This window comes from Tiliqua scincoides, chromosome 4, assembly GCF_035046505.1.
Source record: "Tiliqua scincoides isolate rTilSci1 chromosome 4, rTilSci1.hap2, whole genome shotgun sequence".
Classification (NCBI taxonomy): domain Eukaryota; kingdom Metazoa; phylum Chordata; class Lepidosauria; order Squamata; family Scincidae; genus Tiliqua; species Tiliqua scincoides.
The window spans coordinates 132945530-134098962 of NC_089824.1; the positions used below are offsets into that span (position 1 = coordinate 132945530).

Here is a 1153433-nt window from a genome sequence, read left to right on the forward strand (position 1 = left end):
TTTTTGGCACTGCCACAGCTGCGCACCCCGGGCAACTCAGGATTGGGCTGTCTTATGGCTACCCCTCTGCAAGTAGTTAACAAGAGCAAATCATAGCACAATCATTTTGTTTAATGTAGTAGAATTAACTTATTCTTTCCCATTATGGTTACAGCTTCAACTCTTCTACAGAAATCCTGTCAAGTGTGAATCTTTCTTTCTTTCTTTCTTTCTTTCTTTCTTTCTTTCTTTCTTTCTTTCTTTCTTTCTTTCTTTCTTTCTTTCTTTCTTTCTTTCTTTCTTCTAACATAAAAATAGGAGGCCTACCTGTAAACTGTAGGCCTGAGAAAGGTACCTGGGTCATTCCGGCTAGTCAAGGGGGTGCTGATGTGTTGGTTTCCCTGGCAACTTCATACTCTCAGGCTCCATTTCTTTGATTACTGGCCTTTGCAGAGCTAATGTGAATAATGGAGAGTATCATCCGGCTTTGAATTTGTAGCATAAGATCATGTCATGGATCCCCTGAAATAATCTAAAATCAATTCATGGCAGACTACCCTGACCTGCAAATATGTGTAGAGCCTTAAACTTCATCTCATAGTAATAGAAACTCTTTGTAAAAAGTGTCCATGTTGATATGCTGATCAGTCACCACAACTTGACAAAGGTCTTCTCGGGTATTCAGAAGCTATCTGTCACCTTCACCTTTAAAGCAAAACAGATTCTCCACAGCTTTTTACCATTCATGTGTACCATGAGCACCATGTGTGACGTGTACATCATGAATGAGAATGGTAAAAAAATTAAAGTGACTGACATGCACACTTTCCTTGCAAATAAGGCCTATTACACACAGTAGGACTTCCAAGCGAACATGCATAGGATCAGGCTGTCGTGCTACAGTCATACACATCAGGGCTTTTCAAACTGGGGTGTTGCAACGCCCCAGCCTGTGGGCTCTGGCCACTTTCACTTTAAGGGGCGGGGCAACCTGGAGGCAGGGAGGAGCTCAGGGGGCTGAAGGAGCTTGGCTGCACGTACCTGAGCCTCCTGCAGCCTCCTGGGGGTGTGGGGAGCCCTGCGCGACCATCTGCAGAGCGAAAGCAGAGCGATCGCGCCCCACCTCCGCTTTGCTTTCACTTCTGAAGTTGCGGGGAGCCCTGCAGAAGGTCGTGCAGGGCTCCCCGCACTCCCAGGAGGCTGCAGGAGGCTCGGGTACATGCAGCGAAGCCCCTGCAGCTCCCCTGAGCACCTCCCCCCACCTCCGCAAGAACTTAGAGCGGCTCAAACTCTCCAAGAGAGCTTGAAAACCGCTGATATACATGCTTATTTGAAGGGCTCCATTTATCTCAGTGGGATTTACACAGAGACTGAACAACCGGGTTGACCCCTGAATCCTCAGCTTCGATATCAAAGGTATCACAGAGGATCAGGGAGTATGGGGTGGCAGTAAAGGGCTTTTCCCCTGGGCCCCCAGAAAGCTGGCACACAAGCAAAGCAGGCTGCTTCAGTCCAACAGGCAACCTTGAAGCCCAGCCACGCCATGGCTTAGTGTCCCCTGCAGGAATAGAGAACAAAGGTTTGTTAACCTCTCCACCTTTATCTGATCATGATCATGCTGATTGGTTTAGGTGTAGATAAAGGTTGCAGAGCAGTTTGGAAAAAATCTTTGAATTAACAAAAAGAATTGAACTTTGCTTTGCATATGTACTTCCATGAACCGCACTTTGATAGCTTTCTCCTAGGAGGGATCTCACTGTTTCTGAGTAGGTAAGGCCAAGCTAGAAGAGTGAGTTTTAGTAGTAGTCTTTAGAAGAGAACAGGTTATTAACTCCCTGGTGATGCCTGGAATTCAAAATGACATCTGAGAGACATGAGCTAGTTTGTAAATGACATATGAGCAGATCCCCTGTTCGCTCACAGACCCACGCTGCATAATGGTAATCTATGTAATGCTGAGAGATGTATTCCATGTTTTGTAAGTAGCTCTAATGCCAGGTTCTGAAGCAAATCCAACCCAGGTTTTATGGAAGACAGAAGTCTAGCAATAAGGTGACCGCATCCTAATTTTTTGGGGACAGTCCTGGATTTTTGGAAATGTCCCAAGAGTGCCTCTACATTTGCTCAAGCTTCAGTTTTGGGATCAGCAAGGCCATACCTACGGGCTGCTGAGTAGACTTCCAGTCACAACCACAGTAAGTATGACTTGTACAAAGGAGGGAGATGGTGGTGGCATTGCTTACTCAGCAGGAAGAATGTGGTGGGGCAGAGGGAGCTGAGAATGCAGCCCCAGTCAGAAGGCAAGCAGTGTGCAACACAGTGGAAAGAGTGAGTTGGCAAGACTTGCTTTGTTCTGTGTGCACCAAAACAACCGTTAAAATTACCAAATGGTCTCTGGTCTGGAAGGTTGGGAAAAGGGTGCTTGTGAGTTGGGCTCTGTGTGATCGGCTTGATCACCCACCCATCTGCATGGATGGTGGCCAGGTTAATGAGTCTGTAGCATTTGTGCCCCAGCCCTGACCGAAAGGAGAGCAGTACCCAACTTGTGTTACAAAGCACTCTGATAATCAAGAATGGAAGCAGTAGCATTTCAGCTAATGAAATAACTCTTCTGCCCCCAACTCAGCAAAATCCAATACCTCCACCTGTCACTGGTTGATGGCATCACTTCACCGCACTTGTGTCCCAGTTTTTGATTCTGAAAATGTAGTCATCCTGGCTAGTAACAGAGGTCTGGGTCCAATGTTAACTGGTAGTTTGTTGCCCACTTTAAAAAGTGGGCAACAATAAAAGTGATGTGTTTGCTGTGATTACTTCTCTGTTACTTATGGGATCTCTAAAGAATCTCACTGTTATACATTTACTCCAGCTATTGCTGGCATCCCCAGTCCCCAGTGAAAGCCCGAAATGGATTCTCTCCAATCTACAATTCAAGAACAAAAGCCACCAATAGACTGGTAGAAATCACTGCTTTCTCATGGTGAAGTGAGCCGCCTTCCTGCATGAAGGTCCATTTGCATGACCTCTTCAGAATGCACAAAATTCAAAAATGGTTACGTGAATCAATCATCTAAGACAGGGGTGTCCAAACATTTTGGCAGGAGGGCCACATCATCTCTCTGACACTGCTTCAGGGGCCGGGGGAAAAAAGAATTAATTTTCATTAAAAATTTGAATAAATTTACATAAATGAATTTATTAGAGATGGAACTTATATGAATGAATGAAGGTCTTGCAGTAGCTCAAGGCCAGCCTTTCCTTTGCTGCCACTGCTGCATCACAGACATGAAACAGCAGGTAGTGGAGGGAGCCCTTGCCCAGCAGCTCAGTTGGGAGGTCAAATAGTCACCCTCATACTGAGAGCAGTTGCATCAGGCCAGCATAGGCTCCAGCAAGTCTGTGGAGGGCCAGAGACTGGGGGCTCCCCGAGGGCCTGATTGGGAGTCCCTGAGGGCTGCAAGTGGCCCCCGGGCCGGGGTTTGGGCACCCCTGATCTAAGACACTGGCTAATTTTTCTGTTTCTAATGGGAGAGGAAGCAGCACTAATCCCTATATTCTACCGACTGAAGGAGTAGAGTTGGCAGATCTGTACTCATACTCAAAGGGCACAATGCAGTCGGGAAGCAGACCTTGTAAACCTCAGATGAAATATAGAATGAAGGGATCAGGCTTTGATGAGGAAAGATAAGTCAATAACTCCATCAGATCCACACAGCAGTCCTCACCTTTGACATTCTGACTTGCTCTGTGTGAGCGACGTGCCATTGATATCAACAGGAGTCCTTGGTACATATAGGGAGGGAGAAGAATATCAGAGCCAAATGCAACTGAGAAAATTTTTCTCAGGCTCGGGAAAGAAAAAGACTTCGGTATCAGACTACCATTGGGCGATTGTAAACAATAAAGCCCTTGTGAACTGGGATTTTTTTTTTTAATCATCTTCACTGTAACGCTCTTAAAAATTAATGACTCATCCACTGAAATATCCTATATTGTTTCCAAGCATGGCACACCTTGGAAAAAACATGCAGAGCCAGGTCACTGATGCCTCTCCATGACTCCATCCTATGCCACTTTGGCAACTTTAGCATGCAGAGGCTCCCATGTGGAACTTTCGGTGACCTCATTATTCAGCAACTTCTGATCTGTTGTGTTCTCATCTTATTATTGATGTTACACTTGTGGCAAGTTTGCCTCCAAGTTAGAACTGCGTGTAATTTTCCCCTGTTACTGGATTGCATGCAGCTCATCGCTGGAGATAGGCGATGATATGGTTAATTCATAGCCCACCACCACTGGCCCCTTAAGAGTCACGTGGGGAATTAAGTAACAACTGTCTGTGAGGATCCTTAGTTTGCTGGACTTGATTTGCTTCTATTTTAAAAGTGCCAAAAGTGGAATTTTTTTGGCAGACCTTGCTGTGTAAACACAAACGTTGTTTTTCCTTTGTCTAATTTGGCCTGCCCCTCACAATGAATGGCTTCACATGCCATTTTTTCCTGACTAGTTGTGCTCTTTTTCTTATCTAATCTACTTATTCCTTCTGGGATTCTCGATTAATTGTTAATACTAGCTTTTTGTTATCTGGCAGCAGTGGGGGGGGCAATTGGGGCAGACTACTCCAGGCGCCATGCCCCACATGTGGGGTGACAGGCATGCTGTCTGAGCCCCCACCGAGTGGCGCTCTGTGCCTTGTTTGGTGGCAGAACGGGCCTCCTGTCTACCCTTGTGTCCAATTGGCTGCAAATTGCAGCCCCCTGGAAGCAACTGGTGCAGGCACAATGACAGATCAGTGTCATTGCATCACCCCTTAACTACTCTTAGTGCCACACTTTGAACCTGCACACCATGCACCAGAGGGCCCAGGCCCACCACTGCCAGCAACACTTGCTGCTTGTCACATTAAGAGGGGGTGTTGCACAGTGGGAAGTGTCATGCAACGGGGGGGACACACCCACTCTGGAGGGAGAACACACTGGTAGTGCCATTACCTGGCAGATATGTGGTTATTCAGCTCCATGCACAAATGACATTTGTAATTTGCACCACTCTAACTGGTGTAGAAATCTGATCCAGTTACTTGAATAGAACACTTCAGATTTTAAAAACAGATGGAATCTGAGTTTCAGGGTTCTTTGACTGCTGAATTCTATGTGGTTGCTGCTACAGAGAGAGATGGCCTTGTTTGAAAGATTGGAGGTGGGGGCAAATACAATGGAGTTTGTGCCATTGGGATTCTTTGAAATGGCATGAACAAAAGAGTAATGAAAGTGGTAAATTTAAAAATGCAGGAGATCATCATGATGCTTCCCCCCACTAAGACTACAATGAAAAAAAAATGCAATTTTAATTTTTCGTTAGTGTTTTCTTCTCTTGACACTTTCTCCTCTACTTTTAAAATTATTATATTTCTGGTAAATATATAGCCAATTTCATCCTAAACTCTTCCTTGTGGACTGTAATAGTTTAAAGCAGATGTATAAAAATGAGATTTAAAAATATCCCAAATCAATAAAAGATATATTAAACTGTTAGTCTATGCATGTTGATTCAACAGAAAATCTCAAAGTGTTTAACAGAACTTACTTTTGGTTAAATTTACATAGGATTGTAGCCTTAATATAACGTTGGTTCACATTGTCTTTTAGGTACTCCTTGGGACAAACAATAGCCATTCGTGGACTAATGAGAAGAGAGGAAGGAAGCTAGGAGAGAGGCCCATGGTGCGCTTGGTACATGGAGGCTCAATGAAGCTGCTTTGCAAGGGGGGAGAGTACAAGGGTTACTCAGCTCCTCTCTGGGGGAGTCTAAGGCACTATGAGGAGAGGGACTTCTTCAGGGTCTGTAGGTGTGGGGTACAGAAATCCTTTGCCTTTCTGGCCCTGCAGTTAAAGGAGAGCGTCCCACCTTGACTGGATGGAGGACAATTGAAAGAGTAGTGGTATGAGGGCAGGAACTCCTGTTCCACATCGACCCACCCCAGGACTACCCCCTCTTCCTTTTCAAATCTAAGAAGTGGGAGATAAGCAATGAAAGTTAATGGCCTCCCCTCACCAGTTTGCTTCCTGTGGTCAGTCAGCCTCATGGACAGGCCTGTCAAAAGTATAGTAGGCCCTTAGCATCCACAGAGGTTCTATTCCTGGAAACCCACGGATAGCTGAATCCATGAGTTGGGGCCCTTTCCTGACCTCTGGGCATGATCAGAAGTGCCTGTGGGCCGTGTCCAGAGGTGTTCTCAAGCTGAGAGGGGCCACATGTAGTCTCCCAGGGCCTCAGAAGACCTCCCACATGCAACCAGAAGGCACTTCTGGTTACACCCTGGGGAGGTCATCCAGGAGGTCAGGTGGGGCCCTCCAGCATAAGTTCAAAACCTGTAGTGAGTCAATCACAGGTCAGATAAAAAGGGCTATCTGTATATCTGTTTGAATTTGGATAGTCTGTCAATTGATGTGCAGATTGTGACACAAATTAGGTTCCCGGATGGAGGAACAAATAGGAAACAGTCTTTCCAATATGGTTAAGAACAGGCCAATCATATGTTAAAGTTAGGTTCTCCACCTAATACTCTAGGACAGGGGTCGGCAACCTGTGGCTCTAGAGCCGCATGTGGCTCTTTCAGCTGTCTGCTGCGGCTCCTCCAGGTGAAAGTGGCAAAGAGTGTGACAGGAGGCACCTGTGTTGGGAGGGTGGGCTGCTTCCCTCAGCCCCCTGAGCTCACTGCCCTCCTCTCCCTTCACCCCCACCTGCCCCGCATTGGTTTCCCTTTTCAATTTTGCCCGCTCTGCAGGCTTAAGCTCCCTGTTTTCCCCTTCCCCAACTCTCCAGCAGGCTCCTGGCTTTTTCAGTTGGAATGGTTCAGGGCCCTTCACTGGCTGACCACCAGCCAATCCTGAGCCGCCCTCCTCCTCAGCCATTGTGAGCCCTTGCAGCCCGCCTTTCCCTGAGCAGGTCCCCACTAAGTGCAAGGAGAGGCTTTTCCTCCACAGGAGAGGAGACATCCTGTGTGTCTACTCAGTAGTAAGCCCCATTACAGTGGATGAAGCTTACTCCCAGGAAAGGGTGCCTGGGATGGCAGCCTTGGCACCTGCTCCTACGCATGTCTACTCAGTTGTAAGCCCCATTACAGAGGATGAAGCTTACTCCCAGGAAAGGGTGCCTGGGATGGCAGCCTTGAAGCCTGCTCAAGGCCAAGCACAAGGACGGGTAAGTGGGAGCCCACGCAGGTCTGTTTCAGAGTAAGCCCCGATGTAGTCCCTGGGCTACTCCCAGGAAGGTGTGGAGGGCTGCAGCCTCAGCCCCCTCCTGTGCAGGTCTACTCACAAGTAGTCAGTGAGGCTTCCTTCCAGGAAAGTGTGGAGAGGACTGCAGCCTGAGAGCTCCAACCAACTTGTCTGCTCAGAAGTCCCATTGTAGCCAATGGGGCTTACTCCCAGGATAGTGTGGAGAGGGTTGCAGCCTGAGTGAGGGAGGGAGGGCAGGCAAGGCAGAAACTGGCCTGTGGTTGCCCCCCCATCTCCCCCCCCAGCTCTGGCTTCTTCTCTTCCCCACCTCTGGAGTCTGTGTCCTTTTTTCCTTCCAGCAGGGTGCCTCTGGAAGGTGGGGGGAGTTCTTTAGTATCCATATAAGATAAGCAGATGTCATAACCACCATATGTATTGGAATCATGGAAGATCTGGTGAGGAGGTAGATGTGGTGTCAGCAGTGGCCCCTTTAAGGGTAAGGCCTGGGCATCCAGCAGAGTGTGCTGCACAGCTGCAGCCACTTGAAGGCAATAGGGCCCTCAGGGATATAAGGAACACCTGAGGAAGGGGTTGAGGTGTGGGTTGTAGAAGGAGTGCAGGTTGGAGATTGACTAGCTTGGCTTATTGACTTTGATACTCTGACTGACTTACTTTGGAATCTGATCTTGGACTGTGACTTGGCTTATTGACTTTGGACTCTGCCCTGGATGCTCTGACTGACTTTGTGACTAATGGACTGCTGGAGGCACTGGAGTTTGGTGTGTGGCTGCTGTGCCCAAGACCTGCTGAGGACCCAGGGTCTGCTGTAGTGGTGGGAGGCTGCTGGCAGGAGAGAGGACCTCTGCAGGTTGAACAGGCGAGCTACCCTGGAGGTGGGGTCCAGCAGGACTGCAGGGTAGAACCAGGGTCATTTGTTGGGGGAAAGAAGGGGAACTAATTTGCTTAAAGTGGGCATAATTCTCCAGGCAGAGAATGGCTTGGAATCAGGAAAAACACCATAGAGGACCAGGCGTCTGAAAACACAGGACAAGAATGTGTGACAAAACTAACTAAAAGCTACAAGAGGGGGCTACATTATAAAAATGGGACCTATAAGAGCATAAAGGTGAAAAAAAAAACTATATATGCAGTATTATCTTCATTTTAGATGTCAAAAGGATTTTGTGGCTCCTGAGGTTTTTTTTCCTCTGGAAAATGGGTCCAAATGGCTCTTTGAGTGTTTAAGGTTGCCGACCCCTGCTCTAGGACATACTGTCTTTAGTGATCTTGGGGAAGGGTTGTATCAATCAACAAATAGCCCAATCCTATCCACCTTTCCAGCACCAGTGCAACTGCAATGCAGCCCCAGGATAAGGGAACAAATGTTCCCATACCTTAAGGAGGCCTCTGTGACTGCATCCTCAACACAGGAAGCAGTGCATACCCCATAGGTACAGCAGCACCAGCACTGGAAAATTGGATAGGATTGGGCCCTAAGTTCCTAGATATTTTCTTCATCCTTTCCAATCGTGTGTATTCTCAGTACAATCAATTTTGACTCTCAAATAAAAGAGTGGCTGAGCTGGGAGGCAGACTGAAACATCAGCTTTGAGTAGCAGGCGAGGGAAGCTGGCAAACTGATGATGAGTGCCCCATGTTCACTCACCATGTCCCCCCACCCACCTGGTTGTTTAACTAGGCCATTGGACAACTTTGCTGTCATTGGAAGGTGAATGACAGGAGGACAGGGGTGGAGCTTGCCACTTCTTCCTTCAGAGTTGCTTCCAAAGGTCATAGTGGTGGAAGCAGAGGAAAAAGTAGCCACTGTTGGATCCCTCTTCAGGAAAACGACTGAGACAGCCATTGCTGCCTTTGCTCCTTCCTTGTCTCTGCCCCCTCTTCTCTTCTTCTAAACTGGGAGAGAACCTTGTAAACTGAACCTCTCTGTTCCCAGCATACTCGATGCCTGGTCAGTTTAGAAGAAGTAGCAACAGTGGAGAAGGTGGCAACAGGGGTGGTGGCAGTGGTGTGTGCCCCCACCAAAGGCAAGTGAGGGTCACAATATTTGGCACTGTTCTGGGTGCTGGCTTGGTTTGCGCTGGACTGGCTCAAATACCTTCCTGCCCTCTATTCTAAAAATGCATCAGAAAAAAGGGGGGGGGAATCAGCCCTGTGGCTGCAGTAAGTCAAACTGCCATAGCACCTACAAAACCTGTAGTAAACACTATACAAGTACATTTAGCGAAATTATATTTTCCTATGTGCTCTAATACAGTGACACCTTATAGTGTATAATATAAGCCCTTTGGGGGGAAAAATGCAAAATTAATGAACTGAACATTACCCATTTCCAGTCCGTGTGGAGGCTGTATGGCTTTGGGAGCCACATACAAAACTAAAATAAACCTTGACTCATTGGAACACTACTTTCCCTGCTGCTATCAAGCCAGCTCTGCTCCATTAAATACTGATATGATGATATGCTAGTAAATAACTAAAAAAAACAACCCAGCACTTTAGACTGGAATGGTCATTTCAGTAAACCCTTGGAATCTTTCATTAGATTTGCAGCTCCTGCTTTATAGAGATTCCTTGCAAGTGTTGGCTGGGAAAGATGGCTTTCATTTGTATTTAGTTATGTTTATTCGTTTTGGCACCAGCTTCTGTTCCACAGCACTTCCTTATTTACAGGTACAAATCAGTGTAAGCGGATGTAAATCTGAAATGCTGCTCTTTTCAAAGTGATACTCATTTATCATGGCCAGGGCACTTATAATGCAAAGCGTGTTTTTCCATCCATCCCCTTCTGCATTCTCATAGTGACCTTGTAAAGAAGGTAATTAAGGTGACTTTCCCCAAGCCTTTGGGGAGCAGCTGCTCCATGCTGCTGTCTTGCATGGCTGAGGGCTGCGTGTGAATGTCTCAATTCCTCCATGGGAGGAACGGATCACCTCTTGGGAGTTTATTTGGGATGTCTGTAGGGAAAAACTGTGATTGGCCCAAGGTTGGATCAATCACAAGCAGACCAAAGCCATGTGGCAATGTATCCTGTAATAGTGCTGTATTGGGTGCTATCACTGCTACTACTGAGGGTTCAGGAGTCAGCCTATTGATGGATAGGGGCCTTAGGCTAATGTCCATCCTGGCTAAAGTGCTGTGGAAAAGAAGCTCCTGATGCCTGATCTGCCCTTCTTCCAAGAACCCAGTTCTAGAAGATTATGACTGTTCCCTGTGGGTTGCAGCCACAGTTAGAGCTGCTGAACAGTATAAGTGGCGGGGGGGGGGTGTCTTCCCCCCTACCTCCTCACTACTGCACCACCCTGAAAAACCTGAGTTTTTTCTCAGGGGACCCTTGAGAATGTCACAGGATGTGGTACTGGCAATAACCCCAATGAAACTGTGGGCCCAATCCTATCTGACTTTCCAGGACCAGTGTAGCTGTGCCAATGGGGCATGCACTGCATCCTGTGGGAGGGGCAGCCGTGGAGTTTTCCTCAAGGTAAGGGAATATTTGTTTCCTTACCTTAGGAATGCATGCATTGCAGCTGCATTGGCACTGGAAAAACAGATAGGATTTGGCCCTGTATTTTGTTTCTATACAATAAACCACCCTGAAGTGAAGAGGGGGTAAAAATCAAATACATCAACCTAAATATAAATAAAATAAGCCTGTTAGGCTTTTGGGATCATCACAAATTAACCAGTTGTCTCTCTTGTTTCATTTCTAGTTATGTCTTATCCTTACAGGCCTTTCTATTTTAATTCACATGTAACTTCTAAGTGATTCTTGCATATTAACAAGCAGGTAAACTGGAGAAAAGAATGTGACCCGGGTCTAACAGGATGACGTTGTTTTTAGACAACATTTTAAACTGGGTTACCCCCCCCCCTTTCTTACGATGGGATTTTTGTTTTAAATAGATGTCATGTTGGTCCAGTTCAACAACCACAAACAGCCACTAGGAGCATTTGGAACAGCCTTCTGTTTGACGAGGGAATAAATCCAACTCAGTGATAGAAGACAAAGTGGATATATTTGAAGTATTGATTACATATAGCTTCAGAAAAATGGTAATAAGGAATTCCTGGATGTAGTATGCATGATTCTCCCCATCTGAAAAGTTTGATTAATGCACTCCTGATCTTTTTTTCTTTTTTGCTAATAGACTGTAAAGTGTTCCCTTAGAAAGAAATGAATTATCCAGTCATACAAGTGGTTTTAAAGAAGTCCATTTATAATGCTGCATCTTCAGCAAGTAATTCTTGACCTAGAAAACTGTTTCACTAAAAATGACTAATTTTGCCAATTTGATGTTTCTGCTTTGAATGTGTTTTTACACCGGCAGACTAATCTGTTCTAAAATGTGCCTACCAATTGCCGAACAGGCAGGACCCATGAACAGCATTAAAAACAACCTTGTGCAAAGCAATGCCGGAACTATATTTTCCTGCCTTTTGAAAATCAGGTCAAGCTATTTCAAATTAAGAACATCAAAACAAGAGTATCCAAAGAGAAGGGCTATGAGTAGGGTTGCCAATTCTGACATGAAGCTATTTCTGGAGATTTCTTTTTCCGTCATGTTGTCATAGCAGTAAGTTAAGGAGGCCCTTTCCACATCTTCAGGATTACTTTCAGCAGTCATGTAGAGCCTCCATATGCCTGAAGATAACATCCGAAGGTCGCCAGTTCGAGGCCACCGGCACCTTGAAGCAGCTGACAAGCTGAGCCGAGCTATTCCATCTGCTCTGAGCGTGGGAGGATGGAGGCCAGAATGTGCGGCCAGATCAAGAAAGAAACACCTGAATGTTGTGGTTTCTTGAAAGATAGAAACCTTCTTTCAAATTGCAAAAATCCCTACGGGGATTTAAAAATTGCCTGCCTTGAATAAAGTCTAAGGAGAAATCTGAGGACCAAGAAAGGCGGTATAGAAATACCTGTATTATTATTATTATTATTATTATTATTATTATTATTATTATTATTATTATTATTATTATTATTTAGAGGAGATTGATACTAAACTCCAGAGGCTTCAGAACAATTCTGGAGGCTTGGTAACCCGAGCTATGAGTCTCATTGTATCCACTGCATATTGTATTTAAATGTGGAACGCCTTTCCTATTTTTATAGCAGCTTTAGCATCATTTCTCCTTAGGTGGCCAACCCTCCAGGGCTGACCTGGAGTCTCTAGGAACTAGCATTGATTTGCAGAAGAGTGTTGAAGCACTCTGAAATCTGAACAGGATCTCCTTGCTTAATGACACTACAGTGGGGGGGGGGGGGGGAATATGTGCATATCTTCAGCCAGAGTTGGCAGCCTGACTGTTATAAAGGGTTAGTTGTATTTTTTCAGTTTTTCATCTTGACCCTATGCATGGTTATTTGGCAGCAAGCTCCATTATATTGAATGAAACTCACTTCCCAGTTAAACATTTTCTGCTTGGATCCCTGCCTGCATAAACAGGCCTCAGTCAACAGGACTGATTTCTTTACTCCCTGTGCTACTGCTTAATCCAGCAGTTCCCAAACTTACCACCATCATGGCACCCTTCTTTCATGGTGGCCTCTGCTTTCCAGCTCCTTTGGGTGCTACCATCTTGAATCATGTGAGATCTCATGAGACTTTTGCGATATTTCACACTACTCAAGACGGCAGCATCCAAAAGAGCCCAGAAGAAGGGACTGCCAGGGATATCCTGCAGTTGCCTTGTGAGTTCACCATGGTGTCCTTAGGTCCTGCAGTGCACAGTTTAATAACCACTGGTTTAGAGCCCAGTCCTGAGCTCTGTGCACCAGCTTACCGCCAGCACGTACTGTCATAAATGTGCCATGAGGCATGTTTGCGAGCCCTAATGCCAGGGAGCCCAGTGCTGGCTGCGCCCGGCCTCCGCTGCTCGGAGGTCTCACAGACCGCCAAGCAGCAGAGAGGTAAGCGGGAGCATGGAGGGAGGTGGGAAGGAGGCATTCTGGCTAATGGGTTCTGAACTGTCTGTGACAGATCAGGTGAGAGATCTTGGGGTGGTGATGGAAAGGTTGATCAAAGTGTCGACTCAATGTGCGGCAGCAGTAAAGAAGGCCAATTCTATGCTGGGGATCATTAGAAAAGGTATTGAGAACAAAACGGCTAATATTATAATGCCGTTGTACAAATCGATGGTAAGGCTACACCTGGAGTATTGTGTCCAGTTCTGGTTGCCGCATCTCAAAAAAGACATAGTGGAAATGGAAAAGGTGCAAAAGAGAGCGACTAAGATGATTACGGGGCTGGGGCACCTTCCTTATGAGGAAAGGCTACGGCGTTTGGGCCTCTTCAGCCTAGAAAAGAGGCTCCTGAGGGGGGACATGATTGAGACATACAAAATTATGCAGGGGATGGAAAGACTGGATAGAGAGATGCTCTTTACACTCTCACATAACACCAGAACCAGGGGATATCCACTAAAATTGAGTATTGGGAGGATTGGGACAGACAAAAGAAAATATTTCTTTACTCAGCATGTAGTTGGTCTGTGGAACTCCTTGCCACAGGATGTGGTGATGGCATCTGGCCAGGACAAGTTTCTGGAGGAAAATCCATTACGGGTTACAAGCCATGATGTGCATTTACAACCTCCTGATTTTAGAAATGGGCTATGTCAGAATGCCAGATGCAAGGGAATGCCTGTGGAGCTTTGCTCACCACCCAACACAGAGGCTTTTACCTCACCTTTTGGTCAGCAGTGAATTGAGTAGCCCTATTGCAGGGCTGCTGCACTTATCTGGGGAAGGGGATGAAAGTCCCCTTTCCCCAAGGTGCCACCGGTGGCTGCCTGGGCCGCGCAGGATGCCACCACAGTTGCGTGCCCCAGGCAGCTCAGGACTGGGCTCTTAATCCTTTCCCTACCCACCAGTTTCCCTCATGTTTAGATCATAGATAAACATGCATCTAGAATCCCATTGGGGAGGGAGAGAATCCTTGACCAATTTGGCACAGAGAAATGGTGAAAGGGTTAAGGATGAACAAGTAAGAAGCTCAAAAACAACTGCAAAAATCCAATAGAGAAAAGAAAATACAAACTTCACATTTTTCAATTTGAGGGCAACTGTAAGTGGTAATGACTCAGTACCAGCAAGGAAGTATTCTCTGGCAGAGAAATCCTGAGGATAAAGACGATAGCTCTAGCCTGTCAGTCATTTTTGATGCCCATGGTCTAATGTGTTCCATTCAGAAATTTCTTTCAGTGGAGTAGAGATGTTTTTTAAACATTGGTAAGCAAGCATGTCTGCATGCTGAAAGCCAAGAGCAGTGACTGACATTCTTTAAGGTAGGGAGGGAGACTCTTAGCGGACTCTGCTTCAGCTACAGATGCAGAGATAGTTCCAATAGTGATGAGTTGTTGTTGCACCATTGCAGGATCCCATCTCCCCGAGGATGGTCCGCGGTCAACTCAAGACACTTTCCACTTACTCCGCTTCAGAAGTAACCAGAGACCGATGTGCATCTTGATCAAGCCTGTTTATTTAGGTCAAGCGCTTCACATTCATTAGGTCTCTGTTCCCTCACAGGGACCCGTGTCTTGCTCACAGGCAAGGTACAAACCCCACAGGCAGGGAATACAAAAGTCATGAACTATAGGCAAGTCCAAAGAATCAAGGCTAGCCCCAGAGGCCTTACCTCTGGCATAAGTAGGGCCAGGCAAGATGTTGGGGCTTTAGTAAGACTGTCAGCATTGCCATCCAGAGGTTACAGGGCAATCCTGAGGCTACATGGGGTTCAGCCCCTCAGCTGGCTGCCTAACAGTAATGATGATGTCCTAGCCCAGCTTGCCTGTCTGCTGCTCTGGTTCCTCAGGCTGTTCCCACTGTCCTCCGAGCAGCTCCTTCCTTAGGGATCCTCCTCTGATGGTTGGTGAGGGTCTGGGCCAACCTTCTAGACAGAGGAGCAGAACCCAGCAGCCTGCCTGCCTGGGTCCACCCCTTCCGGCCATGTGATGTTGGAGCCTACTTCCGAGGAGGTCCCCTACCTGGGGGTTGTATCCCGGTAGTACTCCCACAGCTTCCCTCCTCCTGAGGAGTCCCTTACCCCCAAGGAGCCCTTTACCCTTGAGGAGCCCCTTGTTCTCAAGTAGGCCTGCGTTCCCTGGGCCCGGCCCTGGTGACAGATGTATGCGATGGCATTAAAAAAGGCAAGACTGCAGCAACAGGGAAATGAAATAATCAGACTGTGACTTCTGAGGCATACCAATAGCTCTGAAGTTTCTCAGTAACATCTGTAACAAAAGGCCATGCGCTATTATGCTGGCCAGTCAGTGTTCACTTTATTCATTAGAATTACATCCTGATTTGGCTGTGAGAGTGTAGCGGCCCTGCAGAATGAAAACTGATTTAATAGTCATTCCCTGTTCCCAGGAAAGGCCGAGAATAGTAGTAACGTGAGGGGAATTCTAGTATCTCCTCAAGATCAGTGTTCTTCAACTTGGTGTCAGGAAGGGCTGGCTCCCAGCTGGGCCCAGTGCCTAAGGGCCCCCGTGCTAGGGTAATCTAGTCTTCTCTGCAATTTTATATTAAAATGTGCTTCGATCCATTTGGTCCATTAACTCACATGCATTTTAAGTGCACATTTTGATTGCTTTCCATTCTAACAGAGACATAAAGTTTGTAATAAATTTTACTTCTATCTCTAAGTTTCTACAGACCTTGGCTGTCAATCTGCCCCCCTCCCCCCACAAAACATGTTTCCAATTGAGCCCGGCAGGCCGGCCCTGGTGTCAGTACTCCAATGGGGTAAAGAAGCCTCAGTTGTGGTGTAATAATAATAATAATAATAATAATAATACAGGTATTTATATACCGTCTTTCTTGGTCTTTATTCAAGACTTTATTCAAGGCGGTTTACATAGGCAGGCTGATTAAATCTGGGATTTTTACAATTGAAAGAAGGTTCTATCCTTCAAGAACCACAACAGTCCAGATGTTTCACTCTGATCTGGTTTCACATTCTGGCCTCCATCCTCCCACGCTCAGAGCAGATGGAATAGCTCGGTTTCAGCTTATCAGCTGCTCCAAGGTCGCACGGTGCCGGTGGCCTCGAACTGGCGACCTGCTGATGTTATCGTCAGGAAAATGAAGGCTCTACCCTCTAGACCAGACCTCCTGCCTCCTGCCTTGTAGCAACTTACAGGAATGAAAAAGCTTGAACTAGAGCACCACCAGGTAAAGAGAGAGGCACTTGGTGTACCCTTTCAGATACCAGGAGATTGTGTCCCAGTCCTGCTCAGGTTCTTAGCAGTGGTGCTAAAATAGCTTTTACTAGTGCCAGGCTTCATGGTAACTTTTTCTGCTGTCTCTAGTAAGAATATTTGGTTACAGTGAACAGTGCTGAGAGGGCATAATGGAGTGGAGAGTGGGAGCAACAGTGGCAGGGAGTGGGCGGGCAGGGTCCCAGGAGGGGGCAGGGCCAGCAGTGGGTCCCCAGTCTCATACTTTATTAATTTATTTATTAGGGTCTTGGCCTGAAACAGGCTGAAGACCCCTGCTCTAGACTATGACACCATGTAACAAAATTTGAACAATTTCATATTTATATGAATATTTTGAAGTTTCTTTATTAGTTTTGGATTTCAGAAGTGCTACCATGTTTGACACAGCACCAAAAATTTTGCTACTATAGTTATGGAGTCGTCTAATAGGACATGTGTTACAATGCATTAGGCAATAGGATTACAAACACAAAACTTAAGATAACTAAAAAAGTTTTGTTGATACTAAAAAACTAAGATTACTGTTGGAATCAGTGCCTCTGAATTATATAAGAAATATTAAAAATTCAGCATAAACAATTGATGTGTTACACAATGCATAATTTCCAGGATTCTTTGGGGGAAACCATGACCGTTAAACTTCTGCAAAACCAACATATGTTAGCAGTGTGGATATATTCCATCCCTATTCATAGGACCACTGGGTTTACATCAAACATACATAAAGGAGTGAAGAGGGACTGAGCATTCAGTAAAGTATCAGAACAGATCCTATGCACAGGGGTGGCTCAGAGGAGTGTTTCTCAAACTGTGGGTCAGAACCCACTAGGTGGGTCGTGAGCCAGTTTCAGGTGGGTCCCCATTCATTTCAATATTTTGTTTTTAATATATCAGACTTGATGCTACTATGGTATGTGACTGTGTTTGGGAAAATGTTACACATCTATACTTTGAACAGGCTACTATGTATATGCTTTTAACAATGATAGTAAATGGGATTTACTCCTGGGCAGGGTGGATAGGATTGCAGTATAGGATTGTGTCAGCAGGGCCAGGCCCTGGTGACACAGGCCTACTTGAGAGCAAGCGGCTCTTCAGTAGTAAAGGGCTCCTTGGGAGTAAGAGGCTCCTCAGGAGTAGGGAAGCTACTACGTGAATCCAGCCCCCAGGCAGGGGGTCTCCTCAGGAGTAGGACCTGAGATCACATGGCCAGAAGACTGGCTGGGTTGGCTGCTGGGTTTATAAGGAGCCCAGCAGGCATAAGGAGAGGCTGCTGTTTCTGGTGCTTGGGCTCCACAAGGGTGGCCGGGGAGTGCTCAGTCAAGCCTATTACCTTCCCTATGCTGAATGCTTGCCTTGGAGGGGTGGGAGTCACCCCTCCATTTTGAGGGTTGACCCAAATCCTCGCCAAGGCCTGTGGAAGGATCCTCAAGGAAGGTGCTACCCAGAGGATTAAGGGGGAGTGGAACAACCTGGGGGCCCTGAGAAATCTCACAGCCCCTGTGCAGTGGGGCAGCCAGGAGGACCAGTTCAGCAAACAGGCAACCTGGGCTGGGGCACCATCAATGCAACTTAGCAGCCATCTGGGGGGCTGGTCCCCAAGCAGCCTCAGAGTTGCCCTATAAACTCTGGGCGGCAACACTGAAGGTCTGGCTAGAACCCCTATTTCTTACCTGGCTCTGCTTGCACCGTGGTTCAGGCTTCTTGATCTAGCCTTGATCCTGAGACTTACCTATGGACTGTGGACTTACCTGTAGGTTGTGGACTTGCCTATAGCCAGTGGACTTTTGTATTCCCTACCTGTTGGGTTTGTACATTGCCTGGGAGCTACGCGCAGGTCCTTGTAAAGGAACTAAGCTATGTGCAGGTCCCTGTAAAGGAACCTAACGAATGTCAAGCGTTTGGCCAGAATAAACACACTTTGTCAAGACAGCCATCGGACCCTGTGATTACTGCCAAAGTAGGGTAAGTGGAGCATATTGTGAGTTGGGCCACCTGTAGACCCCGGGGGAGGAAGAATCCCCCCATGGACATACAGATTGTTAAAAATTTTCCTGCTTGATGATGTCACTTCTGGTTATGACATCACTTCCAGTGGGTCCTGATAGATTCTCATTCTAAAAAGTGGGTCCTGGTGCTAAAAGTTTGAGAACCACTGACTCAGCATTTAGTCAGGGTAAGCTGTGAATGAGGTCCAGTGTCCATCAGAGAACCCCTTTGGCTGAACTTTTGGTATTAGTGGAAGCAGTAGAATCTACTGCACCATTAGGGAACAGAAGGATGGTGACACCATGAAGGGAAACCAGTGCAGGGCCTTGCCCCAAGGCCCAACAACCTGGCACCAGCACTGTCTATGTACTTACAAATTGGAGGAGCCCTGCAAAAAGAGGAGCCCTTCATTGTACAGACAAGTTCTGTGTGTACCTTTGGGTGTTTGTAGGGCTTGCACTAAAGTTTGCACTAAGGGCTTGCACAAAAATTCCTGGAGATTTTTTCCCCAGCATGATGTAATTGGAAATTACCAGAGACCTCCTTAAAATTGTCAGAATTGCTGTCAGTCCTCACTTGGAGTCAGGATGCTGACTCATGAAGACTCCAGGCTAACTCCGAAGGCTTGGCAACCCTAGCTTGCACAAATATTGGGTATGGGGCTGACACTGTCGCCCCACCCCCCACATTTGATGTGCAAACACGTGTTCTTTTAAAAGACGAAGAAGGGAAATATTTATTCTTTCCAAATCATAACCTTACTATAGCCATCTTCTTCTTGGTATAAACACACCACCTATGGAGAGCAAACTATTTACATTAGGGCCAGAGAAAGGCATGTGGAATCTGGAGTACTCAAGCATCTCCTTTGTATGCTGAACTTTTCACAAACAATGTTTAGTACAGCATGTGTCCAGCTGCAAAGTCCTTGCCTGTGTGTGGTAGGAATGTGCATTTAGGTTTTATTCATATTCTTTGTGCTTCAAATTTTCTCCCTTCTTCCAAAATTTCCCTTATAACTGTTTATCATGGTTTCACAAACTTTGACTGGATACCAGTAGATCAATAGCATTTAGCAAAGTAGTGGCAGGACATAACATTGTCACTTGGAATGATTGCAAATGAATACTTTTTCACTGGCCGGTTTGCAGTGCAGATCTATATGTGGAACATGCGGCAATTCTAGACACATTAATCTGGAAGTAGTTTGTAGTTCATTTGGCTCCTTCATGAAAGGGGTGTGTTTTACCACCACCACCACAGTTTCCTCACCTACAGCAATTTAGCTTTTTCCCAGAGGACTGGATGAAGTCAATAGAACCTCATTTGGGACTAATTTAATTGCCTCTCCCCCCACCATGACTACTGATGCTACCTTTGGCCCTTCTGGTTGTCCCTGGCCCTGCCAGAGCACTGGCCAGAACATGGCTTGTCCAAATGATAGCGGTTTTGTAAATGCAAAAGAAACAGCAGTCCAGTAAGGTGGGAGCCAGCAGTCCTGTTTTCACCTCCTTTCATAAAGTAGTCATATTGTTTTTGCCTGTTTGGCCATCCCTGCTGAATCTCTTTTAATTATTGTTGCCAATGAGGCTGGAGGGACCGCTCAAGAACAACTGACTGTCGTGAACAAAGGGGGTTTGGGAGGGTTCTTGGTTTCTTGAGCCTCAAGGCCCCTTGCCCAGTAGTACTGCCACCACCCTGTATGTGCCAGTGCCTCAGTCCAGGGACACTGAGATCCTCGAGGCTTAAGGCTATCCCTTGCAGGCACTGGGCTTTTTCTCAATTAAAGCCTCAGTCCTCAAGTTACTAGACCTCAACGAGCACTTGGTAGCTTGCTGAACAGCTAGGCAGGGTTCTGAACCTTTGTCCCCAACAGACAATGAAACAATTTAGTAAAAGATATTTTAGTTTATTAAGTACACAAGGTTACACACTCTACAATAAATGCTAGAGGCATAAACATCTAGGAAACATATCAGCAATAAAACAATAAAGCTAGCTGCCTATCTCTATTAAGACCTATCTCTCACCTGGTTAGTAACTCTTTGCAGATCCCTTGGCTCCAGGGCTACCTATGGGGCCAAGTGCCCATACTGGACAAAGGAGCTTGCAGGCATGCAGATCGTTGCAGCCCCCCCCCCTCTGTCCAAGAGGGACCCACACACCCCCTGGGCACTCATTATACCCCTTATGCTAATAGTACTGAGGTGACTCCATAATTATTAGACTGTCCAATCAGAACCCTTGATGAACAGAACCTTCTCAAAGTTGGCCTGGTTGCTAACCCCTTATAGTTCTTACCCCTCCCAACTGAAGATCCACAGCTGCACTCAATCACTCTTGATACGGGACTCTGTCTGCTAAGGTGCCAAGCACTCCAATTGGTCGTAATTCTTGTTGTCTGTCCTTCCTGGCCATCAAAGGAGAGACAACACATTCCTTCCTCTTTGTTTATTTACCCACATTCCTGCAGCTGGGAACTGCTAGCAACTTCTCAGTTACACTTTCTTAGTTTGGTTCAGGCTTCTCATGCCAACTTAGACCTAACATGGGCTTATTCATGACACTGACCCAATTTGTTTTCCTTACCAATCTCTCTGTATCCAGAGTTAACTCTATAAGTACATTTGAAGTATGCCATTGTGCAGGTCAGAAATTGAATTTGCATTGAAACAGGGTTATCATTGAAGTCTTTGAAACAGGTAAGTTAGCAAATATAGAACTGAAATACAGCAGTAAATTTTATCATCATTATAATCATTTTATTTATTAACAGTGCTTAACATTTGCATATTATGTTCAGAGCATGCAAGATATTTCACACGTATTACATGTGAATCTTTACAACAGCCCTGCAAGGTAAGTATTATCCCCATATTGCCACTGGGAAGCTGAGAGCAACTTGCCTAAGAACGTGAGTACCAGCAGCACAGCCTGATGATAGGATTGGGCCATAAGCCTCATTTGCCATTTTGTGAACCATTCACCCGATCTGGAGAGCATAACAAATAGCTCTGGATTTTGCCATCCTGTGTAATTTAGTGCCATCCATAATGGTTGGCAACCTTCAGTCTCGAAAGACTATGGTATAAGCCTACAGCACCTGATATTCCCAGGTGGTCTCCCATTCAAGTACTAACCAGGCCTGACCCTGCTTAGCTTCCAAGATCAGGCATGTGCAGGGTAACAGTTGCTGCCATCCATAAACTTGGCCACTTCAGTGCTCACCTTGTTGATATCCTCTTGGACTTGTTTCCTTTCTATTCTTGATATACATTTTTGGCCCAGTCCTATCCCGTTACCACTGCCAGAACTAGCATTTTGGCAGCAGAATGTGCTGTACAGTCATCATAAATGGCCTTTTGGAAGCCTGCTGCTAGAGAGGCCATGGAGCTCCAGCAAATGGCAGCGGGAACAGGAGCACCCGCCAACTCAGGTAGGTCAGCAGGGTGTGTGCAGAACTGAATCAAGGAGGGCAGAACAGGGAGAGCTGGGGACTTAAAAGAGGTGGGAGGGGTGGCATCTGGGGTAGGCAACTTGAGCAGGATGTGAGCCCCTTTGATAGCAGTCAGCACACCCCATTAGTCTCCTTGGACTTGCAACAACTGAGGAGCTGGCACAGGTCTGAGGAGACCCATTGGTGATTGAGAGGCTTATGGAAGGGTAAAGGAAAATTTACCCTTCCATCTCCGATCCCAGGTATCTGATCTGCCCCCCCCCCCAACACCACTGCATACAGCAAAGCCCATTTTGGCACAGCTGCATGCTGTGGCGGGGGAGAGGATTGGATTGGGCTGTTCAAATGACATCACAATTATGTGTCTAAGTAACATTCAGGAATCCTGAGGTGATCTGAACTTTATGACTTTGTCCTTGCTATCAACCATCTTTGAGAGAAACTCTGTTCTAGAATCCAGTGCATCAGTGTTGAACTTTCTGGGGAAATGTTTCACTCACAACAAGTTTTTCCAAAAAGTTTCAAGGGAATGGCTGTAAACTGAATGAAATGGACTTTCCCAACGAATACAAACGCAGATGGACTTGGGAACAAGGAGATTAGTAGATAAGCAGACTGAAGAGAAGAATGTGTTCCTGTGTTTCATATATAGCAGCGGTTTCCAAACCCTGGCCCGGGGGCCAGATACAACCCGCAGCAAATCTCTATCCGCCCTGTGGCCAGCCTCTTGTCCCCTGAAAGTCTCTGGCCCACTTGACTGAACACGACCAGAGCTGTGCTCTGATTGCATCTGGAGGGTGTTCTGAGGGCTGGAGAGGCTGAGTGAATGAGCCCACTCATTCATTTATCATTCATCTAAGTTCCAGCTCTAATTTATTTATTTAAATTTTATATTTAAAAAATTTTCTGGCCCTCAGCACTGCATCAGATATTTCATGCGGCCCTCTGGTCAAAAAGTTTGGAGACTCCTGGTATATAGTATAGGTTGTTTGCGGCAGTTCTGTAGAAACCAAGCTTTTCACCTACAATTGCAGGATGCAGAATGAAATGGAGGCCCAGAAGCCTTTCCTGTCTGTCATTCTTTCACATTTATCTAAGCAAATCATTCCATTCCAGTGAACGGGTAGGGCTGAAAGAAGTCTGGGTTGGTGATGAGGTCAGAGAGGGAAAAGCAAGGGAGGACAATAGACTCATTATAGTACCGCACTTCCCCCTGACCTGTCCTGGCAAAGGAACAGCTATTGAACAAAGTAATGTGTTGAAGGCCACTGGATGTGAATGTAATTCCTTACCCTGGAATATCAAGTTGTGGTGCAGGTCAGTTTGACCCAAATTGCCTCTATAAATATAAAAGCACCCTGCATGTAACAAACACGGGGATATTTAAGGCTTGCTCTTCAGAGGACAGGGCAGTCTCCTCAGCGGCTTTTCCCGCTCTACAGAAAATCATCTCAGAGATCCATTGCAGCTTTTGCCCAGTCGCTTCACCGATGCTGACCTGCTTGTGATGGTTATTTTCAAGAGTGCCTTACTTGAAGGCTTTATTGTGCTGCAGTATTTCAGCCTGGAGAACAGAGCAAATGTTGATGTGAAATACTGTTTGCTGTTCCTGCCAGTACTTCAGAACACACCAGCCAGGAGCGTAAAGTCGTAAAATAAAGATGTATGCTTTAATTTCCAACTGGTATCTTGGTAGTCTATAAAACTGAAATACTGTACCATTCTTGAAGCTTTCTTTACATCATTATTACGTTGAGCAATCTCTGCATGCTAAATTTTCCAAAATGGGCAGGGGAGCAAATGCAGTTCGTCCTATTAAACATGTCACAGTAACAAAGATGCCTTTGTGTGCACACCTGTATGGAACTAGGCCCCTGCGCGGGCAACAGACCACTGCTCCTGCTGCGGTTCTGAACAGACACTGAATTCAGTTTCTCTTGCAATTCCTCAGGGCATCAGTTCTGAAAAAGAAGCATGGCTTTCCTTAGGATATTGAACTGGGCAACAGAGAAGTTGTTGAGACACCTAATCGGAGCCAAAAAATGGTCTTGCAAAAGAGTTTTCATGCACACACAAGGATAAATTTTGAGGCAACATTTATCTGGTGCTGTGCAGTAAAGATTAATAGAGGGGTTGGTGGGGCTTTTGATGTGTCTGACTTGCACTGTTTTATTAAGGGGTGTCATACAAAAGGCCCAAGGCCCTTTAGGAGTCTTCTGTGCAGAACTTCTCCTCCATTCTGCATGTGACCATGGGGCCACCCTCAGAAGACCTCCTGCAGGCTTCTTAATTTCGCTTTCTGTTTTTCAGCATCTGGGAGGCCTTCTGAGGAGTGAGGAGACCGCATGTGACCTCACTGCACCTCAGAATATCTACTGGACCTCCCTGGAAGACACTTCTAGTTGCCTCCAAGGAGGGCTCTAATTAAGGAGGGCTTCTGTTTTCTGGTCATATTTGGACATGTTTTTACTTTGTGTGGTTTCATTACCTTTGTTCTTTCTTTAAAAATGTACCCCCCAAAATTCCTTTGGGGGAAAACAACATTACAAAGTTCACTTTTTATTAGGCTAGGGCAGAGCTATTCAAACTGTGGCACTGTGATGCCCAGCCTGAGAGCCTTGGCCTCTGCCCCCCTAAGGTGTAGGGGGTAGGGGAAGGCAGCAACGCGACCCCCAGGTTTGCACTCACCAGTCCTCCCAGTAGCCTCCCTAGGGGTGTGGGGAACCCTGGGCCAGTGTCTGCAGGGCTCCCCAGGCTTCCAAAAGTGAAAATGGAGCGATCGCTCCCCACCTCTGCAAAACCGGAAGTGGAGCACTGTCGCTCCGCTTTCACTTTTAGAAGGCTGGGGAGCCCTGGGGATGCTCACGCAAGGCTCCCTGCAGCCCAGGAAGGCTGCCGCAGGAACTGGTGAGTGCATCCCAGTCCCTGCAGCCCCCCTGAGCAACGTGATCCTGGGGATTGGATTGCTGCCTCCCTCCCCTCCCCTACAAGCACTTGCTGTGGTCTTCAAACTCCCTGAGAGTTTGAAAACCACAGCGCTAGGGTCTTAATGGTTTGGTGCTGAATTTGGGTGGAATGGATATTTTTTCAGTGAACAGCTGTGTGTGTGACTTAGAGCATCTACTTGGTAGGGAATTTGACCCTTGAACCCATTTGAGGATGACACTGCTGATCTGAAACAAGAAGGAAATCAACAGAACAGATGCAATGGCAGAGTCAAAACAGATAGTGCCCATACACATGCGCACAACCCCACTTGAGTGTTGTTCAAATGGGTCATTTATCATCTAAATCAGTTGCATTCATTAGGGAAAAATTGCACAGCTATCACTAAAACAAATGGAGTCTGTTAAGATTACTTATTCTTGCAATTGGGCTGTTCCAGGCTATGGAAACTTTGATGCACCAAGGCATGCCAGATTCTTGATGCTTGTGCTTATTGTATATCTTAGGCAAAGCAGAGATTGTCACTCCTGAATTGGCCTTTTCAGCCACACTAGACGCTGTTCCAGAACCACCATTCAGAGCGCGCGATACCATAGTCTTTCGAGACTGAAGGTTGCCAACACTAGGCAAAGCAAGAGACTAAAGATGGAAAATCAGATAAAACGGAATCCACAAACAGTGGTATGTTTTTGTCTTGCACTGTTAGGCAAATTACAGGTGGACAAATTACTAAGGCAGGAGAAGGCTGTGTTTACCCTGGCAGCATCTCAGAAATTTGTGTTGATAACTGAAGACGATCAGTGCATTTGTCTAATTCTCCCTGATTGAGCCCTGCTTCACTCTCTGGCTGAGTGAATGGGAGCAAGGAGGCATAGTTTTTGGACCTCTGGTCTAAGGCACTCTTATTCTAGGAGGTTTGAAAAAAACCAGGAAATATAATGATTCTCACTTGAAAAAGTCACATGAAACTCCTTCATAGTAGCCACAGCATAAAGTTAACCTAGCTACACTTCTGACAAAATGCAGAGATGTGGGATTTACCTCTTCACACACATCAGCGATGGAAAGGAGGAAGATGTGCAGTGATACCTTAGAATGTAGAAGACAAAGAATAGAATAGAATAGAATAGAATAGAATAGACAGAGTGATGCAGTTTGGGAGTTCTCCTTCAGTTACTTTACAGTGCAAGGGAAGGATCTTCCTTAGTGCGGGCAGGCACCAGGCTTGCAAGGCAGAGATTCATCTCATTCATAAATATGTTATTCTCATTCAGTTCAATAACTGGTGCTAAATTTGAGGTCAGAACAAATTTTTTCCCCTGTCACAATTGTTTGTGGTCATGGTTGGAACTTTATGGTCCGAGTCCTAACCTGTACCTGCTTACATGAAGCAGTGGTGCCAATGAAGTGCACACTGCATCCTACGGAGGGGGTGTGTGTGTGTTTGTGTGTGTGTGTGTGTGTGACCTGACAGTCTAGGAGAGGTATGTAAAAATATTTTTTGCTTACCTCCTGGTAGGCCACTTTGCCTCCAATGGGTCTCCCCTTGGGTTGTTGTAGAATTTTGAGCCTCAGGCAGTGGCCTGCCTCCCTCCCTCCCCGCTCCCTCTCCTGGAACACATCCTCCCTGCCCTCTCCCTGCCCTCCCCCCACCCCGGAATGCCTCCTCCCCACTTCCCCCCTTGCCTCCACCTACCTCACTGCTGCTTGGCGGTCCGGTGGAGCCCTGACGCTAGGGTGTGCACCGAGCTCAGGATTTGGCTCTGAGTATCTGAAATTATTTGCATTGAAACACTGTTATGGGGTATACTGCTCAGTTACATTTCTTGGAAGCAGACCCCATTCATTCCAATAACTTCACTGATTTCAATTGAACCGACTTTCAACTGAAGGCAGGCAATCAGGATTTTAGCCTGAAGCTTCTCAAATCCAAAATCCACAGTCTGGTGATAATACCTTTATTGAGACCACCAAAAATGACACAAAATTGTCACAACTTTGCATCATTTTGATTGATCTTAATAAAGGTATTACCAGATTGCATCTTTGGGATTTTTTTCCAGCTACCTATGATTCTTATATTCAAGTACACCAGTATAGCTTGGTTATGGGAAGCAGACCCCATATGTAAGGGAATTAATAAAACCAACCTTCTTCTTTACTGAAAGCTTTTTGTAGTGGCTACTGTGAGCATCTCATATTCTGGCTTTGTACTGACTGCATTTTATCTTGTTATTGATTAAATGGATCAGGGAATGGATCATCCCCTTTAAAGTACACAGCTTTAAAGGGATCAAACATCTGCCCTTGGAAATATTTGAATTTTAGACTTTTTTGTTTGGGAGGTGGTTGCAAACACCAACAAATGCAAAGCAGGGCTTTCAAAATGACTTTTGTTAGAGGCATATTCTTGAACTATTCATCTGTGCTAAATGCATTTTGCTTGAATAGTATGTCATGTTGCCAGAAAAGCGTTGTTTCCATGCCAACTCATTTGCAGCATGAGAAAGAGATGGGGAAGGGGGGGCAGAATCAAAGCTTCTAACATCTGGAAGATGTCAGTACTGATAGAAGCCACTTGCCATGAAAGGCAGACAACCGCAGGAGGCTTTGCCAAATACATGCTGTGTATGGGGTGGTATACTGTAAACTCCCTGCTCAACTGCGCATTACCCTTCCATTTTTGGTGATGTGTTCGATCAAACCTTTTTTCTTTTTTTTTGCCAAGGAAAGGTTTGCAGTGAAAGAAATATAAATACCATCCATAATTCTTTTGCTGTGTCTCTCTAGATCCAAGTGGCATATTTTTATCCTAGCATTCTTTCCCTAGCAGCTCCATGTAAAGCAAAGTGAACTACTGAAAAGACTACACTTTACTTCCCATAGTATTTCTTTCCATTCTCAGTACTGCTGGGCCTCCTTTTATAAAGACCCAATTTATCACTGAGATTAATGAGAACTGGTGTCTGAAACGGTGGACTCAGTTTCTGAGTCCGCCACATTTTCCCCTTGCTCCCTATGCAGTAATTCTTGCTCTCGCTCTCGCTCTCTCTCTCCTCTTTTTCCCCCTTCTTATTTTTCCCTTTTGCCCCCAGAAAGAAATAAGATTGTTTGGTTATTACCTAAGCATTATGAAATGCCAACGGCTCGAGCTCTGGTACTTGAACAGTTCACATACCTAGATATATTTAATTTTGAGACTATCCAGGAGCTGTTGTACTGTTAGGCCAATACGAAGAGGCAGAAGCAGTAATTTTTGCTTCAAGGTGCTGAAACATTTCTAATTTTCTCAACTACAGGCTTACAACTTCATTTAATTTATATTTGTAGAGGCGCCGTTATTAGTAACCGAAATGTTCTCCAGTACAGACTGTGGATGCAATCCGCATCCCATCAACGGGGAAAAAAATTCCATTGATTTTAATGGATCCAGGCTGCGCCCTTTGGATATACCTTCTCTCTTATTATACAGTAGTAGCAAATATCCAATAAACTGGTTTAGTTCAGTTTCCAGACAGCTTGTATTATAGGCTCATGTTTTCATGTGCTTATACATTTCCAAACATCTACCCTATGGCCTAAAAAATAGTTTTCAAACTGTGTTCCAAAAAATCCTGAGCTTTCTTAAAAGCTTATTGAGGATTTCTCAGTAAGAAGGTCAGTAACAGCAGACACACTTCCCTGAAATGCAATTCATTGCTATGCAATGAGCCTCCACAGTGTTAGTTGAGTTCTGGAAATGGAGTGATGGTGAGGCCCAATAGGCTGACTGTGCATCATCAAACACATCTCAGAATTCTCTACAGCAATCAGGACTGATCCAGCAAGGAAGCCGATATATTCCTTGAAGGCCAAAAGTTTGAAAGCCAGTGGCCTAAAGCACTCTATGCTAGGGAAGTATAGGGAAGTGAGAACAATGGCTCTTCAGTTTTTCATATTTGAGTTTAAGTAGGTCACTTTTGCAGCTCATTTGTGCATGTACTACTGCCACTATTAACATTATAACTAGTTTTATATTAAATGCTAAGAAGCAGTCATTGAACACATGTGCTGTACATTAACCCATTTTTGCCTGGCCCACAGGCAAAATTTGGTCCCTGTTTGCGTACATGCAGCGTTGGGCAGAAATGGCTTAAAACCATCAATCTTAAGATTTTAAGATATTCAGAAAAATACATTTTAGGGTATCCCAGAATAGACTCCATAATTTAAAAAAAAAAACTCAGTTTGAAATCAAAAATATATCTTTGTTTTGATGTGGTTATGAAACCACAAACAAAAATGACTAATTATGGAATCTCAAAGAATACATGATACCTCTACATTCTCATTGTGTCTGATACACACAGTTAGGTATTAATATTAATGTCTCTTGCTTTGTTCTTTTAATTGTCCATAGAAACAAATTGCATTTGCTCTTCTGTGCAGGCGTATTTTATGTACAATTTTTATTACCACAGATTCCAACCTTTGGAAGAGGTTTTTTTTGTTTTCACAGTGGCCGCTTTTTCATCTTACCAGCCAGCCAAGACAAATATGTGCCAGGCTAAGTGTCAATATTCTATATATTAAGACCATTTAGGCCTAATTTAGATTAATGTTGACTGCCTGCTAACACTGAGGCACCAGAAGCTGCCTTGCTTTGGGCGTCCTTCCCAACATGTGCCACGTCGGAAAATAGCACATGATGAAAAGTCCTCTCCAGTTACAAGTCTCGCATGCCAACACATACAAACAGAGATTAAGGTGATATGAGAGAGCTGGGCTCTCTCTGGGCTTCAGCTTTAACAAATTAACTGATGGATTATGTCCTTAGAAAGTGATTGACCAAATGAAAGATGTCATTTCAAAGTGCAAAGTTGTCAAGAGGCCATGTCAGCCGTTCTCCATCAACCCAATATGGTGCTCATTACTTCCCTCCAGACATTTAATTACGGCAGGGTGCCAACCCCTTCATCCATATCTTTCAGTCCCTAATGATGAACAATATGACTGAGGCAAGGTAACATTTCAGCTATAAGCCCTCTCATTGATAATGAGAAGCACCCTGACCCTCTTGTACAATTAGGCGTATCAAGAAACAGATAGAGACACCAGATTATACTGAATAGGCTGAACGTACTGTTACCATTGATATTGAAGGGGCCGCCCCCAAATAGTTGATAAAACCATCAAGTCTTCAATGTGGAAACCAGTTAATGGCCCAATCCTACCTAACTCCCTGTGTTAACTCCTGATGGCATTGCTGTATTCCACATAACCCAGAGGAGAGCCCCCTGCAGCGTGCAAGCAGCTCTTCCCCCTCAGGAGCCATTCGCCTCCCGCAGCATGCCAGCAGCTCCTCCCCTTTGGAGCCATGTGGGCGGGGGATGGGGGAAATGGAGGCGAATGGCTCCCGACAGGAGGGGGAGAAGCCGCTTGCACGCTGCAGGGAGGCTCTCTGCAAAACTTAGCGCACCACCCCCCCTCTAGCAATGCCTCTGGGTGCCAGTCAAAATTGACCCATGAAGGTGGATCAGGCCTGGACACGCACTATTACTGAACCTACCCCCTTTCTGCCCTGATCTGCCCTGCCCCTGTCACCACCCTGTCCCTAATGCATTATACAAGATTTTGACTGTTGTTTCAAGCAGTTCATGCTGGAACTTATCTTTCAAAAGTGAAAACTTTATGAGACAATAAAAAAAATTTTTTTCACCGACCTCCTTTTTAAGATCTTCACATTGAGATTTGTTTTAAGTTTGTCTTCACTGTGCTAATATCCTGAGGCATCTCTAATCTATGTGTCATTCTTTCAGAAATTATTTTGAATCCGCTGAGAGCTGCCATTTTAAGGCATCTGCTGTAGATGAAGAACTGATTTGGCATGTATTGGCCTCTACTGCATAGATTTTTGTCATACTGTCAAGGGTTTGTGCCATGAGAAGTAATTGCCTCATGGAGGTTACTTAAGAAAAACACTTGCATGATGAAGGTTTCATGTGGTAAGGTGCTTGTGTTTCCAGGTTCCCCACAGAGGTTGACACCCAACGTATTAATGATCTTTACAGTGATGGTCATCTTGTAAGGTCGATAGTTAAACCATCATAAATGGGGAGGAACTGTTGCTCGGTGATAAAAGGTCCCAGATGCCATCCATGAGATCTCCAGTTGGACTAGGAAACGTCCATGTTGGAAACTGAGGAGAACTATGAGGAACTATGGGGAACTAGCCTTATGAGGAAAGGCTACAGCTTTTGGGCCTCTTCAGCCTAGAAAAGAGACGCCTGAGGGGGGACATATTGAGAAACACAAAATTATGCATGGGAAGGATAAAGTGGATAGAGAGATGCTCTTTACACTCTCACATAACACCAGAACCAGGGGACATCCACTAAAATTGAGCATTGGGAGAGTTAGGACAGACAAAAGAAAATATTTATTTACTCCGTGTGTGGTTGGTCTGTGGAACTCCTTGCCACAGGATGTGGTGATGGCGTCTGGCCTGGATGCCTTTACAAGGGGATTGGACAAGTTTCTGGAGGAAAAATCCATTACGGGTTACAAGCCATGATGTGTATGTGCAACCTCCTGATTTTAGAAATGGGCTATGTCAGAAGGCCAGATGCAAGGGAGGGCACCAGGATGAGGTCTCTTGTTATCTGGTGTGCTCCCTGGGGCATTTGGTGGGGCCGCTATGAGATACAGGAAGCTGGACTAGATGGGCCTATGGCCTGATCCAGTGGGGCTGTTCTTATGTTCTAACTACAGTCGATGTACTGAGCTAGATAGACCAATGGCCTGACTCAGTGTAAAGCAGTGTCATGTGTTCAAATGTATAGTGTTGAGCAGGATACTGGATGTTGTTCTTCTGAAGGTATTGCTCTGTACTAGCGACTCGTGGGAACCAACAACATTTGAACGTGTTAAAATATCTATGTGCTTAACTATGTGATCTATGTGAATCGTGGTTGCCACAAATCTGCATTAACAGTCTTGGAACCAGACATTGCAAAACATTGAGCACCTGATCCAACCAAGCATAGGCACAGCACTTCTGTGCAACGGAATCCCACCGTGTTCAATCTCGTCCTGGTAATTCTGTGTAATTCAAGTGCTATTATTCTATTATCATACAGTAGTTCCTCAATTATACTGCCTAGACACAACTTTTTATACAAGCTTATAAGCAGTATGACTGAGCAGTGTGCTTAATTAATTATTTTAGCTATCATGTTCCCAAAGCAAACCCATTTGGCCTTTGGGGGTACTGTGTAGAGCTACATCTGCATTATGGTAGCTGTTGAGAAAAATCAATATTTCTTTGTAGGTCTCCAGCTTCTTGAGATTGCCTAATAGTTTTAAGATTTAGCCAAAATACTAAATGCCTACAGCAATACTGCTAGATTACAACTGAATAGATTAGAACAACTCAGCAGAGTAGTCAATTACTTCTATGTTCAATATGTACATCAAAATACTTCCAAGCATTGATTCTGCTCAGGACAAAGCCCTGTGTTAGATCATCATATAGTGTAGGGATGAACTGATGAATGGGGTCATATATAGCTGCCAGTGCCTTGGTGCCTACTATTGATTGAAACTGGTACACAGGGACCTGTGTGTACTGTAGGGGAGCTAAAAATATTTTGTGAAGTTTTGTGATATGTTTCGAGTGGCAGGGAGCTCTGCGCCTCCCCAAGCCACCACTGCAATTTGCCTGGGTGGAATCCAAAGTAAATTTGGAGATGCCACTGAAAGGAAACCAAATGAAGAATCCTGAAGAAAGTAAAAACATTTTTATTTACTTAGATGGGTTCAATTCTGTTTCTCCTAGGCTAGAGGCAGCTCAGACCAGTGGTGTCACTGGATGTGCAGGCTGCACTGGGTGGCGTGCAGAGGGGGAGCTGACAACACTACTGGTCAAAAATGTTTTAATATTGGTATATTTTTGAATAATGCCATCATGTTATATATCATTCATGCAGAATGCAATTAAATGAACTGTGTTGATATCTCTAGACTGTCAAAAGTTATAGCCAAAAAACCCAACAGGGGTGAGATGATGTTGCATCACCACGCCCACTGCCTGGGGAATTACCCTGCCCACTGCATGTAAGGAGGTCCATGGGGGTGATGCACTGGCCTCATGGCTGGGTGCTGGGTGATGCAAACCCTAATTATGCCATTGCTCAGACTAACACTTGATTATTCTGATTATTTAGAGAAGTCGATATTTTTTAATGTGGGGGACTCTAGAGATGACCTATTCACAATGATCTGTTTACGTTATATTCAAATCCAAAACTTTTCTCAGTAATAGAAAACTGTGCTCTAAGGTATTTCTAAAGTGCATCAGTGAATATTGTGATGGTGGGAGAATAAAGAAACCCTACAAGTTATCTGTCCTTAAACAAATGGAGTATTTGTTGATGCCAAATCATGTTCCTATTGTTGGAGCTACTTGATCACAATACCAAATAGTATTGTTCAGCAGGGATGCAAAAAGCACCAGCTTTGCTTCTGTTATGTAAAATAGGCATTATATAATTATGATGCCTCGTCTTCTTACAAAGTCTCTAAATCAACAGTAAATGCGGTGCACTCTCTTGCTGTAAATAGGAACATATTGGCTTTGATTTCTCCAGAACGTTATGTAATTGCTTTGATCTTTATCGTGAATTACTCTTCAGCTGAGTTTCATGGCCTGTGTTGTCAGTTTAAAATTTAGGGGTTGGGTAGAGGTATTATAGACCAAAATGAGAAGAGACAAGGGTTTTGTTTTGTGCGGGAACAGCTGCTCTGAATACCAAGGCTTCCATAGAAGAGATTAGGGCTCTTCAGCTTAGACAAGTGATGGCTGAGTGGAAGATATGCTAGAGGTATATAAAATCATTAATGGTTTGGAAAATGTGCTTAGGAAACACCTGTTTACCCTTTCACATAGCACAAAAACACATGAGCACCTGATGAATTTCCCTAGCAACAGGTATATTAAAAAATAGAAGCGGCATGATTTTCCACACACAGAGCTCAAACTTGGAGTATAAAATGCTCTTTGCGACAGGATATGAAAATGGTCAATCATGGAATTAATGTTGCTTCAAGCTTTATGTGGCAATTGTGTTTGCCGTGGCTATGCTCCTGTCTCCTGCAGTAAAAGGAAAGACAAAACAAAAATACCAAGATACTTGTACATAGATAGCCCTAAGCACATGAAAGACAGGTGCTGGGGTACCATAGCCAATGAGGGCTTTAGTGCATATCTCTGAGTATGCTGGGGGGGGGGGGACGATGGGAAGAAGATGTATATGGGTATGCAAAAGGGGGATAACCTCTAGGTATGTGCACACTATGTGTGCAGGCAATTCAGGCACATGCACATACACACCATATAAACCTGACTTAGCCGGAGTCAGACCATTTGTTCATCTAGCTTAGTAGTGCTTACCACGAGCGGCAGAAGCTCTCACAATATAAGCAGAAATCATCCAGTGAGGTAGCTAGGGACATTTTTTGTGAAGCAAGGACTCATCAAGAAACGGAACCTGTTTAGCAGGAGCAGATGGATGGATCTTACAATCCATATGCAAGAGCAGAGGACTGCCACAATCCTACACCTGTTCAAATACGTGCTGGGAGGCAGGCCATGTTTACAATGGCAGGGTCTCAGAGTTGCCAAGGTAATGCTGTTGTAGCTGTAGTAGTGGGAGACAATGTCTACATTGCCAAGCTGTACATTGCCACTTACATGATTGGGCTGAGAAGAGATCACTAGGAGTAACATCAGGGGTCGGCCACGGAGATATGGGCCAAAAGCCCACACCCAGAGACTGCAGCAGGCTGAGTTGACCCCTGAACCCTCAGTATAAGTGGTAGTGGTCAAAGCCTATGAGAGGAATTTTAGCAGGGGGTACAAAGTTTCTTCTGGGCTCTTTCCCAAATGGGAAGGGGGGCAATGGGGGCAGGCAGATCAAGGGGCAAAATAGGGCAGGGGGAGGGTGTTGGCAGCCACAATAGTACGTATATGGAGCTCAGATTACAAGGCTTCTTCATGCAGAGCCCAGGTCTACCCGAACATGCAGCATTGGAAGCTAGATAAAGTAATATGGAAAACCAAACACACTCCTAAGTCTCTCTAAAATTTTTGGAATACAGAAAATCGATAGCAGAAAATTAGCATCATCGTATTTAGGCTCACGGTAGAATGGATCAAAATGAACTTCTGCAGCAGCTGTAGCCCCACTGCTGGGTCCCTGAGCTTCTATACATTCCCTCATGGTTATGGAATACACAAGACAAACTGTAGCAGGCCAGTTTCCTCCCAGATTTGACCCTGTATTAAGGAGGGTCATGGATGCTTTCCTGGGCCTGGCATCTATGGCTTGCAGCAGCAGTTAATGCCCCAGCATTATGTGCTGGCAGCAAGTTCAGGTGAGATAGGAAAATGTCAGGTCCTAGGAACTTTCTGGGCCCCCTCCTTTGGCTCTTGGACCCCCTTTCTGACCCTGGGCCCAGGTACAAATTACCCCCTTTACCCCCCCTCTCCTAGGCGCTGGTAGTGGTAACATCCAGTGTACCATCAAGGGATGAATAGGGGTTTCCTAGGACACCCAATGCAAGGGTTTGCTTCAGGGGCCCAGCTATCTGAAATGCTATACCCAGTGGCCACAGATCTCAAAGTAACTATTAGTGAGTGAATGTTCCATTATTTTCATGTCCCCTCCTGACCCCAGAGAAGTTCTGAAGTGCTATTGTGCTTTGCACCTGAAAGAGAGAGAGCATTTTGCATTCTTTCGATTTGTGCCTATTTTATCACAATTTGGCCAATGTAGCATTATATTGTCATTCAAAATATACAATCCTGTAGGTCCATTTACAGGTACTCAATGCTTTGACGAGAGGTTTTGAAGATGTGGATGTCATCCATCCAAGAAAATGCAAACACAGTTGGTACTAGACCAGTAATTTTCAGCTGTCTTCATCTCACGGCCCACCAACAAGGTACTAAAATTGTTAAGGCACACCGTCCATTTTTTGACACTTAACAAGGCACACCATGCTGTTTGAGGATGGCTCACATTCCCCAATGGCCCTAATAATAAATAACCTTTCCCCAAACTCCTGTGGCACACCAGTGTGCCACGACGCAGTTGTTGAAAATGGCTGCACTACACATTAGATTTTTTTTTCTTGAGTAAAAGCTGTTTACTCTGAAAAGGCCTTGCATGCGCAGTTCTTTGCAGAATTTAGCCCGGTCATCACAAACCATATATGAGGCCGTGAACACTAAGAAGAAATCTACTGTCAAGATACTGCAATAAAGGATTAAATTGAAAGTAGGAAAGCCTTATTGCTACACTGTGCCAATTATATTTCCACGTTGTTTCTTTGCTACAAGACTGATAAGAATCTACAAGTGCCTAGAGCCCAAGGGACTTGAACATGTCTGGTGAAAATTGGAAATCAATAGGAGTCTATAATCACAAGCAAACGGCATCATTTTCACTGGGGTGAAAGATGACAGGCGTCATCACATTGCCAGAGAACATCGTTACACAAAAGTATATTTGTGAAGGCCTTCTCTTGAGCCATGCATCAAGGTGGTGTAAAAGAAGCACCTGCTTTCCTTCTTAAAGTAGGTATTTGGTCAATTAAGCAAATGCTTATGATTATTGTTTTAGAGAACAAAGATGTGAAACAGGCTTGTCTTTTGAGAATTTTTTTTTTAAATAAATAGATGGTTTGTATCCTAAGAAAAAGATTAGTTCATGAAAGGGGGTCCTATATTTAGCTGCAGTCTTCCTGACTGCTCACAGTCTAGCTTACTATCACAAATTCCAGTGATCAATTCCCTTGAGACTCACTCTGTCTGTTATATGGAGGGATCATTTACTCACAAGTCTCATCTAGTAGATAGTCAACAAGTCTTTGTGTGAGTACAAGATTTACTTTCAGAAGTGCAGAGATTTTGAAACTGGGTTCTGGAGAACTTGGGCAACCCAATCCTATACCGGAGCAGCGCTGATAGTCTGCTGTCCTGGCAATGGCTTGTGCAAGACAAGTTTCATAAGGTGGGGAACACACAGTGCCGGTGGAGAGGATAGCGATACTAGCACTGGGCCTCTGCACCAGCACAATACCAGAGAAGAGCAGTAAGCGTCCCCACTGGGTGGTAGGAAGTCTTTTCAGTGCAGGGGGAGAATGGGAGGGGGTGAAACTGGGCAGAGGGAGGGAGGCAGAGAGTGGATTGGGCCTGGGAGGGGGTGGGGATGATGGAAGAAGCTGCTGTTGAATCCTATCTCCACTCTCAAGCTGCAGAGCCCGACATGGTTCTGCGCCAGCTTAATGGCTGGCACAGATCTGAGTAGATCCATTGGGGCACTGAAGATCTTCATGCCAGTTTATGATCCCATTCACCCTAATGGGGGGGGGAGATCTTCATGCCAGTTTATGATTCCATTCACCCTAAGAAGGGGGGAGATCTTCATGCCAGTTTATGATCTCATTCATACACACAAACAGGGGGGATCTTCCACACTTGCACACACATACACCCGCCTGCTCACCTGCCCCCTCGCCCTCCCTCCTTCTCTCCCTCATTTGCTTGGGCAGTATATGCTCCTGCCTGGCTGCCCACTCGCCCACTTGGCCGCCTGTCTGGCTGCCCAGCTGCATGCCTACCTGCCTGCTCACCTAACCACCCTTCCTCACTAGCTAGGGCGGCATGTGCTGCTGCAGCTGCTGCTGCTGCCTGCCTGCTTTCCTGGCTGGCCAGCCAACCAGCCCTCCCTCCCTCCGAGACATGTGCTGAGGGCTGGGTTGGGCTCCCCTCCCTCCTGCGGGATCTCTCTTTCCCTCCCTCCTTCCCTCCCTCTCTCTCCTGCACTCCCCTGACTCAGGTTGCAGGAGGGGAGGGGAAGGGAGCCAAGGGGAAGTAACGTGAGACCTGCAAGTCTCATGTTACCTTCCCACTATAAAAGGCCCTGCGCATGCGCTGGGCTTGTCTTTCCTTTGCTGCCACTGAGCTCAGCAGCAGCAAGGGAAAGCAAGGCCCAGAGCTCGCACAGCTGGCCAGGGCGGGCTGGGGTGAGGGCCGAGTGCCCATTGGAGAGGGGGGGAACCCTTGGGGGCCGGATGGGGACCCGCAGCGGGCTGCAAGTGGCCCACAGGCCAGAGTTTGGGCACCCCTGTTATAAACAATGAGAGGCTCATTAATGGCAGCCAAGCTTGCCTGAAAATCAGCCAACCCACTACTTCCCCTGTACTACAACACTGAAGGGAAGAGCCAGGTGTGTTTGGAGCCATCTCAGTTAATGTAGAAGAATGGAGACCCTACAGACTGCATCCTAGAACATGCCCAAGAATCCTTTGTAGTTCACAGGTTTTCCACAACAGACATGCTGGAACTTTTAGAGCAGACAAATCAATTTTGAAGTGTTCCTTGATGGTCAAGTGAAATGGACCAACTGAAGTGGACCTGAACTGAAAGTGCTTGCTTGTTGGAGACCAATATACACATGGAAACACTTGATGACACAGTTAATATTCTATTTACTTTCCCTGGTTGGAATTCAGTCTTTAATTTGCCTTATGCTCGAGCCCATTTCAATGTCAAGTGGCCTTTAAAAGTCTTAACTGCAGGTCAATCTGAAACAGTATTGAGATACAAATTATCATACAAAGTGGGGCAGTATTTATGACTGTGGAGCAGACAATTGTGAAAAATCTGAAATATAGAAGGCTGGTACATGGGGAAAAAGGTGTCTTGAAATGTGGTATTGAAGGAGAATGTGTGTGGGATAGAAAGGCAAACTAGTAAAGGAATATTGGAGAGGGATGATGAATAATGAAAAGTCAGAAGAAAGGGAACTATGGTATGGGAAGGCATATTTTCAGAAATAGGGAGAGAGTAATTTAAGGAATAATCGAAAGGAAAGAGCAAAAAAGAGGCCTAGATTCAATGACATAAAGCAAACTAAGAATAGAAAAGGGTCAGGATGTATGTTGACCGGCAAATGCTTGCAAAAAAAAACAGGAAAAGCAGAGAGTTGTTAGAGACCAATCTACAAATTGAAATGCAAGATGAACAGGGATAGATAGAGAGCGTTCTACCTGCTAACCCAAGGATGGTAATTCTAATGGTATTGCTTTCAAAGCCAACTGTGACATCAAAGGTTCTGAAGTCATTAGCAAATTTTCAGACTTGCAATCAGGGCTGGGTTGTGCTCAGTTCTAAAATATTCCATCAACATTTTGCATTAAGGTAGTGTGACTTTTGTATCAAGAACAGCTGAATTCTGGGACTTTTTCTGCAAATCTTGGGAGCCTGCATGCTTATTCCACTTTTCTTAGTTGAAACTTTAGCCACCTTCTGACTACTGAGATTTCATAAAGCATTTTAATACAGAGAAGCCCATTTATGACTGAATGAATATAATCAAAATAATGCAGTCCAGTCCAGGACAACTTGTGATTCTCCATTGACCTGACAGATATAGTAGCCTGCCAGGTTCTTACATACCTTTTTTATTTTAGAAATCTCATCAAGGCAGCAAAAGTACCTAGGAGGTTTTTTGAACATGATTGGTAGGCTGCCATTTCTCTTGCTAAGTCACATGCTGTGAAGGTCTGGTCCAGTCTTAATATTTTTAATTACAACAAAGTACCAGCAGTCATGCTAAATGGTCCATTCACCTGATGTGGCTTATTCATACTTAGAATTTTATAGGGCCTTCTGAATGTGGAAAGCACTACACATGTATTGCCTTGATGTAATCCTTACAACAACCTTGTGAAATAAGTGGTATTATCCCCATACTGCAGATGGGAAAGACTGAGGCAAAGAGCAAGTAGCTTGCCTAAAGCCAGGGATGTGTTCCAGTCACTGGCCATGAGGTATGAGTCGAGTCATGAATCAATGACCCTGAGACTTAACTCGCACATGCTCCTGTGACTTGACTTGCAGAACATTTCAAGTCATTTCAAGTCAAGTCATGAGTCATTTTGAGAAACAAGTAAAGTCCTTGAGCCAAAAAAAAAAAAAATGAACTTAAGCCTTCCCCCTCTCCACCCCAGCCACCACCTCCTGGAACCATGTGCCCTCCTCCCACCATGTCTACTGCTGCTGTCAGTATGAAGTCCGGCTTCCAGATAATCCACAAGGTCATAAAAGTGTGCAAGAACACACACACATACAAAACTAGGGGCTTGAGATAGGGACTTGAGTCTCTCTGAGTTGTTACTCTTTTCTGAGTCACTGGCCCTGAGTCATGAGTCAAGACGGAGTCAGTGAAGTCCATGACTCAAGTCATCAAAAACAGCATTTTTGCGTAACTCAATTCTTTTCAAGCCAAGTGCCCATACCTACCTAAAGCCACCTAATAAGTTCAAGCAAAGGTGAGACTCAAGATAGGGAAAGGACTGCTTCACAGCTCAGTGTTGCAGCCACTATGCCACACCAGCCTAGCCCATCTGATGAGGTTAGTTCAGCCAGATAGCCAAGATATCCTCAGCTGAGAATAGGAGTTCAGGCCTTTCTATCTATTGTAGCCTATTGCTTGCCCATAAAGTGTTGCATTGCAAATCCCTTTGTGCTGTGTAATATAGGTAGGTCTTATTCTGCTTTATCATGGGGTATTTTATCATTCATCCTACAAGAACCACTGCTGATATGGGAGAGTTTTCATCCCATGCATATTTAGAAATGTTGAGTTATTAAAGTCTTAGCACATTGACAAAGAGCCGGCTGCTTATCAAGAATATGTAGGTCATAAAGACAGAATGTTTAAGTCAGCATTCTGGGAAACTTCAGGCCCAACCCTCGCCCCCTGGATATTTTGAGGTATATAGGTGTGCCCCCATATCCATGGGGGTTCCATTCCAGAACACCCTGTGGATCACTGAATCCATGGATGCAAGGGGACACTTACCCCCACCTTCCCCTTGTCTCCAGAGGGTTCCCTGAGCCAAGCAGGTTCTCTGATAGCAGTCTTATAAGGCATTAAAACTGTCACTTCTGGTTTTACAAAAAAAGCTGAGCCCAGCAGAGGCCACAGCGGGGCACATGGGGGTGCGGACCTGATCCACAGATAAGTGAATCTGCGAATATGGGATCCATGGATACGGCCTCCTCCTGTACATACCTCACATATGCCCTGACACAATGGAGAGCATAATCTAGAATGTGACAGAATATATGTGTGTGCTGCTCAGTTGTGCTTTGTAATTCTGCCTCAGAGGATTATTTTAAGTGGTATTCCAGATGACATTGGTAGAATTAACAAAACCTCCAGTTCCAGCTTTGTTTATCAAAATTGTAGATGGGTACAAAGGAGCATTGGCAACCCTCTTTTTCATGAATCTTGCACTCTGTGTCAGGGATAATTATTCATTAATGCAAACTTTGCCTTGAGGATTGCCTATGTCAAGAAGAGAGCCAGAAAAATAATAACCTAATAAGAAGCTACCAAGGATGCCTCAAACATATCACAAATGGAGAAAAATCAGCGGCTCCATTTAGACCACATTTTATCAGCAAGTTCCTAGCTATCAAGGTCATTTTTTTTGTTTGTTTCTCTGCATCAAGAAACCACAAAAGCAGGCTTTAGCCCTTCCATTAGAACAGCCGCTCTTTCTTTTCATTGATTAGAGACTTGCTAATGTCAGCATGCTCTTTTTATAACCCTGTAGCAATTCTGCAGTATTTACACAATGATGAGGATTATGGTATGGGGAAACTGCTGGTAGCTGTCTAAACGAAATAAATAAATAAATAAATAAGAAGTTGCCTAAGCAAAATGAGCTTTGCGAAAGGTTTCCTCAATTCATATTGGGAAAATATAGTTGACTCTTGTTTGTGGCATGAAATGTCCAATGAGCGGGTAATGATTCTATAAGCATGATTCTTTACCATCAACTGAGTTTGAGGTGAGTAGCTATCACTATCGGTGCAATCCTAACTCCCCCCCCCAGCCAATGCAGTTGCACCAATAGCGCATATGCTGTATCCTGGGGAGGGGGGGAGGAACAGTCCCAGAGGCTGTCCCCCCAGGTAAGGGAATATTCCTTCCTGTACCTTGGGATAAGCTTCTGTTTCCCCAGTAGATCTACTCAGACCTGCACTAGCTCTTTGGCTGGCGCAATTCTGAGTAGACCCCGGAAAGTGAACCAAGACTGGGAAGGGGGATAGGATATCAGCAGAACTGCTGCCGTCAATGACCATCTCCTTCATGCCCTTGACACACTCCCTCTCTGTCCCGGTTCCCAGTTTCCCAGTTCTTGCCCATCCCTGTTCTGCTCTGCCCTCCTTTCATCACCTATACCCTGTGCTAGCTTGGATACCACTGGTGCACAGCCACTGCCACACATCATTCCCGGCAGCAGCCTAGTTGCACTTGCCAACCCGTCATTTTGTGACACCAGAAAGACTACTGTGCCCCCATAAGGTGAGTTCTGATGGTGCAGCAGCCTGTTACAATTGGCCTATATCTCTTCCACACTTTTCATTTTCAGTATTTACAAGTCTACAGAGGTGGTGGTGAACAGGGACTCTGAAAAAAATAATGAGCATACTAATTATCCTATCTTCTACCCTTGGAGTGGGTGAGTTGGTTCCCCTTCTTACCTACTTCCTCCCTCTGTTGAAACTTTTGAATATCACAGACTTTCTTCTTGTGTTAGATAATACTGATAAAGAATGGAAAAGCTAGATGCCATCTTATAAACAAACCTGTTAAGACAAATCTTACATGGGAAGTGTATATTGGAAGTGTACATGGGAACTGTAGCCATTTTTAACACTCTCTTTTTGCTAGCAACAGGGGAAGCATTCATGTAGCTGTCTCCTAATTCTGTCTTTATCAGAGTCTTAGTCCCCTTTTCTTTACCATGTCAACAGATTCACTCAATAAAGTATGATGATAGTGGTTGTTTTGGTGTGGTGGCATCCATCAACAGTTAAAAATGAGAATCCAACTCAGCTTGTGATGTCCACACAAAGGAATGAGTCATGAAGACATACTGTTGGAAGCTCCTATGAAATTGATGGGATTGCTCAAAATGGGAACCAACAGTTGCTTGCTAGCTCCTCCAGGGTAGATGTTTGCACGAAAGGGGGGGAGCATTTGGAAATAGCATTTGGGACCTTCTGCAGGGCTTTGACAGTACCTTGCTGATTGCCATTGATTGAATGTGGCCCAATTATAATCCATAACTCGGTCTCATAGATTTACTGGGAGGTACCAGAGTAATGAGTCATGCTGACATGGTCTTAGAAGCAACTCTGACATGTTTGTTTGAAATGGCAGGACTTCAAAGAGCCAGATTGTATGGGTGAAAAGGAAAGAGGTATTCACATTTTTAAGGTAATTGTGAAGATTAAAAAAAAGCTTTCCTCTCCCAACATCCAGCCCGGATACAACTGGCAGTCTGATCCTAATTTTGTCACATCTAATTTCTTGCTTTCTAAATCTGACCTAAGTACAAATCAAACAAGATTCTTAACTTCATTGGCCATTAGTGATAAATCAGGCTGGCAGCATGTGATTGCTAACTGAAGACAACTTTTGAGTGGGTGGGAAGAAAAGAGAGGCTTTCATAAGAGGAGATCCTACTTTTTCCAAAATCCAACCATCTGGGGGATTAACAAGCACATGGCTAGATGCATTAAAAGAAATTTAGGTAATCCGAGGCTCATTCCAGTGAAGGTGCTGAGCATTCTGTCCCTAGTGGGAAACTAATCAAGGCATCTGTTTGAGTGTAAATATGTGAGTTAATTTCATATCAGCTCATAAAATTATGCATTTGTCATAGGATAGAAACTCTGGGAGAAGCCAAGTGCAAAGTGTGTTTACCACCACCACCACCCCGTTTTTGAGCTCACGGACTATGGGCACAATCTTAACCCCTTATGTCAGTGCTTTCCAGCACTGACATAAGGGCATTGCAGCTTTGAGGGAAGGGAATTCCCTTACTTTGAGGAGGCCTCCATGAGTGACACCCAACTGCAGGATGCAGCACATAGCCCATTGGCACTGCTACTGCAGTGCTGGAAAGCACTGACATAAGGGGTTAGGATTGCGCCCTATGTTTAGCAAATTCTTAGTCAACAGCATTGTCATAGTGTACTTTAAGGAAAGCTTACTTGAATTTCATTAAGAGAATGCTTGGAAGCTCTTATCAGATTTTGTGCTTTAGACATGAGAAGACAGTCAGTGCTCCTTATATGCAAATTCTCTATCTGCTAATTTGGTTTTGTTCGAGAGGCAGAATTGCCACCTATCATTTGTTATCTGAGACTGTTCTCATTATCTTTGAATACTGTGCTAGTGCACTTGTGGGGGGGGGGCTTGATGCAGCTACAGGTAGGCAGATGGGGGTGAGAGAGGTTGCAGGAGAAAGAGGAGAAGAGACAGTGGCCTCTTTGTGAGCAGAAGGCAGCACCAGCGGCATGCAGGGTGGAGAGGAAGAGATACCTATACAATATACGTCCAACGGTATACGGCCAACAGGGTTGCAGTAATTGTGTCCAGCCAATTACTGTATACTCCTTGTTTTTCAGAAAGAGGATTAGGTCAATTTTCTGCATCAAACAGATGGTATTAGCTCATGGAGAATTGTTGGACACATTTCTGTCCACTTCCAGACTTGCCCAACCATCTTGTACACCCTCTCAGGGACTCCAGCTGAACCTTTCCAGCTGAACCTTTCTAACCCTACTGATGAGGCAGGGCAGAGGTGGCAGAAGTAGAGATGAGAGGTCTCTGGAAGGCTATTTTAGGCTGTTCTGGGGCTGCGGCAAGCCCAGGGAAGGAGCCAAGAGACAGGTGAAGCAACCCCCTCCCCACTGCTGAACTCTGAGGCCTCGTTGGTTGGGCCAGCAACCTTGGAGATGTTGATGTGTCCTCACTATCACCCACCCTATAGCCTTCAAAGTAAGAATCAGGTTCATAAAGTTCATAGAGTGTATGGTGAAGAGGGTCCCCTGGAACCTAATCCCAATTTCCCCATAGGCTCAGGGATTCAGTATCTGCTAATTCAGTATCCACTAGGTTTTCCAGGAACCTAACCCAGTGCAGTGATTTTCAAATTTTGTCATCTCACAGCACACTGGCAATGCACTAAAATGGTCAAGGCACACCCTTGGTTTTTTTTTTTTTTACCATTGACAAGGCACACTGTGCTGCCAATGGGAGGCTCACCTTCCCCAATGGCCTATTAATAAATGACCCTCTCCCAAATTCCCACAGCACACCTGGGGACCATTGGTTGAAAATGGCTTGCAGGCCTAGCGGATAACGATAACTGACTGTATTCTGTTTTCTAGCAGTTCATTTTTCAGTTTAATAACTTTTTCTTTTAACAGAATAGCAGTGCAATAACTAGCCAAGTGGCAATGTTCTGAGCTTGCCACATTTTCAAAATCTTCTTGCTCAGGGAGGACAGAATGCTGGACAGCTTCAGGTCTGTGCTTGTTAGAGCAGGATGAATCCAAAAATGAGAGAGTTCTGAGGCAGGGTCTAGTAATATCACAAGTCTGCCTTGAAAAATACGGTAAGAAATTTGGAAGTGGGTCAGAGCCCAGCAATGAAGGGATAGAGTCCCTCATGACCTGAGAATCTTTGCCACCCAACTAAATGAGAAAAAAGAGGAAATGTCTTTTTTGCTAGAAATGTAGCTTCCTTCCCTCCTGCTTGTGGACTTCGCAGAGGCAGCTGGTGGACTACTGTAAGAAACACAATTGGCCTGTACCATCAGGGCTTTTCTTATGTAGACCCTATTAAAAATCAAACCTGGATGTAGATTACTCACCAGATATCACCTTGGTTTTAACATAGCTGTTGTGGAGCAGAGACTTTTGAATGAAGGGTTCCCCAGCACATCAGGTACGCATGGCTACAATCGCAGCAACTGTTATCCTGCACATGCACGATCTCGTCTGATCTCAGAAGCTAAGCAGGGTCAGGCCTGGTTTGTACTTAGATGGGAGACCGCCTAGGAATACCAGGTGCTGTAGGCTTATACCATAGTCTTTCGAGACTGAAGGTTGCCAACCAATTGATGTTCGACCTATTAATCTGGTATTCATCTTGGCTATGATCAAACTAGACGCAATGTTAAACATTTCATTATCTAGTTTGGGATTTTACTTTTACTTTAAATAAAAACCAAGTGTGGGCCTGATCCAAGTTGGGCCCATGTTGTAGCAGTAGCAGTTTCAGGCATTTTCTCACCAAAAATCCTGTACTGTTAAGTGCTATTTATAGTAATGAAATGGCATGTGTGGCTTTGGTCAATTACATCCACCAAGTAATTGAAAGTGGAAATTGTACCCCTTTGATCCTTTCTGTGTGTGTTGTTACAATCTATATGTTGGTGATGTAAGTGTGAGACCTCATGTCATTCATTAGTATTAGGGAGATCCCAAAGGAAGATTATGGACTATTGCTTGTCAGTTCCCCTCAACCGTCTCTGCAAGGTTCTGTACAATACCATTTTCTCCCTGTGTATGAGGTTGCTAGTTGAGATCATACAGTGATAAAGAGTTCAGTACCCTCAATATCATCATACTGAAGACATCTAACTCTCTTCTCATCCAGCAGGAGACTTGTACTTATTGGGCTTACTCATTATGAGGGTGGAACTGGCAGGAACGCTGAATGAAACCACATCTAGACAAGAGTGAGGTAATAATGATCAACAGCAGGTCATGTTTACAAAATTATACACTCATACTTTGCCTGGGTCAGATAAAAGTGTACCAGGAATAACAGCCAATTGTCTTTCTCATTCATCCAGTCATCAAATCTGATCAGCGAGACCCTGGTCTGTCTTAAAAATGGCCCAAGAGGTAGCTTCAAAGAAAGGATTTGTTTTGGAAAAGGGAAAACTGCTTTTACTGATCAAAAGATTAATTACTTTGGAGTGGATGGTTAGTGCAGACTAAATGAGAAACCACTAAAGCAACTGAATGGAAACCCAAGAGATGACGCTGGCTTTGAACTGAAAGTGAAGAGTATATTATACAGATGGATGCATTTCTTCAGAGTCAGTTTGAAGGTGGCCTCTTTTAGAACTGGAAGGTAGAATGAATAGGCTTTTATCTGATAGCCATCTAAATAACCTCAAAGAAAAGTGTGTTCCAAAGTTTTGGAGTATTGACTCATGCCTTAATATCTGTAAGACAACAAAACTACATCAAAAACACTAAGGCTGAAATCCCAGACCCATTTACCTGAGCCTGTGAACACAGTGGGACTTACTTCTAAGTAAACACATATAGGTTTGTGCTGAAAGAATATACTTCCAGGCTGGACTAGATGGGCCTTTGGCCTGATCCAGCGGGGCTCTTCTTATGTTCTTAGGCCTCTAGGAAAACAGTGCAATGCTATGAATGTTTCTTCAAAAATAACTTCCATTGACTTCAATGGGACTTACTTATTTGAAACATTTATGATTTGTATTTGTCTCTCTCCTAAGGTTCTCCTAATTGTGCATAAAAAAGGCACACTGTATGGGGGAGGGGAATTGGGAGGCTTTGGAGGGAAAAGCCAAATTATTTCCCCTTACCCCTCTGTTAGCCTCCTGCTATGCAATGGGTCTCCTTGGATCTGCACCTGCTCTGTAGTTCTGTAGCTGGTGCAAGTCCAAGAAGAAGAAAGGAGCAAGGAAGCTTGAGTATACAAGATCTGGTGTGCACCACTGCTGCCAGATCCACCCCCACCTCCTAACCCATCCCTGCCCCTCCTCTGCCTTACCTGGTCAAACAGGCACAGCAGTTTCTAGCAGCTGTGTTGGAGCACTGCCACCTGTTGCAGCTGCGCTTGCAAAATGGCCACTGATGGAGCACTGTGCACTTCGTCTGCAACTATTTTATGATAGTGGAAGATTCTTCTGCTATCATAAAGCTCTGCTTCCAACAGCCCAATCCTGGGTAGGAAGATCTGTGAGAATGCAATACGGCTGAAGGCATTCGAATACTACATCTACTGACCAGCTCAGTTTACAGATCTTCAACTGTATAATAACATACTATGATTTTAAAAAAGAGTTTGTAGAATAGTCAGTAGAAGATGGAAAACAAAGTCAGTTGGTGTAGATATAGATTAGAGGAGTATGGACAAGGGAAAATTTAATTATTTACTTACTTGGAGAATCAGTTTTCCATTGCCTTCCACAGCTACCTTACCCTTTGAAAAATGAGAACATCTAGTCTATAACATGAGTACAGCACTAAACGTTAAACACTTTTCTTTTGTCTAAATATGAGCGATCAGTTTCCAAGTTAGTCTTTTCTTTATCTCCAGGAAACTGCAGTCTAACAAAATTGCATGAAGAATTCACTATTAATTGGACTAATCAAATCGATTTTCTGCTTCAAGGAAGGTGGCTCAGAGTCATTTTTACTTTGAACTTCACATGATACCATCAGTCATTTATATTTCATTTGAACAGATAGTTTAAGATATTTCTAAATCTGTACAATTTTCAAACTTAATATTCTTCCCTTCATGCTCTGTTGCTTTATTCACTGACAGGCCAATGCTTCACAGAACCCTGCAGCCTGATCCTATGCATGTTTACCCAGAAGTAAATCCCACTGAGTTTGATGCAGTCTTGTGCAGGTAAAATAGCCCAGAACTCTGACTGTACAAGAGAAGATACAGCTGGAAAACACTGTCGAAATAAACAGTTAGTTAGTTAGTTAGTTAGTTAGTTAGTTAGTTAGTTAGTTAGTTAGTTAGTTAGTTAGTTAGTTAGTTAGTTAGCTAGCCAAAGTAGCTCACCGGGGTAAACCACTGCAACCCCTATGGGTCTCCTTGGACCACCTCCTGACATAACAGCCAGGCCTCAGCCCCACCTCCTGCTCCCCACCCACCCACCCCCGGGACCACCCTCCGCCTGCCCTCCCCTCGCCCCGGAACACCTCCCTCCCATCTCCTTCCTGCCTCCTCCCTGCCCACCCCAGAGCCTTGTGTTGGTTGAACTTGGCTTGGTCCCTGAATTCAGCCTCCGCACGCCAGCCTAGCCGGCTCTCAAGGAGGCGCAAATATGCCTCATGGCATGTTTGCAACCCTTCTGGGCTGGCACAAGGGACTTGTGCCAACCCAAAGGCGACCTAGGATTGGGCCCTTAGTTAGAATATCGATACACCACTTTTCAATCATAAAAAGTTCATATAGCCATTTAAATAGCAAAATGAGTGGAAAATTGTGCCTTATTTTAGTGGGGCTTGCAATCTGAAGGATGACAAAGGAAAGACACTGCTGGTAGGGTGTCCGTTACATTGGGAGTGATGCTGTTGTGGGATGAAGAGAGAGAGAGTTACATCTCAATGCCAAGTTAGAGTGGTGCTCTAGCACAAAATTCTCCTCTTCTCCACAAATCTATGTAATTCTGTTTCCATCTTTTCAAATTCAGGAGTGAATGGCATAGGAGTGGTGGAGGCAGGCAGGCAGGCAAGTGGTGGTTTGTGCACCCCCTTCCAGTCGAGGCCCAAGATGGTGCATTGAGTTCTCCTTTGCACCATGGTTTACAGTGGCAATGTGAATACTCCCCCAGTGCAACAGCTGTTTCCCATCCCATCTGCAGTAGTGATTGCGACTTACTGTGTGATGGGTAGCCTCCTCAGCTGTCTGTCTTCTTTCCTGGGCCCACCATGCTAAAATTCTGTCAACACTGCATTAGGGTGGGGCATCCAGGAGTTTTGAAATTACTAGCACCTAGTAGGAGGAAGACCAGCAAGTGGCTGCTCACATCCTCATTGCCCAGCAAACTATAGAACACTTTCCCAAAGGAAGCCACTGTCTTGTAACCTCGCATGGGCAGAGGGATCAGCATCAGGGCCTCTTCAGTGTTATGCTAAACGATCCCTCCTTGCATGGGCAGCTTCCTAAAGGAAATGGGTCATGTACATTTTTCAGGGATGCTGTAGATCAGTGGTTCTCAAACTCTCTGGAAGAGTTTGAGAGCCACTAAGTCTTTGCTCAGAAGGCAGGGGGGTGGGTTAAGGCAGAGATGCGATGCCCAGCATCGCGCCTCTGATCTGGGCGCAGGGGTGCACTGCCACTCACCGTTGCCTGCAAGAGCCTCCCGGGGTTGGGGAAGCCTGGCGCCAGACTCAACAGGGCTCCCCATGCAGTGCAGAGCCCTCCAGAAGTCAATTGTGACCACTTCTGGTTTTGCGATCGAGAAACAAGAAGTGGTCGCCATCGCCTTCTGGAGGGTTCTGCGCTGCGTGGGGAGCCTTGCTGAGGCTGGCACTGGGCTCCTCTGACCCCTGGGAGGCTGCTGCAGGCGGCAGTGAGTAGCAGTGCGCCCCTGCACCCCGATCAGAGGCGCGACGCTGGGCATCGCATCTCTGCCTTCCACACGCCCCGTACTTTAAGGGAAAAGAGCCCAGAACTTTCAGACTGGGGCATCGCGACGCCCCAGTTTGAAAACCATTGCTGTAGATTAACATCAGTACCTGCTAGCCATTTTAAAAAATTACTTTAAGGAGGAAGACATCTACATATGCTGCAGAAAGTCAAAATAGTCAGTATCCTGCAGAGAAAAACTTCTCAGTTTTCTATGGACTGTGGCAAGTGATGTTTCTGTTTAAAAAGAGAGGTCCCCATTTTTCACTATCCATTCATTTCTATTTGCAAGAGAAAAAGCAACTGTGCTACTTAACCTAATGATACTCTGCTATTATCTTCCAATGTACTGGGTTTCAAAAATTGGTCCCTCCCTAACTTTATGCATCTGCTCCTCAGTCAAGAGTTATTACAGATTTATTTAAAGCTCGGTACATTTCCAGAAAAAGGACTGATGATATAAGAGCAAGAAGTGTTAATTTCCAGTTAAAATCTCAGTCTAAGGCTGCTTTGTGCAATCTTACAGGGGGCATGGTCTTTGTAGTACTAGACCACTGTAGACTCAATCTGCCAAACTCAAGCTTCCATTTTTCTCCCCAAGTTAAGGCTATCCTTAAAAAGAAAAAAAATCTGCATTCATTATTAGTGACTGGGCTTTGACCGTTTCTGATGCAAGCCTCCAGCTTTCCTTGGCAAGCATATTTGCATAATGTGTTATTATGTCTAAATGGAAAACTAAATGTCTCCATGTGGGCTTTAAATGACAAGTGCTTGTCATCTTCATGCAATATTCAGAAGGAATAGATCCAAATCACAACAGCTCGGGCAGGGATGCTAAAAAAACTTGTTGTGTATCCTTCCTTGACAAATTTACACTTTGGTGTGGAATTGTCAATTAGAGTTTTCATGTGTTAAACACTTCAGTTCAACTGTGAACGAATTTAGTGTAGCTTTTATTCTGCTGTGCTTTGAGAAATTACTATTCAACACAACAGGTTTTCCCTCCCTCCCTTTCAAACAATACAGCTCAGGGAATAATCTTTAGGTGACCTTGGCAAGATAGAATCAAGAACTTCTGCGTTAATTATTCTGGGAAACACAAATGCCTCATGACAATGGCTCCAACCACAATAAGAAAATCTGTTGCCTACTTTTCATTTTAAATAGGAGTTGCCTTGAAATTTCCAACATATTGTTTGGGGTTCTTCCCTGAAAAGCAATTGCACATGACAGCTTTCACATGTGCCCTGACTGGACATTCATGTTGAGAAAAATCAATGGGAGGCAAATCAAGGTACTTGCTGACCACACCCCAGCTACCACATGTAAAAGCTTCCTGTGTGCACTGAGCCTGCCCTACAGTATGCACTGATGCCTGATTGTATGTGTACTCTCCCCTATGCACAATCTGAACCCTTCATTGTTCTCTAAGTGGCACCCTTCATTGTTCTCTAAGTGCTCATGCTTAGTGAGGCAATATGACTAGCCCATCAATGATGCAACAGATGTGGCACAAATTAAGTGGTAGGTTGCAAGGAGCAGAAAACAGAGTGCCTTTCATGCCAAGACTAGTGTCACCTCCCTTCAGCTCCACAGATGGAGCCACTCTGATCCACTTTCTGCTTGATGGAAGCAGATTAGAAGGCAGTGATCCACCCCACTACTTTCTCACACTGCTTCTTCCACATTTAAAATGTGGCCCTTTTAAACAGAACAGGAAGTGCAGAGCATGGTGGGAGTGCTGCCAGCATGTTCCACACTTCTTGATTTGTTGAAAGGGACCACACAATGAGGGAGCAATTTGAGGTGGTAGACAGTTGGATTGCCACCTTCTGTGTGATGCAGTGGGGCGTTTATGTAGCAGTTGGTTGGGGGCATCATTGGCAGGGGCTTCAGGTCAGGCAGGAGAACACCTTGGGCTGTCCTGGAGAAAACTGAACATGTGTCAGGGTCAGTGAGTATAATCCTGGTCCATCCTTAACATGTTCATTTATTTTTACTTATTTGTATTTTATGTAGGCTTCTAAGAGGCACTTCTGATATTTCATCACAAAGCCTCAGAAGCTTCTGAGAAGCATTTCCAGTTAGATGAAAGTCTGGAAGTGCCTCTTAGAAGCTTCTGGGAGGCTTTCTGAGCATGGGGAGGCTGCACATGTCCTCCCTGTGCCTCAGAACACCTCCCAGACATGACCAGAAGACACTTCAAGTTGCATCCGAGAGCTTTGGTGAGGCCCTCCAGTTGCGGGTTGGGACCCACGTTAAATCTGAGGATCCCAAGCCCACGGATAAGGAAGACCAACCTTTACTTCATTCCTAATATATAAATTTCAAAGTAAGTTTCACTTATTTCAGTTGAATTTATTTCTGAATCAGTATAGAAATCTGGAGGCTCAGTTCCTCAACACACATTCTTGGTTTCAGAAGAACGTTTTTTTGTAAGATTAAAGAACCAACAAAGTAATTCATAGCATGTAAAGTGATATCACAACAGCTGGGCACACATCTTTGTTTGGCTGATGGTTTGATATTAATATTCAGAGATTTTCCTTTGTTTGGGTTTGTTAAGGATTTCCATAAAATTGAATTAATCATCTTCAACAGTTTCCTTACTGGGAATGAGATTTCCCTATATGGCAAATAAATTGATGATAAAGACACACTGAACATCACACACATTTCCCGCTTTTGGATGAGCAGACACTAAAGAGATTGTAGACTACTCAATTCTGCAGTGAATTCATGTGGAACACTACGTACCATTCAAAAAAATGGCAGTAGACCTTTGAAGGGCAGCCCGTAGATCCAAGCCTGTACACAACAAGCTCTTATTTATTTAATAAATGTTTTTCATTGGAAACTAGAAATATTTAACAGAAAAGTAATTAGTACTTTAGTTAATCAATTTAGGAAAAGATGGTGTTACTCATTCCTGTAAGTGACATTTTTACGGAGCCTGATAGCCCAATCCTATCTTAGATTGACAGCTCACTTTCACTTTCCATAGGGATCCATGCATTTTTTCCTTCTGTTTTTTTGGCCATAACTTTTGAACGAAAGGAGTGATTTCAATTCTGTTTTTTGCATTGTACTCCGCCGGCCATTCCACATCCAATGGTGTATGGTGCGATGCGATGGCTCCTAACGCCGCAAAGTTAGCGTGTCCTCCCCAGGGCGCATCACCCCCCAGCGCGTCACCTGGTGCGGCCCGCACCCCCCGCACCCTCTAGCGATACCAGTGGACTGAGTTATGTCCAGACCTGAGGAAAGAGGGATAGGGAGGCAAAATCCCTGGGCCCAGGCTTCCAGGGGGGTTGAGCAATGAGAAAACAAACAATACAGTACAGAACAAATTTAGGAAGGGGGGGCCAATCAAGCATCTTGCCCCAGCCTGCAAGCCAACTCCCTTGTTATGTCTCTGAGTGCCCCATGCTGGCAAAAAAGAATTAAGGAAGGATTGTCACCTTCATGACCTGCTTGTGGGCATCTGAGTTTCTTCTCATTGGCCAGTGTTGTGAGCAGAATGCTGGACTGGATGAAACTTTGGTCTGATCCAGTTGATTTGCCCACAGCCATCCAATGAGTTCCATAGCAGAGCCTAGGATTAGAACCTGGCACTCTCCCATCTCTAAAATCTGTTCATTGTGTAACATTAGTTCATCAAGGTGACTGATCATTCCTTGATCTCTCTTTCTATTTTGTATTTTAAGTGTCAAATTCCAAATCAATCTGAAATTGGATCAAACAGAAAAACCAGTTGAAGCAGCATTTCTCAAACGTTTTGGTCTCCAGAATCCTTTACATTCCTATTGGAGTCTCAGGGAGCCCTGTGTGGAGTCTCATTGAGCCTAGTGTACTGGGGCATGCACAGTACTGAGCAGATAGTTGTCACTTATGGTGTACTAATAGAGCCCCTGAAGGGGTCTCAGGGAGCCCCAAGGCTCAAGAAGCACACTTTGAGATACACTGAGTTAAAGCAATTGTCCCACTGAAACAGGTATCTGTTCCCATAAACCAGTGTTTATGGTTTATGGTTATGGTTCCCATAAACCAGTGTTATTCAAACTGTGCGGTGCGGCTCTTTAGGGAGGTGCCAGGAACTCAAAGGGGAGGCATGGGATGTCCTCTCGCAGCGATACAGTCACATCCCTGGGCAGAATACGAGCCCGTCTTCTGCCCGTCCTCTGCACTTTTTTTTAAAGCAGAAGAAATGGGAGTTGCTCAGCTGCCAGAGTGGCAGCTGCCGCCACCCTGCCCTCTTCTCCCTCCACTCCAAGGCTGCCACCTTCTGTTGCATGTTGTTTCCAAAGCTCTTCGACTCCAACCCCCATCTGGCAAGTACCGAGCATGCTCAGCTTGCAGTCCTTAACCTTCACTGATCCTTGTCTGGTTGGTTCCTAGTTCCCAGCCTGAGATCGCTTCTCATCAAAGTGAAATCTCTCTTTTCAACCCCCTCCCTCTTCCACCCCCCCTTCGATCTCCAAACCTTCCCACTTTCCTCCCCCTCCCCAAATATAACGCTTCCCATTTTACCAGTCACCAGGGGTCTTAAAGTTGCTTCCATGCAGTTGGCAAAGGGGGGGGGGGAGAGAGGGAAGCACACACTTTACTTGGCCAGGAGCAGAAAAAGGGTACTGTTCTTAAAGTGATTTATTAATCTTGTTGTTTGACTGAAGAGGAGAGGGTGTATTTTTAAAGTGATGAATCTTGCTATTTGAAGAGAATACTTATCAGCCATTGATGGTGATTGCCAGCCCAATCCTATCCACACTTTCCTGGGAGTAAGCCCCATTGACTCTAATGGGACTTACTTCTGAGTAGACATGCATAGGCTTGAGCTCTGCATCTCCTAGTATAGGAGACAAATCAGCTTCCTAACCAAACCCTTATCAGCTCTGATATATTTTCATGGTCTATGTTTGTTTTCCCCACCAGCTGCTGGAAAAATTTAATTTAATTTAATTAATAAAGGTCGATCCTATCCAAGGAGAATGGGAGAAATGACTAGTTGGACTGGGGCCCACAGGGGTGTGTGTGTGTAATGTTGGTCAGACTGATTGTTCACAAAGTTCATTTTATAAAACAATTATATTGGTATGCTTACAAAGTTAAAAAAATGAGTCTTCCTGAACCAGACAAAATCTACCTACTCCAGCATCCTGTCTCCAACAGTGATCAGCAGCTGATCATTTATAAAGCATGTATATTGCTGTGTATTAATAATATATTTTTAAGATCTGCATTTAATTAATGATATGATTAATATAATTAATATTAATATAGTTAATATATATTTAATATTTAATATTATATTATAATAAATATAATATTATAGTATTATATTTAATATAGTTAATATTTCTGGTCACTTCCTGTTTAATGATGTCACTTCCAGCCCTCAGGAACATGATGGGGAGTCATGGCCAATAGCCACGGGGGTCAAGGGAGCAACCAGCCGGAAAAGTTTGACTACCACTACCATAAACTATGGAACAAACACTTTCTAAATAAGAAGTGCATTAATACCAGACCAATAGGATGTCTTTGCAAATAATTAACAAATGAGATGTAAAGTCCTCTGTTTCTGCTGTGCGTGTGTGTGTGGGGTGGGTGCATTTGCAATGAATAATTCATCTAGCTGTGGTTGGCTATAAAATTATTTCTGGTGAAATGATATTAGAGGCTGAAGACTTTATATATCATAATGGCAAGTAAATTTTGTGCTCCAAGTGGCTGTTAAATAGCCTCATAGGCTGCACACTATGTTGAAATAATGTACAGCACTGCTGCCTGTGTTTTGTATATTTCTGAGTGTGTTTCTTGCTTTTTTAAAAGAAAACTTATAGTCTGATATATGTGCTGTGATTTATATGTGCAGCTCCCCATGCATCAAAATGAGAATAAACCCCCTGTTGGGTGAAACCTGCAGAAATGAAAAAGCTTCCCAGTGCAGTTTTCAGTAATCTACCCTTGCCGAAAGAATAGATTTAATTATCTAAAGAGATGGCAATCAGACTTGATCTTAACGTAAAAGAAAAGTGGTTGGCAATGTGAATTTTATAAAAAAGAAAGAAAAAAGCCCACACTGCTATTCATTTTATTTTTTTTTTTTTTAAACTCTTGTAGACAAAGAGATTTGAAGAAAAGAAAAAGAAAAAGCCCCTTGTGCTTCAGATGGCAACCTTATTTGAGAGACTAATCGTGCCTGTGGGGTTCTCAGTGAAGGATTTTGTATCCTGGGAATGCAGTGGAGTTTCAGCAGCTTATGAAGTCCAGCTATATTATAAGGAAGACGGACCCTCCAGCCAACTTTGTGGGGGGCAATTATGACACATTACCGAGTGAATTGCACACTGTGATTAAACTGATAGGAGGTACTCATCATCGGCCCTTGCATTGAAAGGGGTCCTGATTACCATTTGTGCTCTACATTTTAGTAATCAGAAATCATTATACAGAATACCGGCATAACAGGACGCAGCTCTTGTAGCTGTGCTAAATTGACAGGGCTTTAAAAAATTCAACTTGTAAATAAATATTACTTTTATCTGTATGGTGTTGATGCTTTGTCAAGTATTTAGCACACCAATGGCCTGGTCCTGTGCACTATAAGATCTGCCACAGTATTATTCCTCCAGTACTGGCATAATGTCCTAGTTTGTGCAGTTGTTCTGGCACCGCAAGGTTGTCATACAGACACCACTCAAAGCACTAATCTTCTGGTGCAGCAAAGCCTGCAAACGAAAGCAAGTATTATTTCATCTGTTATGGGGGCATTAACTTCCTTTTTGTGTACCATCTCCATGCAATGTGGTACAACCACTTCCTGCATGGAGGGTTGGCGCCATTGCTTTATGTATCTCTGTGCTTTCCAGGGGTGGCATCAAGGTTTGGCCAGGTCAGCTACTGGTCAAAGATCCTGGGTGGGGAGGGCAAATTGAGGTGGCAACAAGGGTGGGGAGGGGAGAATAGGGAGGCCACAGGGGTGTGGAATGGGCAGATAGGCTCTGGGAAGAGGCCGAGTTTGGCAGCCACAGCATCCTTTCCAGACCTGCCCAAGCAATTCTGCTAGCACAGGTCTGAGTAGACCCCTTTGTATTGCAGAGGCTTGCCCATGGGTAAGGGACCAAATGTTACTCTAACGCAGAGGAGTCCTCCATGACTGCCCCTGCCCCTGCAAGATGGCTGGTAGCCACTTTGGTGTCACTGCCTCAGCAGGGGAACCGTAGGATTGAGCTGTTAAACTACTTAGCAGGTATGATGATGTACGTTTGATTCTCAAATTATTTTAACGACATTGCAGTTGATTAGAATATAGCAAAACATCTTGTAAAGGAATCATATGGTTCTTTATCCCTGTAAAGTACTAAAGTGATGCTTTCTGACATATTTTGACACCTGGCTCTTCAAATGATTTGCCTCTAGCTCTTATATCGAGATATTAACCAATATTAGCAGAATGTTTGTCATTGAATTTTGAATGTCTTCTTTGCACAATACATACATACACACACTCATGTACATGTACATGGGTACAAAAAAAAGAAAGGGGCGGATCTGGCCTGGGGAGGGCAAGATCAGCAGAGGCCTCCTCCGCTGTATCTTAACCTCCTTTCCCGCCCTCCTGGCCTTATATCTGGCTTCTTGGATTTATGCCAGTTATATAACTGGCACCAATCTGAGAAGTACCCCCAAGAGACCTCCAGCCACCTCCTTATCTGTGCTGGATACAGTGCAGGCCATGTAGCCTGGATGTGCTGGTGTGGGTCCGGATTGGGCTGCCGGTCACACACCACACTCTCAAAATGAAAGAAAAGGTAGAGCACTGTGTGTCATCAATTTGACTACACACAAGACCCAAGAGGGATTTGTGGGCCAATAGACATGGCTGTGCAGTGCCAGGGTTACCAATCCATATCTGTTGAGGTGAGTGTGTAGCATGGCAGAGATCACTGACCTTTTTCTAAGCCCTGTAGGATCGGAGGCATCTATGCCATCAGCACAATCTAAAATGCCATGAGACTAACCTGGATCATGTCACCTGGCATGCACCTACGATCATGTGCCAGTGTCATCAGTAATGAGTGGGCAAGCAGTCTTTCAAAGAAGTTTTTCCTCCTTTCATTACTTTCTGGGAGAAGGACCCCTCTTAAGGTTCTTTAGAACATAGTTCGAAAAGCATTACACTAACATTTGTTCACATGCTTCTCTAGTGTGAAAAATATGTCATTTCAGAGTTCCTGGAGGTAGAAATTCCAGTGTATGCAATATCTATATTGTACAGGAAATTCAATACTAATGCCAATATTTGTGTGTGTGTGTGTGTGACATGTATGAGCCTGTGTGTATGCACATATGCTGCACGGAACAACTGCAATTTGAAATAAATGAATTGGGCTTTATTTGTTAACAAGGTAAAGCTTGTAATTATGTGATAACTAATTTCTGTGCATAATTAACATGATTGTACGTGCAGATCAAGTAATTATGCATGCAAATAATTGTAATTAACAGTTTTATGGGTAATTATTCAATTATTCAATTTCCACACACAATCAGAGTAACTGAGTGCGCAAATTAAGAATGCAATTGTGTGTACAAGTTCAGTGCACACTTGTGTGCTTAATAATCAAGCACGTTTAGCAGAGATATTCTGATTTCCCCAACTTGACATGGGAATTCATGGGTTATAACTGATATAGCCTGCTGCTATTTTCAGCTTACAATATTCACTCCAAAATTTCTTTTTGTTTTGCCAATATTTCACATATACAAATGACCCTTTGCTGATCCTGTTGGTGCAAATGATTCTTTCGGTGAAGGAGACCTGCTTTGCACACATGTAAGCTTCTTGGAAGGATCTAAGATCTACAGCATTCATGAGAACATGTGATTATGAGAAGTGGAACCTCCTTGGGGCACAGTGACCAGGCGTCCTCTTTTTCCAGGACATGTTCTCTTTTTTAGCCTCATGTCCTGGAAAAGAACTTAAATGTCCTCCTTTTCCTTGGGACCAGGCAGTGCAGAGCCTTCTTGGAATTGACAAATTATCTGTAATAAATTATATGTAATAAGTTTTAAATTTAATAATAAGTAATATAGCGTATAAATTACCCACACGAAATCAATATATGAGTGTTTTCAGATTTCATTTTATCATGTCCTACAGTTTTCTTGGATGTCCTACATTTTGGGGTGCCTGGTCCTCTTTTGCAGTTATGACATCTGGTCACCCTGCCTTCAGGGCACAATGCCAGTAACCCTTTTGGGGAGTTGCCATGATTTCACAAATTCCTTAGCCGAATGTAGCCATTTTTAACTACTGTGCCATGGCATATTGGTGTGCTGCAAATGGTCCCAAGATGTGGGAATTTGGGAGAGGGTCATTTATTAGTAAGGCCATTGGGGGATGTGAGCCCCCCATGGGCAGCACAGTGTGCCCTGTCAATTGTCCAAAAACGGATGATGTGCCTTGACCATTTTAGTGCCTACGCAGTGTGCTATGAGATGAAAAAGGTTGAAAATCAATGGCCTAATGGTTCCTGTGCATTCCCAAGATATACACATGAAAATGATGGTTGTAATGCATACCAGCAGCCATTAGGGGAAGTTTTTGTTTTGTATGAATTCCTAATTTGTTCCTCTTGGCTCTGAGTGGTCTGTGAGGACTTAGTGCAGAAGCTGCTGCTGCACTTACTGAGGGCCTTTCTGAATAAAGCTTTTATTATTATTTATTTTTAGGACCTGCTATCTGATGCCCATGCTGTTACGAAGGTGACAAGGAGCTGAACCCACAAGGCTATTTTTAAAAGGCACAGAGAAGAGATGAGCAATGCTTTTCTGAGCACTTGTTACACTGAGAGAAAATGGCTGCCACAGGGGGGAATGTTTCACAGTTTGATCAGCAGAGGCGCACCTGGGAGGAGTACTGTGAAAAATGGACTCTTTTGTTTTGTTTTGCTGCTAATGAGATAACAAATGAAGATAAAATGAAAGCTATTCTGCTCAGTTGGGCCGGGAGTTCAACCGACAGTTTAATGAGAACAATCGTAACCCCTGAAAAGCATGAAGATGGAACCTTTGAAGAGTGGGCTGAACTCTTGAAGAACCATTTTAACCCATTTTTGCCTAGCCTACAGGTGCATGCATTTGGTCCCTGTTGCGTATATGCAACGTTGGGCAGAAACGGCGTAATCTAACCCCCCAGTCAGAGAACATTTAAATTGAATACAAAAACACCTGGCTAGAGCAGCCATTTTCAACCACTGTGCCGTGGCACACTGGTGTGCCGCGAATGATCTGCAGGTGTGCCGCGAGAGTTTGAGGGAGGGTCGTTTGGTAGTAGGGCGAATGGGGATGTGAGTTCCCCACCAGTGGTGTGCCTTGACAATTTTAGTACCTTGTCAGTGTGCCATGAGATGAAAAAGGTTGAAAATCACTGGGCTAGAGAGTGGGAGAATATATGGCAGAGGTACAAACAATTTCTCAAAATTGTAACTATTTGAAATCTTCATCTTCTCCCTCCCCAAATCAGGACCCCCCCCTCCCACACACACACACGTAGAATATAAAGAGGTGAGGTACCCTTCTCCTCTCTTAGGGAAACACCAACTGTCTTGTGGGGAGGAGAACAAAGAGAAGTTGAAGCCAGAGAGGGTATGCTTCCTTTACTGTTTCTTTTGCAATGAAGCAAAAGGTAGAAGAGGAATTGAAAAGCATATAGGATGCAGGTATTTTTGAACCTGTGACATTTTCAGAATGGGCAGCTGCAGTCATACCTTTATTAAAACCAGATGGCTCTGTATGAATATATGAAGAATATAAATTGACTGTAAATAGGGTAGCACAGGTAGAGCAATATCCTATTCCAAAAACTGAGGATCTTTTCGCAGCATCAGCAGAGGGTGAGCTTTTGATGAAATTCAACTGGAATCATGCTTATCAGCAACTTGTGCTAGATGAGAATTCTAAGCAGTCATTGCGTACCTTAAGGAGCATCTTCTATCCCTGCTATTTTTCAAAGGATTGTGGGGGAATTGGTTCGAGATAGATCTCATTTGGTAGTTTACTTGGACGACATATTAATCACAGGAGCCACAACATAGAAATGCTTGCAAAATTTGACTGAGGTTTTAAGCAGACCAAAGGAGGCAGGATGGCGATTAAAGAAAAGCAAGGGCTCCATTTGGAGACCAGGAGAGATTCTTTTCGGGATATGAAGCGGATGTCTCTGGTCCCTATATAACTTGCTTGCTTAAGAAAAACATCAGGTGGCATTGGAGGACTTGCAAGACAAAATATCAGAGGATTTTAAAAAATTGTTGCATATCTCAAATATTCTGGTACAATACAGCTAATTATAGTGTTAGTTCTGATATGTGATGCGTCCCTTATGGGATTGAAGCAGACTGGGCTCATCAGATGGAGGATGGAACTGAGATGTCAATAGAATTGATATCACAAATCTTGTCACTTGCTCAACACAATTATTATTACTAGAAATACACTCCGAGAGCTGCTTCTTAGAGGCAGCATTTTCCAAACTGTGGGTCATGGCCTACTGGTTAATCATGACCCCATGTGCATTCTCCCCAATGCAATATTCCTGGTAGTCTTACAAAGCCTTAGTGGGAAGCCCCAGAGGCCTCTTCCAGGTCATACCAGGCCTGCAACCCACTCTGTTGGCCTTTGTGGGCCTCAGAATGATCCATAGAAGCAACCTGAAGCCACTTCCGATTTGTGGGTGCAACTTCTGGTTTGACTGGACGTTGCTTCTGCTGGCTTCATTCTGAGACCCACAGAAGCCAACAGAGAGGGTCTTGGACCCAGTGCAACTTGGAAGAGGCCTCTGAGGTCTTCCCATTAAGGCTTTGCTGGACTACCAGGAGCATCACGTTGCAACCCACCATGGAGAACAAAGTGGGTCTCAGCACTGAAAAGTTTGAATCGCTGTCTTAAGGCAACCACACAGAGGTGTCTCGAAGTTTGGGAAAGTTTAGCCAGTCACTCACCTGCAAATAGGGCACATGACAAAGAGAACTTGAAGGAACCTCTGCTTCTGGCATTCTTGACAAAATGAGTTGTAATCTACCTGGGACTGCAGCCAATATTAGTTCATTGAAGGAGTTGCTTTCTGCAGAAAAACTGCCTATGCCTGTTCTATGAGGCAGAGATAACCACCTGCTTCTTTGACAGATGATCTAGTATGAAACAAAAACTCATAAACTCACATGTATTATTATTGTTCTTGTGCTGTTTTCCTGATATTATTTTAGAGGTTTAGTAAAATTTAACCAAGGGAGGGAGGGAAATATTATAGTGTGTTCAAGCAGCTGCTAGGGGAAGATTTGGTTGTTGTCTTTCCTGCCTCCCAGTAGTCTGTGAGGAAGCTGCTCTTACTATCCTTTTACTTTTATTTATTTTTAATTGTCATATTTCTGATGACCATGGTACTGGATAAATGTGACTTGCCTCAGAACAGAAAACCAGTGCTAGTATAGCAGTTAAAGTGCTGGACTTGGACTAAGAAGGCAGTGCATTCAAAACTCTGCACAGCCATGAATCTGTTCCACTTGTCTCTGTGCCACCTATCTCTCAGCCTAACCTACCTCACAACATTGTTGCGCTGATAAAAGGATGGGAAGGAGCCAGGTACACTGCCCTGAGCTCCCTAGACCAGTGTTATTCAAACTGTAGGTCAGGACCTGCTAGGTGGGTCTTAAACCAATTTCAGGTGGGTCCCCATTCATTTCAATATTTTATTTTTAATATACTTGACTTGATGCTACCATGGTATATGAATGCATTTGGGGAAATGTAACAGACCTGTACTTTTAACAAGCTACTATGTGTAATCTTTTAACAATGATAGTAAATGGGACTTACTCCTGGGTAAGTGTGGGTGGATTGCAGCCTAGAATTGTTAAAACATTTTCCTGCTTGATGATGTCACTTCCAGTCATGACATCACATGACTGATGTCCTGACAGATTCTAAAAAGTGGGTCCCTGTGCTAAATGTGTGAGAACCACTGCCCTAGACAAAAGGGCAGAATATATAGGTAATAAGTAAACAAACTAGGCAGACCCAGAGTTAGCCCAAGGGGACTAGGAAGGATTGCAGTGCACCCTGCTGGTTCCAAAGCTTCTTTGGCCTTAGTGAGGACTGCACACCCTACACAAAATGGCCTGATTCAGAACTTAAAGCTGGTGCTCTGATTGTGGCTACCACCAAGAATCTTTTTAAATTGCTCCACCTGACAGGTAGCTTTAACTGGATCAAGAGCTGTTCACATGCAAAGGGCTACCATGTGGCCTGGAAAATTGTGTGGTAAACAGCAAAATCCCAAACCCAAGAAATGCTTGAGCAGTGTGTGCAAAACTACCTAATCAAGGTAGTGGGTGGCTCCACATAAATACGTTTCCATATGATGACTATTTCCATGGGCTTATAAGATTCGCTTTGGCATTATATATAGAAGTCCATTTTTAAAAGTAATCTTTTTTTCTATTAGTATGATGACAATGATAGAACAAAACAGAAGTAAATCATGAAAGCAGATCAATATAGTCTGAAAACGTAACATTTCTAGGCCAACTATTACAAATCCCTCACGTGTCCTTACTATTCCTTTTGTATTCATTCATTCATTCATTCATTCATTCTAGGCATGCATATCCTGCCTTTTCACTATATAAGAATGGTGCCAAAGATGGGTAATTTCAAAGAGGTCGGCTTGAGCTTAAAACAAAACAATAAAACAAAAAAACAACCAATCTAATCACAATAAAACAATTGCAAAAAATGGAGAGATAGGGAAAACAAAAACCACAATAGTAGGAACACCAAAATTGGCATTAAAACCCCATAAAAGCTTGATACAGTATAATACACTTTATTTAGTGTATATATCTATTCAGCTGATTAGCAGTTTCTCTCTTCCCCCCATTAAGTAAGTTGCACTTGCCATCATTTTGCAACTGTTAGTCCAAATCTCCCCTACACACATATGCCCAGTCTAGCAAGGGAACAGACTGCCAGATGTGGAGCACCTTACAGAATGAGTGGACAGCCCCTTCCCCATTCCACTGCTCGTCCAGAATGAAATAGCTAGTTTTATCTTTTGATGCAAAGCGGGATGTACACCCTTTTGGGGGCCACAGGTTGTTATACACAAATGGTTGCTCGTGGACTACAGCTGGATCAGTGGCAAAATACACATTAGCATCAAAGACAATAACAGCCCAATCCTGTAAAGGATTTGGGCAGCCAGGCAGAGCATGTTGCGATGCTGGAGGGCACTTCTGCTGTTTCGAAATGGTTGTCGATGGAACACACAGTGCTCCATCTGTGGCCATATTGCACATGCTGCAATGCTGCCGCCAGTTACCGCCAGACCACATAAGGCAGAAGTGTGGACAGGGAGTGGGAGGATTGGGGTGGAGAGACAGTGGGAGGGGGTGGATGTAGTGGCAATGGCACATGCCTCCCCATCCCTATCTTCTCTGCAGCTAAGGAGCTGATGCAGGTCTAAGGAGACCCATTGGCAAGTTGGAGGTTTATGGAGGAGTAAGCAGAAATAATTCCCCTTTCTCCTCTGGAACCTCATGGTTCCCCCCCCCCCCCGCTGAATACAGTGTGTGCCTTTTTGGTGTGGCTGCATTGATGGGAAGGGGGGAGATAGGATTGGGCTCCTAGGAACCAACCAGATTTGATATTTGGCCACCGCTTATATCTTATCCCTTATTGTTTTCCAGAAACAAACTCATCCTTGTATAGTGAACCCTTTGACTTTTATTCACAATTAACACCCACACCATCCAAATTCAAATTAAAACCTCCAGAAAAGGATAATTTTGAAATATCCATAAGTGACTATAATTGCACTAAATTTCTACCCAGAAATGTGGGCACTGAATCTGAACTGGAGAGACAAATCGCTAATTAGCAACAATAAAATTTTGGATGCTGTTGTTTTTCATTTTTGCTGACTTCACAAAGTTTGCAGCTGCCTTGTTGATGGATTTTCAAAACATTTTATTGTTCTGTGAGGTTTTATGTCTTTTTCTTTTTAGTCTGGTTTTCCCAATTTTTGCTTACCCTTATTTTGTCACTAAAAATGATTGTGATTTAGGGGTGCTTTTTGTTTGTTTTTTGGTGTGTGTGTGGTGGGGGAGGAAGCTTTTAAAAAAATTGTCCTTTTTTCTTAGGGGCATATTTGCTGAACTGCTTATCATGCGTACAGTGAAAAACGGAGTGCATTGACAAAACCCACATTTCCCTCAGGTTAAGGATGACTTCCACTATAATAAAAAAAAAGTACCAACCTGGTTATCATATCTGACCTAATACCCCACCTCTTCCTTATTGCGACAGATTCAGTCAGACACGTTGTTCCTCAAGACAGACAAGACACGACCTTCTGGAGACTCGGGAGAATTCAGGACAAGTTGGAATTCTAAGTAATTTATCTGGTGTTAACAATATGACTTCAAATGTCCCAGAAATCTGCATGGAAGACAGGACATTGCACAACTGTTAGTGATATTAATCTGAGACAGCTGACAAAAAAACCAAAGGAAAAAGTGAAAATGAAGAGATTTATAAGCAGAGACACATCAACAGTTGTGTAAAGGAGAGCACATGATCCCCATCCTCTTTGTCCATTTACAAATTTTTATGCGTGAATTGTACAAGGATAAGGTATTTACCCAGGAACGAAGTTTATGAGTATGCTAATACAATTTTCATTTGGTTTATTGCAGTTGTTGATATTAATGTAGCCCTTGACCTAGTGGAGGAGGCGGGAATTGTCAGGACTGTGGGGTCATCTCTTCCTGTCATGGTTTGACAAGGGTCCTGTGCCTCAGATGGAACGGTTCAAGCCTGTGGTGTTTGAAACTTGTAAGCAAAAGCTCAGTGGTGAAATTACGACTACTATGGAGAATAGTTGTACAGTATATCAACAAAAAGTTCTCAAAGCATTTACTTAGGTAAGAGAAAAGAGAATGCTTCCGTCTCCCAAAGGGACTCACAATCTAAAAGAAGACAAGGGAGACAACAGCAAACTGCCTCTGGAAAAGATGCTGAGCTAGGATGATGAAGGACTGCTGCTCTCTCTTTGCTCAGTATAAGAGAATTGCTACTGGAAAGGTGCCTCTTTGCCCCATCCCTTGTGTATGTGAATGCAGCGACAATTGAGGTTGAAGACTAAGGGGTTAAGTCAAAGACTTCCCCCCCCCCCCCAAAAAAAGTAAGCTTTGAGAAGGGATTGAAAAGAGGCTTCCTTTGGGTGTCCCAGGAGTGCATTCTGGATTTAAGAGGGGAGGGAGAGAGAATGGGCAGAAACTTTGTGGAGAGTTGGAGGCTTTTCAGTAGCTAAGGGTGTCAGACTTTGAGGACTGAAGGTCACAGGCATGACAGCAATTACGGAAAGAAGAGAAGGTAGAGCCATGGAGAACTTCAGCGATAAGAACGAGGAATTTGTGCTGGATGTGGAATGGGAACGAAAGCCAATGTGAGGATTTCAGAAGGGGCATCGCCTGATCTGAATAGCAAGAGAAGTGTTTTAACAGTTTTGGAAAGAAACAAAAGGAAGAGGATGTGGCAAGAGAAGTCTGCAGATACGAAAGCAGCCACAAATAGCATTGGCTAGAGCAGTGGTATTCAAACTGGGGCATTGCGAGGCCCCAGCCTGAGGGTCCTGGTCCCTTTTTCCTTAAGGGGCGGGGGCAGCCAGGAGGCAGGGAGGAGGAAAAGCCTGCTCAAAAGGGAAAGTGGAGCGATCGCGCACCGCTTCCGGTTTAGCGGGGCGGGGCGTGATCGCTCCACTGTCACCTTCCCTGACCCGGGGAGCCCTGCTGAAGGTCGTGGAGGGCTCCCCACACCCCTGGGGGGCTGCAGGGGGCTTGGGCAAGTGCACCAAGCCCCTGCAGTTTCCCTGAGCAGCGCGATCCCCAGGATCGCACCGCTGCCTCCCCCTGCCCCCACAAAGGCTTACTACGGGATTCAAACTCCCTGCGAGTTTGAAAACCGCAGGGCTAGAGAATAATGTCTTCCTACTACAGATTCCTATCAAACAGGTGAACAATGCTGTTTGTTCACAGTACACAGTACTGTGTTCTGTTCTGTCACTTTCAAAACGTGAAATATATATTTATAGAAATGTTAAGGCTGTCACATGATTCAAATCTTACAGCCAAATCCTATCCCCCGCAAACCCACACTATGCAGCACTGCCAATGGAGTGCATGCTCCATGCTATGGTGGTGGGGGAATGTCACCCGTGCCTGGACCCATCAGCAGCAGCTTCCTCAAGAGCAGGGGCCTCCTCGGGAGCAAGAAACAAGTCCTGCCTGGACCTGGCCCCCATGCTGAGGGTCTCCTTGGGAGTAGGGTTCAAGATCAAGTCAGTCATGTGGCTGGAAGGGGTGGGGCAGGCTGGGCTGGCTGCTGGGCTCATAATACTGTTAATAATAATAATAAGGAGCCAGCAGGTGGACGGAGAGGTTCTTCCTCTCCTTGTGTTTGCAGCACAGGGAGGGGGACCATATGAGGTGGATACCTTGCCCTTCTCTCACCTGTACCCGGCCTGGAAGGGGTCCTCGAGGCCCCAGCCCTGGGCATTGGGAACAGGACCTGAGAGCTCCTGGGGATGGAACTCTCCAGGGTTTAAAATAGGCAAGAACCAGCCTGAAAGAAGCCCCACCTACCCAAGACCAGTTCAAATGTCCAGCGGGTGCCAAGTGCCAGCACCCAGGTGCAGGGATCTCCTTGAGGGTACGCTGGAGCAGGCCACCGGTATACCACCTGGGGTCATGAGCTCCAGCCTGTGAACTACCGTGGACCCCTGTTGGGCTGACTGGCCCTGGCCTGGGCTGCAACACATTGGACTCCTGGAGGCGGGTGGAAGCAATTGGCTCTCCTGTGAGGAGGAACAGGAGGTGCTCATGCTAGGGGCACCCTGTGATGTAACATGGGCCCCATGAGTGTAAAGGCCTTTACTCAACTAAACCATTCTTGCAAAGTCATCCATCTTCAGTATCTTCTGTCCCCCCAGTGACTTCGACCGTCTGATACCAGGATAAGCACCCCCTGATCAGCATCCCCCCAGGGGAAGGGGCCCCCTGCTGCTGCAACCATTACAGGGCACCAGATGGTCTGGGAAGGGAAGTAGAAATTGTTTGGGCTGCCTGGTCTCTGGTAGATCTCTTCAGGCCTAGTTCAAGGAGCCTAAGGGTGTACGACAGGCTAGGAAAAGGGATACGAACATGACATGCGCCACTGCTGCTGACATCCTCCCCTGAACCACCAACAAACCATCCTTGATTTGGCCCAGTCCCTGTCCCAATCCTCCCCCAAACTGCCCCTGCCACCACTTCACCTTCCGTTGTGGGTGTCTGGGAATTGCTGGCATGCATGCAGAACCTGTGGCTGCTTGTGCCAGTGGCTCTGAAGCACACAGCAGCAGCACAGCTTTCATGTCACCAGAACGGGACTTATGCTGATGTATTGCAAGCCCAGCATTGGATTGGGCTTTTAGTTGATTAATTGTATGCTTTAACCAATTAATACAGTCAGACGCAATCCTAACCAACTTTCCTGCACTGACATAGCTGTGTCAGTGGGGTGTGCGCTGCATCCTGCAGCTGGGTGCAGTAATGGAGATCTCCTCCAGGTAAGGGAATGTTTGTTCCCTTACCTTGGAGCTTCATTGCCCTTTCCTGGGTTCTGGAATCCTATCTCCTGCCAGACCATAGCATGCAGTGCTGCCAATGGATAGTGTGCTATGGTTGGGGGGAGGGCAATCAGGCATCCTAGGAGAGGTAAGTAAAAATGATTTTTATTTACCTTTCCTTAGGCTGCCTGGCCATCAATGTGCATTCTCATACCTACGACAGCTATTTTGCTAGCATAAAACCATGGACATTGAAAAGAGCTGCAAAAGTCACAGTAAACACTAGAATTCTCTCAGGCTGCTGACGGCCCCTTCACAAGCTGATGCAAGTGCTTCGTGTTTGTGCCTTTCCTCTTCTCTCCTCAGGGCACATGATCTCAAAGTTGTAGTAGTAAAATTTTATCTAGTAACTGGTGTCCCATACGCATTATTCAGAGCATGTGGAAGCTGCTTTTCTGTGAGCAATTCCTATGTATCTGACAGTGACTCTGTCAGATTGCTGGAGGCAAAGTACTGAGTGGGGCCCCCCAGGGGCTCTCCACCTGCTCCCTTGCTAGCATATCAGTAGAGGTTTTTCTTAAAGGTTGTTATTTTTTTTGCATATTTTGTGTTTTCCCAAGGAGGAAAAGTGAAGAAAGCAGTGTTGTGTATTTTTTATTTCAAGGCCACATTTTTGTAAATTGTAATTATAAATTATAGTTGCTTTAAAAGTGTCCTAGGTTGGTGATATGACCTAGGTGGTATAGCGCTGGGCTGTCCAACTTTCCTGTGCTGATGCTGCCTGAAAAGCTGATCCAACTTTCCTATCCAGTTTTACAACTTTTGTATCCAACGTGCCAGTACTAATGCAGCTGCAATGCAGCCCCAAGGTAAGGGAACAAACACTACCTTTCCTTGAGGAGGCCTCCATGACTGTCCCCTCACTGCACGATGCAGCACATGCCCCATTGGCACAGTGCATCAGCACTGGAAAGTTGGATAGGATTAGACCCATAGTGCCAGCAGTTGCAGCTGTAGTCATTGCCCATGCACCCCTGCCACTCCAGCCCAACCAGCCCACAGAGACCAAAATGTAAATGTGTTACAATTTTTTTTTTTTTGGCAGATTTGGGTTGTTTTTGTATTTTTACAAAACTAAGAAGTGCAGAAAGCTGTGTTATGTGTTTTTATTTCGTTATCACACGCACACCCCTCTACATACTGGGCACTATCACAGTTCTGAGGATTCAGAACAGTTCTGAGGAGTCAGGTGGGCCTTCAGACAGGCATGGGGCCTTAGCCAGTGCCCCACCAGTAGATCCCTGTCACCACCCTGCGCATCCAGTATAACGTTAAAATGACCCAACCACTTGACTGACACCCAATGGGAATGGAAAAAGGGGGTACATGGAATCAGCACCCATCTCATATTAGGTTGTACAGTTCAAGGATTGGAATCCACATATGAGCTACCTCCTGGTTCATTGATCAATTCAATCTCCTTTCTTTTCAGCTGCAAGGTAGCTAGCTGCTCCCCGAAAAACAGCTCCCACACGGCTCAGGTAATGTGTAAAGGATTTCAACTATTAGTTGCATACAAGAAATGTTTGAAGCTAAACAATTGTCAGGTCATTGTCCCTAAAATCTATAACTTAGGTCAATATGAAAAAAGAGGGAATTGAAGTACATGTATCTGAAAGATAATGAAATGGGAGCTTTACTAGTTACCCATTTCAGGCCATCATATATATCAAGGGTGGTCAAAGTCATGAGCCACATGCAGCTCTTTGATATGTAATGTGCAGCTTGTGTAGAGATATTGGCTGAGTTTCTTTTTGCATCACAATTAATATAAATGGTAAATAAGTAATTTTCCAGTTTTATTTACCGGGTATAAACCAAGAGTCACTGGATTAAAGTGTAAGTTGAATGCTCGTGGTGAGTAAATATATTTAAGAAGTTAAATCCTCCTTAAACATTTCAGCTCTCAAACATCTTTCTTGCAGCTCTGAAACATCTGAAGTTTATCATATGTGACTCTTACGTTAAGCAAGTTTGGCCACCCCTAGGATCACTCAGCCTTCCCCACCCGCTGTACACCTGGGTGAAGGTTTTTCCTCTGTCTCCTCTTCGCAGTATTAAATGTTTTGTTTGGCCTAAGCTGCTTCTGAAGAATTGGGCATTAATCAGGGCAGGCACAAGACTTTATGGCGCCTGAGGCAACATGCAAAATGCCAGCTGCGTTACCCAGCAGCACACCAGCCATCCCCTCAGCTGCTCCTTCTCCTCCAGCCACTCCCTGAATTCAACATGGAAGAAGGCAATGGGGCAGAAGAATAAGTGTGGAGGAGAGGAGAATAGTGTGCTTGGATGTCTCCAACACTCTAGCCTTCCATTCTCCTCTCCTCTGTACTTTTTCTACTCCATTTCCTTCTTCCTTTTGGAATCCCATGATTAGGAGAAAAAGTGGCAGAGACAGAAGATGGGCACCCCCTGCCAGTCTGCCCCCCACCCAGAGGTGACTGGCTCTGCTGGCCTCATTGAGTGGCTGGCCTGCTGTTAATAAACTGACCGTAACAATTGTTATTTTAAAAACAACACAAAATAGATACTCTGACTCTTCATAAACTTGTATTTACATATATGTGCTCAGGAGTCCAAATGCTTTCTCCACCCCAGAATGTTATTTTTATACAACACCAACAACAAGAAGGGATGAAACCCTGGAAAATGACAACTGTAGCAAGCGAATTTTATTTTAATTTTTGAACAGCACCCCCAGTCCCTCCGCAGAGGCAAAACAAGAGCTAAAAAAGGGACAAAATTGGGACAGTTGTTTGCCAAGGAAGGTACCAGGAAACAGAAGCTGTTGCTTGGTGAATAGAAACAGCTGGCATGTGTGTTCCTGACCAACATACAGAGTAATGCTGCTGCTGAGTTTTTGTTGTTTGAGTTTTGAACCAATGGCGACTCCCCGGTCATTAGTAATGCTTCACTAATAAGGAGAAGAAAGGCTGTATTTCAGATAAAATAACAGAGTCATTGCCGCCCTTTCACAGATCGTGTTTCTCCATTGTACATATGAACCAAAGTACATTAGCCATGAATAACATCCTGCTAGGGACTTTTGGCAAGCAATATAATTAGCTTATTGGCATGTCACAGTTTGAATCCGGAGCATGTCAATCTATTTGATCGTAGCGCAGGTACTTTAGGAAAGTTCCTTATTGGGCTTTGAAAGCTTGTTATTTCCTTCAGATGATGCAGCTGCAGCAAGTGGGGGGGGGGTAAAAAGGTTGTTCAGTCTTCTTTTGGCTCATAGCACTTTATACAGGTGCAAACTACTTTCTCTCTCTTTAATGTACACCATGAGTGACTGTGTGCTACCTGCATTAATGTGTCTGGCAACAGAGCTAGAGACATGATCACGGATGGTTTTTTTTTCCTGCCCCCTAGCAGTACCTTGTAGTGTCCAGCTGACAAAGAGCATTTTGATTATGTTCAGTAGTACTATTGCAAGAGGTTTTTTTTGTCATTAAGAACATTAAAAGATTGCCTTTCTGTGTCAGGCCAAAGTCCCTGCATTCTTCAGCATTCAGCATTCTGTTCCTAACAGCAGCCCGGCAGCTGTTCCTGGAAGCTCACAATTCGGGTACTATTAAGGGGTTTGCCCAGGGCCCATGAGAGGCGGGAACACAGGAGGTAATTGGTATCTGGGCCCAGGGTCTGGTCAAAGAAGGGGGCTCAGAATTTCCTGGAATCTTACATTTTCTGATCTCACATGGATTCACTGCCTGTGATGGTAACTGCTGCAAGCCATACGCGCAGGGCTGAGGAATGCATTCCTGACACTCCTTAACTTGGTGTCAAATCTGGGAGGAAACTGGCCTGCTATGGTAGTTCTTTGGCATGTGGATTTGCTTGCCATGAAGGAGGGTATAGGAGCTCAGGAACACAGCTGCAGGAATACAGCTACTGTGGAAGTAAGTTTTGGTACACACAGGAAACTTTCCATTCTAATTTGAGCCTAAATATGATGATGCTAATTTTCTGCAATGACTTTCTATGTTTTAAAGGTTTTAGAGAGACTCTGGCATGTGTTTATTTTTCCAGATTATTGTATCTAGCTGCCACCTATTTGCAGGCGGGTAAATGTAGGCTCCACATAGGGAGCCCAGTAGACCTGGGCTCCAAAGATTTTTTTGGCTGTCACCGCCCTTCCCCTGCCCTATTTCACCCCCTCCTCACCCTTGTTCTTTCCACCCCATTGCCATACTCTCCCTGTTCTGTTTCACCCCTTCCCCTCCCCCTTTGAGATGGGGCCCAAAAGAAACCTTGTACCCCTTGATAAAATTGCTCTCGGAGGCCCTGGAACGGCCACCCTTTTTTGGTTGCCCCAGTAACTGGTATTCAGAAGGATGCTCCTTGTTTTGAACAAACCATGTCCAGAAGACTATAGGCCGTGCCTTGTTATCTACTGGGTTCCATGTCAGAACCCTCAGTGGATTAAAAAAACATCCACTCAGTGGATACCAAATCAGTGGAAAAATAGATTTAAAGACCCACCGCCAGGTTTCTTGATCCTCCATTGTTGCTCCAGAATGCATTGATATAGATGCTATACCATATTCAGTTACTAGATGGGGTGAATAATGGAATCTAACTGAATGAAATTATAATTATTTAACAGCACAAAGGTAGGAAATTGTGTGGTTTTTTTGTTGTTGTTGTTTGGTGTTTTGGTGTTTTTTTTCTCCTTGTGACAAGGTGTTTAAAGGTGGACCCCAATATCAGTGGTGAGTCAAATCACTGTATGCCAAATCAGTGGATAATGAAGTATGACCTATACTGAAAGCAATCCCAGAGATTTTAGCGGGGCCTCCCTGCTGATTGGGTAAGAGGCACTTTTTCAAGTGGGTGCTCCTTTTTTTAGCAGGGGGAGAGTAACTGGCCCACCTCACCCCAGCACTGTCTGTTCTAGTGGCTGTCTGCTGGTATTCATTTGCATCTTTTTAGATTGTGAGCCCTTTTGGGACAGGGAGCCATTTAGTTATTTGATTTTTCTCTGTAAACCGCTTTGTGAACTTTTAGTTGAAAAGCGGTATATAAATACTGTTAATAATAATAATAATAATTACATCACATCATGTTGAATGGGGGGTGGGGGATTTTCCAGGGATTCAGTCAGAGTTGCCAACCCTAAATCAGCACCAAAGAATGTTGTTAAGTGGGGGAATTGATGAAAATATAAGGACATAGTTTTGCAGGATGAGAGATGGCACTTACTGTATTCCTTCATGCAGAATCGCAGTCCCAGATGGTCTACCCTCCCCCATTGCAGGAAAGCAACCACAAGAGTTATTGGTAGGCCTGGTTCCCTGCCCCTCTTCATTTGTTCCAGGATCCCTTTAAGGACAGCATCCCCTATGAATTCAGCCTTCTCCATGGGGCCTACTGACTGGGCAATTTTTGTCTTTTACTGCAAGTTTATAATAAGTACCTTGAAGCAATATTGTGAATAAATTATACCTTGAGGCAATTTTATTTTTCTTACTTCCTTGCACAGTGAGAAGTTCCTGGGGCGGCACATGAGGTATAGCTTCCTGGGGATGAGAAAACATCGCGAGTGACAATCTCTTTGTAATGGTCACATTATTTACAAATATACAAGTAGTACATGAGTGGTGGCAACTGTTCAATAAAGCAGAATCCCAGAGATTTGGGCAGGGCCCCCCCCCCCCCAAGGAACTTGCAGCTCTCTTTCTGTCTCATCCCATCTTTCTCCCCAAGTCTTCCCCCCAAATGCTTCTCTCTCTCTCTCTCTCTCTCTCTCTCTCTCTCAGGGTGCAATCCTAACCCTTTATGTCAGTAGTTTCCAGCAGTGATGCCAATGGGACGTGTGCTGCATCCTGCAGTTGGATGTCACTCACGGAGACCTCCTCAAAGTCAGGGAATGTTTGTTCCCTTACCTCAGAGCTGCATTGTCCTTATGTCAGTGCTGGAAAGCGCTGACGTAAGGGGTTAGGATTGCGCCCTCACTCACACACTTTCCCTCCATATATTCTCTCTTCATCTGGAAAAGTATGTCACCTTTTGTATACCCAGTTTGGTATATCCTTCAAAACACTTTATTTTGCATGTTTTATGCAGGGTAGATTTCCATTGCTGGTTTCGAGAATGTTTTATTTCAAAGCTATTACATTCTGAAGCAGTGCCTGCACCATGGTTATCAGCAGGTCTTATATAAACAGACCTTGTTAACGTTATTAGGGGGAAAAACACAGCTTGGCCCCCCCCCCCCATTTCTTTGCACTGCTTTGACAGGGTTAACTGTGGCCTAGTTTACAACAAAAGCTAGACGGATTGCTATACTGTTTGGAAAAGCATGACGCCAATGTGTTACGACCTTCTCCATGCCCCCTCCCCCCACACACATATACACAGAGCCTCTCCAAAGCATCTAGGCCTTCCTTGTGCTTAGTATTCATAGGCAGCATTTTTTCACAGACCAATGGACACAATACCACATTTCAAATTTCAGAATAGTCACAGCACTGGGGAGCTGCTTTGCAGACAAGGCAGAAAAGAAATACAGGCCTGAAGTTGAAGATATTTCCGCACAGTCAGGATTCCAGCTACAGATCTGTTCAGATCTTGGTACCCATGACATGCAAGTATTTGACAAGAGCATGGCTCACATATTTTCCTGGTATACCAGTTTCAGAGCTACAGTATACATATTTCCTTCTAGGAATGCAGGCAGAGGTTGTGTTCTTAAATGTCACCTAACCACCAAAGGCCATTTGTCAATTTTCCCTCCTTGCCTGGTGTAACATCTACCTCTTTTGACTCAACCTTCTCAGTGTATAAAGAATTTTGAAATTGGAAAAAATTTAGTACTGGGGCAGTGAGGCATTTGATAGTAAAATGTGTGTATTTGTGACATTTAAATGTGAATATACATTAAGTCTCTCTCTCTCTCTCTCTCTCTCTCTCTCTCTCTCTCTCTCTCTCTCTCTCTCTGGAGGAGGGCATTGACCCAGAACAGCCAAATGGACACAGGGTTCACTGTCAGTTTAAATGACTTCAGATCAGTCAAAAGTCAATCTGAAGTCATAGGCGGAATAATGTGAACTCAATAGCCAATCTGGATCCCAAACTAGAGGCAAGGATCAAGCTTGGTAGAAGGAAAGGAAAATTGGCCATTAGAATCAAAGGACAGTACAAGAGCACAGACTTGGCAGGGCATTGAGGAGCAAAACACTGGCCCAAGAAGCAGCCAAGTACTGTCCTGGTTGAAAGCCTCTGCGAGTAAAGCAAAGAAATGAACAATGCCTTGTCTATCAGCTCATAAATACCTAACAATGTTCCATGAATAGAATGACTATGAAAGACCTTAGAAAGTTCACATGTCAGTTCATGTCAGTCTTGAATGGGGCTTGGCTGGAGCTCAATTGTCCTGCATCAGACACCAAGTATCCATCAATGGATCACAAATTCCAGGGAGCCAAACCTAGACAACAAGTAATGGTCGAGTTCTGCAGGACCCAGGAGAGTTCTTGGGCAAGTCAGTATAATTTGGGCAGCAGTCAGAGCTCAACCAAGCACCTAAACAGTGAAGCTGGTCCAGTGGTGTAGCTAGCGGGGGGCGATCTGCCCCGGTACCACCCTTAGGGGGGTGTAACACCACAAATGTCCCAACATCGCTAATATCGTGAAGGTTAGGAGTAACCCCCATCATGCTATATACTGTAGGATGCAGAATTTCCAGTAGAATGTAATGCAAAAAATCCGATTGAAATAACTCCTTTCTATCAAAAGTTATGGCCAAAAAACCAGAAACCAAAAAATGCATTGAACCCTGTGGAAAATGAAACTGAGCCATATCGCGCGTTTACTCGCAAGTAGGCAAACTTGCCATAGGTCGTTGGAAAGGGAAGGCTGAGAGGAATCCAATGACACCAGAATGGTTCCTATCCAATGAAAGCAGCCCCCAAAAAACACAAGAAGGAAGTTCCTCCCTCCAAGAAGACGAATGTATTGAGCCCTATGGAAAGCAAAAGTAAGCCACAGAGTCCCATTTATTCATGAGTAAGCGAATGTGCCTTGGCTCCTGGTCAAGTCAGGCAAAGAGGAATGCAAGGCTAGCTGCATGGTCCCCATCTAATGAAAGTGGAGCTCAACAAATGCTCCAGAAGGCATTCCTCCCCCCCCCCCCAAGAATAAAACAGAGACTTCAGCTGGTAAGGTGGGCACTGGGGAGGGCTGAAAATCTCACTGATTTATTTGTGTGTGTGTGGGGGGGGTGTTATTGCAGGCAGCAACCCCCCCAAAAGAATAAAACAGAGGCTTGAGCTGGTAAGGTGGGCACTGGGGATGGCTGAAAATCTCACTGCTTTATTCGTGTGTGGGGGGGGACGTGTTACTGCAGGCAGCAACCCCCCCAAAAGAATAAAACAGAGGCTTCAGCTGGTAAGGTGGGCACTGGGGATGGCTGAAAATCTCACTGCTTTATCTGTGTGTGTGGGGGGGGGTTGTTATTTCAGGCAGGCTACAGAGAAAATTCACTTGGTGAAACAGGACTGGCTTCCCCTTATTTATTTGTTTTTCTTTAATTTAATTATTTATAATTATTTTATTTTGCTTGATGATGTCACTTCCAGCCATGTCATCACTTCTGGTGGGTCCTGGACAGATTGTCATTCTAAAAAGTGGGTCCCAGTGTTAAAAGTTTGAGAACCACTGCCTTAACTCAAAACAGGCCAATGAGACATCCTGGGGGGGGGGGTTTTGACATCCTAGTGACCAAAATTCTGGAAATCGTGGCTTTTAGGAATAATGCCATCATGTTATATACCATTTGATGGAGAATTTCATCCATTGCTTGTGGGGAAATATTACTGCATTTATTTTCTGGCCATTATTATTCATTTCCTGTCATGACTATTACGATCTCTGTCTCACCTACCTCACAGGGTTGTTGTGAGGACAAAATAAGGGGAGGAACCATGTACACCACCCTGAGCCGCTTAGAGGAAGGGTGGTATAATAAAAAGTGAATTAATTAATGAAACAATATAATTAATAATTATTAATAACTAATTAATAATTATTATTCAATTAATTATTATCAATTAATTAAGATATGAGGTGACAAAAATTTATGGGCCCCAGGTGTCAAATGACCTAGCTACACCTCTGAGCAGGTCTGCTATGTGCCAAGTCCCATCTCTTTGCTGAGGACTAACAGGAATTTAAGGGAGCGGAGCCCTGATCTGGAGCCTTGAATGCCAGAGCTGACCGTCTGTGCTCAGTACTTCCGGGAGATTGATGGGCCTTGCCTAGTTGGGGAGGCTGTGGATTTTGGCTCCTTCCTTAAGGGACTCAATTCATGTCCTCCAGGGTCAGGCATCAATTGATCTTCCTCCCAGCTGCCTGTGGAATGCTCTCCTTTGGACTGAAAGCTGGGTTAGCTAGGAGTCTGCAGCATTCCTGAGGTACATTTGGATAACTTACAGAAGTCCCCTCTGCCTTGGCATTGCTCTCTGAGGTATCTGAGGACTGACACATGACAGCATTACATGGGAATGATTATACTGTCAATACCTGGCAAAGCCAATGCCCTACGTTGGTGTCCCACAAGTTGCAAGCTATCAGTTACACTGCCTGTGAGAATCCTTGCAACAGGCAAGGGAAACTGCTTGATGAATATTTTGTTTAGCTTGTGATAGTGAGGCATTTACTATTCTGGCAAGTGGCGTGAGACTTCATTTTGTGCATCGTAGTATCATTATTTGTATCCTGTGGGATAAATCAGAGGTGCTACCAGTCTTCATGAGACGGATGGCAATTTCTGATGTGTCTGCCACCACACTTCAGTGCAAAGCGCTGGAGGGCCTTTCACATGCTGAGAAAGGTCAACGCAAGACTACATCAGTCTTTGAACAAAAACATTCTGAACTCTTTGCTACCCATTAAGAACAACGACAAAGAGCTGGGGTTTGATGTGCACTATCCAAAAGTACTGCTCGAGGAAGAAAAAGTTATAGCTACATTGTGCAGAATACAGGATAGGGGTGCGAACGGCTTTCTAATGCAAAAATGACAACGGTGATAATCTTCTAGTTCAGTACCTTCCAAACTGCACACCATGAGAAATAATCTAATTTGTTAAGGCTCTTATAAGTTCAAAGCACTCATTTTCAAAGGATGTTCTGTGTCTCTGTATGATTTGCTGTTCTGGCCTTTTCTTCTTATAATCAGCTTGTAGTTCTGCTCTGTGTTGAGTGTGATTGGACTCCTATGCTCAGTTTTTTATTGTGTCCTGGCATCTGTGACTGCTTTGTGTGTGCTTCCTTCTGTTCCGACCCTGATCAGTGACTCACACAGAATCCTGGCAGAAAGGGATTCCTGTAAAATTAGCCAAGTCTTATAGCCAAATCCTATCCTGGCAGTGCATCGGCGCACTGCAATGCCCAGCATCACAGCAACTCTGCAGCTGCGAGTGCAAAGGCTGCCAGCCATGCAGTGTTGATTGTCTGTTGGCACAGTGCTGGGAACTGGGGCAGATTAGGAGCAGGGTGGAGGTGGATCTCAGCAGCATCCACCTTATCTAGAACCCTGTCCTGGGCCTGACACGCCTGCAGCAGGCTTTTAGAGTTATGCCAGCTACAGAGTAGGCATAGATTTGACGAGTTCCATCAGGTACCATGCAGCAGTCAGGAACATAAGCAAAGTTTTTCTTTTCTTACTTCTCCTGGTTGGCCTGGTACCTGATGGCAGCCTGCACCATTACTCATACATTCTAAAGGGAAAGCTTTTCGAATGACAGAGAAGCGTGCCTCCAAGTGTAGTCTGGGGACAGGGGAACGACCTAGTGTGCTTTAGGGCCATACAACAGACAAATGATACAAATGCAGGAAGTGAAATAGAAGCCATAGGAGACCAGTTATGGTGCATAGGAAGGCAGTATTTAACCCTTTCCTGCCACATCATGGTCCTGACAAAAAGTGCTCTCCTGAAGTTGTTATTAGAATCAGGATGGGAGAACATCCATTGACTCCAATGGAAACTCTATCCCAGGACTAGCAACAGCTTAGGAACAAGTTTTTCTCGGGAGTAGTGCCGCAGCAAAGAGTTACCTACACAGTGCATGGTATTATCCTGGCCATCCCCCCGCCCCCCCCCCCAAAAAATAATGGAAAAAAGATCAAGCTGTGTAAGTCACATAACATGTGGATAGGCCCATATCTATCAGTAGTTAGGGATTATTGGTCTGGAGGAAGGGCCTTGGGTCAGGGGAACAGCACCTGCTTTGCATGCAGAAGGCCCGGTAGTCGATCCCTGGCATCTCCAGGAAGGGCTGGGAAAGACCCTTATTTGAAATTCTGGAGAGCCACTGCCAGTCAGTGTCAACAGTGCTGATCAGGATGGATCAAAAGGTTTGACTCCTGAGAAGGCAGCTTCCCAAAGATTTGCAACCTCTGATTCCATAAACAATTTCCGTTGCTGGAAACATCTATTTGCTTCATTATAGATACCTTTGATGAGGCCCACCTTGATTGCTTCCACACACCGCTTGTGGCAGCCTGTGGTCTAGATAGTGTGCATCAATCTTCAGGGAACTGAACTGTGAAGGATCCTACCTTCCTTGCATGTGATCAGGGGATTGGAACTGATGACCTTCTCATTGCCCACAGCCCTATAATTCTAGATTAAGTAATTAAGCATAAGGCTCGACATGGATAATGAATACAAAACGCTCATCAGGCTAGTGGCTCTGAGAAGTAATAATTTACATCTGTAAATTAATCAGTTAATTAATTGGTTAAAAGCAGGAGGAGTAATTGATTAAAAATCTTTAATCAGCTGACACTTACAAGGTGAATTATAAAGCTTAACACCCCAATCCTAAATGCACATCCTCAGAACTAAGCTCCATTGATTTCAGCAGAGTTATGCTCCAAGTACATGTGCTTGGATCAGATTCTTAATTTATTATCTCTGGGTGAAATGAGTTCATGACTTATAGGAGCATTATATCGTTTCACAATTGTAGTTCATTTAATAAAACACACTAGACTCAGTCCGCACTTTGCTTATCTCTGTGACACAATCTCCAGCTAAATACTTGCATTAGTTTGAGATCCAAGTAAACTGTTTCCAATACATTAATGCCATTATCTTGTTAACTCTGGCAAATCCTAGCCTTGTTATAAACGTGTCATTAGATGAAGTATTATTACGGTATCCACAAACACAATAAAAGGAAAGCAAGAACTGCAGAACTGTTTGAAAATCACTCTTAAAATGGTAACTGTGCCTTGTTGTTTTGTGATTCATTAGTGCATTATTATGGTCCTAAGTGCGGCTTTGACAGATCTGCACATAGGGAGTCACATTTAAATCCATACATGAAATAGATCCATGCTGCAGAATATATGCAGCATTACAGGATAAATTCAAAAGTGAGTTGTCGTCCCCACAATCTATGTCCTTTCCTTCCTTCCTTGATAAGAGCAAAGAAGCCATTTGCTGGCTGGTCTGAGTACTCTGTGTTTTGTAAGTCGAATCTTCTGTGTCTCATTAGTCATTAATCGTTTGGTTAACATATGGCTGTTGTTTTCCTGATACTGAGCAAATTTCTTTGGCAACATTTTTGCCATCCGCATGTGTGTGATTCGGGCCCAGTCTACAGATGCAGTGGAAAGGGGTGGCAGAATGGAGCATACTAATTCAGATTGCAAGGTTGTATGTCATGTTTTGAATGGTTCCCCCAAGCAAAACTCTCGGGGAGTCAAAAACATACTTTATGCATCAGGGAGAATTGTTCTAGTCCAGCCCACTCCCCGCTGCAGTGGTGTTGCTAGTGGGGTGCAGGGGTGGGGGCCGTACTGGGTGATGCACACAGTGGGGTGACAGCACTACTGGCAAAAATGTTTTAAATCATGGTAATTTTGAATAATAACATCATGTTATATATCATTTGTTGTGTCATTTCATGAAGAATACAATGAAACAAGCTCCATTGAAATATCTCTATTCTATCAAAAGTTATAGTTGCCCTGTCCATTGCCTGGAAGGAGGTTCATCATGGGGTAACGCGCTGGACTCCAACAGGGGGTGATGCAAACCCTAGGACGTCAGTGCCCAGCTGTGCTTGGTTCTACTTGCAGTGCGTCTTTTTGTTTCATGCAGAAAGTGAGTTCCAATTGAGGAGAGCTCCACCAATATCCTAACCCCCATTTTATCCCTGACACTCCCAGGGCTGGATTAAGCTTGTGCGGGACCTGTAGCATATAAAGGGCCCCTAAATTTTAAAACTACACAAATACTCTCTTTGCTGAAGAATGGATAGTAGTCCTCTGTATATGTTCAAACAACTGTCTTCTGCTCCCTGGAATTTAATAAATGGCGAAGGTATAGACTACAAGTAAGGGATGTTGAAGAAAGCAAGGCTGGAGGGGCATGCAAACACCACAAAATGCTTGTTCTGGTTAGGCATGAATAAGATTTCAGTAGATTTGCCTCCCACCCTCCACCACCTTAAGGGTAAAGCACAGAAAAACAGACCAAAGAAGGTACATCTCATCATTTACTTGTGCAGAATTTGGACTTTTTGTGGGTGCAGATGGTCCCCCCCACCTTAATGGCAAAGCCCCCCTGCTAGTGATGTCACCAGGTGCGGGGCCCTCAAAAATGTTGGACCTGTAGCATTTGCTCCTTTCGCTACTATGGGCGGAATCCTATCTTGCACTGGAACAGGCAAGCCAAGAGGCTTGCGCTGTATCCAGCGCAGGATAGGTGCCCAAAGTGGCTCAGTGAGCGGTAAGGGGAAATGTTTCCCCTTACCTCCAGATAGGTTACCCTGGCCCCAATGGGTCTCCTCGGACTTGCACCACCTCCTGAGGTGGCACAAGTCCAAGGAGAACGGAGCGGCTTGAAGCTATTCTGCGTTCCTCGAGAATGGGGGTTGGGATCCAGCATAACTGCCGGATCCCAGCCCCACTTTTCACTCCCCATCCGCTTACTCCCGGGGCCGCCCACAGCCCGCCCGCCTCCTGCCCTGGAACACCTCCCTCCTGCCTCCTCCCCGCCTCCTCCACACCCACCTCAGAGCCTTGCATCGGCCCGGCTCAGTGCCTGCGTTGACGTGGAGGCTTATGTCAGCCTAGCCGACTCAGAAGGAGGCGCAATCTTGCCTTATGGCACGTTTGCAACCCTCCTGGGCCGCGCAAGGGACTTGCGCTGCCCCAAGGTGCAGTTTGGATTGCGCTGCACAGGCCCAGAGTCAATTCTGGTCCATAAAATCATCCCATTTGGCTTCCTAGTGTAGGCCTTGAAGCAAAGAACACCTCAGCCACTTTCTCTCAAGTTGAAACCCAAGCAAAGAGGACTTAATCCCCCCCCCCATGAACAGAAGTAGATAATTTGACAGTTTTCTCTTCAGGTGCCTCAGATTATGCAAACTACAATATGATAAATTGCAGTAAGCAGCCAAAAAGTCTATAGGAAGGGCTCTGTCAAAGGTTTAACATTGAGGGAGCTTTTTAGCCCAGTCCTACCTAATTCCCCCTGCACCAATGCAGCCATGCCAATGGACAGTGGCATCGCTATGGGGTGCGGGGGGTGCAGACTTCACCAGGTTACGCACAAGGGGGGGTGATGCACACTGGGAGGGTGACGCACTAAAATAGCGGTGGTTAGGAGTAATATGATCATGTTATATACCGTTGGATGCGGAATTTCCAGCTGAATGCAATGCAAAAAAACCAGAGTGAAATGTCTCCTTTCTATCAAAAGTTTTTGGCAAAAAACCAGAAAACAACAAATGCATGGAGCCTAATGGAAAGTGAAACTGAGCTGTATAGTGCGTTTACTCACGAGTAGGCGAACATGCCTTAGTCCTTCTGAAAGGGCAGGCTGAGAGGAATCCAACAACACCAGAATGGTCCTGATCCAATGAATGCAACCCCCCCAAAAAAACACTCGAGGAGGTCCCTCCCTCCAAGCTAGTGAATGTATTGAGCCCTATGGAAAGCAAAACTAAGCCACATGGTTGCGTTTACTCGTGAGTAAACAAATGTGCCTTGGCTCCTGGGCAGGTCAGGCAAAGGGAAATGTGAGATCACCAGAATGGTCCTGTTTTTTTGCAACTGGAGCTCAACAAATGCTCCAGAAGGCAGCCCCCCCCCCATAAAAAGTATGAAACAGAGGCTTGACAGGGTAAGGTGAATTTTTTTTCTGTTTTAGGCTGCAATCCTATCCACACTTTCCTGGGAGTAAGCCCCACTGACTATAATGGGACTTACTTCTGAGTAGACAGGCATAGGATTGGGCTCTCAGACTTGTATAGCCAGGTGGGTCCTGATAGTGATATGCTTGAAATATAAGAACTTAAATTGAACTGGGTCCTGGGTAGGGGTGAAAATCTTACTGATTCTTTTTTTGGGGGGAGGGGGTGTTATTGCAGGCAGGCTACAGAGAAAATTCACTTGGTGGAACAGGACTGGCTTTCCCTTATTTATTTATTTATTTCACTTGAATTTATTTATAATTATTTATTTTAATTTGGTTTATGATGGGTCCTGGACAGATTGTCATTCTAAAAAGTGGGTCCCAGTGCTAAAAGTTTGAGAACTGCTCCAATAAGGTGTTAGTAAGTTGACACCCTGGGGGGAGGTGACACCACTAGTGACCAAAATCACTAAAATCCCAGTTTGCAAAAATAATACCATCATGTTATATATCAATCAATGTGTAATTTCATGCAGAATGCGATGAAACAAACTACAACAACAACAACAGTATTTATATACCGCTTTTCAACAAAAAGTTCACAAAGCGGTTTACAGTAAAAATCAAATAACTAAAGGCTCCCTGTCCCAAAAGGGCTCACAATCTAAAAATATGCAAAAGAACAGCAGCAGACAGCCACTAGAAAAGACACTGCTGGGGTGAGATGGGCCAGTTACTCGCCCCCTGCTAAATAAAAGAGGAGCACCCGCTTGAAAAAGTGCCTCTTAACCAGTTAGCAGGGGTTGAAATATCTTTATTCTATCAAAAGGTACCTTTATTTCTAACTGCGTTAGAAATATCTTTATTGAAATATCTGCGTTGAAATATCTTTATTCTATCAAAAGGTACAGCCAAAAAACCAGTGGGGGGCGGGGCGATGGTAGATCACCACGCCCACCACCTGGAGTGTTGCCCTGCCCACTGCATGGGGGTGACGCGCTGGCCTCCCGCACTGGGTGATGTGAACCCTAGTGACGCCACTGCCAATGGAGCACATGCTATATTTCACAAAGGAGTTTCCAACCCCAGAGGTCTCCTTTGGGTAAGGGAGCATTTGTTCCCTTACCCAGGGTAAGCCTCTGCCACTTGAATAAATCTATTTAGAGCTGCTCAAGCTACTTTGCTGGCGCAAGTCTAAGTGGACATGGGAAGGTGGATCAAGGCTGGGAAAGGGGATAGGTTATCGATGGCACAATTGCCACTGATACTGTCCCCTTCCCAGCCTTGGTTCACGTCTCCCAGCCCTGTCTCCTCCCCCTTCCACACTCTCCCCTTTCCATTCTACCAATCCCTGTCCCCACTGCTGTCAGACTTACCTGTCTGGGTCTGGCGGCAGTCCTCCTGCGCTGTCATCATTTGCGATAGCGTTCTTAAAAAGGCTGCTGGGTGTGTGTTACGTGCACTACCAAAAACCATATTACAACAATGGAACAATGTTCCACTGTTGTGAAACCCTCCGCAGCCCCCGTTTGTGTAGTCCCAAAGCAACAGCCTTTATTTGTGAACTAAAACTCATGCGTGCTTGCTTGACTGATAACACAAGCAACAGCCTTACATTTTCTGCTTCCCCTCTCCCCCCCCCCATTTCACTTTGTTCTTACTTACACGCATCAAGACAGGACTATAAATTCACAGAGATCAAAATAGCTAACAAGAATAAAACTTATGAGAAACTTCTTTTCTTCCAGATAATTTTATACTGGGGATAATATAGTTGCTTTTCTGAATTGCAGGGGCCTGTAAAATTATTTATTATTTCTCTCATGTTATTGTTATGATTAGACAATGGAAAATTTAAAAGAACTGCCAGAGGAAAAAGAAAAACCATCTGAATGAGTGAAAGAGCCCTTTGTGTCTTAGTTCATGTGGGAGTGAGTCAGTAAATGGAGTCAAATTTGCTTGTCCTTCAGCCTTTGTTCAATTCAGACTGTGACTACTGTTAAAAAATAGATACTGATCAGGACTGTAACAAATGGAAACGGATCAAAAATACAGCAGGGCAGATTATATCAGAGCATACATGGTGCTAATTCTTTTGAGCCCAGTTTGGAAAATAAGGCCATAAATATTCATGACTGACCTTTCCACCAGTGGTGGACCTCCCATTATGTTTGACGGGGCAAATGCCCCAGGCACGAGCCTCTAGGACTCTGCAGAAACCTCCCTGAGAATCCCGACAGGGTTGGAAACTGTGTTTCCTTTTTTTCGGAAGCACAGTTTATAGCATCAGGGAAGTTTCAGGAAGCTTTCCCGGCACAGGCTTAAGTTGCACAAGTCTCAGTGAGCCTCAAGTGAGTGGGGGGGGGCAGATTTCCATGCCGGGGGCGACAACAGCCTGCAGGGAGGCGCCATCATTGACCTTTGCCCCGGGGTGTGGAGCTGGGGAGGTCTGGCACTGCTTTCCACAAAGTACTAGAGAGATTAAGGCAGTGGCGTTGCTAAGCGGGTGCAGGGGGTAGCAGTTGCACCGGGCGTCAAACTTTAGGGGGGGCAACAAGCTGAGCTTAACAGTTGTGACCAGTACTAAAAATTTTGGTATGTATGAATAATACCATCGTGTTATATATCATTGGAAAGGTAATTTAATGCTGAATGCAGTGCAACAAACCGCACTGGAATATCTGTATTTTGTCAAAAGTTATGGCCAATTAACCAGAAAATGAAAACACAACTGGCTTGTGAAAAAAAAGTGGATTTGCTTAACTCCAATCTGACCTATATGACTGATTGTTCTGAGTGCCAATGAAATGTTATTATGATACAGCATGGAACCAATATCTTTTTATTTATTTACTTAATTAAATTTGATTTTATCATGCAGGGGGGCTACAAAATCTTCTTTGACCCCGGATAGCAGATAGATGCCTTAGCTATGCCACTGACTGGGGGAGGCAGCAGAGCAAGTGGGTGGTGAGCTGCTGTGGGGAGGAGGTGGGTTCTTCCCAATTTTCACTTTTTAAAAAGCCCAGGCATGATGTCACTTCTGGTTGTGACATCACCTCCGGGGCAACATTTTGAACTTGGCACCGGGCTACATAATCATTAGCTACACCACTGGTTTAAGGCTTCCACCCTATGCACTCTTACGTGGGAGTAAGCCCTATAGGGCTGTGGGACTTATTTCCACATAAACATACATAATTGGATCATGCTTTGAATTAAGCAACGTAGCCTAAAGACACAGTCTTTAAAGTTCCGGATTATCTGCTGAAACAACATTTTGGCCATCTGATGAGTTACTGAGTTTATAAACGTACTTTGGACATTTTAGACAAGCATCTGCAATTTGGACAAAAATAGACAAATGAGATCCTCAAAAGCAAAGCGTTCAGATTCCAAAGAGCTAATTTATTGCTTGGAGTGAATATCTAATAGTTTCAACTGTCATATCCGTTTCAGCAAGGAAGTCATTTTGTGTTTTAGCCATTTAAGTTCAGTTCTTGACAATCCGCTTATGGCTGCCCAAAGAAAAGGCAAAGTGGCTCAGACAGCTAATTATTTGTCAAACATCAAGAATCATTTGTCAAGCTGTTGCTCCTGATGATGATTGGGATTTGTGATGGGCATCTGATGGTCCTTGTAGAATGCATCTTTCTAGTTTGGGCTGTCTATTGGAAAACAAAATATAATTCCTACCCCACCCTATTCCAACCCCAAATTTATATCTGTACAGTGAGGAGTGTAGAATGGAGTAGACTGCAAATTATTCTCAAAACTACTATAGTATTTCTTGTGCAGCAGCCACAGGTTTTAAAGATATTTATATCAATTCTGGAAACACAGTGGTTTTCATGTCATACTAATAATACACAGCTTAGCGGTTAGAAGTCTGTGGTTTCTCATCAGATCATTTGGTAGGTTGGGGAAGGAGAGGGGAGTTGTCATTCTCTTCTCAAAGGACAAAATGCAGAGGCCATTTCTTCCTTTGTTCTGAGCTAACGAATGAAGGTCAGTGAAGGGATGTAGTCAGGGATGGGGACTCGCAGACTTGACCCAAGTCATGAGAACACTTGTTTTTCACGACTCATGGGGACTCAAGTCATGCACTTCACTGACTCGGGCACTGACTTGTGGCTCGGGCTTTATACCTGAAAAAAATCATTACTCAAATTTGATTTAAGTCAAATTTATTTATTTATTGAATTTATATTCCGCCTTTCTCCCCAAAGGGCACCCAAGGCGGCGAACAATCAAGATTAAAATACAAAGCAAGACAAAATACAAATAAACATTAAATTTGACTCTCTTCAGCTTGTGTGAGCTTGCTTGCTTACTTTTTCCCCCTGTCACATCTGCGTCAGCTGAAATACCTCATAGGTGATACGGAAACTGTCTTTCAGACCGATGACGGCAGCAGTTGTGGTGGGATGAGGGTAGTTGGTTCCAAGAGGGGCTGGGGGGTGGTTGAGGGGTGGAGATAGGCTTTAGGTTTTTTTTTTTCTCCTCATGGATTTGATTCCCAAAATGACCCTGGACTCTAGTCAAAACGACTCAAATTTTTTTGCAAGTTGAGTCGCGACAGCACACACTATGACTCATGACTTGACTCGAGTTGCGGGGCCGCTGACTCGTGACTCGGTGCTATAACTCCGGCACATCCCTGGATACATATGTCTCAGTATATCACTCCTGCTAATTGTTAGTATGACATAGATAACGTGAAGATGGAGCAGTTTGGATGTCTGGCAGAATCATTGGAGGTTTACTTGGAAAGGACACTTGATACTAATTCCATGTGCATCTACAACCTGTCTTCAATGTGTTGAATGTTTAAGTGTGTTCTGGAGGTCCTACTCATGCAAACAGACAATGAACACTTGCTAGATCAGCCAAGAATGCAACATTTTATTTCCACCAGTGGCCAGGTGCTTCCAGAAAGACCCCAAGCAAGCAGCATACCTTCCCTATCTGTATCCCACATCTGGTGTTGAAATGCAGACTGATTCTGAACTTAAGGGGTTTTAATTTGCTATAGTGGCTGATCACCATTGACAGATCTTGCCTCCATGAATGTCTCCTCAGCTGCAATCCTCTACACACTTTTATAGATGTTAGGCCTATTGAATACAGTGGGATTTACTTCTGAGTCAGCATGCATTGGCTTGCGCTTTGTATAATCTTTAAAACCATTGCCACATTTTGCAGCGCACTTCCCGCACATTTCTCTGTGGGAAGAACAGAGGCTATGATGGAGCTCAGGGATCCAAGCAGTGTTCAGGGACACACACACCTTACAACAAACCCCTCCCCATCCCATCTTGAAAAACACTAACTAGAACTAACTGCCACTACCTGACTTGTCTTAAGGCTCATGAGAATCTTTTATACAAACACCAAAGAGAACCCCGATAATTATGGTATGGCATTGTGAAAGAACCCACTTATTTGGAAAGTGTCCCACCTTCTTGTAGAGCAAATGGTGGACTGAACAAAGCTGAGCATAGAATTTACCCTCCTCATCAAGCACAGTTGTATAGTGATAAAACATAAAAATAGATTCATTTAAGGCACAAGACTTTAAAAGTATTTGAAAGGTAGAAAGGTGGCAAAAGGGAAAAAAAGATATAGAAACTAATAATCTCTGTTTCTAGTTCTTAGTTCATGGCTTACTTATGGTGATCAGTCAAAGAGGTCTTTACACCTCAGTTGTAGGAAAAATATTCAGTTCCATTCCATTTTATAAAAGAGGAATTCAAAATCTGTCTTAGAAAAAAAAGTGACTTGAAGACATAGGCCATGAGTATGTATTGCACTCCACCACCTCAGCTTTCCAAGACAAAGGGCAGCCCCAAAACTATTCTCCAGTACAAAAGCCTTGGCTAATTTACAAGGGGAATGCTTGTTATTATTATTTCAAGTGTTCTGTGGATTGAAAAAGATTGTCTCTGTTGGTGGGAGAGAAAGGGTTTTTACACAGTCTGGGTGAGAATTGACAAACTGGCCTAATGGGGGAGAGGGGACTAAACTCCTAATCACAGAAGGGTATGTGAATACCAGTTGCTGCCCTCTAATTCATGTCTTCACCTGACTTGACTCTCAGCTCTACTTTACAGAAACTTGAACTGGAGTAGTGGTGTGCTAGATCATTTGCACCTGCTAATGGGATTTGGGAAGTGTCTGGCAAGGGGAAATGAGACAGTTACAACTTCTCCATTCCCAGCCTTTGCCCAGTCACTCCTGTTCCCTGGTCTGACCCTTGGGAAGTAATTCCTGCAGTGGCAAAATCACCTCCAGCTGCAATGAGGTGTTTGTGGTGGACAGGAAATCCCCAGTCTTATGTGTAGCTGGTCGCAGAAGCTACAAACAGCACTACACAAGGGTGAGCACAGGCTTCTGACATCTAAAGAGGCTCCTGTCCACTCAGCAAATGCACAAGTACTGTTTTTCTCGGCATCTTCAAAAATTGATCTGAGTTCAATTGGCCTACCATTTGGTGGTTTGGTATAAGCTGGTAATGGGAAGGGGGGATTTTAACACTGATTACATATTGGGCTACAACATAACAGTGCAATCCTAACTTGCACTGGAACAGGCAGGCCAGCAGGCCTGTGCTGTATCCAGTGCAAGGTTTGGGCGCTTAGTGGGGAGAACCCACTGAGAACCCAATGGGGTTAATTGGATCTCCACCACCGAAATCGGTGGCAAAAATCCAAGTAGCCCGGGGTTGACCCAGGCTGCCTTAGGATCTGGAATAACCGCTAGATCCTAGCCCCGTATTCCGCTCCCTGCCCACCCTCCCCTGGAAACACCCACTGTCTGCTCTCCCCCCATCCTGAAAAGCCTCCCTCATCCCTGTCTCATCCCCATCTCCTCCCTGCCCTCCCCAGACCCCTGCATCGGCCAAGTTCAGCTGATGCAAACTCACCTTCCTGGGGGTCCACAGCGGCCTCCAGAGTGGTGCAAAAGTGCTTTACAGCACTTTCGCCACACTCCTGGGCTGGCACAAGGGACTTGCACTGACCTAACTGCTGGTTTGGATTGCACCCTAAATGAATATATGAACAAATAAACGCCTTGTTTCATGGCATCCCATTAACCACTTAGATCCACAGAAGCAGTGGTAGCAGTAGTTATTGTAGAATGATGTCATCCATTTCTAATTGATAGAGAAATTTTAGGGTAGGCCTGTACAAGTTGTAACCCACCAAGTCAAGTACAGCCTGACAAGCCAGGTGCTTGTCATCTACGCAGGCAGTAAAACCTTGACATTTCTCAAGGCCGATGGGCCACTGTACATGGTTTATAGACTGTGTTTGGCTTGGTGGGTCACACATTGCCTGGGTTAGAGGATTCTACATAAGTGGAACAAAATAAATCAAATCAAAATAAAAAATTATTCATCTTACAGTGTTGTGAGTCTTTCTAAGATAACATATGTTCTTGCTTCATTTGGGAAATACATAGAACAATAAATTAAATTTTAAAAAAATTAATACGTTATTTAAAACGATAAAAGAGGACTGCTAAAATACTTTATTTTTTAAAAAAAACCAAAGTTAGAGCAATACATTCCTCCATCTGCGCAATTCCATTCCTATTCAGAAAATCATTCTACAAGCTAGAATATATTGTTCAATTTAGTGGAGCTCAGCTGGTACAAATGCATTTGGGATGGCAGCCAATGTTTTCTAGCCTAAACATGTTGCTTATGTACTAGGTAATGATTTGGCTCTGTTGATTAAAAACCCTTTAAATCTTCATCTTCTGTGCAAGGGGAAACAGAGAGAATTGCCACTGTTTCTGAGTTGACAATGCTGCCATTTCCCTTGCGAAAAATACAGGATGTTAAGAATAGCGTTTTCAAAGTTTTGAAAGACCCCCCCCCCCGTTTTGAAAGTTGGTACATCACTAAAGAGATTTTACCTTCAAAGATCCTCATTCCAGAGGGATTCCCCTTTGAGGATTTTCAGGCTGCACAGGAAAGGTCTCCTGTCCTTTGATTATTTTCTTCTTCAGCAACAGTCATATTGCTTGGGTATCCTCTTTGAAGATGAGTTTCTTGTTGTCGTCCCCCCCTTTTTTTAAAAACAACCTAAGGATTTCCCCTTTGAATATGTTCACTAAAGCTGAGAGGTGACTGTGCCTTCACTGACATTGATTCTCTTTGATGATCTACAGAACTTGTGAAAAAGTCTGCAAATTCAGATACATTTTTATTCATTAACTTTTTTTTTTAATTCTGGTCTTCACAACCTTTTTGTAAACACTATCAGCCACTGAGCCACCTCTGAATTTTTATGGCTTGGTTTGTACTTCTTTATAAGATATAAAATATTAGTATGTTCCTTGCACAATGATCTATTAACTCATAACTATAAAAATGAAATATTTTCTCTGTTATCCATGCTAACATTGTCCTTTATTTAGAAGACAATGTCATTTTTTTTAAAGGACCTAAAGAATGAATGGCAGCCTACTTAGGGTCCAAGTAGGTGCACCAGTAGCAGACCTGCAGTTTGGAACACAAGTTGCTGCCAAATAGATATTAAAGAGGGGAGGACATATGCCCCACTACATACAGAAAAGGGACAGGCATACAGGGATGTTGAATTCTTTCTCTGCTAGTTCCTGTGCCTGAAGTCCCCTCTCCTCAGCTTTTTTTCTGTTGGCTGTTGGCTGTTTTTCAGATACTACTGGTATCTACTTAATACCAGTAGAAACATTAAGTAAATCTTTAAGGTGCCTGATGTACTAAACCAGAGGCTCAGCATATAACATACAACTTAAAACGCATAATTGGGAGTGTGCAGCAATAATAATAATAATAATAATAATAATAATAATAATAATAATAATAATAATAATAAATTTATATACCACTTTTCAACAAAAAGTTCACATTGTGGTTTACAGAGAAAATCAAATAATTAATGGCTCCCTGTCCCCAAAGGGATCACAATCTTTGCAATCTATATACTCAGTAGTACACCTCAACTACTAGATAGGTCCATGGTGTTACATGGATGCAAGGTTTAAGAGTTTGCAAGCCAATGTGATTAAATTCCAAGGATTTTGATTCTGCTATGTTGCCCTTCCTCCTATGTTATTCCTCCCCTTACCCCGCCCTCCCCCTGGAATGCCTTCCCCTACCCACAAGGCCCTCACTGCCTTACCTAACTCTGAGCGGCATCCAGCCAGCGCTGGACTCAGCACCGATTGGCACTGGGCCATTGCCGGTGCTGACGCCACACAGGCTGTCATGGATGCGCCCAAAGGCACATTTGTGACAATCAGTGCCGGCGCTAGAGCTCAGAACCAGCACTGGCCCGGTTCAGGATTGGGCCCAAAGTTAAGAAATTTGAACATAAATATTTAAATACAAGTTCATAATGATAAGCTGTGGTGCATTCTCCTCTTCTGTTTGGTTTGCACAAAGCAGCATTTCCCTTTTCTTACTTGTGCCTCTGTTAACAGATTAATTTGCGCGATGTAAGTCTATTAGTGTTTTTAATGGTGCTGCAAATATTTTTCTTGAGCAATTTATTGCCACTACTTTTACTAATTGTTTTGAATGCTGTCAATGTAAATAAGCATTACCTTGAGATCTGGGAGTCTTCTTGCTGCTTTCATGAAGAGTTTCCAATTATAATGGTAAAACTGTGTAATACTTTTCACATAGTTTTTCCACTCCTTTATTATTAAAACCATAGTAAGTCATGTGAACAGATCCTTATTGCTCTGCAGTACATTGTTCAGTTTTAACACATTTGAATCAAATGTATTACATTTCAATCTCACTCTTTCTCCAAGGAACTTGGCATTGCGCATACAAGGATCCCCCATTTTGTCCTTATGACAATGCTGCCAAGTAGGTTAGGTTGAGGGATGGTGACTAGCCAGAAGATGGCCAGGAACCTCATGCTGATAAATGTCCAATTTCATGCTGCATACAAATCTGAACTCAGTTACTGCCAACTCTAGCCTGGCACGCTAACTGTGCCACCACATGTGGGGAACTATCTCATGTATGGCTCAGTCCTAACCAACTTTCCAGCACTGACATAGCTGTGCCAAAGTGGTGTGCATTGCATCCTGTAGTGGGGAGGGAGTCAAGGGGGCCTTTTCAAGGTAAGCGCATATTTATTAACAGGGAGGGAGGTAGGGATGGATGGATGGATTTTTAATTCACGTATGCACACTGTTACGTCCATGATGGGACCCCAACTTCCCCCTTGAGTGGCCTCTACTGCAGTGGACGTGGATTGGGCTACCATTGACTTACTGCACCTTGGAAGAGAGCACAGAGGCCGCTGGATGGCTTTGCAAAGATGATTTATTCAGGTGAGCACTTTTACGTTCATTGGGTCTTTGTAACACCACCTGGCTCCTGGCTGGAACTTCTAAGGTGCAAACAGATGTGAGCTGCCCTGTTGGTGGGGCCAGGTGCACCCTTGCCCCAGAGTCATAGGCCTGGGTTCTGCTCTGGGCTGGTGGGGAGGTTTTCCTTCCAAGAGGGGCCTCAAGACTCCAAGAAGAAAGGGGCAGGAGCTCCTGGGGGGCAGCTAGGATGGTTTCCCTTCCCCCAGGGCGTTGGGGGCAGCTGCCCTCTGGAGGGGCTCTTCCCACCCCTTTAAGGCTGGAGAGAGATGGATATGGGGTTGCTGAGGCTTCCCCAGGCCACCTCCCCAAGCTGGAGCCCGGCGGTGCAACCTCCTCCTGAGGCTGCCGGGCTCAGTTGATCTGGGTGGCTCTTCCCCTTCTGGTCTTGGGGCAAGCCCCAGATCTCATTGGATCTTGGGCCAGCCCAAGGTCCAGTGAAGAGGTGCCACGGCCAGGTGCAGATGTGCTCCAGCCGAGTGGCTGCCTCCCGGGCCGGTGCTTCATGCACTCTGCCAAGGCACTGAGCCTGTGGGGCCCACTGGTCAGCTGGTCTGCCATCCGCTGGGGCCACCAGAGCTCCAGCCACCCAACACGATCCCAGTCCCTTGCTGGTCCAGCTCCTTAGTGCATCCCTGCCTTGGGGTGGGCACCTGGGCGACAGACACATAGTGACATTTCGGCGAATGACTGATTGCATATATGACTGTTGTCCTATCAAACTCACCAGACTAGCTTCCTTCCCTTCTTCCTTGCTGGGTCAACTGGCTAATACGTATCTCACACACTTCCCATCTGCATTTTTGTCAGTAAGCAGCCTTCTTCCTGCTTTCCTGGTCCTGCAAGGCATGCTGGAGTGCAACCTGCCATTAGCAGTTGCTGGGCAACAACAAATGTGCCTACTGATGGGGTTTGCAGAATGTACTCCTAACATTATAGTGGCACAGACCTCAGGAAATATTACATATACAGTATTCTAATATCCTAGTCCAGTTATTCTTGCCATTGCAGGAAACATAGGGTGCAATCCTAACCCACTTTCCAGCACTGACATAGGGGTAATGCAATTTATGGGTAAGGGAACAATTTGCCATACCTTGAGGAGGGCTCCGTGACTGCCCCCACAACTGTAGGATGCAGCATATGCCCCACTGGCACAGCTATGCCAGTGCTGGAAAGTGGGTTAGGATTGTGTCCATAGATGACTACACCAAGCTTCCTTGCCCACAAGGTCCTCCTCATTCATTTGAATGGAAGGAGCAGCACTGCACATGCAAAAGGCTTCAGATGGGAGCTCTTTCTTGTATTGAAGTTAGTGACTAAGCTTACGTTAGTAAAGGAGCACCAATGGCACTCTATTTGGGGACTAAACTTCTATTAAGGTTGTTGATACTGCCATAGGAAGTAACCCATTAGATCCTGTCAGCTCACACAGTGAGGAACTTTTCACTTGGTAGTGATGTGGCATCATGGGTGACCACAGAGAACAATTACGCATACTGTACAAATGGGGTCTTCTTGATAACATTTTTGGCACTGTGCTGGCATGAATCAATCTGTTAAATATTTCCTCAAATTATATGCATCTCCAAAACCTCTAGTAAGTGGTACTATAGTTGATCTAGAATTTGTACATGGGCTTTAAGGCTCCAGATATAAAGGGCCCTTCTGTTGTTTCTGTTTAGTACCGTTGAGGAGCATCAGACTGCTGGTTGGATTGTGAGAAATATTTTTGTAATCAGCATTCTGTCCAATCATCTGATTTTCTGAGAACCTTTCTGATCATGTTGAGGGTGAATAAAAGGAACAGTGACATCTAGGTTGTCACCAAGCATTTGTTAATGTTACAAGACTGAGAAATAAAAGTTTGGATTTCAGAATTTGTATTGGAAGGAAAGTGGATAAAATGTGTTGGGTATCCTTTGGTACTGCAAATGATAAGGCAGTTGCACAGCTCTGAATTGCTGAATTTCAAACCAACAGGAAGGAAATGAATTTGATGTCAAGGCCTGAATTCTCTTCAACCATGAGGAGCCTGATAAAGTGAAGTATGAAGAGTTAAGTCTTGCATTTTGACCTCTAGATAGAAGGGGCCAGGAGAACACTCCTAGGAAACAACTTGCTTTTTGTTTCAGGGAAATAAAACATAATCTGCTTAGAAAGAAAATGCCAGAAGATCACCTATAGGACTTAGCTCTGACATTTTAGTTCACTTGCACTAGCAAGAAAACTTCTGATCTGAACATTTGAAGTTAAACCTTTTTACAGGCTTTCACTTGTAAAAGCTACTTCGATGAGCGGCACAATGGGGTTTAGTAAAGCAAGACCAAACTGAAGCAGATGACTGAAAATGAAGAGGCTTGCTTATAGGTAGAGGTGTTTCTGGTGAGTAAGATAGGGTTACAGCCTATGTCTTATTCAACACAATGGGCTTGCTTCTGAGTAAAATAAATAACAATTTTCAAGCATACAGGGCTACAAAAAGTATTTTTTTTCCTAGTTTTCCACTTGCGCAAATTGTCTAATGGAGCAAAACTGAACAAAATCCTAGTAAGTAGGCTGAAATGATTAATACTTAGCAACAAGGAAAAAAGATAAATCACCCAAGACAGATGCTGATGAATGAATGTTAGCATGCAGAAATTCTTATAGGTACCAATGTTGCTGTGAATTTTGGTGATCATTATAGCTAGGGGATTTGTTTTTGGTATTTGCAAAATTTAATAAAGCCCATTTTAGTCAATAAAGGGTGCAGAACTAACCCACTTTCCAGCACATAAGGGCGATGCAGTTCCTAGGTAAGGAAACAAACATTCCCTTACTTTGAGGAGGCCTCCATGAGTGCCCCCCAACTACAGGATGCAGCACACATCCCATTTGCACAGCTATGCCAGTACTGGAAAGTGGGTTAGGATTTGGGTCAAAATGAAATAAAGCAATTTTTTTTTGGTATATTGCTAAATATCACCAATTTCACTCCATGCTGCATTGGCTAGGGTGGTGCAAGTCCTATTGGGGTGAATTTCACAGGTGGGTGCAGGCCGCAGGGGCAGCTTCTGGCCTCAGCCTGAACTGGAAGACTTTTATCACCCTGCTGCCATGTCACTTCAGCAAGAATGGACCCGGAAGTTCACAAAAGACATGATTTCCGGTTCAGGCTGGAAACAAGCATAGGCTTGACTTTGCTGCTGCCACAGGAGCAACATCCAACCTTGGCCATACCTGGTAAGGTGACGGATGGGCCTTCCTCTCCCTGCTGCCATGCCATGCCAGCAAGAATAAGCCAGGGCCAGCAAGCTCTGGCGCAACTCTGCAAGTGACATCAGGTAGCACCTGACATCGCCCTGCTGCCATGCTAGAACATTTAGACACAAATTTACGTGCAACTCTGTAGATGCAACCAGCGTCCAGACCAAACCAGTTCCTTTTTTAAAATTTAAAGTAAATGTTAATTTAAATTAAAATGTAAGTTGCATTCAAATAAAAACACAAAACACCACGATTTCCATTTGTATTCAATAAATGTTTTAAAAAAACAACAATCTTCAAACAATCTTCAAAAAATCTGCTACTTGCTGGTGTTAAGCAGTATGTGACCTTAACATTTTTTCACACAAAGATATATAAATCTGCAAATGTATTTAACTTTAGAAAAGTAAAACAAAAAAAAAGTTGTTGAAAAGTCTGTAGCAATAAGTTTACAGCCCAATCCTGTCCTGCCTGGAACAGGCAGGCTGGCTAGCTGCGGTGCAACCCGGGTAAGGAGAATCACTTCCCCTTACCCCACATCACGTGGTAGTGGCCTGAATGGAGCTAATTGAATCAGTGCCACCTAAAGATGTGATACAGATCTGAGTAGCTTGGTACTAGGCTGGACTGCCTAGGAGGTGGGTTAGGATCTGGCCCAAGTGTCGGATCCTGGCACGCCTCTCCCAGGCCTGGCCTTGCCATGGGCCTACCCACCGCCCACTCTCCCCCCACCCCGGAACACCCCCATTCCGCCCTCTCCCGTCCTCCTCTAACCCCTGCCCCAGTCGAGGCAGACTGGCATATACTCACCTGTCTGCCAGCGCAGTGGCAATTTTGCAATACCTGGAGTCAAGCGCAAGGCACTAGGGCGCAGTTTGGATTGCACCCTTAATTAAATAAGCACCATGAAAAAGATGTATATGTGTGTTGGCTTGCATGAGCTTGTGTCAGTATTTTAAAATTTGAATTAATTTTGTTCTCACATTTCTACTTGAGATCGATTCCCTCTGGGGATGACTTAAATATATCCATGGGATATGCAGACTTGCCAAAGTCTATTTCCTCTTGCGTATGAAAAAAATAATACATGGGCTTTTAAAGATTTTGGCTGTTTTCACAAGTGATGCTTATATCAGTGTTTGCATTCCCTGCATTTATAATTTGAATTAAAAATCAACATTGTCAAGCAACTACATTCCATTTAAAATAATGACATGTCATATTAAAAACATTCATGAGCAACACTTTCCAGATTAGAAGGTGTTCCTAGACATGACTTCTGAATCCTTCTTCTGGGCTTAAAATAACCAAGCCCACTATTGTCAACAGACTGATGGTGTATTATACTAGAATATATATTTCCTCTATCAAAGATCAAGGATGTTTGCTAGTGATTTTTCCATATTAAGATGATGCAAAACATACATCTGCATTTATTTATTAACTTTTTAATAAAGTGCCCCACATCTCCTTGAACTATTCAAACTATTTTTAAACTAAGCAGGCATTTAAAAACAGCACAAAACCAGGAAGTTGCCTGAGAAAAGTGGCATTTTTCTATCATGTATGGTTGTATATACTGGGCTGAAGAGCCAATTCCTCTAAGACAGTGTTTCTCAAACTGTGTGTTGGGACTCACTAGTTGGGTTGTGAGCTAATTTCAAGAGGGTCCCCATTTCAATGTGTATTTTATTTTAAATATATTAATATATATAGTTTATTGGTAAATTATAGTATATTATGATACTATTACACTATGCCATATACTATAATAGTATTATTAGTATATATTTCATATATTACCATGATTCTACCATGGATGTGACTGCATTTGGGGAAATGTTACAGATATGTACTTTTAACAAGCTTATATATATGCTTTTAACAATGATGGTCAATAGGACTTACTTTTGGGTAACTGTGGCTAGGATTGCAGCCTCTGGGGGCCCAATCCTATGTAGTGTCGCATAGCCATGTATGTGGGGCTTAGCACTAGCCGAGCACTGGGGAATAGCCAGTGCTTTGCTGCTCTGTGGTTGCCTGAACCGCTGGGTGGCAGAGAAGTAGGTGGGGGCATGGGGGGAGGGGGGGAGGAGGCGTTCTGGGGTGGGGGAGGCGGGAGGAGGAGGTGTGGCGGGGGTAGGGAATGGGTCAGGAAGAGAGCGGGACCGGTGGAGCTGAGCTCCACTGGATCCTAAGCTCCATGTCGGAGCACATGGCCCAACACGGAGCTCTTTGATTCTGCGCCAGTCAAGGGTTGCCACAGAATTGAGCAGCCCCTTTGTGGGGCTACTTTCCTTACCTGGGGAAGGAGGCGAATGTCCCCTTCTCCCAAGGAGCTGCCAGTGGCTGCCCAGTTGCATGTTGGATACCACAGCAGCCATTTTTGGCGCTGCGGCAGCCCCGCACTCCAGGCAGCTCAGGATTGGGCTGTGGGATGTTTGGGAAATTCTTTTAAAACAGATTAGCATCTGTTTGGAAGGGTTAGGAGTGTTCTTTATTTTAAATAAGTTTTTTTTTTACTTATTGTAAACTTTTCATGTATTTAATTAATTGATTTGATTTTTTTCATATGTAGGTGCTAAAAATTTTCCTGCTTGACTATGTCACTTCTGGCCATGACATCATTTCCAGGTTAGTCACATTATTTCCAGTAGGTCCTGGCAGATTGTCATTCTAAAAACTGGGTCCCGGTGCTAAAAGGTTTGTGACCCACTGATCTAGGATGAAAAACAGAAGGTCTATCAGAAAATCAGTTAGTTCAGGCTGGTGACATCTATTTTGTAGGTGTTAACATGAAAGATCTCAGTAAACCTCAACTAATCTGAGGTTAGTTATACCAGCACATTTAACACAACTTTGATAATGACCCTTGAATGTGTTTCCTTGAACCTGAACAAATTGCATGGCACATCACAATGCAAATATAGCCACTTAGAGCCCAATCCTGAGCACTTTAGCACTGACAGGATGAGCATACAGCTGGCGCTGTGTGTTGCAAATGTGCCATAAGGCACATCTGTGGCACTCTGAGAGGAGGGGCTGCCAGCTGCCTGAGATCACTCCGAAGACCGGCCAGCAAGAAGTAGTATCGGGGCAGGGGAGGCGGGGAGTGGGTGGAACAGAGTAATGGGAGGTCGGTGGGGAAGGAACTGGGATGGGAGGGGGTGAGACTAGCAAAGCTCTGCTCCCCCAGATCCTGAACTCCATGTTGGGCCAGAAGCCCGACATGGATTCTCTCAAGCGTGAGCCGGCAAAATAGATGGCGCAGATTTGAGAAGCTTCATAGCGGGACTTGGGGCTTTACCTGGGGAAAAAAGTCCCCTTCCCCTCAGGAGACCTACAGCAGCTGCCATGGAGCTGCAGAATATAGCAGTAGCTGCTTTGGTGCCGCTGCACCTGGCGGCAGTACCACCTTTAGTTTTGGGCTGCCTAGCATTAGGCTATGATCCACAAGCCACTAACTTTTTAATAGTCTCATTTGTGGCTAGTGGACCGACTCTGAGGCAAGTAGCTTGAAATTCTTATTAAGTGCTCACTCAGAATTGGCACTTACTCAGGGGCTGGCCAGATCAGGCACTGACCAAGAGCACATAACCACCTGAAGACCCATCCAGTGCAATCTTTTGTCTCAGGGCCAGCAGCACCCTGTCACTGGTATTGTGCTTCTCTAGAGCTGAGTGCAAATAATGCACATCCTAAGTCTATTTCAAAACCTTGACAGACCTTGCAGTCAGGTTATACACCCTCAGTTTCTTTTAACCAAACTTTATCATATTTTTCTAAATGCTAATAACTATATTTCTCATGCCCCTTGATACTGATAGAACTGCAAGATTATAGTTGAGTATAATCTTTTATTTTTTCAGACAACTTTTGATGGCACAGCACAGGATTTCCACTTGGGACTTAGAACACTTTTTTCTGCACAAATGGATTGTGACCTACAAGCCACTTCACTAGAGTATTTGAATATGACAATTTATTTCCAAATCCCAGTTCCAAAGTACTAGAGTTGACTTCTTCTTTTTTTGAGGATCGGGCTACAGCCTGACAAGTTATAATTATATTGTGCATAATGGCATAACTGCTTTCACTGTGACTCAGCAGGGCATCATATGATCATGCACCTATGACAGGAAAATTGCTTTTCATCTATCACTGCACAACCAGATGCATTATGGGATGATTATGACATCTCCTGAAGCATTCTCCGCCAAGAGCCCCTTCTCAATTTTCATTTTGTACTCGGACATGGATACATGTGTTTCACATCAACTGAGAATGCTGCACATGCATTTAAATCACAGCTTTTCTTAGGCGGCAATCCTATATACACACTTCCCTGAATTCAATTTATGGGGCTTACTGCTAAACAGAGATGCACAAGATTGCACAGAAAAACAAGATTACACAGAAAAATACACAGAGAGGATTGGGACCCTGCATAATGTATTTTGCAAAACAAACATCAGGTACCTTTCTCAATCTGAAGCACATGTTTTTTATACATGAGCAATCCAATCCTACATAACTCTTTGCATGGTGATGCAGCCGTGCCAACACTACACACACTGTATCTTGTGGGATTTTCAGGCCTCACCCTGCGTAAGGGAACATTTGTTCACTTGCCTGGGTGTAAACTCTTGCTACCTGAATGGGTCTACTTCAGTGTTATTCAAACTGTGCGATGCGGCTCTTTAGGAAGGTGCCAAGAACTCAAAGGGGAGGCGCGGGATGTCTTCTCGCAGCGATACAGACACACCCTTGGGCAGAATATGAGCCCGCATTCTGCCCGTCGTCTGCACTTTTTTTAAAAGCAGAAGAAACGGGAGTGCTCAGCTGCCAGAGTGGCTGCTGCCACCCCGCCCTCTTCTTCCTCCACTCCAAGGCTGCCGCCTTCTGTGTTCACTGCATGTTGTTTCCAAAGCTCTTTGACTCCAACCCCCATCTGGCAAGTACTGCTCAGCCTGCAGTCCTTAAACTTCACTGATCCTTGTCTGGTTGGTTCCTAGTTCCCAGCCTGGGATCACTTCTCATCAAAGTGAAATCTCTCTTTTCAACCCTTCCCTCTTCCACTCCCCCCTTTCAATCTCCAAAACTTCCCGCTTTCCTCCTCCTCCCCAAATAAAACGCTTCCTATTTTACCAGTCACCAGGGGTCTTAAAGTTGCTTCCATGCAGTTGGCAAAGGGGGGGGGGGAGAGAGAGAAGCACACACTTTACTTGGCCACGAGCAGAAAAAGGGTACTGTTTTTAAAGTGATTTATTAATCTTGTTGTTTGACTGAAGAGGAGAGGCTGTATTTTTAAAGTGATGAATCTTGCTATTTGAAGGGAATACTTATCAGCCATTGATGAAGTGATTGCCAGCCCAATCCTATCCACACTTTCCTGGGAGTAAACCCCATTGACTCTAATGGGACTGACTTCTGAGTAGACATGCATAGGCTTGAGCTGTGCATCTCCTAGTATAGGAGACAAATCAGCTTCCTAACCAAACCCTTATCAGCTCTGAACTATTTTCATGGTCTATGTTTGTTTTCCCCACCAGCTGCTGGAAAAATTTAATTTCATTAAATTAATAAAGGGTTCGATCCTATCCAAGGAAAATGGGAGAAATGACTAGTTGGATTGGGGCCCACAGGGGTGTGTGTGTGTGTGTGTGTGTGTGTGTGTGTGTGTGTGTGTAATGTTGGTCAGACTGGTTGTTCACAAAGTTCATTTGATAAAACAATTCTATTGGTATGCTTACAAAGTTAAAAAAAAAAGAGTCCTCCTGGACCAGACAAAATCTACCTACTCCAGCATCCTGTCTCCAACAGTGATCAGCAGCTGATCATTTATAAAGCATGTATATTGCTGTGTATTAATAATATATTTTTAAGATCTGCATTTAATTAATGATATGATTAATATAATTAATATTAATATAGTTAATATATTTAATATTTAATATTATATTATAATAAATATAATATTATAGTATTATATTTAATATAGTTAATATTTCTGGTCACTTCCTGTTTAATGATATCAGTTCCAGCCCTCAGGAACATGATGGAGAGTCATGGCCAACAGCCACGGGGGGTCATGGGAGTCACTGGCCGGAAAAGTTTGACTACCACTGGTCTACTTGGACCTGCATAAGCTACGTAGCTGGCACAAATCCGAGTGCACATGGGAAGGTGGGTCGAGGCCAGGAAGCGGGATAGGATATCAGCAGTCCTGGTGCTGCCAGTACCGCCCCCTTTCCAACTTTGATGATCCCTCCTCCATGCCCAGTTCTTCCCCCTCCCTGCTTCCCTCCTCTCTCTGCACTAACTTACAAGTGTTGAGGGACATGGATGGCCCGCTGGCATGTAGTGGCCAGGCTGCATGGAATGTTATGCCATGCTTTGTGACAGCCCTTCAGGACCTTACAATGCCAGAACACTACTTCCAGCAGTCTAAGGCCCTGTAAGGATTGGGCATAAGTCCCCAAAGTATGTACAAGTTAGGTTCTGGAGATCTATTCATAAGCTGAAACATATATAGGTTGAAACAGCTGGTTCTTCTGGCCCAGCACTGAAGAATGCACTGCTACTGTGCTAAAGTGTTGATGCTGCCATCCGTAACTAGGACATCCATAACTCAGGGAGCCGATGCATTCAAGTATCTGTACCGGAATACAAAATGGACAATGAGGGTAGCCTGAGGTACAAGGTTCTACTATAACTACTGTACTATAATATGGCAGGTCTTAAAATAGTAATATATTAAAACAAAATAAAGATATTCAGGAGCTGCAGTGTCTAATCTCAGAAATAAAAAATTAACCATTATTCTAATGGGGATGTGGCGTTCCATAAGGGACACTGTCTTGAAACCAGGGAAATAAATAAATTGTACTGCAGTGGTTTCCTGAATGGAATGTAGAAAAAGTCTGGGAAACTATTACGGCAGAATAAATATTCATTTTGTGGATATGTGAACAAGATGTACAAGTTCTGTCACTAGTCCCAATAGGAGTTTATTTCTACTGACAAAGAGTAGTGGAGATGTGGAGATGGGAATCTTGGTAAGAGTAGGGTTAATTTCTAATTTCTGGGAGGCAAATTAAAAAAAAAACAACAACCCAGTACAGAAATGCCAAGCATGTGTTCCCTGTAATGTGTAGTTTGACTCATCAAAATCTAGGTGAATTGTGCACTCCTGTGTAATATTTCATTTTTCATTTCTTTATATACACCTTGTATAGCTGAAGTACGGTTTAGAAATAGCTTCACATGATTCAAGTGGAAGCTGCATTCCGAAGTACACTTACTGCTAGATGCTACACTATATATGTAACTGCCACTAAAAATGGTAGGTGCAGGTCTAGTGCCTCTCTTGCTGTGTAGAACTTACCTATGTCCTGATCCACAACATTCCTCATTTCCTCCCCCCCACTAGCAGCAACTACAGATGTGGAGCGGGCTGGGGAACAGAAACCATCTTGTCATGAGCAAGACACAGGTAAGTTCTCTTAGAAATTCTGGAAAGAGAGAGGAGCCATGCATGTGGCTGGACATGTGGTGTTGGGGATTTAATTATTTGCTACTTATTTTATTTTTAAAATGTGTAGGCTGCTTTTTGGGGAAAAAACTCCCAAAATAGCTAAACAACTAAAATAATATAATCAAACACAGTTAGAAACAAGTAACATGAATACCTTTTAAGAACAATTCTAAAACAGCAAGAAAACAGAACAACAGTGAGGTAAAGCAGCAGAATGATAAAATCATTGTTGGGTGGAAGGAAATCAATCCCAGTGGCGGACCTGCCATTAAGTAAAAGTGGCAAATGCCCCGGGTGTGGCGCCTCACATGCCTCTAGGACCTCACAGAAGCCTCAATGAGGCTCCTGACACGGTCGGAAACTGTGCTTCTGGTTTGCAGGATGCATAGTTTAAGAGCCCAGGGAAGCTTCAGTAGGCTTTCCCAGTGTGTCCTGGAGTCACGCGAGGCACCGTGTGCTCCATGTAAGTGGGAGGGGTGGATTTGCATGAGGGGGTGGTGGCATCCCATCACGAACCGTTGCTCTGTGGCGTGGGGCCTGGGAGATCAGTTACTGATCAATTCAAAGTTAAGATATGTCTGAACCTTCTAGAAGGAAAACTAGAAACTAGATGGGTTTCCTAAGGAAGGCGTTGCCAACATCTGAGCATCACAACTGAGAAAATCCTATCTCACTGTGAGGGTTTGATGGATGCCCCCCCCCCCGGAAGTTAGAAACAAGTAACATGAATACCTTTTAAGAACAATTCTAAAACAGGAAGAAAACAGCTGTTCATTTAGGGCAGCCCAGTTCAGCATCAGGCTGGCCCCCAAGTCCCACAAGCAAGAAACAGGGGCCAGGTTGTGTTAGTTCCCCAACCGAACTGGCACACTTGAGCCCCATTTTGCTGAAGTGGGAGAGGGAGGGTATGGGGGCAAGGGTAAGGAGGACAGGGGACAATGGAAGGAGGGGGGAAAGGAGAGGCCACTGGCGACAAGGCATACACCTAGCTCCGGGCAACCCTTTTCCACCCTTTTTCAAGCCTTATTTCTGGCCATCATCTACTTAACCCATTTTTGTCTGGCCCACAGGTGTACACATTTGGTCCCTGTTGCGTTCATGCAACGTTAGGCAGAAATGGCTTAATGATGTCACTTCCTGATTAATGATGTCACCTCTGGCCCTCAGCAGGTGCCATGAAGGCTAACTGGCCCTCTGTATGAAACAAGTTTGACATCCTTGCACTAAAGTCTTAGGGCCAAATCCTATCCACCTTTCTGGCCCTGGTGTAGCTGTGCCAATGGGGTTTGGGAGTGACTGCATCCTGTGGTGGGAGGGTAGTTATGGAGGCCTCCACAAGGTAAGGGAACATTTGATCCCTTGCCTCGGGGCTGTACTGCAGCTGCACAGGTGCAGGAAAGTTGGATAGGATTGGGCCCTTAGGGCACAATCCTAACCCCTTATGTCAGTGCTTTCCAGCACTGACCTAAGGGAACAAATGTTCCCTTAGGCTGCAATTCAATCCTAACCACACTTTCCTAAGAGTAAGCCCCATTGAACAAAATAGGACTAACTTCTGAGAAGTGGTTAGGATTGTGTCCTTATTTTGAGGAGGCCTCCATGAGTGACACCCACCTGCAGGTTGCAGCACACGTCCTATTGGCACCACTATGCCAGTGCTGGAAAGTACTGACATAAGGGGTTAGGATTGCACCCTCAGTCACATTCCCACTTAAGACAAAGAAAGGTTTCAGTGTTGCCTGTCAACCATACACATTCAAGTACCTAAGAACTCAGCTACAAACTTAATTTATAATATTCACCCACAAAGGCATAGTGGGGTGGGGACCCACTTACTGAAAAAAAAGGCCCAGTGTAATACTTTGAGCCACATACTAAGGCAACTGGTCTCTATAGAGCAGCCATTTTCAACTGCTGTGCTGTGGCACACTGGTGTGCCGTGGATGGTCTACAGGTGTGCCATGAGTTTGGGGGAGGGGTATTTGTTAGTAGGGCCGCTGGGGGATGTGAGCCCCTGCTGTCAGTGCGGTGTCAAGTCAAGTCAAGCTTTATTAGGCATAAATGTCAGTGCGGTGTGCTTTGTCAACTGTCCAAAAACCGACGGTGTGCCTTGACCATCTTAGTGCCTTGCCAGTGTGCCTCAAGATGAAAAAGGCTGAACATCGCTGGTCCAGAGTATCTCTGTGCACCAGTGATGCTCACCTGTTTTCGTCTCATGGCACACTGACAAGGTGCCAAGATGGTTTTTGAACAGTTGACAAGGCACACCATGCTGTTGCTGGCCCCCAGTGGCCCTACTGAGAAATGACCCTCCCCAAACTCCAGTGGCACACCTGCAGACCATCTGGGGCACACCAATGTGCCATGGCACAGTGGTTGATAATGGCTGCTCCGTACAAATGGATGGGGTTCTTTGGGGAGGGGAAAACCCCCTGTATAACGTCCTCCACACAGCTTGCTTAGGAGGGCAGGTAAAGGGGAGAACAAGACCACTGTGTGCCTGAAGGCATCACATGAGCAAAAGGGGCTTGTTTGTGCTGTCCCTGGTCTCTTCACCCCCCTTACTATCTCCCTATTGGCCTTCTGAGGGCAAAAAAACCTCAGCTGCGCTCATTGCGCATGCGCAGGCAGTGCGCGCAAGCGCACTGCGAACAAAGGCGTCTGATGGGGAGTAGGATCGGCAACCTTCGGCGGTTTCCGTTGGGGCCCGGCCGCCATTTTCTCGCTCCCTCTCTCGCTCTCCTCTGTACCTGCGCGGCTCCCTGCCCTGGTCGCCAGCGCTTTGTCCTGTTCGGCGATGGACGGGTGAGTGAGGGAGGGGGCAGCTGAGGGGCGGGCGGGCGCCGCCGCCGCCGGCGGGACGAGGAAGAGAGGGGCGGAGGGAGTTGTGGCTGCCGGTGGCGGCGGCGCTCCTCCCCCCGCGACGGCGGCAGGCAGCGCATCCCTCGCCCAGTGGGGCGCTCCCTCGTCCCTGCCCTCCTGCTTGGCGAGTCTAGGAGGCCGAGGAGTCGGCAGAGGGGCGTGTGGCGCTGTGCTGGGCTGGGGGGTGAGGCCTGGAAGGGGGCTGCTCCCTTCCCCTCCGCCAGGAACAAGGGGGCTGGGCCCTAAGGGGGCTGTGGAGCGAGGCTGGGCCATGCACAGAGCAGAGGGGCCAGGCTGTGAAGGGCCCCCTGCCCCATAGACGTGGCTAACCCTGCCCCATCCTTCCCAAGGCTGGTGTGCACTCCTGGCACTGGGGGAGGGAGAGAGGTTCCTGGCTTCTTCTTCCCCTTCCTTCCCTTCCCCTTCCCTTCCCCCCTTTTTTTGTAGGGCTGGAGGAAGAGCTGCCCCCTTCCTGGTCCCATGTGGAGCTACCCAGACCAGGGACCAGCAAACAGCAGGAGGCAGATGCTGTGGCTCTTTTGTTTCCATTAGCTGGCTGCTTAATGGCCTTCTCTCCTCCCAAGGTAGAAAGATGCCTTTGTATGCGTTGAAGACAGTGGAAGGAAGGAAGGGATTGCAGGCGTCAGCCATATGGAAACAACATCAGGGCCATCATTGGTGGTGTGGCGCTTGGGTGGATTGTCTGCGGCGTATCACAGACAAGGCGGCCTTTTCATTGGAAGCTGGGAAGTCCCGCTCTTGGCGGTAGTTCAGTGGCAGCTTTCAGGGCGCTGAATTGTGCTGTTGCCTCCCCACCCATGTCAGTTGAATCTGTGAGTGACATGGAGCTCTTGCGCATCATGAACAGTTGTGTTGACTTTTTGGGTTCTGTTGCATGATGCTTGCTGATCCTCACAGCAGCAGCGTGACAAAGCCGATTAATGTTTGAGAAAGTTAGCAACTCCGTGGCAGAGAGTTGTGTGCAACTTGAAAAGTATGTAACTTGAAACCAAACTGGCTGGGCTGGGGAAAATATTGCCATACACACCCGTTCTACCAGTCTCTGAGAATCAGCACAGGCAGCTATTTTATGCCCACAAAAAGGCATTGAAAGGGTATTCTCTAGTTGTGTACTTTGTTGATCTGCCTGGCTAAAATGCAGTGTTTATTGTATCATGCTCCATTTATCACAATCCTGATTATATTAGGCCGCTGGTACAGTACATTGTGTGACCAGATTTATTCGGATGAATGTTTCTCTATTAAATACATATGACAACACTGTGCCATCATGATGTGATATTAGGGATGATGATTTAGTGAATGGGCTTCCTTGTTGAAGTTGGTGTTTTGATATAATTCAGCTTAAAACTTATTTTATAACCACTAGATTTAAGTACTGTGTTCCAAGCATAATTTTTTTTTTTCATACTGGACTCTGGGCCCAATCCTATCCAACTTTCCAGCACCGGTACAGCCTCAGTGCAACCCTGATGTAACAGAACAAATGTTCACTTACCTTGAGGAGGCCTCTGTGACTGCCTCCCCACCACAGGATGCAACACACGCCCCATTGTTATGGCTGCACTGGCACTGGAAAATTGGATGGGATTGGGCCCTCTGTTGGACAACCTGGTTCTATGAGAGCCCTAATATGAAGTGCCTTTTAAAAATCATGGTATGAGGAGGTTGAACTGTCATATGAAACCAACCTGAGTGCATACTATTACTGAATCTAACCTTCATTGTAGTCATGGGGTGGACTACGTAATTATTTATCCTGTTGTGTCTGATTTGAAATAAAAAGAACTCAGAAATGACTCTGAATGTTAAACCTTTCTGTGATTTGTTCATTTTTGTGACTGATGGAGAAAAAAAACAACAAACTTCTACTTTCCTTATCACATGTAGTATTGTTGTACATATGGTATAGGGGTGTCCAAACTTTTTGGCAGGAAAGCTACATAATCTCTCTGACACTGTGTTGATGGCCAGGAAAAAAAGAATTAATTTACATTTTAAATTTGAATAAATTTACATAAATCAATATATAAGAGATGGAACTTATATGAATGAATGAAGGTCTTGCAATAGCTCAAGGCCTATAAAAGGCCTATAAAAGGCCATCCTTTCTTTTGCTGCCTTCACAGATATGAAACAGCAAGCAGTGGAAGGAGCCCTCATCCCACAGCTCATGTGAGAGGTTGGACAGTTGGCCGTCACGCTGAGAGCAGTTGCATCAGGCCAGCGTGGGCTCCAGCAAGTCTCCAGAGGGCCAGAGGCTCATTGGAGACTAAGGGCTCCCTGAGGGAGTCCTTGAGGGCTGCAAGTGGCCCCAGGGCTGGGGTTTGGGCACCCCTGATATGGTACCTAAGCACAGGGACATAGAATTTCTTAAGAGCATAAAATGGACCTTGCTGAGTCAGACCAGAAGACCATCTAATCAAGCTTCCTATTTTACACACTGGCCAATGTCATGTAGGCAAGTAGCCAAGTTAGTCTGAGGCATATAACCATCTTGACTAGTAGTCGTAGATGGATTTATCCTTCTTTCTGATTACGTATTCCATGGGAATCACTTTCAAATCGACATTTGAGTGCCATGGGAATAGAAGGGAGATATTTTGGACAGATTGAGGTCTGTAAGATGCTGGTCCCTAATAGTAATTGGCACAAGAATGAGAGGTTATAGACTGTCTCCTAAGCATTGTTCCAATTTAGCCATGTGCCTTATGTAACTAATATCTTCTTAAAGGTGGTTTTCGGGGAGGGGGGGTCAGAATGTTTTTTTTTTATTCCTACTTCCTACTTTTATTCCTACTTCTTAAACTTTCCACAGACACTTCAAATTTTATTGAAAACTTGGCTTTCAAGATATTTTTTGCTTTGGAACAGAAAAACAAAAGTGGAATTTCTTATCTTAAAACTTTATTTTTCTTTTTTTCAGCATTGTCACTGATGTTGCAGTTGGTGTGAAGGTAGGCTATATCAAATGATCAAACTATTGCTATGAAATTATTCATTTCCAAGTTGGTTGAGTATTTTCTGGTTACTTAGGCTTTTCTCACTGCACTTCAGTCAATGGAAAGTGGATAGTAGCCGTAAAAGCTATTATGAATATAGTAATAACAGGTAGCTGAATTCAACCAACTTGCATTTTTTTTTTTGACTACACAACCACAAGGTGAACTGAATCTTTTTGGTAGTTTTCTACTGTATCTTGTACAGTTGAGATTGTGGGAGTAGAATGTAGACAACTTTTTCCAGGGCCTGTGAGCAAAATCTTACTGATTGTTTTCTTGTCTCCACTCTTATATTACAATAATGCAACTTACCCTGCAAATTACTTTACACTTAGGAAGAACATAAAAGCTATGGTGTATTAGACCGAAGCTCCATGGAGTATTTCGAGAGATAGAGTATATCTCTAGATAAAGCATGGAGACTCCACATAGCTGTCATCACTAAAATCCATGGATAGAAAAATGGACAGGAATGAGTCTTAATTCCATTATAAAACTATTTAAGGTTAAACCACACCCTGTTAGCAAGTACAGGGAGCCCCTGCATTTAAGTCTTCAAGTCCCTTACAAGAACAAAATTCATTGCACTTAATGTTCTGCACACTCTTCTTTCTTTTCTGAACTTTTAAAAGAACAGCCCTAGATTTTGTCTATGGTATGCGTCTATGCTCTTTTGTCCTCCAAGCTCTTAAAGGGGCAAGGCTGGATATTACATATTGCCATTGCTGTGACTGTGTGCTGCTGTCTTCCTCCCTCCCTCCTTTCAGATCTTAAAAGGGTATCATTATTTACAATATTGCCGTTCTGTTTTGTCAGTGTGGGTATTTCATGTGATTTGGCATTGTGTTTCGTCATTAATTGGAGTAACAAGGATAGTGTCTTTCAATGCAATTGTATGCCCAGAGCTCAGAAGTAAGTCCCATTGATTTCAGTAGAATGTATTCCCAGGTAAGTGTGTTTGTGTCCTGCCCTCCCTGGATATTTGGATTTGCTGCACAAACACTATCTTGGCTGCAAATTCCTGGCAACATGTATTTATAGCCTTTTATTTCTTCTTGAAGAAAGTTCTCCTTTATGAGACCTAGTTTTCTGGTCCCTAACTCTGGCTTATAAAAGGGACTCCCTGTACCACAACTTCAAATTGTACTTCGTAAAAAAAAAAAAAAAAACCCTCTCCTCTGTCCTGAAAGTACTGATAGTTTTAATGATGACTGTGTTTTTGTGTTATGAGCAGAACAGCTTCTAGTTTCTTTATCATATCTGCGCACATAGTCTTCTTTTTTCTCCCAAAATTAAAAAGGCCCCAAACACTTCAAGCAATTTCTGCCCGACATTGCATATATGCAGTGGGGATCAAATGTGTACACTTGTGGGCTGGGCAGAAATGGGTTAACCTTTCTTCATTGTTATAGCTACCCTTTCCTGTATCTGTTCTACAATGGGTTGTCCATCTGAAATAGGTTAAAACTAGATCTTAAACTAGACTGAAATGAATCCAGAATAACAAATCCTGAAGAAGCATCAGCATGGATTTTGCAAAAGGAAGCACTAAACTCTTTGAGACAAATAGGAGGATACGGGGTGATCCAGGAGATAGAGATACTTGGACTTTAAGTCCAACACTAAAAGCTATTGAACAATCATGTGATAAGATAATGGATTCTCTTATGGATTTGTAACTGGCTAAAGGACAGGAAGTAGAGACTGGACAGTTCTCATAGAGGGAAGTAAGAAGTTCCTGAAGAATCTGTATTGGGACAGGTGTTTTTTATAATGCCCCCAAATCCTAATCCTAAAGTCTATACTATAAACAAGCAAGGTCACTCTCTCTGTTTTTCTGTCAACTTTGTTTTCCTGGACCACTGAGTAGTTCTTGATATGACTGACTATGGCATCTTTCTGTATAGGCTTCAAGATTAGGGCTTGGTGGTATTGTTCTCCTGTGGTTGTATTGTTACCTTCAGAACTGTTTCTAGAAGGTAATGTGCTTCTGCTCACATTCTGCTCACATTTATGCTATAGGTTCCATCTTGTCTTCTACATTTTTTTTTAATGAACTTGAAGCTGCTGGATAAGGTAATCTAGATAATGGGAGCATGATGTTGTCATTATGCTGAAGTTATCCAGCTATACTTCTGCTTTTCCATCACAGTCGCATGAGGTGGTGGAAATGCTAAATTAGTGTATGTAATTGGTAATGGACTAGATCAGCATTTCCCGAACTGCGGGTCGCAAGCCCATGTGCGGTAGTTTGTGACCCTATGTGCACTGGATCCAACGTGATGTTCCTAGTAGTGCCAACATGCCTTATTTGAGGCCTCTTCCAGTTTGTGCTGGGCCCATGACCCACTTTGTTGGCCTCTGTGTTGTTTTTCCCATAAAGGGTCAAGTTTGCAGTTTGAGTGTGTTCCTGATCCTGCACAGGTATTACCACTAATTGGCATCTGTGTCTAACTATCTTTCCTCCACTGGAGCTGGTGTGCCAGCTCGGCCAAGCATGATTGCTTTTGCAACAAAAATTGAAGTGCCTTTGCAAATCATATGTAAAAGAGTCTAGTGTTAATTGTGGTTAGCACTGTTGTAAACATGTTATATCATAGTTGAAAGTAAAGCACAGAAGGGAGAAGGAAGTTTTTCAAAATGTTCTAATCTAGCAGAAAACAAGTGTCGCTATGATTGGTGAACATATTCTAGGATTGTGTAACTTTGATATCTAACTTTTGGTAATCTGATGAAAAGCTTTTTCTATCAAACACTGAATCAGTAATGTTGTTAACTTAGCTTAATGTACATGATGAATAAAAATGAACATTATTTTATCTTATTTTATATACAAGATATTTGACAACTAAAGTTTAAAATTCCTCTTGATCATAAATAAGCTTTCTAATTTTTTTATTAGTAGCGAATTCCTGTGACTAAGAGCTAAAGCCTAGGGGCCTCAGTATGATTTCCAGTAGATGTGCCTTGCCTTAAAATTAAAGCTGGGGTTTCATCTTAGTATCTCCAGTTGTTGTCTTTTTGTGCAGTAGGCAGTGCATCATCTTGTAGTTTAAAGGTCCTGAGTTCAGGTCTTGGACTATAGGGTGCTGTTTCGTCAAAACTAGATAGGTTTGTAGTGGCTGGTATACATAACCTTGATCAGCAAGTGCCTTTCGTAATAGGTGAGACAAAGCACTGGGGATGGAGCAACAACCAGGGCTGTTCTACTGTAGAACAGTAGAACTTCTATTTGACTTTCCAACTTTTTATTCCCATCCTCTGAAAGTAGTGAGGCAGAGCCAACCTTTGACCTCATGTACAGTATGTTTGAAAAGTGGCAGGCAATATTTTTTCAAAGGAATATGCAGCATTCTCGGAGTTATCTAAAGGTTCAGTAGCATATTCATGTCCTCATTCACTTAGTAGTAAGTGTGCTTAATGTTTTCTCTTTCAGCTGTATACATTGATACGGACAATTAAGACTAGCTTTCCCTGGTAATCGTATCTTGAGAGATGAACAAGGCTCTGGGTCTGAACTTCAAATGCATTTGATGCATTTGAAAAAGTCCCATCAATTTTGATCGTTGGTTCTCAAACTACCTAGGAGCTTTACTCCTGAGATAATTCTTTGCAGGGGAAGAGATGAGGGCAGTGATGGGACCCCCAGGATTGTGTTGCTAATGGGGGTGGAAGGGGGGGTGCTTTTACTTACTGATGTGTGCAGGACCTTTTAGGAGGAGTGGGGTGCCCCACACAGCCCTCCGTAGGGCTCCCTGAGTCTTAGAACATTGAAAAAATGTGAGCTCAAAGCACTTTTGCGCTTGTGTTTTTCCAACACTCTAAGACTCAGGGAGCCCTGCGGAGTGCTGTGCAGGGACACCCCCTCCTCCTGCAACGTCCTGCACACATCAGTAAGTAAAAGCATCCCCCTTCTACCCCTGTTAGCGATGCAATCCTGGGTATCATGTTGCTGCTCTTGCCCACTCCCCCGCCCCTTAAAGGGACTGGGGGAGCTAGTTTGAGAACCACTGATTTAGATGAGACTTGTTCTGTTGTAGCAATGTTTGTAAAAATCCAGGTATCTTTCTTTTGGTAGCATGCCGGTATAGTCATGAATGACATTTCGCATTACCAAGCATGTGTAGAATTTTTGAGGGTACCCTACTTGCAGATTTCAGTGTGACTGTCTCTAAGAAGTTTATAAATAATCCATCATTCTTCCAATTGGCATTTTGCCTCCTTCAGAGTTAAATCGACTGTTCTGAGAAGATAGTTTAATTTGTCAAAAGCATCACTGGTGATGTCAGCACAATTGTGGCCAAAAGACTGGCTGGCTTGCTGCCTTGCTCCTTAATCAGCAAGATAAGCATATCATTAACTGTAACTCTTAACTGGAAATGACTGAAAATACCCTAATACAGGTTAACTAGTAGTGCAGTTGTGGGAAGCAAAATTTATTCTGGCAGCCTTCGTAGCTGTCCAGTTGACTTACATTTACTGAAGCGGTCTCAGTATAGTTTCAACATATTACGTAGTTTATCATAAAATGAAATCTGGTTAATAATCTGGAGGTATTCTTTGTGTAAATGCACATTGGTCTGGAATAGAATGGTTATTCTTCAGAGCAATTAATTTAGTTTGGATGAACCGTTGTAACTAGACTTCAGGAGGTTTGGAACCCTAAATTAGCTGAATATATGACTAGAATACTCTGAAGTTGCAGACGACACTGGGATGGAATCTTTACTCACCTAACAGGCAAAAATGTTTCAAGTTCCTGGAGCTGATAGAAGCCTGGTAGTAGAGTTAGGGAAGACAAGATGCTTGGGCTTCTGGAGAGGTGGGAATGGGCTACCTGCTGGCCTTTGCTAGAGTGAATTTGACCTAGGGATTATAATTACTCATCTGTGGTGGTGGTTGTCGTCGTCCCCGTTTCAGCGTTGTGAACCATTTTGGAAATGGCTGATTTGCAATTCTGTTTTGTCACCTTTCTAATTATTGATATAAGAATCTCCTCATGAGTGGTGGTTGATCATTCGTTTCACAGACTTGCTTGTGGTCCTTTGCAGAATGGAACAAGAACAATTGTACAAGTAATGCAAGGCTTCATAATACATTTTCAACACAAATATTTCTGTTTCTCAGAAACTTAGTTTCTTAATCAGTATTTGGCTTACAGACTGATTAAAAACTACCTATATTATTGGTTAAATATTTGGAACATATATAATCCACTTTTTATTCATCAGTTTTGTGGCAATGGGGATAATGGTAACACAGCAGCTTAAAACCCATACTGTAGAAGTGCACATTAATGAGTATTAGATGTTTTAGACCCAGGTTTTCAATCAACTTTGTCATGTATACTACAAGACCAGAATTTTTAAATTATTACTATAATTCTTGGAAAGCTATAATCGTAGTGGCTTTCATGTTAGAAGACAAACTGTTTTGTGTAGTGTACAGGAAATATTAGGAGGACTGTCCTAATTGATAAGAACAATCTTCCATAAACAACTATAAATGATTTAGAACTGATTTTCTTTCTGTTTCATTCTGGTTTAATTTTCTGTTATGTCATATTCCCATAAGAAGTCGTTAATATTCCATGGCTAGTTGCATTTTGTACAGTTCTGGTCACCTCATCTCAAACAGGATATTGTGGAACTGGAAAAGGTGCAGAAGAGAGAAACTAAAATGATTAGTGGGGCTGGGACACCTCTCTTAAGAAAGGCTACAGCATTTGAAGCACTTCAGTCTAGAAATAAGGTGCCTGAGAGGAGACATGATTGAGGAGACATGATAACATTATGTATGGGATGAACAGAGTAGATAGTAGAGGGATGCTTTTTCCCTCTCGCACAACACCAGAATGAGGGAACACCCACTAAAATTAAGTGGTGGGAGAGTTAAAATATTTATTTACCCAGTGTGTAACTGATCTGTGGAACTCCTACCCTAGATGTCTTTAAAAAAAAAAAAGATTCGACAGATTTATGGAGGAAATGTTCATTATAGGTTTCAAATCATGATGAGTATACACAACTGCCTGGTTTTAGAAGTTGACTATCTCTGAATGCGAGATGCAAGAGAGTGGCAACAGGGTACAAGTCTCCTATTGTCTTGTGTGTTCCGTGAGGCATCTGGTAGGTCACTGTGATATAGTCTGTGGTATAGGTCACTGGTAGGTTCCTGTATAAGTTGGACTAAATGGGCCTTTGACTTGATCCAGCAGGGATCTGTGGTAGGTCACTGGTAGGTTCCTGTATAAGTTGGACTAAATGGGCCTTTGACTTGATCCAACAGGGATCTTGTGTTTTTATCTATCATCCTATATATACAGCAGAATCCTAGGCATGCCCTCTTGGAAGCGTCCCATTGAATTCAGTAGGGCTTCCTCCTAAGTATGTGTGCATAGGATTGCAGCCTCAGTTGCCTTAACATAGTGGACAAATTCAATATGCAAAAATTTGCTTTAACCTTCAAAGCAATGTGACAAATGCCACTTATTACTCCTGAATTTCTCATTCTGCCTTAGGCTTCAGTCCTAGGCATACAAAGGGAGTAAGTCCCAGAGACTTATTTCTGAGTAAGTATGCATAGGATTGTGCTATTAATCTTATAGAGACGGCCTAATGTATTAGTGTTATTTCACTGGTAATGTTTTAATGGGATTGCATTTTTTAACTATGTGGAAATTCAGAACTTTTTGTATTTCTTCTTTTGGGAAACTTTGGAACCCTATTTTGTGCCTTCCTAGTAATTACAGAGATTAAATGCTGCGTGAGTCATCACTTGACCTATTATAGTAGACAGTGAGTGTTGTAGAGATAGTTTATGGCCTATTTCTGTTCTGTGACAGGACAGCAGAACATTTCAAGAGTTTTGGGGGCAAATGTGGAGATGATTTTTCTTCCTGCAAACTTGAGAACAGAATGCCATAGCTTACATTTTTATAGATGAAATGTTTAAAATAGCTTTTAGGTAATGGGAGCTTCGTGAATTTTTGTATGTTGGCATACATAAATTTTTAACAGTCTTTGTCTAGTAAGAATAAATGGATGCCTAAGAAAGTGAATAAAATTTTGACTATGAAAATTTCAGAAAAATTGAATTATTGTAATAAAGACAAAGAAAAAAAGCTTCCAAACTTAAAAAAAGTGTAGCTCCTCCAAACATGTCAAAAGGCAAAGTTGAGATAAGCATTTTGTAGTTCCCTTGCTTGTCATACTAAGAGTTAATGGAAAATTTAAGGCTATGCAGTTGGAGAGAAAAGAGAAGAGTCTCTAAAGAGGATCTCGGTGCATGGACATGTTGTGAGAGTAGATAACGCTTCTGGTCTATCCAAAGCTGCATATCTCTTGAAAGATCAGCACCAGTACTTTGAGTTGTGCTGTGAAATGAGGCTATTTCAGCATTGTTGATGTATTCTCAGTGGTCAGTTCCAATTAGCAGCCTAGTTAGTGGCTGTGTTATTGAGGTTCTGACCCATTTTTCAAGTCAAATCTGTGAATTGCGTGTTTCACTAGGGTAGCGTGGATAACTATGGCCTGGCTGTGTCCCAAAGAAGTCACAGCTGTTATACCCATCTGAGCGATGAAAATTGCTCTTTACCATGGATGCTATTGGGTCTCAGATGGCAAAGTTGGATCTGTGAGCATCCTCTGGACTGCAAACTTGATTCATTGGGAGAGTGCAACCCAGAACAGGTTGACTTCCACTTCCCTGGCTGGCTAGATAAACCACCATTACTGATCCTAGAGACTGGTATACCATCTCAGTTCACATTCATAGGTGAACCCCTGCAGATAAGGGGGCATGTCTGTAGTGATTAAAACTTCTGAGAGGTCCAGTCTTACATTCCCTGTGTCCATCTCTCAGTATAACCAACAAAGGGGTGACCAAGGCAGTTTCTGTGCTCAGCCCAAGCTGAAATGGTTTCGGATAATCAGTTTAATTCTGTTTGGTTCTCTTCATGTCATTCACCTCAGTTCTTTTTTTCCTACCTCCCTGCAATGATAGCACTACTACTTCTCAGAACATTTTGCTTTTTGTGGCCTGTTCCATTACTCTTTCCCATAGATAAGATGAAGGTTCTCATCCTTCATGATGTGGTGGTAAACTTTTCAGTTTTGTTTGAACACTCAGTTGTGGACTGAGTTGACTGAATCACTGAGGAATGATGTTGCTAACTTTTTATTCTTGGAGCTCTTGATTTGAAAGAATTTTGACAGAGTATCAGGTGCAGCCTTTTTTATTACTTCATCTTTATGCTAGGTACACTATACCTGTGACATTTCCTTCTGTCATGCGCTACAGAAAGGTGGAAGGATAGTAACCCTGCAAAGAAAAATAACTTTTTCTTGTGGTTGTTGCTACTGATGTTGTAGATGTGACCTATGAAGCACTGAGTGGGTATCACCCTTGCTTTGCATATTAGATGACTGTGGAGAGCCCAACTAAAAATGGTAGCATTAATGTACAGTGGATGACAGCTTCAGTGGATCTTGTTAGGGTATTGGTGAGTAACTGAGAGAAGTTCTGTCAGTTCTGAGCATGTGTGCTTCTGGTATACCCCAGATGCCTGTGCTTCAACTTTAATCTGCTGAGGGGTGATACTGTAATTAAAACAATACTCTGAATCCTGTATGGCAAACTGAACTGGAATCCTATTTGTAGGTTTATAGCTAGGGAGCATGGAGCAGAACAAAGAGAACAAAATTATTAAGGTATTTAGCCATCCTTGCCAATAGGTGATGTGTTAAGTGTTCAATGAATAAATTGACTGTGGTGCCCATTGCATTAAGTTGTGTGTAGTGGGAGGGTACTTTAGATTCTCTGTTGGCCACAGAGATTCTTTTTATACATTGTACATATTCACATGTGCCATGTTTGTGGAAGACAAAACAAACCCTACCTATAGAATTGTGGAGAATTGTGTTGGCCATTACCCAGTTTTCTCCACACTTCTCCACATTCCTTAGTCACTAGCCAGTGGCTGCTGGTCAGTTATCCAAGGGAGACCCTTGGTGAGTCCTGTCCCATTACTCTTGATCTGATCGTGCTTAGATTTTTCAGGCAAAACAACAGCTCAACCTCTAGACTACACCTCCTGGGGGGTGCCTTCAAAGATTTCTGAAAGCTATAGTTAGCTTGGAATTCAGCAGCTAGATTGAATTACAGGGGAATCCATATCAGTGGATTCAGTTATCCTTGGGGGTTTTTGCTCCGTTTGCCTCCGGAGTGTTCTCTGAGCCCAGCTACTGCTCCACATGTCCATCTGCAGCCTCTGCCGGGCTCAGACTGAACCTTAGAGGTGGAAAAGGTGACGTTTTTAATGCCTTACAAGGCATTCAGAGGCCTGGGGAAACCTTGCCTCTATAGGGTTGTGGTAGGCATCCCCTAGTATTCAGGTATCTGTAGGGGATTCTGGAATGGAACCTCTGAAGATATGTGTGCACACCTGTATATCCTGGACTGGAAGTTTCAGTAGTTTCCCTGTCTGTTTTTAGCCAAACTCGGAATGCTGTTTTAATATTTAAAACCCTATATGGCTTATCTAGAGGACTCTTTGCTCACATATGAACCTCTCCATTCATCAAGGCAGTGTTTCCCAAAATTTTTCAACTTGCAGCACCCTTGACCTACTGCGCCATTGATCACAGTTCCCCATTAGAACCACAGTCCTATACATTGTATAGGGTGACAGTTTTTTGCAAAGATTTTGTCTCCCCTCGCTGATTTTCATGGCTCCCTCGGGAGCCACTGCTCACAGTTCAGGAACCACTGCATTAAGGTAAATTGAAAATCCTTTTCTGGTTGCCAATCCTTTTCTGGTTGCCTCTGGTTGCCTCTGCCATCAGAAATTATATTAATGGCAACTGCAGAAATGTTAGTTAATGGCAGCAGTAGAAGTGATATCTTCTACAGGAGTTCTAGATAGTGAACTGGAGAAAACTGGAAGAATCTTTTTCTTATGTGATGTGAAAGTATTCTCTTCAGGATAGGTATTATGTATTGTCTTGTATATGTTACTACTGGCAGAATGGCAAACTGTGTTGCACAAAGAGTGGATGTCCAAAAAGAGCTATAAAATTATTGAATCTGTTTTTTTTACTTCCTGTTTACATCTATAGTTGGAAAAAATGGATTGAATGACCCTCTTATTCATTGTAGTACAGCTGCCCGGTTTGCAGGTTGCAGTGGTGCCAAAAATGGCTGCTGCTGCAGCATCCAGCATGCCTCAGGCAGCCACCACTTTCTCCTCGGGAGAAGGGGACTTTCATCCCTTTCCTCTGGTTAAGGCGAGTAGCCCCGCAAAGGGGCTACTCGATTCTAAGGCAACCCGAGGGTTGATGTAGAATTTAGAGCTTCTATGTCAGGCAGGCGTCCCCACATGGAGGTTCAGGATCTCAGTTTTGCTCCACTGGTCCCGCTTCCCTCCCGCCCTGCTCCCTCCCCCTGGCACACCTCCTCCTCACCCTCCGTCCGCCCCCTGCCCCAGAAAGCTCCCACCCCACGCCCTACCTACCTCTCCACTGCCTAGTGGTCCACTTGACCACCAAGTGGCAGAGCACCGGTGAGCCACTGGTGCTAGCCCAGTGAGTCAGTGCGCACTGCAAAGGATTGGGCTTTAGGTTGGGCATCCCTTATCCAGAATTCCAAAATATGGAATATTCTGAAATACGAAACTTTTTTAAGTGCCAGCATGACTTTCTTTTAACTTTCTTGTCTAAAGAAATCACAAACTGAGCTTCATGCACATACCTTGTTTAATGTATGAAATTATTAAAGATATTCTGTAAAATTACCTTCAGGCTGTGCATAAGAACATAAGAACAGCCCCACTGGATCAGGCCATAGGCCGATCTAGTCCAGCTTCCTGTATCTCACAGTGGCCCACCAAATGCCCCAGGGAGCACACCAGATAACAAGAGACCTCATCCTGGTGCCCTCCCTTGCATCTGGCATTCTGACATAACCCATTTCTAAAATCAGGAGGTTGCGCTTACACATCATGGCTTGTACCCCGTAATGGATTTTTCCTCCAGAAACTTGTGCAATCCCCTTTTAAAGGTGTCCAGGCTAGACGCCATCACCACATCCTGTGGCAAGGAGTTCCACAGACCGACCACACGCTGAGTAAAGAAATATTTTCTTTTGTCTATTCTAACTCTCCCAACACTCAATTTTAGTGGATGTCCCCTGGTTCTGGTGTTATGTGAGAGTGTAAAGAGCATCTCCCTATCCACTCTGTCCATCCTCTGCATAATTTTGTATGTCTCAATCATGTCCCCCCTCAGGCGTCTCTTTTCTAGGCTGAAGAGGCCCAAACGCCTTAGCCTTTCCTTATAAGGAAGGTGCCCCAGCCCCGTAATCATCTTAGTCGCTCTCTTTTGCACCTTTTCCATTTCCACTATGTCTTTTTTGAGATGCGGCAACCAGAACTGGACACAATACTCCAGGTGTGGCCTTACCATCGATTTGTACAACGGCATTATAATATTAGCCGTTTTGTTCTCAATACCCTTCCTAATGATCCCAAGCATAGAATTGGTCTTCTTCACTGCCGCCGCACATTGGGTCGACACTTTCAGCAACCTGTCCACCACCACCCCAAGATCTCTCTCCTGATCTGTCACAGACAGCTCAGAACCCATCAGCCTATATGTGAAGTTTTGATTTTTTGCCCCAATGTGCATGACTTTACACTTACTGACACTGAAGCACATCTTCCATTTTGCTGCCCATTCTGCCAGTCTGGAGAGATCCTTCTGGAGCTCCTCACAATCACTTCTGGTCTTCACCACTCAGAAAAGTTTGGTGTCGTCTGCAAACTTTGCAACCTCACTGCTGAACCCTGTCTCCAGGTCATTTATGAAGAGGTTGAAAAGCACTGGTCCCAGGACAGATCCTTGGGGCACACCGCTTTTCACCTCTCTCCATTGTGAAAATTGCCCATTGACAATTGCCCATTGACCTACATATAACGGGTATATGAAACATAAATGAATTTTTTGTTTCAACTTGGGTCCCATACCCAAGATCTCTCTATGTATGTGCAAGTATTCCAAAATATGGAACAATCCAAAACACTTCTGATCCCAAGCATTTTGGAAAAGGGGTGCCCAACTTGTATTTGCTCCTTGCCTATTGCATTTGTAGCCTATCCTCTGATTCCTCCCTCCTTGTTGCACTAACTCAGGGTTGCGCAAACCCTGGCCCTGGATCCACTTGTGGCCCTCAGGAGCTCCCAATCCGACCCGCAAGGAGCCCCCAGTCTCCAATGAGCCTCTGGCCCTCCAGAGACTTGCTGGAGCTTGCGTTGGCCCAACACAGCCGCTCTCCACATGATGGCGACTGTTTGACTGCTTGTGTGAGCTGTGGGGCAAGGGTTCCCTCCCCTGCTTGCAGTTTCATATTGGTGATGCAGCAGAGGCAGCGAAGGAAAGGCCAACCTTGTTTTGTGTAAGGCCTTTTATAGGCCTTGAGCTACTGCAAGACTTTCATTCATTCATATAAGTTCCAGCTCTAATAAATTCATTTATATAAATTTATTCAAATTTTAAATGTAAATTAATTCTTTTTTTTTTTTCCTGGCCCCCAACACAGTGTTAGAGAGATGATGTGGCCCTCCTGCCAAAATGTTTGGACACCTCTGCACTAACACAACAGATTGGAAATCTCATTGACATCTTTTTAAAAATAGAACTAGAGACAGTGGCATACAGAGTTGTAGTAAATTCTGCAACAGTTTAAACTGCTTATACTTTGATGAAGCCCAAGTTTAGAACTAATAGAAATCTTTTGTAACTTTTTATAAAATTAATGTTTAAATAGATTTTTTCCTCCAGTAACAATTATAACTTCTATTGATTATCTCCATAAATTTAATAAAAATCTGTCATCCAGATCTGTGAAAGCTTGTATGAATTTTACCCCTCCAAATTTTAAGCAGTCTAGTTATATTAATCATTTCAACTTTCTCCATTGCTTTCTTAAACCACAATAATTGTATATAAAAATTCTGCATTCTTCTTTAGTATCGGTTTCTTATCTACAGCTGATTGAGCAGCTTTTCTTCTTCACGCACTTATATTACCCAAAAGTAGACCTGCACCTTCCATTGAAGTAGTTGCAGTCTTTCTGTCAATAGTAGAAATAACTTTCTTCCAACTGGATATTTACAACTGTACATATGTCAGAAATTTCTTTTATGCCTTCAGAGTTTGTGACTGCTGTTCATCTTATCTCTCTGTTGTGACATCAGACTTGCGCTGGTTCCCTCCCCAAGCCTAGAAGTGAATGCAGGATCTGGAACTAGAAAATGAACCAGCTCCCTTAATGGGTCCAATCAGATCTGGACCCATTAATCTGGGTGTTTATTTCTTCGTGTGTGTGTGTGGGGGGGGGGATAGGAAACAAATCTTGCTCTCAATCTATGTGTGAGAGGAGTAGTTTTCAAATGGTTCCATGACAAGTCCTATGTTACTTTTATTCTGCAATGTCAAGTGCGGTTTCATTCATGTGTTGAAACCATTAACAATAAAGACTTAATTTTAAAAGTGAATTATTGCAATTACATATCTTGTAAAGTTGAGATGATGGCTACATATCTTCCTTGTAGAGCAGTGGTTCTCACACATTTGGCACAGGGACCCACTTTTTAGAACAATGGTTCCCAACCTTTAGGAGCTCAGGGACCACTAAGGCAAAATTTGGAGACAGCGGGGACCACATGCAACTCCCCCACCCCTGCAAACAAAAAATACAATTAAATTTGTAATACATAAGATTATTTCATAATTAATGCGATGGTTGTGCTTGCATTCGCTTCACTAGTTGTGAAATTCTTGGGTTTATACTGCTACTCAAAGCTACACGCACGTCATCACTAGGGTCCAAACGATTCCTCTGCTTATTTTTCATCATTAGCAGACTAGAAAATCCCTGTTCGCACAAAAAAGTTGTTGAAAACACAACAAGGTACCGCAAGGCGATTTTCTGAAGCTCAGAATAAGAAACTGCTTTTTGCACCAGAATTCCTCGAGGTTTGTGCCAGATTCAAAAGCTTCCTTGCAGTTGCTGTCATTTTGTAATTCGATGACCTCTTCCTGAATTTCATCAGGCAGTTCGCCAACTTTGATGGTGAAAGGGTTTCAAATCACTTTCCGGATCACTTCTACTTCAACTCTGTAGCATTCTGGGAAGTATCGAATGAATTCATCTTTAAGAGTTTGCAGGTGGCGAAGAATGCTTCCTTGGACTTCTGCTATGATAGAAGTATAACTCTTGTCGTCAACAAGGGTTTTCAATGTTTGAAAAACGAAATAGTTCTTTGCCTTGACTTTATCCATAATTCAGTTTTGCAAACAAATGAGTGAAGTTTGTCTTGAAACATGAAGATGTTTGCAGTGCCTTCCAATGTTTTATTTCCAGAACCTTGCAGCTAGAAATTTAGCTTGTTTAAATGTGAAAAAATGTCCACAAGATAGACCAGATGCATCTGGAATTTTGGATCACAAAACTGCTCCAACAAATTCATGTTTTTCTCAATTAAAAATACCTTCAACTCCTCCCTGAGCTCATATAATCATCCCAACATGTATCCTTTGGAAAGCCAACGAACATCTCTGTGAAAAAGTAGTATTTCATGCTCAGTGTCTAAATTGGCAGACAATTTTTTGAACACACATGTATTAAGTGAACTGCTTTTGACAATGTTCACCATTGTTATGGCCAGTTTCATTGTATTAGCCAAGTCTTCCAGCAATGTTTTGGAAGCTAACGCTTGGCAATGAATGATGCAGTGTGTTGTCAACGTCAAGCAGTTCTTCTCTTTCACCAATGTTGCTAGACCCAAGCGTGATCCTAGCATAGCAGGAGCTCCATCTGTACAAAAACCAGCAAGCTTTTCCCACATAATCCCATGCTTCTCAAAATAATCACTGATTATTTTCATAACATCTGATCCTTTTGATGTAGTTTCCAGTTCTCGCGACAGTAATAATTCTTCTTTGATTGTGTTATTCTCATCTAAAAATTGGACAGACTAGTAATTGGCAACATTGTTCAGTATCAGTAGTCTCATCACACTGCAGAGCAAAATAAGGTGAATTTTTAATTTTTACCAGAAGCTGCTCTTCAATATCATGCAACATTTTTTCAATTCGTACCTTCACTCTGTTGTTTGACAATGGAATTTCTTGCATTTTCTATTGCTTCCTCACCAAAAACATCTTTGACAGTGGTCAATAAGCAAGGCTTCACTACTGACTCACTGAGTGCGTGTGGTTTTTTGGTTTTTGCAATTTGTGCCATTTTGAATGATGCGGACAGTAGTTTTTCATATGCTGTGTATCTTGCACCACCTGTTCCAAGCCTTATTTTCTTCAAATTCTCCAATTTTCCTGCAAAGAATTCTGGTGGTCGATCACTCAAATTAGGATGGGCGGTCTTCAAATGACGTTCTTACTTTACAGGTTTTAGCACTTCATTGCTGAGAACAATGGCACAGATCACACACTGGGGACTTGTTTCTCAGTTTACTTCAATTGCAGTGAATCCAAACTTGATGTAACTGCTGTCAAATTTCCTCTTTGGTGCCATTTTCTAAAAGACAACACATAGAAAACCTCACCACTAGCTAGCTGTTGGAACATTTTTACATGAATCCAGAGGAATACATGGAACACAAAATAATTCCCCCTCCCAACTCAGAGGTTTTCACACCCACCTACCCAATTCAATCCAGTCTCTTTCTCTACACCAGATCACATTACGCACAGCCCTTGCCTCTTTTAAGTGTGGAAAAACATCTCAAAAAGGGAGAGGGTGAGCACAAGGGGATTATAGACAAGTCATGCAAGGTAGTTAAATGAGCCAACAAAAAGCACACACCCCTCTCCACAGGTCCTTTGTTGCACAGCCCTGGCCCTGCTCCCCCCCTCTCCACACCACCCAAACTTACTTGTGAGTCCAGAGTCTTTAGGAAAGTGTTCAACACACTTTAGGCAGGTCAGTCCTGAAGGAGAAGAGACGTGCGAGGGAAGCACCAGCTCAGAGAGACATCTCAGAATGGCTGCTGCATGTCCCAGGAAGAAAAGTCCTTTTGGTGTGCACTGCTAGGTCTTTAGAGGGAAAAAAGAGCCTCTCTTCACTTCCTATTCTAATTGCTGTCATTCTCTAGCTGTGGACTACTTTGGTTAGGACAAAGAGAGCATGAGCAATCCTATAGGTAGGCTGCAGCCACAAAACAACAACTGCCCACTCTGCCATTAGTCTGTGGAACTCCTTGCTCCAGGATGTGGTGAGGGTGTCTAGACTAGATACCTTTAAAAGGGGATTGGAGAAATTTCTGGAGAAGTCCATCACAGCCACAGTGTGACTAACAGCCCCATTCTAGGCATGTCTACTCAGAAGTAAGTCCCATTATAGTCAATTGGGCTTTCTCCAAGGTAAGCATGCATAGGATTGCAATTTGAGGAGATAGGAGAACTGGTAAAGTGTGGGGGGGGGAGGGCTTCCCATGGACAAAGTTGCTGCTGTTGCTTTTTGAGGAAGAAGAGTCAGGGGTTACACCTGCTGTACTTGGCTACAGTGGTGCCTGTTCTGCAACTTCTGGGATTGCTTCTGCCCAGGTGGGCAGCTTGTAGTAAGATAGCAGAGGTGCTGCCTGTTTCCCTCTCCAAAAAGGGTGCAAAAACCTGGTTGCCAGGATCCCTTGCTCCACCCCTGGGCGTTAGAAGAGCACATCCAGGGGGCCCAATCCTGCCAACTGGGGAGGGGGTACCAGGGTTGGGGGTTGAGCATACTGTTTCTCCCCTCTCCTACTGCCACGCTGCCTCTAACTCCCTTCCTCTGTGTTCCCTGGCCAGCTGGAGTCCAGACTCCCAGGGAAATAACATCCAGAGAAACCCACTCCCAGGGAAATCCCCCCAGCCAGCCAGCATTGCCTTTGGGAGCTTGCTCCTCCTCCTCCTCCTCCTCCTCACTCCCATTCCCCCCCCTTCCCAGGACCCTCCTCCTCCCCAGGTCCCCCCCCCAATCTGAGAAACCAGGCTGTGAGGGCTCACCTGAAGGCACAGGATCAAGGAAGGAGCGGGCGGCAGGGCACCTCTCCTCTGCATGCAGCTGAGCCACGAGGCTGCACAAACACGCGCGCACCTTAAAAGGCGCCTGCGCTTGTGCTTTTTTGCTTGTCTGGGCACTCACAAACAGGGAAGGGAGGTGGAGGGGGGATGCAGGAGACGGAGAAAGGCTATGCTCTGATTGGCTGCTGGTGCTGCAGAGGCTTTTTTTTTTTTTACCAGAGACGCTGCGGACCACCTGGGGGGATGCTGCGGACCATGGGTTTGGAACCCTAGTTTTAGAATGAAAATCTGTCAGGACTCACCAGAAGTGATGTCATGACTGGAAGTGACATCATCATGCAGGAAAATTTTTAACAATCAGGCTGCAATCCTTTCCACACTTACCCAGGAGTAAATCCCATTTACTATCATTGTTAAAAACATATGCATAGTAGCTTGTCAAAAGTAACCGTAACAAAAGTAACATTCTGAAACATTTCCCCAAATGCAGTCACGTATCAGGGTAGCATCAAGTCTAATATATTAAAAATAAAATATTGAAATGAATGGGGACCCACCTGACATGGGCTTGCGACCCACCTAGTGGGTCTATAAGACTGTAAGAGTCTTATAGTATGAACCACAAATATGAATAAGATCTGAACAGGTTTTGTTTTTTTAAAAGATCCTTGGAGCAAATGTATATTATAGCATACAGTTGAATATTTGCTTTTCCTTGTCTGTTCTTTTGGAATCTATCAGGGGTCTCCAAACTTTCGGCTTGAGGGTCTTGTCAAATATCTGGCACAGTGCTGAGGGTTGGGAAAAATAAAATTTAAATATGAATAAATTTATATTCAGATTTATATTAAATTTGAATAATTTTTTGTATCCATAAATTAGGAAAAAATCTCTCAAGGGCCAGAAGCACCACAGACTTGATTCCATGATTTCTCCCAACAGAAAAGTTTCTCCCCAAACAGAAGAAATTAAATTTATAAAAATCTCTGAAAGGCAGGAAGAACCACAGACCTGGTTTGCAGCAAAGTTATTCTTTACAATTAATAAATACAATTTAATTAATTAAATTAATTTAATTGTAATAATTTAATTAAATCATTACATGGCAATTAAAGAAATTCACAACAAACTGAGATCAGATTTCTCCTAACTTGAATAGATCTTTCTCATAAAGATCTTGAGGAACTCTGTAATTGGAGAGGGGTTTCTGGAAAGAAGGAAAACATGTTTGGAAATAGGGTGGTCAAATTTTAGTAGGGGCAATGAGAAGGCATGATTGAAACAAGATTTTCCGGGGTGGGGGGGAAGAGAGAGAGTGCAAGGCAAAGGATTACAACCTTTGGAAAGTGGGGATGAGTGAAGGGAGGAATGGAAAGGAAGGTGTTAAGGCAATTATGAGATTTTAGGATGGGGGGTAGGAATGAGTTCTGCATGTCAGAAGGAGGGGTGGAGGAGAACAATGTTCCAATTGCCTGCTTGTGTACGCAAGAGAGGGTGCAGATAACACAATAAGGGAGAAAAAGCATTGTGTTAGTGGAGACAGTGTAAGGAGGGTCACTTCAGGGCATTGCAGGCAAACTGTGGTGAGTTGCCAAGATTAAAAAGCTGCATTTGGTTGGGACAGTCCACAGTCTGCAATCAGTGGAAGTTCTCCCCCCCCCAACCAGAACAACTCTGAAAACTGAAACCTGTGGCATGTGCAGAATTTGGGGAGAGGGGCACAATCCACCAGTCCATTTGCCTATTCAAGCCTCACTGAAATTAACTGGAAATATGCCAGCTCTTCTGGTTTCTTTGGAAGAGAAAAACCAGCCAGTGGCCCTGGGCAGATTGCCCTTTCGCTCGCTTGATTTTTACTTGTTGCCCACCTTCTGGCACACTTGCTCTCTCACAGTGTGGCTCCCTCTTGGAGCTCTTTCAGGCTTTTCTGGCTATCCAGTCAGCACACAGGAGAGGAATAGGCACCTCATTCTTAAAGTGCTGGGTTCCACTTTCCAAAATGCAAACACAGCTAACACACACAGCCACTTCCAGATGATTACAAGACCCCAGGAGTCTCTGGAGGGCCATAGGCTGGCTGCTGGTTGGAGGCTCGCAGTGGGTCACATCTAGGTTACGGGCTGGGGTTCGGAGACCACTGTCCGAGATCTTCAGGTTAAGACTCTTTTTCTCAGGTACAATTTACACAAGCATCCATCCATTTGGCATAAAATTTGTATCTCCCAAGAATGATTAAGCATTATCCCCACCTTCAGGCATTTTACCTATTTTTCCAGACATTTTTGATTTGTTTAGTATTGCACCTAGAATAGCTAGAGCATTGCTGTGTGTATAATCAGCATGGGAAATGATCACAAGGCTTAAAAGTCACTAATTTGTCAGAATTTGTCCCTGAGCATGATGCATACTTCCCAGGATATTGGATCAAGCTGGTATTTGCATGCTTCTTGTCCTGCTTATGATGGATTCCTAGCAGTTTTCCTGCTATGTGTAAAGACTTGCAGGTAAGGAAAATCTTCCTTATCTTCACCTATTACAGGTGCTGGAAAGGTTGTCGGTGCCTAGTTAGTTAGCTTAAACTACTGGATGTTGATAATTAGCGATTTTAAAATATGTTCCTAGTCCTGAGTGCTATTGTGCTTCAAAGCTATTTGCTGCTTCTATATTTCACACTTTTTTTTTGGCTCCTAAAGGTTTTGTGACTTTGTCTCAGAAGTTCTTATTCTACTTAATTGCCCTATAACTTTTGACTGTTCAGAATACTAGCTTGCAAAGACTCTTTCTGCTTTGAACAAGAGAAGACTTAAATGACAAATGCTCTGCAGATTGCAAGAGTTTTCTTCTTTCCCTCCCTATTTTCTGCAGCAAAGAAGAAAAAATGGAATAATGGAAAATGTCTCTCTCCCTATCCTGTTCTAAAGTACTACACAAATTGTCAGTTCTTTTCTGCTCACTCTGCTCACTTGAGAATAAGACTGTATTACTTAAATGGGATTCTCTTTATTCTCATATACACACGATTTTGCACGTCCAGAAAATTGTGTCACAGATTATGTAACTGGACCTTTCTAGTTGCTAGAATAAGTACATATTGGATCTTTCTGCTTCTTAAATCCTCTATATTTTCTTCAAGCTAGAATTCCTTGATACAGGATTAATTCTTTTAATTGCTTATAAAATGTAATACAAATTTAATGCTCAAACTGATGTGCAAAATTACATGCAATGTTCAACAATGTTGAACAGTTTCTTCTAAAAGATATAGCATGGCTTTATGTATGGCGGGTTGTAGACAGGTGGGAAATTGATGCATAGAGTGCATTTCTTTTCTTGTTTCTCTGAATTGCTTGAAATGTTTTGGTATCCAAGTTGAAGGGTGGAAGGGTGCTGTAAAGCATTCTCTGGGACAACATTCAACACTATGATTATAATTGTTACAGGATGTACTGTCTTGATAGTAAGCTGAACAGCCTCCAAGAAAATGCTTCCCCTTGCCCTGGGGAATCTTTTCCGCAGCATCTCACCTGCTTTCAGATATTGCCAACAGCTTTGGTTTTCTATATTTTAAAACAACGTGGTGTTCCCATGGTTTACTTTTCCTTGATGTCTAATTGAATAATTGTGCCCCCTGTGGTGGTACAAATGTAAATAAAATAGCAGGATCATGAAGATTATTTTTACTATGCAACTTTCAGTAAGATTTGTATAATGCTATTTTAATCTGTCTGCATTCTTGAAAATAGAAGCTGAACAGGTTGTCAGTTTTTGATGGGAGGTGGAGAGCACCCTTCACCACCATCACCACAAGTTGATAAAAGTTCCCAATCCTTGAGTAGACCAACCTTCACTTTCATCAACAAGCTTGCTCACCCAAAGGCAGGAGAAGAAATTCAGTGCTATCTCTGACAGTGCTGCAATTTATTTCAGGCCTGTGGGTAACCCAAGTTTTGTTCTTTCCATAATGCATGCCCGAAGGAGCTTTTCAGCATATTCTATTGCTGGTAAAGCATTTAGATCTAGTGTCAAAGTGAAGGCCAGTGTTTTACCAGCCAAAAAAATACACTTTGAGAATAACTTGAGGGACTGTGTACAGAATTTGTACCCAGCAGTAACTGTACATAGGGTGTTGCAAGGCAGAAGTAACCCACATAATCCTAGGCTACAGTGTGTCAAAGACAAATACCACCCAAACTGGACTACCCTTTGACACTTTTTATTACTTCTCAGAGAAGACTTGGATGGCTTTCCTTGTGGAATCTGGCACCAGCAGGACACCCAAACTCTGCTTCTAGCAGCTAAACCTTTGAGGGGTACAAAGAAAAAGCATCAGTTGTAGCAAGTCTGGGCTGACTTGAACCAGAATGGGCTCTCAACAAGCAGTGCCAGTAGCTATTGCTGATTGGGAAAGGAGCCTTCAGAGGATGGAGCCAACTTTTGGACAATTTGTTTGCATTGGATGCTTCTACCATGCTTCTTCAGCCCTCGCCACTTATATATTTCCTAGATCTTCTCAACTCTATAGGCCAAGGAAATCCTAAGAAGAGGGCATTTTCTTTTTCTGTTGCCACACCCCGGTTTTAAAGGCCTTAACTTTGTAGTCTTGAGGTAAAACTATTTAGCATCAAAGTAGGTCATATCAGTGAAAGTTTCTGAAAATACCACAAAGAAGAAATTTGAGGAAAAAATCCTTCTAGTTATTAAGCCTGAGATTGCAATCCAATACATGCTTTCCTGGAAGTAAGACTAATTGAAAAGAGTGGGGCTCATTTCTGAGTATACTCGCTGTAACTGTATTCCAAACCACACTTACTTGAAGGATTTTCTCTTTAAATTAGGAGCATGTTTTTCTATGAAAATAATTCCTCTATTGTGTTTGCAATGGTTTGATCTAGCTTCAAAGCTACATCTTCTTAGACAAGGGGATAATTCTGGAATAAATGTTTTGTTTGGTGCTCTGAATATATGGGAAGATGTTAAGCAAGATTACTTCCTTGAAGGCAAGGGTCATAATCCAGGATACCTCAGACTTTCTATATGCAAGGCTAGTAATTACTGGTGGAAAGTATTTGCTTTGCATTTCACAGAGAAACATCAGTGCCATTGGCTTCTAGTAAAATACATATTTTGATGCAGTTATATTTTGATGCATCATACTTAATGTATGATGATGTTTGACTTTACAGTCAAATATATTTTTTGTGGTTTTCCTTGTGCATTGAATCCTGCTTTTCTATGTATTTGAAAGCATACATAGAGAGCATACATAGAGAGAAAGCATACATAGAGAGAAATGTAGAATTTATAATATACTTTTGTAGATAATATACTTTTGAAACACTTAAAACTTTAAGTTGGATTAACAAGGGTTTGATCACAAGGTGATCAAACTGGACATTTTTTAAAAAATTGGACTTAGTTTTTATTAAATTTGTCGTTTGAGTTAAGTTTGTCATTAGACATAGGCATTAGTTTGTTGCATTACTATGTTTCAAAGCTAGAGGTATGAAATGTAGTTGAGATATTCTTAGGTTGCAATCCAGTACACACTTTCCTAGGAGTAAGTGCCAGTGAACCTGAGACTTACTTTTGAGTAGGCATGCATAGGATTGTGCTGTTAATTGCTTAAAACAGTGGTTCTCACACATTTAGCACCAAGACCCACTTTTTAGAATGAGAATCTGTCAGGACCCACCGGAAGTGATGTCATGACCAGAAGTGACATTATCAAGCAGGAAATTTTTAACAATCCTAGGCTGTAATCCTACAAACACTTACCCAGGAGTAAGTCCCATTTACTATCATTGTTAATAACATATACTGTATATAGTAGCCTGTTAAAAGTACAGGTCTGTCACATTTCCCCAAATGCAGTCACATTCCATGGTAGCATCAAGTCCAATATATTAAAAATAAAATATTGAAATGAACGGGGACCCACCTGAAATTGGATTGTGAACCACCTAGTGGGTCCCGACCCACAGTTTGAGAAACACTGGCTTAAAACATTTGTGATTATTTTATGACCTGTTGAATAAATCTTGCTAGCTTCAAAATTTATGATAGAGCTTAGTAAAAATATTGGCTTGCTTGGATATAAATTACATGTTAAAAAACTTCTTTTAGGTAGATATTCAGTAAAAATGGAAAGGTGGGGATCTGTGAATTGATTTTTTTGCTCTAAATTTTCATCTGAAAATTTATGTTTATCTTTTTAAGCACTGGTCGTAAAAATAACTGATATTGTTTTTCTTTTTAGAGAGGATCTGACGAACTTCTTTCAGGCAGTGTACTCAATAGTCCAAACTCTAACATGAGCAGCATGGTAGTTACAGGTAAGTGATGCTTTTTAAAGGAGCCATTCATCTTGATACAAAAATTATATCTGTCTTAAAGGATAGATATAAATTGGTATAACGATTACGTTGGTATAACTATGCCTTTTCCGTATCTGTACTTTGGAGTGTAGTTTCTGTTTGTCTTAACAGATACCAAATAGAATAGACCAGTGGTCTTCAACCTTTTTCATGCCATGACCACCAAAAATAAAGTAGAAGACGAGAGACCCACTGTTGATCCTGCCCACTCCCTCTACCTGTACATTACTCACTCAATGACTTCCCCCTGCAGCCTTTGGGCCACCTTGTCTTTCAGAGGGCATCTCCAAAAGAACCTCAGACATGGCTGGGGGATGGGGCTCCTGCACCCTGGGTCCTCCCTCCAGGCCTCGGCTCTTCAATAGGGTCATTTTCTGCTGTCTGTTTGGGACCAGTGCCTCTCCCAAACCGAATCCTCCTCATTCATCATAACAGTTTAAATACAGACAGCCCTCTTAATGACCCCATCTGTCCCTCTCTCTAACCCAACTCCAATGATGCCTCCCACTTCTGGCCTCTTGATTCGTTACTTCTCCTCCCCTGTGACCCCCCCCCCCCAATCCTCCTGTTCCCTGGATTGTTTCTTCATGCTCTGCTGCTGCAGCTCATCTGCTGGCATGATACAAAAGTGAGGACAGCCTGCTCAGAGCTCACCTGAGTCCCTTCGTGGCTTGTAACTGTTGGTGCTGCTGGCAGTGCCTGGGGAAGCTTCCTGAACCCCTGATTTGTTTCTTCTTCGTCCCTCACTCCCTCGGGTTCCCTGGATTGCTTCTCTGTGCTCGCTTCCTGGTGTGATACCAGAGTGAAGGCAGCCCACTCAAAGCCCCCCTAAGTCTTAAGTGACTTGATCCACTTACCAGAGACTGCCTGCCTACTAACATGTGGCCAGTTTTGCAAGCCCCTTCCAGGTTGTCCTTATTGCAGACCATAAAGTTAACCCGTAGAAGTGTTGCTTCTCATCTAGTTATTGCTTACTGAGAACTGAGGGAGGAAGTGGATTGGTCAGGTGGCTATTTTGGGATAGCTCCCAGACTGCTTCCCCACAGCCAAGACTTTGCGACCCCAAAGTTGAAGATCACTGGTATAGATTGACACAGATATAAAGGATTTTGAAATTGGAAGCAATATAGTTGACTTTAAATTTGGGCTTTTCTTTTTAAAAGAGATCCCTCTTAAGTCTTTTTTTCCAGACAGGTACATGTGGATATATGCACTTTATCCCCCCCTCCCACTTTTGTTCTGAGTTGTGATGTAATTTATTTAGTACCTGGTTTTGCCTATTTTCCTCGTCCCTCTCCATCCTTTCCTTTTATGACACGTCTCTTAGCTTGTAAGCCCATATGTCAGGGGACTGTATGTTTTGAGCTTTGTACACTGCTTACAATTCAAGCCTAATCATGTGTACTAGAAGTAAGCCCCGCTGAGTTCAATCGGATTCATTCCCACTTAAGTGTATATAGGATTCCACCCCCAGACTGCAATCCTATACACACTTAACTGGAAATAGTCCCATTGAACTCAGTGGGGCTTACTTCTGAGTAGATATGCTTAGGATTGCACTTCTAGAATATTAAGTGTATAATGGGAGCAGGGAAATACTTGTGAAATTATGACATACATTTGAAAAGTTATATCAGCATTGCAGATAAAATGGTGAATGTTTAACTAAACTTGCTTGACCTTCACTTCTCCCCCAACTTTGCAGTATCATGGGGAGAAGAGAATCCCACTCTTAGCCTCTGTGGGGGTGATCTACAATAGCAATGTGCTATTGTAGAGGTAGTGAATTCTTCATCTTTTGTATTATCGTAACCTGCCAGTTACTTGCTAAATTTAGAAAGAGACAGATAGAGCCATGTAGCTGTATCCCTGAAGCAAGAGAGACTCACCCAATAACCTGGAGGCAATTCTTAATTACCAGGCAAGTTGCTAATTATAAGCTTCAGTTATGTAAATGTTAGTAACGATATACTGTAAACACATTCCTTGTTTACAAGTCTTCAAGCAAGGATGAAATTATTGATGTAGCAAGATATTTAAAATTACCTTAAGTATTGAAACTAATTCTGAGTCAAAATGATGGTTGAATGTTGCAAACAATTTCATGCCCTTGTCTAACAGTCCCTCTTCTTAATACCCCAAAAGTGTCCAAATGTTTGCAAGGGAAGGGAAGTGTCCCTGCAGCCTGATAAGGTGAGAAGCGTTCCTCTTGCTGAGAAGCATGGTTGCCTTGGCAACAGAGACATTTCCCCCCCTTTCATCTTAATTCAAACTGAGGGCAAAGGATTGGTTTCATTAGCCCTCAGTGATATAGCCAGTCATACGGTCTATGTGACACCATAATGTCATTGCATTCAGTGCATGATTCCTGCTTTGAAATCATGTAGTGCAATCTTTAAAACTGATGATCCAATATTATGCTGCTGATTCTACACAAACAATATGGTGGGGAGACATAAGGCACAAAAATTGAGGCTTCTTGTGAGATGGGATTGCCTTTGCATCCCTCAGAGTCCAGGTTATGTATAAGAGAAGGCCTGTCTTCACTCCCTAGCTGTGAGGAGATAGGCTACCTTGTGGTGTGCTAAACAAGAACCATCCTCTCTGGCAAGTTGGTCTGCTGAGGTCTATTTTTCATGTCATTACTGTAGTTAGTAGGAAGCCTGAATAAATCTTAGTGCCTCAACCTTTGTTTCTGGCACATAGAGAACAGAAATATTATTCCATCTCTAATTAGTAATTTGAGGCTTTAATACAAATTAACATCAGTTGAATTTCATACATGTTTATTTCAAGTTTTTGAATAGAACATAGGGAACCTATCATTCCTTGTGATTACAGATTCTGTGGAGATCAGGCATTGTAATTGGTTAACTTTCTGTTAACAATCTACTTCAGAGTTTAAAATTGCTGAACCAATTCCTGGGTATATTTGGGGTGCTGATTCCAAAAATGGCATCCATTTTGCCCTATCACATCTAGTTTTGGAGACACTGCGTAGCCCCTTTAGTGAATGGTTCAAGCAGCTTCCTCATGAGGCAGCCTACACCATGGTTTCCTCATGAGGAAACTGTTTGAACCATTCACTAATGAGGCTATACTATATCTCCAAAACTAGACGTGATAGGGCAAAACGGATGCCATTTTTGGAATTGGCACCCCAAATTCATATCAAACCACCATAATATTTGGGAAAAACTTTTCTGACCCTCAATTTTGTAGGCCTGTGTAATTATTTCTTCAATGTGTTTTCTCTTCAGCTGTTTATCCTGGGAACCATCTAAATAGTTAAGCAATAGGAAGGTCTAAAATACTTTTTTGAATGTTTTCCCCTATTATTGTCTCTTTCTCAGTAAATTATGATTTCAGTGTTGGATAATGTTTTGAAAACCAATTATATTAATTCCTCACATATGAACATAAGAGGTACATCCAACAAATGTAAAATTGCTTTCTATGCTTTATTAACAGTATTTATTATTAACAGTATTTATATACTGCTTTTCAACTAAAAGTTCATAAAGCGGTTTACAGAGAAAAATCAAATAACTAAATGGCTCCCTGTCCCAAAAGGGCTCACAATCTAAAAAGATGCAAATGAATACCAGCAGACAGCCACTAGAACAGACAGTGCTGAGGTGAGGTGGGCCAGTTACTCTTCCCCTGCTAAAAAAAGGAGCACCCACTTGAAAAAGTGCCTCTTACCCAATTAGCAGGGGTTATCTTTCATCTTCTAAGTGAGTAGATACCACAGGAAATGTTCTTTATTGCTTTGGAACATGTGTACCATAGCACCCCTGTGTCTGCGGGTTCCACAGCCATGGTTTCATTTACTGGGACCCGTGTTTCTCAGATCCCCTCCCCCCGTTGCACTCATGAAATGCCTCTCTTCATTTACAAACACATTGGAAAAGGAAGCAGACAGCAAGAACCTAGACTTGTAGCTGCGAGGAATGCTAGAGGAGGTGACAATGAAATTGTTAATAGGAAGAAGACAGCAAAGGAAGCAGAAAGACCGTGAGAACTCTGTACTCACTGTTTCATGCTGGTGTTCTTACTGTCACCTCCTATAGCATCTAAGAATCTAGGTTCTTTCTATCTGCATCCTTTTCCAAAAAAGCTTCTTTTTGTACTCCCCAGTTGTATTCCCCAATTGTGCACTTTGTTGTTCAGGGGAAGTGCAACCCCATCAAGGACAGATTATTGCACCATCACCACACCATCATGTCTCCTAACCAAGGGAACTTCTGTGTTGTCCAGACTTAACTCTGCTTATTAGTTCACATCTAGACCTTCATCAACTCCCAATACTGGTTCAGAACTCCACAACTTCTCCAGGTGGGGATGGAATGCAGAATTGGGTATCCCCTGCGTATTAATGACCTCTTATACGAAACCCATGGATGAACCTCCTCTAGCTGTTTCATATAGATGTTGGGACAGCATGGGGGACAAAAAAGAACCCCACAAGGATACCTTTAACCAATGACCATGACATTTAGCAGGAATTCCCTAGCATTATCTTCTGAAGCCCTGCAAAACATTTCCCACCCACCCATCCCAGCTAGACAGTCTAGATCACTGGTTCCCAACCCATGGTCCGGGGACCGCAGGTGGTCCGTGAAACCCTGAGAAGTGGTTCGCGAGGTCTCAGGAAAAAAATTACTTTTGATCACTTCTAGCATCTCGTTGAGCAAGCAGTTCCCCATGGACCATCATAGAGAGCAGAGTAGCTGTAGCTGCAGCTGGCAGCAAAAGCATCAAACCACAAATCTTTATAAATAATAAATCTCTAATAAATTTTTTTCTAATTACAAATCCTTTCTAATACCCAAACCCGTGGTGTGGGCAAACCTGGAGCTCTGCTTATCTTGCATCCGGAGCTCAACTCTGGTCAGGTTTGGGGGGGGGGGGGGCTGAAAACTGTGGGTTTTGAAAATCTTCGGTTTTCATTATCTGTGAGTGTTTCAGGAACGGAACCCCCATGGATAATGAGGGATGCCTGTATTACAAATTTAAATGTATTTTTTGTGTGCATGGGTGGGGGTTGCTTGTGGTCCCTGACAATTCCAACTTTTGCCTCAGTGGCCTGCAGTGGCTCCTAAAGGTTGGGAACCACTGGTCTAGATAGACTCTCAGTGATCTTTGATCCTTCTAACAGAAAGGGCAGAGAAAAGCTCCTTTAGTACCCAGCCATAGGTCATCCACTTGAGTGACCAAGGTTGTTTCAGTACTAGAAGCCAGACTGAAAAGGATCCAGATAAACATTAATGGACTTAAACCGCAGAAAATTTCTTGTACATCTGTTTAAGTGGTAATAGATTATCTCAAAAAAATATTCAAAGGCAGATATTCAACGTTTTATGAACATACAGTCTTTTTCAGTTCAACTCATCATGTATTCCCCGGTTAAAATAATGGTGACTGTTTCCAGCAGCAGCAATGATGTCAAAGGGTTTTTTTCCTTGCATTGTTTACCTACTGTGCTCTGAAAAGATCAGAGTGTCCTGTTTGGGAATTACCTTTCTCTTGTCCAGTATCAAACCTGTTTCAGCACTGTCATGGAGCTATACTGAAATGACCTGTCACTAGTTCTGCCTTAGGCAGTATGGTGTGAGTGCCTTTATATGGTACAGTGCACTGAGGCTAAGATTCCATTTCATTGCTTCAAATTACAGAGTTGTAGAAGGGGCCCTAGTGCTGTATTTTTCTGACCCAGTAATGCATGTGATTGGTTCCTTAGACCCAAGCATGTATGATAGAATAAGCATCTTAGCCACTTCAGGTGCCCATTTGGGAGAAAAGAGGGGTATAAATTGAAAGAATAAATATTGCCTTTTGCCTTTCCCAAAGAGCTGTTATATTATACAGTTCAGTACTTTTAAAGAATTAGCTTTTGGACCTTTTAAGCAGATTCCCAAAATAATGATGAACATTTAATACCTATTTCCATAAATTCTTATTTGCAGATAAAGGTTAGTTCTTCTGTGCTTTCTAGACATCATTTTGATCAATAGCTGAATCTTCTTGCACAAGCGGCCATGTGAAATATCTTTATCTACTAATAAATGTGGAAGGCACAAGGTCTGCATACATATATACATGCACATATCGCCTTGGGTGCCTTTTGGGGAGAAAGGCAGGATATAAATGGATAAATATAATATATAAAAATAAAAACATGTTGTGTTCGTAGTTCTATGATCAGGTACCTTTAGGCCCTTTCATAGATAACACTTTTTTCTATGAAGAGGTTCCTGTGTAGTGCAGGGTATCTTTCCTTGTATTCAAGCTCTGTCCCTACCTCATCAATATAATTGAACTGTGTGTAAAAGAGCTGTCACTACTGGTGCAGGTTCTCTTGTACAATACACCTTTGTTGGACATGTGTGAAGCACAATGTTACCACATCTACCTCCTAGGCGCTGCCATCTTAGATCACTTGTGATTCTCTCAAGATCCAAGATGGTAGCACTCAGGAGAGCTGGGAAGAAGGGGCGCCATGAGGAAGGACACTGACCACAGTAAGTTTTTTGGGAACCACCGACCTATCCTGTGACCAATTTGGTCAGAAAATTGTAATCTTGTTGAACTGTAGCATGGTTTTCTGACTGCTGCTTTAACTGTGGTAATAAGTGACCTCTGTCCAACCATTACATCACACTTCAAGATATTTTGAGCACAGCTTTTACCTGAGGAATCAGCCAAGGGGATTGCCCATCTCCAGCAAAATTCTTAGACTGAATAGTGTTGACACAATGCCCAAGATATATGGCTGCATGTATAAACTTCTGTCCCATGGACTAGGTTCACCAAGACTCTGATGGGTGATTCTATCCCATATTAGCAAGCTTCTGCAAATTCACCAACCCTATATGGTTTTGGCTGCAAGTGGTAGTATCTATAATATTTTTCTGCCCCAAAAAATCACAAATTGGTTTATGTGCAAAAATTTTCATTTTACATATTGTAGAGCACCTCAGAGGTGCTCTATGATATGTAAAGTGATTTGACTTTAACAGTGGAGAGGAAGCTTCTTTTAACAGATTGATAGCTTATAGTTATGGGCAGATCCTAACCATTCTGAAATTGAGGTTTCAGTCTGAACTGTCCTTTCCTTGGAGTGTTTGTAATGAAGATTTGGTTACTTCTCATTCAATGGGTTGTGCTTTCAGGGCTCTAGCCTTTGTTGAATGGCTGTTACACATATTGTATGAAGCAAGAAGTTTATTGAATCATAATACTGCTTAATATGGTTGACTCCAGATAGGATATAGTGGTCACATGATATAAATGTTAAATCAGTAATGTCTGATATGTGACTGCATTTCAAAGACCCATGCTGGCATATCACAAGTATCTTTTTTATTTTTTGGTTAATTGCACCAGGGCTAAAGCAGTTTTTTTGAAGCTGCCAAAAATATATGTTTCCACTTAGCTAGAATATAGGCACTTGAGTATAAATTTAAATATTTTAGTCTCACTGTTAATCAATATAGCCATCAAACAATCAGTTTGGTTTAAAATGACTGAAGGTTGTTTATGAGCTGGTTGAAGCAAACCAAGTAACCAAGGTTTCATATAGTACTATGGAATAAGGCCAGTCTCTGGAAAATCTGCTGCTTTTTCCCTTGCAATTTGTAGAAGCAACTCATAATTGAAAATTTTTCAGACACACTCTGCTGTGCTGACTCAACTGTTGTTCTGTTAAAGTGTAGTATGGCATTTATTGATGGAAAAAGGGTCGGACTGTATAAAAATTAAACTATGCCCTTATCTATTGGTATAGGAAGCATTTGCAACAGAATGCAGACTGGAGTATAGTTTCTCATAGTCCTGTCTATGATAATAAGCTCCTCACACATTGCACTTGTATCTGAGGACTCTGTGTGCCAGGGTATAAGTCATCCTGATATTATTCTTCCAGGCAGAAAAACTCCAGCTTTCTAGTATTTTCCTTTCAACTTTCAATGTTCTAATTTTACTTTGCTGGTTTTAAGTAGCAGGATTTACTTTCAGGATTGCTGTGTGCCCCACTCTAAGATTTGTAAAGAGTTGAGCCACTAGCAATACCTGAAGATTAAATGTTTACTCTTAGATCACAGTCTGATCCCTATCAATGCTTATAACCCTTTTTGCTAATTCAGAGTTAAAAGGTACTGGGTGCAAATACTTTTGTGTTTTCCTGTTGCAGCATTGGAGGTGGAGCTCCTCAGGTGGAGGACTTCCTGAGATGGGTATCTCCTCTCTTTCTCTTTTGAAGGCAAATATTCCAGAAACATCATACTGCGTACCTCCCAGTCTTCTTTGAGCTAGCAGGGCTGTTTACTGCTTTTCTAAACAGCAATCTTGGAGAGGTCTGGAGCAGACGTTTTTCATTTTTCTCTTCCCCCTGCCTCCGCTGTAGTTAGGCAGGATGTGTACCTGTAGTTGGGCAGGATGTGTGCCTGTAGTTGGGAACTGCAATATGACACCAGAAAATTCTACTTTTAATGAAACTATTCAGAACAGCTGCAAGTAAGGCTTTTGCACACTGGCTGCCACTAGCTACCCTAGCTCATACTGCAGTGTGGAAGGACACTGCAGAACTGACCAAAATCAGATTGTGACGCTATAAATGCAGTGGAATTGGTTGGCACCAAAATATCCACTGAAGTTGACAGAGCTTTCTACTGAAGTGGCAACCTGTTGCAGCTTTCTTTGAATTCCTTGCCATCAAATTGCTCTGTCTGTTAGCCTTTGGGAGTCAGGATTTATAGCCCCTGAAAAAGCAGTAAACACCACCGTGACTTTGCAGCAAGACTCAGTCATCAAGATATATGAAACCTCACAGAAAATACAAATGGCTTTTCCCCACACTTTGGTGTTTGTGGACAAGGATCTGTGATCAGCCACCCTGAAGTGACAGACCATGGCCATATCACCCGTAATAGGTTTTCCATAGTTACCTGATCTTTCTAGACAGCCTCTTCTTTATTTATTTAAATGTAACTTTATTTTAATGTGTCAGTCACCCTACAACTTACAGATTCCTCTTTTTGGATCCTACACCTGTTCTTTAAAGTCATATCTAAATTTCTATTTGTGCCATTTTTTGTTTCAAACTTCTCTTCTTGGTGACAGTCACCTTAGGAAGGAGCATGTCAGTCAATAAGGACTTAATGCCTTTTTAATCCAGACTTCATAGTGCTCTGTTCAAAGCCAAGGACTGAGCATGAGTTTTCTTCAAAGCTTGTACTCTATCATTGGGTTATGACCCCATCTCCATGTCCTTATTTATAATATTATGATCTATTTGTGTTCGATACTGAGGTGACTTATACAGTTGTCAAAGAGTATGGTTTATTAGCAATATGGGTGTGTTGGTGCTCATTCTTCCATTGTTATATTCCCCTCAATTGAAGAATATTTTGCAACCTATCCTTCATCTCTTCACCCCCCCCCAGCTACAGTATATCAGTAGCTGACATAAAAGATCAGCTACTGATATACTATGTTAGCAATTGTGTATCTCACTTGTAAGTTTTATGCTGTTCCTAATCAAAATGCCTATCTTATCAAAAATGTCAAATTTTTGGAAGCCACTGACTTCATCTTTTAGCAACCATTAACATCTGCTTTCCACTGCTCTTTGAACACATTTTTCTCACAATAAATAAATCAACCGCATGTCCTGTTGAGAAATACATTAAATTATCTGAATTTTGAACTTAGTATTCTGAATGTTTGTAGACTTTTAAAATAAATTCTTTGTATACTATTAATATGCTCTACTGTCTTTTCTGAAACAGAAATGAAGGCAATACATTATGACTGTTGAAAAGGAAATAGAATCTTTCAAAGTTTGGTGCCATGTTTTCTTACAGCGAATTAATTCAGTTTCATAGACCTCTGTAGTTGGCAGCCTATAGTTGAGGACCCTATGCTCTGTTGCTAATCTGGCCATGTGTGTTGCTTGAAATAAGCCTTGCATTTAGTAGCTGAGACTTAATAGATACTTTCATTTTGAAGGCAGGAGTTTCTGTTGAATATCTGTATTAGCATGACTTATCCTAATTGCACTGTATGCAAAGATAAAGCAGAACTGCCTATCCTATGGAATAGTGGAGAACTGATGTGAAGAAAGAGATCAGAGATGAACTGAGTAGCTTTCTCATCTGGTTGGTATTTCAGGGCTCGAGGCTGTCTTAGAGGCATGCTAGCAGATTTCTCATAGCACTATAGTGGCTCTGTGCCATTCCTGATGACACTGTATATCCGGCACAGTGCTGGAAGTGAAAAATTAATGTGCTGTGGTGGTAATTTGATGATCTATTATCACTTTGATAACACAAGCCTACATTTGTTGTCATAATAGTTTGATATATTTGGGGTACTCAATCAAAAATAGCATCAGTTTTGAGCTATTTGCTCTAGTTTTGGAGGTACGGCATAGCCACTTGATATGCCATTTCAAGTACCTTCCTCGTAAGGAAGCCATGGTGTTGGCTTTCTCACAAAGAAGCTGCTTGAATCTGCATATAAAGTGGCTATGCTGTACCCCCTCCCCCAGACAGTTGGGCAAAACCGATGCCATTTTTGGATTCAGCACCCCCAAAAATCCTAAATTCATTCAAATATTCTTGGCAACAACAAAAAAATCTGTAGGCCTGTCTAATCTCAACATTTATAATAGTTTTACTGTTTTTATGCTGCTTTTCAGCACTTCAGGCAATTCATACTGTAATGGGTGAAGGAAAGAAAATATTTGATAGGTCAGCTTAACATGTATTATTGAGAACTGTGACTGAGCAAAGTAGCAGCTACCATTTTCTTGAACTCTTTCCTTCCTTAAAATTTCCTGATAAAAGACAAATTACTCACTTCACATAGTGATTTGGAAATTGTACGCTTGCACTGAATGTATTTTTCATGATGAGTTTGTAATAAATAGAGTAGCTTTCAGATATGAAATAAATGATAAAAATGTCTTTCAGCCAATGGTAACGACAACAAGAAATTCAAAGGTGAAGATAAAATGGATGGGGCTCCTTCGCGTGTTCTGCATATCAGGAAATTACCAGGGGAAGTGACAGAAACAGAAGTTATTGCTTTAGGCTTACCTTTCGGTAAGGTAACCAACATTCTCATGCTGAAAGGAAAGAACCAGGTACTTTTTAATTTTTGTCTTACTCTTTTTGTATGGAAAACAACTTTCTACCCAGTAGTCTTGGTTATTTTCTTTTTCCCTGGGGTGGGGCCATATCCTAGTATTGAAGTTGGAAGGTGAGATGTTTATTGACACTGCATTTCAGAGTCTAGTGCCCTAACCGCATATTAAGTTCTTAGGTGCCAGCATTCATGGGCTTGGGCACAGTATTTATGCACCTGACTTCTGCAGGGATGAGGAAGAATCAAAACTTAAGCACCATAATAAAACGTTGAGGCATTTGTTTTTAATCCAGCACTAGCTTGAACTTGTATTTTGCTGTTCTGTGGCACAGAACATAGGTTGTTTTTTTTTTGGGGGGGGGGGGGTGTTATGTTAGGGTACTATTCAGTCCAATTAAGCATTTTTTTAAGGCCCAGCTGCTTGCAATGGGAAGGAGAGTTGGGGAAAAAAAATACAACTCTCCTCTTGAAATTAGTAATGCTGTTATATATGGAATAGTAGATTTCAGACAACTTTCTCACTGAGCACCAAACTCCTTCAGAGTTCAAGCCTGATCCTAAAGGGGCTTGATTTAGTGCAACAGCCTTTGCAGCCGGGTCCCCATGTCCCAGACGAACACCCCAGTGCTTCCTAGTAGCAGTAGCTGCTCCTATGTGCTTGTGCACACACGCAGAGGAGTCTTCAGGCTTTTGAGCATGTTGGGCTATGCTCCTGTTGCCTCTCCAGAGGATAATTTTGGGAAAGGAGGAAATGATGCCATTGGGAATTACTCGAGTAAAGAGGTGGATCTCGCCCCCAATTCCAAATTTGGCCTTCCCTTTAATGAATGAGTTTTGGCTCTGTTCAAACAAAGTTTTTGTATAACTTTCTTGATTTGAGCCCAGTAGAATTTGCCTATCGCTAAAGATCTGATAATATGCTATATGGTCCATATAAGGGAAACCTGGCTGTGCTTGCAGAGAATGATGGAGGCTTGTAAACAAACACTTGGGGAAGAAGGAGCCACTGACTGGTGTTTTAAACAATATATTGTCTGCATATATGTCACTGTAGCAGCTTATTTTTTCTTCTTGTGCTAAGCCCTAGGAAAAACTAACCAATGAGTAAAACAATAATCAGCAGCTGTCTCTGTGTGTAGTAAAAGGGGAACCTGCAGACTCAACCGTCAGATCTGTGCTGTTTTCCTATAAATCCTGACTTTCAATGAAATGAAACTTTAAAGCTTTGATGGGATGGTTTTGTGGTTAAGATAATTTGCCAACTGATTTCCATTCTTTTAAAAACATTGTTTCAATATTTGGTAAATAGTTTTCTAACGTTCTGCTTTGTGCAGATTATTTTTTGTATCTAAAATTATTTCCCAGGTATTTTCAAAATTCAAGACTATTTGACCAAATATAAGTCATGCTAGTTTTGCTATACTGATGAATACTTAAGGTTAAAAAAGCTTTTGAGGAGCTCCTCCTGACTCCTTAAGGCAGGGCTTTTCAGACTGGGGCGTCGCAGCACCCCAGCTTGTGGGTCCTTGCCTGCTTCCCCTTAAGGGGCGGAGACAGCTAGGAGACAGGGAGGAGGCAGCAGCACAGTCCCCAGGATTGTGCCACTTAGGGGGCTGCAAGAGCTTGGATACACTTACCAGAGCCTCCTGCAGCCTCCCCGGGGGTGTGGGGAGCCTTGCGCCACTGTCCGCAGGGCTCCCCGATGCTTCAAAAGTGAAAGCGGAGCAATTGCGTTCCACTTCTGGTTTATCAGAAGTGGAGCGCCATCACTCCACTTTCTCTTGTGAAGCTTTGGGGAGCCTTGTGGAAAGCCGCGCAGGGCTCCCCGCACCCCTGGGAGGCTGCAGGAGGCTCTGGTAGGTGTACCTAAGCCCTTGCAGCCCCCCCCCCCGCCCCTGCAATAACTTACTGTGACTTTGAAACTCCCTGGGAGTATGAAAACCGCAGCCTTAAAGTGAAATTGCACATAATCATGTTTACTCAGAAGTCTCCCTTAGTTCTGTGGGACCTGCTCAAAAGTAAAATATGTATAGGTTTTTAGACTTTCTTTAACCTAGACCAGGGGTCGGCAACCTTAAACATTCAAAGAGCCATTTGGACCCGTTTTCCGGAGAAAAGAAAACCTTGGGAGCCACAAAAGCCTCTTGACATCTAAAATGAAGATGCATCTAACACTGCATATATAGTTTTTTTTATCTTTATGCTATGTATAAAAAAAACTATAGTGTGTTAAAATCAATGGGATTTCATTTGACTCCAAAGTGGAGTCAGGGGAGGGAAAAAAAACCCGACAGATGCTGCTTTGCACTGAATCGAAGCAATGGGAAGACTTATGCATGCTTACTCAGAAGTAAGCGCCTCTCTGATTTCCATGGGGCTTCCTCCTTAGTCAGTGTGTGTAGTGTTAGGATCGCATCCTCCACCATCAGACTTCTTTTGGGAAGTCTGCCCTGTCGGTTTCAGAGGGACTGACTTCCATGCTCAGGTGCACTGACCAGGAGAGAAATCACACGAAGGCCAGACGGGCTGATTCCTCAATCCTAAGCATGCCTACTCAGAAGTAAGTCCCATTCAGTTCAATGGAGTTTACTCCCAGGAAAGTGTGCACTCCCTGCAGGCGCACTCCAGGGAGCTCCAGGGTCAGTCACCCCCTGCAGTGGGGTGGGGGCAACATTAAGGCAAAGGGCGTAATGAAGCCTGCCAGACTCAGAGGGATGGAGCCGAAGGATCCCCCTACCTGCTGTGTGCCGGGGGGGGGGAACGGTGGCAGGGTTAGAAGAGCCCAGCCTGAGCGCAGGGGAGGTGCACGCGCACCTCGGGATGAGCACTCCAAGTTGCGGGGAGGGGTCGGAGGAGGCTTCGAAGCGCAGCTTATCTGCCTCAGAAATGCCTTTGTATTTTTACATAGTAATTAGTTTAGCAAAGGGGGTGACAGAGAGGCACTCTGTCACCCCCTTTGCCACTTTCACCCGCCCTTCCCCGCTGAGCCCATGCGCCACCAGCTCTTCCTGCCTGGCCCCAGGGGTCCTTGCAAAGTGCCCCCCGCGCCTGCCACCAGTGACCCTGTCCTGCGGTTCAGCCCCCTGCAACTGCAGGGAGAAGGAAGGAAGGGCACAAGGAAGAGGTGCCCGGCTGCCCCCCCATGCCTGCTCGCAGTGGGGCGCCTGCAGGCGTCTGCTCGCAGTGGGGCGCAGAGAGCAGGTGCGGGAGAGCGCAGCTTCCCCTTCCTTTGATGCCCTTCCCCGCTAAGCCCATGTGCGGCCGCGCCAGCGCTGCCAGCTCTCCCTGCCAGGCCACAGGAGTCCCTGCAAAGTGCCCCCCACGCCCGCCACCAGCGGCCCTGTCCCGCAGCACCTGCTCACAGTGGGGCGCGGAGAGCAGGTGCGGGAGAGCGCCGTTGCCCCTGCCTGCCGAAGGAGCTGCTGTGGGCGGCACCCCAACCCCGCACTCACCAGCAGCCAGCGCCCGCAGCACATCGCACTGGAGAGAGGCGCCCTCAGGGCTGGGCTGGCTGGGCAGCGGCCGTGGGGAAGGCGCCCCGCTTCCAGCCCCCACTTGGGAGCCGCAGCAGACTGCTGAAAGAGCCGCATGCGACTCTAAAAACACAGGTTGCAGACCCCAGACCTAGACAAACTGAAACTATTCAAATCTAATTGTATACATTTTCAACATTTTTGTGTGAATGTACTGATTCAAGCTTACTTTAAGTAACATTATTTGTGAAGGATAGGAACATCATTTACTTACTTACTGCATTTGTATCCCGCCTTTCTCCCTGAAGGATCCAAGGCTGCTTACAACAATAAATAAAAAAATACAAAAACATAAACACAATTAAAAACACAGTTAAAACAAATTAAAAGCATCTCACAAAATGTAGCATCTTAAAAATAGCAATCAGACATTAGAGCAGTTTGTAAATCAAGGGGGAGGGAATTCCTTAAAGTTGGTGCCATTACTGAGAAGGCCCTATTTCTTGCCACCACCCCACTTACCTTCCTGGGTGGTGGCACTTGTAAGAGGGTCTTCTCCAATGACATAAGGGGTCAAGCCAGACTGTATGGCAGTAGGTGGTCTCTTAGGTATCCTGGCCCCGGGCCATATAAAAACCAGCACCTTAAATTGCTCCCGGAAACGAATGGGCAGCCAGTGCAGCCACTGGAGGAGTGGCCTAACAGAGTCGAACTGCCTACCTCCAGTAACTACACGGGCCACCATTTTTCTGTACTAATTGCAGTTTCCGAACTGTCTTCACGGGCAGCCCCACATGGAGCACGTTACAATAATTAATCTCAGTGTCACGGTGGCATGGATCACTATAGCCAGGTTTGCACAATCCAAGTATGGCTGCAACTGGTGCACCAGCTCAAACTGAGCAAAGGCCCCCTGGCCACAGCCACCACATGGAAATCCAGGAGCAGCTGTGAGTCCAGGCAGCCCCCCAAGCTGTGAACCTGCTCCTTCAGGGGGCGTGCAACCCCATTCAGTGTAGGACTATACTCCAGTGCCTGCATCGAGGAGTTCCGAACCAGGAGAACCTCTGTCTTATCCGGATTTAATTTCAGCTTGTTTGCCCTCATCCAGATTCCCACTGCCTCCAGACAGCACTCCAGGACCCCAACTGCCACCCTGGAATTTGGAGGAAAGGCAGGATAGACCGGGGTGTAATCAGCATATTTGATGGCATCCTATTCCAAATTCCCAGATGACCTCTCCCAGTGGTTTTATGTAGATGTTAAATAGCATGGGGGACAGGATTGAATCCTGTGGCACCCTGCACCTCAGGGGCCAGTGTGTCAAACAGGCATGCCCCAGCACCACCATCTGGAACTGATACAAAAATAAATGCTGTGTGTATGCGTTGAAATGGTGTTAGTTGCATTTGTCTGAACTGGACTACATAAGTGAAAAAGAGAGGCTTTGTTTGGGGGAGAGGAAATGTGAACCTGCATTTTACAGCACAATCCTATGCAGATTTCTTTGGAAGTAAGTTCAGTTGAATCAAGTAGGTTTACTCCCAGCTAAGTAGGCATAGAGCTGCAGTCTTGCAGTGCAATTCTGTGCATATCTGCTTAGAAGTCCCGTTGTGTTCAGTGGGGCATATGCCCAGGATTGCAGCCTACATGAGCTTTCTGTATATCCAGTTGTGTTGCTGGAGCTTGCAGAACTCCTTTTAGGAGCTGGGTGATCCATAGGCTTTAGTTAAGATTTGGCAGTCTTCAGATAGGCCTTGTTATCTGTTTATCAGCATTGAGGTGTTGGGGTTCAGATCTTTATTCTTTTCCTCTGGTCTGGCTGATACTTGCTTTTGCTACCCTGATAGGCGTGGTCCATGTAAGCACATTCTCTTTCTGATTCTTTATCTATGTTTTGGGAACAAGAAGCTATGCAAGAGTGCTCTTCTGCATAAAAATTGCTGTTGGGCTTTTTGTCCACTTCCCACTCCCTTCTTTGTCTTTCATTAGGCTTTTGTTATCCTAGGTTCTTAGGCAGGAGCAGCTGCCAACCTTAACTGTTGCTGTTCCTATTTGGTCTCTCAAACTCTCCAAGTTTACTTCAAGTGGGCATGCTGGGAATGAGTGCACAAACTGAAACTGTGGCAGTAGTTTGTTCTTAGGAGAACTTTTGGCATTTATGTGGACTGTTAGCATGTTTTGATCCAAGGCTATGTTAACGCTTTTCCACAATACAATCTGGCAGACTGAATGGAGTATTCTTGCTCAGCATTCCATCCAGCCTTGGAGTGCTGTTTGGGGTAGGAGAGTTTCAGAAAGGAGAAAGAGGGGTGTGTGTGTGTGTGTGTGTGTGTGTGCGTGCGTGCGTGCGTGCGTCCGTGTAAAATGTTTGTACTACCTAGGAATTTCCTCAAGTATGTAGAAACTGCTACATTATTTTGAGGGAAGGAACAATGTGTTTTCCTTCCACTCTGATAGCCACTCAAGCATGCAGGTTTGCGGCTGGTATATATAAAATGTTGTATGTTGTAAATACTACAAAGTTCTTTCTAATACTTTAATTATAGGCCTTTTTGGAATTAGCAACAGAAGAAGCTGCCATCACCATGGTCAGTTATTATTCTGCTGTGACACCTCACCTTCGTAACCAACCAATTTATATCCAGTACTCAAATCATAAAGAATTAAAGACTGATAATACATTGAATCAGGTAATGCATTTTATATATCATAGTTAATGGTACACTGATTACTTCTGTGTAAACACCAATGCAGCTGACTTTGTTTCCTTAACATTTTATGGGAGGAATGGACTAGTATAGTAGCATACTAGATAGATTTCTTACAGTGCTTGATGCAAGTCTGATTTTAAAAAAATTAAGACATTAATAACTTCTTTGTTTAAGAGCTCAAGTTTGCATATAAAAAGAACTTGCTGCCTGCTTATGTGTAATGCACACTTTTATTTCCAGTATGTTTTAAATAATCCATTTACATTTCATAGCACTAGTAACGTCAGCTTATTTGATTGACTCTTCCCATAATGCAGTCACTGAAAAGTATATTCATATTCACTCTGGGAAATAACAGAGAATTTAGTTATTTGATCTTGAAGACATATGGAACCTATTCTTTCAGATCAAGACAGTATTCTTAAACAGGGAAACTACTGCTCCTGCAGGTTCTAACTTTAAAGATCTTTTTAAGTATTTGATGTTCCTGTTTCCTATGAAGAATGTTAAAGCAGCACTGACCCATGCTATGTCAAATGGTAATATCTTCATGTTCGTTTCTTATGTTCCTTCCTTGATCATACTAACAGTACTATAACGAGCAACATTTTTTACAACTTTTTCTGTTCTGGTCTTGGTTAAACCTTGTCTAGAGACTAGCATGACATTTGAAATTTTAACTGGTCTAAAAAGGTGATCGAACAATTTACTACAGGTGTTAAAAACTTGATTGATATTGAATTTTTTAGCAACTGTACCAATTAAATGAGACTGAAATCTAGTCAATGTATGTGTTGTAGTATGGGGCTTCAGAATAATTTTGCTTTTGAAGGAGAAAACTGCAGTTATTTGGTGGATTGTGCTCCCTTAAAATCCTGTTAAATAACTTTTTTCTCTATTTGTGAAGACCAGGAACTGTTTGTTGCTGTTTCAAGGGGAAATTATAGAGACTACTTTGCCACTAAAACTTTTTTTAAAAGTGTTTTGGGGGCAACTACTGAATATATTAATCTCAAAACTTTTTAACTTTTCTTGGTTTAGTTTTGAGTGTTTGTTTTTTCTTCTTCTCTTTATGTAGCGAGCTCAAGCTGTTCTACAGGCAGTAACTGCAGTACAGACAACAAATACTCCAATAAGTGGAACCACAGTTAGTGAGAGTGCAGTAACTCCGGCGCAGAGTCCTGTTCTTAGAATAATTATTGACAACATGTACTATCCTGTAACCCTTGATGTTCTCCACCAAGTAAGTCTCTTTGTGGGACTATATCCCTGATATGATGGTGAGCATGGAGCTGCATTATGTCTGTCTATTCACCCTTTGGGTACAGTCTAATACAGGGGTGTCAGACTCATTTCACACAGTGGGCCAAATTGCATTCATGATGCCTCTTGAGGGCCGGATGTCATTAAGCAGGAAGTGATGTCATGGGCAAGTCATGATGAGAAACAAGCACTTCTTCTTGCTTAGGTGGTCATTAACTGCAAAGTGATAGAAGAGAAAATAAGCTAATCTTGATCATATGTTCAAGAAATGGAGAAGCCCAATTATTATGTGGGTTGCCCGTTTAGCAGTGACACCTCAGCACAGCTTAGCAGCTGAGAGCAGCTAATGGTGGTGCTCGGAGAGCATAAGGGCTGTATACAGAGCTTCTGTGGGCCACATCCAGTCTACAGGCCCTATGTTGCACACCCCTTGTCTAGAAGAATAACCTTGTGTCATTTCTCCACTTTCTGGCATCAGCCGCTAAGAATGTAGAGTGGGAGGGAATGCAAGACACTGCAATAAAGTTCTGCTAGATTTTACAGAAGGAAGGCGAACTAGACATGTGGTCACTGTTTTTATCAGCAGATCCATGTTAACTCTCACCTTTGCCCAGAATTGAAAGAAGGTTATGGGCAGTGTTTCTGCTAAGGTGTGCAACTGCATAGCTCTGCTACCTGGAAGTCGGTGATGAAGCCTCTGGACATTATTTCAGGGACAAATGAGGGACATATTTTCAGAGACAGTTCAAGGGACAAATGGTCTGTACCTTGCAAATATAGTTTGGTGTTTTCTTCTCCAGTTTGCCAATAGTATTGGGGATGCCTGAGTGATACAGGAACCTTACAATGCAATTCACCTGGAATTTGGTGATGACTAATGTCCAGAAGCCTCACCCCTGTTGCGCAGCCACGGAAATGCTCTGTGCAGCAGTGTGAATTATTATAGGAAACATTGGTTTTGGGGAGAGGAACATTGCCTAAAATATGATGAATTTAATATTTGAAATGATATACACCTCACAGTGGGAAAACAGCAATTAGCAGTGTGTTTTGATATTGATGATGGGTCCAAGATAGAGTCTAAAAAAGAGGTGGTCACACTGCATCCTGGATCTGGCCCTCCAGCTGTTCATTGTGTTGGCATTATGCATTCTGGTGCAACTAGACTAAATTCAGGCAGCAGGGGGAAAAGCACTGTGACATGTGGCCATGTGATATTGCCATGTAGCAAAATATGATTGGCTGTATGCTGTTCCTTGACATTCTTGTACTCATTTCATGATTGTTCTAGTAAAAAGTTTGATGATGCAATATTGCTGAATCTAAGCAGATGTGGTCCCGATAGATTGGAGGGGGGATTACAGGGAGCACCATATAAACAGCAGGATATAAACATAATGTTGATTACATAGTCCCCAATTGGTTGGGATCATTTGTGAAGGAAAGAGAAATTAAGGGGAGGGAAATTGCCAACGCAATATCAGATATGGAATATGACTGAATGGTGGGGGGAGGGAAGCAGGAGTATAAGGGTGTTTTCTGTAGACCCTTAGAAATGTTCATGGCCAAAAATGTTGTGCAGTTCTACTTGTAGTGCCTGTCATTAACCTGTTTGCTAGAATGAGCAAGCTGGGAAGATTTGGAAATGGTTGCTGCCTATTTCAGAGGCCTTGGGTGGCTGTTTATGAGAAACCTCTTTTGACTGTGTTCTTATTTTTGTGTTAAATGATAAAATTTGTAATTTTTATGTGGAGAAAATCATTTCCACTCAGTACAGTTTAGTGAAGTATAACAGTCTGTCAAGAATTGTCCCTGTGCCTGACCGTTGATACAAATCTCCTTAGTATAGTGGTTCTAAAACTGGTGGGTTGCAACCCACCAGCCAGGGAATCACTTGTCCCTGCCCCTTTAAAGGGGAGGAGGAATGCAGCAGCACAATCCCTAGGATTGTGCTGGTGCCATGGATGGGAAGGTTTTTTTTACTTACTTGCAGCTAGAGCTGCAGTTCTTGGTGGCCCTCCACAGGGCCATACCCCCTCCCCCCCAGAACTGCAAGGATGACTGCAAGGAAATTTAAAAAACAAAAACAAAAAAATACCTCTCTTGTCCCCAGTAGTAGCACAATCCTGGGGATCGCACTGCTGCCTTTCCCCATAACAACTTACAGTGCTTTAACTCCCCTGTAGGAGTTTAGGAAGCACTGCCTTAATATGACTAATATGAATCTCCTAAATACAACTGTTGGTTGTGAGTGTAAAGTTGTGTAATCATGAATGTTTGATTCTTTTAAACAGATATTCTCCAAGTTTGGTGCAGTTTTGAAAATAATCACGTTCACAAAGAATAACCAGTTTCAAGCACTACTACAGTATGGTGATCCTGTAAATGCCCAACAAGCAAAGCTAGTAAGTATATTTAGATTGTATTTACCAGTATGGGCCATTTGTTTCATATTTTACCAAATTGTGATAAGGCTCAAAATAAGGAATTCCAGAGATTGTATATAAATAGTGTTCTCTCTGTGAGTAAATACTTCTTCTTAAATCAACAGGTTGATCCCTGCTTATCCAAAGAACTAGCTAGGACAAAACTTAATAAACTATAATTTCTAAAGTCTCTTTGTTGAATAGGAATATTTGTTTCTGACCTTGGTGCAAATGACTAATTTTCTTCTAAAACTTTGAGAGTAATGGAACTTACTGAAATGGATTGTTTACTAAAATGGATTATTTTTAAGGAAATTGTCAGGAATAATTTATATTCTCATGTTTCTGGCTAGTTTAGAAATCTGTAGCATGAACATTGTTTTAAATTATACATTTGAGTATTTATATGCAAGATTTGGAAAATCTAAATAATGAAATGTAGAATTCACTTGACTTCAGGATAGGATTATGTGGCTAGAGACTATGGTTATACTGCTGCCTGGTGGTCTGAAGGTGGCAGTCGATGTTAAATAGACTTCACTTTATTTTAAATTTATTTCATAACAGTTAACCATTTCAGGAATACTGTACTTTAATGCCAAGAGACAAGATTGAAGGACTGGAAGACTGGTTGATCTGTTAACAGCATTGATGCTCTGGAGATCACAATACAATTTTGAATTAGGTGCAGTTGACTAGTGTCTTATGTGCGATAGACTTACACAAATTCAACTTCACAACGTCAGCAAACCAAAAATACTAAACCAGCAGTTTAAATAGTGCAGGTGTTTCTGCCCCATCATTCTTTGTACTAAATATATGCTCAGGAGGGAGCCTGAGATCAGAGAAAGAAGCTCTTGTTCTGTCTCAGTTTCTGCCTGTGTGTCATTTTTAAAGAGACAATACACATTTTTCAGATGTTGGGGACTTTCAAGGCAATTTTGAGTATATGCAATTTTAGCTTTAGCCACTGACTCTGGGACGTAACCCTCATGCAAGATACAGGATGCCTGTACTTTGAGTTGTCTAGATCAGGGGCTCATTCATTCAACCTCTCTGGCCCTTAGAACACCCTCCAGATGCAACCAGAGCATAGTTTCAGTCATGGTCGGTAAAGTGGGCCAGGGGCTTTCGGGGAACAAGAGGCTGGCCGCGGGCCGGATAGAGGCTCGCCGTGGGCTGCATCTGGCCCCTGGGCCGGGGTTTGGAGACCCCTGGTCTAGATGGAAGATTGAGAAGATTGTTGGCAACTAGTAGGATGGTCTAGGTCAGTGGTTCTTCTACATTTAGCACAGGGAGCCGCTTTTTAGAATGAGAATCTGTCCCGGAAATGACATCATTGAGCAGGAAAATTTTTAGCAATCCTAGGCTACAATCCTGCCCACACTTACCCAGGAGTAAGTCCCATTTACTATCATTGTTCAAAGAATATATACAGTAGCTTGTTAAAAGTACAGGTCTAATATTTCCCCAAATGCAGTCACATCTCATGGCAGCATGAAGTCTAATATATTAAAAATAAAATATTGAAATGAACAGGGACCCACCTGAAATGGGCTCGCAACCCACCTATTGGGTCCCAACCCACTGTTTGAGAAATACTGGTCTAGGTAATGTGCTCCTTGGTTAATTTGAAAGTTGAATGATAAGGTTGCTTTAAAATAACAGTGGGTTCTGCATGACTGGATTATCCAGTTGAAGGTGAACTGTGTGTGCCAGTGTGAAAATGAATATTTAAGAGACAGCTTTTCAACCAAGACATACAGGTACTTAAGTAGTATTGAAACCTTACAAAAATCCAGCATTACAGGGGGAAAAGATCATTTTCCAAATGGTGCTTGAATACACCAATTTCAGGAAGTGGGGTAAACAAAACCTCCAGTTTTGTTTTTTCTGTGCAAAGTGGAGAGATGAAACTTTTTTCTGCACTTTTTTTAGAGTGTTAGGGTCACCCTACTGTATGCACCCCATTTTGTGCACCAGGAGGGCAAAGATCATTGTTTTTAGGTACTAGAATTGTTTGCAGATTATCGCCTACATTTGTCTTACAAGACTTGTGTTTCCAGCAAATGACAGGGTGATGATGGTTGCTATTTCTGTTCTGAATCTGCAAAGCAGATGAGGTACCTGTTGCAGTTGGCAGCTCAATGTAAAATAGGAGGTTTTTTTCCCCCCCTCAAGCTGTTTACAGGGTATTCAGAGGTCAAAAAGCCACTCCCTCCTTGAAACTTGTTTTACTGAAGGAATCGGTGTCAAGATAACCACAGGGTCAGCAACAGACAGCACAATGTAAAATAGTAGGTTTTTTCTTAATCGGGGTTCCTTTCTGGACCACCCTGCAGATACTGTGAATCCGTGTAGATACTGGGGACACCCTTTTAAAAGGTAGTGAAGTGAGGGAAAAAGCTACAGATAGCCCAGCGAAACTACTGCATTTTCAGAATTGCAGGCAGACATCCAGGTTGCCTGCAGCCTCTTCTTGTTCACGCAAGGCTCCTCTCTTTCCCCAACGTCACCCCAGATTGCATCATGACCAATGCTTCATGATTCATTTTGGTGGAACTTTGAATGAAGAGAGGAGCCTCTGTGTGACTAGGAAGCTTAGACTGTAAGAAGCCCTGAAAACAGAGCAATTTCACTATGCTCTGATAGGGCCAGCTATTTTTGGCTTTTCCCTTCATTTTCTAAATCTTTTAAAAGTGGGTTCCCAGTATCCTCCAGATCCCCAGAAAACTGAAACCATGGATACTGGATCTGAAGATACCAGTGCCCACCTATACAGGGCATTCACAAATCAAGGAGACCTCCCCTGTGATCATGCTCTGTAAAATCTTGCAAGAGCTAGAGATACACAGTAAAAAAAAAAAATTAGGGGATTTTTGGGGGCAGGGGGTAATATTCTTGTGTGAAGTCAGCTTCTGAGTATGATTTACATAAGGATCTAAACGTCAGCACCTTGGACAGTACTGTTAAAAAAACACACACACTTAGTTCTTTTAGCCAGGGTTACTCATTCTCACCAATCACGTATCAGAAATATGGAAATTTTTGAATATTTTCTGAAGGCAGTTTCCTCTTTTTGGAGGTCCCCTGAAACTGTTGTGTTTCACACACAACACTCTCTCTCTCTCTCTCTCTCTCTCAATGGTGTGGTAACACCACCTCAGTAGAAAATGGGCTCAAACAGCACTCTAAATTACTTGTTTGAAACAGTCATTTTCAATCCCTCTGTTTGTCCATGCAACTTTGTATTGATTGCAAAGCTGTATAGCAGTGGTTCCCAACCTGGGAGTTGTGATCTCCCCCCCCCCCCATGTAACAAAATGTAGAAGTGGATCGTGAATAACATCAGGGACCCGTTCTCATGTGTGGGGAGGCCCGCAGACAGGGCTGCGGGGCTCCTGCACCCTCCAGAGGGCCAGTGCAACCTCCCTAGTAAGTGGGAAATCCCTCTTTTTTCTTGATGGTGGCACAATCCACCACTGGCGCAATCACTGCCTTGTCGCCACCTCCCGTCACAGCCCACAAGGACTTAGTGGTTTCCCAACCTTTGTGTAAAGGTTGGGAACCACTGCTATAAAGAGAAAATTGGAAGATATAACTTAAAAGATTTAAATATACTAAAGAACATTTAAAAATGAAACGTCTCATGATGTGACGTTAGGGCATAAAATATTCAGCAAAATGAAGGGGTCAGTTTAAAAACCTGATAATGCAGGAAAGAAGCTAAATGAATTTTGACACTGCTTTTTACTGTAAAGGTTAATGGTGAAATTACTTTTCAGTTGGTACTCTTTATAAGGAATCAGAATGTGGCCTTCAGAGAAATTGTGAAGGCTCAATAAGGAAGTTTAAAGAGCAATTTAAGAAAATCAAGCACCTAGAAGAGAGCATTTTCCTAAAGAGTCTGATGAAAATAGTGATGTTGATGACAAGGCTATAAAGTACCTACAATTTTGAGACTTCTATTCACATTGCAAAAGTGGATTCTGCCATCAAATGATTCCCTTTACTTTGTATTTGGCTCATGATTATTTCTGCCTTACCAAACTGTTGTAACTGATTGTATAGGCATGTGAACTTATCATCTTAAGCTCCTGCCTTTTCAAAAACAAGGAAGTCCTCTGAGATAATTTTTAAACAAACACTCCTATGCATTCTCTTAGGGTAAATAAAACTGATTTTAAAATCAATTTTTAATTCTTTTTTTCTTTAGTTTACTCAAATTACATTACCTCTAAAAATAACCTAGATTAAAAAATGAATTTCATACATCCAATCAAAAATCCATTGTCTGCTTATCAAGTTATAAGGTTTGTGAGTCAATGCATTTTCAGCAAGTGCAATTGATGCTCAATACCTAATTCTGGGCAGCCCTTCTTTCCTAAACAAGATGACACCAGACTGTAAGGAAGAGTGAAACTGCTAAAGAAAATTGGAGGGGGGGATATTCTGTGTGTGACTGTGAGTGAGAAGCTTGTGAGTTTGGTTAGAGCTTTTGTGTGTGCAAGTTTGAATAAGTGCTTCTGCCTTTGCTTGTATGTGGTGGTGTGCGAGTATGATGCTTTCAAGTTATGACAGGGAAAAAGTTTTGGATTTTCATTTCTGTGAAGATAGGTATTATAATCTAATAGCAGTATCTAAATGTTTACTCAGAAACGTTCCCCTCTAAATCCAGTGCTACTTTCTAGTCAAGGCCCAGGGGAGGTCTCTATCCAGCCCATTGGGCTCTTCATGTACTGCCCTTTTAGCAGCACTGCTTCTGCAGAGGTGTCACTTTGCAGAGCACCTCTGCAACTGAGCTGCAGTGTGATCCCTCAGTGTGATGCCACTAAAATGGAGTGTTGGGAGAGTTAGAACAGACAAAAGAAAATATTTCTTTACTCAGCGTGTAGTTGGTCTGTGGAACTCTTTGACACGGGATGTGGTAATGGCATCTGGCCTAGATGCCTTTAAAAGGGGATTGGACAAATTTCGAGAGGAAAAATCCATCACTGGTTACAAGCCATGATGTGATATTATGTGCAACCTCCTGATTTTAGAAGTGTGTTACCTCAGAATACCAGGTGCAAAGGAGGGCACCAGGATGCAAGTCTCTTGTTGTCTTGTGTGCTCCCTGAGGCATTTGGTGGGCCACTGTGAAATCCAGGAAGCTGGACTAGATGGGCCTATGGCCTGATCCAACAGGGCTGTTCTTATGTTCTTAGAAGGGTAGCTGCTGAAGGGACAGCTCATGTGATAATTGGGCCCTTCCATGTCTTGAAAATATGATCAGGATTTGCATATTTTCTCTTCTGTCATTTGCAGCTAAAAGTTGTCTTTAAAAATAAGAGGAATATATTCACTGAGCCAGGATCCTTTGCCAGATGCCATCTTTGGAAAATGCATCTGCCTGTCCTCATCTACCACCACTGTTGAAGGAGTAAGGACAGTGATTTTGTGGCCAGGGATTGGTGTAAACTTCAGTTGGGAGGGCACTGAGTTGATATGGGATCACATCAGGTCCCTGTGATGATGGGGGCAAAGTGAAGAGAATACTGGCATCATTGTGCAGACCTGCAAGCACTAAAAGAGCTTTTCTTCCTGGAAGCTCTGAGAAAGGAAATACTCTGAAATGTCCCTTACTGCCCACTTGTGTGTGTGTGTGTTTCAATAAAAATTGAAATCTTCCCCATTAATTTTGAGCACTGTCTTAATTAGAAAGTTTTTATTCAATTAAAAGTTGGCTTAATCAACTAAATTTTGTTTCCCTGCCAATTAAATCTGAAAGAGAAAAGATTGATGAATAGTCTTCACAGAGTTTTGTCAAGCTTGTACACATACCAGTATTGTTGCGAGTGTGACTGTTGCCGTTAAGTATAGACATCTTTCTCAAGTCAGACTCTGATCTCTATTTTAATTTGTTAAGAGGACAGTGGTTTCTCATCTTTTTTGGCACACCTGCTGTCCATAAAACATGTCAGCACTTCAGGTTCCTTAAATGTAGTGCTAACAGAATGAAATACTACTGAATATGGAGAGATGAGAAGGACATTTGAGAAAAGGTGTGAGACAGGGTCCTGGAAGCATTATCACTAGAACTATTCATAGTGTCAACAGAGACTGCATTCCATAGGGTGGATTGGTTTCCTTGAGGTCTCAAAACAGATGGCAAATGTTTACATCACTGAAGAGATGCTAATTATGTGCATGCATGCTGTGAGATGTCTTTGTGAATGCTCATTTAGAGCCACTTGAGCTCAAGTTTGTTTGTTTTTTTAAAACTAGGAAAGTAACTTTCATGTTCACTTCCTGTGTTTAGTAGAAAAAAAGAATGTTAATTCAACAGCTTTACACTTAGATCTGATTTTTTTTTGCCTTTATTTGAACCTATTTCTAAGGCTTGTTAACCTTTTCCAAGACTTGTTAACATTTTCAAATTTACATATACATGTTATTGAAAGTCTTCTCCAAGAGCATGAAAAGATACTTCAATTTCTTTCCTTAAAGCTGCAATCATCCATTTGTATTTGGTGTTGCAGTGATCTGGAATGACCCGCGTTTATATCCTATTCCATCTGATTTGGGAGCAGGAATGAGCCTATTTGTAGTTCGCCATGTTCAGTTCAGGTTCAGTGGAAAGTCTTATTGCTTTGGTTTAGATTTGAAGAAGGAATACCTATTTTGACTTCCATAACTTTGACATAGGATCCCAAACACATATGTCCTAATTCTTACATCCCTAATACGAGCAAGACTGGAACTACTGTTGATGCCATTTTTAGCATGTACTTTTTAGCTCTGTGTTCTTGAAAATAAAATTTTTTTTGCAGGAATCTATTGCTAGTTAATCTTGTGACTTGAGACACCTTTGAAAACGGATGAACTCGTTAATGTCTTCAGGATTCTGTATTATTTATTTCAGTGTTTATATACTGCCTTCTTGGAGACTGAAGCTTGGGTCTCGTCGACTCAAGGCAGTTCACATAGGCAGGCTAAACATAAAATGGGTTTTTTCTGTTAGGATGGAAAGAAATGGCCACTCATTGCTTGCTGGGCACCTGAGAACTGACTGTATTGGAGAGCTGGCTGTGTCTTAGCCTGTGACAAACCTGTCAGCTGACTCTGCCCCCTCCTTTTGTATGTGTAAGGGAAGGCTAGAAATCTTGATAGCCTCTATTGGTTAGGGCAGCGGTTGTCAAACTCTCAGGGAGAGTTTGAGCCGCTCTTAGTTCTTGCAGGGGCAAGTGGGGTTAAGGGGAAGGCAGTGGCGCGATTCCCAGGGTTCACTCCACTTTCCCTTTCAAAGCTGCAGGGAACCCTGCAGAAGGTTGTGCAGCGCTGCCTGCACCCCCGAGAGGCTGCAGGAGGCTCGGGTAAGTGGACTCAAGCCCCCGCAGCCCCCCCCCCGAGCGGTGCAATCCTGGGGATCACCTGAGTTTGTGAGGGTCCCTATCTAACTCTACTCATGCATCCTATACTTCTGGTCCATTCACTTCAAGCACCTAGGGCAAGAGTGCACCACATGCTGAAGATCTGATTGTGTTTCGCACCTGGATTTATAGCTAGTGGGCATAAACCATACTTTCTCTGGGAAATGAAGATCCTTGGGATAATTTTTTGTGTGTGTCCTGGTCAGAAGGAAGGTGTGTCCGCCCGGGGAGGGGGAGCAGAAAGAAGATACCCAAAAAAGTACAGGCAATTTACACTAGCCTGATTCAGCAGTTTATCTCAGGATGCAGAGTCATTCCAAATGTCTAAATTGGGGGGAGGACTGGAAAGGTCCAAAATAGAGGAACATCTGGGATTTACACTGTGGCACAATTGCAGGAGGGTCACAACAATTGTTCAACAAGGCTAAGGGTCACAGGAGTTTAATTCCCTTGTGATTAGAGCTTCCATGCAGTGAGCCTTAATGTTGATGCAGCAAGATTTTTTTTCTGATTATCTCATAAAAATAAGAGTATAAGAGCAGCATAAGGTTTGACAATTGACAAGACACACTATGCTGCCAGTGGGGCACTCACATTCTCAATAGCCCTACTAATAAACGACCTTTCCCCCAAGTTCCTGTGGCATACCTGTGGATCACTCAGGCACACCAGTGTACCATGGCACACTGGTTGAAAATGGCTGGTGTAACTTATCATATGGGGGCAATATCTGCAGAGGTGTAGTTTGTGAAATGCTTTATTTCAGACATTTTTAGTTTGATCTTGGTGAACATATGTACATGCGCTAAATTTTCAAATCTTTACCTTTAAGTTACCTTGTATAGTCTTAATCAATATTTTCAATATTTCTTCCAGGCTTTAGATGGACAGAATATTTATAATGCCTGTTGTACCTTACGGATTGATTTTTCCAAATTGGTCAACTTGAATGTAAAGTACAATAATGATAAAAGTAGGGATTACACTCGCCCTGACCTTCCCTCTGGTGATGGCCAACCAGCTCTGGACCCAGCTATTGCTGCCGCATTTGCAAAGGAGACTTCACTTCTAGGTATGATTTTTGACTATCTTTCCCCCTCATGGCTTTCTTTGTAGAATTCCTTCTGTTGTGGTAACTCTCTGCAGTTTGTATTAATAAACTCTTATTTTCATCCACAAGATTATGAATGATTATTGAATAGAATTGATCTCTAATATCTGAAGAAATGTATTGGCTACTTACCAGTGACTTTTAGCAAGACCCTTAAAAGCAGGGTTTAGGCATCTTGGGGGTGATGGTCTCGAGTCACTGACATTTCATCCCTGACAAAAAGCTTATTTGTATCAATTCGTATTGGAAATGTATTTGATTATTCTTTCTGTTAAGTTATCGGACACACTGTTACAGCAGTGGTTTCCAAACTGTGGGCTGGGACCCACTGGTGGGTCACAGCCCAATTTTTAGTGGATTGGAAAAGGCTGGGCAGAGCCTCGGTGTAAACACAAGTAATGGCAAGATCAGATAGCTAATTACCTCAAGCTCTGAGGCTATTCAAAAATCAGATAACTGCTTCTTACCCTGCAAGCAGCTCCGCTACTGGAGTTTGCAAGGAGCTGAGCCCCTGCAGTTTGCAAACATGTGTAAATACAGGGAGATAGTGTCTTAGTTGATGCCTGCTAAGAGAGAATTACAAAAAACCCAGATTTGAGAGAGAGAGAGAGAGAGAGAGAGAGAGAGAGAGTGTGTAATTTTTCTGAGGAGAAATGTGAAGAAAGGAAGGAGTGTATTCATTAAAGTTCATTAAGGCTACTTCATTATGAGAAATGGATTGAGTTTTTTGTAAACAAACAAAAATATTACTATTTGTAAGTAAATAAATAATTTTTCTTTCTAGAACTTTTTTTAAAAGTCTCATAAACCTAGGTGGGTCCTGATAAGAGTGTCATTTTAAAATGTGGGTCCTGATGCTAAAAAGTTTTGGAACCACTGTTAGGCAATGTTTCTCAACCAGTAGTATGGGTTCCATTAGTGGTATTTGAGGTAGTGTCTGGTGGTACTTGCAAAACTCCTGGATCCCTGCCAAATGGCAAGCAAGACCAGGAATGCAGCACTACAAACAGCAGTAGGAGGCTCCAAAGCATGCTTTTCCATGCTTGAAAAAGCCTTCCTGTCCACCCTGAGCCTCTTACTGGTGTTTGTCGCATCACATCTGGTCTCCTAACCCAGAAGTAACTGCAATTATGTCATCATTAGTTACTTCTGATGGTACTTTGACTAGATGGGCCATATGATGTGGTACAGTGGAGGACAAGCGTTGAGAAACACTATGTTAGAACTTTTGTTTGTGTGTCTTGGCTTGGCGGGCTGCCCCCTTATTTCTTGCTTTTAGAATAAAATAGGCTAGTGGTTTCAAAGTTCTACTCGTACTTTAGGAACCCTGTAAGTGTTGGCGGGGGGGAGGGTTTTTTTAACTACCTGGAGGGGTTGCTATGGCTCTCTGGAGGGTCTGGGGAGGCTGCAACTTCATCTGTAGCCCTCCCCAAGGCTTGAAAATGTTGTAAAGAGGGAGAAAACTGGTAGCGGGTTTTTCCCTTTTTACAACATTTCCAACATCAGGAAGGGCTGTTGAGGGGTACTTGGGCTTCTCAGACCCTTCAGAGAGCCATACTGACCCCCTGGTAAATTTAAAAAAAACCCTTCCATGCTGATGGCAATTGCATTGCTTCCAATTTCCAAGCCATTCCCCTTAAAGATGAATGGCCCTTTTCCATGACCCACCAGTTTGGGAAACAGTGAAATAGGTAGTTAAAATTGACTAAATATTGACTAAACACCCCATACTAACCTAACCATACCATTTGCCCGAAGATCGAAAAACACTGGAAAGAAGGGTCCTGCTATGGTATAAGCTACTCCTGGTTGAAAAGGAAGCAGCTATTCTTAAATGTTCCATAAGACAGTAGTGAGAGATGCCATAGTGGAGCTAGAATTTTGATTTAGCTGTGATTGGGCACTAGCATTGTATCTCTCTCCCCATCAAAAGGTATCAGCAAAGAGAGGAATTTTTTTGAAATTTTAGTGATATGAAAAAAGTTTTTGTGTGTGTGTTTAATTGCATCAGTGACACCCATAGACAATCGCGGTCAGTGGTGGCTTTCGGAAATTGAAACACAATTTCAAACTGTATGTTGCTCTAGTACAGTTCTGTGACCCATAAAAAGCCAAGATGAACAAATGGTCATACTTCTTTTAAAGAGATGTTCTGTTGAGAATTTTACTTATAGTGCCTTCATCTGGAAGCTTCTCTGTTATCTCCTCACAATGGTTGATCCACAGATTTTGCACTGAATGTTCTTGTCTTGGATTTGTGGAATATAACCATTTTGAATATGTGTAGAGGCTGAAATGCTTTCATTTTAGGGTGTTAAAACCGACATGGCTTTTTAGTTGGCAGTAATCTCTGCCCCTTAATATCAGGAACTCAGGAAGTGTTTTTCCCTCACTAAATTCAGTACCTGTTTCCATTTCCATGCACACAGGCACATCTTGTCTTTCACTTAGGCTAACCCAGTACATCTGGCACCTCGCCTTTGATCTTATTCTAATTTCAGCCTCTCTTTAGCTATTGGTGCAACATATCAATTGTACATGTAGATTCTACATCTACATGGTTTTCATTGGTGGGATAATGGGCATGTTCGCAAGTCAACATATGATTGTAGTATTTGCAAGTCCTAATTTGGGATTCGTCCCTCTGGAAGTACAATTCCATAACACTAACATGCCATATAGACCTTCAGGGCTTGAGAATAGTATCCTTGAACTCACAACCTTTACCCAGAAGAATGTGCTTTCCCACTGATCTAGTTCCACTGTCTGTATATAGTAGCAAGTTTGCTCTTAGTATATAGAAATGACAGAACAGAGTGCAATATGTGAAATTTCAAAGGCATTTAATTGGTTTTTTAAAATGTCTTTCTCTCGTGTTGTATTCTATCTATATGTTCCTGCAGAGCTGAGAATTATTTCAGTCATTTCCTTTGACTTACCTCTCAGTGAATTGGGGAGGGGGGCAGTTTGTTGCCTGAAATCATGTGAATTCTTCATTGGGGCAGCAAGTTGTGTGTCAAAAGACAAATAAATATACTTTTTATGCTGATGAATATTGCTTCAAGGGAAAATACAGTCAACTGTGAGTATGGCTATGAAATCTAATTCCATTTATTTGTCAAAACCCATGAACACAGGAACTAGAATAGGCTCTTAAAGAAAAAGATAGGTGTTCATGAGTCCAATTCAGTGATATTCTTGAAAATGTAAAGTTTAGATATGCATAATTCCAAAGTAAAAATGGACCTTAGGCTATCTGTGCCTACCCTCTCCTACTGTAAATTCAGCACTAGTGCACTTCTTCATGTATGTAGCCTTACATTTCAGGTCTTGAGTGCATCTGAGAAAGGTACAACCTGGTGCTATTTCTGGATGTTCAAAATTGGGATGTGTAGTTTTAACAGTTAATCTTTGTCCGGACACATGCCGCAATCAGTTGCTGAGGTTATAAAATGGGCATCCTTTTTAATGGGCACTTATCTGTTCATAGAAGAAAAACTCATCATCAAACAGAACAGTTTACTTTCAGATCTATTGTCAGGAGGAGTTCTCAATTCTTTCTAATGACGTACATTTTGTACTTTACGGAAGAAAATTACATGAGGAAAATCTCTGTGTGGAAGTTTCCTAGCTCTATTCCTTTATCTTAAGAGCAATAACATTATGATGGTGACATAATTTAGCCCTGGGGAAAAAAGCATTTAAAAGTTTGCAGATGCAAAACTTAAAGGTAAATCTAAGTCATTCCAGCATGGATTCGAACAGCTTGATCACAACCAGCCTGCTGTGGGAGTCTTTATAAAGCAAAGGAAAAAATCATTGGTAGCTATTGGTTTCATCCATTGGGGTCAGGGGAAAATAGGATAATTCATGATGGGAAATGGAACTTGTCAGTGGTAGTATTAGGGACACATGAAATAGGAACAGGTAAGAGATGTGCAGTTTACTGAATCTCTTTTACTGTAAGGCAGGGCTGTAGCCAACCATCCTAGTCAGACGGGGCTGTTGCGTTTCTAGCTGAGAAATGAATGAAAACAATGATTTCTGCATAACCAACAGAAACTACTAAAGCAGTAGTTCCCGTAGTGGTGGGTCGCAACTGACCATAGGGAACCAGAACTGGGCCATTCCCTCTTAAGGGGAGTAGCCCAGTCATGGGTGTCCTGATGGGGCTGCAGTGTTCCCAGTGCCGCAGGAACCCGGGGAGTTTTAGCGTCACCTGGGGGCTTGTACTGGCTTCAGGGAGGGTCCGCAGCCCCCTCTGCAGGCTTCCCCAATGCTAAAATTTTCAAAGATGCCAAACAGTGCAAGTCTATGCATGGCTACTCAGAAGTAAGTCCCATTCAGTTCAATGAGACTTACTTCCTGGTGTGTTTAGGATTGCCATCTCAAGCACAAAAATTCTGATAGAGATAATGCCTGTGAGAACTCCTTTCTCTTCACAAGTTTAGTTAAAATATTCAAATCTTTGTTGTATTAACTAAGAGACTCCTGTAGCATCTTGGAAGATCGCACATTTACTCCAGTATAAGCTTTCATGGATTCTAGCCCACTTCTCCAGATGCATGGTGATATATAGGGACAGAGATAAAGAAATAGCGCACAGTAGATAAACCCAATGGCAAATTATGGTAACAGTAGTTGGTGATGAGATTATCATCTCATCAGTCTAGTCTGTTATGTGGCAGAATGCCTTTGTCTCAATTCAAACTTGAAATTTATCAGAAGGCTTAACTGTGCTCTAAATCATCAATTGCATGCTGGGGTCTCCCTCCTGAAGTTCCTTTGCTGAGGAATGGTAACACTGACATCTGCAGCAGTATGTCCTAGTAAGAGGTTGTCATGTTTTATCTCTATTTTGAATGTAGCCATTTTTTATGTCAAATTTAAATTCATATACAGTAACCCCACCCCCATATCCACAGATTTAGCTGACCGTGGATCAAAAATAATTTTTTAAAAATCCAGAAAGTTCTGCCTCCTCCCCTGCCCATCAGCATTGCCCTTGAAGTGCACCGTGTATGGCCCATCTTGTTCACCATGCTCAGTGGCACCATGTCATCCAGCAGTACTTTATCACCTGGTGGCTTCTCCATGAAGGCCCTGCTAAGGTGGAGCAGGGGAAGCCCCCCACGCTTCCCTCTCTGCCTCTCGCAGCACTTCACCCAGTGGCTTCCTCCAGCCCAGAGACTCTTTGGCAGCATGGGAGCAGCCAACCAGCCTGTCACTCAGGCAGGCCACCTTTGGCGCTTAAAACCCAGAATCTGCAAATAAGTAGCAGTATATAGGGTTGGCTACTATCCGCGGTAGGCCTTGGAATGTATCACCTACGGATATGGGGCTACTGTACTCTGTTGCACAGAAACTAACCTGTTTGCCCTGTGTAGAGAGCAGAAGGATACTGTTATCAGGCAAGGACATACAATTGTATGACCCACAGATCTTTTTTCTTTTGGAAGTCAAGCATGTATATACTATCAATGGAAGAAAACGCGTCCTGCATTTGATAAAGTTAGACTATTGTCCATGTAAGCTTGTGCTATAATAAATTAGCCTTCAAAGTGTCACAAAACACTTTCTTATGTTTAATGCAACACACTGCAAAAGTGCCCTTTTGTTCTCTATGCAAGGCAAATAGATTAGTCCCTGTGCAAAAGAGTAAATGGATCCAAATCTGACATAAGAAATGGCTACATACAGCTGTCCCTCTGGAAGTTGTCACTTTTTAGTCCGTCACTTCCTGCAAATTTGGCAGAGCACTTAAAGGGAATCAAGGGTAATTTAAAGTGATGTGGTCTTTCAAAAAGCCCTGCATCCTTTAAATTATCCATGCCTTACTGTGAGCATTCTACCATTCTCACAGTAGCAAAAGGGTTTTTCAGGAATATTTAATTTTGATAAGGATGATGACAATCTACAAAACCCTAACGCAGGGAAAAACCTAGTGGGAGCATAATCGAATGAGCAAACTTTGGAACGCTAATACCTTGAAGGTTTGGCACCATTTTAAAAACGAAACAAAATACCAGTAACTTGATATTCTAAATTTAGTCTCCATACAGGATGTCCTATCACAGAAGTTTTTTTCTTTTAAACATTTTGTTTGAAAAATTCTTAGTGCCAGAAGATGCACTGGCTTACCTATCACAGCTGTATTGTTAGTTGAAGCTTGTAGTTCCATTGATTATCAAAGTGTTCAGCAAATGATGCATGCACAATTTCAAATTAACCCCTCAAAATTGAATCATAACTTTTCTAGTCTTTATATTGGGCAGCCAGGCATTACAAGATCTTGGTGCAAGTGGCTTCCATACTTGTTACAGGTAACTTGAGGATATAGAATTCAGGGGAAAGAGCACCATGGCATGACATCATTTCATCTAGACCCTTCTATTTCAGAAGGCCTTCAGTTTAGCCAGAGATTGTACTTCGGGTGTTAGAAGGGATGATTTTAGAACATGCATTGGTGAACGTAAGAGGAACCTTGCTTGTCAGGCCTAATCTAGTCTGCTTCCTGCAGTGGTCAGCCGAATGCTGAGGGAAGTCCATAAGCAGAAGATGAAATCACCTGGTTGTCCTGATGTTGCCCTGGCTGCAACTTGTGTTTAGAGATGTACTGTTGCAGCCCTGATGCTTGCTGGTTCTGGACTATTCCTATCTGTAAATATTTGCAGTACATCTAAGGCAGTTTGCAAATTAAGACAGAAACTGCCATTATTAAATCCAAATAAATTATGTGCAAAAATATATTAACGATCAGGATTGCAAATTGGAGGTACTTCCCTTTATATTAGTTTTCATTTCCACACAATTTTTAAGAACTCCCTAGAGACTTACCAAGTTGATCCTGTTGTTAGAATGACTGACTTTTCTGTTTAACAATGAAATGTTCAACTTTTAATTGCTAAATATCAAAAACTCATTCATTCTGTGGTCACAGAACTTTTCAGTTTACACAATTATCTGTTTCTTCAGCATTAAACAAGGGAAGAGATAAAAATCTAAAGGTGTAATCCAGTCTTGCGCTGGAACAGGCAGGCCAAGAGGCTTGTGCTGTATCCAGCGCAGGATTCTGACCAGAAGCAACTTAGCCAGAGACAAGGGGAAACTTGGTAAGGTAAGGTAATGGCTGCTGGCCCCTATGGGTCTCCTCGGACATGCGCCACCTTCTGAGATGGCGCAAGTCCGAGGAGAGCGGAGCGACCTGAAGCCGCACCATTCTCCCCATGGAGCTGCTCCCCAGGAACAGCCACTCTGTTCTCCACCACCCTGCCTCCCTCCACCCTCCCTCCCTACCTCCCCCCACCTACCTTTTCTTGCGGCCCATCCGGGCCAGTGCAAGCCTTGGCACAGAAACTGCCACAGAGGCTGGATTCAGCCTCCATGTGTTGGCGCACCTGGATGTGCCAATGCAGCTTCCTCCGAAGGAGGTGCAAACGTGCCTTACAGCACATTTGTGACCCTCCCAGGCCAGCGCAAGGGACTCGCGTTGACCCAAGCCGCAGTTTGGTTTGCGCCCTTAGGCTGTTAACATGTGAAATGTGAACAGCTTAAATGGACCGTTCAGTAGAGTGGTATTTGTTGACCCACACAATAAGCTGAAAGAAAATATAGAAGACAATAAACTGAAGGAAAATATAGAAGCGCAGCTTTCATTAATAAGGTACTAATAAGCCAGAGTTTTCTTATCTCATATATACTACTCGTATTTCCTTTACCATAGTATAAAGGGTGGCACATCTGATGTTATCCAAACTGTTTGAAAGCTTCTCAGCTTTCATACCAAGAAAGCGAACAAACTTTGGAATATATGAAGAGTGGAACAAAATCAGACTAGCACTTCTAAATTGGAAGATATTGGAACGACTTGTGTGTGTTTCGTAAAATATGCTTTATTTTAAAATTAGGGCTTCCTGTTGCAGCTGTTCCAGGCGCGCTGAGTCCATTGGGAATTCCAAATGCTGCTGCTGCGGCTGCAGCAGCTGCGGCTGGCCGTGTGGGTATGCCTGGAGTCTCAGCTGGTGGCAACACAGTCCTCCTGGTTAGCAATTTAAATGAAGAGGTCAGTGAACCCACTTGTTCATTCTCCTTTTTTCTTTCCCATACTTCATCCATGAACTTCTTAAAGATCTTTTTATGTTAAGCTTGCTTCCATGTCATTCTTTATTAAGATCAGTTTTTAATTTTTAGTTTGTTTATGCTGCTCCAGATTGTTTTACAACTAGAATCTAAACCTAATAATTTGATTTTATTATAGTTAAATACTTTTGTTTTCCTAGGTAGCCAGCATCTTTTAAAATACCCTTTGCTATTCGGCTACCTATTTTTCCTAAGAAAAATATGGTAAATATTGCATGTTTTGGATGTCCTTCAGTTTATTTTTAAAAGTACAGATGTGCTTCATTTTGTAAATTAGATTTAAGAAAACTACTGGGTTTTTTCTTTTTGTCTTTGCTAATTATTTTCCTTTTCATTTCATGCTTACATGTCACTGCATTTTTGTAGTATTAATTTATGTGAACAACTTTAACACCTTTTTCTTTGAAGGTTCTCCCAAAGATCTTGACGCGGCACTCTTCAGTCTCTCTTAGTAATTTTATTTTTCTTTTGCAGTTGCTATTCATTTGTCTCCTAAAAATTTCTTCACTTTAATACTTCCTTAACTCTGAAATCTAAGAGGTTTTGTTGAGTTTTGCATTGTATTGTCTTGTACCTTTACTTTGACTTGCTGTGAAAGCTGGTATGAAATGTGGGGTAGTTTGTTTCAGTTTGTCTACTTCAAATACATGTTCCATTTTTACCGGCCTCTGCTTTTAATATGAATCATTATACTCCTTTTATCATTTTGGAACTATTTTTGTCATTCATAGTCTTGCATGTTAAAATGCTTGGATCAGAGTGCCATTTGGAAAGATTTTTGCCTGCATTTCATAACCAGCCATGCCTTTGCAGTTAAAGTTCAGATTTTTTTTACAGTTTGTATTGCATGCTTTATTTTTTCTTTTCACTTTCAAGATGAAATGTAATTTACTGTTTGATATGGATGTACTTTACCCATATTTTGTCTTGGGTGACTACATTTTACTCAGTTTTTCTTGTACAATACATAAACCAACCATTTTCTGACCAAATTCCTGCATTTCCTATGTACTGACCTATATTTTATTTTTTTTGTTCCCCCCACTTCCTTATTTTTCTTCTGCATTGCTGTTTCCCTTCCCCATTTCATCCTTCTCCCTTTGTGCTCACCTGCCCTTTCCCTGTCTCTCCCCAAATTCCCTCACCCTTCCCTGTCCTATCCTTTGCATTCCTTGTCTACATCCCCTGTCGCCATTCCCGATGTTCATGCTTCTGTGCTTGAACAAAATGTTCCTCGGACCAACTTGCCCCAATTAACCGCCTTGAACCATGATCCATGACCACCTCACCATTCTGCGGGAACCACCCTTCGTTATGGATGATCTGTTCATCTCCGCTCTTCCTCGACTCTTCTCTCTTCTTGTCTTATGCTGCTTGCTCTTCTCTCCTTCTAAAGATGGTTACGCCCCAAAGTCTGTTTACCCTCTTCGGTATGTTATCGTTAGCACTATACTTTTATTATTGATTTAATTATGTTTCACCTTAATTCTTATTTGTAGCTAGCACTTTGGCTTAAAGTTGAATAGTAAAATCTTTTGCTGTTTTTCTTTTGCTGTTTTTAAAACTCTCCATAGACACAAGATTTTCTTTTAATGCATGCTTTTTTATTTTGCATGATCTTTAATTTAATATCATTCACATAGCTTTGAGGGTTGATCAAAAATGTCTTCCTTTTTTCAAATTCACCTATTCAAAATCTTGTTCCTCTTTATTCATTTGTGTGAGTGTTGGGAGAAGTGAGAGACGTGTCCGAATGTTTCATTGGTATGTTAAAATGTTCTGTTTAGCTATCCTTAAAATATTATTTCTTTTGGATTACTTCTCTGATTCTAAAAAGGTGTTTATGGGGATGTGCAGCGTGTGAAGATTTTATACAATAAGAAAGACAGTGCTCTTATACAGATGGCTGACGGAAACCAATCACAACTTGGTGAGACTAGCTTTTTTATTCCCCTTCCACACCTGGTGCTTACATGTTGGTTTTCTTTGCACTTGACAATCATACAGATGTTTACATTTACATTACACTTTCTATTAGCTTCTACTAAAATGTGAGATAAAAGGGATTAAGTTAACTAAGCTAATATTCTGAAAATAAAATGCCACTTCATGAACATGGGAACAGTTCTGCTGGAGATGACAACCAGGATTCAAATAGGTGTAGCACAACCACTTTTGTCATGTGCACTGAATTTTTTTCTCCTCTTCATGTATTGTGTTTCTTCAGACTGTACCACTTTGCCCATCTTCTGAAGTTCTAGTTTTGAATAGTTTGTGGGCAGCAAGGAGGAACTTCTTATGTGGAGGCTTCAAACATTTGCTATGTACATAAGGTTCCTTGCATGCCTTTTGAATTCCAGCCCATGGCTGGGATGCAAAAGAAGCATGTGTGCACATAGAAAGTGCTTCTTGCACTTGCACATGGTGGGTCCTTTGTGTCACATAAAATGTGATTTTATGTTCAAACGTGGCTTTGGAGAGGGGACAATATGAAGATCCTGAAAAACTCTAGTATATACAGGCATGCCCCGGTATCCACGGGGGGTTCCATTGTGGAAACCGCCACCCCCCATGGATACGTGAAACTATGGATATCGGGAATGTTGGGCCCTGGATCCTTCAGAGGCTCTTCTGAACCCTGCAGTGGCCACATGCACCCGCCCATGGCCTCTGAGGTTCAGAATGGTAGTTTAGGTCCCCCTCAAAAGTCACTTCTGGTTCTTCGGCTTCCCTGGTCCTCATAATGCCTTTTAAAGCCATAAAAAAGTCACTTCTGGTTTTGCTAAAAACGGGCGGATTTGTGGGGCCTCTGCGGGTCTCAGAAGAGCCTCTGGAGGATGCACAGGGGGTTGGGGGCCCACAGATACGGGATCTGCAAATACAAGAGCCTCCTTGTAAACGCAAAACATGTTACCAATTTTGATTCCTGGCTAAAATCATTTTTTTGATGAAGACAAAACACATTGAAACCATTTTTTAAAATAAATACTTTTATCTCATTGACCCAGTTGAGAAGAGTTTTAATTTATGATTGGCATCCCGGTTTATTCATTAAATAGTGAGTGATGGGGGAAAAACTCAGGGTAAAGTAGTGCTTCTGTTTGGTTTGCTGAATACATTGCAATATGAACAGAGCTTTTAAATTCTATTAGAATAGAAATATTTCCAACCTGCAGTATTAGTTTCATTTGTTAATTCAGCAAAATAATTTGCAATCTGTTTTTTAAAATACATATTTAGAAATTTCAACAGTAACTATAATAGAAATCCTGAAACTAATAATTTAATCTTTGTTTTGTTTTCCAGCCATGAGTCACCTTAATGGGCAGAAAATGTATGGAAAGATTATTCGCGTTACTCTTTCCAAACATCAGACAGTACAACTACCTCGAGAAGGACTTGATGACCAAGGTTTAACTAAAGATTTTGGCAATTCGCCTCTTCATCGCTTCAAGAAGCCTGGCTCAAAAAACTTTCAGAATATATTTCCTCCATCAGCAACTCTTCATTTATCTAATATTCCGTAAGTGTTGACTAATAGGTTACCTGAATGATTCATGTAAGACCCAAATACTAATTTTTAAATTCTTTCCTTGCTGTCTCTTCTCTCCCCCAATCCCCACCCCCCTTTCTTTATGTAGACCGTCGGTATCGGAAGACGAGCTGCGCGCACTGTTTGCTAATACTGGGGGCACTGTGAAAGCATTTAAATTTTTTCAGTAAGCACATTTTTTTCTTTTTTAAGCTTGGTTTAAGATGAGAGAACAGCCATCTCTGGTAAGAAGGGGGGTTTATGTTACAACTTTCTAGTACTGTTTCGGTGTCTAATTATATTGCTTTGTTCCAGAAGAGATCACAAGATGGCTCTTCTTCAGATGTCAACAGTAGAAGAAGCTATCCAAGCTTTGATTGATCTGCATAATTACAATCTTGGAGAAAATCATCATCTGAGAGTTTCTTTTTCCAAATCAACCATTTGAAGTGATAGATCAAAATAATAAGGTTGTATCACGTTGTTTAGTGTTGTCATCTATGACTGTTCGGGAAAGCGGGGACCAGAGATGGACATCTGTTTTTCATGCTGTTACCATTCCTTGATTGTTTTATGTATAAATGAAAACAAAAAAGGATTTACAAGGAAGAAGCAGTGAATATTATCTGCTGGTTTTGCATATGTTTATGAAACCGTTTTGTTTAAAAGGGATTCCAAGGTAATCCCATAGTTTTTCAACTTAGTTAACATACGTGCCTTAAAAAAGGAAAACCTAGAGTTGCATTTACTCGTTAAAAAAAATTTGGTTGTCTGGGGCACATTGTTACATGGGAATTAATGGGTGCAATCCATTAAATGCTAGGTGTGCCTACATCCCATTGAAATCAGTAGAATTACAACATGCAATTCAGTGCTCAAAGACGGTTGATTTCAGAGGGACTTGCTGCACCTAACGTTGCTGGATTAAGCCGAATGTATTTTAGGCAGGAGTGTGTAAAAAGGGTTAGGCTTTGTTTCTCCTGCTTGGAATTTTTTGGCTTTTTGTGAATCATGTTTTTTTTTAAAGAACAAAACAAAAAAATGTGCTGTGTTACTTCAAGAGAAATGCAGCATGTTTGACTTGTGCTACTTTTTTTCTTTTTAAAAGCTAAATAAAAATGGCCTTGTGTATTCCAGGTATAGTTCAGTTAAGAATATATGCATTAGTCAGAGTTAACATAATGCAGAGAATTAATTTCTTTAAAAAAAAATGTGATTTTTTGTTTTTTGTTTGTTTGTCCCTTTGGCTTTGAGCCCTCTGTGGGAAAAGCATTGTAAAGTCTTAACCTTTTTGTACACACACTCTGGGGCGTATCATATAAATGTTGGCACTAAGTAATGTCTTGTTTGTGGCTGAATATTTTTTGTAGATGTTTTTTGAAGTTTGACATGACTTATGTGCATTTAAATATATATTGCCATTTTTAGTTAGTAATTACAATTTGAAATATGGTTGTGGATTTCTGAGCATGTGCAGACTGGTCTAGCTAGTTCAGGAGTTGGTGCATGTATTTCAAGGATGAAGAAAGTGTATTGCAAACTTTTGCAGAAAGATTAATAATTTTGTGGCAGTTTTTCTTTATAAAAAAACACAAAACAAAACTGACAACCAGGTGGGACCAAAGTTTATGTGCCTTTAGTCTTAATTTACCTTGCATTGTAATATTCAGTTTTAATAAATCTCTTCAAAATATTTTATATCTAGAAATGGATCTGACTTTACTATAAACATGGCTCAGAATCTACAAAGAAAAAAAATTAATTTGGAAACAGTTCCTCTGTCAGTCTGGACTGTTGTCTTGATTCTGTTTGAATGACCAATACTTTTGCAGTTGATGTACTTAGTTTCAAGAGTCATAGATTCTGTTATCTATGTAGAAAAAGGTCATGTATATTTTCTATTAGTTGAGTTTTTACATCTTTAGAAATGTAATATTTCAGTATAGTTTGAAAGCGGCACAATTAAAAATTAATTTTCTAACAAAGTTGGGAGGTTTGATGGTTGTTTAATTTCTTCTTATGTGTACGCTGCTTGCCTCTGTAGCATGCTCAATAAACACTTCTGTAGCTCTGTATTCACCTCTTCTGTCTTTCTCTGCTGCCTTTTCTCTCTTCTCTTTTCTTCTTTGTTTTTCACTCCCACTGTGCTTCTGAATCCATGTTTATTCTCTGCCAGGGTGGGAAAGCATAATCTGATTTTATCATTATCTGGCTTTATAAATATGAAACTCAAATGCTGTGGAGAACATAGCAGATCTAAATGTGTACATCCTTTATATGTCAAGAGGATAGTAACTAGTAGTAACTGCTTTGTTGGAGCAGGGATATAAATTGATATTAAACGTTTCCCACCCTGTTATAACCTACAGCTTTTAAAGACATAACTCTTGTAGCTTGTAAGTTCTCTCTCTTTTTTGTTTGTTTTTAAATAGATTTATGCACTAATTGACCTTTTCAGGTTTGCCATGCTTTTGCTGCAGTTTCATCTTCCATTCTCTATGTCTGCTAAAAATTTTCCACTAATCATAAAATACCTTCATGGGGTGAAAAAAAGAAACACAAAGTAGCCAACTTGCTCAAACAGGGATTGAATATTGGGCTGTATTCTGAATACAGTTGAGGGTGGGAAAAAGAAAGTGTGATTGTCTCCTCTTAAATGTGCTAAAAAGTTCAGAAAATATTAGCCTGACAGTTTGTAGGTGTCCTGAATATTATTTTATACCACTTTTCCACCTAAATAAATTTTCGAGTCTGTTTTCCATGAATTTAAACGGTAATTATCACTACATGTATCCGGAGTTATTTTGTAAGTTTCAATGGAATATATTTGACTTTAGCTGAACATTATAGCAGTGCCAGATTTCTTTGTATCTTATTGTTTGTTCTTTAGGCTATGCTCACCAGGTTTCAGATTAACACACAATTATATATGATTGGAGTTTATTGATTCCAGTGGGGTTTAACTTGTAATACTATGCTGAATTGTAGCAATTATCTATATATTGATCAACTGTTTAAAAGTCTCCACCTAACTTTGACCATATGTCTTAAATCAAGTATCCTGTTAATGGGCTACATTTCATGAACTGTGTTTTTTTTTTGGGGGGGGGGGAGAAGGGGGTGCTTCAAAGATACTATCTGGATATCTAACCTTAAGTTACTTCCACCCCAATCCTACCTAAATCCCCATGTGGTGATACAGCAGAGTTCAACTGCTGGTCCAGTCCACCCACCCCACTCAATCTCCTTCTGTTCTGCCCACTCCCAATTCCACTCCCTCCCACCCCATTCCACTCCCTGCAATGGGCTTACTTGCTCTGTCAGACCTCTCAGAGTCCTTAAACATGAATGGGAGAGCTCTAGTCTTTTTGCTTATGCACCAGCTGCTTGAGTTGCCACAAAGGGTTTTACAGCTGCTTTGCAGCAGCCTGCACCTGCAGAACACATGTTCCACTGGTGCTAGTCTTCAGTAGGATTGGGCCATGAGTTGTATGTAAAAAGGCACTGACTTGTGTCAGAGAGTGATCCTATTTACTAGCTTGATTTGTCGATATACACATTCAAGGACACAAATTGGGGTACATAGCAGGGAAAGGTCTCTACCACTAACACCATATGTTGCAGGTAGAACTCACATGTACAGTACATTGTAAGTGTGTGTGCTTTTAAGAAATGTCATCCTTCCTGATATTTCAAAATCTCTAGGCCAGTGCTTCCCAAACCCCTGCAAGGGAGTTGTGTAAAGGGGAGGAGCTGTGGCAGCAGTGCAGTCCCCAATATTACTCTGCTGCACGGGTGTGTGTGTGTTTTCACTTACCTAAGGGAGTGTAGGCCTCCAGGGGGTGCGGGGAACCCTGCAGACGTCTCCCCAAACCTCCAAAACAATAAAAAAGAGATTAAAAAACTTCCTGTTTTCAATTGAAAACTGGATGCAAATTGCAATTTTTTAACTGTTCGGAGGCTTGGGGAGGCCTGCAGAAGTGTCTGCAGGGCTCCCCACACCCGCAGAGACCAGCACTCCCTTAGGTAAGTGAAAACATCCCCCCCCAGCAGCAGCACAATCCTGTAGATGGAATTTCTGCCATAATCCCCCCCTCTCTGCCCCTTAAAGAGAAAGTGACAAGTGCCTCCCTGGCTGGTCATGACCTACCAGTTTGAGAGCCACTGCTCTAGACAGTTATAACAAAAAGCAGGCACTATGCTAAAACCACACACTTGCACAATCATTTGGTGACTAGTACTAAAGATATTTCCGGCAACCAAACTTTACCCTCTGAGCAGCAGTTCTTCCACACTATTAGACTATCTGTTTTTACGTAAATGCATTTTGCCATTTCCTGAGTTGGAAAATCAGATGTTCTAGGGCTTGTGTGAGCCCGGGAGTCTGCCTGAAGAGACTTACAATGTTGTAATTTAACTTCCGTGTGGTGGACTCAATACACTTAGAGCCCAATCCTGGGCTTGGCGCACCGGCTCACTGCTGGCATGCAGAGTCACAAGTGTGTCGTAAGGCACGTTTGTGGGTCCTGCTGCCGGGTGAGCACTGGTGGTAGCCCAGCACTGGCTGGCGCTGGGCCACTGCCAGGCGGGCACGCGGACCGCTGAGCAGCAGAAAGGTAAGCGGTGGCATGGGGGGAGGCTGGGAGGAGGTGTTCCGAGGGCGGGGAGGGATATGCTGGGAGGAGGGAGCAGGGAGGAAGGTGGGACTGGTGGATCCACTGGACCCAAAGCCTCCATGTTGGGCCCACCGCCCAACACAGAGGCTTTTGATTCACCACTAATGTTTTGGTTGGCTGAAAATCGAGCAGCCCCATTGTGGGGCTACTGTGCTTACCCATGGGAAAGGGATGAAAGTCCCCTTCTTCCGAGGTGCCGCTCACAGCTGCCCAAGGCACACAGGATGCGGTGGCAGCCATTTTCGGCGCTGCTGCAGCCACACACCCCTGGTAGCTCAGAATTGGACTGTTATTCAGCAATATTCTCATCTCACAAGTTGCCCTGAGAAGTATGAAACCTGAGACAGACATTGCAGAATTTGGGGAGCTGGAAGTTTAAAAGCATAGCTCCTTTTTTAAGGTGTTTTTATTCCTGACATTGAGGAGGCCTCCATTACTACCCCCCCCCCCACTGCAGGATGCAGCTCATATCCTGTTGGCACAGTTGCATCAGCACTAGAAAGTTGGATAGGATTGGACCCTCATTTTAGTTCCCTTAAAATTTAAGAATAGAGTTGGCTTGAAATATAAATAAAGCAGCAAGGCCCAGAAAGGTACATTTTTATGTTTTGGAAAGTTGGGTTGGGAGGGGGGATTGTAGACCTGTACAAACATACCTCTGCAGTTGAAACTTTCTTATCCCTTTAACAAAGTAGTTAACAGCTGACAGCATGTTTTCTTTAACATTTTAGTTGTTGACATCAAGTGACTCATACCTTAATTTTGTTCATTATGGGTCTGTTTAAAAGTTCAAGAAATTAATAAGCAATTGGTACGTTGTCTTTGTCAGGTGACATATTATGCAAATGATGCGAATATTATTTGCAAAGCCAGGTGAGCCTTTTAAAATGTAAATAATTTCAGATACCATGGGTTTAGTTGATGAAGAGCCAATGTAATGTTGAATGATTTATTAGAATCATTTTTCCTGATTAGTAATTGCATCAAATTTTTCATTTTTGAGTTGCACATTATTCGGAGGGTGTTTTTCAGTGTAACAACATCATATTTCTGAACTTCTATTCAAACTTTTAATAAGCACTTGAATTATTAGTCATATGTTTCTGACATCTACTGGAATTCCTGTGGTTGGATTGAGTTTCTCTTTAGAAGTGCAAGCCCAGTTTTAAGTGCACGCATGCAGAGGTCCACATAACAAAGTGGTTCTCAGTAGGCAGTGCTCAGGCTTTAGGCCATTCCCTTGATTTTGTAATCAGTGGGGAAGCCCAGCTGTACTCCTGTTGGATCTCCCACCTGTACATTGAAGCTACTGGATCAAGGTGACCAACTCTTCAGATCTAAAATTTGGTTGATAGTATGTATTACATCTAAAATGTCTGCTTCACTCCAAGAAGTTGCCTCCTTCAAATGATTTTTTGAGGTATTTCAGTCTTGCAACTTAGCCATCTTCAAAATCTTAAGCTTTATAGGTATGGCTTGTAGGAAGTTATATGGAATTCACACCCCTACCTGTGCTAGCACGTCTGTGAGCAGAACTAAATATTAAGAAGATGGGACTGACTTTTGAAAAGACACGTGTTGTCTTCCACCGTCTAACATTTTGTCAGCACATGGGATATGTTGCCCATCATTGTGGTGGGCACTTACCTGTCTCCATTCCCCCTCATTGGTGGTTGGGTATAATAAAAGATATTGGGTGATGTAATAAGTTGAAGTAGACATTAAGAAGAGAGAAACTTGAGACAGGTCTGTCATTTAGGACAGCATCCTGGTTTCTTTGTTACGGTCTCTAATGCATTTTATATCGCAAGAGATGAAGGGAAAGAATGGAATGCTCAATGGACATGACTATCTAACCAAAACTAAACTTGCTGTGGTCTGATGCAGAATCCAATAATGGAATTGTTGAAGAATTTCCCTCTGGAAAGAAAATAGTTAACAGTAAACAAATGCTTGCTTGCAGAATATAGCTTCCTCAATGAAATATCAGATAATCATCTAGGTTTTATGGAATTTTACTACCAGTTGGAACCTCTGCCATTATTGTAAGCAATAGGCAAAGAGAGTAATCACCCAGAGCAAAGCATTTTAGAATTGGCCTAAATTTGATTGCATCTCTTCTGCCTTGGGTGCAGTGCTCTGGTGTCACCTTATTACTTTAATAAAATCCTACAGCTTTCATATACTGAGCAAATAAATAAGGTAAGCAACTTATTCCATCACTGGAAATTAGATAGAAGTTCAATTATCCAACTTTGTATCACATAATCAGCCCCAGGGAAATATCTCATTCAAGCCCATTGAAAGGTATGTATTTTTATCATTAAATGGAGAACAGAATAAAAACCCAAGATACTTCTATAATAAATAAAACAGTGCTTGCTTTTGACCTGGATATATTTGACCTGTGTTTGCTAGTATTTTGTGCCCAGAAAACCAGTTTCTGCCTGCATAAGTATGATGCATTATGTATTTGTGTTTTGTTTTTTAAAAAGCAAACACTAATATTGAGAACAAATGTGATAATACTTGGATCTGAAGAGAACTGCAGAGAGATTAAAGCCAATTCTGTATGATTTTTCTGCATTTGCTACTTAAGATTTGGTAGAACTGAGATGGGACAGTAAACTCTTTAGTGTTTGTTTTTATTTTCTGTGTTGTAAGAAGAGCATAGTAATGGATGAAGGTATGTCCTAGTCAGGGTAGAAATGTAATCAGGAAAAACTGAATTGAAATATTCAGGAAATGTTATGTTCACCAAGGTTCCAAAGTGGCTACTGTGTGTTGAGCCTTGCCTGATTAAATGTACCTTCATTTAAAACAAAAAAAAACACTGCAGATAGAAAACTAACATGTCTGGAAAATATCTAATCTAGTCTTTCCCCTGACATCTAGTTCTTTACGTGGCAAGAATGAGGGGGGATACTCAGTTATATGGGCCCCCACATGCAGTCTGAGGTGGTACTACGTAGGCATAGGTTTGCCACTTCAGTGAGAATTAGTTCATTGTCATGGAAGTTTTTTTCGCCTATGTGAATATCAAAGCTTTTTTGCAGAAATCACCTTCAAGCAATAGGCCAAAGATTTATATATATATATATATATATATATATATATATATATATATATATATATATATATATATATATATATATATAATGCTTTATTTATTTATTACAGATACAGGTAAGGAAAATTGGATAGACTTAGGGCTAGCACTACATAGGTTACACATGAGGGTGGTGGCCATCAATTACAACAAACATTAATCCAAACGAAATTAATAATCAATACAAAAATTATCATATTCTTTAACCCAACTGGTTAATACTTTAACATTCCATATTTTTCCTCTAACCTTATCTATCCCATCATAAAAAAAACACTTCAAACTTTTACTTATACACTCTTCTTACCACTAAACTAGTCTCTAAAATAAAATTTTTCTTATCTGATTCTTAATTTCTAATATGACATCTAAAAAAGAAGTCTCCGATTACCATGGTATTACCTCCTTCAATATCTCTTATAACATGTTATACATCATTTTCCATAACTATCCAAAAAAGGCTTCAAATTTTTACTTATAGACTCTTCTTACCACTAAACTAACCTCTAAAATACAATCTCTTATCTGATTCTTAATTTCTAATATCACATCTAAAAACAAATATCTCCAATTACAATAATATTATACTTCGCTTATCCACCACATATTTATTAACCCAAAATACAGGTTTAATATTTTCTCCAAAATAAATTGACATCTATAATTTATTTTATTTACCTTCTTTTTTATAAAATAACCCTTTTATTTGTCTTAATACCACTATATTTTACACAATACTTATATTCCAAAATTGCAGTTCCATCTAATTTATTTCATATATTTACCACTTTAATTTTCACGATACTTATATTCCAAATTCCCTTTTCATCCACTTTAGTTTAATCTAATTAATAAAATATTTATCTTAATACCACTTAATTTCCACAATATTTATATTTCAAATTTTCATTTGTATCTATTTTAATTTAATATGTTTAAAAAAAAATTCTATTTATTATTCAACCATTTCGCCCTTCTTCTTATTGTTTACTTTGTACTCTATCTTATTGGTGTTCCCTCTTAGTCCTCCTACTGGTTCTTCCACTTCTTCTTTTTCTTCTTAAGTCCCCCCCTCTGTTTTTCTTTCTTCTTTTTCATTCGGTTATTCTTGAATTCAATCCATAAATTCTTCCTCTTCTTGAGACAGCTTGCTCTCTGAACATTTCGTCTTTTTTCTTCCTTAAGATTCCCAGTTATTATAACAATTGCTTCTTCCATCTCATGTCCCATTTCAAAATACTCCACTTCTTTAACTTCACCTGACATCTGATCCATTCTTTTTTCTTCTCTATTGTTTATAATCTGTTCCCGGGAAATTACAAGGGAGGAGCTTATTTGCCCAATTTGTTCAGAGAGTTATCTGACTTGTTGCTCCATTTCTCTTCTAAAATCCATCAGAAAGTCCACCAACAAGGCCTGGCTTTCATGATCATCTTTTAGATTTTCAAAAGCCATTTTTATCAACACCAACTTGAGCCACTTCCTGCAGGGCTACTTTCTAATTTTTTATCCAGGGCTACTTTCCAAATTTTTATAGCCAAAAAAAGTCAATCAAATCCACAGTCAAATTAGGTTAGTATGCCTTTAAATGACCAAAAAAAGAAAAAAAAATTCAAGCCTCTTGCTGAGAAACCGAAACTGAAACCAGCAGTGTCCAGGCTTAAATAAAGGCTTTGTGCTGGGAAAATGAAGGTAGACTTTATTTCCTTCGTTAAAGATTACTTATTTATTTCTCTTCGGTACATACCATTAAAAAAAATATAATCTTGTACTTACTCCAGCAGGGGAAATACCAATTCACCTATTCCCCCCCTGGGTGGCTAATGGCCACCGTGAATAATCTTGAATTATCTCCTCTTCCTCCAGACTTCTTACTTACAGTTCTCAGTAAAACTTTTTAACGAGCCAAGTTCACTCACTCTTAATAGCTTTTTTCGCTGCGATGTTGTTGTATCTAGGCCGTGGGAGGACGGGTTTTCAGCTCTCCGAGCTTCTCAAAGATGGCGCCTGGGATAGATATGCTTCAGCACAGAGCAAAACAGAGAGAAATCCTTGAAATTGCCTGTTTCTAAGGACCCCCCCGTTCAAACTCTCAGCTCTTCGTACCGTCTTCCTGGCACCGAAGCGTGCCTTAGTTGTTTAGGCACATGAAAACATATCTATTTCACAGTCTCTTCGGGAACCCCCAAAGTTCACTGCAACTTCGCTGAAAGTTAGCTCCGCCCCCCCGCAATAGGCCAAAGATTTGAGTGGTGGGTTTTAAGGAAACGTAAATTCTCAGGAAAACATTTTGTTTTGTTCATATTTCACAAAGGCATTTAGGAATAATTACTACCCCTGTCCCTAGCTGATAAAATAGTTATGTATATAAATTCATTGAATACATTTGTAATTGTATAGTTGGATTGCAATAATTACTCCTACACAGTGGGTTTCCTGAACTCATATGTGCATGCATGTGTCTGACAAATGCATCTCTATCTCTGCCTGTCAACTGCTCCCTTGGGCATTTGCTCTGGCAGAGGAAAGGTGGGGTATAAATCTTTTAAATAGATAAACTTGACATTTAAATTAATAAATAGTTTGAGATTTGCTGGTCGCTCATGAGGGCCAGGAAGGAATTTTTTTCTGTCCTCCAAATTGGCCATGGATGGCAGATTTTTCACCTGCCTCAGACTGGTGAGGGAGGGAAGATATATTCAGTAGGTTTCATGTGTTAAAAATTGGTCACTATGTATAATAAAGTAGCACATGTTAAGCCCAAATGCAATCTGGTGTCTTTGCTGGGGGTGTGGCTGTAAATAGATGCAGGGAGGTGACAGCAAGATGCAAATATCTTGTTGTCTTGTGTGTACTCCCTGAGGCATCTGGTGGGCCACTGAGATACAGGAAGCTGGACTAAATGGACCCTGGGCCTGATCCAGCAGGACTTTTCTTATAATTCCCCCATTTATTTCAGTTTAAATGACCCTGATGAGTTGGAGCCCACTGACAAGTTGCGGAATCTGGTCAAAAAGTGACAAAGCAAGAGAATCCATAATAATCTTTTGCTTTCAATAGGGATCTTGTAAGGTAACGTAGACATTTTAAACCAGAATGTAACAAAACATATTGTTCCCAATTTTCACAAGGAAAAGAAGTTGTGTCTGTGTTTCTATATACCTTTTTATTGGATTACTACTTCATGGCCATTATGGAAAAGCAAACCACTACTTCCAATCTGAAGGGGTTATTATGGGAAATGCCTATGTTCTCCCCCCCCCCCCAATTCCTGGTTGACATCTTCAAAAAATACCAGCACACTTATGCCCAAACTCATGATACCTTTACAGTTAGATAGTGCCACTACAGGATCCACGGTAGATCCTGATTTACCCATGGGGGTCTACTTATTCAGTGACTAAAGAGAGCAGAAATTCATTGTATTTTTGTAGAATAAAACGCACAATCTTTTTCTATAGGAAAGTAGGGCCTCCATTGAAAAGACTAGCACACACTGTGCTAGTGTGTGAGAGTAAGAATTAAGGCAACACAACAAAATCCAGTGCTGCCTCAGTGCTTATTGTTAATAAGATATGTCATTAGAATTCCTTGACATTGTGATCTAAATTTATAGCTGAGGTGCCATAGATAGTGTCTTGAGTGAACAGATTTTAAAAATCTCTTGTGCAATAGATAGGTCTGTATAATGCAAAAGGTGCTGTGTGTAAAGCTTCCAGGGAAAGTATTTGGAGCTCTAGAACTAAAGATTTCTACAGGTAGTGTAATGCGTTTCTACAAGGCAAAGGCCAAGAAAAAGTGATTGAGGAGTAGAGTAAGATAACAAGAGGCTGGGATTAAAAGAAACAAAGAGGATTCGTATATTGTGCAGAGATGACTTCTTGCCTCTTTTCACTTTCATCTTTAAACTGATCAAATTTTTTTAAAAAATTAGGGTAACTGAAAGGGGGACAAAAACCAGTATATTGAAAAAAAGTCTATTGACATCCCAGTTTGCAGGTTGGAAAGTTTCTCCTGTCTTTTAGGACAAAATTCTTATTTCAGCTTCAAAAACTTGATATTTTCTTCGGGCACAATCCTAACAGGGCATTAGGCTGGCCCAAGTCTCTTGGGCTGGCCTGGGAGGGTTGCAAACGTGCCGTAAGGCATTTGCACCTCTTGGGAGGAAACCAGGCCGGCGCTCCCAGAAGCACCGACCTGCGGAGGCTGATGGAAGCCTCGTACCGGCTTCCTCCCAGTGCGTTGCGTCAGCTGGGATAAGCTGGCACAAGGATGAAAGGTAGGCGTGGGGGAGGCGGGGAGGAGGAGTGAGGGAGGCGTTCCTGGGCACACGGTGGGTGGCCCCGGAAGCGGGTGAGAATAAAATGCTGACAAATTTATTCTTGAACATGTAATCCTCTTTCAAGAACAGGCACCGCAGACACTCCTATCTCACAGATAAGTCAAGGGCAGGTTTTGAGCCCAAATATGGAATTTTCTATGACCCTCAGATAAGTCGGGTTAAATTTAGGGGAGGTGTCTGACTATAGATTTGTCCAATTTTACCCAAGGCCAGATCCTGAAAAATAACCTACCAGTAATTGTTATCCTAGAACAGTACAGTCTTTAATTTATTTAAAATATAGTAAAAGTTCATAAGATACATTTTTATTGACTTTTTAAATTCTGGTCTTCACAACTTCTGAGTATGTGCACTGTAAACAACATACCAGTAGAACCATTAATCAAATCCTTCTTTAAGTTGCCTGGTGTGTTAAGCAGAGGCTCAGCATTTAGCATACAATTTATAACGCAACTGGGAGCGTGCACAGTGGAGAGACAAACAAGGACTGAGCAAGTAACAGCTGCACATAGTTGCAACCCTATTTACTCAGAAGCAGACCTGCTGCTTTCCATGGGTGCTATTCTTAAGTCATGGTGCACTGAAGCCTGAGACTTGGTTTCAGAGGGAAATAAGGATTGCATCCTGGTGTTTAAAAAAAACAACAGACCCCTAAACTTAAGGGGGTGTGAAATTCTTTGAAAATGACTTGTTAGGAATTGTTCTGAGACAGCAACAAAAAGGGGGGGAAAGGAAGCATTTTACCTTCTCCAAATGGGATGGGAGATGAAGGTAGGAATTATGAGGAGGCTTTGTGAGGAGTAAGTGCTGCACTTCCATAGCAGCAACCCTCATACAGATTACAATTCCCATAAATGCCTTCACTTAACCCTGTTTGGAGAAGAAGCTAAAATGCCTGCCTCTGAATACAGCAATTACTAGTAAAAATTCTCCTTTTTTCCTCCACCCCGTGTCCTGCTTCTCAGCCCAGTTCAAACCCCCCCCCCCCCGCACTTCAGACAGTTGCTAATCTTCCCAGAGGTTTCTACTTCATTTTACCTTACTGACTCTGGTATAAGTCAACCCAGGGTTTCTGGCTCAATTTTTAGGCATTATTTTTTGACTTATAGGCGAGTATATATGGTGATTGTTGATGCTCAGGGAGCTTCTTTTGCCATGGAAAAAAGGATCCAATTTGATTTTTGATTAAAATGCACCCCCATTTAGGAGCACCTTCAAATAAGTGGTTCCCCTAGATTCTAGGGCCAACATATTCTAGGGCCTAGAATATGTTGAAAGTAGTTCATTTGGTTGTCTGAAGCAGGACTGGTCAAGTTTTGTACTTTGTGACAGCTTTCTTTCGAAATAGTGGTCTGTCGGTGGAATGGAGGTGTGTTTTGCAGCATGAAAGGTCTCACTCGAGAGTGGCTAGGATTCATAATGAACGCCCTCTCAACCTTGTGTCAGAAGTAACCCAATTGGGTTTGTAGCAATGCTTTTCTACCACTGGTACAAATGCCACTAGTATTCAACAGGCTAGTGGGTGCTGGTTGTCCATGTGGATTCTACATGAGTGAAGCAGGACTGCTGTCACAGGGACTATGAGCCACTGCTCTGCCTGGCTTGAAATGGGAATGGGCTGAGGTAACTGATGTTGCAGACTACAGCCTTTAAAAGAAGTGCAGGTTAGACAAGGGAGAAGAGCACATCATTGTAGAGAGACTAGGAGGCAGCAGCAACTGGAGAAGACTTATTGTGTCAGGAGCATAAGGCAGTTATATATGTGAAAAATGGAATGTACACAAGGACCAGCGTGACACTGCCTTGAGTCCCATGCTGTCCCCCACACTGTGGGAAAAAAAAATCCCTTACCATGTATATTGTGCAGTTTTTGCAAACTTGGAAGTGTAGGGCTTCTGGTTTTATTTTCAGGAACCACATGAATAAAGGAGCTATATCACTCACGCAGTCCCTGTAAATCATACCAGAAGGCCAACACTTGTGAGTTTGTATGAATTGCTTTCACACAGAGCAGAGTAAGAAAGCGGATAATGCACTTCCTGCTTAAGTGAGCTCCCTCAAGCTTCCTGGTAGTCTCTGCAGCGTGCAGGCTATTCACCTGCACATTTGGCTCTTCAGTTAAGCCCAATAATCTTCAACAGGTGGCCTTAAGTGGCAGTACTTCATAGGGAAGTTTGGTCCTGAAGAGGACTGTAGTGTAACACCAGCATTTCTTCAGAAGAAGACCTGAACGTACCACGTCAAGGGTGCCACATGAAGTACAGCTTTGATTTTTCAACTAAGAAATGAGGCTTAGTCCTGCCTGGAAATCTGACTCTATCTTGAAAGCCATGTCTCAACGAAAGACACAACTGCCTTTCAGCGTAAGTCACCGTATGTGTGTTAAGATCTCATTTCTATATCTGGAAGAAAGCATATGGTGCAGTATTGTTTTTTACACCATAGTGTTTTAGGATACAGGTGACAGAATTATATATGTGCTGTGAAAGGCCCGCATGTTAAAAGTTCTAGCCTAATTACAAAGGCCAACACACATTTTGCTTCCTTAAACATTACACCAATTCCTGGGTATATTTGGGGTGCTGATTCCAAAAATGGCATCCGTTTTGCCCTATCATGTCTAGTTTTGGAGGTATAGTATAGCCTCATTAGTGAATGGTTCAAGCAGCTTCCTCAAGAGGAAGCCATGGTGTAGGCTTCCTCATGTGGAAGCTGCTTGAACCATTCCCTAATGAGGCTATACTATATCTCCAAAACTAGACATGACAGGGCAAAACAGATGCCATTTTTGGAATCGGCACCTCAAATTCATATCAAACCACCATGAAGCTTGGGAAAAACTTTTCTGATTCTCAATTTTGTAGCCCTGTGTTGTTTTTCTCTGATGGGCTAATTTTCAATATACTGCGAGGGTATTCAAATGCAATTTCCAACCACCACCTGTATTCTGACCTGGTCACGTTGCAAAGAACTACCGTAAATGCTTTTTTAATTGGCTACATGTATTAATCAGACCAATGGCCTGTCCATCCCTACTGTTGGTCAGTCTGACTACAGTTTTCCATGATCTCAGGTTCCCAGGGTTGCTATATTTGATCCATCAGCTTGAGAAGTTGATGACTGAATACAAGGCCTTAAAAATGGAAAGTATAGGCTTTCCCACTGAGCTGTGGATACATTCTTGCTATTTCAAAACCTGAGACCCATAGTATTGACAGCTGATTGAGGTGTTAAGCTTCCTAAAGTCTTGGCATTGAGAAATGGTTCCAGTGTTAAACCTTGGAACAAACTTGCTGACTGGCTATTCATGTGTGTGTGCACCCCCTTCTCTTTCCCACAGAATGGAAACTGTTACTGAGTGATAGTTTTTACAATTATTTGTTTGAAATATTGGTTGTTGAAATTGTTGCATATGTTAAACTTAGGAGTGGCACATGAGTTAGCTTAATGCTTCTCTAATAAAAATATTTTTAAAGGAGAATGTGTGAATGGCAGGACTGGAATCCAAATAAAAAAGGGAAACTAGTTTGGAATATAGCTCTCAAAATCTAGATTTGTCCTTCTGAAAACAAAATTGGCCATGGTCACCAATAAGAAGTCACTCCTTTGTCATCCTTTTGGTTGGCTTCATTTGTTTTGGTATAACAGAGGAACAGCAAAAGCATATGTACACACTTCCTGTTTCCTCTGTAGCAGTGGTTCTGACATTTAGCACGGGGACCCACTTTTTAGAATGAGAATTTGTCAGGACCCACTGGAAGTGACATTATCAAGCAAGAAACTTTTTAACAATCCTAGGCTGTAATCTTACCCACACATACCCAGTAGTAAGTCTCATTTACTATCATGATTAAAAGAATATATTTAGTAGCTTGTTAAAAGTACAGGTCTGTAACATTTCCCCAAATGTAGTCACATACCATGGGTTGATCAAGTATAATATATTAAAAATAAAATATTGAAATGAATGGGAACCCACCTGAGATTGACTCGCGACCCATCTAGTAGGTCCAGACCCACAGTTTGAGAAACACAGTAGTTTTCATAGCTCCCCTGCACAAATTCTTCTTGCATCAGGAACTTTTGTTTCTCCCAGGTAGGGAACACATGAACATTCTATTTAAGGCATGATAGAGATATGGTGGAACAGGAAGCTGCTTGTGCTTCCTGTTTGATCCCTTTAACATGGTTATGTCCAAAATGGCATTTTTACTCACACAAATGCATCTTCAGTATGAATGCATTCCATGATTAAGGAATTCCTGGAGTGACACAGGCTTGCACCTCAGCCATGTCTCTGAGCAATGGTGTTGGTAGCAAACAGTGCGTGTATCGTTTGTTTGGAGGACAATGAACTGTATTCTTGTCATCCTATGGGATTTGTTGATATGAACATCATCTATGGTCTCAAGCTCACTGGCGTGGTAAATTGGCTGTGCCACTTTGAACTGCAACCAGGGACTCATATGATTAATGATCCTCTGTACAAAATCACACCCAGCACACCAGAAAACTACATGTCAGGCTGAACGGTTCTAGCAGAACTTCATTCCTTGCATCTGGTTTTCTTTGCACAGACAGTTTTTGTCCGTTTCCTTTTAACATGTAAACCTTACCATCAGGCCCCCCCAATCTGAACTGATGCAGCCTAAATTCAGCTGTGTTGCCTCTAAACTATTAACTATAATTTTACTTACTTCCAAGTGGATATGCATAGGATTGGGCTGTACGTCAGCCAGTTTCTCCATGTTTATGGTGGGTTAGAACATTATAGGACTCTGTTTCAGTAGTTTAGCAAACCACTATACAGCAAAAGATGGAGCAAATTATGATGTTGAATGTACTTGTGTGCTGACAGCAAAAAGTGGCAAATTCATCAGCCATCTTAGAGAATAGAAGAAACGTATGCAGACCACAGAAGAAATGTTAAGTCTGATCGCATATCGTTGGTTGCAACCATAAGCAGATTTGAAGCTATAGGTCAAAAGAACTTCAAATCAAGCAAAATGAAGTAGGATGTATCACATGAATGGTGGATTGGCATGGCAGCTAGTGAGAAGGAGAAAGGGAAGGGGGACAGACACTCGTAAAACACATTGCAGTGACATGCGTGAACTATAGAGCACCTACACGCATGTTTTCATGTTTACGTGAAGCCTTTTGCCACCCAGCATCAATTAGGGTGGGCCTGTCTCCTCAAAAACACCACAAACCACCCTGGGAATTGGAAATAAGATGAGATTTAAATTGGATTTTAAAAGCATAATATCAACAAATTCAGCAGGGAAAGATGAAGGTATTTATGGGCAGGCCTCCAGATAAACCTCCAGTGTGCAGGCGCCATTAGAAGCAATCTATTGGCTTTTCTTGGTTATGCACATATTGAAACTCAGATTGTATTTTGTATGTGATATGGAAAAGGCAGCAAAATCCAATGTAGCAGACCATACTAAATTTTTAATGGATGTTAATGACATGGTTGTAATGTAGAAGTCAGTTTGAAGTGTATTGAGTGTTTACACCTGTTTAAGTCAACTTTAGCTGGTGTATGTGGGGAGTATATCCCCTGGGAATGTATCTTGTAAATAGAGTAATCGACTTGTGTGCATGTCATTCCATTGATTAAGCAGGCTGCCACACGTTTTGCTGTCTTAAAATTGAGACCTATTCCTGGATATATTTGGGGTGGTTATTCCAAAAATGGCATCAGTTTTGCCCTATCACATCTGCTTTTGGAGATGTGGTGTAGCCTCGTTAGTGAATAGTTCAAATAGCTTCCTCGTGAGGAAGCCTATGCCAAGGCTTTGTCACAAGGAAGCTGCTTGAACTACGAGGAATTTACTAACAATCGTATTTACTAACAATGCTGTGCCGTATCTCCAAAAGTTAATGTGATAGGGAAAAATTGGTGCCATTTTTGGAATCTGCACCCCTAATTCATATAGAACCACCATAAATTTTGTAAAAATGTCTTTCTGACCGTCTGTTTTGTAAAAGTGTATTATCTGTCTGCTCTGTGTGAGTGCCGTACAAGAACCATGTCAAACCCACTGCAGTTAGCTCCTCTATATAGATAATGACAACTTGGGTATGTTTTTTTTCTTCCTGTGTGGGCTAAACCAACATGTTAAAAAAATATGCTTGTGGATTTAGAAGGAAGAGAGAATTGTTGTTAGCATATCAGTATTTCTACCTCCAGAGCGAATGTCTGCTGCTCATTCCCGCCGTTGCTGCCATCATAAGTGGTTTGGGCCATCCCTTATTCAAGCTCTTTAATCCATCTTCTGCAGTTCATTTTCCTTTCATTAATAAAACAATGACCTCTGCAAATAAAAATCAAATCAGTGTGAAAGTCTCATTTGATCAGGGTTACTGTTAATGGTTACTTTGAAAATGAGTTCTTATTTCAAGTGCCTGATTAATGGATCTAAGAATTAATCAATTACAAATTCCTGATTACTTTTGCTGGAGAGTTAATAGACCATTGATTACCTAGGGTCGAATGACTGTGTGCCAACACATAGGAACAGTACACAGACGCATCTATTTGCATGGTTCTCCCCAAAGATCTGCACTGCAGGTACAAAAGGGAGGCTCTAGACATACTGGGCCTCCTTAGTCTATTCTATTGCAGTGTTTTGCTGCCTCGCTGTGCCATTTCATTTCATACTTGTTTTGGTTAGCTGACCAAGTGCTGTTCCATTCTTGCACCTCAAAGACTTACCTTTAAAATATTAAGGGATGCAAGTTTTAATGACTAAAGTGTTCCTTGATTAATTGGCATGAACACGTTTTAATTGGTGAGATTAGATTTTAATTGGCAAGGATACAGGCTAGGTGCTCATTTGCTTATTTTGGAGGCTGTTTTTGTACCAGTGTGTTTGGTGTAATGGGGAATGAAAAGGGAAATGTTAAATACGACTTCTAATAGCAAATTTTATTAAGTTGTACATTATCTCACATTTCCTTTTCATAACTTCTACCAATGGCTATTAGCTGTGATAGCTAAATGGAATCTCTGTGCACAAGGTAGGGGACAATATGAGAAGACCGTTGCTCTCATGCTGTGCTGGTGATATCCCCAAGTCATTGCCGGTAGGAACAGTAGATGAATCTTCAGTGGACCCAGCAAGGCGGTTCCACTTTTCTGTCAATATCTTCAAATGTTACCTACACTGATGCTTTGGTCATATGCAAATGTATTTCAATATAAGAAATCCATTGGTGTGAAATTGATTGGCTAAGAATGTTTTTTGATTGACAGTCCAAAAAATTAAGAGAATATTTAATGCGCTGTCTTTAGAACTTCCTCTGCTGAAGGAGAATTTGCAATTACATGGCTACAGCTGTTGATAGTTTCGTTTTCAGTGTTGTACATGAATCTGCAGTCAATACCAGAGGTAATCGTTCCATTGGTCTGGTTCTGATGATGTGTTCATTCTGTGTCGCTTCCAGAGAAGAGCATGTGCACAAAAATCACCAGGCTGCAGCCATTTTCCATTGGCATTAGTAAGCAAAGTAACTGATAGACTCATTCTCACTCTCTTGACAAACAAACAGAAATAAACGAAAAAGCCCAGGTTGCTTAATGTGTTTGGCACCAGCAACTGTACTACTTTAGCTCCTTCAGCAAGATGGTAGTTTCCTAAAGTTGAAACTCACAAGATAGGGATATACACACATTGTCTGATGCCAGCAACCTCATAATCTTTTAATATGGTTGCCAAATAGCCTAACCGTAGCATTTACATGCTGCAGCTGTTTGAAATAATTGAGTTAATACAGGCTTGAATTTTTTCCCCCTTCAATCTCCTGCTGTGGTTCCCAAACATTTTTGACTTGACATGGCTTCCTTGATCTACTGGGTCGTTGGCAGCAGCTTCCCATTAGAGCTACAGTCCTATACCTTGCATAGGGTGGTGGGTTTTTCAAGAGGATTCTGCGGCTCCCCTAGCTGGGTTCCACAGCTCCCCGCAGAGTCAAGGCTCACAGTTTGGGAACCACATTCTACTGGCTTGTGAACAGTGGCTATGAACCAGGCATGTTATCTTATGTATGTCTATTCAAAAGTATTATAGATACTCACCTATAAGGCAAGAAATTTCTGCCAATAAATCAAGTGTAAATCATTTCCTCGCCTTATCTTTGAGGTCACTTGGGAATCAGGGCTCTTTCAGGCACATCTTTAATGACAGGGCAACAGTGTCCATGGTGACCAGGCTTCAAGGCAAGCTGCAGCCAAAGTTAACCTTTTATTCTCCTGAGTCAAAAGCCAATCAGAGCTCAAGGCTTCCATTTAAATCAAGCAAACCTCATTCTCTCAGACCCGTCTGCATCCTCTTCCATTTTGCAAATGTTTGGCAGAGGTCTGATTTTTTTACACCAGGGTGTAATACTCATTTCCATTTGAAACCAAGTCTAAGGCTACAATTCAGTGCACCATTACTTAAGAATAACACCCATGGAAAGGAATTGGTCCACTTCTGAGTAAATCGGATTGCAACTGTGTGTAGCCTTGCTTGCTCACGCTCCATCCTTGTTACTTGTCTCTCTGCTGTGAATTGAATTGCACACTCCCAGTTATGTGTCATATGTTGTATGTTATGTGTAGAGCCTCTGGCTTAACACACCAGGCACCTTAAAGAAGGATTTGATTAATGGTTCTACAGTATGTTCTTATGTTGTTTTCAGTGCACTTACTCTGATAGTGTTCACAAAAAGGTTGTGAAGACCACAATTTAAAAAGTTAATTTTTAATAAATTAGAGACTGTATCGTTCTTAGGTAAGAATTACTGGTAGTTTATTTATCAGGATCTGGCCTCTGGTAAAATCAGATAAAATGATAGTCAGACACCCTCCTAAGTTTAACCCCACCCTCCTGACTTATCCGAGGATTATAGAAAATTCCATGATCTTTGGCTCAAAACCTGCCCGGAACTTATCTGTGACATTGACTTATGCTTGAGTGTCTACGATAAGTCCCATCACTGTTCAATGGAAATTACTCTCAGGTAAATGTTTTTTTAGGGTTGCAATCTAAATGAGTGTAACTTAGTTATGAACATGACATTGACTCAGCCCTCAATGTCAGCTGGGCCATTGCTTCCATGCAGGAAATCACAGGTATGCCTGTCATCACGTCCGATGAACAGACATGTATTAATTTCGCTGAGAGCCCAATTCTAACTAACTGCCCAGCACTGCTGCAGCCATGTCAATGGGGTGTGCACTGCATCCTGTAGTTGGTAGGCAGTCACCGAGGCCTCTTCCAGGTAAGGGCACACTCCCCCCTCCCCTTACCTCAGGGTTGCATTATGGTTGCGTTGATGGTTGAAAGTTAGGATTGAGCTGTGATGCTGGGAAGCTCTAACTGGCAGGGAAGTCTTAGACTATGCAACAACACATATTTGCCTGTGTTCATCATACATGACAAACAAAACATCACATGCATGCAGAAAAAATTTCCATCTAAGAAGTTCATTTAACACTGAAGGGGTTCTAAGAACAATTTTTGTCTGAAATGTGTCACATGTGGATGCAAGCGCAGGATAGAAATTGGAAGAGTCATTTTGAAATCAAAAGAACAATTTATTGACAGTGGGTTTACAGAAATGGGAAATATAAAGACTGCAGAAGGAAGGATGGAGGGAAAGTCACTGTGACCATGAAAATGACCTGCAGATAGCATCTCAGTGAAGTGGAGCCAGCTATTAGGATGCTGAAGCATCAGCTGTTGTGTTATACCATTCTCCATGTATATGATATTCAAAGAGTGAAGCCTTGAGATAATGACGAATATCTTGTTTCTTCTCAAACCGCTTCCCTCCTTTCTCCTTCCCATTCCTAACATGGCAGCTACTGGATTGGTCCCGTGTAGCTCTTACGACCAAGAGCATTGTGCTGAAACTGCTGGTGTGCAAGCTAGCCCTGATCCCTTCCTTTTCTCGAATACCTAACTGGTAGTCAATTTCAGACAGGTTGGACACCACACCGGTTAATCTGGTTGGTGTGGGCCCCCAAATCTCAGATGTACCTGGTTCTGATTATTCAGTGAGAAGGGCAATAAGCAGCTTTCTCACTCCTTGAGATGAAGCACTCAGTAGGGTTGTGTGGTGCTAGATTGTGCCATTTCAGACTGCAGGTAGGAGGACTATTTGAATATGCATGCATACACACACACACCTAAAGCATCAGGGCCAGGTTCATGGGGCTATCAGCTAACTGTGCTTATGGACCTCCCATAATTGTGGCAGAGGGCAGTGGCATAGCTAAGGGGGGGAAGAGGTCAATTACCCCAGGTATCATGCCTTGAGAGAATGCCAAACCACACTGCCAATGGCAGACCTGAGGCAAAAGAAGAAAAAAAAAGGCCTTCTGGGGGTTGGAAGGGCTTTCCCGACTCTCAGAAGGCCTCCTGGAGGTCTTTGGAGAAAACAAGAAGTGCCTTTCCAAGGCCTTTGGGGCAGCGTTAAAAAATTTTTCCCCCCAGGTACCAGGTGGTGTAGCTATGCCACTGGCAGAGAGTGGGATGAACAGCTACTTTAACAGCTACCTCTTTTTGTAACACATAGTGCAATCCCCTGAAAATATTTGTTTCAATATACAAAAGAGGTGGCAAGGGCACTTCCTTAGTAAAAGGAGATCCTAGCTGCCATCAAATCTGCTAAGGAGTGCCCTGAACAAACTTTCCCCCCTCCTGCAGCTTGGGGAGGCTTCCCTCTGTGGTAGTGTCTGCAACTTGGAGACCTTTTTGGTAGCCATGCTCTTAGCTAGCATCATTTTTTTTCACCAGGACCTCCAGGATTGTCTGTGGACCCTTAACTGAGCCCTGCAAAATTGCTCTGCCTCTCTTCCTGCATGTAGAAAGCTAGCTTCTCAGCACAAAGATTCTAAGCTACCTCCCTCTCCACATGGTAGTTTTGTATATGCAGGATCGGCTCCCCTTAATTTAGCAAAGAGGGGCATTCGAACACTGAAATGTAGATGACAAAATCTATTCTAAAGAGATAAAACTGGGCAAGCTGGCTGATGGTGAGTCCTGGCTTTTATTTCCACCAAGGAAGTCTGAATAGAAAACCTAATGCCAGAAGCAACCTGGTATATTCTATTTTCTAAATCTTTCCTATTTGCCCTAGCATACTGCAGCCTGAGCTCATTTGTGTCTCTGTGCTAATATTTTCGTGAAACAAGATGTGCTGCTGCTTATCTTACCCTTGAAGATTGTTGATGACTTCTTGTCCTTTCCCAGTTGGGTTATTGGGGAATTGATAATAGAAACTCTTGTAGAGAGAGTGAGAGCAATTTCTGTTTAAGGCAAGTAGTGTGTGTGTGGGGGGGGGACCCAACATGGTTATTTGGTTACAATTCTAAACAAGTGCTTTATAATACCTCAGGTACACTTTTGTTCGGGTCCAACAGACTCTAGTGAATCGACCTCCTGCTCTATTCAATTAATGCTTTCCTCCACTCCCTGCCTCTGAGAGGACTACAAGGAGGGAGGATTGGGTGTAAAAACATAGAAAGTAAGATTAAAGAGTCTTTAGAGATTACTAGAGCCTATTTTAATAACCCGCTCTGATTGCTGCACGCAAGATGCTGGAAGTAGGGGGTTTAATCTCAATGTAGGTGCCTTTGCAATTATAATCGGAATGGAGCAGAAATATTGGTCAATACACTCTCTTCTCCGTAGGGTAGCAAAAGAACAGTAACCAGAATTAAGTTTCCAGGTTTTAGGGAAAGAAACTATATTTGAAAAAGAATAATCAACTTTTGTGGTTATGTAGTCTCTGATTCAGAGAGGATAATTAGCTAAAGTAGTACATAAAAATCAGGAATACATTTATAGGGACTAGATAGAACAATTATATATATATATATATCCCCTTAAAGAAATACTTTCTTTTTTCTGCTATATACTTAGGATGTTTGTTCTCTTTTCCCTGCAATTTAGGATTGACTTGTATAAATTGATGCAGCATGGAAGAAAAAGTTCCATTAATTTTAGACAGGCTATGGGTTGTGAAAACATATAGGGTGTTAATTGAAAATACCAGCCTGCAGGCTGCCTTATCCTTAATCTCCCAGGCTAAAAGCTTGCTGCTTTTCCACCCCCCAACCCAGTTCCCTCCCCCTATTTTGCTGCATAATGCATGTCTAGTGTATTTTTTTTTAATTGACTGTGGGCTGGAGAGTGGCTGAAGCATTATTGCAAAGAGGCTGATTTAAGCCAAATTATTAGGAGCTTTGATTGTAGCTGGGATGACTAGCCCCCCACTCGTCCTACACCACTGCTGCCTTCCTCCTCCTACATCTCTTCTGAATCTTATTGTCAAGATGAAATGTGGATTGCACTAATTCAGCAGTGCAAGTATACAAAAAAATTCTTCATCCTTATAAGCAAAATTCTAATAGAATCCTGAGAGACTTAGAAAGAAATCTCAGATAACATGTAATGTTCTAAAAGAGACACATGGTTCTTCATTTTACACATTCTATTAACTTCAGACCCACTGATTATTTATTTCCACCTGTCCCACCTACCAATTCAAAGTGTGATTTAGTGTTCTGTCACTGGAGAGAGAGGAGAGATTCAGTAGCTGAAGGAAAGTTTTGTGTTTTGTTTTTTTAAATAGAGCACCTTGAGCTGACAATATGTTGACATTCATAAAATACACATGTGAGAGCCCAATCCTACCCTCCCCCCCAAATCGATGTAGCTGTGCCAAAAACATGGGGAGAATCATTTCCTCTTACCCCCCCCTCCCAATCATCCTGCTCCACCAGCTCTGTAGATTAGAGCCCCTGCAGCTGACCTACCTGGTCCTAGAGGCATAGCAGGAATCAATGATGAATGTGGAACACTCCTGCTTCTTGTAGCAGGATTCCCAAAATGGCCACTGATGGAGTGCTACGTGCTCTACTGGCAGCAGAAGCCTCTTCCACTGTCATAAATCCCCCCCCCCCCAACAGCCCAACCCTGGATAGGATTGAGCTGTGAGAAGAATACTTGAATATTCTTCCTCCAGGCTCTTGGGAAGGAAAAATATAGATTATAATATTACATTTTCTGGCCTGGCACATACTTGGCATTTAATCAGAGTTACCGGTAACCCTGGTTTGTTACCTTAACCGTAGTTAGGAGCTCAAGAATACACTAAAATTATGGTTTATTTTGCTGTCTATGGTCTGGGTCATTGGTTCCTGAACTGTGTACCGTGGCACCTGGGGGCACCATAGCAAACTCATAAGGATGCCACAGGATGTCCCCAGTGGCCTCTTCCCAGGTGAGTTCTCATGAGATCTCGTGCAATCCAAGATGGTAGCACCTGCCAGAGCAGAAAGAAGAGGCTGCCATGAAATAAGGGTGTCATTACCAAGGTAATTTTGGGAATCACTGGTTTTGGTTACTACAGGTGGCATCTTGAAAGCAGGGAAGCTGATAAGGCTGGGAAGCAGCATGTATATGACCTCATCACTGCAGCTATAATGTTGTATGATAGTTAATCTCTTCAACTACCCCCAAACTTTCCTATTGGTGATTTTCCTTCTCTTCCCCTTTTTGAAGTACTTAATCTACATCTTACCCAGAGTGAGGTGGTGGAATGCTTAACTGTGCCACTTTGGAGCTGCAGGTGAGGAGCCATATTTTAAAATGCTTCCCCATCCAATCTTCCCCTACACTATATGTAAGCAAACAAGCTAGCTGGAGGAAAGGGTTAGTGCAGATATCTTCCTTATTTGCTGATTTATTGCAGGCAATCTCACGGGTGAAGGTTTAAAACTGCAGTCTTAAAGTAGAACGGGCAGGATTTTACTCCCTCAGGTTCCTACCCCAGTTTACCCCCAACCCAAGAGGCAACCCTCTTCACTAAGGATGACAGTGAAAATGCCAAACATAGCCACTCATCACTGCTTCTGCTTTCACTCATTCCACCAGTCCCTCTCCCCAACCAGATGCTCTCCTTTTGGGTTCTGTTTCCTAGCAGTCCATGACCTACTATTCATTCCAATCAAGGACATGCAGAGGGTGTGTTGGCAGAGCCCCCCCCACCGGAGTCCTTCAAAAAGCACCGCTGCCGTGTGAGGTGTGCAAGCACTCACAACCCATGCACAGAGCTGGACTTGCATCAGCTAAATCACTTACTCAGGTCCAAGCAGAGCCATTTAGGCAGCAGAGGCTTATCCCCCCCCACCACCACCACTTTCCCTTACCCAGCGAAGACCTCCGGTACTGCAACCTCCCTGCATGATGCAGTGTGGCTTTGAGGCTTTGAAAATGTCCTTAGTGTAAACAAGCCCTCTGCCTTTAACTGACAGTGCAATTGTATTCATTTCTACTCAGAAGTAAGTTCATTGTGTTCAATGGGACTTATTCCCAGGAAAGTGTCTAAACCGCAGCCTGTGGGCCAAATCCAGTGTTCAGAAAAAGGCATCCCCGCATGGTATGGCACTTTCTGTTCCTCATGGCAGCCTCTTGCCAGCTGATCTGCTGAGAAACTGCTGGGCAGCCACTTCTACCCAGATATTGGGCTGCAGAGCCTGCTGGGGCAACAGGCAGTGGAAGTGGCTGCCCAGCGCAAGCAGATTGGCTGGCAAGGTAAGAGGCTGATTAGTGTGGAACGGAAAGTGCCACAGTGCACAGGGGCACCCTTTTCTGAACACAGTGGTCCGCTGTTTGGAGACCACTGGTGTATAGCATAGCAGCCTGATTTGCATAAACATAATTTTCAAAATATGGTTAGAAGGGCACTGGGATGCCTTGGAAGCTTGACAGCTGTTTTTTTAGTCAGGGAGTGCATAGTTTCTGACAACGTCACTTACCCACTAATGCTGATCTTCTGGTCATTGAAGAGGAATTATGAGGAATTTCTGCAGATCCAAACCACGCCTCATGGGAACTGTGTGTGTACCCTAGAACCTCTCCAAGAATCTTTCACCAAACACAGGTGTTAGTGGGCCAGCTTGGAAGCTATTTGATGCAGGGACAAAGTGTAAAATGACCCAACAGCTTGTACCTTTTACAGTTGCACAAAATTGACACACTCATTCTTGTTAACCAGACCATTCCAAATTGGAGAGGTATGGCTGGCCTTTACATAAGAAGAGCCCTGCTGGATCAGGCCAAAGGCCCATTTCTGTCCAACTTCCTGTATCTCACAGTGACCTTTGTGCTTCTATGTGTAGTTTTGCAGGAGGACAGGCTCTGGAAACCTGAAAACAAAACAAAAGCTGCTTTTAGTATTTGTAATGTAAATTAATTTTCAGCTCTTCCAGAGACAATGTACATTTATGGCAGTACATTTGCATTAGTTCCCCAGCTTCTAGTTTTAAGCATTTCCAATTTGCAAAGCAACCTACCTGCACTGGGTAAAAGGCCTCTTCTGATGGAATGGCTGGTGCTCTTAAGGTGACTTTTAGCGACTGAGTAGATGAGTGCATCCTTATGGGTGAGATGCAATGGAATTGGTTAAACATGTACATTTTCTAGGGTCATTCTAGATGCCATGAGGCTTCTGCCTGGCAAAACTACATGAGAAAGCAAATCTTATAGAACATATATGTACTTAATTGATCACTTAAAAAAAAAAAATCTTGACTAGGGATAATAAAGTTGATTCCAAAATTACCTTAGAGTGACCCTCCCCTGCTTAGAGTCTCCTGCTGCTAAAAAACAATCTCAAAAACAAGAGGATTTTTTTTTTCCAAATTGCTTTCCAAGTCTGTCTTAATGTGTCTTTTAGATGGGTCATTTATCACAACTGTACTGTTTTTATATCCTTTACATTGCAGTGCTGTACAAATGCCCATTACATACCCAGGTGAGCATATAACACTGTGTGTAAAGTTTGAATAAACTCATTACATTTTTCCTCAGGTAGAGGAAGAGATCATTAAAAATCTTGATTCAGACAGCTGACAACTTAATATTTTTTTCAGCATTCAGAAAGTTATCTGTTCAGCACAGTGGGACCAATCCTGACCATGGGAATTGTGGGTACAAAACAGCTACAGAATATGGTCCAAAATGTATGCAAAAAAAAAGACGCTTAGCAGGCTATTAATATTCAGACATGAGAGTAGTGTAATTATCCAGCCTTATTCACATCTAGACTGTACCTCTTTAGCTTAAAATTAGCATCAATCGTTTGGAATTCTTAAACATGCTATTAAGGAATTACCATATTATTAGGGAAATAAAGTTATGTTGTTCCAAGTTTACTCTTGGCATAAAGATGCAGACACGTGATGCCCTTTAAGTAAAGAAATGTTTCTGGAAGTGTGTTTTTGAAATGCATGTATCAGGCAAGGGGGTGGCAGGGTGGGGAACAATTGCATAAGGCAGTGTTTCTCACACATTTAGCACCAGGACCCACTTTTTAGAATGAGAATCTGTCAGCGTCCACCGGAAGTGATGTCATGACCGGAAGTGACATCATCAAGCAGGAAATTTTTAACAACCCTAGGCTGCTATCCTACCCACACTTACCCAGGAGTAAGTCCCATTTATTATCATTGTTAAAAGCATGTACATAGTAGCCTATTCAAAGTACAGGTCTGTAACATTTCCCCAAATGCAGTCACATACCATGGTAGCATCAAGTCTAATAGATCAAAAATAAAATATTGAAATGAATGGGGACCCACCTGAAATTGGCTCGCGACCCACCTAGTGGGTTCCGACCCGCAGTTTGAGAAACACTGGCGTAGGGGAATTGCGCAGAGGATCAACGTACTGGTCAAAGGCAGGAGTGTATAAGTTGGTCTCGAAAGGAAAATGGAGACAAGTGTAAAGGTGCATAAAAGTTTACTAAAGTGTTCAGATCTAGAAAGGGGTTTCAAACTGGGTCCAACATGATTAGCTCTCTCACAAGTGCTCTAGACAGGGGAAACCTACAGCTAACATTCACACAACAGTGGAGCCCTAGGGAAAGCAGTTAGGAGGTGAAATGAGGGGAGGAAGAGGAAGAGTGAAGAGAGGGAAAATGTGGTAGAAGGGATTTAGGGATCCATTTAGAGTCAGGTGACCCAAGTCCAAGTCGCAAAAATACATGTTTGCTGACTTGTTACGCTCTAGTCAGATGTGTCAATGACTCTGGCACTGACTCGAGTCTGAGATCACTGACTGGGCACTGATTTCCCACACATGCAGACTCTTGTCTTATCTGTGTCTGGGTATGCTTGCTTATTTTTTCACAGTATGAAAGACCTCTTGGGGTCATCATTAAGACCAGGCGAGCAGCATGGAAGTTCCAGCCAGGAGGTAGGAAAGGGTTAATATTTTGGTTTTGCATTGAGCGGGAGGTGGGGGGGAGGGAGGCAGGAGTGAGCTGTCTTGGCCATCTCTGAAGGAACCAATGATCATTGGATGAAGGTTTTTCCCTGGATGAGTGAGCGGAGAAGACAGGGGGGGGGGGAGAGAGAGAGAGAGAGAGAGAGAGAGGTGGTTCCTAGCCATCCTGGAGAAATTGAATGGTTTCAAGCTCACTGAATGACTGGCTGCAATGGATTACTTCTGAGTAGAGCTGCAAAGAATTGGGTCTTGCTGGTAAGCCTCCCAGCTGCTGCATGTGACCCTTCTCCCTCATACCACTTCTGTCCCCACTCTCATGCAGTTTGTTCCACCTCCTCCTGCTTTTTTTCCAGATGAGATGGGGATATCAGGGGAGTATTAAAGGAGAACTCTGACACAGACACCCTGGCAGCAGCTCCATTTTTTTTTCCTGCGGCTGACTTCACAGAAAAGACTTGGAACTCGAGTCTTTTAGAGTCTCCCAAAAGCTATGGGCAACTTGGAAAGTCTGCACATTAGGACTCATTATAAGTTGAGTTTAGGGGGGAAGAGACTCATGACTCAAGTCAATCCACACTGGATTTGCCCATCTCTGCCATTTAGATGAGTTTTCCAGAAGAACCCAGGGGAAGGAAATGAAGACTGAGGTTCAGAAAAAGGGGGGACAGGATTAGTGGGGATGGCGAGAGAACAGGCTGTGACTGGAGCAACGCTCTGTATCCTCAATTAGGCTTCAGGCCAGATATGGGTGTTCTGGAGGTTCATGAGAAGGTCTTTTTGATCATTATTATCATCAACATGTACCACCTCTGTGTGCCACCAGACTGAGAGAAAAACCATATTTGGGGTTAGGGTCAAAAAAAGTTTGGGAGACACTGCTCTTGACCAATACTTTAGACCTCAAAAGGGACAGCACAACAGGTGAGTGAGATTCTCTTTGTGGTGAGCACATGCTGGATCAGTGAAGGCATTCTCTTCAGTTAAAGGAGACCTGAGGCTGATCTTGAACCTTCAACAAAAAGGTCCCAAAAAATGCAGACAGGGCCTCCTGTGTGAACATGCCCATTTGCAAAGTTCGACTGGGGGCATTATTCTCTCTGTCTCACAACATTTGATGCATGTGTCATTGGGATGCAGGAGAGGGCTGCACTTGTTCTGGGCATGTGTCAATGCTCTGGAATTCCCTCCATAAGGGAATTTGGCTGGCCCTTGCCCTGTTGACATTTTCCCATGTCACTGCAACACTTTTGGTTCAGTGGAACAAAATGGAAGTTTTTTATTAACAAAATTTTATTTTGTTTACCTGTTATTTTGTTTCATTTGGATTCTTAGCTACCTTGAGTGTTGTTTTATCACAGCAAGAGACCCATTTCTATAATAAATTGGCAGGGATGGGGAAATTCAGCAAGTCGAGAGTCGAGAGTCACTGCACCCTGAGGCTCGACTAAAAAGAGAATCATAACAGAGGCACATTCCGAGTTGTCCCTTCGTGACTCTAAAGGATTCGAGTCGAGTTGCCCCCCCTTTAAAAAAAACCCGCCACAGAAAAAATGGGGCTGGTGCTGGGCTGCCTGTGTGGAGTTTACTTTAAAGACTCCCCTGCTGCCCTGCCCCATCTGTAAAGAGGGCAGGGACAGAAGTGGTAGAGGGTCATGTGCAGCAACTGCAAAGTTTACCAGGACAACCAAATCCTTGGCAGCTCTACTCAGAAGTAGTCCCACCGCAGTCATTCAATGAACCTGCTGGAGCCATGCCATGAATTTCTCTGGGATGGTTAGATACCACCTCCCCCTGCCTTCTCCTCTCATTTGTCCAGGGAAAAACCTCCCTTCCCCTCCCTGGGCTTCTGCCGCCAATCATAAAGCAAGAACGCCCTTGGCTCCTCCTCCTGCGTCCAATGATCACCCGTTCCTTCCTTCCTATCACAGATGGGCAAAAAGCCCACTCCTGCCTCCTCTGCTCCTATTCATTGCAAGAAGAAAACATTAGCCCTTCCCTGCCTCATGGCTGGAACTCCCTGCTGTTCACCCATTCTGAATGATGGCCCTGCAAGGATTTTCATGCCGTGAAAACAGTAAGCAAGCACAGGCAGACACAGGCACACTTGAGTCAGCGTGCATGGGGATGAGTGCTGAGTCACCGCTGACTCGAGTGTTTTTCTGAGCCTTCCATGCACGCAACTCACAAGTCAACAAGTCACTGAAAAATGCGCATTTTTGCGACTCGAGTCCAGGTCACCTGACTCAAATGTTTGGTGCAGCTTTCCATGGTTTGCAATGGATCCTGACAACATATGATCCTCTGAACGTTTTGTTGGAGTCAGTGGTGTATTGTAAAATCAGATTTATTTGTTGAATCTCTTTATTGACCTGCTTAATAGTTTTCCAGCAGACTCCAACATACCTTATCCATTTTTACTCCCAAGCTTGCATCAGTTGCTTGCCTGTACAGTTTCTTAGAGGAAAACCCAATGCACAGATCAGGCCAGGGACAGCTCAGGCTAGCACTTGCTCCTCTCCCATGGCCTGGGCTACAAATCCATTGAGACTTTGGTGGTGGCCCTAGATACATCACTGTGGTGCTGTGGCATAGAAGACTGTAACCTGTTGTTCTCCATTCATTCAAATTCAGGAAGCTTCCCTCCCCCCCATCTAGATCAGACTCTCTGTTTCGCCCTCTCATAGCAGGCTGCCAAATAAATGTGGAATTGGTTTCATTACCTGGTCTGATTACTGGAGAGGGTGACTCAGGCAGAGATGATATTCTCTGCTTCCTGTAATTTTCCTTCCATGCAGATAGCCAGATTGTTAAATGGCTATTTTTAGTAGGCACTGGAGTACGGTGACCCTTTGTAGCTCCCTTTCAAATACATGCAGAAGAAGAGGGGCACGCTATGGATCTCTACATTGAGGATAGAGGGCGATAATCACATCGATGTCTTCCTGTGAGGGAAGTGTCTGGAAATTATTTGTCTCCTACAGAGAGATGTGATTTAATACAGGGAGAAGAGTTTGTCGATTTCAAACACACATGCATAACAACCGCTTTACGTGAAATGGATTTTTAACTGGTAAACAGAAATATTAAACTAGACTGGTAGACATCAAAACACTGTATTTGCCTTCTGGGGGTGGTAGTGGTGCTGGGGTAGGAGAAGTCAAGGTGACAAATCAATAGATGACAGATCGAGCCATGTTTGCAGATGCATTCTCCCCTTTCTTTTAATTGTAATGCTGGCTTTCTTTTCCAAAATAAGCCCTCCGTAAGAGCAGGTTACATTCTATATCACTGTTGCTTTTGGCAGGTGAACAGAAAGCTGAGTGGGTTGATCACGCACTTCCCATCTGTCAGCTCCAGCTCTGTTAGTAGGTGCTTTAAGGGGAAATGACACTTGTTTTCTTGGGTATTGCATGTAGGTAATTTGCAGAAGAAGCAAAAGCCTGTTTAAGAGGGAAGGTTATCAAGAATGTGTTTACCAGACTTAGGGCACAATCCTAACCAGGTCTATGCAGAAGTAAGTCCTATTTTGTTCAATGGAGCTTACTCTCAGGAAAGTGTGGTTAGGATTGCAGCCTTAATCTCCTGGGTTAATGGTAATGGTGGCATAGCTGTCCTTGACAGGCTGAAGTTCTAGGGGAGATGTACCTGGGAGTAAGAGGTTATGATGTTAGAGGGACTTTCTTCTAAGTAAAAATGCATAGGGTTGGACTGCAGCCCTTGCTTACTTGGAAGCCATGATGGTTAGGATTAGGTTGCAAGCATGCTGGGAGGGGGGACGGCATCAGGGATTGGCCAGGTCAGGTACTGGCTAAGAGTCCAAAGACATCAGGTGGTCCACCCAGCTAGACAAACTCCTGAACCCTGCTAGCACTGGTGGCAGTGGTGGTTTGAGGCAGTCAGGAGATTTGCACGCCTGCTGCACCCATTCATTTACAAATGGGAGCGTGCCCCAGAGGGTCCTGTATCATCACAGGGTTCCTTGGCGAGGCTCCCATTGGTGAGTGGGGAAGGTGAAAGGAGCTGGAGCTGCCCGCTGCCGGTATGCTTGTTGAAGTGCAGGGACCCAGTGCCGTAGGGGGGTTTAGTGCAGGACATGAACCCAGAGCCTTCATCAGCATTGCTTTCGTAGTGGACCACAAAGCATGGCTGATGGCTCAATTTGACTTGAGGATGGATAAGTGTCCCCTATCATTTTCTTTCTCTGCACATCACTTGCTTCCAACTCATAGTTATCCAAGAACTCCAAGTACAATTTGATGTAAAAATGGTACTCTTGATTAGGGTAGGGTTTGTTTTACAAATCATTTGGGATGTTCCAAAGACCATCTGAATAAAAAAAAATTTGATTTTCCCCCCTCACTATAAGCCAATGAAATGCAGTACCGAGCTTACTGCTGTCAAACTCCCTCCCCTTGAGCTTCCTAAGAGGGTTGCCTTTAGTGATTTTGTTGTTCACTGGTGTATTTGAAGCCACTTGGTGGCAGCCAGAAACTTGTAAAAGTGCTTAGTATTTAAGGCCTTTGCAGAAGCATTTCAGCAGCTTATGATGGCTTAAGGGCTTAATTCATCACTGTAGGCTGTTTCAGCATTTGGGGGGGGGGCACACACACCAATTTTCTTTTGCTGACCATTGTTTTTTTTTTAAGCTCATAGAATGAGCTATATGTACTTTTTGCAGTACGAGTCAGCTTTATACCATGAGAAGGAAAATACACAGCTCTCTCTCTCTCTGTGGGGGGGGGGGGAGAGCCCAATGCTTTGCATTTAGAAAGCTCAGGTTCAACCTCCAGCACTTTCAGGTCAGCATGGGAAAGGGTTCTATCTGAAACCCTGGAGAACTACTGTTGACAATACTGAGGAAGATGGACCAAGGCTGCAGTCCTTCTGCTGGTGCTGGTTGGGGAACCTGAAAGTAAGTGCCAATGACGCAATGACACATGAAGTGGTGACATCATCAGCACTTACTTCCAGGTTCTGTGACCTCAGACCATTCTAAAATCTGCAAACAAAAAAAAGGTAAGGGTGGGTAGGAAGCCCAAAACAAAACAAAACAGTGCAATGATGTGTAGCCTACGGAACAGAGACTCTGCTCTGTTGTGTCACATCACAATCATGCTGCCAAGTGGCCTGGACAGTATGCGTCCTGTGATGCCCCCGGAGACTTGTCATGACACCCATTTTGAGAACCTCAAACTAGTTTCCAATTAAAGCAGGAATTGCTTGGCTTCCTCTGATCCAATCTCTTTTGAACTTGTAGAGCTTGCCCAATATCATAGGATGCTCTCTCACTATTCATGCAGGAATGTTGGAAAACAAACTTGCAATGGGGCTGTAAGCTAGCGCCTTTTGGATTAGCTCAGTAATCTCCAGGTCTATGATAGATTCTTTTGCTTGAGAAATTGTTTTGAGGGATCAATATATCTAAATCAGAGGTATGGTTTCAGAATTTTGCCATTCAAAACATAGCTCAAGCATGCTGTAAGTCATACATCATCCCTGTCAAACATCTAATATATTGTAGGGCTCATTTAGAGTCTATAGGCCTGAGTCTACAGTCCTCTTACTGGTAGAAGGGAATAGATGGCTTATTTTTTTTGTTTTAAATTGAGTCCTTGCATAGCTGGCAGGCGACAGCAAAAAGGGGGAGGGAGACATGGACAATAGTCATTTCCAAATTTCTGGTAAATGCTCAGTCAACCACAAGATGTTTGCTCTCATTTGAATAACGATTGCATGCTAAAACCTGGTATTTGATTTAGCTGATATTTCAGAGCCATTTATCTCATTCATACTGGCAGGACTGCAAGCGAAAGCAAATTAAGAAGAATTTAGAAAAGTATAGTAATTGCTACCAGGGCTCCAAATCCACAGAACATTAGCCTCTTCCAAATCACCTTTGTTGATGCTTCATACCTGAGAATTCCAAGGAAATGTGAAGCACTGCCATTATTGCATCTCTCTTTTCAATTAACCAAAGAAGTGTGCAAACCTGGATTCCTGGAGGCTATAGAACTTGGGAGAGGGAAGTCAACAGCTTGGTTCCTGGAGTACTGGGATGCAGAAAATTGGACTTCCCCTTGCTATGCAGCTAATAAAGGAATGAGAACCTCTTTGAAGTCAGTGAGGCTGATTGCAACATGTCTGTTTAAAGGACCACATGTGAGCCAATTGTCAACCACATGAGTGTGTGTCATTTTTCACTCTAAGTGCTGCTAGATAAAGTCTAGGAATGCGAATCCAGACTCTGAAGGTAAGGTTCCTAAAATTAATAGGCTGTATTTGGGGCCTACAGCTTTTGGGCTGACCTTTGTGGCCATTCATCATTTGTGATGGTAACTGATCCCGACTCTCCCTGAGACCTCAGGCAAACAGACAACTCAGGGAGTAGGTACGAGACAGTCTCTCATTTCAGGCTGGGCTTTAGAAACACCTAGAAATACTAAGCATCTCTTGTGCTGCTTATGAGATTCTAAAACTGGCAAATGACCAATTCCCTCCATTTTCTCTCAAGTTTTCTGCACATGCTAGAGCTGAGGTGGTCAAACTTGCTTTATGTAAGAGACATTTACAATAAACTTCAGATATTTCAGAGCTGCAAGAGAGATGCTTGACAGCCGAAATATTTAGGAAGAATTTAATTCTTAGATATGTTTGCTCACCATGAACATTAAACTTACATTTTAATCCTGTGGACCCTCAGTTTATACCTAGTAAAGAATCGTAAATCTTGAAAATGTTTTATTTACCATTTGTATTAATTGACAGTGGTATATGGACCCAATGACTTGTTTCAAATCCTTCATGGAAAATGTGAGGAGGGTTTGGAAACCTTCTCTTGATTTTCCTAAAAATCTATCAGATATTTCACTTGAGGAGGCTAATTCTAGATTTGCTGGAATTTTGTTTTAGGCAAAACCTGCTGCTAGCCTATAAATATGTAGAAGCTCCCTGAGAAACTTTGCTTGTTGTTTTGATTTCCCTCCAAATTCTTCAGTTATTTGTCCCAGGACGAGCCCCCAGATTTGCTTCCAGTTTTGCTTTAGGCAAGATTTAGTTGCAACTCTGCCTTCAAAACTTTTGTTACGTTGTTAACATGAAAGCCAGTTGCATTGACTTGACTAGATCTTTCTTCCAAGTAACCCTAAGGTAGTTTGTATGTGAGGTGCATACATATTTTAAGTAAGGGAATAAATTACTTCTAGCAAGCAATGTTCCAGAAGACATTCTCCCAATACGAGTGCTTTCCGCTGAGCAGGAGGTGAAGGCATTAGAATTCTTTCCAATATTTCCAACATCCCATTTAAAAGCAAAGGCTGAAGGAAATGATGTCTGAGCTTCTTTAACACAAAATGAAATTTCTACTTAGGTCACATCTTAATAAACAGAAGCAATCTAAAGCACATTTCTTTAATCTGCATAAAATAAATGGCACTTTTTAGACAATAAAGCCCATGATCGTACGTATAGGGCTCTAAATGTCAAATATGGAATTGAACAGGCAGGAACATTTCACAAAATGTTGATTCTCCTGAGATGGGAAATGTTTTACAGGGGTAATTCTCCGTTTCTGCAGCTTTTAAAAGTGGAGGACAAGGTCAAGGATCCTGCAATCCTATTCAGAAGGCATACAAAGAATTGAATTTCAACAATATGTGATACGTGATGCATATGGAGATGTTCTTCAAGATGAACTTTGTTCAGTGAAGACCTGGAGAATAAGAAATGATTCATTCTGCTAGGGAGGGACCATAGCTTAGTGCAAGCAGAATGTCCTAGACTCAATGCCAGGCACTTCCAGGTGGGGCTAGGAAAGATCCTTGTCTGCAACTCTGAAGAGCAGCTACCAGTCTGCGTCAATAACACCAGATGGACCAACGCTCCGACTCAGCATATGGCAACTTCATATGTTCTATTATTTCTTTCCTCCAACGTTCAGGAGGACAGGGATTCTGTGCCTTTAATGAAGAGGGAATTTTGGCAGGTGCAACCTGTCATGCAGGGATGAGAAGAGCTTCACCTGCTTAAAATTCTGTTCAAGGCATCTGGACCTGAGGGTTGCCAGCATCTGAATGAGCCACTTGAACCATCCATTTGAGAGCAGCTTGATGTGCAGACGCTATCTGGCGATCACGTTAATTTCCATGCTGCAAAAACATTGCCTGCTCCTTTCTGTACATGCACTTGCTCCTACATGCCTAAGAGTAAGCCAGACTGTGTTTTCTGGTCACTTGGCAACCATACATACAATCAACAATGAAAAGCCAGCAAAAGCAAGTAGACACCCTTAATTCCACAGACTTCTAATCTATCTGATAGATGCTTGCTGTGTATAATGGAGAGGGAGTTCATATACTGCCATTTGACCTTCCATTTTTTTTTCTGTGATGTTTTTAAAAGTGCTGCAGTGACCTAAACAGCACACAACTGAAAAAGGGCCATTAAAATTAATTTAAAATCAATGTAGCCACTTGTCAGGCTTAAATATTTCTACCTCTCTGTTTTTCCCCTCTTAGGCACCGAGTAAATAATGCTCTATTGTGAAATAAGTAAGTAAAATGGACTACTTTGCTTCTCCCTCATGGGTATTTCCCCTAAGCTTTCCTTTGTGCTCTCTTGAACACTCTGCTTAAAAAGACTTTTTCTTAAATTCTTCCTTAACCCAGTGCAAATTATTTGAAAGGTTTTTGTTGTCCACAAAGCATTTGGAGCTTTCAGTATAAATACAATGGATGCTTGTCTTTTTTCATTTGCGGGCAGAATAGTGCAGACTAAATACAGGATATTTGCTGGATTCAATTGTACTTCTCTGAATTTCTCCACCAATGGTGTATTATTAACCCCTGCCTTCATGGTCCTGACCTCATGGTCGCATTATATTCTACATTCAGTCTAGATCCAGTAGGGCTGCCATCCTATACCCACTTATCAGGAATAGATTCTATTACATTCAATGACAATGGGGCTTACTTTTGAGTCAACACACATAGGCTGCAATCCTAACCACACTTTCCTGAGAGTAAGCCCCATTGAACAAAATAGGAATTACTTCTGAGTAGACCTGGTTAGGAATGTGCCCATAGGCTCATACAGTAGGTCTCTGACACTGAGTTTTAGGAGTTCAGTGATGGAGTCTTCTTTATAGTTGTGGAAATTGACACCATGTGGTGGGTTTTCTTTTGACCAATTGTAGCCAGCAAGCTGCACCTGCTGAAATTCCCTTCTCTGCACAATTGTTGAAGGTTTTATAGTAATAGAGTACAGTGGTCTGGATTGTGGTCTACAAATGTAGGTTATTATGAGGAATGCTTTTTTGTAGAGCTGTGGTTCTTGCTATGCTCTTGTCAACATGTATATATGGTTTTATGTAAAAGTAAAAACTGTTTTTGAAATAATTTAAAATACAGTACTTGATATAGATAGGCAGCCTTCCACACAGGAAGATGAAGAATGAAACTTCCTGAACACAGCCATTACTTTCCAGTGTATCTAAGTGACTGCAGTGCAGGTCGAAAAACTAATTATTGACAATTCACATGATAAAAATCTATATTTGAGATCCTACAAAAAGTTATTAGTTCCTTAACCTTTGTTGGAACACAGCTGCTCTTGCTTCCATCCTTATTGGAGTCACATAAGTAGCTGTTTGCCTGAGAACAGTCTTTTGAAACTTAGCATCATGTGCATATAGAAGCAATTGAGCTGCATGACCAGTTGGGGTTACGCCAAGGATTGGATACCTGCATTTTTCATTTATCAACTCAACTTACAATCCAATAAAACTGGTACTTGGGGTCTGATTGTCAGTTGGTTCAGAATTGCTTCTTGATTCAATCTAGCATTAATGACATTTGGTACCAAGAGATGTGCTGATGGGCTCTAGTTTAGATGGCCTCTAGTTTAGTTTAGAAAAAAAAATGCCAATTTGCAGAGGAGAGATCTGTCAACAGCTATGAGCTATGTAGGCTAATTGGGACTTAAACAGAAGGAGTAGCCTTCTGCATGCTAGATTCTAAGGTCAAAGCACAAAGAACAATTCCTGAGTTGATGTGCCCTCCATATGAACTTTCTGGAGGCATGTGGCTGAAATAGATATACAGTACCTCTGATCTGATTCTTCAGAAAAAAATTATGGTGTTCTTGTTCTGTGGACAGCTTGAACTGTGGACAGTTCTTGTCTGTGTCCCCTTGTTCTGTGGACAAGGAGAGAAGACCCCTCTCCAACTCAATGAGCATTTTTTTTAACGTCAGAACATTATTCATCCTTTTAGAGCCCATCCTGAAATTCAGAACCCGTGACATCACTGGAAGGCCCAAATGCCTCTATGAATCTCCTGCAAATCCCGAACCTCCATTTGATCATTCCTTCTCCACAAATTTACCTTGCAGTTGTCTCAGTCAGGCTTTGTTACTCCTGGATTTTTGGAATACTGAGTGGCAGAATCCCAGGAGCCAGGGATTCTGGGATCTAGTTTTCCTGGGAAACTTACATTCTAGATGTTCCAGCCTCCTTGCCCTGGAGATGCTGCTGTACATTTCCACAACTGTGTTCTAAGAATAAGGAACTTGGGCCAGGAATTTGTCATTTCTAGGATGCCCAATATCTCTCATGTTCCAGCTGCCCGGGAAAATGCCATGTCTTATGTCCCTACTGACCAGAACATTGCCATCAGAGTTCTAGACACCTGGCAGTAATGGAGACCTCCTACAAAGCTTCTCCATTGGCACAGCCATTGGATAAGTTCCGGTGAAAGTGAGGGGAAACTGTGGTGGAAGGGAATAAGAGGACAAGCATAGAAGCAGTATGCAAATTTCAGTGTTCATATTTCTTATGTTTATTATTTTGATCTCCTCAGATTTGGAACTGATTAGCACAACCACTGATTGTGGTTATATTACAATGGACAACTGTCGTCAGTCACTGCTTTTTATGATATGCCAATCCCAATATTGGGAGGCACGTTGAAAGGTGTTACAATTATCCAAATTTGAATATCACCTATCACTTGGTGGCTGGTGTGTAAACAGAATAGTAAGAATTTGCCATTAATTTCAAATTATGCCTGCTAATGAATGGCACAGTTCTAAGATATCTGCTGTTTTCTATTTGCTAGAATCATTGTTGATATTTTATAAGATGCTGGTATGCTTGAGGGTAAATGAGTTGCTCCTTAGATGTATTTTATTCAGTGATCTACTCTCTGTTGAGAAGTTAGCAGTGCAATGCAGTTGCCAAAGTAACAAATCCAAGGGGCCCATATAGAAAAATACAGTTAACCAGTTGAAGCATGGGTGATGTCAGGTGCTGGCCAGATTGGCAGAAGCTCGGTTTACATCCATCTGAGTGTCCACTTGACTGGGTCAACCCATGAACTATCAATATGAATGGCAGTGGTAGCATCCATGTACCATCAGGGACTGGATGGGGGGGGGAGAGCATGGAGAGGTGCAGTACAGGTCTTTACCCCCATGGTCTCCAGCAATCTGGCACCAGCACTTCATTGAAACAACACAGCTGTAAAAATTATACAGAAACAAAACAACAAATAACTGTACAGAAAAGACGGTTCAATCAGTAGATTAGAACAGATTAAGGGTGCAATCCTAACCAATTTTCCAGCCCCAAGGTAAGGGCAATACAGCTCCAAGGTAAGGGAACAAACATTCCCTTACCTTGAGGAGGCTTCCATGACAGGATGCAGCAGGATGCAGCACATGCCCCATTGGCACAGCTGTGTCAGTGCTGGAAAGTTGGTTAGGATTTGGGCTTTACTGTCTTAGCTGAAACATACCAGTTACCTAAATTAAAACAAATCGTAAAAATTATGGATTATGTCCGAAGTTCTTGCTCTATTTATAAAAGGAGATTTCATTTATGAAATGAGAGTTCCGTCCATAGAAGGGATCCTTCCATGATCCTTCCAGATGCAAGGGAGGGCACCAGGATGCAGGTCTTTTGTTGTCTTGTGTGCTCCCTGAGGCATTTGGTGGGGCCGCTGCGAGATACAGGGAGCTGGACTAGATGGGCCTATGGCCTGATCCAGTGGGGCAGTTTTTTCTGTTCATGAGCTCCTTCAAAATGAGAATTTTGGGTGTAATGCTCTGCCCATTGGCAAAACATGTTGGACTAGCACATTGGAGAACACTGTTTTTCAACAGAGCTGGTTTTTGCCAAGACTCCACCTCTCTCAAACGACTGCAGATAGTTAGTATAGAACGTGAAACTTGCATAGATCAAAGAAAAGTTCCTGATCATTTTTTCAATATGCAGAAGAAGATTTTCACAGCAGCACAAGGTATTTTTTTTTAAAGTGGTATTTTAATGAACAATTTATAATTTTTTTGTTTAAGTGACACTGCCAAAATGTAAACCAAAATGACAGATGCTGGTGTTTGTCGGGTGTTTCCATTATTTATGACGATGAGGATTTCTATTTTTAAAATAAAGTATTTTAAAAATAAGTGCAGAGAGTTTAGCAGTTGCCTAGGGAAAAAAAAAGAAAGAAGTCTCTCTGTCATTCATTTAGAATCGGCTTTTCCAAGCTTGTTCAGTTAGTGGATAAATGGAGCTGGCAAATCTATCTATTCAGGTCATGGAGATGAGGAAATAACCTGAGTGATGTGAGGAGACTGGAGCTATATCCTGATGGGTTTTAAACTGAAATAGCACAATTTGAAGTCAATTAAGCCACACAGCTTCCCAGCTGTATAATAGAAAAGAAGTCATTTTAATAAAATTAACACTGGAAAAAAAGAAGAAAGGATCCTAGGAGCCTGTACAATAGAGTTCACAAATAGGAGGAAACTACCCTGCTAAAGAAAAATCCCCAGCTTGTCTCATAGGATACATTTGTGCTACAAATTGCTTATTCAGAAACAAAACTTTCACCACCACCACCCCCCCAAGAATTCTTTACTTTATCTTAGAATCTGTACTCTCCTTTTTTGCTCTTTTCAGTCTGTCACTTGGTCAAGTTGTTTCTTGCTGTAGAACACTATAAAAATCCTTCTCCATTTCATTGGTTGAAACTGGTCATGCCATGGTAGTATCTTGTCTTGATTATGCAAACTTCTTCCCAACATTCTCTTGTCACACTCTGCTATCCAAAACTCTGCTGCCAAAATAGTGTCCCTTTTCAGGTTGTTTTTAAACCATTCTATTGGTAGATCATAATTCTATGATCCCCCAAGATCATGGATGGTGGCACTCTTTCTTGTTTATCTCAGCGGTTACCTCTTGCGTGAAGGCTTTGGCTTAATCTGTCTTAGGGTATACCCTAGCCAAAATGATGCCCAGTTACATCTACTTTACATATTCATGCCTTTAAAAAACTCTTCATTCAGTACAGTAGTTACTTTTATTATTTTTATTTATTTCATTTATTTGAAGAATTTATATCCCACTTTTTTCCCGTGTTCAAGGTGGCTTACGGAATAAAAACCGATACTAATTAAATTAAAAACATTAAATAGAAAAACACTTAAAACACTAAAACAGAACAGACTCCAGGATCATACAAAACTATTAAAATTACAACTCATTAAAAACACCAGCCTATGATGTCAGTCAAAAATCTTCCTAAATAAAAAGAAGCAAATTTTCTAAATTTTAATTACTAAATTTTAAAGAAGCAACTTTCTCTTTCTGCCTCTATTCCTCTTTTTCTCCACATTTATTATCAATATTTTCTTTCCTATTAGTCCTTCAGCTGTACTCTACTCAGTTTGCATTCTTTCTCTGTGTTTCCTCTTTTCTCTTTATCCTTCTTCCTTTGTTCTTCCCTGTTTTCCCAGTCTTCCCTGCTTACAGGACTCTATTCCAGCCAGGGCTTCCCAGGGCTCTTATATCTCTTAGACCCAAATCCTAACCAACTTTCCAGCACTGACATAGCTGTGCCAATGGGGCATGTTCTGCATCCTGCAAATCTTGTGAGATTTGGACACTGCCATCTTGGATCTTCCAAGATTTGGGTGCCATGGTCTTGCATCTGGCAAGATCTCATGAGATTTGGGTGCCGCCATCTAAGATATCTTGAGGTTTCATGAGATCCAACATGGTGGCACGCAGGTGAGCCAGGAAGAAGCTGTGGGGGTACCATGAGCCTGTTAATTTTGGGAACCAGCGAAGGCAACATGCTCTTCACTGATTCACTCAGACCAGGCAGGTTAAAAAGCCAATTAAGAAGAAAGGCTGTAGAAACAGTGGTAGCAAGCAAAAAGGGTACTCACACCTCAGAAGGCACAGTACAAAAGTAAAGTATTATTAATCTGTTTTGAGATTTCTTTGCTAAAAGATGCTCTATAAATATGCTCAATATTTATGATAATGTTAATGCTTCTGCTGCATTGATGATGATTTTAGGGAGGTGAGAAACAGCACAATATTAAGGAAGTGTTCCTCACCTAGATAGCTTTTATTTGCATATCCTAGTCTATATGCCTGTGAATTAGGACAATACAGTATAAAATGCTTGTGGAGTTTTCTGATCTGATCTACATGCTAAGAAGATTGGCTAGTTTGTAGCATTCAATCCATTATAAAATGGACCTATTTTTACTGAGCATGAGCTGGATGTTTGAAGGGGAGATGGATAATTAAGACCCCTTGTTACCAAATATTGCATATTGATTTGTAGACATTTAAGCAGCAGGCATAAAGCTCTCTTGAGAGGATGACAGCCATGGCTAAGAGATGATAAAATGGTGTTTTAAAAATTTCTCCATGTAGAATTTAGCATTTTTTTTAATTTAAAAATTATAAAATATGAGCGTGCCGCATCAGGAGGCAGCCCGGAGTCCTCCAGATGGGTGTCGTGCCTGCCCTCCGAGGCCACTTCAAGCAAAAGTGGCTGTGTTTTCTGTGAAGGCTTATATTGCCTTTTGGTTTATTGAAGTGTCAAAAGGTTTATAAGCTCTTCAACTCAAGTTTTGATTGTTTTACCCAACTACTGTCACTTCTTATCAGTATTAAAGGTGGGAATCAAAGTGAGGGACCCAGGAGAGAGATACCGCTCTCCTAACACGCTGAGCTGCTCTTTTCTGTCACAGCCATAAGCACGGCTCGCTTTAGGCCTAATAGTCTACTGGCATTTGGGAAATGAGGTAAAACCTCTTTTGGCTCACATAGCATGCATAATAAAGAATTTGTTTTCTTTTATCTGAACGCAGTGATTCTCAAATTTTCAGGAAGATTTACTCCGTAAGTAAGTCTTTGTGGGAGGAGAGGCAAGGGCAGCGATGTGATCCCCAGGATCGTGTTGCTAAGGGCAGCGAAGGGGGATATTTTTACTCACAGATGGCCAATGTCAGGTCCAGGAGGTGCGGGGAGCTCTGAAGGATTCCCCAATGCTTCGCGTGTTCAAAAGAGGCAATCAAAAAGCACTTCCAGTTTACAGGAGGTGCTTTTCCATTGCCCCATTTGAACATTCTAAGCATCGGGGAGACCTGCAGAGGGCTGAGCAGGGCTCTCTGCACCTCTTGGCCATCTGAGTAAAAGCACCTGCCCTTTGCCATCCTAAGGATTGTGTCGCTGCTTCTCCTGTTCTTCCGCCCCTTAAAGGGACGGGGGAAACTTGACACAAGCTGGTGGGTCACGACCCACCAGTTTGAGAACCACTGTAATGCATGCTTTTAAAAAAAAAAAAACTAAAATGGAAAGAATAAGAGTAACAAACAAGAGGGTTGGCATTAACCAGACAGGGCACTGGCTGAGAGTCCACACCATCAAAGAGTCCACTCATGTGGCCCAACCCCATGATTCCCCTGAACCAATTGACCACTCCAGATTCCTCCCATTAGCCAATGAGGAGGATGAGGAGAACCACCTGCTGCCGCCACCCAGAGTCTGCCACTGGAAAGACTGTCGGGCCGAGGGAGAGACATTGACTCAGGACTGTCAGCAATCTGGTGCTTGCGCTGGTAATGTGTTTGAGAGGATTCTTGGGATGGTTGAAGAACAGGATGTTCCCACTGTGGTCGGTGTGCGTTTTAACAGCATATTGGAGGAGTGGGTGGGTTTGAAGAAGGCATTAGAACATTGACCGATACAAGCTCTTCGTGGGAGAAAACAAAAGTGTGGGAACTTAGGAACATAAACTGGAGGGGGAGAACCAACCCATGGCCTGAGGACCTTATAATGTAAATTGTGACAGTGGAGTAGGCAACAGATGGACCCTTGAAATGTTGTCTAAATGGGATTTAAGCTGATGGAGGTTTCAGCTTGCAACTCTATGAGAGTGCTTGAGAAAATAAAGGCATTTTTTTTCTCCCCGACACGCAGCCTGGGCAGCCATTTTACTGTTCACTCATATAATTTAGTTTGCAGTGAGGTTTGCTTTTGTAGGCTGTGCTTGTTTACCTCAGGACTCTTTTTTTTATTCTTTATTTTTAATCTGTGTACCTGACAAATTCTCACAGCCCATTTCGCTTTGCTGATTTTCCAAGTATATACAATTTGCAGACCCGGTGACACTATTTTCCATGCTTCACAACTGACTGTTTAAGGTTGATCTGATCCATTCTGGAATGTTCTGCAGGATATGCAGAATCACTTTATAGAAGTGCAAGAAAAATGCATCCTTTTAACCATCAGTATCAGTTGATTAGGTTTTTTAAAATGCATTTGCTTTACTATCAACAACAGTAAGTAGGAGAGAGGGAGGGAAAATGACAGAAAATCCATTTGACCACGTAAATGGCCTCTCTCTACATGCATGTATATGAGCAAGTGTGTAGATGGGGAAAGTAATGTTAGGAGCGCAGATAGAAGAGATACCTTTTAGCATCAGAATGACAAATCATAAAAGATTACACACCTTTGAAAAGATGATGTGCATTGGAGACTTTATTATTTCATACCCGAAGCAAATAGAAAATTGACTTTAGAATCCAGTAACTTGGGATCTGAATGTGAAATTTAGTTGTAGCTGTGCTGTAAGTAAAAAGTAATTGAAAGGGCAAGATACCAATGTGGAGGGGAGAGCAACACTGTGAGGGAGAAGGCAGCTAGCCTGAAGAGACTGAAGTCAATATTTAAATCTTTCAGCCCAGGGAAATTGTTTCAATTTAGAAGTATTGCCAAGGCAAGGTGTTCCAAAACAGTACATTTAAGGAGATCACTTTGTACAAATGTATACAGCATTATACTTTTTTGTATTATAGGATTTACCTGTGAAGGCTGATTACTTCTAGGGCGATAGATTGTCACTCCTTAGGCTTTGTAATGACCAGAGATGGAGTGAGGAGGGATGGGTTTGTGCTTGCCCTATGGCCAACAAGTGTTTCTGCTTCCTTTTGCTTTCAAAGTGCCCAACCAGTAGAAGGGGAGGCAGAGGAGAGATGGGAGACTGAAGCATCGCTGCGTTGCTCCAAATCCTGAGATTGTGGAAGAAAGATGAATGGCAGTTTTGACATGTGCTTGTGTGTCTTTTCAGCTGCAGGGAATGACATAACCGCTTTGTAATGTGCTAAACTGGTTGAAGTCACTATGAACTGGTGTTAGGTGGCATGGTGACATCTATCTTTGGACTCTAGTCCAAAGTTAGTTGAGAAATGGGTCATGTACAGGGCCTCCAAGACAGGGATGCAGGAGGTTACCTCACACCTGTGCCTGGGGTCAGAGAGGGGGCCCGGGAGCCAAAAGAAGCCAAAAAGGCAGCCTGGGAACCAAATTCATATTTGAAGGGAGAAGGGAAGGGGTTCAAAAGAAACATAGTACCCTCTGATAAAATTTATCTCAGTGCCTCTGGTCGAGTTCAAGAGAGAAATATACAAGTACAAGTTGCCAGCAAAATATGTGTAAAGCATGCTTGTGGAAGGCCCAAGCCCCACAATGGGGCTACTCAAGTCTGCGGTTGCTGTTTAGCTGGCACAGAGTAAAGCTGCTCCATGTTGGGTGGGGAGGTCCAATGCGGCGGTCTGGATCCAGTGGAGCAGAGCTCTGCCGGTCCTGTCCCGCTCCTTCCCCCCACTCACTTCTCTGCCACCTGGAGCAAAAGACGAGCTCCAGGCAGCATGTGACAGGCCTCCCGCCGGTGCTGACTCAATGTGAACTGGTACGGAGCCAGCGCTGACCTGGCAATGAGTGTCGCAGCTGTGCTTTAGGGAGGGCCGGTGCTGGGCCAAAAGGATTGGGCCCTTAATCAAGAAAATAATTATAGTGAGCCTATGAGAGACAATTGAGTTGTTGAATTTAATAATGAAATAGAGCAAATATCATAGTACCAGTCTTTGGGACTATTTATTTGCCCATGTAAACAGAACGTACCCCAAAATATTGGTATGGAAGTATGTTCCTTTGCCTTTGACCTCTGCTAAGAATAAGTTAGTTTCTCCCTACTTCAACCTTACCAAATAATGAAGTGCCCAGGGATAAATCTATACCCCCTTCTGACATTTCCGGAATGCTAAGTTTTTGTATTTTGACAATAATGCATTCTGAAAAGAGGACAACACAGCCCATTTAATAATGCATACTTCATTTACAGTTTGGAGAGTTAGCCAGTTTCTGGTGCGAGACCTCTCCCAGCCAAATGTGAGCGATGTGGAGTTCGAGCTACATTTTTAGACAGAGAGGGGAAAACATACACACACACACACACACACACACACACACACACACACACACACACACACACAACTGAATGATATACTCAAAATGATTCATGAAGAGGAAATAGGATGTGTTGCAGCATGGGAGAAAATCTGTGCATTATTTAACAGCAATAAAGTTTGAATTCATACATTATGCAAATATCTTTATAATCAGGGAAAATGAAAGAACTTGGACTGCTCGAGCCTCTTTAGATCTGCCATTACCTACTTATTTGCGCATAACATTTAATCTGACACAAAGCTGCAGCCTGTCAATTGAGAAGGGAGGTTTTCATGAGAAATTAACATGGTTGGTACAAAGGAAAGGTGGTGAATCTCCGATGGTTACCTTGACGCTGTTTTCCTGCAAACAGATTGACAGGTTGTGTTAAGGAAACTTGTGGTTGGCACCTGAAGTCCAATCCAGTTTGGAATCGCAGGCGTTTCTTATTTGGGCTTGTGATCTTTCGACGTACACCTCTCAGAAAATGTGTCTGAAAACTGTAGCTTGCCGTGATAGACTCCTATTACAATATTGGCAAACCTGTACAGAAGCAGTCAAAGCAATCAGTCACTCTCCCCATAAAACTGGAGAACGTTCACCTCTTGTCTCTCTTCAGAAAATCTAGAAATTCATTTCCATCTGAACCCAGTGAGCTTTTTAACATACATTCCACTCTAAATTTTTCCAGGGTCTTTTTTCCCTTCTACTACCTGGATTTCCCCCCCTGTGTTTTCATAATCTCTGTGCCAGCCCTACCATGAAGCAGGATGAAATGTACTTTAAGTGGCATTTTCTGGACCAGTTCTCAGGGCCAAGCATGGCAGGCCACTCCTCACTGCGGAGAGCCACCACATTGTCTTCCCTCTTTCCTTCCTAATAAGGAAGGAAGGAAGGAAGGAAGGAAGGAAGGAAGGAAGGAAGGAAGGAAGGGAGATTTAAAAGAAGGAAGACATTTATCCATGTGTGATTTTTAAGGGGAGGGAGAAAGGGAAGGGAAGGGAGTTCCAATTGGCACTCTGCTTCAGGCAGCATAATGTCATGGGCTTATATTACATATTCCGTGTACTGGAAAGGAAAATTTATTCTCATTTTACTTCTTACCCTCTCATACTTATTTAAAATATTTATATCCTGCCCTTTGTGCCTGACAACAGGTGACTGACAATCAGACACAATTTAAATTGCAAAGATTTTCTTTTTTTAAATTTTAGCAACGGTGACATAAAATGTTCTGGAATGATGGGAAATGTCCTCTATTACTTTTGTTGCTGTGGTCCTTCAGGTGTGCTGTGATGACTACAAGGGAGAATCTACAGAATATATATATACCATGTTGGCAACCTTCAGTCTCAAAAGACTATGGTATCGCGCTCTGAAAGGTGGTTCTGGAACAGCGTCTAGTGTGGCTGAAAAGGCCAATTCGGGAGTGACAATCCCTTCCACACTGGGAGCAAGTGCAGTGGTGTTCTTCCTACCTGCCTCCCATGTAGCTTTTCTCCCATCTAGTCAGAAGTGACATGGATTTCTATCAAGCAGCAAAGACCAACTGAAGTCACTGGAGCACCTAACTAGTCAAATACCTGATGGTGCCATCCTAAAAACATAGTGGCTTTTATTTTTATATTAAAAAAAACTGTTCTGGGTGATAGTGTTTTGGAACAAACAATACAGTTAGCTTGAACATTGGCTATAATCCTGTCTACACTCTCCTGGGAGTAAACTCCATTGACTATAATGGGGCTTACGTCTGAGTATACAGGCATAGGATTGGGCTCTTAGACAGCATTTCCATCAGAGGTTGAAAGTATACCCTAACATATCAAAGAACAAAAATAGCAGCCCCTTGCTAGAAGCTTTAGAAAATCATATAGGTGCCAGAGACATGTCCAAACTTGTTCCAGCAGTAAAATAATGTTTGGTGTGAACAAGGTGATTGTTATTAGAAGCTTATTTACTTACAGACCAATCCTATCCAGGCCTTGTGTTCCTTCAGCGCATGTTCTGCTAGTGCAGGGGTGCCCAAACCCCGGCCCTGGGGCCACTTGCAGCCCTTGAGGCCTCTCAATGCGGCCCTCAGGGAACCCCCAGTGTCCAATGAGCCTCTGGCCCTCTGGAGATTTGTTGGAGCCCACACTGGTCCAACGCAACTGCTCTCAGCATGAGGGCGACCGCTTGACCTCTCGCGTGAGCTGTAGGATACCTCCACTGCTTGCTGTTCCACGTCTGTGATGCAGCAAAGGAAAGGCCAGCCTTGCTTTGTGCAAGGCCTTGTATAGGCTATTGCAAGACCTTCAATCATTCATATAAGTTCATCTTTAATATATTCATTTATGTAAACTTATGCAAATTTATTCAAATTTTAAATGTAAATTAATTCTTTTTCCACCTGGCCCTGACACAGTGTCAGAGAGACGATGTGGCCCTCCTGCCAAAAACTTTGGACACCCCTGTGCTAGTGCATGGCCTGGGCTGCTAGCATAGCAGCCACTGCAATGGTGCATAGGCCAGAGGTGCTAATGCAATGGATTGATGTCGACAGGTGCATGCCAATGAATTCTGGAGCTCCACCATAGCAGGTAAATTGGCAGAGGGGGTGTTGGTTGGGGATTGGGATTGGCTGAGGGTGGCAGTGGTAGTGCAGATATGCTGTAGCCCTGCTCCGCTCAACATGCCCCTTGGATCCACTCGGATTTACAATAGCCGAACAGTTGGCACTTTTCCGAGTCGTTCCATTGGGGACAAGGCAGTGATGGAGTAGGCAAGTAAAGTTTTTTATTTACCTCTCTGCCACTGCCTGGTCCCTGGCCAGCCCATAGCATGCAGTGGAGGCTGCACCAGCACTGCTGCATGCTCTGGGCTGGTCCAGGGTAGGATTGGACTGTAACTATGTCATAAGAAGAGCCCTGCTGGATCAGGCCAAAGGTCCATCTAGTCCCAGCTTCCTGTATCTTACAGTAGCCTACCAGATGACTCAGGGCTCAATCCTATCCAATTTTCCAGTGCTGGTGCAGCTGTGCCAATGGGGCATGCGCTGCATCTTGTAGTGGGGCAGCAGTCACACAGAGGCTTCCTTAAGGTGTGGGAAAATTCACCTTGGGGCTGCATTGCGGCTGCACCAGTGCTGGAAAATTGGATAGGATTGGGCCCTCAAGGAGCATACAAGGCAACAAGATACTTGCATACTGTTGCCACTCCTTTGCGTCTGGCATTCTGAGGTAACCTACTTCTAAAAATCAGGAGGTTGCGCATACCCATAATGGCTTGTATCCTGTGCAGGATTTTTCTTCCAGAAATCTGTACAATCCCCTTTTAAAGGCATCTAAGGCCCAGATGCTATAACTTCACCCTGTGGCAAGGAGTTCCACAGACTAATTACATACTGGGTAAAGAAATAGAAATAGGAAATAGAAATTCAGAACAGGATGAAGCAACATGACATTAAGGCCCTTGTCAATGGAGACAATAGTGTGTACACACAAACAACAGAAAGAATCCACTGGTCTAGGCTGTATATGCCATTGCATTCTATTAGCCCTGCATGATAACATGGAAGCGCAATTCTATTGATAAAGTCTAGTGTTGCAATTCTAATTATAAAAAATAAAAATAGAAAGCTCTTCATTGACTTCAGTGAGGCTGAACTTGCACACAGAGCGGGCCTGCATGACTTGCAACTCTACCAAAAGCAAATGCAGTCCACCAGTCATGTATCTGGCCTATCCATAGCCTTCAGAATAGCCTTCCATAGACTCCATAGCCTTCAGAAGTCAGGTGGTAGCACCCTATGCACCAGGAGGGAGTGAAGGGACTGTACTGGGAGTCCAATGCAGGAATTTGCTCCAGCGCCCTTGGCTACCTGACTCCAGCATATCAGCCTCTTTGGCATCTTTTACACCCCCAGTCTTAGCTTTAGGTCATGTGAGCTGAGCAGCTTGTTTTTTCTCTGATGCTTTGCATGCCATCGTAAGAACACATGACTTTTCCAAAGGAAAAGGATAGGCAGGCTCTATAGGACACTTTGGATGAAATGACATCTCTGTGGTGTCTTATAAACATCTGAGGATGTTTCTTCTGGGAGTCCATAACTAATTTGGAGTCTGATGAAACAGATATTTCAACCATTTTATTGTGCTTCAGCTTCGATTGAAGCGTGTTTGCAGTTATCTCATCAGGTTTTCGATTGTATAACTGGCTCCATTGTGTAGCGACTCGAAACTCGCTGCCAATTCCTTTGGGGTTCAATTAGCAACTCTTTTTAAGAGCCTTGTGTAATGTTGCAAGCGTCAATGTGCCCAACAATGCTGCAGAGATGGCAGCTGTTAATAGATTCTCTATCCCCTCCTTTTAAAAGCAGTCTCCCCCGCTCTCTGCTCTTCTTCCAGTTTGCTCTGAATACCATTGGCACTGACCCCCGTTCCCCACCTCTTCACAGTACTGAAAGACAGTTGCTGTAATAAATGCACATATTTGATGATATTTCTCTCCCTGTTTGATAGCTGTATGGTGTTAGGCAGAAGAAGGTCACAACAATGTTAAATCGGCTGCTGAATGAAAGATCAGAGTGTAAATGGAATTTTGAAAGTTGGTAAGTGGGAGTGTGATTGTGTAAATAATGTATTAATTATAGACGGCAAGGGGACAAAGACTGTCTCTGTAGTCACGACATGTCGACTGACAACACTTCTGCTTTGTATGTTCCAGGCAGATTCTCCTCTGTTCATACCCAATGGCCATAGCCCTGCAAAGAATTAAGTGCTTAATCCTGTCTGCTGCTACCATCTTAAACACCTCAAATGCTGGATTTTGGTCCGTAACTTTATGTACAAAGGAAGGATGTTTGCTTATTTCCTTGGCTGCTCTTGATTCATTTAGTAGAAAAATGCCTGCCATAGGGTGTAGGGTGTAGCGATAGGGAGTAGTTGCACAATGCAAGGACCCCTGTAGGGTGAAGTGTGTCTGACATATTGCAGTCCTCTGTAGGGTCTCTGCTAGTGAGGTTCAGGGTATCCAGTGTCAGAGATGAAGAGCAGATGTGGTTTTTATCACAGCTGTGTCCTCAAGTACATAGGAAGGAATGGCTTTCATTGGAGAAAGTAAAAGATCAGTACTGGAGATCCACTGTCAATCCGCAGGTAGGAATTTTGTTTTGTCTGTACAGCACCTTCGTTGCTGTTATTGTGGTAGTGATGATGATGATATGGGGATAACAATGCTTCTTGCCACTGGTAACCCCGATAACGAAGAAGCAAACTGCACTATCCCTTTAGCTGTATGGTCCCGCCCTGGGTTCTGTGTTTTGGTCACACTGGAATATGATAGAACGTTGGGAATTGGCTTTGCTACATGTAGGTCCTCTGCATGTAGGATCATTATATTAGCCTTCTATACCTTGGAAAAGGAATGCTTTATGCCTTCACCTTTTGATAAAGGAACATAAGAGAAGTGTGCACACAAGCTTCAGGCTTCCTGGTGTCTTCCCCCTCCCCCAGCCAAACCCATATGAAGGATCTTATTAACCTAGACACCAATTCTGTCATGTTTAGTGATGTATAATACCTTAACGCAAAACACACCATACTGTTTTTTGATAGGGCTAATGACAATGCATACAGTTACATCAGGAAGTAAAGGCTTATTAAACTTAACACTTAAAAAGAGGTATTTGTGAATGCACTTAGAGCTGGGGAGTTAATTGCCAGCATTTTTCTTTGATTAAGAAACATAACAAAACACCATTTGAAATGGTGAGAATGATTGACTGATGTAGGAAAGAATCTATAGATATGGATAGATTAAAGGTCTGGGATCTAAAATGTAGTTAGCTATTCTATAGTAATGTGAAAATTCAACCTCCTTCTTTTGCTTTCTGTCCTCTTCCCTTCATTCCTATGGACCACTCTGTCTCCCAACTTTCCTGTCTTACCCTCCTGCTGTCTTTTCAGCCACTTTGTTCCTTTCCTAGCCTCCTCCTCCTCCTCCTCCTTCTTCTTCCCCTTCCTTCCTATGTCTGTCCTGCTTCTTTCTAAAACCAGAGCAATTCCGCCAACAACAACCACATAATCTTCTATGTGCCCTTTTTCTTCTCTGTATCATTAGGGCGCTTTAACCAGTTAATGTCAGGGCTGGTGCAGGAAAACCTTAGTGCAGGGATTTTTAAACATTATTACCATGACCCTAGGAAAACAGCATATAAATTTACATGATCCTTCCTATATTATAGCTTGTCACAACCCACACTTTGAGAATTCCAGGAATAAGATCATTGGGCCATCTAGTTAAGTACTGGCTATACGAACTAGCAGTGGCTTTGTAGAATTTTAGACAGGGACCTTTGCCAGCCGTACCAGGGGATTCCAGGGATTAAACCTAGTTCTTCAGAGCCTCTTCCAAGCTGCTCACAACCTCCATGTAAGTCAGAACCCACACTTTGAAAACTTGTGTCTTAGTGCAATATAGCATGGATCATCTTCAGAGACAGGGAGGATACACTGGACCTGTGAAAAAGACAAATGCCAAAACGATGTGCATCTGTTGCAAAGAAGACCATTAGTTCTGCTTCCAGATTAGTCGAGAAAACCAACAATCCATCTTGTAGCACCTTAAAGTCTAACCAATTTATTTCAGTATAACTACAGATTCTTTTTGAATCCTAAAGACCATCCCATTTATTGCAGCAAAAGTATCTGGGAGTGATACTAGTCAAATGAATGGTATGCTAGCCAAACAGAGAGAGAACAGTTTCATTGTGATCAGTGAACCAGAAGGGAACTTTGCTGTACAGGTCTTTTAATCCGTGGATTTGTGACCCGCAGACTTAATTCACCAGTTTCTGAATTTGCATTGGGGGTCCAGATCTGAGCTCCAGGACCTGAGCTCCTGTGCTTCTCCAATCACATCCAGGGGGCCTTTCTGAGGCCCACAGAGGCTGCACATAGCCTCTGCAGGCCTCAGAATACATCCAGATGGCATCCAGAAAACATCTCTGGTTGTGTCCAGATGTCCTATGGACAGGGCCCATGGGAAGAGGGTAAAGGATGTAATTTGTACCTGGGGCCAGGGAAGAGGCGTAACTAGGTCATTTGACACCCGGGGCCCATAAATTTTTGTCACCCCATATGACATAATTATTTATTATTTATTATATTATATTATTAATTAATTCATATTTTTATACCACCCTTCCTCTAAGCAGCTCAGGGTGGTGTACATGGTTCCTCCCCTTATTTTGTCCTCACAACAACCCTGTGAGGTAGGTGAGACTGAGAGATCGTAATAGTCATGACATGAAATGAATAATAATAATGGCCAGAAAATAAATGCAGTGAATATTTCCCCACAAGCAATGGATGAAATTCTGTAGCAAGTGGTATAATACCATCATGTTATATTCCTAAAAGCCACAATTTCCAGGATTTTTGTCACTAGGGTGTCACCCCCGTCACCCCCGAAGGATGTCTCATTGGCTTGTTTTGAGTTAAGGCAGTGGTTCTGAAACTTTTAACACTGGGACCCACTTTTTAGAATGACAATCTGTCCAGGATCCACCAGAAGTGATGTCATGGCTGGAAGTGACATCATCAAGCAAAATATAATAATTATAACAGGGTTGCCACTCTAATTTTATTTTTCATTTCCCTGACTTTCCCTGACCAAAATTTGTCAATTTCCCTGACCACCATTCAAATATAACCACAAGCTAAAAAATGAATAGGTCGTGTTGCATTAATGCAAGGCTTAATGAAATGTTCCAGTCTACAACTACACAAGTCTCAACTGCAAAAATATTTGTCAAAGTAAGAGATTTAATATCAGATTTAATATCAGTAAGATTTATCAGAGATTTATCAGAAATAAATATCAGAGATTTAATATCAGTAAGAGATTTAAAATTCTTTCAACATTAACTGCAGCAACATGTTTTGCAATTGCACCAAAAATTACACCAAAATACAAATATATTGCGATGGACTGTTGACTTGATTGAATTTTCAGGTTCTTCTGATGCAATGGTCCTTGTGCATGAGACTCCACAGCTCTAATTCCCATATTACAGTGGTGCCTCGCAAGACGAAATTAATTCGTTCCGCGAGTCGTATCGTATTGCGAAAATTTCGTCTTTGCGAGGCATCACTGCAAACTGCAAACAAACCAAAAAAAAAAAAAGGAAAAAAATTCGTCTTGCGAAGCACGGCCATAGAAAAATTCGTCTTGCGAGTCACCAAAAAAATCGCAAAACGCTTTCGTCTTGCGAGTTTATCGTTACGCGAGGCATTCGTCTTGCGAGGCACCACTGTACTTAGTTCAAAGGTTTTGTAGCACACTTTACAATAACCTTTGCATTTGTCTCCAGCACCTGGTGATAGCCATGGAAAGAAGTCAGGATGAAGTCTGAAATCCAGCCACTGCATATTAAAAACTGTCCTCTTGGAAGCCATCTTCAAAATGAGGTTTCAGATACAGCTGTACACAGAACCACTTGCCTGACACCAAGATGTTAGCAGATTTGTTTTCTGGCAAGTAGGAACTTTCCAAAGCTAGGAAAGTTTCACTTTTACTTTCTGGTTCCAGAAAATGTAATGAGCAGATCAGCAGCAAGAAAGGAGGTGGAGTTTCTGCAATCTAGAGAAGCAGACAACCCTCATTTGCAACCTTTGTGCATGGGAGAAGTCAGGAAAGAGGGTGAGAGAGCTGGGACTCTGCAAACTCCAGCAGGAACAAGCAATCACATTTGCAAAATTTACTTTGCAGAGCAGAAAGTGCTAGTTGTCTGTGAAATCCAACAGTAGCAAAACTCATTTGCAACTCTGTGCTGGGTTTAATAGGAGACAAAAAGTCCATTCCATACAAAAGCATGACCCAAAAACATTCTTATCTTCATATGTAAGTTAAATGCAGTACTAGGAGGTAGGGATGAAAACAGTTAGATGTTTAAAGTTTGTGTATTGCTAAATGTTTGAAGGAGCCTTGCTTTGCAAATGCTATAGGCAGACCTTAGAAATCATGCAGGGGCAGAGCTCAACAAAGACATTAGGCTGGTTGCTGGGGATGGAGCTGAGAAAAAGGTGGAGCTGGGAAAGGGCATCATTAAGTTTTACTTGTGTTCTGTTACTTCTCTATTCTAGTTGCCACAAGAACAGATCATGCTGTTGCAGCAGCAGGTCAAAAACCCACTGCTTGAATATATTTTAATCACAATTTCCCTGACTTTGCCTGACTTCCAAACAATTTCCCCGACTTTCCCTGACCAACTTCCATTTCCCTGACTTTCCCGAAAGTGGCAACCCTGTATAAATAATTAAATTATAGAAAACAGATAATTAAATAAGGGGAAGCCAGGCCTGTTTCACCAAGTGAATTTTCTCTGCAGCCTGCCTGCAATGACACCCGCCCCCCCCACATACACACACAAAATATCAGTGAGATTTTCAGCCCTCCCACCTTACCAGCTCAGTCCTCTGTTTTATTCTTTTGGGAGGGCGCTGCCTTCTGGATCATTTATTGAGCTCCACTTTCATCAGTTTGGGACCATGCAGCTAGCCTTGCATTCCCCTTTGCTTGACTTGACCAGCAGCCAAGGCACGTTTGCTTACTCACGAGTAAACGTGACCATGTGGCTTACTTTCGCTTTCCATAGGGCTCAATACATTCTTCTGCTTGGAGGGAGGGACTTCCTTCTTGGGTGTTTTTTGGGGGCTGCTTTCATTGGATAGGAACCATTCTGGTGTCGTTGGATTCCTCTCAGCCTGACCTTTCTGACGGACTAAGGCACATTCGCTTACTCGCAAGTAATTGCACGATACGGCTTGGTTTCACTTTCCATAGGACTCTATGCATTTTTTTGTTCCGTTTTTTGGCTATAACATTTGATGGAAAGGAGATATGTCACTCAGGTTTTTTTGCATTGTGTTCTGCTGGAAAGTCTGCATCCAACAGTATATAGGATGATGGGTTTTTTTCCTAACCTCCATGATGTTAGCGATATTGGGTCATCTGTAGTGTGTGTCCCCTGGCTGGTACCTGGGGCAGACTGGCCCCCCGCCCCTCGCTCGCTGCGCCACTGGACCCGGGCCAAAAGGGGACCCAGGAGTCAAAGAAGGAGGCCCAGAAATTTCCTGGGATCTTATATTTTCCTAGCTCACCGAGACTCACTGCTCATGTAAGATGCTGGGTGCGCGGCAGCTGCTGCTGCTACCAAAACACATATGTGCTGGACCAAGGAATGCATACGTGACACTCCTTAACACAGTGTTAGATCTGGGAGGAAACTGGCCAGCTACAGTAGCTCTTTGTTGTGTAGATCCACTTACCATGAAGGAGTGTACAGGAGCTCAGGGACTCAGCTACAGCTGCTGCAGAAGTAGGTTTTGGTGCAAACAGGTCACTTTCCATTACAGTGTGAGCCTAATTACGATGCACATTTTTTCCAATGATTTCCTATATTTAAAAGATTTTAGAGAGACGTAGGAGTGTGTTTGGTTTCCCATATTGCTACATCTGGCTGCAGGTGCTGCATGGGCAGGTAGACCTGGGTTCTGCATTGTAAAGCCCAGTAAACCTGGGCTCCAGAAACTTTTCCAGCTGTCGCCATTCTCCCCTTGCCTTGTTTTGCCCCCTCTCCACCCCTGTTCTGCCTACCCTTGTCACCACCATCCCACTCTGTTTCATCCCCTCCCCCTTTGGGTGGGGACCCAAAAGAAACTTTGTACCCCCTGATAAAATCCCTCTGAGTCCCTGCCTATGGACTGGCCCTACAGATTTGATTATCCACAGGTGTCAGAATCCGTGGGGTGGCTGGGAACAGATCCCCCATGGATACTGAAGTTCAACTGTACATGTTGGGTAGCTTCCCCGTAGAAACAACATTATGTTTGAAACATGTTGGGAAAAGGTTAAGAAACCTGACTAGTGTCCACTGTGTTCCTTTTCTCTTTATTTTGCTATGTGGTGCAGCCAAATATCTGTATCTGTACCTGTATCTGCTTCATGAAAATGTGGAAGAAGTGAACCTGCAATCCTACGTAGCACGTAGGCTTCCTGTTAGGATTATAATTGTGGTCCCAGGACATTTCAAAAGAGGATGCTGTCGACCAGCCATTTCTTTTACCTGGTGAGACGGTTGATGATGGCTCATTTGTGTGTGCCATTTCCTTGGGATCTCAGTTCTGGACTTGGCAGTCTCCACCTGAAATTCAGTTCACAAGCTGTCATTCGCAAATGTCAGTGTTTTTAATGGAAAGTTTGACTTTTGGTCACTAGAACTTCACACTGTTGTCAGAAACTGTGTATCAAACAACATTAAAAATGCCACTGCAGCTGGATATATTAACTTCTCTGTCTTTATCCCCCTCATATAACTTTTGTCAGAATGATGCTTCCTGCACACTTAAACCAGTCACCATAGCAACTACATCGTTCACCTGCAATCGGCTGAGATAAGTGTTTAGAACCCGAGAACTCGCCCAAATGAGTCATGCTCCTCCCTCATTTAGGTTGAACAGGTGCATTTCCTCTTCATGTGCAAGGCTAGCTTGCAAAAGACAGTGGGTTATTTGATGTAAGGTATGATCAGACTGTGTCGAATGTAGCCAAGATACAAATGCAGGCTCTCAGTGTATAAAGGGCAACATCATCACTTGCTTGACTCCTGTTCATACTTTCTACCACCCCCCCAACCACCACCACCACCCCCAGTTTTCTTCAATTTCCCATACCAGTACGAGCTAGCAGAGACAAGCAGTGATAGGATATCTTGTTTTTAAAGTATTATTTATTTTTTTCCCCGTTTTTACACCACTCTTCCTCTAAGGAGCTCAGGGTGGTGTGCAAAATTCCTTCCCTATTTTTGTCCTCACAACAACCCTGTGAGGTAGGTTAGAGACTGGCCCAAGGTCACCTAGGAACCATCCTGGCTGAGCAGGGATTTGAACCTGGATCTTCTAGGTCTGTCTGACTCCAGAACCATTCCTTGATTGCTTTAACAACTTGTTCCTAGCTCTGCCCTGCCACCTGCCTGAGGTATTACTTGTTCCAGAAGGAAAAAATAAAAAATGCTTCCCTCTCCTGCATGGCATCCAGTACTGCAGGTGTAAATGGCACTTCAAGTTGTGAGTTAAAAACAATCACATCCTTGTCCCAAGGAGCATACAGCCTGAAGTTTGACAGGGAGAAGAAAACAGAGAGGTGTAAGAGGTGATGTTAATAAGGAAGAATGTGAAGAAATGCAGTTACATGAATTTAGATTTTGTTTCTAAGTCTACTACTGGATGAAGGCTGCAATCATAAAGAGACTTCATGAAAAAGGTAGGTTCTGAAGAGGCATTTGTACAAAAGGAAGTTCTACAATTCTTATTTGTCACTCTAAGGCAGGGGTGTCCAAAGTTTTTAGCAGGAGGGCCACATCATCTCTCTGATACCATGTCGGGGGCCGAATTAATTTACATTTCAAATTTGAATAAATGTACATAAATGAATATATTAAAGATGAACTTATATGAATGAATGAAGGTCTTGCAGTAGTTCAAGGCCTATAAAAGGCCTTGCACAAAGCAAGGCTGGCCTTTCCTTTCCTGCTGCTACTGCATCACAGACATGAAACAGCAAGCAGTGGAGGGAGCCCTCATCCCACAGCTCACTTGAGAGGCCAAACAGTTGCCCTCATGCTGAGAGCAGTTGCATCGGGCCAGTGTGGGCTCCAACAAATCTCCAGAGGGCCAGAGGCTCATTGAAGACTGGGGACTCCCTGAGGGCCACATAGAGAGGCCTTGAGGGCTGCAAGTGGCCCCCGGGCTGGGGTTTGGGCACCCCTGCTCTAAGGGATAGCAAAACATTGTCTGGAGACATGATTGAACAATTGGTGTTGTCCCTGGGAAAAAAACACTTTAATCTGTATTGTACACCAATACATTTGTCTGTAATAAACTCTTTCCTAGCACCTGTTGAGGTTCTTTCAATTCACGAGTGGCAGAGAAGGCTGGAAACAGCAGAGAGTCCATCTTTCACTTCTCAGAGTTCCTAGTGATAAAATGGAGGGTACTAGCTAGGCATGCTGAAAAGTCTTTATTGCCGCTGAAAATGCTGGGACCAACCATTTTTAATCCCTCCTGGCTGAATGGTTTGAGTCAAGAAGATCCACTGCCATTCTTGTCAGTGATGGATGGTTTTGGAGCATACCTGGAATCCTCCATTTTGCTGCTGAGAACTCTGGGATGTAAAGACAAATCCTTTAATGTCCCCAGCATGTCCTTCATGTCATAAATTTGGGAAGCAGAAAGAGGAGGAAAAACAATGGCAAGGAAATCCTATGAGCTGATCAGAACTTTACTGAGAAAATTTCTAACCCTTGCTTTTCAGGTAACAACCTCTCAGATTGGCTGACATGGATTAAAAATAAACAAAACATAATATGAGAGGGGTATTTGGAAGGATACTGAAATCAGCATATAACTGATACACCATTTCCAGTTTGGAGTAGTTAGTTTCTGAACCTCCCAATCCCTAAATTCAGGATCGTTTCTAATCTTAAAACTTCAGAACAGATATTTTGAAAGTACACTTATCTTGTTCCCCCCTTCCCACAATTATGAAAAATGGAATAGTACACAGAGTGGGGGGCAAAATCTGTGCCCTTTGGTCCTTAAGCACATGTGGGTGAGGCTGGTTCAGTTGTATCATTCAAACCAGCCCTCTGTTTCATAACAATGTTATGCTATGCAGTGTGGTAGGTCACTGATTTTTCCTGATGAGGTAGTGAGACTGAGAGGTAGTCACTGATGTGCTAAAAATGAGTTCTTCTGCCCCTGTAATGCAGCCCTACCAGTTCCAAAGGAAACAGAGTCCAGATCTCCATCCTGCAATTCTTTGAGGGTGCAGGAGTTCTGGTCATGAGGTGAACATACATATGGTCATGAGTTCACATCTAGAAACTGATGCAGTTTCTGAGTTGCCTCCACCATTGATGTAAATGAAGGAACTCCATGTATTATCACATTGGTCTGAATAAGGGGCACAAAATCCAGGAGTGAGAAAAGATTTGATCTTAAGTTTCTCAGGTCCAACGTTCAGACTCTGATTGCTGAATCATAGACCTGCATTGAACTAAAATCTTTGCTATGAAATCTTTGCTACCTTTACAAAATAAATCTTAATGTCAAACCAGCAGTGTGTCTTATTTGTATACATAAAATACCCCTCCCCTGCTACAACGTTTAATTATAATTTTATAGCAAACTGGAAGTAGCACGAAAGCCCTGGGCCACCCAAACGGAACTAAGATCGTTGTGTATCCTATAACTTTTAATGAAACAGAACTCGCCAATAAGAAACAAATGGCTACATTTTGCAGAAACGTGAAATTATTTCCTGGGGTCATTAATAAGAGAGATCATTACACAGGAACATGTCCTTATGCCGGGAGGGGAAAAGAAAAATAGTTACCTAAATGCCATGGATATATGCGGTGAGCCCTGTGCATTTATTATGGTGGTTAATAGAAAGCAGACTTCAAAGTAGAATGTGTTTGCAGAGATGAGGAAAAACAACAAAATAAACAAAACCCTCCTGTAATTAGTCCTAGCAAAGCATGAATGAACCCACATGCCCATTGTATGCTGGTAAGCTCGATTGCCGTGGGTTGCTGTCTTTGGTCATAAAACACATCCTTTCCCCTACCAGCATTCTGTCTTATTGGCTAAAGGTCATGCTAAAAGCAAAGGCAGAACCATCTACAATGGAAAGATGTTCAAAGCCAATTGCTACAGCTTGTCCTAATACTGCAGCTCATTGTCCTTCAGGTGAAATACTTCCATGTTTTTGTTTTCTTTTTGTTGGCTTTCATCATTCTCATTTTAGCTCCAGTGTTTATACTTTTGATGCCTCCATGTTCATTCAGCAAGCAAAGAGATAAAGAGTCTTTGCCTGTCTGTTGTATTATTTTAATAAAGGAGAAACTGGAGCTTGGTGACTCATCCAGGAAACTCAAAATAGTTCAGCAGCTGCAGGTAATTGGCTTCAGAGGAAAGCCAAAATATTATTGGTGGTTTAGAAAGAGAAAAAGAAGTCCCTGGACTGAATCTTTCCTTTTCTTTTAAAATCTCATTCATGTCAGTGTCAGGCTGTGTTCCTAAACATACTTCCTTGGCTCAACTGAAATCAGTGGTTTTAATTTCCATAAAAATGTATTTATGAGTGGGATGTGACTGTGTCAGTGTCTGCATTTTGATGCAGTAAACTCACCCACTCACAAGGTAATTGTTATGAACTGCTGTATAACCTTGAACCAGTATTCTTTGACCCTCTTATGCAGATAAAGTTGTAATCTAGCTACATTTTTTCACATCCTGTAGGATTCTTTCTTTTTCTGGTATCGTATTTCTAATTTTTCAAATTTCTATTTTTTCACAAGTGTGCCTTCAATCTCCTTGAGAAGCCCTGATGCGCACACATTGCTCTAGCTTATGTGGGCTGCACCAAACACTTTGTATGGTGTGAGCACCAGTGTAGTGACTAGAGTGTTGAACTAGAACTGGAAATACATCCCGCAGAGTCATTAAACTTACTGAGTTATCTTGGGCTAACCTTGATCTCAAAAGGTTGTTGTGAAATCAGGTGGGAACAACCATGTGGACTTTGTTATAGTGAAATCTTGTTTAAAATGTTAATATAAAAATTACACTTGAAATAAAAAGGGTGGGTTGTTGTTTGTTTTTTAACAACATATTTTAAGTGTATATTTGTAGAACAGGAAGACTTGATGGGGACTGTGTCTCCCCACCAAAGGCATTTAAAGCCCAAATCCTCCCCCACTTTCCAGCACTGGCATAGCTATGCCAATGGTACGTGTGCTGCATCCTGTAGTTGGGTGGCACTCACAGAGGCCTCTTCAAAGTAAGGGAATGTTTGTTCCCTTACTTCAAAGCTGCATTGTCCTGAAGTCGGTGCTGGAAATTGGGAGGACTGCACTCTAAGTCATTCATTCATTGAAGTGGCTACAATCTTAGGAAGAGAAAATGACAGTGGGCTTTCTGAGCCAGGGTTGTCTTTAATGTTTCTACTGCAGCCCCTTTTATGGCTGGTCAAGGAAGTTGATTTTGAACAGAAGAACTGGTTTGCCAATCCGTGTCTTCAAGAAGCTGTAAGAGAAACTTCAGGCAACTTCTCTTCGATGCATGCACATAGCTTTCTAGGATTGCAGTCAATGGGGCTTGTGCCAAGCTGGTTTCCAACAGTAAAGGAGATTATTCCAGCCCATTAAGCCCAATTTTGAAAAAAATTCTAGGAATGGGTTTATATTGGCCAAGTACATTCAATTAGTTAGCTATTTCATATGGGATTGTAGCTCTGATGCAGACCTTCACTGCTTTTCTCTTCACGCACACTGGCGCTTCAGTGCCGTGAAATGCCAGCCTGTTGATCCTGTCACACTTGCCACTGATATACAGCTGGAAAGATGAGCCTTGATAAGAGAAGGTGAACTTGGTCAGCCAAAAGTCAGCTTTAAAATTACACCGGATGACTGGCGGCAACATATTCTTTCCAGTCCCTTGCCATGCTGACTTCACTGGGAGTAGGCTACGCTGAGGCTGTAATAGCAGAGAGCTGTTTTCTCTGAATACCCTGAAATAATGTCCTGGTTAATTTCATGTCTCTTTCTTTGGCTGTAAAATTAGAATGTGTGTGTGTGTTTCCCCCCCCCCCCCTTAGTACTGTTAATAGGGTCAGTCTGGAAGCTGGGGCTGGTTACCATGCCTTCAGTCATGTGGAATCCTAACAACCATTATAATTTGTTTCTAAACAGATCAAGAGCTACTTACCAGCTCAATGTTTTGTGCACAGCTGGGTGTCTGGCAAATGTCCAATATCCATTAACATTTAAAAAATTAGTCCCATAATGCATCTTTTCCATGGCTTGAGGAGTATACACACTGACACATGTTGGGAACCAATTATACTTGCACCACCATTAGTCTGGCTGCATTCAACTTCTGTGTAAATGAGGGCTAATTTAGTTGCCAGAATGGGATATCTTGAAGGCACACAATGACCTTCGACTGAAAGGGGCTGGGAACACACAGACAGAAGAATGCTCGTTCCCCTTCTCCCTTAGAAAGCAGAATGTCACACACATACACACCCCTCCCCACATGTGTTTATTGCTGTAAATCATTACATTCTAGTCAGATGGCAGCCCAATGATGGAATTATCACTGTGGCTGACTGGGTGGATTAGCTATTTCCACTTCTCAGCTGACATTTTTCTCATCATCCTTTTCCTGACCCATGATTCTTTTTCTGTCTGTCCCCTGAGACTCTCACTTCTGCTCACTGCCTATTTTATAACTTTTCCTTAGTCCCGTGTCTCCTTTGTTCCCCTTTCGCCTTCTGTTCCACTCAACTGTATCCCGTTTTTGTGGCTATGTTGCCAAGATGGCAACCAAACGTTGGATATCAGGCCCCATTAAGAGAAGCTGCTTCTGGTTGGTTGAGGAAGCACAACCCACAAGTTTTGTTCTCATTTGGCTTTGCTGCACCATTCTCTCCATTTATTGTACCCAAGGTCAACCATTTTGGGCATTAGCTGAGGGGCCGCACCCACGAGGGGATACATCTGCAGTACCTCTCTCAGTACATCAGACCTTTCTCCCACCACCTTTCCCTCGAAACTGGTGCGGATGGGTCTGAAGGCAGCTCATAACTAGTAGCCATTGCTACACCTGTCTTCCATGAATTTGTCTACCCCCCTTTTAAAGTAAAGGTGGGCCCTCTTTATCCAATTTGTTCCCATTTCTGTCTTTTGCTTCTTGTTGTTCGGTGTTTTTTTTGTTTTTTGTTTTTTGCATAGTAATTATCTTGTTTGTGTAATGTAGACCCCAGAAGGGCAGTGTTGGCACTGTGGTCACAAATCTGAATTGATTCTAAGATGGCAAATCTTTGCAGGTTTCTTATGAAGTCAACAGTTTGTTTAGGCTAATATTCTGAAGAATATAAAGAGGTACTGTAAGGAGAGTGAAAGAGGAAATGTATCCCTTCTGTTTAATTATGGTTAGTGTCCTACTGAGAAATAGCTCCTCAGAGATCAATTATACTTCAGGGATCTCTTGAAATAAAGTAAAAATTACCTTGATTTTCTCTTGAATGTGGAACTTGTGACACCGCGTGTGCTTGATTTTTTTTTTAAATGATAATTGAAAATAATAATTCCCTTTAAACCACTCCTAATGCAAACTGGTCTCTTAACTGCAACCTGCTTTTCCCTAAGTCAACAAAATGTTCCGGTCCACCAATATGTGTCTCACAAGGAATCCCATATGTATTTGTGATGTGAAGGACTATATACAGTGGTTGTCAAACTTTTCTGACTGACGGTTCACTTGACCTACTGGGCCATCGTCCACGATTCCCCCTTAGGGCTACAATCCCATAATTGTTTTTTGTGAGGATTTGTGGCGTGACTTTTGTGATGCCAAACCTACCGTGGCAGATCAGGAGATCCTGGATTGGATTGGGTGGTCAAGGTTTAAGTTGTAAGTAAAGGCTCCTAGCATCAAACACAAGACAGAAATCATGGGAGCTTCAGCTATACACATTCACCCAAACAAAGATGCATTACTCAATAGAATTTCTTCTCTCTTGTATACATCCCATACATTTTAGCATGGATCCACCTGCTCTTGGTGGATACAGGGGGGGAAAAACTAGCATGTGACAGGGTTATTTTGGCACCAAGGAAAAGTGGTAGGAGAGTGGTGATGTAAAAAGGCTGATAGGATGCAGTTTTAGGAGACAGAAATGTTAATGGAAGGCAATGAAAAAAAAATAAGGCTATTGTTTTGCAGGGCACTGAAGCATTCCTTCTTTATTTAAATGTGCTTGTGTGTGTGCGTGTGTGCGTGTGTGTGTGTGTATTATGAAACACAGTTTTCAAGAGAGCCATGTTTGCTCCACTAATTCTGTATAAAGCACGATGCTTTGAGACAAACAAGCAAGTTTACAAGTTGGAAACAGAGACAAACCCTGGCTAGTCAAGGGATTCATGCTCCTCCTGGGCAACATTGGCTGCTGGAAGCAGGCATCTGGAAACCATGCATCTGAAATGTCATCACTGGTTTAAGAATATCACATTATGTCCACCAGCAGATTGCATATTCTTCAGCAGTATCATTTTTGGCGGTCAAACGATGCCTGGTTTTCAGACATCCAAAACATTGATTGCAGGGCTTACTTTCATACATGGCACGTGCAAAATAAGAATGATGTAATCAAGTAACACAAGAGAAAACTTGAAGTTCTCATCATGCAAACATTCATACTGGTAGGTAAGAAAAGACACTGGCGCTGGCCTCGCTCCAAAGATGTTCACATAACACCGTGGGTGGTGCGCCAATATTAGTGTACAACAAGCTTCCTCCGTCCTTTCAAAAAGAATCAGTGTTTTCCATTCTAACTGTGCTGATCATTTTGACGTGTTTTCCAGTGCATCAGGTGCTTGGATGTTAGGATGAGGTTCTCTTTCTTTTTATGGACTGTCCATGCATAGAAACCATTAAAAAAAAAACTTTTTAATAACAGATCCACATTAAGTAATATTGTACAAGGAATATACTTCACACCATAGAAATAAACAAGAATAGTGCTTGCAAGGATGCTCGCTGGACCAGCCACATCTGGTGCAGGGATGAGGGGAGGACAGGGAGGGGGTGCAGCATGGTGTGGGAGGGCAGCAACATAGGCAGATCAGTCCCAGAAATGGAATGGGATTGGTGGCACTGACATGCACCTTATCCTATCCCCCATCCTGGGCCCAATCCACCTGCATGGATCAACTCTGACTTTTGCCAGCAATATTATAGCTGCTGATGCAGCCATTGAGGCTGCTGGTCCTTACCCTGGGACAAGGGGACAAATGTCTCCTTACTCCAAAGAGATCTCCAGCAGTCAAAATTCACCTGCGGGATGCAATGCGACCTAGGCTGGCATTGCTGCATTGCCATGCGGGAATTTAATGAGGATGTGGCTGCAAGTGTCCTTTCAATGATCTATAATGTGACCAAGTATTCAGTAATCTACTACTACTGAGTGACCTGTCCTAACTCTGATATAAGCTGTCAGTGTCGTCAGGTTGGCATAATGTCGTATCCCCATCACATATGCTAGGATCCTGATCCAGCTAAAATTAGTTCTGACTCAATTCCACTGAAAGGAATGGGATTCAAATTAATCATGATTCACTTTGCCATTGGTTTCAGTGAGGCTCTATCATAACTAGCCATAGCGGGATTGGGAACTGAGTTCAGCTGCTTTTCCAAGCTGCCGTCTCATTCATCCTAGGAGTAAAAAACAAATCCACACAAATCAATTTTCCCACTTATAATCTTATAAGAGAATTGTTGTTAGATCTAGCAGAACATGTCAGATCCAATCCCCATTTCCTGGCCCAGATCTACCCCTAGGAATCTCCTCGGGGTAAAGAGCTAGCATAGGTCCAAGGAGACCCACTTATGGCCAGGTGTCCCATGGAGAGGTAAGTATAAATCATTTTTACTTACCTTTCATGGGTCATCTGGTCACTCCCCCCCCAACCATAGTGTGCATCATGTACTCTTTTGGTGGTACTACATTCTATGAACTTGTTCTATGGACATTCTAGGACCCAGTCCATTCTAAGGATTGGGCCCTAACTGTATCCAGCATAAATCAATGAGATCTAAAGATGCCACAGTTTGCCTGGTTTGCATCCTGTGTATGTAAATTGCAGCTCTCAGGGGACAGGAAAAAGTAAAAAACAAGTACGGTAGTTTCCACAAAATGTGATAGTGATGGAAACAAATTTTCACCCAAAGATGTATTTCTTAGTGAAATTTGACCCTTGAGGCATCAATTTGGTTTTATCTATTCAGGCTTGCATTTACATTTGTAGTTTGGGAATTCAGATTGAATCCTTTTTTTTTTTTTTTTTAAGTCTAGAAGAGCATCAGATGGTCCTTGCAGATCTGAGCCAAATGGAGACATAGTAAACTTATTGTGAAGCAACTTGTCTTTGCCTGTGTCCAGTTCAAAGTGCAGGTACAACAACAAAAATTCATTTGAAATGGTAAATTTCAATGCAATTCTGATTCTGTTCAGTGTTTCCTGGTTGTGACCCATTGCACCTCACCGCTGTGATTAAATTATTATTGGCAAGACTGTATATAAGCTCCCCACCGATCAGAGAGTTAGGAAAAGCCAGTCCCGAAATCTTTTGAGAAACCCAGGCAAGCTACTGGAAAAGTGAATTGAGATCACTTCTGTCATTTGCAGTGTAGGGGGATTCTTTGTAGTTTCTCAGGATCAAAGTTGTGAGGCAGTTGACGGACAGCATGTTAGCCACATAAAAGCTGACCCTTGCATAACGTACAGTAAAGAATCAAAGTTCAACATGCTCACTGTGCTATTTTTTTTCTTCAAGATTCCAAGTCCAGGCACCATACCTGCCATTCTCACACAGGGCAAACCTGCCCGAGAACTTTGCTCGTGGATTCTGTAGCTGACAAATCTCACTGAATGTCAGAGGTGATTAGCAACACACGCACACACACACAACCTCTTGGAGCAACGAACAACAGAGGCATGACCACACTTCCAAAAAAACCCAGCAAGACAGGTCAAAAGTCTTGTTGACAGCAGTGTGATTAAATCCATGTGCTTTTTTCATGAGTTACAGCAGGGAAGAAACATAACCGAGTTTTCTGTTCACTTTATGAAATATCACAACCACATTTTAAAAATGAAAATGATTAATCTTTTAAAATTTGGGAGTGCGTTTAGTTTCTTTGGGATTTTTTTTTCTTTAATTGAACTGAGATTGAAAGGCAACCTAAATGAAATTGATGCAAAAAGTTTCAACCTTCTTTTTCAAAAGATCATGGGCCTACACACATTTTACTGTCTTTAAATGTCAGAATGATTCTTGGATATATTTGGGGTGCTGAATCGAAAAATGGCATCGGTTTTGTCAGATCTAGTTTTGGGGATACAGCATAGCACCTTATATGTTGATACAAGCAGCTTCCTCATAAGGAAGCCATAGCATTGACTACCTCACAAGGAAGCTGCTTGAATCAGTAAATAAGATAGCTATGCCATACCCCCCAAAACTAGAGCCAGTCGGGCAAAACCCATGCCATTTTTGGATTCAGCACCTCAAAAATATCCTAAATTCATTCAAGCATCCTTTGCAACTAAAGGTATTTGTTTGTTTTTGTTCTGTAGACCTGTGTTATCATTGCAGGCTCTGAAATACTTGCCTGGCCTTGAGGGAGGAATTTCAGAAAAAAAGATAAAGGGTGTCTGCCTAAATTCATTCTAGTTCCAGGTGCTTGGTGAGACAAACCTCCGGGATTGCATATTTCCCTTGTCCTAAGGGCACTGGAGCTTTCCTGACCTGTTTCTTAAAATCTTACAAATTAGCATTAGAAGGCTTTCCCCTCTATCTGATCTTACCAGGACTGGACAAACAATGGGTGCAATTGTGAATAATAGGTAAAAATACCCTGGTTGCACATGTTCTATATTCAAGCGAAAGCAGAGCTTTCTGGACAAATGATGCTTGATTCATAATGCAACGGAACATTATGAGCAGGACAAGTTATTGAGAAGGCTTCTTTTATTCCCTATCTGTCCTAAGATGGCACAGGTTCTTTGGGGGTACTCCGAATCAGTTTTAAAGATCAGTCCAGAAAAAAAAAATTCTCCTTACTGAAAAGGAACCATGGTGGCTCAAAAAAACTTAAAAACAATGTCAATATAAAAACAAAAGGCAATAAAACAGCGATAAGCAAAAAAGAAAACCATAAATTTAAAAAAAAAGTGGTAGAAACAATAACATTCAAGGAGTAAAAACACAATACAAAATAAAAAAAGTCTTAGATGTAGAAGGAGATGCTCTCTTGCCTATATTCTTGGCAAGCTGGGATCTTTTAAAAAATAATTTATAAACCGGTGAAATGTAAGGCTATAATAATCGTCAGGCTCTGCATGGTGGTGGCGGGGGTACTTCTTCTGGGTGCCTTGCTTTGGGGTGTCTGGCCTGCAGCCAAGCCTTCTCTCACAGTATCCTGCGGCCTCAGAATGGCATAGGGGGAGGGGGTTACATCACCCGGGCCCTCCTCCCTGGCACTACAGTATGTTGGATTCACGGGTGGGCGGCTGTTAGCAGCAGAGTCCCACCTTGCCACAAACAGCCACCCGTCATCATGGGCCTTCCCTTTTGAGGGCTGCCCTGGCTCCCCTCCCCTCCATCCCTTCCCCTAGGAGAGCCTCAAAAAGGCTCTCCTGCCGTGCCTCAGCCTTTCTCCCTGGTGCCTGGTGGCCGGGGTTGCAGCAGGTGTCCAGTTGTGGCGCCTGCTGTAGGGTCTGCCTCAGGATTCCTTCTCGGACGCTCAGGCACCCGCCTGCACCCAGGACTGCCTCCCCAGGCCAAAGCCGGCCCTCACCTGGTGGGTCCAGGGTTGCACCATTTGCACAGCCACCTGGGGTCCCCTGCCGCCCCCCCCCCCGGGAATGCACATTACGGCTGGTCACAGTCCATACAGCCCCCAAAGCCTGCCAGCAAATGGTGAAGTGCTGGGCGCTGCATTCCCAGCAGCTACTGTGGGGTGTCGCCAGGGCTGGGCCCCAGCAAGGCAGGTCTACTTGGGAGCAAGAGGGTACTCAGGAGCAGGAGACTCTTCAGGAGTAGGAGAAGCAAACAAGTACTACCTGGATCCAGCCCCCAGGCAGGGGGTCTCCCGGGGAGTAGGGCCTGAGTTCTCACCAGGCCTGTCACATGGCCGGAAGGGATTGGGCTGGCTGCTGGGTTCATAAGGAGCCCAGCAGCCGGCAAGAGAGGTTGATCTTCTTTGGGCTCAGGCTCCTGGAGGAAGTGACGGCATCCCCAGTACCTTTACTTGGGCTGTCCTTTACTGTGGAGGGGCAGAATCCGCTCCTCTGTTTGGAACATTGCCCCTTAGAATCAGAGGAAGGCCGGAGGGGGCCAGACCTCTGGTGAGCTGTTGACTGCACTGGGGAGAGTGGCGCAACACCCCAGCAACCCCTGCCCCATTCAGGCAGGGGGTCCAAGAGGGAGAAGGCACTAACAGAAGGGGCAGTACCTGGGCAGTTGACCCAACCCTCAGAAGGGTGTCTAGCCACCAACAAGCAGCCTAACCAAACATGCCCAATCTCGTCTGATCTCAGAAGCTAAGCAGGGTCAGGCCTGGTTAGTACTTGGATGGGAGACCCCCTGGCAATACCAGGTGCTGAAGGCTTATACCATAGTATTTCGAGACTGAAGGTTGCCAACCATGTCACCCACCTTTTAACTCCTATTAAACTTTGGACTGTGAATGCTGACCCCTTGTGGCGTGCAACAAGGGAGTCCAAAGAATGTAAAATCGCTCACTAGAATAAATCACCTCTGTGAACCCAGCAAAAGGTCTCTGTGGCCCATTCCTTGGAGGGATAAGTCAGTCGCACCCCTTGCGCCATATCCCTTAGCTCCAGACCACCTGGGGGGAAGGTGGGATACCACCATGGGCATGACATGGGGCCACAAAACCCAGAGGCTTGTGGCTTGCCTGGCGCCAGCTTGAGTATAGTAGTGCCGCTGGAGGCCCTGGGCAGCTCACGCCCCCAACTGAGGTCCCAACGTTGCCCCTGCCAGGTGAGTTTGGGCGGGAGGCAGGTGGCTGGCCCTGACAATCATATAGCAGATGTTTTCCTTTCCTTGATTGTATAGTGTGGCCTCAGATGATACCCAGAAACTTGCACATGTACCTTATGGGCGCAGTCCTAACCCACTTTCCAGCACTGACATAACGACAATGCAGCTCCAAGGCAAGGGGACAAACATTCTTTTACTCTGAGGGAGCCTCCATGAGTGAACAATGCAGCATATGCCCCATTGGCACTGCTAGGCCAGTGCTGGAAAGTTGGTTAGGATTTGGGCCTCTGCCATTTGCATTCATGACCTGCACCTGGAGAAGTGCATGCACCATTGAACTGCATAGCAAACTCCTGAGTAGATACCCTGTGGCAATTGGGCTTAGGAGGATCAATGAGCCCTAGTAGTGAATGACCAAACAGTGCTCTTGTCTTTTTTCCAGGTTGACATTGTGATACTTTCCTCACAATCTTTTTGTACAAAAACTTTCAGGCCATAGAAAGCTCTTACACCCTACCAGCAGCAGTTTCGAGAGCCTGGAAATGTTCACTGTAATCTGAATTTAAGTTTCCTTCCCTCAATCTTCTGACCTCCACATCCATCACGGCTGCACATTGTAAGGCTACTGGAAACTGCTTCTAGTTGGTGCTGGGCCCATGATTCACTTCCTTGTCCTTGTCACACCCCAGAATGCCAGGGGATGTGACAGTGCTTTGCGGCACTATAGAAAAGGTATCAAAAAGCCTGCCATTTGAGAGAGTGTTATTGGGTAAAATTGGTTGCGTTATAAGTCATTTCAGTTAAAGCTGCAGTTTCCAAGAACCTATTGGCAACTTTAAAGGTGGACTTGCTGTAGATCCATTTTATTCCCTGGGGGATGATAGATATTTTAAGGGTTAACCTAACTTCTCTCAGATAAGAAAAACACCCAAAATTAGGAGCCAAAGTTTTGACTAGTTTTCTGTTAAAACCAGGATAGGAAAAGTCATTATGTCAAGATGACCTGCAGAGAGAAAAACATGTGCGTCATAGCTTTCCCAAAAGGAACATTCCAGGGTCTTATGTAATCAAAGTTGTAGGCCAGAAGTTTCTCCATACATGGCTGACAGACTTCCCAGTTAGGGCTGGAACCATGCACCAGTATGCCAAATAAGGAGAGGGAAATGACATGCAATATCACATGGGTCAATTGTTTGTGACAGAGTACAAGTAAAGGAGTTTTGGGTGTGGTTCTCTGAGAAAATCAATGATCCACCATGGGGTAACTTCGAACCTGTATCCATCCTAATCTATTCCTAATCTGTAAATAGCATGTAAATAAACTTTCTATACGCTTTTAAAGGAGTCTGTGTCTGCTTAGCATTTGACCCAGAGACCAAGTCCCAGGAATCTATCAGGGAAAACAGTTATACATGAACATAATGTTCGGGCAGCCCACTCCTACCTAAGTTCAATATACTTTAAATAAATACAAAAACATGAACTGAACTGCCCACTTATGCTACACCAGCCTCCTGCATTTCGCAGCATTTGAATGTGTGACTAAAACAATACTGAAGAAATGAATCATCAAAGAATATTTAGTGGGTATATTGATTTAAAAAAATTAAAAGAATTTGGATCTGCTGAGCTTTCATTTGTACCCAATATTGTCACTGCCTCAGTTTGATCCAATTACTTCACTGTTTAGCTTATCACATGGGCCATGGTTGTTCTTTATCTGTCCTCAGATATGAGCCTCATTAGAGTGAAATCTGACAAGTTCAGACTCTGCCAAATGAGAACTCTCTGGCTGTAGCTCTATTTTCATACAACATCGGGTCATGAACTTTAAGTCACATATGAGGAGATGCACTGGCATGAAAATAATCTCCTAAAGGTTCCCCTCTTCATAAACCTGGATCATTTAGAGTACCATTAAATCTTCCCAGTCCCAGGAAAATTTAGCAACACAATGAGAAAGGGAGGAGAAGTATTCCATGTCAATCCAGTGACCTGGCAGTAAATTGCTACAGCAATTTTGTGACAAGTGTGGAAATGGATGCGAGTCGCTCTGTATTCTTCACATTTCTGACATGCCAAAATGTCGTGAGCAGCACACAGCTAGTCACACCGTCTTGGATAGTCAAAAATGCCCCTTGTTTCACTGCTAGTATGCTTGACTCACCTGACTGGGTTTTTTGCTTGCCTGCCCGCACCTGCTGCATTTAACACAGTGTTGAAATCCTTGTGGAACCTGCCCTTTGAGTTGATCCTACACATTTGACTGCCCTGCTAATAGGTGTGCTGCAAGGCTGACCCATGGTTGAAAGGCAGCTTAATCTTTGCTCCAGGCCAAGTTCTTGGTGGATCCAAACCATATACTGATCCTAAGAAGTCATTGTGAAAAACAGTAGCTTGGCAACAGGGGGGTGGTCCACCCAGGGTGCAGAACATAAGGGGGTGCTAACATGGGCAGTCCCTCTCCCTTCTTGCTGGCTGTTATTCTATTCCTACAAAATATACAGCCCTCCCTCATCATCTATGCATTTGCAATCTGAGGATTTGACTCATTGCAGATTGTAAGCCTGCACTGGAGGGCCTCAGAGGACCTTCCGGACACAACTGGAAGTCAGGCCTGTGAGGTCTTCTGAGGTGCTGGGAGGTCACGCAGGAAGTCAAGCCCCGAGAGCAGTGGTTCTCAAACTGGTGGGTCGTGACCCACCAGTTTGTGGAAAGGTTCCCCTGTCCCTTTAAGGGGTAGGGGAAGGGGAGAGGCAGGGAAGTGATCCCCAGGATCACGTCCCTATGGGGGGGGTGAAGGAGGGTGCTTTCACTTACTTTATGTAGGAAGGGCTGCAGGAAGTGCAGGGAGCTGTGCTGTGGGGGGCTCCTCGCACCTCTTGCAGCCTGCTGCAGCCCTACCTACATAAAATAATTGAAGGCACCGCCCCCCTTAGCGACGCGATCCTGGGGATCACATCGCTGCCCTAGCCTCTCCCCCACAAAGACTTACTGAAGGAGTAAAGCTCCCTCAAAGTTTAAGAAACACTGCCGTAGAGGGTTTCCCCAGGCCTCAGTGTGCCTTACGAGGCACAAAAACATCACTTCCAATTTCCTGAGGGAAATCAGAAGTAGGTTTTATTTATTTATTTATTTATTTATTTATTTATTTATTTATTTTTGCCTTATTGGCCATTCTGAAACCCACAGTGGCCAGTATTTGGTTGCCTCTGAGCACACCCCACCCCCCAAATTACATGGAAGTGGCTACCGGCTTCCCTATCCACTCCCCTCATTCCTTCCTTTTTCGTCCCTTTAAACAAATCAGAGAATGCAGAACGTATTGGGAGCTGCCCTGCACTTTCTGCTTTGTTTAAAGAAACTGCACAAAGAAGAATGGATATAAGGGATAAGGAAGCTGATCACCACCTTCTGCATGGTGTTTTGATGCAGTGGTGATAATGGCGGCAGCAGAATTTGAAGTCACTGCAAGCAGCATTTGGGCTTAGGGCAGGCCTGGCTCAGGCACTGCCTATCTGGCTGGTCCCTGATACCACCTCTGGCCCTGTTTAACTTATCCAAGAGGGCTGTGCACAAGGAAGCTCCAACATGAGTAAAAAAAAAAGTATGTTTGGACACCAATGAGTATATCTAAAGGGACAGTTTAATTTCATCTCTATCATGTTATCCTCTAATACAGCAGGTAGAACTGAACCATATCGTTAAACATATTCTTCTTCCCTTTCCACATTAAGTTTGACCTTTTCAGCACCAATATCCCTACTCCTTCTACTTGGCCTACAGCAGGGCACTTGAAATGTGAAGATACAAACACCATGTCACAATGTTTCTCACCTGTGGGTCAGGATCCATTAGGTGGGTAGCGAGCCAATTTCAGGTGGGTCCCCATTCATTTCAATGTTTTATTTTTAATATATTAGACTTGATGTGACTGCATTTGGGGAAATGTTACAGACCTGTACTTTTAACAAGCTACTATGTATATTCTTTTGACAATGATCGTAAATGGGACTTAATACTAGGTAGGATTCCTGCTTGATGATGTCAGTTCTGGTCATGACATCGCTTCCGGTGGGTCCTCACAGATTCTTATTCTAAAGAGTGGGTCCCAGTGCTAAACGTGTAAGAACAACTGCCATGTCATATTTTGGAGCCATCAGCATCCCTTAGGTGTATGGTTGCTTTAGGACTGAACAACTCATTAAAGTCTGAGTAGAAGCCTGTTACTACTTCTACTTGTACTTACTGCTGCTGAACACATTTATCTCTCCTAAACCCATTCAGACATGACATGGAAAGTAAACGCTCTCTTTCATGTCACTGTGGATGGATGTCATCCGCAGAAATGTCTGCATTTTTCTAGCAATGAATTCTGCATTAGTGACACACAATAAAACTCTCACTCTGTTAAGTCTCAGTCAGGTTTCTTGTCAAATCGAGCAGAAAGCACCTACAATGGGACGGCTGACAAGTTTTCTGAACTTAGAGGAGAATTGCCAACACTTTCTCAGGTATATACTTAAGCGAATATGTGTGGGTGGGGACGACAAAGGGATCAAATGATACAGGCAACAAAATGATACAGGCAACAAAGCAGTGGCGTTTGGATGCAGTGAACTCACCTGGTTTGGACTTGATCAATAAAAACTGATGCAGTGGTTCAGCCACCAAGTGGGTGAATTGGGATGGTGTGGATGTACATTCAGATGTCACCAGCTTGATGGATATGCCTTTTGATATTCTCACCCCTTCTATCCAGAATCGCAGTGTGGATTCCGAGCCAACAGGTCCACCACTGATATGGTATTCTCCCTTAGACAACTGCAGGAGAAATGCAGGGAACAACGACAGCCACTCTTTATAGCCTTCATAGATCTCACAAAGGCTTTCGACCTGGTCAGCAGAGACGGCCTCTTCAAGATTCTCCCCAAGATTGGATGTCCACCCAGGCTCCTCAGCATCATCAGATCTTTCCACAAGGACATGAAGGGCACTGTTGTCTTCGATGGCTCCACATCAGACCCTTTTGACATCCGAAGCGGAGTGAAGCAGGGCTGTGTTCTTGCACCAACCTTGTTTGGGATTTTCTTCGCTGTCCTGCTGAAGCAGGCCTTTGGAACTGCAACAGAAGGCATCTATCTCCGGACCAGATCAGACGGAAAGCTCTTCAACCTCTCCAGACTGAGAGCAAAATCCAAAGTCCAGCTGAAATGTCTGCGTGACTTCCTCTTTGCCGACGATGCAGCTGTCACTACCCACTCTGCCAAAGATCTCCAGCAGCTCATGGATCGTTTTAGCAAGGCCTGCCAAGATTTTGGACTGACAATCAGCCTGAAGAAAACACAGGTCATGGTTCAGGATGTGGACTCACCTCCCTGCATTACAATCTCTGAGCATGAACTGGAGGTTGTCCATGACTTTGTGTACCTTGGCTCAACGATCTCCGACACTCATTCTCTCGATACCGAGCTAAACAAGCGCATCGGTAAAGCAGCTACCACGTTTTCCAGACTCACAAAGAGAGTCTGGTCCAACAAGAAGCTGACGGAACATACCAAGATCCAGGTCTACAGAGCTTGCGTCCTGAGTACACTTCTGTACTGCAGCGAGTCATGGACTCTTCACTCACAACAGGAGAGGAAACTGAGCGCTTTCCACATGCGCTGCCTCCGACGCATCCTCGGCATCACCTGGCAGGACAAAGTTCCAAACAACACAGTCCTGGAACGTGCTGGAATCCCTAGCATGTATTCACTGCTGAAACAGAGACGCCTGCGTTGGCTTGGTCATGTCGTGAGAATGGATGATGGCCGGATCCCAAAGGTTCTCCTCTATGGAGAACTCGTGCAAGGAAAGCGCCCTACAGGCAGACCACAGCTGCGATACAAGGACATCTGCAAGAGGGATCTGAAGGCCTTAGGGATGGACCTCAACAAGTGGGAAACCCTGGCCTCTGAGCGGCCCGCTTGGAGGCAGGCTGTGCAGCATGGCCTTTCCCAGTTTGAAGAGACACTTTGCCAACAGTCTGAGGCTAAGAGGCAAAGAAGGAAGGCCCATAGCCAGGGAGACAGACCAGGGACAGACTGCACTTGCTCCCGGTGTGGAAGGGATTGTCACTCCCGGATTGGCCTTTTCAGCCACACTAGACGCTGTGCCAGAACCACCTTTCAGAGCGCGATACCATAGTCTTTCGAGACTGAAGGTTGCCAATACAATTCTCACCCCTTACAGGACTTCTAGTTTATCATTACTATTTTGGTTAGTCACATCCCTCTGATGGTGGCTGGCATTTTCTGAATATCAAGTCTTTCCCAAGGATCAAAGATATTAGAGGTATCTGCCTAAATTGTGTGCTGTTCCAAGTAGAGCTGCTTTTTGCAGCTCATATTTGGTACTTTCATTTATAACTATGGGATTTTTGAGTGTGTGCTAGTTTGTACCCAAGGGTTTAAGAACCAGAGAGATTTTGCTTATATAATGTTCGATGTTCCTAGTAGTGTGGCTTGATGCAGTAGTTCAACTGTTATCTTGTCAATGCCTATATTGGCCAGATATTTCTTAAGGGCCTTGGGGACTGCACCTAGTGCCCCAATGACAATACAGGTGGTGGTTGTTTCCTTTCCTCAAAGGTGATGTATTTCAATTTCCAGGTCTTTGCATTTTGTGATCTTTTCCAATTGTTTCGCCTCAGTTTGATGATCTTCCGGAATGACCACATCAATATGCCTTGCTTGTTTCTTCTCAACCACAGTTGTTGTTAAGAATATTTATATACTGCTTTTCAACAAACACATTCACAGCACAGTTAGTTACAGGTTGAGCCTCATTATTCGCATGGGTTCAGTTCTGAGCACTCACATGGATGACAAAAAAAGCACTAAAGCAAATCAATTTAAAAAACAAAGTTTCTTTGCTCCAGTGATTGAAAAACAGCCTTGCTGACCTTTGTGATGTAAGGTAAGAGTCTCAGGGGGAAGGGCGGGGTCACCTGGAGAGAGGAGGATTGATGGATTGTCAGCCAGCTGCTCTTTCTCTCATTAATGAGGCTGTTGTTAAAGGACTGTTCAGTTTTTTAAAACTGATTTTAAAGGGGTGCATTTTCCCCTTCTCCAGGGATCAGCACATTCCTTCTTACATGCAGTGGCCATTCATGTTGAGTCAAATCGTGTTGAGTGTATAAAAAATCTGTGTATAAATAGGCTGACCTGTATAATTGGAATAGGGATGTAGTGCACCAAATTATTTACCTTTGAAAGCAAAACTGCTTGTTATAAACAAATGCAAATGTCCCCAAACTGGTTTTCCCCTTTGCCCATTTCAAGATGTATGCTTATCTAGGTAAACAAGTGTGCACCACTTATCAACAGGGATTCATTCTCCAATCCCTGTTGCTATGCGATTAGGTCATTAAGTGAACATCTAGTCCAATCTGTTGCCTTTGTTGTGTAAACAGACAGTCCCTGCCAGACACTAGCTGCCTGCACAGGCTACTGGCAATAGATTGCCTCTTTTCATTAAGAGCCTCTCTGTTGCGTAAACAGGCTGCAGGCTGTGGGAGACGCAATTGCCTCGTTATTGATTTAGCTTTATTGTGATTTATTGAGTATCTTTATTGTGCTTTGGCTACTGTCATATGTGCCGTCCCTTGTTAAGCAAACGGTTGTTAAGCACGCACGCCTGTATTTAAAACCCTGCAGGGAGTGGAATGTGACTAAATAATGAAAGCTGCCCAAACTGGTGTCTGTGGTTTCTGAACACAGTCTTATAAAGATCCACATTTTGCACAACTTGAGAGAGATTCACAAGACCTTCGTCTGCTGAAATTTCCATTGAACTCCTGTTCTTATGGAACCAGCACATTGCTGCCAGCCACACCCATCCATTGAAAAGCAAGTGCGCATGCACCAGTCCAATTTTGAACTGCTCATGTGAACCCAAATAGCGCATGTGACCTTACTAGAATAAAGTTGTGATCTTACTGCTCATGGAACCTTACTAAAAGCCGATGCATTTGTCTTCCAGTAAATGTTGTGTTTTTCAGTTATGAATGTCCGGCATTTTATGAACGGGTAACATTTGCAGAAAAAAAATAACTCCAGATTGTGGTTTTTGTTTTTCTCTTTGTGTGTGTGCATGTGTGAAATTTGCACGCGCATCTGTGAAACTTGGCAATTGCCCACATTATATCCTCTTTGAAGATATGAGGGTTGGCAGTATCCCCAACTCTGGTGTCAAATGTTCAAGAAATGTTCCAAACTCCTCAGATAGCATAGGAAAAAAAATCTACACCCTCTTTCACTCTCTATGTTTTCCCTTGTTAGTTTCCACCAGTTTCCTTTTTGACCAAGAGAGGAGATCCAGAAATGTGCTGCTAATTAAAATGTCATCGTTATGGTTCTTCACAATGCTAGCTCTCATATTTATGGAGAATCACCCACTTAGCTGCAACAGCTAATAAGCAAAGATAGAGTGCAGCTGTCAGTGTGCATACAGAAAGTCACAAGGAAACCTCACTGAGCCTGCCTCAAATTACCATGCATCCCAGTTTCATTTGTACAAGTGATCGCCAAGTCTGTGTTGAGTGTACCAACATGCAAATGTGCTTTCTTTCACATCCTTCCATGGATTATTGTGACACCTTCCTCAAGTCTGGAGAGATCCCTGAATTCCTAGTGGGTTAGAAACTGACAGAGGACCAACCCAAATTGTTTCAACTGAAAACAGGACTAATTTCTTAGAAACTGCCTACACAAAATCTGCTCTGGCACAAGCACCTCTGACCAAGCATGGAGAGTCCACTTGTTGGGTTTGGAACAGTGTGCAGAGGGGGACATTTTGCTTGGGTGCTGCCAGTGTCTGAGATGAGCTAGGTGGCAACAAGGTCTTCTCTTTGGTCCTACCCTTCTTGTGGAACTCTCAGCCAACAAAGTCTTGTCTGGCTAACTCACTGTCTTCAGACAGACAAAAGCAAACTTTTTTTTTTTTAAAGAAGACATTTATGGCCCAATCCAACTGAATGGCAGCATGGTGGAACATGGATTTCATTGGCACTGGCTGCCACAAAAGCATTGTAAAGAGCTTTGTGGCAGTGCAGGGAGCCAGCATGCAAGCAAGATGGCTAAAACCTTCCTGTGCACATTGGCAGAGCGACGGAGGACTGACCAAGCATGTAAGCCCAGTACAAGGGCAGAACAGGTGAGGGCTGGTAGGGGGTTGAATGGGGCAGGGGAGGGTGGAAAGGGGAGAAACCAGAGCAGGGGGTGGGTGGATCAGGCCTAGGAGGGGGGCGGGATTGGTGGTGGTGGCATATGCCAAATCCCGGGTCCCTTCCTGAGCCTGATATCGTTGGCCAGATCCACAGGCTATTCCTGCTGGGACATTCACATCACAGTCCAGTATCCTCCTGGCCTGGGAAGGCATGTGACACAGAAGCCATTCCACTGCCACCCATCTCCCAAATCTGTTGCTTTTCCTTTGTCTAGAGAACAAATGGGTGTTCTCCCTTTGCACTCCCTGGCTCTTGGTCTTTCGCTTGAGCACCTGCCTGCCTGACCATGGCAGTCACTTATGTGACTCACCTGCCCACCCAAGGCACTTGCCTGCCTTTAGGCAGGTTTTCCCTGGTGATTGCTTACAGGTAGACATGTAGCTACCCAAGGGTAAATCCAGCAGTAGGTACAAGATCCTAGGGATAAAACATAATTTGCGCACAGATTCTTGATATATGAATATCCATGCATGCATATTGCTTTGAAAAACGTAAATAAATCTGAATATTAATATTAACAATTACTGCTGCAGTGGTCCTGGAGAATGAGAGAGACAAAGTAAGGAAAGCAATGTCATGCTCCAGCACTTTTTCTCTTCGTGAAATAGAATACAGGCTTCACTCGACATTTCTTTTGCCATGTCAGCTACCTTGACTCCCGAGGAGAAAATCATCCGCCTTATCTAAAATAGCTGGTCGATGATACAAGCCATTTTTAAACACTGGGGTGTTTTTTTTTCTTTTTCCCTGAGTCTCAGGTAAAGTTTACAATCCAGTAAATAATGTGGGAGGGTTTCAGCCTCGGCTTTCTGACAAGGGCAGAGGTGTATGGATTTCTCCAGACCTTTAAAGCTGCCAATAAGAACATTTAAAGTTTATCACAGAAAACCTTGAGCTCATGAAAAGGGATTAGGTAAGGGCATAATGCTTGGAGCCAAAGAAGAGTTTTGGAATCTGACAGGGCCGCTCATGCAACCCAACCCCACGCAAAGATGCACCAGAGCAGTCATGATGATTGGGAGAGGAAGGGAGAGCTTGGCAAGCAGTCCCCCCAAAAGGTGCAACAGATCGGCAAGACTGGTTGAGGTACCAAAGCACTTGGCAGATTGACTTACGGTAAGGCACAGTTCCAGGAGAAGTGGGAAAAATATGAGCCACTAAGACCAGCACTGATTCTACATGAGAGTCCAGTGCTGAGGCATTGCTTTTCTGCAATTAGCTGGAGCTGAAATTGTAGCAAAAGGGCTGCACAGCACTTAAGAGAGCACTATAGTATCCAGCAATACACTTCCTTGTGGCCAGGAATCTTCTCAAGTTTCTTCTCACAAATAACTTCCATTACAGCAAGCGTTCTTCATAATGTGAATGAAAGCTTCCTGCTTGCTGCCGTTTCACTGGAAAGGATGGAAACATAATGGGGAAAGCCAGTAATTGTATAACCTACCTGCTCCTTGCAGGGGCCTAAACTTGATGAAATAAGGGGCAATTAATTAAGGTGAATATGACTTGGAAGGGAAGATGAGCAGTTCGGTTTTGGGCATATTGAATTTGGGGTGACAGAGAGACATTGAATAGAGACATTGGTGACCAAGTTGGAGATGCAGGTCTGGACCCAAGGGCAGAGGTATGATTGGATGCCATCATCTTATAGGTGGCAGTTGAAACTATGGGATTTGATGAGGTTATCTGAGAATAATGGGGAGAGGAGAATAGTAGGGTATTGATTCCTGAATGCACTCAGTTGTGCATTTTGTCATTCCAACAGCCCCATTTCCTAAGTAGCCCTACTGTAGGAATTCTGGTGCAATTCAAATAGCACAACTCAAGAGCGAGCTTGTTGATTTCAGCATGATTCTTATACAGAATGGAAGCCCTCCTTAATCCATTGCTACACTGCCTATGGCTTTCCAGCACATACGGATGGACTGTAGATACGCAGAAAAGTACAAGCAACTATGATCAACACATACATGATGAACTACCTGCAGAACAGATCGACAGATATCTACAAGCAGACTATGTACCATCCCTTTGCAGTTCCTAGTGGGAAACTGTGGTGTAAGTCAGTGGTTTTCAAGCCCTGTTCCTGGGGTTCTAAGAATTTTGTCAAGTGTTCTTTACTGAAAGATTATCAGAAAGGTAAACTTTCCTGGAAGACAGCTTCTCCTTTATTATTCTCCTCTGAAGAATGCAGATGTTTGGGGCATGTTCTAGCGTGCAATCTCAATTCATAGAGGCTAACATTGATAGTCCAGCTGGTGGTCCAAGTGAACTGAGGGTGCTGCTTGAATTATTTTTCAGTGTCCTTTGGAAGGAATGAGAATCAATGCATACAAACTGATGGGGAAAAGATGGGTTACACAATGTAAAGTCTGGAGGAAAGTCCATCACAGGTTACAAGCCATGATGGGTATGTGCAACTTCCTGATTTTAGAGGTGGTATACCTCAGAATGTCAGATGCAGGGGAGGGCACTAGGATGCAGCTTGTATCTTGCTGTCTTGTGTGCTCCCTGAGGCATTTGGTGGGCCACTGTGAGATACAGGAAGCTGGACTAGATGGGCTTATGGTCTGATCCAGTGGGGCTCGTCTTATGATCAATATCAGTCCTTAAATTTCCTAGTTACACACAGGAAGTTGTCCTGGAAACTGCATCTCATGCTAGCACAACCATTTTCAACCACTGTGCCGTGGCACATTGGTGTGCTGCAGATAGTTTGCAGGTGTGCTGTGGGGGTTTCGGGAGGATTATTTGTTAGTAGGGCCACTGGGGGGGTGCAAGCCCCTGCTGTCATTGCAGTGTGCCTTGTCAATTGTCAAAAAACTGATGGTGTGCCTTAACAATTTGGTACCTTGTCAGTATGCCATGAGATGAAAAAGATTGAAAACTGCTGCTCTAGCGCATGAATGGCAGCCCACCATCTTCTAGCCATGCTAAAGCAAGTTCTTGTTTTAAGGAAGCCTCATTGCACACTGCAGTCAGAGCCAAGCTACACATTATGTTAAGTTTGGTTTAATTAAAAGAAGCGCAAGGTACCTCTTTGCGGTAAAAATGCTCAAAGGAGCCCCTTTGCACAGGGAAGGGGGAACTTTCAGCAGAAAAAAAATTACGGGCAAAGAAATCATTCCCCATGCACTATGGTCCTGGGCAGAAATAGGCCCTACCTGACATAAGAAGTGACTTAAAAAAAATAATCAAAGGGTACATATAATTTCTAATGTTAATTAGTAACTTGCATTTGCCGGGTAACTTGCATTTTGGCCCTAGGAATGTCTACATTGCATCTGTAAAAGCCACTATTTCCTATTAAGTCAACTGCAAATTAAGAAACTAGATTGTTCACAATCCCCTCTGACTTATATCAGCAGGCAGAAATTCTAACACTTTGGTTCTGTCGATAAGCAGCATGAAACCTGACTATGAAGAGCTAGGTTGTCTGATATAGTTTTCTTTTCTTTTTTAAAAAATGGACTGGGTTAGAAATACCAAATCTATATTTTAGGTAAGACTCACTGGTAATTCGATGAGACTGAGAAATATTATATCTGTAACAGAAACTAACAGGAAATCTCTCTCTCTCTCTCTCTCTCTCTGTGTGTGTGTGTGTGTGTGTGTGTGTGTGTGTGTAGTTTTATAAACTTTTTACACTGGGAAAGTTATTTTTCATTGTGCTTGAAATAATTCAGTTAAAAAAGCACAGTCAGTGTGATTTGAGAGTCAGATGATTCATAAGAACATAAGAATAGCCCCACTGGATCAGGCCATAGGCCCATCTAGTCCATCTTCCTGTATCTCACAGTGGCCCACCAAATGCCCCAGGGAGCACACCAGATAACAAGAGACCTCATCCTGGTGCCCTCTCTTGCATCTGGCATTCTGACATAACCCATTTCTAAAACCAGGAGGTTGCGCATACACATCATGGCTTGTACCCCGTAATGGATTTTTCCTCCAGAAACTTGTCCAATCCCCTTTTAAAGGCATCCAGGCTAGATGCCATCACCACATCCTGTGGCAAGGAGTTCCACAGACCGACCACACGCTGAGTAAAGAAATATTTTCTTTTGTCTGTTCTAACTCTCCCAACACTCAATTTTAGTGGATGTCCCCTGGTTCTGGTGTTATGTGAGAGTGTAAAGAGCATCTCCCTATCCACTCTGTCCATCCCCTGCATAATTTTGTATGTCTCAATCATGTCCCCCCTCAGGTGTCTCTTTTCTAGGCTGAAGAGGCCCAAACGCCGTAGCCTTTCCTCATAAGGAAGGTGCCCCAGCCCCGTAATCATCTTAGTTGCTCTCTTTTGCACCTTTTCCATTTCCACTATGTCTTTTTTGAGATGCGGTTTTGAGAACTGGACACAATACTCCAGGTGTGGCCTTACCATCGATTTGTACAACGGCATTATAATATTAGGATAGTTATGCATTTTTTTCCCAGCTTAAAGTGGAGTTCCTTAAGAAAAATTGGGGTGAAGCACAGTCTTGTGAGTGTGCCCAATACATGGTTGACCAGTTGCTCTTGGAAACCCCAGTGGTAGCATTGGCTCAGAATGCTTTTTATTAGTTTATAAACGCCAATCGTAGCCACTGCTGGAAGACTTGGCTACTGTCGTTCATGCTTTGGTAACTTCCGAATCAGTTGACTATACCATGTGGAGTTATCCTTGAAGATAACCTGTAAATGTCAGCTAGTAAGAAGCTCCTGTTCCTTCACTGACAGATTCAGGACAGATTTTTCCTTTCGTAAAACATTTGCACTGGCTATCACTTGCTGCTATGCCCAAATCAAAGTGCCAGTTTTAACCTTTGAACAGACTGCCCTGATCAGCACGGCTGCCCCTAGCATTTGTGAGCATTTCTAACGGGGGCCCTGATAATGCACCCAGGTCGCACAGGCACAAGAATAAATCTTCTGAAACATGAGATTGCCCTAAATTGTCAGTCAAATGGTCCATCTTGCTCAGTATGGACTATGCCAGTGGTTCCCAAACTTTTTAGCAGCAGGACACAATTTTTTGAATAACACTGTATTGGGACCCACCTAGGTTTACTAGACTTAAAAAAGGAGATTTAGAAAGCAATATTTATTTATTTATTTACTTGTTATAATTACCAGAAGACCCTTAAACATTTATCTTCCTATTATTACACATGCATGCAAACTACAGGAGCTGAGCTCTTTACAGGTTAAACAGCTACAGTATCTGATTTTTGTGTAACCGCAGGGCTTGAAATAGTTATCTGATCTTTCCATCATCCACTGGCCATTCACTAAAAATCAGGTGGTGACCCACCAGTGGGTCCGGCCCACAACTTGGGAACCACAGGTCTACACTGATTAGCAACAGCTTTCCAGGGTTTCATCCCAGCCGTAATTGGATATGCCAGGATTGAACCTGAGCAAACATGACTTTGTTACAGCCCCTCTGCATTACAATGGATCAAACAGCACTTTTCTCCAGAGACCTTCCTGCTTCAGAATGCCACTCCTGTGGGGCCCACTCTGTGGGGCCCACCTCACCCCTAAGGAGGTGAGTTAAGGCTTTCTTCATGACGACCTTCCAAAATCAGTCTGTTTGTAAGATACTTGCACAGTGCTGTTCCACAATGATTTGCTTTTCTGAGCATTTTGTTACTGTTGATTGAAATTTGGGCATCCCTTTGAAAATGTTATTGAGATGCGGTATGGCATTTAAAATAAAATAAAAAGAAATTAGCTACCAGCCAAGAGTGCTCCAAGAAAAACTCAGCAATGAAACTTGCCATTTTCATGGTATTTCATTTTGAAAAATGAAACATGGGATGCAGCAATATCCATGTGCACACTCAAATACTCTCTAGATGTCCTAGGGCAGTGTTTCTCAACCAGTGGTATGGGTACTAACAGTGATAGTTGAGGTGGTGTCTGGTGGTACTTGCTGGACCCCCGGACTCCTGCTGCCCAGTAGCGAGACATGACAAACAGTGATAGGAGGCTTTGCTTGGTGGGTAGGGCTACAAAGTGTGCTTTTTGCATGCTCGAAAAAGCTCTCCCCACCCATCCTGAGCCTCTTACTGGTGATTGCCACATCGTATCTGGCCTTCCAATCCAGAAGTAACTGGTGATGACATCATCACCAGGTATGTCCGGTGGTACTTCCAATAGGTGGACTATGTGAAATTTTACGGTGGGGGACAAACCTTGAGAAATGCTGTTCTAGGTTGTTCTGGATCATTCCTTCTAGATATTAATAGCATGATATTGCAGCTTTGAACAAGGGTTTGGAGTGCTTGGGAGGGGGAGGCTGGAAACAAGGGGCTGCACTGGGAATTGAAAATCCCACATACAGCATTTATTTAGAAATCAGAATCATGTGCAAAAAGTCCATCCATGGCTCTAGGGAATCTCCCGAAAGCGTCACTGTGATAGAAACGATGGTTGTGCAAATCTATCCTGACTGTTAGTAGGGTACAAAGGAGTTGGTCTCCATTACATAAAAACCATTTATTCCCCAATCCTTTTTTTCTCTCATAAGTGAATGACTGCTATTTACTCACTCGTTTTGGGGGGGAGGAGTAAAGCAGTGGACACTGAGACACTGTTGTGGTAAAGAGAAAGCCTGCCCTCCACCATTGTGGGACTTGTCCTCACCCAGCTGATTTCTACAAGGGATTGCAAAGCCTCTCCCCTCATACACCCAAACTGTTGGAACGAGTTGAGTTTTGCGAGAGTGTTTTGCTCGTAAACAAATAAAACACTGATATGTTCTATGAACTTAATGAAGCACCTCCAGCATAAGCCATATGAGGCCTGTAGTCCTTCCAATTATTATCACAGCTGTAAGCAGTTTTTTCAATGAGACATCACTGAGAAAAAAATCATAGTTAGACATCGCGTGAAATGCTGTTTCATAGGACTTCTGACAACTATGCCTCTCTCCACAAGGAATTCATGACCATTTCGACTTCACTTAGAGATGTGAATCTTTAGTTCTCCTCAGTCTCTTGGACTGCTGGAATACGTTTAACTGGAATGGAGCTTGGGGCCCTGTCTTAGATGGATAGCAAATCTTCAAAGGATTACATTGGGAAGATGAGAGAGAGGGAGAATGAATCAACAATTAATCTATGGACGGCATGTCCAGTAAACAAGATTTTCTATAATGAGATTAGCCTCAAACAGGATAAACCACTTGATGAGTTCACTGGGGTCTGAGGTAATCCTGCAAAGATGGTCGAAAGACGTGGCAGACTGCAGTGATGAACACCAGATCTGTCAGAGATTGAAGGAGGATGGTGATTCAGTAAGAGTCCGTCTTTGACTATGAGGAGAAACACCTGCATTCTACTATTGTTTCAGACCAGAACACATGGACAATACTGTTGGCCCTGTTGATCTCAAGAGCCTGGACCACCAAAAAACAAAAAGCCACAAGCTCGCTTAAAAGAATTTTGTGGCCTGCCTGCTTTGGGATGAGCTCTTAATCATGGGCTCAGTCTTAGTAATTTGGTACAGGATACGTCTTCAGTTAATGGGAAACTTTATTCCTCACTCAATTCCTGAATAAACCAGAGAGTCCTGCAGCTTCAGTTCTGTTGAATTGTACCACAGCCATGAATTCCATTGATGACCTTAGAAAAACTCTTGTTCTCACACCCTCACCCTGTGCTGAGGATACAAGAAGACTGACCATTGCAGGGTGGCTGTAAGGATTTTGAGGGCAATATACTGAACTGCTTCGAACATTCAAATGTGTTCAGCTTTATTATTGCTATTGCTATTAGAAGTATCTTCCTCAGGGGTTTAGAGCCCAGGTCATGGCACTGGTCATGGGCCCACAATCTTCAAAGGGCCCATCCAGCTCAGCCTACCTCATAATCCTTAGTGCTAGTGGAGTGGTAGCGCTTTGTGCACCACTAGAAGGCAGGTGGGGGGGGAGCACAACGGAGGGCCCAGTGCAGGACTTTGTCCCAGGGCTTTCAGCAAGCTGTCACTGGCACTGAATTCTTGTTGCATAAATGCTCTTAGATTTGTTTGCCTTGAGGGAAGATCTGTTTACCCCCAGATCATGCCATGCAGCAATGGTCAAAAATGACCACAAAAGTAGATGTCCGTGCAGCCTCCCAGAACAATGTGAAAAGAAGGGCTCTGTCTTGAGAGTGAAACTGAACTGAAGTTTTGATGATGGCTGATCTGATGGCCGATGCCTCTAGCCATCCAAAATGACATGGCCAGAAGTCTCTGGGGCATGTCAAATAATGTCACAACCACTGGCACTGCTTGTGTAGTTAATTCCTTTTATCTGCTCACATACGGCGCCTGCATGAACGTTGCAGGGCCAACTTGTAATGTACGAACCAGACCTTAGATGCAGACGTCTTGATCTTTGTAGATAAAAAGTAGCATCTGAAGTTGAGGCTGGCTGCCTGGAAAGAGTGAACACTACTGTTCTTCTCAGAAACCCTGTTCAGATCTCTCTCTTCAACACTTGGCTTGGTGGTTAGTTCCCAGTCTCCAAATGCCATTCTGTCAAAAAGGGAACATTCACCCATAACTAATTAGCATGGCAATTTGGCACGTGCTCTTCACATTACATTGAGCATTTGTACACACCATTATCCACAGGAATCCAGCTGGCACATCTGAAGTTTTCTACTTGATGAAGGAATATATTTTGCCCAGGAATGTATCTCTAGGAAGTCCCTATACAAGTTTCCTTCTTCTTGGGTTAAGGAGGCACTTTGTAACATAGAGAAGCTTTGTTTGAGCCATGTCTGCTTTAAATGGAACTCACCACAACAATACATCCACCACATCCATTTTTTTTTTTTAAACAAAAAGAAGGCACTCAAATGGCCGTGTTTCATGCCTACTAAATAAAGGCCAGGCAGCAGAGTGAATCAATGCTCTGGAATGTCCAATGAATAAACAGTGCATGATTTAAATGTGTTAAGTGCTGTAAATGATACAGAACTGCACTACACAACTCATTAACCCATGTGTAAACAGAAGACTTTTTGGCTCGTGTGGCATCATCTTCAAAAACATCAGAAATTGCTCTCCGATAAGGTAACAAGGGAATTTGTAAATACAATCCCCTCTGGAGAGAAGCACATTCTTCTCCCATAACAAAAGGATTAATAAACTATGGCAAACTGCTCCATATCAATGCATCACTCCTATTCTTCTCCCCTGCTTTGGAAAAACAAGAAAAACAAGTTATTATGTCTGTAATGTATGCTCAAAGTTCCCCTACATATTTATATTATTACACCTGACAGTCTTCTGCTGTTGGTTCTCTCACTGATAGCATGCTATGGAAACTATCAGCACATTCCTATGAAAACCCCCCTTTCCCAGCATGCACCAATGTCGTGGGGCCAGTGCAGGCCATGCTGCATCATATTGGGGAAGTTGGAAGGCTGGAGGTCTCTCATTCATCCCCTTGCCCTGGGGTGAGCCCCAGCCTGCGCAACAGGTCTACTTGGACCTGTGCAAGTTAAATAGCTGGTGCAAATCCAAGTGGATCCATGTTGGAGATCGGGGCTGGGAAGGTGGATAGGATATGGCATGCATGGCTGCCACTGATCCCGCCCACCTCCTGGGCCCAATTCACCCACCCCTCCCCTGTTACATTCCCCCGCTCTCCCCCATCTGCAGGTGAGCCGTGGAGTTTGGGGGAGAGTCATTAATTAGCAGGGATGAGAGCCCCTCGTCGGCAGTGTGGTTTGCCTTGTCAAATGTAAAAAAAAAAAAAAAAAAAAAAGATGGTGTGCCTTGACAATTTTAATCCCTTGTCATTGTGTTGTGAGATGAAAGCGGTTGAAAATCACAGCTCTAAATATTGCCCATCACCTGTTCAGGAGGGGAAGTAAGGGGTTGCATACATGTAATCTCTTCCTAATCTCTCCTCTCTGCGACAACAGCTGATGGGCAGTATTCCGAGTATCTCAGTATTCAGAGCATCTAATGAGTAGCGCAATCGTAATCCTGCACCAGTACAGCCAGGCTCCATGGCTTGCGCTATATCCAATGCAGGGTAGGAGGTGACTGGAGATCACCTCAGGGTAAGGGATATTTTTCCTCTATGGGAAAGCCTGTGGGGCTTCTTGGATGCTCACTACCTATTTAGGTAGCACAAATCTGAGAAGCCTGGTGTAATGCTGGGCTGGGAAGAGGATTATGTTACAGCATGCACTGCCACCGCTGATCCCACCCCTTCCCGGGCCTGATCCTCTACCATTCCACCTTCCCCCCCAGCCAAAAATGCCCCATTCCCACCTCTGAACCGCTTTCCCGCCACCCTCTCCCATTCCCTGCCCTGCCTGGTGCAATCTTACCTGCTACAGCCAGTGTGGGGACTGGATTTGGTGCTGGCAGGCTGATGCACATCATTGTGCCAGCACTGCTGACTCTCAGGTCGGGGCAAACATGCCTTATGGCATGTCTGTGACACTCAGGGTCATCGCAGGGTTCGCTGCCTTGGTTCACAGCCCAGTTTGGACTGGGCTGCTCCATACCCAGCTGTGCATGCACTCTCTTTGGCGCACAGTTCTATATTATGGTGAAAGCTGATTTTAGATGTTGGATGTATCCAGTTATAAAATAACATTTGAAGGAAAAGAGCAGAGGATGTCTTTGTTCCTCTCGTTGTCAGCAGTACTTTGCTGGGACTTCCAGAAAAAACATGCCGCGCAAGTTCCATCTCTCTGCCCGGGCCAAACAAAATGTATCTGTTCCTTGATGTTGTTTGACTTTGCAGTGTAATTAAGAGACTACCTGATGCCAGTACATGAGGGAACCTCCTGGAGTTTTTAATAGCACTACTTTATGAGTTGTTGTTGCATGGTGGGGAGTCATAATTGTCATACTTTACTTTTGGCAGAGCATTAGTTCCCACCAGATTTCAAACTCCCCACATGTTTGTGATTGCCAAGTTAGCCCATCTGTAAACACTAGGACTTGGGGAACTCACCAAATACATACACTGTTTGACTCTTTTTTGAAAAGGAACTGAGATTATCTTCGGGCAAACAAAAGAGGGAGAGTGCAATCCAAGCACAGCTGAGTACCTTTAAGTCCTGTCGGTTTCAAAGAGAGCAATTTAAACATATGCTTAAATCTCCTATGGAACCCAGCGGTATTGTAAGGCTGCAGGCCTAAGCATAATTACTGAGAAGCAAGCTCTGTTGAAGCAGTGGGGTTTCCTTCTAAGTAAACATGGCTGCAATCCTGTACTCATTTACCTGGGAGGAAGTCCCATTGAATTCAGGGGGCTTACTTCTGAGCAGGCATGCCTAGGATTGCACTGCATGTGTAGGATTGGGTGAAAGTTGATGAACTTTGGGTGTAGTTCATTGCGCGATCAGTTACTGACCTCTTTTTTCTGGTCTGGCATGCTGTTTCAGCATATGATAGACTTGGACACCACCTCCCTTCTTAAAATTTCTTTACCGTTTTTGGGACATCCAAAACATTTCAATCTTCTAGGATTTAAACAGAATAAACTAATAGCCCAATCCTAACCTGTGCTGGAACAGGCAGGCCACATGACCACCACTGCATCCAGCACAGGTCATGCAACTCTGAGTAAGGGTATATTTATCCCCTTGCCTTGTGTCTCGCACCAGCCATCCCTATGGGGCTAATTGGATCAGTGCCAGAGAAATTGCTGGCACAAATCTGAGTAGCACAGTGTAATGTCGGGCTGGCTGGAAGGCAGGTTAGGATCCAGCCTAAGTTGCTGAGGCCTGTCCCACCCCCCTTCCTGGCCCGGTCCCCCTCCCCCCTCCTGCCTTCCCCCACTCAAAAACCCCCCTGTTCTGCCCTGCCACCCCCCCTCTACACCACTCACTCCCGCGTTGCCACCCTTGGCCTGCACAAACATACTGGGTCCAGGACTGAATTCGGTCTCTGGGAGCCAGTGGCTCAGCTGACTCTGGAGTAGTAACAACCATGCTTTGTGGCATATTTGGGGCACTCCTGGACTAGTGCAAGGGACTTGCGCTGGCCCAAGTGATTCTTTGAATTGTGCTTATTTCATAACAACCACATTTTTTTAACAAATCTATTGCATTTGTATGAAGATGTCATGCTACGCTACATTATGTATGCTCCTTTGTTACCATTTTGATGTCTTTCAAAAGTCTATGTTCACCATTTTCATGTGCTGGACAGACCACACAATCAAATGTATATTTATTGTGCAAAACCCAGATGTATGGAAGAGCCTCTGATTTTCTTGGTGAAAGAAGTGTTAGTAGCTCTACTGTCTTGTTTAGTGATCCAAGCAATGTATTCTGCCTGTTCGCAGTTTTGAAATTGAACTTTACTGCTCAATATATGTATGTTTATGTCCTTAGATATATGTGTCATTCTGAAATATCAAAGGGAGACTAAAATAACAGGCAACACTGCAATATATTGTAAGAAGGAAAAGTCTCTCTCTTTTTTTCCTTGTTTAATTTAGACACCTGGAACAAAATAATAGCTTCAAAAACGAAAACATGTACCCTTGGCACTCAACATCACTGATAACAATGTGCTATCACCAATTAAAATTGGAGCCAACGAAAGTTTGCCATTATACAGGCAGTCTGTAAAGGGAGAATATTTGGGAACGTTTCCTGCACAAGCCTTACTGAAATGAACTTGTCGGAATGTAAATATGAAAAGCAAACAATCAAACCATGTGACTGCCTGTGGGCAAAAAATTTTGACCCCCAAAGACATTCATGACCTGTCAATCACTGTTCACTGAAAATGGTTCTCTCTTTAAGGGCCACCTGACCAATTTGAGTTCCATATTGAACTGCATATCAACAGCTGTTTTATGATTTACACACACACACACACACACACACACACACACACACACACACACCACATTTGACTTGTAGATCTAGTTGCACAGTTCTTTGCATCCAGACCTATATAAAACATCTCTTTATAAAACTAGCCTGAAGTTTTAATGATATTACAAACTGAATGTTTGACTTGGTCATTTAATAAGAGACATATAATTTCTAGTGACTTTATGAAATTACTAGTAGCAGCATGTACATGAGAGCCGAAAGCCAGCCATATGCACACACCACTGCCAAGTCTATACATGCACAGTGGAAGCAAAAGGACTGGTTAACCCTTTCTCTGCACACTGTGTCACAGTTCCAAACTGCCCCCAGCCTCTTTTCCTGGCATGTTTTGTTTACACTGAATTTTTCTTAGAAAATACCATTCCATCCCATGTAACAGAACTCTGACACTGTTTTTAAAGGTGAGTAAGTAAGAAATGCAGCTTCAGAAGAGTAGATAATTCACTCCATTTGAATGGAAAAATAACAGGTGAGGAAAGGGTTAAGAATACATCCACCCTGGTTTTCTGCTCCAAATCACACTTCCCAAAGCTGCATTGGGGTCTGGCTGCTGTAGCCATTCCCACCTCCTCAGGCTTGATCTGCTGCCAGGTCCCCCCTCCCCAAGAAATGCCCCCTTCTAGCCTCCATTCCTCCCACCCTCCCACTGCCTTCTCCCACGCCCTGTGCCAGTTTGCCTGGGCTTGCACAAACCTATCACCTCTGGCACAAACCTACTCCAGAGTCATTGCAGACATGCTTTATGGCATGTTCGCAATGGCTGGGAGCTGGCACAAGGGACCTGTGCTGGCTTGGGGTGGGTTTGGATTGCGCCATTAAAGTCATGCCCAAGGATGCTGGTATGTGTTCTGGTTTATCTCCTTCAGAAAAAGCATCGCTGTGTTATCAAGTTCTCACCCACCTCTCTGGGGTTCAGAGAGGTATTATAGAATCCTCTATACTGGAGACAGTACACTGATAGGTAATAGAAAGTTTTAACTGAATTAGGGAATTATTATTGTTGTTGTTGTTGTTGTTAACCAGCCTCCAAGCCATTTTCCAAGCCTGCTTATTTTACTCTTTCCTTCTTGTATTATTTACACTCCTTTAGCATTTTTTAATAAACTTGCTCAATGTTTTAACCCTTTACCTGCCTGCAGTCCTTAATGTTGTCATCCATCCCCCCCCCCCCCCAAGTCAATCCTTGGCTACACACTCCTGGATAGATTTGGGGGAATTTGTCGTGTAATTGTGAAGCTCTCAAGGACAGTACCCCTGCCTGCTTTTGCCCTTATGGTGTAAGCCAAATCTAATTATTTTGGACCTGGCATCAGGGCAGATCAAGGGAAAGGAAGGAGACACAAGCACCACAACTCCCCCCTCCATGTCATCACTACCCCTAAGAAAGGCTGCATGAAAACAAAATGCCTAGTAATATTTATTTCTGAAATCATGTATGCTACTTGTATGAGCAATTTCTGGTCACCTGCATGGGCTCACATGCATCCCGTAACTTATGGGCCATAAGGTAGGAAAGTTAAATGGAAAGATTAAAAGTATAAAAACAACTCTTTACTTTTTGCACTCACTGGTTACTTTTTTCATGCCTTCCACCCTGGTTACCTGTTCATAATCTGGCTTGACTTTCTGAAATTTTTTAAAGCTATCCACAATGAAACAGCATTGCAGTCATTAGGCAGCCATAAAGATTCTGTGCTAAACATAAAGCATAACTGTACAAAAATGGTCAGTGTTTGAGACTTCCTGTGTGATCCAATTTCTTATTGAATGATCTTTTCACCCATCGAAATGTAATTAACCAGGGACTGATGATTTCTTTTTTTTGCAGGATCACACAGCATGAATCTCTATTTGGGATCTATTTCCTACTACAATTTTTATTCTGGAAACGGAACTCATTTTGGCAGTATCATTCACGGGTGCCCATGGAAATGGTTTTGTTCCCCTCTAGGGATGGTCATTAGGATGTGAATGTGACTGGCCTATAACACAGAATGGTATCTGTTTACAGCAATTATTCTTTCTTCCCCATACAAGTAAGAGGGGAAAATGCAGAGTATCAGCCCACAGAGGAAAGCAACAGATTTTTAATGCCACAGATATCGAGTTGTAAGGTTGTGAAACCACATCGCAGGTCGCCAGGATAAAGCTGGAGCTGCGAATGCAGAAAACCTTCTCTTGGAGTTTAGTGACTTAACAGCGTGTACCCTATCATAACCTGCAGTTTCCCCCTTTCCTTCATTATTGAAAGACAGCTCTGGAGCACAGAGGCATCAGGTATTCAAACATTTATGTAACACTGGAGATAAAATGTCAGGAGCAATCTAAACAGTTGACTTGCAGCCGACACCACAAATCCTTGAGCACACACAAGAAAGGAGTTCAAAAGCGTTGGGATGCCTAACATCTTTGGGTAAGGGCATTTTCTTCAGATTGCTTCTTCATAGCTGCAAACTGGACAGGAGTTTACCTCATGCATTAAATTACTTGCGATGGAGACAATTAGAAAATCCAAACAATTAGCAAGATATCACACACAGCTATGTTACTGTAAACTGACAAAAGCTCTTCCTGAGAGCCATGTTCCCTGGATTTAAGGAAACGCTGCCCTCTTGTGCAGGAAAATGAAGCAACTGCAAGATTTCTCTTTCTCTCTCTCTCACACACACACACACAAACACAAAATAAATGGACTGCTTCTCAGACGCAAACATCTTCCAGGGATCAAGCTCTGACAATGCAGTGGAGATCTGGGGAAACTTTTTCCGGCTTCTCTTCAAGTACCAGTTGTCTTTGAATGAGGTGTGAGGTTTCCATGACATTTTTTCCCCCTGTATGTTCCAACAGTAGGATGAACATTGCTAGAACTTTTGCTACTGAAGAACAACCCTTTTCCCGCTTTGCCACTGAAAACCATACAATGCTCCTGATCTAATCGGAGGCATAAATGTGAACCCACACAGGTGAAGAAAGAGACCTGATTTTCACAGGTGAGCAAAGCGGATTGGAGAGCAATGCACAGAATGAATAGTCCTCTCCTCTCTCTTTATATAGAATTATGGTCATTTGTGGTAACAAATGGGAAATATTTTAGCCTTGTTGTTTTCTTGTAATTATTGAGCTGCTGAAGGGCAGGCAGGATGCAGCTGGCATCTGTTATAGATCTGCAACTATTATGAAGCATGGAGCTTGTACTTCGTGCCGCCAAATAGTTCAGTGCCTGAGCTGAGCTGTTTTGCTCTGAGTAGCCACAGAGGTGAAGGCCATTGTCTCACTTGTGTGGTTGTGAAAACACAGAGGATAGAGGGTCATTACCTCCAGGTTCCATGTTACACCTAAAGTTGTGGGTTAGCACAAGGGGCTTGTTCAGCCAACAGATTCAGCTCTGTGAGAAAATATCTGACAGGTTAATTCCCAAATTTTATATCTATAAGAAATAAATCAATAATCCACTTCAAGTCAATATCAGTGTTCAAACATTCCCACAGTTAAAGAGTCATCCAATTCTTATTGTCTTGCATCCCTTCTCGTCAAAGATAATCTTTAAGTTTTTATATCCAAAAGGGGTGGGTCAGTAATCCAATTCAAGTTAATAACACTGTCAAATTAAGTTAGCATACCTTTAATTGTTCAGGCCTGAGTCAAACCTTTTGCGGAAAAAACGAAAGTGAAAGTTATTCCATCCTTTAAAAATTAATTGTTAATTTCCTTTCCATGCATACCATTCCAACAGGGTGATCCTTTATCTTCCCTTATTTACTTTTCTTCCAATCATCCTTGTTACAAAAAAGAAAAAAAAAACTGCTCCAGCAGGGGCTTCTTTAAATCCGCATTCGCTCTTTTTCCCCTCTGGGTGGCTGCAAGCCAACGTAAATAATCTTAAAGTTGTCTTTCCCTTCTTCCAACCTCTTGATTGCAGTTCTTTTTATAGCCTTTTAATGAACTGGTTACTCACAGTTAAAGGCTTTGTTCATTTTCATGTTTTATCTAGGCCGTGGTCGGGGGGCGGGGAGTCCTCAGCTGTCCGAATCGTCTCTGAAGATGGTATCCAGGATACGATGTGATTCAGTACAGAGCAATCAGGGAAAATATCTCTGAAACCGCCGTCTCAAGAGACTGCCCCGTTCAAGCTCTCAGCCTTCGTTCCTTCTTCTTGGCAACGAAGAGTACCTCATTGTTGAGGTCCTTGGAAAACACATCTATTTAGCAGTTCCCCCCGGAGCCCTCCAAGGTTCCCTGCTACTTCACTGAGTGTTAACTTTGCCCCTCTGGAGGTGAAGCAAGATAATGAGACTTGGTTGATGCTTTAATTGTTGGACCATTTTGTTTTTCTTTTTTATAGCCAGAGTTATATCAGCTTGATTTGATACTGATAAGAATGACATCAAAAAATTTAAAGGATGTTAGCGAAAGCCAGACCTCATTAATGGATATGTTGCGAAAATTCAGAAGTGAAATGAAGCAAGAAGTTGGAAAACTATCTGAACAAATGAGGCAAATAAACTCCTCCCTGACAAACAGACAGACAAAGAAAAGTATGAAGGGGATGGAAAAAAGAATGGACCGAATGTCAGATGAAACTAAAGAACTGGAGATTTTTGTAATGAGACAGGAGATGGAAAAAGCAGCAATTATTATTCAAACTCAGAATTTTCAGGAAGAAAAAAGAGGGAACTCTCAGAGAAAGAGAGCGCATCCTTTCAAGAAGAAGAAGAATCTTTGGATTAAATTCAAAAAGAATAAGATGGAAAAAATGGAAGAAGAAAAGAGAGGGATCAAGAAATGTAAGGGAGTTAAGAGGAAGGAGTGGAAGGAGCAATGGGAGGAGCAAGAAGGAAAATAACAAGACAGAGAACAAAGAAAATACTAAGACAGGAAGTGAAAATGGCTGAATAACAAGTGGAAATTTTTTTGTAGATATTAATGGATTGAATTCTCTTCAGAAGTGAGGAGTATTCCGTTAATTATGTCAAATCAAAGCAAATGTAAATGAAACAAAGTTGGAGCACAAATATTAAGATAATTAAAGTGGTATTAAGATAATTAAAGCAGTATCTTCTAAAGAGAATTTATATAAATTGTTTTATAGATGATATTTAATTCCAGAGGAAGTAGCAAAGATGTAACCTGGGTCATCAAATAACTGTTAGATATGCAAAGAGATTGAGGGAATTCTTTATTATATGTGGTGGATATGTGGAAAGTAAAGAAATATTGGAAAATGATATGTATTGTTACAAGAGATATTGAATTGTGTAGTAGCATTCAAACCGGAAATGTGCCTCTTAAATGTGATATCAGAAATTGAAGACCAATATAAGAAACATTTTATTGTACATATCAGTATAGCAGCAAGTATGTGCAAATTTTGAAGCCTTTTTATGACTGGATAAATAATTTTAGTTAAACAATATTGTTTAGTTAAATCATTAATAAGTATAATGACAAATATGATAATTTTTATATCAATGACTATTTTTCTTTTCAGTCGTTGATTTCTTTTTTGGATTAAGACATGTTGTAATCTATGGCCGATATCCTCATGTGTAACCTATGTAGTCCCAGCCCTAAGTTTAACCCATTTTCCTTACCTGTATCTATAATAAATAAATAAACTTTGCATACCCAAAAAGAAAATATCTGACAGACCATTCCAGGTACGAAGGGTGGCAGTCGGGGTCTCCAAATGCAAGCCCTTGAGCCAAACCAAGCATGCTGATGGTAAAAACAAAACACCTCTTTAGGTGGTGCAGACCCAAGATCTATTGGGGCCGCTGCAGCTCTCCTTGGGTAAGGGGAATTTTTTCTTCTTGCCTCGGGCCGAGCCTCAGCCGGCCCCAGACTTATGCTGGATATAAGCACAGGCCTCCTGGCCTGCCTGTTCCAGCACAAGTTAGGATTGTGCCGTTTGTCTCTTAGGAACAAATTTGTTCTCAACTGCCTCTCAGAGTAGAATGAGATCAGATTGCAAGAAAAGAGATTCTGGTTGGATGTCAGGAAGACATTTGTGATAGGAAAGGCAGTTTGTCCGTGGAACACATTGCTGAGGGAGGTGGTGGATTCCCCATCACTGGACATCTTCAAGCAGAGGCTCAACAGGGGGTCTGCCAAAGATGCTCTAGGACAGCAGGCTCCATATTCTGGCCTGTGGTCTGTTGTCACGAAAAAGCCTTCCCCACGTGGCACTTCCCATTCCGCGCCCCAGCCTCTTATCTTTCTAACCAATCACTGCAGAAACTCACACCAGTCGAGCAGCTGCTTCCTGCCCAGAAGAAATCATGGCACAGAGCCTGTTGGGGCGATAGGCAGCGGATGCAGCTGCCTGGCACAATTTTCTGCATCAGTAAGCAGGCAAGGGAAGAGGCTGTTGTGTGGAACAGTAAGGGTCACGTGGGAAAGGCTTTTATGTGACACAGTGGTCCTGCGGTCTAGAGACTTCTGCTCTAGGAGGCTTGCATGCTACAGGCAGGGGGTTGGATTAGATAACTTTGTGGGTCCCTTCCAACCCAGTGGTTCTTCAGTCTACTTGCATCCTACTGGGGACACTTAGCAGAAGGCAGACAATGGGGGCACAGTGAAATATAACAACAATATATACAGATTTGCTTCCAGTTTGAAAAGCTTCCCAGTTTGTGTGGTGGCGGTGGGGGGGGGCTGACCTCCTCAGAAAGCATGCTTGTCAAATATTTTGAAATCTGAGTAGGGTTTATCCATGGGGACGAAGAGAAAGTATGCAGTTTACTCTATTATGTTAATGAAGTGGTTAATTCTATTGCCATAGCAACAAAGAACAGTCATGATAAAAAGCTAAAGGTCTCCGTAATGCCTGATACAAGTCGTCTCTCTGTCTAAAGCTAATTTTAGTAGCTACAATAGAAGTGACCGGTGTTTTCAGCATCGTCTTAAGCTTTTGTATCCAAACTCTCCAGCTCAGTGGTTCTAAAACTGGTGGGTTGCGACCCACCAGTTTGTGTAATGCTCCTCCGTCCCTTTAAGGGGTGGGGGAAGGGGAGGGAGGCAGTGATGCGATCCCCAGGATCACATCGCTAAGGGGGGTGAGGGGGGTACTTTGCACTTACTTCAAGAGGGCAGGGCTGCAGCAGGCTACAGGAGGTGCGGGGAGCCCTGCACAGCGCTCCCCGAGGCTTGGAACTTTTGCTAAAAGTGGGCGCAAAGCACCTCCTGCAAAACAGAAGTGCTTTGCACCCGCTTTTAGCTAACATTCCAAGCCTTGCAGAGGGCTGCACAGGGCTCCCCGCACCGCCTGCAGCCCTGCCCTCTTGAAGTAAGTGCAAAGCATTCCCCCTTGCCCCCCTTAGCGTCACTGCCTATCCCCACCCCTGCAAGAACTTACTGAGGGAGTAAAGCTCCCTCAAAGTTTGAGAACCTCTGCTCTAGCTTAATCCAATAAATAGACAAGTGGCATATATGTTGGCACATTAAAAACCTGATGAAAGAGGGTTTCTTGGATGCTATCATAGCAAAGGATCTGGAGTGAAGATGGAGAGGGCAGGAGGGGAGTGCAGAAAAAATAAACCTGAAAGTAAAATACTGTAAGTAAGGATAGCTGCCAAACACATGATAGCACATTGGCAGCCCAATCCTGAGCTACCCGGGGCGCCCAGGCTCAGAGGCACTGAGAACCGCTGCCGCCGGATCCTGTGCGTCCCAGGCTACCGTGGGAGGCGCCTCAAGAGAAGGAGACTTCCGTCCCCTTCTCCTGGGTAAGGTAAGTAGCCCCGCAATGGGGCTACTCACTTTACCGTAAGCTAAAGGTGCTGCTGTAGGGCATGAAGCCCTCCACGAGCACCTTGGATCCTGCGGAGCAGAGCTCCGTGGACCCGCCTTCCTCCCCCGGCATGCCTCCAGTCCGCCCCCCCTCCCTGTGTCACACCTCCCCCCACCCTCTCTCTCCGTGCCCCGCTGGACTCTCCCCTCCCCGTGTCACGCCTCCTCCCCGCCCCCACTTATCGTGACAAGTTGTGAATTGTCACAGTATGTATATTCAGTAGTGTAGATGGGGGTGGCGGCACGGTAAATACAGCAGCAGCCACAATGCACTGTGTAAGTGGGCCCGCCCGTTCACTGTCAGAGCCATTTGGGGCAGCAACGGCAATTGCAGTCCCAAGGGCACGTGGGAAGGCCACTTACATGGCACTTTGCAGCGCCTGATGACCTTAATGTGTCGTCCTCTCCTCTGGCTCTGCTACTGCATACACCTGAACTTCTTCTAGACAACCACTTTCATTTCCTGCCCTCTGACACTGTGGTTTCAACTATGCTTGGTTTTTCCATTTATACCCATCTATGTGTATGTGTGCTAAATGTATATATCTTCTTGTCATGACAAATTCTTAAGGGCATTCAGAAAAAGTGGGGGGAGAAGCTTTTGCATAGGAGAAAGTTTGGGTCAGCACTACTTGAAATACATATGTGAAAAGCTAGGAGGAGGTTTGGCGGCAGAGAACACAACTCAGTGATTTGGCAAACCTGAATTGAAATCACACCCAGTTACTTCCTTGTTCTGGGCAGACTAGGCCAGTGCTGTCCCATGTCTTGAGCTCACTAGCACACACATTGCCAAAGCAGGAGACGTGCAATTTTCATACACATTCTGTGTTTCGGAATGTGAAGTTAGGATTTTTGTTAAGGACTTACCGATTACTAAGATCAATAAAAGATGTGTCCTACCTACTGTGGAGAAAGAAATACATTATTCTGACAGGTATATCAAAGATGGATATGATTCTAGGGATGATCCCAGTGGTGTGAGAGTTTTCATTTCCTGTGAAGCACACGCAGCTGGGTAGAGCGTTCCACCAGTACAGCTGAATCTTTCCCATCTCCATTCAGTTGAACTGAAATCTGTGATTATAAAAGTGGTCTCATGGTAAAGCCATTGGTGCTCAAGGCTTGCATTAGTTATATGCTTCCCCCCCCCCCCATATGCTTACCTATCAGTCAAGTGGGTCCCTCAAAGGGGGTATTTGATACGATGGCTGTTTATTTTCTAATGCAAAGGCCAACAACAAGTCTCTTGGGTCCAAAGATGATTTCTAAGGGCAGGCTTCAAAAATAATACACCATTATTGGCAAGTGAAAAAGTTGTAAATAAAAGGTGTTTCTGTGCAAATAAGGAAGCAATGCCAAGTTTAGCTGGGTTTATTATTTTTTTTCTAGTGCTGGAGGGGTGCAAAATCCCTGTGAAGCCAAGTACCAGCAAGAGTTTTGACAGATAATAAATTAAGAAAAGATTTAGATTGTCTGACTGCCGAGAGAGAGAGAGAGCTAATTCTGCCAATGGTTGAGTTTGGTTGAGTCCAATTAGTTTCTTTTGAAAAGTTAAGAATTAGAGAGTTCTGCAAGTTCATAAATCCTAGTAATTATTACCTAATTCCCCTTGTATTCATCATTTTTACTTCATGCTGCTTAGTTTTTAAAAAAATGTAATTCTCAAGGAACCTTCTGCTCCTGCCAGCTAAGAAACATGTGACTTTCGAGTAATGTAACCCATCCCTGTCAATGTGATAGCTATGAATAGTTCTATATGGAATAGACTGAGCTGGTGAAGCTACCGTGGGATCTTATCCTTGATACATCTGATTTGAGGTGTCATGCAATCTCATGATGTTACATGACGTCATGATGTCACCGCCCCAGGCAGTACTGTCTCTGGCTACGCCACTGACTACCAGTCAGTAGCTGATTGGACTAGATGGACCAATGATCTGAACCTGTATGAGTCAGACTGATGTGATGGGAGAAATGTGTTTTGAGATAAACTGCTGCCTGTCTTCCTAATAATATGGTAAGCCAGACTTGTCGCCTTCAACAAGGCAACCTATATAGGTGACCTATAAAGGATATGGAGAATCAGGAGTGGCTTCTAAGAATGAATACAGCAATGCATCTTGGAAGCCCAGGATAATCTCCACCCCCAGAGCTTGTTTACAGTGAAGCCTGGCTCTCTGAGTAACCAGGGGGTCATGGTTTTCACACTCTATGGATAACAGTCTAGTTCCTGCTATTTATCTGCACAGCATCAACAAGATGTATCATTGCTTAGCCCAATTAGAGCAAAAGGTCTGCATGGAAGCGCCTCCGGTCTCAGTTAGTTAGCGAGGTAAAATCTCCCGCCCCCTAAAAAAACTTGAATAACACTACACAGAGCAACTTAAAGCTAACATTGCTTTGGGGGCTGTACAGAATGCACAATTGACTTCTGCATTCGGGCGGACAGTCACAGGTCAGACTGAATCAAAACACCAGCATCATACAGACATTCCACCTGAAAGCAAACCATTTTATCTGATTGAGGAAACAAACACCACCACTGTGCAGATATACCCTTAGAAAGCATTTGCTGTAAAACCCATCTGTAGACATACATATTCAGTTTGTTTAGATGCCTACACAGATATAATTGAAAGGAAAAGGCCATGATCTTTCTTGTTGTCACCAGAAGTTGAATAACTGTTTTGCTTATGGCAAATTGCAAATAAATTTTCTTGCAGATTTATGCTTTTTAATTTCTTCAAAGTATACAAAACAATCCACCAGTTGCTTAGGCAATCACAGCACAGTTAAAGCAGCATGATGTAGCAAGCAGATGAATGCTGAATTCTGCCCGTTGTCACATCTTTAGGGTTGCATCACAATATACAGTCGCACTGGCAATCCTTGCAGTATATTTTTCTATATTTCAGAAAAGCCATAGCGATTGAGTGTAACAGCTTTCTTTCTTTTATTAAACATTAACAACAGCAGTTGTGAATTAAAAACTCTCAAGATTGTGGACAGGATGTTCATGCAATGCAGTGCACAATTTTAGCACCTCCGAAGAAGATAACATTACACTGCAGGTGGTCTGTTTAATGGTCCCTTTTGAAGTCCTCAAGGGAAGATGCAGGATAAAAAGTGAATTTTGATATGGCTTAGAAACATATCCACCATTTTTTTTGCCTCTATTTATTGATGACACAAAAATAGAAATGGCTTTGTTATAAAATAGCCTTCCTATGGAATACGTATTCAAGAGTATATTGTACATGTAGAAGATTCCTGAAGAAGATCAGGAGGTTGTACACAAACTCTAAAGGCACATGTTCCCCTAGAATGTTCCCAAAGGATGCAGTGGGTTCTCAAGCTGAAAAACTTTCATTCAAATGTGAGACATGAAGACCAGGGCAGAAGTTCCTCGTTCCTTTACAATTGGACCATATCTATTTTCATACTGTAAAAATTTACCAAAAAGGAATCAGGAATTCTGGTTGACTTAGAGACCAATCCTATCCAATTTTCCAGTGCCGCTGTGCCTATGGGTTGTGCACTGCTTCCAATACTGTTGGGGAGACAGTCTTGGGGGTGTCCTCAAGGTAAAGGGAACAACCTTGGGGCTGCATTGAGGCTGTCATGGTGCTGGAAAGTTGGATAGGATTGGGCCGTTCATTGAACAGTTAAAAAAAAAAAAGACTGACAAAGAGCCACATTGAACATGTAGTTTTGTTAGAAATATGAAGGATTTAACAGCCTGATTATACTGGATGGAAGCACTGGCAGAATGTGCGTTCTGCTAGCGCTGGCTGCCACTAAAGCACTTTGTGGAAATGCAGCGAGCCAGCGCACCAGTGGGAAGGCCGGAGCTTTCCATGCACACCAGTGGGAAGGCTGGAGCTTTCCATACCTGCAAAAATGTGCACCAGTGGCGTGATTGAGGCCTGCTGGAGCAGGTAAGTCTGGTGCAGAGGATGGAATGGAGTGGGGAGGGGGTTGAATGGGGCAGCAAGTGGGGTGGGCAGCCTGGGCCTGGGGGTGGGTGGGATCAGCCATGTCAGTGCATGCTGAATCTCAAGGCCCTTCCTGGACTTGATCAGCCTGCATGAATCAATGCAGTATTGCAGGTTCACGTCTGAGTTGATCAGGTTACAGTTACTGGAGCTCACCCTGGGGCAAGGGAACACATGACTAAATGTTGCAGTACAAGTCATTTTGCCATGGCTGCATCAGTTGGGGGGGGGAGCATAGGACTGGGTTGTTAATTTGTTTCAACTTCAACTTTCTTTAAAAAATTAAATATTATTCAGAGACTGACATGAATTAGACATAATAAAAAGACTAATTCTTCCCACTACTATACTTCCTTATTGATAGGAACTCTTAGGATTGCTGCCTTGTAATATAGTAAATTGTGCGTGATGTCAACCAGGAGGGGGAACATATAGGAGGCTTCTTGTGACCATCACTGCATAATCGTGTGGGTCTAATCAAACTGATTTAGCTGTTCAACATACAGGGAAATTTCTGTCTTTTACATCCAAGTGACACCGTGGGCTTGATACCGACATAGATCACACTGTAGCTACACTGCCGGGTTATTATTGATTAGTTCACTCTATCAAAAGAGCGAATGTGTATCAACACCTCTGATTTGTCATTCCCGTGGCATTTGCTGTTTTGTGTTGTGATTGCTGTGACATTTGTTTTGTGCTGGAAGTTTATTTTATACCAATATTTATATTTATTCAAATGAAAATACAATTAAAATAGCTTGGCAAAAGACTGGGAAAACGTTCTGCTTATTACGGTTGGAAGTTCTGCAACATGAATGACATGGTGAGGATGTCTGTGCTGCCATCAGCTGAATCAACAAGAGCTGTGCCAGGATATCGTCTTTGAAACAATCTTGATTATTCCTGCTTATGAAAACAAAATGAGCATATGGATGTAGGCTCACGGTGGTTTCTTCAGAGTACTGAAGGTGGAATACCACCACTGCTAATGCAATGGGCTTAGTTAATATATATATAATATATATATATATTAATGGGTTTAGTTAATATATATATAAACAGGTCGTATAAGCTTCTGCAGCAAACTGGAGCCTGTTTGACATGCCTCAGCCAAAGAAATAGATATGTACACCTTTAAGGGCCCAATCCTATCCAACTTTCCAGTGCTGATGCAGTCGTGCCAATGGGGCGTGCATGGCATTCCCCCATGGGGGGGCAGTCATGGAGGCCTCCTCAAGGTAAGGGAATGTTTGTTCCTTTATTTACCTTGGGGCTGCACTGAAGCTGCAATGGCACTGGAAAGTTGGATAGGATTGGAAAGTTGGATAGGATTGGGCCCTCTTAAAAATTTAGTGCCTTCCTTTAGCTTATGCCACAAATCCAAACACAGCAATAGCTGATTAATTGAGAACAGGTGATCTTAAGGCAATGCCTTAATTTTGGAGTCTACAGAAGGCTATTAAACAGCAAATGCAAATTGACTTATTTTTTTTAAAGAGTAGTTTAGAACAAACACACAAAACAAACTTGCGCAATATTCCTTAATTCTGATTTATTGATAACTATAAATGCACATAAATTGGAACACAAGCATTATTTAATATGAGTAATCAATAATTTGTATTTTCAAGTGATGAAAGAGTATAAAGAAATGAACAAATATGCTGCTTGCTATTTTAAATATTAACAATATATGGCTTTCTTGTGGCTTTCTTTGGAATAAAGCAGTGAGCAAAGTCTTAGTATATGAAAACTCCCAACTGGGAATGAGAAATTAGCTGATGCTAACCTGCTGTTTTAGAATGTTAGAACGTTGGGAAATCCATATTTTTCTTTTATTATAGTTGTACTATAAACACACACAACCAATTTGGGTTAGAAATCTGAGGTAAATAGTTGTAAGCACATTATTGCCATATGTTGCAAAGGCACATATTCCATTTTCAAGGAATAAATACTTCCTAATATAACCCTTTTTCATGTAATTAAAAAATTATTTAGTCTACACTGTATAATCTTACTTACTACGTGGTTTCAGAACATTTGCATATCTTCAGCATATTTTTTTCCACAGCAGTACTGTGAGTCAAATATATGCTGTAATAGCTAATAGAGGGTTGAGTCTTCCAGTGGCAAAACTCTGTGTACATTGAGGGGATGTGACACGCTTCTACTGAGGCCTAGCTTCCTTCCACGGATTTCTACCTGGGTTGGTGCATCCACAGCAACATGCCTGGCTCTTCCTAATAATGTGAGGGCCTTCTGCACCTCACTGACATTCATCCAAGCTTCATTCTCTGATAACTCCAGGTAGGACTATAAAAGATCCATCTGAAACACTGGAGGAGGGGAATACGGGGCAATTATAAATGAGATGTGGGAGGTGCTCATGTTATTGGAAATAGCTGGGTATCTTGCTGGACACCAGCATAAAGGCAGCAAACTTGTTTGGGAGAGGAAGGATAGAGAAGAAAGTCCAGTAAGAATCTATAGGATCCCCTACCATGCACATTGAGCTGTGGTATGGACAACATTCAGCACATACCAAATATAGCATCATCATCTAGAATGTTTATCGGCTGCTGTTCTCAAAGAAGTTCATGTAGGAAAAGGAATGAGAAGATGGTTTCCTAGTCCCAAAGATGTCATAATGTACCAAAAAATGACATGACACCAGCAAACAGCCATTGAGAGGCATGCTATAGGGACACGTGTTCTTGCTTGGCTGTATTTAAGAGAACTACCACTGTAAAGGGTGCCTCTTTGCCCACTTAGCAGGCAGCCAGAGTTCTGCAGAGATTACAGACACCACATCTGCAGAACTTTTTCATGCTCTTCACGGTGTCTGTGCTACGATTGCATAATGTCCTAAGCACTTGTGTCTGGTTCTCTGTGGAAGAGTTGCAAAGGACTACTGCAACTCCCTTGTGCGTAGAAAAGGTATTGCTTGCAATTGCCAACTACCTTAAAAGAATCATCTTCCAAAACAATATTCCAATTCAGTGGTAACTTACTATAAATCAGGCTCTTGTGCTAACGTGTACATTGGAAATAATACAGTCAAGAGACATGCTCTGAAGGTTCATTAACAGAAACAAAGAAATCCTGCTCTCTACTGAAAAGCATTAAGTAGCAAACAGTACACTGTGTTGGCAGTTTAAGGTTTTAGTGCCTAGTCAGAAGTAGAATTTAGGGAGGATTAAGGTAATACAGTTCCAGATGCTACAGCAGTTGAAAGTGATTAATTGCTCAAAAACACTATTTTAAACCGCGTTTTATATTTTTCCATAAAAATATCCACACCCCGCACCGCACCAACCGCGTCGCTTTGTTTGCCTGTTATGCAGTTAATTACATCTTCTAAAAACCAGTTTGAAAACGAAATGAAATGTGTAATTACTAAATGTTTCCCTGGTAACAAAGTTTGTCGGCAGGGTGGAGGTTTGTTGGTTGCCCCCCTAATTTTGTCGTGCTAAAAAAAAAAAAATTACCAACATTGTCAGAGCATAGAAGCATTTGCACAAGCTGGAAAAAAAAAGTTGTGTGTCTTAGGCTGCAATCTGAGGCACACTTTCCTGGGAGTAAGTCCCACTGAACACAATGGGGCTTACTTCTGAGGAGACATGTGCAGTGTTAGATAGCTAAGATACGACAGATTAACTGCTGATTGTTGGAAGGCTTGAAAAACATAGATTGGAGGATATGCTCAGCATTATAATATCTGCCGTCATTAGGCGATTTCCCTTTTTTAATGCAGCTGGACTTGCTGGCGCTAATTAGAAAACAAATCAATAGAATCAAGCAAATGTGAGGTTCACAGTAACTGTGGGTCTGATCACCTCAGCACACCGGGTTCACAGCTAAGGGCAGGCCTCTCTTTGGTTCATAAGGTGTTGTCCTGGAAACCATTCGGATGCAGTCAATAATAGGGCAGACACTGAGACACAGAGTGCAGCCTGTACAACCGTCGGTAACCGTGGGCAGGTGGATTTCGGGATGAAATTGTATAGCCTGCAAGCAGAAATAAACAGCACTGATGTCACTCACAGAAAAGGTCAAAAACAGCCCCATTTTTAGCATCTGCATTTCCTGTAGTCGAGGTGCTCAGAGACATCTTTGTTTGGCACCGCACTGCAGCTATAGCAACAGTTTTAACCGTTAAGGGAAAAAAATGCATTCTGAAAAATCAGAGATACGGAACCAAATTAACTGCCCTGGTGGAAATGTGTCCCCCTGCACGAGTTGGTCCCGGGGCAAGTTGTGCCCATGAAATTTAACTCCCCAAAAGGCATTTTTGTTCTATGTGAGGTCAATTTACTGCCATTATTATTGCTGAAAAGCTAAACAACTCGGGGCTGAATCCTATCCAACTTTCCAGCACCAGTGCAGCCACAACACTGCCCCAGGCTAAGGGAAAAAATGTTCCCAGACCTCAAGGAGGCGTCTGTGACCATCTCCCCTACCACAGGATGTAGCGCATGCCCCATTAGCACAGCTGCACCGGCACTGGAAAACTGGATAGGATTTGGCTCTCAGTCTTGTATATGATTTCCACAGATGTCATCCTTTACTTTTTTGCATGGTACACAAACCCCTCTAAACCAGTGGTTCTCAAACATTTTAGCACTGGGGTCCACTTTTTAGAATGGCAATCTGTCGGATGAAATTGTATAGCCTGCAATGTGATGTCATTAACCTGCAAGTGATGTGAAGACTGGAAGTGACATCATCAAGCAGAAAAAGTTTTAATACCCCCCCATACAACAAAATCAAATCAGTGAAGTAAATTAAACGTTCATAATAAGTATAAGTTTTAAAATTTATTTAAAATAAAGAATCCTCCTAACCCTCCCAAGCAATTCCTGATCTGTTTTTAAAAGTACCCACAAACATCCCAAAGGCTGCAATCTTATCCACACTCACCCAGGTGTAAGTCCCATTGACTATTGTTAAAAACAAATACATAATGGCCTGTTAAAGTTACAGATCTGTAACATTTCCCCAAATGCAGTCACATACCATGGGAACATCATCTAATATATTAAAAATAAAATGCACATTGAAATGAATGGGGACCCATGTGAAATTTGATCATGACCCACATGGGTCTCAATCCACAGTCTGAGAAACACAGCTCTAAACCAATTGAACAAGGGCCATTGCACAGCAGTATATTCAGGTTTGCTACCACATATACTCTCAAGAGTGAGCTGCAGCCCAATCTGCCTCTTGGATGAGTTTATTTGTAGCACATATCTTTTAAAACACCAGTTTGATGAATTCACACACTCGATTTTTAGCTGTATCTGTGAAATCTCAAGAACACCCCTAAAGCACATTTAAGTGCTCCACAACATTGAGTTGTATTAATCGGCCTTTGTAGACCTTGAGGGCTGATGTCCTTGTACTGCTTATTCTGAAGAAGGCGTATTCACTTCACGCTCTGTGGTGTGCATGCAGGGGTGGTGGAGGTGTACACCTTTTCAATGCTCGATACAGAATTTATCATGATCTGTGTGGGATGTTCCCTGAAGGGCTTGCATTCCCTGAGGGAATTGCATAGTTGGATGGGTCAGTCCTCTTGCATTGTTTGTCCAGACCTCAGGAGGCTGACCCACAAGAACAAATGTTTTTAGGCATACTCAAACCAGTAACCAAAGCAGCAGCAAGCACAATAGCAGTGGCAGCATGATAGCAGTGGCATAGCTAGGGGGGCATGGGGATAAATTGCCCCTAGTACCATGCCTTGAGGGAGTGCCAACCTGCACCCCAGATAGCAGATCTGAGGTGAAAAAGCAGCCTTCTGAGGCTCAGGGAGGCCCCATCGGGGTGTTAAAAATTTTTGTGCCCCCAGGTGCCGGATCACTTAGCTATGCCACTGTGTGATGGGAAAAGAAAAGGGGATTAGGGGTTTCAAGTTATAATCAGCAGAGGAGTACCACCCTGCAAATTATTATTGTTATTGTTATTGTTATTGTTATTGTTAACAGTATTTATATACCGCTTTTCAACTAAAAGTTCACAAAGCGGTTTACAGAGAAAAATCAAATAACTAAATGGCTCCCTGTCCCAAAAGGGCTCACAATCTAAAAAGATGCAAATGAATACTAGCAGACAGCCACCAGAACAGACACTGCTGGGGTGAGATGGGCCAGTTACTCAGGAGTCACCTCTAGGTCTTCCCAAGCAGCTCCAACATACCAGCTATTGAGGTTCAGAGATTTGGGTCCAAGCCTGTGACTTTCAGGCAGGCTGGCTCCACTGAACTACTCTGGTTAGAAACTGGCCACTGACTAACCACCACTATATGCTTTCATCAGATATGTACAAACAGGTGTTTAAAAAATAAAAACCTGGGACTGTGTTGGTGCTCCTTGCTATGCATATTGGATATCTGTTTTAACTGCATTCATCTCTTGTTTCATTTCACAATAACTGCCTTTCAGAGGTGTAAGATACAATTCCACACTCAACACAAAACATCACCAGACCATTATGGTTGTTGCAAGCAAACCAAATTATTGTGCACTGTCACCGTAAAGTACTATAGTACCTTTTTATTAGCCACGATGGTCCAAGATAATAATGTTCTATAAGACAAACTCAGCGCTGGTGGCTTCCTTATCTTCCATTTCCATTGCTTTCTGCTCTGGGAAGCTTGCATTTTAACTGGTGTTTACCTGCATTAACCCTTTTTCTCGGGAAACAGCTCTGCGGACTCAGACAGGCTATTGCGCTCCAGGCCTTGATTTTGCAGCAACCTCTGCTATCTCAAAAATGAACTTTACAAACGGTTTGTTTGCTGCTTGCAGGCACTGTGGGTAGCATGCACTTTGCTAGCTAACCTTCAGCAGGCACACAGATCAGATATGACCAGGGGAAAACTCAGGGGAAAGTAATGCACCAGCAAGACTGCAGGGTCACCAGCTGAAGTGTTGACTGAGAGAGGAAAACATTAGAAAAAAAATCATCAAGAAATTTAGAGATATCCCTGCTTTCATACGAGTTGTGGGCTAAGGCCTAGGTGTCAGCTGAAGTCAACTTATAGTCTAGCTAGAAGTAAAAGAATTAAAATCTATTTACTAGTGGCAATATGGTTTCCCATTATTGATATTCTCCATTGCTTTGCCTTGCCAGAGTTACAATGCAATTTTATGCATGTGTTCTCAGAAGTAGTCCCATTGTGTTCAATGGGGCTAACTCCCAGGAAAACATAGATAGGATTGCAGCCTCAGTTTTGCTTTATTCAAGAAGTCTCTCTGTTACATTTAAAGGTGATGTGATGGATGGAATTATAACTACTATAGCACAATCCTGTACATCAGCATTTCTCAAACTGTGGGTCAGGACCCACTTGGTAAGTCATGATCCAATTTCTGGTGGGTCCTGCAGGGCCTCCAATGAAAACAGGGGTGATGGAAAGATCAAATAACTACTTGCCTCAAGTCCTGAGACTATTCAAAAATCAGACGGCTGCTAATTGCCTTGCAAAGAGCTTAGTTCCTGCAGTTTATAAGCTTGTGTAAATGACTGTAAGCTTGTGTAAATGGGAGATAAACGTTTAAGTGTCTTTTTTCATGTGTGTTTTTAACCAAGTCTGTCCATGACATGAAGGCTGGGTCACATAAACACAGGACTTCCATACCTTCCATTCAAATAACCAAAACTGCTGTCACAAAATCAGTTAAATCAGCAGTTTTACCAAATGTAAGCAGATTTGGTAATGTGCATCATCAGAGGAAACCCTTATTTTATCTTCAGCATTAATGTGGTCTGGATCTAACCATTTTAAGAACATAAGAACGTAAGACGAGCCCTGCTGGATCAGGCCAAGGGCCCATCTAGTCCAGCTTCCTGTATCTCACAGCAGCCCACCAAATGCCCCAGGGAGCACACCAGATAACAAGAGACCTGCATCCTGGTGTCCTCCCTTGAATCTGAAATAGCCCATTTCTAAAACCAGGAGGTTGCACATACACATCATGGCTTGTAACCCATAATGGATTTTTCCTCCAGAAAGTTGTCCAATTCCCTTTTAAAGGTGTCCAGGCCAGATGCTATCACCACATCCTACGGCAAGGAGTTCCACAGACCAACCACACGCTGAGTAAAGAAATATTTTCTTTTGTCTGTTCTAACTCTCCCAACACTCAATTTTAGTGGATGTCCCCTGGTTCTGGTGTTATGTGAGAGTGTAAAGAGCATCTCTCTATCCACTCTGTCCATCCCCTGCATAATTTTGTATGTCTCAATCATGTCCCCCCTCAGGCGCCTCTTTTCTAGGCTGAAGAGGCCCAAACGCCATAGCCTTTCCTCATAACGATTGTGCCCCAGCCCAGTAATCATCTTAGTCGCTCTCTTTTGCACCTTTTCCATTTCCACTATGTCCTTTTTGAGATGTGGCGACCAGAACTGGGCACAATACTCCAGGTGTGGCCTTACCATCGATTTGTACAATGGCATTATAATATTAGCTGTTTTGTTCTCAGTGTTCTGTTTGTGTTTTGTGCAACACAAAATGTTGGAAGGAACATGGCAGCTCGGCAATAGATGCTGTGCAGTGGAAATGTGCGGCCTGCTTGGGTGGGCAGGCGAGCAGACTGCATCCCAAGTCTCCAGAAAACCGGTTTTATTGACAGGCCTTGTGAATGGATCAGACATGGTTCATGCAGTCTATACCTGGGAGTGTGCCAGTGTTAATTTCCAGTATCTTGTAAATCTCCTTTTCCCACACGCCCATCAACTGACAGTGGATTCCGTCTGCCTCCGCAGCAGAAAGATAACTCACAGTGCTTTTTTTTCCTAATTACAGCTGTGCTCTTACCTGGTAGCCAGAATCATTACAGGTCATGTAGCATTTGCCACAGTTGATACACATTTCCTCATCAATCAGAGCCACAACTTGCTCGGTATTACTGAGCTCTCCATATGTTCCAATATACCGCAGAGCTTTTCCAATTACATCCTGGGGGGGGGGGGAGAGAAAGGAGGGAGATAAAACACACACACACCAGCATTGTTGAAACACTTTGGAGATACCCAAGGTTGTTTTGCAGCTAAAGAAGAGCACTTGACAGCATGCTTCTGTGGGATGCTGTTTTGCAGGGGCTACGGCAATGCTGGAAGAGTGGGGCAGGCTGAAAGCACTTCCTGCCCAAAACTTGCATAACAGGTATTGATGTAAGTGCATAAGCAGTATTAAAAATATTCACCCAAGAGCTCTGTGTCCAAGGGCTGCGGGCATCCAAGGCAGTATTTAATTAAACGTTCCTCAGTGGTCATTGTTGGGCACAGCAGGATGCAAAAATGGGGACACAAAAAGAAAAGTGACAGCACATACATGCAGCCTGCGTGTCCTCAGCCACTTTTCATTAGCACAGTCCTCAGAACTCATTAGGAGAAGAAGAAAAGGGCCCATTAAGCAACAGGGAACAAAAGACAACACCATTGGAGAAGACATGCAAAGAGCTTGATAATTGCATGTTATTGCCATCCCAGTCCGCTCTCCATCGATTGACCCAATCCTGCAAATCACTTTTCAAGAGAGCATTTTCCCAAGCCTCCTCCTGAATATTGTCACGTGGCATGCAGCACCTTGTTTGGAGGACATATTGTGGAAGGGATGTCAAGCGACCACATGTTCATCCTGAACAATGGCTCTGCCTTTAGAAAAGGGGCACGATCCGTCATTCACAAGCATGCCCGTGGGAATTAGCAGCCGCCTTTGTGGGCACAGGCAAGTAGTAGACACAAAGAGTTTTTGCTGGGGCTCTTGGCAAGGCTTTTTTCTGGAATTGATGGAGCCTGTAGAAACTGCAGTAGATCTGGAGTGCTCATATCAGGGACTGCAGCTCCATGAGTGGCATCTTCTGGTCCGTTTCACATTGGTAGAGGCAGTGGATCTGGATGCAAGTCTGCTGGGGCATTCCTTCTAGCCAAGAGATAAAGCAACCTGCTCCTTAGGACTGGTTGCTGGATGACTGGCTGTAAGGAAAGTGCATTGCAGCTTAGTTGCAGTGAAAGCCCTCTGGCCTTAAAGGGGCAAGAAAGGGAAGCTGAGATCGCAGTACACAGAGCATTACAGTGGCTGGAAGGAGGAGCTGCATTTGGGGAGGGGAAAGAAGAGAGACATGTAAGGATTATGCTGACTCCACATGTTATGTGTATCCGAGTCACGGATGGTTATGTTGGCATTTTCATGCCAGCACAGTACATCCTTTAATGGTGCTTTAGCAGATGCACAGTATGCTGGATCAGCTACATATATTGGAAACCAAACCAGTATGTATGTAGGAGATGCAGTGTACATCAAAACCATGTGCATACAGCACTTCAAACACTTGCTAGAGAAATGCTAACTATTAAGTCCGGATTTATCCACAACTCAGTTGCGTCCCTGACTTGATTCCTTTTGCACTCCTTGTAAAAGTGAGAAAGTTCCTATCCACAGTATGGGGTCATTCACTTGTCACTGTTCCCCACCTGAATGTGCGGTGGGCACTGAGCAAACTGCCCTTATATACAGGGCTGGGCAAGCCATGAGACTGACTGAAGCACTTGCTTAGAAATAGGCATGTGGGGGGGGGGACAAACTGAGGAGGGGTGCCCACACCCTGTGTCTGTCTGCTGCTCTCCTCTAATCTGCTGCTCACTGAGCCACTTCCATTGGCTCTCTGACCCTCTCCTTGCTCACTGAGAGTGAGTGGGAAGAGAAGCAGGGCTGTAGCAGCCCACCCCTTCCTCCAGGGCTGCTGCTGCAAGAGTAGAAAGAAGCGACAGCACAGCAACCCTGTTCTGATCAACTGGCTCTACCTCCTTCTCTTCCTTTCCCTCCACTAAAGAGGCCAAATGAGCTACAGCAAAAAGGAGGTGGAGTCTCCTGCCTCCCATCTTTACCTCTAGATCCTGCTTCCTCCTGCTCAATCAGCCCAGGCCTGCTGAAAAAAACAGGATGAGCACATCCCACTAGGAGTGGAATACTTTCTATCTTTCATAGAGTTTCACTATTATGGGCAAAGAGGCAAAGAAGGAAGGCCCATAGCCAGGGAGACAGCCCAGGGACAGACTGCACTTGCTCCCAGTGTGGAAGGGATTGTCACTCCCGAATTGGCCTTTTCAGCCACACTAGACGCTGTTCCAGAACCACCATTCAGAGCGCGATACCATAGTCTTCCGAGACTGAAGGCTGCCAACTACAACTACTATTATGGGTCATTACTCAGTTGATCCATGAAATAATGGATACAGGTAAGAATTTGAGTGAACTGTTGAAGCTGCAAATCACTAGACGGTTTTTGTCTTGCACTGAAAGTGGGATAGAAATGATTAAAATGTTTATATTTTTAAATCTAATCTATTTATCTATGCACGCAAGGCATTTAATCTTGAACATGTCAGGGCTTGCACACCAAGAAATTTTAAAACACCGGCACTTTTGCATTACTTTCGAAGAACTCTAAATGAAGCTTTTGAGAGTGACATTTAACAAAAGACCAAAGGTTGAGGATTCCAGGGAAAGTCATACAGGAAAGATAAGGTTGCACTGACTTGAAAATTAAAGTTGGCAAAAAAATAAATGAAGCTTGCAAGACATTAAGTCACATTTTACCTATGCTTCAAAAGGCATGAACAGCTTGAAATATTAGTCAGCCTGGAGGGTTACAGGAGAAGCATAACTAGTATTTTCAACAGCAGACCAGAATTACTAATAGTAACAGGGGCACTAATAGTAACAGGGGCAACTCAATCCTAAACTTTGCTGGTGCAGTGGAGCTACAGGATCTACGTGCAACCTCCTGATTTTAGAAATGGGCTATGTCAGAATGCCAGGTGCAAGGGAGGGCACCAGGATGCAGGTCTCTTGTTATCTGGTGTGCTCCCTGGGGCATTAGGTGGGCCGCTGTGAGATAGAGGAAGCTGGACTAGATGGGCCTATGGCCTGATCCAGTGGGACTGTTCTTATGTTCTTAAGTGGCTAGAGGTCTCCTGGGATAAGGTGATATATTTTCTCTCACCTTGCATAAAGCCCTAGTAGTTCATTTGGAGCTTTTCAGATCTGGGAAGCCCAGTGTAATGCTGGGCGGGACTGGAAGGCATTAGTTTATGGCAGAGGCCTCCTCTGCCAATTCCACCTCTTCTTGGGCTGTATTCACTCCGGTTCTGCCCCAGCCCTGTTCAGAAATCTCAGAAACATGCTTTATGACACATTCACAACAGCACAGGTACTGTGCTGGCCAAGGAAGCAGTTAGGATTGCGCAATAAGTAGCTATCTTAAGTAACTATCCTAAGAAAGTTAGTAATGCTTGAGAATGTTAGCGTAACCTGACCCCTTTGATTTCAATGGTGCTTAATCATGACTAAGGGCCCAATTCATTCCTTGTGATGCAGTGGCACCAAAAAGGCTATTGCTGCATCCTGTGGAGGGTGGGGCAGTTGTGGTTGCCTCCTCTGGGTAAGGGAACATTCATTCCCTTACCTGGGGGGTAAGCCCCCATAGCTGGGTGTACTCAGACCTGCACCAGTGAAATAGCTGGCACAAGTCCATGTTGACCTGGGACAGTAGATCACACCTGGGAAGAGGGTTAGGATTCAGTGGCTGCCACTGTTGAAGAGCTACTTTAGATACAACTTTTAAGCTCCTGTGGAACTGCCACTTTTCTTTCCCTTGAATAGCAACTATATATATTGCATGCTCCCAATTTTCTTTTAAAACTTCTTAATGTTTCAGAGGTAATAATAATAATAATAATAATAATAATAATAATAATAATAATAATAATAATAATAATAATAATAACAGTATTTATTAATAACAGGTGTCTGACCATGGGACTGAAGTTTGTTTTTTTTTTTAAGCCCAAAGCTGATTATGAAAAATTTAGATCAGTTTCAGCTGTAGCAAAACTGAGGGAGGAAGAGGGCAAGTTTGATGCAATGAGTAAGCAGCCAAATTCAGTTCCTCCCTTTCTGCTGACTTTAAGCACCTCAGTCCTGCACCAGCAAAATAGCTGGGATCCCAGAAGGGCTATGGGAGTTTCCCCAGAGCAAGTGATCAAATGTTGGACACGTCTCCAACTACCCCCCCCCTCCACCATAGGATGCAATGCATGCCTCCTTGGTGCATTGGGGGTGGATTTATGTTAGATTTGGCTGTCAGTCTCAGTTGGAGAAGCAGCAGCAGGAAGACTTCACCTCTAGCTTCCCAAGTTCAGGATATCCCTCTGTCATATAGTCCCTAAATTTTGACTTACATGAGGAACAAACAACATTTGTTTCATACTGTAAATAACTTCTTTCAAAAAGCTATCTACTTTGTCCACATCTACCTGACCAGGGATTTGACTCTAATCAAATGACTCCGTTCTCTGTATTCCACAAGCAAAACTATTTATAGATCAACAAATACACTTTAGTAGATGGATGGCACTCACATTTTATTTTTATGTGCTTTCTAGTCTGTTCTAATGTCTCTGAAAAAAAAGTTAGGCATGCTTAAATCTCATGGAAATCAATGGCACTTAATGTGCGCTTAAATCCCTGTTGATTTCATTAGGGCTTAAAGTGCACTCAAGGTCCTTTCGTGGCTGTGGCCATGGTTTACCGTTGCAATTAGGTTGTGTTCAGAACTTTAAAACTGTGGAGAAAGAAAGTTGAAGGAACGAAGAGCCACAGAGCTGAGACTTGAAGAGCAAGTGGGTGCATGGCTTATTCTGGTTGTGCTTTGCCCCCCTACACCCATCTATAATCATTGTGCAGTAACTGGTTGAGAGTTCTGAAAGTGACCTAAGTTCATACCCAGTGACTCTGATCATGCCAGCGAGAACCTTTTAGCTTTATCAACATTTGGGTGAATGGCGTATACATGGCTACTATTGAACTCAATGGAACTTCCTTCTTAATAGACACACATGAGATTGGACTGTTTGTGTGCTTTAAAGAAAATGTCCTCTTGGATCATCATTTTATAGAATGTGCTTTATTGAGTTTTAGCCTGGTGCATTCTACCTACAGTTTCAGTTTTGTGAAATTAAGAATGGAGACTTCCTTTTTTGGGAAAGGTTGCATGGAAATGTGCTAGGCAGCTCTAATGAAAACAGAAGGTGCAGATGATGCTTTGCAGGTGCAATGTTTTACAACCTTTCAAGCCACCTTGGAGCTTTCTCCTTGCACAGTTCTTGGAATAAATGAGTCAATATATCAAGATTAATTTGATGGGCTCTCTCCCACCCTGCCCGCCCCAATCTAAAGTACAGGTTGGCTCCATAAGAGAAGTGCTACAAAATGGCATGGCGGGGATTCATATTTGCGTTATCTTGGTTTCCTCTAGATTGCATTTGTTCAATTTACAAGCATAATGATGTCTTTGCTAACTGCCAGCTCCATAGAAGCGCAAGCCAGCTGTTCTGATAGTCAAGCTGTGTTCTTTCCGACCGGTGCATTATCTCCAATAATGAGATTCCACCGGCCAACTCCTGCCTTTAATTAGACCTGTGCTATCCTGTTGCTTCCTAATTCTGCCCTCGGTGATGCCTGTGCAGCTCATCCTAGTCGGTGGGGCTACCCAGGTGTGTGAACAGCACTGGAGCCAGTTGATGATCCTGTTTCTAATGACCAAACTCCACAGTCAAAACAATTAGCTGCTGTGAAAACATAAGTGGGGAAAAAAACACATACACACACACAATAGAACGTAAGCAGATTTTTAATTTGTCATTGCTCCATAGGTTCAGTGGAGAAGGAACTGGTTTCAGATCAGAGACACCTGAACTCAAGACCTACCTCAGCCATAGGATCATGATGAAGTACTGTGCAATCTCTACCTCTGGGTAAAACTACTTGTTAAGATAAACACAGAGTTTCTGCTGAAAACAGCAGCCCCGTGTTCAGTTCTTCTCCCTTTGTAATTCATAGTAAAACTTATCTGTGTCCTAAAGTTGTGACATGATGCATCTCCTTGGCCTCTTTTCCTCAATCTTTAAATGCTGCAGACAGAGAATGTGCATATTGTCATGACATAAGGATTGCGTTTTGCTACTCATGATGAATGGTCAGGCTCAACCCAGGGATGATGTTTTCAGCTGCGACAGCCCCTTATATTTGTTATTATATAGGTTAGTCCACCATTTGCCAATTCAAAAATGGAAATGACAATGCCCATAGAGACACCTGAAGAGGAGAATGTGGGTTGGCATCCAGAAAGGAGAAAAGAAATGGCAAGGTTGGTGGGGCTCTTGGGGTAAAACCACCCAGGGCTACAGACAGCAGGAGCAAATGATGATGGCTCCTCTCACCTTCCCTTTAGGAAAATGGGGAACATTTTCGGTGGCAGTAGCAGCTTCCCCTACTGCACTGACCAACAGGAACAACCACAAAGGTCTCACAATGATGAAAGAGGGGTGTCTACCATTTGCAATTGGAGGTCATCGGGCACAGTAGTGGCACAGCTGACCTGTGACACCCCTGACACCAGCATTTGGGAAGTGCAGGGGTTGACCTAAACAGGGTCAAGCAGGGTCAACCAATCAGGGTCCTCTGATGAGTATGGGCCTTCTGTTAGTGCAGCACCTTGCCACTCCTTGGACACTGCTCCTGGAAAATGGGTGGTTAGGAAAGCCAGAAGCTGACCAAGGGGAGTCATGCCTCATGGTTAGCACTTAGTACACCCCTTCCTGCACTTCTATAGTAATAAAATATGCTTTAAAATATTTTACTATTATTATTAAAATTAAATTAATTAATAAATATAAATATTTACAAAACGTCTCAGTTTCAAATTGTTATGTGGTGGTGCTCCTCAGAGTCCTGGGGCGCCCAAGATTCCTTTTAGAAATATAAAAAGCACCAGAGACTAAAAAGTTTGAGACTTGCTGCCCTAGAATATCCAAATCTCACTGTTCCCTGTCTAGAACTTATTCTATGAAGAGACCATTACAGCTCCATGATCCCCAAGTGGTGCTTGAGGATTTGGTCACAGCAGATGCAATCCCCAAGGAAGCCAAGCTAGAAGCATCCTTGTGCATCCTTAAGAACCACAGGTTTGATTATGTCATAAGATCATTCACTTGAATGAAGGGAAACCACCTGCCCACTCCATCCCTTTCCTTTACCTAAACAGGTAGGCCTGGCTACCCAATTAGTGAGTACATGCTGATCTTAGCAGGAGAGTTAGCTAGGAGCTAAAGCCTTCAGCTCCTCTCAGACATGAAGACAGAGCAATATACATGCTGCACATGTGCCTTTTTGGGAACAGTGTTTCAAATTCATAATCTCAGAGGAGCATCCCAGGATAATGGCTCTTGCATTTGAGGTGTCAGACAGTCTCTTGGGTGTGTGTGTGTGGCAGTATCCAAAAACTAGGATGCTGGAGTGCTAGAAGTGTCCAAAAATAGGGAAAATTTGACAAAAATAAAATAAAATAAGGAAAAGAGCAGGGCATTTACCACATGGTTCCGCAAACAAAAATAATTCATCAGAATCTCACTCTTTTATGTAAGGCTTGTGGCAGGCCCTGCTAATCTAGGACAAACCTCTTCAGGCTCCAAAGAAAGGTACTGTGATGTAACTTGGCTGCCTAGGAAAATGCTTCACCCGTCTTACAAGGATGGATGGTTTACCAACAGTCTCAGAGTGACAGTATGAAGACACAATAGAAGATCATGAAGCTGTCTATGCAAATTAAAAGTCCTCCATAGGTGAAACATATCAGAAGCTAAGTGTAAACTAATTTCAATACATTCACATTTAAATTAATAGCTAGCATTCTAGTTTCCAATAAGAACTATTCTCTCCCCCCCTAATCCTGATGTGGTTTACCAGCAAAAGGTTATTGTCTCTTATTTTGTGATATTGTAAAATACAGTGAACCCAAGAGACCAGGGCATAAATTAAGAGGAATCCTTTTATCCAAGGCTATAGCACAATACTTGCATTATGTCTCCCCAAAGACATACTCAAAAGGAGCACACATGTGCCTGAAAAGTCGTATTGTTCATTTTAAAATGAAAAGAGCTATTTTGGTGTATAGCACAATATCTGGGAAAATGAAAGATTTGCAGATTAGATATGTCAAGCAGTTATTAATCAACAGCAATAGAGAAATGGGGGAAGGCAAATTAGAAAAGAAAAAAAAAGACAGGAGGGGATAAATGCCTGACTGTAAGAAAGATGGATGAGAACTAAGTTACCATAGGAAAGGGGGAATATTTCTTCGGAAGAATAACATACTCTGCAGAAAGGCTAAATAGTTTCAGATGCCTGCAATGACATGGAGAGACAGCAAAGCTCCAGTGATAAAGCTGTGACTAAGATACCCCAATAAACCGACTTTACATTAGATACTGCATTTTCTCCTGCCAGGTGGCCATCCTGTCAATCAAGTATTTCTTTGTGTGTATGTGTGGTCTTGTCCATAGTATCTGTCTACTGTTAAGTAAAGAAGGTGCTTGAGTCTAGTCTATAAAGAAAAGGAATCCAAGAAATTCAATCAGTTATTCCAGTGGTTTATAAACTGTGTTCTAGAGAAGCTGTTTGAAAAAGGCAGCTGTGGCGACAGTAATCCACATTTTAGTCATATCATGACTAGACTACTGTGACAGTCTCTACTTGGGCCTGCCCACGAAGATGGTTCAGAAACTAAAACTAGTGCTGTAGGCATGGGTGCACTTTGGGCTTGCTGGTTTAAGCACATTAGACCAATGCTTTTTGATATGTCATGACATCCATTTTGCTTCTGGGCCAAAGTTGCTGATTAACTGGATCCTTGAAGTACCGCTTCCTCTCATATGAACCTGACCATGTCCTGTGATTGTCATCAGAGGTCCAGTTCTGCACCACTTTGTCTGAAGGTGTGTGACTGGTGGAGACATGGACTAGGGCTTTTTCAGTGGTGGCATCCAGGTTGTGGAACACCCTCCCCCATGAGCCCAGTTGCCCATTTTGCTGGTAATTGTTAAAAAGCTTGTTAAAACCTACCATTTTTGTTTTGCTTTTTTGGTAGCTGGTCTTAATTATTGCTGTCCTCCCTCCATTTTTAAATTTGCTTTAAACTGTTTAGTGTTCAGAAATTGTTTTTATTAGTATACAGTAAGTCACACTGAGTGATCCCAAAAGGTAGCAAATGAATAAAAACCTAGGAGTTCCTCAGAAGTTTATTAAATAAAAGATCAGTAATGACAGAAATCTGTGATGGAAAGATGACTTGCCTGTATGTTATAAAATGTTTCCTGCAACGTGTGACTGTTGAGTCTTTTAGAGTCCTAAGGGATCACAGGCGAGGCTCATACAGCCTATAAGTGTCCTACATGAGATCAGTGTATGTTCTACAATCCAGAACATGACTTACAGCCCCACTGAACATGACTTTTCAGTGACGATGCAGCTGTGCTAATGGGGCATGCACTGCATTCTCTGGTGGTAGTGGGTAATCATGGAGGCCTCCTCAAGGCAAGGGAATGCTTGTTCCCTTCCTTTGGGGCTACATTGTGGTTACATCAGTGCTGAAAAGTTGGTTAGGATTGGGCTGTCATAGGGCCCAATTCTGCGTGCTGGCTTACCACCGGTGCACACTGTTGCAAATCTCACCCTGTCACAAATGTGCACGTTTGCATGGCTTCGCACAGGCCCAGCACGAGAGCTTAGCCCACTACCAGTCAGCGCTGGACTAGCACCAGTGGAAAGTTGGTGTTCCACTGCTCCGCGGTTGCCAGAACTGCTAGGTGGTGGAGAGGTAGGTGGGGAGAGGCCGGGGAGACGGGGGAGGAAGCATGCTGGGGGAGGGAGCAGGGTGGAACCAGTGGAGCTCAGCTCCACCGGATCCTGAGCTCTGTGTCAGCTGCACAGCCCGACACAGAACTCTTTGATTCTGTAGCAGTTCCAGAGCTCTGTAGAATTGAGTAGCCTCATTGCGGGACTACTTCCTTTACTCAGGGGAAGAGGACGAAAGCCTCTTTCTCCTGAAGAGGTGGTGGTTGCCTGGAGTGCGCTGGATGCTGCAGTAGCCATTTTCGTTGCTGCGGCAGCCCTGCGCTCCAGGCAGCTCAAGATTGGGCTCTACAATGTGCAGAGACTCCTGGAAGGACAAGTCAATGTGCAAGGGTTCCCGAAAGGTAGAACATTTGAGAACTGCAGAGCTATTCTGACACGACACAACAAACAATGGCTTAAGCAATGGCTACCTCAAGATTTATTTCTTTATTCAAGTGTTGTTCAGTGTAATAGTCACAACTTTAGAAAAATGAATAAACAGGGGATGGTGATTTTATTTGGTTGCTTCAGAAGAAAACTTAAAACTGCAGGGCTACTTGCTAAAAAACCAGGCAACTGTCTAGCAAAATAGCGAACTCATCTTTTGGTAGAGCAAAATAATGCATACAAAACAAGTCAGACAAACTAAGTGACCAATACTGTCTGAAATCACAGCAGCAGCAGAACATACAACACTGCAGACAGCTCAGGGAACTTAAAAAAAAATGAAAACAGGGCAAACTCCCCATCCACTAAAATTTGGCTTTTCAGACACTGAAAGAATAATGGCATCTAAAAAGGAATGTGATTATTTTGGCTTTACGTTGCTATTAACATTTAGACATTTTATTGATTTTACTTTGTCATTATTTTATTGTGAAATAAATACTTGATTGTAAGGTTTGATTTTTGAAAAGATTGTCCTGCAAGCGCAGGGTCCCTTCCAGACCTGTTCCATCCTTCCTTTTGGTGCCCAGGGCATGCTCAGACCAGATGCTGCCTTTATTACGTGAGGGGTTGATGTCATGTTCCATCATGAGGATCACACAGAGGGGAATGTTGAGGCATAGAGAACATTTTGAGAAATGCAGAACCATTATGGATGAAAATGCAAAAGTGTTCGCAGGAGGAAGTTTGGACAAAAGAGAAGATGTGAGAGGGAGAGATGCCACACAATGAGAAAGATACATGGCAAAATAAGCATAGTACACAGTTGTTGGCAACCTTCAGTCTCGAAAGACTATGGTATCGCGCTCTGAATGGTGGTTCTGGAACAGCATCTAGTGTGGCTGAAAAGGCCAATTTGGGAGTGACAATCCCTTCCACACCGGGAGCAAGTGCAGTCTGTCCCTGGTCTGTCTCCCTGGCTGTGGGCCTTCCTTCTTTGCCTCTTTGCCTCAGACTGTTGGCAAAGTGTCTCTTCAAACTGGGAAAGGCCATGCTGCACAGCCTGCCTCCAAGCAGGCCGCTCAGAGGCCAGGGTTTCCCACCTGTTGAGGTCCACTCCTAAGGCCTTCAGATCCCTCTTGCAGATGTCCTTGTATCGCAGCTGTGGTCTACCTGTAGGGCGCTTTCCTTGCACGAGTTCTCCATAGAGGAGATCCTTTGGGATCTGGCCATCATCCATTCTCACGACATGACCGAGCCAACGCAGGCGTCTCTGTTTCAGCAGTGCATACGTGCTAGGGAGTGCACAGTAGGGATTCTTAAATGTAGTGATCATAAGTGTACTTTAATCAAGTGGAAATAACATGGACTGTATGGACCACATCCCCCTTGCCCACACCCTGAACAAATTCATTAGTCTTGCTACAACTTTTTCTTGCTTCTTCTCTCTACATTCCTTGGACATTCTACCTGGCCTAGAGTCTTAAAATGTGCTTGACATTTTGCTTTAGGCAGAATGCACTGATAATATTAGGGATGTGAACATTCACACTCTGAAATTTTATCAGTCTGCTTCTTTCAGCATTCTTTGTATAATTCCCCTGGAAAGAACACATTTTACCTCTTTAAAATAACACAGCGTTCAGGGCAGTTCTTTCAAGGGCAATGGAAAGGGGGTTCATACCATCATCCCTGACCATTTGTGATGACCTTCCTGTTCCATACCCTTGATGAGCTACTGTTGGATGAAGAGAAGGAATTGAATATAGGAGGAAAAGCCATTCAGATGGAAGAAGGGGCAAAGAAGAGAGGGATCTAGATTTGTAAAGGGCACGGTATACAGTGCTAGCCAAGGTGAACAAAATTGGGTCAAATAATTTAACCACTGAACAGCGTAATCTTTACAGAAAGGCCAGTAGGGGAGAGAAGCAACAAGGTAAAATAATCACATTGGTGGATGGAATGGCAACATTATTAAACAGAGAAAGCAGATAACACTGACCCTCAAGGGAAAAAATGAAGTTATGAGAAAAGCTCCCAAAATACAGTAAGGAAACGAAAAATAAATAAGGAGGTAATATTGGGAAACATATTACAAAGAGTATTCAGAAAGTGGATACAAATAAAAGGAGCTTAAGAAAATAAGAAGCAACAGGTTGGGCTCTAGATGTCAAGAGGAAATATTATATGAAGGTGGTAATATGAAACTTGGTGACAAAAACAACCCAGTAGAGAGAGTTTATTCCTGGATAAAGCGTTTATTGTGAACAAAATGAGGAAAACTGAAAAGAAAATTGCACTTGCAGCCTACTGATACTCAGCAGAATGTCACCTGTGCAATATGTTTTAGTGCTGTTCACACAAGGAGTCACCTGGTAGTTATTGACTAACAAATTCAGTGTAAATTCCTAAGGCAATAGTGGGAATAAAAATTCCCACTGAACATAACCCAACGAGGTGTAGTGGCAAGAGTGTCAGACTAGGCCTGGACAGATTGGAGTTCATGAAGCTCACTGGGTGTCCTGAGCTTAGCTTAACCTACCTCACAGGGTTGTTGTCAGGATAAATGGAGACTCATGTATGCTGCCTGTGCTCTTTGGAGAAAGGATAGAAGTGTCATTTAAAAAATGCTATCAATTTTAAAGGACATGGGAGATGGGAAGTAACACTAGATGGATGGGAGAGGCAGAGAAGAGAGAGAAATGTGTTGGAATCCAGGTCCAAGTCAAAATGATTCTGATATTTAAGACAATTCATGGTTTGGAACTCTTTGGAAGAGAGCACCAAAACCCTACCTGAATGCACACACCTGTCAAGATAATCTTCAGAAGCTTTGTTTACAAGGGAAATAAGGTCAAGAGCAAGGCTTTTTCAACATTGGTCCCAGTGAAACGAGCTTCAATGGGAGATGAAATCATGTATCTTCCTCTTCTGGTGATGCAAGTCTCATTTATTCAGAAAGAACATTGAAAGAATGCTGCTATTTTCCAAATGTTTTACTGCTCTTTGGCTTTGTATGCATCTGTTCTTTGGTTTTGAATTGATCATTATTTTATAGAGATTTTAATATGCAACTGCAATCCAATGACAGTTTCAGAAGGGGGTAGTACAAATGTGTGTGTGTGTGTATTTTTAAATAAGTACATTTGGAACCTGGCCTATGGTGTAAAAACAGCCCCCCCCCCAAAAAAAAATACTTATTTTTCTCCATCTGTATTTTTTGTTCATTATTATGGAAGACATGGGTGACTATCAAATGTACTTTTAAAATCTGTGTTCCTTATTCATCCTTTGCCTTGCCCTAGCAAAGCAGCAACTAACACTGGGCCATTTTTCCTTCTCTCTCTCTCTCTCTCTCTCTCTCTCTCTCTCTCTCTGCCTCGCCTTTCACTCTTCCTCTATAGCTTTACTCAATTCTCAGTTTTATCTGCCATGGCAAAGCTGGGTCTTCACTGAAACTGCAGGTGTTTCTCTGCTTGATGATTACATCAATATTTTCCCTGCCAAGAAAAAGTAAAATTCCTAAGGTGAGAGAGTCTTTGACAGTTCCAAGCCTTTTCAAAACAAGAGGTTTTAAAAAGTGTGTGTATGTGTGTAAAATTTTAATTACCTCTCCCCACACATGCTTTATACAATATATAAAAATTTTCTTGTTGTGTGTTTCTGTACACATGGGCAAGATGTGTAAGTCACCACAATCTCAGAATAAAATCATGTGACCTATCAACAGGATGCAAACCACCAGCAGTTAAAGAAACAAGGGTCAAGAACCACATGAATCAACAGTGTCCATAACAGCACTTGTGCAACAGCATGTCATCTCTCTGCTATTTCACTTGAAGAGAACAAATAAAGAGATGACAAAGCTAGCCCAAGGTGATCTCTCTTATCCCAAGGTATCTTCTCCATTTTTATTATCCTGACCAACATGCTATTAAGAAGAATGCCTTAGGGCACAGTCCTAACCCCTTATGTCAGTGCTTTCCAGCACTGACATGAGGGCAATGCAGCTCTGAGGTAAAGGGACAAACATTCCCTTACTTTGAGGAGGCCTCCGTGAGTGGCACCCAACTGCAGGATGCAGCACATGTCCCATTGGCTGGAAAGCACTGACATAAGGGGTTAGGATTGCGCCCTGAGTCTTGGAGATGTTACTTATTATACACCCCAAACCTAAACAGGCATTATCCATTTTTGTCATCAGTTTGTTGACTTGTGTTCAGCCTCATCTTTCACTATTCTTGAAAGTGATGTTGCTTAACCAGTTATCTTAAATGTCTTCTTTCCTATATTTTTAATGCATTATATTTATTCTTGTCAAATTTCATTTTGGGTGCAGTCCTAACCCACTTTCCAGGACCGACATAAGGGCAACGCAGCTCCTAGGTAAGGAAACAAACATTCCCTCACCTTGAGGAGAGTTCCATCAGTGCCCCCCAACTGCAGGATGCAGCACGCATCCCATTGGCACAGCTATGCCAGTGCTGAAAAGTGGGTTAGGATTTGGGCCTTTGTAGCTATCTGTCACACACTCCAGTTCATACATATTAGCTCAGCCCATCTTCAAAAGGATCTCCACTTCCTCCCAATTTTCTACCATCTCTGTATCGAGTGAATGGCAAACAAACATCTTCATTCAATATATTGAAAGAATGAAAAAAAAATGGATCTGTACTGGAGTCCTGCAGAATTTTCCTATTTCAATCCAGTCTATTATCATTTGAATGCGGATTTTCAACTAGTTTCATACCCATTTCACAGCAGTTTCTACTTCTTCATGTTTCTAAAGCTTCCTTATGAAGACGACAGAGCAGGGGCCAAGAGGTTTGCCCAAAGCACTGACATAAGAGGTTAGGATTGCGCCCTTCGTTGCAGATGTGTGGTGAACATGCTTATCTGAAACTACCTCTAGATACCTGAACCAGACTGCTCAAACATAAACAGCCAATATTGTTGAATGTCTTTAAAAACAGGGGGTTCATTTTTTAGAAATGAAAAAGGCCTCTGCCAGGGTGATGCTCCACTTCCTTGGATGTGTTCACTAGACAAAACACAAAACTTTTTGAGAAGTTTGCTCAAGGCTTCATGAATGCAGAGTTTTGGTTTCTCCCAGTCAAGTTCCAATATGCACAGCAAACACAAAGCTCCTGAAAAGTCAACCCACAGCTCTGAACCACAATACTGTATAGAAGAGAGTGTTCACTGAAAGCTGCCCATCTTTTATGCATGACTTTTGCTTGTTTTTCTTACCTTCACTGTTAGGATGGACTTCTTTGGAACAAAAGGTTTTCTCTCAAGCTGGGAAAGCAGGCCATCCTGTTCCTTTAGTTTCAGCTTGTTTTCAGCTATTATCTTCTTACGCTGTTCAAGATAGGGACCAAAACTGGGAAGTTTCTAAAACAAATGAAAAAGGTGTGATAATTCTTGTGCAGAAGTGTGTCATGGAACCCAAAGTAGCAGAACACTTTGAATGTACTTCCTCTTAACCTGTGCAATTCAAATAGCAGATGATTCAAACACAGATTCAGTCTCTTGCCCCTCTCCCATGCTTCTAGAAGACTCTTTTACATTCTTTTTTTATTTTTAAAGGTGCATACAAAGCTGTCTTCTTTTAAAAAATGAGTAAGCATAAGTCATTCTGGAAAGAATTACGGCATAATTATTTCCCCCCAATATTTCCCAAATTTAAGTTTTCCCTGTTTTTTACACATTACCTAGCATGTCAGGACAATAGAGAGAGGAGACTAAAAGTGAGCAGGAAGCAGGAGGTGAACGTTTGCTTTTAGTCTGCTTTCTAGGCAGACTTTTTGCTTATACTGTTCAAGAAAGACACCTTATCACTTTAGGGGAATGTAATCCACATAAATAAAAGTAATGGGGCATGGGGGGGTGAGGACCTTACTCCCAGGTAACTGTGTATGGGAATGTGCTAGAAATCTATTATACTGTTACAATGAAGCATATTCACTAAATAATCAAAAAAGACATAGTGGAAATGGAAAAGGTGCAAAAGAGAGCGACTAAGATGATTTCTGGGCTGGGGCACCTTCCTTATGAGGAAAGGCTACGGCGTTTGGGCCTCTTCAGCCTAGAAAAGAGGCGCCTGAGGGGGGGCATGATTGAGACATACAAAATTATGCAGGGGATGGACAGAGTGGCTAGAGAGATGTTCTTTACACTCTCACATAACACCAGAACCAGGGGACATCCACTAAAATTGAGTGTTGGGAGAGTTAGAACAGACAAAAGAAAATATTTCTTTACTCGGCGTGTGGTTGGTCTGTGGAACTCCTTGCCACAGGATGTGGTGATGGCGTCTGGCCTGGACACCTTTAAAAGGAGATTGGACAAGTTTCTGGAGGAAAAATCCATTACGGGTTACAAGCCATGATGTTCATGTGCAACCTCCTGATTTTAGAAATGGGCTATGTCAGAATGCCAGATGCAAGGGAGGGCACCAGAATGAGGTCTCTTGTTATCTGGTGTGCTCCCTGGGGCATTTGGTGGGCCGCTGTGAGATACAGGTAGCTGGATTAGATGGGCCTATGGCCTGATCCAGTGGGGCTGTTCTTATGTTCTTAATCCTAGAACCTGAGTTTGCTTCATTTTATATCAGCTTCCAAACTTTTTAAAGCATGCACCAAGATTATTGTGAAATGGGGCTTAAAGGGATAGATCTGTTAATATAAAAGCAGCAAGTTCCAAGTGAACTCCAGAAGGTGCTAATTTTATTCATTTCACTGTTTGACCTCATTGAGCTTCTTAATCTTTACCCTCTGGGCTTGCTTTCACATAATACAGTAGTGGGGAAGAATACTAAGCTCCACAATGCTGCACTTTCAGCCGGGATCGGGATCGTAGAAATGCCGGTTACAATTTGTAAACATGCCACTATTCACAGATAATGACCCTACGTCTGTCCAATAAAGCAAGCTGCAACTGAAGGAAGGACCTCGTGATCTCTAACCTAGCAAGTGGCACTATGAATCAAAATTGGTTGATAGCGCTGGTCTCTGCTTGGAAGATGGAACCTGACCAGTGAAAACAGCCCCCCCTTGCATTATTGGAAAACATTTAATCAAACTAATTGAGCCAAGCTTCAGCAGAATCACACATATAGTATACTATATTATAATCAGTTACAGGGATAAACTAGATATGACACCAAAGGTAATTTAGTGCCCAACACAGCAACCCCATGATCTATTTTCCCCTCGTCTCCTTTAATGTTCAGTTTCTAAAATGTGATGTCATTTTAGCCCAAAACTTCCTGGCCCCTGAGGCAGCATGCCAAATGGTGCCCCCTACCTGGTGATGTGCCAGCCTCTGCTCCTCTAGCCCACCAGCCTTCTTTCTTCCACACTTCTGTTGTCGCTCTCTTCCTTTTTCAACCTAGGCGAGGGGGGGGCAGGGGGACCAGTGGAGGGCAGCAGTGGATGGAAGTTGGTATCCCCTGCCAGCCTGCTGCCTGAGGTGGCTGCTTCAGTTGGCCTCATGGATGGTCAGGTCCTGGGTTGTCATCACATCATGTTTCCTCATCCCCTTCTACTGTCAGTGAATAATGTAGTGTACAGTTGGGGTGACAGACAACGTAATCACCTTATGGGACATATGTTTCAACCAAAAACCCTATTGATAGAAGGTAAAGCTCCTTACAAAACTTGTACTGGATTCATTGCTGCCTCCAGACAGTTGATCAAGGCAAAGACAACTGCTTTTGGATATTTAAACACAGCTGAGTGACACCAGCATATTGACTGCGTCAGGAAAGGAAATGGGAGGAACACAAGTTAGAGCTACCCGTACTTTGATGCAGCAGATAGTTCAGCAATCAATTTATTTTCCCTTTCCAGGGGCTTGCGGCCCATCTACCCATTACACTGAGGGAGCACCATTTGGAGAGCAGAAACACCTTTCGTTCAAAGCTACTTGTTCCAGCGGTTTTTGTGACTATCTGAAAATAAATACTACCAGCAAAAACTAGGTAACTCTTTTCTCACATTATATCCAAGCTGAAAGCAAGTGTCTATGAGTCAGATGCTAAAGGTAGAGAGCCAAAAGTGGGGCACTTGAAACAAATATGAAACAAACATCCCACTGCTATTTCACACTATTACAAACCCTCAGTTTGGCTCACCATATATCTAAAAACATCAATCTCTGAAAGCAGAACACTTTGACATTTTTTTTTATTCCAGAGCAAGTGACAGCCATAGGAAGATTCAGTCCAGATCAGAACCATGACAGGGACAAATGCTTAAAGTCCTCTCCAACCTCATGGTCCTGATCTGGATCCATAGTTGGCCTAATAAAGAGGTATAGCGTAGGTTTTTGAATGTTCCAGACATGCAAAATCATGTGAGCATTATTATCCCCATATTGTAAATAAGGAGTTGCAACTGATGGGGACCAACCTGCATACAGCCACCTATTCAGGGCAGAGGTTATGTTCAAACAAGGACATACTGACTTACAGGCACTGGGCAGAATCCTAACCCTTATGTCAGTGCTTTCCAGCACTGGTATAGCAGTGCCAATGGGACGTGTGCTGCATCCTGCAGTTGGGTGTCACTCACTGAGGCCTCCTCAAAGGAAGGGAATGTTTGTTCTCTTACCTCAGAGCTGCATTGTCCTTGTGTCAGTGCTGGGAAGCACTGACATAAGGGGTTAGGATTGCACACTCAATCTCTTAGGATTCTACATGATATTTGCACAATGGCTTTGGAACCAGCATTTACATATATTTTTGCAGAATTAGGAATTAAGAACTGATCAGGCAAGTTTGTAACCGGTGGAATTACCACATGATGAAATACGGCAGAAGGCAGAACACCCTCCCTCCAGCACTCTCTAGTAGTCCCCCCCTACTCTCTGGCACTCTGCAAAGGCAAAACTCTTGCCCTAGACTTCCAAAAGCAGCCAAGTAACTGATGAACTGTACAAATCTCCTGCAACCATGTGATTTTGGCTTCAGTATTTCTCCAGGGATTCATCATTGATGAATTTGTTCTCACTGGATAAGCTAAATCCTACTCATTTAAAGATAACAGTATCTACCAGTAGAACTGTTTCTATCTAGATATAAAAAGCATTAGACTGCCAATAGAGAACTGACAACATAATGAATCAACAATGAAACCTTAAGCCAGCAAAGCTTTAAGGTGAATAAGCCTGTTTTGATTATAATTTATTCACAGATCAATCTAAAGCCAATTGAGCATATTATGAACTAGAAAGGAGGCTGGTTTCCTAATAGAAACAGGAGCCTGATAGCTTCATTTTCAAATGAGTATTTTTTTTAAATGGAAGGAACACTGGACATATTAAAAAAAGGAAGAGAATACAACCAGGACAGAGACAATCACAAATACACATTTGGTAAAAGGAGAAACTGAAATTTCTTGAACAGAGGATTATAAAGAGGAAGATTTTCATTTACCATATATTTTCATTCTTCGGGGTACTGTGCCGTTTAATTTTATCCCCACTGCGCAGAACAATTAATGACTTGAGCAGAACATAACCACTGTAATCTTAAAATGGACAGTGGCCATTCTGACCACCAGGTGTATTGCTAATGGCCCAATCCTCACAAAGTGCTGAACCAAGTGAATGCATATTCTGCCAGCACACCTGGCCTTTGCACTGTTGCATGGTTGGCAACCTTCAGTCTCGAAAGACTATGGTATAAGCCTACAGCTCCCGGTATTCCCAAGTGATCTCCCATCCAAGTACTAACCAGGCCTGACCCTGCTTAGCTTCCAAGGTCAGACGAGATCAGGCATGTGCAGGCTAAGCAAAAGCACCATAAAGTGCTTTGCAACAGTGCAAAGGCCAGTCATGCCGACTGAAAGGCCAGAGATCTTTCTGCTGGTGCTGGTGGCCACACAGATGCCCGCTGGAGCTAGTAAGTCTGGCTAAGGGGTGGGTGGGATTGAGCCAGGGAGGGCAGGGTCAACGCTGCTGATGTGCGCAATGTCCTATCCCCCTTCCCAAACCTGATCTGCCAACATGGATCAATGTGAACCTCTGCCAGCTATATCAATATAGCTAGTGCAAGTCCACACTGATCCATGTCAGCAGATCAGGCCCAGGAAGGGGGATAGGATAGTTCATGCGCCAGAACTACCAATCTCACCCTCTCCTGGGCCCAATCTAACCACTCCCTGCTTTTGTAGCCACCCTCCCGTTACACCCCTCCCCACACTAATCCGTCCACTGCATCTCACTCACCTGCTCTGGAGGGCTTTGCTTCACACACTGATGCCAGTGGGAAGGCTCTGGCCTTTCCTCCAATGCTGCAAGCAGTTGCACGTTTGCAAAGTGTTTTTTGGCAGTTTTGCATCAGCTTGCGCCAGCAGAGCTGATTGGATAGGGTTAGGTCATTATACGCTTACACTCAGGGAAGCTTCTAGTAGCTTAACCTCTAAAAATTAAAAAGTACAGGTTGTGTCTCATTATTCGCATGCGTTCAGTTCCAAGAACTCATGTGGACGGCAAAAAACGAACTAAAGCAAATCAATTTAAAAGACAAAGTCTCTTTCCTCCTGATTTAAAAACAGTCTTGCTGACCTTTTGAAATGCACACAGAGGTCATCAGTCTCTCTCCAGGAACTTAGGCTTCACTAGGAGACAGCAATCCCTCCCTTCACCAGGAGCCCGAGTGAGAAGGAGGTGATAATTGCTGCCATTTAGCCTTCCTTCATGTGCTCAGGGGGAAGGGAGGGGTTTGCCTTGTGCCTGGAGAGAGAATGATTGATGGATTGTCAGCTGGATGCCCTCCCTGGCATTATTAAAGACTGTTTTCCTTTAATTTAAAGAGCCCTTCTCATCAGATTTGAGATAGAAAATCTGTGGATACTTAGGTTATACCTGTAAACACTTGTATGACTGTCCCTCTGCAACAATATAAAGCAGTTTTTTAACTGCTTTAATCACAGATAAAACTGTGATTTTAAAGGGGTGCATTTTTTCCCTTCTCCAGGGATCAGCACATTCCTTCTCATTTGCAGGGGCCATTCGTGTTGAGTCAAATCTGTGCATAAAAAATCCGTGTATAACAAGGCTGGACCTGTATAATGTCATTTTCATGCAGATGGGTCTCTCCTGTCTGTTCCTTGCCTTATCTTAACTATTTGGTGAGAAATTGTGCTAGGCATAGCTCCAGGCTTGTAGAAAACAACAGCTCTGAGTCTGTAGCTCTACGGCCTTGCTAAACATGCTGGCAGACAAACTGTTAAGTTCACTAACTCCTCCAAATTACAATCATATCCCAACATTCAATCACTAAATGTATTTTGTTTTGTTGTTTGTGACTAGCTGGTCGGATGACCGTAAATAAAGTATCTATCTATCTATCACTAAATGAGGTGTCCCTATGAAGTGTGATTGGAAACAGACACTGTTAGTGATACCTGTACACAAGGCCAGTCCATCCATGAGGCCGACTGAAGTTGTCACCTCAGGCAGCAGATTGGTGAGGGATGTCCATTTCTGTCTACCTTTTTGCCTCTGTAGCTCCGCCTTCTCTTTCCACTACCTAGAGTGGAAGAGGGAGTCAGAGACGAAGAGGAAAAGTAGTGGGCTAGAGAGTGGGAGGAGAAGAGGCTGGCACATCATTGGGTAAGGGCGGCAGCACTTGGCATGCCACCACAGGTGTCTGGAGGTTTTCAGCCAGCCCTGCCTACCCATCCTCCTTAACTCACTCCACAGGTAAACATCACACCAACTGTCACTCTATAGGCATATTTGTTCTGCAGTCCCCAGCTGAAAGTCAGAAGGGATCCATGAAACAGATTGGAAATCAGACAGATACTCCTTGTCCCTTGACAAAAACTCCTTGTCCCTTATCAAAAAAAGCTTCACCTATTGAGCTGTGCCTAAGTCTTTTACAAAATTTTGGCCGCAATCCTAACCAATTTTCCAGCACTGACATAAGGGCAATGCAATTTCGAGGTTAGGGAACAAACATTGCCTTACCGTGAGGAGGTCTCTGTGACTGCCCCCCAACTGCAGGATGCAGCACCATGTTCCATTGGCACAGCTATGGCAGTGCTGGAAAGTGGGTGAGGATTGCACCCTTTGTCGCAAATCACATCTCTATTCTCTCATGGGAGGAAGAAGGAGCTCTCAGTAAGTTTGAACATGAGGGAATAATAATGGCGTGTGAGACAGGTTTGAACATCCCTAGCTCCTTTTCCGGATGAGCTCTTAGGAAGATATCATCCATGTTGCAAAAGATACCCCCTCTTCAAAGGCTATAAGGACGGCAAGCTATAAACATTGTCAGGGCTGAATTTAGACCAGTTGGACAATGTAAAGTAAAGGAAACATTTGTGAAGATATACTCTGAAGGATCCCTAAACACCACTGAAATCAGGATCTTCTCTGCTGTCACTTCAGGACAGAAATATTGCAATAACTAATTCCTGATGCAGAGATTGAGCCACTCACAGCCCAGTCCTATCCCCCACCATCTTCTGTCATGCAGCCAAACCAATGCTGCATGCAGTGGTGACGGCGATCAGACAACCTGTGAGATGTAATCACCTATAGTAGTGGATCTCAAACTTTTTAGCTCTGGGACCCACTTTTTAGAATGACAGTCTGTCTGGGGCCTACCAGAAGTTATGTCATTTCCAGAAGTGACTTCATCCAGCAATTAAAATAAATATAAATAATTAAATTAAAAGTAAAACAAATAATTAAATAAGGGGCAATGAGATGGGATGAGTCCTGTCACCAAGAGAATTCTTTCTGTAGCCTGCCTGCAATAACTTCAACCCCCCTCCACAAATCAGTAAGATTTTCAGTCCTACCCAATGCCCAGTTCAATTTAAGTTCTTATATTAACACCATTTCAGTGTGATGTGGGATGAAATCGGTTTTAAATCCAACACTTTTTTGTTTCGGCTAAATTGAGATTCAAAGCTTTCCTCTAAACAGCAATAAAACCCCAGAACAATGAGGAGAAGAAATGAAGCTCCATGGGGGGTGGGTGGGAGGGGTCTGGAAAAGATAACAACACTTTCCAATAAAGCAGTGGTTCCCAAACCCATTAGCACCAGAACCCATGTTTTAAAACGACACACTGTCAGGACCAACCTAGCTTTACAAGTCTAAAAAAGAAAAAAAAATTCATCTTACCAGCTCAAGCCTTTGTTTTTATCCTTTTTATGGTGATGGTGGTGGTGGTGGTGGTGGTGGTTTCTGGAGCATTTGTTGAGCTCCACTTTCATCAGATTGGGATCATTTTGGTGGCCCTGCATTCCCCTTTGCCTGACCTTCAACACCAACCAAGGCATGGCTGCTTATTCGCAAGTAAACGTGAACCTGTTACTTAGTTTTGCTTTCCATAGGGCTCAATGCATTTGTTCGCTTGGACTGGAGCAAGGGACTTCCTTGGGGGCTGTGTTCATTAGATTGGGGCCATTCTGGTGGCGTCGGATTTCTCTCGGCCTGCTCTTTGCAATGAACCAAGGCACAGCCGACTATTCATGGGTAAACACACGATATGGCTCAGTTTTATTTTCCATAGGGCTCCATGCATTTTCCTTCTCAGCTTTCAGCTTGTCAATTTCTGCTTCACAACCCACTAACAATCAGGTGGGTTGCAGCCCACAGTTGAGAAACCCTGACCTATAGCTTTCCTCAGACCCATGCCAGCTATGTTTTCTAGCATAAGCCAAAGAGAGGAAGGGGCAGAGTGGGATGGAAAATCTGGGATAGGATCCATTGTTCGTCTGTGTTCTTTAAGCTCAATTATCAAAAACAGATGCGCTTACTGACACGTATATGTGATGCACTGTAGGTTACCCTGTGCAACACCTGTAGACATTTCAAAGGAGTAAGGATTTGGTAAGATTAATGAGATTTTACAGGAGTGGTGGTCCTCACACGTCTGACACTGTCTAACACACAACAAGGGTTTTGTGGAACCACCTTGGAGAAATTCCAAGCATCTATTTATGATCTATTTTACCTGAAAAAAAATCACCCCCAAATTTGCCTCAGTGCTTCACTTTCAGTGAAAACCAGTTGCTTTCTTGATCGACATCACTTGCCATTCCCTCCTTTGCTTTCGGCTAATGGCTACGCTCTTCTCTCTTGCTTAGGCTTCCCACAGTGCTCGATTTTGTTTCTTTGTCATCTTTGAAACATGAAAAGATCTGGGGGGTGACTCGTTCCAGCAGTATAGCCACATTCTGTGTTCGAAAGACAGGCTGGTCTTCCTTTTATGAAATATTCATTATAAAAAGAGGGAGTTAATATTTGAAGCACATTTCTGTGTGTATAATCGAATGTGTGATTAACAAGTATGCCAAAATGAATGATACCTCTGTGGTGGGGAAGTGAGGAGGGGTTGGGAATGGAGAAAAGCCGATAAAAATTTCAATGCGTTACCATGCTACTTCATGAACATCTGGCAGTATGTCACTTAATAGACAATAACATCTTCTCTAAACAGTAGAGACTTGAATTCATCAGGGATTCCTTCGGTACAGTATGTGCTTAAATTGAGTACCTGCTTTCTGTGATTTCCATAGATTACCATATTCATGACAGAGTGGAGGGAAAGGCATTCTACGCATTCTCTAACCAGAACATGAAAAAGAAATTAGAAGACTAGCAAGAGCCTTGTCTCCAGTTTATTGGGCATATACAAGAAGGGACTCCTACCCATTTATGTAAACAAAATGGTGTTGGCTGAACAGACTAAGGACTCAATCCTATCCAATTTTCCAGTCCTGGTGCGGCTGTGCCAATGAGGCATGCACTGCATCTTGTGGTGGGGTAGCAGTCACAGAGGCCTCCTTAAGGTATGGGAATATTTGTTCCCTAATCTTGGGGCTTCGTTGTGGTTGCATCGGTGCTGGAAAATTGGATAGGATTGGGCCCTAAGGGCCGAACCCTATCCAACTTTCCAGTGCTGATTCAACTGCAATGCAGCTCTGAGGTAGGGGAACTTGAGAAGACCTCCGTGTCTGCCCGCCCCCCACTAAGGGATGCAGCACACACCCCACTGGCACAGTTGCATCTGCAATGGAAGGTTGGATAGGATTGGGCCTGAACCCTATGCATGTCTTCTAAAAAGTAAGTCTCATTGTGTTCAATGGTGCTTACTCCCAGGAAAGTGTGTATTGGATTGCAGCCTAAGTTGTAACAAAGATAATAGCAGGCTATCTATTAATGAATACCTAAACTGCTAATGAATGCAACTGTTTCCCCCAGTAGCATTCCCAGAGTGGTGGCATCTCACCGTGACATATAAGCTGACCCCCCCCCCTGCTGCTGGAACCTCTGTGGGGCTCAGAAGAGCCTCCAAAGGTGAGAGGAGCACAGCCTCTGGAGAGGAGCCTCGCCTCTGGAGGGTGCACGTGTGGGGGGGGGGAGCGTCTTACGTATCTGTGGTTTCCAGTATCCTCAGGGGGTTCCGGAATGGAATGTTGTACCCAGACGCATAGATGTTCCTGGGTATATTTTAACATTCAAACAGTCCTAAAATTCTATGCATTTTTCATTTTTGTAAATTGTATACAAAAGCAGTATACTTTAGAAAGTAAATTTAATGTTAATCAGAACGAGGTTATACCTCTTTCAGTGGAAACTAGGACTTAAGCCATTTCTGCACAATGTTGCTTATATGCAACAGGGACCAAATGTGTACACCTGTGAGCCGGGCAAAAATGGGTTAATGTTACAAGTTAAACGTTGATTGCTACAATGCTTATATTTTTATAGGTACAATAAACATATACGCTTGTTTATTATATGCAATAGTCATATGTACACGTATCATATGGTACATGTCATGCCTTTTGAGATAGCTGCATTTTTTTAAATTGTCCAACTGGCTCTTTGATGCCTGCTAAGATGTCAATATTTTCACATTCTCAACAAAATGAATTTCCTGTTAACTTCCTGCTTCCTGTTAGTATTCAATCTAGTCTTTGCAAGCATTCAGGCTGACTGTAGCCTGCCTGATTGTAAGCTTGCATGCTTATAATCATGTCTGCATGTGTGTTACTTTTAAATAAGCATGCTTCATTGAAAATTAATGGAAGGCTATTTAAAAATGCATGATTGGAATCAAAACAAAGGTAGGGCAAACTAAGTAACAGCGCAATCCTAACTGCACATTAGGCTGGCGCAAGTCTCTTTTCCCTTCTGCACTGGAATGTTTGCCCTTACCTCTGGTTGAGCCACTCTGGGCACCTAACCTGCGCTGGATACAGCACAAGCCTCCTGGCTTGCCTATTCCAGCGCAAGATAGGATTGTGCTCTAAGTCTTCCTATTCTATCACTGTTCTATGGTGCTCCTACTTGCTATTTATGACAAAACTTAACACCTTATTGGGTGAACTTTTGTTTTCCTGAATATATGGAATACAAAGTTGCATTGGCATGCAGAAGCCTCCTTAGGTCAGCGTTCTTTTGCCATGCTGAACCATCATAAGGATATGAGACATATTAGGGCATGATTACATATCCACAATTGCGAAAGATGAGGTGTTATAAGCCAGTGCTTATAATGAAGACAATAATAGAATTGGTGACTCAAGAGATTTATCCTTCTTTAGAAGGAGAACCAAATGAATGAAAGAGTGCCAGATTTAACCAAATAGGTTAAAATAGGAGGAAAAAAACCCTAGCAATAAATCTGACCACTGATGACCTGGGAAAAGCACAATCCTATACACATTTACTCAGAAGTAAGACCTACTATGTTCAATGGAGCTTGCTCCTAGTTAAGTATGCACAGGATTGCAGCTCAAGTTTTATTTCAGATATACAGAGGCCTTGACTATTGCTGTGTGTTCTGTCTTGGCTGGCCACCTGGTCAAGGAACGCTTGAAGCTCTTCAACCTAATATCCTTCACAGTAACTCTTCTTCTAGGTAATACAGAGAGATGAACAAAGCATGCCACTCACGCAATTCCTAAAACCTGTACTAGCTTCCCAAAGCCCTACCTTTGAGCTGCATCAGCTGCTTTCTCTGGCAAGGGCAAGCCAAGGCTGATATAGCCCAAGTTAATTTATTGAATGGTTCATCATTCCTTTTGGTTCTGATCCCATGCTACAGAGCAAATAATTTAGTTTTGTAAAACGTCTTTCATGCCCACTGCCTACCAAAACCCTACTTATTTCAGCAACCATCTCAATTCCTGAAGAGAGGGGTGGGGAAAAAAGACAAAACAGCATCGCTGGCCAACTTAGAGCTCCCTGAAAACAATGATCTTTATCCAGAAATGAAATCATAACTATTCCAAACCCCCACCCAAAAAACAACCCAACAAACCCAGCAACACCTGCACCATTTGCTGTACTATGATTTAACTCTTCCAATGGATTAATACTCATTTATATTGTACAATTCTGATGCTGAAAGTGTATTTCACTTACTTATGTATTACGTGCTCTTGATTGTTGTGAAGCTTTATAATAGGATTCACCTTCAAGGTAATTTTTGGAGCTCTTACTGTCTTGAGCTGGTTAGGACCATAAGCTGTGGCTCTTCTATTCTCAGACATGTGAAGGTCTCCTGGTTCCTTAAATGGGTCCACCCCTTTTCCTGTGTTGCCTCTCATGCCTGGAACTCCCTCCCAGATCACCCACAAGATGATTCCTCTCTTACTTCCTTCAAAATCCTTCTCAAAACCTATCTTTCCCATGAAGTCTTTGGAAGTAGTCTAGTCCCTTTATAGCAGAATCTCAGGCATGTCAACTCATAAGCCTCACTGAGTTTTACAGGACTCATTCCCAGGTTAGTGTGTACAGGATTGCAGGCCTTCTGAGGTACGCGGAGGCTGCCCATGACCTCTGTGCGCCTCAGAAAAGATGTGACCAAATGGCACATCAGGAGGTCCTCTGAGCCCCACCCACCATGCTGCTTCATTTATCCTGCCACCACTTCCCTCCTCTTCTTCTTTCTATTATTTTAAATTGTGATTCCCTCAACTTCCTTTATGAGTCCCCTAACAAGACAGGAACTTGTCTTCTATTGTAAACCACCATGCATATTGATGGCACTATATACAGGCAGGCAGGTTGGCAGATGGACAGATAGATTAAATAGGGGAGGAAAAAACCCCTTGAACATCTTTTATCACACAGCTATGTATTGCCAAGAATAAAAGAACACATGATTCATTTCAATTACCATTGCTGCTCACAGGAATGGGAAAACCCAGTGCAGTGCGACTCGACTCGAGTCTAGAGTTTCCATCCCCACATCTCAATCTGAAAACAAGTCATAACGGGGGCACTTTCCAAGTCGCTGAGTCAGTCTTTCACAACTTGATAGGTTTCTAGTCAAGTCACCCCCTTCTTTAAAAAGCCTGCTACAACTCCGCAGAGGGAAACGGGGCTGCTGCTGGGGTGTGTGTGTGTGTGTGTCGGAGTTCACTTAGAATACTCCCCTGATGTCCCCACCCATCTGTAAATAGGGCAGGAGGGTGTGGGAAGTGAGAGTGGAGACAGAAGTGGCATGGTGGCGGAGGGTCACATGCAGCAGCTGCCAGGTTTACCAGGATGACCCAATCCTTGGTAGCTCTACTCAGAAGTAGTCCCACTGCAGCCAGTCATTTCATGAGAATTCCTCTACCCAAGTAATAACAGAGCACCTCACACCAGTCATGTGGTGAAAAGCATGATCGCTGTGAACTGCCCCTGCCCCGGCTTTCCTACCTCTTCCACCTCCTTGGGCTTCTGCAGCCAATCGTAAGGCAAGAACCCTCTTGGCTTCACCTTCTGCCCTGCCTCAGCCAAAGGAAATACCAGATAGCCCATCCTTCATCCAATGATCATCAAAGACAAGAGAGCCTGGTCCTGCGTCCCACCTCCCACCCACCTCCCATGCAAAAGCAAACATTAACTCTTCCCTGCCTCATGGCTAGAACTTCCCTGCTGCTCGCCCAGTCTGAATGATGGCCCCACTAGGTTTTTGAAGCTGCAAAATCGGTAAGCAAGCCCACTCAGACACAGGAAAATTCAGACACAGTAAGCATGCATGGGTACTGAGTCCAGAGGCCCTTGACTTGAGTGTTTTTTCTTAGTCTTCCATGCGCGTGACTCACGAGTCTACAAGTCAGTGAAAAACACACTTTTTGCAACTTGAGTCGGAGTTATCAGAGTAGAGTTCCCAACCCTGGTTGCTCATATCTATCAATAGTAAGTATAATATTTGCATTTGTTCTTATTTAAATTCCAATGAAGTTGTGTTTTGGAGTGAGCTGCTAACAGAAGTCTTCAAGCTTTCTTTAGTCAAGGAAGGCCACCTGTTCCTTTGAGAAATGCCAACAAGTTTGAAAATGAAATCTTGATACTTAAAATTTGATTTTAAAGAATGTCAGGTTCTAAATTATTTAATTCTTGATTTCAGATATAGAAAAGATTCCACTGTTCCTTTGGCTTTTTTGATGACTACCACAGGTCTTTTTGTCTGATGTTGCTAGTGAAGCCATGCCAAGGTTTCTTTGGTACGCTAAAACGTCAGAAATTCATCGCAATGGTTTCTTGTCCTTCCTTGAGCTTAGCTTATTTGTACAATTGTGTGCAAATTCCCAGTGTTGTCACAGTCTAGTTAAAGAGGCAGCATGTGAGAGAACACTATCCTTCAGTGGTCTGAGACACATTCTTTAAACATATTTAACCCGTGTCTGTCTGGCCCACAGGTGTACACATTTGGTCCCTGTTGCATATATGTAACGTTGGGCAGAAATGGCTTAAATTAACTATGAAGGGAAAAAGATAAACTTTTAGTAGTTGCTGGTGATTTACCACTGTATGCAATTGAGGTATGTGCATACAATTGGGTGCATGCAAAGTGCTTATATGTGGACCTGTGGAAATGCCAAGGGAAGAAATCTGTATTATTTTGGTTTCTCTCCCATGTAAGATTCTTTTATTTTTTTCATGTGTCTGCTTTGCATATATTCAGTTCTGAGCAGCACTGTAAATAGCAAATCTCTCTGACAAATCTAGAGCTAAACCCCCCTTCTCCAGGATCACATAACTCTCTCTGTGTTATACTAATAGATTACATAAATGCAAACCATTGCTAATAATTCCTAAATAAACCTTCTTCCACTTCAGACTCACTGTAATCCATCTCTTATGTCAGATGAACTGTGGTACTTATCCTCCTTACTGCAAAGGCTATAATGCTTTCCTTATTCATCTCTCTCACACAGTAATCCTTCCACCTCAACTTTACAGATTTCTAATTTAAATGTAAAATATTCATGGCAGACAAAGGAGCCCTAGTCTAAACAACAGCTCTTATAGCTAATACAAAGGATTCTGACATTGTCTTTACCTAATCTTTTTAATAAAATAAAAAACACACACACAGGCTAGATTGCAATTTTATCCATCACAATGATTATCTGTGTTTTGTGGAGAAATACATGCTTTAATTTCAGCAATTAGAAAAAATCTTGAAACAACTCTGAAGGTAAAAAGAAATTATTCCAAAATTATTTTAAAGGAAGAATTATTTGGTTTGTCTATTTTGCAACAGCACACATTGCCTTGAATATGTTCTTCCTCTTAATTTCTTTTTAATTTTATCTTCTTCACATATGATTTTCACTAGCAAATTAGATGGTGATGGCCAATGGTTTTCATGACTTTCAATGCGGATTAGACAAACTCATGAAAGAAATGTCTGTCAATAGCTATTAGCTAAATGGAACCTCTTTGGCAAAAGGAATATGGCTCCATTTACCAGTTGCTGGGAGAGGGCAACCAGCTAGAATAGAATAGAAAATTTATTTGTCATTGTACCCATATACACAAGTACTACGAAATTAGGTGCTTTCACAAGGTAAAACAAGAAAAGACCCACACAAAACAACAATACAACAAAGTCAGGCAGACTACATATACAATCACCACATTGCTAAAACTCTGTTCAACATATTACTGTACCCCACATTTAATCTAGACACTGCACTGGGATAAAAACTGTTCTTTAATCTACTCCTTCTTGTTCTTATCACCCTATATCTTCTTCCTGATGGCAATAGTTCAAAAAACTGATAGCCAGGATGCAAGGGATCTCTCAGAATTTTTAAGGTTTTCGACATACACCTTGTCCTGTAAAGCTCCTCCAAAGAAGGGAGGGAATAGGAAGGGTTGTTGTCTTCATGCCTTACTTGTGGGTTTCTGAAAGTACCGAAAAAGGATACTGGATCTACCTTTTTAATAGTATTTTATGTATCTATTTATAACTACTCTGCCCATCCTGAGCTTTTGTACTGCACCACATAGGATCTGAGGGCATTTTTTTTTCACCATTCTGAAACAAAATACAGTATTTAAAAATTGTTTGTGTTACTGATCTGTAAGACTAGGTTACATGCATTGTTCCAGTTTTATGGGTACTGTATATCGAAGAGCTAATTGCAATTCAGAAAAATGCATCCCCATGTAGCAATTTACAAGGAACAAGAGAATCATAGCTCTATATTCAAAGAGCAAATGGATAGTGTTATGGTTGAACAGGGATCTGAGCTCATTCAGTGCTGACTTCAACCTTTTAAATGCAGAGGAACATGAATTAGCACTGCAGCCAATTAAAACGTATTTATTTATTTTGATGATGATGATATTCTTTAGTAGTAAATCACATCCTGACGGCTTGGGACAACTAGGATTATTATACAACAAACAACCAGTACTAAGAGTGGACTATAGGCCAGAAGAAGTCTGCCTTTCTTATTAGTAGATCCTAAGATATTTAGGGATTTGTAGGTCAAAATCATCATCTTGAACTGTTCTCAGAAGGCTAAGAAACCACTGCAGTGGACTATAGTGATCAACCCATGTTAGGAGGCAGATGGTATTGAATATTTTGAGCTGTTCTAATGTGGTATTGGATTGTAAGTTGCTATTTGCTCCTTTTGACCAGCTCATTTTAAAAGTTACGGTTGTCATGCAGCAACTGTTACCCTGCACATGCCTGATCTCGTCTGATCTCAGAAGCTAAGCAGGGTCAGGCCTGGTTAGTATTTGGATGGGAGACTGCCTGGGAATAGCAGGTGCTGTAGGCTTATACCATAGTCTTTCGAGACTGAAGGTTGCCAACCATTTGTCATGTAGTGTACTTTAGTCATTTTAAAGGCATAACCAGAGCCTGATTGTGCCACGGCAGCTAAAGTGATCAATAGAGCCTAGCTATAGTAATACCATTCCAACATTCTCAAGCTTACTTCACTACTCCAATGAATAAAGGCCTGAATTTTAAAAAAAGAAAAGCAAAAGTATGCTTGCTGCCTGTCTAGCACTGCACTCATCCAGAGGCTTTCCTGCAACTGAAACATCTCCAAGCTTGTCTACCGTGGAGCTACAAGAGGCTGCCAAGAGGGCTTGCGGCAGCACTAACAGCAGGACTAACAGGAGACTCCACTTCCTCCTGCAGAGCCATGCTGCACGTCATGGAGGCTGTGCCAGGGAAGTGCCAGGGAGAGGCGGGCCCAGCACACAGCCAAACAAGGCAGGGGGAGGGGAACCAACCAGTTGGGTTGTGCCTGCACTGCAGGACGGCTGCCAAGGAGGAGGTTGGCTGGGCAAGATGGAGGAGATTTGAAGGGGCAGAATTTGGGAACAGAATTTGGGAACCACTGCAATAAGTGCTAGTTCTGTTTCAAAATGGCTTCCGATTCTGCCTAAGCTTAGACTAGAGTTCTGCAGCATCCCAGTCATAAAATATAACAGATCTGCTGATACTGCAAACCTACTACTGTCTGTGTTTTAGATCAGTGCCCGAGGACTGTCACCCTAACACCATCTTGTGAGAAACCACAGCTGATTTGAACAAATAATTCATCTGGGATAACTGGCTGGCTTTTAGATGGCTTGTGCTCACAATTCACCTTATGCTTCTTAAGGGTACAATCCTATGCATGCTTACCTGGGAGCAAGTCCCATGAATTCAATGAGATTTACTTCTGAGTAGACATGCATAGGATTGGGCTGTGAGTCTCCAGAAGTTTCATTAAATTTCAATTATTTTAGAAACCTATCTAGAGTCAACTCCGAATCATTAACAGGATTATAAATCACCACAGCATTATAAATCATTATAAAGATTATACAAATCCATGTCATGAATAAAATAATAATGGTCCTGGCTTCTAAATGTTCTCTGCATTACCAAGTAGCAATTGTGAAATGTCAAGGCCTAGCCTTCAACATGATAAAATGATACTATATAATATGTAGGACAGATAGATAAAGAAAGACATATTATAATAAAGTTCCTTTATTCTTCAAATAACTTCAAATACCTATCTTACAATCACTTACTATAGCTCTCTTGGTTTCCCAGGGCAAGTTACTTTCCAGAAATGAATTTTCATCTATTTCCAAAACGTAAACTAAATGTTTCAAGTAAAGTACAGATCTAGATGTCAAATTACTTCTAGACAATGAAGTAATTTGACGCGGTGAAGCAAATGTACATCAGTGGTGAGGGATATGACCAGTCTACATGTTTCTAAGTTCCAGAACTGTTATATTATCAATGGGTTGTATCAGTCACGAGTAGCTGTGCTATTCTAAGGCCTACTGAACACAGCAGGATTTACTCCTGATTAGACATGCATAGGGTTGTGCTGTGAGTCCCACTGAAATTAATGGGGCTTAGGTTCCTTACAATTAATTTATCTCACGAATTGCACAGGTACTTAAGAGTCCAATTCTGTTCTACCGCCAATGCAGTGGTGCTGAAATGGCTACTGTTGCACATCCATTCCCAGTGAAATTGCACTGTGTGATCGGGCCTGGGAAGGGGATTAAGATTTGGCGGCCAATGCTGACGCCAGGACCTCTGAGAGGAATTTTATCTGGTGGTACAAAGTTTCTTTTGGGCCCCTTTGTAAAGAGGGAGGGGTGAAACAGAGTGGGGGAGAGTGGTGATGGGTGAGCTGAATGGGGGGCAGGGAGGGCAAAACAGGATGAGGGGAGGGTGGAGGCAGCTGGAAAAGTCTTTGGAGCCCAGATCTAGCCACCCGTGTGGCATCAGCAGCTAGATACAGTAATACAGAAAAGCAAACACACTCCTACGACTCTCCAAAATCTTTCAAATATAGAAAATCATTGCAGAAAATGAGCATCATCATATTTAGGCTCCCACTAGAATGGAAAGTGTCCTGTGTGGGCCAAAACTCGCTTCTGCAGCAGCTGTAGTCCTGCAGCTGTGTCCTTGAGTTCCTATACACTCCTTCATGGCAAGCAGATTCACAAGCCAAAGGGCCAGTTTCCTCCCAGATTGGACACTGTGTTGAGGAGTGTCATTTATGCATTCCTTGGCCCAGCACATATGGCTTGCCAGTAGCTGCAGTAGCTGCAGCTGTACGCTTGTGGTATTGTCCCCGGCATCGCGTGCAGGCAACGTCTGAGTAGATAGGAAAATGTCAGATCCCAGAAAATTTCTGAGCCCCCTCCTTTGGCTCCTGGGCCCCCTTTTTGACCCTGGGCCTGGGTACAAATTACCTCCTTTACCCACCCTCTCCTAGGCCCTGGCTGACACCAAACATGCCACCTTCCCAGACTCAGTCTGCCCATCCCCAACTTCATTGCCTCCCCATTCCACCCTCCTCTTGCCCTTTCCATCTGTTAACCCCTCCCCCACCCCGATTCACCCTCCCCCAACCTGTCCTGCCTCCCCTGCCAACTTATTTCTGTCAGCAGGTCCCAAGGAATCCACTGGTGCACATGGGATGGCTCCAGCCTTCTGACAGCACACACCTCCACACACTGCTAGAATGAGCTTTGTAACCAGTGTAAGGTCGAGTGCACTGGCAAAACACTACTTCTGCCAGTGGGGAAGCCCAATAGGATTGGGTTGCCCATCAGCTAAAACCCAATGGCTGAAATAGCTGTAAATTTAAATTACTATGGATTGATCTCAAAGATAGAGGGTTGTATCCAGAGTCTTTTCCACAAAAGGAAGATGCATTGAGGAGGTCAATTTTTGTGGATTTCCCCCTGCCACTTCTGTTTCTGATGGTTCAAAATCCCTCTAGTATGTGGATTGCAGAAGGTAAGGGAGAATGTGAAAAGTATCGCCCTTTTCTAGAATCAGAATTGCATTTTCTTTGTGAAAAGATGCAGTTAAAATACAACCCAACGCCAGGTTGTGAACCTTCAGCAGCCATTTTGCAACAGCGGAAATGTCTTTCATTGTCACAACACACACCCCTGGCAGGCCATTCCTTGATAGGATTGGGCTGTAAGTTTCTCTGTTAACATGATTTGTAAATTGGGAGCTTGTCTTCCTAAAGAAGAAAGAAACCGTAAACCCTACTTTTTAATACGCTCTTTTGAAATGCAGTGGCCAAATTGCCGCACAATACTATGCATCTCTACATAGAAGTAAGCCCCACTGAATTCAATGGGAATTCTTCAGAGGTAAATTGATTACCCCAAACGAGGCCTTAACAGTGCTTAGTGGAATAGTTGTACAAATGGGCCGCCATATCTGTGGATCTGGTAACCATAGTTTCAATATTCTGCAGATCTGGGGAGTCCTGTATGACCCCTCGCACACCCATTAACGTCTTACCAGTAAGTGTTTCTTGCTTTAAACAGGGCGCTATAAGCATTCAAGCTTATAGCACAAAGAGAGCAGGTTGCCGGTGGCCTGAATAACTGACGAAAATACACACAATGCTAAACATGAAGCAGTTAACTTCCACTTTCTGCTTAGTGTTAAGTATTATAGTCAGTTATTCAGGCCGCTGGGAGCCTGCTCTCTTTGTGCTATAAGCTTAATGCTTATAGCACCCGATGTAATGCCTGTAATCTTCTGAGGGTGCAATCCTAACCCCTTATGGCAGTGCTTCCAAGCTTTCAAGCACTGACATAAGGGCAATGCAGCTCTGAGGTAAGGGAACAAACATTTTCTTACTTTGAGGAAGCCTCCATGAGTGACACCCAACTGCAGGATGCAGCACATGTCCCATTGGCACCGCTATGCCAGTGCTGGAAAGCACTGACATAAGGGGTTAGGATTGCGCCCCGAGTCTTGGAGATGTTACTTATTATACACCCCAAACCTAAACAGGCATTATCCATTTTTGTCATCAGTTTGTTGACTTGTGTTCAGCCTCATCTTTCACTATTCCTGAAAGTGATGTTGCTTGACCAGTTATCTTAAATGTCTTCTTTCCTATATTTTTAATGCATTATATTTATTCTTGTCAAATTTCATTTTGGGTGCAGTCCTAACCTACTTTCCAGCACCGACATAAGGGCAATGTAGCTCCTAGGTAAGGAAACAAACATTCCCTTACCTTGAGGAGGCTTCCATCAGTGCCCCCCAACTGCAGGATGCAGCACGCATCCCATTGACACAGCTATGCCAGTGCTGAAAAGTGGGTTAGGATTTGGGCCTTTGTAGCTATCTGTCACACACTCCAGTTCATACATATTAGTTCATCCCATCTTCAAAAGGATCTCCACTTCCTCCCAATTTTCTATCATCTCTGTATCGAATGAATGGCAAACAAACATCTTCATTCAATATATTGAAAGAAGGAAAAAAAAAATGGATCTGCACTGGAGTCCTGCAGAATTTTCCTATTTCAATCCAGTCAATTATCATTTGAATGCGGATTTTCAACTAGTTTCATACCCATTTCACAGCAGTTTCTACTTCTTCATGTTTCTAATGCTCCCTTACGAAGACGACAGAGCAGGGGCCAAGAGGTTTGCCCAAATGTACACTTCTAGAGGCCAACAATTGACTGCTAATTGACTGGCGCAAGACTGAGAAGCCCCATGTAGAGCTTGCAGGCCCAGGACAGGAGTTTAGGAAACAACAGAGGCTTCCTTTACCGATCCTCCCCCCCCCCCCGGCCTGTTCCAATCCTGTTTCCGCTTGCCCATTAATGCCCACTCCCTGCCTCTGTTCCATCCATGCCAAGCCCCTGCACATCTCAGTGTTACACTTACCTCCACCAATGACCGGGGCTGTGGATGCAGCGCAGGTGGAATGGCATAGGACTTCCTGCCAGCACTGCCTACATGCAATTTGTGCAAATGTGCTGCACCGGCACCAGCAATAGTTAGGAGTGCTGTCAGTTTCTTAGCCACTACACTTTCCTAGCTCTTTGTGTTGTCTTGTCTTCTACAACCTGTCTTGTTCAAAACTCATCATTTCCCACTAACAGGTGCTGTGTTATCAAAGCTTCCATTTGGCCCAAAGTCATCAGGGATAAGTGATTTAAGAAATCTTGAGCGGAGGACCTCATTTTTAATACAATGCAGTAAAATATGTTGTAAGGAGTCTATTTCCCCCGACAAATAATTACATCCCCTATCTTTCTTTGGTAGACCTTTATATTTACCTGTTGTGCAGTGTGTTGCACAAGTGCAAAGCCCAACCAGGATTCTATTTGGATTTTTGTGCACAAGAATCTTGCGCTAACGCTTTCACAAGTACATGAACCCCATGCTGCACATCTGACCACTTTAGATATGGTCTCCCTGGCAGAAGCTTTAGTTCTGAGGTTGGTACGCTGTGATGGATTGCCAAATGTGTTCTATACCTTATGCTCCACTGTATGAAAGTGGTGGAGGTAGGTGTTGCAATTTTCTGTTGTTTGACCCATGCAGTGCTCCCTCTAATATTGCTACAGCCTCCTAGCTAGATGTGCTTGTTTGTGGTAATGCAAGGTGTTAAATACCAGATGAGGTGCTTTCTGTCTGACTCTTGCTGTGATTGGTTGGCTAGTTGTATGAACATTTAACCATCCACCCCCCCTTTAGTACTGCAGATATTTGTGCAAATCTGCTCCAGGGGCTGAGACATAAGAACAGCCCCACTGGCTCAGGCCATAGGCCCATCTAGTCCAGCTTCCTGTATCACACAGCGGCCCACCAAATGCCCCAGACAGCACACCTGATAACAAGAGACCTGCTACTGAAAAAACTTCACAGTCAGGGAGTTAGAGGACAGGTCCTCTCATGGATTGAGAACTGGTTGGAGGCCAGGAAACAGAGAGTGGGTGTCAATGGGGAATTTTCACAATGGAGAGAGGTGAAAAGCGGTGTGCCCCAAGGATCTGTCCTGGGACCGGTGCTTTTCAACCTCTTCATAAATGACCTGGAGACAGGGTTGAGCAGTGAAGTGGCTAAGTTTGCAGACGACACCAAACTTTTCCGAGCGGTGAAGACCAGAAGTGATTGTGAGGAGCTCCAGAAGGATCTCTCCAGACTGGCAGAATGGGCAGCAAAATGGCAGATGCGCTTCAATGTCAGTAAGTGTAAAGTCATGCACATTGGGGCAAAAAATCAAAACTTTAGATATAGGCTGATGGGTTCTGAGCTGTCTGTGACAGATCAGGAGAGAGATCTTGGGGTGGTGGTGGACAGGTCAATGAAAGTGTCGACCCAATGTGCGGCGGCAGTGAAGAAGGCCAATTCTATGCTTGGGATCATTAGGAAGGGTACTGAGAACAAAACGGCTAGTGTTATAATGCCGTTGTACAAATCGATGGTAAGGCCACACCTGGAGTATTGTGTCCAGTTCTGGTCGCCGCATCTCAAAAAAGACATAGTGGAAATGGAAAAGGTGCAAAAGAGAGCGACTAAGAGGATTACGGGGCTGGGGCACCTTCCTTAAGAGGAAAGGCTACGGCGTTTGGGCCTCTTCAGCCTAGAAAAGAGACGCCTGAGGGGGGACATGATTGAGACATACAAAATTATGCAGGGGATGGACAGAGTGGATAGGGAGATGCTCTTTACACTCTCACATAATACCAGAACCAGGGGACATCCACTAAAATTGAGTGTTGGGCGGGTTAGGACAGACAAAAGAAAATATTTCTTTACTCAGCGTGTGGTCGGTCTGTAGAACTCCTTGCCACAGGATGTGGTGCTAGCGTCTAGCCTAGACGCCTTTAAAAGGGGATTGGACAAGTTTCTGGAGGAAAAATCCATTATGGGGTACAAGCCATGATGTGTATGTGCAACCTCCTGATTTTAGAAATGGGTTATGTCAGAATGCCACATGCAAGGGAGGGCACCAGGATGAGGTCTCTTGTTATCTGGTGTGCTCCCTGGGGCATTTGGTGGGCCGCTGTGAGATACAGGAAGCTGGACTAGATGGGCCTATGGCCTGATCCAGTGGGGCTGTTCTTATGTTCATCCTGGTGCCCTCCCTTGCATCTGACATAGCCCATTTCTAAAATCAGGAGGTTGCGCATACACATCATGGCTTGTATGGGCCTCTACATCAATGGCGTAGCTAATGATTGTGTAGCCCCATGCCAAGCTCAAAATGATGCCCTGGAATTGTCGTCACTACTGGAAGTGACATCATGCCTAGGCTTTTCAAATAGTGAAAATTGGGAGGACCCCTGCCTCATCCCCCCAGCAGCTCGCCACCCACTTGCTCTCCACTTGCACTCCCACCAGCCAGTTGCATAGCTAAGGCATCTGTCTGCTAGTTGGGGTCAAAGAAAATTTGTAACCCCCCCCCAAGATAAAATCAAACTTAATTAAGTAAATAAAAAGTGTGCCCCTAATTGGTTTGAGACACTGTGCTGGGGTGAAGAGGGACAGCTATTCTCCCCCTGCTAAATATAAGAAGAGCACCACTTGAAAAAGTGCCTCTTTATCCAATTAGCAGGGGTAACTGTATTATGATACATGGAAATGAGAGCTGACACATGTTAACGCTGTATTGGTTCCATGCTGTATCATGATAACATGTCATTGCAACATTTAATAACATATCATTGGTTCTCAGTACAATCAGTCGCATAGGTCAGTTTCGAGTTAAAGAAATCCACTTTTTGTTCCATAAGGCAGTTGTGATTTCATTTTCTGGTTAATTGGCTATAACTTTTGATAGAATACAAATGGTCCAATGCAGTTTGTTTCATTGCATTCTGCATTAAATTACCTTTCCAATGATATATAACATGATGGTATTATTCATACATACCAAGATTTTCACAATTTTGGTCACTAGTGTCAAGCTCAGCCTGTTGCCCCCCTAAAGCTTGATGCCTAGTGCATCTACGACCCCTTGCACCCCCTTAGTTATGCCACTGCTCTACATGTAAATCTTTCACAAGTATTTACTATGAAAGATTTACACAAGCATTCTGCAAATATTTACTTTATAACTTTCACAAGTATTTACTTTATTAACTTTCAGAACTGTTTCTTTAAGAACTTGAATTTGAGCTGAGAAAGTTCATCTGTGCTTACAGAGCAGTGAAATTGCCTCTGCCACTTTCAAAATGGTACATTTGTACATACCCTTATTTAACCTCACAGCAAGCCGGTGAAATAAGTTAGTAATTTTGAGCTATCCTGTGAAGCCATCCAGTTGGTTTTATGGATGAGCTCAGAATCCGAATCTCCTATATCCAAATTCAATAAGCTAGTCACCATATTATACCAGTCCACTGGGCAATGCTAAATAAATAATGAATAAATAAATAATATAATATACAACCCAGCCATTAAATTAATGAATACCAAAATCAGAATACTTAATGTTAGGAATTAAACTCAAGCCTTAGTTAGAATGTTTATTGGTTACTGAAATTAAACTAAAGAAAGCTGGAGTAAAATATTACTTGTTATTCATGGACTGCAAAATAAAGCAACAACACAGGGGAAACGCCACTATCACAGTGATGCAGAGTTCATTAATTATTCCCAATAGTTAAAAGGGCGAGTTGTGAAAAATGATAAATGTAAGAATAAAGATACAAGGCATGGAATATATTGACCAAGTTAAACATGGATCGTATAGTGAATTACATGAAAAATGCTAACCAACATGACAATCAAAGTCAAAGATGCAGAACACAATGTAATACTGAGCTGACTTCATTAAGAATGGTTTACCACCAAATAAGGGGTAAACCAGTGGTGTAGCTAATGTTCGTGTAGCCCAGTGCTAAGTTCAAAATGTTGCCCTGGAAGTGATGTCACAATCGGAAGTGACATCATGCACAGCCTTTTTAAAAAGTGAAAATTGGGAGGGACCCACCTCCTCCCCCTAGCAGCTTACCACCCACTTGCTCTGCTGCCTCCCCCCAGTCAGTGGCATAGCTAAGGCATATATCTGCTACCTGAGGTCAAAGATTTTGTAGCCCCCCCGCATGACAAAATCAAATTTAATTAATTAAATAAATAAAAAGTTATTGGTTCCATGCTGTACCATAACAATATCTCATCGGCGCTCAGAATAATCAGTCTCACAGGTGAGTTTGGAGTTAAGCAAATCCACTTTTTGTTCCCCAAGGCAGTTGTTTTCATTTTCTGGTTAATTGGCCATAACTTTTGATAGAAAACAGATATTCCAGTGCAGTTTGTTTCATTGCATTTTGCATTAAATTGCCTTTCCAATGATATATAACATGATGGTATTGTTCATACATACCAAGATTTTTACAATTTTGGTCACTAGTGTCAAGTTCAGCTTGTTGCCCCCCTAAAGCTTGATGCCCGGTGCAACAGCTACCCCCTGCACCCCCTTAGCTATGCCACTGGGGTAAACAAAGTCCTTGTCTATTACCACAGACTGCAATAATAGATGGGAAGGCATATTTGAGAATCGGTTTGCAGAATGCAGAAGTTCAAAGAGACTGAAAAAGAATCCAGAAAATGAACAAAAGTTTTCAAGCTATCACACGATCACGATGGGCACAGTTCTTGAACATACAAATGGAAAATACAATGCATCAGGTGAGCTGCCTTCAGGACTGGGCAGTGTGTGCATCTAAACGGGCAGATAATGCATGCAAGATCTAAACAAGTTTTGCATAATATTTGCAAATTTACTATTCTTGAAGTAGCCATCATAGATACAAAAAATCCTTCCCTTTAAATTAACATTTTTATTGTGTGGTCTTACTTCTTAAAAACTATTTGACAACTTAGGGCCCGATTCTATCCAACTTTCCAGCGCCGATGCAGTTGTGACAACAGGGTGGTGGAGGGGCAGTCATGGAGACCTCCTCCAGGGAACAGAATAACCCTTTTGGTGACAAACAATGTAATTTAATTGAACTGTCAGCTGTTCGGCACAGTCTTTTTATACTGGGGGAAGAGAAGTTGGATAATGTCCAAAAACATAGTGAAGTCACTGCTAAGCAGAGGGATCATAAATACCTAAAAACTGCAATGTGGAGACACAAAGTATTCTTTTTTTACATTTGAACACAGTTAAGAAAATAACTACATTCTTTTAGCGACATTAACAAAAACTACATTCATTCAAAAATAACTGCAATCATTCTTGTGTTCATTTTTGACCCAGTAAGGGTCGAATCTTATTCAACTGCAATTCAGCCCTGAGGTAAGGGAAATCTTGTTAAACTATCAAGCAGTTTATTATGAATAGAGGTGTTTGTTTCCAGTGAATAAGGTAGGATTATAGCCTAAAACTTACTGGGCTTACTTCTGAGTAAAGTACAAAACACCATTTTCAGACACCTCTAATTATGATGAATCCCTTCCATGGCAAAATATAAGATGATCAGGTACCTTTTCTAGGTATCCCTTGGCAACACTCTCTTAGGCTACAGTCCTATCCACACCTATCTGGGAATAACCCCCTTTAACTATACTACAACTTACTTCTGAGTAGATTAGGCTCATTTATCCACTCTAATGGAAATGTGCAAGATCCCTGGAGGAAATATGTGGTGTTAACAGTGGCCCCTTGCTCTGGCACACAAGCATGGGTTCAGACCTAGGCTTTGAGCAGTGGCTGTGCTGCCCAGCCACAGCCACTAGAGGCAGCCAGGTCATTCTAGGGATAAAAGCAGCACCTAGAGCAGTGAGAGTGGTTGGGTGTAGAAGGAAGGAGCTTGGAGAGGCTGAGAGAACAAAAGCAAGAAGGTTGGAGGAAAGATCTGGTGTGCTCCCTGGGGCATTTGGTGGGCCGCTGCGAGATACAAGAAGCTGGACTAGATGGGTCTATGGCCTGATCCAGGGGGGCTGTTCTTATGTTCTTAGATGAACAAACTGATGAAATGACTTATGGATGGACTGAATGGAGACTAGTGTGTGGTTGCCATGCCCAAGATGGCATGGTGTTGAGATGCCCAAGATGGCATGGTGTTCTCATGGTGATGAGAACCAAGGTGTTGCTGTGGTGGCAGAGAAGCTGCTGGTGGGAGAGAGAAGGAAGGGGGACCTCTGCAGGTTGAATGGGTGAGCCACCCTGGGGCTGGGGCAGTACCCAGCAGTGCTTTCTGCAGGATTAGGGTTATTTTGAGTGAAGAGGGGAACTAATTAGGTTAAAGTGGGCATCTGTTCTCTAGGCCAAGTATGGAAAGGGAATTTGGCAAAACATCCACCAATAAAATGAAACTAAAAATGACCCAGCATACACAATAGTTGTATGGAAAGGCAAGATGAAATAATACAGAACACTTTGCATGTCATAACTGTCCCTGCTAAAGGGGCTGAGCACCTTTTACATGCTGGTTCTCTTATGTTTAACAAGGGAAAGCAACCGTTCCTATTCAGCCCAGCAAAACATCTTTTTCAGTAGCTGTTTGCTGGTATCTCTTTTGCATCTCTGGGACAGGGATATTGAAATGTAAAGTGCTTCATGTCGGTTTTAGTTGCTGTTGAAAAGTGATATATACATTTTTAATAATAGATTTCTACTAATACTAATAGTAAAAATACATAGTATTAGCGCTGACTTTAAGACAATTGGACCAATTGCTGCCAATTGGGCCCCACAGCTAAGGGCCCGCCCCCCCCCACGCTATGGTAATCTACTGCAGTTTTATCAATTACCCACAACAACACATTGCAATGTACACCTAACAGTGCAATTTTATATTGGATCATTAACTCACATGCACATTTTGATTGCTTTCCATTCTATCTTAGAGATAGTCTATTATAAATTTTATTTATATTTCTGAGATTCTACAGACCTTGGCTGTGAACCTGGGGCCCTGCCAAAAATGTTTTCCAGTTCTCCTAAGGGTGCCCTGGTATTAGTAACAGTAGTAATACATTAATAATACTAGAGTAATACATTGTGGCTTAAAACAATAGTAAAAGCAGCTATTGTGACAGTGGGGAATATAAAAAATGTGTTGCAAGACAGCCAGTACAATTTTGCACTGCTTTTTTTAAACAGTTGGCAACCTTCAGTCTTGAAAGACTATGGTATCGTGCTCTGAATGGTGGTTCTGGAACAGCGTCTAGTGTGGCTGAAAAGGCCGATTCGGGAGTGACAATCCCTTCCACACTGGGAGCAAGTGTACTCTGTCCCTGGTCTGTCTCCCTGGCTATGGGCCTTCCTTCTTTCCCTCAGTCTATTGGCCAAGTGTCTCTTCAAACTGGGAGAGGCCATGCTGCACAGCTTGCCTCCAAGCGGGATGCTCAGAGGCCAAGGTTTCCCATCTGTTGAGGTCCATTCCTAAGGCCTTCAGATCCCTCTTGCAGATGTCCTTGTATCGCAGCTGTGGTCTACCTGTAGGGCGCTTTCCTTGCACGAGTTCACCATAGAGGAGATCCTTTGGGATCCAGCCATCATCCATTCTCACGACATGACCGAGCCAATGCAGGCGTCTCTGTTTCAGCAGTGCATACATGCTAGGGATTCCAGCTCATTCTAGCACTGTGTTGTTTAGAACTTTGTCCTGCCAGGTGATGCCGAGGATGCGTCGGAGGCAGCGCATGTGGAAAGCGTTCAGTTTCCTCTCCTGTTGTGAGCGAAGAGTCCATGACTTGCTGCAGTACAGAAGTGTACTCAAGACGCAAGCTCTGTAAACCTGGATCTTGGTATGTTCCGTCAGGTTCTTGTTGGACCAGACTCTCTTTGTGAGTCTGGAAAACGTGGTAGCTGCTTTACTGATGTGTTTGTTTAGCTCAGTATCGAGAGAAAGAGTGTCGGAGATCGTTGAGCCAAGGTACACAAAGTCATGGACAACCTCCAGTTCATGCGCAGAGATTGTAATGCAGGGAAGTGAGTCCACATCCTGAACCATGACCTGTGTTTTCTTCAGGCTGATTGTCAGTCCAAAGTCTTGGCAGGCGTTGCTAAAACGATCCATGAGCTGCTGGAGATCTTTGGCAGAGTGGGCGGTAACAGCTGCATTGTCGGCAAAGAGGAAGTCACGCAGACATTTCAGCTAGACTTTGGACTTTGCTCTCAGTCTGGAGAGGTTGAAGAGCTTTCCGTCTGATCTGGTCTGGAGATAGATGCCTTAGGCATACTTCAGCAGGACAGCGAAGAAAATCCCAAACAAGGTTGGTGCAAGAACACAGCCCTGCTTCACTCCGCTTCGGATCTCAAAGGGGTCTGATGTGGAGCCATCAAAGACTACAGTGCCCTTCATGTCCTTGTGGAAAGATCTGATGATGCTGAGGAGCCTGGGTGGTCATCTGATCTTGGGGAGAATCTTGAAGAGGCTGTCCCTGCTGACCAGGTCGAAAGCCTTTGTGGGATCTATGAAGGCTATAAAGAGTGGCTGTCAACGTTCCCTGCATTTCTCCTGCAGTTATCTACGGGAGAATTACCATCTCAGTGGTGGACCTGTTGGCTCGGAATCTGCACTGCGATTCTGGATAGACTCTCTCTGCAAGTACCTGGAGCCTCTGGTGCAACTCGGGCAAACAGATTTCCCACAACACTAAGGAGAGAGCTGCCGTGGTAGTTATTGCAGTCACCTCTGTCGCCTTTGTTCTTGTACAGTGTGATGATGTTCGCATCCCTCATATCCTGCTTTAGAAATAACAAAAGTTGAGGGAGAGGGGAGGGGCTTGCTCTGAATTTTAAGAACTGCCCTTCTCTGCCATAGAAGAAAATTCTTCTACCAGCAAATTCTATCTGACTGCTATGATGAATGCTTTATCACTAAGATCCAGGCTCCCTTTAAAACAGTGATTATTATTCCTGTCATGACCCCTCCGGTCATCAAATCATAGGGTCCTTTGTCATGAAACAACTGTCCAATAAGGAGTAATCTAGGGGAAAAGCCTGTAGCATAATATCTTCTACCTCTTTATACTCACAGTAGGAGTTTGAAAAAGCTGCTCCTTCAAGTTATTGCTTCCTTAAACCTCTTCTTGGAGAAGAAGAAATGTTTAATTACGTGACATAGGGAACTGGGCTTTTTCAAGTTCCAAAGCAGGTGGAAACAGTGTTGATTTTGAAACAACCTGAAAGTATTTGCAGGGACCAGCCAGTGTGAAGCACTACACAATGACTCATTGCCCAGCTTATTTCCCAAGCAAGTAACTCATAACAGCAGGACAGGTGGGGAACTGTAAAAGCATTTTAATTTTGTGCCATTTGGATAGGAAAACCAGATCCTGAATGAGAACAGCAGCCACACGGCAGCAGCCTTAGCAAAACAATGCCAGCAACACAACTTATTCATGGCATATTTTGCAGATGACGCCATCCAAAGGGGGGGAAAAATGCTAATGCTATCATTAGCTGTTGGCTGCATCCTAAGAAAATCAATCATGACTAAGCACCACGGAAATCAATGAAACAAGTGAGTTGCATAATTAATTTCAAAGAGAGCCCAATCCTATGCCGGGACAGCACTGGTGGTACTTGCACTGCTCCAGCAAGAACTATCATAAAAGTGCTGTAAGGCATGTTGCCACCGCTGGGGAACATACAATGCTAGCGGAGAGGGCTTCTGCGCCCGCAGGACACTGAAGGAGCGCCAGCCAGTGACTATCCCTGCCAGGAAGCTGGAAGGCTTTTGAGGGTGGGGAAAGGTGGGAGGGGGCAAAACTGGGTGGAGGGAGGGCAGGCCAGAGGGTGGATTGGGTCTGGAAGGGGGATGCGAATGGCAACAGAGGCTGCCGTGGCATCATCCCCTTGCCTGGGGAGGGGGAGGAGGAGACCCAAGTCACAGAGCCTGACACAAGTCTCCTCAGCTCTGCACTAACTAAGTAGCTGGCACCGACCCTTGTTAACCCATCAGGGCTGCCAGACTCCTGCACAGGGTAACCAATCTTCCCTTACCCCAAGGAGTTCTCCAGTTGCTGCTCTGGCCCTGTAAGGATACTGTGGCGGCTATTTCAGTGCTGTTGTACCAACATGGTGCCAGGGCAGCATAGGACTGGGCTGCCCATCATGGATAAGGCTGCAATCCTATGAACACTTACCTTGGAGTCAGTCCCACTGAACTCAATTGGGTTTACTTCTAAGTAGGTGTGCATAGGATTCCTAACATAATCCCATGCATGTCCAGTCCCATTGTGTTCAACAGGGATTACTCTCAGGACAGTGTGTGTAGGACTGCAGTGTGTAGTGTTTGCAGGGGGTAGCAATTGCACCAGGCATCAAGCTTTAGGGGGGTAACAAGCTGAACTTGACACTAGTGACCAAAATTGTGAAGGTATGTATGAATAATACCATCATGTTGTATATCATTGGAACGGTAATTTAATGCAGAGTGCAATGAAACAAAATGCACTGGAATATCTGTATTCTATCAAAAGTTATGGCCAATTAACCAGAAAATGAAAACAGGACTGTCTTGTGGAACAAAAAATGGATTTGCAACTGATCCAAACTGACCTATGAGACTGATTGTTCTGAGTGCCAATGAGATGTTATCATGATATCTCATGGAACCAATAACGTTTTATTTATTTACTGAATTAAATTTGATTTTATCATGCGGGGGGAGGGGCTACAAAATCTTCTTTGACTGTGGGTAGCAGATAGATGCCTTAGCTATGCCACTGACTGGGGGAGGCAGCAGAACAAGTGGGTGGTGAGCTGCTTGGGAGAGGAGGTGGGTTCCTCCCAATTTTCATTTTTTAAAAAGCCCAAATGTGATGTCACTTCTGGTTGTGACCTCACATCCGGGGCAACATTTTGAGCTTGGCACCAGGCTACGTGATCGTTAGCTACGCCACTGACTGCAGCCTAAGTTTTTTTTTAGGATACAACCATGTGTAATTTGAAATACTAATACTACAATTGGCCAGTGCTCGCTATGAACATAGCTACACTCTGTCCCTTGCTGCCCTTATGCTTGGCACTGCTTTTGATGCCTGTGCGATGCCTCCTACATTCCTTCCTTACTGCCTTTGGCACCACTCTTTAGTTCTCCTTCCTTACTGTAATTAAGCTTAAGAATATATAACTGAAAAAATTTCATATGCTTTCCCTGTTCATCCCTATCTCTGTTGTCTTCCTTGTAACAATAAGTTTCATGGGTTAGGGACTTCTTTTCACAATGTGTAAATCACCACAAACGTTGATGGTGCAATAATAATAATTGCTCCCATTGTGTGCGCTGAAAATTTTCCATCTCATTATAAAACTGTACATCTGAGTTCATAGAGTTTTTGAGATATTATGGCAAGCCCACTGAATTCAGTGGAAACATCTTTCCAGTAACAGAATTAAATCAGAGTGGTGTGATTTTAATTTCTATACTAAGGATTTTAAGGCTGATCTACCCTACTGAGTTGTGCCACATGATCTTATACACAGAAACAGACAGCTAACATCTATCTCCATTAATTCAGCCACTGGGAAAAAAAATGGAGAAAAGACTTCAGACCCATGCCCACAGTTGTATAAAGAAATTCAAGAGTGTGAGCCTGCAAAAAATAAAAAAAAAATGCAAAGCATGAAAATTAGTATCTTAAGATTTGTCTACATAACTCATTTGCTTCCTCGCCAGTTCTTCCCAGCAACATGAACTAAAGGCTGTCTTTACTTGCCTTATTCCATTTTTTAATCTAACCTTAAGTCACGTATGGAAAAAAAAGCTACAGGAGAAAATGCACTGAATGAAGCTGTGATAGTGTGAGGGGTGATGGAACATACAGAGACGTTATGTATGGAAAGAGGTAGAGGGGGTAAGGGTTCATGGTTAATAGGAAAAGATGTCAAAAAAATTGAAACATAATAATAGTGCAATTTATCCTTGCTAAACGTACTGCAGTGCACTATAATTAAATATGAAAACCTAAATTTATCTCTGTGTTCGGCTGTCATTAATTTAACAGGGAATGCACATGTTGTAATCTAATGGCTGATTCTCCCCCCCCCCATGTGCAGCATATTAAAATGTATATTAGCCTCAAGGTGCATAAACACAAAATAATAGGCCAAAGGTTTTGGCATGTGGAAAAAAAATCCATGCTCAAAGGCCGTCAAGTAGCTGGTGATGCAGGGGAGCCACTCACTTAGCCTCATTAAGCCAAAGCTCTCTTTTGCTTGTCTTTTTGTTCTGCATGACAGCAGCCTCTTTGTTGTATAATAATTCATTCCAAGTTCATTCCAAGCTACCGAAACTGGTGAACTGTGGCCATTTTAATGAGAAGTATTGGTGCTATGCATAATCTGGGAGCCACGTGGACCAGGCAATCACAGAGCACGGCAGCCAGCAAAATGAGACACTGTCGAAATCACAAATTTGTCAAGTTGTTTTTGGACAGGGTATTATAATAAGCACTAAAATATGCATCCCATTACTTTGCATCTGCCAGTCAAAGATCACTGTAATGAATGCATGCTTCAGGGTATGACCAGGTCGTTTTTGTAAGTAAAACAAACTGGGGAGTACAAAAATGAATTGTGTATTTTTGGCAGTGTTTGACTTATTTTTAAATCCTTTTGCATCGGGAGCTGGATTTTTTTTCCTGGCACGCTGTCCAATGCCAGCGGTGCATGCTGTAAAACTGCCAGAGCTAAAGAGTTAACTGGAATACATTGTTGTCGGGCTTTCTTTCCCTCCCTATAATAGCTGTGTTTACTAGCTGAAAAAGAAAAAGACAAAACCTTAAAACTCTTGCTTTCAGCAAATTTGACATACAGTACATTAAAAAGCCACACAAAGATGAAATCATTTTAAAACCCACCTCACTGTCCTTTGTTTAAGCACTTCCAACTGAAACGTGCTTAGCCGTTGCCAAAAAGTACATTTTACACCCACCCACAGTTTCACTGAGGTAGTCACACATGCGCGCCCCCCCCCCCGGTATGCAGGCTCCACACACAGTGGGCGATGAGAACAAGGCTTCAGGATCATGAATTCTTCTCTGCTGCATGTAGAATTTCTATGGTAGAATATTCACATATGGGAGTAAAGTTCCCTGCAATGAACCCCCGGTGTGCAAAAGTCATTTGGCAAAAAAAAGGGGATGGATAACTTCAATAGGAAGTACAGGAAGTACCTATTGGTACACATGGTGTTCATTTGAGAGAATGCATGTGTAAGCCCAAGACTTTCTGTGCACCACATCAAGTAGAGCCCACACATCAAGAGTTTGTGTGTACTGGAATGCAGTAATTAAAAAAAACTAACCAATGTGAGACAGGTATTGCTTTACAAACCAGTAAGGTGCAACATTTCTGCTTGTTGGTCAAATGCTTCCAAAGCTTACCAAACATCCTGGTCTAAGAAGTAGGGTACCTCAGAATGGCAGGTGCAAGGGAGTGGCACCAGAATGCAGGTGTCTTGTTGTCTTATGTGCTCCTGGAGGCATCTGGAGTAGGGATACCCGATACAAAGTGGGACAGAGTACCTATACCGATAACCATTGCATAGAAGAGGGAATTTTGGCAGGTGCGGATTTTTAAACCCTTCCATGCTGAGTTGTCCACTTTGTATCTGGAAAACTTAATCTGGTGGGCCACTGTGAGGAAGGTGGACTAGATGGGCCTTTGGCCTGATGCAGCAGGGTTCTTCTTAAATTCTTGCTTAGCGGTCTCTCCTGCTTACCTCTTTCTACTTAACTGGGCACCTTTTTTGCAACCACTATAATCATTAGTGCCAGAATTTTACTTTTTTACAACATAAAGATGGGATTTTCCCAGTGTACTAGCCAATTGCTTGCAGGCTCCACAAATGAGGGATATGAATGGTTCCCCAGGGCAGGTTTGGATAATATGTCTCAAACTACAGCTCCTCTTGGCAATTAAGGGTGCAATCCTAACCCCTTATGTCAGTGCTTTCCAGCAGTATTTTCCAGCACTGACCTAAGGGCAATGCAGCTCTGAGGAAAGGGAATAAACATTCCCTTCCTTTAACGTGGCCTCCGTGAGTGACACCCAACTGCAGGATGCAGCACACGTCCCATTGGCACCGCTATGCCAGTGCTGGAAAGTACTGACATAAGGGGTTAGGATTGCGTCCTAAGAAAGATAACCCTGACTCACCTGGAAGAAAGGAAAGGGGCCAGGATGTGCACACACCATGAACGCATACAACATTTAATGCATGGGGCAGGTGGTGGCATAGTCCAAACCAGCCCCCAATATTAGATGCTTGTTACTTAGGACCAGACCATATTTTACACAAAACATGCACCAAGGAGTTCCAAGTGTGGTTTTTTTAAAAGGCAAGGTGTGGTTTGTGTGGTTGTGCCTTTGAGAAAGTGAGCTTCTGTGGGTGTGTATACACACACTCACACAAACATGAATGTGAACATTTCTTTCCCTGCCAGCTTTTTCTCCCTCTCAAAAACCTCATCCTCTACAATGCCTTCCTCCTTTCCCTCCATAAGAGTCCATAAAATGCATATGGATGTTCACAGCAACAAAAGAATTTTTCAGAGACTAATTCTGAGAGGATAAGTATTTGGTAGGGAAGGCATTAAGCGCATTTGAATGCTCCTCCTACTGGAAACTACTGCCTCCCAAGGCTGTTTTTTTTTCCAAAATAAGAGGAGGTTTTGTTGTGTGAATTTGGACATGCTGTGTATTTTCCCAGGCTCAGCCTGTATCAATCAAAATCTGTAAAGTGGCAAGGATATTTGTTTCAGCGGTAAAAATAAACAATAGAACCAAACTAACTCTTTAATATGACAAGAATATTTCTGTCAGTTGAAAATTATCAGCTTTCTAACAGCCCAATCCTGTGTCCAGAACTGCAGTGGCACCAAAATGGCTAACGCTACATCCCATGGGGCTGGGACGCAGCGCCATGTAACCCACAGATGGCCCCGATGGGTCTCCTCAGATCTGCGCCCACTATTGAATGGGCGCAGATTTGAGGAGACTCGTCTCAAGTTTCCCAGGCGAGGAGGGGGTTAGAATATGGCAGCATGGCCTACTGCCATCTCTGCCCCCCTCCTGCCCTCCCCCCGCCATGCTGTCCCACTGCCCAGAGTGCCACCCCTGACTTACCGTTCCTCTGCCCAGCTCTCGCCTGGAGCTCCAGGCAGGAATCCCCTGTCCTCCGCCAGGCACTGGCTCAGCATGGACTCAGGCTGAGCCAGCACTGTCACTGGACCTATGCAGCGTGTCACAGGCATGCCGTATGGCACGTTTGCGACACTGCACGCTGGCACTGGTCCAGTGCTGCCCGAATAGGATCGGGACCTAATTCCATTATCTCCTGTCTTGAGTTTGATGTCCAGAAGCATTAAAAAAACTGATAACAGAAAGGTTAGCCTAACATGGAACCTAGGCCGTCTTTCTAACAATTATTAATGAATTCCCTATTTTGATAACCATTTCCTGCACTCTCAGGACAGTTCGATACCATGTGCAATTGTCTGCAAAAGTTAGCATGTTTGGTCTCAACTGATGCTATATCCTTATTTATTTCTTCTCAGTCACCCAGTGAAAGCCTGCCAGTGGAACAAACAGGCTTTATCGACACATCTTTTGTATGCTGGCTACTGTGAGTGGTATGAAATTTGTCTTGTACATGGACAACTAGATGAAATTACTCTAAAGCCTTACAGGCAGCGACACCTTTGTAACCACCAACTGACACAAGTGCATTTCTCGGACATAACTGTAGAAAGTCTCCAGAGAAGACCAATGAAAGCTTCCAAGAAGAAACAGACAGCACCTGATAGTGACTACACATCAATCAAATTGTACCATAGGGAACATGATACTTTTTTGTGGACACACTATGAAAACACACACATTCTTTTATCAAGTGATGTCTTACACCTTCCTGAAAATCCTCTGAAACATTTGTTTGGGGATAGGGTAGGAAATCTTTGCTCCTGCTTAAATGACACCGTTTTGTCCCTAATTTCTGATTCTGCTGTATGGTACCCTTTGTGGCTTTGCAAGGGATGATTGCTTTCCTTGTTCATCGTGTGGAATGAGTCATGAGATGAGCGCAAACACTCAATGCGTTGCAGTTCCTGTGTGGGTTTCTTTCATTCTTACAAAACTGAGTGGGTTCTTCTGTGGCGCTGTTGAGGAATTCATTACGAAAGCCCATGATTTTGGGACTGAAAGCCTTTCTTCCCTACTATTATTTGAAAGATGAAATTACATCAGTGTCAGAGGCAAACAGAGGGATTGCGCTTAAACATCAGATAAATGCTTGTGGCAAGCCGATTCACCTGTAATGGCAGCTATTTATTTGGAAATTTCTACCCTACTCCTTCCAGTCAAAAGACTTGCAAGTTGGCATACAAATAAAGATAAAAATAGCCTGTTAGAATACAATAAAGATAAACTATTTGCACCAATTAAAATAAAAGAATCACCACTAACTAAAACAATATTTGACTAGAAGCACTTTGTACCAGCTTCTTCAGGGAGGACTATTACGTAGCAAATTCCTGCTTGGAAGTTTATTTCATTGATGGCCCACTCCTATTCTCCCTCCCCCATCAATGCATCAGCACCAAAATGGCTACTGCTGCATTCTATGGTGGGGGACATTTGTGGAAGTCACCTCTGGGTAAGGGAACAATTGGTCTCTTATTTGGGATGTCTCTTATTTGGGGTTTCCAAGGAACAAGGGACCCTACCTGGACCTGCAATAACTAAATAGGTAGCACAGTCCACATGGACATGTGCTGCAGGAGTGGGTCCAGGAAGAGAATTCAGTGGCTGCTGCAGCTACCAAACTTGCACACTTCATGGACTACAACTGCCCATCCCCCCTGTTTGCCCGTTCTGCCCACTCCAGACTCCCTCCCTTCTCTCCCACTTACTTACCTGCTCTAGCAACTGGCGGGAGAAGCAATGACACATGTGGGAAGGCAGAGGTTTTCCCACTCGTGCTCCCAGCAGTGTGTTGAGTAGCACACTGTTGAAGCGCCTTTTATGACTGGCATGGACTGCCTTATTGCAGCCAGTGCCAGCGAAAGAGTAGCAACAATGTCATAAGGAAACTGTAGGATTATGCAACAAGCAGCAACTGCTACATCACTCATTAACTCTTTCTAGGTCCAAACCACAACTCCTCCCCTCTTTGTCTTGCCTCCTGGGCTCACACACCACATCTCATAGTAAAGAAGGCTTTAACCCAGTTGTTTGCATGGGCCTATGAACACAACAACCGTCCTGCCAGTTTTTAAAACTATCTATCACCCAGCCCTTTAAAAAGTATACTCAAATTATGGACATCGCACCATTTTATAAGTAGTTCCCATATCTATCATTTTAGCCATTTGGAATCAGATTTTCTTGCAACTAATAAAGGAATGTTTCTAAGGGCCATGGCCATGGCCATGGCCAAGCTACAAGCACATGAATTACACAACCCCCAATTCCTTGCAGGTCAATGTATAACCTAATCACTGTGTCTCCTGATTATGCAAAACAAGCCTGCACCAGAGGAAAAGGTCTATTGTTCTGTTGTTGTACTCTTAAGCACCTTATGCAGATTGCATCCCTCCTCCCAGAAGGTCAGCCTGGCTGGTAGGCTGACTTCCTTCCGGTTCATCACATACTCCACTTGTACCATTGTGTGTGAACTGAGCATGTGCAAAGGCTCTGGGATACTTCCGGTCAGTTTAGGTCAACTTCCAGGTCAAAGACCACTCTTATAAGAGAGAACTCAGAGCACATACTCTCTCTCTCTGACTGCCCTCCTGCCGGAGTGGCCATACTCTCTCCCATCCAACTGCCCCCCCCGGACAGGTAAATATAACTTGCGTCTAAACTTCCTCCCTTCTTCCCTATCTGTTCCTCCCTTCTCCCCCATCTTTAGTCAGCAACTGGGTTTAGTAGATTAAGGAACCCCTAAAATACTTCCCTACACCCTATCAGTTTCTGATTCCTTTTTGGATGCACCCAAATACATAGCACATGCATCCACCACTAGCTAGGTACACTATACACTAGAAATCTATACTTATCAATTCTCCATGTGTATTATGTTTACCTTTGTGTGTTTTTGCAATAAAAATATAATCCTTTGATTGAAAGTTACCTTCCTCCCAGTCTCCTCATTAAGCTAGGCAAGGGATCTCTTTGCTTAACGCTGTCTTGGTATCCAGCCTATGGTCCCAAAAGTTTCCAAAAGGCTAATATACTAATTCCCCTAAACAAAGCAGCCTTTTTGTTAACAGCCCCTCCCCCTTGCCTTCAGAGCCATTCCAGGCAGCGAGAGCAAAGTGGAAGAGATGGAGGTACACAGGCAGTCAGAGAGCGAGCAGGCAGGGCTGACTAGCCTGTTCCTTCCAAGATGGATGAGACAGCCTGCTCCCACCGTTCTGGTCCCACCGTTCCACTGCTCCTGACTTCTGGTTCTCCCCCCCCCCAGTTTTGTGTAGACTTCGTCGTCCCTCCACCCCCCAGCCTCCACTTCCTGGAGCCAACCTACCCTCTTCCAACCAAATCTGCTACTCAAGCTGGTTTGGATGCTAGCTTCTAGATTGCCCACGAGGTCTTTTGGGGCAAAGTGGAAGTGGCAACAAAATTTGTAAGCATGGAAGCACACTCATGAAGCTGAGTTGCCGAGTTGTGGGCCCAAAATGTTGAGTTTTTGTGACTCATGCATCTATGAGTCATGGTTCTTTTCAGGTAAAAACCCCAAGTCCCGAGTCAGTGGGGTGCGTGACTCAAGTTCCAATGGGTTGTGAAAAATGTGTGTTTTCATGACTTGAGCTGAGTCTGTGAGTCACGAGTTCCCATCCCTGAAAACTAACAAGTAGGTGTGAAGAGGAGTTTGGAGGGCAAGCTTGGAGCAATGCTAAGCATAGGGTTCACTACTATCCGCGGTCTCGGGTATCCATGGTAGCAGCAGGAATGTATCCCCTGCAGATATGGGGTGTGTGTGTGACTGTTCCATTTAATTATTAATCTGACTTTTGCCCTATACTGAGCCTTCAACATAGCTTGCATGCACAAAAATTAACACCACCTAAAAATAAATAATTCAAAAGGTAACAGAGGGCCTGTGAACAGAGATTAAAATGTTATTTTTTAATTACTCAGGCTGGAACAAAACATACAGTTTTGTTTCAGTCACGTAAACAGTTGAATGTTTGCATCTAACGGCCTTAAAATAAAATTGGAGTATTGAATTATTGTTCTATTTCTTTTTATCTCTTCTTCTTTCCACATTTCTAATACAGCCCACTAAGCTACCACAGATATAACGGGATCCCCACCCTGCCCCCACCCTGCCGGCTTCATTCATTCTTCATTATTACTTCAGTTACAGGTTAAAGTTCCTTTAGATTATTAAATGATTCTTTTAAGCAGCATTTCACAGAATACCTTTATAAAGACACAATTATTGACATTGTGACAAACTGAGAGACCTATGAATTGCAATTTCCCCTCCCTCCTTATTCAAAACAACATGAAAAAATATCTTTTGACAATGGCTAGTTAGCATAATATAAAGGTACTACAAAAGATGAAAGCCCTGACGTTTCTTTAGAGCACTGTATTTGGAAAATCTAAATGAGGTGTATATTCTTATGAAAATAAGCATCTAGGGTGGGGGCAAGGGGAGAGAAGAAAGTTGGTACATCACCTCTTGAACTCGAGTTTAACCACACAGAGTTACTACAGTAGTTTAAACAGAGACTGTTTAAATTTAACAACTATTCCCCCCCACCCAGAAATACTGTATTCCCGGGAGCTTAGTGATAGGATTGTCTTTACAATAGAACAGAAATGTTATAATTTTCAGAGCTTCACAGAGAACAAAGAAACCCCTCTAACCTCTTACTGAAAAGAACTCCAGTCTTCAGCAATGATAAGCAGAGATTTGGAGGTATCTGACACTCCAAATCCCATTCTTTTGTAAATCTTTGCTTTATACAACATTTTCAACCATGTTATATTAGATTTTTCGAAGGATAATCAATAGGCATGATGTATAACTGAAAGCACTCTTCAAAGTGAATCTCTTCCAGAAGCCAGAAACAAAAGCCTGGATTTTTCTGCGGAAAATCTACTCTGAGCAGGGGAGGAGGGGAGGCAAAAAGCCGCCAGGGAGCAAATTAAAAGCCAGTTCTGACCATGGCTCTCCTCGTTGAAAGTAAAAGTCACCCTGAGCCTGCTGTAACTTATACCAGCTGGCAACAGTCCCTGAAGAATCCTCTTGCAAATTGGGGATGCTTAAGCATGGCAGCTACGTGGAGAGAATTCCGACATGGTGACGGAGAGGAGTGTTGCCTTCTGGGTTCTTGGCCCCACCAGATGAAGAGAAAGGGAGGTAGAGACCCCCTAGAGGTTACAACTCAACATTTAAAGCAGGGGTGCTCAAACTTTCAACTTTAGGGATTCTGGACCTTTAACAAGTGTATAGAAGAGAGAATTTCAGCAGGTGCAGCTTGTCATCTGTGGGGTGACAGGTTCAGCATGTTAAAGGTCCAGCATCCCTAAAGTTGAAAGTTTGAGCACCCCTGATTTAAAGCATGAGGACAAGACCCAAACTCTATGTCTGTTCAATTGGTGTGACATTTTCAAAAGAAAATATTAAACTTACAGTGTGGCTATAAGGATCAGTCTTAAACCGTGCCAAGGATATATTTGAACTGGGCCCTGCATTTTTTTCTGAGCTTGACTCAAATCGCTATTGGCGACATACAAAGCACTAAATGGCCAGGGGTCAAGAATAGGTAAGAAACTACCTCTTCTTCTATACTGATTCACAATCTATAAGTTTGACTAGCAACAGCATCTTAAGCTTGCTATCTATGTGGCTCATGGTCCACCTTCTGACCAAAGGACGCACCAGTGGAATGTGTGCAGAAGGTGGAATGGGACAAAGGGAGGGTGGGAAGGGGGTTGAAGAGTACGCAGAGTATGGAACGGGGAGGAGACTGAGCCTATGAGGGGGTGGGTTCGGCAGTGGCATGCGCTGAATCCAAATCCCAGGCCTGATCCACTTCCATGGATCAACTCAGACTTGCATAGTGATATTGCTGGTGCAGTTAACCTGTTGCAACTGCCTTATGCCAGGGCAAGGGGAAAATTGTCCCCTTACCTCAAGGAGATCTCTAGCAGCCAAAAAACCCCCATGGGATACAGTGCAGCATGCAGTGCAAGTAGAATAGGGAAATTAGTAGGGACTCAAAGAGATTCAAAGCCAAGCATAGAGTCACACTCAGCAGAATGAGGTGGGAATGAGGTGGAATAATCCTGAGGTGGCTAATCTCTACTACTCAGATTTCTGAATCTGGGCACAGAGGTTAAATTTGTGAATGTTTCTCCATGTAAATCAAATAAAAAAGATCCCTGCAAGGAGAGGACTAGCACAGCAGGGAAAGGCCTGGAACAAAACCTCTCTCCTTGGTGAGCTAGTTGTTGATGCTCTTGCTTCTTGTAGGAATTTTTTGTACATGGGGAGGATTCAAAAATGGTATCTTTCCCACTTCCAGCCTTTCAAGATACAGCCTGCTCTCATTCTGTTGAATGTGTTGACCAGACCTAGATATTTTTGAGAAACTGCGTATAACCCTCTAAACTGGCTTTTGAGTAGCCAGTGATTGGGTGCAATAGGGAAAGGTGGAATTCAGTTTAATCAGTGTAACTAGGGCTTTGTGATTAGTATAGTGTCACCTTCTATTAGCTTTTGAGATTTATATTGAATGGAAGAATTGTCTATTCCAGGACCTCCCATGGATACCAAATTCTGCAAATAATGAAATTCATGGGTGGGGGGATGCAGTGCCGCAATTTCATACCTGGGGGTCATGCCCAGCCCTCCAGAGGTCAAGCATGGCCTCCTCAGAAGCCTTCCAGATACAACTGGAAGGCACTTCTGGTTTGTGCTGGCAAACTGGAAGTGCTTTCCAGTTGTGTCCTGGAAGCTTTTTAAGTTTCAAGGAGGCTGTGCCTGACCTCCGCATGCCTCAGAAAACCTCCTGGACGCAACGGAAAGGCACTTCCAGTTTTCTGGCAAACCAAAGTGTCTTCCAATTGCATTCAGGAGGCTTTCTGAGCAATGGGGAGGCCGAATGTGACCAGAAGCCACTTCTAGGCACGTCTGGGAGTACCTTTAAGGCCCTCAAGCCACAGGTTTGGCATCCGTGGATGCTGGCATCTGAAAAAAGGGCCCAGTGAACACTGCTTTGCAAAATCATACTGAATGGAAGCATACAAATAAATAAAGAAATAAAAGAACTTGCATTGTCTGGCCAATACCAGACATGGCCCTACATTTGAGTTATAGTGGTCTATACTACATACCTTTCCCATCAGGTCAGCAATTTTTGGCACAGGTTTTCCTTTCTGATGCCTAATAGTTGAGGGACTCTGTCCATCCCAGTCTTGAAGTTCCTCTATGCTCTGCAGATAGAGCAAAGCCTTCAGCCCAGTACAGTAATCCTCAATCACAGTGAAATCTTGATTCTGTATTGCACTGCACACCTGCCAAAAATGATACAAACTTAATTACTATGGACATTTGTGTGCACTGATGTTAGAGGAAGAAAATGCTGATCAAAGATGTCAGCCACTTGGTACCTGTGATTTTCTGAGGCATCCATTCATTATGGATTGTTTTAACTGTGGAAGCTTTTCAATAAAACAATGGTCATTGTAGTTTGAAACTGGTCAGTAAAATGAGTCATTCTATACACTTTATTTTCTGGATTTGGCAACCCAGTGGTTGAAAGTCTATCATTTCAGTGCATGAACAGTCTGAATGTTCGTTGTGGGTACCACTGCTGTTCAGATTGTGTACTGAATGTGCTCACTTACAATTCACCAGTGACTTTATTAACATCTTTATTTCACTCTTCCTCCAAAGAACTTAGAGGAGCATACATGGTTCCACTTTGTTTTATTCATAACACAACTTTGTGAGGTTGGTTGGGTGAGCAATAGGCCCAAGCTCACCCAATAAGCTTTGTGGCTGAGTGGGGACCTGAATCCCATTCTCAGGTTCAGCACCGTAACTACTGCAATGGCTCTTACTGAAAATAAACAGGGATTGCTTAATTGTATATTACTATAAACAGAATACGACTTTTCCTGGAGAAAATAAACAGAAACCCTGACCTCATTGATCATTATGCCCACATAAAAGACACACATTTTTTTTTTTACCATTTCTTGCCACTTTCCTACACTGTTATTTAGAACTTGCATGGGAAAATAGCCATCAGACATAATCCTTCCTATGAAAAGCTAAGTCACAGCAGTGTAATATATCTAGTAATAACAGTGTAATACAGGTGGGACTTCGGTATCCACTGATTTAGTATCCACTGATTTGATTCACCACTGATACTGAGGACTACCTTTATATGCCTTGCAACAAGGAAAAAAGCACCAAAATCCAATTTCCTATCTTCGCACTGTTAAATAATTATATTGCATTCCATTAGGTTCCATTATTCACCCCATCTAGTGGCTGAATGCAGTATAGTATCTATACCAATGATTTTGGGGTGACAATAGAGGAGCAAGAAACCTGGAAGTGGGTCTTTAAAGCTATTTTTCCACTGATTTGGTATCCACTGATTTTTTTCGGAACTCCAGGAATGAGGCGCAATCTGTATATCTATAACAGGGGTGCCCAAACCCCGGCCCTGGGGCCACTTGTGGCCCTCGAGGACTCTCAATGCGGCCCTCAGGGAGCCCCCAGGCTCCAATGAGCCTCTGGCCCTCCAGAGATTTGTTGGAGCCCACACTGGCCCGACACAGCTGCTCTCAGTGTGAGGGCGACTGTTTGACCTCTCGCATGAGCTGTGGGATGAGGACTCCCTCCACTGCTTGCTGTTTCACGTCTGTGATGCAGTAGCGGCAGCAAAGGAAAGGCCAGCCTTGCTTTGTGCAAGGCCTTTTATAGGCCTTGAGCTATTGCAAGTCCTTCATTCATTCATATAAGTTCATCTTTAATATATTCATTTTAAATTATGTAAATTTATTCAAATTTTAAATGTAAATTAATTCTTTTTTTCCCCGGCCCCCGACACAATGTCAGAGAGACGATGTGGCCCTCTTGCCAAAAACTTTGGACACCCCTGATCTACGCGTATAATATATATTTAGTGGAGCAGTTCCCAAACTGCGGGTCTGTGGTTCACCAGTGGGGGTCATGAACCAATCTGTGGTGGGTTGTGAAGCTGAGAAGACAGATTAAACTATGTGCATCAAGAGTCAAACAACCTGCCATATGGTGAGAGCACTGCTGTCCAGTCACCATTATAGCCACAGACGCTTGATCAGATGGAAAGTGAAACTTTTTTAGTGCAATATATCTAGGTATTACTAAATATGTATATTATTACTAAATATTATTACTAAAATATATAATATAATATATCCTTGTCTTTCCTCTCTGCATTGGGAAGTGCCCAAGGCCACTCTGTATTTTTCTACACCTGAGTAGAATACAGAAGTAAAGCAACGGGTATGCCTCTCTAGCTCCTTCCTCCTTCTCTCAGGGCAGCTGGTGTTTTCAGGTGAGGGGAGGGGTACAATTCAGCTTCAAAAAGACCCCAGCAAGTTGAGGTGACTGTGATGATTTTTCACCTTACCAAATTTTCTTTCTTTTCTTACTTCTCCTCATTCCAGAGCAAAGATACCTGGCTTCCATCTGTATTATTGACAAAAAGCCTTATTCCCAAGCAAGGCTATTTTAAATGCTGGCTATTCTTTAAACAATGGGCTATATCTTATACTTGTGCTTCATGAACAGAAGCTCATAAGATCCAACGTTATGACTGTTAGTGCAATCCTACATTTGTCTACTCAGAAGTAAAATCCATTTATTTCAATGGGAAATGACCCCAGATAAATATGTACAGCTGTGGTTCTCAAACTCTCAGGGAGTCTAAGGACTGCAGTAAGTCTTTGCAGGGAGCGGGGAAGGCAGTGGGGCAAGGGGAAGGCAGCAACACAATCCCCAGAATCACGTCGCTAAGGAGGCTGCCGGGACTGGCATCTACTTACCAGTCCCTTCTGCAGCCTCCCGGGTGTGCGGGGAGCCCTCCGTGACCCTCCTCAGGGCTCCCTGAAGCTTAGAAAGTGAAAGGGGAGTAATCGTGCCTTTTCTCTGCAAAACCGGAAGTGGAGTGTGATCGCTTTACTTTCACTTTCTGAAGGCTGGGGAGCCCTGCGGAGGGTCGTGCAGGGCTCCCCGCACCCTTGGAAGGCTGCAGCAGGGAACAGTAAGTGCCCGCCAGTTCCTGTAGCCCCTTAGCGACACGATCCTGAGGATTATGTCACTGCCTCCCCTCTGACCCTGCCCCTTAAGGGGACAGAGGCCAGGGCCGTCAGGCTGGGGCATCGTGAAGCCCTAGTTTGAGAAGCCTTGATGTACAGGATTGCAACCTTGGACATTGTTATCAAAATGAAAAGATGGGATTTAAATCTATTTATCAGTAAAACAGGGACCCAAATATGCTGCACATGATAAGAAATATGAATGGTCAAACTATTCCAAGGGAATTTTTTTTTTTAATCAGTACTACACACACATTCTCCATCTGATCATCTAAAAATAGCTCACACAACTTGTGGGGAGGCCATAACTGACAACATTTCTAGGTAACATTATCAAAGTTGTATTCATGGTGTCACATGCTGTATTACAAGCTGCTGCAAAGGGAAATAAAGTACACTTTACCCTTTGAAATACTGTACACTACAGCTGTGCAGGAAGAAACAGGGAATAAGTCTAAAATATGCACAAGAACATTTTGTATGCAGCCCATTTACATTACACAAAATCTGTTTCACTGGAGAAACTGTGTGACCATTAATTAGGTCTGTTATGTCTTCCATAGATTTAGGCTTTCTCTCCCTCTCTTTTTCAGAACAATTAGAGAGAACATCATTATAATTTCCTCCACAGGTTATTTAACTGTAAAATTCAACTGATGCTTTATTTAAATTTCTTTGTTCGCTAAGGGTTTCTAATTTTTAAACATATGAGTAATACTTTCTCTACCTAGTCAGAAAAAGAAAAGGGGCAATCAACATTTAGGCTTATATAATTCAAATACACCAGATTCTGTACCTGAAGCCTTGCACTATTTTGACAGTATGTATGCTGTTGAGTTACATTGGAGCACTACTGTCTTATGGAGCTGCTACAGCCAAGCTGCATGGCCTGTACTGTATCCAGTGCTGGTGGAGAGGGTGCTGGAAGTCACCTTGGGGTAAGGGGGATATTTTCCCCTTACCTCATATTGAGCCCCAGCCTGCCCTATGGGGCTGCTCGGATCTGTGCCAGTGATTTAGCTGGTGCAAATCTGAACTACCCGTGTAAGGCTGTCCAAGATAGGGACGGGTCAGGATATGGCGTGTGCTGCCAGTGCTGATTCCACCCCCTTCTGGGGCCCAATCCTCCCCCCTTTCTGCTCTCTTCTGCCCAGAAATGCCCACCTGGAATGCCCTCCTGCCACCCTCTCCCACACCCTGCACCTCCCAGCGCAAACCTACCTTTTCTCAGATGGTGCAGGGATGGGATATATGGTGGTGGTAGGCCAGCACGTCTTTGTGCCAACGCGGCCTGCTCCCAAGTCAGCGCAAATGTACTTTACGGCCTGCACCAGCACAAGTCAAGGTTTGGACTGAGTTGCCCATCTTATAAATAATGTGACCTTTAGTTTTTATGCCTTATTTGATGGCAATACAGAAATAATACAGAATGCACTGGAGTTAATTACCAAATCACAAGACCATTCAGTCTCATTTTTAGCTGTGCATCAAAGCATATTCTCACTTGTCCTAGCCTGGGGGAAAGCCCATACTGTGGTGGTAAACATCTTGGAAAGAAGACCTGAAGGAGGGAGTGAGGGGCAGCTAGTAAGATGGTGCAGGAACATGCAGCAGGGTAGAAGGTGCAGAAGAAAGTCAGTACATTACCACAGAACCTGGGATAGCTGGCAGGGGTGGCAAGAGTTGATTGGACAAAGTGCAAAGCCAGGTTGCCCAACTCATCACTGAAGGCCCAATCCATCCAACTTTCCAGTGCCGATGCAGCCGCAATGTAGCCCCTAGGTAAGAGAACAAATGTTCTCTTACCTTAAGGAAGCCTTTGTGTCTGCCTCCCACCTCAGGATGCAGTGCATGCCCTCTTGGCATGGCTGCATCGGTGCTAGAAAGTTGGATAGGACTGGGTCCTGAATCCTGTGCAGGGTTCTCATTTCTTCAGTCCTTGCAGCCATGGGGCTTTGATCTTGGATTACTTGGATTACTCCCATGGCATGGGCAGGAGGAATTGACTTTTCTCTCCTGCCGTTTTTCCATTTTTCCAATGGGAATCCCAAGCATAGAATTCAACTATGTGTTTAATATCACATAAAATTTGACCTCCATTTCTGATATCCCAAACAGGGCTTGATTATTGCTAGAACTTCATTGTCAAGGTATGACACAAGAGATTAAAAGGGAATGCACTCTGACTGGATGCTGCCTGTACTGTAGCCCTAAAACATGGCCTACCCTTGAACCTTCTTGCCATTTACAGTTGCGTAACTTTGGTTGGTTGCTGGTTTAATTCAAACTCCTTACCATAAAAATCTTTATAGCCACTCCTGGAGACAGAAACCGATAACTTGTGCCTTTTCCTCTTCAGAAAGTTCTGTAGGAAGTCATCTCTCAGATTCGACACCTGAGAAATTCACTAGGTGTGAAATCAGTGGTCAGAAAAGTCTAGGATATGGTCATTGTCAGAGAGCTAATTTATTAGATGGATCTAGAAGGAAGTTCATGCCACCGCAACAAAATTGCTCTTTTAACCTACTGTCAATGATGCCATTGCTGAAAAACCAAAAGCATGTGAGTTAGACCTACACAATAACCGTGGGTGTGGGTGTGAGAACCTGTGTTCATTCCCACCAGTAGGGGGAAAAGTTACCTAATTCAATTCCTAGTTTAAAAACTTATGGGTTGCTCTCTCTGACTTTCATTAGACTTCTCATTAGCTTCTTTTCCTGTTCGGTTTTTTTAGATTTCCCTGTCCAAGCAGACATGACAGTTGCTTCTCTTGTTCTTATTTTTGTTGTATGTATATAAAGAGTTTTGTGTAACTCAGCTCCACTGTGAATGAGTTATTTTTTCCACCACTCTGCTAATAGCCATATCTTAACTAGGGCGTGGGGTTCTCTTTCTCTCTCTGGGCTCTTCAATCAGAGCAATGAGCAAAATCCCTGCCAAAAGCTGTCTACTTGACACAGCCTGCATGCCTGGCTGTGAATGCACACGCTTGCTGCTGTTGATGCACACTCAGGAGTCAACTCACATGCACCCAGCATGCAAATAAGTAAATGGCACAAATGACTATCTACCATATTCCTCCCCACTTGTTGTATCTTAACACCAAAACAGCGATCCTGCCATGTACTGCATTTAGCAATAATGTTAACAGACAATCAAAGGAGATCAAACTGTGTTTCAAAGTAGTTTCCTGGCAATTGAGACAGCAGCCTCTTTCATCTGTGCTGTTACAGGATAGCACATTCTTTGGAGATCACGACTGTCTCCTCTGCTATCATTTTCCCCCTCCTTTCTCTGCTGAAGTGATACAATTCTAGCATTTGCTGGAATGCCATCTTGCTTTCCCCCAAAAGGTGGAGAGATTTAGTTCAGCTTTGCTACTGAACTGCAGGAAGATTGCTAAATAAATGAGCTTTTCAAATGCCACCCTATTAGGAAGTCAGCCTTTGACCTCACAGTGTCTAAAATCCTGACCATATCAATATGATAAGCAACAAAAACTCTGTACTGGGATATCTTTGAAAGGTCCTGCGATGGATAAGCCGTTTTGCATTTTTACTTTTAATTTGCCAGACTTTCCTTTGAAATGTTCCGCCATGGTATTACATGGAATGTAAGTAAAATGTGACATTGCTTTCTTTTGATTTTCCACTGTGGGTGCTAACTACATTTGTAATGACTTTATTCCTTTCAGTTTTAAACTTCCAACCAGAAAAACAAGACAAATTAACCAATTTCTTTAGTGCTGCAAAAGCATTAATGAAGTCAATCAATGGATTTTTCGGAAGTATGACCAAGACCTTTTCCATTTTCGAGAGCTTTTGTAGTGGTGTACCTGGCTGGGGGATTGCATCATGCAGCCATCCACCCCCACCCCGTAGAGTCCCCCAGTCACCTTTTGCCCAGAGGCATTCTGAGGGCCAGGAAAGCAGTGTGCTGCCTCCACGACCCTCCAAAAGCCTTGGAGGGCTGAAAAAAAAATCTTCCCGTTTCGTGGGGGAAACTGGAAGTGACTTTTTAGAAGGCCTTCTGAGGGCCTGTAAGAGCATGAAGGGAAGGGAAGCCTTCTAAGGGCATTAAAATGTTCCCATACCTTGAGGAGGCCTCTGAGACTGCCTCCTCACCACAGGATGCAGTGCATGCCCCACTGGCACTGGAATATTGGATAGGATTGGGCCCTAAGTCAGCACCTAAGGAATGCCAATGTGTCATTAAGCCAGCATCCAGGGCTCATCTACTGATGGACAGGCTGCTGCACCACTGGATCATCATTGCACTGGTGCCTGCGAACATACACCATTGTATGTGCTGTGTGCTGCTCAGACTACCATGACTTTAGCATAGATTAGGTTGTTAGGTTCATCAGCAGATAGTGGAAATTCTGTTGAAAACAGAATTCCACAGTGGATCATGGGTGCCCAGGTAGAACTTGCCAGAAATTCCTAGAGCCATTTGCAAGAATCTACAAAGGTTCTTCACCATTCTGGAATCACTTGGGATGGCTTGAAGCCCTTACTATGCTTTTGGGCTCTGGAGTATCCTAACGGTATCAAGCTGCCTCTCCTAAGGCACGGAAAGAGACCCAGGCTCACTGTGGGGGTGAGAGATCACAGATCTGAATGGTTTCTGAAAATAAAGAGGAAATGCTGAATACTCAAAACAGCACAAACTTTCCATTGAAGGTCCAAAAGTTCTGACAGATTTGGAGCACAGCCTAGATTCCACTGAAATCGATGACAAAACTCACTGTTTTGAGTTTTAAACTGATTTTTAATGGCTCAGCAATTATTCCTTAAGACTACAGATCAATCTACAAAACTCATACTAAGTGCACAGAGTGCTGGGTAGTTATATGGAATGGAAGCTGTACCCCTGTACTTTCTGCTGCTAAATTGAAGTTAAATTCCCTTAAATCTGATTTCTCTCTCGCAAGCATTTTTTTTTCTGTAAAAGTTATTACCCGATTGTGAGAGCTGATTCATGCTTAACATGTTCACCAGCAGATGTCTCAGTATTTGTTGACTTAGCACTTGAGTCTTAGTTTTATTAATGTGTGAACTTGTCTTCATTCAAAAGTATTTGAGCTGACTTCATATGAGAGGGAAGTTCTATTGGGGATAAATGATTAATCTGTGACATTTCATAAAAGCAAGTCATATCATTTGGTGATATAGTCAATGAGTGATGACCATGTGTGTATAAATGGGCCCTGACACAGGAAGGTTCATTTGTAAAATAATGAACTTGGCATTCTTGATGACTTTACCACAGACAGAACCCATTCATGTCCATTAAACACATCATGTCTGAAATACTAATTAAAAATGGATCTGATCTGAATAAATCATAGCAAACATGGATTCGTACCAATTTCTTTAGAATCTGAGCTTTCTCATGACCTCTGTTCTGAAAGTCAGATCCTGACAAAGGAAGAGCAGTCAGGTTGGCAGGACGAGAACATAGTCCTAGACACAGGTCCTGGCATCAGGCTGATCTAGATTTACTAGACAGGAAACTCTAGAATTGGAGATTCCCACCCAGAAGCCTAGATACCCTGAAGCCAACACGCACTGAGGCTAAATCCACTGAAGAATGAGGCCTTTCCAAGAACCATGTGCTCCCCCAAATCTGTACACCAGCACTGGAAACGAACCAGAAAGGATGTGATGGAACCACAGAATACAAGACTGCAGGCCAGGAAATAGCCCCTCTGTTCTCCACATGGGAGTCAGAGCCTAAGATGTATAATCTTAGCAGGAGACATTTAAGACCTCAATCCACCTTTGGCCTTTGTTAGAGCTCATTTGAAGCTCTCCAAGGTTCTGTGGTCCTGACATGCCTTGCAGCCTGTTACACCTTCTGGGCTTCTGCTTCCAACAAAAGAGAGGGCAGGAGTGCCATGGTTAACCTCATTCCACACACTGCCACCTTGGCCATGACGTGTTTTTTCCCCCCTTTGTTTAAAGTAAGAGGGCAGAGGGAAAGGACACTGTGACTTGGAACAGAATGTTCCATGCTTTTTTTGAATTCAGCACTTCACGGTTTGGATACTGCTGACTTAGAAGAAAAGTATGCTGAGAGAAAGCCCATGCCAAACCTGTCTCTCTAAGGGTGCAATCCTGACACCTTAAACCCCTTTCCAGCACTGTCATAAGGGCAATGTAGCTCTGAGGTAAGGGAACAAACATTCCCTTACTTTGAGGAGGGCTCCGTGAGTGACACCCAACTGCAGGATGCAGCACATGTCCCATTGGCACCGCTATACCAGTGCTGGAAAACACTGACATAAGGGGTTAGGATTGCGCCCTAACATGCTAATTTTCTATATACAGCACATTTCCTAGATGGGGAGGGGAGCATTAAAAAATATGACTTGCAGCCCCAAATACTGTATAGGAAAGCTCAATCACCAAGTTCTGCTGAATGTATGAAATGGCACAGAGACATAGGGCAGGATGGGAATGGGCAGATTGGGCCTGGGGGAGGGGCAGGTTTGGTGGTGGCAGTGTATACCAGGTTGGCTTTAGGAGCTGCAGGGACTAATGCAAAACATTTTTGCAGGCAGATCTCCCTTTAGGCCCCCCTAAAAACCAGAATGAGTGACAGTGGCAAGGCACCTAGCAGCATCACTGCCAACTGCTACCGGGGGGGGGGGGGTTTCAAGACAATCAGACCCCAGGGCAGGTGGGAGGGCCATCCAGCTGCAGTGCTTTGCACACTCTGCTTGTGACACCTTGACATGGAAGATTCCAAGTCCGAGTGTCAGTTACGGAGCGAGGTGCTGGCCGCAAAAGCTCACCATCCCAGAGCTGCATGGCCCCTGCATGGCCCTCCAGGTACAGGTCCAATTTGACCAAATTGGTCAAATTGCCCTAAGGCTGGCCCTGAGTGTACGCCAAATCCAAACCCCTTTCCTGGGCCTGATCTGCCTACATGGAGCAAAGTGGATTTATGCCAGCGGTATCACTGGCGCAGGTCTGGGTTGACCCCATGGTGATTCTTGGAGTTTACTCCAAGACAAGGGGACAAATGTCCCCTTATCCTGAGAAGACATGCTTCAGCCTAAAATCCCGTGTGGGGTGCAACGGAAGCTGTGCTGGCACGGTTACATCACCACAAGGGGTTTTAGGTTGGAGTGGGCTGTTAATTTGCTGCCACAAAGTCAAGATCACCTGAATACCAACAGATCTATCTGCAAACTTGTATACCAACAAATTCTAGGGGGAAAGGTTAGAATTTAAGGAATTTCTCTCTCTCGGCATTAAGTAGGATGGACTTTCTTTGGTCTATAGAGACAGTAGTCTGGACAGAGATCCGTAATGAACAATATCATTAAGAGCAGGAGTCTGTTGTTCCCCTGAGGCACATACCCAAGAGGCCATATTTTTGTAAGCTGCAAGTCTATCAAAACCAGCAAGCAAAACAATTTTTCTGTCTTGGGACCTCAATTTAGTCCTGGAGTGATTAACCTCTCATCCTTTTGAGCCTCTTCCTTCAATACCCCTATATTTTCTTTCTGTTCAAATTGCTTTCGGGCTCCATCAGCTTGGCTGTAAGAATTTGTGAACTCAATTTTGTGTCCACGAAAGAAACTTATTTGTGATCTATGAGAGGAGAAAAGTTCTCTGACCCCTAGAGTCCTACAGGAATAAAGCAGAAAACCCACTTTCACACTACCCAAGAGACGGTTTCTCCTTGTCTTTCTGCCCAAATAATAACTTTTAACCAGGAACAGCAAAATGGAGGCTGCTGAGACATTTTACAAAAACCTCAGTTGTTGCTTTTTTTAATCCATATATTTATTTGCTTCTAGGAAATGACTTCTTGGCAAGATAGTCTATATGCTGCTTTAGAGAAGGTCAATTCTGGAAAATACATTAATCGGACACTCAGCAAGGTGCTATGTTAGTTCTTGGGAGAAGACACCTCAAACGCAATTGAAAAATGTGCAGAGTCAACCTTTGGTTAAATAGTCAACCTATACAGTTACAGAAATAAGTGAAATTGGGGGGGGGGGGAACAGCTGCACTCTCACCAAAAGAAATCTGTCTAATACGAGTGAGAAGTTTCAAGCATTCTTTGACACTGATTTTCCAAAGGAGTCATAGGAGTTAAGCCATAGAAGCCATAGCAGTTAATTCTATCACTGTGAACACATGAAGCCACCTCAGATTGAGTCAACCCAGTTGTTCCCAAACTGTGAGCCATGGCTCACGAGGTAGCCCCAGAAACCAGCCCAAAGAGCCACAGAATCCTTGCAAAAAACCCACCACCCTGTACAATGCATAGTATTGTAGCCATAATAGGGAGCTAAATCAAATCAAAGGTTATTAGATTAAACAGTCGATAAGAGCACAATCCTAACCCACTTTTCAGCACTGACATAAGAGCAATACAGCTCCGAGGTAAGGGAACAAACATTCCCTTACTTTGAGGAGGCCTCCATGACTGCAACTCAACTGTAGGATGCAGCACATGTCCCATTGGCATTGCTATGCCAGTGCTGGAAAGTGGGTTAGTAGGATTTGGGCTTAAGTCATCCACCTAAAAGTCTGACATTAAAAACACATTAAAACAAAGATTAGCCACGTCCACAATGCATCCTTTACAAAACTGCTTAAAAGTAGTTTCAGTCTTGGCCAGCCTGGGAGTGTAGAACATTTTTGCAACTAATTATTCAAGTACCTATTCCTAGTTGTTGTGTATTGCGGCTGTAGCCAACAGCCCAGTAGGTCAAAGGGGCTGCCAGCTGAAAAAGTTTGGGAACCGCTGAATTAATCCATGGTCTATCTCAACAGTGTCAAACACAAGGCCCACAGGCCAGATGCAGCCTACGGAATGTCTTTATCTGGCCTGCAGACTTTCCTACCACCACCATTAGCTGCTCTCAGTTGCTGAGCTGGGCTGAGATGTCATTGCTAAAAGGCAGCCCGCATGATAATTGGGCTCTCTCATATCTTGAAAATATGATTAAGAATTGAGTATTTTCTCTTCTGTAATTTGCAGCCGAGTTCCTAAGTGAGAAAAAGTGCTTATTTCTAATCATGACCTGCTTAATGACATCACTTCCTGCTTAAGCCATTTCTGCCCAATATTGCATATCTGCAACAGGGATCAAACGTGTACACCTGTGGGGTGGGCAGAAATGCGTTAATGACATCCCTTCTGGCCCTCAGCAGGCATCCTGAATGCTATTCGGCCCACTGTATGAAATGAGTTTGACACCCCTGGTCTATCTAGCCCAGAATTGTCTATTCAGGCAGAGCTTTCCCATCATTTGCTATGCAATCCTTTTAAACTGGAGATGCAGAGAACTTAACCTGGGATGATCTGCATGTGCTCTTCCAATTTATTATTATTAGGCTTAAGTCTGCTCAAAAGAAACCGCATCCATGGGACAATGTGTGACAAATTTTCACACTGCACATCTGACATGGAAAGACACACACACACACACATACACACACAAAACACATCACCAGGATTACACATTGCACCACACCTTCTGATAGCTTATTAGAAAGACAAACGCATTCTACCAATATAGCAACTCAGGGCGCAATCCTAACCCCTTATGTCAGTGCTTTCCATCACTGACATAAGGGCAATGGAGCTCTGAGGTAAGGGAACAAACATTCCCTTATTTTGAGGAGGCCTCCGTGAGTGACACCCAACTGCAGATGCAGCACATGTCCCATTGGCACCGCTATGCCAGTGCTGGAAAGCACTGACATAAGCGGTTAGGATTGCGCCCTTATATGTTCAAAGAATTCTATAGTTAATCTAGGCCAGGTTTCATATTCAAGAGTTGTTGTTTTTTTTTTTAAAAAAAGAAGTGCACACTGTAGAAAAGAGCCCCTTCATTCTATTTCCTTTCCAGTTACAGCTGCTAGAAATAATGACAGCAGAATCCTTTTCAACAAAAGGTCATTTATGTCAATGGACAGCACATAGAAGATCAGATCACCTGCAGTAATTGCAAATTAATGCTCTACTGCTAATGCATTAACTACACAGTATTGATCTACAATTGAATCATACGGGCTGCTGTGAAGTGATTTTTTACTTTAATATTTTGTGTGCTTTTATGGCATTTTCCATAATGCATTTTCCCTTTCAACTTGAGTTTTCTATAATTGTCCCCATTTTTAATTTCCTACAGTGAGATGACTTCTAAAAACGCATGTCTCTGTCTCAAAAGCCTTTTTTAAAAGGGGAAAAAAATCTACCAAAGGAAAGATGTGACTTGGTAGAGCTCATACGTGAGAGAAAAGAGACATGAGAAAAAGAGATGAAAGTCTTATTTGTGCAAATCAAAGATATAGGAAAAAAGAGCCCACTTAAAAAGAAAAAGAAAACATATGTTGCGCAGGAATGCAATACTTTGTTTAAAAAAAATCTACGGATTAATTTGCCTCTAGTCCTAGTGGTATCGTGCATTTGAAATGACGCAAATACAAAGAAATTGTGTGTTAACGTAGTTACTTTTGGGCTTCTTGTATTTTTCAGCAGCAAAGAAAGCAATGATTTTTAGCAATGATCTTTCTTTCGTAAAAAAAAACCTCTTTACGAAATAACTATCCCTACAAAAACCTATCACATCCCACTAATTAGAAAAAAAGGAATTAATGACATTTGGAAAGAGTCAGAGGTTTTGAGCTAGGTCTTGTCTCACTCTCCCCCTAAATCACCACAGCAAATTCTTGTTTAATTAAAATGTTCAAATTGGATTGAAATTAACCTTACTTCTGTTTGTGCAGACGCTCATTCTCTGGTTATGTAAGCTAAAAAAATTGCTAAGATATTTTGAGAAAGAAAACCCCAAAAGAAAGCTGCAGATCATTACTGGAGGTGAAATGGGGGCCGTAAAACCACCAAGAGGCACATCTGTTTTCCACAAGACAAGCTAAAATGTTTTATATTGTTCTATATTTTCTTTGGTTTTTGTTCACTATGAAGATTTCAGTTTTCATTCAATTAGTCCTTATTTAGGATGAAATGCAAAATTATTCCTCCTTTATAACTCAATTAAAAAAATTGAAGATATAACATGCATTTTTTTTACTTTACAAACAAAAAGGTTGACCTTTGGGGCAGTCATTGTGACCAACAGATAGCTTTAAAGCAAATCAAAATTCCCACTGGTAGGTAAAATAGTATTATATGCACTCCCCACTTCCCTAAATAGTGAGACGTTTCAGGGGCAGTTCCACCTAGGTATGGTTTCCTTTGGAGGAGAAGTCACTGAAGGCTTATGGTGTCTTTTCTGTGCTTAGTTTGTTTTCAGATGCGCATGTTGAGCATCAGATGTGAATGTAGGCAACCTTCAGTCTCGAAAGACTATGGTATCGCGCTCTGAATGGTGGTTCTGGAACATCGTCTAGCGTGGCTGAAAAGGCCAATTCGGGAGTGACAATCCCTTCCACACTGGAAGTCGCTCTGCACTGCTTGGGGAACAGGGTTGGGATCCACCGTAACAGCTGGGTTCTAGTCCCACCTCCCACTCCCCGCCCGCCCCAGGGACTGCCCTCTGCCTAACTTCACCCACCCTTCCTAAGTTGGCACAGAGGCTGGATGTAGCCTCCGCAGGCCAGCATGCGTCCCTGCGCTAGCCCGGCTAACTCCTGAGGAGGCACAAATGTGGTTTATGGCACGTTTGCGACCCTCCTGGGCTGGCGCCTAACCGGCCTAAGCCTAGGTTAGGATTGCGCCGTGAATGACCCTTGGTTCTAATACTGTGAGACAGGGAGAAGAATTGTATCTACGCTTTCCATTATTTTGTAAACCTCAATCGTATTTTCCCCTAGTCATCTTTTTTTTTTTCAAGCTAAAACCCCAAATACTGTATTGTTACCACCTAAGAAAGATGTTCCAGGTCTTTTGATTGTCCTCTTTTGAACTTCACAACTAGACACACGATTCCAAATGTGGCTGTACCTTTAATTTTCACAGGGGCAATACACTATTAGCAAACTTATTCTCAACCCTTTTCTTAATGAACCCTTTTGAAAAACAGCCACAGACTCAGTTAAATGCATTTATATTCCACTGATAGCAATGGGAGAATTAAGTATCCATTAACTCTTTGTCCTTGGAAATCGCTTGGCATAAAAGTGCACGATTCCATGTTTGGGCCCACAATCAGTAAACTGTGCAAAGAGCATTGAAAGAAAGAGATGCTGTAGAAAAGCACCTCCATTCATTTCAATGGCACATGCATAAACAAACACAATGTGCACTTTGTTTTCATTATTGTAGGTTCTGAAAGAAATCATTCTCCTTTATGACATTCATTTTTTAAACAAGAAATGTGCTGGAGTTAGGACTGTAGAGGTCCAATTTCATCCTACCCTTCAAATTGCCAGATGCGTGGAAGCCATATGTAGTAACACTGTGAGACAGCAGCTCCAGTACTTTGTGTTGCCCTCTTTCTCATTCTCCCTCTCTTCTGTCACATTTGAAAATTTATTATTACACTCAGAGACAAGCCTCCAGAAAGAAAAAAAAAAGGAGTAACAGACCTATTCACCTATCTAATCATTCCACCTAAATATACATTAATAAACTAATCAAGACATCAATTTTCGAAGTCAAATCAAAGTCCTTAAGCAAGTTGAGCACAAATGGAAGCAGCCCTGCAATATATTTCAGCTAATATAACATTTTAATGGAAATCTTCAGAGGCTCTGTGACAAATTGTGGGAAGTTATACACTCCTTTGGTCGAGGTTCAGTTCTAATTAGCAGTCATAAATGAAATCAATGGAACATTCCCTTGTTGGTCATACTTTTCTGCAGATATAAATACTGCTGTAGATCCAGGACAGCAACATGAGAAAAGAAAGGCTTTGATTACAACAGGGCTCCAAGCTCAAGTCTCAAACACTGTTAACCTTTTTTGGTTCGACAGGTGACATCTATCATTACGAGAAACTTGTACATTACTACATGCAAATAATCTTCTTTGTGGTTATAGAATTACACTACTGTCTGCCAAATTCAACCCTTTGGCTGTCACAGTGTGTAGAGTGGCAAACATGGAGAAGAGAGGCTTGTGATCAAGGTCTGCTCAGTCATGTAGCTTATCAATTGGTTTCCTTTTTCTCTTTTCTCCTGCCTAGAAGTCATTCATGTTTAGGGCCTAGTTGTGAGAGAGTGTATGCAAATATTACATTATCTTCTTGATACCCCTTCCCCATTACTGTACTTTTATCCTCACAATAAAAGTGATATCTTTGTTGCACCTTGCCTTTCTCCCTCTTTCACTCCAGTCTGCTAAGTTGTGGCATGAGTCACTGTATTTGTTCCCAGAACACATAGTCAATTATCCCCATGTGCCACATGTTACATGTGTCTTAGAGTGTGCCCAGTAACAAGTATCTCATAGACTCTGGTCAGACACATTCAGTAGGTGAGTTTGCAAACTGGGGAACTCATTCGCCTTCCATTGTGAATCTTTCAGCTCAGTGCTGTGGGCCATTTACAGCACTAGAATGCTGGTTTTGCTGCCATAATTGGCACAGTGGCATTGTAAATCAAATCAAGCTGCTGTCAAACGCTGTGGGACTGCCAGTCCAAAAGTCCTGTGCATGTGCCAGAACTGCTCAGATGCCGTGCTAGGACAGGTAGGAAGCACAGGTAGATTGGTGGCATGGAGTGCTCCATCGGCTGTTTGGGGGCAGTGAGGAGGAAGGAAAAGAGATGGTTTGGGACTGGAGGGGTGGATCCTGTTTGCAGCAGTATGTACTGGAATGCAATCACTTTCTCACTGCCCAGCACATCTCCTGCCTCTCCTCAAACAACAGAGCTGGACTCACAGGTGACTAGCTGGGAAGTAAGTAAAAAAATGTTTTGCATACCTCTTGCTGGCCATCTAGTCACCTCCCCCGCCACAGCATGCAGTGCATGCTAAATTGGCATGGTTGCACACTATGGACTGGCGGGAGGTTAGGATTGAGTCATAATAATCTTATCCTATTGCCTTCAGATTTTACATACGTATTCACGTCTTCTTCAAACTTTATAGACAACTATGGCTCGTGGCGATAGACAGTTTGCTTTATTCAGTCTTGGGGGACAGGAGATATGAAGAATCCCTGATGAGAGAGGGAGAGCTTCTTTTTTCGCGTGGTGGAACGTTAAAAAAAACGATCCTCTTGTTTTCAGTCTGGACTGGTATGATTCAAGATGAACTCGGCTACAGAAGTATGCTATGTAATGTTAGCGAGTTAGGTTATGGATGCTTGAAAGGACTGTGAGACTGGCCTTCATTGCACATCCCTGTATTGTGTCAAGCTACCCATGATTTTCCATTCCCACCATAAACCACCTCAAAGGCAAGTTCCTTAACAAATAGTATAAAAAGAATATGCTATGTTCCTCTCAACAGTGGTGCATTCATTCATTGACACAAGAAATTCTTGCAATTACTGGCATGTTTTGCATGATATTCTTCCCAAACGAATGCCTTGTGCAAATGGTGTGATCAAAGAAATCTAACCCTCAGATGGATCCAACTCATACTTAACCAGAGTTTCTCCTCTTTGGATTTCCAAGGCATAATTCCTGAACAGTTCACAGCTCATACAGTTAGTTCCATGACAATTCTTTCTCAGAACTGAAAGAGAAATAAGGAATACATGTGGCCATACATGACCATTTCCCTGTTCCCATCTTAAAACAAGGTGTTCAATTATCACAAAACACATACTTCTCATAACTTTTTTTTAAAGAACAAAATCAATACCTGTAAAACAGAAGCACCACTATGAAGAAACTGCAAGCCACTCTCAGCTGAGTCAATACCTCCTGTGGCTAGGATGGGAAATCCTGGAAGATCACGAGCGATGGCAGAAACTGCTCGAAGGGCAATGGGCCTAATTGCATTTCCTGTACAAAAGAATAAGAGACTTTTAGTGTGTGTGTGTGTGTGGGGGGGACCTTTTCATTGTCCAACAGATAATGTACTATGTATATCCAGATGTATATGCTCCACACTATATTTACACAGATATACTCTAGATCAAGGGTGTTAAACATAAGGTCCGTGGACTGGATGCAGCCCGCGGAAGCTCTTTATCCAGTCCATGGGCTCTCCCAGCACCACCATCAGCTGCTCTCAGCTGCTGAGCGGTGCTGAAGTATACCTGATAAAGAGCCTGACTGGGCTCTCCCATATCTTAAAAATATGATCAAGATTTGCATATTTTTCTTCAGTCATTTGTAGCTAATGAGTTCCTAGGTGAGAAAAAGTGCTTCTTTCTGGTCATCACCTGCTTAATGACATCACTTCCTGCTTAACGACATCACTTCTGGTCCTCAGCAGCCATCGTGAATGCTTCTTGGCTCACCGTATGAAACAAGTTTGATGCCCCTGCACTAGATTCCATCAGTGGAGATCTGAATTTTAGTGATAACAGATACATGCACAATACAACTGCACAGACCCTACTACCACTTTGGGAAGAGGATCCTTCAACAAATCACATGGCTGCCAAACGCCGCCCTTTCCAGACACAACAAAAGATTTGCTACCTCACTGCACCATAGTGAGTAAGCAATACAGAGGGTCTAACCTGTCTCATGTATTTGGAGGCTATTTAACTGAATTTTTGAAAGCAAGAATCTGTTTGCTGATATGGTTTTTCAATAGAACATTAAAAAATCTGTTGTGTTGTCATTTTTTTTAAAAAAAGATGTTTCTTCTGTGCTCATTGCCTCTGGCAAAATGTCACCTCCCTCTAATAACCCACCATTTTTACAGTCAACATTGGTCTTTACAAACAGGATGTCTGACAAGCCCATCCCATCAATGCGAGTTGCTACTGAATCAGCATCCAAACACTCAGACAAGCTGTCTGTATTGACATCTGCTCCTGATTCAGCATATGAATTATCCTCTAGGGTTATGCCACCTTTAGCTGCTTCAGCATAGATTCCTCCTCATTATTTATCTGTGCCAGCATTTCCTCCATTTTTAGCACTGAACTTGTGTCCCATCAACATCTGCTCCAGAACCAGAACTCAAGCTGTCTGATCGGTACAGCCCTTCAACACATCTTCGAGGGACAGAGAACCACCAGCGTTAAAGAATGAGAAGATTTACTTTAGACAGACTTGCTTGTACAATTAAATCACATCTTACACGGTCAGAAGAGTTACTGAAGCCAAAGAGAGAGCAAAAGGAAATTTAATTAAGCACTTAACCCCAATTGCAGGGGGGGGGAGTAAGTATTTCCACTATAGGTTTCTGTAGGAACTCTGGTCAGTGTCTGACCAGTATTGGAGATTCTTGAAAAACCTTAAAGAGCATAGGCAAAGAACACAGCGAAACACAAAGTCACAAAGGGACGAGAGAGTGGGCAAAGAACTCCCGTTGGGCATTAATGGATGGCTTGATATTTGCAGTTTGCTTAACAAAATCAATCTTAATGATACAGGGAGGAATACAAAGAGTTTTCCTAAAGTCATACTGGTAGGACTTGCTCTTTCACACTGCAAAAACATTGATTTTGAGACTATAGTCCAATTGCAGAAAAAAAAAATGAGCTAGAATCATGGTATCCTGGGGTAGAATTATTATTATTATTATTATTATTATTATTATTATTATTATTATTATTATTATTATTATTTTCCAAATATTGCACAATGACAAAAAAAATCTATTTGTTGGAAATGGCATATTAAATGATTGAGGGCCTAACTAGATGGCACAGGGGTTGAGCAGCTGCTACGAAGCTGTGTGTATCTCACCCACACATTTCTCCATTAATGCCTACGAAAAGAAACTCATGGCAGATGTCAGTGTCCTCACTATTTCCTGGTACTTGCCTCCAGTATACTGGTTGTTCCCAAAAAATGCTGAAGGTGCAGAGATCCATCTCACATTCCTTTTAGTAAATTTTACCCAGAAAATGCATGTAAGAGTCTTGGGTGAGTGTTAGCCACATGCCACACCCTGTCTAAAGTCTACTTGGGCTGTCAAAGTGAGGTGAAACCTGGGATGATGATAATTAGTGGATTAGTTCTTCACTAAGCCGGGATTTAGATTTGGTGAAGGGAAAGGATATAAAACCTGCAAAGAAAGAGGTTCCATCACATGAGAATTTCTTTGTAAGAATGTAGGATCATGTCATCTTTCAATAGTTCATGTAACTACAATTACAGCCTAATCCTATCCCTCACCATTGGTGATGATACAACTGCACCAACAGGATGCGTAATGCATCTAATGGTGGTGGTGGTGGGGAGACAATCAGGAAATAAAACCTCAGCGCATGTGCGCTGGAAAAAGCTCGTCCGTCCCACCCCCTTTGGCTAGCCAATCAGCTGGCAGCAAAGCCCTACTGCTGACTGACAGGCGGGGAAAGCCTGGCAATCATTGCTAGCGTGCCACAGAGGCACGCTAGCAGCCCTTGTAGGCCTCCTGGAAGCGCAAGGTTGTCTTTGGACCTATGCCTGATATATAGCTGCTATATATAGGATAGGATCCTGGCACATGCTGATGCTGCCAGGATTCAACCCTCCTTCTCCTGACATGCCTCCTGCCATTCTCAATCCAAATCCCCCTCCCATCCTTCACTGCCAATTTACCACGAGCAACAAAACCCCTGGGAGTCACTGCGACGCATACTGTGCCTCTCACCATTTGCCTCTCAGCTTTTACACCACTATAAAGGTATTCTGCTGTCAGAACACAAATTCCTGCAGTGCAAAGCCCAGACAGAACTGGGCCCTTAGAGAAGACTATGATAACACATAGGATAAAATGCCTACTACGCCTGTGTTCACAGAGGACATGGGTGTAATTTAAAATTAAATGCCTATTACGTGGAATCACACAACTGGTAGGTTTTTATGAATATCTATACCGCCTCCCATTTTTAAACTTCCATTTAATCCGGAAAAGGAACAAACAAGGTGGAATGGAGCCACCAACCAACCTCTGACTTGTGACTTATTGATTAGCTATATCCAATAATGGCCTTTGAAATAAAGTTATTAGTCAAAATGAGTAATAACCCTACTATCAATGGACCACCAATGAACCTTCAAGTCTGCAGCTTTTCTGCTACATAAATGACAATGCAGTGTACCAGGAATGGGAACTCGAGTCAGATGACTCAAGTCTGAGTTGCAAAAACACTTTTTTTGCTGACTTGTGTACACTCGAGTCATCTGTGTTGAGTCAGCTGACAACACTGACTTGAGTCTGAGGTATCTGACTAGGAAATGAGTCCTCATGTGTGCAGACTCGAGTGAGTCTGTATCTGGGTATGCTTGCTTTCTTTGGCCCTTGAAAAACTTTGTGGGGCCATAATTCAGAGTGGGCAAGCAGTAGCAGGCAAGCTCCAGCCAGGAGGCAGGGAAGGGATAATGTTTTGCATTGAGCAGCAGGAGGGGAGAAGAACGAGAGAGCAGGCTCTTTTGTCCATCTCTGAATCACTGGATGAAGGATGAGTGGTCTTTTTTCCCTCTGAACAAGGGGGGCAGGAGGAGCCCATGGGGATTCTTACCTTAGGATTGCTTGGAGGGGAAAAAAGGAGGCAGAGAAGCCAGGAAGCAGTTCCTCATGACTCTGCCCATTGCTACCTGGGAGGAAGAAGCTGCCTCACTGAATGACTGACAATGGGACTACTTCTGAGTAGAGTTGCAAAGGATTGGATTGTACCCTTAAACGTAAGCCTCCTAGCTGCTGCCGTGTGACCCTCCTCTTGCTTGTCGCTTCTGTCCCCTCCAGCAGTCCGTCCTGCCTCATCCTGGCTTGCTTAGCTTGGACACCTTCTAGTCCCTTTAGGTCTGTGCCTTGGTGTGCCTGATAATAATAATAATAATAATATACAGTATTTATATACCGCCTTTCTTGGTCTTTATTCAAGACTTTATTCAAGGCGGTTTACACAGGCAGGCTTATTAAATCCACGCAGGGATTTTTACAAATTGAAAGAAGGTTCTCTCTTTCAAGAACCACCACATTCAAGATGTTACACTCCGATCTGGTTTAACATTCTGGCCTCCATCCTCCCACGCTCCGAGCAGATGGAACAGCTCAGCTGCAGCTTGCCAGCTGCTTCAAGGTCGCACGGTGCCGGTGGCCTCGAACTGGCGACCTTGTGGATGTTAATCTTCCGGCAAATGGAGGCTCTACCCTCTAGACCAGACCTCCTGCCCCTGATCCAAAAGACACTGACTCAAAGTGACTCAGGAATTTTCGGGGGGGGGGGGGCGGCGAGTCAGCAAAGGGTGCCCATTAAGTCTCGTGTCTTAATGTACGTACTTAATGTAATGTACTCGTGTCTTAATGTACGAGTCGAGTTATGGGGACGGAGACTCGAGATTCACCATGGTGCCAAGTTCTCATTCATGCAATATATAGATTTAAATGGACTGTACCAGGGGCAAGTCAGAGACCTCAATGAAGATATAGTTCATCACAACAGATGTAATACACCTTATTGTGTGAAGGATATATGATCATCATGCCTTGTGCTTAATGTTCAGTGTGGCATACCTGGATAACAGCTTTCACTAGGCTGATAAATATGATTAGCATATGTATGTGTGTAGGTAACACACACACCTTCTCCATCACATTCTCTTCAGCACACAATTTAGAATTTAAAGTCTTTGTTTTATCTGCCCTATCAACAAAAAACAAAACATGCATAGGAAAAAAAAAAACACCTTCCTGCAATAACTATTGTATAGTGTTTCTGGCATAAGAATGAAATTGGATCATAATTCTCAATAGTGTACTGCATACAGCAAAGCAAACTTTAGCTTTAATTTATTTATGTTACAGTAATTACAGCATGGATCTTCCTTGCAAAATTAAATTTAAGATTCACTCAACACTATATTAAACATGAACTAAGAATAAACTAAGAAGCTAATATAATATTAAACATACAATTTATTTTTAGTGAACTGAGGGTAATTTTGGATACTCAGCTGTTATTAAAAAGAAAATGCAACAGAGCTCTATCCATCTGTAAGTGTGTGCATGGATGTGTGGGTTTGGGAGAGGTGGCCAAAGAGCACACTGCATAAGTATTTCAATATCTGCACTGGTTCTCTATTGTCATCTGGCCACCATTCAGGGTATCGGTCTGCCAGCGCACCCTATTACAAAAGCCTTCCTTTGGAGCTCCACCACAGCAGGTAAGTCCAGCGCAGGAGTGGGGGAAGGGCAGGAGAGGGCTGAATGGGGCCTTGATAGGGTTGGGAAAGATTGGGCCCAGAACAGGGGCAGGACTGGCAGTGCCAAGTGTGTGCCATATCCAAACCTCCTTCCTAGGCCTGATCAGCCTGCGTGAATCAATGTGGACTTTAATTAGTAATATTGTTGGTGCAGGTCCGAGTTGACCCACTTTAGCTATTTGGGCTTACCCTGGAGCAAGAAGAAAAATGTCCCGTTACTCCAAGGAGATTTCCCGCTGCCAAAAATCCCCAGCAGGCTGCAGCGTAGCCCGTGCCAGGGCCTCTGCGTCATCGCTTGGGGATTTACATTGGATTGGGCTGCCCAAATTATAAAGCTATAAATAATTTAATTCCTACAAGTCTGGAAGGGATAGCTGCTAGTTTTGTTGGAGTTCCACTTTGACATGGGAGTGAGAGGTGAGTAAGTAAAGGTCTAAATCTCATGATCCAAAATAGCCTCCTGTCAAGTTTCTTTTCCACACATGTGATTCATGCCTCTTTTGTATCTGGGATTGGCTCTGGGGCAGGGGCATTTGGTGAGCATGTGTGCGTGTAAGATGGGACCACTCAGGGTCTAGTTTTGAACCAGGGACCTTAAATTTTTGACTCCTCCCATTATAATCACCTATTATCACTGTAATCATTGATGTCATCCAAGCACACCCACTTTGTAATACCATGTAGGCACCAGGCTCAAATATCAAAGGCACATAGCTGTTCTTGATGCCTGCCTCTTTCCCACGGTTATAGAACTTTCTCACTTGGAAGATTCAAAATCTTTGCCCCTTTCTTGAGCCTACCTTTTGAGAGATAAACATCCATTGGACAGAGAGGTGAGACCCTTGAAGGTAGTAACAAACAGACAAATTATTTTAGTGGACTATTTAGATTTTTCAATACCAGTGCCAAAACTTCAAAATGGTGTGGGTTATATTTCAAAATAAATATGGTGCATATTTCCACATCATTCACTAGAGAAAGGACAAGAGTACCTAACTCACAACTAACATACTATGGGCGCAATCCTAACCAACTTTCCAGCACTGAGGTAAGGGCAATGCAGCATGGAGGTAAGGAAACAACATTGCCTTACTTTGAGGAAGCCTCCGTGAGTGACATCCAACTGCAGGATGCAGCACAAGCCCCATTGGCACAGCTGTGTCAGCACTGGAAAGTTGGTTAGGATTTCAGCCTATGTTGCATTGATTTTGGTGGAATCATTTTCCACCAAAAGCATGCTTAGGATCACATCCATTAGAATGCGCAATTATCTTCCTTTTGCTGAAGTTAATAAAATTGCTGAAGAAAATCACGCAATTTTTTTTTCTTTTAGAGAAATGAATGAAGAGCAAGTATCAGCACTCAAAATGGCAGAATGGGAATTAAATAGGAACATTTGCCATCCGCTTACGGTAAACACATCACTGTAAATACTAATTAAACTAGACATTTTAAGGATTAGGGTAAACAAGCAAAGAAAGGAAACTAAATCTAACCTTCTTTAACAAGAACATTCTTCATATACTTGCAGTCTGAAACATGACATTTGGGAAGTGCGAGCACAGATGAATGTAAATATTATAAACAAGACATCTGCATCCACCTCCTCATTTGGGATATTAATTCAATATTGCTTTTGCTCCCATCCACCTGTAGGTGGCCTTCAAAAGCTGCACTTATCACATAACTCATTAGCAGGGTTTTCAATACTGTCATATCCAGATAATTAGCAATTTATTTAAATAACCAATTTCTGTGGAAATAATTGCCATGGAATGCCCTGAACCTTCTTTTTATAAACTATAATAAAAGTGTTAAGATAATCCCTGACATTTGCAAATGCCATTAGTTCACCTTTCCTTTTGATAGTGCGATGGCTTTATGGTTAAACAATTACCTGATAACGCGGCAGCTTAATGAAACAGTGGAGCAAGCACATCTTTCAAAATGGCCAATGAATGCATTTATATGCAGAAGAAAACTAATGTACAGACATGTTTTAGGACACACACACACACACACACACACACACACACACACACAGAGAGGGAGAGAGTTACCTTCACAAATTACTATAATCAAACTGAAGATATTTTTATATTTAAAAATCTGGAAGACTGCAACCCATATGGAAGTTGAAAAGTGAACACGAGATGTTCACGAACCTTTTGGAAAAAGAAGCCACCTCCCAGTCCCCTATATCTGCACTACAGAACACATAGTTTTTGTCACCAAATTAACTTTGACGGCTTCCCACTTTCCAAATTGTATTTGGTAAGGACAATGAGAACTTGCTGTAAAAGATCACCGATCACCACCTCACAAAATGACAATTCACAAGGTTTTTGACGGAGAGAAAATGTCTCCTAACCTAATTTAAATGGCATCTGTGGTTTACCTATGCCCTTAGAATGAGTTGGGTCAACATTACTTCACTTCACTAGCAGGATCATAAATTTTCTTTAGTCTCATCACATTTTAGCAAGAACATTCTCCTTGCACTGCCCATCCTGCAAACAAAGAAGAAATTCTGCGTTTTGGTCAGATGACAAGCCTCTTTCCTAGGTATATCAGAATCAATCAGGCTTGTCTACAGACTGTGATGGATGCGCTCTAAATTACTGACTACAGGCTGAGCCTATATACAGGTTGAGCCTACTTAACCGCGGATTTTATATCTGCAGATCTGGCTCAATGCTGGTGTGAATTCTGAATTCAGACCAATTCTGAAGCCCACAGAGACAGTGGGCAGATGTACACAGCATCTGTGTGCTTCAGGAAGCCCTCCAGAGTTCCTGAAGCCCACAGATGCTGTGAATATCTGCCCACTGTCTCTGTGGGCTTCAGAATGACTCCTAAAGCAAAAAAACAAACAAACATGACTTCTGGTTTTTCGTTAAAACTGGAAGTGACTTTTTATGCATTCAAAAGGCATTCTGAGGCCAGGAATGCTTTCGTGGATAAGTAGGCTCAAACTGTAGTCAATAATTTAGAGAGCATCCATCACAGTCTGTAGACAAGCCTGATTCTGATATACCTAGGAAATCATGAGTATGGTGAGGCTGGCTCTGTACAAAACTTGTCTAGCTGACTTGTGCAAACCAGACAATTGTGCTGCTTAATGTTCCTCATAAGATTGTTGGAGAGTGAAATGAAATGAGTGTAACTCTGCACCATCCAGTGCAACAATTTTAATTGATCACCTAATTTGTAGATTCAATTGAGATAAACACACGTTTTACAAAAGCCACAATATAGGTTCCTTGTGGAGTTTTTAAAGCAGTATGAAATAAGTAATAATTTAAGAGGGTGGGCATGAGGCTACTACTCATTGTTAGAGTAAAAAACTATCTCTTTTTTTCCTTATTAATGAGTAAAATTTGCCATCACCAATTAAAATTGACCCTCATCACACAGTCCACTAAAGCACTAGCTGATTAATCTCTGAGGCGTACTCAGATTATTCATATAATCTGAATCCAGGGGATATAGTGGGAACATAGCTAAGTAAATAGAGACAAGACAGTCTGTAAAATGCAAAATCTTCCATTTTTTCAAAAGCAGATTGTTCTCTACAGGTACTAATGTTTTCTGTGTGGAAACCTCTGGTTTCTGACACTGATGTAAAGCCCAGGATAGAAACCTTCAACTGTCATAATGAACTTCTTTTTGTTGTATATAGGACCATTTTAAACTAGCCCTGAGTAACTGAGTAAGTTTCCATCGCCTTCCCATTCTGCCCATCCCATTCCACCCCCACCTACTAAGCAGTCTTACCTGTGGTGGCAGGTGCCCCAGGTCCATTGCTACATGGACCTGGCTGCTTGCTTCTTCCAGCCAGGCCACACTCCCCAGTGTTTTGTGTTTGACACAGCTGTGAAGAGCGTTACACCGCAAGAACACGTGTTCCAGCAGAATAACTGAGATGGCTTTGGGTCATAAATACAACTGAAATCAATGATGCAAGTTAATCATGACAGACGTAAGTTTCATTATAGTGGGCCCTCAGCATCCAAAGGGGTTCTGCTTCTGGACTTCTCAAGGATGTCAAAATCCATATATGTTCAAGTCTGCTTTAAAATGTTAAAAATGTTTTCTGAAAAATTGTGTCCCCTACCTAAGTGCCTCAAACTGTGCTGGCTGTAGGGATGCAGGGCAATCTCAGGCACTTCCTGAAACCACTACCAGGTTACACCTTCCTTGGCCCTACCACACCGCAGACCCCCTTCCTTGGCCCTACCACACCACAGAATGCATCAAGGAAGCATTTCCAGATGCTTCTGCTGAGCGCAGCAAGCCCAATGGAGAGGTTCGTGTGCCTGAGTGCTACCCAGAAGTCAATTCCAGGAGTGACAGAGACTGCCCCATGGTCTTTGTGGATGGTGGAATCTGTGGATAGCAAGACCGTAGATAAGGAGGAAGCATTGTACTTCCAATGGGTTTTTACTGTAACTTTCTCCGGATACAATCCAAAGTTATTTTATTAAAAAAATGTTTCCAATGCTATTACTGATAAACATCATAAGACAAAAGATTCTGGCAGCCCAATTAACTTCCCTGCCAGTCCATAACAAGTCAATGGATTGCAAACTGCAAGATATGGCGGTGGAGCAACCAGATGGCCATTAAAAGATAAGTAAAAATTTTTTTTTACTTACCTCCCAATAGGTTGCCTAAGAATCTCCTTGGACAGACACCAGCTCTCTTGCTGGCATAAGTCAAAGAAGAAGGAGGGACCGTTTGGAAAATTGGGCATAGCATCTGGCATGCACGACTGCTGCCAAGCTTGTCCCTCCTGCTGCCCTCAAATGGACCCCTGGTTTGGACTACTCCCCGCTCTGAACCTCCCATGAACTGTCTACAGCCCACTCCCGCTGCCCTCTTACCTGCTGTGGTGCAGTGTGGGTGGGCCACTGGCATGTGAGGGGAGATGCTGGCTGTTTCCACTAGCTGCTCCTTTGTGTTCGGCAGCAGTCCACCATTTATGGTGGTGCCGCACTGTTTACGACAGCAGAATGCGAGTTCTGCCATTATAAATGGCAGATAGAATTGGGCTACAAGTCTGTTAACTGAAACAGTTCATAATATGCTGCGAGTACAGTGCAGGATAAAATGGGTGTATTCTAAGAGAGGTTTATTTCCATATTCACGTATACACGAAACAGAGTGGTTGACACATGCTGTAATTTCAAGACTTAAAGAAAACAATGTTCAAAGAAATGGGCCTTCATCACATTACAGAGTGTTAAACTAAATTCTTTGCTTAAAAACCCTGTGAATCAGTTATGTTTTTCTTTCCACCTCTCAAAGAAGAGCCAGATTCAATGCAGGAGGCTGGACTAGAGGTGATGAACAATAGTTTCACTAATACAACAAAATGGGGAAAAAAATTGTTGCACAAAAAGGGACTAACTAGAGTTGGAGTTAAAAAGCTAGTTTAAAAGCAAAACAACCTAAAACACAGAACAATAATAAAATCTATGATTGCTCCTTTATTTTTATAGGGCTGATTCAGATTACAGGTATATGTCCAAGCCAGCTATGCAGTGGTGTTCTTGGGTTTCTTTGTGCCCAGGACACCACTTTTTTGCCACTCCCACCCCTGACCAGGAAGTAAATGCAGTGACATCATCATGTCACTGCAATTGCTTTCAGAATCGTGCCAGGAGTACAAGTCTACTCCTGGTGGAATTCCATGCTGCTTTGCGCTGCCCCCTTCCTCTCCTGCAAGTACAGGAAAGATACAGCCCGAAGCAGTGCTCTCAGAGTGCATCTTTTGTCTCCTTGAAAGAGGCGGTGTGGTATTGTGACCGGACACTGGGCACGATGCCAGTCTAGGCAGCAACTTTCATCTTCTACAAGGAGATAAAAGACATGGTCCAGAATCGCAGTTGGAGAGGCAGTGAGCTTCTGCCTCTTCAGCAACGATTTAAGGTTGGACTGGGTCACTCCCTCCTCTTCTCCTTATTGGAGGAGATGAGAGAGCAGTCTAGAGAGTCAGTGCAAATTAAAAGTTGTGAGTGACTCCCAGCCCACTGACTCTATTGGTCGCCCCTTTCCTCTCCTCCAAAGGAGATGAGAAGGCTGCCTAGAGTGTCAGCTCACTGGGAATTGTTAGTGTGCTGTGGGCGCCCCTTTCCTGAATCTCAGAATCACTGCCTCTCTGGGACATTTGTACACCTTGCCCTCCCTTAGGTCTGCCACTGCAGCTACCTACCCCACAATTATTGCATACTAATTAGTGCAATCAAAGGGGCATGCCTTCTTGATTCTTTTAATTGCTGGTGGTGGGGGTTTGGTTTTAACAGAAATGAGACCCTCCATCAGAGGAAGTATATCTCTGAATAACAATTGTTGGGCTGGAGTCAAACAACAGAGTGGAACTCTGCACCTCATTCCCAGTTTGTGGGCTTTCAGGAGTATGTGTTTGGCTGGACTGGATGGGGCTTTGATTGAACTGAGCAGGGATGTTTCTAAGTTCTTATATCTCAAGCAGAAGGAGTTTGGGGGGGGGGCAGAGCCTCTTCTGGGCCCTGGAGAGTCATCTCATCGATCTGACTTGATACAAAGTGCCCCTCATCTCCTGCAAACATTCACTTCCCATGTCAACTCCTCATGTAGAAAAAAACTCCTTATATAGTACAGTACAAACTAATTTCTCTGTCTGTATCTTTGGTGGAATAAAGACATTTTCCACCAATGTCACCTTTGGCAGATAAAAGACCATCATTATTTTGTAGCTGAATGGTGATACAATGCAGTGAAAGTTGTCTGGCAAGGTGGGGTGTGTGGGGGGGGGAGAGATATCATGTTTTCACCTTTTTAACTTTCTTCTACAATGATTAGTTCCAGAAAGATGAGGCATCATCATTTTTGTGAAGGCATTCTGGTTTGTAAGATTGGTCCTTAGAGCTGGCAACATGTAATAAATGTGCTTTATTCCTAAACATCAATCAGTTTCAAGAATGGTGCTTGCTTGCAGAATAGCAATAACAGGGATATTCAGCTAACAACTACCACAGCATGAAAACATGGGATCACAGATGTGGCATCTTCTTCTGCAATAAGAATATGTTCTTGTAATTATGGCTTTGTAATGATTGCTAAATATCCCTTTCCTAATGTTTTCATATATATATATATATATATATATATATATATAGAGAGAGAGAGAGAGAGAGAGAGAGAGAGAGAGAGAGAGAGAGAGAGTCAATGAAGCTTATACTTGCAACGCAGCCACTTTTTTATCACTGCCTTTTAATTTGCAATGTACTAATGAAACTCCGAGTTTGTGTTCTGTTTTTTAATAAGCAAAGGCAAGCCACTTCACTCCTTCAAAAAACAGAATGAACCAAACATAACTACCGTCTAGGTGAGACTGAATATCACAAGAGGCCCAGTATTATGGGACATTGGAAGCATTTGCAAATATCAGATTGAATCTTATGCTATACATTAACAATACAACAAGACCTTATCTTTGTCCCATTACTATTCTTCAAGCATGATTCTGGTTTCTCAAAAACACATTTGTTTATGTCTCATAAACAAAATAATATGTTCATCATAATACATTATTTATCGAGCATCAAGTCTGCTATGCTGAAAGTTCTCAGCTGAGAACATACTGTTCAATTTTTTGGGGGGTGTGTGAATTTGCCATTTGAACAGTAAGTTCTCAACAGAGAACTTTCAACACAGTTTTAATAGTTACTGCTTTATATATATATAAATTATTATATATATTAAGAGATATATATATTATATAAATTAAGAGAGATATATATATATCTTTAAAGGTGTTTAGATAAAGGTGATAACATCATGGTCTTGTGGTTTTGTATGTATGCATATGTATGTATGTGTGGGTGTGTGTATGTGTATATATATATGTATGTATGTAATACATATAAAATGAAAAAAATAATTTTCCGTAAGTCCTACAAGAACAATGCAATGTCAACATACAGCATAGTTCCCAGAAGACTTGTGGAAATTAAAAATGGAAGCTGTAAAGCTGCTGAGAGGTGTACCATTCCTGCCAGGAAGACCTCTCTTTTTCCCCAGTGGCCCCCCCCCCCCCAAGAACTGAATTTACTCTCTGGTTTCACTATCCTCAAATAGGGTAATGAAACTGGAAAGCCATTTTGGATTTTGCCCTACCTAGTAGATACTAGACACTATACAAAAACAGAAGAAGTCCCTGCTCAGATTCATGATCTAAAAAAATGAGACAAAAGGAGAGGAAGGTTAGAGGGAATTTGAAATGCTGAAATAAATGACTGGGAGTCAGGTTTTGGACATGTGTCCTCTAGTTTAATGTGATAAAATCTTATAAATAATATAAGGACCATTTCACAGGATTGCCTCTACCTGATATACTTCACAAGAAACAAATTTAGGGAGGACATTTGAAGCTCACATCCTTCCTACATCAAATAAGCGCTATTGGTTGCATATGAGATACCTGCATTTGCCTTTGTACCTATGCCTACTACACTACACCTGCACAATACATCTACCCTTCAGGACACAAATGGATAACATTTATTATCCTATACACTGCCAAACATGACTATTTTAAAGGCCACACAGCCAAGGAACTGTGTGAGATAGCCACTTACCATATTAGGATATCCACACCAGGCGTGTGGCCCCCAGAAGTTCTTTATCTGGCCCTCAGGCTCTCCAAGCACCACCCTCAGCTGCTCTCAGCTGTTGAGCTGTCCTGAGGTGTCACTGCTGAAAGGGCTGCCTACATGAACATTGAGCTCGCCCACATTTTGAAAATACGATCAAGATTTGCATATTTTCTCTTCTGTCATTTGCAGCTAATGAGTTCCCGAGGAAAAAAGTGGTCATAACCCACTTAATGATACCACTTCGTCACTTCCGGCTCTCAGCAGGTGTCATTAATGCTATTCAGCCCCCTGTATGAAATGAGTTTGACAACCCTGATCTAAACTATCTTAGAGGACCAATAGGTAGAAAATTTCAGGAATTCCATTCCTCAACCTGCCTAGGACTTTAATTCCAGTACTGAAGCCTTCCTTCAGATCCTCTGTGACAAGGTGAGTGGGAGAGAGCCTTTTCAGCTGGGCACCCAGATGGACCCTGTTCCAACTGCAACTCTGTTGCAACTGGTTTCAAAAAAGAGGGAGAAAAACAATGCTGATACAGTATATTGGGTAGCCAATGAGTTGAAAGAGATGCAACAGTGTCTTGCACTGCCTTAGTAAACAGGTTACTGTTTTGCACAGATTACTTTCTTTTTTTTAACTGATGCCAGTTGTTAATAGAAAATTATAGTCATTTTTTCAGAAGGAGGCAGGTTCCCAACAACCAGTTTAATTAGCCTAATACCCACCCTTCTTTATGCTGGCTTCAGGTTTTTGCAAGTTGTGTTTGGGTTCTGAGTTGTACACTGCTGAAAATTAAACAGGATTAGCCGAACTGTTTCATTTATTCAGAAGCCACACAAAAAGAGGCAAGAGAATTCCGGTGAGCTGCTCCATCTGATCGTTTTTAATTGTTACCTAACAAGGGCATCTCAGAGGGTGAGGAGGGTCCTTTATTTCTGCATGCAGTGTGTCCCCTGGTCCGCATGAAAGAAAAGCTGGTAATCGTATGAAAGTATGCCTGACTATGCTCAGCGGAATGCTTCTTTGGAGTTAACGTTGGTTGATCAAAACGGAGTTGAATTAAATCTGCTCCACGTGCCCACAAAGAACATGCCTATTTGATCTAAAAACAGTTCACACCAGACTCAGCCAATCTTTGCATGGAACCAGCACCTTTCATCAGGAGCTATCAAAGCATTTTAAGAGCAACGAGACTTCAGAATCATCCCTTACAAAGGACACAGTGGAAGAATCAGTGGCCAATGCAAGTGAAAAGACAAGGTCTCACTTTGGCTTCTCCACAGATATTCAACTATACAGGTGGTCACTTCCTCACATGAAAGCAACTAAGATGCATTAACCATATATCAGACCTAGAGTGTAATGAAAGAAAGCAGAATATTCAAAGGGGTAGGATCATTAGTGCTGAAGGAGTCGGCACATTCCCGCATTCTCTACTGCCATTGGTGTGACCCCTTGCTCCCAACTTTACAGGCCATTATCAAGCCCCTTCAAAGTGGTGACCTACTGCTAATATGGTACAGTCAGACATCCCTTCCAAACCATCCTGAATGTTCAAATGTATGTTTACACAATATTGCATTTATTTCATCTTTCCTTCAAGTTAAAATCAAACATATGATTCTACATCCTCAAAGTTGATCTCAAGAAGTAGGAGGAAACATAATAGAATATGTGCAATATCTCAAAGGCAGCCCAATCCTATGATCGGACTGCGCTGCACGAATTAGTGCTCCAGCAATGCAAACCAACCTATGGCATCACAAAATGCGACCCTGTGTAGCACACTACTGGGTTGTTGTTGGAAATGACAAGTGGTGCTGGCTGTGGCCTGCCGGGAGACCCTGGCGCCAGAAAGTCAGTAGTGGGGCCAGGCTGTGGAGAGGGAAGAATGGGAAGACTGGAGGAATAACTGTGTGGGAGGAGAGGGGGAGGCGGTGGATCCAGTGACAATGGCGTGCGCTGGATCTTATATCCTCCATTTTAAACATCCTTGACCCTTTTCTTTCCTCGGATATGCCACCAAAAGACATGGCATATGTCTGAGGAGACCCATAGGCAGCCCCAGGGCTTATGCAGAGTAAAAATAAATTTTACTTTCCTCCCATCTGCCCTTAGGTCACCTCCCCATCATTGAATGCATTGTGCCTTTTTGGTGTGGTTGCATAGGTGCTGGTGGCTGGGGATAGGATTGGAGCCCTAATTTTTTTTTCCCATAGAAAGAAATCTCTACTACTAACCAATCCTAGCACCAGGTTGCTGGACACTTTTGGGCAAAGTCCAATATAGCACCCCCACCACACAGTTTACCTGCAGCAGTTGATGGGCAGTGGCAGCACCCTTCCTTTTACCCATTTGATTGGTGAAAGGTACAGAAACTGGAGCAGTTGATCAGTTCTGTACGCTGGGGGGACCAGGTGGGTCCTCTGCCAGATCCTAACATGGCAGAGCCCTACTGACCATCAACACACAGTTAATTCAATATGCATTGTCAAAAACTAGTTAATTAAAAACTAACCTGTAATTTTTATTTTGTCAGGCATTTGGCAATAGTTAAGAGAAATGAACCTATATTTATATTCTCCTTTGAGTATAAGAGAAATTTTAAATTTTATAATTTCTGTGAACCACCCCGAGTGTTTCACCACCTTAAGTGCCTGTGTTTTTGTTTTATAACATAGGCATGCCATACATTTCAATACAAATGGATAAATGACTGACGACATTTACAGTTTTTTTCAGTATACTGGCAGAAGGATTTCTTTAAAAAAAAAAAAGGCTCAAATCAAATTAATCCGCCATTTATAACATTTAAGATACAGCAAAAAAAAAATATATATCCCTAATTCAAGTGGACAGCATAACCTATAATGCCAAAACAAACGGAGTAGAATAATAGTTTTCAGACTCAGGTTACTGTGTCAGCATAGAGACCTGAGCTGTGTTAATTCACCAAGCTTGATCCTGCTTGCTGGAGCATGCTTGTCAATATTTAGCACCCAGGGAGCATGTCATGAGTCTTTACAAAAACTCGCTTATAGACAACACACAAGAGTGGCTGCTGTGATCCTTTTTCTAACACTGAGATTAAACTGCTGAAATTTGATTTGAGCTTTTTAAACCAGGGATGTGTGTGTGTGTGTGTGTGTGGGGGGGGGGGTTGTGTTGGTGTTCCTCCTCCCCCTCCACCATATACCTTCTGCAATCAAAGAGGAAGAAAGTGCATTAATGGATTGCAAATGCTGTTATTAGGGGCTCGTTAAATACCAGATGCTTTATATAAACTTGGTTTTTTAAATTTTTTGCTGCATCAGATACTGAAATGCCACTTTTATTCTTCTTCCTGCTTCCTTTTCTTCTGCTGTGAGATTAGAAAAAGAGCCAAGTTAAAATAAAGTGCTTTGGTGCTTTCATGAAGTAACTGCACTGGGACAATTCACTTGCTTCTTGAGATGGTTCCAAAATATTAGGAAGCTTCAAAATAATCCCACTTTGCTAAAACAGGGTCTTTCTGATATATTGTCTGTGGTTCTTCCTGCTTATTTACATGTCTTATTTACTTATTTACAGTTCATTTCTCACTTTAAGCCTCACATCCTCTTCAAACACCAAGAAAATCCTATGTTCTCAAGAATTAGAATATCAGACTATAGATCTGTATATGTAGTGACACTAACAGCACAATCTGATGCATAACTATTCAGGTGTAAGTCCCATTGTGTTCAATGGAGCATACCCCTAGGCATGTGTATATAGGATTGTGGCCTATAAATACCTAGTGTCCTGCAAGAGTGCTCAACATGGAATAAGGATACTTGGCCATGAAGCCTATTGGATGATGTTTGGCAAACCACTCTTTCAGTCTAACCCACTTCCTGGAGTTGGTGGGTGGATAAAATGGGAAAGATAACCTGAGGTTTTTGGAAGAAGGACAGGATACAAATGTAATAAATCACATTTAAGCATCACTCTGCTGGCTTGTGTCAAAAAAGCACAGAACAAGCCAAAAATTCTCTCTCCAACTGTGGTCAGATTCCAGTCTCTCTAGCAGCTTAAAGTAGTATCAGATCCGAAAGAAAGAATAATACAACTCCCTTTGATATTTTCCCAGTCATAGTATCTCAAAGGATTCCATTAAGCATCCTCTTCAGTAATTTGAAGCCCTTCATAATTTTACACTTTTTCCTCCTACTCTTACCATACCAGTGTGTCAGTCAAATAGACTAGGGGTGTCAAACCCGTTTCATATAATGGGCTGAACAGTGTTCATGGTACCTACTGAGAGCAAGAAGTGACATCATTAAGCAGGAAGTGACCTCATTAAGCAAATGATGGCCAGAAATAAGCATGTTCTCACATAGAAACTCACTAGATGCAAATGACAGAAGAGAAAATGTGAAAATCATAATTTCAAGATAAGAGAGAGGTCAATTATCATGCTGGGAATGCCCAATTATAATGGGGCCACAGGCCTTATGCTTGTCATCCTTGGGCCGCTAGACCATCAACATCATGTAAGAAATCACTGGAAGTAACAGCGTGCAAGGATACTTAGGGAATCTGCGTCTGCTTGATCACGCCCCAGATTGTGAGGATCTCCCATATGTCCCAGATATATTTACTGGATGGGAATAAAGAAGGGTGAAAGGCTATCAGAAGATCCCAGTTTCAACCCAAAGCATCTCTAGATAGAATTGGAAAAGACCATTTCTGAAACCTTGGAAAGCCATTGCTAGTCAGGATAAACAATACTGGGATATAGTGGAATATGTAGCTCCAGATCTATATTTCTAGAATGTAGTCATACACTGCAATCCTATGATGTCTACTCAGAAGTAAGCTGTATTGAGTTTAATACTTACTCCCAGGTAAGTGTGTATAAAATTGCAGTCTAGTTTGAAAGATGGATTTTGTAAGTTAAAATAATTGTTTCCCTGGTGTGTGTAACTATAACATACTTGCAAGCAGGAAGAATCATTATTATTCATCATCATTCAAAACATTTCCAGGTTACCTATTAAAAATATACTCAGAGCTGCGTACAAGAAAATAAAGCAAGGATTTTTTTTCTTAAATTAAAAATATTTTGAGAAATACGTCAAAGTTTTGACCTTTCTGGTAAAAAAAAATTACAGCATAAGTGTGCTTGTGTACAATCTGTTACTGACATTCCAATACCTGGAATGTGAACTGGAAGGCAGGGGGAGTAAAGCCCAGGAGATATCAGAATGGTGGAAAAATAACACAGTGGTACCTGTGAATAGAGGAATTCACTCATCCCTAACAATATAAATTGTTGTCTGCATCTGGTACTGATTTCTAGTAGTGTTACCATTTTGATAAATGAACTTTAGCGGGGGGAAAATAACTTACCATGAGTTAAGCATTATCCACGGTTAACCATAATCCATGAGTTGTCAGCATATGCTAAATTTGAAGGAGTATAAATGTACAATGCTCAACAACCATAACATGCAGATGCATTTAGAGGTATGTCATTGTGTGTGAGGTCAAACTATATATTTGAAACCATGCAGAGAGGAAATCTGGTGAAATGACGGGCAGGGAAAAGGGTCAGAGTCCAGCCCCCTCCATTTTTGACGCTTTCAATCAGCACCTTTGAAAGCAGTCTCTCAATTTGTTTATTTTTTTTTTAAAAAGACTACCATACTACTAGGACACATATTTCTGTACACTCACTACACTGCACAATTTGGTCCCATTAACTGAAAGTTACACATCAGCTGTACTCTCTCTCTCTCTCTCTCTCTCTCTTTCTCCCTCTGTGTGTGTGTGTGTGTGTGTGTGTGTGTGTGTTGTTGGCAACCTTCAGTCTCAAAAGACTATGGTATTGCGCTCTGAATGGTGGTTCTGGAACGTGTGTGTGTTTATATTTGTGTGTGTGTGTGTGTGTGTGTGTGTGTGTGTGTGTGTGTGTGTGTGTTAAGCTCTTCCAGAAAGCCTAGTGATAGCAAGTGCTGATTTGTGCAAATTTCAAGGGCTTGGAACAAAATACTTTGGCTGTTAGTCTGAAAGCAATGCTGAACATTTCTCTCTGATACTTGGGAAGTACAAGCCAACTAGCAGATAAATTTGGTGAAGAATCTCATTCCAGTCATGCTTTCCCTTCCTAATTTCCCTTTTCACTGTTTTGTCTTCTTTGCCTTTTCCTTGGGGATCAGAGTGATTGATAGCCTAATCCAATGACTGTATTACAGCTGCCTCAAGTTGGACTCTTTTCCTTATCATTAGCAGTTAGCCTATGGTTAAATTCACAGCTCACTGCTTGGTACAGCCCCTGAGATTTAAGGTTCTGGCCTTTTAGAAAATATTTAACATAAAATTGAAATCTTGACATACTCAGAACTCAGTTCTCTGCAAGAATTCTTTAATTAATCCAATGCACTGTGCCATTGTTCTGTGTAATACGGTGCCACAGTCAACTACTATCAAGACTCCAAAGGAGGTACAGCACTAAATTAAATAGAACCTGGCAGTATGTACATCCTAGAGTGTGTGTTTTTTCTTCCTGAGTAGAGGAGTCGACTTTGACTATTTAAATTCACTCTTGAAAAAGGATACCAAAAAAGCCTAATTAATTTATCTAGTTAAATAAATTAAATACATTTAGTTAAACTCGAATTTATTACGTTAAAGCTTGCAGTGACTCTATGGAAAACAATGGAATGAGGAAGGGGAAGATGAAACATTGATGTAATGAAGCATTATAGCTTCTGAAAGATGTTGGGCAGTTTTATTATGGAGCTGGTCTACCATACAGTGCTTCCACATTGCACATTTCATGTGAAATTGTTCCTCTTTGTTGACTTTTTTAGGGGCATCTGCATGATAATCATTAGTAAAATAGCCTCTGTTCGTGTTTTTCTCCCTTTGTGTTCAGAATTAGAAAAACACATCTGCTTTTTTAAAAAGGACATAATTCACTGTTATAGGTAAGGAGGTTTGGTCTGATCAGTACCTGCATACAAGATTATGCAGGACTCCAGGTAAGCAAAATCCAAGTAAGCCTTGGAAACAGCCCAGTGCTGCATCCCATAGGAAGGTGGCTGGGCTGGGAGACTTCAGCAGGGAAAGAGGTTTTAAATCCCCTTACTCCTGCATAAGCCTCCTGACCCACAATGGGTCTCCTTGGACCTTGCGCTCACAATTTTGCTGGCACAGGTCCAAGGAGAGAAAGGAGGTGAGGAGGCTGCTGCCAGAGAGGATAGGATCCGACGCAGGTCTTCCATGACAGATTATCTCCCTCCTGCAGCCTCCCCCCCTTATGCCCTTCCCCATCTGGTTTTGTCTCCTTTCTACCTCTGTTCTGTCCCCCTCCCGCCTTTCTCAATGTTTTACCTGCCCCAGTGAGCAGGGACTCCAACAATGGCGGGACAGGAAGGTGCAGGCCTTCCCACTAGTGCTCCCAGCAGTGTGCTAACTCACTATGCTATTGGAGCGCTTTTTGCGACAAGTGCTGCCTGCTTTATGGCACTCGGTGCTGTTGCAGGAGCTTCGCCACCACTGGCCAGCGAGGGAAAGATTAGAATCTGAGCTTCCCAAAAACTGGGGTCTTAGTGAAATACATTTTTAAAATCCCATAAAATCCCCCCAAAATCCGTAACAAATGATGCAAGGGAGGGCACCAGGATGAGGTATCTTGTTATCTGGTGTGCTCCCTGGGGCATTTGGTGGGCCGCTGTGAGATACAGGAAGCTGGACTAGATGGGCCTATGGCTGATCCAGTGGGGCTGTTCTTATGTTCTTATATTGACTTAAGTTGCACACATTCTTGACTTAAGTTGCACACTAAATGAAACACAGTGGGATGGTGGGGAAGAATTACTTTTTACAGTACGTCTCTCACAATATTAAAAAAAAAAAAAGTGCTGAGAGTTCTTGGAAGAGGCAGAATATTTATTTATGACTTTAAAAAAGTGGCCACAAGAAGGATGCAGCCCTTGATCTACTCTGTGTAAACCTTTTGGCCTGGTTCTAAGCTAGTCGAAGAGCTGCAAGCCTCCATGAAAATGGCAGCTGAGTCCCTGATGAAAAATTATGCATCTCATAAACTGCTATTCTGCTGAAATGTCAAGCTATGGCAGGGCTGTACCTCAAATTCAGCACTTGGCATTTTCCTTCTGTCTGCTTTGTTGCCATGAAGCAAACATGAACAGTGAGGATTAGTGTAGGGCAGGTAACAGGCAAGCTCACTGTCAGAAATCTATTATTAGGGCTCTGATCTCTTTCTGCACAGACCAGTGACGGCGATACGGGGGTAGAAATGAGGCAGCAGGCAGCAATGCCATAATGGAATAAAAGAGAATTCTTTGTAAGTCTGTGTACATAATGCATGTAAATGAGCCACTTTAATGGGTGAGCCACACTTAACAGGAATAATAGCCCCAAATTAAAATCGTATCAGATTTCCATTGCAGCCTTGCTCTCTGAGTAGGTTTTTCTGTGGCCCTGATCTCTAAGTAGGCTTTAATGTAGTCTCGTCGGCTCTGTCTGATTCTCTCTCCAGGTGCAATTTACCTCCCACTAAAATAAAGGGGTAAAGTTCCATTGATTTGAACAGAGCTGAATTGCATCCTCTTGCTCACACGCATGCATATCACAGACACTTGCTCTCTTATGAAGGCTAGGCTTCAATTCACATCTAATGATCAGAACTGGTATCAAGGAATCAATGAACAACTTGTGAGTTAGGAAACAAAAAGCTCTTTCTCTCCTCCCCCACAGCCCCATCAAGTTTTCTTGAAGTGACATGTCAGAGAATCACAATAGACAGCTCTTATTTCTTCAGCCTTTTCCTTCTTCTACCGAATTTATCAATTTCTAGGGGATTAGCATATTCATCCCTATTAATAATATCAATTAGTTCCACAAATGTGTATGTGTGTATATGTGTGTGTAATGAAAGAACACGTCAGAGCAGTGATTTTCAACCTTTTTCATCTCACAGCACCCTGACAAGGCACTAAAATTGTCAAGGCACACCCAGGTGTTTGGAAATTGACAAGCCACACCATACTGCCAGTGGGGCCTCACATGCCCCAGTGGCTCTACTAATAAATGATCTTCTCCCAAATTCCTGTGGCACACCTGTAGGCCATTTGTGGCACACCACTCTGCCATGGCACGGTGGTTGAAAATGGCTGCCTTAGAGGTACCATCTTGCTAGGATTTTCTCAGAGACACAGACAGCTCAGCTACCTTATTTGAAAGAGAATTAAAACTAAACACAAGGACAGATCTTTTAAAACAACAATTCTTTCTCCTGACTTCTACTGAAGCTGCCATCTGTGACCTGTTGGGGTGAGTGGCAAGGTTCCATGTGCACTATGCACGTGCACAAAATCACGCTATCCAAGTGTGGAATTTGGCACTGAACGTCAAATTTAACACCCCCCAGACTATTTCAGCATTTGTTATTTATTTTTTGAAAGAGCACAATCCAGATAGAATGAAGCTCATTTGTGTCCCATTTGTTTCAATGGAAGACTATTAAGCAGGTGCTTAACCCCCATTAAAATCAAAGGGACTTGCATAAGCTTAGCTTTGGCTGGACAATGCAAAAACAATTCTGGAAGGGTGTAGACAGTGCCTTATAATGACTTCTCAGAGATCAAAGGAAAGCTAGTGTGAGAGGTCAAAGAAACCCAGTGTGGTGACATGATTGGAAAACTGGAGGGAGACTAGGAGATTCAGTTGAGCGCTGGCAACAGGTTGCTTGGGACTCTGGAGAAAAAAACCTGTCCTGGAAGTCTCCCATCAGATGCCCCCTCCCATCCCCTGGTGGTGCAGGCTTCTCAGGTGGAGGATAATCAGGTGGTGGGTGAGAGTAGCATGGGAGTGACTGCTCATCTCTGCAAGACATGAAAGTGCCTGCTGCCAATTGCCTGCTGCCACCACCTCACTCACATATGAAAAGGAGGAAAGGGTGGTGCAGAAAAGAAAATGGAAATCAAAAGAGTAGTAGAGTGCTATGCGGACCAGGGAAGGCAAGCAGCTTTAGGGCCCAAACCTAAGTCAGGGCAGCACTGCCCTAGTATGCTGCTCTGAAAACCGCTGTCGTGCAAGTACCATAAGGCACTACAAGCACATAAGACACTGTGCTAGCAGTGAGGCTGGTGACAATCAGTGCTGGGCCTCAGCACCAGGAAGACGCTTCCAAAGAGCACCATGCAGTGATGCTTTTTTGTGCCAGGGGAAGGGAGGGGATGGGGCAGAACTGAACAGAAGGAGCAAGGGCCGGAGGAAGATCAGCCCGGAAGGAGGGGTGGGGACTGTGGCAGTCTGCTGCCGAATCCAATGCCTCCTCCCGAGTCTCTCCGCCTGACATGGGCTTCCTTGGTTCTAAGCCTGCTAAATAATGGGTGCAGATCTGAGGAGACCCATTGCCGCCAGCGGAGCTCGAACACAACACAGAGTATGGGAATATTTGTTCCCTTACCCCAAGGAGGTTCCGGTGGCTGGTCCCACAGGATACAGCCTCACAGAATACAGTGGTGGCCTTTTTGGCATTGCTGTTCCTCGCAGCAGTGCTGCACCATAGGATTGGGCTGCCCATCTGCCTGCCTCAAAAGACCAAACATCTTTGGCTACCTGTGATTAGTCTTATCTTCCAATCTGCAATATGGAAATAACAAAACGAGTCTATTTTACAGGGCTGTTGGAAGGATTCTTGAAGTAATATGCAGGAAGCTCTTTGAACAATTAAAAACATTCAGTAAATGCTAAACATTGTTTTGTTTACACAAAATATAGCAGGTCTTCTGAAATTAAGCTAATAGCACAAGTAGAGGATAAGATTAATCCTTAACTATCTCTGTTGCTAGGCTCACTGCTATATTAACACACCTTATATCTGCTACTGAATTGTGGTTAAATAAAACAGTGAAAAAACATTTGTTTTTTAAATAGAGTAACTAGATAATAATGAACCATGAGTGATCTTCTAGGGAAGAAACAAGGTGGGATGCGTTCTGGGTGAATGATCTGTAGCTTTTTTTAGTTTCATGTGGGATGGTGTATTGATGCTGTAAGCATAAGAACATAAATTGATTTACCTTCATTTTTGTCATGCAAGTATTTTTTTTACATTTAATGTAATTGGCATTCTGAAAAGTTGATGTACAGCGCAATTTCTGCATCACTGCAGATACCCGCCCATAAGTTGACCCCACAGATAAGTCGAGGGCAGGCTTTGAGCCAACAATCATGGAATTTTCTATGACCCTCAGATAAGTCGGGGGTTAAACTTAGGGGGATGTCTGACTAGATTTTACTTGAGGCCAGATCCTGAAAAATAACCTACCACTAATTGTTACCTAAGAATTGTAGTCTCTAATTTATTAAAAACATAATAAAAGATCATAGGATACATTTTTATTCTTTTTTTAAATTCTGGTCTTCACCACCTTTTTGTAAACACTGTCAGAGTAAGTGCACTGTAAACAACATACCAGTAAAACAGTGGTTCCCAGCCTGGTATTCATGTACTCCCAGGGACACTCAACAGGATCTGTAGGGGTACTTGAAAAAGAATGGAATAATGGCAGAAAAAGGCAGGTCGTGCTCCAGAATGCTTTGCAGGGCCAGCAAGGCAGGAAGGAAGGTAGCTAGCTGACTATGAAAGCCCCACCAATAGCTAGTTTTTGGTCATCAATTCATGTATGCACCAGTGATTGAAAACCAGCACAGTATAAAAGCTGAAACATAATATGGAAAGTGATCAATCAGCCAGAATTTCTCAGCACACTTATGGTGCAAAACAGTGCAAAGGCAGAGTCTTCAGTTCTTCAAACAGATGAAAAGAGAAAACATTGTGATGAATACATGAAGTCTGGGTTTTCATATGGGGGAGATGAGGGCTTGTATTATTAATTACAAACATTTTACTAATAGGAAGGGTACAATTTATGGAAATTTATGCCAAGGGATATACCAGTGAAAAAGGTTGAACCATGAATCAAATCCACCTTTAAGGTGTCTGTTGTGTTAAGCCAGAAGTTCTACGTACAACATACAACCCATACCACATAACTGGGAGTGTGCAATTCAATTCACAGCAGAGAGATGCAACTGCATATATTTGCAGCCCTTTTTACTCAGAAGTAGACCCACTGCTTTCCATGGGTGTTATTCTGAAGTAATGGTGCACTGAACTGTAGCCTGGGAAGGAGGGTCCCATTCTGGTGTTTCCAAAAACAGACCTGCTTTGCAAGCATTTGCCAAGCAGAACCAGGCTGCAGCAGAAGGAAGGAGATTAAAAGGTTCACTTTGGCTGGAATTTCCCCGTTGCTGCAGAAATGATCTCTGTCCTGCCTGCCTGGTGCCTGCCTGGTGCCTGCCTGCTGCTTGAGAAACTTGGCGCCTGCCTACCTGCCGCTTGAGAAAGGAAACTGTTCAGAGTTGAAAGGCTCTGCCCTCTGATTGACCCGGAGATCAGGCGAAGTGAGAATTGGAGCTTGATGACTTGGCAGAAATTTCACGTACTATACGTGAGTATCTACGGTAATTTTATATTCCTTCTCAGCTAAAGAAAACTGTTTTCTTGATTTTCATAATCTAGCAGTAACATAGTTACCACACTCTGGCAGTCTGTTCTTCCCCATTTCCATTCAAGACAAAAGGATATCTTATTATAGATTTAGGGCACAATCCTAACCAGGTCTACTTAGAAGTAAGTCCTATTTTGTTCAATGGGGCGTACTCTCAGGAAAGTGTGGTTAGGATTGCAGCCTAAGAACCCAATCCTATGCTTTTTCCCAAAATGGCTACCACTGCATCGTGTGATGGGGGGAGTAGTCCAGGAGATCCCCTCTTGGTAAGGAAACAATCATTCCCTCACCCAGAGCTAAGCCTCTGTGGTGCAGAGGGAGGAGGTCTACTCTGACTTGCTAACTAAATAGCTGGCTCAGGTCTGCATGGACCTGTGTCACAGAATTGGGTCCAGTGAGGAGGTTAGGATTCGCCAGCCGCTGCCACCAAACCCCTTTCCATATGTAATCCATCCTCTTCCCTGCCCCGTCACCACCCCATTCTGCTCATCCGGACCCTGTTCCGCCCAACCTTGCCTGACTTATGCTGACCTACCATTGTTGAGAGACGTCCACGGACCACTGTTAGGCCGCTGCTATTGCTCCCAACTGTGGATCATATTTGCAACTGCTGTAGAACACCTAAAGTTACCAGAACCTGGCAGCATTAGGTGAGCATAGGATTGGGCCATAAGTTACACAGGTGTGATACTGATGTAAGTAGGCCTCTTGGAGGGCACATTGGATTGCCTGACAGAAAATGCTTCTTTCCAGCCTTCAAAATTTACTTGCTATTAGAGTGTAAAAACTTACTCATTAGAAATGAGTTTGCCAACCTCAACATTAGGACAAGTACACTATGACATTTTCAGAAAATGTCTTAGAGATAGAGGTGTTTGAAAATGGTGTTATTTATTTTACTCAGAAGTAACCCCATTGTGTTCAGTAAGATTTAGGCAAGTGCTTCCCAAACTGAGGCATTGCAATGCTCCAGCCATGGGAAAAAGATTTCATGATTCCGAAAGCATGCTCACCACACCTCACTTAGGGAGGTCCCTAATCTCTTGTAGAGTTTGGGAATCTCTGATTTAGGCTATAATCCTATTCACTGGAAACAAACACCACTACTGAGAGGATGTCTTGAAATTAAAGACACCAGTAACTACCAGTCTTTTCCTAAATATGAAAAGGACTCTTTCCTTGCTACTGTACAAAATTTCAAAACAACCACACATTGACAATGACACGACTCTAGAGATGTAACCTTATACAGACTTTCCTAGTATACGTTCCTTGAACACAGTGGGACTCACTTTTAAGTAGACATGCATAGGATTCAACTGTAAGTTATACTTTTATTTCAAATTCCTGGCAACCATTATCCATGTGCTAAATGCCATCTACTCAGCACAAAATTCAAAATCTCTAATCACCAGCATCAAAATTTTAAGACTTCAGTTCACTCCACTATGTTCTCCGTATTTTTCCAGTCCTGGTCAATGTACAAGCACTCAACTGTTACCCTGCACATTCCTGATCTCGTCTGATCTTGGAAGCTAAGCAGGGTCAGGCCTGGTTAGTACTTGGATGGGAGACCGCCTGGCAATACCGGGTGCTGTAGGCTTATACCATAGTCTTTCGAGACTGAAGGTTTCCAATCTTTTGAAGACACTGTTTTTTGTAAATGTCTTTTTCTCAAAATATTGGATGGGTCAGATCCTTCTCCTAAATGAGACCATTGCTCCATAAATCCTTGGATATTTGACTAACCCCGGCCTGAATAATTCCCTATGTGTTGCATACTATAGGTCCCTGTTTCTACTGAACTATAAAAATATGAAATGCCAAGTTCCAATCAATCAATCAATCAATCCATCCATCCATCCATCCATCCATCCATCCATCCATCCATCCATCGTCTTACTGTGCAATACGGCCATGAACTTTTAGTTTTGGGTAGGTAAAATCCAAATGAAGAATTTCATTTCTGTACAGATGTACATGGCCCATTCATTTGGAAATAGAGACTTTGCTATTTTTAAACACAGTAATGCAAACTATATTATACTTACAAATCTATAATTTGGAGCTAATCCTATTAGAATAATTTATTTCAGTAATACAAAAATAGCATAGCAGAATGCGAACAGCAGGCTGTCCACCTATAGAACAAATTGTAGCTACAATTGCATAGCATAGAAATATCCACAGCTAGACAGTTTGAACTATAAATCCTTTTAAATGGAAAGCTTCCAAATAAAAAGTGCCTCTGTTCTAATTTGTACTCTTAAGGCAATGTCAGGATGAATGCTGTTGGTTTATTAAAGGAAATGTCTCTCAAGCCCAATGGATGTTCCTTGCATGGGAGATGGGCTGAGCTAAAACTCCAAGGTTTTTCTGAAAAGAACTTCATACAAGAAGCTTAAGAAGACCTGAAAATCAGCCATCTCATTCCAGCTGCATGCCTGATTCGTGCCTGAGCAGGCTATTGTCTGATGGACACTGTAAACTCACGCATGCATAGAATGTGTGACTTTGCCAGTTCCTAGTGTCCTAAGTTTAGGGTGACCAAACGTCTACTTTTTTAGCCTTGTGTCCTGGAAAATAACTTAAATGTCCTCCTTTTCCCTGTGAGCAGGTAGCGCAGAGTCTTCTTGTAATTAATCAATTATATCTAATATAGTTCTAAATTTAGTAATATAGTGTTTAAATCAACTTATTTCTACCCAACCCACAGGTATACACATTTGATCCAGATGGAGGGGAGATCATCAGGATGCAGGTCTCTTGTTGTCTTGAGTGCTCCCCGAGGCATCTAGCGGGCCACCATGAGATACAGGAAGCTGAACTAGATGGGCTTTCGGCCTGATCCAGCGGAACTTTTCTTATATTCTTATGTTGATCCTGGTTGCGTATATGCGACAATGGGCAGAAATGGCTTAACCGCATGAAATCAATATACAAATGTTTTTAGTTTTTATTTTGTGTCCTACACAAAATGTCCTACATTTTCCTTGGATGTAAACATTTTGGGGTACCTTGTCCTTTTTTTTGCAGTTATGACCCTGCCTAAGTTAGTCAGTACTAAAGGATCCATCAAATCTTTTGAACATTTTTTTGGTCTGATCTATAAGAAATGCAACTTTTGAGCAGATGTTCCTTCCCTCACCCCCACCACGCCAGAAAAACACAGTCATGCTGGTTAAGAGAAGGGAATGTATATTCTTGTGATAAGTATTTTTTAAAAAGTAGACCTAATTCATATGTAAACAGGGAGGGCAGCAGCCTTACTGTACAGCAAAGGCGATTGGCTGTTAAAAGAACAGGAAATGACTTCCCAGTTAAGGAAATAGTAAGGCTGGAGGAAAAACATTTGGAAATAGGTATGTTCAGAAACCAATTTCCCCAGTTTGAAAATCCTGGATCATTATGAGCCAAGTTCCACTCCCACCTCCCATCCAAATGCTGTTTCAGTTTCTAATGTTTGTATACTAGCCCTCTCATCTGCCACTTCCCCTGCTTTCCACATTCCCACATTTTTTCAAACTTTAACAAGTTGCTGAGGGATAGGAGGGGAAATGGCAGCTGAGGCTAAAGCTGAGGGCTTTTCTAAGCAGTTCCTGCATTGCTGATCTGAACTCTGGGAAGTGTGTACATAATTGAGATACATTTCCAACTTTGTTATACATGGATCTTTTATACACGGATTTGACTCTACACGAATGGGCACTGCAAATGAGAAGGAATGTGCTGATCCCTGAAGAAGGGGAAAAAATCCATCCCTTTAAAATCGCAGTTTAAAAAATGCTTTTTACTGTTGAAGAGAGACAGTCATGCAAGTGATTACCGGTATAACCTAATTACCCACAGATTTTTCTATCTCTACATGATGCCAGATGCAAGGGAGGGCACCAAGATGAGGTCTCTTGTTATCTGGTGTGCTCCCTGTGGCATTTGGTGGGCCGCTATGAGATACAGGAAGCTGGACTAGATGGGCCTATGGCCTGATCCAGAGGGGCTGTTCTTATGTTCTTATGAGAAGTACCCTTTAAATTAAAGTAAAACAGTCCTTTTAACAATAGCCTCATTAATGCAAGAGTGGGCAGCCTGCTGACAATCCATCAATCAGTCTCTCTCCAGTTTCATTCCTCCCTTCCCCCTGACCATGTGAAACAAGGCTAAATGGCAGTGATTATCACCTTCTTCATTCTTTCCCCCTCACTGCAGCTCCTGGTGAAGGGAGGGACTGCTGCCTCCTAGTGAAGGCTAAGCACACGGAGAGAGACCAATTGACTCTGTGTGCATTTCAAAAGGTCAGCAAGGCTGTTTTTCAATCACTGAAGCAAAGGGACTTTGTTTTTTAAATTGATTTGCTTTACTTCATTTTTTGCCATCCATGTGAGTTCTGGGATCAGAACCCTCGCAAATAATGAGACTCAACCTGTATACAAAATTATGCAGGGGATGGAAAGAGTGGATAGAGGGATGTTCTTTTCCCTTTCACACAACACCAGAGACAGGGGACATCCACTAAAGTGTTGGGAGAATTAGAACAAACAAAAGAAAATATTTATCCAGCATGTAATTACTTTGTGGAACTACTTGTCACAGGATGTGGTGATGGCATCTGTGGCCTTTAACAGGAGATTGGACAGATTTCTGGAGGAAAGGTCCATCATATGGTTACAAGCCATGATGGGTATGTGAAACCTCCTGGTTTTAGAAGTAGGTTACTCCAGAATGCCAGATGGAAGGGAACGGCAACAGGATACAAGTATCTCATTGTCTTGTGGGCTCACTGAGCAGGGCCTCTGAGAGGAATTTTGTTGGGGAATACAAAAGTTTTGGGGGCTCTTTTTGGATGTTCAAAGATATCTCTGGCCCTTTTCCTTCTCCATTGGATCATAATTTCTATGAATCACAACATATAAAACTATGTGCGCTAACCAAAAATGTGAATGCTAGTCTTCACACAATACATATAAGCAAACATTTTTTGAAATTCAGAAGTGAATGTCTTGCACTGCACATGACGCAAGACAGTCACTTCTGGGTACTCCCCAGAGAAGGAGGGGCTGGCTGTTCCTTTTCCTGTGGAGGCTCCTCTTGAAGGAGAGGAACGGGAGTGAGAAGCATCAGCAAAGAGCACCCCTCCTCCAGGGAGGACCCAGAAGTGACTGGGCTCCCTTCTTTGGTGCCTGGACCTCTTTTTTGACCCTGGGCCCAGGTACAAATTATTCCCTTTACCCCCCCCCCCCTCCTCATGGACCCTATCACTGGGGCATCTGGTGGGCCACTGCAAGATACAGGAAGCAGGACTAGATGGGCCTTTGGCCTGATCCAACAGGGTTGCTCTTATGTGTACTTTTTTTTAATTCCTCACAATTCAAAGAACTCAAAACAAAACAAAAAGAGATGCTTTCCAGAGTTAAACTGAGTTCAGTTAAACAATTCTAAGCTATTCCTAGCTCTGCAGCAAAGTCTTCTGAATATATTCAGAATATGCTTTAATACCTCTGGGATGTATTACTTTTTTTATTCCTCATGATTCAGTTATTGGGAGGAATAAAATACGACAGTTCCTAGAGTTGGGGTGTATGAGCAAGTTCCGAATCCTTCATTGAAGATTGCTGGAAACATAGGAAATAGTTTAGCCAGGTGTCTCAGTAGCTGTTTTCCTTCTCCTACCCCATTGCAAATGGGTTTGGGGAATTGGGGGGGGGGGGAGAAACTGGCAGATAAAAAGGATGGCAATGGATGAGCTCTCCTGGGTTGGGTCTTCCTGGGTTTTCGACAATTCTCAGGGGAAGAAAAGTGCAAGAATTCTATCAGAAGGCTCAGAAAAAGCCTGCTCATTTTGAATCACAATAGCTGGGGGTTTCACACACCTACTAAAAGCACATCCTTTAAGGAAGAATACATGTATAAATGGAAAACGTTTGCCTTTGCCTTTTAAAGGGTTAAAGAATGCTTATTATTTATTTGGGAGACAGCACAGGCATTTAATCAGCACCTTCAAAATAAGATTTGAGTGTAAGACTCTCTGCAAAGGAAAGATGATGAGTATCCATCACAACAGAACCCTTTCAAGGGCATGGTGATCTCCCATAACACCCTTTAAATCCTAAGGTACATAGATGCTGCAGTTCAAAGTCCTTTCTGGCTCCAGTTTTGGAAAAAGGAAAATCAGTCCCTTAGCAACCTGAAGAAGATCTGGAAAGGCTGGCATGGATAGTCAGAGCATTCAGATCTCTTTCCTACTCCTTCTGCCAACAGTTGGAAACACAAGATCTGTTGAAGAATGGCTTGGCTCTCCTTAATAATAAACAATCCTTGGGATTGTTACCCCCTATTTTAAATCTATTTTAAATCTGCATGGTTTTTAATGGAGCTATTTAAGCTCTAGGGGAACCTATTCCTTAGTCATGGACTTTTCTGAAATCTGCCAGAGTTCTGCCCTTGTAAAAGCTGAACTGAAGACCTAGAGCCCAATCCTGTGCTCCTGTGGCACATGGCTGCGGTGGCACCAAAAAAGGCTGCTGCCACATCCAGCACACCCATGGCAGCCACAGGTGGCACCTTGGGAGGTCTTTTGTCCCCTTCTCCCAGGTAAGGGAAGTAGTCCCGCAATGGGGCTACTTGATTCACCACCAACCAAAAGGTGGGCAATTTAGGGAAGAGCGTTCGTGTAGGGTGTCAAGCCCCACACAAACGCTCTGGATCCGGTGGAGCAGAGCTCCACCAGACCCTCCCCTCCCCCGCTCTGTCTCCTGGCACTACTCCGCCCCACCCTCTCCCCGCCTCCTGTCTCTCTGGACGCCTCCTCCCTGCCCTCTCTCTGCCTCCCCGGAATGCCTCCTCTCCACCTCCCCCCGCCCCCGCTTACCTTACCATGGCTCAGCAGTCCACGTGACTGCCAAATGGCAGAGGCCAGGCACCCGCCCAGCGCTGGGCGAGCACGGGTGCTTGCCCATCGGTAAGCTGGTGCATCGAGCCCAAGATTGGGCTCCGAATCCCCACCTTAACTCTCTCCCATTGAAATCAATGGGACTTAAAAGATCTAAACTTTTGCTGAATTGTGTCCTGTTTAGTCTCGCTCTCCTCACATTCCTTTTATTGACCTATCCTGCGCATGCTGCAAATCTGACGCTACCTAGAATAATATATGCTAATGACAGGCAGCTTTTTATATTTGTATAACTTCAGAGAAAACATTTTCCACACTTCTTGCCGACTGAGCGGTTTCAATCTAAGAGTGATTTTTTCCCCCTCCTTTCCCAAAGAAGTGAATGATTAACCATGAAAACAGAGCTTTACCACAGAAATGGGGACAGGCCTAGAAAGGGCAAAAGAGTTCAGGTGGTGCTATAATCTGCACTGTGCACATGCTTTAAATATGTGTCGTGGAGGACACGCTTTTCATAATGCAGCAATTTTATAGTTTTATTGGACTGACATGCCATGAAGGAATATTCAGAAATGGCAGCTTAAAATGAAAAAAAAAACAACTCGCAATGGCGTTACTTATATAAAATACTACTGCAATAGTTCTTTTATTAATTTTTAATGCACAACACCCTCTGTGACCTCTTTTATTCTTGTGCTGTCAACATGGCAGCCTGGAAAAAATTGAAATGGGATAATAAAGCATAGGAAGTACTTAAACCCCAAGAGTGTGTAAGAGTGTTCCCTCATTCTCTCCTGTCTGTCTGTCTGCATTTCTCCCCCCCACAACAGCATGAACTGAATAAGTTTTAGTTTTACTGCCAACGTCTGTCTTTACATTTTTTATTTATTTAAATTTTATTTAAAAAAAGAAAAAAAATCTCCCAGAGGGTATTTATCTGTGTAAGGTGATGAACCAATTTTCTGCCATAAATGGTTTTTATACATGTATAAGTCAATTAAAAAAAAAAAATACCCAGCAAGCTAATCATCCCAGTACAGCCTTCCTGTTTTTGACACACAATAGAACTACATAAAAGAAAGCTGTTCCCTTTTGTTTGTCCAGCCTCCTCCAAATATATTTGGCCTGATTCAGCTGCGTTTTGCCTGAACAGTGGGACACCATTATGCTATGAATATTTACCACTGTTTATATCTCCAAGGAGACTAATCTCCATACCACTACAGCCCAGAAGCTCAGGGTATTGTCTCTGCAGGACCGGGTTCATGTTGTCACAGCAACTGAGGGCACAGGGTCAAACAGATTAATCCTTCAGTGAAAATAAAGCAGTGTACTAGTATTCCAAAACTTTTTTTTTTTTCCCCTGATGATGGCTTTAAAGTAACATTCTGGGTGGAATCTGTCATGTTCTAGGTGGAATCCGTCATGGAATCCGTACAGAGGTATATATCACAAAGGGGTAAACAGAGAAATACTGGATTAGTGAGTGTGGTTTAATATTCTATAGGGAACCACTTATGGCAATGTAGCAAGAAGGCAGGTTTCAGGAGGGAGATGGACGCCAAGTGTAGCATATAAAACCCACCGATGGCACACTGGGAATGTTTGTATTTTTCTCTTGCAATGCCCTTTGATTAGCCTCTGTCTAACATGTGGCCTGACAACTGTGACAGAATGAAAAATTCCAGGAAAACTATGGGTCACGAGAGAAAAGAGATTTCCCTCTTCCTTGGGAGTGACCCTATCACTGCATTCCACTGCGGTGTTTCACCATTAAGAAAAGGGCAACCCAGGAGTGTTCACACTCAATCTGCTCCATCTGTCATGACTATTAGAAACACTGACCAGCAACAAGCTTTAAGCACTCAGCATGCTGTCACCGACACAATATTCTAGCCATACGACAAGTACTTGCGGATATTTTGCTGGCCTCAAAGGAGACATTCTGCATAGGAAAGGGCAACACATACCTGATACTCCGCCATATGTGGACTTGTTCCCCAGTCCAACAGCAGGCCAAGGTGTGCCATCTGCTCGCAATCCCATCAGCCCTGACACAGTGTTGGTGGCTGTAACGCCATCTGCGCCCCCTGAGAACAAAGTCAGTGATAGCCTTAATAAGCTTGTTAACACAGCAACAGACATCAAAAATTATTCCACAGCAGTAGCCACAAGACTATTAAGGCAAGCTTAGCTTTCTTTCTAACTGCGATAAACCTTAAACAATTCATCATTGTCCTACTATTGCATTAGTAAATTACTAATATTTATAGTACATATTTCACATTTTCCATGCTATGGGATATCTAGGATAACCTCCAAAATCCATGTTTTGCTGGATCATAAACATGGCGGGAATGAGCTCAAAGCACTTAAGAGGCCCCCCTTTTCTCCTAACTTTCAGTGTGCAGCTGTGATAACAGAATCCTGCTTAATTAAATCACAGCTTCATGTGTTATTCTACCTGTGTTGGTTTACAAACCAAGATCTGAAACTGGGATTAACATCCCAATTCTAACCAAATTCCTGCACAGCGATGCAGTGGTGCAGGTGCAAGCTGCACTGCATCCCATGGTGGATTTTTGGCTGATGGAGCTCTCCTTGGGGTAAGGGGACATTTGCCCCTTTGCCCCAGAGTAAGCCCCAGCAGCCACTATGCGTCAATATGGACCTGCACCAGTGATATCAGGAAGGGGGTTGGGATTTGGAGTGTGCTGCAGCTGAGCCTGACCCCCCCCCCCTTTCTGGGCCTGATCTGCCCCCACAGATGTAATATATGAACTAAGTACTCTACAAGGATATGTGTCTCATGATCACTTCCTCCCACTTATATATACTTTTCAATGGAAAAGAAGTGCATACGCCAGGCATCCTTGTGATTGGACAGTGGGATGGAGCACCTGGCTTATATGTGATGGCATCTGCATGGCAGAGGAAAGCAATGGCCCACTTCTCAATAATATGAAAGCCAGGTACTATATGAAATCAGGGCATCGTTTTCAAAAATTACTCAAATTGGCTATACCTAAATATATGGTGCAAGAGATGAGCCTGAACTGCACCAAACAGCTTGAAAAATACAGTGGGCCCAATCCTATCCAACTTTCTAGCGCCAATGCAGGCGTGCCAATGGGGTGTGCGCTGTATCCTGCAGTAGGGGGAGCAATCACGGAGGCCTCCTCAAGGTAGGAGAACATTTGTTTTACTGTAGGGCTGCACTGTGGCTGCATTGGTGCTGGAAAGTTGGATAGGATTTGGCCCTCAATCCTCCAAGCATTATGCAGGTTTTGTTCCCATACTTGAATTCAATGCTATCCATATGCCACTGTTCACAATTCAGCTGCAAGTGTACATGACAGAGCAATGGGAATCCAGCTGAGTTTCTTACCTTCTTGTGCAGCCATTGCAATGTTCACAATATTGGTGACATTTGGGGTCAGCTTGGCAAAGAAAGGAATATGAACAGCTTGCCTCACCCAGCGACAGATGTTGCGCACCAGCTCTGGATCCTGTTCAAATAGGTCAGATAAATACAGTGCATAATTAAAAGTAATGTGATCAAAACTTGCAGACAATCTGCTCCACTGTGGTTTGCTGAAACTGAACTTCAGCACTCTGCTTTGTCTCATTACCCTAAATTATGTTTGCGGTTGTCCTTCCCACAGTAATGTAGTAGGGAAGCAGAAAGAATACTTGCAAATGCACTTGAAACCTTTAAAAAACACCTAAGGCAGTATGGCACAAAATTGCTCAAGCAAACAGTGTGGTCTCCATAGACATCCTCTAGCTCAGAATATCAAAGCAGTGTGGATTATGGCATGGGGGGGGATGCAGACAAGAGCTAAAGTGACAATGCTTGGGGAGGCTGATTTGGCTTTTTTGAGTGCAGAAAAGTATGCTTTGGAGCTTCCTACCACTGTTTGTTGTGTTCCTGGTCTCGCTGCCAGGTGGCATGTGTCCAGATGTCCTGCGAGTACCACCAGACACCACCCCAAGTACCACTGCAGGTACACATAGCACTGGTTGAGAAACACTCAACCTGTGGTATGGGTTGAGTGGCATATGCTATATGCCAGTTCAATTTTCAGAACTTTCACTCTCATTGTTTAAAGAAATACTTCTCTAACACTTTCTCCTTACAGTATACCCAAATGTATGCATCAGACAGATATTTATAGGATACATCTTAAGCAAATGATTGGGAAAGCATCGCCAGCTGAACTTCTCCTTCCCATCCTGACCCAATATCAAGCCGAAAGATTAAGGTAAAGCGTGGGTGAGGTCTGGAGTTTGGAAATGATTAACTACCAGCTACATCAGAGGCGTTCAAAAGGCCTTCAAAACACAGGCTGGAGGCTACATCTGACCCGCCACAAGATTTTATATAGCCCACAGCAACATAAAATATTTTTTTCCCCAACCACGCGGTCAGACAGTTAATATATCCCCACCTTTGGAAAGTGGGGATGAGTGAGGGGAGGGACGGGAAGGAAGGAGTTAACTGTGCTTATGAGATTTTAGGATGGGGAAGGAAGTTCTGCATGTGGGAGAGAGTGTGGCAAGGGAGAGGAGGAGAGAGTCCTGCCAATTGCCTGCTTGTGTATGAGAGAAAGAAAGAGCAAATAATGCCTTTACTGTTCAGGCCAAAAAGTGTCCTGTCAGCGCAGGCAACGCAGGGAGAGTTGCCTTGGGGCACTGCAGGCAGATAAACTGTGGCAGGGAAGTCTCAAGGAGCAGCCTGAAAAGGGACTTCCAGCCAGCCAGTGGCCCTGGGTGCACTCCTACTTGCACTCCTACAGTGCTAGCTTGCTTTTTACCTCTACCCGCCTTCTGGCTTGCTTGCTCACTTGCTTGCTCTCACCCACAGCCTCAGGCTTCTCTGGCTACCCAGTCAATGAGCACAGCCACCTCTTTCTTACAATACAGCATGAGCTTCAAAAAGGAAGGTTCCACTTTGCAAAAATGCAAGCGGAGTCACGTCTGGCCTCTGTTCTATCTGCTTCTTTTCCTCATGCTCAAGGTAGTATTTCTTCTCCCACACTGCCATTGCTGCTGCTATCTTTCTCCCCTGGCCACATGGCACACCTGAAGCCCATTTGCAGCACATGAGTGTGCTGCAGCACAGCGGTTCAAAACTGCTGGTGTAAAATACAGGATGTGGCTCTCGTACTGAAAGGTCTGGAGGCGCCTGAACTACACAGACAAAACAGACAGGAAATAATAGCATTTTGGGGAGGAGGAGCCAACAGTGGTCGAACAGACATGTCCTCAGGAGATCCTGGGAGAAAGTTTGTTTTCCCCCAAATACTGCAGGTCTGAAGAGGACCTGAAGATCTTTGTTAGGAGAGACAAGATCTTCATCGGTGCAGGTATCTGGGAAACTGAAAGCCCCACTGGAGGTGGGGCTTTCATCTCAGAGAAATCTAACCATTTGTGACAGTATTGGGGGAGGTGCAGTGATCTGCAATCAAGCTGCTGGCTCCGTGCTGAGATGCCATATGGAAGAATTAAAAAAAAAGTGTGAAGTGTAAAGTTTAAGCTGGAAATTTAAGATAAGTAAGTGTTAATATTACCCCCGGCTCTGATTGACTGATTTGGCTAAAAGCCCTGGATATATTGGAGGCGTTAATGAGAGACTTTTTAAGGAGGTTGAAAGTGCTCTTTTCTCTGTCAAGGAATAAATTGGTGGTGGATTATAATTACAACTATAACTTGGGTGTGAACTAAAATCCAGAATTATTCTTGGACATAATTGGATATAAATATAATTCTCATTAGATTTGAAAGAGCTTTGTTTTCTCTGCACCAGAGACGGTGAGACTTTTTTGTTTTGTCTCTCTCTCTCTCTATTAACCGCACTGGACTGTTATCTGCAAGAGGTATGTAAGGAATGTGGATGGCAGAGTAGTAATGACATGGTGGAAGTAAGGAGAATAATACACTGTGGACATCTAGTGGACTAGAGAGAAATTGCAAAATGGATTCTGTTCAAGAAATGTGGATACAGAAAATCTTGATTAATACGGAGAGATTGCTTGTTATGGAGCAACAACAGCTGTGTTGGTCCTTGTAGATTCAAGCCAGTCTGGAGACTCTTCCCCAACAGATAGATGTGTGTAAGGAACAACTGGAAGATGTGAAGAAATAAGCAGAAGATAAACAAGGGAGTGAAAAAGCGGACAAGGAGGAAAATCAACAGAATGATCAACAGGACAAAGAAGAGGTGCTGATGGAGATCAAGAAAGATCAGATGGACAGAGTGCACAAATCACAAAATTTGTTGGAACAAGAAGGAGAAAATATATCCCAGTTAACTGGAAGAATGAACACATCCTATATAAGAAAGTATGGATCTATCAGATTCTGTTATAGAGATAAATTATTAAAGATATTACAGGAGAAAAAAATGGAAAGTAAGAAAGAAAAAGAACCCTGAGGGGTAATCTGAGGGTTAAAGAAAATTGGAGGATTTGTTCAGCTAATAACAATGGCCCAAATTTATTTGAAGGGGCAAAAAAAGAATAAGTATGAAATTGATAAATATGAATTAGAATGTATTAAAAAAATATAGCTGGGAATGTAAACGTGTGGAAGAATTGTTTTATATGTGGTTATTATGTCAAAGAAAAAAGTGTAATTAGATTGGAGTTGATATAGCTGAGGTGATAATTTTGGTAATTAGATTATTTTGTTTTAATATTAATGAGCAATTGAAGTTAGTTTATGCTTGGTAGAAAGTGAATATTTAGAAAATATACTATAGGGCATTAGGGAAAATTTATTGTATATTATATAAATAAATGGATAAATCAATAAGAGGTAGAAATAGATGAGTAAGTAGATTAGGAGATATAGTATGATTAATTAGTAATGGTATATGGTATTTAGCACTCCTAAATGTATGTTATATGTTTGTATGTCTGTGTGTGTTAATTAAAAAAATAAATAAATAAAAAGGAAATAATAGCATTTTTTTAAAAAAAAAATCCTTTGAAGGTCTACTTTCAAAGTGTTGTATCTCAGTAATTTCTCAACTGATATACATTAAATTGGAGAGGAGGAGGAATTTGGCATCTTGTTCTTTTGTACTACATTTCAGGAAGATTGGTCAAATGGCTTTGATTTTATGAACAAAACACCTTTCTAAGTACAGTTATCTTCCAGCCATCAGGCAGGCACCATTTATATTGACTTTGTCTAGGAGCAGTGCTGCCACCCTCAGCCTTCACTCACTGATTCCGCCTGGAGAATTTGTCATTCCCGCCCCCCCCCCCAATGCATAGCAAATGTGTCCCCTACCAGGGTCACCTGGACAAACCCACAGCTAGCACTACAGCCACTGGATGAGCCACAGACAGTGACTCCTTCATAAGCAGTTAACACGACGAACGCTGGAGTTGCCCTACTGGTAACTCTTGGAATGGCACTTCAGTCAACGTTGCAGGACTAGCCCAAGGGAAGCCAATTGGGGAGGGACCCTGGGTCAAGGTAGATGAGGCCAGCGGAGAGGTGGTGTGGGGAGCCCAGACTGGGGCCATGGCTACTTCCCAGGGGTCAGTTGCGAGGGTTTTACCCCTCTCCACAGTGAGGATCCCCTAAAGGAAGTGCGAGATGGGCCTGTTCTCGGCTTCACCACCCCGGGTTGCAGGGTTCCTGGAGATGCATCTCCCGGTTGGGGTCTCCCTCATGGACCCCTTCAAGCAGGCTTCAGTGTGAGGTAAGGTGGGCAGGGAGCTCCCAAGCTCCCTGGGACGCCACCAAGGTGTTGCAGCTGCGCTCAGCCTAGCCACCTCTTGCCTCAGCCTCTTGGCCTCTTATGAAGCTCCAGGCCAGGCCAGGGAGCCCCGAACCTTCTGGCCACCCAGGAGGCCTCACTTTTTCCAGGTGCCTGAGGTCTCGCAAGACCTTGGTCAGCTCATTGTTTGGCCAGGTATGGCTGCGGGGAGCAACTGTGTCAAGCCACAGCCCCAGCCCAGCCGCTCCATGGCTTCTGCAGCACTGTGGAGGCCCAGTGCACCTGTGCATCCTGCTGCAGCACCGCTACAGGTCCTGCCGGTGGCCTCCTCGCAGGTAAAGAAGCAGTGCGGGCTCAGCGGGCCTGGCGGCATGTCTGCCAGGGCACACAGCACACCAAGTGACAAGGGGAAAAGCAAGCTGAAAACATTTTAAAGTAAACTCTCAGTACCAGTGAGAGTGACAGTGCCCAATGCACCTATCTGGGACCATAGGAGCAGGTGGGGGGTACCTCTGTGCTCAGAGTGGGAAAGGCAATTTGTTAGCTTCTAGAAACAGATTAGTACCAGTTAAAAATTGAATTTGATTTTCTGTTTCTCCATGAGGAGAGATTTTCTTCAAAGAATTGCAACAGGTAAAATTGCTACTTACAATGAAGTATCGTAGTATGATCATGAAAGCCCAAATGTCTGAATGTGTCTTTGTGACAAATTTCCCTATACATACAAAACTAAAGGAATGTTAAAAATTTTCTCTTTGTTTATTTTTTTATAGTCATTTTTTACTTAACATGAAGAACAGTCAATCATAACGATTCTTCACTATCTTGAAATAGTATTACTATTTCATCCACCTGAATGAATGAGATCGCAGACAGGAAGGCAGAGGGGCAACCTGGCATACTTAAACAACTTGTCCTATTGCTCAGCTTTACACCTGCCTTAAGCATCCTTTCCTGATTTTCTTCTTCTTTATTGATATAAGAATGTCTGATAAACAGAGGTTGGGGGTTCTGGCACCCAGGACAACCCCCCTTTTCTGCCCCCACGCCCCTGACCCGGAAGTAATTGCGGTGATGTCATTGTCACTGTAATTACTTCCTTGGGGCTGCCTCCTCCATTCCCCCTTTGAGAAAAAAGGGAATGGAGGAGACAGCCCAGGCTTCGAGGAGCCTTCTGAGTTCCTTCTGAGGGGCACAAAAGGCTGCCAGATCACAGTGCTTTGGGGTTGCTCAAAAGCAGCGCCCAGGAGGCAAGCGCCACCCACTTCTCCCACCTACTGGAAGTGGCGCTTGCCTATCTTGGGTGCCACTTCTGAGCGCCCCCAAAGCATTCCGATCAGGTAGCCTTGGTGCCTTTCAGAAGGGACGTGCAAGGCTCCTCAGAGCCTGATAAATGGTGCACGTCTCCTCCGAAATCAGAGGAGGCGTGTATTGCTTTTCACTGCCCAGAGGTCTGCTCCCTCCCTTTGTGTTAAAGGGGAGAAGAGCAGAGGTAGCGCTCAGTCATGGTCAAGTTCCACAGCTGAGTACCGTCCCCACTCTCCTCCCCTTTATCGCAAGGGAGGGGGAAGACTTCAGGGTGGCACGTGGTTCCCGCCTGCATTTGAGGGCCCCCTTTCTTCTGCTTTCACAAGAGGGGAGAAGCGACTCTCAGAGCAGTGCAGAACGACGCTGAGAGTAGCTGCGCTCTTGCAGCCATTCTTGGCACAGTTCTTGGCATATGAGGGGGACGTGAGGGTGCGCTTTGCAGCAGCGCTCCCTCAGCGCAGCACCTGGGGCATTTGCCCCGCTTGCCTCCCTCTAGGTATGCCTTTGCTGATAAAGGCTGTGATCCCATTCACACTCACCTGGGAGCAAGTCCCATTATATATAGTGGGGTCTACTTCTGAGTAGACATGCCTAGGATTGAGCTGAAAGTCTTCACTCCCTCTTATTGCTAGCATTTCCTGGTTCAACAGAGAAACATATCTTGTACTTTTAATTATTGTGAAGCACCAGATTGTGAGTGAGGGTGTTGGATTTGGATAAGAAGGGCTTTAAATCACTGAACAGCCCTAAAGCCCAATCTTATTGAGGGCTTACAGTAGCGGGTCTAACAGCCCAATCCTATGCATGTCTATTCAGAAGTGCCATTAGAGTCAATGGGGCTTACTTCCAGGAAAGTGTGGACAGGATTGGGCTGTAAATGGGGTATATATAAATGAATTGGAACCGGTTACATCAGTAGTGTTGCTAGGGGGTTTGGGCCACACCAGGTGAGGTGCACAGGGGTGACACCACTACTGACCAAAATTTTTAAAATCTTGGAATCATGTTAGATATCATTTGATGTGTAATTTCATGCAGGACCCAGTGAAACAAAGCGTGTTGAAACATCTCTATTCTACCAAAAGTTATAGCCAAAAAACCAGGGGGTGAGACAAAGGTGCATCACCACGCCCACCACCCGCTCACTGCATCAGAAGCGGTCCATCATGGGGATGATGTGCTAGCCTCCTGCATCTGGTGACAGAAACCCTAGAGATGCCAGTGAGCTGTACCTCTTTTTCAGCTGAATGTATCTCATTCTGTATGGTTGAGGGCTGGTGCTAAGCTACTGGGATCCCTGGGCCCCCATGGCATATGCCAAATAATGAGGATTCAGAGGTTGACCTGACTGGATGGGTCCTCTGATGGGCTTGGTTCCACGGCCAATGCTGGACTTGGTCAAGTCCATGGTTATTATGTTAGTTTCTTAGAGGAAGGGTGGGATACTAGTACGAATGCAGCCATCGCCACCTGAGAACCTCACAAACTGGAGCCCATGGGCTCTTGACCTGAATTACCCATTCACATAAAATGAACATATGGGTATGCATGAGCAAAAATAATTCACAGAACTTGTCAGTTTTCTGATAATGGAAATGTGTGATTCACACTTGGAAATAATTGTAGGTATGTGTACTGCCTAAGATAAGAATATGTCATACAATCCTCTCAATTTGAAGCAGCCATTCAGCAAAATGTCATTTTTTTCCTATTGTGTGTTTTAATGCTTTAATAATGAATCACGAACATTCAAAGACACATCTCATGTGCATCCACAGGGCCTAGTGTATTTACATGAATAATCAACCCCTGGCGACTGAGGACTGCACGTTCTCGTTAATAAAAATGGTGATCTGCTCCCCACCCCCCGAACATGCAGCTTTCAGGAAATATTTATAAGAGCTGCAGTGGTGTTCTGAAAGCAGCTGCCTCCTCCTTGTGATTTTTCATTGCTCACTTATGAATATCCTGATGGGACCCACTTCAGAAAGGAGAGAGCCTTGAGAAGGTACAAATCACACCACCTTTAGGGTAATTCATTCAACTTAGACATTTGAACAATCACATGAAGAATATTTGTATTATAAGCAAAGCAGCATGTGCCATGCCAACATAAAAATATAATGACATTCCCACATGAAGAAGCTCTTTGAAATGGATTTTTGAAGATGCATCACTGTTAATCAAGGTGTCTTTTTAATCCATCATGCAGAGGCTGTCTGTGTACCTGTTCAAAGTTTCAAAAAAGAGAGAGGAAGGGAGATTCTTTACCCTTTGGGAATTATCAATGTAGCTCTTTGGATCCAGGCATATGTGTCTGTGTGGTCATCAAGCTGCTGAAGAAAGATCAGGACAAGTGCCACTACAGCAGTATTAAGAAACTTGCTCTGCAGAAATAATTAGATTCTAATACACACAAGTGGAAGATTGAAAAGGGAAATGGCTGCCACTTTTGCTTTGGTTACTTGCAGTTGAGATATCAACAATGCACCAATTTCTTCTCATTAAAATTGTGTTTCTTTGCAAGCGTTGTGAATTAGCCCCGCACCTGAGACAGCCAAATTCCATTCCTCTGCTTAAATGTCAATGATGACAGAAAATGGATGAAAATTGATTAGCGTCACCAAATACTGATTTATCCTGTTTCTCTAATGTACTGCTACTGTTTAATGTAGCTAGGACTTCTGAAGATTTCAGTGCATTAATTTTTGTAAGGGTGGAGAGTGACAGCTGAAAAGTGCCAGTGTGATCAAGGGAATCACTGTAGAAGAACTGCTACTGGGTACCTGGAAAATCCGGTTCACACATCACTATTCTCCAATAGAATATGCATTCCTGCCAACTGTTAGGGTACATTGTATGAACTGGCCACAATTGGCAATGTTTAGATTACAGAACTTCTGACTGTGTTACCAATGGAATGTTAGATGTCAAATTCACATCCTGCTATTTTGGAGAGCATTTGATAGCAGCAGTAACCAGCTGTAATTTTTAGGTCCCTCTCCATTGCTTTATTGCAGCTGGTGCTGGCAATACATTGTTATTTTTATTTGGCTTTGATACATTCTGTTTCAGATGGAAATCAATCAATCAATCAATCAATCAATCAATCAATCAATCAATCAATCAATCTATCTATCTATCTATCTATCCATCCATCCATCCATCCATCCATCCATCCACCTACCTAACTACCTACCTACCTACCTACCTATCTATCTATCTGCCTAAGCCTATTGTCTGGACGTTGTACTACCAGGTATGCCAGCGCAAAGATGCCCCCTCCAACAGCTGCAGCGGGAAAGCCACATGCCACCAGCAGTGCAGTGCAGATAGGAAACCGGCGCAACCAGCCAGTGGAGAGGAGGGAAAGCAGGGCAGTATGATTCAGAAGTAGTGGCCTCTGAATCCAGGTTCATACATACCCCCGGTGGCTCCAGAGCTATGCTAGCAACAAAGCTGGTGTAGCTCTGAGGAGTCCCATAGGAGACTAAGTGGCAGCTGACACTTAGGTAAGTTTGACCCTTCCCACCCCTCTTGACCGACCTCTTGATAGGGATGCATGTTGAATGCAGCAGACATCAGGCCAGTGGCCCTTCATCCGACACACTGCCTCCACATAGGATTGGGCCATTAAATAATTTAAAAAAAACTAAGAACCAATGGAAAACAAAATTCTTCCAAGGACTTTGGGACCACATTCACCCAAGTTTAGCTCTTCCCAACGTTTCACCCTTAAAAAACCAATGCCTTTTCCCATGTGGCAGGGCATGTAGGTTTCTTCCCCATCAGTTATCAGCCTGCCCTTTGGATGAACATATAAAGCTGCTTTATTCTGAGGCAGCTGACCAGCTCATCTAAGCTCCACATTGTGTCTCTATACCGACTAGTGGCAGTTTTCCAGTGCCAACCCAAGTCCTCCTGGCATATGAGGCAATATAGCACTTTGTTGTTCCCCCTTTACTCAGTGGCACACCAGTCTCTGCCACTCTTCCTGCTCCTGCAGTTCAGAAAAAGGAAAGAAAACTCTTCCTCTTTTGCTTTGTTACTTTTCAAAGACAGGGAGCAGAAAGAGTGGCAAAGGTGGGCTGGCACACAGAAGCAGGTGATGGACAACCCTTCCAATCTGCCACCTGAGAAGACTACCTCAGTTGGCATCAAGGTTGTGTTGGCTCCGAAGGCAGCTGCCTTTCCCAGAATTCCCTGTAGATTCCAAGGATTGACCCTGAGACCTTCTGAATACAAAGCAGGTGCTTTACAGCTGCAGCCCCTAACCAGAGCCATAACTGAGGTGCAAATCACTTACCAAAGGCCACACCATCCCTTCTGACCACATGACTGAGCTGTGTCATTGACATGCACACTTATGCAGCACAGGCTCCTGGGAGCATATGTGGAGGTGGCCTAAGTTGAACTGAAAGAGGATACAGTTTTACTAAGGGTGCCCATCTGGAGTTTTACTGAGCTATCCAAACTGATTTATATTCCTTAGTGTAAATCTCTGTGAAGCCAAGGCTTTAACATACAAAGAGTGGAATTATGAAGCACTGAAGATGGGAATGTAGCCCATAAAAGAACATACCTTGGGGCACTCAAATTAAATTAAACAATGATCTTCTTTCTGTTCAGAATACCTGCGTGACTAGTAGTGTAATACAAATCTCTCCTTTATCCAAAACTCAACTTTATGAGAGAGCCTTAGGCCTGTGCTGCTGATAAAAACAGTTGATGAAGCTTATACAGGTCAGGTATTTTTTTTTAACTGCTTAATATGCAAAACTTATTAGCGGCAAAAAAACAGATGGGCATTTACATTTGCAAAATCAACAAATGCAAACCACTCCGAAATGGCTTTGCTTAATCAGGTTAAAGGATCTTAATGGTTGGGGTTAAACAACAAGAAACAAACAAACAATACTATAGTAATTACAGTATAATTTATGCCTTGCTACTCTGAAAATATATCCTACTTTGGTTATCTCCTTTTGCTAATGATTGTTTATTGCAATCATAATTCTGAATTTGCAACATAGTTTTAATCCAGGGAAATAAGTGGATGGTCCCGAAGGCTGGGAAAGATTTACTATAGCAGAGAAATCCTCTAATTTGGCTTTCGGTATTACCGGTACTTTAACTATCCTGAACCAAACTGTATCCAGCTTGTGGACGCTATATATTCAGTTAATCAGTTCAGAAGCAAGTAGTCAAAATCACTGTAGAATGTATTATGTGATTCCCAGGACAAAAAACTACTCTTGGTTCTGATTCCTACTCTTGGTCCTTTATTTATTGGTCCTACTCTACCCTCCAATATTATTGATGTTTATAAGACTGCCTGATGCTGCTTATTTACAATGCCCATTCATTATTACAGAATATAACCACCTCCACAAAATGTCATTCTTATCCATGTCTCAGATTTACACAGAACATAATAAACATATTATATATTTCAAAACCTTCAACCAGTTATTTTTAAAAAAGTTTGACGGCCTGCACTATGAGGAAACTAGCACGCAGAGTGTTCTTATTCAAAGACTACAATATGTCATCACCATTATGCCATCTCAATATGTATTTAAGGCGTTGCAACTTAAAGCAGGAGGTGTGGTTCTCCTTGGGCAGGAGGTGTGGTCTAGTAGTTGAGCTGTTGCACTGTCCAAGGAGCTAAGCAGGAGCATCTCAGGTTGTGCCCTTGGCGGGGAGATCCAAAGCCAAGCTGACAAAGTCCTATTACCCCTTAGGAGAGGACAGAGTTGCTGATAAGCCACCGGTGGTGAGGGTGTGAGTGGAGAGGTCAGCTGGCAGGAATGATTAAGAACATGCGAATCTGCCTGGGCTTGATTGACAGTTGCCTGTAGAAGCTCTAAAGAGATATCTGGTGGACTGAGGGTTCCAGGTTCCTCACAGAACAATATTGTAAAAAACCCAGTTGAAAAATGGTTTAAGATTCAACTGCCTATGTAAACTGCCTTGAATGCTGTGTAAAAAAACAGAGTAAGGTGGTATATAAAAACTTAAATCTAAGTAAATAAATATCCTGGTCAAGCCCATCCAGGGAGGGGCAGGAACACTGAAACAATGTATAACATTTAAATCCTGTCCCTCCTCTATAGCACAGTGGTCTTGTGATGGCCACATTTTATGAGATGGGCAGCCCAATCCTACAGGTTGTGTGGACTGCAAAGTATTCAATGCAGATTAAGAGGTTGGAGGACTATTCAGAGTAAAGGGACATTCAGACCCTTATACTGGGTAAAGCCCCAGCCTTCCCAATGGGGCTTCTTGGATCTACACAAGTGGTATCACTGCTGCAAAGTCGGAAAGTCCTGTGTAACGCCAGTAGGCCCAAGAAAGGGCGTAGCATATTGCAGAGGCGTCCTCCACTGATGCATTCCCCTCATGGGCTTGTCCCACCCCCAGTAACATCCTCCCACACCCCAAAACACACCCTCCCCGCCTCCAGAACATTCTCCCACCACCCCTCCCAGTCCCTGAGCTGCTTGGTGCCTTACTTACCTCTGCCGGTGCCTCGGGCTTGGATTCAGCACTGGCGGACCAGCACAGGCCTTCCAGCTGGTGCTGCTGGTTCATAAGTAATCTCAAATGTGTTTTACAGCACATTTGAAACACTCTAGGGTGGCTGTGCTGGCACCTAAGGATTGCGCTCTCTAACTGTGTACTGTGCCTTATCATCCAGGTATAACCTAGTTATCCATGGATATATTTTCATTCGCAGTTTTATCTCAACGCAATGAAAAGGGCCCTTTAAATTAAAGGAAAAACGTCCCTTTACTCAGCCTCGCTTACCATTGTAATGCAGCAGAACGGCAACAAGCAGGCAATCAAGCCTAGTTTCAGCTGCAATAGGCAATGCACAAAAGAATGCAAAGTGGAAGTGATGATCACCTCCACTTTGCATTCTTTCACTGCTCCTGGGGAAGGGTGGGGTTGCTTGTCACAGCTTGAAACTAAGCTGTTGATTGATTGATTGCCTGCCTGCTGCCACTTTCCCACATTACAATTGTAAGCGAGGCTATTTTCAAACCACTAAATAAAGGGTTTTTTTAAAAAATTGATTTCATTTAACACAATTTTTGGCATCTGTGGGGGTTCTGGGAACAGAACCCCTGCCGATGCTGAGGCAGAACCTGTAAAGCTTTTCAGCCCAGCTGGGGTATAGAGGTTACACCCTGCTTCTCCACATTCTTCAGTAAACCTGATGCTCACCCACCATCATCCCAGATGCAGATCTGGAACTATGGGTGCAATCCAGACCCGTGCTTGGGCTAGCACAAGTCCCTTGCGCAGTCCAAAGAGTGTTGCAAAAGTGCCATACAGCTGTTTTGTGCCACTCCGGTGGCAGTTAGGCCAGTGTCGACCTCCTTGCATCATCGCGGGCCCCAGGGAAGATGGCTTTGCGCTGACCAAGCTTGGCTGGTACTGGGGTCTGGGGAAGGCAGGGAGGAGGCGGGAGGGAGGCATTCTGGAGTGGGGGGGCAGATGTTCATGGGGTGGGCAGGCAGTTATGTCGGATCCTACCCCGTTCCAGGTTGCTTAGATTTACGCTACCTCTTTGAGGTGGCACAAATTCGAGTAGCCCCACTGGGGCTGCCATGGCTTTACCCAGGGTAAGGGGAAGCAATTCCTCTTGCCCCGGGCTGAACCACTTTCAGCCCCAATCCTGCCTCGGATGCAGCACAGGCCCACTCGCCTGCTTGATCTGGGGCAGGTTAGGATTGGGCTGTGTGGGATTTTGTTATCCATTTCAAATGAAGACCTAGTGATTGCCTGCTACTTCAAAGACTTTGTTACCAATCCAATAACCTTCCCTTCATCCACTATGTTTCTAAGCAGCAGAAACACATATTTGACGGTAACTTTTATGATCTAATGCTGTAGGAAAATTGTTAGACTTTGCAAAATGCTGGCTAAATGAACTAGCTAAGAAGCACCTAGTGTTACAACTAGGTCTACACCCTCAGGATACCTATTTCTACGGAGTTTTCCATTATGAGGGCTCCCATTAACTCATGTAGCATAACTTGAATCTGGGCAAACATTTTCTTAGTCTCTAACAAATGCTAGTTGACATCTGAAGCAAAACAATATGTAACTCTAGAAAATTTTTTGATATAACCTAAGATATCAACAGAATACTTTGTGTCTGCAGGTTTTGGAGGTTAATTATATAATGGGTGTTTTTAAAAACCGTAGCTCTCTTTTACAGTTTTTTTTTTTTTTAAATCTGCCTTTCATAGGCAGTTTAAGAGGTGACATCTCTTCTGGAACATTTATCTGTTAAGCACTATACAAATGACACTGGAAAGAGAAAATGCTACTAACACACTGCAAAATCAGGGAAGCAAGAGGAGAGACCACAGTGCATTTAAAGAGAGATAATCAGCAGAGTAATCTTTCTATAGAAATCAGCAGAACAGTTTGAAAATGGGAGTCTTCAAATTACACAGGCGCACAATAGCTAAAACTAAGAACTTGACAATGGAACTGCAAGGGATGTCATATGGAAGTCTGAAGCTACTCCTGAACTTCAGTACAAAAAGTTTCCCTATATTTCAAAAATCAGATGTCATGGAGAGGAGTTCTAACTTAGACTCTTCCTTGACATGTCATCTTTCTAAGTGCAGGGAGTATGGATGTGCACTTAGCAGTAGGGCAGCTACGAGAGGGCACAGCACTAAGTGTTGCAGGGTGCGTCAACATGCTGTGTCAGCTGTCCCTTCCCCTTGCCATCAGACCCATTCCAGGCAGCGACAGCAAAGTGGAGGCATCTCTGATTTGCAGAGGCAGCTCCCGTGGTGTGTTGAAGCACTCTGCAAAACCTAGCGCTGTGTCCCCCCCTTGTAGCGGTGCCACTGGCAATTAGTTATGTGAACCCCATAATTGCAGGGGAGAGACCATTGCTTATTGATAGAGTACATGTTTTGCATGCAGAAGAGCCATGTTCGATTCCTAGTATCCCAAGTACAGCAGAGAAAGGCACCCACCTGAAACCTAAAGAGCAGTGGCGGCCCTCCCAAGCCCCATGTCCTGGGGCAAAGGTCCGAGATGGCGCCTCCCCGCAGGATGCTGCCACTTTCTGAGGCTTCCCTGAGGCTTTAAATTGTTGTTCCAGAAAACTGGAAGCTCAGAGAGGCTTTTGCGGGGTGCTAAAGGCTCGCACCTGGAGCATTTGCCACATTGTTCTTAATGGGAGGTCCGCTGCTGCTGAAGAGCCACTGCTAGCCAGGGCAGACAACACTGAGCTACAAGGAACAATGATCTGACATAGCATGAGGCAGCTTCTTATATTCCAGCCTGGGGTGGTACAACCCAGAAACAGTTCTACTACATCTGCTCTTTGCAAAAATTAGAACTTACTGAGGTTATCTTTCTTTACTATGCAAGCAAGCACAGAACAAAGGCCTGGTCCTGCATCACCTCTCAGCACTCTGGTCAGGACGAACAGATTTAGCATAGAAATTGGCATTGTGGATCATCCAAACGTTCCTGCAACATCAAATAAGCTTGCTAGTTTGATGCCGCATTTACAACCCTGCTCCTTTAAAGCACACCTAAGATGTACAGTTTCAACAACCCCTTGGCTTTTAAAAATAACAGAGTACATCTAATATAAATACACATGTATCGGAGCACAAATATCCGGGACGCAAAAAGAATGGATGCAAACGTCTAATACTGAGACACATTTGACCCGGACACAGTTGTCCAGGATGCAATGGTCCTGTCACTCCATTTTACATTGCAGATACTTGTCAAACTAATTCCTTCAGATATACATTTCTAAGGATCCAACTGCTACATGATATGGTGATGACGAGTTGTTTAGATAACCTCGTGGATGGTAGACCTACTGGCAGTTATATATCACCTAATGGATATATGGAATTCCTCATGCTGAGAGGTACCATGCCTGTAAATACTAGGTGCTGTGGAGGTAACAGTGAGAGGCAGCTCTTGATCACCTGCCCTGTGGTGGGCTTTGCAAGAGCATTTGTTTGCAAAGTAGGATGTTGGTCTAGCTGGACCTTGCTTTCATCCAACAGGATACCTTCCTATGTTCTTTGAATTCTGGTTAAGAAACCACTGCTCTAAAAATGTTTATGGAATCTCTGTTGGTGGCTACACTAATATTCATAGAAAAGCTTCTTGGATGGTGCAGAATGAAACACATGAATGGTATTTGCTTTCAATGTCCTTCAAGCAATGCAAAAAAAGCCAGAACTCATTTTCAATTATTGCAGATCAATGCCTTCTAAGTGCCTTTCCACTATCCAAATTCCACCTCTCAGATTATTCTTTGTCTTGTTCATGATGGTACACCAAGAACATAATCACTTCCTGCTCCTCCTGTGGGATGTCCAAAATTACCTTCAGAAAATTGAATCTGCCTTAATCCTACCCGAAATTTCACAGTACCTAATTACAGAATTGCAATCAATCATTAAAGCAAAAGAGACACCATTTGTGAATTTCACAGCTAATCTTATTGGAGACTCATATCCTAGCAAGGGGCTTTTTAGTCTATGTGCTTGTCCCATTTCAGATTTAATTAAAGCTAACAATTTGCTTAAAGCCTGTCAAATTAAGGGGAAAAATTTCCCAGGGTAGGAAGAAAAATAACTCTTGGCTCAGGTTCTGCAGAATGTATTTCCTTGCTCCTCAGGAAACTTGACAGTAAGAACACAGCCAACAACCTCGACTATTGACAGCTGTCAGAAGCGACAGAAAAGGGGAGCTCCTAAAGCCAGACTAATAATTTCCATAGTTAAGCGTGCAGTCTCTTATACCTGCGTGCAACTGAAGACACTTAAAAACCTGCTCCTACTGCCTTCTTGGCTTATTTCTCATTTTTACACCTTATGCCTTTCTCTTTTGCAAATACATAATTGCTCCTGAAGAGGTCATTTCAGAAACATCTTTCCTGTGTAAGAACATAAGAAGGGCCTGCAGGATCAGGACCTTCTAGTCACACCATGGCTTCAAAGAGGCTCACAAACAATTGCTCCCCTAGTGTTTTATCCCAATGTTAAATGTGCAGATGTTTTGTACCATTGAACACATTGAATCACTGATAGGTCAATCCTCAAGAATTGTCTAGATCAGTGTTTATCAAACTGTGGGCTGGGACCCATTAGGTGAGTCGTGAGCCAATTTCAGGTGGGTCCCCATTCATTTCAATATTTTATTTTGAATATAGTAGACTTGCTGCTACCATGGTATGTGACTGCATTTGAGGAAATGTTACAGACCTGTACTTTTAATAAGCTACTATGCATATTCTTTTAACAATGATAGTAAATGGGACTTACTCCTGGGTAAATGTGGGTAGGATTGCAGCCTAGGTTTGTTAAAAAATTTCCTGCTTGATGATGCCACTTCTGGTCATGATATCACTTTTGGTGGGTCCTGACAGATTCTCATTCTAAAAAGTGGGTCCCAGTGCTAAATGTGTGAGAACCACTGGTCTAGACCTTGTAAAAAGACCTTTGCTAGTTGCTTTCACCATATGGTAGTTTATTTCATATGTTCCACAAGCTGAGAGAAAAAAAAAACTGTTCTCTAATATTTAATTTAACCAAATCTTTCCCAAAACTTCAATGCACTAAAGGGTTCTAATCTGGTTAAATAGGACGCTACCTCTGTGACCCACATTTTGGGAAATCCTGAACTATTTAACCAGATTGCATAACCCACCTAGCATAGCTCCCAGTAAGGTGGGTGGCATTTGGTATGCTGCCTCTTGTGCCAGGAGGTCTTGGGCCCACTTTGGAGACGGATCAGCAGTGGATTGAATTTTAGGTTCCATGTTATTTTGTTGAATATCTCCAGAATGTTCAAGAAAACACTCCAGGAAACACTCCCCTCCAAATTAATTCTAGTGCAGGCTAGAGGTCCATGTTCTCTTGACACATCTGAATTCTGCTAGTATAGTTAAGGCCAAAAGCAGACCTCATCCTATTGTGATGTGTTTTCATGCTTCAGTACATTAAAATTCCATCAGAACTTCTGTAAGACTTTCTCTCTCACACACACAAGGGAATACCTACAGGCACACAGTTCTTTTGCTTACAACAAAGCTGACACAGCACCACATAAATAGAATACTCCCCTTGAGGATGCCATCTCAGTTTCTAACAGATTTGAGGTGATAACATGTAATAGAGCAGTACTTTCTTCTAACTCTTGAATCTTTTAGCAATCCTAAGACTGCATCTTCTAACCGCAAGCCTACAATCACTGTCTGATGCCATTCTTTCAGGAAACTTAAAAGATGGAAACAGGAAGGAAGACAGATGCTTCTGCAGAGGGCTCTTCAACTCACATTAGCACAAATTCCATGATGCGTGTTTATAGTTATAAAATGCATTCGTATCTGACCATCAACTCTAGGTCTGAGTAAACTTAACCCAACGAACTGAACACAGGACACAATTCTGTCCAACTTTCCAGTGGCTGATGCAGCCCCAAAGTAAGGAAACAAATGTTCCCATACCTTGAGGAGGCCTCCATGACTGTACAACCAGCACAGGATGCAGCACATGTCCCACTGGCACAGCATTGACACTTGAAAATTGGATAGAATTGGGCCCATAGTCAACCATGTATGGCAATCAACTGGGATCCCAAGAAATCTTGTGCTTTTTCTACCTGATTGAGAGTGTAAGTCCCTGGCAAGTTACAAGACTTGGCTGTATTTTCATTGTGCAAATTCTATAGGTTTGGTCTACTCATTTTTGTTGTTGTACTAGTTATTTTTCACATTTTTATACCGCCCTTTTTTCAAGGAGCTCAGGGTGGTTTACATGGTTCCTTCCCTCCTTTTGTCCTCACAACAGCCCTGTGAGGTAAGTGAGGCTGAGAGATAGTGACTGATAGTGAATTAGAAATCAGCCCTATGTTGAACATCTGTGCCAAAAGGCTGGACCACGGCTTTATGGGCATGAATGACTCCTCAAGTGGTGCTGCCCATGAATGTGTGAGCTACACCCTCTTAGATAATCTTTACAAAACTTTGTATTAAAACTTAGAGCTCAGACAAATGTGGAACTACACATTTCCAGCACACTGAAGCAAGATTATAGACTCATCCAGCAAAGCTATGCACTTACTCAGAAATTAACCAACAAGACAAAGACAAAAACACTCACAAGCCATGGGGGGGGGGGGAGGTTCATATGAGAATGTACACTGATGTTTATAGTGATGTCACCAAAGTTGACAATTATATAATTCAGCATATGATTTTGCCCAGCTTGAACGTCTTATGAATTAAACTTCATTTATTATAAATTTTTCCCTACCTCGAAATATAAAATGGATTCCACAATTATTATTATTATTATTATTATTATTATTATTATTATTATTATTATTATTAACTGTATTTATATACCGCTTTTCAATGGAAAGTTCACAAAGTGGTTTACAGAGAAAATGAAAGAAACAACTAATGGCTCCCTGTCCCAAAGGGCTCACAATCTAAAACAATACAAAAGAACACCAGCAGATAGCCACTAGAAAATACACATGCACAATTTGTGTCCAGGTTGAGAAAGCAGCTTTATAGGAGCATGTGCAGAAAATTGCAGCCCTTTATTCTGTGTGAAACAGTTCTGAAATTCTCTTTGAAATTCTTGATTTCTGTGAAATGCATAAATTGCTAAACGAGCTGCTCTGTAGGCTCATGACCAGTCTTTTAATGTTGACCACTTACTCTTGATGAAACTCTTATCTATCACTGTGAAACACAGCCAAACAACCCAACAAAGCACTTTTTGTTTTGTGACTATCTTCTGCATTTAGGTCAATTCTCTGGACTGCGGCTAGGTGTCATGCATGCAAATTCAAAACCTCTTGTTCCTGCTACAATTATTGATTGCCACCTGCAACGAAAAACTGCAGAGGAATGTTGAACATGTTCTTGAATGTGCTCTCTGTCTACATGGGACAACTTGGTCAAACTGAGTGCACACTCTAGGTCTAGGGTTTCTCTGGTTGATGTGCAATTGGTCCTCAGTAACCACAGGAATCCATTCCCAGACCCCTCCCCCATGGATACCAAAACATGTGGTTAATGAAATACACGGTTTGACCTCATAAGACCTCTGGCCATGACTGGAAATTACTTCCAGTCACATCCAGAGGTCTTCTGAGGCACGAGGAAGCTGAATGCAGCCTCCCCACAAGATTTTTCTTAGCAAAAAACCAGAAGGGCTCCAGTAGACCTTTTGAGGCACAGGAAGGCCATACACAGCCTTAATGAGCCTCACAAGACCACCAGGATGCAATTTCTGGTCGTGTTGGGGGGGGGGGGTCCTCTGAAGTCTTCCAATGTAGGGTTGGGATCTGTGTTGAGTCAAACCTATGGATCACAAACTTGTGGATAATGTGAACTCACTGCCTTCAAACTTTGACCATTCACTCTCATTATACTCACACCTTTTCACGTTAGTGGTCTGAAACCACTCCATTAGGCTAAACAGTAGGAAATTTAAACAAGCTCCATGGGCAAAAATGGAAGCCCCGAAGCCCTTCTTGTCCCAAGGGAGACCACGAATAAAATCCTCACCATCTATACCAGGGGTGTCAAACTCATTTCATACAGTGAGCCGAATAGCATTTATGATGCCTGCTGGGGGCTGGAAGCGATGTCATTAGGTAGGAAGTGATGTCATTAAAAAAAGTCATAACCAGAAATAAGCACTTTTTTCTCATTTTGGAACACATGAGCTGCAAATGACAGAAGAGAAAATATGCAAATCTTGATCATACTTCAAGATATGGGAGAGTACAGTTATCATTCAGGCTGCCCTTTCAGCAGTAAAACCTCAGCACTGCTCAGCAGCTAAGACGTCAGGGACTGGATAGAAAGTTTCCGTGGGCTGCATCCGGTCCCCAGGCCCTATATTTGACACCCTGATCTATAATGCTAACTGCATGTCCTTGGGTGAATCACCATTTCTCAGCAACCTTACAAAGTTGTCGTAAGGATAAACATGGGATAATCGCCCCCCCCCCTCCGTTTGCTACCTTGAACATTTTGTAGATAGGGCAAGATACAAAAGTAAACAAATTCATGGTAAAACAACATTAAATAGGAGTTCACAAAAGAGGCTTCAGAGAGCTTCTCTTAGTAAGGAGAAGGAAACCAGTTTAAGAACTCTCGATGCAATTAGCATATAGAATTTCCCAGCTATTCTTTGACCTTGCCTTCAACTTTTTTTGTCATTCATTAAAGGGTACACTTTCAAAGCAGTGCATAGGACTTTGATGAGTACGTTCTGCTAAGGAGGAGAACTCCCTTGCCTTTCTTTGATCAGAACACACACATTCACCTCCTGACACCCACTTGTCTTCTGTACTGGTGGGTAGAAGGATTTTGAGAAATGGGAAATGAACGAGATAGACTCCCTTAAAAGTAAGTTATAAAGTGTGAGCCTATGCATATCCATATATGCATACCCTATGCATACCCATATATAAAACCAACTGGAGAGAAGGGGAGTGTCCAGTCTCAGTCACTGATATTACAGCAACTGGGAGTTGACAGCTCAGCTCCTAGTTCAAGCAAGACATTTGTACAGCCAGACTGTCCGGAATTAAGGTGCAGCATCTTTATTCATCTGCATGGACGATCAATTAAAAAAATGGGGGCCCTGTTATTATTGATTTCCTTTCTGACAACCTTGTGGGGTTTAAAAGTCCAAGCTCCATTACCAGTGTGACATGTAAAGGCTTCATTGCACTTGAGTAACATTGTACGAAGAGTGTCATGACTTCCATAGGTGAGCTGCAGCCCAATCGCTCACATTTAAGTTCCACTCTGCGGTGCCTTAATGGAGACAGATTTCCACCCTTCTTCCAATCATACTAACTGCTCCTGGACAGAACCAAGTTACTCTGAATTAGGTCTGTGCTTTTATGTCATGGTTGAACTGAGATGTCAGAGCACGAATCATTGCCTGTGCTGTGAGAAATAGTGGCTGTTACTGAGAAAATGTAAAGCACCAGGGCACGACCAAGTGGGTGTTTCCAAACCTCTGGACTGTTTAAGCCAGAAGTGGTGCTTTGTAAACTGGGTTTAGGCAGGGAACAGGGGCTTGAAATCCACAGAGCAGATGTAGTACAAGCATATATTTGAAAAGAGGAAGGTTATATATAATGTGTGTGCATGCACTCTAATAATTACTTATGTGCACCAGGGCATCTCTTTGGATTTACCCATGCTGCTGTACAGCATTGACTGTCAGGTTTATAAGGTGTTTCAAACAATCTCTGCACTGCCTTAGCATACCCCATGCATGTACAACAATAACATTCTTTGTCAAAACAGCTTCTATCATCACCCTACTAGATGTCAAAGATTTAGGGCCCAATCCTATCCACCTTTCCAGCACTAATGCAGCTGCAATGCAGCTTTGACATAAGGGAACAAACATTCCCTTACCTTGATGAGGCCTCCATGGCTGCCCCCCCCCAACTGCAGGATGCAGTGCACGCCCCCTTGGCATGGCTGCATCAGTGCAGGAAAATTGGATAGGACTGGGCCCTTAGGGCCCAGTCCTATCCAATTTTCTAGTGCTGGTGCAGCTGTGCCAATGGGGTGTGCGCTGCATCCTGTGGTGGGGAGGCAGTCACAATGGCCTCCTCAAGGTATGGAAACATTTGTTCCCTTACCTTGGGGTTGCATTGCGGTTGCACCAGTGCTGGAAAGTTGGATAGAATTGGGCCCTTAGTCCCCACACTTTGTACTATTTCTTTCTTTCTCTTTGGCCTCCTGGTGGAATTTTTGCTTATATGCTGCCCTCATAGATTATTTTTAACCATATTTTAATGTGACAATTCTGCAAAACTCATGCAACACCTGTCCTCATTACAACAGAGTCTACAAGGACTGGACATTCTACAAGGATTGGAAACCCCTCAGAGGTTTCCACACCACACAAGTTCTCCAAGAGTGTTCTTAAATGGCTGGGCCACACATGGCTCACCACCGAAACCTGCCCCAGAGATCAGTATCCATATCTAGCTCACAAAAGAAGAAATTTGGGTAGGACAGAATTTTACTGGGTTAATAAACCCTTCCTTATCAGTTCCTTGTTACTACTGTTGGCATCCTTCAGTCTCGGAAGACTATGGTATCGCACTCTGAATAGTGTTCTGGAACAGAGTGTCCTCTCCAGTCCGCGAAGTCTGGGTAAAGTAGATATGGAGGATAGACTGTTATCCATGCAGCAAATCCCCCCTCTCCACGTCACTGAAATGGTCCAATGGAAAGGCAGAAGCCAATATGGCTGGCTCCAGCAACATCGCAGGAGTTGCCAGAACGTGACTGTGTTCAGCCATGAACTGCCTCAGGGACTCCGGCTCTGGATTTTGCCTCGAGGTTGACTCCTGAAGCCTTTTCCATAACTGGATGTAGCCACAAGGCAGTGGAGGTTTGGGATCAGAATTTTCCTTCTCTCAGATGAGCTGTCTTCCCAGGCTAACGAGTCCCATCTACCCGGTGGCTGTTCAGTCGCCTCTTACGACAAGTACAGCCAAACTGAGGGCCTATTCTTATCCCCAGCCCTCAGGGGAATCCTTGTTACTAGTAATATTTCAAACCTATTGAAAAAGCTAACTATGTCAACTTTGAATTGGCACAAGGTACTGCTCATCACAGTGTTTGCTCACTTCTACTTTTAGTTTAAACTAGTTTGGTATTTAAAGCATTACAAATGCAAACATTATTTGACATTCATAATATATACAGTATGTCTGTCATGCAATAAATGCACATGTGGTCCTGACATCTTGTGTGGTGATGACTTTCTGCCTTAAACATGAAGGGAGGGGACCAAAGTCCTGTTGGTCATAACTGGCTCTGCATCATAACACTTTTGCAAATAACATGATTGAAAAAAATCACTCAGATCTCCTTATTAACAGGACTTGCCCATGATTTGTAAGCAAAGCTGAGAAGGAAAATCTCTTTGAAGACCAATTCTCTCCATGAAAACCTCTTTATATTGAATGAAGTTAAATACATTTAAGAAAGTGAAATGGAAATGTTCCATACTGACCACTACACACAGAGTTGAAAACAGTAATAAGAGGGTTGTAGGCAGCAAGCAAAATCCTGGTCTGAAAGGTTTTGAGATGTCTTATTCAGAAGCCTTTGCAATTATTACCTGTTCTCACTTAGACACAGGCTTTAAAAAAAAAAAATTCCCTCCCAGGAAAAATAATTCAATTTGTTTTGATGGCTGAAGTCTTTGTTTTTTTAAATTCAAATTTCATGTGTTTCATGAAATTGTAAATTCCCAAGTAACTCAACAATAGGTTAACATGACACAATGTAAGGGATGACATGCAAATGGTGCTCTTAAAAACTGTGACAGACCAGTAAAAATTGTAGCAACTGTCATTTATAGCTATTGATTTCACTGTTAACGTTAAAGGCCCAGATTCAATCATTATTCTCTTTGGTTGTCAAAGGTTAATAATAGTTGGATTTTGGATTGAAGGAAGGAGGCAAAACATTGCCAGGTGAAAACAGCAAATTGTTTCCTTTTGAAGCAAAGTCAATACACAGGTCTAATTTTTTTTTCTTTGTAGTGCCAGATTTTAGCACAAGGAAGGGCAAGCAAACCAATTATATGCGTCATTCAAGTTCACTGATTCTTCAGATGCCCCACTAATTTGACCTCTTCCATCTCAATCATTGAATATTAGTTCACTATCCCACTGAAAAAGTCAATTCTTGTGTATTATCCATGTGAAATACCTACTTTGGGGAAGGGCTCCAAATATTACTAGTTCCTTGGTTCAGTAGCCCAAAATCTCCACTTAAAGAACATCAAGTGACAAGATGTTCTCCATTTCTTCAGCTCACAGTATCTTTTAATACTGTTTTATGCTGGAACTACTAGACACAGGTTATGGTGATGCCACCTGGCCTGGATGCCTTTAAAAGGGGATTGGACAGATTTCTTGAAGAAAAGTCCATCACAGGTTACAGGCCATGAAAAGTAGGCTATCTCTGAATGCCAGATGCAAGAAAGTGGCAACAGAATACAGGTATCTTGCTTGTGTGCTCTCTGAGGCATCTGGTGGGCCACTATGAGATACAGGAAGTTAGACTAGATGGGTGTTTGGCCTGACCCAGCAGGGCTCTTGTTAAATTCTTATGTGCATGCCTGCCACAGTATCCACATCCGTCCATGCAGTGGTATTCCCACCATGTGGTCTTCCCTTCTATCTGACTATCCCTCTTTACCTTAGGTAAATTGCTCACGTTAGAGAGTGCGTGCTGTGAAGACTCCTTGGAATGCAGATAATTTTCAACCCACTTCAGACTGGGTCAAACCGTGGATACTCTAGGGTTCAATTCAAAATGGATCCAAAGGGGTTGGCACCTAAAGTCAATTGTCCTCTCACACAACTATTGGCATTCATTGCATTTCTACAAATCATATGGACCCAATTTATACATTCACTGTGACATCCAGTGACTCTGACCTTAGTTATGCCATAGATAAATGCAAAAGAACAAACAAATGAACTAGAAAACTATTTTTAAATGATGGCCAATGACAACCATAAGGGGGGAAAAAAAGCCTGTCTCCCAAATCTTACAGGGCAAAACATTTTATCATGGCCCTTTCTATAAGAGCAAAACACTATTTTTCCTATCACTGTACAAAAAGGTGGTATGTGGCATGATTAAACAATATTTCAACTCTTTAGTTCATGCAGAGGTTACCTGCCAGAGGGCACAAAGGTTTGATTAGGTTTATGTCGTACATGAGGAATTTCAAAAGAAACACATACACCTTCTCTAATATATGAGAGCTGCACCTACAAATGGCTTTGTTCTTGTAGCCAGGTATGGAAGATTTTAGTCCCTTTCCTGTTATAAATAGGTAGAAAAGAATAGGTGACGCATGAAAACATCAGTCTCTCAAATGATCCAGAGGTGAATGAAAGAGCCTAAGGATTATGCATTGGATAGACCTTCCATCTTTACAGGGTTTGGGAACCATATAAGTAGTTGGCCATGTCTTACCAGTCATAGCACAGAAAGAAAAAATAAAACACAAAATGATTTTAAGGCTTTGAAACCACTTTATAGGACCATTTTAAGAGTCCATCTAAGTAACTGTCCTGCACTGAATGAAGACATGTACTATGAGAAATTCATGAGGTATGAAGAGAGACACATTCAGACTAGGTAAAGAGGTATCAGTCTGCAGAGTCTGCACAAAATAAAGAGGCATTCTTTTCTATTGAGGTTACACTGATGTATGTGTGCATTTGTGTTCAGGAGCAAAACTCACTGGGTCGCTTTGAGCCAATCACTCTCTCCCGCAGGGTTGTTGAGTGAAGGCAAAAGGGTGGGATAAAAATGTTATTAAACTCAAAAGAATCTATTAAGAACAGGGAAGAGTAAAGACTCTTGCCTTGCCAGTAAGTATTTTTCCACCTGAAAACAACAATACCACAGCACTTACTGGATTCTACAAAGATATTGGACAAACAAATCCAGAATTGATTTATGGCCCAGTCCTATTTAGCTTCCTTCGTGACAATAAGTCACTGCCAGTACAGCTTCCACTGTATCCCACAGGAAAGGTTTGGCTACTGGAGGTTTCCTTGGGGTATGCCTCAGCAGCTGCTATGGGTCAACTCAGACATGTGCCAGCTTGATCATTGGTGCAAGTTCATATTGACCCAAGAAGACAGATCAGGACCTGGAAGGGATTGGGATCTGGCAACTGGCGCCACTGATCCTGCCCCCCCTCACAAACTTGAGATACCCTCCACCCAACCCCATCACTGCCCCATTCTGCCCACCTCTTCCCCATTTTATCACCTGTGTGGGCTTACATGCTCCAGCGGGTCTCCATAGATTCAACCGTGTGCTCAGGATGGCTCCAGCCCTCCACCAAACACTCTGGTAGCATGTACTGCCAGAGCACACTTTATGGCTGCTTTGCAGCAGACAGCACCAGTGAAACATGCATGCTTGGGCTGCCCACACCTGTTTTGCTTTTAAAGTCTGTCTTTGAGCCTATTCATTCTTTACGTGGCAGATGCACCTGCTGCATGTATGCTGCAGTAACCATGGTAAATGCAAGACTGGAGGTCAGAGCTATGGCCAGTTGTGTCACTTCAGGACACCTCTAACCCATCTCCACCTCAAATGCTTACACTGTAGGCCAACACTGGTATACACTGGTATGTGTAGGCTTACACTGGTATATGCACCACAGACACTAATATTACATAAATAGTGATCTGGTCTAAGAATAGCAACTTTTTTGTTCTCTGAATCTAGAATCTCCAAGATAACATTCTTATTTTTGGGAATTCAATATAAGAGAAGAAATTCAATGGGGGAACGAATAACAGTGTAGGAATAAAACAGATCTGGAAAGGAGCTGTTGCTGAAACAAAGACACAGAACTAAATGAGTTATTGGTATATTCTAGTTACAGTAGTAATTTTGTCCTTGCTAGAAAGCAACAGCAGGAGAGGAGATTACAGAAAGCAACAGGGAAAAATGGAAAACAGATGCCCAGGAGGCAATGGGAAAGAAAAGCAGTTAAAACAGCAGAAAATAAAAATGGACTAAAAAATTATATATGACCTAGAAAAAATAAGACAAACAAATAAAAAAATATTTTAACAAGAACATCAGAAATTGAAAGTTTCTGTATAGAAAATATTAGGGTTGAGGGTCTATTCACGTGAACCTTCTTTGTGTTTGTTTTGAGCTAGGTTAAGTTTTTTTGTCAGTCAATCCCAGTCAAACTAGCCTATGCTCCTGTCTGTATGAATAATTTCCATCAGTCAATCAATCACTTATTGCTTTGACCACAGGTCACAACAGAATCAAGTACAGAGAGCCACAATATAAGTTAACACACAAAAAGTGTAATAATTTCATTGTACAAATGGATTACCAGTGTCCTTGTTGATAGCTTTATGCATAGCTGCTGTTGAGCATGACTAATTTGCAAAAGAATGAACATGGCCAGCCATGCACATTAAGGCATGTTTAATCACTCACTTACACACACGGCATTCTGTGCACTGACGGACCGCAAAGGACCTGCCAAACCGGGTAAGGCCATGCAGGGGATGGAATGGAGTAGGGGGAGGATGGAGGAGGGTGCAACAGGGTGGTGATGGGGTGGGGAGGAGAGCGAATAAGGCAGCGAATTTCAATCTTTTTAATCTCGTGGCACACTGACAAGGCACTAAAATTGTCAAGGCACACCAGCAGGTTTTTGACAATTGACAAGGCACACCATGCTGACAGTGGGGTGCTCACATTTCCCATTGGCCCTACTAATAAATGACCTTCCCCCAAGTTATTGTGGCACACTCATGGCACACCGATGTGCCACGGCACAGTGGTTGAAAATGGCTGAGATAAGGCCTGGGAGGGGGTGGGTTCGGCAGCTGCGGTGCATGCCAAATCCTGTTCCCCCTCCTGGGCCTGATCCATCTTCCCAAGTCAACATACAGCTGATTCAGGATTGGGTTGATCCACCAGACTGGCCTGGGTACTCTGGGTAGCCTAGAGTACGGTAGCAAAGGTTCCCTTTTGCTGAGGAGGCCTTCCAAGGGATTCAATAGAACCTGGGCTGGGAGTTACGATTGGGCTGTAAATCTCTAGCCTTCTCTAGCCTCTAGCTTAGTCTAGCTTAAATCAGTGATTATTTCCCCTTTCCTTCTCCATTCAGTGGATAAGGTAGATACTTGTTATTCTTCTGGAGAGGTTCTTTAAATATTTGAGACAGTCGAGATATCGCCTTCTTCTCTAGACTGAACATGCCATTCCTGTGGCCTTTTATAGAATTTGGCTTCAAGACTCTACACTATCACTCTGTGTAAAAATTACTGTATCCAGAGTTATTAACTTGTAGTGGTGGTGGTGGTGGGAAATAAAACACTCAGTTAAAGCTTGTGCTTCGGGAGCATGAGCCCAGTTTACAGCGTCCAAATCTGTAGGTCTTCAGAGGGTTTTTTTTTGTGATAACTGACACCCACCTTCAGAAGCACATTTGGTCTCTCTTTTGTTTCATGCAGCAATACCATAAATGCAGGAGCAAATTCAGAAGAAAAGGCAAATGTACAGTCAATGCAGCTTTTATGTTACTGCTAGGAGATTTTAAAAGCAGGTGATCGAAGCCTCACAATGTGCAAGTCATCTAAAACTTTCAAAACTTGTCAATATCATTCGGAAACGCTTGTTTCCCTGCATCCTAGTTCAAAATGTAAGCTGTACAGTTTATTTTCTGGATGATCCTCCACACAATTGCACAAATGCTACTGTGATTGTTTCTGTGATATGAACAGATACACAGAATATACAGAATAAGCAGATGGTGTGTATGATCCATTAGGACTCAATTCCCACCAGATACTTTTAACAAGAAAAAAAAAAAGAAAAATGGGAGACAGCCTTTATTAGATGAAAAGATAATCATGTAGATGAGAAACCATGGATACATTGTTCCCTAAGCATGCCCAGTTACCCCAACTGCGTGCAGGCATGAATGCAAATCTGATAGGAAGTAGACAGCTAGATATAAAAGTGACGGTAATGTCACAAATGGTACCAAATAGTAATGATGGAATATACAATGCAAAGATATATTTATATCGCTTGAGCCTCAAGCCCTGTTTTCCAGGTGCTGAGGCATTTCTTTGACTGCTGCTTTTTTCAGGTTCAGAGGATCTCATGGATGTTGCTTACAATCCAGCAATGTGTCTCTTTGAAATGATCTCCCTACTCACATGGGCCCTGCAGTGGAATTTCCCAAGTGAGATACCAGAATGGGGAGTGTTACTAGCAAACCGGCTACAGACAAGGGTAACTAAAATATCACAGATACTTAGCCTTGTCTTGCGGCTGATAAGTTTAAAATCAGCTGGACAATTTTATTTTTAACCCTTGACCTCATCTAACCATAACACATCTCACTGAGCAACTATCAATCCTCAGTCCCTGCTAGGTTGCAATTACAGTTCCCATTCAACATGGGATAAATAAGAAAGTCTGGAATTCTCCTATACAGGGAATGTTATTTCATTGGAAAATATCAATAATCTCTGTAATAATTGCAACAGTAAAAACTAGAGCTGTGGAGAGCTCTTATGAAAGGGGAAAATCCCAGCAGGAAGCTCCATTAAAAAAAAATTAAGCTGGTGTGTTTAGATTCTTCTGAAAAGGTAAGAATGGTAGCTTGTTGTTGGAGAAAGGTAAGTATGAATGCTTTCTAAACAGGTTTAAAACAAACTGCTGATGTTGGGGGGTCCTGAAAAATTAATACAGTACAGGTGAATGCTTTCTGATAGAGGATCAAATAGCCCCCCCCCGTTTCTTTGTTTCTAGTCAACATAAATCGTAAAAGGTTTTGCATCCAGATAGAAATCCAAGCTTCCTATGTGTCCTTCCTCCCTACTGCCCCTTTCTTTAGCATAATCTGTTTTCAACTTGCGCCAGCAGAAATAATATATGCAAACCCTGGAAACCTCTAGGATGTGTAGTCAGTGGGGAGCTGCCTTGCTACATATCTTCCAGCTTCAGTAGAATCAAAAATCCAACTGCAGAATTTCAGAGCCCAAGGCTAGGTTGTGGATTTATAAGACCCCTTTGAGAAGCCTGGATCCAGAAGCCAATAATATGACAACATGGTTATTACAGAAACATATATGTAGATAAAGGTAGCCTATTTTGCTCTCCATAGATCACAAACCTTTTCTTTTAATATTTTATGTGCGTCCATTATCCTTTAAATAAATTCTTCATTTAAACTTATTTTGCAGGCTCAGGGAAGCACATTATGGAAATTGGGCCAAACTTAACTTTTAATTTTTCATTCTGAAGGACACTGTGCAAGTCAGTGCACTTTCTGATTGGATTCAAAGAAAAACAAAAAAAACCCAGCTTGTCCCATAGGCTTAGAGTAATGTATGTTACAACATATTCTCCCAAGGCAAAGCATTGTCCAATCATACTTCATTCTAATCTTAGTCCTGCACCCCATCCTAATGCACTCCTAAAGCCCCACCCCGTTCCCATCACTAAGAGCAGTTTTGTCTGCATAGACAAAACTATAAGTGGGGAGAGATTCTCTCCATGATCAGGGATAATAACAACATTATACCGTTAGCAGAAACCAGCTTCTTCACACAGCTATAAAAACATAACCAAATATTAGCTTGTGAACCAACGACTTAGGAACTGAGATAATAGAATGGTTTACAGAACCAAAGGTTTACAAGAGATCAGAGGTTCAAATTCTGTCCCAAAACAGGATCCTTCACAGCACAGCTAGTTTCTAATAACCATAAAATGCCACGGTTGTAGCTAACCTTCTGTAAAATGCCTATGAGCTCAAAAGTTGCTTGTACCGCATTTCCCCAGAGATGCTGGTCAACATTAAGAATGTATAAAGGACAATTCTGTCTGAACATTTTGGAAACATTTGTTATGATATTGCTTCCTGTCAGGCGCATAATGCAATTTTGTCTTGCCATAAAAATAAACGCTTTGTGTAATCTCAGACTCTGTCATTTCCCACATTTTGGGCACTAAATATTTAAACAAGGGGAGATGCGAGAATCCCTAGCTAGCAATCGGCTTCGTGTGCTTTAGCCCTCAAGGTTAGGACTGTTGACGAAAGCAGCACCGCAGAGCTGAAAAGACATGAAAGAGATAGCCATTAAAAGTCCTACCTGCCCACAGGCCAAGCCCATGCCTCTTTCTCCCATGCCGTGTGGACACGACAAATTTAACTCCAGGGCATCTGCTCCAGAAGCCTGTATGATACACAGAAAGAAAATATCAAACATTAACTGCCAAATGGCATACCACATCACTGAAGGTAATTTCCCCAGTGACAACCTGATGTGTAGATAACTCACGCCAGATTCAATGTTTTCCCTCATCAATAGTTATTTTGGTTCATGACTAATTCAAAGCAAAATGTGTTTTGAAGAAACACAACAAAAATGTTTTAAGGAATCCATCTGAGAGAATGCATAATTTTATATTAACAGCTTGCAACCCTTCCTTCCCGACTTACAGTAACTGTGGAATTCAATGAGACTCATTTGACACAAGTTATGCTGAATGAGGCTTTTGGACTGTGCCACTTCAGAATGCAGAGAGGGGAGGTCAGATTGTTGAATGCTTCCCCATAAGAGCATCCTTGGATGTCATAAATCAGCTTTTAAAAGAGTTTCTCAACTGGTGGTACGTGTAGCACTGGTTGTCTGTGAGATGGTGTCTCTTGGTATGCATGGATACCAGCTGCCTGGCAGTGAGACCGTGATGCGATGTGACAAAGTGGTAGGAGGCTTGGAGGGCAGACCTCCTACACAGTTTTCACTTGCTTGGAGAAGCCCACCAACTGGCTGTGAGCCTCTCACCGCTGTTGCATTGCAACCTAGCCCTTGGCCTCCAAACCTGGAAGTAACTGCTGGTGATATCATCCAGAAGTACATATGATAATTTGACCATGGGAAGTGGTTTGTCAGGGTTCGAGCGTTGAGAAACACTATTAACTATTAAACCCTTCTCCCTGATGTGCTAATTCTCTATATGGAGGGAGATGTGCTGCTCTTACATGCGTGAGAATCCAAAAACATTACTTCCCACATGTAGCTTAAACTGGTCAGTCCTGAATTCCATTACCTAACCCTGTGTCATTTAGTCCAGCCCTTCCCCATTCCTTTCCCTTTCCACTTGCAAAAAATTCATTCCAACAATGATGGGTATTTTATTAATTGTCTTGGGTAGCAGCTTGCTACGACCGGTTTCCAAACGCCATTACTTCTACTGCATTCATTTGGTGTTGGTTGTTTGTAGATCAGAAACAATTTTTAGAGTGTTATTACTTCTGTAAATACATTAGCATTCTGCAGGGAAATGAAATCTTTGAGGCAGCAAACTTGGACAGCAGTGCACATGTACCTGGAATTGAATGTTAAGTAAAATATATCTGGGGGCCTACAGCCAAATATTTTGCATTTAAATTTCAGTCAAAATGTGAAATCCAATCCCCTTTTATCAGCAACCCACATATTTGGCCTAGAGAGCCACAGGCTTTCTCCTACATTCACCCCACTTCTCTGGACTCAGAACTCCTCATACTTTTTGGACAGATTTTCAAAGTGCTCTGACAAAAGTTACTGTTGCCACAGCTACTGCACTCTTCCACATACTCCTTTTGTCTCTAGAATAAAAACTGATGGAGGGATTGTTGTAGGTGGGAAACCAAGCAGTCGTGGCCCTTGCTCTTGTGCCACCCCAGGGCACAGGACCACAACATGCTGCCACCTCCCCCCCCCCGGCTACTTACCTCCAGTACAGAGCCTCGCACAACAATCCTGAGTGCTCCAAAAGCCTTCTGAGGCTTCTGCAGCACCCTGAACAGTACTTCTGGTTTTCCAATGAAAACCAGAAGTACTGTTAAGGGTACTCTGGAGGCCTCAGAAGGTTTTCAGGGAACCCATGAACACAGCATGGGGCTTTGCCTGCCCCTGGAACAGCTCCAGAGAGCGGGCAGAGATGGTGGTGCAGCAGGTGAAGGCCGTGCTGCGGCAGGAACAGCAGTGCCACACACACATGTCCTACAGGGTAACTGCTAACTGGGTAAGAGGCACTTTTTCAAGTGGGTGCTCCTCTTTTATTTAGCAGGGGAAGAGTAACTGGCCCACCTCACCCCAGCAGTGTCTGTTCTAGTGGCTGTCTGCTGGTATTCCTTTGCTTCTTTTTAGATTGTGAGCCCTTTTGGGACAGAGAGCCATTAGATATCTGACTTTCTCTGCAAACCGCTTTGTGAACTTTTTGTTGAAAAGTGGTATATAAATACTGTTGTTGTTGTTGTTGCCTGGGGCTTTTGCAGCCCCCATCCCTCCCGGAATGTCCAGGTCCAGATTCAGGACTCCAAGGCTGAATCTGTGGGAGTATATGGGGTATCTGCACGATTCCTCTGCCAGGCAATCCAAAGAGCTGCTTGCCTAGCAGTCAGAATGAGAAAAAGAAAATCCAATTTCACTTCCCATTGTGTACACTAGTGGTGTCCAAACCCCAGCCTGCTGCATGCCAGGATGATCCTTCCAGGCACAGTGGTGATGAAGTCTTAGCGTTCCGCTTTGCAGTCACTGTTCATTGTGCCCGATCTTCACACAGCCTCGTGCCAGGCAGCCACTTCTGCTGCCTGTCACCCCTGAAGGCTCTGTGCCCTGATTTTCCTGGGGGAAGTGAGTGCCCATTGCAAGACTGTGTGAAGATCAGGTGCGATGGACAGTGGCTGTGGTGTAAAATGGTAAGGCTTTGCCACTGCCGCGCCTAGAAAGATAATCCTGGCATGCCAGATCCAGCCCACAGGCCAGCGTTTGGAGGCCCTGGTGTGTACCATGGGAAGTGAAATTTCAAACTACATGCAACTCAAAAAACAAGCAAGAAAACCTCACACAAATATGTTTTTCTCCTACTCTGCTTCTCTGCATGAAAAAGCAAAATGGTATCTTCTGGAGTGACTGCAAAGTTCAATTTCCTAATAAGTTCGACATCAAATGATCTATTTGTTCTCCATGAGTCTGCTATTACCTTCATTTGGTACACACTCAAGTAGACAAGTATATCGGGCAGGTCATGAATGAAAAATATATTGAGCGGACTCCTTTTTCAGTTTATACATATCTAGGGTTAGTGGACAAGGCTCCAAAAGAAGTCTTTTTCCAGCCACTTCATTTAGAAAATAAGCACTGTTCTCCACACATTTAAATACAAAACACATTTGCTGCAAAAATCGAAACAATTGAGCGCTCCAAAGTCTGACCATCTATTTAAAAACTAGTTGGGCTCATGAGTCGGCAGAACTGAGTTGCAAATCTGATTCTGAACCCTCGCACTATTGTTCACAACTGAAATTCAAGTACACCACACTGAGAATACAGGAGGGGAAGAGAGGAAGAAGTTAACCAAACTTCTTCAGAGGTTTATAAAGGTCAGGTTTAATTTCGAGATATGATTAAGTTCAGGAAAAAGGTTTTATTTTATCTGAATGGTTTTTCCCTATCTCTATGAATTATGAAGGAATAATGGATCTATCATGATTAAACGAGCCATGCCCTGAAGATCTTTATTCAGTACTCAGCAAGAGAAACTTCGTGATTTCTAGAGAATTAGGATGCAGGCTTCAGGAAACCTGTGCTTGCAATGAAATCCATTATCTTTGGATGCAGATGAACACTATTAAAATAGGTCCAGCCACGGTAACTGAGCATTCTGCTCCAATGCTGATAACTCCACAGGAAAGGAAAAAGCTTCAGCAAAACTTTACCCCCCCATCCCAGTTTAGAAGCTAAAGGCTATTAATAGGACAGCCTCATTTAATCAAGTACGTTTTTAAGAATGATTTTAATGTAGACAATCCACAATTATGACCTCAAATGAGAGCATTGTTTAAACCAAACTAGGCTCTTGTGGTGAGGCTTGACCCTGTAGAGTACCTTTGGAATGTCTTATCACTTACCCTATAGAAAAGAAATGTCCCTCAAGCAATGTTTGCTCCTCAGCTTACCAATCCCAATGCCTGCCTTGGGATCTGCCATTGGAGGTGCAGGTAGGCACCCCCTCAATGTGTGGTACTTGGGGCAATGTACCCCCCTGTCCCCCTTAGCTACCCCACTGCTTACTTGCCCCTGGTCTTTCTTCTTCCCCTTCCTCTCCTGTTACCACATTTCCCTGATTCTTCAGCCCCTATTCCCCCTGGGTCTCCCTAAGATGCTAACATCTTTCTTCTGCTTCTGTTTGCATCATTTTATGTCTTTTCCTCACAAAGATTTCCTCTTCCTATTTCTGGTGTTTAGGATCTAGTTAAGGGAGTGATTGTTGTGCACACTGCACTACCTTTTCTTTCGATTCCCCTTCCTGATTAGTGTGCTACAATAGAAGCAATCTACTGTTGTACCTATATTTTGCCTCTTTCATTTCATGCCAATTCACTGAGTTATGCCATGAAATGCTGTACATCGTCCCTGTACGTGGTCCCTGCACACACAATATATTTGTGCTGTTTGTGCATGGCACATGTTAACCCTACAGTGTTAATGTTCACCAGGGAAAACCACAACAAAAATCATACGGTTGAATGTTGCCAAGAAATTTCGGTAAGATCCTTCTCAATTAGTTCTAGAACTGGGATACACAGGTACAAAGAAGCACAGGGCACTTATACTTTTATTGGTTGTGTGGAATTTTGGCAGGTCCAGAATATCACTGTGATGCAAGCATGAATATTGCTATGCCCTTGAAATCTACCCTCTGCAGAGGAAGTGTTGACAATTCTATCCCCTCGACATCAGCACCACCAAATCATCAGTAGATGCTAAACATCGTTTTCAATACATAGGAAACAACGGATATTTATAAAGTGCAAACCCCTGAATCCATTGGGCAGTTCTGCAGCTGGTTTAGTCCTACATTAGTGGTATTGATACCCACAGAGTGGTTTAAAATTCAATGGGAAAATTATCTTCACTCAATATCACATACTGATTCTGACTTAGCAAGTCAGGAATAGACTATTCTCTTTTTTCCCCCTTTTATTAAACTTCTGTATTTCTTACACCAAATTAGAATGTGGCTCACATTTTGTTACTGCTGAGCGACGGGAGTGACTTTTGCCTGCTGTGTACCACGGCTCAGAAACGCCAAAGAGACTGATCGTGGAAAATGCTATCCATCATCTTCATCAACCCTTCCCCTTCCTGTTGAGCTTCACAACCTATGCATGTGGGGTTGTTGTTATTTTTGTTATTTACGTCCATGACAAGTTGACCTTTACTGTGCCTGGGCTGGCATCCTGCAGAGACTAGACTATACACCCTCTAGGGCTTATGCACCTTGGAAGGTCACAATATTTGGCAGTGAGATCGTTTTCATTTCTTTTTTTCATGTGGGCCCCCTTAACACAAGAGGTTTTATTTATAAAGTTTGTAAAATTAGCATGACTTCAGTGCTTCCAGAACAATAATAAACCAGATTAAAAGAAAAAAAATAGAAAGAAATTATATACTAAAATGCAACAAAGCCCTGTCATTCAAATGTATTTAAACCAAATTATATGATGACCAATTGAAAAGGTATTTAAACAGAATTCTACAAGATATACTATCCACTCATTTCAGAAGACAGCTGCAATTCTGTATGGCTGCACCACTCGAGAGATCTCATCAGCAAGGGCAACCATTTTAGATGTCATTAGTGGAAGAGTCGGGAAGGTAAGATTTAGTACATTTTAAGATATTTGTGGTAAATAATTTCTTTTTTTGTATCAATAACTGTAGCAATGCTTTCAGTAGAAGGCAAACTATCTTTTTAAAGTGAACCATTTCTGAAGCAAGAGATTTGATCCTTTTGTACACACAGCCAGGGCTGGCTTTAAGCCAACTGGACCAACTGCTCCCAACGGGGCCCTGAGAACTTAAGGGCCCCCCCACACTAGGGTAAAAATAAAATTAATATGTTTAATAAATCACAGTCACTAAAACAAGTGGTTTTGTAACTACTAACTTTTCAAAGGTAATTGACACATTTTGTTTTCTTGCTTGTAGGCTTACCCGTATGGAATTTTATATGAAAATGTGCTTCAATCCATTTGGTCCATTAAATTACATACACTTTTTAAGTGCACATTTTGATTGCTTTCCATTTTACCATAGAGATATAAAGCCTAGAATACATTTTATTTATATCTCTAAGATTCTACAGACGTTGGCTGTGAACCTGGGGTTCCACAAAAAAAGTTTCCAAATGGGCTCTGCAGCCCCTTAGGCTGGCCTTGCAAACAGCTACTCCAATGGCCAGTCTAATTGTTCATATCAATAACCACTCACTTGCCCTGATCCACCTACTTCTCTTCCATGTGCAGGGGGAATTACTCCTGCCCTGCTCATGGTTTACTACATGAGTAATTCTCAGCACAACTACCAATCTGTACTACACATTCACAGCTTTGCTTATTGAAACTGCTTATTAGTTGGAATAATATCAATAAGTTATTTCTATCTAGGATGGTGAACTGGTCTGGACATCGTTGGAAATCGCAGCTGGACACTGCTGCTTTTGGGGAGTAGCTAACGGGTTATAAAGGGACATGCAGAATTGAACTGGGGCCAGCATATAGAAGGTGACATGGCATGTAAGATCTGAAACATAGTGTTGTGTACGTGGGATGAGTGGGTAGGGAGTGTCACTATCCACACAGCATATCTTGGTCCAATAAGACAGAACTGGTGCTGAAGACAGCAACATTAGCTGAGCTGTTCCATCTGCTCGGAGTGTGGGAGGATGGAGGCCAGAATGTTAAACCAGATTGGAGTGTAACACCTTGAATGTAGTGGTTCTTGAAAGAAAGAACCTTCTTTCAATTTGTAAAAATCCCTGCGTGGATTTAATAAGCCTGCCTATGTAAACCGCCTTGAATAAAGTCTTGAATAAAGACCAAGAAAGGCGGTATATAAATACTGTATATTATTATATATTATATTATTATTAACCTATTGCAAGTATTTCAAATAGTTTTTTCTCAGAGATCTATTGTTAGATTCCTTTCTTTGCAAGATTTAAATTTTTTTAAACATCTTTCAGGTAGCTATACAAGAGAGAAATGGGTTTCATCTTTAGCAGTATGAGCAGAAGGAAGTTTATGCAAGCAAACCTCCCCACCCCTTCTCAACAATCTTCCATAACCTCTGAAAATTCACTCTTGATGGTCAGAGAACCTCTGGAACAGAACGGCCGTGGTACTAAAGCCTGTAGGAGGAACTCCAAGAACCTCTTAGGACACAACCCAATGTACTTTGCCTGAGTTGTAAAATAAAATAGTTATAAACCAGGCACCTGCAGCATTTGATGTCTCAATCATGGTCTCTGAAAGAATTTTATCAGGGGGTACAACAATTTTTCTGGGCCCCTTCCCTTCTCAACTGAATCATAATTTCATATGATCATAGGCTCATAATTTATAAGAATTGTGGTATATAAAACTATGTAGACCAGAGGTTCCCAAACTGGAGTGTTTCAATGCCCCAGCCAGGGAACCTCTGTCACTGGGGTACCTTAACCTGAAGGCGAATCAGGAAACCTTAAGGCGTGGGCTGCAACAGCAAAGACAGTGACAAAATTGTCACAATCACACTGCCGCCAGGGACAAAGGAACTTAATATGGCTCTCTGGAGGGTCCAGGGAGCCTGTGACCCCTTCTGCAGGCTTTCCATTGCCTCCAAAATACTGTAAACAGTGAAAAAGGCCACTTTCGGTTTTTGTGACTAAAACTGGAAGAGGCCTTTTTTCTGTTTATAGCAGTTTGGAGGTGTGGGGAGGTCTGCAGAGGGAATCATGGGTTCCCCAGACCCTCTGGAGAGCCATAGCAACCCTCCAGGTAAGTAAAAAAAAACAAACAAAAAAAACCTTTTGTTACCGGTGGCAGTATGTAGTGATCATGTCACTGCCCTTTCCCTCCCCTGCAAGCACTTACAGCACTGCTGTAGGCTTTCACAAAATGTGAATGCTAGTCTTCACACAAAATATGCAAACATTTTCTGAGATCCCTGGAAATTTCCAGCTCCCCTCCTTTGCTCCTGGGCCCCCTTTTTGTACCTGGGCATAATTTACCTCTTGCACCCCCTCTCATGGGTCCTGGTCTCAATCATATGATTACTCGGAAGTAAACTCCTTCCACTGAATGTATTATGTTTCAGGTGGTACAAAAAATGCTAGTTGCTGCATTTGATGGTTCTCTCCCACATGCAAATCATCACTTGATCTAGCAGTCAATAATGATTAGCATTTTGTGAGTCAGAGCTATTGGAATAATAAAAAAAATACTGATAACTGAAAACAATATAGTATTACTCATTGTCACTTAATCCAGTATTAAATTTTCCGGGGTAATAGGGTCAACCCACAGTACTATGATTAGGTCTTTCTTTCATATGTCACCTCCACACCTTTCATTCCACCACACTGTTATTCCAGCACTTCAAAAATCACAGAGATGAAGAAATCTACCTCAAAAGTGTCATATGTTATTATTATATAACTGTATAGACAAACATTTCTTTTGGATTCACATCTGATGTGGCTCTTTTTGGGTGAAAATCAGAATAAAAAAGATATATGTATTCATATATGCTGCATCCTGCAGGTACATTCAATTCCCACACCCCTCCACTCTCCTCCGGACATCGACTGCAGCCAAAGTCTTTTACAACTCATGGAAAAAAGGGTTATCTATTGTTTATCTATTTTTAAGATGCATATTCCACTTTTCACTCATTCAGGGACTCAAAGAGGCTTACAAGCTTCAAGGGAAAAGAATCAGTACAATTTACACAAGAAAACTCAAAGGCAAGGAGTAAAAGAATAGTATAGCAAATAAAAAGGCAAAGATGTTATGTTGGGAAGATCAACTGAAATAAAAACTAAGACAAAGGCAGCCAAAAGAGCCAGATAGCCTCAGGTAGAACACTGGTGGTAAAAAGGGTGAAAATGACAGATTACATGGGCAGAACTCCAAGTGGTGGAGGCCACTAGTGAGAAGGTCACCTTTGGTGGCACCATCTGATGAACTTCAGGGGGAGGTGGGAAATGCAAGAGGGCATTTCTCCCAAATGTCAGAGGACAAATAGATTCATACAGAGGAAGGTAGTTCTTTGGGTCTCCTGATCCTAAGCCACTTAGTTTAAGCTGTTTGGTATCATCTCCTCTTGAGCACATACATGTTTAGATGAACAGTGCAATGCATGCTTGCTTGGAAGTAAGTTCCAGTGCAGTCAATGGAATGAGGACCAGTTTGTACATTTTAGCATAATCAAGTGATTGGGCTGTTTGTGAACCAAATCATTTCAGTGAATCATTTCAGACGGCAGGCGAGTCTTCCTTGTTTAAATACTTCCCCTATGGAAAAATTAGCTACTTCCTGCTCACAGAAAAATAAGCTGTCAGGAAAAAGGCTTGTGTGCAGGGAAATTTGTCCCCATCTTATCTCACGTGGGAGCATTTGAAAACACAATGCTCACCTATAGTCTGAAGTGGTAATGCGGGGGGGGGGGGGAAATGTTACCATTTGATATTAAAGAATGTGCCAATGACTTCCTTATTCCTGAGAAAGTGCAGAGAATTTCCACCTCATGTTTTCAGGACATACACATATCTCACAAACAATATGTTATGGTATGAATAAAGCATTTCTTGCAACGTTCAACCTGGAAAAAAACTATGTTCTTAAAGGCTGCTTTAAAGAGAGAGAGGGGTACACATTTCAGGTGTTTGTGACTGAGATGATTTCAGATCCCCAAAAATCCCAACAAACTGCTATTATGTATAGTATGTGCTGTCCGGTTTTTTTTTTTAAATTCCTCTTCTTCTTCTGCAAATCAGTATTAGATCCGGAACAGTATTAAACGAGCCTTTTATGCTTTAAATATTCAAGAGTTTTATATTCAAAATTTCTTCTGGTGCTGTCAAACTAGAGCGCCTGAAGGCAAGGTAAGATCAAGTTAGGTTCTCAAAGGTAGAATTAAATTTAACAGGGCATCCGTCATAATATGCAGGTTGCTTAAAATGCAAATAAAAAGTGTAGAGATTCAAAGGCGAAAGTATTTTCAGGTGGAATGCAAAGTCCAGGGGACCGCTTCAATGGAACAGATTCATTTAACAGATTCATTTAACAGATTACATTTCTATCATTTTAATGAAAACACAGAACAAACAAGCAATAATGGATATGTCTTAAAGTCTCATTTTTCATTTTTCTTTCTTTTTTTACAGTTGTGTGCAATGAGAGAGAAAGAGAGAGAGAGAGAGAGAGAGAGAGAGAGAGAGAGAGCATATTAAGAGCCATTACCTCAGCCATTTTTGAAAGTTCAGTCCAATCGTCTTTATTATAGCTGCACATGATGCTGGCGATGACAATCTGAAAAGATAAGTATTAGTTTATACGATGCCGCATTCCCCGAATAATTCCTTCTGCACATATTGTTATGCGCCTGCTTTCAAACCCTTGTTCCCCACAAAGCTCTTATGATCTTATTTTGTTATTGGAACTGCAGTACAGAAATCATGGGAATTAAAAAAAAAAAAGTGAGTGAGGTGGGGGGAGAGTAGACAGAATGCTGAGCTTAAATCGAGAAGATGGAAGTTCAAATGTCTGCTTAGCTTTAACACACTGGGCAAGTCAGAATCTTGGTATAAGCTACATGAAATTGTAAGAAAATCTACCTCACCCCACCCAATTAGATATAGATTTATTTAATTGTATTGTTTTTCTTCCATCATGGAGCTCCAGGTAGCATACAATCATAATGCAATCGTTCCCAAACCTTTTAGCATTGGGATGCTCTCAAAGAAGTTTCACTTTACCAGCTACTCAAGCCTCTGTGGCTATACTAGTGATTGGGCAGCAGTGCTCCCTGCCCCCCCCCCCCCAGCAGCAGGTTGTTTAACCCTTGATGCACATAGTCTAATCTGTCTTGTCAAATTCACAACCTGACAAAATTGAGTCATGACCCACTGGTGGGCCACAGAGCCATGGTTTGGGAACCACTGCCTTGCAGGGTTATTGTAAGGGCTATACCCTCTAAACACCTGGCATACTCACAAAGTACTACAATACAGTTGTATATTATTGTTCATGCAATTCTCCTGAGACTGTTATCCTCCCTGCATTATTTTCAGTACAAAAATGCATTTCCTCCTTTCACGTCAGAAAAGTATAATCTGGGAAGTGTTTTTCAATATTCACAATAATTTTCAATATTCAGATAATATGGTCTGCAAAACTGAGCACTTGAGAGATACATGACAAATTGGCAGCGGCCCAGAAACAAAGGAAGCCATTATACCTTTAGTTGTTACATTAGCATATCAAGAAAAAAACAACACTGATGGAAGTCACAGCAGTTGTAAACAGATCACATCCTTCATATCTGGTATACAGTTGGACTCTGCATAGGAAGATGGCAGACCCATGGCCAGTCCTTGTATTTCATGGCCTTTGGGCCCTACTGTTTAACACTCCCCCACATACTCATGTGTGCGCCTATATATCATATGATATATATATTATACAGCCCACTCACACACCGTTTTACTGCCGAAGATAACAAGTCACACAACTGACAAAGTCAGCTCTATGCCACTATAAATGATTGGCCACTGTAGTCTCGCTTTCTCTGTCTCTCTGTCATTTTTGTGCAACAAAGAAGGCTTTCCACATTGCACAGGATATCGGTCTTAAGTGAGGCACAACAGCCCACAAATCTGTCGCCTACTGTAACCTATTTGTTGGCATAAGGCCCAAATCCTAACCATCTTTCCAGGTCTGACATAGCTGTGCCAATGAGGCATGTGCTGCACCCTGCAGTTGGGGCGGGGGCTGTCACAGAGGTCTCCTCAAGGTAAGGGAATGTTTGTTCCATTACCTTGGAGCTGCATTGCCCTTAGCTCGGTGCTGGAAAGTTGGTTAGGACTGCACCCTAAGAGAGAGATTTTGGGTGCAATCCTATCCTGCGTTGGAACAGGCAAGCCAAGCGGCTTGCGCTGTGTCCAGCGCAGGATAGTGGCCACAAGCGGCTCAGTCAGAGGCAAGGGGAAACATTTCCCCTTACCTCTGGGTAAGGGCTGCCGGCACCTATGGGTCTCCTCAGACTTGCGCCACCTCTCTAGGTGGCACAAGTCCGAGGAGAGCGGAGTGGCTTGGAGCTGCTCCATTCTCCCCGGGAATGGGGGTTGAGATCTGGCATAACTGCCAGATCCCAGCCCTGCCTCCCGCTCCCCGCCCGCCTGCCTGCCCCCAGGGCTGCCCACCACCCACCCTCCCCCAACCTCCCACCCACCTCCTCCCTGCCTACCTTTTTGTCCTTGCATCAGCACATCCAAGTCGATCCAAGGTACTGAGAGGAAGGTGGCACAGAGGCTTCCATCAGTTTCTGCAGGCCAGTGCTTCTCGGAGTGCTGGCCCAGCTTCCTCCTGAGGAGGTGCAAACATGCCTTACGGCATGTATGCAACCCTCCCAGGCCAGCGCAAGGGACTTGCGCCAGTCCACGCCAAGCGCTGGATTGCGCCCTTTCACTGAAACATGGATGGGTCTCATAAATGTGTGGTGCCTTACAAGCAGAAGGTCTTATGTTCAATCCCGAGCCCTGCCAAGTAGGACAGAGAAAAATTCCTTCCTAGGGAGCCACTACCATACAGTGCTAGCAAATCTGAGCTAGATGGACTATGAGCTAGGTTTGACTATGGCAGTTTCCTACCTGACAGCATCAAAAGCCACACCATCTTGTGTAGTTCATCACTGTGCATATGCCAGAGGAAAATGGTAGATTTGCTTCTATTACAGTTATTCTGAAGGTTTCCTGAAAGCCTTCCATCCAGGGGTAATAGCAATTGACAATTCTGTTGGAAGGCCTTTGTTTTAAATGAGGGAAGACAACAATAAAAATAGTGGGTGTTTAATTGGCTTGCTGACATATATACAGTTAAGAGGCTGGCTTCGTTTTCAGAAAACTTAATGAACTGTCTGCTGACTGACCTTGTTTGCATTTAATGGACATTCACAATTGTTCCAGCCACTTAATTAAAAAAAAAAAAGTAGAATTCCACTTAACTGTGGTTAGACCCAGTTTGGTCAACAATACAAGTCATAGGCAGAAGTAACTTGGTTTAAGTGGTTTGCATATAGCTGCTTTATCATCACTGCACTGAAACACACTCTCACATTGTTCTTCTCTGCAATTGTTGCTGGGCTCATTTTAGTCAAGGTCACAATAACATTTTTTCAAGCTCTGCTCCTACCTACTTCTCAAGGTCTTCCAACCATTTACTCTTTCCCTGTAGTGTTTTGGAAACTTTCCAATTATTGTTAATACACACATTTTTGATTTAATGTCTGGTTCTCTTTAACGATGCTTCACTCGCTTACCTTACACCTGGAGGATAAGTAGTTGTCTACTGTAGATAAACCCTAAAACTTTTCTATAGTTAGTTTTCAACTCATTAATTGGATAAGATGGGCAAGATCCCTCGTTAAAAATACAGAAACAGAAACTGCATGCTTAGGGTATATCCTTGAGGCTCCATCACACACCCTAATAATAAGTGTGGCATATGATGGTTGGATACCTTCTTTATAGTTATTGTGAATATGGTTGATTTGTACATTTGCAACGTCCCTTTAAAATGGAGTCAGAATCTTGGAAATTGGCAGCATTAATGTGGGCCAGAATTTCATCAAGTACTCCTTCTCACCCTCCATGTACCAGCAGCCGCATGGAAGGCCTAAGGATTAGGCAAGTCTATCATACTCTGTACACACAACCATCGTCTCCACATTTTGTATGGATAAACAGAGAAGTGAGCCAAACTTTGGGCTCACTATTGGGTCAATATTCTGAACAGCAAAGTTCATACTATGGATACATGAAGGAAAAAAACAGAACCCCAAGAGTTGGCTGCAGGCATGAATCCAGTAAAATCAGTAGAATTATACAATTACGGAATTTAGCAATCAAAGCTGCACTGATATTTCTCAAGCATATAATGATGAGCTCTCCCCCACAATTCCAGGGAGAGGGAAAGAAACAGTCATAGGTCCGTCAGGGCTGTTACAAAAATGTTGTTTCTTTTAAACCAGTAACAGGACCACTACTTTTAGATATTAGCAATCAAAGGAACAAACCCCAAAACAAAAAGAGGGAGATCACATACATTAAAAAAAAAAAAAATAGGCTGCCATTTTCTGTTTCAAGCTAGCTAGAATGGTAAGGGTACTGTGGAAGTAAGCACAGTTAGGCCACTCCTTTGCTTTTCGTTGCTTACTCTGCAAGCATCTTGAGTGAACTCTGACAGGAACATACTTTAGTGATTCACATGATTCTTCTATACAGACAAGTGCAGCATGGGCCCGGGTGAACAAAAACGGCCACCATATTGCACTGGCAAATATATGAATTGCCCCCCGAGACAGAAACATAAGATGGTGTATATCTCTACGCAGCCTGAACAAGTTAAGTTCAATAGCTGCATTGGGGGTTCCAGCCCAAATGGCCAAACACCTGTGCAACTGCAGGAGAGTAGCACATAAGCATGAGGCCTATCTTTGGCTCTGGGTTGGGGAGAATTGGGACAAAACTTTTTTCCCATATAGTGCATGTGCCCGGCAGTGATGATTTCAGCAAAAGCACCTTCCATGACAATTATTTGGTATGTTGGAAATTAGTGTGTGAAAAGGCGGTTGGGGGACATCTGAGGACAGAACAGGAACATCATTACAACTAAATAAGGAGACATTCTTGAAAGATAATTTTAGATATGCAAAACAAGTTATTAGCACCTGCTACCTTCTTTTACCATCTATTACAAGTTACCCATTCTTGGTTTTTGGTTGCACTAACTACTATAAACATTGCCTTGATTAACTACCACCAATCACTGCCATGCGTTGCATTTTATTCAACCTTGAAAAACACATGACGGGAATAAAATGTCAATGATGCAAACAATGTCCTTTCATAATGCAGCATTTTCTATGTTAAAGGCCTTATTACAGAGCAAGGGAACAGATGGAATGTTATTTCATAAGTACAGTATTCAACACTATCTGAATTCTTTCAGAAATAGATTTGTAGTACCTCTCTCTCTCTCTCTCTCTCTCACACACACACACACACACACACACACACACGTACTACATACACAAACGTATAATGCTTAATATTATGTAATTATTTTTGCATCCTATGGTTTATATCACACCAGAAGCAGGCTTTTAAAAGAGTAAAGAACCCAAGTATGGGAAACAAATCTCCTCTTTAATTGTTGTTATATGAACAAATGGGGTAGCGAAGAAACACCATGAGCATGTAGCTAATGAACATTTACAAAAAGATCTGAACCTCTATGTATGCATTTGTGTAGTATTACAGGGGTCTCAATCATGCTGAAAGCCCTACATGCATAAAGCTGTACACGCAAAGGCTGTTTTCAGATTTTCATTATGACCCAGGAATGTGTCGAAGCCACTTCATCAAATTCCGTCAAGTTCTGAATCTCTGGCCCCCCCAACTCAAGTTGCCCATAAGTCATAACAGTGGCTGTTGCAACTTGTCCAGATCTGTTGTTCAACTCATTTTGACTAAGTTCAAGTCTTGTCAAGAAGCAAGTCGAGTCACAGAAGTGACGGGATAAAAAAGCAAGCAAGCACACACACAAAACAGAGTTGCAAGCACACACAAAAGCCAGTCTTGACTTGAATCTATTTGAGTCTTGTCCCAAGTCAGTGCCCAAGTTTCTGACACGTGCGACTTGAGTCTGTATAAGTTGCGAAAAACACATGTTTTCGCAACTCTAGTTTGACTCATGGTCCATCCCTGTTATGAACCAGTGTATATCTGGTGTGTGGAAGGAAGCTCATGCTCCTGACGCATCCATAACATGTCTGCAAGATACTAAACATAATGTTCCATCCTATTGTACTTAAGAAGTAAACAGACTGTGGCAACATTTTTAAACAAGTACCTTATATAGACATGGCATATTTCTTCAAGTCTGGGCAAGTCAACTGCAAATCAAGCAACATTTTGCAACGAGGGAAGGGGGACAAAGGTGAGCAATGGCCAACTAGTTTCGTATCAAGAGTTATGTGAAAATGCTCTTGGGTTTGTAGAAAGGAGGTGGCAATGCTGGAGATGGAATGCTTCAAAAACTCTTAATTAAGAAAATAAGCTTTACAATATGGACTCATTTCAGAGTCCACTTTTTAAATTAACTTCATGCATGTGACAAAAATAGCATCTTAGAGTGAAAACCAAATAGATCAAAGCAGGTATTTCATTTTTACTTTACATGCTCATGCCACGTCAGCAATGATGGAAAAAAGGTTACGCTACTATTTTTTGCCACCTATTATCCACTTGTGATGCTCATAACATTTGAGACTATTCCTCTGTGAGCAATTTCCTTTCCATATTTGGTTCAACTAATTTATAACCAGCTTCTTACACAGAAGAAGCAATGGCCAGTGTAGCGCACTCGTTTGTTCTATTTTGATTATGTATTTTCAAGTAGTAATGATTTTAAGAGCCCAATCCTACACACGTCTGCTCAGAAGTTGGTCCCATTATTCCTGGATAAGTGTGGATAGGATTGCAGCCTAAAGCTTCCTTCTAGCCCAGTTCAGTCTATCCTCATTCATACATTCTCCTTATCACAACCAGCCTATACACAGGTTGCCTGAAGCATTTGCCGAGGGGGAAGGTTAGCAAGGAGACCTGACTTCACTGTGAGGTTCTACCCCACCAGTCTTCTCTCCTCTAGACTTCTTATTCTACTCCTTTTCAAATTTAGGAAGTGAGAGGAGGAGAGAAAGAGCGTGGCACCAGCAGGTATATCACTGGTAGGGGGTGTCAACATTTGACACATTGCCTCAGGCACTAGGAGTTCTTGGGCTTAGTAGCGTAGCTGGAGGGTGGTACATGGCACTGGGTGAAACAAGGATGCCCCCACATCATTACCCCCCCCATGCCTGTACAGTCACCCCCCTTCCTGGAGCCTGTGAGGCCCTGGAGGCAACTCCACTTGGAGCCCTACGAGGTCAAGGGCGGGCAGGAGGGCCCATTTTGTGGTGTTTGCTGTGCAACAATGGTGAACGCTGTCACCCCCTCCTCCTGGTGGAGATGGAGGAAAAGTATCACTCCGCTGCAGGAGGGGAATGCACCCACCCCAGCCTAGCTATGTTATACTTGGGCTGACCTTATTCCTTATGCTTGGTAAGGAAGTGAAAGTGTGCTTTCCTGCCCCACTCACCAAGCATTTTCCCATGTGCAGATGTCAACATGGTCTATATATGGTGCAGATCTTAAACACAATGTGAAATTGCTGGTGCAGGTTCAAGTAGACCAAGCAAGTCAGTGCAGACCTTCCCCAGGACAAGGGAACGAAATGTTCCCTTAACCCAAGTAGGTCTCCAGACCCTAGGATCCGCCACCCCCCCCAGGAGGACAGAGTGAGTCCTACTGATGTGACTGCACCGCTATACAGGGAGTTACATAGGACTGGGCTGCCCAGATGTGTTTTACTGAACCAGTACTCAGCTAGTAAATCAATTAAGCTGCATTTATATTTGAACATGTGGAAAAAGTTCATTTATCATAAGTTAAGCATTTGGCTTGTTACAAGCATAGAGTTTCCATAGGTGTTTAAATATAATTGTGAGATAGGAATATACTTAACTGAATGGAAAAAAAAATATACACAAAAATCCTACAGGTGTTTGCAACCCTCAATTATTGTGCCTTAGGAGCTTAAAAAAAATGTATGTTTTTGCCCATGAAATTTTGATTTGTCCCTGGACTGAAATAAGAATACGTTTCTTATTAAAACCCTCTTACAGCATCAACTTTCATGCAATAAGAGAGTTAACAGTTATAAACCCTGTCATGTCTGTGAGAAGCAGAGGAATTATCTTGTTATCAATTTAATAATGGAACATTGAAGTAAATGATGCCATCCACTGACACCAGTAACACTACACTCCCCTGGGAAATTCAAGTCTGTAGAAACTGTCAATCTAGATGGATATGGACATATTAAACAATGTAGGTTCAGTCCATAAATCTATTCTTTCAATGCTGGCTTACTAAAAAAAGATCCTGCATAGTGATAAAGACAAGGAATGCAGAATGTCTTGACGTTACTGACTTTAAATCCACTTTCAGAGGGAGTAAAAAAAAAAAATCAAGGGGGAGGGAGGAAGCAGTGAGCAATTTAACTGCCTTTTGTTTTGCTTCTTCAGCTGTATTTCGGACTTGCTTCTTAAAGGATACCCTATGCAAATAAAGTGTTAAGGACTGGATGATCTGAATGGACGAAGTACTTTGTAGCTATTATTCCTTTATTTATGTGTAGAATTTCTTTTTTCCATTTTTTGGGCTGCATGTTCACCTGTCACTTTGTTGTACTGTCCAGGGCCTGCCCAGATTGAGACGTAGCAGATCTTTGCTGCTGTTTGTTTTTAATAAAGCAAATATCCTTCCGGCAGGCAAATAATCTCAGAAAACAGCAGCTCCAAACAGAAGCACGCTGGTGTTTGTTCACAGTGGGGCAGAGAACACAGAATGGGATTGGCAAACAACAAAGCTAAACAGAGATGTTCTGTCAGAGAGCAGGCAATGAGGAGCCTGCAAGCCAGTCGCATCACAGTGCCTTTCCTTCTGTTATGTCTCAGGTATGCTCAATGTATATGCAAATCAAAGAGGATCAAGTGATGCAGACTGTGATCTAGTTACAAAGTAAGGTACTGAGCTGCTAACATTCGATTTTAAGGGTTTGGTGTTTTTTTTTTTTGGACTATTGGGACAAAAGTACTGGAAACAGCAGGTAACGATATTTCTTTATCTGTTAAGATAACAAACGTAAAATCTTATCTGTTTGATTGGATTGAAAAACCCCAGCCGAGGACATCTGATAAAATGTTACCTGCCCAAACTGAGTGATAGGCTGATTTGCACAGAAGCGAAACACTCACATTATTAACAACAACAACAACAACAACTCGGTATTAATATACCACCTTTCTGGTCATCGGGTTACTCCTCTGACTTTATTCAAGGCGGTTTACATAGGCAGGCATTTCTAAATCCCTCAAGGGGATTTTTACAATCATAGAGGTTCTCTCTTTCAAGAACCAACAACATTTCAGAATGGATCTTCCTGGTTTGGTTTCACTTCTGGCCTCCAATTCTCCCACGCAAGCTGACAAGCAGCTCCATCTGTCACATGGAGGACAGCCAAAACACTTCTTGCACACACCAAGAGCAGGTGGAATCACTCAGCTCGGCTTGTCAGCTGCTTCAAGGTCTCGCCATTCTCAGCCGTCCAGGGAGCTGCCGGTGTCCTCAAACTGGCGACCTTCTGATGTTATCTTCGGGCTAACGGAGGCTCTACCCTCTAGACCAGAACTCCTGCCCTCTCTTCTCACCTCATTAATCCCATCTCTCCTCTTTGTTTAAATGGAAGTGAAATTATGGGTGATTGGCATCTCTGATAAATGAATTTGGATACCAAGATGATTGAAACCTGATGCCAACGTTAGGACCTCACAGTGTCATGTTTAGTTTTTAGCTTTAGATTTCCCTTCAAGCCATGGGTTCTACAACAAATGCTTTTCATAAAACCATGCACTGATACTGATATAGCAGATGTAGCCATACTCTTTGCACATGAGAGAACAGGTGGAGTTGCAGTCCAAATCTGAGTCTGTAATTGTCCCAATCCAATACAGGGCCTACAGCAGCCTCTCTAGTGATTCAGAGCCTTAAATCCTGCTCCTGCACTGTAAAAGCTGTGCCACTGTCATGAGTACTGGGGTTGCTGGTGTAAACAGCTAGAGGCCCCAAGCACATGTCCCTGGCTCCACCAGCCAGTGCCAGAGTAGGTAAGATGGTGGCGAGGGCAGATTGGGGGAAAACTGGGTTGATACATTACTTAAACTGGAGGCAGTTTAGGAAGGGGGAGCATCTTGGTGACAGTGGTGCATATCAAGTTCATATTCTCATTTTCCCAGCCCAGCACATTCCATAAAGTTCCTCGGACTTACAATAGCTGGTGTAAGTCCAAGGAACTTTATGGAATGTGCTGGGTTGGGAGGTCCAAGGAGACTGGTGGAGGTCCAAGGTGACTCACTATCCCTTCATAAGCCCTGTGACCAGCAATGGGTCTCCACTGACTTATGTCAGCTCTTTAGTGGTGGAAGTTCAAGGAGACAAACAGAGCATGTAGGCTGGCTCCAGAAGGGGATAGCATCACCAGGTGCTGCTCCCTCCTGCCTCCAACATGACCCTGGTCTTCCCCCTGATCCTCCTATACCCCCCACTACGTTCCACCTGACTACCAATGGTGGCAGCCTGGAAGCGCACGGATTATGCATTTGCAGAACAGGGTTTACAATGCTGCAAAGTGCATTCCACAGCCAGAACACTAATTCCAGTGGCAGTAGCCCCATTTAGGATTGGGCCATTAGTCATTACACTACACTAGCTCAAAGGACTCATGAAAAAAGATATTGAAGAAGAAGACAAAGACAAAACCAGAAGATGCTCACTTGGAATTCTGAATGAAGCTTTACAGTTCAGCCCTTCCCACTCACCCACTAACGGGTATCCCAATCGCCTAATTAAAGAGGTGATCGGAGTTTGTTTGGCCTGGCCGGGACACTAGAGTCTCTCCCAAAGGGGGAGGGGAAGGGGCTGGGTCTGGCAGCTACGGCAGACCTTTTAAAAGGGCAAGAGACCCAGCTCTCTTCCTCCTTTTGCACATGGGCACCGTGGGAATAACCGCCTGCCCGCCCGCAAGGCAGTCTGAGTTTAACTGGTCGCCGTTTGGGGCCGGGTAGGAATTTTTTGCTGCCTGCCAAGATTGGCTGAGGGGCAGGCAGTTTTTTCGCCTACCCCAGACTGTTATGGGCCAGGGGGTTACAACCCCCCTGTTTGCAAGCTGCCATTGGTCACTTTAAGAGGGCAGGTGGTGCGGGTTAGGAGGCGTGAATGGGACTTTGGCATGCACCTTCAGGCGGCATAGGCAGGGCGGAACCCTATTTCAGTCCTCAGGGGCTCGGCGGCACGAGGACGTAGACGGGGCCCTGGCCGGGACCGCGGGGCACACCTCAGAGGCTCAGCGGCTCGAGGTGGTGCAGTCCGCGGTCCAGCTGCCTTCCCCTTAAGGGACAGACATGGATGAGACACGCCGCCCAGCAGTGGGGTGCGACTTGGAGTCGGGTGCATGCCCGCCTGGGGGCAGAGGTTTCTGGTACCGCCCAGAGGTCCCTCCCCGCACCACAGGGGCTTTCGCTGCCTCGGATGCTGCAGGTCTCAGCCTCTGCTTCTCTTGCTAATGTGAAATAAAGTGGCCCTTTCTCCCATATCTGTTGTCTCGAGTGTTCATTGGACAGTGTGGAAACAAAGCAGAATGAGTTCCTGCATATATCTGCTGCCAGTCAGCCAACCCACTCTGCCAACCCTGGCAGGAGTAGCTTACTTTTAAAACATTGTCTTAGTGCCAGGGGAGCCAGAGAAGCCAAGGCACAATCAAAAGAGCTAATGGAAAGTGGTTATATCTAGTTTTACAATATTTCAAACACATAAGCTGTAACCTGCAGCAAAAACTTAACAATGGGGTGCTGACATATTATTGATTCTTAAGACCACACATTGAAAAACAAGGTAGGCAGTAGACAAAAAATCCCGAGGGGTTTTTTCCTCCTTCAGTATAGATTTTTCCAACATTTTTATTTTAAAATGAAACACAAACTTCCTGGACAACAAATCTGTGCTCCCAAAGGCAAGAGCAGGAATAATACATGCTTTGTTTAAATGCAGAAGGCAGTTCCTGAAGGTGATTGCATGTTGATGCCACCACATGGGGTATTGTTACAGATTTGTGACCGCCCCCCCCCCATTCTAGGTGAAGTGGAAGAATTAATTTTTATAAAAGTCTCTTTGCTTTCTTTGAACTGCCTAAACTTGAAAAGGGGACTGGGGAGATTGAAAAATTTGAGCAGAGGAGAAGTTTACCTTGCCATATTCCTATTCCCCAAATAGGTCTTCCCCATGTGGCTGAATGCACGTTTGCTTGGTTACTGACTTAACAACAGGCAGGGATTAATGAATTAAGAACCCATCTCCCACCATCAAATGTGTCTCCCCCCCCCCCACTCCCTGAGATCTTATAAAACAACAAAGAAGAGATTGTTGCATTTTCATGTACGGTCATTTAGTCCAAACAGTTCCCCCCATCTTAAATGCTAGGTTTCTTCAGAACCCTCCGTTTGGCCTTACAGCACAATGCTATGCATCTCTACTCAGACGCGAGTCATGTATTCAGTAGGGATTACTCCTAGGCAAATGTGCATAGGACTGCAGTCTTCGTTTCCCATTTCCTTTGCTCATTTCCTCAATCCACTATCTTTTCCACCTGCATTTTCATCAGTTTCTTTTCTGCAGGTTGTGTGAGGATTAATTCATAGACTGGCAACTTTTAATCACAGAAGCTGGACTGCAAACAGTCAGACAGATTCCTCTCCCCCATCGCAATTAGAAAGTTTGTGAACATTCCATACTGTGGAACCAACTCAGCAAACTGGAGTCAGAGACTTCACAGTAGGTGCAATGCAATATTGATGTCTTTTTCTATGCTATCACAGCTTATGAGTTTTGCTTCTATTGTTTTAGGATGTCCCATATGCCATTACCAGTCCAACACTGCTTCTACACTCCATCTTTCATCAGTCAACAGATGGGCTGTCAAAGATGTCTTTTAAAATACGCTATAAGCTGTGGTGCATATCAGCATTGATTTTTGTCCTCAAGAAACTGGCATTGTGATTTTAAAGCAAAAATTGACAGTTACTGGATTAATGGATTCCTACAGCTCATTGTGAAAATGGCCAAATGAGAGTAGCAGATCTTCCAATATGATTTTTATGAGTGTGTAAGAGTTGCAGAGAATATAGCTCTACAGGGCAGGAAACTAGAATTGAGTGGATATGGATATGTATCCTCTGCATACCATGGTAAGCTAAAAACAAAATTAATCTTTTCCTTCTTTTCTGCAAGGAAAACCATGTATTGCTGCTGGGATATATGAAACTTGTAGTTGCTAATGCCTCCTGGCCCAATATATTGAACTACGAAGCAACTGAAACTACAATTTCTAAATATCTTGAAGGGTGAAGCCTACAAGGCCACTGCAGACACCAGCCACACGTTTACTTGTGAAATAGAAAGGCTGGAAGGAAAACTAGGGGCTAACTCTTCTTGACTCAGCCTTTCCAAGTTTCTCTCAGATAATTCTTTAGTGACTAGTGTTTCTCAAATTGTGGATCAGGACGCACTAGGCGGGTCACAAGCTAATTTCAGGTGGGTACCCATTCACTTCAATATTTTATTTTTAATATACTACTTAATGCTACCAAGGCATGTGACTGCATTTGGGGAAATGCCACAGAAGGCTATTACGAAGATGCTTTCAACAATGACAGTAAATGGGACTTACTCCTGGGTAAGAGTGGGTAGGATTACAGCGTAGGATTGTTAAAAAATTTCCTGCTTGATGATGTCACTTCTGGTGGGTCCTGACAGATTCTCATTCTAAAAAGTGGGTCCCAGTGCTAAAAGAGTGAAAACTACTGCTTTAGTGCCTTCAAATTTTTCAAGGTAGATCAGAAGATGGAAGCTAATTATGAGGTTAGACAAGAAAGACTCACCCATCATTAAAAAGCAGGTACCCCAATAGCAAAATAGGTAAGGGATAAGGGCTATCTGAAAATACCAAAAAAAATAAAAATAAAAATAAATTCCTGAACATGAGAAGATGCTGTCTTCAAATGAACCTCAACAGTGTTCTTATCCCTACCATAAAGAAAACAACCATATAAAGCCAGGATGGTGCAGTGCAGCGGTTCCCAAACTTTGCAGCATCATGACCCACCTCATCCTCTGCAGTGGGTCTTGACAATTCTGGTGGTGCTGGAGGCCTCTCCCAGTCTGGCAACCCACTCTACAAACCTCTGTTGTTTTCAGAATGGCCCTCAAAAGCCTCTATAAGCCACTTCCAGTTTTCAAAAGCAAACCAGAAGTGGCTTGTGTAGGCTTCTGAAGGTCCATTCTGAGGCCTGCAGAGTGAGTTGCTGGGTTGGGATGTATAGTTAAGGAATGGGCTTCTTCAGAGATTCATGTAAGCAATGGTTTGGCACAAGGGTGGGCAAGATGGCCCACATCATGCCCCACCAGTGGGTCACAACCCACACTTTGGGAAGTGCTAATGTGGTGATTCGGGAGTTTGTCTTAGACCTGGGAGACCCAACCTCAAATCCCCATTCAGCAATGAAGCTTCCTGGGTGACTTTGGACCAGTGACCTTCTCTCAGCCCCACCTGCCTCACAGGGTTGTTGTGATGACAAAAGGAGGGGAGGAAGCATGTACTCCCTGAGCTCCTTGGAGGAAGGGCAGTATAAAAATGTGAAAAGAAATAAATAGCTTATCATTTTCATGGCAACAAAGAACTGTTGCTAGGTTTTGGGGTAGCCTCTCAGAGACACTGCTTCCAAATATGAAGAGCTAAGAATGACAAGAAAACTGTGTTTTTACAAGACCAAGAAATCACAGGTTGATCAACTTATTTTTGCATGCATAGATTTGCCTACTGGTGCAAACTGCCTGTTGAGGTTGTAAAATGCAGCTGTTGCAGCACAGCCTGAGATGAAAAACATGTCTTGTATTTTCTTGTGGTCTTCAGTTTGAGCATTTCACCAATGGGTTGTTTTCCACGTATGTGTAAACAGTCTAACAGCACAGTCCTAACTGCACTGGTGCAGCCAGGTTGCAATGGCCTATGCTTTATCCAACGCAGGTTAGGAGCAGGCCGGAGGTCACCTGCTATAAGGGAATCTTTTTTTTCCCCCTTACCCCAAGTAATGTCCCAGCCTGCCCCATGGGGCTACTCAGATCTGCATAGGGTAGCCTGGCCTGAGTGTGGGGATTAGGATATGGCATGTGCTGCTGCCGCTGATCCCATCCCCCTTCTGGGCTGGATCCTCACCCATTCTGCCTTCCTCCACCAAGAAATACCCACTTTCCACCTCCACACCACCCTCCTGCCACCCTCTCCCCCCACATGCCACCCAGCACATCCTTGTGCCTGTCAGTGCAGGGAACTGGCACCAACAGGCTGGCACACATCTTTGTGCTGAAGCTGCTGGATCTCAAGTTGGTGCAAATGTGTCTTATGGCAGGTTTGCAACACTCAGAGCTGGCGCAGGGAGGCCTGCCCGGCTCAAGGCTGAGATTGGATTGGGCTGTAATACTTAAGTAGCTAAGTATTATTATGTTTAGTGACCCAAGAACATGCTGGCCATAGCCCAGCAGCAAATAAGATGCAACGTTTCAGAAAGGGAGCTGGCACCTCTCTATAGAGAAATCTTTCCCTTTGACTGCCATTTGTACCAAGTTCTGGTAAATGTCTGAAGGATGAAAACTTGTACATTCTCAGAAACTGATAAAAGTCTCAACACTTCTGCTATCATTTTAATCTTGTTTCTTAGAACTATGGGGCCAACCGAACTTCTATCAAACTGAAAGCTTGTGCATTTGTGTATTTGATACATTCTGGCTCAGCTTTCAACCCATGATGAGTTGAGATCTAGAAGGTGCCAAAAACCATAACAATGTACACAAAATAGCAATAGAAAAATACAAAGTCACAGTACAATAGAAACTGTTTCATTTTAAATTATTATTATTAAATAAAATGTTAATAAATAATTATTTAATTTGTGAGTGTTGAATTTGTTCCTGCCTGATCCTTTTTACCAGGAAGATTATGAAACTTGCCTTTTTACCTTCTTTCTTTGTACTTTGCACCTGAGATGCTTTTCTGGTGAAGGGACAGGCCTGCCATGTTTCTAGACCATGGTGATGCATGCCTCATCCATTCCCTGTAATTTCAATAAATGTCTCTTTGTGCTCCGAGGCATGGCATCTGGCAAATGGAGGCATGCTCATTTTGCTATTTAACTTCTGCTGGGCCCCTGGGCTGGAGAGGTGCAAAGATGGTTTTGCGCCAGCTCCCCCTCAGCTTAACCATGCGCTCCTGGTTACAGCTTCTCAACAACTGTGTCCAAATGTTCCCATAATCTGATGCACTGTCTGCATTTCAGGAGTCTGTGATCAATGCTTCAGGCACCTTGTGCTTTATCCATTCTTAAGTGTGGGTATACTGTATACTGATTTCTGAGAACTAGAAATATGAGGTCATTGGTTTACGCTTTGACTTCTGTTGATATGGAGAAAGCTGATTGACATCCCAGTCCTACGCATTTCCTACTCAGAAGTTAGTTCTGTTATAGCAAATAGGGTTTACTCCCAGATAAGTGTGCACAGGATTGCAGCTAGAGTCACATCAGTGTAAAACAACTTTTCCATGACAATTTAAGAATAAAGAAAACGTATGATGTGTAATAATCTGAGTGCTTTGGTCTGAAGCAATACCTGTTGCAGGACGTGCTGTGAGCAGAACCGGCCTGCCTAATAGCTTAGTATAGGCAACCAGGAAAATCGTATTGTAATCAACACTATAGATTCCTTGACTGAAAGAGCATTTTTTCTCCTATTCAACTTAACTTAGAAAAAGTGTGTCTGTGTGTGTTCATGCTCCAGTTGTGAACATTTAACAGACAACAAACAGTTTCAAATAAAATAGCAGCATGGCAAACTTTAGGACTCTGTACATTATTGTTGATTTATTTCTAATTTGATAAGAGGCACTTTTTCAAGTGGGTGCTTCTCTTTTATTTAGCAGGGGGAGAGTAACTGGCCCTCCTCACCCCAGCAGTGTTTTTTCTAGTGGCTGTCTGCTGGTGTTTTGCATCTTTTAGATTGTGAGCCCTTTTGGGACAGGGAGCCATTAGTTATTTGATTTTTCTCTAAAAACGCTTTGTGAACTTTTGTTGAAAAGCGGTCTATAATAATAATAATAATAATAATAATAATAATAATAATAATAATAATAATAAACTTTATTTGTATCCTGCCCTTCTCCCTAAAAGGGACCCAGGGCGGCTATAAATATTGTTAATAATAAATAAAGTGCCTAATAGGTACTAGGTGTAAAAAAAGTAAAAGAACAGAAATTTAAGGCTTTCTTAAATGAGCCCTCTCATTCTCACCAAAAATACCGATGCATTATGCCTTTCTAGGCTTAGACCAAACTCTGGTGTGCTGCCATGACACTTAATTAGCCCACATTTGGTTAACCCACAAATTTACCCCAGATTTAATTAACCCACATTGGAATCATGTCTCAACCTAGACTTATCAAGGAGTATATATGGGTGGGAAAGTCCAGAAATAACCTGAACCTTTCTCATTATTGTTAGATGTCCAGTAGTAAATACAGTTTGTAATTCAGGATGAGAAACAGAATTCTGATCAAACAAATCATGGTTTGTGGCATCACGTGAAGAAGGCCTTAGATGCAAAACTGATGAAAAATTCATTTGGAAGTGATAATGAGGCTTAACAGTGATTGAATCTGCTGTCTTACATCTTTTTTCATCTCTCTCTTTCATAATAAGTCAACAGTAAACTTAGCATCCAAAGCTATTATGAGGTATTGTTATACTAAAGTATTGTTATACTAATTGTTTACTCTCTAACACTGCAATGAAACCCTTTTTTCCTCACTAGAACACTCCATACACTAGCAATGACTGAGGAACAGAGCAAGAGTTGATATCCGAAGGCACTGCTACAAGCCTTTAACCCCAGTAGTTCATTGATCCCTAGGAAATGTGCCTTGGTTATTGTTGCTGTTTGAAAATGGAAAGAAATAGGCTGAGGAGGTGGTCACATGTGCTGAATATAATGTGCTGAAAAAATATATTTTTTAATTTTGGTGTCTAGTTGTCATTTGCAAAAATTGGCACTGAATATACTCAGAGAATCAAGCTCCACGTCCAAAGCAAAACAAGTGTTCACAATCCTCTCTGGGTGCAGCTCTTTGGATCTTAACTTGTATCTATACACAGTTGAAACAAAGCGACATTTGACGATAATGTGTAGGGTAAAAATATAAACATACGTTTGCACAACCCACTTGTACACAACTGCCAGTGCAATCATGCAACACATTTTGGAAGAAAAAGAAAACTGACATACAGAATGGTTCCTCTTGCTTGCAAGCAGCTCTCCCTGAATTCCTTCAAGTAGCAAGTTTCAGTACTGACATTAGCTGAACTGGGAAGATCGGGTGATGAGAGCGCTAAAGATATCTCTAGCCATTAAGGATTTGTTTTTCCCAATAATCAAGAGAAGCTCTCAGCTCATTTTCTAGAGGAGAAGTGGTGGAGTATTTCAGAAATGGCTTAATTTTTTTCTCTCTCTTACTTTCTACCTTGAGGCAACATTTTCAAGATGTGCTTATAGCCCTCGTAAAACGGTAAAATCCATTCATTTCTAATAAAACCAATGTCTTGAGCTTGAAGCAAAAAGATTGTTCTGACTGAAGTTACAAATATCCAGTATGCCTTACTGCCCTGTGCTGTTGCTTGTCATCTTTCGTAAAGGCTTATTTGATCAACACAAAGACATGAAAGGACTTGCACAATGCAAGAAAATCCACAGAAATCATATGAGGTGGGGTGCTGGAATGCACTCATCTCCCTCAAGGCCACTGCACACTTTGTGGGGTGGAGGGGAATGGGAAAATTTGTAACACCATCTGCATGCATTTTTGTCAGGCAGCACTTTTGTTGTGGGAATGCTGAATTTATCTGAGAAGTCAGGGTGTGGTATTTCATCTCTGCAAAATGGAATACATCTTCTAGAGCAGCAGACCCCAATCTGTAGGTCCAGGACCCACCAGTGGGTCATGACACAATTTTTGATGGTTCTTGAGGGAAAATTAGGCTATGTGCATCAAGCTGCTACTGGGGGGAGGGGAGCATTGCTGCCCAATCACCATTACCCTTGACATTTATAAAATAGGCAGCAGCTTCTAGGGCCTATTACATCACCACAAAAAGTGTGCTGCTTGTGGGTTACTAGTTCAAATGGTCAGAGGCCCCACATATGTGAGAACAGTCTATCAAGGACCCACGGGAACAGGTAAGGTGACAGCAGTGGCAGGTCGTGGGTGCTTCAGTGCAGGAGTGTGTCAGGGCATGGATCTCACAGGCAGCACTGCATGCTGGGATCCTACCCCCCTTTCCTCAATCCAGACCTCCTCTTGCTTCTCCAAGGTCCAGGTGGCCTACTAGGAGGTAAGTAAAAAATATTTTTACTTTTTACTTTAAGTAAAAAATACTTTTTTTACTTTAAGTAAAAAATATTTTTACGTACCTCTCCTGGGCTGTCTGGTTGCCCCTCTCCACTACAGGATGCAGTGTAGTGGCATTGGCATTGGATAAATATGTGGTAGAAAGCATTTGGGCATTTACGTGTTTTTTCATCTAAGCCAACACGAAAGGATTTAATTGGTGGTGAAGTGCTACAAATACAATTTACTGAAAGTTGTTTGGCCGAGGAACTCCCTATTTCTAGGAAAGTTTAATTCATCAAGGTTCCATTAACCCCCATGTTTCTGGAAGATGCCTTGCATCCTGCTGCTCCTGAGTGACATTTTAACAAGGAACTTTCTAAATTACTTCTGGAATTTTAAAAAGCATGGGTATGCTGTAGTTTCCAGTTCTCATTGCTCATTTGAGTCATTTTTCCTGTCTTGGTTGCCAATGAGCATTGATGAAATGCGGCAAAAAAGAAACACATGTAGAATTGCACCAAGATTATTTTTGTGTGGTGCTTTACTGAAGCACATGGGTACACCTGCACATGGAAAAGCACCACACCACAGAATCTGGATACTATATGTGTAAACAAAACAAGTTAACTGCCTTTGCAGTGTTTTATCAATTCATACAAGGCATATGCATGTCAGTGCAATACTCCGAAAAACAAAAGCCTGACACAATCATCCATGCAGTCACACCAAGATTGCCTTTTTTACTGTGCTTTGTCGATACACACTGATGCAGGGGGACACACTGTGACATTGATAGAGATGTTGATTTGAGATGCAAAAAGTTGCGGCACACTGCATGCATTTTGCTTTGTATAAAATGTGGGACTATGGAAAATTCCTAATGCACGAGTTATATTTCTAAAGCAAGACCAGTAATTCAGAATTCCACAATTTAAAGAAAACTTTCGATGAGGTCATTTTGGAGGCATCCTTCAATTCATTGTGATTCTTACTTAGCTCAATTCCTGTCAAGACCCTGTGAAATTAAGGTAACTGAAATCTGCAAAATTTTAATGCAATTCCTTTTGTACTGAGGATCAATTCAAAGCACTGTCAACTGCTTTGATGGTGACAAAGGCTTAATTCTTGGCATTTTTTTTAAACACTCTGTTTAAACTGTCTTCATCACACTGAAAAAGCAATTATATATCAATTTTCTCCTGTTTTTAATATTTACTGTAACACAATAATTTACTTTAAGGTAATCACTAGTTGATATGCTTTTCTGTCCTCCTCTCTGCTTTTCATTCATTCAAATGGAGAATGTCATTCTGTGCTCATTAAGTTCACTCAGACAAAATGCTCAAAAAGTGTCTTTTCTTTGTCACTTAAAAAAAACGCATAGCAGATTTAGTTTTACATGCCTTTCCTGGGGAGGGAACAGAGATCTGAGCAAAAACTATTTCCGCAAGCTCTAATTGGGCAGAGCATTTTATAATAAGCAATGAGAGATTTCTACTCAGAGAACAAAACTCTGTCCTCTTTTAGGGATACATTTACCATTATAATGATGATAGTTTAGAGATGACTTCACATACACACTGAAGTACATTACAAACATTGATACTGACTAGTCCAGTGGTTTACAAACTGAAGTGTCGCAACGACCCAGCCTGAGAGCCCCCTTAAGGAGCAGGGGAAGGCAGCGATGTGATCCTCAGGATTGCACTGCTGTGGGGGCAGGGGATTTAAAAAAAACACCTCTTACTTTGACCAGGGTGTAGGGAGCCCTGCAGAGTGCTCTGAAGGGTTCCCCTCAGCTTGTAAAACGTGAAAGTTGTAATCGCAATCCAGTTCCAGTTTCACAATTGCAACCCGGCGGTGAGTTGCAGGTGGCTTTTCAGAAGGGTAGTGGGGAAAAAAAATCACTTCTTTCATTATGATTCTTTCCATGATCTTGTTCAGTGGATCTTAAGATTCTGCTGATTCTCTGCTTATGTTTGCAGCTCTGAACTCCTCTGAATTTGATCTACGTTTGTTAGATTGATCCCTTGAAATGGGATGGAAATCAGTGCAATATAAATGTCAATAAATAATATACTCACTTTGTCAGGGAAGTCACTCTTCAGCTCTGTGATACTTCTACACCAATAGGCTGCTGTCTTCTCACTGATTAGCTCAATGTTGAGAAAAGAACCTTGGCCTGGACCATACAGGGGACCCGAGGTCGTTCCACGTACTATTCTTGGAGAAACATTTGTTACAATGTCCTGTAAAATAGGAAGAGATTCTACAGGTTAGTTACAAACAAAACAAAAACTGCATTTTTGAAGTATTGCTACGTATACAAATACATGATGCTACAATTCTGTGCACATTTGCCTGGGTGAAACCTAACAGCACACAGTAGAATTTACTTTTGAGTAAACATGAATGGGATTGCACTATAAATGCATCGAGAGAGGAATGTATAGGAACAAAACATGTATTTCTGAATAGGTACTATCTGATGTTAGGACGAAAAGGTAAGAATATAATAAAGATATATGGGCTTGACACAGTACTGCCACAAGAGGCAGGGCCAGTCCAATGGGGTTCACTGTTATATCATAAAAGATTCCTCTGACTTCAATGTACTTTGCGATATAGCGGGAAAGGGTGCTGTTCAAGAAGCACAAGTCCAAATCTTTCTAGGGCACATGGAACTAGTCATGCACTTCTTTGGATACAACTTTTAGTACAGACGTGCCCCCATATCCATGGGGGATCCATTCCAGGGTCCCCTCGCAGATATAGGGAACCCTGTCTTCACCCCTACCCCTAGTGTGCCTATTAGTGTTATCTGAATGCTTACTCCAGCAAAAATGTTCTTCCTTTACAGGGTCACTATAAGCATAAAAGCAGCAGCCTACACATCACATACAAGCTCACAGTGACATGCAGGCTGCCTCCTGGCAGCCTGAATGATTGAAATGATTAGAATGAGGTTAACAGGAAGTGGAAATTAACCACTTCCTCGTTTTTTCAAGTGTTCAGGAGGCAGCCTGTGCGTCACTACAAACTTGTATGCTGTAGTGACCCTGTAAAGGAGGAACATTTTTGCTAGGGTAAATATTTAAGTAATGGGCATGGGGGGATAGGGCCCTCAGATCTGTGGATTAGTGAATCTACAGATACTGGATCCGCTGATATGGGGACCCGCCTATAGCTGGAATATTCAAGATCAAATGCTCATTAAGTGGTCTTGGGCAAACTACTTCTTCTGAGTCTCACTAGTCTTCACAGGGTTGTTGTGTCGCTTCTGGGGCCACCTGCACACTCCCCGCATCACTGGTTGCATTGTACCACATTTTCCAAACTGTGTGGCACTGGTGCGTCGTGACACACAGTTTGGGAAACACAGTGCAATAAAGCCAGTGACAGAACAACTTCTGGGTGGTGTGTTATTGTGTTCTTCAGTTTTCTGGTCTTGGCAGGTCAATGACCCACCAAAAATCAGGGCACGACCCACCAATGGGGTTGCAACTCACAGTTTGGAAAACACTGGTATAAGGGAGAGTACTGCTTGTTTATTTGTTTGTATAAAGAAGTTTTATTCTACCTTTTTCCTGGTGAGGACCCTAAAAGGAAATCCTTAATATTCAAGTATTAGTCTCCAATTGCAGCTGGGGCTGAGAATGAGTGGCTTTCTTAGTACCATATAGTGAAAATCCATGGCAGAGAAGAGAACTAAACTCAGGGAGAGCACAGACTCTTCACCACTATGCCAGTTCTCTATGCCACTGAATTTACCTGATCAGAAAGCACAGTAACCGCAAGGCATTCTGATTAATTTCTGTCAGCGTTATACACTGCATGATTTTAAAGGAGATAATCAAACCACTTCATACAAAAACAGTGAAATAACAAGGAAAATGTGTATAGCAAAGCCAGATTAAGCTCCCACGATTTCAAACTTTGCCTGCACCTGCAATGAAAATGATTTGTAGTACAGAAAAAAAATTACCATTTATTTATTTGTTAAAAAAGAGCTACAAGGAAATATGTTCCTTTGGCAATTTCGAATAAAAATGATTTGGGGTGAAGGCCATTGAGTTAAGGATTTCATTGAATTATTTGGTTAAGTACCCCTAACTCACCATCTTGTCACTTCCAGAGTGATAACATGAACCCCCATTAGTATATAGCAATTAAGGTCAATTTACATATTTTAATTAAAATCCATCCCATATAAAACAATTAGGGTAATAGGCATACTAACTGATTTCATAACATTTGGATGTTTTTCCAACTAGATAGACAGGAAACCTTAATTAGCATTAATTAGTGTTGATCTGCATATGTTCGATAAGGCATACCCTCACCACAAATGATTATTTATTCCGAAATCTGCCACATGGTGCCGTTGAAGTGGATAAAGGAACGTCCTTCACATTGTATGCAAATGTCTGGTAATTTTTATTTGTTTTCTGTATTTGGATTATTTATTATGAAATAAATGGGTAGGAATGGTATGAAGGCACAGATATGTATAGCCACATATAGAGAAAACATACCAATTAACGTGTAGCAGTTAATCAACCCTGCTGACAGTTCTGTAATAACTGAGAAAATGATAGTGCTTAGAACTTCTCCTCTTGCATTTCCACTTGCATCCCAAGATCTTGCATGCCAAGAAACTGCTCAGATAATTTGCAGGCACACTTTGAAGATGTGGACATTCTGGTGCACACCTTACACAGAAAAATGTAGACTACTTCTCAATTTTCTTTTTCATTAATGGATCAGTTACTTTCAAAATATAACACCTACATTTTTCTTTAACAGTATATTATTCCTCAGCCTTTTCAAATGCAAAAGCTACTTTGTTTTTTCATTTCTTAAACAGCAGTCTTTTTCATTTCTTATACAGCAGTGTTTCTCAAACTGCGGGTTAGGACCCACCAGGTGGGTCACGAGCCAATTTCAGGTGGGTCCCCATTCATTTCAATATTTTATTTTTAATATATTAGACTTGATGCTACCATAGTATGTGACTGCATTTACAGCCCTGTACTTTTAACAAGCTACTATGTATATTCTTTTAACAATGAATGGGACTTACTGCTGGGTAAGTGTGGGTAGGATTGCAGCCTAGGATTGTGAAAAATTTTCCCTGCCTGATGATGTCACTTCCAGTCATGACATCACTTCCGGTGAGCACTGACAGATTCTCATTCTAAAAAGTGGGTCCCGATGCTAAATGTGTGAGAACTACTGCGATACAGTATATAAATAAGAAAGGCAGAATGATAGGACCAGCACCAGGTTACAATGGGAACCCGGGGGAGGGGGAACTCCACCAGGTCTCATGTCTGACCTTTGCAGGAGCACTGCCTGCTACCACTGATGCCAGCACTGAAGGGACAGCATTCCCAGGTGCCACCATTTTGGCCAAACTTTCCAGTGCCTAACCCTCAGTTATAGAGGTTATCCGCTTTAGCACTTTCTGTGTGTGCAAAGGGTTTTGTGTGAACTGTCTTGCTGAAGTCCTTAAAATAAATCAGTAAGGAAAGTTTTATCCATATATTGGAGATAGGCATCACCTGGTGCAAGAGGCCAGTGTGTCACCCCCACAATGGACCTCCTCCCATGCAGTGGGCAAGACAATGCCCTGGGCAGTGGGCGTGGTGATGCACCATCGCCCTGCCCTGCTGGTTTTTTGGCCATAACTTATGATAGAATTCTGCATGAAATTACGCATTGAATGATATATAACATGATGGCATTATTCGAAAATACCAATATTTTAAAAATTTTGGCCAGTAGTGGTGTCACACACACCCCTGTGCACATCTCCTGGTGTGGCCCGCACCCCCTGAGTGATGCTACAGGCTGGGCAGTTAAGGCTAAAGGAGAGTAGCTTGCCAAGGTTCACCGAGGAAGTTCACGGCAGACGTGAGATTTAAAACTGGTGACTTTGTAGCACATAGCCACTGTGAGGCATTAGCTCTGACAGAGGCCTGGGTATCCTTGCTGAAACCTCAAAGCAACCATGACAGGTGCCTGCCTAGAGCATCTTTTGAGTATTTCCAAGAAAGACAATCCCAACAGCCTTGGGAGGCAACTTTTTCCATTACTGAAATCCTCTTATATTTAGGAAGTTTGTCCTAATCTGGACACCTAAATCTACCTTTCTTGTATTTTCAAAATTGCTGTTTGTCTAGTCTTCAGGAAAGATCCAATCTTCTTTTCGATACACTATACGTTTAAATCTTTGAAGTCTGACAGCATCTCTCATATACGTTAAGTTTAATTTTGAAGAATTCTTGTAGGAGATAAGAAAGCCAAGTGCAGACTGCCTTCACAAATATATATGTGTTAGTATCAAGAGAGAATTCAGAGTACAATCCCTATGCTTCCTCTTCCTGTAGATCAGTGGTTCCCAAACTGTGAGCCATGGCTCCTCAGGGAGCCACTTAAAGACAGTTGGGGACCTGGTTCCTGTGGCAACCTGGGGCACAGGACCGCAACTGCTGTCGCCCTTCCACAGCACGCTGCCACTCCAGGGGGATACGTACCTTGGCTATGGAGCCTTGCACAATGATCCTAGGTGCTTGGAAAGCCTTCTGCAGCGCCCTTACTAGTACTTCCGGTTTTCCAGTGAAAACCAGAAGCAGTGTTAAAGGCACTCTGGTGGCCTCAGAAGGCTTTCCGAGCACTGCAGCGTAGGGCTTTGCCTGCTCCCAGAATGGTTCCAGAGGGTGGATGGAGGAGGCAGCACCGGTGCCGCAGGTGGAGGCAGCGCCACAGTGGGCGTGGCAGCGCCAACCCAATGGGGCCAACAGGTGCGAGCTTGTTGGATCTGGGGCTTTTGCCCTCCCCTGCTCCTCTCTAAGCTCCTCTCTATCCTTCTTGGCTCTCTGGTGCTGCTGGGTGGGGCTTATTTGTACTTTCACCTTTTTGGTGTGATGATTAGCAATAAAGGCATCCTCACAATGGTGAATTGCAGGAGGGCGATAAGAGACTGACCCTCTGAATGGCTTCTCCTGACCCCTCTTCCAGGAGGTGAGAACAAAATGCTTCTTCTTGCCCTGGCCACCGGCATAAAGCTTTTCTGATTTGAAAAGTAGAAGCGTGCAATCAAAACTTTGCTTCTGCTCCTGGCGTCATTGGTTGCCAAAAGTCTGTTGCCATTGCGAGGGAGATACAAATGTTTCCCTTTTTGAAGAAACTAACAGAGAAAGAAAAAAAGTAGGCAGGGAGCAGGGGGTACTGAAGGATCAGTGAAGGTCACTACCTGCATGCATTTGTTTGCCTCACAGTGTCACCAAGTTGAGACTATGAGTGCTGGAGAACTGGGTGCTCAGTCAGACATGCTGAGCACTGCAGCTGTTTTTTCAGCCTGCTCTACAACTCATTGGTGGGGAAAAGGGAGGTCCCAGCTGGCAGCAGACATGGAGCAGGTTAGCATTGCCTGCACTTTTTGTACGCACACCTCCCCTTCTCCCTTTGCAGCTAAACCCTGGCATGCATCTCTCTCTCTCTCTCTCTCTCTCTCTCTCTCTCTCTATTGCAGAAGCAGCAGCAGAAATCAGCTTGATGATTTCCAGGAAGGACATTCCATGGCTTGCTTGGTGCTTGGAGCCTGATTCTTGCTGCCTTTAGTCACACGCTTGTATGGTAAGCAAACACGTCTAGCTCACCTCATCCCAAATATTTTCAAGAAGAAAAATGAAAGTACTGCTGAGGCTGGGCTTACATTACCTCCTCCCCAAAAGAAAAGAAAAATAACGTAACAGGGAGCCACAGCCAATGGCTAGTAGGTCAATGGAGTCACAGGTAAACCTCTTTCACAAACCTCTTCCCTGGTTCTGGCTGATGTAGGGAGTTCCCAGATTTTCCCTCTGTATTTGGCCTGCCCTGAGACCAGGCCTTATGGTCTCATTTTATTTTTAAAAAATTATTTATGTCTGGCTGGCCTGTCAGCACGTCCTCTGATCCTTTCTCTATTCTAAAACAACCTCAGCTCCCCTCGCTTTTCCTCCCCCAAATATGCTGTTCAAATCCTTGGCTTCAGTAGCTCCATTCTGAATTCATTCCACTTTATCAGCATTCTTTATGATCTCTGACGCCCAGAATTAAGGACAACTGCCAATGAGGACTTGCTAGTTAGCATTTTGTGCATGGCCTCATTTTGTCTAATTTAGTAGATGGACAGTAGCTTCTGCCATCATCTATGGCAAACTGTTGCCACTTTCTGCCACTTTCTATAATGACTCTTGGACTAAATGCCATCAACATGAAAGGAATGCAATGTGCTTTGCTTCTGATACTGAACTCACAAGCTACACACCCTCCACTGGCCCCAACACAGAAACCAACTCTGTATAAACGGAAGGGACTGAAAGCAGCAATAAAGTTTGTGGGAAAAGGGGAAAAAAACAAACAACACCATATCTCACCTGGAAAAGGGCTCTGTATCGTCCATACTCTTATTAACAGAAGCGACCAGGACAAATGCCCTTGAAGCACTTTGCTTCTCAAAATTATGTATTAAACTAAAGGGTTTTTAATAAACCAACAAAAATAAATCAAGCATATGCTTGAGGTAGGCAATAATAAGCACTCTTGTAACAAAAGAAGGTAAGAATTCGCTGTACCCTTATACAAATAAATTAAATTATCTTAAACTTATTATGCATGCATTCAAGTACTGGGAAACAGCTGTTGTGCATTACAAATGACTGGAGACAAATGAAGGGCTTGGATGAGGATAATTTTACAAAGAACTGTAATTTCATTACAACTTTCCTCACATTATACATTTCCTCAATTGCAATCTACTCCTGAGGGCTCCTTGCATATTATTTTTTCTCCTACATGCCCACAGAAAAATGGAAGTGTATAAACTGAAGCACAAACATGTCTTTATTGGCCCAAGTTAGAGATGAGCTGAAACTTCACACTTCTCCAGTTTAACTTTTGCTTAAATTCCACCCTTGCCTTGGCAATATGGTGGATTTGGGAGCAGACTGGAGCATGACATGCGGTAGGGGAGCAAATGTCCCCTTACCTCAAGGAGAGTTCTGTCCTGCTCAATTCCAGTGCTGGATGTAGCGTGGGATGTGTGCCCCCCTCCTTCGCTAGCACTGAATTGGTTTGGGCTGTCTATCTGCAGACCCACACAACCTTATTTGGGGATGATGGAGACAGACATAGCAGTGGAAATCATATGTCAAACACTTATAATAATAATAATAATAATAATAATAATAATAATAATAATAATAATAATAATAATAATAATAATAATAAACATTTATATAGTGTTTTCTGAGTGTACATTCATATATATTATTTTGATGTGTCCTTACAACAACCTTGTAAGATTTTATTATCCCCACATTGCAGTTGGGGAGCTGAGGTTGAGAGGGAGTGACTTTCTTAAGGTCACCTAGTGAGTTCATGAAAAAGCTCAGATTCAAACCAAAGAAGTTCTGCTTCAAAGCTCACATCCATGTAAGTAATGATCTGACAAAAAATATTCAACCAAATAACCATTATTCACAATGTATCTAACTGAGGATTTGACAGGGAGCTCAATTTTTCTACCTAGAAAAATTCCAAGTCCATTTCCTAACAGTTCATATCTTCCTGTAAACTTTCTCCACAACTAACTTCAATGATAAGTTCAACAAACATGGCAAAACAAACGTAAGCCATGGTATGTCTCCAGAACTTAAGTATAAACACTCAAATATTAATATAAAGCAATCAAAATTAATAAATCAACATTTTACTGGTCAGAAAAACTGACTCCATTGTAGACAAGTACATTAAGAAGAAAATTCCAATACTGATTAGATGACAACATCTGTCTGGCCGCTTGAGCTGAGCACAAGTCTGAAACTCCTTGGAACCAGATCTACATTTGGGGGGATTCCGACCTCAGACTCAGCTACCAAGGAGACAACATGCCTTTTCAGGTTGTGGCACCAGTGTTCCAGTACACTTCCAAGCTCCACTGTTTCTTTCAGTCAGTTTCGTCTTTTTTTTGCTGAGCCCTCAGATCTCAAATTGTGGTTTAAACTGCAGCCATATTGAAGGGGGAATTTCCATTTCTGAACCACTATAACAAAAGTATAAAGCTCAGAATGGAATAAATGAGAAACACAAATGGCACATTTTAAAGTCAATGGAGGACTGCAGTTCAGGTCAAAGAAGCCATCACTGGCTGTCATTTGTACAAAAGAGACAAACAAGGAAAAACAAAATCAGACGGGCTCTGATAACAGAGACAGTCCATGAAGTCCACCAGTGACTTGTTAACTGTCATTGTTTTCACAAGGAAAGTGTGCATTTACACTGAGGGGACAATAATGAGACAAGATTAAGTACTGAAGCTAGAGTTTGTGTTAACTTTGGCATACAAAATACTTGTGTTTGGTGAACTGTGTAACCTTTGACTGTTTTCTGTTCATTATAAATGATGTAAAGGTTTGAACAAAATGATCACAGTACTTCTTTTCAGAAGTTAATTTATATGACCTTTCTTTCATCCAGAGTGCTTTGGTGCTATATTCATTAAGGGAAGTAACTTTCAGAATGTAACTGTGGTTACTACTTCCTAAATGTCAGTGCTGGAATAAAGACAGCCACAGTGGGCTCATCGTGAACAACCCAACAGAGATGTCTTAAGAAGCTATCCTAGGTAAATACTGTCACCGCCACCCCCCCCCCCAAAAAAAAAAACACACCTTGCAATACAACATAATTGTATGTAAAGTCTGAACGGTCACCCAGCTGTAATGTGCAAGAATAGACATCATGTTTCTAAAACAGACATGTTTATATGTTACTACGTTTGTAACCCAAGTCTGTAGTCCATAAATCAGTGAGTATAAAAGTAGATTCCCATTTCTGCCACAGGTTTCAGTGACGCTTCTGTCAGGGAACACTGGTTTAAACAGGTTGATGAGATGAGAGCCTAACAGCCCAATCGTATGCAAGATTAAGCTGTTGCAAGTAAGGGTTTACAACGGAATGATCTGAACCTCACTACTCCTGCAATGCAGTGTTGTCTATCTGCTCATAGCGTGCTTCACAATATTTTTTGGTACTGCACTTTTTCCAGACTTATGAAGTAAAAACAATGTATAGAGAATGGGCTAGCATTACAAAGTAAAACGGAACATCCAAAGATGCAGAGATTGCTGGCCAGTGAGCTCAAGTATCAGCAGGGATGCCCAACCTGCTGCGGGGAGGAGGGTAATCTTCGCAAATGGAAGACCCTGGAGTTTAGTGCTTACATGCCGAACGATGGAAGCTGGGAAAGAAGAAAAGGGAGTTGACAACAGATATGCAGTGTGGAAAGTACAAAGAGAATAAGAAACACGGAGAGAAGGCACCAGGCATGCTCATAAAACAAAGAACAGGAACCGATGGACATGTAAATTTCAAATCTTGTTTGCTTTTTTCCTAAAGTTGACCTTCTTTGTGCCCTGCCAGGGAAAAGTGCAGTTAAAGAAAGCACTTAATATTTCAGTGTCTTCCTAGGATTGCTCACATCTGCTTGTGAGAGAAAACGAAATCCATCACTCTGTAGGGAACAGTACAACTGTTCACGTAGCTTGGATAATTTGCTCATTCCTTCAGTTGCTTTCCCTAGAGCTTGTGTCATAATTAAAAAAGGAAGTCCCAGTATCCGAATAAAATAATGTTAGGCTTTTGTGTGCATTTTTGTTTTCATATTACAAAATCAACTTTAACGGAAATGTGCCTTCTGAAATCAGCACATAGAGTCTTGTTCTGCGTGCAACAACTTTTACAAAACAGAAGTAGCTGAAAATTTGTTTTCATTTTCCTGTGTGCGTTAGTAAACACATGGAACACACTGTCTGGTGGTAGAGGTGCCATTTTGATGACAAGCTGAGAAAGGAAATAATGATCAAAGGACACGGATGGGACATGGCAATAACAAAGGCAAAGGGTGTGGATGGAATTCCATACTTCTGCATCTCATTTGTAACTGAAGACATTCATTTATTTACATTTCTAGCATGTTTCCTACACTCGAAAGCATGGGGCAGGTAACAATCATTTGAAATAAGCCACAAAACTCAATTGTTTTACACTTTAAAATGTAAAGTGTGCATATCATGTTTTTGAATGAACAGCTGCCACCAGAATTGATATCGTGCAAGATGGATAGTCTCCAACAGTCTTTCCCAGCCTTGCTCCCCAAGATCTTTTTCATCTTCTTTATGCTCTCACCCTAGGTCACCATGTAGCCATTCCTCATGGTGTATGAAACAAAAACTAGGAAAATAGCAGCGCAATCCTATCTTGCGCTGGAACAGGCAGACCAGGAGGCCTGTATCCAGCACAAGATAGAGCCCCAAAGTGGCTCAGCTGGAGATAAGGGGAATCTCTTCCCCTTACCCCTGGGTAAGCCCCTGCAGCCTCAATGGGTCTCCTCGGACTTGCACCACCTCCAGAGGTGCGCCACCTTCAGAGGAGAGTGGAGTGGCTTGAAGTTGCTCCGCACTGCTTGGGAACGGGGGTTAGGATCTGGCATAAGAGCTGGGTTCTAGCCCTGCCTCCTGCTCCATGTCCACCCCCAGAACTGCCCTCCACCTACCCTCCCCCGCCCTGAAATAACTCCCTCCAGCCTCTTCCCCGCCCACCCCAGAGCGCTGTGTCAGCCAAGCTCAGCTGATGCAAGGCTCCATCCCCAAGTTGGTGCAGAGACTGGATTCAAATAAGAATAACTGCTTTGTTTGCATCTGTTGGTGCACATGACTGAGTGATGGGGGTATGCAGTCTATACACACTGTATTTGCCAGTAATTGTAGAAGGTGATTTCTACTCCAGATTAATGCAACCAAGATGCAACAAAGATTTATAATATCTAGACAGGAACCAGAGGAGTGACGTATGCACTAGAAGGCAGGTTGCATATGCAGGATGGGATGTGTTTGTTGTTTTGGTTGCAATAGTGTTTACTGCCAAAGAACCACTGTTCTGAAACAACTGAAACAAATCGTGGCTCTCTGGAAAGGGGATCCAGTGCATGGCAAACAAGAAATGAAACTCTGGTATGTACAGTCTTCTCTCATGTGTGCATGAGATTGACAGATCATAGAGCTTACCTTTTATAGCTTAGGAAGGATACTGGCTCAGTGTCAGTATACATGCTTTGCACAAAGCTTAAATGTCTGGCTAAAGAATCTTGGGTAACAGGGCTAAGAAGGACTTTGGACAGAGACCCTGGAGTGCCACTACCGATCAGAGAAGATAATACTAGGCAGGCTGGACCAATTATCTGCGTCAATATAAGAGCTTCATACAAAGTCCAAAAAAAGTTTCCTGGGTGACCTTGGGCCAGTCACTTTCTCTCAGCCTCACCTACCTCACAGGGCTGTTGTGAAGGCAAAAGGAGGGGAGCAGCTGGGTATACCACCCTGAGCTCTTTGGAAGAAGGGCGGTACAAAAATGTGAAAAATAAATAAATAAAAGCACTGTAGTGATGGCCTCTTGCCTGGATGCCCTTAAGAGGAAATTGAACAAATTTCTGGAAGAAAAGTTCATATGGGTTACAAGTCATAGTAGGTATGCGCAAGCTCTTGGTTTTAGAGGCAGGTAGCCTCTGATTGCCAGATGCAGGGGAGGGTACCGGGACGTAGATTGTGTCTGTTGTCTTGTGTGCTCCTTGGGGCATTTGGTGGGCTACTGTGAGATACAGGAGGCTGGACCAGATGGGCCTTTGGCCTGATCCAGCAGGACTCTTCTTATGTTCTTACTGCAAAGATGAAACACAAAACTAATTGCTTGCTCAATGACTTTTTAGAAAGTGGTTTAAGTTCTTGCTGAGTGATATTTTCAATAGAAAAGGTTACTTTGCTCTTTACATTCTTACCTAAACTCAGCATCCTGGTAGCATTAAGAAACATTTGTAAGCGTTTAATAGGACTAAAATTTGAGGAAAAAAATCAATAAAATTTAGAAAAGCTTCAGTATTCACAAGAATTTTTCAAGACCTTCAGAATGCTTCTTCTGCAATTACACAACATTATTTTAAGAAAGCATTATGTCCTATAGCACTTAGCCTTGACAAACAGTGACTGCATATCACATTCAACAGCTTACAAAAAGGAATCTTTATGACAAGGTTAAAATTAGACTTTGAACAATAGGTGTGTGTAGAGCAATTCCAAATTCCATGCCGCTTTATGCAATTTTCCATTGCGGGGGGAACATGGGAGAGAGGGAGAGAAAGGAAAGTGAAGGACACCTGAAAAACTTCTTGACATTGTTTTATACAACCACACATTTCATCGCATTTTTGTCAGAACTCTGAACTGCATGAATACGATTAAACTTTTGTCACAAAACTGACATTGAACACAAAGAGAGCGCAAATTCACATGTAATTTCAGAACCCAGGAACTCTTGCATTTGGGCTTGCCAAATATGACCATTGTTTCAAATGAGACAACAAACCAAACCAATTACAGCTGATGGGATGCAATAATGAAACCTAACGGCTCAACAAGGTTGCTCTTTGCTTTATCACACACAAACATTTATTGTCACATCTGTTATACGAAACCATCTATATCTGCCTTGGAAAAAGATCTTACTTGTATGAAAATACAAGATCCTGACGAATCAAAGTGGGATTCTGTCTCTGCTTCTAAGATGGGTGTGTTAATGTCATATTGAGCAGCAGATCAAGTGCAAAAGCCTGGAAATAGTTAGCTCCCCAAACTGGAGTCAGCGTCACATTATAAGTGTTCAGTTCAAGAAGGTAGAGTTAGCCCAGTTACCTAACGCTTATTTTGGCACAATGACCAGAGGAGAAGGAAGATAAGCGACAGATTCTCCCATTACCTCAGTGATGGAACTTTCACCTTCTAGGATAAAAGTTCTCTTTCATGTGTCACAGAGTCTGCTTCTTCCCTGACTCTGTGTCAACCCTCACTGGTCTCTTACATGTCCAGGACAACAACAAACAAATATTCCAGCACTGGGCTTGATTTAAGAAAGCTGTCAGTCAGATGGTCCATCAAAACAAAACAGGAATTATTTGCCCAGTTGTGGCCATTCATCACATGGGCTGCCCACATTCTTCCTCTCCTAGAGCCGACTGCTACTTCCCAAGAAGGTTACTGAGCAGCATTAATTCTTTTTACAAACATGCCCTCCATAGTTTTCCTGGCTGATAGCTGAGGGAAGAGGGCATATGTTTGACCACATAAGGCAGCACAGCTGCTGTCCAGGTCACCCATGTCTGGAAACCATTCAGATTCTGGAGCTTCCTTTTGGAGCTTCATGTTCATGAATTGCTTCAGAGAAATCCAAAAGAGCCAATTAACTCTTGGTTGGCAACCTTCAGTCTCAAAAGACTATGGTATAAGCCTACAGCACCCGGTATTCCCAGGCGGTCTCCCATCCAAGTACTAACCAGGAATGACCCTGCTTAGCTTCTGAGATCAGGCATCTGCAGGTTAACAGTTCAGACTCTTATTCTCTTTTCAGCAGGAATCTTCAGTTATCCAATTTGCAAAGGGGCAGGAGGGTTAAGTGGTACCTTTAGGAGGCTACTGCTCTCTGGATTAGTGCCAAGTCTAGAGCCGAGCCAAGAAGGAGACAAGAGGCAAGCAGGCAGCACACAGGTGTTGGCACACTTCCTCAAATGGAGGAGGCAGGACAGAGTTGACAGCTTTAAAAGATAAGGTGTAACCCGTTTAGGGTCTTGTGCCACCTGATTCTTACTAAAATGATAGCTGCAGTACCAATTCCTGGCCAGGTACGGCAGAGGCAGTGAAACGTAGCAGAGACTAAAGTTCTGTTCAGGTATTTAGACTAAACCCAAGGAGAGGGAAAATGGAGGCATGCCAGCTAGACATGGCACCAATGCTGGTGAGTTCCATGACCACACCCTTTGCTCCCCTTCCATTCTAGAACCCCAGCTGCCCAGGATCCCCCTATTCTCAGCAATTGCTTTTGCAGGTAAGTACTGAATGTGGGAAGAGCAGGAGATGTGGCCACAGAATATATCAGCATGGGAGGTAGGCATAGCTAGCTGGCTAGCACTGTGCGCTCTACCAGGTTGAGACTGATCGCTAGAGCAGGGCTTAGATAAGTAGCTTTCTGCTCTGGCAAGCTACCGTATTTTTTGCTCCATAAGATGCACTTTCCCCCCCCCCCAAAAGTGGGGGGAAAAGTGTGTGCGTCTTATGGAGGGAATACTGCAAAAAAACCCAAAAAACTCTGCCCCAGCCCTGGCCCCGCCCCCTGCCCGTTAGCTCTGCTCTGCTTCCCAGTCAGAGGCTACTCAGAAGTAAGTCTCAGAGTCACTGGGGCTCACTCCCAGGAATGGATACCCTGATGGATACCCTGATGAATTTGACTGACCTTGGACTGTAATTTGGCTTATTGGTTCTGGACTCTTTGGCAACTCTGATTGATGGAACTGATTTACTTGGCATCTGTGGACTGGAACTGGACTCACTTTTGCTTGCTGCACTGGTGAGTTGCACAAGGGGGACTGATCAGCCTTAAGCGGGCACAAGGCCCAGTGGATTGGGATTTGGCAGAACATCATTGTAGCAGAAAGATAATGTGATCCCCTATTTGCGTGCACCTGCTTTTGTGAGCTTCATAAATTCTGACTCTAGCGATGATGAGTTCTTGGGGTTTCCAGAAAACTAGAGTACTCAAACCTTTAAGTCTCTCCATTTGTTAATGACAGTGATAATGGTTCTTAATGCCACTGTTGACTGCTGTTCACTTTACATGGTTCAAATGTTATTCTGTGATAGTTTATTAAATATTTTATTACACTATTTGGTTCAGAATATTTTTTTTCCTGTTTTCCTCCTCTAAAAACTAGGTGCGTCTTATGGTCAGGTGCGTCTTATGGAGCAAAAAATACGGTATGTAAGTGGCCCAGCACAGTGAAATTTTAAAGTCACCAACACTGGATCTAGCTCCTCATCAGGATCAAATTCAAACTGGGCCATGCACTGAATACATGAGAACTGAAGTCAGAAATAGTGCCAGAATATGAATAGATATTTTTAAGAAAAGTTGCAGCAGTAACTGGGAAAACTATGCAGAATCCTGGCATGTACACCATGCTTATACTGTAGCTAAATACAAGAAATTGCTGTGATTTCCATGCAAGCATAAGTAAGCAAGATTTACAGCCCAGAAGAACAGCCCTGCCAGGATGTCCATTTGTATAAAACAAGGGAAAAATTAATTACAAAGAATTTGTTATGGCTCTGATTTATAACATCAAGCAAAACAAAATCCGTATTAGAAATACAGATTTGACTTACTTGACAAGAGTTAAATCAATCCTATAGAAAGTTTTACTTGGCCAGAAAAAAAAATAAAAATCCAAAACCAACAAAATTCAGACACGTACATTTTTAAAAGGCCTTTCCTTAAGCTCAGACAGGCAAATTGCAGCAAGCCCATTATTATTGATAATGAATGTCACACAGAGAACACAGAACTACCTGCAGTAAACTGACATAATTTTGTATTTGCATTAAAACTCAACGTTGCCTATGCGAAGCATTCCCAAACTACAATCTGCAGTCCACATCTGGCCCTCAGAGGATTTTTGCCAACCCTCAGAGCTCAATGAAACTATAATTACATGCACCCAGTCGTTCCCCTACTCCCTCACCCGCCACCTTGGCACCTCCCTGTCCGTCAAGACAGAAGCACTGTCTTATTCCAGCTGGATGAAGCTACTTCTAGGCTGGGTTGGTAACAGTGAGAGACAGATGGCAAGCATCCCTATAGCTGCAAATAGTTTGCAAATTATTTTTTTTCCTATTATGAAAATTTGTATAACTGAGCTGCTGAAGTCCACCATGACAAGAAAAGGTTGCAAACCTATACACACTTGCCTGAGAGTAAGCCCCATTGCACACCGTGAGACTTACTTCTGAGTAAACACATATAGAATTGCCCCATAAGTGATGTGGCCTTGACCGTTGAAAGTCTGAAGACCCCTGCACTATGGTAATGACTGTTTTAGCCTTCTAACAACTCCAGCCCAACAGCCACTCCTAGGCATGTCTACTCAGAAGTCTCACTGAATTCATGGGATTTCCTTAGGCTGCAATCCTATACAAACTTGCCTGGGAGCAAGCCTCATTGAATACAGTAGGACTAATTTCTGCGTAGACATGCATAGGACTATGTTCTTAAACAGTTACAAACTGTGGACTTTTCACCACTAAAGGTTTATTGCACCAAAACACTTTTGGCAATAGGGGAAGAATCCTGTGTAACAAGCACAATACATTCTCCTTAAAACTGCCTTCATAATAGACATAAGAGGATTGTAACAATACTTTGTACTTGTATTGAATTACAATACTTTGTAATCTGCTTAGGGACCAGAGCATGGACGAAAGTCAAAAATGGATGAATGACAAACCCATTCTGCCCCACATTTACAGGTAAAGTTTCAGATGCAGGTGGGGAATGATCTCTGCAGCAGCAACACACGCCAAAATTCAACCCCCCTTTCATGGTCCAACACGATCTTGGATTGGCATTGGTCTGAGGAGACCCACTAATGGCCAGGCAGCATATGGGAAATTAAGTAAACATGATTTTTACTTACCTCACCCACCTTGCCTGGTTGCCCAGCCCCACTGCTGCACACAGTGCATATTCTGTCAGTGTCACTGCATTGTGCAGGTTGGTGGGGTATAGGATCTGGTTGTCCATTGCAACTACTTTGTCTCATTGATTAAGGGTGCAATTCAAACCTGTAGGCATTTGTGCCTCCTCGAGGGGAAGCCAGACCGGTGCTCCGAGAAGCGCCGGCCTGTGGCGGCTAACAAATGCCTCTCCACCGGCTTCCCCTCCGGTGCTTGTGTCGGCCCCGCAGAACCAACGCAAGCAAAAAAGGTAGGCGTGGGGGGGGGGAGAAGGAGGAAGGAAGGTGTTCCTGGGTGGGGGGAGGTAGGGTGATGGGGAGCCCCAGGGGTGGGCCAGCAAGGAGTGGGAGGCAGGGCTGGGATCCAGCAGTTATGTTGGATCTTAAACCCCCGTTCCCGAGGAGAACGGAGCAGCTTCAAGCTGCTCCGCTCTCCTCAGACTTGTGCCACCTCAGGAGGTAGCACAAGTCCAAGGAGACCCATAGGCACCAGCAGCCCTTAACCAGGGGTAAGGGGAAAAGTTTCCCTTTGCCTCTGGCTAAGCCGCCGCTGGCCACAATCCCGCAATTTAGGCTTGCGCCCTAAGTGATTATTCAACCCAGCTAACCTTATTTGGATGCAAGCTATGATCTCTCTGTTGTATATGAAGGGCTGAATAGTTGCAGTTACCTAAAGCCACCTAGTGTGTTCATGGTTAGTTAGGTATTTAAACTGTGGTCATCACTGCCACTACACTACACTAGCTCTCACAGGATAAGTACAGGAAAAAGATACACAAATTGTAGCAATACATGAAGCAGATAGCACCTTAAAAAAACTCTACATATATTCAAATATCGGTGCTATAATGTTTGCTAATTAAACATCAAAATTCACACTTACACACAATCAAAGAGGTAACTATTTGCTGAAGGCAGAATTTACTCACACACCAGGAAAGCCCTTAACAACAATGGACACCTGTTCAAGACTCACTTATTGCCTAATTAAATATTAACATGTCTTGATCCAATCTGTGGCATAATTTTAATTACTGTTGTCTCTTAGGATAGCCACATAATCAATGTATTTAGAGCTGTTCCTAGAGGCTATTTTGTAATTCAAATTGTGATCCATCATTACAATATTTTCCTCTGGATTGCAGTTAGAAAATCAGTCCCATTAAACCCTCCTAAGAGAAACATTTAAAAAAGCCTGGTTTCCCTTTAAACAATGTGAAACTTGGATTTTTTTTCTGCAACCAACTTCCTAAATTAACCTGGAAACATGGTGTTAACATTGTGGTTTCCACAGGTTAATCATCTATGGATACACCAACCTACAAGCTGCCTATTTAACATGCTCAAATTGCTTAAATAACACTGTCCAATTATGTTGGTTTTTAAAAGACTGGTTGAAAAGCTAACTGCATGGAACAAAGAAACTTCTTTAAATTGTTCCAGCAAGATTCAGTTGCTAAAGCAACATGTCTTAAAATCCAGACAGGGACTATTCATTTCGGTAGCTTTCCAGGACTGTCCTGTCCACAAGGCTGATGGACACATTTGTCTCAGGCATTGAATTGGTACCTATCTACCTACCTACCTACCTATCCAGTGCTCCTCCTCCTGCTCTCTGGATTTTGAAAAGGAAATGAGCAGATGAGAGGACGGTGTTGAGATAGGACACTCTAGTTCAGGGGTATCAAACTCGTTTCATACAGAGGGTTGAAGTTCGCATTCAGGGCTCCAGCTGAGGGCCGGAAGTGATGTCATTAAACAGATAGTGACATAATTAAGCAGCTAATGGCCAGAAATCAGACCCTGTTCTCATATAGAAACTCATTAACTGCAAATGACAGAAGAAAAAGTAAGCAAATCTTGGTCATATTTCAAGATTTGGGAAAGTCCAATTTTCATGCGGGCTGCCATTTCAGCTGTAACACCTCAGTAGCTGAGAGCCTGAGGGTCGGATAAAAAGCTTCTGGGGGCCACATCCGGCCCCCGGGCCTTATGTTTGTCATCCCTGCTCTAGTTAGTCCACCATTCTACTCTCTTCCATAATTCCTTGTCCACTCCATTCCCCTCTTCCTTTTCAAATCCAAGAAATGAAAGGAGGAGCAAGAGAAGGGGACTGGTACACCATCAAGTGAAAGCCTGAGTTGCATTTGGTGTGTAAGGTGCTAGGAGATCATGGGCCCAGCCTTTTTTGGGGGGAGGGATGCGCTTTTTGGCGCTGCGTGCAGTCCTTTATGATCGGGGATAGGGATGCTCTGGGCAGTCACGTCTGCTGCCCGGCATCCCATATTTCTCTAGCTAGATGGGGAACCAGTGCACACAGATGGGTGCTTGCGTGCTTTCTGTGTATGTAACTTGTGTTCCTGTCTGTGTACATAACTTCAGCTGTGGAGCACATGCACAGTGAACTATTTTGTTCCAAATCCAGCATTTTCACTACAGACAGAGAATATTATAGTGCTATAAGTACCAAACGGCATCTTACAATTGATTAAGGTGAATCACTAAAGGAACAGACAAATTTGATCTATGAATGAATTCTGTGAAATGTTTGTCTTCTAAAGAATTTATTAACAGATCAAATCTGTTCCATTTAGGAAGAAGATACCATCTCTTAATGCACATATTCTTAAGATAGCATCTCAGGTATTTCACTGATCATTTTCCAAGAAGACGATACAGGATGGGTCAACTCTGATACGTATAAGAGTGAACAGTATACTGCAGCAGTGACCACATTCACCACCGCTGCGTAATGGAAGAGCGGTCCCCATTCAGACTGCATCTTTCTGTTCTACCCGGGCGCTGCGTGCAGTCCTTTATGATCGGGGGATAGGGATGCTCTGGGCAGTCACGTCTGCTGCCCGGCATCCCAGAAGGTCGTGTGAGAGATCGTCTGGCCAGATGCAACTGCCCAGAGTGTCCCTGTCCCCAATCTTGTAGAACTACAACGGAGCCTGGGCAGAATGGTAAGGTCTGCTCACCAGGCAGATGGATTTGTCAGGAACCCAGATCCAGCCCCTGCATCAGGTCTGAGCAGCTCTGGTATCCTGTTTAGATCTACTAGGAAGAATTCACCTCCAATTCTCTCAGACTTGGAAGGAAGGAGTTCTGGAAAGGGATTCTTCTCCCTGTTGATAGGCTATTTGGTTCACTGTTCCTTTCTTTCCAAGACCGTGGATGCTTTGGGCATGCAGTAATTTTGGGGGGCTAGTACTATCAACCTCACATTATTTTATCAGGTTCTCGCATGCCCCCAATCACTACTTGGTGAGAAACTGTGATGGTATTTGGAACAGCAGCCAGTCTTGCAATCAGGGTGGCTCAGACAGCGCTTGCCATTATCACAATAATTGTTTCAATTCCACATACAGAATACAGAATAATTGTTTCAATTCTACATACAGATATGCAAGTGAAGAAATGGGACTTCTTCCACATGAATGGAATATTATTATTATTCTCTATTATGATTAACAGTATTTATATACCACTTTTCAGCAAAAAGTTCACAAAGCGATTTACAGAAAAAATCAAATAACTAAAGGCTCCCTGACCCAAAAGGGCTCCCAATCTAAAAAGATGCAAAAGAACACCAGCAGATAGCCACTAGAAAAGACACTGCTGGGGTGAGGAGGGCCAGTTACTCTCCCCCTGCTAAATAAATGAGGAGCACCCACTTGGCAAAAGTGCCTCTTATCTAGTTAGCAGGGGTAAAATGCTCAGAGAAAATTCAGTGCTCACACTGCATGTGTGAACCAATTCATGTATTCTCCTTTTCTCAAAGTTCTACAGCCATTCATTTGGCTGCAAGCTCCATGGATAGGACACGCTTCTAAGAAATTTTGGTTAGGGCCAGGGTCCCAGAGAAACAGAAGTTGATTTTTTCTTCTTCTCCTGAATTGCCAAATGGTGTTACGAGTTGTAATATTTGGTAGAGTTTTATCATGTTTATGGCTCAATAATTGACAAAATTGTGTAGGAAATAAACCACTGAAATGCCAGTTTCACCTAATTCAATCATTGATGCTAATCCAGCACTTCTACTGAGTGTGAGAGATTCAAACCATTTTAAGTCAATATTTGCCTTTACTGGGATCTTTATTATAGATTTTGATCGTAGCTTGAGGCCTTATCTACTTGAAAATCTATGAAATAAACCAAATGTTTTCTCTTAAGCACGAGTAATAGCAATGGGCAGAGTGGAATTAAAACAGCGCTGTCCATAAATTACCTGATTTCCCCCCTTCCCTTTTAAACATGTGAAAATTGGAAATTTGGATTAGAGAAACACACACACACAAAACAGGTACCTAACATTAAAAACAACTACACATTGGAAAAAGAGATTGAACTCAGGAACAAGCTACGTGGGCTCTGAATTTAAAAGAAAAAAAAGCATGCCTGGAGAAGCCTTCAATTAGTACTGTGTACACTTCATGAATAGTATAACAATGGAGCACAGTTTCCTGCAAAACTGCAGTGCTTACTCTTCCTTTACAGGTTAGTTTAGCCGAGGAACAAAAGAATTATAACAGAAAGGTCAGCCCAATAACCTGATGACTGAAGTCCATTTATGGGTCAGTGCAGTTTGCTGCAAAATAAGCGTAGGATTTGAAGCAAGTAATTGTGCAAGGGAGGGACAGTCAGCTGGAGCACAACCCCCCTCCCCGAAGCACTATTTAACACATCAGAGCAGAGCAACATGTAGCAAGGAATACTGGGCTACACTGTGTGTGAAGCAAATGCACTAACAAGGCATGTCAGGCATGTGCATATGAGCACTTGCAATTATCCATAAACATGCATTTGGAAACCATGCTCCAATCAGTCTTCTCACTTGTGTACATGATCTTTTCTAGGTGCCTGATAGTGCAATATAAAGTAGATACTTATGTTTACTCAGCAGTCCCATTATGTTCAACGGGACTCGCCTATGTAAACCGCCTTGAATAAAGTCAGAGGAGTAATCCGATGACCAGAAAGGCGGTATATAAATACCTAGTTATTATTACTTATGCTCCGTTAAGTACTGATACTATCGGATTGTAGCCTTATTTTGTTTTCATCTGCTGTCATCTTTTAATTTGATTTAGCGCTAGAGGCCTCAAAAGCTGGAAGTGGCTTGCACCTCTCTGGATCTCTGAGATGGCTATTCCATGCCGTTCTCATCTCTAGGCAATGATCAGCCCCAGATCTGCAAGCCCCAGACTAGTTGCATTAGAAGTCTTCAGACCCATTTTGCCCAGACCTAGGTTTGCAGCTAGCTGCAGCCAGCTGTCTGGTGGCTACGACCTGGGCTGTAGCAGCACAAAACCAATTATACAAATGGGTCTGGGCTAGGAAGTGTGTGTCATGTGCAGGGTCCTGTTCTGGAGGACTGCTGAAGGTCCACTGAGAGCCATTAATACTGAAACAAAATGCTCATGCTGCAGAAAGTCCAGATAAAATGTACCACCGGCCTTTCAGGAGGGGAAGAGGCACAGATTGAAGAAAGAGGCAGGGTTAAGTCAGAGGGCCTGGAAGGGAGGACTTTGCCTCCATTACAGTGTTGGTCATGATGGTTCGTGCAGTGCGAAGAGACTTTTGGTTTACTCCTGCTGCACAGTGACATCTCCTTGCATCTTCATGTGCCCCACATTCCAAACCTCCAATTAACTTCCATGCACATTTCAGCCATGAAGTGATTGCAAGTATCTTTGCTCGCCAATGCAATTTCTCCTGAAGTAGCTTCTTTGCTCAAGTAGATGCATGCTGAGAATAGCAAACTACCTGCATGCTAGGTGTGCACCGACACAGAGCTCCGTGTCAGAACATTTCCTGTACAAATGGAAATGCTGGCTGTAGCAATATACTGTAAGAGAACTCCTCTCTTTCTTCTGTTGTTCTTGCTCCATATCAGTACAATATAGTTTGTTTGTTGAGCAGGCACCTGCCATTTAAAAAATAAAAACCTTCACAAACTAACCCATTCCTAGCATGCCTGGCTCCACTATCTTAAAGGTTTTTTACTTTGGTCATAAAGAGGCTCTCCAAAACATGTCCTCACATATTTAAATATTGCTCAGTCTTACAGTGCAGAGTTTCAGCCCAGTTGTAAGCCTGCAAAGGTATGAGGTACCCTTCCCCTGGTGGGAACCTGCCTCAATGAGCTCTCAGTTCAGCATGTTGCCACTACCCACCCTGTCTGGTGGAGGCTTTACTTATCAGCTCCAGCATGCACTGGGTCACCAGCACACGCAGCTGCCTTCAGTTACTTCCAGTCCAACTGCAATTTGCGTCTTGCCAGATCACGTGACACTGAATCAGTTGGACATTCCTGAGCGGTACAGCTCTCTGCATCAGCTTCATTGGGGACTAGAGGCTCATTAGGGGAAACCAACTTCATATGGACCTACCTTACTGAGGGACCAGGAAAGGGGGGTAGAATTTTGGCGTGTGTTGCTGCTGCAGAGATCATTCCCCTCCTGCATCTGAAACTTTACCTGTAAATGTGGGGCAGAATGGGTTTGCCTATCCAATTTTTCAGTGCTGGTGCAGTTGTGCCTGTGGGGTGTGCACTGCATCCTGCGGTGGAGAGGCAGTCACTGGGACTTCCTCAAGGTATGGGAACTTGTGTTCCCTTACCATGGGGCTGCATTGTGGCTACACCGGTGTTGGAAAGTTGGATAGGACTGGGCCCTGAGGCTTTTGCCAAAAATCAACCAATTTCTCTATTTTTTTCCTCTTTTCTCAGGCTAACTTCCAGCAATTTGTAAAACAAGAATAAAAATATTTAAATTCCATTAATGGGTGCACAGGAGCTGCAGAGACAGGGTTCCCTGTCTCCACTGAGGGTCTTTTTTTGTGTATTTTTCAAAGGTAGGTGGTCTTGCAGCATCACCAAGTCCTGCCTCAAAATCTTAGGAGGCTGGGGGTATCCAACCCACCAACTTTACTGAGGCTGCAATCCTAAACATGCATCTTTAGTGAGTAAACACCATTGAACACGATAGACTTTACTTTTCAGTCAACACACATAGAAGCATTACACTGTAATGTTGGCTGTAAGTATATTTTTACATTTACTAATAATTACTCAAACATTTTAAGCTACATTTTACAAAGTGATCTAACTATTCGCCTGAATTTCTCATACTCTACCATAAGTCGCTATGAACACTGTCCATACAAACTGCAGGCATTAAACACTTGCTCAAGATACATAAAGGAAGGGAATATTCTTACCATTCAGCTGAGAACCCGGAAGACTCAAATAAATTATGAGTCTTTGAAACATTCAACCTTTTCTATATTAGACTGCCTCTGAACTGCTTCCTCCCTCAGAAATCACCAAGAAAACCCACTTGAAATACAACTTCAATATTAAAAGAAAAAAATCAATAATTTAAACCACAGGTTGAAATTTTTACTGCTTCTACCAAAAACTGTCATGTTTTGATATGAAAATGCTAATGGCATAAATGGGGAAAGATGTAGCTAGAAGAGAAACATGAAAGAAAGTACAGATTCACTCGAACGTACTGATTTGATCACAACATTCCCTCCACCCCTCAAATCTTCACTTGTTTATGACAAAACAACTTATAAAATCCACATTTTTCATTCTGGCATTTCTGAAGCATACACCTGTTAGTTGTCCTTAATTATATTTTTTCTATAAGAAGTTAAATAGATCAAGACATCTATAGTAAACATGAATATGGAACATCAGTGATGCATTTTTAAGTTATATTTTTAAGTTTTATTCTTTCTTGCATGATCTTGAATGTCAACACCTAAAATAATGCCAGGGGTATTATATAGAGTACAAAATGAAATCTGTAGACATTACAAGCAAGAAGGCACCCAGTGCATGTGGCCTAGATGTATCGGGCCATGCAGAAATGGATGCTAGTTTTAGAGCCCTGGGTGGACTGTTGGTCAGAAATTCACATACACCAAGGTGTAGCTAAGTGGCAGAGCACCTGCTTTGCATTCAGAAGGTCCCGGTTTCAATCCAGTGGCAGTTACACGTGCCAGATCCTATCCCCCAGTTTTTTGCTCTCTATATAAATTCTGACACCCACTCCCCCCAATTCTACCACCTGCCTCCCCACTCCACTACCTACTCCACTGCAAACACGCACCATTGGAACCACCTTGTATTCTTGCTTCAGTTTCCTGCCACGGATTGTAAAGTAATGCGGGGAGACTCTTTGGATCAGAACCTCTCCACTCTCAGCATTCTCTCTGCTGGCAACTCAGCAAGACGGGGTGCGGGGGGGGGGCTTGAGGCAAGGCCTCCCCATTCTCCTCTCATACAGAAGAGGATGAACCACCACGCCAGAGTGGCCAGACAGTGCAACTTGCTGCTTCCCATTTGCTTGTTTGCAGCAAATGGCTTTGTTGGTCTCATTGTTTGCCCACCTCTGCCCCAGCTGTCTCCAGGCTCTTTTTCTATTTGCCTGAACAGATTTCTGGCACTGAATGTGGCGCCTCTCATCCCCCCCCCATTCTGATCTCCAGTAATGACCCCTCTCTTCCTCTCCGCACTAGGGTTTGCCAACTCTGACTGACACCCTATCCTGAGCTGCCCGGGGCATGTGGCTATGGTGGTGCTAAAAATGGCTGCCGCTGCATCCTACACACTTTGGGCAGCCACCGCCAGCTTCTCGGGAAAAAGGAACTTTCTTCCTCTTCCCCCAGGTAAAGAGAGTAACCCTGCAATGGGGCTACTCGATTCACCACCAACAAAATGGTCGGAGGTGAATCAAGAGCCTCCGTGTAGGGCAGCAAGCCCAACATGGAGGCGCATGATACGGTGAAGCGTCGCTCCACTGGTCCCGCCTCCCTCCCTCCCTGCTCCTTCCCCCGACATGCCCCTGCCCTCTTCCCACCTCCCGCCTCCCTGATACGCCTCCTCCATGCCTCCGCCCACACCCCCTCTTGCTCTTACCTCTCCGCCGTTTGGCAGTCTATTGACTGCCAAGTGGCGGAGGTCAGGCGCCTGCCCAACGGTAGCCTGGTACCAGCCCGCGCTGAGCTACCACCAGCACTCACCCAGCAGTAGGGCCCACAAACATGCCTTATGGCACATTTGCAACAGTGTGCGCCAGCGATAAGCCCAAGATTGGCCTCCCCCAAATGATATAATGTTGGAAATTCCTGGAGGTCCTGTTAACACCTCTGGGATAGCTTGCAGTCATCATCTAGATATTGATGCAATTTACAGTCAATCCCAGAGGGTGGGCAATTCTATGCCACACTTCCTCTCCTGCTCCATCCCCTTCCCTTTTCAAGACAGTGTGCAAAAGAGGAGAATGGAGTGGCTCTTAGCCCACTGTCTCCAAGTCAGGAAGCAAACAGGGAAGCTGAGGTGGAGGGCAGCTGTGGTGATGGTGATGGACAGGGGGATATTCAAGGAACTGAGACAACAGCTGCTACTTCTCCCAACTGAAGCAACTGCATCCATTTTTTCTCATTATGTGGTCAGCTCTGCCTAGCTCTTTCTTTTTCTCCTCTCTTCTGCTTTCCCCTGGCTTTCAACCAATTAACACCCATCTAGGTCTCTTTCTATCCCCACCCCTCTCCAAATACTGGACAGGTTCAGGCAGGCATTCACTTATGTAGAATAAGGTGAAGAGAGACTCCCAGAGCCACCACGGTGGTTAACCCAGTTCCCTGCTCCTGGCGATTCAAGCTATTAAGAAGTAAACTTGCTTCTGTCTACACGGTCCCATCCATGGCTCTCTTCCTTGGTCACACTAAAGTGTGACAGAATGCTGGGAATGGGCTTTTATACATAATGACACTTTTGAGACAAAACCCAAAACGATTCCATTCTATTTTTGTACCTCCTTTAAAGGAATTTTAAAGAGACGACAAAAGTGCTGGTACTTCAGGATTACTTTGTCCCGTGCTTTCAATAGCTCCATGTTTCAGACTGCCCACTAGCATAAAGCCGCAGGACCCTAACAAATCTACTAATATTCACATGACAGCCCTTATTTTCAATGCATCCTTATTCTGTCATTCACTGGCAGTGTGCTTTAGAGTCATGTTTTCTGCCAGTCTTTACCAGTTTGCCAATTACACAAGCTGCTTCCTAGACATCAGACAAAAATTCCACAAGACTGCTGTGCAAGCGCACCCTAATTAACCATCAGCTTAATTAGACAATTTACTGTGTAATTAGCAGGCAATTAGTCAACACCTCTCAGATCTTATTGACTGCTGTGACAGCCTTCTCTACCCTGCACATTCCAATACACAACTACCACTATGTTTCTAGCACTCTCAAATCCCTGTACTACACAAATCTGGGCAAAGAGCAATGAATGATATTACATAACAAATGGGGGGGGGGAAGAGAAAAATCAATGAATGATCTGTCCACATATTGAACTTTTTCCCAGCCTAAATTGTTTGCTGCTAGTCGAGCGGTTGCTGAAAAGAAATGCGAAATGTCTTCCTTATTTGCTATGCATGTCTTGCTCCCCCCCTCGCTCCTGCAAAACAAAACGAAAAATAACAACCAGCAAAAGTAATTCTGAAACCTGAATGAATCATGATAATTACAGACCTAGGCATATTTTTATGCATTTGTTTAAGGGATTCCCCTCACTCTGTCAAATATTCTGCTTGTGGGAATCACATTTTCAAAGGTGTTGGAGTGCTACTGTCGGTAGGGAGGGCAGGAAAAAAATGTTTCCAAATGTTTCTTCAGAACCTAGAAACTTGATTCTGGATTTTCTTTTTCTTTCTTTTTTTTAAAGCTGAACTCTTGATTCAGCTCTGTCTTCACTAGTACATTCTGTGTTGCAGAGTTTGTTCCAAACCAACATCAATAAATAACATCCTATCCAAACGAACCTATATTCTATTTATTAATACGGTCCCTGAAAATACTATTTATACGTAAGCAGACAGAGACTATTTACAGGCACAGTCTGAGTAATAATGAAGCAGTCATTTGTACCCACTCCTATAGCACAGTACTGATGAAAAAAGACTGTTGGAGTTGTTAAATCCCTTTCTCTGGAATATTAATCACACTTTGTCAGTAGCTATGAATTGGCATTTAGGTTGAACTTTACAAATAGGTGATATACACCACTCTCTCCTATCAACTCAAATGTGGCTGGGTTTGCACACACAGAAACCTTCCCACCCTGACAACTGCAGAGCAAGGAGGCTATAACCACATTCACACACAGTTTTGGCTAAATATAGGTTGCTATAAATACAGGATGAAGATTAATGGGAACCAGTGCTTAGAATAGCATCTATAAATTCACTACCAAAAGCTCTGTAGAGATGTTTTTAAAAGCCTAGAATGTCATTCTCCTTTTACCCTAATGTACACTTGCCAAATTTACCATTTTTAGCTACGCTAAGACATTTTGTTTATCTAAGCCGATATACTACTTTAGAAGCTTGCTCTATATTTAAACTTGCATTAGTTCTGGTCAATTTCATTCCTACTTAGCTGATTAAGGATAATTGGTAAGAGGGGAAAAAAAAATAACAACCCTAACTTCCAAGATCCAATGGTAATGACAGAAATATATCAGATAAATCAATACTCACTGATTTTATTGCAAGTCTTCTACTTAGTTGAAGATAGTTATTTTCTACCTCTACGGCCCAAATCCTTATTGAAAATATGTGATCAATAAGATTTTACAGTATGTACAAGTGCAATCCTATGCATGTTTACTAAGAGGTAAATTTCACTATGCCCAGTGGTGCTTACTCCCTAGAAAATGTGTTTAACTTTACAGCTAAAATCTATTCCAGAATTTTGGAATAGAAAGTTTTACAGGATCTTCTGCAAGCTATTTTTACAATGATGATTATAATATTGCATTGTGTATAAATTTAATTTATAGCAAAGATATTGATGGATACCACAGGACTGGATAATAAAGACTTCTGTTAAAGTCCAACCACTTATTATGACACTAGAAAGGTGTCATTATACCACAAACAACCCACTCACAAAACAACAAGAAATTACAAATACCTAACTGGAAGAGAAAATGAAAGGAAGAGGGATGGGGACATTAAAAGGTGTGACTCTGAATTCTTTCTCAATCCTTTGTTTAATTGTTCTAATATAGGGTCACCCTTTCCACCTTGGATGGAGAAAGCCTGACAAACAAACACTAAGTTCTCATCCCACTTAATATACAAATCTAAATTCTACATAAGCTTCCATTTAACCTCTTCCATGCAATGGGCTTGCCAGCTAACCAACATCAAGCAATTTTATCCGAATTCTAGTATATTTCTTACTAAGCAACTTTGGGTGCAATCCTAACCAACTTTCCAGCACTGGCATAGGTGTGCCAGTGGGGCATGTGCTACATCCTGCAGTTGGGGGGGGGGCAGTCATGGAGGCCTCCTCAATGTTTGTTCCCTTACCTTGGAGTTGCATTGTCCTTATGTCAGTGCTGAAAAATTGGTTTGGATTGTGGCCTTTACCTGTTCCTCCCAGACTCAAACTTTAAAATTAAGTGTCCAATTTCACTCCTACAAGGGGGGGGGGGGATGATTTCAAAAGTTAAAAGAGCTGGCTGTTTAGAGATGGCATTGTTCTCTGGATTTTGCATGAAAGGTGTTTATTACTTGGATAATTTCTTACCGAACCTGATAACTAGTGAATAAAATGACTTCAGATAACCAGACCACAATTTGTACAATACTGTGGTCTTTTAGAATACTAAAATACCACTAAAAGGTATTTTAAATGTATTTATTTTTATGCATATATATATGTTTAAATGCATACATACCGTAAGTGTTAAGAGCAGAATTTTACAAGATGACAGAAATTAAGTGTCATCATCATTAGTGATCATTTTCATCATAATTAATTTTTTGTGTGTAATATATTTCCTTGTACCAGCTGGGTCTCAACAGTTCAAGAACAGTTGTCTGTTTATGGGGGGGGGGGGAATTCTGTCTTTTGAATCCTGCTATCACGTACATTATTTGTAAGAAGTATGTTTCTTGGAAACATAACTATCCTTTATTTGAAGTGACATATTTCTTTCTTCCGGTTATTCCAACATCCTGAACATATTTCTTGGCAATTAGAAGAAGATCAGCTTTGAGAGACACAGTTGGGAGTCAAAGTGGAGCATATTGCAACAAGCCAGCTCCTCTGTAAGCATGATATGGAAGGCAAGGCTTGAAAACACTCAGCTGCAAATCAACTGGGCTCAGAATCTACAAAGAGCGGCAAACAAGATGAAGTCAAATCAGGCTTAAGCAGAAGAATATGCAGCATTTGCTTCTTTTTCGCTTCTTCCCATATTCCAAGTCATGCACGTTGTGTTCCCAGAGCTGAGCCTCCATCTAGGCAGGTAAGTCTGTTTTGTGGCCTCAACAAGTAAAAGGCACCTGACAGCCAAAAGAGTCTTTGGTGATGTGTTACATTGATTCCCATCATCTATCATCAAGACACGTAAGGTTCCCAGAGAATGCTGTTGAAGCTGCTGGTCTGCTGTTTTCTGCTCTGTGGCTTGTTGTATTTTAGACAGTACGTTATTTTAATTTTGTTGGATTTAAATACTTTTTAATGGTCAGCAGCTTTAAGAACCAACAGGTCAAAAAGACAAAAATAGAATAAACAAAAGCTTGGCAGAACAGGACAGCAGAACTGCAGTCTTGGAATTGTAATGTTCTAATGTTTAACAAAACTGTTCTCAGCTCTCATATCCTGTTGTACTTCTGCATGCACTCCACTCTACTCCCCTCAGCCATTTGGTTTTCTACTCCTTTTAAACAATTCTGTCCTTCCTCACTTGCTACCCCTGATGCTTCACTTTGCTTCCTATGATGCCTTCTTTTGAGCTTCCTTCAAATCCCTCCTTAAAACTCAATTTTTCTATGAGTCTTGTGGCCAGACATCTTCATCCCCATTCCCTATTGCAAACTGAACTGAAACAGTCACATATGCTTCCACTCTTTACCCCTGCCTCTGTTTGCCTCCTCAGGGCAGAGACCTGTTTTTTCCTATGTATGTAGATATTGTAACAAAATAAAACAAAATCATCACGCTCATGCTCACCCCCACCCTCACAAAAATGTACAGTTAAAATTGGAAACTGCTTTCCATTTCGCAAACTGATATTTTTAGTCTAACAAATCAATGGACTCCCTACTTATACGATGGGAGGGAAGCAAGTCTGTTTGCAAAACTGAGCAAGTACAAGACCAGCTTGTACTGTCTTCTAGATCTCTTGTGTTCGATTTCTTTTGTTTTACTTTTCGGTTCATGCCTACGGATAAAGCCATTCAGAGTAGGCCCAAGTACGTATGAGTGACTTTGGTTGCTGCATTAAAACATGTGGTGAAGCTTCGCACTGGAGTTGGCATACCCGGAAGAGACTGCTAGATCAAGGTACATCTGTTGATTAACAAAGTACAACATAACTGAGGATTAGAAAATCAGGCTACCCCACATCTGCTTTGAATTCTTAAAAATGCCAGAGGGAAAGAGTTAAAATCAGTCCTTTCATAGTACCAGAGCTCTGATGCAGTTTACAGCCCAATCCTGAGCTTGGTGTGCCACCGAGCCTAAGGCATGTTTGAGAACCAGTGGTAGCCCGGTGCTGGCCAGTGAACTGTCAAGCAGTGGATAATAATAATAAACATATATGCAGTAAAAAATGAAGACCTGAACTTAATGAGTACTGCTGCTGATCAGGGCGTAGGAGAGGGGCATAAAGGGGTTAATTTATACCCAAGCCCAGGGTCAGAAAGGGGGCCCAGGAACCAAAGGAAGGGGCCCAGATAGTTCTTGGGATATTATGTTTTCCAATCTCACCCAAACTCACTGCCTGCACATGATGCTGCCTGCACAGCAGTGCCTGCACAGCAGTGGAGAGGTAAGTGGGGGCGTGGAGAGAGGCGGAGAGAAGGCTTTCTAGGGAGGGCGGAGGTAAGCGGAGGGTGGGGAGAGGGCAGGGAGGAGATGTTACGGGGAAGCGGGAGGTGGGGAGAGGGCAGGGGGGAGGTGTGCCAGGGAAGGGAGCGTGGAGGGAGGAAGGCAGGATCGGTGGAGCGATGCTCCACCAGATCAAAAGTCCCCATGTCAGGCTCACCTCCCGACACAGAGGCTTTTGATTCACCGCCAACCTTCTCGTTGGCAGGGAATCAAGTAGCCCCATTGCGGGGCTACTCTCTTTACCTGGGGGAAGAGAACGAAAGTCCCCTTCTCCCGAGAAGCCGGCGGCAGCTGCCCAAACCATGTAGGATGAGGCAGCAGCCATTTTCAGCGCCGCTGCAGCCACTCGCCCCAGGCAGCTCAGGATTAGGTTGCCCAACGCTGTAGTTGCTCTGAAATCTAGAAAAACACAGGGATACATAATCTATAATTTGGTTCTAAGATTTGCATTAATGTGGTGCTGTTGATATACTCTTGGACTCAGGGAAATTTGGGCTTCAGCTCAAACAACCATGAAGTTCATTCTATGACTTTGGTCTATTTTTTTTTTCTCTCTCTCTCTTTGGAAAATAAGGGAGGACCCCTCCAATAGAGCATCCTGAGTTCCTTGGGCTAAGGCAGGATACAAATGCAAATAATTACAGTAGCAACAGAAGTGGCAGACATATATATAAAAGCCTTTGAAAATACCGAAATATCAGCAGCCCAGATTTGTGGGCCAAACTCTGCAGTAAATACAGTTTTTGGTTTACAAATGTGACTGTCTCTTTAAAAAGCCATCACCACCCAGTAGTATGAGCCTCAAACTCAAACTTAAATGGAGTGGACAGAACCACTTGAGACTAAAAAGAAGTGGTTGGAGACTGTGTCACAACAATGGGAAAAAAAATTCATACACAAGAGGATTCAGCAACATCTATTGAAGTACACCTCTCTCTCACAAGTGTGAAACTTTACAAATTCAAAACACAAAACACTGAACATCCTTCATACTTCTCCCTTATTGCCATTCTCTGTTATCAAATTCCCAGTTCTGGAGGAGGGGAATAACAAAGCACTTATTTGTAAAAATAATAACTAATTCAAGTCAGGGCAAACTCCCCAAATGCTGAAAAATCTCGTAAAATGCTTGGTGTGTTTTTCCCCAACCACTCTCCCCACCCCCAGGATTGGTGTTAATAAAAATTATCTTTGATGTTACTTAGTAGAAAGGCAAATGGTCCTTTTTTCCATTTGACATTAACAATCTGATCATTTGTCTCTCCAAAGAAAGCCGACACAGCTTTCATACGGTCTACACAATAAAGCATAGAATATTTCTGTTTACTGAGATATCAACTGGCATTTCACTGCGAGTCAATGGCCTGTCTTGGATATAGCATACCAGCCTTCAATCTGGCATCTACAAATGTCAAGAGTGTGTATGTTTGTGTGTGTGCAAATACATAGACACACAATTCTAGGATAAAAGTGAAGGAGCAGATTCTAAATTCCCTTCTTTGAAAAAAAAAAAAAGAAACACAAGTTCACTTAAATGTATTTGCTGCAAAATAATAATAATAAAAAAAATCAGTGCAATATTCAGATGTCAATCTGAAAAACAACTAGGGAAACACTGTTGGTAGGACAGGATAATAAAATTTCAAGCAGATGTTCAAGCAGGGCTCTAATTCTCGTGCAACTCCCTTGGTAAGCATATACTTACTTTATCATTTGCAAGCCAGGCAAATTGCACTTCCATCATCACAACTGTATTGTAAAATATTAATATTTCATATTCTAACAAAACTTTGCCGAAGAAAACTTTGCAATATTAAAAGCACCAAGGTTCTCTGCATTTTATTTTCGTTTAAGTCATGTGTTGTGTTTTTCTGGAAGGGGCGGAAGGGGCTTGGGACCAAGAATTGTAGTGAGTATATTCTAAATTACTGCGCTGTGATATCAGAGAAAGAAAATATGCTTTCTACACCGTGAGTTCAATTCAACAAAATACTGACATTACAGAGGACAATGCAAGTCATTGTGCTTCACTGCTGGCACTTATAATGATGAAGAGAAGCATGTGCCTCCCATATCCGTCCCTATGGAAACACCACTGCTTGTAGCATGAATCAGAGTGTCTGATGTTATGGAGAAATGCCATTTCTGAGCACAATTAGCTAATTCATACAGGCAATTGCTCTAATTGGCAAGCAACTTCTGCAGATACAGACATCATCCCTTTCACAAGTTTCTGTACAGACTGTGTAAGGGCATATACAGTATACTGCTGGCTCAATTTGTCGTGTGTCCCCCCCCCCCCCGTGTTGTGTGTTCCTTCAAGCTTAATTGGATTTTAATCACAACTCCCTTTCTGAAATCCTTGGCAAATATTGCAGCAGGCAGAATTTTTTTTCTTTTAAACACAAATGCTAGAGTTTTCAGATGAAGTTGCTCCACATGTTTATTTCTGCTGGGAAGCCTTAATAAAGGCAACAACTTCTAAGTTATTGAAAGCGACAGCATCACAAATCAATGTGTGTCACCAGCAGAGTAAAGACAGATGTCTCTGATTAATCAGAATTACATTTATAGCAACGCAGGAAACAGCTACAATCAAAGGTAAATATTTCTGCCATCCCCTGTTGTGTTTATTCTTGCTCCTCTACTCCAGCCATACATATTGAAGCAGCCAACAGTTCTTCATCTGAAATTAGATTAGGGGGTAAAAAATCTAAAAACTTTGAAACAAAATCTGTAAAGATGAATTGTAAAAACAGAATTGCAATGCAATGTAAGGCTGACAATCTCCAATGAATTTCATGAACATCTTAAAAATGGTTATATTATTTCTCCATTCAAACATATGAAGATGCTGCGGATTGAGTTGATTTCATAGGCCCACGCAGACTTGTGTTGCATAAAAGGAGAACAGCTCTCAACAGACTCAAATGGAGGTGTCTCTCTCAGTTATGCCGCTACAGATCCTTTTAGCGAAACACGCCAAGAACAGAGCCTGAGGCCTTCTGCATATAATGCACATGCTCAACCACTGTGCCATGGCCAGTGAATATAGGCAGTGCCATTTAATCGACTATCCGCATTTCCTGGTGCATGTCTTGAGTTCTTGGACATTCACAACATTTCTTGGATGGTCAATATTTGTATGGGAATATCAACGATCATCAAATTCTGCATACTTCACTAACACACATATAAAAAATAAAAAGCTCCCAGAAAGCTTTGGTACACCAATATTAATTTGAGAGAAATGCCGTTTCACCTAGCTATGCGCTCTGCACTGCAATATTAATAACAAACGACAATGTTCCAGTATTATAGTTCCACTGCCCTTAAATGAATGGATTCACGTTTTGTTCCCCCCCAGATGTGGAGTTAAATGAGGGGTTATGTAGGACAACTGCATTACACTGGTTTACTATGCAACAAGGTCTATCTTTTATCTTACCTCTTAATCTTTTCTCTCTCTAATGTACAACATGGTAACAACTGAAGAAGAGGTCTTCTCACTTGTGATACCCCAGTTATAGAACCCTGACCCAATGGAAGCTCTCCTGGCAGATGGTAGAAATGTTTGATTTTAGCACTTTTTTGCATTGGAATAAACATAATTTGGATGGTGGCCTTTTGGATACCATATGAAGATTTTAATTTTCTGGGGCTTTTCATTGAAATTTGAATGCTGCTAGGATGTATTCCCTGTTTCACTCTCGTATTGATTCCATTGTTATATATGATTTTACTGCTTTGCTTAGCATACTGGAAACAGGAAAATAACTTGTATCTTGTGTGTTATAAGGACTCGTATATTATAAGAGGCAGTGGGAGAAGTGCCCGATGGCGACTTGGTCAGCCACTGTTGGGGAAGTAAGGTATGAGTATGAGTGTATCGCTTGCAAATATGCCATAAGCTATGACCGTGACACCCTGTATCAAGTCAGCACTGGCACCAACCCAGCACCAGTCAGCACTGAGCCTAGTGCTTGCTGGATGCCGCCCAAAGCTAAGTGAGAGCTCCGGGTGAGGGCCATGGGGGCAGAGGGGAGGCGTTCCTGGGCAGGGGGCTCGGCAATGCCAGATTCTGAACTTCGGGGAGCTCTGCTCCACCAGATCCTGAATTCCATGTCGGGCCAGAAAGCCCGACAGGGAGTCTTTCAAGTTTGTGCCAGTAAAACAGCCAATGCAAACTTGAGAAGCCCCATTGCAGAGTTTGACGCTTTCTCCAGAGAAAGGGGACAAAAGTTTGGTGGCTGCTGCGGGGCCACAGGATGCAGCGGTAGCACAGGATTGGGCTATAAGTATGTTGATCACCTGGTGCAATGTTTCCCCAAACACAGCACTTTGGTACTTTCCAGAGGACTGATTATTAACCTTCTCCATACCCTTGGTAAAACTAGGGTCCAGCGCAGACATTTTCAACCACTGTGCTGTGACACACTGGTGTGCCACGAATGGTCTGCAGGTATGCCGTGGGAGTTTGGGGGAGGGTTATTTATTACTAGGGCCATGGGGGGATGTGAGCCCCCCACCAACAGCATGGTATGCCTTGTGAAATGTCAAAAAACTGATGGTTGTGTCTTGACAATTTATCAGCGTGCCATGAGACGAAAAAGGTTGTAAATAACTGGTTTAGGGTAAGGATGTAGGTTTTGTTCCCCATTGATAGGAGTAGGTCTCTTTCAATAGAAGGACTTCCAGCACCATTATTACAGAAAAGCATCTCGTCTCCACAACTTCAAAAGTGAAAAGGGCCAAGGGATGTTGGTGTCTGAACAGTGCAGTTCAGGAGGGACAGAATCAAAGAGTAGATCGCATTTGCCTTTTTTCTTCAAGCACAAAATGTCTATAGCTAGAAGTTAATCAAAAACTGACTATTACACAGACGCACACAAATGCCCTGTCCTGAATCTTGTTAAACTAAATTCTGAAGCTCAGAAACAACTGGAAATGGTTTCTTAGGAGAAAGAAGGAACTGCAAATAAACACAGATACTTCTGGGAGTTGAGGTGACACAAGGTGATGCTCTGCAGAAGCTGTGTCAGTGGAAGCCACAGAGATGGTGGCATGAGACTGATCATGTTGGAGCTGGGGTGTGATGGTTCAGAAATATGGTCAGAGGGTCAATGGCTTTGCAAATGTGCGATTTAACAGAAGGCACAGTCACAATGGCTGCTATTATGGCACCTTAATTAAAGAAATGACTGCTCCAGTGATCTAGAATTAATTCTGGTCAGGCAACAATTATACCACAACCTTCTGGAGACCTCCAAGCTTGGAAAGACACATATGCAGAGCTGCCCTGTAGAGACAAGAGACTGGTCCAATACCACACTTAAAAAAAAATAGAGTGGAGAGGAAAGAACACTTTTGCTTTGCTGGCAAAGGAAAATGCCTTTCAATTTCCAGAGTTCCTTAAACTTTCTTCCAGCCCAGGCTTGTACATAGAATTAATCATCGTTTTTAGCCTGTACAAGGTGAGGTCATGCAAGTGTCTTCTGAAAGAAAGAAAGAAAGAAAGAAAGAAAGAAAGAAAGAAAGAAAGAAAGAAAGAAAGAAAGAAAGAAAGAAAGAAAGAAAGAAAGAAAGAAAGAAAGAAAGAAAGAAAGAAAGAAGGCTTTCTAGAGTAATAATAATTGTGCAGGGGAGCAATTCAGGACACAATCCTACCCTGCGCTGGCACAGGGAGGCTTGCACTGTATCCAGCGCAGGATAAGGGCCAAAAGTGGCTCAGCCAGAGGCAAGGGGAAACTTTTCTCCTTAACTCTGGGAAAGGTGCACTTTCCCCTATGGGTCCCTATGGGCTTAAAGCCGCTCTATTCTCCCTGGGAAAGGGGTTGGGATCCAGCATAACTCAATATCAAACTCATAATATCAAACTCAGTCATTTGCCAGGAATCATGCTGCATTTGCTGTATAGGAGAAAAAGGAAGCCTAACTATTAGTTCATCAAATTATACCACAATTGAGGTATTACACTTAAAAAGTCCAAAATATTGCAAACATGAAATCCAGATTTTACCTGCCCTTCAAAATTTTGAACTTGCTCCTGTCAGTCAGACCCCAAGTAGATGACCATTTTAAAACAGATCCACAATGCTCAGTAAAATAATCTAGCTTCTACACAAGCCAGGAAGATGATTTTTAATATAATTCTGGGGGGATTTCATCTGTTCCCTAAACACACTACAGTTCAACTGCTCCCCTCCTCGCTTAACTTGGCCACCAGAGGCCAGTCCATTCAAAAATATATAAAACATTCTGTTTTATATCTATCTTTCATATAGCAATAGAATGTACAGAAAATTCCTAGTTATGAATGAAGAACAAGGAGAGCCGTACTATATCAGTGCCCTGCCATTTATACAGAGTGAGCCAGGATGATGTAGGGAGTTTGACTTAGACTTGGAAGGTCCAGGTTCAACTCCCTACTCAGCCTTGAAACTTCCTGGGTGACTTTGGGTCTTTCAGCCTTACCTATCTCACAGGGTTGTTGTGAGAACAAAAGAAAGGGAGGAACTGTACACACCACTCTGATCTCCTTGGAGGAACGGAGGTATAAAAATGTGAAAAATAAAATAAAAATAATGTCATTCTCATGGAAGACCTTAGGGACATTAGCACAACACAAAGGAAGAAATTATTTCTAGAATATCTGTATCCACCAGATGAAACATTTTAATTCAGTTGTGAAGTCCACTTTTCATGGCTCAATTCCATTCTAAAAACATCTCCGAGAACTTGGTTATACAGCAACAGAAGACAATCTACACTACATATCATAATTACAGGGGTGTTGTTTAGGGTTGGCAAGGTCAGGAACTGGTTGAAGGGTCATTTTTCTCAGACGGTTCCCCTAACCAAGTCAACCCTAAATGCTCAGTATGGTAAGACCTAATGCACCATTGGGGTAGATGGGGGCACAATGGGAGGCCCAGTGCAAGCCTTTGTTCTAGGATCCTCAGTAACCTGGAACTTCCACTGCTTCATAGTAAAAGGAACTAAATGCTTTCCGCCCACCCAAATACTTCACTACCCAAACTAGTTCCTGCCATTTTCCCAGCTCCATAGTTTGCATACTGAATTTTGTTGCTCATTAGTTGAATGTAATCTTTGGGGTGTGTGTGTGAAAATATTTCCCAGTGCCATAGCATCCTGGCTAAGAGACTGAGCTAATCTTTAGTGAGAGGTGGTTTGGACATTACACCACCCACATGATTATGTAGTGGTGGAATGGTGTGGCAGAGGACGTGAATGGACAGGACACATTGCACTTTTGGATGGGCCAATGGGGCAGTACTGTCTAAACTGGCTCATCATGTCCTTCCAGATGGAACCAGAAGACCAACCTCACTCTGTGATGAGAGATTACTGCCACCTCACTAGGAAATCCACAGTTCAAATCTTTCCTCTGACATTAACTCACTATAAAGCCACTATGATCTCAGTCTTACGGCACAATCCAGCCCTTGACTTGCCATAAGGAACATTTGTGCCTCCTCAGGAGTCGGCTAGGGTGGCACGCAGAGGTGTGCCTGCCTGCAGAGGCTGCAACAAGCCTCTCCGCCAACAGAGGCACCAAGGCTTGTTCCGGTCTGGCTGGACCGACGCAAGGCTCTGAGGTAGACGGGGAGGGGGCAGGGAGGAAGTGGGAAGGAGGTGTTCCTTGGTGGGGGGAGAGCGGGCAGTGGGCAGTCCCAGGGGCAGTGGGCGGGGAGCAGGAGGCGGGGCTGGTATCCGGCAGTTATGTTCCCAGGGAAAACAGAGCAGCTTCAAGCCGCTCTCCTCAGACTTGTGCCACCTCAAGAGGAGGCACAAGTCTGAGGAGAACCATAGGGGAAACGGCGCCATTACCAGAGGTAAGGGGAAAAGTTTCCCCTTGCCTCTGGCTGAGCCGCTTTTGGCCCCTATCTTGAGCTGGATACAGCGCAAGCCTCCTGGCTTGCCTGTTCCAGTGCAGGGTAGGATTGCACCCTTAGGCACCCCTCTGTAAAAGAGGAATGATAATATGAACCTATCTTGTAAGTTGGTTGTGAGGTTACAACAGGTTAAGATATGTAAGGTGCTATATAAAAGTTACTATCATCACCATCACCATATTGCACAGGATACCCACTTTCAAAACACTCTTATCACCTCCAATCCATAGCAGTCAGCAGCAGAAAGAGCTTTGACAATGCAGGTGGAATGGTAGCCACCTGCAGATGGGAAACAGTTCTTAATTCCTCAACAGAGAGTTGCCAGGACTCAAACCTGTTTGAATACCATGATTTCCTATTCTGGAGCTCATCTATCTAGTTCCAGATGAGCAGGCTGTAGATTCTCAGTGGTAAAGGAAATGCAATCTGCACATGTTCAGAAGCACTGTTTTACCTCTTATGTTTCCGGCATAAGCCCTACAAATGTGAAAATGGTGGATTCTAAAACTCCCAGGTGGATCTAGTACCTATGTGCTTATATCATTTAACTCACAAGGAAAGTTCTCAGTAAAGCCACAAGGTTATACTGTTCATGGGGGAAAAAAAAAAAGAAAACTCAGCTTGTATTACCTTGTCTAGCGAAAATGTCTTTGTCAATGCAAATCCCCATCCTGCTTCAAAGGCTCTGCGTATCATAGGCGAACTTGTAGTTGGCGTCGCACTGGCAAGGCCAAAGGGATTTGGAAACTTCAGTCCAGCCATTTCTACGCTGATGTCCACTAAATCAATGGGTGTGTAGAATAGAGGCAGTTGCGGTACAGCAGGAACTTCACCATACAGAGACTGTAGAAAAAGAATACATTAATTTTGTATTTATTTTGCTAACTTATATCCCACTATTCCTCTAAAAATTTCCAGGTAGCACAAGGCAGGATTGCCTTATTCTATTGTTACAACAATCCCAAGTCAGAGGTATGGGGGAAGGTGGTTTCTCAGGTATCTAAGCTGTAAGCCTTGAGGGCTTTAAAGACAATAACCACCAACTTGAATTGGGCCTGGAAACACCCTGGTAACCAGTGCAGATGGAGTAGCAGTATAATAACAATAATGTTATCTAAAATAGCCTAGGTCTTTGAGAAGGAAAACTAGGCACAGTGTACCCAGGAACAATGGAGTGGGGCACACTGGCTAACTCTACCCATGTAAATGGTGTGCTCTGTAGCCCCCTCTTTGGCTATCTGCAGGTATAGGCTGTCCAGCACCCTCCCCACACAGAGTGCAGCAGTCTGTGTGTGGGGGGAGGGAGGGGGTTCATCACCACATGCCCACTTGAGCTGTATCTGGATACTAATGCTTTCACCAGTCACCTACCTTTAAAAAGCAAGGTTCTGTTAACAATATTTTCCCTTCTTAGCAGCTTCCAGCATTTGAAAAAAGTCTCTCCATGTTTGCACCAGTTTGACCCGTTCCCCTTTTAAGTCTCTCCCCAAAAGATTTCTGTTCTTCCTCTCTTGTAGTACTATTGCTTTCCTTCTCATCTATTATTTATTCTTTAATTCCGTAATTGCATTATTTACAGTCCGTCAAGGATGCATTTTGCATGGAAGTCACTATTCAAATTAAAATTGTATTGCATTACAATACATTATGCCCTGGCTCTGAGTTCTAAAAGTAATTCAAGAACATGTTTTAAAAGAGATGCACTTCTTCACCTTATGGATGCACAATAAGCAAGGTGGTATATCTTAGGAACGTGAATTAACACCAATTTTTGCCACAATACGTTCAAATTTTCTGTGAAATATTTGATTAGGGCAACACCACACAAAAGAAAAACTCCAGACAAGCTAGATATAAAAACTTACACTTTATATGCTGAGGGGAGGGGGAAGGAGACTTTATGTAATATAAAACTATCAAAGTACCCGTAAAGTTCTACTAAGGTGAATTCTCAATGGAACATAAATACATTAGCTGTCTCTCTCACCCACTGTTATTTGTTAAGTATTAAAGTATCTTGTAGTCTTAAATGCAGACACAAAACAGACACAGAATCTCAGAAGAGGAGAAAAATGGTCTAAAACTTAAATTTCCTGGCGTAGGCTGAAATCCTATCCACACTTTCTTGGGAGTAAGTTCCATTGATCACAATAGAATTTACTTTTGAGCAGACACGCATAGAATTGTGCCCTTAGTGTTTCAAACACTGCAAGAGAGAGAATCCTTAGGTTGTGCTAAAATGCCCCAAAGATCATGCGATCTTAGATCACAGTCGAGCGGTTCATGGGCAACAAACGTAATAAGGATCAATAAGCAAGTCAGTTCACAGAACAGAAGACTTCAGTGAGGATACCAGAAACTAAGATGGAAACAGAGAAGGAAAGTCCAAGAACAGTAAGGTTCCAAAATGCCAAGTCAATCAGGAAAAAGCAGGGACATGAGGTGCAGGGGTGGCAGGAGAGGCAGAACTGCCCTGCTGTTGTTCACAGAAAAGCATCACAGTTGTTGTGGCTGCATACTCATGAGGAGGTTCTCCTTAGACCTGAGGAGGCTTTCCTTACACCTGCTTTGTATCGTGTAAGGAGAGCCTCCTCTGTTTTAAGTGGGTGGGGTGGCTGTGGTGCTTTTCCGTGGACTACGGTGGGGTGGTTCTGCCTCACCTGCTGCCCCCGCACTGCACATCTCTGGGCAAAAGAGAAGACCCCTCCCCTGCCATCAGGAACCCAGGAAAGCCACTTCCAGTCAGTGCACTCAAGACTGAGCAAGGGGAACCAATGTTCTGTTTCAATATAAGGCAAATTAAGGCTCTTGATCGATCGATCGATCGATCGATCGATCGATCGATCGATCTATCTATCTATCTATCTATCTATCTATCTATCTATCTATCTATCTATCTATCTATCTATCTATCTATCTATCTATCTGACACTTGCACTAGCAATTGATAGTTCAGGGCTGAAGGTGTAAGAACTTTCTGCAGACAATGGCTTATTGGCCTGATTTTAAAGTTTTGATGTTGGCACTCAGCAGGATATTATATCAGAGAAAGAAACACTGATGGCTTTTTGTAGCACAGAAATCGTTGGTAGCACTTTTCCAATGCTGTCCCTTAACTGTACACCATTAATGAAAAACCATAACATAGATGCCCTGATAAACTTGGCAGGCTGAAAGCTTTACCATCCTGCGTACTCAAGAGGCTGCCATTGAGAGCGCACCAATCTGCTTCATGAGTATGTATATTTTTTTCTCTCAAGCTGGAGAGACTTCAGCAGTCAGAGCATCACCGAGAACTGCACACATGTAAATGAGAAAGACAGAAAGGGTGATAATATTACCCTATGAAAAAGCTATGATGCTTTGACCTGCCTCTAAATTACAACTTTCTACAAATTATGCCCCCAATCCAACGCTTACAACTGCAAGCGGTCCAAAATACTGGCAAAGCAATTGCCAAATTACAGTAATCTCCACCACAGCAACCAGATTTTACAGGGACCGCACACCCAAATAAATGCCTTGTGGCTACCCATTCATCTAGCAGCTGGAAAGATGGTGCTTGACATTTGGAAACTTTCCTGTGAAGATTGCTGCAAGGCTTTTCCCATTAGCTTCATGGTGAGACAGTAAGGTCGAATAAGCTCCCTCAAAACCTGCAAAGGGTAACGAAAACACTCTCATATTAAACCTGCTTGATCTAAAATTCCAATCGACAAGCTATGAATTGTCAGATTTCCTCCAATGCTTTTGAATGCATTTTGAGTAAAAAAAAAAGTGGGGCTGCAGGTCCAACAAGGTTTTTTTGCAGAGGAAAAAGGAATAATGGGCTTGCAGCCCTAACTCAAATCAGATTGGAACAGATGAAGCCATTTCCTTAAAAAAAGGAAGGGAAAAATGGCTGAGAACTGAAAGGAGATTCCAAATCATTTCTGACCCTGCCACACCCCTGACTGAGGATGCAATGGTGTCCCCCATCTATCCCCTTCCTGTGGGTCTCCAATCCCCCTTCACCCTTTCATCTTCCCTCCCTCCCCCTTTTCTCTCCCACCTTCTCTGGTGGTTTCTTCTGTTCTAGAAGGTAATGTAGGAGGGTAGATGAGAGGAAAGGGAATGAATCCCTTTCCTGGATCCCCTGATCCAGCACTTAATACACCAGCTGCAAGCTGAGTAAATGACATTCCCCAATTTTACATGGGGAGAATTGGCATTCTCCAAACTGGAAGAATGGGCAGCAAAATGGCAGATGCGTTTCAACGTAAGTGAGTGTAAAGACATGCACATTGGGGCAAAAAAAATCAAATCTTCACATATAGACTAATGGGTTCTGAGCTATCTGTGACAGATCAGGAGAGGGATCTTGGGGTGGTGGTGGACAGCTCGATGAAAGTGTCAACCCAATGTGTGGCGGCAGTGAAGAAGGCCAATTCTATGCTTGGGATCATTAGAAAAGGCACTGAGAATAAAATGGCTGATATTATGATGCCGTTGTACAAATCGATGGCAGGGCCACACCTGGAGTATTGCGTCCAGTTCTGGTCACCACATCTCAAAAAGTATATAGTGGAAATGGAAAAGGTGCATAAAAGAGCACTAAAATTACTGGGCTGGGGCACCTCCCTTATGAAGAAAGGCTACAGGGTTTGGGGCTGTTCAATCTAGAAAAAAGGCGCCTGAGGGGGGAGATGATTGAGACATACAAAATTATGCAGGGGATGGATAGAGTGGATAGAGAGATGATCTTTTCCCTCTCACCAGAACCAGGAGACAGCAGCTAAAATTGAGTGTTGGAAGAGTTAAGACAGACAAAAGAAAATATTTCTTTACTCAGCGTGCAGTTAGACTGTGGAACTCCTTGCCATGGGATGTGGTGATAACATCTGGCCTGGATGCCTTTAAAAGGGGATTGGACATATTTCTGGAGGAAAAGTCCATCATGGATTACAAGTCATGTGCCACCTCCTGATTTTAGAAGTGGATTACGTCAGAATGCCAGATGCAAGGGATATCACCAGAATGCAGGTCTCTTGTTGTTTTGTGTGCTCCCTGGTGGGCCACTGTGAGATACAGGAAGCTGGACTAGATGGGCCTATGGTCTGATCCAGCAGGGCTATTGTTATGTTCTTATGTTTTTACATGTAGGCAAGTTTTGTAGCAGCGTATCATGCACCAGAATCACCTGGAGTAGCACACTTCCCTTCCTGCATTGTTTTCCCTCACTTTCTGCCCCTAGAGCAGCAGCAATTGCCAGGTCAGGCACCCAATCCTAGCTTTCTGGCAGCCCAAAGTCCTTTATGCATGTTGCAAACAGTGATAAACCATTTTGCTCAAGAGGCGAGTGGTTGCAGCTGAGCACCAGCAGCCCCTGAAATGATCCCCAGAGCTGGTATGTCAGCATGGGAGATGGGATGGAGGCTGCAGGTAGGAAGAATAGGGCATGGAGGGGGAGGAATAGGGAAGAGACTGGTAGATCAGTGCCACCAATATCCTATCCCCTTCATGGCTTCCTAGGTACACTTGGACTTCAACAGCAAAACTGTTGGCTCAGGTCTGAGTAGGCCCATTCAGGCAGCAGTGGCTTACTCTCAGGCAAGGGAACAGTTTCCTTATTTGGAAGAGACCATTAGATCCCCCCTTCCCTGCAGGAGGCAGCACATGCTCTGGCGGCAAAGCTGCATTGTTGTGGGGGAATTTAGTTAGGATTGGGCTGCACATGTGAGAAAGGACTAAAAGGATTTGATGCTCAGATTCAGGGGCCAGGCAATGGCAGCAGCTTTCAAGGATCCAGTGGGACCCAACTGCCCCCCCCCCCCCGTGTCACCTGTTGAATTATCAGTGGCAATACCACTCATTGGCCTGGGGGTGCTGACATGCAGCAGGCCAGCTACCATGCTTGCAAAGAGAATGACAGCAAAATTCTATGCATGTCTACTCAGGAGTATGCTACATTGTGTTCAGTGGGGCTTACTCCCAGGAAAGTATGTATACGATTGCAGCCTGAGGTGTTCCATTTCTAGAATCTCAGGAGCCTCACAGCTCTATCCAATGATGAGCCAAGGTGAGATACTGGAAGCTGGACTAGATGGACCTTTGGTCTGATTCAATGGGGCTCTACTTAGGTTCTTATGCTGGTGCACAGCTCAAACCATTACACACAACAAGCACTCCGTTTTGGATTATTTACTGAGTTCCTGCACTTACAGCTCTCTAAAAGAAGAAAAAATTGTTCAAGACAGCCAAAGATGACAAAAAACCTACTATATAAAACTATAACACGTTAGAAGAGTTGTTTTTTTTTAATACAGCATTACATACCTTCATTGAAATGATTTAAAAATCCTGATTAATCCAACTAATTAAACATATATTTGCATCTGATTAGCCTACACCATACTAGAAATGTTGCAGGTGTGGGTTGTTTTTTTTTCACATCTTGCAATAAAACATATAGAAGCTAACTGAAAACATTTCTCTATTTTAAATGCAATCTACACAGACAACTCTATAACAATGTCCCTATTTAACAAAACCTCGCCAGCATTTGTGGCACCTTTCCCCCACCTTTTAAAAACTACTTCCCTCTAAAGTCCCTGAACAACAGTACCACAGACAGAGACTCTTGTAAAAAGTTAAAAAACAAAACAAAAAAACTTATACACAGACTGATGGAATAAAGGCAATTGGGTCTAATTCAGCATAAAGATTTTGCCTCAATTACTTTGTGCAATCCTCACTGAAATGAGTAGCGCTCCTGGAGAAAGGTAAAGATCTCAATCTGGATGTTATAAATTATTCTGTGCACGATAACCAAGGCTGCATTCTAAACATTCTAGCCAAACAACATTGCTGGCTTCCTGCAACAACTTTGCGGTTCAGCTTTCTTTCATGCTTTTACGTTGTGGTTAAATACAAATAGGATTTTTTAAAAATCCCATAATGGTTATAGATTATGAGCCCATGTGGTAGTGGGGGAGCGGGGGCCCAAGTGTCTCCCTCATTTTCCTCATCTGCTCCATACTATGGTCAAAACTGATGGACTACCATTCGAACCAGGAGCCCCCACACACACAAATGAAACAGAAGCAAATGCTGCTAGGGTTTCTGTCCAAGAGTGACTCCCTTGGCTCTTCCTGACTTTGGAGCTGTCCCAGTTCACTGCAGTCAAAAAGTCTAGGAGCTGGTTGTCTACTGATCAAGGCAGGGCTTGCAAGGTAATCGGTGCTGGCTATGGAGAAGGAAGGTCTGCGAAGGCCAACAGAGTGGGTCGTGGACCAGGTGCGAACCGAACGTGGCCTCTGGAGGCTCCCAGCAAGGCTTTGCAGTATGGCAGGAAGCACTGGGCCACAACCCACCTGTGGAGGATGAGGAGGGTTGTGGCACTAGAAAGTTTGGGGGACACTGTACTAGAGATTTGCTTAGCGGATAGTACAATCTAATCCAGTGCAGAGAGAAGATAGTGAATTATAGCTAAAAAACACTTCTCTTATCAGCAGACACTCCTTAAACTATATTCTTGACATAGGATTAGACATGGTGACAAACTAATAGCTACAGAAGTGTGTCCCATTTTCTGTATTCAAACGTTTACAGATTGTTAGCTAGCCTATTAGGGTTTCAAAAATGGGGGAAAAAATCCTCTATCAGAATTCACTATCGTAATATGAATACTTTTCAACCTGAATAGCTAGCTGCAAATGGAATTTTCAGTGCTAGTCTTTGGTTGCAGACAGTTGAGAAGACAAGAGCACATTTTTGTTTTGCATTAATGGCCTCGTTTTTATGATCTGCTGTGTTTTACAGACTGCATCTGTCGTATGACTTGTTTACCACTGCAGGAAGGCCCATTCGCAGTAGCAGAGCAAGCAAAGAGCAGGACGTACGAGCCTCTCAGCGCCAGTTGGTGGAACTGCTCCTTCACTTGCTTGAGCTGGTTTGTTACACAGTTTTTAGTGGCAGAATTTTCTGTCCATATGCTGGGACTCTTGCCTTCTTCCTGTGGTCTCCTGAGTGATTATCAGATTTACCAGAGAGGTAGACAGCTCTCTTTGTACAGGTGTCCTTGTTATGCGTTTCTATGTGTGCTGCTAGGAACACCCCTATACATAATAATTTCTGCCCCAGGTGACAACACTTATAGTTATCTTTTATTTTTTTTAGTCTCACACTGTGCAATGCCGTACAGTTTTAATATTTATAAGATGTTTCTCCATTTACCAAAGCAGAAAATACTAAGCTAGGTGAACCAATGGCCTGATTCAGCACAAGGCAGCCTCTATGTTCATATGGCAGTTACACTTTCCTTTACTGATCATGCAATGCCCCTGCTTCCACTAGCTTTCTTTAGGTCTCACACCCATTTTCACTGCTAGGGCAACACTCCAAGGCACTGGTATCAATTGCATCTGAACTGTTTTATTGCTTATAGATAGTCCAATAATTTTTGAAGTAAGGAGGAAATATGTACCTAACATAAAAAGTCAAAAGAGAGACAGAGAAGACTCACCTGTATGTACTTATGCATATACCAGGAGGCTTGCTTTCCATCATTCACTGATTCCACTGTAGTGTTTGCTGTTCCACCAATGTCCCCACCTGCAAACACCCATGGCTCACTTGTTTGCATGGTTTCTGGATCAACTTCAGGGAGACCCCACTTGTTAAACTTGATAGGACTCAGAGCTTCTTTTACTGTATGGAAAAGAAAGGAGAAAAGAGAAGGGAGTAGATCACACAGAGATAACAGCTAAATGGAAACAAGAGTTCACACTGTGAGCATTTATCAGGGACTCAAGAGTTCGAAATGCAGGCTTTATGGTTTGAGTCTATGAGTAAAATGCCCATTTCAGATGCCACAGGAATACACGAGATGCAACAACTTTTGTTTCTATAATTGGCAGCAATATGGGTTGGACTGCTCTGGTATACCTAAGAGCCCAGTCTGCTGCCTTTTGGCCCAATCCTATACAGGCCTCACACTGGAAGATTGTGAGATCTGCCCACGTAAAGTTAGGATCAACTCCGTTTTGCTTGCTTGCTTCCAATGGTATGGGAGCCAGTAAGTACCACATTGGCAGCGGGGCAGTTCAGGGGAGGATTGGCGTGGGGTGCGGGCTGGGCCAGGGGGTAAGGATTTCAGTGGCTGAGATCCTTTTTTCAGCCTGGACCCACATCCAGTAGTCTCCTTGGATTTATGTCAGCTGACTTACACCAGCAAAAAAAATAGATCTAAGATTTCCATACCCTGAACACATTACGAATTGCAGTAATGAGAAATTGGTTGTTTTAGCTGTAGTAACTGCAGTACCGTAGTTAAAACCACAGTAATTGCAAGTTGGCTGGCAATGAATTTGTTGGTGCCCTCATCAGGTATCATCACCAGGATCAAGGCATTCCTTTTCTCCCTGAGACTGGAGAAGCTGGGTTCAACTCCTCATGCAGTCACAAAACTACCAGGGTGAACCTCAAGACTAGTTGATAACTCATAGGCATAAAAATGGATAAGAGTTCCTTGGAGAAAGAAAAGAATAAGCATGTAATTGGTTATTGCCTCATCTCTGATATTACCTATCAATTATGAAAATAGGGTTATACACAGGATCATCTCCTATATGTCAGAACTGGGTAACAGTGAGAGATAGTATAAAGAAGCTGGCAATAAAACAGAAGAGTCTTGTCTTGCTCATTAGGACAAAATTAGTCTTAATTTCAAAATGTTGCTCTTTGCAAATTTGGAATAATCTGTCATCAAAAAAAAAAAAGAAAATCTAAGTTATTTAGCTTCCAAGTAAGCTTCTTACTTATTTAGCTTCTATGTTGATGAAACCATTATTTCAACACATCTCAATCCCCACACCATAATTAATAACTTGTACAGTACCATGGCACCCATGGCACCTCTGCCTCTAAAAGACAGAGGAAAAACCTTGGGGACATAGCGCACGCAGATGCAGATTGCTAAGGTCAATTAAACTGATGTAGCTGTGCTGTCATATATGTAAAAGAGAAACCTGGTGGCATATGACAAGATTATTTCTCAGTTGTCGTAGAACAGTGTCAAAGATGTGTTCTGTTTTTACAAGAGATGAGCCCAGGCAGCTGTGTTTTGCCTTGGGAAACCCTCAGTAAAGTCAAAACTGTAATTAGAAGAAGGAGCTGCGTTTGCACATTTTCTCATTCTCAATTTCCACATCAATGGGTTAAATAATGGGATGGGGGGGGAAACAGAGACTGATGATGATGCAGTTGAGGTTGGTGGTAGCAGGGGCACAGACCAGCAGAGTTAGGCACTTTTGAGAAAGGACATCCTAAACTAATGGATATTCAGGAGGGATATGAAAGAAGAAAGAGAAAGAAGACTGATTCACAGCGCTGATTCATATGTTCAGCTTGGAGCAGCTACAGTGAAAATGTCAAAGAATCAACAAATAGTATGAGCAGCTTTTGACCGTGTGGAGATAGTTCCTTTGGATCACGGCCCGTGGTGTGACTAAAGGAATCTGGGAGGTCAGAGCAAAGGGAGGGAAAAAGAACTGATTGGATTTAGCCTCATATACAGGCAGTATTATCTCAAAATACATTGGAAGAAAGTCATAATTAGGCTCTATATCTCATTTTTGATACAGTCAACAAAATACTATTATGACAAATTAATATGAATACTGCATAGGGCTGCTAATAGTGATAATGCCAAGCACAAAACATTTTGAAATTCTGAATGCTGAGATAAGGCACTGATGGCTCTGACAAAAAAAAAAATACTCAGAAAAAGGAACTGTTTTGCATGTTTCAGCAGCTAATTTTAAAACTGGAAATACTGTGTCACTTTCAGGATCAGAAGTGATTAGTCTCCTTTAAAGTCCCATGGCTTGCAGAAAACCAAACCAAATTAAACAAAGCATGCATTTGGTTGAACTTTTTTTTTTCCTCCTGGTAACTAAATCCAAAACAGCTGAGTTAGTTTAATATCTTAAAGAATTTTTTTTCCTAAAAAGCCCAGTTGTACAGATGATTTTCAAAAACCTTGCATGTGCACTTCAGAGAGGTAGTTCACAGATGATAAAAGCAGTGAAAGTTTGATCGATCAGACTATTCAGCAACTACATTTTTAACTGGCTTGCCACCAGAGAGCTAATGGTAGCATATTCTGAGTAGCATATCTTCATTCTGTGAGATAGACTGGGATGTGAGATAGTGACTTGACCAAGATTATCCATTGCACGGCAACTTGGGTGATTGGATACTGGAATGGTTAGAGCAGCGATTTTCAACCACTGTGCTGTGGCACACTGGAAAGCCATAGATGGTCTGCAGATGGGCCACAGGACTTTGGGGGAGGGTCATATATTAGGAGGGCCACTGGGGAATGTGAGCCCCAGGCCAGCAACGTGGAGTCGAATGCCAAAAAACTGAGGACGTACCTTGACAATTTTAGTGCCTTCTCAGTGTGCCATGAGGTGAAAAAGGTAGAAAATAGCTAGGTTGGAGTATTGAATCAAAACCAGGGAGACCTGGATTCAGCTCCCTGCACAGTCACAGTAAAAGCTTACTGGGTGATCTTAGGTGAGTCACTACCTCTCTTATCTACTCAGTGCACTGACTTGAGCTTGAGGAAGGGATGGATAAAAATGTAATAAATGAATAAAATAAGCACCAGGTATTCAGGCCATTTTTATCCATGATCACCTGGCTTTCAGACATATTGTCTATCTTGTATCACCTTCAGAAAGAATGTTTCTTAAGACCAGTGGTGGTCCTGGTGGTTTTCCCACTGAGACCACCCCCTATCCACCGTCCCCTGACCTGGAAGTATTTACGATGATGTCACTTTTTTTGAAAAAAGAGGAGAGTAAGGAGGCAGCCCGGGCTCCGATGTAGCCTTCTGTGCCATGGAAGTGGCACAGGAAGTGGCATGCAAGGCTCCATCTGAGCTTTTCTGCACCGCTGGAAGGCACCCAGGAGGCAAGCACTGCCCACCTCCTGGAAATAGCACTCCCCTCCTGGATGTCATTTCCAGTGGCTCAAAAAAGCTCCAGTGGAGCCTTCTGTGCCCCTAGCAGCAGTGCAAAGGGCTCCTTCAGTGCTTGAAGCAGCGCGTGCCTCCTTGATTCACGCGCAACACTTCTTGTCGGGTCAGCTCCCTGGCCATTCTGAGGGCTACCCTCCTACCCTCCTCCCCTTTCTTAAAGCACCTAAATTCCTGGCGCCTGGCCATCTGCACCCCTTGTCCGTCCCCCCTCGGGTATGACACTGCTTAAGGTCATCTGGTCAAATACACATTGAATATTTGAGAGAATAAGGACATAATCCTAACCAACTTTCCAGCACCAGAGGACAGGTGACTCTGGATTTAATTTTGTGTGGTACGCAGGACCTGGTTAGAGATGTAAACGTTACTGAGCCAGTGGGGAACAGTGATCATGCTGCGATCCGTTTTGACGTGCATGTTGGGGGAAGAATACCAGGCAAATCTCTAACAAAAACCCTTGACTTCCGACGGGCGGACTTCCCTCAAATGAGGAGGCTGGTTAGAAGGAGGTTGAAAGGGAGGGTAAAAAGAGTCCAGTCTCTCCAGAGTGCATGGAGGCTGCTTAAAACAACAGTAATAGAGGCCCAGCAGAGGTGTATACCGCAAAGAAAGAAGGGTTCCACTAAATCCAGGAGGGTGCCCGCATGGCTAACCAGCCAAGTTAGAGAGGCTGTGAAGGGCAAGAAAGCTTCCTTCCGTAAATGGAAGTCTTGCCCTAATGAAGAGAATAAAAAGGAACATAAACTGTGGCAAAAGAAATGTAAGAAGGTGATAGGGGAGGCCAAGCGAGACTATGAGGAACGCATGGCCAGCAACATTAAGGGGAATAATAAAAGCTTCTTCAAATATGTTAGAAGCAGGAAACCCGCCAGAGAAGCGGTTGGCCCTCTGGATGGTGAGGGAGGGAAAGGGGAGATAAAAGGAGACTTAGAGATGGCAGAGAAATTAAATGAGTTCTTTGCATCTGTCTTCATGGCAGAAGACCTCGGGCAGATACCGCTGCCCGAACGGCCCCTCCTAACCGAGGAGTTAAGTCAGATAGAGGTTAAAAGAGAAGATGTTTCAGACCTCATTGATAAATTAAAGATCAATAAGTCACCGGGCCCTGATGGCATCCACCCAAGGGTTATTAAGGAATTGAAGAATGAAGTTGCAGATCTCTTGACTAAGGTATGCAACTTGTCCCTCAAAACGGCCACGGTACCAGAAGACTGGAGGATAGCAAATGTCACGCCTATTTTTAAAAAGGGAAAGAGGGGGGACCCGGGAAACTATAGGCCGGTCAGCCTAACATCCATACCGGGTAAGATGGTGGAATGCCTCATCAAAGATAGGATCTCAAAACACATAGACGAACAGGCCTTGCTGAGGGAGAGTCAGCATGGCTTCTGTAAGGGTAAGTCTTGCCTCACAAACCTTATAGAATTCTTTGAAAAGGTCAACAGGCATGTGGATGCGGGAGAACCCGTGGACATTATATATCTGGACTTTCAGAAGGCGTTTGACACGGTCCCTCACCAAAGGCTACTGAAAAAACTCCACAGTCAGGGAATTAGAGGACAGGTCCTCTCGTGGATTGAGAACTGGTTGGAGGCCAGGAAGCAGAGAGTGGGTGTCAATGGGCAATTTTCACAATGGAGAGAGGTGAAAAGCGGTGTGCCCCAAGGATCTGTCCTGGGACCGGTGCTTTTCAACCTCTTCATAAATGACCTGGAGACAGGGTTGAGCAGTGAAGTGGCTAAGTTTGCAGACGACACCAAACTTTTCCGAGTGGTAAAGACCAGAAGTGATTGTGAGGAGCTGCAGAAGGATCTCTCCAGACTGGCAGAATGGGCAGCAAAATGGCAGATGCGCTTCAATGTCAGTAAGTGTAAAGTCATGCACATTGGGGCAAAAAATCAAAACTTTAGATATAGGCTGATGGGTTCTGAGCTGTCTGTGACAGATCAGGAAAGAGATCTTGGGGTGGTGGTGGACAGGTCGATGAAAGTGTCGACCCAATGTGCGGCGGCAGTGAAGAAGGCCAATTCTATGCTTGGGATCATTAGGAAGGGTATTGAGAACAAAACGGTTAGTATTATAATGCCGTTGTACAAATCGATGGTAAGGCCACACCTGGAGTATTGTGTCCAGTTCTGGTCGCCGCATCTCAAAAAAGACATAGTGGAAATGGAAAAGGTGCAAAAGAGAGCGACCAAGATGATTACGGGGCTGGGGCACCTTCCTTATGAGGAAAGGCTACAGCGTTTGGGCCTCTTCAGCCTAGAAAAGAGACGCTTGAGGGGGGACATGATTGAGACATACAAAATTATGCAGGGGATGGACAGAGTGGATAGGGAGATGCTCTTTACACTCTCACATAATACCAGAACCAGGGGACATCCACTAAAATTGAGTGTTGGGCGGGTTAGGACAGACAAAAGAAAATGTTTCTTTACTCAGCGCGTGGTCGGTCTGTGGAACTCCTTGCCACAGGATGTGGTGCTGGCGTCTAGCCTAGACGCCTTTAAAAGGGGATTGGACAAGTTTCTGGAGGAAAAATCCATTATGGGGTACAAGCCATGATGTGTATGCGCAACCTCCTGATTTTAGGAATGGGTTAAGTCAGAATGCCAGATGTAGGGGAGGGCACCAGGATGAGGTCTCTTGTTATCTGGTGTGCTCCCTGGGGCATTTGGTGGGCCGCTGTGAGATACAGGAAGCTGGACTAGATGGGCCTATGGCCTGATCCAGTGGGGCTGTTCTTATGTTCTTATGTTCACCAAGGCAAGGGAAATGCAGCTCCAAGGTAAGGGAACAAACATTCCCTTACTTTAAAGAGCCTCCATGACTGCCACCCAGCTTCAGAATGCAGCAGACACCCTATTGGTATAGGTATGTCAGTGCTGGGAAGTTGGTTAGGATTATCACTAAAAGTGATCTGTTGTTGCCATTTGAATTAAATTGAATAGAACATGATTGGCTGTGACCACCATCTATATCAGATACAGAAGACTCTGTTGTACTGATTGTTGAATAGGGATAAGAAACAAATCTCAAATAGACAAAAGGAATCTCTCTATGTTATTTTCTGCAGATGTCCTTGTATCGCAGCTGTGGTCTACCCGTAGGACGCTTTCCTTGCACGAGTTCTCCATAGAGGAGATCCTTTGGGATCCGGCCATCATCCATTCTCACGACATGACCGAGCCAACGCAGGCGTCTCTGTTTCAGTAGTGCATACATGCTAGGGATTCCAGCACGTTCCAGGACTGTGTTGTTTGGAACTTTGTAGGAAACAGAACAGAACAATGTAGGAAAGAAGTAATGGGGGAGCTAACCCTGATGCCACAATGGCTAAATGTAAATTCCCAGTTCATTCCATTGCAGTGGCATCTTGCATTCCAATAGCACATTGTGAACCGTGGATCCCTGGGGAGCTGCGGAAACCAGCCAGGGGAACTGCGGATTCCTCACAACCCTCCCCCTGGCCTATACAATGTATAGGATTGTAGCCCTATTGGGGAGCCGCAGCCAATGGCCCAGTGGGCCAGCTGAAAAGGTTTGGGAACCACTGCAACAGATATGAAAGACAGCCAGTACTGTAGACAACAACCACATGAACTTACGGGATCATTCAGAATGGACACCACCAGCACGAACACAAATGCCAACATAATTTTGTACAGTACATTATAGTTCAAACGGCTATCTTCATTGTGCAAACAGATCCAAATGGGAAAGCATCCGCCAATTATAGACTACTTTGGAAAGGAGGGGGGAACACCCTGTAATATTAAGATATATTGGAAAGCTGGAAAATATTTTAATTAGCAAAACAAATCAAATGGAAAAGATTCCTCAAATAAAGCTTTAAAAGTGACACTGTGTGTGCTTGACTGCCATGACTAATTATGTATCCATGTAATGTGTGTTCAATTTGGGCTTATTTAAATAGCAGAAATGCTCATTAGCTGCAGTATATCTGTGAAGCCTCAGTAAACAGTTTAATGGTATTTTATGTTTAACCAATTTCATAAGTTCCTGTAATTTTGGCGTTCGCAGCTCATTAATGTTATTTTTGATATACATCTTACAGACTTCTTTCACTGAAAATTGGCAGAGTACCATTGGCTGCAGTCGGAAAATATAGTGACTCACTTAAACAATCATATGGGTTAAAAAACAACAACACACAAAGACCCACTCTGCACGATGAGCCAAGACAAGAATCTTTCCAAGCTACAAATCCGTCAGAAAGAAAGAAATTCACCAGAATAAGAGACCCTATTGATTACAGAGCTTGTTCACCAAGGACATCTCATCTAGAGGAATAAGTTTGGAGCCTCCGCTTTAAAATTAGGGACAATAATTTGTCCCAACATCATTTACGTATGTCAGAAATGGGGTGGGCGGGAAGAATTTATGGTAAAGCAATAAATTGAGTTGAAGCAATGGATGAGATTTCCATGCCTTAGTTTGGAGAGCAGCCTCCTAAAACAAGGATTCAATTTAAATCAGGACCCAATTCTGGTCAATTGTGATGAAAAGAGAAGGAGGAGCCAGGTACAGTGCCAGGAGGACCTTGGCGGAAGGGAAGCATTCAAATGTGAAAATAAATAGCATGCAAAGAAAAAAAAAATACAATAATCCAATAAAATCAATACAAGACACCTAAGAACACAATTAAAGAAAACCAAATAACCAACAACAGCTTAAAAATTTGAGAACACAGTTAACATTAATCAAAACTATTTATAGTCCAATCCTATCCTCCCCTACCCGCTGCTGCAGTTGCAGAAAAAACAGATGCACTGTATCCAGCAAGGGGAACAGTGGTGGTGGATCAGGAGATTTCAGCAGGGAAAGAAGATTAAACCTTCATAACCCTGCTGCTCTGCAATTTCACTAGTGCAAGTCTGAGGAGAGAAAGGAGGTGGGGAGAGTGCTGCTGGAGGAAACAGAATGTGATGCTCACAATTGCCAAAAGATCCACCCCACCCCCCCATAGCCTTCCTGCTTGTTTTGCTCTTTTCTACCCTTCCGGTCTCTCCTGCTGGCTTATCTTCTTTGAAGGGTGGCGGGAGTGCCAATGACATATGTGGGAAGGCTTTGGCCATCCCACCAGTGTCCCAGCAAAATGCTATTCAGTGCACCTCCAGAAAGCGCTTTACGGCACTTTTGCAGCAGTCACCACCAGTGGAACACGCATTCTGCAGGTGGTGAGGTCTTACAGGATGGGTCCGTTAGGGTCATAAACCCAATTAAACACCTGTCTAACTCTAAACAAATTTTTTAAAAAAGTTGTAATCAGACAATCACAAATCAACACTTAGGGGCCATTGGGTCTCAAGGGGAAAGGACTTCCACAACCTTGTGGCTGTGACCGAAAAGGTCCTATCATGTGGCCCACCCACAGATCTCAGAAGAAGGGGGGAATGGATTAAGTCCTCAGTTGAGTAAACTGAGCAAGCAGATTCATAGGGGAAGGGAGAGTGTAATGAATATTGTAAGGCTGCCACATGTTCCTACAGAACTTTTTTTAAAGAATGTTTTCCAGACTTCTCTACCTAAACAGCTGGTGTGCATTATTATGTTAAATCTGCAATAGTCTGAGTCCACTCATCTTCCAATACATTCTAATAGATTCATGTTTATTTATTTACGGATAGTGCAGGCACTAAAGCTATGTTTGTATTCTAAAAACAAACGTTGGAAATTTCTTTTTCTTTTTTTGAGGTAGGGGGATTTTGTTCTTTATTGTAAGTAATGCGGAAATAGAATATGGTATTCTGGGTCCAGCACTGGTACAAAACTTAAGTTTTATCAATGGTCTCCTAGTAAGAGCATATGTGATATCAACTCCTAGTGAAACCTGACAAATAATGATAAGCAGAAACTCTGAACATAGCTGTTCACCAGGGAGAAAACTCTATTCTTGTACAGCTATTGGAGAAAAGAAAAAATAATTACAGAACGATCACATTGTGCTTCACAGCCACTGTCTAAGACAACATTCAGCAATGTGATTCTGGGCTGAAAATAGCTCTTTTAAGTAACTCTTTGTTTTATCCCCTTTTTTAAAAAAAATTAATTCCAATGAAAACGATTTATCTTCTATTACATCAAATGGGAGTTCACCAGAAACAACATTAGATGCATAAAGGTTTCTGCATTATTATGTTTTCACTATTCGTTGGATGTGATGCTACGGCGGCATCTAAACTGTCAGTAACACATCTGGCCCAGGCCAAAGTTGCAGGGCTATAGCAGTGTGCTCCTCTACCAAGAAGCTATCATGATACTGAACAGGCAGAAAAGGGGCTGAGGATTTGATGGAAAATTATGTAGACTGACTAGGAATTTCTACAGCTGTGTCTCCAGTTTTGGCTTTTAATACCTTAAATCAAGGTTGGACAAGATTTCAGAGAGCCTTTGGCAAACTGTTCTCCATAGCTGCCCCCAATCTAGGTAGGTTTTGAGTCACTCATCACCACTATATGAAACGCTGAGGTGCTGGGCAGATATCCAGTAATGCCAACCCAATGTCAGTTCCACCCTAAATCCTAAATCTGGGTATCCAAAAGACTGCTTTTCTATGAATGTGCTTTCCTATGCACTCTGGTCCTATGCTGGATGCCTGGGCCATTTGAAAAGTGTCCGGCAACTACTACAAGCAGGGCCTTTTCAGTGGCTGCACCATCCTTGTGGAATGTGCTCCCTGTGGATATTAGACAGCTACATTCTCTGTCATAGCTAAGGGACATCAGAACATTCTGTGAACAATTGGGCTTAAAAACAAAACAAAACAAAAACCCTGGGATCTAAGGGATGGCAAGTCAGTGTCAGTTGGTTTCTATGCAAAGGGCACTCTAGGGTGGAAGTTCACATGGCAGCTGTGAATCAATAACCATGGTTCAAGGACAGCTGAGCATAAGCGGCCTCACTTCTGTTAAGAAGATGCACGCACTTATCTCTGCAACCCTCCAAACATCACCAATGTCCCATATCTTCTCATCTACATTTCTCTACTGATTACACAGACCAATATACATTTTGCTTCCTTAAATGTTTCACCAATTCCTGGGTATATTTGGGGTGCCGATTCCAAAAATGGTATCTGTTTTGCCCTATCATGTCTAGTTTTGGAGACACGGCATAGCCTCTTTAGTGAGGGTTTGAGCAGCTTCCTCATGAGGAAACTTACACCATGGCTTCCTCATGAGGAAGCTGCTTGAACCATTCACTAATGAGGCTATGCCGTGTCTCCAAAACTAGACGTGATAGGGCAAAACAGACGCCATTTTTGGAATCGGCACCCCAAATTCATATCAAACCACCATAAAGTTTGGGAAAAACTTTTCTGAGCCTCAGTTTTGTAGGCCTGTGTTATGGTTAGCCAAAACATCAATGATGCAACAATTTTTTTTATTATTTGTTTTTACAAAAGCTGAGATTCAATCATGCTTCTGAATTCAGCATTGGCTGCTATGCTCACCCAAGGCTACAGAAAACAGAATAAGACTAGTAAACCAATTGGTGTTGCATGACTACCAGATGAGGCTAAAGATACTGATAACAGTGTGATTCCGTGAATCTATATTCAGTTGGCTAGACAGTAGCAAGGCTTCTCAAATATGCTGTTATAAGCCCTAATTCAACTTCATTACATATCCAAATGTTGTTGCTTTTTTCCTTCATTTATAAGCATAATCTTCAGAGGCCTGTGGCCTCCAGAGATTGTCCTTTGCTACACCCTTGGTAAGGTACAAAACAACAGTGGCACCCACTTAGGATCAGGGATGAGCAATCAAGGGCCCTCTAGCAACAACAACAAGATCCCTTAATGATTTCTCTCCACAAAAGATCCTACAAACAAAAGCAAAGAAGCAAAGAACTTTTGCTTCCATTGGAGCAAAAGATACAAAAAAAGTGGGTCACTAGGCCCTGATGTCGTTTGTCCCTCACTTGTCAGTCTGCCTTCCTACTGAAGCATTTGTTCATTTGACTCACTGGTGTTTCAGGAAGCACCCCCATTCCAGTCACTATCCAAGAACCACTGTGCCAGAGTGGCAACCAAGACTGGTAACCACCGACTTCCTTCTCCTTGCTCAACTTTTCCCCTTCTGTCCCTCAGCCACAACTGAGAGCTGCAGTACTAGCATAGACTAGACAGCCATCCTTTGTGGGCCACCTTGCAATATATCCACTCCTCCCAGGAAAGTAGCTCTGACTCAATTGACCCACTTCTCTCCTTGAGTTCACTATAGCTACTGCCTAGGCCAGGGGTGTCAAACTCCTTTCATATGGCACTTTGAAAAGTAATCATGGTACCTGCTGAGAGCCGGAAGTGACATCACTAACCAGGAAGTGATACTATTAAGAAGATGGCCAATTATCAAGTGGACCACCCTTTCAGTATGCCGTTCCTGCCGCAGCATCACTTTACAATTCAGCAACTGAGAGGTGGGCTGCAATGTGACACTGCTGCAGAACTGATGCTGCTGAAAGGAAGGCCTGCATGATAATTGGGCTTTCTCAGCACTTCAGCAGCATCTCCCTCTTTCTCATCCCTCTTGGTCTACCCCTTCCCCCATAGCAATCCTTGACTTCTGAGAACTCCTTCTATCTCTCCCTCCCAGAGCCTCAGCAGAAGTGGTGCTGCTGAAAGGGTAGTGCTGGGACAGCAGCATTATCACGGGGAGTGGATAAAGAGCTTCTGGGGGGTGCAGCTGGCCCATGGGTCTTATGTGTGACACTCCTGACCTAGCCTCTGGGATTGTTTCAAAGCCTTTCCTGACCATGTCCCCCACTTTCAACTCAAGAGATTGTTTGGTCTTAGTATTCTAACCCCATCAACCATAGCAACAAGTCATTGTGAATCAGATGCTTCCCTAGCTCCCAGCAGCCTTTCCACAAAAGCAATTTTAAAAGCTACTCTGTGACCTTTCTGCTATTTTGCAACAGTCTTTTGATATTCCAGTTGATGCGCAATGTCATATCTGCACAGGCTGTTCGCCATCCCTAGCAAAACTAAGCTCATTCTCTGGACACAAATGCTTTATCCACACTTGGAGACCCTGTGGGTCTGCCTACTACTAGAACTCCTGAAAAGCTAGTAGATATTTTGGAGGTCCTGGATTTCAAAATCTTACATAGCAACCTAAGGGCCAAACTAGATACTATGACTGACAGCAGCTATAGGACCAGTAGCTATGGGAGGGGAGTACAGGTACAACCAATTTATCCACAGATTTTTTATCTTCAATTTTGTCTCAACTCGAATCCAGTGGGGAGAATGGAAAGTCGCACACACATTTGCCTCCTTTGCCTGCGCTTGCGTGTGGCTCCATTTCCAGACAGCCCAAAACACTGCAAAAAGGCTCCGACTCGCACAGGCAGGGAAATAGCCCTGGAGCCCTGGAAGAGGTTCCCCTTGCCAAGGAACAGTAACACTCCTGGAGCCCCTGAGCCAGCAAAGAGGCTGAAGGGGGGGGGGGGGCGGAAAACCCTGTGCAACCAGGACACGTGCAGCAAGGTGGAGCTCTCTCACTCACACACACACAGGGGCAGGTGCAGTAGTAACAGAGGGGATTGCTTTAAAAAACCTAGGAAGTATTTGCTGAATCCCCCCCCCCTTCAGACTGAGATGGTGCAGGCTCTCCATGCTCCAGCCTACACAAACAAAACAGCCCAGCAAGCAACTCTTCCCAGCAAGCCAAAGCATGATATTTAGGCTACAATCCGATCTACACTTTCCTGGGAGTAAGCCCCATTGACTAGAATGGGACTTCAGGCGTGTGCTGAATCCCACAGGGAGTTTCAAGAGAGATCTCCACTGGGTAAGGGAAGATTAGTTCTTTTGCCTGGGGGTAAGCTACCACTGCCTGCATGGGTCTACTCAGATCTGCACCAGCTACTCTGGGACATGTCCAAGTGGACCTGGGAAGCAGAGTGAGGCGGATATGATATCAGCCAGCCGAAGGTTGAAGAGGGGAAGGGGGGGCAGAAAACCTCTGCAGCCAGAGCACATGCAGTGAGGTGGAGCACTCTCTCTCTCTCTCACTCACACACACACACACACACACACAGGGGCAGGCGCGGTAGCAACAGAGGAGATTGCTTTAAAAAACCCAGGGAGTGTTTCCAAATTCCGACCCCTCCCCTTCAGACTGAGATGCTGCAGGCTCTCTGTGCTCCAGCCTACACAAACAAAACAGCCAGCAAGCAAGTCCTCCCTGCAAGCCAAAGACTATGAGATTTAGTCTACAATCCGATCCACACTTTCCTGGGAGTAAGCCCCATTGACTAGAATGGGACTTACTTCTGAGTAGGCAAGCATAGGACTAGACTCTTAAAAGCGGAGCATTCCACCTGTGAAAGAAGCAGGGACAGCTGGCAATGGGGAGAGCTGAGTACTGAGTGGAGGAGGGGGAGGTGAAGGAGTGGAGGGAAGGGGATTGATAACAGCTGCCTTAGTTTCCTTCCAGCCCCAAGTGTCAGGCTACAGCGTATTTTCGTAACTCTATGGAATTTAGCACAAGGCGTTTGTTCTTAATCCCGCTGAGTCACAGAATGGAACTCACATGTATAAATAGGCTCCACCTGTACTCTAGATCAGAACAGCTGCACAAGAAGAAGGGGATTTATTCTTTTTCCCTCATCTCCTTTTCCCAATAAAAACCACTAACTTCAAAAACTGCTATTTCCACATGTATGCTTTTTCTTAACAAGGCAAATAATACCTTTGTTAAGCAATTTTTATTAGGTATATGGTTGACTTTCCTATTGAAATCCATAAGATTTCAATAGGAAAGTGAATCACAGTATGCAGAGGTACCTTTAGGGTCACTGAGGACTGAACCGAAGGCACTGATCACAACATCTGCTTTCAGGCGGACAACCTGATCCTGGTCTTCATTCCAATTTCCATCTTCATCTTGCTCAGTCCGAACAAATTCCATAGCAACAATCTTCCCTCCTTTCACTACCACTTTCCGAGGAGAAAGGAAAGGCAGAAATTCACACTTCTCCTCTTTTGCAAGTTCCATCTGGAGAAGGAAAGAAAAAGAAGAAGAAGAAAATAAATATATTGGTGAATGTGAAAAGGTTTTCACTTCTAGGTCTTCTATGGAACACGATGTAATGCCTTGTGATACAGACTGCAACGCAAGCAAGATATGCCTTTATACAGGATAGTAGAAATATTCTTAATACGCATTTTCTTTTTTTAATCACAGGATCAAATTGTCATTTAACCATTCTTTCTGCCACCCACCTTTTCTAGAATCATATTACTTTTAATTAACAGCATCTGTTAGGAGAGCTCTTGATTTTAAGTCCCAAAGTAAAACAGTTTTGTCTTTGTGAAAGGCATACCATAGGCTGTAATACTATTCCAGTATTAGAGGAGATCACACAATCTGTGCTGGAAATCACAGTTAAGGCAACACAGATGCCATCACGGGTTCCTTGCTGAGGTGTTCAATTTCTTATTCTCAAATCCACAAAAATGTTTAAAATGCGTACAAATATGGAAGTGTGTTCTGTTATGGTGCAAAAAGAAAAACCCATCTTCCTGGATTCATTCATTCTCTTTTTACATTTGAATAAACTAATATCATACCCATTCATATATACACACACACACACACACACACACACACACACACACACACACAGTGGTGCCTCGCATAACGAAATTAATCCGTTCCGCGAATCCTTTCGTTATGCGGGTTTTTCGTTTTGCGAAGTGCGTTTTCCCATAGGAATGCATTGAAATTTAATTAATGTGTTCCTATGGGCAAGAAAAGGCAGAACAAAGTCAAATTTGGTTTACAAAGTGTTTATTAAGTGCTCTTTAAAGGCATACATACTGAACAGAGGATTTCAAAAACGGGGGGGGATGCTGAGTGGGGAGCTTGAAGGCTGTAATCCTGTGCACACTTTCCTGGGAGTAAGCACAATGGGACTTACTTCTGAGGAGACATGCACAGGATTGTGCTCTAAGCTGGGGAGGACACAGCAGCTGCACTCAATTGCTTGCTTTTGCCGTGATCATGGGGGGAAACGTGAAGGAAATGGGGCAGTGAGCGGGTGAATGAGCGATGGGGGGGATGCTGAGTTGGGAGTTTGAAGGCTGTAATCCTGTGCACACTTTCCTGGGAGTAAGCTGACATGAAGATCCTCCCCTTACTAGGGTGGACAGGATCATAAAGTGACATGAAGATCCGCCCCTTACTAGGGTGGACGGGATCATAAAGTGACATGAAGATCCACCCCTTACTAGGGTGAACGGGATCATAAAGTGACATGAAGATCCGCCCCTTACTAGGATGAACGGGATCATAAAGTGACATGAAGATCCTCCCCTTACTAGGGTGGACGGGATCATAAAGTGACATGAAGATCCGCCCCTTACTAGGGTGAACGGGATCATAAAGTGACATGAAGATCCGCCCCTTACTAGGGTGAACGGGATCATAAAGTGACATGAAGATCCGCCCCTTACTAGGGTGAACGGGATCATAAAGTGACATGAAGATCCGCCCCTTACTAGGGTGGACGGGATCATAAAGGGACATGAAGATCTGCCCCTTACTAGGGTGGACGGGATCATAAAGTGACATGAAGATCCGCCCCTTACTAGGGTGAACGGGATCATAAAGTGACATGAAGATCCGCCCCTTACTAGGGTGGACGGGATCATAAAGTGACATGAAGATCCGCCCCTTACTAGGGTGAACGGGATCATAAAGTGACATGAAGATCCGCCCCTTACTAGGGTGAACGGGATCATAAAGGGACATGAAGATCCGCCCCTTACTAGGGTGGACGGGATCATAAAGGGACATGAAGATCCGCCCCTTACTAGGGTGGACGGGATCATAAAGGGACATGAAGATCCGCCCCTTACTAGGGTGGACGGGATCATAAAGGGACATGAAGATCTGCCCCTTACTAGGGTGAACGGGATCATAAAGGGACATGAAGATCCCCCCTTAAGACAAACCAGGACAATAAAAAAAAATTCGTTATGCGAAGCATAAGTCATAAAAATTCGTTATGTGAGTTACCAAACTTCGCACACCGCTTTCGTTCTGCGGGTTTTTCGCTGCGCGGGGCATTCGTTATGCGAAGTACCACTGTGTGTGTGTGTGTGTGTGTGTGTGTGTGTGTGTGTGTGTGTGTGTGTGTGTGTATATATAATTATATAATTATAATTATATATATGGGCATATATGTGTGTGAATATCTATACAGGTTGAGACTAATTATTCACGTGGGTTCTGTTCCAAGCACTCAGGTGGATAGCAAAAAAAAAACGCACTATAGCAAATCAATTTAAAAAACAAAGTTCCCTTGCTCCAGTGATTTAAAATCAGCCTTGCTGACCTTTGTGATGTAAGATGAGAATCATTAAGACAATCCATCAATCAGTCCTCCTCCAACCGATTCACTCAGCCCCACCCTTCACCAATGCAAAGTGATCACTTTTCTTTCATGTGCAAGGGAGGGGTCGCCTGGAGAGAGAAGGATTGATGGATTGTCAGTCAGCTGCCCCCCCTCTCATTAAGGAAGCTGTTGTTAAATGACTGTTCAGTTTTTTAAACTGATTTTAAAGGGGTGCATTTTTCCCCTTCTCCAGGGATCAGCACATTCCTTCTCATTTGCAAGGGCCATTCGTGTTGAGTCAAATCTGTGTATAAAAAAATCTGTGTATAAATAGGCTGGACTTGTATCTACATCTACATCGGTATATATGTGTGTGAATATTATTATTAACAGTATTTATATACTGCTTTTCAACCAACTATCTATATATCTATATATGGGTATATATGTGTGTTAAAATCTATATCTATCTTTGTGTGTGTGTGTGTGTGTGTGTGTGAATATCTATATTGACAGACAGATATTCACACACATTTGAAATACCTTACATATATGAGACAGGATCCTTGATAACAAATAGGTGCAATTCTACCTGCTCCTACTAGAGGTCAGCTGGCTGTTCCTAATTTCATTTATTTCTACTGAAATGTGAGTTCCAGGCAGTTGAGCCCAATTTAGTGAGAGTAGCAAATCTGTACTCTCCATTTTCCCACTTTCCTTCCTTTTGACCTTCTACTGCTGTACTGTGAGCAGCTTCTCATGGAACAAAGGAGATGAAGGATGACAACAGGCAAGGGTTTGGTGAACGAGAGGCCGACGCCGCTATGGACAAACCTGCTCATGTACGTATCTGTAACGAATGGACCTGCAGCTGAAAGGAACAGGTTCCAAGGAGAGGCAGAAATACTTTCCCTGGAGACGCTTTTCAGTTAACAGCTCCTTGCCTCAATTTGGACATAGCTCTTGGTTCAATACAGCTTTTGTTCTTCACCTAACTTCTGGTGACCCTGTTTTCCTTAACTCTGAAGAATGGTGACTATAGGCAGACTGAGGTTTATCAAACTGTAAAAGCGATAGTGGTAAGCTAATGAAATGCAGTCTGTTTCTTTGGATTTCACAGACAACATCCTAGTTCACAATGCAGCTGGTGGAAGGAAGAGTTTAAGCTATAACTGGATAGGACCATGAAAGAAGGTGATAAAAAGAAAGGAAAGCAACACTTTTGTGTCATGTCCATGGGGAACGCAGCAGGGATGTGCACACCATTCTGAAGCTGAACACTGATTCTAGTCTTTCAACAGTTCTGAAAATCCTAGACACTTATTGCTCTCCCAAACAAAATGTAACTGTTGAGACATATTTTTCAGCAGAGAGCAATCTGGATGGAAAAGTATTGACTCTTAAGTCACTGCTGTGAGCAAACTAGTAGCAATATACAAGTTTGTGGATTTAACAGATAGCTGTATTAGAGCGCAATCCTAACCCCTTATGTCAGTGCTTTTCAGCACTGGCATAGCGGTGCCGATGGGGCGTGTGCTGCATCCTGCAGTTGGGTGTCACTCACGGAGGCCTCCTCAAAGTAAGGGAATGTTTGTTCTCTTACCTCAGAGCTGCATTGCCCTTATGTCAGGGCCGGGGTTTGAGCACCCCTGTACTAGACCGATGACTAAGGGATGTACAGTACCAGAAGTGCTGTTAATGGGTCCTGCATCCCTAGAAATACATGCAGTGAGAAGAAAACAGCTACCTAGTCTTCCATGCATACCGTGGCAAGTCTTTACTATGGGAGACTGCATCAGAGAGTAAAACAGGATTGCCCAACTCTAGGGCAGCACTGCAGAGCATGTGACAAACTGAATCACTTTGGCAGTACATGTGAAACCAAAAGAAACTCCCAGAGAGAAAGCATCTGTACAATAGCTCAAGAAATCGCCCCTCTCACAATCCATCCACCAAAATGGCAGGCTGGGGCTGTTGGGTTGCACAAAAAATAAAGTATTATACTGACTGCAGTCTATAAAGCAATAATGGTGAGGCAAATACCTCTGCAGTTCAGCCTAGGAAGTAGGACCTCTTGCAATTTGCAAAAGAGGGAAGTTGACATAATCTGTGGACCTGAAGTTAAGGAGAACAGATTCCCTGCGGAGACAACTAGCAGAGTATCTTGATCCACCACTTCTAGCCTCATTCTAGTCAGAACATTCAGTTCAATAAATGTTACATTGCTGGCCAAGCTTTTGGTGAATCTTTCTCTTTGCAACTGAAAGAGTATCCAGATCTCAGAATGAATCTATTATTGCCTCTGAATTAAAAAGGATTCCAAAAATATCAGTGCTAGCAGATGCTTGGTTTGTTAATTTGATCCAAGTTGTTTCAATGCTAATATAGAAGTTATTCAGGAAGAATGGGCATCTAACTAAAGGATTATGCAAAATGGGGATGAAATTTAAATGAGAACTTAACTCATTTTTCAGAACCGAATATTAGAGTTCATTGCTTCCTTTTGTGTTTGCTTAGATTGATTACATTCCCACCTATTATGATTAAAGGCTACTGACAGGCAAGTGACTTAATGGTTTTGACTAGGAGGTACATAAATGTTACACCCACATCATGCTTCACATGTTTTGGTTGGATATGATGTCATACCCAATCAGCTAGTAAGTCAGTATAACAGTTATTAAAAATAGTGCCAACTCTACTCAGAAGTAAATTCCACTGACTTCAGTGGAATTTATCCTCAGGTAAGTGTATCAAGGATTAAATCCTGAGATTTTTTAAAATTAAAATTAAAATGCAAGATAGCTAATATTTTAGGAAAACTTCTCTTTTTCTCTCTCTCTGACATAATCTAAAATCCCAGAACCTCCGTGGATACTGAAATCCGCAGATGTTTGAATCTAGACACTCAGAACATGACTGAACAAAGTGCTGGTTGCGTCTGGAGCCCTTCTGAAGCTCACAGAGGTTTGTGAGAGACACACACACAGTATTCACTCTAGCTAAAACTGTACATGCTCAGAATGACAGAAATATATGATTAGAGCTGTGCAGAATGAATTAGTGCACTATCGCATTTGTTCAAAATAATCTTCAGTTCCATCCTTAAATTTTAAATCATGACAAAGAAAACCCCCACACAGTATAAATTATGCATCTTGAAAAACTGTACTTCTTTCTGGTTACCTCCATTCCCCTTGTGTAATTGATAGGTCTCCAAAATCTGCATCTTTTGCTGAAGAGAGAAGGCCATTTCCACATATATTTTGTAACTGGGGTATATTCAATGTCTCATTAGTGTAAATTATGCAACAATCCATGGCACGTGGCCCATAAATTACAACAAAGTAAGCCTAACACATTGCAATAATTAAAGCTGAAATAAAATTCCTTCGTAATAAAATAAATGATTAAGATGCCAATCAGTAGAGCATTGTGAATACAGAGTATGCTAGCTGGCTCCTGGAGCTGCAAGTTTAATTCCAAATTAAGTTAAGCTTTGAAATATTTGTAACATTTTTTTAAATTCATCTTAAAGGTTTTCACTATTGTGATGTAATTTATAAAGGCCTATAAACATATACAGGTGCAGCCTATTTATCCACGGAATTTTTATCTGAGAATTTGTCTCAACATGACTGGGGTGGGGGAACACACCTTTGCCTCCTTTGCCCTGCGCTTGCATGTGGCTCCATTTTCAGGCAGCCCAAAACACTGCAAAAAGGCTCCGCCTCACCCAGGCAGGGAATAGCCCTGGAAGAGGTTCCCCTTTTGAAGGAACAGTAACATTCCTGGAGTGCCTGAGCCAGCAAAGAGGCTGAAGAGGGGGGGCGGAAAACCCTGTGTAACCGGAACACGTGCAGCAAGGTAGAGCTCTCTCTCTCTCACTCACTCACACACACACAGGGGCAGGTGTGGTAGCAACAGAGGGGATTGCTTTAAAAAACCCAGGGAGTGTTTGCCGAATCCCCCCCCCCCCGATGATGCAGGCTCTCCTGCTCCAGCAAGCCTTCCCAAGCAAGCCTTGGAGAGACAGATGAGGGTGACTAGAGAGCCGGACTACAAGTCCTAGAATGCTCTGGGGCAGAGGAGCTTCCATGATGGTGGCCAGGGAGGGATGCAGGGGCAGCAGCCGCAAAGAGGAGGAGGAGAACCTGCAGCACTGTTGGGAGGCCGCCTGGGACACAGAGGACGAGGCTTCCCAAGCAAGCTCACCATTTCAACTGTGAAAGAAGCAGGACAGCTGGCAACAGGAGGGCTGAGTACAGAGCGGAGGGGAGGGGATTGAGAACAGCTGCCTTAGTTTCCTTCCATCCGGAAGTGTCAGGCCGCAGTGTATTTGCGTAACTCTATGGAATTTAGCACAACACGTTTTTTGTTAATCACGCTGAGTCACGGAACGGAACTAACGCGGATAAATAGGCTCCATCTGTACATCATTTGGAATGGTTGCATATAGAAATTTTCTCTATTACGAGGTTTATCATTGTCATCACCTCAAAGCAGTGTACAGGCACGAAAATAACCCCGTATGAATTGGACTCATAGGTGAATGGAGGTTCAACAAACTTACCTTTTGAGGCTTCCAAAGGTTAATTCATGAAGGCCTACAAATGTTGGAACATACATACTTTACTTGCCTCAATTCCACTTGAATTTCCTCTAAACTATGGGAGAAAAAGCCTCTTCAGCCTGAGATAGATGAATGTAAACACAGTTGGCCCTTCTTATCCTCAGGTTTGGCGCCTATGGATTCGACGCAACATGGGTGCCAGATCTGCATGTGGAGGGCCTCAAGGACCTGCTAAGATACCACCAGAAGTGCATTGCAGTCATGTCCGGTTGGTGTTCTAAGGCACAGGGAAGCCGTGTGTAGCTTACTTTGACGAGGCCTCTGTGACTGCTCTCCCCTCCTCTAGTATAAGTGGCAGCACATGTTACGTTGGCGCAGCTGCATCAGCACTGGAACATTGGATAGGATTGGGCCCCTATTCTCATTTAGCCTTCCAGCTCCAGGAGAATGCCTTTGTTTCTCAGGTTTTTAAAAAAGCATTCTCAAACTGTGATATGATTTTAAGCTGCTTCCACCTGCTGTTTCATAGGACTGGATACAATACCTGTCTTTCACAAGTGCTATCTCTTGTTCATGCAAGAGGGAGAGTGATGTGATTTAAGACAATTCTTCCCTTGTCAGTACCCTGTATACCCCAAAAAATCTGCCCCTGAGGCTTGAGGGATCTCTTGAACAAAATGGAATGTGGCACAGGGGGTTGAGGGAGGGTTGCCTTGCAAAGAGGTGGACTGAATTGTTCCCATTGAGTGTTGAGATGGGAAGGGGGAGCAGAGTGTGAAGATCCAGAGTCCACACCCATCCTTTCAGCTCTGGCACTGCTTCCTTGCTCTTACTTCATGCAACCCTGTTTGAAAGAATGGTCCCAACATGCTCTGGTAAACATTTATTTCTTTTCAGCAGGGCCCTGTGAATAAGAGTGAGGAAGGAGAGCCAGAATGGAAGGTAAGGGAGGCTGAGTGTGGGTGTAATTCTTTCTTTGTTGTTGTTGGGAGAGGTAGCAGGGGCAGCATTTCCCCCTCTCCCACTGGGCAGCATCATTGCTCATCGTCATATCTCTGCTTGGCCAGTCTTGGGCTGAGAAACAGGGAAATCACCAAAAATCAAGCTTATCCACTCCTGCGCAAGCAGGCGACAAGGTTTGCACAGGACTGGGATTACATCCACCCTAAGGTGTGTATTTTTACTGAAATGCCAGGAACACAACGGTTTTGAATTATGTATATTTGGTTGTAAGCTGCTGTGGACATTGTTTGTTTTTTTTTTTTTAATTTTAAGGGTAGGGTAGAAATGTATCAACTAAAACAACAAGAGAAGGCAAACATTCCCTCCTCCGTGTTAAAGAGGCCCACTTAGGGTGACCAAAATCGTGCAAACAGTACAGATCCCTTCTCTTCATTTTGCTCCATGACAGTGTTTCTCAACCAATCATACTTGCACCACTGGTGGTACCTGAGGTGATGTCCAGAACCCCCATACCCTCACTGCCTGGAAGTGAGATAAGCAACACAACACAGTTAGCAGTGGTAGGAGGCTCGGCTCAGTGGCAGAGCTCCAGTGTGTGCTTTTTGCACACTCAAAAAAGCCCTCCCATTCACCCTGACCCTCTTACCAGCATTTGTCACATTGCATTTGGCCTCCCAATCAAGAAGTAACCGGTAATGACATCATTGCCATTTACTTCCAGTGGTACTTTCAGGCTGCAGCTGGGACCAGGTAAGGAAGAAGTTTTCTAACCATTTTATTGCCAGTCATTGTTCTTTGGTATATCAGCACCCACCACAAGCAGCTTGGCTCCTCTATTTTTTCCCCAGTGGGGAGGAAAAACAGTGTGAGTGACAACTTCTCCATCAAGACAGCAACCTGCCAAAGCTGCTGTTTGGTTTATCTTTGAAAAGTTGGGAGAACAAAGCACACAGCCCCATGTCATATGTAGCCTGGTCCTGAGCAATAACTACAAATCTGTGTTCCAGGCCAGAAGGTCTTTTCGATTAGTGCTTTCCTGTGGCTTACCTCCTCTGGGACAGCCCGAATATTGGTAAATCCTTTTCTGAAGACCACAAAGACGCGACGAGCTCCGCAGCGCAAAGCTGACGTTGCGCAGTCAAAAGCGGTGTCTCCTGCTCCAAGAACAATCACCGTCCCCTGTATTGATGGCAATGGAGAGCGACAGGCGCACATTCCTGAATGATGAAAGGAAAACCCCATTTTCAAGGAGAAAAACTATTTCTGCATGACAGCTCAAACGCTACTTGTACTCGAAGTAGTGTAAAATTGCATCTTGCCGTTTCCGAGCATGGAGAGTCACTATCAAATTATTCTGCTTCATTGAAAGACAGTTTCATTCCTACTTTTAAGATATGCTCATACATGTAATTTCATAGTCAGAACCTTTAGCTGCACTGCCTTCCTGTCTTAGCAGGATATAAAGTACAATGCACTCTTTTTTTTAAAAAAAGAAAAAATACATAGATATTTCAGATTGAGTGCAACTGATTTTAAATCTGGGTATTCAAAACACTGAACCTTTGACTCATTTTTGTCAGTATCCATACTCTTTGAGAAAGAAACAAAAGAACAATAGGCAAATTTATATTATAGTAATGCTTGCCTCCATTGTGTAAATATAAGTTGATTCCTACTCATGACTTTCCTTTAAAAAACATAAATCTATACAAGTGTTCATTCATGCTTGGGGGGGCTAAAAGCAGGATGGCCCCACCACCACTTTCACTTTCGGCATCATGCCCATAACTGCGAAGAGAAGTTATGCATTTGTCAACCATCTATGCATTCCAATAGCTAACACCCACTGTCTCTGGGTCTGCCTCTGTTCCAAATACACAGTTTCAGGCCATCTTGCTCAGTGGTTCTCAAACTTTTTAGCACTGGGACCCGTTTTTAAAAACAGCACTCTTTGGGAACCCACCTAGCTTTACCAGACTAAAAACAAAAATTTCACTTTATCCTTTTTACTATGTTGGGAAACTGTCCGGAGCATTTCTTGAGCTTCACGTTCATCAGATTGGGACTATTCTCGTGGCTTAGCCTTCGATAAGAGCCAAGGCATACTCACCTACTCGTGAGTAAGCACACATGCTTGTTTCAATTTTGGTTGTGCTCCATTTCACTTTCCCACAGGGCTAAATACACTTTCCTTGTCAGCTGTCAGTTTCAGGACCCACCCAAAATCAGGTCATGACCCACTGGTAGGTCCCAACCCACAGTTTGGGAACCGGTGATCTAGCTTATTATAATCTATAATAATTGGCAGCTGCTCTCCAGGGTTTCAGACAGGAGTCTGAAGAAGTTGACATTTGAAGCTAGCAGCTTCTGGATGAAACACACATGTTCAACCTTTCAGCGACTGCACCTCATGGTCTTCCTAGTGCCTAAAGGCACAGCCATTTTTATTTATGCACATGAAAGGGTGACAGAATAAAAAGAGATGGCAGTGGTGGCAAAGCAGCAGGTACAGGGGGCACAATGCCCTAATTAATCCAGATACAAATGCCATTAGTGCCATCTGTAAAATAATCTAATGTGTTACAGAATACTGTGAAACTGGAAAATATGGGCCCATGTGATACAGTGTCTACGGTTCTCTGAACATTGAAGATCCAAATTCAAACATCTTCTCTGCCATGAACTGTACTATTACAGTTCTAAACTACTTTTCCATTGATTTACATTATGTTAATAATACTGTTAATAATAATCTAATATTGGGCAAGTAGGTTTGCATAGCCAATTCCACTTCACTGGGTTTTTGTGGAGATAACTTGTAGTGCAAACTTGTAATGTGCTAATGGACCAATTCTAAGTAGTGCCACTGCCACTGGAACTAGCGTACTAGCACAGATGCGCACTTTACACAGTCATAAAAACCAATCAGGAAGCACATGGAGTCATGTGCTTCAGGTTGCTGTTGCAGATGGCAGGAAGGCCCAGCCAGATGGCAGAAAGGGCAAGGTGGTGGTGGAGCCCTGCCAATACTGGTAAGTTGGCGGGGTAGGCAGAACAGGGTGGAGACATGGAAGGATTGTGGCAGAATGGGGGAATGTCTTGGAGGCAGGACTGGGTGGCTTCTGGCAAGACTAACTTGTGCTGGATGCAATCACCTCCAGAGCCAGCCAATATGCCTCCTCTGTCTCCTTAAACCAACCCCCCTCCACATACCATGGTTCCAAACTGTATCAGTCGCCGCAGCATCCAATGGTTGCTTTTGAACAATTTGCCTCACAGTGTATTTCACTGGTAAAGCACATGCTATGTGCATCCTTAAGGTTTCAGATTCAGTCCTCAGCTTCTCCAGTCAAATGGTCTTGGGTATCTAGGTTGAAAAAGACCTCCGCTAGAGACCTTGGAGAGCCACTGTCAGCTATAACAGACAGGTGAAGGCCTGAGGGCCACCTCTCTGACTTCACAAGTCCCCCTCGGCAGTCCCACACAAAGTGACTGCTGTAGAGGTACCCATGCAACGCTTGTGGTTGTCAACAGTATCATCAGAGAGGTAATCCTGATTACTGACAGATGTTCCATTGGGGGATCTAGCAAACAGAGTTCCATGAATAGTCAAGACTGCACTTACATCTACAATGGGGAACCTCACTTACACATTTGCAGCTCCATCTTCAAAATAAAGCCATTATCCTGAAATCTATGGGATTTACTTTTGTATCAGTATAAAACTGTGAGATTAACATTCTCCTTGGAGTAATTTTGAGGTCACCTTGTTCTTGGGGGGGGGGAGGGGAATAAATGTTTCCACATTTGTTTCCCACTTGCCTTATTTTTTTCTGTCAAGAGTTACAAGGAAAAAATATAGAAGTTCACATAGTGTCAACAAGTCAATGTCTAGTACTGTACAGGATATGGAGAAAAAGTTTTTTAAAAACGTCAAACGCACATAATCCATACAATGCGTTGCACTCTAACAACAGACAAACTGCAACTACCTGCTGATTAAACAAATTACTGTAATTTTTGAAATGATACCATAAATAGCATAAACCTGTAATCTGAGGGGGACTGTGAAGGTTTCATTCAGAAGTGTCTGTTTCTTTACTATATCATCAGTGGTCTATAATTCTTAACTTTGTGCTATGTCAGTTGTGAATTTTCACAGCATGGGGGTAGAACCACAAGTATCAATTTCTTCCAAGAACACAGGCCTTTAAACACAGGCCTATAAATACTTAAAAGGGAGAAGAAAAGATGCATCATAGGCATGTTTACACCAAAACCTTCCTTCAGTACAATCGAGTGCATAGCCAACTCTTTCTCTATTTGCATGAGATTTCACTTAATGGCCAGGTGAATGTTCATCAATTCCATGTTAGGAAGTGAAAATAACCTCCCCATGTGCTGTCATTTTTTTCCTTGATACACTGATGATTCAGTGCCATTTTTACAGGGTTGTCTATTTTGAACAGAAATCCCAGCCAATCAAAGTTCACACTGCAATGATACACAGTCTACTTAGAACTGGCTATATGCTGACACCACTGAAGTGAAACCAAGTTACCCCATGGTCACTGTCCTCATTCACAATGGGCTTACTTTTACCTTTAACATAAGATGCAGTTTGTTCCTTTTGAGTTTCCAGACATGCTTCTTCGTAGTAACAGCTTCACACAAGAGTTCAAACACGTGCAAATTGCTTATCATGGGGAAGAGGGAATCTACTGATTAAGTAGAGAGACTATCCCACTGCTTTTTACTTAAAGTTGATTGGGACTGAATATGGGTTCTCAAACATGCAAGACAATGAACAGAATGTAGTACTCTCAGCTAAGGCTATTCCCATGCACACATGAATTAACATATGTGAAAAAATGGCCAGTTGGTTTTTTGTGGTCAGAGCTGCTGAAATACATTAGTGTAGTTGGACCTTGGGATCTGTTCTCAGACTCCCCGTGGATACCAAAACCAGTGGATAAGCGAATCTGTAGGTCCATTCCAATATGACCTCCAGATGCAACCAGAGATGTTCTCCAGTTGTGCGTGGGGTTATTCTGAGGCCCAGAGAGGCCTCTGCAGGTCTCAGAAAGGTCTCCAGAGGTGCTGGAAAAGCACTTCTGATTTTTGTAAAAAAAAAAGCCTCCTGGACGCGACTAGTGAAAACTTCAGGTTCAGCTCTCCACCAAGGGTTCAGAACCTGCAGTAAGTTAAATCCGTGGGTTCCGAACTCATGGATAAACAGGGAACCTGTACGCAGCAATGCTTTATTGTCACAACTGTACCAGTAGGGAGCAGTAAGGCTACTTAGATAGTTCTGAGAACACAAGGAGTTCTCTCTGCATCCTCTGCTAATGCATGATCTTTGGTGACCCAGAGTGTTATTCTTAGGCCTGACTCTCTCTCTCTCTCTCTCTCTCTCTCTCTCTCTATCACACAGACACACACAGACACACACACACACACACACACACACTTGAAGAGAAGACATGAAACTAACCAGTCTGGAGAATCCACTTCCATCCTGTCCTATGAAGATTTATTTCCTTAAATAGCTAAGGGCACAATCCTAACCCCTTATGTGAGTGCTTTCCAGCACTGGTATAGCGGTGACAATGGGACATGTGTTGCATCCTGCAGTTGGGTATCACTCAGGGAGGCCTCCTCAAAGTAAGGGAATGTTTGTTTCTTTCCCTCAGAGCTGCATTGCCCTTATGTCAGTGCTGGAAAGCGCTGGCATAAGGGATAGGATTGCGCCCTAAAACTTTAAAAACTAGTTTTGACTTTTGAATTCAAGCCTCATGCAAAACTGCCTGTCTGTGCTTTCCTCAGCAATGGACCTTTTGACATTTTACCTCTGCCAACTAGAGCTAGAGGAAGCCTCCCCTCCCACGATAGGATCATTGTGATTCTCCAAATGATAGGTCCTTTGTAAAAACCAGTTTCACACAAATAAATGGAGTTCTCTACTCTGTCAGGAATATGGTATTTAAAGTGTGTTCATAGATTCTTTGCATTTCATAATTAGAGATAATCAATTAACCATGCTTAGTTTATCAAAGCACACAACTTTCAACATTACCAGGGAATGTTAAGTGCTTGTAAACACGATGCACTCTTGTACAAATGGGCTGTACTGCAGCCGGCTTTTTAAAAATGGAACACTGGCCAATCTCCAAGGAGCTCTGTATGCCAAGGGTTTCTGCACATACACAAGGATTCCCTGAATTGCATTTCAGAGAAGGTTTTGAGGTGCATCAGAGATCATTCAGGAAAGTGTCTCAACTGGGGTTAGTACTGAAATTTTGAAAACAAACAAAACAAAAATAAAAGTGAGATTCAGTGAGTAAATTTCTGGGTTCCCCTTTAATGGGAAACTCAATCCTATCCAGAGCCAGCTTGCACAATGCAGTGGTGTAAAAATAGCTTTTGCTGAATCCTGTGGTCTGGCTGGGGCCCAGGCATGCCAGTTATTTTGCTGGTGTAAACCTGGTAGGTGCAAGGGGGTCTTTTGGTTCCGGGCCAGGGGCATAGGATCTCAGAAATGAAGCTGCCACCAAGAATCACCCCTGGTCAACCCCAGCCTGGACCCAGCATCCCTCATACCCCTCGCCTCAGCTGACCTATTTGCTCGGGCACAGGTTTGGCAGGGGGAATAGGACTTCCTGGCTCCTGTGCTGGTGGTAGCAAGTTGCAAGCAAGTGCAGCTTCTGCAACAATAGGCCAGCCCTATGCTGATGGATCCCATGGACAGTTCGCATAAAGCCCTGGCAGGCTAAAGTGAAATATCTGAGAACTTTCAAGCAAAATGAATTTTGTGGAACTGTGAAATTTTCCAGGGTTTTTTCTTGAACATCTTTATGAAATCTTCAAGTCAAAAGTGTCTTTTGAGGGTTGTGAGAGCGGAATAGAGTTCAGTGGCCCTAGAATACAAGCAGAGCTTTGCATTTAGCCCTTTGAATGTATTCTATAACTAAAATTCATACTTTCAGAGAATGCCTCTAATATCAATTAAGATCATCTGATTGGGCACTGCTCTGCATTTGTTCCTTGTGGAGCGTCAGAAGAGTGCCACAGCAAGGAATAGGATCTGTGTAGTTATTCTTTGAAAATCAATATTGTTTTGGTTTAATTTACTTACAGCATAATCCTAACTTGTGCTGGAACAGGCAGGCTAGTGGGACTGCACTGTATCCAGTGCAAGTTTAGGGCCGACTGTAGCTCAGCCGGGGAAAGGTGAAACTTTTCTCTTTACCCTGGGGAGAGCCAAAGTGGCCCCAATGGGTCTACTCGGATCTGCGCCACCTTGGGATATGGCGCAGATCCGAGCAGAGTGGAGTGGCATGGAGCTGCTCCGCACTGTCCGGGAACAGAGCTAGGATCCAGCATAACTACCAAGTCATGGCCCTGCCTCCCACTCCCCATTTGCCCCTGGGAATGCCTGTTGCCCACCCTCCCCAGAACACCTCCCTCCCGCCTCCTCCTCACCCTCTCCACACACACCCTCCCCAGACTGCTGCATCGGCCGAACTCGGCCAGTGCAATCTTACTGTGCCGGGCCTGGATCCAGCACAGGGAGGCTAGCAAAACTCCTTGCACCAGCCTCTCCAACTCTTTAAGTCGATGCAAACATGCCTTATGGCACGTTTGTGGCACCCCCAGGTCAGCACAAGTGATTTGCGCCAGCCTAACCTGGGGGTTAGGATTGTGCTCTTTGTTCAATTTATGTTTGATATGTTTGATATCAATTTATGATGATATGTTTCACATACCATCTCAATCACAACAAAAAAGATGGAATATAAAGCAAATAAATAGCAACAACAACAAGCAATTGAAAACAGCCACCTGGTTTACTTGCCACAGCCACAAGAGGTAGGAAGTCTTTAGAGGTGTAAAATCCTTGAGCCATTCCCAGACCTAGAAACACAGGTTCTTTCTTTGGTTCTGGAAGACCTAACACATGATGAAAAAGAAAAGATGTTTTCACTTCATCAGTAATTGAATCAGAGAAACCTGGAAAATTTCATAAAGTTGATATAGCTTTAACTATAGATGTAGAACCACAGAAGTTCAAAATCAACAATTTTCTTTATAAAAGGGGTTTTCTGAACTAAAGCACATTCATTCATTGTACATATAAACTGCTTCAAAATTTGTGTGAAGATCTGAGGGAAAAAAAATGTTTTTATTTTTTTATTCTTTTTATTTTAGAAATGTATATCCCACCTTTCTATCCAATAAAGGACACTCAAAGCGGCTCACCTTGAGTTTGTCACCTTGATGTTCCAGTAAGTGTCTACATTAAACTCTAAACTTTCAAAAACTGGACTCATATCTAGTTTTTTGTTTTTTTTAATTATGTGTACATTAAAAACAAACAAACAAACAAAACTCATTGAAAGACTAAGGAAGCAGGGACAGTGGACAGCAGGAAAGATAGGTCTGTTATTATTACAGTAAATAATAATTCAACAAATTCTATTGGGGCCGCAAAAGCTGTTTACAGCCGTCTCTCAGAGGTGATCAAAGCTGACCCACTTTTCAAATATACTCCCAAATTTCACCACCAAAACTTCAAATTCTGAAGTTGGATCTTACACAGGTTGAAATAGTCAACCTAGTGTGCAGTCATACCCTGCGCTGGAACAGGCAAGCCAAGACGCTTGTGCTGTATCCAGCGCAGGACAGGGGCCTAAGGTGGCTCAGCCAGAGGCAAGGAGAAACTTTTCCCCTTACCTTCGGGTAAGGTGTCTTTGCCCCTACGGGTCTCCTTGGGCTAGCACCACCTCCTGAGGTGGCACAAGTCTGAGGAGAGCAGAGCGGCTTCAAGCAGTTCCAAACTCCATTGGAACGAGGACTGGGATCCAGTATAAGTGCTGGATCTCAGCCCTGCCTCCCGCTCCCTGCCCGCCTGCCCCCAGGGTTGCCTACTGCCCTCCCTCCCACAGCCCAGGCCCGCCTTTTCCCCGCCCACCCCAGAGGCTTGCTTCGGCTCAGGCGGGTAGATGCAAGCCTCGCTGAGGAAGCTAGCTTGGAGGCTTGTGTCAGCCTCCGCAGGCCGGCGCACCTCTGAGCACTGGCCTGGCTTCCTCCTGAGGAGGTGCAAACATGCCTTATGGTACGTTTGCGACCCTCCTGGGCCGGCGCAAGGGACTTGCACTGGCCCATGGAAACCTCTGGATTGTGCCTCTACTGTGTCTGCACAACAGCAAAACAGACAGACTACACCTCCATGAAAGTGCTTACACCGCCATTATAACTCAGATGTCTGTAATTCGGATTTCTATAACTTGGGGACCCAATGTACATCAAAAGCTATTTTATTTCAGCTAGAGATATCACTAAGTGGAATCCATACAAGAAAGCTTTTGAAGAATTATAATTCTTCTGTCTTTAGCTTAGGCAACATATGATGAATCCAAGAAGAATACACCACAACAGGAACACATAGTGTGGAAAAGCTATAATAAGAAATTCTAGACCAGGGGTGCTCACACTTTTTTGGCTCGAGAGCTACTTTGAAACCCAGCAAGGCCCGGAGATCTACCAGAGATTTTTTACAATGTTCGCGCCATCATAACATATAACATTTATGTGTACAATGTATGTTGGTGTACCTTGCATAACCGCATGAGCCAATATTGCACAACACAACATAATTAACTATAAATATTTTTTGTAATTACTTGAGTTTACTTTGCACTTGAAGTGAATCACTTGCACTGAAGTGCACTGAAGTGAATCAGCCAAGGATGCATAGTCGGACAGTAGCTGCTGACAGCCAGCCTCAAGCACACTTCCAAATGTTCATCAGTCATGGTGGAACGGTACTTGGACTTAATGATCTTCATGTAGGAAAAGGCTGACTCACTTAAATAAGTGGAGCCCTTCCTGCCTCAGGTGCTCTTATATCCCTGAGGGCCCTATTGCCTTCAAGTGGCTGCAGCTGTGCAGCACACTCTGCTGGATGCCCAGGCCTTACCCTTAAAGGGGCCACTGCTGACACCACATCTACCTCCTCACCAGATCTTCCTCAATTCCAATACAAGTGGGGGGGGGGGAGCAGATCTCTATACAGACCAGTGCAAAAACAGGGGAAAGGTGTGGGGGAGGGAAGATCTCTATATAGACATCACAGCAAGACCAGTGCAAAACCCCTTGCACACAGAACCAACAGATGGAAGTTGGGGGGGGGGGCAGATCTCCATACATACCAGTGCAAAAGCAGGGGAAAGGTGTGGGGGAGGGAAGATCTCTGTATAGACATCACAGCAAGACCAGTGCAAAGCCCCTTGCACGCAGAACCAACAGCTGGAAGTTAGGGGGGGCAGATCTCCATGCATACCAGTGCAAAAACAGGGGAAAGGTGTGGGGGAGGGAAGATCTCTGTATAGACATCACAGCAAGACCAGTGCAAAACCCCTGGCACACAGAACCAACAGATGGAAGTTGGAGGGGGGGGGCAGATCTCCATACATACCAGTGCAAAAGCAGGGGAAAGGTGTGGGGGAGGGAAGATCTCTGTATAGACATCACAGCAAGACCAGTGCAAAAACCCTTGCACACAGAACCAACAGATGGAAGTTGGGGGGGGGGGCAGATCATATATACCAGTGCAAAAACAGGGGAAAGGTAAGTCAGCCCCAGTAGAGTCAATAGGGCTCACTCCCAGGGATGCGTGGATAGGAGAGAAGCCTGCCAGCGGCTGCTCTCCCAGGGAGGAGCCTGCCAGGTGCTCACTCCCTGGGCTCCCTCCCTAGGCTCCCTGGACTCACTCCCTGGGCTCACAAGCCTGCCAGGGGCTCACTCCTAGGGATGCGTGGACAGGAGAGAAGCCTGCGATCGACTCATTTCGCCTCGCGATCGACTGGTAGCTCGTGATTGACATATTGAGCACCCCTGTTCTAGACATACACCTGCAATGATGAATGAACCTGGAAGACAGGTGGGCTTCTCAAGCCATCTGGACACACATGGTTAAATGCTACAGTCAATGCCAAAAGTAATCCACCACTCCATTATACTAGCTATAGAGAAGATGTGAAAAATGCACCCATTTTTTAGGAATTCAAAAACTGTATGACGATGCCACAGTGTTATATCGATGAATTTATACTACTAATTTAGATGACTCAGGGCCAAATCCTATCCAATTTTCCAGTGCTGGTGTACCCGTGCCAATGGGGCGTGTACTGCTTCCTGTGGTGGGGAGGCAGTCACAGAGGCCACCTCAAGATATGGAAATATCTGTTCCCTTACCTCAGAGCTGCATTGAGGCTTCACCGGTGCTGGAAAGTTGGATAGGATTGGGCCCTCACAGTCCAATCCAACCTCAATCCCCACAAGGCGATTCAGTGTAGCCGGAGCAGCTCCTGCTGCATACCGCAAGGGATTTTCAGCTGTTGGAGGTCTGCTCAGAGCAAGGGAATATTTGTCCCCTTGTCCCTGACTAAGCCTCAGCAACCACCATGGGTCAGCTTGGTCCTGCACCAGCAATATCGCTTGTCCAAGTCCACGCTGCCCCACGCAGGAAGATCAGGCCCGGGAGGGAGGTTAGGATTCAGTGCGTGCAATTGCGGAAGCTGTCCCCCTCCTGGGCCTGATATGCCCACCCCACCCCATCCCCGTGTGTATGCACACACACCAAACATGAAAGATTTCTACAGCAAGAAAATGAGAGCTCTTGCAATAAATCCATCTGAAAAATACTGGTCTCAATGTCAGCCTCCTGACCACGTAACTTATGCCTGTGCACATGTATACACAACAGCAAAAAGTACATCTTAGGTAAAGGCTTGTTAACCCAGAGTCTTAGTGAGCCCTGGGGAAAAGCCATTCTCGATGGAAAGAAGGCTTATTAATAAATTAGCAAGAAAATAAAAATGATGGTTTTTAAATGGCAAAGCTATTAAGCAGCCCTTTTAAATCAGTTTTTAACAAGGAAAAGTAAGTAGAAGTAACTATGTACAATTAAGAAAGTAATGGCCCAGATCCTGAGTTGCAGTTAAGGGTTCTTCAGCACAGTTTGTGGGGAGGAGCTTTATAGGTGAGTTTTTACCTCAGTATTAGCTGTGCAGCAACTCCCTTTACACATTTGTAGGACTATCACACACTGATGTGCCACCTGTGGGCCCAATCCTATCCAACTTTCCAGCACCAGTGCAGCCTCAATGCAGTCCCGAGGTAAGGGAACAAATGTTCCCACACCTTGAGGAGGCCTCTGTGGCTGCCTCCCCACCACAGGATGCAGTGCATGCCCCATTGGCACAGCTGCACTGACACTAGAAAATTGAATAGGATTGGGCCCTGTGATAGCAGCACAACATTGCTTTGGACCGCTTTGTCTTTAAAAGACAGGGTGAAGGCAGACAGAACACTTAGAGACAGCTACAAAGCAGTCCTCTGCATGTCTACTCAAAAGTCCCACTGTGTTCAAGGGGGCTGACTCCCAGGAAAGCGTACATAGGATTGAGGCTTAAGATGGTTCCAAAGTGGCCTCAAGGTGTTCAATTTAAACATACCTTTTCTTCTCCCACATTGTGCTCTGTTCTGCAAATACAAATCATTCTGCAAATGATTAATTTAAGTATGACAAAACTGGCATTTCTTATTGCCTACTATCTCTCACTCACTCTCCCCAGAGTCATTTTGTGACTATTTTAAAATGGGGGGGGGGCTTTCCTTTTTTTTATAATATAGAATGAAAAGATAAGGAGACAGATGCAGATACTCTTCCATCTGATTTTCAAAAGGGAGGCAGCTTGTCTGATGCACTTGCAAGCAGGCAAGATAGACATATGAACCAGTATACAATATATTGGTATGCATGGCCTTTAGCTTGGCCAACGCAAGACTCAGTGCCTCCATCGGCATGGAGACTTGTGCCAGCTTCCTCAGGCCGGCGTGCCTCCACACACCAGCCTTGCCAACTCATGAGGAGGTGCAAATGTGCCTTATGGCGTGTTTGCAAGCCTCCTGGACCGGCGCAAGGGACTTGCACCAGTCCAAGGGCACCTCAGGATTGCACCCTTAGTCTTGTATGACCTGAGTTCAAATGTCTGCTCAGCCATGAAGCATATGGATGATCTTGGGCCAGACACAATCACAGACAAAGCATGAATGCTGCTCTGAGCAACTTGAAGAAAGGGCAAGGGTGGAGGAAGGGAAAAATAAATAGGGTTAAAGTGATATCACATCAGAAAAGTCAAGACCCACATCAACAGTGAGATTAAGCAGAAAAATTAAAGTAAATGCTTGAATAAAGCAAGTATATTATCAAGATTAAAGGATCTGAAGGTTATACTGCCCCAGGGAATTAAAAACACTAATCCATGAACAATGTGCATTTATTTGCCTGAGAGAATAATGTGTTTTCTTTCATGTACCATTAACATTATATAATATAGGTATGGTGGAAGAAAAAGGTCTCCCCAAATTGTACAAGTTTCTGAGGCTACCCTCTCCTTCAATCTGCATCTTGTTTTCCAAAAGGGATAGAAACAGAGATGTTGCCTGCGCCTTAATTCTTTCAAGACATGAAGGAAATAAGGGAGAATGTCTGCCATTGCTGAACTTAGACAATGAAACTCCACACTCCCACCCTGTGTATTACTGTTGTGTAAAACATATGGAAATCATCACACGTTTCACAGGGAGTAAATCAATATTTGCATCTGTCTTGAATCACAGACTGCAAAGCTGTTAATAAGAACATTAGTTCTTGCTCAGTCAAAATCTTAAGTGCATAATCTACAAAGCCTGACAGAGAAATAACTAAATTTGTGATTAATACAGTAATTTGAATTCATTACTGGGTCACTGCAAATATTGCAACTGCAAGATCACATTCATGATTGTTATCAAAACCATCTTTTTTCTAAATTATAATTCTTTGTAAATCTATAACAAAAATTCCCTTTCTATAGATAGTTTTTTTGTTGTTTTGTTATTAAGTTAAAGCAGACTTTGCCTGCTTTGACTGCTGTTTACTTGTCAGCGTTTTCATACCGTAAGCGATGGAGCAAAATCATCTTTGTAATCTTGAATTTTGAAAAGTATTAGGGGATGTTTCCTCTGTGATCATTATGGATTTTAATAAATTGTCTCTCTTATTGACATTTCTAGTATCTGCATGTTACAGAGTGTAGATGACTTTATTCAACAGAAATCTAGTCACAGCCAGCTATGAAAATGAGATCAAGATCTGATAGTCAGTCAGCAGTCGCACTGGAGAGACACCCTCTGGTAATGAGCAGCCACCCAGCAGAAACACACTTCAGAGAGTGATCAAATATTGATGTATCATCAGCAGCCACTCAGGAGAGGAACAATTTGGTTTAAAACACAACTACATAAAAAAAAAAGTAGCTGAAGGAAAACAGACATAAAGAGACTGATGAACTGTATTTAAAAAATCACGAATAAATACAGTTTATGGATACAACTATCTCAGGGGTTCCCAAAGTGTGAGTCTTAGGGTGCTGCAGCAAGCTCACCGGGGGGGGGGTGTGAGGATGTCCCCAGTCACCCTTCCTACCTGTCCCCCTTGGGTACTGACATCTCGAATCTTTTGAAACCTTGTGAGATTCAAGATGGCTGCACCCAAGTCTCATGAGGTTTGAGTGCTGCTATCTTGGATCTCACAAGATTTAATGAAACATGAGATCTAAGACAGCGGCAACCAAAATTTCATGAGATTCAAGACGGCATCACCAGGCTTAGCTGAGAAGAAGAGGCTGCAGGGTGTGATAATCCAGGTACGTTTGGGAACTATGCATTCTCCATTCAAGACAAAATACCCTTATAAAGAGGTTTTGTTGTTGTTATTACTATTTATATACCACTTTTCAACTAAAAAGGTCACTAAGAGGTTTATGTAAAAAATCAAATAACTAAATGATTAAGTGTTACCTAAATGGCTACATATCGCTTTCTCAGGGCTTAATCCTACCCTGCACTGGAACAGGCAAGCCAAGAGGCTTGCGCTGTATCCAGCGCAGGATAGAGCCTAAGGCAGCTCAGCCAGAGGCAAGGGGAAACTTTTCCCCTTTCCTCCAGGTAAGGCACCTTTGCCCCAATGGGTCTCCTCGAACTTGCACCACCTCCTGAGGTGGCACAAGTCCAAGGAGAGTGGAGCGGCGTCAAGCCGCTCCTTGTTCTCCTCCGGGAAGAAGGGTTGGGATCCAACATAATTGCTGGATCCCAGCCCTGGCTCCCGCTCCCTTCGCCCTCACACCCAGGGCTGCCCCCTGCCTGACCTCCCCCACCCAGGAACACCTCCCTCCCTCCCTCCCGTCCCCACCCACCCCAGACGCTTGCATCGGCCCAGCTGGGCTGACTCGAGCCTCGCCAAAGAAGCTGGTGCGGAGGCTTGTGTCAGCCTCTGCAGGCTGGCGCATCTCTGAGCGCCGGCCCCGGCTTCCTCTCAAGGAGGTGCAAATGTGCCTTACAGCATGTTTGCAATCTTCCTGGAACGCCACAAGGGACTTGCGTCAGCCCAAAGGCGAGTCAAGATTGCACCCTTCAGGCGCAATCCTAACCCCTTATTCCAGTGCTTTCCAGCACTGATTTAAGGGCAATGCAGCTCTGAGGTAAGGGAATAAATATTCCCTTACTTTGAGGAGGCCTCCATGAGTGCCACCCAAGTGCAGGATGCAGCACATGTCCCATTGGCTCCGCCATGCCAGTGCTGGAAAGCACTGACCTAAGGGGTTAGGATTGCGCCCTTAGTTACTTGAAACACTTCATATTTATTATCATTATTGTCATTGTTATTATTTGCTGGAAACACAAGATGGAAGTCAAGGAAATAATTTATTCTCTATTTCCCCCTGGCCTCAGGCATATTCTAGAGCAGGAATAGGCTTTTATCTGCAAAAAAGGATTCCCTTAAGTTATGCCATTATAAGCCATGTTCTTTCATTGGTTTGTTGCATTTCCACAACACAGATAACATGATGATTGCATTTGTTCATAGATTAGCCAGAGAGAAGACGGCATGTACCAAAAAGCAAATATCAACCTTGCACAAGTGCACACATTCAAAATCCAGTTTGCATATGCACCACATAATGTTCTCAAAAGCTCTGATCTCTTCAACAAGCAAATTTAGTGGTTTGAGAAAACTATGATAATTACATTCAAAAGCCTGTTCCATTCCTCACATAGGAACGTATCAGAAGTTTTAAAAGCATTCATTTCCTTAGAAGAAGATATTGGTCTAGGAAAATGGAACTGTTTCAAAAAAGACAAGTTAGACTCTCCCATATGTATATATATATTTATATTAAATGAGCCACGCTTAGAACTACAAGGTGATTTGTTACGAGATAGCATTTGCAATTTATAATATTAACAATTTTGCTTTCAGCAGCTTCAAAAGAAGCAATGATTTAGTTCCAAATGGCACTCAAACATGTCGCCTTGTGCTATTATAAGAGCAATCCTATATTAAAATACCATACATATGAAATGTACATTCCTCATTTTACTAATATGCTATTAACGGAGCTGCCTTCCCAACCCGGAAAAAAAAATGAATGTATGTTCCAGAGGTAATGTGTAGACCTCACAGTACATTGTAGACATTTTGCAATTTAAACATAAAATATTTATTCATGCTGGAAGACAGAACCCCATCCCACTCATTCATTAAATATATTTATTTGAGAACAAATCTTTGTGATTGAGGACTTTGTAAGGAAAAGCCCTAGGACTTGCAATGTCACCGTTTGGCAAGCTATGGAAGGCTGATGTCAGTGACAGATAGCACGGGCCACTGGATGTGACAGGTAATGCCTGCAGGATGTCCTCTGATGGGAAGTGCATGAAAAAGAATTACAGGTAAAGTTTGCTTTAAGTGCTGAAAAATGAATATTTATGCAGTTCTTCCACAAATGGGAATATTTCATCGGCAAGGTGCACACTGCCTGTTATTGGAAGAATTTCACACACACAAAAAGCTTGCGACAGTATAAAAAAAAAAAACCAGCCATCAGCCCTTAGCTATTGAAATTCATGTCAATTAGAACAAAATGTAAACAGAAAGCCAGTGACATCTCTAAGTAGATACTTGGTGTAGAGTTATTAAGGTTTGATCCTAGGAGATGAAGAGAGCCACAGACTTCATAGGGAATAGCAGGTGACCAGTATCTCTCAAGGTCAGGCCGACAGCAATTAGCATATGAGTGAGCCATTTTGGATGCCTGTCTTTTAAAATGCCTCCCCTTTCTAGAGGAAGATGTCTCTCTATGTTGGCAATTTGGCGACTTCCCATTGTGAAGTTCAATAGAGTAGGGGCTTTTCAGCCTCCTTTTTGGGTGTTTTGGGTTCTGTTTTGTTGTGTTGTGTTGGTTTGTTATGTATGTTGATGGAGATAAGTGTTTTAATTACTTCTTTAATGTCTAGGCTTTTGTATTTTTCTCCTCTCCCCTCTTTATTTCCTGCTGTTGAGATAAATGCCTCATCTCCACAGCAGGTGGCACTTTGAAATTTGTTTCTCTGGGAAGCCTGGGCAGATTTATTTTGTAATATAACTGCTCCTTTTTCTCTGCCTTTTTTATTATTATACTTTCCTTACTTTAGGAAGAGGTATTTTTACATAGTGCTTTTCTGCAGTACCCTAATAATGGCTGATGGTTCATAATAAGAGAAGGCTTGTATGAGACACAGTGCAGAGCAGGTTACCATTTCCTTCCAGTCAGAAAGCAAAAGGTCACTTCCAGCTGTACATTTCACTATTTGTATTTCTAAAACCATCTTCAAAATGGAGCCTAGTTAAAGAGGCAATGGATGAGCCCAGGGTATCTCTCATGGATATCCATGATAGTAGGACTGACCTAAGACCTTCTGGAGCTTGAGATGGTGGGCCAAATCCAGTCCCCTCCTCACCCAGTGGTGCTGCAGCTGTCTTTCCTCCTCATCCTCCTGCTTCCTCCCCACTAGTGCTGTTTACTTGGCAGGTGGCATGTTTGTGACACCCAGTGCTAGTGCTGAAACCAGATAGGATCGGGCCCTTAATCACACAAATCAGCAACACATGTTAATTGTCACATGGGCATGCTAAGATGGGGTGATCTATGCAGCAGGCCAGCAAGATGGAACGATGGGCTAGAAGAGGTTATAAGAGCCAGGGGCCAAAGCAGAATTCAGGAACAGAGTACTAGAAACAGGGAGGCAAAGGAGAAGGCAGGAAAACTGGTCCAAGAAGAACTTTCAGATTCGAACTTCTGCATTAATGTGTCTTCAGGTGAGACAAATGAGTTTATAAGGAGGTCTGGAAACCCCAATACTTCCAGGACCTAGCTGGGTCCTGATCCAGAGCCTGTGTCTGCTTCCCCTTATCTCCTAGACTCAAAGAGAGTGAGGCCTTGGGCAGCCAAGCGAGCACTTTGGGGAATCCATCCTGATCCAGTGATGTGAGGCAATGAAGGGATGTCTGGATCAGGTGCATATGGGGGACTCCAGACCCACCAGGATCTTTTGATAAGCCTCTATGGAGAGATGGTTCCAGTTGTTGCTAAAAGGTTGGATTATGACAGTGACCTCTACGGGGCCGCTTCCTGCTGGCTGTCAGATGACATCGCTTCCAAATCTGGGTCCAATGGAAAATTACACATATGGGCTATGAGACTTGCTATACCATTTGAGCACTGGGGTACATGTGCTCCTAATACTCAATCATGCAAGCTTAAAACACATAATATGTGCACAGGTGAGGATGGGAGGATTGCTCATTACCCACTGGAGTAGGAAAGCCAGAAGTGGAGGTGGGAGGGGATGGGAAGGGTGGGACAGGGCCTGGGGGGGTGAACCTGGGCTGTGGAGGCTGTGGGAGGGGATGGATCTGGCAGCAATGACACATGCTAGATCCTGTCTTCTACATGGGCCTGCCTCTCCATCCCTTTTCTCTCCTTGGACCATCAAAATCATGGGAACAGGTCCAAGGAGACCTATTGCAGAGTGGGAAGCTTATGGAGGTATAAGAGGATTTAAATCACCTTTCCCCTCTTAAGCCTCCCGATCTGCCCCCCCCCCAAGCATGTCTGTTTTGGGCAAGGCTGCACCTGTGGCCAAAACAAGGGGGGGGGGGAGGACAGAATTGGGCTGTAAGCTTTGTATGAATATAGAATGGTATAGAACTTGTCCCAACGAAAGGCTGTAATCAAAATACAGTTCTATTGATTTCTGAGTTCTAATGATTTAACATAACTTTGGAAAGTACCTGCAGCTTTGTTCTTAGATGGCACTTCTGACTTCACTTAGGCTGCAATCCTAACCACACTTTCCTGAGAGTAAGCCCCACTGAACAAAACAGGACTTACTTTTGAGTAGACCTGGTTAGGATTGTGCCCTGACTTTATTATTAGTTTTAGGCTTGAATTCAAGTCTATCTGAGCTAAGCTTTCAATATTTCTGCACACCTTGCTAAAGTAGGTAGGTCAGAAGTGTGAACAGATGTGCATTCATTTCAAAACTGGGGGCACAGCTGCACAGAATCTACTGGCAACAGTCATTACTTTCAATTTATATGCACCCCAGGATGATGTTGCATACCAAGCCACATGAGTAGAACCTGGCTGCTGCCAGAAGGTGGCTATGAGCTCCTGTCACCACCAATGCAGGAGGTAATGAAAACTGCTTGTGAAAGTAATGATCTCTTAAGCAAACAAAACCCAAGCAAACAAAGATGGGGAAACAAATTGCACTACTCTGAATGAATCCTGAAATTAATAAAGCCCTGAAATGAATGAGACTCGCACAATGAATTTTTTTTTAAGAGTGCATATCCCTTGCAGAATTGTTATGATGCAACAGCATCGAATGCATAATGTTTTACAATGAGGGCCCCAATTCTAAATTCCCTTATGAAAAAGTAAACTCCATTTTAACAAAATGGGACTTCTGGCAGCACAATCCTGAAGCAGGTAGCTCTGCCAGGAGCAGCAGCATGAAAATTACTACTGCTACATCCAGCAACACTGCCAAGGTCACAAGATGTCTCCTTGGGGGAAGGAGACTTTTGTCCCTTCCCCTGGGGAAAGCCCCAAGCCCAGCAATGGGGCTTCTCATAAGAACAATAAGAAGAACAGGCCCACTGGATCAGCCCATTGGCCCATCTAGTCCAGCTTCCTGTATCTCACAGTGGCCCCCAAATGCCCCAGGGAGCACACCTGATAACAAGAGACCTCATCCTGGTGTCCTCCCTTGCATCTGACATAGCCCATTTCTAAAATCATGAGGTTACACATACACATCATGGCTTGTAACCCGTAATGGATTTTTCTTGAGAGACTCCATGTTGGGTCTTCTGAAGTTCAGGATCTGCTCCACTGGACCCACCCCCTCCTGCCCTGGTTCCTGCTCTACCACTTCCCATTCTGCTCACTCCCCGCCTTCCCCCACTCCAAAACTACTTACTGCTGGCCACTGCTGTGGTAGCGCCGGCCAGTCCTCCATACAGTGTTGAGGCATAGTGCCGACGGGTGCTGGCCCAGCGCCAGCAGCAGCTCCTCTCAGGGGCCACAGACTTTACAACACACAGTGCTGGGGCTGGAGCTCAGTGCCGGTTCTGAGGGAGTTCAGGATTGGGTCTTCAGTTAATAAGCACAAAGCTGCACTGTAGATCATGGTTCAGTTAGCCACCTCTATATTTACGTCATACATAAAACTGTCCTCTATCAGGAGCCAGATCTCACAAGTTTCCCAAGGTTTTACATGAGTGAGCTATTCTAGTCTGATTCTTACATTCATCCCCAACCATAATCCCATATGCTCCCCACTTTTGCAAGTGTTCATAAGTGAAGGCAGAATTCCATTTCAGATTCCACAACTCCAATTCTCTGTTAACTTTTATTTTTTCTTCTCATAAATGTGGTCCTCTAACAATACTAAGGTCTCAATACATTACTCTTGTGTTTCATTCATCCCCCCCACACACACACACTGAGCATGTCGACAGGGAGCAGGCAGGGAGATTGTGACTTGTGCAAGAAACTTCATGTCTAAGCAAAGATTTGAAATCTGACCAATACTCTAACCCAGGGGTGCCCAAACCCCGGCCCTGGGGCTACTTGCGCCCCTCAAGGCCTCTCAATGCAGCCCGCAGGTAGCCCCCAGTCTCCAATGAGCCTCTGGCCCTCCAGAGATTTGTTGGAGCCCACACTGGCCTGATGCAACTGCTCTCAGCATGAGGGTGACTGTTTGACCTCTCGCGTGAGCTGTGGGATGAGAGCTCCCTTCACTGCTTGTTGTTTCACATCTGTGATGCAGTAGTGGCAGCAAAGGAAAGGCTGGCCTTGCTTTGTGCAAGGCCTTTTATAGGTCATGAGCTATTGCAAGACCTTCACTTATTCATATAAGTTCATCTTTACTATATTCATTTATGTAAACTTATGTAAATTTATTCAAATTTGAAATGTAAATTAATTATTTTTCCCCCGGCCCCCAACACAGTGTCTAAGAGACAGTGTGGCCCTCCTGCCAAAAACTTGGCAGCTCTAAACACCAAAAATACCTCTGCTCTAACCAAGTGGTTCCCAAACTTTTTAGAGGCCTTAGAGGCTGATGCCTGGTTTATAAATGCCATGGGGTGTGGCCATAATAGTGATTGGGCAGCAGTTCTCCTCCCCACCAGCAGCAGCTTGTTTAACCCTTGATGCACATAGATTAATCTGCCCTGTCAGTTTCATGACTGAACAAAAACTGGGTCATGACCCACTGATGGGTCCTGGACTGGAAACTGCTGCTCTAACCACTACTATACTATACAGGTCCAAACATGTTATACACTGATTTTATATACACGGATTTGACTCAACATAAATGGCCACTACAATTGAGAAGGAATGTGCTGATCCCTGGAGAAGGGGAAAAATGCATCTCTTTAAAATCACAGTTTAAAAAACTGTTTTTCTTACTGTTGCAGAGAGACAGTGATGCAAGCAATCATTCCATTCTTCAGCTGAGCCAGGCAAAGGCAGGGGGTCCTTTGCATTTCTAATTGCTGACTGCCTTTCTACAATAGTAAAAAAAGCTGTTTTTAAACCACAATGGTAAAGAGACACACTTTATTTTTTTTAAACTGCTTTTATTTAACACATTTTATGGTATCAGTAGGGAGTCCCAGAATCAAACCCCTGCAAATGTCGAGGCACAACCTTATTAGGAGCAATGGAGGAGAAAGAAACCTGGAAGTGGGTCTTTAAATCTATTTTTCCACTTTTTTTAATCCACTGATTTATTTTTTTTTATCCACTAGGGCAGCGGTTTTCAAACTCTCTGGGAATTTTCAAACTCTCTGGGAGTTTGAAAACCACTCTAAGTTCTTGTGGAGGTGGGGGGGGAGGTAGCAGGGGCAGGGGGAAGGCAGCGGCTCAGGGGGCTGCAGGGGCTTGGTTGCACTTACCAGAGCCTCCTGCAGCCTTCCGGGGGTGCAGGGAGCCCTGCATGACCTTCTGCAGGGCTCCCTTTAGCTTCTAAAGTGAAAGTGGAGCAATCTTCCGGTTTAGCAGAAGTGGAGCACAATCGCTCCACTTTCACTTCTGAAGCTGCGGGGAGCCCTGCAGAAGGTCACACAGGACTCCCCACACCCCCGGAGGCTGCAGGAGGCTTGCGTAAGTACACTCAAGCCCCTGCAACCCCCTGAGCGGTGAGATCCTGGGGATCGCACAGCTTTCTCCTCCCTGCCTCCTTGCTGCCCCCACCCCTTAAGGGGTCAGAGGCCAGTTCCCACAGGCTGGGGCGTCACAATGCCCCAGTCTAAAAATTCCTGCACTAGGGGTTCTGGAACAGAAACCTAGCAGATAATGAGACGCGTCTTGTACTGCCAACTTTTCCCTAGTGAATGCCCCTGTACTTTTAATAGCAGCATGAAAAAACATTGGCAACGCTAGGGGGTGTGGGCCACACCGGGTGACGCACCGGGGGTATGTGATGCGCCCTGGGGGGAGGATGGGCTAACTCTGTGGCTTGCGGAGCTACCCTGTCGTGCCATACACCTGTTGGGTGCGGAATGTCCAGCGGAGAGCAATGCAAAAAACAGAATTGAAATTGCTCCTTTCGCTCTAAAAGGAGTCGCTCTAAAGTTATGGCCAAAAAACCAGAAAGAAAAAATGTATAGAGCCCTATGGAAAATGAAAGTGAGCCGTATCACACGTTTACTTGCGAGTAGGCGTACTTGCCATAGTCCATCGGAAAGGGCAGGCCGAGAGGAATCCAATGACACCACAATGGTCCTGATCCAATGAATGCAGCCCCCAAAAACACAAGAAGGAGGTCCCTGCCTCCCTCCCAGCTGGGTCTATTGAGCCCGAAACGAAGCCACATGGCCATTTTTATTCACTAGGTGAACTTGCCTTAGTCCAGACAAGGACTGAGAGGACTCAGGGCAGGCTAAGAGGACTCCAAGGACGTCAGAATGGTCCTGATCCAATGAATGCAGCTCCCAAAAACACAAAAGGGAGAAGGAGGTCCCTCCCTCCCAGCCCTATGGAAAGCGAAGCAGCCTCACGTAGTGTTTACTCATGAGTAGGCAGACGAGCCTTGGCTGGTGGTCAGGTCAGGCAAAGGAGAATGTGAGGACACCAGAATGGTCCCATTCTGATGAAACTGAAGCTCAACGTATGTTCCATAAGGCAGCCTCTCTATCCAACTAAAAAGGACAAAAAAAGAGGCTTGAATGGTAAGGGGAAAGTTTTCTATTTTGCACTTGCAAAGCCTGGTGGGTCTTTATACGGATATGCCTGAAATAGAAGAACTTTAAACTGGGCACTGGGAGGGCTAGAAATCTCACTGATGCTTTTTGGGGGGTTGTTATTGCAGGCGGACTACAGAGTAAGCTCCATTGACCACTATGGGACTTACTTCAAAGTAAACATGCATAGGATTGGGCTCACAGGCTGCAATCCTACCCACACTTTCCTGAGAGTAAGCCCCATTGACCACAATAGGACTTACTTCAGAGTAGATTCACTTGGTGGAACAGGACTGGCTCCCCCTTATTTAATTATTTCTTTTATTCTAATTTAATTATTTATAATTATTTTATTTTGCTTGATGATGTCACTTCTGGCCATGACATCACTTCCAATGGGACTCTACTAGTTTTCAAAATCACTAAAATCAGAGTTTGGAGGAATAAGAGCATCATGTTATATATCAATCAATGTGTAATTTCATGCAGAATGCAATGAAACAAAACACATTGAAATATCTGTGTTCTAACAAAAGGTATAGCCAAAAAACCAGTGGGGGTGGGGCAATGGCACATCACCACGCCTACCACCAGGGACATTGCCCCGCCCACTGCATGGGGTGATGCGCAGGCCTCCCGCACAGGTGACGCCACTGTGAAAAGTTGACACTTTTCTCAACATATGGATGCAATGACTGCATGTCATGTAGATATTAAAGGCACAGTTGCTCTGCCAGGGGGTAAAACTTCTGGCAATAATGTATGATTTTTAACATTAACATACATATAACACAATGCCTCAAATAATGTAAGGGTCAAATGAAGGGGTTGGTACATTCACGGACAAGATGCTAAGGAAACCTGATTGAAATGGAGAGATATCACAGTTGAATGCCTTATAATGTGAGAATCTAGCTCAGCTTCTCTCTCTACTTCCTGTTTTACCAGGGCTAAAAATGCTGAATTTGTTAGCCATGAATCATGATCTGCTGGGCTTCAGTGTTCTGCACGTATTTGCACAGTAACTGTAGAAACAGCTGCTGTAAACGGGGAGGGGGGAATAAAGTGGAGGTTTGCTCCAAACCTTTCTTATGTCATCCTGGCTACAAATCTGAAAAGGTCACAAGGGAAAATGAGTTTAGCGATCCCAGCCTGGGGCCAAAGCCAGTCTTTATGGAGCATGTGAAATCTTTGTGCAGGCAATGAAGCAGGACCCTGTTCATACCAGGGCTGAATTTTCCACTCCTAGAAAACAGGTCACTTCACACAATTGGGCCCAAATGGCCAATGTTCAGGAGCAGCCCAGCGCTGGCATAGCAAGGGGCTGCAATGCAAACAGCATGCCAGTGTTCAGTTCTCAACTGTTGTGACCTGTTCTTACCTACAGAATCCCCAGTATAGAGAGACGAACCAATAGCTGGTGATTAGTGATCAGAAGACTGACCAGGTGAGAGAGTCTCTGAACTAATGCAGAGTCAAACCAATGTTCAGATGATGATGATGATGATGATAATAATACAGGTATTTATATACCGCCTTTCTTGGTCTTTATTCAAGACTTTATTCAAGGCGGTTTACATAGGCAGGCTGATTAAAACCCCGTAGGGATTTTTACAATTGAAAGAAGGTTCTATCTTTCAAGAACCACAACAGTCCAGATGTTTCACTCTGATCTGGTTTCACAATCTGGCCTCCATCCTCCCACGCTCAGAGCAGATGGAATAGCTCGGCTTCAGCTTGTCAGCTGCTTCAACGTCGCACAGTGCCGGTGGCCTCGAACTGGCGACCTTGTGGATGTTATCTTCAGGAAAATGGAGGCTCTACCCGCTAGACCAGACCTCCTGCCCTCCTGATCCTTCTGATCCTTACAGTAGTGAAATCTTAGTGTTAGGGAAGAGACATGTAAGAGTTCATGACAAGTACATGGACAGGTGGTTGAAGAAGGGGAGAGAGGCCAGAACTCACTTGCTGGCTCCTATGCCTGGATCAACCTGTGTGATCTTTCTGACTTCCTTCAAAACTCTTATCAAAATTCCCCTTTTCATGAACTTTGACACAACTCCCTGGTTCCTTCATCCTACTGCAATTCAGCCCAACAGCACAACCCAATACATATCTATTCAAAAGTAAGTGGCAGTGGGTTCAATAGAGCCTAATCTCAGAGCACTACACCAAATTACACAATCATGAAATAATTGCATGCTCTTTCTGTTTACCCTACTAGTCCTCCTCTCTCCTTTTCTATCACCTCTTGCACATTTTTTTCTAGATTGTGAGCCCTTTGGGACACTGACCTGTTTTTTTATCCTGATGTGATGCACCATGTACACTGAGGCTGCTATGTAGATAACAAGAGAACCCCCATGTTCAGAGGCTTCATGTCCTTCTTGCATTCTTACAGGAAATCAAATGATTATGGACAACAAAACTGCTTGAAAACAGGAGAGTCCATTCAACCGTCTTACAGCTCAAGTCTATGCATGGAAGTTCCACTGTATTCAATGGGACTTACTCGCAAGAACGTATTACAGGATTGCAGACCTGCTCAATTTACATTGAACAGAATGTATAGAAAGATTCACCCAATTGTATAGAAAGATTAATCAGGGAGTGTATTATGGCCAAGATGAGCATCATAATGGTTGTGCATCCTTCCCAAAACATTTTCATACTAAATCTGTTTGTGGAAGGCTGCTTCTGTGTATAAAGGGAGTTAGACCTGGAAGATCCAGGTCCACAATCTCCACTCAGTCATGAAGCTTCTTGGGTGACCTTAGGTTCCAAGGTGACCACTATCTCCCAGCCTCAACTACTATACAGAGTTATTGTGAGGACAAAAGAAGGGAAGGAACGTACACCATCCTGAACTCCTTGGAGGACGGGTGGTATAGAAATGTAATAATAAAATAAATATCAGCCATACCAGTATAAAGAAAAAAATGCAAGTGACTCACAGGAGATCTAACTGTTGAAGACTGCAATGCTGTCTTCACATTCTCTTCAGTAAACTCAGTTGAACAGAGTGGGGCTTACTTCTGAATGAACACACACAGGACCAGAGTGCAAGTCAACAGGTCATCATCAACTCATACTGCTATAGACCTAACTCAGGCCTAATCAGATAGTAGTTCAGGCTACAACACAATGGAATTTTTACAGGGGATTATATCTATCTTTATGTATAGCATGAAAAGGCCCTGCATGTGTTTTTCTAAACAAAGCCCTTAAAAACAAGATCAATTCCCTGTGTAGTTAAATGTGGTGGGAAGAGGAGATCAATGCAAAGTGGCATTGAAAGGCAAAGTGGATATTCATTCAATGCTAGCAATTCCTAATGAAATTATAAATGGCCAGGTCACCTGTATTATATGGTTCTGCTATCTCCTCCCTGGTGTAAGTCAACAAGATCAAATACAGCTTTACCAAATTACATCAGCAGATGGTCCAACTGTAGAAATACAATATTGTCTTACTCTATTAAGTAATTAACATTATAATGCACCAAATGTAAAACTAAATTGCATCCAATTTTACATTTAGTTTTTATACGGTATTCAACAAGGAGATGGAAAATCGCCAAGAAATTTAATTTAATTTAATTTAATAATCAGAGTATCTTGTTTGGGTTACAGTTTGTCTACCTGTATCATATAAAGGGAAATTCTTTGCTTGATATTAGAAGTTTTAGAAATTGGTAACATGTGGATTGATTACTAGTTAAAGGTGATCATGTGCAAGCGCATACTTTAATTCAGCAGCTGAGTAGCCATTTATTAAATTTAAACAAATTTGTATATCACAGCCACTCAGATGGACTCTTTGGGAATCGAGAGGCAGGACATAAATGTTTTAAATAAAAATTATGTTAATATTGGTGCTTTTCTATTGAAAGACTACTTGAAAGAACTGCACTGAAATAAACCAGAGCAGTCCCAGAGCATTGTGCTTTCCCCAGTTATTTCTATGGAAAATAAAGTTCATGGAATGGATCAATCATTTGAGGGGAAACCCTATCATTAATATGTTCTATCTCATTCTGCACTACACTGACAAAGGGCGCCATCCTAACCAACTTTCCAGCACTGGCATAGCTGTGCCAGTGGTGCATGTGCTGCACCCTGCAGTTGGGTGGCAATCACGGAGGCTTCCTCAAGGTAAGGCAATGTTTGTTCCCTTATGTCAGAGTTGCATTGCCCTTGCCCTGATGCTGGAAAGTTGGTTAGGATTGCACCCAAAATGGTTTTTAAAAATAAGCCTTTCCTTCAGTCTCAGATCCATGAATGAAAATTAGTCTCACCATAAGAAGAGTGTTGCTGGATCAGGCCAAGGGCTCATCTAGTCCAGCTTCCTGTATCTCACAGTGGTCCACCAGATGCATCATGGATTACACAGACAACATGATACCTCTATCTTTTTGTCACTCCCTTGCTTCTGGCATTCAGATACGCCACTTCGAAAACCCAGTGGTTACGTACAGTCATCATAACTAGTATCCTATTGCGGACTTTTTTTTCCTGTTGTGGACGCTTTTCCTATCTGTTGTGGCCTTTTCCTCCTATCTGTCCAATGCTCTTTTAAATGCATCTAGGCCAAGTGCCATCACAGTGTCTCATGGCAAGGAGTTCCACAGATTAATTACACACTGGATAAAGAAATATTTTCCCTTTGTCTGTTCTAACTCTCTCACCAGTCCATTTTAGTGGATGTCCCCTGATTCTGGCATTAGTTATCCCATGCATAATTCCCCCTCAGGGGCCTTTTTTCTATACTGAACAGCCTCAAATGTTGCTTTTCTCCAACCGGTTTCTAAACATGGCTTGCCCTCTTAATCACTGACTGTAGAGCTTTCTCAGGAGTCATAAACCTTCTGAAGATCCAGATATACAATGTCATCAGGTTCACCCGTACCGACGTACCCCAGTATCAGGTTCAACCATACCCTGTTGATCTTTTCAAAGTACTCTAAAAGATTCATGAGACAAGACTTATCCTTACAGAAGCCATGCAGATTCTCCCTCAGCAAAGCTTGTTCTATTGTATGTTTCAACATTTCATCTTTGATTAGGCTTTCCACTCTCTTACCTGGAAAATACATTAGGCTGACAAGCCTCTAATTTTCTGGGTCCCCTCTCCCTCATTTTTGTGTTTTTTTGTGTGTTGTGTGTTGTGTATTGAGTTTGTGTTTGTTATGTGCTTGTTGTTATGCGTTTGTTTATATTTGTTGTTTGCTTTTATCTTGGAAAATAATTAAAAATTAATTAAAAAAAAGAGAAATTCTTTGGAGTATTTACATTCACTTGAAAGAACAATAAAAAAGGTGCACAGACTAAAGGCTGTTCAGTCATTCTTTCACATATTGTTCCACCTACGCCGTACCGCTCAAATCACTTTGGGTAAACCATCTCTAACATATATTAAAAATGATGCCCTGTGAAAAGGATTTTAAGCAATGTTCATTTGTCTAGAAGCATGGATATGGGACTGAAAGCCCGTCATCTGTTCGTTTTGACAAAAAGATAATAATTAAAGTCTTTTAACTCCCCTCCTCCTTCTATAGCACATCATTTGACCTATGATAAAACAGCCTATCAAATTTCCATTCATTATTTCTACCTGAAGGGCTTTGCCAGCTCACACGTATATAAATCTCCATTTGTCAGCTTTAAACTATACCTGTCCCACCCGCTACAAGGGCTCATTGCTCTTGGCCCTTAAAAATTGCCAAATACCGTCAAGTGGCATAACCTGTCTTCAGCCTCCAATGACCCTTGCAATCAATAATATTTGTAACCTGTAAGTGCAGAGTTAAGTAGAACAGAAGCCATGCACTATCCTCGTTAACCACATTGAGCTGTGATACTGCAACCTGCTCCCTTGTGCCTCCTGTGATCAATTTTAATCTCTGGTCCAGGAATAAAAGAACATGGGCTCCTGTTTCTGAATTCATCTCAAAAGGATGCTATAGATTTGTATGTCTGCAGAGGGAATGAAAGATTTAATTCAACCAGGGGCTGAAGGAAAGAATGCATCTAAACTATAATTCCTTCTCATTACCCTTGGTAATATTTAAGCCTTTGGTTGACACTATTAAATGCAGAAAAATACACAGCTATAGGTTGAAAGCAGAGCCCTTGCTTTCTCTCTTACATGGCAAAAACTCACAGTTGCTCGTTATAGCAATTGTGATTAGTAGGACTGTCATCACAGCTGGATCAACATTTGTATCATAAACACTGAGCGTCTATCACTGGCAACTAACATGCTGCAGAAAACCTGGATTCCCAGTGCAGTGGACACACGCACACCCCTTTTTTCCTTATTTTTGGATAGCTCTACTGCCCCCCTCCCCGAGGCTCCTATGCAGGCTCAGCAGCCTAAAAAGCTGTTGGGGCATCCTTCTCCAGGGAGCCTCTTGTCCTTTGTTTGAAACGTAATTATTCTCCAGGCATGTGTGGTTGTGGACTCAGAGTCCTTTTCCCTGTCTGGAGCACTGAGTTTGGCATGAACTCACTGACTGGGCAGCCAAGACTGTTTGTCTAGGTCAGTGTTTCTCAACCAGTGGTACTTGAGGTGCTATCCAGTGGTAACGCACGGTACCCCCAGATCCATGCTGCCTGGAAGTGAGACCAGCAATGCAACGCAACAAGCAGCAGTAGGAGGCTTGGCTTAGTGGGCAGATACTGCTGGATACCGGAGTGCTACTTTTCAATTCTGCTGCACCAATGGTGGGAAAGGATTGGGCCCAGGCAGCGCAATCCTAACTTGTGCTGGAACAGGCAGGCTGGTGGACCTGTACTGCATCCAGCCCAAGTTTCGGACTGTGTGAGGTTTGGCCCAAGGCAAGAGAAAACTTTTTGCCTTGCCCTTGGGAGAGTCACAGCAGCCCCAAAGGGGCTACTCAGATCTGGGTCACCTAACTCAGTGGTACAAATCTGAGCAGCCTGGAGCCGTCCCAGGCTGCCCGGGAACAGGTGTAGGATCTGACATAAGTGCCAGATCTGGCCCCACTCCCACCCACACCCAGGAACGCCCACCTCCCACCCTCTTCCCACCCCAAACGCCTCCCTCCTGCCTCCTCCCCGCCTGCTGCTTGGCTGGCGCAACCCTACCAGTTTTCTATTGATTCAGCTGCTGATGCAGTAAAAATGGAAAGCAGGAAGGTGCACATACCTGCTAACCACTGCTACTTCCACTCAGCCAGTCTGCCTTTTTCCTGATACCCTTTTCTTTCTCAGGCACAGTGGTCCATCCCGCATACAAAGAAGCAAATTCAGGTTTGCCATCAAGTATATATTCAACAGAGCCTTGTGTGGTGCAGAGTGGTAGGCCACAGTATTGCAATTGAGAAATCTCTGCAGGACCTGAGTTCGATCCCAGAGGAAGTTGGGATCTCAGGTAGCTGGCTCTAAGTTGACTCAGCCTTCTAGCCTTCTGAGGTCAGTAAAACGAATACCCAGCTTGTTGGGGGAAAGGGAATATGATTGGGGAAGGCAATGGCAAACCACCCTGTTTACAGTCTGCCAAGAAAAGCATTGCAGGACCTTTCCTTTCCTTTATAGGGAACTGTAGCCAACTGCTTCGTGATTCATGTGAACATGGATCGGCCACACTTATCCTTTTGATGTTTCACTGCACAACGAAAACATCTTAAATGCAAACCCCCAAAACATAATGTACATTTTCTTCTAAGTCTTAATAATACTGTATGAGAGTAATCAGGAAATGCAAAAAAAAATAAAAAAAATGTTTGTGTCATGAATCTAACTTCTGACATCTACACATTCGGCAGGGAAAATGTCCCCCCACTGGTTACAGATAGAAATGATGATAACGTTTAGACAGTCACTTAAAGCACTCAGCTGACTGTGACATTTACTGCTAAAATGTTAAAATTTCTGCACGTTTACCTCTGGGCCCCTTAAAAACAGTGAACACTCACCAAATTTCTGACTTTTATAATGGCAATTGCAACCATCATCTAAGTCAATTGTTCTCAAACCATGTTCTGAGGATCCCTGGGGTTCCTCATGAACTAGGAAGATCAGAATTGGACAAATGTTCCTGAAAGTAGCTTGCCCACCATTGTTAATCTTCCCTTGCAGTGTGCAGTCACAGAGGAAGTGTTTGGCTTGCTTTAAAGTATCCTTCTGATGAATATGCGAAATTGAAAATGATTCCAGTGGCAATCCATACTACACTTGGTAACATTTAAATCTTGTACTGAGACTTATGAGCCATCACTCATAGTTGTGCTTTATATAGTTTGGGTTCAAAACTTGACAAGGAATTATGACACACATGCTTACGGATTGTACACCTGATATGGGCAGCCAAATCCTAATTAAATCCCCATGCGGCAATACAGCAGCACGGACACAGGTTACACTGCATTCTGCAGGGAATTTTTAGCTGCTGGAGATCACCATGGAGTAAGCAGACATTTGTTCCCTTGCCCAGGGGTTAGCCCCAGTAGCTGCAACAGGTCAACTTGAACCTACGCCAGCCATACCGCTGGCACAAATCTGTGTTGATCTGTGCAGATGGATCAGGCCTGAGGTCAGGATTCAGCGTGAGGCAGCACCACCAAACCCATCCCTCTCCCGTGTTCAATCCTCCCACCCGGCTCCCCATTCTGCCCTCCCTCCATCCCATTCTGCCCCCTATGCTGGGCTTACCAGCTCTGGCAGGTCTCCATCACACCACTGGTGCACAAGTGAAGGTTTTGGCCTTCCTGCTGGTGCTCTGCCTCCCTGCACTGCAGCAGATCACTTTACAGCACTTTTGCCGCACCTGTGCTGCAGAAACGTGTGTTCCACTGGCACAGGCCTGGAATAGGATTGGTTTACAGCAGGGGTGCTCACACTTTTTTGGCTCGCGAGCTATTTTGAAACCCAGCAAGGCCTGGAGATCTACCAGAGTTATTTTTACAATGTTCGCGCCATCATAACATATAACATTTATGTGTACAATGTATGTTGGTGTACCTTGAGCCCCACTGAGTATAACAGGACTTACTCCTGAGTAGACATGCCTAGGATTAGGCTGTGAGGCTGCAATCCTAGCCACACTTACCTGGGAGTAAGCCCCATTGAGTACAATGGGCCTTACTCCCAGCGTTTCCTGCCAGAGGCACCTGAAGGGGGGTTCGGCACTCTGTGATCTACTCATTTTGCCTCGCGATCTACCGGTAGATCGCGATCTACCTATTGAACACCCCTGATTTACAGAGTAATCAGAATTTTGCCAATTGTGACATTCCAAGGTGCATTTAGAGATTTCTGCTCAGGAGAAACAACAGAGGGCTTTCCAGGAAACCACAAATACTTCACTGACTTGTTCCTGTACATCTGTGCTTCAGAAGCACAGAAAAGTTGGATATATGTTGCTAGTTGAGCTGTGCTGTGCCATCCGTTGTGCTGCAGCTCTGGATGTCCTGAATGGAGTCTGGGGCTGATAAAAAAAAAAAAAATTCCATGCAGTGGATAAGACACCACGGTAGAAAGTGCTACCAAATTTCTGCTAATTAAAAAAAAAAAAAAAAATCTGGATGTTTCTGCTTAGGAAAATCTGCCAATGGATGTTAGTGGAAGCAAAAGGAGATTCAGAATTTCCCAAGGTCCTTCCTCCATGCACAGGCATGCCCCGGTATCCACAGTTATGTGTAACCGCAGGTACCAGGGAACACCCTCCCACCCTCTGAAGGCAAGGGAAGCTCTGTACTGCCACATGGAGGCGCGGGGGGGGGGAACAGAACCAATCTGTGGTTAACTGAAACTGTGGATACAGGATCTGTGGATACCTCATTTAATCTCTGGCCTAGTCCTATGACTATTCATTTATGAAGACCTAGATCTTTAAGGTTCCTCTCAACCTCACAATGAGCATGGGAACAAAGCAGATTTGCTGGAAGCTAAGCAATGCACAAACAAGATAAGACATTCCAGTACCAACACAATCAATGGAGGTACATTATTGAATTTAAATGGGAGTACTCTTCATTCAGTGCACACAGCATTTATGCTTCTCTTGATGAGCTTCTGATGTGCTTACATGTACCCATATAAAGAAGAAAATATACCACTTCCATGCTACATGAATGTAAGCGGTTTGCATTTCATATCAGATTATCTTTGCCTGTCCCAGGCTATAATCCTATCCCCAAGTGACTATAATTAGACTTACTTCTGGGTAGACATGCATAGGATTGGGCTCTTTGTGGAGATCCACAGAATAACAGGAAAACACACACACACACACACACACACACACACACACACACACACACACACACACACAAGCATCTAATCAATGAATAGAAAATTGAGTTACATGCTCTCAACAGGTCCCTCTCAACAAGGATTTCTCGGCGAAATGTCCATGCCCATCTATGGCTGCCGCAGTTGCTTTTAATCCTTTCACCCCAGCGGGTCCAACATGCCTGCCATTAGCGCTAATGTAAAATGAATGAGTATTTTACACCGAAATCAGTCGCACACTTCTCAGGAAAAGGGGTTAACACCACAATAAGCTTTAGCAATGTAAATTATTTCCCCCATGCGGCTGCAGAACCACACAAGTTATTCATTTAAAAATTATTAGCATATAAAAACATTATTATCTCTGCAGTTAATGTACACTTCGCTGACAACCTTTTGGACCATTACAATTAAGGAAGGCAGCATCCCCTTAATGAAGTTACAAAACATATTGTTTATTAAAGAGCAAATTATATCTTTAATTAACTTTAAATATTATAATCCAATGAAAAATTCTCTCATAAACCAGAAGGCCTTGCAATTGCTCAAGGGCAAGCCGATGGTACAGTTTTAGATGGTGGTTTCTAGTTGTGTGGGTTTCTGGGAGGTTTTTATGTATTTATTTTTTTAAATATTTTTTTTTACAAATCTAAAAATATTTTTCTTTTGTTTTTCTGCCAGCAGTTTCAGCTTTTCACAAGTGTTTGACACTTCTAGTAAACACAGAGTTTTTATTAATCCAGAGGATAAAGTAGAATTCCGATTTTTATTGGTGTCTGAGCAAATCAGTTTTATTGGTGTGAGGAAGAGATGTTTGGTCAGCTGTAATTTATTTTACACTTGTCTTCCTTTGAGCTAAGAGAAAATTGCACAGAATTATCGGGGGCTTTTATGACATCCTTTAATACGTACAGGTTGCGAGATACAGCATACTGAAATCAATGACAAAATTTCCATTAATTTCAATGGGTTTGGAGTGCACATATGAAATGTGCTGAATGAGAGGTTGAAGCCAGTCTGGGGTAATGCTCAAAGTATCAGATCTGGACTAAGGTGACCTGAGCTGAAATTCCCACTTGGTGATGAAGCTCGCCGTGTCAGGTGTGATAGGCTGTAAAAAACAGTGATCTCACCTCTGCACATTTTGCTGCTGCAGGGACCCACCAGCCTCTGAACTTCCCCCTGCACTTCCCCATTCCTGCCCCAAACCTCTCTTGAACTGCCATGTCCTGCTCCCGCCATCACCTTACCTGATCTGGCACAGGTCAAGTGAATTGGGGTTGGGCACAAGGAGCTATTGGCCATTTGTGCAGGCAGCTCCAATGCCCTCAGCAGAGGCACACCATTTATGAAGGTGCCACACCATTTACGATGGTGGAACTTGAATGCCATTGTTGCAGAGAGCCCATAGGATTGTGCTACAAATGTGTCATCCATGAGACTCCACAGGAGACAGGAAAATAGAAGATGGCTTTGCGGGTTGGTGCTTAGGCTTCGCCAATGACCAAGTTCACCTATCAGTACAACCTATCGCGTGTGTGAAGCATTGCACAAATTGTCAGGTTAGGTTGCAAAGACCAAAAAAGGTCCTGGGTTCAAAGTGGGGTATAAAAGGAGGAAAAGCTTTGAAAACCGAACTCGGAGACTAGGCTGTTGCTGGGATGGAAGCGGGGTAGGGGAGCCAAAGCTTCTCTCCCAGGAGGAGGAGTGTGTTGTGAAGTGGCCCACAAATGGATAGCTCACCAACATGTGTTGGCACAGTGGCGCTTCGCTCAGGAAGGGCACTTGCTCAGGCACTGCAGCAGTGTTTCTTGGTGGTACTCAGAGAAAAGAAGCAGAGGAAAGGGGAAAAAGCAAGAAGGAAAAGGGGGTGTTCTGTTATCAGTCCTGGGTAGTGACTTGGTACAACACACCTTGGTAACAGGGGTGCCTCATGCAGAACTGGGGGCTCCACAAACAACCATACCAATAGCAAGGCAGAGCACGGAATGTGTAATAAAGAACAAAGACACATGTGGGGTCCTGTGACCCATTTTGTTATACATTTTCTTCCCACAGAATCCTACAGGATTTTTTTTTGTGGGCTGAGCTCACCAAGGATCTTTCTTTTATGACTTGATGATGCTTTGTTTCTCATTCCTAGTCCTAAATGGGTATTTTTGTTGTTACAGGGTGCTGCAGCTAGCTTGGCAAATAATATGGCTTAAATAATATGTGTGTTAGCTGTGACAAAACTGGGAGAGGTACAAGGTGATCCTGGGTTTGAGCCAGAGTGGATTTGCCCCAAGGACTACTTTGGCAGGATAGCTGTCTCCTCCAAGTTCGATGCCCACTTGGGGTGTGGGGGTCTGCCCCAGAGAGAACCCAATGCATTTACTGATTCTTTGCATGGAATTTAATCAATAAACATGGTTCTACTTCCACCAAAACTCAGTGTCACGTGGAGAGGAATACCTGCACAACTGAAGGAAAGCTTGTGAGAATGTGAGAAAGGAACAGACTGGAGCCCCATCAAATTTTATATATTTGATGGACGGACAGCTGATATTCAACTCACTCAGTGAGAATATTTCTAAACATTTTTTTTTGCTTGCAAGGGCACACAAGATTTATGCAGATAACCTCATTCCTGTCTCTTTCCCTCCCCCCTTTATGATGACAGGTTTTGACACTGCTAGTTAATCTTCAGTTTTAAAAAAGCAAACTACTACAATAAAGGATTAGCTGTGCACGTTGTTATATAACTGCAGTCAATAGAAGCCATAAAATGGCAAAAACAAAACACATTTTCTGCAAAGTTGCAGTAACTGGGGAAAACACACACACTAAAAGAAAAATTAAAAATGCTTGTTCCACAGAAGAGGACCGTTGAGTAATTGATGAAATGCTATTTAGAGCAGGAAATCAGTGGTTTTCTCTTGACATTAAAGAGAAAATCATTTCATGTCAATAGAGATTCAAAAAGGCACAGTGGTGCTGGACTGGAACAAAATGTGTGTGTGAGTGTATGTGTGTTTACATGGAAAATATTTTGTGCTAAAAAGCAAATGATCAAAAGATCATCAAAAGCATGCATGGCACAGAGAAAATCTGTAGCGTGTGATCATTTTATTCTCTAAACTACAGTTGTCAGAAAAATTCCAAACAGAAGGGAAACTGCAAACCATGCTGTAGTTGCATCTTTAACCATCATAGGTTAGGAATGTGCCAGACAAGTTAAGTACCCAAGCTCATGTTCATTCCCAGTGGAATGAATAGGTCCATCAAGTGCTGAGGGCCCATAATCAAAGCTCTATGCATGTTACCCCACTGCCTGATGGCACACTGGGTGCAAACATTGCCACTGGTTCAAAGTGTTCAGGAATCAACTTGGCTATCTGATGAGTGCTGGATCCTGGTCAGTACCCAGCCTGGCCAATCCCTGACTCCACCTCTGATCCAGTTGCTGTCTAGTTACTGTTTAAGGGCCTTCCTAGATTCACCTACTACTATCTTGAAAGAGGACTATGCAGCTCAAAACAAAACTGGGTTTCTCAAGAATAAACTAACTGAAAGCATGTGACTGGCCCTTTATTGACCCTTAAATCACAGCCATGGGATGGGGGAGACTCAGAATGAGAGCCCAATCTAATACTATTTCCAGAACTGATGCAACCTTGCCAATGGGGTGCATACTGTATCCTGTGCTGGGGGGGGGGGCAGTAACTGAGGCCTCCTCAAAGCAAGGGGATGTTTGCTTACCTTAGGGCTGTATTGAGCTTTCAGTGGCACTGGAAGGTTGGACAGGACTGGGCCCTGTGACATGAGGAAGGTCAGCTTCAACCCTTTGACCTGCCATGTCTCTATCTAGATCAGATAGAGGATCAATTCCCAGGACAAATAGCCTTTGGGGGGGGGTGTTGTGTGTGTGTGTGTGTGTGTGTGTGTGTGTGTGTGTGTGGAGAGAGAGAGAGAGAGAGAGAGAGAGAGAGAAGCAGAACATAACTCAGTAAAAATGAGTGTCCAACAGCTATCAAAAATCATACATATGAACAGTGGAATTATCAGTAAGACTTAAAAAAGAAGAATGTCAATTTGAAAATAGGTTTATTACCAACTTCCACAATTCTGTGCTCCGAAACATTCAAAGCCTTTCTTCCCTGTAAAGGTGAGATGAAATTTTTAATGGAGCTGCATTTCACTAAATCAGGGGACATGGCAATGCCACAAGGATACCAAGAAATATTTGTGTAAACCAGTGTTTCTCAATGTTGCTTCCCCCAATGTACCACTCACTGCCATGCTGTCCTAGGAGGTGCCACCAGAAGTAAATGGTGATGATGTCATCACCAGTTACTTCTGGCTTTGGAGACCACAACGGAAGCTTCCAAGATCAATAAGAGGCTTAGGGTGGGTGGATTATCTTTTTCCTGTGTTTGAAAACCATGCACTTGAGCTCTGCCTGCCAGTTTGAGCTTCCTATCACTATTGGAAGCTCCCATTGTGATATCACTCTGGGTGGTGCATGCTGCATGTACCACCCAACACCTCTCAGCGTACCACCAGTGGTATGCATACAACCGGTTACAAACCCCAGGTATAAACCAATATTGATCCAAAGATGAGTACACTGGATCTGCAACGCACTCAATTCCAAGCACTTTTTAGGTATTAGTACTTTTTAGGTTTTAGGTTTTAGCACATTGTCATAAAAAAGGTGTACTGACTTTAATATTTTAACAATATTTAATATTTTATATTTTTTAATAATTTTTTATTATTTTAATATTTTATTTCTTTAATTCTATAATGTTAAGTCTTTAATATTTTTAACAATTGGAAAGTCATACACCGGCAACAGCCAACCTTTTTTTCCCTTTAATTTCTTTAACAAGAAGTGGGGGGAATCTTTAGTGACAGGTCTGCAGGCAAATGCTGGATTAAATCCTGACCTTTCAAATACATAAATGTACATATCAAATGCTTATTTATTTTAATGCCAATTGCTATTCCAGGATTTTTTTTAAATGTACAAGCCATTTGTGGAGGTTGACACCTAAGGAGCAAAATCATCAAATAAATCAAATTTTAGCATATTGGAATGAATAAATGCTCAAAGGCAAGAAAGCAATGTATTTCTAAATGCAATCTTTACAAGATAAAAAGAGATTACTGTTGGGGCTCCATAGGCAGAGGCTGGAGACTACAGCTATTTACTTATTTATTCATTCAATTATTTACACAAACAGCTTGGATCACTGTGTTGAAATCAAGATTCTGAAAAATGCAGATGTTACAAAACGGAGAGGCACATTAATTAATAATGAAACAAGCCGTTTACACATCCTACCGATTATTTAAATGCAAAGATTAACAAATTACAGAAGTAGATAAGCAGAGAATGAGATTTGGGGGAAAAAGAGAATATGCTGGAGAGGACAGACTCAAAGTGTGCCATAAATTAAATGTTGCTACAATATGGCAATAAAGAGAATATACCAAGAAGCTTTTTTTTAATGAGATGGGCAGTTGAAAATCCTAGGAACATTCAGACCTTCTGCTCATACAGATTTATATACAAGAGCAATGCCTGTGGATTCAGAAGATGTGCTGGGCTGCCACTGAATGCGAAAGGTACAATGAAGTCATTATTAGTAACCACACAATTTGACTGGATCTTTATTTGTGTGCCTTCCCATAGAAGTCAGCACTCTAGAGCAGTGATTTTCAACCTTTTCATCTCATGGCACACTGATAAGATGCTAAACTTGTCAAGGCACACCCTCAGTGTTTTGACAACTGACAAAGCACATTGTGCCACTGGCAGGGAGCTCACATCCCACATTGGCCCTACTAATAAATGATCTTTCCCAAACTCCCACGGCACACCTATGGACCACTCGTGGCACACCAGTGGGCCACGGCACAGTGGTTGAAAATTATTGCTCTAGACCAGGGGTGTCCAAACTTTTTGGCAGGAGGGCCACATCATCTCTCTGACATGGTGTTGGGGAAAAAAATTAATTTACATTTCAAATTTGAATAAATTTACACAAATGAATATATTAGAGATGACATGGTGTTGGGAAAAATTAATTTACATTTCAAATTTGTATAAATTTACATAAATGAATATATTAGAGATGGAACTTATATGAATGAATTAAGGTCTTCCAATAGCTCAAGGCCTATAAAAGGCCTTGCACAAAGCAAGGCTGGCCTTTCCTTTGCTGCTGCTGCATCACATAGATGAAACATCTGGCAGTGGAGGGAGCCCTCGTCCCACAGCTCACGCAAGAGGTCGAATAGTTGGCCGTCACACTGAGAGCAGTTGCATCAGGCCAGCATGGGCTCCAGCAAGTCTCTGGAGGGCCAGAGGCTCATTGGAGACTGGGGGCTCCCTGAGGGCCAGATTGGGAGCCCTCAAGGGTTGCAAGTGGCCCCAGGGCCAGGGTTTGGGCACCCCTGCTCTAGACCAAGGCCCTGTGACCATCTAGGGTAGCTCTCCTGGTCTGACTAGTAGCCTGGATTACACTGCAAATTCCATAATCTCACATTACTGGTAGAATATAGAATTCAGATTATCCAACCTAAATAATAAACAAATAAACTGTCAGATTATAATAAACTGGGACAAATAAACTGTCAGATTATCAAAAATGTTGGATAATGTGGAAACAGGGAGGGGAACAAATATCAAATTAAATGGAAGAAAGTCGGTTTCAATATATTGAGCTTGCTGTCACCATTCTGGACATTACAACCCAACATAAGACAGCTTTTTAGATCCATATGTTGGCCATGTACTCCTCTACCTTCTGCAAGCTTCTCAGAAACCAAGGTTCTGCCCTCTCCTTCAATCCACATCTTTCCACCCAGCTGCACCTTTAAAACTCACTGGTCCCAAATGCCAGCAGGCTCTAGCTTCTCCAAAAGGATATTCAAAAGCTCCATTTTGCAAAAAGTGGCAGAACAGGAAGCTGCCTTCACTAATGACATCCTATTCCCCCCTCCTACATTTCCTGCATCTCTAGGCCAGGGGTGCCCAAACCCTGGCCCTGGGGCCACACGCGGCCCTCGAGGCCTCTCAGTGTGGCCCTCATGGAGACCCCAGTTTCGAATGGGCCTCTGGCCCTCCAGAGATTTGTTGGAGCCCGCACTGGCCCGACACAACTGCTCTCAGTGTGCGGGCAACTGTTTGACCTCTTGCGTGAGCTGTGAGATGAGGGCTTCCTCCACTGCTTGCTGTTTCATATCTATGATTCAGTAGCAGCAGCAAAGGAAAGGCCAGCCTTGCTTTGTACAAGGCCTTTTATAGGCCTTGAGCTATTGCAAGACCTTCATTCATTCATATAAGTTCATCTGTCATAGATGGTCACCAGTTGTGGAGCAAGCCCTGTCCCAGTGGACTCAGGCACCTGAAACTAACTCCCAATTGCGTTTATTATTTGCCTCTCGGGCCACTACTGATGTGATTGAAGCTTTCCAAGTTATAATCTCCTCCTTGGTAGATCACTTGAGGATGGCTAGCCCAAGTAATCCTCCCCGTTTTACAAAAAACACATGGTTTGACGAGGAGTGTTGGAAATTAAAAAAGCAGGTGCGTACCCTTTTTCTTTTTTTTCGGAATAATCCATCTTTTTACAATTTACAATATTATTTTCAACTACGGACTGCCTGCCGAAAGTATTTCCAGGAAAAACAACATCTTTTTGCCCTTGGGAAGTGGTCCATTCTCCATCAAGCCATTATTTCCAAAAACCATAAAACTTTTTGGGATGCAGTTACTAGGGCAAATCATCCAACCCCTGTCATTTACTCTGATATTCCAGAAGCCACGTGGATAGATTATTTTTCCAAAATTTTCTATTCTTCTTCCCTCCCTATTTCTAATATTGATCTCCAAAAAGTCCCTGAATGGCCATCGGTTTCCCCACTGGAAATTTATAAACTCATAACTTCCTTAAAATCAGCCAAAGCCCCCGGCCCAGATTTTATCATCAATGAAATTCTTCTTACTAATCCTGGTTGGTGGGCTGCTCCCTTGGCTTCTCTTTTTACCACGATTAATTCTACAGGTCTATTCCCAGATATCTGGCGCTGTTCATTTCTTCTTCCAATTTTTAAGAAAGGTGACCCCGCTTCTCCGTCAAATTATCGTCCTATAAGTCTTATATCTTGTATAGAGAAGCTTTATGCCAAATTCCTTCTTCAAAAGCTGTCATCCTGGGCCCGTTTGAAAAACCTTCCAGGAGTTGAACAATCAGGTTTTCGCCAGGGTGTTTCTACTCTGGATCATGCCTTTGCACTTTCTTTTTTAGCCCAGAAATATTCCATACATCATAAATCAAATCTATATGTAGCCTTTATCGACCTACAAGGTGCTTTTGACTCGATAAATAGAGCCCTTTTATGGAAAAAGTTATCCAACTGGGGCATTGACCAGAGGCTTTTGTTTTTGTTACAGCAACTTCATTCCCATAATAAATGTCAAATCCGTCTTCCTTTTACCAATATTCTCTCTTCTAGTTTTCCTATCAATAAAGGAGTGAGGCAAGGTTGCATCCTTGCCCCTCTTCTTTTTAATTTATTCATAGCCGATCTTCCTGCCAGCTTAACCACTACCTCTCATTCCTTTCCTGTAATAAATAAAAAGCCAATTCCGATTCTTCTTTATGCCGATGATACAGTACTTCTCTCACTCACAAAATCCGGTCTTCGTGAGCTCATTTCCAAATTTCAAGTTTATTGTCATTCAAATGATCTTGTAATTAATGTCAACAAAACAAAAATTATGGTTTTTTTCCCGCTCCTGGGCTCCTTCTATATGGTCAATCAACTCCCAATCTTACATTCAAGTTAAATCTTTTAAATATCTAGGTTTACATTTTCACTATAATTTATCATGGATTCAACATAAAAAGTCAGTTATTTCTTCAACAACTACCCACCTTTTGGCTATAACAAATTTTTATTTTAATGCAGGAAATCAATACATCCCAGCAGCGATTCAAATTTTTAAAGCAAAAATTATTTCTCATTTATTATACGGTATCCCGATATGGATACAGGCAGTTTCTAAGGATTTGGATCATATTGCTTCTTCCTTTTTTAGAAAGATATTAGGTATTCCTAATCTTATACGGTTGTCCACTATTCTGTTAGAACTTGGTTTACACCTTCCCTCCACTTATGCCTGGCTTTTTACCTTTAAGTTTTGGTTAAGGATTTATTTATCTCCTTCCCCTGACTCTTTAATTACAGAATTAATGAGTGACACGTATATCTTTATCTGGTTTAAAATAGTGGAAACTAAACTCCACTCTATTAACCTATCAGTAGAATTACTTGCTGATCTAAACTTATCTCAAGGTTATAAAATTATCAAAGACCACCTTTTTCTAGCTGAATTCAATACTTTAAAAAAATTCTCTTAATTTGACCTGTTCCCCCCTTTCCCTAGGTCTTTTTCCTCAACATGTTGTTGCCACTTCAAACTATTTTTTTCACCTCACTAATCCTAGACTGAAGAGAGCCTTCATGCTCGCTAGACTCAACATATTTCCCTCAGCTGTTCATTATGGTCGTTTCATGCGAGTTCCTCGCGAGAAACGATTATGTTTATTCTGTGGGGAGACCCCGGATACTCTTTTACACATTTTGCTTTTTTGTCCCTCTCATGATTCTCATCGTAGGATTTATCTAGAATCCTGGATTTCTAATTTTCCCCCTCAGGTATCACCCCTTCCCCAGTTGTTGGAAGACTCTATTGCTCCCTTGACGTATTCAGTGGCTAGTTTCCTGGCCTATATATTACAAAAAACGCCGGACTTTAGTTCTATAAAATCTTCTTTAAAATTTTTGTAGTCACCTTTTTCCATCTAACACCTGTTTTACTGAAAGGATAAGGTTGTCCCTTCTGGCTCCTTTTCTTTCTAGATCCTATCTCTTTTTTCTCTATTTAGTTTTCCTGAACTAGTCTAGTGGATAACGGTTGTATTGTTCCACTTTGTTGTCAGTTGTTTGCTGTAATATTTATAATGCCAATAAAGGTTAACTAACTAACTAACTATAAGTTCATCTTTAATATATTAATTTATGTAAACTTATGTAAATGTATTCAAATTTTAAATGTAAATTAATTCCTTTTCCCCCTGGCCCCCGACGCAGTGTCAGAGAGATGATGTGGCCTCCTGCCAAAAACTTTGGACACCCCTGCTCTAGGCAAAAGAGCTCTGCCACTCTAGCCACTATGGGGCTAAAAGAAAGTGCTTCCGCAGTCTGTCCAGATGACTGACTGCAGTGATAGTATGCATCCACACACACCACAACATTGTAAACAGCATGTCAGATAAAATGCGATGTTGGGTAACTGAAGGTTGGATAATTAACGGTGAAAAATCAGTACCATACATGCCTGTGCATGTAGAACTAGAGGCAAGTGTTCAAGGTACTCCTCTATACCAGTGGTTCCCAAACTGTGCACCACAGCATCTTAACATGCTGCAGTGCATTCACATGGACACCATGGAATGTCCCCAGTTGCTCCTCCTACCAGCTCTCCTAGGCGCAACCACCTTGGATCTCATGAAATCTCATGAGATCCAAGATGGCAATGCCCAAATCTCACAAGATTTGGGTTCCTCCTGTGACGAACAAGACCACACTCCTCTATGGGCCGTGTAATCTATTTATTGCCCTTAGGGTGATCAAGTGGCCATAAACCCCTATGATCACTTGGCATCCCGCGGGTCTCTCTAAGTCCAGTTACCAATAGCTCTTTAACTGTAGATCTTCCAATCCTGGTAGCCAGGCCAAATTTGGGGAACCCTCCCCTGAGCCATACTCCAGCCCGAACTCCCCCTTGGGTTCGGCTTGAACCTTGGAGCAGGCCTCCAATACTGGGTCTCCAGGGTCCACCCCAGACACACTGGATTGACTCCCACAACCAGTGCCCTCAGCTTCACCAATGCCAATAATCCAGTCAGTTGTAACAGATAGGATTTATTGAATATAAGTTTAAAGAATAGTCATACAGACAGCATTGCATCAGTCCAGGTTTTAGAAATTTAGAATAGAGCACACCAATACAATACAACGCTCAGCACTAATAAAAACAATAAAGAGATAACTCCTAACTCTAACTATCACTCACCAAAGTCTTAGCTTTCCAAAGTCCAATCTAACCCACCTCGCTGCAGTCAAGTTGGGTCACTCTTGCCAGGATGGTAAAAGATCTCAGGCCCCTTTAGCCAGAGGCAAAGCTAGAACAAAGGAAACTCTTTTCCCTCACCTATATAGGTATCCTGACCCATCCACTAATCAGAACTGGGTTCCACCAAACATTCTAGGGGTAGACATGCCACAAGCCTTCTTACTCATGGTGGAATCCCCCCTCCCAACCTGAGAGGTTCTCAGCTGTACCCTGTTGTTAATCAAGTTGGCCTTGAAGCCCACTTGGTAGCTTCCTACAGTATCTGAGAGCCCTGTGAAGCAGCCTCCTCCACAGTTCTCTCAGACCTGGTATGCACTAATTAAAAGTTGGCTTCAGCTGGGGCCTTGTACTTGGGCCTAACGACATGGCTACAAGCAGAAACCTTCCTTGTTCAGATGTTACCTGGGTGTCAATATTCCCTTTTTTGTCACACCGCCATCTTGGATCTTGCGAGATCCAAGATGGTGGCACCTGGCTGAGCCAGGAAAAAGAGGCTGTAGGGGTACCATGGCCCTTGTAAATTTGGGAACCACTGCTCTACACTAATGCCAGTGGATTCTAGCAGTTACACTTACACCTGGCTAACAACGACAGATTACACAGGCCTACAAAACTGAGAGTCAGAAAAGTTTTTCCCAAACTTTATGGTGGTTTGATATTAATTTGGGGTGCTGATTCCAAAAATGGCATCTGTTTTGCCCTATCACATCTAATTTTGGAGATATAGAATAGCCTCATTAGTGAACGGTTCAAGCAGCTTCCTCATGAGGAAGCCATGGTGTAGGCTTCCTGATGAGAAAGCTGCTTGAACCATTCACTAAAGAGGCTATGCCGTGTCTCCAAAACTAGATGTGATAGGGCAAAACAGATGCCATTTTTTGAATCGGCACCCCAAATATACCCAGGAATTGGTGTAACGTTTAAGGAAGCAAAATGTGTGTTGACCTGTGTTATTTAACAGAGCAGGCAAAACATGCAGTCACCAGGAATAGCACTTAAAGGCAGGATTCAATATTTAGTAAATCAGTTCTTTAACTGAATTTCTCTGGTTGCCAGTTCCATAGCAGGCTTCATGGGTTCAGCAGTATATGAAGTCGTCCTTTCTGAATACTGAATTCAAGGCTTTTCCAGCAAAGCCTGTGCAATTACCATCCTAGAACTATGTTTTTGCTCTTAAGATCTTCTACTCCAACTCCTCAATGGGCCTTAACCAGCTCTCACAGCCAACTCCAAAGTCATAGTCCTATCGCTGTCACCAGGGATGGAAACTCAAGTCAGAGACTCAAATTTGAGTAACAAAAATGCACTTTTTTCACTCACACAGCTACTCATGAGTCACACACGTAGAATTAGTGCATACCAGGTCTGAGAGAACTGTGGAGGAGGCTGCTTCACAGGGCTCTCAGATACTGTAAGAAGCTACCAAGTGGGCTTCAAGGCCAACTTGATTAACAACAGGGTACAGCTGAGAACCTCTCAGGTTGGGAGGGGGGATTCCACCATGAGTAAGAAGGCTTGTGGCATGTCTACCCCTAGAATGTTTGGTGGAACCCAGTTCTGATTAGTGGATGGGTCAGGATACCTATATAGGTGAGGGAAAAGAGTTTCCTTTGTTCTAGCTTTGCCTCTGGCTAAAGGGGCCTGAGATCTTTTACCATCCTGGCAAGAGTGACCCAACTTGACTGCAGCGAGGTGGGTTAGATTGGACTTTGGAAAGCTAAGACTTTGGTGAGTGATAGAGTTAGGAGTTATCTCTTATTGTTTTTATTAGTGCTGAGCGTTGTATTGAGTCTTTTAGAGTGACTAAAGAGTGACTCGGACACTTGGAAATTGCTCCTGTTATGACTTGTGTTTGAGTCGAGTCACAGGGGACAGTGACTCAGCAGCTTGACTCAAGTCAAGTCCCACTGGATTTTCCCATCCCTGTCTGTCACCCTCCTTTTGCAGCCTCCCCTTCCTCCATCAAGGGTATCTCTCCTCTTTTCCAGGTAAGACAAAGAGGTCACAGCTGGGTCTGTTGGGAAATATAGTCCCCTGAACTCAGCAGTTCCATTTCAATATGATGTGAGGAGTGGGGAATTAAATGTGTGATTGGTCTTTAGCAATGTGTACACTTTTAATATGACATGTCATACCAACCCCCGAATTGCCTCTGAGTTGCAAAACAAATGTTGAGGCAAATCTGTAGCTTTCTACTTGAGTGCTTTAAAGTCACTCAGCATAGAGTCTATAGTTAGTTTGTTTAGGATTACAGCCTAAGGCCGCAATCCTAACCAACTTTCCAGCACTGACATAAGGCCAATGCAACTCTGAGGTAAGGTAAGGGAACAAACATTACCTTACCTTGAGGAGGCTTCCATGACTGCCCCCAACTGCAGGATGCAGCACATGCCCCACTGGCTCAGCTATGCCAATACTGGAAAGTTGGTTAGGATTGTGCCCCAAGTCTTGCTGAACACAATGGGCCTACTTCTGAGTAAAATGAACAACACTGTTTTCAAATACCTATATAAAATGATACAAGAATTTGCATCTATCAACAGCTGGGATGGATGCTATGGGGGAGTGGTGGGGCAGGATGGGGGGGAGATAAGGAATATATCAAGCATTATTCTCACATCAGTCCACATTTCATTTCTGCTTCTTTTCTCTCCTATGGAAATTCATACAACCTCTCTTTCCTTCAGCATGCTGAAACATTTGACACACCCTCCTTGGGATGGCTTTGACTTTCTCATAAATTCTTCTGTTCTCTAACCCTAATTTGCTTAGTCTCTCTCTGAAACCTTATTTGTCACACTTCCGTGTGGATGATCTTTTTCTTTCTGTACACATCCTCCAAGTCTGTATTGTTCCTTCCACACCTTGGAACTCGGAGACTTAGGGAGCTTAAAGTTCGCAATTCTGTCTGCTTCAAGCTTTAATGGAGAACAAGGAATTTTCTTGGTTTGGGACACATTCCTTTCCGTATCATTTGCTTTCCTGAAAATTTAAACTAAAAGAAGCGTCTCAAGCTCGGCTTTGAGTAAATAATTCTTTTTCTAAGCCATTCATGAAGAATTTCCTCAATGCATTTTTCAATTCCATGCCACATCTACAATGCAAACACTATGCTGTGCTAGTCTGATAATCACAACTGCTGGGGATGTATATACAAATGTGGCTAGCAGGCAGGCTGAACCTGACTGGTGGGGGCCAACCCCAGCTCCACTTCCACCATCTGGTTCCATCTTCTCTTCTGCTTTGTCCAGTCCTCTGTTGAGCTCCTTGCCCTTGACACCTCCACCACTGTCCAGTTTCATTTACTTCCCTTGACTCAGGCCCCTGCCTCTTAAATATACTTTCTTGTTCCTCACTTTCCCTATTCCCAAGTCAGCCATGGTCTAGCTTCCCTCCTCTCTCTTTCTTTTTCCCCTTTATGCCTTCTCTCCTATGTTATGCATCCTCTTTAATTTCTGTGCATAATATTTCAATATATTTTATCGTGATGCTTTCAAATCCTCTTCCTATTGTATGTATTGTTGTGCAAGTGAATTCACTACTGATGTCCAACTGGGTCAGATGTGCGTTGGCTACTGAAACTCAGACCATCCAGTTGCTTTCCAAACAGGGGAATTATCTGACTTATCAGTCCATGCTGGAAAGTGAAATCATTTAAATTGGTAACAGATCAGTGATACAATTGCTTTGTTTTCTAGCAATACCACAAAAAGTAATGAGTCCTGAATAAGTAGCCAACCTTTCAGTGCCTTTCTTCTTTGTATTTCTGGTGGGGTAGGAAGTTGATAGATCATGGAGGAACTAAAATTAACCTATTATCACCTCTTCCCTTTGAAGACTCATTACCACCTCTTCCTTGAAAATTTTGACCAATCCCAATTGGACTTGCTCACATATATTTGAAACCTTATACAGGTAAAAGGCCCAAGAACTGTGATGCACGGTGAAATCAATGGTCAATTTGTCTCATCCAGATTCCACAAGAAGATTCTTAAGTTTGAAGTTCAAAAAGACATCACAAACTATTTTTCTATGCAGGGAATAGGAGATGATGAGACAATAGTCTCGATATCACTGTTAAAAGTCATATTCCATCATGAGACAATCCCTATCAGACAACACAAACTCCAATAATCCTGTAATTGGGGGGGGGGGGGGGGAGAGAATCAAAAGAGTTTTCAAGTCTGGGCTGTCATTCAAAATTATATACATTCAAAAGGGATAAAATCAGCTGAAAGACCAAAGATAATCATAAAAGAAAATGGAAAATCTGAATAAAGCTGCAATGCTATGAACATTTACTTTAGGGAGTACTTCTCACTTCTGTATAAATGTACTCAGGAATACACTATAAATTATATGAAAAGTTTAAAACACAAGCCTAGAGGCCACAAAGAAATCCAAAACAGCAAAGAGAATTTCCCCCCTAGCTTTGATCATCATTTTTCAGTCCTGTAACATTCAGATCAAACTTCCCATTTCGCATGAGACACAAATGCAATTCTTGTTTAAGAGACACAGGAAAAGAATCAGAAATCCTGTAAAATGAGAGGACAGAAAGAGTATTATAGAGGTTTTTTAAGCTTTCATTGCAGACATAATTGCAGTTGCTTTTGCTAATAAACGTCTCGGAAATTAAGATTTGAATTACATATAAATAGAGCCATAGCTCGGTGCTGTTAGACATTTCAAATCCACCACTCAGCTGTAATCTAGGGATGAGTGCTTAACCAAAAGCCTCTGTACCTCTTCTACAGTAAGAATAACTAATATAAGAGGGAGTGAAATGAAAAGAGCTGGCAATGCGTTTCCCCCCCAGCATATCAAGCAGGTTTTCATAAGGAAGCAGTGGTCATCAATCACTACCTCATTACCAACCTGTCATCTGGGTTTAGGCTAAATGTATTCTGGCTTGCTGCCATACTAAATGTTCAATGAAACATCCTTAAGGCTCTCTACAAGTTCAGCTGAAGTCGCACATGCTATACATCAAAGAGGAACATTAGCGTTATCATAGTTTAATAAATAGTGCCATCCTGGCAAAGCAATCCTGTGTTCTAGAGCTATCTCCCATACCCCAATATTATGCAGCCTAAGTAAACAATCCTGCTGTCTTATGTGATGTTTATTTAATGATAAATGCATATAGTGATAATTAGTCACACCAGTACAGATGTATTCTCACTCCCTGCTGAAGTATATATACGGGCAAAGTATACTATAATAGAGGTGACTGGTTTCAAGTTCAGTTACTATTTATTGTACACTAACCAGGGTTCTGTGAAAGCCAGATGGAACTAGAGATGGAAAATAAGTTCCAGATTCCAAGCTGCACGGAATAAAATGTACTGTCCTTGAAGCAATATGCTACATGATTGGAGGATAGTGTTCACACAATCACCAAAATCTTTAGTTACAATAAAAATACGAGGTTACAAGACATTGGTAGAAGTCATATACTGTATGGTGGCAACAGAAATATATAATATGCAAGTAATGGAAAAGCTATCAAACTACACAATCATATTACAGTATACTATTAGGTTGGATCCTGACTGTGTAAGAACATTTCAGCAGGTTTTTGATGGCAAGAGACTACCTGGATGCACATGGAAGTGTGAGGTCCCTTTGAACCTAGCAGACTTTATGAGTATAGTGGTGTTACCCACCTTGGACTTTTGGGATGGGACAAGCTATAAATCAAATCCAGGAATGAATAATGACCACCAAAAGTGCTGTAATGCTATTTATATACTATCTGAGTGAAGTTCATCATGGCAATATAATTTATTTTATTTTTAGGTGTGAATGGTTATTGGGAGGGGGGGAAGAAATCTTTGTAATAAAATGTGAATAGAGAGCGTTGGAGCCAGGAAGAGTTTTATAAAACCTGCAGGGACTTACGACAAGAAGCAGCAGCCCAGTCCTGCTGCTGATGGCACACAGGGCTCACGTGGTGCCAAAATGGCAACCACTGGATCCAATGGGTGCTGGGCTAGTGTGGAAGTCTCCTCAGGGTAAGGGAGTAAATGCTCCCTTACCCTGGGTAATGCAGCCATGGTGCCAATGGGTCTCCTCAGATCTGCACCTGCTTCTGAACGGGTGCAGACACAAGGAGGCTCATGTTCAAATGCCCAGGCTGGGAGGAAGGTTAGGATACAGAGGCAGAGTCTGCTGCCATCTCTGCCCCCCCCCGGGCCCAATTCTCTCATCTCTCTCTGCCCTCCCTCCATCCCATTCCACCCACTCCCTGCCTCCCCCTTGCCCCGAAAATACTTCCAGCCAGTGCTGGAGGAGAGCCGGTCGGCCGTCCATACAACACTGAGGCCCAGAGCTGGTGGCCCCTCCTTTCTGGGTGCTGCTGACATACCTTATGGTGCGGGTGCTGTAGTTCACCTCCAGCACTAGGCCAACTTAGGAATGGGCCCTTAGCTGGGATATTTATAAAAAAATTCTGACCTGGAAAAGATAGCTAAAGATTTTACTTTTTGTACTCATAGCCAAAGCTACAATAGCTTTAAAATGTTGCATTTAGCAAGTGACAAGATTATAATATTGTATAATTAAAATGTTGTAGCACATGTTGAGACACACATGTTCACAATACTTTTAAAAATATAGCAGATGAAATGACAGGGCAGATAAGCATGTTGAGTTCTTCCCAGAAACTGCCAATCAAACTTGCGGCTCAATCCTATTGATGGGCTCTGCTGCCGGAATGAGCATTTCGATGGTGGAACATGCTTTCCGACTGTTGTGAAATGCAATCCGTTGTGAAAGGCAATCCTTATGGCACGTTTGCGACAGTGTGCACCCGTGGTGAGCCAGCACGCGAGGCTCAGGATTGGGCCCTAAATCCCCTGATGTCTCAGAAAGCTCTTGTTTAAGAAGTGCTCTTTGAAGTCGTCATCAAGAAAATGTAGGGATTTAGCCCCCTACTACAGCTGGAATCTTCCTGTGAACTCCTTACTGATGGATTGGGTCAGCCATTTTCAACCAGTGTGCCGTGGCACAGTAATGTGCCGCGGATGGTCTGCAGATGTGCCGTGGGAGTTTGGGGGAGGATCATTTGTTAGCAGGGCGACTGGGGGATGCGAGCCCCTGCTGTCAGTGCAGTGTGCCTTGTCAATTGTCAAAAAAACTGATGGTGTGCCTCGACAATTTTTGTGCTTTGTCAGCATCCCATGAGATGAAAAGGTTTGAAAATAGATTGGGTGGAATCTATTTTCCCAGGCTTCCACAGGTGGGTTGAAGAGAGGCTGCAAAACAAATCTTCTGAACTTTGATCCTAAGGCAAGTAAACTGCTGCTGAAGTATCAGAGGTCTCAAAGACCTTAAGCCAAGACACTGTCATGAAGACATCTGCCGATACCTGCTTGCCAAGGCACTGCGTTGCCTGCTAAGTGGTAACATTTAGTCCCCTCAGAATAGAGGCAACAGATGCAGAAGAATCTCCTCCAGCTAGTCCTTGCTTCCAGCACCTTAAACATGTTTCTTCAATTATACATTATAGAAGTGACTGCTCAGCGGTATACCCATAAACTCTAACTACCTAATTCTTCTCTTTCCAAAATTTACAAGGGTCAAGATATTGCTGAAGCCCATAGGACATTAGTGTGCAGCTGTTCTTCCATATGTTCTCTAGGTTTACATCTGTTGCTGGGATAATCCCAAGGCATGATGGTTGGCATGACACTGCACTACCATTCTAATCAACTTGGAGTTTGAAAAGTCACTTCTCTACCATACTTAGACTCAGGGACATTTTACATCACCGATTGCTAGAGCAAAACTATGCACATATAACTGTCATTTAAAAACCATACACTGGTGTGTTTTTAGAATGTTATAAATTGCATAGAGGGATAGATTTTTTTTAAATCACACATTTGCTTTCGTACAAAAAGAGCAACAGAAACAAAAAGTACAAAAACAGAAACAGAAATGAGGCTAAAATCACTGATAGAATAAAAAAAAAGATTTTAACACTGCAATCCTAAACATGTCTACTTAGAAGTAAGTCTGATTATGTTCAGTGGGGCATATCTCCAGGTAAGTGGGCAAAGGATTGTGCTGTTAGCAGCCTCTGTTCAACATACTAGTAATCCTCCATAAAGATCATGGTTTCCCCTTAACATTTCGTAAAAATTATTTGGAATGTTTATTTGTATTCCAATACGTGACATCATGAAAGCCATGGTCAGACGGCCAGGCAGTTCTGATACAAAAAGCGGAGAAGCATGATGTGCTCTGTAAATCTCTCACTTGCATGCATCATGAGAACTGGAGCTTTCTGGAATTCAGAGGTACACAAACTCTTACTGTGCTACAATGTGATGGTTGGAAGTCTGTTTAAAATAGTTTGGAAGGCAAATGTTATTTGAGGGCTGGAGGCCTGGTGTAGAGGGTAGAGCCACCGTAAGCCCAAAGGTAATAGCTGAAAGATGCCACTTGAAGATCACCAGAAGCTTCCATGAGCGGAGAGACCTTGAGAAGAAGCTGACAAGCCAAGCTGAGTTTTTCCACCTGCTCTTCAGTGTGAGCCAAGAAGCATCTCAGTAGCCCTTCAAGTGAGAGATGAAGTAGCTGCTTGTCAGTCAGCATGGGAGGCAACAAGGGGCCAGAAGTGATACCATTCATCTGGAATGTTGTTTGGTTCTTGAAAAATAGAACTTCTCTGCTATTGAAAAAACCCTCTTGGGGTTTTTGAGAAAGACTGCCTATGTGAACTGCCTTGAATTAAAGTCATAGGAGTAATGCAATGACCAGAGAGGCAGTATATAAATACTGGTTATTATCATCATCACCATCATCATCTCTGTACAGCTAAATTTTGACTGGATAGAGTTTCTTTCTTGGGTAGTTAATTTGTCCAGCACTGGTGCTTCTGTCTCCCATCCAAGACAAATGTGCATTTTTCTTACAGTCAGATCACGATCGTCTAGCTGTCACTGATTTTATATTACTTTTTAATTTTTTTTGATGTGATGCAATAATTGTATTGTATCTAATTTTTGTTTTGTATTTTTTTTACTATAGGCCATCTTGAGACTCTCCCAAGGGGAAGGGGAAAGTACAGGCTAATTTCTGTTAAATGAAGTTAATAAGTTAATGATTTTTAAAATTTCTGTTGTTGGAAAAAAAAAGAAGGAATTGTTATCACCTAATACTGCTGCTGTGAATCATAATGCTGCTGATATAATTACAGTTGCAAACTCTTGCCTATCATAGCTTTTAGACTTTAAAGGTTGCAATTGGCTAGTTGTGAGATCCCTTGAACCAAGAGTACCAAGCAAACTCTGGCCTCTGTCTCAAAAGCATGTTAATACAAGAAGGAGGAAGACCATTGACTGGAGGAGGGGAGAAGCCTAGGATCTATCAGATATATTGTTGAGGATTATTTTGTAAAGCTCTTGGCAACCAACACACACTTTTGACAGAATATCTACCCTCCCCCACCCAGAAACACAATCCCCAAGTCTGAGTGGGCGTTGTCTCACCTCCTTTTGAAAAAACACTGGGCTGAGAGCATTTGGAGAAATTCAAGGGACAATGGTGGAGAGGAAGTTGCCTTTTGGCAATTGGGTTGCTCTCCAGCCCAGGTTGTAGCAGTCCTCCCTGGGACAACTGTTGCCTATTTAGGAGGCAAGCAAGACATTTTTTTCCTTACCACTTTGACTGCCAGTCAGGGTTTTCTTTCTTTTTTAATTTTTAATTTTTTTTGTTTTTCAGGTACAGAACAAATACCAAATGCAGATAAATTATTAGAAAGATAAGGAAAAAAGGTCAAAACAAAACAAAAAGTGGAAAATAATTCAGAATCCAAACCCAATATTTTCTAATTTTTAGACTGCAAATTTTCCAAGCGGTATTTTGGATATCTTGACATATATGAATTGACAGTTACAAAATAAAAATAGACTTTAATTTCACATACAAAAATTTTACAGAATCTATATGACTCAGAAAAGGTATCCAGTGCTCTAATAAACAATCTTTGCATTTACAACCTGCCAGCACCAGCTCCAATTCTCATGCAGGCCTGCACAGGTGAGTGTTCCATTGGGCAACACAGGGGAAAGTGTGGCAGAAGGGTGTTCCGGGGTTGTTTCTGGGTGGGGGAGGGTAGAAGGGGGAGCTCAGGAAGGAGTAGGGTCAGCCGTCGCAGTGCACGCCATATCCTAACTCCTTCTCTCTGACCTGAAAGCCCTACATGGGCTACTCAGATATGTGCCAATAGTTGGCACAGATTCAAGTAGCACCATAGGGCTGGCTGGGGTGTTACAAGGGGTAAGGGGAAGAAATATTCCCTTATCCCAAGTTGACTTCCAGCAGCCTCCTAACCTGCACAGGATAATGCTCAGGCCGCTGTAGCCTGGTTGTACCAGCGCAGGTTACAACTGCACTCTAAATTTTCTTTCCAGAATCAAAAGCATGGAATCAATGTCAGCTATTTTGCTAAACAAGACTGACTCCCACTTAAAGGAGATCTGGGCTCCCATAATATCTTTAATTTATTAAGAAATTCTAATCCAACATTGAATTCTTGAACACGCTCAATACATGTGCAAAAAAACAAAAAAGCTAATTCCCCTACAATCCTTCAACAGAAATTAGAACGTGACTTTGTTGATATAAGATAAACCACTGGTGTGTGATACAAGTTGTTATGCAATTATTTGAAATATAAACTCTATGGTACTTCTATTTCTACAGAAAAGCAATCCTATGACCAGATTATTTATACCTGCTTCATAGCATTGGGGAAGGTGGTAAGTAGTTAGCATTTTGATCACAACTAGAAAGGCAGTGTGGGGAGAGGGAGGGTCTTGTATCAATCCCTTGGTGCTTGCTGGGGCAAAGAGAGACAATGAACCTTCCCTGACATGGGTAGAATCACATCTCCGGAGTTTGTACAGATGGGGGTGGTGGTGGTGATGTTATCAGGGAAGCTTTCCAGCTCTACCTCAGGTAGGCTAAAAAGAGCAGTGACCAGGGTTAGAGCTGGGTAAGAGTGTCCAAGGGGCTGGGTGAAGATTTCTTCTTTACTTAGCCCCCTTTGAGTCAGCAGCCTGCATTGCTGTGGGGTGAGGATGAAAAGTAAACCTGCTGCAGATTTACTGTCACGTTAAAAAAGGTTGTGACCCTGAGGTGATGGGCAGGCTAGACACACACACCCTGTGCATCAGGCTTCCCATACATGCTTGTGTTTGCACAGGGAAGATAGAGGCATGTCACAGCAACCTGCCTGGCTGTCTTTGTTCTGTCCCAGCCTGATCCCTAGGACAGATTCACAGCTCAGTCCTGAGCCATTTCTTTAGTATGGGATTAAGCCTTTAAGCTAGGCTTTTCCCAGCACTGAAGTCAGTGGAAGAAAGAGCAAAGGAAGTTTCCCTTGACCAGGCTCTCACCAATTTCTGTGTCTGCATACTGCAAGACCTTGTAGCATTTAAGGGCAGTCTGCGTGAAGAGGGGAGGGTAGGAGCTCAGAGTTCTTGCTGTAATAAGATGTGCCAATAGATTTAAAAAAAACAAAACAAAACAGGGAAGGGTTATTAAAAGGTATGGAATGAAATGGAAATGAAACAGAAAAGGGCATAGCACAAAACAGACAAAATCAAATACTTTCCTGGAGCTAAGCCAATACCGTTTTGAGGGCAACATCCAGGCTACATTTTTAAAACAGTTACTTTCAAGCCTGGCAGTTTGCTATGAGACTTTTGCCAACCCGTTGCAATACAGAACCTGTGGTTGTTATGATGCTTTGTTAAGAGATATAGATTTTATTATACTGCGATTAATGCATATTGGTCATTGATCGCTTTTCACTTGGCAGTGAAAAGATTGCTTTCCATTTCTCTACCCCTTTCCAGGGGAATGCTACTAGGTATTAGAGAAACAAATGGCCAATCCTATTGGGATCACCACCAGTGAAACATGAGTTTGGCTGGCAGTGACTGCCTAAAAACGCCATAAAGTGAGCTCCATCAATGTGCTGCTGGGAAGGCCAGAGCCTCCCCATAAGCATCGACAGAGTGCCAACTGCCCACTGAAGAAGGTTAGGCAGGGAGGGGGCAGGGGAGAGAGCAGAGCGGGCAGGGAGGAAAGACACTGGGTAGGAAGGAGGAGGAATGGGGGTGAGACTGAGGGAGGTTGGTGGATTCAAAGGCAATGGCACACGCCAAATTCTATCCCCTCCAGCAGCAGCCTCCCTACCCCTTTTCCTTGCCCTTGCCCTAGAGATTTCATTGGCACAGGTCCAATGAGACCCATTGCAGGGCAGTAGGCTTACAAAGGGACTATAAATCTTATTTCCCTTCTGAGCCTCCTGACCCTCCTTTGCTGGATACACCTTTTTAGTGCTGCTGCAACATTGGGAGGGGGAAGAGAATACAGTGGGGCTAAAAGGCATTAATAGGATAAAAAGGAATTAATGTGAGAGATGGCTGGACTAAAAGCTGACTAAGGGTGGTTGAAGGGAGATAGCACCAATCGAATTTCTATTATTAGGACCAAGGGGCCCTTGAAGAAGCTAGAGCAGCCGTTTCTTATCAGGAAACCTGGGATGACAGCAGTAGCGAGGCTTCTTGAAAACAGATGTACTTTGTCAAGGCTAAGGAGTCTCTGAGATGTAGCAGGAAGAGAATCTGATCAATGGAAGCTGTGGGAAAGGAAGTAGCAAAGACTAGAATGTGACTTGGGCTCCCATTAAAAGAAGCAGGCTGACGTAAGATTGTACGACTCAACAAAGAACAGAGGAGCCTTTCCCAGAAGACAAGGTCTTCAAGGAGGAACTGCCCCAAAGAGATAGAGATGTGAACCCAAGGGAAACGAGGCAGGAGAACCCCACCACCAATTTGGACAGGGCAACAACTATTTCTGGGTAGTTGCGAAAGAGAGAACTCTGCCATCATGTGTCCTCCCAACCAACGTTGTGTGATAATCTCAGCACTGCAGCTGTGATTGACAGGCCAGTGTGGTAAGAAAGAGTGTGTTTGCCTGTGAGAATGGGATGAATTAGGGAACTTAGCTTCCTTCTTGCTTCAAATCAATAAAATGGCTTTATATTTTCCATTACTAACTGGGTCTGACTGGCTCTGGTTTGTGAAAACTGGAAGCGCCTTTCCAACACCTCTGGGGGACTTTCTGTGGCCTCAGAACACCAACCCAAAGGTGTCAAGAAAGGCACTTCTGGTTTTCATGAACCACGCACAACCTGTCCAGACCTCAGAAAGTCTCCAGTATGCAACTGCAAGGCACTTCTAGTCATGTCCAGGAGGTCAGGTGCAACCACACTGAGTCAAATCTGTGGGTGTCAAACCTGCCCCACCTGTATTGTTTTTCAACAAAGTCATTCATAAAGTGGTTTATAAAATAATAATCTTGGATGACAGTGGGGGTGATGACGATGATGAAAAAGCCTGGACTGTAATTCTAAAACAGCACGAGAGACTGGTAGCAGCTCTGAATGTTCAAAGTGGCAGGAAGTAAAGCATGAACACTACATGCTTTGTCTCGCCCCTCCCCCCAATATTGACTGAAGAAGAAGATGTGTGTTATTCCATCCTTGTATCAAGAGAAGATGTATTTCTCAAAAGGATTCAGACAGGGTCTGGAACCTGAACCCTATACACAATTACCTCTTTGATCTACTTTCGAGAGTAGACAGCTGTCCTCAATTGCCTGTGCTGAACTGGAGGGAAAGGTCATCAGCCACTATATCAGATGGAGAAGAAAGATGTTCCTTACAACAGAAGATGGCCAAGGGCAGATAGGATGAGTTTAAGTCGGGTCAGAGATTACGTTATAAATTATAATCATTATAGAAGTTGTAACTCATATGTTGCAGAATGGTGAGATCTGCTGAAGGGATCCTAGTGGTGTATTCCCCCCCCCCCAAAAAAAAATGTTCATGTAGCTGATCAATGCAGTTGGTGCTTCCATTTAAAAATAAGATTCCTCTTCCCCCCTTCCCTTTTTTTGCCTGATATGTGTCATTTCAATAGCTCTACACAATAAAAACATGAACATTTAAGGAAAGTTACAGCACATTAAGTTTAACCCTCATTTCTGTCTTGGATGATAGATGCAAGAATTCCAACTGAGTTGATTTTATGAACCAGTTAAATGATTTGTATTCAGAACCACATTAAAAATCCCCATGACAAAGTGTACTTGAACGAAAATACCCTGCTTGTGACACATCCTTTGCAAGTAATGTGTTTTCATTTTTCACATGTTGCATCTCATTTATTTTATTCAGGCACACATAGTTAAATCTGCAAGATACGGCAAGCTTCCAATACCCTTGAAATAATAAATCATTTCTTACAGATGTTTTCACCCACTGCAAAGCTGCCTCTCATTAATCAAACATTATCAGTTTCTATCAGTGCCCAGTCCTAAATGGGGAAGGCACTCCATTCTGAGCTGTGACTTTTATTCATTGGCTAGCCTGGACTCTTCTTTATTACTGGATGAACGCATGAAACACAGAAGCCCCCATTTTGTAGCAGATTGTTTTAACCACGTGAGTATTTAAAAATTATATTTTTTTAATGTATTTTTTTTTTACATTACAATTAAATTCATACACAGAATCTTCTAAACCAGAGCAGAAATGCTTAATATTATGTGCAGGACTGCCTGCGTAGGCTATTCTTTAAATAAAATGCAAATCCCTAAGCAAACAATTCACAGATATATTAGGATGTTTTTAAAAAAACAACAGCAACCATGAAGCAGTTCTACAAGCAGCTCCCATGCAATATAAATCTATTTTTCATTGTGGATAAATTATTAAAACTTCATTTCAGAAAACAGTATGGTACATTAATATACAGTCTTATCAAGGTAACCCTTTTGAGGACATAGAAATGAATGTGAAGAAGGGGCTATCAGATAAAGCATTTATTCATAAGGTTAACAACCCTCAGAAATGATGAAATTATTGGAAACTGTTCTCTGAAAAAGGAACTAGTTGTCGTAGTAGCATGATGTTTTGATCTTCCCTCATAACTTTTTCTGCATTCTCTCTCTTACAAAATCAAGTTGGGGGGGAGTAAAAGCCGTCTAACACTGGGGTGGGCAAACTGCTTGGCCCGAACCCCCCACCCCACACTGCTGCACTGGAATTACACGAGGGGGCATAACACATACTTACTATAATTGCTATCATAACTTTTATTCCTGCTCTGTCAAATTAATAAATGAAAAAATGGACAGAAACACAAACTGTAAACAACCCTGGCGGACAAGAGAATATTTGCCCCAAATAAAGTAACCACTAAGTTATATTAGAGAGCACATATACATTTTTAACGCAACATGAACTCCATGATCAAAGTGGTCCCATTACATTTTACTACATTAGGAATAAAACCAAACTGTTGTTATATAATTTATACACGCAGGGAAAAAAATCCTACCTCTCACTTTGAAACAAAATTATAAACAGCAGCATTAAAGACTAATCGACCACATCTTTTTGACCATTAAATTGTAATCACTGAACTCTTTCTATTAAACTCTAATCAGCAAATGTCATTAATTAGAAAGATCTTTGAACAAGTACAGTATTGAGCTGCCGAAACTTATTTACAATTTTCCACAATGGTCCATGTTATAGTTCCTCCATCTCTGGCATAAACACATTGCCAAAAATCAATTTAAATTACAGAAAGGAGGAGGGATGTCATGCAATACCTAGGAAATTAGAATGCTGAGTGCTCAATTGTTATGTATCAATTCAATGCCACTGACTGTATGGCAATGGAGCACAGAAGCAAACAGACAATAGTAACTGAGTTTCTTTTAAAAGGAAGCATTGCCAAGGACAACAGACTGAAAATACTTCCTTTTGTAATATGGGCATACAGCTTTTTCCTATTTGAATATGTAATTTGACTATCTACCAAATGTTGTTTTTTTTTAATTTTCTATAGGGTTTCTTTTAACAGCTTTCCTGTGAAGTGTGCAGATACAGCACATGGACAACAAAATCACTAAGAGCACAAACATTGCAGTAAAACTCCCTAGAAATTGGGAGTCCCTGTGATGGCACACATCACAGAAGGGAGCTCAAGCATGGCTTACAAGATCCATCCTATTCAAGTACTGGGCCAGAAAGTCAACTGTTCTAAATTACAGGATGAATTTATGGTGTAGTAATGTGGATCAATGTCATGTGCACAAAGAACTATTTATGATGGATTTGTCAAACTTTGTACAAGACGAATAAAACGCATCACCTATCACCATCAGAAAAATAGATTTATGTGCATGTTTTTTTTCTTTCTCCTGCACCATTCACCAGATAATACATTGCCATCAAATGTGTTCAAAAAGGATTGTTTAATTAAGTGACTAACACCGTGATCCTAAACACATTACACAACACAACGGTAACTCTCCATTGATTTCAGTGGAACACACATTCATGTAATGTGTTTAGGGTCACTGCGTAAACTATCCATCCTTCATAGCTTTCCTTCTGCACACTGACCCAAGAAATAAATAGCCTTGACGAGAGAGAGAGAGAGAGAGAGAGAGAGAGAGAGAGAGAAGTTTTTTGTATTGAATTCTAAGCTATTAATGAAATCATGGTACACACCAGCTCCTGAAAGCCTCTTTCTTTAGTCATGTGAAAGTGAATCATATAACTGAAAGGAACCCACAAAGTAATCTAGCCCAACCCCCTCTTCCTGTAGCAGGAAATCCTCTCCAGCGGGTGCCTGTTGAGCTTTGGCTTGGAGATCTCCAATGAGGAAGAATCCACCACTTCACTTGGCAATCTCTTCCATTGCTAAACTGCCCTTACCATCAAAAATTTCTTCCTGATGTCCTTTCTTGCAGTTGGTACTCATTTGATCTAGTTCTCAGAGACAGTTGAGAACATTTTTTTCCCCCTTTCTTCCATACGACAGCCCTTTAGGAATTTGAAAAGCTCTATCATATCTCCTCTCAGCCTTCTTTTCTCCAGGCTGAACAAACCAAGTTCCCTCACCTTTCCTCAAAGGTCTTGTTCTCCAGTCCTCTGACCTTCCGTTTCACTCTTCTCTGCTCCAGTTTGGTTTCATCTTTCCTAAAGTGAGGTGTCCCTAACTGGAAATAGTACTCCAGGTGAGGTCTGACCAATGCGGGGTGAAGAGGAACCAGTATTTCACACAACTTGAAAGCAACGGTTCTACAGGTTAAAACTGCGTTCACCTGCATCACACCTACTTACGTTCATCTTGTGATCCACTGCGACTCCAAGATCCCTCTCACATGTTGTTGCTGCCAAGTCAGGTATTTCTCATTCGATACCTGTGTCTGATTATTTTTACCTAAGTGCAGAATCTTGCATTTGTCTCTGTTGAACTCCATCTTATTGATGTCAGCCCAATGTTCCACTCTATTAAGGTCTTCCTGAATGCTTCTACTGTCTAGCGTTTGCTAGATCCTAGGTCAGGGGTGTCAAACATAAGGCCCAGGGGCCGGATGTGGTCCGCAGAAGTTTTTTATTCAACCTGCAGGCTCCCAGCTGCTGAGCAATGCTAAAGTGTTACTGCTGAAAGGGCAGCCCACATGAAAATTAAGCTCTCTTATATCTTGAATATGATCAAGATTCGCGTATTTTCTGTCATTTGCAGCTTTCATCCCTAAGTGGAAAACATGCTTATTTTTAGTTATGACCTGTTTAATGACATCACTTCTGGCCCTCAGTAGGCATCATGAATGCAATGTGGCCTGCTGTATGAAACAAGTTTGACACCCCTGTCCTAGATTTATGACATCTGCAAATTTGGTGAGGTCTTCATCATTGATGAAAATGTTAAAGAGATTCAGGTGTAAGACAGAGGCCTGGGGCACTCCACTCAAACCCTCCTCCAGGTTTATGCAAAGTCATTGATAAGCTTCCTTTCTGTGTGGTCATCCAACCAGTTGTGAATCCACGTAATGACTGTCTGCCCAATCCTATCCAACATTCCAGCACCAGTGCAACTGCAAAGTAGCCCCAGGGGAAGGGAACAAATGTTCCGAAACCTTAAAGAGGCCTCTGTGACTGCACCCCCAAGACAGGAAGCAGTGCTGTCTCAAGACAGGAAGCAGTATCCCATAGGTACAGCAGCACTGGAAAATTGGATAGTATTCAGCTGTGAGTCATTTAGCAGTTACATTCTAGCCTATATTAACAACTTGGTGATTAAGATGTCATGGGGAACTTTGTCAAATGCCTTTCTGAAGTCAAGATAAATTACATCCACAGCATTCCCACTGTTCAGTAAGCTAGTAATCCAATAAAAAAGAAGATGAGATTTGTCTGTCAACATTTATTTTTGACAAATCCATGCTGGCTTCTTCCATTAATCACTGATTTGTTATCCAGATGAGTGCAGTTTTTTTTGAAATTTGGTTTAATATATTCTCCAATACTGAAGTCAGACAGGCAGGTCTATAATGTCCTGGATCATTCTTTTCCCCCTTTTAAAAGATTGGAACTACATTAGCTCGGTTCCATGATTTCTCAAAGATAACTGACAGAGGCTCTCTGAGTACATCGGCAAGTACCTTTAGTACTCTAAGGGCAAAATCCTAACCCACTTTCCAGCACTGACATAAGGGAAATGCAGCTCCAAGGTAAGGGAACAAACATTCCCCTACTCTGAGGAGGCCATGAGTGCCACCCAAATGCAGGATGCAGCACACGTCCCATGGGCACAGCTATGCCAGTGCTGAAAAGTGAGTTAGGATTTGGGCCTAAGATGCAGTTAATCCTAAACTAAAAGCCCAATTGTATTTGGACATTGCACCAATGTCACATGAACACCAGCACAACTTCTGTCATTCCATCTGTCATGGCATTGTGCCACTGATGCGCCAATGTCAGGACAATACTCCTGTGGGTGACAGGTTTTCCACGGATGCATTAGGCATTGCTGGTGAAAGGGTTGAACATCCCTCTCAGTATGGCTGGCACAGCCCTTCCCAGAAATGTCAAATGCATCCATGGAAAACCCGACACAACCCTCACCCACAGAGTAGCATCTTGATATCTGCACACCATCGGCACAATGCCATGTCTCCTCCAAACAGCCAATCACTGCATTCACTCAGCCCCAATGCTGGTGGCCAGAAATGTGCTGCCAAAGTGAAAAGAACAGGGGGTGGGCACAGGTGCTGGACCAGGGAGTGGCCAACACTGGGGGGACACCCCTTGCTATCCACTGGGAATTAGCAGCACAGCAACAGGCACCTCCACTAATCATGGGCAGGTGCCCCAAGAACACTGCACATAAGCACACATATGACACAAGAATGCCACCCTACCCCCACCTCCTACAGAAGCTGCAGTGGCATCAAAAAGCAAAAGCAAAGACCTGCTAGGAACCTCTGCACCCATGGTTCAAGTCCCCTATCTCACCCACACAAACATCCAAATACTCTTTTGACCACAGCAGAAGAAAAAAAGCAAGAAAGCAAGCTCTGTTGGAAGAGGGCAGCCATGAGAAACAAACACCCTGTCTCTCCATGGTGAGAGTTTGATTCTCTAGGGGGATATTCATCACCAGGCATGAACCTTTTCACCATGGGAGGGATTGGGACGGGTCACGAGGAGAACCGCAACAGCAGCTGCCCAAGTGATATTGCAGTGGTAAGATTATACATATAAAAATAATGTTGTTTCCCCCCCCCCGTACCCTTCTCTTACAAACGTATAAGACAATAAGACAGCATTGGTGTGTTATTAAAAATAGAAAAGCACATTAATAAAACATGCCATGAAACCTTGTAGTTATGAAACTGGCAAAGTTGGTATTGCAAAGACACAAGATGCTATCTGAGCAACTGTTAGGAGGAGAAAACACTTTTTTTCCCCTTTGTTGCCTTTAAATGTTCCTTAAGAAGTCTCAAGAAAAAAATAATAATATTGCTAAGGCTGTACTGAATATTCTCTCATTGCATGTTCTTGTTGCTTCAGAGCAGTAAAAATATTTACTAAAAACCTTTTCGATTGTGAGAATAACCACTGTTTTCACTCCAGTTCAGTGCCATTGTTTCCTATACGTGCTGCTGCTTCTGCAGCATCAATGATTCTTTTGGCCACACAGCTGATCTCAGCCAACTGGGAAACTTGTAGTGAAGAGAATCAGAGCTAAGTCAGCCAATAAGATATGGATGTAGGATGACATCCATGAAGGCAAAACTAAGTCAGCTGAGAGTGAGGGCAACGTTTCTTAAATCAGTCTCATGGGTGGTACCTCTCAATTAATAATCACATCGTGAATGAGATGACATCACTACCCTTCAGTGATTTGACAGCCTGATGTCTCTGAGCCAAACAAAACCAGAGAGAGGGCAATGCAAATGAACAATTTTGCAGACTTTGGCAAAAAATAATTGGAAGAGGGGATGCTGGCACAAATGTTCCTCAAAGATAGTGAGTAGCTTTGGTTCAGACCTAGTTAAGACATCCAAAAAAGGAAAAGAAAAAGAAAAAAAGGAATGGTTTGAGCACACTGGGGCACAAAGTCAAGTCTAGTTGTGCGAACTACTAAAATGACTAACCCCAATTGGTTTAAATCAAGTCTGACATGCACTTGGCCCATCTACAACAGGATTATTATTCTACAACTAGACAAGTGGGATAAGATAGAGGTAAATCAGCAAACCAATTTCCTAGCAAAGTTCCTTCAACACATACTAAAAATCCACTTCATACATTTGAGATTTGTCTAAAATGTCAAAGTGGTTGCACCCCTTGCTGAGTGGGCAGTGAGAGAAACTTCGAATTCTGAATGATTATATTTATAAGACACAAATTTATACAGGAAGACCTGCTTGGAACTTTATTCATTAACATGAAAAAGACCTGCCATTTTCCCCACCAGTAATTGGCACCACATGTCAAGTGAGATTTTGGTGCATCTCCCATTTTGTGTAGAGTTTCAAGACTCCAACAAGCCGAGCTCTCTAACTTGCCTGAGGGGGAGGTAAAATGAAGGGGAAGCGAACAGGCATTTCTGGGGCCATTGTTTAAATTTTGTATTGTGTCATGGCTCATATGGAATAAGGTAGCACAACATTTCAAAAAAGTGTCAGGAAGCATAAACCTAGGTAGGGTCAAAGAAAGACAGGAGCAAACCAAACTCAATGGCATTGCATTTATATTTATGCCTACAGTCAAGTTCAGGCTGGGGCCATTGGCAGCCATACCAATTTAGACTTGGAGGGTGCACTCTCCATGATCTTGAGGCTGCTGGCTTAAGCTGACTGCTGGAGTCTGAGGTAAAGTAACACGGAAGCACTGCGTGCTGTGACTGATCAGGAAAAAAACAGAAAGTTTTGCTTATACTATGGATAATATTGAAATTCTTCCCTTCTAAATGACAGGGTCCCAAATGACCTAAATTTGTTTCTGGAGTGGTTCTAATCTCTTAGAAATTCATCATACTTTGTTCAGCCTTCTTAGTGTTGGCTCCAGGTTACCAGGAAAAAGCCCCACACAGGCTTTTCATAGCTCTCTCCCTTGCGCACTGATTGCAAATTGGAGCTACTACTACCACCAGTACTGAGGGTCCAGGGATTAGGCTGGCCAAATGGACCCTGTGATGAGCATGGGCCCGCACTCAGGGCCCAACCTGGCCCAACCTCTGGCATCACGCCTGATGCTTTGAAACTGTTGATGGTCTGAAAATGCTGAGTTGTTGGCATTTTTTCCCCCCTTTTTGTTTCATGTTTCTGATGTATATGCATCAAGATCCCATATTGTGCTGCAATTTCGTCAATGCACAAAATGAACACACACTAATTCTGAAACTAGTTTTAAAAATCTTGCAAGCTAAAAGAGAAAAAACAAGCAGAACAGAGTGCCGGGCAAACAAAACTTATAGACAGAGGTGGGAGAAAAAAAATGATTATGAAATAAAAACACAGAACACTGCTTTCTTTCTGCACGTCTCATTTTTATAAAAAATAAAAAAACCCACCCCAAAATCTGCAAAAAGATTTATTATTTGATGGGGGGGGGGGTTATGAGCATGGGTAATGACTGTGGCTTAATCAGCAGACACTATACCACCTATATCACCTAACAAGGATGGGTGAGTTAGGCATGGTTTGACTCAAGTCAAGTCACAAGTCTCCATCCCCCACAATTTGAAAACAAGTCCTAATGGGAGCACTTTCCAAGTCACCCAGAGCAGTTTTCATAACTCAAAGACTCTAATCGTTTGCTTTAAAAACCCAGCCGTGGGGAAAAAAAAACAGGGCTGCTGCTGGGGTGCGTGTGTCAAGAGTTCTGTTTAACCACTCCCCGGCTGTCCTGTCCCATTGGTAAACAGGCAGGAAGGGGTGGGAGGGACTGCATGAGAGCAGAGACAGAAGTGGCAATAGGGAGAAGGGTGATGTGCAGCAGCTGCAAGACTTATCAGGATGACCCAATCCTTTGCAGCTCTACTCAGAAGTAGACCCATTTGTGCCAGTCGTCCAATGAGGCTTCATCCTCCCAAGTAACAATGAAGCCAAAAGGAGCTATGCAAAGCATGATCACTGTGAACTTCTTTCTTCCCCTCCCTGGGCTTCTCCAGTAAATTCAAAGGCAAGTACCCTCTTGGGCTCCTCCTTCTGCACTACCTCATCTAAAGAAAATAAAGGGACTGCCCCTCCTTCGTTCAATGATCATCTAAGGAAAAGACAGCCCGCTCCTCCCTCCCCCCACCTTCTCTATGCAAAAGCAAAACATTAACCCTTCCTTGCCTCCTGGCTGGAACTTCCCTCCTGCTCGCTTGGTCTGAATGATGGCCCCACAAGGTCTTTCACACTGCGAATAAAGTAAGCAAGCACATCTAGACACAGACAGACTCCAGTGCACATGTGAGGGGAATCAGTGCCGAGTCAAGTTGCCTCAGACTTGAGTCAGCGCCTGAGTAATCGGTACAGGTGACTCAAATCTCCACGAGTCAGCGAAAAATGCTGATTTTTCATGATTTGAACTTGAGTCACCTGTCTTGAGTTCCCATCCTTGTCACCTACCTAGTACACTTTGAAAGCAATTATTATAATTATAATGCAAATTCTGAATAAAAACATATACTTTAACATTGTTCTCTGCACTTCTACCTTTGGAAAACACTGACATCTGTGACAAAATAAAGCTGCTTTCTTTCACCTCTACATACAGAACACTTAATGGAACAAAATGGAAAAAAACAAAACCTTCATCCCTAATATATGACAGGCCCAGTCAATTATAGTAAGTGCAACTATTGATATGCAAGAATTTGGGGCACGGGTAGACAGTTCGCATTTCTTCCACAGCAGCCATTTATAACTGGCTTCCGTACCAATTGCAGTAATTGTCAGTATTGCGGATTTGCTGATTATTTTTAATATTTTTTTATCTGTAGGATTAGGTAGGTAGTTGAGCAGGATTGTTAGCCAGCCATACTAGAGGCTAATCACACAATCCTACACTCTTGATTGTTAGCCAGCCATACTAGAGGCTAATCACACAATCCTACACTCTTTTAAGCCCAGCTACAGAACTAGATTATAGAACTCTATCTTAAGCCCTCTCATATAAGCAAAAAAAGAATTACACACAGGCTATGCTTCCATTTATTGGTACAAGGAATACCTTCTATACCAGGAACAGGAAGTCAAGAGGAAAAAAATCAGTATGTACTCCCCACCTAGAGCATTTCACACTGAAACCTTTCTTTTGGTTTATATTTGACTAGAACCGCAGCTGGGGAGGTTTAAATATGCCAAAGGTCTAATCAATCTTTTGACTTAGCCAACGTGGACACAAAGCTGTCCCTGCAATTACAAACTCTATACATGCTACAGTATATGTATATATATAAAAAATTAATTTGTTCTAGTTGCTGTGATTTATTTTATTATAGTATGGTAACTGTATTGCTTTAATTTTGTGATTGTGAGTCACCACGAGTGCCTCCACTGGATGTGGAAAGGTGGGATATACATTTTAAAAAATCAAATTAATATTGCCCATGAAATCCTGGCACTTACCTTTTCAGACTTTGGTCATCAGTGTAGGTCTGATAAGGCAGAGAGACTTCACTGAGTTTTCCATGTGATAAACCACTCAGCAAAGGCAAACTAGTTGCCCTAGTTTTTCACACAAACAGATATTTCAATGCTATCTGCCTAAGGGCGCAACTCTAACCCCTTATGTCAGTGCTTTCCAGCACTAACATAAGGGCAATGCAGCTCTGAGGGAAGGGAACAAACATTCCCTTACTTTGAGGAGGCCTCCGTGAGTGACACCCAACTGCAGGATGCAGCACATGCCCCATTGGTACCGCTATGCCAGTGCTGGAAAGCACTGACATAAGGGGTTAGGACTGCGCCCTAAGTGTGCTTAGGAAACTGCCTTATGAAGAGACCTAACCATTTCCAAGCCCCCTTCCCCACAAAAGACCCTTCTCATTGTGTAGCATTGTGTAGTAACCCAGACAAATGTGTAGCATCCCAGACAATGAAAGGGAGGTCGTATTCTCCTAACCAGGTAGATCCCTAGACTGAAATACTCAAGGGCAAGAACTTACACTTGCACCATCATTGCCAAGTTTTGACAATGGCTTACGGCAACTTTTCACAGTCTTATCTAGTCACATTTAAGCTTCCAACTACTTTCATCATAAGTACATTTTGGTGACATCTCTGAGAAATATTCCAGAGACAGGCTCAGCCCAAGCCGAAGCAGCACCCAAAGTGATGTCCAAATTCTGCCATCTTTTAAAGAGGCATTCATGTTTCATTCCCCCCTACATACACACCCCACCCCATCATCATCATCATCATCATCATCATCATCACATACTCACCCCTCCCATCCACCTTCTTTCCCCATCTGTCACTTCAGCAAACTGGGTGAGTGAGGAGGATTCTTTCAAGAGTTAAAGCAGAACCTCTTTTACTTCCCAGATCACATCCAGCCTATTTTGCAAATGTATGAGGTGAAGGAGGGTACTAGTGACCACTCTCTTCCAAATGCTCTCCTGGAAGAGGGGAGCAAGAACACAATGGGACAGAGTCAAGGCGGAGCAGCTGGGCAGATGTTGGGCTGGGAATGGGAGCCGCTTGTCACATCCCCTAGCCCACTGCTTAAAAGAGTTGCCCCGTCCAGTCTCATGAGTGCACCAGCCTGATCCAGAGGGTAAATGCTGTCCAATCAGTTGGCTTTTTAAAGAAGCATTTCAGTGCAAGCAATTGAAGAATTGGTTTGGTAGAAAAATAAGATAAGAGCTAGAACTCAGGCCTGGTCTATACAGGCAGCAAAATATGGTGGTGGAATGGAGTGCATCATTTCATAATATTGGGGCGAGTCACAGCTTACAATTCTCCCTTATGCAAGAAAAGCCTCCCTGTAATCACAAAACTAGCACAGCAAGGAGCAGTGCAAGACACAATCTCTCTCTTTTAATGTGCATAATGCTTTTTAAAAGGGAAGTATTTTAAAAAGATATTCTGCACCTGCAGTCTAGAGCAGGGGTACTCAATAGGTGGATCGCGATCTAACGGTAGATCGCGAGGCAAAATGAGTAGATCGTGGAGCCCTGTCTCTCCAAACTGTTAATATGTCAGTTTCGTCTAGTGACTAGACGAAACTGACATATTTAGCTGACACTAAACTGAAACTGACACTTTAGTTGCTCTTCAGGCATGCAGCAACAAAACTGACGAAACTGACTAGACTCCAGCAGGGGCTCCATACATTAAAGGGAGTGTCTGTCAGACGCTTCCCCCTGGTAGATCTCCGGGCCTTGCTGGGTTTCAAAGTAGCTCTCGAGCCAAAAAAGTGTGAGCACCCCTGGTCTAGAGAATACAGTTTGCTCTGGCACCTTAGGATTCCAGTATCCCATTTAGCTGCATGTCTAGGCAAAGCTCAGTGTGTACACTCACACTTCAGCCAACTGGTTCTACCTGTTCATCATTAAGATTGCCAGGTTGGATGCATCCGGAAACCTGATATCTGTGGGGCAGGGTCTGACAATGTCAAATGGTTAGGGCTTGGTGATGTCACAAGACTGACAATCCTGGGGGGGGGGGGAGGGGGGAAGGATGCCTGATACTAGAGTGGAACCCAAATGTAAAGGGAGTGGAGCTAAATGGTGGTCCCAGAATGGTTTAAGAGCCATATGTACCACCCAGCCACCTGAGCAAAAAGCTGGAGAAGCAGCATTAATTTTTGCCAGATTGTTAACCCTGTTTCTCATCTACGGCTCTTTGTACTCTTGCTTTGTGAAAAAATTAGATTCTGAATTGTACCTCTTGTGAAATGCAACCATGCTTTAAAAAAAAACTTTGCTTGAGGAAAATGTAACCGTCTTGGGCAGAGATGGTGAAAAATGCTTCCAATGATGTTGCCCTCCCACTCTCCTTATGGGAGGTGAGAAACTCAGCAGGGAGGGGGGAAAGGAGAGGAAGACAACTGGGAAGGGAAGCAATCATGAAATGACAAAATTGGCATGGGAAAATGAATTTTACATATAAATATATTTTCCTTCCTAAAATATTTGTCCTGGCCTTTGGTCAAAAAATGTCCAACTGCAAAAGGTGTCCTCCAAATGTAGTTTATAATCAGGACCAAGAGGCACCACTTCTTTCCGTAACACAAGCAAAATGAACATCTGTTCACTTTTTTGTCACATAGGTTTTCAATGCATGTGGGTGGGTGTGAACAGAGCCCTTGAAATGTAATAGTCTTTCCATCTGCACACCAGGTGGCACTGCATAGTTAATCAGAAGATAATAATTGGCACGAGGTGATTACTTACTTTTTAGGGATAAGAGAACAAATCAATCTCCCAACTTAAAAAAGAAAAGAAAGCACATCAACGCTTTTAATATCTCTTTTGGTGTGCAATTTGGTCGCGATCAATGAGAGTATCTGATGACATGACTGTTTCCAATGGTATGTTAATTAGTGCTGAACAAGTGCAATTACTCCGAGGATGTTTACATGAACAATTTGATTTGCTCTATCTGATCGAGTCCTTTAACCTTCAAATACAGGAAGTTGCACTGCATTCCAGAAAGGGGGGGAGGGAGGGATAAAATCTGTTTTGCGCATTCATAAAAAATGCTCCCTAGGATAGGGGAAGATTCAAGGGCACGCAAAAGCACTGGGCAAGCAGTGCATGGAGTAGCAAGTGCTATAGCAACATCACAGCACAGAGGGAAGGAATAAAACTCTCCTACAACAAGATCTTTTCCAAGTAGATGAAAGCAGCAGGTTGTCCAAAACAGAAAAAAAGCCCCATGAAACCATCTCACAAATTAGAGTTGCAGAAAGCTGCTAGATAACTATATTCACCCTCTGCAAGCGTGGTTACTCCTCTGAAAATATACCAAAGACTCTCAAGTTGCAAGAGATTCCAGCGCTTCTCTAGGCAGAGAGAGCTATTGAAACTCTGCTGGAGTATTCACCGGCCCAGATTGATTTGATTGCCCTGGTCACATTCCAGCCCTGTGGCCTTCACAGTATTCCAAGTGCTGCAGAGATATGGCTCTGATACAGGCTGAAGCATTAATGTCGAATCGCTGGTTCCACAGAACAAGAGAAATGGAACAAGTTAACAGTCTCTTTGCAGGGTCACACTTCTGGCTGCGTCATCCCAGGAGGAACTGCTACCTCTGCTGTACACCTCAGACCTGCAGGTAAATGAATTTGAATTAACTGAGTTTTCTTTCAACTCAATCATTTCTTCTGAATGCGAAATGTTAATGTACAGAGTTGCCTTTATTCTGCAGTATTGCTACTGTACCTAGTGTAGAAGTAGACTAGACAATACTTGCCTCTTTAACATACTTGGGACAGATTAATCCCTTGCCCACTAATCTGAGTAATGGTATGTTGCGTTTTGTTTTAAATAGCTTGAAAACTAGCATTTAGTCTCTCCAAGGAAGTTTGGCTAAAGAAAGGATGCCATATCAACAAGAGCACAACAACGTTTAGGGGCTAAACTAGAACAGATGTTAAATTGGAAAAATAACAGCATGTGAGCTAAACAATAACAGTGAGAGTGGATACATTGGGTCCTCCTTATCTGTGATTTTGGTACCCGTGGATCTGACCCACTCTGAGTTCTGAATCCATGTCTGGAGGGCCCACAGAGGACCTCCAGATGTGACTGGAAATGTCTTCTGTTTGTGTCCAGAGGTGTTCTAAGGTGCGAGGAGGCTGTCTCCCCACACTTCAGAAGGCCTCTGAGGGGCTTTTTCCAGTTTGCCAAGAACCCAGAAGTGCCTCTCAGATGCCTCTGGCAGACAGAAGTCTCCTCAGAATAAATCAAAAGTACATCTCAGAGGCCTTCTGAGGGGTGGAGAGACAGCCTCCCCACACTTCAGAATACCTCTGAATGTGACCAGAAGTCACTCCTGGTTGCACCTGGAGGTCCTCTGTGAGCCCGCCCATGGATATCAGTATCCATGGGGGTCTGGGAGCAGGCAGTGGCATAGAAGTAACAGCTGGAAAAGTTTCTGGAGCCCAGACCTACTGGGCTTCCTAATAAGAAGTCCACCTGCCCCATAGAACTGGCCTCCTGGTTGGTCCAGCCAGGAATTTTCTCCCCTCCTTTGATGTCACCCCTATGTGTCACCCAGTGTGGTTTGCACCTTCATACCCTCTAGTGATGCCATTGCATGCAGGATATCAAGGAGGAGACCATACTTCCTTCCTGAAATATGCTCATTTACTACATGTCACTCAATTGGCATCCTTCAGTCTCGAAAGACTATGGTATCGTGCTCTGAAAAGTGGTTCTGGAACAGCATCTAGTGTGGCTGAAAAGGCCAATTCGGAGTGACAATCCCTTCCACACACTGAGCAAATGTAGTTTGTCCTTGGTGTGTTTCCCTGGTTACAGGCTTTCCTTCTTTGCCTCTTTGCCTCAGTCTGTTGGGCAAGTGTCTTTTCAAACTGGGAGAGGCCATGCTGCACAGCCTGCTTCCAAGCGGGATGCTCAGAGGCCAAGGTTTTCCATCTGTTGAGGACCATTCCTAAGGCCTTCAGATTCCTCTTGCAGATGTCCTTGTATCGCAGCTGTGGTCTACCTGTAGGGCACTTTCCCTGCATGAGTTCTCCATAGAGGAGATCCTTTGGGATCCAGCCATCATCCATTCTCAAGACATGACCAAGCCAATGCAGGCGTCTTTGTTTCAGCAGTGCAAACATGCTAGGGATTCCAGCTCCTTCCAGGACTGTGTTGTTTGGAACTTTGTCCTGCCAGGTGACGCCAAGGATGTGTTAGAGGCAGCGCATGTGGAAAACTCTCTTTTCCTCTCTTTTGCTCTCTTGTTGTGAGCAAAGAGTCCATGACTTCCTGTAGTACAGAAGTGTACTCAAGATGCAAGCTCTGTAGACCTGGATCTTGGTATGTTCTGTCAGCTTCTTGTTGGACCAGACTCTCTCTGTGAGTCTGGAAAACGTGGTAGCTGCTTTACCAATGCATTTGTTTAGCTTGGTATCGAGAGAAAGTGTGTCGGAGATCATTGAGTCAAGGTACACAAAGTCATGGACAACCTCCAGTTCATGCACAGAGACTGTAATGCAGGAAGGTGAGTCCACATCCTGAACCAGGACCTGTGTTTTCTTCAGGCTGATTGTCAGTCCAAAATCTTGGCAGGCCTTGCTAAAACAAACCATGAGCTGCTGAAGATCTTTGGCAGAGTGGGCGGTGACAGCTGCATCATTGGCAAAGAGGAAGTCAGGCAGACATTTCAGCTGGACTTTGGACTTTGCTCTCAGTCTGGAGAGGTTGAAGAGCTTTCCATCTGATCTGGTCTGGAGATAGATGCCTTCTGTTGCAGTTCCAAAGGCATGCTTCAGCAGGACAGCAAAGAAAATCCCAAACAAGGTTGGCGAAAGAACACAGCCCTGCTTCACTCCGCTTCGGCTCTCAAAGGGGTCTGATGTGGAGCCTCCAAAGACAGCAGTGCCCTTCATGTCCTTGTGGAAAGACCTGATGATGCTGAGGAGCCTGGGTGGACATCCGATCTTGGAGAGAATCTTGAAAAGGCCATCCCTGCTGACCAGGTCGAAAGCCTTCGTGAGATCTATGAAGACTATAAAGAGTGGCTGTCATTGTTCCCTGCATTTCTCCTGCAGTTGACTAAGGGAGAATACCATATCAGTGGTGGACCTGTTGGCTCGGAATCTGCACTGCGATTCTAGATAGACGCTCTCTGCAAGTACCTGGAGCCTCTTCAGTGCAACTTGGGCAAACAGATTTCCTACAACGCTAAGGAGAGAGCTGCCGTGGTAGTTATTGCAATCGCCCCTGTTGCCTTTGTTCTTGTACAGCGTCACAATGTTGGCATCCCTCATGTTCTGAGGTACTCCACCTTCTCTCCAGCAGAGACAGAGGATTTCATGCAGCTCAGTGGTGATGATCTCTTTGCAGCACTTTAGGACCTCAGCAAGGATGCTGTCTTTCCCAGGTGCCTTGCCAGAGGCAAGGGAGTCCAGGGCCACATGAAATTCTTCCAGGGTTGGTTCACTGACAAGCTCCTCCAGCGCAGGCAGGCACTCAATGTTGTTCAGCACTTCTTTGGTAACTACATTTTCTCTGGAATACAGCTCAGAGTAGTGCTGCACCCAGCGTTCCATCTGCTGCGCCCGGTCCTAGATGACCTCGCCTGTGGCAGACTTCAGAGGGGCAATTCTCTTCTGTGTTGGACCTAGGGCCTGCTTGATACCATCATACATCCCCTTTATGTTGCCTGTATCAGCTGCTATCTGTATCTCGAAACAGAGCTGTAGTCGTTAGCACATCTCCTGACAGTCTGTTGGACTTTGCTGCGAGCAGCTCGGAGGACCTGCAGGTTGCGCTCACTAGGACAGGCCTTGTATGCTGCTAGAGCTCTCCTCTTTTCCTTGATGACTGGTATCAACTCCTCAGAGTGGGATTCAAACTAGTCTGCTGTCTTGTTGGTCTTCTTGCCGAATATGGACAAGGCGGTGTTGTAAATAGCATTCTTGAAATGTTCCCATCTGTTGGATGCATTTGCATCGGCTGGGCCTGGGAGATGCAAATTTCTGCAAATTTCTCCACTTTTCCCTGATCCCAGGTCTTGCTGGTATCAATGCGAGGTCTGCCTTCCTTTTTCATGCGATACATTCGCTTTGCTCGCAGTTTCACTCTGCTGCACACCAGGGAGTGGTCAGTGTTGCGGGCAGCACCCTGATAACTGCATGTGATCTTGATGCTGGGAAGGCTGGAGCGTCTGGTGAGAATCAGGTCGAGCTTGTGCCAGTGCTTTGATCGTGGGTGTCTCCAAGAGACTCTATGTTGGAGCTTCATGTTGAAGAATATGTTGCTGACAGAGAGACCGTGATGACAGCAAAACTCTAGCAGGCGTTGGCCATTTTCATTCATCTTCCCAGTGCCGAACTGACCTAAGCAAGTGGGCCACGAACTATGATCAGCGCCAACTCTAGCATTGAAGTCGCCGAGGATGAACAATGGCTGTTTCTCAGGGACTTGCCGTTCCAGCGGCGTCGCAGGAGTTGCCACAGCGTGACTGTGTTCAGCCGCGAACTGCCTTAGGGACTCTGGCTACTGATTTTGCCTCGAGCTTGACTCCTGAAGCCTTTTCCACAACTGGATGTAGCCACAAGGCAGTGGAGGTTTGGGATCAGAGTTTCTGATCACTCTGATCACTGATTCTGATCACTGATCACTCCCGGGCAGACCACTGTCTGCTTTTCCAAAATTTCACTTAAATGCACTGATTACTTAATGCCAAGCACGGCTCATGTCCAACCCTGGACTCAGTTCTGGTTTACTGCCTAGGGAAGAAGCAGCCGGCTTAAACTGGGTGCTCTCAATGAATAGTAACCAAAAGGCTAAGGTCCAAATCCTATCCAACTTTCCAGCCCTGGTGTAGTCGTGCCAATGGGATGTTCACTGCATCCTGTGGTGGGAGGGTAGTTATGGAGGCCTCTATAAGAGAACATTTGTTCCCTTATCTCAGGGCTGCATAGCAGCTGCACCAGTGCTGGAAAGTTGGATAGCATTGGGCCCTAAGATTGGATTCAGATATAACCAGATCCCCTCTGTACCCAATGAAAACCCAACTATAATTATATAGAATTTATTTTAACATTTGAATAAGGTACATAAACACAAAGGCAGGCACTTCCAAGTCATCAAATTAAGGAGCATAAACAACACACAACTTAATCAATAAAAAGAGAACTCCTAGTTGCTAACAAGTTTTTTGACCAACTGGGAACTGTACTCTCCACACCTCAGGACTGAAAACCACTTTCAGCAATCTGCTTTCAGTAAGCCCCAGATGAGTTTTGATAGCACTGTAAAATGTACAGGAGTCCTCTCACCATTCCAATTTTTTCTTCCTAGCTTAACCATGACACTATAAATGGTTGCAGGTGTACAGTATGTGTATTTTTTTTACCTAGTATTATCAGTATGTTGAGTACCATGCCACATGTCACATCACTATATCCCATTAGCCTTCTGCCAAAGAGCTCGACAGTTTATGCGGGATTATCCTCTTTTTATCCCTGGGATCCCCTGGGGTCCTCTGGGGGCTGGGGATAAGAACAGACCCTCAGTTTAGCTGTACTTGTCGTAAGGGGCGACTAAATGGCCGCCAGGTAGATGGGACTCGTCAGCCTGGGAAGGCAGCTCATCTGAGAGAAGGAAAACGCTAATGACTACATGTGGGGTTTTGTTTTTAATGGGGGAAGATTCAAAAAGATGACTCCCCATCTACAAGCTGAAGCAGAACAGTACAGCGTTTCAGCACCTCAACTTGTGATCCCATTCTGCAAAATGTGGACCTTGGGCCTTACACAGCTATGGTGGTGGAGCTGAGAAAGCGCTAGCCCTCATCAGCATCTTCTCAGGCACAAACAGAAGTCAAAGCGATGTGATTCCTGAAAATTTTAATAAATAGCTTAGCTTAATTACCCAATTAGGGTTTTTTTAAGTCAGAAAAAATATTTCCTTTGAGTAAAGGAAATAATACAAATTTCTTTCCTGACTGATGCTTCCCACAATCAATTATGATGAAATATAGACACATAGGGCCTTAGGCAGCTGGATTTTACCTCCATGATCCTCCTGTTTCTGAAGATGCCAAAGAATAACTCAATGGAAACCCTACATTTTGTATAAAAGGAGCACCTGGGTGCAATGGATTGTTTCTGAGCTATATGAGGAGGGATGCTATTTTAGCTCAGTCCTGAAGGTTTTCGTAGCATTTATAATCACTCATTGTCTCACTTTGCTTCTAATTTTTTATTTTAAAAATCCCATACCTTAATGATCAATTTCTAAAAGTTGATGGCATTTTCCTTTAATAACTGAGTATTAACAAGTCGGCAATTATACATAAGACACATGTGGCCAGCAGCAAAGCCTACAAATGTCATTTAAAACTCAGCATCTGCCAGTCATACTTGCAGGTTCTAACATTCATTTTCCATTTTTAAAAAATCCAATCAAGAGGAATTAATCATCACACAAAGCTTTAGGCTAACGTACATTCAAGGGAAAATAAAAAAGGAGAGCTTTCCTCTGCAGGTAGTGCTGATGTCAACCAGCATGTATGACCACTATCCGAAACCTGTTAAAGACTCAACATTAAAGTACTACAAACCAAGAGAGATAATTTCCCAGTGCACACCATTGGATGGACACGGCTGGTGATGTGGAGACAATCTGCTGTTTGCCCACCTTACTTTTTCCTGAATAGGGTTCCCAACCCTCCAGTACTGGATTGGAATTCCTAGGAATCAGCATCCAGGAAACAACCAAAAGCAGTCCTTGAGATCTTTATGGGGCATCCAAGAATTTCCAATGTTACGTCATGCTGGCAACAGTAGCATTCCCAGAGAAGGGGCACAGCGCTAAGTTTTGCAGGAGCCTCAATGCGCATTGTAAGTGGCCTTCAGAGTCATTCCAGGAGGCAAGAGCAAAGCAGAGGCATCTCTTCCTCTTTGTTCCACTGCATTGCTCTCATCTTCTGGAATGGCTCGGCAGGTGAGGGGGCCACTTACATGGCGCATTGAGGTGCCTGCAATATGTAGCACTGTGCTACCCCGCTTTGGCAATGCTATTGTTCAAGAATGGCTTCACTAACAGTTTAGGCTGCTTAAGAACCACTAACTTCAATGAAATTTAAGGAGCTTGCTTATAGGATAGTTGCCTCAGGCTGGTACACAAGACATGAGAGGAAACGTCCTGGATAAGAAAAACATTCTATTTCCACAGTAGGTAGACAGGCACTACGCTGCCCAGTTTGTGACCAGCACCTGGCATTCAGAGATACTGCTTTTGACCAAGGAGGTTCTGCTCAGCCATCTCATTTATACATATTTCGCTGGCCAATGGATACCTTCTACATCAGCGGTGTCAAACATAAGGCCCGCAGGCCGAATGTGGTCCCCAGAAGCAATTTATCCAGCCCCTGTTGTAACTGGGCTCTCTCAGCATGATAATTGGGCTCTCTCATATCTTGAAAATATGAACAAGATTTGCACATTTTCTCTTCCGTCTTTTGTAGCTAATGAGATTCTGTGTGAGAACAAAGTGCTTATTTCTGACCATCATCTGCTTAATGACAACACTTCCTGCGCCCCTCAGCAGGCACCATGAATGCTAACTTTGGCCCTCTGTATGAAACAAGTTTGACATCCCCTGTTCTACGTATTTCCCTACAGAGCTGGAGGAGTGGTGCAGAAGTCTTCAGTCATGCTGTTTCCCAGCAGATCTAGAGGCAGCCTAAGAAACAAAATGTGCTGGAAACAATGGAAGAAATGAGAGTTTCTCAGCTCCTTGTACAAAATGTACAGACAAATTGATCCATAGCTCTTGCCAGACTATTTTCCTTCATGCAGTACAACTGCAACTTTTGAATGCAACATAATCATGACAGTGATGCATTCAAGTCCCCACCCTCAAGTCTCAAGTCAAGTTAATCTCTACCCTCAAGTCAAGTCTCAAATCCTTGCTCAAATTCTCAAGTCTCTTGAGTCCCAAGTCTCTGAGCCAAATTAAAAGAAAAAAGAGAGGTGGTGGTAGGGTGTGCGTGTGGGAGTTGTGAACACCCAATGGCAAGGCACTTCCAGGTACCTGTTCCTTGCTGTCCAGCTGATAGGCAGTGAACAAAGTGCCACAGGCAGTCTGGAGCGACTAGCTGCAGCACAATCTCCTGGATAAGGTAGCAAGACACTTCCTACCTTGTCAAGGTGATCGTGCTCACTTCTAGATTGCCCAGGAGTTCTTGCAGCATTATTCAGAAGTGCTACTCAAGTAAGTTAGCAAGAACACACACACAGTAACTTGGACTTCAAGCCCCAAGCTGAGTCTCAAGTCATGTCTGAGTCAGTGATTGATGGGACTTAAGTCCAACTTGGGATAGAGACATGAGAGTCACTCTTGCATCACAGACTGTGACTGCTCATGGCACTTCTGAGCACTAGCTGCAGTTGGGAAACAGATTCATCATAAGTATTACAGAAGAGCCACTGTTGAAAGGCAGAGCACACATTTCACATCAAGAAGGTTCCACATTCAATCTCCAATCTCCAGCACCCAGGGTGAAGTGGTGAATTTTGAAGTGCAGGAGCTCATCATGGCATCCTCCCCATTGCCACATTCCACTATAAGACTGTAACAAAAAATAAATCAACCTTAAACTGATTTTCATTAGAGCATTTTCATCTCCTGCCACTCATTTCTACTATGAAACTTATAAGAATCATAGAAACACGGAAGATACCTACAAGGTCATCTAGTCCAACCCCTGCCTATAGCAGGAAATCCTCCTTGACCAGCATTCCTCAATGTTTGTCTCCCACCACACAGTCCGTGTACTGGAAGTACCAGCAGAAGTAACTGGCCATGATAATGATGACGAGCTGAGCCTACTACCTCTGCTTGTCATGTTGCACTGCTGGTCTCACTGCCAGGCAGCAGCGATCTGGGAGTCCCACGCATACCACCAGATACCACCTCAAGTGCTGAGAAATAATGTCTTAGAGTATCTCCAGCAGGTGTCTGTCGAGCCTCTGCTTGAAGATCTCCAGTGAAAGAGAATCCACCACCTCCCTTAGCAATCTATTCCACTGCCGAACCACCCTGACTGTCAGGAATTCCGTTCTGATGTCCAGGCGGAATCTCCTCTCCTGCAGTTTGTATCCATTTGATCTAATTCTACTCTCAGAGGCAGATGAGAACAAAACTGCTCCTTCTTCCATTAGACAGCCCTTCAGGTATTAAATTTCATGTATTGCCCAGTCCTATCCCCCCACCACTGATGCTTGATGCTGCCACGCTGACATAGTGCACACTGGATTCATTGTGCAGGGAGCAACTGGACAGCCAGCAGGAGGTAAATAAAAATATTTTTTTACTTACACTGTGGTAGGCTGCCTGATTGCTTATGAGTCTCCTCGGACCTATGTCCCCATTTAGTAACATAAGTGTGAGGGACAGAGCAGGCTGGGAAATAGTGGATAGGATCCTGGTGCCACTAAGATCCACCCTCATCCTCCTCCTCCCCACCCCTGCCCTTCCCTCCCTGCCTCAAAACTCCCCCTGCCCTCTCCTCCTTGCCCACAACATGCCTCCATTGCCAACTTATCAGCACAGTGGAGGCTTTGGGAGCAGCCCAGCTTTCACACCACCACAAAGGGCCTTGTGCTGCCAGAACAGTAGTTCCAGCAGTGCAAAGCCTGATAGGACTGGGACCTTAGACTGCAAATCTATATACACCTACCTTAGAGCAAGTTTCACTAAACTCAGTGGGAGTTACTTCTGAGTAGACATTCCTCGGATTGCACTTCTAAAAATCTACCTCAGTGTTTTTCAAAGTTTGTCCCCCGCCATACCACTTCACATGGTCCATCTATTTAAAGTATCACCAGAAGTAACTGGCGATGACATCATTTGTATTTACTTATGGTTTTGGAGGCCAGATGCAATGCGACAAACTCAGGGTGGACAAGAAGGCTTTTCAAGCATGGAAAGTCATGTTTTGGAGCCTCCTACTGCTGTTTGTTGCGTTGCGTTCCTGAACTCCCTGCCGATGCCACCAGACACCACCCCAAGTAAAACTGATGGTACTGTACCAGTGGTTGAGAAACAATGATCTACTACATTTCATCCCAGAGCAGGTTGAAATAGTATTAAAATAAATGTAGAAAAAAAATTAATGTATCATATACGAGAGTTCTCGGTCAGGCATGTTTACTCAGAAGCAAATTCCACTGTATTCAATGGGACTTACTTCCAGGTAAATGTGCATGGATTTATAACCTTAAAGTAACATGTGTTGCTGTCTTTCCCAAGAGCTGACTAGGTGACGACAGACAGGCAGCCTAATCCTGAGCTGCCTAAAGCACTGGGCTGCAGCAGTGCTGAAAATGGCTGCAGAGGCATCCAACACGCAACTGGGCTGCAGCCACCGCCGGCTCCTCGGGAGAACAGGATGTTTGTCCCCTTCCCCTGGATAAGGAAAGTAGCCCCACAATGGGGCTACTCAGTTCTGCGGCAACCCTTGAAATAGCGCAGAATCAAAGAGCTCCATGTCAGGCCGCACAGCCTGGTGGAGCTGAGCTCCAATGGTTCCGTCCTCCGCCCATCCCGCTCCCTCCCCACCCTCCAATCGCTTCTCCCTGCCCCGGAACACCTCCTACACGCCTCCCCCCACGTCCCCATCTATCTCACTGCTGCCAAGCGTTTGGGGCAACTGCCAAGTGGTGGAGCACCGGCTATCCCCTGGCGCTAGCCCAGCACCAGCTGGTGCTAAGCCACGCAAACATGCCTTACAGCATGTTTGCGATAGGATTAGGCCTTAAGTTAACAAATGCCCGGAAAAAAATTTCTTAGCTTGCCTCCAGCTAAGCCTGCTTCTTTTCAGCTAACATAGTTAAAAATAATAATAATAAAACTTCAAAGGAGGCATCCATGAGCTCCTGCTGATCATGTCCCTGCTTGTGCTATAGAAGTAGTTCTGGAGCTCTGCTTCCCCTCCCTTTGGCTCCTCCCTCGCCTATAACCCTGCTGGCATTGCCAGCTAAGAAGAATGTCAGGTAGCAGGGCTTGAAAAAGAATCTCTGCATGAGTTCCAAGACAGCTGCTGGGCTGGACAGTAGTGGGCTATGAGGATCAATGGTCTGACTCAAACATAAGGCACGTTTTTATGTTCAAATGCACAGTCTGCTGTGTGAGATTAAGTTCAGCAAAGCAGGCCTTGATTTCCCTCTTTCTCATGAAGTCCATTTTTCTTGGCCTCTACACCTAAAATAACCCCAGTAGTACCGTACGGAACAATCTCAAAACATATTGAAGATAGCTGAGTTGAGTTAAGCCTAGCTCTCAGCTGTCGAGAAAACCAAAGCTATTTATGTATTCCCACCGAACTTCTGGGACTTTCCTCCCCCCCCCCCCCCCAGCCAAGGGTGAGAAGAAGAATGAAGGGTACATGGTTTGTCAGATGGATTAAATCAAGAGGGACAGTAACCTGGCACACTGCCTCATGTACAATTATCAAGAAATATGACCCCATGGAAATTCCTACGCGTGGAAGGCCTCAAACAATGAGAGGATTTAGGATTACATAAATCACAAAGGTCTGCAGTATAATCACACAAGAGAACAAACCTGCAAAGCTTATTATACTGAATACCCAGATGGAGAACAACAGTTGTTGCTGTACTAAGAATTACCACTCTTGTAATCAATAATAGGAAAAAAAGAACAGTTGGGCAACTTGTTTCTTATTATGTTCACTTAGGCAACGTCTAGATCAATAAAGAGCATTAAGTCTCATACCACTCTTGGTTGTGCATACTCAATTTGCCCAGCGTATGCTGGGAAGGGATTTGGTTGCACATTCACACTCTCCGGCAGATGCGTGCACATTTCATGTAGAAAGATACCATTTTAAACACAAGACACATTTCTACAACGTCGCAATGAAAAATCCTTTTTGTTTTTTCTTTACTGGAATCCAAACTCCATCCACACTGCAAAATCATTTGATAACAGGTATGTGAAAAGTAGGCAACGTTACCTTTTAGAAAAAGAAAAGGACAACCAGACTGGCGAATGTGCATTCTGGGTGAAAATGGCCACCCCTTTAGCCAAGCCAGATTGGCAATTCAGAACTAAGAATTGTCAAGATCTGGCTGGATGTTATTCCTCATCCCTCTTCATCTCTTCATGCGGTAAGAACAGGAGCAGCCCTCAAAGCTTGCACGCTTCCTTCCCACTTCAGTCCAGCTCCCTTTCAGCACATGCTGAAGGCAACAACCAAACTGGTAGATTCCACAGATATTAGAATGTGGGCACAATATCCAGAGTAAAAAAAAATGATGGGAGAGGAAGTGAAGTGGGAGAGGAAGTTACCCTTAGGACCACTCCTGATCTCATCGTTCATGAAAAAGTGTGACAGTAACATCTGAATAGTTCCCCCCCCCCCCCCCCCGTACAGTTGATGAAGGAGGCTTCATCAAGGTGCTTTGGCAAAGACTCATTCCATCTGTTCTCATGACCGGAGCACAGAATCATGGGTTTCACAAAGAGGTGGGCAACACAAAGTAAAAATGCAGGCTGCAATCCTATACACACTTTCCCTGGGAGTAAGCCCCATTGAGTATAATGGGATTTACATTTGAGTAGACATGCACAGAATTATTCTGAAAGTGAATTATAATCTGAGACAGGCAGTCTTGACAAACCACCACTGAAATCAATGAGGCAAGTTAGTTGGGACTAACTGAAGTCCCATTAGTTTCAAAGTGAAGTAGTGATGATTAACTTTCCTAGGATATAAAACCCATTACAATCATATGGTACACTGCACCTTTTGTGGAGAGGGAACTTTTCCAACATTTCTGGACTGAGCCTTGAAATAGGAGCTTTAAAAACATCTGTGCAGATGCCCCCTGAACAGAAGATCTCAAAATACCGATAGTCAATGATCTGGGAAAGCCATTTTCAACCACTGTGCTGTGGCACACTGGTATGCCACAAATGGTCTGCAGGTGTGCCATGAGAGCTTGGGGGAGGGTCATTTGTTAGTAGATTCACTGGGGGATTCAAGCCCCTGCTGTCAATCAGAGTGCCTTGTCAATTGTCAAAAAACTGATGGTGTGCCTTGATAATTTTAGTGCCTTGTCAGTGTGCTGTGAGATGAAAAAGGTCGAAAACTGCTGATCTGGAAGTTACATCTAATAAAGTATATAAATATTTAAAACACACTATAGTAAATATTTGGGGAGGGGCTAAAGTTAAATAACAAACAAACATTAAATTCCCATTTTTTAAAAAAAAGATAATGTTATGCTGATCCTGTAATCTGCCGACATTAATTTAGCATAAATAAGGCCCCTGAGGAATTTTGTAACTTAATGATCATATTGAGATCTTGACTAAATTAGTGACATCTATTAAATAAAGTGCTCCTTGCGAATGTGATAATTGTACTAGAACATATTGATTCAGGTTTTATTAACTCCGTTCTTAATGTAACACAGCAGCTATTTCCAGAGCCAACACCGTTCCATAGTTCCACAGCCCCAGAGAAATATTTCATGTTGGTAATAGGTATAATTATATATTGAGAAAAGTGGTCATTTTCAGATAAGGTCACATTAAAACTAGTTGGGAGGTGGTAAAAAAAAAAACCCATACATTCTAACTGTATCACTAGTGCACTGGAAATGTTTAAAGGTCTCTCGCCCAGACACAGAAACATGGCCCGTTTATTGCAGCATTAATCATACATACAATACTTTCTGTAAAACCAAGTAGAGAAAAGAATGATGAATTCCTACCAATTCCAATAAAGATTGCTTTGTAATCATCTTCCTTCAAGGCACTGAGTGTCAATCCTCCTACTGAAAGCCCTGTGCCGCAAATTATCTGAAAGAATAAGGAAGCTCATCATAACTTTATCATTCACTTTTAAGCTCATGATATCTGAGGGTTTTGTGCTGGTCATTCAATCAAGCATTTAGAAAAAAATAAAATTGTAGGAGATAGGGGAAAAAACCAATCGAACGAAATGATCTCAACTATAGATTCAATGTTAGGAAAGGCAGGGTAGGAATTTCTGGGCAGCACCCAAGGGTCCACTGCTGATCCCTGAAACCACCTCTATTCCCACCGCCTTCATGTAGTGGTGGTGGAGTGACATTATTGGCCAAGACAGCTGTTTCATCATCACCTCTTATTTTCCATTCCATCTCATCTTCCAAGGCAAGGACCACTGCAAACTTCAGAGAAGTTCTTCCATGTAAGATGCACCAAGTAAAAAAAGTAAGAGGAAGCCTAAGGGAAACTGCCAGTTCCTCTGAACTCTGGAGCAGGTCTTGGGAGGTCCTGGGAGGTCCAGATCATAAACCATATTGTTGGAAACTGCACCAGCTTTATCTTTCATTTTATTTTTCTAGATGGAAGAATGAAAATGCCATGAACCAGCAGGGATTTTACACCACCACTTCTAAGCTGGAATTTTAACATAACTCAGATCTTCTGTACAGGGCTGGTTCAAAACCTGCTGGTTCAAAAGCAGCATGCCAGATGCACCCCCTAACCTCATGATACATCAGGTTCTGTTCGCCTAGGAGCATCCAGCACTTTAGGCCACCATCCCTCCTCTCCTCCACACTTTAGCTCAGTTCCCCTCTTCCTTTTCCAAACCTGGAAGGAGGAAGAGGAAGATCGTGTGGGTTGGACAGAGATGGGTGCCCCAACAATCTGCTGACCTCTTCAGTGGGCCTCAATAGCCATAGGCAACTGTTTCAGTTGGCCTCATGGGCGGACTGGCTCTGATTCTATAATATGAACAAGAACTTGGAACTTCCTTCCAAAATAGAGATAACACCACAAGAATTCCCTTGCTTCATATCCACAAAACAGGAGAAAATTCTTGTTCATATAGAAGATAAAGGTACATATTGAAGTTCCTGGATCTTCTTCCTGGACTGAATATATGTATAAAAACAACACCTCTCTTTTTCACCTTTTTAGAAGTTGTATTACCATTCATTACTACCCAAAGCTATAATCAAGCACAGTTGCAATTTTCCTCAGATACTTTCTATTCATTGGGTACAAGGTATAGATCATTCTACTATATATAGACATACATTATGTTATCAACTATAGATTATATATACAATGTAAAAATATTGTTTGCATTATAAGCAATTTTATTAACAATTGTTAAAAAATGAAAAGTACGAAAAGTTCAACAATTAACATACTGAATCTTACACAATTTATAAATCATAAAAGAGAAATAATATGCTTTAGACCTAAGTTATCTAACTTTCTAAAGCTCAAGTTTACTCAGAAAAAAAGGAATTGGTTACATAAATAACTTCAGGTGCGCAAAGACAATACTGCGTCCTTCATCTGAAAGAACAGCATTATCGTTCACAGAGGAAAGAATTCGACAAGCGGGTTCAGACTAACATTAAAGCATGATTAAAATGTGGCTTACTATTCCTAGCACAAACCTTCTATGCACCTCTTACCCTTTGTGCTCAGCTGGGAGGTGCACAGGAATTAATCTCTTCCCTCTGTGGTTTTTGGTAGAATTCTATTTTGACACCTAGGCTTGTTATCAAACTGTGGTTAGAACATTCCACAATTTGCCAGTTTCAGCCACAACAAATAATTGTGGTTTATACTAGATTATAAATGGAAGTTGCTAATGTCCTTTATTTATGTATGCCACAGAGAATGTTTCAGCCTGAGGCTTGTGCTAATAATGCTAAACCATGGTTTAATCAAGGTTTAGCATTATTAGTGAGTCATTAGTGTAATCAGCCTTATATGTTGTGATGCTGAGCACAAAGACCTGAAATAGGTATCTCCTTCATGATAATGCCTTTATGTCTATGAAGGTCCAAGATAATAGGTATGTACTGAGAGCACAAGCGGCATCAGAAGTTGATCAGGATGGGCACTAGGTGAAGAGCCACAAGCTCCCCACAAGCCTGTCCAACAACCAACTTCCCCAGCACCCACTTTTAAGAGCATTACAGTGCAATCCAAATTGTGCCTTGGGCAGGCTGCCCAGGAGGATTGCAAACATGCTGTAAGGAGCATTTGCACCTCCTAGGGGCATAACATAAGCCTCCGCATCGACGGAGACCCCAAGCCTTCTGTTGGCTGAGCTGGGCTGGCCCGGGGGCAGGTGGGGAATGGGAGGCGGGGCTGAGACCTGGCAGTTATGCCGGATCCCAACCCCTGTTCCCGAGGAACGTGGAGCAGCCTGAAGCCACTTGAAGCCTCAGGAGGTGATGCAAGTCCGAGGAGACCCACTGGGGCCAAGGTGGCTTACCGGGAGGTAAGGGGGAAAGTTGAGCCACTTTGGGCACCTATCCTGCGCTGGATACAGCACAAGCCTCTTGGGTTTCCTGTTCCAGAGCAAGATAGGATTGCACCCTTAGTGGATCAACATGCTCAGCCAAGGATGTCCTGCCTCCTTTCTCCAGTCCCCAGCAAGCTCCCTGGATTGGCTTTCAGGAATGTGAGGAGAAAGAACTGCTCCCTGCCCCTACACGTCCAGGACAATCGGATCCCTGCTGGATTCCCTACCCACCGAGGCCCCTCAAAGCAATGTGTTCAAAGGCCCAGTACAATCTGGAATCAACACTGATTAGGAGGGAAAAATCTATCGTCAATCCATTTACAACCACTTCAGCATATACTTGCTTTAATAGTATTGGATTGCTGTTTAATAGTTTAATTGTCTTGGATTGCATTCATTGAAAATGATCATAGATGGACAATGGCACATCATTATGATGATTACAAAAGTAAAATGATAAAAAGCAACAGATCACAAAACACTCATAAAACTGTTATTTTTCAAGGAAGCTTAATGCTAGTGGCAGTTAACAAAGGACTGGTTCATTCTCCTCTAATGTAATGCACAAAATAGGTGAAAACTTTCCCCTATGTTCTATGCAATTATATGTTTATATGTTCTATGACCACATAAGTTCTAAGAAAATTAAAGGCCCAATCATATCCGGACGATGTGCACAGACATTGGCACAACACCCATAATTTCTAAGCCCAGCTAAATAAAGCAGAGAAGGAGGGGAGACAATGGAACCACAAGCCATATCCTGATGGCACTGCCAGGCCAACAACAACACTAGCATGTGCAGTGATGGCTATGGTGCCAGGATCAGGCCCTCTGGAGGCCACCCCACCCATCATTCCTTCCTTACTGAACTGGGACAGGCCACGCCTGCATGTGAACATTGGCCAGCTCCCTGTCCTATCCCCACCATGGGCTTCACCCAGGGCCTAGGAGAGGGGGGTAAAGGGGGTAATTTGTACCCGGGCCCAGGGTCAAAAGGGGGGCCCAGGAGCCCAAGGAGGGGGCCCATAAATTTCCTGGGATCTGACATTTTCCTGTCTACTCAGACTTGTTGCCCTTACGGGATGCTGGGGACACTACCATGACTGGGGATGCTGGGGATGATGCCACATGGGTGGGTAGATCTGGGCTCTAAAGACTTTTCCAGCTGTCTCTATCCTCCCCTCACCCTGCTTCACCCCTCCCTGCCTGCACACCCATCACCACCCTCCCCTGTTCTGTTTCACCCCCTCCTTTGCAAAGGGGCCCAAAAGAAACTTTGTACCCCCTAATAAAATTCCTCTCAGAGGCCCTGGTTTCACCACCCATCCTAGGTGTGGCCAGCGTATTTTTAGTCAGGGTGGCTGGCAAGCCAGGCCCCACTCCAAGCTACTGTCAGGGCAGCTACAGTCCTAGAGGCACACTACAGCATAACTGGCTCCTTGGGCAGCTTGAAGCTGCTGGTTCACAGTTCAGGCACCCCGGGGCTGGTGCTCTCCCTTCCATGCCCTCCTGTGACTGGTGCTGGCTTACACAGCCTGCCCTTGTTGCCTGCCCTGCCTGGGTCCAATGCAGTCTCATGAATAGGACTGGACCTTAAGGAAGTGGATAGTGCCCTAGATGAATGGCTAAGTAATATCTAACTTGCATAAAAAAATAAATCAGAGCAACAACACAACATGATTAAAGAAATCAAATCCTTCCAATAGCTACACAGAACCCCTAAAGCAATTTAGGTATTTGTTTCTTACAGACAATTAATCACATGCAGGCAAGCCAGATGAGAACTATTGATTGCCCTTTTCCAAACTAGTGGCATTCAGACAGCAGACAGACAAATGCCCTGAGCAAGAGGAAGCATCTTCCTGCCTCGGCCTGGTGTAGCTTTTAATTGTTCTTTACTAATGTGCATGACATTTTGCTGTTAATCTTGAGCAGAGCGCTGGCTCCTTTTTCTCTAAGCTATAGGCAGGCAGTTTATATTTTTCATTACCTTCACTCCGAGGTCTTTCATAAGCTCTGTTTCGAAATGTACTACATCATACGGCAGTCGGAATTGGGGGATTTCAGATGAGCTAGAGAGAACAAATAAAATAGAGCTTGTGAAACATTTCCCAGCTGATTTACGCAAGAGAGGAACACCCTGGAATAGGAAACGTTTTCTTTTCATTTTAATGCAGGACAAACTTAAGATTCCCAATCAAAAATACTAAGCACATCTTTAAAAACACGCAGGTCCTTGACTAATCTAGTGAGAGATCTACTTCACTCCTATACTGCAAACTCAGGGAAAATATTTAAATATCTCTAAACAGATAAATAGCATGCTAAAAAATTTTATTATAAAGTAAAAGTCCACAAAACCCCACAAACAAGCTTTATATTTACCCTTAACGTCAAACTGCCTGAGCAAAATGAACTAACTAATGTTTCAAGAAGAGCATGTATGATGGCATGTGTGAAGATAAAAGGATACTCCCAAATAATCTGTACCACAGAATAATGATGCTGCAATAGGAAGCCAGGATGGTGTAGTGGTTTGGGAGTTGGACTCTGACTCGGAAGATCAAGGTTTGAAACACTACTCAGCCATGAAGCTTCATGGGTCACCTTGGACCAGTCACTATTTCTCAGCCTCACCAACTTACAAGGTCGTTGTGATGACAAAAAGAGGGGAGAAACTATGTGTACCACACCATGAGCTCCTTGGAAGAAGGGTGGAATAAAAATGTAAAAAATTAATGAATGAATAAATAAATATGAAGGCACCAACGATGCAATAGTACAAGGGACAAGTAGCCAGAACTTTAATATGACCCCAGGCAATCTGAGATGAAGACTGCGAACACTTCTGTCTCTGCATCTTTCCCTTATTTCCTAAATAATAATAATAATAAAAACTTTATTTCTATCCCGCCCTTCTCCCCAAAGGGACCCAGGGCGGCTAACAACATATAAAACAGATTAAAACATAATTTCACAAACAGATAAAAACACTTTAAAAAAGACATTAGCAGAACCCATAAAAACAGTAGTCAGATAAAAGTCAGAATAAAAGAGCATAAAACAGCAGTACTTAGAGGAATCAAGCCTGTAAAAAGCAACTAAAAGATGTATAAAAGATGTTAAAAAGGCCATGAAGTCAGAAGGCATGATTAAACAACAAGGTCTTCAGGCATTGCCGAAAAGTCTCCAGAGAGGGAGCCATTCTCAAGTCAAGGGGAAGGGAATTCCACAACGTTGGTGCCACTACTGAGAAGGCCCTATTTCTTGCCGCCGCCCCAAGTACCTCCTTAGGCGGCGGCACTTGTAAAAAGGCCTTCTCTGATGACCTGAGAGGACGAGCTGGATTGTACGGGAGTAGGCGATCTCTAAGATAGCCTGGCCCAGAGCAGTATAGGGCTTTAAAGGTCAAAACCAGCACCTTGAATTGGGCCCGGAAACGAATGGGCAGCCAATGCAGCCCCCGGAGAAGCGGGCTGACAGAATCAAACCACCTAGCTCCAGTGACCACACGGGCCGCCGCATTCTGCACTAATTGCAGTTTCTGAACCGTCTTCAGGGGCAGCCCCACATAAAGCACGTTACAATAATCTAACCTCGATGTCACCGTAGCATGGATCACCGTGGCCAGGTCTGCACGATCCAAATACGGACGCAGCTGGCGCACCAGCCAAAGTTGAGCGAAGGTCCCCCTAGCCACAGCCGCCACCTGGGAATCCAGGAGCAGCTGCAAGTCCAGGTGGACCCCCAAGCTGCGGACCTGCTCCTTCAGAGGGAGTGCAACCCCATTCAGAGCAAGCCGATAATCCAGCACCTGCATCGAGGATTTCTGAACCAGGAGAGCCTCTGTCTTATCCGGATTTAATTTCAGCTTGTTAGCCCCCATCCAGATCCTCACTGCTTCCAGACAGCGCTCCAGGCCCTCAACCGCCACCCTGGAGTCTGGAGGAAAGGAGAGATAAAGCTGGGTGTCATCAGCGTATTGATGACACCCCACTCCAAACCCCCGGATGACCTCTCCCAGCGGTTTCATGTAGATATTAAATAGCATGGGGGACAGAATTGAACCCTGCGGCACCCTGCAATTCAAGGGCCAGGGTGTCGAACAGGCATCCCCCAGCACTACCTTCTGGGACCGACCTTCCAAGTAGGAGCGGAACCACCGCAAAACAGTGCCTCCAACTCCCAGCTCGGCCAATCGGCCCAGAAGGATACCATGGTCGATGGTATCGAAAGCCGCCGAGAGGTCCAGCAGGACCAACAGGGACGCACTCCCCCTGTCCAGTCCCCGGCGTAGGTCATCCACCAAGGCTACCAAGGCAGTTTCCGTCCCAAAGACTGGCCTGAAACCAGATTGAAAAGGATCCAGATAACCTGCTTCATCCAAGACCCTCTGGAGTTGGGCCGCCACCACCCACTCAATTACCTTACCCAGAAACAGGATGTTGGAGACTGGCCGATAGTTGTTCAACACAGTGGAATCCAGGGAGGGCTTCTTCAGGAGGGGGCGAACCACCGCCCGCTTCAAAGCAGGTGGCAACGTCCCCTTCCCCAAAGAAGAGTTGACCACCCTCCCCGTCTACTCAGCCAGTCCACCCCGGGCAGCTCTTATCAGCCAAGCTGGGCAAGGGTCAAACAGGCAGGCAGATGGCCTCACACTCCAAAGGAGTCTGTCCACATCCTCAGGCTGCACAAGTTGAAAAGAATCCCACAACACTGGACAAGCGGTTGCCAGGGGGACATCATCAGACATTGTCAATGTGGCATCCAAGTCGTAACGAATGCGATCGATTTTATCTGCAAAATGTTGCGCAAACACGTCACAGCGGCTGACCGTGTATTCCTCCTGGTCCACTGGCGGGGCCTGATGGAGGAGGCCCCGCACCACATGGAACAGCTCTGCCGTACGGCTATCAGCAGACGCAATGGTAGCAGAGAAGAATGATTTCTTCGCTGCTACCACCGCCACGGAGTAGGCTATATAATGAGCTATACGTGTCTGATCGGATTCATCACGAGTTTTCTGCCACCGTCGCTCTAGACGCCTGCCCTGCCGCTTCATCATTCGCAGCTCCTCAGTAAACCAAGGAGCCGCTCCGAGTCTGCGACGTGGCAGAGGTCGCTCCTGGAGCAATCTCATCCACTGCCCTGGTCATTTCCCCATTCCAGAGGTCAACCAGGGCCTCAGATGGGGCGCCAGTCTTGGCAGTGGGAAAATCCCCCAGAGCCCTCAGGAAACCTACAGGATCCATTAGCCTCCGGGGGCGGACCATAGAAAACGGTCCCCCGCCTCTGCGGAGGTAGGAAGTCGCAACCAGCCTAAACCTTACCAGGAAGTGATCTGACCATGACAACGGAGTGATCTTGATCTCCTCTACATCCAGATCACTGCCCCCGTGCCCAGCTGTAAACACCAGGTCCAACACGTGTCCTGCAGTATGTGTCGGGGCCAAGATCTTCTGGGACAGGCCCATGGTTGTCATGGCAGCCATGAAATACTGAGCTGCACCTACCGCAGGGGCCTCGGCATGAACATTGAAGTCCCCCAGCACTAACAGGCGGGGGGCCTTCAATGCCACCCCCAAGATCACCCCAGTCAGCTCAGGCAGAGGGACTGTTGGGCAGCAGGGCGGGCAGTACACCAACAGAATCCCAAACCTGTCCGGTCCTCTCAACACAACATGCAGGCACTCGAACCCGGGGGGGGGGAGTAGGGGGGGAAACCCTAAAATAATAAAATCCCCTTTTCCCCTTTGTTCATCTTCCCTTTCCTTTATTTGCAAACACACGTACTTGCATTACCAAACCATTTCCTCCTTCTACAACTCACCACAACTTCAAGTTCTTCAAGTAAGAACTTCAAGTACCACACCTTCAAGTAAGCAAACAGTAGAGAGAACATGTTTTAGAGCAGCCATTTTCAACCACTGTGCCATGGCACACTGGTGTGAAGCGAATGGTCTGCAGGTGTGCCGCGGGAGTTTGGGGGAGGGTCATTTATTAGTAGGGCCATGGGGGGATGTAGCCTCCCACCAACAGCATGGTGTGCCTTGTCAATTGTCAAAAAACTCATGGTGTGCCTTGACAATTTTAGTACCTTGTCAGTGTGCCATGAGATGAAAAAGATTGAAAATCACTGTTTTAGAGTCTGCTTATGGCTGCTATGTAAATTCTGGGAAGATCATTAAACATAAAGTTATGCTCACTGTGGTGCAAAATGCCCACATTGCATGCTTTTTCCTTATAATGTTGGAATAAATGACCTAATGCAGTCTTAAACACTGCTGAGTTAAACACTTAGCAATGAAAAACCAAACACCATGCAAATTATCTTCCAATATGCTCTTGACTTGAACACAATAAATTATCTTACAGTACACTCTTGACTTGAACACAATTCTGAACTTATACATATTTTTAGAACAGGTGAATCAGAAGTTCTTTTATTTGAACCTCCATGTTCAAATAAAAAAGTTCGAGGGACTGAGAATTTTTTTTTAATTTTTCCAAAATTATATATACCAGTTTAAACTTCTGATTGCTGTGTAATGATAGTTTTATTTCAAAAGTTTTATTTCAAATTTTCAGAACACAATATTTACCTTAAGCCACCAACATAGGGTTCCTTTTCAAAAATGGTGATGTCCAAGTAACCCAATCGAGCCAAGAAGGTAGCACAGCTGATACTTGCAGGCCCAGCTCCAATCAGAGCTATCTTGGCACGATAGGCTTCAGGCATCTCTTCGGGAGGTGGCAGGGACGGACTTCTAATCTGAGGAACATTCATTGCTCTGAATACCTGAAAAGCAAGACACTTAAGAGGTTAATGATAAAGAGGTGTGGTGAAGCAGGAGGACAACTGATAGGATCTACAAGGGTGAAGTTAGTCGCATTCCTGGCCAATGTGCTGCTCAGGGACACACTTCCAGGAATGCTGCCCCCACCTGGAGGAACCAACCCCATGCCTGTTGCCTTCTGCCACCCAGGCGTTCTGAGGGTCAGGGAGGTCAAATGCAGCCTCCCTGGCCCTCAGCAGGCATTCTAAGGCCTTCTGGAGACCAAAAACTGAAAGTGACAATTTTCAGTTCCCAGAAAGCCTTCCAAGGGCTGGGAAAGTCATTTGTGGTCTTCCCAGCCCTCAGAAGGCCCTGTAAAGCCTTTTGGCGGCCAAAAATCAGAAGTGGGGATTTTTGGCCTTCAGAAAGCCTTTTGAGGCCTGGCCATGCACAGCTTCCCCAACCTTCAGAATGCCTCTGAGGGGGAGGCCCTCAGGGCACACCCCTCAGATCAATACTATCAATGGCTGATTGAATACCACAGGAGGCGCTGCGGGGGGAGTGGATGGCAGCACAGTGGTGCCTCCCAAAGCCTTGAACCTGGAGCATTTGCCCCCCTTGCCCCCTCAGGTATGCCACTGGGTGACGCAGAGATGGGTGAGAGTGAAGGAGCACTGAATGACAGAGGAGTGAAGGAAGAAGGCAAAGGAATGGCAGCAGGACAAGGGGAGAGGCAGTGGCAAAGAAGGAAAGATTGGACCAAGACTCAAAGTGGAAGGAGTAAAACAACAAGGAGGAGAGATGGAGCCAAGGCTGAAGAGAAGGGGGAACAAGGTGAGAAAGGACACTAAACTAAAGGAAACACAGGAATGACAAAAGTTGTGGGTAATCGGAGAGTCAGCAGAGGCACCTGAATCAAGGGCCCATTGGATGCCATTGACCCACGACAATGGCTGGGTCAAGGCTGAGAGGTCAGCCCCAAAGAGGTTTGAGCTCTATGAGGAGGGAAGGCCCTAAGAGACTAGACCAGATCTACTAAAGAGATGGGCAGCCAACATCTTGAGCAGAAGAGGATCCATCTGAAGACTTCATGAAGGGGAGAGATCAGATCACCCATGCTTGTATAGCTAATACGTAATGAAGGACTGTTCATGAGGTTTCCCAGTGTCTGCTTCAAAGGGTTAGTACACCCAACCAGAAGGTTCAGATGTCCAAACCCAGCCCTTTCAGCATGAGCCTTTCGGCATGAGCTGGTTCGGAAATCAGCTGGGTTCTGTGTGTTTTGCTCTTGATCTTAGCTTCATCCATGAGTTACTGGTCATTTTATCAATTATCCTTGTGTCCACCCTTGTGTTCCCCCTGAGGGCTGGGGATAAGAATGGACACTCAGTGTGGCTGTACTTGTCGTAAGAGGCGACTGAACAACCACCGGGTAGATGGGAGTCGGCAGCCTGGGAAGGCAGCTCATCTGAGAGAAGGAAAACTCTGATCCCAAACCTCCACTGCCTTGTGGCTACATCCAGTTATGGAAAAGGCTTCAGGAGTCAACCTTGAGGCAAAATCCAGAGCAGGAGTCCATGAGGCAGTTCATGGCTGAACACAGTCACGATCTGGCAACTCCTGCGACGCTGCTGGAACCAACCGTATTGGCTTCTGCCTTTCCATTGGACCATTTCAGCAACGCGGAGAGGGGGGATTTGCTGCATGGGTAACAGTCTATCCTCCATACTTTACCCAGGCTTCGCGCACTGGAGAGGACACTCTGTTCCAGAACACTATTCAGAGTGCGATACCATAGTCTTCCGAGACTGAAGGATGCCAACAAGATGTGTCCACCCAACTGAGTTCAGGCATTTTCCATCAGCCTGCTTGTTCTTTTCCTAACCACCCCCCTTCGCATCTGACAATTGGCTGACTTCCCTTTATTTTGAATTTTTAAATAGACTACATAATGTGGTTACATTTTGAGTCTTCGCTTGCCTAGCCCATGTTCACAGGTACAGTACTTCAATGGATTGTCTCAACTCTTTGTGCTACAGATGCTACTGACGATCTGATTTTTAAGTCGCCTGGGGTTCAGTGCTCTCCAGATCATTCCCCTCCCCCCCAGATCATTCCCCTCTGCCTGGTCTCTACAGCCAGACATAATGGCAACAGATAGAAACAACCAGCCCACCTTTAGCTGTTGATCTAGTGAAAAGAGAAGTGAGGAGCTAGAAAGGGTGTGTGCACACTAATCAACAGGCAGCACTCCCCTTGGTCAGTCTACTGTTTCCCAGCAAGATGCCTAACACCTATAAATCTGAGGAGAGGCTGAAAATGCAGTGAGGATAGATGTACACATACAATTTAGAAAGGTTTTCTTGGAAACTAGTCCCACTGATTTAAAAAGAACTTCTAAGCAAGAATACTCATGATCCCAGCTCTGGTGTATTATTGGAATTCACAGATGTCACAGCAATGTCATATATATTTTTTTTAAATTTTCTTTCTTTGAAAAAACCCCTCAACTACATGCATTTATAAGGGGGAGAGAGGGAGGGAGAGAGCCAGGAAGCTATTCAACTGTAATACTAAACAGAGTCAATGCTAGCATGACTGCAATGGAGCAGTTGAGAAATCATGCAGTCATGCAAGAAATTCTAAAATTTAGGACTGAGTGCTTAGCTTTTCATTTTGCCTTCTCATGCATATGCTTTCAAGTATCAGTACAAAGCAAAGCTTTCTTAAAAGAGCTATATCTTTCTGACTGGGGGCTCTCCAAGAGGTTTACTTATCGATGCTAACCATCTATGGCACACAGTAAAAGTTCCTACTTGCTTCAGTGCTTGTTAAGAGATTTGGGGCTCTCTTTCAGAAACCTTCCTAAATCTACAACTCATTAGGTTATAAATGGATTTAGCTATGCATATCCTATTAGGCAGCAGAAATTATCAGGATCTTCTAAAAAAAAGTTGAACTACAGAAAGCAACACCACCCCTTCTGTTCATGGCAAGAATAAATTGCCTTAGCCTCCAACAGCTTGAAGCTATCCCTTACTCTTGGTCTTTGAAGACTCCACACATTATCGTAGTTGCCTGCAGACACTAAAGAGTCTTGGAAGTGCACACAACCAGTAAGCTCACAGAAAGGCAGCACTCATGCAGAGCCACCAGTCGTATGGACCTTCATTTCATAACTATGCAAGCAACAGCACAATTTCCTTGATATCAGTGGCCCTTTTACAAGCTACTATGTTTACACAAATCACACACCATCCATGTGTACAGTTCAATGCATGGAGTCCTCCTGCGAGTGCTGTTTGGACACAAACTTAGCAATAGTATAAGAGCATAAGAAGCTGTCTTATACGTGGCTCAGACCTGGCCATGGTGACCCATGACCTAGTGACATCCAGATTAGATTACTGCAACACACTCTACGTGGGGAACCTGCAACTAGTGCAGAACGTGGCGGCCCGTGTGGTTGCTGGAGCTCGTCGGTTCGACTCAGTCGGGCCACTGCTTCGGCGGCTACACTGGCTGCCAGTTCGTTTCCAGGCTGAATTCAAAGTGCTAGTTTTGACTTTTAAAGCCCTATATAGCTTGGGTCCAGGGTATTTGAGGGATCGCCTCCTTCCATACAATCCAACCCATCCTCTCAGGTCATCAGAGGGGGCCTTTTTGACTGTGGCCACCACTAGCGGAGGTGAGGGGAATGGCGGCAAGAAAGAGGGCCTTCTCAGTGGTGGCTCCCCCTCTGCGGAACTCCCTTCCCCTGGAATTGAGAACAGCTCCCTCTTTCGAGTCCTTTCGGTGGGGGCTTAAAACATTTTTATTTAGGGAGGCCTTTTATGCTGACACCAGGGGGTATGGCGCTCTTTGAATGTGTTTTAATTTGGGATCCAGGTTTTTATTGTGTTTTATTGTTTTTAATGTCATATATATAGATGTATATTTTATGATGAATGAATGAATGAGTGAATGAATGAATGAATGAATGAATAAACCTTTATTAGGCATAGATAGAGAAATTATAAAAGCAAACATAATTAGTTCTAGTCCCGTTTATCAAAAACGGAGTTAAGATACTAAATTACTAATAAAACATTTACAGTTCAACATAAAATATCAACATTTTTGACAAATTACATTAAGAAGGCTTGGAAATCACCAAAAGTAAAAATTTAGAAATTCCCTCTAGCACATCTGGTGAGCAGTCATTTAGGAGACACTTCAGTTTTGCCTCATCCGAAAGCCCATTCATTTTGCTGAGAAGTGGAGTCATGTAAGTGTGGCGGGATCTAGTGTGCCGAGGACAATAAAAAAGAATGTGTATGATTGATTCAACATTTCCCAAATTACAAGGGCAGAGGCGTTCTTTATATGGTAAAATATATTAAAAACATAAAAAAATATATATTTTATGTTTTTAATATATTTTTAATTGTGAGCCGCCTTGTGTGTCCTTCATTGGATAGAAAGGCGGATATAAATTTCTAAAATAAATAATAAATAAATAAATAATACTGGGTCAGACCATTGGTCTGAGGTCAGTATTCTTGGCCAGTATTCTTGATGCAGATAGCAATGGCTATACAGGGTTTCATGCAGGAATTTTTTTCTGCCCTACCTGGAGATTCTGTGACCTTCTTCATACAAAGCAGATACACTTCCACTGAGCTACAGCCTCTCCCATGAACTGCTTCCTGTAGTTCACCAATAAGTGTGAACTGAACCTTAATTGTGCTTCTGCCCAAAATCAACTGACATGAATGAAAAACAAAATATCATTGGTTCCCAGCATTACAGCAACTGGGACATTTACAAACCAGAATTATTCATTTTTCTTCTGACTATATCTATATCAAATATGTTCATAAATCCTTTGTCAGGGTTAGGAACACAACCCCAGGAAGTTGTCCTTGGATAAGGCAGAGCCTCTGCTCTGTGAGCGTGCAAGTAACAGGTGAACAGGCTTGCTAATTAGAAAGGTGCTGAGTCAGAAGCACGAGAGAGAGACACCACCCTGACTGAATTCACACTTAGCACTTTAAAAGGGCTGCAAGAGCCCTTATATCCAGTCGGGCAGGGGTCAGGCAGGATGAGGGGTAAGAATGTAACTGCAGGGAGGGCTGATTTATTATTGGTATAGGGCAAGTTATGCCAGATTTCTGTTTGATGTTACTCTGAACTTATTTTCTGTTATCTTGTATTGCTGGCTGCACTAAAGTTTCTTTCTACTATTGAATGCACTCTGTCTGTGGACTGTTTTTGCAAACACCCACATTCTGCTGCGAGCGAGCAGATAAGAAAACTGCTACTAACCTCGACATCCTTATGTTCATATGGCTTTCAAATATGTTCATAAATCCTATCTATTCCATAACTGACCACTCAGAGCAAAGGCTACCAAGGAACTGTGGCAACTACATTCCATAGACTTTGAAGGCTGCAAGGGGTGAATAGTTGTACTAGTTTCATTGCACGGCATTGTCAACTGGACAATAGGCAGGAGGTCTGGCTCAGCTGGTAGAGCTGCCGCTTTATATGCCTGAAGATCTGAGGCTGCCAGTTCGAAACAACCGAAGGACCCAAGAACTGACGACACGCTGATATACTGATGAGCTGACCCTCGGTGGCAGAGAGGAGTTGCCGTCAAGTGGAGCGTGGGAGGCGAAGGGCCAGAGAGAGGCCAGACCGGGAAGGAACCCAGCTGGAATGAGGAGTTCTATGAAAGACTAGAACTATTCAATTGTAAAAATCCCTACGGGGGTTTAGAACACCCTGCCTATGTAAACTGCCTTGGATTAAAGTCTGAGGAGAAATCTGATCACAAAAGAAAGGCGGTATATAAATACCTGTATAAATAAAATAAACTGTCCCTAGTACTATGCAAGTTCTCCACACATTTTGATCAATAAATGCTGACTAACAGCCTAATCCTAACTAGCACTGGCGCAGTGGGGCCACATGGCTTCAGCTGTATCCAGAGCTCAATAGAAGCAGGCTGGAAGTCTCCTTGAGATAAGGGGATATTTTTACCTTTACCCTGAGAAACTCCCCAGCCTACCCAAATTGGGCTACTCAGATCTGCACCATCTATTTAGTTGGCACAAATCTGGGCAGCCTGGTATAAGGCTGTCAGGCCCAGGAGAGAGGATAGGATATGGAGGAGGTCTCCTCCACCAATTCTGCCCCACCCCCATTCTGCCCCCCACCCTGAAAAACACACCCTCCCCACCTCCAGAAAGTCTTCCCACCACCTTCTCCCAACTCCAGTGCTGCTTATTGTGCCGGCAACTGCTGGGGCCTTGGAGCTTACTCTAGAGTTTTCACAAACATGCTTTACAGCACATCTGTGATGCTCTATGCCAGGACAGTGCCCAATGTGCCAGCGGAAGACTTTCTTAGGATTGGGTTACCTGGCTAATACCTCAGGCAACAGACTGGCAGGTGAGTGCCTGCCTTTCCACCCACTTGCCTCCACTCCTCCTCCTGCTCTTTGGATTAGAAATGGAAGATGGGATGCACTCTCCTCTCCTTTGTAAATTATTTTCTTCTCCACCCCATCTTTCTTTTCCAATCCAAGGTGTGGGAGGAGCATATTACCAGATTAAGGGGGTCAGCCACTTCAGGCACAGGCAGTTCTTGGTCCAATCCTGGTTGTGTGCATAACCAGAACAAGGAGATTATTTTCAGTGGCCACCACATGCATCAAGTGATATGCAGAATGGACACTCATGTAGTCACTCCACAAAATGAACATAGTTTTTCAGTGCCTAGGAAAGGGATACCCTCACTAAATTTCAACACACTTCTGCAAACTCTGCTTACACAGGCATAGAAACAAGTACTACCTGATTCAATTACACTTTACACTTACACCAAATACAACATAAAATTTTCACGCATGTTGCAGGCATCGTATTCACTCAACTGTTTTCCTAACTATTGCTGACTATGTTCCACAGTGTCACTAACTCTTAGAGTTTTAGATGTGAAGAATTGGGCATCAAGGATGGAAATGGATACACGTGCATTGATATAATTTTGACCTATGTTAAATGAGGTCTAGCATGTGTGTGTGTCTGTTAATAGTTTGATTCTATTCCATATATTATCTGGTTGCAGTTGTTACCTTGGAAACGGCAACACACAGTACACCATAAGTACACAATGCAGGTGGAATGAACCTTTCAAATTTTGATATTTGGCTTTTAAGTATCTAAGATTTATTTAAATTGTCCTCATTTTTGTGATTCTTACCAAAGCAAGCTGAATGTAGGCTAGTGAACTCTAAAGGATGGGTAGTGATATCAAGATGTTATGGATCTGGAGTTGTGTGTTCCAGGGAGTGGAAGAGATACATTTCAATAGTGGTTCCCCCCCCCTTTTACAGTATGCATACATGATCAGTCACTGAAGACAAACACAAAAGGGACATCTGTCATGTTCAGCAAGTGGATGTTAAATCTCACGTGAAGTCCTGCCGTACTAAGTTTTGCATTCATGTCAGTTTATGGAATACTTTGCCTCCAGCATTTTGCCTTCTAAGGCTAACCATTTTTTCTAACCATTATCTCTTTTTTTAGGGACTAATCATCCACTTAGGTCCAGACCCAGAGACTAGCCCTGACATATTCTTCCAGCATGAATACAACAGAGTACATGGGGATAGAGTCCACATGCAAAAAACCTACACCAGGAAACTAGAGACCAAAGGTCAGTCTACAAGTTACCTAATTACACAGCCATCCACTTCCCCATGGGATCCTTTACATGCCCTTGTAGTGTGCAGCATCAACTGCCACGTGAAGACTCCTATGACAAGGAGAACTTCTTCATCAGTGCCATGGTCCTTGTGGCCATAGCTGTGATAAGGACATAAAGGAGATCTGAAAAGCACATTATGCCACTGGGGCTGGGGTGGGGAGATAATTATACTCTACAAAGATACCATGCAAAATACATACATATACATCAGACAATTTGCTTTTAAGACCTTTGAGACAGATTAAACAATTCCAAGCAACAGCCAAAATTATGCAACAACTATCAGTCATAACCACTTCTGAATGTGTGATTTCTTGAAATTGGGACATTTGTACTTATCTCCCTGCAAAGCAGGCATGGATTTTACAGTATCTGTAAAATTTTGCGCTGTGGCACTGGCACGTCCAGTCAATATGTCTCTGGCCCTATGCTCTTAATTTGATGGCACAGTAGGCTTTCAATTGGGCTGTAAATCTCACAATGCACAAAAGGCAAGGAACACAAACCATTTGAAGCACCACAATGAAGACAAAAGGATTAACCCAGCTTAATTGGTTCGTAACAGCACAGTTAAGTACTGGGGTAGGAGTTCTACTAAAGGCTTAGGGAACACCGCACGAGCGTTTGGAGGTTACTGCAATACTATAACCACACTGAACTACTGGTAGGGCAATTGGTACTGTGAGCTGCTCACACATGAGATTACCCTCAGTGCCTGCATAGTGTTAGGAAGGGACACGGACGTGGACCTCAACAAAGAATTGCAAAACAGTTCACTGGAAAGAAATTCATATATTATAAGCCAGTGGTTTTCAAATGTTAAACCTTTAGAGAATCCTTTGTATTAGAGCTGAATTTGGAAGTGGGTAGGTGAAAGGGGGCAGAACTAGTCTCCTCAGCTTACCCACTGCCCTTTTTGAGGTGGCAACAACATTCTACTTGATGGCTGCCATTTTTTCCCCAGGTGCCTCAGAAAACAAAGCTGATGTACTGTTGCACCGACTGGGGGCTTCTGAGAAAAATACGACAGCATCAGCCTGCACCCACAGGGAACAGTGCTGTCATCAGTGACATTCCTCCCCTAAAACAGCTAAAATACTCTCCTTGGATTTCACTGTCTGCAACTGAGCAGTGAAAATGGGGGAGCCATTTTGAGTCAGCACTACTTTTCATATATACGAAACTACTACTACTACTACTACTACTACTACTACTACTACTACTACTACTACTGTCAAGATACCTCTGTACGTCGCAGAGAATCCCAATAAATACTCTAAGGTGCCTGCTTTGTTTACAAGGGCAACTCAGCAGGCCTTTTGGGATTCAACATCTTGAACATCTGTTCAACATACGTGAACAGAAAGTACATCCAAGAATACATGCTCCACTCCTCAGCAGCTGCACATTCTGTAGCAGAGAATGACCAGTAGCACCGGACCAAATGTCTGTCAGGGATGCTTCTCTGCCATCCCTGACCTTCTCATTGAGGAACCCCTTAAGCTTCAAAGAAACCCCAGTGTTGCTTGGAATGCTGTTTGAAAACTTCTGCTGTCACCCAAAACATTTTGAATTACTCTGCCTAGGGGACCTCTGACTGAATTAATAAACACTTTTTTTTTTAAGAATTGGTCTCGTTTTGCTTTTTAAATGCCTGTCAATATCACATTACCTATATGGCACTTTCTCTTTGCAAGCCGAATGTGTGAACATAGGAAGGAAGCTGCCTTGGCCAGAGCATTGATCTACCTAGCCTTACAGTCCAGTCCTAAAGCCAGGCAGTACAGGCAGCCCGCACATTGCTCTGGCAACAGCCATCACAAACATGCCGTAAGACACATTGTGGAGGCTGGGAGGGATAAGGCGCCAGCAGGAAGACCAGTGACAATTGGCACTGGGGCTCACTGCCAGACAGGGACCTGCCAGAGGTAAGTTCCCTACCAACTGGCAGACAGATGTTCCTTGGCAGGGGGAAAGTGGCACTAAGGTAGAGAGGCAAAACTGGATGGGGAAGGGTGGGTTGGGGAAGGTTCAGGCCTGGGAGGGGGAGAGGAACGACAGCCTTAGCTGCCTCCAAATCCTAACCTCCCTCCCGAACCTTGGAGCCCAACACGGGTCCCCTCAGTTCTGCACTAGCTAAATAGTTGGTACAGATCCAACAAGACCCATAGGGGCTGCCTGGTCCCAACATGGGATAAGGGAACCAAAATTCCCTTACCCCAAGGAGACCTCTGGCTGCTTTGCTGGACCTGCAGGATACAGTGGCAGCCATTTTGGTGCCACTGTACCACTGGGCAGTGGCCCTGATAGGATTGGGTGTTGTCAACGGTATTGTCAACAATGAACAGCAGCTCTCCAGGGTTTTAGGCAGGGTCTTTTCCTAATGCTATTTGAAGACGTCAAGAAATAAACATGGAACCTTCTGCAAGCAAAGCAGGTGCTCCATCCACTGAGCTGCAGCCCCTCTCTGTGTAGCAGGTAGAAACAGACAGCTGGTTCTCAACCCCAGATGTCCCTGCACAAGAGTAACAAAATACCAAACACACCGAGTTACGACACACAAGCTTCTTTTGGACAAGCTGCTCCACAGCACTTTTTTGAGGCTCGCCTCTTTGTTTCTTTCTGTCTTTTGGGGGCTGCTGCTTTCTCTCTCTTACTCTCTCCCTGACATGCATTTGTTATTGCAGTTTATAGCTCAAGTATCAGCTCAGCATTTTAAATTTGAAAGATTCCGTCTGCTGGAGATAACAAGAAATTCTTCAGTCTTGCATGCTTGGAATACAAGTGGAATATTAAGAAAAATAATTGCATTATGAAGATGACAGATTATTGCTCCTTATCATTTCAATAATATATGGGAAGTCATTAAAGAGCACCACACACTAAAAACAAATCCAAATTTTACAAGTGCAAGCAGAGTATAAATAGTGTATGTGTTCCAAGTATATATTTGCCTGTGTGTATATATTTCAATAAATTCTAAATTATGCAGAACTACCACATTGCTCAACTGTATTAGAGCCCTTGATACCAATAGATCACTTTAAATAAACTTAAAATGCTGTAATGAAAACCATTCCGAGCTATTCATCCTATGCCAGTTTTAATATCCATCATTGTGCCAGCACGCAGCACTTTTAATAGATTTCTAAAGATTTTTGAAGAAGAATGGTAGATATTTAGCAAAATCTATCAAGACATAATTCCTCCCTATTAATCATAGCATTAAGACTAAAAGGAGACACAAATCAAGGTTTAACAGATATTACATGCATTTGGCTTTAAAAACAGTAATAATTCAGTATTATATCACTCGTAGTGTTGACAAGAGTTTAATCTATTTCTTTTACCCAAGCTGCAAGCATGGGACCTTTTTTGTTTGTTTAAATTATTACGCAGAAGGCAAGCCATCTGAGAGACAGAAAGAGAGAGAGAAAGAGAAGACAATGTCAGTGGTAAGCCAGAAAAATCCGATATTCAAGTAGGATTAATAAAGCATCAGAACACCCACAGTGATCAATTGATCTGGCAAGTTCATTCTCTCAATAGTACTCCTGGCCTCTCCTTGGGAAGCCCAAAGTTCAGCTGTATCAAAGCAGGTTGCATGTCACAGGGAACGTGGCCAAAAAAAGTGACTGATTCGACCAGGAAATTAAAGCTCTGACTTGCTAGCTTTCCTAGCAAGAGCTCATGAAGGAAGAGTTGCAGACACTTCCCAAGAACAGGAGGAGTGTGGCAACAGGTAATTGGTTCAAAGGAGCTCCTGCCCACAGAAAACCACATGGGACAGAGGAAATTTATCATCTGAAGCCTGAAAACTGAGATATATTAAACTTCTGCTTTTTAGATTAGCACAATGGATTTCACCAGCTTGCTCTGTTAGCTGGGCAAAAGGAACCAGGGATTCCAGCCCATTTCTCTTAAATATTATTTGAAATAGTATACTACTGCATTCATTGGAAAAAAATATATTTCAGACCTGCCTGGCTACAGAGCAAAGTTTCAATGTTTGGTAGCCAAGTGTTAAAATTTAACGTTTTATAGCCAGCATTGCAAAGCATGACTTTTGAATTATTGAGGAGGCCAGCAGTGTTTCACACTTCAGTCAGGAAGGAGAACAGGAACTAGCCTTCACACGTTGTAGATAAGCTAAAGGACTTTCCTCCAGCCTTCCCTTACTCCATTCACACATCTGGATATTTCCAGATGTCAATTTCACCAGGTAGCTCAGAACAGACTCAGAGGAAGTGGCCTGATGAAGAGGTACATGGTACATATAACCATTTGGTAAGCCAGTCATTTGGATCATCCTGTTAAGACGTAAGTATTTCCCCACACTCCATAACCGGGAATCTCCCAGAGTCCCCACATGCTGCAGAATGATTGGAGTAATTACTCTAGCAGCAATTGAAAACCTAGACCTGAGGAAAAACAGCCTTTGGGGTTTCTTTTTTAAAATTTTTGTTACTGTCAAAAAGCAGGTCCATTTTCAGGTTTATGGCTGTTTACCACCATCACCATCCCACCAAATTGATCATTTTTTAAATCCACTGTTTGGACACTCCAAGCAAGTTTGCAAAAGCACCAAAATGATGGGTTTTTGGTTTAAAAAAAAAATACTTTAGGGCAGTGGTTCTCATACACTTAGCACTGGACCCACTTTTTAGAATGAGAATCTGTCAGGACCCGCCGGAAGTGATGTCATGACCGGAAGTGACATCCTCAAGCATTAATCCTAGGCTGCAATCCTACCCACACTGACCCAGAAGTAAGTCCCATTTACTATCATTGTTAAAAGAATATACCTGTATATAGTAGCTTGTTAAAATACAGGTCAGTAACATTTACCCAAATGCAATCACATACCATGTTGGCATTAAGTCTAATAGATTAAAAATAAAATATTGAAATGACTAAGGACCCACCTGAAATTGGCTTGTGACCCACCTAGTGGGTTCCAACCCATAGTTTGAGAAACACTGCTTTAGGGAATTGTGCAGTCCCTAAGTTAGCCACAGGGCACAACGCAAAAGAACCTCCCAAAACTGGGAGCAAAGGATAGGTACAAACCATGAGTTTTCTGCAAAGCTCAGGGAAGGTCTCTGACTTCACTGAGCTAAACTTTATGCAGAGTCCTTTTATATGCTCTCTGTAAGCTTTCCCTGTTTGACCGATAACAAGCCCACTAATCCTTAACCTTGCCTATAGTCACAGAGGCTGCAAGAAGAGCTTACACTTATTATATAAAGAGATTCGGATCACTGGGATCAGGAACTCGATCAGAGAAGCTCAAGCATTGCACAGTTCTTCTCCCCGTTAGGGCACAAGTGCCCTGAGCTGTGCCGTGGGCTAGCAAAGAGGCCGCACAGCTCCCTAGAGCCTTGACAATTAGCCTTTAGGCCTTTTGCACAGCTCCATCTAAGCTTGGATTAGTATCCAGGGCTTGGACGAAAAGCAGAGAAATATCTTGGATTTGGTAGTGGGGTGGGGGATTTGTTTAGCTGTTCAAGGAACAGTCCCTCATCGATGATGCAAATAAGAGCACGCACACTGAGCAGACAAACATTCAGCTGGGATCTAGTTTAAAAGAATGAGTATAGTGCAGATCTGTGCTTACTCCATTCCCACTACACCCAGACTGCACATAAGCCTGTTAGCAGAGCAGACAGGTATGGGACACAGTGCAGATCACACAGCTATTTGACATCTCTGTGAGTGCAGTGATGTGATGACATTAAAACTTACAAACAGTTACAACTTATCACCAAAAGTATCTCTTCCTGGCAATTAGCTCTCAGTTGTCTCTTACATTCAATATGGGACAAAAAAATATTATAAATCTATCATGTTTGACCGAATCATATTGTCAATATGAAATGGAATCATTTAAAAATATTGTGCACATCAAAAAAGTCACCTATTCATCTTCACCTACCTCTGTAGCAAATTGCTGCAGTCCACCTATATTAATTGGTCCCTCCTCGGTGGCATATAAATTGCATCCACCCACGCAGAGGTCTGAAGTTGGACACACCATCCCACACGTCAGCCCAAGCGGGTTGTCAGTAAAGATCACTTTGGCAGCCCCATAGTAGTTCTGCATAGATGGGGAAAGAAAGCAACAATATCACACAATACAAAAGATGGAACTCTACAGAAACACTTCTCTGATCCGTTGCCCAGTATTTCATTTGTGCAATGAATGGTTGCAAAGTGGTTTTTTACCACTCTGATTCTGTACAAAAAATAGTCACACATTACCCAGCCATGCAAATTTTAAATCCATTTTCAATCACGTCAGCCTTATTTTGAAGACTGAAATGTTTTGATTAGTTTAGAGGGATCTGAAGGTTTTTTCTCTCCACTCTCCCCCCCCCCCATAACAAAATGCTCTCACTGTAGAAATAGCATTGTAAAGCACAGCCTTCCTGTAATGGCACACTCCATTCCTAAATCAATTACATATAGTTGAACACAAGATAATGTAATTTTACTCCCAATTTTCTTCTCATTCTAGAGGATCCATCAAGATGATTTCTATCAATCACCATTATTTGAAAGGTATCCATAAACTCCAGGGTGGATCTTCAGCTAAAGAAATTTACTTATGCATAGAAGAGAAGCACTGCCCAAATACTCCTGCACTCTGGATATCTCCCAGGCATACCAGGAACAGCTGGTACAATCCAGACTTTGCACCAAGCAATGACATTAATTAGGGCTCAATTTTCTTTTACTGCTAGAAAGCAGTATTGTCTCCGCAGATCCTACACAATGCCTGGAAAGGCATCATGAAGAACATTGTTCAGTGATGCCTGAAACAACATCCAGAAGCAAGGATTCAGAAGGGGTTTTCCTTGTCTATGAAAGGTGGGGCAGAACCCTTTTCTCTTATGAGCATGAGCCTTGCTAGGTCAGACCAAGGCCCGATATAATCCAGTATCCTGTTTCCACATGTAGTCAGGGAAAGCAACAAGCAAGGAACTAAGGCAGGGCTGCCCAAACCCCGGCCCAGGGGCCACTTGTGGCCCTTGAGGCCTCTCAATGCGGCCCTCAGGGAGCCCCAGTCTCCAATGAGCCTCTGGCCCTCCGGAGATTTGTTGAAGCTTGCACTGGCCCAATGCAACTTCTCTCAGCGTGAGGGCGACTGTTTGACCTCTCGTGTGGGCTGTGGGATAAGAGCTCCCTCCATTGCTTGCTCTTTCACGTCTGTGATGCAGCAGCGGCAGCAAAGGATAGGCCAGCCTTGCTTTGTGCAAGGCCTTTTATAGGCATCGAGCTACTGCAAGACCTTCATTCATTCATATATGTTCATCTTTCATATATTCATTTATGTAAACTTATGTAAGTTTATTCAAATTTTCAATGTAAATTAATTCTTTTTTTCCCCCGGCCCCCAACACAGTGTCAGAGAGCTGATGCGGCCCTCCTGCCAAAAACTTTGGACACCCCTGCACTAAGGCAACCATTCTTAAACATTTGTCTCTGAGCAACAGGTATTCAGAGACATATTGCCACTGTACCCGGATCACTGAACAACAAATAAAAATACTCCATATGCACTTCACATGTTTTACCTTGTTGCAATCCCTGCAAGGTATGTGAGCATTATTCCCCCCCCCCCCAATATTGTAGCTGAGGCTGAAAGGGAGCAGCTTGCTGAGTTATCTACTGACTTCATGACAACTGAGTCCATCTCTGCATATTTCTTTCCTGTTCTGGTGCAGGCCCGGCCCAAACCCACCTGCTGTCCCCTGCAGCACACTTTGCATGCCAGCAAATTTCTCCCTCAATCTTCCTTGCACTCCCGCCACCACTCCACATTTCTTATGTATCCCATATCACCTCTGCATCCCCCACCCCACCCCCAGTCTCCCCCATGCCCCTTTCTCAGTCATCATCACTGTTTGCCTCCTCTGCATTCTTCTTTCCCATCAACTGCCATTTCAAAAGTCAGGAAAGGATGTTAGGAAATGGGGTGGGGGAGGAAGTAAGAGAAATGAGACCGCATGGCTAGAATAGTTGCCTTCCCACTTCCTCTTTCCACCCCCCACCCCCCCGCCTCTGGTTTTTTGAAAGGTAGATGATGAACTGGGAAACAAGCAGCTGCAGTGGACCATTAAATATCCAGTTTAGTGGAACAAACCCTGCAAATGTGCTGCCCTGAAACCTGTTGACCACTAGATCCAATTAGTTGGCCAGCCCTGTGTGTGTGTGAGAGAGAGATGAAAGGGGGGGGGGGGGATTGAGGGCCCAATCCTGAACAGTGCATGCCAGCTTACCACCGGCAAGCACTGTTGCAGATGTGTCATAAAGCACATTTGCGGGCGCTAGCAACCTAGCGCTGGCTGGCGCTGTGCTACCAACAGGCAGCCACCAAAGCTCTGCTGCTCGGTGGTCAAACAGACCACCAAGCAGCGGAGAGGTAAGGGGGGGTGGGGGCATGCGGCGTTCTGGGGAGGAGGCGGGCAGGCGGAGGGTGAGGAGAGGGCAGGGAGAAGTGGTTCTGGGGAAGAGGTGTTCTGGAGGGAGAGAGCAGGGCGGGAGGGAGGTGGAACTGGGGGAACGAAGCTCTACCAGATCCAGAGCCACCGTGTTGGGCTTACTGCCCTACACAGAGGTTCTTGATTCACCGTCGACCTTTTTGTTGGTGGTGAATCGAGTAGCCTCATTGTGGAAAGTCCCCTTCTCCCGAGGAGATGCCAGCAGCTGCCCGGAGTATGTAGGATGTGGCGGCAGTCATTTTCGGCGCCGCTACAGCCCCGCGCCCCAGGCAGCTCAGGATTGGGCTGTGAGTCCGTCTGTTTCCTGTGTCCATCTATTCCTGTGTGGTGGGGTAAAATGAAGTCCACTGTAGATATCTTGCCCAGGCCCTCCCCCAAAAAAACCCTGGGCTTGAACTTAGCTTTTTCTAATACAGGTTGTGCCTCATTATCCACTGATTTGACATCCACTGATTTGAATCACCACTGATAAATGGGTGTACCTTTAAAGGCTTCATAACAAGGAAAAAAGTGCCAAAATCCCATTTCTAACCTTCAAGCTGTTAAACCACATTGGTTGCAAGCTTCTCAGGGTTAAAGTTAGTTTTAAAGAGCCATTTCTGGGTTTCTTGCTCCTCCACTGTCACCCCAAAATGCATCACTATAGCTGCTATACTGTATTCAGCCATAATTTCATTAGATTCCATTATTCACCCCATCTAGTGGCTGAATGTGGTATAGCATCTATACCAAAGCATTCTGGGCAACAATGAAGGAGCAAGAAACCTGGATACGGGTCTTTAAAGTTATTTTTCCACTGCTTTTTAAATCCACTAGGGATTCCGGAATGGAACCCCAGTGGATAATGAGGCATGACCTGTAACTATAATTACATATCCCAGACTGCAGTCTCTGGGAGCAGGATAGAGCACTATTCCACAATCAAATGCTTTCTTCCTGCCTTGGAAGGGTTCACAACAATGCCCCAAGGAGACCACACAGGCCTCTGCTCTGTGCCTTTTCCCTCTAGAAAGAGCTGGTCACTACACTGTCACGTGTTTTTGTCATTCAGCGGTATGGATGTTTGCTTGTTAACAACACTGTGGCTTTTTTCGACACAGCTGTGTGTGCCAACTCTCTCCGTCTTCCCTACTTGCCTGGTGGGCAGATATAGCAGCATGGGAACAATGGCAATGAAGAACTAAAGAGACATAAAGGGGGACAACGGAAACAATGAAATGTGACAAGAAAGAAGCAAGCATTTCATACACATCTGTTTTAAGCTGCTGAATAAGCCTTCAGTGCTGAAGGCAGGAAGGTATCCATTTTCATGAGGATTAAACATCCACCTAAGAGCACACGTCCTCCTCTCAAACCTCAAGGCCTCCTTGGCTTGTTCAAAGTTTTAGAAAGCAACAAAATCCACTGAAATATTTAAGGAAATATTTAAGCTCTCTAACATTCCAAATCTGTGCTCACGTGTACAGGACCGCACTGTAAATGTCCCTCTTTCAAATACACAAGAAGCTGAAACAATAAGAGATGGTGTCACATTTTTTCTCATGGCATCCCTTCACTGTTCATGTTCCAATAAGAAAAGCTTCATGAATGACAAAAGAGCAAGTATGCTATTATTCCTATGATTACGTTGTCTAGTTATTTATACCTGGACTTTTGGACCGAACAAGGCCCCAGGGTGACCCACAGTGAGCGATAGACAAACATTAGCCAGTGACCAGTCAGAGACCAACACTTCACTTATGATGTCCTCCTTGTGGATAAAAAATTACTCTAACCAATCATCACATTACTGGACAGTATATTGTTCCATATATAGATAATTCTCATTATCTGTTAGGATTAGGTTCCTGGAAACCCCAGCTGATACCGAATCCATGGATAGGAAGTCATTAATCCTATGGGATCAGTGGGTTAGGAGGAGGTGTAGCTTAACTGCCAGCAGTGGAGATCCTCAGAAAACCAGCAGAGACCTTCAAAATGGTGTCAGCGAATAGCATGGAGAACTTTAAAATGGCCGTGGAAAGCTTCAGAATGCCAGCAGATAGCTAGCATTGTGAAGCTTCTTGCGGCAATTTTAAAGGTTTCCACACTATTTTCAGGAGCTATTTTGAAGGTCTCTGCTGCATTCTGAAGGTCTCTGTTTGCATTCTGAATGCAGCAGAGACCTTTCAAATGGCCTCTGTGAATAATGTGGAGACCTTTAACTTGGCACCTGTGAATACCTTCAAGGATGCTGCGGGCAGCTTTAGGATGGTTGCGAGTGGTGCAACAACCACAGATAGCTGAGAACAGACTGCAAATGGAGAAAGTTAATGGGCAATTCTGCTCCCGTGGATAAGTGAATCTGCTGGTATCGAGGACTGGCTGTAAACGGCAGAGACAAAAATAGTGAGGAATAAGTTTTACTCAAGGGAAACAATTCTGTTGTTCCTAGCTCCAAGCAATGCTTTTCCACAGAAAAATCCATTGCCAATTTGAACATTTGGCAAGTTGCATGCATGCATCCTACCTCATCTCAGCTGTTTGGTTTAGGCTAGGACACAAACAGATTCCACTAATTTGGCTCATGGGACAAAGTGTAGGTGCAAATATATCAAAATAATTAAGCAGGTCTTCTTGCAGCAAATTTTTTTTTAAAAAAATATTAAAGACTCAAGCAAGATTACAGAAGTGCTATGACATGATCACAAGTATCACAAGATGACAGATATTGGGAGATTGCAGACGGCTCACCGACAACCCTGAAACAATGAAAGTGTTTGGGATGAACATGTCACATCTTTGATCAAGGCGCTGTGAATTGTAGTCAGCCTGCCTAAAGTTTTAAACTAATATTGCAAACTGACGCTATTGTTGCATTTCAGAGGCAGCTGTACTCACAGCTGGCTAGCTACAGGAGGAGGGGAAGCTGCCAGAAATACACAGGCTGCATCTCCCATATGTTTGCCACATCTCTTATATATTTCAGAGTTGTCCAGGCTATCTGTCACAGGACAAACAGCACATCAGCACTAGGCCTTAGGTCACACTAGGCAAATACTTTTGGAAACATTCATTTTTAAATAAGTAAATAGTAAGTAAATAAGTGTCTACTCCCATTTTTAAATAGTAAGTAAATAAGTGTCTACTCATTTTTAAATAAGTAAATAAATGTCTACTCCCATTACCCTGCAAATGCCTGATCTTGTCTGATCTCAGAAGCTAAGCAGGGTCAGGCCTGGTTAGTACTTGGATGGGAGACCGCCTGGGAATACCGGGTGCTGTAGGCTTATACCATAGTCTTTCGAGGCTGAAGGTTGCCAACCAAGTAAATAGATGGGCCTGGGATCTTTGGGAGGATGTGGGGTCTATAAGTGCAATGATGATAGCACAGTGACTGGGGAAGAGTAGAAAAGAAGCTTGGCTCATCCTTCTTCTGGCCTGCCTTTCATAAGCAGTCCAGGCCAACTGAGCTGCTAACAAATGAGCCACATGCTGTCATTTTAAAGGAATGCAAGAAAATAAAGCTTACCAATTTGTCAAAATGCAAAAGCCTTTAAGTACATGATGAAAGTTGAAATATCAAACCAGATGTCTTTTACACCAAGGCTGAAATCTAAAAAGGTATTTACTTTTAAAGTGCCAAATCAGTACATGCAAATCACTACCAATTTTAATTTATAAACAAAATGTTCTCCTTTGAAATCAAAATTGCCACCAATTCAACAGGTGGTGATTTGTTGTTTTTTTCTGTGCTTTCCTCTAAATACACAATTAATTATATAATAGTTAAAAGACAAATTTCCACATACAAATATACTTGTGTGACATCTTCATTAGAATACTTCCATTATGTAAATTTAAATGTTGATTGTTTTCCTCTGTTACTGGATTATTATTGTGATTAAATTTATGCTGAGATGCATTATTCATTGAATTTAAAGCCATTATGTACATTTTATATGGACTGCGGCAACTATGGTGAGATATGCATCACAGACTGCCACCATACTATTAAAGATTAACACAGTAATGCAATGAATGAATTCAAGAGAGTAGCCACAATTCAACGTGCCTAATTCTGTGTTGCACTGTGGCTGACACAATTTGTAGTTCTCATATTTTAAATTATTTTAGAGCTTTAAAAAAAAACCAAATATCAAACTTTAATTAACTGACCAAACATGAATATCTACAGACTGACTAACAATCCAATCCTATCCACACTTTCCTGGGAGTAAGCCCCATTGACTCTGATGAGACTTACTTCTGAGTAGACATACATAGGATTGGGCTCTAAACAATTTATATAGTAGTTATTCTAACAGTATTAGCCATAAAAATTATCACATTCCTTTCCACTAATATGCTGGATATGATGGTCAAACCTTTTGCACAAGAAGTGAAAGATAAATGTCATATAGCCCTACTTTCCTAGTCCTACATAATAGGGCAGATGCATAAAATATGAAATTTGTTACTAGCATGTCGTCTATAACAGAGTCACATAAAGTGCAATGAAAAAATACTGGGGACATAAAGTACCCAGAAATAAGGAAGGATCTCAATTAGAGACTAATTGAGATTAATTGACTAATTAAAGACATCTAATAAAGAGCTCCAGATAAGCATGGCTTCCCCCTACCTCCAAAACAATTCAGTGGGAAGTGTTAGAAAAGTGATGTCTGCTTAATTTACGAACAATAAGGCTAGTTACCACTCACATTAATTGAAGTGGTGGCCACAGCAATGGTGGCACTGAGAAGGACCAGAGTGGACTTTCAAATTTCTTCCTAGAAAATATGGGATGACACGCCGATCTGTTGGTCAGTCGTTGGTTTGGCAGGTCACCAAACTGATCAACGGGAACAACAGTGATGAATGCCATGAAAGATGGAAAAGCATTTAGTCTATTGGAAATACTGCAGAAAATAAAGGAATGGTTTCTATTAAGAACTAGGAAATTATGAGCAAATGTCTTGTTCTGACATCTAAGGATAACTCACAATATGGAGAAGAAATCTTGCTAGATCTCTTGCGTTTGATTAATCAGACTCAATATTCCATTTGGATCAGAATTTTTTAAATCCTTGTGCTGTTAATTACTACTTGTTCAAGCCACAGATCATAACAATATAATTAAAAAGAAGTTCTACAAAATACTGATGACAAAACATCAAAGTGACAGAAGAGACTTTCACCAAAAATAATTGGTGAACCATGTATCCCTGGTGACTGTGAACATTTTCCCCCCTCTTGGCATCAGGAACAACCAAAACAAATACATGAGAACCCAGCTGGGCAACAACATTAAAAATTATGATTTAGTGCAGTGACTCCCTATCAGCTCTCCTAATTGCCATCTTGGATTACATAAAAACTTGCATGATCTACGATAGCAGCACCAAAATTTTGTGGGGACTGTTGCGCGTTACTTGGTTAGGTTTCGACCTGTTAATAAGGAAGTCTCTCTCGAGTTATATTTGGAGAAGTTCTGGACAAACCAAGGTCACATCTCCGGAGGCTGCATCATATACATTTTCCCCCTTATAAAGGTGTATAAAAGGGGGCTTAGAAGCACCATTAGTCATGCAGCTGGCATTGATGTAAGTAGCTGCAGACACACCACACAGCTTGCCCATGAAAGGAATGTGCCCATAATATGAGGCGCTACTTTCATTGTATTTCATTGTATGTGTAGGGTAGTGGTTGCCAAAGTTTTCCATACCATGACCCACCTCATCCTCGTGATCCTGGTGGAGCCCACAGAGGCCCTGGATGTATCTTTTGGGTTGCACCAGGCTGGCGACCCACTCTAATGGCCTACATGGGCCTCCGAATGGCCCACAAAAGTGTCTAGAAGCAACTTCCCAGTAAGGCTCTGCAGCCAGCAGCATCACTGGGCTGGTACCCTCCTTCCAGAATGGTTTAGATTGGGAGCCAAAAGGTCCCAAAGGCAGGCAGGAAGGCCCAGCTCGTGAGACACTGCACATGGGCTCACAACCCATCAGTGGGTCGCAACACATACTTTGGGAAACCCAGCCTATGGGATTATTGCTTGGGAAAACCATATAAATCCTCAATTCTTTCTTTTTTTTATTGGTTGGTCCCTTTGTTTCTGTATCCAAAAAAAGAAACTAGCCCTTCTGGCAATACACTTCCTATTGTTTCAGTGATAGGGTTGTCCAGTCATTAAGTGAGGTTATCCAAGGAGCTGGAGTTCAGTGTCCCCAATACTCAAATGACACCCAACTGAATGGTCAAAAGGAATGGCTGAGTGTGGGCAGCACTAGTCTGTTGGTAGGAAAGATGTTTTAGAGAAGGGGTTTGAAAAGGCTGGTCACTGGGCAATTAAGTTCAATGCTTGCAAATGAGATTATGCCAAAGTGGGGAGCTATCTTCATGGCTGTGCTGGGATTTGACTCAGATTCTTCAAGCTCATGCTTATAACAGTGGCACTATACCAGTTTTCTATATGGACTGCAGGTCAGAACCCATTACAATCTACTTCTGGCTCACTAGTCAATAGTACTTAGCTCAAGCTGGATTCTCTGCCTGGGCACACAACCACTCAGCTGGATATTGGTTTCCCCTACTTAGATCCCTTTGGCTTGGGTGGTGTTGGTGCCAGGTTGGTGGGGATCTGGGGAAAACTCCTGCATTGCCCCCATGGTACTTTTTCATACCACATGAGACACTGCAAAGGGTAACAGTGGGCCCCCAAAATCAACCTGGTCAGAAAAGCTCTGTTATGGCCACTGTCCTTCAGTCAGAGTCCAAGCTTGCTGGCTCTTGATGCCACTCCTGGGCTTAGGTTCCTTTTTCACGACTGGAAATAAATTGGAGATTTTCATCTTGTGAAAGATCAAGAGAGATGCAAGATAGAGCATTCATCAGGAATGCAGTAAAATCGCTTCCTGCACACACTGCAGCTCTTTCAAAGCATGCCATGATCCTCGCTTAATGATATTTAGCTGAACATGAAGTAGGTAGCAAGGTTCCATGGCTGCATCAGGAAGATAGGCCCTGAAATGAATTATGATTATTCGGGGAAGTCTGACGTTTACCATTATTCATCAATAAAAAATGGGTTTGGAACTGGAACGCTTTGTAAATGTTTTTAATTAAATAGATGCCTGCTCATGCTCTGTTTATAAAATGCCTTCTCCTGGGCAATTCCACAGGAAGGCATGCATCTAAGTGGATAGGATGTTTTGTGGTTTCCTTTATCAAAATGTCAATAAGTACTGCATTGGTAACCAAGAGAACAGAAGCCAGCCTTAAACAGACATCAATAATTGGGAGCAGACAGAAGTGGATCTTCACATGTATCACTCGGAACTCGGAAGCATTACATAATATGCATGTAAATGAGAATGTTTTTTTCCTTGAGAAAACCTATTAAAAGATGTCAGATCAATACTGTGAGAGCAGAAGAAATTACACTTTCTATCAGGAAATGCTCACACCATTTAGACTTTCTTCCCATTCCAGTGCCCATTATTTATATTCCATACAGGCACTTCCTGATAGTGTAACAGATGCATAACATGACTGTAGAACTGAGCTCTGCATAATGCAAATGAAAACCAGCGGTTCACAGATAGAACAGGACCCTAAACAACTTTATCTGGAAGCAAATACAGCTGATTTCAATGAAATTCACTTCCCGGAAAGCATGGCAAACTGTGATTGGACTACTTCACAGAGGCCCCCATTCATACTTCCTATCAGCAGTACAGGAGAAGCTTCCATGCAGGACCTTTCCACATCACTGCTGATACTGGTTTCATTCAGTAACCATGCAGATGGACCAGTTGCATAAATCCATTCCACCAAATCATATCCAAGCAGGGAAGGAAGATATCCATTGGACAGAAAGACAAATGCACACAGTGGCCCTCCTGAGGGTTTTTTCCACTCACGCCTGGAGCCACAAAGGAAGGCCACTAGCCCTAGTGCAATATGGGGAGGGGGGTGATCCTCAGGCTCTTCTAGATGGGCATCAGAGTCTGTAATGTAGAGTGTCATCCCTGGCCTCCTACACTGGCCTAGGAGCTCTGTCTCTGGGCGGCTCTCCCAGTAGAAAGTCCTGATCTTCATGAGCCGCCAAGAAACCAACCACATGACCTTCATCACTGGCCTGCTGGGCTCTTTGTCTCTCCTTCACTCTTCCCTTCCCCTCCCCTTCCAATCTTAGAAAAGGATCTGCTTAGAAAAGAATCCACTCCTCCAGCACCCATCCCCTCTGGCTCCCTGGGCCCTGGACCATAGACTACTGGAGCTCACCCAGCACTAACCCAGGTGGGGTGGCCCTTCTCCTCTCTTTGTCCAACTCCACAGGTGGCTGCTCTGCCTCTCCTGGGCAGGTGCCTCTCTGGGCACCAGAGATGCCCTCAAGAGAGTTTTTTTCAAGAACATGGCAGGAAGAGAGAGCCAAACAGAGGTAACCCTAGTGGTGCTGTCTGGAAGCTTGAGGTGGAGTGAAGATGCTCCCACTGCTGAGTGATGTCCTCTGGATCTTGTCCCAGTAGACCTGATCCAGGGTGACAGGTAAATCTGCCTGTGGAAGCATTAAAAGGAAGTCCTCTTCTGCCTGTTCTCTTCGTCAGAGGCAAAGTAGATGGCTAACTAAAAAAAATACAATTTCTGTTAATGCATCTTAGATGTGGAATTCTGCTGAGAAGCTCTTTTCACACAATACCTCCCCGTTCAGCAAACACAATGTGTTTGGGACTGCGGGACTGTGCCCACTAGCCATGTCACATGACACCTGCTGGTCAAATTCGCCAAGACCCCACATTCTACATTTGTCAGCAGAGGACAGAATTGAGCATAAGGATGTTTCCTCTGCACAATTTGGAACCTTGGTCACCCAGGTGTTCATATTGCTTGAATTACACCTCTTGCATTTAGCTCTGCACCTTGGAGGTAGTAGCTACTGGGGGGGGGGGCATGACCAGTGAGTGTGATCCTGCTTCCCCTCATGCATTTGCTAAATATGGGGGGGGGGGAGAGAAAGAATGTTGTGTGAAAAGATCTGCTATCTTTTAGGCAGCAGGCAAAGTCTTTCCAGTTTATGCTTTCAATCCCATCTGGTATTAATACTGCCGCAGTTGCCTTACTGCCCTCTAGGCTGCTGTCGTGTATATTTATATATATGGTTTATTTAATATACTGTAACTGCACAGTTTTTGATTTTTTGGAAAATGCCTTGAGTATTGCTTTAGTGAAAAGGCAGGTTATACAGTTACTAAATAAACAGAGAGAGAGAGAGAGAGAGAGAGAGAGAGAGAGAGAGAGAGAGAGAGAGAGCGCACTTTCTTTCTTTCTTGATCCTTGCAATGAACATCTTATCATCAATGGAGTGGGGGCAGTGCGTGAAGAATGCAGAAGACAAACCCACCGCTGGCAAAAGGATAGAGAAATAGATAGCTCTGAGATTCTATTGCATCGGATTGGTCGAACCTGGTCTTTTGAGATCATGCATTTTTCTTGAAAAATATACTGTCACTGTGTAATGCTGTGATACCTAACAAGCACAGCATGATGGTGCGTGAAGGTCCACTATGCTTTATAGGAGTTGTTTTTTTTTTGTTGTTGTTTTTTACATATTCAGACTTCAGTCAGGATCTAAACAACTGTGGAACTAGTTGTTCCATGATTTCCAAAGGAGAATATTTATCTCTCCACAAATAGCAATTCTCCATGCCCCCTAACTGATGAGAGTCTCAAAAGTACACTCATGGAAAAAGGTCTTCAGATCAGCTATTCAGCATCCAAAATTCCACCACTCTCCCCCTGTGTGTGTGTGTGATCCTAAGCAGCTCTTTGGATCTTGTATATTTCTAGGTTTTTAGAGTACATACTAACCCCATTTAGACATCACAACGAACAGTCCAAGGCAGTGATTCCCAAACTGGTGGGTCGCAACCCATCAGCCAAGGAAGCACTTGTCCCTGCCCCCTTTAAGGGGAGGGGGAAGGCAGCAACGTGATCCCCAGGATTGCGCTGCTGCCGGGGATGGGAGATGGGTTTTTTTTACTTACCTGCAGCCAGTGCTGCAGTCCTGTGGGGTCTCCCCCGCACACAAAGTGCTCCCAACTCCCTTGTCAGAGTTTGGGAAGCACTACTCTATGGCTGCAATCCTATGCAAGTTTTCCTGGGAGAAGGCCCCATTGAATACAGTGGGACATCCTTCTGAGTAAAAATGCATAAGATTGTCCTGCAAATTAGAGGAATTAAAATTAAGAGCTTGCAGCGGTTTGAAATTCAGTACCTTTTACTTCCAAATTCAAAGCACGCACCTTAAATCTCAGTGTGATTAATATAACACTTAGTGACATTTTCATAAAAGGAAAACAATAAACACAATGGCTTGGGTCAGATATAACAACAAAATATAGTTTGTCATTTCATGCACCAGCAGCCTTGGACTCCCTCCTCCTCTTTCTCCTTCTCAGTGTGTGAGGTGAAAGAATTTAAAGATTCCAATCTTGTTGGGATGCAGGACACTGTGATTTGTACAAACCACTGTCAGTTAAACCTAGTCTGATATCCCAACTTGTTTGCTTACTGGGGAACCACAAACCCCAGTTTCTCATATTCAGACATCACAGGGACCTGCAGATTGTAATAAACCAGCAGCCTCCAAACTACAGCTTGCGGTACAGAGAGAACATCCTCTTGGGCATGGCAGTGGCAAAGCCTTACTTGTCCGGTCCTGCTGCCTCCCATCTTTGCATCAATCTCTGCAGAACTTGTGCCGGGAAGCTGCTTCTGCTGCTCCAATTTTTGGGGGGAAGAAGCTCTGTGCCCCAGTTTCTTGGGGAAAGGGGCTGTCTGGTATGAGTTTCTGCAATGATCAGAAGTTAAGATGGGAGGTTGCGGAGCAGAATGGTAAAGGTTCATCACTGCCAGACTGCACCTGACATGACTTTTTCAGTGTGCTGGATCCATTCCATGGAGCATAATTTGGAGGCCCCTGTAATAAACCACTTAAAACAGGGGTGGGCAAACCCTGGCCCAGAAGCGATTTGCAGCCCTTGAGGACCCCCAATCTGGCCTGCAGGGAGCCCCTAGTCTCCAAAGAGCCTGGTCCATCAGAGACTGCTGGAGCCCGCACTGGCCCACAACTGCTGGTCGCAACCACTTTATAGTGGTTTTATAGGTTTATAGTGGTTTTATATATAACTATATAAGTTTATAGTGGTTTTAGAGCAAGGCCTTTATAGTCTCCACGTGTTTTCTGCTTTCTCTGGGCATTATTTTAACAATGGGCGCCTCATTGCCTCTGAACAACTTATGTCTCTGCGTGTTTCTGGCTTGGCCTATATGTTTACATTGTGTAAGATGTATGTGTCAAACAATTCATAGTTTTCATGTGGTTCTACATGCCTGTGTTATAGTTCTTATGTATCATATAAAAAAGCTCAGTAGAATTCATTCATTCATATAAGTTCCGTCTCTAATATATTCATTTATGTAAATTTATTCAAATTTGAAATGTAAATTAATTCTTTTTCTCCCCCCCCCCGACACTGTCTCAGAGAGATGATGTGGCCCTCCTGCCAAAATGTTTGCCGACCCTGACTTAAAGAAGCTTCCAATCTCTTCCTCACACACACAAAGGAGAAGGGATTGCACAGGCTCAATACTTGGTATATGTAATGACAAACTATGTGTTGATACTGCGTCTGAATTGGGACATGTGGGCACAATCCTAACCAGGTCTACTCAGAAGTAAGTCCTATTTTGTTCAATGGGGTTACTCTCAGGAAAGTGTGGTTAGGATTGCAGCCTGTGTCTGTTTACTTTGATTTATGAAAATGTTACAAAACATACTATTCACACTGAGACTTAAGGCATGTACTTTGAATTTGGAAGTGAAAAGTCCAAGAGCTTCAGTCTACAATCAGTCCCAGCTTCTAATTCTTCCAAATTAGGCTGCTGTGCAAGTTGCTAGAATTACTATTACATTCAAGTTGCCATCTAAGCTGGAAGAGGGAGAACAGAACAAATGAAGAGCAATGGCAGGGTATCAATATGTCTGTTATTTTGCCATTGATCTTCACATCACATCATTTGACTTACGTCATCAAAACAGTCCCAGAGTTTCACACAGCTAGCGAAAGAGAACAGCAAGTTAGCACTTGTACTGTCATTTTTGTCTCTGTCATCCAGAACGCGAGATATTCTTTCGTCAAAGCTGTGTCATCAAGACAGCGTATTCTACATAATTACATGATGGCAACCAAAACCAGCTGTCAGCCAGCCCAGTACATTAAGTACTGATAGGCATCTTAAGAAAAGTCTGTGTTTCAAATACATTAACAACATTCCTACTTTTCTTCTATGTGCTTTTGTACTTAGCAACCTGGAAAAAGATCAAAATGAACAGAAAATACTGGATAAGACTCAACTTTCAAAAACCCAGTGCCCCAGAAATCATCCTAGAAAGGTTAATTAAAATGCAGATTTCTATGTAATTATAACTTGCTGCATAGCAGTCTTTCTTTTTTTAAGAAAATAAATCAGTTTTTCATATAAATGATTTTCTAGATCACATTCCACCCTCCCACTCCCCAAACCGTGGCAGATGATTTTTGGCAACAATTTTCAATGGCACGTAGGTGACATCTATCCTGTATCTAAAATTAAAGGCACTTTTTGAAGCCCCACTTATTAAAATTAAATGTAGCAGTTTTAAACAGCATGCATGAGCGCTCATGGCTTGTGCAAATGAGTACAGACTTTCACACACAGTCTCCAATTTGCATGCACAATTTGAGCTGTCATTTTGAGAACAGGCCCTCTTGTGTCTAACGTCTGTGTTTCATTACATTTTAAATCTTAAATGAAAGAATTAAACACAAAGCACAGAAAAAGCGGAGAGAGAAGAAAAGGACGCAGAAGTAATAAATAATTGAGGGGGGCGTACAGTGAGAAAGAGAGGTGGGGAGGAAGAGGAGGAGTGAGGGTTTCATGAAACCAGGAAACATAGACCAGAGGAATGGGAGATAGGTAAATAAGACAAACAATACAAGAGGGAAGGGGAGGAAATGAATCAAAGAAAGAAGAAAAAAGTTTCAAAATAGTATTTCTACTGGAAAGTAACAGATAAAAAAAACTAAAGTGCAGCATTCTAGTACATTAATGTGTGTTGTTATTAAAATGAATACTACTCCTGTAAATGTGTTCAGCACATTTTTCAAGTCTTTCAAGCTCAGAACTCTCATCTCAGAAATCAACATGTCTGCATGATAAGACAAAGTCAGTATTATCCATACTGAGTATGGAAAGCTGAAGGACAGCAGTTCTCAAGCAGCCAACTCATGAACTTGTCGGCAAAAAAGAGATTCAAGCCCCCAAATCCCCAGCTTTTCTAAAGTTTGGTCTTAAGCATATTTACTTAAAAGTAAGTCTCACTGAACAGGGCCTGGCTTATTCCCACATAAGCACATACAGGACTGCAGCCTTCACGACTACACCAGCTCTCGCCTTAAGATAGACATGATGACTGTTAAAAGCATGAAATGCGATTGCACGTGGAGTAGTATCATCCACTGAGTTGATATAATTGTAGATTCCTGGCCCTATGAAAATTAAAGTGACAGAGATATCAAATGTGAAAATGCTGATGGTGGGAATGTGGGCCATTAAGTTTGACTGTCATGTTGCTACCATGAACCTCAGCTATACCTCACCTAAACCTCAGATCAGCTCTTATGATGGCCAATGAAGGGATATGTTCAAGTCCCTAAGCTTGAGTCATGGGTTGAGTCACGAATCACTGACTCTGTGACTCAACCCGTGAGTCATGGCACATGTCTTGACTTGAGAAAATTTTAAGTCTTTCAAGTCAAGGGTCTGAGTCATTTTGAGTCACCAGTCTCCTCCCCTCAACCGCCCATCCCATCTCCTGGAACTAACCTACCCACCTCCCACCATGTCTGCTGCCATCCTTCAGAGTGCCTGCTTCTGGATCCCCCATGAGGTCTTGTGGCACAACGCGGAAGCAGCGAAGAAAGTAAACAAGAACACACACTAAAAAGATAGGGACTCAACGTCATTTTAAGTCCATAGTCACTTTTCGAGTCACTGCCCATGAGTTGCAAGTCAGTAACGGCCAGGACTCGAGTGCCTGGAGGCAGTAACTTAAGTGCGACTTGAGCTGAGTCATCCCAAGTAAAGTGCCCATCCCTGGGTTAAAGTACATGGAACTACAGGCTGATTGAGCTTCCTGTATCCCTATAGGAAGGATCATAGCTTTACATGGAAGATTTGCTTTGCATGCAAAAAATTCCAGGTTCCATTCCTGCTTCTCCACATAGGTCATGGAAAGAGCCCCATCTGAAAACCTGGAGAGCCACTGTTAGTCTGAGTGTGCAGTAAGGAGCAAGATGAACCAATAAACTGGCTGAATGGAAGGCAGTGTGCCATGTTTATGTGAGTCAGAGGAACAGAACAAATGATCCATGTGGCAAACGGTGTCCACACAGAGGCAGCCACCAAGGCAAGAGATTTAAAGCAGCCTTATATATGGTACCTGGTGTGCTCAGAGCATATAAAGCTCACACTGGGAGAGTAGTACAAACCTCTTTGCAAAAGATAGGAGCAGGTCAGATGTTTAAGAAACCAGCTTAGGGTTTCAGACAGGGCTCTTTTCCCAGCCCTGCTTGGGGAAGCAGGAATAGAACCTGGAACCTTCTGCATGCAAAGGGGTTACTCCACCATTGAGCTCTGACCCACCCACCCCATAAGGCAGTGCTTCTCAAACTCTCCAAGAGTTTGAGCCCGGCTGTAAATTCTTGTGGGGGAGGGGGGAATGGAGAGAAGCGATCAACTGGATCACACTGCTATTGAGGGATGCAGGGGCTTACTGCACTCACAAGAGGCTGCAGCAGGCTCCTGGGAATGTGGGGTGCCCTGCGCAAGCCTCCGCAGGGCTCCCCGGAGAGCGTAAATGTCAAAATAACGATCGTTATTTTGAGTGTCTGCACACTTCAAGGGGCCCTGCAGAGGCTCGTGAAGAGCTCCCCACATCCCTGGTAGCCTGCTGCAGCTGCTGGTGAGTGCAGGAAAGCCAATGCACCCCTCAAAAGTAGTGTGATCCAGACAATTCCTTTGCTCCATTCCCCCCTCCCCACCTCTTAAGGGGGCAACAGGAGCAGTCCAGCAAGAGGAAAGGCGCATAAATTTGCAGAACAGTGCCTGTTTTTTGTGACTATTTTCTAGACTCCAAGCCTTTTCTTTCAGGCACCATTAAGCCATTTCTGCCCAAAGCTGTGAAAATGCAACAGGGAACAAATGTGTACTTTTGCCTGTGGGCCAGGCAAAAGTGGGTTAAATTAAGAGGGACTCGAGTTCAAGCTCACTGGGTACTCAAAGCCTCTATCCTGGGAGCCCCAACTCTAAGCACATGGCATCTGGGTTCAGTTAGGACAATGGAAATTTGGGGGATTTAAGTTCTATGCACAGAAGCACACATAGGACAGAAATCTGTTTCCAGCTATCTTCAGTCCCCAGGCCAGAACGTTTTTTTGTTTTTTGTTTTCAAAGGCATCACTGGCAACTGGAGGTGGTAGTACATGTTGCATTAAAGGTATAATTTGGCCATACTTAATTTGCTTTTTTGAAACTTAAATAGCAGTCATGGAAGGAGCAACAATCCAGATTGGGAGCATGGCATGAAGCAAGAAGGGACTGAATCCTTCCTACCCCAGTACAGTCTTGATCTAAATAGAACCACTTCCCAAACATATGTTCTAAAAAGCCAAGCATGCAAGATTCAACTTTGCATTTAACCGAACAGGCAGTTTGGCCTGGGGTGCATGGATGTTTGTATCCCTGTGTATGAGAATTCTGGCCTCCAGCCCATTAAGCACAAGAAATAGATGGGAGGCAAATAAGAGCCCATCATCTCACTTTGTTTCTCCCTCTCTTTTGCTGAACAAACATTTGCTTTTTAACAGGGTTTGTTTCCAGTGAAGGCATGAATAAATTATGATACCTTCAAGCTTCTCAGCAAAGTCGTTTCTTTACATGCAATGTCTGATCTTCAGTAGCAAATAGTCTGTGTAGTGACAAAATGCGTGCTTGTTGTCTGTCTGTCCGTCTGTCTGTCTCTCTCTTCCTCAAACACACATACGAACAAAAAACAAGCATCTGCAGTATGGGCAATCTAAAGTTGTGTCTCACACATTGAGATACACAATAGCAACAGCTGGTGTGAACATTCTTATGAACATTGGACTAGGATGACATAACAGAATACTTTGCACACTCTGTAAAGCAGGGCTGTACTCTCATCATCTACAAAGGAATAAAAGGAAGATTTGTCCATGACTCAACAGAATCACTGAAAACTGAGGGCTATAGAGCCCAAGCAAGTGACTTCCCAAAGAGACCCAATGCTCCTTGAGTCTAGCTATTCAATTACCCTCTCCACCCAGAAAGGCACCCCTCTATCCCCACCCCATTTCTTGCCAGCTGAGATCAACTGGCAAGGTAATGCAGAACAGAACGCACTGTGCAAGCCCAGTAAATATCTGAAATGCCTCAGGCTTTAGAGAACACAAATCCCTGACCTTTTGCGATTGCTACAGTAGTGGGTTCCCCCCCGCCACCAAAACATACACAACATACAATAAAGCCCTTAAATACCTGACAAAAGAATGCATTTGCTATATCCCACTGACAAAGGGGTCTCTGTTGTAATAAAAGCTGCTTAAATGAATACCTGAGCATTGTAGTGCCTCCCACTTAGTGAGAGAGCATTTGCCCAGACAGAGGGGAAGCAGCCTGGCATGGAGTTGGAACCTGAGAAGTGGCTTCACTCTCTCTTTCTCTCTCTCACTCACTCACTCACACACACAAACACACACTCTCTTTCTCTCTCTCTTAAAATACAGGTGGAGCTTCAGTATCAATGGGGTATCCATTCTCGTATCGCCCCCCCCCCGTCCCCAGCCTCCAGAGGACTTCCCCAGGCCTCAGAATGCCTTACATGGCATAAAAATGCCTTATTTGGCATATATGGAATTTTTCACTTCCCTGGGCCATTCTGAAGCCCACAGAGGCAGCAGACGGACGTGGAGGGCTTCTCCAGGCTTCAAAATGCCTTATATGGCATTCTCCTTCGGGAAACTGGAAATATCATTTTTTCTCCTCCACAGTCAATTCTTTAGTCCACATAGACAGTGGAAGGACACACACTGCCTCTGCGGACTTCAGAAAGCCCTCTGGGAATGATCAGAGCACAGCTCTGGTTGTCTTTGGAGGGTTCAATTGAGGCTGAGTCTGGCCCAACGCAGGTCCGGAGGACCTGAGTTGGGTCGGATCTTCGAATGTAAAATCCATAGATAAATAGCCTCCACCTGTAGATAGTCCTTTAAGACATCTTAGTACTACTGCTTTACCCACAGTCAACATGAGGCCTCTCAACAGAATTCACTGCCTGAAGCCTGTTCTGTGACAAGCTTCTACAACTGTGATATAAAGAGCTATCTTATACTGAGTTAAACCATCAGTCCATTTGCCTAGTGCTACCTACTGTGAATGGCAGTACTTCTCCAAGGCTGTCTTAGCCCTGCTACCTGATATCGTCTCAACAGAAACAGGACCAGCACAGGTCCACAGGGCCAGCAGCACATTTTGCACAGTCATGGGCTAAGATCATGACCCAGGTCCCTGTGCATGTGTGTGGCCCTGCCATGGAGTGGCCTTCTCCATACCAAGGCTACCTAGTGGGGCCAGTCCCTTCCCCTCCGACTTGCAGACAGTGAAAGGGGAAGAACTGATGCCATCCTGGCTTGCTCCTGGGAGCTACCCTGATTGGCTAAAGCTTGGGGTGGGAGGAGAAACTGACTGTGCAAGAGTCATAGGGCATTTCCTCTCCTCCTGTTCCTACCAGCCATTTATGCTTGGCTCCAGGGATCCATGCAGGGGATCCTGGAGGAAGCACATTGGCTATTGCACGAGTCACTGCAATATATACACTAGCATTAAATATAGAGTCATGTGGTGAAACTTTATGTGACTTAAATGTAGAATCATGTGGGGACCCTTTATGTGATTTCATGTCACATAGGAAATTAAGAGCCCAATTCTAACCTTCTGGTCTGGTCTAGAGGGTAGAGCCTCCATTTGCCTGAAGATAACATCCGAAGGTCGCCAGTTCGAGGCCACCGACACCATGAATGGCGAGACCTTGAAGCAGCTGACAAGCTGCGCCGAGTTATTCCATCTGCTCTGAGCGTGGGAGGATGGAGGCCAGAATGTGAAACCAGATCAAGAAAGTAACACCTGAATGTTGTGGTTCTTGTAAGATAGAACATTCTTTCAAATTGTAAAAATCCCTATGGGGATTTAATAAGCCTGCCTATGTAAACCGCCTTGAATAAAGTCTTGAATAAAGACCAAGAAAGGCAGTATATAAATACCTGTATTATTATTATTATTCTCCCCTCACTGGTGCAGCCGTGCCAAGGAGAGACAGGAGATGGAGGGTGCCAAAAGGGAGGATAAGATCTGGTGTGCACCGTTCCTCCCCCTCCCCACCCTGTTTCACTCCCTCCCATCCCTATTGCTGCCTTACCTGCTCCAGCAGGCATGGCAAGGTTCGGTTACATCTGGGTTTCAGTTGGTATCTCCTGCAGCAGCCATTTTATTACAGCAGAACTCAATTCTGCTGCCACAAAGCGCTGCAGCTGGCAACCCAGCATAGAACTGAGCCGTAAGAAAATATGGTCATCATGTAACTTTGTCTTTTTTGCTCCTCACATGAGCCCTGTAAGCAAAGACCAAAGTCTCAAACTATAGTTCTGAATGGTGAAGCAATTAGGGTCTCATACAAACAACTCCAAAGCCTCATCTTCACTATGCCTTTCTAACTTCTGGAGAGTTCCTCGCCCACATCACAGAACCATCAAGTGTGAATCCAGGCAGTAACTAGGGGAAAGGGAAAACAGACCCAAAGTTACTTGCTGAGTATTACACTTGTGGGGTACAGCGGTGTAGCTAATGATCGTGTAGCCCAGTGCCAAGCTTAAAATGTTGCCCAGGAAGTGATGTCACAACCAGAAGTGACATCACGCCCAGGCTTTTTAGAAAGTGAAAATCGGGAGGAACCCACCTCCTCCCCCCAGCAGCTCATCACCCACTTGCTCTGCTGCCTCCCCCAGTCAATGGCATAGCTAAGGGATCTATCTGCTACCTGGGGTCAAAGAAGATTTTGTAGCTCCCCCAACATGACAAAATCAAATTTAATTAAGTAAATGAATAAAAAGTTATTGGTTCCATGCTGTCTCATAGGTCTGTTTTGAGTTAAACAAATCCACTTTTTGTTCCATGCACACTCATGGAACAACTCACAGAGTTGTGTTTTCATTTTCTGGTTAATTGGCCATAACTTTTGAAAGAATACAGATATTCCAATGTGGTTTGTTTTATTGTGTCGGGGCCCCTCCCAGATGCCCTGACCCCTGACTTACCCTGGAGCAGGCACCCCATGCCCAGTGTGAGGGGGGCAAAGCAGGTTGGCTCACCCCAACCAGCCAGAGGGGGCTGGCAGGGCAAACATTGCAAGAAACAAGCCAGGAACAGGAAAGGCCTTTTCTGCGCCACCTGGAGGAAGGGAAGGGGCCAAAGGGGCGGGCTTGCTCCATAAAACAGGGAGGCCAGGGATGAGAGGCAGTCAGTGTGTAAAGCAGGGAGCTGTGAGGGGAATGGCTACTGCTCCTAGGCCAGGTCTGGCAGCTCTGCTAGGGTGGAGGACAAGGGTGCTGGAACCCCCTCCCCCTACAGCCAATCTGAAGCCTCCCTGGGGTGGAACAAGCCTGCTCCAGGCCCCTCCAGGACAGGGATCCTACATATTGCATTCTGCATTAAATTACCTTTCTAATGATATATAACATGATGATATTATGCATACATACCAAGATTTTCACAATTTTGGTCACTAGTGTCAAGCTCAGCTAGTTGCCCCCCTAAAGCTTGATGCCCGGTACAACTGCTACCCCCTGCACCCCCTTAGCTACGCCACTGGTGGGGTATATATTGCCAACCAGGGTTGTCAGCATGTTCTACTTAAAATCTCATATGCTTGTGACAGCAATTTTTTCTTATGACTGTCCAAACACACAGACGTTGCTCCCTAATTTAAAGCAGACCTTATGTCCCTGATAAAATAAGAGCTCTATTATACAACACAGCCTTTTATATTCAGCTGATATATCTATTGCTACCAAGTACTCACAGCAAAATTTATGTTTGTGAGATATGAAGCTTAGCAACCAAATATTCTATGTTTAGATTTGCAACATAACAATTCTGTTCACACTGTATGAAACACTGATTAAAAACCAGTTAGTTTTATGGTCACATTATATGGATGCCAGCATGGCTGGCCCATTTAGGAAGTGGATGATGCAGCTTCATCCATAAGTGGAAGGTTGTGGGGAGAGGCACACCAACTTAGTGCCCTTCACCAGAATCTGTCAATTTGATTAGTCACTATTACCCAGAGATAAATCAGGAACAGGATTATGGCTTACACACTCCCTCTTTACAATGCGCAGAAGGTAACAAGTGAGCCAAGAAATAATGTATTTATTTCAAAGTTGGATCTTTCTAACCCTAATAGAAAGCCAAGATTTAATGGAAACTCTCTTGCAGGCTCAAGAAAATGCCTATATGAAATACATGTGGAATCTCCCTGTTCATTTGCTATCTCTTACTCAGAGTTAAAGGAAGGGGAGTGGATACACAGAAAGGATACTCAATTACAGTTCCACTCAGGGTGGAATCCCAAGAGGAAAAGAGGTATCCAAAGCACAAGTTCACATTCATTGACATATCCTTTACTTTGAACCATAAGCTGGAGATAGCTAAAAGACTTCTTCAATTCTCCGAAAAAGCCCTTCAAATTTGATTCATTTGTATTCCCAAACAGTTACAGGTATGTAGACAGTTCCAAAACTGAGTATCCTTCAATGTCGTCTTTGTAAGTTCCATTTCATCAACTGCCTGAACTGCTTTCAGCTTAGAACTAGGTTGTGCCATTAGACCAGAAAAAAAACAAAAACAAATTTTAGTCAGTTAAAAGAATCTTTTGGATAGAAAAGCGAACTCCTTATATAAGGCCTTGTATAAGTCCTTTAGTTGAAGGTGTCTTTTTTTTTTTTTTAAGTAAACTAAAAAAGAAATTAGAAAAAGAAAATCTCAGCTCTCCTCTTCCAATGTGCGGTTCTGGCAGGAATTCCACAAACCATTTAGCTGCTTTTACATTAGTGGAGCTCTCTGAGGACAACGCATTATCATGCATTAAAAAAAGAAAAGAAAAAAAAAAAGTCCATGCACATGTAGTAGCCTAACAGTCCTACAGTGAATCTCCTCCACAAATACTTTATTTTCTTAATTAATAATATCAATTGAGGAAAAAAAAATCTGTCCAAAGCCAACAGTCATGCATCTAAAAAGATACATAATTATTTGAAAAGGCAGACTTAATGTACATACTGGCTAGGCACAATTATTGCACAATATCTCCATAGGAAAGTAGCAAGAATAATTATGCAATTAAGAGAAGTCTGCTAAATTTTCTAAAAGCCGCTCTAAACATTATTTCATTAAACTACACACAAAAGATAAGGGGGCAATTCAATCACACCAAAGGAAATGCAGAAATGGCAGCTTTTGCCTTTCATGGACTTGGTGAAGCAGCCCATCTCCATCCCCCTCCTTTACCTTGTTTGCAATGCTTGTGATAAATGACTTGATGTCTAGATTAGTTGGGCAGCTCTTCTGACAGGGGGCATCTGCACACTTTAAGCACCTGGGGAAGAAAGTAAATGAGTTAGAGCGACTTACAACACAGAGCGCTGCCAACGCCATACGATTTTGCCGTGTACCTGACAGAAGCTAATCAATCTGAAAATTAATAATGCTTTACTGTTTGGGCAACGGCTCAGAAGGCTCTGGAGAGAAGTGTCATTATTCCCATGTCACAGACAGGTAAAGCAAGGCAACTGCCATCGGGTCACTCAACCTTCTGCAGTCAAAACCGAGCCACCCATAAACGACAGCTCCCTTATGCATCGGCTGCAACTTGAATTATGGGGATGACACATTCGTCTCTAGAGTCTCTGCTTCAATTGGCAAAAGGAATCAGTTCCTCACCACAACAGGAGCTATCAAGGGGTTCTCTGGGAATGGAAAAACAAAAAAATCACTGTGTTATTCTAAGCAAATGTAATGCCAGCTCCTGACCGTGTACTGAATGGAGAATTATTAATTCTACCCTGTGCTTTCCTGTGGTGAGCGGTCCTGTGGTGAGTGCTCTCAAAATATTTAATTTATTAGCCAACAACCACAACCAGAAGCTCATAGGCCGATGACCAATAAAAAAAGCTGGTGGTGAGAGAACAAAAGTGGGACATTTACTACAGGTCACCCAGCAAGTGCTGTATAGACAAATTCACAAGAGCTCCTGAAGATCAAATGTATATGACTTTGGTGCAAATGGGAAAGCCTGAGGACCAAAATAAAGAATCTGTTGAAAGAGTGCTGGAATCTTCAGAGTTAAGATTCCCTCCCCACATCTTTTTTCTTTAGCAGCTGCAGCGACCTCAGTCTGGAGGAGGACAGAGCACGCGGAGAGGCATACACTAGGAAAGAGACACTAACCTTTTTTCTCATTCACTATCCCCATTGAAAATTCCCACCAATACTGTTTGTTCCTGAATCATCTCATTGCAGCAAATGGTAGCTTTGGAGAAAACTTCCCCCTCAGGGAGACCACTTTCAGAAGGAAAACATGGGGCGCGTTAAAAGCAAATCTCTCCTTCTGCAATTTGGATCAGAATCTCCATGCTGCTTTTTGTAAAGAAAAGGCACAGGGAATCCCAAGCATAGGATCCCAACATTCATTAGCCTATCCTTTAATTTGGATCATAAGTTGGAGGTAGATAGCCAATAGGTTTCTTCAATTCCTTGAAAAAAACACCCTATTGTCTATGTGTGTCTCTAGTCAAATTGGTTTTACAGGTTTTTGAAGGCATCGAAACCTCACCAGACCTGTGCATAGAGACAATTATGAGATGAACATGGGCAATGACACCACTTACACTAAACTTTATCCTCTGAAACACCTGTCTCTGGCCTAACATGAAAACTAAGGGCATATGATTAATAAGAGCTTGTTCCAAGTTTATATGCGCAAAATGACCCCCCCCCCAAAATAAGGAATATAGGCACCTCTCATTTTACACAGAGATTATGTTTTTGAAAAGCAACACATACGTCAAAGAAGTGTAACTTAAAACTACGTTTTTTCATAAGAATAAATGTAAATGAGAGAAGTTTGTAGCAAAATCACATACAGTAATTGTCTATATCACAAAATGTAGCAATGCGGCAAGGGTATTGAGTCAGCAGTTGAGGCAAGGGTAGACAAAGGTCTGAAAATGCCAGATAAGATAATTTGTTGTTGCCTGATTATGGATCTCATGATGTTTTTGAGAAATATGACTTTTGGGTGTCTTTTGGGTGGCTTTCCTTTCCTTTCCTTGCAGAATTTCTTTGAATGAATTCCCCACCCCAACCTGGATCTAATCCAGAATCAGCCTTCCCATCTCTTGCACATTGATCTGACATCACTGAGTTTCAACAAAACCAAACACACATGCTCCCAGACAGCCCTCTTTCACACATGTCCCTCCCCCTGCCCTGTTGTTAGTTTTGCCTCCAGGCTGTGCCTCCCAGCCAATCGCTGATGACCAAGTACTAATGATGACAGATTGGGAGGGCAAACACACAAAAAGTCAAAGGGAAGCTTCACCTACCACAACTCACCCTGTCCAGCCCCTCTCTGCCCTCCTGAGTCTCACCTCTTCCTCCTTCTCCCACCCCACTTCATTTCCTCAGACAGCGCTCTTACACTTGGTGGAAGATGCCTGAGCAAGGAGGCCAGATTTCCCAGGCTGACTCATTGGTGGACTAAAGGAAGAAGGAATGCTGGCAAAGCGACAGGTGAAGCAGAGTTACACAGGCAGTGATTGCCACTTGTTCCTCTATGAGCAGGTTCAACAATGCGCTTTTTGAAACCAGGTAGCACAACAAGATCCAAGATGCAGAATTGAACACACACCCTAACCCCATCCTCCATGCCCCCTTTCCCCATCTCAAGCGCTGCTTGTGGCAGCCCAGTGAGCTTCAATGCAGGAAAACTCTCAACAGCTGGTAAGGATTTCCGGTCATGTTGGATAAGGAAAACAGAGTTTCACACTAAAAAAAAAACATTAGTGAAATACACTAATTCAAAGGCTTATCACACGACTATGCTGCTAGCCAGATATGCGGAAAATGCGCAGGAAGATTGACCACACTATTTTAAAAAACTGCTCCTAAGTTAGGTTTCAGTATTAACTAAGCAAGTGTACTCTTCCAAAAATGTCTAAATCAAACATATGTAAAACAAGAGGCAACAGTAATCACTTCTAGGCTAAACACTCTTTTTGAAGGCACAACTCAGTGGCAGAGAGAATGAGCTGGGAAGTCAGTCACACTCTCACTAGGTAAGCCAAACTTCAGGCAAGCCATTATCCTTTCGTCATCCTCATCCCCCAGCCTGGAAAATGGGGATAATACTGCAGACAACTTCTGATGATTAGAGGTCACTGATGAGCTTCTCTTGAGCTGAATCATGAATCAAAAAACCTTTGTCAAGAAACTACTTAGCGTAAAACACTGGAAAACACCAACAAAAAAGAACACCAATCCTAGCAGCTGTCCTGTCTGTGTGTGTGAATAAATAACACTGCCTTGCTTTACCTGTTGGAAGGATTATAGAGATAACGTAGCTGAAGCACTTTGAAGATTTGACATGCATTATATAAAAAGCTAAGTATTATTTCTATAATCCCACTTTAATGCCTCATACTTCTGGTGAGTCTCTAGTCACCTTTAACAAGCAAAGTATTTGGATGCTTGTTAGTTTTTTTTTGGGGGGGGGGGGCGACACATACTGCACATGGAGTAGTAAGTTTGGCCTTCACATTGCAGGGAGAATACTTGCTCCATAAGTTATTCTACGTGGACCACTCTTAGAGGTCATTCAGACATGATGCCCAGCCATGGTTCAGTGCCACACGAATGAACGTTGGGATCGAATGCTGCCCACTTCCTTCCTCTTTGCAAGTAACCCTGTTTGCAGCAAATAAGAGTTTGCTGTTTCATGGTTTGTGAAATCCAGGATAAAACCCTAGCTTGCAGACAGGTACAAACCACATTTTCCCTACTTGAACAAAACAGCAAACTATCATTTGGTGAACAAAAAGATCAGAAATTCCTAACTCTGCAAGTGAAGGAAGGAATGTGGATGGTTCAGGCTTCTTAAGCCATTTCTGCCCATCGTTGCATATATGCAACAGGGACTGAATATGCAGACCTGTGGGCCAGGCAAAAATGGGCTACAGCTGGAATCATCTAATACAGGCATACTTTGACTTTCATTCACTTGACTTTCATCATTTTGCTCTTCCAACTGATTTCAATTATAAGGACATTTCAAATTTCATCCACATGCTTTCCTCTTTCATCCAATTTCATCCACATGTTGTAGTTATTTAGGGTTTTTTGCTGGCCAAAATAAATTTGCAAGCTAAATAAAGCTATGGTCAGACATTCATCCATTTTTGACTTTCATCCATGCTCTGGTCCCTAACCAAATGAAAGTGCAAGGTATTGCTGTACTAAGAGGGATACCTTGGTGGATCAATGCAAAGAGGACACCTTCAGAGGAGATCTCAGCAAGCTTGGAACAGTCAAGATGGTAAAAAAAAAAAAAGCAAGTTTCAATTCAGAATAAAGCCAAGAAATTCAAATTTTGGAGATACCTTATAACAACGTGCATCGAAATATGAACTGCACAGGTCCTTGTTTTATACCCTTCCCACAAAGTAGAATGAACCAAAACTATTTTCAGTATGATTGCTGGGGAACCAACACTGAACAAACATTCCATCAAATGTGTGCCTTATATTTAAACGAGGAAAGAAAAAAATGGATTAAATTAAGAATTGACCAGGAAGCCATTTTAACAGGCTAGCACATGTACAGATTATTAGGTGGTGTCATTATGCATCTTTTACCAAATAATCTCCCTCTCTCTTTTTTATTATTGAGCTGGCTCACAAATAACAGCTGTTGAAAATGTCAAATGTTAATGAGGCAGGGCAATGCAAACTTGAATTTGTGGCATTGGGTGGGGAGGGAGAGGAGAGTGCTGTGAATATGCCAGTATAGACAGACTCTTATAACAACACCATCTTCCAATTCTCAGAGCACTCTGCAGACTAAAGTGCATCAGGCTGCCATTAATCCCACTTATCACTCTGACAGCTCAGTAATTACACTACTGCTATAGCCCAGGTACTGCAGTTGTAATAAAATATCAACCGCTGTGCAGGATGCATGCTGGTGAGATGTTTTATTAAACTTGGAGGGGGGGTTGATCATCAAGTGACATTAGTGTTGACCTATTTTTTCTATTTGACAATAAATTATCCTTTGACCATGCCATAATAGATACTACAGAGTGCATATCTACCCAGCAAAAAAGGTACGGCATCCCAAAGAACCAGGCAAGTGGCATAAAAATAAGATGGTACAGAAAGCACGTGAGAATGTTATTACCTAAATGGCTTTAAATGATTGAGACTGTGAGAAATCACAGACATGGCTCCGTACTTAGGGAGAATATGCCAACAATTACTATAAAACACCATTCAACATAAATTGTCCCATACAAGCCACATTAACAAAAATTACACTTCATTTTGAATTTCTTCTTCTGGGGTCATCCTCTGCATGGCAAACTGACTTCATTGTTAAGCACTTGAACTAAATCATATCTTTAAACTCATCAAGGCACTATTAAGTTTCTGGGTTGTTGTTGTTTTTTTAAAGTCTCACAACAACTTTGAAAAGGAGCAACGTACTTTCATTTTTTGTAGTGTTGTTTAATGGGAAATTGTGCAGGTAGCTTGGTGAGAATCCATATTCGCATCGATACGTTCCATCTTCCTTTGGCCTACCTAAAAGATTTTCACTTTGAACAATAATTTACCTTGGACAGAGCCATGTAATGTTCTGGCATCCTTTCTATAAAGATAGCTGTGCACAGGACTGGGGGGAGGGCATCATTTTTCTCCAGAAATTAAGTTCCACCATCAATACCATTCTGCTTAATATTCTATCTATTCTAATATTCTACCTTGTTTTAGTCTTCTGTAGAAGGTGCACAACAAGCACGATGGTCCTGATTCAGAGAAGCACATCTTTGTGGGTTTCCAAAGTCATATCAGCTCTATCAACATCCCCACAAATCACACACACACACACACACACACACACACACACACACACACACACACACACACACCCCAAAACACACACCACAGCTCTGCAAAATGGCAGCTGAGTGAGGTTGGAAAGCAGTGAAGGAAGCTGCATCTCGTACATTTCGTGCTCTGGTTCCATGTACACCCTGTGAATACTCATGTTGCTGTTTCCAAACAAAGAAAGGTGTGCGGAAAGGCAGAATAATACTTTTAAAAAATAAATAAAAATATGATTAACTGCATCAACAAGTAACATTATCCCAGACCCCAGAAAAGCTATTTCTTTCTCCCTGTTCCCACGTAACTCTAAGAAGCACCATGCACATGGATGAAGCTGTAACACACTACTTTTCAGAATAGAATCCTCCTTCAAAAATCTTCCTTACTGCAGGGCCAATACAGTATGGAAGAACAGAAGCAGCATACACGATTACCTAAATTAGAGTCATGAGGACACAGCCTACATCAACCTGGAGGCACATGAAAAACCCCTTCATGTTAAAAACTCTGACAAATCCTTACTTGCTGCTCCTGTGTAAAACCAGTCAGGTCTCAAGCTGCTGGATGCTCACAGTCACAATTTACTTCCTCGGTCCCTAGTCATGTCAATCTCTCTTCTCCTCAACTTCTGGAAATCATTTATGTCTGCCATGAAAAAGGCAATGACGTCTGAGCTAGTGATGCCGTCTGACCACCTAAATTCACCACAGATTTTTGGAAGTTTCTTCTTAGATGAGGCACCTGGGGAATTTCAGGAGAAACTGAGTTACCATAAGACTAGCAACATTTCTCGAAGAGGCTTCACACATCCACTAACCAGCCCTTGAGTCCGGCATACTCGCTACCACATGGCTTTATGATGCCTTACAAAACAGCTTCGCATAATATTCACAGTATTGTCATATTTACTATTTTATTGTCTTTAGTGATCACTGTATTTTAATTATATTGTTACTTGTCATGATATGAATTCTGAGAAAGCGGGATATAAATCCCTAAAATAAATAAGCTGTTCCTTATGTACTAATATTAGCGAGACCAATAATTTGTGTTAACTGAGGAGGCACGTGGATCTGGCTAGGAATCGGCCACAATAAACGAATAATCCCTCCCTAAGCTTGCATTTCTCTACAGTCATCTGTGAATGGTCTTTGCTTGGTACAGTAATGAAAGAATTGTGGGACCTATATGACATTTGAAAGGGGTGGGGGAGAGGAAAGAAAAAAATGCACTTTGTACTTCAATGTCCAAGTTGGGGGGACGGACGGACATGCAAACAACCTAGGCTTTCCTACACTTGTCCAAGAATGTAAAAGAGTGGTGATGGAGGAGAGTAATTCTCATCCACACTGGGGTCTTATTTTTTGATGGTGGGGTTGTGACTGTAGCTTCTGAGCGTCTGCTTCCTTTTATCCCCAACCTTTAGTGTTTCTATAAGAGACAGCAGGGAACCAGAAAGAGACAGTATGTGACAGCACTTCTTGCCCTCAAAGGAGAGAGAGAGAGAGAGAGCACGAGAATTTCACTTTTCACATGCAATCTCTAATTCCCTTCAGGATAGTGTTGTGTACTGCTCACATTTGTCTCAGACAGCTAGGATAGGATGAGGGGAGGGGGATGCAGAAAGAGTATTCCCTTCTTATATTATTTCTTTTTTCCTGTGGAACATGAAGATTTCCACTACAGTCTTGCTGAGATAAACTATTGGAGCAGCTGCATGTAACGTATGGAGAAGTGAGGACATGCAGCACTGGTCCCACCTGTCAGAATATCACACTCAGTCCTGCATAATCACATGGGCTGGAATTTCTGAACTGGTCCCCATTGTACATACATTAGCTATTACTTTCAAGTAGTATTTAAACCATACAATCAACAACGGTTCAGATACTCTGTTCCCTCAGATGACTATGCAGAGGGTACAATGGTACACTAGATATGAGGGGAAACTATGCATGCACATGTTCCTCCACATATGCTGGGGCTTGGCATTATCTGAGCTAGTCCTAAATCTACTAGGATGCCCACCTAGTAAGCTCACTTGCACTGCAAGGATGATTATTTGCCCCCATGCTCAAGTTATGTTCAAGACATATAGTACCAAAACAGCAAAAGAACTGTGATCAACAATACAAACAAAAATTCAACTTATTACTATGTAATAAGCTCAGATAGTTTCAGACTGCCTCCAGCTCTTCATCAGGAGAAATGGGAATACACTACTAAGAAAAACAGCATCAACCAATCAGCAAACGCATCACTCCCAGCGCCCTGAGTACTTGCCGAACTCCATGGGCAACCCAAACCAATGCTGGGTTTATGATGATGGATCTCACAATCTATCAGCATAAGCCCTGTTCTTGCAGCATGAAAGCCGTGCTGCCGCCACTTGCACTTCAGAGTAGCTGATGCAAACAGCCGGAGGCCCCATGTATATTCCAGCAGCATCCAGAACAGGTAAGGTGGCAGTGGGGGCGTTTGGGGGGAAAACTGGGAAAACCAGGGAAGTTCAGGGGAAGGGTCTCTTCTGCAATGGTGCATCTTATCCCCCTTTTCCAAGGCTGACATGTCCCCTGACTTTCCTCAGACATTACACCAGGAAAATAGCTGCTGAAAAGATCCATTGGAGGCCAGGTAGGCTATGGAGTGGTAAGTAAAAGGTTTTTACTTACCTGTCCTGCCCCTGCTAAGTCCTGCCACCATAGCATGCAGCATGTGCTCCATCAGTAGCGTTGCATACCACACCCTGTTAGGAGATCGGACTGGGCTGTAAGTGACACTGGGGGGAAAAATGTACTGAAGCCTGAGAAAAAATACAAAAAAGGGGGCACCTCTACTGTGGTTGCCCAAAGACCATAAAATAATTTGCCAGAAGGCTTCAGGCTGTGTTGTTCTCTGCTGGTGCTTACAAAGATCAGGAAGGCACATTTATTCAGACTAGCATTTACATGTTAGGCAAATCAGTTGCTCCTACTGTGTTTTATGGAGTTGATGCATTTAATACTAGGATTTTTTAAACTCAGATTGAATTGTTTTCCTATGATGAGACACTTCAGAGACTTCGAGAATTAGCTAATATTTAATATCAATTCATTAATTCCACATTTATGGTCAATGTGAATATTTCAGCCACAGCCCAAAGACAAACAACATGTTTTGTTTTTTGTAGTAGCTGGAAATGGAGAACGTGTAAGGAATATGGATATAGGGAAGACTGGGCTGCGGTAGAAAAATGTTCTGGGTCTCCAACAACTTTAGAAGTCATTTTGATCAACAGTATGTTGTTTCTTTAAAAAAATAATCAAACAAAACAGAATACTGAAAAACATAAAATAACAACCAAACTTGCAATATTGATCTCAAGAACAGTCAGCTTGAAACACTCATCTGAAGTCTCAGATGTTTTTAAGATGCCTCCAGTTGTATCGGTGTTTTCTTTAACTCGGGCTTCAAAAATGTTTTCGTCAAAAGACAATTAAGCAAAGTGCTCGATTTAACAGATGCACCACAAAAAACACCATTCTTGTGGTTTCCATTGTCAAACAATGAATGAAGGGAGCACAGATGATGAAGGCTACAAGGGCTAGGGAATAAGTAGCAGAGTCAGGATGACATCCAGGGTTGGGAACTAGGTGACGGCACAGAACTGTATTAAAAGAGAACAAGTATTTCCTGTTATCTCTCAACATCCAGATTTCCTCTCAAGAATCTATTTTCTATTCTTGCCTCAAGAGCCCTCAAAAGCCATGCTTTCAACACACAGTTCCTATGCCGCCTTGAACTATGTATGCATTCACTTTCCCTCCAGTCACTCCTCTGCCCCTTTCATATAGTATGGCTTTGCCGAAAATCTGTTTTTCCCTTCAGCAACTTCCCAACCCAATATTCTTCCAAGTTTTTATTCTCAGTGGATTCTGGCTCTGAAGATCCCTCTTCCTTCAGGTATTGCCTCTCGCTCTCTCTCATCACTTTTGCGCCAGAGCTAAAGTCAATGGAAATGGAGAGAGCTTGCCACTAAGCAGGTAACCTAGAGCACTGTCATGAAAAAGAGAATGAACAAATGCAAGAATGTTCAACAAGAAAGCATTTTCAATGTCATCTAGTGACTCAAAGCCAGGGATACTTCTGAGGAGTTCCACCTTAGGCACAAACAATATCAGAAAGCCCGACAAAAACTGGGCCGATCCGGACCAATTCCACAAAGAGTATAGTTTTGCCTGTTAAATCTCTCCACCCCAATACCATCACTACCATACCATACACATCTCAATGGAATTAAAAATCCTTCCCCTTAGGGATCATAACAAGGTCAGAAATGCCACACTTCTCCCTTGGATTCACAGCTTCCAAAATAACAGTTTCCATTGCTTCTGCATGTTTTTTTAATAATATGCTCTTTTTGAAATATTTTATTTGCTATATTTGTATTTGCTATTGGTTTGTGAACTTTGGCAGTCTTTGCTGTGGAGCACCTTGGAAGTCTTTGAAAGAGAATGCCAACTCAAAATTAAATAGTATATAAAATATAGTATTTTTCAGAACAGTTTGGAAACGTTAACCTCCCAGCACAATGCCGTTTTCACCCAGCTGCATCTTGCATTTCAATGCTATAAGCTAAGTGAAGGCAGGACCTTTCCGTTCATTTGCACCATGAATCACTGGAAGTACCTCTAACGTGCCACCGAAGCTGTTTGCACTGTGTTTTGGTCCCGCACAAATCATGTTCGCAAACAGGTACATGACATTATTGGTGAGTGAAAATGGTTAATGCTAATGAAGAAACCAGCGGGTGGGGGGTGGGAGTGGGAGAGGAGAGCTTCTTTCAGTATGGAAAGCCATTTCTGTAAAATTTGATGCAGACACTTCAGTAGTTGTGTGAAAGAATCTGTGATTGGGCCAATTCTGTGCTTTGAGAGTGACATAAAGGCAAAGTGGGAGGATGGCAAAGAGGTGAGACATAATACTTCTGTCAAGAGGAAAAAAAGATAGATATTGTTCCAATCAAAAAGCTCCTTGGCAATTACTTCTATTGTCTGTGAACATGTCATGCCCCACCCTTATTTCCCTTTGCCCCATAAACTGGGGTAATCTGGCACTGCAACCTAGATCTTCCCATGCAATTTTCACATACCCATAACCACAACAATTTTTACATTCCCACAGCTTCTGGAGGTAATGGCACAGGACAGCAAAACTCCCATATCTTTGACTTGTGCTCTAACATAGAACTACTCAGCTCACCAGGCAAATAAAGCTACTCAGCAGCTTTCCATTAGGCCACTTTCAAGTTTCCAGGGTTCAGCCCAGAAGCATCTGTAGAGTAAGAGCCCAATTCTCTTAGGGAGACAGGGAGGAGGTGTTCCGGGGCGGAGGGAGGTGTAGGGAAGGCAGGGAGAGGGCAGGGAGAGGGCAGGGAGGAGGCGTTCCAGGGGGAGGGAGTGGGGTGGGAGGGAGACAGGACAATTCAGAGTCTCCATGTTGGGTTAGCCACTTGACATGGAGGCTCTTAATTCTAGGGCAACCTTTGCAACACCATAGAATAAAGCAGTCTCATTGCAGGGCTACTCGCTTTACCCGGGGGAAGGGAACAAAAGTCCCCTTCTCCCAAGGAGCCGTTGGTGGCTGCCTGAAGTGCGCAGGATGTGCCAGCAGCCACTTTCAGCACCGCTGCAGGCCCACATGCCAGGCAGCTCAGGATTGGGCTGTAACACACTGGGATACAGAAGAACTACGACTTTGGGAAGAAGCGCTAAAAGTTATCAAGGAAATGACTGGCTATTCGAGACTGAATGAGCAACAAAAAATTTTATTGCTGGACTTAGAAGAAGATATTGAACAAACAGATTTAGAATTAGTATTGAATCCTCTGTCTGCTACAAAGATTTGTGTGGCAAAAATATTGGAAATCTCTGGGACCACCCTTATTGACAGCCTGGATAAAAAAAATAAAAATAAAAACCTGGGACATTGCAGTATCTATGAAATTATCTTATTTTCTGCAGTTATTATTTGAAAAAAAAAAAAACAGATAGAATCTTTTTGTCCTTGTTGAAAACTAATTTACTACATATTGGAATACCAAATACCAGGATGGTATTAAGTTACAGGTCTATTTTCCACTGCAACTCTGTATTTATTATTATTATTATTATTATTATTATTATTATTATTATTATTGCTAAATAATAGAGATGTTACAGAATTACATTACAGAATAAGGACGGCAACTTTGCCAGTTGTTCCTCATGGTAAAATAAGGGGCTTAGATCAAGGCACAGAGAAAGGAAGCTCAATGGGCAAGCACTTGCCTTGTATGCAGAAAATTCAAGGTACAATACTGGTATCTTCAGATAAGGCTGGGAAAGACACAGTCCGTAAACCCTGGAAAGAGCTAGTACAGTCACTTAATACAGTCAGTGATGAGCCCTTTAGACCAATGGTCAGACTGGGCGTAACACAGCGTCCCAGGATAGCCAAATAGTTGGAAATTATGGTGACAATCGCAGAAATGGTCACTAGCGTACCTAGTGGGGTCAAGGGGGTCGGCCCATATGCAACGCCTGCAAAGGCAATGGCACCGTCTTCAACTCCCCCCCCCCCCGCCTTCCTCACCTCCAGCCCTCAAAAGGTCTTCAAAGGGCCTTAAAATGCCACTTCCGAATAGCAGAAGTGAGGTTTTAAGGCTCACCAGAAGCCTCAGAAGGCCCCCAGATGAGGTGGGGGAAAGCATTCTCCTCAGTGGGGGGCAGCATTCTGCAGTCCTGGTCCCAGGTGTCACGGTGGCAGGATCACCAGTGGAAATGGTAAATAGCTATAGGGATAGGGAACGCCTAAAGGGCACAGAGCTGAGCTTTCTAGCTCCATTCTCTATCAGGTTAGCCACTTTGAACCCAGAATTCATGACTGCTTGCTATTACAAGCATACAGGGCTACTTTTTAAAGCAGTTGCCTCTTAGTGTAATTTTGTGCAAAGGATATTTGACCTGAATAACAATGCATGAACAAAAATGCATTATCCGTGGGACATTACAATGCTCTGCAATTTGGATTTCACTAATAAAAACTCGCCTGCTGAAACCAAGTGAATCAAATTAAATGTGATTACCCAAACAGAAATGCTAAATGTGTAAATCATAATCCATGATCGTGAAAATGAACATGACCTCAAATAATCCAATTATTTTACAGGAGAAACAAATTTGGAGAACAGTCGGTCAGTTCATCCAGGCAGACAGCATCATTCATAAACCTGGAGAGTCACATTATGATGTCTTGGCCTAAGGCTTCAATCCTATACAGATATACTTGGGATAAAATACAGTGGGGCTTACTTTTGAGTAGACACGGCTAGAATTGCACTACTAATATGTAAAACCCAGTGTGAATCTACAGCAGTAATCTTGTATTAATACAAAAGCACACCTTTTTTTACAACAATATCACCATTATACTGTGACTTGCCTTACTCCAGGTCCTGGACTTGTTTACTTAGAAGAGTCGCATTGAAAGCAATGGAGTTGTCTTCCAAGTATTCACATTTAGGATTATATTTAGGTTTTTCTGATCATTAAGAAATTCTATCTGCCATTAACTGAAGCACTATTCCAGATAACCGCAATTTCTATATCACTTTTGAGTGTACCAAGTGCTTCACATGAATGCTCTTCATATCTTTGCAACAACTGAATGTCTGTATAAATATATGACTGTGGCTAAGAGAGGTGGCTTGCCAAAGGCTGCCTATGATTCATGGCAATCAAAAGAGGGACTAAGGGCACGATCCTGAAGACCACATGCCTACTCACTGCCAGTGTGCAGTATCATAAACATGCTGTAAGGCGCACCTGCAACACTTGCCACCTGGCCAGTGCGGGTGTTGGCTCAGTGCGAGGCCACACTGAGCCAGTGCTGGGCAGAGAATGGGTGACCGCTGCCCAGAGCTCCAGGCGAGTGCCAAGCAGTGGAGAGATGAGTGGGGGTGTGGAAGTAGGCGTTCTGGGGCGGTGGGAGGGTGCAGGGTGGGAGGGGGTGGGCCCAGCGAAGTGAAGCTCTGCCGGATCTGAAGCCCGTTGGCCTCCTGGTCCGACATAGGACCCCTTTACTCTGCGCTGGCTAAATAGCTGGTGCAGAGTCAAGAAACCCCATTGCAGGGTGCTTACATTACTTGGGGGGAAGGAGAACAAGTGTCCCTTTCCCCCAAGGAAGTATTGGGTGCCGCCTGCAGGTGCCCAGCATCCATAGGATGCTGCAGCAGCTATTTTAACGCCGCTACAGCCTTGGGTGCCAGGCAGCTCAGAATTGGGCTGTTATTCATTCGCAGTTCAGTCTGTCTTAGATAAAACTATGTAAAAAGTATTGTTCTGTCTTTGGTGAAAAGGTAGGCACTGTGACCATATTAGGATGGAAGGGGTACCCATGTTGAGAAAAACAGAGCGAGAGATTCAAATGTAAGGCCTAGCAGGAATTATTGGTGCAGCCGAGTATGCTCAGCTTAAACTAAAGACTATTAACGGAAGATATAATTAAAGCTGTCATGTATTGACAGATGTGATTGTATTGGTCTACTGAACCCTAATTTGGTTCGGTTTATGCATTCAGAAGAATCAAGAAGGAAAATGTGTCTTGGGTTATACCACTGCAAACTGCAGGGGAGGAACTGCATGCCTGAAAGAAACCTCCCTGGATATAGAAAGTAAGCATGTAAAAAGACATGTCGGCCTCCTCCATTATATGCCAACACTATGTGCAGTATGCAGAGAGGCTCCCCCCTATGTCCCCAGAGAATGATTCTCCATACAAGCTGTCACCTCCAGCCTTGAATTTTATTTTATTCTGGCTGGGATTTGGTGCTGGACAAGTCATGCCTCTCTGTGAGACTGATACAAGTACAGTAGACCCACCATATCCACTGATTTGGAACTCGTGGATTTGATAACCCATGAATTCTTCACTCACAGATGGACCCACTGAAGACCTCCCAGACGTAATCCGGACCTTGTTGCCTGGGAGACTTTCTGAAGCCAGCAGAAGCTGCACAAGGCCTCTGGCCGCAGAAGGGCTGCAGATGCAACCTGAACCTCATTTTGGTCACATTCAGAGAGTTCGGGTAGCCCAAGGCCAGGTGGATTCAAACATCTGCAGATTTTGGTATTTGTAGGGATTCTGGGAACAGAACCCTCACGGATAATGTACCATCCTTTAATCAAGACAGTGCCACATATATTTTGCAAGTATGCAGCAAGATATTGTGATAAACAATAACTCAATGGGTATAACATAAGAACATAAGAACATAAGAACAGCCCCACTGGATCAGGCCATAGGCCCATCTAGTCCAGCTTCCTGTATCTCACAGCGGCCCACCAAATGCCCCAGGGAGCACACCAGATAACAAGAGACCTCATACTGGTGCCCTCCCTTGCATCTGGCATTCTGACATAACCCATTTCTAAAATTAGGAGGTTGCGCATACACATCATGGCTTGTAACCCGTAATGGATTTTTCTTCCAGAAATTTGTCCAATCCCCTTTTAAAGGCGTCCAGGCAAGTCGCCATCACCACATCCTGTGGCAAAGAGTTCCACAGACCAACCAACACGCTGAGTAAAGAAATATTTTCTTTTGTCTGTTCTAACTCTCCCAACACTCAATTTTAGTGGATGTCCCCTGGTTCTGGTGTTATGTGAGAGTTTAAAGAGCATCTCCCTATCCACTCTGTCCATCCCCTGCATAATTTTGTATGTCTCAATCATGTCCCCCCTCAGGCGTCTCTTTTCTAGGCTGAAGAGGCCCAAACGCCATAGCCTTTCCTCGTAAGGAAGGTGCCCCAGCCCCTTAATCATCTTAGTCGCTCTCTTTTGCACCTTTTCTATTTCCACTATGTCTTTTTTGAGATGCGGCGAACAGAACTGGACACAATACTCCAGGTGTGGCCTTACCATCGATTTGTACAACGGCATTATAATATTAGCCATTTTATTCTCAGTACCTTTCCTAATGATCCCAAGCATAGAATTGGCCTTCTTCCAGTTTCTATTTCGTCATTCCGCACCCTGGAATTCCGTTTTCTCTTTTTCCATACGTGGGATCATGTGCACTTCCAAGACAGAAATTCTTAGCATCGACAATGTAGCTTACATACAGTTAGCTGAATTACATGTGCATCAAGGTCAGCGGATGGGAATGTTATATGTGAGGATATACTGCAGACATATGAGTGTACTCACATGTGCACACACCACACACTCACCTGGTAATGGCCATATGACATCCATTTTCGACAGACCTCATCACTACATTTTTGGATGCCTTTTGTCACGTACAGTATTTCACCGATCAAACTCAGTCATTGCAGTTCAAACCACGCTAAACCTAACAACCATTTTAAAAACATCACATTGATGCTCGCCATGAAAGTGGCCACCTCCACTCAGAAGACAGCTGTTACATGATGTTCAATATCCTTTTAATCCTCTATAGACCTTAGACAGAACGGGCTGACAGAACTGACAGTTTTTATTATAGCTTTCCTAGTACACAATAATCTTCTTTCACCTGGCCTATTCTCCCAGTAGTGTTATAAGACTTTTGACTTATATCGAGGCATCATTTCTAGCCTGCTTAGAAGAGGAGAAATTATTTTTACGTGCCACGACCCATATGCTGTGTAAATTATCTTTGGAAAATTTGGAACACCTGTTGTCTCAGTTATCTTAATGCCAGTGAAAACTCCTTAAGGACTCAATTGTGGGAGTAAAAAAAATCCCTCTCCCACAAAACATCCTCGCACTGGAGAGAGCCCACATCTTTTACAACCTATTTACAAAGATATACTGTTCTTTGCCATGCACTGCATAGCAATAGCCCATTTCCAGTCTTTCCTATTTGCAGAACGTGTTATTTAGTACTTGCATTTCGTCTATTTACCACCACAATGAGAGGCGATAAAGCCCTACAATAGCCGAAATGTAAAACAGCAACGGTACGGTATCATAGTTTAAAAATCCAGAACGGACTGATTTCATTATTGCACTACCATTACGTTTTCCTGTCCATTCTTCAAGCCCAGACATCTTGTTACAATCAGGGACATGCATAGCAATTAGAACTATTCAGCATTTTCTGTAAGTGGGAAAAAATGGGCATTTTGTAATTTCGTAAACCTCTTCTATAAAATAAGAAATTTAAATGGGGCATCAGGTGGAGCAGATGCATCACAGATGGACCACAGCTCAGTGGCAGAGCAAACAGATGGTCCTAGGTAGAACCCTGACATTTCCAGGTAGGTAGGCTGGGAAACGCCACTGTCTGAAATCTTAGAGAGCTACTATCAGACAGTATAGACAATATTTACCTCTAAGGACCAAGGTCTGATCCACAGCCCAATTCTATCCAACTTTCCAGTGCCAATGCAGCCTCAATGCAGACCCAGGTAGACCCAGGAACCTTAAGGAGGTCTCCATGACTTACCCCCCATTGCAGGAAGCAGCACAGTTGGCATAGCTGCATCAGTGCTAGAAGGTTGTATAGAACTGGCCTTCAGTATCAGGCAGATTCACTGGTCCAGCTCTTGCTACACATCATTGCCATTAGAATGGGATTCAAAAAGGGATTCAAAACTGGTAAGACATCAAAGTTAACATCCATTGACAAGATCTTATATACATATTTGGAATATGGAAATGTATTTTGCCTCCAGTGAATGCTGTGCAACTCCAAAGCCTGCATGGCTGTATGTGAACCAAAAGTTGTCTGTAAGAATCACCTTGCTACTAGTGTACATCATTTTCTTTGGGACCGAAAAGGGTTAAAATACCATGGCATTATGAGTCCATGTTTGCTACTTGCAAAATGTCACAACTCATCAGAACATTCATAACAGCTCAACAACACACTAACATCAGCTTAAATTTTATTGTGCTGGGTGGTTTTGTTCCAGCTCTAGTAGACAGAGATTGGAAGGGGAAGGACTGCAGAATAGGCTGAAACGCCAAGACAAATGAATGGTTGTCTGCTTTATATTCAGGTGTAAGGCACTCCAGAGGGAAATCACCAATCCTCGCTGGAATCAAAGAGGTTTCTTTCCGCAATTGATTTGGCCAGGGAACAAATTGCCACAGGAAATCATATTGCTCCTAAAATCGGATCATATTCAAGGTATATTGCAAGACAGAGATCCCCGATTTCCCATCATAATCAGCAAACTTTCAAAAATTCAAGGAGAGAAATAGGGATTCTAAAAAATAACATTAGCTTCACATGTATCCTGAAGTTTTGCTGCATCATCAGCCAGGGGCAGGATTGAGCCATGGCACTCACTTCAGGTAGAGATCTGTTGAACTTCCTCAATTCCTGCCTGTAGACAGTGAGGGAAAACTTTCATAATCCAGTCAGTTTTTAATGGTTGATCTCCTGTCTTAAATTAGAAATGCTGGCTCTCAGTTTCAGGACTGCTTGCTGTTTTAATAGTTCAATTAGGGTTGTTTTACTGTTTGTACTGATGGATTTTAACCTTGATTTGTTTCCTTGTATTTTAGTTTACACATATTCTTTTAGTATTTGGTACACTGCTTTGATGGCTTTTTGTCAAAAATCTGAGATACAAATACTAACTAAATACTAAATGGAACAGATGTCCATTACTTCAACACTACAGTGCTGGTAGCTGATTTCTAATTTAATTTTTGAAAGCTCTGCCTAGACGCAAACACTTAATCCACAAAACTAAAACAGAGCACCTAAAACTAGAAACTAGCCTTATTTACTGTCCAAACAAGGTGCATGCTTTAAAAAAGAGACATGAAGGAAACATTAGTAATTGTGATTTACAGACACATCTTTACAGGGTGCATGGGAGTTTGTAGATAATTCCTGGAGGCTGCTAGGGTGGGGGAGTTCTAATGGCATCTTCATCATAAGTTAGACACAACCACTATTCATTCGGCAATAAATGTTTACTTCTTAACCAGTAAAGCCTTCAGATATCTGAACCCCTAACTCAGTGGTTCCCAAACTTTTTCCAGTTTGGCAGCTCCCTTGACCTATTGTCCATGGCTCCACTTTAGGGCTAAAATCCTAGACATTATATAGGGCTGTGGGTTTTTCTCGAAGATTCTGTGGCTCCCCTGGCAGGTTTCCATGGCTCCCCAGGACGCATTGCCCTAACTTTCACAGATCCCATCACCAAAAGTTTGGTTTTGATACAAGGGTGGTGAAGACTATCTTCTATTCAGCTTTCCAGTGCTGATGAAGTCGTGTCAATATGGTATGCGCTGCATTCTGTGGTGGTGGGGGCAGTCACGGAGACCTTATCAAGTTAATGTTTGTTCCTTTACATCAGGTTTGCACTGTGGCTGCATCAGTGCTGGAAAGTTGGATAGGATTTGGGGCTCCCAAAACACACAAAACAGCTCAGCAAATGGAATGGACACTCCCGTTTTGCTTTATAATATTTAATCAAGCCATTACAAGTATTGGTGCTGTGACCACATTTCAAAAGTGTACACACACGGGGGGGGGGGGGAGAGAGACATAAATAAACTGAATAAACTAAAATATCAGCTTCCAGGCAAGTCCAGAACTCACCACTTCAATGAGTGAGGTGTTATTCTAGTCTCAAACTTCCTGGATGTTTTATTTCCAGGGTAAGTTGTGGCAGGGGAGGGAGTGAAGGAAACGGCGTGATCCCCAGGACTGCGTAGCTAACAAGGGTGGAACAGGGGTGCTTTTACTTACAGTTGGCAGCAGGACACTGCAGGAGGTATGGGGAGCCCTGCACAACCCTCCGCATTGAAACATTGAAAAAAGCAGACGCAAAGCACTTCCGCTTTGGGTAAATAACTAGGAAGTGCATTGCGCCCAATTTTTTTTCAAAGTTCTAAGCAATGGGGAGCCCTGCAGAGAGCTGCGAAGGGCTCCCCACACCTACTGCAACATCCTGCAGCCACCTGTAAGTAAAAACACCCCCCCTTCCAGCCCCATTAGCAACACAATCCTGGGGATCGCACTGCTGCCCTTGGCCCCTCCTGTGCCCATTAAAGGGATAGGGGATTTATATGAACTGGTGGTTTGTGACCCACCAGTCTGAGAACCTCTGGGTTAAATGATCCATATGACATAATTTAGAAATTGAAAGCAGGTCATGGCATTGTATGTATCCTCTCATTTCTTCTCTTTCAAATCTGTGGAATTTGCTACAAACAAGACGTAGAAATGGCCAGTAGTATAGATGACTTTTAAAGAAATGTAGGCAATTTTGTGGAGAACAAGTCTATCACTGGCTACTTGTGATGATGATGCCTTCTGGATTCAGAAGCTGTAGGCCTCTGAATACCAGCTGCAGAAGAAGCTATGCTTTCATTTCCTGCTTGTGGAGTTTCCAGAGGCAGCTGGTGAGCCACTGTGGGGAACAAGATGCTGGGCTAGATGGGCCTTTGACCTAATCTGGCAGGGCCTTTCTTTATGTTCTTGTATGTTCACATTCTTCCCATTTCCTTAGTTCAGCATTATGTGGGCTGTTGCAAACACGGGTCAGGTCCTAAACTCATATTGAGACCCCAATTGTGCTTCCACCAGCCTTTTTTTTTTTTAAAAAAGTCACTTTTGAAAAGTGAAAGAAGAAAAGCTCTTCAATACAATTTGGGGATGAGGTGGTGCTCTCTTTCGTGGTGGTAGTGGGGAGGAAGCATTTTGTCAGGAGAGAAAAAAATGAGGTACCTAATGCTTCAAACAGGAACTGTGAATAGTTGTATAAAGCTTCAATTGATTCCTGATGACTTTCATAATCACACAATACCTTGGTATTTCAGTATGATTTAGAAGGAAAAAACCCACTGATTTAACCCTTTCCCTCTTATGCAGCAGTCCTCAAGAAAATGACCTGGGAGGGAAGCTTCCATTGGCACCAGTGAAATAGATCTCCTTTGATCCAATTACCTTGCTACTGGGATCAATTTGAAGTGGAGGTCTTAACTTTTAAATCCCTAAATAGCCTGTGACAGGGTTGTCTTATGGTCTTCACCATATCAACCTGCCTAAAGATAAACTGAGGAGGCCTTGCTCTCTGGTCCATTTTTAGCAGATGTTAAATTGGAGGGTACCAGGAACAAGCTGTACTGCAAGGAGATCAGATCAGTCAATCCTACAGGAAATCAACCCTGACTGTTCATTGGAAGGACAGATGATGAAAGCTTAAATACTTTGGTCATCTCATGAGAAGGGAGTAGAAAAGACCGTGATGCTGGGAAAAATTGAAGGCAAAAGGAGAAGGCAATCGCAGAGAATGAGATGGTTAGATAGTGACATGAAGGCAATGAACATGAATTTGGGCACACTCCAGAAGTTAGTGGTAGACAGGGCGGCCTGGTGTGCTGTGGTCCATGGGGTCACGAAGAGTTGGACACAACGACTGAACAACCACCACCACCACCAGGAACAAGACCTTCTCATTGGTGGCAACACACATTGTGAGATTCCCTTCCCTGAGAAATCTAGTTGGCTTCCTCCCTTTCAATCTTTAGAAAACTGTTGAGAACATTCTAGTTTCATAAGGTACTTGAATGCAGCTCTTCTGAAAAATCTTAATCCATTGTCATGCCATAAGCCTGCAGTTTAACATTCAGTGCTTACTTTTTTAAAATTTAGTATCATTTTCGACTTTGCTCTATTCATGGAAAGCAGGCGATATAAATATGCTAAATAAAGACATTTTAAACTCAATTGATTCAGACGTTGACTAGGACTGTCTTCAAACAGGAGAAGATTCCAAAGGATCAGAAATCTGAATGTGTTAATTTAGAATTGTTCCATAAAATCTTTGTTCAGGAAATGAGAGAAATAGCTAGAGATGTCTTCATTTATTTTAATAGTGACGATACTGGGCACAGTGGAAGTCCTGGCATCATAAGAAACCCGTGAGAAACAAGAATTCATTCATTTATTGAACAAGAATTCAAAATTAATACAACTCTTGCTTCCAGAATTTCTGTCATCTCCTTTTTTTTTTTTTTTTAACGGTGAAGGAAGGGATATCTCTCTTTTTACAATATTATGAAAATCAGAACTATATGGCATTTCCTTGTGTGCTCTGACATTTGTGCTGGTGTTAAAGGGGATTATTCCAGCTTTGCTTTTCTTCCTGAAAAAGAAATTTATTCAAAAAGCCAAGATTGAAACTGCTTTTCCAACACAGCAACATAAATAATACAGACAAACTGCAGGGGTCAGCACAGAGCAGAAGAGGAGAGCTGTGAACTCCTTCGGAAAAATCAGCTTTATATAAATGTGTGACTGTGGCATTTTAACCCATAAATTTCACATGGCAAGACAACAACTAGTTTCACCAAAGCTTACCGGAAACTTTATGCCTCGGATTGCAAAGCTTTGTGCCACTGCCACCTGTGACCAATTAGAATGCAAATATTTCGCACAAGAAACCAGCACTGTGAGATTTTTTGACACACCGTGAAACGTGATGAACTGTACAGGCCCCCAGTACAGAACCCTGGGGCATTCTCATGTTTAATGCACTCATTAGTGTTCGAGAGAGAGAGAGAGAGAGAGAGAGAGAGAGAGAGAGAGAGAGGAAAAAAGAGATGGCAAGTGATGAGGAATGAGGGAGTCAATTTCCCTGATCTCTTGTGTCAAAATTAAAATTTACTGAAGTCTAGAAAGTCCTCACCAGGCTTGGATGCCTGGGCCACAAAATCCTATAGTCCCAAACTAGAGTGTCATCGGGGACTGGTTCACACATGTACTGTACATCCATTACCAGATTCAAAAGCTGAAACTGACTCTGTTGAAAGCATAGCATTGCGAGCGTTCTGTCTTGTGGTATATTTGCGTTGATCTATTCACGTATGCAAGTCACCCCCTGATTCTACAGGGATTAAAAAACAGGCATAGTTGAAAGGCACATGGAACAGTCAACTTGCTGAAGTTAAGCAAGTCAGTGCCTGAAAGAAAGGTAAGTCAGAAATGTACTGAAGTGTACTATAAGATCAAATAACCATATCTGAATCAGCCCATGATGAACTCCTCCACGTAAGAGGGAAAACAAACTCAGATTGCCTGAGAATTCAGTGTAATTCTCCCATGTAATTACACTGATCCCATGTAAAAGAGAAGTGATGTCAGATGTAAGGCACTGACATATGAGAGAGGGGGACAGAAGTCCCACTGTCCATACACTTATAGAGGCTGTCTTGAAGATGACCTACCATGATTTGCACTGAGACAATTCCACCACTCTCTGTACTAGTGCTCACAGACAAATTATTTTTCATATTTTACCATCAGTTTATTGACAAATGAGTTAGCCTTTCTGAGAATCCTGTTGCCAATTTGGAAAGAAATCTTGAAATTCTTGTGGACTGTAAACTATTAAACTAATGCAAAAAACCCACATTTTTTAAGAAAAAAAATTGCCATTTCCATTTTACTTCCACTGGTTCTCAATAATTAGAGCCACTTCACACACTGTGTTTTGCTGAAACTGTGTGTACACAACACCATGTGACACTGGCTGGATCCATTTTGAAGATGATACATTCAGGAGGTAAACAGATCAGGAAAATAAAATGCAGCCCACTGAAGGGCTGTGTGTGCAACCTGTTTATGATTCTAACACATTCCATTGATATACAAATGTTCTCGAGGTACCATGTCGTTCAATATCATTTCTACAACAAATGATGCTAAAAATGCTTTTGTCTTCCTTCTCAAATCTTTGCAGGCCTCCTTAAGGAAATCCTATCCGCAATGCTTTGGTGTCGTGGTACACCTATCACTCGCAGTCACACCTCTTGTTGAAAGGACTGAGATGGGAGAGTAAATGGGTGAGGTGTTCCATGCAATAAACATTATGATTTATTGCATGGGACAAATAAAAGCAAAGACTACACAACACCAGTCTTATTCTGTCACTCTCTTTACTTGTGCTCACATAAAAATTAATATGCATATTTTATCATCTGTGTATTGACATGTTAGTTAGCCTTTCTGAGAATCCTGTAGCCAATTTAAAAAATGAGTATGTTATGGTTATTTCCATCTCATTCCTTCCACTTCTTTCCTTCCTCCTGGTGGCATACATTTTTCTCTCCTTTCCTCTTACTGTATCATCACAACCAATCCTACAAACGTAGGTAGGTGAGAGATAGCCAAGATTGTTTATGTCCTAGCTTCAGCTGGTGCACCATCTGCTTGCATTCCCACAGTAGTCAAATCAGGCTCCATTTTCCCATGCAATGGTTACTTTGAGACACTAGTGTAATGCACTCTACACAGGGTTTTCCTTGAAAATCCCTCCAGCTAGTTCAGACTGCTATGGCTAGAGCAGGGTTTCTCAAACTTTGAGGGAGCTTTACTCCCTCAGTAAGTTCTTGCAGGGGAGAGGCTAGGGTAGCGATGCGATCCCCAGGAGCGCATCACTAAGGGGGGTGAGGGGGGTGCTTTGCACTTACTTTGTAAATGTAGGGCTGCAGCAGGCTGCAGGAGCTGTGGGGAGTCCTGTGCAGCCCTCTGCAGTGCTTCCCGAGGCTTGGAATCTACAACAGAAATGGGCGCAAAGCTCCTCCTGCAAAATGGAAGTGCTTTGCGCCCGCTTTGATTGCAGATTCCAAGCCCCGGGGAGTGCTGCAGAGGGCTGCGCAGGGCTCCCCGCACCTCCTGCAGCCTGCTGCAGCCCTACATTTAAAAAAGTGCAACGCACTCCCCCCTCGCCCACCTTAGCGATGCAATCCTGGGGATCGCGTCACTGCCTCCCTCCCCTTCCTCTGCCCCTTAAAGAGACAGGGGAAGCGTTACATGAACTGTTGGGTTGTGACCCACCAGTTTGAGAACCACCAGGCTAGAGGATTGGCCAGCGCCAAGGCTCATGATCACACCACAATGCTATTGTATCACACCACCGATACCTATATAGGAGAATTCCATGTATGTTGCCCTTCATTTCCACTGGAGAGGGGGGTAGGTTTGGCAGCACAGGCTATAAACTTAACACATTTATTTGTCTGTTTGTTTATTAACTTCTGCTTCCTGTTTAGCATTACAGTTAGTTTCACCAACAATTCATGCCGCCAGCAACTTTCTCAGTAGTGCTATAAGCTTAAATGCTTGTAGTGACCTGTTAAAACAAGGAAACTTTGCCCCAATAAACTTCGTAACAATGTTCATGGATGTGCAGGGGGTTGTGAGGGGTGGTGCGGAGCTTCTATTTTTATAGAGTCCCCTGTATCCACAGTTTCTGTATCTGCAGGGGAGGGTCCTGTAGAACAGATCCCCCATGGATACGGGGGCATGCCTCTACTGATTTCATTGACTGATGAACCTTCCTTTAAAAGGTTTGCTTTGAAATGTTTTTTTTTTAATCATCAAGAAGTTTAATAAACTTTTTGTTTTCTTCAACAAGTTCAAAAGGAAGCTATGAAAATTATATAACACAAACTTAGAATCCCACAGTAACTGAAAAAAAAATTCAGTTTGACAGATGATCACACTTTAACAACATCCTTTTTTTATGCTTTCAAAGTTCTGCACTCCAGTGAACAAATACCGATGAGAAAACCAACATAAATTCCACCAAGCTCAGTATCCACTTGGTTCAGAACATACTGTGTGTGTAAGGAAACAAAAATGCTGTTTGCTCATCAAAATGCATGCCCAGAAGTCACAAACTACAAACCACTTACGAAAGGAGGTCTGAAGTTATTCATACAAAACCAAATGCCAGGTCTGTGTTTCTGGGGTACAATCCCACACACCATCTTGTGATAGTGATCAGCTTTGTATCTGATAGCTGCAAGATCCAAATTCAACATTTTGACATCCTCCACCCCAGCTCATGTTGAAATAAGTATAGAGAGCTTCAGGTCTGAAGGACATGGGCAGGTTTTACCCAGACCCTGTCTTCCTGAAGCAAACCCTCACTACCCACCCCTTTCTCTTTACAAAACTTAGAAAGGATAGTGATAGAAGCATGGAGGGCACAAACCAGTCCCATTATGGGCTGAAACAAATTACTGGATGGTTCTAGCACATACGGTAGCATTCAGGGCCATCAGAACCCATGGGAATTACATTCCAATAGTTCCCGGCTACCCTGGATGCTGCTGCACACCTCACAGTAGCACCAGAGGATGTTAAATAGATTATGCGTTGCATTTATATTCCATCTTTCTTCTATGCAATTCAAGGCAGGATATATAGAGTTCCCAAGCAGTTTGTCACCTAGATGTAGATCAACTCAAATTCTACTTATTTTAGTTTCATCAATGCTGCTGTGCGATGTGATCAAGGAAAATATTTCTGACATTCAATCCCAGTTTGACATGGGGCTCATACACAAGGAGTATTTCAGGTCAGGAGACACTGTAAGCTTTTTCCACTGCTGTAGCCAGGTGGATTCTGGGAAGGGCAAGGAGGTGATTTACAGTCAGTGTCACCGGGGAGATCTCTAGCCCCATCATTCTCATGACAACATGATGAGGAAGGTGAGAAAGCTGGTTTCAAATTAATGAAATGATGTTAAAATAATTCTTTTTAAAGACTGTGTTTCAGTCCAGTCCATTCTGTATCAGGCTAACCTGACACTACTAATCCTATTGATTTCACTAGAATGTGAGCATCCTCGGAAGCTATTTTGAATCTGGGAACCTGAACATGTATCCACGATCCATCCCCCATTCCAAAACCATCTGTTTGATTTTCAGATCATTTATTCAATGGTGAGCAATAAATATGTCCAGGACAGAGATTCTTAATAAACTGACAGTGCAATCCTATGCACAGAAGTCCCATTGTGTTACGTGGAACTTATTCCCAGAAAAGTGTGTATAGGATTGCAGCCTGAGTTTTGTTATAGTGTAACCAAGTGCAAGAATATATTTGCTATGGTCGTCTTTCTTTCTTTTGAGATTTAAATACTGCCATAGGTAACAAAACCTAGTACAAAGGTGATTTACAGCGTACATAATAAGCCATGATGACTATATGTAACCTATGACTTTAAGAGGTAGCCACATGCAAGGGAGTACACATGCACATGCAAGGTATCTTGTTGCCTTGTGCAAAGAAGTACACAGGTATGTTGTTGCCTTTGGTGCTCCCAGAGGTATCTAGTAGGCCTCTGTGTGGAAAGTGAACTAGATGGGTCCTTGGTCTGTTTCAGTTCTTCTTATGTGCTATATAGTAACATACATACATAATAAAATGTACATTAAAAAAAATCACAGTAGCCATGATTAAAAAAACCTAAAAAGAGCAACTAAAAGCAAGAAAAAAGATTGTACAAAAAAGGTATGATGATCAATTTGCTAGTATTTACCCATACAATGAAACCACCTTGTTACTTTAATTCAGGGGTCTCCAAACCCCAGCCAGGAGGGTAGGAGTGGCCCACGGGGAGCCTCTATTTGGCCTGTGGCTAGCCTCTGATCCCCTGAGAGCCTCTGGCCCAGTTGACCAAACAGAACTAGAGTTGTGCTTGTGTGTGCTTTATTTCCTTGGCTATGTTGGTGCTTGGAGAAATCCTGGACTTTTGAGCCCACTCCATTCATTCATTCATTCATTCATTCATTCATTCAAGTTCCATCTCTAATGTATTTATTTAAATTTTATATTTAATTTATTTTTCCAGCCCTCGACACCGTGCCAGATATTTGATGTGGCCCTTTGGCTGAAAAGTTTAGAGACCCCTGCTTTAATTCATTAAGAGTGTGATGCTAAGATTTACTATACTGTATATTACGTACTTGCCCAAATAAGGGCAAGTAATATAGCATATCAACAACTTTGGCAGTACCACGGTAACATTTCATCAAGGGACATGACTCCAGCACTGTAAGTATATTACAGGGTTGAGGGTTAAGGGTTGAAGATCAGTATTACAGGTGCTGCCTCATCATCCATGGATTTTTCAGCTGCAGATCTGACTCAACACAGGTCCCCCAACCTGCGATGAGTCCCAAGATGAATTCTCCAAATGCGACTGGATTAGAGCTCTGGTTGCATACAGAGGGTGTCCTGAGAGCCAAAAATAATCACTTCTAGTTTTCAACCGGAACCTGGAAGTGAGTTTTCACCTCCCAGAATGCCTTCTGAGGACCAAAAATTGTTACTTCCAGTTTTTGGCCAAAAATCAGAAGTGCCAATTTTTGGTCCTCAAAAGTCAAGAAGCACGGAGTCAGTATCCCCCAACTGATCATCTGCTGTACAAGAAGACCTCCTCACTACCCCTCATGAGGAAGCCAGCCCTGGCCGTTACAACTGCGCTAAATATAGAGGGGTATGTGCATCCGTGTGTGTAGATACTGAATCCTGTAACACACTATATTCTGTAACACTCCTACAGAACATATGCTAGACATCCCCCTGAGATTCAGAGAGGTCAGCATCTTCTGTTTTAAGATCTTTTTGTTACTGTATGTTTTCAAAACTTACACTTCCTACATTCCTGTAGTTTAAATTGAGAACATCTTTTCCTTCAAAAATATGTAGTGTGATTCATATTACAGGACAAAATTAAAAAAAAAAAAAAAGCGTGGCTTTTATTTTGAATCCCCCCCATTTCTTCTTTAAAAAAATAATAATAATACCATTCACTTCATATGGCTTCTTCATCTTCCATAGCAACTAACTAGAACACCAATTATTTCAGTAAATATGACAGTTTCCTTTTAACTGACGGCTCTTTCAGTTGGGTTGAGTATCTCGCCCTTAATGATTTCTCTTATCAATTTGATAGGCAGTCCCATTAGATCTACATACCACCCACCCCCTTTCACAATCACTATTCTGTCTGTTCCCTCTAGGATTACCTATCCAGTTTATAAGGAGAATCATTAAACAGCTGGTTGGTGCAAATAGTTGATCACAGGATTTGTACAGGATCTTAAAAAAAGTCCCTTTGCAAATGTTTGTAAAACAGAAAAGAATTATGCATTATTAATCTGTTACAGTCAGAATATTGTGAATAAAAAGTGGCAACTAAGAACACAGTACAGCAGGCTTATTTGGCATCCAAGATTTAACCACCTTAGCAAGTCTTTTCTACGTCGTTAGTAACTCCTCACATGGTCTTTTCAATAAAAATAACATTTATCACCTGTTTTTTATGGGATAACAATGTTACAAGAGAATCACAAACATCCTGAAAGGCCTAAATAACAGCCTACATAAAAGGTGTTAAGTAAAATGCGTATACAGTCAATTTCAACAACAGCACAAGCTACTTTCTGAAGTGCACTTCTCCTATACCAGGCAACACAACTGGTCTCCTTCCGAGTTTCACAACCCTGATTATATAGCAACCTACTGGTTGAGTCTTTATAAAGCCTACTGGTTTGACTGCTAGTCTGGGGTTGCAGAAACAAAGAAGTGGACAACTACCAAATTGGTAGTGGCTGTTTGGCTTGGTGAATCACAAGCTGTTCATGCCTGCCTGAAACAAATAAAAAGTTGTTTAAATAAAAGACCCACAATGCATCTTGGCCTAGCCAAGCAGGGATTTCTAGGCAGTCAGTGTCATCTCTTACTACTAGATCCAAATTACACTGGCTCCCAGGCTTTCCATCATAAATAAGCGAGATTAAAGTCATATTAGTCAGCTGAGCAGGGCCTTGGAGAGGGAGGTAAAGGGGGTAATTTGCACCCGGGACCAGGGTCAGAAAGGGAGCCCAGGGGCCAAAGGAGGGGCCCAGAAAGTTCCTGGGATCTAACATTTTCCTGCTCGCCTGAACTCACTGCCTGCACAAGATGCTCGGACACAACCATGTGCATGCAGTGTTAACAGCAACTGCAAGCCATACACACTGGGCTCAGGAATGCATCCATGACCCTCCTGAACACAGTGTCAAATCTGGGAGGAAACTGCTTGCTATAGTAGCTCTTTGGCTTGTGGATACCATAACCATGAAGGAGTGCATAGAAGCTCAGGGACCCAGCTGTGGGGCTACAGCTGCTGCAGAAGTTCATTTCGGACCATTCTAGTGTGAGCCTAAACACAATGATGCTAATTTTCTGCAATCAATTTTCTACATTTCAAAGGTTTTAGAGAGACTTAGGATTGTGTTTTGTTTTCCATACTACTTTATCTAGCTGCCAATGCCACATGATCAGGTAGACCTGGGCTCTGCATCAAAAAGCCTAGTAGTCCAGGGCTCCAAAGATTATTATGGCTGTCAGCACCCTCCCTCTGCCTTATTTTTGCCCCCTGTTCTGCCTGCCCCCATTGCCCCCCTCCCCCTTTGGGAAGGGGCCCAGAAGAAACTTTGTACCCCCTGACAAAATTCCTTTCATAGGCCCTGCAGCTGAGTGCTTGACTTTGAGTTGATTAAGCCAGAGATTCTCCAACTTTGTTACTGTGACCAACAACAATATATAAATTTACAAGACCCTCCTTCCCATAATACAGCTGCTGATTTCATTAGGATCTGGGGGGTTGGCAGGAGGTAAATAAAGAACACTTATCTTTGCATATTAAACAAATGTGTCTAAATCCCTTCATTATTATGTTTGTCAAACTGAAAACTATTCTAGTGTTTCTATTTAAAACATAGTTCTTGTTTGATTTTGAGTCTGAATTAAATAATAAATTATTTCTGCACAATAACAATACAAAATAGTCTCCAGTAGTATAGATGTACTTGTTCATTTCATCTCTCTTCTGCTCTTCTTCAAAAACATGGATGCTAGAAGGAGAAAAGCCAAGGAAAGGGGAGAAAGAGGAGCTGCTTTATAGGCATAGGTCCAGGTAAGGGAAAAGGCTCTTGTTACTTTAAGGGCAGTACTCATAGACAAGCTTCGTGGCTGCAATATGAGGTAGCCTCCCTTGTGCATGCAGGGAGCCTATTACTGCCAGCACAAGTGGCATTTGCGTGTCAAGCCTCCAGGGTGCTCTTGATCTGGTTCAGAATGCCCTGACAGTGCTCCGGCTTCTCAGTGTTTATGACCCCTCCCTTCCAAGCTTACAACCCCCCTCCAGGCTTACAACCCACAGTTTGAGCACCCTTGGATTAATCAATTAATGGTCTAATTACATTTGCATAAAAATGCGTATGAGTAAAAAAGTTCTGAAGCAAAGAGCACACTGTTGCCAACATTTCTGTCTCTCTCTCTCTCTCTCTTTCTCTCTCTCTCTCTCACACACACACACTTTCACACGGGCAGTTATGCAGAACACAAATACAAAAACATTCCTAGAAAGATAATAGTATCTTGAATGCCTCCTGAGTGTGCAGCCAAGAGTTTTCTGGACTTTGTTAAGGTGTGTGCATCCAGAAGGGCCTATAAAAGGCTTAACGGCATCTATTTGGAGGAGGTACCAGACCAAAGGTATGAGAGGGTGCGTGTGGCACCCATACATAGGCTGTTGGTAGGAGAGGCATTCCAGCAAAAGGAATTTGAAAAAACTGCCCATTCGGCTGTTCAGCTTAATTTATTATTAGGAAGATATGCTTGCAAACACCTTAGATAAAGTGACAGTGCGGAGCCCAGATTTGAAGAACTTAGCGAAGAGGAATGCACAGATATCCTGCAGTAATGGAGCCTTCAATTCCAAATAGTGTTCCCTTAGTTAGCAGCAGACTTGGAGAAGCCATGTCTCACCCCCTTCTGACTGACCTTCTGGAATGGCTGCTAAGGAACCTAGAAGAAGTCAGGAGAGACTGTGCATGCTTTGGAGACAATACTTGGAGACAATACTTTATTGGAGACAATACTTTAACATGAGATACCTATGTGTTGTATTAGAAGAGGCATTCTCTCCTATGTGACAAAGAAGGGAACTAAATGGGCTGTTTTAATAAGCACTTGTATTAATCTTTTTTTTTTTCCCCTGCCACCCAATTGTGGAACCTTTTTCTTTAATCATATTTTTAATGGATTAATTGAATGGGTTCATCAGTTAAAAGTACTTTGCTTAGAAATAAGTACCAATGATTTCAATAGAAATAACTTCCAGCTTATGAACACAAAAACAGCCTCCAGTGAAGATGACTTTAAACTGTTCCCCTTGGCAACAGTCTCTATACAGCCAGTTTTTTGCATGAAGTGATTTTTGGAAGGAAAGTTATAGGGCACCAAACTTTTCCCTTTGAGTTCTAAGAGGAATAGCTGAGGGGAAGATGTTCACTTTTACTGAGATGGTAAAGAATATTTAAAGGGCGTATTACATTGCACCAGTTTGCTAATGCTAACTCAAAACTGGTGCATTACATCACCCATTCCTGAGTTCTGTGATAGTTGCAGGAATAAAGATACAACTCAGGATGCAAAAATGCTTAGGGATTCTTGATGATACCAAGGAATAGGGAGGGAGGCAGAATTTGTTGTATATTTGACTGTATTGTCATAGGGTGGTAGAGTCATGGCATGTCAGAGATGGGAGAAGAGAGGAAGGGAAGGGAAATTTTTCAGTCATGTTGAATGTAGGTAGAGAGGAGAAGGGGGTAAGAAACAGTGGGGTCTATTATTATTATTATTATTATTAACAGTATTTATATACCGCTTTTCAACGGAACGTTCACGAAGCGGTTTACAGAGAAAATCAAATATCTAATGGCTCCCTGTCCCAAAAGGGCTCACAAACTAATAAAATATTATAAGCACCAAGATGTGGCTGAAAGATTGGAGGTGGACATGAGAGGTATGACTTCTGCTCTGGTGATTCACTACGTAATTCCCAGTCAGCATAAGAAGAGCCCTGCTGGATCAGGCCAAAGGCCCATCTAGTCCAGCATCCTATGGCCCACCAGCTACCTCCATGAAGTCTGCAAACAGGAGAGAAAAGCACTAAGGGCGCAATCCTAACCAACATTCCAGCACTGACAAAGCTGTGCCAATGTGGTATGCACTGCATCCAGCAGTGGGGAGGCAGTCAAGGGGGCCTCCTCAAGGTAAGGGCATGTTTGTTACCTTACCTTGGGGCTGCACTGCAGCTATGTCAGTGCTGGAAAGTTGGTTAGGATTGCTCCCTTTCTCTCTGAGTGGCAATGCAGCAGTGCCAAAACAACGCCCATTGTATCACTCCCTTCTCTCTGCCCCCTTCACCACCCTGCTCTGCCCCCCCCCCACCCCCAGGCTTATTTACTTTGTCTGGAGGCTGCTAGCACACAGAGCCAGTGGCCTGCTGCTTGACACACAAGCCCCAGTGTGTTGTGTTTGGCAACTGCCAGAAAGTGTCAGATGCCACCAGAAAGCAGCGTACAGCCACAATAGGATTGGGCCATTAGACTGTAAGCTCCTTAAAGCAAAGTTCTCTTTTGGCTGTTTTTCTTCTGTAAAGTCCCATGTACACTGATGTACATGAATGTCAATGAGTGATTCTTAAATAAAGAACAACAATCTGAAAGGCTGATGCAAGAATTAGAAAATGTGGAAAAATACAGCTCCAAATCACACACTGTAACAAGATGCATGATTTTCTTTCCTGCTTAAAAAAAAAACTAGCACCAAAGTATTTGATTATTTGCAGTTACACAGTCACGGGATAAGATGAAAAGCACTAGGATTTGTCAAAAAAAAAAAAAAACAACTGGAGGAAAATATTGCCACACTGTAGGAAATATTAGCATTAAGTACTTTGGAATCCCAGAGTTTAGCAAAACTGAGAGACAGAGGAAAATCAGTCGCTAGCATTTCCTTTTATAACTCAAGAGGAAGAGTTTGATATAAGAAATATATAAATGACTAGAAGAGTTAGAAGTAGATGGAAGAATTGTTTTATATGTTGTTATACTTTGGTAATTAGATTATTTTGTTTTAATATTAATAATTGAAGTAAGTTTATGTTTGATAGAAAGTGAAAATTTAGAAAATATAGTACAGGGCATTAGGGAAAATTGAGTATATATTATATAAATAAATGGATAAACTAATAAGAGGCAGAAGTAGATGAGTAGTAGATTAGGAGATATCGTATGATTAATGAGTAATGGTATATGGTATTTAGCACTCCTAAATGTATGTTATATGTTTGTATGTCTGTGTGTGTTAATTCAAAATAAATAAAAAATAACTCTGTTTTCCAGGAAGAAAAAAAGAAAGAAAAAATAACTCAAGAGGAAGAGAAACCCCGCACAGATAAGCAAAGCATCATGCATGCAAGATAACAAGCAGTTTGGGTTAATTACTGTTTTGTTGCAAGACGACCCAAATTTTAATCAACAGAGCTCTACTCTTACACAGATTGCAAAGAGGGGACATCTGTAGAAGTTAGTGCCATTTTTAACTCCTCGGGCACTGCAGCACCTGGAAAAGCCACGGGGAAGAAATCATGGATCCTTTCTGAAATTACTGCAGCCATCTGTCAGCTCAGAAGGAGGTATATGATACTGACTTACATGGTAACAAGCATTATACCACAATAAGCATTGTACAACAAGCTCACACCCTTCTCTCCAGCACGATCTACCTAAAACACAAGGAAATTCATGAAAGCAAAAAGTTTACACAGGCTGTATCAAAATTGCCTTTTGAATCAGGCCAAACTTCCATCTGCCTAACACTCTAACTATGGCCCATCAGAAGCTTCTGGGAAGTTCACCATTCATACATGATGGACAATGGATAAAATGTGTGCCCCCACCATTGTCTTGCAACAAGAGGCAAACTGATGCCAAATGTGGAAAACGAATGAATATAATCCCATATAAAACCTATGACTTACCTAGTGATGAGCATAACTAGAACGATGAGTGTGTATGTATACATACAATGCATACTATCTACTTATCTTCTTTTGGTGCCACTCCTTTGGGAACCTCAAAGAGGATAAAGATTGCAACACACTCTGGGCAAGCACATAAGACTTGGGCAAATGAATGGGTGCACCCACTTCCCCCACAAAATTATGTGGGGCAAGCTTAAGTGTGGTAACCACATCTAGTAGTAGTTAGAAACACTGAAATCTGCCTTCTGCTGAGTCCAACCATTGATCCATCTCACTCAGCATATTCTACACTGATTGGCTGTGGTTGTCCAGGGTTTCTGACATGGGTGTTCTTTTCAGTCCTACCTGGATATGCTGTTTGGAATTGTACATGGGACCTTCTGCATGCAAAGCAGGTGTTCTGCCACTGAATTATGGCCCGTTCCTTAATGCTGCAATATAGCACACTGACACTACTATAACAGAGAAGAAGTTGTACACACATGGGCACTGTTCAATGCAAGCTAAAGAATCTCTCTGGGATTTTAACAGCCAAGGCATGACACCAGGCTAAAGCTAAAAAGAATTCAGAGGCCCCTTAAAGACCATCAAATCTATAGCAGCATGAACTATAGTAGGCAAGAGCCGACTTCATCAGATGCAAGAAGCAGCCAATGGAGCTGAAGGGTATGTTTGTTGTTTCAAACACAGATCCCCAAGTAGATGGTAGGAATCTAAAATAAACACACACTGAAAACAGATATCTTTCATGAACCAAACAATTCAAGTAAATAAGATTCATTCACTATGTCTATTGGATACAAATGCCAACAAAGCACATTTGACCTGGGTCCACAACTACAAGGCTATCAACTTACGGTATTTTCTAGCCAAGGTTCTTAAAATTCAGACAAGTACTTTCAAGCTCTGAAGACTGTTACTTCACCTGCCTACATACATCCTCTAAGCCAGGGGTGTCAAACATAAGGCCCACAGCGATATGCAGCCTGTGGGAGCTATTTATCCAGCCCACGTGATAGTTGGGTTCTCCCAGCACCACCACCAGCTGCTCTTAGCTGCTGAGGTGTGCTGCGGCATCACAACTGAAAGGGCAACCCACATGATAACTGGGCTTTCCCATATCTTGAAAATATAATCAAGATTTATATATTTTCTCTTCTGTCATTTGCAGCTGAGTTCCTAAGTGACAAAAAAGTGCTTATTGATCGTCATGATCTGTTTAAAGACCTTCTGGCCCTCAGCAGGTGCCACAAATGCTGTTCGGCCGGCTGTATGAAATGGATTTGATACCCCTGCTCTAGGCCATCATTTCTCTCTTGCCCTAGCTCACCATGTTCCCTCCAAGCTTCTTGGGGGTCATTTTTTTTTCCTATTACTGTTCTCTTCCCCTGGATTATCTCTGGACTTGCAGTCTCCACTTCAACAGTACCAAAGAGCCACCTCACTGCAAGTCAAGTTTTGACTATCTTCTTTATGGTCCCTGCTTAACTGTTTGCTGAGGGTGTTGCTGAGGTTGCAACAACCATCCTCTGGTGGTCAGAACTGAGAAACATTGAAAGCCAACAACCGGACAACACACTGGAAATGCCCATATGGAGAATGGAAATGAATGTCATGATTTAAAACAAACACAAAACCTCTGTATGGCTTCCTTTCAGAGACTTCCTTATTAACATTTCTGCACCCTCAAAAATGATACAAAATTTCAGAGCTTATAGAAAAAACAATCAAATTATGAGTGAATGAATGGTCTTTCAATCTATACTGCATAATGGGAAGGGGGAATTAAGATTCTAAGAGAGAAAGTTTAAAGAATGACATTGTTATATTAATGGGATTTTAACACTATGCTGACAGAGGCTTGCATAATACCAAATGCAAAATAGAGTCACACTCCCAGACAGCATGCGACTCACTAAACTGAAAGCTGCACATCAGCACCAGTTGCTGTACCCTCTTGTTCTTGCTGCCTATCAGCAAAAATGAGGAAAGGATGCCCAACAACTGGAAGTATAAGACTCATGGATTGTGTTTGGTTTATACTGGTTTGGCTGTGGACAACTTAGTGCAAAAAGAAAAAAAAAATCCTGCTCTTTCAATAAGAAACAAGACCTCTAGATAAGATCATAAGCAGGAGGTCTGGCTCAGTGGGTAGAGCTGCCGCCTTGTATGCCTGAAGATCTGAGGCTGCCAGTTCGAAACAACCGGAAGTACCCAAGAACTGAGGACACGCTGATATACTGATGAACTGACCCTCAGTGGCAGAGAGGAGTTGCTGTCAAGTGGAGCGTGGGAGGTGAAGGGCCAGAGAGAGGCCAGACCGGGAAGGAATCCAGCTGGAACGAGGAGTTCTATGAAAGACTAAAACTAGTCAATTGTAAAAATCCCTACGGGGGTTTAGAACAGCCTGCCTATGTAAACCGCCTTGGATTAAGGTCTGAGGAGAAATCTGACAACCAAAGAAAGGCGGTATATAAAAACCTGTATAACTAAATAAATAAATAAATCCACCTACAGTGGGGCTTCCTTATACGTGAACTTTGCATCCATGGATTTGAATATCCATTGATTCCATGCCCATGGAGGGCCTCAGAACATGACTGGAAGTGGCTCCCAGTTGTGTCTGGGAGATGTTCTGAGGTGTGAGGAGGACACACACCCTGTGCCTCAGAAGGCCTTCTGGACATGACTGGAAGGCAATTCCAGTTTGCCGGCACGATCCAGAAGTGCTTTCCGGTTGTGTCTGTGAGGTTTCTAATGAGGCTGAGAGGCCACGAATGACTACTGGAGGGCTAAGCACTGTCCCCAGAAGTAACTGCTGCACCACACAGCCCACCGCAAATACCATTATTTGAAGGATTTGGTATTTGGGGGGGGGGGATCCTGGAAAATATTCCCCACAAATAGCAAGGTTCCACGGCAGATTGCAAATTTGACATTGGATAGATGGGGTCAAGCTAGGCTTTAAAAGACAATACCATCTGAGCAAGCAGGCCTACCGTGGGGTTAGAGCTGGAATAACACACAATCTGCTCCCCCTCCTGATACACTTTCCTCCTGTTCCTCCTGGGTTGAGAGCAGTTCATGCAAACTGCCCACAGACATGATCTAGATACTGCTTCAAATGTAACATCTCGCATGATTAAGAAAATACAACTGGGTGTCTGGAAGGGTAGCAGAACATGTGTGATTGCATGCTGCTCAGGCCAGCCGGTTCACTGAGATTCCTTTTAAAGCCATTTCTGACCAAAGTTGTATATATGCAACAGGAACCAAATGTGTACATCTGTGGGCCGGGCAAAAATGGGTTAAGTACTGACAATGACTGAGGGTCCAATCCTCAGCACAGGTGCAGCCACAATGCAGCCCCATTGTGTGTGGGAACACAATGCAGTTCCCATATGTTGAGGAGGCCTCTGAGACTGCTTCCCCAACACAAGATGCAGTGCCCCATTGGCACAGCAGCACCGGCACTGGAAAACTGGATAGGACTGGGTCCTGAGGCACTTTCTGCAGATTATAGAGATTCCCAGAATCTATCTATGGTACTACACCAGAATAATACAAAAGTACTGTACCAGAGAAGTAACAAAAGACAGAATAAAATTACTTTTAATGTCATATTTAAATTATATCAAAGTAAAAGCATATCCTGCAAGCTTCACAATGCATCCAAAATACACCTCCTTGTTGCAGTTTGCATCTTATCGCAAACTAATGCATCTTATCGCAGGTAATGGAGCAGTCCTTCTGGAACAAGCAAATGGAGACAGCAAGCTCTGATTTTTATATCAAATGCAGTTGGTCTCCTCATATAGCATGTGCCAATGTCAGCATTCCCCACTCCACCCCATTCCCTGAGGTTACTGTAAAACAACCCAAACGTTAACAGATGGAAAGTTCAATATATATGTTAAATATTATTTGCTTACTAAATGTCTTTGGCCATTTTGATTTATAAGGGTACAGCAAACTTTTTTTTTAAACCACACTGCACAGTTTGAAAAAGAGAGAGAGAGAAAGAGAATGCTAAATCTCAGAGCAGTATTCAGATTTCCCATTGTGACAAGAAGCAAGAAAGCTTCAGAAGGTTTAAAAAAAATCATACCTATCCACTGAATAAAAAATGTTCTATTTACATAGGGTATGTCAACTGGGATGAATACCAACAACTGATAACCTTCAGATGGATCAGCATCTAACATTGCCTTTTCATGGAAATGAATATCAGCCAAAGCTTATTTTTATTGTTCTATTCATGTAAATTAATGCACATGCAAAATTATCCCTTGATTAGTACTGGAATGGAACTAAGGAGCCACAATGCAGCAACATGTCAATAGAGAGATGTCTCAAGACGGGGGAAAAGTCTCACAGAGACAAATTCTACCTCCCAATGCAAAGCTTTGGGAGGTTTTTAAGGGTGAAATTATTATCTTTGCACGCTAATGAGTTGGCATGATCTTCATTTTTTGAGTGTTCTCACACAGGCAACTCTTGTATAATTTCAGGTGGTCCCTGAGATTGCAGCAGATATAGAAGGAAGAGACAGGTCTGTAAAGGCATTAATCTGAACTTTTAACACTACATTGTGTAGACAACCCACTCAGTAGAATCATTTTAAAAAGTTCAATCCATAAAGCAATTTATTACAAAGGGTTCAACACCTCCTAGGCGCAAATGGCCCCATTTGTTTGGGCAAATTATACAAGTATGAAAGGGGTTTGATTTAAATCAGTCAGTTTACACAGTTTAAGACAGAAACGTAGCAGGCTACATAATGGATGCCTACAAGTGTAGCCTATAGTCTGGATTCTTACTCTGGTCTGCAAAGGTGCAATCCTAACTCACTTTCCAGCACCAACATAAGAACAATGCAGCTCCAAGGTAAGGGAACAAACATTCCGTTACTTTGAGGAGGCCTCTGTGAGTGCCACCCAACTGCAGGATGCAGAACACATCCCATTGGCACAGCTATGCCAGTGCTGGAAAGTGGGTTAGGATTTGGGCCTAATCCTAAGGCGCCCTTGGGCCGAGCGCCAACCAGTCCCTTGCACCAACCCAGGAGGGATGGGCTGCGTGTTTGCGCCTCCTTGGGAGTTGGTTGGGCCGGTGGAGGGATGGGTGCTGGCCCACAGAGGCTGAATCTAGCCTTCGCGCCGACTTCATGGAGGAGCCTTGCGTCAGCTGAGCTCGGCCGATGCAGGGGTATGGGGAGGGAAGGGCAGTCCCGGGGCATGGAGCAGGAGACAGGGCTGGAACCTGGCAGATATGCTGGATCCTAGCCCCTGTTCTCGAGTAGCACAGAGCGACTCCAAGCCACTCCATTCTCCTCAGACTTTATGCCACCGCCTGAAGTGAGAGGGGAAAGGATACCTTGTATTTTTGCTTCTTGCTATCATTGAGCAAATGTTTTTAACTAGAGTGCTACAATCAAACACTTGGAGATCCAGGGTACCAAGCCTATCCAGCTTTCTAGCGCAGCTACAGTGCAGTCCCAAAATAAGGGGGAAAGTGTTCCTTGACCTTGAAGAAGCCTCCATGACAGGTTCCCCCACCCCCACAGGATGCAGCACACACCACATGGGCACAGCTGCATCAGTGCTGGGAAGTTGGACAGGACTGTGTCCTCAGTCAAGGTTTTCTGAGGGATCGGATGGAATGCTCAAGATCACTCAGAATTTCAGGGGCAAACAAGAGCCTGGTTGCCTACCTCTAGCCTTGCTGATTAACAGCCAGTCCTAAAGCAGCTGCCGCCACCAGGTGCAGCAGTGCCCAAGCAGCTATTGCTGCATCCTGCGGCACCACAGCAGCTGCCAGAGGTCTGGGGTGGAGAGGACTTTCATCCCCTTAGGGAAAACCCCAAGGTCTGCAATGGGGCTACTCAAATCTGCGCCAGCTATTTTGCTGGTGCATATTTGAGAGATTCTGTGTCGGTCCTTCAGGCCCAACATACAGTTCAGGATCCCTCCACCCTGGAAACCCCCCCCCCCAGGCCCTCACTGACCTCTTACCTAGCTCCAGGCAGCACCCGGCTGGCACTGGGCTGGCAATGGCACTGACTTGGCGCAGGGTGTCATGGGTGTGTCTTATGGCATGTTTGTGATACCCAGTGCCAGCAGTACACTAGTAGTATGCTAGCAGTACCTAGTACTGCTGGCGCTAAAGAGCTCAGGACTGGGCTCTAAGAAGATAATGTAATCAGGCATATTCTCTGGAATCCCCAGTCAGGTTTCTATCGATATGTATATATTGTCCAGCTGCTGTGTAGCCTTAACAAGACGCTCACTTCTGTATTTTAAACTAATATTGTCTATTGTTCATTTCATGCACTGTCTTGAGGGCTTTATGCAGCATGCTGATTGGGATATGCATTTTAAATAAAAAACAGAGCTTGCAAAAGGCTATGAGACTGCTAGCTTTTATCCCCCTTCAAAACAAAAAGGAAACATTGCATTGGGTGAGCACAACCCCGAAGGGGCACCAAAAGTAGTCCTTTGGACCCCAGTCTCTAGCTTTGGCTCAAGATGAGCCATTTGTGTTCACTGTAAAGCCTTTGCAATCTGGCCAATTGTTTATTACACACATGGTTGCATCTTGTTTCATATTCTGCAGCGAGTCTGTGATATTGATTGGGTCCTTTGGGCTCACCACACTATAAATACATTATAAATGAATGAAACACAACAAAGGAAAGAACAAGAAGAATATCTGATAGCTAAATGTATTAGCAGGTCGTACATCTATTACATAAAATCCACTTTGCCTAAATTCATTAGATACACAAACATATTTTTCAGGTGAAATGAACTTGTATTTCATTTAAACAAAATGAAAGACAAAAGAGGTTTACACAGTTCTTGTTTTTTAAGCTTCAATCTTGCAAAGAAAACACCGTTTCAAGCGGTCTTTGAGAAGCCAGCATTGAAGCCAGCATTTTTCAAAAAGCTCGATTTCAATAATATATTTATATATTATCTGCTGCACAGAGTGATAGCATTAAAAAGCACTTTTAACAGAGGAAAAGGTCAAAATGGACATTTCCAAGGATACAAGTTAGATACTGTATGCGGCAGACATATCTGTTGCTATTTAGTATGATATGAAGCACTTTTAGACATTGTTTTGGTGTGATGTGTGGTACATTATTCATTCTGAAGGGATGCTTAGAGTGGTATTTTACAAATGGAAGAAAATAACCACTCTCACATACATTTTTGATTCAAAGCCTTCATTTAAGCAATGACACCCATCCATCAACACTATCCCAATGCTGCATGTGCCTTTTCTTAATAGAACTTCTTTATCACCATTCCTTATACCAAAGGAGAAAACTTACATATGCAATGCTGTTATGGCCCATCAGAAATTCACTCGCATTTTTAATACATCTCTAAAGGAGCAACAAGAAAGAGATAGATGACCTTTCCTTGGAGGCCAATGCAACCTGACTGCTATGATGGGTGCCCACTTTGCCCTTTAAATCTTGGGGCAACGTGTCTCAACACAATAAGAAAAAAAAAGTTTTCTAATGTATTGGCTTCCATACAAATTATTTGCTCAAAGAGAATATATAAATTCTGATGCATTTATCATTGTTTTCAGAAGCTACAAGATATTATTCCATAGTGCTCTCTTTTGCTAACAGATCTGTTCTACCCAGCTAAACATGATTTCGAGGATCACAGGATCTGGGGAAACAGCTGTACTAGCACTGAAATGAGGGGACAATGTATTTCTCCTCACAAGCACTAAGACTTTGTATAAATGTAGCTTGACACAGAGATTCCTCCCCCCCCCCCAAACTGTTTGTGACTCTAAAGGAAGTGACACACGCATAACTTCTTACTGTAATGCAAGAGTGGAGGGAGATGCTTAGGGCCTAAGAATGAGTGCAACCCCATGAACCCCCTTTCACCCTTTAAGCGGATGTCTAAACAGGGACACTAATTGTTGATACCGCCCACAGTCAGGGAGATGCAGGCAGAATAATTCCATCTTGGGAAAACATCCCTCCCAGGTTAGCAGAGAGTCTCAAATTTCAGGGGCCCCTGAAACATGAAAGTAGCTGAAGGTGGGCAGACTGGGATGATGGGGCAACCAGCTCTCTCTTGAGTGAGCTGAGATCAGGCAGGAGTAAAAAAAAATAGGAAGTTGAAAATACACTAAAACAAAGGAAGCGGAACAAAAAGAAAGAAGACACTCACAAGGATGAGGCAGCTGCACTGGACAGCAAGGGAGAAGGTGGCAAGAGGTGGGCATGGAAGTTAAAAAGACAAGCTGAAATAAAAGAAAACACTAATGTGACTTGTTGGGTATTTTCCCTAACGCTACCTAAGTACACAAGCTAGATCATGATCCTATTGAGCCACTGTGCTGCCGGAATGAGGGTTCTACTATGGCATACTTTACAGCAGTTGCACAATGTGACCCTCCATTCTGTGCAGCAAGGCTGCCACTACCACAAACAGTGATCTCCCTGAATCCCCTGGTACCAGTAAGGTAGCAGTGGGGGTGGACTATAGGTGGGGAAGGTGCTGGGAGCATTTCTAGGTGGGGAGGGGGAACGGGGAGCTGGGAGAAGGCAGGAAGGGGTGGATCAGGGAGCAATTGTGACACTGGAACTTATCTCCTCCTCCCCACCCGTCTTCTTTCCCCAGACATAAGCCATGAAAATAGGTGGCATGTCCCACTGGAGACCCATTGGCAATCAGGTAGCCTACCAGGATGTAAGTGCAAAATGTTTTCATTTACCTCCTGAAGGCTGTCCAAACACTGCTTCACCACCACCAGCACATGCCTTTTTTGGTGCGGCTGCATTGGCTCTGCTGGCTGGGGATAGGACTGGGTTGTTAGTCCTTACAACCAACAGCTACAGCCCAATCCTAACTGGTTTCCCAGCACTGATACAGCCATGTCGACAAAGTATGGACTGCATTTTGTGGTGGTGAAGGTTAGTCATGGAGGTGCTCCTGGGGGTAAGGGGTTCAGAGAAAGGCTGCATTTGTTGCAATTTCACAGGAAAAAGTGCAGTAATTTTTGCACAGCAGTTGCGAATAATATTTGGCACACAACTTGGAGTCCTGACTATCCCAAATCAATTTCTAATCCTTATGATTGTGAAGAATGCTTGAAAGTTGATGGGGTCAATGCCTGAAATCTCAGAAGTAGAGCTGAATAAGATTTCTGCAGGGCTTTAGTGATTTCTGCAGTCCTGTAAGATTTTTGCACTCCTTAAATTCAGCAGATCTAGAATTAATAGGGGGAAACAATTAGTCCGGGGCATGGTCTGAGGCCACATGGAGAAGCCAAGCAGTTCTACATGTGATCAGTTCCTAATGTGCAAGCTTCTGTGAATCCCATGCAGGCTTGAGGGGAGCAGGGAGGTCAAATCCTGAGATTCCAGGGGGTCTGGGCCATGACAAAACAAAATAAATTACTACAAAATAAATTTGGATACCTCAATCTCAGCCTATCCAGGGCTGAATTTTCACTACAGTTTTAATCCACTTTCAATGCACTTCTATTACTCCAATGCATTATGGAGACTGTAGGAAGGGGGGGGGCAATCTGGCATCTTGCCTGGGGCACAATGTCAGGTCTCAATGGCCCTGATCCTACACAGTTCATCTAGAGTGCCATAGTGGAAGTAAGACAGGATGTAAGAGCAAATAGGTAAGTGTGTGCAGGTGACAGAATTACGGTGGTTGTAATGCACATTTCTGATGCCTGGTGTAGAATTGTAGGGTGTTGGTTTGCAAAGTAATCCTGTGCACTGGGAAATAAATTTCATTTTGGTCAAAGGGACTTAGTCCCAGGAAAGCTCATATAAGATAATGGTTTTTAATACCAAAAACATACACAATCTTAATTGCAAGTTCAGGGTATGAGGCTCTCTGAATCTTGAGTGTACTAGTGAAATTTTAGTCCCATCAGTTAAAGAATGTGAGCTTTTAAAAAATATGAGTATCCATTTGGTGACCTAATTTAAATGTCAAACTCAATCTACACTGAAAGTTAAAGGGGGAGGGACTGTTTACAAACCTGGCATGATACTCGAAAATTCAGACTGTCAAAGAACCTGTGACCATAGCTAGGATAGAAAATCTCCATACGGAATTTACATCTCAACCATGTAAGTGTCTTTTTTAATTTTTTTTTTTGAGAGGCACAGAGATAAAACATGCTTAGTCTGATCTGAATTGCTGTAGTGTTCTTGTTAAAAACCACCATCTGTCAGAGATTATCCTATTTTACACGGAGGAACATGCATTAATTATTAATCCTATTCTTCGTAGAAATGTACTTGCACAAGATCAGGACCGTCCTCGGCGTGAAAGCAGAATTAGTGGTCTTAGCAGGTAGTCTCTGGATGGAACTTAGAATGAATCCCTAGAGTGCTGCCAGCAGATGAGCTTTTTCAGGGTCGGCCCACCAACCATGTGGCAGGAAATCTACACTGTAAGAGTGTAGCAACTGTAAAACAAGAGTAAAACAATTGAATGAATTCTTGCCACCGTAGACCATCCTCTTTGTGAACCAACGAAGCCTCAGGTGTACACAGAATGCACTGTAGGGGGTGACAATCCAATGAAGCATCTGGGCACACAAGGAAATGCTGCCAGTTTCAGACGCGTTTTAACTTCAGTGCACTATACAAACTTCAATTTTACCTCAATTCCTTGCAGGATCAGATGTTCCACCTGCAGCCAATGAGATACCAATACCAGCATGGTACTCTTGAAGTTCAAGGGTTAGTTGCATTGTAGCAGCCTTCACAAAGACTACAATCCTATCAGCCTTTGGTCTTGTTTGGGGGAAAAAGAAAAACCCTTGTGCAGCACATTTTAACTTGCTGCGCTGCCTCTACAAGAATACGGGGGTAGGCTCAACTAGTGCACTCGCATTCCACCTCTATTCAGGTACCCTGTGCCCAGTTGCATAGCTGAGGTGGGGGGCTCACAGGACCCAGGGCGTCACTATTCTGGGGGGGAGGGTAACAATGCTGCCACCATAATGGTCCTGCCCCCCCTCGCTTGCCCCTGCCCCCTCTCCAGTTGCATCCAGAGGGAGTTCTGAGGCCTCCAGAAGCCCTTAGAAGGTGACTTCTGGTTTTTCGGCAAAACCAAAAGTGAAGTTTGAAGGCCTCTTGAAGGCCTTAGAAGAACACCCTCTGGTGTGACCACAGATCAGCCCTGGTCACATTCAGAGGGGATACAGGGACAGCCCTGGAAGATGTGCTTGTTAGGTATGAACCAAGGTATGTCCTACTTCAGAGCAGGGTGCAGTCAAACATGCAGACACAGCAGAGTCTTCAGGTGCAATTGTATTTGAGTACAGAGCTATATACAGATTTGTTAGAGCTATCCAGGTCATACACACAAAATAGAGCAGTTCAGAGTTACGTAGTCACAGTCCAGTGTCCACAAAGCACCGTCAAAATTCAGTCCATAGTCATATTCAGTGTTCGGTCCAACAAGACCTCCTGCAATAGCTTCTCAATGCACCCACAGCAAAGGTGGAGCTGCATGGAGAAGCATAAATGGGATCCAGCACCCAACCTAGTTTTTGCTCGGTTAATTGGGGTGTGGCTACACAGGTGTTCTGGTAGTCATGCTATCGCAGCTGTTTACAACTTGCCCTGAACCAACTGTTTGCAACCAGGCCTGACTGTTCCAGAGCAAAGAGCTAACAGTGCCCATTTTGATAACACTAGAACAGGCTTTTGAAAGACCCTGTTCTAGTTCTCTGTAATGCCAGCATTCAAGCAGCACCTCAACCACAGACCCTTGAAAGCTACAACTATGGACTACATCCAGTAGGTGTGTGAAATGCTGTCACATGGTCCTTAAAGAAATAGCTGTTGGTGGGTGGGGGGCTCAGGAAGAAGAGTTGGTTTCCTTACCTCCTCTCCCACTCCCCACGGAGTAAGTCATATTTGTGAGTGCATGCTTCCCTTCTGAGCTCCTTGGAACAAGGGTGACAAAAAAAATTGCAACAAATGAATAAAATGCATGCTGTACTTTGAATCTTGTAACCAGCCATGGATAATCTTCCTTAACTGTTGCTCATAGTAATTTCTTATTCACATGGGCGAGCACAAGTCAGAAAGCCAGCCACCTCGAGACAGACAAGAGATTTTTCTTCTTGGCTTATGCATTTCAAATAATAAAAAGGCAACAGTGTTTTCCCCTGAGGAGACAAAAGACCACTTTGTCACATGGTGATTACATGGGCACTTCCCCTTTTGACATCTGTTCTGAAGAAATTGCCTGAAGAGATTCTATTCTGCAAGAAAATACATACAGATAATCATACGTTTTGGAACAGTAAGCCTGGCCAAGTCAATTTCCTGTCGCTGTCCAAGTTTGGGATGGTATTTCCAGGCTCTCAGCAGTTCCATTTCACTTTAAGAAGTGACCTCAAAAAGGTAAGCATTTTTACAATTTGTTCACTTTGGGTGGGAAACAAATAGACACCTAGGGCACCAAAAGAGAAGACAGGAATTGCCCTTGCAGAGCAGGTGTTTATAAAACACTTTGAAAGACGCTTCTGAACACATTTCCTTTGCAAAACCGGCTCAGAAGTTAAATGGTTTTTAACCAGCTTTGAAATGATCTTCTTAGAACCCCTTTCAGTGTTACCCATTTGAGAAGAGTAACTTTCCTAGTAAGGATTTAACTATATATAGCATTCCTCTTATTCAACCAGGCCCGTTTTGAGCTGGTGTCGCATAGTAGATTGCTGCCAGAACTTTTTTTACATTGGCTATTTTTCAATCCTCTGGCATTATATAAAGGCCAAGTCAGTGTTGTGTGTGTGTGTGTGTGTGTGTGTGTTAAAGACCACCAATTTCACAACTGAGTTCCTTTGGAACTGTTGGGTGGATACCATCCAGACGCAGTGATTGGTTATTTGTTCACTGTAAATAAATGCTAGTACTTTTCTTACACAAGTACTTAAACCGTGTTTGCTTACTGTTCAGTGCTTCAGTACTGGGACTTCCTCATGCTGGTAGAGCACTGTACATTTATTTGAGCATAGTGTGAAATGCATCAGGTCAGATAAAGTTTGCGGGATACTTTGATAAAGGATTTTTCTATATCTGAAGTGCTCTGTGGAGGAATGGACCTGGGAGGCAGATACCCTCCCAAGTGCTTCAGAAATTAAATGAATAGTAATGATGGATATGAATAATACACTCATCATCATTCTGCAGAGCCCCTGATTTTACATTCATGGTAAAACAATATTCGACAACCAACCGCTACTCTCCTGAAATGACATAAACCAGCATGAGAATGCCTTCTAATAATAACTGCCCAGAACCTCTTTTCTTCTGTTATTTGAATATTTCTGTGCAGGGAGACACCACGAGAATGCTTTTTGTTCTCGCCAGCATGCTACCTCTGGAAATAACCCAAGAACAGCAGTCCCCTGGATTTTCTGCTAATTTCAAGCTTCTAATTTGATGCTTTCCAATTCAAATATCATGAAGAACAGATTTTTGTTTCACATTTCTTTTATGGCCAAATTAAGAAGAAGAAAAAAAGACAAAGACAAAAACAACAGAAGATCTTTTTATTTACATTTAAAGAGAAGTTTAAAGTCGGCGAAAGATAAAAAAGAAAGAAAGAAACCAACACATCACCACACCTCCAAGAGTGACATGCTTTTATTTGCAAAGTTGCCTCAAAAGTCATAATTACACTCTAACTCCATGGGAACAATGGTAATTTCACAGCAGTTCATGTTGCTGTTATCACCCGACATCCTGATAACTATGAAATTAATTTGTGGCACTGCTGTACATGCCAGCCATAAGCTGTTCCCTAGGTAACATTATGCTACCACAGAAAAGGAATTTGGGGCAGCATAACGAGCTGTAGCAGACTATACATGAAGGAAGAGTCGCCACATGCACCGACGTTGATTAGGACCATGGTTTCACACCCTCCAACAGTTCACAGACAAAAACTGGAACACACTTCTAACAGCCCAATTCCCATCCTGAACGGTCACTGCTCAAACTCCTATCCCCCCTTGCATAGACCACCCACTGGCACATAATTGTAGACTACTCCATCTTTGGTATGCTGTATTTATTTACTCTGCTTGTCTTCCACTGATTTAAAGCCAAAGAGATTCCCCCCCCCCCCTGAAATTTATTTTTGGAACCGAAAGAGCAAACATAATTGTCCCATAACAGCAACTGTTACCCTGCACATGCCGATCTCATCTGATGTTGGAAGCTAAGCAGGGTCAGGCCTGGTTAGTACTTGGATGGGAGACTGCCTGAGAATACGGGGTGCTGGAGGCTTATACCATAGTCTTTCGAGACTGAAGGTTGCCAAACAACTGTCCCATAATAGTTTCTCAACAGGCCAATACGCCGCAGCTGCTGCAGTATGGGGAATGGCAGTCTGTACACTGCACAGCACCTTACAGCTCAATCCCACCCACCCCCACTACAAATCCATAGCATGCAGTGCTGTCCACAGAGCATGTGTTAGGCAGCCTGGCAGAGGTAAATAAAAATATTTTACACTTACCTCTCCACTTTCTTGGAGTCAGTCAAGGAGAGATAGGGAGTAGATACAGGATGGAAAAGCTCTTGTATGTGTTGCCGCCACGGAGATCCAACCAACCATCACCCCTGAACTGCCCCTAGTTCCTTTCCCAAACTCTCTGATCTTTTCCCAAAGGGCCCATGACATGCCTGCTCCGGTGCAGCCTCTGTGGGCTGCTGGCAGGCATGCAGAGCCTCTGGTTATTTGCAATGGTGGCTCCAGAGCACCCAATGACAGCGCACCTTTCACTTCGCCATAACTGGATTTAGAACAGTGGATCACAAGATCCACTGCTGTAGGCCCAGGATAATATAGGGTTGTTAGTGCACATGTGCAAGGGGTGATACGAGAGGCAAAGCATCTCCTCCCCACTCAAACAACACATTACAATACCAAGTGACACCACTCGAAGCTTCCCTTTACTTACAAGCTTCATGTGGCTGCTACTACAGTTTGGAGTGGGGTTGTGGCATATAGAAAGTATCTCCACTGTCTGTTGTGATCATTGGCGTTGGCTTATGCCACATCCTATTCCCCCTCCTGAGCCTTCCCCTCCCCCAACATGGACCTTTTAAGGGTTTCTTGGACTTGCGCCAAAGATTTCACTGGCGCAGATCTGAGTAGCCCCATTGGACAAGCCGAGTCTCTTACCAGGATAAGAGAACAAATGTTCCCTTGCCCTGAGGAGACCTCCAACCTGATCTTAAACAGCACTGGATGCAGCATGGGCCATGTGGCCACACTGGACAAGCGCTAAATAGGATTGCCATATCCCATTGACTGCAGATGGAATGTCTGATCCTGCAAGGCGTTGAGGCAAAACTGAAAATTGCATGGTGCATTGAACTTGGAACGTTTATACAACTGGCAGCATTTCCTTGTGTGCCCAGATGCTTCATCGGATTGTCACCACCTACAGTGACTACTTAATCTTTGAAGTGCCATTCGCTACAAGGGCATTTTAAGGCTTAAATAGTTACACAAGGGGAGGGATTTGTAGCAGGAACATTGTATGAAGGGAAAAAAGTTAAACCCTCTATCCCTACATGGTTGCTACATGCAGAGGCAAGACTTTAGCTACATGTTCAGTTCATAAACCTAACGTGGTGTTTGTGTTTTAATTTCTTGAGACCCTAGAAAGAAGGAAAGTTAAATCCTGAAGGACAACTTTAGTCTCTCTCTCTCTCTCTCTCTCTCTCTCACACACACACACACACACACACACACACACACACACACACTATTACTACCACAACCCCAGAAGGCAAAAACAGGGATGGTCGTTTACTGGATATAGGAACCAGAAAAAGGAAGTGCACTGATGAATACAGCTACTGGGAACATGTGTGATTTGCAAAGCTGTTTAAGTGGAACCTGCTGGCAATATCTGCACGGTAAACACATTACAACAATGTTCTTATGATTCAGACATGGATGCTCAAAAAAGATCTGTTTTCCTAGATTCTGGAAGGCTACTAACAAGCATGATGGGGTCCAGGGACAAGCATAAGGATGGTGGCTTATTTCTTATAGTTCACTCTTCTTTCATGAACCTCAAAGTGGCTTTCGCAAAAGCTTCTGGGCAATTTCCTGTCTAAGTACTGACCCGTCTGGGATCTGCTAGAATAAGTAAATACATGAAAATAAAACAAAAATAATAATTCACCATCTATATACAAGGTGTCATACAGTGAAGGGCCCAGCCCCAAAGAGCATATATTCGAGACAAAGAAAACAAAGGAAGGAGAAAAAATGGAGAAAAACCCCAATATATGATTGGACCGGTTACATACACAAGTTTTATTTACAGTGTGGAGAGAGGAATCAGGTCTATAAAAGCACAACAGGTCCTCAGACTACCCTCTGGGCCACTCATATCCAAGCACTTTTTCAGATACCATTGCTTAATAAAATAGCAACATGGCAATATTTTGGTTCTGTTTTGTATTGCTTTGGCCGATAGATATCTATGGTGAAAACCACTAGCGTTCATATTATGTTAACAGTGATATCTCATTTCTTTTTAATATAGACCCCTGCTTCCTTCTGATCTGTATTACCAGACTGCTAAAGCCACATTTGGGGAGCATTAGAAACTGGGATTACACTGCATTCTTTGGTCTGTGAACGTCTGCCAGGAAGCAGGGCAAGGAGCTGCTGCATTTGTTATACATACAGATTCCGAGGCTTTGCTGGGGATTTTGCTGATGAGTAAAAGCAACATCTCAATGTCAGTGGCAGCACTAGTCATCAAAGCAATCCAAGGTGTTGAACAGGCACTCTGATCCACTATATCCAGGGATGAACAAGTTTTGTCATTCTGCAGTTCTGATCTTTATCTCCGACTGATCTGCCTTTTGTGATTGTTACTGCAAGGCATTGCCCTAAGACCCCTGACAATGTTCAAATCATGCTTTTTCCCCCAAATCCAAAAACAAAGCATTTACACTGAGCTTTAAAAGCTGGTGCGTGATTTCTCTCTCTCCCACCCTAGACCCCCTCCAAGAGGAGAGTCTTCATTAAAAATAGAACCACACTGCATGCTAAACTATGTCTGTATTCAGAAGGAATCCAGGGCTAATCCTATTCAGTCATATTTATGTCATCTATTGGCACACTTAAGCCCCCTTCAAAACTGTGTCATTGCTCACCAGCATTCCTTCACCCATTTATGGCTTGGTTTATTTTTCCTAGTTGCAACCAGAACCCTGAAACCTACAGAGGCCTTTATTGTGAGATGCAGAGCCAATAGACACATTTGACCATTCTTCCTCTTGAAGCATTTTCCTCACATTTTGCACTAGGCCATGGCTTTCCATACTGTGTCCAGTGGGCCAAATTTGACACATGGCCAAATCTGTCCCCCAGGTGAGTGGAATTCTCCGTTCGACTGGGGAGCAATCCTACCATGTCGACAATCTCCCTCAAACAGCGTGCAGGCCAGTCGCTTCTGGGGTCAGTCGCCCCAGCAGGCTTGAGCCAACAGACGTAGCTGGCCCACATGCAGTTTGGGGGAGATTGGCGGCATGGTAAGAAGCCTCCCCGGTGGAACACAGCACTCCGTCTGTGCCAGGGAAGCCTTTTCTGGAACTAGGTTACTGTTTTAAACCAGTTTTTTCCAAACTGTGGGATTTGTGTGCCAACAGTCAAAACTTCACCCACAAAGCCTTTCTGGAAGGCCCCAGAGGCCTCCCAGAAAGGTTTCATGAGCGACTGGCGCAAAAGGCTGGAGAGGGTGGTGGGAGGGTGGGATGGGGGTGTTTGCGGGAGGTGGACTGGTGGGTGGGATAAGCCTGGGAGGGGGTGGGACCAGTCTCGGCAACCAGATCCTAACCCCCTCCCAGTCAGCTTGGTGTTACACTGGGCTGCTCAGATTTGTGTCAGTCATTTTGCTGGCACAGATCTGAGTAACTCCATAGGGGAGACTGGTGCATGGCAAAGGGCAAAGGGATAAATATCCCCTTACTCCAAATTGTGCCACAGTCATCTCCAAACTAGCACTGGATGTGGCACACTCCAGATGGTCTGCCTGACCCAGCATAGATTAGGATTGGGCTACCCGATCCTCTTACCAAATATCTTCATATGCAACTGTCATGAAGGTTTGCAGTTTATTTAATTGACTATTTTCCTTCCCTTCTCGTCATACTCTTTTTATTCTTGATATAAGACAATTCCAGCCAGTCTTAGGCTAAGAGCATGAAATTGCAAGATCATCACAGTAACTCAGTGTTACAAAGAAGTGTCACTCCTGTTGTGCTGTCCAATTACAAAATAGTAAAGCAGGGATAGTTCACAGCAATGCTGTTTTTTTCTATTTGTTTCGGTAAGTTTAGCACAGCAGGAAATGTGCCAGTCTCCCTAGATAATGTGTCAAAACCGCAGTTAGAATTTAAGTGCAAATGGAAGTTATCTTAAAGGCTTCATATGTAGGCTAATAACCTTGGTTGCTTAAATGAGATAATTATACCTTACATAATATATTTTACTTCAAGGATTTGGCATCTTCATTTTAATAAAATAATAATTTGCTCATCAGAAGAAAAAAAAGTACAAACAGGCCCCCTTACGTGAAAGCAACACTACAACAGCAAGATGCTTGTGCACATTCTGTATTATTTGTTTCTGGATTTTTTTTTAAAAAGGGTATTGTTTTATCTCTTTCCCCTCCCCCTTCTCACAAAAATATTTTGGTTCAACATACTGGGCTCCCAAGTTCCTTCCTACTCAAATGATTAGTGACTGAATAGATAGGTGTGGAAAATCCATCAGCATGACACCATTTACTGTCAATGTTTTAAAATACCATCATGAAGTCGAAAATGGAGGACATTAATGGCCTTTCTGTGCCTAGAAAGGTATTCTGCTCCAGCTGTCCACCGGCAATAAGGCTGCACCAGAAGAACAAAAAAATAAAAAATGAAATTTCATGCCAAGAACACTCACATTGTCCATTCGGAATAAATTACTGAAATATCACACATTTTGCATGTCTGTTCCATTACATTCTTATATGCTCAGATCACTCAGAATTTTGAATTCTCAGAGAAGTAAAAATCCTGTGACAGAAGAAAACATACGGGCAGATGTAAAATGCATCGGGACTTTTGGAAAGCATGGGCTGGGGAGTGCATTGGAAGTCATGAACAAGGCTGCACCAAGACCTCCTGGTACCTGAGGCATTGCAGCAAGTGCTGATCCCCTTCCAACCTTACGCTCCTTCTCCTCTCCTCCCCCACCCCAAACATGGGAGGAATCAATCACTTTCAAACTAACCCACCACCCTTCTCTCTCTCTCTCTCTCTCTCTTCTGCTCCATTCCCCTCTTTCTTCTCAAATCCACAGACTGGGAGGAGGAGCAGCAGCAGAGATGGGGGAAAATCAGCAACATTGCCCTCTGCAAACAAACCTGGAGAGGCAACCACCTCAGTTAGCCCTGGCTGGGCTGACCCTGGCGATGGATAAAGGGAAAGGAGTCAAGGAAGGAGCCACAGAACACTCTCGAACACTGGATGGGTTTTTTTGCTTTGTGTTTTTTTTTTTTTTTTTTTTTTACAGAAACTGCTGGCATGTGTCAAACATGGCTAAACACCTAAGATGGCAGAATTTGGTTTTAAACAACAGCAGTAAAATTATTAAGTTGAAATTTCAGAAGTTGGAATATGTTCTGACACTATCAGATTAAGTAACAAATACCTGATTATAGATAGATTCTGCACACATACTACTATAACAGGTATTATGTTATAATAAAAGAACTGACAACAGTAGTCCTCTGCAGCTTATTAGGAATGGCCAGAAGAGTATCAACTTTTTTTTCTGTATTACAAATCTGTCCACTTTTGTCCATGCCATGTCTGTGGGCTTCCCAAAGGCATCTGATTGGCCATTTGTGAGAAACAGGATGATGCTGGATTTGCTGCACCTATGTTCTCATCCAGCAGAGCCTTCCTATATATTAATTTATTTTGACAGAACCTATTCTTAAGTTATATTTCCCAAAAAACTTCCAACTGTAGTGGTGCATCTTTCTTAATAATGAGACAAATACTGAGACACTACATACATGAAAAGATGCCACATGGCATTAATTGGTGCATATGAAAGACATTTTAGGGAAATAAAATCATGAAATGTTCTTGAATAGCAAAACCGTTGCTGTGAAAAGGAAGGTAATTCTTGCATGTGAGTGCTTTTGTTAATAACAGATTAGCAAACTATCTTTCCCCACCATTGATAAATCCAGGAGTAAATGCTTTTCAAAGTCGCAAAACTATGCATGTTTGGAGAGATGTCCAAACGACATGGACACTATCCCATAGATACCTATACCAGCTGCATCACAACATAACAGCTAATTATATTTTTGATTACTTGAGGGCATACATCTGCTTTAAATAAAATTGCTGTTATGTACCCTGAACTCTTTGACTAAACTAAACAGTTTATATCTAATCTAAATAATTCAGATATCTATAGGTATATGCAGTTCAAACAAGGAATAAAAATCAGAAAATAAATACAAATATATAAACAAACATAAAACCTCCAAAGGTTTCATAGAAATAGAATCAATGGTTCCTATATTCATCAATGTATAATGCTGTTTCAATTTTCTGTGTTATTTTGGAATTTAATGTACCGTAATCCTCACTCTGTAGGACCTGTGGATGATAAATTATTTTCCAGAAAAAGAAAAAATGCCTCTTAACTAGAGGGCTAAAATGTGGAATTAAGAGATTAACTTTCAACAACTGACTTTTCAAAACCTTGCTCTTAGCTAATCCCAACCAAATTAAAATGTTGATTTCAATAAGGTTTATTTAACACAGAGCATTTCATATAAATAATCTGTTTTAGATTTCTTCAATAGCCTGGAGTCAAGTAAACAGAATTTTAATGGCAAGTCTTGGCTAAGAGTAACATGAGGTATCTGAGAACACAGTGGAAAGAGACTTTTAAGTTTTTAAACCCCACAATGCTATTATACAGGTAAATGCCTGTGATTTATAAAATATAGAAAAGTCTTCTGGAAAGCTACTGTGCTTTCAATAATACTTCAGGCAAACATTCTAAAACAGAATAAAATATGTTACAATTGTAGTTAGAGATGCTTGCCATAGATCAGACAGTTCCTTTAGGGCAGGGGTGGACAAGCTTTCAATATTAGGGATCCTGGACCTTTAACAATTGTATAGAAGGGGGAAGTTCAGCAGGTGCAGCTTGCAATCTCACAGATGACAAGCTACAGGTGAGGAAACTCTCTCCTACACAACTGTTAAAGTTTCAGGATCCTAAGGCCACAGGATCCTAAGTTTGCCCACAGTTTTAGGGCATGCTCAGTAAGACCTGATGTTTTTTCATCTTCAGTCCCCACTAAACCAGAACACCGCAAACCTCTCCAAACTCTTCTGAGCTTCAGAGTGGGCTTCCCACGAGACATGTACAGTTGTTGCTTGGCAAACATTAGTGTGGGCGTAACAGGTACTGCGATGGCTGTGAACCAAGGAGACCTGAATTCAAACCACCAATTCATAGACAGAGATCCTTGGATTACCTCTGGGCAAGACACAGTGCCTCTGCCTACAGAGACGTGTCAAGGCACGTGCAAGTACTGTGTCTGTCATGGTTTATTTTCATACCCCACACGCTCTTACGTTAAACAAAATAAACGCTTTAAAAACCATTACTTTTTAATCTTTTCAACAAAAAGAGAAACATTTTTATCTCTATATTAGAGGCCATTGACTGTTCCGGTAATTCTTCAGTCTAATGTTGTACTGTGTCCTGTGTATTTTAAGTTAATAACTTACCCCTGGTTCTAACCTGGTGAGTGAATGTTTCATAGTAACAGGCCTACGTCCAAAAGCAATAACAGTACCTTACTATACAAAATGAGGACACAGTTATCTGGAGCACAACTCAGCAGAAAAAGTAGACTGAAAGGAATTTTCTTGATTTTCAAGTCACCTAAAGTATGTCCCACTCATAACCTAAGTCCAGCAGTAACTTGGGATGTAAATAAGAGGGTAGGAAGCAAAAACAACTTGCTTAACCCCCCCCCCCTTTACTCCTCTACTCTTAGGAACTCATGGCCCAAATCCTAACCCACTTTCAGCACTGGCATAGCTATGCTAATGGGACGTGTGCTGCATCCTGCAGTTGGGGGGCGCTCACGGAGCTCTTCTCAAAGTAAGGGAATGTTTGTTCCCTTACCTCGGAGCTGCACTGCCCTTATGTTGGAGCTGGGAAGTGGGTTAGGATTGCGCCCTATGTTTCATATTTTTATACCGCCCTTCCTCCAAGGAGCTCAGGGCAGTGTACATAGTTCCTTCCCTCCTTTTGGCCTCACAACAACCCTGTGAGGTAGGCTTGGTTGAGAATAAATGTTTGCTAGGGATTTTGGAAAAGGGTTTTGGTAAACAAATATGCACAAAGAAGAACAGGCTGCAAAGGCGGTTCAAAAAATTCAAGCGCATATGTGCTAAGAAAACAGTGACAAACGTATCCAGCTCAGCCTAGCTTGTTTCCTATTATAGCCAGGCTCCAAATTAAAGGAACAGTTATGCATGATTTAGCTCTCCATCTCAGCTCACATGCAAAGCTCTCTTGTCCTGGCACTCCTTTTCCAAACAGCAGCAGCCTTTTGTGCTCTGACTTGGTCCAAAACAAGTTATAAACAAAAACAAAGAACACCGACCTTTCCTCCCAGATTTGACCCATTTGGATGGTCAGTTTTAAGTGTACATTTCTCCAAAATGGAATTTTTAGCTTTCCAATTCTACAGAGTTTATTTCCCACAGCTCTTCGGACCAATTCTTTTGGTCTATGTTTCCTAGCTGACCTCTTAGCCTCCCTGCCTAGTACTAAACTGACTCCCCCCCCACCTGAAAATAATTTTACTATACAATACAGACAATAACACAGATACAGAAAACAGGTTATTCCTTCACTGTTCCCAAAACCAGTTTCAATCCAGATGTATCGAGTGCTCCGAGCTATAAGGGCCTCTTGCTGGTTCCCATGACCATCACAGGCCAGCATGAGACAATTGAGAACTGTGAAGTCTGTATAAACCGGTTTCTGTGGCGAGAGCAAACTTAACCAAGGGGGATACCATTCCCCGGTACACCATCTCATAACCAGTTGAGCAACGCTCAAACAAAACGAGAATGAGGTGGCTTTCTGAACATTCCTTGGACTAAAATTATTCATTCTCTCTTCAACATCCTCACATCCCACAGACCTCACTGAAGTAATGTGAATTCCAAGTTCAGCCACCTCCCTACATGAAGAACTGTGCTTGATCAGCAGCCCAGAATCTGGCACTGTTTGCAGACTTCTGCCCCACTTATCTCTATCACATTTATTTTTATGAGGCAGCCAGACATTGTAGGACTTGCAGCAGTGGTGCATTTAATGATTGTGTAGCCTGGTGCCAAGATCAAAATGATGCCCCAACCGGAAGTGACGTCACATCTGGGCTTTTCAAAAAGTGAAAATCAGGGAAAACCCACCTACTCCTCCCAGCAGCTTGCCACCCACTTCTCTGCCACCTCCCCCAGCCAGCGGCATAGCTAAGAGTGCAATCCTACCCTGCGTGTGTGCTGTATCCAGCGCAGGATAGGGGCCCAAAGCAGCTCAGCCGAGGTAAGGGGAAACTTTTCCCCTTACCTCTGGGTAAGGAACGCTGGCCCCTATGGGTCTCCTTGGACTTGCGCCACCTCCTGAGGTGGCACAAGTCCAAGGAAAGCGGAGTGGCTTGAAGCCGCTCCAAACTCCCCAGGAACAGGGATTGAGATTCAGCATAAGTGCTGGACCCCAGCCCCACCTCCCACCCCCCACCTGCCCATCCCCGGGGCCGCCCACCATCCACCCTCCCCCCGCTTTTCCAGAGATTTTCCGAGACTTTTCCAGAGTTCCTGCTGATTAGTAGAGGGAACTAGAACTAGAATTTCCATATATTAATAACCCAATAAATTTAGAATTTGGAAGGCAAAAGCCCTTTTCTGCCCCCTGTAGACAGCAAGCATGCAAACTGAAGTGCAAGAGATGCATCAGATGGATCAGACATTTGTTTCACTTCTGATGAGGTTAAGTAAATAAAGAATTCACCACTGGAAGAGGACATTAACTGCTCCCAAACCACTTATGGATTAGCTCATATACGTATGCAAGGGTAGGATAGCAAAAGAAAACGAAAAACAGGAGGGAATAGGGATGGCATCACTCTTCAGCAGTGTCTTATAAGGAAAAAGATTTCTAGCTTGCAAAGCAGATGATTTCTGAAGCAATTTGCAAGCAACAGAGTGAGCATTTTCACAGGCTTTGCAAAGATCCAGTATGTTGCCCATCTCAAGATGTCCTGAATTCCATCACAATTACAACAGTATCAGTGGTGGTAATTTTAAAAAATATTAGACAACACACACAGGCTGGCTGTACTTGAAACACAAAGTAGCAGTCCTGCAAATGATATAAACCAATATTGAGATACATAACAACATGATTAGCAGGCGTAACGTGCAATTAAACTATGTCTGTCTGTCTGTCACACACACACATACATACACAATAACCTTGCATGCTGCAAATTCAAATGCCAGTTTTAATACTATGGGGGTTTAATTACCTTGGTGATTTTATTCTGTAACAACGGGTAGTAGACTATAGCCATGCAGGTTTTGGAAACAAAGCAATTCCATTTGAAGCATTGTCTGCAAGTTGAGACACTTCAATGGGCATTGCTAGAGAATTCAATAGAACGTTATATCTGCCAGGTCTGACCATGTATAATACGTAACCTTAGGTCAGTTAAAATTAAAGAATTTTGGGTTTATTTGAGACAAGTGATTGAGGGAATGTTCAAGGGAAATCACGATCTCTCTACACTCCCATGATCCCCCTTCGCTGTGGAATTCTCCAAGGAGGAAGGCTTGCTCTCCGATTTATCTCTGCAGCTCACAAAGTAAATTAAAATTCCCAATTGAAAAAAAAAATCAGAAATTACAGATGAAATCTCGGACAATATAAAAGTGCAGAACAACATAAGCCTACACAATCTTATAAGCCTGTATAAAGTTGGGAAAACAGCTCAACATAAACATTCTGTGTCAAAAGTCGCATAAAAGGAGACTATTTCATCAAATATCAATCTTGCAATCAAGCTCAAAACAAGACTTTTATGAGCTTCCTGATTTATACTTATATTTAAGGCAGTACAATCACTTTCTAAAGCCCTGGAGATAACCAGCACTGTGAAATGTAGTGATAAGATACTCCCTGTGAGTTATTCTGCAAGAAGAAACCATACGATTCGATTTGAAACCTAAACCATTTTTTAACTACATCTCGAAAACAAAAACCAGTCTACCACATGCATGTAATTGCTGGCAGCTAAATTAGCAGATATAGGGCGCAATCCTAACTTGCACTGGAATGGGTAAGACAGGAGGCTTGTGCTGTATCCAGCGCAGGATTGTGGCCAGCAGCAGCTTAGCCAGAGACAAGGGGAAACTTTTCCCCTTACCCCTGGGTAAGAGCTGCTGGCGCCTATGGGTCTCCTCAGACTTGCGCCACCTCCTGAGGTGGCACAATCTGAGGAGAGCGGAGCGACCTGAAGCTGCCCCGTTCTCCCCAGGAACGGGGTTTGGGATCCAGCATAACTGCCAGATCCCAGCCCCGTCTCCTGCTCCCAGCCCGCCTGCCCCCAAGGCTGCCCACTGCCCTTCCTTCCCCCACCCAGGAACACCTCCCTTCCTCCTCCTCCCCATCCCCCCACGCCTACCTTTCATCGAGCCGATGTAAGAAGCTGGGGGGAAGCTGGCACGGAGGCTTCCGTCAGCCTCCACAGGCCGGCGCTTCTCGGAGCACTGGCCTGACTTCCTCCCGAGGAGGTGTAAGCATGCTTTACGGCACGCTTGCAATCCTCCCAGGTCGGCCTATAGGACTTGGGCTGGTATAGGGCGCAGTTAGGATTGCGCCCATAGTCAGATCTAAGACCTAATGAACCTCCACTAATAATAAAAGTATTTTCACAGCTCTGGCTTACAGTTGTTACTACTACACTACAAACTCTAGCTTACATGGTTGGTTCTTGCATTTCCCATGCGGTTTACCTCCTACCCTCTGGTGGGGACATATACACAACTGCTTTCCTTTCCCCCCATAAAAATGAGTTAATGGAGATGATGAAGAGGTCCTGAACGCACTTACTTAATTTTCTTGCAAAGAAATGAATGGCATTCACTTTTAAAGCAAACAACTAGAACACTGCTTTAAGAAAGGGAAAAACTATTCAATGACTCCAATTACTTCTGTGACTCCAATGATGGGGAGGGGGGGCGCAGTCTTGCCTGCATTAGTTGATTTTCTTCTGTATCAATGGAACAATTTGATTCCTGTGTAGAAAAGCCAATCAGAAGGGCTATTGAGGTAAGGGTAAAAATTATCACTGTTCCCTAACATGGGGATCAGTCCCGTAGGATTCACTTGGAACCACCAAGTTTGATAGGACACAACAAATGGGTTGTTTTAAAAACAATTGTGGTGATGGAGACAAAATTTGGGGCTGCAGCACTTCACTTTCTGCTATAGAAAACAACAATTCTATACAATTGAACAATTCAACTGAACAATTCAATTCTACAATTCTTCAGTTACTTCTAAGGCAGGAAGTACAGGCTAGGCTGGGGAAGTTAGGCTTAGGACTGGCCCAAGACTTCCTGATGCCTGAAGCAAGATGCCAAACACTGCCACTCCTACCATGTGATGTGCCAGCCTTTGCTCCTCCCACTCTCCAATGTTACAGCTGAGCTCTCTCCATATTTCCTCTTCCTCTCTGTCCCCCTCTTCCTTTTCCAATCCAGGGAGTGGATGGAGAAGCACTAGAAACAAGCAGGTGGACATAGATGGGCACACCCATCAAACTGCTGCCTAAGGCAACCTCATTAGTTGGCCTCATGGATAGGTGAGCCCCAGTTAGGATACACACTGGAAAGAAACTAGTGCACACTACATACTCATGTACACACATTTTATATGTTTGCTGTCACTAGAGGTGTTTGCTTCCAAGTGAGTAAGATAAAATTACAGGCTATGACTGACTGCAATCCTAAGGCGCTCTTGGGTGTCACAAAAGTGCTGTAAGGTACTTCTACTCCACCAGGAGAGTCATCAGGCTGGTGCACAGCCTCCACAGTGCTGGCCCAAAGTTTGCACTGGCAGTGGGTCACTGTTGTGGGGGCCTGGGGTGGGTGGGAGAGGACGTTCTAGGGGTGTTCTGGGGTAGGGGGGTGGGAAGTGGCTGGCCCAGTGAGAGGACTGGGCCTGGGACCAGAATCTGGCATTTAGGCCAGATTCTAACCCCCCTCCCAAGCAGCCAGGCCTTACTCCAGGCTGCTCAGATCTGCACCATAGATTTAGGTTGTGCTGATCCAAGTAGCCCCATAGGGGCAGCTGCTGCATGCCACAGAGTAAGGGGAATTCATTCCCCTTACTCCCAGTTGCACTGCAACCTGGCTCGACCCTGCTCTGTATGCAGCACAGCTGACCTGCCTGCTCCAGGGCAGGTTAGGATTGGGTTGAAAACACTGTTTTCAAACACCTCTAGCTATTGCAACCAACATGAAAAAGCAACACCCTTGCCCCTGTTTATTTTCCTTGTGGTAATGGGAAACCTCCACATTTATTTATTTACAGGTGCAGCCTATTTATCCACTGATTTTTTATCTGTGGATTTGTCTCAACGAGAATGGGATGGGGGTACTGAAAGTCATACACACCTTTGCCTCCTTTGCCCTAAGCTGGCATCTCGATCCGTTTCCAGGCAGCCCAAAACACTGCAAAAAGGCTCCGCCTCACCCAGGCAGGGAAATAGTGCTGGAGACCTGGAAGAGGTTCCCCTTGCAAGGAACAGTAACATTCCTGGAGTCCCTGAGCCAGCCGAGGCTGAAGAGGGGAAGGGGGGACCAAAAACCTCTGTAGCCAGAACATGTACAGCAAGGTGGAGTGCTCTCTCTCTCTCTCTCTCTCTCTCTCTCTCTCACACACACACACACACACACACACACACACACACACACACACACACACGGGCAGGTGCAGTAGCAACAGAAGGGATTGCTTTAAAAAACCCTGGGAGTGTTTGTCAAGCCTTGGAGAGACAGGTGAGGGTTAGCAGAGAGCTAGACCACAAGTTCCAGAATGCTCCGGGGCAGAGGAGTTTCCATGATGGCTGCGGCCAGGGAGGGCTGTAGGAGCAGCAGCAGCGAAGAGGAGGAGGAGGAGAACCTGCAGTGCTGTCGGGAGGCTGCCTGGGACACAGAGGACTCCCAAGCAAGCTCAGGATCGCAATTTTTTTCCCCAAATGGGGTTTTTACAAGTTTTATTCAGGCGCAATAGGGTCCTCCATTTCTCCAGATGTTTTCCTTCGTGATGCAATCATTGTCCTGGCTGCATAGCTCTTGTACTTTCCAAGCTTTCAGAGGCAGCTGCAAAACATTCCTCAGACTTCGTCTTTAGCCAGCAGGTTCCGGACCCCTGTCCAAGGCAAAACCTGAGCTGATTCTTCTTAGCTTTTTCAGGCAAGGCAACAGCTTAACCTCCAGACCATACCTCCTACATATCTCTCTGCCTCAGTAGCATACATGATTCTGAAACAGAACTGTCTGATGGACAGAGGCTGGATTTCCATTTCCAAACACTGGAATGTTGGTGGACAGGACATGAACAACTGAATAGTTTATCATTTCCTTTGTGCACTCCAGCCTTTTTTCTCAAGTCATCTTCGGGCGGGGGGGACGGGGACGGACGGACGGAATATGGTTGCCACAAAGGAATAGAATGAAACTAGCTATCATGCAAGCAGTGAGTCTTCAGATACTTAATGCCCACAGAATCATTTCCTTACTCATCCCTTGGCCCACATGGGTTAGACAAGATTATCCAATGGGATAATGCAATCTGACAATTTTACAATTACTTTAAGCTTGAACAAATGAGAGCTGAGAAGCAATCTAAAAACCAGATCATTAAGATAATGATTTATCTTAGCCCACTAAGAGAAGTCCATTAGGAGCACATGAAACGAAGTCCTCAATTTGCACAAATTTTCCACTCTTCCTCAGTCAGATGCACATTTCATTGTACAGTCAACCTCTGCCTTTCCAGCTCTTTCTTGGATTATATAAATTCTTGCACAATCTGGCCACTCATCCCATCCCCAATCCCACCCTCAACAGACAGTGAGTTATATGCAAAGAAAGTGAATCCTGACAAACCAACAGTTAGGGAAATAAGCCAAGACAGTCAAGACTAACTTAAATCCTGTTGATTTCATTAATGCTTAGTCAGGACTTACTTTCTTTGGATACAATCCCGTTAACCAGACACAAGAAAGATTTGAGATAATTGAGTGCACAGCAGAATATCACCTATGTTGTAAATGAATCCTGGAAGATTATCATGTTATCCCTAATGTTTCAGTGACAGAAGTACTACCCTTGATTTGTTAATGAATGATTAAGGACACAGGTGGACCTCCATATCAGTGGTGGACCTGTTGGCTCGGAATCCACACTGCGATTCTGGATAGACGCTCTCTGCAAGTACCTGGAGCCTCTTTAGTACAACTCGGGCAAACAGCTTTCCTACAACGCTAAGGAGAGAGATGCCGCGGTAGTTGTTGCAGTCACCCCTGTCACCTTTGTTCTTGTACAGCGTGATGATGTTTGCATCCCTCATGTCTTGAGGTACTCCACCTTCTCTCCAGCAGAGACAGAGGATTTCATGCAGCTCAGTGACGATGATCTCTTTGCAGCATTTTAGGACTTCAGCAGGGATGCTGTCTTTTCCAGGTGCCTTGCCAAAGGCAAGGGAGTCCAGGGCCACGTGAAGTTCTTCTAGGGTTGGTTCACTGTCAAGCTCTTCCAGCACAGGCAGGCACTCAATGTTGTTCAGTGCTTCTTCGGTGACTACATTTTCTCTGGAATATAGCTCATATTGCTGATATGGTATTCTCCCTTAGCTGATATGGTATTCTCCCTTAGACAACTGCAGGAGAAATGCAGGGAACAACGACAGCCACTCTTTATAGCCTTCATAGATCTCACAAAGGCTTTCGACCTGGTCAGCAGAGACGGCCTCTTCAAGATTCTCCCCAAGATTGGATGTCCACTCAGGCTCCTCAGCATCATCAGATCCTTCCACAAGGACATGAAGGGCACTGTTGTCTTCGATGGCTCCACATCAGACCCTTTTGACATCCGAAGCGGAGTGAAGCAGGGCTGTGTTCTTGCACCAACCTTGTTTGGGATTTTCTTCGCTGTCCTGCTGAAGCAGGCCTTTGGAACTGCAACAGAAGGCATCTATCTCCGGACCAGATCAGACGGAAAGCTCTTCAACCTCTCCAGACTGAGAGCAAAATCCAAAGTCCAGCTGAAATGTCTGCGTGACTTCCTCTTTGCCGACGATGCAGCTGTCACTACCCACTCTGCCAAAGATCTCCAGCAGCTCATGGATCGTTTTAGCAAGGCCTGCCAAGATTTTGGACTGACAATCAGCCTGAAGAAAACACAGGTCATGGTTCAGGATGTGGACTCACCTCCCTGCATTACAATCTCTGAGCATGAACTGGAGGTTGTCCATGACTTTGTGTACCTTGGCTCAACGATCTCCGACACTCTTTCTCTCGATGCTGAGCTAAACAGGCGCATCGGTAAAGCAGCTACCACGTTTTCCAGACTCACAAAGAGAGTCTGGTCCAACAAGAAGCTGACGGAACATACCAAGATCCAGGTCTACAGAGCTTGCGTCCTGAGTACACTTCTGTACTGCAGCGAGTCATGGACTCTTCGCCCACAACAGGAGAGGAAACTGAGCGCTTTCCACATGCGCTGCCTCCGACGCATCCTCGGCATCACCTGGCAGGACAAAGTTCCAAACAACACAGTCCTGGAACGTGCTGGAATCCCTAGCATGTATTCACTGCTGAAACAGAGACGCCTGCGTTGGCTTGGTCATGTCGTGAGAATGGATGATGGCCGGATCCCAAAGGATCTCCTCTATGGAGAACTCGTGCAAGGAAAGCGCCCTACAGGTAGACCACAGCTGCGATACAAGGACATCTGCAAGAGGGATCTGAAGGCCTTAGGGATGGACCTCAACAAGTGGGAAACCCTGGCCTCTGAGCGGCCCGCTTGGAGGCAGGCTGTGCAGCATGGCCTTTCCCAGTTTGAAGAGACACTTTGCCAACAGTCTGAGGCTAAGAGGCAAAGAAGGAAGGCCCATAGCCAGGGAGACAGACCAGGGACAGACTGCACTTGCTCCCGGTGTGGAAGGGATTGTCACTCCCGGATTGGCCTTTTCAGCCACACTAGACGCTGTGCCAGAACCACCTTTCAGAGCGCGATACCATAGTCTTTCGAGACTGAAGGTTGCCAATACAAAAAAAAGGACACAGGAAAAGTCATTTTATTTGCTCAGTGCTTGCCAACAATCACTTTAACCAGCAAGATCTAAAAATGTATATTTATTTGTTGCTGTATTCATATACCACCTTTCCTTCTCCTCAGAGTACTCTTTGGATATTGCTCAAGGCGGTTTACATAGGCAGGCTTCCTAGACCCAATAAGGGTCTTTACAAATGTTGTTCTATATTTACAGAACCCTTTAAATTCCAGCTTTTATCCTTCAATGGCTTAGCCAGCTTCCTCTTAGCTTCAGGAACACTCCAAGCTTTTCACAGGCAAGGCACACAGATGCCAGTAGGAGATTTCCAGCTGTTGTCCTTCTCATCACGGACATTCTCAACTTTTCAACTGCTCTTCCACCACGGCACCAAGGGTCACGACAGTTGATTACTGACTTTTCTGGTGTTGACAGTCCCAGACTGTGCCTACTTAGCTTTTCAGTAGTCTTCAGGCACCTCTACTGCTGGACCACACCTTTTATCTTTATATTGAGAAGTAAAGACGGGTGCCAAAGTTTAAGGCATGTTATATTCCCCAGAGAGTGGTTTTTCCACAGTCAGGTTCCACAGTCAGGTTCTCTCTCAGTTCCTCCACACTATTCCATCATAAAAATTTGCCAGTTCATTTCATCGCAGATAGTTAAACCCCAGTTCACAAACTGGCAGATCAAAAGGGAAGGTATCAAGGGCTTCTACAATCCCCAACAGCGTTCTTCATCATTCAGTGAGTGTCCAGTAGTCTCAGCATTGATTTACACTCATAGCCCATCTTTTGTCCACAAGGTTGTATGCATGGGGTTCTCAGGTGGTTACCCATCCAGGTTCTGACCAAACCCACACCTGCTTAGCTTCTGCAAGTTGGTTGTATCATGTGTTTTCATATCTGTCTTAGGACTAGTAGAAACCCAGTTCTCTTACCCATGCAAAGAAGGATAGGACTAGATAGATAAGAATTGGTTCTCAAGCAAGGCAACAACCCCAAGTTTCCCTGAAGGGGCTTCCACTGATTATATTATTCTTAGTCCAGTTTATTTATTTATATTCCACCTTTCTTCAATTACAGAACTCAATACAGTTAGTATGCAGTTCCCAGGTAGTTACCCATGCAAGTACTGATCAGACATCGGCCTGCTTATATAATTAGGCAGCTGTAAACCTAAGACCACATTTTGGTAGCTTTACTAGTAACACTACTGGATTTAAACAATATACTTGCAAATACCAGGCGTGAATTATACTATTCTAGCCTTTCAATCGTAAATATTTTCACTGGTGTATCTACCAAACATTCCTGCCATGCCAACATTAAATCCCAGTATTGCTGTCGCCATACTTAGCCACCCCATCCCAAGCATATAATATAAACAGAACTGTATGAGGTTCTAAGAGCATAAAAATGGGAAATGAAGAAAAGTAGTTTCTTTTTGAAAGGAGAGAGGTCTTTCATTTTAACATACAGTAGTATAATCCCATTAAGGTCTAATAGAAAAAGAAATTACACAGCCTGCGATGTAGTGAAAATTAAATACAAATTAGGAGCAAACCCAGCCTCGCTTTAACAAAAAATCATTGTACAATTTCCTTAATACTTGTGCAATTTAGATGAACAATTTTCATTCATACATACAGTTTATTATAAATATAAAACAAGGCACCCCTTAAGCATTTTTAGTTACAAAAAACATTTACGTTTTTTAGTGTGCAGAGAGAGGTTTAGCATTCACGCAGCTTCAAAACCGAAGTACAGCCTCAAGGGAAGCCTCTCCGCTGACAAATTAATACCTTAGAGAATAGAGCTGAATGGTGGCAATGAACTCATTTGTTCCCCCAATAATGAAGAATGACTCTTTCTTTACCACATCTGTGACTGTTGCTATGGTGACCCAGACTTACCTCATTGCTTCTCGAAGTGCTCCTCGCTCACCAAGAGTCGTGTGCTTGATGTCATCAAAATTATTTTCCAGCTTGTCACAGATCTGCAGTAAAATGTATAATATATATATATATATGTAAAAAAAAAAATCAAAACAGGAGAATCCACAATAAAAAGCGGAATTTCCAAGTTGGGTAAAGCCCCCGTTCTAGTTGGATAAATTGCCTACATTCATTCTCAGTGCAAACATAGCTGATTATATTGATTACATATTCACACAAATTAGTCATTTTTACTTTTAATTGCATAGGAGTAATTAAAAATGACACTGTGAACTCAGCAACAAAATTCCTATGAAGCTTATGATATGGTTGCCATGGCAATCCTCTTATCAACATTCTATAAAGTAGGAGATAAAATTTCATCCTTTCTGCTTTGCTCTCCTCTCCAAAAAGAACAAATACATATTATCTTTTTTGTAGGATGTATGACTATGAAGGAGGCATCATCAGATAGACCTGCTAAAGTCATACATGTTCGCTGCCTGGAAACAAAATACCAAATTTATAACAATAATTAACAGCCCCTTAAAATTGCAGGAAAACAGATGAAAGGGTGGACCAAAAAGTCCAGACTCCCAACAGCTCCAAAGTTCTATAGCACACTCACAAAGTAGATTTGCTAAACATTGCATGAACTAACTTTTTTCAGACTGAAAACTAACTTCAGACTGAAAACTAACTTCAGTAAGTTCACTCAGAAACTCAGTCCTCCCCCCTCCCCAAAACTGGAAATAATTTTTGTTCCCAATCCAAGTTGATCAGAGCCTTGAAAAGAAGTTCCACTTTCATGGGTTATCCACTGGGCAAGTTGGGAAAAAAGAAAAGGTGGACGCCCCATATAAAAGACACTACAAGCAGCCAGTGGAGAAAATCTCAGCTAGCTGCTCCTGATACTATTTTTAAGTGGCTGCACTTCCCAAAACTGGAAAGTCAGAGGAAGGGCCACCACCTCCATGGGTACCTTCTAGCTCCCTTCTGGCTGCTCCCAATACTCTTTTTTAAAGGGTTAGATCACCCAAAATGGAGAGATCATCCCCATGTGGAATCCTCTGATCTGAAGATTCTCCATGGGGGTGAGGCTGTCCAGTGGCACAGCAATGGGGAGCAGGGGTGTGGTCCTCCCCAGGTACCAACCATAATGGGGCATTAAGGGGAAAGGGGCATTAAAGGAATGCCAAAACCGCTCCTGCCCTGGCCACACCAGCCTCAGACATGCCACCTTCCAGCCAGCAGGAAGTTCAGTCGTCTCTGAAGAGCAGTGAGCAGGAGAGCCAGTGGCACTCACCACAGCCAGAATGGACATGTACCCACACCTGGTGCACCACAGCCAGTCTCTCCGCACACCAGCAGTGAAAGCTTGGCAGCCCAAAAGTGACATAATGACATGATGAAAAATGTAAACTATTGAATGAACTTCTGACTACAGAAATGCCTTGTTTTCAAGACTATTTCTTGTGATGATAGAAATCTCTACGGCTTAGGGATTTCATTTTTATCCTTAATCTCCAAGGAGCTCATGATGGCATATAAGGTTATCAAACACCTCCCTCCGCCCCACACCACACACAAACACACTCCATTTTATTACCACTACACCACAGTGAGGTAGCTTGGAATGAAAGAGAGTGACAGGCTAAAGATCACTCAAGGAACTTCATGGCCAAACAGGGATTCAAAACTGGGTGTCCCTGCCCCAATCCAACACTCTCTAGTCTAAACTGTATACTACACTGGCTCTCTACAATCTGGTCTAACCTTTGGACTAAATGTGATGTCAGTGGGTGGGTTTGAAATTCTTGTACATCACAATCAAAATGATGTGCATGAATTCATATCATTCCTCCCTATGACACAATGACCCAATTTCAAGACAGTGGTTTGGCTGCCCTCAAAGACACTGTTTGCAAGAAACTACAAGTCTCCACATTGGAGCCGATTACCTTGTTGTTTTTTCAAAACTATTGCAGTCAGATTATCATAGCAGCTACATGAATAGACCCTACTCAAAGGTGCTGGTTCACATATCCCCAGAAAGAGCTGTGTAGGTGTAACCAAGTCTTTTGAAGATTCTCAGAAATAAAAACAGGTAAAATATAAGAGGATGTCATCTTGGTTTCCCTCCCTATTCTCTCTCTTTTTAAAGAAGTGTTGTTTATTCTCTCATCATTGTGACTTTTATTTATAATTTGGTTTTTCAATTGCCACTTATTCTTAGCCTTTATTGTTGCAAGTCTTAATTAGAAAACACTAGAAATCAGAAACATTTTTAAAAGATGATCACCCACTTCAGGATTCTTCTGGAGGAAACAGTTTGCATTTAACTCCAATTATTCTTCATTTTGGCAACGCTTGTTAATTCTACCAACAGGAGTAGCTCACTCCCCACCACTGGGATGCACAGAAAAGAATGAATCAATCCCTCATGAACATGATGAACCTGTGGGTACTGCACCCAAATCCAAGCTTGGAAAAAGGAATGACACTCATAGAGAAATTAATACCAACCAACAGTACTTCTGGACACCCACAGTATAGAAAAACAAGCTGCTTTTGAATTTCCATGGGGAAATGGAGCCAAACCCCCTATTTCAGCCACAGGTTTGTCAGCGATAAAGAAAAGTGACAAACATGGAACAGAAAATAAAGATGGCTTCTGGTCAATTCACTAGCCCTGTTTCAGAAGTCGGTGGATAGGCCTTCGCAGAATCAATACCTACAGCATAGAACAGTGTCTTCAGCAACATACACATGTCTGCGCATGTGTGATCCTGGGCTCAGTAACAAAGTCTATACTTTGCATGCAGAAGGTCCTAAGTAAATTCCTCCCTGTAGCTACTACAGAATTAGCGTGTGGTGCCTCCAATCTATCCTGCTGTTTGTCCTGAAGGTGATAATTTGAACACCACAGGCCAAAATAAATTCTAATAAGTAAGATGTGCAACATGCTACAGGGAAAATAATCATCATTTTTGACCAGTCAAATCAAGAGGATGATATGGCTCTGGTCTAGTTTGCACGATATGATGGATGGAAGCACCATATCCTGGTTTGGCTTTGTTTCTAGGAACTCTGCCAGAAGGCAGGCTCCAGCACAGTGAGGAGACTCATTGAAGAGAACAGGCCTGTTTTTATGCCTGTGGACCCCATGTGATCCTATCAAGTTATGCCATAAACACATTGGTGGTCTTTTATTGCATTCCTGCTACAGGATAACTATCTAGGCATAGACAAAACTCTGGCTACCATCCTATACACACTTTCCTGGGAGTAAGCCTCATTGAATATAATGGAATTTCTAAGTAGTCCTCCCTAGGATTGTGCTGCTTGTTTCTGTTCCATCCAAACTTCATGTGTTTTCCTTTGATTTCCAAACTTTAGTGTTCTTCCACTAAAATGCCCAGATTTTTTCTTTATCACTGGTGAGGGGTGGACAACCCAGATTTGAATACCTATTTCTTCCACATATTCCTTACCTAAGCAGTGAGTGAAAGTACACATTTTTATATGTGTTTTTCCACAAATGTGTGGAATCAGCATCTTCTAAATGTGATGCACTAGTGAGCGGAAGGATCTGGAGCATGCATCACTTTCACCAAGGTAAGAATTTGGTATCATCCTCATGACTCAAATTCAAACTGATTAGAAAAAAAAAAATTCTAGGATTACAATATTTAATTCTGCTAATCAGTAGACTGCTAACTAAAAGCTACAGCCATTCAAAATTACCCCTACAGATTAATTGATGATGGACTCCACTTAGTGGGACTATGAATTAGACTCACACTTGTTTATTTTTTAAGTTCTTCTGGTGCATTAGTATATTAGGGTATGAATACAAATCTTCAGAATGGTCTTTAATGGTAGCTTTGGGGTGCAACCCTAACCCCTTATGTCAGTGCTTTCCAGCACTGGCATAGCAGTGCCAATGGGACGTGTGCTACATCCTGCAGTTGGGTGTCACTCATGGAGCCCTCCTCAAGGTAAGGGAATGTTTGTTCCCTCACCTCAGAGCTGCATTGCCCTTATGTCAGTGCTGGAAAGCACTGACATAAGAGATTAGGATTGCACCCTTGGTCTATTAAACTGTAACTTGCATTTCCTTCAAAATCTCAAAATGGTGCTGCTATCTGGAAATACGCAAGTTTATTTAAATTTAATCAATCAGTATATTGATTGAAAGCCAGAAGATTCATCAACTAAACATTATTTAATTGGTTGACAGCACTAAAAGATTTCTTTACAACTGCTAAGCATGACATTCAAGAAACATCCATCAAGCGTCTTCCGTTTTATGCCTTTACTTTAATTGTATGATTCTTTCTAATATTTAGACGCATGGTCCAATAATTGTGTTAAAATGTGTTCTGCCTAAAAGAGGAGAGTGCACATGTATTAAATAATGTCACCCACTCTGCCAATCCGGCATCCATTTCCTAATGATGCCCTGTCTGTGGCTATTGTGAAATTATGACAGATAGCTCAGTTCTTTAAAAGACAAACATGAATGAAAAATAATTACCCAAGCTCCTTTATATCACTTTATTAAAAAGGCCTTATCAACTTGTCCAGCTAACGTCAAAATTAGCTTGTTATAACTTTTGAGATAATGCTACAGACATTTTAATATACACTATTAAACATCATGCTACTCTACTGACACTGCTAAGACATAATTACCAAATCAGCAAAGGATATTTGAAGCAAGCCTGTACAAGGAGCTCTTTTCTTTCATCTCTTTTTCAAGAAATCTGCAAGGCCTTTTTTAAAAATAAACCACACATTAGCTCTGTCCTCTGTTTAGTCACATGTGTTTTAATTCTTTTCCTCATCAGCAATATATTATTCCTCCTTTGTAAGAGAAGGAGGAAAAAATATTTTTCTCTCCATATTCACTGCAACCACAAAATGGATTACCCTCCATAGGACAAAGCACAATTCTTTATATTTATGCACAACTGTGAATGCATATGTGCACAAAGAAATCACATAAAATACAAAAGAACTTAAAAGCCTACTTCATTATTTAATTCTCAAAATTACCAAGATTACAATTTCCCTAGAGGGCACTGCTAGAGGTAATTTTCAAAACTAGGTAGCAAGACAACCCATTTTTTTTTCCTAAAATGGCAATAACCACCACCCCCTTTCTGCAAACTTCTAGTACCCTGGGTGTCCTTCGGGGAGGAAGGCAGAATATATATAAAATAAGAAAACCTCCCCCCTTCCTTGCAGGTGCCAATACTGTCAATATTACCTGAGAGTCCACCAAGAGGGTCCACCTGGCCAGGTCAATCTCTATACCATCAGTACCAGTGATAGTGGTAGCACCCAATTTGCCATTAGGGCAGGTGAGGAAGAAATGAAAGGGTTAAGTGCAGAACCACCAGCTACCTGGAACCAGCACTATCAGTCTGAACCTAATGGAAATCCATAGTTTTCTAGTGCATGCAGCGGCAGAATGAAAAGCAACAGCCATATGCATTTATCCATAAACTGCCATAGATGTGGCTTTCTAAAGACCCTTTTCCTAGCCACTACCCTCCGTGCTCAATTCATGACGCTGGTGCACAGTGAACAATAGATGCAATTGTGGAGGGGCAAGCAAACATGTCAGGTCAAACTGGCCAAACTCTGCTGAATCGATTTGAGTCCATGAAACAAAGAGAGCAACTTTGATGCTGTCCCAACTCTGAGCACACTTCAAAAAGCCCCCTTTTGCTTTTGTAGACTCAGATACACGCTCTTAGTTGTTCATATTGTGACCTGCTTGTTTGGAGACAGACCTTCATCTTTTTCCCAGAGAGTTAGAAGCACTTTGAAAGAGAGAGTGTTTGCTCCTTGTGGTGTGAACACATATTCCACTGTTGCTGCTGCAAAACAGGGTATCAGGAAGAAGCAATATAAAGATTTACATTTCTTGATCATCGAGACATTACAGCATGCAGAAAAAATATGTGTTCCTTTGTGGTTTTCTTTTTTGAAAGCAACTTTTATTGCTATTTAAAAACATTATTATAATGAGTTATACCCCTGGGGGCTGGGGATAAGAATAGACGCTCAGTTTGGCTGTACTTGTCATGTATTGTATTGGCAACCTTCAGTCTCGAAAGACTATGGTATCGCGCTCTGAAAGGTGGTTCTGGCACAGCGTCTAGTGTGGCTGAAAAGGCCAATCCGGGAGTGACAATCCCTTCCACACCGGGAGCAAGTGCAGTCTGTCCCTGGTCTGTCTCCCTGGCTATGGGCCTTCCTTCTTTGCCTCTTAGCCTCAGACTGTTGGCAAAGTGTCTCTTCAAACTGGGAAAGGCCATGCTGCACAGCCTGTCTCCAAGCGGGCCGCTCAGAGGCCAGGGTTTCCCACTTGTTGAGGTCCATCCCTAAGGCCTTCAGATCCCTCTTGCAGATGTCCTTGTATCGCAGCTGTGGTCTACCTGTAGGGCGCTTTCCTTGCACGAGTTCTCCATAGAGGAGATCCTTTGGGATCCGGCCATCATCCATTCTCACGACATGACCAAGCCAACGCAGGCGTCTCTGTTTCAGCAGTGAATACATGCTAGGGATTCCAGCACGTTCCAGGACTGTGTTGTTTGGAACTTTGTCCTGCCAGGTGATGCCGAGGATGCGTCGGAGGCAGCGCATGTGGAAAGCGCTCAGTTTCCTCTCCTGTTGTGAGCAAAGAGTCCATGACTCGCTGCAGTACAGAAGTGTACTCAGGACGCAAGCTCTGTAGACCTGGATCTTGGTATGTTCCGTCAGCTTCTTGTTGGACCAGACTCTCTTTGTGAGTCTGGAAAACGTGGTAGCTGCTTTACCGATGCGCTTGTTTAGCTCGGTATCGAGAGAGAGAGTGTCGGAGATCGTTGAGCCAAGGTACACAAAGTCATGGACAACCTCCAGTTCATGCTCAGAGATTGTAATGCAGGGAGGTGAGTCCACATCCTGAACCATGACCTGTGTTTTCTTCAGGCTGATTGTCAGTCCAAAATCTTGGCAGGCCTTGCTAAAACGATCCATGAGCTGCTGGAGATCTTTGGCAGAGTGGGTAGTGACAGCTGCATCGTCGGCAAAGAGGAAGTCACGCAGACATTTCAGCTGGACTTTGGATTTTGCTCTCAGTCTGGAGAGGTTGAAGAGCTTTCCGTCTGATCTGGTCCGGAGATAGATGCCTTCTGTTGCAGTTCCAAAGGCCTGCTTCAGCAGGACAGCGAAGAAAATCCCAAACAAGGTTGGTGCAAGAACACAGCCCTGCTTCACTCCGCTTCGGATGTCAAAAGGGTCTGATGTGGAGCCATCGAAAACAACAGTGCCCTTCATGTCCTTGTGGAAAGATCTGATGATGCTGAGGAGCCTGGGTGGACATCCAATCTTGGGGAGAATCTTGAAGAGGCCGTCTCTGCTGACCAGGTCGAAAGCCTTTGTGAGATCTATGAAGGCTATAAAGAGTGGCTGTCGTTGTTCCCTGCATTTCTCCTGCAGTTGTCTAAGGGAGAATACCATATCAGTGGTGGACCTGTTGGCTCGGAATCCACACTGCGATTCTGGATAGACGCTCTCTGCAAGTACCTGGAGCCTCTTTAGTACAACTCGGGCAAACAGCTTTCCTACAACGCTAAGGAGAGAGATGCCGCGGTAGTTGTTGCAGTCACCCCTGTCACCTTTGTTCTTGTACAGCGTGATGATGTTTGCATCCCTCATGTCTTGAGGTACTCCACCTTCTCTCCAGCAGAGACAGAGGATTTCATGCAGCTCAGTGACGATGATCTCTTTGCAGCATTTTAGGACTTCAGCAGGGATGCTGTCTTTTCCAGGTGCCTTGCCAAAGGTAAGGGAGTCCAGGGCCACGTGAAGTTCTTCTAGGGTTGGTTCACTGTCAAGCTCTTCCAGCACAGGCAGGCACTCAATGTTGTTCCGTGCTTCTTCGGTGACTACATTTTCTCTGGAATATAGGTCAGAGTAGTGCTGCACCCAGCGTTCCATCTGCTGCGCCCGATCCTGGATGACCTCGCCTGTGGCAGATTTCAGAGGGGCAATTTTCCTCTGTGTTGGACCTAGGGCCTGCTTGATACCATCATACATCCCCTTGATGTTGCCCGTGTCAGCTGCTATCTGTATCTCGGAACAGAGCTGGAGCCAGTAGTCGTTAGCACATCTCCTGGCAGTCTGTTGGACTTTGCTGCGAGCAGTTCGGAGGACCTGCAGGTTGCGCTCACTGGGACAGGCCTTGTATGCTGCTTGAGCTCTCCTCTTTTCCTCAATGACTGGTGTCAACTCCTCAGAGTGGGCTTCAAACCAGTCTGCCGCCTTGTTGGTCTTCTTGCCGAATATGGACAAGGCGGTGTTGTAAACGGTATTCTTGAAATGTTCCCATCTGTTGGATGCGTTTGCGTCGGCCGGGCCTGGAAGAGATTCCTCAAGCGCTTGTGCAAATTCCTCCACTTTTCTCTGATCCCGGGTCTTGCTGGTATCAATGCGAGGTCTTCCTTCCTTTTTCGTGTGATACAGTCGCTTTGTTTGCAGTTTCACTCTGCTGCACACCAGGGAGTGGTCAGTGTCGCAGGCAGCACCATGATAACTGCGTGTGATCTTGATGCTGGGAAGGCTGGAGCGTCTGGTGAGGATCAGGTCGAGCTGGTGCCAGTGCTTTGATCTTGGATGTCTCCAAGAGACTCTATGTTGGGGCTTTGTGTTGAAGAACGTGTTGCTGACACAGAGACCGTGATGACAGCAAAACTCTAGCAGGCGTTGGCCATTTTCGTTCATCCTCCCAGTGCCAAACTGACCTAAGCAAGTGGGCCATGAACTGTTATCAGCATCAACTCTAGCATTGAAATCGCCGAGGATGAACAATGGCTCTTTTACAGGGATTTTCTTAACAGTGGTGGCCAGGTCATCATAGAATTTGTCTTTGGCTTCTGCTGGAGACGACAGAGTCGGTGCATAAGCACTGATGAGAGTGACAGGTCCTACTGATGACTGGAGCTGCAGGGACAAAATTCTTTCACTTCCCACAGTAGGTGGGATGATGGATTTCAGCAGGGTATTTCTGACCGCAAAGCCAACGCCATGTTCCCTGGTTTCGTTTGGTGGTTTTCCCTGCCAGAAAAATGAGAAATTTCTCTCCTTGACAGATCCGGAATCTGGCAGCCTAGTCTCTTGAAGGGCGACGATGTCCATCTGCAGTCTGCTCAGCTCCATGTCGATGACAGCTGTTTTGCGTGCGTCGTCTATTTCTTGCAGGTCATCAGAGAAGCCAGGTGTCATTGTCCTAACGTTCCAGGTGCCCAGCTTTAGGGCAGTAGTTTTCTGTTTCTCTTACTTTTCATAAAGTAGTTTTCTGTTTCTCTTACTTGTCATAAGAGGCGACTAAACAGCGATCTATTCCACTGGGTAGATGGGACTCGTTAGCCTGGGAAGGCAGCTCATCTGAGAGAAGGAAAACTCTAATCCCAAACCTCCACTGCCTTGTGGCTACATCCAGTTATGGAAAAGGCTTCAGGAGTCAACCTCGAGGCAAAACCCGGAGCCGGAGTCCATGAGGCAGTTCATGGCTGAACACAGTCACGTTCTGGCAACTCCTGCCACGCCGCTGGAACCAACCGAATTGGCTTCTGCCTTTCCATTGGACCATTTCAGCAACATGGAGAGGGGGGATTTGCTGCATGGGAAACAGTCTATCCTCCATATCTACTTTACCCAGGCTTCGCACACTGGAGAGGACACTCTGTTCCAGAACCACCATTCAGAGCACGATACCATAGTCTTCCGAGACTGAAGGATGCCAACAATCTATAATGAGTCACAAGAAGTAAATCTTGCATCCAACTCAGCATTCACAATCAATTAACAGAAATGCGACAGATCTGGTGAACTTTGTGCTTTACTCTGTCAGTAAGTGAAAATAAAATCCAACTTTGCATAGAAGTATTAATTGGCTGCCTTCTTTCTCGAACTCTTATGTAGTTTGTTAACTTGCCCACTGCTGCATGTTCTTGAAGTTTATTCTCCTAGTCGACAACTGAGGGAGGAGCTCCTTATCTTGAAGTTCAGCAGGTTCTTGCAGTCGTGGTTATATATGCAAGAAGCTCAAAGATTCATCTGCATCTTCTCCATACATTTCAGAACAAATGTAAAGGATCAAAACCTAATTTTACGTTTACTACTTTTCCAACATCACCTTTTTTAATTTCTCTGCTTGGCCACAAGTCCACTGCATACTATTTTGTTGTTCTTTGAGCACTTCCAGCATTTCTTAAGCAGCGCCCCATTTATTTTACGAAGCTTATATGATGCTGTGTACCATCTAACTACCATCTCAGTGCAGTTCTCTCTTGAATTTACACACAATGAAAAATTACTACCTTTCCCCATCTGTACTCCCATACATCAAGTGTCATCTTTTCCCCAAGATCTTGACTCCAAGTTATCATGCAAGCCTCTATTTTTCACTGCAGAGAAGAACAAGATACTAAATGCTTATACACTTCTTGAGGAATGATATTTTTCACTCTGGTAAAAATGCACTTTTTCAAAAGGAGTACATTCTCTTGGGGAGAAAAATCACCCATCCACAGTTTCCTATGACATCTGCGTAGTTATAAATATTAACACGAAGGGTGGTTATCAAAATTCATCATTTAACTTTCTCATAAGTTCAGAAATACCTCTCCTTAAACAGATCAATATGCCTATATCAGCCTTTTTGTTTCCAAATAAGTACTTCTCTTACAGCCAAACTCGAATTTAGCTGCCTTCCCCGCTGTTGTCAACACTGCTGTGGGGGAGTCCATCTTAAAGATAGAAGCAGACTGTTCCACTGCTGAATGCTTCTTACCATCATGAACTTCTTCCTAACATTTAATTGAAAACTCTTTTGCTATCATTTAAGCCCATTTGCCCTGGTCCTAACCTCCAGCGCAACAAAGAACAAATCCTCTCCATCTTCCACATGACAGCCCCTCAGACATTTGTAGATCATTATCTTGTCACCTCTTAACAGCCTGTTTTCCAAACTAAACATGCCCAGCTCCTCCAGCCTTTCCTCACAGGACATGCTCTCAAGACCCCTCACCAAGACTCCCTCTTTGGACCTGCTCCAGTGTGTCAATATCCCTCTTAAATGGCTGTGCGCAACACTGGTACGCAGGACTGGACACAATATTCCAGGCGACAAAAGGAAAATAGAGTGGTACCGTTACTTCTCACCGTTACTTCTCACATTTGGGATACTATATTTCTGCCAATCCAGTGTACACGTGAGGCCCATGATGTGCAGCACAGGTATAGAAATGTAGAAGAGTGAGATTTTGGTACACGGGTAAGTGAGTACATGGGTAACTTCTAAAGGGGGAGAAGGGTTTTCAGCAGCAGCGACACATTCATCATCATGTCTAGCTTGGCCCTACGACACTGCCAAGACAAGAAGATAAAGAGTAATTAATTCCCAGTTTTTAACAGCAATTAAAGTAGAAAATGAAAACACAAGCACAGAGGGGAGGGGGCAGGAGGGAAGCATTTCTGGTGGCTTTCTGCCAAGTTATTTCCTGTGGGTCTTGATAAGGTCTAAAAGTTTCAACTATGATGGAATAATTATCCAGTATTTATATCTTATCTCTCTTAACAGTTGTGTAATGCGGTATGATACCAAACCAAACAACTGAAAGAGGCTTATGATAGCAAAAGCAAGCACAAAGAGACACAATTACAAAGTCAAAAGCAAAGGGGGAGGGAAGGTCACAAGAAGTTGGGAACTGTTCTCATGCAAGAAAGAAACACCATACTAAAATCTGGAAATGAGAGAAGAGTCTCTGTGAGATGATATTGATATTAAAAGTGTCAAATTTATGCAAATATTTCAGGCTACTGTGCAAAAATGCAGTCTCAACACCAGTACATGCCCAGTGATCAGAAATGGAGACAAGCAAAAATGAACAGCTCACTCCAGCTGAGACATTTCCACACTTGGCCATTGTGAAAGACAGAGTGCCAGACTAGATGGATCCATGGTTCTTATGTTGTGAATCACCTGTAATAAAAGCACTCACTACAAGAGAGACCACATCAGTCAGACACCACAAGCAACTTGCAGATTTGAAGAAGTTCCACTTAGGTCAAGGCAGTCCAACTTTTGGCAGCCCGCTGCAGGACCCTTGCATGGCGCCAGGCTGTACTAACCTGGAATTAACTGGTGGAGACATGATGACATCACCACCAATTACTTCTGCATTCTGAGCCCGGCAAAGTCAATCGGCAGGCTCAGAACGCAAGCAGAGGAGGCAGAGGTGGGTGCAGTGGAGTTTTCTATCTACGGTCACACTGTTCTGGCTTCTTCACCAAAGGACAAGCTGGAATAGCACAGCAGGGAGACCAAAAAGCTTCTGAGCCGGGAGGAGGTGGAGGGCTGCAGCTAGGCTGCCAAAAAGGGGCTCGTGGGCCACATGTGGCTCTCAGGCCTCACACTGGACCACCATGATTTAGGTTATTGGTACAATGGTATCAAAGATCATGGAGATAAAACCTCTCCCATCCAATTGGTGACATTCCAAGTAGGGTCCTTTGGTTGACTTCTTCAGTATTTTGTTAAAGTACCATGGACAAGCCGCTACACAAGCACTATTCATGCTCAGAAAGGTTCTCCTCATGGGCATTACATATACAAAGCACTCACCAGCAATGCCATGCATTTGCTCAGGGATGCAAACCACCTATTTAAATGCGCTTTCCCCTGCCTTTCAGTTAGCAAATAACCACTACCTTTGAGCTATAGGAGTGTTAGCATTTTGGATGGGGGTGGGGGGGGGAAGGTGGCTGGATGGGAAAGATCTGCAAACTTTTCTCCATGAAAAATTGCAGGTAATTTGGATCACTTATTGGGTCCCAACAGGGCCACAGCTCTGCTCTTTAGATTAAGTAGTTTCATGGTTAATCAAGCCTTGGTTACATCTGCTGTACCACTGTCCTCAGTGCATACGATACAGGTCAAATATATGTGTAAACAAAGAAAGTCATCAGTCAGTTACCAATGACTCAGATACTAAAATCACTAGCACAGAAGTGCTCTTAGCCTATCTTTGATTAGATCTGAGTACCAAGAGCATCTTTCAGGAGAATTCTGTGTCTAACAGGAATAAGTCCTTGGCTATTGAGATGTTCAACCTAAGTCTTATATCCCTGGTGGCAATTGTTTCCCACAATAACAATTTGCAGAAATAGCCATTTTGAGGGCAAATTGCCACTTCAGACAGGAAACTTTCCCTTCAAAAATAGTGGGGGGGGGGGGAAGGGAAGCAGTACACCTCCCTCATGGTGTGCTACACTTCGAAGCTGAATCAGGTGCTTCAAGGGACCACTTCTCATTCACTTCCAACTTTAAGTCTGTTTGATAAGATCTAGATTGTAACCAAGGCATGGCAATATAAATGACTACAACACTTTCTTTTACTTTTGCAAGAGCTTGTACAAGTCAGTCTCTCTCTCTCTCTCTCTCTCTCTCTCTCATCACAGAGAGAGAGAGAGCGAGAGCGAGAGAGACCCACCTAAGTACTAACTGTTATTTTCAAAGGGAGCTCCATCATTGCTTGTCTGTCTCAGCATGGTTCTCTGTAATTTTAGATCTTAACACACAAGGTACAGTTTTAATCTCATTAATTCTGCAGCAGAATTACCATTACCATCTTAACAGCAGACAAGAACACCATCTCAACACAACCCCTTCACTTTCTGGCAAGGCAGAAGCTGAAGGGAGTGTGGTCTCCATTTCTGAGTGGGGAAACGCTGTCCTGGAGGAGGACCCATAGCACAAGATCCTTCTACCCAGCCTACTGCTTCTTTCCGTATCCTTCAGTTTCACATTAATGCCAAGAAAACATGAGAAGGAGATTCACCCCTATTTTGAACATCCAACTTGAAAGGAAGTTTTCTGATCAACCAAAAGACTGACTACTGCATTGCAAATATTCGCTGGACCAAATGAATGTGTCATTTTACTAACACACAATATTTGTTTGGAACAAGTCAATATGGCTTCATGATTGGAAAACTATCCCTTCGTTTGGAAATATTGAGCCAACAAAATAAAAGTCATTTCCTTATTTATAATACTTCTGTGCCACCAGTTCCACCCCACTGAAGTGACTACCAAAGCAGTTCACAATATATCATTTTTAAAAAGTCTAAACAACAACTGAAACAGCAGCTAACCTGGCAGAAACAAAATTAAGATCAGGGAAAATAAAATGAAACACCATATAGGGGAGACACAATAATTCAAGGAAAAGCACAACAAAACAACATTTCTTCAGTGCCCATTTAAAAGTCGACATTGCGGGGCCACCTGAGTTTCATGGAGGAGGGAATTTAGAGTCCAGGTGATGCCAACAAAAAGGCTCTGTCCTGTATCCCCAGCAACTAAACCTTATAGCACAATCCTAACTTTGACTTGAGCCAGCGAAGCCAATCCCATGCTGACTCTGAGTGTTGAAAGTCGGCTGGGCTGGCACAAAGGCCCACACTGGTTTGGCAGAGCCACATCTGAACCCTATGCCGGCCAGCACTGTTAAGTTCACGCTGGGTGGTGCAGGAGCATAAGGAGGGTGATGGGAGGGCAATTTGGAGGTGGGGACGGGATGTTTTTGGGCAGGGGAAGGCAGAATGGGGGGACAATTGGGCCCAGGAGGTGGCTGGGATAGGCAGTGGTGATGCATGCCAAATCCAAACCCAGTTCCCCAGCTGGGCAGCCCTACACAGGGCTTCCCGGATTTGCACAAGCTGTATAGCTGACACCGATCTGAGAAGCCCTTAGTGGTGCCTGGAGCTTTACTCAGGATAAGGGGAAATATATCACCCACAGGAGACCTACAGCCTGCTCTTAAGCTGCATTGGATTGGTGCAGGATATATGCCTTGGCTGTGCCAGCACAGCTTAAGACTGGGCTGCTCGTAACATAAGGAGCCATCTTAAACAGGGTCAAAACATTGTTCAGGCTAGCTCAAAAAGGTCAATACTGACTGACAGTGGTACTCCAAGGTTTCAGGAAGGAATTCCTCTCTTCCCTACCTGGAGATGCTGGGGATTCAATCTGGGATCTTCACTATGCAAAGCACATGCTCTACCACTGCACCATAGCCGTTCTCTTAGGTAGTGGGAACACAACATCAGGTGAAGTCCACTATGCACACAGATTCATATAGGAAATGGCATGGAACCTGAAGGATCGCCAAGGAAACCAGGGGATCCCACAGCTTTGTTTCATAAGAACATAAGAACAGCCCCACTGGATCAGGCCATAGGCCCATCTAGTCCAGCTTCCTGTATCTCACAGCAGCCCACCAAATGCCCCAATTTCACATGCTATGTTTAATCAAAAGCATCTACATTACCACCCTATCTTTTTTGGCATATAAGCCCGTACCCACTACAGGCCCCTTGTCCCACAACAGCAAAACACTCACAAAATGTAGCTGCATAATATATTTTGTATCTTCCCAACAAGTTGCCAAAAGCAGTATCCAAACCATAAGAGCACAAAATCTGTTCTTCCTCAAGTAACCAAAAATCAATTGTATCAAAATTTAAAACAGCCACAACTTGAGAATAAACTGGTGTGCTCCATTGGCTTAGAACACATGCCTTTGTAACAACAGAAACAAAAATTTCGGAGAGAGGGAGAAAAAAAGCAAAAATCAGATGGAGGGCAAAATGGCACATCACCTAGCAGTAACTCCTTTGCTCTCCCTTCACTCTTCTTAATGGGTCAGAGTAGGATTTACTGGAAAACTGTCTCCGTCAAGGCTAGGAAGCCCCAACAGAAGAAAACACCAGATCAAGTTGGGGCATGGAACCCAGATGATTGGGGGAAGGGTATGGATCCATAAATGCAATGAAGCATTACCAAGTCCTTTATTTGGGTGCAACAGTCCTGAAAGTAAACTGCCATCCATCACACCCACTCTCTGTATATGAGCAAAACCATGAGCTCTTTTGCTCCCCTTTTTTCCAGAACAGCCATCAAGCTGGTCAACATGGAAAAAGCATGTGCCTATCATGTGGCCATAAGGAATGTCATATGACTATTTGAGAATTCACCTCCTTCCACATGAATCAGCTTAACCCAGTGGTATTCAAACTAGGGCATCGCGACGCCCCAGCCTGTGGGTCCTGGTCTTTGCCCCCAGGAAAAGTGCAAGCGGAGCAATCGCGCCCCGTTCCGCAAAACTGCTCCGCTTTCCCTTCTGACAGGGCTGCAGGGACTGGGGTGCACCCTCCAGTCCCTGCAGCAGCCATCCCTGTGTGCAGAGAGCCCTGCGCGAGCGCCTGCAGAGCTCCCCAGGTCAGGCAAAGGGAGAGGGGCGATCGCGCTCTGCTTCCGCTTTTGCTTCTGCTTCCACTTTTGCGGAGGCAGAGCAGATCGCTCCACTCTCCCTTTCCCTGACCTGGGATGTCCTGCAGGCACTCGCGCAGGGCTCCCCGCACACAGGGATGGCTGCTGCAGGGACTGGAGGGTGTATCCCAGTCCCTGCAGCCCCCTGAGCAACACAATCCTGGGGATCGTGTAGCTGCCTTCCCCCTGCCCCCGCTGCCTCCCCCCCCAGCCCTGCAAAGACTTACTGCAGGTTTCAAACTCCCGGAGAGTTTGAAAACCACAGGCTTAACCCCATAGATCGGGGTGGGCAAACATTTTGGCAGGAGGGCCACATCATCTCTCTGACACTATGTTGGGGGCCAGGAAAAAAAGAATTAATTTACATTTCAAATCTGAATAAATTTACATAAAAGAATGCATTAGAGACAGAACTTATACAAATGAATGAATTTTACTAAGCTTACTTATAATATACATGAACAGGCAAAGAACCACATAAGAACTATTAACTGTTTGCCACTAACCTCTTACACAGTGAAAACATGCAGACTAAGCCAGAAACACACAGAGACATAAGTTGTTTAGAGGCAATTGGGGGGGTGGGGTAAAATAATGCCCAGGGAAAAGCAGAACACACACGGTGACCATAAAAGGCCTTGCTCTAACTCAGCTTGCATCTGGTGGTCATGACCGGCAGTCGCGGACCACTGCGGGCTCCAACAGTCTCCAATGAACCAGAGGATCATTGGAGACTGGGGCTCCCCGCGGGGGGACCCCGAGAGGTTTGCCCACTCCTGCTATAGATCATCTAAGGAGGCTCCCTTAGGTGTGCTGTCCTTGGCTGAGGCCAAGTTGGTGGCAACAACACAGGGTAGGTCCATATTTGTGGCAGCTCCACTATTATGGAATTCCCTCCCTTTTTGAATTAAGACCTACGCTGCCCTTCCAGTAGGGGCTTAAAGCATTTTTTCTCATGTTGTTAGCCTTTTCTGTCATTGTTTTGTTAGTTTTTTTGTTTCTTTGTTAAGGTGTGCACTTCTTTCCCCCTCTTGTATGTTTGTCGCACTTTGTTTTGGCTGTGGTTTTTTCAAGGTTTTTAAATTATGTTGTTTTAAGCCAATTGTTTTTATCAATGTCATTCTGTATGAGCCATCTTTTACTGAACCTTTATATAAGAATACTGAAAGTTACCCTGGGAGCCCCACTATGGGGGAAAAGACAGGATATTTAATGATATTTAATGATAAATAATAAATAACTACATTTTCAGATGGCTGCATCAAGTCCCAGATTTTATTAGAGAAGCTGCTTGAAATGGTGCCATCTGTAATTAACATGCTATACCCGTGAATCTCTCAACCAAACACAGTGATCACATTTTTACAGCCCAAAAACGGCAAGACCTGGCGCTTACAATGGCCCAGATCGTGCCACCCAACGAAGGTTTCCTTCATTCCAACTTTTAAAAGTGCAGAGGATCCAGAAGTTTCATTTCGAACACCTCATTTGAATTTCAAGAAGGTGCCATCTGGCTCGGCGATGCACCACAGAAGCCACCCCAAGCCATTCAAATTTAGAAGCACTTGTGAAAATGGAAGGCTTACAAGTCATCCCTCTTAAAAATGTCTCTCACTCCAAAAGACAACTGTCGCCTTCTAAAGAGGATTTACAATTCAACAAGGAGACTGCTTCCCTCCCCTCCTCTTTATTGATCCGCTTATTGATATTTAGAATGTTAGACATGATAATTGCTTGTTATTCTAGGCGCTCTCTGGATTATTTAATCAGCAAAAAAAACTTCAGAAACTGCCGCCGTGTTTTATAAACCCCCTCGCAAAATTATAACAGAAATTTAAACTGTAATATATTGCTGCAAGGATAATTATTAAGGGAAAACACAGCTGACATTTTCTGATTTATGCACACAATCAGAGATGGAGTCCAAGGACTGTGACATAATTATCTTCATGCTAACCATTTTTGTAAATCTCTCGACAGAATTTTAGCTAATTTTAAAATGCCTTCTGAAGATTAGCTCTTAAAATTGTTGGAGAAAATAACACAACTTATTAGCAAGGGTATAATTGTAAACCTTCCAAATACTCATTGTGAATATCATTTAGACAGTAACTCCTGCTTCAGCAGCTGGTAGAAAAAGACTCCAGTTTATGGAATCTTGAAACAACAGAGTGGAATCTAATTAAACAGGATTACATGCCAGAGAAAAATTATTAAAAATAAAAAACACAACTAACTAATAGACCATTGTTATGGATTTTAAAAATCCCCTCCAGCTTTGAAACCTCCCCACCCCAGTAAAAACCTATGTCAACATAAAAAGAGAAGTGTTGCCCTCACAAAACTAGAACTTCCTTGACTTTCTACTTTCTGTGCTCTAGACAGAATTCCTTCCTACAACAAAATTATGAGACCAAAAGAAACAAAGCCAATAAGGCTCAGTTGAGAAATCACTATCACAGATTTGGACCCCTTTGCTACAGCACCACAGGAGGTGCTTCCCCCTATAAGGTCAGCATCATTGGGCAGCTGTCATAGTCATTGCTTCTCCAAGTTCTTCGTTTCATTTCTGCAGCATCCAGCAGAAAAGAGACTTGTCCATACCCCAAGCACACATGTAAGATCCATGAAAAGTGCAATCCTAACTATCAGTTAGGCCCAGGAGGGTTGCAAATATGCCATAAGAACATTTGCGCCTCCTTGTGAGCCAACTGGGCCAGCGCAGGGTTGCACGGTGCCGATGCAGGGAGGGGCTGAGCTCAACCGACGGGTCTGGGTAGGGCAGTGAGGAGGCAGAGGGAAGGTGGGGAGGGAAGTGTTCCAAGGCGGCGGGAGGGCAAGTGGTCAGTGTTCCGGGGGTGGGCAGGCGGGGAGCACGAGGCGGGGCTGGGACCTGGCAGTTATGCTGGATCCCAGTGCTGATCCCTGAGCGACACAGAGTGGTTGCAAGTCGCTCCGTTCTCCTCGGACTTGCCTGTTCCTGCAGAAGATAAGATTGCGCTGTAAGTAACTTATGTTTTCTTTCAACTATCTAGGATACAATTCTCTAGCCCAGTGTTTCTCAAAGTATGCTCCTAGGGGCTCCGAGACTCCCTCAGGGGCTCCATGAGCACACTATTAAATGGACACCATCTGCTCACTAGTGTGCCACCCTGAGCATGACTTGGCACTCTGGAGTTCCCTGAGACTCCATGCACGCACCAGTGGGGCTTCCGGGGGGGACGTTTAGGAAAGTAAAGGCTCCGGGGACCAAAACGTTAGAGAATCACTGCTGTAGCCCAGTGGTGTCCTAACATTTTAGCACCGAGATTCACGTTTTTAAATGACACTGTTGGGACCCATCTAGGTTTAAGAGACTTTTTAAAATAAACAAATATTTCTTTCTAAATCTCCTTTTTAAGAAAGAATTATTTATTTATTTACTTACATTTAATAAGATTTTTATTTCTTTATTTAGGGAGCTGAGCTCTTTGCAGGTCAATCAGAAGCAAAATGATTTTTTAATAGCCGCAGGCAGGGCTTTTCAAACTGAGGCATCATGATACCCCAGCCTGAAGGCCCTGGCCTCTGCCCCCAGAGCCTCCTGCAGCTTCTCAGGGATGTGGGGAGCCCTGCACAAGTGTCTGCAGGGCTGCCCAGGTCTTCAAAAGTGAAAGTGCAGCGATTGCACTCCACTTCTGATTTTGCAGAGGTGGAATGCGATCCCTCCGCTTTCACTTTTAAGGACCTGGGGAGCCCTGCAGACACTTGCGCAGGGCTCCCTGCATCTCCGGGAGGCTGCAGGAGGCTCTGGTAAGTCCAACCAAGCCCCTGCAGCCCCCGTAGCGACACGATCCTGGGGGTCGTGTCGTTGCCTCCCCTGCAAGGACTTGCTGTGGGGCTCGAACTCCCTTGGAGTTTGAGAACCACTGGCCTCAGGGATGGAGGCAATTAGTTATACCTTGCTACCAACTGTGTTCACATTGGAGGCTCTGTTCAGTGCTATGCAACCCACCAAAAATCAGGTCCTGACCCACAGTTTGGAAACCACTGCTCACAAGAACAGGCAACAGCATCTATAAAGCATTTTCTGAACACGCAAAGGGGCTCATGTTCTCCCCCTCCTTGCCCCCCCAGATTATTGTACTCCCACAGGTAGTCAGGAGCAGTAGCAAGCTGCCAACACCACCACTGTTTTCAGCAGAACCACTATCGAAACTCTTAGCTAAGATTGGGCTGTAAACCCCTTATTTTAGTGCCTGTTCAGCTGCAGAGGCAGGTAAGTAGTGAAGCAATGCCTGGGCAGATGGACTGCATTCAGCTGTTTATGGGTCGTGATTTTGCAGGTCTGTATTTAAATTTAGTTGACTTTCCGTCATTACTCAGCTGGACATGCTTTAAAGATTACAGAACAGCATTGTGGGACGAGGCCATTCCTGAGTATTCACACCTACTAAATTGCAATTTCACTACTTGTAACAGCTTACGTGACCACTGATCTCTACAGCAATGATTGATAGCAGTTAGTTAGGTTTTGATTTGATCCTACGGCTCCTTTCAGACTTCTCTACTTTATGAGGTTCTAGTTCATACAAAAGAAAAAGAAAAAAGAAAAAAGAAAAAAAATCAAACTAGTACATGTCCAGCATTGGTTTTTTTGAGGGGAAAAGAAGGAGGAGAACAGAATACAAGATTTTACTTCTCCTGAAAGTACATGAATTTCTCCTAGCTTGAGATAGGCTACATTAAGCTCCAGGCAATTTAAATAACATCATTATTCAAAAAACACAAGTTTGTTTTCACAACAATCTTTGCATTGCATTATATATTCCCATTTGATGAACAGGCTGCTGGAGATTTCGGAAAAATTGGCAGAACCTATCAATATAAAATGCTTTAAGAGTTCTCTAGTCCATGATGGGACTTATTCTTCCAGTAGGATATTCCCCAAGTTTTTAGCGAATAAATGAAAACCAAATTTCTTGCAAAGACAAAATGAGGGCTTTTGAGGGGGCCACCTGGCAAATAACACATGGTGGGGAGGGTGACATCTACATCGTGTCCTTTCACATACTTTTTAATGATCATTTACAGTCCCAGTATTTTCATTTCAAGGACACATTTTCTTCCCTCATGATCTTAAGCAATAAAGCATCACATGATGAATCTGAGGATGCCAGAGTACTATGTAGCTAATGAGAAATCGCTATCTGAAAGCATCACTAAACACAGAAAAAGCCCCCACATGGAACAGGGGAGGAAGAGGAGAAAATGTATTTGGTTCGTTGTACAAATAACCATAAAATGACAACCCTGCTGAATCTACGCCAGAGGTCCATCGTCCTGTTTCCCCATGACTAACCAGACATCTTTGAACCCTACAAGCAGGTTGTGAAGACATTAGCCCTGAATTATGGACAGTTCCTCAGCATCTGCTTGCAACCTATTTTGTCCCAATGCTCACTACTGCAGACTGACCTAAACTGACTCTTATTTAACTTTCTCTTGTCCAGGCAACTTCGTCACTGGTACCATTTGGGAGTTCTTTGCAGTTTTCTTCCCTAAATAATGTGGCGTTGGCAGTTAAACTTGACCAATTCATTGCACACCCCAACTTTAGATCATTTGTGAATAGAGACTGTAAGTCCCAGCGGCAGCCCCACCGCTTTCATCCCTCCATTGCAACAGATCCCTTTCAGTTCCTTCCCTCTGCTTTCAGTTTTGCCGGTTCCTAAACCATAAAATGATCCCATCTCCTTTTTCCACGATTGCTGAGCTACTCAAGAGCCACTGGCGAAGACTTTGTCTTCTCCACAACACCTATCCTTTTTGTGCAACCTTTAGCAAAGGGATGTGGACCAAAAAAAGTTAAAAAGAACACTAAGTACTTTGAGTGTGCAAACCACTTCCCATGTATTCTCTTGGTGTAGTTCTTACAGCAACACTTTAAAGACAAGTGAATAATATCCCCTATTTCAGCTGGGAAACTGAGGCTGAAAGGGTGTAGCTTGCCGAACAGCCTGATCCTGATCCTGGTCAGCGCCACTCACTCCTGTGCTGCCCGGGCAATAGCTGTTACGAAAGTGCTGTAAGGCACTTCGCCGCTAGCAGTGAGCCTGCAGTTGGTGCTGGGCCTTTGCGCCACTCGGCCACCCAGGAGGAACACCAAGCAGTATGTTTCCCCACTGGGGGAGAGTGAGGCTTTACAAGGTGGGGAAGAGGGAGAGGAATTAAAGTGAGGAATTCCCTCTCTTTCTCATACACACACCCTTAAATCACACAGAAGTTCATCTCATCAACTTCAACAGACTTTAATGCTAAGTGGTTTACATTCACAGCCTTACTCAAGCTATGTAAAACATATTGCTATAAACTGGCCTTGTAACATGAACTGTCAAAGTTCTCCAGATTCTAACATCACTTCTCATCACTGCCACAGCTCCTAGAAAGCTTCCAGAAGGATAAAAATAGCAGACACTGTTGAAAATCCACATGTATTATACAACCTTTAAGAATAAAATAATTTTTTTTTAACATGGTTTATGATTTGTGTAGGAGCATGGCCTGTAGAAATCATTGACTAGTAATTCATTGTCAAATAATTGGCTAGTAAGTTTGTTCAAACTGATACATGATCTTCCACATGTTGATTTTCAGCCTTTGCTTTCTCCTTAAGGTTGTCCAGTCACGGTGCTACAGTGACCATAGACGCCATAACTAGAAAGATCCTCAAGGACTAATCTAGCAGCATAAGCCACCCTAATATGCCTGTCTCCCCTCCTTCAAGGAGCATAATATTCAATCTCTTAAATACTGTGAAATTCCTTCAGAAACTCTCTTCCAGTTAGCCCCTTCTTGCCAAGTTCTTAAGTTCTCTGCTTGTTTCTGCAACTCACTGAACCTTCCTTCAGTTTGTTTTATCTTAGTCCATACTCCACAATCTTTTCAGCCTCTACCTCTAGGTCCATGTCCCTTAGCATCCCTAAATTTTGGAACCTCTTTTCAGTTATTTTAAAACTGAGTTTTTAATCAAAAGTGAGTTAATTTGACAAATTTCCCTTTCCTCACAGAAGTTGGACTGTACACTGTTGGGTTGCATGAGGAACTGACTATTCCCTGCCAACTCAGCTCACCAGTAGCAAAAGGTTTCAGTGTCAGAAACACAATACGACAAACTGCCATTTCAAATATTTATAATGCAATACTATGAGATGACAATTTCCATGATGCTTTAGTGTTAAGAAGCCTGCAATAGAAAGTGTGGAATGGCAAGGGATGTTGGATCTTCTATGATATTTACAACCAACCCTATTCTTGAGATAAGCCATGTACAGCACACCACTCTCACAAATACCAAGCATGCACCAAGCATGCACCTCAATTCAGAGAACAGGTGTGACTGATGCTGTTGTCAAGTTGTTTCTCTGTTTCTCCTTGATCACCACAGGCAACTGTCCCACAGGCTAAGGAATGAAACAGTCCCCTAAAGAAGCTTTTGCCTGCCTGAAGTGACCGGTATGAGCCCAACTGCTGCTTGGCTAGGCTGCTGACTACTTCCAGCCAGGCTCCTGCGGCTTTGCAAATTCCATGGCAGACAATGAACCACCTGCGACTTGGCTGCCGGTTGGATGACATGTGGTGGTGCAACAGCCCAGCTTGGCAGAGTTGTTTGAAAACCCCATTTGTTGGTTGGCAATCCTACTCTTTCCAATGCAGCTCTATCACAAATGCCATTCAATAAAAACCTGACTGGATCACACCTGTTGTCTCTTTCTTAGTAGATAGGGATCCCTTCTTACCACTTTTGGTGTTTTTTTACATTGTTTGAGTGCTGTTGAGATTCCCCTTATAACATGCCCCAATCCTTCCCCTGGCAAGCATGTTCCTTCCAGATGATGAATGCCTCCCTGCAAGGAAGTCAAACCCTTGCTCTGGAGTCTGGAGAGACTTGTATGCTTGTTCCATTTGCCTGCCCTCTTCCAAAGGAGCTTTTTCTACCGCTGCCCTACTGTGGTCAAAAAGTTATTCCTAGGATGTTTCTGTGGGTGGAATAAGGGGACTTGAACCCTGGGTGCAGGGTTTCCTAGCAAGTCTTTGTGATGGCCCCTTTACTGCAATTCCTGCAGGAAATGGGGGAGCTGTGGCATCCTTGTGCATCGGGTGTATGGGGTAGAGGGGAATGTGTGGGGGGGGCGGTGTCCTTGGGGCATCTCTCCATCATTACTGAAGGTGCCACTTGCTCATTCCTAGTGGATGGCAGGGGGGCATCCCTGCTGCACCGACCCTGGGCCTGCCCCCCCCCCAGTTCACCCTAGTGGTGCTTCTCTGCTTGCCAATCTTGGACCTGGGTGGATGAAATGACTGGTTCCTTGGACATCACATTGATGACACACGAACATCAGGAGGTTCAGATGTCCACAGGTGACTGGGTGTCTCAGGGCTTCCATGGATACTGCGGGCATGAGTGGGATGGCTCAGCTGACACAGTGTTGCCTGGGCAGGCTTAGGATATGACTGACATTGTGCCAGAATCCAAGTGCTGTCTGAATCGGACTGGGCCACTGGCAAATGAATTCAATAAAACGATGGCCCATTTTGTATTCACGCCTCTTGCCTTGCGTATAACTGGAGATATATGAGTAATACATGTTTGCCATTGAACTAGCGTTCTGGCTCAAAGGGAGAGTTTGGGAGTCCCCAATTTAAATCTTGCCTCAGTCGTAAGCTTATGAGGAAGCTCAGACAAACCACTGTTCTCTTCTCCTTTGTCACCCTCTTGGCTTACCTTACAATAGTCCTGCAAGGCTTAATTTTTGTGATGGCCTTTGAAATGCTTGAAACATAACACAATATGTATGCTATTACTGTAACATTAGTACAGTTATTATTGTGGATATTTGTAAATATTAGTATCAGTCATTTTTAGTAAAATACTGTAAAAAAAACACAAACAAAATAAATGTAGAACGGCAGGATGTAACAATTCATTTTATGATGGGTGGGTAGGATTCTGGATTCTCTATTCAGCGATGACATTTGCCACACTGATTCAGCCACAGAAGACAGAATCCCAAAGCAACCCCATGGAGGAAAAACATCCATGGCAGAACTGGCCCACAGCCCCACAGCTTTTTTGTTAAGCAATCCTGTCCTTTTGTCCAGAGGCACGCTTCAAATTATATATTCTTCAGTAGCGTTAATGCAAAACGCTAGGACTCTCGCTGGTGTTCAAGCTCTGTTGACAGCGGAGAGAAAAGGAGGCACCGAATGCGATCCAGCTGGGACCACCACAACAGATAATATTGATATAGTGAAGATGAGACAGACAAGGCTGAAAGGAGCAGTGGGACCCAGCTTAAAACATAACAAATAGAGTGCAAGAGAGCCAGGAGTTTGTATTGAGGGAGAGAAGAGCAAAACAGCACTGATGTGTTAAGACAGCAAGGCACAGTGGGAGAAACGGATTACAGATAGGTGTAGAGCTGGAAGGGTCTGCTACAGCCTCCATTTTTAGTATGTTTTGCTGTATCTTAAGAGGCTCACAAGCACAGGTGCTTCTCTTAATTCTGTGCTTCTAAGTAATGCCATCCACAAAACGGAAGGCACTTCATTTTCAGCACCCTCTGATTTTTATTGTGCACGTGTCTTTTTTTAACGCACTTTTTTTTTTGCTGGTTGTTCTCTTTGTTATCTTCCCCAGGACAACCATTTCGCAAGTCAAACCACAAGCCTGGCTCGGGCTTGTGTGGTAAAGACAGAAGAAGCAGTCATCATCCAGCAACTCAAGTCACATTTCACTGCAAGAGCCCAAAAGGTAAAAAAAAAATCACAAACCAGCATTGGTAAGATCAAAAGTCCCATCCCCCCCAGTCTTTAACTTAGACATCTGTTTGCTCAACAAAACCTATGGCCGGTAACACGTACATACTTGTCTTATACCCTTTTCCAGTTTGGAAATCTTTATGAGTCAAACTGCACCATTTCCATTTCCTTGAAATAGGTTTCATTTCCTATAGGTTTAAACCTGCTCATTCATCACACTGCTGTATCAAGACTTGTTTGAACCACTGTTGTCCTTCAGAGCTGGATTTTTGAATGCAACATTAACAAAACACTCAGGAGGAAAATTAAGCCATTTCTGCCCAATTTTGCATATACACAACAGGGATCAAATGTGTACCCCTGTGGACTGGGCAGAAATGGGTTAAATAATGGCTAGGAATCCAAGAAGCCTGGAAAGACATGCAAAGCATTTTCACAAATACACGGAGAGTTTGGATATTTTCCCTTGTGACAGCAGTTCTCTTTGCTCAACAAATATCTCTTGGGGCAGTTGCCCTGGCCATTGGGGAAGATTTTCAGGGGCCACACGGGTGCCATAGGAAGACTGAAAATCCACAACACACAAGCACCCCTTTGAATCACAGCCACTGTCTTTTATCCAGAAATGTTATTGTTTCCTAATTCCTCTGTTACAGTGGTTTTAGCACCGGGATCCACATTTTAGAATGAGAATTGATCAGAACCCACCAGAAGTGATGTCATGATTGGAAGTGACATCATCAAGCAGGAAAATTTTTAACAACCCTAGGCTGCAATCCTACCCACACTTACCCAGGAGTAAATCCCATTGACTATCATTGTTAAAAGCATACACATGCCCGTGAAAAAATACAGATGTGTAACATTTACCCAAATGCAGTCACATACCATGGTAGCATCAAGTCTAATATATTAAAAATAAATTATTGAAATGAATGGAGACCCACCTGAAATTGACTCACGACCCAACACCTAGTGGGTCCCGACCCACAGTTTGAAATGTGGTCTACTGTCATGTTTTCTAAGAACAGATAATACAATATCTGGAATGTAATGATCAACTTCCCTTATACAGATCATTTTATTGTACTGTGATTTTAAAAAGATTAGAATTTGCTCCAAATTTATGAACACCTGCTAAAACTGAAATAGCAGATGTAGAAAAATCTTGTAGGATTTAACAAGTAGACAAAATAGGCTTAGTCAGACATGCCTCTAAGCAAGCAACATGACCCGGATGATGAACTGAAATGGTTTTGCACCGATTGTAGCCCTCCCAAGAAGTGCATTTCTGTTGTTAAAACCAACCAACCAACCCCCCACCACGGATGTGCTCTGTTTCAAGCTCCCGAGTCACTATTTAAAAAAAAAACCACACACACAGCCCACCAACCATGTTGTGTGCTTAGAGGCACATCTGACTAGGATGTGAAATGAGCCAAATTTTATGTGCTTTTGAAATACTTATTTTGGACATTCCAGACGTTGTAGATCAGCTGTCAGACAAAGTCTGTTATTTGCAAAGTGCATTATATACAGGGTGCTCCAAAATGCATTATATAGAGCAGGACGCTCCAAAATACGGCCCACAGGCCAGATCTGGTACCCATGCCAACTCCTCCCCTGTGTGTAAGGAGCTTACTGTTCCATGGGGGAGCCTGTAATCTTCATTCCCAACCTCCCCCAATGTTCATGCTGGCCACCTGCTTCTGAATTCTGACACCCCAGCAGGCTCTGCGCCGGGATTTCTGTGCAGATGTGGCTGGGCAAACTTTGGGGAAGATCAGGAAGGAAGATAGCAGACTCCCCAGCGGTACAGTAAACGCACCAGGGAGGCTTTTTTTGGCACACAACAGTCTCTACTTTGGAGGCTGCTGATATAGAGGTTTAATAAATCAAGGGTCCACCATGTTCTTTACATGATCACCCCCTCATAATTGGGAAGTTAGATGACATGAGAAAATAAGCAAAAAAGAAAGGCAAGGAAGAATCAGAAGAATCAGAGCAGATTCTCAGAAGGAACTTCACAGCAGTTAAGAAGTTTAATGTTACGGTTACTGAGGAAGGGAGACAAATATACTAGTAAGAGATAGGATGGCTTCGGTTACAAGGATTAGTACAGATTGACAGGGGATCTTTCTGGTTATGGCTTCTACGGTCACTGCTGCACTGTGACTTGGCAACAAAGGTCAAAAAGCAGCGAGTGGGAGGTCAGGGACTGAATTTCATGTATTGATTTGACGGTAAATGTCTAGTCAAAAATTTTATAGGCTTTGCTCAATAAAAATCTTTTCCTCTTAAAAGCTGCATAATACAGGTGGATTTTCAACAGTATATGCTATGTTTATCCCTCTTATGGATAAAAGTAACATTGGCTCTGGTTCCAAGTGTGCTTCAGCGCCTTATTCGATCCTGCAAATCATTCAGCACTTAAGAGATGCACGGTAGTCTCAAGTGTTGCATTTCCTTGGATTGTTTACAGTTTAACTATTTTAACTGAAGAAGCTCTTGGTTTTCTTGGCTATTTCTTGGGGCTACTTCTCTCATGACCTAAGCATGTAGACTACACATTTAGTTAGATGTGGAAGCCAAGTCTTTCCTCCACTGTGTAAGAAATTTGAAACAAAAGTTGTACCATCCCTCCACCATGAAAAAGCTATCTGTTCGTATATGTGAGTTCTACTTGTGTCAAGACATGTTCACATTTAATGGCTATGCACACAGAATGTGTATGCCTTGTTTTTGTGTTCCACCACAAGTATAACCAGGTGGAAAAATTATGTGTAGTGGTGCACAAACAACATTAAACTAGAGCAGTGGTCTCCAAATTGTGGGACTGCTATACAACAAAAAAAACCCTTCCCCATCCTGCACAGCACTTACCATCCATGCCGCAGCCTCACAGTTTTCTCTCCGAACTCCTCAGAACCTCAAGCCGGGCAACTGCATCTACCTAGAAATCTGGGCGCATAGTCTGCCAGGGCAATGGGCAATGGAGGAAGCTGCACAGCGCAAGGTTCTGAGGAGTTTAGAGGGAAAGATACAAGGCTGCCATGTAGAACAGTAAGCACACATGGGTTGGGGAAAGGTTTTTCATTGCACCAGATCCGGCCCACAAGCCACAGTTTGGAGCCATCTGAACTAGAGTACAGGCAGTGGCTCCTGAACCAATAAACACTTTCAAGCCAAATCTTTAGGGTGGAAAAGTCAAATGAGAGTGGACAATTTTCAATGACACCAAAACCCTTCCCCAAAAAATACAATGGATACTTTTGGCCTAGATCTAGAGACAAGACCATGAAACACTTTCCCAAGACAATTTTTCACAAAAGCACTATGTGGACCTGAACTAATGCTTATTTTACAGAAGTGGAGACTTGTGGGTAGATTCCAGCTGTAGCAAAACAAAATTCCACCAGGTGAAGTGTGAATATATTTATCATAGTCCCACGCCAAATATAAAATGAGAAAGGCCTTTCCAAAGGGATTACACAATGCAATAAGCATTCTTGGCAATCTACTGCCAGAAACTGAGGCATGAGCTGGAACTATCAGAAAATATGTTTTCCCAGATGGATGATGCCGTCCAGCTCAAAAGCCGCTCCTCTGCCCTAAATATCAAAAGAGCCTGGCTTTGCCAAGTAACAGTGACCTTTTTTATTTTCCTTCCCTTCATTTGACTGACTCATTTCAATTGGAAACACAAAGCTCCCCTGTCTATTCCCCCCAAACTGCAACTTGATGTTGCATACTAAAAATTTACCACCAATTTGATTTCCTGTGGAAAGGGAAAAAAATATTAATTGCCTTCAAATCCAACATGTAAATCTTTTCCAGCTTCACATTTTATATTGTCACCATTCCTTGTTTCATTCAAGAGCCTTCTGCATGGTACTTAGAACTAAACATTTCCGCTAGTCTTCTGCTGGAATTGTTAGTGTGAAGAGCAACATAGTCTACTGGATCTAAATACAGTGGATCCCTTCACTTTACAATGGACTCTTCGTACGTAGTTAAGACAAGGTCCACTATACGATACATTATTCACTTTATGATGGGCTCATGATTGCCACCAACAGGACCTCCTGGATGATAGATAAGGCAATTGGTGATGCAAATGTAAGTGTTTTGTAGCACCTCAGCCAATAGCATTGCAGCTAAAATCCTTCCTTATGGAAGGAAGGATACAGTTTTGCAATTTGTGTTTTATAACTAGAACACTGTGTAAACTGGTTGTAAATCGATAACTATGACCCGTGAAGATCAGAGTAGGCACCTTTTAAAGAGAAAAATAGCTTAGTTCTAGGGCAAAAACTTCAGCTTCCTAATTCCTGGATCAAATTACCAAAAACAACACGTTATTGGGTTCGTATTACAATATTTTCACAATACAATGATGTTTCTAGAATGAATTACCATTGTAAAGCAGAGATCCATTGTAGTTAACTTTTGTGTCCCACCAATCCCTGCACTCAAGTTGCTTGCAAATTTTTAAAATAAAGCAGAAAATGAATATAAGTGACTCGTTTAAAAATTAGACCTAAGAATCTACTGCCCCAAAGCCCAAAATAAGTGGGCGCTGCCATTTTTATTCCCCTCTTGGAAAGCCAGAATAACGTACAGGTACAAATCTGGTACATCACAGCCTTTTGTTTCATGAAAGATAAATTCATTGATTGATCAATGATTATTGACGATCCTAGCTAAATTGTATCTCCACTACTGAAGGCCATCAGGGAATGCTAGTTACAGTCATGTGACTTGTGGGTTTCCTAGAGGTAAGCAAACGACCTCTACTGCTGGCAACAGAATGTTGGACTAGATCATCTTTTGATTTGATCCATAAGGGCTTTAATTATGTTCTGGCATGAACTGAACAGGCTGGGGGGGGGCAGGTTATAGCACCTGTTTCTTTGGAAAAATATTTAACAGATAGGTTTCCTATACAAGGACATTTGTATGCCATAACAGAAAGCTTTTAATTCAGAAGATAAGAGATGCATACTGCTTAACTATACTGACACTTTCATGGTAAAGCATTAGTTTCTTTACATCTCTACTGGGTTCTCCAGGCATATATTCTGCAAGGAATTGTAGCACTGATAAGCATCTTCCCAGTTTGCTTCATTAAGCCTGACTGGTTATCCTAGCTCGGGTGATAGGCAACTGTGAGGGTCAGGAGAGAGGAATCTTTCTCAGTATTTGCTCAAGGTGGGAGGAATCTTCCTCCAGTCAGTTGAGAAATCACAACTATAAAACCGAATCACAAAATTTGAAAACTATGAAAACCTCAGAGTGCAAAATTCAAGCTGTCACAAAAAGTAAACCTGGTAAAAAAAAGAAGAAAGAACAGGATGGGAGAAAACAGTGCTAGAAAGCTCCACTAACAGCTTGTTTGTTTGTTTGTTTGTTTTTTCATTTCAGGCCCAGAACTGGATAGTTGCAAAACGACGATGAAGAAAACCACTACAACAGGAGTGGGAACAATCAAGGAAGAACAACAGAAGCAGAAGTTATTCAGCAAGTCACTCTGGTCCCCTTGTTCAGTCTGCATAAAGTATGGTAACTGGGAGAGTTTATCATTCGGCTGACTACAGATAAAGACTCAACCTACACACAACACTTGAAGCAACACAGTTTCCTACATCTCCCCTCCCCCCCCCCATTGAAGGGGATGGGGGAGATCAGGATTGGGAGAATGGTCCATGGTAAAGGGGTATTTAACCCTGGCCCCTCCATGCCACAGGCCTGAGAAAGTTGTGGACATGCACACACCCTCCTGAAAGGGGCAATTTGCCTACAAGGGAATGTGCCATTGGCACCAAGCCTCCAAATATAAAGGCATTGGCTTCTGGAGCTGTAAGTTTAATTCCAAATTACATTAGGCTCTGAAATATTTAGAACCTTTTTCTTGTTTGTGTAATTGTGACATATTATATAAAGGCCTTTAAACATGTACACCACTGTGTACACCATCATTCTTTACAAGCTACCGACAGGGTATATGGATGAGAGCTCTTGAAAGTTTATTTCCTCGGCATTCGCTGGCAGTGCAGACCTTCCTAGCACAGGCATGTAGCATCTATGGGTCAAGTGATAAGGTTCAATAGAGCCTGTTTTCTTTGGTGTGCCATTAACCTGAATAGTGAGAAGTGATAAAGTTAGATGGATAGAATTCCCACCCTCCACAACACACAGGTTTACAAGCATCTGTATACTGGGAGAGGAGGGAAAAGGCAGTTTCAACCAAAATCTCTCTCCTGTGCTTAGAAGGATCAATAGTTCTGCAGGTAAAGTCAGCTCGCTGGCCAGAAACACAGGCCCTCTTGAGGAATACTCAACAGGGGGCCCAACACTGCGTGTGCAAGGCATTTCCACCCATCTTCACTCGGTCATTGCTTCTGCTAGCCCCTCTTTCCAGTGCCAGGTAACCACTCTCCTCCTCCTGCTATTGGAAGTCCCTGGGCAAGAAGTGGTGGCAAAAATGGTACAGTACTGCAAATGAAGGCCTCCCTATGCAGGAGAAGCCAAGCACAGAGACATTTCCCCCATTCTAGCATCCCATTTTTAGCTTTTTCATCTTCTGATATCCTACAAGTAGTTTTCTCTGGTTCTTAGTGTCTTTCTCCCCTTTTTCTGTTTCCCCTTCAGTGCTTATCAATCATTCTTCCTGACACATTATATTGATTACTTAAAGTCTTTGGCTTGTTTCTTTTCTGTGTGACTTTCCCCTTAGTTTTGTTTATTCTACTCCTGAAACTTTTGAGGATTTTCCCTCCTTTGGTGTGCGCGCATGCATGTACACTTGGCTAATTATACCCAAATGGCTCCTAGAAGGACAGTCTCAAAGTATGCTCCTGGTTAGTATAGTGTTGCCTAGCAACGGCATACATTTCCACTACACCTTGTCTGGAGCCCTCATGGTAAAGATGCTTTCAGACTCAGTTACAAAAATGCATGCAAGACCGTCTTCCATATGTTCGCTCCTCACTGGCAAGTGCACAGGAAATCAAAACATAAATTCTGCATAGCAAGCATCAGAAAGCAAGCTTCTGCATGCTGCTGTAACAGATCAAAACCACTTGGGAGCTAGGGAATAGACCATCTTTTCTCTCTCTCTCTTCTACCCCCCCCCCCCCCACAATTGCTACAACAAAGTTATGTGAATAAAATTATATTTTTATTTCACAATTCAACAGACCCCTCCCCCCAGCATTACCTTTCCGAACTGGGGTTCTCTCAATTTTTACAGTCAATTCTCAATTCTGATCAAGCGTACTGGTCGTCCAAGCCTTAAATCTAAGCAGAGTCAATAAATGCTTCCAACTATGCATACAACCAAAAAGAATACAAACAACTTGAAGGTACAACAGATCATCAAAAGAATTTAGTTTGTTCTTAAAGCTTTTGAACCAAATCCTCAGAGGACCTAAGAACCTGCAATTCCCATTGACTTCAAATGAAACATAAGTGGAAGCTGAACAGGCAGATAAAATTCCATCTAACACACAAGATATGCTAGCTTAGAAAAACATTGGCAGTCTTTGACAAAGGCTGCCAACTAAGCAACTTTAAGAGCAGATTTTAGCATACAACAATCCATTTCTGTTAATTGGCTTGATTTGGGGCCACTCAATGTGGAGATTTGGTGCCATTCAATTTCAGAAATCACCCTGAATCTAGGCAAAGTTTTCTTGATGTGACTTTGAACAAATCAGGAAAAACAGACAAGCGGCTCATGTATTTGCACTAACATACCTTAAAAAAAAAATGTAGCATCGAGAGAAACCAAATGAAAGATCCAAATTCCATCAACACTGCAGTAATTTTTTGTGTCCTTTCCATAAATGACAGTGCCCCTTTAAATTGACAAAGTTTTTGAAAAAAAATATGTCAAAAGCACAGCCCCAAACAGGCATCAGTTTAAAGTGTCAGATGACAAACTACTCCCTTCAATGCCCTTTAATAACTGCACCAATTATTGAATAGTTACAACTAAAAAGATGATTGTCAAAGCATCCCTTATTCATACAGTTAGCATTACACCTATGAATTTGCAATTACTATTGAAATAAGGCAATGAAGAGAGAGTTAGAGGTAGGAGTGTGTATATGTGCATGCACACAATTTTACAGCAGCACAACTTGGAATACCAAAGATCATCAACTAAGGGCCAATCCAGAGTCACCCTTGGGCCAGCACAAGTCCCTTGTGCTGACCCAGGAGGGTCACAAATGTGCCATAAAGCACGTCTCTGGGGTGGGCGGGGAGGTAGCGGGAGAGAGGAGTTCTGGGGTAGGGGGAGGACGGGCAGACGGCAGTCAGGCAGGGAGTGGGAGGCGAGGCTGAAACCCAGCTCTTATGCTGGATCCTAGCCCCGTTCCTGAGCAGCACGGAGTAGCTTCAAGCCGCTCTGCTCTCCACAGACTTATGCCACCTGTGGAGGTGTCGCAAGTCTGAGGAGACCCATTGGGGCTACAGTGGCTTGCCTGGAGATAAGGGGAAGAGTTTCCCCTTGCCTCCTGCTGAGCCAATCCTGACCCCATCTTACACTGGATACAGGGCAGGCCTCCTGGTCTGCCTGTTCCAGCGCAAGATAGGATTGTGCTGTAAATCCTTTACAGAAAGAAAGGCACAGTATTCACTGGGAAACTTCCTCCACTTAGAAAGAAAAGTAGCATATCAGGGGAAGATAGTGCTAGTCTTGGCCTGTTAGTGCCATAGGTGCAGGGCTTTGTGTATCTGGGACCTTGGATTTCCTGGATGCATTCTGAAATTGTACAATTCCCCATTCCCTCATCCTTTTGACCTAGAGGAGACAAAACAGTACAACCTACATCTTTATATGGGTGGCTCAATCCATCCCTACCTGCCTTGACAGGGTCTTGATCATTCTCAAACCATTTAAGATTGATTCAAGGAGTCTTCCTATAACAAGGTTTGAAAACCCCAGGTAAAGGATTAGGCACAATTTAATTAGAAGGATTCTGAGATGGATGAAGCTATAAAGCCTTTATGACTACACACACACACACACACACACACACACACACACACACACACACTCTTCTGTAGACCTCTTGATTTCACAAAAAAGGACTCAAAAATCAATTGAAAATAATAATGGGACCCAAGATCAACAAACTAACAAATGTCAATGCAGGAGGAAAAAAGACAAAGACAAAATGTACACACAGAGAAAAAAAGCATTATCAGAAAAGTTTATAATGACAGCCAAACCAGACAGAATTAGGTGGTCTTTAGCTATTCGGTGTCTCTCATCAACAGCATTTCTCACAATAAGGTTAGCCTAACTGTGTGATTTGACTGCTTTACCCTGCAAGAAACTCCATTATGAAAATTTCTGACTTGTGTACAATTAAGGATTTCAAACTTCACTAAAAAGGTGACCATTTTCCAGAAGGAGCAAGAACAGAGAGTGTGGAACTTACAGCACAGCTTTTGTCTGCATTCCTTTTCCAGTGTTTTTTCTCATGTTTCTTTGCAAGAGTCGAATTCAAAATTGCATGAGTTTGTTTACGAGGGTTTAGAGCAAGGATGTTCTGCAAAAACAAGAGAAAGAGAAAAATGTTTTCTTCAAAAAAGTTAGAGAGTAACGACTGAAATTCATGCTCAGTCAACTAACTCGTATCATTCTGCCTTTTGTAGACCAATTGTATCAACTAGACAGGAAAGCCCGTTATAGTAACATGTATTATTTTTATTTTTTAGGAAAAAAAATAAAAAATAAACATTTAAGTTGTGCTACTTTCAAGTTCACAAAGCCATGTGGCACTGTGCAAGTTCAAAGCTGCATCACTTTTTTATACACCAGAAACAGACTTTTAAGTAAATGAGGCCACTGAACTTGTTGGCAACTGCTCCAGTCTTATTAAGTAACCTTCCACAGAGACAAATTCTAGGAGCGGAGTCATGTACAGTTGCAACAGACATCAACAGGGAGCCCTGTTGCTCTTTATAACTTTTTCTTAGCCTTTCAAAGGTCTTCCCTTTAGAGCCAGCTCAGTGGAAATAAGTGCTGCCTATTTACACAGAGGCCAGTGGTGTACAGATCTGACTGGAGCCCGTGAGGCCCTGAGGCCACCTCCCTTCTATAATAATTCTCAAGCATTTCTCATTTCTGATGCAATGTGAAATTCATAACATTGTAACACATTATTGAACATAGATGGACATTCGGAACTGATACAACAGCTTGGAAGTTTAGGTTTAAATATTACATGGTGCAAAGCGGTTGCTTCCACAACCCACACTGCTCCCAGATCACTTCCATTAATTTCTGCATGTATTTAGGCTAAGCTGATCACACTGTATGTGATTGCACACCACATTGCATGTGCCACATCAAGCCAAGACCAGGGGATCTTGTGTGTGATCACACAGTCCATCAGACCACACCTCCTGCCCACATGTACAGACACTGCCACTGTGTTAAATAAACAGCCAGGAGGGTACATGGGGATATAAAGGGAGAGAAACAGTACCATGCCCAGCAATAAGCAAAAAAGTCAAGTTTCTGACGATGATGTGAAATCCAGACGTGAAACAAGCTTAAGTAATCAGCTGATGGTGCAAAATGAGGTATTTCAACAGCAGCCTCTGTGCCAGAGTCAGGTTGTTGCTGAATTCACTTAAAAGCATGGAGACAGAATTACAAAGGTTCACAAATAGGAAGGGGAGCTGAACCGTCCCACCCCCACCATGTTTTTACCAGCAAAACTGCGTCAGCCTTTGGTTTCTCTACCAATGAGGCTTCAAGACAAGAGAGGGTTCTTGCTGGGAGAAAAACAGCCAAAGTAAAGTAGTCTGGGAGACGAACACAGTGGGCGGGCTCAGCCCCAGGCTACACTTTAACTTGCCCTTCCCCTATCTTCATAAGAATTCAGCATGACCATAAACACTTCCTGCTTGGCCTAGAAACAGAAATGCCAATTGTCTGTTCTGCCCTAGACAAACCCCAGCATGACATGAAAATGCAACTCTAAGCAGAGCTGCCCAAGCCAAGGTAGAACTTCCAAAGAATCCCAGATGTCTGGCCAGCTGCTGAAAAACACAAGTGGAGCCTTGAGGTTGGCCTTATAGGCCATTTTGCAGAAGTTAAAACACATAGATGCTTCCTACTATAAATGTTTAATATAGTACCTTCAGCAATACCGCCTGTGAGAACTATCCCCATGGTTTCTGCACTGGTTTGTAATATCATTCTGTAACAGATGTATTCCATTGGGGAGGACACCATTGGTTTAAAAAGTCCAAAAAAAAAAAAAAAACACCTTGGAAGAAATCCCATGTTTACTCCTGCTGGAATTCTGCAAGATTTAACACTGTTGTTGAAATCCATCAGGAGTTTACAGTACAGCATGTTCTGGAAATCATGCTGCAATAAAGGTTGTCAAAGAATACCAGCTACTACTGGCTGGTATTTATACCAGCACACTCACTGGCTATTTTGAGCCTGAAGTAACTGGTGCCATTTTTTGAATCAGTGTCCCAAATATATCCAAGAATATATCTAAGACACTAATCATGAATCATGAAAATTCCTTTTCAGATAATCACCACATGCCCTCAACATTAATATAGTGCCTGAATATATTCATGGGTATTAAGTGTAATGAACACAATACCAGCTGCTATGATGGCGGGAGTGCATGTCGAGAGTGGCTTGTATAGTGCAAAGAACCTGGGTATTGCAGCATTACTGCTGCATCCTCATGTGAAATCGGTGACAGCAAGGGTCTGGCCACCCAGTGTTTGGATGAAGGTTAGATCTTGGCATGCTTGCTGCAACAGCACCCCCAGGGTAAGAGCTTTTTCCCAAAAAGAATGAATGGCAACCATTCATTATAAAGCAAAGAGACGCACTCCGTGACATCACTGATGAAGAATCAAACCTGCTCTCGGCCCCTGACGACCTAAGCCAGAGTGGCACCGTCACAAGGGCATCGCAGGATCCCTAGACCCTCTAATCTAACTAGCTCCACCCAACGTCCTGTGTTTAATCCTGATGAGACATGACAGCATGCTTAGAATGACTATTTTATACACAACCAATTCCACAATGCATTTTCAAATTAGGAGCATAACAAATTGCACTGCCCAAGAACCAAAAAAAATTTGTTCTGGTGCTTTGGAAGTTAGATCTATGCTTGGATATGTTTGGAGCACCGATTCAAAAAAAAAATGGCACTGGTTTTACCTTATTAGCTCTAGTTTACGAGAAATGGCATACCCACCTTATATGCTGATGTGCAGACAACTGGTTAAATAAGCATCTAAGGTGGCTATACTATATCTCCAAAACTAAAGCTGATAGGGCAAAACTGGTGGCATTTCTTTAATCAGCACTCTAAATATATTCAAGAATATATCTAACCTTTAAGGCACCAAAATGTGTATTGGACTTTGTATTTTCTTGCCATAATTGCACCCAGCTGATTCTCTCATTTTATCATTGAAAGAACAACATGAAAGTAGGGTAAGTTGAGAGGCAACTTCCACAAGGACCTTCACACTCCAACCAAGATTTACCAAACGTTGTCAACGTGGTATGCTTGAAATTTTCATGAGCTGTTTTTATCTGCTCATGGTCAGCTTGGTGCATGGCACCACCCAGTAGACATCAGTGCATGTAGGATCTGCCATGCTGGAAGTGATCACAACCTTGGCCCCAGGAAATAGTAATATTCAAACAAGTTTCATGCAACATTAAGCAATGTCTTCAGTAAAGTGCAGCATTCCTAACTATGACCACCACAGCTTTGGTGTCAGTTCTGCCATTTAAACTGTAATGTATTATCAGTGAAAATAAAATAGGTTATCCATTAAAGAAAACACCAACTTCAGTGAACATTTGGCTTGGGCTTAGCTGTAATATGTGAGTTTATGTTGTATTCTGTTCAAGGGCTACCGCAATATTATTTGGTTTATGTTATTAATACTATATTTTATAAGCTCCTTTTCAAAAACAAAAAAAACTCACAAAGTCGCTTACATATCAATATAAATGAAAAGATGGTTCCTTATCCCAGAAGGGCCCAAAGTGTAAAATGAGGCAAAAGACACTAGCAAGTAGCCAATGGAAAGAAACTATGCTGGATTGAACTAAACAGCTGTTTCCCCCCTACTAAATATGGGGTGAACCACCCAAACAGTTTGCAGCCTTATTTTTAAAGCACTGATAGTCAGCAGTGCTGACTATGGGACTGCTGGATTAAGTCTGTTGCATTGGGTCCCAACTTTCTCCTGTCACTGACAAAACCTCCCCTCAAATTCTGCCTCTTTTCTACATTATAGATATATATAGATAGATAAATAGATATAGATATATAGCTTTGGATTGATCCTCTAGACATTGCAAAATGTTTTGTATGCTTTTGCACGTGTCATCAGAAGCAATAGCCCTGTGGAATAGAATTCCATTAAGTCACACAAAATCTTACAAAAATACTATCCTGACATTGTGACACATTTTATGTAAAGTAGCTCCAATTAAAACTTGGGAGAAGTCAAACAGAACCCTTGAGAAGATTCCCTGGCAGAAGATGATAGCCTTCGCCAGTCATCCTAAACACATGACTATGGAATCAGCAGAGTTTCAGACATCATAATTTCTTATTCAGAGTCCTGACTTGTTCTAGGTGCCTTTCAAGAGAAAAATAAGGTGATTTTAAACAAAAGAAAGACACACTACTGCAGGCTGAACTCTTGTTACATCAGAAAAGTCTGTTTAAGACACATCATCTTGCCCTTGTGCTACAGAGGAGAAAGTGGGTCATAACAAAGGTTTGTGGGCATATATGCCACAATTCTGCAGGAGCACAGGGGAAAAAAAACAACACAGAACACAATAGCAACAGTAGCTGCAGAATTACATTTCCTAAAAATGTCAGTGTTTGTTTTAAAATATCTACAAGCTTCTAGTCCCTTAGTCCCTAAGGTAGGCAAACATACATCTGAAAGCACATGGGCAACCCTTGGTGAAATCTCAGAAACCAGAAGTGTGGTTGAATTAGAGCCCAATCCTGGGCTTGGCATGCCAGATCACTGCCGGCATGCAATGCAATGGTTGGCAACCTTCAGTCTCGAAAGACTATGGTATAACCCTACAGCACCCGGTATTCCCATGCGGTCTCCCATCCAAGTACTAACCAGGCCTGACCCTGCTTAGCTTCTAAGATCAGACAAGATCAGGCATCTGCCAGCATGCACTGTCGCAAACATGCTACTGTTTTCAGTGCTGCCACAGCTGCCCACCCTGGGAGTTCAGGATTGGGCTCTGTGACTTGCAGTGTTCAGAAGCCAGGGCTTGCTGCCCCTTGTAGCTTTTTTGGTGCTGATGAGTAGGGGGAAAAAATCTTGCTTTATTTATACAAGAACATTTATTTATTTATGAAAAAATCCAGCTTTTGATGCCATTATATGAAGGTTATTTTGTTGCAGAATTTAGTAAGCACAAATGCAGTTCCTCAGTAAGGTTAACCTTGTTATTCTGAGAGCTGGTCACATTGCTCAGTTTCCTATCCTATCTGCAGAATCATCTCAAAAAAGGTAAACATGAATTGGGTTGCATTTGTGTGTCAGTCACTGCCATTTCCATAACTGTGACCAAAAGCTCATTCATGTGATGCTTGGGGAGAACGGATCTGGGAACCTTTAAATTTATAACCCCTGCCCACAGTTTTAGCAAAAACATAATCACTAGTCTTCTAAACACAGTAGCTAAGGGATCTGTTACAAAAGCTATGGGGGCCAAGCCTCTGGGGCCTCCTGTAATTTCAGCACTAGGTACCCTCTTGTTCACGACCACGTGGTCATGCATGCTTGTAAACAACTCCGTGGAGGAATTCATAGTGTTAATTTAGCTATGAATTAATTAGTACTGGGTTTTGGAGCTGCAGGAATGTGAATGCAGATTCACAAAAGCAAATGATTTAACAAAGTAGTGCCAAAAAATGGATTAAGGCAGTAGTTCCCACACATTTTAGCGTTGGGACCCACCTAAAAAATAGTTTCACTTACCATTCACTCAAATCCCTGTAGCTAGAAGTGAATGGGCAGCAACCCCCCCCCCCCAGTAGCAGGTTGTTTAATCCTTGATGCACATAGTCTAGTCGACCCTGTCAGTTTCATGAACCACCAAAAACTGGGTTCTGACCCACTGGTGGATCCACAGTGGGAACTGGAGGATTACTACGTTACAGACTCATACACACAAAGCATGGGCTCTACTAATGAACCCTGAAGAGCACAGTATAGTATACTTCAGCATCCCACATAGGTTCTCAATATACTTAAACTGGTTTATTTTATGTGTACAGGGGGGCCCCATACCCATGGATTCACTTACCCATGGATCGGTTCCACAGTCCCCCACACATGCCCTCCAGAGGTGAGGGAAGCTCTTTTCACCTCCAGTGGGTCATCTGAACCTGGCAGTCAAAAAAAAAAAAAAAAAAAAAAAAAGCATCCAGTTTCTCTATGAAACCAGAAATTTTAAATGCCTTATAAGGCATTATAGGGCCCCTAAGGGGCATCCCTGAGCCTCCTAATGCCTTATTAGGAGGCATTAAGAGCATCACTTCCAGTTTCTCCATGAAAGCTGCACTTTTTTTTAACTGCTGGACTTAGAGGACCCTCTGGAGACGAGGAGAGCACAGCACCCTTCGACTCCATAGATTGGGAGGAGGCGTTTGCCCATATCCGTGGTTTCACGTAACCACGGGAGGTCCTGGAACAGAACTCCCAAGATACGGAGGCATGCCTGTACCAGTAAAGATGCATTACAGGTGCTCATAATGGAGTGTATCCTGGTGAGGGACACCAGTTAACCAAAAATAACAGATCAGCACAAGTGGAACAGTCCCAATAGAGAACACTGTTGAACTCCCCCAGCTGTTACTTCCAAGTTTCTTCTGGCACTCCCTCCCCCGTCCACCCCATAAACACACACACACTTGGATGTGCATGGATATACATACTTTTATATCCACAGTTGAAGCTACAGCACAAACTCACACAGAGCAAAATCAGGCATCCGATCAAGCCCTAATTGATTAGGTAAGCTTTGGAATGCGCTCTGCGGGGAGAGGCGAGGTCAAATTTAACCTACTTACCATTTTTTATAAACCAATTTCCACTTTATCTTTCACAGCAAGCAGCGTTCAGGGTATTGCAAAGCACTGTATATCTGTTTCCCAAGTGAGAATAATTGGAATATATGTTTTTTTTTCGTTTTTTATTCAAAAGTAATGAGCAGATTAGAACAATTAAGCTAAGTATCTTAAGGGTTTTGATCCACAGTGCGAAATAAGTGTCTGAGGATTTTCTCTAGACATCTGTTTCATCTGAGCTTGCAATTAATCTTCTGGTCAGGTAACCATCATCCGAACACCACCATTAAGATCTAAGCGTATGAACATTTTTCCTTTGCAAGATCAGATACCAAGTCACGCAAGTTCACGTCAGGCACGTCATGGAGACCAAAGTTCTGCAGTAAAGAACAGCTTCAGAACATATCTGCCTTGCAGGCATGCAGACATGGTTTGTTCCGTTTTACTAATTTGCTTTGCTCCATTAAAGCAGTGGGCTGCATGTCAAACATGAACTGGGGAAGCGGGGGGGAGGGGAGAGAGAAAAAGGACAATGAGACTGCCCATGTACAGTGTGAGGATATCCTGGGAGGGGAAGGATCCAGGCAACGTCCTCATCCATGTCATGGAATGTGAAAGGATTGGTATCCTCAACTTTCTGTCATTAGTTACATGTCAAAGAAGAAGGGGCTGCAATACCTTCACTTTGCAGAGGGACCTGGACTGCGCCATTTCCTCACTTCCTGTACCACTTCCTGAACATGCTGTGATGTCATGCAGTGCACATACGGAACAGAGAATCTGATCTGAAGCAAGGCTGTGCAGCTTTCCCCTCCCTTTGTAGGCATCTTGCACTGAACAAGAGGACTGCTTATGAAGGACACTTTGTTCACTCCCTCCTCAGTATACTGCTCCTTCTTCCTCTTCCTGGACTAGAAAAGGAAGAGGGGAACAGAGAGGAAGAGGAAACATGGAGGGGAATGCTCAGAGCATTGGCAAGTGGGAGGAGCAGAGGCTTCCACATCATTGGATAAGGAGGGGCAGCATTTGGCACCTACCTCAGGAGCTCTGGGCTGGCCCTGGCATCAAGAGATCACACACAACATTTGCATGTGTGTGCGTTAGCACAGGGGTCTCCAAACATTTTGGCCAGAGGGCCGCATCAAATATCTGGCACGGTGCTGAAGGCCGGAAAAAAATTTAAATATAAAATTTATGTAAATAAATTAGAGATGGAACTTAGATGAGTGAATAAATGGGCTCATTCATTCAAACTCTCTGGCCCTTAGAACACCCTCCAGATGCAACCAGAGCACAGTTCCAGTCATGTTCGGCCAAGTGGGCCAGAGGCTTTCAGGGGATAAGAGGCTGGCCGCAGGCCAGACTGAGGCTGGCCGTGGGCCACATCTGGCCCCCGGGCCGGGGTTTGGAAACCCATGCCTTAGCATATCCACCCTTCTGGCAACAGCACTGCCTTACTCTGACTAAGAACCATTTATCCTTCCAATCTCTCTCATCCCAAGAGCTTAAAGCAGGTAATGGTCCTTTCAAAACCACACATAAAAAGAAGCCTAAGACCACCCAGACCAATCCCACATAGAGCTATGGTAATCAAAAACCACCTGAGAGGAAAAGTGAAGTATCTAGAAATACTACGAGTGTGCCTAGAACAGTCAAAGGCATTAAACACATCTCCAGAGTGGCCACTGTTTTAGGGTCCATTCCAATATGCACTTACGTGAGAGTAAGTCCATTAAACATTGTGAGAAGTACCCCCAGTAAACCCATACAGCAGGGATTTTCAATGTGTACACTGCAACACCTTAGCAGTGCATTCACAGTAGTGCCACGGGATGTCCCCAGTGGTCTCTCCCAGCTGTTTTCCTAGCACCTGCCATCTTGGATCCCACAAAATCTCATGAGATTTGGGCATCGCCATCTTGGATATCGTGAGATGGCTGCACCAGGTTAAGCTGCCGTGACCAGGATAAGTTGGGGAACCACTGCTATATAGGATTGTGCTCTTAGTATGTTGCAGCGCACTCACACCAAAGAGCCTTATAGCAACTTGAAAACTAATCAATGAGTTCCTGCAGAAGCTTTCATGGATGATAATCTGTTTCATCAGACACAAAAATGCTGCATCACATCCTGTTCCAGTAGGTTTGGGGGATTGATGCTAAAGTCATATCTCCTAGAATTGCCAAATCAACCTATACATTTGCTTCCCCAAACATCTGTTTTGCAAATGTGCCTTCCAAAAAACCACCAACCCAACACGTTGAAATCAGTGTACTAGACCAAGGGTGTCCAAACCCCGTCTGGGGGCCACTTGTGGCCCTTGAGGACTCCCAATCTGGCCCACAGGGAGCCCCCAGTCTCCAATCAGACTCTGTCCCTCTAGAGACTTGCTACAGCGCGCGCTGCCCTGACGCAACTGCTCTCAGCATGAGGGCGACTGTTCAACTTCTTGCGTGAACTGTGGGACAAGGGCTCCCTCCACTGCTTGCTATTTCACATCTGTGATGCAGCAGCAGCGAAGGAAAGGCCGGCCTTGCTTTGTGCAAGGCCTTTTATAGGCCTTGAGCTATTGCAAGACCTTCATTCATTCATAGAAGTTCCATTTCTAATATATTCATTTAGGTAAATTTATTAAAATTTATGAAAATTTGAAATGTAAATTAATTCTTTTTTTGTTTCCTGGTCCCTGACACAATGACAGAGAAATGTGGCCCTCCTGCCAAAAACTTTGTACACCCCCGTAATAGACTAAGGGCCCAATCCTATCCAACTACATAGCACTGACGCAGCCTCAATGCAGCCATGAAGAAAAGGAACACTCTTTTACCTTGAGCAGCCTCTGTGACTCCCTTCCTCACCACAGGATGCATGGCGCACCCCATTGGCACAGCTGCACCAGTGCTGGAAAATTGGATAGGACTGGGCCCTTAGAAATGCACTGAAGACAAGATCCAAGCTCACCATGCTCGCACTAAAGGAACCAAGCACTCTGACTTGACACTGAACTGAGAACATTTGGTGAGGGCACGATAGCTCATTATAAATAATTGCTTTCATAAGGTGTATCTGATTTATGGAACCACACATTAAAAGTTAGGAAGGGGGAAAATCAAATCAGGTTAATAAAACCAATTTTTTTTAAGAAAAGTGTGAACAGGAGTTCTCAGTGTCCTGCTCCTTATATGAACACCACATCACATACCCAAAAATACAATTTAGCGTCTCCAGTAAAATAAGCATTTGCAGTACATTGTAATTTATTCCCAGTATACTGCTAAATGATAACTAACACCATTACTAATGCATTATCCACAAAATATTTATTTTCAGTTAATTTCATTAAACATTTCAATGCATCTTAATATTGCATTCATTTGATAGAGACAAGTTGCTCGCGCTTAAGAATTCTAATCCAATTCATATGAAACAATTCATCTTTAAGGCACCTTATTGCCCGGCTTAGTTTAGTCCGATTACGCAAAGGATTACAAATGAACAGAAATGCTATGTGCAGAGTGGAAACTCAGCCTCAAGTCCAAACTCCTCAAGACCTCAAAACCTGGTCCAGAACTAGAACGAGGTGTTAGACAGCATACACTGATTGGACAATTTGATGGTTGCCCTAGAAGCACAGAGCGTGTAAGGCACCAAGAGTCTTGAAGGGGGATTCCTGCACATTGCTCTGTGCACACCAAGGCAGCTCACAGGAAGGAAGACAGGTTGACTTAAATTTTGCTGCCCCACAGCACCCCAAAACATGACCAAAAGCAACACTGCAAGCACTCAGTTCAGGAAGACTCATATGACCCAGGGAGACAATAAGGTTCTTCCTGATCCTAATTAAGAACTCCTCTCTTCTTTTACTTCCCAGTCAGAGGATCTATGAAAGAGGATGCTAACGGATTCCTCTTTTCTCACTTCATTTTCCCACCAGTATGTAACCACCTGTTAACCACTGGAGTGTAACCACCAGTCCATCCTAAGTGTGTAACCACCTGTTAACCACTGGAGTGTAACCACCAGTCCATCCTACACCATGCTATCTGCCTCCAGCCCAAGGCTTTTCAGACTGTGGCGTCATAACGCCCCAGCCTGTGGGCCCTGGCCTGTTTCCCGTTAAGGGGCAGGGGCAGCCAGGAGGCAGGGAGGAGGCAGCAGTGCGATCCCCAGAATTGCACCGCTCAGGGGGCTGCAGGGGCTTGGCTACACTTACCAGATCCTCCTGCAACTTCCCAGGGGTGCGGAGAGCCCTGCGTGGCTGTCCGCAGGGCTCTCCAAAGCTTCACAAGTGCAATTGGAGTGACCGTGCTCCACTTCAGCTAAACCAGAAACAGAGCGCGATTGCTCCACTTTCACTTATGAAGCATCGGGGAGCCCTGCAGACAGTCTCGCAGGGCTCCCCACACCCCCGGGAGGCTGCAGGAGGCTCTGTAAGTGTACACAAGCCCATGTAGCCCCCCTGAGCGGCGCAAACCTGGGGATCGCGCTGCTGCCCCCCCGCCCCCGCCAGATCTTACTGTGGTTTTCAAACTCCCTGGGAGTTTGAAAACCACAGCTCTAGCCCCTGGATTCAGGATTGTCTATACAAGAAACAGACTGCTAGGAACCATCTTAGACCATGTCAGTCTGCCTCTGATTCTTTAGAACAGGGGTGTCCAAACTTTTTGGCAGGAGGGCCACATCATCTCTCTGATACTGTGTCAGGGGCCGGGGAAAAACAGAGTTAATTTACTTTTCAAATTTGAATAAATTTACATAAATGAATACATTAGAGATAGAACTTATATGAATGAATGAAGGTCTTGAAATAGCTCAAGGCCTATAAAAGGCCTTGCACAAAGCAAGGCCAGCCTTACCTTTGCTGCCACTGCTGCGTCACAGATGTGAAACAGCAAGCAGTGGAGAGAGCCCTTGTCCACAGCTCACACAAGAGGTCAAACAGGTGACCGTCACGCTAAGAGCAGTTGCGTAGGGCCAGCACAGGCTCCAGCAAGTCTTTGGAGGGCCAGAGCTCATTGGAGACTGGGGGCTCACAATGGGCCAGATTGGGAGTCCTCGAGGGCCACAAGTGGCCCCAAGGCCAGGGTTTGGGCACCCCTGCTTTAGAACATAATCTGTTTAGTCTAAAACATGACCACTGACCTGCTTGGTCACTAACATATCATTAGCATCAGACACCAAACCCAGACAGGAAACTTGCAAAGGAAACATGGTAGGGTGGGGTGTATGTTGGAAGCACACATGGGAAATGTGACAAACAGCACATGTGAAAGAAATACCAGGGCTCTCATGTAGGAAAGCTTTCAAAACATACACTCCCCCACCTACAGTCGGAAGCGGTGAAGTCTCTTTCAGGCAAGATTTTTATCTAATAGCTTACAAAATTTCACGTACTTTTGCCAAGCCTTTTTAGCTTGTGAGATGTTTTTCCACATGAAGTTAAGGGCAACCTTAATGCACAATACTAGACATGATTTTTGCTCCATGATTGCTGCAGCAGATGGCAACATATTCAGCAGCAGCTAGAATATTAGTTGATTTGAAGCAAGACAAAGACCAAGATGGTCCAAGATTATTACCTAAATCATGGTTTAGATCAGGGGTGCTCAAAGTTTTTGGCAGGAGGGCCACAACATCTCTCTGTGTTGGGGGCTGGAAAAAGAAGAATTAATTTACACCTCAAATTTGAATAAATTTACATAAATGAATATATTAGAGGCGGAAAATGAATGAATGAATTCAATCCAGTTTATGATAACATTCACCCTAAGAAGGGGGAGAGGAGCTTCATGGCACTTTATGATCACATTCACCCTAAGAAGGGGGGGATCATCATGCCAGTTTATGCTCACAACCACCCTAAGAAGGGGGGGATCTTCATGCCAGTTTATGCTCACAATCGCCCTAAGAAGGGGGGCATCTTCATGCCAGTTTATGCTCACAATCGCCATAAGAAGGGGATAATCTTGATGCCAGTTTATGCTCACAATCACCCTAAGAGGGAGGGCGATCTTCATGCCAGTTTATGCTAACAATCACCCTAAGAAGGGGGGGGGGGCGATCTTCATGCCAGTTTATGCTCACAATCACCCTAAGAAGGTGGGGGGATCAATGTTAGTTTATGCTCACAATCACCCTAAGAAGGGGGGGCGATCTTCATGCCCGTTTATGCTCACAATCACCCTAAGAAAGGGGGGGCGATCTTCATGCCCGTTTATGCTCACAATCACCCTAAGAAAGGGGGGCGATCTTAATGCCAGTTTATGCTCACAATCACCCTAAGAAGGTGGGGGGATCTTCATGCCAGTTTATGCTCACAATCACCCTAAGAAGATGGGGAGATCTTCATGCCGGTTTATGCTCACAATCACCCTAAGAAGATGGGGAGATCTTCATGCCGGTTTATGCTCACAATCACCCTAAGAAGATGGGGGGATCTTCATGCCGGTTTATGCTCACAATCACCCTAAGAAAGGGGGGCGATCTTCATGCCGGTTTATGCTCACAATCACCCTAAGAAAGGGGGGGCGATCTTCATGCCGGTTTATGCTCACAATCGCCCTAAGAAAGGGGGGCGATCTTCATGCCGGTTTATGCTCACAATCGCCCTAAGAAAGGGGGGCGATCTTCATGCCGGTTTATGCTCACAATCGCCCTAAGAAAGGGGGGGGCGATCTTCATGCCGGTTTATGCTCACAATCGCCCTAAGAAAGGGGGGGGCGATCTTCATGCCGGTTTATGCTCACAATCGCCCTAAGAAAGGGGGGGCGATCTTCATGCCGGTTTATGCTCACAATCGCCCTAAGAAAGGGGGGGGCGATCTTCATGCCGGTTTATGCTCACAATCGCCCTAAGAAAGGGGGGGCGATCTTCATGCCGGTTTATGCTCACAGTCGCCCTAAGAAAGGGGGGCGATCTTCATGCCGGTTTATGCTCACAATCGCCCTAAGAAAGGGGGGGGCATCTTCATGCCAGTTTAGGCTCACAATCACCCTAAGAAAGGGGGGGGCGATCTTCATGCCAGTTTAGGCTCACAATCACCCTAAGAAAGGGGGGGGGCGATCTTCATGCCAGTTTAGGCTCACAATCGCCCTAAGAAGGGGGGGCGATCTTCATGCCAGTTTAGGCTCACAATCGCCCTAAGAAGGGGGGGGCGATCTTCATGCCAGTTTAGGCTCACAATCGCCCTAAGAAGGGGGGGGCGATCTTCATGCCAGTTTAGGCTCACAATCGCCCTAAGAAGGGGGGGGGGATCCTCATGCCAGTTTAGGCTCACAATCGCCCTAAGAAGGGGGGGCGATCTTCATGCCAGTTTAGGCTCACAATCGCCCTAAGAAGGGGGGGCGATCTTCATGCCAGTTTAGGCTCACAATCGCCCTAAGAAGGGGGGCCGATCTTCATGCCAGTTTAGGCTCACAATCGCCCTAAGAAGGGGGGCCGATCTTCATGCCAGTTTAGGCTCACAATCGCCCTAAGAAGGTGGGGGGCGATCTTCATGCCAGTTTAGGCTCACAATCGCCCTAAGAAGGTGGGGGGCGATCTTCATGCCAGTTTAGGCTCACAATCGCCCTAAGAAGGTGGGGGGCGATCTTCATGCCAGTTTAGGCTCACAATCGCCCTAAGAAGGGGGGGGTGATCTTCATGCCGGCTTATGCTCACAATCACCCTAAGAAGGTGGGGGGGCGATCTTCATGCCGGTTTATGCTCACAATCAACCTAAGGGGGGATCTTCATGCTAGTTTATGCTCACAATCACCCTAAGAAGGTGGGGGGGGCCTCTTCATGCCCGTTTATGCTCACAATCACCCTAAGAAGGTGGGGGGGCCGATCTTCATGCCCGTTAATGCTCACAATCACCCTAAGAGGGGGGGCGATCTTCATGCCCGTTTATGCTCACAATCACCCTAAGAAGGTGGGGGGATCAATGTTAGTTTATGCTCACAATCACCCTAAGAAGGTGGGGGGATCAATGTTAGTTTATGCTCACAATCACCCTAAGAAGGTAGGTGGGGGCGATCTTCATACCGGTTTAAGCTCACAATCACCCTAAGAAGGTAGGTGGGGGCGATCTTCATGCCAGTTTAGGCTCACAATCACCCTAAGAAGGTAGGTGGGGGCGATCTTCATGCCAGTTTAGGCTCACAATCACCCTAAGAAGGTGGGGGGGGCGATCTTCATGCCAGTTTAGGCTCACAATCGCCCTAAGAAGGTGGGGGGCGATCTTCATGCCAATTTAGGCTCACAATCGCCCTAAGAAGGTGGGGGGCGATCTTCATGCCAATTTAGGCTCACAATCGCCCTAAGAAGGTGGGGGGGGGCAATCTTCATGCCAATTTAGGCTCACAATCGCCCTAAGAAGGTGGGGGGGGCAATCTTCATGCCAGTTTAGGCTCACAATCGCCCTAAGAAGGTGGGGGGATCTTCATGCCAGTTTAGGCTCACAATCGCCCTAAGAAGGTGGGGGGATCTTCATGCCAGTTTAGGCTCACAATCGCCCTAAGAAGGTGGGGGGATCTTCATGCCAGTTTAGGCTCACAATCACCCTAAGAAGGGGGGGCGATCTTCATGCCGGCTTATGCTCACAATCACCCTAAGAAGGTGGGGGGGGCGATCTTCATGCCGGCTTATGCTCACAATCACCCTAAGAAGGTGGGGGGGTGATCTTCATGCCGGCTTATGCTCACAATCACCCTAAGAAGGTGGGGGGGGCGATCTTCATGCCGGCTTATGCTCACAATCAACCTAAGGGGGGATCTTCATGCCAGTTTATGCTCACAATCACCCTAAGAAGGTGGGGGGGGCCTCTTCATGCCCGTTTATGCTCACAATCACCCTAAGAAGGTGGGGGGGCCGATCTTCATGCCCGTTTATGCTCACAATCACCCTAAAAGGGGGGGCCGATCTTCATGCCCGTTTATGCTCACAATCACCCTAAGAGGGGGGGGCGATCTTCATGCCTGTTTATGCTCACAATCACCCTAAGAGGGGGGGGCGATCTTCATGCCCGTTTATGCTCACAATCACCCTAAGAAGGTGGGGGGATCAATGTTAGTTTATGCTCACAATCACCCTAAGAAGGTAGGTGGGGGCGATCTTCATACCGGTTTAAGCTCACAATCACCCTAAGAAGGTAGGTGGGGGCGATCTTCATGCCAGTTTAGGCTCACAATCACCCTAAGAAGGTAGGTGGGGGCGATCTTCATGCCGGTTTAGGCTCACAATCACCCTAAGAAGGTGGGGGGGCGATCTTCATGCCAGTTTAGGCTCACAATCACCCTAAGAAGGTGGGGGGGGCAATCTTCATGCCAGTTTAGGCTCACAATCACCCTAAGAAGGTGGGGGGGCGATCTTCATGCCAGTTTAGGCTCACAATCACCCTAAGAAGGTGGGGGAGGCAATCTTCATGCCAGTTTAGGCTCACAATCAACCTAAGGGGGGATCTTCATGCCAGTTTATGATCCCATTCACACACACACAAATGGAGGGGGGATCTTTCACACTTTCACATACCCGCCTGCTCACCTGCCCCCTCGCCCTCCCTCGTTCCCCCGCTTGGGCTGCCTGCCTGCTTGCCCAGCTGCCTGCCTACCTGCCTGCCCATGTGCTGGTGCTGTTCCCTGCCTGCCTGGCTGGCCGACTGGCTGGCTGGCCAGCCAACCAGCCCTCCCTCCCTCCGGAGGGAGATGTGCTGCTAGCTACGCTCCCCTCCCTCATGATCTCTCTCTCTCTCTCTCTCTTCCCCCCCCTCCCGGCTCAGGCTGCAGGAGGGGTGGGGAGATGGGGAAGGGAGCAGAGCAGAGCCAAACGGAGCTGCTCCCAGCCCAGCCCAGCCCATGGGTAATGAAGAAGAGACCTGCAAGTCTCACGTTACCTTCCCACTATAAAAGGCCCTGCACCCGGCTGGGCTCGTCTTTCCTTCGCTGCCACTGAGCTCAGGTGCCACTGAGGGCCGGGTGCCCATTGGAGGTGGGTGGACCCCTGGGGGACAGATGGGGACCTGCAGCGGGCCGCAAGTGGCCCGCAGGCCAGAGTTTGGGCACCCCTGGTTTAGATAATAGTTTAACAGGCGGTGGCAAGCCTCGAGTCTGCATGCTCCCATTCCCCTCTTTAAGTCCTCCACACACAAGGGAAAAAGATGAAGAGCTTCTATTTTTTGAATAAGCGATGGTTTCCTGCATATCCAAACTCAAGAAAGTGTGCTTTACTGTAACACTGGTTAGTTCAAGCAAACCATGATCAAACTGTTGAGAAGGGAGCATGCCGGCCCAACAGAGGAAAAACATGCCAACCTGAGCCTCATTATCACTCCACGATGTAAACCATGATTTAAATAATCATCTGAACCAAATCCACATCTCTAGAAGGAAGGTGCAGCTTGACATCACTGTAACAAGGAAACAAACTGCTGCTATTCCACTGCAAATGCCACAGCACAAGCAAAAACACATTCTCTATGTACCGTAGATACTCGCCCACAAGGCGAGCAATTTCTACCAATAAATCAAGCACAGATTGACACCTTGTCTTATCTGCGGGTCACTCAGGTCAGGGCTGTTCAGGTATGTCTCGGCAGACAGAAGCTTAGAGGAGCTTTAAAAGTGCTTGCAGAAGGTCTGTGAAGCACCCGAGGAACACTTGAACGACTGAAGACAGCTTACAAACATTCAGCTTTGTTGCTCCTTAACTCTGAATGCAGAAGTGTCTCTTAAATTACAGTGAGCAGTATAAAAAGTTGTCCGGCAGCAATGGAAGCAGGGTATTGTGGTAAGCTGTTTATGTTGTTTTATGATGGTGCTGCATTTGTTTTGGATGGTTTTTAAAACTGCAAATGCTTTTCTGCAGTTTCAAACCTGGGTTTTTTTTTAAGCAATTCAACACAAAATTCAATTCTGTTGCTTGACTCGGGATGGATCACAGCACTACATAAGCACCTTGTTAGTGCCTTCAAGAACAGTGGTGTGGCTCAGATTCTTTCCCCTTTCCATCAGGCTCCAGGGCAAGCTACAGCTCCTTCTCAAAATCACCATTCTCCAAGTTTTACTCCCGACATATCCAAGGATCATGGAACATTCCATGATTTTTTGCTGGGAACTTGCCCTCGCCTTATCTGTGTGGTCACCTCATAGGCAGATATCTGCAGTGGTTTCGCTTTTATACTGCTAACAAACTTTTTCCAGCTTGCAAATGATTTATATTGCTCGTTGTTAACTTGCAGTTGCATAAGCTGCAAACTTTTCCAGATTGTTTCCCCTCCTCCCCCCCCCCAAAAAAAAACTCTTATAGAATGTTTCTTAAACTTCCCAGGACCAAATGAGGATTATTTTGCCCATACATTTCAGTTTCTTTTTTTAAAGTGTATAATATTTCAAGGGAACAAGAATCAATGAAGTCAATATCACTGCTTCCCTTTCCTCTGGGCTACATCCTTGGAGCCCTACCCGTCTAATATCCAAACTGCCATAAGATTTAAAAGTATTGTCCAGAAAAAGGTTATGAATGTTTATTCACTCCCAAAACAGACTTACTTGGCCATGCATCAGAAAGTTAATGGTCTATAATTGCAGGACAAATTAACACTGAAGTTGCTGTGGCTTTAAGCAGCAACTTATTTTGTGAAGTTCATCTTTTTCTGGCTAACTGAAGCCGCTTTCTAGCAGGGCCATTTGAAAACAAGTCGTCTAGTCCTATCAGTAGAGGTGGGAGCAAATGGTTGTATTTTTGCGCAGATTTCAGGGTTTTCCGAAAGTTAGATTTGCAGAAAGCAGGATTATGTGCTTTTATTCAAAATACAGTGATGCCTCGCAAGACGAATGCCTCGCGCAACGAAAAACTCGCAAGACGAAAGCGTTTTGCGATTTTTTTGGTGACTGGCAAGATGAATTTTTCTATGGCCGTGCTTCGCAAGACGAATTTTTTTGCATTTTTTGTTTGTTTGTTTTAAATCATGCTTCGCAAGACGAAATTTTTGCAATACGAAACGACTCGCGGAATGAATTAATTTCGTCTTGCGAGGCATCACTGTAATTATAAATTGTAATTGCTTTAAAATTGCACTAGGAAGGCAATATAGTTGTTAGATGCAGCCACAGTATTTAGCCATGCACCTCCATTAAATAATAAATAAAAACCAAAAAAATGGGTTTGTTCACAGATTTTTTAAGGGTGTGTGTGTGTGTGTTTACAAAAATGAGAAGTACAGAAAGCAGTGTTATGTGTTTTTATTTCATTATCACTGTTTTCTCCCATCAATACCTATCACCTGACACAGCCAATATTGCTGTGAAACCACAGAACTGCAACCTGATGGCATTCCACGCTATGCTGGAATGCAGGTCTCCACTGTGAGAGGCATCAGCTTAGGGTGCGGCACTGCACGAGGTTCACACAGAAACACCGTTCTATCGAGGGCCACCCAGAAAGTAATGCACCACATTTTTTTTCTCAGCCTACAGTAATGGTACGAATGTGAAACTTTAGATATACATTATTTGAATTTTCAGGAGTGCACACACAAATTTTTGGTTTCTTCAGACAGATAGCGTAGCTGCAGCAGTGTTTCGAAATGGCATCTGTAAGTGATGTACATTACAAGCAGCGTGTCATCATTGAATTTCTCACTGCGGAGAAAGAAACTGTTGGGAACATTCACAAACGTTTGTGTACAGTTTATGGAGAATCTGCAGTCAACAGAAGTACGGTTAGTCGCTGGGCACAGAGGGTGAGACCATTAGAAGGCAGTTCGGCAGAGCTCTAAGATTTGCAGCGTTTGGGGCGGCCATCCACAGCTGTCACACCTGACAAGACAAAGCTTGCTGATGTGCTCATTCGCGAGGACCGATGCATAACGACTAGGCAGTTGGCGCTGAAGCTGTCAATCAGCAAAGGAAGTGTGGATGCAATCATCCGTGCTCTTGATTACTCAAAAGTGTGTGCACGATGGGTTCCGCGCTGTCTTACGGTGGACCACAAATCTCTCAGAAAAAACATTTCTTCTGAGTTGCTGAAACGTTTTGAAGATGAGGAGAAGCGTTCTTGTCCAGGATTGTGACAGGTGATGAAACCTGGGTTCACCAATTGAGCCCGAAACAAAACGACAGTCGATGGAATGGTGTCATCCTCAATCTCCACAGAAGAAAAAATTCAAAGCAACTGCTTCCGCCAGTAAGGTCATGATCACTGTGTCTTGGGACTGTGAGGGCGTCATACTCATTGATGTGATGCCAAGAGGCAGCACCATTAATTCTGAAGCTTATGTGCAAGACATTAACCAAACTCAAGAAGTGCTTCCAGTGACTTCGGCGCCATAACAACCCAGGTGAATGTTTGATTCAACGTGATAACGCTCGGCCTCACACAAGTTTGAGGACTTCGGAACACATCACTAAACAGGGTTGGACTGTGTTACCCCATCCACCCCACAGCCCTGACCTAGCTCCCTCAGACTTCCACTTGTTTGGGCCATTAAGGGATGCCATTCGCGGAAGACATTTTGAGGATGACGAAGAGGTGATTCGCACAGTGCAGAAATGGCTTCGTGACCAGAACGAGGAGTGGTACCAACAGGGCATACATGCCCTTGTGTCTCGTTGGAGGAAGGCCATAGAACTGGACGGAGATTACGTGGAAAAATAGGGAGTGTAGAAGAAACATCATTCTTTCTTGTGTGTAAGTTTCATTGTGTTCAATAAATAATTGTTGAAGAAAAAAAATGTGGTGCATTACTTTCTGGGCGACCCTCGTATGGAGGAGTCAACCAGAATTGCCCACTGTCCAACTTGCAATTCCAAGAGGTCTATAAGGCTGCACCTTGTAATCCAGGCATAGCATCAGGATGAAAGTGCAAAGGACACACAGAACATCTGACTGCATCCTTTAGGAGGCAACATAGGGTTCCAGTTCAGAAACCCACAGGGGAAAAACATTCATTCAAGAAATGTTTATCCTTTCTGCCCTTACAGGAGCCACCAGGCAGACCCCACAACAGTAACAACTAATATTCTTGCAATATATACTTTTTCTATCCCATGGGATTAGAGTGGGTTATAGTATTTTTTTTTTTTTTACACATTTTCCTTTTCCTCCTCACAGGTAATTGGTGTTTCTGTGGGAGGGGAAGGATACACAGTTCAACTTAAAGAGCACAGCAGAAGGAGGGAGCCATGGCAGATTTGGCCTCGCTGGCTTTCCTTCATCTTCACACCTTTATCATTATTAACAACAGTATTTATATACCGCTTTTCAACTAAAAGTTCACAAAGCGGTTTACAGAGAAAAATCAAATAACTAAATGGCTCCCTGTCCCAAAAGGGCTCACAATCTAAAAAGATGCAAATGAATACCAGCAGACAGCCACTAGAACAGACAGTGCTGGGGTGAGATGGGCCAGTTACTCTCCCCTTGCTAAAAAAAAAAGGAGCACCCACTTGAAAAAGTGCCTCTTACCCAATTTAATCATTTTAGCAACTACTTTCATCACACCCTTTGGATTTGGCTCCACTATCACGCCGCTTGACTCGCTGATTGCTATGCCCAGTAAGTTGATCTTAAACAGAAATACCGGATTAATGTTTTGCTTATGTTAGAGATAGTCAACCTTTTTTGGCAGATGTCAAAACTCCAAAACTACAGTGCTACTGTATTGTGCTCCATGCACGTGCAGCGCTGCTTCCCTCCTTCCCCCTGCCTATACCTGGATAAAGTTTTGACTCTGCTCTGCTAGGCAGTGGTATAGACAGCAAAGAGGCACAGGAAAAGCAAGCAAATGGCAAGCCAGACTCTGTGCCATAACTCAGATCACCAGGAAGAACAAGAGTGCTGGACAAGGAGTGGGGAAACCCAAGTTCAAACCCCATTCAGTTATGAAACTTGTTAAGAGACCCTCCACCAGTCAATATCTTTCAGCCTATCCTATCCTCCCAATGGCTCTGCAAGGTAAAGTGCTTTTTTTTTGGGGGGGGGGGGAGCAGCGGGAAGGATCCTTGCATGCTGCCAGGAGACCCTTGGAGGAAGGGACAATGGGTTCTTCTGCTCCTGTCCAGGAGTCCTGCCAACACCTACTGCTTATGCCACTTGTGACATCCAAGCTGCAGATTGGCTGTCCATGCCTGCATGGGCATTACTGGGCATGCAGGGCCTTTTTTCTTAACTTTACTCTCGCCTAGCTTTTGCTTCACAGTCCAATCACTCTTGCACATCACACAAAAGATTCAGAAGTCAAAGGTTCCCAGGATTGGGAAGGGAGTAAAAATAAAGACAGTCATGGTTTCATTTCTTCCCAGCTTTGGAAAAAAAAAAATAGCCACAATTTTGGTGGGAAGAACATGGAAGGCAAACGTGCGTGTTTGTTGTCTGCCACTTCCCACACACATGCAAGTCATTTCTCACACCCTAGGCAGAGGCACATGGAACAAGTCTTAAAACGCTGTGCTCAACACATCAGAAAAGCCAGCAAGAGGCATGATTAACATAGCCAAGGGGAATAACATCCACGCCAGCACAAGGTTGATGGAGGCCCTGCCATAAAGCCCTGTACTGGACCTCTCCACCCAGCTTACCACTGGTGGATGATGGAAAGCAGCTCCTCCTAACTTCCCCATCAGCAATCTATGGCAGCTGAGTGGTACTGGAGGGATCAGATGATGAGTCTAGCTTGGTGAATTGTCTGACGGTCATAGACCCTCAGCTGGTACCCAAGCTGGTTAATATGCTGTGACCCCCAAATGGCTTATTGCCCAAAGCACTGTGTGTGTTCTCCAATGTCCAGTATAACTGGATAAACAGGAGAAACAATTACTGTACTGAATGGCTCCCAAGTGTCTGACCCACCCACCCACAGAGATAGTGACCCACTACGTCTCATCTTGCCTCCTTCCTATCCAGACATACACAGATCAGCAATTTATGCACAACCAAGAGATGAACTCCTGAGGGCAGAAAATCAAACTTTTTCCAAGTACAAAAAGACAAAGTGTATCTCCAATTTTAATTCAGAAATACAGTACAAATATAAATGTGCAGGTATAACACAAGGGAGACATGAAACCTGTCGCATACAAAAAGCTTGCTATTTTCCTGAAGATTTTATAAATACCATCAGCATTTAATAAGCAAAGAAAGAGAGAGGAAGAAAACAAATAGGTCTACTCAGAGATATCTGTTAATGATAGCATTATACAATTGCTGAACAAATCATAACCACAGAAACTGCTGAAGGAAGGAAAAAAGATATTAAAATGGACCAAATAAATGGGACAAAAGCAGAGGCTGCAGCCAATTTTTTCCTGTAGCCGTTCTTGATTTTCCTTTCTTTGTCAGGCCACAATGTTGTAATCTTTAAATTCTTTGGCGTCAAGTTGCATGACAGCTCAGAACACACTCTGCTCAAAATGTCATAAGCACCATAGATCAACGATGAAGCATAGAGTCTGCCTCTGGGGAACAAAAAGGTAATTCCCTTGTTTTTCCAATATTCAGCAATTACAGGATATAAACCTTATGAATACAAATGAGGACTGACTGTCTGCATGAGAGAGAGAAAAAATTAGCAACATGATGGTTGGGTTTGTATAACAGTTTTATTAGCATAAATTGAGGACTACTGTATTATAAATAGGACATCTTAAACAAATACAAGCATTATAAGATCTTTCTCACAAGATCTTTCAGGGAGGAAAGGAACAGAATGTTTCTCAGCAAAAGTGTCCACGTATTCACTTAAACTGGAGCCTAATGAAATTGGAAAGTTACCAAAAATTGGAAACTATTAGTTACCAAATACATTTGTGCACTCCAGCAGAATCCACCAGTGGATTGGGATCTGATTTTTGGTGAGAGGCCTCCCAGGCAAGCATTCCACACTGTCTGGACCCAGAGGAAGACCCAAGTCACTCATGTTGGCCACACCGATGTCACAAGGAATTCTGGGGCATAGCTCAACCAACAAAGCTTTGGAACCCATTTCTTTACTACACTCAGGTTTGCTGACTGACTTGGCATCATGTTATAATTTATGTATATATATCATTTATATAAAATGGGTCATAGTGCTAAAATATTTGGGAAGCACTGGCTTAGGATATCAGCCTCCAAGCGTTCAGCACTCTGACTTCAGTTAGCTCACAGCTTACCATAAGAAGTCCCCTTGCCAGATCATTAGTAGATACCATATATCTGGCAAAGTGCTCCTATTATCCACACTCAGCGAAAAGGTTTTGCCTCTTCTTCAGAGTTTTTCGCTCTGTTGGAGAACTACACCAAGCACAGAAAGGACGATCCAGACTTTCTCCCAAGTCTTCCAGTTTGTATGGAGGATTTGGGAAAGGTAAAGTTTAGCCTTTGAAGACCATGCTGTGGTTTAGAGAAACAAAAGCAGTGGAAAGGAACTCGTACCACTTCTAGCACCAGGCTTTGGAAAGACTCCTCCCCTGTAAGACTTTTGAGCACACAAAGGTAAGTGGTGGGCCAGGGGTGCAGGGACGTTCCAGGGACAGGCGAAGCCCTGCACGGCATTCAGGACCATCCCAAAAGACTTCTGAGGCTTCCAACATGATCTTAACTGAAAGTACTGTTTAAGACTGCATTGGAAGCCTCAGTAAGCTTTCTGAGCAGTCCCGAATGCCGCATGAGGCTCAGTACAGTTAAGTAAGTATCCCAGGGGAAGGGGATGATGTGATGCAGGGGGCTGCATTGTGGACCTGCACCCCAGGGTGCCACAGGGGAAAGGTCCGTAACTGATAAAGGTCTTGGGCTAGGAGCAGCATCTTTTCATGCTGGGCTTTAGGGAAAAAGAAAATAAAGCACAAGTCCCTTTCCTGCAATCTCTAGTTCTCCAAAGTCCATTGCAAAGTAAGAGACTGATCCTGACTATTCCCCAAGTTGTCCAAGCATGCCAGAGGGCTCTGAGACAGCAAGAGGTCATTGGTAACTGTAAACAAAGGCTAGCCAGAAAGCCACAGCAAAATTACCAGATCTCTAAATGTCATTCTGAATTCTCTTGTCCTTCAATAGTTTCCTTTGCTGGGAGCTGAACTGCTTACTCTCACTGGCTCCCTTTACAGACAATTTCCTGGACTGACCTTACTCCAGCAACTGAATATTAATGCAGCTAAACAACAGTTAATCTTTTGAGTGAGGACTTTGGTAACCATAATCGTTGTGCGTTTTCCCCCATTTACACTACCCCTATTTCCCTCCTCTTCTGCTGTTGTTTCCCTTCTGTCAATATTTAGACTGTCAGCCCCTCAGGGTAAAGACCTGTCCTCATTCATTCAGAAGTAACATGTGCAGGGATGGGGCAATACTTATAAATAAGACCACCTCATGTAGAGTAGGGCCCAGTTAAGACTGATCATTTGAATATACCTCCTGCTAGTCCAGAAATGAGTTGATGAACTCATCCCCAAACCAAAATTACAGGATATGTCTGCAAGGCAGCCTTCTATAAAGACTTTCAACAACATGGAAGATACACAATCCCACATTGGTAACAGGCACTGAAGTAAAATGCTTCACAAACACAGCACCATTCAAAAGCCTCTTACATATCAGCTGTCATTAAAAAAAAAAAATCAAACCCAAAACAGAATTTCCAAAAAGAGTTCAGAGCTGCATGTCAGGAAGTAATAATTTCATCAATTAGCTGCATTCAGCACCAACTGTAAATTCTCACACTATTATTCTATTCCTTTATGAAACAAAAACAGTTTAAAAAACATACCATACAAATCTTTTCACTAACATGGCACAGAAATCTGCTTGTTCCTTCTCAAGAGAACTATAAAAAGTTTTACATCTGAAAGGACTTTTTTGCATCTTGTCTCCTCCTCCCCATTGGATATTACAGGTAGAATCTATGATTCTTTTCAAAAGGTTTCCATTTACTACAGTACTGAGCACAGCATTAGCATACCAAGTAATCCTTAGTATTTATAAAGCATTCTCCCCAAGTACTCAAAGTACATCTGTATAACATTGGTGTGTACAGTAATTCTATGCATTAGGTTTGTATTTGCATTAGGTTTGTATTATTATAGATTGGTTGGTGGTAGGTGCAGTTTCGTGGACTGTGACTTGCCTAAGGTCACACAGTGAGTTCATGACTGAGCTCAGACTGAAACTCATAGCCTCTCTTCATTCTTTCATTCATTCATTCACCCTAACTCTACTTCCAGAGGCACAGCTGTGTTGGAACCAGCAGGTTATTTTGTTACACTGTGTTGATGTTTTTCACATGGTTTTTAAAGTTCTCCAATTGCAACTCCGCAATGACATTTTCATCTGTGGTTTGTTTTTCCATGCGGCTTTTGGTTTCTTCTCACCTACCCCTTTATGGCTAGATGAGCCTAGAATCCTTCATCCTTCTGTTTCATATCCAAGCAACCCAAGAGTTCATTCGTTCACACTGGCACAGTTACCAGATATGACAAGGTACTGCTTGGAAGATACAGGAATCCATTTACATAGTACCATCACATACAGGTATGTTTCACAAAGGATGAGAAAGCAGGTCCTTGCTCATTTGGGCTTGCAACTTACAGTGCAATCCAATCTTGCACTGGAACAGGCAGGCCACGAGGCCTGCGCTGTAACCAGTGCAAGATTGGGGCCTGAAGTGGCTCAGCCAGAGGCAAGGGGAAACTCTTCCCCTTACCCCCAGGTAAGCCAACACAGCCCCAATGGGTCTCCTCGGACTTGCACCACCTCTGGAGGTGGCATAAGTCTGATGAGAGTGGAGCGGCTTGCAGGCACACCACACTGCTCAGGGAACGAGGCTGGGATTCAGCATTATTTATTAGATTTGTAATCCACCTATCTCTCCGGAAGGCACCCGGAGGGCACCCAAAGCATAATAGCCAGGTTATTGCTACCCACCCACCCACCTCTGCCCACCCTCCCCTCAGCCTGGAACGCCTCCCTCCTGCCTCCTCCCTGCCTTCCCCAGACCCTTGTGTCAGCCAAGCTCAACCAAAGCAATGCTCGCCTGCCCGAGTCGGCGCAGAGGCTGGATTCAGCCTCCATGGGCCGGCGTACATCCCTTGCCAGCCCAGTCGACTCTTGAGGCGGTGTAAATGTGCTTTATGGTATGCTTGCATCCCTCCTGAGACGGTACAAGGCACAGTCAGGACTGGACCCTTAGACACAAAAACCAGTAGAGATAACAGAGATAGGAGAAGGAAATGGAAGCTGAGTAAACAAGCAGAGTATATGTAATTATTTCAGTTATTTTCTTTGGACTTACAGAGGTTCCTGTTTGTTAGTGCAAATAGTGAGCACGTACTCACATTGTCCAACACATACCAAAAGTCAAACAAACAACTTCTGCACCACCAGCAATCATGCCTGCAGCTACAAAAAAAAAAAAAAAAGGTAATAGACCTTCATAATCCACACTAGAATTCACTAGTCTCTGGATGCAGTAGCCCCTCCATGCCAACTTGACAGCCTTAAGTATATTCAGACTCTGACTCCAACCAACTGGTCAGTACAACACCTAAGGCAGTTCCATGTGCTTTGCTTTCCTCTGCCTCCCTTCTTACAAACTCAGAGCTACAGTGCCTCAGGCACCTTCTGTTACTCTTCTGAAGGCTGCCTCCTCCGGGCTCCAGCCCCAGCAGGTCCTAAGCCTGCCTCCATCAGCCCCTTTCCCTTAATGCTCAATGGCTGCGATAAGACAGAGGTGTGTGTTATTTTAAAATGAATAAACACGCTGTAGCTGCTGCAACTACGCTGTGAGAGACAGTGTCAGGCTAGGAGTTGGAACTGCAAAAAGTAGGCTCGGTGAGCCTCTCCGCGTAGAGAGGGTCCCATTTATGGCCAAGGTGGATCATAAGATGTCTGGGGCAGCCCCTGTTTGGTGCAGAATCTGTCTGCAAGCATAGGGAAAGGAGGTCTTTGCTAACAGTTTTCAACCACACTCAACGAAAGGGTAACAATGATACCTGCTCAGTCTGCGTGGATACCCTCTAAAGCCAAATTTTTTCTCCCCTCCCCCAGTCACACATTTTTCTACCCCTTCGCCAAAGCAAATGCTTGCTCAAGCCTCCACTGAGCTGAACAAGAATGTATGGTGTGGCTTAGTCTTGCAATAAAAAGGAATTAAACTGTATGCTAATAAGGGGGGAGGTTGCTAGGCAACTGTGAAGGGGGGGAAGAGGCAGCTTTTGTTTTGAACTCTTGCGGTTGAAGGGTTAAACAAACAAAACCTGTTCATTTTCTCCTGAAGGTTTTAAATAGAGATACTGAAATATTTCTACGTGCAGCGCAGGATGGCTGCATCCCAAGAACATGGTCCCATTTACATCAAACGCTGCTCCCAGGGTGATCAACAAACACGGGCTATTTGAACATCATGCCAGTGGTAAAGTACATTAGACTCTGAGCCTATTCAAACATTACAGCCTTCACAGAGAGGCTGCCAGACAGCAATGGTGTGCGCCAATGCTTCACAAGGAACATCCAGAACATTTGAGAACAGCTCGCCACATATCCCAGGCCAGCTTGCCGCATAGCCCGCATATCCCTAGGCCAGAGACAATGACCACTAGCCATGTAGTGCACAGCGCTGGTGTGGTGGCTCCTCATCCGATCAGAAGTATCCACAAGCAAACTAGTATCAACCTTTAGTGCTTCACCAGCAGGACTGCCATGAAGAAGCGTTTATGGCAGTCTCTGTGCGATAGAAACAGCATTTCAGCCTGTCCACAGTCTATCAATTACACTGCTATCCCCCAAACAAGAAAAAGTAGCTTCTTAAAAATCAGTTGAATCTCTCACTCTCGAAGTCACAATTCCATGCAAAACACTTTGAGTGCATGTGTTGAACTGGACACATCTTTGTATACGTACATTTTGATAACGACTAATAATGGTATAATAAATTCTACAATTTTTTTTTTTAATTTAGACTGCAGCTCCTTATGCTGCATCAAAGGCTGTTGTCAGCCTTTTGTACCAAGTCAGTGGGTTTTGAGTTATATCGAGGCCTTGAGATGGTCTTTCAAGTGATTTTGAAGACAGTCTGTCTTCCAAAACAACACTTTGGAGTCTTTTAGATGGATTTTAACCAGCACTGCAGCTTCTTAACAAGCACAAAGTAGGTTCTATTTTTAGACATCAAAAACTTTTCCCTACCAAAAATTTTTGCTATTAACTACATGGTAAGAACTCTCAGGAAATTGATTCATAACAGGGGTGTGTATTAATGCATTGAGATTTTTGCCTTGGAACACAGAACAATGCTAGATGATGCTCAGAATATTTTATGGCTAACACTTTAAATATAGCAGAGGGGAGATTCTTTTAAGTCTGAAATGATAGCCACAGAAGAAAATGTGACACGGCATGTAGCTCACTAATCAAGCAACAGTATAATTTTGTTCCATTCTATTAAAAGTTCCTATGGCCTAGCGTTTTTTGAGAGAGACCATCATGTGCAGGGTTACAAAAAATTTCATTTCTTTAGCAATCTGTCACATGAGCTTCATGATCCAATACTAACTGCACACATGAAATTGCCCACTGTCCATTTGCTGCACAAGTTGCAGTCTGTAATGATGCACATCTTTACTAGGGGGTCAGTTTTTTTTGTTTAAATTAAAAATGAAACCAACTACATTCATTGTGAAATTTGATATTCTACTTCAGTGTTATAAATGAAATAGCTAGGCCATCTGTCATTAGATGCTGCACTGACTCATGTGACATGAAATGCAAATTATAAGCTTATTGGGGCAGGAACTTGTCCTTTTCGTGTAAGCCCTCCAAAGGCCTTATAAGGCCTTTGAACATCTCTTCCAGCTTTGACGCAAAACCTAAATTGACCTCTTAGAAGACTTTCTGGAGATTTCCTCAGAAGAGCCTCTAGAGCAGGGGTGCTCAATAGGTGGATAGATCGCGAGGCAAAATGAGTAGATCGCGGAGCCCCGTCTCTCCAAACTGTTAATATGTCAGTTTCGTCTAGTGACTAGACGAAACTGACATATTTAGCTGACACTAAACTGAAACTGACTCTTTAGCTGCTCTTCAGGCATGCAGCAACAAAACTGACTGACTAGACTCCAGCAGGGGCTCCATAAATTAAAGAGGGTGTCTGTCAGACGCTTCCTTCCCCCCCTGGTAGATCTCCGGGCCTTGCTGGGTTTCAAAGTAGCTCTCGAGCCAAAAAAGTGTGAGCACCCCTGCTCTAGAGGTTGTCTCTGGCTCAATGCCAGCCCAAGGGACCCACGTTGAGCCTGATCTATGGATACAAAATCCACGGATAAGTAGGCTCAACCTGTATAAATACCAGCTATGAAAAAAGACACACAACAATTATGATTTTGGTGTCCAAGTTTTATTTTCTTTTAAATCCTACAATGACTGCACAGTCACCTAACTTTTTGGTAGCGATACCACTTGATTGTATTTTTACACTGCACAACTGAACTGATTGAAAAGGGGAAAAAAACAGCCAAGTCAGATAGCAATTAAACTTGAATGTGATGATGGCCGAGTCTGAATCTGAATGCAAGGAGAAGCAGGGAAACTGACTCTCTTTATAGAAAGTTCAACATCAACTAAAATTTGCATTCATCTAAACTGAGCTGGTTCAGATTGCATCAGCCTCGTAAGCTACTTTCTGGTATGCTTTGGCTCTATGACTGTTGCATTCAGGAGTCCAGCTTTTCAACACAGCATTAAACTTGGTCATTTAATCCCTTCCTGCCATGCAATTCAATAATATATGAAATTGCTTCAGTATCCCTGTTCCTCCACAACAAACTTTGAAAATACAGTCCAGAGGAATTACTCAAAACAATTCCATTTTTTTCTGTACCTTGCCAGACATTCAATACTGTTGCTTCCACTTCATCACATATGCTTAATCTTGCTCTGTTTGCTGTCCATGGTACTGCAAGACCATTCAGTACTCCCCAAATGGGATTTCCTCAATTTTCACTATGTAATAGGCAATATGCAAACAGTTTTAAGAGCAAAGTGCCTTCATTGATCCACTTTAATATAGCCCAGCGTATTCCCTTATCTTCGTAAATTCTTATAAGAATTTGATGAGATAAGGTACGTGTTATTTACATTTTGTAGACAAGACAATGAAATTGGGAATCCGCCACTTGACCAAGGACTTCTCAGGGGGTTAATGGCAGAAATGATATTTGAAACAAGTCTATATCCCAAACCTTAACTAACTAAGAGCTCAATCTTCCCCTCTCCGCCCGACAGTGGCAAGGCCATAAAGGCCGTAAAGCAGTCAGCACCTGTCGCAAAAAGCACTCCAACAGTGTGTGAGTTAGCGACTTTGACAGCATACCAGTTAGCAGGAGCACTGGCAGAAACATCTGTGCCTCCCCAACTCCGTCATCATTGGAGTTCCCACTCACTAGAGCAGGTAAGATGAGGGGAGAGGTGGTGGGAGAGTGGCACAGAGGTGGTGAAACCAGGCAAGGAGAGGGTATAACAGGGGTAGGGAGGCTGTGGGAGAGGGAGGGTCCATCACAGAAGTTCTGCGCTGGATCTTATCCCATTGTGCGGCAGACTCCCCTGCCCCCTTCCTCTCCTCAGACTTTAGCTGGCAAACTTGCTGGCACAGGTCTGAGGAGACCCACTGCAGGTTGGGAGGCTTATGCAGGTATAAGGGGATTTAAAATCCCCTTCCCTGCTGAAGCCTCCTGCCCCCCCCCCAAACCATGGAATGCAGTGTTTGCCAGTCTGGCATCACTGTGATGGGGAAAGGGGAGAATAAGATTGGACCGTTAGCCATGCTTACTATAGACATATACACAAGCTAAATGAATGAGACAGATTGTCAGTCAGCAATGGGTCAAAACTGTAACACACATTGCAGCCATCACAGAAACACCATCAAAAACAGTCATGCTTGTTGTAGCATATAGAATTACATATGGTACCATGTTTAATTCTACCTCCTCAATGTATACCTCCATGACACTTCCAGTAGTTACAAGAAACATAGAGTAGGGCAAGATCTCCATAAATATTGCCACAGGTATTCCAGCAGTTAAAACATGCCATGGTCCTGTCTCACACAGTGTTCTCATGAACAATACACTCATGAAGGGTTGTCTGAAAGTAGTTTCTCTGTTTAGAAACCATAACCTATTTTTAAAATCTGCATGGCCAAAGTTGAGACTAGGCTTGGAGGAAGTCTTGAAACAAGTGAATCACTCATGGAATCTGTACAAAAACATAGGGCCAGCACAAATGTGACTTTTATCAGGTGGCTTTGACGTTTTCACAGGGTTTTCTGGTTGCAATTTTATGTTCATGATTTTCGTTTCTTACAGCACACAGGATTTTCCTCTTACACACACACACACACGCACACACACACACACACACACACACACCCCACAATTACATGCTTTTTCACCTGGTTCAAGCAAAGTTTGATAAAAAGTCTATTGGGCAATATGTTATGTCTGAGCATTCAGAAGTCGACCTGAATACTGCCACAAGATGATTGACAGACAGGGACAAAACCAGAACAAGATTTCCCATGGGTGAACAACTCCATTCTATCAACCTTTGAATGTGGAACTCAACCACGGAACAAATCCCAAGAGAGTAAAATTCCCCACACAATAACTGAACATTGGACCTGACTCTTGGATCTTTATCAGCTCTTAATTTAAGTTACGCTGACATGATTTCTATTTGTTGTTTATGCTTTATCTTTCCATTTCCTTCAAGATAACATAAATGAAAGAGATATTGCAGTCCCACAAAATTAAGAATGGTAAGCAAGTTGACATGATTAGGAACTCTTCCAAAGTTTTTTAAAAAAAACAAAACATGAATATTGGGTCTTTGCCACCAAGCAAGGTCTCTCACTCTGCAGGGTCCAGAGCACAATGGGCTTCATCAGGAATCTGACGTGCACATCAAAGTGCACATTTTTAAAAAGCTTGCTACAAACAGGCCCTGTGTTGCTACCCAGGAAAGATTGCTTTACAATGAGAAAGAAGGTTCCCCCAGGGTCATCTTGGATCAAGGACTTAATGAAAATGTGTCACCACAGTGGACAGCAAACTATCTATGACAGCAGAAAAATTGCCAAAAAGTTGAAGCAATCTGGAGGATCTTTTCCAAACTACCTTGGGAATGACATGTTATCCATATATCTGGCCCAAACCAAGGCAGGGACGTAAATAAAAATACCAAAGAGGCAGTAACAGATACAACCTGGAAATGTAACAAACTCGCACATATTTCAACATCAAACAGATGAAGTCATAGATAAAAGGACATGCATACTAACGAGATAGAGATGCAACCTGCTCCTTCCAAAGGCTGAATAATAAAGATCTGTGATTTTTTAATGCATTTTTAAGAGAAATCTACCCAATGGAGCTATTATTTGAGGTTAGTATGTCAAAGCAGAGTGAAAGGCAGCTTTAATCATTTAAACCTTTCCATTCATTTCCACAGGTCAAAACCCACTGACTTGGTACAAAAGCAGGAGCTCTGAAGATTAGATATTCCCTACAACATCTAGATGAACAGTTGTCAATGAAACATTTCATATGGTAGTTGGATATCAAATCTCTTAAAGGAAGAATTCTACAGGAAAAAAATGGAATTTGATTATCTTGATTAGTAAGAATGTAAAACATTTTCAAGAAAGCGCCAAAAAATTAAATAAAAACTAAAATGACTGGGTTGTGTTCAAAAAAAGTGAAAGCCGACTAAACACCAACGCAATCCATGAGCCAGGTTGGTTGAGCTTAACTTGTCCCATTAATCTTGGTGGTGCTTAATCAGGATGCACCTGCTTTGGATTCAACTCATTATGGAATGGGTTTTATACTGACAGAGAAAAAAAGATGAACAAGAGCATGTAAGTGAGCACACACAAATCAGACTACTTTATTTAATAGACTTAATTTATTCCCTTCCTTTCAAAACAAGGTTGAGAACCTGGTCGAAACATTATAGCAGAGGTGCCCAAACCCCGGCCCTGGGGCCACCTGTGGCCCTTGAGGACTCCCAGTGCGGCCCTCAGGGAGCCCCCAGTCTCCAATGAGCCCCTGGCCCTCCGGAGATTTGTTGGAGCCTGCACTGGCCCGACACAACCGCTTTGCATGAGCTGTGGGATGAGGGCTCCCTCCACTGCTCTCTGTTTCACGTCTGTGATGCAGCAGTGGCAGTGAAGGAAAGGTTGACCTTGCTTTGTGCCAGGCCTTTTATAGACCTCGAGCTATTGCAAGACCTTCATTCATTCATATAAGTTCATCTTTAATATATTCATTTATGTATACTTATGTAAATTTATTCAAATTTTAAATGCAAATTAATTCTTTTTTTCCCTGGCCCCCAACACAATGTCAGAAAAATGATGTGGCCCTCCTGCCAAAAACTTTGGACATCCCTAATTTATAGAGTCATACTTCATACCACACAAAATGGACTAAAGGTAAACAAGTGAAGTCCAGATTAGGCACCTCAACTATGCATCACTTGAAGTGCTGCCATTTCAGGCACTATGTTGAAAATACAATTGTCTCCAATACAATGATGCATCACGCCAGGTATTTTTTCAATACATTCTACCAAAGAAACATGGGTTAGTGGTGCCCACGTATCCCATGGAAGTGATCTAGAGGAAAAATAGCTATAAAAAGGTGGAAAGGATTGGGTGAGAGGGAGAGTTCAGTTTTCCTTTCTCCCCATATTTAAAGTGCTTTAAAGTTACTCCCCAACCCCACTGATTTACAAAGAATTGGCAGGACACAAGCTGGGTCCTGCCACAGTCACATCTAGTTATATCTCACCTAGGATATCTTACTGAAACCAATTGGATTTCAGTCCCCAGACACGTCATTCACTGGACTTCATCAACTGTAACAAAACTCTTTAACAAAGCCAGGACAGCTGTTGCTGTATATATTTTATTTTTCCTACCTAAGAAAAGCAGCAATACACAACTCTCTCAGAAAAAATAGGAAACAAACCTATTAGCAAAATTTCACAAAGTCTAGAACTGAACTTTCAGACTTGGGACTTGGAGTAATTGTATTTCACTGACAACTTACAGTCTTTAAAAATGTGAGATCAGTGGTGAAAGATATCTGCAGTGGAACACCACCACCTAAGGGCAAAGGACACAGCTCACTATTATACTGTATTTTTCTAATGCAAGCCAAATGAAAACAAAAGGGAATGCTAGACCACAGTCTCAAACCTCAGTATTCTTAAGAACACTGAATTATAGATGTATCATATCTTTACTGATCCAATGAATAAAGTAGTGGGCTGCTGGTAAATGTAATCTCCAAGAGGAAACTCAAGTGTTTTAACCTCATTTGGGATGCAATTCTAAGCATACTTCCTTGGAAGAAGAGATCATCAAAATAAACACTGTGCTTCCAAATAATCATGTCTAAAATCACCATATTGATTCTTAAATTCTCTGCAAACAATGCATTTCTCCTACTCAGCCCCACCCTCCAAAAAATTACACACCCCAGAAAGGCACTGGCTTAGATCCAAATGCCTGCTTTGGCATGCTTAGAGGCAAGTATGAAAATAAGTTTCTAATATGGAATGTGGAGCTGTTCCTCAAGATAAAGAAATAACAGATCCTACTAGGCACACCCAAGCTGTTCTCTGGATCCAACCCACAGGCTGTAGATTGCTGAGCACATCCTTAAGAAACTTAACTTTAGAATTTATCTACATGAAGTCATTCATAGCTACTGTACTGCAACTTCCAAGCAATTGAATTATTATTTTTTTGAAATGACTAGAAAGGCAAATGGAAAGGCAAACGTTAAATTGTCCATAGCACTTCACATCCCTTGACAAGCCAACCAGACATCTGCCCTACAATCATGTATTTCAAAGTCGTGTTTAAAGTCCGAGTGGAGTTGGGTTTTTTTTTTTAAAAGAAGTGATACAGTGAAAGCTGTATGCCAAAAGTAGAAAAATGTTGCGAGATAGTTAAGATGAAAAGATCACAGCACTCTAATCATATCACCAGCTGTGAGTCTAATGAACTAAATTTAAGACAGCCATTATCCCCAGAGGGTGAAAAAAATGGCCATTGCTCATCTTCATGTGCTAATTAATTTAGATGTATGCTTATTTACGGTTGTCCATTGCCTACCACTGAAGCTGTCCTTGAAGACAGTGTAGCAGGCACTGAACATAGACAGCCCCCACCTCTCAAAACCTTCTGACAGAGCTGGCTCACTGGAAGCAGCTTTTTTCCCCAAGGTTTGCACTGACCCTTTATAGACTTCAAGATTTGATCTATCAAGCTCTACATGGCTTAATGCCAAAGAGAACAAAGCCCCATCAAAATATCCAGCAACAACTGAGAACAGTCACTTCAACATTCTAACTGTGTGCTACTTCAGTTGTCCAAATGAGAAGCCCACAGAAGTTACTAACTCATCTTCCCGCCTCCCCATGCACAAATACTATGTTATTAATCTGAAGCACATTAAGAGTTTGAAAGAAAAGAACCCAACCTCCTCACCTAGTGAGTTGGTGTATATGGGCTTGGGCCAAATCCAAGTCCTGGAATTCTTGCCTAGGATAATGGAATTTCAGTCTGTCTTAAGAGATTCAAAATCTGAACTTGAACACCCAAAAGCAACTTTTTCTGCTATTAGAGATCAACAGTAACCCAATTTGGATGATCCAACAAACCACAACTTGTTTCCTAAGAGAGAAAGTTCTCTTGGTGTTAATTAAATCTTCTCTTCCAGAACTAATGGCAGCTTTGGGGGCATCATTTTCATTGGGACCACAGCAAAGTGACAAAGGGTTAAAAGCCCCTCTCCCAAGTAACATAGTGTTGATTCTGAATGTGTCCCCCCCCCACAGCAGTTATTTTCGTTAAGACAACATAGGGCGCAATCCTAACCCCTTATGTCAGTGCTTTCCAGCACTGACATAAGGGCAATGAAGCTCCAAGGTAAGGAAACAAACTTTCCCTTACTTTGAGGAAGCCTCTGTGAGTGACACCCAACTGCAGGATGCAGCACATGTCCCATTGGCACCGTTATGCCAGTGCTGGAAAGTACTGACATAAAGGGTTAGGATTGCGCCCATAGAAGCAGAAGGTTATGTGTAGAGGTGTTTGAAAATGGTATTATTTTACTCATAAGTAAGCCCACTGTGTTCAGTAAGACTTAGGCTGTAATGCTATCTTACTTACCAGAAACAAATACCTCTCATTATGTGGTAAGCATCATGTCTATTTAGACACTCTGTTTTCCAAACCAGAAACTTGATTACATATTCTGGTCTGTAAGCCACAGCTGCTAAGTTCAGATGACATCAGAACTGTGGTTAAATGAGGCAAGATTCTTCCCTTGCAGCTAGGCACATTAAGAAAAGAGGAAAGTGGAGGGGACAGAATGTTTGGTGCTCTTTGGTTTACAACATGTGTAAAACCATACTCATAAATAAGGCCTAATGTTAATAGAATAATGATGGTGTAAATTCATATTATTGTGAATATTGGTTGGATGTGATTTATGGCTCACGGGAATGGTAGTAGAAGGGCAATTTCTAACTCAAATAATAGAAAAAGAGTTGCTACAAGGAAGAAACCAAGTGAGAAAGGGAGTTGGGCAGATACTAGTGGGCCAAATCCACATTCATATGGTGCGAGTTTTTCTGTGTCTGGGATAGTTTATGGTAATCAAACACTAATAATTGCCAAGATTATAGTGACTAAAGTGACGACAGTAAATTTTAAGGTTATGCTCATTGTTCTTCTTCAATATACATTTCCCTCTTGGGATTTAAAAGAGTATTATGGGGGGGGGAGTTCTTAGGATAGCAGTACAGGTAGAAAAGTTAAAGCTTTTCAGTCCAATCCTTGCTGAAACTTTCCTAATCACAGCTGTTATTAAAAAAAAAACAAAAAACACCGTGAAGCAGAAATGACATTTAGAGCCCAATCCAATGCTTATCTACTCAGAAGTAAGTCCCATTATAGTCAATGGACCTTACTCTCAGTAAAGTGTGGATAGGACTGCAGCCTTAGCTTCTCATCTGTTTGTATTCATTGCTGAACCACAGCTCCCAGGTTTGAACAACATGTAAGAGTGTTGCTTAGGTACACAAGTGTGCTCAGAACTTTCTGGCTCATGCCCTCAATCTAGCAGTTCAATCATTGTCAGACCATCTAGTCAGTGGATGAGACTTTTGACCTGGTCTAATAAGGTTCATCTTATGTAACCCAACCTTAATCTTTAACCATCATGCCCTTCACTGACCAATGAGTGAATAAGGGTTAGTTTCTAACTTCAAGGAACACAGAGTCAGTCCATTCTTGGTGTTGGCCATCAGACAGCTGTAGCTAGGAGTCAATATGTACAACCCTGTAAGAGGCACAGGGTAACCAGGGCAAACATGTAGAGAGCAAAGCTTTCTGAAGACCCATTCTAAAGTGACCCAGTCTAAAGAAGCCACATAGAGCAACGGTGACATTGCTGTTAAAAATGGCCCCATCAGTCCATTCAGTTTTTCTACTGAAGAGAAAAGCATACACAACGAATACACTTTATTTGAAACAAATGCTCTGAAACATTTTTTTTATGTTAAACAGACACCAGATTGGGACCCTCATAAACTGGGACCATGGCAAGAGAGCTTCAGTGCTATTCTCCCACTGTAGTCCAGATGGCAGGTGCAGGCCATCCTATTTGCTAAAAACAGAACAAACACAAAAACTTCCATTGGCACAGTACATAGTATTATGTACGAAGTACAACTCAGAGGACTTATTAGTACATAGTACAACACAAAAGTACAGAGTTGACTCTCTGGTACTTCAGTGAGAAAGTACAAAAGCAGCTATTCACTCACAAGATTCAACTATAGAGAACCTAAGAAGAAATGAAAGGAAACCCCATATGGTATTGCAGAGCTGCTTCACACAATATCTGTGTTTGCAGCACTAAACACGTGAAATGTGAAAGACAGAAGCATGTTCCTTAATATACAGCAGGAAACCACAGCCAATCAAGTGTCCTCCCAGCATTGAAGAACACGTGTCTGCCTTTCCCACATTTATGGTGGGAATCGCCAATGTAGCTGTGGCCCACGCAACCGATGCAACAAGCAAGTCTCCTGCCCTTGATTACGTAACAAAACAGAGTGGGAGAACCGCGTTGTCAAATAATTTCATTTTCATAATACAACATCACAGCAGGGCAACCCAAAACCATTCAGAACTTATAAGGGTTCTCAACTCCGCAGATGCAGATAGTTCAAAGAACAAAATTCCCTGCTCTAGGATATTCTGAAATGGAGGAACTTTCTTGACCAACATCTGAGGGCAAATGGCCCTGGATCTTCCCCTTCAATGATCTGCTTTCATTCTGTGACTTTACAAGACAATCCAGGACGAATGGCATGCATCTCACTCTTCCCAGGAAAGCATCAGATTTTAAAGTGAAATACTCCCAGTGAGTACTGCACATTCTACAGAGACTGGCTGCCTTCCTGGATTGCCTGTGCACACATGCATCACTGCTGTGTCTACTATCAGGTGGGTTCACCCAATATTCCCTCTGCAGGGGGAAATCTGGTACTCAACAATCATTCCTGGGCAAACTGATCTGAGAGAGGAGAAGTTACTTGGGAAAAAGAGCCCCTTATATCTAACTCCATAACCATTCAAATCCAGTTTATTACCAGCCAATGACAGTGATAGGGTTGTGAAAGCAAGCAAGTGCTGGGTGGAAGTTTCTGTTCTGCGGAATGGAGGTTACTTATCACATCCTAACCAACTTTCCAGCACTGGCCTAGCCACAATGCAGCCCCAAGGTAAGGTAACAAACATACCCTTACCTTGAGGAGCCTTGACTGCCCTCCCATTGCAGGATGCAGTGCACACATTGGCACAGCTATGTCAGTGCTGGAAAGTTGGTTAGGATTGTGCCCTAAGGGCTTTAATGAAGAAGGTGTTTCACAGTTTTGCTTGTACTGGGCCATCCTTACCAAAATTCGTTAGACCAGTGTTTCTCAAACTGTGGGTCAGGACCCACTATGAGTTGCAAGCCAATTTCAGGTGGGTTCCCATTCATTCCAATATTTTATTTTTAATATATTAGACTTGATGCTACCATGGTATGTGACTGCACTTGAAGAAATGTTACAGACCTGTACTTTTAACAAGCTACTATGTATATTCTTTCAACAATGATAGCAAATGGAACTGACTCCTGGGTAAGTGAGGGTAGGATTGCAGCCTAGGATTGTTAAAAAATTTTCCTGCTTGATGACATCACTTCCAGTGGGCCCTGACAAATTCTCATTCTAAACAGTGGGTCCTGGTGCTAACTGTGTGAGAACCACTGCGTTAAACAGAGTGAGGAGAACTGCTTCAGGAGAGGCAGATTTGGGAATGGTGCTGAAGGGCATCAGGTTGACAGCTTGGGACAGTGTGGGAGAAGTGCCACTTGGCTCTTCTGCCTCCGGAACCAGAGTATCCTGGGCAGGGTGACTAGACATCCTCTTTTTCAGGCTCATGTCTTGGTAAAGAACTTAAATGCCCTCCTTTTCCCTGTGAATGGGCCCCTGCAGGAAGCGCAAAGCCTTCATGTAATTAATAAATTATATGTAATAGTTTTAAATTTAATAATAAGTAATATGTTTAAATTAACTACATGAAATCAATATATGAATGCTTTTAGCTTTTGTTTTGTCATGTCCTACTTTTTGGGATGTCCTACATTTTGGGATGCCTTGTCAGGGTGACCAGTTATGATATCTGGTCACCCTGATCCTGGGCCATCCCTGGATTTGTCCACACAACAATGGTTCTGATTTGTTTATTACAGTTTTATCCCGCCTTCCTCCAAGGAAATCAAGACAGCAGATATGGGGTCATAACTCCCACCCTGTGAGAATTTTAATCTCACAGCACCCCTGTGAGGTAGGTTAGGCAAAGAGAAAATGACTGGCCCAGGGTCACCCAGTCAGCTGCATGAAAATTTGATCCTGGACATCCTCTGTTGTCATCCATCCCCTTCAAAATTACTCTAACCCAATGCACCACCATCAGTGTTTCTCAAGGTTTGTCCTCTGCCATACCACTTCACATGGTCAACTTATTTGAAGTACCACCAGAAGCTACTTTCGGGTTGGGAGGCCAGATACAATGCTACAAACCCCAGTAAGAGGCTCAGGGTGAATGGAAGGGCTTTTTGGAGCGCAGAAAAGCATGCTTTGGAGCTCTGCCCACCAAAGTGAGCCTCCTACCACTGTTTGTTGTGTTGCATCCATGGTCTCTCTGCTGGGGTCCTGAGAGTAGCACCAGACACTCCCTCAAGAACCACTGGTGGTACCCAAACCACTGGTCGAGAAACACTGCACCACACTGGCTCTGAAACAGAAACCAGAAAGCAGTATTTTGACAAAGACTACTGTTGAGGGCAGTAGGGAAGCAGAGACTGGAACACAAGCCAAATCACACAAGTTGTGTGCCCAGGCCCAAGTGTAGGAGCTGCATAACAGGTCTTCCTTTTACAGACAGTGGCTAAAATACAACCAGGTGGCATTAAACAATCAAGCAGTACTTAATTTAATTTCTTTTTAGACAGAGATGCAAAGACTCCAAGCCTGCCTAGAGGATTCCTCCTCACTGCTAGAAACCCTGGCTGGCTGGCTGCAACCTCTCCCCCAGTTGGCTGTGGCCAGCCTAAGAGGAAGGAAAACACTCTGCACGTCCCTAGAGGAGCTTTTCCCCCAGACTGTTAGTGCCCAAAAGCCCAATCCTCTGCATGTCTACTCAGAAGTAAGTCCCATTTTAGCCTGTGGCACTTACTCCCAGGTAAGTGTGGGTAGACTTGCAGCCTTAGAGCCCAATCCTCTGCATGCCTACTCAGAAGTAAGTCCCATCCTAGTCTGTGGGGCTTACTCCCAGGTAAGTGTGGCTAGGACAGGGTCCAGCCAGGTGACAGAGTGAAGGGCCACCCAGGAGGGGGGAGGGCTGCAACAGCACCTTAAGGAGGGAGGGGAGGGGTCAAAGTGGTGGTGGTGGTGGTTTCCTTTGCAGCTTGCCTCCGGGGCTCCTCCTCGGCCCTGCTTTGCCGCGGCGCTGCTGGGAAAAGCGGGTACCTCAATATCCACAGGCTCTCGGCTGAGCACCCGAGCCATAGCGCCAGCCAGCCAGCCGCGTCCTCTCTTCCTGCCTTCCCCCTCGGCGTCCAGGAGCCCCGTGCGCACGACGGCCAGGCGAGGAAAGAGCAACGCCCCCGTGGGCGGAGACTGCGGGGCAGTGTGCAGCGGGCACACACCGCTTGCTCCTTCTGGCCCTGCTACGCAGGGCGTGTGCGCGCGCTGCAGCCCGGGCCCTCCGCCTGCTTGGAATGTTGCTGTCCAAGCGGACGAGCGCGCAGCGGGGAGCCTTTCGCGCACCCACTGGAGGCTGCCAGTGTCATTGCCTCACCAGGCTCATCTGATTAGCTGCATCCTTTTCGGGGTGTCGGACCCTCTTTTCGATGCCCAGTGGCCAAGGCAGAGAACGAATTAAACTGCAGCCTCATTTTTAGAAGCCCTCTCAGTATAACTGAGAGTTTCAACAACAGCCGCAGAAAAGCAACCAGTGGTTCCTAAACTGTGGGTCCCAAACTGATTTTTGGTGGGCCCTGTATGGGCGATGGAAAGAGCCCAATCTTATGCATGTCTACTCAGAAGTAAGTCGCATTGGAGTCAATGGGGCTTACTTCCAGGAAAGTGTGGGTGGGATGGGGCTGTAAGTGCCTCAAGCCCTGAGGCTGGTCAGAAATCAGGTAGCTGCTAACTGCCCTGCAAGTAGCTAAGGGCCCCAATCCTAGCCACACTTACTCAGGACTAAGCCCCCATGGACTACAATATGACTTACTTCTGAGTAGACAAGCAGAGGATTGGGCTCTGAGCTCCAGCAGTTTGTAAGCAAGTGTAAATATAGAGAGCAGTGGTTCTCAAATTTTTAGCGCCAGGACCCGCTAAAATGAGGATCTGCCTTGTTTTTAGAATGAGGATCTGTCAGGACCCACCAGAATTGATGCCATGACTGGAAGTGACATCATCAAGCAGGAAAATTTTTAACAGTCCCAGCCTGCAATCCTATCCACAGGTACCCAGGAGTAAGTCCCATTTACTATCACTGTTAAAAGCATATATCTGTTAAAAAGTACAGATCTATAACATGTCTCCAAATGCAATCACATACCATGGTAGCATCAAGTCTAATACGTTAAAAATTAAATATTGAAATGTATGGGGACCCACCTACTGGGTCCCAACTCACAGTTTAAGAGATACTGATATAGAAAGATAGTTTGACAGATATTTTTCTGATTGCTATTATTACTTGTAAATAAATAATTAAAACATTTCTTTTTATATCTCCTTTTTATTTTTATTATTACTTGTCAATAAATAAATAAATAAATAAAGCATTTCTTTTTAGATTTTTTTTTAAAGTCTGCTGAACCTAGGTAGTACTCATACAGTGTCATTTAAAAAAGTGGGTCCTGGTGCTAAAAAGTTTGGGAACCAATAATTTACATGATAGAATAAGCTCCTATTCCACCAATGATGGCTTTCCAAGTATGCAGATGCTGTAGCTATGTTGAGGGAAGTAGGATATACTGCATGTGTCCTGCAGATGTTAAAAGGCACAAGAGCACAGCCCAGAATGAAAGGTGCCAACCATGCTGGGTGCTAAGTCAACTAAAGTAATGCTCTTGGCATGTGGGATTATTAGGGGAAGAAAATTACACAGGCCTACAAAATTGAGCGTCAGAAAGGTTTTTCCCAAACTTTATGGTGGTTTGGTAAGAATTTGGGGTGCCAGTTCCAAAAATGGCATCCATTTTGCCCTATCACGTCTAGTCTTGGAGATATAGTATAGCCTCATTAGTGAATGGTTCAAGCAGCTTCCTCATGAGGAAGCCATGGTGTAGGCTTCCTCATGAGGAAGCTGCTTGAACCATTCACTAAAGAGGCTATGCCGTGTCTCCAAAACTAGATATGATAGGGCAAAACGGATGCCATTTTTGGAATTGGCACCCCAAATATACCCAGAAATTGGTGTAACGTTTAAGGAAGCAAAATGTGTGTTGGCCTGTGTTATAAGTCAAAAGGGCCTGACACCTATGCAGTGAACAAGACTCAGAACTTTTTTTTACGGGGGTGTTAGTTTATTTATTACATTTTAATCTCACCCTCCAAGGAGGTCATGGTGGCATACAAGATTTCACCCTCCCCTCCCATATTCATTCTCTGAAAACTCCTGGGAGATAATTAAGCTGAAAGAAAGTGACTAGCCTAAGATCCTGCAGCAGATTCCAAAGTGAGCTGGGATTTGAACCTGATTCTTCCTGTTGTTTTTCTACCAGGGTGCCTGAACATGTAACTACTATGTGACAGGTTGTACTACCACTGGCAAAACTTTTCCAATTTGGAAAAAACAACAACTTCAGCTGAATTTCTGCCTGCTATGCAGCTATAAGAAGACACAGAGCCCTCTGAGAAACATGACTTAGGGCCAGTCTTATCCAACCAAGTGGTGATCCTGCAGCCATGCCCATGGGCATGTGCTGCATCTTGCAGTGGGGCGGGGGCAGTCACGGAAGCCTCCTTGGGGTAAGGGGATGTTTGTTCCCTCACTTCGGGGCTGCATTGCAGCTACATCAACACTGGAAGGTTAGGTAGGATTGGGCTCTTAGGGAGCATGGGCTCTACTATTGCTGCCGAAAGGAGGGAGATTACAGTACAGAGAGAGAAATGAAAGGGAGTATTTTATTGGTCTTAGGCAGAATATCAGTATATTTTATACTTGCATTCTGCCTCCTCCAAGGAGTTGAAGGCAGTATGCAGTTGTCAGGTCAGCAGGGGAGGATAGCCCTTGCTTTCCCGATAGCAAAGTGGCACGGGAGCATAGGAAGACAGCACAAGAAGCAGGAGACCCAAAACAGAGCCAAAGAAGCAGACACAGGCTTGTTTGTTGCAGAAGCATGTACTGGTAAAAGGAGCAGGCAGAAGAGTAGTCAGTCATATGGTCCAGAAGTCAGGGATACAGCAGGTCACAGTCACAAGAAGCACAGTCCAAATCAGTACACAAACCAGCAGCACAGCATGCAGAAACTCCACCACAACAACCAACACCTTGCTGTCTGTGCTTGCACCATATATACCGGGGCCAGCCAATCAGAGTAGGGCAACCTCATAGTCACAAGGCAGTCTTGTGACCCAGTCTGATTGGCTGTCCAGTGGTGCATTGCACCACTCCACCATAGCCTACAGGACTCTGCACACATCTCTCCCCAAGTCACGTGACTCCCACCTGTAACAGGTGCAAGCTGATTGCTAATCAGCATACAGTGCTGCTGTTCCTTTAAGTACATTTTATACCAGGCCTGGACATCAAGGCCCCTCCTGCCACATCCTGGCTTACAACAATTCAGGGCCTGGGATGCCAAAGGCCTGACAGCAGTCATCCCTTTTTATCCTCACAGCATCCCTATGAGGTAGGTTAGACTGAGAATGAATCACCAGCTTGAGGTCAATCCAGGGAACTTCACTGTTATGTAGATGTTTAAATCCAGGTCTCCCCAATGCAAATCCAAGGGCCCAATCCTATCCAACTTTCCAGCTGCAGTGCAGCCCTGAGGAATGGAAACAAATGTTCCCACAGGGCACTGCTGTGATTGTTTCTTCACCGCAGAATGCAGTGCAGGCCCCATTGGCATGGCTGCACCGGCCCTGGAAAATTGGATAGAATTGGGACCCAAGACTCTTATCTCCTGCACCACACAGCCTGCATCAGCCTTGAGAGTATGTCCTCATCCATGTTCCAGTTGCAGACCTACCATTGGTCTCTATGGGACAAAAGCCCTGGGCGCAAGTTGCTAGGACCCCATGGAAGCCACTCTGAGGCTCCCGACAGGGGCAGAAACTATACTTCCGGTTTTCTGGAAGCACAGTTTATAGCATCAGGGAACCTCCAAGAGGCTTCCCCGACGCAGTCCTGGGTTGCACGAGGCTCCATGAGCCTCAGGTGAGTGGGGGGGGGGGGTGTGGATTTTTGCATGGGGGCAGTGCTACCTCTCAGGGGGCCTCATCACTGACCATTGCCCCAGATGCAGGGCTGGGGAGGTCTACCACTGCCATATTCAATGCATCAACAATAACAATGCCCAATTGTTGCCTAACAGGATAGAGTTGTTCCTAAATCCCCTTGTGGTGGTGGAAACCAATGATAATCCAAGACTGAGAAGCTGTACTGCTGTTATGTCATCACTGTTCCAATTGTTCCAACCCCTGGCAGAATACCAGCAATCTAAGGAAGAAAGCCAAGCAGAGTTAAAGATCTAGCAAAAGACGAGCAGAAGTTAGCACCTGGAACAGTTTTCGCAGTACTGTGGAAACTAGTTGTGTGATAATGCAAATCTCATTCACCTGCTCAGGGTATAAATGTAATGTGACAATCTCTCTCAGACCCTTGAAAAATGGTGAGATAACCATTTTCTATCTGATCAGTTTTGCAACTCCACTCAGAAATCATGAATTGTCACTGTAATCTTCTCAACGAGCTCATCAGTGGGGACCAGACTGATGCCTGTAGAAAGTGTGAGAGAACCCTTTAGTGCAGCTAGAAGGTATGCATATTTTGTGAGTCTTCACAGTTGATAGCAATACTTAGAAACATTTTCAGAATGTGCTGTGAGCTTGACGTGCCTCCATGCCGCCCTTAGAACAAGCCAATAAGGTAAATATTATTCTCTTACTGCAGATGGGGAAGCTGGGACTGAGATGGAACAGCTTGCCTAAGACCGCCTAATGAGATTATGGCCAAGATGAGATCCATATTGGGAAAGTCCTGATTTTTCCTCACAGCCCATTTCTGAGCTTCCCAGTGCATATGGTTGCAGTGGCGCCAAAATGGCTACCACTGCATCCCAAGGGGCTGAGAAGCACCGCAGGTACTATTTGGAACAAGGGAGTATGCTCCCTTACCCCATGTATACCCCAGGCAGCCCCAATAGGTCTCCTCAGATCTTCACCCACTATTGAGACACGTTGGGTCTCTCAGGCCTGGAGGAGAGTTAGGATAAGGCGGCAGAGCCCTCTCCCTCCCCCCTGCCACGCCTTCCCCCATCCTCTCCCACCCCGAAATGCCTCCCTTCATGCCTCGCACAGAGCGCTGGGCAGTCATCCACCGGCCTCCAACTGGCGCTGGCCCAGCGTGAGCTTGTGCGAGCCTGCTCCGGCGCTCAGCCATAAGTGTTACCACTGGCACGCTACAGCACATTTGTCACAGTGCGTGTCGGTGGTAAGCTGGTGTGCATGTTTAGGATTGGACCCTCAGTCTTTTAGCCACTGCATGACACCAGTGGTGTGATCCATGCTTTGTACATTTTAATCAGGTTCCCCATTTGCAAGTGGATATATTTCATCCACTCTTTTTGCAATATCTTCCATATTATGGCTGCAATCCTATGCACACTTGCCTGGGAGACAGTCCCACTCAGCTTAGTGGGTAGAAATGCATAGGAGTGTGCTGTAAATCAGATTGCCTAATTTTAATCGCACGCTTTTTCCACAAGCTCAGAACATGATTTTCACAACAACCATAAGAAGCGGCTTAGGTTGAAAGATGGTGACTGCCTAAATGAAACACTGTAGTATTTTTAGTATTATTAATAATACGTACTGAATTGAATCTGGCTCTTCCTAGTCAAAGGCCAACACTGCAGCCCCATAGTTTTCAACCAGTAGTATGTGTATGGTGGTACTTTACAGTATGACTGGTAGTTCTTGCCCCCACTACTGCAGGGACTGCACGACATGTTCTGTTCCTCACTTAACTCTGCCAGAAGTGGGAGAGCAGTGCACCAGGAGCAATGTGTGGCTGAGCAGCAGCCTGGACCGTCCAAAAAAGAAAGCACAGGTCGGGCAAGAAGGGTGCAAAGCAGACATCAGGAGGCAGCGGCAACCAGCCTCTCCCTCACTGCTGGGACAACTATCTCTAGTGACACTTGTATGCACACACACTGGTGTTATGGTTTGGGAGTTAGACCTGGAAGATCAAATCCTTCAAATCCCTTCAAATTCAAATCCCTGCTCAACCATGAAGCTTCCTGGGTGACCTTGGGCCACTCTCTCTCTCTCTCTCTCTCAGCCTTCCCTACCCCACAGGGTTGTTGTGAGGACACAAGGCAGGAAGAAACCATGAACACAGCTCTGACCTTCTTGAAGGAAGGGTGGTATAAAATGTGAAAGAGTACATCTCACTGTACTCAATGGTTCCCCAGGAACTCACTTTCCCAGGAAAGTGTGCATAGGATTGCAACCCAATTCAGTAATATTTCCCTCCCTGCTCCCCTTGCATAACTGAACTGTTCTCACTCTGCACTTGCTGTAAATTCCAAACTAACTTCTTGTACATGGTATGTTCATTGCCAGCGCCATCATGTCACCAGGACTCAGTGAGTTCTGTCAGACCTTCTGATCTACATACGAAGTTTTAATAATGGATGGTGGTGTGGTGAAGCCCAACAGTCTCAGATGAAACGTGCTTCTTTTCTTATGTGTGGCTCTGACTCACTCTCCTGACAATGTGCTGAATTGTTAGTTGTCATCTGTTAACTTTCTCTCCTGCCCATTTTCTTTTTCTTGCTCTTTCCAGCTTATCGGCGTTGGGATTTGCAGCACACATTTTTGTACCACTTAGCTTTTCTTTGAAGAGTTTTTTTTCCCCTCTTCAATTCCACTGTGGCCTTTTGTAAAACTTCAGCAGATCAATGAATGTGGGTCCTGCATCAATATTTTTGAATTCTCTGAGAACGCGCTGGCCAAGGCAACATAACCTCCATTATGAGGTTTATTAGTTTATTTACAAGGCAGCACAAATCACTATCCTCTGAGTCTTGACATAGGTGCATAATTACCAGCCTATAGGTGTAGGCTTTCCCTTCATTCTCTTCTCTCATTCCTCTGTTCTTCTTGCTCTCCCTTATTGTTTCTCTCCTCTTGGAGAGACCCAGGGGCTGGGACCCTGCAGGAATGAGGAAATCAAGGAGGAACTGGTAGACAGAAGGCCAGGAGCAGCCCAGCATCATCCATTCAGCTGGGGATCATGGGCTGGTTGTTCCAGCCCCCTGGAGCCAACTCCCCAGGGGAAAGGCCATGTCCACTGGCAAAAGGACCCTGAGCACATCAAGGTAGTGGGGTAGAGCTTATATAGAGGCAGGTGGTCTCACCTATAACTACAACTTAAGTACAACATCCTCACAGTTATGGTTCAGAGTCAGCCCAGTTCCTGGGTGCAGTGCAAACATGCTTCTGTGAGCATTACATGAATCTTATTTCCCAATTGCTTTTGAGCTCAGCTGCCTCTATTCCAATACCTTTTTCTAGTGGCACATGTAATCTGTTCATTCTGATTGCGCTACACAAATTATGACTCTGGCAAGCACTGGAACCACAGTGCTATAAAACCTAAGCATGGATCTTATTGGTTCTGAGAGGATTTATGAATAGCCTTCTGCCCACATGCCCACCCCAATAACTAACACGGAAATATGCAGCGCATCCACATAATCTAACGCTACCGCAAAATCATGAATGTGGCAGCTCAGAGCTTGTCTTCAAGCAGCATAAAAATGTTGATCCAAGATATATTGATCCTATTAAATCATGCCTTTTTTTTGGGGGGGGGGGGTCTTGAGGATCTTGTCACAGGATACATTGCAGGGACAATTTCTGGACATTTAAAATGTATGAACAGAACCTCAGAACCTAATTTTTAACACCTTTACTTCCAGGTCTCATTGGTTACACTGACTGTAGTCTATGGAAAAGAGCTTACTGCAAAACATGCATGAGATGCTTTGGAAAGAGAGTGGATAAAGGGGGTCCCTATAGACATCTGTAGGAGTCTGAGCTGGTGGGAGGAGGCTGCATTTTCCAGGTGAGAAGACCAGAAGTGTATTGGAAAGGATGGAATTTTCTACAGCAAATTTCAATGTCTGTGTGTTTTTCCCCAGAAGATGAGAACAATAGGGTTTTCAGGAGAGCACTACCCCAGCCAATAGCATTGCTAGGCAAGTGTGGGCCGCACTGGGTGATGTACATGGGGGGGGGGGGTTTGACACCACTACTGGCCAAAAATTTTTTAATCTTGGTATTTTCGAATAATACCATCATGCTATATAACAATCGATGTGTAATTTCATGCAGAATGCAATGAACAAACTGCGCTGAAATATCTCTCAAAAGTTATAGGAAAAAAATGGGGTGGGGCAATGGTACATCACCACACCCACCCGCATGGGGTGTTGCCCTGCCCACTGTATAGGAGGAGGTCCATCATAGGAGTGATGCACTGGCCTCCTGCACCTCCCAGCTTCTGCCATTTGAAAAGAGCAGAAGAGCACAGCTGGGGAGAAGTAGAGTGGCAGCCACTATATAGAGCCACAATTCCTCTCTTTCCTCCATCTCAGTTACTCTTTTCAAACGGCAAAAGCGGGACTGGCCAGCTGGGGCACCCCAAATTCATATGAAACCACCATAAAGTTTGGGAAAAACTTTTCTGACCCTCAATTTTGTAGGCCTGTGTAATTAGAGGGGGAAGGGAATACCCACCATATGCTGTGCTGAACTCTTTGGAAGGAAGGCTAGCATAACACTGTGTAACAAAATGTGAACAACTTCATGTTTTTTTCAATATTTTGATGTTTATTAATTTTGGTGCAAGGTTTAAAAAAAAACAACTGCTGCTATTTTTGACATAATATCAATAGTTTAGCCAGAACTTATGCTATGCAGTTGTAATAGATGTGTATTTTGATGCATTAAACCAGTGTTTCTCAAACTGTGGGTCAGGACCCACTAGGTGGGTCAACAGCCAATTTCAGATGGGTCCCCATTCATTTCAATATTCAATTTTTAATGTATTAGATTTAATGCTATCATAGTATTTACTGCTTTTGGGGAAATGTTACAGACCTGTACTTGTAACAGGCACTTGTAGATATACTTTTAACAATGATAGTCAATGGGACTTACTCCTGGGTAAGTGTGAGTAGGATTGTAAAAAGTTTTCCTGCTTGATAATGTCACTTCTGGTTATGACATCATTTCCAGTGGGTCCCGACAGATTCTCATTCTAAAAAGTGGGTCCCGGTGCTAAATGTGTGAGAACCACTGCATTAAACAATAGGAGAGAGAAAAACAAAAGATTTAAGATAACTAAACAAATTTTGATGATAAAAAAAAAATTACTGTTGTAATCAGCACCTTCAAATTGTTTATGAAACAATAAAAATTTCAACAAAGACTCTTTTTGTGTTACCCAGTGTAATCATTCCATACATTTCCTTAGCATAGCATGTGTAACTATGTCATCTTAATTGCATGTTTTTGTACTTTTAAGGTTTTTGTCTGTACTTTTAAGGTTTTATTATGGATAAACAAAATTGGGGATCTTGCCATGATTAAAAGTCTGCCTGCCATGTGCCTGCTAAAGACACAGAATCTATGGCAGAATTTTTTTTTTTTGAAGAAAAGTGGTACCCTAAACCCATTATGTGCTTCTGTTCAAAATGCACAATACCGTGGGTGGCATTTAAACATAATCATGACTTTCCCCTTCACTGGAGTGGCCTGTAGAGGAGGGCAGAAAACTCATATTATTGCTACCTTGTATAGTTTTCTGTCATTACAATTCCTCACTTAAGTTAATCACACTAAGCAACCACTTTGAGAAACTGAGAAGTGTCCAAATGCATTTTAAAATTATAATGAGTAACTGTTTATTGAGTCCACTAATTTATTCCAGGCATCTTGGGCAGCAATGACAAAAGCTTCTCTGCTAAAATGCTTTGTAATATTTCAGTGTTCTACAGGCACTAATCTCAGTGTTTCTCAAACTGTGGGTCGGGATCCAGTAGGTGGGTCATGAGCCAATTTCAGGTGGGTTTCAGGAATATTCCTGGAATTTCAGGAATATTCCAATTTCAGGAATATTCATTCCAATATTTTATTTTTTATTTTAATATATTAGACTTGATGCTATGTGTATGGTATATGGTATATGATTGGGGACATGTTACAGACCTGTACTTTTAAAAAGCTACTATGTATATATATGTATATCGTTTTATGTACATGATGGTAGGTGATATACATGATAAGTGCTAGTAATAGGAATACCTTTTGTCTTTTTTTCTATCTTTTTGGTTGGTATTGACTTAATTTTCTTGTTCTCTGTTTGAAATTTTTAAATATATGCTTTGTTTCATATTTTAAAACATAAAGACTTTAGGAGCAGTGTTCTGTTTCTGTCCATAGTTAGACATAGTTAGTCCATAGTCCATAGTTAGACATAGTGCTATCCATTCATAGCACTAGCTTTGAATACTTGTCCATAACCTCTTCCTTGCAAGTAAACAGTGAATATCACAAGAGAGAGAAATACTAGCCCATCTCACTCTGATTATGCTACATGTTTTTCAGAGGGGTTTCATATTTCATATGAGGCAGCATGCAAAAATGTGATCTTTAACCTACAGTCTGAAATGGTACCATTCATTCTATCACGTCAGAATTACACCACTTCATTCGACTGCATGTTTAACCAGATCTTATGGAAATAGTTACCATATTGGAAGTTACTTCTGAGGAAACAGTCACAGAATCAAGATGGAAAAGTTATTTGAAAAAAACTTTTCCTGGAAATTAACAGCAAAACAGATATCCCTATAGTTAATATTTTTTCTTCAGTTTATGTTCATTGACTATATTTGGTGGGGGAGCTTTTGCTCCAGTTGGGTCACATCAAGGATTTGTCCATAGGTAATCACTTTTCATTACTTCCTTCAAAATGGGGAAAAGATTCTTGGACAAAAGTTGGAATGCAGCATCGTATTGAAACACCATTCTCAGTGTATATTGCTGGACTCACCTGTGTTGGATAGAAGCTGTAAGATCAGGTGTATTGGTGATCAGTCAATAAGATGTGCTATTTTCAGATCAAATAAAGAGATATCACCAGGACCATCTTGAATGCCTTACAATGTAAGGGGAAAGGTGGGATATACATATTTTAAAATAAAATTGCACTAGAAAAATACTGTTCAAACAGGGAAAAAATCAAGTATAAATAAGCTGGACTTTAAAAAAAAAAAACTGAATTCATTCCTGTTTAAGAGCCCAATCCTGGGCTTGGCACACTTGTGGGCCCTACTGCCAGACAAGCGCCTGTGGTAGCCCAGCCCTTGCCATGCTGGGCTACTGCCAGGCTGGCAACCAACCTCCACTGCTTAGTGGTCATGCAGACTGCCAAGCAGTGGAGAGGTAAGCGGGGGCGTGGGAGGAGGCAGGGAAGAGGCATTCCAGGAAAGGGGGAGGCGGGCAGAGGACGGAGAGAGGGTGGGGAGGAGGCGTTACAGGGAGCCAGGAGGTGGGGAGAGGGCATGGGGGAGGAGTGCCAGGGAGGGAGGGAGGGAGGCGGGACTGGCGGCACGACGCTCCACCGGATCCAGAGCCTCCATTTTGGGCTCAGCGCCCTACACGTAGGCTCTTGATTCACCGTCGACCTTTTCGTTGTGTTGAATCAAGTAGCCCCATTGAGGGGCTACTCTCTTTACCTGGGGGGAAGAGGACAAAAGTCCCCTTCTCCAGAGAAGCCAACAGCGGCTGCCCGAAGTGCGCAGGACGCGGCGGCAGTCATTTTCGGCACAGCCACGTACCCAGGCAGCACAGGATTGGGCTGTAATTGTCTAGTAGATTAGACATTTTACTTGATTTGGATATTTTATTTCTGTCTTATTACTAAAATACCCAAAGAGGCATACATATTCAAAGTTACTAAAAGCTGTCATCATGACATCATTTTTTAAAAACACTTTTTTTTTTAAAAAAAAAAGCAGTAATATTATTAAAAGAGAAAAAACACAACAAACATGGGAGATATATTCATTTTATGTATTTCTATCCATCTCCTTAAAAAAACTGTAATTACAAAAATGTCAAACTGAGCAACTAAACTAAAATTTTCTTTCATTAAGTGTGTGAGAATGCATTTTAAAACCCACTGGCAAACTTTTAATAAAGCTGTTTAGTATATGAGAATATGTACATCATAGCATTTGAAATAAATCAAGACAGTTTACTTATCGCAAGCAAATTACTTCTCTGTTTAACTTTTAATGCTGCTAACCAATGACTGCAGGTGCTTAGCAAAGTGGTTAGATTGCAGTTTCATTACAAGTTCCTTTTAAAACCAAGTTTCAAAAAAAAGTCCAAGATGATTTTGGAAGCAGGTTTAGTAGGCCCTTCCTGTCCTGGAACAACTCCAGTAAACCCAAGTGGTCCTTAGGCAATGACAGGGTAAAGACCAAGGACTGCTCTTAAACACTAATCTTTTAGCATAGCCTCACACCTGGGTAACAAAGTCAGTGCAATAGACCAATCACAGTGACATCAAGCACCTGAGTTGGAAAGTCATACCTCCTGCAGGTAATAAGGGCTATTAACATTTTAATTGAAAAACAATCAAGTAGGAAAAGAAGTCTGAGAATACACAAAATCCCTCCCCAGGAGTGTCTGACTCTAGGTAGCACACCAATTAAGGGGCTAGGAAATTGGATAAGATCGAGGAAGGAGAACAATCAGGTGGTGCAGACAGATTGATTACAGAGTGACTGACTTGGAGGGTGACAGGTCTTCCAAGCTCCTAATCTGGAGTTTTGTACTTTTGAGAACTTGGACCGATCACATCAAGATCAGGCTCATCACACCTCTGTGCTTTGGTAATGGTGAGAAAAGGAATCCTAGTGAGCCAAAGCGTGACAGTTTCGCCTGATTATCAAATCCAGTCCTGATTTGTTTGTGTGTGTGTTTCTGTAATGGCTTGACTTAGGTATTATTTAGAGCCCCATCCTGAGCTCTGCGCACTGGCTTACCGCCGGTGCACACAGTCACAAATGTGCCATAATGTACTTTTGCAGGGCTCCAGAGCTGCTGCAGAAGTTAGTCCCATTGTGGGGCTTCTTTCCTTACCTGGGGGTAGGGGACAAATGTCTCCTTTCCCTGAGGAATTGCTGGTGGTTGCACTTATAATGCCGAGGCAGCTCTTTTCAGCGCTGTGGCAGCTTTGTGCTCTGGGCAGCTCAGGATTGGGCTGTTAGCCACTGTCACATAGTGGGAATATAGATTTTTTTCTTCTTCCAGAAGCTCAGCAACAACATTTTTTACTGCCACAAGCTCATCATGAGATTGGGTCAATGCGGGTAATCATCAGCATTAAGTAATTGCTTCGGAAGTGGATTGCAAGAATGATTAGTTCTTTCAGAATCCTAGAACTCACAGGCCTCTGATGAAATTGGATGCTGTTTCAAGAACAGAGAAAGACTCCAGCCTGAGACCCAATCTGGAGAGCCTCTGCCAGTCAGAATCAACAGTACTGACCTAAATGGACTATTGTTTAAGGAAGTGCTTCACATAATGCATAATCAGGGGTGTCACTAGGAAAGTGTGGGAGTGTGCGGCACACTGGGTCACTAGCATAGCCGAATGGGCAGTACCTGGGGGCATGGTGATGCGATGACACTTCCTATGTCAATGTGGCGCCCCTGCGCAGTCACCCCTCCCCCACGCCTGTGTGGCCCTGGCTCTGGTAATGGCTGTATTTTGAGCTGTACAGAAGCCAGGGCAGGCAGGGGGAATTTCACAGCACTTCTGTGTACTGCAAGGTAGGCGCTGTCACCCCCCCAGTGGAGACGACAGAACACCACCACTCTACCGTGGGGGACAATTGCCCCCCTGGCCCCAGCATAGCTACGCCACTGCATCAGGTGACACCAATTGAGGGGGTGACATCATGGCAAAAGCCTGCCATATCTTCCACCCTTTCCCAGCTGCTCATGAGAACATGAAGAAGTAATGCGGCTTGCAGCAGCTGAAGTTAGCTGAGGAAGGGAGTCACCACTCTGCCACAGCCACTGTAGCCTTTTCCTCAGTGGTCTTTGGCTGCTCTGAGCTGCTTCTTCATGTTCTTGTGAGCATATTCTCTTCAGAGCACAAAGTGGCTTTTCTCTCATAAGAATACGAAGAAGTGGCTCGAGCCACTTCATGCTCCGCAGAGGATCAGCAAGCCAGAAGTAATTGGCAGTGATGTGAAGATGTCATCATATCATCACCAATTATTTCTGCATCTGCACACTGGGTGGGTGATGCCATGAGCAACCACAGCAGGTCAAATCAAAGGTAGTGATGCCTGCATAATCAGTATATGGAATCCACTACTACAAGATGTAGTGATGGTCATCAACTTAAGAGGGAATCAAGTTGCCAGCCCTTTTTAAGGTTCCAGTGCATATGGAAGACAATCTATTTTTATCCATCATAACTGGACCACCAAAGTGTGGTTTCCTGGTTGTGGGTTATGTTTTTTGGGGATGGGGCCAGTCGGCGCAGAGGCTTGTTCCGGCTTCCACAGGTCAGAATGTCTCTGCGCTGGCCTAGCCGACTCCTGAAGAGGCGCAAATGTGCCTTATGTTCAAGGGCTGGATCAGTCAAGGGCTGGATTGCACCCTATGTATAACAACCTTTCAAAAAAAAATATATATGTGTAGACAGAGTAGACACCAGCACAAAGCAAATGGGAAAGTTCTTAACAAAATGACACAGGGCCCAATCCTATCCAAATTTCTAGCACTGGTGCAGTGCAGCCCCAAGGCAAGGGAACAAGCATACCCTTAACTTGTGGAGGCCTCCATAACTACCCTCCCACCACAGGATGCAACACACACCCTATTGGCATGGCTACATCAGGGCTGGAAAGTTGGATTGGATTTGGCCCACAGCCTGTGATTGAGACACTCACCAAGTAATAAAAGAAAAGACACAGAAACATAACTTAAAATAACAGTGCCCCAAATGGAGGGAGTGAACTTGCCCAGGACATAAAATGGCTGCTGTTCCCCTGAGGCAGGGATGTCAAACCCATTTCATACAGAGGGCTGAAGTTAGTATTCATGGTGCCTGCTGAGGGCCAGAAGTGATATCATTAAGCAGCAAGTGACGTCATTAAGCAGCAAGTGACGTCATTAAGCAGACGATGGCCAGAAACAAGCACTTTTTTCTCATACAGAAACTCATTAGCTGCAAATGACAGAAGAGAAAATGTGCAAATCTTGTTCCTATTTTCAAGATATGAGAGAGCCCAATTATTATGCTGGGAGAGCTCACTTATAAGGAGGGCCAGATAAATCCTGGGGCCGCATTGTGCCCGCAGGCCTTATGTCTGACACCCCTGCCATAAGGGAAAGAAATCTGGCAAAATGGCTGCCATAAAGAACAAAGAGAGAGGACAAATCTGTTAAAGGCAGCAACTAAAGCAAAAGCAGTAAAAGACAACAAACAGGCAAAAACACTGCCAGCAATTAATAGAGAAGTGAAGGGGAGGCAGAATAGTGACTAGAAAAATGGCTAAAGGACACCAAGGCAGGAGAAGGGAGGTGAGAACACCTCAGAACAGGCAGCAGAAGAGCAAGAACCTTCTCCAAGAGCCAACCAGCCCACAGACGTCCCCCTCACAGCTCCTGAAGGAAAGGTAGCGACACACCTTACTATTGGAGGGTTATTAAATGAATTGTGAATTCTGGTGGAAATTGGGCCTGGGAACAGGAAGGTTAGAATAACTCTGTGAAAATCTAACTATGTCAAGTTTATAATCCTAGCAGAAAAACCGGTTCTCATGAGCTTTGCTTGTACGCAAAGTCTTTCAGATCACCATCACACAGAGTTCCTGCCGCTTGTTGAATAGGAAGAGGAGACTGGAAATTCATGGGGGTGGTGGGAAGTTTGGATGTGGTTGGTCATTGGCTTAGATGATGTTAAAAGTGGATTCTAAACATTCATGGTGGGCTACAGGCAGGGTCGGGAACTTGAATCAGGTGACTCGAGTCCGAGTTGCAAAAATCGCATTTTTCACTGACTTGTGTACAGTCGAGTCATGCACGTGGAAGACTCTACAAAACACTCGAGTCAAAGACCCCTGACTTGGCACTCGGTCCCCATGCATGCAGACTTGAGTCTGTCTGTCTCTGGGTGTGCTTGCTTACTGTTTTTGTGGTGTGAAAAACCTCATGGGACCATCATTCAGACAGGGCGAGCAGCAGGAAAGTTCCAGCCAGGAGGCAGGGAAGGGTTAATGTTTTCCTTTTGCATCAGGCAGAAGTGGGCTCTCTTGCCCATCTCTAAAGGAACCAATGGTCATTGAACAAAGGACAGGCGGTCTCATTTTTTTCTTTGGATGAGGTAGGGCAGGAGGAGGAGCCCAAAGGGGTTCTTGCCTTAAGATTGGCTGGAGAAGCCCAGGGGAAAAAAAGAGGTGTGGATGCAGGGGGAGAGATTCATAGAGATCATGCTTTCCAATCACGTGGCTGCTATGAGCTCCGTTGTTAGTTGGAAGGAGGAAGCCCCACTGAATGACTGACTGCAGTGGGACTATTTCTGCAGTGGGACTATTTCAGCTGCAAAGGATTGGGTTGTCTCACAGCTGCTGCACTTGACCCTCCTCCCTCTTGCTGTTCTGTCCCTGCTCTCTCGCAGTCTGTCCCACCCCATCCCACCTTCTATACAGGTGGGACGGGGCAGCAGGGGTGTGTTTAAAGAGAGCTCTGACACACACACACACACACACACACACACACACACACCCAGCAGCAGCCCCTTTTTTTCCCCGCACCTGACACATGTATCAAAAAGACACATTATTCAAGTCCTTTTGAGTTGTGAAAAAGTTTCAGGTGTCTCAAAAAGTGCCCGTTAGGACTCGTTTTTTACTTGAGTCACATGGGGCAAAGACCGACTCGAGTCAAGCCACACTGGATTTGCCCATTCCTGGCTATAGGTCCATCAGTGGTTACTCACTATGATGGTTACATTGAACTTCCAGATGCAGGGCAGTAAGTCACTGAGTACTACGTGCAGGGGAGGTCACTGGCTTTAATCCCCTGCTAGTGGAGAAATGTTCACTGCATTTATTTTCTGGTCATTATTATTGTTCATGTCATGAATAATAGTCAACAGTCAACAAAACCTTTATTTGGCATAAACATTTGATAGGTGAGAACTCTGTACATGAATAATAAAATTCATATCACGACCATTACTAAAAATAATTTTGTTGTACATGGGGGAGGTGTCAAAAATTTATGGGCTCTGTGTGTCAAATGATCTAGCTATGTCTCTGTCTCTTTGTACAAGTAATTCCTTATTAAGATAGAAGCACGTGTGCAAAAATTTGGTGATAGTGCTAAGTGGCAGAAAGCTTCAGATTGTATTCAAATTAGAATAAATACATTTATACATTTTAATTGTTGTTTTTAATTGTGTAAATGAGGGATCAATTTTTCTGATGAGGATTTCTCATTCTAAATTTTGCATGCATTTCAGAGGGAAGGAAAAGCACTTTTTTTCTGCATAACTACATTTAAACCTATAAAATGTTAATTAGGCATGAAAGATCAATTCCTATTTATATTTCAGTTTGTTAAACTCATCCAGTTAAAAAAAGAAATCACATTTTTTTTTACAGGTTGAAAAAACACAACCTGTAGGTTACTCCAGACTTTTAGGGTGCAATCCTACCCTGCGCTGGAACAGGCAAGCCAAGCAGCTTGCGCTGTATCCAGCACAGGATAGGGGCCCAAGGCGGCTCAGTCAGGCGCAAGGGGAAACTTTTCCCCTTACTCCTGGGTAAGGTGCCCTTGCCCCAATGGGTCTCCTCAGACTTTCGCCACCTCTTGAGGTGGCACAAGTCCGAGGAGAGCAGAGCAGCTTCAAGCCGTTCCAATCTCTCTGGTTGGGCTCTGGCATAACTGTTGGATTTCTGCCCTGCCTCTTGCTCCCCGCCTGCCCGCCCCCAGGGCCGCCCTCCCCCTGCCCAGGAATACCTTCCTCCCGCCTCCCTCCTGCCCACCCCAAAGCCTTGTGTCGGCCCAGCTGGACCAACGCAAGCCTCACAGAAGAAACCAGTGCAGAGGCTTGTGTCAGCCTCCACAGGCTGGTGGTCTTCTGAGCACCAGCCCCGCTTCTTCCCAAGGAGGCGCAAACATGCATTATGGCATGTTTGCAACCCTCCTGGGCAGGCGCAAGGGACTTGTATTGGCCCATGGGCGCTTCTGGATTGCACCCTTAGATGATTTTATTTTTGATGTGCATGCATTATTTTAGATTATATTGATACTGCCAGCATGAGATTTTTGAGTTTAAGCCATTTCTGCCCAACGTTGCATATATGCAACAAGGACCAAATATACCTGTGGAACTGGAAAAATGGGTTAAAAAAATCTAATGGAATTTTAAAGTTATGACTTCAATAAACATTTATTAGAAAAATCCACCTGCCATCAATGAGGTATTTCAAATTTCACTTCTGTACCTTATCACTTAGCTTGATTTGTATCTTTTGGTATCTTCTGATACTTGATTCCCTCCCCCATGCACCTTACAATAATGTTGAATCTTCATCAGTACCAATGTATCACCTTCCTCCCCCAATCCATCTCTGCAGTCAGGCCAGCCAGTGAGGGGTGTGGGGGGGGGATTTAAAAAATTCATAGGGTGAGTTCCTATACACACACAAGTTGCGAACCTACCATTAAGTTCGATGGGGCAAATGCCCCAGGCGTGAGCCCCTAGGACCCCGTCAAATTCTCTCTGAGGCTCCAGACGGGGTTGGAAACTGTGCTTCCGGTTCTCCAGAAGCACAGTTTATAGTGTCAGGGAACCTCAGAGAGGCTTCCCTGACATGGGCTCAGGTCACGCAAGGCTCAATGAGCCTCAGGTGAGTGTGTGTGTGTGGGGTGGATTTTCGCACAGGAGGGTGATCACAGCCCACGGGGGGGGGGTGCCATCCCAGTCCTTTGCCCCAGGCGCAGGACTGGGGAGGTCCTCCACTGATACACACTTTCCTGGGAGTATGCCCCACTAAACACAGTGGGACTTACCTCTGAGTAGACATGCATATGATCACACTGTTAAAGACAGGCAATCCAATCCTAAGCTGCACCAGCAGTATGCAGAACAGTGGCACTGAAATGGCTGCAGCTGTATCCTGCAGGGATTTTGCAGCCATCTGTGTCAAGCTCTGCTGGCACTTACTGCTGGCTTTTCCAGTGTTGCATGTTACCCTGCACATGCCCGATCTCATCTGATCTTGGAAGCTAAGCAGGGTCAGGCCTGGTTAGTGCTTGGATGGGAGACCGCCTGGGAATACTGGGTGCAGTAGGCTTTTCCATAGTCTTTCGAGACTGAAGGTTGCCAACCAACCATCTTCCTGATGCTGACGCCCAGTGCCAACTGGCACCGGCCTCTCTGCTGGCACAGCAGGCTCACTGCTGGCACCAGAGTGCCTTACAGCACTTTTACAATGCCCGGAGTTGGGGGTGGAGCTGATGCACCAGTGGTATGCCCCATAGGATTGGGCTCTTGAAGGCCTCAAGTGGAACCTACTGGGCTCTTCCACTGGCAGCATTCCACTTAGAGAGGCCGCCTTACAGCAGTTGCAAAAGGCCCTCCAGCAATGCGTGAAGCCACTCTCTGGTGGGGAGTGCTGGTGGTCACTTCACAAATTAATGAACAACAGCAACACAACAACAACGACAATGATAATGATGATTATATAATTTTTTTAAAAAAAAAGAAATTTAAAAAGAATAGAGATCCTGGGCACACATGAAATAATTTTTCCCTGTTCAATTACTAGTTACACTTCCAAACACTTTCCTCTCTAATCAGAAGGGAAAGATGTTTGCTTCCATTTCTGAACAAGGAAATAATTAATAAAAATATTCAGAGAAAATTCTCTGTTTCAAAATGTGACCCATGCCACTGCTAATATCAGCAAGAGTTGTTGATCTGGAAGAGGGGCAGGATATAATTGTAGATCTATATTACAAATAAAGCACACTTAAATACCTGTCCTTAAAGTGCCTGAAGGCCTTCGGTTCCTAAGCTGTCTTATAGCATCATCATAAATTTATCTTTTAAGCTGGAAATTGGTGTCAATGTTTTGCTATATTCATCACACTGCAAGCAGACAAAGGCATAGTCCAAAATAGAGATTTTCATGTTTCTTTCTAAACTATGTTAACGTGAAATGAAAGAAGGAAACATCCTGGTTTGGTTCAGAAGTAACCCTGAACCATCAGATCTGACTTTGTTATGCTGATTTGATAACTAAAAAGCAGGGTGTGCAAATCATGGTTTTATGCGTTTGGGAATGGGAAACTGTGGCTTGGGGCGCAATCCTAACCCCTTATGTCAGTGCTTTCCAGCACTGGCATAGCGGTGCCAATGGGACATGTGCTGCATCCTGCAATTGGGTGTCACTCGTGGAGGCCTCCTCAAAGTAAGGGAATGTTTGTTCCCTTACCTCAGAGCTGCATTGCCCTTATGTCAGTGCTGGAAAGCACTGACATAAGGAGTTAGGATTGTGCCCTTATACCTCACTGTATGAAAGCTGCAAACTACATGCAAAGGAGGAGAGAAGAGCACACAAGCTCACACAGTGAGAAACCATGATTTGCTATTTTGACTCAGCTGTGTTTGCATGTGGCTGGAGCGTTAACTTCATTAGTTATGTCAGGTTTCTTACACTAATATAGCTTTTGCTTCACATTTGGGATTTGGTTAGTGCTCAATAAAACAAAATAATAGCACGTTGGGTAAATTAAGTGGAAATCCAAGTAACATTTTGAAATATTTGGCCAAATGGCATTTTGATGTACATGAGAGAGAGCAAACCTTGGGTAGTCACCTCCATCTTCCTCCCCTCACTGAGCGACTATGGCACCAAGCAATAGGACAATTTTCGGACATAGGCTGCTGTGAGGGAAGGTGGTAAAGATGTTATCACATTCTCAATGCTCCAATTCTTTGGTCAGCCTTTGGTCAGCTTCCCTGCCTCTGATCTTCCTTTTGAGGCAGGAGCATTGCTGAGCCTTCCACCTGACCCAGGTACTCACTCACATGTACTCACTGGGTTGCTGTTTTCTTTGCCCCAATTTCAAATGGCTTCAGAGTGCCTTGCCATTTTGTTGCATGCCTGGCATAGTCAGAATTTCCATATGTCCATGAAATGGAAGCAGGTTTGTACACAACATCTTTACTCATAAGACAGATCTCAGTCTGACAATCCTTTTAAAGGAAAACTAGATGTAACATTAAATGCATTGTCACTGCCATTACCCTAAAATAGCAGCGATGTGGGACCCACATTAAAACTGGGAACATGCCGCAAAGGTAGGAGTTGTGGAATTCTTTATTGCCAGGGTATTTTGCCACCCATTTATTATACGTTAAATAATAGGTGCAAAAGAGAGCAACTAAGATGATTACGGGGCTGGGGCACCTTTCTTATGAGGAAAGGCTACGGCGTTTGGGCCTCTTCAGCCTAGAAAAGAGACGCTTGAGGGGGGACATGATTGAGACATACAAAATTATGCAGGGGATGGACAGAGTGGATAGGGAGATGCTCTTTACACTCTCACATAATACCAGAACCAGGGGACATCCACTAAAATTGAGTGTTGGGCGGGTTAGGACAGACAAAAGAAAATATTTCTTTACTCAGCGCGTGGTCGGTCTGTGGAATTCCTTGCCACAGGATGTGGTGCTGGCGTCTAGCCTAGACGCCTTTAAAAGGGGATTGGATGAGTTTCTGGAGGAAAAATCCATTATGGGGTACAAGCCATGATGTGTATGCGCAACCTCCTGATTTTAGGAATGGGTTAAGTCAGAATGCCAGATGTAGGGGAGAGCACCAGGATGAAGTCTCTTGTTATCTGGTGTGCTCCCTGGGGCATTTGGTGGGCCGCTGTGAGATACAGGAAGCTGGACTAGATGGGCCTATAGCCTGATCCAGTGGGGCTGTTCTTATGTTCTTATGTTCTTATGTTAGGGAATTATTTTTGTGTGAAAATGACATTGAAGTAATGGATAAATATAGTTACGTCCAAGCCATATTTCCAATCTGGATTTGGGCCCATGTGGATGCTAACATAGTGTAAAAGCAAGCATCTACCTCGGGAATGCCATATTTAATGTTTGGCTTCCAGATCATCCTTGTTTTGCATTTACTTCTATGTGATTTTCCAAGTAAGGCAACACCAAAGCCTTGAATTAATGCTTTCCATTTCTGTAAGAAATGCTGACTACACATGCTGAATTGTGTTTGCCATCTTTGCAGCAGGATCACATTGCTGGCTCATATAGTCTTCCATCTGACCCAAGAAGCTGGGCCTCTTTTCCACTCTGCCATTTCCAGCTGATAACAAAAAGTATTTACTGGTCCCAGATGCATGACCTTATTCTTTGCACTATTGAATTTCATTCCAATTTCATTCCATATGGTTTGACACAAGTAAAAGATTAATATCATTTATAAATTGCATCACCTAAAATTGAGAAACCATTCCCCTTTCTGGCAGAAGGTCATGGCCAGGAGATGTATAACACTTATGAGAGTGGGGCACATCAAGTCAATGCTTAGGACAGGAAAAAAAATAGCAGTAGCTTTATAAGATCACTTGGGATAGTAGTCCATCTCTCTAAATTTTGACTTTAGTTTTGAATCTAATGGAAAACCTGTCCACAAAGTTTCATAGGACTAGCTATAGTGTCTCAGCCTCTAAAGCCATTATTTCAGAAACAGTGACAAGCTTGTAATGGGAGTTGTGCTTGGAATTGCATAGGATTGTACCCAGCGAATTTTTCCCCCTCTTGTTATATTCCTACATCTTTCTTTAAGAAACATACTATGGTTCCTGTCACTTTCCAATCATTGGGAGATCTCCGATCATGACTTTGAAGCAGAAGTGTAAACAGATGCGGGACAGCAAGAGTTGGCTTCAAGGGAAGCCCCAAAGCTTTTGGAAAATCCAGTCAGAGGGAAAACAGTTTAAGAAAAGCCCAAGAACCATATTTTGATGCTGGACATTGAACTTTTGAAACAAGTCTCCTCAAGTGAGAAACTTGAATCTTTAACTTGAATGCATCAGCCACTGAAGGCTTCTCATTCTTCTGTACTCTATATAAGAATATAAGAAGAGCCCAACTGGATAAGGCCAAAGGCCCATCTAGTCCAGCTTCCTGTATCTCGCAGTGGCCACCTGATGCCTCGGGGAGTATGGAACATCTCTCCAAGTTGAAAAGATAAAGGGTGCATCTGTAGGTGCATCTTCTGGACAAATTTTTGTACAAGAGCCTTTTGTTCCATTAAGCTAAGGACAACCCCAAATCCAGGCTGACAAACACAGGGAGTTGTAGGTCTTAAAACTGAACTTCTTCTGCAGGATCGTTGAGGAAACAGAGTATGTCACTGCTGTATCCTGGCTTGGAGAGATAATGCCTCCCCATTGCAGCTGTCTCATTAAGATTTGAAAAGGATGAAGGTTGGGGGATGGAGAAAAAGCGAAGATTAGTAGGGAGATGCTGTAGCCCAATAATTCTCAATGGGAGCACCAGCACATTTGAAGCGGGACACAGACAGAAAACTGTGAGAAGGGTAATTTATGGTTATCTGTTTGTTTTGTATCCTTGTTTGACAGGGACCCCCCACACGATACAACAGTAACCATTTTGGGGCCCAGAGGTGTAATGGGGGCAGAACCCAAGGGGTATCTGAGCTGGGCACGGCACCAAGGGCTGCACAAGGCAGTCACTTCCAGAGTTTTCCCTGTAGGAAGTGCTAGTGGCTTCATACTCCAGTTCTTTCTCCCATGGAGTCTCCCCTTTGAATGGGTGCCTCCACAGAAGAAGAAACCTCTATGGGAGAAGGAACAAGGGGTGCAAAGCTGCCAACACCTTGTCCTCTGGGGAGAACCTGGAAGAGACATCACAATGTCACATGACATTGTGACATCACTGCTCCAGGTGCCAGAGTTTCTAGTTACAACTCTGCTGGGGCCACTGCATCAGTGGGGGAGGGGAGGGGAGAAACGGGTTGCACTTGAGTTCATTCATTTCAGTGGATGGGCAGCCCAATCCTAAGCTTCCCGGTGCCCACTGAAGCAGTGGTATGAAAGCAGCTACCACTGTATCCAGTGGGTGCTGGGAAGCCACCGGGAGTTGCCGTGAGGGAAAAAGACTTTCATCCCCTTCTTCTGGGGAAATTCTCAAGTGTGCACTGGCTATTTTGCCAGCACAGACTTGAGAGACTCCGTGTCAGGCTTTTCAACCTGACATGGAGTTTAGGATACAGTGGAGCAGAGCTCCACTGGGCCCCCCTCCCACCCAGGTTCCCCCTTGCCCTGACTTTGTTCCGCTCTCCCCCATCCCCCAGAGGCTGCACCAATGCCCAGTGGTTTCACTTACCCCCAGTGGTGGCGCATCCTCCTCCTGCCAGCTCTGGATCCAGCATCTCACTGGTTCAGACCCAGACCCAGCTCTCCCTGCTCTCCTGGTGCCATAAATGTTCTTTACGGCACATTTATGGCACCCAGTGTCAGCGCTAGGGCTCAGTGCTGGTACTAGGAGTGTTCAGGATTGGGCCCTTAAGCAAACCGAATTCAGGATGGTAGCCAGTACAAATCTTAGCGAGAAAACAAAGAGCCAGCTTGACAGCTTGAATGCTCTGGTACACACTTAAAATATTTTATAAATTTTATATAATTTAAAATATTTTACAATTAGAAATATACCCACGGATTATGATTTTTAATTTTGAAATCAATCATATATTAATTTAGCAGTTATTTTTACTATCAGCCAACTGTAAAATTTTATATTTTACTACTATGGTAACATAATGAACCATTAATTTTAGATTTGAAAACCTGTATACTAATAAATTTATAATTCCCTCATGCACATAGTTGAAGGGATTTTTTTTTCCAAAGCATGCCTAATACTGTAGAAGATCTGTCTTAGTGTTTGATGATAATTAGCTACAAAATTAGCCAGCTAGAAATGTTATTTATCAAAACACCACTGAGTCCTGGAAAGACTGAGAAACTCTTCAATGGAGTGTTTGCAAACATGGACACATCAGCTGTATGAGGGTTGCATGACAAAGTATTGATTAAAAGTCTGTCTCAATTATATTTTTCAATCTGAAAAAGGTAAAGCAGAAAATGCTTATGCTACTTGTGTGACATGAAACTATTCAAGCCCAGATCCTTCTTTCAATCAGATGTTGGCTGTGCTGAAGCTTGTGAATAAAAAGGTCTGTATAGCGGTCAATTATTATTATTATTATTATTATTATTATTATTATTATTATTATTATTATTATTATTCCTAATCGCAATTGGAAAACCAGAAGTGGTTTTCAATCACTTTTTTCTCAACAATCTAAAACTCAGGGAGTCCTGCAGAGGGCTGCATGGGGCTCCCCGCAGCTCCTAGATGGTGCAGCAGCCCACCATAAGTAAAAGCAGCCCTTTCGTCCCCTTCAGCAACATGATCCTGGGATCCCATTGTTTCCTTCCTCCTTCCCCTGCCTCATAAGGGGGCAGAGTCCAGGGTTCTCAGGCTGGAGCACTGTGATGCCCCAGTTTGAGAACCCACTGCCCTAAGCCCTCAGTATGGGTTTTATTTTGTTATCACCATTTTCTTCCACCTCTAATTATAGTTCCGTTGACACATTGGATATGGGAGAACAGCAGCACACTGTAGGCTTCTATTAACTATTTATGGCTTATGACTCAAGAAAAGGCCTTGGACAGGAAAATTTTAGAATGGTGACATGAAAAATACAACTCATCTCATGATAATCTCCGATTACTGGTCCTTCTGGACCTGAGAGCTTTCAGGAGATCTTTGAGGAGATCATAGAGGCCCACTCACTCACACAGGCAGGACGATCAGATGGAATGGAGGACAGTGTGCCTATGCTGTTAACCTTTGTATAGAACAGGGGTGTCCAAAGTTTTTGGCAGGTGGGCCACATCAGCTCTCTGACACTGTGTCGGGGGCCGGGGGAAAAAAGAATTAATTTACATTTAAAATTTGAATAAATTTACATAAGTTTACATAAATGAATATATTAAAGATGAACTTATATGAATGAATGAAGGTCTTGCAATAGCTCAATGCCTATAAAAGGCCTTGCACAAAGCAAGGCTGGCCTTTTCTTTGCTGCTGCTGCTACATCATAGAGGTGAAAGAGCAAGCAGTGGGGGGAGCTCTCATCCCACAGCTCACTCGAGAGGTCAAACAGTCGCCCTCACTCTGAGAGCAGTTGTGTTGGGCCAGTGCGGCCTTCAACAAATCTCTGGAGGGCCAGAGGCTCATTGGAGACTGGGGGCTCCCTGAGGGCTGCATTGAGAGGCGTCGAGGGCCGCAAGTGGCCCCCGGGCTGGGGTTTGGGCACCCCTGGTATAGCAGAAGCTTTTTTGGCAGGTACTACTCAACATGGAAGGGTTTAAAAAGCTGAACCTGCCAAAATTGGATCTGATCCCCCTGCACCCAGAGCTACACACATGCAAGAGTCTCATTCCAATAGGTCATGTGATTTCAGATCACACAGGCTCTACCTGTATGTTTACTAAAAAGGTAAACAGCCACGTCTGAGGGTGGGGTGGGATTTTCATCAGGAAGAAATGAAAGGGTGGTGTTAACTCACCCAGTCCTCACGTGCCATGGCCCCATTCTGGATATCCTGGGTTGTTATGTGTAAAACATTTAATAGACTGAGAGCCCAATCCTATCCAATTTTCCAGTGCAGCTGCAGCCACGCCCATGGGGCATGCATAGCATTCTCTGGTGGGGAGGCAGTCACAGAGGCCTCCTCCAAGTATGGGAACATTTGTTCCCTTACCTTGAGGCTGCATTGTGGCTACACCAGTGCTGGAAAGTTGGATAGGATTGGGCCCTGTGGCTATAATCCTTTCCACATCTGGGAGAGAGCCCCATTGACTATAATGGTTTTACTTTTGAGTTGACACACATAGGGTTGGGCTCTTAGGATGCAATTCTAACCATACTTTCCTGAGAGTAAGCCCAATTGAACAAAATAAGACTTACTTCTGAGTAGACCTGGTTAGGATTGTGCCCTTAGATCAGCTATTTTCAACCAGTGTGCCGTGGCACACTGGTGTGCTGTGAGTGGTTCACAGGTGTGCCGTGGGATTTTGGCAAATTAATTAATTATTTAATTAGCATTTATTAATAGGGCCATTGAGGGATGTGAACCCCCTACCAGCAGCATGGTATGTCTTGTCAATTGTGAAAACTGTGATGGCATGCCTTGACAATTTTAAAGCCTTGTCAGTGTGCCATGAGATGAAAAGGGTTGAAAATTGCTGCCTTAGATGCATACACCCATCTCCATCATAGTGGGTGGTTGTACTCATAGGTGTGGAGCATCAGGAACTAACTATGGTGTTCTAGAAAATTATTTCATCCAATTAGCCATATAGAACACTAACAAAATGTGTTGGTGGATCTGGCAAACTACACAATTCACTTTCCGTTCTGGCAGTGAGGAATTAGAACTGATGGGAAATCTCAATGTGTCAGGGTTTGACAGCTTTCCTCTCTGTCTAGGGTTCTCAGACTGCCTAACTCAGATTCACCCAGGATTTTCTTGCTCTTGAAGAGATGCACATAAGGAGGCTTACAGACACTTCAGCAAGTAGAAACTCATGCCCAGTGACAGTGCTGAGTCATTCTTCACAATTAATGCTGGCTAATTGGTAGAAAATGCTAGTGGTGCTGCTTAAAAGTCCTCCATCATAATTGGTAAATAATGGTGAGTCATGGCTGGAAAGTGATGTTGCTTCATTGCTAAGAACTGCTGAGACATGATGCGTGAAAATGCTTAGGCTGCAATCCTATGAAGACTTTCCTGGGTGTAAGCCCCTTTGAAAAACTCTGGAACTTACTCTCAAACATGCATAGGATTGTGCTGTGTTGCTTTATGAAAAATACAGAGCATGTGATTTCCTGCAAAGCATAAGTCAAAGGAGAAGGAAAGTCATAGAGCAGTGGTTCTCAGACTGGGGCGTCGCGACGCTCCAGCCTGAGGCCCCTGGCCTCTTTCCCCTTAAGGGGTGGGGCAGGGGGGAAGGCAGCGACGCGATCCCCAGGATCGCGCTGCTCAGGAGGGCTGCAGGGACTGGGATGCACTTACCAGTCCCTGCAGCACCCTGTCGGGGGTGTGGGGAGCCTTGCACAAGCGTCTGCAGGGCTCCCCAGGTCATCAGAAGTGAAAGTGGAGTGATCGCGCTCCACTTCCACAGAACCAGAAGTGGAGCGCGATCGCTCCACTTTCACTTCTAACTAGCTGGGGAGCCCTGCAGATGCTTGCGCAAGGCTCCCCACACACCCCCGACAGGCTGCTGCAGGGACTGGTGAGAGCAACCCAATCCCTGCTGCCCTCCTGAGCGGTGCAATCCTGGGAATTGCATCGCTGTCTGCCCCCTGCCCCCGCTGCCTCCCCCTGCACCATAAGGACTTACAGCAGTGCAAACTCTCCTAGAGAGTTTGAAAACCGCTGTCATAGAGTAAGAAAATGTTTGCTCTCTACTACCTAGGGCACAATCCTAACCAGGTCTACTCAGAAGTAATTCCAATTTTGTTCAATGGGGCCTACTCTTGGGAAAGTGTAGTTAGGATTGCAGCCTTAAGTCAACGTATATTTCAAATCCTGTATATAGTTATTTCTCAAAGTGGCATCAGACGACTAGTCCCAAGTGTTTTAAATAGTTCCAAGAATGCTAATCCTTTGACTGTCTTGCTTTTCAGAACTTCTCCTTTCTTTAGATGCCAAACATATGAAGATTTTTAAAGACAGCAACAGGATTTATACGTTCTGCCCACCTTTCTGTCAGAACTGTCTCTACTGATTGCAGCCAAGGCTGTTTCTTACCCCAGGGGAATGAAAAACACACTCCCCTTTGAATGGATCTTTAGAACAGGTTTTCCCAAGAAGAACAAAACCTTGAACGTCTCCGTAGCAAGTCATTTAAGTTGATAGAGCTTTACTAGCCATAGGAAAACATTTGTTTTTCACATTGTACCTATTTTTAACCTTTTCTTTCTTTGACAAGAAGAAGCAAAACAGCTGTTTTCCATTTCTTCCATTTTTAGATCTCCTAGAATGAGGAGAAAATGTAGTATTCCTGGAATACTATCCCTGGAATCATAACAAATACTCTGGTCCAGAACATCAAAGCTCACCTGGACATTCTCTTGCCCACAAAGTTTTTCCCAACCCTTGACTGTTCAACCAAATCATGGGATTCATGCATAAAGTCAGCTTCTTCCAAGAAATGTCTGAAGAAGGTGGACCAAACTCTGAAAGGACTCAAGAATGGTCCAAAATTAACTTTCTTGTAAGGCCTTTCTTTAAGCCATTTCTGCCCAATGTTGTATATACACAACAAGGACCAAATGTGTACACCTGTGGGTCAGGCAAAAATGGGTTAATCATTAATACTTGTCAGACCCTGGACCCACCTTCATCTCCAACCTATAATCTGTGGTTCAGCCTTTGTTCTATATTCTAGTCACCTTTCTTTTTCGTGGATAATGCATGTGGGAAGAGGGAGCAAGATATGCCAGTTTATGCCAAGTATGCAAAGTGCACATAAATTGCAATCCCACCCAGATGAATTCAGGCACCTATCAGCAGCAGACCACCCCAGCCCCACAACTGGGGCAAAGGTCCACAATGGTGCCCCCCCCGCAGGCTGTCACTGCCCCCTGAGCAAAAATCCGCCCCCCCCCACTCACCTGAGGCTCACGGTGTTATGTGAAAATCCCCTTTTGCCTTTTAGTTGTGATTTTCTCTATATCTGGTTATGCTACTATGGACTAAAATATCATGCAGGTTAAACTTCTCACACAGGCCAGATTTCCAAAACTCTGGTCAAGTCACAAGCTCATGGTTACACAACCACCACCTCCCTATGGTCACACATTATGGGAGGAAGTCTGGCATCTTAAATAATTGTTTAAGTGTCTCCTACATTACTGTATTCATTGTATTGTTTTAACCCATTCATTGTTTAAGTCCTGTATGCAAACTTGAACTGCCTTCTTGGGTTGCTGATTCATTGTATTGTTTAAGTTTCCCCACCTAGGAAGCCAGCCATAGACCCCATTGAATTTTGCTGATAAGGGACATCCTGTTCCTTTCAATGTTTTACACATTCCAAGCACCCTGCTGGGTGGTAGTGAGCAAGCTACCATCCAGCTCGGCTCTGTCTGAAAACCCCTTTTAAGTGAGGGCTTCCTCTCACATGCGCTCTGGCTCTCTCTCCAAGGACCAACACATCTGTGTTGTGACGGAGGGTCCTCTTCACAGGACTCCCCCCCCCAACTGCTCTACAGGACAGGTAACTATCTTGAGCCTGAAACTCTTTCCCTTCTCTCCCCCCTCTTTTCCTCCCCTTCTCTTCCCATCTTTAGTTAGCAGCTGGGTTTGGCAGATCAGGGACCCCTAAAATCCTTCCCTACAACCTTTCCCTTTTCTAATTTCCTCGGATGCACCAAATACTCTCCACACGCAACCACCATGAAAGCTAGATACACTGGATTCAAGTATGAGAACCAAGAAACATACACTTACCATTTCTCCATGTGCATTATGTTCACCTTTGTGCTTTTGTAATAAAACTATAATCTTTTATTAAAAGTTATCTTTCTCTCAGTCTCTTCTTTAAGCAAAAGGGAATTTCTCTGCATTACGCCGTCTTGTTATCCAGCCTGCGATTCTAAGGTTCCAATAAGGGCAGTGTAATAATTATCCTAAACAAAACAGCCCTTTTGATAACAACGGAGCCTCGTGCAACCTTAGCCCATGTCAGGGAAGCCTCTCTGAGGTTCCCTGATGCTATAAACCGTGCTTTCAGAAAACTGGAAATACAGTTTCTGACCCTGTTGGCTCGCACCAGGGGAATTTGCCCCATCAGACCTAATAGTAGGTCCACAACTAGCACGTATGAAAGAAATGTGACAGCTGGGGGGGGGGGAGTTGCTTGCTATACCTCCACCCAAAACATGTTGATTGTTGTAAACATTGCTTTGATTTCAGTGGGGCTTGCTAGAAAGTTAGTGCCTATATTTACGATTGCAGCTTGAAGGTGTTCTCTGGAACCTGCTCATTGCATCCCTGCTTGAGTTCACCCTCCCCCCCCCCAATAAACTCTGGCATCCTCTTTTTCTGAACTTTTCCTTCTCCCATTTGCTCTGTTCAAAACCATTATAGCAAAAGCAAATTTGGTCATGCCACTGCTGACCCACCCAACATACCCAATGTCTTAGATGACAGCTATGGTACAAATGTAGACCTACAGTGCAAGTCCATGCGTGCCTACTTAGAAGTAAACCCCATTGAGTGTAATGGAATTTACTTCCAGGTAAGTGTGTGTGAGACTGCAGCCTAAATGTTTTTTTTTTTAATGTTTTCGCTCAGTTGCGGACCTACCATCAGGTCTGATGGGGCAAATGTCCCAGGCTCGAGCCTCTAGGACCCCGTGGAAGCCTCTCTGAGACACATGGCAGAGTCGGAAACTGTGCTTCCGGTTTTCCAGAAGCACAGTTTATAGTGTTGGGGAATATCAGAGATGCTTCCCCAACATGGGCTAAGGTCGCTCCATGAGCCTCAGGTGAGTAGGACAGGACGGATTTTCGTAGGCGGGGGCAGCGACAACCTGCTGGGGGGCGCCATCATGAACCTTTGTCCGCTGCCACTGTTTTTGCTGATTTCAAAAATATTTTTATTGTTCATTGGCTTATTTGTTTTCTTATTTTTAATTATTGCTGTGAGCTGCCTTGAACCATCATTAAAGAAAAGGTGGAATATAAAATAAACTAGTTTGTTATATATCTTTCCTGCAACAAAACCTTAACATTTTCTGATGCTGTTTAGGCTAAATCAGACCAATGGCCTATCCAGCCTGCCCTTACTTGGCAGTAGCCTCAGGGCCTCTGGCAGAGGGGTTTCCTTATCAACTGCTACCTGATCCTTTTAAAAGTCAAGATTGAACCAGAGACCTTCTGAACATCAAGTTTATGCTCTGCTTCCAGATGCTGTGATTTCCCTGAGTGTGATCAAGAGCCCCTTCACAGTTCCCAAAGTTTCTTGACTGAGAATCATGACTGTGAAGTAGGTGTGAAATGTATTAAAACATGCAGCAATGTCCTCCAAATGCTTCGCAATGAGTAACCGAGCAATGGCTTACTTAGGGCGCAATCCTAACCCACTTTCCAGTACCAACATAAGGGCAATGCAACTCCAAGGTAAGGGAGCAAACATTCCTTTATTTGAGGAGGCCTCCATGAGTGCCACCCAAATGCAGAATGCAGCACATGTCCCATTGGCACTGCTATGCCAGCGTTGGAAAGTTGTTTAGGATTTGGGCTTTATTGGCATCTTTTCCTACCCCATTTCTATGATCCAGGAGAGTCATCTGCAAATACATGCCCTGCAGCATGTTAGAATAGAGAAACATATGATGGCAAAAGCCAACATATTCATTACTTTAGCACCAGGTTCTGGGCTTCTGTCATGGGAAAATGGAATAATAATAAACCACTTTTAAAAAAAGTGCATAAAGCAGTATACAGAATAATCAAAAAATCAAAAATTATTATCTAATTATCCAATCATCATCATCATCATCATCTAATATAATAATATTAATATTATTAATATTAAATATTATATTTAATATAGAAGGAAACTCTGACCTCAAACCTCCACTGCCTTGTGGCTACATCCAGTTCTGGAAAAGGCTTCAGGAGTCAACCTCGAGGCAAAATCAGGAGCCGGAGTCCCTTAGGCAGTTCATGGCTGAACACAGTCATGTTCTGGCAACTCCTGCGACGCCGCTGGAACCAACCGTATTGGCTTCTGCCTTTCCATTGGACCATTCCAGCGACGTGGAGAGGGGGGATTTGCTGCATGGGTAACAGCCTATCCTCCATACCTTCTTTATCCAGGCTTCGCGCACTGGAGAGGACACTCCAACTTCGCCATACGGCGTCGGCACAACACGGGAAGCAGCAGTTTACCGGTTATAAGTCTTTGCTCGATTGGCGTAGAGCATGACGCCAGCGGCTGCTTCCGACGGTGGGAGAGATCATTGCATCTCATTGGGCAGCTACCGCCCACCTTAAGCTGGGCAGTCCCCAGCCAGTAAGGTGTTGCCTCGCCACGGTCCGTTAACCTCATGGGGTACGTGGGGTTTAGGGTGAAAACCGACAAGCGGATCGACAACTCTGCACCATGCAACAGAAAACAGAAGAGGCAAAGAAGGAAGGCCCATAGCCAGGGAGACAGACCAGGGACAGACTGCACTTGCTCCCGGTGTGGAAGGGATTGTCACTCCCGGATTGGCCTTTTCAGCCACACTAGACGCTGTGCTAGAACCACCTTTCAGAGCGCGATACCATAGTCTTTCGAGACTGAAGGTTGCCAATACATGATATATATTATAATAATATAATAATTATAGAGAATAGAGAAACATATGATGGCAAAAGCCAACATATTCATTACTTTAGCACCAGGTTCTGGGCTTCTGTCATGGGAAAATGGAATAATAATAAAACCACTTTTTTAAAAAGTGCATAAAGCAGTATACAGAATAATCAAAAAATCAAAAATTATTATCTAATTATCCAATCATCATCATCATCATCATCATCATCATCATCATCATCATCATCATCATCTAATATAATAATATTAATATTATTAATATTAAATATTATATTTAATATATAATATATATAGATATATATAATATACATATATAATATATATTATATATTATATATATATTATAATAATATAATAATATATATAGATAATATTAAAATTATTATCTAATTATCCAATAATAATAATAATAATAATAATAATAATAATAATAATAATAATAATAATAATAGTACAGGTATTTATATACCGCCTTTCTTGTTCTTTATTCAAGACTTTATTCAAGGCGGTTTACATAGGCAGGCTTTATTTAAATCCCTTATTAAATAGGGATTTTTACAATTTGAAAGAAGGTTCTTTCTTTCAAGAACCACAACATTCAGGTGTTTCATTCCGATCTGGCTTCACATTCTGGCCTCCATCCTCCCACGCTCAGAGCAGATGGAATAGCTCAGCTTCAGCTTGTCAGCTGCTTCAAGGTCGCATGGTGCCGGTGGCCTCGAACTGGCGACCTTGTGAATGTTATCTTCAGGCAAATGGAGGCTCTACCCTCTAGACCAGACCTCCTGCCCTAATTATCAAACAATTATTAATCAAATAATCAAATGGCTCACTGTCCCAAAAGGTCTCACAATCTAAAAAAATACAGAACACCAACAACAGCCACTAGAAAAGACACTCTGCTGGTGTGAAGAGGGACAGTTACTTTTCCCTGCTAAATATGAGGAGCACCATTTGAAAAAGTGCCTCTTTGCCCAGTTAGTAGAGGATTGTCTTCTGATTCATTTCTCAGCTGCAAGGGATGGGTAGCTGAAGGAGAGATTGCTGTGGACAGAAAAAGTTCCTAGTAACCTTTCCTTTCCTTGGCTTTCCATTTTCTGCTGGGGGGGGGGCAAGGGAAGATGGTAGGAGAGTAAATGAGCATTTTAAGCTCTTCTAACCTCCTTTGCCTGTCAGCAGAGAGCTTCCACACTGTTCTAAATAGACCGAACCAAGCTCTTCTTGTCCTCAAGAGCAGAGCCCAGCTCTTGGGACCTTCTTGTGTGGTATTTCTCAGCCAAGGTTTGTTTTGACTTTTCTTTACAAAGCAGAGTAGAAAGTCATTTGCACAAATGCCGGAGATCATGGATATGTCAGAGCACAATACAGATCAGAAGAGAGTTTTAATCATTATGCCCCATTTTAATTACTACTTGACACATTGTCTCTATTGTCCTTCCACTAGTCCCTCTTTTGAATGAAATATTAAAGACGAGTCACAGCTGAAAATATGTGCAGTCAACAAAAGGAAATGGCTTTGAACTCTTTGCCGTGATTTATTGTCCACATTTCTTTATGAATATTTATTTGCCATAACGAAAGCAATTCATTGAAGAGAAAACATGACGACTTGTTAACGGAGTATTTGCATATACTAATGCCTAAAAGGAAGGAGGGTGGTGGGGAAATGAATGGAATGCATTATAATCATGCTAATTCGCCTTTTCCTATTTACTGTGGCTAATTCCAAATGTTGGACATGTAAAAGAAGGGAGCTTAAGCCTGATTCTCATAGGAACTCAGAGACTCAAAGGAAGTCCTGAAAGGACACAGCTCCATTTCTCTGTATGCTTATGCTGGGAGAGAGATCGTTTCAACATAACTCTAACTCAGCTATAGGGCAAATGTCAGCTGGAAGATGACCCTGATGCCTCATTGGCAGCAGTGTGAAGCACTTTGCTGCCACTGTGCTGGCCATTGTCAGCTTTTCCTTAACACAGTGCAATGCACATTCCCAATTGCTGGGACTCAGTCATGCAGCAATGGGACTAGCATGTTGCATTGTTCTTGAACAACAATGGTAGTGGCCAGCATAGCTACTTGAAAGCACCCTGGATGCTCTGGAGAACAGTGCATGCCCCATTGGCACAACTGCACTGGCACTGGAACACTGGATAGGATTGGTCCTCAGTCATTATTCTGTGTACCAATTAGGTTCCAAGGTTCTGTTTGTAAGTTGGAAAATACATGCTTGAAACATCTGGTCTTTACCATCCCAGTGCTATCATGACTCCACAAAAGCACCACAAAAGGATATACTGTGAATTCCGGCCCCTGGCTGAGGCCAGAGCTGGAGGTTCATTGGGATTAGAGGAAGAAGCAAGTCTAGTCCAAGGCTGTCATAAAAAAGTTTAATTTGTCTAAAATACAAAAGAATCAATTTACAGGAGCACCTCCAGGCGTCCAGAGGCATCTCCAGGCATAAACTTACAATATTGCCAAACATCAGAATTAAATGGGCCTCTCTAGGCATTTCAAGGCAGCCCCATGGGTGATGCAGCCTCTAGCATCCATCAGCAAGGCCTGGGAACAAAGCCATGGCCAAATACAGGATCTTATATAAGTTTAGGTGTTTACTGCACTGATTTATCAGGAAATCTGTGTTAATTGGCAAGGAGTAGACTAACTGACAACAAAATGATTCTCATCGCTAAAAGTCATCTTACCAAGCAGGTGTAGTGGATAATGGCTAGGATAATTGAAACAAGATGTTCCCATCATTTAGGAGAAGTGTTATCTGGCAGATTCATCTGAGTTGATACATGTGAAGAATAAACATAGTCTGGGGCTTGGGAGTAGACACACATCGCCCCATTCTCATAACATCAGGCAGCTGAAGCTGTTGAGGTCTTTGTTTTGAGTTCTCATGCTTCTCATGGGAACAGCTCAGTGGGAAAGAAGACAGTCCTCAGGGACTAGGAAACACACAGAAGATAGCTGACAGGCGCACAAGATGGAATATGGTTGCTGGGTCTTGCACCGGTCGTTAAACTGCACCTGTACAGAAAGCAGTCTGTAACTCAGGGCCCAATCCTATCCAACTTTCCAGTGCTAGTGCAACTGCAATGCAGCCCTGAGGCAAGGGAACAAATGTTTCCTTGCCTTGTGGAAGCCTCTATAAGTACCCTCCCAGTACAGGATGTAGTACACACCCCATTGGCACAGCTACACTAGGGCTTGAAAGTTGTTTAGAATTTGGCCCTCGGACATCCGTAACTCAGGGATACAGTGTATATTTTTTCATCTTTCAATGAGTGTGTGCAATAGCTGAGAGTGCTACAGTTCTAGATGCAAGCGGGACATCTTCCCTTTCTATTGAGCCATTCAGGAAAGTATTCCAGAGCACTCAGCACTTTGCAAGGATCGTGTCCTTGGTCATGTGAGCTAGGAGTCTGCTTTTCTCTTGCTGATCAACAGAAAGATGAAATGATTCATAGAATTTGATCCACTGCCCAAAATTGAAGATTTCACGATAATGGGATACATTATAAAAGCCATTATCAACAGAACTGAAAACCAGCTATAATGCCTTTGCAATGCCCTTACAATGCCACTAATGCAAGTTGACATATTTTTATTCATTATCCTATTTCATTCCTTTTTAATACATCTTAAATCCTTTATTTTCAGCTAAAAATAGTGTTAGATTGTCAGGGAAAAGCCTATTTCTTATGGGCAATTCAATTAAGGCTACCATTAGGCTTGCCTAAAAGGCTATAGGAAGCCAGTGCAGACTCCGAGGCACTTACACAGGTTTGATGGAAGTCATGCACTGTGTTTCACCTCTGCTGTAGAGATGGGCAAGCAGACCTACCTAGAAATGCATTGCAGCTTGAGACTTCTGAAATGATGATAGCCTGACTGGCACAACAAGGCTGCATTTTGCACAGAGAGCTAGTGCAGTGGCAAATAAAGTGAAGGACAAGTCAGGGAGTTTCAGGTTCAGATCTCCTCTCTTCCGTGAACTCAATAAGTGACTTTAGTCAATAGTCCCCATTAGCTGGGCATGGGCAGTCCCCATCAGAGGCGGGCAGCCCAATCCTAATGGCCGTGGCACCCAAGGAACAGTGGCGCCAAAATGGTGACCTCTGTATCCTGTGGGACTTGGGATGCCACCGGAGGTCTAAGTGGGGGAAGGGGTGTTCGTTCCCTTTCCCCGAGTAAGGATGCATGTCCTGCAATGGAGTTTCTCAAGTCTGTGCTGGCTATTTTGCTGACACAGACTAGAGAACTTTTCCGCCCAACAGAGAGGATAGGATCCAGCAGAGGAGGCCTCCACCAGTTCTCCCTACCCTGTGCTCTCCCACCTCAGAACTCCTCCTCCTGCCCCAAAAGGCTGTCTTGTGCTCTTGCCCTGCTCCAGCGGTTGTGCAGCATCCTCCACCTGGCGCTGGGTCCAGCATCAGCCGGCACTGGTACTCCTCCCATGGTGCTGTAAATGTGCTTTATGGTATGATTACAACACCTAGTGCCGGTGCTAATGGCCCATAGCATTGGGTGCTAATATCACATATCTTATAGAGTTGATGTTAAGGGTGTCAACATGAAAGTACCATGAAGTGCTACACAAATAATAAATGTTATTCTTTTTGAGCTATGGAGAGGATATCTTCAGTTGTGATGGCTGTGTGGTGCCTAGTATACTAAACATGGGAATGTATGGTGCTGTCCCATGCGAGGGAAATGATCCTGCACCCAGCCTACTCCACAGATTGGTAAGCAAAATCATCACAGTTTGTGCCTTACCCACTCCATTCTGGTCTTGAAAACTCTCCATTGCTGGAGGTCTTTATGCAGATGATGGATAACATCCTATTGGAGACCTTGTAGTTGTGGACAACCTGTACTGGCAGGGGTTTGGACTCAGTGATCTTGAAGGTCCCTTCCAACCCTGCTTTATGTGATTCTGTATTGTACAGATGTGCCTTGGCATCCATGGGGTTCCATTTCTGGAACCCTTGTGGATGCTGAAACCCTTGGATAAACAAATCCATGGGTTAGCGCATCCAACCCTCCCAACGCACTGGGGCTATGCTCAGGTTGTGTCTGGAGAATGTTTTGAGGACTGGGGGAGGCCACATTCTCAGAAAGCTCTCTAAGGCCTTTAGAAGGACTTTCTTTTCCCCAAAAAACCAGAAGTGACATTTTAAGGCCCTCAGACAGCCTCTGTATTCTTCAGGGCAGGAGGTCTGGTCTGGGCAGGAGGTCTGGTCTAGAGGGTAGAGCCTCCGTCTGCCTGAAGATAACATCCACAAGGTCGCCAGTTCGAGGCCACCGGCACCGTGCGACCTTGAAGCAGCTGGCAAGCTGAAGCTGAGCTATTCCATCTGCTCTGAGCGTGGGAGGATGGAGGCCAGAATGTGAAGCCAGATCGGAATGAAACACCTGAATGTTGTGGTTCTTGAAAGAAAGAACCTTCTTTCAAATTGTAAAAATCCCTATTTAATAAGGGATTTAAATAAAGCCTGCCTATGTAAACCGCCTTGAATAAAGTCTTGAATAAAGACCAAGAAAGGCGGTATATAAATACCTGTTGTTGTTGTTGTTGTTGTTGTTATTATTATTATTATTATTATTGGAGCAAAAAGGATTCTCCCATGTCTGCCACATAAACATACGCTAGTTATTTATTGCTCCATCTCCATAATAGATTAGTATAATTAGAAATATTCAGTTGAGTCCTAAGACAGACTTGGAATAGATGGAGCCAGACAATATCATAACCTAGATAAATAAGAATGACAGAATGACATCAGAGAAGGGCAAGAGTGAGGAAGAGGATGCAGTCAGATTGGATTGAGATTTATGAAGGCATGGGAGGCCAGAGTACACAAAGGCCAGCATGACCTACCAGGGCTGGCAAGTATAAAAATAAAGCAATGCTTTAATCAAAGTGCATTGGGATGCAATACCTTCCAAGAACATTAGCATGTGGAAACTGGGAAGGATCACACACGGAATGCATGTGTCACAGAAAATGATTGAGAGAACTTTATAGTCCGGGTCTCTCTGCTTTGCTTAGCTCATATGCAATCATTTATATGGTAATTCTGATTCATTCACAATGCACTTTTCTATCAGCTTTGAGGGTTATTAAGTACAAAGCTAATAGCAAGTTGCCCCGGTCATTTGCTGCCGAGTAGTTAAAAAACATGTCAGACGTCAAGAACCGGCAGTTATTATTTGACTGTTTCTGTACAGAAAGCAGAGTTAACCAGATACTGTGGGTCAGTTCCAGCCTGCTCCAAGTCAGGCTGGGTGGAAATGAACACACACACACAAAGCCCTGTAGCACAAGGTAGCAAACAAGAAGTGAAGACATTGAAGTTGGGGTGGGGGTGGGGGTTTGGGATGCTGGAAAAGGTGAGTGCAGTCTTAGATTTAACTATAAATCATTGTTCATTATTGTAAATAATGTAGATCTTTTCTTTCTTTTTTGTTAAATTAGATGTTTATTGTAGTGTTTCAAATGTCAATACAGGCGTCCCACCGTATTCACAGGGGATACATTCCTGTCCCATGGATACCAAAAGAAAAGCAAATCCTATACTTGTAGTATTGTGGCACTGTGCAAGCCTACCTGTTGGCGTTGCCTCTCATTGGTCTTGCTTTGCAGCCTGCTACAGAACACTAGAGGAGAACACAAGAGGCAGTAGAAGAGGCACTGCCACTAGAAGAGGCAGACTAAGACAATGTTAACAGGAAACAAGAAGCTTCCTGTTACCTGCTAGCATTCTCGCTGTCCTCCTCCTCTAATGTTCTGGCTGACCGATTCTCATGTTCCTCCTCTTGTGTTCTGTAACAGGAAGGGCTGGAAACAAAGCATGCTGCAAAGGAAGGCAGATAAGTACTGAGTGTGTGGGGGCAGAGAACCATGGATAAGTGTAACTGCAGGAATGGGACCCGTGGATACAGGGGAATGCCTGTATTTATCTGTGGGCACAATCCTAACCCCTTATGTCAGTGCTTTCCAGCACTGGCATAGCAGTGCCAATGGGACACGTGTTGCATCCTGGAGTTGGGTGTCACTCACGGAGGCCTCCTCAAAGTAAGGGAATGTTTGTTCCCTTACCTCAGAGCTGCATTGCCCTTATGACAGTGCTGGAAAGCACTGACATAAGGGGTTAGGATTGTGCCCTATATGTTTGAAAATACATGACAATTTAAAAACGTTTACATTCACACCAATTTTTCATTTATTTTGAAAGAAAAAAAGAAGGCTACCTCACAACGTATAAGTGCTCAGGGCACTGTTCACAGAGGACTATGTGTGAAGGTAAGGAATGGATGTGATTATTAAAAACAAACTCTGTGAAACTTGTGTAAAGTACTAGATCGTCAACCTTCAGAGAAATACTGGCAGTGAGGGAGTGAAGCATGCAGTATATGGCAGGGAATTCTACATTCGGGTGTTACCCCTGAAAAAACCTTCTTGCATATTACTGAACCAAATCTCAAAAGATGGTGGGGCATGCCAGAGAGGCTTCCTGATCTGTATTGTCTGGTTGACTCAGGTATCATGGGCCCCAAACAATGTAGGGCTTTAAAGATAAGAACCAGCACCTTGAATTGACCCCAGACACAAACTGGTAACCAATGCAACTAAAACAACAATGGCAATACATGATTGAACCATTGTTACATGGTCAATATTTTATTTTTATTTCTGAGCTGAAGATTTCCCCCTCTGAATCCTGCTGGAACAGCAGATTTAATGGTTTATTACCTTAGCCACGCCCATGGGAAATGCACCTTTTGAAAGGCAAAGGGCAGGTATCACACTTCCAACAGCTGTCGACAATCTCATGATAAGGCTTAATTTAGGAAGTGATCCAATGGCCACCCAACCAGTTACTGCACACTCAGGACAAAGGCAGAACCCATCAGGTGTCCCTGGCTAACAGTAGAAGACCTCTTGATTGAATCACCCCACCTAAGAATCCCACAGGATTCATTCTGTGGGGTGAACATATATCATGGGTCTCCAAACCCTGGCCCGGGGGCCAGATGTGGCCAGATGTGGCCCACGGCCAGCCTCAATCCGGCCGCGGCCAGCCTCTTTTCCCCTGAAAGCCTCTGGCCCACTTAGCCAAACATGACTGGAACTGTGCTCTGGCTGCAACTGGAGAGCGTTCTAAGGGCCAGAGAGTTTGAATGAATGAGCCCATTCATCTAAGTTCCATCTCTAATTTATTTACATACATTTTATATTTAAATTTTTTTTGGACCCTCAACCCGTGCCAGATATTTGATGTGGCCCTCTGGCCAAAATGTTTGGAGACCCCTGACATATATGAAACCCTCAGCTAGTCTTGTGTTCTTTGTTCTCCATCCTGTCAAATGCTGCCTACCTTGCTGTTGATCTGTGAGCAATAACATGCTGGTGCTATAATTAGTAGGGGTGGGCAGGTCCAGCGCGGCTTGATTCAAGTCGAGTCATGAGTCTTCGCCCCCGCAACTCAACTCGAAAATGGATCCTAATGGGGGGACTTTTTGAGTTACCCAGAGTGTTTTTGCAACTCAGAAAGAGTCAAATCATGAGTGTTTCCCTTCAAAAGCCAGAAAAAAAATGGGGGGGGGTGTGTGAAATGGAGCTGCTGCCAGTGTGTGTTTGCGATTTCTCTTTCCTGATGTCCCCATCCCATCTGTAAACAAGGCAGGAGGAAGTGGGATGGACTGCTTGAGAGCGGGGACAGAAGTGGCAAGAAGGAGGGTCACAAGCAGCAGCTGGGAGGCTTACCAGTACGACCCGATCCCTTGCAGCTGTTCTCAGAAGTAGTCCCATTTGCGCAGGCCATTCAATAAAGTTTCCTCCTCCCAAGTAACAACAGAGGAACCATGAGGTTGGAAAGCGTGATCACTATGAACTGCCTCCTCCCCCTCCCTGAGCTTCTCCAGCCAAATTTAAGGCAAGAACCCCCTTGGGTTTTTCCTTCTGCCCAACCTCATGCAAAGGAAAAAATCAGACTGCCCAACCTTCATCCAATGATCATTGGTTCCTTCAGAGATGGATATGAGAGTCTGCTCTCGCCTCCCCTCCCCCCCCGCACTCGATGCAAAAGCAAAACATTAACCCTTCTTTGCCTCCTGGCTGGATCTTCCCTGCTGCTTGCCCAGTCTGAGTGACGGCCCCATGAAATCTTTCATGCCAAGAATGAGTAAGCAAGCACACCCAGACACAGATAGACTTGAGCCTGCAATCATGGAGAATGAGTGCCAAGTCAGTGGCCTCAGACTGGAGTCAATGCCCGAGTCATCAACACAGGTGACTTGAGTGCCTTGAGCAAAAAATAGGTGTTTTTGCAACTTGAACTCGAGTCACCTGATTCGAGTTCCTATTCCCGGTGCTATGTCATCCCCATTCCAGCCTTGATTTAACAATCATGCTGCCAAACAGCACCCAGGATGGAAACACCCTACAGCACTCTTTCTTTTCCAGTTTCTTCCTCTCTTCTCCGTTATCTCATCTCTTGAATATCACCAACTTGCTGAATCTATTCATTTCTGGAATGACAAAACCATCCAATTTCCAAAATGTTTGCAGGCTGAACTACAAACTTCGGCTGTTCTCTGTTGTGCACTAAGCAAAATGTGTTTATTGTAGAGCTGGCAGCTTTTATATCGCTTTACATGACAGCAGCCCAGACCCCTTATCAGATATGTATATGAAATCAAATCCGTATTGACAGCTTATTTCCTGCCTTTATTAAAATATTAAAAGGATAAAGTAAAAATCAATGCCATCTTAATAGAAAAAAAGTTAAATTGGGATTATTATAAACTCTTCCTTCAGGTTCCTTAATAAAAAATTGATAGCTCAAATCTGGTGAGACTTTCTGTAAGCTTTTTTTGAAGGCTGTGCAGAAGGAGTAAAGCAGCAGCGTGAAGTACAGTAGGAAAATGTGAATATTTACTCAACAGACCGGAATAGTACATAATTCTCAGCTTCACTAGAAGCTTTTTAAATTGAGTATCAATTATCTGAATCTCCTGATTATCCAAAGTAATTGTTTCTCCCAAGCAAAACCCATATCCATGTAAACAACATTCCTACTTATCTGAAGGGTTATGCGTTTTTTTCATATTCCCTTAGGACTTTGAGGGATTGGATGGCATTGAACCTTTCTATGTGGGTTTTCAAAATACATTGCTGGCAATAAATAAGAAAACAGACTACCCATTCTCCTTCACATTTCTGAAGGCATTGCAATCAGCCAGCAATTTTCTTTCCTATCACAAAAGTCTTTCAATTTATACTTACACAAGAATCCCTTTTAATATTGGCTGACTTATGGTCCAATCCTATCCTCCCCCCCCCCCCGCCCCTGCAGGTATAGCAGCATCAAAACCAGCATACTGTATCCAGTGGGGGGCAATTGGGAGGCTTTGAAAGGGGATTTAGGGCCTGATCCTGACCTTTGTGCACTGGTTCAGTGCTGGCGCGCAGTGTTGCAAACATGCCATATGGCATGCCTATGACACATTCCACCCAGCCAACACTGTCACTGGCCCAGTGCAAACCCATGCTGAACCAGCACCAGGGGGAGGATGGGTGACCACCATTTGGTGCTCCATTGGAGTGCCAGGCAGCGGAGAGATAAGTGGGAGCATGGGGGGAAGTGGGGGGGTGTTCCAGGGTGGGGAGAGGGCAGGGGGAGGCATGGCAGGGGGAGGGAGTGGGGTGTGAAGGGACAGGACCAGCAGAGCTCGGCTTCACCAGATCTGAAGCCCAATATGGAACTCCATTAGTTTACGCTGGCTAAATAGCTGGTGCAGAGTTGAGTAGCCCCATTGTAGGGCTACTTTCCCTACCAAGGTGAAGGGGACAAATTTCCTCTTCCCTCAAAAAGCTGGCGGTGGCTGCCCGACATGCTCAGGATGCTGCAGCAGCCATTTTGTCACTGTGGCAGCTGGACAACTCATGATTGGGCTGTTAAATCACCTTACCCCTTTGCAAGCCTCCCATTCCACAATGGATCTTCATGGATATGCGCTGGTTCTTTAGCTGATGCATGTCTGAAGATAGAATGGGAGGGGGGACAAAACAGAAGGGATAGGATCTGGAGGGCACCATTGCAGCCGCCCCACCCCCGTTAGTCTCTCCATTTTATGACAACAGAATTATATTCCACTGTCATAAATGGCTGTGCACAATAGCCCATCTCAGATAGAATTGGGTTGTTATTCTGTTTGTGCCGTTTTAAAAGGTAGATATTTAGCAACTAGTCAAAATGAAATTAATTGATAGTCCTTGAATAAATTTATAGTTGTGTGCATGGTTCTCCCCCCCTCCCCCGATTAGTCTCTGCCTTTGCCACAGCGGGAGTGTGGATGCAGCTTTTGTAAACTCGATCAAACTTACCATACAAAATGGAACATACATCTCTGACGATCCTGTTATCTCACCTATTTCTTGCTGCCAAAATGCACCCAATGTGATGAAGGCAAGATATGATAGACCAAACTGTATGAGACATAATATGAGAAAAAGACACACTATATCTAAGTAGGATATGATGGGATGTGATCATCTACCAAACAATGAAAAAGCATGGGGGGGGGGAATGCCCTAAGCAAGTTGCTACTTCTCTTAATGCCATTGGAATAGGTGCTGTTCTTGCCTTCAGCTTAACTGGAAACAAAATTGGCATTCTGGAAGTCACTGGCGGGAAAATTGCTGTGCTAGGTTGAACTGCGACACTGACTATCCTGCCTGCTAAATGTAAGAGAATCATCATTCTGAGGATTGCTGGGGTCAATTTTATTTGTTCATTTATTTAATTTGAAGATGCATATCCTGTCTTTATCAAACATAGATCCCAGGCAGAGCGCAACAGTGTTATGGAGGCAACGATAATAAAACTCGGAAACCATGCATGGACTTCCTGCACGTGAAGGGGAGAATGGGTCAAATGAACTACGGACTCGATGAATAGACAGTGGTTATATAACTTTTTGTCTCTTTCTTTGCTGTTGAGAGTGTACTTTAGAATAATTGTCAGACTGTTTAAGATGTGATACCCAATATGTTATATGGTTTTGTAGAAGAACAAAGAAATGCAGATTGAGAACTCCGCACCAGCCACACAACTTTCAGTATCTCTCTTTTTTTTCCTTTTTTTCTAATCTTTATTCTCATCTACTTCTAACTGGTATTTCTAATTTACTGAGTTTGTATGTTTTAATCTTTGACCTTTTAAAACAAGACTATAACTTAAAAAAGTAATAAAACAACCATTTCAATAATAAATCACAGAGGCACCATCAAAATCAAATGAGGAAATGTTAAAAACCACTCAGAAGTGAACACAAACAATAAAGCAGGACTAGTGTAAGCAGATCTGCTGTCTAAAATGGTGCAGAGCCAGTGCTCCTGCCAGCAAGTCCCTATGCTAATTTCCCCTCCTTTTGGGTGAATATGCCCTGGCACCTCTGCCACCATCATTGCATCCTTGTCACCTCTTCGGCTGCCTGAAGTTCAATCAACGAGGAGACATTTCAAATGGTGATACTGAGACTTAAGGGTATGCTTATTTATTTTTGAGGCTGATCAGTTTTTGGTGTAATAGGGAATGAAAATGAAAACATTAAAGATGCATTTTCCTTCTCACAACGAGTGGTAGCGTTACTGATTTCTCAGTTATCTCACTGAGCTGCTTTCAGTGTCCTCAAAAGGCGCCTATCTTGAAGTTTCGGTAATCAGTTTAAAGAAACAAGTTTGATCAACTGCTGGATTCATTGCTGGGTAACCCTACTTGTTCCTTACAAACTTCGTACCACAGCGACATATTATGTCGAAACAAATTATGCTGGAGACTGCATATTTCACTTGTGCGTAATGAACATAATTTGCATTGTATTTGCATAAACACGACTAATGGAGGTACTGGCATATCAGACAATATGCTTAGTGGGGGGATTTAATTTCCTGAGCAGGACAAGGGAAAACAATTCTCAGGTTCCATTGGAGATAACGGTCAGTTAACTGAATCACGGTTCATTCATGCTTAGGGGTTGCAAATGCTTGTTCGCAAATCTATTGCCAAAATAAATAAATAAATAAATAAATAAATAAATAAATAAATAAATAAAATAAAGGGATGATGGCAAAAATGGTAAGCCTGCTTTTAATCGCTGATGCTTCAAAGTAGGTGTGGTGACATTAGGAAGACTCATCACTTAAGGGTCAAATGATAACCAAGTAGTATGGCCCTGTGTGTTTATGTTTTCCATTTCCATAAAACAGCTGCAAGGTCCAATCAGGAACAAAACCATGCAGGAAATGGTACACTTACTTTCCCCCCATGGGTTATGGCCCCAAAGCAAATCTCACCCATGAAGCTGCTATTTCCCTTAGAAGAGAAGCTTCAATTGGCATCTATGGCACTTTTTCTCCAGAGGGAACCACAACTTCCAGTGGATGAATTTAGTGAAGTGTGTCGTGTGAGAGGAAAGGGTCAACTCCTCCCCCACATGTGCTGTGGTTGATCTCAATTCTCTCCCCATAGTTGCTATTTCTCTAAAAGATTTATATGCCACCTCTCTTAAAAGCTAAGATGCCCGAGTCGACTCACAATCAATAAACACAATAAATAAAACATGAGAGATAAAACACAATAAGAACAGGAGCGCAATAAAAATCAAGAATGCAAAATACTGTACATAAAATGAAGTGCATATAAAAGAGGAGAATAAAAATGGGAAACAGCTTATGGTGGGGAAACCACGAAACAAAAAGGACTACCTATGTCAGAAGGTTATCAGAGAGGTGACAGTTCTTCCGTCTGTTGGGAGGGAGTTTCAAGTTTTCCAAATTTACAATGAAAAAATTGACACAAACAGGTGGCTGATGTACACTACAGTATGTGCCTAAGGGTGCAATCCTAACCAATTTTCCAGCACTGGCATGGCTGTGCCAGTGGGCATGTGCTGCATCCTGCAGTTGGGGGGCAGTCATGGAGGCCTCCTCAAGATAAGGCAATGTTTGTTCCCTTACCTTGGAGTTATGTTGCCCTTATGTCAGTGCTGGAAAGTTGGTTAGAATTGCAGCCTAAGAGTCCAGCTTGATGTGAACCAGGACACAAAGCCTGCATCTTTGTTTTGCTTTTGTTAAATAGTGCACTGGGGGTCAAAACTGGGTGGCAGGGTAACTTAGGAGAATTTATGATTTTGTCCTCATATGGTTCCAGTCCTGATTATGCTTCCCATAAACAATTTTAATTGGTAAAAAAACTTTCCATTAATTTTCAAAGGATGGTTGCTTTCCAATTAAAATAGCAAGGGGGCATAATCAGGTTCAGAACAACAGTTTGGACAATGTCTTAACTCTCCAATCCCACCCCTGCTGTGGTTTTGCCTGATTTTGGTTTCACGCTAGGTGCTCCAAGTCCCATCTAGATTGACCCTAAGATAGTCATCTCCAATCTCAACCTGATCATGCAAGAATCTCTCTCTCTCTCTCTCTCTCTCTCTCTCTCTCTCTCTCTCTCTCTCTCTCTCACACACACACACACACACACACACACACACACACACACACAGCCACCATATAGATTTATGTCATGCAATTTTCCATGATCCTCCTTAAGGTGTATCTAACACCAATAATCAACCCTTATAGGCTAATAAGATACCATAGAGACAACATTAGCACAGTTTGTTGTGTCCCATCCTACAAATTCATTGGCAGTTATGTTTATTGCTCAGGGATTGTAAAAGCCTATGGCTACAGTCCTGAAAGCAAGCACCAAAGCTAGGGTTGAAAGCACAATAGGAGTTATTTCTCCATAAATGCACAAAGAATTAACCTATATATTTATTTGGACATAGCCAAAATCTTGACCCAAGAAGTACATGACTAGATTTTAAAAGGTTGGGATCCATTTTCTTTGCCTGCAGGGTACAGTGTGGACATTGTTTTCCAAACATAAAATGAACCCACTGTGCTTGCCTGCCTTTACTTTTTCTGTTACCATGAGGTCTAGAATCTTTAAAAATGAGATTCTAGCCAAGGTGTATGGTCCTCATAGAAATGACTTATGGGCTTCATGTGGCTCACCAGCTCCCAGTTATCTATACCCACAACAGACAATTAGAATTAGAATTATTGAGATTTGAACTAAATTTCAGTGAGATTCCTGCCATTTCCAAGACGAAACCACAGGGAGCATAGAGAAAGTGAGTGACATTACCTTGCACAGAATATCCAGTATTAGACTATTAGGGAAATGCTCTAGACTATGACATTCTCTTACAAAATGTAACATCAAAACATGTGAGAATCACATGCTTTGGGCATCAGGCAACTGGGTGTGTGGTTTCCAGGCAGAAAAGAGTACAACTCTCTGGGTTTCTGAGTTAGAACTTGACATGTGTGTCACATCAAAACTCTTCTCGCTTTGTGTCTAGCCTGGTCTGAATTTCAGAAAGAAGACATTTTGCCTTGCTCCCACCTCACAGTGAGAAGAAATCCTTGTTAAAGTTTAGATTATAGAGTCTGTTGGCAGCTTTCCTATAACGTGTCTTTGATGGAAAGAGAAATTTCGTAATAAGCCCATGATGAAAAGCCCATCAATTGAGTTGGTATCACATTGCCATGGCAACAATGTAGTGCTAATGAAATTGTAACTGGCAGTCATTGTATAAGGAGCATCTCAAAATGGGCTGCATAGAAAGATGATTTTTACTGGGCACCAAACCTTTCAAACCTTGGCAATGGCTTCATAAATATATAGACAGCAACTTGCCACATCAGCATCGTCCCTTTAAAAAAGCATGCAGGCACGCACGCACGCACGCACACACATATATACATTTCCATTCCTGACAATTACAGCCCAATCCTATGCTTCCCTAACATCCAGGGCTGCAGCAGTGTTGAAATGGTGACTGCTGCATCCAATGGGGCTGGGAAGGAGTGTTCCCTTACCCTGTGTAGCAGTAGGCTCTGCTGCCATATCCTAACCCCTCTCCTGGACCAGGAAACCCATCACAAATCTCCTTGATTCTGCGCCTGCTCAATAGCGGGTGCAAATCCAAGCTCCAATGGGTCTGCTGTTGTTTCTGTCCCCCACACGGGCCCACTTCTTCCCTCCCCCACCCAGTTCTAACCCTTCTCTGCCCTCCCCAGGCTTGACGGTGGTAGTACTTACCACCGGGAGCCTTCGCTGTTGTTTGTCCGGCATTGCGAACCTGCACCAACTGCCACTGGGCCCAGTGCTGGTGGTGCGCCAGTATCGCTGTCGTGAATGTGCCTTGCAGCACTTTTTGTGACAGTCAGGCCACAGGTGCCAGCACAGTGCCAGAGCTACAGCTTTTCACTGTTTGCAGAGACTCCCAGAGCCAGGGATGCACATGCTGTACCTACACAGTTTGTGGTAGTGGCCTGGCAACATACGACAGTGGCCTGGCTTTCACACTGCCGTAAAGGATCTTGCACTGCCAGAGAGCTAGTTCCAGCACCACAGGGCCCAATGGGATTGGGGCCTAAATCTTCTTGACTGTGTTCTATTGCTTGCTCATAGGATTGGACCCATTGGATTGGGCTCATAGGATTGGGCCCATAGGATTGGGCCCATAGGATTGCTCATAGGATTGGGCCCATAGGATTGGGCCCTTAGTCTTACTCTTCAAAGTGAAATTATACAACATACCTGCATGGTCAAGTGTCCAGTGGCACTTGAAAAATAGCAGCATCCAATCTTCATGCACCAGTTCATAGGGTGTAATAATAAACCCTGAGATCCAATGTGTGGTGTAGGATGTTCTGTGCGCATAGGAGCTTTTCAGCTTCCCTGCCCAAGGTAGCCTCCTGTGCTGCTGAGCAATCCCCCTCCCCCTACACTCAGAGCAGCACCCATGGGGTGAGGGTCTGTCACTGGAAAGAATAATCAGCCACAACCCTATACCATTTCAGAAGTGCAGCATACAAGTATGGTCTTCTCTGGATCCAAATCCATAATAGTATGTACAGCACAATTCAGTAGTTGCTCATTCAGAAGTAAGTTCCACAGCATTCACAGTACCTAGTAAATGTGTTTCAGTGTTCATCTTAGTATTTTTATCGAGCTTTCCCCAAGGGCTGAAAGCGCTTAATGTGCTTTATTTCAGTAATCAGTATTTTTATCCCTATATTATAAATATAATATAATGGGGATACGTGTCCAAGAGAAGCTTTTCTAAGGCCGCTCCTTTGGACTCACTGCTAACATGAGGTTTCAGCCAGAAGCTTTCCAGCTAATTCTTTCAACCTCTATGCTAGTATGCTCCGACATGCTACACTGTCACTTGCTGTCCAATCCTATCCCCCACCATTGGTGGCAATACAGCTGTGCTGGATCCAGTGGTGAACGGGACAATCAGGAAACCTGCCAAAGGTATTTTTACTTATCTCTTTTAGTAACCCCCTGATAGCTTATGGGTCTCCTTGGACCTACACCAACTATATCACTAATATAAGACCAAGGAAAGGGGTGGGGGAGCAAAAGGTGGCATATAGGATATGGCGTGCACATTTGACACAGAGATCCTACTTCTCCAGCCCACTACACCCTGCCCTTCCCATTCCTGCCTTGGAACACCCTTGAATGTCCTCCTGTCCCTGCCACCAGCTTTTCATTTTTGCAGAGACTCCCAGAGCCAGGGATGCACATGCTGTACCTACGCAGTTTGTGGCAGTGGTTGGCAACCTTCAGTCTCAAAAGACTATGGTATAAGCCTACAGGACCCAGTATTCCCAAGCGGTCTTCCATCCAAGTACTAACCAGGCCTGACCCTGCTTAGCTTCTGAGATCAAACGAGATCAGGCATGTGCAGGATAACAGTTGCCTGACAACATACGACAGTGGCCTGGCTTTCACACTGCCGTAAAGGACCTTGCACTGCCAGAGAGCTAGTTCCAGCACCACAGGACCCAATGGGATTGGGGCCTAAATCTTCTTGACTGTGTTCTATTGCTTGCTCTATCAGCTGGACATCTATTCAAAATATATTCATTTTCTGTGTTGTGTGTAATATGAACTGTTTGGCAACTAGTATATTTCCCATTAAAAAATGAAAACCAGATTCATATACCTGCTTGACGATGGAGTGGTCAAATGGAGACCTTATATATGGTGCTGCCTTCTGCTGAGTCAGACTATGGTCCATCTAGTTCTGTGTTGTCTACAGTGGTTGGAAGCAGCTCTCCAGCAGCTCTCAGACAGACTTACCTAGCCTTACCTGGAGATGCTAGGGCTGCGGTTTTCAAACTCTCCCGGAGTTTGAAACCCACAATAAGTCCTTGCTGGGGCAGGGAGGAGGCAGTGGGGCAGGGGAAGGCTGCGACGTGATCCCCAGGATCGGGCCGCTCAGGGGGGCTGCAGGGACTGGGGTGCACTCACCAGTCCCTGCAGCAGCATCCTGGGGGTGCGGGGATTCCTGCGCGAGCCTCTGCAGGGCTCCCTCTGTGAGTGCACCCCAGTCCCTGCAGCCCCATCAGAAGCTTCCAGTTTAGTTGAGGCGGGGCACAATTGCCCCACTTTCACTTTGGAAGCTTCGGGGAGCCTTGCGGACAGCCGCGCAGGGCTCCTTGCACCCCCTGGGAGGCTGCAGGAGCCTGTGGTGAGTGCAGCCAAGCCCCTGCAGCCCCCTGAGCGACGCAATGCTGGGGATGATGCTGCTGCCTCCTCCCTGCCTCCTGGCTGCCCCCACCCCTTAAGGGCAAAAAGGCCAGGGCCCTCAGGCTGGGGCATCGTGATGTCCCAGACTGAAAACCTCTGTGTTAAGGATTGCACCTTGAACCTTCTGCAGGCACAGCCATTGTTCAACCGCTGTGCCTCAACTCCTCCCCAGAACGGAGATGTTAAAAGGACAACCTCTCTCATCTCTCCAGCAGTAAATCTGGCAGGAACTGAACTGCCAATCTCTGCCCAAGAAATGTGGCGACAATGACCTTGGAGCCACCAAAGATCCTTGCCTTTTGTATGTTGGATTTCATCCATAGAAATGAACCTTACCTCGTCTATCTCATATCTTTATGGTCTGAAACCCAACATTACCCTGATGCCTAATTTGTCTGCAAGAAAAAAAAAAAGCCCCTTCCTCTCTCTGCACCTTACACCGGCTTAATGGTTACACTTGTCATTTTAAATGCTGTATTGATTTCTGTCAGAATTCTGGGACCGTTTAAACAAAGGTTACTGAAGCACAGAAGGTTTTTCTTCAGCTTGTAGGTGTTCCTTGGTCTCATTACAGTGATCTTGATTTTGTCACTAAATGCTTGAAATCAAGCATATTTGTTTTGCTCTGGAATGAAGCAATTGCTTCTCCTTATTTCCTTTTAAAAATAGGCATTTTCAGTGAAAGACGGCAGTCCCCAAAAGGAGGATGTCATTTCTGAGTTCCCGTCAGTCAGCACTGTGCCCCAGCAGGACTGTGACTGCAGGATCCATCCATAGGCAGAGCTAACTGCAAGCCCAGCTCTGAATCACAAAGCCTGCCCAAAGAAGGAGCTGCAGTGGTGATGGATGCAGGCAGGAGGAATATGGGCAGGAAAATACGTACATATGGAAGCAGGGAGGCAGGGACATGGAAGAGCAGGCAGGCGGACAGCAAATAATGCAGAGCCAAGAATCCGGCCGTGAGCAGACAGAGATCCATGACTCATCCACAAGCATTTGTAGCCTCCCATTGATGTTAACACTACTGTCACTTCAGATTAGCCTATGGAAACTATCCAGCTATTGTAGACCTTTGTGTAGTGATCAGATAGTGGGGCCTAGGGAAGAAAATCTCTTGCAGTGACGACACTCCGGAACACACCACCTTGTTATTTGAATGAATGCATAGAAGATGGGGCCGCCTCGGATCGACTGCACGTGCCAGGACGGTCTCTGCTCTTCCAGTGACAATGACAGATTTCTGTTCTCTGACCATCAAGCTGCTCTTCATTTGCATGCCTGCTAAGCAGCAATAAACCTGTCCATAGTAATTAAAAATAATATAAGGTGAGACGCGATATATTAATGAGAAATAATATTTCAAGGTTTTGTAGTACCATTCACCAAAAGGCTTTCGCCTCTCAGCAGCTCTGTTCTGGATATAAAATATGATGGCTCTCAGTATTAATGTGGGAACACTGTCCCTTCCACTGTTACCGAGGAAGCTGCCTTATACCACATTCCACTATTGGTCTATCTTGGTTAGTACTGTCAATGGCTCTCCAGGGTTTCAGGCAAGATTTTCTTAGCCCTAGCAGGAGATGCCAGGGATTGAACCATTGGAAAGTAGGTACAACACAATCTGCATGACATTAGGGGGCAATGTATTGTCCAGGAGGTGGATGATTCAGACCTTCACTTGTCTCAGACCTTCACTGTTGTCCTTTATGACCTGTGGAGGTATGCCCCTGACTTGCTTTCTCCCTCCCTCCCTCCCTCTATTTCTCTCTTCTGGTCTTCCAACAAATAAGAGCTCCCTCCATGAGCTCCGAATGGAGTCTGCCATGCCATGAGCTCACCCACACCCACACAAAGGGAAGGGCTATAGCATTCCCTGTTTCAAAGTCTAGTACCTGTACCACTGCTAACAGAGATGTACATGCTTTTAAACTGTAAGTAAAGTGTTTTATTCCTGGAAACTTTTTGACGGTCTCTGCTCTTGTTATAATGTTAGTAGAAAGCTAGTGTGGGCAGGAGGGGAGTAATCAGAAAAAAAAAATCTTCTGCCATATGACTGCTTAATTTACACCCATAGCCCTTTTATCCTACATGAACCTGGGGTCTTCTGTTTAAACAAAATAGACTCTACAGCCCATCTCCAGAACAATGACATGTGTGAAAATAGTACTCATGAACTAGAGATTTGGCAGCCGGGTCACTGTTGATGACAGATGGCTGGAGCCCTAGGTAAAGCCCTGAACTTGCACTGTACCCTCTGTGGCACCCTTCACCACCCTCTGATGGTATATTGGGACCTATTGCTACCACTGAAGGTTCAGGAGTCATCCTGCTTACATGGGCCCTCTGATGCAAGTGGGCCGTCAGCCGCTGGCCAACCTGACTTACTCCTGATGCCACTTCTCAAGGTGACCCAGCCGCTTTTGTACCATTGTGGAAGAGCAGGGGTCTCCAAATCCCGGCCAGGGGCCAGATGCGGCCTGCGGCGAACTTGGCCCGCGGCCAGCCTCTGACCCCCTGAGAGCCTCTGGCCCAGTTGACCAAACACAACCAGAGTCGTGCCTGTGGGGTGGGGGAATAGGGGTCCGTTTAAGTGTGTGCTTTATTTCTTGGGCTGTGTTCATGCTTGGCGAAGTCATGGACATTTGAGCCCATTCAGTCATCTAAGTTCCATCATCTAAGTTCCATCTCTAATGTATTTATTTAAATGTTATATTAAATTTTTTCTCCCAGCCCTCGACACTGTGCTGCATATTTGATGCGGCCCTTTGGCTAAAAAGTTTAGAGACCCCTGTGGTGGAGGAGGGAGAATCTGGTCTGCCCTCTGCTGCCGAGAGAGCATATTGCAGCAACTAGGCCAGCAAGGATCAGGTAGTATGTTTAGAAGATAGGGTTCTACTCCTATGAAGCTGCTCACTCTGACCCACCTCCTCAATGCCTGCCAGCCACAAGGCATCATTATCAACATTCTTAGGTTTCAAGCTTGGGGAAAAGCATCCCATGAACTATTTCTAGCCGTCTTCTAATGAACACTTTTTGAGGTAATCTTCCCCTCAGGTGCAATTTACACTTGGTGAAACACATGAAATACTAACTTTAGCTTCTTTGGCACCTGTGCCTCCAAGATGTGCAGGGACACATTGACAGGGCAACCAGATGCATGGAACAGGGGCTTCTGTTCCTTTAATAGCGCTGCAGAATAGGGGATTTTTGGCAGGTATCGCTTGGCACACAGAGAGGTGAGAAAAATATCAGCACCTGCTGAAATTCTTTCTTCAAACGACTAAGGAGACCTCAGATCCACAGGCCCTGAACCACCTGCAACACTCTACCAATGACTGGTATACTCTGCTGTGACAAGAATAGCTCTTGTTTGTCTATGAAATGCATTTCTTCCCTGCCTTCCTCAGCTGTGTTCCCACAAAGCCGCTTACAAAAATAAAACGCACTAAAAACGTTCACTAATATGATCACATGAAAATCGCAACACACCAAACAGAAGCAGCGCATAGGAGTTTAGCGCACTCCATTGATTAAATGCTCTTTAAGGAGGAGAAACGTCTTCACTTAAAAACCTGGGCTTGCGGGAGCATGACCGTTTGCAATGGGAGGGGAATTTGCGGCTGTGGTGCTACCATTGAACAGGCCTTAACCCTGGTAGCAAGCTAGAGAGCAAGACTTTTGATGCCAGGATTCAGGTATGTTCATATGGGTAGGTGTGGGTGGGTTGGCAGTCCTGAAGTTGAAAAGGGCCCTATTTGTGATCTGCATAGGGCTTTAAATGTTGAAAACAGCATCTTAAATTGAGCATGGAAGCAAAGTGGCAACCAATACAACTGGTAAGCAAGTGGCATAATATGTACAAACAGTTTAGCTCCATTAACGTAGTGCTTGAATTATGAGGAAATATGTTGGGGGCACTTAATGAAATTCACAAGCCCTGCTCTCTGATTTTCCCTAATTTTAACCAAATCATTTGCTTTCTCAAAATAATAGTGATTGGGGGGCATTACAAAAGCTAAAGGGTCCAGGCCCTTTTTGGGAACCAAGGAATTTGAGCACTACTCTAACATGCTACCTACTGAATTTTGAACCAATTGAAGTTTCAGGACCGTTATCTAAGGCAGCCCTATGCAGATCATTTTATGAGTCCAGGTTGGACATGACCAGTGAATGGATCAGGAATCCCCCATACACCACTAGAACAAGCAAGACCCAAGGGCCACAGATGAGTTATAGGCTAAAGGTTGCAGAATTCTGTTTCCAACACTTTTCTACCAAGTAATAATCACAGTGGTTTGAACCAACAAAGCAGGTGAGTGTTATGTTTAGAAAAGCACCAAGTGGTCTCCTCTAGTTCCCAGGCTTCAGCCAAAACTACTTAATTCATTTCATGTTTGCTTTGGGGAGAGCTGAAAAGTGCTTCCCATCTGAGATGTTTTTTCTGCACCTGATAGAAAGACATGCAAGTGGTTTCAGTGCTGTTCTTCCTGATATTCAGAGATCTACTCCATGTTTTCCCAGTAGCTTTATTATGCCAGAATCTGGAGCTGTCCCAACAGAGGTCTGGTTGAAGGAGCTTGGTATGTTTAGGCTGGAGAAGAGAGGACTAAGGGGCAATACGATAGCCATCATCGAGAAACTGAAGGACTGTTACACAAAAGAATGGGAGATGTTATTCTCTGTGGCTCCTGAGGGCTGAATTCAAATCAATGAGTTGAAATTACAGGGAAGTAGATTCAGGCTAGGCATAAAAAAGAATTCCCTAACTGTATGAGCTGTAAGGCACTAGAATTGTCTGCCTTGTGCAGTTCTGGGTTCTCCCTCATTGGCAGTTTTCAAGATAGCCACCTGTCAAGAATGCTGAAGCAGTTGGATGAGATGACCACTAAGGGGTTGGATTAGATGACCCCCCAAGTCTCTTCCAACTTCACTATTCTGTGAAAGCTTTGCTATACCTCACTCTGAACACTTGTTGATACCCAAGTTTTGCAATAAAATCATATCTTTACTGTGTATTCTTCTCTGACTTTTCCTGGGTTCCTGAAGAACCTTACATTCTTTTCAACATTTCCTTCTCCATCCTTTCCTGACAGCACTTGGTGTCATTTGCCCACACTCTGGTTTAATACTATCAGCTGTTTTTTATTCATGACAGTATTTATAGTCTTAGCTTGTCTCTCACAATGACGTCACAAATGCACATAAATTACCCATAGGCAAGAAAGAAAGTAAATGGCACTGGGTGACAGCCAGGAAAATGAACAAATGCCAAACAGCATCAGAATAACATGAGGTCAGGTGCATGTCCCCCCCCCCCCCAGCAATTTGTATGGCTGTGTCAAATATGCTATTTCTAAGTAAATATCAAATTCAGAGTGTTGTTGGCATAGCCCTAATCAGTTCTACCACTTTCTCATGTCAGCTCTGCCCATTTCTGCGCCCAACCTTGACCTGGAGCTCTTGTGATGATAATCTTCTTTGTTATAAGCACAATGGGACTGCTCTCATCCCCTGGCTGCACCAACATGATGCTCTTGGCTGTGTTCATGATGTTGGTGCAATGCCACATGTCCTGAGATGACAACCGATGCGGCAAGAATTGTGGTCCAGGCTGACACTTGTTTGCAACTGCATGACTCCCAGGCTCAGCCCTGAACTCCCTTGCTAACAATATTTTATTCTGTTAGTAGTGCCTGGCTGAAAAGACATAGGAGTTGTATGATTGCAATAGAGCAGAATCTCCGGCTTATCTCTATAGGAGGTCCTAACACAATAGGGAATGTTAATATAGTTCTGCAGTGAATAGTAAATCTATCATTCTCCTATGAATGGTAAATCTGCGGTTAAGCGAAGCAGGTAGATTAGCAGAATATTGCTTTGTGGAGATCACTGGGTGTACACCATATAAAGCCACTTTTTCTTTCAAATGGAACATTTGTGTCTGTCAAAACATTTAACGCAAAAGTTCTGAGTAAATACAGTCAACCCATGTGGCTCTGTTTAGCAATCCAGTAAATTTCCAAGATTTTGGTCAGTTGGAGAACTGATCGCCTCTTGTTCTGCACAGTGCCAGCATTTCTGTTCACAAAAGCACCTGTGGGAGGCCCCAATCCTATCATTGTTTGTGCCATTGTTTGGTCTTTAAAAAAATAAAATAAAACACCTGCAAACAATTTGGAGACATTCCTTGGTGAACAATTCGACCGATTAAAAGATTTGAGTTCGTTATTGTTGGGTTTTGAATTAATGTGTTCCATAACCAACAAATTAAATCCTGGCGAGGGAATGTTTTGAGGAGTACGATGGACAAGGAGTAAAATTCTTCAGCACAATCAAGGGGAAATGGAAGTCATAGCCGTGTCTATGAAATGGTGGCTGTGAAGACCAGCCAAGCAGTTAGGAAGGCCTGAAAGAAGGATGCGGATAAGATGCCTCAGAGAGGAGTAGCACTGTAATCTTGTCACCCTATTTCTTATGTTCCTGGGATGCAGGAACATCACTTCAGGAAGCACAGGAACAGCTTCTTCCTTGACCAACAAGAGGCCAACAAGACCATTACCTCCCACTAACCTAGTCTTCTTCTTTGTTTCTGTTTCTATGTGTGAGCCTCTTACTACTGAAAATTATTTGAGCTGAGCTCATATCACATCTGTGATTGCTGTTTCCACACATGAAAGTCATCAAGTAATATGGCCAGGGGTGTACTTGAAGGGAGCGGGGAGATGTACAGCAATATCATCTCTCTCCCTCTCCCTCTGTGTGTGTGTGAGAGAGGGACGGAGCGAGGGAGGGAGGGGGTGGAAAGAAGGAGAATGAGGTGGGACTTTTTCTTGTTGTCCAGGCTGTGTATGAATGACAACCAGTGAGATGTACAGTTTGTGTTTCTTTTTAACATGCTTAATGGTGCAATCCTAACCACACTAGTGCCATTGGAGCATTGTGACAGCGCAGTCTATTGTGGCACCACCTGGAAGTCCTGTGTTGGCCTGCCGACTCTAGCTAAAAGCCAGTGTGTGCCAGAGCAGGTTAGCTCTGCAAGGGCATGTAGAGGGGCCGGGGAAGGGGAGAAAGGGGGTGGTGAGGGGTGTAACAGGGCAGGGGGAGGGCGATGAGGAGCTGGATCAGAGCCGGGAGGAGGGGTGGGATCAGTGGCAGTGGCTACCACAGTATTCTATTCCCCTTCCCCGGTCTGATTCTGAGGGTGGGGAGGGTATTGGGTGGGGGGGTATTTTTTCTGTCCATGCTTTTATTATTGCCTTTAATGCTGCTAATCTGCTGTTTCATTCTGGGTGTTTTTAGTAGCTGAAACATTACTACAGTTTTAATTTATAATCTGCAATGGGCTTGTATGCTGATTTTAAAAACAACAACACTGTATTGTTTTTATCATTTATTTGTTTTGTGTAGGATTATTTGTATTTTGAATTGGTAGCCACCTTGAGCTTTGGAAAGGTGAGATGTAAAACTTTTGAATAAATACAAAAATAAATAAAATGAAAATTAAGGAGGGAATGCCTTTGAGTATGTGCAGAGTACATTTCTCTCATCATGGATTAACTAATAGGTTTCCACACATCTGGAAGTAGTGGGGAGGGTTTCAAGTCCAAAGGTGTGATTTGCAGTCAGGCTTCAGCCCTGTCACCTCCCCATTGTAGAATCTAAGCATGGCCAATGGACTGTTGAATTCAAGATAGGTACATAGACTATTTAGTGTCTGCTCCCACATTGCCAAGTGCTGTATGTTGTTTCACAGGGATCCTCCAGTTACATTGTGGCTAAGGGTCCTATTCTAAATACGGGATTCATGAATAATGGATAACTCACACTTATTGTCCATTAACAGTTTTAATGAAGCCGTCTTTTTAAAAGCTGCACAGTACGACAGCAAAAAGGACTTCTAAAACATGGCCACATAGTTTGATTTTTTTTTTTGTTCCACTGTTAATAAAACATGAAGCTCACGAAGTGCAGAGGAAATGTTTAATTATCTGTGGAAGGTTTCAAATAATCCTAAACAAAAAAAATATAGATTTTGATGGGTCATGTGTAGGAAGCCTCTGAGAAATTTAGTGTGTTACACAAATGCATTTAGCTTTTCTTGACTACACTCAGATGTTTGTCTGGGGAGGAACCCTTAAATTCAAATTTTGGTGTGTGTGAAATTTCTGTGCCAATGTGCAGAACATCCTCTGAGCAATTTCACCTGTCTTACAGAAACTCATTCAGCTTCCCTGGGAAGTTCTTGGGTGTTCTAATTTTATTTTCAGGTTTTCATGTTTGCAGAATGTAGGTGCCAACATTTCACTCCATTTCCCGTCAAGCTAGCACCCTAGAAGCTGTTAACATTCAGGGCCGGCCTTAGGAACTGCAGGGCCAAATGAGAGACATTTTTTTCAAGGCCCCCATTCCCATGGGGCCCTCTGACTCACCACGATGAGTGGCAGCAGTGGACCCGGGGCCAATGGCACCTGGCAAGACATGCAGCATCTGGAATTAGATGGTAATGATGTGATGACATCACCTCCAACTGCTTCTCGAGAGGATAGCTTTTGGGCCAATCAGAGCCAGGTGTAGGTGGGAGGGCCTTACAGTGGTGAAACTCCATATGCCATGCCAGCATTGCAGTGCCACAGCACAGAGGATTCCACAACACAGAGGATTCCAGGATGCTGGAGCATCAGCTAAAAAGCAAACTGCTGGCTGTGGCTGTAGGCAATCTGTTCACCACCTCAGCCCAGGGTCTCCTCAAGTATAGTGCCCGATTGGGCCCAATTGGCCTAAGTCTGGTCCTGGTAATGTATAGCTCCTTCTTTTGCTGTTTGGGTAACATGAGATGTGCTGGACCAAATGGGAGGAGCCAATGTTGTGGCCCCTCCCTGTGCCAGCATCACCTCCCTGAAAAAGCAATGCTGGTGTGGAAAAGGTATGTCTTTTGGATCAAGTGGCCTGATCTTCTGATGCTATCTTTATTTGAGATGAGGTGCTTAAGCATCTGTAGATCTGCAGTCTTCGTTTCATATAATTTAGGTTTAGATCAGGGATGTCAAACTTGTTTCATACAGAAGACCCAAGCTGGCATTCATGGTGCCTGCTGAGGGCTGGAAATGACATCATTAAGCAGAAAGTGACATCATTAAGCAGATGATGGCCAGAGACAAGCACTTTGTTCTCACATAGAAACCCATTAGCTGCATAGAAAATGTGTAAATCTTGTTCATATTTTCAAGATATTATAGAGCCCAATTATCAAGCTGGGAGACCCCAATTATAAAGGGGGGACAGATAAATTGCTTCCAGGGGCTGCATTTGGCCTGAGGATTTTACATTTTACACCGCTGGTTTAGATAGTTAGCGTTGGAACTTTTTTGTACGTATCTTAGGAAAAAAAATCAGCTCTTATGAATAATTAATTGTTAATAATAAGCATTAATACATATAATCCATTCCAAGCCGATTTTCTGTGCTGTAAGCTGATGTTTCACATGAGTTATCCATTTTTTTCTTTTCACTAATTTTCTAGCATGTTCATTCACCTAACCCCACAAGCATTGGAATAGATCTACTTGCTAATCATTCTCCTGGGTTTCGTCCAACATTTTATCCTCTTCTTCTCCCCATCTCTTCCAAGTTCTTAAAGGTTCCATTCTATCGCTCTGCAAGACATTATTGGTGAGCCATCACTTGCGAGTCCCCTAATGCGCTAATCAAAAAGGTTAAAGTATCATTAAAATTCTGACTTGAACTTTGAAGAGCCATGACATTCAGAGCTAAGACTACCCTTTGCATGGTTAATTTGGGCAATTGTGCTTGAACACAGAGGACAATTCCATGCAAAATGAAATAGATTTTGGAAATGAAATAGATTTGGAAATATAGCACAATGACACTGTAAGGAGACAATGTAGGGTCATATCCAAATGGACTCTTTGTACCTTCAGCCATATGTTGCTTTCCCACTTGCAGTCAGATGAAGAATTACAAGGTTCCTTCCACGCCACAATAGATACAATGTGTTTTTTGGGACACAGTAGTCTGTCAATCCCCATTTGTGGTTTGTTAAATCTGGGCATGCGCTTCTGGGGAAAAAAAATGGAAGAGTAGCACAGCAAGTCCTGCAAATGGTTATCATACTGCTTTTCTGTTGATCCCATGAAAATGATCTGACATCATGTAAGCCTCCCATCAAGCATGAATGAATGAAGCGTGACAGTCCCAGACAAAGTGAAAGTGCCCTGTGAATTGCAAGCTTTTTTAAGCCATGCAGATATAGGCACCATTGACAATAACCAAGTGGTATTGTGAAAATGTGGAGTTGGGAGAATCTGTGACAGTTTCAGAGGTCAGCAATCAGTCAGGTTGAGCACCAGCGGAGGGTCCATGCACCTAAGAAGGTCCACTCAGGTGCCCTGAATCTGTCATACTCCAAATTTGCCCCTCTCCCATTCTCCAATGGGAAGGGTGGGAGGAAGCATTGCCATTGCCCATTGCTGGTAAGCTGAGAGGAGGCAAGAGTTTGACCCTGCAGCTTTGCCCCAGGGCCTCTAGCAACCTGGCACTGATGAGCGCCAGCCTCCTCTATCAAATGGAAAAAAAACAACAACTGTGATGTACTATGTCCATCTGTTGTGACAGTGAACAAACCAAAAGTTTGCAAGCACTCCTCACATTCAAAGTACTTTGTAACGGATTAATAATGCATGGTGTTAACCATCTTTCTGGTGATGGTGGCTCAACCACTTCCATCAGAGCTGCTATTATATTTTTAATTGATTTCTAGCAACTCACTCTGAATCCTTCACTCAAACGTGTCCATGTTTTGTTTTTTTTAAGCGATTGTCTTCCTACATCTCTGGGTAGATGTTAACAATGCAATGACATTTTTGTGTTGATTGATGTGTATCGATGGCTTGTAAGTTCCGTGGTGTTAGAAGACGGGGTGCACCGCTTAGCATTTTACACGGGGCTTCATGATGACAGGAGGCATGTAATATTCTCTCTGGGACATGTAAGTACCCATCTCCTGGATAAATAATTTAAGAAATTGTTGGGAAATCATACCCATTATTAGGATCTGTGCTCAACAAGTGCCATTTTCTCTGAATTGTATTTGTATTTTGATAGGTATTGATTTTATGAGTAGAAGCGATGAATAATACATTTCATCTTCCTTCACTGTTCATAACAATAAGCTGAGCGAAATAATGGAAGAATTTTTTTTTTAATGGAAACACTTCCTTTGAAGACCACAGACTTTCTTTTCCTAAGTGGAGGGTGGAATGGTGCTCACTTCCAAGAAGACTAAAAGAAAATAGAAGTCCCCTGCAAACAATGAATGCCTGGAACTCAAGATATTGAAATCTAGACTTTGCTGTATTGTGGAGAAGGGAGATGACCCTGAGTATCCTACTTGCCTTTGGTATACACCCTTGACAAATCTGAACATCAACTGAAAATTCAATATGGCAAGCTTGTGCTGGAGCTCATTTTTGCACGTGTGCACAGAGTTTCAGATTGGTTATGGTCCCCCTGTAGAATCTGCCAGGACCAATTTAATAACGGAGAGCAAATTTTAATTAGCGCATTTACAAGTTAAGGCCACATTTGTTTGTGGCAGATTCTCAAAGGATTCTCAACAGTTTGCTGTTGGTACAACCGACCCAAACATTAAGCTGCATTGAAATAAATGGGAGTTGTTCAAAAGCATGAATGTGTGTATCGGAATCGCAGAAGATATAATGGTTGGCAACCTTCAGTCTCGAAAGACTATGGTATAAGCCTACAGCACCCGCTATTCCCAAGCGGTCTTCCATCCAAGTACTAACCAGGCCTGACCCTGCTTAGCTTCCGAGATCAGACGAGATCGGGCATGTGCAGGGTAATACAGCTATATTGTGAGGAGATAGGATGTGGTGTCTGCAGAGGCCCTTTGCTCTAGTGAATCTGGGAAACATGGGGTTAAAGCCTGGGCTTTCAGCAGTGGGTGTGCTGCACAGCTGTAGCCACTAGAGGCAACAAAGTCTTCAGGGATAAAAGCAGCAGGGATGAAAGGAGCAGGGCGAATTGGTGCGTTGTAGTTGGAGAGACAGTGGAGGAGGGAGAGGAGACTTTCTGGCTTATTGGACTGACTTTCTGGCACAATGACTGATGGATTGGTGGACAAACAATGAACTGGCACACTGACTGATGGACTGGTGGATGAACAACGAACTGGCGCACTGACTGATGGACTGGAGGAACGAACTGTCCCACTGACTGACAGACCAGCTAACGGACTAACCAAAGAGAGACTGCTGAGTGGTGGAGAGCTGAAGTGGCGCTGCTGTACCTGAAAGAACTGCTGCTTGGACCCTGCAGCCTTACAGGCAAGCTTTCTAGTCACCTTCCTGTTGATGTTGGGGTTCAGCAGTAGGTGTATACGCTGCTAGAGCTAGCTGTGCTTGGGCTGGGAGAGGGGCTAATTAGCTTAAAGAGGGCATAAGTTCTCTAGGCCAAGTTTAGAATAGGATTTTGGCAACACAATGCGCCATGTGCAGAAGAACCTCTAAGTGGATGATACTCCTTATTTGCTAGTCAAGCTATGATCCGCATGTCTAACACCATGTAGCATGTTCTCCTTTTAAAAAAAAATCTATTCATTGAGTGAACAGATAAACATTTTTAAAAAGCAGTCATATGTATATTTTCCTGGAATTGGATGATCATGGCACGTTCTCACTTTTTCACATGAGAACACAGGTAGCCTTTCATACAGCAGAAACTCAGCAAATATTTAGTGTGAACCTCAACGCATTTGTGTGAAATTTTTGTGAGTCAGAAATGAAATGAGGCTGCAGCATGCTGAGCTGGGGAGCAATTTGGAATTCAGACAAATGTTTGCAAACACCATGTTGCAGCGTCCAGCCAGCTGTAGCTATTATGAAGCACATGAGACAGTGATTTTTGAAGAAAGGTGCATAAAGCTTTATCCCCCCCCCCCAATATGCTATCTCCGATTAGAAGAGGAAATGAGAATCACTATTGTGTGGTACTGTAAATCATGGCATCAAAGTAAGCACCAAAGAGAGAAGGACCTCGGCAGCTAACTCTACCCTTCAGACAAAAGAGGCAGTGGAAGAAGAAAAAAAATAATAAATGGAACCAGTCATTTTTCAACCACATAAATACTGTAGGCGTTTTTTAAAATTCAAGATGCACAGGCTGAGCCACAGTGAGAGATTTAAAATTGGCTGTACATCAGTGGTAGACATGTATATTGTAGTCTTACACCCAACCAGAAAATCAAATGAACGATTCTATTTTTTTTTTAAAGGGAATAATGTCTTAGGGAGTCTTCAGGCTTAATTTTTGGTTTTTAAAAATAATCTCTCCATTCTGATAGTGAAATATATTGAAAAATCACCTATTAGATCATTTTGCTGATCCACTATGGGGGGGGGTGGAGAGAGAGAGATTTCCTACCCTTTTAAAACTACAGGCGATACTTAGGCACTTTTATCATTATTTGACGATGCTCTCTTTCTTCCCGTCTTCATTTGAGAAGACTTGGCCAGGAGTCAGAACCCTGAATTTTGTATTGGAAAGAGCACCTGCATGCCAAAGGACAAATCATTCAATATGCATTCTACTAGTTCTCTGGGTTTTCCTTTTATTATTAAAATCCCACATGGTAGCTCCTTTTATGATGTGCCTTTCCCTTTGGTGTGTATTTCACTTTTTACAAAATTCTCATAAAGCTTTCTTATGCGTCACAGCATCAGTCCATCCACTTAGCTCAATATTGGCAACTTTGATCGGAACCAGCTCTTCAACATCTCAGGTGGAGTTTCTCCCAGCCCTGCTGCTTGAGTAGTGTTGGCACCAGGTTCCTGGCAACTCTGGGGTAAAGCTCTACACTGCCTCCCAAGGCATCTCTTACCTGTTTCGTGATAGCACAATGTGTACTACCACTCCTTCCATTACTGAAAGAAGCCCTCTAATGGGCACAGGCCCATGGTTAGTGTCTGACCCGGCCAACCTCTGATGCCACTGCCAACACATGAAATCTTTTAATTTGAGGGACTAGAGAGTGAACTTTATGATTGGAAAACAGGTTCTTTCATCATAGGCGATGTCCTTCCTCCTAAAGGTAGAGTTCCATGGTTTTTCTCTTGCAGCAGCAAAAGTCCTTTGGACCTGAAAACAATGCTGTTAAGCAACCAACAATTCAGGCCCATGTTCACTTTCAAAATAAGAATGGCCCCTGTCACCAGTGACTTCTATCTTAAAGGTAATTTGTGTGTACAGTTTATAATGCTAAGGAGATTTTATCATGAGCTGCTGCAAACCAAAGAGGACTAGTGTCACACCAATTTGAGAACCATCAAAACAGATAAGCTTGTTTCAAGAACTTTGAGTGCCTTACCATTAAGCTGAAGAAGGGCCCAATCCTATCCACCCTTCCAGTGTCGAATTTCCTCAGCCCTGCACCCTGGGCAAAGATGCCACCCCCCACTCACCACAACGTTCCAGAGCCTTGCACGATACCAGGATGCACTCTTAAACTATGCTTCTGGAAAATCGGAAGCACAGTTTCTCACCTTGTTGGGAGCCTCAGTGAGGCTTCCATGCAGTCCTAGAGGTGCATGACACTCCGCACCTGGATCATTTGCCCCTTTCACTTAATGGCAGGTTTGCCACTGCCAGCTTCTTGTGTTGATGCAATCGGGCCAATGGGGCGCACACTGCATCCTGTGGTGGGAGGCCTTCACAGAGGCCTCCTCAAGGCAAGGGAGCATTTGTTTCCTTACCTCAGATCTGCATTGTGGCTGCATTGGTGCTAGAAAATCGGATAGGATTGGGCCCAAAGGCTTGTGGGTACCTTCTTCAGTACAGCTGCACTATCTCTTTTGTCTCCATACCATGAAAACAGCAAAATGCAGACGCTTCAAAATAAGGGAGATCCCATAGCTTCGGATGAGTTCATATTGCTCACACAGAAAGTCCCGGATTCAATTCTGATCATTCGCAGCTAGAGAGATCTCTGGGCTGAAAAAGACCTCTGCCTGGGAGGCTGAAGAGATGCCACCAGCTGGAGCAAAGAGCAGTGGGATAGCTAAAGCAACTGTCTGACTGGGTATGAGGCAGTTTCTTGCTAAAATGTAATCAGACCACTCTTTGCCTTGAAACCTACAACAGATAATAGAAAAATAGGTTGGTTTGCATAAATACTCAATACACATCTTCTAAACAAAATTTTTAAAAATGGATTGTGGTGAGTTTAGTTTAAAGTGTTCTTCTAGACAATAAGGTTTTGCTCCCATAACATTCAGGGGAAGAACACCAGGGGAATGGTAAGTAGCTGTATTTTTATACTGGGATGTATCATGAATTCCAAATATTTTAAATGTTGACCAGTCTTGCCACCTCCACCTTCTGCTGTATAAATGTTTGATGTGTTTTTGTTCAATAAGTGCATGCACTTTCCCCCTGGAAGTACTGAATCAGTCTCTTTTTCTGTCCAGTTCTCTTTTTCCCGCTGCACATCATCGTAGAAAAAAGTCTCATTGTGCAGCTGAAAAAAAGAAGAAAAAGCAACCACAGAACAAATAAGGAAAGGATATATTTCACTATGAAATATATGCTTTATAGTCTAATAGAGGTTCCTATAACATCTAAATCCTGCATATTTTCTCCAGAGCATGCCTGAGCTATTGACATACTGTTGGTTTTATATGTCCCAAGATGCATGAATTATTACTGTCATTCACCATTTTATATTTCTAGTTCCATAGCCTATAGCAACACTTTACTGTTAGCTGTTGGAGACTATGAGGGACCTCTGGCAATGGTAGTTATTGATCAAACCATGTTCAGTGTTTGCCTGCTCAGTAATGCAAAGATGTGCTAATTCTCGAAAACAACATAAAACCCTCAAGTTATTATGGTTGTGATTTCTTGTCTTTTTAGCAATGCCAGGTGGGAAGCCAGAGCTGGCAAAATGTCCTACACTATGTGAAATAAAAGTGGCCACCGAGTTCTGAGATTGATGTCGTATTATAGATGCAAAGTACACTATGCAAAAATGAAAACAGGCCACGCATTATTAACAAACATGTTGCCCAAAGGAAAGTTATTAATAAGTGATACATTGAGAAGGGGAACAAAAGACTGAATGCGTAATCTGCTAAGTATTGCCGCTGGGCAGTGTTCATTTGTTTTCCGATCGTCATGCTGAAATGAATGGAGGGTGCTTGGTGGATTGGTCCCAAAGCAGTCACCCCATTGATTAATTCTTGTGATAATCCTATACTTATCTTTGGGAAAAAAAGATAGAAAACGGAATGAGCCTAATAGCAGGAAAAAGCATGAGAACGGGATGCATCGTTTTATGAGTTTAGGAAATGAAAATTTGTTTAATTCTTATTTGGATCACTTTGCCAAGAGACAATAAGAGCACAGGGATTGTGCATTTAATGTATGAAGCTGGAAGCATTAAAATGATGCCGGTAATTAGTGCTTAAGAGCTCTGGCCTGAATGCATTTTCTACTCACAAAATGCTAGAAGGCCTCATCCAAAGGCAACTAGTAAATCAATGAAGGAAGTCCCATTGAGACTTTGGATTTCGCTATTCCAAGGACTGTGCCCAGGAAAATGTTTGCACATGTAGCCCTTGTTCTGTAGGAATTATCCTTTGCTTCAACTAATTTTTCTTTTCCCCTTTGGCTTTCACTGTGCATTTTATCCCAGTTTTCACCTCCATTCTGTCTCCTAGATTAAGATCATTGGGTGTGTGCAGTGGGTTCCCACACTCCAAACATGGGCTCCCAAACTCCTATTAGCAGAAGTGGGTGTTGCTCCATTCATGAATTCATTTGCTTCTGTGGAAGCAGCTCTGCCTTTGAAGTTAATGAGGCAGCCCATGTATACACATTGGATCTGGGTTCCTTCCAGGATCGGAACAGTTCACAGAATGTGAGCTGATCTACAACCATGCAGACCATATAAAAGTATCTGGTCCCAACCATTTTTACATGTGCAGAAACGCATGTGGAAATGGGCATTTCCCACAGAATAAGCACACATTGGATATAAAACTTATACAGGTTATCTTATTTGGGAGATTTTTGCCACCAAGTAGTCAAGTACCTCTTTCTGACATTGTCACACATTATTGGAGTCCAATCATTGTACTGTATTTTTTTAAAGAAATGAATATGTAAATAACATAAATAATTGTTTGGGAGGGGGAGGGTGACATGCCAGCTGTCTCAAAGGCATTTTTCAAATTTTTGACACAAAGAGCCCAAAAGGTTTGCCATCACTGATCAACACTGACTGGCAGAGATTCTACAAGGTTCAGACAGTGGCATCACTAGAGTTCGCGTCATCTGGTGCGGGATGCCACAGCGCCACCCCTATGCAGTGGGTGGGGCAACACCCCATGTGATGGGCGTGGTGATGTACCATCACTCCGCCCCTACTAGTTTTTTCGGCTGTACCTTTTGATAGAACAAAGATAGAACACATTCTGGATGAAATTACCATTGATTGCTATACGTATAACATGATGGCATTATTCCTCCAAACTGTGATTTTGGTCACTAGTGGTGTCACACACATCCCCTCAGGTGTCAACAGCAGTTCTCAAACTTTTAGCACTGGGACCCACTTTTTAGAATGACCATCTGTCCAACATCCACCAGAAGTGATGTCATGGTGGAAGTGACATCATCAAGCAAATTAAAATAAGTATAAATAATTAAACAAATAATTAAATAAACAGAAGCCAGCCCTGTTCCACCAAGTGAATTTCCTCTGTAGCCTGCCTGCAATAACACCCCCTCCAAAACCAGTAAGGTTTTCAGCCCTACCCAGTGCCCAGTTCAATTTAAGAACTTCTGTTTAAACCAGATCACTGTCAGGATCCACCTGGCTTTGCAAGTCTCAAAGAAGTTCACATTATCAGCTGAAGCCTCTGTTTTGATCCTTTTTAGTGGAGGGGGGCTGCCTTCTGGAGCACTTGTTTAGCTGCAGGTGCATAGGATCAGGACCATTCTGGTAGCCTTACACTCCTTCACCTGATCTTCCACACCAGCCAAGGCACGTTTGCTTACTCGTGAGTAAACGCAACCGTGAGGCTTAGTTTCGCTTTCCATAGGGCTCAATACATTCATCTGCTTGGAGGGAGGAACTTCCTTCTCAGGTGTTTTTGGGGACTGCATTCATTGGATCAGGACTATTCCAGTGTCATGGGATTCCTCTCAGCCTGCCCTTTCTGATGGACTAAGGCACAGTCGCTTACTTGCGAGTAAACACGCGATATGTCTCACTTTCACTTTCCATAGGAATCCATGCATTTTTTTGTTCTCCAGTTTTTTGGCCATAACTTTTGATAGAAAGGGGATATTTCACTCTGGTTTTTTGCATTGCATTCCACTCGAAATTCCACCTCCAACTGTATATAATATGATGGGGTTGCTCCTAACCACTGCAATTTTAGTGTTTCACCCCCCAGTGCGCGTCACACACCCCTGTGCACGTCACCCAGTGTGGCCCGCAGCCCCCTAACGACGCCACTGGGTTCAGACAGGGGTCTCCCCAGACCTACCCAGAGGATTGAACCTGCAACCTTCTGCATGCAAACATTATTCTCTGCCACTAAGCTATGGACCCATCCCCAATTTTTGGCATGCTTTTTCGTTTCCACAGAACTTAATGGTTACACTGGATAAGCACTGAGATGCGTGTCTCTATCTGAGACCACGTGAAATGTTACTAGAGCAAGATCAGAGAAGTGATCATAATTAATGCATCTTTTACAACTATATTTAGCTTTAAAACTAAATATAGTTAGTTATATTGAAGTTGTAAAATCAAAAGTTTTAGTTTTAAAATTAAACATACTTTTTATGACACACTTGGGTCCAAAGCTGCCTCTTTTATCTTTTTGTCTGCGGTTGTCATTGATGACACTTATTTTTCAGTTAACTGATATGCAGCAGTAGCATGGCTGGGGGGCAAAACGGTAAGTACTGCAGGTGCTGCAGTGCGCCATGCAAGCGACCCCCCCCCCACTCACCTTTGGAGCCATTCTGGGCAGTGACGGCAACTTGTAGGAGAAGCTGTTTGGTTCAGCGAGTGTCTGCGTGTTGCTGTCACTGCCTGGAATGGCTCCAAAGGTGAGTGGGGGGGCACTTACATGGTGCATTGTGGTATCTGCAGTTCTTACTGTTCTCTCTCCCCCAGCTATGCCACTGCTGATATGATTGGCATATCTTCTTCCCCCTTCTTCCCCCACCTCTGTCTGCTCTCATGTACCTTTATCATCCTGCTAGATGATGCAACTGCTGGACTGAGTCACTCCCCCTGAGAGTATTTTTGCAAATATTTTTCCCCTGTTGTGAAAATCTTTAGAGTTTTAAACAAAATATACATATGGTTTTCTATTACTTTACCCGCTCCAACTGACTATAAGAGCAAGACAGATGTGGTCCTGGCAGCTGAAATTTTGGAGACCCCTACTCATGTCCCATGGGGCCACACTCAATTCCCGATCGTTGGGTGCCGTTCAAATGGTCCCATTCGGCTGTAATGCCAACAAATCTGCCTCACAACGTTTACCATTTGGTAGAAGGCGGAGAGAAAGACTCTCAAAGTGAAGTGCATAGGAGAAAAAGTGAGAAGTAAACACCGCTTTGGTTGTCAAAGGACATGTTTTTGTTTGTCTTCTCTAAAAATAACCTGCTATTACCTCAGGTATCATCAACTATGATGGGTCTCAGGTCATATTTACTTCTGTGTATTGCAGTTCATTTTTTTAAAATTTGATATACTGTTTCATTCTCGAACACTCATAAAGACAGATGAATATTTCATACATTTCTAAGGCCAGGTCCTCAGCTGGAGTAACTGGCCTGGGACCACTGACTTCAGCAGAGCCATCATGGCTGATTTGTACCAGCTGAGGGCCTGGAATGCTGGGGAGGAGGGGAGGCAAGAGAGCTCCTGGTTTATTTATCTATCGCCTTAGAGAAGCTATTTGTGGTTGACTGTCAGGAGACAAATATCTCAGCCATGAGCAATGGAGACAGTATGGAACTGTGTTGCCTCTGGTGTATGCCTGGAAAGCAATTGTAACTGCCACGAGTTGCAAATTGTTGTCTACTTAGAGTGCCAGGAGCGATCCATCTGGACCCATTCCTGTGACGTGTGAGCCAAGGCTGAGCCCACACCTTCTCTTCATCCACCAATGGCTGTATTATAACACGGCAGGGAAAAGAGTAGCCCTATTCTGACTGCGCTCCTATTCCCACCTGATAGAATGAAATGTCACATGCAAAAACACACAGCTGCTGGAGGGGCATCTGCTGCTGGGCTGCACTGCGGCTGGAGGTTGCTTTGGTTCAAGGGATTCTCACATGAAAATGTCCTAGCAAGTGAGGTAGTTTTTTTCCTCTCATCTGAAGGGGCTATTCAAATACTAGGTCTCTTCCATTAGCAGTCTGAAGTGGCTCAGTTCAGCACGGATACCTGATCACAGTGGGCTGCTAATGACATCGCTCCGCTCCCTGAAGAACCAAACCTGGCCCCTCCATACAGTGTTCTTGCACCTTTTGCAGTGCTCATACTTGGTTCCTACAAATCCTTACACTGGAACAAAGTCCCAAAGGCTGCAATCCTATCTACACTTCCCTGGGAGTAAGCCACTGACTATAATGAGACTTACTTTTGAGTTGACATGGATAGGCTTGGGCTCTAAATGTTTTAAAAACAAACAAACAAACCCTAAAGTCCCTACAAATGGGTATATGACATTTCTTTTGAATAATTTATATAAATTTTTATGATCTTCAGTATAACTTTTTGGGCAATTTGCAGCAATTCAGACCTGATGTTGCATTTCTTCTGGAGGTAGTTTCCAGACACAAGGAAGTATTTCTGAATTTTTGACTTGAAGCTGAAATCTTCCACTTCTTTAACTTCCTTTTTTTTTATACCAGGTGCCCAACTCCAAATCCTCCAAATCTCCCAGTGGTTTCATGTAGATATTAAATAACACGGGGGACAGTGTAGAACCCTGTGGCACCCTACACTCCACAGACCAAGGTGCCAAACAGGAGTTCTCCAGTACTACCACTGGGATTTGTTGGCCAAGAAAGAGTGGAACTAACGCAAAATGGTGACCACAATCCCCAACTTGGCCAACTGTTCCAGGACACCATGCTCAATGGTATTGAAAGTTGCTGAAAGGTCCAAGAGGATCAGCAAGGATGCACTCCCTCCAGCCAGCCTTCAGCTTAGGTCATCCACCAAGGTGACCAAGGCTGTCTCTGTCCTGAAGCCTGGTTTGAAGCCAGATTGAAAGGGATTCAGATAATCCACTTCATCCAGATCCCTCTGGAGCTGAGATGCTACCACCTGCTTGATCAATTTGCCTAGTAATGGGAGGTTAGAGACTGGCTGATAATTATCTAACACCGAGGTCTCCAAACTTTTTGGCTAGAAGGCCACATCCAATGTCTGGCACGGTTTTGAGGGCTGGAAAAAAATTATATAAATAAATTAGAGATGGAACTTAGATGCATGAATAAATGAATGAGTGGGCTCATTCATTCAACCTCTCTGGCCCTTAGAACACCCTTCAGATGCAACCAGAGCACAGTTCCAGTCATGTTCAGCAAAGTGGGCCAGAGGCTTTGAGGGGACAAGAGGTTGGCCGCAGGTGGGATGGAGGCTCACTGCGGGTCGCATCTGGCCTCCAGGCCGGGGTTTGGAGACCCCTGATCTAACACAATGGGATCCAGAGAGGACTTTTTTTAGGAGGGAGCAAACCACTGCCCACTTTAATGCCATTGCCAGCTCTCTCTCCCTCAATTAGGACTAAAATAATGGATGAACTTTTGAGTTAAAATTAAAAGATAAAAATTGAACTTAAAGAGTTAATATGCATTGAAAAGAGTTTTTAAAAAGTTTTTTGGATTGGATGTTAACTGGCTTAGAGCCCAATCCTATCCAACTAGAGGAGGCCTCTGTGACAGCCCTGTACTGTAAGCTGCAGAACATGCCCTGTTGGCACAGCTGCAACAGTGCTGGAAAATTGGGTAGGATTTGACCCTTAGTGGTATTACAGCTGAATCCTGAGCTGCCCGGGGCACACAGCTGTGATGGCACCAAAAATGACTTTCATTCCCTTCCCCCGGGTAAAGGGAGTAGCCCCACAATGGGGCTGCTCGACTTGGTGGTGAGATAAAAGCCTTCGTGTCGGGCAGCTCACCCAACACAGAGGCTTTGGATCCAGTGGAGCATTGTTCCACTGATCCCGCCTCCCTCCTTCTTCGCTCCCTCCCCCCGGCACACCTCCTCCCTGCCCTCTCCCTGCGCTCTGCCTACCTTCCCTCTCCCCGGAACGCCTTCTCTCCGCCTCCCCCGACGCCCCCACTTTCCTCTCTGCTGCTTGGTGGTCCGTGCAACCGCTGAGCGGTGAAGGCGTGGCGCCTGCCTGGCACTAGTGCAGTGCTGGCCAGCGCTGGGCTAGCATGGGTGCTTGCTCGGTGTTAGGGCTCACAAACATGCCTTACGGCCTTATGTGCCTTACGCTTATCTTATGGTAAGCCAGCATGCAGAGCTCAGGATTGGGTTCTTAATCATTCTTTTGAGTGACATTTTTTGTTGTTCAAATAGTTTTTATGAGGTCCTTATCTTGATCCCTCTTTTGTCCTAAAAATACCCAAGTCCCTAAAATGGACATGAATATGAATTATGAGCCCTGCTTTTGGGGAAAACTCAGTCGCTATCTGACTCCTTCTCAGTACTGGAATACAGGCAGCGGATTATCCAGAGAGCTGAGAATGCAGTCCTAGAAAGACTGGGATCAAAGTTAGGATTGCGTATTGCAGCGGAGCCACATGAGAGTCAATATAGGAGAAGAATCTATGGCAAGTTGGGGCCTGAGCCAAGATGTCTGATCAAAGCGGGGGCTGGAACAAGGATGCAGGCTGGAAAGTAGCCATAGTGGTTGGATAGGAAAGCGGGCAAACCACCAAGAAGGCTGAAGAAGGAAGAGTCAGGCAGGCAGCAGAGATGCTGAGAACCTAACTAGAAAGACACAAAGTCAGGGCCAGAATCCTGGGAAACCCAGGTGAAGATGAGAAACAGGCAACCCAGGTAACCCAGTAACTTCACAGGTAACCCAGGTGAAGACGAGGGATAGGCAAACTCTTATGAGCTTGCCTCAAAATCCATTTGTTGTTTATTTTTGCTAGAAAAAAAGCCTTGGATTTTATGAAAGCGTTTTTTTTTTTTAAATAATGCTTAATTAAATTAGCTTTAAAAAAAAACAACTAATGGGTGAAATGGAATTTGTCTCCTTCCTCTGCCAGTTCCCAACTTTTTCCCCAAACAAAAACATATCTTTGAGAAAGGATGATGGTAGTAGTTAACAACAGGGCCTCTGAGAGGAATTTTATCAGGGGGTACACAGTTTCTTTTGGGCCCCTTTGCAAAGCAAGGGTGTGAAACAGTGGGGGAGGGTGGTGACGGGCAAGCAGAATAAGGGCAGGGAGGGGCAAAACAGGGTAGGGGGAGGGTAGAGACACCTGGAAAAGTCTTTGGAGCCCAGGTCTACCAACCCATGCGGCATCAGTAGTGTCCCTAGCATCCCATGCAGGCAACAAGACTGAGTAGATAAGAAAACATAAGATTCCAGGAAATTTCTGGGCCCCCTCCTTTGGCTCCAGGGCCCCCCTTTGGACCCTGGATCTGGGTACAAATTACCCCCTTTACCCCCTCTCCTAGGCCCTGGTTAACAGCACATATGGCTTAGTAGAGACTAGGAGGGCTAGTATGGGAAAGGACCCAGGTTAGTGGTAGGAGCAAATCCAGTTTTGAGCCAGAACTGAATTCAAAGCAGTTGGACTGGACTTGAAACGTGCGGAGGCTTTAGGACTAGAATTCATATTATGAATGTCCCCAACCTTGAAATTGACCTGAGTCACTAGCAAAAATCCATGTTTGATCAAGCCCTATAGAACAACTGCCAGATAAGGTCAGGAGGAAGCCATGAGGGGTCATGCTGCAACTCAGGGGAATGTCATCGCTGCTCATTTCTTCAACCAGCTTGTGGACCAAGAGGTCTGAGGTCTACTTAGCCCTGGCAGATGCTGCTTTCACTATGGCAACTAGCCTTTGCCCCAGATAGTCTGATCCTCTAGGCACCTGTGAAAAATAACTGCAGTTGTTCCAGCAAGCTATTTTAGCCACTCCTTTGTACTATTCTCTTCACTGGTCTCCCATCTCGTCTCGTCTTCACTTCAAGTTCCTTGCACTTTCCAGACTCTTGCTCCTCTAAATCTATCTGGTTTTCTTCCATTGTTTGCTTCTCTGTGGACCCTGCAGTAGGCATTCATCTCCTTGGACCACCTCTATCCCCTGTGGCTGCAACCCCTTTCCCTTGCAGCTTCCTTTCACTAGAAGGGCCGTCACCTGAGATCTGACTCTTTTCCTCTGTTTTCATGTTCAAGCCATCCTTCAAAATACGTTTGTTCAACCTGGCTTCTGCTGACTGATCCTCCTTCCGTTTTACTTTCCTTTCCCCGGCACACTATGTCATGTCTTCATCTTCAGAATTTAAGCCTGAGGGCAGGGCTCGTATCATTGTAAATATTTGTCTAACGCCTAGCTGAGGAACTTTAAAAGTGATAATAACCTGGCTGAAAACCTTTGCAGTTTTTGGGCTTGATACGTGGTACAAGGAGTCCTTGCTATTTGTGTTTCCATTAATCCAGTGTTCTTCAATCTGTGGGTTGTGACCCCAGTGGGGTTGCAAAGATGCATTTGGGGTGTTGAGGCAACCTTTCCAAGCCTGTGCAAGACAGGGCTTGGATCCAATCCAATAATGGTACTGCCTTATTAAAACTGATTTCTTGATATAGTCCTGCACAGCAAATTCTTGCTGTCTTTCCTTACAGCTCCTAAGGTTGGCCCTGCTCAGGATGCTTCCTCACAGGATTGTTGTGAAAACACAAGAGGTGGGGGAAGTGGGCATCAATGATGAGGGGATGGGTGATTCAGGTCCTGGGAGGGGGGCAGGATCAGCAATGAGTTCTTTCTTTCTTTCTTTCTTTCTTTCTTTCTTTCTTTCTTTCTTTCTTTCTTTCTTTCTTTCTTTCTTTTGGGGGTGGGCATAACATAAGAAAGGTTGAAGATTACCACCTTAATCTATTCCCCACAGTTATGAGTACAAGTTATTGAGGAACAATGCACAAAAATTCCCCACATGTTCGATGATCCTCAAACGACAGCTTGGAGCGTCCACAGATTTTCAAAGTGGCAATGTTGTTAAGTCTCGCTATCCACAATCCACACCATGCAGATGTGCCTCTAGCAGCATCCAGGTCTGTTGGCACCCTCTGAGAACTGTTGCTCTCTCCCTCCCTCCTCTGCACCTTAAAGAGCCAGGCCAGAGGTGGTGTTCATGTTTCAATTTTGCCACAGAGACCCTAGTGTGTGGTTGGGCCTGCTCTCCTCAGGGTCTGAGGAGTGAAATTAATGCCGGAAGGGACTGGAATTTAGAACATACCTCAGTTAAGTGAGGGTTGAAGCTGCTTGTTTTATTTGCCCAAATAAATAGTAATTATTGGAGATGTTTGAAGTCCAGCATTTCTTTTCCTTAACAAACTTCTGTATAAACCACACCCAACCTCCACCAGCATCCATCCAATCAAAGCCCATCCTACATGGCCTACCAAAACATTTCTTTGTGTAAGATTTTAGAATAAAAATAATTGGTCTGGTACTGTTTTCTAGAGTATAAATGCTTTAATATTGCAAAATAAACTTTTGGGGAATTGTTGCAAATCTTCTGGTCCCAATTGTAGCCTATCTCATTATTTCTTAAGAGGGAAAAATAAAACCCACTAACTGCGGATCATTAAGCACATCAATTTTTTGGTCCTCATTATCCTTGGATTACAAAGACCTCTGTACTCTTGGTTTTGAGTCAACAGTCACTTTCGGTGTTTCAGTACTGCACAGTTTCGGCATGGTCTCTCTGACAGGGATGGCATGACTTGGCACACCATCCGCCAGCATTGTCGCTACCATGGCGCTCGGGGAGGGGAGAGAGAGACCCCTTATCATGCTCTGTTGCGGTTTTCTCCAATGTAGAAGTTTGGGACTTCAGGTTTTCTTTAAAGGGTCTGTGTGAAGGAAGGTGCTCATTCTTTCACATGTAAATAAAAACAGAAGCCGTGGATTGGAGCAGTTTCTCAAACTGTGGGTCGGGACCCAGTAGGGGGGTTGCAAGCCAATTTCAGTTGGGTCCCCATTCATTTCAATATTTAATTTTTAATATTTTAGACTTGATGCTACCATACCATGTGACTGCATTTGGGGAAATTTCACAGATCTGTGCTTTTAACAGGCTACTATGTAGATGCTTCTAACAATGATAGTAAATGACACTTACTCCTGGGTAAGTGTGGATAGAATTGCAGTCTAGGGTTGTTAAAAACTGCTCTGCTTGATGATGTTACTTGCAGTCATGTTATCGCTTCCAGTGGGTCCCGACAGATTCTCATTCTAAAAAGTGGGTCCCAGTGCTAAAAATTTGAGAACTACTGGGTTGGAGGAAACTGCAGAATGCTCTTGGCAAAGAGATGGGCAATCCACTTCTCACTTGAGTGAGTGGGAAGTGGGATTGGTACAGCTTGTGTCTGCAGCAGGCTGGAGGGAGATAGCAGAGTTGGAATAAGGGCACCCCAATCTGCTGCTGCTTCCGCCACCCACCCTGATCTGAGCCCCATGTGGCACCTTCATTGTTCAACTTGCAATAGTCCCTTGCTCTGGTGTTAGGTCCGCTTGTATGCAAGTTAACAAGATTCAGCCTGCAAAGGTTAGAGGGACAGTAAGCACCTCTAGGAAATTAGGCTGCAGGCAGATAACTTGTAAGCAGGAGGTCTGGTCTAGAGGGTAGTGCCTCCTTTAGCCTGAAGATAGCATCAGAAGGTCGCCAGTTCGAGGACACCGGCAGCTCCCTGAATGGCTGAGAATGGCGAGACTTGAAGCAGCTGACAAGCCCAGCTGAGTGATTCCACCTGCTCTTGGTGTGAGCAAGAAGCGTCTTGACTGCCCTCCATGTGACAGATGGAGCTGCTTGTCAGCCTGCCTGGGAGAACTGGAGGCCAGAAGTGAGACCAGGAAGATCCATTCTGAAATATTGTTGGTTCTTGAAAGAGAGAACCTCTATGATTGTAAAAATCCCCTTAAGGGATTTAGAAACACCTGCCTATGTAAACCGCCTTGAATAAAGTCAGAGGAGTAATCCGATGACCAGAAAGGCGGTATATAAATACCTAGTTATTATTATTTATTATTAAGCAAAGGGGCATAGCTGAGTGGCTTCCCACAGCAATGCATGGTTCAGAATGAGCACACAGCACCTCTTTATCAGGCATGGGTAAGGAATTGACTTTCCAGGGTCACCTGATTCCCAGGAGCAGGAGGGGGTCTCATATGTGGTACTGTTATCCTGACTGGTACTGATTCTAGTTCCCTGTTCTTACCAAAGGCTCTAGTGGTGCAGGGAGAAAGGAATTAGACCCTGAGCCCCAGAACTTCTGGTCTTGGAAGGAAGGCCATGCATTCTGAGTAAAGCGATTTGGGACATGAATGTGACATCCTGGCCAGGAACCATTTGCTTGATATTTCAAAAACAAAAGAGAATATTTCAATCTATTTTAAATGGAAATAAGGGCCCTGATCCAGCTGAAGTTAGCTGTGTTTAATCCCACTGAAATCAGCAGGATGTGCAAATCCTGATTTCAAAGGGACTGAAGTGTGACTAGCGTGAATTGGATAAGACCCCATATTTCAATGCCTTTCATTACTCTGGCCTTATTAAACTATTCATGTATCCATGACAGCCACAGGAGTATAAACAGCAGGATCTCCTGACATCTCGTGCAGATGTCATTCTGTTCAAACTCATGTCAATACTCCTGAGAATATTCTATTTTATAAAATTATGAACTGAAAGTGCTGGGTTCCTACATTTCTTCTTTGTAACAAAGCAATGCTGATGATCCTACCATGATCACTTATACCAGTGTGTATATATGAAGGTTATCTTGTGATCTTGGTGTCTCAGGCATTTGCTATTTGGTCACTGAATTTGGACCATGGTTGTTTTTTAGAGATTATCAATGGTTTCCTATATTCTGACTCCACTTGCTACATCTTCCATATCCCTCCCTCAGCATCTTCTAATGCATTACCTGCATTTTATCCATGCAGGTGATTGTGACTTTCAATTTGCCAGTCATCTATATAGTGCAGCCCTGACATTTGATATTGTTCCATTGATGCCAGTGGATGGAATAATGAGGCATGAGGAGCAAATTAAAAGGGCAGAAAATAAACATGCAGCCGTGGAGATCCAATATCCAACATTTTATGTATTTGACATCACCCTAAACATAGGGTCATGCAACCATTACCAGCCAACTTAGATGACCAGGCATGAAAAGAGATGAATAAGCCTTTGACCTTCTAAAGGCTGTGACAGCAGTAAACACACACACACCCTCAATCATGTTGGCATATGGCCTACAATTATGAATCTTGTCATCGTGTTTAGGTAAGATGATACTTGAAGCCATGAGGTAGCTCGGATTTGTGATTCATTCATTTCTAATCGAGGAAAGCCCTGAGAGGAGAGAGATGGATGTGCAAAGGGGAAAGGTCTTGCAGGTTGTTACATCTGCTATTGGTCAGGGGGAATGTTCTTCTGTCAGAGAAAACTAGTCAGTTTATAAGCTTTCGTTACTAACTTCCTGTTAAATATGCTGCCATTTTCCTGTGTTGCTACTTTTCAATGCAGCATGAAGATCACCCAAAAGTAAGAAGTAAAAGTTATCTTGTCTTCAAGTAGTAAGGGACCATCCAGTTGGATAAGAGATAGCTTATGCTTATTGCACATAGAATTGTTTCTCTTATTCCCTGCTGTGCATGAGTGTTCTCGAGTCAACCATCTGCACACCAAGTGCTAAAACGCAGGGCTTGCTCCACAAAGTGGTGAAATTAAGCATTTGTCAGGGACTCAGAATCAGCAAAAAGCCTGTGGCCCAATAGTGCCATTATTAGTCCCCCTTAATGTGATGCGCCCAAGATGGTCAAAGGAAGCATGAAATATGAATCAGTTTATACACCCTTCTTCCAAACTGAGGGAGTCTACTTGCTGGAGACCCCCCACAAACTCTGGAGCTGGTGCTGCTATGGGCATGTAACAAGGTATTCACTGTGGCTAACTTATAACTGTGGAACTCTTGGCCACTAGAAATTGACCAAAGCCCATGCTTGATCATATTTTGGAAGCAGTGATGAATCTTTAGGGCAGGGTTGGCTTTGATCACTGAAATTCAGTTAGGGGGAGGGGGAGATTGGAGCGCCATTTTCTTTTAGATGGTGTAGCTGGATTTTAAGGGGCTGCTTTATGCTTTTCACTTACTGTTCCTTGCGTCAGAGGTTTTCCACAGGGCAGGTAGGATATGAATGAATGAATGAATGAATGAATGAATGAATACATACATACATACATACATACATACATACATACATACATAAGATACACATGTATAAACATGTTTTAGGATGGCAGGGAGAAAGGAAATTCCAATGTTGGGCTTTTGGAAAGGCAGGCAATAGACAGATGTTTAATGCAAACTGAAAGAATAGCAAATTTAAAAGTTAAGAAAAGTTATTTTCTTGAAAAATAATAGAGAAACTGCTAGTCCTTTTCTTAGTTTTTGTGTTTCTAATGTGATCTGCAAAAGAAGGAGATAGACCTTGAGGGTCTCGAGTCGAATGTCGACTGTCAGAACGCAATATGACTTGGGTGGTAAAAGTGAAGTTGTGACTAAGGCCAGGTCTGTTGCTGTGTCTGGTGAACTGTCAAGCTTTTTGGTCTCATCCTCCCTTGAGAAAATGCAGTACACCAGACCTGACATCTTCAGTCGGTGTCATGCCGCTATGGACACGATTATCGGTACCTTGATCCTTGCTTTCCACTTCAGAGACAGAAAGCTATCATTCCCTCCTCAAGAGCTTTGAAGTGCTCCACTGCTCCCTGTTAAGGGGGTCTCTCCTGAACTGCTATTTCGGTGACCTGTTGCTCAGCGGTATAACACTCTGGACCAAGATTAAGGTAAACGAATTCTCTCCTTGGGCAGTGTTGCCTGACGTGAGGCCCTAATGGTGTCTGAGACCTAACTCTCTATTTCCTTGCCATCTCCCTTGGAAGGAATGGGTCATCGGTTCGTGCTCTCTGTTGGCTGTTTCCTTTTGCAAGCTAACCAGGCCATAAACCTGTGCCAATGACATGTTAACAGTTTAGTTATTTTTCACTTTGACATGACTTCTTTTTATATCCAAAATGCAAACCTGCGTGTCTTCCTGTTTCACGCGAGGTCACTACTAAAACTTTTAAAGTAAATGTGGACATGTCATGAGAACATCCGTAAGGGTTTCGTATCATTCCAGTCCTGCAAGGTAATGGAAACATCCCATTTTCAACGTAGTGGCTGAAAGGGCCCAATCCTATCCAACTTTCTAGCACTGGTGCAGTCGCAATACAGCCCTGAGGTAAGGGAACAAATGCTTCAATACCTTGAGGAGGTCTCTGTGAGTGCCTCCCTACCACAGGATGCAGTGCATGACCCATTGGCACAGTTGCACCGGTACTGCAAAATTGGATAGGATTGGACCCAAAACCTGCAGGTGGTTGTGGTGGAATAAGGAATATATGATTCAATCACTTGGTCCAATGCTCCCAAGGAACTTATGTCAGAATGGGCAAAGCTGCGGAATTGGGTGGTGAGCATAGGAAAATAGCACATTGAGAATCTTAGGTTTTTGGTTTGTTTTATTTTCTTAAAACACATGTCTTACATGTAAGACTGTGGAGACCACCATGGAAAGAATGGTGAAAACCATTCTTTAGTTTTTCTGGTGAAATCTCTGGTAAGGCAGAACAGTGGTCAGAAGGACGTTGTAGCAATTCAGTGCCTTGCTCAGTTCCTTGCAGTTGCAACCCTTGGGAACAGTTGTGGTGCATAAGCAAGTGATGATAGAAGGTTGTGAAGGCCAAGTTTCTGCATTACAGCCTGTGCAGATTAATGTTATATCCCTGCACAACATTACAGCATGTGCACCTACAACCCATACCTACCCTTCCTTTATCATTGTTCAAGAAAGGCTGAATAATGAAGACTGCACCCCTATATTGACTACCCCGATCTCGGTCCTTGGCCATCCCCAAGTGTACCAAAAGGAAATAAATTATATAAAACACGAAAATATATGCAGTTTCATTACAGACTCATGATTTAATTCAAACTGGAGAATTTGGTCAGGTTTAGCACAAACGTACACATGACTTGCTGCCCTTTTTGTTGTTGATAATGATAAGCCTTTGTCTCAACAAATTGAGTATGAGGTGTGTAATTTTAATATTTAACATAATTAAAAATATTTATTAACAGTGGAGTGGCATCATATGCACATTTAACTTATGTGAATTCCAGTAGAAGTATGACGGCACTGTAGACAGCAGAGTGAGCAGATGTGTTTGAAAATACAATGAAAAAATAAAAATCCATTTTGAAAGATTAACAGCCCAATCCAACATAAATCCCTATGTGCAGTGATGCAGCGGCATGGTTGCAGGGTAAGCCTAGCAGCTGTAACACGTCAGCTCGGACCTGTGCCACCAATATTGCTCGTGCAAGTTCACGTTGAGCCATACAGGTGAATGAGGCACAGGAAGAGCGTTTGGATACTATGCAATCTGGTGCCGCTGATCCCACTCCCCTCCCAGTCACTACCTCATTCCACCTTCCCCTGCCCCATTTAATCCCCTCCCTCTGTACCTGCCCTAGACTTACCTGCTTCGTTAGGCCTCCCACCTGGGCCTTGTGCTGTTGCAAAATACTTCATGGCACAGCTATGATAGCATGCACCAGCAGAACACATCTTCTGCCCACACAGACCCTAATTTGGATTGGACTGTAAAACATTCCATCTCAATATATAACTATAATATATTAGTGGTTATACATTATGGTTATAGATTTCTACATTAGTAATTTCAAGAGCTGTTAATTGTTATGGCTGCATAGCACAAGCATCTCAAACTATTAAACAGCCTGTTTAATTTGAAAAAGGAACAGTCCCCCCTCCCCCAATAGATATGAATTAGACTTTCTGTGTAATGCTGCATATAGACTGTGTTTTAACCTGATGTACATTTTTGGGATCACATAATTTTTTTTAAATTTTTATCCATGCCAATATAGATTCAGACGTAATTGGTTAAAAAACATGAATAATGAAAGAAAAAGAAAAGCAAGACTTCAATTAATATATCTTTATACAGTAGAAATATTTACATAGCGAGATGCTGCCCATAAGCGAAGCATGAGCTGGCTGGTTTAGCAATTGATGTAGGTCATAAAACACAAAATCAAATGGTTCGCAATAATCACATCTTTCTTTCTTTCTTTCTTTCTTTCTTTCTTTCTTTCTTTCTTTCTTTCTTTCTTTCTTTCTTTCTTTCTAACATTTAAAAATATTTAGGCCATTTTTTTTTATAGAGGTTCAGGGAAGCTTGCATTTTAATTTTTCAAACTACCCTAGTAGGTACATTAGACCAAGAGACAGCAGCTGGCCCAAGGACCTCATCTTGTGATCTTGATAGATGAGCAAGAATTTGAATCCAGGGCTCCTTAATGCCATGACAACACATTGCTACTTTTAATGATCTTCTATGATCATGCAGATTACATTACACAAAATATTAAAAGAAAGGGTTTTTGTTTGTTTGCTTGTTGCTGATGTTGAATCCAGCTCGTTTTCCCCCTTTCCCCTTCCCTGTTTGCTTCTCTGCTTCTGCCTCTAGCTCCTTCATTCATCATCATAGTTCCTTTGCTTCCTGTTTTTTCTGCCTTAAATCAGTTTGTGTTAAACAATCACTATTGTCCATGACACTCCACTTTATTTTGTCCCTCTTGTGCTTATTTGGAAACAGGAGTGCCGTCCTAACAAATTAAGATGATTTAATGAGTGGCCCAAATCCTTTCAAAAACAAATGACTTGATCCTGCAGCCCAATAATCAAAGTGTTCTCCCCAGGATCAGTCACAGTAATATATGACTAGTACGATAATGCTGCTGGCAGGCTTACTTTCTGGGTGATGAACTTGTCCTTAGGTCTGGTCTTAAAGGGCCACTCTAGTTGTGGTGACCCAAAAATGAGACTCACCACTACAATGCAAACATTATGAGATATATGGCAAAAAGGTTGCAGTTACACTGGTCCTATCATGTGGTCGGAAGCACCGTGGGGAGTAACAGAGTTGGAGATGGGCTGACGTGCATGGCACAGTCTGTCAAAACATTTTTCTGCTCCAGCTCCATTGAATCAAATGGGAACTGGGGAAGAGAAGATGATGTGTAAGGTTTCTGATAGAGTGTTCCATGTTAAATGGTCGTAAAGTTGATACCTGGATTAGATTTTCTGCCTAAGGCACCAACATATCTTGGGCTGAGTACAGTCATGCTGCAACTCCTTCTTTATCATTTCAAGTGCCAAGAGGATCTTCTGCCCCACACATTGAGGCACTGCTTCCTGAGGCTGCTCTGACAGCCCTCAGGCTCCTGTTTTAAGGTATGAGCTTAGCTCTGAAAACATTCATTTTGCTTGCCCAGTTGGAACAGATTAGGAATCAAGCATCATACTCTTGTGCTGTGCGGGCTTTTTACATCTAGTGAACAATTTTGCACAAGTGCAGAATGTTGAATCTGTCACAAAATACACCCCCTGCAAGCCTCATTCCTTTTACAAAGTTGGTTTCTGACCCCTGTGGATTCAAATTGAAAACCTGTGGGCAGGGCCTGTTGATATCTCACAAGCCATAGAGAGATTGAGGCATCCCTTGATCAAGAGCATTGGGCTTCAATGCTATGTGTCGCTTCTTGGACTTAACCTAACATTAACAAAAGCAGAAAAAAAAATCCGCATGAATACATAATTTGTACATTTTTTTCATATTGAAGAATTTTGCTCATCTTTGCACAGAATTTAGACATACATATGTGTATATGCACATGTGCAATTATATATATGACATATATAATCATATATGATATATAATCATATATACGTACGTATATATAAGACACTGGACATTTTGTGTGTTAGAAATGCAGTTTATTTCTTAGGTAGACACTGGACAAATGCAGGTTCTTTTGTTCATGAGAGAAAAACCACCTTTTGCCTTTTTTCTTTCCCCAATCTCATATTACAGCTCATGTTCTCAATTTTTCCCCTACAGCCCCTATCTGAGGTTATTGCACTATAATGTTTTATGGGCTCCCCAGAATACCCTTTATAAGTTCCAACGTGTGCTTTGAGAATTGCACTCTACACAAAAGCAGTCTCAGCATGGAACTGCAGCCCAGACTGAACTGACACCATCTCTCCAATGCACACACAGGATTGATTTGAAAATTGCTTGGATGCCTTAGCAGAGGGAAGGGCAAATTGGGATCGGTGTGTTTGTCAGGGTGTTCTTCCATTGTACAAGTTGCACTGATGGTTCCGCTGTTCGGCAGGCATCCTATTGGCTGCAAGAAAAGACAGGTGAAAGACTGATTCAACACATGCGTTCACTTTTTGTTCGCCCCCAGATCTGGCATTCAAGGTTGAAAATGCAAAGTCAATAAGTTCTTTCAAATCTGATCTTAAATCTTGTCTTTTTAACTCAGGCCCACTCATATCGATCTAGCCTTTCTTGTATTCCTCTCTCAACCTCTCTTGGTAGTGTGGAAGGAATGAAGCTCTCCTTTACGGTTTCTTTTTTCCTTCTCCATTTGGAGATTTTATTAGCTTATTATAAATCAAATGTTGCATAGTCTTAGGCGAGATAGTATGATGAACAGCACAATATTCTTTGTCTCCACATTTATCCCTGCACTTATAAGGAGGCTGAACAAGGAGGGGGACCCCAAACTAAAAATGCTTGAGGAATAAAATCCAGAAGCTGCTGGCTTTTGCAAAGATATATTGATTTTATCTTACTGTATTTGGTATTCAGGCACTAGAAACTGAATGTGATTGTTTTTTAAAAAAATGCCAAACAACCTTATAAATAAAAATGACAAGCACAGTACACATTATTATATATACCTCAGATGGTTTAATTTATCCAGCTGGTGTTGGATTGATGGACATCTATAAAACACATCACCTCATGTGAAGGCAAGAAACCCACAATCCTTAGCCCTCTGCACTGATTTTATAAAGAGAGGGAATGGATAAACAAGATAGATTGTACTCTGGCATGTAGGGGACTTCATGAATGTACACAGATTTGACATATGCTCAGGAAAGAAACCCAATATCTTTTGGCTGACCATGCTGACGAGAAAGGAAGAGATTCTGTGAATGTCCTCTCCAACTTGAATTACAAGAAAACAACCAGATTGACACACTCCACTTCAAATAATCAAACTAATAAATTCTATTTCGAAACTTGTCCTGTATACACACCAAAGAAATATACAGACAAAAGGGAAATATAAATATGTATTTATTTATACTGTGTGTAAATACTGCATATGCATGAAGTTTTTAGGGTTTATTATTTTTATTCTTATTCTTATTTTTACAATAAATTAAACCACTGTTCCCGTAATCTTTGACCCTGACTAGGAATTTTTTTTAATTGCAATTTACACAGTGATGAACAAATATTGATATACAAGTTACTAAATAGATTCTAAAGCGGTTGTACCAAATTGAGAATTTTTTTGCCAAAGCTACAAATGTAGCATTAGCTGCCCTCCATTTTGTAATGAACCACTAGTCTCCATCAAAGCTGTGTATGTGCAGATGTGCTATCCAGAATGTTCAAGAAATGTGGTGGGTGTTGATTTTTGTGTCTGAATATTGACAATCCCAGATGAATTTTGTGAGTATCAAAAACAAAAAACAAAAACAGAGACCTATTTTCCACGCTTTCCAGATATAGTGACAACTGAATGGTGACCATCAATTTAGATGACTTTCAGCATTCAGTGGCATCTCTCTCTCTTTTTGAACTTCCATAAAATGTGCTTAAGTAATGCTTGTTACATTGCTTTGAAAGGCTGCTTTAAACTGGTTTTCCTTCCGTCCCTGCAAATATGCAGCCTGGTGGGGGAAGAGGGCAATTCAGAGCACAGCACTGTAGCAAGTGTTGGGTCAAGAGGGACCACTTGAGACAAGGGAATTGAGTTCAGGTGCTGCAGGTTTAGGGTTTGGTGTTCAGGTCTTCAGTTTGTGGCGTTGGCTTCATCGAGTTCAAAGTTCCATTTCCAACAGTGATCGGTTGATGCTGTGGGTAAGTACACGGGCATGACAAAATAATGTTCCACTTTGTTGGCCTCAGCGCCTGGCATTCCCCTTCACACAGAAGGTCAGTTTTGTTGTCTAGGCTGTGAGGAAGGCTTCAATGGGAGATGCTGGAATGCAGCAGATTCCAGCAGGTTTAGGTGAGTGCAACCGAGAGAAAGTGTAGTAGGCGTGGCTTGGCCTGGTGGGAGGCACTTGTAGTTGGGCGGCCCCTTGCCACCTTTCATGCATGGTGGCCCACCAAGAATTCAATGAACCTTCCATTTTTGCTCTCTGTCTGCAAATGCGAACAAACATACAAAGAAACAAACAGAAAATAGGGGGAGGTGCTTTATTATTAAACACTTAAGAAACCGCTGTTGGAGGCTGGTAGGCTGCCTTTGACTTGTTGGAACCCAAGTCATATAAAAACCTGGTGGAAACCCAACTGCACACATCAGAAGGCTGCATTAAACAACCTTCAAATATTTTACATGCTCAGATTGTTTTACATGCCCCCTAAAAAAATGGTAGCCCAGCAAAACAAATGTTACAATGTTCTACTGTTCAAAAACAAGATTCTCTATGCAAGGTTGCTGCAGCCTTCCATGTTCAACCACCTCCTGTACATCATATTTTATCTCTAGATTTCATGCGCGTTCAGTGATCTTGAAAGACTAACATTGAGAAGCATGATATTAAAAACACCCAAAGGCTTTTGGAACAGTGCTTGGAGCACAGGATGCAACATTGCTTTTCTGTCCAATTCCTTTGTCTGAGAAGTGGCGTGGATGGTACTAATAAATCAAAAATTTGTTTTCAGATTCATATCAAGGGCTGTGAAATAGGGATGAAATTTGCAATACCCTTCTCTTTTATAATTGTTTTTGTACATAATTGGAATACTGAATCACACAAAATCATCCCTGGTGAGAGGTTATCTAAGTTTTGAGTAGCTTTGTTCTGATTCTTCAATGCTTGCTGATATTACTGGCGATTGCTGTTCAGGTTGGAACCAATCTGAATGAATGTGAGACCTGCAGGCTGTCTGGCAGTGTTGGCAACAGATTGCGGGGGGCCCTGGGCAAAGAACTTCACATGGCTCCACTGCCCACTGTTACCCTGCACATGCCCGATCTCGTCTGATCTCGGAAGCTAAGCAGGGTCAGGTCTGGTTAGTACTTGGATGGGAGACCGCTTGGGAATACCGGGTGCTGTATAGGCTTATACCATAGTCTTTCAAGACTGAAGGTTGCCAACCAACCACCTCTGGATGGTGAATTGGATGCTACTCCTGCCACCAGTACTGAGAGGTCTGTCTGTCAAGTGAGTCCTTTGATAAGTGTGGGCCCTTGGCTAGTGCTACACCTGGTCAACCTCTGACACCACCCTTACTTGTAGGACCTCATCCCACTGTACTTGCTACTCCTGAGGGGAATTCTATATTCCCATTGATTGCAGCCCTTGTCCGATTCTTTGGGGGAACACCATAGGTAAGTTCCTCAGAAGTGGGAATGGTAGAAAGTTTGAATCACTGCAAGTATCTGATTGCTCCTCCCCCACCCTGTGCCAGTGACAGGCTGCTTATGACACCCTGCCTGTGGTGCATTGGATGCCATCACCACCATGGTATCAGACCAACTGAGTGGGTCTTTGGTCAACCTGGGATGTCACCTCTAGATTAAGATGGGCACAGTGGCTCACCTTGTGCACTTTTGTCATGTGTTCCATGGCAAAAATAACACAAGGAGGGGAACCAAAGGGGCGAAAACAGACTGAAGGAAGAAAATGGGGGGTGGGGGACAGATTGAGAGAAGGTGATACAGAGAGATCTGTGGAATGGGAAATAGAGAGAAATAGAAGGCAAAGAGAGATGGGGTGAACGAAGTATTGTAGCTGTTTAGTGACAGGATAGTGTTTTGTCATGCTGAGAGAAAAAGAATGGGATACCTGTAGGGCAGTGTTTCTCATACTGCAGGTCAGGACCAACTAGGTGGGTCATGAGCCCATTTCAGGTGGGTCCCCATGCATTTCAATGTTTTATTTTTAATATATTAGACTTGATGCAACCATGGTGTGTGATTGCATTTGGGGAAACGTTACAGACCTGTACTTTTAACAAGCTACGATGTATATTCTTTTAACAATGACCATGGGACTTACACCTGGGTAAGTGTGGGTAGGATAGCAGCCTAGGATTGCTAAAAAAAAATTTCTGCTCAATGAAGTCACTTCCAGTCATGACATCAATTCTGGTGGGTCCTGGCAGATTCTCATTCGAAAAAGTGGGTCCCGTTGCTAAAAGTGTAAGAACTACTGCTGTAGGGAACTGAGAGAGAGAGAGAGAGAGAGAGAGAGAGAGAGAGAGAGAGAGAGAGAGAGGGAGGGAGGGAGGGAGGCAGGGAGGCAGGGAGGACTGCCAGAGTGAGGTTTCAGAGAGGCCTGTAGTGGAATGGGAAGAGAACATGTGGTCTGGAGCACAGAATGTAAAGGGGTTAAAAAGATGAACAGTTAAAACGGAATAATCAAATTAAAGTTGTAACAGAAACTATCTTAACTGAAGCCGTCCTCAGATGCCCAAATGTGTGGAGAAGAATGAGTACCCCCAGGCTTCTGCTGCAGGACCCCACCCCTTTGCCACTTAGCTTAGCCCTACCCCCTGCGCATTCAACATTTGTCAACAGTGACAAATGCTGCAAGCAAGGAGAACTTTTTATGTGATTCCTACTTTGGAATGTTTTTAAGTGCAAAGCACTAAGCCCTTGTGTCATGCACAGGGGAGGAGGCCCACATAACACACAGCTGGGTAGTTCATACATTCCAGCTAGTGAGATTCAAGTCAAACCTTTGAGAACATATTCTAGGGCAATTTTTACTTCCAGTATATCTTTAACCAAAAAAACATACATCTAAACGAGTGAAGGACAAACTTTCAGAATAAATGAATACAACATGAGGCAGGCAAAAAACAACCTCTGGCAAAATGAAATAGTAGGGTAGGTGGAGGCTCACATGATAAGAGAATAGGAATGGTAAAATATTCAAGAAATATCCTTATTTTCATCTGTGAGTTGAGGCCCAATCCTATCAAATGATTACTCTGGTGGAATGCATGTTCTTCATAATCTCTTTTACGGCTGTTGCAAGATGCGACTAGGCCAGTGCACATGGACTGGCTGCTGTTGCAATCAGCAAAGGGTGAGCAGCCAGGTCCACATGCCAATGGATGCCGGACTCCTGCCTGTGGAGGTAAGCCAGCTTGGGGGACTGGCAGGAGGCAGGGAAGAGTTTGAGTTGGGCAGTTGAGGGTGGAATGGGGAGGGGGTGGATGGAATGGAGTGGTGATGGAGGAGTGGAGGAGAATGGATCAGACCTGGGAGGAGGGTGGGATTGATGGTGGCAGTGCATGCTGAATCCCAACTCTGTTCCCGAACGTGATCCGCCTTTATGGATCAACATGGACTTGTGCCAGTGATTGAGCTGGCACAGGTCCAAGGTGAACCATAGCGGCTGCTGGGGCTTACCCCAGGGCAAAAGGGACAAATGTTCCCTTACCCCGAGAAGACCACCTTACCCCAAGGAGACGTCCAGCAGCCAAAATTTCCCTTCAGGGCGCAGCAGAAGCCACGCTGGCACTGCTGCTTCACTGTGCGGGGAGCTAGGTAGGACTGGGTTGCAAGTCAGAGAAAACACCAAGAATGTTACAGAAAAGTTTTCTTGTGCTGAACACACCTTGGCAAAAATGTTAGTTTTCTCTAGCAGAGTGACCTGAAGTCCGTACTCAGAAAGTATCTGTTAACCCACTCACATAAAATCATAGGCAACTTCAAATAACACAGGTCTGCAAAAAAAAATTTTTTGGACAGCTGTTTTGGTTTTGTTGACTGATTCTTACATTTTTTGGTGCGCTGAATCCAAAAACGATAGCAGTTTTGTCCTGGGACGTCAGGTTTTCGAACAAATGGGTGATCATTGTTTTAAAAAATCTCTTAACGCAAATATTTTATTTACATGAAAAATATTAACTCATTTGCACAGGTGACAACAAAATTAACACCACACTCAAGTAGATTGCTTGTGAAATCGTCTTTTTTTAAACTCTAAACTTCTTTTTGAGCTTTTCCTCTTGTAGGTGGCTTCCGGAAGAACCCTATACAACATCCAGCAGTAGTCAGCCATCATTGTTACACTCCATTTCCCTTGATACCTTCTTTCCATTTCTTTTATATCTTGATGGAAACGTTCTCCCTGCTCTTCACTCACCGCTCCCAAATTTTCAGGAAAATAGTCAAGGTGCGAGTTGAGAAAATGGACTTTTAAGCTCATGGAGCAACCAAGCTTGTGGAATGCTTTCAACATTGTTTCCACCATTTCCTTGTAATTTGGGTCCTTTTGGTTTCCCAAAAAGTTATTTATAACCACAGTAAAGGCAACCCACGCTTCTTTTTGAGTTGGAGTCATTGAACTGATGAAGTCTTTGTCGGATATGAGTTTTCTAAAATCCGGGCCAACAAAAAACCCCTCTTTCAGTTTTGCCTCCATTAAAACTGGAAACTTGGATCCCAAGTACTTAAAGCATTCGCTATCTTTGGGAAGTGCCTTAACAAATTGCTTCATTAATCCTAATTTTATATGGAGTGGTGGTAATAAAACCTTCTCAGGGGGTACCAATGTATCTCTAAGAACATTCTTTTCACCAACAACTAGACTTCTTGGTGGCCAATTTTTTTGCTTCCAGTTATTTTGTCGGTCTCTACTGTCCCATAAACATAGAAAACAAGGGTATTTGGTGTACCCAGCCTGTTGTCCCAGCAGCATACACAATACTTTTAAATCCCCACATACCAACCAGTTTTGGTTTTGATAACCCACTTTCTTGAGTACCAACTCCAAGTTCTCATAAGTCTCCTTCAAGTACACCGAATGAGCAACAGGAATGGACGCATAACGGCCACCATTGTGAAGTAAAACTGCTTTTAAGCTTCTTTTGGAAGAGTCAATGAAAAGCCTCCATTCAGAAGAATCATACTGAATGTGGAACCGAGCCATCAACCCCTCTAAATCAGAGCAAAACACCAAATTGCCCTCATGAAAAAAGTAAGACAGAAAGTCTTTTTCCCAATGTCTGTACCATGCAAAAGATGTACCTTCCATCAACAAATTTTTGCTTTTAAGTCTAGAACATGTATTTTCATGTTTTTGGGAGCACTGGCAGTGAAAATAAATTTGTTTTTCCATGTTCAGTTTTTTTCCCCCAAGTATGATGAATTTGAAATTTAGCGATTTCCAGCTACCTGTTTGACCAAGGCACATTTCGATTGTGAAAAATCCTGACGTCCCAGGAAAAAAACGGTGGTCATTTTCGAATTCAGCGCACCAAAAAACATAAGAATCAGATAAAATTATGAAAACAGCTTTTTGGTTGCAGACCTGTGTAATCAATTTAATTGTTAGTTTGTGGCCTGAAAGCAAAATGGTTTAAGATTTTGGTTCCCAAACTGGTGGGCTGTGACTCACCAACCCGAGAAGCAAATAACTCTGGCCCCTTAAGGGGCGGGGAGATAGAGAAAGCAGCAATGCGACCCCCAGGATCGTGCTGCCGCTAGGGAGGGGGGGTTCCAACTTAACAGATGGAGTGCTGGCCTCCAGGGGGTTGTGCGGGGAGCCCTGCAGATGCCTCTGCAGGACCCCCCCCCAAGCAGGATGATCCTGGGGATTGTGTTGGTGCCTTGCCCCTCCCCTGCACATGCTTACAGTGCTCCCAACTCCCTTGTAAGAGTTTGGGAAGCACTGGTTTAAAATCCTGTTGCTGAGCTTTCCCCCCCCCCCCAGTGCATCATTTAATGTGACCACTGCGATGAGTTTGTAATCCATCTGTATATCAATGTGTTTGCAGTCGCAGCTGCCTGGAAGTTAAATCTTCCAAATTATTTTGGGGAGAAAACATTATGTTTGAGCTGTCAGTCACACAGTGATATTAGAGATATTGAAAGGCATTCATTTTCAAGGTGCAGCAAACATCCCTTTTTCCTTCCTACACCTCCTTTTTCATGCACTGTGTAGAATTTTCCACTTCTCCTCTGATGTGCTTGGAACGTATAATTTGAATTTGGTTTCTTCTGGTTCTGAAATCCTCCATGTTCACTCAGTACAATTTGGAAGAGGCCATGTGAGCTGTCCAAGAGAAACACACACACACACACACACACACACACACACACACACACACACAGAGAGAGAGAGAGAGAGAGAGAGAGAGAGAGAACAAATATGTTTTCTTTTGGCTCACTGAGCAAGTTGCACCTCTCCTCACCCACCCCCACATCAATCTGTGTTCACAAAGGCTTGCCTAAGGGAACTGGGCTGAATGAGCAAGAAGGGTGAAGCAGGGAGTTATCTTTTGAAAATTGATTTGTGAGAACTGAGTAAATGCAATTTTGACAGCTATCTCTCCCCCACCCTGCTCCTTTTAAAGTCATACCAAGATGCCCAGAGTGCTGGACTGGCTCTTCAAAGTTAACTGGGAGGTATCAATAAAAATCAAACAGGTCTTTGTATCCAGTCATACGTACAGCTGCATAAAAATGAAAGGTGCTGAATCAAAGATGCTTAGATCAGATATTCCTTTTAGCTTGTTTTGTCTCCTTCGCCACTTGATGATTCTCACCTCTTTATCATTAAGACTACTTTCACTCGAGATGCTAAGAACGCATTCTTGCCTTCAGCCTGCTATTTTTGGAATTTGTGGCTATATTTACTGTGGCAGGTAACATGGATAACACAAAGTCATTTTAAATTTAAACAAAAATATGACAATCGGAATGAGCATGCATGTTCTGGCTTCTGTGAATGGATGTAGGCTTAATGATGGAACCACCATGCATCTTGTTTTGCCATAGAGAGACATCCCATCTGTGTTCTGCACCATCTCTCTCTCTCTCTCTCTCTCTCTCTCTCTCTCTCTGTGTGTGTGTGTGTGTGTTTGTGTGTGTGTGTGTCTGTCTGTCTGTCTGTCTGTTTACTTTTGATAATGGGAGTATGGTATTACTAAGAGCATGAGAACATTAGCTGAACAGACATAATGGAGACCAGTTAGGCTTATCATCATGCAGACACAGGAAATACCAGTAAATGATTTAATTCTTCTGTCAAGGCAGTTTAAACTGGAGCCAGGCTCTTAGAGTACCTATTAATATTTTTAACCATTCAAAACAATTCAGCCCTGATTTACTCAAGAACCAGGAAATGACTCTGTGAACCACAGAGATTACGGCTCAGTTAAGACCCTCCCTTGCTCATGTAGTCAGGCCCCCTTCTCCTACCTCTTCCCCTCCTTGGAGTGGTCCATCTGTCCACCTGCTTGTCCATGTGTGCAAGCGGGTGAAAAAGAGGAAGGGGCTGTGCTTGTACTATAGTGGCAGCAGCTGCAGCAGGAGAAGGAGATTGATGGGAAAAGCCCCAGTATTGAGGTGAGCCCAACCTCTTGCAAAGGCAGACATGTTCTCAGTGACCACTGATTCCCACATGAGCAGCCCTCCGCTTGGCCTGTTTTTATTTGGTCATGCAAGCGTAATGCTTGGCTCTGCATCATTTGAAAGTGTTCACGAGTCACAAATAGTTGCTTAGATTTTTCTCCCATTCTGTGTACCAGCCTAAATGTGGGCACTGATATTCTGGGCAACTGGTGGTTATTCATATTCAAATGAATTTACCACCAAGGTTTTTTTTATCTCAAACTGGATAGGGATAAAATGTAAGATTCAATGCTCCATCACTAATCAGATGGAAGAGCCCTTCCATCTATTCTCATGGCCTCCCAAAAGTACCATACTTGCATCAGATATTCCTGCTAAGCAGATCTCCCCTCTGAAGAGATCTCCCCTCTGTGCTGCCTCTGGTGGATGAAGACAATACGCCTATCTCATTGGCTTTATTCTGTTTTATGAACCTACGTCAAAAGGGGACATTATTTCATAGCACCCACTACTACATGGGAGCTGCTGGGGCAGGCCACAAGCTATGATGTGCCAAGTAAAGACCACCTGAAGTCCACTTGACTTGCACAGCAGCCTGTCAGATGCTTCATAAACATTTTCTTTTTCTTTTTCTTCCTGTCAGCACCTACAAAGAGGCTGTCAACACACAAGGCAGTCTATAATATATGGTTAGCAGCTTCCCTCTCTATTGGATCAATGGGTCACAAGTTGTGCAGGCCTATGACAGAGCAAACAATTTCTCATGTCAGCCCAGTATTTCCCATTTCACAGCCATGCACCAAAATCTCCCTGCGACTAACTCAGCAGTTTACTACAGTCTCCATTGTTCCTCAGCAGCGACTTCCCTTCCCCACTGCCTCCCCTATTGGCTTTCCCTAAGGCTCCATCGGTCATGCTGGCATCTGTCCAGTGCCTTCATTTCTATGTGCCTGTGATGTGTTTGGGAGATAACAGTTGATGGACAAAGCTCTATCAAACCACTGAGCACATGTTTGTGCACTTGAAAAGGTCTGAAGAATTGCAAGCCAGGAAGAAGGCAGAGATACCAAAGTGATGATGCCAAAGTGATGAACATTTTCATGTCCTTTGCAAACAGTTTGTAATTAATTTTACTTTTTAATAAAAGATGTTAGAAAGAAGAGGTTCTTCCTCTGAAGGAGAACCTCTGAAGAAGAGGTTCTTTGCTCAAAACACTTCATTTGTTTGATTTCATTGCTGCATCTGATAATACAAGCATGTTTTCCACACTTGAGCTGCAATCCTATCCACATTTACCTGGGAGTAAGTCTCATTGACTCTCATGGAACTTACTTCTGAGAAGACATGCATAGGATTGGGCTGTAGGACATCTCCTCCTCCTTTTTCTTTTCATTTTGCATGCTATTCCCTCCCCCTTTTCTGGCATTCTTTTCATTGCTTGTTGAACTTGTGCTCTACCAAGCTGAAGAAAGCCTGTCAGTCAAGTTCAGTCCCATCAAATATGAAGTTTCCCATGACTTACAGGAGTGTAAAAACACCAGCTTTTTTCTGTCAGAGGTACAGAAGCCCCACAATCTGGACCCTCTCAGTAGCTAGGTTGGACACAAATCCCATTCATTCATTCATTCATTCATTCATTCATTCATTCATTCATTTATTTATTTATTTATTTATCACATTTTTATACCACCCTTCCTCCAAAGAGCTCAGGGCAATGTACACAGCTGCTCCCCTCCCAACCCTGTGAGGTAGGTGAGGCTGAAAAAGTGACTGGCTGAAGAAGTGACCCAGGAAGCTTCATGGCTGAGGGGGAATTTGAACCTTAATCTTCCAGGTCTAAGTCACCTTCCAAACCACTACACCACCCTGGCTCTCAAATTTTGCTCACTTTCCAGTCTGTCGTCTCCCCCCCCCCCCCAAACAAATGTCCCATGCCCCTTCTTCCTGAAAAAGAAAAAGTTCCTACATAAAGAAAACATTTCCTGGTTTGTCCAGAAGATATTTTGATCCTATGAATATCATGATGTTCTCATATGGAGCTATCTAAATTGAAACAGAATACGCCGTTCTTGTCCACTGCCTGATAATATTCCTGTTTCCAACTGGAAATACTCCCAGTGATTTTTAAGAGCTGGATCTGTCATGGAAAAGAAAGCACCCTGGCTTACAGACTCACTATTCAAATTCAGGGGGAAAAATGAAAATGAATTAGCTGTTTTAGCATGTCATCGCGTTCTTTTGTTTCTGTCATGCGGGCTTTCTGTTCTATGCCAAAGTACTGTAGTTTGTGCTTTGGGTTTAATGAAATAATTAGCCCCATCAGACTGATGACCTGCTACAATTAAAAAGAGATGGGTGTCCCCCCCATTCTAATTCCCCCCTTTCTTGAAACAGAAGCACTTCATCTTCAAATGTTAATGTGTCATATTAATAACAAATCTTTTCTGCTTGAGAAAAAAAAATAAAACACTTCACTTATTTCACATCAGTGGCCATCTGTATTATTTGAAACTTGGAGCCCAGTCTTAAGCATTCCCTCCCCCAACCAATGTGGTGACGCCAAACTGGCAAACGCTGCATCCAATGGGGAGGGGGCAGGAGGCTTCATCAGGGAAAGAGATTGTAAAATCCCCTTACCCCTACATAAGCCTCTTCAGTGGCATACAAATGGAGGGCCGGGGGGGCTGTGGGCCTTGGGTCCCAAGCTGCAGGAGAGTGACAGAGGCTGCCTCCTAGTTTTAAAAATTTTGGTATTTTCAAATATTGCCTTCATGTTATATATATCATTCAATGGATAATTTCATGTAGAATGCAATGAAACAAACAGCACTGAAATATCTCTATTCTATCAAACATTATAGACAAAAAACCAGAAAGGGAAAACACAACTGCCTTATGTAACAAAAAGTGGATTACACTTGGATTACCACTGGGTATATATAGCTTGTTGCAAGCATTTCAGAAAACAAAATGTATCCTTCATAAAAAATGTATGGGCCCCAGGTCCCAAATGATCTTCATACACCACTGAGCCTCAATGGTATGCTACAATGGGTCTCCTCCATTGTGGGCCGCCCGTGATGGATCCTCCCCCTCCCGCGGCTGTCTCACCCTGTTACACCTCCTTCCCTGCCCGGTTTTGCCCCCTCCCACCTCCCCCTCCCACCTCCCCCGTCATCCTACCTACTCCAGCAAGCGGCAGTTCCTTGCTGGCAGGGGTGGAAAGGTGCAGGCCCTTCTGCTGTGTTTCCAGCTTTGTGCTGACTTGCATGCTGTTGGAGCACCTTGTGTGACAGGCACTGGCTGCTTTATGGCAGTCAGCACTGTTAGGGAAGCCTTGAAACCATCGGAGGGAAGGATTGGGCCATTAGACAGCATGAATTATTTTTGCAACATGATTTTGAATGCCACTTCACACGTTTATCCTGAAGTTGGGAAGAAGTCTGCTTTGGAGCTAACTGCTTCTCATGCACAAATGTTTATAACGGAGCCCCATTCTTTTTTCTTTGCTTTTAAGAAAAGCACCTTGGGAAGAGAAAATATTGACTGGAGAAATGGCAGGGGAGAGGTATTTACCTATTTCCCCCAGCAGCGAACCTCCTCAGCCCCGCGCCTAGGGTAAAGGTCCGCAAGGTGTCCCCCCTACGGGCTACCGCCGCCCCCCCATAGAAATCCGCCCCCCTACTCACCTGATGCTCATGGAGCCTCGCACGACCCAGGAACACCATGGAAAAACCTCTGTGAGGTTTCCCAATGTTTCCCAAGGAAACCAGAAGCACAGTTTCTGCCCCCATCAGAAGCCTCAGAGAGACTTCCGCAGGGTCCTGCTGCCTTGCGCCTGGGGCTTTTGCCCCATCAGACCTAATGGTAGGTCCACATTACTCCACTTTCCCCATTACCACTTCTTCAAATTACCTGCTCTTCCTTTGCCCTTGTAGGGTTCAAAATGCATCTTTACTTGCATTTTGATCCTGCCTGGAAAGGAAAGACCTTTGCCATGAGCAATTTGGAATGGGGACACTGTGGACATGGAACCAGTTAAGAGGACTGTGTCTTCTTCTCCCTATAAGAACAGATTCAGTGACTCCTGAGCAGGTTTTGTAATGAATGTAGTGGTGCTGCCATTCGTAGATTTATGATACCAGAAATCAAGTCTAATTAAACTGACAGTGCAATCCATTTCAAGTCTACTCAGAAATAAGTTCCACTAGGTTCAATACAGCTAAATGTAATTCTATACACACTGACTAGGAAGTAAGTCCCACTTAGTGAAGCTTTCTTCTAAGTAGACATACATAGGATTGGTTGGCAACCTTCAGTCTCGAAAGACTATGGTATAAGCCTACAGCACCCGGTATTCCTAGGCGGTCTCCCATCCAAGTACTAACCAGGCCTGACCCTGCTTAGCTTCCAAGATCACACAAGATTGGGAATGGTACAGCATATTGTGTTATCAAAAATGAGCTTTGAACCTGCTTGTCTGCCTTGTCCTCAGAACCCATTTTGCCAGGGCTGGAAGAGGATTATCTGCAATCAGAGAGACTAAAGGGTAATAGAAGGTACTTATTTACCTCCTTTCGAGATGTAGGAAATATATATATATATATATATATATATATATATATATGTCTACAAATATACATGTTTATTTACATATTTAAATATACATATAACTATAGGTATATATATATATATATATATATATATATATATATATAGGGTTCCCTAAGGGTGCATCATGACATGTTAGGATGATGTCCGGTCATTCTTCTTAGGATGACCCCAGTTGACCCTCCTACCTGTTCCCCCTGGGCCCTGCCATCTTGAATCTCGTGAGATTTTGTGAAATCCAAGATGGCAGTGCCCAAATCTTACAAGTTCTCTCTGGCTGAGCTGAGAAGAAGAGGCTGTGGGGGCATCATGAACCAGGTACGTTTGGGAACCACTGCACTAATCCATATCCTCATCATAGACCTATCTTCATTCCCAGCATCCAACACACATCAGATTAAGGAAATGCTTAACAGACCCGCAAGGCAAAAAGATGAAGAAGGTCAGTATGCAGAGATGAGCAACCACCATGAGATTGTGACTGGAGACACAACTAAGTGGACTTATCTGCCACGGTTTTGGGCCAAACAAAAAACAAGAACATTCTTTCTCATTACTCTTGGACTCTCCCATCTCTGGACTGTATTTCCATATCCACTCCCACCACTCTATGAACAACTCATTATAAAAGCCAGAGGGATGATGTATAGCTGAGGAGAAGAAAGGAGAGAAGTCGTAAGGGAGAGAAGAAGGGGCCTGTGGTAAGTGTGCAGATGAGAGAGCAAACAGAAGGGATGGAGAAATGGAGGAAGCTAGACCCAGGTAAAGAATTGTGGGAAAGCTGGTGCTGGCACTTACCCACACAGTATGCTAATGTCTGCACTCACATTTTCATATGAGTACCCATCATCGATGGATGTTCATCAATCCTCCTTATGTTCAGGGGTGGCACACCCAAAAGGTTGCTTCACCCTGTACTCCAGTTCTAAGGAGAAAATCAGAGCAATGATGACCCACCACACAGAGTAATGGTGACCCAGCTCTTCCTCCAGTCCCAGTGCTGCCAGTCCCAAGGAACCATGGCAGCAGGGCTGGAGGAAGCTATGCCTGCAATTCTGTTCTAATTGATCTGCTGTGTTGCCTTCTCCCAGCTCACCTGACCACATCTTCCAAACAGGCTGGGCAAGCATGCTGGAATCAGAAGAAGACTTTCCCTTCTGCGCCTAGTAGGCTCTATCCAGTCGGCTATGAAAAAAGTGACTGGATAGGCAAGTGGAGGTGATGACAATGGCAAAGACAGTGATGAAGAGGTCAGGGCATGCCTGAACTGAAAATGTGGGTGCAAGATCTGAACACTGTTTCAGGTGGGTCAGTCCTGCTTGTAGCCATTTTGGCTAGTGCCCTGCCCACAAGCTCATACACTTTTAAGTGCCTCCCAAAGTCTTGAGGCTTTCCATTCCACATTTGAGTCAATGCTTTAGTATAGCAATGGTTCCATTTTTTGAACAGGCTTCACTTTTTTTAATAGAACAATATTCATGAGCATGGGGGGGGGGGGGGGTCATTGATCCAGCAATCAATTTTTGGCAGAATATGCACTGAAATGAACAAGAGTTAAGGCTAATAAGGCCTAGATTAGACCTGAAAGTTATGTCACCAAAGCTCCAGCTCCTGTGATGAATTATGAAGAGAGGGACTAAAGAGGTTTAGCTAGGAAGCAGATGGCTCCTGAGTTTTGTTAGTTCTTATGCATCGGTAGTAATTGCCATTTTTTTTCTTACTCTTCTTTCTTGCTTTTTTAAAACAACAACAACAACAACAACAACAACAACAACAACAACAACAACAGGTATTTATATACCGCCTTTCTTGGTCTTTATTCAAGACTTTATTCAAGGCGGTTTACATAGGCAGGCTTTATCTAAATCCCTATTTAGGGATTTTCACAATTTCAAAGAAGGTTCTTTCTTTCAAGAACCACAACAGTCCAGATGTTTCACTCTGATCTGGCTTCACATTCTGGCCTCCATCCTCCCAGGCTCCGAGCAGATGGAATAGCTCGGCTTCAGCTTGTCAGCTGCTCCAAGGTCGCACGGTGCCGGTGGCCTTGAACTGGCGACCTTGTGGATGTTATCTTCAGGCAGACGGAGGCTCTACCCTCTAGACCAGACCTCCTGCCCAAAAAGAAACTGTATGTCTTTAATAGCTGCATGACAGGCAGAAGTTCAACTAGTGCTGCTTTCAATGCTACTTCTCTATGCCTTTTAACTTTCTGTCACCGGCCTGATAGAAAAAGCACAGAATTTCAGGAAGGCAACTCTAGCTAGAAAACCACTATACCACTAGCCTAAGACCTTCTTAACTTTTTTCTTTTCCATTTTGCAAATAGTTCCATGTTTCTAATTTTCAAAAATTATTTTAAAAGACTGAGAGCCCAATGCTGGAGTTCTCACCACCGGTGCTCCACCAGTGGTGAGTATTGCAAATGTGCTGTAAAGTACGTTCACATCCCTCAGAGGGCACTGGGCTAGGGTTGACCACCATTGCTCTGCTGCTCTGTGGTCACCCATACATCTGGGCAGTGTGGAGGCGTGGGGAGGAGGCAGGGAGGAAGTGCTCTGGGGCAGGGGGAGGTGGGGAGAAGGCAGGGAAAGGCAGGGAGGGGCTTGTCAGGGGAGGGAGTGGGATGGGAGAGAGGCAGGACTGGAAGAGCTCTGCCCAAGAAGCCCAAGGATTGCCGCAGAATCAAGTAGCCCCATTGCAGGGCTACTTGCCTAACCTGGGGGAAGGGGACAAAAGTCCCTTTCTCCTGAGGTGCCACCAGTGCTACCTGGTTAGCACTCAGGATGTCACGGCAGCCATTTTGGGTGCAGCAGCAGCCCCCTGCTCCAAGTAGCATAGGATTGGGCTGCTGGATCCCATCTTTCAAGATACAATGTGGCTAGCAAAAAAAAAAAAAATCTGTAAGGTGTATAAAGTCACAGAAAATGCAGTTGAAAACACCATCAAACTAATGACAAAACAGTGGCTGGAGCAGAAGCACAAGTTAAATCTGGTTTGTTAAAAAGCTTGCAGAACCGAATGCTTTTCACAGTGTGTTTAAAAACAGAAAGGGGTAGGGGATCTGATGAACTTCCCCAGGAAAGAAATCCAAAGTTACGGCAACCCCATCACTACCAAACAAATCGCATTCCAGTCAATTACAATTGTGTTAAAGGTGGGCCAGTAGCAGGACTTGAGAGACTAATTATAAGGGGTGAATATTTTATTTAAATGAAGGCAGTCCTTTAGGCAATGTGGTCCCATTCCAAAGCAGGGGTTGTCAAACATAAGGCCCGGGGGCCGGATGCGGCCCCCAGAAGCTTTTTATCCAGCCCTCAGGCTCTCAGCTACTGAGGTGTTACAGCTGAAATGGCAGACCACATGAAAATTGGGCTTTCCCAAATCTTGAAATATGATCAAAATTTGCAAACTTTCTCTTCTTTCATTTGCAGTTAATGAGTTTCTATATGAGAACAGGGTCTGATTTCTGGCCATTAGCTGTTTAATGATGTCACTTCCGGTCCTCAGCTGGAGCCCTGAATGCTAACTTCGGCCCTCTGTTTGAAATGAGTTTAACACCCCTGCTCTAAAGGATACTAGAGATGATGTCAGGGGTTGGTCAGGTGGGACACTGGTCAAAGGCCCACACTTATCAGAGGGTTCATCTGGTCAGACTGACTCCTGAACTCTCAGTACAGGTGACACTGGTAATATTCAATCTAACAACAGTATGCAGGCCTGAGGGTGCCATAGGATGGCCAATGCATGGCTTTGCCCAGGGCCCCCAGCAACCTGGCACTAGTCATGTTAATACTAGCATTTTAAGTTGAGTCTGTAAACAAACCAACAACATCTGACTTATATTTGTCTATCTTCATGATTAGCCAAACTGGGGGTCACAGGAAAATTATGTGTAAGTCATAAAGAGTTTAATATACCAGTCTAAAAAGTGAGCAGGTAGAAGTAGCAAATGAGAAAAAACCAACAAACAAAAACAGCACCCCAGGAGAGTGCTCCAAAATAAAACACTGGAGTCCATACAGAGGTTATAACAGCATTCCTAAAGTAAAGCAATAAGAAGACATGAGAGGTTCTTCTTGGGGGAAGCCAGTCCATAGGCACCACCGCCAAAGTTTTGCCCCAGGCATCATTGGTTCTTATGCCGCAAAGAGAAGCATCAACATTTTGGTTACATGAGAAGCAATATGAAAAGCAGTACTTGCAGCCTGATACCAAGGGTTTCATGGGGCTGAAGTTATTATGCAGCCTTTCTTGTGAACAGAATTCACAAGCTGAATTCACGATCTGCTCAGAACTAGAAATGACAGAAGACATGCAGCAGCTGCCAATAAAAGCAGTGAGCCATGCACTTTGCCCTTCTGTATTTTCCCTGGTACTGTCTACTCCTGTAAAAACATCTGAAAGTGTATTGGCGTGCTCTAAGAGTCCCTGCCCTGGCTCAACTTCTTTGGCTGCTCTTTGAATGGGGCAGAAAACTTGAATCAACAGAGAGAGAGAGAGAGAGAGAGAGAGAGAGAGAGAGAGAGAGAGAGAGAGAGAGAGAGAGACACGCTGTGGTGGTATTTCATGTTGAAAGGTCTAAGTTCGATCCCTGGCGCTTCAGAGAAGGGCTGGGCAAGGCCACTGTTGGAAACCCCAGGGAGCTGCTGCCAGGAAGTGCAAGCAAAACAAATCTAGATGTGCTGTTGCAGGAATCAGTATAAGGCGACTTCGTGTCTTCACCACGTCATACATTCCAGTCCTATCTGGGCCTTTTGCTGCCAGAATTTGTGTTCTGGCAACACAAGGCCCTTTGTGGAATGTGAAAGCTGGGAGGCTGTTGCACATTTCCAGGCTGTCGCAAATGAGCAGTGGCATGGAGTGTGCAGCGGCAGCTCCTGGGGACTCCACCAGTCCTGATAAGTTGGTGGTGGGGGTGTGTCATGGGTGGGGAGGGGGAGATTAATGCGTGGGGAGGGAGAGGGAGTGGGTGGTTCCCAGTAGCACCAGTGTGCACCAGGTTCCTAGCCCCTCCTTTTCAATCAGTCCCTCACCCTTTCGCTCTGTGGACTTAAGCCAGCTATATAGCTGGTGTAAGTCTGAGGCGACCCCCAGGCCATCAGGAGAGCTATGGAGAGGTAAGGGGGAAATTTTTTTCCGTACCTCTCCCAGACCTCCTGATTGTCCCACCGTCACCAGCATTGGATTCGGTACACACCTTCTTGGTGTGGCTGCATTGTCACCAATGACAGGGGTAGGACTGGGCTCTTTGTTGGGTGAGACATTACAGAGGGAGAGAGGTAGAGGGAGAAGCGATACAGGAACTCACCATCTCTCTGAGTTCTGGTTCTACCCTCCATTCATTTTAGAAAATAAAAACTGGAGCTCATTTGAGAAATTTGATTTACACTGATGGGGGTTTGAAATTTAGTCCTAATTTGCACTAATTTGCCTTGAATTCCCCACCTCACCACTTTGGTAACATGTTCCTTTCTCAACTGATGAGACTGAGGAGTCATTTTCAGTCCAAGTCTTGGCTCTGTGTGGTCCTGATGGAGAAATGACTGTTGCACAAGATGGCGTTCTAGACAGTGCCACTATAAAGACGGAAAACTAACAGTATACTAATCATTTCTCTTTTTTCCAGCAGTAATTTTAATTTAAGGCACTAGAGGAGATGCAATTTAATACAACTTAGAGCTGCATTTGTATCATTATTTTCACTCTCTTGAACCATTACTGTTTCAGGAACAGCTTGGATCAAAGCTATAATCTGAAAGACTAAGTAGAATTCTCCCTTCTGCAATTGTACGGCCGCAAGTGCACCCAGCTCCTTCATCAGTAAGAACATTATATGTGGAACTAAGTGAGTCTGTAAATAAATAAACAGAATAAATCTTGAGGTCTGCATTGAAATCAGCAGAAGGACTTCAGAAATAACTGAATAGCACTGAATCTTCATTCTTCAATTCACAGGTTAAGACACAAGTCCCAATGAACTCGGTGGAACGTCTTTCCAGATATTAGATGAGGTTTGAAGGTTGCCATTCTATCTACACTTACCTGAGAGTGTCGTTGGCAAGGCCAACCAAAGGTTTCTTGGCAGCAGAGGTGGTGTGCCAAATTTTGCATCCCCTTTCCTTACCTCTTAGGAGTGGCCCAACCATGAGACCACCTGAAATGAACTCAAGAAGTAGCATCCTTGGAGGGGTGGCAGATAGACAAGCCTCCCCCATCCCCCTGCTGCCATCTTCAGACTGCTGCTCTACTGGGTGCTCCAATTCTGTTCTGACTTGCCTCCTTAAGTGCCCCTAAAAGGAGAAGGGGAAGAAAAAGCTGCCATGGCTCCAGATCACCTCTTCCTGCCACTTGGTACTTACGAAGCACTAAGTAGGGACAGGAAATTTGGAGCCTGCCCACGCACCCCTTCCTTTTACTTACAAAGATCACTGCTTGCAGCCTCAGCACTCCACCCCTCTTCAGTCGTCAGTGAGAATGAGCAGGGGATGCTGAGTTCCCAGCATCCCTTGCACCTGTTCATTTCAAAGAGAAGATGTTTGGACCAAGGAAGCTGCATGGCATGCCCTTTGTAAGTGGAAGGGAGGGGAGGACAGAAACATGCTCACTTGTTGCTAGCCCGCCATTTCCTCTTCTGCTCTGTTCCTAGCTTCCTTTTCCAATTCAAGGAACGGGCGTGGGGAGAAGGAGGGGCAGTGGAGGCAGGAGGGTGAGTGGAGTGGGTGCCCTCCTGCCAATCTGTTGCCTGATTCAGCACCACCTCAGTCGCTCTTATGGATGGGCTAACCTTGCCCATTCAGTATCACTGGTTCCAGCTAGACTTGCTTCTGAATGCACATGCATTGGCTCAGGTGGCAAGTATGCAATCTAGATTTGTAAAACAAAAGGTACGGAAACATCTGAGGATAGCGCTGTCAATACTGAACAACCCTGCCGCTCTTCTTGCTTGGGATGCCACGTATGGCAGGCCTGAACAATTCCTGAGACATCAAGCCAGACCCCAGCCACCAGCCATCCAGGGCTCTTATTGCTACTGCAAACCTGGGGTAGCAAAAGGAAAAAGCTGGCCAAGCCTCTGGCAGTCAGCCATACAAAGGTGGAGGGCTTCACTCAGTTTGGTGGGTCACGAGTCATACAGGCCTGCAGTCTGGCTTTATGTCCCCAGTTCTGTGCTATATCAGAGTATGTCCAACTAAAACATAGCAGGAGCTTCTCTTCTGGGGTTCTTTTGAGTGCCCCGTCCTATGGCAAAGTATATGAAGTTCACAGAGGGGAAGGGCTGTACTTCAGACAGGATCCATGCTGTGACTGAACTGCACTGACATGATCCCATTGTCAGTAGGAAACATCACCAGACAGCTGCTGAGAGCCCAGCACCCCAGTTAGGCCTACTGCTGATGCCTACAGTGCCTCCTCCCATACGCGGAGCACTGCAGTGCCAAGTAGCTTTTGATGGCAATGTCTGTAATTGGTCAGGATAATTACTGCAGTTCTGACAATGAGATGGCTACAAGAACAGAGTGCCCCGCAGGGACATGTGGTGCAGGTTAGGCAGAACCACCCCATCGTAGTCCATTGAAAAGCACCACAGCTACCCCACCTACGTACACTTGAGGAGGTTCTCTTTACACCTGAGAAAGCAGGTGTAAGGAGAGCTTCTGCAGGTGTAAGGAGACAGGACAGCTGTGGTGCTTTTCCATGGACAATGACAGGGCAGTTCTGCCTCATCTGCTACCCCCACACTGCGTGTCCCTGGTGTCCTCTTTCTCTAGAACCTGCTACTCAGGCATATGGCATCTGCATGAGCTGCTGGGACTCTTCTGTCCTGACAGAGTGGGCTCCTGATATAGAAGACAGATGCAGGAGGTGTGGTCTGGAGGTTAAAGAAGAGGTTGAGGCCTTGCCTGAAGACACTAAGCAGAGCCAGTCCCAGCTTTGCTGTGGATGGGTGACTGGAACGCTGCTGATGGAGCTCCACCATGGAATGTAGAGGAGTGTGGACTGGGGAGGTATCAGCTGTCAAAAAGTGGATAATCTCTTGAGAACCTGTCTGACTTGCAGCTGCCGGTGGAAGCATGAAGAGCAAGAGCTGTGCAGTCAGAATGACAACTGCCCTGTGAAGGGAAACATCTGGAGAAATGGAGAGTTCTATGAGTTTCTCTCATAATAACAATTGTAAAAACTCCATTTGGAGAAAATGGAGCTTATGGTCCAGCATGCCTATGTAAACCACCTCGAGACTGTGAGAATGACGGTGTATAAATACTGTAATAAATAAATACAACTACTATTACTAATACACCTTGACTTGGGCCATACAGTGCCACGAAACCTCAGAGGCATTTCCACTTGGAATGAAGTGAAGAAGCAATAAAACCACCTTTCTACTCTCATCCTCCACCAGGGCAGGAGGTCTGGTCTAGAGGGTAGAGCCTCCATTTGCCTGAAGATAACATCCACAAGGTCGCCAGTTTGAGGCCACCGGCACCATGCGACCTTGAAGCAGCTGACAAGCTGAAGCCGAGCTATTCCATCTGCTCTGAGCGTGGGAGGATGGAGGCCAGGATGGAGGCCAGATCAGAACGAAACATCTGAATTGTTGTGGCTCTTGAAAGATAGAGCCTTCTTTCAATTGTAAAAATCCCTACGGGGATTTAAATTAGCCTGCCTATGTAAACCGCCTTGAATAAAGTCTTGAATAAAGACCACGGAAGGCGGTATATAAATACCTGTATCATCATCATCATCATCATCATCATGGCAAACTCTGTTCCCAAAGCAAGGTGACATTTCGCAGATACATTGTGTGACCTAAGCCATCTTCACCTTCTACACAAATGCAGCCCCAAATGGGTGGATGAGATCCCCATCGCTGGGAAATGCATTGAACTGCAGGAGGGTAGCCCACCTGATGCAAGCTGCCCCGATGGCAAGATGAAGCAATCGGGGAAGGGAAGCAGTGGTGTGGGGGTAAGAAATTACAGGCGCTCAAAAGATGAGAGAGTAAAGCAGCAGCTGGGTGTGAGACGTCTGGCTCACGATGAGAGCATTAGGGAGTCTTTGGAAAGCTTTAGAGAAAGCAGTAAGTGCTCAAAGTGCTACAGCCCTGAGTCAGGCCCAACACAGGACTCCTTGATTTTGCTTCGGCTCAGGAGCCGCCGCAGAATCGAGTATTTCCATTGCAGGGCTACTTCCCTTCCCCCGAGGAGCTGCCACCGACTGCCCAGCTTGTTTAGGATGCTGTGGCAGCCATTTTCGGTGCCATGGCAGCCCTGCGCGCCAGGCAGCTCAGCATTGGGCTGCCTGTCAGTAACAATAGGTTCGATGGGATTTACTCCTGTGTAAGCGTGTACAAGTGTGCAACCTATGACAACTTCTTATCACAACAGGTTTTTTTGGTCATTATACCAAGCACTAAGAGATACAGACAAATATTTGGAGTCATGACGACACTGCCTCAAAGCTTAAAATACAGAAAGCAAGATCCAGATATCCTAGCACCCCTATCGTGAGGCAATACCCCCTGTCTCCCAGAGTGAAGGGATTTCAGGGTGTTTCAGCCATGTCCTGTTGCTGACTGTCTTCTCGAATCGCAGTGTTTCTCTGCAGAACTGTGTCGCAATCCCTCTCCCCAACAACAAAAAAATTACGAGGATACTGTTTTGATGATGACTCAGTCTAGGATGCATAAGCAATGCGTCAGGAGCCCCTGTTCTTGCAGTTCCCCCGATTCACCCCTTGAGTGTGTAAATAAATGACACTGGTGTGAATTCAGGGTTGATAGCCAAGGCTAAATTGAGAGTGAAAATAGGCTCCTAGAAGGCTTGATGAGTCCAAAATGGATATTTGCACTTATTGATGAGATTTGGAGAAATGCCCAAGTCACTGTGGATGAATGAGAGGGGAGTCAGCTTTAGCCAGCACAGGAGGTTCATGTTTGCAAGCAACATGTTCCAAAGGGCGTTCATGTTTCAGCCCAATCCTATCCACACTTTCCTGGGAGTAAGCCCCACTGACTCTAATGGGACTTACTTCTGAGTAGACATGCATAGGATTGGGCTGTGTGTCTACAGCAGCAAAAATGCAAAAAGTCCTCTGGTACCTTAAAGACAAACCCAATTTATTTTGGCAAGTGTTTTCATGGACCACTGTCCACTTCCTCAGATGCATGAAGTGAAATCTTCATGCATCTGATACATGGCTAGACAATAATTAAAAACAAAACAGCAGAGTGAATTAGCAAGAGGAAATGAAACAAGACTGATCTGTAACTCGTTTAAAATGTTGAAAGGTAAGCAAGAGTCCATTCACATTAGTGATAATGACCTCATAACACTGCTAAGTCAATTAGCTCTGTCTGTGATAAGAGGCCTGAGTCATGATTCAGACCCATTTCTGTGCTGGTGGTGCCAGTTTTTTTTTATTATAATTTTTTATTTGAATTTATATATCAACACTGAGCACCATCTATGAATCTGATGAAGTGGACTGTAATCCATGAAAACTTGTCTTGTAGTAAATGCGTTAGTCTTTAAGATGCTACAGAACTCTTTATTTTTGCTGCTAACATGACTGTCCCTTGGAAACCTGTTACTTGCAGGCACTGTTACTACTAACAGACAAGCCCAAAAGGATTCATAATGAAAAGGCCACATGAGTGAGCTGGAGGAAACCTACTGTATTTTCTGTTTTTGCAGCAGAAGCCTATGTGAGTGGTTAGACCAACTATTGGGCAGCCCAATCCTAAACTGCTGTTGTGTCGGGACTGCTGCATTGCAGAAATGGCTGCCACGGCATCCTGTACACAACAGGGCAGCTGCCAGTGGCTCCTTGGGGGAAGGGGACTTGAATCAAGAGCCTCCGTGCTGGGCTCTGTGTTGGGCAGCCCGATACAAGCTCAGGATCCGGTGGAGCTGAGCTGATCCTCTGATCCTTCCCTCCTCCTGCCTGCATATCCTCCTCGCCCTCTCCCTACCCTCTCCCTGCCTCACCCCACCTCGGAACACCTCCTCCCCACCTCCCCCCATGTCCCCACCTACCTCTCCACCACCTGGCGTTTGGACGACCATGGAAGAGCAGAGCTAGCTCCGGTGCACAGCCAGTGCTAAGGGATCGCAAGCGTGCTTTAATGGCATGTTTGCGACAGTGCACGCCAGAGGTAAGCCAGCACGTACTGTTTAGGATTGGACCCTGAGTTCTTAGAAGAGGTCTACTGGGTGCTGCAGTCTCACATATTCAGGACTTGCAAGGTAGTTTAATCTTGAGTACAGATGCCTCTGCTGTTTAAAGTGTTTCGGAGTATGCCTAAACTGTAACTCAGACCTTAACTTGATATACAGCCCAGTTCAATGCTGGAACAGCACCAGTGGCCTATGCGTTGCCCTAGCAACAGCGGTCGCAAGCATGCCATAAGGCACATTGCGGTGGTCAGGTGATGAGCGGTGCCAATGGAGAGGCCAGTGCCAGTTGATGCTGGGCCTCCGTGCTGGCAGGATGACAACAAGGAGTGCTGGGTGGTAAGTCTCCTGACAAGGACAGGAAGGTGGAAAGAGGGTGAAACTGGGCAGGGGCAGGCCAGAGGGTGGTTTAGGCCTGGGAGGGGGGCAGAGACAGTGGCAGAGTCTGCTGCCAATGCATTCTATCCTCCTCCCAAACCTCAGAGGCTTACATACATCTCCTCAATTATGTGCCAGCTAAATAGCAGGATAGGGCTATCCTGCTATTAGGATTGGGCCCTTATTCTAAAAAACATAATCCCATCCCAAAGTGTGCACAATTGTATTAATTGGAATTAATCTTCATTTGAATGTTCAAAAATACAATAAGTCAACAAGAAACCACAGCCTGAAAACACCATGGAGGGCATGAGTGGAAGAGCATCAGATCCCTGCTTCATTGTGGGTAATAAGAGAGTGAGCCAAAAGCAAGAAAGCCCCCTGTTCAGATGTTATCTCTGTCTCAAACGTAGCCTTATGTAACCTTCAGCACCCTCAAGCACAGCCATGGAGACCTGCCTGACACGTTCACCCTGTAATTTTTGTTGCCAAGCTAAAACTGCTTTCTTTATGTCTGCATTTTAATAACAGCTTATTTTTGGTGTTCAGCTTTTGAGTTTTCAACCCTGCAACTTTTAAATCAAGCTCTGGGTTTCTTAACAGCCAGTGGGGCTTTTTGGTGGGGAGGGGGAAGTTGGTGTTTTATTTAATCACCTCTGGCTCCTAACTATATGTTATTGTCAACTGCTTTTTTGTGTTGTAATTTTAAGTTTTTTAAAAAATCTGTTTAATATCAAATGATAATGATTCTGAACTACAGTGAGCAACATGATTAGGGAGGTGGTTTATGACTAATTTTAACCATTAACTAATTTTAACCATTAAAATAAATGAAAATGACTTGGGAATAACAATTAACCCTCCTTACAGGGGTAATGTAAGCTAAGGATGAATGAGAAAAGGGATATGAGCCATTTTCTTCATTTGGAATGAATCATATTAACACAATTATTATGATTTTAAAAGGAAAAAAATTGTGATTTATGCACATATACCTCTCTGCATAACTGATGCAATAAAGATGTATTTTGCACTATGCAATAATACTATGCAATAAAGATGTATTTTGTATTATGTATTTTGGCTATCGGAACTTGAGTACAAACCACCCCATAAAATGTTGTCCTTAGTGACATGCAGCCGCCAGCTGTCCAAATCCTATCATTTATGTAATTGAGGGATCTGTACACCCTGATTCCGGACTGTATTCTGCTCTGCACTGAACAATGTTCTTGAGATTATAAAAAAGGTAAAAATAAAAATACACCATTTGGTGAATAGGTTTTTGCCATCTTTGGGGACCAGATTCCTGCCTGGATAGGTGATAAGTAGAGGACCGCTCTGTGTATCTAAAGGGAGGGCAGCTGATGTGTTCCTGGTTCTCTCCCCACTTAATCGTCTGCAGAAGGGTACAGCTGGAGTTGAACTGAGCTGTGCCACAAAACAGTTTGCTCTTCTGAGCCAGAATGAAAGAGATGAGAAGATGGTTTTAAAGCTCTCTTGGCCCTCGACCCAATTTGCTATTACAGTACAGGACGATCTGTAAGGGAGAAACTCGCTCTTGAGGTTCTTTATTGCCTCCGCTTGGCATGTTTTGTAATGTCGGCTACACCGTTGCGGCTGCAATTTACTATTTAACTGGGAAAGAATCCAGCCAAGGGGATACCAGCTGGAGAGTTGCATTTATATCAATATTGGAAGCCAATGATATCCCTGAAGGACCCTGGGGGCCCACCATCAATTTCTGAGCAGGCAGAGCCATGCCAAGGACGAAAGAATTTCACTGCAATTGTTAGATTTTGGTCGTAATTGCAGCAGCCATTCTGGTGGCTGTCCAGGCACAGAAAGCTAAATTGACACCGCTCCAGAGTTGGGATAATGTACGCAAATAGAAAATTGGGCCTGCTCCATGTACAGTCCAAACTCTGAAATGAATGCTCATCATGTGGCCCAGGCTAGGGACCGAAGAGAAGGAGAAATATAATCCTAAGGAACTGCTTTAACTTTCCTGGTGCAAGCAGAGGTGCAGCTAAAGCAACATGCTTTGCCCTGCACTGGACTGGCTCTGCTCCAGCTGCCTTGGAAAATCAGAATGGCTTCAGATTCCCATAACTACTCTAAGAGATGGGGTATGAGGCTGCAATTCAAGAGTAGTTCTGACAGCCCCGAGGATCATGGATAGAGGTGCCAGGGCAGGTTCAGCAACACAGGAAGAGAAAATGCTTGTCTACCTTGGATGGTATGCAGGGGCACACTATATAGAATTTTAAATCCCAAGCTACTTTAATGAGAATAATATATAACCACCAAAGTTCTTTGCTGAAGACAGAGAGATTGGGTTCAAAGTAGCAGAAGTCTATTCCAAATAGCCACATATTAAATACATTCATTAAAATGTACAGGTTTTTGTTATCAGTGTGTATGGCAAATTAAAAAAGTAAAATAAACAGATCACAACATGGACATGTTGCATTGGCTTCAATTTCAGTTTGCTGAGCTTTTTCAATGCCTGTCCTGTGATCTCTGAAGCGGGAAAGGACCAGAAGGTCAAAATGTGTCCAGCGTACTTCCAGAATAAATGGGAACCTGTACATTTGATGAAATTTCTTAACACTCAGATATGATGATCAACACAATGATGACTTACAATGGGCCTAGCTTGCAACATGTATATACTGTATGTGTATGCGCAGGTTGCAAAGCGTGGCCCATTCCCATTGTAAGTGTATCCAGCTTCATATATGTGTGCACGCGTGTACCCGCGCCGATCCTGCGTATGTGTAAGGAAAAGTGTCCGACTGATTTCAGTGGAGCATTCTCCCAAAGAAATATGAATATGATTGCTGCCTGAGTATCATGTGTGAAACATGAGTCATATCTCAGAGGTGCAGCATGGTTTTGACATGTGATACTTTCAGTTACTGGCTGATGGAAGGAAGGAAGAGGAAAAAAGATTGCCTGTGCTTGCTCTATGTGATTTTTTCCCCCTTTTTGCTTTTCTCCAGTGGCGTAAAAGCACTATTCATCCTTTTATTTTTGCTCAGTTTGGTTAAAAAACTGCATTCCAGAGAAAGCACTGGCAATAACAAATGAATACACGCAATGATGACAGTAAATTGACCCAGGGCCAGCCTGGCCATTTAGGTGAGCAGATGATCCCTCCGTGGGCTGTGTGATTAATGGTCAGTGTCCAGAGCCTAATTGGCCTGCTTGCTAGTATTCATGAAAATTAAACCCCGTGGCAGTAATGCTGAGCTCTGGCAAAAACAAACAAGCAAATTCAAGATTTGGATGCAGGGAGGTTTGGGAGTGGGAGATGGGCGCCTTTCTACCACCATCCTTTTATTCTGATTTGCCAGCTGGGTGGGTTTATGCACCCAGGCAATCAGTCAAAGGACAAATGGGCTGCTACCAAAGTGGGTGATGGACGCAGGATCAATTTTCCTTCCTGCCTAGGCATTCGTATGCCAGTCATCTGCTCAATTGACCCTTATCACATCTGGTTCTCATTTACAATAGGGGTTTAATGTGGTAGGCAGAGTCCAACCAGAGTTCCCGCTCAGCCATGAAGCCTTGGATGTGTCACCCTCCCTTTGCCTAATCTACATCTGAGAGGAATTGTAAGGATAAGCCCTACGGGGTTTTTTGGGGGGCGAGGGGGGAATAAATGCTGATAATTGATGGAAGCCACATAAGAGTTCACCAGGTGAGTGTGAGCTTGGCTTGGCCATACCAGTAAACGTCAATGGGGAGGAAGTGGGAGATCAATAGATGAGTGGGTTACGAAAGGTGGTTAGGTGGCTCACAAGAAGAGGAATTTTTCTGCCACTGTGGTTAAAATCTAAGTAGAGAAGAGACAGGATGTGCATATGAATCATTCTTTCATGTTGGCCACTGACCTTCCTGGAATCTCCATGCAAAGTGGGAATGCTGATTCCATTTGTGAGTCTTGGCATTCCAGTGTATGCAAAGCTCACCACCCTCTGACGCTGACTGCTGACAGGGCTAATCATAAGCGAAGTCATATGATCTTAAGCACTATCATAAGTTTTCAAAGAACAAAATGACAACACTTTGCAATCTGACCACAGAAGATTGCAATAGGTATTATGGGTGATAGGCTTGCTGCCTCCTGAAATCAATAATTCCAGTACTTGGGTGGGGCCTGGTCTGGGAGTGAAGCAGAGAACAGAGTCTAGGACATATATATGGAAGCAGAGCCCAGTAACCTGTGATAGATCCAGAGGTTTGGGGCAGATCTGAGCACAAAATGTATCTATTCACCTAAGTATATAGCTTAAGAGGAAAAGCAGGTAGTGGAAAGGACATTGCTTCTTGCTTTTTTGGCAAATGACGCTAAAGAAAAATCCCCATCAAGGTGGGCTTTTCACCAGTCAACTGGCAATCAAAATGATGGCGCAACATTTCAGAGAACAGTTGAACTTGAACCATTCTTTCTGAGATTCTCTCTCTCTCTCTCTCTCTCTCTCTCTCTCTCTCTCTCTCTCTCTCTCTCTCTCTCTCTCTCTCTCACACACACACACACACACACACACACACACACACACAAAACATTGTGCCATTCACCTGCCAGATCTGAACAGCCACTCCTATTCCTGAACCTTCAGTAACATCATCTAGCAGCCTGATTATTCAATTGCATGATATAATTCCCACTGTGATCAGTCAGCTATACAGTATCAAATTTTTATGTCTAATTTTTCTGTGCATTTATGAATATGGATGCAATGCAAACATTTCCCTGACATGAACTGGGGAGAGTGATAGCTGTGTAGTGCATACTATAAGTATGTGTTTTTTTTCCCTTTTTAAAAAAGGGCTATTATCTCCATTTGCAACTTTTAGTTTATTCCAAGACACAAAGAGACAAGGTTTTTAGAATTCAACATGGCCTGATTAATTCAGGCAGCCTTCTGGGCTTCCAAAACATTTAGGCAATCAATGGTTCAGTTAAATAGAACTGTTATTTATATTGTGTCATGTTGACCTGGGGCTGTAACAGAGGGGACACACATTGTGAAGGGAGATAACTCAGGGTCTGTGCTCAGGCATTAGACCAGGGAAGACAGAATGTGAAAAGCATCTGTTGTCCCCCACCCCTACAAACATCTAGCATAACTTCTGTTAAGAATCTATATGCGCTCAAATTGTGCATGTATGTGAGATTTTTTTTTTTTTTGCATCCTTCAGTCTCGGAAGACTATGGTGTCACGCTCTGAATGGTGGTTCTGGAACAGAGTGTCCTCTCCAGTGCGCGAAGCCTGGGTAAAGTAGATACAGAGGATAGACTGTTTCCCATGCAGCAAATTCCCCCTCTCCACGTTGCTGAAATTGTCCAACAGAAAGGCAGAGGCCAATATGATTGTTTCCAGCGGCGTCGCAGGAGTTGCCAGAACATGACTGTGTTCAGCCATGAACTCCCTCAGAGACTCCGGCTCCGGATTTTGCCTCGAGGTTGACTCCTGAAGCCTTTTCCATAACTGGATGTAGCCACAAGGCAGTGGAGGTTTGAGATCAGAGTTTTCCTTCTCTCAGATGAGCTGCCTTCCCAGGCTAATGAGTCCCATCTACCCAGTGGCTGTTTAGTCGCCTCTTATGACAAGCACAGCCAAACTGAGGGCCTATTCTTATCCCCAGCCCCCAGGGGATATGTGAGATCAAGTACTTGTTTTTTGCAGGTTTCCAATCTCACAGACAGTGCTAAACATGTACCGCTTGCATCTCCGTTGGGCAGTTGCGGACCTACCATAAGCTCCGATGGGGCAAAAGCCCCAGGAGCAAGGAGCTAAGACCCTGCGGAAGCCTCTCTGAGGCTCCCGCCGGGGGTGGAAACTGTGCTTCTGGTTTTCCGGAAGCATAGTTTAAAGCATCGGGGAACCTCACAGAGGTTTCTCCAACAAAGGTGGAGGTCGCACAAGGCTCTGTGAGCCTCTGGTGGGTGGGGGAGGGGGTGGATTTCTGCATGGGGTGGCCGCGGTAGCCTGCGACGGGGCACCATCATGGACCTTTGCCCCAGGAGCGGGGCTGGGGAGATCCACTGCTGCTGTAGGGCAGGCGCTTTCAGAATTTATACATAATGTCTTGTTTTCAAAGAATTGTGAACAGAAAGAAGCTTGTGGAAAGCAACAGCTCTGCTTCTCTTGCCCACAAGAGCCTCTTGTGACTTTTGAAAAGCCTCTCTGGAAGGGGTGGGCCGGGGCATGGAGGGTTGCAGTGGAAGGTGGAATGTCTGAAAACTGCCAGGAAGCACATTCCATGAGTACAGCCATGAAAATCTGTCTGGCCAAGAATACTCAAATACATGTTCTTGTGAACATGGTATCAACCAAAGCAGGTAGCCCATCAGAGCAAAATTCACAGGGACAGTAAAAGCATACTTGTTCTTGGATTAACTGATGGGCATTCTGTGCTTTGAGAGCTTTCAAGTTACACAGAACTATTCACCAGAGGGGGGTGTAAAAAAAAAATCTATGGAGAATATATTGATGTGAGCATATACGGTTAAACTCTGTCTTCAGTTTGTTTCAACATCCTTATCATGCTTACTAGGGCATAAAGCCCCACTGAATTCAGTAGGGCTAACTTTTGAGCAAGTATTTCTAGGTTTGCACTATTTGCACCTAGGATTGCAGGTTTTTTTTCCTCAATAACTTTGTCCATAAATTCTTGCAGAATAATGCTGTAATCCTATACACATGTTCCTGGGAGTAAGCCCCTTTAAATGCAATGGGAATTACTTCTGAGTAGACATGCATAGAATTGCCCTGCAAGACTGCCATCCTAGGTGTACTTACTCGAGAATGGTCACCATTGCTCAGTAAGACAGATAACACAAATCTATAAAAATCTGCTAGGAAGTACGAACCATTGAGTTCAATAGAGTTCAGTCTTAGGAAACTATGGGATTGCAGCCTTAATTCTGAGTAAATATGCCTAGCAGAGGACTGTGATTGGCTAAGAATGGTTTCATGCACAAAGTCTCGTCTGCCCAGAGGCATGCTGGAACCCAAAAAAATCTCCCACTGGAAACACAAAATGAGAAAACGAGACCTTACAAACTCCCCCCCTCCCCCGCTGGTAGTGAGATTTTAGTTTTCACACACCTTGACCCAGCATGAGAAAACCCATGTGCAAAAGCAGGATTCGGTGCATGTAACTATTGCGGACAGGAATATACACGTGGGTGCATATTTGCATGAAGAGCGCAATTTTGGTGCCACTGACCTGGCTAGACTAAAAACACGGGCTCTTCCCTTGGTACTACCACTAATACATATTAGAGCTGTATACTTCTGCAGTCACTAGCAGAATAATGGCCTGGGGCACTTTAGCAACAATTAACAAGTCTGCTTCTGCTCATCACAACCTGATGAGCAACTTTCACCCGTATAGGTCTGATACAATTGCAGCACCAGCAATACAGTAATGGGGTTATTATATCATATTATAGTAGATGCTGGGCAAGCAAACTCCTAGCCTTTGATGTTCACATATCAGAGCATGCCATTTCCTGTTATTGACATATCCTCATCTTCACCAACTGATTGAACAATACTTGCACAGAACCGAAGTTGTAGTACCAATTCCTGTCTATCACAGAGCCATATTGTTCCAGCCAACGTCTTTGGTGTTGCTCATATTTATGTTTTGAATTTTTCCCCGTTTTATCACAAGCCATTTCAGAGATTTCTAATCCCGTCCATTACATTGTAATGCTTAATAAAAATACTCTCTCTCTCTCTCTCTCTCTCTCTCTCTCTCTCTCTCTCTCTCCTTTTCATCTCAAACTTGATTTATACAGATCACCCAGAAAAGAAGAGCCTCACTGGCTTGCATGGAAATATTTGTTTAGCCCACTACAGGCACATGCCATTTAACAACCTTCCACTTAACACAGAACCAAGATGCTCTTAATGCGGCAGTCAGAAATCCCATAGCCTGCAGCAGAGTGTCTGTTTACACAACAAAGAAGCTCTTAATGCAAAGAAGAGGCAATCTATCTCCTGTAGCCTGTGCAGCCAGCCAGTGTCTGGCAGGGAGTGTCTGTTTACGCAACAAAGGCACTAGACTGGGCCGAATGTTCAGTTAATGACCTAATCGCATAACAACAGAATTGGAGAATGTATCCCTGCCCTTAAGTGGCGTGCAGCTGTATCTTATATCTGATTGTAACCAGCCAAATGCCTCTGAGACATGTGCAAGCAGGACTTAAGGCAACAGCCCTTCCCTACTCTTTATCCCCAGCATCTGGGGGATAGATACATCAGCCTATTTTGAAGTGGAAAGCAAGTTGCACTGAATTCAATAGGATTTGCCTAGAATTGCATGTATGGCTTCTGCTGAGTTTCCAGATTAGCAAGATTTGGTATCTTGCTAAAGTGTGTTTGGGCAGACTAAGCATGACTCTCGCTATCATTTTGAGGAGCAAAAGTTTGATTTAGTGGTGAGAATAAGGCTGATATTTCTTTCCGGGTTATATTCCACCAAGGCATAATAATGTGGTATAATAGCTTGATTATTAACTAATTATTACCCCTTGGTGGTATGTAACCTGGAAAGAAATGTCAGTCTTCAGCTTTAACAGCCCAACAATAGAGCACCTCAGGATTACTACAAAGCTGGAGTCCCAACTCTTTCAATTCCATTCTGGTTGATAGGCCTATTAAAGTCATGTATATAATTGAACAGAAATATATGTTACCAGATACAAACTGGTTACCAGATTATAAACCTGGGCAGAGTGCCTATACCTTTAACCATTTTATAGAAGGGGGAATTTTGGCAGGCACAGCTTTTTAAACCCTTCCAGGTTGAGCTGCACCTGCCAAAATTCCCTCTTCTATACAATGCTTAAAGATATAGGCACTCTATCTATCTATCTATCTATCTATCTATCTATCTATCTATCTATCTATCTATCTATCTATCTATCTATCTATCTATCTATCTATCTATCTATCTATCTATCACAGAACAGAGCAACTGGCTTCCTGTGTGTGTGTGTGTGAGAGAGAGAGAGAGAGAGAGAGACTACAACTGCAGTAGACTTGTAGCAAGACTGTAATTTATCAGAAATCTTTGCCAGGTAAAACAGTGGCCCAGTGGCATATGCTGGCAAAGCAAAGCAAAGTTGCACTAATTCCCTCCCTTTGTTTTTCCTCTTCTCTCAGGGGTTCCACTGTTCCAACAATTCAGACCACTAGCCTGGCAAGTGGAGATTTAGAAACTTACTAATTACAGTGTTTACAATTCACAACCTGCTTGCTGGCACCACCAAGCAAACCGTGTCCTCTTGAGTACACCAAAAGACACTTGCTGGCAGGAGTTTGCTCAGGTTCCAGGCTGGTTACATTAATTACTGTTAACTTAATTTTTATGTGCCAAGCCGAAGCTTTTAACTGGCTGTTGGAGAGGATTAAAATCACCCCTTTGTAAATTTTAAAGACATGTGATCTCCAGTTAGACAATCTGTATGATGGGGTTGTCAAGGACATTTGGTCAAAAGTCTTCACAAGCCGCCAAACAAAAATTGGGGAAGGAACTTATAAAATCATCATCAACACTGTAAAAATTTTTGTCTTCCTTCAGAAACAAAATGACTGATTGTAATGAGAGGAGTGGTTTGATTGTATTTGCAGCCAGCTAAGGTCCCAATCCTATTCACCTTTCTAGTGCCGATACAGTTGTGTCAACGGGACATGTGCCACATCCTGTGGTGGTAATGGGCAGTCATGGGTTGTTCACTTACTTTGGGCAGCACTTTGGCTGCACCAGTGCTGGTAAGTTGCATAGGATTGGGCCCCAGGATTTTCTATAGTGGTGTGCAGCATGCATTAATCCTGGATACCTTACCTAGCATTTATTTGCTTTACAGCGAAATGAAATACGAATCCACCATATTTTGCATTAAACATTGTGATATTCCAGGATACACTGCTTCTGTATCCTTGGGGGACAGGTTATTTTCGAGACACTACTAATCCAAAGCCCAAAAGCTTATTTTTACACACAGTCTGACCCCATCATGAAGGGTCAAGACTAGGGCCTGCCCACAGCCTGCCAGTACTGGAGGCAGCATGCCAAATGTTGCCTCTGCCTCTTGATGTACCAGGAAGAGAGAGATGGAGCAAACATATATGTGAGAGGACAATGGTCACCCACCATTTTCCTCTTGTCCATAATTCCTCTTCCCCAGCTTCCTTTTTCAATCAAAGGAATGGGGAAGGAGCAGTAGAGGAGATTGGAGGTGGGTGCCCAACTGCCAATCTGCTGTCGAGGTGACTGTGGGTCCAATCCTATCCAACTTTCCAGGGCCAATGCAGCCACAGTGCAGCCTCAAATGTTCCCTTACCTTAAGGAAATCTCTATAACTGCCTCTCCAACACAGGATGCCATTGGTACAGCTGCATTAGTGCTGGAAAGCTGGATACGATTGGGCCCAGCATTAGTCGGTCTCATGGATGGGTTGACCTGGATCATACTTTATAATAAAGTCGGCCGAATGTAGTGGAAGGACTTCATAAGAATGGAGCACATGCACTTGGTTGAGTCATCAGTGGGGGAGCATCAGGAAGTAATAGATAACCTCAGAAGATAAAAAAAATGTACATGCGATCGCAATACAATAACATCCACGTGAAATGAAGAAGCGAGTTTTTTTTTTTTTAACATTCCTAAATGTAGCAGCTCAACCAACAACCACATAAACATGCTTCAGGGCTGACCTTTCTCGTTCCCATTCAAGCTACACAACACCCAATGCGTGCAATCCAGAATACATATTCTTTGGAAAACAATGGGAGCTCAGGTGCTTTCGTAAGATGCACAGAACTCCTTTGTAGACACGTTGCACATCTCGACCGAGGTGCCACAGCCGTCCGCAGCAGGCACAGTCAGAAACAATATTTTACACAATATCACAGGATGGAAGAAACTTGCTTCGTTTCAGATGCATCTCTTTCAGGAGCTGTGCTCGCACACATTTTCAAGAGCGCCTCCTGGCAGGCCAGGGCTGGCCCATCATGAGGGAGTGTGCCCACTGCCATGTGCCCGATTACCTGCATTGCTCCTACTCCTCATTCCACTCTCTGGATTTTAAAAGAAAGAGAGAGAATGGTGTGGAAGCACAGAGGAGAGAAAAGTGGTAGACTAGAGCATCTCTCCTCTCTTTCCTCTCGTACTCTGTCCCCATCTTCCTTTTACAATCCAGGGAATGGGAAGAGCAGAGGCTGGCACATCACTAGGTAAAGGGGGGCAGCATCTGGCATGCTGTCTCAGGAGGTCTTGGATTGGTGCTGCCACTGGCACATATTCTGTCCATAAGATCATTAAAATTAACAGCCAGATGAATATGAAATCTGTGAATGCTGCAGACACACTTTGCATAGCCTAAGGCAATACTTGCCAATGAAGAACCAGCACATTGATAAGAACATAAGAACAGCCCCACTGAATCAGGCCATAGGCCCATCTAGTCCAGCTTCCTGTATCTCACAGCGGCCCACCAAATGCCCCGGGGAGCACACCAGATAACAAGAGACCTCATCCTGGTGCCCTCCATTGCATCTGGCATTCTGATATAGCCCATTTCAAAAATCAGGAGGTTAATTCTATTCTATTTACATACAGTTGGTCCACCTTATCCACAGGTTTGGCACCCGCAGATTTGACTCAAAGCACACCATGACTCCACTGGAAGTGGAGGTTGCGTGCTTGAGGAGGCACTTCTGGTTGCTGGTTTGCTGCCCCTGCACATTTACGGTCCAATCCTATCCAACTTTCCAGCACCAGTGCAACTGCAGTGCAGCCCCCAGGTAAGGAAACAAATGTTTCCATACCTTGAGGAGGCCTATGTGACTGCCTCCCCGTCACAGGATGCAGTGCACGCCCCATTGGCACCACTGCACTGGCACTGCAAAATTGGATAGGATTTGACCCTTAATTATCCATGAAATTTGGTATCCATGGGGGGGGGGGGTTCTGGGAACTGATCCCCCAGAGATATCAATTTGCTAGAATACAGTAGTCCGAAACTTACATTTCCAAACACAGAACCGTGATTTTTCATCATGGCTGCCTATCATCACGGCCACCAAGAGAAGGTTTGGGCACTGTTAAAAAGAAAATTTTCAGCCCCCCTACCATGGGTGGACTGGATAAAAATATGCAACATAGTCAAGGCCCCTATCCCCCTTCCAGACTGCCAGGCCCCAGCAACTTCCCCCCTCTCATTGGCCCTGCCTATCATCTCTTTTAAGTAAATTCTATGTTTTGGCTTGATCTAGTTTTTCCCAATAGAATTCTCTCATAGAATCCCACCTGTTGTCCTCTTTGGTAAAAATCTCCAAGACACGCATAGAGTTAGCACGGAAAAAGGATTTGCCACCCACCAGAGGAGTTGAATGTCATGTTCCTTAAAGAAATTGAATATCCAGTTCCCCTTTTTGTCACCCAATCTAAAGGGTTCCCAGTGGGTACTTGAAACCACCAGAGCAGTGAATCTAGATCCTAAGGAAGGACACAATCCATAAGGAATTAAGCTGCACGCTGCACAAGCCCGCTGAAATGGATGGGGTTCTCATAAGTACACATATTTTTCAGGTTTTGTCCCTGCAGCTGGTGCCCAATGGTGACAAATTACAATTGACAAGAAATTCGTGTTGATAGCTGAAACTGAATTTAAGTTCTGTTTACGGTAAATGGAAAAAAGGCTGTCTGGGGCACAGCCAAAACTCAAACATGATGGTTGATTATTGGCTGATATAGAGAAGGAACTGGCACAAATATATATCTGTGACGACCTGCACTTGCTGATTGCTCCAGGTCGCCTGTTCCAAAGGAAGTTGATGAATCAAAAACATTTTAATTAAGAGGGAACAAAACCACAGGCATCTGGTTTCTTTCACTCATCCTAAGTATTGGATTCACAGTTTCAACCCTGCCCCGGAATGGTGACTCACCTGGGGCCATGTGATCTCCCCCAGCTCTAGCGTCCCAGCAATCCCTATAAAGGAAGCAGGATGTGGCTGCTGGCAGGTGGATAGAGCTCCCTGGCTGTGCCCTAGGTTTGCTCTATTACACAGGCCAACACACATTTTGCTTCCTTAAACATTACACCAATTCATGGGTCTATTTGGGGTGCCGATTCCAAAAATGGCATCCGTTTTGCCCTATCACATCTAGTTTTGGAGACACAGCATAGCCTCATTAGTGAATGGTTCAAGCATCTTCCTCATGAGGAAGCCTACACCATGGCTTCCTCATGAGGAAGCTGCCTCAACCATTCACTAATGAGGCTATACTATATCTCCAAAACTAGACGTGATAGGGCAAAACGGATGCCATTTTTGGAATCGGCACCCCAAATTCATATCAAACCACCATAAAGTTTGGGAAAAACCTTTCTGACCCTCAATTTTGTAGGCCTGTGTTATTTGCTGCCCCGTGTTGCACTCTACTTTGACCCTTCCTAAACCTTTTGTAGTTATCCTTTTACATTCCCCCCATCCAGTTATGACCCTTTATCCCAACATCTTTCTTTAGCAACAAACATTCTCAGAGAAGAAATGCATTTTTTTATTCATGATAAATGAATTCATAACCCCTCCTTACAGGGTCAAGAGGCACTTTCTAAAGGGATGGTATCTGTTTAGCCAGGGAGTGAGGAACAATGGTCCTCATCTATCCAAGAGTATTGTGTTTTTACTAATGCCTCTTGTGTATGTGCCATTGTACATGCACATGTATGTGGATTTGTGTTAAGACTGTGAGTCTCTTTGGGGCAGAGAACCATTTTTCATTTCTTTTGCTACATATGGTGCTTTGTGAACTGCTGTTGTGGTTGAAAAGTGACCTATGGATATTATTCATAATCATAAAAGCCACTCAGTGAGCTTCATGGCTGAAAAGGATTTGAACTCAGGGCTCCCTGATCTAATCAGACATGGATGCAACAACCCTTCTGAAATATTACTCTGTAACCTGAAGTGACATCATTTGGTTTGGGGTAACGCAGGATGAAATCAGAGGATGACCCAGGGATGTGTGATGAAAAATTTTGGTGCTGCAGTCAGAAAATACTTTGTTTTAATAAGACAACTCTCCTGATTTGGTGCGTGTAAAATGGCAGGATATTCTGGTTTAAATGTGGAGCTCCATTATTGACATCTGGCTATCATTCATATGCACTTATATAACCCCTAAAATGGGTTTGCCAAAGCTTAGATTCAGCTTTGTAATCCCTTTGTGTCTGAGATTCCAATCGGCTCTGATTTGCTCCCCTGCTAATGTGGCCATAAATTAAATTAAGTAACCAATAAATTAAAGATAACATGTAGGGAAAGGAGGGAGCATATATCTGAAACCAGAGCTCTTGCAAAAGCTGCCTTTGTGGTGCCTTGCTATTTTTTTGCCACGTGGGTGCTAATGGTAAATACTCAGCAGCTCGTGGCTATGCTGTAATAGACAAAATATAGATGCAGGAGCTCTAGCTACAGCTCCATCTACCTAGTTCCTCAAAACTAAGTGCTTAATGCCTGGTTAGATCAGGGCTTGTCTGCAATAGCTCTTTGGCATCAGTGCTGTTGAGTCATCCATTTTGCAGATGACCAACCTTGTCTCCACTGACAACTGGAAATAGTAGGTGGGATGCAATATGGTTTCACCACACTGAAAAACAGACTGGATTTCACACTGCAACCTCCCCCTTCAAAAAAAAAAAAAAAAAAAAAAGAGTTCATAAGACAGAAATTAGGGCACTGATCTAGCAATTTCTAATGAGCAAAGGAGGTCTGATGTGTGCTGTTGCTTCAGCAGTGGTACCCTTTTCACACCAAGAGAGAGAAAGGAACAGATTTGTACCTACATTCCTTTGATTCCTCTCCTTTCTATCTGTTATACCGAGTCTGTGTATACTCCATGTATGGAAGGATGGATGGTCAGAGTTTTGGACAGAGACCAGTAGCTGCTTATAGAGCCTATCGTGCCCATAGGGCCTTCACGATCCATTTGTCCTGGATTTGAAAAGTGATATTTGAAGTCTTTGCCATTGTTATCACGGTAGCAGTTCGGCAATTGCCGTTGCTTCTCCCCCTGAGCTTTTTTTCAGGAGAAACAAATGACTTTAAAAAATGCCTCTATACAAAGAGGTGTGATAATTGTAGGCAAATCCTTCTTCGCACAGTTCTTGCCATCAAATATATTTTATCTTGAAGGAGGGGGAAAGAATTCACTTTTGTAGAAGATCCAGAAATCAGTGAATTGCCCTTCTCCCCCCCCCCCAAAGCTGAAATTTAGACCATGAATACCTGATGATGCAGAACAAAGGCCCAGCTGTGAGGGCAAATCATGCCTGCACAGAACTGGTACCTGCAAATCATTACATCCTTAAATTTCTTGGCACATTTATTATTATTATTATTATTATTATTATTATTATTATTATTATTATTATTATTATTATTATTATTATTAATAATAATAATAATAATAATAATAATAATAATAATAATAATAATAATAATAATAATTGGAAGACATGGGAATGTTTGATATATGGGAATGTTTGAAACTGTGCCACACCCCTGTTTATCTATGGAAATGCTGTTGTTCCAGAATACCTTAATATAGCTCCAGGATGCTTTTCTACTAGTGGAAGACCAAGAGAAGCACATGAAATAACTAGATGCAAATGCACATTGGGAAGACATGTCAATATGGCACGCCACCTTCCACATGCGCTAAAGTGCATAGCATCCCTCTTGGTAAAACTTCCCACCCCTTTCCCTGAACCATTGGCAATCAGGCAGCCTACCAGGAGGTAAGTACGAATTCGTTTGACTTACCTTCTGCAGGCTGTCCAATCACCCCCTCTCCACAATAGGATGCAGTGTGCACATTGTTGGTGTGGCTACAATGGCATGGGTGGAGGAGAATAGGATTGGGGCCATAAGCCAATAACTTCAATGCCTCATCTGTCCCACCAGTCTATTTTAAGTTCACGTCATGATAACAACTCATCCTCTACCTGAATGGTGCTACACTGGAGTCCTACTCCCTTGTCATCAAAATAGACATTTCCCAACAACTGTGTATGCTTTAGACTGGTTAGCCTGATTGTGTTCTGTATGCATAGGATCTTGCCCATCTGGGGGATGCATTCATGCTAAGAATGTACCATGTAACCCAGACCGCCTGTGAGTGCAGCTGCATTGATCCATCCTGGCTTCACTGATTTTCAAAGTGCAGCTACAGCCTGTCTGCTAGGTTTCTGCAGCTGTATTCATGGACAGGCTGAATCACACATTACATCTTCTGCTGCAGGCATGCATGTCACCAAGGACTGCTTGGGATGCACATACATAAGAAATGCTGCCTCTGTGAACCAGCCTGAAAGCATACGGAAACCATAACCTGAGAAGCAACTCAGAGCCCATGTGCTTTTTGCAAAAGCAAATGGCTTTCTTTCTCATCCCACTTCTCACATTCTAGTTTAGTGCAAAACCTGCCAACTGAGAGTGTGGGAAGCTGCCATGCAGTCATGCACACCAAACACAAACATGTTTTCACAAAGACAAAGAACTGAATACTGCCGAATGACACCAAAACAAAAGATGCTCTTCCTTGTGATGTCAAGCAAAACACCAGTCCTTCTGATGGTGTGCAGGGTGGGGGAGAGGCCCTCTGGGAGGCATGTGCAGGGCAGAGGGGATCTCTGGAAGGCATGGTGGATTTATGCATATTCTACATAGAAACATAATGCACACACATGGTTCCTGTAAGTTGTGGCCAGACCATCCAGAATCAAGAGTGAAGAATAGGTTTTGCCCCCCAAAAACACTGTCCCTAAATATCACGCTTAACTTTTCCCCATAGAAATAAATGACAACTCTGCTTATAGGAGAGAAAGCAAACTTGAAGGGAAAAAAAGGGGATGTGGGCTAAACTCTTATCAACAGGCATAGCCCTATTTCAACTGCTTCCCAGATTGCAACATATATTTTTTTTGCTCCATAGAATTTAACAAAAACACCTTAGGATTGTGTATCCACCCACTTCCATAGCCCCATCCTAAGTTCTGCTTTCTGCTCAAACTAGTTTCCCTTCCAAAACCAGCTAGCTCATTTTGTATGAACCATTTGCAGGCTAAAGATTTGCACAGTTGCTAAATGATAGTGCTCGCTTGCACTTTGGAGCCGTTCATTCCCACAAATGTGAATGGAGGTGTGAGATCAAGAAGCAAGGAAAGCCACAAGAGATTTCAATATCCATTGCAATGGATTTGCATAAGAGACACACTTGAGAAGAATGAAGTGGGGAATGATGCTGAGTTATAGCTCCATAACTTAAGCAGCAGTTAAACTTAGGTAGGTGGGAGGACTCATGGAAGCCATATGGGCAAATTATTCCCGCAACTCTCCTTCCTCCCTCACATGTCCATATTGAAAGATGCCAAGCTTGATTTCCCACATTTGGTATCACACATAGCTTTATTTGGAAGGGATTTGGCAAATTTTCATCCAATTTAGAACCTGAAAAGTCGGAGAAACGAAAGCCTTCTGATTTTGACACAGAGTGTGTTTCAAAGTGAACAGACGGGAGACAAGTGCAAGAGCTCTGGAGCAGATGGGCATGGTGAATGAGTCCTCTTGAAGAAAGTCATACTGGGCTTATCTTCTAAAAAGATCCAGGGAAACATGAGTCCAGGTGACTCGAATTCTGAGAACAGTAGCATTTTGTTTACTGTATAAATGACATGTAAAACGTGCACATTCGCAAAATGTATCTTGTTTTTCATAATTCATCCTGCAATTTTTACCACTGTGTGTCCTTCTGGTTTTGCTAACCAACGAATTCTGGGGGGGGGGGGGTGACGATTCTCAGGAAGTCACATAACATGATAACGTGATTCAAATTCTGCACCCCACAACCACAGGCTGCCCTTTTGACTGCACTTTTGCAGCATCACAGCACATATGTGACACTGGCTATGCATGACCCAGCCCATGTTTGTTATCAGAGCATTACCAACGAAGCCACATGCAGAAATATCACAAACTAACAATGTGTTTGGTTATAGTGCTGCAGTAGTTACAGCAGCAAGCTTGAAAGGAGACAAAACTGTTACTGCTATCTAAGCTACATACAGATTAAGTATTAAGCCAAGCCAATTGTTTTTATTTTGGTGTGAATATCTGTTTAATCCCCCACTCTCTTCCTTTCCTGCAGAGGTTTTTTTTTTTTTTTTTTACTGTTTTGCTTAGAACAATTTAAAGTTTCAAAGCAACCAAAACTCAACATCATTTGGAGTCAATGGTGTCGCTAGGCAGGTGCAGGGAGTGGTGGCCACACTGGGTGATGCACACGGGGGGGGGGGTTGACACCACTACTGGCCAAAAAATTTTTTAAATCTTGGTATTTTCGAATAATACCATCATGTTATATATCAATCGATGTGTAATTTCATGCAGAATGCAATGAAAGAAACCACGTTGAAATATCTCTATTCTATCAAAAGTTATAGCAAATATAAAAACAGTGGCAGTGGGGCTATGTTACATCACCATGCCCACTGCCCAGGAAGTTGCCCCTCCCACTGCATGGGAGGGGGTCCATCATAGAGGTGACCTGCTGGTCTCCCAAACTGGGTGACGCCACTGCTTGGAGTTCCATTGTTGCTGTCTGTAATTGCCTTTTCTGTAGGCAGAGATATGCTACAGAACATTCCTTTTTCCTCTTCCTCTCTCATTCATACATTCATTGGTTTTCCCATCCTAGATCATACGGCTTGCTATGAAACTGGGAAAAGGTTTTTAATATTCTTCACCAGCAGAGATCTCTTTGAACACTGCAATTGATTTTCTTCCTCTTGGTGTGTTAAAGTTAGTCTGTTCCCTCTCCCTTTATGGTCTGTGTTCTCATCGTAAAACTGCAAACAGCTTACACACTTGCAAACATCAGAAACAACAATACGTTTAAGCAATCTCATTATATCAATTATTGTTTCAAAATGAGAGTGGGGTAAGAAAAATAAGTTCTTTTTAGAATGGGGAAATGGCACAGTAAAGGGAAAGAGGCACCTTGGAGAATGTCTGGCAATTTCCGATTTTAAATTCTGGATATTTTTTTTTTATTTGTATGCTTGAATCATTACATGTTGAACACAAGAGAGAGAGAGAGAGCTCTCTCATCTATAAAGGTGGCACATTTATATAGAAAAAAAATCTGTAAAAGAAATACTAATCGTTCCTGGAACCACTTTGCCACAACAAAAGACTTCCTACATATGTAATGGAACTGCCATAAAGCAAATGCATTTGGGAAAATTGTAGGGACTGGAGAGGCAATAACTGGATCCAATCAGCATTCGATACCCTCATTCTGCTCAGTAACACTGAAGGGTTGGTCGCTCTGAAGGCTACTGAGTTTCTATTAAATATGAACAAATCAACAAAAATTGCTTTCATAAGGCCCTGAAAATCCACAAAATGTCCATCTAACATGGTTAATGAAACTACAGGGAATATGGGCATGAGCGACTGCATATTAGCCTTAAGGATGTTCAGGAGCTTTATTGTTTCAAGTACGAGTATATTAGGAAGGATAACATTCCTAGGCAGAAAGACTTCTTTTGATTTTTAAACTTTGGTGAGAGTGGGTTTTTTTGGGGGGGGGGGCATAGTAACTTATCTTGTATTATTTTTTATCTGAAGCATTAAAAAAAAAAAAACCAGAATGCTCTCTAACACTGTATGACATCAACCACCACCATTTAGTATTTTGTGGGTTTTTTTGGTGAGGAGAGCTGTGACCTGATTTTTGATGGGTCGCCAAAGGATGATGGAAAGATCAGATAAATAATTGCCTCAAGCCCTGAAGCTATTAAAAAATCAGATACTGTAGCTGCTAATTCCACTGCAAGGAGCTGAGCTTCTGCAGTTTGCAAGCATGTGAAAATATAGGGAGATAAAAGTTTGTGAGTCTTTCTTTCTGGTTATTACTACTTATAAATAAATAAAATATTCCTTTCTAGATCTCCTTTTTTTAAAAGTCTGGTAAACCTAGGTGGATCCCAATACAGCAGTGGTTCTCACACATTTAGCATCAGGACCCACTTTTTAGAATGAGAATCTGTCAGGGCCCACCGAAATGATGTCATGACCGGAAGTGACATCATCAAGCAGGAACATTTTTAACAATCCTAGGCTGCAATCCTACCCATACTTACCCAGGAGTAAGCCCCATTTACTATCGTTAAAAGAATATATGTAGTGGCTTGTTAAAAGTACAGGTCTGTAACACTTCCCCAAATGCAATCACATACCTTGTTAACATCAAGTCTAATATATTAAAAATAAAATATTGAAATGAAGGGGGACCCACCTGAAATTGACCCGCGACCCACCTAGTGGGTCCCGTCCCACAGTTTGAGAAACACTGCGATAGAGTGTCATTTTAAAAAGTGGGTCCTGGTGCTAAAACGTTTAGGAATCACTGAAATAAGAGATTTGGCAGCTTTTAATAGTGCTTTTTTTATTATGCCTTTTCCTTTGTTCTTTTATTCCTACTTTTTTCTCTTTAAAGTCCTGTTTGACTGACAGCACAATCCTAGGCAGGTCTACTCAGAAGTAAGTCCTGTTGGGTTCAATGAGACTTACTCCCAGGAATGTGTGCATAGGATTGTAGCCTTAAACAGTGAGTCGTTTGATGACAAAGAACTGATTCAGTTTCTCAGTCGCAAAGAGTTACTCTGCTTCTGAATGCTGTTATCCTTACCACCAGTAGCTATATGGGGAGAAGTGGGTAAATTTTGCAGGCACCACATGCCAAGTAAGCACCCCCTACACTCGCCGTCAAAGCTCCGACAGTGAGTCAAAGGGGCCTGTCGCAGCACCTACTTGCCACACCACTGCTGCGTAGCTATGCTACAGATTCTTACAAATATAGTTGAAACAATGAAGCTGTTTTTACTACCTTTGACAACCACAAGATAAATGAATAGGGAGCATTTTCTAAAGCAGGGGTCTCCAAAACCTGGCCCGGGGGCCTGATGCAGCCCGCAGTGAGCCTCTAGCCAGCCCATGGCCAGCCTCTGATCCCCTGAGATTCTCTGGCCCAGCTGACCAAACACAACCAGAAGTGTATTTGGGGAGGGGAAATGGGGTTCCATTTAAGTATGTGCTTTATTTCTTGGGCTATGTTCGTACTTGGAGAAGTCCTGGACATTTGAATCCATTAATTTATTCATTCATCTAAGTTCCATCTCTAATGTATTTATTGAAATTTTATATTTAATTTTTTTTTTCCAGCCCTTGACACTGTGCCAGATATTTGATGCGGCCCTTTGGCCAAAAAGTTTAGAGACCCCTGTTCTAAAGGATAAGTGAGAGGTGAAGTACATAGCCATCAGGATTGTGTGATTGGTCTGGTGATGAGCTGTACCATCCCTGGTAAAGTGCACAAGTCCCATTTTCTCCCCAACTGGTGATTTTGCATGATGGAAAGTTTTTGTTTTAATATGGAAGAGCACTCAAACATTCAATTGCCCACCTGTGCTCTGAAATGCTCCAGTCCAGCAATGGATTGAGCTGACTGAACAAGGACAGCCCAAATGGGGCCACCACCTGAGATACCTTTGACCTGGACTTCCTGTTTTATAGTAAGGGACCATGCAAGGAAGGAGTGAGGTGAGTGGCTAGGGAAGTGGCCATCCACATCCATTCACTTCACTCTTTCCTTGTTCAATCCCTTCAAGTAAAGCAGGAAGCCCTGCACTTCCTGGTTTTGGAAAAGAACTTCATGGGAAAGGAGCAAGAAAAGGAAGACAGTAAAGTGAGCGGAAGATGATAAATCAGGTTCACCTGCAGTGGGCTGGAGAAAGGCAGCAACAGACCGGCTGAAGGGCACTCCCAGTCTGCTGCTCCCCTACCACCCATCACTTAATGCAAGCCTCATCATCTGCTTCATGGATGGACTGGTCTGGTCCTGCTGCTGAATGACTGATCCACTTCCACATCCCCTCTGTGAAGCAGTCTGAACTAGCTCCAGATTGGGATAAGAAGACATTTCTTTGTTTTGTTCTTTGTGATAGAAAACAAGGCTCCTGCAGCCTCCAAGCATTTCCATTAAGGCACAAGCTATATTGCCATTGTCACGGATTTGAGCAAAGTGCTCAGTGCGGGACAGTGCGTAGCTTAAAGGAGAAGGATGCCCGTTTCATAATAGCTGTCACAAATCTAGGGCCCTAGTTCTATTCCCCCTCTCCACCAGTGCTAATGCAGCTGTGCCAAAAAACCGTGCACTGCATCTAGTGGTGGGTGGGCAATTCGAAAGCAAGCAGAAGGTAGGTAAAAATGTTATTTCCTTACAGCCATGTAAGCCCTGGGGCTGCCTATGGGTCTCCTTGGACATATACAACCTCTTTTGGTTGTGTATGTCCAAAGAGATGAAAGGGGCAGGGAGGTTAAAAGGGAGGGGATAAGTCCTGGTGTGTGGTATTGCCCCTCTTGCCTCCTCCCTCTCCCTGGTTCCTCCCCCACCCAGTTACTCCCCCAGTTCTCCCATTCCCTCCCCTTCCCTCCCCACAGCCTGCCCCCCTGCTGCTAACTTACTGGTGCTGGTGGACCCTGGTGGGCAGCTGCTTGCCATTTCTGGAAGTGTTCCATTTCTGGTGTCATGTTTCACGACACTGCAGGTTGGGCTGTGCTGCCAGAATGCGAGTTCTGGCAGCACAGCCCCTTCATAGGATTGGGCTGTAGATCCGTGTAACAATATCATCTCTGGATCAGTCAAATTTCAAAAGGGAGGGGGGGCTGATAATCCCTACTGTGTCCTTTGCCACTTCCACTCATTGAAGGGCAGAATCCAAAAAATTCAGGAGAAATCCCTTCTAGAGTGTGCTTGTCATTGCTAAGCTTCCTGCTACTCCCTGCATCTTTTTCCGGGACAGCCTGTGACTGACTCCTCAATAAAATGACTTGAAAAAAAGAGAACTCTGCAAATGTTTTGGGAACTCTGTTGGGCAAAACACCTTGCCCCAGAGGGCTTCCCTGGGCCTCAGAATGTCTTAAGGGCACAATCCTAACCCCTTGTCAGTACTTTCCAGCACTGGCATAGCGGTGCCAATGGGACATGTGCTGCATCCTGCAGTTGGGTGCCACTCACAGAGGCCTCCTCAAAGTAAGGGAATGTGCTGGAAAGCACTGACATAAGGGGTTAGGATTGCACCCTAAAAGGCATAAAAGGTAACTTCTGGTTTCTGGAGGAAAACCAGAAGTAGTTTCTTTCTTTCTTTCTTTCTTTCTTTCTTTCTTTCTTTCTTTCTTTCTTTCTTTCTTTCTTTCTTTCTTTCTTTCTTTCGCCTTAAGGGTCATTGGCTATGGGGCTCACAAGTGGCCTCTGAATGCTTCAGAAAACCCTCTGGAAACAACTGGAGTGCAGCTTTGGTCACATTCGGAGGGTTCAGGCGGGGACAAATCTGGCTCAATGTGAGTCCGGGGGACCTTTGTTGAGTCAAATCCATGGATGTAAAATCTGTAGATAAACAGGCTTCACCTGTTGATAGTTTGTACTGATGTACATGCATTGAACCTGGAGTTCTGGTTCAGTTCTGGTCACCACATCTCAAAAAGGACATAGCAGAAATGGAAAAGGTGCAAAAGAGAGCAACTAAGATGATTACTGGGCTGGGGCACCTTCCTTATGAGGAAAGGCTACAGCAATGTGGTAATGGCATCTGGCCTAGATGCCTTTAAAAGGGGATTGGACAAATTTCTGGAGGAAAAATCCACCATGGGTTACAAGCCATGACGTGTATGTTCAACCTCCTGATTTTAGAAATGGCTATGTCAGATGCAGGGGAGGGCACCAGGATGCAGGTCTCTTGTTATCTGGTATGCTCCCTGGGGCGTTTGGTGGGCTGCTGTGAGATACAGGAAGCTGGACTAGATGGGCCTATGGCCTGATCCACCGGACCTCTTCTTATGTTCTTATGAACAACACACATGCAACTATATGTATGTACAGATCAATACACTGTGTACAACACAACAGATCCACAACACAACACTGTGTACAACAGTGGCACAGATCAACCCTGACTGTATGCACATATAGCGTAATGTGTGAATAGCTCTTAAGTGGTGAGTTATTTAAGGATGAAAAGAAAGGGATGATTAGTCCATAGCCAATTCTGAAAAGGTGTACCATATTTACATCACACTATATTGCCTACATAGATTAAACTACTGGGGGTATTCTGAAGGCCAACTGGATGGCCTTCAGCACAGTCGCACAGGTCCATTCAAATCTTCCTCTTCCTTCACAATCTCAACATTGCCACACTTCCGCAACATTATACATCAAGCTTTGCAAGGTGATCTGTCCAGTCCAAAGTCCAGTAGACATTATTTTTAGCAAGCAAAATTTCCTCATGATTTAGGGCAACAACAAGCTAGAAACTACTGTACTTCTCTTCACAAACCACTAAATCTCCAAAATGCAGAACTTTCTGGTGAAAGCGCCTACTAGATTTAATCAGAGAAGTTATATATTGGCAGCAAAGCATAGCCCATTTTACTGGGTCAGGTTGAAGGACTAACATTTATCTCCTCCAGCAAAGTAAGACACAGAGTTTCTAAATAAAAATTAAGAAATATAAAAAATAATCAATGTCACTTGATTTGCCTTTCTCTTCCTTTTACATATGAAATGGTTTTTAAAACAAATAAACTGCCTTCTCCGTTTGCTAGTTGTTCTGGTTGAGAAGGAAACACAAGACAACTAATGGCCATGCACGGGATTGGATCCCCAAATCAATTTTATCCTGGATCTCAAGCAGCTCCAATGGCATCGCTAGGGATGTGTGTGGGGGAGGGATGCGGGCCACACCGGGTGACTCGCATGGGGGGGTGACACCACCACAGTCCAAAATTTTTTAAACCTTGGTATTTTCGAATAATATCATCATGTTATATATCATTAGATGTGTAATTTCATGTGGAATTCAATGAAACAAACCACATTGAAATATCTCTATGCTATCAAAAGTTATAGCAAAAAAAATGCGGAGGCAAGGCAATGTACATCACCATGTCCACTGCCTGGGGTATTGCCCTGCCTACTGCATGGGAAGGTGGTTCATCATGAGATGATGCACTGGCCTCCGGTCCCAGGCAAAGCAAACCCTAGTGATGCCAATGAGCAGCTCTACTAGAAGCTAAGCAGGGTCAGGCCTGGTTAGTACTTGGATGGGAGACCGCCTGGGAATACTGGGTGCTGTAGGCTTATACCATAGTCTTTCGAGACTGAAGGTTGCCAACCAACTAAATTTTACTCAAGGTGTAGTAAAACATTTTGGCTCACAGATCTATTTGTGATCAGAGAAGCAGTCAATTTCTTCATATATTTCATATACGTATTGCTGCAGTGCTGCCTCATTTCCCCAAAATACAAAGTAACACTGCCAATTTGCCTCTGGAGAAGGTCTCCCAGGAAGCACATTTGTTCCTTAGCCTCGCTTAAGGGAAAAAAATAAATCAGTGACCTCGTGCCATCTGGGTACATAATCTGTGTATCCGTGAAGCCCAGACTACTGGGTGATGCCAACTTTAATTTTGAGCCTGGCCATCCACAAAACAGTTGGAGTGTGGACCAGCAAACCGCACACTTCACCCAATGTTTAAAGCAGTGTTTCTCAAACTGTGGGTCGGGACCCACTAGGTGGACCGCGGGTCAATTTCAGATGGGTCCCCCGGCATTTCAATATTTTATTATTATTATTATTATTATTATTATTATTATTATTATTATTATTAACAGTATTTATATACTGCTTTTCAACTATATTAGTTGAAAATATATTTCAATTTTTAATATATTAGACTTGATGCTAACATGGTATGTGAGTGCATTTGGGGAAGTGTTACAGACCTGTACTTTTAACACGCTACTAAATATATTCTTTTAAAGATAGTAAATGGGGCTTACTCCTGGGAAAGTATGGGTAGGATCGCAGCCTAGGATTGTTAAAAATCCTGCTTGATGATGTCACTTCCGGTCATGACATCATTCCCGGTGGGCCCTGACAGATTCTCATTCTAAAAAGTGGGTCCCGATGTTAAATGTGTGAGAGCCACTGGTTTAGAGAATAGAGCAGCATTGAGAATGTAGAACTTGTTCACACTGCAGTGGCAACATGACAGCTTCAAGGTTTACGAATACACACCTAATTCCAATCACTGACCACCATTTCATCATAATAGTTAGGCTCATTTCAGTAATAAATGCATATTAAACTAGTATTGAATTCAGTATGTATTTAAACCTGAGGTCTCCAAATTTTTCGGCCAGAAGGCTGCCTTGAGGGACAGAAAAAATAATAAATACATTTGAGCAGTGGTTCTAACACATTTAGCACCGGGACCCACTTTCTAGAATGAGAATCTGTCAGAACCCATTGGAAGTGATGTAATGACCGGAAGTGACATCATCAAGTAGCAAAATTTTTAACAATCCTAGACTGCAATCGTACCCACACTTACCCAGGAGTAAGTCCCGTTGACTATCATTGTTCAAAGAATATACATAGTAGCTTGATAAAAGTACAGGTCTGTAACTTTCCCCAAATGTAGTCACATACCACAGTAGCATCAAATCTAATATATTCAGATAAAATATTGAAATGAATGGGGACTCACCTGAAATTGACTCGTGACCCACCTGGTGGGTCCTGACCCACAGTTTGAGAAACATGGCATTAGAGAGAGAACTTAGATGAACGAATAAATGAATGGGCTCAAATTTCCAGGTTTTCTCCAAACACCAGTGCACACCACAGAAATAAAGCAAACACATAAATGGACCCCCATTCCCCCATCTCCAAAGTAGCTTGCTTAAATATACAGAAGTAAATACCTCAGAATTAGTACATCACACGAAACACCAGGAGCATATTCTGAGGGCCGTGGAGGCCTCCCCGACCCTCAGAAAGCCTAAGGCCTTCAGAGGGTACAAAAGTTACTTCTTTTTTTTGGGGGGGGGGGGAACCAGAAAGTGATGTTTTTAGGCTCTCAGAACACCCTCTGGATGCGTCTGGAGCACAGCTCCAGTCATGTTCAGTTGAGTGAGCCAGCGGCTCTCAGGGGACCAGAGGCAGGCCATGGGCTACATAGAGGCTTGCCGCAGACTGCGTCTGGTCCCCTGGTCAGGGTTTGGAGACCCCTGATTTAAACAACTGCTAACCATATTTTGTTTAACAAAGATCTCTGGAAAAATAATTTCCTTACTTTTTCCTAATTTTTTTAAACTTACAAACAAAACCCAGTGGTTTCTTTAACAGGAAACCTGCCTAAATCAAGGGAATTAAAACCTACCAAACTCCCACCAAAGGGTTACAAGTACATGCGTCCAACTTTAATAATGCTGAGTAGAAATGAGTGAACCAAAATAAATGGTGGTTTGCTCACAGACCCATGTGAACTTCAGGGGTTTGAAGAAGCCAAAAAGAGAAAAAAAAGTTTCCTCTGAAATCAATCGAGATGGGCATGAAACCTTGGAGTGCTCACAGATTGACTTGCATCAATCTGTACGCTTGTTAACTGGAGAAAGAGCCACCTTTTAAAGTAGCAGCCCTCTTATACAGGTGGACCCTCGTTATTCACAAGGGTTCCATTCGTGCAACCCTCGCGAATACCAAATTTCATATGAAACAAAGTCACACGAAATTCGAGTCCACCAAGCTCCTAATGTGACTGGAGCTTTCCTATGGTCGTTCCTGGAGCTGTTCTGAGGCTCCCACAAGACACTTCTCCGGCCAGTCACCTCTGTGAGCAGAGGCCAGTCACCTCTGGAGGCCACAGTCACCACAGAGGCCAGTCACCTCTGGAGGCTCTTCTGAGGCCTGTAGAGGCCGCATGCAGCCTCCACAGGTCTCAGAAAGGATTCCGAAGGTCCTAGAGAGGCACTTCCAGTTTTTGCCCAAAAACCAGAAGCATCTTTCTAGGACCTATGGACGCCATTCTGATGCTTGTGGAGGCTGCACATGGCCTCCATGGGCCTCAGAAGGGCCTCCAGAGGCAACTGGAGCACAGTTTCATAGATAGAAATTCTGTGGATAAAGAGGTTCCACCTGTACTTAACAGAGTGAGAACCAGTGGCGTAGCTAGCAAGAGGCGGTCCGCCCTAGATACCAGCTTTGAAGTGACACCACAAGTAACCAAAATGGCTAAAATCGTGGTGGTTAGGAATAGTACCATCATGCTATATACTGTTGGATGTGGAAATTACAGTATAATGCAATGAAAAAACTGGAGTGAAATATCTCAATTCTTTCAAAAGATATGGCTGAAAAACCAGAAAACTAAAAATGCATGGAGCCCTATGGATAGTGAAACTGAGCCATATCACACATATACTCGTGAGTAGGCAAACTTGCCTTAGTCCAATGGAAAGGGCAGGCTGAGAGGAATCCAACGATACCAGAATGGTCCCAATCTGATGAAAGTAGCCTACCCAAAACACCCGAGAAGTAAGTCTCTCCCTCCAAGTTGATGAATGTGGAAAGCCTCATGGAAAGCAAAACTAAGCGTTTACTCACGAGTAAGCAAATGTGCCTTGGCTTCTGGGCAGGTCAGGCAAAGGGAAATGAGAGGCCACCAGAATGGTCCTGATCTGACGGAAGTGGGGCTCAACAAATGCTCCAGAAGGCAGCCCCCCCCCCATAAAAAGAATAAAACAGAGGCTTGAGCTGGTAAGGTGAATTTTTTCTATTTTAGACTTGTAAAGCGAGGTGGGTCCTGATAGTGATATGCTTGAAATATAAGAACTTAAATTGAACTGGGCACTGGGTAGGGCTAAAAAACTCACTGATTATGTTGTGTGTGTGCATGTGCAGGGTGTTATTGCAGGTAGGCTACAGAGAAAATGCACTTGGGTGATTAGGGCTGGCTTCCTCTTATTTAATTTTTTTTCTTTAATTATTTATAATTGTTTATTTTAATTTGCTTGATGATGTCACTTTCAGCCATGATATCACTTAAAAAATTATGACATATGGGGTGACAAAAATTAATTGGCCCTGGTGGCAAATGACCTAACTACACCACTGGGAGAGCAACTATCTCTATAATAATAATAATAATAATAATAATAATAATAATAATAATAATAATAATACAGGTATTTATATACCGCCTTTCATGGTCTTCAGATTTCTCCTCAGACTTTATTTCAAGGCGATTTACACAGGCAGGCTATACTAAATCTCTATAGGGATTTTTACAATTGAAGAAAGGTTCTGTCTTTCAAGAACTACAACATTTCAGATGGATCTTTTTATGATAGTATAATAAAGGCATAGTATCCCTTCCAGTGGCTGTTGGCTGTTATCTCCCTTGTGTTAATCCTTGATTAGATGCAGGTGACCATTTTTTCCCTATTTCCTTTGGAAACTGTTTTTTTTTTTTGCTGAAAGGTGCACTTTTTTATATAACTACTACTACTACTACTACTACTACTACTACTACTAATACCAGAGTTCTTTGACCTCAGTTGAAGCCTCAGTTGTGGGGCTGCAACAACTTACAGGAATGCAAAAGGTTGAAGGTCGCTGGACTAGAGCACCAACAGGTAAAGGAGGAGGCATCTGGAGAACCCCTTCAGACACCAGGAGATTGCGTCCCAATCCTGCTCAGGTGCTAAGTGATTGTGCTAGAATAACTTTCACTGGTGCCAGACTTCATGGTAACTTGTTCTGCTATCTCTGATAAGAATATGTGGTTACAGAGAACAGTGCTGGGAGGACATAAGGTGGGCGGGGAGTGGGGAAATTGCGTCCCAGGAGGGGGGGTGGGATTAACAGTGGGTCCCCAGTCTTGTATTTTATTTGTTTGTTTGTCTGTCTGTCTGTTTGGGTTGTAGCATGGAAAAGGTTGAAGACTGCAGCTAATACTAATACTAACCATTAGACACCCCCCCTCTAGTGTGGGGACCAAAGGCCTATAATGGGGGTCAATAATGGAGGTGACAAGTCTTGCTTAGTCTTTGATTCTACATTGAAACTATCAGACATGATTTTCTCTTCACAGATTGCTTCACAGAGGGCATTTAACCCCAATGCTCCCTTCTTTCTTCTCTTATTTTTCCTACCTCCCTTATCATATTAGTGCCACCTCCAACTGCACATGACCTCTGCACTGTCTTATTTGCATAAACCCGGTTGTTTCACTGATGAGTGAAGTTCTAAACGTTCTAGGGATAAGCACCTGAAAAACGGAGCGGAAGGTTAGTCAGGTCAGAGAAACCATGTTTGCTTCTTTTTTTCCTTTGCCAATACATATTTAATTCAAACATCTGGAAAGGATGTAAGTGAAAGATTTTAAAGGCCACTAAAACTGCCCTTTAACTGTGAACCAGAAAACCAGTTTTACAAAGCCCAGCGGAAATAAGGAAGTGCTATATTCTGGTAGTTTCTCAGGTTAGGATCTAAGATAATAACACCCTTGTCAGTCTCACTTTGTATATTACAAGGAACCAATCAGCCTAAAATAAACATTAAATAGGAAAAAGATATAGATGATCATTTTTACCCCCTTGCTGGACTCTCATTTGCACCCATTGGACAAAACAGTAAACAGCAGGTGCTAAACTGTATGATTTTAGATTTAAATGATAGATTCTATAATTTTAGAATCTAATTTTAGAATCTTGTTCCACACAGCAACTTGGGAGGTCACACTGTTACTAAATGTGCTTAGGTCCTATGATCACTTCCTTTTCAATGTCCAATTAGACATTGACTGCATTACAGTTTTGGATTCCAAAATGCTGGATTAGTGGAACATCAGCTAGTTACAATGTGTTTATCTGCTTCTGTTTAACTAAAATAACCTTCTTTTAATGTAATGTCATTTGCGCATTTTTGAAATGTGAGTTTTCTATCCATTTGACTTTCCCCCCCCCTCTCAAAACGATGGCCATTGTTATAAAGAGATTACTTATTGGAAATATGAAATGAGCCATAAAAATCCTAAATTTTCTGCACAAATGTTCATACATGATGCAATGCTAGGCTCTCCATCTGTAGTTTTTATGATCAAGCTGTACACTTCCCTTCTATATATTACTTTCAACCAGAAATGTTCATTCCCCCATTTCTTAATAGATGGTTTTTTACTGACTTCCTCAGGGCTGGTTTGGCCTCCAGGGTATAAGAATTTTGTGGGTTGTTTTTTTTTCTTTTTTCTTGTCTTGGTAAGAGGACAGCTAAAATTACCAACAGAGATCATGAATCAGCATCTTTTTTTTTAATATTGGAGGAAGTTCAGCTACACTATTTCAATGGCACATCGACTCTGCTGTAGCATACATTGCAGCCTCTATTTTGATATTGAGAAACAGAGAGAACGAGAAATTCATACAGAAAGAAAACATTTGCTGACAATTAGTTTAGGAGCAAAGATGGAAAGCGAAGATGGAAATGGTTTTGTACAGTATGCCTGAAACATATTTACTCTGAAAAAGCATTTTCTTTTGAAAGTGCAATCTCTCTCTCTCTCTCTCTCTCTCTCTCTCTCTCTCTCTCTCTCTCTCTCTCTAGCAATGGGCAAGGTTTCCAGTATTAGATCTTTTCCCCTGTATAGGATTGCTCTCTACCATACATTTCCAGCCATTTTTTCCCCTTTAAAGTATTGTTTTAAATGTTTCAATTAGGAATGAAAGGGATTCTGAAGGAGACTGTTTGCTTGTTGTATTATTAGTAGCAAGCAGCACTGTTTCTTTTTGAAATCTGATAGATGAAGCTATCCCTCAGTCATATGTACCCTAACTCACCCAAACCCCCAGTAGAGTAATCTGTTCCCCCCATCAGCCTCTTCTCTAGGAAGGGGAAACTCCAGCTCAATAAACAGAAAAAATTATGATTAACTCATAGGTTAAGTTTTCATGTCATGCTTATTCAGCAAAAGGACATTTAAAGTCTTATAGATGGGCAGCCCAATCCTGAGCTACCTGGCACGCGGGGCTGTTGTGCCGAAAACGACTGCCTCTGCATCCTGCGCACTTCAGGCAGCCACCGCTTCCTCCTCAGCAGAAGGGGACTTTCATCGCCTTCCCCCATGTAAAGCGAATAGCCCTGCAATGGGGTTACATGATTCTATGTCAACCTGAAGGTTGGCGTAGAATTCAGAGCCTCCGTGTCAGGCGTCCAGCCTGTCACGGAGGCTCTGGATCCGGTGGAGCAAAGTTCCACTGGTCCTGCCACTCTACTGCCCTGCTCCCTCCCCCTAGCATGGCTCCTCTCTGCCCTCCCTCTGTCTCCGCTCCGGAACGCCTTCTCCCTACCTCCCCCCATGCCCCCACCTACCTCTCTGCTGCCTGGCGGCCCACATGACCGCCAAGTGGCAGCGTTCCGGTGCTCCACCAGTGCTAGCCCAGCACTGGCCAACCCTGGGCTAGCACCAGTGGAGCACCAGCACTAGGGCCCGCAAACATGCCTTATGGCATGTTTACAACAGTGCATGCCGACAGTGAGCTGGTGTGCAAAGACTAGGATTGGGCCCTGAATTCCTAGCCATCCTCCCATTGTAGATAATGTGTGCCAGCAGCATACAGGAGCCTCCTAGGGTTGGGAGATGCAGCGATGCGGAAGTGTCATCCCTCCCCACATCATCACATCACCCTGCACCTTCACCAGACACCCCCCCCCATGTTTCCGGAATGGCTCCGTTTCAAAGCTGCTTGGAGCCAAGAGAGGGTAGGTGGATCCGGTTTGCAGCACTCCGCATTTCCAGCATTTCCGTGATGACCCTGGGAAACACTTGGCATACCGTGGAGGGGGGTGGCATCATCCCAGTCATTCCCCAGTCGTCCCCCTTGCACACTAACAGCTCCTCCTACACCCCTCTGCAGCTTGGCCTCTGGGGACCAGGACCCCACCACCTGCTTCATTTGCTACTGGTGTGCTCATGTGTAGGTCAGTTTGTGGGGACACATGTGGGTATGTATCTAATTGGTACCTGAATTTCAGCTGTAAATTTCCCCACTCATAGACCTGCCTTTTAATTACCTGGCTTGCAGACCAGTCCTAAACATTTAGTACTATTCATTACTAATTTGTCACCAATTGATTACTATTATTATTAATTTTGCTGTTTAAGAAAAAACCATTTCTGTCCTGCAAGATGTCTACAGCCTTTAACAAACACACACACATATGTATTTCTGGCTATCTTGAAGATGAATAAAAGACTGACAGCTCTGTTCTAACATGTACTGGCAAGGCTGCATGGTCTGCACTGTACCCAGCACAGGTTAGGAGGTGGTTAGAAGTCTCCTCCAGGTAAGGGAGTAATGCCCCAACCTGCCCTATGGGGTTACTTAAATCTACTCCAACTATACAGCTGGAGGAAGTCTAAAGAAGCACGGTGTAATGCCAGCTGGCCCAGCAGGGAGTTAGGAAAGAGTGGAGGAAGCCACCTCCGATCCTGTCCCCTCCCAAGCATGATCTTCTCCCTGTTCCCCCACCTAGAAATGTCCCCTCCCTGCCTCCACAAGGCCCTCCTGCCACCCACACTCAGCCCCTGTACTACTGGGCACTAAACTCACCTCGGCCTGCAGCCCTGGGTCTGAATGCAGCGCTAGTGGGTTGGTGCAGGCCATTCTGCCAGCACCGCTTGCTCCCAAGTCATTATTTAACACTTTATGGCTTTTATGACTGCTCGCACCACCGTAGCAACCACTGCACAGGAGGAGCTCCACCACAGCATCGTGCAATCAACTTCCTTGGGACACTGTACAGCAGACCCTCGCATTACAATGGTAATACATTCCTGAAACACTATTTGATTGTGAAGATATTGTACTGTGAACCCAATAAGGCATTGTTTTTTGCTAATTTGTTCCAAGACTTCAGAAGTTGTATTATCTGCCATGGAACTAAGCTATTTTCTTCTCTAAGAGGTGATTTAAAATGTGCTGACTGCACTCTTTAGGGGCTATCTGTTTACACAATGTTGTGATTGGAAAAAGGCTGTATCCTTCCCTCAATACACGCAGCCATGATATAAAAAATGCTGCTTCTGGGTGAGATGCTATCAAGAAAGCTTGAGTTTGTATCAAATTTTGCATCAGTTATATCCTTCCCTCTGCACACACAGCCATGATGTTAAAAATACTGCTATTGGCTGAGATGCTACCAAAAGCTAGTATTCACAACACTGATTGGCTTGTCTATCACCCACGTGGTTCTTTTGGCCGCAATCATGAACCCTATTATAAAGTGAAAAAGTTATTGTATGTATAATGTATAATGAATGTTATTTTACTATGGAAAGTCCATTGTAAAGTGATTTGATTGTAAAGTGAACCCACTGTAGAATGAGGGTTCACTGTATGTGTTCAACACGATCTATGTACGATCATCTTGGCAGTTCACATGTTCAACCTCTGAATATTCTGAATAACACTCAGAAGAAGCGCATCAGTGACTGCCTTGCAATTGACAAGTGAAATGATGTGGAAAGGAGCTTATTGAAACTAATGGCACTTGCTTCATCTCATAGGGCTAGGATCAGCATATAAACATCATTTTAACAATCTCACTTGCTTAGAAGTTGGGATGGGCAAGAAAAAAATATGTTTCATTTTTAGTTTTGAGAGCTAAGTACTTGCTTCACTGAGAGCCAAATCTTACTCCCCCCGTCCATCACGGCCACACTAACCTGGCAAATGTTGCATCAAAGCATTTGGGGGGACAAGGCAGGAGGCTTCAGTGGGGAAGGGAGATTTTAAATCCCCTTATCCTCACATAAGCCCTTCGACCTAAAATAAGGAATTTTGGTTGGCAACCTTCAGTCTCGAAAGACGATGGTATAAGCCTACAGCACCCAGTATTCCCAGGCAGTCTCCCATCCAAGTGCTAACCAGGCCTGACCCTGCTTAGCTTCTGAGATCAGACAAGATCAGGCATGTGCAGGGTAACAGGTCTTCTCAGAACTGTGCTGGCAAGTTTGCCAGTACAAATCTGAGGAGAGAGAGGGGGCAGGGAAGCTGCTGCTGTTGGGAATAAGATCTGTTGTGGACCATCTATGACAGAACCTCCTCCCCCTACTTCCTCCCAGCCCCCATTATATGCCCCTCCCTACCTCCATTCCACCCTTCTACCATCCACTCCTGCCAGTCCTGTCATCCTACCTGCTCTGGCGAGCAGGGGCTCTGTGGATGGCGTGGGCGGCAAGAGGCAGGCCTTCCTGCCGGTGCTCCCGGTTAGTGCGCTGAGTTGCACACTGCCAGAGCACCTTTTGCAACAGGGGCTGACGGCTTCATGGCAGTCAGCCTTGTTGTGGGAGCCTTGCCGCCATCAGGCAGCAAGCTGAAGATTGGGCTGTGAGTTATTGGTTTATTTGCAATGTACTTAATTTAATTACGCCCCCCCGCCCCAATTTTGTTGGCCATTTGTTTTCCATGTTTGAGGAACTGAGGCCTTGCAGCACAGTATAGTGATAGGCTTCCCCCTCTGTTTAAAACTGAAAAAAGAACTGTGCTTGAGCCAGCATGGCCATCCTTGTGCCTACTCAGAATGTTGCAAACATGCTGTAAGGCATGTTTGCATCTACTCAGGAGCTGGCTGGGCTGACATGAAGGTATGTCAGCCTGACAGCACCGCATCCAAACCCTGTGCCAGTCGGCACAGGTAAGTTTGCACTGGGCAGCACAGGGACTGGGAGAAGGTGGTGGGAGGGTGTTTTGGAGGTGGGGAGGGGGTGTTTCTGGGCAAGGGAGGGCAGAACATGGGGATGACAGGACTCAGAAGAGGGGTGGGGTTGGTGGCAGCGGAGCACATCATATCCTAACCCCATTCGTCACCTGCCTGGTGTCACACTAGGCTTCCTGGATCTGCACCAGCAGTATAGCTGGCACAGATCTGAGAAGCTCCATGGGGAAATATATCACCCCAAGGAGAGCTCTAGCCTGCTCCTAAGCTGCATTCAATGTAGTGCAGACCATGTGGCATGGTTAGGCCAGCTCAGTTTAGGACTAGACTGCCCAACATCTCTTTTTTGTAGCCATCACCAGCCATTATTTTCCCACAGTGCCTTAGACATTGCATTGGGGCATTATGGGGAAAAATGGTGTCCAGCAAAGTTGGTCAAAAAAGCTGCTCCCCTGCTCTTTAACTTTAAAAAATTAAAAGAAGAAAAGAAGGTCATTGGTATGCAACTTGGTAAGTCACCCCAGTTCTCTGTTCCAAAAGTTAATAGAGACACCATGAAACAAATGGCATGTGTGCCATGTGGGACTTCTCTACATTCATGCGGCGTCAAATGGAAACTGACCTGAATGGGCCCAGTTCAGTTTGAATGTTCCAAAATGAATGCACATCCCCAAAAGTGGAGCTGGGTGGGGGAAGGAAGCGAAGTGTTAAGAATGGTAAGTACAACATGCTCTGCAAAGTGCCGTGTTAGCACCCCTCCCCCTTGGGGCCAGAGCCATTTGGGGCTCTCTTGGGCAGAGAGAAAGAGAGAGCTGAAATAATGCAGGAAATTCCACTTACTAAGGATATGCCCCAGAGTGAGCACAAGATGGAAAAATTAATCTGCAGTTCCCTCAGAACTCTCAGTTTCCTCATGTCTCTTATAGTCCAATTTTAGTTCTTAAAGAGTCAGTGCATATTTTTTTAGATTTAAGGTTTCCCCCTTACACTCTGACTTCAGAATATGACCCCTGAGTAAGATGCGAGCTCACTGTAGCAGCTTTTAGGGTTGGATTTCAACTGGTAAAATGGCAGGGGGAGGGGGAGGTTGATCTAATTGTGAGGGGCAGTTAACATATGTGTGTGTGTGTGTGTGTGTGTGTGTATATATATATATAAATTTTGTTGGCCATTTGTTTTGCCATTTGTATAACATTTGTTGGCCATTTGTTGTATAACATTTGTTGGCCATTTGTATAACAACAAAATTTTGTTGTTATAAATTTTATAAAATATATATATATATAAATTTTTTATATATAACTGCAGCTTTTTATAGATAACTACATAATTTTTTATATATAACCTCTCAATCATTTGTTCTACCGCTTTTAAAAATGTATCTACCCTCTATGGCCTCCTCTTGCATAACATTTCTCCCTTCATTGCATCCTTCTACAGCAGTGGTTTCCAGCCTGTGGTCCACAGACCACAGGTGGTCTGTGAGACCCTGAGATGTGGTCTGCAAGTTTTCAAGAAAAAAAAAAAAAAAGATGGTCGCCTTCAATAACTTCCAGCATCTCACCAAATACGCGCTCCCCTACAAACAGCCAGAGAGGTCAGACCACCCATTGCCACAGCCAGCACTTTCAGAGTCTTGCCAAGCACCCCTCTCCCATGGACTACCAAATTTAATTGTATTTTTTGTGTGCAGGACAGTGGGGGGGGGGGATTGCATGTGGAATCCACAATGATTCCAATTTTTACCTCAGTGGTCTGTGGTCTCCTAAAGGTTGGGAACCAGTGTTCTACAGCATCTCAATAACGTGGCCTGATTTGAACACTCAGCAATCTCAGGGCCATTTTATACTTTGCCTAGCAATAAATCTGAGTTAGACCACTGAGCAACCCCTCAAAAAATAAATAGTTTGCAAGGATTCTTTGAACAAATCTGTGTTCAACATTGGCAACATCTGAAAGATGGCGCGTGCAATAGACTTTCACATACATGCCTATCTTCACAATATGATGTTTCTTATGATTATCTTGGCTTTTAAGCATCTGAAGCCTACGGAATATCATTTATTTCTATTTTTTGTTGCAAGGCAAATAGAGACAAGTGTCAAGATCTGACAACAAAGCAGTGGAAAGGAGCACATCAGTCAGTTTCCCTTGGTTTACCATCCTATGCAGTGGTGTCAATAGGGTTTTCATCACGGAGGGCAGGAGGCCAGTGCATCACCCCCGCCCCCGCCCGATGGACCTCCGATGGATTGATATGTAACATGATGGTATTATTCAAAAATACCAAAATTTTAGAAATTTTGGCCAGAAGTGGTGTCATCCCCCCCATACGCATCACCCGGGGAGGACCACACCCCACTAGTGATGTCACTGATCCCTATGCATGATACTCTGCAATAAGTCCCACATGGGATTTGCTTTCCAATCTGTATGCACAGAATGGCAGTAAACATGTTATAACTAGATGCAGAATGTAGCCTTCCAGAACTGTGAGTGTGTGGGTGTAAGGGTATAGATTTTATGGGCAGATGATCTTAAATAAAGGAAAGTAACTTTGTTTTTTCTTTAGCACAATAGACATTGCAGAAATGCGAGGAATGAGTTGCCATTTCTTTTTCTAAATAAAACTGAGTTCTTATCAATATCAGGAAAGTGGAACAAAAGCTGGACAATGAACATTTGGTGCATAAACCAATAATCTCCTTTGAAATGAATGGGATAGAACTTGTGGGTGCGCAGGAAAGCTACCCCCTCCAAAGGAAAACTTGGGCTCCATTCTAAGCTGTAATGCTGAGTCACATATGCAAGCTGCTGTTTATGAGAAATTTGCACTTGGAGCCTGTAGGTGATTGAATACTGATTATGGTCTGATCTTGCAGCCTTTGCTGAGGTCAGTGAGCATGGTGCTGAAATCAAGACTACAAAAACAGAGCTGAAACATAAAAAACTGTGCACAAGAGCTGTGCCCTTTTAACATATTTTTTTTTTTTTGTATGTGCTTCTAAAGTTTGCACTTGCCTACCTCTGTTAACACTGTGAAGGGTCTGCAGAGGCTTCCGAAGAGCAAGGATGCACCAATAGCCACAAGTCAGAATTTGATTTAGGCTGCAATCCTATAATACTTTTATTGCATAGAAAGGAGCTTACTTCTTAGACATGCATAGGATTGCACTGTTTGACAGATAACCTCACTGAAGTTAATGGAATTAAAGCTGCTGTCCTATGCACACGTACCTGGAAGTAAGTCCCAGTAAATTCAGTGGGTCTTACTTCTGAGTAAACAAGCATTGGATTGTGTGGTTAGTCACCGAAATATGTCGGGTTTCCCTGAGATGCAAATGTGATCATAAAACCACTCCCAAAAGTAGAGAAAAACTTATCAGGACAGATCCTGCAAATATTCAGTAGTAAATTCAGCCTTTCCAGTTTTCAAAAATCCATAAATTTTTCTTGCTCTATGCTAGGAAATTGGGTCTGCTTTCTCCACTCAGGTGAAGTTTCTTTTGGAAATTCTTCCTACATTATGGTTCATTTATGGTCACACAATTTCAACAGAATTGCAAAAACTTCAGTGCCAAAGATACTACTGTTTAGTCCTCTTGAAGACAGAAACAGGCTGAATGGATGGCGGGGAGTACACTTGCAGGAGTTTATGTTTAAGGGAAAAAGGAGCATCCCTACTTTTAAAGATATTTGTTAGATCTGATCATAATTCTGAGTATTATATGAAACTGAATGGAACTACTCTTGGGTGTAAAGTTAATTGTGCATCTATCTATCTATCTATCTATCTATCTATCTATCTATCTATCTATCTATCTATCTATCTATCTATCTATCTATCTATCTATCTAATTAGGACTTTAGGAAATTTGATTATGTAACATTTCGCACTCCTCTCTCAAGGAGCAATTTACACCTATCTTTTTCATAGATGTATCTTTTAAAAAATTATTTTCCTTTGAATTAATTACAGGTATGCTTATCAAGCCATCAAAATACAGCAATAAATAAAGAAGCACAATGCATGAACCATTATTTTTTTAAGCTGCTTCTCAATTTTAGTTGTATGTCTGTATCAATCTGGAATTTCTGTTCTGTTAAATTTAAAACCATGACTACAAACCTCTTAGAAGGAAAGATATATGTTCCACTGACTGTGCAGTACAAGACACTGAATGTGACTGAATTTAATTTTTCTGGAAGACCAATAGATATATAAGCTGTCTCATTTATATTAAAAAATTGCCCTTGGACCCATTCCTTTCTCCTCTCATCAACATGAACTGTGGTAAAACCAGGTCCTCATTTGTTAATCCTGTCTTTCAAAGAAGGATACACAGTCTGCTTACATTGGTGTAACCCAGTGGACTTTATGGGATTATGTCAACCAAAATATTCCCAAATATCCTTTGGGCAAAGATTGGACAGCCTGTGAGCAGAAAATCAGTACTATGCAGCAGGGCCTCTGAGAGGAATTTTATCAGGGGGTACAAAATTTCTTTTCGGTCCCTTTGCAAAGAGGGATGGGTGAAACAGAGCTGGGGAGGGTGGTGATAGGCAAGCAGAACAGGGGCAGGGAGGGGCGAAACAGGGTAGGTGGAGGGTAAAGACAGCTGGAGAAGTCTTTGGAGCCCAGGTCTACCAACCCATGTGGCATCAGTACTGTTCCCAGCATCCCGTGCAGGCAACAAGTCTGAGTAGATAGGAAAACATAAGATCTCAGGAAATTTCTGGGCCCCCTCCTTGGGCTCCTGGGCCCCCCTTTGTACCCTTTGGGCCCGGGTACAAATTACCCCCTTTACCCCCCTCTCCTAGGCCCTGCTATGCAGTGAGTGAATAGAGTGAGCTGGGAAAGTCTGGGTCCAAGTCAGCTATGAAGCTTTCTTGAGTTGGTCATGATCTCACAGCCTAGCCAACACCACAGGGTTGTCATAAAAAAGAACTCCATTGGAAAACTCCATCCATACCATCATAAAGAAGGAGGTCTATCAATACTACCCTGAGCTCCTTGGAGAAAGCATATGATAGATGAAAGACATACTGAGGGAACAAAGATAAATTGTGCTTTCAGGTTCATGGAAACACCAGATAGTACAAAAGGGAGTAGGAAGGAATTTTCACCATCTCAGTATGTCTTCAGAGCCTAGTAGATGCCACTCCAGTGTAGCATGTAACACCATATTAATTTAACCTATTATATGTCAGTCTTGCTTTATAAATTGCTCTGGAATGGCACAACTTGACTTTCCTTCCATTCTGTGGGGCACAGCATTGCTTGGGTGACACAGGCTAAGCCTTAGAAGTGGAGAGCTAGGTGCACATACCTGTCTGGGAGTGTGTATTTTTGTTTAGCTATGGAGGATCCGGCTTCAATGCTGAGCAATAGAACTGTAGCCTGCATCCTGCAGTAGGTGCAGAGCCACGGTTGAAGTGGCCTATGGGAACGCTACTCCCTTCTTTGCAGGGCTGGCTTTAAACCAATTGGGCCAACTGTTCCCACTTGGGTCCAGTTGGGGCCTAAGGACCCCTCGCACTACTCTAGTCTAATACACACAACAACACATTGCAACGGACAACTAACACCACATGGTAGGTTTAACAGAGAACAGCAACAATTTTAATTTTCTTCTGAATTCTTAAGAAGTCAGTAGTGTTTGTTTATACAGTTTATATTGTGAAATTCTTTACTGTTCTGGAATTACACAATATATTAATGATAGAACAGTGTAAAAAAATTATTTCTCTGACAATGTTAAAAGGACAAATATTTAAATATATGTGTAATGTGATTTATTTTATTTATTTATTTTTTTTAGGATTGGCTGTGAACCTGAAGCCCCACAAAAAATATTTCCAGTTGGGCCCCACAGCTCTTATGGCTGGCCCGGCTTCTTTGCATATTCCACATTCTTTTTTTAAATGATGAAGTCTCTCACTGGCCTTTTTATTTACCGGGGTCGCCGAGAAAACATGGTGCCCGTACTCTGCTAAATCCACTTGCTCCCATCTTCCAGTGCTCTGACCAATAAGTGCAAAGATATTGGGATGATTAACAGGCACCTATTTTTTTTTAGTTCTATTAGTTTTTTAATTTTACTCTTCATTTTAGCTGTGGATTTGTTTTTTTATCAATCGTATTGTGTAAATTTTATTTAGAAAAGTAGTCTAGAAATCTATTAAAGGAAGAAATATTAAAATTATATAAGACAGTGTTTCTCAAACAGTGGGTCAGGACCCACTAGGTGGGTCATGAGCCAATTTCAGGGGGTCCCCATTCATTTCAATATTTTATTTTTAAACTATGAGACTTGATGCTACCATGTTATGTGACTGCATTTGGGGAAATGTTACAGACCTGTACTTTTAACAAGCTACTATGTATATTCTTTTAACAATGATAGTGAATGCGACTTACTCCTGGGTAAGTGTGGATAGGTTTGCAGCCTAGGATTGTGGAAAATTTTCCTGCTTGATGATGTCACTTCCGGTCATGACATCACTTCTGGTGGATCCTGACAGATTCTCATTCTAAAAAGTGGGCCCTGGTGCTAAATATGTGAGAACCACTGGTGTAAGACATTAGCTTTGGCTATTAGACATGTGGCTATTAGCAGAGAAGTTCTTGCAACCTGACATTGCCCTCTGCTCTCTATTTTACTGCCCTGATATCCCTCTTTTCTTCCCTGATCGTGCTCAGGGAGGGGTACATGGGGTTCCCTGCTGGTCACCCATTCAGGCATTGACTCAGCATGTATCTGCTTAAGTTGTACAAGGCAACTGTAGCCTGTACCTTCAGATCATGTCTCTTCCTCTGGGATATTCTTTGACCCCCTCCCCAGAAAAAAAATAAATAATAATTTCTGATTCAGGGCATGAGCAAATGCAATGTCAAGTGCAGACAAGGGAAATTGTGATGATTCATATAACTCCTCGGCTAGCAGCCAGCCGGCTGAGGGTCCTTAAGCAAGTCATTATCTTTCTCCCTAAACCGCCTCACAGGGCCGTTGTGAGGAGAAATGAGACTGAAACTGTAAATAATTCCTGCACTTTGAAAAGCTTCCCAAAAGTCATTGTTACAAGGATCTACCATCCAGATCCTTGCTGTTCTAGGATTCTAGAAGGCTTTCTGGTTCTCTAAAATTGGACCTGGATGGCAGATCCCCCAGAGCGGCCAGGCAATTTGCAGGGGTATATGTTATACAAGGCCACTGGGAATGCAATTCCAGCTGCCTTTGCACCATCTAGCATTACTCCACATTATGTATTACTAATCAGGCCATATACATCTGCTATTATTAGCCCCACAACGCAGCAATCTCCAAATGCTAGAAGAAGGGAAAAAAGAAACTGATGGTCATCAAAATGTTAATTTAGACCATGACAAAGAGTACAGGCATTAAAAATGCATCAGCCCCTATCATTAAGGCACTGCTCAGCCAAAATAAAATAAAACAAAGATCCCACCAGCTAATCATATCAAACAAGAAAACCACAGAAAAGCATAGAAGTTTAAAGAGATGTTTGCCTAAGCTGTAACCAAAACAGCCTTCCACCCTGCAAAGTTCAGGACCACATCATGGAGCCAAGAATTCACGTCCATTCTCCTTTCCCTTTTGCTGATGAGTCAGAAGCTTGTGATAATGCTCCTGACACAAGGGGAGATGTCTGCTAAAGAGCTGATCAGAGGGAGGGTTGTCATACAAATTGGGATGTTTCAAATCTGCCTCATTTTCGGTCCTCAGCTCTGCATGCCTTAAGTACTGCGACTGCACAATTGTCTGCACAGTTGAAATACTCATCTGGGCTTCCATTGCCAACAATCATCTTGAAACATTTTTATAAAAGTTTGTGCTATTTTTTAAGGAAAAAAATTAAAGTTGTTTTCAATAATTACAAGAAGTAGAATATTGAAATATGTAAAGGGGGGAAATTACAAAACCCAGTACAGTCATAATTGTGTGTGTGTAGATGCATCCATAAATAGAGATTCACATCTTCAAAAATATATAAGTGATGCTTGCTTTCCTACCATGCTGACAGAGGAAGGAGGAAAGGAGGAGGGAAAAAAAAGACACCTTATTTCAAAAGCACCAGTAAGCTGCTAAAAATGCATTTTAGAAAACAAGAGAGCAAGATCTGCCTACGTAAATTGAGGGAACAATGAAAGTACAAACAATGATTTCTGCTGCGGGGCGCTGGAGTAAAAGATTTCTTTGAAATCATTACAATATAGGCAATTTGGGGCACCCTGGAACAGGTATGCATGGGGAGAGCAAGCAAAGGAGCTACATTATTTAATGCAGTCTTCTACACAGGCTGCCATCTCTGCAGTCACTGTAGCAAAAAACTCGAGGGTAGATGGAGGAATGAAATAGATCGCTCCTGCGTCCCTTCTGCCATCGCAGACATCTCTCTTCCTGTATTGTTTTAAAATGGTTCCTTCCACTTGTGCAAACGCCTGGTGCCTCACTGATATGTGGTGTTGCACACTGATCAGAAGAATCTGCTGGTAAAGTTGAGGTGAGGATGCCTCCATTTTATGCTATAGACGCTGTGTGTGCTAGAGACTGAAGCAGAGTGGTATCAGCTTAATTGGGATATCAACTGGCTCAACCCAAATCCCCTGGCCTACAATCAAGGGTGTGGTCTACACTCACGCTCCCATTCCACCCATACAATCTAGGCCCCTGGTGCTAGAATTCTGGCTGGGCAAATGAATCAGGGAGGACACTGACCATTTGATTTTGAGTGTTAAGCACATCTGGCTTTTAGGCTAAGTGCTTATAGACACAGCTTTATTTTTAAAAAGAAGCAAAAACGCCCAACTATTTTTGTGTATATGTTGCTTGTATGGAAGTTGAGCACTCCACCACCACCAAATGACTTCAAAGCACTCTGATTGCAACCAAGCCCAAGTCAGTGGAACTGTATTTGCTCACATTCACCCCTATCTATCTTGGTCCCTGCTATTTCCTCTCCCTCTCCACAATCACATTTAGATTGGAAGCTTCTTGTGAACAGAAACTTATCTTTTTTTTTTTTTTTTTGCTTGTAAAACTCTGCCATGTGCCATGGATGGCAGGGTATTATTAATATTAACAAGGAGGGCAGTCATCTGATTAAAAGAAATCTTGGTCATTAATCACATGAGTTTTGAGTCAATTAATCCATTGGTTAAATATGTATGTGCAGTAGATGTATGTATTCGAACATCTGCTACATGTTTAATCAGACGCTACCTTTGTAGTGCATTAAAAGTTTTCAAATTGATGGCGCTAACTGAGGAATTGTTCAAACACACTGCAATTCGAATAATATTGGTGACTGCCGACATCAACACTGTGGCCAACAGGAGCATACCAGATGCCACAAACAGGGAATGAAGGCTGTTTTGGGGTTGTTTGCCCCACCCCATCTGCCAGTCAGAGGTATCCTGTCTCTGACTCAGGAGGTTCCGCACCTCCACACATGGAACAGTTTTTTTTTCTTTTCCAATTGTCCCCAAGTGACGTTCTTATGGTTAAATAAATACATTCGGGCCCTGCACTTCTTGTGCCAGAGAATACATGGGTCTGTTGGTCTGTATGCAGAGATTATCTCTATTCAGGAAAAGAACATCATGGTAAAGTGGCCCTTAGCTATTATGACTAATAGCCATGATTTTGTCTAATCCTCTTAAAAGGCCATCTAGACTAATGGTCATGACTTAATTAAGGCAGAGCATCTTAAAGCAGAGAAGAAGTCTGAAGGCACATCCTCTGGTCCGAAAGGCGGGGCATGTTCTGAGGTGTGTTTGCCAAGGATGTCTTCCACATCCCTCTCCTTAAGAACAAGAGCTCGATCAGGTTTTGATGTGAAAGGCTTTGGACTGCAGCCCTCTGACTGTAGTGCTATCAATCATTCTCCCCTCAAACATCCCCCCCCCATGCTCATAAAGTATAACTCTGGGCTTCTGGACTGACAAAAGGAAAGAAATGAATTGCTGCTTCAAGGCTATTTAATTTACTGTCGCCTAAAGCATGGCCATATTTTATGGAACATTTTGGGGGTCCAGACATCCACACTGTAGGCCCTTGTCACTTAATTGTCCATTTTATGTGTCATCTCTGGCTTGTCCTGTCTGTGGTCGACTTCCACTCCCCCTCCCCAAAATGATGTGGTTTGGAAGACGCTCTGGGACGCTTGGTGGACTGAACGGTTCAGAAGCTGGCTATTGGTCCATCCAGAAATGAAATCAGTGGGTGGGGGGCAGAGAGGAAAAGCTGGAGAACTCCCAAGACAGCCAAGGGCTGTATCAGCTCAGTAGTCCAGCTCTGCATGCAGAAGGTCCCATGGCAAAGTAGGGTTGAGCAAGATTCCTGTCTGAAAGCCTGTCCAGTGCTATTGAACTAGAAACATGCAGTCATTTAGGAAGTAGTCAATAATAATAATAATCCCTTAGCAAGTGGTGCTCAAGCTGGGTGAGCACCACTGAGAACGAATAGCTCCCTGGTCCAGCCAGCGCCACTCAACCACTCCCTTGCGCTTCCTCTAGGATTGCCTTCGGAACTCTCTGCCTCTAGCATTTGGCTCGGACAAGCTCTCTGAATTGCGCCTCTTTCTGGTTTCCTTCACGCTGTCTGAACCCCGACCCCTTGCCCTTGTGAAGGCAAGGCTTTTCTTTTGGAGGGGCTTTATTCCAAGGACTTGGGAAGGGGCCTGTTTATCCCACACCCCCGCCGCCCTTCCAAATGCCACAGGGGAAGTTGGGTTCAACTTCGCTGCTGCATGCTCGTACCCAGGCCCCCCTCCCTCCGTGTACTAGCCAAGTATAAGGGGAAACTGGGATGCCTCTGTGGCAAAACCAGCCAACAAGATGCTACTGAAGACATCCTTCTCCGTCGCTCACTATTAGAGAGACCCCCCCCCTCCCTCAGCCGATGAAAACGGTACGGAAAAGTGTGCCTTCGCTCCCCCTCCACGCCTCCTCTTACCACTCAAGTTCATCGGGGCAGAGATCTATCTTGTTCTCTTTGTGAGCCCCATAAAGGGCGGTGTACATCTTGGACGAAAGAGAGGTGATGGTGATGGTGATGGTGATGGTGATGATGGTGAAGAAGAAGAAGCAGTTCGCCCCATCCCACCCATCATGATCTCTGACCATGGTTTGGTCTCACGCCAGAACTTTGCCTATTGTCGACGACGTCAAGATCAGCCAGCCCCAAAGCACCGCCAAAGCCTTTCTCCATCGCCCCCTCTCTTTCCTCATGCTTTCTTTCAAAAACAAGGCGGAGGGGAGATCGTGTCGAAGGGACGGGGGTCTGACCAGAGAGCCTCCAGGCCTGGGAGGGCTTCAGAAAGGCGAGAGTGGCGAATGGAGTGGTCAGGCCACCGCCCTCGAAAAGAAGACCTGCAGAGGGCAACGGGAAGCTTCCTGGAACCTGAAGGCTGCCATGGCTCCCAAGAAAGGCCATCCAGGGAACCCCGAAGTGGGCTCCACTCCTTCCCTAGGATCGCTTGCATGGCTAGACCTGGAGAGGTCTCCTTCAAACCCACTGCCCAGCCAGTGCCCTTCCCTCTTTTTTGCTCTGTGCCCACAGCCTTGACGGCCTCACCAGACTCTGGGGGGCTGCGTTGGTTGGCTTCACACGCACACCACGGGGCGGGGGTGGTGGTGGTGATCTTTCTGGCTGCTTTGGGATGACCTCTCCCGCAATGGGATCTGCTGGGGACAGGCCGGCTCCGGCCTACAAAGGCCAGTTGCCCACCAAGCTGGGCACAGCAGGCGCGCCCAGCGAAGCTAGAGGACCTAAGAGGTGGGAAGAGGGGACGAAGCCAGGGGGGCCCCTTCGAAAGGGTGGCTCTGCCGCCGACCCTTGGGGGACTCCTGGTCCGAGGGCAAGAGAAAGGATAGGAACTGGGGCGGGGGGGGGCAACTGCAGCCAAGCGGTGGAAGAGACGTGGGGCCACTGCCACCGCCTTCTGCAAGCCTCTGTGTGTCTACTCGGGAGTAAATCCCACGGAAGTCCCTGGAGTAGACTCCCAAGTCCGTGTGCCTGCCCAGGAGGGCAGCCTTATCGCGCCATCCGATGTGGGTTTGCTGGAAAGAAGTCCCTCTGCGCTGGATGAGGCTCACTCCCTAGAAAGTGCGTTTCAGCGGCAGCCTGAAACCCCGTTCCCTTTCATATAAACCCTCTTAGGCTGCAATCCTAGCCACGCTTACCCGGGAGTAAGCCCCACTGATTATAATGGGACTCACTGCTTAGTAGACACGCACAGGCTTGGGCTTTTATTCCATTGCAGGGCGATAGGAAAGAATCCCAAGGCGTGGGGGGTCGGGAGAGGGCCCTGCACGCAATGAGAGTGAATGGGCGCGGCACTCCTTTGCCTTGCTTTTCGTCCACACTTCACTTCTACCCCGGACTCATGACTCCTGCACCTTTTGATTTCTGCCCACCCCTGATGGGGAACCAAACTCTCCCTCTGCCCAACATAGGGCCAAACGGGGCAACTCCCTTTGGCCAGGCTTCAGGGCTCAGCGCAGATCTTCCCAGGGGGAAAGTTAAGGGTGGAAAGGTCTGGGAGGAATAGTTTCGACAGAGGACTTGGGGGGGGGGGGGTCTCACGTTTCTTTGAGAAGGCAAGGACGCCTCTGCAAATGTCCCTGCATTGTTCCTTCCCCCTTCGCCACCCCCACCCCCCAGGAACCTTCTTAGATGATCCTCTCTCAGTGTAATAGAGGCCAGATTTAAAATGACCAGCTTGGGGGGGGGGGCTGCCCACTCCCCTTTTCACCAGGCAAGGAGAATGACTGGCAGTTCCTTCGGTTTGACAGTAGGACAGACCAGCTGTCCTTCTGGGGAAAAGTTTCTCCTCCGCGCCTTCCTCTGTCCTGGACCCCAGAGGTCCTGAATCACTGAAGAACAACCAGAGGAGTCCCTGCCCCAACCTGCCTACACAAGCCCGCGTGGGTCGCGCCTCTCGCTCTCTTCCTGCGCCAGGAGACGCCCCCAAAGAGGCGTGGAGAGCCAGGGGTGCGCGTCCCACTCTCCACACGCCTTCCTCGTCCAGGTGGGTCTCCCGTGGGTCGCTGTTGACTGCAAGCCCGGCCCAGCAATGGACAGAGTCAACTCACGAATGGACGCTGCCCCGATTTCATGGACTGGGCAGGATGCCCGCCCCGCCCCGAATTCGGCGAGAACTGTGCACGCAAACCCGCTCCGGTGCCTGTTGATCCGGAGTCGGAACGGTTGAAGCTGGGGGGGACGGAGGGGCTTCTGTCCAGGATGGGGTGGCAGATGCCAAGAAACTCAACCGAGGCTCCTGTCAAAGGGAACGTGCTTCGGAGCAAGCCAGGATGGGCAAGGGGACCGCAGACTCCCACTGAATGTTTGAAAGGGGTGGCAAAGCGCCAGGGCGAAACCGAATTGAGATGGAGAGACGATGTGTTGCGCAAATGTCACCCTGACGCCAGTCTCCGCTTTTGTGACCGTCACACAGGCAACCTTGGTTGCAATCCTGTCCTCACTTTCCTGGGCGTAAGCACCTCTGACTATTATGGGACTTACTTCTGAGTAGACATACATAGGATTGTGCTCCTTCTCATTAAAAAAAAAAAAAGTGTCACATCAGACACTACCCCACGCAAGCGGGGTAGTGGCCAAAATACCAGAGTACGGATTACGCTTGAACACCCCAGTCCGCTAGTCCTCATTGAGGTTCCTCCTGTCTCCATTTTCGGATCCCAGAGCACCACATCACACTTTTCTACTCCGCCTGTGCGTGGAATCCGCATCAAATGCCGCCACCCCTCCCTGCCCCCTCCCCTTGCCGTCTTCCCAATCCCTTGACACGGATTGAAAGCCCCACTCACATGCCATAAAACTCCACGGGTTGTGAGTATATCAGAGAGTGTTTAAAGGACGGGGGTGGGGTGGGGGGTGTTCAATGAGAGAGAAGGAGCGATACATCCGGAGTCAAAGGCAGAAGGCAGGACCTCCCAGACCTGCTCCCCTCCCTCTTCTCCGCAGTACTCCGGAGTGGGGAGCTGCAATGAGGAGGCAACAACCAACCCCGCCCCGGATGGTGGGGTGTGGTGGGGGGGGGAAGAGGTCTTGTGCACTCAGAGATTGTGAGGTACAACAAAAGAGGATTAAAGAGCAAAAGAATTTTTAAAAGGATGCGCTACCTTGGCAACTAGAGGCGCTTCAGGAGCCCCCCCCGCGGGGGGGGGAGCGGTGCCTGCCAGCCCGCCGGCCGCGAGTACTCTCCTCGACTACGCGTATTCTTAAGCAATAACAACGTAATCCGTATTATCCACCCAAGAATACCCGTCACCGAAGAGAGTCAGGGAAGCTGCTGCTGCTGGTGGCGGTGGTGGTGGTGGTGGCGGCGCTGCTGCTGCTGCCGGTGGTGGTGGAGAGCGAGGAGGAGGAGGAGGAGGCGAGGAGGAGGTCGGAGCTGCCCGCACCGCGACAATAAATCCACAACTGTACGTTCCGTGGAAAGGGAGGAGGAGGAGGAGAATCCAAGAGAGAGGCGCCCGGTGAGCAGCGTTCCCAAATCCAAGCCGGCTGCTGGGCTCCAGGGGCCTGCCAAAGCAAAGGAGACGAGGCGGCCGTCAAGGACTGGAGCAGGGCAGCTCCTGGGAGCAAAGGGGGGGGGGGCGAGACAGGCATCCCACCAGACACGCCACACTCACACACACACACACACACACACACACACACCCGCAGGCATACTGCCTCCACACGGGAGGCGCGCACGCCGGGCACAACACGCGCACCTGTGCCTGGCTCCCGGGCACGCAGATTCACACGAGACGGTGGCTGCACCGTGGGAGACGCGAGTCTGCTGCCTCCCGTGCCGTCCAGGAATCACTGCCACGGAGTCCGCGAACACACGCTCGCTCGCGCGTCCACACACACACACACACGCTCCTAAACCCCCCACAGCTCCTCTAGCCGCATCACACACGCAGGGGATCATCTGCCCGTACCCGCTGTCCACGCAGCCAGCTGCCTGCATCCCACCCGCCCGCTTCTCCCCGGTCCGTCTCCCGCGAAGGCGTTGAGCGTACCTACCTGGCCAGCTCCCGCTGACTCCTTCTGGGCTGGAGGAGCCACCCGCTCTCTCTCCGGCTCCTCCCTGGGGATGCTCTGTTGGGACCCGCAGCCGGCCAGATCTCTGTCGAAGAGATGCACAGTTAATCACACAAATCTGACCAAGCTGTTGCCTTAGGTGAGCGGGGGGGGGGGGGGATCTGATCAAGAAGCCAGGCACGCCCGGGAAGACTTCAGCGTGGCCGCAGCCCAAAACACACAGTTTCCGCAGCTGCCACCCAGTGAAGGCGCCTCCGGATCTGTGGCAAGCCCTCATCCCTCCAGGCCTCTGAGAGGTTCCATCCCCCAAGGCGCACAGTCCTTCCCAGAGCAGAAGGCATCCCTTTCCCTTCCCCACGTGCCCGGAAAGAGCTGGGGACTCAGAGCCCAAGCCTAGGCGTGTCTACTCAGAAGTAAGTCACATTGTAGTCAATGGGGCTTACTCGCAGGAAAGTATCGCCTCAGTGGCCAGCTCTTAACGTTTCCGGAAGGCACGATTTTTGGAAACCGCCTGCCCCACGCCTGCTCACACATCCGTGGCACGCTCCCCAAGCTCTCAGTCCTACCAGCCTGCCTCCAAAGTGGAACCTGAATCAAGTCTCCTCACCCTTTCCTTCTCCCTCTCTTTCTTACCCCCCTCCCGGCCATACACCTTTCCCAAGGACCGATCTGCGTCCAGAAAGTTTTCTTTTCCAAGCCCTCCTGCGAAGCTGTCATTGTCAGGCACAACATGTGAATGCTCCACTACAATCAAGACTCGGAGTGGTGGTCGTAGTGGTGGAGAAGGAGGTGGTCTTTGTTTGTCCAACCCGCTGCAGTTGCCCCCGAGGAGAAGCCTTTATTGTTGGGTTCCCCCGTAAAAATCATAATAAAAAAAATGAGCAGGAACAAAATCTCCCGGAGCAGCAAGTTTGGACTACAAGTCCCTGATTCTGTTCCTCCTTGGCTGTCAAAATACAAAGAGGCGCAGCTCCTAAGACTGGGTGTGGGTACTGCACCCTTTCCTCCTACAAGCCTCATTGTAAGGCATCTGCCTCGCCAGCCAGCTCTGTAACTGACCAGCTTGTAGATCAGATTGCAAGTGACATTCACACAAGATGTTCGCATTCATTCTTGCCAGACATTCCCCCTCTAGTACCTGCTCCTGCCTTCAGACCTGAATCGCCCCCAAAGAACAAAAAACAAAACAAAACAAAACCCAATCATCGTAAAACAGACATAGACACATTTTCCTCCGCGGAACAATTCAAAATAAAATACAAACTACCACCACACCAAGAACAATAATTTAAGAATCCACCATCATCACATGTGATCACAGCTTTACATTTGGGTCAGTTTCCAGTCACATTTCTAAGCCACCCGTGGGCAGGCAGCTGTGGCTAAGTTCAACAAAAAAAAAAACTATAAAATATATATAATTTATATATAAATAACAGCGATGAAAAAAAATCACAGAAGCCACATGGATTCCTTTTCGTTCACTGTGCACCCACGAAGACTGCCACCGTCTAGAGAGAGAGAGAGAGAGAGAGAGAGAGAGAGAGAGAGAGAGAGGGAAAGGGGATGGGAAACCACCTATGCAGCCTATCTTCTCCAACTCCCAGCCACAAAAGCCGCTTGAGGAGAAGTCAACATGCAGACCAGTTTGGGGGAGATACAGCACACCTGATTTCTCCGCATTCATGCTGAAAAACAACGTGCCCGAGAAACACCTGCCTTAAAAAAAAACAATGCTGTGGACACGGGGAGCACAGACACTCAAACTTTCCTGAACAGGATGGGTGGCAAGCCTCAGGATGGTCCCTAAGAAATCACAGAAGCCCCGCATGCAAGACTAAGGATCTACTTTGGCCATGTCCTCCCCGGGCCCCCCAACTTCCCTCCTTGCTGTTCGCAAACTTACTGGTCTACAGTGGCTTCCCCCCCCCCCCGATTTACAGCTTCAATGCAGTGATGACCGTGCACGGCCCTCCTGCTTGGAGAAAGCACCTACCAAAATGGTCGGAGGCAGTTCAGCACCGGGCGAGTGGACAGCTCCAAGCTTGGAGACTCCCTCCCCTGCCGCGCCAGGCGAGAAGAGCTCCGAGGAAGCAGCCCCGAAGCCTTGCCTAGCCTAGCCAAGCCATGCCAACCCACGGCGGAGGCTCCTTCAAGCAGGGCAGGGCGAGTTACGAGAGCCACCGCGGCTTCCTCCCACACCGCTTGCCTCTGGGCGCATATTCAATTTCAACCTCCTTAAACTGTCGGCTCCATCTCCACCCCACCCCACCCCTCCACGCTCACACACACACACACAGCACCACAGGAACAAACCCCCACTAGCGCTTTGTTGCTCCTTCTACACCTTTCGCGGCTCGTGCTACCCGGAGCGACGCTCCGGCTTCAGCATTAACTACCTTTGTTCATCGAAAGCCATGTTGATTAGGATCTTCTTCCCTACCTACCGTAATCACTGGAGGGAACGAGCCCTCGCAAACCTTCTGATTCGAATCATAGGCAAGGAAGGCTCCACTTAAAATGTCATACGTTTCCTTGGATGGATGGGGGTGGTGGTGATGGTGGTGGGAGGGGGGTGACGGGAAGAGAAGAGCCAACCATCCCCAGGACGAAAAACTAATGCCTTAAAAGCAGTGTATGGCTTGGCACTACGGATAGACGATACGAAACCTATGCCTCGCATGAACTCTGGATCGGGCAGGATGGGGGGGGGGGAGAAGTGCATGGAGGGGGTTAATCAAAGCAATATTTATCTTGCTTAAAGTGCTGCTGGCTTTTTCAAGAGCCGAGAGTCACTCCTCGCCACTTCCTCCCCATGCAGCTCCCAGAAATCCACCTCTATTGAAGCGCTTACCCTTTAAATCCCGGTTTCAAGCCAACTCCAACTGTGTGTAAAAACCCAGGGAGTCATCTGATGAGCTCGGGAAAGAGGCTCTGGGCAGCGGAAAGCTGATTCTTTTTTTTTTTTTTTTTTTTTGCTCCCCCTCCTCTTCCCTCCTGGTGCCGGATTATAGTGTTAACAAGCCCTGGGAAAAGGACCCCGGCGCCTCTGGCTGGCTTTGTGTGCTCCGCTGCCTTCCCACCTCGGCGGATGCTGGTGCTCTCCAAGTCCCCGGCGATCGCCTTTCAGATGCTGCGGTTTTCCAGAAAAGAAGTGATGGTGGGGGTGGGAGGGAGGGAGGGAGAGAAGAGGAGGGAGAGAGAGAGAGAGAGAGAGAGAGGGAGAGAGAGGAGAGGGGAAAAAAAAATCGCCTAATGCAATCAAATCGATCTGATCTACACCATCTGTCGCCTGCCACTACACACCAACGTTAAAATAAGGAAAAACGGGAGTCACTGACAGCTCAGGAAAGGCTGGCCTCGCCGAGTTCATTTTGCGCAGCGCTTAATTGGGGATGGCCAGCGCCACGCAGTTGCCCGAGCTGCTGCCGTTAAGTCATCAAGCCCCCAGATCCCGAACATGCTAATGGTGGATTAATTGAGGGAGATCTGACGTGCGGTCTTCAGAAGGCTCTTTATTCATGACTTCCCATTGGGAAAGGACCAATGCCGGGCGGGATGCTGCTAAACGTGCCGTCCAAAAGGGGGGGGGGGGAAGGAAAAAAAAAGCCGCTCAGAAAAATGGCTCTGTGTTCTCAGCCCTTCTCTCTGATAACAAACATGTGTCGAGGAGCGCGGTGCATATGTGTCCATGTGTGCGCGGCGACTGAAATGCTCTTGGCCAGAGCTGGCAATTTCCAGCGCTTGCATTTGAAGTATCTCTCTCTCTCTCTCTTTCTCTCTCTCTCTCTCTCTCTCTCTCTCTCTCTCTCTCTGTGTGTGTGTGTGTGTGTATTCCATATGGATTGTACATCTTGAACATGTATATGTTGGCTTCAGGAGCTGACTGTTGAAGGAGCAGTTTCCCGTCTTCCTGTTCATATGGAGGGCTAAAAAAAAAAAAAAAATCTATACCATCACACTGTGATCCCAGAACCTCCAGATGATGTATCTCGAAATCACAGCGCTGCTAATTTCATCAGGGGCTGTCGCACAGTCGGGTCAGTGCCAGCAAACCCTGGGACTGTCCTTCCCCACACACCCCACCCCCACAAACATTAGGAATGGTTTTGGAGAAAGACATTTCCGATCACTGAAATTTGGACATAGCCTGATTAAAGAGGAGTCGCCCCCCACTCGCCTAGAGGCGCAGACAAGGGAGGAGAGACACACACTCTGTGTGTGTGTGTGTGTGTGTGTGTTTAGAGCTGCGTTCACGCGTCTGCCAACAACGCGCGCTCCCCCCCCCCCCAATTTGCTTGCAGTTTTATCCCGTCCTGGCTAGTTGTTTCAATAGCTAGAAGATGGGGACCAAGAGTGAAGGACTCAACGCCCAGCTATTGTTTTCTTTCCTCCTCTCGAGTAGACACATTACTGTTGGGCGATCGGATCACACTTCCTCAGCCCTTCAAACCAACTCACCCAGAGAATCTCCTTTTTAAAACGCAGAGCGCAGAGACACGTTCGTGTGAACGCAGTTCTTGGAAGGGGAGGACAGTGGGGAGTTGAGAACGGCCATGCAAATGAACAGGTCGCTGTCCACCGTCGTGGTGCTGAAAGGGAAAGCTGAACTGGCCAAAGAGCGGAGACAATAGCCGATAAGAAGCGAACTGCACATTTATTACCGAGAATTGGAATGTGGTTTATTGTTTCCCCCCTTTCTTTCTTTGGTCCCCCCTCCTCGTATAAAGTCTACACGTTTCTCTTGTCAATGGCTAAAGCAATTAAGATTCTTGTCAGTTTCCACTCATCCCTATTTGATTAGCAGAGAACTGAGGAAAAAAAAAAAAAAAAAAAAGAGGAAGCCTCCAAATGACCGACTTTAAATGTTCCAGTAAACAATTAAGTGTTTAGGAAAATGCTGGAGTTAACTGGACGTGTCTCCTGAAAGTTTGGGTTAATCTCTTTAGAACAAACCTAACGGTTAGGAATTAAATTAGCCTTGGAAAATGTAGCCTAAAGACAAACAATTCTCTATTCTCTCCCCCCCCCAGCATCTTTTGTTTCAATATCCATTAATTAAGCGCTGCTGCCTACCTACGCAGCAGTCCTGGGTCACAGCCACGTGTCTAAGCCTAATCTTCCCCGGCTGCCTTCGTTATCATTCGTGTCCAAAGATTGCCCTCTGCAGGTCGGCCTCCGAGTCCTCCCAAGCAAGGCTCTCTTGCAGAAAGATATGGCAGGCAGGCTGGTCGCAGGGCTGTTGAAGGCAGGCAGGCACAGACAAACTTGGCAAGTGGTGGTGGTCCGGGTGTGTGTGTGTGTGTGTGTGTGTGTGTGTGTGTGTGTGTGTTAAGGTTCAAAATGTTTATTGAGCAGGGTGTGTATGAGCGGGGTGTTTATTGAGCGGGGAGTGTGTGTGTGTAGGAATTGGTTTCCTAATATTCAGCCCTGCCACGCGTTAGACATCCTCTTCTGTTCTCAGCCTCTTGCCTCCCTCCCTGCTTCTTTCCTTGAGATCGAGCAATATTTAAACCCGAGCAATATTTAAACCAGATCCTCTTATGATCTGTGGGGGTTATTGCATTGAAGAACTGGAAGCACACCGACTGCACGAAGAACATCCTGCTGGTCACATCATCATTTCATGATGTAGGACCAAGTCCAACGGATGCTTCTGAGAAGAAAGACCACTTTCAGTTCTAGAGAAAGAAAATGCCGTTGGGGTCAACCAGTAGAGATTAGCCCTCTCTCCTTTGGGGCTATTCTGGAAGAATTGCCAAACCCCAGTTGAGGCACCATCTCTTAATTCACGAGAATACACGTTTTGTTTTGCACCCACGATCTAAGAGGGGAAAATTCTTCCTGCTTTTATAGACCAGTGATTTTCAACCTTTTTCGTCTCATGGCACGCTGGCAAGGCTCTAAAATGCTCAAGGCACACCATTGGTTTTTTTTTTTTTTTTTTTTTTTTTTTTTTTTTTTTTTTTTTTTTACCATTGACAAGGCTCGCATCCCCCAGTGGTCCTATTGATCAATGACCCTCTCCCAAATTCTTGCGGCCCACCTGGGGACCATTTGCGGTGCACCAGTGTGCCTGGGCACAGTGGTTGAAAATGGCTGTTATAGACACGCCTAGGAAGAGCAATGGTGATTTCGGTCCTTGTTAGTGACTCTGAGCTAAAAAAAAAAGGAAGGGATCATCATTTTGGATTAATGATGGGGGGAGGGGGAAGAACGTGTGTATGTCCTCCTCGATACTCGGAACTGCAAGGGATGAGCTGTAAGTGACTCACAAGTCCAATTGGGGGGAAAAAAATCCCTACGTTAATTGCCTCTTCATAAGGATCGTTTTATATTTCTGTAGGGAGGATTGTAACTTTTGATTCTCTGTCAGGTATGATTCCCGCAGTGATAGCTGGCTCCTCTTCATACAGCCCCAGCGAAGAGTCAATCAATAATATGCAAAACGCCCTATTAGGAGATACTTGGGCAGACTAATTATTAATCGCTCGCTTAAAGGTAATTGAAGAGCGTTTGATTTGTCCTGTTTAAAAAACATTAAAGAACGAATCAGAGGAGTGTTCATAACAAGTCCCCCCCCCCCCTTTTGCCTTAGTGCCATCTATTTGTATGTGTAGATTGGGAATCAAATATTTCTTAGAAGGTAAAGGGAAGCTCTTTGGACCAAGGGGCGTATCCACTCCTCGTTGAAATCAATGGGAGTTTTGCCATTGAGTTGGGGAGGGTGTGTGAGAACTGCTCGCTACGGACCTATCGCCACGTGACGACACTTTTAGCCAACGACCCACATCGGTGATGTCATCTGCTTTTGTAGAGGGTGCTTCCACTGAAAGACACCAACTGCAGCCTCCTGTTGTGTGTATGTGTGTGTGTGTGTGGGGGGGGGGCCTGGAGGCTTTCCCTTTATAGGGCTGCAACCCAGGGTGAGGAGGAGGTGATGCTGTGACAACCTCACGTGCCTCCCCTCCCCCAAGAGAAAGCAGCAGGAATCGAGAGATTGGTTATAGACGTGCCTCTTTGCCCTTCGGAGGAGTGAGTAGGAGGCTTCGAGATATAAATGTACCAGCTGGCTGGCTGCTCTGGCTACTTGGGAAGGCAGCTCGACAAGCCTGGGTGGAAAGCCAAGCCATGCCAGTCTAAGTCCCTTCTTCTCATTGAGGGAAGGAACCACTTTAGCTTTCTCGGACGACGCTTTTTGCACTGGGGAGCCACCAGGATAAGGTGTCTGGTGTTGAGTCAATACTTCAGAAGGATCCCCTTCAGTAGGCCCTGGCAAGTCTGTTCCGGAGCTGGGCGAGGGGTCCTCCTTATGTAGTGGCTTCTCCCCTCTTTGGGGAGATCTATGTGACGAGGAAACATTCGATGATGCTGTCCTGATAATTCAGGCGTCGGATAAATAAGTAGAATAAGCGAGGGAAAGGATTGAATGCTTAGACCAGCCATTTTCAACCAGTGTGCCGTGGCACATTGATGTGCCCTTGATGGTCCACAGGTGTGCCTGAGGAGTTTAGGGGAGGGTCATTTATTGGTAGGACCATTGGGAGATGTGAGCACCCCACCAGCAACATGGTTTGCCTTGTCAAAAAACCCGATAGGGTGCCGTGACACTTTTAGAGCCTTTTCAGTGTGCCCTGAGATGGAAAAAAAGGTTGACAGTTGCTGGTTTAGACCAAGGTACACCCAATCTGAAGCCTGTCTTGTCTGTCGGGGCTAGTTACTCAGCATGTAAGGAGAAAAAAAAAAATACTCTGCCCATGCTCAGGGGCGCTCTCGCCAATGTTGCGGTTGGCATGTGGTCAGTGAGCCCTCGTTCTAAGGAAGTCTGGAGCGAGAGAAGACAGAGACACAGGGGGTGGAGGAGAGACTTCTGATCGGAGTAGAGGAAAAGCCCAACAGCCAGCTGAGAGGCCGAGACCGCAGTGATGGGTGGTGTTGAGAGCTCCGCATTGAGAGGCAACTCAGAGCACAATCCTAGGCATGTCTACTCAGAAGTAGGTTCCATTATAGTCAATGGTGCTTACTCCCAGGTAAGTGTGTATAGGACTGTGGCCTCGGAGTAGCGAGCAAAGGCCACCGGCTGAGCTTCCTTCCAGTTTAAGCTATTTCTGACCAACGTTGCGTATAAGCAACAGGGATCCAATGTGTACACCTGTGGGCTGGGCAGAAATGGGTTTTAAGGGAGGGATGCAGTGTCTCTCCCCTGGACAAGTCGCAGTGCTGGACTCTTCTTTCAGTTGCCACAAAGCCTACAATGAAAACGAAGCCAAAACTCAGCCCCACTCTAGAACCTACTGAGCAAAAAAACCTCCCAGAACATGATCATGGAATGCATGACGTCACGGAAACACCCCTTGACGTCACCTTAATGTCCGTTGAGCCTAGCTAGCTGACATAAATAATATTTAGGATCTCTGGGAAAGCAGGAGATACGGAGGGTGGAAGTACAGCCACCGAAAGGCCTTCTCCTCCCCCCATAGTTTGTTACTGATTCAGTCCAGAGGATGTGGTTTCACCCTCTACAGTTCCTGCTTTCAGAATGGAGCGTTGGGCTGAAGTGCCCCGTATATTTCAAATCTATGGTTCCCAACCTGTGGTCCAGGGACCACAGGTGGTCCCTGAGACCCTGAGAAGTGATCCGCGAAGTCTCAGGAAAAAAGGCAAAAAATTATGGAAATTATCAGGAAAAAAAATATGATGCTCTAATTTTCTGCAATGATTTTCTATGTTTAAAATTTTTTTTAGAGACTTAGGAGTGTGTTTGGTTTTCTGTAGCTGCTGACACTGTCTGGGCAGTGGACCTGGGCTCCACGTTGGGAAGCCCAGTAGATCAGGGCTCCAAAGACTCTTTCTGCTGTTGCAACCCTTTCCCTGCCCTATTCACCCCCGCCTCACCCCTGTTCGGCCCACTCCTGTCGCCACCCTCCAAGATTCTGTTTCACCTCCTCAGGCTCCCCTTTGGAAAGAGGCCCAAAAGAAACATTGTACCCCCTGATAAAATTCCACTTGGAGGATCTGGTGGTGTGTCGTCCACGCCAATTTCAATTTTTTGTCTCAGTGGGCCACAAGCTCCTAAAGGTTGGGAACCACTGTTTTAAATGATGTAGAGCCCAGTCCTATGCAAGTCTACTCAGAACTAATTTCCATTATAGTCAAGGGTGCTTACTCCCAGGAAAGCTGTGGACAGGATTGCTGCCACACCGTTCATGGGCTCCTAAAGGTTGGGAACTACCGTTTTAAATGATGTCGAGCCCAGTCCTATGCAGGTCTACTCAGAACGAAGTCCCGTAATAGTCAAGGAAGCTTACTCCCAGGAAAGTTGTGGACAGGATTGCTGCCGTAATAGCTCTCTAGCAGTGCAAAATGGCTGTGTAGTGTAGTCAATTGTGTACAACACACAGAGCTGATCCTTGCCCTACGACACCCACCCACCCACACAAAAACACACACAAGTTTCCCACAGTGACACGCTCTTATAGTAGAGGCAAGCACTGAGTTTCCCACGTGCACTCGTGAGCACACACACGCCAATGGGCAACGGAATCAGGAGACCATGCCTGGCAGGCGTGCCCCCTTGTAAGAAGCGGGGAGATCTCCTCTGGGGAGCCTCAGTCCTGCAGGCAGCTCGCCCTCCTTCCAGAGCAGGGGGAAGGGGCTTCGCTTCTTGCCAAGGAGAGCCGGAGTGGGGCGAGAGGCCGCGACACCCCTTCGAAAGCGGCACCGGCACTTGCCCTCCCGCGGCACGCTCGCAAGCCAGCCCCGTTCAGTGCCAGGCGGGCCTGCATTCGGCAGAGCGCAGGAGCCCCCTGCTGGTCAGACGGCGCCAAGCGCCGCGGCGAAGCCACAAAGCCAGGGCGGGTCCGTAGAGCGAAGGGAGGCTGTTTGCTGGGGAAAGATGCCTGGCTGGCTGGCTGCAGGCACCCGTAGGGCTCTTGCCGGTCTGGCTGCTGCTGCTGCTGCTTCTTTGGGAACGCCGTTCACTGAAGGGGACGCGCAAGACGGTTCTGAGAACAAATCCCGGATTTCTGTGGCTTGTGGCCAGAGCCTGGTTTCCGATTCCAGTTCCTACTGCCTTTGATGTGGGGATCCGTCGCTCTTGGGGTGGGGAAGTTGAGAAGGTCCGTTGTGTTGGAATTGGTGCAACTCCGTATGCTCTCAAGGGGTGGCAGGAGACTGTCCTAAAAAGGGTTAAGCCATAGCCCAGTGTCCTTTGCAGTTTACCTGTCCACCTTGGATGACCTATGTGGGAGGGGCGTGATCCAGACCCTATATAACTCCTGAGCACGCCCTCCTCCCTCCCTCTTACCTCTTCCTCACCACAACTGAGGAGACAAGATGGCATGCAGCAGGGATCTGCTGGCGCTGCCATCTTGACCACATGGCACATGCAGGACGAGGTAGCTATAGGGCCTTGTTATCTTTACGTCAGAGTACCTCTGATTCCTAAATCAGATGCTGTAACCGTACTACCATGGAACTGTGAGTAAATGAATCTGTTCTTGCAACTTCAGCCAGCCAATGTTGTTTGTGTGTTTCTTGACTAGCAGTCAGCCGGGTGTGGGAGGCTCCCTGGGGTTGATTCCCAGCAAAGGGGGGTTCTGCTGCTGAAGCGACTCTGCTCCCCCCCTAACGGAGGAAATCTGGTTTAAGAGATTCCTCCAACACGTTGTGTGTCCGAGCCCTTAAATTTCTTTGTTCTCTGCTGTAGCAATCAGATATGTTGCAATTCCAAACACCCCCCCCCCACACACACACACGCTCTTTTCTTGTTTTGCATTTGCTTTGGGCTATAATCCTGTCCACACTTACCTGAGAGTAAGCCCCATTGTTTGGACAAACTCCAGAAGTTAGTGGTGGTGGGGGGGGGGGCTGGTGTGCTGTGGTTCACAGGGTCATGAAGAGCCGGACACGACTTAACGACTGAAGAACAACAAGCCCCATTGACTATAATGGAACTTACTTCTGAATAGATATGCATAGGGTCGGGCTCTTAAGAGAAGCAGAAGATGCTTCATATTTTCCAAATGCTTAGATTGAACTACGATAATAAATGGATTTTGCTAATTCTATCTATCTAATTCTATCTATCCATCCATCTATCCATCTATTTATTGCTTAGAGCAGGGGTGTCAAACTCGTTTCATACAGAGGGTCGAATTGCATTTATCATGACGTCAGTAGTGATGTCATTAGGCAGGAGATGATGTCATTAAGTAGGCCACAACAAAAAAATAAGCACTTTTTCCCAATTAAGAACTCATTAGCTGCTAATGACGGAAGAAAATAATGCAAATCTTGATCATATTTCAAGATATGGGAGTGCCCAATTATCATGCTGGCCACCCTTTCAGCAGTAACACCTCAGCAGTGCTCAGCAGCTGAGAGCTTGAAGGTCAGATAAAAAGCTTCTGTGGGCTGCATCTGACCCCAGGGCCTTATGTTTGACAACCTGGCTTAGAGGGAACACTGGTTATAACTAAGAGTGAGAGTGCCTTTTATTTTAAAAATAATCAAGCGCATGATCATTGGAAAGAGATATTGATTCTTTCTCTCACCCCCAGTCCAATGAACTGACCAAGGCTCAAGATTTTTGGTGTGGTCGTTACATTGCCTGAGAATACCAGATCTGTCAATCTCCTGAACAGGCAAGAGACCAGACCAGGTCTCCTTAGCATCAGTCAGCTTGTTGTGTCATATCCTGGGAGTGGCATTCCATTCTGGAATGTGTGTTTATTGGAAGTGCCTGAACCCAAGCCATTATAAAAACAAATGTTTACACTGGCACTGCTGGGGCTACATTTGGCCTTCAGAGGCTGGCACAAGTCCCCTGCACCAGCTTCTTGACTCACCCAATGGCGCAGAAGTGCCTTCCAGCACTTTTGCAATACTGGGAGACCGGCGCAGAGGACTTGCGCTGGCCTATGGCGCACTTTGGATTGCATGTGGATTGGATTAAGGTGCACTTTGGTTTGGATTACACACTAGGGTGCACTTGGATTACAGTCATGAATGGAAAAATGATATGGTGCACCCACTTCATAATGAAGACCTCTGCATGATGGGTAGGCAGGAGGTACACACTCCTCCATCAAAAAATGAGGAGCAACAGTTCAGGTAAAGCATGGACTAGGACTTCATGTCAGTGATTTCTAAGTGACAGAGTGATGCACAAGTATATGTGGAATGTCCCTGTTTTTCGGCAACTTTGCTTTTCATCTGCATGAGAATGGGCAGTAAAAAAAAGTTCATAACAGATGGTAGACTAGAAACTGAATGAACTAACAGAAACTGCCTCATGTTGGTGTGTATTCTGGTCCACCACAAAATTCAGTACTTGGGGCACATGATGATCATAAAGGACCCAATCCTATCCAATTTTCCAGTGTCGATGCAGCCATGCCAACAGGGTGGGTGCTGCATCCTGCATTGGGGGTGCAGTCATGGCAGAATCCTGAAGGTAAGAGAATGTTTGTTCCCTTACCTTGGGGCTGCATTGCAGCTGCATCAGTGCTGGAAAGTTGGATAGGTTTGGGCCTTTAGGAATATAGGGCACTTCCTTATTCTGAGTCAGACCATTGCTTCTCTGAGGTCAGTGCTGCCCCCACTGACAGACAGTGGGTCTCCAGGTTTCAGACACAAGTCTTCCCCAGCTCTACATGGAGATGCCAGAGATTCAATGTGGGACAAAGCTTCTGCATTCAAGTATGTGTTCTGTCACACATACTGCTATAGCCCTTCTCCTGGTACCTTGTTGTATTGGACGAAGATGCTTAATCCATTTCTGCCCAACATTGCGTAAATGCAGCAGGGAACAAATGCCTTAAATTGGCAAAATGGCCAGGCAAAAATTGGCAAAAAATTGGCAAAATGGCCAGGCAAAAATGGGTTAAATGTGAGGGTTCCCCCCCCCCAATTATTTAAGAGTATTTGTTGCCCATTGTTTATTCCAACAAATTACGTGGAATTTCTAACCTGCATGATTGATGGTCAGTATGGTTCCAAAAGGCAGCAGGTATTTTTTTTTAAATTATGTTTTTATCTCATTCTTCCTCACGAGCATATGGGCAGGGCATTTAGTCCCTCTTCTCATTTGATCCTCACCCTCACCTTTTGAACTAGGATGGGTTGAGAAGGTGTGACCAGCACAGTCACCTAGAATGCTTCATGGAAGAGGCAAGATAATGGACCAAGTCTCCCCAGGCCCAGTCCAACTCTTTATCCATGGCTGCACTGCTCAGGCTCTCACCCTGGATTAATGAATGAAAAGTAGAAAGTTATGATCTTGCAAGTGACATCACTGAGCTGCCATCTGGGATTAGAGGCTGTGTGATAGAAGCTTTGTAGCTCCCTTGTTTGTCAGTGGACCACACAATAATCAAAAGCTTAATATTTTCAAAGTAGCGAAAGGGGATTTACTTCGGCACAACAAGAAAAAGGAGAGTGCAGTACATGGATTACATCAAAGGTCTTCAGACATGAGCCCGCAAGCTATTGGAAAGACAAACATAACTATAGTTCAGTTTCCCTGATTCAATAAACACTTGAGACCTGTGGTCAAAGATTTGGCTGATTTTTTTTTTCCTTTTCTAATGAATACCTGAGATTAGGCCTTTTCCTCATTCTGCCTGCTTGGTTTTTGCATTTTCTCATCTCCCAGGCCTTCCTCGCTTCTCTTATCAATATGCATTCCCTTCTATTCCAAATGGGGTATTTCCCTTACCCTGGTTACAGCTATACTGCATCTTTTCCCCAGGTCTCTGCTGCCTCCACCTACCCTTCCCCCTTGCTTCTTCTTACTCTGTTCTGCATCCTGTCTTGTTTTCTTTGTTGGCACTGTCTCTCTGGCCCTGAGCCACCCTTCTTAGCTTTTTCTCAGGCCTAGCTTATGCAGCTGATTGAAACTATTGAATTCTGTAGTGATGGAGTGGACTTTAAGTCTGCAATTTTTGAGTGCTCCCACAAGTTAATACCTTGACTGCAAATTTTAAAAAATCAGCCCCTAACACACCAGATAGAAAGTTTCTACTCCAGCCTGCTATTTGTTGCATTCATTTTCTATTTGTAGAAGGTGTTTTTATTTATTTATTTATTTATTTATTTCTAAAGGGCGTCCAAGGCAGCCGAAACACACTGTACAGGTCACACTTCCCCAGTAGCACTACTTTTGCATCTAAAATTATTTTAAGATGCTGCCTCATTAATCAAGGTTCACAGTGTTAATTGGGAGCTTTCTTAAGGCTTAATTAGAGGCCGGGCTCATCCCTGCTCCGAGTCTCAATGCCCTAGCAGTCAATGCCATTCAAGAGCATTTCTGAGCATGTGCAAAGTGTCTTCTTCACCTACGACTAGACATAAACACAAGGTATAGTGATATTCTAAGCTCTTACCTAAGTTTTTGGCACTGTTTTTAAAGCCCTTTTTTTTTTTCTTTCTAGCATCAGGATTAATCCCAAATCATGGTCCCACACCTGGAATCTGAAGTAGCTCAGCCTGTTTTACCATCCCATTCTGTTGCACGTGCCCCACAGCCCAATCCTAAAATTGTGCTGGAACAGGTAGGCCAACTGGCTTGTGCTGTATTCAGCACAGGTTTGAGGGTGGATTGAGTGCAACTCAGAGTAAGGGGACTTCAGGCACTTCCGGTTTTTCTGAAAACTACATTTCACATGGGCTCTGGACTCATGAGACATCCAAGGCAGACTCCTTTACCTAGAGGTCACTGTATGAGGGTACATCATGGTAGAGATGGATTGATCTGGAAAGAAATAATTCAGCAGTGGGAGAGGAAGCTTTACCTCCAGGCATGTATGGATAATAGATGACACATTTAATTGCTGCTTAAATACAGAAACGAAGTAGATTAAAAACATGATTTGGGAAAATGTTTGGCAAAAGTTTCTGACTTTAAGTGGACTCGAGGGACATGCAGGTCTGAAATGTCTTTTATGATAAATGGGTGGATTGTCAGGAATCCAGCTGGGAGCCTAAGCCTGCCTTGGGAAGCAGTGCTGACCACGTTGTCATACGAGTTGAGCCACACTACCGAAACTCCTGTCCAATATTGCAGCTTTTGCCATCTGGCTGGGTAGAAATTGGCTAACATTACCAGTGGGTTGGGGGCTTTGGAAAAAGTACCATGGGAAGTGTCTGTGATAATAGATGTAAGAAATTATTAACAGCACAAACCTGTGCATTGTCTGCTCAGAAGTAAGTTTCAGTGGGATTTGCTCCTAAGTAAGTGCTTATAGCAGTGATTCCCAAACTTTTTTGACTGGTGGCTCCCTTGACCTGCTAGGAGTTATTCAATTCAACGACACCCCAAAGGTCAGCATAGAATAAAGAGCTTCCGTGACGGGTGGCCAGCCTGCCATGGAGGCTCTGGAGCTTTGCTCCACTGGTCCTGCCTACCTCCCTCCCTCCAGCATACCTCTTTCCCATCCTTTCCCCAGCTTCTCTCTGCAAACCCCACCCCAGAATGTCTCCACCTTGCCTCCTCCACCTCTCTGCTGCTTGGCGGTCTGCACTGGTGCTAGGGCCTGCAAACGTGCCTTATGGTACATTTGCGGCAGTGCGCGCTGGTGAGCCGGTGCATACTGAGTAGGATTGGGCCCTAAATCATTAGAGTCATGGCCCATCACTGCCTATAATGTTCATATGTATGTTTCCAAACAGCAGTAGTTTATTCATAGGTATGGATCTACCAAAGTGTCCAGTTTGGCTGGCATTCTACCACTGAAGTTACTGCAGGGATTAAATGCTGGGTGTGAAGGCATCCATAGTTACTAATTTCTTTTCTTCCTGCATTCTCTTTGATAAAAGCCTAATGAGTAGCCCATCAGAGGCAACATCCACCAGTTACATTCCAGCAGGCAAGTACCAATGCTGCCACCATCCCTTTCAAATCTGGAAATATATCGGTGTGTCCTGAAAAGCCAAAAACAAAAACACAGTTTTGGACACTTGGTTGACATATGTCTCATAATTGTACACGAGAAATGTGACAATGAATGACAGGAGTCCTCGGAGAGATTTAAAATCCTGATAAAGGCAGCAAGGTTTCCCACAAATGCCGAGCCTAGTTCTTAATAGCTACATGCTTTTTTACATGCATCCTAATAATTTGACATTTATAATTCACTGTGCTGTTGAATTTCTTATCATTTTCTTACAGACAGCTTCTTCACATTTGGAAATAAATGTCCTTCCTAATTATTACATGTAGTTGAACTCTGAACATTCCTTTTAAAAAAAAATCTACCTGTGAGTTATATATAGTTCCCTTAGTAACTATCTCTGAACAAAAATGGTGAAGAAACATTGATGCTCAGGGATTTTATTGTGAAAAATTTACAATTTTGAATTTCTCACAGGCCTTAAATGACATTTGTTTTAACTAGTACCACTATGTTTCTTAATAAGCAAAGTCCATGCCCCTAGTCCTAATTTTGCTTCTCTTTATTCCTGATTGAAGCAAGAGTCTATGGATCTACTTTGAGCCACATTCCATTGGTTTAATTAGACCATACTCCTTTGCAAAGACTGGGCATGCACTGCTTTCCCTTCTCCAACAATCAAACATATCAGCTTCCCTTTTAGTCTCAAATCCAGGATGGCTACAGAATGGTTGGCAACCTTCAGTCTCGAAAGACGATGGTATAAGCCTACAGCACCCAGTATTGCCAGGCAGTCTCCCATCCAAGTACTAACCAGGCCTGACCCTGCTTAGCTGCCAAGATCAGACGAGATTGGGCATGTGCAGGGTAACAGTTGCTGATGGCTACATTGTTGGTACAATCCACAGATGCAGCAGCTCTCTAGCTGCCAATGATCTGAAAGGGCCACCCCAGCAACCAGTTCTGTGTTCATCTCACAATCCAGTTTTGCACATGCTCATTGCCCATTGCCAGCTTCTGCCACCAGTGGGTCCTTCCCCCTCTATGGGCACATGTCTTCCTTGCTGCCATTGCTGCTGGCTGTTGCTGTTCCTCATCACTAGTGCCTAGTCACTTGCCAGGGAAAGAGTTGGTGAATGAACAAGAAGGCTGTGGCGGCTTATCCTCCACCTCTCCAGAATGGCTCACTTCCTTTTCACCAGCGAAAAAGGGTGGGTGAGCAGACAGGTGGCAAAGGCATGGAGGAACAAAAGCAGTAATGGTGGCCCTCAGCCAAACAACCTAACAACCCTTCCTATCTCTGTTGCTGACCTAACCATTATACTCCCTTCTCCTTGTGGGAAGTATGTTCAATGTCATCTGCAGGGCACTAGGACTCAGAGGCTACCTGTCTCAGATCTTTTCTCCTCTCTGACCTGTAGAAGTGTGACCCTACCTGGCTTCCTTCTTCTCTCTGTCACTCTCATCCTCACCTTGCAAGGTGCAGGATGTCCTTTCATGAGTTCTGCCAGCTGCATAAGTCTGCCATGCCATGAGCTTGTTCTCCCTCTCTCCCCCCCCCCCACACGCACACACACACAAGCTCTAGGATTCTGCAGTGTAGGACCTGAACTACTAAACAGATATATATTCTTTAAAATAAATCATAAATGTCTTTGCCTTGAAACTTTTTACTGCCTCTGCTTCTGTTTGATTATTAGCAGCTTCTGTCTGATTATAGTGGTGTTTTTTTACTAATCACAAAAAACAATCTCCTACTATATGACTCTGCTTAATTTACACCCCTAGACCCCTTTTTCCAACACTTCAGGCATTGCTGTGCTTCCCTTGCATTGTCACACAGTGCTTCTGTTGTCACAGTCTCATCTATATCTAGCCAAGTCTAGATCAGGCAGGGGTGAGAAACAGAAATTGGCTTCTATGCAGTCAGTTTCTCTCCCTTCCACACTACCCCCAGCATGGCATGGAGAGAAAGGGGATAGTGCATGCTTTGGAGCATAATGTCTTTCCATCACCCAACTACCTACAGGAAAACTGGCACCAATCAAGAAGAAAAAAATAAGGTGCAATTGCAGAATTTTTGTACAGTATTTTCTAGCAAGTTCTTCTAGCACAGTTTTGGGGATCTCAATTATGATTTTTCTTTATGTGACATGATCATTGTACATGGTGCTTTAGAGAACTCATACCCTCCAACATTTCTCCAATGAAAATAGCGACACCCTTCTATATTTATACACTCATCTATACACCAAAGATCATGCCTGCCACTATTACACATTGTTGAAGTTCTTGTGCTGTACATTGTATTCCTTCTCTTTTTTAATAGTCTGTCCTACACGGTCTACAAACACTGTAAATCTGCCTGCAATGGCTTCCTTTGAAAAACTTAAACAGAATGTCACAATGAACTGGATTGCATGTAATACAGAATTGTCACAAGAATTCAGCAATATTTACAGCATAGAGGTGATATTAGAGGGGATGATGAAAAACCTAGCAAATTCTACTGCACTGCGCATGTGCATATATCAGCAGACACACCCCTAGAATCTCCCCAGGAGGCAAACAGTAACAAAATAGGATCAGTTATTTACCAGGGTAGGGACCAGAAAATAGAGAGTGACTCGGATAAATAGAGTCAGCTGGAGCATATGTGGAGTGACATCTCAAAAGAAATCAGATTCTCACCCTGATTAGTTTACATTCACAATTTTGACAGCATGAGAGACCAAACAGGAAGGCGAGGGAAGCCAAGGGAAGGAAGGGGTATGGGCTAGCACACTTACAGAGTCATCCCATTTATGAGGCCAGCTGACATGGTCACCTCAAGTAGCAGCTTGGTGGAGGACACCTCCCCCTGCCCACCTATCTGCCTTTACCGCTCCTACTTCTTCCGGGATTTGGAAAGAGGGGAAATGGAGTGGGAATGAAAGAGATGAGAGGAGAATGTCAGTGACAATCTAGGATCCACCAAGAACAAGAGTGGTGGAGGTGCTGGTTGACACATCATCAGGTATGGGGAACAGTCTTTGGTGTACCATTTCAGGTACAAGGTATTGTGGTACATTTTGAAGTGTAGGAGGTCATCATGACACCCACCCAGCTATGTCTCATTAAGATTATACAACAAAAAGAACGCCCCCCACCCCCACTTAAAATTTCTACATGTGTGTTCTCTTACCTCTTACTCCTACTTTGAAACTTATCATGCTTCATTGAAAGAGGTTGCTCAATTCAACCAAATTCTTGGCATCCGGTTGCAATAGTTTAAAATGAATGTATATAAATGGGATAAAAGATATCCCAAATAAATATAGGGTGTCTCAAAAGAAATGTACACATACGGTAATGAGCTCTAATTCATACACACTTCCTTGTGGAAAACCTGCAACATCCGAACAGCTAAGGGAAACAATGGAAGAGTGGAACCATCCCAGCACACATGTCAGTGGATGACTGCAGATTCCATAGACAACAATGTCAGTGGTGTAGAGATGCCAATGGGGAACATTTCAAACACTAGGTTTAATCCACTAACTGGGTCAAGCAACTGCTTCTGGATAAATTTGACACTATCAAGTGTGGTGCGCATCTTCTTGAGATGCCCTGCATAAAAGGTATATTAGAATGCTAGCTTATGAATGCTTATTGCATATCCTCAGAGGTTAGTCTCACTGTGTTCAGTTGGACTCACTCCCTGGCAGACTTGCATAGGGTTGTAGCCTTAATGCAGGGGCCTCCAAACTTTTAGGCCAGAGAGCCACATCAAATATCTGGTACAGTGTTGAGGGCCAGAAAAAAAAATACATTTTAAATGTAAAATTTAAATAAATACTTACTTAGGGCCCAATCCTATCCAAACTTCCAGCACCGGTGCAATGGCAATACATCCCTGAGGTGAGGGAACAAATGTTCACATATCTTGAGGAGGCCTCTGTGACTGCCTCCCTGCCACAGGATGCAATGCATGCCCCATTGGTACAGCTACACTGGCACTGGAAAATTGGATAGGATTGGGCTCTTAGTTGGTAGCGGTGGTGGTCCAAACCTGGACACGCTGTGGCCACTGTTGACTTGCCTCTCCCCTTACTGTTCTCCTCATACACTTAGTGGTTCCCTTATCTTTGAGGAAAGGTTGGAAACCACTGGTCTAGACATTAACATATGCTCACAGGAACATTTTGCATTTTGCCTCCTGCTGAGCTTCTCAGCTGAAATCCTTTGGAAGAAAGTTTCAAAGGCAACACTAGAGCACTCTTGATGATGGTGTCACTGCTCCTGTTGTAGGATAGGTCCTCCATTCCCCCTCAGCTATATCCCCACTGGGAAGTCTTGATTCAGGCCAATGTACTTAAGCTACCTTGTATGAGGCTTAGCATGTGGTTCACATGCAAATAAGGCAGAGAGAACATTAATATCCCAAATTTTCAAATGTGGCTGCTAACATATAAATAAGAATGACTGAGAGCCCAATCCCATGTCTGTCTATTCAGAAGTAAGTCCCATTATAGTCAGTGGAGCTTACTTCCAGGAAAGTGTGGATACAATTGCAGTCTAAGGGCACGATCCTATCCAATTTTCCAGTGCTGGTGCAACTGTGGCAGTGGGGCATGTGCTGCATCCTGTGGTGGGGGAAGGCAGTCACAGAGGCCTCCTTAAGGTATGAGAACATTTGTTCCTTGGGGCTGCATTGCGGCTGCACCGGTGCCGGAAAATTGGATAGGATTGGGCATGTCTCTTTGGCATGCTAATATTTACCCAGAGCAAAATGCAAAGTTCCAACTAAGAATGATCCTTGGTCTGCTACATTTCTCTCCAGCCATGATTTATATGTTCTATTTTCTCTAAATCAGTGATGGGAATGCATTCTTGAGGAATAAAAATAAATATGAGACAACTACAGCCCATTAAACATTTTATCTGCTTGTAGAATGGGGAAGCAGGGGATTTCTTAGTGTCACACTTCTCTGAAGCTTTGCGAAAAATAAAATAAAAATAAAAACTTGGAATCGTTTCAATGTATTCTGAAGCACTGCCAGCTAAATTGCATGCATATGAAACGTAGCCTGAGACCTGCATGGCAACAGCTTCTTCCTCTTGTGTTAGGTTCTGGTAGCTAAAGAGAAAGGTTTGCGCTAATGCATAGCTGAGTGGCAGGCAAGTTTCACCTGGAGTTTTTCAGGTGTGAAGAAGACTCTCAAGTTGGACATTCACCTTCTTCCTTACTAAACCAAATACCTATCAAAGGTGGGACTGCAAAACTCCAGGAGCCTCCAGAAATCTGATTCCTAGAAAATCTTGCTAACTTCCAAGTGCTGCAAGCATTTTTTGCGTAATCACCAATGGGATATTTTTAAAGGATCATTTCCTGTTGGGGGGGGGGGAAGGGTCCAAAAATGTCCCTTGCACACCAGCTGACAGGAGGACTGCCAGAATGCCATGGGAAGCTGCTTCTGTGGGCAAATGGCCCCAGTAAAGACCCAGTCGTTTTGGCAGTAGAGACAAAGCCAAGCTGAGCCAAGAGCAAGAAGGCAAAATGCCTTGGTTCCATTGCCAGCATAGCAGAAGTACTTCCTCTCCTGACAGGAAGCCTGGATGTTTCAGGAGGTGTGGTGGGGCCAGAGCTCTCCAGGAGCCTGGAGAGAGCAGGACGGAGCAGGGAGCTTAGTCTGAACATCACAGCATTAAGTTCTAAAGTTCCACTGTGGCACAACCACCACAGTGATATAATTAATTATTTTTGCTTAGCTTCATTTGCAAGCTGAGAAGTGACAGGAGGTGCCTGGTTGCATCCTGTTTGCACATTAATAAAATAATATATTGTCTATCCACACTGCCATCTTGCAACTGAGTGATCATTACGCCTTTGAAGCTGCAATCCCATGCATAATTAGTTGTTGAGAAATCCTACTGAGTTCAGGGGGACCTTTGTGTAGATATGCCTATAACTGAGCCGCAAACTGATAGTCTCCTACCACTTCAGTAATGATCAGAACATGGGAAACTGCCTTCTACTTTCATATCTCCCATTTAGCTCAGTATTTGTCTACAACACTGACTTGCAGCTGTTCTTGAGAATTTCAGGGGGGGGGAGCGGTGCCTTTCTCTAATTCAGCCATTTGCAACTACTGTGCCATGGCATAGTGGTGTGCCACAAGTGGTCCACAGGTGTGCCACAGAAATTTGGGGGAAAGTCATTTATTAATAGGGCCAATGGGAGATGTGAGCCCCCACTGGTAGCATGGTGTGCCTTGTCAATTGTCAAAAACCTGGTGGTGTGCCTTGACCATTTTAGTGCCTTGTCAGTGTGCCGTGAGATGGAAAAGGTTGAAAATCACTGCTCTAACTTATCTAAATATGCCAGGAATTGAACTTGGGATCATCTGCTGTATGCACAGCATATGCTCTACCACCAAACTACAACCGCTCCCGGGGAGCGGGTGTGGGTGGAATGGCCCTTGGCTTTTAAGCAGACTTTGCAGTCTGGAATAAAACCTGCAGTTAAGTTTTAATCTTGGCAGTTAAAACAGGTGAAACAAATGCATCTACTGCTGGCATTAGCAGTAGCCAGGGATCACCAATGTTGAGATATATTCAGTATTCCATATAATGGGTAGAAACAACCTTCATTATTGCAGCAATCTGCCTTTTCCATCAGGGTTCCAACTTCTGTTCTGTTAAATGAGCCAGTAATGCTCACCTCTACGACTTCCCCACCATCTCTAGAGTGGAAATGTTTGGTTAGCAATAACCCTTTCTTACACCGAAATTACAAAAAGGCTGTCCATTAAGAGATCTAACCATGGTGGAGACAATGAGTGAACGTAAATATAATAGCAAGAGTTTGCAAGCAAACATGTATCATCTGATTATAAACTAGACCTTTAAAGTAGATGGAAAAGAGGTTTTAGTATAACAATTAGAGAATATTATGGGAGATGGCTATAAATACACGTATTCAACAACTTGATCATTTACTTTGTCCTTGACTCTGAGAGAAAGAACAGCAATTTCTGCAAATAGTAATTTCTGCAAAAATTTTGCAGATTTTATACAATCCTTAACACACCCCCCCCCCCCGAAATCATAACGTATAAAGTGAAGTAATTGACTGAAGGCTGGTATAGAGCAGTGGCTAAATGACTGACAGCCCAATCCTATGCATGTCTACACAGAAGTGAGTCCCATTATAGTAGATGGACCTTACTTCTAGGTAAGTGTGCCTGAATTGTGAATTAGGAAGTTCCAGGTTCAGATCTCATCTCCCTTCAACTATGAACTTGTTCAGTGGCCTTAAGCAAGCTTCTCTGTTTCAGGCTTAGTCGCTACATCTGCAATAAGGGAATATAGTCTGCAATCCTATCCAGACTTACTTGGGAGTAAGTTCAATAGAACTCAGTAAGACTTCCTTCTGAGTAGACATGCATAGGCTTGTACTCTTACCGTACACAGCTGTATAGGCATCTCCCTGTATCTGTGGGGGATCCGTTCCAGGGCCCACCCATAGACAGGGAAACCACAGACATGAGGGATCCTATATACAAAAGTGCTCCACACTCTCCTGAACCCATTAATTTTCAATTTCTTCATTAGTAAGCAGTCATGTTTCTTGCTTTTACAGAGGCTAGAATAGGAATGTGACAAGCAGGCAGGCAGGCCGGCAGCCTGCATGCTAGGGGGACACAGTCAGAATGTAAACAGGAAGCAATAAGACACACAAAACACTATACTTTGACAGTACCATACAAATGTAAAGTATTAGAAGCGGAGCAGATGAAAGTCAAGCCACATCACCATCACCAAGGCAATGGAGTCACATCAGTCCTTCCTACTAGTTTTGCTGACCCTGCCAGAGTGACAAGCAGGGCCAGTGCTATCAACTGCCCAGGGCACAGACCTCAGAAGGGTGCAGTAAATACCTCTGAGGGGCAGAGTTTTATAGAGATTAGTTTTTTAACCCATGTAAAAAATGCAACTGACAATTTATATTTAAGAGAAATACCACAACAGTCCTAAGGAATGTAATTAATTATCAAGTCTTATGACAAAGATTTTAGTTAGCCTTGCCTAAGGCACAAAAATATCCTGGCACCAGTCTTGGTGACAAGACAGCGTTCTCACCAGCAGCCATTGCATCAGGCATTATGAATGGGGTTTTGGTTTCCTAGAAGAGACTGAGTTTAGTCCCTAGATATATATTTCACAGGCACAATGTAGTTCTTTGCAGGACTGGATCCAGGGATGAGTGGATGAAAGAATTGTTTCTGACTAATGGGCTAAGTAGGATCAGGTGTTCAGGAAAACAATGCAGGGACAGATTCAAGAGAGAAGTCAAGGAAAAGTTATGTCCAATTACGAAGGCAGTATGTGTTCAAGAATGGGTTGGCACAAAAGGGAATCAAAGGACCATCTGGAAAGAAACGGGACTCCATTCTTCCATAGCCAAATAGTAAACAAAGGCATAATAATTCACGAATTAGTGGATGTTCTGTTGCTGCTTGTTCTCATTTTAAAAAGTGAATTATAAGTGTGAGACTTGCTCACCTCAAAAGATCAAGGGGGATGTGATTCAGTGGTGTCTCACAATGACAGAATGCAATGACCCTGTTGAATTCAGGGCTGGCCCATCCATAAGGCCAACTGAAACAGTTGTCTCATGCAGACAATTGGTGAGAGTGCCCATCTATGTCCACCTACTTATTGTCAGTGCTTCCGCTTCCACTCCTAGACTGGAAAAGGAAGATGGGAATGGAGAGGAAGAGGAAATGTAGAGGGAAGGAGAGTACTGAGTTGGACCATCGGAAAGTGGAGGAGCAGAGGCTGGCACATCAGTGGGTAAGGAAGGACAGCATTTGGTTTGCTACTTTAGGCCTCAGAAGTTCCTGGGGCAGCTCTGTCTGGGTTGCACAGAGAGACACCCTTGACCAGGGCAGTGGAGGCCACAGTAGATAACAATTGCATACTGGGCTGGACAGATGTTAGCAGCTGTAAGTGGTATTGGCCTGAAATGGCTACATGCTTTCAATTGCCCGTCCACCCATTTGGCCTTTCTCCAGTCTGTGCGACATGGAGTCGTCATCGTCCCCGAGAGAGGACGAAGCTGTCACAATTACAGCGCAATCCTATCTTGCAATGGAACAGGCAGACCAGGAGGCCTGCACTCTACCCAGTGCAAGATAGGCTCCCAAAGTGACTAGGCCGGAGGTAAGGGGAAACTCTTCCCCTTACTCCTGGATAAGCCACTGCAGCTCCATTTGGTCTGCTGGGACTTGTACCACCTCTGGAGGTGGCATACATCTGAGGAGAGTGGAGAGGCTTGAAGCCACTCCACGCTGCTCAGGAATGCAGGTTGGGATTTGGCAGAAGAGCCAGGTCCCACCACTGCCTCCCACTCCCCACCCACCCCCAGGATTGCCCTCTGCCCACCTCCCCCGCCCCAGAATGCCTCCCTCCTGCCTCTTCCTTGCCTCCTCCCCACCTGCCCCAGAGCCTTGCATTGGCTGAGCTCGGCCGGCACAAGGCTCCATCCCCAAGTTGGCGGGGAGGCTGAATTCAGCCTCTGTGGGCTGGTGCACATCTGTGCGCTGGCCCAGCCAACTAGAGGAGGGGCAAATGTGCTTTATGGCACATTTGTGACCCTCCTGGGCTGGTGCAAGGGACGTGCGCTTGCCCAAGAGTGACTCTGGATTGTGCCCCTAGTTATTCGCATAATTATTCACATAACAAATCCTAGTCGAGACTCAGAAGTTGCTAAGAAGTTGAGCACCTGAAAGGAGCTCTCTCAGGGTCCTTAAAATATATTTTCATAATTCACTGGTGCACTCTAAAACCTGAGAAAGGAGATTCTGTGGTTCTATACCTGTTTGGGTGATCTCTTTCTACAGCTGCGAATGCCAACAGTTGACTTTGAGCCCCATCCTATTGAACCCTCCCTCCTGCCACTAATACAGTCACCAATGCATTTGATGGCATGTTGCCCTTCATAAAGCATGCTGCACTGCCAAAACACGATTTCCAGTGGTGCAGCTGGTTCATAGGATCGGGCCCTTTGATGGTTGTGTAGCTGTGAAGATTTTGGCAGGTCTAGCTTCATTCCTGCAGTATCATTTGATTACATAGCTTGACCTGCCAAAAAACCCCTCCTGATACAAGACTGGTCAAAGGGCTGGAACGCTGGAAGGTTGGACTACCCAGTTCTGCACCTAATCGGGATTTCAGTCCTGCTCTGTTTTACAGTTGAATGTTCACTCACAGAAGCTTTTCCATCTGTCATGTTCATGAGCATGATACGCAAATTATGTAAATAACATGTAGGCAAACATGTACATTAACCCAGCCTCTCAGCTAATTGTACACTTCCCAAGTAGCTTTGGGTTTCCTGCCCCTGCTGGCATCCATACCTAGCCATTGGGTTACATGGCATTGTTCCACAGCATGATTTTTTACAGAAAAAAAATAAAACTCTTACTTTTTTCTTTCTCAAAAGTACTTTCCACTCCCTCTCTCTCCAATTGAAAAAGAAATCAACAATAAAGAGGAGTCAATGGACAAGGAAGAAAAAGAACCCTACAAAAAACACACACAAAACTAGAATGCATTCTACATTAAATTAGTGCGATGGAAAATGAATAAAAAATGATCACACCAGATATTCTCCCTTGAAAATTATTAAAATTCATAGCTCAGAGGTGTGAATGCTTCTTTAAGAAAGGTACTTATGTTATCCCCAAAATAGCACCAGTACCATGTGATGGTTTCAGTTGCTATGGTTACTACACATTTGTTATTTAATAGCAAAGAAAATAGATGCACAAAACATGCTAATTATAACTGGTACAAATTTTTCCAAATGTTTCAGATGAATATGCATACATGTTTTATGCATAAGGGATACGAATGTCCTTCTCCAAGAATTCTGTACATTTTTTTTGGGGGGGGGGGGGGAATTATTTTAGTACCTGCCTGGGAAATACTTGTGTGGTTATTTTAACACAGAGTATAAAGAGACTGAAAAATTGTAGACAAGGGTATTTTATATAAAGTACAGCCGATTTTTCTTCAGATAACATAGGAATGCTGGCATGGGAATACAAAGGTTTTCATAATCTACTCTGTTCTTTTTATTGTAGGTTGTCTTTTGTGTTTTTTAAAAGCTGAACATATGCATTGATGTTCAAAGACTTCTGCAGTAAGAAAACAAAAGGAGTGCGGATTTCACATGGGTTAAGCAATTCTGGCCCAATGAGTCTAATCACACCGGCCCGAGAGGGCATCTGCCAAGTGCCCTCACTCAACTCAGTTGCTGGACCTGCTCACAGAGGAACCCACTCAAATTATTTATGACACTGCCGATCAATTGTTCAGGGGGCATGGGGACTGGCTTAACTGCGTTCCAGCAGCAACATAATGAATCCAACCCCCCTACTTCCCCTTCCTGCCTGCTCACAGATGACTTGTGCTATCACCAAGAATGTGATTCATGTCACCCAAAGGCCTGGTCAAAAGCCCCAGGATACATCAGACTTGCTGAAACAGAGCAGATCTATGACTGGATGAGGGACACCCCCAGGAACCTGATGTTCACTGCCTTGTGTTCCATCATGGCAGGCTATAAATTGATTAAAGCAACAAGACAGTGCTTTACAGCTTTCCTGCAGTGCTTCCCTAAAAACAAACAAAAATTAAAAAGGATGGCTATATTTCCAATGATTTGGTACTCCCAAATTCTCTTTTGAGAATTCTGAGGTGGATGAGTGTATCCTTTCTAGCAATTTTTTAAAAAATTGTATTCAAATATTTGTGGAGTAGTCTCAAAATACTTTAAATCTGCTTTCGACATCCTCTGATGCTTGATTTCAAACTTTGATTTTTGGTGGTTGGTATTTGATGGTATTTGACGGTTGGCATGTAATGTTATTTAGTGTCTGTCAGTCTTTGATAGATGATACTGTCATGAACCTGTACACCTGAGAGGAATCAACCACTCCTTTTACTTCAGATCCTGCAAGTCTGGATTCAACTCTCCCCCTCTAGGATATATTACAAAGATAATGAGCTTCCACCAGACCTCGAAACAGTTTGGATTAAATTCTCCCCAAGGTAGAGGTCTCTCTTGACGGGATAGTGGTATTTAGTGTTTGACAATGTTTGACAGCTGACAGTTTAGGAGATTCGTATTTTAGACCTGCTACAACAATGGTGCCATGCCAATAATATTAAAACACTCATTGCTGAAAGCTGAGGCAAAGTCTCAATACAAATGCGCATTAGAAAGTTCACACTCAAGGTCTGAGTGGTGAAATGGGAGCAACTAGCACATTTTGAATGTTGGTGAATATTCCACTCAGAATAAGAGGATTAGGTTAACTTTTGAACATAAAATGTAGAATTATGTCCTGAATGTATATACTAAGGGCCCAATCCTATCCAACTTTCCCTTGCCAATGGGGTGTGCATTGCATCCTGCGGTGGGGAGGCAATCACAGAGGCTTCCTCAAGGTCAGGGAACATTCCCTAGCCATTCCATTCCATACAGCAATGCAGCTGTATTGGGATTGGATAGGATTGGGCCCTAAGTTTCCTTCCTTGAGCTCAGTATTCCAAGAGTGATATCAAATTGCCAACTAACATAAAAGGCTGAAGCCAGGACCTCACTTCGCTGGGCCAACTATGCAGACGATGCCAATTAAACATTATTCCATAATGCAAATTAGGTGCATTGCTCGGGTTCGAAGCAATTTCTAACAAAAAATGCTTCTCTGAATTGAAGAAATATATAGGAAAACAGGGTTATTTAGGTGGTTACATTATTGCAAAGTTGGGAGGAATGTTGCACACTACCACTCCACTTATTTCTAGCTCTTACATCACAATCCTGTACATGTTTACTTTGAAATAAGTCCCACTGTGTTCAGTGGGGCCTACTCTCAGGTATGAGCGCACAGGATGGCCACCTTATTTGCCTTTTACTCAGATCTAGTCATCTGAGTGCGCCCAGATATTTACACCAATTTTTTGTGTGTGCATACAAGCAGGGCTCCTGCACAAGGATACTCTCTCTCCATTGAAATGAATAGGACAGTAGTAGAGGAGCATCAAGCCTGCCCAGTGGTTCTATCCTGGAATGCATCTATGTATCAAGGTGAGCATGACATATCCACACTCTGATAGCAGCATCCTATGCTTGGACAGGAAGAGAAGCCTGCCTTATTATGCGGCCTATCACTCTTGGTTCCATTAACATCCACATATGAGGCATCTAGGGTTTTGTTGATGCATCAAACTCTATGGTGACTAGAAGGCCTTCAAGGCAGTATATACTAAGTGTAAGTTAGTCACCCCTATTTCTGACCTATTATGTTCCCTTTGGGGCTCATTAGAGTGTAGTAAATTTCACTGTGCAATTTTACATGCTATCTGGCAATGGTGGTGCTTGTTGCTGTCCTCATGCCAGTTTGATGTGGAACTACCCCAGCAGGGTTTTACACCTGATGCCACTGCCCAAGAAAAGTGAGTAAGTCAAAAGAGTAAGGAGGAAATAAAATGCTACAAGTCTACGTGGGCTTGTACTTATTGTCCCTGTCGCAGCCCTGCCTAAGACTATTCCTGGGTTGAAGGTCCACAGCGGGAGATGTCACATCGATGACCTTCTTAGCAGCTGGTAGGACTAGGGTTCTTCTCATTGTCCTCACCAAGCCCCTGCACATGCCCGATCTTGTCTGATCTTGGAAGCTAAGCAGGGTCAGGCCTGGTTAGTAATTGGATGGGAGACCGCATGGGGATGGTGCTGTAGGCTTATACCTATGTAGGCTATGGTGCTGTATGCTTATACCATAGTCTTTCGAGACTGAAGGTTGCCAACCACCTCACCAAGCAATCATCTTTCAGTTAGTGGAGGCTCAGAGTCCATCCTATCCAGTACAATCCTATCCAAACAGTTACTGCTGCATCCTGTGCTGGATTTGTCCCCTTACCCCAAGTAAAGCCCTAGCCTGCTCAATGGGGTTTCTTAGAGCTGGGTCAACTAAGGGCCCAATCCTTTCCAGTTTTCCAGTGCCGGTGCAGCTGTGCCAATGGGGCATTCAACTGCATCTTGTGGTGGGGCAGCAGTCACAGAGGCCTCCTTAAGGTCTGGGAACATTTGTTCCCTTACCCTGAGGCTGCATTGTGGCTGCACTGAGGCTGGAAAATTGGATAGGATTGGGTCCTAAATCACTGGCGCAGACTCGAGAAGCCCCATGTCAGGCTTTCGAGCCTGGGAGGGAGGATAGGATTAAGTAGAGGAGTCCTCTGCTGGTCCCACCCTCCTGTGCTGGTACATCCCCATTCTACTCTCCCCCCCCACCCAGGAACACCTCCCCCACCCTCCCCATGTCTCAGCACTGCTGTGTACTTACCTGAGCTTCACCAGCAGCCAGGGCTTCGACTGCAGTGTAGACAGGGTGGCAGAGGTCTCCTGCCAGCGCCATTTACTCCCAGGGTGGTGCAAGTGTGCCTTAAGCCATTTCTGTCCAACACTGCATATACACAATAGGGATCAAATGTGTACATCTGTGGGCTAGGCAGAAATGGGTTAAGGCACATTTGTGACACCCAGCCCCGGTGCTGCAGACACAGTGCTGGCGCTAGGGCAGCACTGGATCGGGCCACCCACCTAGTCCCAGGAGGGTTGCACATTTCCGAATATGCATGTGGGCTCCTATTTACTAAGCTGAACAATGGTAAGGTGCGGCAGAGCTTCACTTCTTTATATCTGATCGCTGCAGCGAGGAGAGATTCTTGCATAAAGACAGCCTGAGTCCATTATTGTTGAAAACACACTCAGGGAGATCTTCACACACTCATTGCATCTGTGTGCTTTCAAATATGCACAACCTTGAATATAATTGGAATGGCCAGATTACATTTTAAAAACGACTATCTGGCCAAAAACATTTAAAAAATGACACAATGCCAAGTTTGCAGGAATGTTATTACACCAGAGTTACAGCTCTGGACATCAGTGGAATTTTTTTAGGGCTGAAATGCCAGACTGTAGCCTCTGAACATCTGGATTCTTGGTCTTGGGTAGTCATTTTCAGCTCTGCAAATGAGCTGCGTAGCACGCATCTGGTAAGAAAATGGTCAATTATTTAAGGCTTAGATAAGCTGATGTGAGGAACAGCAAATCTGTCAGGCAGTTTTCAAACCTGTTATGCTTTGGAGGACTCAGCGCAACACTTTCACTGCGGGTGTGTGAATAGGGGAGGTGCATGCCTTATTATTCCTTCGCAGGACTGGCCCCTGGCGTTTTGCTGCCTGAAGTGCAGCACCAAACATTCCTTTCCCTTCCTCTCATCCCTCACCTATTAAAATCACATACCCAGTTCCTTCCTTCTTTCAATCATACCCACTTCATTCCTTCTTTCAATTTCATCCCCATTCGTTCCTTTTCAAAGAGGACAAAAACCAGTATGGTACTATTTCACCTTCCTTCCTCTGCAGACCATCCATGGCAGGATGCTGTGTGGGCCACCATACTGTCCTAAAGAACTGGCCCTGAAGTGGCCTTGCTTGGTGGCTTTGCTGCATCATACTCTTTGCACAGTTGCTTCTAGAAGGGAATATTTGGAGCACCTCCTTTGCAAGAGATGGGGCTGTGAGCCTTGGCAAGTTCACAGTAGTCTACATGATGGCAACAGCCTGAGAACCATGAGTGTCCTGAAGATTGGTAGGGTCCACTGCCAGAAGGAGGGAAGGTGGAAAGTGATTTTCCACAGAAAAAGCCATGGTTCTTGATGCCTGTGTATGCCATGTAAGAGAGAAGGAAGCACATCACAAAGGACCTCTTGACACCTGCATTGCTCTAGTCAGTAAGAGAGATCAATGATAGACTCAAAAGTTGCAGGGCCAGCTAGAATGGCTGCTGAACCCAGGAGAAAGACTATGATAGCATGAAGAAGTGAAATCAGCTGGGGCAAAATGCTTCAGGGTATACATGGGAACCAGGGTAATTCAGGACTGTCCATCAGTTGCATAGCACTGGATTGCTTATGAGAGGCAGCAAAGGCATTCATCTGGGAAAGCATGAAACACCTTGTGAGTGCAACCATTGCATCTGCTTAACCCATGTCTGCCTAACCCACAGATGTACACATTTGATCCCTGTTGCATAAATGCAACATTGGGCAGAAATGTCTTATGACTCACCTAGCAGGCACGACAAAGATATTATGAATCCGCCTAGATCCATTCATCAGCCAATCTGATGAACATCTCTCCTTGTGTAAAGCTCACTGGCAAACTCATCTCCTATAACAACAACAACAACAACAACAACAACAACAACAACAACAACAACAACAACAACAACAGTATTTATATACCGCTTTTCAACTAAATGTTCACAAAGCGGTTTACAGAGAAAAATCAAATAACTAAATGGCTCCCTGTCCCAAAAGGGCTCACAATCTAAAAAGATAGCAGACAGTCACTAAAACAGACAGTGCTGGGGTGAGGTGGGCCAGTTACTCTCCCCCTGCTAAAAAAAGGAGCACCCACTTGAAAAAGTGCCTCTTACCCAATTAGCAGGGGTTGGGTCTATGAAGATGATGCTGGTGGAAGGAGGCTTCCTTAGCAGGTGTGCCTTGCCTTCCCACTGTTTCCTCCTTTGATTGAGTTGGGTGATCTCCTAAGATGAGGTTCATCAGGCCATTGATTTAAGACCCAGTTTAGCTCACATCCTGGTACCTACAATAATTTCAATGATTCTCAGACAGAAAAGATTACATCCATTCAGCTGCTATCCAGAAGCCATTGGCTTTAGAGCACTCAATCAGATTTTAGTGAGACTTCTTCAGAAGAGGTGGCTTTGTCGATTTCTGCATTGAAGCTCTGAGCCTTGTGGATGAAAAGCCAATGGTAGTTGTATCTTGAGGGCAGCATCACCTATCATCATTGGCACATGTTGTTTATTTCGCCATTATTCATGGTACCATTTGCAATCAGACCCAAATTCTTGTGAAGATCTTATGAGATTTCCCAAGAGAATTCAAGAATACATTTGTATGTTAGACTTGCAGATGACTGTGGGCAGGAATATGAACTCTGAAGCTTGCCTCTTGTTTCTTTCTGTCACACCAATTTCCATCTAAAGTACGTGACTGTTGGTTGCTGTATTTCAGATGTTCTAGCATGTCAAGGATATTGACTGAAAAGATTCTGCACAGCCGGCTGTCGGACTGATTGATACCAGCTATAACAATATCAAATGTTATGGCATCATAATTTCATTTGATGCAAGAGGCAATCTTTGATCTTTTACTATCAAGAGATTACAATATATCCTTTGAAAAACAATGCCCTTCCACTGAAGTAGTGGAAAGTGCAATTGTTAACCATTGAGCAGCTACGGTCTTGACTGCAACCCAAAACATTCAGAGGATACAACACTTCGAGAACAAGGCATGTAACTCACATGGACAATCATGTACACAAGCTACAATACACACCACACAGATTGGAAATGTAGATGAATAGGTTGGATTCCTTCTCAGACAGGCCATTTTTGATGAGAAATAATGACCCAGTAGTAAGCTCAGTTGTAAAGGCATATAATTGCCATTTCAGCTATGATGGGCTCCCAGAAAGCAAATATATTTTTCTGAAAATTTGTGGACTCTGAGCTTTCAGATAAAGCAGGCAGTGTGTGTGTGTGTGTTTCCTGGAGCGTTTGCTTTTAGTGCCTATATATGAGGAAACGAATCACAGTAGTGTGGATTTCTGTTCAGCCTACCTATGTAAACCGCCTTGAATCTATTGAGAAAGGCAGTATATATATATAGGGTAATAAATACCACAATATATATACCACAAATAACCACAAATAAATACCATAGGGAGAGGAAAAGAAAAATTTCCTAGCTTTGCTTACCAGCTTTGCAGATTTTCGTGTTTCACTAAACAAATTTTGAAATACTTCATTTACACCCAGAAGTCTGTTCCTGAGTAAAGAGTGAGATGGTTTTGTAACTGACACAAGACCCATCCAAGATGTATTGTGGACAGCTCTGCCCCAAGAGGTGTATGTGTGTGCTTGCAGGGGGCGGGGGGAGAGCAGCTTCATGATGGATACAAATGTCAGTCAATCAGTACAATGCAAATCCCGCGACAAAAGTGGAACATTTCAGGTTTCCCCTGATTTGGATCCAGGAGCAATTGTGATACGTGTCCAAAATGAGGTATGTGCATTTCCACCGCTGGTTCATGGCTAAAACAGCATACATCTCTGTACTGCTCCCTAAACATTTTTATTAGCATGATAACGTATTTTAATGAGATGATGACATGGAAGCGTCATTAGAAAAAACATGAGATGTTCCTACAATCCTGATGACATAATGGGAGAATCATTCCCTATTTAGTCAACAAACTTTTCTTTATCGATGAATTGGACAAAATGGGATTGGCTAGGCTCATTATAATCTTCGGTTCCTTCACACTGGCATTAAATGCCTGAGCAGATTGCCTCTAACTAATTACTAATATCTTTTCCAGCTCAGGAGTCAGTGTTGTCTGGCTCCACTGCCCAGGGCATGTTTACAGTATGGTTAACCTTCCTTAAAAAGAAAGAAAAATTCACATGGCAATTCAAAACAACATCATAATTTAAACTAACTGAAGCATCCTCCTATGCTGTGGGCTTCTTCTCCATCATAAAGGTAGTTGCCATCTGTGAAAAGTGTAGCAGCGGGAATGCTTTTGAAGGTGAAATCAGTCACTGAAAACAAGGAAATCCTCTACTATCATACAAGATGGTAGAGCTTCATGTCCCGGATCTCTGTGTTGTTTGCTGATCCACTATAGACTCCTGGAATTTGCCTTTTATGCTAATTTTATTAAGTGGGTCAGTTTCCTGTTTTGATTTTTTTTGCATTATGCATTGGAAGTTTACCTTGACCATCTCACAATGATTGCTGTCTTGAGAGATCAGTTGCTAGGATCAGTATATTAAACAGGTTAGGGTGCAATCCTAACCCCTTATGTCAGCGCTTTCCAGCACTGACATAAGGGCAATGCAGGTCTGAGGTAAGAGAACAAACATTCCCTTACTTTGAGGAGGCCTCCGGGAGTGGCACCCAACTGCAGAATGCAGCACACATCCCATTGGTGCCGCTATGCCAGTGCTGGAACGCACTAACATAAGGGGTTAGGACTGCACCCTTAATCTGTCCGTTTAGCACAAAGACTCTGCAGGACTAAAGAAGCTGACTTCTGTGAATGGAATATGTATGCTGTCCTTTCTTTACTTAGTGCCAAATCCACCATCTGATGCCATGCAACCAGCCACACTACCAGTATGCACACTGCATGCTACAGTGGGAGGGTAAACTTGTTTACTTACCTCCCAGAATTCCACCTGATCACTTATCCTCAGGCCCATGTCAGCTATTTTTCTGGTGTAGGTTTGAGGAGCGGAAGGGGCAGGGTTGGTTGGAAAATGAGGGGTAGTATCTTGTGTGCAAGAGAGATCCACCCCCTCCAGCCTGTTCTGAAACCTCTGCCTTCCCCCCTTTCCTGCTCTAAACCAACCACAAACCACTCTGCCACCTTACCTGATCTGAAGGAGCATCCAGGCAAATCCGGCACACTTGTGTAGCTGCTGGCCATTTCTGCCAGTTGCTCTGTTGCATGCTAAGGCAGCACAACATCTGCACCATTTTTTTTTTACTTTCACTCTAATAGTAGCCCACCTGGTTGCCAGTGGGCACTTTGGACCCACATCACCTATTCAGCTGATGTACTTCTAAGGAGCCTGAAGGGGTGGGTTTGGAATGGGAAAGTGGACAGATCTCAGTGTGCACTGCTGTTGCCAAGATCCAGTTCAACCCATTTCCCACCCTGATCATCCGCTGAATTGGACCCAAACCACTCCTTCCACCACCTTACCTGGTCCGGTGAGGCATCTGGGAGCCAATGTTTAGGGCCTCTGGTCATTTGCGCAGGCAGCCCTGAAGTGTATGATGGTGTCATGGCTTTTTTGATGTCGAAGTGGTACTTATGGCAACACATCAGGGGATCCACTACTGGAAACACCTAATAGGACTGGACTCCCTGTTTATCTGTAAATTTGTTTGGGAAAAAGGATGTTTGGGAAAAAAGAACAAACAAATGTTTGCACAGGCATTCCTAAGACAAAATAATCAGAAGACAGGTTGCTTTTTGATGGTGCCAAACATATTCCTGGACTGCAGTGGATATTTTGGGGTCATCCCTAGTTGGAAGTCTAGTAGCTTGTGGCTTTTTCTCATCACAACCAGGTAAACATATCACTTCTGGAACTTCTCACCCTTTTCTTCTTAGGGGCACAAGTAACAGCTTCTGATCTTGTTTTAAAATGGTCTTAAAATGCTACATAAACTCCTAAAGTTTCAACCTCGGCATATATAGAGGCCCAATTAGTGAAAAATCTCACAAAGCAACATTAGTTTTTATACCTTATTTTGTATTTGTAAATAGTTCTTGCCTGGTTACTCTTAATAAACTTTTACTAGCGTGTCTTAATTTGGGTTTCAATTGAATTTATTTTCCTTGGTGGTTCTGCTTTTAATGGCCAGCTGTTATACTTAATTTTTTTTTTTTTTAAATACTGGCCTCTACATAAAACATAGGTGAAATGTGGAAGAACTGTAGTGGTTCTTTAACAGTGCTATTTCCATATGTGGGTATTTACGTTTTGTGGCAACAAATCCCCTAAATGAGAGATGGAATGATTCCTGTCTGGATAGGCCTGGGAGGGGAAGCAACAAAAATTCATGTGCTTGGCAATGACGTCATCACTACCACCAGTATCTAGGGAGTGCGGGGGGTGCGGGTCGCACTGGGTGACACGCTCGGGGGGGTGACGCGCAATGGGGGTGACAAGCTAAAATTGCGGTGGTAAGGAGTAACCCAATCATATTATATACCGTTGGATGTGGAATTTCGAGCGGAATGCAATGCAAAAAACCAGAGTGAAATATCTCCTTTCTATCAAAAGTTATGGCCTAAAATCTGGAGAACAAAAAATGCATGGATCTCTGTAGAAAGTGAAAGTGAGCTGTATCGCGTGTTTACTCGTGAGTAAGCGAACTTGCCTTAGTCCATTGGAAAGGGCAGGCTGAGAGGAATCCAACAACACCAGAATGGTCCTGATCCAATGAATGCAGCTCCCAATAACACCTGAGAAGTAAGTCCCTCCTTTCAAGCAGATGAATGTATTGAGCCCTATGGAAAGCGAAACTAAGCCTCATGGTGGCATTTACTTGCAAGTAAGCAAACATGCCTTGGCTGGTGTGGACGAACAGATGAAGGAGAGTGCAAGGCTACCAGAATGGTCCTGATCCTATGCACCTGCACCTAAACAAGTGCTCCAGGAAGCAGCCTCCCCCCCCCCTCCTCACTAAAAAGGATCAAAACAGAGGCTTCAGCTGATAAGGTGAACTTATTGAGACTTGCAAAGCCAGGTGGATCCTGACAGTGATCTGGTTTAAACAGAAGTTCTTAAATTGAACTGGGCATTGGGTGGGACTGAAAACCTTACTGATTTTGGAAAAGAGGGTGTTATTGCAGGCAGGTTACAGAGGAAATTCACTTGGTGGACCAGGGCTGGCTTCTGCTTATTTAATTATTTGTTTTACTTTAAGTTGTACTAAAGAGGCTCCAGGTACTTGCAGAGAGCGTCTATCCAGAATCGCAGTGTGGATTCCGAGCCAACAGGTCCACCACTGATATGGTATTCTCCCTTAGACAACTGCAGGAGAAATGCAGGGAACAACGACAGCCACTCTTTATAGCCTTCATAGATCTCACAAAGGCTTTCGACCTGGTCAGCAGAGACGGCCTCTTCAAGATTCTCCCCAAGATTGGATGTCCACCCAGGCTCCTCAGCATCATCAGATCTTTCCACAAGGACATGAAGGGCACTGTTGTCTTCGATGGCTCCACATCAGACCCTTTTGACATCCGAAGCGGAGTGAAGCAGGGCTGTGTTCTTGCACCAACCTTGTTTGGGATTTTCTTCGCTGTCCTGCTGAAGCAGGCCTTTGGAACTGCAACAGAAGGCATCTATCTCCGGACCAGATCAGACGGAAAGCTCTTCAACCTCTCCAGACTGAGAGCAAAATCCAAAGTCCAGCTGAAATGTCTGCGTGACTTCCTCTTTGCCGACGATGCAGCTGTCACTACCCACTCTGCCAAAGATCTCCAGCAGCTCATGGATCGTTTTAGCAAGGCCTGCCAAGATTTTGGACTGACAATCAGCCTGAAGAAAACACAGGTCATGGTTCAGGATGTGGACTCACCTCCCTGCATTACAATCTCTGAGCATGAACTGGAGGTTGTCCATGACTTTGTGTACCTTGGCTCAACGATCTCCGACACTCATTCTCTCGATACCGAGCTAAACAAGCGCATCAGTAAAGCAGCTACCACGTTTTCCAGACTCACAAAGAGAGTCTGGTCCAACAAGAAGCTGATGGAACATACCAAGATCCAGGTCTACAGAGCTTGCGTCCTGAGTACACTTCTGTGCTGCAGCGAGTCATGGACTCTTCGCTCACAACAGGAGAGGAATCTGATCACTTTCCACATGCGCTGCCTCCGACGCATCCTCGGCATCACCTGGCAGGACAAAGTTCCAAACAACACAGTCCTGGAACGTGCTGGAATCCCTAGCATGTATGCACTACTGAAACAGAGACGCCTGCGTTGGCTTGGTCATGTCGTGAGAATGGATGATGGCCGGATCCCAAAGGATCTCCTCTATGGAGAACTCGTGCAAGGAAAGCGCCCTACAGGTAGACCACAGCTGCGATACAAGGACATCTGCAAGAGGGATCTGAAGGCCTTAGGAGTGGACCTCAACAAGTGGGAGACCCTGGCCTCTGAGCGGTCCGCTTGGAGGCAGGCTGTGCAACATGGCCTTTCCCAGTTTGAAGAGACACTTGGCCAACAGTCTGAGGCTAAGAGGCAAAGAAGGAAGGCCCATAGCCAGGGAGACAGACCAGGGACAGACTGCACTTGCTCCCGGTGTGGAAGGGATTGTCACTCCCGGATTGGCCTTTTCAGCCACACTAGACGCTGTGCCAGAACCACCTTTCAGAGCGCGATACCATAGTCTTCCGAGACTGAAGGTTGCCAATACAATACACTTATTTATTTTAATTTGCCTGATGATGTCATTTCCACCATGACATCACTTCTGGTGGGTCTTGGACAGATTGTTATTCTAAAAAGTGGGTCCCAGTGCTAAAAGTTTGAGAACTGCTGCAATAATGTGTTGACACCCGGGGGGGGGGGGCACACAATTAGTGACCAAAATCACTAAAATCACAGTTTGGAGGAATATTACCATAATGTTATATATCAATCAATGCGTAATTGCGTGCAGAATGTGTTCTATCTTTGTTCTATCAAAAGGTACAGCCAAAAAACCAGTGGGGGTGGACTGATGGTACATCACCACACCCACCACCTGGAAGGTTGCCCCACCCACTGCATGGGGGGTGACGTGCTAGCATCCTGCACCGGGTGACGCGAACCCTAGTGACGCCACTGACTACCACCAGCCAACTGGGTGACAGCCAGTTTCTGGCTGTGTCTACTGGGTGACACACAGTTACCTAGCCAGGCTAGGTAAGCGGATTCTCTGGGGGGAAGGGCTAAGCTATGGATGCCAGGCTTAAAGGTGGCTGGTCTAGGAATGGAAGAGAAGTAAAGAAGAAGAAATAGAGGAGGAAGTGGCAAGAGGAAGGGCAGATGCTAGAGAAGGCCACAAAGCCAGCAGAGAGGAGATAAGAGAGGGATAGAGGCAAAGAGGAAAGGAGTTTAAAAGGGAGATGGGAGAGACAAGAAGCTGAGAAGGATGGAAGGAATGAAGGAAGTAAGGGCTGGTGGGTAGTTCAGAGGACACTGACCTGTAGTAATCACCCCCCCCCCCCAGGGAAGCAGCCAGCCCCTGTAGGAGCTAGGACAGAGCACTCCTCCCAGAGCCCTTCAAATTGATTGAAGGTACCCTACACAATTGGCAACCGAAAGGAAAAGGGGAAAGCATGCTGGAAGGAGGATCTTGCACCTCATTGCATGAAGAGGGGTTGATTGGGAAGTATAATCTGAACAAGTGAACAGACTTTCTGTATTAAGTCTGTGACAAGTGGCATAAGATGACATTATGTCTCCCCCTATTCATTTCCACATGTCCCAAGTGGGTGTTTGATATCACATCTGCACAACACATTCACATGGAATTTTGGGTCAATTAGGGCAGAGAAGAACACTGGGAGAACAAATTAGAGATGATCATTACTGGGATCATATTTTGTAATTGGCTATACAAGTTGAGCGTGGAGAAGTTCATGCAGTTCTAATTCTGACTGAATTAAACTGCTTTGGATGAAAGATCACGCAAAAACAAAACTGCTGGTAAAGAAATGGTGTCTGCAATGTAACTGAGCTTTTGGTGGCCTGCTTTATGATGTCATTTCTCCAATATGGAGACTGTGCACATCCACCAATTACTTGGGTTTCGTGCCACCATAATTCTGGAATTGGAAGTTGAATGAATGAATTGCACTGCATTTGTAGTATAGCAAGTTGCAATATATTGCTTTTCTATGCACCCAAACCGCACTGGGTGACGCACTCAGACACCACTACTGACCAAAATTGTAAAAATCTTGGTATTTTCAAATAATGCCATCAACTCAAATCTAAACCCACAGGGTATACAGTGGGCCCTTGGTATCCACAGGGGTTCCATGTTCTAATCCCAATGTTCCAACCCAATGTTGCTGAGGTGAGTGGATCAACTTGGGGAGCTTCAGCTGGAAAGACTGTTGAAGAGGAATGCTGCAATTAACCAGTGCACTAGTGCTCTGTTGACCAAAGACCAAGCTCCTATGCCTAGGCAATCACGAGGCTACATACTGACTGATCACAGAAGCCAGTATTATATACCCTTATTCCTTTGTTGCACTTGAAGGGGACTCTCAGCATTGGGGTCCCAGGTAGCTCATTAGTTTGGGTCCCCAGCTTAGGGGGCATGGCTCCAGAGTCCATGACAATTAGTTGCGTATATAATATTATATATTGTATGGGTGACCCAAAGCATCTGGCAAGAGACAAAGAAATGTGGAGGAGCGTGGAGTGTGAAGGAGTCAGCTGGCAAGAAATGGATAACATCCTGACAACCAGCCGGAGGTGTGTTTTGAAGCTGCCTGTGGAAGTTTGGAAAGTGCAAGAACTGGGCAATCAGGATGACAATTACACTATGAAGGGAAACATCAGCAGAAAAGAATTCTATGAGTTTCTCTCATAGAGTAACACTTGTAAAAATCCCATTTGATAAAATGGGGCTTATGGTCAGCCTGCCTATGTAAACCACCTTGAGACTATAAGACTCAAGTCTACAAGTCTATGAGAAAGATGATAGATAAATACAGGGGCCCCTGTACCTGTGGATTCACTTATCCACAGATTGGATCTGCGGCCCCTCCACGAGTGCCCCGGTGTTCCTCCCCTCTCCGCTGGAGGATTCCTCTGAGCCCAGCAGAGGCCATGCACATCCATCCATGGCCTCTGCAGGGCTCAGACTGAGTCTTACAACAAAAAAATGCAACTTCCTGGAAGTCCCTTTTTTCATTGTAATGCTCAGTCTGAACCTGGCAGAGGCCACGGATGGACACGTGTGGCCTCTACTGGGTTCAGATGACCCTCCAGAAGCAAGAGGAGTAGAGCTCCCTTCGCCTCTGGAGGGTGAGGGGGTGTTCCCTTTTATCCGCGGTTTCAGTTAACTGCGGGGGGGGGGGGGCCTCCAGAATGGAACCCCTGCAGATACTGGGGCAGATACTGGGACAGGCCTGTACTGTAATAAATAATAAATACATCCATTAATTCTTATCACCACAAAGCTGATTGGGGCTCTTTAGAAGCCATTGCCCTCCGCCTCCTATCCCATCACATTCACGAACCCATTCAGTGCAAGTTACGCTGAAACTGAGAGGAGAAGCACAAAAATAAGAAGGAATCGTTAACGAAGCAAGCTGCCTCTGACTCACAAGTCTCATTATTTCAATTACTGGGAAGCTGATGGAGACTGCAGATGCTAAAACCTCTGTGAGCAGAAACAAGGTATACAAGCTTTTGATGCAAGGTTAGACAAATCCCCATCATAGCCAGGGATGTGGATAGGACGTGTGCACACATGTTGCATGCATGTTGCAATTTAACCTGGTGACGGTATCCCAGACTGGACCAGGTTGCTTAAACTGTCACCACTGTTGAAATCTGAAATGGTCGTTTTGGCAATAACTGGAAATTGATCTAATTTTTCGAGGGCTTGCTTAAGAATCCACATGCATGAAAAACACAGGACACATATGAAGCCCAGTAACCCATGTGCCCCAAACCTCCAGCAGCATAAAAATACCTTCCCACATTCTTCCTTTCGCTGCTGATCGTGCATGCATTAAGCATTGTTAAAATGCAATAGGATCGTGAGTTTTTCTCCATTCTTCAAAACTGCCTTCACTGACAGGTTGATTATTTCTAATCTGTGTTGTTGATCTTCAATATTTGGGTCCAGAACGCAAAGCAAAGATAAGTTCAGGACTGTGATTTCCCATAAATATGCTTCAGGAGAGTGGGAACATCTTCCTTGTCAGTGGGGCTGTGAATGCCATCCAAAGGAACTTTTGCTTACCTCTCTGTTGTGCCGTGGTCCCAAGCAGGCTTGCAGGATGCAGCGTCACTGCTGTTTTGCCCAGCAGGCCAGTCAAGGAGAGGATTGGGGCAAAGTGTGATAACTCCCCATTGGTGAGGTAGTTGGGATCCAGGCTGAGAGTAAACAGGGAGGGGTTGTATTTGAATTGCCCTCCGATCCAGAGATTTCGTTTCCTTTGACTAGAAACCTCAGTGTAGCTCAAATGAAGGGCAGAAGGCAGATTTGTCCTGTTCACCCTTGTCCACTCTCTCTGTCTCTCTCTCTGTACTAGCCATCAACACAGCAGGCTACAAAAGCCCTTGGTTGACTGCCTTCTCCCTTCAATGGCACCAGTGTCAGGACTTTTAAAACCATTGTAGCAATCAGTGCCTGTGTCTTTGCTCCCCACCCCTGGAAAACAACTGTACTGGGGTGTATAGCATTTCTCAATGTTTGTCCCCTTCCATACCACTTAGACTTTTGGAAGTACCACCGGAAGTAACTGGTGATGATGTTATTGCCATTTACTTCTGGATTGGGAGGCCAGTTACAATGCAACAAACACCAGTGAGAGGCTCAGGGTGGATGGGAGGTCTTTTCTGAGTGCGTGATAAGCACATGCTGGAGCTCCACCCACCAAGCCTCTTACTGCTGCTTGTTGCATTGTGTTGTTGGTCTCACAGCCAGGTGGCAGGGGTCTGGGGGTCCTGCGAGTACCACCGGACACCACCTCAGGTACCACTGGTGGTACAAGGACCACTGGTTGAAAAACACTGTGCTACAGCAAATGGGGGAGAGGATGAGCAATGCGTGAGGGGTTGGCCAGGTGGAGTCCTGGCCAAGGGAACATGCCCATCAGAGAAGTCACCTGTCCAGACTGATGCTAGAACCCTCAGTACTGGTGGCTGTGGTGGTGCATCACTGGCTCTGAGGTATACTTTGCCTCATGATAGGTTGCAGGGATGAGAACTCGAGTCGCGAAAATGTGCATTTTCGGCGACTTGTTTGACTCTTGAGTCACGCTCATGGAAGACTCTGAAAAACACTCGAGTCAGGGGCCCCCTGACTTGGCACTCATCCCCACACATGCAGACTCGAGTCTGCCTGTGTCTGGGTGTGCTTGCTTACTGTTTTGGCGGCACGAAAAACAGGGCCAGCATTCAGATCAGGCAAGCAGCAGGGAGTTCCAGCCACAAGGTAGGGAAGGGTTAACATTTTCCTCTTGCAATGAATAGGAGGGGGGAGGCAGGAGTGGGTGTCTGATAGGAAGAAAGGAACAGATGATCATTGCATGCAGGAGGAGGAACCCAAGGGGCAATGGCGTAGCTAATGATCTTGTAGCCCAGTGCCAAGCTCAAAATGTTGCCCTGGAAGTGATGTCACAACCGGAAGTGACGTCATGCCTGGGCTTTTTAAAAAGTGAAAATTGGGAGGAATCCACCTCCTCCCCCCAGCAGCTCACCACCCACTTGCTCTGCTGCCTCTATCTGCTACCTGGGGTCAAAGAAAATTTTGTAGCTCCCCCTCCATAACAAAATCAAATTTAATTAATTAAGTAAATAAAAAGTTATTGGTTCCATGCTGTATCATAATAACATCTCATTGGCACTCAGAACAATAAGTCTCATAGGTCAGTTTTGAGTTAAGAAAATCCACTTTTTGTTCCATAAAGGCAGTTGTGTTTTCATTTTCTGGTTAATTGGCCATAACTTTTGATAGAATAGAGATATTCTAATGTGGCATTCTGCATGAAATTACCTTTCCAATGATGTATAACAGGATGGTATTATTCATACATACCAAGATTTTCACAATTTTTGTCACTAGTGTCATGCTCAGCCTGTTGCCCCCCTAAAGCTTGGTGCCCGGTGCAAATGCTACCCCCTGCACCCCCTTAGCTACACCACTGCCAAGGGGGTTCTTGCCTTACAATTGTCTGCAGAAAACCAGGGAGGGAGATAAAGGAGGCAGGGAAGTTGAGGAGGAAGAGAGGCGGTTTGCAGCAATCACACTTTTCTCCGCATGGCTGTTACTTGGGAGGAGGTAGCCTCATCGAATGACCAGCGTCAGTGGGACTACTTCTGAGTAGAGCTGCCAAGGATCAGAGCATCCTGGTAAACCTTGTAGCTGCTGCTCATGACCCTCCTCTCTCTTGCCGCTTCTGTCTCACTCTTTCGCAGTCCCTCCCACCCCCTACTGCCCTCTTTACAGATGGGTCTACACTAGTCTTTTAGAGTTGCAAAGGGGTCACTCAGTGACTCAGAGAGTGCCCCAGTTATGATTCTTTTTCAAGTCAAGTTGTGGGGGGCGGTGACTCAAGACTCGACTCGAGTCAAACCCTGCTGGATTTTCCCATCCCTGGTAGGTTGCAACAAACAGCAATAGTAACTTCTTTCATCAGTGTTTTCATCCAAGGTGGGTTTTCCAGGTGGCAGCCTGGCAACCGTTCGGGAATTTTGACTTAAAAATGCTTCCCAAAATGTAGCATTATGAGAGTCTCAGATGGTTCATGTTATCCGGAAACTGGGGTTTATTGTAGAGTCTCCAGGCTGGGAACAAAGCCCACCAATCAGAGAATGCAGCACCAATTTTTGGTAGGTTCTTCTTTTCTCTTGAGACGAGAAGGTGACTCTTTTCTCTGACTGCTGGAGGTCTGGCAGCTGCATTCTTCCTAATCTTAGCTGCTGGGCATGAGGGAACCTTGCGATAATGTGTGATAATAGTTCTCTTTTCCTTGAGCCAGCTGCTTTGCTTTGTACGAGAAGCCTTTCTTCTTCTTTTTCCTCTCCCTCTTTAAAACCACCTCCCAGAAACCTGTCAGATCGGTTTCATCTGTTGAATTTCAACCTTAAAGCAGAACTAAATTCTAAATGCATCACTACAAGCCACATCATCTGTAGGATCAATATACACCAGAGATAGTAAAGGCAGATCTCTCTCTCTCTCTCTCTCTCTCTCTCTCTCTCTCTCTCTCTCAGGACATAAAAAATGACTTTCTGCCAAGGACCATTCTCTTTTTATGTGGGCAGTCTAGTACCAGGACGGAAAGCATCTTTTACAATCATCTTTTGCAATCAGCCTGGCTAACAGACGATGCTAATAAGCCACGAGGCAGTTTACCCAAATGAAAATGGGTAAGAATCTACAACCCTGGCAGAGGTTCTAATGGTGCAATTGTAGAAAGCTGAGTATTAAGAGAGATTTAAATATCTCAGTGTTGCTATCCTATTATCCTTGTGTGAGTCTAAAGGCTGGAAATGCAGCTCTCATTCAGACAAATCACCGTTTTGACTCAACATTGTAGCTTGGGTGTATTGTAGTAACTGAGTTCTGTTGAAAAAATGTGATTCGTTTAAATGGAAAGGACAATAAGTTGCACCATAGAAAGAAAAAGGGGGGGGCACTGTTAATGCCCTTATGAAACAATAATATTCTTCAGTTTGTTGAACAATCAATTATAAATTTCAAGAAAGGATATTTTTAATTCCCCATTTATAATTTTTTAGTAGTATATCTTCCTTGTCTAAGCCCTGGGGTTTTATTATCTATCTCAGTGGTTCTCAAACTTTTTAGAGGCCCAAAAAGTGGCTGCCTGATTTATGAATACCAAGGGGTGTGGCTGTAATTGTGATTGGTCAGCAGTGCTCCCCCCCCCAAGTAACAGCCAGTTTAACCCTTGATGCACATAGCCTACTCTGCCCTGACAGTTTTGCAAACCTCCAAAAATTGGGTCACAATCCACTGGTGGGTCCCAGAACCACAATTTAAGAACCGCTGATCTATCTTATAAGTAACGTATGATGGACTTGAAATGTTCCCCCAGCTGTGTAGGTCCATTTATCTGTGAGAAGATCCCCATACTTGGAAAATTGTCTGAGGCTGCAATCCTAAACATACTTTACTGGCAGTAAGACTGTGACTTTTGAGTAGTCATGCATAAGATTGCACTGTAAATGAGCCAATTACAGGACTGGGGTTGACTGTGTGAGTCTTTCCTATGACATCAGCAACCCACCAGAATGGAGCACATCAGTACCATGGGGAAAAACAATGGTTGCATCCTAAGTTTGGACAGTGCAGATCCATTGCTGGAGACTCTCTCTTCCTCATCTTTCCTGTTTAGATGTTCTTGGCCTTTCTAAAAAGTAAGAAACAGAAAATGGATGGATCCTTGCCTCTGACCACCAATGATGATAAGAAGCTGAAGCCACCTTATCATAGAGTGGATTTGGGTGTTCAAAATAAGCAGGGGAGAGCAAGTAGTGATGATTCCTCTTCCGTTGCTATAGAGCTATTTCTTTTGCAGAAGTTTGCTGTGGTTCATGCAGTTTGTCCTTCTGACACATTGTGATCTTGACAGCGCCGATCAGGCCTGTACAACTTGTGACCTGTCTGGCCAATTCAGCTCACCAGCCATAAGCACCAAGAGATTGTTTGCTTGATATAGCGAGGATATTGCTGCCTGACTGTGATGGCGAAAACCAGGGTGTTGTCAAGCACCTGGCAGGTCTCAGGACACGGCAGGTGGGCTGTGTTCCGTTTGGTGGGTTACAAGTTGCACAGGCCTCAATGACGTCCTTTGTAGTGGCTCTAACCTTTATTTTTGTGAAAGTGCTACTCTTCTTTTGAACCAGTCTTGGGCTAAATTAACAGAACACTAATATTTAATATTTGGTGCTGTATGTCTGCAAGTAAACATGAATCTATCTCATGCAGCAAATCCTCTAAGGTCCAATGGAAGCTACAATTTGTTAGAAAGATACTTCACTGAATAAATATTTCCAAACATAAAGTTTTATGGCTTGCGTACGTCTTGCAGCTTTGGAGGACACGGTAGTCATGCCTGAATAATGAGATGAACAAAGCATTTTAATTTTTTCTCCTTGTTTTTCTCCTTGCAGATATCTCGAGGTTCAGTTCGAGGAAGATGGTTATCTTTTCCCCTTCAAGGTCCTTGTTTCCCAGTATTCAAAATGTTCGCCTTATCTCAGAGTTCCATTAAAGTCCCCGGACCACGGTATTGTTCGAGATGGCTCCCTTGGGTCAGCTGTGGGCGCGTCAGTATCTATGCCGTCATCCCTTTCTCAGCAAAAGAATAATTTACCCTTGTAATCAACAACCTGTTTACTGAGAGTTTTCTCTTCAGCTTGAAATTTAAATATTTATCTGGGTTTTTATACCACTAGGCTGTGATCCTCAAACCTTTTGCCCTTGAATCCAATGGGACTACTTAGTGGGAAGTGGCAGAAGGATTGCTGCTATAAACATACTGAACCTAAATGATGGATTGAGAGAACAATCCTACACATTTGTTGGGCCAGTGCAAATCCTTTAAGCTGGCCCGGGAAGGTCCTGAATGTGCCATAAAGCACATTTGTGCCTCTGTGGCACAGAGGTGTGCCAGCCCGCAGGGGCCAAATCCAGCCTCTGCAGCAGCAAGGAAAAGTAAGTCCGCAACGGCTGAGCTTGCACAGTGCAGGGGCCTGGGGGTGGGGTGGGCGGAGGGCAGGTTGGAGTCAGGAGGGAAGCATTTTGGGGAAGAGGGAAGATGGGTGGTGGGTGGGCCTGTGGGCAGGCGGGCGAGCAGGAGCAGGAGGCAGGGCTAGGACCTGGCAGTTATGCCGGATCCCAGCCCCTTTTCCTGGGCAGCATGGAGCAGCTCCTGGCTGCTCCGTTCTGCTCAAATCTGCACCACCTCATCAGGTGGCACAGATCCAAGTAGACCCACTGGGGCTTTTGTGGCTCTCTCTGGGGTAAGGGGAAAAGTTTCCCCTTGTTCCTGGCTGAGCCACGGTCAGTCCCAAACTTGCCCTGGATGCAGCACAGGCCCACTGGCCTGCCTGTTGCATCACAAGTTCAGATTGTGCTGGCAGATAACTAGGATCCTTCCACCTCTTACTTGAAAAACCACTTAAAAAGGAAATCATATACAACAAGGAATGCCGAAGCAATTCAATGAGCAGCTTGCTCCAAGGCCATGTACGTGCTCACCAACTTTGTTCATGTGTCCATATTTATAGAAAGAAGTTACCATGAGGTGACTGTCAGGGTTGTGCTCAAGACACTGGGTCCAAGTAGCGAGTTGAGCTGTGAGTCATTGACCTCGCAACTCGACTAGCGAGTTGTAATGCGCGACTCAACTTGTGAAAAATTTTGAGACTTTCGAGTCACTAGTCTTGTGCAGCAAAAAGCCATTAAGCCTTTCTCCTCCCCTCAATCCCTGCAGCCCCTGCCTCCTGGAACCTACCTATCCTCCCACCATATCTGCTGCTGCCATTGGTCTGAAGGTCAGTTTCTGGATTGCTGACGAGGTCTTCAGCACGATGCATAAGTGGTGAAAAAAGCAAGCAAGACAACACACACTAGAGAGAGTCAGGACTTGAATCATTTCAAGTCTTGATTCTTTTTTAGAGTCACTGGCCTCAAGTCGTGAGTCGAGTCGGGGTCAGTGACATCCACGACTTAAGTCAACTTGAGTAATCAAAAACAGCATTTGTGCATAACTTGAGTCAAGTCAACCCAAGTTGATTGCCCATTCCTGCTGATTGTTGTCCTCTACCACATGAGCTTACCATGAAGACCTTCCTTATCTGCTGCATAAACCCATCTGAACCTCCAAATCTCACTATCATCTGAAGTTAGGTGGATAGTGACCAGAGAATGGTCCATCTTGTGGGGTCTTTCATTAGAAACACTCACCCAGAGATGGTCACCCTGCCTGGCATCCACTCTGATGTTATTTTGGCACCATGAAAATACTTTTGATTTGTCCAGGCATTCCAGTATGTCAGAGAGCTATTGTAATTATTGTTTTAGAGTTTGGCTGGGTTACTGAATAGTGATTCTGCTATTCCTGGTTTTCACTGATTGTCTTCAACTGTATTGTTTTTTCTGCAACTGTATGTTGCCCTGGAAGCTTATGATGAAGGGCAGCTCATAAATTTCATAAATATAAATAAGGGCAGGAGGTCTGGTCTAGAAGGTAGAGCCTCCATTAGCCTGCAGATAACATCTGAAGGTCGGCAGTTTGAGGCCACCAGCAGCTCCATGAATGGCGAGACCTTGAAGCAACTGACAAGCTGAGCTGAGTCATTCCACCTGCTCTTTGGTGTGAGTGAAGAAGCATCTTGTCTGCCCTTCAAGTGAGAGATGAAGGAGCTGTTTGTTAGCCAGTGTGGGAGGCAACTGGTGGCCAGAAGTGATACCAGATCTGAAATGTTGCGCAGTTCTTGAAAGATAGAACCTTTCTGTTATTGTAAAAATCCCCTCAGGGGTTTAGAGATAGCCTGCCTATGTGAACCGCCTTGAATAAAGTCAGAGGAGTAATCCGATGACCAGAAAGTCGGTATATAAAAATAATAATAATAAATTTGCTAAATAGATGAATAAAATATTAGTGAAATAAAATGAGCTTGCAATTGAATATTCTCCTCAAAATGCATGAGCTACTTCCTGCCTTGTTAGTTTTGCATGTGTAGAAAATACCTTTTGAGTTATGGGCAAACCTATGCAATCTAAGAAGCCAAATACTGCAAGTTTGGATTTCTTCTGGCCAGAGCCTCCAGAAGGGCCCAGTCCAATCCCCAAGAACACCTCTGTGCCACTGCCTTCTTACCATGGTGGCAGAGTGACATCCTTTGTCAAGAGCTGCCTTTTGGTCATTGCCTCCTCTCAACCTGTCCAAAGAAATCCTTATCACGAACTTTAAGAGAGACTCACCCAAGTTGTCAGGGAATCTAAGGAGGGAAATTGCAGAGGGCACCATTCCTGATTATGGGTCAAATCAAAAGCTCTCTTGGTTAAGGCTGGGGAAGCACCAGCAATAGTTCCACAGCAGCAGTTCCTTGTTCCCAGGTTCCAATGGGATTTGCTTAGAATCTTGTTGCCTGTATCAGTGTGCTGGAATGGAGGGGAAGGTCATGCCAGCACAGTGTTTGACTTTTTGCGGATTGGGCCCTTACGACGCAGAAGAAAGACAGTGTTCAGCCATACTCTAAAAAGAACTTTTCAAGCTTTTTAGACCTGGGATCCATTTCTTATCGTGCCCCCAACCTGTCATGTAGTACCCACTATTATATTATTTTAACCTGTTCTGACTGCCTGCCTCCTTCTCTCTGTGCCTTCTCCCACTTTTCCTTAAAAGTTTTTGTTTTTTGGAGGGGATAAAGTACCCAACTGAAAATGGGGGTGATGGTACTACTGCTTGCACAATCGCCTTGGAGTCAGTATGCGATTCAACTGTGTGTTGCAACCTACCAGTTGCAGACCAGTGTTCAGAAGAGGCCCTTTCCCTGCACACATGCCTTCCAAGTAATGTATCAGTGACATTTTAGCCTTGTAGAAGAAGGGAAACAATTTCATCCAACGCTGTGATAGAACAGAGAGGAGCATCTTATAACGTAATAAAGTGACAAAAAATATAACTGGCATTAAAATCATGGGCTGCTCGTTCCTGGGCCATTAGCACTTGTCTTAGGCCATTAGAATTGGAGATGTTCCAGCTCACAACTCTCTCTGCCCATTATTAATGCCCCAGTAAAACATACCCATTGTGTCTTAATTCCAGGAGACTACACACTTGGCTCAAGTGGGGAGTGTAAATAACTCTCCATGGTAGTAAAAGTACTTTGCAGTGTTTTCAGCTGCTGGTAAAATCTACAAAGTCAACTGATCCACACATATTTTAATACAACACCACTTAGTCCCAAATAATTATTAAAAATGTTCTGAGAGCCATTCACCAAATGGTGCGAATGTGGATAAAAGAGCTGTGCTGGAGCTCATTTTCTGATGCCCTCATTCATTATTGACCCACTACCTCCAGTCCATTAAGCACAATAGTGTTTGATCTTTTCCTTAGCATAAACCAGCCAAATACATTTGGTTGCTTATAACAGCTGGGTGAAGAGCAACTTGCCCTTCCACCTGGGATCTGCAGCATCTCTCAACAGTGTACGGCTTGAAACTGACCACACCACCAAGCTAAGACCACCCCTTTCTGCCAATTTCTCAGCCAAGGGGAAGCAAAGGACCTACATCAATGGTTCTCAAACTGTGCATTTTACCACCTTCTCTCCTAACAGGCTTTTCTTTCAAGATGGATTCCAAGGCCCCACAAAATGGAAGCTCAATTTCTTGCTATATATGGAAATAGGGTATGGGTTGTCAGTAGTGGCTGCTAAAGTCACGCTGATGTCTTCCTGTGAAGGATCTTAAATTGAGAACTCTGGCAGCTGTACTCAGGTGCCTGAGATTGCAATCTTATACACACCTACCTGGGAGTAAGTGTCCATTGTACTCAGTGGGACTTACTTCTGAGTAGATATGCAAAGGATTACTTTCTGTATCACAGACAGATTGGAGACAGAGGTCTGGCTGATGTGAATTTTGCTGCTATATAGTACCCCCCAGTGGCTAGAAGGGAAACAGCAGCCAAACAACCTAGACAGCATCAGGTGACCATGGGAGCCAATAGGGTTCCTGTAGGCCCCATATAAGAACCCTCCTGGGGGTGGCACCTCCGTCTGTGCTTTTCCTCTGTGGACTTGTGTGATTGCTTTTCCAATCTAGAACCTGACCATTGCAACCAATGTAACCCTCCCCTTTTTTTGTGCTGCTGTGGTACAGTGTCTCTGGATACTTGTTGGTGTTGTCAAATGTCACAGCTGACTCCTGGGTTGCTGAGCTGTAGGCCATGTGGCTTAGGGATAGCACTGCTCACAATCTGTCTTAGATCTTGTCATCTGCCCTGGATTCTCGTTCTGCTGTTTGTCCATGCCAGAAAGTTAATCCCAGCTCATTTTAAATCATGTCGTCTGGCTGTTTAGAACATCCTCTGTCCGCTCTGGAGCCTGACTCCCAGTCTGTTTGTCCACACCAGTTGACTCAGATCATACTGCGCCCCAACTCTCCCAAAAAGCAGTGCTAGCATCCTGTGCAGTTTTGGAGAGGAAATGGCACTGGATAGAGAATCTCATGTTTAAGCTGCAGTCTTCCCTCAGCTTTCCAATGGGACCGTTCCTGCCCATGCTGGCAAAGTGGGGGAAAGCACTGCCTGCTGATCTCCCTGCTTCTACAACTAGTAAAGGGGCAGCAATAGCTTTGCTTGCAATTCGGTAAGTACATCTTCCATTTGACAAGCAAAGCAGAATAGCCTCCTGCTGCCGTTCACCCAGAACATGATTGAATTTAGGATCTGCTGGAAGGAGAACTCTCAGACAAACATAAAATTGAATCAGTCTAGTCTGTGCCTGTGTAAGCAACCCCTGGCCCCCCCCCCACTTCCTGGGTGAAAATGTGGGTACATAAATGGCCAAGTGAAACATTAGGTGACTCTCTCTCTCTCTCTCTCTCTCTCTCTCTCTCTCTCTCTCTCTCTCTCTCTCTGGTGCATGTGTTGGAACTGTGCCTCAGTTAGTTTGGCCTCTGATCCTGCCTGTCCCCGCCTGCATGCCGGGTGAACTCCTCTCCTGTGGCTGCCTGCCAGAAGACCTCAGGCTGACAAACCTTGTAATCATTGTGATGGATAAGGAAGCAAATATTTGCAGGAGGAGTGCTTTGAATGGGATTGCTGGTGACAAGATTGAAGTAGTCAAAAGCAGAGAAGCAGAGATTACAGTGGTGGAGAGATGCGAGATAAGAGCCTGGCTAAGAGCTGTGGCAGTCTGGACAGAAAGAAGATCTTGGGCAGGATGGGGAGGGGGCGGTATTATGAAGGAAAAAAGCAATAGCCATTTGAACTTCATAATGAATGAAATGTAAACAGCTCTACTCCAAACCAGAAAGAATTTGGGAACTGCAGAAGCAATAACCGCAGAAAACCTTTTTTCTTGCACATTAAGCAGTTTTCCAGATATGTATGGTACAGTCATATAAGACAAATAAATAAAACATATGACAAATGTTTATAATATCTTATAATATATAAACAATATATGACAAATAAATAAATTTGATAGGCTGCTGTGGGAATGCCCACCACGGTCTTATACCTGCTCTGGAAATCAAAGGCATGTCTGCTTCTTTTTCTTCCTGCATGGAAGGTTGTAAGATTTAATTGGTTCAATCAGGGAGGGCACGTTTTATTCAGCAAGGATCGGAGCGAAGGGCACGCTTGTTTGCTTTTCAGGCTATATCATGTATTACATTAAATTACACGACACGACAAATTTTTATCCCACAAGTTCAGAATGGCTTACAGCCTGGAAACAAAATCCCAGGAGGAAAAACAAAAGGGAACCTTGCCAATGTTATACATATTTACAAAGAGCCAGGAAACAAGACTCACATTCCCCACAGAGATGATCCGATATTAACCTTTCTTCCCTATCCCGTTGATTCCACCTTAATGCAGACTCTATTCAAAGGCCAGCCTTCCTTTAACACAACCAATCTCATATACTTTGGTTCGGGTTAGTGATTGCACAGAATTCCATGATTATGTGGTCTGGAGTAAGAATTCTACAGGGTGCAATTGATTTACAAACTGGGTGCCTTCTCCTCCCCCCTTCCCATTGGCGTCCAGCAGACCAGCCTCTCAAGCCCGCTGCTTTGAAAAGGTGCAAGTGTGCATCACATTCATGGCTCTCAGAGAAACTCAGGCAAACCCACTGAAAGGAACTTCTAATTTACAAAGCAAATGTCATTTCATGTGAAGGCAAGTTGACTGCATACTTACCACCCAATCCTACATATGTCTACTCAGAAGTAAGTCCCATTGTGTTCAATGGGCTTACTCCCAAGAAAGTGTGTACAGGATTGCAGCCTTAGTGCTGGTTACCTTTCTACTCTGTTTGTGTGAGTGTGCGAGGACTCTCTCTGATTTTTGCTGGAGACCCAAGATCGGCCTCAGGCCTCCTTCTCCATGTTTCCTTGACACCAAGGATTCAGAGAACAAGGAGAACCTTCCTTGCTGGTTGTGACTCCCTTCAGAGGCTGAGTGCATCGGTTGTGTTTATGCAGTGGGAGAAACTTGCTTCCCCACCCTGGGGATGAAATGAATTCACCACCTGTTTCTAGGCTAACCCCTTGCCTGAAACCCTCAGTTTGAGCTACAGTCATTTGCAGAGGCCTGACTCACCAAAGCCATTTTCCTTTCTGTTCCATTAACTTTCCCAATTTTCCTTCGCCTTCTTTCTCCCTTGCACCCCCAAACTTTCCCTTCTCTCTCCTGGATTCCTCTGGGTGGCCTATCTCATTTCCTTGCACCCCTTTTCCCCATGGGTCTTCCCTCTCTTCACTCTTCCCCTTCACCTTCTAAGGCAGGGGTGTCAAACTCATTTCATATGGGGGACTGAACAGCATTCATGATGTCTGCTGAGGGCTGGAAGTGATGTCATAAAGCAGGAAATGATGTCATTAAGCAGCTGATGGCCAGAAATAAGCACTTTTCTCTCACTTAGGAACTCATTAGCTGCAAATGACAGAAGAGAAAGTATGCAAACCTTGATCATATTTTCAAGATATGGGATCATTGTCCAATTACACAGGCTTACAAAATATGGTGTTTTGATATGAATTTGGGGTGCTGATTCCAAAAATGGCATCCGTTTTGCCCTATCAGGAAGCCATGGTGTAGGCTTCCTCATGAGGAAGCTGCTTGAACCATTCACTAATGAGGCTATACTATATCTCCAAAACTAGACCTGATAGGGCAAAATGGATGCCATTTTTTGAAGGCACCCCAAATATATCCAGGAATTGGTGTAACGTTTAAGGAAGCAAAATGTGTTTTGGCCTGTGATCATGCAGGCAGCCCTTTCAGCAGTAACAACTCAGCACAGTTCAGCAGCTGATAGTGGTGCTGGGAGAGCTGGGAGATAAGGGGCCGCACCTGGCCCCAAGGCCTTATGTTTGATGCCCCCGTTCTAAGGAGTTTGACACCCCTGTTCTAAGTCGTTCCTCTCTCCTCCCCTCTCTTTGTTTCTCCTCCTTCTAATTGCTTTCCCCAGAGCTCCATCATGTATGACTCTTACCTATAGATTTCCCCCATCTAGATTAAGTGTGTGAGAGCTAATTTTGTTAGGCCTAATATGAATTCCCTTTTCGAGCTCTATAGTAAATGTTTGTGCACCTTCACCATTATCTCTGTTTTCTTTTCACTGCTGAATTACAGTGTTGCACCACTGGCTATTACACCAAACCCTGCATATGATTAGCTTGTCCAAGAGTCACCCCCTAGTGACACCAGTGCCTTGACTGCACATGTTACATGTTTTGAAAATCATTACTACAGAGCACCCGCTTTGGATGCAGAAGGTTGCAGGTTCAATCTCTGGCAACTCCAGGTAAGGCTGGGAAAGTCCCAGCTTTGAAACCCTGGAGAGCCTTTGCCAGTTTGTGTTGACAACATGGGCCAATGAATTAACTCAGTCTAAGGCCCATATTCCTAGGACAGGTGAATGGCAATGGCATCAAGGAGCAACAAAGATAGCTTTTGTTGGCATGACTGCCTCAGTATCTTTCCAAGCAGCTGCGGACCTCCGTAGCTCTGCGCCCAGGGCAAAGCTCCACAATGGCGTCCCCAGGAGGCTATCACCACCACCCCTGTGCAGAAATCTGCCCCCTCCCACTCACCAGAGGCTCACAGAGCCTTGCATGACCTTCTCCCATGCTGGGGAAACCTCTGTGAGGTTCCCTGGTGCTATAAACTGTGCTTCCAGTGAAGCACAGTTTCCGCCCCCATCAGGAGCCTCAGAGAGGCTTCCGCGGGGTCCCAGTGGCCTGGAGCATTTGCCGCAGGGCGGTCTATGGCAGGCACGCAACTGTTTCCAAGGATGGTGATTTCCTAATGATAGCCCTGCAGCCAGCGCACATAGAATTACAGGCTCAGTAGCTTCCCACATGATGTATTCCTGTAATGCGTGTGGCTGTCTCCCTCAAAACTCTCTCACAGTATTGGCAAAATAAGAAATGAACCTTGATGCTTAAGCAGAGGTTGCTCAGAAGGTACCTCACCAAGCAAGAGCATTCCTTCTCCATTGTTGCTAAGAGCTAAATTAGCATTTAACTAAGCAATACAACATTTCTCATATGGTGCTGTTAACTAAAAATTAATCAAGTACACCAGGCAGTTCATACTGCGGTTCACATAGCTAGCAAACAAAGGGGAAAAACACTCCCCTAAATTAGCTTCTAACTAAAGAATGCAAAATTTCTCATATGGCGTTCCTTGACTACAAATTAATCAAACACACCAGACAGTTCATAATGTGGTTCGTAGAGCTAGCAAACAATGGAGGGGGAAAAAAACACCAAAACAACACAAAACACCAAGTTACCCCCGAGATATTTTTGAAACGCTTGCAGAAGTTATTGACCGAATATATTTTGTTTCACGGCAAGGTATCAGGAGAAAGGGGATTTCCATGTGAAGCCATAACAAAGGTTGCCAGATTCTGCTCCAGTGCCACACTGCCCACAACAGAGGATCATGGCCAGGACTTTGAGTTGGATGGTGATAATGAAGGGTGCAATCCTAACCCCTTATGTCAGTGCTTTCCAGCCAATGGGACATGTGCTGCCTCCTGCAGTTGGGTGTCACTCACGGAGGCCTCCTTAAGTAAGGGAATGTTTGATCCTTTGCCTCGAAGCTGTACTGCCCTTATGTCGGTGCTGGAAAGCATTGACATAAGGGGTTAGGATTGCGCCCGAAATTGACCAATGCAGGCCACTGTAGCCATGCAAGAAACCTCATAGGTGCTGGTAGATTTGGTGGAACTGGAAAAGGTGCAGAAGTGAGCAACCAAAATGATTAGTGGGCTTATGACTATAGCATTTGAGGTTCTTCAGTCTAGAAAGAAGGTGCCAGGGGGGTGGAGGCATGACTGAGACATACAAATTTATGCACGGGATGGATACAGTGGATAGAGGGAAGTGCTTTTCCTTCTCACACAACACCAGAGCCAGGGGACACCCACTACAACTGAGTGGTGGGAGAGTTAAACAGACAAAAGAAAATATTTCTTTGCCCAGCATGAAATTAATCTGTGGAACCCCTTGCCACAGGAGGTGGTGATGGCCTCTTGCCTAGATGCCCTTAAAAGGGGATTGGGCAGGTTTATGGAGAAAAAGTCCATCACAGGTTACAAGCCATAATGATTAAATGCAACCTCCAGGTTTTAGAGGTAGGTTATCTTGAGGTAGGCCAGATGCAAGGGAGTTGCAACTGGATATAGGTATCTTGCTGTCATGTGCTATCTGAAGCATTGGTGAGCCACTGTGAGATACAAGGAGCTGGAATAGCTGGCCTGATCCAGCAGGGCTCTTCTTAGATGACCCTGAGAAGCATCCAATAACTTGCACCGTGGATTAACTTACAGACTACACTCCTTCTCCCTCAAAGCACAGAGGAAAGCTCTCCTGTTCCCAAGGTACCACCCACTACTGTACCTGAAAGCACAATGAAAGTGGTTAAGGATGCTGTGAGGTACGAGGTGGGAAGCTGATGGAGCTGTGAGAGCTGATGGAGAAAGAGTCAGAGTAAAGGGGAGGCAGAACCCTTGGACCTCACACAGCCAGAGTGGTGATGTCATCAGCAGGAGTGCCTGCGTGATGCCTTTGAAACTTTTTTTCCAGAAGGACTTAATCAGAGAAACATCAGGGTCCATGGGAAGTAGACTGAAAAATTTGCCTAGGTGCAAGCATATATTAATGTCTAGGTTACTCTAATGATGAAATTATAGTTGGCTTTGTTGTTGTTGTAGTCTTAGGTTTGTGTCTGTGTGTCTGTGTGTGTAATGCTGAGCTCTTGCACTTCAAATATGATAATACACTAGAGCAGTGTTTCTCAAACTGTGGGTCGGGACCCACTAGGTTGCAAGCCCATGTAAAGTGGGTCCCCATTCATTTCAGTGTTTTCTTTTTAATATATTAGACTTGATGCAACCACGGTAAGTGATTGCATTTGGGGAAATGTTACAGACCTGTACTTTTAACAAGCTACTATGTACACTACCTTGTCCTGTTTATTCACGTACACATTTATGCCAGTGAGACAGACCTGAAGTTGGACAACCTCTCTTCCTCCCCCAACCCATGTGCCTTTTTCTACAATTCAATTGCCTTTTTCTACAGTGCAAGCAATGTTAGATAAAAGACCACCCAGAGAGACTGCTCCAGTGAAGGCTGACAAGTCTGTGGGTAATCACATGTGCAAATGTGCTCCCATGTAAGCAAAGTCCTGTTCAAAATACATGTACTCTTCTTGGTTACTCTTTCCCTAGTTTCGCCCAATGACTCCTGGCTTCCAGGAGCCCAGGCAAAGTTTCCAAGTTCAGGAGGTTCATACGATGATGAGCAATGGACATGTCAAACAATTAGTCAAAGATATGGAGCCAAATCATGCATAATACCCGTGAAAAATGTTATATTTAGGCAGAATGTAGATTGATGCCACCAAGAGCTCTTCAGGGTGTGGAATAATGAAGGAAAACACTTGATAGATGCATTTTCAACTGTATTTACATAACGTGGATCCAATACACTTACAATATATTTGCATCAGAAACATATCTATATATTCAGCCAATGGGAAAGAATAACAGGGTTTTACCAACATGCATATACATTAATAATATTACTTGGCAATCTGATGTTTCAAGACCCAGGGTGAATTACTTATTAAAAACCCATATACAGCTATCTGTCTTTATCTTTCTTTTCTGTGTGGGTCATAATAGCTCTGATTGTTTTCAAAATTACATTTGGACAGGATATGACTGTTACATGAGAACTCTCAAACCAATATCATTTCCCTCACTCATAAAATACATTACACTGCTGGGTGCACTGAGCCAAGTCATTAATGAAGGCAGCTTTAACCTAACCTTTGTGCTTCTGACCAGCCATTATAGCAAACGCACATTTTAGGAAATGCTTGAAAAAGTGAAACTGACATGATTATGAATATTGATATTAAGTCCACTTAATTTTTCAGCTGTCTCCTGGCATTTTGATTCCTAATGTTTGTCTTTTATAGACAGCTCGGTTTCTGTACAGCACTGAAAAAATAGATTCCCAACTTAAAATTGTTCATAAAACCATGGCAAAAACAAATTAAGGTAATAAGGTCAAATTTTACAAAGTATTTTTAAAAAAAACATTCATAAATAACCTGACTTACAATCAGAAAGTAAAATATATGCAATTATTTTACCTTGAAAAGTGGTGGAAACCACAGTCCTTCTTAAAAATGTGGGGAAAATATGGGACAGTCACATTGGTGATATCACATGGGAGACCATAAAAATATAAAGGTTCAATCCTATTTGGATGTCTTGATGATGTTGCATGGATACTGGTACAGCATTCATCATTATGCCACACCAGTTCAGCCTTCCTAGTAAAGCCAGTGCAGCCCTCCCAATAATGCAGGCACGGCCCCTCCCAGCAATGGTGACAGTGTCCATGGAAACCCCAACACAACCCTTTCACCTTTCAGGAGCAGCGCCCTGACATTGGCACGTCATTGGCCCAATGTCGGTGTGACATCTGTGCGTCATCAGTGTGACATCCATATATTTGGTATGATATCCAGGAGCCAAACACTGCCATAAGAACATAAGAACAGCCCCACTGGATCAGGCCATAGGCCCATCTAGTCCAGCCTCCTGTATCTCACAGCGGCCCACCAAATGCCCCAGGGAGCACACCAGATAACAAGAGACCTCATCCTGGTGCCCTCCCTTGCATCTGGCATTCTGACATAACCCATTTCTAAAATCAGGAGGTTGCGCATACACATCATGGCTTGTACCCCGTAATGGATTTTTCCTCCACTCAGGAAATTTTGGAAGTGGATTTTGCCATCCACTCAGCCTCAATGCTGGTGACTGGAGAAGTGTCACCAGGGTGAATGGAGCAGGGGATGGAGGCAGGTGCAGGGGCAATGAGTAGACAACACTAGGGAATGCCCCTGTGCCAGCCACTGGGAATGAGTAGCACTGCATCAGGCACTTCCGCTCACCATGCAGAGGTGCCCCAAGGATAACACACACAAACTTACACATACGTGACATGTCATAAGGATGCCACACTACTCCCATCTCCTGCAGGAGCTACAGTGGTGTCATCATCAAGAAAACAAAATAGTAGTGTCAGCTGCAAAGGGACAAAAGCAAAGATTTGCTAAGGATCCATGAACCCAGGTCTCACAAACGCAGTCGGACACATCCATATACCTTCTTTCGAGGACAGCAGAGGAAGGGCAGAAAGAAAGCTCCCTCAGAAGAGGACTGCTGTGTGCAACAAACGCACAAGTCTCCTCGTGGTGAGTGTTTGAGTCCCTGTGGGGGCATTCACAACCTGGAATGGACTTTTTTTTGCCACAGGGGAGAATGGAACAGGTAACAAGGGGAGCCTCAACAGGCAAAGCAAAGTGCTCCATTTGTGCGCCATACCCTTTCACTGTGGTTCCCATCACTAAATTCCCCATTGAGAGATGACAGAGGTATGGCCCCATGTTGCACATCTGATCCCCTGAGTTTTAGTCTTCCAGGCAGGGGCTTATGTATTAGGGTTATTGTGCTGTGATAAGCTACCAGAAGTAGTCTGTTGTAGGAAGGTGGAGAGGGCCAGGCAGAAGGGTGGCGGGAGGTGAAATTTTCTGCCATTTTCCCCTTCCCCATTGTTCCATATGGAGTTCTTCATACTATACCAGATTTGCCATTGTTGTAGCATTTTTCTGGCATTGGAAGCATGTCTGTTTTCTGAAGGGGAATTAGGATCTGGCATGCTTCAACTTATCCCTCCCACGTCACTCACCACAGGGATCGCTGCCACTGCAGCTTGCTACTTCACTCCCCCTCTGCTTCCCCTTTTTACCTGTTTTCTCCTCCTGGCACAAGTATGCTGTTTTTAATAGCATGGCAGAGTCTGGAGGATGAACAAGGGGGCCGTGAGGACTAGAAGTGGTTCCTTCCCTCCTTACTCTCTATTACACTATTTAAAACAGTGGCAAATAAGGAGGATGCAGGCATGTGGGCTGCTGGTGAGGTAGCCCTGACTGATGGATTCAGGAGATTGTCTGTGCCCATCTGCCACCTGAGGAGCCCCACCTCATGTTGCCTTGTAGTTGAGCTGGCTCTGCACCTGTATTGTAGCTTTTACAGAGCTATGCCACTTCAAATGCGATACGCAAATCGCATATTTCAGTGCTCTCTCATGCTCAGTGCCTGTTCCTAAAACAACTGAGTTCACTGGGGAGAAAGATTTCTTTTGCCTTTTTATTCCTGAAGTGGTACAGTCCAGCAAAAGTGGTACAGTACAGCAAAAATCAAAGAAACCTTTGATTGCCTTCTTCTCCGCCTCAAGAATTATGAGATTTCAGATGAGGATTGATTTCCACCAGCCATGAAATTACAGATGAAGACAGCCACCAACCAGTTTCATTCACCATACCACTTCATTTGATCTCCTATCAGTGCTGATCTTTGGTTCCATGAGGGGGAAAAACAAAACAAAACATGATTTACCAGAGAATCCAAGTAAAAACTAGACAAGAGAAATTCATAAGGGACAAGGTGATCAATGGCTACAAGTCACGATGGCTATATACTACCTCCAGCTTCAGAAACGATTTGCCAGATGGTGGTTAATAATTGTGGGAGAGGACGACTGGCCTAAGGTTGCACTTATCGGCTTCTCAAGGGCATCTGGCTGGTCACTGTGGGAAACAGGATTCTGGACTAGGTACTGATTCAGCAAGGCTGATCTTGGGCTGGTTTGAATAGTAAGGTCCAAGTGGTTGGTTCATCATGTGAGGACAAGCAGAAGCATGCCGCATGATTCCGTGAGGTCAGAATATCCCTGATTCTGCAGGAATGACACCACGTGCTGATTGGGCAGGGCCAAGGATAGTACAGTCCTGCTCCTTCGCATGCAATGGCCTGCTGCTCAAATGGTATAGTCCAAGCTGGCCCCTTATGTTCTTAGATGCCTGCTTCCTATGCCTGCATTCCAAACTTCCTCACATATTCTTGCATTTTCCTTACAATAATCCTGTGAGGTAGATTTGGTTGGGGAAGGGTGAATACTCAAAGTCACCCAGTGAGAGTTTCATGACTGAGAGCCCAATCCTGAGCTTGGCGCGCCGGCTCACCGCCAGCGCGCACTGCCGCAAATGTGCCATAAGGCACATTTGCAAGCACTAGTGCAGGGCGAGCGCCGGTGGTAGCCCAGTGCTGGCTGGCGCAGGGCTATCACTGGGCGGGCCCCTGACCTCCACTGCTCAGCAGTTGTGCAGACCACTGAGAAGCGGAGAGGTAAGTGGGGGCGTGGGGGGAGGAGGCGTTCCGGGGAGGGGGGAGGCAGGCGGAGAGCAGGGAGAGGGCAGGGGAGAGAGGGAGGCAGGACTGGTGGAGCAACGCTGCACCGGATCCAAAGCCTCCGTGTTGGGCTCACCACCCAACACGGAGACTTTTGATTCACTGCTGACCTTTTCGTTGGTGGTGAATCGAGTAGCCCCATTGCGGGGTGACTCTCTTTACCCAGGGGAAGGGGACGAAAGTTCCCTTCTCCTGAGGATCCTCTGGCAGCTGCCCAAAGTGTGCAGGATGTGGCGGCAGCCATTTTGGGCACCACTGCAGCCCCATGCCCTGGGGCTAAGCTAAGGATTGGGCTGCCTGTTAAGATTAAAATCCATCTCTCCCTGGTCTACATCTAACACTGTAGTCATGACAGTAGTTTAAAGTTTCCAACTTAGAATGGGGGTACATAAGCTGGAGCAAAAAATGGTAGTTTCCAAAAGGTGCTAATTGTCATGCACAGTGTAAGAGACTTGAACTAATCACAAACTAAATGGTGCTGACCCATAGCATTTGGGAGAGAGAAATTCAGAGGATCTACATTCCCTTCTTTCCTATTCATGCTACACATTTGCTGTCCTTTATGCCTGCCAGTCACTACGGCTGGAAATATCAAAACTAGATTTTTCGAGCCGAGTCAAATATTTGCAATGAACTTTGAATTCAAGAAATGTCATACACTCACCAAGTGCAAACTGGACTCGAAAATTGCTTTTCAATTATCATACAGTGCCATAAGATGCTTACAGGAGCCTTTGTCACTTCATTAGTAGTGAATCCACTTGTGATTTCACCACTTTTTGTTTGGCAGAGCAGGTAGGTAAAACTTAGCAGGTTTGGGTAGAGGCTGTAGAAATCTAGTGGGCAGAACTTAGTAAGTAGATCATGGATGGAGCAAGGGCACAATCGAGTGAGCCAGAATGGGGAGGTACATTGTGTATCAGCTGATTTTGGAATACTGCATTCATTTGCAGAAGAAACCTTTTATTGGAAATCCATCATTTTATATATTGTAAGTCATGTTGAGCCCATGGGAGAAAGATAGGTAAAAAGTATTCTAAACAACCATGAACAAAGCTGAACAGAATCTGGAACATACCAGTTTTTTATTTTTAAAAAATTGTGAGACGATTTTATGGTCTGACTAGTAGAATAGTTATCCTTTGGATACTCTGATTGTCTCTTTAGTACAGTGGTCTCCAAACATTTTGGCCAGAGGGCCGCATCAAATATCTGGCTTGGTGTTGAGGGCTGGAAAAATAATTTAAACATAAAATTTAAATAAATAAATTTGAGACGGAACTTAGATGAGTGAATAAATGGATGAATGGGCTCATTCATTCAACCTCTCTGGCCCTCAGAACACCCTCCAGGCACAATCAGAGCACAGTTCTGGTCATGTTCAGTTGAGTGGGCCAGAGGCTTTCAGGGGACATTGGCCGCGGGCCGGGTAGAGGCTTGCCATGGGCCGCATCTGGCCCTCAGGCCGGGGTTTGGAGACCCCTGCTTCAGTACAAGGAAAGAAAACTAGCGGCTATGGGACTTGTGAAACAAGAACTTCCCTCTCAGAAGCAGTCCTTTTATTTATGTCTTACTTATTGTCACTTTCAAGCTTTTCAGATGACCTGGAAGAACCTGACCTCTGTGCTCATTCTATAGTCCCATCACTTCTCCCCCTCTAGAGACCATGGCAGTTCTAAGATTCCAACAGTCATGAACAAGTGTTATATAACCCGTTTATATAATGCCTAACTGCTTTCCTGCATGCCGCAGAAGTGTTAACAAAGTGCCTACTTCTGTTTCAGGCTTTGGTACAAATATATTTCTTGATTTGAGTAGACATGAAACGAGCTGAACTCGTCTGATCACACATAGTAGTAGGTATATTAAAGTAATGTTGACAGCTTGTTTTCTTGCTAACCTGTAGCAATTTTGGAGTGTTAGAACTGCAAAACTATCCATGCTGGTGACAAGATTTATAGCAGAGGAGCCATGAGAACAGCATTTCCCAAATTTCTTCCTGAGGATGCTTCCGCAGTAGCCTTTTCCTCTGATATTAATACCATGCAGTCACTCAATTATAACTGAGAATCCAGACCTTTTCCCCCAAATCATGGCACTCCTATCTTATCCTTTGTTATAAATCCAATTTTTTTTCCCAAGTGATGGTTTTTGTGGTGATTTCCCCCCCAAGAATCCAATCGCTCGTATATATTATTTCTAGTGTGCTGTAATCCCTGCACCACCAGCCCTCATCAAATGATATTCAATGAGAAACTACCAAGAGTAAGGCCTTTTCAGTAGTGGCACCATCTCTATGGGGTATTCTAGAGAAGTGCAACATGACCCATGCTTGCTCTCTTTCAAGCATTAGGTTTGTAAAACTCAGCTGGGTTCAGCTGACTTGATTTAATGGACTGGAACCCATGATATATTTCTATGGGCACAATCCTACCCTGCGCTGGAACAGGCAAGCCAAGAGGTTTGTGCTGTGTCCACTGCAGGATAGGGGCCAAAAGCGGCTTGGCCAGAGGCAAGGGGAAAATCTTCCCCTTACTTCTGGGAAAGGCATCCTTTCCCCATGGGTCTCCTTGGACTTGCGCCACCTCTTGAGGTGGCACAAGTCCAAGGAGAGCGTAGCGGCTTGGAGCCACTCTGTTCTCCCTGGGAATGGGTGTTGGGATCCAGCATACGCGCTGGATTCCACTCCAGCCTCCCGCTTCCCACCCACCCAGGGCCGCCCACTGCCCACCCTCCCTCCCACCCAGGAACGCCTCCCTCCCACCTCCTCCCTGCCCACCCCAGAGGTTTGCGTCAACCCAACCAGGCTGACACAAACCTCAGCGAGGAAGCTGGCACGAGGCTTATGTCAGCCTCCGCAGACCAGTGCTCCTCTGAGCACTGGCCCGGCTTCCTCCCGAGGAGGTGCAAACGTGCCTTATGGCACATTTGCAACCCTCTTGGGCTGGCGCAAGGGACTTGCGCCGGCCCATGGGCACCTCTGGATTGCGCCCTATATTTCTTAAAACAGATGAGTGTTTTGGACCTTCTAATGCATTGTTATTATTTAATTACTTGTGTGGTGTATTTTGCAGTTCTGGTATGTACTGTTTTAATCATTGTTAGTCCCTTTGACTTATTTTTGAATACCAATGAAGTTGCATGCATGTTTTAAATAAATAAATAGCAAACCACAGAAGAGAAAGCCCTGCTTGGTCAATTTCACTTCTGTCTTCTCAGATTATATTTAAATGAAAATATTGCTATGTGTGCCTAAATGCCCTCTAAAGACCTCCCCAATACTCTCCCTTCTCTCTTTCAGCAAGAATAATCTGTTCTCCCTATTCTCTCTGGGAACTCCACTAACAGTAAACCAGTTCGTGATCAAAGTCACTAATGTGAATTAGACAGAATCCTAACTTTCCCCATAAACATAGCATAGTAAGAGTGGTGATGTTAGGAAGATATTTCTTTTACCAAAATTTGGTGAGGGTTTGTTAATAAGATGAGCCAGGACTGGGCAGGCCTTTCTCCATTCAGGGCTCCTGATACTTCTGCACTGAAGGATGAAGGAGAGGGAGAGACTGCTCATGCCTGAAATGTTTTGAAGTAAAGGACAGAAGGAAGAGGTTGGAGAGCTGGAATTTTGAGTTGCAGGAAGGGAGGAAGAGCTATCTACATCTCAGGTTAGGGTTGGGACCCATGCTTCATTCCTAGATCCCATTAGAAAGAAGCTTGGTACCAGAGAATCCAAGCAGCTTTCCGGTATAGCGCTTGGCAAGAGCTTGAACTAGTGGCTGACTGGCTAGCCTGTCTCCTCATACTCCTTGTCCTGGTACTCTTGCTAGGAAATTGTGGGGAGTCTGGGGATTGCTCTTCAGGGAGCGATACAGAGGGATGATGGCTGCCTCACAAATGGAGGAATGAAGAAGATACTTAAATACCAGACACAGAAAAAGAAGAGAAATTGCTAAAAGCCAAATCCTATCCTTGAGATATGCTGATATATTTTTGTGCATGCTAGTGCAATTACAGGCCCACCAGAGTAGAAGTCCACCCATCCACCAATGGACATTCCATGGATGCAGGTGCAACTCCACTGGAGGAGAGGCCAAAACAGGGAGTATATTGGGGTATGACATGGGACAAGAGTAAGGAGGGGCGTGGGAGGGGCAAGGAAGATGGGACATCCTAATCGCTCTTTTGACAATAGACATGATCCTGATGCCAGAAAAATGTGAGGCCAATGACAGAGTTGGCATCGGTTAGAGCAGGGGTGTCCAAAGATTTAGGCAGGAGGGCCACATCAGCTCTCTGACACTGTGTCGGGGGCCGGGGGAAAAAAGAATTAATTTACATTTAAAATTTGAATAAATTTACATAAGTTTACATAAATGAATATATTAAAGATGAACTTATATGAATGAATGAAGGTCTTGCAATAGCTCAATGCCTATAAAAGGCCTTGCACCAAGCAAGGCTGGCCTTTCCTTTGCTGCCGCTGCTGCATCACAGACATGAAAGAGCAAGCAATGGAGGGAGCTCTCATCCCACAGCCCACACGGAAGGTCAAACAGTCGCCCTCATGCTGAGAGCAGTTGCATTGGGCCAGTGCAGGCTTCAACAAATCTCCGGAGGGCCAGAGGCTCATTGGAGACTGGGGGCTCCCTGAGGGCCGCATTGAGAGGCCTCGAGGGCCGCAAGTGGCCCCTGGGCCAGGGTTTGGGCACCCTTGGGTTAGAGTTACCCCATAAGGAACAATGCAGAAGGGATAAACAGCAGAAAATGGCACCTCCTGCCATCCCATGCACTGCCCACTTTCCTGCAATGGAGTGTGGGATACAGACTACATTTGTCACACACTGCACACCGGACTAGACACTTGGTGTAGTAGAGCACTTTTTAGAAGACAATACAACTGACCATTTTTTATTGATACATTTGTTGACTAGACAACACAAAGCCACTATAGAAGAAAGGCAGCAACTATTACCTTGCAGATGCTTGATCTCAGAAGCTAAGCAGGGGCAGGTCTGGTTAGTATTTGGATGGGAGACCACCTAGGAATACTGGGTGCTATAGGCTTATACCATAGTCTTTCAAGATTGAAGGTTGCCAACCATAGAAAAAAGTTATCTCTAGTAGAGTTCTTTTTTAAAAAAAAATACCCTTTTTGTCTTCTGTAGGTACTCTGAATTAAAATTTGAAGTATGATTCACTTTTACATTCACTTGAACACTTTATTTCTTTATTCTTTTTGCAGGTGAAAGAGCAAGAAATAGAGAGCAGAGCTTAGAGAAGCCCCACCTACCTCCTGCATTTCTGTGTATAATTATTGTTCTGAACAATAATTATACTTCTGCTTCTGCTATGAGCTTCCAAGGAACCAGTGGATGAGATGACACTGAGAAGATGTGGTCCAAGAGCTCTGATCCTGAAAATCCCTGATTCTGAACATCCCTTCTGCTTGGAGCCTCCAAGGAACCAGTGGATGAGACAACACTGAGAAGGTCAGCAGTGTGGTCCAAGAGCTCTGATGCTAGCACAGGAGTAGGTCAAGCTAGTGGGCCAGCTTTTAATGCTAGCTAAAACATCCTGCTTTTCAGCAGAAGCCGTCCATGCTTTCAGTTGTCCCAAGAAAGTAGAAAGTAGGGAAGTGTATAGGCAAGTGTGCAAAGCAGTCTTTTCTTTCTCATTTCCTTTGAAGCTTCTCTTGCTGTGCTCTGATTGGGGGGATCCTTCTCTAATATGGATTCCACCGTTCCTTCGCTTATGATTTGCATTCACAATCATGTAGGTATTATCTGTCCTTTCAAGAGATGTTTTCTGGATAACTGTGGCTGTGGGAGACTCCGCTGCTCCGAGGCAAAACGGCAGGGTAAGTAATGCAGCACACATTTGCTCCGTTGCATAGGAATCAGCTTGGAATTCATAACAAAACACCATAGTTAGCGCAGCGAAGCCCTTCAAAATGGAAGCTGGCAGTTGTCTTTCCAAATGCTCGTCTGCGCAGAGCCCAGAAAGAAGTGAAGCTAAGAAACCTTTTTCTCTTTTCTTCATTTGAACGCTTTCCAATTGCATTCAGCAGGATACTGGGAGACCACTTTCATGTGTTAATTATTTCTGCCCTGATTGCCTGGCAACACATAGCATTGGAGAGACAGTATCACACTTTGCCGCTTGTTAATGCTTCCAGCTGAACCCGCCGAAAGAAGCTGGAACACAAGACACCTCACCTGGAGGAAAAAGGAACATATAACAGGCAAGGACAGAGAAAGCGATTCCGTGTTTAGAGTGACAATGAAAGCCAAAGCAAAAATAAAAATACATGTCCTCGTGCACCATTTTCAAACACCAGTTGGAACTAATTTTGCAAATACTGTGCATCACATAACCCTACTGTGTTCAGTCAGACTCTTCGTTGACAGAAGGCCAATTTGCACATCCATTTGTGTGGCGGCAAGGGGTGCAGGTGGGACCGGGGGCTCAATTGCCTCCTTTCCATGCGAGAGGGTCTGCTTGGGTCGCTGCTTTCTTCTCCGCTGGAGTCTCTGTGCCCTGAACTGGCAGACATTCCACAGGCACATCTCTTCCTTTCCGCACACCAGTAAATGCTGCCGAAGTTCCATCTGCTCTGCTGGTTTTGAATGCTGGCACCAGGGCCTCTGAGAGGAATTTTATCAGGGGGTACAAAGTTTCTTTTGGACCCCTTTGCAAAGAGGGAGGAGTGAAACAGAGCCGGAGAGGGTGGTGATGGGGGAACAGAACAGGGGCAAAGCAGGGTGACAGGAGAGTAGAGACAGCTGGAAAAGTCTTTGGAACCCAGGTCTACCCACCCATGTGGCATCAGTAGTGTCCCAAACATCCCATACAAGCAACAAGTCTGAGTAGATAGGAAAATGTCAGATCTCAGGAAATTTCTGGGCCCCTTACTTTGTCTCCTGGGCCCCCCTTTTGACCCTGGGCCCAGGTACAAATTACCCCCTTTACCCCCCTCTCCTAGGCTCTGCCTGGCACAGAATCCTTGTCAGGAAGAAAGAAAAAGTGGCCACCTCCAGGTATTTGTCTGAAGCCTGGTCTAAATGCCAGGAGAGGAAGTCTGAAAGGTTTGCTTGAATGGATTTTGATCAGTGGGCCCTACACATTCTGAGTGGATCTTCTTCTTCAGGGACTCTGATAAAGTAAAGCATTCCTTGATATTACCTCTAAGTTTACTTAAAGCCCAATTTTACTTAAAGCCCAATTAAGTAAACTCTAAGTTTACTTAAAGCCCAATTTTTTTAAAAAAAAATAATCAACAACCTTTCTCAGACATCTTGACATCTCAGGTTTCTTGTCTTGTTTCTGTTCTTTCCTTTCCTTTCAGCATAGTCTACACACGCAATAAAATGAAGTGGTAGAACAGCAATTTTCAACCAGGGTGCCGCAGCCACAAATGGTCTGCAGGTGTGCCGTGAGAGTTTGAGGGAGGGCAATTTATTAGTATGGCCTTTGGGGATGTGAGCCCCCTGCCAGCAATATGGTATGCCTTGTTAACTGCCAAAAAAAAAAAGGAAGAAAAAACCTGTTGGTGTGCCCTGAACATTTTAGCGCCTTGTCAGTATATCATGAGGTGAAAAAGGTTGCAAATCGCTGTGGTGGAATATGGACTACACTGTTTCAAGCCTACAAGGAGGGGATACTATTTTTGAACGCTCCTTCCAGAAAAAAAATAATAATCTGCAAGTGAAAAATACCATTCCCTAGCATATCAGGGAGAAAGGTTCCAGGGTTCAACCTGAGATGGAGTTGAGTTTTTTGCACATATTCCATCAACGGCTTACAAAGGACGGAATGAAAAAGAACCTTCTCAAGTGGTCTGTTTGCTCACAAAGGCTCAAGATTTCGAAGAAACATTTGCGCTTGTCTTTATTCTGCTCACAAACTCTTGAGCACCAGAGTTCAATTGCAGAAGGCTGACAGCTGACATCTCTTGATGCAGCCAGAACGTAGCTGGGGGGGGGGGGGAAGAGAAATGGTAAGTACTCCAGGCTCCACAATAGTCCGGGTAAGCGGCCATTCCCAATTGCTCTCAGACCCATTCCGGGCAGCGACGGTCATGTATAGGCACTTGCTCAACTGAACTGTGTATCCTGTGTCGCTGCCTGGAATGACTCTAAGGGTGAGTGGGAGGAGCCATTTACACAGCGCATTGCAAGATTTGTATGTACTGTTTCCTCCCCCCCTGCCCACTGCACTACATTCCCTGTTGCGCTAGTTTTCTGTTTGCAAGTTTGTTTTTTTTAATGTAGTGGAACCTTTGTAAATGTCACCCACAAACACACACATACAGTAGTACATACAGTCTATTATACCTCTTCAGGTTACTTCCTCTTCATTCTGCTGTGTATGGGCCCCATCCTATCCAACTTTCCGGCACCGGTGCAGCTGCAATGTAGCCCCAAGGTAAGAGGGCAAATGTTCTCATACCTTGAGGAGGCCTCTTTGACTACCTCCCCACCAAAAGATGCAGTGCACACCCCAATGGCACGACTGCACTGGCGCTGGAAAATTGGATAGGATTTGGCCCTATGCTGATAAGGCTTGAAATGACCTGCATCTGACAGGCCTCCAAAGTTACCCATAGGAGCAAAAAGCTTTGCATTATTTTTCACATATAAATTTCACAAGTATTCCTTCAAGGAGCTCAGGGGTAGCATATATAGCTTCCCTTTTTCTTTTACCCTCACAAAAGCTCCAGGAGGGAGAGAGAGGCTGACTGACCCAAGGCTATCCAGTACGCTTCATGGCTCTGTATGGATTTGAACCTAGATCTTCCTGGTCCAACACATTCACTACTACACTACACTGGTTCTCATCTGTGTTCTGTTTTGGAAGTTCTTCCTTAATCTGATAACTTGGGAGACTCCCTTGGGGACCATCTGAAACAAAAGCTTCCTAAGGTGCAAGGAAAAATCTTATCCATTTCTATTCTGTCTTATAGTATTCAAGAGGTTTTCTAATTTTATCCTCACAACAACCCTGTGAGGGAAACTAAAGCTGTAAGATTGTGTTGACTGGTCCAGGGTCATCGCTGTTGAAGAGAGATGCTTATAAAGCCTAGAGGCACACCCAGCAGTGACCTCCCTGATATAGTGGAAATTGAAAAGGTGCAAAAGAGAGCGACTAAGATGATTACTGGGCTGGGGCACCTTCCTTATGAGGAAAGGCTATGGCATTTGGGCCTCTTCAGCCTAGAAAAGAGACGCCTGAGGGGGGACATGATTGAGACATACAAAATTATGCATGGGAAGGATAAAGTGGATAGAGAGATGCTCTTTACACTCTCACATAACACCAGAACCAGGGGACATCCACTAAAATTGAGTGTTGGGTGGGTTAGGACAGACAAAAGAAAATATTTCTTTACTCAGCGTGTGGTTGGTGTGTGGAACTCCTTGCCACAGGATGTGGTGATGGCGTCTGGCCTGGACGCCTTTAAAAGGGGATTGGACAAGTTTCTGGATGAAAAATCCATTACAGGTTACAAGCCATGATGTGTAGGTATAACCTCCTGATTTTAGAAATGGGCTATGTCAGAATGCCAGAAGCAAGGGAGGGCACCAGAATGAAGTCTGTTGTTATCTGGTGTGCTCCCTGGGGCATTTGGTGGGCCGCTGTGAGATACAGGAAGCTGGACTAGATGGGCCTATGGCCTGATCCAGTGGGGCTGTTCTTATGTTCTTATGTAAAGCTGCCTTTACAATTAAACATAGAGCACCACAAGCCAGTCCTCCACCCCTGACCTCTTCTTTCCTATAAACAGTAAATTGCTCACATAAAACAGCCTGGAACAGCTTAAAACAGGTAAACTTTGAGAATTGGAAAAGATTGCAGCACTAAAATAACATCACTGTACTGCATGAGGGTGACCTACCAGAGCTGCCAGGTTCACAACCCAAGAACTTTTAAAGCAGCCATGGTGCTTCTAACCCATTCCCTCCCCAATCTTGTGGTTCACCTTCCTCTCTGACCTACTGTAATTAATTTCAGGGATGACTACCTAGGAAAAACTGCTGCCAACTGCCATAGGGCAATCTAGGTGAGCAGGGAAGTTCTGCCCTTACAGGTAGGTGGTAGGAGGTAACAAAGGAGGTGTAGGTCCAGAAATGTGCAAGTGTATGGGTGCTGAGTGGACAGTCACCCCACTGATGTCAGCAGTCTCTGCTTGTCCGGGGATAACTGTCTACATCAGCAATTTTCAATCTTTTACATCTCACGGCACATTGACAAGGTACTAAAATTGTCAAGACACGCACCATCAGTTTTTTGACAATTGACAAGGCACACCATGCTGCTGGTGGGGCGCTCACATCCCCCAATGGCCCGACTAATAAATGACCCTCCCCCAAACTCCTGTGGCACACACCTGCAGACCATCCGCGGCACACTAATATGCCACAGCACAGTGGTTGAAAATTGCTGGTCTACATCAAGAAGCACATCAAGCTACAACTGAAGAGTTCGTAAGCCATCAACTCACAAGGTGGCCTTAGGCAGTCCACTGGCTCTCTCATCTTCATCTTCCCTTGTTTCTTTATGAAAAGAATGACCCTGAATCAACTTACAGGGTTGTTGTAAGGATTACTCTGGAAATGAGTGTGATAGTCTTTGAAAACTTGAACTGTGCTATGCTAACACTGAGAATTAGATTTCAAACCCTTAATTGGAGAAGGCAATGGTGGGGAAGATCTAGCTACCGTGACCAGTTTGTTCAACCAACATACCTTCCACTTCTTCTTCCCCAGTTCTTCTCACCGATGCCTGGATTAGTACAAATTGCATTTGGAATTAAACACGGAATTGTAATTGCACAGACTTCTAAGGAAGCATCAAGCGATCACATTTTGTACAACTTGTCATTTGATGTTAGGAAGTAAAGGAGTCAGCTGAATGGGTCTTTTCTTCTTCTTTTTTGTCTCCACTACCACCAAGCAGAAAAACTCACGCAAAATAAGTAAACAAAAAGCTTTTACAAAAGTGAAGACACCCACACACTGCAGATTCACTATTGTTAAGACACTTGGTAGCTGGGCAGGTACAATTAGGGATTCTTTCCCCCTCCCTGTCTTCTCCCATTCCTTGTCTTAGGTTGTACATGGAGGACATAGTGAAACAATAATAATAATAATAATAATAATAATAATAATAATAATAATAATAATGGCGTGGTTCTGAGCATTCATTAAATAACTGTAGGAGTTAGTACAAAAGGAATAATCTTACAATAAAGGAAAAAGTTAGGAAATTTTCCTACTGATCTTGACATCACTCTAAGTAACACACATCAGTGAACACATTTTAATGCTGCTCGTCTTTATTGTTTAGAAAGCCAACACTGACAACAACAATCCTCACCCACTGTCACATATCATCTGTAATGACAGGGTAGCTTCTGTTCTAAATTCACTTTCATAAAGGCCCTTCATTTTAATATTCCGATTCTCTGCGCTTCACCTTAAAATAGTACACACTACATGCGTTCTCTACTGATAGCAATGCACCTTTACAATAGAATTCTGACTCGATTCCTTCTCCCTCTATAATGACACACATCTCCTCTCTCCCTGCGCAGATCATTCAATCATTCCCCCTCCCTTAGTATGTATGGCGCGCTTGACTCTGTAGAGCAGAACCAAACTACCTCTTTTTTACAAAGTCGGTGTTGGAAACATTTGGTTTGCTCAAGATCCATGGACCGGGGAGGGGAGAGTATCCAGGGTCGACTTTCTGGTGGGATGACTTGAAAGGGGGGGTGACAACATCTGCTGCCAGGACTGCAGTGCAGCAGCACTGGGTCACTTCCACCTTCCCGAACTCAGTCAGCAGCTTCTCTGTCTCAGGGGCAACATGCTTTGATACTGCCCTACCCTCACTGCCCAGAGAACTCGTGCTTCCACTGTGTTGTACGTATGTGTGCAGAGCCAGCTGAGCTGCAGTGGTGCTGGAGAACCTGAATTTTTGCTGCTGAAGAATTGGGTGGTATTGCTGATGCTGACTTGGCCGGGCAGGCCTGGTGCTCTGCGGCTCCTTTCCTTCTGTGGCCCCCAAGTGTCTCCCAGAGAGTTCCCTTCATCCCCCATGCTGCAGCACAACACAGCAGAGTGTGGAGGGCGTGCCTATGAAGCCTCAGCTACAGGCCAAATTGTGTGGCTCCCTGAGCCTGTTTCCCCACCTCCCTCATCCGCTCTTCTCTCACATTTTGCTCATCATTTCTCTCTCTCTCTCTTTCTCTCCTTAACTTCCATTCACTCTGCCCTCTCCCCCAGTCTCTCTCCCCCTTCTCTGACAAAGAGGCTGGACTGTGGTCAATTTAATGTGTTGAGTGGTTAGGACAGGCAGCAATCATTTTCCCAGTTGGTGCTTTTTTCTCAACCCAGGGAGAAGGAGAAGGAGCATGAGTACATGCTTGCACAGTCTTGCTTTCTGGAAATCTGCTTGCTTGCCTCCTCCACTCTTCTCTCGTCTCTGTTTTTCCTTTTGCTCTTCAAAATCCTTTTGTTTTATTATATTCTACCATTTCTCCCCTTTCCTCCTTCACTCTGCAACAGGGGTGCTCACACCTTTTTGGCTCAAGAGCTACTTTGAAACCCAGCAAGGCCCGGAGATCTACCAAGAGTTTTTTTTACAATGTTCGCGCCATCATAACATATAACATTTATGTGTACAATGTATGTTGGTGTACCTTGAGCCCCACTGAGTATAACAGGACTTACTCCTGAGTAGACATGCCTAGGATTAGGCTGTGAGGCTGCAATCCTAGCCACACTTACCTGGGAGTAAGACCCATTGAGTACAATGGGCCTTACTTCTGGCGTTTCCTCCCAGAGGCACCTGAAGGGGGGGGTCGGCACTCCATGATCTACTCATTTTGCCTCGCAATCTACCGGTAGATCGTGATCTACCTATTGAGCACCCCTGCTCTACAAGATCACTGCTATTGTCCAGCCCTGCCGTCTCCTTTCTCCATGCTCTCATCCTCTTTCATATGTTGCAATTCCCACCTTGATCCTTAAACTCTCTCTCTCTCTCTCTCTCTCTCTCTCTCTCTCTCTCTCTCTCTCAGAGAGGCAGCAATGCTACTGTTGCAAATGGCTACTACCTTTCAGTTTTGGATCTAGGAGTGTTAGCTCAGTGTAAAATGCTGCTAAAGAAGTGTTTCACTTTTTTTTAGGACGGGAAGGACAGGATGCTAGGGGGAGCTCACTGGAGGACTCCTAGCAACCTCGTGCTGGTTGAGGTAGGTACCATCTTGTTCTTGCCTCAGGTAGCAAAATGTCTGGGCTAATAAAGTCTAGGGATGAATCCATTACTCACACACATTGAAATGTTAGCAGCCCTGTTAGTGCCATAGCATTAGAAACACACGTAGTGTAAGGTGAGGCCACTTATTGGGACAGCTGGTCTATAAAATGGCAGAAGGAACCTTTGCAGAAAGTTGAGGGAGGGGGAGACATATTCCTGCCATGTGGACCTGGCTGAGCTGTATCACATTTGAGCCCCCTGAAAGCAGAAAAGTTTGAGGAGAGACTTTGTTATTTGCTAATTGCAAAGCAAACAGTACTGTTTTGCTTGAAGGGATCTTTACAACAACCTTGTATGATTATCCCCATCTTACAGGTGGGATTCCAAAGAGGCGAGATAGTGATTTGCCTAAGGCTATCCAAGGAGTTCTTGGCTAAGCTGAGATCTGAAGGAGGGGGTTGCAGCTGGCTGCCAATGCTCAAAACTTAACCATTATACTACCCCCAGGACAGAGCTTTCTATGGGAATCCAGATATTGGGCTTAGGCATAAAGAGAAACGACTCACAAAATGGAGCTGTGTGAAGTCAACCTTCCCTTCTGTCCAACAAACAATCATGGCTTGCCTGGATCCAAGTCTAATGTGGGAAATCAGCGACTCTTTCTGAACCACCATTTTCTTTAGTTCTCTTTCCTACTACAAATCAGAAAGATCTGGTTAAGACTTTGAGGTCCCTAACATTGCCTGTGGGAGCTTTTCGGGACACCATAGTCTCACATTCCAACAAAGATCATGCAAATGGGCTGTGTGTATGAAACATTGTTTCCATATGGGCCCATACATGGGACCCCTGTGTTTTCCACAAAGTGTTTATTTGTGGCCATCATCTGCTTAATGACAACTTCTTGCTTAATGGTATCACTTCCAACCCTTAGCAGGTACCATGAATGCTATTCTGTCCTCTGAATGAAATGAATTTGACACCTCTGACTATATCATGTGTTCAGGACATCTTGGGTGACATTGGAAGCTCCCATAGGTGGACTGATGAGAGCCAACAAAAGTCTGAACTGAACCTTTATTTTGCAGAAGCCTTAGGCTCCCACTATTCAATTATTTTTTTATTCATTCAGTGTATACCCCACTTTACAACTGACCGTCTTCCAAGGCAGCTTGCAACAATTAAAAACCATCAAAATGATATTTTGAATGAAAAAAAAACAAAAAACAGCCAGGAGCTATCAGAAGAAATATATTTACCGAAATGGAGCATCAGTTTTGAGTACACTATGTTTTTTGAAGAATTGATTTTTTTTCCAACCCTCTGTCATGGTAAACAGTTATTTTAAAGAATTTACATGACATACTAGGCAAACTTGAGCTCAGTTGTTACACCTGGGTCAACAACACGAGGGATATGCCCCAGTTTCTCTGAGCAGAACAATGGTGTAGAAACAGCCATGACCTCAGGATATTGTAAAAAGAAATGGAGAAGTATTCAAGTATTAGTGAGTGTCAGGACTTTAATATCCTGGATAAAACTAATATGCCCTGTAGGGGAAAAAATGTGTGCTGATGCTGGAGAAAAAAAAAATCATTTTTGTACTCAGACATTGGGAAAGCTGTCCAAGAATATTTCATGTGCGAAAACAGAACTCCAGCTATGGTGTTAAAAATAATGAAATCTAGGGTGTTAAGTACCACATGTGTTGTGGGATAAGTTAGAACTGCCCAAGGCTGTTTTAATTTTATTCTCCCAATTTTTCTGGGTTTCTTAAAAAAAAAAAGGTTTAAGTAGTACGAGAGAGAGAGAGAGAGAGAGAGAGAGAGAGAGAGAGGCTAAGGCTGCAATCCTAAGCACACTGATCCTAAGCACACTGGCAGTAAGCACCACTGAACAAAATGAGATTTACTTCTGAGTAAGTAGGTATAGGATTGCGCTGTCAGTCAATGAAAGAGTCTGTATATGACCTTAAGAATAACAGGGAGACTGATTGTTCAAGCCAGCAATTTTCAATCTTTTTGAAAATCTCACGTAACACTGACAAGGCATGAATTGTCAAGGCACACCAGTTTTTCAACAATTGACAAGGTGCACCACAAAGCTAGCGGAGGGTTCACATCCTCCCAATGGTCCTAACTAATAAATGACACTCCTCCAAACTCTCATGGCACACCTGCAGACTATTTGCGACTCACCAGTGTGCCATGGCAAAGTAGTTGAAAATCATTGGTTCAGGTGATTATGGGTCAAATAAGACTGAGATATGTTACCAGGAAGAAGCATGGCTTTCGATACTACAGACATCAAATTATGCAATCAGAAAAGTTTAATTCTGTAACAGAATTATATTTGGTCCTTGACAGACACCTCCATTGTTTTCTATTTGCATAGCAGCATTTTGTTCAGCAGTTTGTAAGACGGGCGTGTATGGGATCTAGGCTGGTGCAGGTGATAGTGTCACAGGCCATGTTGGACTTTTGATTTTGACTAGATGTTTGACTAGAGGAATATAGTAGTGTGTGTGGTTTGGGATAAAGGACATGGCTGAAGCAGAGAGTAAAGCTCCAGCAATGCAAACTGAGCTTGCTTGGCCTTTTGGGCAAGACCTTCCTGCATTCTCTTACAGTTGGTTGTGCCACAACATCTTGATCCAAGACCAACCAGAAATAATAGAGGATAGGAGATAAGAGATAACCGATCAAGTTGGAGGGTCATCAAACTATCCAAGAAAAGATAAAGTGATCACATCAGATTGGCAAACTGATGGTGGCCAAAAGGAGGTGGAAGTGATGCAAGTGCTAGTGTCACTCCCAGCCTGAGAGACACCAGAACTGGCTTCTCTGGTCATGTGCTTGAGCAAGTATGATTGTATAGATTAACCCCTGCTAACTGGGAAAAGAGATACCATTTAAAATAGTGCCCTCTTATATTTAGCAGGCAGAGAGCAACTGTGCCTCTTCACCCCAGCATGGAGTCTTTTTCCAGTGGCTATTGCTGGTGTCTCTTCTGTATTTTTATTTTTTTTTTACTTTGTGAGCCCTTTGGGAACAGGGAGCCATTTATTGATTTATTTTAAACAACTTTATGAACTACTGTTATTGAAAAGAGGTATATAAATATTCTTAATAATTGAGATGAAATTAGCAAAGTAACATAGGGATTAATTGGCAAAGCTAAGATAATTCTATCGCTTGTAACAAAAAGAGCTTTTAGCTATTTGTAGTGTTAGCATTTGAGACTTATTCTGGGCTAGTGACCAAGGCCCTCTTAGAAACGTTTAACGACCTTTGGTCACCAGGCAAAGCAATCCTTCTGGATTCAGGCAAAGCAGCCTTACAGTGACAATATTTGCAGCTAATCTAGCTCCCTGCATGGAGCACAAAGGAGGTAAGCCTGCCCTTTCATCCACACAGGGATGGCAAGTTCAAAGTTGACCAATGCATGCAAAATCCAATGGCTAGAGGACAAACAGTCCAATCCTAACTAAATCACACCCCGACCAATGCAGTCACGCTACCAGAGCGCGCTGTGTATCCTGCGGGGGGCGGAGCCATGGAGGTCTCTTCCAGGTAAGTAAGCATTTGTTCCTTTTCCCAGAGGTAAGCTTCTGTTAGCCCAATAGGTCACCCAGTGTCTCCCTTGGCATCAGTGTCTGACTCGATGGTACAGTGGACACTACCATTGCCACTACTATTGGGAACTGAGGGGGGTCAGCTTTGGCTAGAACCAAAAGGGGAGATGCACTTCATGTGAAAACATCCTTTGGGAGCTGAAAGGCCCAAGCATGAACACAGAACTCCAGCTCTTACTCACCTCTAGTAAGGGAACACTCAACTTCATGCTAAATACTCCTCAAAAACCTGTGACACATATTAGACCTGTTTTAACCACTTTCTAGGCATAATCAGCTAATGTCCCAAGAGGAAATGCCACCGAAATTTGTGCACGACTTGTTTCAAGGTGCTTGTGCAAGGAAAGCTACCAGTAGATTCTGTTTCTTGGATTTCTCCTCCCTTTGCCTCGTCTGCTGCAAGGGGAAGAGAGAAAGAGGCATAATATTCCTTTGAATGTCTTCCAACATTGAAGCAAAGCTGTAAAGTAGATCTGGAAACTTTCTGGTAATGAATGGTCCCCACAGATTTCTGATGCTTCCTCTCTATCGGAACACCCATCTCTAATGGATTTGCTCCTCAGCCAGTGACCAACCTGACTGCCCCAAGCACCCCATCTTGAATTGACAACACCAGATTGCAAAGTAAAGATTAAACCTGGGGACTTATGCACACAAAGAATGGATCTTACCACTCATTTGTGACCCCCCCCTCCACAATCCTTGTGGTGATGCAAATAGACCCAGGTGAAATTATACCTGCATTGGGTTAAGCTATGAAGGGGGAAAAAAGAAGAAGAAAAAAGACTCATGTTACTTACTTTCCTGATAGCATTCAATTGTCTATGAGAAAGTACAGGGAGATGTTCAGGTATCTTCCTGTCTATGTTAATCAGTCTGTTGTTAGTCATTAAGTGTAAAAGCTTGGTTTGATTTATTTCAAATAGCTTGTGAGCTGTCATTACTCTGTTCTATATCAAAAGGTATTTCATTAATAGCAGGTTTGCCTACAAACACTTTCCCATAAACCTCAGACTCCTTTGACACATAATACACATACTGTATGTCATCTGAGACCTACCCGCTCACAACCACACAGCAACCTTTCTGCTCAGCCAAAAGACTAGTTCATCTCCTCACTTCATGCAGTAAGTTGAGGGTGATTGTTGATGCTTGCACTTGCCTACCATCTCCCCCAACCTGCCCACCCCCCTGCTCAGGCATTCCACCCAGCTGCCCCATCTTCTTCTCATGCATTGATTTGCTGCCATTTGCGTGGTAGATCAGCTTTGGAGCCCCTCCCTAAGATTAAGACTTCTCTCCACCTCCAGTACAAAATATGAAATCAAACTGCAGTGAGGACCCATTTCATGGTGGGGATGGTACACTACAGGCCCTTAAACTTGGTGAAGATGTCAGTGTAAACTGCCTTTTTACAAAGCACACCCAGAAGACATCGGCATTAGATGGGCCATGTGCAAGAACTGGAGGGTTTGTAGGAATCTGGCTGGGAGAATGAATTTGCCTGAACAGTCTTTATGGGCCAATAACCAGAATAAACTGAAATATGACATTTCACTATTCTAAGGGTTTTCTGTCCTGGGCCTCTCCGGTGAGATAGAAGCAGTAAGTAGTTCAATTATTAGAAGTCTGATGTGTACTGCTGCTGCCTTTCACACATGTCTAGTTATCACCAGGTCTACAGCAATCACTAAGAGCCCTATTCCCATCAAAATTCCCATCAAAGTGATTTCAAAATGGCTGCTGATGCATCCCATGCTGATGCAGTTGCAGGGGTCTTCTCTGGGTATCAGAACATTCATTCCCCTACCCGGGGATTAGCCTCTGCAGCATGGAGAGGTCTGCTCAGGTCTGTGATAGCAAATTTGCTGGTGGAGGTCCATGTGGACCTGAGCCACAGGGCAGTTCTGGGAAGGGGATGAGGACTCAATGGCTGCCACTGCCATGGAACTTGCCCCCTCCCCGGACTCAATCCACCCTTCCCTTCTCCCGTTGCTACTCCATTCTGCCACCCCCTGTCCCATCACCTCCTTGTTCTTCCTTCCACCATCCCATTCCGCTTCCTCCCATCCCACCACTCCTGCTATCTTACCTACTTAGGCAGATTGCCGGCAATCCTCCAACATGTACAGGAATGCTCCCACCTTCCCACCAGCACTCTAGCAGCGTGCTACTCATGCACTGCCAGAAGCACTTTTACAACAGCTGCAAGGCAGGTAGCACTGGTGATAGACTTGCTCCACCAGCGAGCCCAGGCTGTAAGCAATATAGGGTGGGGTGGGGTGAATGTACCAAAGCTGTTAGGCTATTTCAGATATTTGAAATATCGCCAGACCTGCTCCAAGTACAGGGTCCTTTGGTATGCACCCTTCTCCCACCAGTGGTATGATGACTAACCTCACCCACTGAACATTCAGCAAGTGTTGTCTGCAGAGGCAAACACTGAATATGGGGAGTTTGTCTCTCTGACTGGAATCCCACAGTTCCAATCACAAAGATATTCTCTCCTTGTGCTTAGTTTTTGTCTCTGCAGCCAAACACTGAACATAGGGAGGGGGGGGCCATGGCTAGCCAACACATCATCAGTGGTTAGGGTGAGGCCAGGCAGAGTTGCCTATCATGAAGTCCCTCTCCATGGAAGGGTGATATCTTCACAGAGTGTCAGACTTCTAGTGTCTTCCATCTGAATCATTTCTGCATCAGACTGGGACGATGGAGTTTATATCCATACTACGTGTGCTGACATTCTGGCCACCTGAGACAACCACCCTCCTCTATGCATCCCTTTACAAAGAAATCTGCCGTATTGTTTTGGTTTTGTTTCCACATTTCCCACACAAAGAACCTCCAAGCTCAAGTGTGCCAAATATTAACAGGCGGCATGCCTTCTGATTTAAAGTTCCTCAATCAGATTGATCAGAACAGATGCCGCATTCTTTTCTCTGCGTAAACAAGATTTAGTTTTATATTAGCATCCTCTACGCGGTTTAACTGGCAGTATGTTATTTCACTGGCTTAACATCTTGCTTCTCTGTTACTCATAACTACATTCAGACTGTCAAGAAAGTAGTGAAATTAAATTATCAATCAAACGGATGAAATTTGAGAGGCATAATAGAAACTTGGATGCATTCAGGAACTGACAGAAACTCTGAACGCGTCCCTTGCTGCCATTTCCCTTCTGGATAGATTTAGGCGTTGGTCTGATTTTATCTCTGCAAAGGAAGGTTGCCATTGAATGGATTAGTCTTCTGGGTAGTTGGGTTACACATTTTCCTCACTTTAAAAAAAAAAGGAAGACATTAGGGGCTCTGGAGATTCAGCCAGGACCTCAAGGTCTGGGCTGCCGGACGGAGAGCTTTATGATAGTGGGAAAGAGTTCAGTGGTAAAATGGCTGCTGATGGAGCATGAAGAACTCTATCTGTGGCCATTTTGGGAGTCACCAGACCTTGATGCAGCTGCTGGAGCAGGTAAGGCAACAGTGGGGGTGGAGGCAAGGAGGGGGTGAAATGGCATGTGGGAGGGGCAAAACAGGGTGGGGAAGAGGAGGAAGGGTGAGGTGTTGGATCTGGCAGTGATGGTGCACCAGGTCCTATACTCTTCTTTTTCAGCCTTCCTTTCCCCCTTTCTTTCCTTGAACTTACACCAGTTACAGAGCTGGTGCAGATCCAAGGAGATATATTGTGGAGCAGGAGGCGTACAAAAGGATAATTTATTTATTTATTTTTCACATTTTTATACCGCCCTTCCTCCAAAGAGCTCAGGGCGGTTTACACAGCTGCTCCTCCCTTCTTTCTTGTCCTCACAACAACCCAGTGAGGTAGGTGGGGCTGAGAGAAAGTGACTGGCCCAAGGTCACCCAGGAAGCTTTGTGGCTGAGGGGGGATTTGAACCTGGATCATCCAGGTCTAAGTCCAACTCCCAAACCACTACACTACCCTGGCTCTTGGATAAGGTTATTTAATTCCCCATTCCCCTCCAAAGCCTCCGGATCCATCCCTCTTCTTCTGGATACAGCATGCTCCTTTTGGGCACGAGGAACAGATAGGATTGGGCCCTACCCAATAAGCTACCTGAGACTACATTCAACAGATGCAGAAAATTAATCGGACAGCACAACAACCTTTGTAATTGGCAGTGCAGGTATAAATACAAGGAATATGGCTTTCTGAGGCCTTGGACTTGTCAACAGTGCCATACCTTCTGCTTACCGCAGTTCAGCTTCCAGCTCAAGCCACTGAAGGCCCAATCCTATCCAATTCACCAGTGCCGGAGCAGCCATACCAGTGGGGCATATTATATATATTATAATATCATACTAGTGGGGCATAAATATATATTATATATTTTATAACAGGTCTATCCTGCAGCCTTCCATCCTATTTAAGGGACCATCTGGGTGGCTAACAACCACCGAAGATCAACAATATATTTCAACCATCACAAACAATACTAAAGCATGCAGTTCATAATTAGAATATCATAAATACAAAGGCAGCAAACAAGCCAAATAAATATTTAAGAATTCAGAGCGCAAGCCAAGAGCATGAAAAAACCCCAAAACTGAAGACAACAACCCAGAATAAAAGTACAGTAAGGCTAGACAAAACCAATAGGCCATATGCAGTCAGTTCTCTCTATATGCAAATTCACTATCCATGAATTTGCTTACCTGTGAGGGGCGGAATTGCCACCTACCTCTCATTATCTGCGACTCTGTTCTCATTATCCACAAATACTGTGCTGGCGCTGCATCAGGCGAGCACTAGTATTGGCCTGTGGAGAATCATCAAACACATTTGTGTTCACTTCCAGACCTGCCCCATCATCTTGGGCACTATCTTGGGGACTCCAGCTGAACCTTCACAGCCCTAGCAATCTCTAGAAGGTCTCTAGAGGTCTCTAGAAGGCTACCTGAGGGGTGCTCTGGTGCTGTAGCAAGCCAAGGGAAGGATCCAAGAGACAGGTGGATGAAGAGGACAGGTGAAGCAACCCCCTCCCCCCTGCTGAACTCTGAGGGCTTGTCGTTGGGCCAGCAGTCTTCAATGAGTCGAGGGATAGCCAGCATGGAGAAATTGAGCCACAACCATCACCACAACCATCACCACAACCATCAATACATTGAGGGATATCCAGCACAAAGGAGAAAGCATCAAATGTTGGAGATATTGGTGAGCCCTCGCTATCACCCAGCCCCATAGACTTCAAGTTCATAAAGATATATATATATATATATATATATATGGTGAACACCTGTTCCCTGGACCCTAACCCTATTTTTACCACAGGCTCAATGATTCGGTATCTGCTAATTGGTATTCACTGGGTTTTGCAGGAAACTAGCAGATAACGAGAATTGAATGTAGTTCCTGAACTGACTGCGTACTGAATTTTATCAGTTTCATTCATAATTATTTTTGCCATATTGTTTTCTAAACAGTAAAAACCAATCAGTCTTGCCCAAGAAGTGAGCGGCCATACCCACCTTTGAAGACCAGGTCAAGAGTAAACCCCAATTTGTATGCTTAACCAGTGATGGTGTAGCAATAATAGGATGAAGGAGCAATGTGAGGACTTTCCTTTAGCTTACAGATAGCCTCCAGTACAAACTAGGCTCTGTTCATGAATGCCTGATCACATAAATGATCTCTGTTGGCCTGCAATCCAAAATGGAAGCTGTTCACCAAGGTTTGCACCTGAGTGGTGCAGTGTGAGTGGGTGAGGGCCAGTTTCAGCTATCTGGCAGAATTTGGGGTAAATTGGAGGAAGGGAATCTATGAGGGTCACATCTCAACCCTAGTTTCAAACTTCATTCTAGATACATTAACGTGTTAGAGGCTCTACCCCCTGTCGCAGTATAAAGCCTCTTTGAAGCACATTAATTAGGATTAGAGGAACCATTGTTCTCTGATCTTAATTAACCCCCCTCCCCCCCAACAGTCTTTCTGAAGAGAGGATTAGGGTTGGCAAAGTACAATGAAAATATAGCACAGCTCTAATCAACATACTGTATATAACAGCAAAACGTGTGCAAGAATTTCTGTGACTCCATACTGGAAGCTGCCCAGAGTTTGCTGCACTGAGGTCCACACTAGATGTTGTCCAGAAGAGGTGTGGAACAGTCTCCCAGTGGAGACTTTTTTCAATGAAAAATAATTGGGGGAGGCTGCCAGGTTGGAAAAACAGCAGGGTGATATACTGAAAAACTCAAATGTTCTTTTTAACTAGTACACTAGTTTTCCATGACATTCTTGAGCATCTGGCTATTACAGGATAGGACAGGAATCTGTGACCAATCTTCTCAGTCACAATATTTTCACTGGTCATCAGTGTTATCCACATCCTATGTCCATTTCCTCATTAATATGTTCTGGTAAACTCAAGTGAACTTGCTTCCCAGTAAGGGTGTGTTTAGAATTACAGTTTTAATATATGCTCAATGAACCCTGCTAATTAACCCAGGACTGGGCAACTGGTTTGGCAATGATGACCATCCCAGAAATTTACACACTGCAGCTTTATCTGATTTGCTTTCTTTGCAGGCCACTTTCAGGAATATGGCAGATGCCATGTTGCATTTGGTGGGCGTGTTGTACTGATTCTGCCGCATTCTCGTGGTAAAATGTTTGCCCACAAGTGCGAAGAAACTGACTCAGCCCTTTAAATATCTCTGTAAATTGATCTGATGAAATATAGTGAATCGTGTTTTCTATTTATTTCTTGGTTATTTCAAATCCGTTGGATTTGGGGTCTAAAAATGAAGAGTGTGGTGACAGTCCCATGTGCGGATTCCCACAGAACCCTATTCCACTGTTCCCCATTGGTTCTTGCACCACTTTCGGTAAGAGGAGGCTTGCATGTACAGTACCAACACATCCCTGCAATCTCTGAGTCACTAGGCAATGCACATTTCTTGTGGCCCATATCAGAGTAGCACATATTGCACAGTGTGAGCAGGTTGACTGGTGATGTGGGAGGGGCATAAACAGACCCCCCACTTCCCATAATGCTTTGGTGTGTTGCTTGCATGCAGAAGCCAGTGCTTTCACACTGAGGACCAAGGATAGCTCTTTTGAGCCAAGGAGGGCCATCGAGGTCTATTGAGCCCTATGAGAATTCCCCATGTATATGAAAGTTCTTCAGAATTCAAGTGGGTTTACATTGCAAACCAGTGCGTTTTGACATACTCCCTAACCACATTTGCAGATATTGTCAAGTGTAAAAAAACAAACTTGCTGACAAAACCACAGACATGCTACCAACAATTACCACTGTTTGTGTGTCGACAAGAGTTTAGAAGGAAGTGCAGCCTCTTTTGTGAACTCTTTCAGGCTGTGAGTCTTCTTGACAAAGGCAGGCATCACAGTCTTTTTCCACTGTGCGGATGAAACGTAAATAGCATTTTTCATGGTGCATTTTGAACTGCAAGCTGGATTTTTCACCTATTTGGAGTTACACGGCATTGGTTCTGGTTCCTTGATTTGCTGAGCCTACCCCAGGTGGTCTGGAGATTAAGCACAAGCCAATTTTTATCATCTTCCCTGCAGTTAAGCTGCTCTGTAAAAAGTCTGCCAGCTTGTGCTGGTTTCTTGTGTTTTTTTTTTCCTTCCCCTGAAATGTTTTTGTACTGAAGTCTAACAAGTTCAGAAATGATTATTTGACAATGTTTCACATTTTTACAGTTGTCCACCATCCTCTGTTCACTCTAGTGGCCTCCCTGGACCAGTTTGAGGGCAGGTGTGTCTCCAACTAGATCGCTCCCCGAGTCTCTGTGCACTCCAGATTGTTCATGCCCTATAGCTTTAGTAAGTTGCATTGCACAGAAAGGGAGGGCTGGATGTGACACAGGAGGCATGCACAGATCTCTCATTTTCTACAGTGCTATGGATTTTGATTGTCCTTGACTAGTCAGCTACTCCATCCCTTCAGCTTCCTCTCCTAGCTCATTTTTGGAGGGCAGCTAAACTTCTCCAGCAGGAGCTAAGCAATATCTACGATGTCACATTACTTTCAAGGTGGGCTTGCATCACGGTGCTTTCTCCGCTGAGTCTTCCTCAGCTACAATGTCAAATCCATAAAAGATCCCATTAAGCAGTCTTCATAAATTACGCCCCTTGGAGAGTGATTTTAACATCTACCCTTGTCCATATTTTGTAGCACCAAGAGTAACCTTCTAGAAACTTAAGAGAATTTAATTAAAATATCCCTTCATATATCTTTTTCCAATACACACACACACACACACACACACACACACACACACACACACACACACACAGAGAAGCAGGGATGGGCAATTATCCAGAATGATAGCCTGAAATGAATCTGATTGACAATCAAAGCATACTGTCCCCACCTTTGGATTATATGTGGAGCCATGCATCCACTATTGTTGAATTTTGGTGGATTGTCATGTGTGTGCTTGATTTTTGAAAAGAAACATGGCTTTTAAGTACATGATCGACATAACTGGTGTTCCAAGTACACCCGAGGGGGGGCTCCACATTGTGTGCAGTTCTAAGACTGAACTTTTGAAATCGATGAGAAAGTTAGAAAAGAAGTACAGCAGTACTTAGTCCAGAAACCTTCAGTACAGTACAGCAACAAAGAGGGCAACATCAATGAGCTCTCCTCATTGTAGAACTTTGTAGTGGTGACAAAGGGAATTCCATAGACCCCAAACTCTCTGAAATGATTACAAACTTACTTGAATCGCACCTACCTCTTAGATAACCATCGCAATCAGATAAGTTGCATTTTCATTACCTGTACACCGAGCTTATTTGGATGTTTCATAAGGAACTTGGAGTGGCTCCCATAAAGAGAAGCACATAAGTGCCTATGAAACACTATGCCAGTCATAGAGTGAGTTTATCACTCATTGCTTTTCTTAGAGAGGTATTAAAAATCTCTACACATATGGCACAGAACAAGCTCAGCTCACTGTGAAAATGTGATTGTGGGGGACCGCTAATGGTATTTTGATCCTTGTCTGTCTGCATTTCAAAACCAGCCAAGACTGGCAATGGAAATGTGGAAAGAGTTTAACATCTGGTGGCTTTTTGTGCAATCAACTGGATGCCCCATTCTTGTTTTCAGGTGTCCACATCTGAAAAGATATCCCAACACTTGACTTCCTTGCTGGGATTCTCTGCAACAGCCAAAGACTCATTGAGCACGAATGCCGAACTAATCTTCTTCCAGAGACACCAACCCTGTTATTTGGCAGAGCTATTTGCCAACTGGCATTCAAGTGAGCGGAGAACTGAACTTTGGGGAAATAAACAGAAGGCTTATCACTTTACATTCTCCTCACTGAACTTATTGAGCAGCTGTAGTTTTCATTTTGATGTGTGCCCATGGCTTACGAGGAGGAATGTGTGTCTCAAAAGCCTGTGTTTATCCTCGATATGGGTCGTCTCATATGTTACAGCCCTGGAGAAAACAGGATGCTGATGAAATCTATGCATAGATTGCCATGTGTGACAATCACACACATTTACAAGAATCGGAAAGCATGGTCCAGTGCCAGCTCCAGAATATGGGAAGACCTTGAACGAGGCACCTTAAAGTATTACACAGGAGATTGCCAAAGTGAGTAGGACAGACCTAATCTTCAGATCAGGCCACTTTTAATTACCATAAGGAGATTCTTTTCTGGGAGTCCTGCTTTATGGTGGGCAGCCCCATCCTAACTCCCCATGCAGTGATGCAGCGGCACCATTGTATCTAGTGGGGCATGTTACAGCCTCCTCGGAGTAAGGGAACATTTGTTCCCTTGCCCTGGGGTAAGTCCCAGTAAACATCATGGGTCAACTTGAATCAACACCAGCTCTATAGCTGGCACAAGTACATGGTAAGTTGTGAAGGGAGATCAAGCCTGGGAAGAAGGTTAGGATTGGGCAGGTGCTGCTGAACACACCTCCTTCTTGGACCCAATCAAGCCACCGCCCTGTTCCATCACCTCATTCTGCCCACCCCCTGAAATACCATCAAGATGTTTGTTGCAAAACGTTTGTTGTTTTGAGTGCAAAACAATAGAGGCAATGATCTCAAGATGAGGATGGACAATCAAGGGCCATCAAGACACAAGAAAACATCCTTGATAAGTTCACCCCATGGTAGCCTCTATGCTTCCCTATGGGCCACGCAGGGCCATGGATCACTTGTGTTTTTCATTCATTGGTCTTTTCCCAGCTTTGTAGTTGTTTCTGTGACTTGTGGACTCAACAGTACTGCATCAACCACCCCATTCCCTCCACCACTCCAAAACCATCGTGCCAACCAGCACTCCCAACAGGTATTGAACAGTTGTCTTCTTTTAAAGTGTTGCTCCTTTCTTCTCTGCTCCCTTTCCTGGTGCATTACTTCAAAACATCCGCTTCCGGTGGGCCTTCCCTTTTGCAAGCTGCCTCTCCCACTTGCTGAGCCGTTTGCCAGAAAAACCCTTCCTGCAGGAAAGCAATCTCAGCTGTGTTGCCTTGTTTCTTTCCCTTGAACCAGCTAAGACTACTGCTTAGCTCTCCTGGGTTTGCTTTTCAAACCCTTTTCTGCCTTTCTCCCCACCTTTGCAACAGGAGACCCCTAAATCGTTGCACCCTAGACTTCACAACTGCCGCAGCTCTTCTATATATGTATCTGCAGCCTTTGGTTACCCTGGCCATTGGCTCACTTCCATATTGCTTCTGGGAAACCCCACTGATTTCCCTTTCTCCTCTGGCTTCCTTCTCCTCTCCTTTGCTTGTGACACTCTTCATCACCTTCTCCTTGTAAATATTTTCTCTCTTCTCCTTTCTTCCTAGCTACCACTTACATTGAGGTCTTCGTTGTGTGAGTAATTGCTGATTATGTTTCATTGCATTTTATTTTTTATTCCCCTCCCCAGTTATTGTATCATTATCCCCACATTAAAAATTGTCACACCTTTAACCTCATCTCCCTCGGCCAACACTGAGTTGTGCCATGGGCCATTTAAGTCCTGCACGTACAATGGATTTTCCCCTGCGTGCACACATCTTACACACATCTTAAAAGCATGCCCCCAACAATATGATTGCCTTTGAGGGAAGGGTTTGTGTGTGTGTGTGTGTGTGTGTGTGTGTGTGAGAGAGAGAGAGAGAGAGGGGGGGGGGGCTGAAATGACAACCAAGGAGTTCTAGGCCACATCAGATCTAATTACAAATATAAAACTAGAATGTGTTACTGCTCACAACAGCACATAAAACAACTCATTGATTTTCAGGCTTTTTTCAGGTTACTGAAAAGGATGTTTAAGATGCCTTAGCAGATCCACAGTAGTCCTGCATTGAGTGTGGCTAATTAATGCATTAACAGCACAAGGTTTAAGGAAAATCTCAGTTGAGTAGCCAGAACACTTGCACTGTTTCAAATACAGTACATAAACCAGAATCCAACTGTAAGCCCAAATCCATGTATTAAAAATGAATGGTAAAACAAATCTAAGCTTCAAATAAGTGTAATGATAGGCAAATTTTCTGTTGAATTAGATTGCAAAGTGAGGATGGGAGGCGTGAATATGAGCCACCATCCCCAGCAACCCTTCAGACCAAGTCACAAGTCACCATAGCAGTAGAAGAGCCACCTCTTACCCCTCCACTGCACTAGTGTGTGAGTTGCTGTATAGTAACAACAGTTGTGTAGTTCATGCTACAGCAAAGGATGTTTATACTGTAATGTGTCTTTGCCATGATTTTGTCCATAGAAGGACAAACTGCCTTCTGACTGTGGTATTGGATCATGTATCATCTTTCCAAGAGTCTCAGGACTTAACATGGCTACATATCACGTTAAGCCTGTTATGCAGTTCCTTTTCAGAGCTGGAGGAATGCCCCCATTGTTGTTACTGGGATCTGGGAGCTTCCTCACAGAGAAATATTTGCCACAAGGGCAGGTTGATCTACATTGGGATAATGATGTGGGGAATGGGCCACAGTGCCCTACTCTCATGCCATGGTCCTGATCAGAATCAAACCTTTCCCCACGGTTGCTATTTGGGAGGAGGAAAGCAAGCGCGGAAAGCCAAACATTTGCTTTATGTGCAGTTTGGTCCTAGGTAAGGATATTCTGAAATTAGTGTGTAATTCTACAGGACACAGAAAAATAATGCTCAGAATTTGATATGAATTCCTGAGAATCTCAGTTATTTAAAAACAGACCATCTTTCTCACTCATGGCTGAGAAGATATATTTGACAGTTTGCAACAAATGTCTGATGAAATCTCTAAAGCTTGAGGAGCACTTAGCATGTGTTGCCCCATACTCCTCTGTGCAATCCTTGAGCAGTGCCAGCTTATGCAAGTTAATTCAGAAGACCATTAGCATGCCTAGTGCTGACAAATTTGCCTTGCCCTGCCGCCTGGCACCAGGCACTTGGTCTCTGATTGGCTGGGCAAGGCATCAAGGGCAGGAGAAGCATACTGGTTGGGTGGGTGAGTTCCTTCCAAGCTGGATCCATGCCCGATCAGTAACTCTGCCTGGCCCACCCTCTTCACTGGCAGACTGGGACTAGCTAGTCAACTTAGGGGGCTGGGTAGGAATTTTTTGCCAACAACCTGGTTGGCTCTGAGTTGTTGGGTTTTTTTTCACCTGCCCCAGACTGTAGGAGGGATGGTGTGGGTTGTTGTGTTAGGATTGTCATTTTAGGTCACTTTATTAGGTAGCAGTTGTGCAGGGTTGGGTAGGTAGGTATGGCATCTCAGTGTCCAATCTGAGGTAGCTTTTTTATATGAAAATCCAAGGGCTTGTTTTGCTTTTAGCTTTTTAATCATTGTAAATTGTTTTTAACTGTTTTTCATGTTGTATTTTTTAAATTGTTTGTTAGCCGCCTTGTGTGCCCATTGGGTAAAAAGGCGGGGTACAAATTAATAAATTAATAATAATAATAATAATAATAATAATAATAATAATAATAATAATAATAATAATAATAATAATAATGGTCGGGAGGGGGGACCACTCTGATGATGCCTGACCAGTTTGATTAGGCTGGCTGGCAAGCTCCCTAGCTGGACCTTCACAGGTGTTTGACAGGCATGTCCTGGGGACCTGACCAGTCTAGCTGCCTTGACCCTTTGGGGTCGGCTATGACTGGTATGCTTGGGATGGTGGATTGAGTCAGCTGGTACACCCAATGAGTTCTAGGGGAGGTAGATGACCAGGATCATTTCTCCTGTCTTAGGACACAATCCTAAACTTGTCTATTCAAAAGTAAGTCCCACTGTTTTCAATGTAGCTTACTCTCAGGAAAGTGTGCATAGGATTTCAGCTTTAGTCTCTACATGTTTTGGTTAATTAACATTCTAGCAGTTGCTCTGCTGCAATCTTTAAGTGTTAATAAATTCAATAAAGTGGCCCAAGTTTAAATCCAAGCATTGTCTGGTGTCTTTATTGGTGGGTGAGAGGGTAAATAAGTCTTATATTAAATGGAGTTCACTCCCTTGGAAGTGCCTTTAGGACTGAAGCTTACATTTATGCAAAAGGAAGAAGAAACATGTGAACATGCTTTGTTTTAATTATGTACAGTAGATCACAAAAATCCAGGTTTTTCTGGAAACCGAATGTGAATAAACTTGGCACAGAATTTTGAGGATTTGTTTGTTGGTGCAGAATGCCTAATGTCCTGTGAATCAGGAACATTGGTAGCTGGCCAAGTGGGACTTGAGTTCATAAGCAAGAGCTTATCAGAGATCATAACTCTTCTCCCATCAAATGTAATTTATTTGTGTTGATCTTCATGACAACATGCAAACTGCTTAGAATTTATAAAGGGAAGATGCAAGTACAGATGGATCCAATTATGCCCTTGAGTGTTTAAAAAGGCTTTGTGTATTCTCATAATGGGTGCAGTGTAAAGCTGTTGTCACAAGGGAATAGAGTCAGGGTGACTCGCTGGTTGTCATCAGATGTGTTTGACTTGAGCAAATCTCTCTCTCTCTTCTTTGCCTTCTGCCTTCCCCTACCTAAATCAGCAGCTCCAAAAATGTCATCAAATGGTTCATTAACTAAGCACAGTGAAATGTTGACTTTGGAATTCCAGATTTCTGCCCAGTGTCATTTTCATAAGAAAGTCCAATTCAGCATTAGTTTAGGTTAAACAGAATGTCATTCAACCCCAACAGAAACACAACCCAGACCGGAAATCACTCAAACTCATCAAAATCTGTCATTAAGGTGCATGTGCTAGTTTTACCTTGCTTTCATTACGAAGAGTTCTTGACAGAGACCTTTCCCCTCCCCCAAACAGATTTTTTTTTTAAAGCATGGAGCACTGATGTGCATGGGTATTTAGATAAATTATACATGTGAGCTCTTATCTTTGATCTCCTTCCTGTCGTATCATGTTCCACAGTAGCAGGTTCCCCCATCAGCACATGAAAACATAAACTGAGAATAGCAATACTGTTATTTTAAAAGACAGATGTTAGGTTGTGACTCAGTGTGTGTGTGTGTGTGTGTGTGTGTGTGTGTGTGTGTGTGTGTGTGTGTGTGTGTTTTAAATACAGCCACAAAGCACAGGTTGAGGAAATGGCTGCTCCCTTCTATTCTTTACCTGGCCCTTTCACTGAAAGGGCTTTCAATGAAAGGCTTTCATCTACCTTCATTTGGCACCAGCAGGAGCTAGCAGGATTCTACATATACCCTGCTGCAAACAGGAAGGAGACTCCTTGAATGGATGCATTACAATAACAGGCAGGATCAACCATGGTTACCTTGTCTCCCTCTTGATCAGCACATTGAAAGGTAAAAATGTACATGTTATGGATTGAAACCTTCATTTAAAAAGGACCTTCATTCTCAGTGCAACAGTAAATGAGGGTCAGAGCCATGTGAATTTAAAAATGCATAGGTTGAAGTGAGGCATATTACATTTTTGTGCGTGAAAGGACAAGCAGACAGTGCTTGTGGGTCAGGGCTGCTCCCATGATCCCGCTCCCTTCTTCATGCATTCACTCTCTCTAATTGCAGAGTGCTTAATTTGGACCTGGTCATCTTGGGTGCAACACTTTGCTCAGTCACATACTGCTTGGAAGACCTTAAATGGGACCTTTTCTTCTAGGCTAAATGTCTCTTCGATCAGTTAGTTTTCTATGTATTTTATGTGGGAGAAACCATCAAACATGCATTCTCCTGGTTGCATTTTCCCTGCAGCTTCAAGCTTACCCATGGTAGGTGACAGGCAGCATCAGCTTGTCCCACCCTCTCCACCAGCCAATGGGAACGTACGTAGAAGCCTTGCAATGATTCAGGGGCTTCTGGTGATGATGATGCTAAGTGCAGTGAAAGCATGAGATAGATGGGGGGGGGGAGGGTGCCATAGCATGAGTCTTTCAGCCACCTTGTGTAACCAGCAGTGTTGGAAACTCAAGTCGCTGACTTGAACTTAAGTCGCAAAAACATGCATTTTTTGGTGACTCGGTGAGTCATGAATCACGCATATGAAAGACTCTAAAAAACACTCAAGTCAGGATCCCCCTGACTCAGCACTCGTCCCTATGTGTGCTGACTTGAATCTACCTGTGTCTGGGGGTGCTTGCTTACTGTTTCCACGGCATGGAAAACCAAATAGAACAAGCATTCTGATCCAGCGAGCAGCAAGGAAGTTCCAGCCAGGAAGCAGGAAAGGGTTAATGTGAGCAGGAGGGAGGGGGCAGGACTGGTTCTCTTTTCCAGTCTCTGATAGGAAGGAAGGAACGGATAATCATTGGACAAAGGATGGGCATTCTCATATTTCCATTGACTGAGGGAGGGCAGGAGGAGAGCCAAGGGGGTTCTTGCCTTATGATTCGCTTAAAAAACCCAGGGAGAGGGAGGAAGTAAGGAGTTCATAGCGACCATGTTTTGCATGGTTGGTGGGGAGGGGCAACCCTCATTGAATGACCGGCTTCAGTGGGACTACTTCTGAGTAGGATTGCAAAGGATCAGGTCATCCTGGTAAGCCTCCCAGCTGCTGTGTGTGACCCTCCTCCCTCTTGCAGCTTCTGTCCCGGCTCTCTTGCAGTCCCTCCCTCCCCTCCCACCCTCTTTCAAATGGGCAGGGACAACAAGGGAGTGAGTAAAGAGAACTCCGACACATACACACATACACTCGTCGGCGGCAGCCCTGTTTTTTTGCAGCTGGCTTTTTAAAAGGGCGGGGGGACTCAACTCAAGTCCATTAAAGTCACTAAAGGGTGACTGGGAATCTTGGAAAATGCCCCTGTTATGACTCTTTCTTGAGTCACGTCGCAGGGGGCAGAGACTCAGCGAGTCAACTTGAATCAAGCCTTGCTGGGTTTTCCCAAGCCTGGTAACCAGAACTTGAGGTTTAGGAGTTGGCTCAGGTAGGTGGGTCTTCTGAACTCCATGGTTGTTGACAGTGCCTGACCTGGTGGAACCTGAAGGCACAGGCCAGCACTCAGAAAGATGCTTTTCCTGAACACGTCCTTTGGCTTTTAAGCATAGAATCAGGCCTGTACATCTAAATGCACGCTTTGTCATTCCTTTGGTTAGTAGGAAGGTTTACATTTTTAACCATGAACTGCCCAATCCTTACCAGCACTGATAAAGTGGGGACATTGTGGCTGCACTGCATCCTATGCTGGAAGTGAGCAGGCTGGAGGACTCCTCAAGGTAAGGGGACATTTGTCCCCTTGCCCTGAGGAATACCCCTGTCGACACAATGGGTCTACTTGGACCTGCACTTGCTAAACAGCTGGTTAAATAGCTGGTGCAAATCCAAGTTGAGCCATGTCAGGATTTCAGTCCTGAGAATGGGATATGACATGGCTGCTGCCAATCCTGCCTCTGTCCCGGGACCCAATCCACCCCTCCTCTGCCACTCCCCATCCTCCCCCCACCCCGTTACCCCCCCCCCACTCCTCCCCTGCCCTATGCTGATCGGAACAGCTCTTACCTGCTCTGATGCATGTTCCTCCTTGCACTGGTGGGATGGCCTAGACCTTCCCACCATCGGCCTTCACTTCTGTGCTGTCACAATGTGCTTTATGGCACATTTGTAACAGTGTGCACCGTACAGGGTAAGTATAGGACTGTGCAGTTAGTAAAGTAATTGTGTGAAATTAATATACTCTCTCCATTTGCTTTGGAATAAAAGGGCTATATCCTTTTTGAGTTGCCACTTTCTAAGCTTTACATGATTCTGGATGCACAGACAACAGCTGTTGTTTCCCCATGATCTTTGACGCAATTTCAACTGCAGATACTCAGCAAAAGCTTTCAATGGCTAAGAGCAGATTCACATGATCATCTGTTACAGTGTGACATGAACATGACTTGCCCATTTCGGTGAATTATGATGGGTTGAACCAATCTGATGGAATGGCAGAGCACACGTCCAGCTAATGAATCACTCCTGTTCTGTTCAACCCACTCTTTCAAGATATTTCAGGATGCTGGTGAGGCACGGTCTGTCTGGACGTATGTTGCATTATTCACAACACTGGCACTTGCAGTCACTGTGTTGACATTAATACGTTTAAAATGGTTGTGTGAAACGACCCGAAATGTGATTGTGAAGTGTCACTTTCTAACTTGTAAACCTCTGTATGAAGATCTGAACAAGAGGGGAAAGCTGCATTTTACACTTCAGTGCTTAGCAGCCCGATCCTATTCCCCAACCTTGATGGTGATGCAGCCGTGTGGAGTGTGCTATGGCCAATGGTAAGAGGGGGGCAAACTGAAGGCCATCCAGAGGTAAGTAAAAAATGTTTTTACTTACATTTGGGTAGGACTCCTGGCAGCCTATGGGACCCATGCCAGCTATGTAGTTGGCAAAAGTCAAGGAGAAAAAGGGGGTGGGGAAGGCATAAAAATGCAGCATAGGCTATGGTGTGTGCATTTCCCACTGAGATCCACACCCTCCAGCTCACTCACTCCCCTCACTTATTGAGACTGGCAGAACCTCTGAGAGCTGCTGACATGTGCCCTACATCTCTGCCCATTTGTAGCAGTGACCCAGAAGCACATAACAGCAACCTCAGGCCAAAGATTCATCTAGTCCAGCTTCCTGTATCTCACAGTGATCCACCAAGTGCCTCAAGGAGCACACAAGACTACAAGATTCCTGCATCCTCTTGCATCTGGCATTCAGAGTTAGGTTGCCTCTGAAATCCAGAAGTTGCACTTGGTCATCATGGCTTGCAACCCCTGAAAGACATAAGCCTCCATGAATCTGTCCAAACCCCTTTTAAAGACATCTAAACCAGGTATTTTCACCACATTCCATGGCAAGGAGCTCCACATATTAATTATATGTTGGGTAAAGAGATGTTTCCTATTGTCTGTTTTGACTCTCCTGCCAGTCAATTTTAGAGGATGATCTCTGGTTCTGTATTATGTGGAAGAGTTTGCCTCTATCCATTCCCTGCATAATGTATACGTGTCAATCATGTCCCACCTCAGGCGCCTTCTTTGCAGGCTGAAAAGCTCCAAATGTGGTAGCCGTTCCTCATAAGGTAAGTGCCATAGCCCACTAAACATTTGGTCACTCTCTTCTTCACCTTTTCCAGTTCCACTCTATCCCTTTTGAGATGCGGTAATCAGAACTGGAAAGAATACTCCAGATGTCGCGTTGTAAGAAGATCACATTGTAGGAATATAAGAAACCTCAAAAGGAAAAATAGCTATAGTACATACAAAAGAGTAACAGAAACCGATTTCAAACAATGCTCACACATTACTCAGCACTAAGCAGGTCTAAGACATTTACCTTGTACTGTTAATGTACTATCAATTTCTAAAATGCATTGTCTTTCTCCCCTCCCCCCCACTATCCTTATTCACAGAGTAGGATCACTATGAACTTTACTGACTATAACTTCCTATTCATACTCAAGAGTGAGTTCTTACATTGTTGGGCATGTGATAATTGCAGCAGTGGCATAGCTAATGATAATGTAGCCCGCTGCCAAGCTCAAAATGTTGCCCCAGAAGCAATGTCACAACTGGAAGTGATGTCACAACCGGGCATTTTAAAAAGTGAAAATTGGGAGGAACCCACTTTCTCCCCCCAGCTGCTCACCACCCACTTGGTCTGCTGCCTTCCCCCCAGTCAGTGGCACAGCTAAGGCATCTATCTGCTACCCAGGTTCAAAGAAGATTCTGTAGTCTTCCCTGCATGATAAAATCAAATTTAATTAAGGAAATAAAAAAAAGTTATTGGTTCCATGTTGTATCATAATAACATCTCATTGGCTCTCAGAACAATCAGTCTCATAGGTCAGTTTGGAGTTAAGCAAATGCACTTTTTGTTCCACAAGCCAGTTGTGTTTTCATTTTCTGGTTAATTGGCCGTAACTTTTGACAGAAAACAGATATTCCAGTGCAGTTTGTTACATTGCGCTCTGCATTAAATTACCTTTCCAATGCTATATAGCATGATGGTATTCATAGAAACCAAGATTTTCATAATTTTGGTCACTAGTTTCAAACTCAGCTTGTTGCCCCCCTAAAGCTTGATGCCTGGTGCAACTGTTACCCCCTGCACCCTCTTAGCTATGCCACTGAATTGCAAACATCACTTGAAATTAGCCACTAACAACCGAATCCCGAGCTGCCCGGAGCCCAGGGCTGCAGCGGCACCAAAATGGCTGCCGCAGCATCCTATGGATGTTGGGAGCCAGCGGTGGCTCCTGACATCTCCTTGGGGGAAGCAGAGATTTGTCACAATCCTCCGGGTAAGATAAGAAGCACTGCAATGGGGTTACTTGACTTGTGCCAACTATTTAACTGGTAAAGCCCCATGTCGGGTCAGTAGGCCCAACACAGGGTTATGGATCAGGCAGAACTGAGCTCTGCCAGTCCTACCCTTCTCCCGTCCCTGTTCCCTCTCCTGCCCCACCTTCTCCCCACCCTCGCCCTGTTCCAGAATGCTTCACCCCATGCCCCCACTCACCTCTTCACTGCCTGGTACTCATCCAGAGTGCCGGGTGGTATCCGGCCAACCTCCAACCAGTGCTAGCCCAGTACAGGCCCACACTGGGCCAACTCTGGTGCTGGGCCAACATTGTCCCAGGTATACCTTACAGCATGTTTGCAACAGTGTGCACTGTCAGTGGACCAGCACGAGTCTGTCAGGATTGGGCTCCAGATTGCCCTACTGGTGGAGATGAACACATACTATATATCCACACTCTCTGTTATTGTACAGGTCTAGCTGTACAGGTGAGGCAGTTGTTTTTCCAACAAAACTAAACAAGGATAAACACATTCAGCAAAGTTAACTAGATTTGTTCCCTATTGTAGCCGGGTTCCAAATTGAAACAATATTCATATGTGATACAGCTTTTTCGTCCAGCTTCTTATCAAGTTTTCTCTATCCTGGTTCTTTCTTTCCCAGCAGAACACTCTCTATGTCTTTTTGTTTCTAAGCTGACTTCTTCTGACTTAAGCCAATAGGAAAACCTGTATCCTTTCTCGCTGATTTGTCAATCAGATGACTAGATCCAAGTTTTAATTCCTCAAAGTAGTGATTTTAGTTTACTATTTTCCCCTTACTCTTTTTTCGTGCTTTTTTTTTTTTTTTTTTTTTTTTTGCCTTTTCACTTTTCCAACCAATATTTTGGTTGGTATTTCCTGGGTTGACCAATTAACTCTGATGCCTGGAGCTGGACTGATAGTGACAAGAATATAGTATATACTTCAGTTAATCATTTTACAAGACTACTTTTACAATAGAATACAAAATGGATGAGAGAGAGAGAGAGAGAGAGAGAGAGAGAGAGAGAGAGAGAGAGATTACTTTAAAGCAAAGTCAAGATATTAGAAGCTGATAATTAAAATCAACCTGTTCCTCTTAGCTGTTTGGTTCAGCAAGAGAGAGAAAACTCAGCATCAAAAATCGATTGCTTTGTAACAAATCACAATTATTTACACATGTCTGATTACATCTACCAGTTTCAGACAGCCAATTATGCCCAATATGCAAATACACCACTTCAGAAAATGGCTGTGTCCCTAGAGCTGTCCACTTAATAATGTAGCCTTTTTATTATTATTAACGTCCAGTAGTTTTTCAACTGTGATTGGGCTAGGTGGTATGTCTTTTGTTGCTTTTGTAAAATCTGAAAGACCAGATCCAATTAGGCACTAAAATGGCCGTTTGAGACACGCAACACTAACTTAGCTTTGCTTAAAAAGTAGCCTCCAAAGTTGTGCAAAAACACTTTCAAAATATTCTTCCAATTAAATGATGGCGTAAAGTGAATAGCATCCTGCGCTTTCCATTCAAACCATAGTTAGAAAGTGAACAGAATTATGTGCTGTATTATTGGGGGGGGGTGAGGATTTGTGTGTCCCACATCACATCAGAGAGGCCTTTGTGCACAATCTGTTTATTGTGCTATAAATGTGCACTCTGTCATTGGTTGTACGCAGCTCATCTTGCATGGTTGCTGTTTCTGAAGAGCCGCATTTTCCTTGCGTGCATATGTGTGCCTGGGAAAGAATGATATTTTTGATACTAATTGCTGTTGTGATTGTGTGCAGAATGTGTCGGCACAAATGCCATGGGCACTTATCAGAACTACTTGTGCTGTGGATAATACTGGTATAACTGGTTCCCATTCCCTATCATGCCTGCATCATTTGGTGAACAAATTTTATGTGATCTTATTATTTGTATTGCTTAGGATATTTACATACCTGCGGGGCTCTCTTTATTTATCTTTTTAAGTTCTTACCCTTTCTCCCCCTTTAGTATTGTCTCATCATTTTTTAAAAAGTTTTTTTGTTTTGAATAATTCCTGGGAGGGCATAACAACCCACCCTTTTCCCTGCTAGAGCACTGATCTGGGCAGCATGTGATCTCCTCAGAGCAAGTGCCTTCACCTCTGGGGATGGGATGTCCCTTCATTGCCATAGGAAGGGCATGTGGTGCAAGAGCTAAACTGTGGCATCAGCATGGGGACAAAGCTGTGCCCAGTCATACAGAAAGACCCATAGATACAAACACTTGAACCAAGGTAAGGTTCACCGCACATCTATATAGCACTTGACAGCAATCAAAGCAACTGGAGGAAGCCTTTGCAAGATCAACGACCTAATATGAAGTGGAAATCCTGAAAGTGTTTTTTGAGGTGCATGTGACTCAGGCCACAGAAGTTTGAAGATGATCGACATGCATTTTTATTGTTGAAGAACAGAGAAGGCTTTGATAACTTTTTTTTTATTCATTTTGCACTGAAATCCACTAAAGCAGAATCAAATTTAAATTTTTACTATTTCACTGGGAAAAAAAGATAAAGGCAAGGACAAAAGAGCTTTGATGCGGAGAATAAGCTATGATTTAATTCAGATGATGGACTACTGGGACAGTTCTGAAAAGAATCTGCATACCTGTGGAGAGATGTATTTGAGAAGCACAACCCCTCAAAGGCATAAGGTGCATTGCAGAGGAAGTTGGGGCTTTGTGATGCCCTGTGGGACTTGGCTGTACCTGACTTGCTTTGGGATTCCACCTGGAGGAGACATTTTTTTGCATGCCCATTTTGGAGTAAAGCAATTGATATCTTGGTGGAGGCATTCACAAGCCACCATAAATGAAGGAATCCATTGATTAAGCCTTCTGCCAATATAACAAAGATAAGGGTGAAGACTGATACCTGACTTAATGAACCCCAGAGGGTTCTTCACCTGCAGAGTGATCTCAGCCTCCTCCTGGTTTCACAATTTGCATCACAGACGTACCAGCCAATCAAGTCAGATACTGGTTAGCTTCAGTCATGTCTTCCAGATATGTTTCAGGTGGGCTGACTGCCTTTCCAGTTTATTTTTTTTAAGTGCCACAGGTATGTTTGGCCAGTTATCCTGGCCTTATTTGACTAGGGCTGCGATCCTAACCGCACTTACCTGGGAGTAAGCTCCATTGCCTATAATGGGACTTACTTCAGAGTAGACATGCATAGGATTGGGGTGTAAGGGCACAATCCTGAGGCACTCATGGGCTGGTGCAAGTCCCTTGTGCCAGCCCAGGAGGGTCGCAAATGTGCCATAAGGAAGGAAGCCGGGCTGGCGCTCCTTGGGAGGAAGCTGGGGGCCGGCGCTCAGTGGTGCACCAGCCTGTGGAGGCTGATACAAGAGTGGCGCAAGTTAGAGGAGACCCTTAGGGGCAAGGAGTCCTTTCCTGGAGGTAAGGGGAAAAGTTTCCCTTTGCCTCTGGCTGAGCTGCCTTGGGCCCCTATCCTGCGCTGGATGCAGTGCAAGCCTCTTGGCTTGCCTGTTCCAGCACAGGGTAGGACTGTGCCCAAAGAAACATTTAAAAACACTTGTGAAATGGTTCTAGCATCAGTGAGGTTCTACATGGTAACCTTCAGTCCTCAGTTGTTCCTGTCAGGCTTACTTCTCCCCAGCAGCATGTTCTGCCACAGCTCCTCCCCACTGGGCCTTGTGCCCGCTTAAGGCTGATTAGTTTCCCTTGTTAAACTCACAAGTGCAGCAAGCAAAAGTCAGAGTCAGGTCCCAGTCCAATAAATGCAGATTGCCAACTCACAGTCCAAAATCAATATGCTGGGTCATAGTCCAAGGTCAAAGTCCAGGTAAGCCAGGTCAGGTCTCCTCTGGGTCAGGGTAGCCTTTGGTCCTTCTGAAGCTGCCTTTTATCCTTAGATGTCTCATAATCCAAAATGCAACTCAGCTGTGAGCTACCTTGTTAAGTCCAAATCAGGCTCAGCTGAGCCATCTCTTCAATCCATGTCCATTCAAAGTCCCATTAAGGTCAAATGAAGCTCAGGTGTCCATCAGAGTCCCATTGGCCTTGATTGATTACAGCTGTGGAGCCAGCGCTGCCCTTCCCAGAGCTGTCAAACAGCTGTCAAAACATGGAATCGCTGTAAACACCACATCATCCACCTGATGATCTTCTGATCTTCCATTACACAGCAGCAGGGGCAGGGTCCATCTAGAGTACAGGGAGGAAATTGACAATGTCAGCTCTCAAGTCATGAACCCAGACATATTCTAGCCGTGTTCAAGAACCTGATAGGGCTCTTTGGTGCCCAGAAATCCTCAAGCACAAAGTATCAGAGGAAGGGATGTGCAGGTAATAAAATGCAGGCATGCATGTGATTGCATTAATTCTGCCTTCATTGTGCCATAGGGAGGAAGGGAGGGGGGAGGGAAAGGAAGATTTCTGCTTGGTGTAACTTCGAAGAGGGGTGGTAGCTTTGTGGCAGAATGTATATTTTGCATGCAGTAGGTCTCAGCTTCAATCCCTAGCATCTCCAAGTAGGGCTGGGAAAGATCCTTTTCTACAACCCTGAAAAGCTGCTGCCACTCAGTGTAGACAGTTTGGAGTTAGAGGAACCACTGGTCTGACTTAATATAAGGCAGCTTCCTATGTCATCTTATGCTGAACTTTCTGTCTAGGGAAACACAATAAGCAAGCGCTGAAAAAAATGCTTTTTCCACTAGTCTTTTAAACAGCATTCCTGAACTCCTTAGTGAACTAAATACAACCTTAGCAAAATGGTGTTTTGGATTTGCTGGGCCTTTTTGTGCATTGTAAAACGCATTGTAACCTCAGTTTCAGAGGCAGAAATGAGCCTGAAATTTCAGACAGCCTGAAAATACTGAGTGTATCTCCAGTTCGAGGCCATTGCACAGCAATTGAGATGCTAATGAGGTCAATTAGAAAGTATTCCACATGAGAACCCCTTTTGAGCACCACTGAAACTTTGGACAACTTAGGACAAAAATTTGGAGCGCTTTGCAACCACTTGGATCCCAAAGAGAATGTATGGCCTTGGGAAGTTAAGATGGAGTGAAATTGCAGATGACTATGCTGTAGTTGCACTAAGGCTGCAATCCTAACCACACTTTTCTGAGAGCAAGCCCTATTGAACAACATAGAACTTACTTCTGAGTAGACCTGCTTAGGATTGTACCCTAAGGGTCACCTCCTATCTCCCACCATCCCATAGCATGCAGCACTGCTGACAGAGCGTGTGCTGCATGCTGTTGGGGAAGGGGTGACTAGATGACCTAGGAGAAGTAAGTAAAACTTTTTCTTACCTCCTTGTAGGCTGCCTGACCTCCAATAGATCTACAGCAGCTGTTTTGCTGGCATAAGTCTGAGGAGACTCAGAAGGCAGTATGGAGCAGGGGAAAGGATCTTGGTGTGCACTGCTGCAGCGGACATCCTCCACCTGCCACCTCCAAACTGCAAGCTACCTGGCCCCTCCCTGCCCCAAGTTACCCATAATCCTCTCCCAAATAATCCTGGCCACTGACCTACCTGCTCCAAGCAGAGTGATTGGGAACTTCCGGCCTGCTGTCATTTGCACCAGTGGCCCAAAGCACACGGAGTGATGCAGCTTTCATACCGCTGATCTGGGGCTTGCAGTGGCAGATTGTGAGGTAGGGTAAGCCGTGGTTAGGATTGGACTGTCATTGCCCTCAAGACAACTATATTTCTGAAGGGCTGCTGAAGTCATTCATTTGGTAAAATCCATTCAGAATTGTATCATTCATGTGCATCTGATGATGGCAGAAGAGGCAGAGCTTTCACATTTCTGTAAAAACATAGTCTGTCATTATGTGTGAATGCAATTACATTCTCCATGCCATTTGCCAGGTGAATACAGAGGTACAGTTAGCTCACATGGCTAATGTTGTGGGAGCCAGTGGTATCGCTAGAGGGGTGCGGGGGCTGCAGACCGCACCAGGTGACATGCACAGGGGGGTGACACCACTACTGACCAAAATCGCTAAAATCAGGACTAATGCCATCATGTTATAAATCATTTGATGTGTAATTTACAGCATAATGCAATTAAAAAAAACTAGAGCGAAATAACTCAATTCTATCAAAATTCTCTCAAAAACCAGAAACTGTCATATGTAACCCCCAAAAAACTACATTTCCTTAATTCAAATGGAATTTGAATTAATGGACCAGTGAGACTGATTGTTCAAAGAGCCAATGAGTTCTCTTCTATGATGACACAGCATGGAACCAATAAGGTGTTAGTAAGGTGACACCCCCCCCGGGGGGGGGGGAGTGACACCACTAGTGACCAAAATTGCTAAAATTGCAGTTTGTAGGAAAAACAGCATCATGTTATATCAATCAATATGTAATTTCATGCATATTTCAATGAAAAAAGCCACGTTGAAATATCTGTGTTCTATCAAAAGGCATAGCCAAAAAACCAGTGGGGGGCAGGGGGGTGGTACAACACCATGCCCACTACTTGGGACGTTGCCCCACTCAGTGCATGAAGTCCATCACGGGGGTCCATCACGGGGGTGACGAGTTTACCTTCTGCATGGGTGTCACAAACCTAGTCACAAACCACTGGTGGGAGACACTTTCTTGTGTTTAGATTCCACATCGTAGCCCATGCTGGCCAAGAAGGAGGGCATTTTAGGTGATTTTGGATTCAAAGTTACACTAAAGTGGCAAGCGGTTTCATCATAAAGAGGCAGAACAGACATTGCTAATGGTGTGCTTGAATCACTGCTGGTTCACCCACAAGGCCAACTGTGTTCAGATACCATTTTGTACATCAGGTCTACCTACTTGTGATTTATCTTTGTATGAACACAGGCCTCCCCCTTCCACTAGCCATATGCAGTGACCCACAAGGGAGTCAATAACTTTCCTATTTTTGTTGACTGCTCTAGATTGCAAAAACATATTTGAGTCTGTGTCTATACCTGTGTCTGTGTGCTTCTGTGTTTGGGTGTGTAGAGTATCCAACTGGCCATAATACATGGGCAAGTTTCCATGAATTATGATAATACATCACAAGTTGGGTAGGTCAGTGATTGATGGTTGTATGCAGTCATTTAATGTGTCATCCTGTGAAGCGCTAATGAAAAGTGTAGAGTTTTCATTGATATTCCTCCTTGGCCCAATTGTTCGTGGTGACCTAAGATCATTAACATAGTTCTTTATAAACACTAAAACAAAATGAATAGGAAATAGAGCCTTAAGACAGAAGCGAGCCAAGAAGCACATTTTGCTGCTCTGCCATCTAGCCAAAGCCCCAGTCAAAACACTAAAGTGAAACAACACCTTAATTTGGAATTTGAAGCACTATTGAATGGTGCAGAACTATTTGTACGCACCATCAACAAACATACCAAGGCATCTGCACATCTTCACCGTCTGAAATGTCTTCAAACGCAGCCCCATGTAGGGTGCATTGCAGTAGTTAGTCCTTGAGATTTCACAGCATGGATAACTATGAGATCTCAGCAGCTCTCTATAAAAAGACACAGACAATGTATCCAGTGTAACTAATAGAAAGCAGTCTTGACTACTGCTGACATGCTTATCTAACAGCCATAGTGAATACAGAAAGTTGTCCTAGCTGCACATCTGTTTTGACTGAGCAACTTTTATTTCATATTCTCACTGAATTTATATCCAGCTTATCTTGTGCGTGTTGTAGGATTATATACACTGTATATAATCCTGTATATATCCTGTATATACAGGGGACTGTATATCCCCTGTACTGCCTGGCTCTGCACTCACCTGTGCCAGCCTCCCTGGGACGGGATCTGACACCAGGGGGTCAATGAACATCATTGTGCTGGCTGCCCGGCTCATGAGTTGACGCAATGTTACAGTATGTTTGTGGCACTCCTGGGCCAGCACAGGGGGCCTGCACAAGCACAACAACCAGTTTGGATGGCGCTGTCAGTTTAAATAGCTGGACGAGGCTCCCTTGCAAACCCACAAATCCCTGCCTGCGTACTCATGAGTCTAATGCAAGTCCTGCGGAGGGGGAATCCGTGCCAGTAAGCACACATTTGCAGCCCACGAGTCTGTTGTAGCAGCTGCAGTTAAAGGACTACTCTCTACACCCCTTTCCACCTTCTTCCCAGCCTCTGTCTTTTGAACAACACTTTGCCACAGAGCAAGGGAGAGCACACACACATCTCAGGACTGTTGTGTAGGTTGCTTACAAGATGGAGAGAGGTGCGGAGGATTGTGCCCAACAAGGCTGTGCTTTTTCTGTGCTTTTCTCTGTCTCAGGGTGGTTCAGTATTCCCCATTTTTTAGGTGGATTTCTGTCCTCCACCTCCTGAGCTAATTCTCTATGCAAACCACTGAACAATAGTTAAAGAAACATTATGCCTGCCTGAAAGGACTCCTCTCCCTTCCTTCCTGCCTCAAGTAACAGGGTGAGATCAAATATAAGTAATCCTCCAACCAGCCCTCGGGTGAGGACAGAATTGCAATGCAAATATCCCTGCTGTTCTTCACAAGCTCTGCCCAGTCCGTTCTGTTCCTGTGGCCTTGTTCTGACAGTGCCAGGAGGAGAAGAGAGCTTCTGAGCAGACACAGCTCTATTCTGGAAGAGAGGCAGATGCCAGCGCTGCTGGTGTGTTGGATGTGCGCGGTTGCCATGATTAAGTCTGCAGCAATTACCTGAGAGTTGTACGACTGCAAGCGTGTGGGGCTTTGAGGGAACACAAGGGGGTGTTCACAATGTTTTGCAAGCCCCATCTCCAAGCTTGACATTTAATACCTGTCTACAGTTTACTCTTCCTATCCTCATCTGCTCTTTTGCCATTATTTGTTTTCTCCCCCATGACACCGCTGCTTCCTCGCAATGTGATCCCATCCAATTGGTGAATCACGTTCTGAGCATGAGGGGATCACAGTACCACACAGACAATCAGGTGTGGCCACTGAATGATGCCACAGAGACCATGGAGAGTGAAAGAGCACTACCTTTGCTCAGAATGGGTGGGGCAGGGTGGGCGACTGTGGCCTGAATGGCTATTCAAGGAGAGTAGAGAGGACGATCTCAATGCCATGGAAACTTGCCATGGCTAGAAAAGGCACATGCTTTTCAGTTTGTCACATTAGAGAGGCAGCTCTGTCAACTCTGTCATCACCTACCACTTCCTGCAACTTCTACCTCTTTCCCAGAAGGAACTCCACCTGCAAGATAATATTTCCAGTTTCCAGCTGCCCTCACTCAAACACTTTCAAAGCTTTCTTTAAAAAAACAACAACAACAAACCAAAACATTGATCTGTGCCTCCAGTTCTGACCCAGGAAGATGTACAGAACACGGCATGCACCAGCATGATAGGATAGGACAACTGCATGTATTTGACCAAATTAACTCCCATTGAAAATCAAAGGATTAATTATCTCTCTCCCCCGCATTTCTTCCTTTGGTTATGTCTGCAGATATAGGAATCTGCAAATCATCCATGGCTAGATGGAGGAATGTTTGGAGGCTTATATTTATCATTATTTTATTTGTTTGTTTGTTTTAAAAATTTTTTACCCCATTCTCCTTACTGGAAAGGAACCAGGGCAGTTTGCAACCTCATCAAAACATATAATAATAACAATTAATAAAATAAATATAAAATACAATCAATTGTAGATGCACCAGACAACAAAACAGTAATAAAAGCAATAAGGCAACCACAAGTAGAAAACAAGTAGCCTAAATGATAATAATCAAGAAGCAAATAAAATACGAAACAAAAAATGTCTTAAGCCCCCACTGGAAGGCTAATAGGAAGGGTTCAGGTCTTAATTCACTAGCAAGGGAGTTCTACAGTTGTTGTACTGTAGATCCTTCCTCTCACCCATGTAAAACAGATCCTTCCTCTCACCCATGCCATCCAAGCCTTAGAGCAGCCATTTTCAACCAGTGTGCTGTGGCACACAGGTGAGCTGCAAATGGGTTCGTAGGTGTGTCACGGGAGTTTGGGGAGGGTCATTTATTAGTAGACCCACTGGGGGATGTGAGCCCCACACCAACAGCATGGTATGCCTTGTCAATTGTCCAAAAACTGATGGTGTGCCTTGACAATTTTAGCACCTTGTCAGTGTGCCACAGGACAAAATAGGTTGAAAATCACTTCCTTAGAGACTGGTGGCATCCATAGAAGAGCCCCTGTAGATGACCTCAGATGGTGCCCCATCTCAAATGGAAGGCAGTCCTTGAGATATCTTGGCCTAAGCCATAAACGGCTTTAAAGGTCAAAACCAGCACTTTGATCTGTTTGTGCCCATAAACAAACTGGCAGCCATCAATCTGAGGTTTGTGCTATCTCTGTCCATTGCGCACTTATTTCCACAAATGCACCAACATGAGAACCAAAGGTGTCAAAGCTAGGAAAGTATCTTAGCCTGATGTATCATCCCATTGCCAGTTGGCACTTGAACTAAGAACTTAAGAAAAGGCTTGCAAACCAATGTAGAATGTCAAAGAACTGCACTGTTGACTTCCCTCCATTTAAAAATTGTCTTGGCTGTAACTGAATAAACAGCACAATGAGATTCACTCTAGGTATATGAAAAGTCAGGCCAATTGCACTGGAGGAATCTGAATGTGCTGTGAATATCAGGAGAGATATCATGACAGACAGCTCAATGAAAATATCAGCTTAGTGACTGTGAAAAAGGCAAATTATGCATTAGGGATTATTAGGAGAGACTGAAAAAAATAATATCATAATGTTATGCTAATTGGTGCAGCCATATTTCAAGTATTACACACAGTTATGATCCCTTCTTGAAAACAACCAATAATGTTGTGATGGACACTGGCTTACTCCATTTATACAGGGGGAAAGGCAGGATATAAATCATTTAAATGAATGAATGAATGAATGAATGAAAGGGGTGTAAACATAATCATGGAGAATAGATCTACCAGTTATGATACTGAAGTGGAGCCTCCAGGCATGAAGGCCATGTCCTTCTGACTACCAGTTGATGGGGTCAAACAAACAACTTAGGGCCCAATCCTATCCAATTTCCAGTGCCAGTGCAGTCAACCCAATGGGGCGTGCGCTGCATCCTGTGGAAGTGGAGCAGTCACAAAGGCCTTCTCAAGGTATGGTAGCATTTGTTCCCTTACCTCAAAGCTGCATTGAGGCTGCACCAGTGCTGGGAAGTTGGATAGGACCTTATCCAACTTCCCTTATCCAACTATCCTTATAGTATAGGATTGGGCCCTTAGGATTGGACCCTAAGGGCCCAATCCTATACTTACATAATACCAGCGCTGAACCCTAGTGGGCACTAGGAAACATAAGATTTTGTTGCCCGATGGGCTCCTGCCTTCATGCTCTACTGGTGGGCTTCCTAGAAGAATCTGACTCGGTCTTGTTAGAAACAGGATGCTGGGTCAGATGGACCTCTGGTCTCATCCCTTAGGAAATGTGTCCGTAATGTATTGTCATCTTCTTTGTCCTCTTCCTGTTATTTGAGGCATCCATTTTATAAATCCATGAACCCACTCTCGATTCCTTTAATTCCTTCTTAAAATTTGTCTATATTAGCTACCATCCAAAACTCCAATAATCACTGTATTTTAGAAATAAATTGCATATTATCTCAGAAAATCAACAATTTCACACATGGACTCTTAAGAAACCCTTGGGCATGTGCTGATTGAACCCAATGATTTGTTAAGTTTTTCTATCATCCCTAGAATGTCATCTCCTGTCACATCTATTTGATTTCATTCTTTGGATGAGCTCCCTGAAAGAAAACAAAAAAGTAGGTTAAGTATCGTTATCTGAGGCACAGTCTCAACTTCATGTGACAGCCAGCCCTCAGACACAGAATAGGACAGTTATCTGTCACCATTATCTGTTGCCAAGATGCAGGATCCCAGACCTCATTGTCTTGATGGGCAGGGAGGAGCGTGGGCTACAGAAGATATTCCCTCCCAGACTAGGATTTCTCCCTTTCCACTGACCACCCACTGAGGCAAGGAAGGTGGCCCGTAGGCACCTTGCAAATGTGGGGTGGAACTGGGTGGGGCAGGGATGGGACTAGAAGACTGAGTTATTGCTGGAACTCCACCAGATCAACTTGTCTCTTCAACTTCTCTGGGACTCTATCTCAGCAACATCCTTCCTTGCCTTGTCAATCTTCCTGGACCCCTGTGTGAGATCAGGACAGATCAAAACTTTTCTGCAGTGAAGACTGATACAAAGAGTCTCTTCAGCTTCTTAGAAGCCCCCCCCCCATCCTCCTGTTTCAACCATCTGTTCAAACCTTTAGTTTTGATATTTATTATTTACTTAGAATATGTATAGACAGCCGTTCCAGAAAAAAATGTTCTCATAGCAATTGACATAGTAAAATTGGGCAACAATAATCATCTCTTTCAGCTCAAGTTTGCACTACAGTCCCTTCCTCTCTTGTTCCACTAGCAGGACATTCTTTAGAACCCACTGGGCAGACGAGCTCATCTGCTTCTGCCTCTTGGTGAAGAAGGCTATTGATCACGTTGAGGGGGATAGGAAGTGAAACAGTCCTGTCCTCAGCAGCCCTTTAGTTGGTGTCATAGCCTTGACAGGCCTGGATTGGCCACCGGGAAAAAGACTTCCTGCCCCAAAAGTCTGCTAACAAGCACTGGGCCCAGGGAATACAAGATCTTTGTATCAAAAACTTCTCAGCTGGGCAGATGATCAGTGACTTAAAATTCCAGTCTCCTTCATGGCTTGGTGGCTGCTACTGATGTATTTAAAAAGCGATGTGTGTTGCTTGTTTTGAGATACAGAATTTCAGTGGTGTCCGGCGGCTGTGTTGCCAGTACAGACGCCACACGGGGCAGTTGTCACCCCCCCCGCACCGCACGACATCCTCTTAATCATGTGAAGCAATGTGCTTTTCACTTCACTTTTGCCACCTGGAAATGGTTCAGCAGTTATGTAAAGGTCTCCTCTCGTCACTGCCAAAATGCTTCCAGGCATTTGTGCTATTTGCCATTGGGAGCCAAGGTGGCAGAAAGGCCCAACCACTGCCAAATATGGCATGGGCCTCTGCTCGCTTGTGGCTTGGGTGGCATGCCCGTCACTCCATCAGGGCGTATCACCCAGGGCAGACCGCCCTTGCCCCCCCACTTGCTATGCTACTGTTTTGCTATAAGAAACATGTGGATGTTTTGTCATCACGTGGATAAGCTTTCCGGTTTTCAAAGGGTGCCTTGCATTTCATAGCATTCTTGACTCTGCCCATTAACCATGCTGGCATCCTCTTAGACTTGTTTGCCCAATCCTATCCGCAGTTGGCTTGTGGGACTGATGCAGGCTTTGCTGCATCCCATGGGCCGGTTGGAGACAATTGCACGATGAAGAGGTGCTTATACAATTCTTACTTATCTGCTTCACAGTGTCATGATCCCCAAGGGCATAGGATACCAGTGGCGCCGTTGCCACTGATAACCATTCCTCGGCCTCCCTCCACAGCTTCCTGATGGCCCCAGCCCCTGCCCTGATCCTCCTCCTTCACACACACAGTCCATCCCCATGCCAGTTCACCTCCTCCACAGGTGGCTGGATGCTTCTGTGGCATGCACGTGATCTTCAGCCTTTCACACTGGGAGCCCCACTGCTCACATTGTCACTGTAGCTGTAGCATCAATGGCCTGGGCCTTCTGCTGATGAAATGCTCATTCTACCAGCAGGTTGGGCTGACAGTCTGCAGTATAGTTTTATCTGCATTCTAGTAGAGTGAGTTTAAAGTGCCTACAAGCATTTTGAAGGGAGTAAGGGCTCGATCCAGCGCTATGCACGCTGGCTTACTGCCAGTGTGCACTGACACAAACATGCCGTAACACATGTTTGCGAGCTTTACCATGGACCCAGTGCCAGAGCTAGCCCAGCGTGAGCCCACACTGGACCAGTTCTGACGCTGGGCCCATGGTCTACCACCCGGTGCTCCGTATGAAGCGCTAGGCAGTAGAGAGATAAGACGGGGTGGGGAAGGTAGGGAGGAGGTGTTCCAGGGTAGGAGGAGGGCAGGGAGGAGGTATAGCAGGGGGAGGGAGCGGTACAGGTGGGGGTGGGACTGGCAGAGTTTAGCTCCGCCGGATCTGAAGCCCCATGTTGGGCCACATGACCTGACATAGGACTCATAAGAACATAAGAACAGCCCCACAGGATCAGGCCATAGGCCCATCTAGTCCAGCTTCCTGTATCTCACAGCGGCCCACCAAATGCCCCAGGGAGCACACCAGATAACAACAGACCTCATCCTGGTGCTCTCCCCTACATCTGGCATTCTGACTTAACCCATTCCTAAAATCAGGAGGTTGCGCATACACATCATGGCTTGTACCCCATAATGGATTTTTCCTCCAGAAACTCATCCAATCCCCTTTTAAAGGCGTCTAGGCTAGACGCCAGCACCACATCCTGTGGCAAGGAATTCCACAGACTGACCACGCGCTGAGTAAAGAAATATTTTCTTTTGTCTGTCCTAACCCGCCCAACACTCAATTTTAGTGGATGTCCCCTGGTTCTGGTATTATGTGAGAGTGTAAAGAGCATCTCCCTATCCACTCTGTCCATCCCCTGCATAATTTGTATGTCTCAATCATGTCCCCCCTCAGGCGTCTCTTTTCTAGGCTGAAGAGGCCCAAACGCCGTAGCCTTTACTCATAAGGAAGGTGCCCCAGCCCCGTAATCATCTTAGTCGCTCTCTTTTGCACCTTTTCCATTTCCACTATGTCTTTTTTGAGATGCAGCGACCAGAACTGGACACAATACTCCAGGTGTGGCCTTACCATAGATTTGTACAACAGCATTATAATACTAGCCGTTTTGTTCTCAATACCCTTCCTAATGATCCCAAGCATAGAATTGGCCTTCTTCACTGTCTTGATTCTGCCTTGACTCCTTGATTCTGCACTGGCTAAAGAGCCACCGCAGAATTGAGTAGCCCAATTGCAGGGCTACTTCCCTTACTCAGGGAAGAGGATGAATGTTCCGCCACTGGCTGCCCAGCATGGTCAGGATGCCACGGTAGCCATTTTGGTGCCAGGGCACCAGGCAGCTCAGGATTGGGTTGTAAGTTAGTTGGCAGCATGTACTTATATAACCACTTCCAAAGCACACAGTCTGACTACCACAGGCGCTTCAGTCTCTTCAGGAGAAAACAAAAACAATCTCAAGTACTCAGAAGACCTAAGTAGCAGCTAGAGCATCACAACTATCACTACGAAGTAAAGGATGTAATTGCAACAAATCAAGTTCTGGAGTGTGACTTTCCCTTTCATGCAGAGAATATGTTGATTTGTTCTCCCCAATCAATGGAAATTTTTTTTGTGTGGTTTCCAGACGAGATTGCTCTGTTTGCTCCATTACTCACTGATATCAGTTTGCCATGTTCAAAAACAAGAGGTAGGGTGAAACTCATCTTATCAGGAGCCTGCAATTTATGAAAAGATAATCAAGACATAGGAAATGAGGTGGCGCAAGCATTTTGCCGATGTGATAACGTGTCTCTGTCAGCATGGATTCAGCTTCAAATATGTCTCATACTGATCAGGGGACTATTTTATGCCATGTTGATCCATCTGAGAATAATTGGAAAGATCTTACTCTATAAGTTTTTTTTTTTTCTTCACTACCAGGAAAATGCACTTGAGCTATATAATCTATCTTCAGATTATATAATAAAATAGATCAGCTTGGCCAGTGCCGCAGATTTCATTAGCATCTGTTCCAGCTATTGTACCATTTCTGATCACCTGCTAGACATCATGGAATTGGGGAGCAACACAGGGTCTTTTGGCTCCATGCTCTGCACCTATGAAATTCACCCTCTCTGATCAGAATAAATTGTGTGTATTAAATCTATGCAATAGGAATTTTTCCCTATGATTTATTTTGTTTCCCGCATTGCATTCTTTCCCATGTAACTTGGATTTCTTTTGCAAAGAATGATGGAACTAAAATGAGGAATGGAGAGAGGCATGGAGACAGGTAGCCCAATCCTGATGGCCCAAAACAGGGAGACTGCCATAGGCTGATGTCACCCATGATTGAGCCACTGGCAGAAAAAGCCAGCGGCTTCGTGCACATGCCAGACTCACCTGGATATTTTTGCTAGTAAGTGGTAAGGTGGAGAAAGGGGTAGTTCACTGGCAGTTCAGGAAAGGGGGAGGGCAGGGGGGAGAGGGTTGGAGAGGTGAATCTGTGTGACAAAAGCACATAATGGATAGTATCCTCATTTTCCAATTCGCCCCATCCCCTTCCTCTCCTTGGACTTACGCCAGTTACATAGTTGATGTGGGTCCAAGGAGACCTGTAGGCAGCCAGAACTCCTACTGAAGGGTAAGTAAAAAAGTACTTCCCTCTCATTGGCCTTCTGGTCACCCCCCACCACCACCACCACCATAGCATGCAATGCACACTCCATTGGCATGGCTGCATGTTATAGCATAGTAGCGGATAGGATTAGGCTGTGAGAACAGGGAACAGATGATAAAGATTTGAACAAACATTCATATTCCTTGACATAGAAGCCCTGCCTAAACATCCCTGATTTCTGAAACATATTTTCAAACCTTTCTCCACATTCATGACATTTGAAATGTGTATGTGTGTGTTCTTGGTCATCAGTGCCATAATATAAGGCGCTCTCTCTCTCTCTCTCTCTCTCTCTCTCTCTCTCTCTCTCTCTCTCTCTCTCTCAGAAGGAATTTGAAAAGATTTTGCAACCTTATTTAATAAAAAGTTATCATGAATCGCCTCCCTTTTTAGTTACAGAATTCCAGAATGTTGCATCATGGAATATGGCAGGAATACAAACCTGCTGAACAGGGAATTATGTGATTTCTGATGGGTGAATTGTTTTTCAAAAGTACATACATATTCTGGCGCATTGTCTCTCAACAAACAGAGAGACAATTCAGACACATTACAAACATCAACATGTATGAGGAAGTCCACATGGTAATGAAGTACCCTGAATATATGAATGAATGGATTTATTCTACAGCAATAGGTTTGGTTTTGGTACACTTTAGAAAGTGACTTATTCTACCTACTTTTCCATTCAAGCTGGGTTTTGCTAGGCTCGGTTGTTTTGCAATTTGCCAATACTAAATCAGCTTGCATTCTTGCACAATGGTTAAGAAACTCATGTTTGCCAATAAAGAGTTTAATTTCCTCCTGTATTGATTCATTAGGTTTCTAAGTACTCTAATAATAAAACTCAAATGCTTGAAACCCCCATCAAGTGCCTGAATTCAAATGCCATGTTTCTTATGCACACCAAGCCATTATCTTCTGTTCTTAGAAGCGCGTTTGGCTGAGTTTGCTGTAAGAATGTTGCATCTCACATCAAATATTCAGAATAGGGCAGGCCAGAAATACAAAAGGATAAGCAAATAGAAAAATTAAATTTGTTTCCATAGACTCTATAGTTGTCTTTAAACGATTCGTTTGCTTTAAACGATTCAAATTGACGCTGCCTGTGTATGATTATACATGCACCTGAATTATGCAAGCCATGAAAATGACTCCTAAAAAGAGCTCAATTGTTCTTTTGCTTTTACAGTGTATTTTGCAATCTATTTTTCTCTGCTTTTAAAAATGGGGGGGGGGGGAATGAATTTGGGTCTTCATCTTTTGTTTGTTACTGGGGGGGGCATCAATGTGTAGCATTCCAACTAAACATTGGGCATAGTTCTTTTTAAAAAGAGTTCTTTTTTGCTCCAAGGAAAAAAAAATTGGCAGGATGCTGGAATCATGAACAAGGGCCTAGCAAGGGGGGAAGGCTGCTGAATCCTTTCCCAGTGAGCTGTTTGTCAAAACTGCCTCACATCAATTGCTTGTCTCCCCATTGGGGCAAAAATGTATGGGTACTTTTTATTGGGGAAAAAGAAGACCAATGGGAGAAAGAATCGCAGAACTACATGGAACATGTAATTTGGTATTCAGTCACAGCCCAGAAGTTCAGAAATTGTGCTTAAGAGAATCTTTTTTAAGAGCTCAAACATACCTTCACCTACCATTGATTAAAAGAAGCTGTTACCCTGCACATGCCTGATCTCGTCTGATCTCAGAAGCTAAGCAGGGTCAGGCCTGGTTAGTACTTGGATGGGAGACCACCTGGGAATACCGGGTGCTGCAGGCTTATACCATAGTCTTTCGAGACTGAAGGTTGGCAACCAACCAGGGAAAAATATCAAATAAAAACTCCAACAAATGGCAAGTGGAACATGTATTTTGCAACTGGTAGAAGTCAACTAAGTAGAAAAATATATTTGTTTTTTGCACTTTCTGGTTTCCCCACAAGTTCCAGCAGAAGCTTTTTAGGGTCAATGTCTCTGTGAGGAGAATGTTCAATGAGGACTTTGGGGGAAGGGAAATCACATTTACAAGCCTACCGGCTGAGCCAAGAAGAAGCAAACACACATGCAGGAAGGACTAGTTTGTAAGCAATGTCAGCCTTGAATCTTAGCCTCCTCTCCATGAACATCTCTAAACACCCCCAGGCACAAAAAGCTTTGCATTTTATCTCATCAGACTCAAAACTACAAAAATGAGTTCTTTCTGGCCCTGTCTCAAAAACGTTCAAAAATCTGGAGAAGCCCCTGATTATCAAGGACCACCTCTGCCAGCCCAGTGAATGCAAACCCCTAGAGACAGAAAATTGCTTTGTGTACCTGTGGCCCAATCCTAGTGAGGACTTGCACTGGTGGAAAGCATGTTCTGCTAGCATGTGCTATCACAAAAGCATGGTAAAACCACAACCTTCCCACTGGTGCCGTCTGTTGTCGGAGCATCTGTTGGAGCAGGTAAATTCAGCATGAGGGCAGGGGAGGGCAGGAAGAGGGTTGACTAGGGTGGGGGAGGGCAGAATGTTGCTGCAACAGGGGCCGGTGGATCAGGCCTAGAAGGTGGTGGGATTGGTGGTGCTGGCCAGTGCCGTATCCAAACCCCTTTCCCTGGCCTGATCCTCCTGCATGGATGAACATGGCCTTGTGCCAGTGATATTGCTGGAGCAGGTCAAAGTTGACACATTATGGCTGCTGGGGCTTACCCTGGAGCAAGGAGGCAAATTTACCACATGGAGACTTCCAGCAGCTAAACATTCCCTGTGGGATATGGCAGGATCCGTGCTGGCACTGCTGCATCACCATGTGGGGATTTAGATTGGATTGGGCTGCTTGGAACATGTTTGGAACAATATTACCAACAGTGCAATCCAATGGATGTCTACTCAGAGGTCAGTCCCATTGTGTTCAATGGCGCTTACTTCCTGGACAAATGCATACCATATAGATTTCAGCCCAAGTCATGTTAATAGCTATGTAAAATGTCTATAATATTAAAGAAATGACAAAGTGGGCCAAATCTCCTCATAACATCCCAATGCTGCTTTTGCTTTTATTTTATTTCCCCCCCCCCCACCTTAAATGCCTCCAGCACTATTAAAACAAGCAGACTGAGTAAAGCTGGGTGACTTTGCCGGCATTAACTCATGGTTTGTTTTCCTAATCTTTTTGTTTCCACTGCTGTCAAAAAGGCAGACATGCAGAAAGGGAGAAGGCTAGCTGAAAAGCCAGTTTTCATAGAGAAAGCAGGAATTATCCCTGAGGTCAAGGATTGTCTGAATCAATAACACACCAGTCTCAGTGGTCTCATGTAAATGGTGAGTCAGTTCACCTAATCCGCCAGTACATCATCTGGAAAAATAAATGTTCTATTAAACACCTTCACTCGGTCTCTTTTTGAGAACTGATCAGTAGTAAATTAATGGCTCTTGGTTTACCATTATGCCTGTACATCTTTATTCAACAGCCATTTTTAAGACAGCTTGATCCCCACAATTTTCCTTTCAAGAGTTATTTGGAAAATATTAACAAGAATTGCTGCTTGTACAGGAATTTTTAAGCCACTTATTCCATTTCCAATTAAGAAATACATTTCAAAGCCAGCAAAAACTGATTAAAAAAAAAACAATCCTGCAACACAGCAATTTTGTAGCACAAAATAATTTCTCTGAGAGAATCCTGAATTTAAAAATAGACCATTGTTTACCATGCGAATACAAGTGAATGAAACTTAAGATTTTTCTCACCTATACAGATTTCTTTCAGAAGACATTCTTATATGTAACAAGTTATAAACTTCAACTGAAAATCAAATATTGTCGTGTAGTTACTGATAAACCCTGCAAAGGGAAGAAATAGTACCGGTGTGCCACCTTATTCGTGGGGGGAGAGGGGGTTCCATTCTCGAAGCCACTGCAGATAGCCAAAACTATGGATATGGGTGAATGCCTGTCTCTCTGGTCTGGACCCTCCATAGGTGAGGGGAGCCCAGCTCTCCTCACCTCCGGAGGGACTTCTGAGTTCAGCAGAGGCTGAGGACATCAGTCCACGGCCTCTGCTGGGCTCAGAGCTTTTGAGCTCAAAGCACGTATCTTCTGGTTTCACAGAGAAAATGGAAATGACGTTTTTAATGCCTTATAAGGCATTAGGAGGCCTGGGGAAACTCCGTATGGCTTCCCTGGGTCTCTCAATGCCTTAGGCATTAGAAAGTTGCTTCCGGGTTCTCCGTGAAACCTGAAGTTGCATGTTTTGAGCCGCTGAGCTCAGTCTGAGCCCAGCAGAGGTCATGGACAGATGTCCATGGCCTCTACTGGGCTCAGCAGACCCTCTGGAGAGAGAGGACACATGCATGGGAGGGGCCCTATGGACCCAATCCGTGGATAACTGAATCCACAGATACAGATTCCATGGTTATGGGGGGCCCCCTGTATTCCAAGTTCCAACATACGCTATTGCAACAATCTTCACAGCAATCTGTAAGGTTAATGAGTATTATTTAAGGTTAAGATGAAAGTACTTGATTGAGAATGTTTGGCTTGAATTTTATGGGGGGGGGAAGTTGGAAAGATGAAGGGGGCACAAGTGACCCTCAATTATTAGTTTTTATGTTGCCTGTTTCATGGTGGTGGGGATGCTCCTTCCATGAGCTGTCATTTTATTCCCCATAATTCCCCTAGGACAGGGGTCGGCAACCTGCGGCTCTTGAGCCGCATGTGGCTCTTTCAGCTGTCTGCTGCGGCTCCTCCAGGTGAAAGTGGCAAAGAGTGTGACAGGAGGCACCTGTGTTGGGAGGGCAGGCTGCTTCCCTCAGCCCCCTGAGCTCACTGCCCTCCTCTCCCTTCACCCCCACCTGCCCCGCATTGGTTTCCCTTTTCAATTTTGCCCACTCTGCAGGCTTAAGCTCCCTGTTTTTCCCTTCCCCAACTCTCCAGCAGGCTCAGCCAATCAGCATCCAGCAGGCTCCTGGCTTTTTCTGTTGGAATGGCTCAGGGCCCTTCACTGGCTGACCACCAGCAAATCCTGAGCCACCTTCCTCCTCAGCCATTGCGAGCCCTTGCAGCCCGCCTTTCCCTGAGCAGGTCCCCACTCAGTGCAAGGAGAGGCTTTTCCTCCACAGCAGAGGAGACATCCTGTGTGTCTACTCAGTAGTAAGCCCCATTACAGTGGATGAAGCTTGCTCCCAGGAAAGGGTGCCTGGGATTGCAGCCGTGGAGCCTGCTCTATACGTGTCTACTCAGTTGTAAGCCCCATTACAGTGGATTAAGCTTGCTCCCAGGAAAGGGTGCCTGGGATGGCAGCCTTGAAGCCTGCTCAAGGCCAAGCGCAAGGACGGGTGAGTGGGAGCCTGCGAAGGTCTGTTCCAGAGTAAGCCCCTCTTACTCTGAGATGTAGTCCCTGAGATGTAGCCCTGAGATGTAGTCCCTGGGCTACTCCCAGGAAGGTGTGGAGGGCTGTATCCTCAGCCTCCTCCTGTGCAGGTCTACTCACAAGTAAGCCCCGCTGTAGTCAGTGGGGCTTCTTCCCAGAAAGGTGTGGAAGGCTGCAGCCTCAGCCCCTTCCTATGCAGGTCTACTCACAAGTAGTCAGTGAGGCTTCCTCCCAGGAAAGTGTGGAGAGGACTGCAGCCTGAGAGCTTCAACCAACTTGTCTGCTCAGAAGTCCCATTGTAGTCAATGGGGCTTACTCCCAGGATAGTGTGGAGAGGGTTGCAGCCTGAGTGAGGGAGGGAGGGAGGGAGGGCAGGCAGGCAGGGCAGAAGCTGGCCTGTGGTTCCTCCCCACCTTCCCCCCCAGCACTGGCTTCTTCTCTTCCCCCCCTCTGGAGTCTGTGTCCTTTTTTCCTTCCAGCAGGGTGCCTCTGGAAGGTGGGGGGGGGAGTTCTTTAGTATCCATGTAAGATAAGCAGATGTCATAACCTACATATGTATTGGAATCCTGGAAGATCTGGTGAAGAGCTAGATGTGGTGTCAGCAGTGGCCCCTTTAAGGGTAAGGCCTGGGCATCCAGCAGAGTGTGCTGCACAGCTGCAGCCACTTGAAGGCAATAGGGCCCTCAGGAATATAAGGAGCACCTGAGGAAGGGGGTGTGGGTTGTAGAAGGAGTGCAGGTTGGAAGTAGGAGAGGAGACTGGACTAGCTTGGCTTATTGACTTTGACTTGGATACTCTGACTGATTTGACTTACTTACTTACTTAGGAATCTGATCTTGGACTGTGACTTGGCTTATTGACTTTGGACTCTGCTCTGGATGCTCTGACTGACTTTGTGACTAATGGACTGCTGGAGACACTGGAGTTTGGTGTGTGGCTGCTGTGCCCAAGACCTGCTGAGGACCAAGGGTCTGCTGTAGTGGTGGGAGGCTGCTGGCAGGAGAGAGGATCTCTGCAGGTTGAACAGGCGAGCTACCCTGGAGGTGGGGTCCAGCAGGACTGCAGGGCAGAACCAGGGTCATTTGTTGGGGGAAAGAAGGGGAGCTAATTTGCTTAAAGTGGGCCTAATTCTCCAGGCAGAGAATGGCCTTGGAATCAGGCAAAACGCCATAGAGGACCAGGCATCTGAAAACACAGGACAAGCATGTATGACAAAAACTAAAAGCTACAAGAGGGGGCTACATTATAAAAATGGGACCTATAAGAGCATAAAGGTGAAAAAAAAAACTATATATGCAGTATTATCTTCATTTTAGATGTCAAAAGGGTTTTGTGGCTCCTGAGGTTTTTTTTCCTCCGGAAAATGGGTCCAAATGGCTCTTTGAGTGTTTATGGTTGCCGACCCCTGCCCTAGGACTATCACTATATGATGATGGAACCTCATTCCAACATACATATTTGGGCACTAAAAGTGACAATAAGGCTGTATAAGGCTGTAATGTTGAGAATTTAGATCAGTTCTGGTTGTTTTGGAACAATCACTACAAGCAAGTACTACAATCAAGTAGTAGATACTGTAATGAATGCATAAGTGTAGTAAGTACTGAAACTAATAGTGCCTTTGTGTCCATGTTGCATACAGTAAATTCTATGATGAAGAAGTGCCATACACTTGTCCAGGATATCATTCTGAATAGATGGATGAGCAGTCTTATCCATTCTGATGCATACAATTTCATGAGAATGACAATTTTCATGTCTATTTCATGTTATATTGTTTCACAGTAGTCTTCTGTCAGGCATTTTGGAAAAAAAATCACTTCTATTATTCATGGTTGTCATTGGCTCCACACTTGAGATTGTTTATAATTTTATCAGGTTCATTTCCAGAAAGCTTCATGCGTGTAGCTCAAAAGGAGCAATCCTAGCATAAATGGATACATGGCATCGGCCTGAGGAAATATAAAATGCTCAGTTTTGATCCTTCAGCTTCAGGAGAAATATCCTAGAAGGCCATTCATGAGTCATTGGGAAAATTCCCAAGTGAAAAATCTCAGTGATGAAATCCTTGTACATACCTGATCTGAAGAAAGAATTTGACACACATTTAGAAGCAGTATTTCTGTGACTGAGAAAGAAGGAAAGAAAAAAAAATGAATGAGTATTTCACTGAGGTTCTTTGGCTTTCTGTGATATGTATCTTCTAAAGATGGGCTCTCCACAGACCCAAAGAAAATACTGACAGTTCAAGGAACAAAAACATGAAGCAACATAAGTGAAATTCAAAGCCTACTGAGACTAATTAGTTAGTCCTCAAGACCCAGACACAGAGCAATGAGACAGTATTTGTCCCAGACTGTTCCATATTCACCCAGCATCATTGTAACACTTAACTAAGCTACATGTAGACAGGGAGTGGGGAAGGGAAAAAGCTTAGAGGAAAAATTAACCAGCACAGCAGACCTCCTGAAGTAATTGTAGGTACCAGCCCAGCTGGATCTGGAATCACTTTGATGACACAAAGCAATCACACAGCATATGCATACAGAGCCATGAATCAGACTCACAAATAGAACTGGAAGCTATGCCAGTTGTGTGGGGGATATAAATGTTTCCCTTTGTTTTTATAGGTGCAGTTTGACTTCAGTCAGAACTCTGGAATTAATAATCCAAATTCAGTTCCACCAGTGAGCACGGAGAGACAGAGACTCTGACTCTAATTATGTGTGTTTGCTATGAAATGCAACCCAAGGAAAGATTATCTAGCTGACTACCCAGCAAGGCAACCAAACAGCACAAGCCTAGTCAACAGTTTCCACTGCTGTATAGCAAAAAGAGTCCCTAACTTTCCTGCTACTTCTGCCACCTTCAAATGAGAAACTACAACACCACTACCTTAAAGAAAACAATAACCATCATAATAATGGAATAGAAAATGGCAGACAAATTATTTCAGCACACTGTGCCATTGTCAATGTCCCTGTAGACTTCAGCAGCAGCCATGTGGCAAGTTTCTCTCACCTATGAAAACATGTGTGGTTCAGTGGAGCAGCAAGCCCCCCTCCCCCCCCCACTGACGTGCTCCTGGAGGCTTATCACCTGCTATCCATGAGCACAGTGATCCAGATCAGAGGGTGTTCACTCCCTAGGTACAGTATTTGTTGCTGCACACAGTTACTGTATTCATGGACAGCAGGACTCATTCGGAGCACATCAGCACAAGGGTGAGGCTTGCTGGTGCACTCTTGCTCCTCTGATCCGGTGATCTTCACCCTGGATATATAACATCTGCAAAGGGTAGGATTAGTGAGTTCTAAATGATATGGCTGGAGTAGGAAACATGCCTTGGGGATGCCAGTTTCCATGGTGACAGTACCATCTAGATCAATTCATACATAGTTCCTCTGATTTCAGATTCCATCCATCAAACTCGACATCCTCACCCTACTACATCATTGCCCCAAATAGTAAGCCTGAGCACTCCCTATCCTCCATCAAAGAAGAGAAACAATGTTTGCCCTGAGGCTAAATTCCAAGCTCACTCATTCATAAGTAGCCCATTTCTGGTCAGTGGGGTTACTTATAAGCAAGCAATCTGAGGATCACCACCCCCAAACTCATTTAGGCAAACAGCATGCCACAAGGTGAGTTTATCACCTATGACTCCAATACCTAATTAGTAATTTTTCCCCCCTGTACATTTTGATTGAGCCTCCTATTCATGGGTAAGTTGCTCTATGATTACCTCGAAACAGAAAGGTGAATTTAGATAACATTAAACTGTGTCTAGACTTGAAGTCCTAATGTAGTAAATTATATGCCAGTGTCAGTGTAAGTCAGGGAATCAATAGTCTTTTACAAACACATTCTGAATTTGGCCTTCAGCAGACAATATACCACATTTACACATTTTTAATAGAAAAATGAACCATGGAAAAAAACGAGAGAATAATTATCTTACCCAGCTACAAAATTTTTTTTCTTTCTCAGGGTTATAAAAATAAGAAAGCTCAGGCTAATTTTTTCAAGACTGATTTTTTTCGTCTGTTTGTACAAAAAAAAAAAAGGGAAAAAAAAAGAACTTCCCACAGTGAGGGTCTGTGTGTGCATAGAAACATTCTACAATTACCAAAAATTGGGGCTTAATTTTTTTTGGGAGGGGGGGGAGAGTAAAACCCTGTGTCATCTTTCTCCGCAACTTGGGGTCTCAAAGCAACTCACAGACTAATATAAAAGGGAAAATACAAAACCCAAGAAACAGTAATGAATTTAAGCAGATTACAAGAGACATTTATGTTAAACAAATATCCGACGAGAGAAAAACGTATTTTACATTTTTACGGAAGACAGCTGTGGACCCGCTCCAGAAGCATAGCCAGAGGGGGGTAGCATGGTAAGTACGGCAGGGGCCACCGCACAGGGTGTAACTGCCCCCTCCCTGTCAGCAACAGAGCCATTTGGGGCAGTGATGGTAATGCGCTGCATGTTATCGTCACTGCCTCAATGGGTCTGATGGAGAGGAGAGAGACTACTTACAGGGCATGTAGCTCTACTTACCGCATCATGTCTCCCCCATATATGCTTCTGACCTGCTCCTTAAAGGGGAGTGTACCCTCATCCAGAACAGCCCTGTGGCAATAGTTCCCCTGACTGTTCTCCTGTCCAGTTCAGATTTAACTATTGCTACTTACCACATGTCAGAATGCTATAACCAAGTGACAGATGATCAATAGCCAGGAATGTTACCCTGGGTACGACTATTACCCATAGTAGTAATGTTCTCTCAGCATCACCCTGCAGTGGTGTTGATAGGGACGTGCGGGCCATACCAGGTGACGCATACAGGAGTGTGTAACGTAACTACTGACCACAATCACTAAAATAGTGGTTTATAGGAATAATATCATCATGTTATATACCATTGAATGCGTAATTTCATGCAGAATGCAATGAAACAACCCACATTGAAAGATCTGTGTTCTGTCAAAAGGTATAGCCAAAAATCCAGCGGGGTGGGATGATGGTATATTACCACACCTACCACCCAGGGCATTGCTTCACCCACTGCATGAGAGGAGGTCCATCATAGGGGTGATGCTCTGGCTTCTTGCACTGGGTGATGCAAACCCTAGTGATGCCACTGTCACCCTGCCATGAGCTCAGGACATTTTTTTTAAGTATACATCAAGTGTAGGTGTGTTGTAAAATCTGTAGTTCAATAGTCACTTGATCCACACTTTTTTCTTTTTTTTTTGCAAACTTGGAATATTGTATCCTTCTGTGATCCTCTGTAGTGGATTATTGAACATTCTTTTCTTCCCTACAAAGTATTTCCAGTGAGACACGTTGACTTGTGTCTCTCCTCCTATGATAATATCACTCAAATTGGGTTTAATAGGTGCAATTACTTTGAAAGGCAGGGTGTTACCTTTTGACACCAGGGGGATAAATGTGAAGACAGATAGATTGCTAGTGTGTGCTGTGCTCATCCTCAGAAGCCTGGGCTTATCAATGCTGGAGGGTTTTGTGCTAAGAAATAGGAAACACTGAGTATTGATTGCACAGCTGAAGGAACATTGGTGGTGCACAATATAAGTTCTGTTCTGGTCACCACATCTCAGAAAGGATATAGTGGAACTGCAAAATGGTACAAAAGAGAGTGACCAAAATGTTTACTGGGCTGGGGCACCTTCCTTATGAGGACAGGCTACAGCATTTAGGGCTCTTCAGTCTAGAGAAAAGATACCTGAGGAGGGACCTGATTGAGACACACATAGGGCCCAATCGTATCCAACTTTCCAACACAGATGCAGCCATAACGCAGCCCCAAGTTAAGGCCTCTGTGACACCCCCCCCCCCCCAATGCAGCACATGCCCCATTGGCATGGCTGCAAGGATACTGGAAAGTTTGATAAGCCTGGGCCAAAACTGTACAGGGGTTGGATAGAGGGATGTTCTTTTCCCTTTCGCACAACGGTGGAACCAGGAGACATCCACTAAAATTGACTAGCTCAGGAAGAGGCATAGGATTCAGTGACAGAGCCTTCTGGTACTGGGTGCTGAGGGTTAGCGCTGACTAGCACTGGCCTAAGTGCCAGCACTGTGGCATGAGTGTACAACCAGCGCAGGGCTTCATAGCATTGGTCTCTTACTTGTACTCTCCTGCATGACAATACGATACAAATGGCTTATGTTAATATTGCCTAATTTTCAAGGGGTGGGTTATTCTACAAGAAGGCAGAACTTCATGGAAAACTATCACCGCATAAATTGCTGCCCTGTTGAGGGTTCCTGGCAGAGGAATACACAGTGCCATCCGGTACCAAGCAGATGAATCCCAAAAATAACATCAAATAACATTCAGGTTCAAACTTGACTAATGCTGTGAGAAACCTGGAAAAGAGATCAAAATCAGATGGATATTCTCTGAGCAGCAGGAGGTTGCATGATATTTACAAAATCACCTAGAAAGATTTTCTTTCCCTCGTTTTGGGGGTGACTTTTTTTTTCTCCCCATTTGTGCAGACCGGCAAGAACCAAACTGCTGCAGCTGCTCTTGGATTGATGCTATTCACATTTTTGAGGCAATGATGTCAAATTGTCTGAGATGGAAATAGCAGTGATTCTGAATGAAATGTACAACTATGCTATGAAATGATCCTATTTTCATATAACTGGTTTTAAAGAATGAGAGATGCAAGCACTGCTTGGACGGTATAAACTATGCTGTGATTCATTTGGAGACTGAGAAAGAAGGGAACCCCTTGTCTCAGGCTATATCCCACCATCAGAGACACCGCATCTCTCCTCAAACCTTTGATAATTTAAACATATCCCTACTAGGCAACTGTAGCGCAGCAAGTAGGGTGGTGACTGAGGGCCCAATCCTATCCAATTTTCCAGTGCCGGTGCTGCTGTACCAATGGGGTATGCACTGCTTCCTGTGTTGGAGAGGCAGTCATAGATGCTTCCTCAAGGTATGGAAACATTTGTTCCCTTACCTCAGGGCTGCATCACGGCTGCACCGGTGCTGGAAAGTTGGATAGGATTGGGTCCTGACTTACAATGACCTAAACATATGGTCCAACATTATAGCACACTGAACTGGATGTTAGATTTGTGACAGATAGGGTGATCAGACTCACTCAGAATGAGGTCCGCAACAGGCCTCACCCTCACTAACATATAAATACATTGAAATTGCACATCGATCCATACATGAACCCCAAACCCAGTTTGTTTTCTTAGCACACTCACATAAAACTATCCTCTTGCTCTCCCGCATTTATCCACACAACCACTCACTCAGTGAGTGAGGTCAGGTGGTGCAGGTGAGTGAGGTCAGTGAGTGAGGTCAGGTGGTGCAGGTTGCATCATTGTGGGGGCAGCAAGATGGTGGGGGATTTGGTGAGCCCTTCACACTGAGTCTGCCACTGCCTCCCTCCAGCCTGCTGCCAATGCGGCCCACACTGATTTGCTCTCCGCCCACTAAAAGCAAGCAAAAAGTAGATCACCTGCCTTCTTAAGTTGCTCCTCGCATGTTTTCTTCCAACATGGAAGTGCAAGACTTCCAGTTTGTCTTACAGAGACCAAAGGAGCCCCTTCATTTGCACAGCCCCTTTAAACTGAAGTCCTGCACTTCTGCATCTGACAACACTGCCCAAGAAGCACAGTAAGTAGTGGCTTTATTTCATTTAGTAACTGTGCAGAGGTGGTGGACCTGAAATGGTATTGAGTGGCATTCCAGGTCATAACACCACTGCTCACTAAGTAGATACATACAATATTTGCTGCAGATGCTAAAATGCTTTGCGCCAGCTTATGGACATAGGTAGTTTTATACTGTTCTGCCAAATCCCAATCCACTGGGCCTCCTGCCCGCTTAAGGCTGATCAGTCCCCCTTGTGCAACTCACCAGTGCAGTAAGCAAAAGTCAGAGTCCAGTTCCAGTCCACAGATGCCAAGTAAACTAGTCCAATTAATTAGAGTTGCCAAATCAGAGTCCAGAGCCAATAAGCCAAGTTACAGTCCAAGGTCAGGTTCCAGGTAGGTCAGTCAAATCCGTCAAGGTATCCAAGTCCAAAGCCAAAGTCCAGTCACAATCCACAGTCAGATTCCAAATTCAATAAGCCAAGTCAGTCTCCTCTCCCACGTCCAACCTGCACTTCTTCAAAACCCACCCCCCCTTCCTGCCTCAGGTGCTCCTTATATCCCTGAGGGCCCTATTGCCTTCCAGTGGCTGCAGCTGTGCAGCACACTCTGCTGGATGCCCAGGCCTTAAAGGGGCCACTGCTGACACCACATCTACCTCCTTGCCAGTTCTTCCAGATTCCAATACATATACCAATCATTGTGTTTGTAGTGTAGGAACTGGTGTACCAGTGTAATATCTTAAAATGTATTACACATGGAAAAATCTGATGCTGAACTTCACTGAATGCAGTGTTTAAGGCTGACAGAGGGCTGGTTTGAACAAGGCCATCTGCAGTACTTCAGAAATGTGTGACGGGGCAGTTTGGATTAAACTCTTCCTCATGAATAGATAGCGGGAAAAGTGTGCAAGGGAAAGGAAATGGATTATGCTTCCCCATCTTCCCAACAGTATGCACTTAGGGGGGCAGCTTTGACAGCACAGTCTGAACTAGTCCTTAGAAGTTCTTGTTCAAGCAAAACATGTGAGGAAATCAAAAGTATTTTGATCAGAAGAGCAAAATTTCTAAGAATGACCTCACACAGCCCTACAAAGAAATATGTAAGACTTGGATGTAAATGAACCAGGCCCAGGAAAGTAGCAGGTTCAGTGGGCCTGCTGAATCCTGATCCCCTTCCCAGGCCTGATCTGCCTTCAAGGATCAACTAGAACTTGTGCCACCAGCTGAGCCGGCACAGATCCGAGTGGACCCATTGCGGTTGCTGGGGGTTACCCTGGGGCAAGAAAACCAATGTACCCTTACCTCAAGGACACTTCTAGTGGCCAAAAGTCCTCTGCGGGACATTGCAGAAGCCCAGCTTTAGTTAAGCCATGGAATTTAGTTAGACTTGGACTCTTGATTAGCACATTGGACCATTTCATGCCAAAAGATGAGCACTTCCCCAAGCAGGAAGGGTGTTGGTTTAAAAACACTCATCCTGATTAAAACAAGCATACTGAGTGTGGATAGTTTTTAGTGCCTCATAATAGGCAAGCACCATTTTCTTTCCCTCTCCTAGCCCAATTTCCATCTCTTTGACTCTTACATAATCATGTATAGAAAGCTCAGCTACTATCATTTGCCTATAATTGTGCTGGCTAATCCAATATTTGCAGTCAAGATATAGAAGAATCACAAAAAGGTGATCCCCCCATCCCTCCCTCCCTCCCTCCCCCTCTCTCCACACACACACACACACACACACACACACACACACAAACCTTGATAGCAACTTGATGTCATTTCATTCATTTGCAGACAAGGATTTGTTGACCTCTTTCCAATTGACGTTTTTGTCCCTTAGCTCCACAAAGCTGCAGCACTCTTGACCCTGTGTGTTCACACTTGAAAAAAGACTATTTGGAAGCCTTAGCATGGATTGTTCAGCCATTAACAGTAGAGGAGTCTAGCTAGATACTTGTAAGAGTGAATACAGCACTGATCAATGGATAGACAGACTTCTTTTCAACTCAGTACTAGCTTCTGGATGTAGAGGATTGGCTTCCAGAGTTGTATATCAGTCTGGAATAGAAACTTCTGCTGTCATTCTTGCATTACAATATATATATGTCTTTGCACAGGAGTGTACATCTCTATGTGTGAAACTGTAAGATGAGATGAGCTTAGTAGAAGTACAGTTGGCTCTCTGAGGGTGGGTTAAAAAGCTTTTAGAAGAGAACTATTTGTTGCTTTCTGTATTCTACTGGGTATCATTAAGGAAAGCTGTTAGCGATGGAGATGTTTGTAGCTTAGCACTCTGCTGCAATCTGGTAGCAGCCATGTGATCAGAAAACAGCAGAAAGACATAAAATTGAACACCTCTTCAGTAGTCTTTAAAATGAGAAGCATTCAACACTGGGTTCCATTCAAGGATGGTACAAGGGCCAACACACACAACCAAATTGGTACGTGGACAATGTGAATTGAGCAGATCTGTGCATATTTTGGCATGTGGATTTGGCTTTGTATCTTTCTTTACCGTGCATCAAGCTCACAACTCAGCCTTCACTTACCATGCCAAATCAAAGCTGCCAAGAGTGAGTTGAACATGGCACATGAGGATCAGACTGTCAGTAAAGAAACTGCATGTCTCTTTGACCGTGTGCTGAATGCTCCACTGCTCCACCCAGATTATATTATCAGGATGCCTACTGCTTCTGTGAATGGGGCCACACGATTTACGATGAGATCACAATGTCCCTTTGACAGGCATTATTTCATGGTCTGGAACAAGAGATATCTTAGGCAATCCTTTAAGACAGTTCCATGAAAAATGAAATCACCTGGTCATTTAATTCCTTTTTGATGCCCTAAATTTTATTATTGGTTTTTTCTGTAACATTTTTGTTGCAGTAAGGACAACAGTTTAACTTGCATGCTTTGTTTGGGCAGAATGAATATTTCTAAATATTTGCTTGGATTAATAGGATGTATAGAACAAAGCGGTTGTTTTTAACATATCTCCCACCCTTTTCTTTTTCTCCATGATGTCTCCTCATCCCTTTATTTTTTCCCAATTTCTTCCCCCTCCCCCGTTTCAATCTGCTACCCCCTTTGATCTCTGCTTCCAGTTTTGCCCGCCCATCCCATACCCATCTCTCTCAAGATGGGGTGTGTGTGTGTAAAATCTTGCAGGTTGTGACTGCAACCTTGCAGAGTCTCTATTTCTCAAAAAATAACAAAGGAAAAATTGACATTTCTTTTGCTTGTCATGTGAGGAAAGACACAGCAGAGTGGGCATTGGATTGTTAGAAAAATACCAGAGTACAATGTTTCAGACACCCCTCTCCAGTCTTCATTTCCCTCAAAACCCCTTTGAGAACTGCCCCTCTCCAAAACTGGAGCTGCTCCTGCCTTTGTCCTCCATTTTTCAGGGAACATGCCAAGCCCACTCTCCAGTTTCCTGCTTTGGATTTTCCCCTCTAGCTTTCTTTGCATTGTAAGTGCACATTTCACAGCCACTGTAAAGCCAAGTCCACTGTTCTACAGGAGGGCACCAGGTAGGACATGACTTTAGCAAAACACAGGAACATTTCAAGGATTCCAGGCTCCCTCCATTTAACTTTCTCCTGTATATAAAGGGGAAATTGCTCATTTTGGTCCTTTGTTCTGTAAAAGTCAGAGTGGAAAGATCTCAGGAACTGGCTGTATGTATATTGTCATTCATCCAAGCCAGGAGACAAAGTCTGAGATTCCCTCACTGGTGGCCAGTCTCCCTGGTCACAGAGGTGCCCTCTTCACTTTTGATAAAGCACAGCCTCCCCTTCCTCTGCCTCTGGAGGCCCTGTCATTGCCCTGTACCACCCATGAGGTTGTCTCCGTTCAGTGGCTGAATATGAACCACCACTATTTAGAAAAATGCCATTGAAATCACAAATAGCACTGGCCATGTAGGCAACCCCTACATGGGCTGTGCTGGTTCATACAAATGGTGTCTCCACGTAGAAGCAACCTGACTGTGACCTCCATAGCCACAAGACCCCATGTGGGGGGCATAGAAAAGTATAGGCAGGCCTGATGCAACTCAGAAGAAAAACCTGAACTCTGAGGAACCAAAAAAGAAATGTATAGCAAGACATGGACATGTTCCTCTTTGTGGCTTTCTCTATCTACTTGATAGCTTGAGAATCAAGGCTGTAGTCAGGATGAGTGCAAAATATAACCCGGAACCGTGATTCATTCCACCTCAGATTTATTCATTTATTGAAAAACAACAACCATATTTTGATGTTGTGACATGACAGTTTTCTAGAATCTTCCTTTTCTAATCAATGGTATCTGATTAGTATCAGATACTGGTGGGCACAATCCTAACCAAGTCTACTCAGAAGTAAGTCCTATTTTGTTCAATGGGGCTTACTCTCAGGAAAGTGTGGTTAGGATTGCAGCCAGTATCTCCTATTTCCAAACTCCACCCAGTTCTGCCTATCCAAGATCCTGACTCAGTGGCTTATTTCTAGAACTCTCTCACTTTTATCAGACTCAAATGACCATGAAAAAAAAAAAAATCCACATTAGCTACTATGACCATGAACACAGTATAGTACTTAGTAGGATGAAAGATTAATTTATGGAAATTATTTATTTAAGGAAGGTGTTCATCACAAGTAGACAAATGCTACAGAGTAAACTGCCTACATTCAAAGCATCTGTTTTGGATGCTGAATTCATTTCACAGGGTTGGTGACATAATTACAGAAGCTTCCCTTTATTTATCAGGAAATCACCCATTTTCCATTCATTTCTTTGAAGCCCCAACTGGAAGTGTATGGCAGCCCCACCTAGTGAGAAAGTCTTGCTACAAGGTTCAGAGCGATCTGCAACAGAGTGATATGATTGAATAAATGGTGTATGAATGGGGGGGGGGAACACCCCTTTGCAAACGGAAAGTACTATTGAAACTGAAAGGACTGCTTTCCTGAATGATTGTTTTGAAATTGATTTACCCTACAGACCCGTCTGGAAGACAAAGTCTTCTATCCACAGATCTTGAGGTATGGCCGTGTGCCTAGTCAAGATCTCCATGTTGGAGTGCATGAACATCATGCCATATAAGGCAGTAGTGGTCGAAGGGTGGCAGGCAGAAGCTGTTTGCCATTCAGCTCTAATTTACTTTATAAATTATTAAATGATCCCCCTGCGCATTTCCATCTTTGATAGTCTTGTGGTATGAGGAGCAAGTCAATGGCTACGCTAATTGCAATAAGCAGAAGTGGTATTTAATGCACTGGACACTTTCAGCTGCAAAGTAGTTCCAATTAGCGCGTGTAAGTGATGTGACAGCAGTTTGCAAAGCACCAAAATAGTCCCTCATTTGTCAAGTCGGGCCTGAAGCTTATGGCAGCTTTCTGATCATCTCCCCAGCCATGGGACCTGAAAGCACCTTCAAAAAGCTTTCTCTCATTGATCTTTAGTCAGAGGCTGATGGAAAGGCAGACAACTTTGCCAGCAAGAAGATAGATAGGTGCTGCACCAGCATGAGAAATGTCAGTGGCTTAATGAAAATGGGGTACCTGCTTGCAATTTGTGTGCATGTGCCTATGGATGTCCACCCACACATCAAAGACAGGGCTGTCACGCAGAACCCTCATGCAGTAACAACCCAATCCTGCACGTCAGGAACACCATTTTCAGTGGTGAGTGGTATCCATTTTGAGTGGTATCCATTTATAGGATATGGCGTATACTCTTTGTCTTTGAGTCAGACAAAGTCCTATCAGTGTGAGTGCCCAAATGAGACAGAGATATAGGTGGGTTGTAGATGGAATGGGAAAGAACCAGTGGGCACCATGCCAACCTTAAGTCCTTTTCAGACAACAAACATGACCCAAATGTTGGCACAATGCAAGGCCAACATCAGAGCTGGCACACCCTCCAAAAAGCCACCAACGAGGAGAGAGAAAACACCAGGAAATCCTATCTCCCATCATCCTCTCTGCCCCATCCATTTTTTCACAATATTGCACAGGCTGTAGAGTAGGTTGGGCAGCCAGTCACAGCACACCAAGCCAGTTACTTAAACCACTGCCAGGGCAATCAGACCTCAGGTGATAAGGCGTACAGAATAAAGCTATATCTCTTTGGCCTCATGCCATGTACACCTAGAGCACACACAGGGGAATGCTGGTGTTGGGAACCGTGGGGAAAGGGGGCACACAAAGAGACACAGACATCCTGCTGCCTTCCCAATAAGTATGGCAAGATATTTTGTTAGCAGTCTTCAGAATTCTTATTGCTGGTACTCCACACACAAACACAGAAATGGAACTTCCCACTCCCCCACAGAGGGACCAAGATGTCCCATGCCACAGCATACTGATTCTACATATCTGTCTCATGTCTCTACCCCCCTTTCAGTTTTGTATCTCTGTGTTACATGCGGTATACCCCACTCCTTCCTTTTGAAACAGCCAAAAGCAGTGAGTATCTGCTTCTCTTGGGGAATGCCTGGTACTTCAACCGTTGCCATTGCTGACCAAACACTGGAGTTGTTTTGTTTTTTGAGAGTGCAGCATTGCCGCACTGGACAGGGCATTCATTAACCACAGAATTCCAATATAACTTCCAATGGGGGAGCGAAAGGCAATACCTCACATACTGTGGCGGCCTTTTTACAAGTGCCGCCACCTAGGGAGGTACGTGGGGCAGCGGCTAGAAATAGGGCCTTCTCAGTAGTGGCACCAACACTATGGAATTCCCTTCCCCTTGACTTAAGAATGGCTCCCTCTCTTGAGACTTTTCGGCAAGGCCTGAAGACCCTTCTGTTTAAACAGGCCTTCTGAGTTCTCAGCCTTTTTAACATCTTTTCGACATCTTTTAATTTTTTACAGGCCTGATTCTTTTATGACTTGCTGCTCTATGCTCTTTTTACCTTTTTACTACTTGTTATCTGACTACTGTTTTTATTATATGTGTTAATATGCTTCTATCTGTTTTTAAATTATGTTGTTTAATCTGTTTTTAACCTGTTGTAAGCCGCCTTGAGTCCCTTCGGGGAGAAAGGCGGGGTAAAAATAAAGTTGTTGTTGTTGTTGTTGTTGTTGTGCTGATATCCCAATAAGTGTGCAGTAATCACTGCATGTGTACTCACGGTTCTCTCTCCCAAACACTGAGCATGCATCTCAATCCAGGGACCATACATGGCTCTGCTGTTGTCTACTCTCGGTACTCCCTCTGTGTTTCTCTTTGCTCTCCACAGGTAGCTGTTCAGAATGGGAGGAGAGCATGGGACCCTTCACAGCCCCCATCATGCAGATCACAAGGGATGATGCTTGCTTGCCCGGCTTGCTTGGCAGCAATGAACTGTGTGATTTCAACTGATCCTCTGTGGTGTTGTTAACCTTCTTTTTTCCAGACAGGTCACTGTAGCTTTGCAAACACCATGACAGACAGTGGCACAACTGGTGCAGCCAGACCTCACCGACAGCTGCTACTCTGCTGTCTGCAAGACAACTTGCAAAGGCACAGGAGCTCTTCAGGGAGGAGAAGGTTTGCTACACTGCTTGTATGCTGCTCGTTCGGATGCTGCTCTATCACTGATGGAGTTCAAATCATGATTTGATCACACTTGTTCTTGCTTTGTTAATTATATATACTAAATGGGTAGCCAAATCCTAATTTGCGCTGGGACAGGCCGGTGGGCCTGTGCTGTATCCAGAGCAAGTTTTGGGTTGCTCGTGAGTAAGCCCAGGGCTTTTCCCAATGGGGCTACTCGGATCTGCGCCACCTGAAGAGGTAGCGCAAATCCAAGCAGCCCAGGACTACCCTGGGTCATCTGGGAACGGGGCTGGTAGCCAGCATAAGTGCCTAATCCTGGTCCCGCCTCCTGCCTCTGGGAATGCCTGCCACCCGCCCTTCCCCAGGCCCAAAATGCCTCCCTCCCACCTCCTCATCACCCTCTCCACACCCCCTCCAGACTCCTGTGCTGGCTAATCTTGTCCAAATTTACCATTCCTGGGCCTGGGTTGATGCGGGGAGGCCAGCGCACTTCTGTTCACCAGTTTGTCTTCCTTTATATCATCTTGTGATGAAATCACTTTTGTGATTTACGGCACTGTCGTGATGACGTTGGGCTGGCGCAAGGGACTTGCAAGGGCACCTCTGGATTGCACCCTAAAACATTTATATCCTATCTTTCCCTTTAAAAGACTGTAAAAGATCCAAGGCAGCTAATAGAGAGGGATCCTTTCTCCCTACCCTTGTTATTTCTTAGCTCAGCTCAGTTATGTCCCACCTCAGGGCGGGACTCTGCAAGGGAAGAGCCTCCCTGTTACCAGGGTCAAGGTCTACATCATCCTTCCTGTCTTCCTCTTTGAGGTTTTTTTTTGGGGGGGCATGGGGTAAACTCTCGTTTCCTCCTCTCTCTTTGAGCTGAATGGGCTTAAGAAATGACAGACATTGCTAAGATACTCAGCTGGCATAGCGGGAAATATGGTGGAACTTGGGCACAGCATTGCACCATCCGTCATTTCCTTAACCTGATATTGAGGTCAGGTAGACCAGGAGAAGTCCTAATTAAAAACATACATGATGAATTATATATATTGACAAAGATGCCAATTTAACGTGCAGTAAAATGAAATTGTATAAAGATTTCTTGTTTACAGTGCAGGATGACAGCTCTGCAGAGATGGAATCTGGTCACTGTGTTGACCCCTCATTGCTGATCCCTTTGAGGAGTCACAGACCTCTGATCCCCGACCCAAATGCCCTGATATGAATTTTTAAAAAATCAAACTGAAATGGGTAGTGCATCACCTGAACTGCTACATCAAGATAAAATATTGGTCTGTTAAATGATGGCTTTTTTCATGTTGAGGTTATTTAGGCCCTCGTCATCTCGGATCTGCAATGTTTCCTTTCCACTCTAGCACTTTCATTGCTACTTACCCCAATGCCCTTTTTAACTGAACAGCTGTTGGCGCCAATCAGGCGCTAGCAGCCGATTGCCCCCTCCCTGCCTCGTGCTCCAGGGCTCAGGCTTGAGCCGCAGTTGGGCGAAGCGGCTGGGGAGGCGGGACTTGAGCTCCAGCAAGGAGCGCGCGCTCTGGCTGGAGCTCAGTTTGTTCCCAGCTGGCAACGAGGACAGAAGGATCAGCAGAAGCGGCTAGGCACTGGAGCAGCAGCGGAGGCTCTTGGTTGAGGCTATAGTGCCCTGCCCCGCTGGCGTGGTGGTTCCTGCTACTGGCTTCTGAGCGAGTGGGAGTGAAGGAGGCACACCTCCTCCCCCATTTTGTGCTGGTGTAGCACTTGTATCCTCTGTGAATCTAGTACACGGGGGTGGTGGTTTTCACACAGTCTAGTGATGGGGAAAAAGAATCAAAAGAGGGGGGAACGCCCCCAGACGTCCTGCACCCCCTCCCCCTTCTTCTCCAGTCTCTTCCTTGGAGGAGGAGGAAGATTTTAGCAAGCTCAGGGCTATGTTGGCTCGCTTTGATGCCAGGGAGAAAGCCTTGAGAAGAGCAGGGAGGGGTGATGGTGGGGGGGGTATCAGGTACAGCCACCCCACTGCGCAGATCGACCAGGAAAGGTCGTGGGGCCAAGCTTAGCGAGATCTTGTCTTCCAGGAAGCGAGTGAGGGGCTCGGGAGATGAGAATGACCCAGAGCCTGCCACTCAAGTGGCCTACGCACCAGAGGTGGAGATTATGGGTGCCACGCAGGCTGCTCAGAGAAGCGGGCAGCCAGCTATTGGCACTTCAGGTGAGCAAGCACAGGATTTGGGCAGTAGTGTAGGTGCAGTATGGGATGAGAGGGAGGGCCTTGCTGTACCTTCAGCGTCCCTTAATTCCCCGTGGTTTCCTTGGTATCAGTGGGGAACGGTTAACCCCTTTTATCCTTGGGGCCCTTGTCAGCAGGGCACCCCAGGTGGTGGGGTGCAAGCTATGGTGGCTTCGGCCGGGCCTGGTGCTCCCCCTCCGCCTGCCTGGGGGCCTGGCATGATTGGCGGGTCTGCTTTTCCCCCACTGGGGAAGCTAATGGGCCCCTTGGCCGCTCCCGGAGCGCAAGTTGGTGGCGGTATGGAGTCAGGGGAGCGCCCCCGGGTGTCGTATGGTGATATTGCACTCCCTCTGGATGGGCATCTGGCTTTATCTGTAAAAGAAAAAATTTGGAAAGGTGAGTATGTGGATATGTTTAGCCTTTTGCAGATCGAGCCTGAGCCTGTGCCAAAGGTGGGGGAGCCTTTCAGGGATCAGGAATCCATTAGGAGACGGAAGATCGATAGGAATTGGGCAAACTGGCTGAATGGCTTCGTCATTTACGCCTTGGTTGTGTTGCAAATGTATCCCAACCGCGCCCAAGCCTTGTTCAAGTACTTGGACATAGTGCACAGGGCGTTTAGGGACTACACGGGCACGGCTTGGGTGGCATATGACCACCATTTTAGACTACGAGCATCGCATGACCCTGCGCTGGATTGGCGTGTTCCACAATGGGAATTGTGGGCACAGCTAGTTCTGCCGTTGAGGCCAGCGTGGGGTAACCGCTCGGATAGCGGTCACCTTATTGCCAGGAACAAACCTGAAGCTATCAGGTCGCGTCGGGAAAGTGTGGGAAACGCGTCGGGAAAGTGCGGAAGAAATAACTGCACTTTCTTGCACACCTGCGGCTTGTGCGGGGCAAAGCACCGCGTGTCCTCATGCCCTAAATTGGGCGGACCAAGACAGGCCTCAGGGCAGCAGGCTGGCCAAGGCCGCAGGGGCGGCGCATCCTCCTTCCCTCCTTCCGATGGAAAGGGGGCCAACGCCGATTAAGGTGGCACAGTTGCGTTCATGGTTGAAAGTTTATCCCAACAGAGTTGCTGCCGGTCGTTTGGTGGAGGGGTTTTCAAAGGGTTTTCGGATTCCGGCGGCACCGCCCGTTGAGCTTGTGCTGTCCGAGAATTTGTGTTCTGTTAAGGGGTTAGAGCATGTTGTTAGGAGGAAGATCGGCAAGGAGGTAGACCTCGGCAGGGTGGCGGGACCGTTCCTGACCCCGCCTATACCCAACTTGCGGGTCTCCCCTCTTGGGGTGGTCCCCAAGAAGGTTCCTGGGGAATTTCGGTTAATCTACCATCTATCGTTCCCGGAGGGTGAGTCCGTGAATGATGGTATCCCCAGCGAGTTATGCTCGGTCAGGTATACTTCATTAGACCAGGCGGTTGGGCGGCTGCGGTCTTGTGGCGTGGGCGCCTTGATGGCAAAGACGGACATTGAGTCAGCCTTTCGCCTGCTGCCCGTCCACCCTGCTGATTTTTGCCACCTAGGCTTCCGCTTTGAGGGTGCCTATTATGTGGATAGGGCGCTGCCGATGGGCTGCGCGATATCCTGCGCCCATTTCGAATTTTTCAGTACCTTTCTAGAGTGGGCGGTCCAATTTCAGACTGGTCATGTGACCACTGCGCATTATCTTGGCGACTTTTTATTTATGGGCCCTGCCGGTACTGGGACATGCGAAATGCTGCTCGCCTCGTTTGTGGAGTTGTGCGAGCAGTTGGGGGTTCCCCTGGCACAGGATAAGACCAAGGGCCCGGCAAGTTGGTTAACTTACCTCGGCATTGAGTTGGACACCATCGCTCAGTGCAGTAGGCTCCCAGAGGCTAAGCTCGTCAGGTTGGCTGGCTTGCTTCGGCAAGCATCTAGGGCCAAGAAACTGTCTCTCAGGGAGTTGCAGGTGCTTGTCGGGCACCTCAACTTTGCCTGCCGGGTGGTGGCACCGGGTAGGGCCTTCCTGAGGCGTATGTGCGAGGCTATGGCTGGGTTGCGCAGGCCATCCCATCGCATAAGGGTCTCGTCAGCACTTCGGGAGGACATGACTGTGTGGCTCCGGTTCTTGGACCAGTTCAACGGGGTGTCCTTTTGGAGGACCAGGTGCTTGGTCGAAGCTGAGTTGCAGGTGCACTCGGATGCTGCAGGTGGACATGGGTTCGGAATTTATTTCAGGGACAGGCGGTGCGCTGCCCGTTGGCCAAGCGCTTGGGTACAGGATGGCATCACTCGAGACCTAACATTTCTTGAGTTTTTTCCCATCTTAGTCGCTGTACACATCTGGGCAGACGAGTTTGCTAATACTTCGGTCCGCTTCTGGTGCGACAACCAGGCAGTGGTCAGGATTATTAATAGCCAGACTTCTAAGTCCCCGAGGGTCATGCGCTTGGTGAGGGCGTTTGTCCTCCAGTGCTTGTCAATTAATGTTCTCTTTTCAGCTAGGCACATACCCGGTGTACGGAACAGCGTTGCCAATGCTCTCTCTCGTTTTCAGGAGGAGCGTTTCCGGCAGCTGGCACCAGAGGCAAGGCTGGACCCAGAACCCATGCCCCTATGGCTGTGGAGCCTTGGCTCAGCGTCGCCCAGAACATGATCTGGGCCTCTTTAGCGGCCACCACCAGGGTCAGTTATACAAGGAAGATTCAGGAGTTTGTGGTTTTCCGTAGGAGGCAGCGTCTTGAGGACGCCTGGCCTCTGCCTGTTCAGCACCTGATGAGGTTCATTATTGCCCTTCGGGATAGAGACCTGTCAGCGCGTTCGATCGCTGTCTACTTAGCTGCCCTCTCGTTCCAGTCACGGGCTCTGGGTTGGGTTGACAGTACTTCTGATTTTCGGGTCAGAAGAATGCTGGAGGGGTTGAGAAGGAGCTGCCCCAGACCCCCAGATGCCAGTATGCCGGTCACTCCAGGTATGTTGCAGGACCTTTGTGCTGACTTCCGAGTACTCTGTGCGTCGCGTTATGAGGCACAATTGTTTAAGGCTTGTTGCCTAGTTTTATTTTTGGGGGCCTTTCACCCTAGCGAGGTCCTGTCTGTTTCCAAGTTTAACCCAGGGGACAGAGCCTTGCAGTGGGGAGATTGTCAGTTAGAAGTTAATTGTGTTTCTTTATTTTTAAGGCATTCTAAGACCGATCAACGAGGTAAGGGCCAGTGGGTCCATCTGAAGAGGGCGACCAATGTCAAGATCTGCCCAGTGCAGGCATTGGTGGCCTACCACCGGGCGGCGCCGCAGGGAACTGGACCCGTTTTGTCACCAGGACGCCTCTCCTTTGACACTTTACCAGTTCAGAGCTGTTTTCCATGCTGCCTTACAGAGGCGTGGTGTGTCACCCGGCCAGTTTGGCCTGCACTCCTTCCGGATCGGTGCCGCATCTACGGCGGCTAGGCTTGGCTTCCAGGCAGGAGCCATTCGAAAGATCGGTCGTTGGCGCTCTGGTGCCTTCAAGTATTACGTGCGTTAGGCCCATCGTTAGGTGGGGCTGGATCAGCGGTTTGCGGGCTCCCTCAGCGGTAGGGGGGGCGTGTTGACTGGTGCTGCCAGCCTTGGTGTTCAGTGCGGGCTCCCTCAGCGGTTGGGGAGGCGTGTTGACTGGCGTAGCCGGCCTTGGTGTTTAGTGCGGGACTGCCCAGTGGGAGTCCCATTTCTGTTGCCTGCGGGCATCTTGTGGGTTGTTGTTACATTGGCTTATGTTCTCCCCCTTCTTGTTACAGGTTGGCGTTGGTCGGCTCCAGTGAGGGTCCTCATCTGCGGACATTCGATTATCTTTTGGGCCCGGAAGAGAGCGGTGGCAAGCAGCTTCGGCTCCCAGTTGGGACTGGGGGGTCTGGCCAGTGTCACCTGGGTTGCCAGAAGGGGCATGCGCTGGGGTCAGTTCATGCCCATGCTGCTGAATTACTTAGAATGGCATCCCCCTCCCCAGGTAATCGTGGTGCATCTAGGAGAGTACGATCTGGGCCAGAGGACATCAATGTCCTTGAGGCTCCAGGCACATAGGGAGTTCTCGATTCTCCGTAGCTGGTTCCCGGGGATGGCGATCCTCTGGTCAAATCTCCTCCCGCAGCAGGTGTGGCGCGGAGCATGTAGCGTCCGCAGGATCAATGTTACTAGGAAACGAGTCAATGATTACCTGGGGAGGGTAGTGGTGGAGCAGGGCGGGATGGTCATTTGGCACCCGGCTATTGGGTTCAAGGAGCCCGCCCTTTTCCACAGCGATGGGGTGCATCTGTCACCAGTTGGGAATGATTTATTTTTGCATGATCTGCAACAGGGCTTGAGAGAGTTTATCCTTGTGGGGAGTGGTGAGGACAAGCGCTAGGCTGTCTCTCCCCTGTGGCAGGGTACGTGCGGGGCTGGGTAGGCAGGTACTTGGCTCGGTGTTTATCCAAGGCAGCAGGGTGAGGGGTAAGTCTGAACCGCTCCTATGATGCCTGACCGGCTCCAGGAGGCAGGCAGGCGAACCCCTGGCCTGGACTGACAGGATGGTGTGGCTCGGCTGGCTAGCCTGAAGTCCAGCTGCCTTGCCCCCCTTGGGGGGGTGGCGGTGACAGACCTAAGCTGGCATCTGACGGCTGGGGCCTTGAGCCAGGTAGTACGCCCAATGAGAACGCAGGGGGAGGCAGACGGCTAGGACCGTTTCCCCCATATGGCCCCGCACGATTGATGTTCAGTGTTATTGCCCTGCTGCAGTTAAAGTTCAATAAAGTGGCCCATTTTCATCCAAGCCGAAGTCTGTTGTCTTTATTTGCGGGTGATGGGGTAACTCCTCCAGTTCACAAAACACCTCTGCTTGTTTGTCATTGACTGAGGGGAGGGGGTTGAAACAGGGAAACTGACTCATTTATTGTGGGAGAATACATGGGAAGTTTAATTTTTGGCCCAATCCTATTGATGCAAAAGACGAATCCTGTGTGAGATTCCACAGGGCTAACCATATTGCTGTACCATCACAAAACCTTAAAACTGAACAGACATATCGATACATATCCAAAAACCTTCACGGCCAGTTCTACAAACATTTGAAGGAACATTTGAACCTGTTACCCCCCCTCTCCCCGACACACACACACACACCATGCTACATGGTGAACTTCTTTAGCAATTGAGGAAACTTTACAGAGCGGTTTGTGATCTGACATGGGGATGTACCTCTCAAAAGGAAGAAAATATTCTACTGGACATGCCCAAGCTCTTGGATATACACTAAGTAGGATTCAAGTCCCTGTAGCATAAGCTTTTAGGGGTTAGATTCTTTTTCAACAGATGCATTTAGGCCCAAATCCTAACCAGCTTTCCAGCTCTGACAAAGCTGTGCCAATGGGACATGTGCTGCATCCTTCAGTTGGGAGGTAGTCATGGAGGCCTCCTCAAGGTAAGGAAATGTTTGTTCCCTTACCTTGGTGCTACGTTGCCCTTAAGTTGGTGCTTGAAAGTTGATTACTTTGCATCCTTAGTTTCCTAAATTGGTAGGTATACCCACATGTATAGAGAAAATATGTTTTATGAAGTGGGGCCAAAAGAACAAGAGAGAAAAGGAGGTATATTATATTTCTGTACCAAGTACCAATGTGTACAAGGTATATACAGTACTGTATTTTTAATATATATTATATAACTAATGCTGGAGTCTACTATCTATCTACTAAACGTTGCATTTTGTTGATTCAGCGAACAAGCAACCTTATCCCTCCAGCTCCAGAATGAGAACATTTGAAATAATAATAGCCTAAAGAAAACAGTACTGTACAATATAATTATAGACTGAAGAAGTGCAACTAAAACCTTGCCTGCAGGCTTACAATCTAGATAAACAGACATTTAAGGAAAAGGAAAGGAGCGAGGGTTTGGGCGGAGAGAGAGAGAGAGAGAGAGAGAGAGAGAGAGAGAGAGAGAGAGAGAGAGAGAGAGAGTCAAAATTGCTCTATTGGTTAGAAAAGACACAGGAAGAAAGTTAAACCTCAAACAACAACAAATAAATGACAAATATATAAAAATATGCAACCAAATGACCTTCTATTACCTTCTCTGGCCATAAAAAGAGCTAGCAAAAAGATGCCTTTTTTATGAATAGTTTTCCGATCCTGCAATCCTATACATGCTTACCTGGGAGTAGGTCCCAATGAAGTCAGTGGGATTTACTTCTGAGAAAATGAACATTTACTTTTGGAATTTGCTTCTCTCTCTCTCTCTCTCTCTCTCTCTCTCTCTCTCTCTCTCTGTGTGTGTGTGTGTGTGTGTGTGTGTGTGTGTGTGTGTGTGCATGCAGATGTATGGTGAATAACTGGTTTGTTCATTTGTTTGTTTGACCCTGCTATTGTGGCATTTCTACCATCTACCAATGGTAGATATTCCATTTCTACCAATGGAATATCTACCATTGGTAGATATTCTACCAATATCTATTTTCTGTTGGTAGAAATAGATATTTCTATCAATATCTATTGGTACATATTGGATATTCTACCAATGTCATGGTAGAAATACCATGATATTTCTACCATTCCACCTGAAATATCAAAATGTGCCATTTTTCCCCCCCAGTGCAATTCCAGTGCATGAAAATGGTGGTCTGTTGTCACCTCCTAGTAGTGGTCTTGTGACTGATATTAGTAGCAGGAGTAACAGGGGCCCATGAGACCCTGCAGGCTAAGGGCTCTCGTAATGCACCAAATGGCGATCTAGTACTGAGATAGACATATAGCTCATAGGAGAAGTGGCATGCCCTTTGGATTTCAATCCATGGAGTGTTTTGGTAACAAGGTAGGAACTTGTATGCACTGATTCACTTCAGTGGAGAATAAAATTCTCACGTGCAAAGGAATGCTTGTGCCAGGGCATCTGATTAAATGAAAGGGTCATGCAGCTGGAAGTCTATGGATGCTGAAAGGCTCTGAGCTGGGGTACTGGAGGTAATGTTGACAGATATGTATGTGTTGGCAAATATACCTTATTCACATAATTTATAAGTATGGAATGTGAGGGGTTTTAGCTTCTAAATCAAGAGTGATCCGCTCTCCATCCAACTCTGATTTGATTTTTTTAAAAATCAGGATACACAGGAATTTTCCAAAGTGCATTAATATCCCCTTTCCAGATTTGGGGTTGAATGGTCGAAAAGCCATGCCAAGCAGCACAGTACACCATTATTTTTGAAATGTCATAATTTATTCTCCTTACCTACCTATAATTTTTCTCTGAACTATCAACAGACTCATTTGGTGCGTCATATTACACTCATGCTCGGGAATGCTCACAGCTGTTTTCATTGTGCATTTTCTGTTTGCTGCCATTGTGACAAGAATGTTTTATGCATTGTTGCTGGCATCCTTCAGTCTCGGAAGACTATGGTATCACGCTCTGAATGGTGGTTCTGGAACAGAGTGTCCTCTCCAGTGCGCGAAGCCTGGGTAAAGTAGATACGGAGGATAGGCTGTTACCCATGCAGCAAATCCCCCCTCTCCACATCACTGGAATGGTCCAATGGAAAGGCAGAAGCCAATACGGTTGGTTCCAGCGGCGTCGCAGGAGTTCCTAGAGCGTGACTGTGTTCAGCCATGAACTGCCTCAGGGACTCCGGCTTCGGATTTTGCCTCGAGGTTGACTCCTGAAGCCTTTTCCATAACTGGATGTAGCCACAAGGCAGTGGAGGTTTGGGATCAGAGTTTTCCTTCTCTCAGATGAGCTGCCTTCCCAGGCTGACGAGTCCCATCTACCCAGTGGCTATTTAGTTGCCTCTTACGACAAGTACAGCCAAACAGAGGGCCTATTCTTATCCCCAGCCCCCAGGGCATGCACCCCATTATGCATTGGGGTGAGCATAACATCAGTAATGATGATATACCAGATCCTGCCATAAGAGGGCAATGCCATAAACCATTTCTGTGCCGGAGAAAAAGACTCTTTCATGCAAGGCACTATTCATTCTTAAGCAAAAGCAACATATTCTTTAAGCTTATCCTTTTAGGTTGAGGCAATATGAGAAATGACCCAATATGAGAAATGACCCTGGGACAGCCATTGTCAGAGCACCTCGTCTGCTGGCACAAGCAGCACCAGTCATAAAAGGCGCTCTGGCAGTGCACAAAGGCATGTGTTGCTGGAGCTCCAGCATGCTCCGGGGCAGTGTGACGATACGGCTGAAGGAAGTAAAATGGCAGGGGAGGCGGGAAGGATGAGGAGGGTAGAACAGGTTGTCCATGTCAAATTCCTTGTTTACTCTTGTAAACCACAGACGGCACTCCATAAACCCAGTACACCAGAATACCTATGGAGAATTGTACAGGACCTGTCTCATGATGCTACTCCAGAATAGGTGACCTGAGGATTGCAGTGAGGTATCGTAGACCCAGAGGAGATGATCCCAATTAGGAGATGATCCAGGATACTATCCACACTTATCTAGGAGTAAGTTCTATTATAATATAGATAGGACTGTCCTATCTATATTATAATAGGACTTATATATAATAGGACTTATAATAGGACTTATTATAATAGGGCTGTCCTATATATTATAATATAGATATATTATAACTATAATAGGACTTCCTTCTGAGGAGACATGCAGAGAATTGGGCTCTTTGTTCAAAAACTGATTAGTCAGTCTGAATCTGACTGACCTCAAAGGTAAAAAAAAATTGGAAGGAGAAGAAGTGCAGGTGCTTTGTATTCTTTCTTCCCATGTACGGCTACCAGACAATCTGCTAGATCAGTGGTTCTCCAACTTTTTAGCGACAGGACCTGCTTTTAAAAATGACACTCTATCAGGACCTGCATAGCTTTATGCGACTTTTTAAAAAAAAGATGATCTAGAAAGAATTTATGTATGTATGTATGTATGTATGTATGTTTGTATGTATGTATGTATGTATGTATGTATGTATGTATGTATGTATGTAACTGCAAAAAACTTGATCCATTTCTCGTAATAAGGAAACCCTAATGAATAGCCTCAAGACTTGAGGGGCATACTGCGCAATCCTAACCCCTGGGTTAGGCCGGCACAAGTCATTTGTGCCAACCTGGTGGTGTTACAGACATGCCGTAAGGCACATTTGCACCGACTTTAGAGTTGGGGAGGCCAGTGTAACTCCTTGCGCTGGTTTCCCCTTGCTGGATCCAGGCCCAGCGGGGTATGTTTGCGTCGGCTGAGCTCAGCTGATGCAGGAGTCTGGGGAGGGCAAGTGGAGGGTGGGGAGGGCAGGCGGTGGGTGTTCTTGGGGGTGAGCGGGTGGGGAGAAGAAGGCAGGGCCAGACTCTGGCAGTTACGCCAGATCCTGAACCCATTCCTGGGCAGCGTAGAGCAGCCTCTGGCTGCTCCATTCTGCTCAGATTTGCACCACCTCCTGAGATGGTAAAGTAGACCCATTGGGGCCAGTGCGGTGTGACACAGGGTAAAGGGAAAGTCTTTCCCTTGCCGTGGGTTGCGCTGCTTCTGTCCCCAAACTTGCACTGGATGCAGAGCAGGCCCACCGGTCTGCCTGCTCCAGCACAAGTTAGGAATGTGTCCTTAGTTACGTAACCCAGCTTTACCCGCTTCCACTACCTGTCATTGACAGACTTGGGAAAAAAGCACACCAGGAAAAAGACGCTTATCTCCCTATATTTACACAAGCCTGCAAACTGTTGGTACTCAGCTGGTTGCAGAGCAATAAGCAGCTATCTTACAAACTTCAGCAACTCAGTTTTTTTGCAGGGCATTTAGCAGCTAACTGATTTTTGAATAGCCTGAGGGCTTGAGGCAATTAGTTATCTGATTTTACCACTACCCATGTTTTCATTGGAGGCTCTTATGGGACCCAACGGACATCAGGTCACAACCCACCAGGTGGGTCCCTACCCACAGTTTGAGAAACACTGTTCTAGACGTATGAAAGCAGATGGAAACTAGACGTCTGGCTGTTCTTTTAGCAGCAGTTGTGTGCTTACCATCATTCTAATTTGACCCTCATTGTATCTGCAGATAATTGTCATGATTGTGTGCCTAGCAGAATCTGGAATTTTCTGGCTGTCCCAAAACACAGACAGATTATTCAAGCTTAACGTCTCCTGGAATAAATGTTGATACTTCTGAATAGGTAAACCATTCCCTTAAGCAGAAAAATGCAGGGATAGAGTTCATTATGCACTTCCATACCCTTTAGAAAAAGTGTCTTTTGGGGGGGGATGTGTCTAGGGGGGTAAGGATTTGGGCACTAGATTCTTCCTACGAGAATAAAACTAGCAACCAAATCCTCAGTGTTACAGGGCTGGCAGTTTCCTCTGCAGAATGTGGATTTTTCTTTTTCTGTAAATACTTATTTGGGGTTTGACCTGCTAACGTTTGTGCAGTAATATAATGTAAATAGCATAGGCCAGCACTGAATATTCTGCACCATCTCTTCAAAAGAATAGAGATCATAAGAACATGCAGAGGGATTCTGAAGCTCTACATTTTCATGCCACAGGGAACAGGCAAGAAATCAGGTCAAAATGTGAGTTAGATGTAATATTGAGTAAGTGCTAATAGGGTAAAGCAAAAATGAGTGTCCCCTTATTACTCCTTCCATGTCAAATTAGTGCAGTGGAAAGGGGTTATATTTTATGGATGTTAGCCAACTTGAATTATTTTGGCACCTTCACATGAGGATTGTCCTGTCTTTTTTCTCTCCTTTGCTAAGGACGTGGGCAGCAATATCGGCGGGCTGAGCTCACAAGACACTGAACCACTTGTGCCACCTACAGATGCACAAATGTTTGCACAAGCACATGTACAGCATTTGGTGTAGAGAGAGAGGGAAAGAATACAAAATGGAATGGAGAGACAAGACTCACCGCAGGCTGTATGAGCTGCTGTTCACCCAAGGGAAAAAAATGGCAGAATCATCTGAGAAACCAACTCTTGCATGCACCACAGGTTGCCGGAATAAAAACCATGGGGATGTCTTATGCAGAATACAATCATGAAAAGCCACAATGGATCTGAGTAGCTATTTTGGTCAGGTGCCCTCTGTGTCACTGACATAGTGAGATTATGGAAGTTGTGATGAGAGTTCCCTTCTTTTCAAAGCAGGGGTGTCATGGGCCCCGTGCTCCCCAAATGCTGCCTTGCTGTGTGAAACCTTGTGTGTGCACCACCCCATGAATGAGGGAGAGAGTGGGTAAGGGAAGATGGTCCCTCCTTCCCTTTACTTACAAAGAGTATGGCATGCACAATTGTGTAGCAAGTGGGGGGCTGAGGGGGCGGCCTGCCCCAGATGCCAGGCCAGAAGGGGGTGCCAAAATGTGTGACTGTGCCCACTCAGGAAGCCACTAGAGTGCATGTGCACTCAAAGTGGCAGTCGGGGTAATGTCCAGACTTCATCACAGTTGTCGCTGTGAATGTGCACCTGCTCCAGTTTCTTCATAAGTCAGTGTGCACTCACAGAGGTGGCTAAGGCAATCTTCGATGGGGCTCCTCCGCTTCATATTTGCCGAACATGAAGAGGAGGAGGCTGCCTCCTCAGAGAAAACTCAAGAAGTGGGGTTGTGATGTCATGATGTTGCCGCCCCGGGTGCCGCTGCCCCTGGCAGCATGCAACCACCTTGCTCCACTCTGCCTCCATTTGAAATGAATGGGACCAGAGACTGCTCCATGCAGTCATTTCAGGTCACTTCATGGCAAGGCCGGCCTTGTCCCAGACCTACCTGGAGATACCAGAGATTTAAATGGGTTCCTTCTTCATGCCAAGCATATGCTCTACTGCTGAGCAAAGGTTCCATCTCAGAAGGTTGAAAATTCATTTTTATGCCAGAATTCTGTAAAGTCTAATTACTCTATGGATCCAACTGGAATAAGCAAATCCTTCTGAACCATCTCAAATCTTTACCGGAAGAAAGGAAAACAATCCAAGAACATGAAAGAATGCCTCTGGCTTTGGTGTTTGTCTCATAAGTCATATCTACACTACAAACAAATTGGTTTAATTGTTATTTCCTTCCTACACTGATCTCTGGGAATTGTAGTTCTGTGAGAGATAGCATCTAATAAAGGATTATCCTCACCTTGTCACACTGCAATTCCCAGAATTGTTTAAGGGGAAGCTAAATTGATAAAACAAATAAAAACAAAATATTCCTAGTGGTTGACAAGAACAAAGCCAAGAAAATTGAAAAGCCGGACCATTCACATGTCAGTCTGTTATGATCAATATATACAATTTTCTAGATTTTAATGTTCTATATCAGGGGTCTTCAAATCCCGATCTGGGGACCAGATGTGGCCCATGGTGAACCTCTGTCCGGCCGGCAGCAAGTCTCTGGTCCCCTGTGGGCCTCTGGCCAGCTCAACCAATTGCAACAAGGGGGTGTTCTGAGTGTCACGGAGGTCACATGCAACTTCCCTGGCCCTCAGAATGCCTAAAAAATCTCTTCCTGGTTTTTCTGAAAAACCAGAAGTGCGATTTTTGGGCGCTCTGAAGGTCTTAGAAGACTTCCTGAGGATTGGAAAGGCCTCCCTATCCCTCAGAACATGTGCTGGGTGTTTTCTGAGATGTGCTGGTTCTGAGGTATTTACTCCTGTACATGTAAGTAAGCTGCTTGTGGGGTGGGGAATGGGAGCCAATTTGAGTGTGTGCTTTATTTTTGTGTTTTGGTGCTTGGAGAAATGCTGGAACTTTGAGCCTATTCATTCATTTATTCATTCATCTAAGTTTCATCTCTAATGTATTTATTTATATTTAATATTTAATATTTACTTATTTTTCCGACCCTTGACACCATGCCAGATATTTGATGTGGCCCTCTGGCCAAAACGTTTGGAGACCCCTGTTCTATATGCACAGAACCAGCTCACTGCATTAAATTGTTAGTTTTGTATTGCCATCAGAAATCACTCAGTCCAACCAATGCTTGATAACATGGGAGAGGAATTCCAGGTTGCTTTGTCTACACCTCATCAACCATTATCTTTGGTCACTCTGTGTTGTCCTTACTGGTGACTAGGGACTCTACACAAATATCACAATCTTCATTGATCCTCCTGATCAATTGGGGTGATCGGTTGGGATAATATTTTTGCTATCCAACTGATCCCATATAATTAAAGATATGTGCATTCATCCCAATGCCACAATACAGCATGGCGCCCAGTGCACCCTCTGGGGTAGTTCTGGCCTCTTCAATTTCTTCCCATTCACCAAGGAATGCCCCTGCCAGCCTGGTGGGTCTACTCAGACCTGTGCCAATGATATCACTGGTGCAAGTCCATTTGGACCCATGAAGGCAGAATGATCCTAGGAAGGGGATCTAGATTTGGCAGACACCACTGCTGCTGAACCTGTTTCCTTCCCAGTCCCAATCTGCCCTCCTCCCCATCCCCATCACTTTCCCACCCCCCCACCCCCCTCCCACCCGTTATGTGTACTCCTCAGGCCCAGTGGGCTTCTGAGGTCTCTGGCATGCAGAGCTGGCCACTAGCTGCTTGCATTCAAACCAACTCTATGTTGGTACAGCATTGACAGTGGGGGGATTCAACCTAGTAATATGCAATGCTCAGCTACACGGTTTTTCAGATGAAGGCTACATATTATACTAGAGTTTGATATACTAGACCAGATCATAGGCCTGCAGCCCAATACTATTCCTTTTCATGTCATAACACGCAGCTGTATCAATGGAGGCTGCAGTGCATGCTATGGGGAGGTGACCAGAAGGCAAACCAGAGACATAGGCCTTCTGGCTACCTATGGGTCTCCTTTGATCCATGCCAGCTTTGGAGCTAGCATAAATCTGAGGAGAGCCAGGGGGTGTTTCAAGGCATGGTTACAGGGATAGGATCTGGTGTGTGTGTGTGACTAGTGCTGGATCCACCCCTCCCTCCCCTGACATGCCCCCAAAATGCCCTTATCTTCCCCCTCCCCACCCAAAGCCCACCCCTGCCTCCAACTTACTTGCACCAGTGGCACATCCAGCTGAATCTGGCATGCGTGCAAAGCCAGTGGTCACTTCTTCTAGAGGCTTTTGTTGTGCAAATGAGATTTCCACCATTGCTGGACCTTTTGCATCAGCAGATTGCAAGAAAAAAGTGGCATTTGCTTGGTCTTCCTTTGAATCTGGTGGGGATCAAGGGGGGAGAGGAGAGGGAAGGACAATCAATTGACCCCTCTTGTCAGTATTTTGATCTTTCCAGTGGAGGGAGAAATGGGGCAGGTGCAACAGATATGACCATGTATATTACCTTATGCATGCTTACTCAGAAATAAGCCCCATTGTGTTCAATGGTTTACTTCCAGGAAAGTGTGTATAAGATCGCAAGATCTGCTGATGCAGAAGGCTCATAGGACTAGGCTGTTAACCTGTTTACAACACCTAGGATCAGTTCATAGTAATAAAGAAGAGACTGCCTTTCTCTCAGTAATCACAGCAGGCTCCCATGCATCTGGAAACTGGCATCTTCCAGGTCGAAGGACCTGACATGAGCCCAGACACCTCTCAGTAGACAAATTAATCACTGACTTCTCTGGATGGTGGCTCCATGATTGCTGTCATGTCTTGGCTGGTGGAAGCCTGCAGAGCAAAGCAGAGCCCTTGGGGACTACTGGGTGAAGCCAAATTGGAAGACAGCAGTCAGTGGTGGTGATTTGAAGGCCGAGGTCTGGCTAGAGCCAGTGGAGATGTGACAATAAAACAAAATTAAGGCAGGAAGTCAGCCAAAGACAAGCTCTGCGATACCATGGACAGCTCCCAAGCAGACAAATGGTTCCAAGAATTTCCAGAGCAGAACTGTGGCCCAGACCCACATGGAAATGAGCATTTCCTTCAGAATAACTGCACATTTGAATGCAAAATTCACATGGTTTTAATCATCCCTGACAGTTTTCCCACAGAATAAGTCAAGTGCAGTTTTCACTTTTTTATCCATGAGTGATGAATCTTCCACATGACCTTTTGTTGTGTGATTACAAAATGCACATGATTGTCAATATCCATGTGTTTGATGTCATCAAGCAGGAAGTTCTTGCCTAGGCCTAAAATTCTTGCCTAAAGCATGTGTTAATATGCTTTTATCTGTTTTTAAATTATGTTTTTAATCTGTTTTAACCTGTTGTAAGCCGCCTTGACTCCCTTCGGGGAGAAAGGTGGGGTAAAAATTGTTGTTGTTGTTGTTGTTGTTGTTGTTGTTGTTGTTGTTGTTGTTGTTGTTGTTATTATTATTATTATTATTATTATTATTATTATTATTATTATTATTAACTCAAACTATAAATGACAAGTGAAAGTATTCCAGCTCAGAAGCTTCTTCCAATTCTCCCTGCCCTCACTACTATTCTATCAAGCAAAAAGCATAAAAATAAAACATCTGGAACAAAATATTTGTGTATTTACTACTGTTTTTATTTCCTTCTTTATTTACAAAATCTCTAGCTACTTAAACCGCTTTGTGAACTTTTAGTTGAAAAGCAGTATATAAATACTGTTAATAATAATAATAATAATAATAATAATAATGCATCTTGTATTACGCTTGAAAGTAACACTGATGTGGATGTTGATACTGTGCTCAGTACTGGTCAGAAGCAAGTGCACCCTACTCATGCACCTCAATACAAGAAGTAGCTTGAGCTTTCGTAAATAAAGGAAATAAGAACAGTAGTATCCCCCTCAGAAGGAAGATAAGGAGAGACCCCTCCCCTCACCTTCCCCTCTTAGCTGCTTGCCTAAGCATGCCTATTTAGAATTAACTCCCATTATTGGCAATGGGGCTTACTCCCAGGTAAGCAATGGGGATTACTCCCCCACATGCCAGGCTTGCCCCCCCCTCCTAGCTGCTCTCTTGGCAGTCAGGCAGCCAGGGATCCTCCCTCACCCCAGCAAAGATGTAAAGAGAGGACATGCTAGCCAGGGCAGGAAAGGATCGCGGCTTCCAGAGAGGGAGAGATGATGCAGAGGAGAAGACTCCTGCAAAGAGCCCTAGAAGAAGTGCTGGGAGAGAGGGGGCAGCAGTACCATAAGGGGTGAGAACGGCAGTGGGGTGATGGTGGCGGCGATGCTGCTTTCAAGGCAGGCTCACAAGAGGGGAGATTGCGCAGGTCTGCCCCAGTCCAGCTGGGGGGGGGGGAAGATGCTCTGTCTTGCAACCCCGAGGCAGCCCATCCCGTCCAGGCAGCTGAGCTGACAGAGGCTGGTGGGGAGAAGCCTGCCTGGCTCTTCCAAGTCTCTCCCTGTCCTTCTTTGCCCACACTCCACAATTTGCCCCCCCCCTGGGAAGCCTCTGAGTGCAGAGGAAGGTCCAGCTGGAAAGCAGCAGCACGCTGCTTTCTTTGTGCATGTGCAAGCCACTCTTAGTTACTTCGCAATGCTGGGAAGTTTAAAATGGCGACGCCCAGGCTTTGCCCACTTCCAAAATGGCACCACCCAGGTCTTTTGCCATCTTCCAAGATGGCAGCTGCCAGCTACTCATGACCCACCAGAAATTGCATCGCGACCCACCAAGTGGGTCCTGACCCACAGTTTGAAAACCACTGTTGTAGCATATGAGAGATAGCAGCAAAAGTGGCATTTGCTTGGTCTTTCTTTGAATCTGGTGGGGATCAAGGGGGGAGAGGAGAGGGAAGGGAAGCTCCCTTTCAGGGCAGTCAATGGACCACTCTTGTCAGCATTTTGATCTTCCCAGTGGAGGGAGAAATGCGGCAGGTGCAATGGATATGACCATGTATATTACCTCATGCTTACTCATGAGGTAATACCTCATGAGGGTAATACCTCATGTTGACCATGTATATTACCTCATGCTTACTCATTAGGTAATTACCTCATGCTTACTTCTGCATTTGCTTAAGTAAATGCATGCTTACTCAGAAATAAGTCCCATTGTGTTCAATTGCTTACTTCCAGGAAAGTGTGTATAAGATTGCAGTCATGTTCACCTGGTTTTTCCCCACCAGCAGCATGGTGTGCCTTGTCAATTGTCAAAAAATTGACAGGGTGCCTTGGCAATTCTAGTGCCTTGTCAGTGTGCTGTGAGACAAAAATGGTTGAAAATATCTGGTATATACCATTGCATCAAGAGTGCTTTTTTTGAAGGGTTTTTTTAAAAGCACACAATGCATAAGCACATCAGTCAATCACTTCAAAAACATAAATGCTACCCAAGCATTTCTCCAAGGATTTCAGGGTTTTGTATGTGGTTCCCCAACACTTTTGCCAGTACATCATGGTGTTTCTATTTATTTTTATTTAGTTATTTGTTGCAGTGTGTTTTTTCAATGTTTATGTGTGGATTAATCATGTAGATGGGGGAATACACATGAATGAACTAAGGCACTGAAAGATGTAGAAAACTAAGCAAATAAAAAGCCATGGAACAATCTTGATTTCTCAATTCCACCAGATGTCTGATCTTGTCTGATCTTGGAAGCTAAGCAGGGTCAGGCCTGGTTAGTACTTGGATGGGAGACCGCCTGGGAATACCGGATGCTGTAGGCTTATACCACAGTCTTTCGAGACTGAAGGTTGCCAACCTTGGATAGAAAGACAGGTAATTTGTAGTTCTAAAATTTGGGTAACACTTTCATTGAAGATGTTGAGGAAGTGTCCCTCAGACTACCCTAAGCCCAGTCTGTGAAGTGTGTATTTTGCGGCCTGTGTATCTCTGGGTATGCTGTGACCTGGGCTCCTTTGGTATTTTGTCCTCTCTGTTTGCACCTTGGGGAACAAAAGAGTAACTGGTCATGGTGTCTTGGGCAATGAATGAGGTCACTCTTTGAAGGGCATGGAAAGTCCATTCAGGATGGAAAGGCTTCTGGTAGACAGTTCTCCATGTGATTGGTGGGGTGGTCGTCATGCATTAGAATCCATTATCTGCCTATCCGTACCCTACATGGTGTTTGTCAGGACTCAATGTTTAAAGGGCGGCTAGTATCTACCCCTCAGTGTGATTGCGGGTTCTCCCGCCAAACCACGTACCACATTGTGTCTGGCTGCAAATTGAGGGCGTATACTGGCCCATGGTCTGACTTTTTCTTTGAAGGTAACTCTGTCCTTGAATGGCTGCATGAACTGGACACTGACATTTGATCTTGTCTAACTGATATACAAGTCCATGTATTAGATGCCATATGCTAAATCAATCAATCAATCAATCAATAAGTCTGCCTATTCCCAGGTAGGGCTTCTCTGATCACACATTTTCCAACCCCAGTGTCTGGATGACTAGATAAAGCAAGCCGTGTGACAGCACCACCTCCAAGTTCCTGCTTCGGTCACTCGTTTGGAACATGCCAAACGCCGATCAACACTTCAAACAGCATCATGCAATGCTCGGGATCACATGGCTGGTTCCCTAAGCAATGTGAACACATGTGCAAAGCTGAGCTCAGAAAAGGAGCATTCTAAAATGTCAGTTAAATGAGGCACTTGTTTTACTGCCAGTCTCTTCACTGCATATTTGCTTAAAAATCCTCCTGCTTGTGAAGGCCTTTCTCGTCTTACCCTTTACGACTGCCTTCCACACTCTGATGCCATCAGTTCTTCTTTCATCATCGTGGTAATATTTCAGGACTTGTTCTCTTAGTCTTAGATACTTCCATTGACTTTTGCTCTCTGATCTTTTGTTGTTGTTTGTTCTGGGTCTTCGTCGTTCCCCCCCCCCATCCTCGCTGGGAACGTTGGTATCCTTTTATCACCTAATGCCCCATGCTTTCATGATCATTTCTTCCCCCCTCACTAAACAATGTTTCTCCAATTTCTTTTGTAGCTCCACCACTGTTATGAATATTAATGGCCTCCACTAAGGGCTATTATTTGTGGCAGGAAAGGGTGCCCTTTGATCTGTGGCTTTTTCTGAAGCATGTTAGTGTGCTACGCTACAGCTGGAGCTCCTTTCATCTTTCCATAAGGCTCCTTCTCTCATTTCCATCTCCCCTGTTTTATGCTGTAGAGAATCTTTAAATATTTTTCCCCCTTTATCAGGCAATCCTTCTAAGTCTGGCACTCATATGGTGATTTCTTGCCCTTTGCCAAAACTGTTCCTGTCAGTTCCCCAAAGGCTAGAAACTATTTGGGTGGTGGCAGGGGTGTGTAATTTGTTTTGTAGTGGAGAATTCCTGCCATGCCTATATGTATTTAGACCACAGGCAAACCAATAAAGTTGTCATAGAAACAAAGCATTTCATGAATAAATCAATCCATAACAAACTTGTAAAATTCAGAGGGACCACTGTGTTTCAACACCATGTTTTATATATACATGAACTAATCATGTTTTATAAAGAACAATACACAGTATTGCACATCTCCATTTGCTTTGTCCTGTTAGGCATCTTATAGATATGCTTTTCAGGATGTGGACTCACCTCCCTGCATTACAATCTCTGAGCATGAACTGGAGGTTGTCCATGACTTTGTGTACCTTGGCTCAACGATCTCCGACACTCATTCTCTCGATACCGAGCTAAACAAGCGCATCGGTAAAGCAGCTACCACGTTTTCCAGACTCACAAAGAGAGTCTGGTCCAACAAGAAGCTGACGGAACATACCAAGATCCAGGTCTACAGAGCTTGCGTCCTGAGTACACTTCTGTACTGCAGCGAGTCATGGACTCTTCACTCACAACAGGAGAGGAAACTGAGCGCTTTCCACATGCGCTGCCTCCGACGCATCCTCGGCATCACCTGGCAGGACAAAGTTCCAAACAACACAGTCCTGGAACGTGCTGGAATCCCTAGCATGTATTCACTGCTGAAACAGAGACGCCTGCGTTGGCTTGGTCATGTCGTGAGAATGGATGATGGCCGGATCCCAAAGGATCTCCTCTATGGAGAACTCGTGCAAGGAAAGCGCCCTACAGGCAGACCACAGCTGCGATACAAGGACATCTGCAAGAGGGATCTGAAGGCCTTAGGGATGGACCTCAACAAGTGGGAAACCCTGGCCTCTGAGCGGCCCGCTTGGAGGCAGGCTGTGCAGCATGGCCTTTCCCAGTTTGAAGAGACACTTTGCCAACAGTCTGAGGCTAAGAGGCAAAGAAGGAAGGCCCATAGTCAGGGAGACAGACCAGGGACAGACTGCACTTGCTCCCGGTGTGGAAGGGATTGTCACTCCCGGATTGGCCTTTTCAGCCACACTAGACGCTGTGCCAGAACCACCATTCAGAGCGCGATACCATAGTCTTTCGAGACTGAAGGTTGCCAATACATACAAATATGCTTTAAACATGTTTGATATGAAGTCGGCTGATCCATAAAGTGGAAGAATGAAACTAAAAGCTGGTAAGAGCCATGGCAAGACTTTTCAATCCTTCACTCGTGGGTGTTTCATCTCACACTCCAGTCCTCTTCACAGTTGCTGAGAGTGAGGAAGAGGAGGATCAGGGTCGTGGCAACCTATCTTTTCCTCCAGTGCAGAAGTCTCAATTAATGGAAGTGGTGGTGCTAGAGAATGGATGCAGACTAGTCCTGCTCCTATGCATGGGAGCATTCAAAACACAAGGGCTCCTCTTCCCTGTGCCTCTTCCTAAGCAACACTGCCTTCTGCTCTCTGCCCTGCCTCTTCTTCAAGCATTCAGGCTAAGCAGAGCATGATGGGAGGGAAGGCCTCTTCCATTGCTAGCATACTCCACCCAATAATTGTGTTTGGAGAAGCAACTGGGCAGGAACCAGCAGACAATGGCCCTAAAGTTAAGAAGGGTGCATCAAGAACGGGAAGCATTTGGGTTGGACCACCACTCTGACGCAATCAAAATTCTTTCTAACCCCACCCTTGTAGAACTCCTTCCCGTCTAGTGATGGCATAGGAAAGTGTCTTAAAGACACATCTTAAAGATGGTTCAATTGTACATTGTACAATAGCCTGATGTAGAGAGTACAGTCCTCACCTCATCACCTGAGCCAAGCAGTGCAATATTCTGGACATCAGAATTTGCTGCTTCAGTCCTAAATCTTCAGTATACCTCATAACGAATTTTCAATCTGGGACATATCCAGTGCTCAAAGTAGGGTGGAGTTGGGTGGGATTCCATCCCACGTCTTTTCAGGTAGGCCTGGAACCATCTCACTTCTTTTCAATTGACATAACTGAGCCTAATTTAAAACAAAACCATTCCACTCCATCTTTTCACTCGATTACAGCCAGGACTGGCCCACTCATGAGGCTGACTAAAGTTGGTCACCTCAGGCAGCGGTTTGGCAGGGGGCATCTACTTCTACCACTTTTCTCCATTGCTCCTCTTTGTCTTGCTCCCTGAATTGGAAAGGAAGAGAAAAATGAAGTGGACGAAAAAGTAAAGACAGGAGAGAGTGGTTGTCCTCCACACTTCCTCTTTCTTTCCATTCCCTTCCTCATTTTCATCACCAGGTAATGGGGAAACTGGGGGACAAAATCAAGCATGCCACCTCAGGTTCCAGAAGGTCTCAGGCCAGCCCTGTTTCCACCACTGAATAGATATGAGTTGCAAGGAGCATTGAGAGTGACAGGGTCCAGCTCACACGACATACAGCAATGTAGCGGTTTGTGCCCAAAACATTGTAGTAGGGCTGTTGTGTTGCTAGAAAAAGCTAAGCAGGATTAGCTCGAGTCTTGCCTTGGATGGGAGACCAGATGCCAACAAGGGAATGTGGACTGGAAAGAAATGGATAACATCCTGAGAACTAGCCTGAGGTGGGTTTTGTAGCTGCCTGTGGAAGCTTGGAAAGTGCAAAGAGCTGTGCAACCAGGATGAAGACTGCACCATGAAGGGAAACATCTTAAAAAATGGAGGTAAATAAATAACAATGTGCCTTTAAGTCATACAGTATCCTGGTATTAGTTTCACCTGAGAACTAAACCAAAATCTTGTTCCATTTGCACTGGTTAGTGTGTGTCTGAAACCACAGTCTTTTTTCGCTTGTGGTGAGTGCATATTAAATTCCTCATGCCGTCAAAATGTATTCCAGCTAACATGTGCTGCTAGGAACATTTTTCCTCCAGTAGCATTTTGTTTTCCTTCCTAATGAGCGGTGGCTGTTGACTAACCTTCCCACAGCAAAATGTGTGCCTTATCTGAGAGGGAGGATATAGGACATTCCACTAGGGATGGCCAAATAAGAAGTGTGATTAAAGCATTAAAGATTTAGGCTGAACGCATATATATGACCCACAGTTGTGTGTATCTTTCCCTAACAATATTTTGTGTGTGTGTGTTTATCTGAAAGAATCCTCAGGAGGTTGGGGATTTTGAATGACAGAGTGGCAGGGGAGGGTCTGCTCAACACTTACCCTCCCGCGACCTCTGTGCTGAAAATCACTTCTCCAAGTTGCTTTTCTCCCTTTGTGGGAAAAGATGCAGGTCTTCTTCCTTCTGCCCATCCCGCCCAACCTGTTCAGGATGAGCATTTGAGCAGGGAGCAATTTGCAATAGAAAAACAACCATCAGCCCCTCACCCCATTGATCCTCAGCCTCCTGAGGGTACTTAGAGTTTTTCAAAATCTCTGCCAGTGGGGGGGGGGGCAGGGGATTGATACCGGCAACTGTGATGCCACATGTAATTTCTGCCTCCGAGGCGGACATTAAGAAATGAAAGGTTGGCTTACAGTAAATATAAAATGGTTCAAACTTTAAATGGAACATGCCAAGCTCGGAGCGGCCTTGCCAAGTGCTAACATTCGGCGTTTAATAATTAATAGAACCTGGCAGTTCGTTTTTAAGTTTCAATCTAATGACAAGATTCCTTCAGAGATAAATACCACATTGGGCTTGTGCATCCTCTTTGTATTTCCACAGCCTTGATCTGTGAACAAGGTGCTTTTTTTTTTTTTTCCAAAATAGAATAACATTGAAGATATTTACACAAGCACAGCAAAATGATCACTATAGGCAATCTGCCAACAAGGAGAATGTTAATAATGCATGTTGCTATTCTTTTATTACCATTATTTTTCGTCACTGAGCAGAACTCCTTCATTGATTTTTTAAAATAACAAATATGAAAAATTAGCATGATTTCTTCACTGAAAATTTCCAGGGAAGGTGCTACTTAGGTTCCTCTGGAGGAGAGAAACTGAAGGTGTCTTTGTAATCAGTTGTGGACCTACCATTAGGTCCGATGGGGCAAAAGTTCCAGGCGCGAGGTGCTAGGACCCCATGGAAGCCTCTCTGAGGCTCCCGATGGGGGCGGAAACTCTGCTTCCAGTTTTCTGGAAGCACAGTTTAAAGCATCAGGGAACCTCGCAGAGGTTCCTCCGACGTGGGTGGAGGTTGCGCGAGGCTCCATGAGCCTCAGGTGAGTAGGGGGGCAGATTTCTGTGTGGGATGCGGTGGTAGCCTGCAGGGGGTGCCATCGCAGACTTTTGCCCTGGGAGCAGGGCTGGGGAGGTCTACTACTGTATGTAATAACTGTTTTATTTACAACTATACAAGTAGAACATCAGGTAGCAGCAAGTGCACCCCAATTACTCCTAGCAGATCTCCAGGGATGTGTGGTGTGGGTGTGGCAGCTGAGGCAGAACCACCCCATGGAATAGCACCACAACTGCCCTGCCTGCTTACACCTGAGGAGGCTCTCCTTACACCTGGGAAAGCTGGTGTAAGGAGAACCTCTTCAGGTGTAAGCAGGCATAGCAGCTGGGGTGCTTTTCCATAGACTATGATGGGGGCGGTTCTGCCTCACCTGCCACACCCACACCGCATGTCCCTGCAGATCTCCTGCCCCTCCTCAGATCCCCAGTCTTCATCTCACAGTATTCACTCTTCCTAAACTTAGTCTCCATATTGCCTATCTGTTTTAAGCTGCTTCTTTGTTCCTACACAAACACACACACAGGGCAGGCTGAAAACTACCTGGCATCTTGAGGTGATCAGGGTGACCACATGCAGTAGAGAACAGAGCGCTGATGTCTTTAACCATTGTATAGAAGAGGGAATATTGGCAGGTGCAGATTCTTAAATCCTTCCATGCTGAGCTGCACCTGCCAAAATTCCCTCTTCTATACAATGGTTAACAGTATAGGCACTCTGTCCTCTACTGTATCTGGTCACCCTGGAGGTGATGTGCCCAGTACTGACTTCCTTACCTGGCGATGTGACATTCTCTGCTTCTAACAATCACACATACATACTCTGCACACAAACAGTTTTCAATGCAAGGAGCCCATTCTCTCATCTTCAGATGAACAGACATCGGGGACAGGGTTAATTCTGAGCCTTCTCTACATGCTCACTCCGTAGGTGAGATCAAGATCAGTGCAGGGCTTCACTCTCACCCTATCAGAATGTGTCCAATGATGGGCAGACTGGTTTGTTACATCCACAAGCCCTTCCTTCAAATCAGAGCAAAGCAGATGGAGTCTTCTTGCTACTTGGCTGCCTCGGTTTGCAAAGGTCTTTAGGCTTGTTGACAAGTTTTGATGTCTTGAGACCCTTCCATTCTTCTCACTGTTACCAATCTTTTAATATACATATTTTGAGTAGACATGCTATTTTAGAAATAAACATATGCACACATCTCAAGCAAAATCAGCCAGAGCAGCCTAGCTGTCTAGGCTTGGCTGTTATTTTTTTTTTTTTAAAAAGACTGTGTTATACTTACTATCCTCTTTCGGAGCATGAGCTCCCATCACTTCTTCTGTCTATTTGGCTGTGTTTCTTATATAACAGATAGGAAATTTGTATGTGGGAGGGCTCCTTTCCCCAGCAGGGATGTACCTTTCCTTGCAAGAGTGCATAGATAGAATACATCTGGATTCATTAGCACTACATAGGAGGAACAAGATATTTTTATTCGTTGGTTAAAATTAGAGAAGGTTGAAACTGTTTTATAATAAAACTGCAGCCGGAGTATATCAGCATGAAAGGACCTGAAAGATCATGAAGTCCAACCTACTACTTCAAGGGAGGTCTCTTCAAACATCAACTCCCATGAAAATAAATCCCTATAATCTAGACCAGCCATTCTCAACCTTTGGCTACAGCCTCCTAGGATCCCTTCTCAGGTTCCAGGGCCCCCCATCAAACAAGGATACAATACAAACAGATAAACATAAAATCAATATCTCACAGTTTTCAGTTTGTGGTTCCCTTTAAATGCATCAGGACTGCCCAGGGGGCAATATGGCTCCCATTGAGAATGGCTGATCTAGACTACAGCATGTAATACAAAGTGATTCATAAAAGATTATTAACGAACAAGGTACCTATAGGAAAGATAGTTTTAGTTTACTCAAACAAGTGAGCCAGATCAGAGGGCAAGCGATAATATTCACTTACTCATGCCTTTTCTGCAGAATTGCTAATCTTCAAGGACAAATGTGATAATCAGGCACTGAGCATTACACTTGTAGCCTCTTGATCTGACCCTTGGAACCCCCAGCAACCATCTAGGTCTCAAAGCCTGATCAGTGTTGACTGTAGCATATGCATGTGTACAAATGCTTCAGTCCAAGAGGCAGAATGGGTGGAAATCTATCCAGATTGACTAAAAACCACAAGTGTCATTGACTGAATGGGTTATATCCAGTGGTGTTGCTAGGGGTACCAGGAGTGCAGGCTGCACTGGGTTAAATGCATAGGGAGGTGACACCACTACTAGCCAAAATTTTAAAAATCTTGATATTTTTGAATAATTTTTTTTTATTGGCATCCTTCAGTCTCGGAAGACCATGGTGTCACGCTCTGAATGGTGGCTCTGGAACAGAGTGTCCTCTCCAGTGCGCGAAGCCTGGGTAAAGTAGGTATGGAGGATAGGCTGTTACCCATGCAGCAAATCCCCCCTCTCCACGTCGCTGAAATGGTCCAATGGAAAGGCAGAGGCCAATACGGTTGGTTCCAGCGGTGTCGCAGGAGTTGCCAGAACGTGACTGTGTTCAGCCATGAACTGCCTCAGGGACTCCGGCTCCGGATTTTGCCTCGAGGTTGACTCCTGAAGCCTTTTCCATAACTGGATGTAGCCACAAGGCAGTGGAGGTTTGGGATCAGAGTTTTCCTTCTCTCAGATGGGCTGCCTTCCCAGGCTGACGAGTCTCATCTACCCGGTGGCTGTTTAGTTGCCTCTTACGACAAGTACAGCCAAACTGAGGGCCTATTCTTATCCCCAGCCCTCAGGGGAAAGGCTGATATTTCCCCTCGGGGGAAAGGCTGACTGATATTCTTTGAATAATACCATCATGTTATATATCATTTGGTGTGTAATTTCATGCAGAAGGCAATGAAACAAACCACGTTGAAATATCTCTATTCTTTCAAAAGTTATAGTCAAAAAACCAGCAGGAGTGGGACAATGGTGCATCACCATATCCACTGCTTAGGGCATTGCCCCGCTCACTGCATGGGAGGAAGTCCATCAAGGGTGTGACACACTGGCTTCCCATACCGGGTGAAGCAAACCCTAGTGACGCCACTGGTTGTATCAGTTGGTTGTAACCCTCTTTCACAAACACTTGTTTGTTTGCTTGCTTGGTTTTGGTTTTGTTTTTTGCCACCCTCAGGTGCAAATACAGTCTTTTGTCTACAGCAGCAGGTTGTGCACATTATCTATTGTCAGTGCTTTGTTACCAGGTGCGCATTAAAACATGCAGAGCATACACACTTGGGGTGTTGAGGGATCCTGGGCACTGGCACAGCTCAGTGGCTTGGCAGGGAAAGAAGAGAGAGGTGAAGGTTAAAGGTGCAGCAAGGCAAAATTTGTGGTGAGGATAATAAGTAATAATAGAGAAGGGAAAATCAAAATAAGGCAATCTTTAAAAAAATCTTAGCCATTCATTGGCAGCTAGGTCTTAAATGAAAACAGTTGCTATAAAGCAGTGGAGGAGAGAGGGAGAGAGAAGGACGTCCATAGAAGGAAAAGGGGGTGCATAATGGCACAACTATGCAGGGGAAAAGAGGGGGAGAAGGGACATAGGGAAATGATGTGGATTTCCCAGAGAGACCTGGGGTTAGAAAAGCAGCTTGAGGCTGGTCTCAGGCCTTTCCTAAAACAGTTCAAAATAGAATAAATTCACTTATCTGTGTACAGCAAATCACACAAAAAGGATGAAAATCACATGCCTTAAGCATGCCATCAGTTTGATTGCTCATGGCAATTGGCTTCCCTGTTCATTCAGCTCACCCTCTCCTTGCATGGTCTCTTTAAATGAGTCAAACACTAAGCCTGCAATCCTAACCGCACTTTCCTGAGAGTAAGCCCCATTGAACAAAATAGGACTTACTTCTGAGTAGAGCTGGCTAGGCTTGTGCCCAAAGTCTCATACTTCCTGTTTCTGTAAAGAATCGCATGAGGAAGGAGTGCAGTGAGGAGGTATGGGGCTTTTGTTGAAGGAGGAGAGGTACGTTTATCTCAGCAGAGGGTAGGGGCAGTATAAGATGGCAAACCTGTTAGGCTGTCCTTGGCTATCGCATGCCAGCTTGCAGAAGTCGGAAATTGATTTCAGCCATGTTATGTAAGGAGCTTCATTAGGAAAGGTTTGTCATCCCTGGTATCAGGCAGCACAGGTTCTTGTACAGTGGGAAGTGCCAGATGCAAGGGAGGGCACTGGGATGCAGGTCTCTTGCTGTGTGCTCCCTGGGGCATCTGGTGGGCCACTGTGAGATACAGGAAGCTGGCCTTTGACCTGATCCAGCGGGCTCTTCTTATGTAAGTGTGACAAAACAACTGCCAAACCACTGCAGTGGCCCTATAGTAGGTCTATTTTTAAAAAAGACTATTTCAGTATATCAGCTTTCTTTGTTTAATTGTACAAACCATGGTTTTCTTTCACCCATCATTCATAATGGGCATTGGGGTTAAACAATAGTGAATTGACACTCCATATATGAATTGCTCCATCTCATAGAAAGTGCCATCAGAGCCTCTTAGGTTAAAGCCAATCCTGGATTTTCACTGGATTGGGGCTTAGGATTCACATACCGCACAGCAGCAAACCCAGTGAATGTCCACAAGAGAAGGGTGCGTAGTCATTCACGGGTCAATGACACGGGACCCTCTGAGTGCTTACAAAGCATGTATGGTAGCCTCTAGTCTACAGAATTAGAAACTCCCATGTTTTTCCTTGCCTTAAGAGTCAGAGAGCATCAATCTCCAGATTAATCTCCATGAATCTCCAGTCATATAGTACAACCGTTCCTTATAGTGATTCAGTGTATAAGCGGTTGCATCTATTCAGCATCATTCACTACAAATGGAATGATTCGTCAAAGTAAGGGTTAGAGGACATGTGGCTTTCTACCTAAATAGACTCCTTCAAAATGTGTTTTATACAGAAGGGTTATTTACTGACATTCCCAGGTCTTAATTTTGCATTCAGCACCTTCACAATAGTTTTATATAATGAAATCACTTCAGCACATTTACAGTGGCAACATATTCTGTTGCAATTAAGGACCACAAACAGTGCAGGAGGTCTGGTCTAGAGGGTAGAGCCTCCATTTGCCTGAAGATAACATCCGAAGGTCGCCAGTTCGAGGCCACTGGCACCGTGCGACCTTGAAGCAGCTGACAAGCTGAGCCAAGTTATTCCATCTGCTCTGAGCGTGGGAGGATGGAGGCCAGAATGTGAAGCCAGATCAAGAAAGTAACACCTGAATGTTGTGGTTCTTGTAAGATAGAACATTCTTTCAAATTGTAAAAATCCCTACGGGGGTTTAATAAGCCTGCCTATGTAAACCGCCTTGAATAAAGTCTTGAATAAAGACCAAGAAAGGCGGTATATAAATATATAAATACCTGTATTATTATTATTATTATTATTATTATTATTATTATTATTATTATTATTATAATAAATGTGAGGTTTCAGCTGTTCTGCAGCTTGGCCAGCTGCCTGGTAAACAAGCAAGATCTGGGGTGAATTCAGATAAACCATTTCCCAAGTGGTAATTTCCCCTTAATATCTGTATAGTAAACCTATCATTTGCACATTGTCCTGCCAAATTGGGGGGGGGGGGGAGGAATCGCTCCACCTGCCCCAATCAGAAATTCAGAGCAACAAAGTTTTCCTCACAACTTGGCAAAGTCATATAGGTGTCTCACATGCATCCTTTGATAACTTATCGCATGGCAGCTTAGTTATTTGCGTTCATGCATACTGTCCTGCAACTTAATTGAAGAGGTACTTATGCATGTCATACATGACTCAAGTAAACACAATTTGTTGCTGCTTTGGAAAAAGTTTGTGGCTGGAGGAACAGTCCCACCATTTCTCTCTCTGCTTTTGCTCTAGCCATTCATAGTGATGACAACAGGTTGGTGGGCTAGGAAGCCACCTTGACATTTGAGGGATCTTGGTTCCTTAACCCCCCACCCCCCACACACACTTCACTTGCTCCTTTCCAATTGGCTCCAGATATTGGCAGAGAGGGGATGCACCAGAGAGTAGCCTTCTACCTCTAAAGCTGCAATCCTAACACTTTCCTGAGAGAAAGCCCCATTGAACAAAATAGGACTTACTTCTGAGTAGATCTGGTTAGGCTTGGGACCTTAGTTGGTCATTGTCGCAGCAATGAAAGCAACCAGAGGCTTTGCTTAACGTGATAGTACCTACCTCTGCTTGGGCCAAAATATGTGCACAGGTACCAGTCAAGGAGTAGATGAGAGGTTTGTAGATGTTTAGATTCATACCCAAAAGGCAAAGAAAGGGAAATACTATTTCTCTTCTCTTTGTATCTCTTGGGCTAAGCTTGAAGGGAGCAGGCAGAGTTACAAACATCCTTTAGTAAAGTTTCTCTTAGGCATAGTGCATCTGAGATGGTGGTTTTAACAAAAGTCTTATTGAAATCCATGAGAAGGAGTCATTAATGATCTTAAAAATAATAAATATCCTGATATAGTCCAATCTAGACAACAATGGAAAAAAAAACTTATGCATCTCCTAGATATATTTTTGTAAGGTAAATGGTCATAGGCCCAAGATCCTATTAAATGAATTTGAAGATTCTATGGAAAGAAATACAATACATGCAAAAGATCACAATAAGAGTTTTAACCCTCTTGATTTTATTGACTGACATTTGGACCATGTTCCAAATGAAAAGCAGGAATGCATTTTAAAATTCAAATACTGAATGCTCAGAGAATTATTCAGCTTTGAAATCACTGGCCAACCAGTGCTTTTTGACTAATTAATTCATCAAGGGACCATTTAACACAGATTAAATGGGGTTAGCAACTGCTGAGCAGGTTCAGTTCAGTGTTTTCAATCATTGATCATTATTGATAATAACTGATTATTGTGCAGCAATGAAGATGGAAGGTGAACAGCAGCACCTGCCCCTCAAGCACTATGCAGAAGAAGGGAGTGGAAAAACAGGGTATAGTGGTTGCATAAGCCCAACTTTACTCTGACAGCATCCTGAAGTTATTGCCCTAAAGAATGATTTGAAAGTGCAACTTCTCAAAACTTTTGAAGATAAAGGGATGTGAATTGTGTGGTCCAGTTCTATTTGGGCCTTAAGCTGCTGGAACAAGTGTTCCAGTTGCATAAGACCCTTTATGGCATTCACAAAATGCAACATGCCAGTGTACGCAGCCTGGCCCCCACAAGTGGCCAGTGGCTGGCTCTTTGTGCCAGGGGCCAGGGAATACCTGGTGGTTTTGGTAAGTCAGCTCAAGGAGTGGGAGGAAAGTGGGGAGGAATGAGGCAAAGCTGGGGTGGGGTGGGGAGGGCAGATTGAAGCCAGGAAGGGTGGTGATATCAGTGGCAGCAGTGCATGCTGATATCCTAACTCTCCCGACCACGTGGACTTGCACCAGCAATTTAGCTAGCGCAGATCTGGGTAGACCCAGTGGGCCAGAGGAGGCTTATCTTGGACAGGGGAAAAAATGTTCCTTTACCCCAAAGAAGCCTCCAGACGTCAAAACTTCCCCACTGGATACAGTACATACCATGTTGATGCAGTTCCACCACCCCACAGGGAATTGAGTAGAATTGGGCTGCCTGTAATATGAATTCAGTTGAACCAATTCAGAATAGGATGTCAAACAAAGTTGTCTCATAAATCCTGTCAGCAACTATGGATACAATCTCATCCTCTCTGCCCCTTCTCTTCTCAGATTTGCCCTAGTGAAATCGTTAATGCAGGTCCAAGAAGACCCATTGCAGAGCAGGAGGCTTACACAGGGGTAAACAGATTTAAATCCCCTTTCCCTGCTGAAGCCTCTTGATCTGCTCCCATCCCACTGGATACAGTGCTCCTGTTTTTGATGCAGTTGCACCCGCAGTGCAGGAATGATAGGATTGGGCTATAAGTATAGGGATCAAAATGAAATACAGTTGGAGGCTAACCAATAGTGAATTTGAGCTATTTGGATTTTACTGAACAATTCCTCTAGGCACTCTGATAGGACACGGTGCCAGTGATTGCCATCTTTTTTTCTTTTAAGTCTCCCAGAAGTGCTGAATAACTGAAGTGCTGAACAACAGTCTGAGATCCAATTGATGAAGCTACCATGGCATCTTCATACTGGAGAAAGGTTCTTTTTTAAAATTCAGCCGTGCACATGTCAAAGGTAAGGCAACCCTTTGCACTTGAGAGGGACCTGAGTGGGATTAGTCTCAGGCAAGACTAATCAAGAAGGCTTGCCATTTATTGTACTTTATTAAGAAAAAAAAGGGGGGGCTAGAGACTACAAATGAACAATGAAAATGAATATATTTAATTAGAATGTTAATAAAGGCTGCAATCTGTAACGTACTTACTTGGATAGAAATGGTGGGGAATTCAGTTTTCTCTACTACCAAGTGAAAACACTGAGAATTGGAACATTCATGCAAAATCTATACCGTATATAAGCCTGTTTCAGAAGGCTGAGTGTGTGGGAATGAACTTCTGCCCTTAGAATCTGTATGAACTACTTCTTTCCACCATCATCCGCCTACTTTTTTGTGGGGCCGATACTGCTGAAGAAGGAACCATGTACAAGGGAGACAGGAGATGCTTTAGCAGTGCAGTACTGGACAGGACTGTAAAACAAGAGCAGCCACTTGCCATCAGAGGACAGGACAATAAGCAGAAAACAGCTTTAATAAGATTAGAAAGAAAACCTGGCTAGAGCCCAAAGCTGACCATTCTGAAGCTTCATGCGATCATAGCCGCTTCAGCTTATTGTACTGCATAAGATGTGGCAAATGGATTTGAAAAGCATATCTGCACATAATAAAGACAATTCTAAAAAGGCAGCTCCCTTATCTCACCCAATGTACTGTGGTCCGTATGGATAAAAATTTAATAATCCAGAGAACCCAAAGTAGTGCTGCAGATTAAGATGGCACATATACCTGTAAAAATTTGACAAGCATTATATCTCAAAGCCTGTTGGAGCTGGGGGTGGGTCTGCAGACTCTCACAATGGGATGGGATGCTGGCATACTTTGTAAGGAAGCCAGAGAGCAAAGAAGGATTAATAGCAGGGCCTTGGCTCAACAAGAGTTTCATCAAGACCTTACCCAGAGTACATGATTGTATTTAATGGGATCTAGGAAATGTGAATGACATACCAGGATCCCCACTTGAGCTAATAAAAATCCTCTTTCCAATGGTAATGACATACAGTCATAGTACTTTTCATTATTTTTTTATATATGGTATATATGATATATATGCTGTAGATATGTTTGTAGGTGACAATTCTAAATACACAAATCACAGAGTAAGCTCCACTGAACATAGTGAGACCTATGTACTGAGCAAACAGCACTATTGTGCTGTTAACATAGTATGGCACTTAAAAAAAATGCAAACCACATTAGGGCTGCCATCAAAGGTGTGAAATTGCAATTCCCAAGTGAGTGTTTCTAAACCCAAGAGTCACTCCCCATTTCGCAATGTGGGGTTACCTTGCCACCTGTCTGGCTGACAAGGGGCTTCTTCTCCTGGGGGAAAGTCTCAGATCTCGGGGAAGAGTTCCTACAATACCCTGACATGGCCTCAGAGACTGGGTTAGGAGGGGGTTCAGGTGCACCCAAGTCATCCTCCAACCCTGGTTGGGCTTCCACACCCCTGGGAGGACCCACTGGCCATGCTAAAGCTTGTGGCTGTGCTCTCAACTTGTGTCCTTTGAACGATGGTCAGCCACCCTCTCGTCATGGGTCTGGGCATTTTTATCTCCCTGGGAGTCCCAGGCCCCCCTCCATAAACTGCCCTACTCGCTTCCCTCAGTCCCACCCCCATCCACATATTCCCCATGATTCACCGTATGGGAAGTCCTGGAGCCCTCTTTGTAACCCCCAAGGTCGTTCTGGTCCAATTTGTGCTGGTTGCAGCCTTGTCACTGCGTCTGTCACTGAGGTTTTCACCAGGATGCTATCACTCCAGCTGGCAGTCAGAAACCCTTCCAGCACATGCTCAACCACTGCTAGCAGCACCACTGCAGCTGCAAATCTTCTGGCAGGGTTCTGCCACCTCCTTCCTCCTGCTAGCATGACATCACCACACTATCCCTTGGGCTTGAAGCCATGAGGGCATCTTGCATCATGGCAGGTGGGCCATAGCCTGACTCTCCTTCTGGGTCACCAGAATTGGGGAAGTCCAGACCCAGATATCAAGCATTGAAAATAGCTTCCAAATCTTGCTCTGCTTGATATTTGATATCAATTGATAACAAGCTGATAACAAATGTAGATTAACTCATTAACAGTGTAATCCTATCTTGCGCTAGAACAGGCAGGCCAAGATGCTTGCACTGTATCCAGCACAAGATAGGGCACCAAAGTGGCTCAGCCAGAGTCAAGGGGAAATTCTTTCCCTTAATCCCGGGTAAGCCACTGCAGCCCCTATGGGTCTCCTCGGACGTGCACCAACTTCGGAGATGGCACAAGTCTGAGGAGAGCGGAGCAGCTTGAAGGTGCTCCACACTTCAAGGGTGGACACTTCAAGGGAGACAGGGTTGAGCAGTGAAGTGGCTAAGTTTGCAGACGACACCAAACTTTTCCGAGTGGTAAAGACCAGAAGTGATTGTGAGGAGCTCCAGAAGGATCTCTCCAGACTGGCAGAATGGGCAGCAAAATGGCAGATGCGCTTCAATGTCAGTAAGTGTAAAGTCATGCACATTGGGGCAAAAAATCAAAACTTTAGATATAGGCTGATGGGTTCTGAGCTGTCTGTGACAGATCAGGAGAGAGATCTTGGGGTGGTGGTGGACAGGTCGATGAAAGTGTCGACCCAATGTGCGGCGGCAGTGAAGAAGGCCAATTCTATGCTTGGGATCATTAGGAAGGGTATTGAGAACGAAACGGTTAGTATTATAATGCCGTTGTACAAATCGATGGTAAGGCCACACCTGGAGTATTGTGTCCAGTTCTGGTCGCCGCATCTCCAAAAAGACATAGTGGAAATGGAAAAGGTGCAAAAGAGAGCGACTAAGATGATTACGGGGCTGGGGCACCTTCCTTATGAGGAAAGGCTACGGCGTTTGGGCCTCTTCAGCCTAGAAAAGAGACGCTTGAGGGGGGACATGATTGAGACATACAAAATTATGCAGGGGATGGACAGAGTGGATAGGGAGATGCTCTTTACACTCTCACATAATACCAGAACCAGGGGACATCCACTAAAATTGAGTGTTGGGCGGGTTAGGACAGACAAAAGAAAATATTTCTTTACTCAGCACGTAGTCGGTCTGTGGAACTCCTTGCCACAGGATGTGGTGCTGGCGTCTAGCCTAGACGCCTTTAAAAGGGGATTGGATGGGTTTCTGGAGGAAAAATCCATTATGGGGTACAAGCCATGATGTGTATGCGCAACCTCCTGATTTTAGGAATGGGTTAAGTCAAAATGCCAGATGTAGGGGAGAGCACCAGGATGAGGTCTCTTGTTATCTGGTGTGCTCCCTGGGGCATTTGGTGGGCCGCTGTGAGATACAGGAAGCTGGACTAGATGGGCCTATGGCCTGAT

General features: G+C 43.8%; 2 protein-coding genes and 7 pseudogenes across 9 annotated transcripts; 6 read left to right on the forward strand and 3 right to left on the reverse strand.

Annotated features, from left to right (window-relative positions):
- The first annotated feature begins 107934 nt into the window (after positions 1-107934).
- PTBP2 (polypyrimidine tract binding protein 2) lies at positions 107935-178790 on the forward strand. 4 transcript variants are annotated; one of them, XM_066623618.1, is made up of 14 exons: positions 107935-108025; positions 111030-111060; positions 134437-134512; positions 145531-145703; positions 151728-151871; positions 152971-153135; positions 155450-155560; positions 163870-164065; positions 172012-172166; positions 173640-173673; positions 174081-174173; positions 175550-175766; positions 175885-175962; positions 176091-178790. In XM_066623618.1, the coding sequence occupies exons 1-14, from the start codon at positions 108018-108020 to the stop codon at positions 176221-176223; spliced, it is 1614 nt and encodes a 537-aa protein (XP_066479715.1). In that variant the 5' UTR covers positions 107935-108017; the 3' UTR covers positions 176224-178790. The 4 variants fall into 4 exon arrangements, with proteins under 4 accessions (XP_066479715.1, XP_066479716.1, XP_066479717.1 ...); XM_066623619.1 differs by having other exon boundaries at positions 176094-178790; XM_066623620.1 differs by having other exon boundaries at positions 172027-172166.
- Positions 178791-283973: 105183 nt separating this feature from the next.
- On the reverse strand, positions 283974-817088 carry DPYD (dihydropyrimidine dehydrogenase). Of its 5 annotated transcripts, XM_066623607.1 has the most exons (23): positions 817008-817082; positions 775230-775340; positions 739560-739642; positions 671808-671895; positions 647513-647674; positions 633649-633845; positions 629037-629118; positions 624495-624582; positions 546370-546477; positions 539575-539744; positions 530437-530647; positions 516096-516280; positions 508223-508435; positions 468171-468335; positions 447124-447192; positions 436937-437020; positions 405521-405641; positions 404103-404222; positions 368580-368722; positions 350850-351029; positions 306752-306895; positions 291197-291337; positions 283974-286383 (listed from the first exon to the last, which is right to left on the reverse strand). In XM_066623607.1, the coding sequence occupies exons 1-23, from the start codon at positions 817044-817046 to the stop codon at positions 286213-286215; spliced, it is 3075 nt and encodes a 1024-aa protein (XP_066479704.1). In that variant the 5' UTR covers positions 817047-817082; the 3' UTR covers positions 283974-286212. The 5 variants fall into 5 exon arrangements, with proteins under 5 accessions (XP_066479704.1, XP_066479705.1, XP_066479706.1 ...); XM_066623608.1 differs by lacking the exon at positions 739560-739642 and having other exon boundaries at positions 817008-817088; XM_066623609.1 differs by lacking the exons at positions 283974-286383; positions 291197-291337; positions 306752-306895; positions 350850-351029; positions 368580-368722 and adding an exon at positions 375931-376016.
- On the forward strand, positions 323437-323556 carry LOC136649791 (5S ribosomal RNA; annotated as a pseudogene).
- LOC136650440 (5S ribosomal RNA) lies at positions 653234-653350 on the forward strand (annotated as a pseudogene).
- An 18981-nt stretch (positions 817089-836069) lies between the features above and the next one.
- On the forward strand, positions 836070-836181 carry LOC136650163 (5S ribosomal RNA; annotated as a pseudogene).
- A 31918-nt stretch (positions 836182-868099) lies between these two features.
- Positions 868100-868220, reverse strand: LOC136650302 (5S ribosomal RNA; annotated as a pseudogene).
- Positions 868221-880818: 12598 nt separating this feature from the next.
- Positions 880819-880937, reverse strand: LOC136650236 (5S ribosomal RNA; annotated as a pseudogene).
- A 25613-nt stretch (positions 880938-906550) lies between these two features.
- Positions 906551-906671, forward strand: LOC136649784 (5S ribosomal RNA; annotated as a pseudogene).
- A 190831-nt stretch (positions 906672-1097502) lies between these two features.
- Positions 1097503-1097619, forward strand: LOC136650610 (5S ribosomal RNA; annotated as a pseudogene).
- Positions 1097620-1153433: the final 55814 nt, after the last annotated feature.

Coding starts and splice junctions, on each gene's coding strand:
- PTBP2 (XM_066623618.1), top strand. Junction 155,561..163,869: donor ATGCCCAACAAGCAAAGCTA/GTAAGTATATTT, acceptor TATTTCTTCCAG/GCTTTAGATGGACAGAATAT. Junction 164,066..172,011: donor AAAGGAGACTTCACTTCTAG/GTATGATTTTTG, acceptor TTTTAAAATTAG/GGCTTCCTGTTGCAGCTGTT.
- DPYD (XM_066623607.1), bottom strand. CDS start 817,046: ATGGCTCGGGTGCTCAGCCGAGAGCCTGTGGATATTGAG. Junction 516,281..530,436: donor AGTCCTCAGTGACCCTAAAG/GTACCTCTGCAT, acceptor TTTTCCATACAG/TAAAAGAAGCTCTGAGTCCT. Junction 306,896..350,849: donor TTGCTGACCTGATGGGAAAG/GTATGTAGTATA, acceptor CATTTGTTTTAG/AAACTTCCCAGTTTTGGTCC.